This window comes from Lutra lutra, chromosome 5 (assembly GCF_902655055.1).
Source record: "Lutra lutra chromosome 5, mLutLut1.2, whole genome shotgun sequence".
NCBI lineage: Eukaryota > Metazoa > Chordata > Mammalia > Carnivora > Mustelidae > Lutra > Lutra lutra.
This window is the reverse complement of record NC_062282.1, coordinates 72,370,357-73,506,625: the sequence shown is the minus strand read 5'-3', so window position 1 is coordinate 73,506,625 and position 1,136,269 is coordinate 72,370,357. Positions and strand designations below refer to the sequence as shown.

Below are 1,136,269 nucleotides of genomic sequence, written 5' to 3'. Positions count from 1 at the left end.
CTATGCTACAGGATCATGTCCTACTGGGTAGAACCAGGGGAGGAGGCAGGTGAGCAGGGAGAATAAGGGTGTGAGGAAGGAGAGGTAAGGGAGGGAGAAGCAAGCTGAGTATCAGATATCTATAGCCACACTGAAATCAGCTTGAATGTCTGCTAGGGAGAATCACCTATGTACCTAACCTAGGAATCCGGCTGTGGAGAGAGGGGAGGCAGTGGCAGAGTTCCTGTTCTCTAGAAGGCATTGTCTGCTTGAGAAGCTGAGAAATTATTAGAGCCAAATTTGTTGGTTATTAGTCTATGCAGACCATGGGCAGAAGGAGCTCAGAAGGAGATATGGTGGAATCAATGTGCCTGGAGTGACAGATGAGCTTCCTGGAGGAGGCAGACTTCATCTGGACATGGAAGGCTCTAAAGTTTGGCGAGATACAGAGGAAAAAGAGCTCAGGCTTGTCTACCAAAGGCAGGCGTGGCCCAGCAGCAGCGTTCCATCATGACCTCTTAAATTCCAGAAGGGGGTTCTTACCTGCTTTGTGGTCTCTGCAGACAAATAGTGATGAATGAGCTGTGACTAATAGAGTCCTGACTTTCCGAGTGGTTCATGTTGCTTGGAGGGACCACCAGGAGGATTAGGGAATCTCTCTGGTTGGTTTGTATAGGGTAGCTCAAGCTCTTTGCTACATAGGAGGGCCCAGAGCGTCTCCCTGTAGTCAGACCTCTGTCTGTGCCATCTCTGGGCCCACCCTAGAGAGGTAGACTGGTGCTCTGGGCACCAACTCAGATCCCATACAGTCACAATGGCCCTGGGGTTCCCCACAGGGTGGTGAGTGGGATCTACTGTGACTGCCCCTCCGGATGTGACCCGGCAGTTTCAGGATGAGGGCCAGAATATTCTGCAGGGAGGCCCAGGAGTCTTCTGCACCCATGATGTCCAGGTCAGAGCTAAAGATTTTTTTTTTTTTTTGTAAGATTTGTTTATTTGAGAGAGAGTGGGTGCACACACACGTGGGCACAGGCATATGCAAGTGGGAGGAGGGACAGAGGGAGAGAATCTTCGAGCAGCCTCCCTGCCTAGTGTGGAGCCAGTCAGGACCTCCTGATTCCTGGGGCTCAACCTCATGACCCATGAGATCACGACCTGAGCTAAAACCAAGAGCTGGACCCTTAACTGACTGAGTCACCCAGGTGCCCCCAGGGCTGACGAGTTAATGAGGCTTCATCTTCCTGCATGTGAGCCACCAGCAGACATGTGGTGTCCTTCAAGGCTGGACATGGGACAAAGTCTGAGCTCACAGGGGTGGAGGGTCTGACCAAGGATTGAGCTCCGGCCTTGGATTTAGGCAGACCTATCTGAGTTTGCATCGCTGCCCTACCATTTGCTAGCTGGGGGATTTCAGACAAACCACCCACCCTCTCTGAGCCTCAGCTTTCTCGTGGGTAAGCTGAGTATCACTCCCCAAGACTGCCTGGCGCTGCGGGAGTGATCTGGAGAGGATTTCCATATCCTAGGAAAGAGTTTAGCTCAAGGCCTGGCACATTCCAAGTTCTCTAATAAATGGGTACTCTTGAGCTAGTTTTCCGAAGTTGTTAGGCTAATTGGCTCTTCATGTAACGTCATGTAAGTCATCTAAGTGTTCTCATGGCCTGGGCCCACCTCATCACAGCTAAGGCTGAAAATGTACTTTTCCTTTCCTTTTCTTTCAAGTTCCTTCACATGAAAGGCCTGTGTGAACTCTCTGAACTTTTCGAATGGGGAGACCCTTGAAATGTGGCATTTCCAGAAAACAACTCAAAGGAGCCCCAGATGGGTTTGGTCAATTACAACGGGGAGAGGTTGGGAGCGGCATCTCTTCCTGCCCGCCAGCCTACCTGCATCCTGTCGGGACACGTGGAGCACAGCCTGGAGGCCTGGCTGCCTGCTCTGGGCAGGAACACTTCCCGTGCGAGCCTTCTCTCTCAGGGCAGAGCCTGGTCACACATCCTAGAGGCAGACTGTGGTTTGTTACTAGAAACACAGAGTGCTCTCTGGAAACTGTGTCGTTTCACTGTATGCTCGTGTGTGTGTGTGTGTGTGTGTGTGTGTGTGTGTGTGTGTTTGCTTGTAGGTGGCTGTGGCCTACAGAATGGCAGACACACAATCGTTGTGATGTGACTACTCTAGGTTGGGTACCAGGTAGCTGCCTTCAAAATGAGGCAAAGGAGAGGGCGGGCCTTCCTGGCTCAGTCGGTGGCGCATGCAACTTTTGATCTTGGGGCCTTGAGTTCAAGCCCCATATTGGATGTAGAGATTACTTAGAAAAACAGGTATTTTTTAAAATAAAATGAAGCAAGAAGGGTTTGGGTTCATTTCTTCTTTCGTTATAATCTTCTGTGGGTGCTCCCTTCACCCTATACCCCAGACTTTATGCGATAACCAAGAATTGCTCTTAAAATAAAAATTCAAGGAGGACGCCTGCCTTCGGCTCAGGTGGTGATCCCGGGGTCTGGGGATCAAGTCCCACGTTGGGCTTCCTGCTCTGAGGAGAGCCTACTTCTCCCTCTGCTTCTGCCTCTCTCTCCTTCTGTTTCTCATGAATAAATAAATAAAATCTTTTAAAAAATATAAATAAAAATTTAATGATAAAGTTAGATGTTAGCTATTTCTTTTTTTTTCTTTTAAGATCTTATTTGTGTATTTGACAGAGAGAGATCACAAGTAGGCAGAGAGGCAGGGAGAGGGGGAAGCAGGCTCCCCGCTGAGCAGAGAGCCCGATGCGGGGCTCGATCCCAGGACACTGAAATAATGACCTGAGCTGAAGGCAGAGGCTTAACCCACTGAGCCACACAGGTGCCCCTAGATGTTAGTTATTCCTGATGAAAGCCCAAGGTTGGCTTGCGTGACAGTGGTGGGGAGGCTACAAAGAACTGCTCCTCAGCTTCAGAGGGCTTGTTAGGACAGTTTCCCATGGGCTGATTTCCCCACATCGTGCTCACCACAGTGTCCGGTGAATGGGGCTGGGATTTGCTCACCAGGAATCACCCAGGGTTTCCACAGGAAGGGGTCTGGACTCAGAGACCGACGTGTCAGCAGCATAGGCAGGGTGTGAGTGGCCATCGTGTGCCATGCACCATGCCATCAGAGTGCGTTGGGTTCCAAAAAGCTTGGGAGTGGGAGGCCTGTGTCCTGGTCCCTGCAGTAGCCCTCAATCCGCTGTGCGAGCTCAGGTAAGTCCTCTGCCTCCTCCGGGCTCAGGGCCCCTTACCTAGTCCCAGGATGTAGTGAGGAGCCCACAACAATGAGACTAGAGGGGAGACAAGAAGCAATCACAAATGCAACAGTAAGTGAGGGACACAGACCCAGGGTCCGTGTGGGAGCTGCCTGCTGCTTCACAGAGGAATGTGCCTGTGTTTGGATTGTGGGAGCAGCCCCAGACACGTTGATAGAGGAATATCTTCCCAGGAAAGTACTGCTAGATATCTAATTTTGACATAGGGTTGGAAGGGCTTTGCTCCTTATTACCAGGGCCTGTAATCGAGCTGGCAATGTGCAGTGATCAGAAATTTTTAAAAAATTATTTATTTGTCAGAGAGAGAGAGCACAAGCAGGGGGAAGGGAAGAGGGAGAAGCAGGCTCCTCGCTGATCAAGGAGCTGGACACAGGACTCAATTGCAGGACCCTGGGATCATGACCTGAGCTGAAGGCAGACGCTTAACTGACTGAGCCACCCAGGCGCCCCTTGCTCAGAAGTTTTTAGACTGAATGGATAGATGGATGAATCCGTCACAGCAGTGATCACTTAAAAACTGGGGAGGAAGTACTTGGCCTAGTACCTGCTTTCAAGGAACTCTCATGGGACACATCAGGACTTTCCAGGAGCCAGGGGTTCAGCAACACGGCTGTTGTGTATATGACATGGCACACAACCCAGCAGTCAAGGAGGGCTTCTTGGAGGAAAGATGTCAGCCTAGGAGGCACGTTGGATTAAAGAGAACGGGGCTGGGATGCCCACCTGGCTCAGTTGGTGGAGAGTGGGACTCTTGATCTGAGGATTGTGAATTCAAGCCCCATGCTGGGTGTCGAGCCTACTTAAAAAAAAAAAAAAAGAAAAGAAAAGAAAAGAAAAAAAGAGGACAGAGCTTTGATCATGTGGAGCAGTAGCCATACTCTGGGTTATGGTGGGCTTTGACCCCATAGGGTCTCTGGGGCTTAGGTGAGCCAGGATCCTGGGGGAGAGTTTGGCCATCTGTATTGAGCATTGCCCAGAATGGTGCATCTTCCTATCCCAGATCCACAAGTATCCCTACCCCACCACCAGGGACAATTCCTCTCCTCCCTACATACGGGCTACCCCTGATTGTCCCCTCTCCTAGCTGACTCCTGGGTGCATAATCTACCATCTCCCACTCAGAAAGTGTTCCCTTTTATTCCTAGCAGGTAGCATGTTGCAAGAAGGACCAGTGGGACCTGGTGGGCATGGAACTCTTGAGGAGAATCTGTACCAGACCCTATAGTCGTGGCTGGTCCCCATGTGCACAGCCAGTAAAAGCTCTGAGAAGCTCTGCACCAGAGGTGTCCTGTCCAGCCTTCTTCAGCCAAGTGTCTCCCAAACTTATATGACAATAAAACTATTTTTCCGTGTATGATTTTCCAAAGAACAGAATTCTTCTGGAAAGTCTTTTGGGGAACGCTGGTATTCCCGCTTTCAGAAGGCAGGGAGGCGCACTCCTTATCCAAAACATACTCCAGTTTGTGTCCCTTATAGGGAGGAAATTAGCAATAGTTGAACCCCAAACTGGTCATCAAAGTTCTAACCAGGCTTCACTCCTGCCCTACTGGGTTGTCATCTTCTTGGGATCATGGACCCTTCATCTGTGCCCTTGCTGAGTGCTAACATGGACCAAGCATACTGTGGTGCTTAATAAATGCCTGCTGCCCATGAGGTGGAGCTGTTGTGTATAGGTCCAACCCAACTTTGGTTCCTCAGTCTCTGGGGGGTACGGGGGATGGGGGGTTTGTAAGTTGGGAATTCTTACGGGACCTGGAATGCTTTGTTTTTCAGGGCTCATTTCTGGTCTCTCCCTCATATGGGACACTTTCACACCTGCTCCTGTCTACGAGGGCCTATCTCCCTTCCAGATTCCCATGGCCTTTAGAATTGGAGTCATTCATCTTCTCCTGGGCTTCTCTGTTTCCTGTGAGCGAGTCTCCTGTTTCTCTACTGCTATCCGCTTTGTCACCTGGCTGGGCTTGAGGCTCATAGCCTGTGTGGAAAGTGGGGCTTCTCCACCTACTCGTGGTGGGTGGGAACTGGAGCCAGTCACCTCCCTCTTAGAGCCCTCATTTGATTGCCTGTCCAGTGGGGGCAATAATAACTCTTGTCTCAAACAGGCAGGAAAAAGGGATGCGTTCTTGCTTGTGAAGTGTTTAATACAGTGTAGTCCAGTGAAGAGTACGTGTTTGCTGATGGTGTCCAGTGTCGCTCACCATTACTGCTCCCAGCCAGCTGCGCTGTGCTCGTGACCAGGCCCTGAGAAGAGCCTGTCCCCGAGACCCTACAGTCCTGCTAATCATGGGTGGAACGCAGAACCCAGGTAAGGAAGGCACTAGGAGCCCTGCCTTCTGAGACCAGCCCAAGGCTGCCAAGCATTCAACCTGAGTGGAGGAGTCTCCTCCTGCCAAAAGATGGTCATCTCCAGATGTCTACAGGCTGGAAGGAGCCGCCTGGCCTGTGCGGCCTGAGGGCAGAGACAGGACTAATGGGAGGAAATTACATGGAGAGATTTCATCTCAGCTTGAGGAAACATGTCTACCAGTCAGAGCTGGCCAACCATGGCCTGCCCAGGCAGCCACCAGAAGCAGTGAGCTCCCTGTCACCAGAGATGCGCGAGCAGAGGCTGGGAGTTCCCAAGGGAGGGAAGATGCTGAGGAGGGTTTCCACCCTTGAGGCCCTTCTGAGGCTCTGGGCAGTCTCTGATACTTCCATTCAGCTCTGCTCCTCACTTGGCTTGGTGGAGTTCCCTGCAGGCATGTGGGCTCTAGCAGCCTCTGAGGTGAGTGGGAGAGTCAGGCTTGGACATCTCCCGCTCCAACCAGGGCCTGGAGGCTGGAGGGGAGTGCTGTTCTAAGAGGCTGCTTTCCAGGGAGATTAATGACCAGGTTACCTTTTTGGGGAGGCAACTTAATGCGGTGGCCAGCAGCATGGAACCTGAGCCCAGTCTGTGCCCAGGCACTCCCTAGCCCAGGCCTGCTGGGACTAGGGACGACAGAGCTAGGTGATGGAAGACGGCTTGTTTTTAAATCAGCTTCCCCTCACTTGCTTCAACTTCTCAAAGTGCAGGCTGAAAGGAGAAAGCTGGGAAGAAGCAGGAGAGGAGAGAACCTGGGTTTCGATTTTGGCTCTCCCCTAGCTAACTCTGTGACTCTGGGCAAGCCACTTAACCTCGCTTTTCTTCAGTCTTCTAATCTGTGAGACGGAATAATAATAATACCTATCGGGGCGCCTGGGTGGCTCAGTGGGTTAAGACTCTGCCTTCAGCTCAGGTCATGATCTCAGGATCCTGAGATCGAGCCCCACATCGGGCTCTCTGCTCATCAGGGAGCCTGCTTCCCCCTCTCTCTCTGCCTGCCTCTCTGCCTACTTGTGATCTCTCTCTCTCTCTCTCTCTCTCTCTGTCAAATAAATAAATAAATAAAATCTTTAAAAAATAATAATAATACCTATCTCTCTAGGTTCTTGGAAGAATTAAAAGAGTTATTGTACGTAGAATCCTTGAAATGGTTTGTGGTCCCTATTAAGTGCCATATAAATATTTGTTAAATAGGTAAAAATTAATTGAGCAGCTCATAAAAGCCTAGCCTAGTAAACATACGAGGGGTTTTACAATAATCATCTTGTTTGGTCTTTACAAAACCCTAATGAAGTTGAAAATCCTATTATTAGGGAAAATAAATCCGAGAAGGTCAAGTTCTTTGCCCAAGGTCACACAGCGGGTGAGAGGCAGAGCTAAGATTTAAAGTCAGGATGTTCTGTCTCCTGGACCTGGGCTCTCAACTGCTCAGCCATGTTGCACCAGGAGTTCGCAGCCACTCTAATAAGGGGTGTAAAGTGCCCACAGGAGCAGGACGGCAGATCAGCCGGCAGGAGGGGGTCAGAGAAGCGCCCTCCCTACTCCTTCTCAGGCCGGAAGTTCCCTCTCGTTGCTGCTGCCCCAGGGGAGATTTTTAGGACTAATTGGTGGTAACATCACTGGGTGACTCGGATTACAAATTGCAGCCCTGCTTCCTCCAGCTGAGTAATCTCTGCTGTGGGGTCCAGGAAGCAGCTGGAGCTCTGGGCTTGTGGTGTGGGCTTTGGCGGTGACACTGCTGAGGGAGGTAGGCCGCTTGACGCAGCCTCTAGGAACAGGGACAGGAGCCCAGATACCTGGGTTCCCTATACAGTCTCTCTGGGTGTGGGTGAGGCTGCGGGCCTATGGTATCCTGCTCACTTCCATTCTCTCTGCAGTCTCAGCAGGACCCCTTACTCAGGATCCTGTCACCTGGGCTGAGCCAGGGCCTGGCAGAGAGCAAATGTGCAATAAATATGTGTTCGACCCAAGAATGTCTCCAGATACCTGCACTGCCCTTTACTATTTACAAAAGCCTATCCTATCTAATATCTCATCTGATCCTCACAACAGCCCTGAGAGGTCGGTCTCTTAACCCCATTTTACGGATGAGGAAACTGTGGCTCCCAGAGAGGAAATGACTCGCCCAAGGTCACAGAACTCAAACCCCGGTCTTGGTCTCAGAGCTCGAAATCCACTCTAGCTCTGCAGCCCGTGGAGATGTCCTCCCCTTCCTTTCGTGAAGACTGTGAGGGACAGATGGACCCCTAGTTGGTGTTGGCTTCTTCAGAGGCTCCTCAGAAATGAGAGACGGGGTTACTGGCTCCCAGTATGTGGGGAGGGGGTGCTCAGGAAGCTAAGGGTCCTTGATTCATGTACCAAGTTCTTCCTCTGCATCTCCTGGGTCCCAGGATGGGGGGGGGGGGCTAAGGGGGGTCCATGGCCTCAGGCTTTCTATCCAGGAGGTGGGTCAAAGTCACTGTCCCAAAGTGTGGCATCAGAGCTTTGTCTCATTAAGGGGGAACAGTGCTCTGTTTCTTGGAGACAGAGCCCCCCGGAAACCTTTTGGGATTCCTCCTGGGGCTGCTCTAGGACCTGGGGGTGCAAAGCTGGCTCTGCGGAGCCAGCCTCCTTTCTGCAAAGGTGAAAGTGCATCTCTTTAGCTTTGGGTCACTGGTGGGCCTCTGCTGACTGCTGTGGTTTCCCTTGTCAGTTTTGCTGTTTTTACTTTTTGTTCAATGCTCTATTAGTACTGACATCTTAAAGGGTTTCCCCTCTGGTCAAGCTTGGTCTTTGTTTTTATAATTTGAGAACTTCTTTCTTCTCCCTCTTTTCTTTCTCTTCTCAACCCATGATTTTGGAAGGTGCTGAAGCAGGAAGTAGGTGCAGGGTTGGTTTAAAAGCAACTTCTCCTGGGGCGCCTGGGTGGCTCAGTTGGTTAAGCGACTGCCTTCGGCTCAGGTCATGATCCTGGAGTCCTGGGATCGAGTCCCGCATCAGGCTCCCAGCTCCATGGGGAGTCTGCTTCTCCCTCTGACCTTCTCCTCGCTCATGCTCTCTCTCAAATAAATAAATAAAATGTTTAAAAAAAAAAAAAAAGCAACTTCTCCCTCCATCCCGCATCTCCCTGCCCCTGATCACAGCAAGTCTAAGGGCAACCCCCCCACCCCCACCCTGCAACACACACACACTCTGGTAGACCTTACTTTTGGAGCTGGGAATTCTTTTTCCTTTTCTCAGTGGGAGTTTTGGTGCCAATAGCCCCCTTTGTGCCCTGACCCATGCATTCTCTTTTTCTTCAATATTCTTTCCTCTCAGGGCTGTCCTCCCTGCTGGGGGAAGTTTCTGGCACAGCTGAGCCCATTGACCATAAGCACTTCTTGGGGTCTATAGTGCCCTGAGAAAGTGGGCACGTGGCAGAGCCTGACAGAATGAGGGATAGGAAAAGACTTTCATGGGGCCCTTCTCATCCTGATCTAGAGTGGGACTAGACCTGTGACCAAAAACTCCCCTTCTGGCATTCACAGCCCCTCTGTTTTGGGTGGGGGGTTTCTTTAGTAGCAGCACGCTGGGCCTGAGGCAGTGGATTTCCAGCCATAGTCCAGGGGCTGGGACAGACTTTCCATCCTGACTGGGGGGCCAGTGCTTGCCAGTTGGTTTCTAGGAGCCCAGGGCTGCAGATCTGAAGACCACCAGTCTGTTGCTGACTTGGAGCCAGAGAAATGCTCCTTGTTTCCTGTTAAGCCCTGTCTCCAGGACCTCAAACTGGAGAGGAACAGAATTTTTGTTCCAGCTCCTACGTAATACTCAGGGTGGGACATGTCTTGTCCCCGAACTTCTCCAGCTTGTGTGGCTGAACTTGAACATCTCAAAGATAAGATTCAGGTCCGCAGGGGGAAAGCACTTAAATTCCCTTTGGTTGCTGGGACTTGTACAGGAGTCCAACTCATAGCGTGCCTGCACCCCAGCATGGAAACTGGTGTCTTGGCCTTTCCTTTGCATCCACAGAAAGTCCCGAAGGTGCCCTGGGCACCAGATCATGGTGCTAGTTAGGGAGCTGCTCTCGGATGCCAGCGCGGGCGAGGCTAGGCCTGCTTTGTTCACTGCTGGTGCCAGAGCTCCTAGAGAACGCGCAAGTGTCAGGGAGGAGTTCGAAACCACCCCGTATGGAGAAGGGTCTGGTGTGATGAAGCACCCCAGACGGCAGAGTCGAGGTTATGCAGGCCTTTGAGGGACAGGAGAGCAGTGCAGACCACAGTGGTCAGGAGGGTCCCCTGAGGAGGGACCAGAGCTACAAGGTGAAGAGCCAGTGAGATGGGGGCCTTGTGGAGAAAGGTTGGGGGGGGGTGAACCTCTCCTGTCCTACCTTCCCTAGACCAGCCCTGAGCACTGAGGAAAACCAGTCTGCTAGAGCTCAAAGAGATGTAGGAGATGGCCAGTACCCCCAAACATGCACACAGGGGAAATCGAGGCCCAGAGGGGCAGGGACCTGCCTGAGTCTCACAGGCCCCTGGGACTCCCCCTTCCTCTACTTCATAGCCCCCAAAATTTAGGAACCATTTGCCCTAAGCACAGAAAATCTTGAATCATGCAGCAAAACAAAACAAAAATCCAAAGAAGCCAGTGTGTGCGTTGAGCGTGAGTTGCTTTTGTAATTAAAAAATAAACCATTTCATGTTATTTAAAAATGCTGGTGCTAATAAAAATGGCAGGGGGTGGGTGGGGGGTGGGAATTGCTCCTGGCAAGCAGTTCACTAGCTCAGGGTGACTAGGTGACGCCTTCCTCAGCCTCTTGTGCCCTGGACCCCGGGGAGGCAGTGATTCTGCTGGAGAGCACCCCCTGGTGGCAGGGTCTGGAAGAGGCTGTGTCTGAACTGCAGGGATGGGAAGATAGGACGACAGTGTAGGACAGTAACCCTTGGACACTGAGCTCCTGCCTCCCCCCACAGCTGCCACCACTGCATACCAGAGGATGGCACTGGAGTCACTGGCAGAATTCATATCCCTCGTGAAGGAGCTGTGACAGGTTCTCTCCTGGGCTGTGGAGTAGGCCTAGTGGCCTGATATTCTGGTTCACCTGAGCCCCAGAAAGAGGGTGTTTTAGAACAGAGCGCTCACACGGGGCATAAGGTGGGGGGGACACTTCATAATTGCACTCTGCCTTCAGTGTTGGTGACAGAATCGTGTCACACAGCTGGTGAGGCCCCGCAGTGAGGGGTAGAGCGAAGTGTCACTGGGAGTGACAGGGTGTATCGGGGAGGACTGGTTGGGAGGGCTGGCTCTTCCCCGGCTCACTGGCTCAGGCAGGCAGGATGGTGACAAGGATAATGGCAGTGACAGCCTTAGATGATGTTTACTAAGTGCTCCCTGTGGCCAGCACCAGGGAGAGGATTCACAAAGGCTCTGTGAGGCCGGTGGTCTTTTTCTGGTGTGTTGTTAATGGAAAAATCTCAAAGGTATAGAGGATACACCCACGTGTATCCCCTCATCCCAGCTGCACCATTATCAAGATGTTGTCATGCTTGGTTTTGCTCATATTCTTTCTTTGGCTTTCTTTCTCTTTTAGTCTGTTTCTTTTAAATTACATTATTAAAGCAAATCCCAGATATCATGTCATTTCACCCTTGTGTGCGTTAGCATATATTTCTAAAAATAGAGATACTTTCTTATGTAACCACAAAGCCATTATCACATCCCCCCCCAAAATGAATGATAATTCCTTGGTATCATCTAATACTTGACCCGTGACTTGAATATTCTTATTGCCCCCATTTGACAGAGGAGGACAGAGACTCTGAGGGACAGGTGACTTGGTCCAAGGTCACACAGCTATTGTGATGGGGATGGGATTTGGACGCGGGGAGTCTGACTTGGGATCCCACCTCTCAATCACTCTCTGGGTCTCAGTTTCCCTCTCTGTAAAATCCGGGGATAATGAGGACTGCTTTGCTACTTCATGGGATAATGCATGAGTAGACCATGCTGCTCTTGCTTCTAGCAATAACAATGAAAATAATAATGAAAGAAAGCAATCAGAAGAATCATTCAAATGTTGGCATAATTATAAAGGAATACGACTATCAAAGGAAATTGAGTTTTGCTGAGTCCCCACTCCTCTGTCAGCTCTCCGTCATCTCATTGAATCTTTACCACCAATCCTGTTTCTTAATTACCAGCTTCCCTCTACAGGTGAGGGACTCAGGGACTCAGAGGGAGGAAGCGCTGCCCCAAAGTCAGGCCACTGGCGGTGGCCAGGCTGGTCTGTTGGGGGTGGCAGAAAAGCCTGAGTTCTGTCAGAAGCTGAAGGTGGCCTTTGCTAACGGCTTTGGAGCATCCTGCCTTCGTGGAGACTGTGCCAGTTGACACGACTGCTCACGAGCAACACAAATCCCCTTTGGTGGTCTTAGGCAGAATGGCAATCTACTGCAAGGATCTGAGACGGCTCACAGAATGGATTATAAGGAGGAAGCCAGGCTGGCAATCAAGATGAGCCTGGAGCAGCCCTGGGGCTTCGAAGACACAAGTACTCAGAGGGCCCATCTGGGCTCCCCACTGGGAGGACTCCCCTTCTGACTATTTCTCTGCTTTGACGTGCTTTCCAAGACCTAGAGCCTTGGGACAGACTTCAAGGCACCCAGCATGGGTGGCATGGCCCCTTCCCACCGTGGCTGAGAGAGTGTGGCACTTTTCTGGAAGGTTTGAATGCTGGGCCATGCCAGGGTTTTTTAAAGGAGTGAAATGGGGAGGGAGCTCGAGGGGATTCCCCAGAGAAGACGAAGCCAGCTCTGGTTTTCACACGTAATTTTGTTTCTGATCCTGGGAGTGTGAGTCACATGCGAAAGTCTCTTGTTTTGTGAGGCCTGTGTCTGCTGCTGCCACCACCTTTTGGCAGCTGCCCCCTCAAGGCAGGAGGCCCAGGTGATGGGCAGGACTCCCGTGTCTGCCACCGGCTGCTGCAGCGATGGGAGCAAAGCATTAGGGACTGTAACTTTTGGGCCTAATGCCGAGGGGGATTTTCCATCCTATGCATTATGTGAAAATAGAATGCAAATGATATGTAAATGAGCCAGTGCCCTGGAAGCTCTTCTGCTGGGTAAGATGAGAAGGGGCTGGGGCTCAGGCTGGCCTCTACCTTCCAGAAAATGCTCAATTCCCTCCCCCCAGGGAGAGCCACAGCCTCTGGCATATCCACTGCTACCTACTCCTCGTGCTGCAAGAACCCTGCCTATCTATCCCCAGGCTCTGTACCCCTGGCCTCGTAGTACTCACCAGGGATCTCAAACCCTTAGGAGAAGCAGGTGGTACATAAAGTCTAAATGAACAGAAAGAGTCCTGCTCCTTCTGTTTTCTCCATCTGTGGCCCATGCACAGGGCTGGGCACTCAGGGCCTCCCACATTGACCCAGGGCCAGCCAAGAGGCCAGACTGTACCAGCAAGGCCTGGGAGATGAGGGATGGCCCTCTTCCCACTCAGCCTCACTCCCTGGGTCTGGCCCACAAGCTTCTGGTGGGACAAGGAAGGTGGCTGGAAAGGCTGACTCCAGGGAGAGGGTGTGGGGGCTGCGTAGCCGCTGTCGGAGACCCAGCAGACTCCCCAGCCCCCATGTCCTGCTTCACCAAGGCTGTGCCAGGCTATTCAGATGGGAAGGTGAGCCAACAGGAGAAGTGGAGAGGCAGGCGGTGAGAGGGACCCCAAGAGCCCCAGCCTCTTCACCATATATCTGAAGGGAGCCTTCAGGATCCCGTGAATCAGGGAAGTTTGAACCTCTGGGAAGTCAAAAGGCAGGTCCCCTCGAAGGTTAGTTCTGTGGCAACCAGAGGGCAGGGAAGAAGAATCCGTCCCCCAAGCCAGGCCCAGCCAGATGGCTTTTTCCAGTGACCCAAATTATAGTCCTCCCCAAAGCCTTCCTTCTCAGAGTCTGGTCTCAGGGGGAGAGAAGCACACCAGGCTCTGAGCTGGTGAGATGCAGTGAGTTCTGTCTTTCCTGCCTGTCTCTCTAGTCTCCTCCTCCTCCTCTCCCTTCCCCCCACCCACCATCTTCTCTTCATGAGGCTCTGTTTCTCCTCTGTCTCTGTGTCTCCCTCTCCACCCCAACCTCAGGCAGCCCCAGCAGTGCCCGACCTCCTTGTCCATCACGCGGCAGGACCCGAGCCCAGAGTACAGCCTGCTTGCTCGCTGCTCCATCTCAGGCCCTAAAACACAACTTTAAATCCAGGGCAGACCGGCTGGGTTATTATAGACTAAAACTTGGCGCCTTTGGACTTGGCCCCCCTCCCCGGTGCCTCAGTGTCTCTGAGCCTTCAGGGGTGAGGGTAGGCCCCCAGCTGGTCTTGGTTACCCTGACCTTAAACCGCTCCTTGGGCAGGTTGCAGACAGCACCCATGACACTCTCAGGCCAAGCTCATGCAAGAAAGCTTCAGGAGCCTGGAGGCAAGGATCGTCCTGTGATGAAGATGGGGCCGGTAGTCAGGGCCGTGCAGGGTCTCACCATCTGTCCAGAGGCAGAGGGCTGCAGCGTGAGAGGGAAGTGCTGGCAGAGGCTGGCAGAGGATTGGTTGGAGAGAAAGGAATCCCTGGTGTTGGCCGGACCTGTCCTGTTTGGGTCCCTAGGAACCTGGAGCACAGCTGCAGGGAAAATGACTGTGGGTCATGTGGGACTATGGCTGTTGGGCTCATTCTGGACAAACACACACTCCTGCTCCTGTCCTTCCCTCACCCCAAGCCTAGAGGAGCCCCTCCAGGCCCAATCACCAGCCGCCCCCTCCGCTAAAGATGGGTGTGTAGAGAGCTGCAGGGACCGAGCCCCCTCCCCCCAACCCTGCAACCCCCGGACTGGCCTCTCCAGGGTGAACGCAGGGGGCTGCAGGCTTCTAGGAGGAGGTGGCTTCCCTATGCCTGTGCCCGGCCGCAACTGGGAACACACCCTCACCATTTCATCATCCAAAGATTTTTTAAAAAGAGTTTTGTGTTGCGGCTGTTCGGGATGAAGTCTTGGGGATCTGATTTTAAAAGCCTTCCCCCACCCTCTGTGAGTTACCATAGGGCTACTGGAGAGGCAAAGCAGACTTAATGAGCTCTGTGGGGCCTTTTGTGCTCCTGAATGTTTTCCATTTCTGAGCCCTTAACATGTAATTAGAGAGATTATTTAGCACGGACGTTTTCTTTTATTGTAAATTAATTTCAAAACCAAGTTCTGCGGTTAAATAATGACTGTATTTGTTAATCAATCCAACCTGGATTTCCTTCCCAAAGAAAACAGGATGCCATTGTCAGATGTTGGGAACAGGATGTTAGAGAATTTGGGGGTTTCACTGATCCCAGTCATGTTAAGGCTCCTGGCAGTTGGTCCTAATGTGCGGGGACGTCTTTTTATTAGATAGGGATGTGTTCTGGGAAAAGGTGAAACTGGGGATGCTTTTGGAGAAAGGGTCCTGGGGGTCCCGGGACCCTCTGGCGATGGGTGGGACCCCAGGAGATTCAGGGCTTCCAGACAGGGGCCTGCTGGCACCTTGGCCAGGCCTCCGGGTGCCTCCTGGAGAGCCCACAAGGCTCTAACCCAATGCGGTAGGTGGAGAAGGGCTTGCCTCAGGAAGGCCATGGGACAGGCTAAAGCAGCTTGAGGACCTCATGCCTCTCCATCCCTGTTTCCCTGGCAGAGTAAGTTCCACTGTTTTTCTCAGGGTTTTTCAATCTTGCTACAGTTACAGGACTTAGACTGGATCCCGGCAGAAGAGCCAAGAGGCACACAGAGACCTTGGAGGATCAGAGTTTTATTTAACACAATGGGCTCAGAAGAGGCTGTTCTCCAAAGGTCTGAGCCTGATCACACGCAGGAAGGGTAATTTATACACTTTTACTTCCGCATACTTGGTACTTTAGGCGCATGTGTGGTCAAGGGGTAGAAAAGAACCCGGAAGGGCTTTGAGACAGGGACCGGAATTCCTTGCTGGTTTGGTTGGCCATCTTAGAGTACAGTTTTTCCCTTATCACTACCAATGACATGTTTTGGTCGGATAATTCTTTGTTGCGGGGACTGTCCTGTGCGTTGTAGGATGGTCAGCACCACTCCTGACCTCTCCTCAGCGGATGCTGGGAACAGACGCGCACCCCCTCCCTCACGGCTGTGACGCCCCAAAGGACACCAAAGGTACTTCGAGTGTTGTGAGAGGTCCCTCTTGGGACAGATCTACCCCCGCTGCGAGCCACCGAGTTTAAAAAAAAAAATACATATTTATTGTAGGAAATAAGAGAGAAATAATGTGGCATTCCAGGATCCAGAGTGAACCCCTGTTAAGCTTCTTGGTGGACTCCCTTCCAGACCTTCTCTTGCAGGCGTGTATGGGTTTCTGATTTTTCATGAAACGGAGGCCATTGCCAGGGCACGGGCTGTCCCATGGCTTGTTCCCCTCGTCGTCACATCTACCTTGCCGTGCCTTCTTCTCAAGCTCTGTGGGAAGCACCCTTCTTCAGTCATGGCGGGCTGGAGGGCCTGGAAGGGTGGTATGACGTTCAGCAGGATCTCATCAGCAGCTCTTAGGGTCCGGGGACCGCCCGGGGCTGATCTGAGGGGACGGACCCACGCTCACGCTAGCACGCCACTTACGATCAACTCACCCCGGCCCTGTTCCCACCTGGCCCAGAGCCTGGGCTGTGCTCTACGTGGCTTAGTGTTTTAGTGGTCAGGCCTGGCAGAGAGCCCGCCTCGCAAGGAGGTGGGTGCAGGGGCCAAGGCAATCGGGAGCTCTTGGGTGCCAGACAGCAGAGGAAGGAGGGTTCTGCCCAGGTGATGGATTGTGGCCCCTCTGAGGGTCTAACAGAAGCAGGAAACTTCCTCGGGGGAAACACCCACAATTGCCCAGTTCTGCATTCAATTCCATAGACCCCAAGTTAGGAACTTCTGAGGGCAGGGATTTTCCTGGGGACTTGTGGTGACCTAGAATCTTAACCTCTCTGTTCCAGGAATACTTGTCAAGGCCCTGGGAAGGCTCTGACCTCTCATAGAGCAGGGCCTCCCTCCCAGCACAGGCATCATAACAGGCATTGGCTGAGCCTGTCCTAGGGGCTGGACAACTCACCTAATGTGCTCTCTACATCACTCCACCTGATGGAGAGAAAAGTATCATTATCTGAGTGAGTTGCCACTTTACTGAACTGGAAACAGGCTGAGACTTGCCCAAGAACATACAGCTTGGTGAATGAGAAGATGGAATGTCCATGCTCCCAACCCTGAAGCTATACCGCCTCTAAGGAGAGCAGGACAGAGTTGCCTGGGCTGGGAAGGACAGGTGCATACTCTGCCAGGACATCCTGGGACTTCTGACCCCAGGCCTATCTTCCCAGCCAGTAGCAAGAATGCTTCTGGCATAGAAGCCGAATGGAGGAAGCTGGCTGCCAAAGGCTGGAGGGATGTGGAGGATAGTCATTGCAACATTGAGTTTCAATGTTGCAAGATGAAAAAGTACTAGAGATCTGTCATGCAATAATATGAGTATAGGAACACTACTGACCTGCACACTGAAAATGCTTGATATGCTCAATTTTATGTTAGGTGTTTTTTGTACCACAAGAAAAAAAATGTGGAAAAAAACGTTGCTTGTGGAACTCTGAATGCTTCTGGCTTCTGGCCTGGCCTCTTTTTCCAGAAGGTGGGCAACATCCCGCTCACCCCTCCACCTTTCCCCTGCCCTCTCCAGCCAGCGCCCTGGGATGTGTCCAGGCACTGCAGGGAGACTCTGAGCTCCCTGGGCTGTCTCCAAGTCACCAGCAAGGGTCTTCAGGAGCCAGAGATAAAGTTTTCCTGGGGGCAAGAAAACGGGAAATGGGTGGCTCAGGGAGGTTTTCTTATACTTTATTTCATTTCTCTTTTGAAAAGACTACATAGGTAGTGGGACAAATTTCAAAGGGTACAGGAAAAAAGGTACAAACAATTATGCAGTGAAAATTGTTTCCTTTGTACCCCTATCCCCTACCCCACCCCTTTCCTGAGGCAGCTGCTCTTACTACTTTCCTGTGTATCTTTTTGGAGGGAGTTCATGCATCTGCGACCATATATGCTTGCATTGTGCGCATTTTTTCCTGCCACAAATAGTATATTAAGCCTGCTGTCCTGTGCCTTGTGTTTTGTTTTTTGTTTTTTTTTTTCGCTTAACAGTACATCTCGGAGATGACGTCCTATCGGTATACAGAGATGCCTGTCCATCTGCTTTAGAAGTGAGAGAGCATCCATTGTGTCCATAAACCTTCTGTTGATGAATCAGGCCTCTTTAGGTCATTATCTAGGTTGTTTTTGATAGGTGTGGTGATAAGCAATGCTGACGGGGATGGTCGTACCCATTTAGCATTGCACACATGTGCAAGTACATCTATAGGCTAATTCCCTGCTATGGAAGTGCTGGGTCACAGAAACTTTGTGCTTCTAGCTGTGATGGCAATGGTCAAGTTGTCCTCCACAGGGGCGGTTCCCTCTTAGGAAGATCCCTGGTTTACTGCTGCCTCATTCACTTAGTTGTTATTTGTTTGTTTGCAGATTTTATATATTTATTTGAGAGAAAGAGAGGGAGAGAGAGGATAAACGGGGGGGGGGTGGGGAGAGGCAGAGGGAGAGGGAGAAGCAGGCTCCCCGTTGAGCAGGGATCCGTATGCGGGGCTCCATCCCAGGACCCTGGGATCATGACCTGAGCTGAAGGCAGAGGCTTTAACCCATTGAACCACCCAGGCGCCCTGAGAAGGTGTATTTTCAATTATGATTAATTTTAATCAACTTCAGTGTAAACAGCTGCGTGCAGCAAGTGGCTACTGTTCCCAACAGCACAGCCTGGTCTCTGTGCCTCCACAGCCTCCCCCAGCATGCTGGGGCCCTTGGAGAGTGAGAAGGGGATGGCAACACCAGGTATAGACACATGTCCCCCCAGGGATTTCAGTAAACTCCAGTCCTGTGATAAAGTCCATCAAAAAAAGGTCAGAAGCAATCCAGGGAAACAGCTTACCCCGTCTTTAGATTTTTTTTTTTTTTTTAATTTGACAGACAGAGATCACAAGTAGGCAGAGAGGCAGGCAGAGAGAGAGGAGGAAGCAGGCTCCCTGCTGAGCTGAGAGCCCGATGTGGGGCTCGATCCCAGGACCCTGGGATCATGACCTGAGCCGAAGGCAGAGGCTTTAACCCGCTGAGCCACCCAGGTGCCCCCTGTTGTTGTTGGTTTTTTTTTTTTTTTTTTTTTTACTACAGTACATTTTTTTCGTGGCACAGCTATCAGTGTTCTGTGAACACCTTTGAAATGCTGGAGAAGAGGGCAAAACTCCTGAAGGAACTGATGCTTCCAAATGGGATCACTCCTGGTTGCTGCAGCTTGTGTAAAGGAAAGCCAGAGCTCTTGGTCAAAATGGAAGACATTGCCTTGGGTTGCCACAGCCCTTCCCGACCCAGGGAAGGAACCCAGTAGTAGCCTTGGGAGGCCCTATCACTAGGTACTCACCCTGGGCAAGGCAGCGGTGGGGTCTAGAGCGGTTCCCTCCCACTCTGTCCACCGGCCCTAGGGTGTGGGGACAGGGGCCGCTCTGTGGGGAATGCAGAGGCAGTTGCTCTGTTTCACATCTTCTCGGTCCTACTGCGTTGACCGCGGCTATTGGGCTAGGAGAAGCTCTATTGCTCTTCCAGGATCTGACCTGTGGGGCCCTGTTGAGAAAAGAGGAGAGGCGGGCTAGATATATGTTAGTGCTCCCTCCCTTTGCCCACATAGGCATTTTGGAGGTCGAGGCCCAGAACAGGCTGGGACTTGGACCCTTGCATCCCTCTGGAGACTCTAAGAGACTCTAAGAGCTCCTATGCATATGGGTCAGTCTTGTCCCGGCTTACAACTTCTTCACCCTCCTCAGTGCTCCCAATATGTGGAAGCCCCGCCTTATTAAGAAGAGGCAGTGGTCTTACCCACCCCAGAAGGGAACGGCTTCTCCTAGGGTATTGGAAGTGGTTGCATTCACGTTTAACTTTGCAGGACCGTCTCCAGCTCTATCCAGCGAGGTGCACCTGTGCTCCGATGACTCATGCCTACTATCAGGGGGGCCGGGGCGGCTGCCATTCCCAAACACAGCCGATTGCTGGAAGATTTATGACTCAGGGTCAGGAATCCACAAATCACCTTTATTCCCTGGAAGGAGGATTGTGTGTGAGCTTGAAAGAGGCCTCGGCTGCAGGTGGCTTTGGCAAACCTGGGTCAAATCTGTGAACCAGCCGACAGGGAAATTCCGTTGGTTCTGCTGCACCCTGAGAAGAGGCAGGGGCTGCAACCAGAAAAGAAGATTCACATGGACATCTCTGATAACCTGAGGCCTAGAGTGAATTTACTGAGCTGTAGATCTACACTATTGGGACAGTACCTTTACTTCTTCCATGCCGGGGTTGGGGGGAGGGGTGCGGTAGCGGTGAGCGGCTGGGGATCGGTGAGGTGAACAGACCCACGTAGTGAGATCTCGAGTCAATGTTGGAGATCACCCGGAAAGACCTGCACATCTTCTAAATGGGGATCTGGATCCAGAAAGGTCAAGGTATGACCCCAGGTTTGAAAAGCATGTGAGAGGCAAAGCTAGGAACCCAACCTTGGTTTTTTCTAAGCCTGGCCCTTGTGCTGGGGACTTCTACACACAACTCCCTCTCCAAAACAGAGCGAAGCCCAAGACAGTGACTCAGAGGCCCCCTTGGCAGTTTTGCTGATAAATTCTTTGTTTTGAAGAGAGTTTTTTTTACTCCATTTAAAGTCTTTAGGAAATTATAGTGATTTTAACTTCTTCAGACATGTTGGAATTACTCACAGTCTGGAATTCCCGGGCAGGAGGTGAAACCCAGAGAGGCTGCAGAGAAGAGAGGGGCTGGGAATTTGGGGTCAGACGGATCTGTGTTCAAATCCCCATTCTGTCACTTGCTGTGTCAGTTAGCCTCTCTGCACCTCAGCTTCCTTGCCTGGTTTTGTAACTAAATGCTGCACTTACTTCAAAGGCTGGTGGGGGACTAAGCAAAATTACAAGCAGAGAGTGCTTGGCCTCTAGGAGGCGTGAGTAAATGGGTGCTGGGTTCATTCCCTGGGCACCTCAGTGAGCAGGAAGGCCAGGGTCTTGGTCAGCAAGCACAGAATCGGCCAGAATCACCGAGGCCTCAGGCAGAGTCTGCTGGGTCTTATCAACTGGGAGCTGGGCTGCCTGGCTTCAAACCCAGCTCTGTCACTGACCTGGAGCCCAAGGACATTTCCTGTCTGAGGCTGTCCGCCTCAAGGAAAGATAAACGTGATTAACAGCAGTTGAGGTCTGTTGCAAAGACCTGTGTGTTCAGGGCTCAGAATGGGGTCTGGCATACAGTTGGTGCTCATAGATGATCGTTTTTATCACGGTTTTCATTTCATCCTGTGCTTTCGCCTGTACCTGTGCTTTCTTCAGAACAGCAACGGCTCGTGTATCTGTAGAGTCCGCGGAAGAATTTTCATAGCTCCCTTTCAGCCAAATATGGTGTGAATTTTCACTTTGCCTGTTCAGTGTGTGGCTGAGCCTTTGCCCATGCTGTTCCCATTACCAGGAAATCCTTACTTCCCCATCCCCACCTATCAGCCTCCTTCTGAACCCCTGCCTACAAGACTGCGGGTAGAACATTCCTGATCTCTCCAGCCAGAAACATTCCCTAAAAGCCTAACAATTATTTATGGAGCGTCTTCTTCTATCTGAGCACTGTACTAGCACCAGCCTCTCCATCCTTTGTTTTCCAGCCCATTCCGTACTTGAACCCTTATTTATTCCACCCTATTCTAGCATGAACTTTCTCTCTAGATTTTAGACAGTAAAGGGCCTTATAAACATGCATAAGTTTCCATGGCCAGTTTGTGCCCCGGCAGCTCTGTGTCCTGGACTTTTGTCCCTGAGAACAGACCCACCCAGGGGACAGATGTGTTTGTCTCCCATCTGCACACCAAGGGCAGATGGATCTGAGCATGCTCAGAAGGACTACGGGGTACCACCATCCAGCTGGGGGTTCAAAGCCATTGAGAGGTAGCCCCCAAAGGGAGATGAAAGCTATAAACTGTTATTGTAAGTATGTCTTCTCCTCTGTGGGTTGCATGGGGATCAAAGTCTGAAGGAAGTGGAAGGTTGCTCTCTGACAAAAACACCGTATTTTTAGAAGTACTCGGTGGTTTAGGATGTTTGCCCCAGTGCTGGGGCTGGGGGTGGAGGCCCAGGGCTCCCACCTTGTGCTGAGACTTGTTGGGAGTGGGTTTCCTGGCAGAGGACCTGGGGGTAGAGGCCGAGGGTGGGAGGGTAGTCCTTCAACAATCACATAGCTTCCCTGAAGACCAGGGCCCCCAGGCCGTACATTGGGTGGGGGGGCTCCTTCCTTCAGAGATGGGAACACTGGGGTGCAGAGCAGAGGCTTGGCCAGTGTCCGCCCCTGCCCCCACTCCCATCTGGGGATTTGAGACCTGCACACTTGAAACCGTTAGAGAACAATACATGTATTCTGCAATCAGTGCTAATTGGTGTGGTTCAGAGGAGGAGGAGAAGGAAGAGAAGGAGGAGGAGGGATGCCTGGCGTTTGGGAGCAGGACATCAGTGGGTCTCTGAACCAAATGTCCAGCAATGGTCTGCGGAGAATTCGAACAGCTTTGGGGCATGGGAAGGGGTACACTTGGGTAGGTGGGAGGACTGTGTGTGGGTGAAGGCGGGGAGGTAGGAACTGGCTGGGCCTGAATCAGAGTATGAGGGGAGGCATGGCAGGGCAGAAGACAGGAGGTGACCTGTCCCTGCTCCCAGCACCTCAGAGCCTTCCTCGCTAACTCCTACAGAGCCTCGTTTTCAAAGAACCCTGGGAACTGGCTAAACCCCGCACCAAGAGGGAAACAGAGAAATGCATGTTGGGGGGCTGCCCGGCTCTCCCTGCCCTCCCCAGAGTCTCTACCTTATAATCAGGGTGGCCCTTCCTTAATGTTTATGCCAAACTCCCAAACAGCCATGCTGGGATGGTGAGCTATAATTTATATCATTTTTCATATGGGTTCTGGTCTCCAAAGGCTCAGACTCCTTCAAATGGGAACCACATTGGAGAAGGGGTAAACCAAGAGGATGGAATGTTAAGAAATCTGGTCCCAGGAAGACACCTGCTTCTCATTTGGGACGTGCTCGGGTTTATTGTTTGTTTCCAGTGCCCAGCTGGCTTTCAGAGGTGGCAGGGCAGCCATGGATCACTGCCCTTGCCAGGCGCCTGGGCCAAGGTTGGGGCAAACCTTCGTCGTGAGTCCCTGCAGCCTCCAGGGTGCCCCTGGGGGAAGCTCTGCGGAGTAAGCTGGGAGCCCACTGCTCTTGGTCCTGGCCTCCCCCCACAGATCGAGGCCAGCTGGAGACAACGGAGTCTGGGCAAACCCCCACAGCCTGCGGGAGGCTGGCGCCACGGCTCGCTCAAGGGAGTGAGCACTCTGGGCTCCCCCAGGCACTGCTTGTTGCAAACCGAGAGGCCGTGCAGCCAAGCAGGCCGGGAGGTAGGCTGCTGTGACGATGCACAAACCCAAGAGACACACAACCACACGGATGGTCTGAAACACGTGGTGTTGATCGAAAGAAGCCGAAAGAATAGGTATGATCGATTCCCTTCACATCAAGTTCCAAACCAGGCGATACTCCTCTACGGTGTTAGAGGAGGTAAGCTCAGGGGGCAAAACTCGAGCTGGAAGGGATTGCCCTCAAAGCTGGGATAGAGTGGTGACCTGTGGTGAGGAGAGAGGGGAAGGGGTGGGACAGGGAGGGGGCAAGAGACATGCAGACTACCTTCTAGTTCTTGGTCCTAGACGTGCTCTGAGAGCGCTCACTCCAATTCCTCATGCTATACATTCATGCTTTATGTCTTTGTCTGATGATTTATGCTATTTCTTATAATACAAAAGGGTAAAAAAGCAAAAGCAGGAGCAAATGGAATGACCGAGTCAGGCTGATTACCCCTTCTCTCCAATGCACTTTCCTTCAAAGGCCCCTGGGCTCGTGGTCAGCCCCCTCCCAGGTGTCCCACCCAGACTGGCTCAGGCCCAAGCTTTCTTTGGTGCCAATAGGGTCACAGGCCACAGGGGCCTCCCTAACCCCCAGAGAGCCCGGAGGCTCAGGAGTTGTGGGGCTCCTTTCTGTGTGGTCCCCACCCCACTCTGGAACTGCCTGGGCTGAGGAGATGGGCCAGAGGACCTCTGTGGACGGCCCTGGAGTAATCTCTGGCAGCAGGCCTATCCTGCTGGTACCCGTGCTCTGGGGAGGCCCTGGAGTACCTCTCCCGTGAATGAGGGGCCTATCTAATAGAGCGCGCATGCTGTTGCAAAACAAATCTCTGATCTTCAAAGTTCTGTTCGCTCTGTTGATTTTCTTCAAGGAGCACTATTGATAGATGAAGGCAGGTATTGCCTTTCAAAGGTAAAAGGAATCCCTCAGTGTTGATGTTTAAGAAACCATGCAAGAAAATGAATAGTGTGTGTTGAAGGGGGGGGCTATGGAGGGTGGTTCCTAGGAGGGAGGGGTTTGGGCTCTGGGGGCCAGTTCCCCACCTCGTTCCTTGTTTCTGGGGGCAGATGACTCTCCCCCAGGTGCCCAGGCCTCCCGGCTGGTCCCCGAACCTTTCAGGTGAGAAACTTTCCATTGTTGCCTTATCTTGTGGCAGTCCGCCTCGCCTCCTTGCAGCGACCACAGGTGTGCGCAGATCTGAGGCCCTGATCTGTTCCACTCTCTCTGTGCCAAGCAGAGTCGGGGACGCGAACCCCAGCATGAAACGGCGCCCACAACCGCAAGGCCGGGTGTGCGCCCTCTGAAACTGGAGGTAAAGACAATTACCGGCAATTTCCATAGCATGGTTTGTGTTTTGTTCAAAGGCCATGGAGGTATTCTCAGCAGCAGGCCCAAAATATATAGTATTCCCACCGCACACCGCCCTCATGAATGTGCGATAAAAGCTGTGGTCGCTTTGTCCCGGCTCTTCCTTTTAACAGTCAAACCTTCAAGTTTGATGGTGAAACTGCTTTTTTTTCTTCCTCAAATGTTCTTTGATGGCTCAGATAACGCTCCACGATAAGGAGCTGCCTTCAAAACCGCTCACTGTACCTCGTGCTCACCATTAGGATGCGCGTCACAAGGGAAAATCAGGGGCCCGAACTTATGAGAAGTGGGATAGGAAGGTGCTGAGTCTATGACTTCTCTCTGCTGCCTGTACTGGAGATGATGCAGAAAGGAAGAAAGAAGGAAAGGAAAGAAAGAGAAGAAAAGAATCAGGCCCTGATCAGAAGGGGATTTTATGAGAGGAGAGATGGGGGCAAGTCCTAGAAAGAGTTGTTTCCTCTCCACAAAAGTTGCCAAGAATCTGTGCATTCATGCCCATCAATTTTTTTAAGTTGCGAAGATTCCGTGAGACTGCTGTTGAGTGGCCCAGGGGGTTTGGGAACATCTGCGCTTTCCTGGGGAGGTCCCTGGGGACCCGGTTCATCAGCCATGGCATCTCCTGCCAATTGATTTGACCTCTTCTGATAGTTCATCAATACTGGGAATCTACCAAGGGCTGCCCACACCGGGAGTCATTACATCACAATAGAAACAGACCCCTGGGTTGTGTCAGCGTTGGTTGTTTTTTTCAAAGCAATTTCATGTCCCTTATCTCTTCTCCCACCCCACGGAGATGGTCGATATCAGTATGAGGGACAAGGCAAACCCCTGTAAGTGTAGCACTATGCCCATTTTACAGGGGAAGTAAGTGTAATAAGGGCAATGACTGCAGAAAATACCCCAAGGCCAAGGGAAGGGATTTCCAGCGGAGGTCCCATAATTGTGTCTGCAGAGCCAGGCATTTTCAAAGACCTCTAAACTTTGCATGGATTTGGTGGCTCCCCAAGTCTGTTAGGAGGGACCGTCTTGGCTCCCAACTTCATTTTTAGGTTTACCTTGTGCCTAGGGACCCCCAGAAACCACAGAGACCCACTGGCCTGTGAGACAGAGGGATTCAACCTCGCTTGACTCAAACTGAGGCTTGAATCTGGCTTACCAGCTGTGTGACTTTAGGTGAGTTACTTTCCCTCTCTGGGCCTCACTTTCTTGGTCAGAAAAGCACAGGTGTCCCAGGAAGAACTGTCCAGTGTCCTTGCCTGGCATGGCAGTCGATGAGATTCTGCGAGCTGCCCTGGATTTGCATAAGCAGAACATCTTATTGGCCTCAAGGCACTTTCGCATACTTTCAGCAGCTCATTTGATCTCAGCCACAGCTCTGTGTGGTGGGCAGGAGGGCATGCCGTATTTTCATGTCACCATTTGAGAGATGGGGAAGTTGAGGTGCAGAAAGATTAAGCGGCTAGCCATGGGTAGTCTGGCAAGCTGGTGGCTGGCCAGGACCTGAGCGGACGTGTGGGGATTTCTGGACTGTCTCGCAGGCAGTGCTTTGGGAAGGGATCCCTAGAGGGACTGAGATGCTGGCTAGGGCTTCTGGATCCGGTTTAGAGTGTCTGGCCCTCTGAGCCTCCTTGCGGGGGCCCTCAGCCACACACACAACACCTGGCTGCATTTCAGGAGATGCTCTCTGAGGCAGCTGTAAAGGTCTTTCCAAGGCAGAGGCAGAGGAGTCACGGCTCCTGCCGACTCTTCCCACCTCAGTCCCTTTCCAGTGGGTCCACACGCACTGCCTTGGAACAGGTTTCCCCTCTGGGGAGTCCCCTATTCCTCTATCCAGTTGAATGCCTAGCTATCTTTTTTTTTTTTTTTTTTTTTTTAAATTTATTTGACAGAGAAAGAGACAGTAAGAGAGGGAACACAAGCAGGGTGAGTGGGAGAGGGAGAAGCAGGCTTCCTGCTGAGCAAGGGACCTGATGCAGGGCTTGATCCCAGGACCCTGGGATCATGACCTGAACTGAAGGCAGATGCTTAACCACTGAGCCATCCAGGTGCCCCATTTCTAGCTATCCTTAAAGCCCACACCAAAGAGCCCTCTTTTTTTTTTTTAATATTTTATTTACTTATTTGACAGACAGAGATCACAAGTGGGCAGGGAGGCAGGCAGGGGGCAGGGGGGTGGGTAGCAGGCTCCCCGCTGAGCAGAGAGAGTGATTCGGGGCTCAATCACAGGACCCTGAGATCATGACCTGAGCTGAAGGCAGAGGCTTTAACCCACTGAGCCACCCAGGTGCCCCAAAGAGCCCTCTTTTGAGCCAAGCACTCTACCTACATTTCTTATTTAATTCTGTTTATTGATTTGTAAAAGGAATAGAAATATTCACCATCATATCATTAATCCCTCATTTTGTGGGGTGGGGAGGGGGTACCGAGGTTCAGAAGGTTAAGCCACATGTATGCCTGAGGTCAGAGAGCTGGTAAGGGCTGGAAGCAAGAATTGAACTTTGATGACCTAAAACGCCCTGCCGGGACCCTTAGGCACCATAAAGCAATGATTTTACCCTAGTCACAAACTACTTGGGGACCACTGCTGCTCCTTCTGAGCGCTTCCAGCCTCTGCAGAGTGTGGATTCCATGGGTCTCTCTTGACTGCCTCTCTGGGCCCAGAGTCCCACAGGTCACAGGCTGCATCCTGTTCAGCACCTTCCACCCTACACACCTGTGTGGCAGGTGGTTGCTCTTGGCGACCCCTTGCCAGCTGAAGGCTCAGGTAGTGACAACTGCTGTGCAGCAAGATTCCAAGACCAGCTGGGGCCTACACTCGTGGGGGCTGCTTCTCCTTCCAGTAGGTCCCCCACTGAATGTTCCAGGGCTCTGGGGTGGCCCAGTACTTAGAGCATAGTAGTGTAGTGGATGACCCGTTTTGTTTTTCTCACGCTGACCATACATTTGGTCTTGACTCTCCTAACTGGGAAGAATAATGTATTGTTTAAAACCCCGGGGTTAGGGTTAGACACTCTGTCCCCCATCCACTGTGTCTCCCAGGACAAGTGACTTCATGTATTTCATAAATCTAAGACTCCATCTATCATTAGGTGTATCATATTTTATGTCCCTGCCAAGGAAGAAAAATTGCTCTCTGCCAGTTAAACTATATAGTAAGCCATCAACTGTAAGATGTGTCTCAGTTTCTGAGATGTTAAGATTTGTAAAGGCACTTCACAAAAGAAAATATACAAATGGGGCGCCTGGGTGGCTCAGGGGGTTAAGCCTCTGCCTTTGGCTCAGGTCATAGTCTCAGGGTCCTGGGATCGAACCCTGCATCGGGCTCTCTGCTCAGCGGGGAGACTGCTTCCCTTCCTCTCTGCCTGCTGCTCTGCCTACTTGAGATCTCTCTCTCTCAAATAAATAAATAAATAAAATCTTTTAAAAAATTTTTTAAAAAGAAAATATACAAATGGCTGATAAGCACATGAAAATATGCTCAGCATCATTAGTCACCAGGGAAATGCAAATTTATAACCACAGTGAGATACCACTACCATATCCAACAGAACTGAAAAACACACACACACACCCCAAAACTGACCATACTGGGTATTGGTGAGGATGTGAATCTACTGTAGTGTTGATGGGACTGTAAAACCACTTTTAGAAGAGAAATGAAAGAGCAATGAAAACATGCACATAATAACATTCCCAAATGCTTAGAACAATTTATTTTATAATAGCTAGAAACTGGAAACAACCCAAATGTCTACCAGTAAGTAACTGGGTAAATTGTGGTATATCCATATCATGGACTCCTACTCAGCAATATGAAGAGGAGTGAACTATTGATACAGGCAACACAGGCAACAACATGGGTAGATTTCACAACAATTCTGTTGAATGAGAAAACCCAGACAAAAGAGGGTGCATATATCGTATGATTAGATTTATATAAAACTGTAGAAGTGGTGCCTGGGTGGCTCAGTCAGTTAAGCGTCTGACTTTGGCTCAGGTCATGATCTCAGGGTCCTGGGATCGAGCACCACGTCAGAAGCCTCTTAGAAGGGAGCCTGCTTCTCTCTCTCCCTCTGTTCTACCCTCCCCTGCCCCCGCTTGTGCTCTCTCACTCTCTCAAATAAGCAAATAAAATCTCTAAAAATTAAAAAAAAAATACCTGTGGGAAATGTAAAGGAATCTATATTGTCAGCAAGCAGGTCAGGTGGCCCGAGATGGAGGTGGAAGGAGGGAGGAGTGGATTACAAAAAGGTGTGGGAAACTTGAGCAAGATGGGAACGTTCATTATGTTGCTTGTGGTAATGATTGCATGAGTGTAATCACGTCAGAATTTAATTATATACTTTAATTATGTATAGTTTAGTATACTTCAGTTATACCTCAGTAACATTAAAAAATATGTACACTTTAGAACAAAAAGATTTTCCTTGTCTGTGATGCAGAAACGTTGTAAGGCTCCAACGAGATAAGGAACTCACCCAGTGTCTGGGACTTTACCTCTGTAGCTGGCTTGAGGTTTTTATTCCCATATGGGTTCCCTTTCCAGACAGAGGCCTGGGGATGGGAGAGGCCAAGGACCCTTCCCCAGGTCCCACAGGGAGCTGGCTTCGTGCCGGCCAGCATTCCAGGTCCAGAGTAGACCCCGAGCCCCCTATGGCCTCTTGCACAGGTCCGACCTCAAGTGGGGTAAAAGGTGACAATTCCAGCCTCCAGGGGCCTGGGAATGGTCTGGCCACAGGAGCCAAGGGCACTGGGGACCCAGATGTGAGAAGCTCTTAGCATTTGACACTGGGTCCTTCCGGAGGACACGCGATTGCAGCCGGCAGTGCACGCTGATTGCCTCCCTTGTGGCCTGCCTGCGTGGATGCAGCACTCCTTCCACAGGCCTGCCACGGGCCCCAGGTCTCCTGCAAGTGGGTGATTCAAAGCCGCTCTTCACAGCGAGTGTGAGAAGCCCCCACCGCAGACCGCCTTCGGAGCGGGCCAAGATTCGACATTACTCACAACTTCCAGTACCTACCCGAGTTCAAACAGGAAGCCTGGTTTTTCCTCTCGTGTCAACAACAGCCTTTATTTCTCTCTTTCTATCTGGCCTCTGGGCTCTCTTGTGGAGTGGGTTTCTTGGGGTGAAAGTCTGGGGTGTCAGTGGTCCAGGAGGCCCAGCAGCGGATGCCTTGGCCAGAGCCTCCTCACCTGGGAAAGCCTGGAATAAAAACGACCTAGCTCATCTATGGCTTTGTCAACAAAGGGAACATCTAGCCAGGCACACAGTGGGCCTTCCGTATATGTTTGTTTAGCGGATCTAGATCGAGATGGAAGAGGTTCCCAAGCCAGTGCAGCTCCTCCTAGGTTCTTGGCTCAGCAAATACGACCTCCATCTGCTCACCTGGGCCAGACACATTCGAGGCACTTTTCTGGCTTCCTACTCCCTCATTTCCCACCCTGGGTGGACCCCGAGCCCACCTGTCCTTCTTCCTTGGTGTGTCCAAAGTCTGTCTCCTCCTCTTCACCTTCTTTGTGACAGTTTGAATGCAGACCCCTGGCCGCCTTCACTGGATGTTGTCACTCTCTTCTCTGTCTTACCTGGCCCCATTCCAGCCACAGACCACACAGCAGCCAGAGCCGTCCTTCCTAGATGCTTGAAGGACCACATCACAGATGGACTTTCTTTGCTGACTATCATGACCTTGCATGCCCTGTGTGGTAAATCTAAAGTCCTCACTGTGGCCTGTAGTTGCCCAGAGGGACCTCCCATCTCTCCCAGCTCATCTCTGCTCCCTGAGTGATCTCTCTGTGCTGAGAACATGCTGCCATTTCACATGGGGTCCCTAAGCAAGCCCTAAGCTACCTGGCCCCCTGGGCTTTGCATGATGCTCTGAGTAGACCCCTGCCTGCCCTGGACATTCCACCGCAAAAGCTCTTAGCCCTCAGCCAAATGCCCTCCTCCATTTTCCTATTCCCTGTCGCCTTTCCTGAAGGAGAGCCAGTTGATTTCCCTCCTATGCATGTGTGTACAGGTTGGTTTTGCATGAACCACCCATGTAGATCTCCAGCCTCTGAGGCCAGGGCTCCATTTGGGTTCCGTGTCTGCAGGCCAGCCCAGGCCTGTCTCGTCAAGGAGGGTAGAGCACAGAGCAGGGGCTTGGCAGCTGCGTGTCGGACAGCCTTCTCTGTGCCCTTCACATCCTCAGGGAATCGAAGGTCTGGAAACAGCTGGCACGAGACAGCAACTCCCCACCTCCACCTGCTCCCCAGGTTCCCTGATGGCAGCTTGCTTCATAAGGAACACAACCTGTGGCACTGATAATTAGGGGAAAAAGCCAAAGGAGAAGGGTCTCTTTCCAGGGGTATTCCTGTAGACACTGAATGCCTTTTATGTCCTTCTCCAGCTCTAGCTGGACATCTAACGTGTGGCCAAGGCTGGAACACTCAGATAACACACATTCCATTTTTCCCAAACTCTGAAGTATTTCTGGAGGGGCGCCTGGGTGGCTCAGAGGGTTAAGCCTCTGCCTTCGGCTCAGGTCATGATCCCAGGGTCCTGGGATCTAGCCCCTCATCAGGCTCTCCACTTGGCGGGAGGCCTGCTTCCCCCTCTCTCTTCGCCTGCCTGCTTGTGATCTCTCTCTCTGTCAAATAAATAAATAAAATCTTAAAAAAGAAAGAAAGAAAGTATTTCTGGAGCAGCCTGGAGAAACAGCCTACCCCACCACCCCAGTTGGATAGGTGCTGGGAAGGCAAAAGGAAGGCCTTGCTCTTCTCTGTGCCTCAGTTTTCTCCTCTGTAGAATGGAGGAGTACTTGCTTCTTAGGGTTTTGTGTGCATTAAATGTGTGACTATGTGTAAAGCTCTTAACCAGACTTGGATGCGTACACAGTAAGGGTGTTTTGTTATTGCTTGTTATTGTTAGTAAGTGCTATTTGTTATGCTATATGTTAGTCTTGATGATAATGGTGATGATGATGACGATGATGAAGAAGGTCCATGGGTGCTCCAGCGTGATGGGAATATATAGTCACAGTGTGGGGAGACAGGGCAGGGGGCTGTGGCATAGAGCCCTCTCTTGTGAGGAATAAGCCCTGTGAGTGCAGAGGTTACATCTGGCACACGATAGATGCTCAGGAAGGATTTATTGAAAGGATTTAGAGTTTTTGATATTTTGGACCAGGCTGAGGTTTTCCTCCTATCCCAGGGAAAGAAAGCTTTGCCAGGCCAGTGGGAGAGTAAGGAGGTTTAAGGGTGAATGTTTGATCTCTTAAAAGAAGAAACACTTTAGTACACCTGGGTGGCTCAGTCGGTTAAGCATCCAAGTCTTGATTTTTGCTCAGGTCATGCTCTCAGGGTCGTGGGATTGAGCTCTGTGCTGGGCTCTGGGCTCTCTCAGCAGGGAGTCTGCTGGAGATTCTCTCTCTCTCTCTTTCTTTCTCTCTGCCCCTCCCCCTGCTCATGCTTGCACGTGTATTTGCTCTCTCTTTTTCTCTCAAATAAATAAGTAAATCTTAATTAAAAAAAAAAAGAAGGAACACTTTAAGTGCTTTCTTACAAGGGTAGTGCTAATTAGTAGTACTTATTATTTGGCCATTAAGTCAGACCTTCCCCTAGAACTGTTAGGTATCCATATAAGCCCCAATTGTGCTGAGTGAGGAAACTGACATTTCTTTAAGACAACCTGATTCTCTTATTGTCTTTCCTGCCTCTCACTTCTTCAGCCTCTTGTACCTAATGGCCTTGTGTCCTTGGATGAGATGACACCCTAGGGGCCCAGGGCTCAGGGTCCAGTAGGCAAGATGGGGGGAGGGACAAAACACAAATATTAGACACACATAAACATATCATTGTAACATGTGCAACATACGAAGGAGATATCCAAGGCTAGAATGAGAGCTGGGGCACCTGGCTGGCTCAGTCAGTAGAGCATGTGACTCTTGATCTCAGGGTCAGATCAAGCCCCATAATGGGCAGAGAGCTCACAAAAAAAAAAAAAAAAAAAAAAAAGACTAAAATGAGGGCTGACCTCAGCAGGAAATGACCTGGTCTGGGGCATTCAGGAAGGACTTCCCAAGAAGTGACAGTTCAACAGAGATCTGAAGCCGACATTGCAGTTATCTTGGTAAATGGGGGCTTGGGGAGAGAGCACTGCAGGCCAAGGGCACAGTGTGTGAAAGGTCCTGAGGTCTTTTGAAAGGACAGAAGGCTGGAGGACTTGCAGCACTGAGCAGGTTTACAGATGGGCTGGAGAAGAGGGCAAGGACTGGGTCCAGGCTCTGGGGACAGTCTCCATGACACTCATGACTGTTCTGTTTGCTCTGCCTAGGTCTGCATGGAAAACAAGTCTTCCTGGTGGATGTTTTCACAGCTTATGTGAGGATTACCAAATACCAGATCTCTGCTTACCTGCCTGGACCTCCCTCTAAAAGCACATGATTCCTTGCAGGGTGGGGTAAGCGGCCTTCTTCCCTAGTTTCTTTTTTAGACTCCAAGTGCTCTCCAGAAAGGGGAACCAAAGGTCCTCCCACTGCTTGAGTGATGGGGATGGATTTGAGAGAACCAAGAGAGGAAGGGGTAAGGTTGCTACAAACACCTTAGAGGTGAGATTGACTTGGCCTGACCAGCAGCCCCCCCAGGCAACAAAAGCTCCTGTGTTCCACTCCTACTACTCAGCCCTTCTCTCTTCTTGGGATGACCTGGCATTCATGAGCTGGGGCCAGGACTATGGCACCTGACTCCCACCCTGGCTCTGTGCTCGATACCAGGTTGCGAGCCCCTCCACCTCACACCGGAATGCTTGCTGCTTGGCTTGACTTCCTTTTTCTAAGTAGATTTACTTTCAAGTTAAAATTTTTTTTTTTTCTTAAAGTAAGATCTCTGCTCATCCTGGGGCTTGAACTCAGGACCCCGAGATCAAGAATCACATGCTCGGGCGCCTGGGTGGCTCAGTGGGTTAAGCCACTGCCTTCGGCTCAGGTCATGATCTCAGGGTCCTGGGATCGAGGCCCGCATCGGGCTCTCTGCTCAGCAGGGAGCCTGCTTCTCTCTCTCTCTTTCTCTGCCTGCCTCTCCATCTGCTTGTGATCTCTCTCTGTCAAATAAATAAATAAAATCTTAAAAAAAAAAAAAAAAGAATCACATGCTCTACCAGCTGAGCCAACCAGTTGCCCCTCAAAGTTTTTATTTATTCTTTAAAAATGACTTCTGATGATGTAAATCATGCAGACACTGGGGGGAAAACATGGTTAAAGCTAAAGCTCTCCCATCCCAGGACCCTACCTGGCGGTTTTCTTCTGGGTGGGTCTTCTTCCAGTCTGTTCAATACATTTTCATTTCATTTATATGTGTACCGATAAAAGGATAGATTGTTCTGTGAACTTTAGAAAAAAAAACACATAAATCTGAGTTATGTGTATTATTTAGCAACTTCTTTTATCACTTCCTTTATTCCTTTATCAGTTAACAGTACATCTTGAAGATCTGTATCATTGCACATCAATGTATGTAAACCGGCCTCATTCTTTTATAACCACAGCTTAGTATTCCCAAGTGTGCATTCCCATAGGTTACTTGACTATTTTGTGACTGATGAATATTCCTTCACACTGTTTCCAGATTGTTACCATCACAAGCAATACTGTAGCAAACATCCTTGTATGTGCCTCTAAGCCTAGCTCCGCTCAAGGAAAGCTGGCTTGTTTGGTGATGAGATGTCTGTCAGAGGAGGCATTCAAGTAAAAGGTGAAATAATATGCCCTCTTCTTCCCAAAACAGTGATGCTTATAATTTCTTGTACATGAGAATCACCTGGAAAGCTTTTTTTTTTTCCCCAAAGATTTTATTTATTTGACAGAGAGTGAAAGAGACAGTGAGAGGGGGAACTCAAGCAGGAGTGGGAGAGGGAGAAGCAGGCTTTAGAAGATTCCACTTGCTGGGCCAGACCCCTGGTGTTTATGGTTTAGGAGCTGTGGGCTAGGCCTGAGAACATGCATTTCTAACTGGTTTCCAGGTGAGGCTGCTGGGTCAGGAGACTAATTTTGAGAATTACCACCTTCAGGGGGTTGGCTACTCTGCTTTCACTTGCTTAGAGTCATATCACCCTTGGGAGAAAATGTTCAAGGAGAATGCACCCAGGCTTCTCACTCTACTGAGGAGTGAATGTTCTAAGTGGCATCCCTGTGGGAGGCAGGGCTCTTCAGGGTACTAGTAGTGGGTCCAGAGGTCTGGCTAGCAAGGCTGTCCCTGAAGGTGTTCTGGCTGGGTCTGGAAGCCCAGAGCCTCTTATCCCTAGACTCAGCCTACAAGACCAGCCCTTTCTGGGCACCAGCCCTTTCTGAACCCACCTCTAGCTCACCCCATTCTTCCCTCTGGACCCTAATGAAAGGCTGAGGCTGGTAGGGAAGGGCTCTGGGGTTTTTATAACAGAAAGGACAGACACCACATCTCCAGAGAAGGTCTTCTAAAGGTCTTGAGATTTTAGGACCCTAGGGCGCTCTTTGTTCCCTGTTGCATTACAGGAGTTCATACTGGGGTTGGGGGGTGGGGAGGAACATCATTGGTGCGGGGGGGCAGTTGGAGGAACCTGGAGCCTGGACGCTCGGAAGTAATAACATCCCTCTTTCCGGGTGGCTTTGAGAGGGACACTTCTGCCCCTGAGGATGGTCAGTTTGCAGGCTGAGGGTCAGAATACAGACTCCATTTAGCCAGTGCCTCTGCCCAGAGCTGAGTTGGACACCCTGCCACTCACCAGGCTCCTTGTCTTTTGACCCCTGGGGTGTTGTTCATGAACATCTGCAACCTTGATCATCAGGAAGAAGCTTCCTCTGGACTGTTGGCTTCTTTGTTTGTTACAGTTACCAGAAGGCAGGACGGAAGAAGCCTCAACCACCACGCCACAAATCTGGTGGGAGCCAAGGGAAGCTCCTTGGGAGCTCAGGAGAGCTGCTCCAGGCCCCTCTCTGGTGGAGGCAAAGTTTGGATCCAATTCTAATCCAGGGCAGAAATGTTGTCCGAGGTAGGCTTTGTGCCTGTGTGCCTCTCTCTCTTGGGTTATGTGTAAATTTTGAATGTCTTCTTTGAGCTGTTCATAGTTGCCATCCCAGTGCTGAGCACAGACTAAGTACCCAACAGATCATTGAATACGTGAATAATGAACTTAAATACTTAGGTGTCTGCAAGATGGGCTCAGGCTGCTCACTCCCTGCAGATGAAGGCTAGACCCTAGGGCCAGCTATTTAGCTATTGGAGATGAGGCCCTTTTCTGCACCGCTGCAGCTTGTGGGGGTCACCGATCCCCCCTGCCCCCGCAAACTTCGTACAACCTCAGATGAGCAAGCAGCCCTCCCCAAGGGGGGTGGGGTTACCCTGGTACACGCCTTATGGCAGGAAAGTGTGGAAAGGGGGCACTGGTTTCTCCCTCCTCAAAGTGGGGGGCGGGGTGGGGTGGGGTAGGGTGGGGGGAGGGGCGGGGAGTGGGTCTGGAGCGGGAGCCCAGATGGAACTCCAGGCCAGGCTACGCTCTGTCCAGTATCCCTTACCCACTGGCCTTAGCTTGCTAACTGCAGTAATACTGCAACTGGGGGGTAGGGAGGGAGAGAATTGTAATCCTTTCAGACTCAAATCTTGACTTCTCGTTTCTTTCATGATACCCACTCCTAACCCAAAAAGCGAAAGCCGAGGTTGGGGGAATTCTGCACGGTGGAAAAGCTTAGGGTGTTACTTTTGTTCTGGCTTGGGCTGGTCTTTTGCAGCTCTCGTCTCAGATCCGTGGTGCCCCCGACTGAGGGCGCCTAGAGTCTGCAGGTCAGGTTCCTAAGTGGGGCTGAGTCGCAGCCTCGGAGGGTGTCCCCCGAAGCTGGGTGAGGAAGAGGTCCCCACCTGCACAGCCTCTGCACTGTTGGCCTTATGTGCCCCTGGCCTGCTCGGTGGGGAAGGGGCAGCCTTAGGAGGCTTCCCTTTGTGGGCCTCCAAGCCCGGCCCCTTCCTCTGCCCGCCCCAAACCGAGCTCTTTGAAGTGGCCGCACTCGCAGGCCCCCCCCTCCCCAGCGCGGCGCCGCCCCCGCTGCGCCAGCACCTTGGCAGTGGCCGAGCGCTTTGCATGGAAATGGGCCCCTGGCACCCGCTGGGCACTCTTTGTAAATTCATCCCGGGGAGGCCCAGCCGTGGGGCCGCTCCAGGGGGATCCGCCTGCGGGGTCCAAGAGCCGAGGTGCTTAGGGTTAGCCCCTCAAGCCTTTTTCATGATTGAATACCTCCTCCCTTAGGGCCTTAGGGCGGGACTGTCGGAGCCCTCCCAACGGTTCCTCTGGAGGAAATGGGGCGGGCTGTGGGGGGGATGCGGGAACTAGTTTTCAACAGAAAATCCAACAGGTCCTTTTGGCAACATATTTGTACCAGTAGTTAAAAACTGTGCAGAAATAAAAAACAAAACAAAACAAAAACAAAAATCCCCACGCAGACCTTTGATCTAGCAAGTCCATTGCTATGAAAATAACCGTAGATGGGTGCAAAGATGTTGTACATTTCAAGACACTGGAGCTTTGTTTAGACCTGGAAAACCGTGGAAGTACCTAGCAGTAGGGATTGGTTATATTCTCTAATTAATTCCTTTACCACAGGTCACACACCGTTGGAAAAACCCACAACTTCAAATCATTGGCAATGATGATGTAGTATATTTACTATCCCCCAAATGCTCTTGATATTAAATGAAATCAACAATTATATATACCAGTATGGGGGCGCCTGGGTGGCTCGGTGGGTTAAAGCCTCTGCCTTCTGCTCAGGTCATGAATCCGGGGTCCTGGAATCGAGCACCGAATCGGGCTCTTCGCTCAGTGGGGAGCATGCTTCCTCCTCTCTCTCTGCCTGCCTCTCTGCCTACTTGTGATCTCTGTCTGTCAAATGAATAAAATCTTAAAAAAAAAAAAATTATATATACCAGTATGGGAAAAAGACTGGAGAATATAGGAGACCACATTTTGCTGAGATAAAGGATGCTTACTGTTTTTGTAAGATTTTCTGAAATTCTTTGTACTTTATACCATAATCATATATTAGTATTTTATTTTTTTTAAAGATTTTATTTATTTATTTGACAGGGAGAGAGAGAGAGAGATAACAAGTAAGCAGAGAGGCAGGCAGAGAGAGAGGGAGGAAGCAGGCTCTCTGCTGAGCAGAGAGCCTGTTGTGGGGTTCGATCGATTGCAGGACCCTGGAATCATGACCCAAGCAGAAGGCAGAGGCTCCAACCCACTGAGCCACCCAGGCACTCCTATTAGTATTTTTAAAATAAAACTTCAGTTATATGATTATAAAACAGAATCGTACCAGGTTTCTCAGTAATTTCTCATTTGAGTAGCACCCTGCAGGACTCACAACATTAAAAAAAATTTTTTTTTTAAGATTTTATTTATTTATTTGACAGACAGAGATCACAAGTAGGCAGAGAGGCAGGCAGAGAGAGAAGGGAAGCAGGCTCCCTGCTGAGCAGAGAGCCCGAGTCCCCAGGACCCTGGGATCAAGACCTGAGCCGAAGGCAGAGGCTTTAACCCACTGAGCCACCCAGGTGCCATGGACTTACAACATTTTAAACATATTTTTCTCTTTTCAAAACGGGCCTTCAGCCTGTGGGATGGGTAGGCAAAACTACTGTCATCCCTGTTTCACAGAAGGGAAGGCGGAGGCCTTGGGAGGTGGTGGATGGCTCAGTGGGTGTGAGGCAGTGCAGGGCAGATATCGTGCTCTTCCACAGCACAAAGGGCCTTGCAGGTGGCAGAGTGGGAAGAGGTGCAGGCCAGATGTCCCCTTCAGCGTGTGGCCAGAACCCAGGCCTTCTTGGCTTCCCTGCCACGTTCCGCATGCAGACCACCCCACTGCAGCCCAAATCTGCAATAATAGCGAAAGGAGACGTCTCAGAGAATGTTGGAGCACAGGAACAGGGTCCCAGACCACATTCCAGGCTCTCAGGTGACCTGAGTCTCACCTGATGCTACTCAGGGAACCTGGGGTGGTGGAGGGAACTTCTACCAGACTGGGGCTTGTCAGACGTTCAGCTTTCTTCCTAAAAAATCAGCTAGCTATTGGGGTGCCTGGCTGGCTCAGTTAGTAGAGCATATGACTCCTGATCTCTGGGTTTTGAGTTCAAGCTTTTTTAAAAAAAAGCTTGCTTTTTTTTTTTTTTTTTTTAAAGGAGCCTCCTTTAAAAAAAAATTACAGGGCACCTGGGTGGCTCAGTTGGTTAAGCCACTGCCTTCAGCTCGGGTCATGATTCTGGAGTCCTGGAATCAAGTCCTACATTGGGCTCCCTGCTCATCGGGGAGTCTGCTTCTCCCTCTGACCCTCTATCCTCTCATGCGCACGCGCGCTCTCTCTATCAAGTAAATAAATAAAATCTTAAAAAAACAAAACAAAACAAAACAGGGACACCTGGGGGCTCAGTTGTTAAGTGTCTGCCTTCAGCTTGGGTCATGATCCCGGATTCCTGGGATCGAGCCCTGCATCAGGCTCCTGGTTGTGGGGAAGCTTGCTTCTCCCTCTCTCACTCCCCCTGTTTGTGTTCTCTCTCTCACTCTCTCTCTCTCTCTGTCAATTAAATAAATAAATAAAATCTTTAAAAAAAAACCCACAAAAAACAGCTGAAAGAAAAAATTAGCTAGATGTGGGAGAGTCCCTTCACTTCTGTGAAGCTATCTCCCCTATCCCTACCCCCTCATCCATTACGGCTGGTCTCTCTCATCCACGTTAAGAATAGTACTGAATTAGTAAGGGATGGCTGGTAAGACAGAAAGGTGGAGGAGAAATCTCTTATCTTGGGGTGTATTCACAGGGTTTGAGCCCAACTGAAATGGCTACAAGCATGGAAATGGGCCCCTCAGTCTTCATCATAAGGTTTAGAGAACACTAAAAAAATTTCCCTTTTCTCTAGTTAGCTTTGGTGATCTTTTGATGTTCTTGGCAGTTTATAAGTCATTTTATGCTTCTGCGTTCTTTAACATTCATCTTTGTGTTTTTCTGAAAGCACAGTAAAACCTGGTGGGGGGGGGGGTTCTCTGAGGGCGGGAGTTTTTCTGGGGCCCCCAGAGGGTACTGCTACTAAGTAAAATTTGCTTTTACTAAAATACACAGAAATCACCTCTCAGAGAACTTCTTTCTGTTCTAAATTCACTTTAGATGAATGTACCAATTCAGTTTAGAGATTTCCAAAAGATTAGAAATAATGAAGAACAGAAACCAAGACACCTGAGATAGAAGTAGCAGCTCAAACTCAGCCATGAATTTTCCAGAGCAGATGGATACCTGAATTTTTTAGATGAAAGAGGCACAGTGATTTCTGAGCAGAGAAAATAGAATCACTCTATAGTTAGCCACATTGTAGTGAAACTTCACGACACCAGAGACAATGAGAAAATCCTTAAGAAAACCACAGAAAAAAGAAATTTTCCCTACAAAGAAATGATCTTTAGACAGTCTTCTCATCAGCAATGAGAGGCAAGGATGCTATCTTCAAAGTGCTGAGGGAAATCATTGTCCCTAAAATTTTATGCCAGACTGCATGTTATTCAAGAATGAAGGCCCAATAAAGACATTTCAGACAAAACAAGAAAAAAGAAAAAGCTGTTCTCTTCCATGCCCTCGTGGAAGGAACTGCTAACGGATGTTCCTCAGAAAGAAAAAAATTAATCCTGAAGGAAGCAATTGAAGGAAAGAAGCAGCCCTGAGAAGCTAAAAAGTGACAATAAAAATAAAAAATAAAAAAGTGTATCTAAAAAGTGACAATAATTATATTGGCAACTAATTTTGAAGGGTTTAAAAACAAGAAAGGGTAAAGTACTAGGCAATGATAATGTTTAAGATGGAGCAGGGTAGGCATCTGGCTGGCTTGGTCGTGGAGCTTGACCCTCTTGTTTGTGACATCGAGCCCCACGTTGGGTGTAGAGATTACTTAAAAATAAAATATTTAGGAGTGTCTGGGTGGCTCAGTGGGTTAACCTCTGCCTTCACCTCAGATCATGATCTTAGGGTCCTGGGATGGAACCCCACATCAGGCTCTTTGCTCAGCAGGGAGCCTGCTTTTCCCTCTCTCTGCTTGCTTCTCTGCCTATTTGTGATCTCTCTCTCTCTGTCCAGAAAAAAAAATTTTTTTTAAATGGCTGACATTTTGAGTAGTAGGCTTAAAAAAAAAAAAATATATATATATATATATATATATATGTATATATATACACACACATAGGGTACCTGGGTGGCTCAATGGGTTAAGCCTCTGCCTTCAGCTCAGGTCATGATCCCAGGGTCCTGAGATCGAGCCCCAGCATTGGGCTCCCTGCTCAGTGGGGTGCCTGCTTCCCCCTCCTTTCTGTCTGCTTCTCTGCCTACTTGTGACCTCTCTCTCTCTCTCTGTCAAATAAATAAATAATCTTTTTTTTTTTTTAAAGATTTTTTATTTATTTATTTGACAGAGAGAGATCACAAGCAGGCAGAGAGGCAGGCAGAGAGAGAGGAGGAAGCAGGCTCTCCGCCGAGCAGAGAGCCCGATGCGGGGCTCGATCCCAGGACCCTGAGATCATGACCTGAGCCAAAGGCAGCGGCTTAACCCGTTGAGCCACCCAGGCGCCCCATAAATAAATAATCTTAAAATAAAATAAAATAAAATATTTAGGGGCGCCTGTGTGACTCAGTCATTAAGCATCTGCCTTGGGCTCAGGTCATTATCCTGAGGTCCTGGGATTGAGCCCCACATGGGGCTCCCTGCACCCTGCTTGGTGAGCCTGCTTCTCCTTTGCCTTCTGCCTGTTGCTCCCCCTATTTGTGCTCTCTCTCTGTCTGTGTCAAATAAATAAATACAAAATCTTTTAAAAAAAAGAAAAGAAAAGAAAAGAAATTTTAAAAAGCAACAAGTATGGGTGCCTGGGTGGCTCAGTTGTTGAGCGTCTGCCTTTGGCTCCAATGAGGAGCCCAGGGTCCTGGGATCAAGCCCGCATCAGTCTCCCTGCTCAGCGGAAAGCCTGCTTTCTCCCTCTCCCACTCCCCCTGCTTGTAATTCCCTCTCTTGCTGTCTCTCTCTCTCTGCCACAGGAAAGGAAAGAAAATTACCTTCTTTTTCTCTTCTGGTTGGCTGGAACTTTTTTTTTTTTTTTTAAGAGAATATAAGAGTGAATGGGAGGAGCAGAGAGAGACAGAGAATCTTAAGCAGGCTCCGCACTCAGCACAGAGCCCGACAAGACCCGGACATCACGACCTGAGCAGGAATGAAGAGTGCAATGCCCAACCGGCTGAGCCCCCACGCCATAGTTGGCTGTAGTTTAGATGTATCAGCAGGAGCTAGATCGTCTGTCTCTAAAAGAGAATAGGGTGTGTACTGAGGGTGATAGAGCAATAAAGAAAGAGACCGGCCTCTGATAACTCTGTGGGGAGTCATCATACCGGCTAGGACTTCTCCGTGAGAGATAAAAATTTCCCATCTGGTTTAAGCCATTTTAAATTTGATATCTTGGCATAAGAAGCCGAACCTATATCCTAATTGACTAGGTATAAGTACAGATACATTAGCGAGTCCAGTGCACTGAATGGATTAGACTCACCAGCTAAAGGACAATAATGTTCAGGTCAGAATAAAACAAAACTGAAATAAATACTGCTGTGTTTGTTCATTATGGACTGGTTCTGTCTCCTGCTGCAGTGGATTCACACCTTATTGCCAGGGATGGGGAATTGTTATAGAGACGGTACGGGCCTGCAGAGTAAAATGTAATCACTATGTGGCTCTTTACAGAAAAAGTCTGATGACCCCTGAGCTAGGTGACATGGAGGCTGCCTTTTAGGCAACAGGCTCGAGCATTGGAAACCTGTTGGAAGCCAAAGGGCCCACGGCAGCCACAGTGCTGAAGGCAAAAAGACTTGGGATCTGTGGCCGTAGGTCTTAACTAACCAGTGGGATCCTCACAACCAAGAAGAGCTACCAAAAAAAGAGGGGGAAATTCCCTATGTTCCCATACCTACTCACTCTGCCCTCTAACTGTAGCTCCTCCCCACTGCCTCCTCATGGATAGTTTCTCCTTTGTGTTCTGCATGCCACTCCCTTGCTGTGTATTTAATAAACTTCTGTCTCTTTTGTTCTGCATTTGATGAATTCTTTCACTACCTGCACCGCTGGCCTCCACCTGATCAAGCACCCTATGTTTGGTGGCCTCCCATCCCATATGAGCCCCCACAGGTCATAATGCTAATTTTAACACCTAGCAACAAATAATTATTATACTGACTATATTCTCCGAACTTTTTTTTTTTTAAAGATTTTTATTGATCTATTTTATTTTGGAAAAAGAGAGGCAAAGACAGAACAGGGAGAGGGACTGAGGAAGAGAGGGAGAATCTCAAGCAGACTCCATGCTGAGCATGGGGCCCCATATCGAGCTCGATCCTATGACCCTGTGATCATGACCTGAGCCGAAACCAAGGGTCAGATGCCCAACAAGCTGAGCCACCCAGGTGCCCCATATTCTCTGATCTTAATGAGATAAGGGTAGAAGTTAAAATCAAAGAGATAACCCAAATAACCACATTACATTTGGAAGTGAGTCTGAAGGATTCACACGGGAAAAAAAAATCATAAATTACAAAATATTTGGAAGTGGAGGACATGGAAACATCACATAAGAAAACTTGTGAGCATCGGTTAATATAATGATTAGAAAGAAATTTGTATCCTTTAAAAATATATTCCAGGGGTGCCTGGGTGGCTCAGTCAGTTAAGCCTCTGACTCTTGATTTTGGCTCAGGTCCTGGTGTCAGGGTGGTGAGACTGAGGCTAGCCTCAGGCTCTACACTGGGTGTGGAGCCTGCTTGAGATTCTGGCTCTCCCTCTGACCCACCCCTATCCAACCCTGCGAATAGTCTTTCCCTCTCTATCTAAAACAAAACAAACTATATGTGTTTGTATATATATATATATATATATATATATATATATATATATATTCAAAAAAGACAAAAAATTAATAAACTCAGTACTCAGCACAAGAATTAGAAAGAGTAACAGAATAATCTGAAGAAAGTAATGAAAAGGACTCAAGAATGGAAACAAAATAAAAACAAAGAAGCAATAGAGAGATAAACAGAAGCAAAAGTTAGTTCTCTGAAAAGACCAGAACAAACCTCCAACAAGATGGACCAACCAAAAAAAGGAGTAAAGGAACAAGTAATACTACACTAATTAATTTACTAATTGAATTAATTTAAAATAATTAAAACATGATGTAATAAAAGATCCTGTAGACTTTTTTTTTTTTTTTTTTTTTTTAGTTATGAGAGAATACCACAAGCAGTTTTATGCTGACGAACTGGAAATTTCAAAATATAGGGATAATTTCTAGGAACTTGTAAACATCCCAAACAGATTCAACGAGTTATAGAAAAATGGAAGTATCCGGTGTTTATGGCCGAATAACAGGGCTCCCTGAAACAGAATGTCTCAAAACAACCATTTCCTTTGCTCGTGATTCTGTGGGTCAGCATGTAAGCCAGGCATGAGCCGAAGAACAGGCCTTCTGCTGGTCTCTCCTGGAGTGTCTCAGGCAGTGGCAGCACCCGGCAAGTGCCCTGGGTCTGGACGGTCCAGGCTGACCTCCCTCTTCCGCCCTGCAGTTGCTGCTGGCTGTCAGCTGAGTCATGTGTCTCCATCAGGTGATTCCAGGCTTCCCATGCTAGCAGGATTCCCAGTAAGTGCAGAACAGAGTGAGCCCCAGTGCACAAGAGCTCTCCAGCCCTGCTTGGGTCATATTGGCTAGTATTTCACTGGCCAAATAGTATCACATCTTGGCCAAAGCAAGTCACTGAATCATTGTGGCATGGCCTTTATTATTACCATCAGCCAAAACCAAGTCAACATAAAAATCAGCCCTCTCTCTAATGTGGTATTTCACACTGGATGCTGGAATAGAAAAAAGAGATGTTGGTGGAAAAAGTGGTGAAATCCAAATAAAGTCTGGAGTTTAGTTGATGGTAATGTACCTATGTTAGTTTCTTATTTTGACGTGTCAACCTCTATGCTTAGCATGGAGTCTGCTAGTTTCTCTTTCCTTCTCCCTCTGCCCCTCCCTGTGCTTGCTCCCTCTCTCTCTCTAAAATAAATTTTAAAATCTTTAAAAATAAAAATAAAATTAGAAAATCCCAAGTAACTTACCAAATTAACATAGCAAAGAAGAAAAACCATATAATCTTCTAAATAGATACATATTGTTTTAAAAGATTTTATTTATTTATTTGACAGAGAGAGAGAGCACAAGTAGGCAGAGAGGCAAACAGAGAGAGAGGGAGAAGCAGGCTACCCGCCAAGCAGAGAGCCCGATGCAGGGCTTGATCCCAGGACCCTGGGATCATGACCTGGGCTGAAGGCAGAGGCTTAAGCCACTGAGCCACTCAGGTGCCCCGATACATATATTTTTTAAAAGATTTATTTATTTTAGGGGCACCGGTGTGGCTCAGTCAGTTGGGCATCTGCCCTCTCCTTGGGTCATGATCCCAGGGTCCTGGGAGAGCCCTGCATTGGGCTCCCTGCTCAGTGGGGAGTCTGCTTCTCCCTCTGCCCCTTCTCCTGATTATGCTCCATCTCTGTCAAATAAATAAATAAAATCTTAAAAAAAGAGGAGATTTATTTATTTTAGAGAGAGAGGGAGGGAGTGTGTGTGCATGCACACAAGTGGGGGGGTGGGCAGAAGAAGAGGGAAAGAGAGAGTCTGAAGCAGACCCCCTGCTGAGCATGGAGCCTGACTCTAAGCTCTCACAACCCTGAGATCATGACCTGAACCAAAATCAAGAGTGACATGCTTAACCAACTAAGCCACCCAGGTGCCCCACAAAAAAATAGGATTTGATAAAATTTAACATCACTCATTGTAAAAACTCTTGACTATTTCAGAATTGAAGGAAACTTCCTGAACCTCAGACAAGATATCTGTCAAATATCTACAGCAAAATGTGTTCTAAATGGTGAAATTTTAGAGATATTTCCTTTGAAATCAGATACGAAAGAAATCTACACTCTGGTGCTATTAGCATTCAGTGTCTTACTAGATGTTTTAGCTAGCATAGTAAAACAAGAAATGGAAAGAATAAAAATTGTAGTGGAAGGAAAAACTGCAATTTTATGGGCAGATTGTCTACCTAAAATATTCATGGAGATCTACAGGTAAACTGAACTAAGAAGTGTTCAGTTAAGGGGTGCCTGGGTGGCTCAGTGGGTTGAGGCCTCTGCCTTCGGCTCGGGTCATGATCCCATGGTCCTGAGATCGAGCCCTGCGTCGGGCTCTCTGCTCATCGGGGAGCCTCCTTTCTCTGCGTGCCTCTCTGCCTACTTGTCATCTCTGTCTGTCAAATAAATAAAAATAAAATCTTAAAAAAAAAAAAAAAGAAGTGTTCGGTTAAGATGGCTAGATATAAAAAATGTGACATAAAAAAATTGACTTGTTTCCTAGAGGAAACATGAAACAGGGTGAAGGATGGTCTTTAGCCAGATGTATAAAGTTTGTTTCTTAAAAGAAAGATGTGGTGTCTGGGTGGCTCAGTTGGTTAAGTGCCCTACTCTTGATTTCGACTCAGGTTGTGATCTCAGAGTCATGAGATAGAGTTCTGTGTTGGGCTCTGTGCTCAGTAGGGAATCTGCTTGTCCCTCTCCCTCTGCCACTCCCCATGTTCATGCACACTTTCTCTCTCTCAAATAAATAAATATTAAAGAAAGAAAGGAAGGAAGGGAGGGAGAAAGGAAGAAAGAAAGAAGGAAAGGAAGGAAGGAAAGAAGAAAGAAAAGAAAAGAGAAGAGATGGAGGGTCTCCTGGGTGGCTCAGTCCATTAAGTGTCTGCCTTAGGCTGAGATCATGATCTCTGGGTTTGAGGCTCATGTCAGGTTCCCTGCCCAGTGGGGAGCTTTCTTCTCCCTCTCCCTCTGCCTGCTGCTCGCCTTGCTTTGCTTTCTCTCTCGGTCAAATAGATAAAATCTTAAAAAAAAAAAAAATGAAGGAGATCTGAAACAAAGTCTCATTTGTCAAATCTGGATGAGGAGTACAAGTATGTTACACTGCTTTCTTTTTTAAAATGTTTCTATGCAGGGACACTTGCATGGCTCAGTCAGTTAAGCTTCTTACTTCAGCTCAGGCCATGGTCTCAGGGTTGTGAAATTGAGTCCTGAGACGGGTTTAGAGCTTGGTGGGGAGTCTACTTGAGATTCTCTCTCCTGAGAGGGAGCCCTCCCTGGCCCTCCCCTGCTGTCTCTCTCTCTCTCTCTCTCAAATAAATAAACTAAATCTTTAAAAAAAAAAGTAATTTTCTTTTTTAAAAAGATTCTATTGATTTATTTGACACAGAGAAAAAGGTCACAAGTGGCAGAGAGGCAGGCAGAGAGAGAGGGGAAAGCAGGCTCCCCGCTGACCAGAGAACCTGATGCGGGGCTCGATCCCAGGACCCTGAGATCATAACCTGAGCCAAAGGCAGAGGCTAAACCCACTGAGCCACCCAGGCGTCCCCAAAATTAATTTTCAAAAATGGTTCTTCGGAGGGGCACGTGGCTGGCTAGTCGGAATAGCATGTGACTCTTGATCTAGGGGTTGTGAGTTCAAACCCCATGTTGGGTGTAGAGATTACAAACAAACTCACTTAAAAAAAATAGGTTCTTTGGAATGGGTACTGGGAGGAGCTTTCATTTCCTTATCCGTACTACCTCAGTAGTCACTGAACAGTACTTCCTGAGTGAGCACCTCCCTGGTGCTAGGCTTTGTGTCTGTTCTTGGTGATCTGACCGCTAGTGTGGGGTGGGTCGTGGAGCATGGTCTGGGATAATGTGTGTGTGGTGTGTCCACATGGTGGCTGAAGCACGGCTATGCTCAGTATACGGGGACCATGATGATTACGGGCTCCTACGCAATGGCACAAAGCTTCCAGCTGCCAAGATAAAGAGTCAGGCTCTCATCAGTCCTACTCTTGGCTTTTCTTGTGCCCAATACGTGTTCATTAAAGTCTGTATTCGGGGGTGCCTGGGTGGCTTAGTTGATGGGGCATCTGCCTTCGGCTTGGGTCTCCCAGGATCGAGCCCCATGTCGGTTTCCCTGCTGGGTGGAGAGCCTGCTTCTCCCTCTCCCTCTGTTGGCCCCAAATAAATAAAATCTTTATATATATACACATATATTTATATATAACATATATTTATATATACTTATATATAAATAAATACCTTTATATATTTATATATAAATAAATATTTTATTATAAAGATTTTATTCATTTACTTAACAGGGAGAGACACTGCAAGAGAGGGAACACAAGCAGGGGCAGTGGGAGAGGGAGAAGCAGGCTTCTGGCTGAGCAGGGAGCCCAATGCGAGCAAGGTTCGATCCCAGAACCTTGGGATCATGACCTGAGCCAAAGGCAGACGCTCAATTACTGAGCCACCCAGGCACCCCTAAATAAAATGTTAAAAAAAAAGTTAAAAAAAAATAAAGTTTGTATTCAGCCTGTTCCAAGCCTGTTCCACACAGCCCAGCGGGTAAACAAGTCAGCACCAGGGCAAGAGTTGGGTTGCAGAGGCCTGTAGATTTCTGGGATCCAGAGAGGAAGCGGGGAGCCCCAGCAGGGCTGTGATTGATCCTCAAGTAGACACAGAGTCTCCTGGGCCTCTGCCCAGGCCTGGCTGTGGCCCTCAGTTCTTGCTGCTTGTGCCTCTCTGTGTCACCTTCAGCCACATATTCAAACAACTATAACCAAAGAAAAGAAGCAAGACATCACACTTGGGTGGCATTTAGGTTTGCTGTTGCTGAGAAATCTGTTTTTGAACGAAAGGAATTTTGTAGGGGGCCAGATAGGGTGGGGGGTGCCGGGTGTGTCTGACTTCATTGTTCTAGCACAAAAGAATAGCCCTGTTCTTTGAAAATTCTGGAAGACTTTCCACGCTAAAAAGGCTCAAGGATGTGCCAAGGCTCAGGAGGCCTGAGGTGGCAGCTCCCATTGGTGGGGAGCTTTTGAAACAGGCCTCCTGGCACCGTGAGCAAAGCTGCTTGAGGCCCTGGGTGTGGGGCATGTCTTGGAGGGCAGGGGAGTGCCTCTCTGGATCCAAGGCCCGCAGCACCAGGCAGGCGCCCTGGCACCCGGCTTTCCCGGAGTTTCGGTTGGAAGATGCCACCTTTGAAACTCCACTAGGCTCCGATGCCAGCCAGTTTCCTCCTGGGCTGGAGCCGAAGAAGACCTGGGTCCAAGCATGCCCAAGCCTTCTACCTGGCCTTGCACCCCGGAAACTAGGCCCTGGTTCCGTGGCCCGGGAGCCCAACATCCTCACTCTGGCTGGCAGGGATGGAAGGGGTAGGAGCATCCAGTCTGCTGGTCCTACCAGGGCCTTTCTTTTCTTTTCTCTCCCCTCCCCACCTTTCCTCTCCACTCCCCTCCCCTTCTCTTCTCTCTTCTCTCTTCTCTTCTCTTCTCTTCTCTCTCTTCTCTTTCTTCTCTTCTCTTTTCTCCCCTTCCCTTCCTTTCCTTTCCCCTTCCCTTCCCCTCCCTTCTCTTTTCTTTTCCTTTCCTTTCCTTTCTCCTTCCCTTCCCCTCCCTTCTCTCTCTCTCTCTTTTTTTTTTTTTCCTTTTCTTTTCTCTTTAGGACCTCTCTTTCCCCATTGCCCCAAGTCTAGAGCTCTGTAGCTCCCTGCTGGCATCACTGCCTCACTGGCTGGCAAAGCCTGCTCGGACAGAAGGCTGGTAATTTGTGACTCATGGCCTGTCTCTGACCATGGGCAGTGCTGAGTCACTGGGCTTGCCTGTTCTGGCCAGAAGTGCCAGGGGTGGGGCAGCCCTGAGAAGGCGCTGGCAGGGGTGGGAAGAAGCCCACTCTTAAGGGCTCGGGGGAGCTGGCCTCAGCTCATGGGGCAGAGCCTGTTTGCTGGGCCCACAGGCCCTGGAAGAGGGCAGCGGAGTCAGGTCAGGGCCTCTGTGTCAGAGGCGTCTGCCTCAGCAAGTCCTCCCTGCTTTGGTCTCCTCAGCCCCTGGGACTTTGCTCCCCGTCAGACCTGACCAGGAACATACCTTGCATAATGTAGCTGCTACAGGGGGTGGTCTGTCCACGGTCTCTCCGGAGGTCTGAAGATTCTGGGTCCTGGGGGCACCTGGGTGACTCAGTTCATTAAGCGTCTGCCTTTGGCTCAGGTCAAGATTGCAGGGTCAAGCGGCTCACTGCGTCGGGCTCCCCTGCGTCGGGCCCCCCGCGTCGGGCCCCCCTGCGTCGGGCCCCCCCGCGTCGGGCCCCCCCGCGTAGGACCCCCCGCGTCGGGCTCCCCTGCGTCGGGCCCCCCGCGTCGGGCTCCCCTGCGTCGGGCCCCCCTGCGTCGGGCTCCCCTGCGTCGGACCCCCCGCGTCGGGCTCCCCGCGTCGGACCCCCCACGTCGGACCCCCGCGTCGGGCCCCCCCGCGTCAGGCTCCCTGCGTGGGGCCCCCCGCCCCGTGAGGAACCTGCTTCTTTCTCTTCCACAGCTCCTTCCCCAACTCTCTCTCGCTCTCAAATAAATAATCTTAAAAAAAAAAAAAAAGTTAAAAAAAAAAAAAAAAGATTCTGGGCCCTGGGTGAGCCAGGGACAATGAGGCTGCTGACCTGGGTCCTCCAGCCACTCACTTGACCTTTGTCTGTTTTTCACTTAGAAAAGGACAGAAGTGAAAACAGTCAGGAGCACCCTTTTACATTTTCTGCTCATCAGATTGGCAGAACACTTAAAAGGACTAATAATGCCCAGTGTTGAAGAGAATGTAGGGAGACAGGTGCTGTTGTGTGATAGTGGCTGAGCGCGAGGAGGCCCAGCCAGATTTTGGAAGGGCCACTTGGCAGTACCTGCTAACATACATACATACATACATACGTACATTTATTAATTACTTTATTTAGATTCAAACTAGTTAACATATAATATAGTATTTGTTTCAGGAGTAGATATACTTTTTTTCTTTTAAGATTTATTTTATTTGAGAGAGAGCAAGAGAGCACGCCTGAGCGCGTGGAGGGGCAGAGGGAGGAGAGAAATAGATTCTCCTCTGATCACGGAGCCAGAAACGGGGGCGGGGACTTGATCCCAAGACTGAGACTCTGACCTGAGCCAGAATCAAGAGCACAGTGCTCAACTGACTGAGCCACCCCTGCACCCCAAGACACACACATTCGGGACCCTGCCGTAAACTTAGGAGAACATTTCCTATAGAAAATCTTACACAACAATACAGAAACGTTTTGCGATGCCAAGTATCTCTAGGGCTAGGGCAGCCACTCCCATCCAAGACAGCTCGCTTGCTTTTCCTGTGCAGAGTTCCTGACTCCCTATGCTCCGCGGGGAGAGGGCCGGTGGCTATGATATTTCCCAGGTAAATTTAAAGTCTGTCATCAGTTCAGCCGGCCATTGGGAAAGCCTCACAGCCTGAAATGCAATGGCTCCCTTCCTCCAGCCCTGAGAGCCCTGACCGGCCGCCTTCAAGACCTGGGGCCGGCAGCTTGGCCTCACCCTAACCACCAAGTTCGCACGTTCACAAGGCAAATGAAGCATTAAAAACAAGCTAATTAGTACTTTGGGGTAGCTTCATTCACAAAATTACCTCACTGAGGCCGTGTCTCATTTATAACCGACTTAATTAAAAGAAACTTGGTAAATTCCTGTAACAGATGAAGACAGCACTTTCTAGAAACGCCGTAATTGAGGTGTTTTACTGCCTATATCAAATGGTTATTAAATCTTTAATATCATAATTCCTTAAGAATGCCATTGTTAGTGACAAACAGCAACCCTCGCAACAAAGGAGCTAATTGTTCCCTCTTCTTGGCTGGGCAGCCCACAGGAAGTCATAACTTCTCTGTTGTACTGTTTTCTCTGCTTTGTTAATGCGCACGAGCACATGCCAGCTCTGGGAGGAATCCACCATAAAGATTAAGAATGGGGGAAAAAAAATTAAAAAAAAAAAAGATTAAGAATGGGAAGAAGCCCTGTTTCTGACTGGCTGACTTGGGGTCTAGAAAAAAATGCTTCTTTCCCAGGTGTGGTCGTGACAGGCATTGGTTGACTGTCACTGTGGGTGGGCTGTGGCCTCGGGATAGCACAGAGATGCTGAGTGACTCCCCCAGGTTGCCCAGCAAAGTAGAGTTTGGAGAAAGCTCCCCTGTGCAGTGTTGGGTGGCCTGGCTGCGGCTCTCTGGGAATGTGCCCTGAGGCAGGCAGGATAAAGTGTGCATAACCTGATCTGCCCCCCACTTACCCCCCATCCTGGGCTTCCTCCCCACCCAGCTCCTGGGAACTGACTCCATGCAGGGTTCCTCAGCCCTTCTCCCCTGAGTACTTGGCCCTGAAATAGCTGATAGGAGGAGTCTAGAGAGTGGTGGAAGGCGGCCAGTGGGTCCTTGATCCAGAGGAAACTGACAAAATGTGGACCCTCCCGACCTCCAGAGGGGGCATTGAAGGGGCTTATGAATGGAGCAGAAAGGAGATGTTTTTGCTGGCTTTCTGGGTGACTGGCCCAGAGGCACAGCCACTCCTTGCTTCGGTTTCCTTTCCTATGAAAGAGGTGGCAGTGTTATGAGGGCCCTGTGCTCCGAGTCCGGCAGATTGAGTTTGAATCCTGCTTGGTTATGTGTTGTGGGATTTGGGGCCTCTGTCCCTTAACCTTGCAGAATGTCCTCAGGGCACGGAGGGCAGGGCTTCAGTGAGCCAGCTCCTATAGCAGCGAGCACAGTGCCTGGCACATGGGCGGTGCTCAGTAAGATAACTGGTATTCATTGTTCATACTATTTGGTCTGGGTCCAGAGGAAGGGGAAATAGAGGTGGAACAGATGGTACCACGTCCATATGGTAAGCAAAGGGGACACGCTGAATGTATCAAGTTCTTACAGATAATAAGCCACGAAGAGGAGCTGAATGGGAAAGGCAGTGTGAGGAGCTCGGACCCCAAACCAAAATGCAAGTTACTTTGCAACAGTCTCTCGTGGAAAGTGGTGTCGTCCTGGTCTTCCTAACCTGTGCTAGCATGCCGGGCTGTCTTTCTCGCCGCAGCTGAACACACACAATAGCTGTTCATAGTCTCTTAGTATCAGGGCTGGTGGAAACTGAGGCACAGAGTGGGTGATTTGGGTTCCTATCTGGAGGACTTAGCGCCCAGCCTCCTGGCTCCTGGTTCAGTGCTCCTTCTACAGTTCACTGCTGTAGTCCAGACAGCCACTGGCCCCCTTGGCATCTTTGAGAAAATCGCAAGAAGGGGCTCCATCCTCCTAACTGGAGGAACCTGGTTGCATTTTAGCCTCACAGACTCCCTCGACGACATGCCCTTGTGCAGGGCACAACCCAGGGACCATTATGTGGTATGATCTACTGATCACTCTCCCAGCAGCCAGGATTAGACACACCTTTACAGGCCTCTTCCATGGATGGGGGTGCGGGGTGTGTGTGTGTGTGTGTGTGTGTGTGAATTTGCTTCCCTGATCTTCCAGATTCTCCCATGGGTGGGAGGAGGTCTTTATCCATCTGGGTCACAGCCTCCTTCCCCACCCTGACTCTACCACCCACTTGCCCAGAGCCAGTTCGTCAAAACCAATGTACCCAGCAACATCCCCATCCCCAATCTGACTTATTTCTAACACTCTATTGGAAGAATTTTTGCATCCTTTGAGTTCTTCAAAAGGATTCTTAAGCTAGTTCACATTAGGACAGTTCTGCCTTAACTCCAGGTCAGCCAAAGCGCTTTAGAAGTTTCTAAGAAATGGAAGACCTTGAGAGAAAGTCATTCATGTGTAGAAGAAGGGGCAACCATTCCTGGCAATTAGGAAAACAGCCGCTTCTGTATTTCACACTCTCCTTATTGCACATTCTCTTTTATCTCTGACCCTGCCCAGAGGATGGGGGAGGGGAAGCTTGGAAGTGTAAATGGGGGTTTCTCCTCAGTGCAGCCCCCAAAGGAGGCCCTGAAGAACTGAAGGGTTGAATAATTTAAAAGCAAATTGTATGATCCCTAGAAAAATAGATTTATTAACCTGTCTGGAAAGGGAAGGTGTATCAAAGGCGGAAACAGTGGATGACATTATAAAAGAGAAGGTGGCAGATTTAATTCATCTAAATTTCCACATGGAAGACAAAACAAAACAGAAGGAAACCTAATAGACTCAGAAACATGCCTCAAAAGCTTTAAAAATGCATGCACCGTTTGAACCAGTAATTCAACTTATGCTGAGTCTCTGGTAATGAATAACCCTTAAGTACGGAGTTCGGTTATACAGAGAATTGCTAATTGTAGAATTATTTATGACAGCGGGGTTGGCGGGTGGGGGGAGAAAAACAGAAAATAACCTACATAGGCAATGATTGGGGAGCAGCTAAGTCCATTTAAGAGAATATTAGGAAGTCGTTTTATTTTTTAAACATTTTATTTTTAGGGAATCTCTACACCCAATGTGGGGCTCAAACTCACAACCCTAAGATCAAGTGTCCCACACTCTTCTGACTGAGCCATTCACGAGCCCTGAACATTCTAAGAAATAGCATTTAAAATGATTTTAGGGACGCCTGGCTGGCTCAGTCGGTGGAGTGTGCTTGATCTTGGCCTCGTGGGTTTGAGCTGCACATTGGGTGTAGAGATTATAAAAAATAAATCAACTTAAAGATAAATAAATACATAAAAATGTTCACCGAGAGGCAGTGATACACAGCCTTAGTAATATAGGTTTGGAATCAGCCGGACCTGGGTTAGAAATCAGTGCCACCTGTATAAACTTGGAACTTGATGTCTAAGACTCTGTAGAAATGGGGACATCAGGAGTACCTACTTCATAGAGTTATTGCACAAGATGAGATATGTATGTAAAGTACGCAGCACGAAGGATCTCTCGATGGTCACGTGATGATTATTCTTTTTGCAGAACTTAGACAATTATCCATGTTCATTCATTCATTTTGCATGTATTTATTGAGGTCGTAAGGTGCTAAGTACTGCTCTAAATCCTGAAGCTACAACAACAAATACATTAATGCTTAAATGAAAGAAACGAAGGTATGCAGGCAGCTTGAGCACAGATGTATTAAAAATAAAAACAATGCCTGGGGAAAAAAAAGACTAGAAGGAAATAGACCAAGATATTCGCTGTAATTGACTTTGGATAGTGAGGCCATTGGGTGATTGGTCCTTACTAGCCAATTTCCTTTAACGAGTATGAATGTCTTTTATGAGTAGTCATGAAGTTTCTACGTATTGAAAAAGTCAGAGAAAAATGCTGGTGCGTGTTGATTAGCCTTTTATGACCCGGTATCATCCCGTGATGTGGATATTGTGAAAAGCAGAGCACTGTGGTGAAATGTACCTCTGAGAACCGCACCCCCCACTCCCATGTCCTCCTGCACTGTCAAGCCAGCCCTACCATCCCATGTGGGAACAACCCTTGCTTGTGCTGATTTGCTTTGTATATATCCACATTGCACAAAAAGTGTGCAAAATCAAAACAGAGAACAGCAAGGCAAAAAGCCAACAGCCCAGAGGACTGCAGCTGATGGCAGGGTCTGCAGTACCATGAGATGATATAGTACTTCTTGGCCACAGGAGAGCAAGGAGGCAGCACCTGGGGAGCAATCCGGAGGCTCTGCAGCCCCCCGCAGGCCATGAGTTTCCTCCCGTGGGGGCCACCTGGAGACTCTGTGGGAACAGACAGGAAGGCATCTTTTCTGTCTCCTGTGGGAATGGTCCTCGGAGGCAGGCTCCTGCCCCAGCCCTGGAAGCCTTTGTTGTGCCCAGGGGGCTGCTCCTCACCCCATCTCGACCTCCTGTTTGGAGAGACCTTGGCAGTACCTCTGGGGTTGTCCCTTCTTGCAAGCTGGGGGAACACTTACAAATCTCTGTTACCTCTCAGTGGGTCTCATTCCTGGGGCACTGCAGGGACCTCCCTCCTGTGTGTCTGCAGTCACGCAACACTCAGCTCCTTACTAACCAGGCCTCTACCCTGCCCCAGCAGGCGGCTTTGCAGGCAAAAAAGCATCCCTTTGTTCCCTTTCTATGACCTACTTAGGTATCAAAAGCTTCATTCCCTGGGGAATTTCCAGGAAAGCAGCTGCCCCAGTGCTCTGGGGAGGGGCTGGAGAAGGGCTTTAAGGGTCAAGGGCACTATCTTGGTTCCCAGCCCTTCTGGGTACAAGCATGTGTCCTTTCCTTCTCAGGGCACTTCCCTCATTTCCACAGGCGTTGTGTTTTTGTGGGGGAGCGGGGGGAGGTGGCTAAGATCACTGACACAGCCCCGGGGCACCCTCAAATCAGGCTATGTTACTCCTTATCAACAGCCCCATTTCGCAGATCAGAAAACCGAGGTCTGAAACATTACATTGCATGCCCGAGGTCACCCAATAGGCAGGCGGTGGAGTTGGGATGAAAAGCAGAACAGGTGCTCCTGACCAGTCTGCAGAGTGTATTCAAGACCAGTTTGCATTTGTGGGGGAAGCCTCCTTTCCTCTATTTCGAGGTGCTGCTCAAAAGGACACAGAACTGGGGGCCCTTCAGCCCGAGTTCTGGCCTTTACTCAACCCCTTCAGACCAGAACTCAGGCTACAGGCCCCTCAGTTCTGTGTTTTGAGCAGCAAAAGAAATACCCTCGGGTAGGTCCTTTGATTGCTGGCTGTGGAAGGCAGAGTAATGTTCCCCACCATCCTAAAATATCCGTATCTAATCCCTAGAATCTGTGAATATGCTTCCTTACAGGGAAAAGAGACACCACAGGTGTGATGAGTTAAGGATGCACAGTTGGGATTTCCCCTTGGATGATCTAGGTGAGGCCGAGGTAAGCACAAGGCTCCTTCGAAGGGGAGGCAGGAGAGTCCAAGAGATAGGATGAGAAGAGTGAGGACAAGAAAAGAGAGAGAGTCGACGATGCTTCCGTGTTGCCGCCCGCATTAGAGATGGTGGGTGAGGTCACCAGCCAAGGACTGCCGGCAGCTTCTAGAAGCTGGAAAAGGTGAGGAGATTATTCTCTCTTAGAGCCCCCGGAAGAAATGCAGCCCCACTGACACCTGGATTTTAGGACTTCAGACCTTCAGATCTGTAAGATGATAAATTTGTGTTGTTTTGAATCACTACGTTTGTGGTAATTAGTTGCAGCAGCCACAGGAAATGAATAGACTGGGCTTTGGCTGTCCCCTCTGTAAACAAGTGGGGAGACTGGTCAGATGGGCCATGCACACTCTCCTTTTTCCATTGGCAGTGCAAGTCCCAGCCGAGGGCCTGGGGTTGTTTTGACTGATTTTTTGGTCTTTGGGAATCTTGATCGTAGCTGTTCTTTATTCTCGGTGGAAGGAGCTGTTGCTTTGTATCTTGGGACCCGGCGCGGGGCGGTGGGGAAGGGGGCGGTGGTTGGGAGTTAGTCTGTAACCGGGGAGGCCCTAGTACAGCTCTGCAGAGCAGGTCTTGTTGGGGGTTGCTGGATCCTTGCATTGGGCCTTATCTTGAGACGAGCCCCCAAAAGGCCAAAACTGCCCTCTAGCTCCCCTGCAGAATTTGAGCCTCCCTTCCCCCGAATGGCTGGGGTTGAGGGTGCCTCTATGAGAGCTCTGAGTTCCATGGGGTCCCATTGTCTTCTGTGTTCCCAGCACCAGCACAGCGACTCACACAGAGCAGGTGCTCGAGAAACGTGTATTGAATGAATGAATGATTCAGCGACACACACAGCTCTGTGCATCGCACAGTCATTTCTCTACCTACACGCATAGCTAGACGTGACGCTTGTTACAAGCACTCACACAAACACACACTCAGGAATGCACACACAGATGCATAAAGATGTGCACACACGTGGTGCTGAGCCCCATTCCAAAGGAAGACAGGACACTGTCCCCTGGAGGGAGCTGAAATGCCCCTCGATTAGCAGGTCCTTGGAAGTTTTAATCAATCCATGGTCACTGGAGGCTTTCCTCTGGGGCTCAGAGCTCAGGAGGACCCAGACAGGAAGGATGGGGCAGATCCCCCACTGATAGAAGGTGGGTAGCCAGATGTTGGCTGCCGTTGGTGGGTACACACACCTGCATACAGTGGGAGCTAGGGATGAAGAGGGGATGGGGGGCCCTGCACAGATGTCTGAGTTTGCCTCCCTGCATGGGGAGATGAACCCCTGAAGTTTAGGTCCTGAATCACAACCCACCCGGATCCTGGAGGGGGCCCAACTTGGGGGCAGTTATCATAGACTAGAGGAAATGCAAGCTAAAAATCCCACTGATAAAGAGATGGGGGAAGGAGGCAGGTAGTGAGCAGAAAAGATCCCTGGTCTGGGGTGGAATGGCTTGGTCTGAGTCTCAGTCTGTTGCTTACCAGCTGGGTGACCTTGGGCTCATGTTTGGTGTTAACCTCATCATCTCTGAAGTGGACTAATGTCAGGGCTAGAAAGGTCAGGTGAGGGAATGAGAGCCAGGTGCTCAGCTCATTGCCAAGGCAGTAAAAAAATGGTAGTCCGAGAAAACAGAGGCACTCAACCCCTCCTAGATCGGCATAACCAGGGAGGAGGTGAGTCAGTCCCATGGTCTGGAATCCTGCTCTGAGTGGGCTGGCTCTGGGAGACGTATGGCCCATGCTAACCTGGAGAGGCTTGCTGTGTGACCTGAAGTAAATAGCTTTGCTTCTCTGAACCCCAGCTGCCTGGAGAATTGTGAAGCTCAAATGAGACTGTGCATCTGAAACTCTCAGGAGAAGTGAGGAATCCTTCCTCCGCGGGGAGCATCTCTGGTCATCTGGGACATGAGAAAATGATGATACCGCTCTGCCAGGTCAACTGGCTCACCGTCCACCCTGAGTCTCTGACCCCTGTGCCCTAACCACCTCACACAGGCTCAGAGATGTACCAAGGCTCTTGACTGGATCTGGCCACACCAGCTGGGTCTCTGTGGGTCTGCCTTCTGGTGCCCCTGTTCCCTCATCTGAACTCAGAAAATGGCCCCAGCAGAGTTTCTCCCCAAGCATGTCTCTTAGGGCCTACATACACCGGGTGCTGAGAGTGGGGGAGCCCCAGATGCCTGGAGCATCCTGCTATCTGCCTTACAGTGTGTTCTCTGCTGGAAATGGAGGCCTGAGGGAGGCCAGCTTCATTGGGAAGCACAAGTCCAAGGCGATGAGGCAGGGTCTGGCCATTCCCCTCTTGTAGCCCCGAGTGCTGAGTGGGCCCCCACTGTTTCACCTGTTGGGCCAGGAATTCCTACGGGGCAGGGCGCGCTATACTCTATCTGGTCCTGAGCACTCAGCATGGACTTGTGGGCTGAAGGAAAGCTAGGGTGGGGGTAGGCGGGGGCTGTGAGGTTCAGAGTCCCTGGGCTTGGTTTTCATTGCCATGTACTATCTCCTCACCTCTCTCTGTGCTAACAGGGCTGGTCCCTGGCCAAGTCCGCGCCACCCAGGCTGGGTATGGGGTGGCTGTGGCCTTCAGCCCACTTGGGTGGCTATCTGAGCCCAGGTCATGAGCGCTGGGTCATTGGGCGGCCTTTTTTCCGAGCCCGCCACACCCTCTTTGACTCATTCTGAGACAGCATTGCCATAAGGGTTTCTGGCCTCTGAATTCACCTTGGTTTGGTTTCTTCTCAGGCCGCTCAGAGCAGTTTTGTTTTTAAGTACAAACCCACAAAGCTGCTTTCCCCTTTCTCTGATCCCCCAAAACAAACAAAGGATGTTGGTCTCATTTTGGTTTGTTTTGAAGCTGAGAGGAAAGTGAGGGAAATGGGTCACATCAGGAGCTCCGAGGGTGGCCAGGTCGGTCAGGGAATGTGAGAGTGACTGGGGAGGGCTGGCCAATGGCAAGGGTGATGTCTTACTCGCTCGAAGGGAAGGCTGGCTAGCACCCCTGGGTGGGCTCTGCTCCCATGGAGTTCCCCTATCACCAGGAATGCTGGGAGCTGGGGACTTTTCAGGGGGCCAGGAGAAGAACCCCACATTGAAGGGAGGGGGCCTGGGTCAGAGTCCCGGCTCTGAGATCCCTCACTGTGTGACAGTGAGGAAGGCCTGCCCCTCTCTGAACTTCAGCTTCTTCCCTGGTAAATTGAGGCATCAGGCCCTGTCCCACAGTGTTCCACTCTGTGTCTGTCACTTTAGCTGATGGGGAGCAGGGGAGGCACCACTGATTGGGAGACACTCATGACCTTGACTTCCAGGGTCCCCCCTGAGTAGCTAATCCGAGACCTATTGGAAAGCACTTGACATCTGCTGTGACCTCAGCCATTAGAGCTGGTCTCCCCCAGCCCAAGCTCCCCTCCTCCATCTTCCCTCTGGTCTGATAGAGGCCCTGGTCCTCTCTGGGGTCTGTGATCCATAGATGTGCCCTCACTGGGTCTGTGACCCCTCCAGTAAGGTTTGCAGTTTCCTGAAATGGAAAAGATTAGTCTAAGGGATTTTCAAACCCCCATGCAGAGAGGTCTCTTTCCTGATACCCCCCAAGGAAAGAAGTCACCTGAGCAAGATGAGCTCCATCCTGCCTGGAGCCTGTGGGTGGCCAGCGATGTTCAGAAGGAGATCCTGTGCTGGTCAAGTCCATAAACCACCAAAGAAAGATGTTGGCAGTATTTCCCTTTCAGTGGGGCCCATGGCAGTGAGTTGAAAATTGAGCACATTTGTTCCAGAATAAGCTAACTAGATCCTAAGTGTTTTAGGTTTCTTTATTAAAATCTATCCGTTTGGACTGTTTTAATGTTTGGTGTTTTTAATCTTTCTAGGAAAAGCTAAAGATGGGCTTTTTGGGGGAAAAAACATGTACAAAGAATTCTACATCAGATCTAAAGGGGTTCATACCCCTCCATGCTGAGCTTTAAGGAAGTTGAGGTAATTCAGGGAGAAATGACTTGCCCAGTGCCCCATTTCTCATTTGAGGTAACTGGGTTTTTAAAAGAAATTTATTTATTTATTTATTTATTTATTTATTTATTTATTTGAGAGAGAGAGAGAGCATAAGCAGGAGGGGCAGAGGGAGAGGGAGAGAATCCCAAGCAGACTCCCCCATGAGTGAAGAGCCGGATGTGGGGCTTGATCCCATGACCCTGAGATCACGACTTGAGCAAAAAAAACCAAGAGTCAGATGTTCAACCAACTGTGCCACCCAAGCGCCCCAAGGGCTAATTGGATTTTTCTCCAAAGGGCATTTTGGAGAGATGTGGAACCAGTTGCTTTTAAAGTGTGTGGTGCTGGTTGGAAGTCTCTGTTGGTCAAAAGGGGAGGTAACTTTCTTGTGGACCCTGAGGAAGGAGGCCCTGGACTTCTGGACCCCGAGAGGGACCTATTTTGGTGTTCCTGGAGCTCTTTTACCTAAAAGGGAGGTACTGACACCCTCCCACTTTTTTTTTTTTCCTAGTAATTTCTACAGCCAATGTGGGACTCGAGTTCACAACTCCAAGATCAAGATTTGGGTAATCTACCAACTAAACCAGCCAGACACCCCACCCGCTGGTTTTCTTAGTCCACCCGATCACAGGTGTGTGGGAATTTGTTCTGTATATGTTGGGGTACCGTATTTGAACTCCTTGCAATCCCACCAAAGCTCCACCAGCAACAGCTTAGAAATCTAGCAGAAACACTTCTGGGTCGACATCCCACACTCTAAAGGTGAATAAGATCTCAAGTGGCCAGAGGATAGCGTGGACACCTCTAGTTCTGAGGTCTCAGCCTCCCCCAAGGCTCTCACGTTTTGGGAATGGGGCTCTAGCCGCGCACACTTCTTTGGCCCTCTTCTAGCGCCACCTCGTGGCTTGTTCTCTCATAGCAACCGGTTCTCCAGCTGGCCGCAGAGCGTTCCAGCCCCTGAAGGCTGCAGGGGGAAATCACCAGAAGGAGGTTTGCACAACACTCCCATGGAGGGTAGAGGGACAAGAGGCACCCCAGACCAATTAAATCGTCATCTCTGGGGGCGGGAACGGCATCCCTGTTTTTCAGAGCTCTCCAGATGATACCAAAGTCAAGCTAGGGTTAGGAATCCCAGCAAAGGTGGGTGGGGTAGGGGAAAATTCCAGAGGTTTTCTGAAGAGCGTGCCTCACTCCTTCATGTGGGCTGGCTCCAGTTCTCTGAAAATTCAGAGGCATGCAGAAGAGTGAGTTATGATCACCACAGTGGAGAATGTTGCGAATAAAGAACAGGGTCTGTGATCAGGCCTTGACATTAGTGTGTGTGGATATTTCATTGGAGTCCCCAGGTTTTCTGTGAGCATTTGCTCATTTTGTGCCTTATCTCAGGGAAAATATTCAAAAATCAACATGGACATACTTTGCATTACCTGGAGGTCTATTAACTTGACTCTGTCTCCCCAGGTTTTGGTATCCAAGGTTGATTTGGAACTTACTATCAATAAGATAACAAACAGAACTACTTTAGTACTAGTATTACTAGTCGTTGTTCAGTTGTTATGGGCTAATTAGCAAAGGGTAAAAGGACTTAATTGGAGCTGAATGTGTTTAAACCAGATGAAAGCTCAGAGAATATTCCAGAACATTCTACAAATGAAGTTTTTTTTTTTTTTTTAAGATTTTATTTATTTATTTGACAGAGATCTCAAGTAGGCAGAGAGGCAGGCAGAGAGAGAGGAGGAAGCAGGCTCCCTGCTGAGCAGAGAGCCCGATGCAGGGCTCGATTCCAGGACCCTGGGATCAAGACCTGAGCTGAAGGCAGAGGCTTTAACCCACTGAGCCACCCAGGCACCCCCCCCCCCACCCAGTGAAGGTTTTAAAGTAGTGCAAACCAAGAAAAGTCTTGGGAGAATCGAGATATCTTCTCAAAAGTCCTTTCATACTTTCAGAATGATGCTGTAAGTTATTTTGAACTCATGAGCATCTGCCCCATGTTGTCCTATGCATATTCACTTTGTGAGCGGTGTTCGGGATGGAGGAGAGGCGTCACTAGCATTTGAACAAGAAATGAAGTCTCTACTCCTGACCATGGCAGGCAAAACCTTGTAGACTCTGCCTCTACCTTTCTTCCCATCTCCTTCCTCACTACTCCATCCTCACTGGCTTCACTCTAGCCACACTCAATTTTTTTTTTTAAGATTTTATTGATTTATTAGAGAGAGAGAGAGAGAGAGATCACAAGTAGGCAGAGAGGCAGGCAGAGGGAGAGGGGGAAGCAGGCTCCCTGCTGAGCAGAGAGCCTGATGCGGGGCTCCATTGCGGGGCTTGATCCCAGGACCCTGAGACCACGACCCGAGCCAAAGGCAGATGCTCAACCCACTGAGCCACCCAGGAGCCCCCACACTCAACTTTTTGCTGCTTTTCAAGCATGTCAGACTTGTTCCCACCTCAGGGCTTTTGCACTTACTGTTTGCTTTGCTCAGACCACTCTTCCAGATATTTACATGGTGAGCTCTCTGAGTTCTTTCAGGCCTCAGCTCTGGTCTTTCCTGACCATTCTAAGTCAGTGAGGACCCTCACCTAATTCTCCCCATTTTGTGTTCTCCATCATAATCTTCACTATATGAAATATATCATTTATGTGTTTGTTTCCTTTTTATTGTTCTGAACCCCATGCATTGTAACTTCCTGAGGGTAGAGACCATATCTAGCCTACAATGCCTCCAAACTGGCAAAACCCCCAATCACATAGATGTAATTTTTTTTTTTTTTTTTTTTAGGTAAGCTCTGTGCCCATCATGGGGCTTGAACTCATGACCCCCAAGATCCAGAATCCCATGCTTTACCGATTGGGCCCGCCAGGCGTCCCTGTCAAGTGGTGATTTTTTGTTTCCATTATTAACTTATTTTTTGGGATTCTAATGTAAGGAAGAGTTGTCCCTTCACCCCCATGTATTTATTTCATATTCATTTATGTCTATATGGATTCATGGACATTTATTTTATTCTGTGGGTTATAATCCATTAATATCGTTATTTATTTTGTTGGTCAAATTGTCAGTTGGGAGCTATTTCAGGTGGGCTCCAGTAACACCTATCTCCCGCCTTTTTTTTTTTTTTTTTTAAAGGAAAGTTGTCATTTCTGGAACTATAAATCTTGTACTTTCTCTGCCTCAGCCCTGGGCCCTGCCATTTTTTCAAGGAGTCCTGATTGATCTATTGGAGCATAGTGTGTAGAAACCAAGGTCTGGGTCCTCTGGGGATTCACTGTTACTGGAGTGTCATTACTTCTAGGTCCTTTCCATGGACAGAGCTAGGAAATATTCATCCATGTAGACTCGTACACACACATCTCAAGCTTGCTCTTTCTTTATTTTCTTTTAAGATTTTATATATTTATCTGAGACAGAGAGGGAGAGAGAAATAGCATGAGTGGTGGGGAGGGACATAGGGAGAGGGAGAAGCACACTCCCTGCTGAGCAGGGAGCCTGATGCAGGACTCCATCCGAGGACCCTTGGATCATGACCTGAGCTGAAGGCAGATGCTTAACCAACTGAGCCACCCAGGTGCCCCTGAACTTAATTATTGATCAGCATTCACTAAGTGCTGAAATTTAAGTGACTGGCTAGGTCATTCTTTTGTTCCAACACACATTTTAAATTCCAGGTATGACATTGCCGAACCTTCTTCATGTCACTATGATTTTTGCTTCCCTTTTCCATGAAGGGAAAATTAAAAAAAAAAAAAGATTTTATTTATTTGAGAGAGAGACAGAGAGAGGGAAGCAGAAGCAGAGGGAGAGGAATAAGCAGACTTCCTGCTGAGCATGGAGCCTGACCCCGGGCTCCATCTCATGACTCATGAGATCAAAGGACCGGAGCTGAAACCAAGAGTCTGACATTTCACTGCCTGAGTCACCCAGGTGCCCCCCACAGATTTCTTTCGCATTTTTCCTTCTTTCACTTTATATCTCTTGGGAATCGTTTGCATTGGGCTCCTTATTTTTCTTTCTAGCCCCAAGCCACTCCATTATGTAGTCCTATACCTCATTTTATTCAACCACTCTCCTGTGCAGGGATACTTAAGTGGTTTCCAGGATTATGCAATTACATACAATTCTGCGCTGACTCGCCTTGTGAAGGTCTATTTTGTACTGTTGGAGGTGTGTCTACAGAGTAAATTCCTGGAAGTGGGATGCTCCTCCAAGACGTGAGGACAGAATCTGTTTCCTTGCCTTTTCCAATGTCTGGAGCTGCATTCCTTGGCTTTGGACCTCGTCTTCTGTCCACAAAGCCGGAAAGCAGCATTTTATTTCTGCTGCTGAGTGGCCACTGTAAACCACATGGTTCCTCCATAAAGAACCCCTCTCTGGCCCTGTTATAAGGACACCCACAATGGGGTTCAGGATCCATCTGGATAATCCAGGATAATCAATCTCAAGATCCGTAATTGAATCCCTGTGGCTGTATAAAAGGAATCTGTAAAAGGCACAGATGGCGTGGAGGGATTGAGACCTCGATATCTTTGGGGACACTGCAGCTCACTGCAGGTAATGCAGGCTTTTTTGAACTAAGCGACTTTAATCCCTACAGATTTACTTCGAGTCTTCATTTTTGTTATAAAATCTGTACAAGGCAGGGTTAAGAACTGGATGTCTTTTGGGTTCCTCACCGTTGAAAATCCTATGTCTGGCTTTAATTCTCTCTCTTTCTCTTTCTCTCTCTCTCTCTTTTTTTTCAGACTGCAAACAGTTGGTCCTAAAGCTGAGTTTGTCACACACAGGGTAGCTCTGTAGGGTGAGGTGTTTGTAGTCTGTCTCAGGGGTGACAAGTGATGATAATGGAAGTGGTGGCTGGAGCAACTTCTTTCTTTCTTCTCCTCCTTTTTAAAAAGTTTTATGTATGTATGTATGTATGTAAGTAATCTCGACGCCCAACATGGGGCTCGAACTCAGGACCCTTAGATCAAGAGTTTCATGATCCACCTACTGAACCAGCCAGGTGGCCCTGGAGCATTTTCTGTTGGGTCCCTTGGGATCCCTGGGAAAGAGGCCTTGTTCCAGCAAATCTGGAACTCATTCGTGATTCCAGCACAAATGAAGAGTGGAGGGGAAAACTCTTTTACCCTGAGACCCTCTGGTCTGAGCTTTTTTTTTTTTTTTTTAAAGATTTTATTTATTTACTTGACAGACAGAGATCACAAGTAGGCAGAGAGGCAGGCAGAGAGAGAGAGAGAGAAGCAGGCTCCCTGCCAAGCAGAGAGCCTGATGTGGGACTCGATCCCAGGACCCTGGGATCATGACCTGAGCCGAAGGCAGAGGCTTGAACCACTGAGCCACCCAGGCACCCCTAGTCTGAGCTTTCTTATGATGAGAGCTGCTAAATAGAACCTCGTGGAGCAGTGAATTTCCTGTCAATAGTTCTTTTTTTTTTTTCCTAAGGATTTTATTTATTCGTTTGATGGAAAGAGAGATCACAAGTAGGCAGAGAGAGAGGAAGAAGCAGGCTCCCCACTGAGCAGGGAGACCGATGAGCAGGGAGCCCGATGCAGGGCTCGATCCCGGGACCCTGAGATCATGACCTGAACCGAAGGCAGAGGCTTAACCCACTGAGTCACCCAGCTACCCCTCCTGTCAATAGTTCTGAATGGATGCTAAAGGACCAGAAGATAATGCTGGGGGATCTGGACATTATTTAGGACCTCACCGTCCTTCAGGGTAAGCACTAGCCATATGTGCTGTTTGATGCTTTATGCTTATTTTGTATGTAAATTAAAAAAAACTTTTTATTTTAAAATAACTATAGATTTACAGGTAGCTACAAAAACAGTAGAGAGGTCTCCTGTACCCTTGCCCCAGCTTCCCTCAATGGTTGCATTTTTTTGTGACCATGGCACAATATCAAAATGAGGAAATTCACATTGGTACAATGTGTGAATTGTCTTGTCATTTTCTCACACGTGTGGATTTGTGTAACCACCGTCATAATCAAGATGCAGAACCATATCATCACCACAAAGCTCTCCCACATGCCACCCCTGTGGAGTTACCTACCACTCTCCCCTGCCACCACACTTGGTCCCTGGTAACTGCTTCTGTTTTCCATTTCCATAATGTTATCATTTTGAGAATGTTACATTCATGGAAGCATACACATGTGCTATTTTAGGTTTAATTCCTTAAAATTAAATCAAATTTAAAATTCAGTTCCTCAGGGGCACCTGGCTGGCTCAGTGGGTTAAGCCTCTGCCTTCAGCTCAGGTCATGATCTCAGGGTCCTGGGATCGAATCCCGCATCAGGCTCTCTGCTCAGCAGGGAGCCTGCTTCCTCTTCTCTCTCTCTCTGCCTGCCTCTCTACCTATTTGTGATCTCTCTGCCAAATAAATAAATAAAAAAAAACTTAAAAAAAAATTCAGTTCCTCAGTCATGTCAGTCACATGTCTAATGCTTAGTAGCCACAGATAGCTAGTGACCATCGGTGGACAAGCACGGATATATGACTGTCCCATCACTGCAGAAAGTTCTATTGGAGGACACCTGGGTGGCTCAGTTGGTTGCACATCAGCCCTCGGCTTGGGTCATGGTCCTGGGGTCCTGGGATTGAGTCCCCCCTCAGGCTCCCTGCTCAGTGGGGAGTCTGTTTCTCTCTCTCCTCCCTGCTCTTGCTCTCTCTCACTATCTCTGTCTCTCTCTCAAATAAATGGCGTCTTTGAAAAGAAAAAAATAAAAGTTCTATTAGAAAGTGCTGCTTTGGGGCGCCTGGGTGGCTCAGTGGGTTAAAGCCTCTGCCTTTGGCTCAGGTCATGATCCCAGGGTTCTGTGATCAAGCCCGGTGTCCAGCTCTCTGCTCAGTAAGGAGCCTGCTTCCCTTCCTCTCTCTCTCTGCCTACCTCTCTGCCTACTTGTGATCTCTGTCTGTCAAATAAATAAATAAAATCTTAAAAAAGAAAAAAAAAGAAAGTGCTGCTTTACAGAATAAGACCAGATCCATGGTTCATGAATGCTGATTCATAGACCAAGCCACGAGATAGACTCCTGAGTATATTACTTAACTACTACTGTATAATAAATGATCCCCAAACGTAGTGGCTTAAAACAATCAATTTTTATGATGTCGTACACTTTCGGGAAGTCAGGGCTCAGGAGTGGTTCAGCTGTGTTGCTAAGCTCAGACTCTCTCCTGAAGTAGCTGCAAAATGTTTACTATGGCTATGGTCATTTGAAGGCTGGGCTGGGCTGGTGGACCCGGGTCCCAGGTGGCTCCTTCAGGAGGCTGGCAAATTCGTGCCAACTTTTAGGGTGTTCACTTGTCTCCACTTGCACAGGACTAGCAGAAGAGGTTTCCTGAATTGTGGGACTTTGAGTGTGCACCCTGGGACTATCCTAGACACACAGGAACAGCTGTTGCTGGGAGGTCTCCATGGCTCCCAATGTGGGGCTCTCACAGGGCTGCTGTAGCATCCTTATGACATGGCCGTCAGCTTCTCTCAGGGAGAATAACTCCAGAGAGAGCAAGGTAGAAGCTCCAGTGTCTTTTCAGAAGTCACATGACATCACTCCTGCTGCATCTTGTCATTAGAAACAAGTCATCCAAAACTCTGGTCTATATTCAAGGAGAGGGGAACGAGGATCCACCTTTATGAAGGGAGGAATGGGAAAGGATTAGTGGACTCCCTATAAATCCTCCACACTGCTCTATGGGATCCTGAAGGGATAAATGGGCAGGGCCTAGGAATCCATAGTTTATTCCCTGATGACCCTGATGTGCTGTCACAGACTTGCCTGGCCTCAAGGACCCTTACCCCCAAGATGGTGGTCATCTCACCTACTTCAGTAGACACAGGAGGCAAGTGAAGGAAGAGTGACTTCAAGCCAATGGAATCGGTGAGCTGAGCATGATTCCTGAAGATTTATTCAATTATATGGATGTCCCTTACCGTGGTGTACATGAACAACTGGGGAACCATTTAGAAAATTCTCCATGTAACATTGAGCCTGTTACAAATGATCATCACCAAACCATATAACAAAACCGGGGAAAGATAGGATACAATATACGTTTATATCTCAAGTGTATATCACACACTTGAAGGATGGTTGAAAGGCTGTAGCAAGACATGGAAAAGGCCTGGGAATGCATTTGTTATACAAAAAAGAACAGAGTTGCAGTTATGTAGGTGGGTGGTGAGAGGACTGGGAATACTTCAAAGAAATGCATATTACTGTTGGTTTTCTTGTCTCTACGATAAAAGAGGGCCATTCTTTCTGCAGACCTTAGCTCAGCTGTCACCTTTTCAGAGACCTTTCAGACTTCTTGGTTAAAGCTGGTCTTCTCTGTATTATTCGTTATTTTAGTGCCTTGTTTGTGCCCATATAGCACTTGTCACATTTGCAAATGTCTCTCTCTGCAGCCTGTGGGTTCCTTAAGAGAGGAAGGGACTGTGTCTGTGTTTGTAAGCACAGTGCCTTGGACATGCTTATTGCCCAGGAATTGTTAATTGAGGTATGAATGAGGTGAAGTCTGAAGGAAGGAGGAGGAAGATGCTGTAGGTGCAGGAGGGAGAGTTCGTGGCTGGTTGAGGGAGGGGAGGCTTGGATCAGCCTAGAGCAGTGGGCCCTGATGTTTAAAAGTCCTAGAGATGTCTAAGAGTATAAGACTGCATGGGCCAATGCTTGAGAATCTGATTAAATCAGTGTTTCTCAACCTTGGCATAGTTTATGTTTTGGGTTAGATACTTCTTTGTTGGGGGGGCTGTCCTGTGTAAGATGTTTAGCGGCATCCCTGTCCCTTGGGGGTCAATACCACATCCTCCCCTGTTGTGACAATTAAAAATACCAGATGTTGCCAAATGCCCCCTCTGACTGCCCACGGAGTTGGGTCAGAAAACCAGTCCAGCACCCTAGTGAGTCTGAAATTTTTGCATGAAGATGAACTGGGGATGTAAAAGAGGGACACCAGGGCCTGTCTCACATAGGAACTGCTCTCTTGAGAACGTGTTCTTCACCGGCTGGGCGACAGGTATGGTGTGTGCTGCCACCTGTTGGTGGATGGTTGGGAGTGCACCCATGGCAATCCAGACCGTGGGGACAATGAGGCCACTTGCCTGGCAGGAGGGCTGGCAGCATGGCTCTCCTTAAGGATGGGCCAGGGAAACCCCAAATAAGGCCAGCCAGGGTGTGTAGCAACCAGGGGAGCCAGGGGGAACAGGACATTTTCCTATCAATTTGGTCAAGTGTTTAATGATGTGTGTGTTAAAAAACGTATTTATTTCTCTCTTCCTTTTCCTGCAGACACTATGATCCCTCCTCCTTAGAAATCCTCTGATTTGGGCTTGGTCCTCAAGGGTTTGTATCAGGACAGGGACCCTTTGACATGGGGTCATGCCCACAGCTTCTTGTTCCTCAGCCATTCCGCTTGGCCCGACTGCTGGTGATCCCAGAGGCAGCCCCCTCTCACAGGCTACCCTTGTGGAGGTAAAGGGGGATGGGGGAGTGAGGACTGACAGGGGGGAGGGCAGGAGGTTGGCACCTCCAATGGCCAAACCCAAATTTACCATCTTCTGGTACACCTGCCCCTTCTTTGCGCCCCCAGCTCCATAGTTACACAGCCAGAAACATCACCTCCATCAGTGAGTCCTACAGGCTTTGCTTCTTCTGTGAATCTACTTCTACTTAGTCTACCCTCCCACCTCCACTGCTGTTTTCACCATTGTCTGAGGCTCCCTCATCCCAAGCCTAGGCCAATGCAGTGGCTTTGTTGGACTCTTCTATTCCATGCAGTGTTGCCTGAAGTCAGACACCTGTGGCTGCATTGAGCTGGAAGCTTGGCCAGGGCAGGAATGTTCTAGATGGCTACACTCACATATCTGCTACCTGGGGTTGAGGATGGGGGTGGGGATGTAGCCCGGCATCTCTCTCCTGCAGGGAACATTGAATGTGTCTGGGGGACTGGGGATACAAAAGACAAAGAAGGGAAGTTCCTTGGTCTCTAAAGCCTAGGCTTAGAACTGGCACACTGTTCCTTCCAGGACAGTCTGTTGATAGAGGAGGACCAAGGCCAGCCAAGTTTTTATAGGAGGGGAAGTAGACTCCACCTCTTGGTGAGAGACTCTTGATGGTTGGGAAGAACTGGCTGCCATCTTTGCAGACAACCATTCTCCATTAAAGATTCACTTACTCACTTCATTTCTGCTAAAAATCCTCCTGTCAGGCTTTCCCTGACTGTCCTGAGTAGACCCTCCCTTCATTGCTGCTACCCTTTCACTGCCTTAATTTTCTACTGGACCTTTATCAGCACTTGACATTATAGTTCATACTTAGTGTTAACTTTTAGTCTTGCCCACTGCACAGTAAACCGCAAGAGAGGAAGGACTATGTTTGTTTAGTTCATTGTTAAGTCCTCAATATCTCTAAGAGCACTTGGCCCATTGTAGGAACTCAGTATATATTTGTTGAATGAATGAATGTTCCAGAGAAACTTTCTTCCATAGCACTTACTGAAGTTCATCATTACACGTAGATTTGTATGGTGATTTGAGCAAAGTCTATCTTTTCCACAAAGAAATACCCACCATTATTTTACATTGCTACTTCTTAGGGCAGTGTCTGGAAAATAGGAACCCATGATGAATTTTGGCTGGGTGAATGAACTGTGAGTGGAGGGACAGGCTGCAGGGCAAAAAGTGAGGCATCTTCCTAGGGAATCATCTCAATTTATAACACACAGATGCCAAATCTTGAAGAAGAGGGCTGTAAATAAAGATGTTCTGAGGGGTCTCATTTGGTTTAACAATGGACTATTGATTTCAGCTTGGTCATGTTTTCACAGTCCTGGGATGGAGCCCCATGTCCGGCTCTGTGCTCAGTGAGGAATCTGCTTGTCCCTCTGCCTCTGCTCCTCTCTTGCTCTCTCTCTTTCCCCCTCTCTCCCTCTCTTGCTAATAAATAAATCTTTAAAAAAAATTTTAAAATGTTCTGAATTGCCATTCTAACCCCCCATTTGGAGCAGCCACACGCCGAATTTCTCACTGTGAGGCTATGTAAGGTCACAGCATTTCTCTGAGGACCACCGGGGGTACTTCTGAAAAATGCAGGTGGGGGCCCCATCCCCAAAATATTAATGGAGCACCTTGAGTGGGGAGACCCCACCACCTGCTGTACCAGTTGCCCTCCAGGTAATTCTCATGTGAACCACAGTTTCAGAAACATTGCTTTCCTTTTCTGTGTTCTAAGTTTGTGTTTCTGGGGGCTAGGTTTTCCTGTAAACCACCTGTGTCTATTAAGTCTTTGGTAGGTGTATTTATTTGTTTCTCTCAGAAGGCTTTGTAAACCAGCAGTCTATTCCATAATTTCTGGAAAATAAGGCGTGTTTCCTTCCCTTTTGAGGAACCTGATGCTCAGGGTCATGGAGAGATCATATGGTCCAATCCCCTGTGTTTGGGCAGGACCATGCTTAAACCATAGCAGACACAAAGGAAGCAAAACTGGGTTTCTCCTTCTGCAGATTTACAGGGGTGGAATTAGGAGGTTTGTATCTGGAGCTTAGAGAAAGAAGAGTAGGGTCCTTGGTACAGTTAGTTAATGGGAAGCCAGTATTTCCCCAGGGTTGAGGAGGAACTAGGGAGGGAAAGGAAGGGTGAAAGGGCTTAATCTGCTTATGTAAGAGTCATGGAAGAACTTGTTTTGTAATGCCGTGGCATCAGGGCTGCTAAGTTTAGATTTGAACCTGAAACTTCTGAACCTCGAGAGGCATCTGAGGCTGCTGCTCCCTGTGCTGGCGCTGGCAGGAAGGGCTGTCTATGTCTCTGGCTCCGTGGTCTCCACCTGGGCAGCTAGAGGAGATGGTGGGCATTAGAGGAAGGAGAGACCTAACTAGTTTTAGGAAAGCTATGGCAGGGGCACACAGGTGGCTCAGTCCGTTAAGTGTCTGACTTTGGCTTAGGTCATGGTCCCGGGGTCCTGGGGTTGAGTCCCATGTCGGCTTCCCTGCTTGGTGGAGAGCCTGCTTCTCCCTCTCTCCCTCTGCTGCTCCTCCTGCTTGTGCTCTCTCTCTCTCTGTCAGGTAAATAAATAAAATCTTTACCAAAATAATTTAAAAAGGAAAGCTATGGCATTTGCTAAGAAAACCCTGATGGTCAGCCCAACCCCCACAATGTTTCCTCCAGCAAAGACTACAGTAGGTCATGGGGGGGGGGTCAGGGCACAAGAGACTGGAGGGGGGGTGGTAATGGCAGGAACCTTTTGGCTCAGTAGCCAACCTGGCTGCTGATTTGTTGCCTGCCTACCTGTCAACTACCCCCATCAGCCAGAAGTTCCCACCCACCAGCCAGGACAGAAGGGGAGTAACTGTTGGTGGGGACAGTGAAGAAGTAACTACTCTTTTGGAGCCCCTTGGAGGGCCTTGGGGAAGAAGAACCAGCAGGCACTGTGGTCTCAGCTAGGGCAGATGCTGGGTCTGAGAGAAGACCTTGGTCAGCCAGGAGAAATCAGGAGAAGCCAGTCCTCTTCCCACAGAGTGTATGTGTGTCTGGGTGTTTGTGACTGGGGGTGGGGGTTGGCTTAGGGGAAGGGCTACAAGAGAGGGAGTACAGTCCACAGAACCATTCCCCTGATACCAATTACAAGTTTCAGTGTCTCCAAGATCACCTTTACATGTAATAATGTACTAGAAGGACTTGCAGAACTCACTGAGGGCTTTTATACTCACGGTTATGGTTCTGGAATATTGCCAACTCAGGAAGTGCACTCAAGCCTGGGGGACCAGAGATTTACTGGGGCTCCATTGTCAATTTTCCACGTAGCTGACATCAGCTTCCAGTACCTCTGGAGGTCCAGCTGCTACTGTGTGACTCAAAGCCCCCACCCTAAATCACATTGTTAGCTTATCCTGTGTGGCCAGCCCTCATCCTAAACGAAGATACTCCTATCTGTCATGATCTTGCAAGGGCTCAGATATTATTTTCCAGAAGCTAAGGGCCAGTTCCAGACCTCTCTTAGAATGAGGTGAGGTTACATTCTTTATCACACAGAGAGATTAAACAGCCCCCCCTGCCCACAGCAAGTCTTCGAGGCCATTCTTCCTAGATGATTGACAACCCATGGGCACGATTCCTAGCTGTCTGGCCAGGAGGACTGAGAACAACTGTCCCCAGAGTGTGCCACCTGCCCAGAGGGAGGAGTGAGCCACTCCAGGTGGGTCACCTGTTTTTGCGCTGTGCGCCACTCACTGTCTATTTAGATGTCTTACTGAACACCTGTGATGTGAACAGCATTCTGAGGAGATAGGAGAATCAAGAGCAAACCGACTGTGAAAGAATTTTAAAGTGAGTTCCAAGCTATTAAAGAAACAAAGGGTTGGTCTCAGAGTAAGTACAGAGAGGGGAAAAGAAACTGTTTTAGATTGCACGGCAGGAAAAGGCAGCTTTGAGGAGGTTCCATGTGTTAGTTGAGAACGAGAAAGGAAGCAGCTTCGGGAAAGACAGGGGGAAGAGCGTGCCTGGTGTAGGGCACATGTGCCCCAGCTGCCACGTGATGCCTCCACACAGACTAGGAAAAGGCACTTGGAAGCAGAAACATAATCGTTTCCTTGGGGCTGACACAACTCTGTAAGGACCCAAGGTTTCATGAGCCCCATCTGGATGGGATCTTAGCTCCACCCATCCCCCTGGCCCCGTGCTTGTGGTGTGTGTAAGCCCCAGGACCCAACATGGCAAATTTGGACAGACAGTGTCTGGAAGCAAGCCCCTTTGGGGCAGCCCTACCGGCTTGGTACTGGAAACCAGGCCATTTTAACTCCATCTGACCTTGCCCGCTTTTCAAATAATGTTTTGCTGTTAGCAAAGGCCATGGTGCAGAAATTAGGAAATTCTCCCTTAAGTCCCAGACCTTTGAGCAGTGCATGAAAGTTTCAATGCCACCCAGGTGCCCCCATAAATTGATTTTTTTAGTTTGTTTCTTTATTTATATATTTATTTTTTAGTAATCTCTCTACCCAACGTGGGGCTCAAACTCACGACTCACAGTCAAGAATCACAAAGTCTCGGGGCACCTGGGTGGCTCAGTGGGTTAAAGCCTCTGCCTTCGGCTCAGGTCATGATCCCAGGGTCCTGGGTTCGAGCCCCACATTGGGCTCTCTGCTTGGCAGGGAGCCTGCTTCCCTCTCTCTACCTGCCTCTCTGCCTACTTGTGATCTCTCTCAAATAAATAAATAAAATCTTAAAAAAAAAAAAAGAATCACAAAGTCTCAGAGTGTCTGGGTGGCTCAGTGTGTTAAAGCCTCTGCCTTTGGCTCAGGTCGTGATCCCAGGGTCCTGGGATTGAGCCCTGCATCAGCTCTTTGCTCAGCGCCCTGCCTGACTACTTGTGATCTCTATCTGTCAAATAAATTAAAGAAAAAAAAAAGAATCATAAAGTCCCGTAAATTGAAACACAACTTTCATTATTAATACTGAATAAATTTCCTTCTGGTATTTCTCTCTGTGTGTCTGTATATATAATTTTTTTAAAAACCATGGATATGATGTTGAAACTTCTTGGAACTGCTTTAAACCTAGGAACCTCATGGTTTTGGATATGCAAGAGAAAATTTTTTATTGTGTTTCTCTTGTGATGTTCCCAGGATCTGGTCTCCGTCTCTCTTTCATTGGTTGGCTTCATTCTTAGGGCAAATCTTTATTTTAAAAGCCCCTGGAAGTCTGGATGGGGCATTGGTCCATCCCAGTAGCCGATGGAGTCAGTTCCATCAAAGCTTGAGGACTGATAGAAGGGGGAAAAGGGTCATTCCCTCCAAAGAAAAGGGGTTATACCTGATCTGGGTTTGTTAGTTCATAATTACAAGAGAGGATCTGATTGGCTGGTCTTGAGTTGGGGGCCTGCCCTGGGCCCAAAGCCCTGGTAGACAGAGTGAAGGTGGGGCTGGGGGTGGGGGTGCTAAGCCTGGCAAGTCAGGAGGCCTCATTCAGTTGTTCCCTGGGGGCTCTGGTGGGGATAAGTCAACACTAGGGTCTGAGGATTCCATGTCCCACCAGGGTTCTTCACTGTTTTCTGAGCACTTACTTGCATTTTCTTCCATTTTAAACTTGCCACGGCCCTCTTAAGTTGAAGCTGAGCGGTTAGCCCTGTTGCCCAGGGTCACACAACCAGTGAGTCAAAGGGAACTCACTTGTGATTAATCTGAAAGCAGCACCTAGGGGAGCCCCAGAAGGAACCCAGAGCAGGTAGGGCAGAGGGAACTCTTCCCACGCTCAGGGTCCTGAAAGAGGGTTTGGCAAGGAGTGGTGCAGAGGAGGGAGCCCCTTGGACATTTGGTCTGGGCATCACACCTGCGCTTCACTGGCACAGGGTGAGGAATCTGCTCCTCGCTCATGTGAGGTTTCCAGAGCCCCATGTTCCCGTAGAGCCATCTGGTTCCGTCCTGCCTCCCTGAGGTCCTGTCCTCCCAAAGTCCACTGAACTGCACTCATGGGTGACCAGTGGCTTTCCTTGCCACACTTTCTCCAGGACTGTGCCAGGGCCCCTGTGTGCAAAGTGGGGATAAGGAAGCCCTGAGTCCCCCAGTCAGCCATGGAGCCGCTTATGGGCCTGGGGAGAGTGCGAGCATCCGTCCTCCACGCTCCAGGACCTCAAGAGGTTTAGCTGTGCTTGCTTACAATTCCAATCAGACTTCAGCTCTCTATAGAGCCCAGTAGACCGTGTCACCAACCCCACCCATAACCTAGTGCCCTTCGTCCTCAACATCCCACCCCCACTGGAACCCCAGTTGCCCTTTCCCATTTAAGCTGCCATCTCTTTCCAGAAGTCTGTCCTGACTGGGTCTGCCCACGCCCCACTTGCCTACTCCTTGAATTTGTGCCAGAGCTGGTTGTGAACGAGTGTCCCGATTTCATAACCCGGCGCCTCCTCCACCCGGGCCCCAGACGCCTCAAGCCTTGGAGAACGTTTGTTGGCTGAGGCGAAAGACGCGCGGAATCTTCATTAAGTTACGAAGGGATTCATTCTGGGAACACTAAGTGGTAATTCTTGGTGAAGGAGACCACCCGCTCAGGCCTAGCAGGGAGCCGCCACACTCCACCCGAGCTCAGCGGGAGGCAGGCCCCTGCTGGACGCTGATTTCCTCCCCGGAGGGGCCCTCGGCTGGCCAGAACCTGCATGCCGTCTGCGCGCTGTGAGACTCAGCAGGAGACATTCTGGCGAAACGCAATTTACTCTTTTCACTTCTCAAAATGCTCGGAAAATGGCTACTAGCAGTTTTGTTCCAGGGAAAAAGAGTCTGCTAAACTGGAGTGCGAACTCGGCGCACAGGGGAGTTTTCTCAGCGCTTCGCCCTCGGCCGCCCTAGGTCTCGGAGAGCCTGGGGTCAGAGGCGCGGCAACAATCCTCCGGAGCCGGGAGCGGGGAGCCGCGGAACGACAGCTGTGGCCGCTCCTCCGTATCCCCGCCGCCTCGGGCGCCCAGGTCCCCAGCCGGGCCTGGAACTGCCCCCCAGGAACCCGATTTAACACCGCTTGCGGGCTTTTGCCAGGGTAGGGGTCCCGGGGGTCCCGGAGGCCACCCGGGCTAGACGCTGGTCCAGCATCGCCGCATCATTTCCCGGGGGAGAGCGATTGTCTCCCAGCCCCAAGGTCGGGATGTGGGCCCAGGATCCAGCACATCTCCTTTTGGCACAGGTCCCCCCCTCCGGCCACCGCTTAGCGAACCGGAAGACCCTCCTCCCTCCACGCAGGCTTCAACCCTGCGGAGTTCCAGCGGAGACCCGCCCGCATGGGCGGCCGGGACGCGTGTCCCCGCGCACGCACACATCTTGCGCACGTCAGCCCTCACGCCGCCTCATTCCCGTGCCCGGGCGCACGCAGCTCTCACGCGTGCCCGCATACCCCGTGCGCACACGCATCCGTGGCGGGCACTGAGGGCGCAGCACGGTAAGGGCGCGAGCCCGCAGGGGCTGGGGACCCGGGCCCAGGCCTGGGCGGTGTCCGGGGCGGGCTCAGGGGCGGAGCTCGCCGGTCGGGGCGCGTAGGGTCGGGGCGGGTCCGCGCCGCCGCTGTCCGCGCGGTCCCGCCCTCGGCCCGCTCGCTTCGTTCCTCTCACTGCAGCCCCCACGGTAGCAGCCGCTGAGCCCGCCGCCGCCGCCGTTGAGGTAGGCGCCTCGGAGAGCGGCCGGCGCTTTGCGGGCGCCGGGGGTCGCGGGCCTGGCCCCGGGGAGCTGACGCGGAGGCGGCGGGGGGAGGAGCGGGCGTGGACGAGGGGCCGAGGGCCAGGCCCCAGGGAAGGAGCCGGGGCGCCCGGCGTGGGCCTGGCCGGTCCGCGGCGCGCACAGCAGGCCGCGCGGGCCGGAGGCAAGCGGGCCGGGGAGGGGTAGCGGGAGGCCGGACGTCCAGGGACGCCTTCGGCTGGGACTGGAGCCTGCGGGGACCTGCGGGAACCTGCGGGCGGAAGGGCACGGGCCGCCGCGGGAAGGCCAGGCCGGCTCCAAGTCTAGGTGACCTTTCCCGGCGGCGCCCTCTGGCCCTGGATCCCGCCAGCGCGGGTCGGGAGGGGGACCGCCTTCCACCCACGCTCGCCGGGCTCGGCCCACGGACCTGTGCGGGCCATGCTGTCGCCGCGGGAATGAGTTCCTGTGACGACCGTGGCCCTTCGCTCCGTGTCCGGCGTGTCTGGTCCACGCCCAGAGAAGCTGGCGTCCGGCACTTGTCCGCCGGTGCCAGCTCCTTACCGGGCGGAACCGGAGGCTGAGAGTCGATTTAGGCCGCTGGGGCCTGGGCAGTAGGCTAGGCCTCGGGAGAGGACGCCCGGTGGGGAGCGGTTGTGGCCTGCTTGGCCTTAGGAGGGATTCCTGGTTCGTTTGCTCATTCATTCACCGAGTGCAGCGGTGCTTTCACGAACTGGTTAAGAGCCCTTGCATTTCAGAGCTGCAGTCCTAGTGACTGGTCCAAGGTCACGCGGCTGGGACGATACCAACCCTGGGTTTTCTCATCTGTGGCATAGGAGCAATTATAGCTCTCCTTTGTTGGGTCTTTGGGAAGAATGAAATGAGTTGCTTAGCGCAGAGCCTTAGATAGAAACCTTGACAGCCTTGAGGCTTTTAGGGAGGATTTATCCCATACTCTGCAGACCATTTTAACTCCACGTGGTGTTCTGGAAAGGGTTCAATAAACATAGCCAGCCCCTGTTATTTTAAACATTATTACTAAGCATTTATGTGCCAGGCATTGAGTAACTATCAGGATAATTCATGAAAAATCCTGTAAGTTTATAGACAGACAAGGTCAGGCTGAAGCAGGAAGTTGCATGTGGGTGCAGATCTGAGGGAAGCCTAGCCCTTGACCAGCCTCAATTCTGTGGAGAGAGAGAGAATGGACCCCTCCTTTGCCTAATACTCGGTTGGCAAGGCCAGGGCAAGCTGCCCAGGACTAGCCTTGTTTCTCCACCCCGGCTCTGGACCGAGTTCTCCAGGGTTCGGCTTAAGCCCTATGCAGCTTTGTTTTCAGTGCCTGGGGTGGTGCCACTTGGCGCACAATAGACTTGAGAAGAGTCGATGGGGGTAGATGCACTCTTGAGAGGCAGCTCACCCTTCCTGATAGGAGGATAGTTTTTAGCATTGCAGCACATGGCTTATAGTAGGTGCTCATTAAGTATTTCTGAAATTATTGAACGGGCATATGTCGTGGCTGCAGGCCCCGACCATAGTCTCTTGATCTTGGACAACCTTTCTAAGGGACATGCACATCTCGTTCACTTCTAGAAAATAGCCTTGCTTAGCAGGGTCACTCGTGTTTCAAGAGCTGCAGTGGAATGTACAGCCCTAGAGTGCTGAGAGGTGAAACTGTTTCCTAATTTGAAATAACTGTTTTAAACATGTTACCTTCATTCTGTGACTTTTCATGTCCTGTGGGAAACCTGTAGAACTGGTGTTTCTGAGCCTGCAGGGGAGGGTGACCCAGGTGAATGGGATTCTCCTCTAAGGTTTTGGGCCTGGTTGCTTTGTCCCCTTTCTTTCTTTCTTTAAAAAAAAAAATTTTTTTTAAAGGTTTTATTTATTTGACAGAGCGAGAGATCACAAGTAGGCAGAGAGGCAGGCGGGGGGTGGGGGTGGGGGTGGGGGGAAGCAGGCTCCCTGCTGAGCAGAGAGCCTGATACGGAGCTCCATCCCAGGACCCTGAGATCATGACCTGAGCTGAAGGCAGAGGCTTAACCCACTGAGTCACCCAGGCACCCCGCTTTGCCCCCTTTCTGATGGTGGGTGGGTTGGTAACTTCTGCTGGAGTTGTCCAGAGTAAAATGCTCAACCCTGCTCTCAGTTGGTTACTTAGTTTTATTTCTGTATTCTGTGCTATAAGCAGGAGCTATCTGTAGACAAACACAGTGGCTTCAGGGGACCATATAGTAAGGAGTTGCCTGTGGGCTGCTGGTCCTGATGGGCACTAGGCAGATGTGGGCAGTACCCTTCAAGCTGGTAGTAAGGAGGGACATTGACCCCCCACATTTACCTGTAAGATGCTCCCAAGACACTGCATTTCACTCTGTCCTTGGTGGAATTTCTCATGGCCTGACGTCTTTGTTGGTGGTGACTGAGAGAAGCCTTTGTGTGGTTGAGAGCCACCCCAAGCCTGCAGGTAGCCCCTCAGGACACTCAGAGGGTCTGTGGCCTTGGAGTTCCTCCAGACTCCTCTGGTAGCCACTGAGGAAATGTGACCAGTGGGATCCTCTGCTGGGCCTGGGCACCTTCCTCCTTTTGACTGCCTGCCCTCAGGGGGTGTGGGTGATTGGGTATCCATGCCCTTTACCCAGAACTGTGCTGGAGAGAGGCTTGGAGAGCAGATTGCGTTCACAGCTTGGCTCTGACATGAGCCATGAGCCATTTGATCTAGTACAGGACAGGTCCCTGTCTTATTCCTCAGTTTCTCCACTGTGTCATCATCATCATCAAAACAGTCGTTCTTACTAGAGAGCCTGCTCAGCACCCTCCTAGGGGCTTCACATATGTTCTGTGACATTGAATCCACCATCCTACAAGCTTTGGGAGAGAGGTACCATTGCTTCCTTTTCGTGGGTCAGGAGGCTTGAGCAGAGTTGGGACCAGGGCTGAGGTTGCCACACCAAAGGGCACTGTGATGAGCTAATAGATGTGAAAGGTAGACTCTGCTGTCCAGCAGGGGAGTGTTCTTTCACACTGATCCGAGTGAACCTGTGTATGGCTGGGTGTAGGCTAGCTCGCTGTCAGCGGATTGCAGTCCGTGGAGTCACCCCTCTTTGTTGCAAAGACGATGACCCTGGGCGAATTAGGAGAAAGGTTAGTTTTTCCTGGAATGAGGTAGGAGGCATTCTAGGACTTACGTGGAGAATATTCAGCTAAATAGTACCTCATTGTCATCAGGGAGGACTTTGGACCCTGTGGTTGAGGGTGACCTTTTGATAACTTGCATAGCTCCTGTAATTATACTAGGAAATCTATAAAATGCAAACCTCTAACAAAACACTATCTATGGTTGTTGCATACCTCCCAGGTACCATTTACTGTAGTAAGTGTTTTATGTTAATAATCTAATTCATTTCTCACAGTGATGCTGAGACAGGTACTCCTTCCCCATACTAGAGCTGAAGAAAAGTGAGACTTGTCTTGACCAGGTTACGTATTTAGAGAGTTGTGGAGTGATATTGGGACTCAGGGCTGCTTGACTCCCAAATCTACCTGCCCAAGCACTATTTTTTTTTTTTTTTAAGATCTTATTTATTTATTTGACAGTGAGAGAGATCACAAGTAGGCAGAGAGGCAGAGAGAGAGAGAGAGAGAGGGAAGAAGGCTCCCCGCTGAGCAGAGAGCCCGATGTGGGGCTCAATCCCAGGTCTCTGAGATCATGACCCGAGCTGAAGGCAGAGGCTTAACCCACTGAGCCACCCAAGCGCCCCAGCACTGTCTATTTTAACCCCACTAGGTCAAGCCAGGTAGCAAGGCTCCAGGGAACTTGAGGAGTCTGAGGCCAGGCAGGAGCCCTGGGTGCACCTGGGACTCAGACTTGGCATGTTGCCTGCCAGCTCAGGCCTTTCTTCCCTTGATGGGTGGAGAGGCAAGCAGGGTGTCCCCAAGTCAGTTACATTGTCTTGAAGCTTCTTATGGAAGGCTTTGCTGGGGTGGCCTACCTCCCAGAGTGTTTTAAAATAGAAGCAACTGCCTAGGAAGCTGGGCTGCCCAGTGTGAGACTGTCGTGGAGTGGGAGGGAAGGACAGCTGCACTGGGAACACAGACTTGCTACCCAGAGCGCAGGACGTTGGCTTTGCCAGCCCCCTGTAGACCTAACCAGAGGCTGCCTTTATTGTGAGAAAGTGTGTGTGAGATGCGGGTGTGTGGGGAGGCTTCTGATGGTGTTGGCCCAATATATTGGCTTTCAGAGCTGGGCTGGCCTCCTACTGGGGAACTTGCTTTTCCTGGTCCCCAGACTTAGGGGGAGGTGCTTTTATTGGAATCCCTGGCTGGTCTGATGCTCCTCCTATAAGCTGGCCCAGTTCTGCTCAGACAAACCACCTCTAATGCTGTTAAGAGAAACAGTAGAGCCAAAGGCTTTCCTGCAGTTTTCCTTTTCTGAGGGAAATTCAGGATGGTGATGGTGATGGAGGTGATTGCTGTGTTGGTCAGGGTCCTTGCAGGGATCAGGTGCAAACTTATGTGCAGTAATCAAAGAAAGCATAATGAAGGGATCATTTGCAAAGGTGTGCGGAGGGTGTGGAGCACCTGACAAATGATGTGTGTCCCTCCCACCCCCTACTCTGGGTCCTTTGGAACCTGGACGGGGCCCCTTGGCAGGAGCTGTGGTCTTGGAAAGTAATCCGAGCCCACCTGAGGCCAGTAGGGAGGGAGCTTGGGGAATGAATACCCCAGCCTCTCTCTCCCATCTTCTTCTGGTGCCTCCTGTTGGCGAAAACCAACCATCCTGTGATAGCAGTCCATAATGATCAGCTCTTGAGGCATAGAACAGGATGGAGGTGGAAAGTGGGTCTGGAGGAGCAAACAAAGACTATCCAGAATGGGGACACCTGGGTGGCTCAGTCGGTTAAGTGCATCTGCTTTCAGCTCGGGTCCTGATCCTGGGGTCTTGGGATGGAGTCCTGTATCGGGCTTCTTGCTCAGGAGGGTCTGCTTCTTGCTCTGCCTGCTGTTCTCCCTGCTTGTGCACATGCTCTCTCTCTCTCTGACAAATGAATAAATAAAATATAAAAAAAAAAAGAATATGCAGAATAATGGATTATGATTAGCACTGCTGTTTATGGAGCACTCACTGTGTGCCAGTCATTCCTACATGTCCTGCCTGCCTACTTTACTTCATCTTTGCAGTAATTCTGGTAGAAAGGCACTGTTGTTAGCCCCATTTACAGATGAACAAAATGAGACCCTGGGAATATAAGTTTATCAGAGTCTTGTCCAAAGTTACACAGCTGGTAGAGGCTGGTGCTGGTAGAAGCCCTGCCAGTCTCATAGTTCTTTCTAGCAGTCACTGGACCTTGCTGCCTGGGCACCCAGATGGGTTGGGAAATGCCATGGCAGGGTGGCTCCTGCTGTTTAGGTCCTAGCCCTCTTGTACCCTTGCTCTCGACGATGGTGTCTCTCAACACACTAACCTTGCCCAGAAGACTTTCCTGACTGAGCTGAATGCTACCCTGTTCCCTGTGTCAGCCGCTGCAGTGGTTGTCCCCTCTCCGAGGGTACCTGGATCCTTCTGCCTCTACCGACGAAAGTGCTGTGCTGCCTGTTAAGTTAGGCTAGGAAGGGCGGAGAGGGAGGGAAGAAGGCTTTGGAACAGGTAGCTCAGGCCATTCTCAGGTATGCTAAAGTTAGGGAATTCTGTCTTACTTCTGCCTCCTGATAAGGGTGGCCTGAGCCCCAGGTGGTCACCTGGGAGTAGAATGTGCCCCTGATAGGCCTTGCCTGTTAACCCTGCCATCTCAGTGTGGTTTGAGTCTGTTCTTGGAACCGGGATAGATAACTTTCCACATGGCTTTTCCTTTTGGCACCTGCACTGCAGTTGCCTTTTAGAATGTGGTTTCTTGTAGCATCGTGAAGCCGGCATAGCTCAATTTCACACACGTTGGTTGGAGTTTTTAGTTTCCTGTTCTTAAAAAAATTACCAATATATACCAACAACTTAAATAATGAAGTGGAACAAACATTGAAAATCCCATTTTAACTCCACTCCTTCCTTAAGCCCCTTTTCCTTTCCAAGCAGCTCCCAGGCAGCCGCAACCTACAGATGGGCTTACAGCTTTTCCATCATATGCAAATGTGTGACCATATGAACACGTATGTGAAAGGGTTTTCCTCTAGTAACATGGAATTACACATTGTGACTAATTTTTTTTCATTTAACTACAGCTGGCCCTTGAGCAGCTTGGGGTCAGGGGTGCTTACCCCCCATGCAGTCGAAAATCCTTGTACGACTTTTGACTCCCTCCAGATTTAGCTACTAATAGCTAATAGCTACTGTTGACCAGAAGCCTTACAGGTAATATATAGTCAATTAACACATATTTTGTATGTTATATATATTATATTACAGTAGACTAAGCTAGAGAAAAAATATTAAGAAAACTGTAAGGAAGAAAAAATACACTTACAGTACTACACTGTATTTGTTGAAAAAAAATCCACATAAAAGTAGATTTGTTCAAATCTGTGTTGTGCAAGGGTCAGCTGCGTATAAAACATAGCTTTCTTTGCCACCAAGCATAAACCCATCTCATTCTTTTTGATTACTACGTGATACTCCTTAGTTTGCAAGCCCTCTGATTTTAGTCATTCATTTCCCTATTGGCCATTTACATTGCTTTTGGCTTGTGTGTTGTCAATCATGCTACCGTGAGCACCCTCATGCACCTGTCTTTGGGTGCCTTGGGTGGGTTCCTCATGGTTGAATTGCCACTAGGTTAACGTATGCCCACTTAGGCACTGGCCAGCCCCTGTCTCCAAAGGGACTGTCCTGTACAGAGTACTTAACACTTGGCGTGAGCAGGACTCACCATTTTCCACACCAGCAGTGGATGTTCCCATATACGTTTTTGCCAGTTTGTTGAGTGAGCCTCTCAAACACAGATGTGTCATTCACTTTAAAGCGGCTCCCTGAGGCCATTAGAATAAAGTCCACACCTTGTTTTGAGGTCAGAAGTGGCAGTGATCCCTTCTGAAGGCACTGGGTCTCCTCAGCCCGAGTGGAGCTCCCCTTAGGCCACGGTGGGGGTGGAGGGTGCTGGATGTGGGTCTCTCCACCCCCTCTCCCTGGTCGCCTTGCACCTTCCCTGTAGAGGGAGAGCCTGCTGCCTGGCTACATTGTCATTTACTTAGACCCTCTTGTCGGTTACTAAGTTTCTATTTTTTTTTTCCTCCTACTATAAAAATACTTTCTTGCTCCTTGCACATTTACGCATTAAACAGGCATTTATAGGGCACCTGGGTGGCTCAGTGGGTTAAGCCACTGCCTTCGGCTCAGGTCATGATCTCAGGGTCCTGGGATCGAGTCCCACATCGGGCTCTCTGCTCGGCAGGGAGCCTGCTTCCTCCTCTCTCTCTCTCTGCTTGCCTCTCTGTCTACTTGTGATCTCTCTCTGTCAAATAAATAAATAAAATCTTAAAAAAAAAAACAGGCATTTATATTGAATATCTGCTACGTGCCAGGGCTTGTCATCTTTGACACATAGCTTTTTACATATTTTGGATAAATTTAGGCATGACAGGCTCTGGGATGCTTTGAGTTCAAGGTATGATTTGGGGGTAGGTGTGCATTGTGGGAGTGTTGGGGGTGCTAGGAACAGAGCAGCGTCACTGCCAGGCAACTGATGAGTCAAGGAAGCCGAGTCCCCCCAAGGCAGAGGTTATGTAAGTGTTATGTAGGCCATGCTGGACGATATACTATCTCTACCCTTCCAGCTTCCAGTATGGGCTGGATTTTCATTCCTCAGCTGGAGTGGAGCTTACATAATCCGTTCAAGGTCAGCCAGGGTATGGTTGGGTAGGTAGCCTAGCAGGCAGTGGAGGGTTACCAGGGGCTCCTGTCTCCTGCTGTGACTTACTAGTCTTTCTCAAAGTCATCAGTGACTGGGGATGGGTCTGTTCAGCCCAATCCTGTCCATTCCTTGTGTTCCACATATCCTCGGGAACCAGGCTCCCAGGCTTCCAGGCAGACAGCTGGGTTCCTGCTTTCCCTAGGCAGCTTTCTGGCATCTGGCCAGGGCTGGCTGCCTTCCTATGTCAGAGTGCCCCACTTCGTGCTCAGTCCCCAGAGCCTGGGCTTCTGAAGGCACATGGGGTGGATGCTACAGAGACAGATGGTGAGCGATTTGGAGCTGATCTGGGTGGAGGTAGGGGCTGGGGCCAGGGTTCAGCTTCAGAGTCAGCACAGGCGGGAGGTTACTGAGAAAGCAGGATGCCAAGCTCTCTTCCCTCTGGTCCTGGCCTGAGAAAACATGAATGGGAATTGTAATTTCTACACCAAAATTGTTTTTGCAGTGGGTACTGAGGACTGTGTAAAAATGGGCATATCCTGGGTGCTGTTGGCAGTTGTAAGAAAGCGGAAGCTTGGCCCTTGCCTCAGTCCTCCAATAAATGCAGAAGGAGACTGGGTGGGGAGAGCAGAAGATGGCACCAAAAGCACAGGGAAGCTGCATTTCACAGCACTTGGGGGCTTTCTGTAAGGGGAGTCATCCTCTTGCCTTTTTTGGTGGGTGTGTGCTCAGGTCCAGGAGTGGGTTTGGCTCCCACTCAGCTGGGGGTTGCTCTGCATCTTCCCTGCCAGGGGCTGAGCAGGAGCCACAGGGAGAGCCTGGCCTGATCCACGCTCCCTCTGTGCCCCCAACTCCTTTGTCTTTAGAGGGTAATCTCTTTAATGGCCACAGCCATGTACTTTAGGGTGATATTTGCTGGCAGTGGAGTGGGGTTTTTTTGACAGGTGGCTTTACTTGTTCGGTTTTGGGAATTAGTGATGAGCGAGGGTATTTCGGGAGCATTAAATGATGAGTGATCTGCCTTTTCCCTGAGGGGCAGACCAGTCCAAATATGAAAGCTGTTCCTGTCTGGTGAGGTGGGTCCTAGAGCCAGCAGAGGGTACTTGGGAAGGCCCTGGCACCTGAGGTACAGCGAGGTCTTAGCTCATCTGGAGATATTGCCACTGTACTGTTCTTCCCCTTACCCGGGGCTGAGTTTGTGGCCCAGTTGGGGGAAGGCAGCTCTGAAGAGGGGTGCTCAGTCCACTGATTCCTGTTAGCATTGTTTGGGGTGGAGAATGCTGTGGGCCCTTAGCTGAGATGTTGTGCAGATTTCCTTGGGGCTGCATAACTTCAGCCTAGGACACAGGGTTGTTTCATTCCTTCTCCTTGGAGGAAACCAGGGCAATCTGTGGCCAGAACATATGCCGTATGCTGGCGGTATTCTGTTCTGGAGGACCTGGTGGATGGTTTCCTGCTCTGTCTCAGGGGTGGATGTGTCTGTGAGGTTTGTTTTGGGTGGAAGGGGAACAGGTCAGGAGACAGGAGTCCCCAGACTTGAAACAGCCAATGGGGACAGCCTAAAATGGATCTTCCCCCATGTTCTTTGTGCCTGACCCTAATGTGGACTGAGCTATCCATGGTTCTAGCTTGATCATGTGCAAGAAATAACAAGAGCAACAAAAATAGGATAGCATAAACAGCTCACTGGGCTGCTCCACTCCGCTCTGCTCTGACACAAAAGTGAGGTGAAGCAGAATTAGCAAAACCTCTGAAAAATGTAAAATAGGACTTGGACCACAGTTTTATAATTGTGGTAGTTTGTAGTTGTTTATTTTCTAGTGCACTCATTGCTTCTTGCAGTGTCTTGGAAATTAAGGCTTAGGTCAGCAGTGTGGCTTCATTTGGGTTACTGTCCCCCTGGGGTCACTTGAACCACTTTCATTGGGTTCCCACTTACCGGGAACATGCCATGCAGGTGTTTGTTTGTGTGAATACATACATATGTGATTTCACATGTGGTATATGCAGATTCAGTTTGGCAATTTAGGCATACTGTATTTTAAAAATTAATGGAACCATCTGTGGGTTTATTGGATTTCCACTAATTGAGGCTAATGATTCTGGAAATGGAGAAGATGCATGTGTTGGTTGCTGTCTTGTGGCTTCTCTCCGCCTCTGTGTGTGCTGCCCTGGGTTAGGATTTTAATGCTGTGTATGTACTGCGTCATAGCAAAGCCTCCCAGTGACACAGTGTGATCTTTAGGGCAAGGACTATTTGAACTTCTCACCTTCCTTGAACACTGAGATGTTTAATAAATGCTTGTTGACTGACTTAGGATATACAACAATTTCAAGTAGTACTTTGATAGTTTATTTTATTTTATTTTTTAAAGATTTATTTATTTATTTGATAGACACACACACACACACACACACGCACACACACACACACAGTGAGAGAGGGAACACAAGCTGAGAAATGGGAGAGGGAGAAGCAGGCTTCCCGAGGAGCAGGGAGCCTGATGCGGGGCTCAATCCCAGGACACTGGGATCACGACCTGAGCCAAAGGCAGACACTTAACGACTGAGCCACCCAGGTGCCCTGCTAGTTGGTTTTAAAGATTTATTCATTTATTTTATAAAGAGAAAGAGCATAGGAGAGTGGGGGAGAGGGGAGGGGCTGAGGGAGAGGGAGAGAAGCAGACTCCTCGCTGAGCATAGAGCTCCATCTCAGGACCCTGAGATCATGGCCTGAGCTGAGATCAGGAGTTGGGTGCTCAACTGAGCCACCAAGTGCCCTGATGGTTTTCTTTCTCCCTTCCTCCTTCCCTTCCCTCCTTTCTTTTTAAATATTTTATTTATTTATTTGAGAGAGAGAGAGAGAGTGAGAGAAAGCATGAGCAGGGGAAGGGGCAGAGGGAGAAGCAGGCTCCCTGCTCAGCAAAGGGGCCTGATGTGGGACTTGATCCCAGGACCCTGAGACCATGACCTGAGTGGAAGGCAGAGGCTTAACCCTCTGAGCCACCCAGGCACCCCGATAGTTGATTTTAAAAATAAAGTCCCATTGCAGCTCAATAAATGTTTGCATTTATTTTTCAGGCTTGTGTGTAGTTTTGTTTCCTTCCACGTGGAGAGTTGCCTAATTGTTAGGTTTTGCTTTATTCTGTGTGAAGAATATGATACTCAAAAAATGGGTTTCTCTGAAGTGCAGTTTTTTGAAAAGTTACATTCATTTTGGCACATAGTAGGTACTCTGTATTTTGTTGAATGAATGAAATCAGAACCATTTGGAAAATAAGCTGGCCTGAAAAAGCTCTGATTTCTTTTCATCACATTTAATGTCATAGTAGCCGACATTTTGTAAGAAGATACATTTTATTGGCAAGAGTCCTGCAGTTCACCAAAGTAGCTGGCTCATAGGAATGTGTCATTGACAATTCATTCAGCAAATATTTACTGACTCCTGTTATACTCGGGGCTTATGGTCATCCTGGGGATGCCAAGAAGAGATCTAAAGGCAGGCTGATCTGCTATCAACAAAAACTTGTTAGGTATCTCAACCTCTGGATACAAGGAGAAGCTTGAGATATAAGGCTTCTCTGTGCACATCTGGAACTCTGTGCTGATGATTTTTATTGGTGGTTAATTATAGCTCATAATTTTTATTGATGGAAAACTAATTTCCCTAATTACTGAATTATTTCTTCTGGTGATTCTTTTATTGTAGCAGAAGATGGCCGTGCCTCCCACGTATGCTGATCTTGGCAAATCTGCCAGGGATGTCTTCACTAAGGGTTATGGTGAGTGTTTCAGTTCACAGGCTGGATTGGCATGTTTGGGATTTCACCCATCACATTTTGAGAGACTCGGGTCAGTCGGCTCTTACAACTTTCATGTTAGGGAAAATAAGACAAGCTTTTGATGGCTGGTGAAGTAGTTTTGGTTTGTGCAGCTGGTAGGGGCAGGCTCATGAATTACTACAGGCAAGCAGACGTTCTGAGTTCCTTTCCCATGGGTGGGAGCAGCTCTGTGTATGCCGTTGCAGTGGAGTGTGATTTCTAAATGTGGCCTGTCCTTTGGCATTGCTCATGCTGTCATGCACCTTTTCCTCCCATTCTGCTGGGAGTGCAGGTCGGGCTCTGCGGGGTGCTGTGCCTTTTCTTTCTGCCACTGTTTGGTGCCTCCTGAGCTCCACACGTAGGCAGGCAGCAGCGGAGACAGGCTCCCTACACACTTATGGCATTTTGGAGCAGCAGGAGGGAGGCAGAGATGCTACTCTCAAGTTAGTTATTTAACCTATTAACAGTTACCATCTCCTTTCTTTAGGATTTGGCTTAATAAAACTTGACTTGAAAACAAAATCTGAGAATGGACTGGTAAGTTGTCTGACTGACACGGAGTATGGGTGTTTATTGTAGATCAGTAAGTAACTGCCATGTCCTGGGTGGCAGAGCCAAATGAAAGGCCCTTTTTGGTTGTGGTGGGTTGTGGTTGTCACATTCATTGCAATCTCTATGGGATGGTTGATCCAGGGGAACCCTGCTGACAGATCCCCAATTTAACAGCTTTGTATACTTAATTGACAGGCCTCAGTTTTGTTTTTCCTTGTTTCTTATATTAAAACTGACTTGTTTTCAGGGTGCATTGGTGGCTTAGTTGGTCAGGTGTCTGATTTCAGCTCAGGTCATGATCTCAAGGTCCTGGGATCAAGCCCTGCATCACCTGCTTCCTCTTCCTCTGCCCCTCCCCCAATTGTGCACGCTCTCTCTCTCTTTCTCAAGTAAATAAATAAAAATCTTTAATAAAAAAATTTTACTGGTTTTCAACGCCGCATAATTAGTTTAAAAAAAAGCTTAGTAGTTCCTTTTTTTTTTTTTTTAAAGATTTTATTTATTTATTTGACAGAGAGAGAGAGATCACAAGTAGGCAGAGAGGCAGCCAGAGAGAGAGGGGGAAGCAGGCTCCCCGCCAAGCAGAGAGCCCAATGTGGGACTTGATCTTAGGACCCCGAGATGATGACCCGAGCTGAAGGCAGAGGCCCAACCCACTGAGCCACCCAGGCACCCCTCCCTTTATTTATTTATTTATTTTTAAAGATTTATTTATTTTAGAGAAAGAGTGCATACACAAGCTGGGGAAGGGTAGAGGGAGAGGAAGAGAATCTCAGAGAATCTCAAGTGGACTCCTGCTGAGAGTAGTGGGGCTGGATCTCATAACCCTGAGATCATGACCTGAGCTGAAACCGAGTGTTGGATGCTTAACTGACTGAGCCACCCAGGTGCCCCTTAGCAGTCCCTTATAGATTGTGCTTGTGGCAGTTGTTGGAAGGAGGAAGTTTTGGGGCTATCTACTGCAGTGTCATCTTTAGCTCAGTGCTTTTTCTATTTGGATGGAAGGGGGATTGCCTTCCTGTCTAGACTAAAGCATTACCAGGGAGGAAGGAAGTTGTCTCCTGGTGAAGAATCCCCCCAAAAGAGTCCTTTAATCAACAGACTTCTTTCGCCCCATCTGCATTTAAATATTGAATTATAGGAGTAGCTTTAGCCCCCGCCCTACACATCCTTACATAAGGGGAAGTATGTTCTGTTTATGGTGGCATTGTGCTGGTGTACAGGCTGTGACTCTCTCTCTCCTTTAAAGGAATTTACAAGCTCAGGTTCAGCCAACACTGAGACCACCAAAGTGACGGGCAGTCTGGAAACCAAGTACAGATGGACCGAATATGGTCTGACATTTACAGAGAAATGGAACACTGACAACACGCTAGGCACAGAGATCACTGTGGAAGATCAGGTAATGGTCACCCGGGAAGAGACATAGTTTTACTCATTGACATCTGTTGCCCTGCCTTTTGACTAAACCTGGCAAATTTTTTTCCGTTCAGCTTGCACGTGGACTGAAGCTGACCTTTGATTCATCCTTCTCACCAAACACAGGGTAAGAATCTCATGTGGGTTTTTTTTTGTTTGTTTGTTTGTTTTTTAAAGCAAGGACATTTAGCCATGTGTTACAGTAAGATTCTGGGCTGCCCGTTGTGGTTCTCCTGGCTTCATTTGTGGCGGGCTGTAGGACTTGTGGTCCAATAATGCTTTTTCACGTGAGTGAGGCTGCTGCTAATACAAATGGCCAAGGCTGCAGGGCAGTGGCGAGGTTTGGAAGCAGGGACTAAGCGATCACGGTTGCCACCCCAATTTGTAGGCTGGGAGGGTCCTCTCCCCAGCACCAAGTGGCTTCTAACTGTAGGGAGGCTCCTGAGGCTGCTCTTTGTGCCCCATGCCCCCTAGCCTCAATCCAATTAGACTTGACAGTTATTGGGCTCATTAGGAGGCAAGATGGTCTGTTGGTTGCCTCAGGTCCTTGGCTAGAAGGGGTACCCTTTTTTAAAATTTTTAACCACTCAGAGCAGTAGATGTCTTAAACTTGGAGAAGGTTGTTTTACATACTGCTGACAGGTGCAAGGGTATATACTGAATTTCATTTGTTAGTTTTTAAAAATTGTAGTAAAATATACATTAAAATTTAGCATCTCAGCAATCTTTAAGCGTACATATAGTGGCATTATGGATTTCATCTTTTGCCATTCCATATTATTTCTTTTCTTCCCTTCTGATGAATGTGTTTTAGAGGAAGGGTCTACTGAGCTCAGAACCTGTACTGCATGTGGGTAACTGCAAGGGACTGGGCAGGCAGGGCTTCTGTCTCTGGAGGTTAGAGTCTTATTGTAACTTTGTTCTGAATGACATGAAGACCATTGGGCAGGAGCTTCATTTGCTCTTGTTCTCATCCTGTTGTAGTTTCTCCCGCAGGAGCATTGCTTTCTTGCTTGCCTGCTTCCCTCCAGGCACCCTGCCGTGACGGGAGAGGTTACCCAGAGAGATGCTCTGATATCATGGGAGGCAGGGGAATGTGCTCACATGCTTGAATTTGCTGCTTAGGACTTGTCTGCTGCGCTGAGATGGCACACTTAGGAATTTGTAAGGGATTTCCCTCCCATTACATTTGGGAGGTTTGCAGAGAAGTCTCCAGGTCCTGCAGTAATACACATAAGAGGAACATTTTTTTAAATGTAACTTTGTATTTTGAAGTAATTTTGTACTTAACATACACAAAAATGTTGCACAAGTAGTGTGTAGAGTTCCCTTATTTCCTAGACCTGGCTTCTCCTGATATTAACGTCTTACATGACTACAATATGATGATCAGAACCAGGAAATTTATATGGTTTTCGTAGAGTTAACTAGTCAGTTGTCCTATTGATGTCTTATTTCAGGTCCATGATCTAGTTCAGGGTACTAGATCACATTTAGTCGTCAAATCTCTTTTGTCTCCTCTAATCTGAGACATAGTCTTTCTTCGTTTTTCATGACCTTGACAGAGTTAAAGAGGATTGCCCAATTATTTTGTAGAATCCTTCGATTTGGATTTGTCTGATGTTTCTTCATGGTGAAACTCAGGTTACCCATTTTCACAGCCACAGAAGTGATGTTGTGCTGTATCTTTCTTGGTGCGTGATGTCAGGGCATAGATGTCAGTATGCTTGTTACTAGTGACATTAACTTTGATCACTTGATTAAAGTGGTGTTTGTGAGGTTTCTCTATGAAGCTCTTTTTCTCTTTGTAAATAAGTATCTTGGGAGATACTTTGAGACTTTGTAGATAATCTGTTTCTTATCCTTTGACTAAGAAACCTAGTATCCATTGGTGATTCTTGCCTGCAACAATTATGTTTGGCAGATGGTGATTTTCTCTTCCCATCATTCCTTCTGCATTTATTAATTGGGATTCTACTGTAAGGGAGAGCTTGCTCTTCTCCTTCATTTACTTATTTAATCAATTATTTATATCAGTATGGACCCAATGACATTTATTTTATTCTGTGGGTTATAATCCATTACCATAATATATTCTATACTCCTTTGTTTTAGATATGGCTATTGGGCCTCCTTCCAAGTTGACATCCTGTGTTTTATTATCCCTTATCATTTCTTTCGAGCTCTACTTCAGAAGATGTACCAGGCTCATCTTCTGCTTGTTCTCTAGTCCTGCTATCATGCATTTCTCCAAGGAGCTTCAGTTCATTTTATTGAAGAATGGCATTTAGAAACCAAGGTTGTATCCATATTGCTCCTGGGTATTTGAGACAACTTTTGATGGCCTGATGGAGATTGGAAATGAAGGCTGGCTTTCCAAAGCTACTGAGGGGGATAACCTGGGAAAGCATCCTGGCTTCTGTTTGGAGCTGAGCATAGAGCACATTATGGATGAGGCTGCAGATTCATCTATGGACCAGCACCCACGCTGGGTACCCCACCACAGAAAAAAGCCAGTTTGTTAACCAGAAATCAGAGTCATGCCTCACTCAGGCAGTTGTCAAGTTAGCACCAGGAAGTAGCTTAAAAGGAAAAATCCCAGTAATATTTGAAAGAGGGAAAACTCCAAAGGCGTGGAGTGTTACATGAGAGCAGGAACCTGGAGAGGAACCTGAGTCACTGCCCCAGCACTGCCCGTTCTGTGGGGACTTTGTGCTCCTGGCCAGAATTCTTTGAGACAGAGTAGGGGAGGCACTGTGTGAACGGTCTGGCGTGGCTGGTAAACACGGCTGTTTCCACTGGCAGCATACTATGGTCAGCAGCAGCTTTTTTTTTTTTTTTTTTTCCTTTTTAAAAAGATTTTATTTATTTCTTTGGTAGAGATCACAAATAGGCAGAGAGGCAGAAGCAGGTTCCCTGCTGAGTGGAGAGCCCAATGTGGGGCTCGACCCCGGGACCCTGGGATCATGACCTGAGCTGAAGGCAGAGGCTTTAACCCACTGAGCCACCCAGGTGCCCAGCAGCAGCTTTTTACTGGTGGTTATACAATGGCTGGTTTTTACCATTCTTGGTCTCCTTCTCTTTCTAAATGTCAGCCTCTGAGCAGATTTCTTTCATCAATCACCCAGCTAGCATGGTGCCAATTCGATAAGCCAAAACCTAGGCTTCTTTCCCCAAAGAGCAGGAAGTCCAGAATAGGTTTATTTTGAATTTTTCTTGTGGAGAGAGAATTTGTTTGGTTGTTACTCCTTTCTTTCAAAGCTTGAGAAAATGTACCAAAGCCACATGAACAAAAGTTGCAAGCATCACTGTCATTTGTGAATGGTGTTTGCTTTTTTTTCAGCCACAATGTCTGAAATTCTGTCATTGGCAACTTGGAATGTTTAACCTTAATTTTTTAAAAAGACTATTTATTTATTTGACAGAGAGAAAGTGAGAGAGGGAACACAGGCAGGGGGAGTGGGAGAGGGAGAAGCAGGCTTCCTACTGAGCAGGGACCCTGATGCAGGGCTCAGATCATGACCTGAGCTGAAGGCATCTGCTTAACAACTGAGCCATCCAGGTGTCCCTTAAATTTTTTAATATAGAAAATTTCAAACATACAAAAGCAGAGAAAAAAAAAAGCAGAATAGTATGTTAAGCTAAGCTCTCATCATGTTTCTATCACCCAGCTGTAATAATTACCAACCCATAAACCAATTATGTTTTATTTATACATTCATAATCTCTCCCTCAGACTTTTTTGACATAAATCAGTTATCACATAATTTCATCTGTAAGTATTTTAGTATGTATATTTAAGTGATAAGATTCTTTTTTTAAAGTTTTTATTTTAATTCCAGTTAGTGAATGTATAGTCTTACTTTAGTTTCAGGTGTACAATATTGTGATTCAGGAATTCCATACATTACCTGGTGCTCATCACGGCAAGTGCCCTCCCATCCCCTTTCCCCCTCCCCTCTGATAAGCATCAGTTTGCTCCCTAGAGTTAGATATGGAACGCTTCATGCATTTGTATGTCATCTTTGTGCAGGGGCCATGCTCATCTTCTCTGTATCATTTCAATCTTAATATATGTGCCACTGAAGCAAGCATGATATTCCTTTTTTTAAAAAGTATAACTACAGGGTACCTGGGCGGCTCAGTGGGTTAAAGCCTCTGCCTTTGGCTCAGGTCATGATCCCAGGATTCTGGGATCGAGCCCTGCATCACGCTGTCTGCTCAGCAGAGAGCCTGCTTCCCTTCCTCTCTCTCTGCCTGCCTCTCTGTGAAATTGTGATCTCTGTCTGTCAAATAAATAAATAAAATCTTAAAAAAAAAAGTATAACTACAGTATGATTGCATTGTAAAAAAATTAATCATAATTCCTTGATTTTTAAATCTCTAGCCTGATCAGATTTACATGATTTCATTTTTTTTTACAGACTCAAAAATTGTCCATGCAAAATTGCAAATATTGCTTCCTGTGGCTCCTTAAATCTCTTTAAGTTTTAGATTCTTCTCCTCCCTCTCCCCTGCAATTTATTCATTGAAACTAGATCATTTGTCCCGTAAGATTACGTATAGACTAAATTTTGCTGTTTGCATCTCTGTGGTGCCATTTAACTTGTCCTCTGTCCCCCATGTTTACTGTGAATGGGTAAGTCTAGAGGCTTTGTTACATTTAGATTCCTGGTAGGGGTGGTAAAATACAAGTGGTGCTCTATGCTTCCGTGACTTGGATGTAGAAGGCGTGGTTTGTTCTTTGTATGTTAAAGTTGATGCTATTCACAATTCATTCATTAGGGGTTACAAATTGGTGATAATTCTACTTTAATCATTCATTCTTCATGTAGTAGCTAGAATATTTCAATAAAAAGAAACTTCTCATAAACTATGGGTTATCTTGAGATAGAGTTAGGGTAGGAATGGTGGAAAATGTTTGCTTCCTTTTTAATTTATTGTTTTGAAGTAACACTTTGGTTTTCTAGTCTCTGACGATGACTTCTGTGTGTGTTTTAAGTGTCATTATGAATGAATGCATAGGTTTATACATACTTGTCATGTTTCAATCCATTGCTGGTGTTATTCTTAAAGATGAGCTCATTGTTACATGTTTGAAGCCGTTAGGAGTCTCTTCAGGCTAGCTCTGAAGGCATTGTGCACCAATCCCAGTAGTCTTTGGTAGCTTTGATAAATACTTCAAGCTCACCCTGTCCTGATCTGTAGTCTGCTGTTTCTCCAAGGGACACTGGTGCCTTTTAGGAGAGACTGGTATTTAGAGTCCAGAGTCTGGGTGCTGGGAATGAAGTTTTAATCTCACTGTGAATGAGATTGGGGTGGCAAGGCTGTGTAGATCCCGATCTCTGCAGAGAATGCAGCTTGCTGTGGGAGGATGTCCATTTTGTAGTTGAATAACAGAAAATAGTCTAAATTTTATTTGATAGGTGTGGTCTTGTCTCCCATGTTGATAAAGGCAGGGTAATATATTTGCAGGTGACACGAGTCCACCTACCTTTCCTGAGTAGTAGGCACAGGAGGCACCAATCTGGTCATATATGCAGATCTGGGATTAGCAGACAAGACCCACAGACTTGTCCTGTCTTGCAGAGCTCCCTAGCCCCCATGACTGCAGGGCCCCAGGTTGCAGGTCAGTATCCAGGTCTCTGAAATATACTCATTAGGATCTCTTGAATACTGAATTAAAAGCTATCTGTTATATTTACTTAGAAGGGATCTATCTAGTATTTGTTACTTTCTTTACTTACTAAGTGAGCCACAAAGTAAGAAAGCAACCATCTCCTTAAAAGGGGCTGTTTAGATAGCTGCCTTCATGACAGATACACCGTGTCTTTTTCCTAGTCTTAGAGAATAGCAAAGAAACATCTGTTTCATAATTACATGGTGGCATTTTCCCTAATAAATGCCTGTGTAGACCATTACATTAAGCATAGGGAGAGTTTAGTAAAAGAAAATTACTTAGCGCTTTTCCAGCCTCTGTTCTCACTTCATTATTGGGGCATTTCTTTTTTTTTTTTTTTTTTTCTTTTAAAGATTTTATTTATTTGTCAGAGAGAGAGAGAGAGAGAGTGTGTGTGTGCACAGGCAGACAGAATGGCAGGCAGAGGCAGAGGGAGAAGCAGGCTCCCTGCTGAGCAAGGAGCCCAATGTGGGATCCCAGGATGCCGGGATCATGACCTGAGCCCAAGGCAGCCGTTTAACCAACTGAGCCACCCAGGCGTCCCTATTGGGGCATTTCTGAACACTGGATTCTGGTTAGAGAGCTAGTGTTTTGCCGATGGGCCCTAGAGGCTGTGTAAAGGAGAACTGGGCCCTCACTTGGCCTCCTATCCCTGTATGTAAACTGGGATTTAAAACAATGCTTTTTTTGTACTTGTGGGTATGGTTGTTGCAAGGCGAGTTAGCTTGTGATCTTAATACAATTTCTTTTCTTTCAGGAAAAAAAATGCAAAAATCAAGACAGGGTATAAGCGGGAGCACATCAACCTGGGCTGCGATGTGGATTTCGACATTGCCGGTCCTTCAGTCCGGGGCGCTGTGGTGCTGGGCTATGAGGGCTGGCTGGCTGGCTACCAGATGAATTTCGAGACTGCGAAGTCTCGAGTGACCCAGAGCAACTTCGCGGTTGGCTACAAGACTGACGAATTCCAGCTCCACACTAACGTGTAAGTGTATGTGATTGTGGTGTGTGAGTGTGTGCAGAAGGGAGATGGCTTTTCAAGCTCAATTTTTAATCACTTTAGAGTGTGTTGAAATCAGATGAGCCAAATGGCCTGCTGATATTTTTCTGTTTCCCACCTGCCCATTTCCTGAAGTGGCTCAGGTTCTTTGTGTTCTAGAGACTGTCATTGTTGTCACTGGTACACACAGAATGACTGCTCAATTACAGCAGTGGCATGATGTCTGTCCAGAGGAGAGTCCCTTCCCTGCTAGTGTCCTTTTGTGGACATTTAAGCACCTTTCATTTTAGTAACAAAATGGCAGGGAGAGGTGCCACTGTCTTTTTCTCTGTGTGATGCCTGAGGTCAGGTTGCTGTGGTAAATGAAATGCAGATCTGAGAGACAGGTTAGGGAATGGTGATCTCAGTTGCATAGTGTCTTTTCCACATGGCATAGCATGCACAAGTTTATTACCTACCAGACAGTACATGAAGGGGAGAGAAAAGTGCAGATTAGGTTAGAGAGCCCCTTGTAATCAATCTTGGGAGTTAAAATGGAGTGCTGCTGATTTAGGTGAATGGAAATGCACATTTCAGCCCCAAATCCCCTAGGCATGAGAAACTAACCTATGGCACAACTGGGGGACAACTTTACCAATTTTCTTTCTTCCCACTAGAGGTCACTAAAGAAGTGACTTCTTAAAGATCTAATAACATTTCCATTTGCAAACTTTTTTGAAGAATTTTTACCCAGTAGTTCCCCCTTTTCTGCCCTTTTACTTTCCACGATGTCGGTTGACAGTTCCACAGTCAGCCACAGTCTGGAAGTAGATGATCTCCTTCTGATGTATTGTCAGAAGGTCAGTAGTGGCCTGATGCTGTGTCACATGTCTGTGTCATTCACCTCACTTTCATCCCATCGTGTAGGCATTTGTCATTTCACATCATCCCAAGAAGGTTGTATACTGGGCTGCCTGGGTGGCTCAAATGGTTAAGCATCTGATTTCTGATTTCAGGTCATGATCTCAGGGTCGTGAGATTGAGCCCCATGTCGGTGTGGAGCCTGCTTAAGATTCTCTCTCTCTCTTTGCTTCTGCCCCTCCCGCCTCCCAAAAAACAAAACAATATGAAGGTGTATACAATATAATATTTTGAGAGGCCACATTCATATAACTTCTATTACAATAGTTGTTGTATTGTATTGTTATTGTATTGTTACAATAGTTGTATTTTTTTTTTAAAGATTTTATTTATTTATTTGACAGACAGAGATTACAAGTAGACAGAGAAGCAGGCAGAGAGAGGAAGGGAAGCAGGATCCCTGCTGAGCAGAGAGCCCGATAAGGGGCTCGATCCCAGGACCACGGGATCATGACCTGAGCTGAAGGCAGAGGCTTTAACCTACTGAGCCACCCAGGCACCCCACAATAGTTGTATTTTATTAAAATAAAAAATTAGAAGTTATTGTTGCTAATTCCTTACCATGTCTAATTTATATTTTAAATTTAAATTTGTCTCAGAGATGTATGTATAGGAGAAAATATAGTATATACAGGGGTTCGCTACTGTGGTTTCAGGCATCCGCTGGGGGTCTTGGAACATACATCCTGCAGATAAGGGAACACTATTCTAATTAATATAATTGACATAAGAGAATATAATATAACAGATATTAATATAATTTTTGAATTTTTTAAAACTAGGAAATCACAGGAAAACCATAGTGAAGGACAGTCCAGGGTTTCCTGGGCTGGGAGTGGGAGTGTGTGACTACTAAGGGGTGGAATGAGATTTGGGGGTGATGGGATTGTTCAGTATCCTAATTATAGTGGTGGTCACACAAATATTGCACATGTGTTAAAATCCATAGAAGTGTACACCAAAAAAAGTAAAGAAAAAAAATGTAAATTCAAAAAAAGGTAGCATACAAAAGTGTCACAGGAAAAATAGTGCAAGTAATAGAAGGGTTTTTTAAAGTTAGAGTTTTGACTGAAATGGAAAGTTTTTCTTGGTTTGGAATTGGAAATTGGTACCAGTTCTAGGAAGAACAATGGCTATTAGCTGTTTCCCCCACATACCTGAGCCTCATGTACCTGATTTTAAAATAAGTGGACATGGTTTATTTTTAGCTGGTGTAGGAACAGCTGACACGGCTAATCCGGGTTGCCCTGGTGCGCGTGGAGGCCCCGATGTGTAGTAGAGATTCTTTGTGCTTTATATAGTTGGATTTGAACAATGACTTCCCTCTGTTTATGGTTTTGAGAGCTTGCAGTACAGGAAGGCAGTGTTGCCAGTTTTAGAATATATTTTTAAAAAACTGACAGTTTTTTTTGGACAAACATGTGAACCCAAGAAAAACTTCCAATTTCAGTTATACTAAAATCACTCAGAAATCTATTATCTAGGACAAGCTGCTATTTTGTAACATCCTCGGATTTTCTGAAGAATTTAGGATGCCATGTGGATCAGGGGTTGCCTGGGCTAAACCTGTACTTACTGGAAGCACAATGTCTGTATGATTGAATTTCAGGGAAAACTTCAGCATTTAGAATGTATTTATGAGCGTCTACTTCAGGGAGAGTGTAGTGGTGAGGAGCAGAGTTAGCAGTGAATCAGCAAGAATTTGTCCTTGGATTAGTAAGTTCTAAGGCCTTTGCTGAATTCCACAGCACATAGGCTGTGCCTTACCAGTTTCCGGTGACATTTCTACTTGAAACACCCAAAGTGATGAGGCGGAACTTTTTCATGTTAAGAATGTGAAGAAGTGGAGGGGGATATTTCCAGAAGCTGGAGTCAGTATGGTGTGTTTGGAAGAGAGGAAGGAGTTTGTCCCAGTTGGGTTTCATTCTGTTTTTGAAAGAGACATTTTGTAATGCACCAAGTAGCTCCTTTTCATTGCATCAGAACTGCAAATACCGGCAGTTTGGGCCAAGAGTTTCACACAGGTGAACAAGTTGGAATTGCAGTGAAACTCTTATGTCATCACTGTACCCCCAGGAGGCCAGGTCGCTTTTGACTGTGTCTTTGCAGCAAGCAGTGGCTGTAGCTGGGGTGCTAAGGGCTATAACTGCCTTCTGAAAAATATGAGTGGCCCAGCCTTTCTTACCATTTCTGACTGAGTTCTCTTCTCATTTGCTTCTCTTTCCTTACTATTGTTATGATAGACACATTTATAAAAGTAATAACATTAGCAGTAGCAACAGCAAAACCCCCCCCCCCCCCAAGAATCCCAGGGTCTTAGTTGCTGCATTTATTCATTCATTCATTCATTTATAGAAAGTATGAACAGAGGGAGGGGCAGAGGGAGAGAATCCCGAGCAGACTCCCTACTGAGCAGGGGAGCCCGACTCGGGGCTCCATCCCATGACCCTGACATCACGCCCTGAATTGAAATCAAGAGTTGGACGCTCAATTGACTGAGCCACTCAGGTGCCCCGTTGCTGCTTTTATTTTTTTATTTTTAAATTTTTTAAGGTTTTATTTATTTATTTGACAGAGAGAGACAGTGAGAGAGGGAATACAAGCAGGAGAATCGGGAGAGAGAGAAGCAGGCTTCCTGTGGAGCAGGGAGCCTGATGTGGGGCTCCATCCCAGGAGGCTGGGATCATGACCTGAGCTGAAGGCAGATACCCAACGACTGAGCCACCCAAGCGCCCCACTGCTTTTACTTTAAAGAATATTTTGGAAGCCAGCTTCAAGTTCCATGCAGCCTGAGATTCCTGCCTTTGGGTGTTTCTGGCGATGGTTCAGATAGCCTTTCCCTTCCTCTGAACCCTCCCAACTCCAGTGTCTGTTCCATTCCTATCAGACTTTTCCCTAATTGGGTGGGTACCTGTTTTGTGATCACTTTGGTTCATTTACAGCACCCCTGTCCTCTGTTAGACTTGGACAGCTGTGCCCAATTGCAGCCTGCCTTTGGGGGTGGATTAGCATCTATGCTGTGCTTGTTTGCAGAAACGATGGGACAGAGTTTGGTGGCTCCATTTATCAGAAGGTGAACAAGAAGTTAGAGACCGCTGTCAATCTGGCCTGGACAGCAGGAAATAGTAACACTCGCTTTGGAATAGCAGCCAAATATCAGATCGACCCTGACGCCTGCTTCTCGGTGAGTACCTGTGGAATCATGCATTGCCCAGGCGCCACATGATGGTGGGGTTGGAGTCCTTCTGGATTGCTGGGGTTGCATGCTTGGGCTGGAGATTTTCTCACTGGGAGAGAGTTTGAAATGAAAAAGTGCTAGTAGTAATCGTGCTGACCGTGGGTGCCAGGCACTGTGTGCTACCCATTATATGTAGGTTACTGTATTTAATTCTTACACAACCCATTTGAGGTAAGTGCCTTTACAAAAAAATAATCATCCCAACCCTCTGTGCACAAATGGGGAAATTCAGAGAGGTCAGTGGCCAATGGGGCAGACATTTGGTACGTGCTGGGGCCTGGACTTGATGATTTGCTGGGGAGCCTCCTCTTCTAATCATCCCTTGTTCCTGCACACTGTAAAGGGGTTTACTTTGAATCTGAAGGTTTTCTTTTCTTTCTTTTTTTTTTTTTTTGTTTTTAAGATTTTATTTATTTATTTATTTATTTATTTGATGAGAGAGAGAGATCACAAGTAGGCAGAGAGCTAGTCAGAGAGAGATGGGAAGCAGACTCCCTGCTGAGCAGAGAGCCCCATGTGGGGCTTGATCCCAGGACCCTGAGATCATGACCTGAGCCGGAGGCAGAGGCTTAACCCACTGAACCACCCAGGCGCCCCATGAATCTGAAGGTTTAAATGTTCATTTTTCTTCTCATTTCTCATTCTCTTGCCTCCTGTATTGGATATTAAGAAACCAGGCCCTGGCATTTAGCAGTTGACTTGTAATCATGCAGACTCAGTGGCTTTGCTCACGGACCCTTGAGTTGCACGATTTTTGCATTAAATCCTGTTGAACTCATCTCTGTTGTCACAGGGCACTACTAGCTGCATCCCTTTTGGGGTGGAATGAGGAAATCTCGTGTTGCAGGATGGTCTTTATGTAATTTACAAATAGGCCATTTGAAGTCTGAAATGGCAACGAATCTGGCTCCTTTCCAAGCACTTAGAAACAAAGGAAAAGGGGCCTTAATAATTAGATGGGATAAGCAAAAAGGAAGAGCCAGATAGGGCACTGTCTGCTGGAAGATCTTCCTTCCCACTACTTTGTTCTTTCTCATGAGAGTTGTCAGGTCAGAAAACAGCATTCAAGCAGGAAAACATGCACGTTGGCAGCCTCAGCTTTTTCCAGGACTTGGTGTTCTCATGGCTTGAGATCGCTCTGCTCCTGACCTCTTCATATTTCACAAGAAAGAGGCCAGAGAGAGGCCCAGATTTCCCTAAAACTCAGGCAGAAGAACAAGGGCAAAATCATTATTGACCCAACTGCTTTATTCAACTTAATTATTTTTTTAAAGATTTTATTTATTTATTTGAGAGAGAGTGAGCACAAACAGGAGAGGAGAAGCAAACCCCCACTGATCAGGGAGCCTGACGCTGGACTCAGTGCTGGGACTCTTGGACCATGACTTGAGCTGAAGGCAGACTCTTAACTGACTGAGGTACCCAGGTGCCCCTGAACTTAATTATTAATCAGCATTCACTAAGTGCTGAAATTTAAGTGACTGGCTAAGTCATTCTTTTACTCTAATGTTCATTTTATTTTTTTATTTTAAAATTTTATTAATTTATATGACAGAGATCACAAGTAGGTAGAGAGGGAGGCAGAGAGAGAGGGGGGAAGCAGGCTCCCTGTGGAGCAGAGAGCCCGATGAGGGGCTCAATCCCAGGACCCTGGGATCATGACCTGAACCAAAGGCAGAGGCTTTAACCCACTGAGCCGCCCAGGCGCCCCTCTAATGTTCATTTTAAATTCAGGCATGGCATTGCCAAACCTTCTTCATGTCACTATGATTTTTGCTTCCTTTTTTCATGAAGGGAAAACTTTTTTTTTTTTTTTAATATTTTATATATTTGAGAAAGTGAGAGAAAGTGAGGAGCGTGCGTGAGCAGGGGCAGAGGTAGAGAGAGAAGCAGGCTCCCAGCTGAACAGGGAGCCCAATGCCAGGCTCGATCCCAGGACCCTGGGATCATGACCTGAGCTGAAGGCAGGCACTTAACCAACTGAGCCACCTAGTTGCCCCCATGAAGGGAAAATTCTAACAGTGTTATGCCTTTAAAAAAAAAAAAAAAGAGCCTCAATTATTCCATCTGACATTTGCTGTTTTCCCTTATCCTAATAAACAGATTTTGAAAAAGTCTTCCATATAAGAAAGGCTTATATTTCTCTGGCCACAAATGAAAGTCTTTACCTGTTATAACTTAAATATAGATCTCTGCACAGTATAAATGAAATTGGGCATTTATACCTTAAGAAATCAAATTTAAATAATAATTTCCTTTTAATTGACAGTTGTGTTGACTCTTTGAGTTTCTTTTCTGAGACTTAGCTCTCAGATTTGATATATTTCATGTTAAATTTAATGAATCCCATAAACAAAGTGATTAGGAAAAAGAATTTGATCCTGAATTCCAGGGTTGGTTGATTACAGAGTTCTTACTCATTTTGGAGATGGAAACAAGAAGTACTTGAGAATTTCACTCTGTCTTATCTTTCCCTTGACTAGGCTAAAGTGAACAACTCCAGCCTGATAGGTTTAGGATACACTCAGACCCTAAAGCCAGGTATGTATGTGTTGCTTGTACAAATTCATGAAATCAGTTCTTAAAGAAAAATTGGGGTGGTGGTTTGCTGCTTTATGTTACTACTCTTATAATACCTATGTTATACATTATAGATGAGTATATATAAAGTTTTATAATGAAGTGTTTATAAAAGGACATAGAGTCATTATAAAACATTTGGAGACTAGAAGTAGTAAGTAGGAGAGAAAAAGGCCAGGGCTAACATACATTACACTTTTGGTTATTTTTTCCCCTCTGTTTTTCCAGTGTGTTTATAATGCTTGATACTTATTTCCAGCAGGTTCTTAAAACGAGCCCATAGATCATCCTCACTGTATAACTGTTGTGCAGGTTTCTTCTGCACAGTTAGCTAGACCAGTCCATGGTGTCTTAGAGCTACAGAGATGGTACCATTTTGGCATTAGTTTGGCCAAATTGGGTCTTTGAGCTCTAGAAATCTAAGAGTACATGATGGCAGATCAAGCTATTGTAGGGAAAACATCAGTTAGTTGTATGCATGTGTCTGTGTTTGTGTGCATGCTGAGTGTGTGACCGTGGAGTCTGATTCATGGTTAGGTTTCATTCCAAGGCATTTTTGCTGAAGAAGTTTGCTGCCTGGTGCCAGTGGTAGAGAGATTATTGTAGCAGGGGGTGATGAGAGGACAAAGAAAAGTGGACTCCCTAAAGTGGATTTGGGTAGGCTGTGGAATAATAATTAGTGTTTTATAAGCTCATTCCAGGCTACCAATTAATTAGTCCAGTGGTGATCAGTAAGAGGCATTGATGGGTCACGTGGTTTTGCTTTGCTGATCACACACAGTTGAAGCAGGTTCTGAATTCACTGGGGTCTTGCCAGTGTGCTTTGAGATGCCTCGTATATTAACCATTCTTCTGTGTGTTGACCTTTCTTATCTGTTCTCTCCTCCCTCTTCCCTTTCCCTGGGACTCTTCCCCCTGCAGGTATCAAACTGACGCTATCAGCTCTGCTGGATGGCAAGAATGTCAATGCTGGTGGCCACAAGCTTGGTCTAGGACTGGAATTTCAGGCATAAATGAATACTGTACAATCGTTTAATTTTAAACTATTTTGAGCATAGCTACCTTCAGAATTTAGTGTACCTTTTAATGTTGTATGTCTGGGATGCAAGTATTGCTAAATATCATGTTAGACCTCCAGGTTAAAGATGATTCAGCTTTAAGGTGTTACCCTTTCAGAGGTACAGAAGAAACCCAGTTCCAAGAAAAGTCCTTTGAGCTGTAGACTTGGAGGAGCTTGGGGCCCCCTCTATAGAGTTCAGGTTTCTTTTTTATCTAGAAATGGCTGCAAATGGAAGCTGATAATTTGTAGGCACTTTGTTCATTGGTATTGAGTACATGAATGAAATTATGACGTCTTGAGAATTGAACTGGGTTTCCTTTCTGAAGGAAGGAGAGACTCATGGGTGGTAATGTACACATTCATCTGAAAGAGACTTTTTTAGACAGATTTTCCTGACCTGTTTCCACTCCAGTCCATCACCTCTTTTACACCAAAAGTAGTCTGCAGGGTGTGGTAGCTGTTTCTTTTGTGCCATTTTGGGGGTGGAAAAGTTGGATGTGATGAAGCCAATAATTCAGGACTTAATTCCCTCTCATGTTGTGGTTTTCTGCCCTTGCACCAGAGTATGAAATAGCTTCTAAGAGTCCTAGCTCTGAGCTGGGAAGAGTCTCTGTGACTGTAATCGCATTGTGACAACACTCGGAATCGAAATTGGACTTGTTATATTCTCGCCACTCAGTTTATTTTTTAGCCGTTTAATGGGTACATTTTAGAGTCTTCCATTTTGTGTGGAATTAGATCCTCCCATTCAAATGCTGTAATTAACATCACTTAAAGTAAAACTTGAATAAAATATTGAAACCTCATTCTTTTGTTGTCTTTATTAATAAAAGTATAAGTGAACAGGGCATTTGTTTGGCATTTGTGTTTGTACTGTGTGTGTGTGTGTATGTGAGAGAGAGAGAGAGAGATTTTTAGTTTTCTATTGTTGCATAACAAATTAGCCAAATAGTTGCTTAAAACAACACTCATTTATTTCCCAGGCCTGTAGTTCAGAAGTCTAGCATGGTGTGACTGGGTTCTCTGTTAAGATTCTCATGATGCGGAAATTAGGATGTCTGTCGGACTGTGTTCTCTTCTGGAGCTTGGGGTCCTCTTCCAGGCTGACATGGTTGTAAGAGAATTCAACTCCTTTTGGTTGTAGGATAATGGTCCTCATGTCCTTGCTGGCCATCAAGTGGGGTTCCTCTCAGCAAATAGAGGCCAGTGCATTCCTTGCCATATGGTCTCCTCCCATCTTCAAAGCTGGAATGGAAGAATTCCCTTACTGTCAAATCCCTCTCACACTTGAAATCTCTAGGAGGAGCACCAGCCACACCTTACCCCTTTTAAAAATTATATATATATATATATTTATATATTTTATATAATTTTATATATTTTATATATATATTTTAATATAATATATAATATATATATTATATATATATTTTTATATATTTATATATTTTATATATTTATATATATTTTATTATATTTATTATTTATATAATTATTATATAATTATTATTATATTTAATATTATTATATTTATTATATATATATATATATATATATATATATATATATTATATATATATATATATAAAAGATTTACTTATTTGAGAGAGAGTGCATGTGGGGGGAGGAGAATCTCAGTGTGGAGCCCAGTACAGGGGTGGATCGCATGACCCTGAGATCATGACCCCAGCCACAATCGAGAGTTGGACACTTAACTGAGTGTCCAACTGAGCCAGCCAGGTGCCCCTATTTTTTGTTTATTGAGGTAAAATTGACAGAACATATTAGTTTCAGGTGTACAGCATGATTCAATATTTGTATATATTGCAAAATAATCACTACATCTAGTTACATCTGTCACCACACAGTTATAATTTTTTCCCCTTGTGATAAGAACTTCTAAGATCTACTCTCTTAGCAACTCTCAAATACACAATCTAGTATTACTAACTATAGTCACCATGCTGTATGTGGCATTCCCCAGGACTTAAACTCATTTTTTCTAAAAAGATTTTATTTATTCATGAGAGACAGACAGAGGGAGGAACAGCTGAGTAGGGAGCCTGACATGGGACTTGATCACAGGACCCCAAGATCATGACCTGAGCTGAAGGCAGATGCTTAACTGACTGAGCCACCCAGGTGCCCTTTAACTCATTTTGTAACTGCCCCAACCCTTCTAAAGTCTCACCTGATTAGGTGAGGCCCTCTGAGGAAAATCTGCCCTTCTTAAAATCTAATGTGCCCTTTAATAACCTAATCACAGTAATGATATCCCATCATATTCACAGGTCCCTCCTACACTCAAGGGCAGGAGATCATACAAAGGCATGGATCATTGGGGTTTGTTCTAGAAATTCTGTAATGTCTTATTTATTCATTTATTTAAAAAGATTATCTTTTTTTAAAGATCTTATTTTTTTTTAAGATTTTATTTATTTATTTGGCAGGGACAGACAGAGAGAGAGGGAACACAGCAGGGGGAGTGGGAGAAGGAGAAGTAGGCTTCCTGGCAAGCAGGGACCCCAATGTGGGGCTTGATCCCAGGACCCTGGGATCATGACCTGAGCCGAAGCCAGACACTTAACCAACTGAGCCACCCAGGCGCCCCATGTATTATTTATTTTTTTAAAAGATTTTATTTATTTGACAGATGAGTGAGCACAAGCAGAGGGAGCAGCAGAGGAAGAGGGAGAAGCAGGCTCCCCACCAGGGAAGGAACCCAACTCAGGGTTTGATCCCAGGACCCTGGGATCATGAGCTGAGCCAAAGGCAGATGCTTAACTGTCTGAGTCACCCAGGCGCCCTAGAATTCTGCAATTTAGATTTTAAAAAATGACAATGTGTAAATTTCAAACATTTACAAAGTAGAAGAGTAAACTATGTATATATTATCCAGCTTCAGTAAATGTGAACTTATTTTCTATTCAAATATATATATGTATATGTATGTGTGTGTGTGTGTGTGTGTGTGCATATGTGTAATGGATGTTTGGAAGTGACAATGCCAAACAAGATTTACTTAAGCATTTTGTGTCTCCCAAAACTTTTTGGCCTCAGTATTTGTCATACTGTCTTCATTGGTCGGGTTCATGAGTCTCTGTATCTATTTCAAAGTGAACTTGTGAATTTCTCCAGAGATTTTGGCACAAAATGGTTGTTGGGTATATCCAGTCAGATGCCAGTTACAGTACTGGTATTTTGAAATATATGAAGGGCCCTGTGAGTATTGAGAGTATATTTCCCTCCCCACTTACATAAATATCTGCCTGTTGTATGCAGTATGTCAGAATATTGTGCAAAATCCCCCGAGTTCTGGTGTGGGGACAAAAGGAAGAAAGTGGACAAAGAAGAGAAGATTGAAGGTGAGTTTATTAGGGAAAAAGGCTAATGTCTAAAGCTCCCAACAAGCAGAAGCTGGAATTGAGAGTCTTATTCGCTAAACTGAGTGGTGGTTTGTGTACTCAGAGAAGGGAGAGCTCCAAGGGAATTTGGGAAGACTTTGTATCCTGGCTACCGTGAAGGGTTTGGAATAAGGGCGCCATTCAGTCTGTCTAGGCTTGTGGTGGGCTTAGAGAAACGAACATGAATGACCTCTTAGTTTTCTTACCAACACAGAGTTTGTGTGTTTCTGAGCTGTCACTGGGGCCAGATAAATGTTAAGGGAAATCAGATTCAAGAGAAGAGGGGCCCCTCCTTAGAGGGGCAGTTCCGCTATGTCTCTGGAGGATTTTTCTGTGGGAATCATGGAGATCAGAGTGGTGAAGCTATGGGTACAGCAAATGTCTTGCTTCATGCCACAAAGATTTTCCTGCAGATCAATCCAGTGGAACTTCTATGATTTTAAGCCTACAGACATTTATTTAAGAAACATTTGCAGACACTCTGTTTATGACAACTTTTTATAACTAATGGCATTTAGTAAAATCCATTTTTAGAAAAAAAAAATTTGCAGAACAAACAGGCCAAAGCATGTGTCAAGGCTGTGAGGGAATGCTAATCTGCATTTTCATATATTGGGGGTTTTAAGTCACAAAATTTAAAAAGTAACAGAAGCATATTGTAGGAAATGTGGAGGCTGTTTGCACCCTACTTTCTGGCCTGCTTTTCGTGCTTTTTCTCCATTACGCCTTTACCATTGTATAGTGTGTATTTTGCACTATTGTCTTCCTCACAAACTGTACAAAGGGTATGTGGTTTGTTAATTGCTGTATACTGAAATATGAGAAGGTGCTAAATATCTGTTGAAGTAATAAATAATTAGGAGAAAGATAAAAAGTAAAATATTTACCTATAATTCCACCACCTAGATACAGCTGCTGTGAACAGTTGGGTTTCATTTGCCTTTGGGAGAGGAAGGGCAGCTACTTCCCTTTCAACGTTTTTTTAAAAAGATTTTAATTTATTTGAGAGAAAGAGAGAGAGCAGGAGAGGCAGAGGGAGAGAGAATCCGAAGCAGAGTGCCCCCTGAGCATGGAGGTGGAGGTAGGGCTTGATCTCACCGCCCTGAGATGGTGATTTGAGCCAAAATCAAGAGCTGGCCGCTTAAGTCAGTCAGAGAAAGACAATTACCTATGATTTTACTCCTATGTGGAATTTAAGAAACAAAACGGGAGTACGGGGGAAGGGAGGGGAAAATAAAACGAAATGAAATCAGAGAGAGAGACAAACCCTGACATTCTTAATCATAGGAAACAATCTGAGGGTTGTTGGAGGGAAGGGGGAGCGTGGGAGGAGGGGGGGATGGGTAACTGGCTGATGAGCATTAAGGATGGCACCTAATGGAATGAGCACTGGGTGTTATATAACACTGATGAATCACCGAACTCAACCTCTGAAACTGATAATACACTATATGTTAATTAATTGAGTTAAAAAAAAAAAAGTTGGTTGCTTAACCCACTGAGCCACCCAGGTGCCCCTTTCTTCTAACAATGTTTTAGGGGCACCTGGCTGGTTCAGTCCATAAAGCATGTCACACTTGATCTCAAGGTTGTAAGTTCGGGTCCCACTTTGGGTATAGAGATTACTGAAAAATAGTCTTAAAAAAACCAAACAAACCAATGTTTTAAAATACTTCCCTGAACTATAGAGTATCCCGTCACATGGAAGGCAGGGAGGGCCGCGCTCTGACCCTCTCTACGTCTAACACTTTACAGCCTCATGCCGCCAGGGGCTTGCGTGGGGCGGACTGGCTGCAACAGCTCCATACGCTTCCTCCTTGGCGGGTTTCCTGAGAGCCGCGCTGGGTTGCGACGTCATCACGTTGGGACGTAGATGCCTCAGGCCGTGGTGCCTTACGCAGTGTCTGATGTCATGACGTAGAGCCTAGCAACCGCGCAGGCTCCTGGCGGAGTCCGTTATGGCCGCTGCTGCCTTGAGGAGGATGAGGGGAACTGTGCAAAGGAAACTGCGGCCTTCGCCCGGCCTTCAGATCCCCGGAGTATTGGCGTGGCCGCTGGTCCCGGCGCTCCTGCTTGCGTCCGCCACCATGTCCAGTGGTAAAGGGGGCGCGGCGGCAGGGCGGGCGCGGGAAGACGCGGAGGGCCAGCACCGGCGGGGAGTCAGGCCCGGCGGGGGAAATGACGCTTCGGAGTGTCCGGAGCAGATGGCACTGTGTAGACAGGGCAGGGTCTCTAGGGGCGAGGACGGAGGGTAGGGTGTCTGAGGAGGTGGGGTCTCTGAGAAGCCGAGAAATGGGGATGAGAGATGCGGGGATCCAGGGAGCGGGGAGCAGAGTATGTAGATGGGCGTGGAGGGAGGAGTGGTGTTGGTATCTAGGGAGTCTTGAAGAATGGGTTGCTACAGGGTATGGCGGTGGTGGGGTCTCCGAAATTGCTCGCAGTCGTGAGGGGACAGAGGGGACAGATGCTGAGGAGATGACTGCGGTTAGGAGGTGTGGTGTCTAGAGAGGGTCCCAACGCCGGGGGGGGGGGGGCGGGGGAGGCACGCAGGGGTCCAGTAGGGCCAGGGGAGTGTGGGCGGTTTCCAGAACGGTGAGGTAAGTGGTAAAGACCAGGGTGGGCCGGGGCACTGACCAGACTGAGCTGATGGAATAATTTTGGAGAGCAAAAGTGAAGGGGAGAAAGCTGTCTTAGGATACTGGTGCATCTCTGAGATCTGGGAGGTTCTGGTGCTTGGTAAAGAGCCAGAATACTGAGGCTTTGGGCTCCTGAGGGGCTTGGGAGGAGGAGAGGAGGAAGGTGACAAGGGAGATTCTTGGTAAACATGGTTCCTTGTGTCCTGGGTTAGCTGGAAAAGACTGCTTCATTTAAATAGAGTCGTAGGATTTTATTTCATTAAAAAATTTTTATTAAAATTCTTTTTATTATTTATTTAGGTATGATTAGCATATAACATGCTAGATTCAGGTGTACAACATAAATTTGGTATTCGTGTACACCAGGAACTGATCACTTCAGTAAATGTAGTTACAACATATCACATTTTGTAACAGTTACAAAATTTTTTTTCTTATAATAAGAGCTTTTAAGATTTACTCTCTTTGCAGCTTTCAAATATGCATTATTACTCTATTACTGACCATAGTCACCATGCTATTTATTACATCCTCATGACTTATTTTGTAATTGGGAGTTTCTTCCTTTTGGTGCTCCTCTACCATTTCACCAACCTCCAATTCCCTCTTTTCTGGCAACCACCAGTCTCTTCTCTATGAGTTTGGCTTGTTTGCTTGTTTGTTGTTGTTTTGATCCCCCCCCACCCCACCGTATAGAGGTGAAATCATATGGTATTTGTCTTTCTCTGACTTATTTCAATTAGCATAGTGCTTCAAGGTCCATCCATGTTGTCACAAATGCTGTAGTTCATTTTTTGTGAGTGTGTGGCTGAGTATTATTCCATTGTATATACACACCCCATATTTACCTGTTCGTCCATCCATAGGCATTTAGGTTGTTTCGCTATCTTGGCTGTTGTAAATAATGCTACATGATTAAGTATTTCTTTTCTTAGAAATGTTATATTGTGAATGAAGATATTGAAGGCTTTATCAGGAAATAAAGAAGTGTGTAACTTAGGGCCTGAGACTTAGGGGGACAAATCTATTAATAAGAATTTGTAATGATTAAGCAGTATTTTGTTTAGTATTCCCTTTTTTCTTTAGGCAGACATAGCCCTGCTCTTCTTCTTAAATCTTTTTTGAATTTTCAGATGAAAAACTGTGAATGGGATAGTGTTTTCTTATTTGCCAACAGGGGCTGTCTAGCCATACATTCGTCGTCTACAGTGCTGTGGTTACTTCCTTAGGTTTCCCCAGCAGCAGTGAGGGCAGGGCAGCCACCATCCCAGAAGCATTTTAAGTTTGTGGGGCAGGACTGAGATTCATTTTCACAAGGCCCTTTCATCAGGAGTAGAATATAACGAGGATTTCTTTGGTTGATGCAGATAATTCCTTTTCCCAAAGTACTTACGTAGTATGATTGTTTTGGTTATTTAATCATTTAAGACAAAACCTGACATTTAAGCATTTATATTTCTTACTGGAATGATTAAGACATACAGTTTGAGGGATATATAGCTAGTAACTGTAGTTCATAAACAGCTTTTCCCCTGGTTGAAAATTTTGTAGGGAGGGTCAAGCAAGGGGGGAGTGTGGAGTATTAAGGTGTCTTCTTGTTTCTATTTATTAGAGCGCCATAAATATTGCTCCAACTAAACTGGGACATTTTAGATAATCTTTTTTTTTTTTATTAAATCTTTCTGTCAATTTAAAATTCTTTTTTTTTATTTTAAAGATTTTATTTATTTGACAGAGAGAGATCACAAGTAGACGGAGAGGCAGGCAGAGAGAGAGAGAGAGAGAGAGAGGGAAGCAGGCTCCCCGCTGAGCAGAGAGCCCGATGCAGGACTCGATCCCAGGACCCTGAGATCATGACCTGAGCCGAAGGCAGCGGCTTAACCCACTGAGCCACCCAGGCGCCCTCAATTTAAAATTCTTATTCTCTACTAAAAATAATTTGAATGTAAACTAACATATGCTCCTAAGAAGGAAGCAGCTACATTGCAGTGCAGCATGCCATTTGTTAAAATTTGGTAAGAGAAGTGTTTTTTGTAAGCTTACCTTATGATAGAGCAATTTCAAGTAATTTTAAGACTCTTTTGTTTAATTTTTTTTTATTTTAAAGATTTTAAAATTTATTTTGAGAGAACACAAGCAGGGGGAGGAGCAGAGGGAGAGGGAGAAGCAGACTCCCTGCCGAGCAGGGAGCCCAGTTCGTGGCTCAGTCTCAGCTACCCTGGGATCATGACCCAAGCCAAAGACAGACACCTAACAGACTGAACCACCCAGGCACCCCAACGTAATTACTCTTTTAATTAAAAAAATAACAGCCAAATAAGATGTGTTGAGTTCCAAACTTCAACTAAGCATAGAAAGTTAGGAAGTTACTGCATTAGATTTATTTAAACTTGTTTCATATTAGGTTTTTTTTTTTTTAAGATTTTATTTTATTTATTTATTTATTTGACAGATAGAGATCACAAGTAGGCAGAGAGGCAGGCAGAGAGAGAGAGAGAGAGAGAGGAAGGGAAGCAGGCTCCCTGCTGAGCAGAGAGCCCGATGCGGGGCTCTATTCTAGGACCCTGGGATCATGACCTGAGCTGAAGGCAGAGGCTTTAACCCACTGAGCCACCTACTGGGCATTGGTGGTTCGGTGGTAGAATTCTCACCTGCCCACTGAGCCACCTAGGCGCCCCTCATACTAGGTTTCTTAAAATTGCAGTACTTGGTTGTATTCTTGGCAATCTGTAAGGATTTTAAAGTTTTATATTTTTATTTTGACAAAATCTAAAAAAATTAATATAAGCATTGTTTTGGATCACTGGATGATCATCTTATGATTAGGTCTTACCACGTCATTTCAAAAGTGCCTACTTTCTATGTATGCCATCGGATTGCTCCCAAATGATCACCTAAATTTAATGTGTAATATGTTTAATTTTTGAGGCACTGTTGCCTCAGTGCCCATTCTGAATGAATTCTCAGGGTACTCTGCATTCTTGTTTAAGAATTATTGTTGTAATCTATTTTAAGACAGTTTTTTAAAGGGACCCATAAAAAAAAAGAATTTAATGTAGAAAGGAGGAAGCAGGCTCCCTGCTGAGCAGAGAGTCCGATGTGGGGCTCAATCCTAGGACCCTGAGATCATGACCTGAGCTGAAGGCAGAGAGAGGCTTAACCCACTGAGCCACCCAGGCGCCCCTGAATAATACTTATTAATTTTGCTCCTACTTGGTGCTAGGTATTGGAGTTATAATAACAAATGGAGTGATATTGGAGATACCCTTAGAAGAATGAGTGGGGTTTTGCCTGCCTGAAAACTATGGGAAAGGCTTTTTACAGAGTGTGATAGGTGCAAAGATGCTACTTGGGAAGTAGTGTAGGGTTTGTGGTGAGAATTGGGTCAAGAGCGTATTCAGTAAACAGGTATTGCTATCTGTTAAGTAGGCAACAGGGATAGAGTAGTTTGGGAGTTTAGTAAGAGATGAGGTTGAGGTAATGGGTGCCAGATCATTAGGATCTTGTAGGCTATTACAAAGACTTAGAGTTTTACATTTGAGAGAAATGGGGAGCTCCCGGAGGGTTTTAAGCATAATTGAACTTAAGTTTTTACAGGATGACTCTGGCTGCTATGTCAAAAGCAGACAGTAGGAGTTAAAGTAGAAGCAGGCAGAGGGTTTAGAAGGCCTTACTCTTTTTGGAGTGGGAAGTAAAAGTATGTTTCCTTAAACTTTTTATTTTGAAATACTTATAGATTCACTTGCAATTGTAAGAAATAATATAGATTCTGTATACCCTTTACCCATTTCCCCATCTTAAGAAACTGTAGTACCATGTCACATCCACAGTATTAACGTGGATACAGTCAAGATATAAGAGCATTTTCATCAACCTCTTGTGTTGTTTTTTATAGTCACGCCTACTTCCTTCCTATCCCCACTCCATCCTGAAATCCTGACAATCACTAATCTGTTCTTTATTTCTTTAATTTTATCATTTGAAGAATGTGATATAAATGGAATCATATAGTATGTAGCTTTTTGGAATTGGCTTTTTTAAAATTTTTATTTTTTTACCTAGCGTAATTCTTTGGAGATTCATCAAGTTGTTTCATGTGTCAGTAGTTTTTTTTTTTTTTTATTGCTGAGTAATACTCTGATATTATATAGACACACTGCACTTGTTTAACCATTCATCCTTTGAAGGACATCTGGGTTGCTTCCAGTTTTTGGTTTTTATGATTAAAGCTGCTACAGACTTTCATGTATGGATTTTCTGTGTGATTGTAAGTTTTCATTTCTTTGGGATAAATGCCCAGGAGTACAGTAGCTGGGTCATATGGTAGTTACGTATTTAGTTTTTTAAGGAACTGCCAAACTGTTTTCTGGCATAGTTGTCCTATTTTATGTTACCACCAGCAGCATTTAAGTGATCTAGCTTCTCTGCATCTTTGCCAATATTTGGTATTGTCATTACTTTTTATTTTAGTCATTCTGATAGGTATACAGTGATATCTTTATTGTGGTTTTAATTTGCATTTCCCTAGTGGCTAATATCTTTTCCTGTGCTTATTTGTCATCTGTGTATTCTCGTCAGTGAAATGTGCCTCTATGTCTGTTGCCTGTGTTCTAATTGGATGGTTAGGTTTTTCATTTTTGAGTTTTCAGATTTTTTTTTTCTTTAATTTGACAGAGAGAGAGATCATAAGTAGGCAGAGAGGCAGGCAGAGAGAGAGAGAGAGGGGGAAGCAGGCTCCCTGCCAAGCAGAGAGCCCAATGCAGGGCTCGATCCCAGGACCCCGAGGTAATGACTCGAACCGAAAGCAGAGGCCCAACCCACTGAGCCACCCAGGTGCCCCGAGTTTTCAGGTTTTTTTTAATGTATTCTGGATACTAGTCCTTTTTTGCATTGGGTCTCACAAATATTTCTCCTTTATATAACTTATCTTTTAATCCTCACAGGAAAGTCTTTCATGGAGCAAAAGTTTTTCATTTTGATAAATCAAATTTATGGATTTTTTTTTTCTTTTTGTGTACTGTGTTTTTGGTGTCAGGTCTACAAATTTGTGCCTAGTCCTAGATTCTTTTTTTTTTTTTTTAAAGATTTTATTTATTTATTTGACAGAGATCACAAGTAGACAGAGAGGCAGGCAGAGAGAGAGAGAGAGAGAGAGGGAAGCAGACTCCCTGCTGAGCAGAGAGCCCGATGCGGGACTCGATCCCAGGACCCTGAGATCATGACCTGAGCCTAAGGCAGCGGCTTAACCCACTGAGCCACCCAGGCGCCCTAGTCCTAGATTCTAAAGATTTTTTCCCTTTGTCTTTTTCTAAAAGCTTTATGATTTTACATTTATTTTTATTTTTTAAAGATTTATTTGAGAGAGCAAGCATGTGTGTGCACTTCAGAGCAAGGGGAGGAGCCCAGGGGAAGGGAAAGAAAGAAGGAGAGAATTTCAAGCAGAATCTGTGTTGAGTTTGGAGCCTGAGGTGGCCTTGATCTCATGACCCTGAGATCATGACCTCAGCTGAAACCAAGAGTTGGATGCTTAACTGACTGAGCCCCTAGGTATCCCTACATTTTACATTGAAATTTGTGATCCAAGGGTGCCTGGCTGGCTCAGAGGGTTGAACATCTGCCTTTGGCTCAGGTTGTGATCTCCAGGTCTGGGGATCCAGTCCTGCGTTGGATTAACAGCTCAGCAGCAGGGGATAGGGGGTGTCTACTTCTCCTTCTCCCCCTGCTTGTGGTCTCTGTCTCTCTCTCTCTCAAATGAATAAATAAAATCTTTAAAAAAATGTGTGACCCATTTATATTTTTATTGTATTTATTTATTATTGTTATTTTTTAAAGTAATCTTTACACCCAGTGTGGGGCTTGGACTCATGACCCAAGGATCAAGAGTCACATGGTCCTCTGACTGAGGCAGCCAGGTGCTCCTGTGATCTATTTTTAGTTCATTTTTGTATAAGGTGTGAGACTTAGGTCAAGGTTTATTTAACTTGTTAATATGGTAGATTGCATTGATTGATTTTTGAATACTGAATTAGTTTTGCACCCTGGAATAACCTTTGTTCATGGAATATTATTCTTTTTATATATTACTGATTTCTATTTGCTAATATTTTGTTAAGGATTTTTGCAGCTATGTTCATGAAAAATATTAGTGTGTAGTTTTCTTTATCTATAGTGGTTTTGGTTTTGGTATCAAGATAATATTGGCTTCATAAAATAAATTGCACAGTGTTTCCTCATGTTCTCTGGGAGAGATTCTGTAGAGTTGGTGATAGTTCTTTAAACATTTAATTCTCTATAAAACCATTTGGGACTGGAGATTAATTCTTTGGGAGTTTTAAAATTAAAGATTCAATTGTGTTAATAGTTATGGGGCTATTCACATGATGTATTTCATACTGGGTGAGTTGTGGGAGTTTGTGTTAAGTTAAGACTTGGGTCTTAACTTTCTCTTTTGGTTGGCTTTTTATGACCTTGCTCTGGCAGGGGAGGAGGGGTTTGCTGCACAGTACTGTCAGGTAGATGTAGAACTCTAGGGTCTCCACTTGATCTCTGTTGACACCCAAAGGGTGATGGTCTTCTTGTTACTTCTAGACCACGGTGGGAATTCTGTCTCCCCTTATCTAGTGGTGGGGGTGGCCTAGTTACTACTGGATGATGATTAAAGTCTTGACTGTATACTAGGACTCTTCTGACACCATTACACTGTGGAGGGGGAAGAGGCACCTTATTACAGCCAGCAGAAGGTGGCTTCTGCAGTAGGCTTTCTACTTGGCCTTTGCTGGTATGGATGGGAGCAGAGCTACAGTGTGTGTGTGTGTGTGTAAATGTTTGCCTGGAGTAGAGCAGTCATTGTCTAAAGTTTTCTTTCTTGCTAGGCTGCCACTCTCCTAATTTTTTTGGTTAGAGAGAACAGGCTTTTTTTTTTTTTTTTTTTTTTTTTTTTTTTTTTGCAGTGGGACAGGAGAGGGCATGTTTTTGTACATACTCGTTGATGTTTCCATGTTGGTTTCTTCAGCTACAGGTCTAGAATACGCGAGGGAAAAAGAAAATCCAGGGAAGTCACAACTAGGTTGTTCCTCAGGTCCTGAATTCTCTAACCACTCTGCCTTATTCTTTCCACCTTTCAGAGTCTTATGTTATTTTGTATATAATATCCAGGGTTAGTTGTTTTCAGTGGAGGAATAGGGAAAAGTTTGTCTATTCCCATTCTTCTGGAAGCCTAAGTAAGAATTCATTTTGAATATGTTAAAGATTTTATTTATTTATTTGAGAGAGAGACAGTGAGAGAGAGCATGAGCTAGGAGAAGGTCAGAGGGAGAAGCAGACTCCCCATGGAGCTGGGAGCCTGATGTGGGACTCAATCCCGGGATTCCAGGATCATGACCTGAGCCGAAGGCAGTCGTCCAACCAACTGAGCCACCCAGGCGTCCCCATTTTGAATATGTTAATTTGAAAGTCAGACATCCAAGAGGAGATGTCAAGTAGCGGTTGGATTTATTTATTTATTTATTTTTAAAGATTTTATTTATTTATTTGACAGATATCACAAGTAGACAGAGAGGCAGGTAGAGAGAGGGAGGGAAGCAGGCTCCCTGCTGAGCAGAGAGCCCGATGTGGGACTCGATCCCAAGACCCTGAGATCACAACCTGAGCTGAAGGCAGCGGCTCAACCCACTGAGCCACCCAGGCGCCCAAGCGGTTGGATTTATAAGTCTAGAGTTCTGGTAGTTCATGTAAATTTTCTTCTCATGGCTTCCTTTTTCTCAGAGCAGTTAGGAAGTAATGCCATCCGTTGAAAATGAGGACAATAGAGAAGGTGTTTTTGAGAACAGAGGAGCTTGTGAATGGAGTGGTCTCCTAAGGGAGTGGGAGGCTAAATGGACTAGAAATATACAATATAATTGCCAGCAACATTACATGTACACCTGAATCTTTGGCATTGAATTTAAAATGAAATAAAAATGGTGACATGATTGTATATTTATTTCCAGCCGTGTTTAGCTGCTTGGTGTAGATGGGGAGTAGTCAGAGAGTTTGATTGAACTTGGGATGTAGCCTTGCCAAGTGAATGGGACAGCGTGAGCAAGGGGGAAGGGGATTGGTGGTGTACATAGGGGAGGGTTCATGGCTGACTACAAAATTGAATCTTGGTAAAGAGAAAGGACAAGGGTATTGGGCAAGGATGGGATGGTGGTCATGGGGGACTGAAAAGATGGTGGGATCAGAGAATTGTAGGTCCTTTTGGACTATGAAGGCAAGGGAATGAATTAGGATAGGTGGTCATGTCAGCAAGTAGGTTGCATGCAGTTGAGATTATGGAAGAGTTGTGATGATAGTGACCATGGTTTGATAAGTTAAGGTTTGATAAGTTTGATAAGATAAGGGGAAGGTCTGGCTTATCAGAAGAGAGGTCAAGGATTTTGAATTCAAGACAGGAGCACTTGGGTAGAATGAACTGATTTTAGCCAGGAGCTAAAATCATTGAGAATAGGAACTTTGATGGACAAAGGTTATTGGGTTATAGCTGATGATGGGCGAATCAAGGCTGGTGCATTTAAGGGGGGGGGGGGGGATGTGAAAATGGTTTGGAAGGGCCCTCTGCCCCCCCCCCCCGCCCACCCCAGAATACTTTCCCCTCTTCCAAACCCAGTGGTGCGAGGATGTGGGTGAATAAACAAATGTTAATTAAAAGGACTTCAGGGAAATTGTATCTTTAAGGGAGAGCAGTTTTCAGTTATAAAAAGAAAGTAAGGGATAAAAGAAGGGATTTGCTGATATCTCACTGAATTCCAGAGAGCACAGTGGATCCGTTTCTGGACATGGAAAGGGGTGGGAGGTGGGGATAATTACAGTCATTTGCACTCCTATCAGCTTGTGTCCTTTAAATATACATGATTGTTCTATTTTAAAGTATATGTGCTGCTGAAGTGAGCACTATATATGATTATTCTAAAAGTCACATATAGAAAAACAATTTTTTAAAAAGTGAAGGTTAGTTAGTTGGCTCCCAGCTTTAAAAAAAATTAGCTTTTGAGGTGCCTGGGTGGCTCAGTGACTGCCTTTGGCTCAGGTCATGATACTGGAGTCCCGGGATCAAGTCCCGGAGTCTGCTTTTCCATTGACCTTTCTCCACTCATGCTCTCTCTCTCTCTCTCATTCTCTCTGTCTCTCAAATAAATAAATAAAGTCCTTTAAAAAAATTAGCTTTTAAATCATATTTTCCCTAACTTCGACAAGAAAGTTAAATACACCAGAGAAATAGTAATTTGTAAATGCAAATATAAGAAGTCTTTTAAAATTCTTGTTTTCTGACTACTGTACTCAATTGTAGGCCCTCTTTCTTTGTTTTCTTCTAATGGAAAGTTTCAAGGAGCCAACTGTTGAAAATACTTTAAGGCAGTTTTACTAATTTACTAATTTTTTTAACCAATTTACTAATTATTTTTTCTAAGAGATTCCAGTCAGTCTCATTGAAACTAGCCATTTTTTCTATACAAAAGAGTTGTCAACTATGGTACACAAACCAGAGTGTATTCATGTATTTAAGTATTACATGTTTGAACAAAGAGTGGTCTGTTAGGTTGTTGATTTACGTGCATGCACATGTTTGTGAAAGCCCAGGAATGATTTGGTTTAATCTTACCCCTATAAAATATTTTACTTTAATTTGATAGGCTTTAAAATAGTATCTTTGTCTTTTTAGATCTCATGCGACAGCTCATCTTTAAAAAAAAAAAGATTTATATACTTTCAGAGAGAGAGAGAGAGAGCATGAATTGGGGAAGGGCAGAAGGAGAAGGAGAGTCTTAAGTAGACTCTTCTAAATGTGGAGCCCAACACAGGCTTGACCTCACGATGCTGAGATCATGAGCCAAAATCTCAGCTGAGATGCTGAGCCAAAATCAAGTTAGATGCTTGACTGACTACACTACCCAGGTGCCCCAGACAGTTCATTTTTTTTTTTTTTACAAGTATAATGGGTATTCTTGAAGCTTTTCAACAGATACTACATTAGATTGTATATTAGAAACACTGTTAAATTTCAGCAGGGATTCTTCTGAACTTTTGGCGTATAGAGGTACTTCTGTAAATAATTTAAACTACTTTAGTAAACCATACTGAGTGGGTGGGAGCATAGGGAAATAAGAGCTTGTACGTATTTGGTGTCATTCCCATTCTGGATTGCCTTACCCAATCTTTAAAATAGTCTAGTTCAGGGCGCCTGGGTGGCTTAGTGGGTTAAAGCCTCTGCCTTTCCACTCAAGTCATGATCTCAGGGTGCTGGGATCAAGCCCCGCATCGGGCTCTCTGCTCAGCAGAGAGCCTGCTTCCTCCTCTCTCTGCCTGCCTCTCTGCCTACTTATGATCTCTGTCTGTCAAATAAATAAAATCTTAAAAAAAATAAAATAGTCTAGTTCACACTTAGTTTTCAAGTTTCTAATCCAATTTCCATTTCTTCCCCTTGAGTTTTCGCTTTCTTCTTCCTAAGAGTACCTAAAAGAAAGAAAGGAAGGACGAAGGGAAAGTTGGTCTTCAGGTTCTAGTATCCCTTAGAAATGCTGATTACAGCTTGCTTATAGTTCCTCTTAAATTTGTTGTATTGTATTGAAAATATTTAGGTTCACATTTTTTAGAAAGATTTTATTTATTTATTTGAGAGAGAGAGAGAGAGAGAAAGAAAGCACAAGCAGGGCGAGCGTCAGAGGTAGTGGGAGAAGCAGACTCCCTGCTAAGCAGAGAGCCAGACTTAGGGCTTTATCCCCGGACTCTGGGATCATGACCTTAGCCAAAAAGCAGATGCCTGACTGATTGAGCCACCTAGGCACCTGATAGGTTCACATTTTGTATCTAGTTTGTGACCTGCTTGAGCCAGGATCGGCCACCAGTCTTTCTGTTCTGGAGATGGGGGGCAGTCTGCACAAGGGTTATTGAAGTCCAGCCCCTTTTTGAAATGAAAACAGAGGGGATGGATAAGAAAGAGCTTTGTGTGAATTTTACCATTGTGACCCAAAGTTACCCCATCTGTTCTTTCCTTTTTCTTTTGATGACAGGCTGTGTAATGTAGTAGGTCTTTTACAGTGCTAAACTTGTTACTTTCTGGCTAAAGAGTTATTACCTAATGAATAGTTGACTAAGAAGACATGTAACTGATTGCTGGCCATTGAGACTTACTAACAAATTCTCAAGGGAAAGGAATTTGGCAAAGAGAAATGCTTAGTGAAAAATTTAGGTAAATATGCTTGTAGCCTGGTGGAGATGAAGTTGGAGCTTTCAGTTTAATATTCTTTATTCTAGCTCAACCACAAACTGATTTGCCGGGCCACGCTGCACCTCAGCAAGATGTTTCTGCTCCAAATATGAGTGCTTTAACACATGAAAACCAAACCAACCTTTCTGTCTTCCAAATCAGCACCACTCTCCAACCCACAGCTAGTACAGAGAAAGGTGGAGGGGCATCTGTAGCCCCTCATCCCTCACCTACTACTTCTCTGTCTCAAGAGGAAACAGATAACAATGAAGATCCCAGCATAGAGGAGGAGGATCTTCTCACACTCAATAGTTCTCCGTCCACTGCCAAAGACACTCTGGACAATGGAGACTATGGAGAACCAGACTATGACTGGACCACCAGCCCCAGGGATGAGGAGTCGAGTGAGGCTCTGGAAGAAAACAGGAACTACATGGAAATTGAACAGTCAGTGAGATCTTTTAAGACCCCATCCTCAAATATTGAAGAGGAAGATAGCCATTTCTTTTTTCATCTTATTATTTTTGCTTTTTGTATTGCTGTTGTTTACATTACATATCACAACAAAAGGAAGGTATGTTTGGGGTTTTCAGCCCCTCTAATTGCCCTTTATTATCTCAGTCCTATTTCTTATTAATGTTTTGGTAATTCAGATTTTTTTTCTTTTTCAGTCAAGTTTAAATTGATGGTAAAATTTCAAGATGTCTGATCAGTTTATAAACTTGTGGTATATTTTAGCAAATTACAGACAGATTGCTTTACCTTGTGTGCTTCTAAAAAAAGAAGTAGAATTGTTTTTTAATGAGCAAAACCAAAGCCTAGTGGTTTTTGAAAAAGAGATGTTACATCTTAAGTTACCATTTTTACTTCAGTGGGAATATTTATGGAGAAAGGTTTTTTTTTTTTTTTTTTAAAGATTTTATTTATTTATTTGACAGAGACACAGTAAGAGAGGGAACACAAGCAGGGCGAGTGCAAGAGGGAGAATCAGGCTTCCTGCCAAACAGGAAGCCTGACATGGGGCTCGATCCCAGGACCCTGGGATCATGACCTGAGTCGAAGGCAGATGCTTAATGACTGAGTCCCCCAGGTGCTCCAGAAAGATTGTTAATTTAATACTTCTAATTAAGTAAGCATTGAACTTAATAGTATTTAATAATTTTTTCTTCCTGGCTATAAAATCATTACATATTTATTTTAAGTGCCAGTGATACTCTATCCCAGTGTTGAAACATTGGGCCATATCTGTTCTAAACATCTAAGGGACTTTTAAATAGGCAGACTCCTGGGCTCCACTGTGGTTTTCTAATTCATTTCTATAGATAGAATCCAGAATCAGTCTTCAGCAAGCACTCTGTACATTAAAATTTGAGTAGCTCTGTTTTTGTTTACAAGAGGGAAAATAAAGCCCCCTTTTTTTTTTTAAAAGATTATTTATTTATTTATTTATTTGACAGACAAGTAGGCAGAGAGGCAGACAGAGACAGAGAGGAGGAAGCAGGCTCCCTGCTGAGCAGAGAGCCCCATGTGGGGCTTGATCCCAGGACCCTGGGATCATGACCTGAGCCGAAGGCAGAAGGCTTTAACCCACTGAGCCACCCAGGCGCCCCTACAAGAGGGAAAATAAAGCCCTTTTGTTATTGTTTTTTTACTTTTTGAATTTGGGAACCTAGGCTTGTATAAAACCTTTTTATACTTGTTATAATTTTAGCATATCCTCTATTTTCTTTTTGGCATATCTAATTTATTTTATTTTATTTTTTTTCCAGATTTTCCTTCTGGTTCAAAGCAGAAAATGGCGTGATAGTCTTTGTTCCAAAACAGTGGAATATCATCGTCTAGACCAGAATGTTAATGAGGCCATGCCTTCTCTGAAGATTACCAATGATTATATTTTTTAAAGCACTGTGATTTGAGTTGGCTTATTATGTAATTTTATTTGCTTGACTTTTTTATATAATATTGTGCAGATGTTTTGCCATAGGCAGTTGGTACTTAAATGAGAGATGGGGGTCTCTCTTTATTTTGCCTTGGTGCTTTGGAAATGAAATGTCACAAACAAGGAGCATATAATTTTTTATCTACACTTTTGGAGGTAAATTTAATCAGGTGTCCAGAATGTGGAGCTAAGCGTTCTCTGTTAGTTTTGTTTTGGATTTCTTTATTGTGCTTCTTCTGGAAGTATTAGTAATGCTAGTTTTAAAAGATCCTAGCCTTCAACTAAATCCTAATGTTATCTGGAACTGCTGGCTCAGATTCTCTTTCTGCCATCCAAGTACTATTTTTTTAGCACACATTTTGTGCTCCCAAACTGTAATCTACAAGGATGTGTGTAATAGTGCTTGGCATATAAGTATCATTTTTTCTTTCAGGAAAATTGATTTGCATATTTTGGATAATTTAAACATAATTTAAGATAATGATATTGCTCAATCTGACCGCAATTTTAGGCAACACATTAATAAATGTTTCTAGAAATTCTGGCAATAGAGAGACTCTGCGGTTTGCAGTGGACATAGATAAAATGTTCCAGAGATACCATATTTGGCTTGAATTACTGAATTAAATTTAGAGGTAGAAATTGTGGCAAAATATTAAATACACATACAATTGCTTTTAGTTAGCAATTGATTGTAGCACAGGTTCCTCCAAGCTTTCAAGTAAGGAGTAGAGTTTGGAATTGTATCAGATTTGTTCACTTTGTTTATTACTTTATAGTAAGTTTGAATAAATCTTAGGGGCCATTATCACTTAACTAATATTGTATCTAAGCCTTTCAATTTAAAATTATACCTGAATGAAGTTGTTTGTATACCTAAAGGATATATGTGTACACTGACTTTTTCTCCCCCGTACTTGTTTTATTTTCTTCTGTTTTGTTTTTCACAGCAACTGGAAATTATTTACTGTATTTCATTTTAGCCTGTCTTTATATAATAAAGAGTTGATCAGTATGTAAATATGTGATTTGAACCATGGTTGACTTACAAATGTCACTGCAACTTTTTAGAAAACATAACCCTTACTATATGTTGAACACTTGTTCAGAAAGCCCAGGCGAGCCAGTGGGCATGTGCTTTGTGTGAAGATGGAAGAAGTAGGGCAGTCCACCATTTCTTTCAGGTGGACATTTTACCGTCCGGGATAAGGAAGGGGAGCACAGTGGAAATACACCTGAACTGTTTTATTGCAGTAATTTTTCATATCTGAAATTGTATTATTTAATATTTTGAATAAGATTTTAAAAATAAATGGCAAAGATATAAATCTATGATATTACAAGTGTGTTTCATTTTAATGATGGCATGGAGTCCTTCCTTTGGGTGGTGACAGGGGTCATGCTTTGTTTGGGAGGAAGCTAAACTGACCAGCTTGTTTTTGTTCCTTTTAGCAGTAGTACGCTGCCTCTTTGAATCCTCTTAGATTTCAAATTCTAGTTTAGGTCCAGTTTTCTGCTTGGTACTGAAGTTTATTGAAAACTGGCAAAGTAGGATTGCAAAGAAAAGTAAAGCAGCTAAATCAGTGTATAGTTTCTGGTGTTCTGGCCTCCTTGTTGTCTCCCTGTTGAAGGTTCCCATCAGGAAGCTCATACCCACTTAGTGGATCTAGGGTTTTTGGGCTTTTCCTGATGGCACAGTCTTTGCATTCCATGCCCCAGTGCTGCAGTCAAGTAGTCTTTGACTTTGAGCATCACATCATCCACTGAGTAAACGTGCTGCCACTGGGATGCCTGACTGGCTCAGTTGGCAGAGCATCCGACTCTTGATTTTGGGGTTGTGAGTTTGAGCCCTGTGTTGGATGTGGAGATTACTTAAAAAACATAAATCTTACTTTTTTTTTTCAAAGATTTTATTTGACAGGGAGAGAGATCACAAGCAGGCAGAGAGGCAGGCAGAGAGGAGGAAGCAGGTTCCGCACTGAGCAGAGAGCCGGATGCGGGACTCGGTCCCAGGACCTGAGATCATGACCTGAGCTGAAGGCAGAGGCCCTAGCCCACTGAGCCAACCAGGTGCCCCATAAATCTTATTTATTTTTTTTTAAAGATTTTATTTATTTATTTGACAGAGAGAAATCACAAGTAAGCAGAGAGGCAGGCAGAGAGAGAAGAGGAAGCAGGCTCTCTGCTGAGCAGAAAGCCCGACGCGGGGCTCGAACCCAGGACCTGGGATCATGACCTGAGCCGAAGGCAGCGGCTTAACCCACTGAGCCACCCAGGCGCCCCCATAAATCTTATTTTTAAAAAAGATTTTATTTAGGGGTGCCTGGGTGGCTCAGTGGGTTAAGCCTCTGCCTTCGACTCAGGTCATGATCTCAGGGTCCTGGGTTCGAGTCCCGCATCGGGCTCTCTGCTCATCGGGGAGCCTGCTTCCCCCCTCTCTCTGCCTGCCTTTCTACCTACTTTTGATCTCTCTCTCTCTGTCAAATTAATAAATAAAATCTTAAAAAAAAAAGAATTTATTTGAGAGAGAGAGCGTACACAGTGGGGGGAGGGAGAGGGAGAGAGAGGATCTCCCGCAGACTCCCTGCTGAGCAGGGAGCTCAATGTGGGGCTCGACTGGAGGATCCTGGCATCATGACCTGAGCTGAAGGCAGATGCTTAACTGACTGAGCCACCCAGGTGCTCCTAAAAAACATAAAAAAAAAAAAAAGCTGCCCAAGTCTTAACAATGGCACCTGTACTTCTGGGTTATAAATACGTATATAATTCAGACAGGTGTAGATTATAATTTTTGGGTGAATTTGATCTCAGAGTTTTGTATCTTGCTTTTTACCTCACAAATAATGAATATTTCCCATATCATTAATATTCCTTAAAAAACATTTAATAGCTACTTTATTTAGCTATTTTCCTGTTGAATATTTAGGTGGTTTCCAATTCTTGGTTCTATTTCTATGTGATGAACATTTCTTTTTGGAATCAGTTGGGTTACAGGAGGCAGAGGAGGCATATGTAGGACTGGATGGCACAAAGGAGACCCATGCTTGAGTCTTCCAGTACCAGTGTCGCCAACATAGGTGTGCTGTGTGCTCCCTTCTCTCAGTGTCACATCCTGGGTAGACGAGGCACACTGCACCAAATGTGGGAACTAGTGGCATAGGAGATTACCCTTTGGTTCTGTTTCTGTACCTTACCTGAAAGGAATGCTTTGAAACTGGTGAGGCAAACACAAACAGACATTTTGAGTTTGTGGAGGCGGGAATGTCTTGACTGGAGTTTTTATTTTAGATGTGATTTCATGAGGGTGAGTGCAGTCTCCTTAGAATGTGTGCAGGGGGTGGCCCTCTATAGCTTGCCCCAGCATGTAAGCTAGAGAAAGGAAGACTGGCTCTGACTCATCTCTGGCCCCATATTCAGCCCTGCCTGGCTCCTACTAGGCCCCTTGAAATTGTTCACTGATGTGTTTGTGAAATTAGGGAGGAAGGAAATCAAGACAAATGACGCTCAGCACCGGCTCACGTCGTTGGCATAGGGTCTAATAATGCTACTGAGACTGGGGACGCAGAACTGCATGCAGTGGGGGAGAACCAAGGTGTGGTGTGTCTGCTTTATCCAAACAGCCCATGGCCTATCCATGTTATCACAAAAGGCAGGGGTTCCTTCGCTCTTACTTTTTCTCTCTCTTCTTTTTATGGTTAAATATATCTCCACTGTGTGTTTATGTGTGTGTGTGTGTGTACCATATTTTCTTCACCCATCTATCAACGATGGATGTCTAGGTTGTTTCTTTGTCTTGGTCACCGTGAGAAAAACTGCAGCAAATCTGGGGTGCAGATATCTCTTCGATCTGGTGATCTCATTTTTTTCAGATACATAACTGAAGTGGAACTGCTAGATCGCATGATAGTTATTCTGTTTTTTTTTTTTTTGTTAAAGATTTTATTTATTTATTTGACAGAGAGAGATCACAAGTAGGCAGGCAGGCAGAGAGAGAGAAGGGAGGAACAGGCTCCCTGCTGAGCATAAAGCCCGATGTGGGACTCGGTCCCAGGACCCTGAGATCATGACCTGAGCTGAAGGCAGAGGCTTAACCCACTGAACCACCCAGGTGCCTGGTAGTTATTCTTTAAGTCTTTTAAGGAGCCTCCACACTGTTCCCCACAGTAGCCGCTCCAGTCTACATTCCTACATTCCTCCTTGCTTTGTCCCAAGCGAACTACTTTCATAGTATTGTGTATAGGATTAATTACACCACACCATATTTTATTTTATTTTTTAAAAGATTTTATTTATTTATTTGTTAGAGAGTGTGTGAGCACAGGCAGACAGAGTGGTAGGCAGAGGCAGAGGGAGAAGCAGGCTCCCTGCCGAGCAAGGAGCCTGATGTGGGACTCGATCCCAGGACGCTGGGATCATGACCTGAGCTGAAGGCAGCCGCTTAACCAACTGAGCCACCCAGGTGTCCTACCACACCATATTTTAATATTTAATTCCCTGTTTCTTTCTCTAATTACACGGAATGACTCGAAGGAAAAAATATCTATTATGTTTCTAATAGTAATTGGCATATACTAGGTTCTTAATAAATGAAAGTTCTTTTGAGGTGCCGGGGTGGCTCAGTTGATTAAGCTTTTGCCTTCTGCTCAGGTCATGATCGCATGGTCCTGGGATCCAGTCCAGCATCCAGCTCCTTGCTCAGCGGGGAGGCTACTTCTCTCTCTGCCACTCCCTCTGCTCATGTACTCTGTCTCTCAGGAAAAAAAGAAAAAAATCTTAAAAAAAAAACAACCAAAAAACGTTCTTTTGAAATCTCCCTTTTCCTTTCCTCCCCTATAGTATATAATTAGCCACCTCTCACAAACCCGGTGCAGCAGCACTTTCTGCCGATGGGTCCTGTCCCCATGCTTTAATAAAACCACCTTTTTGCAGCAAAGACGTCCCAAGAATTTTTTTCTAGGTCATCCTTGGCTCTGGACCTCACCCCACTGAACCTCACCTATGTTCCAAAACCACATCACTGGGACTGCCTTCCCAGCTCCCTTGAGGCATGCAGCTTACCAGCTGGGTTTACCCCAAATCATCCAGGCATCTGCTAGGTGACATTTGGGGCTTCCTTGGAACCTCCAACCCAATTCCCAGTTCTCTATCGTCATCCTTTCCCTGCAATGAGTCCAGAGGATCCTTCCCACACTGCCCTGGCTGTTCCCAAGAACTTTCACCTAGAGGCAGTGGGACCCAGGACCCCAGAGAGCTCAGGGCACTTAGCATGCCTGAGCTAGGACCTACACAGGGCTTAGGGGCCAAGTTTCTCTCTCAGGTGTCCTCTTTCTGCCTTTACCAGAGCATTGGGTTAAAAGCAAAACACCTGAACAGACACTTCTTCAATGAAGACATACAAATGGTTATCAGACACATGAAAAAAATGTTCATCATCATCAAGCCATCAAGGAGATTCAAATTAAAACCACATTGAGATACCACCTTACACCATTTAGAATGGCCAAAATTAACAATACAGGAAACAACATGTGTTGGAGAGGATGTGGAGAAAGGGGAACCCTCTTACACTGTTGGTGGGAATGCAAGTTGGTGCAGCCACTTCAGAGAACAGTGTGGAGATTCCTCAAGAAATTAAAAATAGAGCTTCCCTATGACCCTGCAATTGCACTACTGGGTATTTACCCCAAAGATACAGATGTAGTGAAAAAAAGGGCCATCTGTACCCCAATGTTTATAGCGGAAATGGCCACGGTTGCCAAACTGTGGAAAGAACCAAGATGCCCTTCAACGGACGAATGGATAAGGAAGATGTGGTCCATATACACTATGGAGTATTATGCCTCCATCAGAAAGGATGAACACCCAACTTTTGTAGCAACATGGACGGGACTGGAAGAGATTATGCTGAGTGAAATAAGTCAAGCAGAGAGAGTCAATTATCATATGGTTTCACTTATTTGTGGAGCATAACAAATAACATGGAGGACATGGGGAGATGGAGAGGAGAAGGGAGTTGAGGGAAATTGGAAGGGGAGGTGAACAATGAGAGACTATGGACTCTGAAAAACAACCTGAGGGTTTTGAAGGGGCAGGGGATGGGAGGTTGGGGGATCCAGGTGGTGGGTATTGGAGAGGGCACAGATTGCATGGAGCACTGGGTGTGGTGCAAAAATAATGAATACTGTTATGCCGAAAAGAAATTAAAAAAAAAAAAAAAAAAAAGCAAAACGCCTGGATTCCTCTCAGTTGGGATCCGTTCGCCCCCTGGGGATAACAGTAGGTCAAGACAGGCACGGTCTCTGGCGCCCATTGCCAGGCAGAGAAGAAACAAATTAAGAAAGAGGTGGGGGGGGGTGTGGGAGGTTGGGGGAACCAGGTGGTGGGTATTAGAGAGGGCACAGATTGCATGGAGCACTGGGTGTGGTACAAAAACAATGAATACTGTTATGTTGAAAATAAATAAAAAAAATGATTAAAAAAAAAAAAAGAAATCCCAGTGGAGATCACGGCTTTGTAGTAAAGCTTGAAATCAGGTAACGTGATGCCCCCAGTATTATTTTTGTTTTTCAACATTTCCTTAGCGATTTGGGATCTCTTCTGATTCCTTACAAATTTTAGGATTATTTGCTCCAGCTCTTTGAAAAATACCGGTGGAATTTTGATCGGAATGGCATTAAAAGTATAGATTGCTCTAGGCAGTATAGACATTTTAACAATGTTTATTCTTCTGATCCAAGAGCATGGAATGGTCTTCCATCTTTTTGTGTCTTCTTCAATTTCTTTCATGAGTGTTCTGTAGTTCCTCGAGTACAGTTCCTTTACCTCTTTGGTTAGGTTTATTCCCAAGTATCTTATGGTTCTTGGTGCTATAGTAAATGGAATCGATTCTCTAATTTCCCTTTCTGTATTTTCATTGTTAGTGTATAAGAAAGCCACAAAGCCGTGATCACCAAGACAGCATGGTACTGGCATAAAAACAGACACATAGACCAGTGGAACATAGTAGAGAGCCCAGATATGGACCCTCAGCTCTATGGTCAAATAATCTTCGACAAAGCAGGAAAAAAATATACAGTGGAAAAAAGTCTCTTCAATAAATGGTGCTGGGAAAACTGGACAGCTATATGCAGAAGAATGAAACTCGACCATTCTCTTACACCGTACACAAAGATAAACTCAAAATGGATAAAAGATCTCAGCGTGAGACAGGAATCCATCAGAATCCTAGAGGAGAACATAGGCAGTAACCTCTTTGATATCAGTCACAGCAACTTCTTTCAAGATATGTCTCCAAAGGCAAAGGAAACAAAAGCGAAGATGAACTTTTGGGAGTTCATCAAGATCAAAAGCTTCTACACAGCAAAGGAAACAGTCAAGAAAACAAAGAGGCAACCCATGGAATGGGAGAAGATATTTGCAAATGACAGTACAGACAAAAGGTTGATATCCAGAATCTATAAAGAACTCCTCAAACTCAACACGCACAAAACAGATAATCATATCAAAAAATGGGCAGAAGATATGAACAGACACTTTTCCAATGAAGACATACAAATGGCTATCAGACACATGAAAAAATGTTCATCATCACTAGCCGTCAGGGAGATTCAAATTAAAACCACATTGAGATATCACCTTACACCAGTTAGAATGGCCAAAATTAGCAAGACAGGAAACAACATGTGTTGGAGGGGATGTGGAGAAAGGGGAACCCTCTTACACTGTTGGTGGGAATGCAAATTGGTGCAGCCTCTTCGGAGAACAGTGTGGAGATTCCTCAAGAAATTAAAAATAGAGCTTCCCTATGACCCTGCAATTGCACTACTGGGTATTTATCCCAAAGATACAGATGTAGTGAAAAGAAGGGCCATCTGTACCCCAATGTTTATAGCGGCAATGGCCACGGTTTTCAAACTGTGGAAAGAACCAAGATGCCCTTCAACGGACGAATGGATAAGGAAGATGTGGTCCATATACACTATGGAGTATTATGCCTCCATCAGAAAGGATAAATACCCAACTTTTGTAGCAACATGGACGGGACTGGAAGAGATTATGCTGAGTGAAATAAGTCAAGCAGAGAGTCAATTATCACATGGTTTCACTTATTTGTGGAGCATAAAAAATAACATGGAGGACATGGGGAGTTAGGAGAAGGGAGTTGGGGGAAATTGGAAGGGGAGGTGAACAATGAGAGACTATGGACTCTGAAAAACAAAAACAATCTGAAGGGTTTGAAGAGGTGGGGGGGTGGGAGGTTGGGGGAACCAGGTGGTGGCTTTAGAGAGGCACGGATTGCATGGAGCACTGGGTGTGGTGCAAAAATAATGAATACTGTTACGCTGAAAAAATAAAAAAAAATAAAAAAAAAAAGAAATCCCAGTGGAGTGTTTTATGCCAAAAACTGGATTTTACTTTTGTTTCTTCATGATAGAGGTGATTTACACTTACTACAATAGCAGCAGACACTTTGTGAGGGCTTCTGTTGAGCCAGGTACCAGCCCAATAGTGTAGTCATTATTATTATCCCCATTTCACAGATTAGGAAACAGAAGCCTACAGACTTAAGCGACCTGCCTGAGGTCATAAAGCTGATAAGAGAGAGCTGGGATTTGAGCTCAGGTAAGGTCTGACTCCAGACACCCCGTTCTTCATCTCTAGTTGCTTGTTTAAGTTAGAGAAAAAGAGACAGCTACAGAAAAGAAGAAAAGGTATCCAAAGTTTCTGGTCCCTTAGGCCCTAACTGTTCAGGTATATTCTTTTTTCATTTGAAGTTGCTTTTATGGGATGCCTGGGTGGCTCAGTGGGTTAAAGCCTCTGTTTTCGGCTCAGGTCATGATCCCAGGGTCCTGGGATCGAGCCCTGCATCGGGCTCTCTGCTCAGTGGGGAGCCTGCTTCCTTCCCTCTCTCTCTCTACCTCCCTCTCTGCCTACTTCTGATCTCTGTCTGTCAATAAATAAATAAAATCTTTAAAAAAACCTATTTAAAAATTTTTGCTTTTATTATGAATATAAAATACGCTATAGGAAAATGCATCAAGCAAATGTACAGCTTAATGAATCATTACAAAGCAAATGGTTGCGTAGCTAATTGCCCAGACAGAAACACAGAACTTTGCCAGCCCCCATCTACCCCTTCTCATCACAGTCCTCTTCTTGTCTCCACAGGGAGCTATTATTTTGACCTTTCAGGCAATTACTACCTTGCTGTACTTTTTAGATTTATCTCCTAAGTACATATGTCTGAACACTGTGATTTAGGCAGTTTTGGGCTTTTATATAAATTGAAGCCTACAGTATGCATTGTATATATTCTTTTGTGATTGATTTCTTTCATTCTACATCATGATGGTGAGATTCATCAAGTTAGTGCACTTGTCTTCATACTGTACTATATTTTTCTGGTCTACTCTCGATGGATATGGAGATATTTCCAGTAGCAGACTATTATGGATGACACGGTCAACAACATTCTTATACATAGATATGTCCTTCGTTACTTGCAAGAACGTTTGCATTTCTGATAGTATATACCTGGGAGTTGACTTGCACGTTGAACACGTTCAATTTGAATAGCAAATGCCAATTTTCTCAAGTGATTGAACCACTTCTAGCAGTGTGTGAGACTTTCTGTCGCTCTACATCCTTGCTAGCCCTTGGCGTCGTTAGTGTCCTTAATTTTAACTATTTTAGTGGATCCGTAGAGGTATCTCATTGTAGTTTGACTGCATTTCTCTGATGATTAGCCTTTTTTTTTTTTTTAAGATTTTATTTATTTATTTGAGAGAAGGAGAGAGAGGAAATGAGAGGGGAATGTAGGGGCGGAGGGAGAGGGAGAGGCAAACTGCCTGCTGAGGAGGAATCTCAATGAGGGGCTCAATCCCAGGACCCCAAGTTCGTGACCTGAGGCAAAGGCAGATGCTTACACCAACTGAGTCACCCAGGTGCCCCCTAATAATTAGTCTTATTAATCATTTTTTTCCATTTTTTATTAGAATGTTCTATTTGTGAAGGACTTATCCAAGTATCTTGCTTGTTTTTCTATTGAATTACCTTGCTTTTTCTTTTTTCTTTTCTTTCTTTCTTTCTTTTTTTTTTACGGTTTTTACAAATACTTTGTTTATTTTAATTAAGCTGGTACAGACAATGTCCATTTAAAACCCATATCCCAGGCCAAAAAGTAAAATAAAATAAAAAAGAGCAGTGTTCTGTTGAATACACGTCTGCATGAATAACTTTATTAACTGCTAATGAAAATTAGAACTTTTCTGGGATCTTCTGACAAGACTTTTCTTTTATCTTAAAATGCTTTCTCTTCAGTGAAGCCATCTTTGGAGTTAGTCATTACTCTCACCATCTCTGTCATTTCGACTCCAGCCTGACATTTCTTTTCTTTTGGTCCAGACCCTCAAATTTTAAAAGTAGCTTCAAGTTAAGGAAAGGTCATTTTTCCACAGTTCAGTTCTCTGAAAAACTTCCATCTCCCACTGAAATTCACAGTCCAGGAGTGAAGCAATCATATGCTAGAACTTCAGGGCCAATTGGAAAGTCATCATGAACACTCACATTGGTCGATCTTATTTATCACAAGCCTGAAAATGCACAGTCCTGGAAAAGGTGGCCTCTCTGTGCACACATGTAATTTTTTAAAAAGGAGAGGATAATATGAAGGGGGCTGAGGTTTGATCACCAAAAATCAGCACAATGAAAACAAGTGATAATTAATAATGGGCACTAGAATTCAAATTACCAGATGTTTTAAAGAGATGGGGTGCCAGTTTTCAATTCTGTTTCGAACACCGCATTACAAAAGAACTATTTTTAAAAATAAAAAAGGATTGAGGGTAAAAGAAAAAAAATAAAAAGAATATCTAAATCGTTGAGTGACCCCCTGTTTGTTCCTGATAAACTTCAATCACATCTTCTTTCTCCATTTCCAGTTCTTTTGGAGTGTGATTATCAGCAATTCTCTGACTCAAAGAGAAACCTGAGTGAATTCATTGGAACTCCCTGTCTTTGACAGTATGATTCTTTGAGTTTCTTGAGATGTGTTGTCATTTTCACTTTGAAGTGAATCTCACTGCTATCCTGTCCAATGACTTTGAGTTTAATATATTCTCCTTCCTTCTTATCCCCCAAGTCCTCAGTTGAAGGTTTTGCCTCCCGGTCAGACATGGTGATGGTGGCTTCACCCAGGGCCTCTGCACAGCAGCGGCCTCGGGTAGGCAGAACCTCGCTCCAGGGTTTACAAATCCGTCTCTCTTCCCCACAGCACAACACCGCGGCTCACTTTCTTTCTTTTTTTTTAAAAAAAGATTTTATTTATTTATGACAGAGAGAGACAGCAAGGGAGGGAGCACAAGCAGGGGAAGTGGGAGAGGGAGAAGCAGGCTCCCTGCTGAGCAGGGAGCCCGATGCAGGACTCGATCCCAGGACTCTGGGATCATGACCTGATCTGAAGGCAGATGTTTAATGATTGAGCCACCCAGATGCCCCTCTCGGTCTTTTTCTTACTATTTTTTGAGCATTCTCTATTCTGGATATGACCCCTTAGTTGGTTACTCAAATCCATTTTTTCACTCTATGTCTGGGTTGCTTTGGCACTCTATTGAGGGTGTCTTGATGAATGTAAGTTCTCAAATTTTTTTGTGGAAATTAGAGCTGTTTTATTTGTATACTTTACATGCATAAATTCACAGTTTTTAAATGTTCAGTTTAATCAGTTTTGGCCATTATATGTATGTGTGACTGCCACCCCAGATAACATAAACAGTATTTCCATCACCCCAGAGAGTTCCCTAGTACCTCTTTCCAGACCCTTCTTTACCCATCTTCCAGAGGTAACCACTTTCTGATTTCTATCACTGCAGATTAGTTCTACTTGTTCTAGAATTTCCTATAGATGGAATGAAAAGTATGCATTCTCTTGTGTCTGACTTCTTTTGGTCAATAGTGCTTTTTTTTTTTTTTTGTTGTTGTTTTTAGATTCACCAAAATTATTGCATTATCAGCAGGCTTTTTTTTTTTTTTTTTTAGAGAGAACAAGCAGGGGGAAGGGTAGAGGGAGAGGGAGAGAGAGAACATTAAGCAGGCTCTCTGCCCAGTGTGGTGCCCAACTCGGGGCTCAATCTCATGACCCTGAGATCATGACCTGAGCTGAAATTGAGAGTCAGACACTTAGCCGACTGAGCCACCCAGGTGCCCAGGCAGTTCATTACTTTTTTTTTTTTTTAATCATTTTTAAAAATTTATTTTCAGCATAACAGTATTCATTGTTTTTGTACCACCCCCAGTGCTCCATGCAATCCGTGCCCTCTCTAAAGCCACCACCTGGTTCCCCCAACCTCCCACCCCCCACCTCTTCAAACCCTTCAGATTGTTTTTCAGAGTCCATAGTCTCTCATTGTTCACCTCCCCTTCTAATTTCCCCCAACTCCCTTCTCCTAACTCCCCATGTCCTCCATGCTATTTGTTATGCTCCACAAATAAGTGAAACCATGTGATAATTGACTCTCTCTGCTTGACTTATTTCACTCAGCATAATCTCTTCCAGTCCCGTCCATGTTGCTACAAAAGTTGGGTGTTCATCCTTTCTGATGGAGGCATAATACTCCATAGTGTATATGGACCACATCTTCCTTATCCATTCGTCCGTTGAAGGGCATCTTGGTTCTTTCCACAGTTTGACAACCGTGGCCATTGCCGCTATAAACATTGGGGTACAGATGGCCCTTTTTTTCACTACATCTGTATCTTTGGGGTAAATACCCAGTAGTGCAATTGCAGGGTCATAGGGAAGCTCTATTTTTAATTTCTTGAGGAATCTCCACGCTGTTCTCCGAAGAGGCTGCACCAACTTGCATTCCCACCAACAGTGTAAGAGGGTTCCCCTTTCTCCACATCCCCTCCAACACATGTTGTTTCCTGTCTTGCTAATTTTGGCCATTCTAACTGGTGTAAGGTGATATCTCAATGTGGTTTTAATTTGAATCTCCCTGACGGCTAGTGATGATGAACATTTTTTCATGTGTCTGATAGCCATTTGTATGTCTTCATTGGAGAAGTGTCTGTTCATATCTTCTGCCCATTTTTTGATATGATTATCTGTTTTGTGCGTGTTGAGTTTGAGGAGTTCTTTATAGATTCTGGATATCAACCTTTTGTCTGTACTGTCATTTGCAAATATCTTCTCCCATTCCGTGGGTTGCCTCTTTGTTTTCTTGACCGTTCATTACTTTTTATTGCTGAATAGTATTTATTGAGTGAATAGATCCCAATTTGTTTATTCATTCTATCAATGGACATTTGTATTGTTTCTACATAATATACACATAATTCTCTCTCTGCATTTAATATATATTATACAAATATTAAATATATTAATGTTGCATTTTAATTACTTAATGATATTTAATAATATATTAAATATAGAGTATGAATGTATATGTTAAATTTTAATTTTGAGATAATTGTAGATTAATATGCAACTGTAAGAAATAATATAGAGATCCCATGTATCCTTTACCCAATTTCCCTCAGTGACATTTTGCAAAGCTGTAGTACAATATCACAACTAGGATATGACCTCGATGATGTCAAAATACAGAGCAAGGACTCTACTTGTTCCCCTTTTGTAGGGATTCCCATTTCTCTCGCACTCTGAAACTCTCCTTAATCCTCAGCAACCACTAATCTGTTCTCCATTTCTATTACTTTATCCTTCAAGAGTGTTGTATAGGTGAAATCACATAGTATAAACCTTTTGGGATTGGTTTTTTCACTCAGTATCATCTTCTGGAGATTTACTCAGGTCTTCCCTTCTTTCCTTCCCTCCCACCCTCTGTCCCCTCTTCCTTCCATCCTTTTTCTTTCTTTCTTTCATAGAATTTAGTGATTCATCAGTTGAATGTAACACCCAGTGCTCGTTACATCCCATGCCCTCCTTAATGTCCATCACCCAGTTATCCCATCCCCCACTTACCTCCCCTCTAGCCACTCTGACTTTGTTTCCTAGAGTTCGGTATCTCTTATGGTTTGCCTCCCTCACTGTTTTCACCTTATTTCACTTTTCTTTTCCTTTCCCTATGTTCATCTGTTTTGTTTCTTAAATTCCATATATGAGTGAAATCATATGGTATTTGTCTTTCTCTCAGTGACTTATTTCGCTTAGTATAGTACCCTTTAGTTCCATCCATGTTGCAAATGGCAAGATTTCATTCTTTTTGATGTCCGAGTTTTTTATATATATATATATCATATATATCTATATCTATATCTAGATATATATCTATCTCCTACATCTTTATTCATTCATCTGTTGGTAGACATCTGGCATCTGGGCTCTTTCCATAGTTTGGCTGTTGTGGACATTGCTGCTATAAATATAGGGCTGCAGTTGCCCCTTCGGATCACTATGTTTGTATCTTTTGGATAAATACCTAGTAGTACAATTGCTGGGCTATAGGGTAGTTTTATTTTTATTTTTCTGAGGAACCTCCATACAGTTTTCCAGAGTGGCTGCTCCAGTTTGCATTCCTACCAACAGTGTAAGACGGTTCCCCTTTCTCCACATCCTCTCCAACATCTGTCGCTTCCTGACTTGTTAATTTTAGCCATTCTGACTGGTGTGAGGTGGTATCTCATTGTGGTTTTGATTTGTATTTCCCTGATGCTAAGTGATGTTGAGCACTTTCCCCATGTGTCTGTTTGCCATCTGGATGTCTTCTTTGCACAATTGTCAGTTCATGTCTCCTGTTCATTTCTTGACTGGGTTTTGTTCTGTTTTGTTTTGTTTTGGTCACCCAGGCTCTTTCAAGCATTCAGAGTTCTTTTTTTTTTTTTTTTTATTGCTGAGTTGTATTGCATGTTATGGATGTATCACACACTCTTTAACAACTCACCTATTCAAGGATGTCTGTGTTATTTCTGGTTTTTGACTATTATGAGTAAAGCTGTTATAAACATTTGTTTGCAGATTTTTGCGTGAATATAGGTTTTCATTTCTGTGGAATAAATGCCCAGGACTGCAATTGCTGCATTATATGGTACTTGCATATTTAGTTTTAAAAACTAAAGAAAGTGCTAAAAGGCTTTCCAGAGTGACTGTCCTCTATTTTATATTCTTACCAGCAATACGAGTGACCCCGTTTCTCTGCATCCTCACCAACATTTGGTATTGTCACTGTTTTTTACTTTAGCCATTCTGATAGGTGTGATATCTTATTATGGTTTTAATTAGAATTTCCTTAATAGATAATGATGTTGAATATCTTTTCATGTACTTGTCGTTTGTGTACCTTTTTGGTGAAATGCCTCTTAATGTCTTTTGCCCATGTTGTGAGTGGATTATTTACTTTCTGCTGTTTTTTTATTCTGTTGGTTTAAAAAAATTTATTATGGTAAAACATAAAATTTATAACTTTAACCATTTTAAGTATACAGTTCAGTGGCATTAATTACATTGACACTGTTGTGCAACCATCACCACTAATTGTTTCTAAAACTTTTTCATCACCCCAACAGAAACTCTGTGGTCATTAAGCAATAACTGCCCTCGTCCATCCCCCACCTCTCCCCACCATCCCTGGTAAACTCTAATCTACTTAATGCCTCCATGAATTTGCCTACTCTGGATATTTCACACAAATGGAATCATGCACTCTTTGTTCTTTTGTGTCTGACTTTTTTCACTTAGCATTACATATTCCTGTTGTAGCCCATATCAGAACTTCATTCCTTTTTATGGATGAGTAATATTCCGTTGTATGTCTATACCACATTTTTTTTTAATCCACTCATTTGGTGGTGGACGCTTAGCTTGATTCCACCTTATATCTGTTTTGGATATTGCTGTAATTAACATTGGCATACAAATATCTATTCGAATCCTTGTTTCGCGTTGGTGGTATAGTGGTGAGCATAGCTGCCTTCGGAATCCTTGCTTTCATTTCTTTCGGTATAGACCTAGGAGTGAAATTGCTGTGTCATATGGTAATGTTCTATTTAGCTTTTTGAGGAACTGCCAAACTACCACAGCACCTCTACCATTTGTACATTTCCATTACCAGTGTATGAGGGTTCCAACTCCACATCTTTGTGAACACTCATTATTTTCACTTATTTATTCATTTGTTTATACCTTAATAGATATGAAGTGGTATCTTATTGTGTTTGCCATTTGCATTTCTGTAATGACTAAGAATGTTGAGTATCTTTTCATGAACCGATTGGCTGTTTGTATATTTCCAGAGAAGTGTCTATTCAAATTCTTTGTCCATTTTTTGATAAGGTCTTTGTCTTTTTGCTGTGGAGCTTTAGGTATTCTTTATATATTTCAGATCTTAATTCCTTATCAGATATATGATTTGCAAATATTTTCTCCTGTTCTGTAGATTGTTTTTTCACTTTCTTTATCTGTCCCTTGATGCAAAAAGGTTTTCAATTTTGATAAGGTTCAAGTTACCTGTTTTTCCTTTTCTTGCTTTTGCTTTAAAAAAATTATTTATTTATTTGAGAGAGAGAGAGAGAGAGAGAGAGAGCACAAGGTGGTGGTAGGGGGAAAGGCAGAGGGAGAGTGGGAAGCAGGCTCCCTGCTGAGCAAGGAGCCAAATGAGGGGCTCTATCCCAGGACCCTGAGATCATGACCTGAGCTGAAGGCAGATGCTTAACTGACTGGAAACCCTTAAAAAACTTACTTTATGGGGCTCCTGGGTGGCTCGGTGGGTTAAAGCCTCTGCTTTCGGCTCAGGTCATGATCCCAGGGTCCTGGGATCGAGCCCCACATCGGGCTCTCTGCTCGGCAGGGAGCCTGCTTCCTCCTCTCTCTCTCTCTGCCTGCCTCTCTGCCTACTTGTGATCTCTGTCTGTCAAATGAAATGAATAAAATCTTTAAAAAAAAAACTTACTTTATGATGAAGGATAATTGGAAGGCAGGGAGGCGGGGACAAGAGGCCGCCCCCCACCAACCCTAAGAGGAAACCATCCTTAAAAGGATCTTACACCTCTCTGGAAGGAGCCCTCCACCTTTTCCCATATAATAGGTGACAAATCTGCTTGGATGACAGATGCTGGGAGGGTTAATCAGATTAAGACAGCCTGCCAACAAGCCCATAAAAACCCCTAGACTTAGAAACTCTGGTGGAAACCCTTTCAGGTCTCTCCCTCCTTGGGAGCTTTGTACTATCTCTTTGCTGCCCACCACTGTCTGGTCTACCTCCTCATTTTTCGAAGTGGGTGACCAGGAACCACGGGCACTGACAGAAAGAAATCCTGCAACATTTTAAATTCCAGTATAGTTAACATACAGGGTTATATTAGTTTCAGGTGTGCAATAGAGTGATTCATCAAGCACTTCAAAAAGTGTTTGACAAATGCACTCTTTAATCCCCATCACCTAGTTTACCCATTCCATTCTCTTTTATGGCTGAATAATATTCCATTGTATATATATATCACATCTTCTTTGTCTATTCATCTATCAATGGACACTGGGCACTTCCAAAATTTGGACAGTGTCAATAATGCTGCTATAAACACTGGGGTGACATATCCCTTTGAATTAGTGTTTTTGCATTTTATTTTAATTCCAGTATAGTTAATATACAGTGTTACATTAGTTTCAGTCATACAGTATAGTGATTCCACAATTCCATACATCGCCCCGCGCTCATCATGACAAGTACATTTCTTAATCCCCATCACCTATTTCACCCACCCCTCCATCTACTCTTGCTCTGGTGACCATCAGTTTGCTCTTTATAGTTAAGAGTCTATTTCTTGTCTTGTCTTGTCTCTCTCTCTCTTTTCCCTCTTTGCTTATTTGTTGAAATCATATGGTGTTTCTCTTTCTTTGACTAATTTCACTTAGCATTATACTCCCTACCTCCATCCATATCATTGCAAATGGCAAGATTTTATTCTTTTTAAAGACTGAATAATATTCCATTATATATATAAAACCTATATATAATATATGTGATATATATGTGTGTGTATGTAGATATATATGTATGTATGGTAATATATATGTATGTATGGATATATATATATATATATATCACAACTTTTTTCCCATTCATCTTATGGACATGGGCTGTAACTATAATTTGGCTGTTGCAAATAATGCTGCTATAAACATTGGGGTGCCTGTATCCCTTTGTATTAGTGTTTTATATATACCCAGTAGTGTGATTACTGGATCATAGGATAGTTCTATTTTTTGGTAGTTCTATTTTTAACTTTTGGAGGAACTTTTGGAAAACATACTGTTTTCCAGAGTGGCTGCACCAGTTTGCATTCCCACCAACAGAGTGAAAACGTTCTTTTTTCTCCACATCTTCACCAACATCTGTTATTTTTTTGTGTTTTTGATTTTAGCCTTTCTGACAGGGGTGAGGTCATATCTCAGTGTACTCTTTTTTGGTTGTTTGTTTAAATAGTAACTTTTGGTGTTATCTTTTTTTTTTTTTTATTTACTTTTAAAGTAAACTATACCTGCAACATGGGGCTTGAACTCAGATCAAGAGTCGCATACTATGCCAAATGAGCCAGCCAGGTGCCCCCTTTTGTAGATTTTATTTGCATTTCCCTGATGATGAGTGATGTTGAGCATCTTTTCATGTGTGTTGGCCACCTGGATGTCTTTGGAGAATGTCTGTTAATGTCTTCTGCCCAGTTTTAAATTGAATTATTTGTTCTTTGGGTTTTGAGTTTTATAAGTTCTTTATATATTTTAGACACTAATCCTTTACTCGATTTATCGTTTGCAAATATCTTCTCCCATTCCATAGGTTGCCTTTTAGTTTTACTGATTTTTTTCCTTTGCTGTGCAGAAGCTTTTTATTTTGATGTAATCTCAATAGTTTATTTTTGCTTTTGTTTCCCTTGCCTCAATTGACATATCTAGAAAAACATTGCTAAAGCTTGTGTCAGAGAAATTGCTGCCTGTGCTCTCTTCTAGGATTTTTATGGTTTCAGGTCTCACACTTAGGTCTTTAATCCATTTTGAATTTATTTATGTGTATGGAAAAAAAAATGGTCCAGTTTCATTCTTTTGCATGTTGCTGTCCAGTGTTCCCAACACCATTTGTGTCAGAGTCTTTTCCCCATTTGATATTCTTTTCCGCTTTCTAGAAGATTAACTAACCCTATAATTGTGAATTTATTTATGGGTTTTCTATTCTGTTCTGTTGATCCATGTGTCTGCTTTTGTGCCAGTACTGTACTGTTTTGATCACTACCACTTTGTAATATATCTTGAAGTCTGGAATTGGAATACTGTCAGCTTTGCTTTTCTTTTTCAAAATTGCTTTGCTATTCGGGGTCTTTTGTGGTTCCATATAAATTTTAATACATTTTTGTTCCACTTCTGTGAAAATGCAGTTGGTATTTTGATAGGGATTTGATATTTGATATTGTTGGTATTTGATAGGGATTACATTAAGTGAGCAGATTGCTTTGGGTAGTATAAACATTTTCACAATATTTGTTCTTCCAATCCAGGAGCATGGAATTCCTTTCCATTTCTTCATGTTGTCTTCAATTTTTTTCATTAGCGTTTTATAATTTTCAGAGTTCATGTCTTTCACCTCTTTGGTTAGGTTTATTCCTAGGTATCTTATTATTTTGGGGGTAGTTATAAATGGGATTGTTTTCCTAAGTTCTCTCTTTGCTGCTTCATTATTAATGTATAGAAATACAATAGATTTCCACACATTGACTTTGTATCCTCTGACTTTCTTGAATTCATTTATCAGTTCTAGTAATTTTTTGGTGGAATCCTTAGGGTTTTCTATATATAGTATCATGTCATCTGTAAATAGTGAAAGTTTTACTTCTTCCTTACTGATTTGGATACTTTTTTTTTTAAGATTATTTATTTATTTGATGGGGAGACAGAGATCACAAATAGGAGAGAGGCAGGCAGATGGAGAGGGAGGAAGCAGGCTCCCTGCAGAGTACAGTGCCCATGCGGGCCTCGATCCCAGGACCCTGAGACCATGACCTGAGCGGAAGGCAGAGGCTTAACCCACTGAGCCACCCAGGCGCCCTGATTTGGATACTTTTATTTCTTTTTGTTGTTTGAGTGCTGAAGCTGGGACTTCCAGTACTATGTTGAATAAATGTGGTGAGAGTGGACATCTCTGTTGTGTTCCTGACCTTAGGGGAAAAGCTCTCAAGTTTTTCTCAAACACTGAGGATGATGTTGGCTGTGAAGTTTTCATCTATGACCTTTATTATGTTGAGGTATGTTTTCTCTAAACCTACATTGTTGAGGGCTTTTATCATGAATGGATGTCATATTTTGTCAAATGCTTTATCTGCATTCACTGACATGATCATATGGTTTTTTTCTTTTCTCTTATTGATGTGCCATATCATGTTGATTGATTTGCTAATATTGAACCACACTTGCATTCCCAGAATAAATCCCATTTGATTGTGGTGAGAATGATTTTTTTAATGTATTGTTGGATTCTGTTTGCCAGTGTTTTGTTGAGGATTTTTGCATCCGTGTTCATCAGAGATATTGGCCTGTAGTTCTTTTTTGTGGTGTCTTTTAACTGGTTTTGGTATCAGGGTGATACTTCATAGAATGAGTTTGGAAGTTTTTTTTCTTCTAGTTTTTGGAATACTTTGAGTAGACTAGGTATTAACTCTTCTTTAAATGTTTGGTAAAATTCATCTGTGAACTCTGGTTCTGGACTTTTGTTTGTTGGAAGTTTTTTGATTACTAATTCAGTCTCCTTGCTGGTAGTCAGTCTGTTCAAATTTTCTACTTCTTTCTACTTTAGTTTTAGCAGGTTATATATTTCTAGAAATTTATCCATTTCTTCTATGTTGTTTAATTGGTTGGAATCTAGTTTTTCATAATATTCTCTTACTATTGTTTATATTTCTGTGGTGTTGGTTAGTAATTCTCCTCTTTCTTTGGTGATTTTGTTTATTTGAACTCTCTTTGTGTAGGAAATGTAGGGGTTCAGAGCTGATAGCCAAGAAAGAATTCTCGAGATATCTTTGGTGCAAAAAATGTGGTTTTATTAAAGCACAGGAATAGAACACATGGGCTAAAAGGGCTGCACAGGGGTTGTGACAGGTGACCGATGATATAGTTTCTAGCTGGGAGGGGGTTAGGGATAGCCTAAGTCTCTAAGGAATTTTGGAGGCAAGGTTTCCAGGACCTTGAGGGACTAGCTATTGTTAGGAAAAGGACGTGTATTACTATCTACTAAAACCTTAGTCACGAGACCGTTCAGATGTATATCAGTGGGCCATATGCTTGGGGGATGACTGCCAATATACATCTTGGAGGGTAGAGATAAAGGAAGTTTCCAAAGGGATTTTTATATGTTAAAGAAGACTTGCAGGGTCCTAGGGGTGGGTAGGATAGTGATAAGCTAAGATCGCCTTTTGCCCTTGGCAAAGTGTCAACATTGAGGTAGCTGAGTTCCTAGAGGAATGTCATTCTTCCTGTTTCAAGGACTTGTCAATGGGCTGTACACACTAAGGATATTTAATTTGTTTCTTTTGCCTTTGTTTCCCACATAATTCCCCTCTGAATGGTTTTGACCCTTAAGTCTTTAAGTTTGCTGAGGCTTGAAGATCTCATCTTCATAACTTCTTCCTGCTGAATAGGGATGTAGAGATGTCCCTACCTATGGGTCAACACTGGTCAGATGGCAGCTTTTATATAGGAGTTATGAAAGGCAGAGGCAGTTGAATCCAAGGGAGACCACATGTATGGATCTTCCCAAGAGGAAAGGATCATATGTTGGCTTGAAGTTATGGCTGTGAAGGAGTCTTGGTACAAGGTGGAGATACATGGGAAAAAACAGCAAAACATGATTAGAATTACAAAGAAAAAGAAGCCCAAATAGGAGTCCTTTGATAGTTGACAAATATCCTCCTCCAGTCCATCATTAAAGGAAAGAGAAGGGTCTTTTAAAGTTCTGATTTGAGTATTCATCTCAGTTAGAAACCCAGAAATATTTTTGTGGTAATCTGGAACATATATACAGCATCCTGTTTTATGACAGCACAAGTTCCACCTTGTGCAGAAGTTAAAACATCTAATGACATTTTATCTTGTAAAACTGCTTTATGCATTGGTGTTACTTCAGTATTTAGTAGGGAAACACTATTTGGAGGGTTATTTGGGGCTTTGACTTTGTACTTATTAAGAGCTTCCAGGTGCCAAACAATATTTTCCAGTCCCAAAGAGGGAACAGAGATGGATGCTAGATGTTCGTAACAATGAAACACAGACTGTGTCCTCCATTGTTTTAAATTTGGAAGGTTGGCTGGGTTTATAATGGTTTTAATAACGCATCTGTGTATCCAGGCAAAACCTAGAGTACAGTGGTCTATCCAGCCTAGGGGAAGCCATGGCTACAAGTTAGAGCTGCATAGCCATTGGGGCCCATTAGGAGTCGGTCATCTACTTTTGGGCCTCCTTGAACTGCAGTCAGGATATCAAGGGCCTTTTGGTTTTGGAGAGCCACCTTTCAAATTTGTGGGTGACTATGACTTGGGTCTGGTTAAAGATAGCTGTTGTATGCTTGGCTAAAGCCTCTATTTGCAATTTTACATCAATAGAGGTAGTTCCCAGGATAAATGTGATTAAGGAATGAAACCATCAAGAAGCCCTCTTTGTTTGAAGTCTAGCCTTAACAATATCATAGTTATGAAGAATCACTGGCAAGTGGGAGAAGACTTGTCTCAGGAGATAAGGGCATCCCCAAATGCATCATCTAATCCAATCATAGGGAAAGTGGGGCCATCCATTATCTCCATAAGTCCATAGTTACCCCATGGAGAGGGGTATGCTCTGGGTTTTCAGGAACTATTTTGTTATCCTAGCCAGGCAGAAATGGTTAAGGTGATAGTTGAGCTATACAATTGTTGGGAAATCACTCCTATTTTCCAGTTGTTCAAATAATCATATTCCCATGGGGCCCTGTTATCCCCACAGAATAACAGAGTACAAAGATTGTGAGGGATTGTGGCAATTTCAATGAAGTCTACGTTATGTTGTCTCCCTTAGGCAAACAACTTTCAAAGACAATCAGAAATAGAATTTAACATCTGGATAGGTGTGTTAATGAAAGGTAATTTTTCTCTCTAAAATCACCCTTATTTCCAAAGATAGCTAGATTATGGCTAACTCATTTGCAAAACAAGTCCAAGTTTAACAAACTTGGCCTAATTATTTACATATGCTCAGCGAGAATAGTGATTGACTATATAGATCTTTAAAATCTGCTTTGCTGGAACTTTTATAAGGAATCTAGATTGAACTTTTAGTAGCCTCTCAAGGCCAGAAGCCAAGCCAAGTATGTGCCATCAGACATGCCTGCAAAACCTGTAGATGTGGGTGGATTCCTCCTCATGAGGTCCCCAAAGTATCCTGGGGTTCCTACACCTGCTAGGAAATGACAGTCTTTACTCACCTGGTAAGGCTGCTGAGAACTCTCTAAGCAAGGTATCAGGCCAACATTTTTAAGGGGCTTTAGGCTCCATGTTTCATAAAGTCAACCTTAATTCTTTAAAGCTGGTAATATCCAAATCTATGCATGTCTCTCTCAAATAGGGCATTCCAATCAAAGCCTTGGTAAAATAACCCATGTTTCCAATGGTGTCCTCTTACAAGGGGAACAAATGTTTATTGAACTTATGCAAATGACTGATCGCCATGGAAGAAAGATACTTACTGAGATCTTTTGAATGTCAGAAGGTTCAAGTTAGAGAGAAGAGTTAAGTGCTTCAATTTGGTCACAAATGAATACTTTATCACATTTCTGTAAGTCATAGATATCTTAAGACAAAGTTTCCTTAATCTGGAAGAAAAAACATTAGAAAGCCAGCAACATTTCAAACAAGAGTCACAGAACTATCATCGTCTTTTTAAATACATTTAGTCCCATGTTACTAATTCTTGTTCAGTTTGAATGCAGCTTTTTAGTTCTGGAAATTCTATCCATTTTAGTTTTGATTGTAAAGATATCAAATACCTATATTTGTCAAAAGCCCTTTTTATGAATCTCCTTGAAACTCTTGTCAGACCATCAGAACAATTACTATAAATGACAAAAACCCTGAAATGGACATTGTTAGCGACCTGAGAGGTCATTATGATGCAATTAGAAAGGAAATTCAGTTATTTCTGACACATAACACTTCAATAATCAGAATGTCATGTGATAACCTTATACCAGAATGCAACATACCAAATAAACAAGCCTAATTGGTCAGAGAGACATTGTTTATGATTTAAATTTTGGGGAAGTTTGTTAAAACCTTAGAAAGTTTTAAAGCACTTGCCTAAATAGTATTAAAGATCATCAAAGACCTGATAAAGACAAGCACATAAACTGGTTTTTCTGGGCAAAGAGAAGAGAAAACAACTTTGTTTATATTTTCTTATCAAGAGCAGACGAACAATTCAAGAAAACTTGTCTTTTTAACAGAAAGAAAACAGAATACCAGTGTATTTTAAAAATCCATTCATTTCAACCTTAGTCTATCCTGACCACACATACAATTGCTTTCCAAAAATTTCCCTTATTAGTGTCAGTCTTAATTATATTTAGCAGGATTTAAACCTCAGAAACCAGTCTCCAGTGAAAACTAAGTAGTAACCAATTGTGAACTGTCACACCAGAATTTTTTTAAAATTTTAAATTGATTATTTACTTTTTAAAAAAGATTTTATTTATCTGATATATGTAGAGAGAGCACAAGCAGGGGAAGAGGCAGGCAGAGGGAGAAGTGTAAAGTTTTTCTGGCGAGATAAACACAACACCAGGCAAAGTGGGTGCAAGGCAAGATTTATTAAAAGCACTCTCCAGCGAAGTTTCAGGGCTCAGGAGAAGGGGAGCCAGGAATGTTGAGCCGGGAGGAGGTGGGCACCCTCGGGCGAGGTTCCGCGACTCTGGAAAGCAGAGTGGCCGAAGTAGCGCCCAAGGCAGGGAGAAGGGGGCTTTTAAGGGGCCTCGAGGGGAGTTCGGGGGTCTGTTGGCAAGTTTCCCTTATTTGGATAGTTCGCCTGCTCGTTGGGGTCCCATTGGTCCACTGGAGCCCAGGGCGGGGGGGTCTCAGATTCCCGCTTGTCAGGGTCCCATTGGTCCACTGGAGCCCGGGGCGGGGGGTCTCAGATTCCTGCTTGGGCCTTTGTTCTCCTGTCTGAGCTCAGGTCTTGTGGCGGGAACTTTCGCTATCTTAAGTAGCCCTTTCTGCCAGCCCAACAAGAAGCAGACTCAGTGATGAGCAAGGAGCCCGATAAGGGACTCTATCCCAGGATCCTGGGATCATGACATGAGCCAAAGGAAGATGCTTAATAGACTGAGCTACCCAGGTGTCTCCACACCAGAATGCTTTAATGACAAATTTATGAATGGAAATGGAAATGGAAACACGATGGTCCAAAACCACTGGAGTGCAGCAAAAGCTATTCTAAGCTATTCTAAGATGGCAGTTTAGAGCAATACAGGCCTACCTCAAGAAGCAAGAAATTTTTCAAATAAACAACCTAACCTTACACCTAACAGGGCTAGAAAAAGAACAAACAAAACCCAAAACCAGAAGAAGGAAGGAAATAAAAAAGTTTAGAGCAGAGGGGTACCTGGATGGCTCAGTCAGCTGAGTGTCCAGCTCCTGGTTTCAGCTCAGATTGTGATCTCAAGGTGATGGAATCAAGCCCTTAGTTGGGCTCTGTGCTCACCATGGAGTCTGCTTGGATCTCACTCTCCCTTTGCCCCTCCCCCTACTCATGCTCTGTCTAAATAAATAAAAATGAAATCTTTAAAAAAAAAAGAAAGAAAAGAAACCCCCCCAAAAAGGTAGGTTCTTCAAGGCAAGGTAAAATAAGGTATGGCCTTCATAATAAGACCTTCAAGCATGGTATTACTATCCATACAAGTGGCACCTATTTTGCAATCTGGAATGCAGGTGGGGGAAGCAGGGGTTTGCTAGCATCCCTTCGCCAGGGCCTTTAATGACAGGGTGGTGATCATAGCGATTTTGTTTGAGGGACAATTTGAGTCACTTTGACATCAGGAACCTCTGGTATATCCTCAGACATATCCTGTGTGGGACACCATCCAGGAGTCGGGGGTGGGGGTGGCAATGGACCTTCTCTCCAAGGACTCTATTTTGTTTTTATTTTATTATGCTACATTAGTCACCATACAGTACATCATTAATTTTTGATGTAGTGTCCATGATTCATTATTTACATATAACCCCCAGTGCTCCATTCTTTACTCCTCTCCCCTATGTGTTTTAAATATTTGATATCTTTTTTTCTATCCTTCTAGTTTGTGCTTCCTGTTTTTCTTACTCTTACTTATTTATTTTATTTTATTTTTAAAATTATATTTCACTTGCAGAGTCCCCCTTACCATTTCTTGTAGGGCTGGTTTAGTGGTCATGAATTCTTTTAACTTTTGTTTGTCTGGGAAACTACTGTTCCTATTTTGAGTGGTAGGCTTGCTTGGTAAAATATTCTTGGCTGCAATGTTACCTCTTTCAGCATTTTGAATATATCATGACACTCCCTTCAGGCCTACAAAGTTTCTGCTGAAAAATCAGCTGATAGTCCTATGGATTTTCCCTGTATGTAACTATCTTCTTTTCTTTTGCAACCTTTAACATTTTTTTCTTCATCACTGTTTTTTGCTGTTTTAGTTACTCTGTGTTTTGGTGTGGACCTCATTAGTTTGAATTTCTTAGGGGATCTCTTTGCTTCCTGAATCTGGATCTCTGTTTCCCTCAGATTTGGGAAGTTTTCAGGTATTATTTCTTCAAATACATTTTCTGCACCCCCTTCTCTCTCTTCTCTTTCTAGGATCCCCATAATGCAAATGTTATTATGCCTGATGTGTCACTGAGTTCTCTAAGTCTATTCTCATAATGCAGTATTGGTCTCTCACCTGTTCAGCTTGATTGCTTTCTATTACTCTATCCTTCAGATCACTGATACATTCCCCTGCTTCCTGTAGTCTACTATTTATTCCATCTATTATATTTTTTGTTTCATTTATTGAGTTCTTCACTTCTTATATGTGATTTCTTATCTCTTTGTTAAGGGGTTTACTGTTATCTTCCACTCTTTTCCCAAGTCCAGTGAGTATCTTTATGATCATTATTTTAAATTCTTTATCAGGCATATTACTTATGTCTCTTTTGCTTAGGTCTCCTGCTATAAATCTGTCCTCTTATTTCACTTGGGACATATTTTTCTGTCTTTTCATTTTGCCTACTTCTCTGTGTCTGTCTCTGTGTGTTTGGAAATTCAGCTAGGTCTTCTGCTCTTGGAAGTAGTGGCCTTGTGAAGAAGAGGCTGTGTAGTGCCCTGCAGCGCAGTGTGCCTGGTTCACCAAATCTGGCACTTCAGGCAAGTCTTTTATGTGCATTGCTTGCATCTTGCTATTATGTCTGAGTCATTTTTCCTTTCGGTATGGATGTCTGCCCTGACTCTGCCTATTATGGGCTCTGCTTGCTCTGTGTGTTGTTAATGAGACCGATGAAAGCTGCAGTGGTGCAGCACACAGAGGCAGCGGTTGGGTGGAGCAAGTGCAGTGATAACAAAAACTGCTCAGAGCCCAGGGCTGAGGCCAGTAGGCTTGGAGTGAACAAACCTCAGGAGAATTCATGTGCAGGGTCCAGTCCTAGCAGGTTTGGTGTCATGAGTCAGTGCAGTGCCGCCTCCTGCAGGGGGTCTCTGTGTTGATGCTGTAAGGTAGGGGAGGAACAGGGTAACTGCCAGTTCCTTTGTTCTCAGAGAATTATGCCAGCATGCTCCAAAATTAGTATAAACAGATCTCCTTCTTGTTGGGCAAACTGTCGTTTCTCTGTTGCCCCTCCTCAGGCTCATTCAATCTCCTTGTTTTTTTTTTTTTTTTCTTTTTACTTTTTCTAAAATATATATATATATATATATATATATATATATATATATATATATATTTTAACATATATGTATTATTTGCCCCAGAGATACAGGTCTGTGAATCACCAGGCTTACACATTTCATAGCCCTTACCATCGCACGTACCCTCTACAATGTCCATAACCCAACCACCCTATCCCAACACCCCCACCCCCCAGTAACCCTCAGTTTGTTTTGTGAGATTAAGAGTCTCTTATAGTTTGTCTCACTCCCAATCCCATCTTGTTTCATTTTTTTCCTTCCTTACCCCCCATCCCCCACCCTGCCTCTCAAATTCCTCATATCAGAGAGGTCATATGATAATTGTCTTTCTCTGATTGACTTATTTCACTCAGCATGATACCCTCTAGTTCCATCCATGTCGTCACAAATGGCAAGATTTCATTTCTTTTGATGGCTGCATAGTATTCCATTGTATATATATACCACATCTTCTTTATCCATTCATCTGTTGATGGACATCTAGGTTCTTTCCATAGTTTGGCTGTTGTGGACATTGCTGCTATAAACATTCGGGTGCACGTGCCCCTTTGGATCACTACATTTGTATCTTTAGGGTAAATACCCAGTAGTGCAATTGCTGGGTCATAGGGTAGCTCTATTTTCAACTTTTTGAGGAACCTCCATGCTGTTTTCCAGAGTGGTTGCACCAGCTTGCATTCCCACCAACAGTGTAGGAAGGTTTCCCTTTCTCCGTATCCTCATCATTGTCTGTTGTTTCCTGACTTGTTCATTTTAGCCATTGTGACTGGTGTGGGGTGGTATCTCATTGTGGTTTTGATTTGTATTTCCCTGATGCCGAGTGATGTGGAGCACTTTTTCATGTGTCTGTTGGCCATCTAGCTGTCTTCTTTGCAGAAATGTCTGTGTCTTCTGCCCATTTCTTGATTGGATTATTTGTTCTTTGGGTGTTGAGTTTGATAAGTTCTTTATAGATTTTGGATACTAACCCTTTATCTGATATGTCATTTGCAAACATCTTCTCTCATTCTGTCAGGCGTCTTTCAGTTTTGTTGACTGTTTCCTTTGCTATGCAAAAGCTTTTGATCTTTTTAAAAAAAAATCTTTATTTTTTATTAACATATAATGTATTATTAGCCCCAGGTGTACAGGTCTATGAATTGCCAGGTTTACACACTTCACAGCACTCACCATGGCACATACCTTCCCCAATGTCCATAACCCAACCACCCTCTCCCTCCCCCCCTCCCCCCTGAAACCCTGTTTGTTTTGTGAGATTAAGAGTCTCTTATGATTTGTCTCCCTTCCGATCCCATCTTGTTTCATTTATTCCTTTCCTACCCCCCAAGCCCTCCACATTGCCTCTCAACTTCCTCAAATCAGGGAGATCATATGATAATTGTCTTTCTCTGATTGACTTATTTCACTCAGCATAATACCCTCTAGTTCCATCCACGTCGTCACAAATGGCAAGATTTCATTTCTTTTGATGGCTGCATAGTATTCCATTGTATATATATACCACATCTTCTTTATCCATTCATCTGTTGATGGACATCTAGGTTCTTTCCATAGTTTGGCTGTTGTGGACATTGCTGCTATAAACATTCGGGTGCATGTGCCCATTTGGATCACTACATTTGTATCTTTAGGGTAAATTTAGGGTGTGATTTCTGGGTTTTAGTGTAGCTCTATTTTTAACTTTTTGAGGAACTTCCATGCTGTTTTCCAGAGTGGTTGCACCAGTTTCCATTCCCACAACAGTGTAGGAAGGTTCCCCTTTCTCCACATCCTCACCAGCATCTGTAATTCTCTGACTTGTTAATTGTAGCCATTGTGACTCGTGTGAGGTGGTATCTCATTGTGGCTTTGATTTGTATTTCCCTGATTCCAAGTGATGTGGAGCACTTTTTCATGTATCTGTTGGCCATCTGGATGTCTTCTTTGCAGAAATGTCTGTTTATGTCCTCTGCCCATTTCTTGACTGGATTATTTGTTCTTTGGGTATTGAGTTTGATAAGTTCTTTATAGATTTTGGATATTAGCCCTTTATCTGATATGTCATTTGCAAATATCTTCTTCCATTCTGTCAGTTATCTTTTGGTTTTGTAAACTGTTTCCTTTGCTGTGTGAAAGCTTTTGATCTTGATGAAGTCCCAATAGTTCATTTTTGCCCTTGCTTCCCTTGCCTTAGGCGATGTTTCTAGGAAGAAGTTGCTCTGGCTGAGGTTGAAGAGGTTGCTGCTTGTGTTCTCCTCAAGGATTTTAATGGATTCCTATCTCACATTGAGGTCTTTCATCCATTTTGAGTCTATTTTTATGTGTGGTGTATGGAAATGGTCCAGTTTCAATCTTCTGCATGTGGCTACCCAATTTTCCCAAACCATTTGTTGAAGAGACTGTCTTTTTTCCATTGGACATTCTTTCCTGCTTTGTTGAAAATTAGTTGACAATAGAGTTGAGGACCCATTTTTGGGCTCTCTATTCTGTTCCATTGATCTATGTGTCTCTTTTTGTGCCAGTACTATACTGTCTTGATGATTACAGCTTTGTAATAGAGCTTGATGTCTGGAATTGTGGTGACACCAACTTTGGCTTTCTTCTGGCTACTTGGGGTCTTTTCTGGCTCCATATAAATTTTAGGATTATTTGTTCCATTTCTTTGAAAAAAACTTGATGGTATTTTGATAGGGATTGTGTTAAATGTGTAGATTGCTTTAGGTAGCATAGACATTTTCACAATATTTGTTCTTCCAATCCATGAGCATGGAACCTTTTTTCCATTTCTTTGTGTCTTCCTCAATTTCTTTCATGAGTACTTTATAGTTTTCTGAGTACAGAGTCTTTGCCTTTTTGGTTAGGCTTATTCCTAGGCATATTATGGTTTTGGGTGCAATTATAAATGTGATTGACTTCTTGATTTCTCTTTCTTGTGTCTTACTGTTGGTGTATAGAAATGCAACTGATTTCTGAGCATTGGTTTTATATCCTGACACTTTACTGAATTCCTGAATGAGTTCTAGCAGTTTTGAGGTGGAGTCTTTTGGGTTTTCCACAGAAAGTATCATATCATCTGCAAAGAGTGAGAGTTTGACTTCTTCTCTGCTGATTCGGATGCCTTTTATTTCTTTTTGTTGTCTGATTGCTGAAGCTAGGACTTCTAGTACTATGTTGAATAGCAGTGGTGATAGTGGACATCCCTGCCATGTTCCTGACATAGGGGAAAAGCTCTCAGTTTTTCCCTATTGAGAATGATATTTGCTATGGGTTTTTCATACATGGGTTTGATGATATTGAGGTATGTACCCTCTATCCCTACACTTTGAAGAGTTTTGATCAAGAAAGGATGTTGTAGTAGAACGCATCAATGAAACTAGAAGCTGGTTTTTGAAATAATCAATAAGATTGATAAATCATTGGCCAAACTAATCCAAAAGAAAAGAGAGAAGGCCCAAATTAATAAAATTATGAATGAAAAGGGAGAGATCACAACTAACACCAAGGAAATAGAAACAATAATCAGAAATTATTATCAACAGTTATATGCCAATAAGTTAAGCAACCTAGACGAAATGGATGCATTCCTGGAAAACTATAAACTTCCAAAATTGAACCAGGAAGAAATTGACAACCTGAATAGACCAATATCTAGTAACAAGGTTGAAGCAGTGATCAAAAACCTCCCCTAAGGGATGCCTGGGTGGCTCAGTTGGTTGGATGACTGCCTTCGGCTCAGGTCATGATTCTGGAGTCCGAGGATTGAGTCCCGCATCCGGCTCCCAGCTCCATGGGGAGTCCGCTTCTCTCTCTGACCTTCTCCTCGCTCATGCTCTCTCTCACTGTCTCTCTCTCAAATAAATAAATAAAATCTTTAAAAAAACATAAAACAAAAAACAAACAAAAAAAACCCTCCCCCAAAACAAGAGCCCAGGACCTGACGGATTCCCTGGGGAATTCTACCAAACTTTCAAAGAAGAAATAACACCTGTTCTCCTGAAGCTGTTTCAAAAAACTGAAACAGAAGGAAAACCTTCAGACTCTTTTTATGAAGCCAGCATTACTCTGATCCCCAAACCAGGAAAAGAGCCCACCAAAAAGGAGAATTTCAGACCAATATCCCTGATGAATATGGATGCTAAGTTTCTCAACAAGATCCTAGCAAATAGGATCCAATAGTACATTAAAAAGATTATCCACCATGACCAGGTGGGATTCATCCCTGGGTTTCAAGGATGGTTCAACATTCACAAATCAATCAATGTGATAGAACAAATCAATAAGAGAAGAGAGAAGAACCACATGGTCCTCTCAATTGATGCAGACATAGCATTTGACAATATCCAGCACCTGTTCCTGATTAAAACGCTTCAAAGTATAGGCATAGAGGGAACGTTCCTGAGCTTCATAAAATCTATGAGAAACCCACAGCAAATATCATCCTCAATAGGAAAACCTCACAGCTTTCCCGTTGAGATCAGGAACACAACAAGGATGACCACTCTCACCACTCTTGTTCAACATAGTATTAGAAATCCTAGCAACAGCAATCAGACAATGAAGAGAAATAAAAGGTATCCAAATTGGCAATGAAGAAGTCAAACTCTCTCTCTTCGCAGATGACATGATACTTTATATGGAAAACCCAAAAGACTCCACCCCCAAACTACTAGAACTCATACAGCAATTCAGTAATGTGGCAGGATACAAAGTCAATGTACAGAAATCAGTTGCTTTCTTATACACTAGCAATGAAAAAACAGAAAGGGAAATTAGAGAATCGATTCCATTTCCTATAGCACCAAGAACCATAAGATACCTGGGAATAAATCTAACCAAAGAGGTAAAGAATCTGTACTTGAGGAACTATAGAACACTCATGAAAGAAATCGAAGAAGACACAAAAAGATGGAAGACCATTCCATGCTCATGGATCAGAAGAATAAACATTGTTAAAATGTCTATACTGCCTAGAGCAATCTATACTTTTAATGCCATTCCGATCAAAATTCCACGGTATTTTTCAAAGAGCTGGAGCAAACAATTCTAAAATTCGTATGGAATAAGAAGAGACTGAATTGCTAAGGATATGTTGAAAAAGAAAAACAAAACTGGTGGCATCATGTTGCCTGATTTCAAGCTTTACTACAAAGCTGTGATCACCAAGACAGCATGGTACTGGCATAAAAACAGACACATACACCAGTGGAACAGAGTAGAGAGCCCAGATATGGACCCTCAACTCTATGGTCAAATAATCTTCGACAAAGCAGGAAAAAAATATACAGTGGAAAAAAGACAGTCTCTTCAATAAATGGTGCTGGGAAAATTGGACAGCTATATGTAGAAGAATGAAACTCGACCATTCTCTTACACCATACACAAAGATAAACCTGAAATGGATAAAAGACCTCAGCGTGAGACAGGAATCCATCAGAATCCTAGAGGAGAACATAGGCAGTAACCTCTTTGATATCAGCCACAGCAACTTCTTTCAAGATATGTCTCCAAAGGCAAAGGAAACAAAAGTGAAAATGAATTTTTGGGAGTTCATCAAGATCAAAAGCTTCTGCACAGCAAAGGAAACAGCTGAAAAAACAAAGAGGCAACCCATGGAATGGGAGAAGATATTTGCAAATGACAGTACAGACAAAAGGTTGATATCCAGGATCTATAAAGAACTCCTCAAACTCAACACACACAAAACAGATAATTATGTCCAAAAATGGGCAGAAGATATGAACAGACACTTCTCCAATGAAGACATACAAATGGCTATCAGACACATGAAAAAATGTTCATCATCACTAGCCATCAGGGAGATTCAAATTAAAACCACATTGAGGGGCGCCTGGGTGGCTCAGTGGGTTAAAGTCTCTGCCTTCGGCTCAGGTCATGATCTCGGGGTCCTGGGATCGAGCACCACATTGGGCTCTCTGCTGAGCAGGGAGCCTGTTTCCTCCTCTCTCTCTCTGCCTGCCTTTCTGCCTGCTTGTGATTTCTCTCTGTGTGTGTCAGAAAAATAAAAAAACAAAACAAAACAAAACAAAACAAAACAAAAAAAACCACATTGAGATACCACCTTACACCAGTTAGAATGGCCAAAATTAACAATATAGGAAACAATGTGTGTTGGAGGAGATGTGGAGAAAGGGGAATCCTCTTACACTGTTGGTGGGAATGCAAGTTGGTGAAGCCACTTTGGAGAACAGTGTGGAGATTCCTTAAATTAAAAATAGAGCTTCCCTATGACCCTGCAATTGCACTACTGGGTATTTACCCCAAAGATACAGATGTAGTGAAAAGAAGGGCCTTCTGTACCCCAATGTTCATGGCAGGAATGGCCATGGTCGTCAAGCTGTGGAAAGAACCAAGATGCCCTTCAACGGACGAATGGATAAGGAAGATGTGGTCCATATACACTATGGAGTATTATGCCTCCATCAGGAAGGATGAATACCCAACTTTTGTATCAACATGGACGGGACTGGAAGAGATTATGCTGAGTGAGATAAGTCAAGCAGAGAGAGTCAATTATCATATGGTTTCACTTATTTGTGGAGCATAAGAAATAATGCGGAGGACATGGGGAGATGGAGAGGAGAAGGGAGTTGAGGGAAATTGGAAGGGGAGGTGAACCATGAGAGACTATGGACTCTGAAAAACAACCTGAGGGTTTTGAAGGGGTGGGGGGTAGGAAGTTGGGTGATCCTCGTGGTGGGTATTATGGAGGGCATGTATTGCATGGAGCACTGGGTGTGGTGCATAAACAATTAATTCTGGTACACTGAAAAGAAATTTAAAAAATAAAAAATTAAAAAAAAAAGAAAGGATATTGTAGTTTGTCAAATGCTTTTTCAGCATCTATTGAGATTATGATATGGTTCTTTTTCTTTCTTTTATTAATGTATTGTATCACACTGATTGATTTGCAGATGTTGAACCAACCTTGCAGCCCAGGAATAAATCCTACTTGGTTGTGGTGAATAATCCTTTTAATGTACTGTTGGATCCTATTGGATAGTATTTTGGTGAGAATTTTTGCATCCATGTTCTTTAAGGATATTGGTCTGTAATTCTCCTTTTTGATGGGGTTTTTGTCTAGTTTTGGGATAAAGGTAATGCTGGCCTCATAAAATGAGTTTGGAAGTTTTCCTTACATTTCTATTTTCTGGAACAGTTTCAGGAGAATAGGTATTAATTCTTCTTTAAATGTTTGGTAGCATTCCCCTGGGAATGCTGTCTGGCCCTGGGCTCTTGTTTGTTGGGAGATTTTTGATGACTGCTTCAATCTCCTTACTGGTTATGGGTCTGTTCAGGTTTTCTATTTCTTCCTGGTTCCATTGTGGCAGTTTATATGTCTTTAGGAATGCATCCGTTTCTTCCAGATTGTCAAATTTGCTGGTGTACACTTGCTCATAATATTTTCTTATAATTGTTTGTATTTCTTTGGTATTGGTTGTGATCTCTCCTTTCATTTGTGATTTTATTAATTTGGGTCCCTTCTCTTTTCTTTTTGATAAGTCTGGGCAGGGGTTTATCAATCGTAGTAATTCTTTTTTTTTAAAGATTTTATTTATTTATTAGAGAGAGAGAGAGAGAGAGAGAGAGAGAGAGACAGAGAGAGAGAGCACAAGCAGGCAGAGGCAGAGAGAGAAGCAGGCTCCCCACTGAGCAAGGAGCCTGATGTGGGACTCAATCCCATGACCCAGGGCTCATGACCTGAGCCAAGGCAGCAGCTTAACCAACTGAGCCACCCAGGCGCCCCTTAGTAATTCTTTCAAAGAATCAGCTTCTAGTTTTGTTGATTTGTTCTACTGTTCTTTTGGTTTCTATTTCATTGATTTCTGCTCTGGTCTTTATTATTTCTCTTCTCCTGCTGGGTTTAGGCTTTCTTTGCTGTTTTTTTCTCCAACTCCTTTAGGTGTAGGGTTAGGTTATATATTTGAGACGTTTCTTGTTTCTTGAGAAAGGCTTGATCACTATATACTTTCCTCTCAGGACTGCCTTTGCTGCATCCCAAAAATTTTGGACAGTTGTGTTTTCATTTTCATTTGTTTCCATGAATTTTTTCAATCCTTCTTTATTTTCCTCATTGACCATTCATTCTTTAGTACGATGTTCTTTAGCCTCCATGTATTTGAGTTCTTTCCAACTTTCCTCTTGTGATTGAATTCTAGCTTCAGAGTAGAGTGGTCTGAAAATATGCAGGGAATGATCCCAGTCTTTTGGTACCAGTTGAGACCTGATTTGTGACCCAGGATGCGATCTATTCTGGAGAATGTTCCATGTGCACTAGAGAAGAATGTGTATTCTGTTGCTTTGGGATGGAAGGTACTGAATATATCCGTGATGTCCATCTGGTCCAGTGTGTCATTTAAGGCCTTGATTTCCTTGTTGATCTTTTGCTTGGATGATCTGTCCATTTCAGTGAGGAGTGTATTAAAGTTGCCTACTATTATTGTTCATGTGTTTCTTTGATTTTGTTATTAATTGGTTTATATAATGGGTTGCTCCCATGCTAGGGGCATAGATATTTAAAATTGTTAGATCTGGGGCTCCTGGGTGGCTCAGTGGGTTAAAGCCTCTGCCTTTGGCTCAGGTCATGATCTCAGGGTCCTGGGATTGAGCCCCACATCTGGCTCTCTGCTCAGTGGGGAGCATACTTCCTCCTCTCTCTCTCTGCCTGCTTCTCTGCCTGCTTGTGATCTCTGTATATAAATAAATAAAATCTTTAAAAAATTGTTAGATCTTCTTGATGGACAGACCCTTTAAGTATGATATAGTGTCCATACTTATCTCTTATTATAGTCTTTGGATTAAAATCTGATTTACCTGATATAAGGATTGCTACCTCAGCTTTCTTTTGATGTCCATTAGCATGGTAAATTGTTTTCTACCCCCTCACTTTAAATATGGAGGTGTCTTTGGGTCTGAAATGAGTTTCTTGTAGACAGCATATCAATGGTTCTTGTTTTTTTAAATCCATTTTGAAACCCTGTGTCTTTTTTTTTAAGATTATATTTATTTATTTGACAGACAGAGAGATCACAAGTAGGCAGAGAGGCAGGCAGAGGCAGAGGGGGAAACAGGCTCCCTGTTGAGCAGAGAGCCCAATGCAGGGCTTGATCCCAGGACCCTGGGATCATGACCTGAGCTGAAGGCAGAGGCTTAAACCACTGAGCCACCCAGGCACCCCCCAAACCCTGTGTCTTTTGATTGGGGACATTTAGCCCATTTACATTCAGGGTAACTATTAAAAGATATGAATTAAGTCCATTGTATTGCCTGTAAGGTGACTGTTACTGTATATTGTCTTTCTTCCTTTCTGGTCTATTACTTTTAGGTTCCTTCTTTGCTTAGAGGACCCCTTTCAATATTTTCTGTAGGGCTGGTTTTGTGTTTGCAAATTCTTTTAATTTTTGTTTGTTCTGGAATCTTTTAAATCTCTCCTTCTATTTTCAATGACAGCATAGCTGGATATAGTATTCTTGGCTGCATATTTTTCTTGTTTAGTGCTCTGAATATATCATGCCAGTCCTTTCTGGCCTGCCAGGTCTCTGTGGATAAGTCTGCCACCAATCTAATATTTCTACCATTCTTTGTTTCAGACCTCTTGTCCTGAGCTGCTTTCAGGATTTTTACTTTGTCATTAAGACTTATAAGTTTTACCATTAGATGATAGGGTGTGGACCTATTTTTATTGATTTTGAGGGGGGTCCTCTCTGCTTCCTGGATTTTGATGCTTGTTCCCTTTGCCATATTAGGGAAATTCTGTATTATAATTTGGTATAATATACCTTCTGCTCCCCTCTCCCTTTCTTCTTCTTCTGGGATCCTAATTATTCTAATAATGTTTTGTCTTATGGTATCACTTATCTCTCGAATACTCTCCTCATGGTCCAGTAGTTGTTTGTCTCTCTTTTGCTCAGTTTCTTTATTCTCCATCATTTGGTCTTCTATACACTAACTCTCTCTTCTGTCTCATTTGTCCTTGCAGTAAGAGCCTCCATTTTTGATTGCACACCATTAATAGCTTTTTTGATTTCAACTTGGTTAGATTTTAGTTCTTTTATTCTCCAGACAGGGATTCTCTTATATTTTCCATACTTTTTTCAAGCCCAGCTAGCACCTTCATAATTGTCATTCTGAACTCTAGTTCTGACATATTGCCAATGTATTGATTAGGTCCTTAGCCGTTGGTACTGCCTCTTGTTCTTGTTCTTGTTCTTCTTCTTTTTTTTTTTTTTTTTTGTGGTGATTTTTTCCCACATTGTCATTTTATCCAGGTAAGAGTATATGAACGAGAGAGTAAAATACTAAAAGGGTGGCAATGACCCCAGAAAAATATACACTAACCAATTCAGAAGAGACCCAAAACTGTGGGAGAAGAAAGGTGGGAAAAAGTAAAAACAAAATAAAACAAACAAATATGTATGTGTGTATATATATATATATATACGTATGTGTGTGTGTATATATACACACACACATACGTATATATATATATAAGACTGGTGAATAAAACAGAACCACCCACTCGATTTTGGGTGTATTCTGGTCTCTTAGAAGAACCTACCTCCCAAAATTTTAAAGGAAGAAAAACTTATATATATATACAAAAATAAGGGTAAGCATGATGAAGAGATGGAATATGACTGTAATGATGACAATTTAAAGAGATTCTAGAAAAGGAATTGATAAGATGGTTGAAAAAAGAAAAAAGAGAGAAAAAAAAAAGAGATCAGGCTGGAGCTAGATTTAAGGTATATTTTGATCTATTAGAAGAAATTATATCTCAAAATTTTAAAGAAAAAATCCTATATGTATACAAAAAATAAGGTTAAATACAATAAAGGGATAAAATATGACTACAATGATGAAAATTTAGAAAAATTTTTAAAAAAGGTATTGATAAAATAGTTAAAATATTAAAAGAGGAAAGAGGAAAGTTAAAAAATAGAATAAGAAAAAAATAAAATTAAAAAAATTTAACTTTATAAGACTAAAGGATCATGGGAAAAAAGCCATGAATTCTATGTGTTGCTTTCCCCTAGCTCTGGAGTTCCACAGTTCTCATTGATCAGTGAACTTGGTCTTGGCTGGATGTTCTTGCTGATCTTCTGGGGGAGGGGCCTATTGTAGTGATTTTCAAATGTCTTTGCCCAAGGCAGAATTGCACTGTCCTTGCCAGGGGCCAGGCTAAGTAATCTGTTCAGGTTCGCTCTCGGAGCTTTTGTTTCCTGAACGCTTTCTGCACAGCATTAGAGGATGGGAATGAAAATGGTGGCCTCCCAAGCTTCCGCCTTGGGCCCCACTCCTCAGAGAAAACCAATCAATCCCTCCCGTCTCCCTGGTCTCTGGCCACACTCTGTGCTCACCTGGCCTGTGATTGAGTGTTTCTATTTCTGGCACATGGTCCCATTTGGAGTCTCCAAACCCAACTGACTCCTGCAGCATGCTCCCATACGGCTCCACCCAGAGGAGGAAGTGGGGGTCTCCCTGGATCTGCCACTTGTGGGGTCCTGGCTTAAGGATTGTGGCCCAAATGTGCCTTGGATCACAATTTAAGGTAACCCTGAACTGAGAGCCCCTCCTTGGCTCCATCTCTGTAGCTGGCTTCCCTGTTCCAATACCTGACAGCTCTGCCACACTCAGACACTCCCAGTCTTTCTGTGACCCCGCAGGTCCTGAGGCCACACTGTCCCTATGAGGGCTCCACCTTGGCTTAGCCTCTGGAGCGATGTCCCTCAGCGATGGGACATCCCATGTCTGATTTTGTGCCCCGCTGTTCCATCACTTGCTGGGACCCGGCCCCTCCTACTGCAGTGTATCTTCCCGTTGCTTTGGGTTCACTTCTCCACACATCCTACCTTCCCAAAAGTGGTCAATTTTCTGGCTTCTTCTGGATTTTTATTTCTAGTTTAATTTCATGTTGTTGGAAAGTATACATTTTATAAATTCAGTTTAAAAAACTGATTGAGACTTGTTTTGTGACCTAATACTTGATCTGTCCTGGATAATGTCCATTTAGACTTGAGAAGAATGTGTGTGGTACTGTTTGATAGAGCATTCTATATATGTCTTTTATACCTGATTAGTTTATAATGTTGTTTAAGTCCTATTGGTCTTCTGTCTGGCTGTCTATCCATTTTTAGTATCTATTTCTCTATCTATCTATCTATCTATCTATCTATCATCTATCTATCTATCTTTAAGTCGTCTTTATGCCCAATGAGGGGCTTGAAATGATGACCTCGAGAACAAGGGTCACACACTCTTATGTCTGAGCTGGCCAGGTGTCCCTCTATCCATTACCAAAAGTGGTGAATTAAAGTGTCTGTTATTGAAGAACTGTCTAGTTCTCCTTCCCATTCTATTGTTTGCTGTATATATTTTGAGGCTCTGTTGTTTGATTTATATTTGTTTATAACTGTTATATTTTCTGATGAATTGGCCCTTTTCTCAATATATGATACCTTTATTAAGAGTTTCTTTCAATAATTTTTAACTTGAGTTATTTTGGATGATATCACTATAGCCATCCCAGCTCTCCTGTGGTTACAATTTGCAAGGTATATCCTTTCCTGTCTTTTCACTTTCAACATATTTATATCTTTGGATCTAAAGTGAAACTCTTGTGTGTACAGCATGTATCTGGGTAAAACTTTTTTTTTTTTAAAGATTTTATTTATTTATTTGACAGAGAGATCACAAGCAGGCAGAGAGGCAGGCAGAGAGAGAGGAGGAAGCAGGCTCCCCACTGAGCAGAGAGCCCAATGCGGGGCTCGATCCCAGGACTCTGAGATCATGACCTGAGCCGAAGGCAGTGGCTTAACCCACTGAGCACCCAGGCGCCCCTGGGTAAAACTTTAAAGAAGCCACTCCACCAATCTCTGCCTTTTCACTGGGAAAGTTTGATCCATTTACATTTAAAATAATTGTTGATAAGGAAAGACTTCTGTCATTTTGCTATGTTTTCTATATGTCTTATACTATTCATGTTCCTCATTCTTCCATTACTGCCTTCTTTTGTGTTTAAGTGATTTTTTTGTAGTGAACAGCTTTGATTGTATTTTCATTTACTTTTGTATATATTCTATAGATATTTTCTTTGTGATTACCATCAGGATTATATTTAACATCCTGAATTTGTAACAATCTGTTTTAAAGCTCTTCTCTTATATAGCTATGTCCTCCCTCCTTTATATTGCTGTTATCACAAATAATCATTTTTTTAAAGATTTTATTTATTGAGAGAGAGGGGAGAGTGAACACGAGAGAGAGAGAAAGAGAGAGAGAGTGAGCACCAGTGGGAAGAGAGGCAGATTCCCCGCTGAGCAGGGAGACTGATGTGGGACTCAATCCCAGGACACTAAGCTCATGACCTGAGCCGAAGGATTAACTGACTGAGCCACTCAGGTACCCCACAAATATCATCTTTATATATTGTGTGCCCAATAGCATAGATTTATAATTTATAATTTTTAAAAAAGATTTTATTTATTTATTTGACAGAGATCACAAGCAGGCAGAGAGGCAGGCAGAGAGAGAGGAAGGGAAGCAGACTCCCTGCTGAGCAGAGAGCCTGATGTGGGGCTCAATCCCAGGACCCTGGGATCATGAGCTTAGCCAAAGGCAGAGGCTTTAACCCACTGAGCCACCCAGGCACCCCAATATAATTTATAATTTTTTAAAACATATTTGTCTTTTAAATCCTCTAGGAAATAACAAGTGACTTACAAATGAAAAATATAAAAATAGCTTTTATATTTTTCCATGTATTTAACTTGTCAGTCATCTTTATTTCTTCATATGGTTCCTTGTTACTGTCTAGTGTCCTGTAATTTCAATCTGAAGGGCTCCCCTTGACATTCTTTTAGAGCACGTCTAACAGTACTGAACTCTTTCAGCTCTCATTTACCTGGGAATGTCTTGGTTCTGCCTTTAGTTTTGAAGGACAAGTTTGTTGGGTTTAGAATTATTGGCTGAAAATTTTAAATTTCATCAGTTTAAATATGTCATCCCATCGTCTCTGGCTTCATTGGTCTCTAATGAGAAATTGGCTGTTAATCTTATTGAGGCTCTCTTGTATGTGATAAATTGCTCGTCTCTTGTTATTTTCAAGATTCTGTCTTTGTCTTTTTTGTCCATTTGATTCTAATGTGACTCAGTGTGGGTCTTTTTGAGTTTATCTTACTTGGACGTTTTTTTTGAGCTATGTGGATTTTTGGATTTTTAGGTTCATGTTTTTCATAAGATTGGAGAAGTTTTTAGCTATTATTTCTTCAAATATTTTTTCTGCTCTGTTCTCTCTCTCTTCTCATTCTGAGATCCCCACAATGCATATGTTGCTCTGCTTGATGGTGTTTCACAGGTCTCTTAGATGCTGTTTGTTTCTTTTCTTTTCATTTTTTTTTCTCCCTGATCTCTAGACTTGGTAATATCAGTGGTCCTATCTTCAAGTTTGCTGATTTTATTTCTGCCTGTTGAACTCTTATATTGAATTTTATTTATTTTAGCTCAGAAATTTCTGGATGTCTCAGCCAAGTGCCAGGAGAATTAATGTGATATTAACGTGTGTTAGTGAGATTTTTTTTTCACTTTTGCAGGGCCATAATACCAATTTCCCTTACCACTTTTGCTCTCAGTCCAGTAGCAGCTACTATCTGGCAAGCCACAGATAGTCTCTTCCTATACATGTATAACCTAGCATTTGGTTATAGATTTACAAGGAACCCCTCCATTGACCTATTGGGCTCCATGTCTGCACAGCTCTCTTCTCCAAAGTCCTAACTCTCAGAATGTAGCTACATTAGCTGCTCTAAACTCTGACCCCTGCCTTCTCATCTTACTGGTACTGCCATGCTCTATTTGGACTATAGCTCTATGAAACACAATTGGAAAATTGTCCTCAATCAGAAAGATGGGTGGTTGAGTGTGCAGCGGACCTTATGAGTTTTCCTTCTCTCAGGGATCAGTCTTACACTGCTTGGTGTCTCTGCTTGAATAATTGTCATGTATATATTCCAGTTCTATAATTGTTTATGGTGGGAGGGCTAGAGTGCTATTAGCTACTCCATCATAGTTACAGGCAGAAGTTTTCCTCTTTCCTTCTTGATGAAGTGGATTATGTGTTGTGAAAGATGTTGAGATAGATGACAGGCAGAACAAGCCACTTTCTGTGACTCCTTGCCTTTGTCAGATCTCTATGAACAATAGGGAGATCACTTGTTAGGCTCTGCAAATACATGGATATGATGTCTTACACCCCCAATATCCTTAGAAAACTCCAAATAAAGGGACTTGTACTACATGAGTGCTAATGGCAAGATTCTCTTGGATCCTGAAAGTCATTCCCCTTATTTTTGCTGATGAATAGTAAGTTCATTTCTCATTAAAAATACAGTTTTGCCGGGGCGCCTGGGTGGCTCAGTGGGTTAAGCCGCTGCCTTCGGCTCAGGTCATGATCTCAGGGTCCTGGGATCGAGTCCCACATCGGGCTCTCTGCTCAGCAAGAAGCCTGCTTCCCTCTCTCTCTCTGTCTCTGCCTTCCTCTCCGTCTACTTGTGATCTCTCTCTGTAAAAAAAAAAAAAAAAAAAAAAAAAAAAAAAAAAAAAAATACAGTTTTGCCTGTATTGCTTTTTTGCAGCAAGGAAGTTAAGGTTGCCCTATTGCTTGGTCGAGATTGGATGGGGCCATAACACTTTCAAAGATCTCTTTGGCTTCTTTGCTGCTGTGATTAACACATGGACCAGACTCCTGGCCTTGGGCCTGCAGGCAGAGAGCCATATTGTAATGCACATTCCAGCAGAGGAGGACACACAAGGGGTGTTTTCCCACCCATTAGAAAGGAGGCACAGCCAAGTCAAACACCAAAACAGAGAAGTTACTCTGAGACATGCAACATCTACAAAGGAACATGAAGCTTGGCATCTCACCCAGCTCCAGGAACCCACAGGCAACTCATTCAATGAAGAGACATTTAGTGATGGCCCATATGGAGCCAGGCCCTAGACTGGGTTCTGTATGAACAGGGTAGAGGAAAGATTCTTTAAGGACATGTTGCCAGAGTTGCCTTCTGGGGTCAACTCTTGGTTCCAAGGAAAACTGAGGGAAAAAAATTGCACTGAGCTCATCTTTTCCATATTTCTATTTGAATTCTATTTGAATAAAAGAATAGACAAACTGAATTTATTTGCTGAAAAGGGACCCAGAGATTTCATTTTGGAGGCTGAAGCACTGTTTTGAGGGGAGCTTCTGACCTTATCTAACCTATACATGTACTCTTAGAATAGGGCCCTCTGAAGAGCCCATACCTGGGTGTGTTTCCAAGTCTGAAGACTTGAGTAGGATGTGGCCTTTCTGGGGCACTGAGGACTCTTTCTTTTTCCAAGAAGTAGGTGTCCAAGCTTGAGGTGGCTCACCCCAGATTGTAGGATTTTGTGTGGACCTTTGAACACTTTCCTTGGGTTACTCTTGGGACTGGGCCCTCTTGTATTGCCCTCCTGGCCCCTTCAGTTTGTTGGGGGTAGGGGGCAGTTTCTGGTAGACAGAAAAGGGAAATTTCTATTTTAGTTATATGAACCTCCCTCTGGAGTAGGGACACCGCTGGCTAGGTGGCCAGGGTGAACATTTGCAGGTCTGTATGTCCTTTGGGTAAGTGAACCCACTACCCTCCAGTAAAGTCTTGGTGTTTTCTCTGAAAATTCAGTTTCTGTTAAAGGGAGGTCTCTGTAAGACCTAGTGTCCCAAGACTCCAGAGACTTCCTGGGGTTCCAAAGATGATTTCTAGGTTTTCTTTTTATTAGGTAAAACCTATTTATAGGTTTACACATATATCTCTGGCTTTTTTCTTAGTCATGTTCTTGTGAGCCCTCTGTTTTGGGGGCCTGGAGTCATAGAATAAGGGAGGGCAGACAGGGGTGTCTTGCCTGTGGGGCATCATTTTGGGGCTCTTGTAGCTACATTGGTGGATGAAGCCTCCAGTTCCAGATCATGTGCTTCCACAGTGCCTTTGACCATTCCTTGTCCTGGTCTCCCCCTCCTCTTTCTCTGCCCCTCCCCCTAACTTCTACAGCTCTTTCTATCCTTTTCCATTGTCACTGGCATGATGGTGACGTTCTCCTACACAGTGCCCTTCATGGGCAGGCATAGATTTTTAAAGAAACAGTTTGTTTTAGGGGGCCTGAAGAATATCTATGACATGATGGTCAGAATTAATTATGATGACAATTTATTGATTTAAAAATACAATAAATCAATTCAATCTGGAAAATATGTGGACTGTACGGTATGCTGTTTTGTGGCTGGAATGGGATTGTTAAATCGGGAGGCTGGAGTCTGCCCTGAGAAGCAGAGGAGTCACCATCACTGAAGGTCAGCAGAAACAAGACATTCTGCTGACTGTGGCATTCCTAGGTGATGGGTACACCTCTGCTTTTCCCCTCCCCTCAAGAGAGTGGGTGTGAATGCCAGTAAAGGAAGGGGACCCTGTTCTATCAACCTGCCCATTGTACAAGATAGGTAAACTATTTGGTGATACCAACCAAGGTCCATCCAGAAGTAACGGAACCCAGGCTTAGAAAAGGCACTTGGAACTCTCTAGGAACACACCAGGAGGCGAGGGGAAGTTGGAGAAAGAAGAATTTGCAATTTCTTCTGACTCAAGTGAAAAACAACAACCAACCTCCCCACAGTGTCACACCTCCAGCTCCATAGATAGAGAGAGGAAATATATGAAATGTGAGTCAGTATTGGACAAGTGTATCCAAAGCATTCTGATAGGCCAGCCTTTGAGGAAAGGGTTTTCATGATGCATAAACCACTCTAAGCCCTAATGAGTCTCATTCCTCCTCTCTGGCTCTCCTGGCATAGTGAGAAGAGGCTTTTGTATAATTGGCCCTTGAAACATTATTACAATCACTTTGTGGCCTCCTTCAGCTTATTTTTAATTACAAGGTCTATTGCATTGTTAAATTATTAACTCTGACAATTACTTATCTTGGCATTTTCTTATCTTGATGAAAATGAAAACAGCAAGGTCATGTTAGCTCACTTGAGGTTTTGGTCGGCTACAAGTTTACATTAAGCTGGGTCAGCTCAGCAAATGTTTGCCATGCAGGGATGGGGTGCGTTTGCGGAGTGTCTGCTAGTGGAACCTGGGCAGAGAGGACCCAGTGCTTGTAGGTGCTTGTTCTGGGATGGCTGGGGCAGGCCTTCTTTGGAAGTGGGAGGTGCTTTGCCGGTGATCGGGGCTGAGGGCGGCTTCTGCCCCCCTAACTTTGAGGAGGGACCCTTTGTGCTGGTCTCACACTTTGAGAAGCTATTCTTTCTATAAGAGAGACAACTGGGGGCAGAGTCAAGAAGCAGAGGGTGTCTTCCTGCCTCTCCCAATGCGTCCCTGCTCTGTTCTGGCCACCATTCCCTTTCTGCTTTTCTAAGTCTCCCTCACCAGGGGTCTGTTAGACCTCTTCTTCCCTGACCCCTTTCAACTCACACTGACCTCCTGGTGCTCTCTGTATGGTAACATGTGCAACAATGACAGCAGCTAAAGGACAGTGATGATAACTGCAACATTTAGTGAGTGCTTGCTGTATACCTAGTGTCTTGTCCACAGTAGACTCTAGGCAAATGTCGGAAAGTGCTGGTGGAGGCACTCACTGTCATGCTGCCTTCTGTCCAGCAGGGGGTAGTGCGACCACACTATAAAGGGGGACCACCTCTGTGTTCTCAGGAAAAGTGAAACTTCAGAGCTTCTCTGGGTCCTGGAAGAATGCTTCCGACTCTGACAGGGGGTCCACAGCTCCCACAGACAACAGGGCAAAGTGATGCATAGCTATCATTCCTGCCTGTCACCTTGGCCGGGACACTTGGGGTCCGGCAGTCTCAACCTCAAGTTATTCTGTGTTCAATGCCCAGTTTCCACTGATTCCATGGAGGGCAAAGGGTATGAACTTGGAGAAACAGCTTTGGCTTCAGTGGGCAATGCTGATTCCGTGGCAGGTCCTTGACCCCTTGCTTCCTTAGAGAGACACAGATGATGCCCAGACCAGAGAGCCACTTGGTAGGAATTAGAGTTTGAGGGGTGCACCGATGGCCAGATGTGTTGCATGCTTCAGTGGCTGGGACCACAGTTGAAAGGTTAGTTGGCTATTTGGGCTATTTGGGATAGTTGCTTCAGGAGGTAAATCTGTAGGCTGTCTAGAGTTTCTCAGGCAGAAGCCCTGTGACAAATGCCCGTCTTACCTACAGGCTGGGAGCCAGTTGTAACCGTGGTATCATTCCCAGACAGGAAGGGGTGAGATGACTGTGGAATGTGGCTGGGTTAGCTCTGACCTCTTGTCTGTGGAAGGCCAAGGTGAGAAGCGGAGACATGAGCTGCTCTCACTCTGGGTGGTTTCTGTTGACTCAGCTCTCTCTGCGGTCTTTTGCTTTGGGGAACAGGCAAGAGCTTCCCAGGAATGACTCCACAGACATTTCTGACAATAGCTCAGGAGTCTGCAGGTGGACTTTTTTTTTTTTTTTTTTTAAGATTTTATTTATTCATTTGCCAGAGAGAGCGCAAGCAGGGGGAGCAGCAGGCAGAGGGAGAGGGAGAAGCAGGCTTCCCACTGAGCAGGGAACCTGATGTGGGGCTCCATCCCAGGACCCTGGGATCATGACCTGAGCTTAAGGCAGATGCTTAACCGACTGAGCCACCCAGACACCCAAGAAGGCTGACTTTTTACTTGAGGAGGAATTTTCAGTGTCTGTGCCCAGCAAGGATGGGCTAGGAGATCTCTCTGCTTGACTTCTGTGAGGGTTCGGATCCTGGGTCCCTCCACACAGCCCACATCTAAGGCTCTAGCTCTGAGGGACTTATGGATTGAGGAGGCTCTCCAACTTCTGGGGTGCGGAGGTTCAAAGTGGCGGGAGTTATCTTTGTATCCTCTCCAAATTCCACCCCTATTCTCTAGGTCCCTGTGAAAAGAAAAGAAAATGCTAATCTATCACAGACAACTAACTGCCCCCTCCACTCCCACCCACCCCTGCCATGCCAGCTCTCCACCTACTGGGAGCCAGCAGGAAGAGAGCAGTCAGAGAGAGTGTCAGCCGTCAAATGTCTGCACAGCTAAGGAGATGCCCACATTCTGGATCTTTTGCTCCCCACCACCAGGCCTCACCCCGAACTGGCCTTCCCTGTACAAAGTTCTCAAGTTTGAGGAAGCTGCGTGTCTGTGCGCATGCTCAGCCCAAGTCCATTTTGAGAGATTTGCCATTCACTGCCCAAGTTGCAGCTGAGGAGGACATATGCTCTGATTCCTGACATGGTTGGATGGGTTGGGTTGATGGGTTGGAGCCACTCGCATACTCTGGTTTAAAATAATAATAATAATAATAATAAATAATAATAATAATAACAAAAACAACAACAACGGTAATATTAATGATGATGATGTCTGGCAGTTCTGAGCCCTTTAACACCAGCTACCTGCTTTACGTGGATTACCCACATTAATTTCCGCAGGAAGCCTAGGATGTACCTGCTATATGTAATATATGTAATATTACATATATGTAATGTGTATGTATCATGTACATATAATATATAGCACATGATCTATATATCATCTACTGTATATAATGCCTCCATTATATAAGGTGGAACCCGACATGTGGAGAGTTTCCTGGGAGGTCTTTCAGGGAGAAAGTCGCTGAGCCAAGAGCTGGGGAGGAAGCTGAGAGGCGGCTGGCCGAGGAGCAGGAGACAAACTTCAGATCTCTCGCCACCCCAGCCGCTTACACCCACCTGAGGTGGAACCACATGGGGCTTGGTAATTATAGTACAGCCTAGATCCAGTGGCCAGAAGCCAAGCTGCTGTCCCCACAATGGAGAGCCATGGTCTCTCATGCAGTTTCCCAGGACTAAGCCAGTTCACATTCCCAGAAACCACATGGACGAAGGGGGTTCTTGGTCCTATTAAGGAAAAGTCTCCAACAGTGTGGCAACATATTTAAATGTATACTGTAAGCACACTCCTTCCCCCCGTGGGGTCCGTCGCCATTTACTAGGATGAAAGTAGATGAAGGAAATATACAATCATTTTTGGGGCTACTTGGCATTGAATCTTAATTTTTACTAATTCATGGGGACTCCAAATAAAACTGTAGTCTACCAAAGAAGAGGTTTATGGTAGTCAGGTGATAAGTGGAGTTTTGAACAAACTTCATTTCACATTGGGTCCATGACCTTACTCTTATTCCTTAGTTTCTAAATGCATAATGGGCATAGACACGCTGTGCAATTGGGAGAATCATCACATTAGCTCCCTGACCAGTGGAGTGAGAACTATTTTGAACTTCGCCCTTCCTACAAGGACAGTAAGCAAAAACAATGCTGCATTCTTGGCAGGGGTGGGGGAAGGGGAAGGACGTCAGAGATGAGTCTGGAAAGGTCTTGAAAGCTGGAGAGGTAGTGGTTTCTATCACATATCCACTTAGCTCATCTATTTGGCCTGTGCACAAAGATGGTAGGTCTTAGAAACATGCTCTGGATTATCATAAACCTAAATGAGTTGGCAATTCAAATTATGGCGATTCAAATTTGAATAATAATAAATTATTATTCAAATTATGGCCACTTTTCTAGTTGGGGTAACTTTATCAGCACAAGTCAACACAACTCCTGGCACCTGAGATGCAGGTTTTTAATCTATTACTTCTGCTTTTATGCATCGGATACTCTGTCGATGGGACCTTGATGGTGTTGTCTCAGACTGTGATATAGGCTGTGAGCATCTCGATTATCTTCCCGCACCACAGATCGTAGCACAGACCCACTGCACTGATGAGAACCTGCTGATTGGACCCGATGAGCAGGAAGGCGAACCTTAGAAGGCTAAGGGGTCCCTCCAAGAGATGCCAGAGGATGAGAGACTAACCCCATGAAAATGCTCTGAAGTGTTTTGGAGTCTAGTGGTTTGGAGACTATGGGGCTAGTCCCTCCAGAGTGAAAGAAAAGCTGCTCCAACTTGCATCCCTTACCTTTAAAGAGTCATAATGCTTTGGGGTCTTTCTGGATTTTGGAAGCAATCTGTACTTCATTTAAGGATGCTGTTCTAACCTATTTATTAATTTATAAGGCTTAAAGTTTTGCCTTGAGCCCAGAGTGAGAGAATACTCTGCAGGAGGCCCAGGCAGCAGCACATGAGGCTCTGACACAGGGCTTTAAGACTCAGTGGGTCAAACGATGCTCAAGGTTATCAATGGTCAATAAGGCTGCAGTGTGGAGACTCTACTAAACCCCAGTAGGAGAATCAGGGCATATACTCTTAGGGTTTTGATGAAAAGCTGTGCTGCTTCTTTTTCTTTCTTTCTTTCTTTCTTCCTTTCTTTCTTTCTTTCTTTTTTTTTTTTTAAACTAGACTCCATACCCAATGTGAGGCTTAAACTCATGACCCTGAGATCAAAACCTGAGGAGATCAAAGGTCAGATGCTCAACTGACTGAGCCACCCAGGTACCCACAAAGCTGTGCTTTCATATGCAAATAACTCTTCTCCCTTTGAGAAACTGCTGCTGGCTTCCTAGCCACCCCTGATAGACCAGCCATCTGAATCAGCAACCTGAGCTGCCCGGCATGTCCTGGGTATTCTCTGGCCCCCGCACCCCCAGCTGGGACTTGCACAGCAGCAATCCCTCAAGTCTGGATTCTCCCTCCAAAGAATTAGAGAGTACAAGTAAGTTGCATGAATAAGTAAGGCATGAGTAAGGGAGTACCGCTGTTACTGCATTCCCTCCTTTTCCTCGATCCATACTTGTGGCCAAATGGCAAGCTTCTTACCACTTATAGTCGATGGAGGGGGAAAAAAATCAGGCTTAGTTGACAGAGGGCTCTGGAAGCTATGTTGGTGCATTCTGGAAGAGGATTGCTACGGAAGAAACTATAATAAGGAATATTTCTGAAAGACAGTGGTGAAGAGAAATCATCTAAGAGGTCAGAACTTAAGAACAACCCGTGGATGCCCACTTTCTCTGGACTCACAGGTGGCCAGAAGTGTGGATCTACTCTAATTCATGGGCAATGGCTAATCATTTGGCTGGATGATCAGGGACTTGGAAAGAATGGAATCAGAACTCAGTGGCAGCCTAGATAAGAGGTAAATGCATAGATCTCTCAGGAAGGGCCCAGAGCATGAAGATTTTTGTGTCTCATATGAATGCCTACCAAAGTGCATCTACTGTGAGGAGGCTTTCAGTAATCAGGTGGACATGATGACATGTTCTCTAGAGATAGCCTCTTTCCCCAGTGATCCCAATGTTTGCTCAATGGGCCCATGAAGAAAGAGTCCATGGCAGCAGGAATGGAGATTACACATGGACTCCAAACCTGGACTTCTCTGAGGCTGATCTGAAGTGTTGCTTCACTTGCTGGCAACAGAGACCAAGGCTGAGGCCTGCTGAAGCATCATTCCTTGGAATATTTGGCTCCTTCCGTCATGGTGGAGACAGCGATGGTTCTCTCTGGGACGGATATGTATTCTGGATACGGATTTGCCTCCCCTGCCTTCTGTCGGCACCACCATTCATGGATTCTGGATTTCCTCATGCACTATGAAGGTGCTCCTCCAACATTGCTTCCCAGTAAGGAACTCATTTCACTGTAGAAGAAGCACAGCAGGGGGTGCATGCCCATGGAATTCTGTGGTTTTAGCATATGCCCCATTACCCCAAAGTAGCTGACCTGATAATAGGTTGAACCATGTGAAATTGCCAATGTTCAATTGTTTTTGACTTATGAAATTGGCCATTTAACGATTCAACTCCATATAACAGTGGAATGGCCTTTTGAATATTCATGTATGGCACCAACTGGGAAACAACATCCTGAAAGAATGGGGATCGATCTTATTGGATGGAGTATACGCTTTGAATCAAGGACTGATCCTGGTGCCAGAATACAGGGATCTGGTAGTTAAGAGGGTGAAGGTGGGAGCAGCTCCTTTCACTACTCTACCCAGTAATCCACTGTAATGGTTTTTGCCTCATGGTCCTGCACTTGGGGCTCAGCTTGATTTCCGAAGGAGGAATGCTTCCACCAGGAAATAAAACAATGACACCGTGGAACTGGAAGCTGGGACTGCCAGCTGGCCACTTTGGGCTTCTCATGACACCAAGCCAACAGGCGAAGACAGAGTTTATTGTACTGGTTGGGAGGACAGATTCCAATTACCAACAAATTCATTGTTTTGCTTAAGTCAGTTCAAGTTGGTTTTTTGTCCTTTGCAACAAAGGTATACCCTAGGAGCTCAATAAGTGCTGAATAACAGATTACTTTCTCTTCTATCTTTTGGGTTGCTCCCTAGTTGGGCCACAGGAGAGCTTCTGGAATTCTTTCTTTTTCTCTCTGTGGGAGCCTTCTCTCTTGAAAGGCAGTGGGATGACACCACCCCCTGGACAGAGCAGCAGAGAAGGAAACCAAACTTTTTTTTTTTTTTAAGATTTTATTTATTTATTTGAGAGAGAGAGAAAGAATGAGAGAGAGCATGAGAGGGGTGAAGGTTAGACAGAGAAGCAGACTCCCTGCAGAGCTGGGAGCCCAATTCGGGACTCGATCCTAGGACTCCAGGATCATGACCTAGGCCCAAGGCAGTGGCTTAACCAACTGAGCCGCCCAGGTGCCCGGAAACCAAACTTCTGGTTGTCATTTAAAATATACAAAATGAGAAAAATGTAGCAATTTCAAACAAACAGCAATTTATGTTTCCTTCCTCTCCCAGAGCGCTCTGGGAGGCGTCCGTAAGCTTCTGCAGTACAGTTTGGAATCGCTTCTTTGCCTCACGCCTTTGACAAGCAAGAGCTTGAGGTCTGAGGCAGGGCTCTAAAGGAAGTTGACATTTTCCCCCTCTTTGCCTTGTTCCAGTGTCCAGCGATGCCTGTTTAATATGCCAGAAATGACGTCCTATGTGTCCGCGTCAGGGCTTTGAGAATCTTACCTGGTGGCACAACTTCTCAAAATTAACGCATTGCGTGTTTAAGGGGATGAATAAACTCATTACGGGAGCTCGCCGACGTCCTCATTGTCACCTAACAGCGTTCACTGTGTGTGTGCTTAGAATAATATCTTTCCTGCAAACCAAATGGGAAAACGCTCTAATGTATTTCCCTGAATTTGGCCTGCCACTGTTGTAAATTACCTTGCTTAATGGACTTTGGGATTCTGTTATCTATTTGGAAACTTCCGAGCTCCTGGAGAACCAAATCAAGTGCGTTAGTCCCCAGGAAGGGAAGGCAGGCTTAGAAGATTTACAACTCCGTGAACATCATTATTGATGTCTGTTGTGTTTTGCGAACAACTTTCCTGTGGAATAAGTGCTTATGATGAGGCCGCAGGCACTTTTTTTTTTTTTGATAAGTCACCCTGAAATAATGACTACCAGGGCCCCTAAATCCCTTCTAGAAACCAACAGGCCAGGAAGGTATCTGGCAATGACCCCACCCCCACCTCCACTCCGGCTGTGTATGGTAAACTTCTGGTCATTGACCAAGAGCAGCTGAAGTGATCACCACTGGTGGTGGCTGCCCACAGCTGTAGAGCACTCTCCAGCTGATGGAGGCCTTTATAGGCCTCCTCTCACCCCATGAGATGTGGGAGCTGAAGTCTGGAGAGGTCAGCCAGGAGTGAGGCAGGAAGCAAGGTGGAAATCGGGCTTCCTGACTTGCTCTGACTGTCTTTGTTCTTTACACTGGCATGGTTACATTTATGTGTCCACTTGACTGGGCCATGGTGTCCAGATCTTGGGTCAAACGTTATTCTGGGTTTCCATGAGGGTACGGGCAAGAGTAACCTTCTTTTTTTTTTTTTTTTAAGATTTTATTTATTTGACAGAGAGAGAAATCACAAAGTAGGCAGAGAGGCAGGCAGAGAGAGAGGAGGAAGCGGGCTCCCTGCTGACAAGAGAGCCCAATATCGGGCTCGATGCCAGGACCCTGGGATCATGACCTGAGCCGAAGGCAGAGGCTTTAACCCACTGAGCACCCAGGCATTCCAAAGAGGAACATTTGAATTGGTAGACTGAGTCAAGCAGAATGCCCTCCCTAATGTCAATGTGCCTTGTCCCATCCTTTGCAGGCCTGATTGGGACAAAGCCCTGTCTTTCCCTGAGTAAGAGAATTCTCCTGCCCAATGACCTTCAAAGCGGAGTGTCAGCTCTACGGATTTTGGATTTGCCAGACTCCATACTCATGTAAGCCAATTCCTTATCATAAACCTCTCTCTTGCTTTCTCTCTCTCTCCCTCTCTCTGTATATATATCTATGTAAAAATCTTCTATTGATTTTGTTTCTCTGGAGCATTCTAATACTACTACTTCTTCCTCATGTAGTGACGTAACATGCCTTGACTGCTGGTCCCTGAGCAGGGGGCACAGGCCTGAGCTTGGGGATACAAAAAGGCTGAAATGGGTTGTGAGAGTAAAGATTTAAAAAAATTATTTTAATTGTGATAAAATGCATATAACATAAAATTTACCATTGTGACCATTTTTAAGTGTACAGTTCAGATGTGTCAAGTGTATTCACACTGTTGTATGAAGTTTGGATTAAAATGGGACTAGATAGGACTTTTTACCACCTGAAGATGAGATCATCCTTATAGTGAGAAGTGACCCCCAAAGTTACGGATTTGCCTGAGAGGGCTCCAAGCGACAGGAAAGAAGAGCCGGTACAGTGTGTGTACAGGCAGGAGTGAGAGAAAAATTAAAAATAAAGCCGCTGCCCATTTGTCTCATAGAGCAGAGGTCTTTCTTTAAGCCAGGAGCAGAGCCAGCTGCTGAGCTGCGATAGCATCAAGGGGAGGAGGGGGCAGAAACAAAGGGGAAGCTTGGAAGAAGCAGGGGGCGTCGGAGCCAAATGTGGAAGGGTGTGGGATTTGAACACTTGGAGATGGGTGGGGATGAGGGGGACTCGAGACAGAAAACAGTGTGACTGAAGGCCAGTTCAGCGTGTACACCTGCTTCCTCGCAGTCAAAATGCTGGTCCTGTGTCCTTGGGCCCCATCCCCCTTGGTGACCGCCATGTTCCCACCGGCCTCTGTGGCCCTGAGCCCAGGCTTCTAGAGACTCTACACTTCTGGAGGAGCATCTCCCCCTCCTCCCCCTGGCTCCCCCCGAGCTTCTCATCCATGCCTGAGAAGCAGCATTTTATAAATAGCCGTGTTGACAAAACTTAAATATAGCACCCCTGGGAGCTTAATTACCCAGTGGCAGAGCTGTAAGTAAGTACCATCTGGGGTGTGACTAGTGGTGCCAGCACTGCAGGGAGGGGCAGAGGGTCTAAAGGGTGGCCTGTCAACCTTGCCTTCAGGTCCTCTGCCCCCCACACCCTAAGCATCTCCCCCAGGACTGGCCTGAAGGACTGGGCTTGGAGTACATGAGGAGCAGGCCTGCCTCGTCCTCCATCCCTCGTCTGATCAGAGAGACACCTTGGGGTTCTCTGTCCTGACTGACTTCCTCTCAGAGACCATGAATCCGCAGAGGCCACAGTGGGGGCCATGTGGGGAGCAGCCAGCTTGCAGGGCCAGGCCTGGGACCTGCCCAGAGGATTCACCCGAGTTGTTCAGTCCCAGGTGGTGGAACGCATCTCAGGTCTGGGGGAGGGGGCCGTGTCTGGCTCTAGCCTCTTCTCAGAGCCCTCACTCCCTACGGTGCTTCCCACACTGTGGCCACAGTTGTCTTCTTTGGGGACCTCACAAGCAACAAGCCCAGGCTCCACACCACGCCCTTCTTCCTGCCCGGAGCCCTCTCCTCTCCTTGGTCCCTCCATGTCCCAACCTAAATTCTCTCGCTGCCCGCTGTACCTCTGCTCTGGCTGACAGCGGGGCTCCTGGTGCCTGCTTGCGGGGCGCTAGGTTTTTCCTGGGTACCTCAGATTCCAGTAGTGGCCAAGTGCTCTGTGTGCTCTCGGCTGAATGTTTGCCACCTGGGCGAGATGGCCAGCTCTGTGCGGACAGGGCAGTGTGGGGCTTGTACCTCCCTGAACCCCCAGCTCCTCACATAGGGTGCAGCACTCGGTGGGTGTGCAGTGAGTGCGCAGTGAATGGAAGATAGAATATCTCCCAAGCTCTTGTTTCTCTAGAACCGGAAGGATCAGCACCCCAATGGCTGAGCCCCCTGTCCTCCTCCCTGGAGACATCTGGCCACCTCACCAGCTGAGTCCCGTGGAAGTAAGTAGAAGGGCCAGCTGGAGCTCACTGAGGCCAGCAAGTGCTGAGGACATAGACCAGGGAGTGCTGGGGGCGGGTCTTGGCCAGTAAAGGGGTGCAGTGGCAGGAGGGGCAGTGGACGCCCCATTGGTTCATGCCATGTGCCTGTTACCCAAGTGGTCCGGAGGGCCCAGGGTGATGGCCCTATCCCTACAAGGCAGGCTGTGTGTGTGTGTCAGCAGTGGGGAGGGGCACCCGTGTGGTGTAGGTTGTCCAGGTTTCGGGAGGGGCTGTGTGACGCCGGGGTGTGTCAGAAGATGTGGAGTTGAGGCCACAGGGGAGACACTGAGATGGACTTCAGTTCTCTCATGTAGAGCCTTTCCTGATGAGGCCAGGCTTTGCTGACCACACCAGCTGCACGGTGACATGGTAGATTGCTAGAGAGCCGGGAATCCGGCACACCTGGGCCACAGCCACGACTCAGCAAGTCCCAGGGGCAAGGAAGATCATTAGCCAGCAGGGAATGGTGGGTCCCCCAGGGCCAGAGGTCTCTGTAGCTTACAGGGCTCTGGCGGCGGAGAAGGACTCCGGGGAGAGGTGCCCTGGCCTCACAGTCACTGGGACAGGCCTGGTCAGGCACACGTGGCTCCGGTGCCACTCCTGGTGAGGCAGAGCCCAGCCAGGCGCCAGGGCAGAGAACCCTCTGGCCTGAGCCTCCCATTCACCATCACCTCTTCACACTCAGACTTCAGGAATTATTCCAAGGGAGGTTTTGATGTTAAAAGCAGTAATTTGTTAAATGTAAGCATTTAAAACATGCCAGGGGTTTTATGGCTCTGTCTTGGCATGTCTTTGGCCTTTCATTTACCAAGGGCCTAGAAAAGTGGAAGTGGTCCAGACCAACCCGCTGGCCTTGGGCAGCCTGGCTGCCAGGGCCCTGGCTGGAGGAGCCCCAGGCCTAGTCCTGCCCTGCACACAGTTGCTTGGTGTCTCCCCCTTGGGAATAGCTCTACCCAGACCACCAGCCTCCCCCATGACAGAACCCAGGATGTTTTCATTGCCTCTTATTCTCTCTATTGGTGAGGGAGAGGTTCCTGCCCTAGGATGATAGCCACACACATAACACCTGACCCTGGACAGCCATTTATCAAGCACAGAGACTCAAAGCCTGGGGAAGCAAGACACAGCACACCCCTCAGAGCCACATGGAGATTGCACGTGAGAACAGAGGATGCAACCAGGGTTTATGGGAGGCAGGCTTTATAATATCAAGGAGATGACCCCCACCCCCAGTCCCATGGGAGGATGTGATTGTCATGTGTAATATTAGGCCTGAGCTCTAGCTTCTGCCTTGAGTGCACGGTGAGGGACTCAGGCCAAGACCGAGCAGACAGCAATGTGTTCGGGGAGCTCAGTGGGAGCCTGGGAGGGGCTTGTGGGAGGCTGCCTGGGCCTAGGAGGTCACCCAGGTATTCACCCAGGGAGACAAATGAAAGTTCTCCTCTTGCTGCCATGTTCCTGTGGGTATTTCTTGAGGCTGCCCCATGCTGGGTTTAAACCATGTCACACTTATTCCCAGTAGAGGATGGTGCCATTTTTCTGGCCTGATGGAGAGCATGTATGTTGGGGTATTCTTGATCAGGGGTCCTAAGGCTAGGAGACCAGCCATGAGGAGGGCGGCTGACCCTGGTAGGTATCGGCTCAGGCCTGAGAGGCAGGAAGCCCCCAGAGTGTCGTCTGCCCCCCTCTGCTTCTCCTGCCCTGAAACTCTCGATCCAGGCTCACAGGATGGCCTTGGGGAGGCCAGGGGTCAGAGGGAGGGATGTGGCCCCACGGTCACACATTCCACATGTCCATGGTTCTGCCCTTGGATCAGGATTGTTGTCTCCACACTTGACTCTGAACAGCAGCTCCTCCCCGTGTGCCCATCACCCTGGCAGCCTCCATGCACCCCACTGTGGGCCTCCCTGCTCACTCATGCCCTCCTCCTGATGCAGAGACTCACCCCTGCCTCCTGGAATGCACACTGAAACTCTGCTGCCTTCCACAGCTGCTGGAGGATCATCCCTGCACTGGCTCATTGTCCCCAGTGTATCTCCCTCAATTGTGTTTTAAAACACATGATGCAGTTTCTGAGGATATGAATCTATTTTGCTCCCACTGAAAAACTTGGGGCACTTTATCTAAACCTGGGGAGGGGTTGGGGGTATGGCTTGCAGGTTTCTCAAGCAGCAGAGACTAGTGCCCCAGGCCTCGGTGCTCCCTAAGAACTGGCAGGACCCCAGGGAGAATGGCTGATTGGCTGGGCAGAAGTCTACCCTTGATGCCAAATTGGAATGATCAGGGAAGACCAAAGATGTTGGGATCCTTCCTGAATATATTTTTTAAAGATTTTATTTATTTGTCAGAGAGAGAGAGAGAGAGAAAGTGAGTGAGAGGGAGAGAGAGCGCACAAGCAGGGGGGAGCAGCAGGCAGAGGGAGAGGCAGGCTCCCCATTGAGCAAGGAGCCCAATGTAGGACTCAATCCCAGGTCCCTGGGATCATGACCTGACCCGAAACCAGGAGTAGGTTGCTCAACCAACTGAGCCATCCAGGTACCCCTCTTCCTGAATATTCTGCTCTGTACAGGACCCAAGAGTATGGCATGACCCAGGAAGAGAAAGAGACCTTCCTAAAACCTAACAGATGTTGGGTTTCTCATCAACTTTGGGGAGGGGCATGCTCATTTTTTAAAAAAGTCATTTGTCTTAGAAAATTTGGAAAACATGGAAAAGCACAAAGACAACCAGGCTCACCCAGATCTGCACTACCCAAAGGAAAGCGCTGTTGCCCTTGTGGTGTCTTTCCTCCCAGTACTTCCTGCGCATTTCGATGTCGGTATGTCCAGTTCCCAGGGCCATCCCATGGGGAGAGTTTTGCTTGCTTCCTTTGATTTAACAGCTGCACGATACTCCACTCTGTGGATCTGTAATCACATCACCACTTCTCCTATTTTGGGTTATTTGGGTTGTTTCCAGTACTTTTGCTATTATTAGTAATGCTGCAGTAAATGTCCCGGCACATGAATCTTTATGTATGTTGCTAATCAATGGATTTATCAAGGGTCACCACGCAAAGACCCCTGTTTGGGAGTAAAGAGGGGTCTCCTGACCTAGAGGTCTAAAGCCAGAAGCACATGCCCATTTCCAGAAGCCTTCCCCATAACTTTTTGTTGTTGTTGTTGTTGTTGTGGCCAAAAGGTTTCCCTTTATGGGGGCTGGTGTGGTAAGCAGGAATCCCCCCTGTCTGGCATTCCTAACCTCTTTTCATCTCACTTCATCCCACCTCCTTTTAGTTCACTAAACTGGAAGCTAGCTATGCCTAAACTAGGCAGAACTCTGGAGACTCTGAAGGGAGAAGGGACAGGAGACAGAAATGGGGGAGGTGAATGGAAAGCCATTCTGGGAGCCTCCCCCAGCCTCCCCCCACAACCTTGGGAGGTGGACACTTCTCTTGCCCCCAGTTGACAGATGAGGAAACTGAGGCACAAAGGCCAATTAATTGTCCAAGGCCACACAGTGAGTAGATGACATTGCTGGAACTTAAAACCAAGACAAACAAAGCATTCCCTACACCCCCGCCCCCACCAGTGTAGTGCAGAGAGGGGCTCTGAGTGAATGCAGATCAGAGGGTCTCTAGCAGGCTAGCTCACACGCCCACCCGGCCGTGCCCACTTCATTTCCTCTGCTGCGTTTGGCACACCCCATCTTTCCGGTGGGTGTTCAGAACGCTCCCATTTCAGGACTGTTGTGCCTGACACTTCCTCTGCCTTCGCTTAGCTCAAAGCTGCTGTCCACCTCCACCTACCACATCTGAAGCTGTGAGAAGGAAACTTGAAAATGCCACTGGAGCGGGCATGTCATGCTTTCCAGTGGGGGACCTGCTGTGACTCACTGTTGGGCTCTGAGCCTCTGGAAAATTCCTCTGGGTGAGGGGGTCACCCCCGCGCTCCCCACCACCAGGCCCCGTCCGAGCTAGTCCCAGAAGCGACAATACCCACCTCCACAGCCTTGTCCACCAGAGGAGAGAGATCCAGACCGCGGGCAGTGCTGGCAACACACCCTGGGTTGTCCCCAAACCCCAGGATCCTAAAAAGCTCCTGGGCCACCTTTTCCAGAGTTTTCTTCCCACCAAAGCCTGAGGCGCTGATGAAGAAAAAGCAGAGTGCAAGGAGAGTATTGCGGGCTGAATTGTGCTCCCCCCAAAGGGTATGTTCAAATCCTGACCCCTGGTCCTTCAGATGTGCTGTTGTTTGGAAATAATCAGCAGATGGAATTAGTTCAGATGAAGTAATACTGGATTTGGGTGGGCCCTGAAGCCAAAGACTGGTGTCCTCATAAGATAGCCACGTGAAGACACACAGAGAAGATGTCCACGTGATGAGGGAGATGGAGGTTGGAGTGGTGTAGCCCTGAACCAAGGAGTGCCAAGGACTGCTGGCAAGCACCAGAAGGGAGGGCGAGGCGATGAAGGCTCATCTCCTAGGACTTTGGACTGAGCATGGCCCTGCCAATGCCTCAATTTTGGACATCTAGCCTCCAGAAGAGTGAGAACAGATTCCTCTTGTTTTAAGCCACCCTGTTTGTGGTCATTGGTCCTGGCAGCTCTAGGACGCTGATACGGAGGGAGTGTTGGGGGTGCTGGCCCCCCTGAGGCACTCCCATTCCTGGAGGCTGGGAAGGTGTCCATGAGACAGGAAGGCAGTGTTTTTAGAGCATGACCCCGGAACTTGCCCTCTTGGCAATCTCACTGCTCCCTCCTGGGGATCTCCCCTTCTCTGCAGACTTTCCGACCCACCTGGGCCTGTGGTGCACATCTGATGTCCAGGGACTGTGATGGGATTAGTAATGAGACTGGACTGTGTATGTCCATACCTGAGAGTATAAAGAAATTTTTTGTAATCACCTTAAAAAGTTTCTGGCTAGAGAGGCGCCTGGTGGCACAGTCAGTTAAAGCGTCTGACTCTTGGTTTTGGTTCAGGTTGTGATCTCAGGGTTGTGATCTTACAGTCGTGGGATTGAGCCCTGCCATCGGGCTCCCCACTCAGGGCAGAGTCTGCTTAAGACTCTCTCTCCCTCTCCTTCTGCCCGTCCATCCTCACACCTGCTCTCTCTCTCTAAAACAAATAAATCTTAAAAAAAAAAAAAGTTTCTGATTAGAATGTTAAGTCTGTTCATTGGTGCAAGGGACTCTGTATCACTCTCCACAGCCCCGCCCCCGCACCGTTTTTGTCTTTTAGCCAGAAAGTAAAAGTAGTTATCCCCAGCTCACAGCTGAACGGGGGAACTCCCCGATTCTCCGGTTCTTTCTTCTCACTCTCTAGGGAACTGCTGGCCAGGGAGGGAAGCTGTGGTTATTTGTACTGACCAGGAAGCAAACCTGGGCTGAGACCAGTTTCTGCCAGAGTGAGTGTTCAAGTGGGGGCAGAACTTTCCCCTCCCCGAAGCCATCCAATAACTGGGGTGATGTGGCACGGGGTAAAATTGTCATCTTGCCCTTCTTTCCTTTGTGATTGGCGGTCATTTGAAAATCCTTCATCCCATTTAGCTTTCAGATGTTATTGGCACCGACCCCCCATGTCCTTACGTGTCTTGTTGTTTAGGATGTCTGGCTACTCCGAACCGCAGGTTCCAGGAGGCCAGGCTGTGTCCCCAGTGCCTAGAACTTGCCGGCACAGAATGGGTCGAACCCATACATTAGAAAAAGATTGTTGCTTTACAGAGATACATATGAACTGTGAGCTCACAGCCATGTGGAAGGGGACGGGGAGGGCACAAACGCTTGTCTTTGAGTGAAAAGAACAAAAATCAATACCGTGTACTTACAGTGCCTTCCACTTCTTCAGAGACCTTCCTAGGCACAGCGTGGGGAGAGAGGGCATCAAGATCACCCTGTTACTGATGGGGAAGTGGAAGTTTGCATGGGAGGGACTGACAGGGTTGGGCAGGCCTGGGGCAGGAACCTGGCTCTCCCTCCCCACATCCGTGCCTGGTTGCTGGGATCAGTGGGGAGTGTTAAAACGTTACTTATTAATTTTGACATTGGAACAGAAAACAGCTGGCTCATCTCGTATATTGCAGAACATGGTCTAAAGAACTTTAGGCCCTCCAGAAGCGTGGTGGATCTGCAGACTCGGGCCTGACTCACAGAGGATGTAAGGGAATATGTCACATGCATCCATCAGAATCTCTGACAAGTCCTGCACTAAGAGGCCCATTTCACCTTGAACGCTGTGCTTCCCTATGATTTGGGGCCAGAGAAGCCTCCCACGCTCCCTCCTCTCTCCTTTCATTTCTAGTAATAAATACACATCCTGCAGTAGACACCTTGCCTACTGTCAATTCTCTAGGTTCCTCCTTATAAAAAGCGTCCTTTTCAGAGGATCCCGGGAAGGGCAGGAGGGCCGCAGACCAGGCCAGTCCTCCTGGGCTCTTGTCTTCAGTGAACCCCTCGGGAAGGGCTGACCCACTCCTCAGGAAGGCGGGTGCCTCCAGCGTAGCTGGGATCGTGGGCAGGAGAGGGAAAGAACCAACTCCCGCGGTGGCAGCTGCCTTCTTGGAGTCTGGTGGTGCAGCTGGTGGTTAATTACTTGCTTCTCCTGAATCGTGCTGTCTCCCCCGACCTGTGGCTCCCTGGGCCCGATTGCAGAACTCCTCTCCATGCAGCCTCATCTCAAACTTGTTTGATGCTTCTCCAAAGAGCTCCATCTGGTTTCCACACCATTTTTGACAGGTGGCTAACACGACTCTCTGAGCCCCCAGAACACCAGGCAGCATCTTCCGCGGAATGGACTTGGATTTTATGTCACATTTTGGTCTCCCTATTGTGTATTTGCCACGACCACAGGCGTTGGTATGAAAATGGAATCCATGAGTGTAAAAGTTCAGCTGCTCAGGCTGCAGGGTGAGGAGGCACTGGGGGGCAGTCTGCCTAGCTCAGCACCCAGCCACGAAGCTCTGTGGCTCCCCATACAAGGCTTCCCGGGCCTCTGAGAGAGGGGCACGCCATCCGGCCGGGATTTATGGCCTGAGCGGGCCTCCCTGGGCCACAGAAGCGTCTGCTTCAATGTGGAAACAACGTCACTCTGTCTCCAAGCATATGTCCAGACCTCGGCCTTGTGGGCTGTGGGCATTGTGCACTGTGGAGTGCTTGGCTGGATGGTGGGGCCAGCCTGTGGGGCTGGGAAGGGCCAGTGAGGAGTCCTGGGGTGGAATGATGATTAGCAGGCTGCTAAGGTTAGAGATGAGCTGGTGACAGCACATAAGGGAGAGTCACAGCCTGGGTGGGAGCCAGCACACACTCTTGCCTGATGGAAGCAAACACTGGGCCCATCTCTTTCACCATCCTTGTGAGCCTGGAGTGTTGGAGTTTTGAAAGCACCTTCACCACCATTTGGTGTTTTCAGGGTGGGTGTTATGGACTGAATGTTTGTGTTTTCCCTAAACTCATAGATTGAAACTCTACCCTGCAGTATGATGGTATTTGGAAGTAGGGCCTTGGGAGGTCATTAGGTTGAGATGAAGCCATGAGGGTGGGGCCCCCACCAGAAGATTCGTGCCCTTATAAGAAGAGAAGAGACAGCAGAGCTCCCTCTATCCATCCTGTGAGGACACAGGGATGAGGAGGCCATTGGTAAACCAGGAAGACAGCCTTCACCAGACCCCAACCATGCTGGCTTCTTGATCTCAGAGTTTTAGCTTCCAGAACAGTGAGAGATGTCTGTTGCTTAAGCTGCCCAGGCTGTGGTATACTGGGGTAGCTGTCTGAGCTGTCCGAGATGACCAGAAGGTGTGGCTAGATGAGGGAGGAGGTCTCTCTGCTCCAGGTCACACAGCCCTGGTTTTCCAGGGAGATGCAGCTCTGATGACATCATTTCTGCCCTGGATCCAGCCATGCCTGAAAACCCTAGAGTTGTAGTTTCCCAGTTTTGCTTAAGTCAGTATGAACCAGACTTCCTGTCATTTGCAACCAAAAGAGTTCCAGCCAAAGCAGAGGTGTGTCCCTATTCTGATACCATCCTCCTGAAGAACCACCCCTCCCCTGCCACTTTTTTTTTTTTAAGATTTCAATTTTTTTTTATTTGACAGACAGAGATCACAAGTAGGCAGAGAGGCAGACAGAGAGAGAGGGAGAAGCAGACGTCCTGCTGAGCAGAGAGCCTGATGCTGGGTTCAATCCCAGAACCCTGGGATCATGGCCTGAGCCAAAGGCAGAGGCTTTAACCCACTGAGCCACCCAGGCGCCCCTCCCCTGCCACTTTGAGGCTCCTCCTCACCCAAGCTGAACGCCTGTTCTATGTGGCATTGCGTCCTCTTTCCATAGGGACATCTTACAGTAGTTACCTGTGTGTGGGGCTGAGCAAAGGGAGACAGGGGAGAAAGCCATGGACAATCACTAAAGAGGATTTTTTGTTTGTTTGGTGGCTTAATATTTGCTTTGTTTTTTAATTATTTAAAAAAATTTATTATTATAGTATTTATTATTGACTCAAGTTTTTATTTTTCATTTTACAATGTTTATTATTATTATTATTATTATTATTTTAAAGATTTTATTTATTTCTTTGACAGAGACAGATCAGAAGTAGGCAGAGAGGAAGGCAGAGAGAGGAGGAAGCAGGCTCCCCGCCGAGCCGAGATCCCGATGTGGGACTCGATCCCAGGACCCTGAGATCATGACCTGAGCTGAAGGCAGAGGCTTTAACCCACTGAGCCACCCAGGCGCCCCTAATGTTTATTATTTTTGATTATTTGTTTATTTCTTTAGTCTTAGACAGGTAGATGACAGGACCTTACCTGTATTTTCCACCCCGAGGGCTGGGGCGGAGATGAACTGGAGGGGCTCCCGGGCAGGAGAACTCCTGAACTCAGGAAGAAGCAGGGTGATGGCTTCAAGAGCCATCTTCAAGAATTGTCACGTATTGGCTCGAAGGGTGAGGGCAGGGGTGGGGGAGACGGAGTCAAGGAGGACTCCTGTTGTTTTGGGTTTTGATTGCAGCACATGGGTGGACAGTGGAGAGCCACTGAGTCAGAGGAAGGGTGGAAAGGGACTAGCTCCTTAGAGGACCCAGTCCAGGCCTGGGCCCTTGAAGCCCCCTTCCTCCCTTCCCTTATTGGTAATCTCTTGCTCTATCTACGTGTTTGCTTTTTTTTTTTCTTTAAGATTTTACTTATTTATTTGAGACAGAGAGAGAGAGAGTGAGCACAAGCAGGGGGTGTGGCAGGCAGAGGGAGAGGGAGATGCAGGCTCCCCGAGGAGCAGGGAGCCCAATGTTGGGCTCGATCCCAGGACCCTGTGATTGTGACCTGAGCTGATGGCAGACACTTAAACGACTGAGCCACCCAGGCGCCCCTATGTGTTTGCTTTTGAAGGACATTTCCCCTCCATGTTTTGGAGCCACTTAATTCATTAATTCTTCATCATTTATGTCCTATTTCATTATGTTATAATCTTCACAATAGTTTTTTTTTTAAGGATTTTATTTATTTATTTGACAGACAGAGATCACAAGTAGGCAGAGAGGCAGGCAGAGAGAGAGGAAGTGAAGCAGGCTCCCTGCTGAGCAGAGAGCCGGATATGGGGCTCGATCCCAGAACCCTAAGATCATGACCTGAGCCGAAGGCAGAGGCTTAGCCTTCTGAGCCACCCAGTTGCCCCAATCTTCACAATTGTTAATTTGCATTTCATTTCCTGAAATGAGAGAAAAACCACAAACTTTACTCATGAAAAATGTTATTGTTGTAAATATTAATATGAGTCACAGATGATTGTCCTCCAGCCCATTGCACATAATTATGGTTCCCTTTGTCTGAGACTGGAAAGATCAGAGTAATTACCAAAAGTAAGAGCTCTGCATGTCCTGAGGGCTGAATGAGGCAGAGCCAGTCATCAGCCCAGAGATAATATTAAAAGAGGGCGAGGAAACAGCCTTTGAGGACAGCCCACTCTCACACCTCTTGTCCCTTCTGGCCCAGACCCCACAGCATCTGCACCTGAGCCTCTCGGAAGCTAAAGAGGGACAGATGGCTGTCTCCACACCTCATGGGTGTGGGAGAGCCTGTGTCCAAGAAGACAGAGGAGAAGAAAAGTGGAGAAGAGGCGAGGTGGCCCCCAGGGAGGAAAGGACAGGGTGGGTGGTGGGGGAGCTGATGCCTGGCTCCAGCCCCGAGCTCCTCAATCTCTTCTTTTCTGGCCCAGAACAGGACTTGTGCTTTCTGCCCTTTTAAGGAAAACCATACTGCAAAGAGCAATTTCTCTCCTTGGAGACCAGAGATAACCAATACTCTTTGCCCCCGCAAGTGAGATGCCTGAGCATGTAGCTCTTAGGGGATACCCGTGACTCCTGAAGGAGTTCTGTGGTCCTGTAAGAAGCCAGCCAGGGGCGGTTGAGTCATGGCTCTACCCACTGGGGCCCAGGCCTGTGCAGGGAATTGAGGGCTATGGGTGTACCCCTGCTTGGGCCCCTGACCCTGTCTCTGCTCCAGAATGTATCTGAGTCCCAGCTCTAATTACGGACTGGCCCCTGCCTCCACCTGACCCCAGGATGCACCCCAGCTCTGATTACAGCCCTATCTGGACTCTACCTCTGATGAAGCCCTTACCCAGGTCCCTTATTCCTGCTCCAGTTACTGGGTCCAGACAGAGTCCCCAGTTCCACTCACTTTTCCCCAATATAGCCTTGGCCTTGGTGGAATGCATGGATCTCCACTGGCACTCACACCAAGCTCACAGGCTGATCAGACAAGGACAGCAGCTGCTGGAAATCCCTCCCCTGGGATCCCTCTCCCCAGTGCTCCCCAGTGCTCCCCTCTTCCTCCACAAAGCCTTCTCCAGTCAGTCCAGCCCTCATGGATTTGTCCCACCATGGGCAACCCGAGGGCTGGTCTCCTGAGACTTTCTGGTTCTGTGTGGTTGTCTTGCTAATATTAACAGCATGAGCCATTGTTAATTAGGACCTAATAGGCACCAGCCACTGTGCTGAATTCTTCTCAGGCCTTAGCCTCTCATCTTCTGCAAGAGCTCAGGAGATTGAGACTATGTCATATGCAATGCACAGAGGGGAAGACAGGCTCAGGGATACAAAGGGAGTTGCTCAAAAATACGCAACAAATAAATCACAAATCTAGGGTTTGAACTAGGTGCTCTAGTGCTTCCTTTTCTTCTAACTCCTCCTCCCCCACTTTTTGGGGAAGGTGTTAACCCCACAGAAAAGCTGGAAGAACTCTGTGCTCCTTTAATAGTTTGCCTTACCCACTCCATTTCACTGCTTCCCCCCCCCCTTCTTTTTCTTTTAAAGATTTTATTTCTTTATTTGAGAGAGAGAGAGAGAGAGCGAGCGAGCAAAAGAGTGGAGAAGGTCAGAGGGAGAAGCAGACTCCCCACGGAGCTGGGAGCCCCATGCAGGACTCGATCCCTGCATTCCGGGATCATGACCTGAGCTGAAGGCAGTTGCTTAACCAGCTGAGCCACCCAGGCACTCCATTTCACTGCTTTTATAAAGATATATAATTTGCTTTCACCAAATCGTCCAGAAAAGGGCTGGGACATTCATGACACTTGACTCCTGGAAGTACGCTGCGAGATTTCTGTAGCTCTCCTCCATGGAGCGCATTCCGAAAGTTGGCTCTCTGCGGAGTCCAGACGGGTGTGGTCTGCATTGGGTCTCACAGGCTGAATTTGTCCGACCACTTCCTTCTGGCTAGATTCAAGCCGGTGTCTCAGGACCATTAACCATGTAGGTACCTTCCACCACCGACAGGCAGGGGGCGCACGCGAGGCGCCGAGCTGCCTCGGGAAAGGCAGCTTCCGGCCTAGGGTGAACTCTCTGTTCTCTCCTTCCATGAAGGGCTCTGGAAGGTGGGTGAGTTTGCATTACCCGGGTACCCCTCCATAGCCTTATTCCCACTAGTGTTAGCTTCTTTTCCTGATTCTTAACTGACCCACATTTCAAGTTCTGTTGTCTCGTCTACACTTACTAGTTGGCATTCTCTAATGAAAGATTTTTCTTGTTTTCTCATCTTCCTTCTCTCCCTGGCCCTCTTTTTGGGAGTTATCACTGTGGACTCATGGTCCCGTCCCCCCCCACCCCCCGCCCCGTCAAATGTGCCAGAATCTCCACCATTATCATTCTTCTTTTCTTTATTCTTTTTTTTTTTTTTTTTTTAGTAATTTCTGTGCCCAGTGTGGGGCTCAAACTCCTGACCCCGAGATCAAGAGTTACATTCTTTACCAACTGAGCCAGTCAGGTGTCCCATCATTATCCTTTTTGATGCTAAATTTGTCCCAAATCTGTCCAGTTGGATCCTTTTTAGATAGGTTCTTGTGTCTTTGAAACATGACCCCATTAAATCTTTGATCAGTCCCTTGTTTTCTGGTCCAAGACCTTCCAGATTCACTTTGTGCTTTACCTGCTCTAGAACTAGAATCAGCTGTTTTTCCAGGAAGTCCTAGTTTTTTCCCCTTTGATTTCCTCACAGGCTGGACATAGAGAATATACCTATTTCTTTTAAGATGGGCCTCTCGGAGAGATCTGTCATGTCATAGTCACTATTTGAAGGTGATATCTGTGGTGATGATGGTTGTGACAGATGGAGGTGACCTTTGGGAAGTAGCAAATCGCCACCAGAATGCTAAGAATGGGCTCAGGTCCCCATAAAGCCAAGGTACTCAGTAGGCTGAGCAGTGCCCCCCAGAAGGTATGTCCATATTCATATTCTTGAACCTATGAACATGACCTTATTTGGGAAACAGGATATTTGCAGAGGAATTAAGTTATGAGGAGAAGCATCTGGACAACCTGGGTCCTAAATCCAATGGCAGTCACCCTTATGAGAGAGAAGAAAGGCTCAGACACAGAGGAGAAGACCGTGTGAAGAGGAGCTCAGAGATTAGTGCCTACAGCTCCAAGACACAGGAGCTGGAAGGGACAAGGAGTTCTCTCCTAGAACCTTCTGAGGGTGGCTCTGTCAACACCTTGATTTTGGACTTCTGGACTCCAGGACTGTGAGAGAACCAACTGCGGTTGTTTTAAACCCTCCAGTTTGTGGTGCTTTGGGAAGGCAGACTCGGGAAGTTCACAGAAACACCAAGAAAGAAATTTGCTTGAAAAATTTCACGGTAGTTAACATGGAGGAAATCAAAACGGTGTTTGACCACCGTACACTTCCAGTATGGTATTGTTTTTAATCTGAAATCACTGCTTGGGTCCTCTAAGGTCTTGACTCCATTCTGACCCCCATGTTCCTGGCCCCTGGTGCGGTGACTGTGACTCTGTGGTGTTTGCCATGGTCTGCAGAATGGCTGACCAGGTGGAGGGGTCACCCACTCTGAGCCCTGAGCCCAGGCATTTGAGGGGTCGCGTCCATCAGGGGGCTGCCACCCTAGAGTGACAGCCCTCCACAGAGCAGAAGGGCCCCTGGTGGCTGACAGCACCCCCCATTTCCTGGTCTGTGCACCCAGGGCCACATGACTGGAGAGGCAACACAGAAGGAAGAAGGCCTGGGGGACAGAGCTAAGGAGACACCAGTGTGCTGGTCTGGAGTTGTCGGGAGCAGCCCCCACAGCACAGGCTTGGGGTCCAAACAGCGAAGCTAGGTGGGGGTGGGTGTGTGGAAGGCGTCTGACAGAAAGCTGGTGTGGTGGAGTGCGGTGGGCTGGAGCACCTGATCTGCTTTGGTGAGGGGGTCTGCTGGGGGGTGTGGCACGAAGCCCATAAACTGGCTTGTGGCCAGCAACCTGGTGACCCTGCTTGGTCTGACTCAGGATCCTGTGAGCACAGGGTTTCTCTCACAAGAGCCAAAGCTATTCTCAGGTTGAGCTGTGTGTGACCTCAGGCTTTGCTGAGTGTTTTTGTCCCCTGAATGATGTGGGGCTTTTGAGTAGGTGGGTCTTCAAAGCTGAATCAGGCCAGGGCACCTACGTGAGGCCTCATGGTCTGGGCCATGGGCGTGAGCGGACTCTGGAGGAGTTTTTTTCTGCAGAAGCCCCCCACCTGCCATCCCTGGGACATGCAGAACCTCGGCCTTCAGACTAGATGAGGGAAGTGGGGAAACGACTTTGGGCCCAAGCCTAAACTTCCGGCCCTGGAACAGTGACACTGCTCTGACCTGCCTGATCTCCACTAAGAGCCAAAGAGAACCATAAATTCCGATTAGGGGAAGACGTTGGTAGGTAATGACATACAAAAAAGTTTGTGATTAGTGAACTGTAAAAGCTAACATGACATGCTCATAATTGGGATGTATTTACTGCACGAAAAACGCCACACTGCCGTTGGGACAAAGTGACTTTGAGGGAACTTGCTAGGGGAGGCTGACACAACTTCCCTCTCTTGCTTACCAAATAGCAGTGACCGTTATTGATGGTGCTTTTCAAACGGCAGCTACAGAGAGAGAGGGGCTGTGATTTCTTGTCAGAATTGCTTTATGGGGTCGTATTTTCTGGGTGTTTAAGAAGACTTGTTCATTTGCAGCATTATCCTGGGTGATTTATGGACCCTCAAAAGCTTACTTCATTTCACTGTTTTAGACATTTTGCTTTTTTACAACAAACCTTCTTCTGATATAATCAATGGAGGTTTCTCCATCTGGCCTGGGAGGGGAGTGCCGTGTGGGTTTATAGCAAAATCAATACGAGGATAAATGGACAGCAAAGAAAGTCCATTGTCAGGGTAGAAAGAGGCTTGTAGGTCTCTGACCCAACACAGAGCCATTAGCCGGGGCTGATCTGGAGGCTGGCCCCGCAGAATGTGGTGGCAAGGTGTTCTCCCCACTGACCAGCCTGGAAGGGTTGGGGACAACAGCCAGGCGGTGGGGAGAGGGCTCAGCCACATTTTAATTAAATAAGTTGGTTTATAAGTAGTCCCTCTGCAAGTCTCATTAATGTTTGATGCTGTTTGAATTTGTGTTTTCTAATTAAAGTAAAAAAATGACTCCCAAGCATATCAGTGTTCGAACATTGGCTTTCTAGGGGATGACAGAGCAGACGAGCAGCTCCTAGCTGGGTCTGATGTCTCCTGAAGGAGACCTCACAGCAGCAGGGCCCCTGGAGGAGCTCCAGACAGGCTTGCTCCCCTTCCCTGCGCCGATCCAGTCCATGCCAGGGAAGTCCTTGTATTTTCTCTGGAGGCTTAGAGGGGTACTGCTGCTTCTGGGAGGGGGGAGCTTAGAGGTGGAGGAATGTGGGGCACCCGGATGGGACCACTGTGAGGTACATGGGTCGTTTAAGGCAAATAAGAGTTTTCTTTTCCTGGAGAAGGAAAACTTACAGGCCTCTTGAGCCCCCTTGGAGGAACACAGTAAATATTGAATTAATGAGCAAACAAAGGATATTGAAGCTGGAAATAAAATCTAGTTCCAGGCAGAATGGACACCCTCTAGGGGCTACCTTTGCTCCTTGGGCAGCCTCATGGTGCAGATAGTTGCTCACTGTCCCACCAGCTGGTCTCACATTTATCCACTCATGCATTCATGCACTGAACACCTGGGATGGGGCAGGGCATTCCCAGAGCCCTGGGGACACGGTGGTGCCTAGGACAGGTAGGCCTTTGCTCTCATGGAGCTCATAGTCTTGGGTAGGAGTGGATTCTGAAGAAGTGAGCACACAAACAAACATATAACTATCAATGAGAAGCACTGTGAAGAGCGCAGTTAGCTCCCCAGTGCCCTCAAGCACTCCCAGCACTATCTGGCCAGAGGGACCACCCCTCTACCTAGCACTTGGTGGATTTGGTTCTGGCCCCTGGCAAGCGATGCTTTCTCAGAGACTTGCTCGTCTCCCTCTGCCTTCTGATTCTGAGGGAGAGCAGTGCCCTTACCAGAGCAGGTTGCAGAAATCACCATAGTGTGCTTATTTATTTTTAAGCTTTATATTACAAAAACATATAGTCAGAAGAGTAGAGGGAATAGTACAATGGACATTTATAGTATAGTGTATATTAGAGCAGTAGAACAGACACCCTTATGCCTACAACCTATCTTTAACTACTGTTTACGTTATGACATATTTGCATCATCTCGTTCTTATTTCTGAAGTGTTTAAAAATAAATTACAGACACCATTACATTTCACCCGTAACTATTTCAGTATGCACCTCCAAAAAATAAGGTGATACTCATACATAATCATAATGCCATTGTATCAGCTAGAGAAGTGGAACCAACAGGATGTATGTAGATACATAGAAAGAGATTGAGTGTAAGGAATTGGCTGAGGCAGTTATGGAGATTGAGAATGCCAAGATTTGCAGTTGGCAAACCCAGGAGAGCTGATGGTATATTTCCAGTCTGAGAGCCAGCAGGCTCAAGACCAAGGAGCAGGCAACATTTCAGTCCAGTGTTTTAGTCAGGCAGGAAGCATTCCCTTTATTAGCAGGAGGGTCAGCCCTTTCAGGGTAGCTGCTCTTCAACTGATCAGACAAGGCCCACCCAATGGGAGAGGGCAATCTGGACAATCTGCTTTACTCTATTCAAGTGTTAATCTCATCTAAAAAAACTGTCACAGACATACTCAGAATAGTATTTGAGCAAATGTCTGAGCACCCTGTGACCCAGTGAAGTTGGCATAAAAAATTAACCATCACAGCCATTATTGTGCCTCACAAAGAGTACCCTGATCTAATACCCTGTCTGTATTCAGATTTCCCCAAACATCCTTCAGATGAGTGTCCGGTCATAGACCAAGCCTCGAATTGGGTTGCTGCCCATGACCTTTTGAAAAGCCCAGCAGCCAGGGTCAATGACTCCTCCAGGTTTGTGGGGGAAGATGTTCGGATGTGGAATTTGGCTGTGGGTCTGAGAAGATAATTGTTTATTACCGAGAACAAGCACAAGTGAAGCATCATAACACTCAGGGCTGTATCCCCAGTAATTTATGGCCTGCAATCATGGAGCATTTATGTCTCTAAGTGCTTTACATCGTTAATTAGACACACCTGGGAATCCCAGCAAGGGCAAGTCAGCATGACCCCGATTACCTCCAGTAAAGTAGGGAAAGCAGAGCTGTCCAGGGAAGGTCACCAGGCAGGTCTGGGCTTGAGTGTGGAGCGCAGGCCCTAAGAAAAGAGTGTTGGGCTCCTCTCTGAGGGTCAAAGCCGAAGTACAGCAGCCAGCCTTAGTCCATCATTCTGAGACCCAGGATGGATTTCTCCTCCTTTCCCAGAGGGAAGGTTGGCAGACTGGAAGCTGCAGGGTCACTCCCAGGGGTACGCATTTGTCCCCATTCCAGATCAGGAGTGGAAACTCCTTCTTGGAATATGTTCCCGCTGTGGCCAGTGGCCCTCTGGCTCTAGAAGGCCCTCAGGCCCCTCTCTGAGAAGCACTTCTGAGTGCTCCTGCTTGGAATTCACGGAGGCTGCCTTTGTTCCCCCTGCCACATTATTTTTCAAAGTGATGACCCGATGAAGCAATTACTATTCCACTCGGAATGAAGATTCCTGCAGCCTGCAGCCAACCATTGCCCCTGCAGCATCTGTTAACTCTCCTCCCTTTCTCAGAGATCGTCTCCATTTCCATGGCTGCTCAGGTCTACAAAGGCTCCGACAGCAAGACCGAGGTCCCCTCTGCATGGACTCTTGCTCAAGAAGCAGCTCCACAGTATCCAAGAGATTTGCGAAGGAGAATTCGGTTCCACCCATGCTATTTGCATTCTGGATGCTTTTCTCCCCTTAGTGAGCAAACTCAATTAAAATTTACATTTTATTTGTAGGCAAATTGCGGCTACAGTCTAGAAAGTTTCACCGTGGAAGAGCAGTTCTGCAATGCTTAGCCAGGCCTCGTTTGTCTCCGACACGACTGCTTGCTCCATCGTACCCTCCAGCACGAACAGTTCTGGAGCGGAAGGAAATCACGCGGAGGAGCCCTCACGTAGCTTCTGCATGCTGAAGGGTGAGGGCCATCCTCTGTGGTGGCGGTGGAGTCCTAGCCTGGAACTTCGGAGGTTGGGGATGTCAGGCTTCCTAGCTGCAGGAAGATGGGACCTTGCCCTTGGAAACCTTGCCCTTGAGGGGCAGGGCCATGGACCTTTCTCACGAGGCTCTCTGCTCTTTCCTCCATCTTCCCCAGAAGCGGCCCTTCAAGGGGCTCAGCTGGTTCTGGCTCAGTCCCTCGTGGGTGCTCCGTGTCTGGGTGGAGGGCCTCGGAACAGCAGCGCCAACTGCCCCGTTCTACTCACAGAAAGGTCGGCTTCCAGAATGCTGTATGCTGCGACTCTGCGGCCTTAGTGGTGTCTGAATGAGTACGGGCCAGCAGGACATGGGACCACAGAGTCCTTGCTCACCCTTGGTTCAGGTATATGTGCAGATATTCTTATAAAGTTATAAATCTGTGTGTCTTCAGGTCGCTTCGCTGGGGAAGGGGGTCCGCGAAGGACCGTTCACTGGCTCCCAACTCGCACTCCTGCGCCGCTCCCCTCCCCATATCTGCCAAGTGGGATGCAGTGGGCACCCAAGCTTACAGGCAAATTCCAAACTCTGCACTTAGGATACTGCTTAACTTCCCCCGCAGGGCCCGGCTTCAGAGCTGTCAAGACAACGAAGTGTTTTTGAGTACAGGGCTCGGTGCTCAGTGTCGCTGCAGGAGGACTCGGAGCTGCGCTCTCCCAAATCAGAAGCAGGAACGGCGTGACTGTCATCACATTTTGTTATTCTCTGACTGCATCTACATAACATTCCTGCAAAGTGCTTTATAATCATTTCATTAGTCATTCATTTGCTTAATTGCATAGCCTTCAATTCAGTTAGAAAATCGGATTTTAAATTCAAGTTTCCAAGACCAACAGTTTTAATTCAGAAAACCTTTTTCTTTTAAGAAAGTGGAGACATTTCCAGGTTTTGAGCCCCATCCCAGCCTCAGTGACTGGTTCTGGAGTATAGAGTGAGATGTTTACAAGGGGCGGCCGAGGTGGCTTGCTTCTAAGATTTAGCTTAGAGTGGCCAAGAGGTACCTGGGTGGCTCAGCTGGTTGAGTGGCTGCCTTTGGCTTGGGTCATGATCCCAGGGTCCTGGGATTGAGTCCCACACCGGGCTCCTTGTTCAGGGTCTGCTTCTCTCTCTCCCTCTGCCCCTCCCTCTGCTTGTGCACTCTCTCTGTGTCAAGTAAATAAATAAAATCTTAAAGAAAAAAAAAAAAAAAGAATGGCCAAGAAACCCTGCCCACCCCCTGGAAACAGCAGGAGCACCAGCTGGACAAGGAATGCAATAGCCAGAAAGAGTTCCATTGCTAAAAAAGGCTCACAGGCCCCACGAGAACCTAATGGCTCCCTGCAGGGCGCGGGTACAACAGGGCAATAGCATTAGGCAGAGGAAACGTATCACAGCCGGAGGCTGCTTTGCAAAGCCGGGCCCCACCGTCTGGAGAGCCCAGGCCTGAGCTCCCGTCCTCTTTGCGAAAGGCCGTTTGTTCTGGGCACACTTTATCTCTTGGACCAGAAATCCTCAGTGTGTGCACAGAGCCCTTCAGAATGGGGAAGCCCGAAGAGGAGCCTTGGCCAGAGCTTCCTAACCCCTGCTGGTCATGTGGGCATTTTTCCTGCGGTGGTACTGGCCTCATGGTGGAGACCTTTGGGGGGCTCGTTAGACCAGGTGCAAATCATCAATCTTGGTGTTATCAATAAATGATGCTGTCAAGTGCGTACAGTGTGCCCCGAAATGCCTCTGACCCGTGGTTGCAAAGCAACGCTATTAATCAGCAAGTTTTCTGTGCTGATGGCGGGGTCAGCACCATGTAGGTATATTTCTTATTTTAGGAACGTAGCCCAGGCCAATTCTAGGCCACTTAGAAGCAAGCCTCCCAGCAGCTCAGGGAGTCTGGGTGACCAAGAGTGGAGAGGGCATAGGACTGATTCCCCTTGCTGGTGTGACCGTGACCCCAGCCTGCAGCCTCTCTCCCCTACCTCCACCCCCTCTCCCCTCCCTCCCAGTCTCCATTTGCCACCAAAACCCCGCTTCGAGCATGCACATTTGCTCATGTCCTTACTCAGATGCCACCCTTTCAGCGAGCCCTTCCATACATGTCCTATTTTAAATTCCACCCCTCCCACAGGCTCCCTGTTCCATATCCCTGCTTTATGTCTTTTCTTTTATGTAGAACTAATAGATCTTGCTTTTTGTCATCTGTCCTACTCAACTGTAGGTGCCATGAAGCAGGGGTTTCTCTGTGTGTTTGCTGTGTCCCTGTGCTAAAGTCAGTGAGTGCCTGGCCTGGCTGCCTGAAACCCATCTTCGCGCCCCCAGTTTTCAGAACCCTAGCCGGACCCTCTCAAGCTGGGCCCATGCTGCCTTTTTTTTTTTTTTTTCCCATTGCTTCTTCCATGCCACCCAGTGCATACTTGCCACTTGCCAACTGCTTCTTGGTCCCATACACCCCTCCACCCCTCACCTCACACCTGCTGTTCCAGTGCCTGGAATTCCTTCCCCTTGTCCCCTTCCCTGCCACCTCTGGTACCAGTGCCCCAACCCCACTCCCCCAGCTCCTATACATCCTTCAAGGCCCAAGTGGAATGTCAGTTCCTCCCAAATGCCCATGCCACCCTGTCTCCCTGGGATGTGCCCACAGTCAGAGTCTTCTGTGCAGGCCCTGCAGCTCAGCCCTGCTCGGGGGCCTGCTCTTCTGTCTATAACCACTTGCCTAGTGGACTGTGAGGCATCGAGGGAAAGGAGGAGTTAGGTTTTGCAGGTACTGGGACGGCCCCCACCATCAGGTGTGTCAGGTGCCGGGTACTGAGCTGAGTGCTTGAGGTGGGTAAGGTCTTTTTGATTTGTCCCTCTCCCCATGAGGTAGCGATGTGACTCTTCCCATTTTATGGAGAAGCACACTGAGGCTCAGGGAGACCAAGAGCCTTACCGAATATCTCATGGCTAGTAAGTAGTGGAGCCAAAAGTCAGAGCCAGGTCTGACTCCAAAACCTGGACTCCTGACCACTCTTCTCCCACACATCACCCCCCCGGCTTGTTTATGTTTTCTGTCGCATGCCGTTGGGGGCAAACACCACCTCTGCCCACCTCTGGTTTTCCCCCGACAGCTTCTGGTCCCTTGCCCCAGCCCTTGCTGTGCCTGGCTGTCAGATCTGGGAGAGGAAGACAGTGTACTTGCACCATCCATTCTCTTGGTCCTGGGAGCCAGGCTGCCCTCAGACAGCACATGCTCCTGTCTCCTCTCAGTGCTGTGGCAGTGTCCCCACCTGACATGCTGAGAAAGCCTCCCTCATTTGGAGGCAGAGTATGAGAAGACCCTTGCCTTCAGATACACGTCATGGGGCTCCATTCAGTCCATCTAGAAATAAAGGTGACCTTTTGGTTTTCCTCTTCATATCTCATACATCAATTGATTCAGGGTTCAAGCAGACAAGGGGGGCAATTACCTACTGGGTCCTTGAATATGGACGTCATTAAATATTTCCCAAATGACCTAAGGTGGGAGAAGAAAGTGTGAGGAGCAGAAGGTGTAGGGGCCAGGGGGCGCTGGGCAGGGGGGGAGGGGGCTTCAACCTCTCTACAAACCTAAGGAGAGAGCCCTGGGATGACGGAGAAGCTGCAGTAAGGTTCTGGGCTTTGATCCTAGAGCCCAGGTGAGCCAGTTCTGGGGCTGAGAGGGTTGTCCTTTCAGAGCAGCATCACACTGCATTCTGAAGACATCCTCATGCCTCTCGCATTGGCCTGGCCTCCATCTGGTCAGCATATTGCTGGTGGCCATGACCAGCCTGCAAGGCACATGAGGCTGTGGCCTTGAGGGTAGGCAGTAGTGCTCTGGGCCCCGCGTGTGCGTGTCTTGCTGCCTTCCAGCTGTCTTGCCAGAGCGGTACTCCTGGCCATTCCAGCCTGAGGGGCAAGATAGCATCTTGGCTTGGGTCCCTCTGGCCTACCCTGAGTGCAGGCTCTCTGGCCCCTCTGGCTGGCTGCACATGGCTGGACTATACTTGGAGGCTTGGAGCCACCTGGAGCCAGGAGCAGGCTGCCTGAGCTGAGGACGCTTCCCTGTGCGGGCAGGGCTGCTCAGAGCTGGGCACTCCAGGGCTGGGTGGCCATCCTCTCTGCCAGGTTTTCCTCCTGAGTCCAGGTGCTCTGTCCCTGGGGCTTTGCAAGTGGAAGAATACAGAGGCTCAGGGTTCCCTGGCTCAGCCAGAGCCTCCAGAACTCCCCCTCTTCCCTCAAAGAGGATCCTCCAACTTTTAGTAATGCTAATTGCAGCACCGATTTAATCCCCCTGAGCCCTCGTTCTCTGATGATGGCTGCGGTCTGAGGTCCACAGGTCCTGGGGTGTCTCTCGCATTGCATGAACCCCTGGCTGACTGTCTGGTCAGTCTGCAGGATCAGGGACCCTGAATGGTGAAGGCTGAGATCAGGCTGGGCTCTGAATGATATACAGGACCCAGGTGAGGGCTTCCACCCGTCATGGCCCCAATACCCTATCGAGTCCAAGCCTGCCTGCCTGAGCTGTCAGAGGAACAGGTAAAGGTCTCCAGAAAAGAGGGAGGGAGGAGGTAGCAGGAGGAGGAAAAGAAGTCAGGTCACAGCTGGGCATGCCCCACAGAAAGGCCGTGGACACCTGGCCCCAAGAATGCCCGGGCCGCCAACGTGCATTATTCATTAGGCCCGGCCTGGCCTTCCGTGGCCGGTCATCCACCTCGAGCCTTCATCTCTTCACTCTGTCCTGTATACTCACCCTCCCGGGGAAGCTTAACACATTAATGGCATTTGATCCAGCACCATTCTCCTCCAGTTAAAAATAAGGCTCATAAATCGAGGCCATGCCCTAGGGGACAGCAGTGTTATAAGCTCCTCACCTGTTGGTGTTCAAACCTAGTTACAAAAATACACAGCACCTCTGCACCAGGGAGGGAGTGACCTACTTTATACCTCGTGGACCGACACCAAATGGATGGGGGCAACATCTAGGCCCTTGTTCTGTTTGGAAATTCCCGATAACCCTTTGGCTCTGGCTAACTGCTTTCCTTAAAGCCAGAAGTCCCTCACCAGTGTGGTCTTCTCTGTTTAATGCCGCAGTGTGTCTGGTTCTGAGTCCACATAGCAAAGGGCTCTAGGCTGCAGGGTCTCTGGGCATCTGAGCAGAATTCTTGGGCTTCTACCTGTCTCTGCCATCAGGGTGTATGTCCCCTGGAGTGAGGAATGAAGCCTTCCCAGGCCTTTGATCCCCTCCCTTCTCCATGCCTGGTGCTGAGGTTCCCGCAGGATGGGGCTCTAGCGTCTGCAGTGAGCTCAGAGACCTCCCGCCTCAGAGCCTCCCCTGGGACCGGAGCCCGAGGATGCACGGAAACATCTGTTGCTTTCTACGTATTCCTTCAACAAGTGTTAAATGTCCTTATCAGCCTGCACAGAGAGACGCAGCGGTAGGGAGTGCGCACACGGCAGTGGTATGGGACGGGAGAGGGAGGCACACACGTGGTAGGCTGCTGGGAGGGACTACAGCATGGAGGTTTGGCCTGGTCACTGAAGTCCAGGCTGACTTCCTGGAGGAAGCGATGAGGTTGCTGAGCGTCATGATGAGGAGTAGCCAGCTGGGATGGGGGTGGGGAGAAGAGTCCGAAAATGGGCTGTGGTCAGCCAGGGAATCCTGCCCTGCAGCCTCCTGACCCTAGCTGCCCGTGGCTCTCCCTGGGCTGGGAAGGGCCCCGGGCCCAGTGTCCCGTCTGCTGCCTCTGCTCCTTCAGCGCCCCCACCTCCAGCAGCCTGGGCCATGCGGAGGGGTGCAGCTTTTGCTGGCTTGAATTGAAGAGGAGGTCATTTGTTTAGTCACCTCAAGTTCTTGAGGTTCACGTTTCTTCCGTGAGGCCACCTGTCCGGTGGAGGTTGGCAAAAGTGGGGGCAAATGCCCAGATCTATTTTTACCCCTCGCATGAAATTCAAATATACTCTTGATATTAATTAAAAAAAAAAAAGACATTTGTTTTCCTGCCAAGAGCAGCATGAGGAGAATGCTGGCTGGCTTCAGGAGTAGGGGTACCGTCCTATTTTGTGTATTTAGAGGTTGGGGCTGAGGCTTTGCATTTCTCCCCTCTGCCTGCGGCCTCCTGTTGGATTTGACTTCTTGCACATCAGTGTCCGGTCAGACGGCTCTGTTGTCCAGGCCATGTCCCATGTACTCGCCATGGCCGGGCCTGGTCTGACACAGCTCCAGGAGCAGGTTGCTGGGCTCGAGGGTATTGCCTCTGGCCAAATCTTGGGGGGCGGTCCTGTACATTATAGATGGGGGACAGTGATAAGGTGAAGTAGTCCACGGCCACACAGAGAACCCAGGTATCCCCCTGCAAGGCCAGCTCTCAGCCCTGGAGGATGTCAGGTGCTGCTCCAGCGTGGACGCCTCTGGCCCTTCCTCATGTCCACGGCCATAGCTGTGCTCCCTAGCGGGCGAGGGGCCTCACCGCCGCACGTTCTGAGGCATCCTGCAGCCTCCCCATGCGGCAGCTGGCCCCACCAGGCCCCCAGCCTGCTTGTGGAAACACCCAGGCTTCCAAACTGGCCTTAGGGAGGCAGCCTTGCTGGAAGGGGAAGCCCTCCCAAATTCTGCCCCTGTAGGACCCTGGAGAACCTAGGAGCTAGAATGGGTCTCTAGCTGTCTAAGGGCTGAAGCAGTGGTGGTTAACGAGACCGTTACTGATAAGTACTGTTACCCTTTGTGGAACAAGTAGAGTCTAATTAGGCACATAAATGAAGTGCATGACGTTGATTTTACCACGTTAAATTTATACTTTCCAAAAACCTTCCTCAGGCTCTTGTTTACTGAAACGGTCCCATATGGCCTAGGATCCTATGGTATCATCGGATACTACGAGAGATAGGGACTAGCATCCCATTAGGCGCAAGAGAAGCAGACCAGAGAGGCTGCCCGGTGAGCCCACATTTTCTTGTCCGCTCCGGGCAGAGCAGTGCTGACCTCCCACTGGCCACTGCCCGCCCCTCGGCCGCTGGTCTGGAGAAGCCGGATCCAGCCCTGGGGAGGTGCTTTCTCCCTTCCCTCCCTGTGTCCGCCTCATCGAGGTGGAAGAGAGACAGGTGGAGCTGCCCCGCTCCAGCAGAACCACTTCAAGATCTCACCTGAGAGGCGGAGTGATTTTTTTTTTTTTTTGAAGATTTTATTTATTTGAGAGGGATAGTCGGGGGAGCAGGACAGGGTTGGGGGGAGGGACAAGCGGACTTCGCATTGAGGGCAGAGCCCGATGTGAGGCTCTGTTTCATCACCCTGAGATCACGACCTGAGTGGAAACCCAGAGTCGGATGCTGAACCGACAGCGCATGCCTCCCCCTTGCCCCGTCCCCCACCCCCAGCCCCCAGGTGCCCCTCGGCGGAGTGATTTTTGAAGTTGAACGTGCCCTGTGGGCTACATACAGACTTCCCTGGACAAGAGAAGGACCAAATTGCCAAGCAGTGAGTACGACACCCTCCCAACCAGACACGCTCCAGCTCTTAGGAGCAGCAGCCAGGTTTCTGTTCATTTATGATCTGGGCAGGACTGAAGGGTCAGGGGGCAGATGGGATGGTCCTGGCCCCGAGTGAAAAGCAAAACATCGGGACACCAGAAGGGGAGCAGGGACCCTGGAGGCTGAAGCTAGACCCTTCCTCAAAGAGGAAACACAGGTATGTCTTAGTGCAGACCCCTGGCGGTGCTTGCTGGGCTGCCGCCTGTCCCTGAAGGGCCGGAGGGAACAGGGCTCCACCATCGGTATGCTCAGACCTCTGTGCTCCTGCTCTCAGCCTGCTCTGCCCGATGCATTATTAATGAGGCAGGCTTCATTTCCAGTTTTTGGGTAGCTAATTTGTTCCTACAATCATGATTTCAAATATCACATGAATAATTCAGAAAATTATTTTACTGTAGTTAGATAAGCCTGTTAGCTGTCACACATCTGAATAAATTAGTCTCTCCATCCCAAGGGGCATGGAGGGCCGTCTCTGCTGGCTGTGCAACAGGGGGCTAGCCCAGTCCAGCATAAGACTTAGAACTTGGTTTCAAGAGGCCAGGTCTGTCTTGGGACCGAGGGGATAATAGGCCTCATAATTTGTCACGGAGAAGCTGCTGAGTGAGAATGGATCACTCACAGATGGCCATCAGTCACCCCTACCACTGTTCGGGTGGGAGATGTGCGTGGTTATTTAACAAGCCTTGTGGGGCCCAGCTCTGGCCTCTCTGGCTCAGAAATGCACAACAGTGTCTGTCTTCCATGTTTGAGGGAGCAGGTCGTCAGACAGACAAATCCCTCCACCGTCATCGTTCAGGAAGGGGGCCCAGAGAGAAATTCACCTGACTTTTTTGTATTCAGATGAGGGGAGTGGCCTGGTTCCATCCCTTATTAAATGTGTTGTATTTGGGAATTTGCTTCCCTTCTCTGAGCCTTCGTTTCTTCATCTGTAAGTTGGGCACGCCCTTTCTAGGACGCCTCCCCCCACTGGGTTTTTGTCAGAGAGGAAAATGAAAGAATGGTGTGCAGAAACTCCGCAAACTACAGAGAACAGCAGGGATGTAAGGGCTACTCTGGGCCTGCCTCCTTCAGGACAAGGACTTCTCCGCACCCCTTCTTACAGACTCAGGAAAAGGCCATTCCAGCCTTCTCCCTGACACACATTCTGCAATCTGAGACCTACCCAGTTCCCTGGTGATGGAGTAACCACTGGCCAAGGGCCGGCACCTGTCTCTGCCCTCTGGCCTTGCACCCCTGGGATGCCATTCTCAGGAACAACTCTGGGTGGGACCAGAGACCCCTGAGGTGGCAAAGCCTCTGGGGACAGAGCCGGCTTTGGTATATCACTTGACTGAGATTCTCTTCTGGTGAAGGCAAAAGAGTAAGATGCCACAGGCCCCATGAGGGAGCTGCTTGAGCAGCTGTGCCTGCTTGAAGCTGTGGCCTGGTGGCACTTCTGTTTGCATGTGGCACGTTGCTGGCTAGAGCAGGGGCTCCCCAAAGGCCTGATGAAACAGCGACAAAGTCCCTCAGCCCCGCTTGGGTCATTTGGGTGCCTTGCACATGTGGGTTCCTTAAACAAGAGGGTGGGGAACAGCGGGCCCCCGGGCCTGGTGGGGGGGCTGGTAGTGAGGTCAGCGGTTGGGGTGACCAGGGCAGCTGGCTGAGGTGAGGTTGAGGTCTGGGGCTCCCTCCCTTGGGGGAGGGGACGAAGGAAGCCGCAGGGAAGGCTGAGATTCTGGATGCATGCAGGGCTGCTGAATAAGCCATTTATCAAGATCTTGGCGACAGGTATTTACAAGGAGAAATATTTGCATGTGCATGTTTTTCAAAATGATTAATATTCAAATTAGCGTTGGAGATCCAAATTGCTAAAGTGTAACTAGGCAGAAAACTTCTCTCACAGCTTGTAATTTTCAGTCCATTCCACTGTCTGCCCCCTACCCACGTCCACCGCCCCCCCACCCCCACCTAGTTCCCCAAAATACGTCTGAGATATTTCTTCTACAGACTTGTCTTGGAGCAGCAGCAGCTCCCTGGGAATTCATTTCCTGACACTTACCATGCTGTGGGCACCTGACGCTCCAGGTGCAAAAAGTGGCTTCCTTGTGACCACCCAGAACCCTTGAAATGGCCACCTCCCGATAGGCTCCCCCATGCCACTCAGGCCTCCCCTGCACACATCACACCCCACAGGGGTCATTCTAAGTCACAGATATAAACATCCCAGCCTCGTTCTAGTGACATCACTGTCACCCTGTTGCTTGGGGGAACAAAGCGTGTGAATTCCTTTTTCTGGAAATCATCATTAGGACCCCAACTAGCCTTACAGACCTCTAACCTCTCTCACCTTGGCTTGTCTGCCCCTGGTGGAAAGTAGTGAGAGTAGCTACTTCTATTTCTTAGGTTTAGAGTAGGCTGGAACCATGCCTGCCGGCTTGGAGACTGTTCCTAATCCTATAAGATATGTGTGGAGGAAGGGCGTTCACTGCAGGCTCGAGGTGATAACCTTTGACAGATCTTAGTTGCCGCCTATGACTGCTCTGGTCTGAGGAGGGTTCACTGAGCCTGGGCCCCATGAACCAGCCTCTGGCCATCTGGGGCTACCAGATGTCACGTGCTCTACCCACTGGCAGTCACGGGAGTCCTTATTCTTGGTTTGTCTTTCCTCTTACATACCGAGCATTCCCTGAGGGCGGGTACGCTTGTCAATTTCCATGTCCCAGCACTTAGCATCCATCCACCCATCCATTCATTCATCCACGAATCCAACTAATATTTATTAAGCCTTTGATGAGTGTTAAGCCCTTTGCCAGGCATTGGGAATAGAGCAGCTATCAACTCAAATCCATTTCTTGCTCTCAAAAAGCTTGTTGAGTGGCCAAGGCGGGAAGACAAGCAAGCAACTACCATACAGGATGTCAGGGGACTGTGGGAAGCTGCAGGAAGTGCAGACCCGGATAGGACGGGGAAGGAGCAGAGAGCCGGGGTCAGAGAAAACCTCCACAACCTGTGATGTGTAGGCCAGAAGAATGGGTGTTTGAGAGAGGGGGACTTGGGGTCAGGCAGCTCTGTATTTAAGTCCCAGTTCTTCAAAGTGAGGAACCATGGACCGGTGAACTAACCTTTCTGAGCCTCTGTCTCCTCATCTGTGAAACGGAGATGATAGTGTCTATCTCATCTGGTTATTGGAGTGATTAAATGAGAAAATACATGTAAAACATTTAGGATTGTGCCTGGCACTTGGTATATGCTCAAATCTCCGCCTATTAAGCTGAGTCTTGAAGGGTGAGTAAGAAATGGCCAAAGGCAGAGTGTCCTAAGCAGCAGGGCCTGCCCCAGTAGCTGGTTGGGCAGAGTGGGAAAGGGTTCAGGAGGGAGAGGCCTAGATCTGACAGTAGGGGATGTCACTTCAGGAGATGGAGGGGGTGCTCTGAAGCCAGTGACTCAGCTTCCTGGGAGTCACTGGAGATGGGTAGGGAGCCAAAGAAGTCCAAATCTTCATCTGGCACTCAGAGCGAGGTTCCCCGACCTCTTTTGTTGACTGACAGATTTGCACTCAGCCACGGGCCTCAGACAGGGAGAGCAGGTGCCCCTTTTGCGTATGTGATGGGGATGAAAGTGTCCAAATCTCTCTTCATCCCCACTTCCTTCCCAGTCCACTTCCAGCCAGAGGACTCAGCCTTTGTATGGTGAAGTCAATACGGAACGTTCCCCTACCAGAGAAGCGCAAGTTGAAAGCAGAGAGACTGGTGTCAGGAGGAGCGGTGGAGGAGGTCAGGGACCAATGGTGTCTGGATGGGAGAATTTTTAGGGGTGGGTACAGCAGCAGGTAGGCAGGCTGCTGATAGAGAAAAAGGTGGGAAAAGAAGATTTTAAGAATTTTTGCTTTGCATTATGAAGGATTCTCCCTTTGGAGATAAAGGTTTAACTTGCTTTGCGATTATATTTAATTTTTGGACTGGTACTTTTTGGAAAGCAAAGTTGCACCCAGACTGGCTCATGAGGCTAACCAACTCTGTGTAGCTTACCTACTAGTGTGGCCAGTCTGAGAGGTGGGGCACATCCATGGTCTCACACATGTTCAGCCAATACTCACACCTGAGCACTCTGAACTTGCCATTTCCCCTAGAACATGCTGGATTGTGGGTGATGTTCCATTTACCATATTCCCAACCATAACACAAGGGGGTTAGAAATACACAAAAAGCAAAAGTGTTAAACCGAATGGCATTTTAAAAAGTTGTCTTTTTTTTGGTTATATTTATTTGACACAGAGAGAGAGCACAAGCAGGGAGGGCAGCAGAGGGAGAAGCAGGCTTCCCACTAAGCAGGGAGCCCAGTGTGGGACTTGATCTCATGACAGTGGGATCATGACCTGAGCCAAAGGCAGACGCTTAATGGACTGAGTCACCCAGGTGCCCCTAGCAAATTTGTCTTAAGGGATGCCTGAATGAACAAGGAGACTCAGAACAAAAATTGGAATAATTTTTTTAAAAAGGCACAAACTGTCAAAACCTATGCTTTGTGGATTTTGGCTGTTGCCAAAACAGTACATTTAGAAAAATTGTATAATTCTAAATCCTTATGTCTCCAGGAAAGATTAAAAAGCAAAACAAAAGCACACACAGAGCGAACTGCATCTCCACATTTCAGATCTTCCAAATGTAAGAAAGAGGCTAAGAAAATTGGGAAAGCAAGCAATAATAACCCTGGTTAAACAAAACTGAAGAAATGAGTATTGATGGACAGAACCAGTAATTAAGGCTTTGAGAAAATCCACAAACCCATTAGTCCAGCTGATGAAAGGAAGAGCAACTATGTAAACAAATAAAGCCAGAAATGAAACATGAGCTGCAACAAATAATATGAAAGAAATCTGTAAGATTTGGGGAGAATACCGATTTTATTTATGTGAATAAATAGGTGGATATGGCTGTGTATGCGCAAGAAGTTCAAGATAGGGCACTAATGCCACCAGCACACTTGCAAAGAAAATGTATCTTTTTTGTCACTGAGTTCTGTTATGGCTTGAATTGAGTTCTCTTCCCTAACCACCCTCCCCGACTATTATGTTGAAGCCCTATGATTCCCAATCTCCCCCCACCCCCATGTGAATTATGACTGTATTTGGAGATAAGGCCTTTGTTCATATAATCAAATGAAGATGACATCATTAGGGTGGTGCTAATCCAATATGACTGATGGCCTTATAAGAAGAGGGGAGATTTGAACACAGGCATGCAGAGGGAGCGCCCTGTGATGATCGGGTCAGAGATTGGAGAGTTGCAGCTGTAAGCCAGGGAACACAGGACTGACAGCCCCATTGGAGGCAAGGGAGAGGTAAGAACGGGTTCCACCCAGAGTCCGAGAGAGAGTATGTTCATGCCAACACCTTGCCTTCAGGTTTGTGGTTTTCAGAACTGTGAGCGAATCAATTTCCTTTGGAAGCCACTCACTTTGTGGTTATTTTGTTAACGGCAGTCCTAGGAATCTAACACAGGTTCCCTCTACCTATCAGCTATTGCATCACGTTTGTCATGTTTCTCAGGTCTCTAATTCATTAGCCTTCTTGATCTGTCACTCAAGACAGTAGAATGTACAGTCGGGGGCATTTCCGTCCATCTTTCTTGTATCTATTTTGTGGCCATGGTGTAGGAGCCCTGTGTTTGTGTTGGGTGGTTATTGTTGATTCATGATTAAATATATACAGTTGTAACTTTGTGTATCTCATAATAGTCTTTGCTACCAAATGTACTGTATCTGTTATAATCTAACTGTTGCTTGTTTTTTTTAATTTTGTTTTTTGAATAGACAATACATATCAGGGCAACATCTTGGCATTTACTATTTAGGGTTAGGGTTCTATAAGTGTTTTGTTAGGATTTCTTTTGGTAGAACTGCATGTTTATTTTGTTTTAGAATTTGTGGATGAACTTTCTCAAGCATGACTTGTCCTGCAGGATTTATGTGCGGGCACAGGATTGGCAGTAGGGCACAGAGATGCTCTTGAATCCCTGGTTTTGCCCTTCCAGACCTCCAAGTTCAAGGAAAGTGATTTCTTTTTGCAAAGAGGTCAGCTCATCTGCATTTCATGTCAGAACTGGTACAGGGATGGAATATTCTGACATTGCCAATAAAAAAACCCACGAGAGCAGGAGAAAGAAAGTGGGGCAAAAGAAAGGGAAGAGCAAAGGAAGGGCTTCAGGCGTTTGAGGATATTTCGAGAAGCCTTGCTTCCTTATAGTCAGAGGCTTAGCAGCAGGTGTCTCTGCTCCTGTCCTGTGCATCAGAAGTAATTTGGCTGGGGCGCCTGGGTGGCTCAGTGGGTTGAGCCTCTGCCTTCCGCTCAGGTCATGCTCTCAGGGTCCTGGGATCGAGCCCCGCACCGGGCTCTCTGCTCAACAGGGAGCCTGCTTCCCCCGCCTCCCCCCCACCCCTGCCGCCTGCCTCTCTGCCTATTTATGATCTCTTTATCAAATAAATACACGACATCTTTAAAAAAAGAAAAGAAGTAATTTGGCTGAGGTGGGATTAGTGCTGTGGGAGAGGTTGCATTCCTCTTTCTAGCATCTTTGCATCTGAAGTCCACTTCTGTCTGATCTGCTGTCTCTGCTGTCTCGTTCAGGGGAACCTGAAAGCCACTCATTTTGTCTTCTGTTCTCAACTCTGCCATGAACCAAATCTCTGAACTCTCCCCTCCTGTCATGACTTGGAATTCCCTGGAAAATTGGGCTCCTCTGGGGTAAGGCACCTGATTTCCATCTTTGGCGAGAGTGCCTTGTGATCTGGTGTCTCTCACACCCCTGCCTTTGAGAAGCCGTGAGCTCCAACAGAATAGAGAGAACTCCACATCTCACCGCCCTTCAGGACCATCAGCTGGCATGGTCTGAGCTGCTCTTGGCTGCCGGTGCCAGGGGCCTGGACAGAAAGGTCCTCTTCTACGAACCCAGCACTGCATATTCAGCCATCACATTGATTTCCAGCTCCCGTCCAGGCGTTAGAGTGAATGCATCCATCACCCCTACAGCTTCTACCCTGGAGCCATCACAATTTAAGAGGTCTTTTGCTGAAATATACTCTATTAATAGAAACCACAGGGTCCGAGTCCTTCCCTGGCATTCTCTGGACTAAAATGTCTAACTTAGCCAAATATATTTATCCTGATCTTCATGGGCCATGAGGGGGTGGCCCTAAGAGCCCATAAACCAGGTAACATAAGGAAAGGGTGAGCAGCTCAGAAATAAATCACCAAGTTGGTGCCTCTGTGCTCTTTCCCTGAGATCTGAGGACTCAGGGTGGGTTCCCCTTGCATAAGTCTTTGAAGCCTTTGAAGTCTTTGAAGACTGGCCAGCTCCCTGCAGAAGCCTGACCTGGCCAGCTCCCTTGATGGTAGGACCAAGCTCTGGGCAGGTTCTAGAAGGAGCACTGTGTGAGTGGATCCTGTTGGACCAGAAAATATGGGCAAAGCAGCAGCCTTCAGCCCAAGAGATGCAGTCTTGTCCCAGGACACAGGTGTCTCTCTCTGAAGCAGCATAAGCAAGCTCGGCCAGCATCCCCATTCTGGCCTTGGGTTTGTTGTCCCCAATGGTGTACTCTGGAAAAGTAGACAGCTTTCCACACAGTATCTCATGGGAGACTCACAGCCACCTTACAAGCCAGATGTTGTTATTCCCGTTCCCAAGATCTCAGAGGGGACGAAGCAGAACTAGGATTTGAACAAGAAGTCTGTGACTGCAGAGTCTGTGCTCTTAAGCAACCACTGTCCTTCATTCTGTGATTGGGGTAGGCATTGTTGGAAGGGAGGCCAAGTCTTAGATCCTTTATGGAGTTTATATTCTTTGATTCCCTTCTACCCACCAGCCAGACCTATTCAGAGGGAAGAGGATGTCTGTCGACTTCATCCAGCTGTCAAGTTTAATAGCCTAATGAATGAAAGGTCTGTAGGACAGAGGTGGAGGCTGGCTCAGTGACATGAACGAGTCCCCCCGTAATCCACCAGCACTTGAATCCCAGTCCCTGCCATCTTCAGAGACCAGAGAGGTGTTCCAAAGGCCGGGATGGGGAGGGGCTTCAGTTTGCCTGTAGTCTGGCCCCCTGAGTGTCCTCCTACACACAGTCCCATAGGGCAGGTGTGTGGCTTCCCTGGTCCTTCCGTCAGCCAAGGACTCTCACCACAGATGATCCGGAACAGTCACTGACCTTGCCACCCCCAACACTGAAGAGTGGCTTTGGGATACACCCAGGATAGCCATTGTTTTTTGTATTTATTTATTTATTTATTTATTTATTTATTTATTTATTTATTAATAGCTGGTGAATACCATGTAAGTTTCCCTTTTCTGAATCTCTGGACACTGATCAAGGCTAGAGAGATGCAGAAACCAGAAGGCAAAGTAAATGTTATCTCAGATAATTCACACTCGGAGAGACAGTGTCTGTGACAGCTCTGAAACATTGGGAAAACTCTGTAAAGCTTAGAACCTTGTACAGAAACGAAATGGGATTCCTGTTATCTAATCCCGGGCTGTCTGTGTTGGTTTCTAAATCTTCATAGTTCGACTTCGACATTTCTGGATCTCCTGAAGCACAAAAACATGATCAACAATGAACCTTGGCTTTTTGGGGCTCCCCTCATCCAACTCTTCATCCTGGGTGCGACACCCAGAGTTTTGGAACTCTTAAATGTATTGAGTATCTGCCTTACTGTTTCCCTAAGGGATCCCTAACCCCTTTGTGGATGTGGGGATGGAGAGGAGGATTTGGATGAGGCTGATGTCTGGTCCCTGAGCTCTCCAGAGAAGATCAGCTAAGAAATTTAAGCTGGGCACCCCTCCCTTGCAACCCGCCCCTCCCCCACAGCAAATGCAGTCCCAGAGCCTACCCACATCAGGAGGGACCTGTACCACCTCTGCTTCTGCTGCTTCCTCCACAGGCGCACACAGCCACAGTCTATACCAAGCAGGGCCTGGAATGCTTGCCATCTTGGAAATAGTCGGAATGCGCTAAAAATGCAGCGACAACAGCATTTGAGGGATATTTTTAAGGGTGATAGGATCTGAGAGTCATTAGTGCCAGAAATGTGGGTCTCATCTTATTTTTAAAAACCCAGTGCCACATCTCCAGATGCTCCAGCCTACACCTCAGGCCACGTCCTCAAACAGTCACACCCCTGGTGTCTGTTGAGTGCCGGGGACATAGTTAGAAATCCTCCTCGTGGAATGCCCGTGTGAGGTTCCAAGTCCTCATTATTCCCACTGGGACAGAGATTTGTGCCTGAAGAGACAGGTCTTCTTATCTAGCCACTTGTCCTCCCAGCTTGGATGCATTTCACATGAGGCTCACTCCAGGGAATGGGGATATTTGAGGCCCTCTGAGCCTGAAGGCCACACACAGAAGAGGGAGTCCCCCATGAAGCAGGCATGGCTGACCCCTGTGGTCAGTACCCAAGGCCCAGGCCACAAGGGACTGAGCTCCATCAGGACACAACTGGCTCAGTGACACGACCCCCTTCAGGCCTGCTCTGCTGTGAGCCCCCCACAATCCACCAGCCCTTGAACCCCAGTCCCTGCCCTCAGAGACCAAACAAATGTTCCAAAGGCCAGGAAGGGGTTTAGTTTGCCTGTAGCCTGGCCCCCCATCCCGAGTATCTGTCTGTACACAGTCCCAGAGAGCAGGGGTGGGAGTGCGGCTTTCCTGTCTCAGGGGAGGACCCAGCCCTTTTGCTTGCTCTGATGCACAGGAAAAAGCAAGGAATTTGGAGCTGCAGAGAAGAGGCTTCCCAACTTGTGGTCAGAACTGCTTCTCAGATGACTGTCTCCTCTAGATAAGCACTGTCCTACACAGATCTAATGTGAGCCACACAGATAATCTAAATATTTCTAGTAGTCACATTTAAAAAAGTAGAAGGGAACAGGTAACATTAATTTGAATAATATATTTTCTTTAACCCCATCTATCCAAAGTGCTATCATTTCGAGATGTGGCTAATACACAAAACTGCTAATGGGATAGCCTGCATTCTTCTTCTTCTTCTTTTTTTTTTTTTTTAAGATTTTATTTATTTATTTGACAGAGATCACAAGTAGGCAGAGAGGCCGGCAGAGGCGGGGTGGAGGAGGGGGAAGCAGGCTCCCTGCCGAGCAGAGAGCCCGAAGTGGGGCTGGATCCCAGGACCCTGGGATCATGACCTGAGTGGAAGGCAGAGGCTTTAACTCACTGAATCACCCAGGTGTCCCTGCATTCTTTTTTTTTTTTTTTTTTTTTTTGCACAAAGCTTCTGAAATCTGCCATGTACCCGTGTACTTTATATCTACGTGTATGGGTTTGAAGTGCTCGATAGCCGAATAGGTGGCTAGTGGTGACCGTGTTGGACAGCGTAGGTCTAGAGCCTGTTCTCGGTGGGTATGTGGGAGGGCAGCAGGAGGGACGGGAATAGGCTCCAGATCTGGAGGGGCAGATAACCCATCATTCCTAGTTGCCATTTCCTACGGGATCCGGGACAGAGGTAGGGGGCTGGTGTTGGGGCCGGTGTTCTGCACAAGCTGTTTTCTCCCTGTATGTACACACTCAGGGGAGGTGCTGGGGCTCCAGTGGTTCCCTACACAGGCTGGAAAGGGTTCAGAGGCAGCCTTAATGGTGGGGTAGGACCTGTGAACAGAGAGTGGCCCTTGTGCCCCTCTTCTCTCTCCCATAATACTGTTTCTCTGTGAGACCAGGAGCAAGGTCATTCCAACAAATACTTCAAAACTCTGGCTGCGTGGGAGGCACTGCTCTAGGATTGGGAATAAACAGAGCAGTTAAAAAAAAAAAAGACAAAAACCCTGCTTTTATGGATTTTACTCTTTAGTTGAGGAGAAGGTGCAGAGAGAGAGAGAGAGAGAGACCATAAACAAATATTTATCAGTGGTGATGAATATTGTCTTAGTCTGTTTGGGCCGCAGTAACAAAATACCACAGACTGGGTGCTTTAAAAACAACAGAAATTTATTTCTCGTGGTTCTGGAGTCTAGGAAGTCTGAGATTAAGGTGCTGATTCTGGGTTGGTGAGGAACTGCTTCCCCAGAGACCGCTGGCCAGCCTTTCACGGCAACCTCATGGGGTGGAAGGGTCGGGGGGAGGGACGCAACCCCACCGACGTCTGGGGAGAGCCTCCCGGCAGAGGGAAGAGCATTTGTGGAGGTCCAGCAGCAGACGTGCACCTGCTGCGTGGGAAGGTGATTATGGAGGAGAGGGGGAGGAGGTGAGGTCTGAGCGCTGAGCAGGGCCCACAGCACGTCCCATGTAAGGATGTTGTTTTTATTCTGGGTCAGATTCAAGGCTGCTGCATGTTTATTTATTTATTTATTTTAAAATTAAAGCAGCTACTTTATTTTGAATGAGCAAGAGGCCTGAGCAACTCAGAGTATTCCCCGACTGGTATGAAAGCTTGGTTTTGGGAGAAAACTATCTTCTCTCTGGCTGGTCCTGTCATCCGCTATGACCGCTTCTAAACAGGCAGGCATGGCGTCCCCCGACATCTGGCCAACCAGATCTGCACGGAGCCGTTTGGCACTTACATTTGGGGAGATGAAAGCCAAACGCATGTGCCAATACTAGGCTGTTGACGGCTGATGCTGAATTAGGTAAAACGAATGTGATTTGCCCGCATTCCCCCAGTTGCTTCCGTGTAAAAGTCACTTTGATGATTAAGTTCCTATCATTAAAACATACTCTGATCAAATAATCTTGCAAAGGCAAGCACCCCCAGCCTCAAGTCTCTAATATAAGGGCAAGGAGAGGGACAGGTTCTCTGCAGTGACCGTGTTCTGGGCATTTGCAAAGGTGAAGGGTGGGCCAGGCCCCGGGAGCGCCGCTGCCTCGCCGTCTGTGCCCCAAATTCCATGTCCCGCCCCTGAGCCTCCAAAGGGTCATCTGGCCAGTTGCATGCTGTCCACACCCGCTTCTCCCACAAACAGCCACGTGGCCTTCACGTGGTTCTTCTCCAGCGTGAAGCCAGATAAATCCCTGCGGGAAGACTTATCACGTCTCCTTTTTCAGGAAGATGTGGACCTCTTCTGCCTCTTGAGCTCTCACATCAAAGTAGCCACTGCCGTCCAAGACAGAGTAGCGGATCTACTCATCCAGGTGCCTGTGCTCCTCGCAGAACGTCTTAATCTTCATAATCTGGTCATTAATCTTTCCTTGTGGTTATTACGTCCATCCCGGAGTAGCTTCTCCCTTTTTGGATCTTTTCTAATTCCGGATCATTCTCACATTTCTCAGCATCCAGCTTCCAGCTAAAGCCGCTGTCCCCTGTGCCCTATGGCCACCCCGGTGCCTCCTGCGCCAGCCCGCCCCCCTCAGCCCCAGCCACCTTCCCCTTCCTCTTTATCAGCCTCCTCTGTCTCCTCCTCCTCCTCTTGCTCCTCCTTCCTGCCCTGGCTGAAGGACACGGTGAAGTGGATTTGGGGGGCAGCCTGTTGCGGGAGTCTGTGTGGGGGTGGCAGGCGGTGGCTGCAAGCTGCCTGGCCCTGGTTGTGGGGGACAGGAGAAGGGACCTGATGCTGTATGCCACTCAGCAATAGGGCAGGGAGACCTGACTGCTGACGTCAGGGAACCCTGGGTACAAAGACTACCTTGAGGGCCTTCTGTGAGTGGAGGGGACCATCTTAGAGGAAGGCCTGCGGCTGTGACCTTCATGGCGCTCTTTTTGTTGGGTTGCGCGGTTAAGTAATGTCATTAAGATGAATGTGTGTTTTGGTAAAGGGTGTAAATATATGAATAGTGTCCTCTCCAGGCCCATACATCACCCTGTGTTTTATTCAGTGCCTGGTGCATAAGCTAGAAGGCATGCATTGCTATTTGGAGCTGTGAGTTTTAAAAGTACATTAAAGGAGTTTACTGAAAACTCTTGGCAAACAGATAAAATACAATTACTCTAATTCCCAAGGCACTGCAGACGGAATGTCCTGAAAACCTGCAGTGTAATAATTCACAGTGAGCTGTGGCAGGCAGCCTGGGAGGCATCAGAAGCACGGCTTTTGTAAACTTCAGAGGCGGCCAAGAGCTGTCCCTTGGGAGACCCTCGTCCTGTATTTTATTAACCTCCCTGTTTCTGGCTGAGAAGCTGCAGGGAGACTCTAGCTGGCAGGGGTGCCTGTTGCCTTCCGGAGCTCTACAAGGGTCACCATGGAGGGGGGAAGTGATGTGACCTCCCGTTTTCTCTGGCTGTGCCCCGCCTGTCCATGTGACCTTGAGCTCGGGCTCTGCTAGTGATCATCTTGCACTATGGAGAATTCTCCCTGTGGCTGGGACTCCTAGCCCCTTCCTGGGAAATGGAGGCTTTGGGTGGGACACCTGGAAGAAGGGTCTTAGTGATTCCATGTGTCAGCTTCCCAGAGAATGAGGTTTGCTTCTAAGCTATATACCAGGGACACCCAAGGACAATTCCTGATGCAAAGGCAGAGATGCTACCCCACAGCTTGGACAAGATTCCACAGGTGCTCTGGTCTGCCTTGCTTTTCCCTACTTGCCAGGGAGATGGGAAATGTCCCCAGAGCTTGTAGACTGTATTTGCCACTGATCAGGGAGCCGTCCTGTGTCTGTGCCCAGTATGGACACCAGGGCTGTTCCCCAGAGCCCAGGGAGAGCCAGAACCCTACTGGGCTGGAGAACTGGTAGACAGCAGGTGACTTAGCTCCTGGGCATTTCCCTGATCACAGGTGGACAACAGACAAGGGTTAGAACTTTGGGAGCTTGGATCCCAGTTTTTTGGAGAGGGGGCAGAGGAAGGGCCTTCCTTGAGCAGGGCTTCTCCCTGGGTTCTGGTCCTAAAGCGAAGGCTGCCCACTATTCAAAAGCTGGGCCCGAGTGTGTTGTGCTGCAGACCATGGGCAGGCTCAGAGCATCAGTGCAGGGAGGGCAGGGGTGTCGAGGAAGTGGTACAAACACTAGGTGTTCCTCATCCCCACACCCAAGCAGCCAAAGCCTAGACAATTGCCCGAGCTGAAATGTTGGGGCACCTGAGGAAGAGTCAGGTGGGATGAAAGTTTAGAGGAGGTGATTTCTGGAATGTGTGTCAGTAGTTCACTGAGAGACTGCCGTCTCCCCTGCATTGGAAGAATATGATAATAATGACTGCCTCCCGCAAGAGCAACAGCTGGGATTTGCAGAGTATATGACTCCAGGGGGCTCTGAGAGCTGGCGAGGGCCCAGAGAGAGGCTGGGACCTGTGGCTGTCTCATGGGCATGTGTCATGCACTCTCTCTCTGGGGGTGGCCCCAGGGCTCCAAGCCGAAGTTTGGCATTGATGTCTCTAAACATGGCTGCCTGTTTTCTTTTTCTGCAAGGCCATACATGAGGCTTCTGGCAGCAAACGTGTATTCCCCGGGCCTGTCTAGTTGGGGATCCTGCTCAGAGCCCAGGCAGGGCTGTGCTGGGTGTGGCACTTGGAAACCCTCCAGGCGGCCCACAGAGACCTCCCTGGGTCCTCATTGGAGGCCGCGGGGGCCTAGGAAATGGACGGCTCTGGCTGAGAGTCACTTGCTCTGGTGGAAGGATATGTAGAATTTCTTGTGGGAGATACAGAAATTAGACCTGCTTAACTCGGCTGACCATAGCCCCTGTCGTAAAGCCTCTTTGCCCACCGCCGGTGAAACTGTGTGAGCCGTGTTGTTTAAAGTAGTTGTTTGATGGGGCTACTTATTAATCTAGCATTAGTTACGGTAGTTAAGCTGTTAGAGATAATGAAATGTAAATGTGCCTCCAGAACATGCCGCGTTCTCTGAAATCAAACACATTCGTGAAGAAAAACGGTTGCGGTAAGATTCTGGAGAATATTAATTGTGTGGATTTACATATGGTACAGATGGCCATGCAGATGCTGGGTCCAGTCAGGGGCCAGCTCCGGCCAGCAGGAAGAGGGACCCGGGGCTTGCTTGGCTCTTCCCTTTGGGGGTACCCCCTGCACTCGTTACAGCTTTCCTGCGGGAGTTTTAAGACAGAGAGGGGTGAAGAAGCCTGTCCAGGGCACCGTCGGGGGCAGAGGTGGAGCTGGGCCTCGGGCATGGGAGGCTGGACGTTGAACTCTGGGGCGTGACCAAGCTGCCCGCAGGTGGGTCCCCTGGCCACCCTGTCCCCCTGGGTCCTGGTGGGGACTCTGCCAGTCACGCCACGTCTATCCTGACGGCCTCTCTCCTCCACAGCCCGCTCCCCTCTAAAGGCAGAAAGAGCCAGCAATGATGATTCTTTAATCAAGTGTTAATTATTGAGTGCCTGTGTCTGCCAGGCTCCACGCCAGGCTTCGAGGCTGTTCTCACTCATGGAGCTGACTTCCAAGCAGTCAGCAGATAACCACCAAGCAGACATGCGGCGACCAACTGTGAGACCGGCTGTGAAGGCACAGCCCAGAAGAGGACGGGGGGTATAAGATGGTGATGATTATAGTGACAGCAGATCCTTTACTATGCGCCCCACGCTCTTCAGAACACTCTAAGTGGGTGACATGCTTTTATTCGCGTCACTACTCTGTGAGCGAGCTCCATTTCACAGATGAAGAAGTGGAGGCACAGAGAAGTGAAGTAACTCGGTCGCAGTCGCAAAGCTCATCAGCGGCAGACCCGGGATTTGAATCAGGAAGTCTGACTCCAAAATTCCCTGCTAACTGCTAAGCTGATGGCTTCTTAAAAAGAGAGAGTAAATTTGGATTACATGGGAGGTAGGGAAGACTTCTCAGAGGAAGCTGTGTTTGAATCGACCCAGAAAAGTGAACTGGCAGGTGGAGAGCCAGAGCCTGGCAAAGCCCTGGGAAAGGGAAGAACTCGAGCCTTCGTGGTGCTGCCAGCATCCCTGGGTGAGGTGGGGAGAGTTCAGTGACAAGTGGCAAGCTGGGAGTTCTTACTGTGAGAGCCACAGGAAGCCAGGGTGTTCAGCAGGGGAGTGGCAAGAATCAATCTTTCTTTCCCTAAATAATTCCCTCAGCAGGGGGGGAAGCCCTTCCTTCCCTGGATGGCAGGTCAGTTTGGCGGGTTGGCTTTCGGTTCATAGGTAGAGCATCTAAGTCAAGGGCAGAGTGGGTACCAAACAGGCATCTGTCCGCTTGGATGGAATCCATTTCCAGACTTTGGAAAGGCAGGGGAGAGCGGGATATACCCTGCTTCAGGTGGCATGGCCACTGGTGTGGCTGGCGGGTGGGAGGCAGTGCGCCCTGGGAGGGCTGTGAGCATGACACCTGCCGAGATAGGATGGTCGGGGAGGGCGTTAGGCACCAGCATGCATGTTATCTGCCAGGGAGCTGAAGCTAGCTGTTGCTTATTTGGAACACATTGCTTCCCTTGAGCTGTGGTTTTGTGAGCCCCAGGACCCCTGCCCCTTAGAGGGAAGTGATTCTATTTGTATCATAGAAGGAAAGGTGTTTCATGTTGAAAATGAAAAGGCTACTGTGCATATCTTGGTGGCTGCCATGCACTAAATGCAGGTAGAGATGGGGATTGAGGAAGCATCTGGTTCTGCCCTAACGTGGCTTCTGTGGGGGGAGGACATTTCTGTTGGTGCATAATTTTGTCAAGCCCAAGGAGAAGGCCAGGGTCTGAGACCATGACCAGAGTAGGTGGAGATCTGGGAATGTATAACATAATTATAAAAAAATTGGAACTACATCTGGGGTCTAGTTGAAGAGGTGAGAGGAAGCGAACTCACCAGGGGTAAGAAGATGGAAGTCTGGGAGTGCTTCCTGGAGGAGGCAGGGCTTCAGCTGGACTCTGTGACTTTCAGGACAGTGATCCTGTTAGCCCTGAAACCCCCAGCAGAGGCCTGGCCCTGGGGAGACATCTTGCTTGTGTAAGATCTTCATGCCATTGCATGAGCCAAGTTCAGATGATAGCCCCTTGGACTAGGTCCAGACTCCTCATTCTGCCTACCAAGGTTTGGGGCAGCAGACCCCATCTCTAGGCTCTGGAGTTCCTGATGGAGAGGCTTGGGGGCAGGGGTCAGTGCAGGCATGGGCCAGAGACTAGCTGTGTTTGCCTGGCTCTTCATGCAAAGGGAAACCTGTCAATGGTGTCACCAAGAGTAGGGGCAGTGATGCGGTTTAGGGGGTCTTAGAGACTCCCCCGGCCACCCCTTGGCTCTGCCACTGATCTCTGGGTCTGCTCTGAACCCACTGCAGGCTGAGGGGTGTTCACTAACACCCTCTCTTCTGTTCCCACATCCAAGGGCACAGACTGGCACAGTTTTCAAGCCACGAAGGATTGTTCTTGACCTAGAACATCCTGAATTCCTGGTCCAAATTCTAACTGATTTGTAGGCCTTTTCCCTAGTGCCTCCCCCTCCACTCAGTATGAGCGCCACAAGTGTGGGGATTCCTGTTTTCATCCCCTGACATGCTCCTAGCTTGTAGAATGGGGTCTGGCATGGACAAGGTGCTCAGGGAATATTTGTGGAATGAATAAATGAAGCTTTCTTATTCCTCCAGCCTTGGGGCTCCCAGGAGGTTTTTATGAAACCCAGTTGGCATTTCTTTTTTTTTTTTTTTTTTCCACTTGGCATTTCTTGAGTTCATGCCTATGATTGATTCTCAGAGCTACAATGGGGACAGTCCTGGGCAAACTGGGACGACTGGTCACCCACCTAGCCAAGGTGCCTGGCACTGGTTGGTACCTGATAGGTGGTGGCAGTTGTGTTCTGTGTGTGGAAAAAGGACACAGGCCTGGTAAAGGTAGTATGTGCAGGGATTTTGTTCAGGATGAGCTGGAGTTGAATAGGAGAGGACTGAGGAATTGGAGCCTCCGTCTCTGGGCAATAGGGATCCATGGTAGGTCTCTGAGAGCTGCGAAGTTTCTTCTGGGGGAGGCTGGGGATTCCTGGGCTGAAATCCCTGTGCACTCGCTTTAGGCCTGCTCTTAGGACTTCTCCCACAATCCGCTGCAGAGTGGATCTCCTGCCCCTGGGTCGTAGCTAGCACCTGCTGGGCCCAGAGAGCTTCTTTCTGAAACCAAGTGCCAGAAAGCCTGGCTTGCCCAGGCACGGTTCCCCCATTTGAATATTCTGAATGGAGCTGATTGCCTAAATTGAAGGTATTATGTTATAATGATTGTTATAATTAAAACTATTACCATCTGAAAGAGACTAGAACATGGGAAACCACTGCAAAGACTCCGAAAGCTTTTAAAGCGTATTTTTGAACCAGATAAAAAGCGCCTTTGTGTGAAGTGTTTGGAAGGGAGGGAGTCTATTTGAGTGGGCTTCTGTGGGCTCTGGCTGTAGTCCGGCCAGGAAGCCTGGTTCTTGGCCAGCTGGGTGGGAGCGGCAGGGGTATTTGGTCAGAAGGGTGGCAGTTGCCCTTGGGCCATGCGGGCGGACGAGGAGTTCTCTTGCAGGCTCAGGCCAGGCTGGGACCTTGCAGAGGAGCCCCAGAAGACGGGGCCTGTTCACACCTTGCATTTCTCCACACTGGGGAAGGGCAGCCCAGTTCCCGAGAAAGAGGGGGCCGTGTCTGGGCTGGAGGATGATGGGGTCTCAGGGTTCCCAGATGGCAGTAGGAGGGGACTGAGACTAGAGGGGCAGACTAGGGAGGGCTTGGGATAGTAGGACTTGGGCCCCCAGCAGGCTATGGACTTGGCAGTCTGGGCTGCCCTGTACTTGGGCGACAGGGCTCTTGGACCCGACCCAGCGAGTGTGCAGCTGGAGATGCAGTCTGAGAGGAGTTGGGGCTCCTCTTGTGAGTCTGGTAACCTCACCTCTGCTCCCCTCCAACCCCACATACAGTGCAGGTGTAGAGACTGAGGTTCCGAGAGTCAGGCATGGACGAGGGTTGCCCAGCTGGGGAGTGGGCGGAGTGGTAGGGCCAGGCTCTGGGACCCAACTCCAGGGTGCTGTCCCCTTCTCCTTGGGCCTCTCTGTGGCCATGCTTGGCCAGCTCTTCCTTCAGTTGCTCCTGTGTGTCCTTCCTCCTGTCTGGTGTAGACATTTTGTTATATTTTTGTCCCACCTTAGTTTTACTTCTTACAGAAAAATTACAAAATGAATACATGAAACATACATTGATTTCTTGTTAAGCAGTCAAATATTATGGATGATAATAGTGAACACACAGCCCTGATCTTAGACATGTGTAGGTTACATTTGTGTACATGTGTATATAATAATACATTTAACCCTCATGCAACCCCATGACGTAGGCATTACTATCCCTAGCTTACAGAACAGAAAATGGGGGGCTTAGAGGGGTTCCACAGCTGGACTTAAAACCAGGCAGCCTGGTCCAGAGCCCGTGTGTTTGTTTCCTGTGCTTATGGAGAAAGTATATGTCCCCCCCGGGGATACTTTTCTCCCACTCCTGAAATAAAGAACAGAGTTACTCTCTGGTGTTTCTTCTTTCAGACATTTCTCATGAATTTGCACATACACAGGATTCTTGTGCGTGTGTTTTTGAACATAAATAGTATCATTTGGTATTTATTGCTTGCTTACAAATTGCTTCCACCATGGAGCAATACCTCTTGGAGATATTTTCATGCCAACATAGGCCACCACCTTATCTCTTTTAAACACTGCAGCGTGTTCCCTAGTTTACTTATTATCAAATACATTCTAGTGCTGTAGACTGAATGTATCTCCCCAAAATTCATATGTTGAAATCTAGTCCCCAAGGTGATGGCATTAGGAGGTGGGGCTCTTGGGAGATGATTAAGTCATGAGGGTGGGGCCCTCAGGAATGGGATTAGTGCCCTTATAAACGAGACCCAGAGAGCTCCCTTGGCCCTTCCACTAGGTAAGGACATGGGCCCGCCATCTATGAATCAGGAAGCAGGCCCTCACCAGACCTACCAGTTCTGCAGGGACCTTGATCTTGGACCTCTAGCATCTAAAACAAGAGAGACATTTCTCTCTCTTGTTTATAAGCCATCCAGTCTGTAGTAATTCTGTTACAGCAGCCCAAACTGAACAAGACGATTCGTAGTTATGAAGATGGAAATGAACAAAATTGAGCTATAGCTTTGTCACTTGGTAGCTTGGCAAATGTGAGAGCAATTGCTATTACCAAGGGTGAGCAGAGTGAGGGAGGATGGCCTACTGCTGGTGGCGGCGTACGCTGGGCAGCCTTCTCTGACGGCCGTTTGGTAATATCTATTAAAATGTAAATGGATACATGGTTGTCCTGGCCCCCCAGCTTCTAGGTCTCTAACCTGGAGACACATGTGCATCTGTGAGCAAGGAGGCATCACGTCCTGTGCTGTCTATATGGCATTGCTAATAATACTGTAACACTGAAACAGCTTGCTGTCTTTCTTGGGCTTGGGTCTTGGCCGGATAGTACATTCCCGAGGTCCGCTGCTGGGTCCTCAGCTGGCATACAGCCTTCCAGAAGTGGGCACAGACCTGTTCAGATGCCAGGAGATCACCAGACAATTGCTGTTTTTTTGCTTTTTAAGCTTTTTTTTTTTTTTTTTGAGAGAGTCAGTGCAAGTAGTGGGGGAGTGGGATGGGGGAGGGGGAGAGAGAATATTAAGGAGGATCCACGTACAGCTTGGGGCTCGATCTCATGACCCTGAGATCATGACCTGAGCCAAAATCCAGAATTGGATGCTTATCTGACTGAGCCCGCTGACCGCCTCTGGCTTTTTGCGCTTTTTATTTTTATTTATTTTTATTTTTATTATTTATTTATTTATTTAAAAAAAAGATTTTATTTATTTAGTTGACAGAGATCACAAGTAGGCAGAGAGGCAGGCAGACGGGTAGGGGAAGCAGGCTCCCTGCTGAGCGGAGAGCCCCATGCCATGCGGGGCTTGATCCCAGGACCCTGGGATCACAACCCGAGCTGAAGGCAAAGGCTTTAACCCACTGAGCCACCCAGGCGCCCCTTTTTGCGCTTTTTAAATCCAGGTTTGGTGTACATGGTTCAGAACCCACATAGAAGTACTGGGCTTACAAAGAATGACGTTAGGGCCCTGCCTACCTGTTCTCTGCACTGGCTCCCAGGAATCAACAGCTTTATGGTTTAGCCAAGTTTTTCTTCTATTTCTTGTATTTTTTCTGTATTTCTATACTAGTTGATCTAACTGCAATGTCTTGTTTTTTTTTTTTTTTTAATTTTAGATATGACCTTATTGACTGTCTTTTGTGCAAGGGGGAATTTGTAATTTTTATACTCTGCATGGTGCCCTCCTCTGCTGCCCCCTGCCCCCCAACTTCCCCTTCTCCCATCCCTCTGACAGTGTTAAATCTTCATTTTGGGTGATGTCAATATTCAATGCTTACATTATTATGACTATGTAGCTGTTATTCACAGGGAGTGATTTATGACATTAAGATGATAACTTCTTGTGCAACTTGATGTTTTCTCAGAATGATTTCCCCCTGTTCCCCCTTTGTTTTGTTTCTATGAACTAATTACAAAGGATTTCCCAAAATCCGTGACAAATGAACACCTCTATTTCCAACCCATCCAGTAATTGACTGGTTTTCTTTTTGTGTGTATTTTTCAGGCAGTCCTTCTGAGCCTCCACCCTGTGCTCTCATCCAGACTGTTCTCTGCACGCTGCACCCAGATTCTTAACCATCTCCTGCTTCTAGACCATCCCCTGCATCCCAGATCCCACTGCATTGTCTTTCTTGGATTTTTGGCTTCTTTTCAGTAACTTCCTGAGAAAGGGTGACTAGGAGCTACGTTGTTAAAGACCTTGGTTATCTGGAAATGTCTTGATTTTAGCCCTATCTTTGATTGATATTGAGGCTGACTCTGGATCGGAAATAATTTCCCTTTAGAATTTTGAAAGCATTGTTCCATTGTCTTCTGGCTTCCATTGTTGTTGAGATGTCAGATAACGTTCAGATCCTCAGGTTTGTTTGTACGTGACCTGCTTCTTTACTTTGGAAGATGTTAGGATTTTTCTCCATTTCTTTGTTCTACCTTTCATGCTGGTGTTCCTTGGAAAGTCTGAAAAAAAAATTTAAACTAATTTTTAAGGTTTAATTCATGGTGTTATATACTTGGAGGATCTGTTAAGTCTTAGAATCCACTTCCTTTAGTTCTGGAGCAGTTATCTTGTATTATGTTTTGTTAATTGCATGTTCTCTGTTAACTGTATTTTGTTTTTTGGTAACTCCTCTTAGCTGAATGATAAACCTGTTAGATTAATCCTTGAATTTTCGTATCTTTCCTGTTTTCTACTTGTTTTCCTTCTTTTTTTAAAATTAAAGTTTATTAAAATTTAATTTCATTAACATAGAGTGTATTATTAGTTTCAGAGGTAGAATTCAGTGATTCATCAGTTGCATGTAACACCCAGTGCTCACTCCATCACGTGCCCTCCTTAATGCCCATCACCCGGTTACTCCATCTTCCCACTTCCTCCCCTCCAGCAACCCTCAGTTTGTTGCCTAGAGTTAAGAGTCTTTTGTGGTTTGTCTCCTTCTCTGTTTTTATCTTATTTTATTGCTATTTTTTTGATGATTTTAAAAAAGTAATCTCTATGCCCACGGGTTCAAGCCCCATAAGCCCGAGGTCAAGAGTCATGTGCTTCTCCAACTGATCCATCCATGTACGCCTTTTACTATTTTTACGGAGATTTTTCTTTTTTTCTATTTCTCAAATATTCTGCTGGTGAAAAAAAATTACTGCTATCCTATTTTAATTTCAAAGAGTTTTTCTCTGAATGCTCATTTTATAGCCCCCTTGTTCTCATTTCATGAAATGCACTATCTAATTTTTCTGTGGCTATGAAAATACATACATTATGTATATTTTTTTCTCTTTCCTGTCATCTCTCTCTTTTCTTTGGAATTCTTTTATTTTCTGTTTGCTCTGATGTGACTTTCAGTTAGAGACTTTTCTGCAATGTCTGGTGCTCTTTGGCTCTCCACACATATCTACAAGTGAGGTATGAGATACCCCCTGGGAAGACCCTGTGCTTGGGGAAGCCTTGATGAGCAGTGGGCCTCAGTATAGGGTGACAAGGTGGGGTGACTTAGCTATTTCCAGAGAGGATTTCCTAGTATCAGTATCTTTAGGTCTTTTCTCTAGGAGTGGCCATTTTCTCAAAAGAGAAATCCTTCTCTTATCTGCTTGGACGAGGGGTATAGGTTTGGCTGAGAAATTCTAAAAGTTCAGTGGGACAAGGTGGCACACATCTTTATCATTCAGTATATAGACTTACCCGTATTCCCTCTGGTCGTTTTTTTTAATTTAAATTTTTGTAAATTTTTCTTTTTTAAAAGATTTTATTTATTCATTTGAGAGAGAGAGAGAGAGAGAGAGAGAGAGAGGCAGAGAGAGCAAGTTCCACAAGCTGGGGGAGAGGGAGAAGCAGACTGCCTGCTGAGCTGGGAGCCTGACGATCCCTGGACCTGGAGATCATGACCTGAGCCAAAGGCAGATGCTTAACTGACTGAGCCACTGAGGTGTTCCCCTTTCTGTTTTTAAGATGGTCCCTCACCCCCATGTTCAGCTGTCTGCCATCCTTGAGTCTTTTTAAAAAATTAACCTGGGGCGCCTGGGTGGCTCAGTGGGTTAAGCCGCTGCCTTCGGCTCAGGTCATGATCTCAGAGTCCTGGGATCGAGCTCCACATCGGGCTCTCTGCTCAGCAGGGAGCCTGCTTCCTCCTCTCTCTGCCTGCCTCTCTGCCTGCTTGTGATCTCTCTGTCAAATAAATAAATAAAATCTTTAAAAAAAAATTAACCTATAATGTATTATTTGCCCCAGGGGTACAGGTCTGTGAATCATCAGTCTTACACAATTCATAGCACTCACCATAGGATACACCCTCCCTAGTGTCCATAACCCAGCCATTCCAACACTCCTACCCTGCTCTCCTCAGCAACCCTGTTTGTTTTGTGAGATTAAGAGTCTCTTATGGTTTGTTTCCCTCCCGATCCCATCTTGTTTCATTTTTTTCCTTCCCTACCCCCAACAATCCCCCCACCCTGCCTCTCAAATTCCTCATATCAGAGAGATCATATGATAATTGTCTTTCTCTGATTGACTTATTTTGTTCAGCAGAATACCCTCTAGTTCCATCCACCTTGTTGCAAATGGCAAGGTTTCATTTCTTTTGATGGCTGCGTAGTATTCCATTGTGTGTGTGTGTGTGTGTGTTTGTGTGTGTGTGTGTGTGTGTGTGTGTACACATACCACCTCTTCTTTATCCATTCATCTGTTGATGGGCATCTAGGTTCTTTCCATAGTTTGGCTATTGTGGACATTGCTGCTATAAACATTTGGGTGCACATACCCCTTTGGATCACTACATTTGTATCTTTAGGGTAAATACCCAGTAGTGCGATTGCTGGGTCATAGGGTAGCTCTATTTTCAACTTTTTGAGTAATCTCCATGCTGTTTTCCAGAGTGGCTGCACCAGCTTGCATTCCCATCAACAGCGTAGGAGAGTTCCCCTTTTTCCACATCCTTGCTAACATCTGTTGTTTCCTGATTGGTTAATTTTAGCCATTCTGACTGGTGTGAGGTAGTATCTCATTGTGGTTTTGATTTGTATTTCCCTGATGCTGAGTGATGTGGAGCACTTTTTCATGTGTCTGTTGGCCATCTGGCTGTCTTCTTTGCAGAAATGTATGTTCATGTCTTCTGTCCATTTCTTGATTGGATTATTTGTTCTTTGGGTGTTGAGTTTGATGAGTTCTTTATAGATTTTGGATACTATCCTTTATCTGATATGTCATTTGCAGATCTCTTCTCCTATTTTGTCAGTTGTCTTTTGGTTTTGTTGACTGTTTCCTTGGCTGTGCACAAGCTTTTGATCTTGATGAAGTCCCAATAGTTCATTTTTGCCCTTGATTCCCTTGCCTTTGGTGATGTGTCTAAGAAGAAGTTGCTGTGGCTGAGGTCAAAGAGGTTGCTGCCTGTGTTCTCCTCAAGGATTTCGATGGATTCCTGTCTCACATTGAGGTCTTTCATCCATTTTGAGTCTATTTTTGTGTGTTGTAAGGAAACGGTCCAGTTTCATTCCTCTGCATGTGGCTATCCAATTTTCCCAACAGCATTTGTTGAAGAGACTGTCTTTTTTCCACTGGACATTCTTTCCTGCTTTGCCAAAGATTAGTTGACCATGGAGTTGAGGGTCTATTTCTGGGCTCTCTATTCTGTTCCATTGATCTATGTGTCTGTTTCTGTGCCAGTACCATACTGTCTTGATGATTACAGCTTTGTAATAGAGCTTGAAGTCCGGAATTGGGATGCCACCAACTGTGGCTTTCTTTTTCAACATTCCTCTGGCTATTTGGGGTCTTTTCTGGTTCCATATAAATTATTTGGGGTCTTTTCTGGTTCCATATAAATTGTAGGGTTATTTGTTGAGAAATAGAGAACTTCTTAAGTTATCCAGATATCCCAGAACATCCCAAATGAAGACAGTATAAGTGGAGATTTTTTTTCTCTGTGATTTAAACATGAAATGATCATTCAATCTGACGCTGAGATTGTTTGACAATTAACAGTAAAATTACATTGCCAGTTAAACACAGTTTGACTCTTACAACAAGCTCTTATTAGGCAAGTAAATGCAAATCACGCTCTGTACCTGAAATGATACCAGAGAGAATCTTAAATTCTGTGGTTTATTTTTTTCTTGGTATCACCTATCTACACAGAGTGGACCAGTGGGTCTGCTTAGATATGGCTTGAATAATATCTTTCTTTTGCTGTGTGTTTGAAGATTTATTTATTTATTTGAGAGAGAGAGAGAGAGTGAGTACATGTTGGTTTGGCTATTGTGGAGATTGCTGCTATAAACATTTGGGTGCACGTGCATCCTTGAGTCTTTGACCCCAAATCTCCATCCAGTTGACCTCCCATGTTTTCTTCATGCTGAGGGTAGCGTGGTTATCTTGCTAGGAGGTAGGAGTAGAATTCCTAGGTCTTATGTAGACTTTCCACGAGTCCTCCTGTGTTTAGCCCCACCTCAGAGGTGCCTCAGAGGTGTCTGGTTCTTCTTCAGTCTTTGGGCCTTTTCCAGGTTCTGAATGGGATTGTTCATCCAAACACAGACTTATGTTTCCATCTTCTCCCATCTGCAAAGCCATTTGGCGCTCGCCCATCTGCTTTTCAGCTTCCTGAAACTGTTGTTGATGTATTTGTCTTCTGTCATCCTCTCTTTTCTTTGTCCTTGCAGGTTTCTGTCACTTTAAACCTTCACTGCTATTTTAGAGGAGTTTTTCGGGGGATGGGAGGCAGAGATAAATGTCTATGTTCAGGCCTCTGTGTTGACCCTGAACATCTCATTTCTTCTTTACAATGGAAGTGGGAGTAGAGGCACAGCTCATCTGTTTGTTATGTGTCCCCACAAGAATGGCCTTGGCCAAGGATGTCTCCTGGCTGGGATACTGGTGTGTTTTAGTAACAGAACACCCAACTCAAATGGCTTATACAGTAAAAGGATGTATCTCATCTGATGAGCAGCTCTGAGGCAGGGCAGCTCCAGGTTTGGTGAATTCAGCAACTCAGCAATATCACTGAATGTTCTTCCTACTTCCCCACTCCATGCTAGTGCCTCTAATGGTCACAAAATGGCTGCTGTGGTTCCACCCACCCTTCAGATCCTTGTGTACAAATGTTTACAGGCAGAAAAGATAGCATCCTTTCATTGGTTTACTCTCTTTTAAAAATGTATGATTGTGTTCTGGTCTCTGCAGGCTGGCATAATGCAATGACATAGATGGGTGACTTATAAATAGCATGTCTTTGTTTCCCATAGCTCCAGAGGCTGGGAAGTCTGGAATCATGGCAGCAGCAGATTCTGTGTTTGGTGAGGGTTTTCTGGTTCACAGATGGCTGTCTTTTTGCTGTTTTCTCACTTGGCTGAAGTGAGTCTCACTTGGCAGGGGACTCTTAGAAGGGCACTAATCCTGGCCTCTGTCCTCATACTCTGATAAACTCCCCAAAGTCCCACTGCCAAGTATCATCACCTTAGGGGTTAGGATTTCAACATATGAATTTGGGTGGGTGGGTGGGACACAAGCATTCAGATTATAGCAAATTGTTTGCATATGTGTTACACAGCTTTGCAAATCTAAAACACTTAAAAGGTATGCAGTGAAAAGTTTTCCTATTCCTCCTCTTCTGTCTGCTCAGTAGTAGGACTTTCTTGTTTTATTCTTCCAGAGTCTTTTTTTTTAAGATTTTATTTTTTATTTTATTTTATTTTTTTTTAAAGATTTATTTATTTATTTGACAGACAGAAATCACAAGGAGGCAGAGAGGCAGGCAGAGAGAGAGAGGAGGAAGCAGGCTCCCCGCTGAGCAGAGAGCCTGATGCTGGGCTCGATCCCAGGACTCTGGGATCATGACCTGAGCTGAAGGAAGAGGCTTTAACCCACTGAGCCACCCAGGCGCCCCTAAGATTTTATTTTTTTAAGTAATCTTTACACCCAATGTGGACTTGAATTTAGAACCCTGAGGTGGAGAGTCACATGCTCTGCTGCCTGAGCCAGCCAGGTGCCCTCTTCTAGAATCTTTTTATATAATGCATATTAAAGCAAATATGAACGTGTAGTTCTATCTACCTCATGCCCATTTTTTTTTTTTTTAAATACAAATGGCAGCATACTCTAAGCATTTTGGGACACTGCTTCTTTTTTTCACCTAGTAAAATATTTTGGTACACAAAGTACATCCTTAATATTTTATAGCTGTATCATATTGTGCTAGATGCCTGCAAACTAATTTGTTGAACCAGTCGTCTCCTGATAGACGTTTCAGTTGTTTCCCATATTTACTATTATAATACATTCTACAGATCTGTTAGTTTTCCTATAAGATGAATTCTCAGAAATACAACTGCTGGGGCAAAAGAGACATGTCTTTGTGACCTTGACAAATGTTGCCCTGTGCCCTTCAGGGGTTTGTACCACTTTTTTCCACCAGCATTGTACAGAGGGTCTGTTTCCCATACACCAACAGACGATGTTCTTAACTTTTTGGATTCTTGCCAATCTAATAGGTGAAAAATGGTCCTTGTATCTCTATTTAAGAGCTAAGAAATCATTCCCAGGGGCTTCTCCAGCAGGCTTGTTCTCCTGAGCAATGTCTCCTTGATCAGAATTTTGTAATATGCCTCATCCAAAGCTTGTCATTGGCAAAAGGAATGAAAGGACTAATTGGTTTAAGGTTAATCCAGATTAACATCCTGTGATGGGGCTGGGATAGTGGCCAGCCTTCCCACTGCCTGGGGGCCTGGATTACACCAGCTTTTGTTAGCGAGGAATTTGGGACTAAAGCCATCGGAAGGCACCCAGCAGGGTCTGGGGTTTTGTTCCTGCTGCACCCTCCTGCTAAAGGCCTGGCTTGACACGTGTGCCTCCAAGGTCAGGCAAGCCTGCTTTTAGGAGTCCTCATTGTCACGTGCTACTTGGCTGTCTAGGATGGGAGGATGCTCTATGATTGTGGAAACCACCTGATCTCTGATCACATCGAAGATACTGGTTGTATAAACCAGGTAAGAGAAGCCTCTAGGCTTTAGAATTGGCATCCCTGGGTTCCAAATTCCCTTTATGAGGCACTGGCCATGTAACCACTTAGCCTCTCTGAGCTTCAGTTTTCTCCATTGTAAAACTGGGCCAGGACTTCTACAATAGTGGCCTTAGGGAGGTTTAGAGGTATGTATATCATGTGCCCAGCCCAGAGCCTGGCCCCCAGGGAAATCTCAGCAGAGGTCTGTCCCGATTCAGGTCTCCACGTCAGGGAAAGAATATTCTACTGGCTGTGGCCTTGGGTCTTGAGCTCAATTGTCCCTCTGTCCCCAGGCTCAGCACATAGCCAGAGCCTCAAAAAAGGTGCTCAATCTATGCTTGTTGAAGGAATCACAGAACAGCAATAAATTACTACAAAAGCCATAGCTACACATCCTAACAGTATTTGGCTTTCTTGGCCGTATTGAGGCACAGTTTCCCTTGATACACGTCTGTATTGATTCATTTACACATGCCCTGCCTCCTGGTGACGTGCACTGTTTATCTACAGCATCAGCTCCCTATTGATTTATCAATGCCCATTTTGCTCTAGAATCAATGGCTTAATTGCATCTCCGCAGACCTGGGGATACAATCTGCGTGCCATGTAGAACACAACCCTGAGTTGAGAACCTGCTGAAGCTTTTGTCTGCTCCTTGTGAGTTTTCCTACATATGGTCCTGCTCTAATGGACAGTTCCCAAGACCCGAGTGACCAGCCATCATTAGTCACTAGCCCTGGCAGAGGTCAGGCCCCCGAGACAGCTGGTGACCCAAGTTGGGTATGTGTGAAGGTATCCAAGCGGATGAAGGAGATTCATCCTTATGGGAAGGGCTGTTGGTGGGGGGGAGGGTGCCTGCAGCTGGTGTGGGCTTTTCTTCTGTGACCCTTCCTGGTGTGTGTGTTCCTCCGTTTAGCCCTACCTCCCTGGACATTTCTCCTGCAGACTGGACACTTCAGAGCAAGGGTATGTTCCGGTTTGTCTGTACCCCCAGGTTCTGCTGTACACATAGTAGGGGCTCGATGAGGTCTGGCTGAGTGCTTGAGGATCAAACGCACCTCTCTCTGGGTCTCCTTGCCTGGGCTTCTAAGTGGTGTGGGAGCTGGGGAGAGAAGGTGCAGGGCTCGGACGGTAGGTGGCGCTCTGCCAAAGTCTGCCATCCCTATCTAGGAGGAAAGACCCTCAGGAGAGCTTCAGAATTCACCCGACTTTGAGCTTCTTCAGCATTTACCCAATTTTAAAATGAAACAGAAAGTGATGATTAGGCGTTTTTTACTTCTTAACTCTTGAAGTGATATTGAAAAGTTTGATGTTATAAATGTTATGGAATTGCAATCAATCAACTCAGATAATGTCCATTTATTAAGCCCCTACTAAGTGCTAGGTACGGTATGAGCATATTAATTCCGAAGGGAGTAGTCCTCTTCTTGTAGCATGTCCCCCAGACTAATCTATCTGTATTACTTACCTTTTAGAGGAATACATTGATGAATTGCCCTATTAAAAGAGAATAAAGGTATTTAAAGTCTTTAATGGGAGAGAAATCGCAAAGGAGTTTTTAAGGCGAACTTAGAATTGTGTAGAACGTTCAGCACATTATGTTAATTTTTTTTTCAGAGGCTGAATGGCTTAGAGGGGGGAAAAAAATCAACCTGTTCTCATCTTGTTGCAGAAGCCGGGTAATCTTTGTCTCATCAATGCTAACAAATAGACCACTAATAGCAGTTTGTGTTTGTAACAGTGAGAAATGTTTCTCTGGAAAATATTATTAGCACTTATATTATCTTACAGATGATGCTCTGGCTCAACAGAGGGTCCTAGTAAAAATATAATAGCAGATTGCTGCTGACGGGCTCTCTATTTTTATGTTCGAGATGTCATTATTTTGCAGAGTTGAAAGAAGTTCTTTGAAAACATAGGCATCACACACATACCATTGCCCGAGCCCAAGTTTGCAAAGGAGCCTGGGGTGGGGAGTAGGCGGGTGGGCCTGTAGCTTGCTGAGGTCCCAGACATCTGGTGGAGTGTGTGAGAGTGGAAGTGGTGTCACTTTCCACGGGACAGAGTGAGGGGTAGCTCTAAGCAGGCTCCCGGCCTGGTCCTGTTTGGTGGCCGTCTTCCTCCCTGGACTGTGGCTGGGTGTCTGGTTCCTGCTACAGCCTCAGGACCAGCCCTATGCTGGGTACACGTAAGGGCTTCTGCCATCCTGGGTGACCCAAGTGTTTAAACTATGGGCAATATGGACAGAGAGGTGTGACTCGACAGGGTGCCACCCCAGGGACCCAGAAAGCAATTTTCTTTGTGCTTGGGCCTCTTCTCGAAGCCATGGGTGGGAAGGAGCCCAGGTTCTGGCTTGTCTGGGGGCAGGACAGAGGAGGGGGAGATCTCCTTGGTCTGAGGAAGCTGGTGACCACTATTGGTGGTGTTAGGGGAAGACATGAAGAGGAGAAGGCAAGCTTTCCAGGCAAGGGGGAGGGCATAAGCAAGAATTTAAGTGCACTTGAGGCTAAGGGTGTATTTTGGCCAAGGGCAGGGTGGGGAGGCACCTAGCTTTGCAGGTCAGCCAGGCTGCCCAACCCTAGGGGCCCCTAGCCCAAGACCCACTTTCCATTCTTTCTGTCCTTGGAAGAGTACTTAGGGTTTTCTCTGCCCATAGACCCCTTTCGAATTCTGAAAGGGCCATTCTCCATCTGCAGTGTGAGGGGTGAAATCAGGGATGTCTCTGGAGTCTGCCATGCCAACGGACAGGAATTCTGGAAGCATGTTTTCCCTGTAGTGCTCCCCTTCTCTGCGTGTGTGCTAGTCAGGCAGGACACTGCCTCCAGAAGCTCACAGTCCAGGTGGGAAATAATCGCCATGGGGGGCAGTGTGGCTCACACCGGAGGCTTGGTGTCCATTTCTATGTGCCCTGGCCAAGTGCAGAGCCTGGGCCACAGCAAGCCCTGATCTTGGTCTGAAGAGTCCTGTGGACATCATGGACCCAGGGTGAAGGCTGGAGCAGGGCCATTTCATACTTCAGGTATGAAGTGGGTTCATCAGTAGGAGGGGAAAGGCCTTGTAGGGGCGCCTGGGTGGCTCAGTGGGTTAAAGCCTCTGCCTTAGGCCCAGGTCATGATCTCAGGGTCCTGGGATCCAGCCCCTCATCGGTCTATCTGCTCAGCTGGGAGCCTGCTTCCTCCTCTCTCTCTCTGCCTGCCTCTCTACTTGTGATCTCTGTCAAATAAATAAAATCTTAAAAAAAAAAAAAAAAAAGAAAGGCCTTGTAGGTGGATATGCAGTGGCAAGTGCTCAAGACTCAGAGGTCAGGGCTGCCCAGGCTGTCCGCAGCATGGGCTGCAGAAGAGGGAGTGATGCCTTTGAGGCCAGATCATGGCCTGGTTGCCGCAGCGAGCTCTCTGTATGCTTCCTCCTCTACGTTTCTGCTTGGGGACCCAAGCACGATGTGCCTAGAGGGGTGACATCCTAAGGGGAGAACTAGAGAGACCCTCCCAAGGTAGCCGCTACCCCTCTTCTGGCTGGCTGGGTGGGCCTAAGAACTTCTTGGGAGACAAAGGGCTCCAGTCTGAGGCTTGAAGCCAGGAAGGGGCCTGGCCTCTTGGCTTGCAGACAGTGAAAGGGACCCCACCTTATTCCGGGAGGAAGAACATGCAAGGTCTAATGTCCCGTCTCCTGCGGGGCCAGGGGCTGCTTGTGGGCTCATCATGCACCCAGCCAGGGATGGAGCTCAGGTTCTCGGGGAGGAGCTCAGGATGTGACGGCCTCTAGGTCCAGGCAGCCCCACGCAGTGCTCAGCCTCTAAAATGTGCTGTATCCACGGGCGTGTTCTCCCTCAGGTTCCACACATGCTCTGGAGTTGGCCCCAGAGGGTGTCCCAGACCCCAAAGCTCCAGGGCTGGTCAGGGCTAGGCCCTGAGAAAGGGCCCTTTGTTGTTGGGAGGAGCAAGTAGGCTCCAGGCCCTGCCCAGCCCACCTCGGAGACAATGTCTAGTGTTCTGAGGGCACAGGTGGGTAGGCGATGAGTGAGCTCAGCTCTTTGTTTATAGACAGGAGCCTGAGGCCCCCCCCCCCCATCTCCTCCGTGTCCCCGCAGGTGATTCCTCTGGGCGCTGAAGTCCTGGAAGTACCCAGGATAGGATGATGTATTCAGGGAGAGAACCAGGAGAAACAACCACCTTTTACTGTGCCAGGGAACAAGGAAGAAGCTCCCTATGAGCAAAGGGGAGAGAGTCATGGTTCGTACTCAGCTTGGGAACCTGAGAACAGAACTGGGAACAGCCATTTTTATCTGAATGATGGCACCTGAAACTCCCCAGGGGGGTCCCCAAGGCCCTTCTGTTTGGCTCTGGCCACTCCTCTCTACTCCTCTCACCCCCAAGTGGCTGCTCTGACTTTCTCAGGCCCCAGGTCTTCCTCGGCCTCCATGGCCCTTCCCTGCCACCAAGGCCGTTGTCAGAAAGTCTGCCCAGGCCCTCCAGAGCAGAGGGGCTCCAACAGTCCCTCCAGGACCCAGAGCTCACCTCATCCCCATGTAGGAGGCTGTTTGCATCTGTCTCCCCGCTTCCTGATTGTTGGGTCTCTGGGGGCTAGGATTATCATATTTTTGTCTCTGTAGCTCCCAGCCTTGCCTGGAGCCTAAGATGATGCTTGCAGAGGATGAGTCTTGATGGTTTTGGGTTGAAAAGTCAGCAGAGGTGCAGTGCAGGAAGCGGGGCTGGGCGGGGGTCCCCAGCACAAGCTGTGAGTGCACCATGGAGAAAGACTAACTCTCTGGAGTTCTGTGGGTCTGCACGGCCTGGTATTTGCAGCTGCTTGACGTTCCCAGCCCTTGTGGTAACACTGGGGTTCTTTGAGGGCACTTGTTTTATTCTCCCCCTCCCTATAGCATCACAGTCCAGTTCAGGATTTTGTAAACAGTTGGCACTCTGTTAATGTTTGCGGACTAGATGAATGACTGATTGAACTTAGAGTGTTGTCGATGTATGCAAGCCCTGTGGTCTGTCTGGGCTTTGGCTTCTCCAGCTGTACAGGGACTGAGTTGGGGGGAATCTTCTGGCTTTGTGGGCTCTCCCCACTGTGACTTGACTCTGATGTGAATTTCTCCATGTCTCGGCCATCCCACCCCTTCTGCCAGGGCGCAGAGAGGATGTGTGGGAGATGTTGGGGCAATGGGGCTAAGTCCCGCGGTGGGGACAGACACTGCAGGCCCCTAAGAATCCCCTCGGATCCTGAGGGTTGAGCCCACAGCTGCAGCCCCTGATGACCCTTGGGGCATCTCTTCTACATCCTTCTTCATCGCCTGCCAGGATCTAGGCACTCAGTTGTTGGAGGGCTGTGCCCTGGAACACAGGGCAGTGGGAGATGGGGCCTTGTGGGTGGGCTGCCACGATTAGCTGGCTTTGAGGTCACCTCCCCCCCCCCCCCCCCATGGCTATGGGGGATTGAAGGAGGCAGGGAACATGGGCAGAGGCTGCTTCTGAGGCTCAGGCTTTCTCACCTTCCTGGGGCGAGGCGAGCAGGAGTGGAGCCCAGACAACGGCTTAGCAAGGAGGGAGAAAACTCCTGGCTGCCGGGACTCTGCCCCCTGTTGCTCTGGCGAAAGGGGAAGTTGGCTGGTGTTCCAGGAGGAGGCAACTGAAATCATAGTCCATGCCTAGGAGCCCTGTAGAGCTGTACCCATGTTGAAGAGAGAGATGGTGAATAGCGTGGTGGAAGAGTGTGTGTGTGTGTGTGTGTGTGTGTGTGTGTGGTGTGCACGGTGTCTGGCAGTGGGCTTCCCTCATGAGCTTTGCAGTGAGGCGTGTGTTAGTTTCCTAAGGAGGCTGCGATGCATGACCACAAACATTTCTGGAGGCCAGAGTCTGAGACCAGGGTGTCGGCAGGGCCGTGTTGCCAGTGCAGTGTCTAGGGGAGGGTCCTTTCCTGCCTCATGCAGCATCTAGGTGTCTGCTGGCAGTCCTTGGCTCGCAGTGGCCCATGATCTCTGTCTTCGCATGGCCATCATCCTTGTGTCTCCGTGGGACCTTTTCTGTCCCTGTAAGTACACTCTCCTTGGATTTAGGGCCCACCTAAATGAGCACAGTGGTCGTCTCTCGATTCTTACCTTAATTACATCTGCAAAGACCCGATTTCCAAACAAGATCCCATTCTGAGGTTCTGGGTGGTTGTGAATTTTGGGAGAACCCATTTATCCCATTGCAAAGAAGGGCCCTTGTTTGTCTATATTTATGTCTCTTTTCCTGACCTGGTAATTATCCTATGGGCCAACTTAGTAGTGTTTTCAGAACCAGGCAGGGGAAGGGGCTGGGATTCTTATCATTTGGTATGTAGACTTCTGCTTCATATATTTGCCTTTTGGGCCCTACACTTGACTGGGCCTGGGGGTGCAGACAGTGGCCCTTCGAGCCCCCAGCCTTCTGCCTCTGTGTGTAGGGCCTTTGCAGCCCCTGCTGCATAAGGCATGGGAGGGTGTTGGGGATCTCATTGCTTTTTACATAGATTTTTCAGGCAGTCCTTCTGGTTTGAGCGCCACCTGCACCCCTACTCTCAGAGGTGCCTGGGTCCTCAGACTCCAGGGCCCCTGCAGGGTTGGGGACGTGCAGATCCGTTGCTTTCCGGCTTTCCCCACTGCTGGCTCTGGCCTGGTGTTCTCTGGTCTGCCGTGTCAGTTACCATCTGGTTTCCAGCCTTCCAAATGTTGCTATTTGTCTTCTATTCGATTTATACCTTTGTGGGTATTATCCCTTTACTGTCACTCTCCTAAAATCCATCAGTGGACTCTGATCACATTTAAGAAGATGCCCAGATTCTCACCATGGCCAGCCTCCCAGCCTGGGGTTTCTCACACATAGAACGCCAGCCCTCTGGTGTTCTGAGCTGAGCCTTTCTCTTCCCCTTTCCCTAAAAATAATCAGTCTTCAAAATGACCTTCTTAGACTCTTACCCTTCCACCTTTTTATTCTTCTCATGGACAGGACCAGGCTTCTGTGCCAAGGAGTGGGGGTCCCCGTTCAGCTGAGGAAAGCAGACAGATGGCCACGAGCTCCTCGTGGTGTCCCTCTCCTCTTCTTTCTCTCCCCTTCTCTCTCAGGGTCTGGCCAACAGAACCTGGAACTTTCTGGAAGGTTTCTTGGGGAGACTGGGGAATGGAGCCTTCCTCATTGAGGTTTTAAAAGGAGGCCGTCCAACCTCTCCAAGTTCAGGTTTCTATTACACGTGTAGAATGCAGAAGCTGATGATCATCTATGAAAATTCAATAAACCTTGAAAACAGCATCAGGGTTGATATCTGTAATTTAAAATAATGGATACTAAGAAATTGTTTCTCATTTATCTCTACTACTGAGATTGTGGCATGAAAGAGACTTCATTAGGCGTAGTTTTTTTTTTAAGAAAAAAAATAGTGTCATTTATCTCAATCAGTGATGGATGCAGGAGGTAGCTGATGATTGTGGTTAATAAAACCCGGCCAACAAAAGCCTTGATTTTTTTACGCAGTTTGGGACAACTGAAGGGAGCCACAAAAAATTACAGCGGAAAGGGACAGAAATGCAAAGTCTTGTTTTGGTGTAAAAGTACCACTTTTGATTTGTTAACCAGCCCATTTGGCCTGCAGTATTGTTCAGAAATTAGGGGACAAGCAGGGGGCTGAAACATGATTGAGCCCCAGGCCACATATGGTCAGAACCTCCCCTTTCCCCAGTATTCCTCCTTCCCATCCAGAAGCCTTGAACTGAAGCTGGGGGTGCCTGTGAAGGTACCGCCCTCGGCTCTCAGGGTGGGCTGGGCTTGGCTGGAGAGATGCCCGAGGGGTGTGTGTGTGTCCATGCGTGTGTGTATGTGTCTGTGTGGTGTCTAAGAGGCAGCATTCTTATTTTTGTAGTATTTCCATCCAGAAATAAAAAAATCTCAAGAGTCCAGTTCCTGCAAATGACACATTGGTGGAGAGGAAGAACATGTGTGTGAGGGTGATGACTTAACTCCCCTTTTAGGACAAAGAGCATTTATCTACCATCTTAAACTCTTCCCGCTGTCCCCGCTTGGCTAGAGGTGGAGAATAAGTCCTGCTATGGGGTCCACACCCGTGTGGGGATCCGGAAGGGGAGGTGCCGCTGAAGCCCCCACGTTTGAATCGTGTGTTGGTTTGAGCAGATGTTGCTTTTGAGCTGTGTGCCAGGTGTGCTGCTGCCCAGAGCCATGTGGGGGTGATGGTGGTGCTAGATGATGGGGGGGGACACCTAGTGGGCAGGGGTTCCCAGGGCGACGTCCTACCTTGTGACCTCCTGCCCTCCTCCACGTTTCACTCCCACCCCCCGCTGTCTGCAGCGCTGGCTGCTTGGGCTTCTGATGTGTTTTAGATGCAGGTCATGTGTGTGAGCCTCTTTTCCCCTGTGTGCGCGTGCGCAGACACACACACCCACACACACGCACAAACACATCTCGAAAGAGGAAGCTTCCATCCAGCTACAGAGCGAGGGACATCCTACTGTTAGGCCATGGATCAAAGAATGCTAATTGATCAAATATTAAATGCCATTTAAACACCACACTGAATAATTCACCTTTTCTCGTGTGAGCAGCTTTGTGGCAGCTGGAATAAGAAGAAGGGGCTTTCATGCTGATAACAGTGTGAGCAGGGGAGGGGAGGCAATGTTTGTTTTCCTCAAGTGTTGTGAAATGTGTGAGAACCAAAGTTTTCACTTATTAAATTCAGTCCTGGAGGAGTATGGTGTCAAGATTTTCCATCTCGACCTGATTTTTAAAGAATCAGGTGATGGGGACAAAGAGGGCCTTTAGAGGGGGAGGTGATGAAATCCTTGGTGGGAGCAACTGCTGGTGGGGCCAAGGACACTCTGCCCGGAGACGGGGAGCCTCAGAAAATAAGGGGGAACCACACTGCAAGTAGGCTGAAGCAGGTGTCCCCCATCCCCCCAGATGTCCTTGTTCTAATCCCTGGGGCCTGTGAACTCGTTCTCTTACCCGGCAAGGGACTCTGCAAAAGTGATTAAGTTGGTCTAGAGGGAGGGAGTTGTGCATGTATTACCCAGGTGAGCCCCAGGAAGTCACGAGGGTCCTTTAAGAGAGAGGAGGGGTTTCAAATTCAGAGAAGGAGGCCTGATAACAGAAGCAGAGTTTGAGATGACACAGCCATGAGCCAAGGAATGTGGGCAGCCTCCAGAAGCTGGAAAAGGCAAGGGTTGGTTCTCTAGGGCCTCAGAAGGAACACAGTTCTGCAGACACTTTGCTTTTAGCCTCGTATGACCCGTTTTGGGGGTCTGACTAGCTGAACTGTAAGGTAACACATTTGCGTTGTTTGAAGTCACTAGATTGAGGGTCACTTGTTATGGCAGTAATAGGAAGCTAATACGTGCCCCTCTTACTCTGTCTCCCTGCTTGCTGTGTGTCTAAAATAACACCAGCAGACCTACTCCTCTGGGGGCACGTGGGGAGAGCAGGTATTCGTGATTATACTTACTGTTAGTAACATTGGTAAGCACTTCCTGTGTGCCCTGCTCTGTACGAAGAACTCTCCTCACATTAGCCTGTTTAGTCCTCCTGTCAAGCCCATGGTCAGATCCTATCAGCGTCCACAGCATTTTAGCCTTCCATTGCTGCCCAACTGATTACAGTTCAAGAGACCGAACATTTATTACCTCCCAGTTTCTGTGAGTCAGGATTCTAAGAAAAGCTTAGCCTTGTTGTTCTGGCTTGGGATCTGTCATGAACCCTGCCATTCCCTGCCATCAAGTGTCCACGGGGGCTGCAGTCATCGCAAGGCTGGACTGGGGGTGGGTGCACTTCCCAACTCACTCACTTGATGGTTGGCAGCCTCCAAACTTCTTGTGGTTGGCTGGAGGCTCCAGGTCCTTCTCCACAGGGCTGTTCTCAGCGAGGTAGCTTGTCTCTCCCCAGTGTAAGGGACAAGAAAATGGGAGCGAGGGAGAGAGAAGGAAGTGGGGGAAGACAGAGAGGAGAGAGAGGACTCAAGACGGAAGCCATAGGCTTTCTATCACTTAGTCTTAGAGGGGACATTCTATCTCTTCCATCATATTCTATACATTCTTCTACCATATTCTACCCATTCTTCCACCATATTCTATCATTAGAAGCTGGGGAAGAGATTCAGCCACACTCAAGGAGAGGGGACCACACAGGGGTGCGAAGCCAGGAGGTGATCATTGAGGACCCTCTTAGAAACTGCCTACCATGCCCATTTTGCAGATGGGATGATTGAAGTCCAGACAGGTTAGTCTGGTAAAAGCCAGAGCTAGGATTGGAATCTAGGTCTGGGTGTGCTCAGTGCCCACGTTCTTAGCCATCCCGTGGTTGTGCTTCTGTGAAGCCCATGCATGTAAATCCTCCTTCCTGTGTTATTAAACACTCCTGCCACCTTCACAGCTCATATCCATGTCTCTCCTTGGAGTGTCTGCGGCCCTCAGGTATACCTGAGACTGAGCATGGACCCCCATGCACTGCTGTGTTTGGTTGATTGTCTGTCTGTCCTGCTGGGTGGAATGGGGAGTTGAGTGCCAAGGTGGATGACTTTTGGAAAGAAGGAATGAAGTAAAGAAGGAACAGAAGAAAGGCTCAAAGAAAGAAGGTAGTCCCAGCAACATGGGGCTGCAGGGTAGGGTGTTTGCTGTGATGGGGGTTCTGTGCGTGGACTTCTGTTTCTGCTTGGCGGGATCTCTCTGTGAGCTCCCCCTGAGGCCTCACACGCTTGCCCCTGGCAGCTTCCCACACCGGGCTTCCGTGTCTTGACACCAGCTCTGTGGGCGCTGCAGCACGGTGGGAGGAACGGGCAGTGTCTTGGGGTTAAGGGGCCTTGGAGGGCTCGTTCTGGGGAGGAAGAGGTTATGAGTCACCGCAGTGGTATGTGTTATACATCTCAGGTGCATCCTTCCCGCTTCCTTTTGGGGGGCCAGGTGAGAGAGGGACAGAGCTCAGGGGTCCATAGAAGGCCACATCTTCCCACAATAGGGACTTCGTCCTCACGGATTCAACACACTGACGGCTTGGTGCCTTCTTCCTTACTGTCATCTGTTGGGAACTTTTAGGCCAGTGGTTCTCCAAGCGTGGTCCCTGGATCAGCAACAGCATTAGCTGGCACTTGTTAGAAATGGAAATTCTCAGCTGTTCCGTCTCATACCTTCTGGATCAGGAACTTTGGTGGTGGGGCCCAGCAGCCTGTGTCTTAACAAGCTCTCTGGGTTATACTGATGCTTGATAATATGGAAGAAACCTGCACTCGGCCTTTAAACAACCTTTTTTTTTTTTTTTTAAAGATTTTTTTATTCATTTATTTGACAGAGAGAGATCACAAGCAGGCAGAGAGGCAGGCAGAGAGAGGGGAGGAAGCAGGCTCCCTGCTGAGCAGAGAGCCCTATGCGGGGCTCGATCCCAGGACCCTGAGATGATGACCTGAGCCGAAGGCAGCGGCTTAACCCACTGAGACACCCAGGCGCCCCTTTAAACAACCTTTTAAAGCTTCTACATTTCTTAAAATAGGAATTGCCCAAAGTGAAAATCTTCAATATATGAATGTCTTGGAAAATCCAGGTAAGCAACGGGACATCTAAAATTACCCGGAGATTAGTAGATTAGTATTTACTTACTGGTAGGTGTCATTTCATTGTTATAGGATTATGTGTGTATTTATAAATACAATATTTATTTATTTTTAAAGATTTTATTTATTTATTTGTCAGACACACAGAGGGAGAGAGCGTGCACAAGAAGGGGGAGAGTGGGGCAGAGGGAGAAGCAGACTCCCTGCTGAGCAGGGAGCCTGACGGGGGATGCGATCCCAGGACCCTGTGATCAGGACCTGAGCTGAAGGCAGAAGCTTAACCCACTGAGCCACCCAGGCATCCCTAAATAGAACACTTAATAAAGCTGAGATTTTACTATAAATATTGTTTTGTATACTGCTTTTTAAACGTTTCTCCAAGTCCTACACACTTGCCCACAGGCTACCTCCTTCATGCTGCATAGTGTTCCATTGTGGGAATGCATTGTCATTGACCAATCCCTGGGAAAGACGCTGTGAATATCTGCTGTGAACTCTGCTCAGATACACTCACAGCGTAAACAGCTGGTCAGCAGAACAGTGGATTTCTTCATGTCCCTGTTTTTGGAGGGTGGGACTGGGTGGGGAGGCTCATGAGAGTCCAGGGATGGAGGCCTGGACATGGCCATGGCAGTGGAGAGAAAAGGACAGATGAAGGGACAGATGCCACAATTTCAGCGAGTGACCAGAGTGGGTTTTGGGGGAGAGGGGAGCCAGAGATTTGGAGTCTGTGTGAGGGAGAATGTGCTGTGATAGGAACACATCTGATGCTAGTTTTGCTTGGGGAATAAGCCCTCCAAACACAAAACCTTTCTTTATATGCACGGAAAAATGTGTGGAAGACTATAAACCAAAATGTTAATGTAATTTCTGAGCGGTGGTGTTATGAGATATTTTCATTTTCTTCTTATTGCTTATCTATATTTTCTGAATTTTCCATAATGAGCATCCATTGCTTTTGTAATAAAAACATTGAAAAGAAGACAAGGGAAGTCAGGAGGAACAGTTGATGGGGGCGGAAGGTGCTAGAAGATTCTTTTTCGTTGGGCTGGGGTGATGGATCGTGGGTGCTGAGAAGGAGAAGCAGGTCAAGAGTGAAGGAGTGAGTTTGGGAATTTTTCTTCTGTAAATGCCCAGGAGGCCAAGGGCCAGACAGGGCATTCTAAGGCTGGGAGAGGGCCATCGACCTCTTGTCAGTGGATCGAAGCACCCTGGCTGGCTCAGAGAGAGAGTGATGGCAGGGAGGGGCTCTGTGGCCAGTGTAGCGAACTCCCAAGCCTGCCGTGAGTGCATGTGTGCATGTGTGAGTGTGCATAAACGTGTGTGTGTGTGTGTGTGTGTGTGTGTGTGTGCTGAGGGGGGCATAGGGGCCTGTCCTGACTGAGGCTGCGCAGATCCTGGGGAGGCCCTTGGCGGGCAGGAAGGCGTCTGAGCCCAGAATCCTCTTTCCAGACGCGGCTGATCAGGAGGGAGTCAGAACTATTAACCTCTCCCTCGGCTGGCTTTCACTCACCACAATGCCCTGCGGAAGGGACCCTGAAAGACAGCGCTCAAATGAGTTTCAGTGACATCTCATCTGACGCTAAAGGGGCTGTGCTGGGCTTTTATTAAAGTTCATTACTTTCAATTATGAAAGAGGGGGTTTGGCGGGCTTTCGTCTTCAAACCAATTGAACCGTTGGCCCCACACCTCTCCTCAGCATGAAGCAGTCTCACACCCTTTGGTGCAGAAAACAGTACAGAAACTCTTTGTCATTGGAAGGAAACATTTATCCTCGAAGGGTGTGGAGAATTGAAGAACACTTCTGGGCTTGGTTTGGGAGGGGTGTCGGTGGTGGGAAGGAGACTGCAGAGGGCTAACATTCCTGGGCTCCCAAATCCTAGGATGCCTGAGTCCTCCAAGGGGAATGCACGGGCTGCTTTGTTGGCCTGGAACCAGGAGGCTGCTCCACAGGGAAAGCTTTAGAAGGTTGATGGAGGGCCCCCTGGCTGGAGGGACAAGGGATTAGTTCTGAGACAGCAGATCTTTCCCCACTTCCTTCCCCTCCTCCCACTAAGATTTCTGGGTTGGAAAAAAGTGAAGCCGGCTGGAGCTCATCTCTGACAGCAGTCGTGGGGTCTGAGCCTTGTGAGGGTTGCAGGACCAGTGGTGGCTGAGGGGCTGGGGCGTGCGGGGTGGGAGCCAGAAGCCTCGACAGGCTTTTGACACAGACAGCTCAGCCTGCCCTTGCCGTCCTCTGTTTGCTCTGGAATGTTCTTCCTACAGCAGTTCTGCACAAGTCTGATTTCAGGAGCCATGCAATCCAGTGAGTGGCGAGGGGTGGGTTGAGGGAGGGCGGTGCTGGCTTCTCAAGGCCGGTGCTGTGTGGCAGGATCTGCGAGGCTGATGTTCCCACTCCTTGCGAGGGCCCCTTTGCTCCCTCCTTCTGCTGTAAAGAGCTGGTGTGGGTCTTGTGGGACATCTCCCCAGACCAGAGCCCAGGTGGAGGTGGCAAGGCTGGGAGAAGGGATGCTTGGAGGTTTTCTTTACCAAATGGGTTTGGGGTCTTCCATTAGTTTGTTCGCTGCCTTTCATTTGGATGTGAGGGAAGATGGGGAGAAGGGGTGCAGGAGGAAAGGTCTGCTATTTTGGTGTGGTTGATGGAGACAAGGCAGGGATTACTCTGGGGCCCTGTCGCTATCTGTCTGACTCCAGGAGGTGGCTCTTAGGCCCTGCTCATGGCATCTGACCTTGACTCACTGTGACCGGTCTTCCCACCCCTGTCATTTGTCCCTGGTGCCTTTTACCACCCAGGCACTTTGAGATTTGCAGTGGGGTTACAGATGAAGAGACTGTCCCTAATGGCCGGGAGTGGGCTGGTTAGCAAAGAAGATGTCCACGATTAACCCGGCTCCCAGCAGAGGGTTCTGAAGGGTCTCTGGAGAAGGGCTTCTGGATGTGCAGAAACCTGGAAGTCTGAGAGAGCTTGAAGGCTGAGGAAGCACTTCTGGACTTTGTACGATCTGACAAAGGCATCTTCAGAAGGTGTTTGAGGTTGGGGGGCTAGCAAGGGAGAAGGCCTGGAGGTGGTAAGGGGGAGCAGGAGTGGGAGAGAATCACTGCTGGAACCAGGGGAAGTGAATGGCAGAGATGAAGTTGGGGCATCAGAGGGGTACCCTGGAAGGATGGTAGGGAGACCTGAGTGCCAGTCGAAGAAGCTTGGTCATCCTTGGCAGGTTTTTGAGTTTGTGGGTGCCTTAATTAGAGGTAGCCCCAAGATTCAGCTCATTTGATAGCCTGGCCACTGGCTTGGGGGCTGGCAGTGGGGTGGGGGATGGGCAGAGAGAGGAGCCTGGGAAGTTGCTTAGGGAATGGGTGCCTTGAGCATCACCATGGAAGGCATGGCCAATGACAAATCAGCTACCTCTGTCCCTAGTGTCCTGACTTTCTTGTCTGGGGCTTTATCTTGGGAACTGGGGTCCTGGTCCTTAACTCTACTGTTATCTCTGGGTGCTGAGGGACTAAAGCCTCACCCCCAGCCAGAGTGGACACTGCTGCCTCCTCTCCTGTCTTGGACTCAAGGAACATCTTGACTGGTTGCCTGGATAGTGTCCAGATGGCATCCTTCCCAGGGCACAGCTGGGAACTGCTAAAGCCATCCCCCTCCCGCCCGGCCCCTGTCTTCTGCCTCCCCTGCCCAGGGCCCTGAGAGTCAGATGTCAACACCCCAAGAAAACATCTGATGGTCTCAAGACCCTGTCAGAGAGAGTGTTGTCAGTGAGCCCGAGGATGGTGGGGCTGTGGGAGCCCAGGGCTAGCACTTGAAATGTGTCCTTGTTTTATTAAAGTTTAAAATTTAGGGGCGCCTGGGTGGCTCAGTGGGTTAAGCCGCTGCCTTCGGCTCAGGTCATGATCTCAGGGTCCTGGGATCGAGTCCCACATCGGGCTCTCTGCTCAGCAAGAAGCCTGCTTCCCTCTCTCTCTCTCTCTGCCTGCCTCTCCGTCTACTTGTGATCTCTCTCTGTCAAATAAATAAATAAAATCTTAAAAAAAAATAAAGTTTAAAATTTAATAAAACAAAATTTTTGGGAGATGTTCCAGCTTCACATACATCCTTTGGCTTCTTGCTGATGCAGCATGTTGGGGACACAGCTGGGCCTCCCCATCTCTGGACATCAGCAAGGGAAGGCATGGTGGTTAGTGAGGCCTCATGGAGGTGAGGGCAGGCTGGCAGCACGGCCCACACTTGCTAGGGCTGGGAGTGGGCCAGAGCTGGGCCCAGGTCGGGTCGGGCCAGGGGTATGCCTTTGGGGCTCTCGTTGAAGACCTCACACCTCCACTCAGTTCACCTCATGTTTCTGTCTTCACTGAAGCAGCTTGTCCTTGACCATGTGCTGAGGGCACACAGAAACCCTTCAAAGACTCACTGGAGAGGAGGAGAGCAGAGGAATGAAGGGACAGACTGTAGCATCTAAAAGCAGGATCCTAGCTCTGCCAGTTTCTTGCTGTACTGGTTTCTGAACCCTTCTTCATCTGTAAGATGACAATAACAAAAGCTCCTCCCTCATTGGGGTATGGCCAGAGAGCCCCCGTGGGGTGCCAAGCGTGGAGCTTGCACTCAGTAAACACTAAATAAGTGGGTCTTTGTTGTTTTGGTTTGGTTTGGTGGGCTATGCTGGGCTAGATGCTGCTGGGCATCAGGTCACAGCCCCATAGAGCCTTCATCGAACATAAGGAGGCAGGTTCATGGACACTTGAAACACTTGGGACGTATGTTAACTACTGAATGGAACTCATAGCGTGGGTATGTAATCTGGGGAGGCTTCTAGGAGGAGGCGATTTTTGACCTGGTCTTTTAGGGAGCAGGGAGGATTTCATTGCAAAGATCTAGAGAAACCTGAAAAACACCGTATCAGCTAGATGACCAAGGTCACCATCACTGGTGATAAATCATGCTGATGGTGTGTATCTTGCATATGAGAAGGGCAATTTGCCTCCCTAAAACCCATCACTTCAGTCTAACCATGAGAAGAACTTCAGATACATTCCAAAACACTAGTACCCGTCAAAACTGTCAAGGCTGCCAACAACCAGGAAAGTCAAAGAAACTCCCAGCCAAGAGATGAAGGAAATGACTAAATGTAATGTGATATCCTGGATGAGATTCTGGAACAGGAGAAGGTATCAGATGAAAGCTAATGAAATCTGAGTCAAGTATGGACTTCAGTTAAGGGGAAAAAAGTATCTAAGCTCTGAAATCTGAAATACAGCACTTGGGAAAAGCTGAGCATCTGATTTTTTTGGCAGGGGTGGTAGGGATGCAGTGGTGAGGGTAGGGGGTCTTCCCAGAGATTGAAGTCTTTAGCTAAAGCCTGGAATTCCAGCCCTCACTGATGCTAACGCTAATGATGAGGACAATGACAATAATAATATTAGCAACAATGACTAACAAGCAGGGTGTTTGCTGGCTAACGCAGGTGTCTGTTGGCTTGGGCTCTGGCCTCCTTCCTGACCTACCTCTTAAGAGTGTGCTTCTCAGGCTGATAGCCCATCAGTAAGGCTTACTGACAGCTTGCCCAGCACGGGCAGGGCTCCTGACCCCTGGAGGTCACAGGGAGCGTGACAGGGAGACAGGCCTCACAGGCTGTGTTGAGTGTTGTGGAAGGAAGGTGGAGGGGACACCCCTTGGGGCGGGGTCCTGAGGATGAGAGCAGGGAGCATGTGCACAGACCTCCAGAAGAGGGCGCCAGCGTGGGGCACCTGCTCAGAAGCCTCCCCTCCTTGGATGTGGTCCTACCACTTGCAACAGAGCTTAGCCCCTCAAAGCAGCTGGGTGGCAACAGTTTTTTAAAAAAATCAGAGAAATGATTACAGTTTGGCCCAGATTCCCAATGCAGAGAGCACGGCGAGACATTTGCATGAAGCCCTTGGAGGGTCTGGAGCTCTCGGCTGTCATTCGTGGCTTTCCTTTTAATCACTATTTATTTTTAAATATCTGTCTAATGTATGATACAAGCTCAGGCTCTTGAGGCCATCGTCTCCCCTTTTAGCTCTGTTTCTGAAATCCCATTTATGGAGGACAAATAGTTTTTGGGTACAAGAGTCTTTGCCTCTTCAAAGAAGCAGTTAGCGGGCTGTTCTCTCCCGACTGTCAATCTGTAGTTAGGGCAACAAAGTGAGATTATTTTCATTCCATTTAAACTCTCTGGGGGTCTGGCTGTCTAGGGAGGCAGCTGCTGTCTTTGTTGGCTTGTTTTCCTCCTAAGGTAGGTTTCTTGGGGTGCGGTGGGGGAAGGCAAGGCGATGGCACCAGCACTGGTTCTGTCTCTGCCTCTTGGCCCGCATCAAAGGCCTGAGGATCTGGGCCCAGCATTTCTCTGAACTTCAAAGAATCTCTCAGCAGGATCTTTGTGGTAATGACCTAGGAGGATACGTTGCCTGCTGGAGTTAGTGAGTATTTGTGGATGTGAGTGCCCCAGGCCATGTGGCTGGCTGGATTTTTTAAAAAGCACACTTTGTGGAGCACCAACCATGCCAGTCACATGTCATACAGAGACGTCAAGTCACCTCCCAGTGTGGTTGGGTGGTAAATCCTAGGATGGGGGAACCATGGGGTGTGTGGGGGAACTCAGAGGAGAGGCACCTGATCAAGTCAGGGAAGGCTTCCTGGAGGAGATGATATCTAGACAAAGCTCTGAAGGATGCGTAGAGGTTGTCCTGCTGATACTTTCCTCCTTCAGCAGAGAAGCATGGGGCAGAAAGTCTGTCATGGGCTGATCTGCTACCTTGAGAGAAATGTTTTTCTCAAGGGATGGGAACATGTCCAGACCCATGCAGCTTGAAGGACTGTGGAGGTGACAGCGAGAGGCTGCCTGGAGTGATGGGGTTGTCTCATGCTGGGCAGGGGTAGATGGGAGGGTTCCTTATCCTTAGATCCTTGAGACTAATTTAGGGACAAAATAGTTTGGGAACAAATAGTAGGTGTCCCCAGCAAGGAAGACTCAACCAAGAGGTGATGTAGGGGGGCCCCCCAGGGACCTCAAATGGTCTCTCCTGTGATGACCCTCATCTGGGGATCATTGGCTGTGAGGACAGGTCTCAGATCTGTAGCCAGGAGTGGGGAGATGGGGCATGGTCATCGGAACCACCCTCCCTTTCCCCTGGTGCTGATGGTTCTTGCTTTTGTTTAACCTCATGGGGCCCCTTTCAGGGCCTGGGGGCGTTCTTGGTTCCTGGCTGGGGTTTGGAGGATTTCTGGGAGCCTTCTCAGGAACGTGGAGAGTGTGAGGACCCCTGGCCTGGGCTCTGTGGAATGTGACTGAGACAACACAGCCTCCTGGCTCAGTGTCTGGAAGCCACTGGAACACTGGTAGCAAGTTGCTGTACGCTGGAGGGCCAGGCCCTTGAGCTGTGTGCGTGGCTGGGCCAGGCACTACGCCGGGGCTGAGTGGTTGGCTCCCGGGGCTCTGTTTGTGTGGCTGCATCATAGGAACTGGTAGTGGAAAGCCCAGGTCCTGGCTTAGGGGTTTGTTGGGTTACATCGTCAGGTCACCTAGCTTGGCTTTGCCTGTCTATTATTCTTCTTCAGGTTTGTCAACTTAAAATGCGAGTGCCCGAGAGTGTGGCATTCAGTGCTTTGCCAGCGTTGGTTGGTATTTCAAATCTTGTGCCCCCAGTGTCCCCCCGCATTCAGGTCTCCTTGTCTCTCCCAAATCCCTAGTGGGCCTCAGAGATTCAGGAAGCAGAATAGGCACCAGGGCTGGCCTCTGCGGTGACTCTGTGCTTGAAGCCCCAGAAAAGTCAGAGCAAAGGATGTGAAGACGAACCCAGCAGCAAGCGCCTCAGAATAGCTCCTCTGACAGCTTGGGATGGGTGGGCAGCACTAATTTTATCTGCCGGCATTTCTCGATTCACATTGACAACAAAAGGCCCTTCCCCGATAGGGCTGGATCCATCCTGGTGGTTTTGGAGGAGAGGGAGGGCCGCTGCCTGCCTGCTCGCCTGGCCCCCAGACGTTCTGTGCGAGCGTAGACACACCCTGTGAGAGCTCCGTGGAGGGCTCAGGCTGCCAGGTTGGGGCGCTGGGCGTTATCGTCTGAAGAGTCTCAAATTTCTGTTTTGCAGGGAAGTGAAGTAGCTTCAGATGATGTTTCTGTTGATGATGTCGCCGAGTTGTAGAACTGAGGCTCCCAGGAGGGACTTCCATGGCCTGTAGCAGGTGTTTGATAGTCTGTGCCCGCAGTTGGACTGGATGTTGAAGGGGCTGGTTGGGCCGTTGAGCCCGGTAGTGCAGAGGGTGGCACGAGGGGAAGGGTGTTGAGAGAAGGCCACAGCTCAGCTGTATCGGAGTCTGGTGATGACAGAGAGGCCAACATTAGGGTCGGAAGCAGGGTGCAAGAAAGGCCAGCCCTGGGGGTGGTGGCCGTTGGAGCAAGTATCCCAGTCTGAGGGCCGCCAGCCAGTAGGGGGGCTGGGGGTTGTCACACACCTAGACAGACTCCTACCTGGTGGACTTGGCCACTGATAGCTGCCATGACTAGTAGACAAGAATTGATTGGCCAGTAAGTACTGGAGGAAATCTTCGTTCTGCTTCTCAGTGCTCAGGTATTGTTGTCACTGATAATTTCTATAAGATCAGCATATAATGGGAAGAGAAATATGGTGGGACTAAAGCCTGTTTCCTCAGCCCAGGCATAAATAATTCACCCTCCTCTTTATGTGTCTACACAGAGCTTTGCCATATAACCTTGGCCATTATTTAATGGTGGCTTGGTCTTTTCTCTCAGAGCCTGTGTCAAAGATCCCATTCTGTCTCCCTTTGGTGAGGGAGGGACAATGCTCTCCTGAATGCCATGACCCAGACTCCTCAAGCTGGAAGGACCTTGTTGGCCACCCTCCTGCCCTTGCCAGGGACATGGTCTTACCTTGAAACTGTGAGACCCAAGGAGTTGGCAATCCCTGGCCCCATGGACATGCAGGGCAAGGCTGTGTAGCTACTCTTTACGTTTCATAGATGAGGAGGCTGAGGCTCAGAGAAGAAAAGGAACTTGCCTGTCATCACCCAGCTAGTGGGTGATGAAGAAGCATATTGAACTCAAGTGTGTGATTCCAGAGGCTGCACTCTTAACTACTGTGTTATGCAGAACCCTCTAGGAGCACAGGGGAAGGCAGGCAACCCAGCCAAAGGCTGAGTGTGAAGAAGAGGAAGAGGCTGGAAGTTCACTGGAAGTCTCTGATAACTCTGTTCTGGTTATCAGTAACAAACTGCCCACATTCTATGCTGTAAGACCACTGTCATTTTCTATTATCATTTCTCCTGGTTGTGGGGGTTGACTGGGCTTCTTTGTGGGTTCTGGTTCAGGGTCTCTCATGGGGTTGCAGTCGGATGGTGCCTGGGATGGAGTTCATCCCTAAAGCCTTCCTCACTCACCTGGGCAGGTGTTGGAGGCTGGCTACAGGCCAGGACCTCAGCGGGGGCAGTGACAGCCTGTGCCCATAACTGGGGCTGCCCCACGCATGGGTGAGAAGGGTGAGAAGGGTGAGAAGGGTGGCCCTGAGGGGGTCATATGGTGAGAAGGGTGGCCATATGGTGAGAAGGGTGGCCCTGAGGAGGTGAGAAGGGTGAGAAGGGTGGCCCTGAGGGGGTCAGGCTGAGCTGCACTTTTTTTTTTTTTTTTTTTTTTTACAGAAAGAGACACAGCAAGAGAGGGAACATAAGCAGGGGGAGTGGGAGAGGGAGAGGGAGAAGTAGACCTCATGTAGAGCAGGGAGCCCAACATGGGGCTCGATCCCTGGACCCCAGGATCATGGCCTGAACCAAAAGCAGACACTTAATGACTGAGCCACACAGGTGCCCTGCATTGCCTTTTCTGACTTAGCCATGGGAGCAAGTCATTGTCACTCGAGCTGGACTGTCTTCAGTAGGAGTCACTGGGACCAGGGGGAGGGGAATGTCACTCAGCCTCTCCATGGAGGGGTGGGGTCGGGGGGTGTCAGGGAATTTGCAGGTGTGTTCCCACAAACCCAGGATGAGACAATAGATGGAAGGATAAGTAAGAAGATAAGGGCAGCACAGGAGAGAAAGAGGGAAGGTGTCCCAGGCTGAGGGTGCAATGGGAACAAAGGCTTGGGAGGGACGAGGGACGAAGGAACGAGAGACCAAGGATGACGGAGCATGGCAGAGGGGAGAAGACAAGCAGGGTGGAATGCGGTGGGGGGTGAGAGGCGCCTGTGCAGGCCCTGGGAGGATATAGCAGGGGAGGGGGTGTTGGTTGGAAGGGGAGGGGCCCCTTCACAGCTGGCTGCCCTGGTTTAATGCTGATGGGTCTATGTCCATAGAGACCTCACCCTTAAAACCAAAAGCCAATTTGTTGAATTTCTCCCTGGGCCTTGGCCAGCAGCTGGAGGCAAAGCCTGGGCAATGGTTACTTCTGCCTCAGGCCCCTGGGCAGCAGCTCTGGGCTGGGAGATTCACAGAGACAGACCCCGTGCTGAGTCCACTGAGCCCTAGGTGGGGCCCTGGGGTGTGCGTGTTCCCATCATCCACTGGCCTACTCCCACCCATTTCTGATGTCCTCCCCCCGCCTCGCTGCTCCTGGGTGTCCAGAACCAAGATTAGGGAATAACCAGTGGGTAATGGGGTTTGCTTTACCCTGATAATTGGGGGAGGGTAGAAGAAAGGGAGGGGAGCTTTTGAGAAGCTGAAAAACATATGTTTTTGAGGAGTGTGAATCACTGCCCCTCGCTTAACAGTCCGCTTCTGGAAATCCATGTTCCATGCTGGGCTCAACAGTGAGGGGCTGCTCCTGGTCCCCTCCGTCCCTTGCATGTAGCCCAGTGCCCGAGCAGCCGCTGTGTGACCTGCTTCCCCCTTTGGCCAGGAGTGGAGGCTTGGTCTCGGGTGGAGCTGGCAGACCTTTGGGGCTCGTGGGAGGAGAGCAGTGGGGCTCGCCCCATGGTCTCTCCACAAGGGCAGGTGGAGGGCTTTCACACAGAGCCATGATAGCATTCTAAGGGGGCCCGAGACTGCGCCCCCTGGTGTACACACGCTGCATACCATCCTCCCCTTGCGTGGACGTGAGACGACGGGTCAATGCCACCGATAGCCCTCTAGAGATTAGGTTACACTGTGATCGCCTGAAGCCGCGGATTGCAGAGAGAGTCTCCTATGGCCTTTGCGGGAGTCAGCTCCCCTCCCCTGGAGAAGGCCAGGTGGCCGGGGCCTGAGGGCAACCCCAGCACCTGACCCCTCAAGAAAATGGGGACCTCAGGCCCGACACGGAAGCATCTGAATTCTGCGGACAACCCGGCTGAGTCTGGAAATGGATTGGTGCCCAGTAAGGCTCCCAGCTCGAACACAGCCGGGCGGACATCTTGGTCTCCGTCTCGCGAGACCCTGAGCCGAGAACTCGGTGGAGCTGTTGCGAGACTTCTGACCTTCAGAACCGCGAGGTCATGAATAGGGGGTGTTGAAGCTGCGCAGCCTGTGGTCACCTGTTCCTTGGCGCTGGGAAACAATACAACAACAGGCAACACTTAGGTCTGGCTTGCAGGTGGCGTCTGGGCCTGGGGAAGTCGGGGCCCGCGGGGTCTGTGGCTTGGGTGTGGTTTGCTTCCGGCCGCCGGCTCTACACCGCTGGGCCTCGTGGATTACCTCCCACAGAGCCCCCAGCCACATGACAGCCCACTTTTTATGGCCTGGTACAGCCACATTTTATTGTCGAATTAGTAGGAATAACAGCAGCATGTTAGTGGCTGATTGGGAGCCGTATATTAGCCATCGTATTAATAAGTGCACAGTGACAGGAGACCAGTGAGAGTGAGCAAATGAGACATGGTATTTATCCCCAGTGCAAAATCTTTTTTATTATTAAAGACACTGGGTTAACTGAGGATAGATTTAATGCCTGCCAGTAATTTTGTTGGATAATCAGTAGCCCAGGGTCCCCACCGCAGTTGAAGCTCAGGAACCCTCCTCTGGGGCCAGGGGATTCTTTGGAGGAAACCCAGGGCTGGGAAGTTGCACACGTGGGCACTTTCTTGGGATTTCCTCCTGGCCCTGGAGGTGTGCAGGCAGGACATTCCTCTGCCACTGCCTGTGCTCAGATCCTGAGTGGTGCATGTGAGACACGGTGAGTCCCTCACCTCTGTGGAGATGAACATGAGGTCAGTGCAAGTTCTGAGGTTCTGAAGACAGGGATTGCTGGGACGGTGTCAGAACAGGTACAGGCCTACCCTTGACTCCAAAAGGAGCCATCCCGCAGAGGAGGGTCTTGTATTCTGGGGACAGCCAGCCTCTGTGTGTCACCTTGTGCTCTGTCCCTCTGGTGCCTTGCTACGTCTGCTATTAATGGCCCAGCGTGGGAGGGAGGAACTTGGACTGTGGCCACTCCAGCAGATATTTGTGGTGGAGCATGCATTCTGGGAAGGGGACTGCCTTCAAGATCCCTGCAGGCTCTTTGGCCTTGGAACAGTGGAGCGGAGGGTTAGAGGACAGAGTATGAGACAGGAGGGAAAGCCACAGAATAGATAGCTGCCAGTAGCTGGAGTTCCAGCCAGATCTGGTTCCTATAAACATATAAGCCCCCCAGCTCTGCTTTCCTTTAACACCAGTCCTGTCCTCCTCACTGGCTCTCCTCTGAAGACTCAGCCCTTCTTTCCTCCAGGCCTGGTCAGGGACCTTCAACTGACCCTCTTTTTGCACCTTCTACCACCTACCCTTGCCCCTGCCGTAGAAGACACTGGTAAGAAGACTCCTGGTAGCAGGTGAGGGGCTCCTGTGGCACAGGGCATAAGAGAAAGAACATGGGCTTTGAGCACAAATGCCCTAGGTTTATACCCCGCCCTGCACTGTGCTGGCTAGGTGACATTGACCCCAGGGGCGTTGATTCCCCCCAAGTCTTCCTGTCCTCTGCTGCTGGAGACAACAACCACCTCTATCTCCCAGGGGGTGGTTGTGAGGACAAAAAGAAAGAATGGACATCTGTAAAGGGCTTTATAGGCTGTCTGGTACATAATAGGTGCTCAGTATCAAGAACGTTGTGATTTCTAGAAGGACTCAGACTCTTGTATTCCCAGAGGAACTTCCTAACCACTGTTGATGTGAATTTGTTAATTTGTTTATTCTTTCTGCAAGTGTGTGGTTCTGGGTGTTCATGGTTCCATATGTGGCAGGTAGCAGCAGGTAGCAGGTGCTCCATGGCGGTTTATTGAGTAGATAGTTTCAGGGGTTATAGACCGAGTTCCTCCTCTTGGGGAACTCAGTCTGGGATGGGGGAGCTGTGTGATAATACTTGTGAGTGGAGTTATTTTCTGGTTTTCCTCAGGTCTTACTTTGGTGTCCACTGCCAAGGAAGACTTGATGATTGCTTGAAGACTCCATTGCTGTGAGCCAGAGAAATTACCCCATTCCTCTGTTGCCTGACATTCATTTGACAAGAGATTTCAGGGAGAGGTCACTGTGATCGTATGCTGCTTGAAAGAAGAGACCAGAGCCACGTGGCAGGGGATTGGTGGAAGCTTGCAGACACAGACAGCATTGGCTTTGCCTCCTGCTCCTGTCAAGCCCAGAACAGACACCCAGCTGCACAACCAGTGCTCGGCCGAGAGTGGAGAGGTGAGCAGTGGTTTTGGGGAAACCCTCCTGTGCTGCGCTCGAGAACTTGAGCAGGGTTTCTGGGGAGGTGGTGGGGCCCTTCCAGGAAGGTTGGTAGGAACTGATTCACTTACTCTTCTACTTCATTTCCTTTCGGAGTTCAGATCCTCGCCCCCAGATTGTGTCCCCTAATCGTAGCTCCTATGTAGACTGCTGGCTAGGCAGTGTTCTGGCTTGAACAGCCAGGCTTGGAAGTAGTCCATAAAACAAAGGTTGGCCTGCCACCTTCCGCCCTGAAATTGAAGAAAGCAGGTCGGAAAGTGAGTGACTGTAGCTTGCTGGGCCAGTAAGCGCATGGAGGGCATCTCAAGGGTCTAGGAGCTGGCGGCCTATGGGGCCAGGTGACCTTCACATTCAGAGGTTAATAGTGCAGAGACCAGCAAGTGTTTAGGACCCCGTGATGGTTTAGCAGTTCTAGAGCCGAGGACTGGAAAATCTGTGGCATTGTTTATTGCCTCCATTTTTTATTATCAGCAAAACTTTAATTACAGCTCTCACTAAACCTACTACCTTCTGCCAGTATTTACAAGGCAATAAATTTCCCTTTCTCTCCTTACACAATCTAAACCTCCAATAGGGCAGTGCATATGCACTGGAAGATATTGATTCCCCAAAGAAATTATAACAGCATTTGTTCTCAAGTAAACACACAGAGAGGCTATTATAACACTGAGGAAGAGTCGATTGTCTTTGCTTTATTAAACAACTCAGCTCTCAATTGGAAGCACATCTAAATTATCAAGAGATTGGGAGAACAGATAGGCAGCGATGCCTGGAATGAGGCTTTGAGTGGGAGGACTCTCTCTTGCCGAGGTTAGAAAGACAGCTTTGTCCCTTTCTCCTTGCTTCTCACTCCCTCATCAAACCCATTTGCTCCTGCACCCCTCACCCCTGCAGTCCTTTAGCACGGAAGGGGCATTGATCGTGGCTCTCAGCGAGGGAGTGGGCAGCTTACTACAAGCTGGCAGAAATGAAGCCTGCACGAGGCCTGCCAACTGGCTAATGGCCCCATGTGTATTGGCAGACAGTAAACACAAGCCTTTTATAAACTTCTTGTTGTGTTACTGGCAGGTGGAAAAGGTTGATGCATTCATCAGCCTAATTTGGAAAATGGTACACGGCCCATCTTTTTGCTTCTGTACACCCAGAAATGCATCCCACTGAGCAAAAGAGTGATCAGCCATGACCTCGCTTCCACTGGGCAATTTGAGACTATTTTATTATAAACAACTTGGTTCTACAGTCCCACAGGAGCAGAGGTGGAACCACATGTGTGTGGATGTTCTATATGATGTTGGTATGTTCTATATAATATTTATGTGGTGTTAATTGGCATCCTGCTAATAAAAAGATAACTTCCCCCAAATCCATTTTCCACGATTAAATAAATTCACGAGACGAGGGTGAAACAAATATCTTTGCTGCAGGTCTCTTCAGATGCTGAATGTTAATATGCATGAAGACTCTGGAAAGGGGAGGAAAAAAATAATATAGAGCTCTTTGTATCTTTTTTTTTTAAACAATTCACATCATGTAGGGTCAGAGTTTTTACAGAATAGTCTCTGGGAAGTACTGAGCTGAGGAAATAAAGCAAAGGTAGAATAGATCATGGAGAAGCGGTTTGGATTTTCTTTCCTGTGTAGGTTGGAGAAATGAGCCTTTGGAGTGAGTCTGTGTGGGTGGCAGCAGAGTCAGGTTGTATCGGTTAGGGTGGCCAAAGTCTTGCCAAAATGGTGCCTGAACTCTTTCTTACTGGGCCTCTGAGATTTGCCCCAGACCGAATGTGGTAAGTGCTCCCTATCTGGGAGGTGGGTTTAGCCCAACTAAAGGAAGAGCTCCAAATCAAGGTTGTCCTTCACCAAAGCACAGTCATGGCAGTCTTATCTTCATTAAAGACAACTCCAAGTTAACAGAGAAGGGAACTTCTATGCTTGGAAATACTTTCTAGCTTCTTTGAGACCAACCTGCTATCAAGAAGAGCTGGAGAGGTTGTGGTAGATTGTATTTTCCAGAAGACCATATCCACATCTCTTCTGTACTGCATGCTCATGTGTGTTGTATCTGCTTACCAAACGGCATTAACATTCCTGCATTGAGAGGTGGGTTTTATGTTCCTCCCTCTTGACCGTGTATTTACCTTTGTAAAAAGCCTGGATCAAGAGAATGTGGTAGAAGTGAAGCTGCACGAGTTCCGAGACTGTCATAAAAGCTTCTGCCTGCCTTTCCTTTTCTTTCCTGGGGTACACATGCCCTGGGAGCCCTGAGCTGACTTGCAGGAAGTCTCATCTGAAGCCTCTGTGCTGTAGCAGTTCCATGGAGAGATTCCGTGGAGTTAGTGAGAGATGCCCGAGGAGTCAGATGCCCAGCTATTTCAGTCTTTCCAAACTAGGTACCAGGCATGTGAGTGAGGGAGCCTTCGAGATGACCCCAGCCAAAGCTACCATGTCACTAGAGCTGTACGAGAGACCCTAGGCCAGAATCTCGCAGCTGAACTGTTCTGACTACAATCACAGTGAGAGATAATAAGTGACTGTTCTTGTTTGAAACCACTGAGTTTTGGGGAAGTTTGTTATGCAGTCATAATTTCTAGAATACAGCTCCATGGCATTCATACAACATGTCGAAGGCTTTGGAAACCCATCAGAACAATGAAGGCTTGGCTTCAGGGGGCCTATATTCTTGAAAGATGGGAAATGCAAAGAGGAGAGCCAGATCTTTGGTCCCACTTTTACGCTCATGTTGGTAGTGGACTCAGATGCCCCAGCTGAGAGGCAGTGCAGGAAGTGGCTGCCAAATGGCTGGGAAGCTGAGTGCTGCTTTTAGCATTTTCATGGTCTGCGGGGGAACATTGGGGTTCAGGTTCTGCCAAGTAGGACAGGCCCTGGTAAACTCCCCAGACTTTCAGCTGCAACCTCTAATAGTAAAGTCGAACCCAAAATAGACTAGCCCTCAGACAAGCTGAAGCCTGCCTTTTATTTTATTTTTTTTTAAATTTATTTTTTACTATTTTTAAAAGATTTTATTTATATGAGAGAGAGAGCGAGCGTGAGCATGAGTGGGGAGAAGGGCAGTGGGAGAGGAAGAAGCAGACTGAACAGGGAGCTGAGGCAGGGCTAGTTCCAAGGACCCTGAGATCATAACCTGAACCAAAGTCAGACACTTAATTGACTGAGCCATCCAGTGCCCCTGAAGCCTACGTTTTAAATCAGCTCAACCACTGATGGGGTTAAGTTCATCTGTCCCTACTGTGTTTGTCATCGAAAACAAAAATGAATTTTCTTTTGAGGGAGACAGGATCTGGAAACTCATATTATCTCTACACTATCTGGAATTCACTAAAAAATAACTAGGTGTATAAAAAACAAGAATGGTCTAAAAACCAAGGGAAAATGTATGATAGAATAGACTGGAAGGGAGTCTGGCAATTGAAATATCAGAGGTGGACTGTAAACCAGCTGTGATTAACATGCTCAAGTATTTGAATGGCAACATAGAGAATTCCTGCTGAGAATTTGAAACTGTAAAATAATCATGGAAATTTGGAAATTGTGAAACCTATAACTGGGACTTCAACAGACGAATTTAACTGCGTATTAAATACTGTAGAAGAGGGGCGCCTGGGTGGCTCAGTGGGTTAAGCTGCTGCCTTCGGCTCAGGTCATGATCTCAGGGTCCTGGGATCGAGTCCCACATCGGGCTCTCTGCTCAGCAAGAAGCCTGCTTCCCTCTCTCTCTCTCTCTGCCTTCCTCTCCGTCTACTTGTGATCTCTCTCTGTCAAATAAATAAAATCTTTAAAAAAAAATACAGTAGAAGAGCAGATGAGTGAACTGGAAGAAAGATGGGTAGAAAACTTCCAGTTTGAAGAAGAGGAAAAAATGATAGAAAATACAGAAAAGACCCCAAGAAACATGGGATATAATGAAATGGTCTGACATTTGTAATTGGAGTCCCAGAAAGGAGGGAGTAGAAGCAATGTTTGAAAAGATAATGGCCAAGAATTTGCCCACACTGACAAAAACATCAAGCCACAGATTCAAGAAGCATTATGAACCCTAGGTAGAATAGATTAAAAGACATATATGTGGGCACATCACAATGAAACTGCTGGAAGTGAAAAGGAAATCATGAAGAATTCAGAGGCAAAAACAGGCTGCCTGGGTGGCTCAGTGGGTTAAGCCTCTACCTTCAACTCAGGTCATGATCTCAGGGTCCTGGGACCGAGTCCTGCATTGGGCTCTCTGCTAGGCAGGGAGCCTGCTTCCTCCTCTCTCTCTCTCTCTCTCTCTCTCTGCTTGCCTCTCTGCCTACTTGTGATCTCTCTCTATCAAATAAATTAAAAAAAAAAAAAAAGAATTCAGAGGCAAAAAGGACAAAGAACCTAAGAGCAACACTGAACGCGATACTGGTTTCCAGGGGAAGAGTGGAAACTTGAAGGCAGTGAAATGATACCGTTCATGGTGAAAGAAAATTACCTCTGTGTTAGTCAGCTCTGGCTGCCAGAACAAAATACTGCCGACTGGGTAGCTTAAACAACAGACATTTATTTCTCACGGTTCTGGTGGATGGGAAGTCCAAGATCAAGGTGCTGATAGACTCCTCATAGCTTGCAGATGGTTACCTTCTTGTTGTGTCCTAAATGGTGGAAAGAGAATGAGTCCTGGTGTTTTCTTCTCTTCTTAGAAAGACAATAATTATGTCATGGGGGCCACACCCCCATGACCTCCTCTAAACCTGATGACCTCCTAAGATCCCATCTCCAGACACCATCACACTGGATATTTATATCACATTGTAGGTATTAATATCACATGTGTTAAAGATGTGTTCCTGGTCATCATGGAGTCCTGGGCTCCAGAGGTTCCCACCTGCCTTATCCAGGCAGTGTGTTCTTGCAGGGAGCAATGCTATGGACCATGGCAGTGGCTATTTCTTTTTGGAAGGCGGGGCACTGGTCTAGGTGACTTTTATTTAGTACTGAGAGCAAACCTGCTTGAGCCATCTGGATCCTTCTCAATTCATTTCTTTATTTTTTACAAGTTGTCTTTTTATGATTTTACATAAATAATTTGTGTCCAGTACAGAAAAATCAGAAAAACCTGACAAGAAGAAAAAAGATCATTCATAATCCTTCCCTAGAGATAATTTTTGTTGTATGCTTTTGCCTATTTTCCCAGACTCTAACTATATATTATTTAGTGGCTTTCTTTAAAAAATTTTTCTAGTTGTATCAAAAATACTTTGTAAAGTAAATAAATGTAGATTGTACTTATTTATTTTTAGTACCGTTTAATGCTTTTTTCCCTAATTCTGCAACAATATGGAAAATACAATAAAAGGATAATTAAGAGAATGAAAATCTCTAGGGATTACTACTTCCATTTTTGGTGAAAATTTCCAGTGTTTTTTCCATGTATGCACATAATTTTTTTTCCCCTCCCAGACAGAATTAGGCTCATGTTCTGCCTGGCAACATTACTTTTCATGGCTGCATTGTATTCCATTGTATCAAGGTGTCTTCTGTTATTGATATATTTCCTTACTTTTGGTCATTTACTTGTTTTTAATTTTTTCTTTTTTTATTTATTGGAAACAATGCTGCATTAATCAGTTGGGTCATTTATATCTACTATTTGTAGTAGATATTTGGGTATTTACCTAATTTTTTTCTAGAAAAAAATTCTTGATTGCTTGGTCCAAGGGCATGCCTGCATTTGTGTTTTTCAATTTATATTGCCACAATGTCTTTTAGAAAAGCCGTGCTAACTGACAGCCCTATTAGCACAGGTCTCTTTACTCCCTATTCTTGTTATGGGCTGTGATCGTCCTTATGAGCCTTTACAAAATTAGTAGATGGAATATGGCATCTTGATCTTTAAATCTGTATACTTTGATCTCTAGTGATGTTGAACATTTTCTTATATGTTCATTGTCTGTTTGCATTTCTTTCTTTTTTTTTTTTTTTTTGGCAATTTCCTGGACATTGTAGACCAATTCTGCGGGCTTAATATAGGGACATTTGACTTCTTTAGGTTAAATCTTCTATCAAAATTCTAGATTGGGTTGTATTCAAAGTTCTTTTCAGTTTTGTTTGTTAGGTCCAAAAGGACTTGTTTTAAATTGTTTGTTTGAAATTATATCTAGTTTAGATTATCTGAATTGAAAGAGCTCATAGAGGACATTTGTTCCATATCCCAGTTTTCTAGAAACTGAGAAAACTGAGACTCAGAGAGGACAAGGGACATACCAAAAGTCACATGGTGTACCTCTTTGTCTCTTTCTGCCTCTTTCTTTCTCAATCATGTATTATTAAAATGTGATACTTGGAATGATTCATTCTGTCTGGAAATACTGTTATTCTCTACCTGTCACTTGGTCTGTAGATGGAAATCCTGGGTATGAGGCTGAGTCCCAAACTGTCAATTTCACTGAACAGGACATAATAGGAGAAAGTCTAGTTTGAATGTGAATCTCCTTGAAAAGGAGGTGACTCTAAAAATTCATTGTGATTCTGAATAGACTTAGGAGATGTTGTCAAGTTTCAGCATATTTGCGATTTGCTTTAATGAACAGATTAAAATCATTTATGAATAATTTATGACTTTAATAAAAATAGGTACTATAGAGTATGTTTAAAGTATATTTGAAAAATCTTTTTTCTTTTTCTTTTTTTAAAATTTTTTATTTTTTTATAAACATATAATACATTTTTATCCCCAGTGGTACAGGTCTGTGAATCACCAGGTTTACACACTTCACAGCACTCACCATAGCACATACCCTCCCCAATGTCCATAACCCCAACCCCCTCTCCCAACTCCCCTCCCCCCAGCAACCCTCAGTTTGTTTTGTGAGATTAAGAGTCACTTATGGTTTGTCTGCCTCCCAATCCCATCTTGTTACATTTATTCTTCTCCTACCCCCTTAACCCCCCATGTTGCATCTCCACTTCCTCATATCAGGGAGATCATATGATAGTTGTCTTTCTCCGATTGACTTATTTCGCTAAGCATGATACCCTCTAGTTCCATCCACGTCGTCGCAAATGGCAAGATTTCATTTCTTTTGATGGCTGCATAGTATTCCATCGTGTATATATACCACATCTTCTTTATCCATTCGTCTGTTGATGGACATCTAGGTTCTTTCCATAGTTTGGCTATTGTAGACATTGCTGCTATAAACATTCAGGTACACGTGCCCCTTCGGATCACTACGTTTGTATCTTTAGGGTAAATACCCAGCAGTGCAATTGCTGGGTCATAGGGTAGTTCTATTTTCAACATTTTGAGGAACCTCCATGCTGTTTTCCAGAGTGGTTGCACCAGCTTGCATTCCCACCAACAGTGTAGGAGGGTTCCCCTTTCTCCGCATCCTCGCCAGCATCTGTCATTTCCTGACTTGTTAATTTTAGCCATTCTGACTGGTGTGAGGTGATATCTCATTGTGCTTTTGATTTGTATTTCCCTGATGCCGAGTGATGTGGAGCACTTTTTCATGAGTCTGTTGGCCATCTGGATGTCTTCTTTGCAGAATGTCTGTTCATGTCTTCTGTCCATTTCTTGATTGGATTATTTGTTCTTTGGGTGTTGAGTTTGCTAAGTTCTTTATAGATTTTGGACACTAGCCTTTTATCTGATATGTCGTTTGCAAATATCTTCTCCCATTCTGTCAGTTGTCTTTTGGTTTTGTTAACTGTTTCCTTTGCTGTGCAAAAGCTTTTGATCTTGATGAAATCCCAATAGTTTATTTTTGCCCTTGCTTCCCTTGTCTTTGTGATGTTCCTAGGAAGATGTTGCTGCGGCTGAGGTCGAAGAGGTTGCTGCCTGTGTTCTCCTCAAGGATTTTGATGGATTCCTTTCTCACATTGAGGTCCTTCATCCATTTTGAGTCTATTTTCGTGTGTGGTGTAAGGAAATGGTCCAATTTCATTTTTCTGCATGTGGCTGTCCAATTTTCCCAACACCATTTATTGAAGAGGCTGTCTTTTTTCCACTGGACATTCTTTCCTGCTTTGTCGAAGATTAGTTGACCATAGAGTTGAGGGTCTATTTCTGGGCTCTCTATTCTGTTCCATTGATCTATGTGTCTGTTTTTGTGCCAGTACCATGCTGTCTTGATGATGACAGCTTTGTAATAGAGCTTGAAGTCCGGAATTGTGATGCCACCAACTTTGGCTTTCTTTTTCAATATTCCTTTGGCTATTCGAGGTCTTTTCTGGTTCTATATAAATTTTATGATTATTTGTTCCATTTCTTTGAAAAAAATGGATGGTATTTTGATAGGAATTGCATTAAATGTGTAGATTGCTTTAGGTAGCATAGACATTTTCACAATATTTGTTCTTCCAATCCAGGAGCATGGAACATTTTTCCATTTCTTTGTGTCTTCCTCAATTTCTTTCATGAGTACTTTATAGTTTTCTGAGTATAGATTCTTAGCCTCTTTGGTTAGGTTTATTCCTAGGTATCTTATAGTTTTGGGTGCAATTGTAAATGGGATGGACTCCTTAATTTCTCTTTCTTCTGTCTTGTTGTTGGTGTAGAGAAATGCAACTGATTTCTGTGTATTGATTTTATATCCTGACACTTTACTGAATTCCTGTACAAGTTCTAGCAGTTTTGGAGTGGAGTCTTTTGGGTTTTCCACATATACTATCATATCATCTGCGAAGAGTGATAGTTTGACTTCTTCTTTGCCGATTTGGATGCCTTTAATTTCCTTTTGTTGTCTGATTGCTGAGGCTAGGACTTCCAGTACTATGTTGAATAGCAGTGTTGATAACGGACATCCCTGCCGTGTTCCTGACCTTAGGGGAAAAGCTTTCAGTTTTTCTCCATTGAGAATGATATTTGCGGTGGGTTTTTCATAGATGGCTTTGATAATATTGAGGTGTGTGCTCTCTATCCCTACAGTTTGAAGAGTTTTGATCAGGAAGGGATGCTGTACTTTGTCAAATGCTTTTTCAGCATCTATGGAGAGTATCATATGGTTCTTGTTCTTTCTTTTATTAATGTGTTGTAGCACATTGATTGATTTGCGGATGTTGAACCAACCTTGCAGCCCTGGAATAAATCCCACTTGGTCGTGGTGCATAATCCTTTTAATGTACTGTTGAATCCTATTGGCTAGTATTTTGGTGAGAATTTTTGCATCTGTGTTCATCAAGGATATTGGTCTGTAGTTCTCTTTTTTGATGGGATCCTTGTCAGGTTTTGGGATCAAGGTGATGCTGGCCTCATAAAATGAGTTTGGAAGTTTTCCTTCCATTTCTATTTTTTGGAACAGTTTCAGGAGAATAGGAATTAGTTCTTCTTTAAATGTTTGGTAGAATTCCCCCGGGAAGCCGTCTGGCCCTGGGCTTTTGTTTGTTTGGAGATTTTTTTTTATTTTAAAGATTTTATTTATTTATTTGACAGACAGAAATCACAAGTAGGCAGAGAGGCAGGCAGAGAGAGAGGAGGAAGCAGTCTCCCTGCTGAGCAGAGAGTCCGATGCGGGGCTCGATCCCAGGACCCTGGGATCATGACCTGAGCCGAGGCAGAGGCTTTAACCCACTGAGCCACCCAGGTGCCCCTGGAGATTTTTTTTTTTTTTAAGATTTTATTTATTTGTCAGAGAGAGAGAGAGAGCAAGCACAGGCAGACAGAATGGCAGGCAGAGGCAGAGGGAGAAGCAGGCTCCCTGATGAGCAAGGAGCCCGATGTGGGACTCGATCCCAGGACGCTGGAATCATGACCTGAGCCAAAGGCAGCTGCTTAACCAACTGAGCCACCCAGGCGTCCCAACCCCTGGATTTTTGATGACTGTTTCAATCTCCTTACTGGTAATGGGTCTGTTCAGGTTTTCTGTTTCTTCCTGGTTCAGTTGTGGTAGTTTATATGTCTCTAGGAATGCATCCATTTCTTCCAGATTTTCAAATTTGTTTGCGTAGAGTTGCTCATAGTATGTTCTTATCATTGCTTGTATTTCTTTGGTGTTGGTTGTGATCTCTCCTCTTTCATTCATGATTTTTTTTGGGTCCTTTCTCTTCCCTTTTTGATAAGTCTGGCCAGGGGTTTGTCAATCTTATTAATTCTTTCAAAGAACCAGCTCCTAGTTTTGTTGATTTGCTCTATTGTTTTTTTGGTTTCTATTTCATTGATTTCTGCTCTGATCTTTATGATTTCTCTTCTCCTGCTGGGTTTAGGGTTTCTTTCTTGTTCTTTCTCCAGATCCTTTAGGTGTAGGGTTAGGTTGTGTACTTGAGACCTTTCTTATTTCTTGAGAAAGGCTTGTACTGCTATATATTTTCCTCTCAGGACTGCCTTTGCTGTGTCCCACAGATTTTGAACCGTTGTGTTTTCATTATTATTTGTTTCCATGAGTTTTTTCAATTTTTCTTTAATTTCCTGGTTGACCCATTCACTCTTTAAAAGGATGCTGTTTAGTCTCCATGTATTTGGGTTCTTTCCAAATTTCCTCTTGTGATTGAGTTCTAGCTTCAGAGCCTTGTGGTCTGAAAATATGCAGGGAATGATCCCAATCTTTTGATACCGGTTGAGACCTGATTTAGGACCGAGGATGTGATCTATTCTGGAGAATGTTCCATGTGCACTAGAGAAGAATGTGTATTCTGTTGCTTTGGGATGAAATGTTCCGAATATATCTGTGATGTCCATCTGGTCCAGTGTGTCCATCTGGTCCAGTGTGTCATTTAAGGCCTTTATTTCCTTGTTGATCTTTTGCTTGGATGATCTATCCATTTCAGTGAGGGGAGTGTTAAAGTCCCCTACTATTATTGTATGATCATTGATGTGTTTCTTTGATTTTGTTATTAATTGGTTTATATAGTTGGCTGCTCCCACGTTAGGGACATAGATATTTAAAATTGTTAGATCTTCTTGTTGGACAGTTCCTTTGAGTATGATATAGTGTCCTTCCTCATCTCTTATTATAGTCTTTGGCTTAAAATCTAATTAATCTGATATATGGATTGCCACTCCTGCTTTCTTCTGATGTCCATTAGCATGGTAAATTGTTTTCCATCCCCTTACTTTAAATCTGGAGGTGTCTTCGGTTCTGAAATGAGTTTCTTGTAGGCAACATATAGATGGGTTTTGCTTTTTTATCCATTCTCATACCCTGTGTCTTTTGATTGGGGCACTTAGCCCATTAACATTCAGGGTAACTATCGAGAGATATGAATTTAGTGCCATTGTATTGCCTGTAAGGTGACTGTTACTGTATATTGTCTCTGTTCCTTTCTGATCTTCTATTTTTAGGGTCTCTCTTTGCTTAGAGGACCCCTTTCAATATTTCCTGTAGAGCTGGTTTGGTGTTTGCAAATTCTTTCAGTTTTTGTTTGTCCTGGAAGGCTTTAATCTCTCCTTCTATTTTCAATGATAGCCTAGCTGGATATAGTATTCTTGGCTGCATGTTTTTCTCGTTTAGTGCTCTGAATATATCATACCAGCTCTTTCTGGCCTGCAAGGTCTCTGTGGATAAGTCTGCTGCCAATCTAATATTTTTACCATTGTACGTTACAGACTTCTTTTCCCGGGCTGCTTTCAGGATTTTCTCTTTGTCACTAAGACTTGTCAATTTTACCATTAGGTGACGGGGTGTGGACCTATTCTTGTTGATTTTGAGGGGGGTTCTCTGCACCTCCTGGATTTTGATGCTTGTTCCCTTTGCCATATTGGGGAAATTCTCTCCAATAATTCTCTCCAATATACCTTCTGCTCCCCTCTCTGTTTCCTCTTCTTCTGGAATCCCAATTATTCTAATGTTGTTTCATCTTATGGTGTCACTTATCTCTCGAATTCTCCCCTCATGGTCCAGTAGCTGTTTGTCCCTCTTTTGCTCAGCTTCTTTATTCTCTGTCATTTGGTCTTCTATATCGCTAATTCTTTATTCTGCCTCATTTATCCTAGCAGTGAGAGCCTCCATTTTTGATTGCACCTCATTAATAGCTTTTTTGATTTCAACTTGGTTAGATTTTAGTTCTTTTATTTCTCCAGAAAGGGTTTTTATATCTCCCGAGAGGGTTTCTCTAATATCTTCCATGCCTTTTTTGAGCCCGGCTAGAACCTTGAGAATCGTCATTCTGAACTCTATATCTGACATATTACCAATGTCTGTATTGATTAGGTCCCTAGCCTTCGGTACTGCCTCTTGTTCTTTTTTTTTTTTTTTTTTTTTTTTTTTTTTTTGTGGTGAATTTTTCCGCCTTGTCATTTTGTCCAGATAAGAGCATATGAAGGAGCAAGTAAAATACTAAAAGGGTGGCAAAGACCCCAGGTAAATATGCTTTCACCAAATCAGAAGAGATCCCAAATTGTGGAAGGGAGAAAGGGGATAAAAAGAGGTTCACAAAAAGAGAAACAATTAAAAAAAGAAAACAAATAAAGATAAAATATAAAAAAGAAAAAGTAGTTAAAAATGTTAAAAAAGAAAAGGGTAAAAGTTAAAAAAAATTTAGTAGAAGAAGAAAAAAATAAAAAAAAAAATAACTGCAAGACTAAAGTATCTTGGGGAGAAAGCCATGAGTTCCGTGCTTTGCTTTTTCCTCCTCTGGAATTCCGCAGCTCTCCTTGGTATTGAACCTGCACGCCTTGGTAGGTGAACTTGGTCCTGGCAGGATTTCTAGTTGATCTTCTGGGGGAGGGGCCCGTTGTAGTGATTCTGAAGTGTCTTTGCCCCAGGCAGAGTTGCACCGCCCTTACCAGGGCCCGGGCTGAGTAATCCACTCGGGGTTGCTTTCAGGAGCTTTTGTTCCCTGAGCGCTTTCTGTAGAGTTCTGGAGGACGGGAATGAAGATGGCGGCCTCCCAGTCTCTGGCCCGGAGTAGCCGAGAGCTCGGGGCCCCACTCCTCAGTGCACCCTCAGAGAATAGCGCCCAATTACTCCCCTCACCCTGGCCTCCGGTCGTGCTCCGAGCTCACCGAGCCTGCGAGCAGTTCAGAGTAACCCCAAGCTGAGAGCTCACTCCTCGGCTCTGTCTCTGTAGCCGGCTTCCCCGTTCTAATACCTGCAAGCTCTGCGACACTCAGACACCCCCGATCCTTCTGTGACCCTGTGGGACCTGAGGCCACTCTGACCCTGCGTGGGCTTCACCCCGGTTAAGCCTCTGGAGTGATGTCCCTCAGCGGAACAGACTTTTAAAAGTCCTGATTTAGTGCTCCGGTGCTCCGTTGCTCCGCTGCTCGCCGGGAGCCGGCCCCTCCCCCCACGGTCTATCTTCCTGTCGCTTTAGATTCACTTCTCCGCCAGTCCTACCTTTCAGAAAGTGGTTGATTTTCTGTTTCTAGAATTGCTGTTCTTCTTCTCTTCGATCTCCCATTGGATTTGTAGGTGTTTGCAACCTTTAGATAAGCTATCTAGCTGATCTGCTGCTACCTGATGTAGTCTCATCCTGCTCTACTACTCCTCTGCTACTTCTCCGCAATCTTGACTCCTCCATCCCACCTGAAAAGTCTTTTTTCTTTTTTTTTTTTAAAGATTTTATTTATTTATTTGACAGAGAGAGATCACAAGTAGACGGAGAGGCAGGCAGAGAGAGAGAGAGAGGGAAGCAGGCTTCTTGCTGAGCAGAGAGCCCGATGCGGGACTCGATCCCAGGACCCTGAGATCATGACCTGAGCCGAAGGCAGCGGCTTAACCCACTGAGCCACCCAGGCGCCCCAAAAGTCTTTTTTCTTAATAATACTTTCAGATTGCAATTTTGTCTGCTCTACTTATTCAGTTAGAAAAATCCTTTGTACCAGTTTCAGACAGGATTGGCTAGGTTTGCTGCAGTAACAAATACCAAACAATATCAATGGCTTAAACAAGAGTATATTTCCTGTTCACTCTGTATGTCCAGTGGGAACTGATCATAGGCACTCATGGGCCTTGGCTGATAGAGGCTCCATCTCCACACATGTTTCTCTGTTCATCTTTGCAGGGGAAGGAGGTGCAGCAAATCCCTCACTGATTTTCTTAAGGAGGAGTTGGCCAACTATGGCCTCTGGGTCACCCCTGTTTTTTTATATTCTGCAGTGTAGTAATATTTTTAAAAACTTCAGAGTTAAAAAAAGTCAAAAGAAGAAGAATATTTTATGACATACACAAATCATATGAAATTCAAATATTGTCCACAAATATTGGAAATAGCCACACCCATTTGATCACAGAGTATCCACAGCTGCTTTCCTGTTACAACAGCAGAGCTGAGTAGTTATGACAGTTAGCAGATGTTCCACAAAGGCCAAAATCTATATTATTTGGCTTTTTGTGAGAAAAGTTTGCTGACACTTGTTTTAAAGCCCCTACCTGAAATGAATACGTGATATTCACGCTCACATTTCATTGGCCAAAACAAGTCTTGTGGGTTTGCTTGACTGACTTCAGGAGGAGATGAAGAATTGCAAAAGGAGGAGAACTGGAAATATTTGGTGCTTGGCATTAACGACTACCCCACAGACAGAGGGAAGGTAAACTTCTCCCTGGCATCATACTGAGGTCCACCAATTCTTCATTAATTGGATCTTAACTAAAGATAATTTACTCTAAATGTCTGTCCAAAGCCTGACTTGCCCATGTTCGCGCAGACCTGGCCCTCTCTCAGAATGACTGCAATCGATCTGTGATTATTCTCATAACTGCAATTTACAGTTTGGTAATAACAGCTTGAGAAATTTATAAGCAACCCAATGAGCACTTTTAAGAAAAAAAAAATCAATTCTATTTCTCCGGAGTACAAGGGGACATTTAATACTGTAAATTGTCTGAGCTCAGCTAGAAAGAGAGAAAGAAAAGCATTTATTTTCTTATTCACAGCCTACTTTAGAGTAAGCTTTTTGGACCCTTATCTGGGAATGTTGTTTGCCAAACAATACAGGAGGGGAACTCTGCGTGCAGGCACTGCTTCCTAAGACAACTTGTAAGCCCCTCCACCAGCTTCAGATAAGCCCCCATTAAGTCCAGAAATGCTAAGTAAACTATTAAGTAAATGAGAAATGTTGAGTAATTTCAAAAAGCGATCTCAGAGCTTCTGGGTTGAGACACCTCCTTCCCTGCCATGGGTTGCAGACCCAGCTTCGCTTTTCTCCCTGACCCTGCTGTATTTACACCACAAACAGCTAGGTATGCCCTCCCTGGGCCACTTTCTGTCCCTCTGACACAATGGAGAGGGAGGGAGCTCGAGCCCCCTGCCAGGTGGTTCCCGAGCAGCTGATACCACCAAGTTGGCCTCTTTCTTTCTGGCTGCCTGAGATGTTTTCTCCCTGTCCTCCCTCCTACAAATTACAATTCCTTTCTTTTAAAAAATCTCCTCAAAGCTCTTGTGCTTTTGCAAACCACAATTATTCCTAATGAATCATCCCTAGAGGGCACGTCTTCATGAAGTCTTGCCTACTTCCTTATGGTTCTGGCAACTGAGTAATCAGAGGATATAAGAGCCCTTCTTCCCTGCCATAAAATAAGTTTATAGAGATATAATTAGCAATAGTATTATCTTCATCTCGACTTAGCCATGCTAAATGTCTTATAAGAGTTGTTTACGAGGTGATATGAATGGTAATGGTATTAATAACACTATTAGCCAGAAGTATCAATATTTCCCACCACTTACTGCCTCCTAATGAGGTTGCGTGTGGAGTTCTGGGACAGGAATGAGCTGGTAGATTTATAGAAAGTTGTAAGGAAGCACTTAAGAGTCATTAAAAGGAATTTGGTAACTTCAAAGAGTAGGGCTCTCGTTCTTCCTCGAGTTAGCAGCGCAGAGCAGGTCTCTGTGTGCATGGATTCCAGTGGCCCCGGCCCCTGGTGCTCTCTGCTGTCTCCAGGTCTCTGCTGGTGGTCTTCTCCTGTCTGTGATTCCTGCCCTCTGGCCCATCCAGATGCACCCATCGATGGGCCCTGGTTCTTTTGCTACCTCCTGCAGAAGTGCTCAGAGCACTCTCTGGGCTTAAGAATGATGCTACCCTCTGTCATGGGTTCTCTCTTCTGCCTAGCAAGACCGTGGGGTCTTTGAGCTGGGGGCTGTGTTTCCCATTTCAGTATCTCTTAGAGTGCTGGGGAAGAAACGGGTCCTGTCTTTTGAGGTCCCAGACCCATGCCTTTCAGCACTTTGACAGGTCCTGACACCTCCCAGATGTGCCTGGAGTTGTAGGGGTAGGGCTGGGGGGCCCTGAGATGACATTTTCTCTAGCTGGTCATTTTACGTGGGGAAACTGAGGCTCGGAGAAGTGATCTGTTTTGTCAGGGTCCCACAGGGTGACGGGTACTGTGGGGAACAGTTCCATTTCCCAGACCCAGCTTTTGAATGGGTGAAGGGGAGTGGAGAGGAGAGTCCCTGAGGAAGCTCCAGTGTCAGGCCAAGGGTGGCTCAGCCATGTCCCAGCATCCCAAATGTTCACCTAAGGGAGAAGGACTCCCGCAGAGGGTGGCAGAACACTGAGGAGAAGGGAGACCTTGGACTAAAAGCAGGAGGCCAGTGTTAGGTGCCTGCTCTGACCCTTTTAAGCCTCATTTTTCTCCTCAGGGAAATGGGGATGATTTTCTGTGGGGATCGCCCTTGGTGAGAATATGCTTTGTCCTTCTGTGCTCCCCTCCCTCCCTGATAAGGCTGGGTGGGGATAGAGGGGGAGTGTGAGAGCAGAGGGGAGGGTCCCCTTCCCAAGGCCTTGTCTGTCTGGTGGGCAGTCGTGGCCCTCCACTTCCCCCATGTGGCAGCATTCCCAGCCTAGGCCCCTGGCAGGGCCTCTGGAAGCTGCTTCCATTCCTGCCAGGTGGGCACCCTGGGGAACAGAGTGCCATGTGATCAGCTCATCTGAGACTGACTTGGACTCATCCTCCTGATTCATGCTCAAGAAGCCTGCTGGGTCCAGTATTAGCGCATCACTGTGTTGCTCCAGCTCCCCACTCCCTGCCCCCAAGCCTTGACCTCAACTTCAGCATACAGGCCTGAGCATGAAATGAGTACTCTCTGTTGCTATGACCATCTCATCAGCCCCACTGTCCCACAGAAGCAGCCAGGTGCTTTTGATCTTACCACTGGAGCCCCCTTTTGGGGTCATGTTGGGAAATTCTTTGGAGGGTGTCTGGGGTCAGAGCTGGGCCAACCCTCTGTCTCCATTCAGGCAGCCCAGGCTATGACGGTGGACACTGCCCCTCAGAGGGAGTGGGTCTTGTCCAAGGCCTCAATGGGAGCCTTGCGTCAGGGTGGGGTGCTGGACATGCAGACCTAGAGGTTTTTCTCATTACAAAGGTGAACTGATGCCAGTGACAGAGGGACCATGGCTGCGAAGAGGGAAGAAAGATGACGGGGCCCCTCTAGATCAACTCGAGGGCAGGGACTCTGGGAAGGCCTTCTTCCTCTGGTTTGGCAGCAGAGCTCTGGAAATGGCCTCTTAGGGGAGATGAGACTTTGTAGGAAGAGTAACCAGGAGGTTCTTCTATCATTCCCCAGGCTGGGCCTTTGGGAAGCAGCAGTTGGGGCTCCTTTCTATGAATCTGGAGTCAGCAGGGAAAGCAGAAGCACTAGAACCTGTCTCCACTGCCTTTGACAGTACCGAGAAGGGATCTGTCAGCTTGTGAATTCCTGAGCATTGACAACTGTGTCAGAGTCCTCCCCAGACTCACCTTGGTGATATGGTAGGTGCTCAGTACCCAGTAGATGCTGATTAAATGAATGGGTGAGGGTGGCACTCGGAAGAAGGAATTTCGGTTTGGATTGGTCCCAAGGAACGTTTGAGTCTTTTCCTGGAGCAAAGCGAAACCACACCCAGAGTCTCACCCAAGGGGACCGCGCCTTTCTGAGGTCCTGGGTGGGTTGTTTGTGAGGAGAGCGGGCTTGAGAAGCTCTTTTGCCTGCCCCCCCCCCCCCCCCCCCCGGCTGTCAGGGCTGCCTATCCCTTGTATATGGCTCCTCTTAGCCCACTCAGATCTTATTATGCCACCATAAATTGAGTTACAGTATCAAAAGCTCTTTGTTTAGTGAACCAAGCACTTTGTATTAGTTACTACATTTGTCTTGTTATTTTGTGTCATCTTTGCTGGAAGCCTGCATGAGTATCCTCAAGGAGAAAGCCGTATGGACTAAGTGATTTGTGAAATCTTTTGGTTCTTTTGGTTATTCTTAAATGGGACCAACAGCAGTGCTGGGGCTCCAGCATTTGCAGGGGGGAGAATGGAGGGTCCAGTGCCCCCTCCCAGTTGGTCTGGGGGGATCATGGTGCCCCTGGTACCCTGCACACAATTGGCTGAGTTTCCCCCCATAATCTAATTAGGCGCAGTCTGTTACAATTTGTTCTTCCAGAGTGGATGCAGAGATATGAGGATTATTAAAATTGCCAATTCTTCGCATTTGTACAGTTTAAAAAATAGCAGTTTTTCACACTGTAAAAATAATACGATGTACATTATAGAAAATTTGGAAAATACAGACAAAGCACAAGGAAAAACAAACCCCAAATCCTACCACAGAAGGTGAGACACTGACACTTCAGGGTATAGCCTTCTAGAGAAGCTTCCAGCTGTGTATGTGTGTGTGTGTGTGTGTGCCTGCGTGTGTGTGAATCCACACTTCTACATATGTCCTTCTACTTTTTATAAGAACAGGACCCAAAGCATATTTGCCTTTTATCCTCACAGACATGGTGTCTGTGGTTCCCCAGGAAGCTGACTGACCTGTCAGTTCACACAAAGCCTGCCTTCTTCTCGGCCATCGCCCTCCTCTTGACTTTCTGTTCCAGTTAATGTGCATCAGGGGGACTAAAAGCTGACCACGTGTCACCAATACCCAATACTCTGTGCCCACTGGGGAGGTCCACATGGGACCAGGGTTGGCATGGACTACCCTCTGGCTTCCCTTTACGGCTGTCACCCAGGAGATGCCATGCTGTTTCGAGCCTCTTGGGATAGACACTGGGTGGACATTGATGTGCCCCTCTGTAGCTGACCTCTCAGGCTTTGAGGTGAATCCTGATCCTTGAGCCCTGCAGGAACTGCCCCCCTGCCCCCATATCTGTGCTGTCTGCTCTGCCTGCTGCCACCCCTGGATCAGTGTGGACGATCACCTCCTGCTTGAGGACGGCTCCAGGGAACTGTGTGATCAGCCTTGCGTGCAGGGTTCAGAATATGGGGTGGGGTGGTAGAGAAGAAACTCAGGGCTCTGGAGGTCTGTTCATCTCGTGGAAGAAAATAATGCAAGAGGGGTCTCTGCGCTCATTTATCTTCTTCCTGGCTTGAAGAAAAACCTGACTTTCCTTTCACTAGCTGCTCACAAGTGATGTTAAAGAATCTCTCTCTCCGTGCTGATATATAAGAGAGTATTTGCTCAGTGTCCACTTTCCATTTTCCTCAAGAAATCAATCCTCCTTGTCAGAAACACAGAGTTCTGAGGCTATACCCGTGTCAATGTCAGCTGCCCTCGGGGACAGCGCGAGGGAGACAGGCGCTCGCGGGGTAGGGCACCACACTCCCTGTTCAATATGCTCTGACCTCTGAGCTCACCCTGACTCCCTCCGAGCTCACCCAGTCGATTGCCCCCCTGCCGCGAGGAAGGCCTGCCCTTGAACACGGCTGAGCGATTCATTACCTGTCAGAGGCGGTCAGGTGTGCGCGCACAAGGTTGCGCTGGGGGCTTATTTCGTTGGCTTAGTAATTAAAAGCAAACAAAGCTGGGATGGAGACCTATCGGCATTGCTGGGGTCTCTGAGGCAGAAACATGTGGGCAGGCAGCCAGGTACCGGAGTCCAGGAAGATGAGGTGTCGTGAGAGGTGACAGATAGAGTGCTGTGACCTAGGGGTGCAGGAGCAAATGGCTCTGCTCCAGACCATCTTGCAGGACACACGAAGCTCTCACTCCCATCTGGGCCTGGGGTGGGACTGTCACTGAGCATGCCTTTGAGCCTTCTGTGGTGAGAGAGAAGGAGGGCAAGGCCTGTTCGCAGATCACCGCCCTGCTGGGCCCTTTATTGGATTCAAACTGGGTGTTGGTGACATCTTAAGAAAGGATTGGATTTTAGTTATTGAGTGATAGCAGTGGGATTCAGACTCAGAGCTTTGTGATCTCAACGCCATTCTCTTTTGTTTGCTTTTCCATCGGTGCAGTGTGTCATGGGTTGAATGGGTGGCCCCCCAAAGTTCTGTCCATAGATCTGGAACCTGTTAGTGTGGCTTTATTTGGGAAAAAGTTGTCTTTACAGATGTAGTTAAGGATCTTGAGACGGGGTGACTATCCTGCATTATATCGGGTGCCAGTGACAAGTGTCCTTCTAAGGACACTAAAGGCTGAAGGAGAGTTGGGACAGACAAAGGGAAGGAGACACAGATGGGAGAAGAGGAGGCTGTGTGACTACAGAGGCAGAGACAGATGGATGTGGCCCCAAGTCAAGGAACACTAAGCCACCAGCAGCTGGCAGGGGTGAAGAACGGATTCTCTCGTAGAGCCCCCGGAGGCAGTAAGGCCCTGCCAGATCATACACTTCTGGGGTCCAGCCCTGAGAAACGACGTTTCTGTGGTGGGAAGTCACTCAGTTTGTGCTGAATTGTTAGGGTCGGTCCCAGGACCCGAGAGCGGGGTGGCTCAGTTCATGTTAGAGGCCGTGGCTTGTCAGCTCCTTTGCAATTCTAGAGGCATCTTTCTGGTTATCCAGGGCCATCCTGTCCAGGGTGTGGCGTGGGTGTGGAGTCATGTCTCCAGGCCTCCAAGGACACCCACGCCATCACAAGCTGCTACAGTTTCAGTGTCCTTCTCGGGTACCCTGGAGTCCCCAGCTCCACAGCACGGCGAAAGCTGACCTGATGTTGCATGCATGTTTTATGAATGGATTTTGCTCAGCTCCAGGCTGGCTTATTTCTCGCCTGGAGGCAGCAGTGGGAACTTGGTGCTGTTTGGGGCCTTGTGCCCCAGAGTGGCCCACTCCCCCCCAAGCTTCCCTGGCAGGTGACCTCACAGGGAGGTTATAAATAGCAGCTGGGGATGGCTTCCGAGTGCCTCGAAGTGGAAGCCCAATCGCTTGCTGACAGTTCAGCTCAGGGGGAGACAGCGGGAGGCCGGGGGCCATCGCGTCTTCGTGGCTCTGACGATAATCAGAGCAGGCAGATGTCTCCGACAGCTGGGGCTAATGGGCTGTCAGACAGGGCCGGACCAGCCTGGGACATCCTTCGTGCTCCTTGGCATCGGTCCAGTCCAGACTGAGGGAAATCAAGCATGGGCCCGCCGAGGGAGGCTGTGGACCTGCTTCCAGAGGCTCTGCCCCTGCCCCTGCCCGGCAAAGCCTCTCTGGGAGTTGAGGGGTCTGCTCCATCCATCCTGGACAGCTTTATTTTTCATTTGTGGGAAATGATCATTTGAATTATTGATGAGAGATTAAAACTCAGCTAATTCAGTTCAATTTCTCCAATAGGCAAAACTATTTATAATTAACCTAGAAGCAAAGGTCAGTGTGGTAGTAAATGGCTGTGGTGGCAGGAGGAATTCCAATGAGAAGCCGGTTTGTGCTAAGGTGGAATTGATGTAAGGACCAGCTTGAGAAGTGCTTTGAAACGAATTTCCTGATTCAAGACTGAAGAGGGTGGTACTTCCTGGGAGACCTTCTTCTCGGTCTTGGGACATTTCGAGCAAAAGATGGCCTGGTCTTTTTTTGTTCCAATAAGTAGCCCTGAGAAGGGAGCAGGCTGGTGGCTTCTGGGGTGGGCGTCCTCCAAAGCAGCCTGGGAGCTGGGAAGTGGGGAGGCTTGAGGCCCTGGGTGTGCTCATCCTCTCTGTTCATGAAATGGGGAGGTGGGACCAGGGCACAAGGTTCCTCCATCTCTGCCGTCGCTGACCCCTGCTCTGTAGTTGTCATGAGTGATTTAGGGACAAGGGGGTAGGACGGGCTGGTGTCTGGGCTGCTGCTCTGTTCTCAGATGTGCAGGGCCCCTTGAAGCTGGGGATTTGTCTTTGGTGGGGCTCCTGGACTGAGGTGTGATGTACCACTGCAGCCTTTACAGGTGACAGGGCTCTGCAGTCTGGCAGGGAGGATAGGGGTTTGTGCCTTGTCTGTGCCGTCGTCCACCTGTCCCTTGTCTCCAGCATCAGTTTGTGTGCTTCAAGCAGGAGCAGCTGAGCTTGGCTAGTGTGGCAGTGAGCATCTTGGTGAGTGGCTGGCACACAGGCAGAGACTTCTAGCATGTCCTGGGAAGGCACAGGGCCTTCTGTGCCTCAAGACTGTCACTTCTCTGATGGAGCTGAGCCACAGCCACAGATCACTTCTTGTTTAATGCTAGGAAGGTTTTTTTTTAATTTTTTTTTTTTTTTTTTTTTTTAAGAGAGAGAGAACATGTGTGTGAGCAGGGGCAGGCAGGGAGGGGCAAAGGGAGAGGAAGAGGGAGAATCTTAAGCAGACTCTGTACCCAACACAGAGCCCAGTGTGGGGCCCCATCTCATGCCCTTGAGATCATGACCTGAGCCAAAATCAAGAGTCGGACACTCAACCGATTGAGCCACCCAGAGGCCCCCAATGCCCCCGTATGTGAATATTTATCATCAAACTCTGGAAATGGCTTTCAAACATCTGTCTAGCAGTGAAACCATTAAAAAATGAAACCTTATGAGGAAACTTAATAAGTAAGACAAAAAAAGGGACTACTTGGCAGGGGGGAAGCTGTGGTCATACCCTGGAGGCCCTTTCTTCCCCCAGGGGCAGGTTGCCCTCTGAGGGATCAGGAGCACTTCCCCCACCCCAGACCTGGAGGGGCATGCTGACCTTGACCAGAACCCTCCCCCCCCCCAAAGATAAGACCAGCCCCTCACTTTATAGCAGACGGACCTGAGACCCAGAGAGGGAGAGGACTGGCCTGCATGGCCCATGGGCTCCTGGCCAAGCAGGGCTTTCTTGGCCTCTGGTTTGGTGGAGGGAGGCAGGGCTTCTGTTTCTGGCACCACACTGCCTCTGTGGTTGCTCTTCTCAGCCCTGCAGGGCATTGGGTCTGGTTCCTGAGCACCTGGTCTCCAGTTAGATCTCCCAATGGTATAGACGTTTGGCTTTTCTCTGGGAGGGTAATTATTTGTTTTTTTCTTTTATTGGCTTCTTTTTAGATGGAATTAAAGTTTATAGGTCCCCAGAAAGGATACCAATGTAAGCTGAAGGAATTCAAAACTGTTTCTTAAAGATGGGGTGCATATTCTTTTTGAAATCGTGCCTTCCTTGGACTGTAGAGCTGTGTTTCCACGGCAGTCCTTGGAGTCCTGCGGCCTGCGCCCCCCTGCTTTGTGGCAGACCCGTGGAATTCATGCATCTCTCTCCTCACCTCCTTAGGCTTCTGCAGTTTTAAAGTCCACTCTCCCCTCTCCTAATGAGGAAGTAAACACTATGGCTGTTTGTGACCTCCGATTTTAATTGGATTTGAGAGCGATTTTTAACGAATGAATGAAGTTCCTGGGTTCTAAGAACAAACTCTTCTAGTAATGAGCTGAAACTATTACATTAATTTCCTAAGGACCTCTTCCTTCCTTTGCTCAGATTGTTTGCAGACACTAGTCAATGCTGCATATAAATTGAGGTCTCAAAAGGCTAAATTAACAATTAATCGGAAGCATCTCTCAGCCCCTCAAAGTGGAAATAGTCCCTCAGTTGTAAGAGGAAATCTACCTTCGGAGACCTCTTGTTATTGAAGATGTGCATCGTGGACATGCCAGGGGAGTCTGCGGTGAACTCTTATTTATGAGGGTCTAAAGGGGCGAGGAGTATTCATACATCAAAGACATAATTCTTAGCGTTTTGTCACATCAGCTTTTCCCTTTCTTTCTGTTAACGCCAAGTCTGGAAGGGAAGGTGTCTCCATCCCTCAAGGAGAGCAGCAGGTTTGATTCAGAAATGTGCATGGGTGCGCCCCCCGCCCCTGGTCACTTGCCTTCACTCTTGCCTTCTCGCCTGCCCCTCAGACTCCTGTAAGGCGCTTGGTGTCTGACACCCTGCCTTTTGTCGTCCTCTCCTTGCACTACACGCTCCCAAACCCGGGTTCCTGGCTGCTCTCCTTGTCTCCAGTATGTCATGCCCCATCCTTTGTCAGGATGTGGCTGTAACTGTCTTGCTCCAGAGTCCTCACTGGCTCCCCACTGCTCCCAGCAAGGAGGAGGAGCTCTTCCCCGTGGCTTCCAGGCCCCATTGGATGCAGCCTGGCACTTCCTCCACAGCACCCTTTCCCCTCTCCCTAAATGTGCTCAGCTGCCCACTGGGGCACGCTCTTCCTAGCACCCCCCCACCACACCCCCAAATTCTGTTTGCACTATTTCATGGTGGCCCATATTATTCATAGTCCAAACCAGGGTTTTTTTGGATAATTCAAGGGGACACTTAATAATTATGCCAGGACAATGGGCTTAAGTTGGGTGGTCCCAGGAAACCAGGACAGGCTGTTACCCGAGCTATGTCCTCCCCTATTTCTCTTCACTTTTCATTTTCCTTCTCTCCCCCAACCCTCCACTAAGTTCAGCTCAGGTCTTCCCTGTGCTTGATGGCTCACTTCTAGGAAGCTTCTCTTAGTAGTTTGAGTCATAAATATAGGGCTACATGCCAGAAGCCCTTTGTACTCCTGAGCCCTGTGTGGGTTGTCCAAGTTTTTTCCCGGGACATGAGTAGAGGGACCCAGATTAGGAGCGTGGATTTTGTAGAAAGAAGGGTCCTTTCCTTTTAGTGCCAAGGCTTGAGCCACAGGTGTGGGCACAGAATGTCACTCAGGTGTTTTTATATACATATATATGGTGGTCATTTGTCAATCTTTTTGGACTTCTACTCCCTTAACACCCCCCCCGCCTTTTTTTTTTTTTTAAGATTTTATTTATTTGGCAGATAGATCACAAATAGGCAGAGAGTCAGGCAGAGAGAGGAAGGGAAGCAGGCTCCCTGCTGAGCAGAGAGCCCGATGTGGACCTCGATCCCAGGACCCTGGGATCATGACCTGAGCCGAAGGCAGAGGCTTTAACCCACTGAGCCACCCAGGTGCCCCAGGCTGAACCCCCTTTTTTTAGGGGCATTTCTGCTTTGCGAGCAGAGCCTCTCCTGCTATACCCAGTGGAAGATGCCAGGTACTTACTTTTGGTTTCCCTTGCAGCCAGGGTGCAGGAAGAGACCATCTGGATTCCAGTCCGGTGAGACCACAGGCTGTGACAGTAGGTGGTGGTCCTAATGGTGGCAGGGTCTTGTACTGGGCACTGGGGCTGGCTCCAGCAACATGTCTGCACCTGGCACTGGGCCCTCAGTGGTGGATTTTTGGGACCAGTTCTGGAGTAGATGTGAGGACCTGTTCCTGGTAGTGTGCCTCCAAGCCTGGCTCTCTGGTCTTTCTGGGGACTGTGGGAGCTTTTAGCATTCCTTTTTTTTTTTTTTTTTTAAAGATTTTATTTATTTATTTGACAGAGAGATAGAGAGAACCAGAGAGCACAAGCAGGGGGAATGGCAGAGGGAGAGGGAGAAGCAGGTTCCCCACTGAATAGGGAGCCTGATTCAGGGCTTGATCCCAGGACCCCAGGATCATGACCTGAGCCAAAGGCAGACGTTTAACTGAACATTCTTTTTTTTTTTTTTTTAAGATTTTTATTTATTTATTTGAGAGAGAGAGAGGGCATGAGATGGAAGAAGGTCAGAAGGAGAAGCAGACTCCCCGTGGAGCTGGGAGCCCAGTGTGGGACTCGATCCCAGGACTCCAGGATCATGACCTGAGCTGAAGGCAGTTACTTAACCAACTGAGCCACCCAGGCACCCCTTAACTGAGCATTCTTAATTATAAAAAATTGTTAACCATAAACAAAAGTTAGAAAAAAAAATCACATAATAGATCTCTACCTACTCACTGGGCAGGTTCAACAATGATTAAACTTTGTCCCTCACCCCTTTTTTTCTATCATTTCTCTCCACTTTATCTTTTTCTACCTAAAGAATTTTAAGAATATCTCATTCCTAATACCTCAGCATGAATTTCTAAAAAATAAGGACTTTTTTTTAGATGTAACTTGACAATTTTCATCTTACCTAGCAAGATGAACAGTAATTCCTCAGTCCCACCTACTATCCAGTCTGTCTTAACCCTGATGGTCTCAAGATGCTTTTTTACAGTTGTGTTTAAGTCCGGATCCACCGCCTGCTCACACTGCATATAGTTTTTCTGTCTCAGAGGTCTCTTTCATTGTAGAATCACGTCACGTCATCGGCTGGTTTTGCCAGAGAAACTGGCCTGCTTGTCCTATGGAAGCTCTTGGCATTCTGGGTTCATATGATGACTTCCTGGTGGTGGTGTCTCTGCGTGTTCCTCTGTCCCCTGCCCTTCCCATAAAGCAGAAATTGCTCTAGAGACTTATTAGATTCAGGTTTAACTGTTTGGGCAAGAATATCTGGACATGATGCCATGTTGTGGGGTTGGTGTCCCTACTTTTAAGGCTCCTGGTTGGATTGGTGGGTTCCTTTGGGGCCAGCCTGAATCCCTTGTTAAAAAATTGGACGTTACTCCTTCCAGCAGCAAGTGATCTATGGATACGAATTTGGCTCCCTTGGAACATGCAGATCCCCTTCGATTGTTCCACTGCTTTAGCATCTGTAGGTCATCATTGTTGATTCAGTGTTTTTCTTTCTTTTTTTTTTTAAGATTTTATTTATTTATTTGACAGAGAGAGAAAGATCACAAGTAGGCAGAGAGGCAGGCAGAGAGAGAAGGGGAAGCAGGCTCCCCGCTGAGCAGAAAGCTCAATGCGGGACTCCATCCCAGGACCCTGGGATCATGACCCGAGCCGAAGTCAGATACTTAACCTACTGAGCCACCCAGGCGCCCCTCGATTCAGTGTTTTAAGATACAGTTCTTTTCTGCTTAAATCCACTAGAATGATTTGCTTGTACATAATAACTCTGATTAGAAATTACATTTTTTTGGTAGAAAAAAATTACAGCACTTGCTGGTTGCTTTACATAAAAGTATGCTATACAACTTGGGGCAGATTTTTGAAGAAATAGACATGTTTCGGTGCCTTCTTGCACATCTGCGGCTGTGACAAATCTCGGCTTGGTCAGACTTGGACTTGGGTAGAATAACTCACTGTGGTCTTGTATTTGTTGTGGCAGTGCTACTGTTAGAAATAATAAACTCACAGATGTCAGTGGCTTTAATCCAGTGGCAGCGTTGTTGTTATTGATGTTCTTGGCTAGCGGGCAGCTTTTCCGCACCTGGGGACTCAGGGGCCCCAGGTTCTGCTCCTCTGAGCTCCCCTGTTCCTGAAGGCTGTGTTGTTTCCAGTGCCCAGCTGGAAGGAAGAGAGAGTGGAGAAGGCACACTCACAGTTTCTTACTCATTTGTGAGAATTGGTCACATGGCCAGTCCTGGACGCAAGCAGGGCTGGGAGTAGATTTTCTCGTGGGGTGGCCACTGCCCAGGGTCGCTTCTGTGCCGTGGCTGAGGGAGAACCATGTTTGCGTGGACAGTTCTGCCCCTGCTTCTTCTTGGTTTCTTGGTTTGCTTTGTCTCCGTTGGAGCCTGGCTTTCTTTTTTTTTTTTTTTAAATATTTTATTTATTTATTTGACAGAGAGAGATCACAAGTAGATGGAGAGGCAGGCAGAGAGAGAGAGAGAGGGAAGCAGGCTTCTTGCTGAGCAGAGAGCCCGATGTGGGACTCGATCCCAGGACCCTGAGATCATGACCTGAGCTGAAGGCAGCGGCTTAACCCACTGAGCCACCCAGGCGCCCCGGAGCCTCGCTTTCATATACGCAATTCCATGTGGAAACTCAGGGTGCTTATATTGCTGTACTCTATCCTTTGTTCCAGCCTTGGAGTGTGGACATCTCATTCTGCCTTGCTCATCTCACCTGCCATCTGATTCTTCCCTTGGTGTCCCCGGGTCCTAGGGAGGGTCTCTTTCCATCTTAGGTGTGGCAGGAACCAGGTGAAAGGCCAAGAGGTCATTGTGCATCCCTCAGGAAGTTCTGTTTCTACTCAGAAGAAAGTTCTTCAAAGAGAGGCTTTCTCCCTTTAATTAGTATTTCCACAATTTTTTCTTTCTTTCCTTCCCTTCCTTGTGGATTCTCCAAAGTCTGACAACAGCCTATAACATAGCTGGTAGTCAGCTTTTAGAGGGAAGCATTAAAACAAGTCTTTAGAAAACAAAGCTTTCAGATAAAACCAGTGGTGTCTCTTCTAGCTTCCTTGCAGATCTTTTTAAAAAAATTATTATTAACATATAATGTATTATTTGTTTCAGGGGTATACGTCTGTGATTCATCAGTCTTACACAACACACAGCACTTACAACAATACATACCCTGCCCAATGTCCATCACCTAGCTACCCATCCCCCACCTTCCTCCCATCCAGCAACGCTGTTTGTTTCCTAAGATTAAGAGACTCTTATGGTTTGTCTCCCTCTCATTTTTTTTTTGTCTTGTTTCATTCTCCCCTCTCTTCCCCTATGATCTCTGCCTTGTTTATTAAATTCCACATATCAGTGAGATGACGTGATAATTGTCTTTCTCTGATTGACTTACTTTGCTTAGCATTAAACCCTCTAGTTCTGTCCATGTCCTTGGAAGTGGCAAAATTTCATTTTTTATGTAATATCCATATACATATATGTAGGTAGATATATATAGATAGATATATCTATCTATCTATCTATATATATATATCTCATCTTCTTTATCTGTTCATCTGTCGATGGATATCTGCATTCTTTCCATAATTTGGCTATTATGGACATCCTTGCAGATCTTAAACTTTACCAACCTTGCCAGACTCTGAACATAGCACCTTTTGGTCAGAATACACTGTTTCTTTGTAATACACATTGCCTTATTCTCTAATAGTTTATATGTCTTTTTCTCTCTAACAAGTTGAGAAGTCCACAGTGAGCAAGAAGGAGATATTATGTGTCTCAGTCTCCCCTTCATCCTGGGCTCCAGGATGACCATGGGGTTGGTGGATTACTCTTCAGTTGCCTGGAAAAGTCAATCATTAAGTCTGAATACTGACTCATTCAAGCTCAGGCTGCACGTGGCTTTTGGTTTGGTGGAGTGTTGTGGTCCCTGTGAATTCCCTCTCCTTCCTCTGTTGGATGGAGGCTGACGGACTGTAAGGTAAGCCTCTCACAGGCTGGGAATGGTTGAAGGCAAAAGAACCTTCACGTTCCATAAGAAACCAATGTCTATCAAGTGGAGGACACGAGGAGCTAACACATGTACCAGACAACTTCTGGTCCTGGGGATGCTTCCTGCCAGAGGGGAAGAGAACCAATGTAGGGGGAACCAGGAGGAATGTTCACTAGCATCTGACAGTGCTCTAATCGCATAAACAATGCCAAGTTCCATAAACATCACAAATGGAGGAATTTGCCTTGAAGTTTCTTCTGGGATCTAATTTGAAGGAACATCCTGGTGAAGCTGAGGTCACGAGGGAGGTGGAAACAAGTGCAGAGAAATGCAGCGTGACAGCTGGGCTCTCCTTGTGGCTTTGTGGGGAAGGGCTCCGGGGGAGGGGACACCTGGTGGGAAGTGATCTAGAGGGGCGGTGGCCTTAGCAACTGCCAGCCTTTTGGCATGCTGACCTGGGTCACGCTGCCGTAGGACTGGAGCTGTGCTGAGCTGGGAAGAGGATGAGGAGTGAGATGATTGGAGTTTGAGTCTTCTGCTGTGTGTGACCTTGAGCAAGTCACCTTGCCTCTGATTTGAATTTTCCTCCTCTGAAAGTGGAGCTGGAAGTGCATGTGGGCTCGGGCTGCTAGGAGGATTGGCTGCAGTCCATTTCCAAGGGCAGGAAGGGGGGCTGTCACACTCAGTTGATCAACAAGGAGGTGCTGGCCAGGGGAGGCTTATATTGGGTCCCCCATTTGGAATATTCTTGTTCAAGGAAGAATATTGTCTTAGCTAGATGCTAAACATCTACAGATTTTTTTTTCCCCCTCAATCTGAGGTGGGAATTGGCTGTTAGAAAACAGGATGTCTCATCCGGAACAATGCGTGTGGGCAGCCCAATTTCATCTTGATCTTTGGATGTACCTTGAATTTCTCAGGTCACGTAAACCTGCCTGCAATTCCAGCGCTGCCTGTCATGAGTTTAGCAAGTAATGAGCACAAAGACACAGACATGTAAATTAGAGCCTGCAGATCTAGGGGCCCCTCAGGGCTGCTCTTCAGTCTGTGGGGCGGGGGGCATGGGTGAGACACCTGGTGTGCATCCCAGGAGGCCAAACAGAGGGTCCTGCCAGCTCAGCAGTGACAACTCAAGCTTCTCAGCCGCTGCTGAGCAGAGAGTGAAGAAGCAGGGTTCTAGCTAAGAGCTCTGGGCATCACTGGGACCTGTTGCCTAAAGACTGTCGGGGGGAAGGTGTCTCCCCAGGGGCCCTGCACCCAGAAACTATTTCTGTTCCCACCCTGGTGTGTCTCCTCTGGGCGGCAGGGCGGTGTTCACTGAGTGAGTGAGATAGGGAAGCAACAGGTAGGGAAAGAGGCATCAAGAAAGGACGGAGGAAGCGGAGTGTGACGGGTGGGCAAATCTACTTGCTTCCAGAAATCCTGTTGATTTTTTCTGGGAATTGTGTGTGTTTTTGTCTTCAGAAGCATCTTTTCTTCGAAATTGTTGCAAAGGAAGGGCTGGTGGGGGGTTGCTCTAAGCTGAGCCCGCTTCTAAGATGAGTGGGGAATTATTTGTGCTCACAGCTGAGGTCTAAATCCTTCTTCCAGAAAAGGAGTCTGGAGAGAGAGGGAATTTGGTGTGGGGCAGGAGAAGGTGTAGGGGTGCATGGACCAGCTCCTGAGGGTGGATGGCATTCAGGGCTGTCCTGGAATCAGGGGAAACTGTCTGCAGACCTCTGCAGCTAGCATGGAATGCTTCACGGGTGGGCCATGGGAGCGGGATTTAAGTTTATGTTCACCGGGAGATTCTGGCAGTGTATTTCCGTGGTGCAGAATCATTATTTACAATGAGGCACTTACACAGAAGTAGTAAAGTTAATGGAGGTTTCCAAGGAATTAGCCTGGTTGCGTTCCCCGGTGTCACAGCCAGTTCCTCCCTCCAGTAGCCTGATCCGCTGTGTGCAGAGCTAGTGGAGTTTGAGGGGTGGATGAAATTGGGAGGCACCCAAAGTGGAGAGCTCCTGGCCCTCAGACACTGGTCTGTGGTTGGGCTCCGCCACAGGGCTCCCTCCCTGGCCAACAGCCCCATGTGGACTTGTGGGCTGATGACTACGAATGCCACTGGCCGTGGTTGGTTCTGGTTGCTGCTGTGGATGGCGAGATGTGAGTCAGCCCCACACTCACATTCCCTGCAGGAGTGACCAGGTCATACCATGGGGATGGTGACTCACCCCAGTTTTCCATATGCCATGAGGTCCTCGGGTCGCAGCTCTTAGGGCAAATTTGTCATGTCTATACTGGTTCCCTGTGTAGCTGGTGTTAGGATGTGGGTTGAAATCTGAATTCTGCTGGACCTTGAGCATGTTGTGTGGCCTCTCAAGTTTCACTTTCTTTAACTCTAAAATAGGGATGGTCCATGCTGTCAGCACACGGGCCTGCTGGGATGATTATGGCAGAAGGTTGGAAAGAACTTGGTACCACGCTGGGCACTGTGGATTTTTTGCTACTTCTCCACTTTCATCTCTCAGCTCAGCTCACCATCTGTATTCCTGGACCCAGAGTCCATGGATAGTTTTTCTGGCTTCCTTTCCAGGTGATCTCCTGCTCAGTTCTGCCCACAGGAGGTCCAGGAAGCGGGAAGGTCAGGGAAGCCCTAGTCTTCCTTACCCTCTTTCTCCTTCTTCCAGTGGTATCTGCCATGTGTGGCAGCTCCCGTGGTGGCCTTCCTCTGTGCCCCCAGCTCCTGGGATTGGAACCTCTCCTCTCACTTCTGGGTGATATCATCTCCTCCCTTTGTGATCCCCAGCTCCTGGAGAGCTACTGGCTTCTTGCATTTCCTACTCTCTGGGTCACTTACCTCACCTTCTCTTGGCTGTCCCAGCCTCCATGTGGGTGATGTGTGGTGTTTAGTTCCTCCGTGTGAAGGATCTAGCCTGGTTTCCCAGTCTCTGACTGGACTCTGCTCAATACAGTGGAACTCCCATTAATTATGACAAGAGCATGGCCATGGAATCACACAAAGCAATGTAAAAAGTTGTGGCTCCAGCCCTTCCCTGAGGTGTGACCCATGTCTTCATGTGTGCCTCCGTAGAGTGGAGAAGATAATAGACTGAAGTTTATGGGGTTATTGGGAAGATTTCATGAGAGAATAATAGAAATATAAGCAGCACATAGTGTGGTAGTGGACAGCAACATGACAAGAGGGTATGTTTCTAGAAGTGTTTGTTGCTTCCTCAGGTTGGCCCAGGGAGTGCTAGAGATGCTGCTGGAAAGGGCATGTGAGGGGTGGGCTTGGGCCTGGGTATCTGTGGGCAGCAGGGAGCTGCATGGGGCCTGGAAGGTCTTAATATCCTCTCCCAGTTTAGCTTAGAGCTTCAGCTAAGCACCAAGGGCCAGGCCCTCCCTGGGGCCCCCCAGAGCACAAGTGGTCTGGCCTTCTCTCTAAATCTCTGGGGCTCAGATAAGTGAGGATGGGTCAGTGCCTCAGTCTGGGCCATTGTTGCTCTCGTGGCTTTTAAAGTCTAGTTAGTCATTTGGGACGCCTGGGTGGCTCAGTTGGTTAAGCGGCTGCCTTCGGCTCAGGTCATGATCCCAGCGTCCTGGGATCGAGTCCCACATCAGGCTCCTTGCTCGGCAGGAAGCCTGCTTCTCCCTCTGCCTCTGCCTACCACTCTGTCTACCTGTGCTTGCTTTCTCCCTCTCTCTCTCTGACAAAAAAAAAAAAACAAACAAACAACAACAAAAAAACAAAACAAAACAAAAAAAACTATAAAGTCTAGTTAGTCATTCATTTTACCTAATTATCCAGTGACCTAACACCAGCCTATAATGTTATTTTCCGCTAGGAATGACACCCTTGGGGTTTGGAGAGCTAGAATATTTTATCGGCTGCTCAGTGGCCGAACTTCCTAGCACTTGCTCACTGAGACCCTCCAGAGGGGAGCGGGGGCCCTGGCCCCATCCTGGGTTATCTGAGAATTGCACGACCTGGGAGCTAATCAATGGGCCATCCTTCAGGCTCTGGTGGAGTGCTGGGTCAGCATTGCCTTTGCAAATGGCTTTTCCTGGGCTCTTTATCTCTAGGAGGGGGGTCATGATAAGCAGTCAGAGACTTGGCAAACCTTGGATCTGAATCAGCAGAGTTGAGACAACTTGCATCCTAAGCACTAACGTGGCCCACCTGACACACTCCTCTGGGCTCTGCCTCTCCCCAGGGTGGTCCCGGAGAGCTGGAGCAGGGACCGTGTGTTCAGAAGGGCTCCAGAGACCCAGAGTGCCAGGTCCTCCCCTACCACCAGCCATCCCCCCTGGGGCCCATCTGCTCTGGAGAACACTTCTCCTTCACATGGGCCAGTTCCAGGGTGTATATTTCTGCCCTCAGCATTTGCCATGCCTCCCACCTTGCTGATGATGCTCTCTCCTTTCCCTGAATGCATATCCCAGTGTTCTCGAAGGCTCTAGGGAAATTTCTCTGGCTGCTTAGAGGCCCACTGACTTCCCTCCTCCCAGCCTCTTCTGAAATGGGTAACAAACCCTTCATTAGGTTTTGTATGACATGATTTTCCAGGCCTTTGCACATGTCAGGCTCTGTTGGCTTCTATGATGCTTGAGATTGCACAACCAGCCCTGCAGGGGTTGGGGCCTTAGGTACAATTCTGGGTGTTCTTTCCAGAAAGGAGTTTTCAGAGTTTTGCAGTGAGGGACAATGAGCTAGGTTTTCCCTACCTGGGGGTAGGAGAGGAGCACTGACCAAAGGTTTCCTAATCTGGCTTTGTGCCAGAAGTACCTGGGAAAATATTTTAAAAATACAATTCCTGGGGTGCCTGGGTGGCTCAGTGGTTTAAGCCTCTGCCTTCGGCTCAGGTCATGATCTCAGGCTCCTGGTATCGAGCCCCGCATCGGGCTCTCTGCTCAGCGGTGAGCCTGCTTCCCCCTCTCTCTGCCTACTTGTGATCTCTCTCTCTCTCTCTGTCAAATAAATAAATAAAATCTTTAAAAAAAATACAATTCCTAAACCTCACTGCTAAACATTCTGTTTTAGTAAATCTGGGGGCAGGGCCTGGGACTGTATGGTTTCAAGTCAGCTGGCCAGATCATCCTGAAGTCCTGCACTGTGGGAAGCCTGGCATAGAACAACACACGGGCTGGGCAATCAGCCCCACGATGATGCCATAATCTGCATTTGGGGGCATACTCTTACTTCAAGTATTCTTGTCCACTGCTCCCGTAAGCCACTGAAACCTGGGTTAGCCCAGGTGAATGTCTCAGTCTACTTTTCAAACATGAATAAGCTAGTAGACGTCCTCCAGGCTTCCAAGACTGAGTTAGGAAATGGGAAGTGGGCACCTTCCCACAGAAATAATTTAATCAGGAAGCACTTGACTTTTAATTCTCTTGGACTCTTAAGATTTAGTCGAGAGTAAATGAAGACTACCCTCCGCCTGCCTGAGTCAGAGCTGGAACCATCCCCGTGGGAGGAGCCCACCATTCTACCATGCCCTTGACCCCACAAGTGGCTGACTTGCTGGACCTTTCTCTGGTCCCAGAGTTGATATTCTCTCTGTCTCTTCAGCCACGGGTCTTATGTGAGTCTCTTCGAGTGGTCGTTTTCTAAAAAGAGTTTATTTGTCAGAGAGAGAGAGAGAGAGATCGAGTGAGCGCACAAGCAGGCAGAGTGGCAGGCGGAGGCAGAGAGAGAAGCAGGCTCCCTGCCGAGCAAGGAGCCTGCTGCGGGACTTGATCCCAGGACCCAGGGATCATGACCTGAGCCGAAGGCAGCGGCTTAACTGACTGAGCCACCCAGGAGTCCCAAGTGGTCATTTTCAACCCTGGCCACATGTTGGCACTGCCTACAGATATCTAGGCCTCTTGCATGGACATTCTGATGGCGGTGGTCTGGGTGAGGCCCTGGCCCCTGTTCTCATGGGCAGCTGGGATTGAGAAGCTCCTGGAACAAGCCATCTCCAACAGGAGATGAATAAGAGGAAAACAGAAGAAAATGCAGTCCCTTAGATATGGTACAGAACTCGCCTTACGACACTCTAGTTATTCCTCATCATGGGTGTACCTTACCTTTTCCAGGTAATTGGAGACTCTGTCATTGTTGCACACCATGTTTCCAGATGACACTGGCAGTGGATGTACCCCTGACCCCTGCTTGCGGACTGCCCTGACTTCTGCTGTTGACCCAGTTCCTTTGGCTACTATTTTCCTGACCTCGACTTTTCACTGAGCTCCTTCTGGCCTCCTCTTTTGATGATGGGAAGCTTCACTTTCTGTGCCTTGAAATGATCTGAGGGTTCTCTCCCTAGAATGTCACAAAGAGAAGAAAGGGGGACGGAAGTCTGTAGCCTTCCTGTGGGTGGCTCACCATTCCCTTCCCAATGACACATGTCCCAGGCTTGCACGTCTCGCTGTCCCCGGTGTGCGAGGGCTCCTGGCATGGAGTAAAGATTGTCTGTTAATCTCCCCCTCCCTCCCCACCGCCAACCCTGCCCAGTTTGGTTTCCAAAAGCAGGATGTGTTCTGTATGCTGAACCCTGGAAAGTTTTGCTTTTTTTCATCCTGTGTGGCTTCCTCACAATCCCCAAGGGAAGGCTGCACATCTTGTCTGGGCTTCCATTTCCTGCTTTCCCGGTTTGAGCCTGGTGCCGAGGCCTCGCCGGCCCCAGAAGTGCTCCCTGTATTAAATCCAGTTGTATTTCTTGCTCTTCCCCACGCTGGGCTCCCTCTCAGGGGCAGGCACGAGGAATATTAGTGTCAGCTTGTGTCTTCTCACTTCAGCAGGCTCTCTGTGTCCTTGTTGATGACACCCATGGTTTCATGGTCCCCGTGGTGTGGAGTTTACCCCAGGACAACAAGCTTGTGGTAGGAGAGGCTGAGGAGGCAGGGGTCGGCTTTGTTCACGGGGAGGTGTGTGGTTCTGGCACACTCTCAGATTTCCCAATCAGCTTCCTCTCTCTTTGCCATGGAATTACCCTCTCCCTTTGCAACGGGTTTATAGGACTCATTAGTTCTGCTATTAGAAACAGATCCCTATTAAAGTCAGTTAATAAACGGTGATAGTCTCTTGGTGGACCAGGAGCTGGGAGGACAGGAGCCTGATAACAACAACGCTGCAGGGGGAAACGCTGCTTCCCTTTTGGGGCGGGGGAGGGCCGCCTCCTACACATGCTGCCAATTCGAGGCCCTGCAAAGGGTTCTGTCACAGAAATTTAGGGAAAAGAAAGAAAAATCAATGCAGACTCTGTGTTTTAATCAAATGCAGGAAAATTGTCTTTGTGTAAAAAGATTCAACACAGGAGAACAAGATGCGTTCTGCATTTGACATAATGTGTTTCTCAGGCTGCCACGGGGAAAGGGCTCAGTGATTCTAAACCTCCACTGTCCACGACAGCGGCCACCGGCCGTGGGGCACTTGAGATTTGGCTAGTCCAAAGTGAGATGTTTTGTGAGTGTAACATCTGTGCTCGAGTTTGAAGACTGGATACAAAGAAAGAAAGTGAAATAACCAATTAAGTTTTTATATTGATTAAAATGATAATATTTTGTTATATTGGGTTAAATAAGCTATACATATATACACACACACACATATATGTGTATATATATATATATATATTTTTTTTTTCCCTTAGAGAGGGAGAGGGAGAGCAGGGGGGAGGGGTGGAGTGAGAGGGAGAGAGAATCCTTGAGCAGACTCCCTGATGAGTGCAGAGCCCCATGTGGGGCTCCATCCCACAAACCGGATATCATGACTTGAGCTGAGATCAAGAGCCCGACGCTTAACCGACTGAGCTATATTATTAAATTTAATTTTCCATGTTTCTTTATTCCTTTTTATTTTCTATTTTATTTTATTATTTTTTAAGATTTTATTTATTTATTTGACAGTGAGAGACACAGTGAGAAAGGGAACACAAGAAAGGGGAGTGGAGAGGGAGAAGTAGGCTTCCCGCCGGGCAGGGAGGCCGATGCGGGGCTCCATCCCATGACTCTAGGATCATGACCTGAGCCAAAGGCAGATGCTTAACGACTGAGCCACCCAGGCGCCCTCTTTTTTCCTTTTTAAAATATGGTCCCTAGACAATTCACAGTTACATCTGTGGCTCCCATTGGTGACTTACATTATGTTTCTGTTGTACAGCATGGAGGTGAGCTATCCCCCTATTGGACAGGGAGATGATGACTTCCCCCAGAGGTAAGGATGGCTCTCTGCTGGAGATGCTCTCTGGCCGTCTTGACCTCTCCTTTTCTCTGGAAGAGTCTGCTCTTCCTGGAAATCCCATCAGCAGAACATTGATGAGATGCCCCATGGGGAGGCATCTCCCATGAACTTGCTTTTGGAAACCCCGGCCCAGCTTATGCTTTCCCTTTGTTCAGACCAGAGGTATAACTTTGCAGAACCCAGCCTAGCGATCACATCACAGAGTTCAGGAAATCTCCACTAGACCTTTATGAAGCACCTCGTAAGTGTGGGGCACTGTCCTAGGCACTGGGATGCAGCAGTGGACACAGTAGATAAGCTCCCGCCCTCCTGGAGCTCGCCCTCCAGTGTTGGGAGCTGACAATAAACAGGTGCCTAAATAAAAGAATAAGATGCCTTGAGGGAGTGAGAGTGGCATGGATGGAGAACAGAGCTGGGACGGCGAGACAGAAAGTGATGTGGGGGCTTGCAGGCAGCTCCTTTAAATTGGGTGATCCAAGGAGATTGCATCCAAGTTGAGATTTGAAGGATGAGAAGGAGCCCGTCCTGTGGAGATGTGAAGGCTGAATGCTCTTCGCAGACAGATCAGCTAGTGGAAGGCCCCCAAGGCTTGACCTAGCTTGGTGTGTTTGAGGAGTGCAAGACTAACCTGGAGCCGTATGATAGGAACTGAGACTGGAGAAGCGTCAAGGACAGATCACATGGGGCCTATGGCCACATTGAGGCATTCCAGGTTTAGTGTAGGAGATTCTGCGAGCCCCTGGAGGGCTTTGAGGAGGGAGTGAAACCATCACTCAGGCTCCTCTTTTGAGGACAGACAACAGAAGAGCCTGGAAGCCAGAAGACCAGAGGCGGTATTTCCAGGCAAGACATGCAAGTGAGTGAGCCACCTGATGCCGTGGAAGTGGAAAGATGTGGTTGGATTCGAGAGGGAGAACTGCCTGGAGTGGCTAATTGCTTGGCTCTGGAAGGTGAGAGAAAGAGAGACATCATGGATGACCCCTGGGTTTTTGTCCTGAGCAGCTGGCTAGAGGAGGGTGGTATCCTTTACTAAGATAGAGAAGCCTCAGGAGGGATGAATTTTGCAAAAGGTGGCAAGTAAGAGAGGATCAAGAATGCAATTCAGACAAGTCAAGCTAAAGATTCCTTTAGATGTTCTGTGTGGACACAAGGAGGAGGGTCTTTGTTCTGTGCCCCCGGGTAGAGCTGGGGGAAAGTTCCACGCCTGTGATGTGGAACGCAGTGCCATGGGCACCTATGTAGCATTTAAAGGTACAGATCTGGACAGGACCTCCAGGGTTCTGGGGTAGCTAGGGAATGGGAGGGTGCTTTCAGGCCTTCCAGCGCATAGAGGTAGAGCAAAGGGGAAGACATACTTGACTGAAGGTGTAGAAGATAAACCTGCAATGTTGGAAGCTCCAAGCCTCAGTTTCTGTGAGCTGTCTCTGACCGTTCAATGAGTGTGTTTGAGGAGCTCCCAGGGAGGCCTCAGGCTGGAGTGGGGAAGAGGCCATGGCTCTGGGGATGTGTCGGGCAGTTCTCCTGCTGTTCCTGGGTTCCTGGGTCCTGCTGTCCCTGGAGTGGGGAAGAGGCCATGGCTCTGGGGATGTGTCGGGCAGTTCTCCTGCTGTTCCTGGCATGCTGTGGGAGCAGGTTTTGTTCAGGATGGGATTTTAGCCTGGTCTCGCCTTATGAGAGCAATATAGGAAAGCTTCATGGAAGAGGCAGGCCCGGAACAAGCTTTGAAGGGCAGGGAATTAAGATGGGAGATGGCCTTCTAGGTAGGAAACCAAATTAGAGACAGGAGTGAACGTGTGTGTGTGTGTGTGTGTGTGTGTGTGTGTGTGTGTATGTGGGTGAGTCCAAGGGATGAGGAGAAAAAGGACTTCTGAAGAGGTCTAATTTAGGTAAATGAGGGAAGTTGGTAAGTACCTCCATCAGAACTCCATAACATCTTGTTTTTGTCTCCCAAAATAGTGGTTTTATGTGGGTGTGTAAGGGAAACATGGCTGGGTAGGCTGGTGCCCCTGTGAAACTAAGTGTAGCACTTTTGAGGCGTGGAATGACGACATCACGGTATGTTTGAGGCTGATTAATCTGGCATGGGGTGATGGGAAAGCATGTTAATTTGTGAAATACGAGCACGATAGCTGTCACATCCAGGAGAGGTATGTAGGGCTGGAGACAGGGCATTGAGCAGCTTGTGCTGGATGACCAGAGGATCTGAGAGCCTTGAGGTTCTGGACCAGCCTCTAGGTGTCCTGTGTGAGAGGGGCAACCCCAAGAATCGAGGCCCAGGTCAGTGTGGTCCCTGGATTCAGATCCTCAGAAACCAGAAGCCCCTCATGGGCAGCTCCATGCAGAGGAAGGCCTCAGGTGTGATTCCCAAGCTCTCTTTGCTCTCAAGGGTTGGCCAAGTCTGTGGAGGGACAGTGGCTACCAAGCACATGGCCCCTCTTAGAGCTTGGAGCACCTGTCCCTATTGTGAGTGCATGGAAACTCGTCGTGTAATTATTTACAAAATGTCTCCATCACCAGCCTGGCCAGACTGCCACAGGGGCAGCCCCAGCCTGCCTTTGTGCATCACGGTGGGCCTCGACCCTAGCTCTGAGCCTGGTGGATAACAGGGGCTCAGTTCATGTCTCTGGACTGAGTGGGAACCAGTGGTGTCCTTTAAGTCGAGACTGACGGGCCTGGGAGGAACCTTATGCAAAGGAGTGAGCCCTACCTTCCATTTTCCAGGTAGCCCCATGTGGGAAGGAAGGGAGAGAAGTTGGGAATGCTCCTCTTACTTAGCCCTTTACCATCACAGAATGCTCACCATGAGCGTGGGCCTCAGGCTCCTTCCCCCGTATCCCTTCTGTGCTGCCACCTGGTCTCATCTGGCCACCTGATCATTTGGGACTTCTTTATAGAGTTTTTTATAAAAATATTTTGGTGTTTCCCCAATTAGGGGTGGACGTTGTTCCTTTGGACTCCTGAAACCCCAGACCAACTTTACTGAAAGCAGAATGCAGACCCGGGAGGGGCTGCTGGAACATGCCAAATGGCACTCGGGGTGAGCAAGAAACACCCCTGTACTCCCTCCCCTCATCCACCCCTGCACTTTCTCCTTTCCTCCCCCAAACACTGTCAGCAGCACCGTGTTGCCCTCCAAGGTGGTTTTTTTTTTTTTTTCAGGTTTTAAAACTTTTTATTGCATATTAAAAAAATTGTGCATTCCAATAATTAAAATCATTTGAACAAAAAAATGGCACTCTGATTAAACTGCGTTTTACAGCCTGCAGGACACCTTGGACCAGCTTGATTTTTTACTCTACATTTCCCTGTCGTCCCACCCAGCTTCTTCCTTCACCAACATGCAAGTTCTTTTCCTTCCCTGCCAGCCAGACAGGCAGATGGGAGAGGCAGGTGCCTTCGTTGTCAGTAGTTCTCCATTCTTTGATGTGAAAAGGGGCAGCCTCATTACGATTCGCCTGCTTGCTTCTCCTGTTCAATCATTTCTTTTGAAGGCAGTGGATTTTTCTCTTGTGTTTCTGTCTTCTTCAATTTCGACTTATCGAATTTCTCAATCTCAGCCATATCGGGTTTGTCAGACATGGTTGCAGAGGAAGCGGAGCGAGGTGCATGAGCGAGGGAAGACCGGTCTGCTCAGTAGCCGCCGCCAAATGCCCCTCCAAGGTGGTTTTAAATACTGATAAGAAATGTCCCTCTTGCCTCTGAGCTTAGTACTTGAGTTGACACCACCCATTCAAAACGATGGTTCTTGAAGTCAGCAGACCGAGGTAGAAGTTACTGTGTATCCTGCAGACCAAACACTTCTGGCAGTTTCACTGAATTCACTTTCCCCCTTCTGTTCTGCAGGTTCTGTTAGGTTTCATTGCATGGGTGGGGCTGCTAAGGAGTGAAGGGCAGGCTTGCCTCTGGGGGTGTTTGAGTTGTCCTGAGGCTCTGGGCTCTCTGTTCCCCCCCCCACCCGCCCCGTGCTACAGCACACAGGGGACAGCTGAGTGAGAGCCAGCTTTTTCCTTGACATCTTCTTTCAATGACTTGGGAGGAGGCATGAGGGAAAAAAATTCCAGAAGACTCTGTTTCATCACCATCAGGCTTTCAAAGTCATCGTGAAGGATACCAGATAAGATAGCACACTTAACTTTCCAGTTTTTTTATTTTATTTTTTTTAATACTGCAAAGTTTATACTGAGGTCTCTTAACATCTGGTCTTCCAGCTGCAGGTGTCCTCCTTGGTTCCCAGCTCCACACTGGCCCTCAAGCCTGGATGGGTTTGAGGACAAGACGGCAAAAGTCATGTCTGGTGGCAGTTAATTGGCTTGTCTCATCGGGACTGGAGACAGCACTTTAACACATGTACCCCAGGGTTGAGTGACATGGCTTCGGTCTGTTTGAGCCTGTTCTGTCATGGAGATGCTCCTCGCTTTTGTCCATTCTCGCTGAATCTCATCCTGAGGTTTCCATGAACCCTCGGCCCCCTGGCTGGTTAGGAAAGCCACATGCTGTGTTATTGAAAATGGGATACATCTTAAAGATGGCCAGATTTCGTGTTCTAGTTGTGAGCGAAAAGATTTAGAGAAGTTTAGAATCTGAGGGAGAAGTTAAATATTTGACTGTGTTAAGAAAGAAAATCTCAGCTGAGGATTTCATATTTCAGGTCTTAAAAATGAAGTTCAATGTGTGACTGGCAAGGCTATATTTGAGGCTGTGTGGCGGGGAAACCCCTCCTTTCAAGGAGTTCATATTGTCTGGTGGGTGGAGAAGCAGGGGTGGGGAGATGAGAGGTGAGAAGACGGTATCTGTAGATGCCGAGTGCAGGAAGTCTGGGGGTGGACCTGGGGGTGGGCAGGCTTCAGGGTGGAGACTGAAAAGTTTCTCCCAAAAAGTGCCATCTGGAGCACGACAAAAAGACACCATCTTACCACCAAGGGACAAGATGGACTCCTACGTGAGCGGGCACTGTCATAGTATGTGACCGGGGCCTCCCTTAGTTTTGTCTGCATTTTGCAGTGAGAGGACGTGACCCTCTGTCCACGGAGGCTTCAAGAGACAACACTATGGTTCTCTTTCCCTCTGTACTTGCTTACCAAAGGCCTCTGATTTCCCGTGTTGCTTCAAGAGCTCATGGGTCTACAGCTCTTTTCTGGTTACTGTGCCTTCTCACTGGCTTTCAGGGGCAACAGTCAGCGGGTGGAAAGAGAGGGAGCAGAGTTCCAAGGGAAAGAGGCAGCATGACCAGCTTCTGTGAATTTTGCACTTTCCCTTGTTTGGTTAAGCGTCTGTTTGCAGAACACCCGCTTTGATTATTGCAATAGTCCTCCATTTAAAGTGTGAGGAGCCCTCTTGACCCCATACAAGCCAGTCATAAAAGAATGTTTTAAGAAAAAGTCTCTGAAGTAGAATTCTATTTACAGAAGTGCAATCTGAACACAGTCTCCATCTGTATAGCAGGGGGTGGTGAGGGCCCTCATGGGGTCATGCTTGCATTTGGAACACAGCAGCTTCCTCTAAAAGGCGCCATGCATTTTAGCTACAGTAATAAATATTAGCCCCATTTTGCTGTCAGGAGGCCAAGAAACAGAGAGGGGAGAAGTGCACATTATTTGCAGCCTCCTCTCCTGACCCACCAGACTGCTTGGTATTAAGAGGCTGTTTAACAACAAAAGGAATCCTGTTCTTGTTGCTAGGTTGATGGGATGCTCATGAATATCCATGACACTTGTGCATATTCATGAAGCAAGAGTGTGATTGACAACCCATACACCTCAACCGTTTCCTGGAGCGCCCTCAAAAGGCCTGTCTCCAGCCTGGGATTTTCCCCCACCTGGATGGGCTCTGTGAGGACTAGACTCCTTCAGGTAACATCTGCCTGGAGGACCACCTGGGGGTACTTGTTCTCATTTATGCACAGAGGATGCCTTCCTTCATCCAGTTTTTTCCAAGCCCTGCTTTGGAAAAATAAACATTTTCTCCCCACGATGACTCCCCCATCTATGGGCAGCATAACTGGTAATGGAAGCCGATACTCCTGGTGTGGCCAACCCAGCCGCCCCAGGAGCCAGTTTCTCTCCAGGTCAGAGGAGAGGAGGAGGTGAGAAGCCTGGTGCTCTGCAGGTGGGCCCCTAGGCTTTCCTCACTTGGTGTTTCATCAAACCTGGGATCCAAACCCAGGCATATGCCTTCCTGGTACCCATGCTTTGGACTCAAGGTAATGCTGTTTGCTTTTATTCCAAGCAGCTCTGAGGCATGAGAATGATAGCAGAGTCTAGAAGCTACTCAGCATCTAGATCCTGCCCCTCATCCCTAGTCAGAGGTGACAGGTGGATGTATGTGTTGAAAATATGGAATGCCTGTTCTCCTTCCTGCATGTTGGTTTCCCCTGCAGCTCCCATTCCCTGTTCCCCCAGGTTTGAAACTTCAGCCCTTTCTGAGTAGGCTCTGAATCTCCCTCACGTCCTGACGTGGTCAGGGTGGGTGGTTTCCACCATACATGCCACAGAATATGCGGAGTTCTGCCACTTGGTATATTGGTCAGTGTTCTCCAGAGAAATAGAACACACACACACACACACACACACACACACACACACACACACACACAGAATATGTTCTTTCTGAGAAAGTTCCTGGGTAAATACAAGAGGAACATAAGCTATCTGGAATACCAGCTTGGCTATCAGAAGGAATGAGAAAAGTCGGCCCCACAGGAAGACATGTTTGAAAAGCCTGCTGAAACATCAGGTAAAGAGGCTTAACATCTGTAAGCAACACAGTAAGTCTTCCATTGTAGTAGGTCCCAGAGCCAGTGACTTAAGAATCTTGATCTTGTTTGACAGAAGACTGCTTTCCTTTTTTATCGGGTGTTCTAGTTCTCATTGTTGTGCATGGAAATAAACCAGGTTTGCAGTAAAAGAAATAAAAATTATGATGTATTATCTAGAAACAGAATATGTATATTTACTCTTACTTATCGATGGATGATAAGACAGATTTTTTTTTTTTATTCCAGGGGCTCTTACAATGGAGCTTTGTATTTGAAGAGAGAGCTTAACTCCCTAGATGTTTACTCTGAGCAATCGGCTCACGTGACTATGGAAGCTGGCGAGGCCAAAATCTGTAGGGTTGGCTGGCAGGCTGCAAGGTCCGAGTCCAAAGGCTTCTTATAGTGGGCAGAATCACCTCTTCTCAGGGGATCTCAGTCTTTTTCTGTTCAGGTCTTCAACTGTTTGGATGAGGCCCACCCACATCATGGAGAGTAATCTGCCTGACCGCGTGTCCCCTCATTGATTGATTTTTTTAAAGTGTGTGTGTGTGTGTGTGTGTGTGTGTGTGTGTCTTTTAAGTAATCTCTACACCCAATATGGGGCTTGAACTTAAAACCCCCAGATCAGGAGTCACATGTTTCAGTGACTGAGCCAGCCAGGTGCCCCGCCACTGCCCCTGATTCCAATGTTCATCTCATCTAAAAAATACCTTCCCAGAAACATCTAGAATAGTGTTTAACCAAATATCTGGGTATTGTGGTGTAGTCAAGTCACATAACATGAACCAAAGCGCTTCCTTGACGCTTGATGTCAGAGATGTGTTCAGACCCTGGTGTGTTCCTCTGTGCTCCTCGTAACTGAGCTTGAAAGATTTTTTCCAGAATGAGCCTCTTGGCATGAATCTTTTAAGTTGTATATCATCCTGGAAGAAAAACCTTCCATGGTTGGAGCCCCAGTTTGAAGCTGAGTTTGTGGGAGAGGTGATGCTCCTGCCCCTTGTTTTCTTCCTGTAGGACACCTTCTTGGAGGCTAGGACCTTGGCTGCAGCATCCTCACGCCTTCAGTACTCAGCCCCAGACCTTGCACAAAGGAAGAGCTTAGTCAGTACTCTGAGCTGACTCTGGCAGAAGCAGCTCGGCGAGAAGTTCTCTTCATGGTCATGGGGTGTTCAGCTGACTGTGCCTCTGGGCGGTGAGCCACGCCTGCTGCTGCCAGGACACTGGTCTCTGTCCTGTGTGGCCACCCTCGGCAGACCATTTGTGGGTTTTGTGGTCCCATTGCTTGGGCTGCCTGCCTCTGATTTGACCACGTTCCTCGGAATCAGGGGTGCTTTCTTTCCCCTCCAGCTAGCCTCGCCCCTCGGACCAGGCCCCTGAACACGGAGTTCAGGAAAGGTTGACTCCCGAAGTTCATCAGAGAGCCAGTCTGGGTTGCATTAATAGGAAAAACATTAGTAAGAGGGGACTGAGAGAGTGAATTAGTCGCAGAGCTTTCTGAGGAGTAGAAGACTAAATAATCAGGATAAAATATACTGTGATAAGGAAGCCTGTCCTTTTGTTTACTGACATGCATCTCTGCTTCAAGCTTTTTAAAAAATGACTATTTCATTGATAAAGTGAATGTGTGGAGGTAATAAAAGAATGAATGGAAATTTACCTGTGAACGTCTCTCTAATTGAGTACCTATCCGTGGGATGAATAGCGGAAGCAAATTATCCATGATGGGCCAACTCTTTGCTTTTCTAGGACTGTGCATTCTGTTTTTCCTTTTCAATAGAGGACATTGTCTCCTCCACCAAATTAGCCAAACATAGATAATGTTGTCAAAGAATTGCTCCATTAGATTTTACAGATGCCTGACACCAATACAAAAGCCTCTACCCTCACCGCATTTCAACTTCAGTTTTTTCCTACATGACTCAAAAAATTTGTTTTGTGGGGTGGAGATGATGGGTTTGACAGGTTTTTAGAACAGAAGATAAAGAGGAGTTAGCAATATTTGTTGGGTGATTCCAGCAAATTCCATTAGGCTGTATATCATTGGGACAGTAGAATGGGTGGGAGCACTGCTCAGAGGGACATTTCTATTCCACCCAGAAAGACCATGTTTCTGACCATGCTGGCAAGGTTTGAGTGGTGTGCTTCCAGAGAATTTACCCCATATAGAAGGAGAAAACAGCTGGAACTTCAGAAAGTGCTCCTGGGCCTAGGAAATGGACGTTGTAGTTCTTCTCTTCAGAGCTTCCTGAGTCTGGGGTATGGAAACACAGAGTCTGCAGGGGAAGGTATATCCCAGGGGCTGGGGAGAGGCACAGGGACTAGACACCACTGAGATTTCTCTTCTATATCACTGTGGCATAGTCATGTCTTATACTCCAGCTGTAATCTTAGGCGCTTGGTATAGAGTTGAAAGAGACAAGTTCATGCATAGGCACAGGGGTCTCTCTTGGGGGCTTCTGAGGATAAAGGCTATATTCATTTGGACTCTTGATTATAGGCAAACCCATTTGAGTCAAAAGGGATGTTTACTAACTCATGTAGTGGAGAAATTTAGGGGGTCTGCATTCAGGCAAGGCTGGATCCAGCAACACAAATAATGCCCTTTCTCTCACTTTCTCCTTCTCTTGGCCCTGCTCACCCCGATGCTCATCCATGTCTGGGTCTCCTATTCTCTTAGTGCAGATAGGCTCACTTCATACAGTCAGGGATGATGTCTGCTAGCAGCTCCAGGCTCACACGACTCCAGCTTGGCAAGTCTGTGGGAAGCAAGCTTCCTTTCCATATAGGACTATATGGACATGGAAATGATTGACCTTCCTGGGTCAAGTGTCCACATAGATCAGTGACATCTAGGGAGATGTGATACTGTAATTGTTTCAGCTTGGCACACCTCTGTAGTCAGAGGCTGGGGCTGGGGCAGTATGATGGATGGCCCCCCAGAACCATCTAGAAAGCAGGGCGAATGGTTCCCCAAAGGAATCACAGTTGCAACGAGAGCAACCCATTTCCAGAACTCAAAACAAAACAAAACAAAACAAAACAAAACAAAACAAAACAAAACAAAAAAACAGGAAGAGGCCTGGGCTGGGAGACTGGTGACCCCAGACAGAGAAGAAATGCCATGTGAGAGCCTTCAGCTTGGTCAGCCTCATCTCACATGTACCCAGGCATCCAGCTGGGCCCTTCCTCAGCTCTGTGAAGGCTGACCGGCATTCAGCAGGTATAATGAGGTGGGAGCACCTAGACGTTTCCCTGGGGGATTACAAAGCTTCTTGCTCCCCTCAGTTATGTTGCATTTGCCATAGACTTATTTTTAAATGCAATATTCTATCTCTCTAGCTTCCTGTGTTTGAGAATAATGAGACTTCTCAGCTGCATGGGTTTTATGGTGAAGTGGACCCCATACAGGAGGAGTCCAAATTCTCTCCCTTTTCCTTTCCTTCTTGAAAAGGAGAGGCTCCTGGCAACCTCCTACCTAGGATTTGCAGAATTATGCATTTATTCTGTCAATATTTACAGAGAACCTGTTGTGGAAAAGACCCCGGGATCAGCCTCAAACAAAACAAGCCCAGGCCTGGCCTCAAAGACCAGCAGGGAGGTCAGATAGTCAATAAAAACAAAACCATCACCCCACTGGTGAATGCATTTCTCGGTGGCCTGGGATATGCACTCCAAAGAGGCAGAAGGGGTGTTAAGACCATTCAGGACTGAGCTGGCTCCTGGGGTGGGGAGGTTTCCTTGAGAAGGGGATGTTGAGCTGAGAGCTGAAGGGCGGCTGACTTTTGGATTTTGAGAAGGCGAAAGGACTGGGGAGAGGGGGAGCAGGTTTGGACGCCAGGGCTCTGTGCAGGGAGATAGGGGCTGCTACCCAGGAGGGGCCGGGGGAATAGGCACCATGTGGTTTGCAGGAAAGCTGTGGGCCTCCTGGATGGAGTCAGAGGAGGTGTGGCAGTGAGGAGAAGGAGAACCAGGGTGATTACAAGGCTGTGGCCCCAGGGAAGGTGGTGCCTTCCGCTGAGGTGCAGGAGGCTGGGAGGAAGCCTCTCTGGAGGAAACAGGCACAGGTGCATCCATTGTCTTGGATATTTTGAGTTGGAGGAGATGCCAGAGAAGCAGCTGGGTATATGGGTCTGGGCCTGGAGCCGCAAGTGCAGAAGCTTTCAGCCCAGAGATGGTGAGGGAGGCTGTGACAGCAGGCACCTGTGTGTGCAGGTGGGGGAGACCAGGCCCTGGGCCCCTAGGAACTGAAGCATTTGGAAGTCAACAAACAGATCAACCTGATTGGGCGACGGGGACGTCCTGCCTGTGATAAATCATGCCAGTGCTGCCCGGGCTGCTGACGTGTGCTCTGAGGACCCCCCAGGGTTCAGGGGCCTGTCGCTGGGTGATGGATGAAAGCTGCTCCCACCCACCCACCTTCTGCTGGTGCAAGCTTCCCGCACTGCCAGGTAGTCCCTTGGGAAGAGAGAAAATAGCTGAGTAGGCTCGTGGTGACAGCCTTTTAAAAAGTGACTTTTAAAACTTCTTAATAATTGTTGATTAAAAGGCCCATTGCTCCGAAGACTCTGTTTGTGGAAGAAAGTCATTTTGGAAGAAATTTCTGGGGAGGTGGAGTGTTCCAGCAAGTTGGCGAGGCGGCATTTGCGGCTCCAGCCTTAGATTTCAAAAGCCACTAAAAGCCCCTCAAGAAGGTGCTGCCACGCAGTCACTTGGAGAAAGGGAACCACTGGTCGGGGAAGGAGAAAGTGCCGGCTTCGAGGTGTGCCGTGGCCAGGGGGAGGGGGAAGCAGGAGGCCCCAGGTCACTCCCTCGGTGGGGCAGGCCTAATCAGGTGGCTCCCCCACCCCCCTGCACTGCCCCTACATGCTCCTGTCTCGCCCTGGCTGCCCCTGCTCTCCTATTTGGAATGACCCCCTTGCAATGCTGGCTTTCCCCTAGCAGGCCATGGTGTGTGCTGAGAGAGAAGGCTGTCAGGGTGTGAGGGGTCAGATGAATGCCACAGAACATCCATGGCTCCTTCTCTCCTTGCTAAATGGTCAGGGTCCTGTCAGGCTGCTGGTCCTTGGTGTGCATCCTGTCTCTGTCCTGGGTTTTGTTACTCCCACGTGGGACTGCCCCAGCAAATGCAGGCAGGGAACATGAATAGCCTGTGTGCATGTGTGTTCTCAGCTTTTCTGCAGTTGTCAAGGTCAGGGAAGCTAGACAAGCTGGCCAGGGGAGGGCTGGCCAGCAGAACCACCTGGGATTGAGATGAGATCATTCAGTTTGCCTCTAGCACACAACCACCTCCAGCTGGGGGCTGTTGGGAGAGGGGAGGGGAGACTTCCTGCTGCCCCAGCCACGGCACCAGGTGTTTCTGGGACCCACTGGAATTCTAGGACCTGCCTCACAGCTCCGTGCTCAGGGTGGACAGGCAGGCTTCTGGGAAGGCCTCTTGCCTGCCAGGAACTCAGGAGAGGTAGAGGGAGACAGTGTCTGTGGACACGAGGGTCCAGACCTGCAATTTCTCTGAGTCCTAGCCCCGAAGCACAGTGGAATGCTTTAGAGACTTGGTGAATTCCCCTTCTCTGCTGAAGGTGGCTTGAATGGCATGGGATCTTGCAGCCAATTTCCAGAGTCTCAGACTAGAGAGAGTCTCAGAAATGGCTCAAACCTGGACTTTGCAAAGGAGCAAGAGGCCCCCGTGTTGGCTCTAGGTGCTGGAATTGTGGGACTGGGGCCCAGGGGGGGTTGGGTAAGTTGCAGTGTCCCAAGACTTGTGTTTGTTTAGTCCTAGCTCCCTTTTGAGGGGGAGAGGGACAAGGGGACCAGGTAAGGCCATGGCTGCCTGGGTTCTCTCCCACCCTTTCTCCCTCTCTTTCCTGTCTGTCCGTGCGTCCATCCATCCATTTTAGCCCTCTAGGCTGGGGATACAATGGCTAAGTTCCATGTGCTTGGGTTGGGGGGCCAGGCAGGAACCAGAGAGCTATGTTGTCTGTGTGAAGAGTGCCATTTTTGGAGAGCATGGGGCTATAGGAGCCCATGGATCTGGAGGGACAAGAGGCTTCCTGGGATCTCGATCATTTCTGGACCTTCCCTGGTATAGCCGGGTACAGCTGTCACAGGCTTTTGTGAAGGTGGCTGGGTGGGAGCTTGGTGAGCACAGCTTGACCGGGAGAGGAGGCAGAGACCTGATTTCTGCCCGGTGTGTACGTTGTCGTTCTGCTTTCCTTGTGTAAATGCAGGTTTGTGAGTTTTCTCTCTAAACCGAGTCTCACTGTTGGGCTGACAGAAAGCCGTGTCCAGGAACCACATACATGGGAATGGTTCATGGGTTCATAATAATGAAATCTGGTATTTTTAGACACTTGCCTTGGCAGACCCCTCCTCCCAGAACCGATTCCCTTCTTTGCACTCTCACTCTCTCTCAGCTCCTCTGGGAAGTGAGGCAGCTGGCTTAGCTGAACTTCAAAGATGATGACATTCTGAACCTCTAGAAAACATTTTTTGGAATCTCAAAGTGCATGAATTAAAATGTTATTTTTACTTCTTTTCAGCCTGTTGAGGAGCAGACTGTGAAGGGGCACACCAGCCCAGGAGAAAGCACGCCAAGTAGCCGTGTGGGGACCGAGCAGATGTCTGCGGGTGAGTGGGGCACAGGGACATCAACCATGAGCTTGATGCTCTTGGGCTGCTCCTTGTGTTGGTCCGGCCACACATGCTGCTGAGTCCTCAAAAGAAGGAAGTGCTTTTAGGCCTTGCAGTCCTCGGATGAGGAGCAAATGGGGAAATCTGGCACATGTGGGCTTCTGTGAGCATGAACTAGGTGCGGGGGGCTGAGTTTCCAGAGCTTTGCCTGGTGTTTATGGCAAGACTGGCTGACCAGAGCTTGTACCTGGAAAGGGAACCCTGCCCGAGGGCTGCGGAGACCTCTGGATCAGGGAGAAGGAGCTGGGGCTGAGGTAGGGGACGTAGCGGGGGGGAGATGGACAAAGGGGACCTCCACCCTGGGAACAGACAGAGTTGCAACTGAACGCTAAGAAGGACTGAGAGGTGGAGGGGTCATGAAGAGGATGAGGAGTCTTGGACTCAACACGGTCTGGTTTTTAACAGAGGTAGGGACAGTCACTGGTCAATTCGAAGCTTTTTGGTTTTGTTAATCTGATAGCATAGATTTGTTTCTCTGTGGTTACAGAGCAGCCTTGTGTGTTTATCTGAGAGACAGCTGTGTCAGGGACACTTTAGAAACTGGTTGGGGTTGAGAAGCCCTGGTAAGTGGAGTAAGAGGAGAGCAGGGAGGAAAGGGGGTGTGTGGGGCAGGGTGCCAGGGGCCCAGGGTATGTCAGCGTCTTCAGTGCTTGGGAGCTGCCGTGAGTCCCCAGAGAGGACTCCAGAGCACCCCCCACTGCGTCCCCCCATGATCTGCCTACATTCACATGCCCCATATCACGTGAATACCAAGCTTGGGCATTACATGTCCCTTTCTCACTGGTGGTGTTTCTGGGTGGGGAATTTGGAGGAGGAGGCATGTTTCCCAAGACCTCATAGGGACTTGGCTCCTGTGAACATCTGTATCTCTCTCCTGAGCTTCCACTAGATCCCATTTCACTCTATTCAGTAGGTCCTACTGGGTGTCAGTCCTGGGAGATGCCCTGTTACAGCTGCCTGTGACCCTCTGAGTGCAGCTGGGAAATCCTGTACCCTGTGCTCACTTCTGGGAGATTCTTTTTTTTTTTTTTTTTTTAAGATTTTATTTATTTATTTGACAGACAGAGATCACAAGTAGGCAGAGAGGCAGGCAGAGAGAGAGGGAAGCAGGCTCCCTGCTGAGCAGAGAGCCCGATGTGGGACTCGATCCCAGGACCCCGAGATCATGACCTGAGCCGAAGGCAGCGGCTTAACCCACTGAGCCACCCAGGCGCCCCACTTCTGGGAGATTCTTAATGACTATCAGTATCTCCCAGGCTCTGGGTGCAAAGTCCTTCTATAAAAAGAAATTTGCTCAACTTTTTTTAACCCTCTATTTCCCAAGCATATCTGATCACAGATCCCTTTGGTTACAGAAAACCAATGAAAACCCTACACCAGTCTCTTCCCCCCACATGCAATCAAGTGTTCCATATTCTTATGCCAACTATGCAATGGACTCAGAAACTCTGAATTTCCTCCCACTGTGGAAATTAGGCAGGGCATTTACCCCCCAGGCCTGCGGTGGCCTCCCCCAAGCTCGGGACAGGCCTGTGAGAGCCAGAGCGCAGACATATCTGTCAGGCATCACGACTTAGCAAGACCCCTGCCATCTTGAGCACGCAGGCTGGTTCCTTCCTGGTTCAGCCTGAGCAGCTGGCACAATGGCCAGTCTGTATGTTCACCTTCATGGCCAGATGAAACTCACCTGGGCCCAGGAAGCTCCACAGAGGACAGGACGTGAGCAGAAACATTCTATCTGTCGAATCTTCTCTCCCCTGCAGCAACACAGGCCCCGGGCTGTTCTAAATGCCTTGTTTTGCATATAGTGATGAAATATTTAAGGAAGTTCTTCTCGCTTTGAAAACCTCTTTGTCAAGGTACCAGGGGCAGCCTGAACATGGGATAGAAATCCCTGCAGCTTGGAGAGAGGAGCAGAGGGACACAGGGAAAGAGAAACCCTTCCAGAGGTTGGGTATTCCTTGACAGGGATCAGGAATGGCTGTGGGGTGGCCATCTCCTGCCATCTTCTCACTGGTGGCTGTGCAAGGTGGGTGCCACCAAGCCTCGGAGGACTTGATTTTGATGAGTGTTGGGTTGGAGTTTTGGACTGGGAGGCTTGTGGTGTGTCCTTGAGAAGTACTTGTCTCTCTGAGATTGGGGTTCTCCACTGATAAGACTACATGGTAGACCAGACGCTCTCTGGGGCTTTTCAAGGTTTAGTTAATAGGACTGGGAAGCTGGTTTGTCTCTTCATGTTGTTTAGTTACCAATGCTTCCTTGATTCCCGGTGGGGTAAATTGAACCCTATGGCTATCCTGGAAGGGAAGGCTGTACCTAGAAGGCCCACCCAAGTGAAGCTTGCTGAGGCTCATACAGACCCAGCTTTCCTGCCCACAGAAATGTCGCTGGAGCTGGGGTGGCCATATTGAAGGGTCAGTGTGGTACACTGACTGCCACATTTCTGAGCCGACCTCCTGGGGATAGCTCTGTGACTTGACTTCTTTTGAGTGTGCATCCCTGTCTGGGTCATGGATGGGCTCTGGTCTGGGCACAGACATAGCAGCAGCTCCTGGGCACTTCTGATACAAAGTGCCAGCCTCTTCAAGGCCTCTCCCTGCCCTCTGTCCTGGCTCTTCACTGCCCTGGCCCCAGCAGCGTGCATGTGACCTGACCTCAGTCGGAGGTGACCCTGGAATGGTCCGAGCAGCTGCAGAGCCCGAGTCTGTGCCTCGCTGGTGATACAGCCTCCATGTTCAAGGGCGCGTGCCTGCCCATCTCCCAGGGAAAAAGTGAGCAGCTCCCCCTCGGATGATTGATTAACATCCTACATTTCCCTTTGCCAAGGAGCCTCAGAAGCATACAGGCAGATGGCTTCTCTGGGAATTCCTCTGGGGAACCAGGCTTCTGCAGATCCACATGTGGAAATCCAATATTCAGATGAGAGAAGAAATTGGGAAAGAAAATATGCTCTTCCCCTCCCTCAGTTAAAACCTGGATACAGAGCTGGAGGGGTCAGAAATAGCTTCAACCCTCTCATGGCTCCCTTCCTTGTCAGAGGAAGAAGAACAGACCTGGGGCTTCTTCTAAGTCTGGCAAAGAGGTGTCCAAAGGGCTCTGAGGAAGCAATTCAGTTGAGTGAGCAATTCAGTTGAACAGGCTTTACTTAAGCAACTGCTATCCAAGGCCTGGGTTTGACACGGTGTGGGGTCAGGTCCCACAGCGTATGGCTTAAAAGGCACAGACTCTTGGCCCAGACTTAGGTTCTAGTTCTGGCTCTGCCATGTACCAGCTGTAAGATCTTGATCCAGGGGCCTAGGCTGTCTGAGCCCCAGGTTCTAAGTCTGTAAAATGGGGGTCATAGTCCTTGTCCCATAGAGCTGTTGAAAGGATCAAAGGAACATGTGCATTTGACATGTGGAGCACGGGCCTGGCTTGGATTGGATATACTCTCCTTAAACACAAGACCCCCAGCCCCTCAGGAGACACAGGGGATGTGCCCCATGTTAGTGGTGACAGAATGGAGGCTGAGGTTGTATGGGTTTTCTCAAAATCACTTGGGCTGTTACTGATAAAGCCGGGCTGGCATTGGGGTCTACAATTTTGCAGTAGGCCAGATGTCTGAGATGGGGGTTGCTGCCCCGGTGTGAGGTGGTCAGGGCTAAAGAAGAGCCTGCTTATGGTAGGGGCTATGCTCTGTTGTCACTGCTTTTTGGCAAATGTTGGGCCATTAAGAACACATTTCTTATTTAAATGTTTTCTTCCTGCTCAAGAAAAGAGTTGCCAGAATGCTGAGGCATTCGAAAATCTACCCAGATCCATCCCCCTAAGTGGGCAAAGGCAGTCCCCCATGGAAGGAGGGTTTGGGACCACTTTCCCCAGAGCCCCGACCTTCCCCATCCTGCTCCGAACCCATGTTTTACGGTGCTGCTTGCTCTCCAGCATTTGGCTTCTCTTGTTCCTTTCCTTGAGGTTTGGTCCCATTAATGTTTATGAGCAAATAAAACTTGGATTGCTGCTTTGGGCCATGGGATCACTGCTGACTTGGGGAGGGACATCTAATTTAACATAATCCTGCTCTTTCGACTTTCCATGACCTCCACTGGCTTCTCCTCTGGGAAGATGAGCAAAAGGAGTGGAAATGTGATTAAAGCAGAGTCTCGCCTCCCTCTTCTAACCTTGGTGCTGTCAGTCCCTTGCTGGGGGTGGGCTGAGAGTCAGGTAGAGTGTTGGACACATGGATGCTGTTGTGTGTTGATGCCTACATGGACAAGGGCATGCAGGGTTGAGCAACCTTTGGGACTCATGAGCTCTGGGGTGTCATGAGTGGTGTATGAGTTGGTTTCCTACAGAAGGAGGTCTTGGCACAGGGATGGTGGCTGTATTTGATCATAGGCATGAGGACACCCCCATTCCTTCTTCGGAGCAAGAAACTGAACAACAGAACTCATTACTTCAAGGGTAAAATCTAGTCAGACTGGTGTGTGGGACCCTATAGACACTTATGTTTGTGCCATATGTATCATTTTTATTTTCCTAGATGTACAGAGTCCTGTATGGGCTTCTTTTCAGTGGGTTCGGAGGGCAGTCTTGGGTGGGAGGGGCGCAGAGGGGGGCACGGTGGCATAGGAGCTACAGGGGGTGAGAGGCTGTACTTGACCACATTCTGGATCGCATCTTGAGGACGGGCAACATATTCCTTCTGGGGCTGTTGATGGGGCTGTGAGCCAGGCAGGAGGAAGTAATTATGTCATTATATGTCACTCTTGTCTCAAGGGGCCAAATTAGCTGACTCTCCAAAACTAGGGTTTACTTTTGACTTTTTAATTTACAGGCTGATGCAGATGCATACTAGTTCACTCCTAAATTTTTCTGGAATAGTTCAGGTGTGCCTGGTATAGTGGGAGAGACTGAGGGTAGCAAACACGGTTCTGACATGAAAGATCTGAGTGGCAGGGACCATGGAACAGAGCACGGCCCATGACAGTGCTCAACAGGATGGGAGGATGGGTAGAGGAAAGGCTTGGAGAAGGTCAAGGGCAGGCACCCTACAATGGATGCACAGGCTCCCTGGGGGTGGGGGAGGGGGAGGTGGACTGGCCCTTGAAGGACAAATTGCATTTCCACAGGTGGAGAGGGGGTGGTCAGGGCTTCAGGGAGCAGTCTGTCCAACACGTAGGAGTACAGATGGAGAGACAAGGGTGATTTGTTGAGAGGTTCTATGGAAGGAAGTCCTGGGGAAGTGCCTGGAAAGGGTGAGACCCTAATGGGCTTTGAAGATGCTCTGTGGATATTTGTTGAAGAAATCTATGTGTGCATTCGTTTTATCTGACACGTATTTACTGAGTGAGTACTGCGTGGTACTCTGCTGGGGGCTGGGTGTGCAGCTGCCAACAGGTAAACGTCACTCTCTTGTGAGTTTACATTCTAGCAGGAGAAGATAGTAAACAAATAAATACAGCATATAAATAATGTATGCAGTACATTAGGGAGAGCTAAATGTAAGGGGAACAGAATGAGTTGCACCATGGAGAGGAATGGGGGCACCAGAGCGGGGTGTACGTGCGTTCGGGTGGGGATTGCAGATTTGACCAGGGTAGCAGAGTCGGCCCTCTGTGACAGGAGGACATCTGAGTGGTTTGAGAAGGAGTTAAGGAATTAGCCAGATGAATACTTGGGGGGAGAGCATTTTAGGCAGAGCAAATAGCAGGTGCTTAAGGGCCTGAAGTAGGAGTGTGCCTGTTCTTCTCAAGGAGCTGCTGGAGGCCCAGGTGGGGGGTGGGGGGGAAGCTGTGGGTTGACCCAGGGGGTAGTGGGAGGAGGCCAGAGCGCCCCCGGGGACCCTGGAGGGCAGCATCAGGTTTGGGCTTCACCCTCGGTGATGTGGGACCCTCTGGGAGACAGACTGGAAGAGATCTGGGGGATCTTCTGTTTTAAAAGGATCTTTCTGTGTGCTTTGTGTAAACCTGGCCATTTTAGGGGCAAGGCCAGAGGCAGAGAGGCCACTTGGGAGGCTGCTGTGGCCCCCAGGCGAGAGGTGATGGTGGGCTTGGCTGGAGAGGTGTTGCGGAGGTGGTGGATAGTGGTTCTGTTCAGGACAGAGGTTTCTCAACAGGCTGAATGTGACTGTGAGAGACCGGTTTCAGCCTCCGCAGCTGGGCCCGGCTTCGGGTGGAGCAGGCTGAAGCTGGATCAGAGATCCTGTGGACTTGACAAGTTGGGGCTCCTTGTTTGCTGTCTGCATGGACATGCATGTATGTGTGTGGGGGGGGTGGTTAGCTGGTTTTTCTCATCCGGAATTCTGGAGAGGTTGGAGCAAGAGTTGTGCATGTAGGGGCCATTGGCCTTTCCATGGTGTTAAAGACACAAGATGGTGTGAGACCACTGAGGGATAGAGAGAGGCTGACTTGTTACTGAGTGTTAAGTACCAGGGGTTCTGTTGGGCACTTCTTGCATCCCTCTCTGTCTCCACCTCAACCCGACCAGGTAGGAGCAGTACAGAAGAGGAACCTAAGGGCCAGAGGGGTTAAATGAATGACCCAAGATCACACAGTGAATAAAGGTCAGACCTAGAATTTACATGTACATCTGTCTGATTACAAGTTCTTTAATTATTGCCCTTACTGATCATCTAAATTATAGACCTGATTCTGGGCTTAGTGGGGGGTTCCACTGAGGTTTTTGAGCACAGAAAGGACTCAGCACTGTAGGTTGGGAAGGGGCCTCTGGGAACCTGGGGGCTCCTGAACGACGTACTGGGGAGGAGAGAGGTAGGGACCAGGTATGGAGAAGGTTTAGACCTCCTGAGGGGGGGTTGGAAATGGGGCCTGGAATTCCTGAACAGGGGAGGCCCAAGTTGTGGCAAACCCGGCGTTATAAATTGAATGTGTGTGTCCCTCGGAAATTCCTGTGTTGAAGCTATGTTTAGAGATGGGGCCTCCAAGAAAGTAACCAAGGTTAGATGAGGTCATGAGGGCAGGGCCCTATCTGGTGGGGTCTGTGTCCTTATAAAAGGGGCACCAGAAAGCTCATGCTCTGTCTGTCTGTGTACATACCCTGAGAAGAGGCCATGTGAGCACCTAGTGAACAGCGGGTCCTGTGCAGGCCAGAAGGAGAGCTCTCACTAGAGTCCCAGTTGGCTAGAACCTTGATTTTGGACCTCCAGGCTCTAGAACTATGAACTGTGAGAAATAAATGTTTATTGGTTAAGCTGTCCGTGGGTGGTATTCTGTTATGGCAATCTGAACAGATGAATACACCCAGATTCTTTGGTGTTCTGGCTTTTTCCAGGGCTGTATGTTCTTGCCAGGCTGCAGGGCCCAACTGTTTGGTAACTGGTTTCTTGAGGACCTCTCCCCCGCCCTCTCCACCCCCACTAAACAATTCAGTGGATTTGAATGGATCAGAAGAGTCACTGAACAATTATCTAGTGATTAGCTTCCTTGTGGAGTCCAGAGAGAATTGTTGGAAGAAAATTGGTAAATTCTTTTCATTCTTAATAAAACCTAACATTATCTTGCTAATGCCTGATATTAAGAGTTCAAAGTCATCTCAGACCATTGATCTTCAAAGGAAGAGATTTCCTAACTTATTTGACAAGGCCTGGAAAAATGTGGGTGAAGCTCCTTTCAGATGGGAATTTTTTTAATCTTTCAAGCATTTTTTTGTACAAAAAGTGGTACAGTTCTTTTTTTTTTTTCATTTGAGAACAGCAGAGTGTGGGGGAGAGATGCAAACAAATAACAAAAAAGATGCTTTTATAACATGATTTTCACTGTTTAGAAAGAAAAAAGTCATTCCAATAGTACAGAGAAGTCCAAAGATGAAATGATTTCATTTTCTTCTCTAAAGGCTATGAAAGACCCTGACTATTGATTCCATCTCTGTGTCCAGTGAACCTGTGTCACTCCACAGTGACCCAGGGATTCAGTACTGTGGAAGGATCAGCCCAGGTTTCTGGGCATAAGGCCTAAACAGAAGGGTGTGAGCATCAGGGGATCAAACCCTCCCCACCCCCGCCCCGCCCCACAGAAATATTGTGGGCAAGAAGGGAGGTTCCTGAGCTAAGAGAAGCAGCATTCTGCATCAGAGGGTGGCAGAGACCTAGATGTCCTACTTCTGCTTCCTTCGCTCTTCCAGAAGATGGGAAAGAAAGTCAAAATGACACGCCTGTGAAGAAGGCGCAATAATGTATGTTTAGAAATACTGTTTGAGGGAACTATCTTAGGAGTAAGAAAAGCCTTGCCAGCTTTTACTACAGATGGGAGAAGAAAGCCATCAGGGAGATCCCACCACAAGGCAAACGCACTTCCCTTTTCTGGAACTCCTGTAGCATAGGAGCCCGGTTTCAATTTCTTGACCCAACAGACTGGGCTTATTGATTAGGCCTTTTGGCTCCATATGGACTGATAAACCATAGGAACATGATCTATGGCCCAGTTCCGTATAAAGTCCCCTCAATACCAATAAATGATGTGAGGGTACCTTCTATCCTGTAACTGAGAAATTTCATAATGTTTCGGATGAGAATTTAGAACAATGAATAAATTTGCAAACATGGGTGAATTCTCCATTACCCTTGCCACCTCCCACTCTTAGCTTCCACTGAATCTGTGCGTTCATTTGGGGCGTGCACCTCTCTGAGCACTCCAAGGCCAGTGAGGGGTGGGAACTTCTTCTGGGGCAGGCTGGCATCCTTGCTTCCATCCCTGGTCTCGCGCTGTTTGATCGAGCCCTTTTTGAAAAAGGTGCAGAGACGCATGCTCAGTGTGGTCAGCTTCTTGGGAAGCGGATGTGTCTGGGATCTTAATAGTTTCTCTCTTTTTCCTGAGAAAACCTTTTCTCAATAAAAATGAGTTGTCAGCTGCTCTTGAGGCCCTATAAATTGATTTTGGCTCTGTCCATTACAGGTAGCTTCTGTGTGAAGAACCTGTATAAATCTTACTCAGTCGGGGAGTGTTTAAAATGGCAAATTTCAGAGTAAAGGTTTAACAAAAACCATAAATAAAACTTCAGAAGTAATGGAAGTGTTTACAAGTGTCTGTGGAATTCCACACTAGAACAATGAACACAGTTCAGGTGCCAAGAGATTGACTGAGGTCTTGTGTTTGCCATGCGTGAGAGAATATCCATCTTTATTTGGCCTCTGCTTGCAGGCCGGACTTGGGAGAAGCATGGCTGCGAGCAGTGCTCTGTGGCTAGGCTCCTGAGGGGAGTTTATCACTGTCAGGGGCGGTGGCAAGTCTGGGTATGGGAGGCTGCCAGGGGAGAGAAACTTTCCAAGGACCCCCGCCTCGAACCCACCATGCTTCCAGGCCTCCTCCCTGTGAGCTCATAATCCCTACAGCCCGCCATGGGGGATTCGGAGCAATGTGTCTGCATCCTGCTTTCCAGCTCAGGAAACTGAAGCAAACAGTGCCCAAGTCCTAGAACAAGGTGTTGTTGGAAGCTGGCAGATAGCTTGTGGTTCGCAGGACCCAGGCCGAGGGCTCCCTGCTACATTTCCTTCTTCCTCATTTAACTCCCCCTCTCCAGTTACTGAATCTGCACCATGCCCGGGGAAGGTTGTGGCAAGATGTGTCAGCATGGCAGGGTTTTACCTGCCCTCCTCTGGGATGCCCTCTGGTCCCTCTGTTGGGACCTGCACACAGAGTAGACAGTGCAGAACAAAGCCACAGTATTGATCACTCATTCATTGATGTATCCACTCATTCAACGAGCATTTAATGAGCACCAGCTATGTTCCAGGTTCTATCTAGGTGCTCAGTAAGTAATAAAATGGGCAGATGTTTGGTGCAAGGGAAGAGTGTGAAGTTTGGCTCAGCCAGGGTGAGATTGGTGGGTGGGCAGGGAGAGATGGGTGCTTCCCTGAGAGATAGGGCTGAGCTGTATGCTCAAGGAAGGTAGGGTTTGAGAGGATGGGCTGCTTCTGGGTAGGAGGGACAGAGCAAATTACTTACCTCTCCAGGCCTTGGTTTTCTCATCTGTGAAGTGGGGGCGGTGATGGTCTCTGCCTCACAAATGAGGAATCAATGAGGTAATGACTGGCAAGTGCTAGGACAGTGTCTGGCACTTTAGAGCCTTGACAGTGACAGGCACCACTACTATGGTTTTTGCTATTTTTGTTGCTGTTGGTGCCACCTCATGGGGTCACAGAGGTGCTCTGTAGCTGCTCCCAGAAAGTAAGTCCTCTGCTCCCTCTGCTCCTTCCTCTCTCCGTTGAGGCTGGCATCTCTGGGAGCCTGCCTACCTTCTCTTGTCCCCTGAGTGTGTTTTCGGAGTGAAACAGGCCTTCATCCCTGCTGGACACAGTCGTGCCTCCATCCAGTGCGGTAAAGTTTCTGCCCACAGATGCGGCTTGGCTAGCAAATCCTTCAGTAGAGTTTATAATGGGACATAGATCATTACAGATGGGACTCAGGTTTTACAAAAGATTTGAGGAGGTAGATAAATTAGATCATGAAAAGTGCATAAGGGACATCAATTATGCAGGAGCCAGAAGAACGATTATAAAGGCATCTGGCCTTAGTTTTGGCCCATGAAACATCGCACTGTGGCCGTAAAAGAAGAAAACATCCCTTGCGTCCTGCTTCAGAAGAGCAGGCTGGTGGGGACCCTGCTTGGCCCAGGGGAGGGTATAGACCATGGGAAAACATCTTTTGCTTGAGGGCGTCCAAGGAGTAAAAGGCCACCTGAGAGAAAGAGAAAACTGGCCCTGGGCTTGCTTAGGTGGAGGAGTCCTGGGGCTCTGGGAACATGGGGTTGGGAGGCAGGGGAGGGCCCCCATGGAGAGGCTCTCTTGGGTTCTTAATCTAGGGGAGAAAGTGCATGCCAGCATTTCATGGTGGAGTTGGTAGACACCTTGACTCCTGAGTCCTCAGAAGTTCCCCAAAGCTGTCATGTTTATCCTTCTTCTTGCCCAGTGGCAGTGAGATCTGTCCCGCAGTGGGCTGCCATCTGATGAAATCTCTGGCCTGGATTATGCTGGTGAACATGGGCATCCAGGGAGAAGGGGCAGATGAACGTGATCTCTGAACAAACTGTCCACGTTGTCTTCCTCCCTGAAGCTTCAGCAACCATGGCTGGTCCCATACCTGGCTTCCATGAGCATCTCTCAGGCCTATCTGGATGGCGTGCTGTGCTTCTAGAAGGCAGGCACCTTCTCTCACCCTGTGGGAATTGGGTTGGGCATGTGGTACCCCAGTGGAGCCTGCTGTGGGGTGATGGTTTATTATTGGCCTAAGGTATCATGGCAAACATTCCCAGGCCGGCTTTCCTATCGTGGCTCACTCTTGGCCCTTTGGTGTCTTCTGGAATCAGGGTATATTTCTACCTAGAGCTGGTCTCTTTGCTTTAGGCCCACCTGTCGCTTGGACCATGGCTGTCAACAGCCATCAGAAGGACGAGGTGACATGGTGGTGGTTGGGGCAGGTGCATCCCCAGCAGCATGCCCTCAGTGGGAGAGTGGAGCGTGGTTCGTTGAGCGAGTATGGAACAGAGTGGAGCACATTGTGAGGGGAGGCAGGGTGGGAGGCGGGTGAGTCCTGTGCTGCCCACTGGTGCCACTCAGCGACCTTCTGTTCCTGCTGGAGACCACAGGAGCGGGACTGTGTTCTCATCAGTCCCATGACCCTGTTCCTGGGGACTTCTGGTCCTTCCTTCCTGAAGGCACTATTTCAGTGAGTTCTGCTAACTTCCACCTTGTTGCTGGGCAAGAACACAAACTTTTCTCCTGGGTTGCAGGAAGCAGTGATAGACATTCCTCATTACAACCCCAGCCTTGGGAGATGGCAGGCCTGCATTGCCACCTGCAGGTTGGGTGGCCTTGGGTAAGTTGATTCCGCTGTCTGTCTCAGTATTCACAACTGCAGAGTGGGGCTACTACGGTGCCCATTGCATATAGTTCATGCAAACTGAATTCTCTGCTGGGTGTTCTTCCAGGAATGGTGTGTCTTCTCCAGGTGGAAAGATGGGTGTGGGCCCTTTGCCCCGCTTGGCCTTTTCGAGGTTGGAGTTGGGTGGTGGGCACTTGGTTCTCCTGGCCTCAGTCTCTGCACCCTTACAGCGTACTTAGTATGTGATCAGATTTGCCATAAATATCAGCAAGTTGCCTTTCCGGATGGGAGGCCATTTCTCACCCGGGTATACCTTACCTGTCTACTTTAAACTTGTATCACTGGGTCATTAACTACTATTACTAAGTACAATAGCTAGCGTTTGTCTAAAGCTTCTTTGCGCTGGGATAAATGCCCTATATGCATTCTTTCATTTAACCTCAGAACTCAGTAGTTGAAGCAGCTGGTCTAGAGGTCATGCCCAAGGTCACAGAACTAGTCCACGGTGAAGGTGGGATTTGAGGGGAATTTCTGCCCCCTCAAGGGCAGAGAAATAATAGGCAGGCCTGCCCCAGGGGAGATTTCCTAAGTGTTGCCTGTGAGTGTACCATTCTAGAAGGGGGCTGACTATGGAGGTGGGGGCAGGAAGGAATTTCTCCTGTTTTCTCCAAACCTAGAAGAAGATGTCCCATGAAGGCAAATTCATTTTCCCTTGGAATCCAACATTGGTCAAGCTGCCATAGCTTGCCTTGAACTAAAGACCAGTCTGGAGAGAGAAATGCTTCCCCAAACCACTGAAGGATACTGGCATGCTGGACAGGACACTGGGGCCCAGCACACGCTCAAGAGAAAGGACACAGGGATGGCCCAGTCATTCTGTGAGCTGATGGCTGAAAAAGAATTTTGGAGTTTGCTCCTAAGGCATTTTGCACAGTGAAGGGAGAATTTAAGAGAGATTGCATAGAGTCCTAACAAGGTGGGAGATGCCACCACGTTGAAGGAAGCAAGAAGATGCATGAGGACATGTGTCTGTGGGGCTGGGGTGGGTTATTTATAGATTTCTGTATGGAGGATGCTAACTTACTGCCTTCAAGGGGGAAGGGTATTATTGATAATTGTGCTGGGATCATAGGCATTAAAGTGGCACTGTCCTTGGGCATGCTTGCAAATTACTACTATTTATTAAAGCAGCCCTCTGGCCTCTGATGAGCAGAACCCCTTTTGTCTGGTTTGAGTTGTGTGTACATTCAGAAGTCATGTGGCCGTTTACTGAACTGTCCTGAGTGGGGCCATTAAAAGACAGAGCGAAGGTGTTTTGGCTGCAGGGCCATGGAGTGTGAGCATGTGGGAGTTCCTGCACTTGGGTTCTTCCATCCAAAGGGAGTTGCTAGAGGTCTGGGATCACTGCTCACTGTAGACTTTGTACTCGTGTGTGTGTGTGTGTGTGTGTGTGTGTGTTGACAACAGTGCCGAGCACTAATGGTACAAAACAGTGATTGGAATTCTCACAGATGGGAGTTGCCCTGCAGCCCTGCGATCTTCTCTGGCTCCCCAGTGGGAATGTTCCCCCAGGGCTCCTCCTCTTGCCCAAACAGCAGAGTGAGGGCCTGATTTCCAGCTCACTCTGGGCTTCTGGGGGGTCCTTTGGGCTGTCTGAAATGAGAAATCAGGCCAGTTACCCTCGTTTCTGAGAGCAACAGGCAGAGCTGGGGGGCCAAGGTTTGGGTGTGTTTTTGCTCTTGTGACAATAGCACTAACCAGCTCTACCTTGAGCTAGGTCTTGGCTTGTGAGAACCCACGTGTCAGCATCATGGCACATTTCCCAGAATATGGTCACTGCTGGTTTTCTTGGCTTGAGTCCTCTAGCTCTGCCTCACCCAGAGAGAGACAGAAGCAGTCCTTTCTGTCCCGGATGGAAATCCCAGAGGGAAGTGTTTTACTGGCCTCTCCCTGATCAAGCACTGGGGGCAGCACTGAGAGCTCCGAGGGGCTCAAATTCTGACCACTTGCAGCAGCTGGAAGGGACAGGAGGACAGAACATGGTAGCTCTTCTTCCTGTCATGACTGTGGAGGGGGGAAGTGGCTCCTTGCCTAAGGGCACCTTTTCCGGAAGAGGGACGAAGGTGGTGGAAGGGGCCGTAGTGGGCAGGACACGCTTAGACCATCAGCGGCAGACCTAGAGTTGGGAGCTTGACTGATTTCATTGAAGAGACGGTGTTTGATTTAAGTGTGTATTTGTTGATTACTAGTGAGGCTAAATATTTTCCCACAATTTTTTTTGGCCATTTGGATTTCTTTTTTTTTTTTTTAATCATTTTTTAAAATTTATTTTCAGCATAACAGTATTCATTGTTTTTGTACCACACCCAGTGCTCCATGCAATCCATGCCCTCTCTAATACCCACTACCTGGTTCCCCCAACCTCCCACCCCCCACCTCTTCAAACCCTTCAGATTGTTTTTCAGAGTCCATAGTCTCTCATTGTTCACCTCCCCTTCCAATTTCCCCCAATGCCTTCTCCTAACTCCCCATGTCCTCCATGCTATTTGTTATGCTCCACAAATAAGTGAAACCATATGATAATTGACTCTCTCTGCTTGACTTATTTCACTCAGCATAATCTCTTCCAGTCCCGTCCATGTTGTTACAAAAGTTGGGTATTCATCCTTTCTGATGGAGGCATAATACTCCATAGTGTATATGGACCACATCTTCCTTATCCATTGGTCCGTTGAAGGGCATCTTGGTTCTTTCCACAGTTTGGCGACCGTGGCCATTGCTGCTATAAACATTGGGGTACAGATGGCCCTTCTTTTCACTACATCTGTATCTTTGGACCAGGTGGGATTCATTCCTGGGCTATAAGAATGGTTCAACATTCGCAAATCAATCAATGTGATAGAACAAATCAATAAGAGAAGAGAGAAGAACCACATGGTCCTCTCAATTGATGCAGAAAAAGCATTTGACAAAATCCAGCATCCGTTCCTGATTAAAACGCTTCAAAGTATAGGGATAGAGGGAATGTTCCTGAACTTCATCAAATCTATCTATGAAAAACCCACAGCAAATATCATCCTCAATGGGAAAAAGCCTGCAGCCTTCCCATTGAGATCAGGAACACGACAAGGATGCCCACTCTCACCACTCTTGTTCAACATAGTATTAGAAGTCCTAGCAACAGCAATCAGACAACAAAGAGAAATAAAAGGTATCCAAATTGGCAATGAAGAAGTCAAACTCTCTCTCTTCGCAGATGACATGATTCTTTATATGAAAAGCCATTTGCATTTCTTTTGTGCATCGCCCATCTGTGCCCTTTGCCCATTTAAAAACAATTTTTTTTTTTTTTTTTTTTTTTTTTGCAGCTGAGGATTTCAGAGGAGTGGGGGTGGTAGATCTGAGTTCGCTATTTCTTGCCGCCTTTGGTGGGTAATTGTGCCAGCTGTATTTACTCCTGCTTAGAAGAAACCCAGCTAAGCCTTCAGGAGACCGATGTGGAAATGCAAGAAAAATACTCTCTTCTTAATCAAATTTCTTGTATCATGAATGCTTATTAAATATTTTATGTGAGAATTGTAATTACTGATTAAGGCCAATATCAATAGCCTCGGATAATCAGTGTTTAACACTAATTAGGAGGTACTGAGCAACCCCCAATGAGTTGTCTCTAACAATTTGGGGATTGCCATAATTGTCGGCAAGCTGAGCTGGGAGGTGGGCATGCTGGCTGGGGCGGGTGCCTGTGTGTCTTGTCAAAGCCTAGCTGATGAGTGGGGTAAATGCAGTGTGGCAGGAATCACTGCTGAGTTGGGGCACCCCCTCAGGTGTGCTGCCTTGCCTGGGGGGAGGCATGGCAGTCCGTATGGTACCCTCCTGTCTCTAGTGATGTGGTATTTGGGTTAATGAGGTTTTACTCTGAATGGTGGGAGGTTTCCAGCCTGAAAAGTGGGACATAGATCATTGCCTCATCTATCTGTGCATGGGCATGTGCCTCCCTTCCCTCTTACACACACACACACACACACACACACACACACACACACACACACACACTCATGCACTCATGCATGCATGCTGCGGCTTAACCATTACTGGCTTTGTTTAGAATGTTTCTTTTGGAGTTCTCTGATTTGTGAACGACCTTTGCAGACTTGGCATAAAGCGTCCGTGTGTTTGGGAGAAGCAGACTCCCTGCTGAGCAGATAGCCCAATCCAGGGCTCAATCCCAGGATCCTAGGATCATGACCTGAGCCGAAGGCCGACACCCAACTGACGGAGCCACTCGGTAATCTCGACACCCGGGAGGAGTCAAGATGGCGGAGAAGTAGCAGGCTGAGACTACTTCGGGTAGCGGGAGATCAGCTAAATAGCTTATCTAAAGATTGCAAACACCTACAAATCCAATGGGAGATTGAAGAGAAGAAGAACAGCAATTCCAGAAACAGAAAATCAACCACTTTCTGCAAGGTAGGACTGGCGGAGAAGTGAATCCAAAGCGACGGGAAGATAGACCGCGGGGGGAGGGGCCGGCTCCCGGCGAGCGGCAGAACAACGGAGCAAAATCAGGACTTTTAAAAGTCTGTTCCGCTGACGGACATCGCTCCAGAGGCTTAACTGGGGTGAAGCCCAGGCGGGGTAAGCGCGGCCTCAGGTCCCGCAGGGTCGCAGAAGGATCGGGGGTGTCTCAGTGTCGCAGAGCTTACCGGTATTAGAACGGGGAAGCCGGCTGCAGAGACAGAGCCGAGGAGTGACTCTCAGCTCAGGGTTGCCTTGAACCGGTCGCAGGCTCGGTCAGCTCGGAGCGCGGCTGGAGGCCAGGATGACGGGAGTCATTTGGCACTGTTCTCTGAGGGCGCACTGAGGAGTGGGGCCCCGGGCTCTTGGCTCCTCCGGGCCGGAGACCGGGAGGCCGCCATCTTTATTCCCGTCCTCCGGACTCTACGGAAAGCTCTCAGGGAACAAAAGCTCCCAAAAGCGAACCCGAGCGGATGACTCAGCGCGGCCCCGGGTAAGGGCAGTGCAACTCCGCCTGGGGCAAAGACGCTTGAGAATCACTACAACGGGCCCCTCCTCCAGAAGATCTACGGGAAACCCAGCCAGGACCAAGTTCACCTACCAAGGAGAACGGCGGAATTCCAGAGGAGAAGAAAGCAAAGCACGGAACTCATGGCTTTCTCCCCATGATTTTTTAGCCTTGCAGTTAATTTAATTTTTTTTTCTTTTTCAATTTTTTTTTCTTTTTCTCTTCTTCTGCTAAATTTTTTTTAACTTTTACCGTTTTCTTTTTTTAACATTTTTTTAAATAGTTTATCTAATATATATATATTTTTTCCTCTTTTTATATTTTTTCTTTATCAGCTTTCTTTTTTTTAATAGTTTTTTTTTTCTTTCTTTCTGAACCCCTTTTTATCCCCTTTCTCCCCCCTCACAATTCAGGATCTCTTCTGATTTGGCTAAAGCATATTTTCCTGGGGTTGTTGCCACCCTTTTAGTATTTTACTTGCTCCTTCATAAACTCTTATCTGGACGAAATGACAAGGCGGAAAAATTCACAACAAAAAAAAGAACAAGAGGCAATACCAAAGGCTAGGGACCTAATCAATACAGACATTGGTAATATGTCAGATATAGAGTTCAGAATGATGATTCTCAAGGTTCTAGCCGGGCTTGAAAAAGGCATGGAAGATATTAAAGCAACCCTCTCGGGAGATATAAAAGCCCTTTCTGGAGAAATAAAAGAACTAAAATCTAACCAAGTTGAAATCAAAAAAGCTATTAATGAGGTGCAATCAAAAATGGAGGCTCTCACTGCTAGGATAAATGAGGCAGAAGAAAGAATTAGCGATATAGAAGACCAAATGACAGAGAATAAAGAAGCTGAGCAAAAGAGGGACAAACAGCTACTGGACCACGAGGGGAGAATTCGAGAGATAAGTGACACCATAAGACGAAACAACATTAGAATAATTGGGATTCCAGAAGAAGAGGAAACAGAGAGGGGAGCAGAAGGTATATTGGAGAGAATTATTGGAGAGAATTTCCCCAATATGGCAAAGGGAACAAGCATCAAAATCCAGGAGGTTCAGAGAACCCCCCTCAAAATCAATAAGAATAGGTCTACACCCCGTCACCTAATAGTGAAATTGACAAGTCTTAGTGACAAAGAAAAGATCCTGAAAGCAGCCCGGGAAAAGAAGTCTGTAACGTACAATGGTAAAAATATTAGATTGGCAGCAGACTTATCCACAGAGACCTGGCAGGCCAGAAAGAGCTGGCATGATATATTCAGAGTACTAAATGAGAAAAACATGCAGCCAAGAATACTATATCCAGCTAGGCTATCATTGAAAATAGAAGGAGAGATTAAAAGCTTCCAGGACAAACAAAAACTGAAAGAATTTGCAAATACCAAACCAGCTCTACAGGAAATATTGAAAGGGGTCCTCTAAGCAAAGAGAGACCCTCAAAGTAGTAGATCAGAAAGAAACAGAGACAATATACAATAACAGTCACCTTACAGGCAATACAATGGCACTAAATTCATATCTCTCAATACTTACCCTGAATGTTAATGGGCTAAATGCCCCAATCAAAAGACACAGGGTATCAGAATGGATAAAAAAACAAAAACCATCTATATGTTGCCTACAAGAAACTCATCTTACACCCGAAGACACCTCCAGGTTTAAAGTGAGGGGGTGGAAAAGAATTTACCATGCTAATGGACATCAGAAGAAAGCAGGAGTGGCAATCCTTATATCAGATCAATTAGATTTTAAGCCAAAGATTATAATAAGAGATGAGGAAGGACACTATATCATACTCAAAGGAACTGTCCAACAAGAAGATCTAACAATTTTAAATATCTATGCCCCTAACGTGGGAGCAGCCAACTATATAAACCAATTAATAACAAAATCAAAGAAACACATCGACAAGAATACAATCATAGTAGGGGATTTTAACACTCCCCTCACTGAAATGGACAGATCATCCAAGCAAAAGATCAACAAGGAAATCAAGGCCTTAAATGACACACTGGACCAGATGGACATCACAGATATATTCAAAACATTTCATCCCAAAGCAACAGAATACACATTCTTCTCTAGTGCACATGGAACATTCTCCAGAATAGATCACATCCTCGGTCCTAAATCAGGTCTCAACCGGTATCAAAAGATTGGGATCGAGGAGTCAAGATGGCGGAGAAGTAGCAGGCTGAGACTACTTCGGGTAGCGGGAGATCAGCTAAATAGCTTATCTAAAGATTGCAAACACCTACAAATCCAACGGGAGATTGAAGAGAAGAAGAACAGCAATTCCAGAAACAGAAAATCAACCACTTTCTGCAAGGTAGGACTGGCGGAGAAGTGAATCCAAAGCGACGGGAAGATAGACCGCGGGGGGAGGGGCCGGCTCCCGGCGAGCGGCGGAGCAACGGAGCACAAAATCGGGACTTTTAAAAGTCTGTTCCGCTGAGGGACATCGCTCCAGAGGCTTAACTGGGGTGAAGCCCAGGCGGGGTCAGCGCGGCCTCAGCTCCCGCAGGGTCTCAGAAGGATCGGGGGTGTCTGAATGTCGCAGAACTTACCGGTATTAGAACGGGGAAGCCGGCTGCAGAGACAGAGCCGAGGAGTGACTCTCAGCTTGGGGTTGCCTTGGACCGGTCGCAGGCTCGGTCAGCTCGGAGCGCGGCCGGAGGCCAGGGTGGCGGGAGTCATTGGGCGTGTTCTCTGAGGGCGCACTGAGGAGTGGGGCCCCGGGCTCTCGGCTCCTCCGGGCCGGAGACCGGGAGGCCGCCATCTTTATTCCCGTCCTCTGGACTCTACGGAAAGCGCTCAGGGAACAAAAGCTCCCGAAAGCAAACCCAGCAAACCCGAGCGGATTACTCAGCGCGGCCCCGGGTAAGGGCGGTGCAGCTCCGCCTGGGGCAAAGACGCTTGAGAATCACTACAACGGGCCCCTCCCCCAGAAGATCAACGGGAAACCCAGCCAGGACCAAGTTCACCTACCAAGGAGAGCGGCGGAATTCCAGAGGAGAAGAAAGCAAAGCACGGAACTCATGGCTTTCTCCCCATGATTTTTTAGCCTTGCAGTTAATTTAATTTTTTTTTCTTTTTCAATTTTTTTTTCTTTTTCTCTTCTTCTGCTAAATTTTTTTTAACTTTTACCGTTTTCTTTTTTTAACGTTTTTTAAATAGTTTATCTAATATATATTTTATTTTTCCTCTTTTTATATTTTTTCTTTATCGGCTTTCTTTTTTTTAATAGATTAATAGTTTAATAGTTTAATAGTTTTAATAGTTTTTTAATAGTTTTTAATAGTTTTTAATAGTTTTTTTAATAGTTTAATAGTCTTTAATAGTTTTAATAGTTTAATAGTTTAATAGTTTTTTTTTTCTTTCTTTCTGAACCCCTTTTTATCCCCTTTCTCCCCCCTCACAATTCGGGATCTCTTCTGATTTGGCTAAAGCATATTTTCCTGGGGTTGTTGCCACCCTTTTAGTATTTTACTTGCTCCTTCATAAACTCTTATCTGGACAAAATGACAAGGCGGAAAAATTCACAACAAAAAAAAGAACAAGAGGCAGTACCAAAGGCTAGGGACCTAATCAATACAGACATTGGTAATATGTCAGATATAGAGTTCAGAATGATGATTCTCAAGGTTCTAGCCGGGCTTGAAAAAGGCATGGAAGATATTAAAGCAACCCACTCAGGAGATATAAAAGCCCTTTCTGGAGAAATAAAAGAACTAAAATCTAACCAAGTTGAAATCAAAAAAGCTATTAATGAGGTGCAATCAAAAATGGAGGCTCTCACTGCTAGGATAAATGAGGCAGAAGAAAGAATTAGCGATATAGAAGACCAAATGACAGAGAATAAAGAAGCTGAGCAAAAGAGGGACAAACAGCTACTGGACCACGAGGGGAGAATTCGAGAGATAAGTGACACCATAAGACGAAACAACATTAGAATAATTGGGATTCCAGAAGAAGAGGAAACAGAGAGGGGAGCAGAAGGTATATTGGAGAGAATTATTGGAGAGAATTTCCCCAATATGGCAAAGGGAACAAGCATCAAAATCCAGGAGGTTCAGAGAACCCCCCTCAAAATCAATAAGAATAGGTCCACACCCCGTCACCTAATAGTAAAATTTACAAGTCTTAGTGACAAAGAAAAGATCCTGAAAGCAGCCCGGGAAAAGAAGTCTGTAACGTACAATGGTAAAAATATTAGATTGGCAGCAGACTTATCCACAGAGACCTGGCAGGCCAGAAAGAGCTGGCATGATATATTCAGAGTACTAAATGAGAAAAACATGCAGCCAAGAATACTATATCCAGCTAGGCTATCATTGAAAATAGAAGGAGAGATTAAAAGCTTCCAGGACAAACTAAAACTGAAAGAATTTGCAAATACCAAACCAGCTCTACAGGAAATATTGAAAGGGGTCCTCTAAGCAAAGAGAGACCCTAAAAGTAGTAGATCAGAAAGAAACAGAGACAATATACAATAACAGTCACCTTACAGGCAATACAATGGCACTAAATTCATATCTCTCAATACTTACCCTGAATGTTAACGGGCTAAATGCCCCAATCAAAAGACACAGGGTATCAGAATGGATCAAAAAACAAAAACCATCTATATGTTGCCTACAAGAAACTCATCTTAAACCCGAAGACACCTCCAGGTTTAAAGTGAGGGGGTGGAAAAGAATTTACCATGCTAATGGACATCAGAAGAAAGCAGGAGTGGCAATCCTTATATCAGATCAATTAGATTTGAAGCCAAAGACTATAATAAGAGATGAGGAAGGACACTATATCATACTCAAAGGAACTGTCCAACAAGAAGATCTAACAATTTTAAATATCTATGCCCCTAACGTGGGAGCAGCCAACTATATAAACCAATTAATAACAAAATCAAAGAAACACATCGACAAGAATACAATCATAGTAGGGGATTTTAACACTCCCCTCACTGAAATGGACAGATCATCCAAGCAAAAGATCAACAAGGAAATCAAGGCCTTAAATGACACACTGGACCAGATGGACATCACAGATATATTCAGAACATTTCATCCCAAAGCAACAGAATACACATTCTTCTCTAGTGCACATGGAACGTTCTCCAGAATAGATCACATTCTTGGTCCTAAATCAAGTCTCAACCGGTATCAAAAGATTGGGATCATTTCCTGCATATTTTCAGACCACAATGCTTTAAAGCTAGAACTCAATAACAAGAGGAAATTTGGAAAGAACCCAAATACATGGAGACTAAACAGCATCCTTCTAAAGAATGAATGGGTCAACCAGGAAATTAAAGAAGAATTGAAAAAATTTATGGAAACAAATGATAATGAAAACACAACAGTTCAGAATCTGTGGGACACAACAAAGGCAGTCCTGAGAGGAAAATATATAGCGGTACAAGCCTTTCTCAAGAAACAAGAAAGGTCTCAGGTACACAACCTAACCCTACACCTAAAGGAGCTGGAGAAAGAACAAGAAAGAAACCCTAAACCCAGCAGGAGAAGAGAAATCATAAAGATCAGAGCAGAAATCAATGAAATAGAAACTAAAAAAACAATAGAACAAATCAACGAAACTAGGAGCTGGTTCTTTGAAAGAATTAATAAGATTGATAAACCCCTGGCCAGACTTATCAAAAAGAAAAGAGAAAGGACCCAAATAAATAAAATCATGAATGAAAGAGGAGAGATCACAACGAACACCAAAGAAATACAGACAATTATAAGAACATACTATGAGCAACTCTACGCCAACAAATTTGACAATCTGGAAGAAATGGATGCATTCCTAGAGACATATAAACTACCACAACTGAACCAGGAAGAAATAGAAAGCCTGAACAGACCCATAACCAGTAAGGAGATTGAAACAGTCATCAAAAATCTCCAAACAAACAAAAGCCCAGGGCCAGACGGCTTCCCGGGGGAATTCTACCAAACATTTAAAGAAGAACTAATTCCTATTCTCCTGAAACTGTTCCAAAAAATAGCAATAGAAGGAAAACTTCCAAACTCATTTTATGAGGCCAGCATCACCTTGATCCCAAAACCAGACAAGGATCCCAACAAAAAAGAGAACTACAGACCAATATCCTTGATGAACGCAGATGCAAAAATTCTCGCCAAAATACTAGCCAATAGGATTCAACAGTACATTAAAAGGATTATGCACCACGACCAAGTGGGATTTATTCCAGGGCTGCAAGGCTGGTTCAACATCCGCAAATCAATCAATGTGATACAACACATTAATAAAAGAAAGAACAAGAACCATATGATACTCTCCATAGATGCTGAAAAAGCATTTGACAAAGTACAGCATCCCTTCCTGATCAAAACTCTTCAAAGTGTAGGGATAGACGGCACATACCTCAATATTATCAAAGCCATCTATGAAAAACCCACCGCAAATATCATTCTCAATGGAGAAAAACTGAAAGCTTTTCCGCTAAGGTCAGGAACACGGCAGGGATGTCCGTTATCACCACTGCTATTCAACATAGTACTAGAAGTCCTAGCCTCAGCAATCAGACAACAAAAGGAAATTAAAGGCATCCAAATCGGCAAAGAAGAAGTCAAACTATCACTCTTCGCAGATGATATGATACTCTATGTGGAAAACCCAAAAGACTCCACTCCAAAACTGCTAGAACTTGTACAGGAATTCAGTAAAGTGTCAGGATATAAAATCAATGCACAGAAATCAGTTGCATTTCTCTACACCAACAACAAGACAGAAGAAAGAGAAATTAAGGAGTCCATCCCATTTACAATTGCACCCAAAACTATAAGATACCTAGGAATAAACCTAACCAAAGAGACTAAGAATCTATACTCAGAAAACTATAAAGTACTCATGAAAGAAATTGAGGAAGACACAAAGAAATGGAAAAATGTCCCATGCTCCTGGATTGGAAGAATAAATATTGTGAAAATGTCTATGCTACCTAAAGCAATCTACACATTTAATGCAATTCCTATCAAAGTACCATCCATTTTTTTCAAAGAAATGGAACAAATAATCCTCAAATTTATATGGAACCAGAAAAGACCTCGAATAGCCAGCGGAATATTGAAAAAGAAAGCCAAAGTTGGTGGCATCACAATTCCGGACTTCAAGCTCTATTACAAAGCTGTCATCATCAAGACAGCATGGTACTGGCACAAAAACAGACACATAGATCAATGGAACAGAATAGAGAGCCCAGAAATAGACCCTCAACTCTATGGTCAACTCATCTTCGACAAAGCAGGAAAGAATGTCCAATGGAACAAAGACAGCCTCTTCAATAAATGGTGTTGGGAAAATTGGACAGCCACATGCAGAAAAATGAAATTGGATCATTTCCTTACACCACACACGAAAATAGACTCAAAATGGATGAAGGATCTCAATGTGAGAAAGGAATCCATCAAAATCCTCGAGGAGAACACAGGCAGCAACCTCTTCGACCTCAGCCGCAGCAACATCTTCCTAGGAACATCACCAAAGGCAAGGGAAGCAAGGGCAAAAATGAACTTTTGGGATTTTATCAAGATCAAAAGCTTTTGCACAGCAAAGGAAACAGTGAACAAAACCAAAAGACAACTGACAGAATGGGAGAAGATATTTGCAAATGACATATCGGATAAAGGGCTAGTGTCCAAAATCTATAAAGAACTTAGCAAACTCAACACCCAAAGAACAAATAATCCAATCAAGAAATGGGCAGAGGACATGAACAGACATTTCTGCAAAGAAGACATCCAGATGGCCAACAGACACATGAAAAAGTGCTCCATATCACTCGGCATCAGGGAAATACAAATCAAAACCACCATGAGATATCACCTCACACCAGTCAGAATGGCTAAAATTAACAAGTCAGGAAATGACAGATGCTGGCGAGGATGCGGAGAAAGGGGAACCCTCCTACACTGTTGGTGGGAATGCAAGCTGGTGCAACCACTCTGGAAAACAGCATGGAGGTTCCTCAAAATGTTGAAAATAGAACTACCCTATGACCCTGCAATTGCACTGCTGGGTATTTACCCTAAAGATACAAACATAGTGATCCGAAGGGGCACATGCACCCGAATGTTTATAGCAGCAATGTCTACAATAGCCAAACTATGGAAAGAACCTAGATGTCCATCAACAGACGAATGGATAAAGAAGATGTGGTATATATACACAATGGAATACTATGCAGCCATCAAAAGAAATGAAATCTTGCCATTTGCGACAACGTGGATGGAACTAGAGGGTATCATGCTTAGCGAAATAAGTCAATCGGAGAAAGACAACTATCATATGATCTCCCTGATATGAGGGAGAGGAGATGCAACATGGGGGGTCGAGGGGATAGGAGAAGAGTAAATGAAACAAGATGGGATTGGGAGGGAGACAAACCATAAGTGACTCTTAATCTCACAAAACAAACTGAGGGTTGATGGGGGGAGGGGGTTGGGAGAGGGGGTGGGGTTATGGATATCGGGGAGGGTATGTGCTATGGTGAGTGTTGTGAAGTGTGTAAACCTGGCGATTCGCAGACCTGTACCCCTGGGGATAAAAATATATGTTTATAAAGCTGTAAAAAAAAAAAAAAAAGAAAGAAGGAAAGAAAGGATGAATCCCCAAGTTTTGTAGCAACATGGACGGGACTGGAAGAGATTATGCTGAGTGAAATAAGTCAAGCAGAGAGAGTCAATTATCATATGGTTTCACTTATTTGTGGAGCATAACAAATAGCATGGAGGACAAGGGGAGATGGAGAGGAGAAGGGAGTTGAGGGAAATTGGAAGGGGAGGTGAACCATGAGAGACTATGGACTCTGAAAAACGATCTGAGAATTTTGAAGGGGTGGGGGGTGGGAGGTTGGGGGCACCAGGTGGTGGGTATTGTAGAGGGCACGGATTGCATGGAGCACTGGGTGTGGTGCAAAAATAATGAATACTGTTATGCTGAAAAAAATAAAAAAATTATTAAAAAAAAAAAAAGAATGTTTCTTTTGAGAGCTTTGTTCATCCTCTAGGGAAAGGCACTTGAACTTGCTGCAAGGAGGGACACTGGCTACAAAATGTCTGAATCACATTCACATGCCAGGGCTGGCCACCCAGTGGCTTGTATAGTTTGTGGGAGGAGGGAAGGGGCTTTGGCCCTGGGGCCCAGTGTCTCAGCAGGAGTTACTCCTGGGAGACTTCCTTAGCCAGTGGACCTCCGGGTCCTTCCTCTTTGGGGACAGGGCTGGAAACAGTCACCAGGGACCAGTGGTGAAGGGTGAAGAGATGCAGGGCGGAGCCACAGGAGGAGGAGCTCTTCATGTCCCCTTCCTCACCATTGGTGGCTGCTCATGGCGACACCGCTGTGGAGAATGGGCTTGGGGATCAGAATCCCAGCCCCGTTTCCCTCCAGGTCTGAGGCTTCAGAAAAGTTACAGAATCTCTCTGGTAGGTGCCCCGAGGTGGGATAATGATGCTTAGGCTGCAGCAGGTCATTGTAGACCTCTCTGGAACGCTTAGCCGGGCCACCTCCCTGTCAACGCCTCTGCTCCGCCTCGGGACTCCGACCCACTGGCTTAACCTCCAAGCCTCGGCTTCCTAACATGCAAGATGAGCATATGAACAGCATGTACCGCACTGGGTTATCTGGAGGATTAAATGAGTTGTAAGGAATTTAGAGTAGTAGACACCACACCAGTGCTAATTAAATATAAATATGGTAATCCTCCCTCATCTACTGTTTCAGTGACCCGCGGCCAACTGTGGGCTGAAAGACAGATGACCGTCCTTCCGCAAACCGATCAGAAGATCAGCAGTCGCTGACCCTCCATCACGACACCCACGTCATCCCTCTCACTTCACCTCATCGTGCAGGCCTCTCATTCCCTCACATCATCACAAGAAAAAGGGTGAGTACAAGACGATAAGATCTTCTGACAGAGAGAGAGAGGCTACACTCACAGAACTCTTATTACACTGTGTTGTTGTAATCATCCTATTTTGGTGTTAGTTATTGTTGATCTTTTACTGTGCCTGATTTATAAATCAAACCTTATCATCGGTAGGTATGTGTAGGAAAAACAAGTACATGCGGGATTTGGCACTCCTGCCAGGGTCAGGCAGCTCCTGGGGTTCTTGGAACAATCCCCTGTGGCTAAAGGGGTGGCAACTTCTGTTGGTAAGTCACATAAGTTGCCGGAGATGTGCTGGGCGGCACTCACTGAGTGCTCCTAACACTCACTGTGCTTGCTGGTGCTGGGGGCACAAGGCAAGAACAAGCCAGACCTGGTGCCTTCCCTTCCCATCTTGTGGGAGACACAAGGAGACCAGCAGACACAAGGAGACCAGCAGATGTATGAGATAGTCACAGATGGTGGTTTGTGCCACAGAGAAAACGAACACTATGGCAGGGGAAGGTGGCAGCAGGGACGGGTATTTTAGGTAGGTGGAACCATGATGTTTGAGTGGACACTTACTGAAAGGAAGGAGTGAGTCCTGGCAGGAGGCAGAGGAAAAAGCAGTAACAGGGACCTTCTCCTGGTGCTGTGGCTTCTCTGCCCACGTCCCTGTGTGTCCCCTCCCATGGTATACACATTTCTCCTGTATGTTCCCTTCTGATTGCCTGTGCCTGTGGCTCTTTGTTGGCAAAGTGACCTCAGGCTACTTGAACTGCTTTCCTTCCACACTGAGAGCAGAACGTACCTGGACTTGCTCTCCCCCTTAGGGGCAGCCCTTCCTGATGGCTAACAGGAACCAGTTCCCTTGCCCCTGATAGGGTGTGGCCCACCTTCCCACTGGCTTTTTGTGGGACTGCTTCCCTAGTAAATCACTTTCACATGAGCCTCCTCTCGGCTTCCGCTTATGGGGAACCTAAGACAGACCCTGGGTCAGGAGTGAGTGTGACATATTGGATTGGTAGGTGATTGATAAGTAAAATGTTTAGACACACGGATTTTCCTGAAGTCATAGCAAGTCTTAGAGTTCAAAATGAGGACTCTGGGCCTGAGCTGGGCCTGTGCTGGGCCTGTTCTACTTATCCTTCCCCCAACCCCACCACAGACACAAGCAGAGCCCTCTCCTTCTCCTGAGCCCAGAGGCTCTGTTAGAGCCATTCTGCAGCATCACTCTGTACCTTGTCCCAGCTGCTGGGTTGTGGCCTGCCAGGGCTTGAGGAAGGATCGTGTGGGATTGCTTTGGGCGGATATGAGGACTTGGGCAGGTCCTGCCTGTCCCTGGGCCTGTTTCATTGCCTTGGGCAAAAGGGAGTCAGAGGTGGGAGTGCTGAGACTCCTCTGAGGCAATTCAAGGGCTTTGCGAAGGGATGGTTTAGAGAGAGTTTTGCTTGGGATGTGGAAGGCCAAGGGCTTCCTCTTCCACAGTGTCACCTGCCAAGATGCAGCCTCTGTAAGCTGGATGGAGTGGACCCAGCATGCTTCCCAGTCTCCCACAGACTTGGAGTTCCTGTGGCCTTCCTGGGGACACTCCTTTAAAGGCAAGGGCCAGATAAAGCCCACTGGAGCTGAGATTGCTTTGAGTTGGAATCCATTTTGCTTCTTCAAGATACCATTTCCACAGAAAGCGGGACAGTTGTTCTAAGTTCTGTTTCTTCCAGAAATTAAGTATCTGAAGTGTTAAAATACTTAGCTCTGACTTTGAAGCCCCAGGGGACAGTTCTTTAGAAAAACATAAACTGCTTTCTGCAGGAGACATAGAGGTCTGTGGTGAGTTTCCGTGGGAGGTGGGCTGTTTCTGAGAAACCCTTTTCCTTAGGCTATACATCTTTTCATGATCTGAATATAAATAAGATGCTGCAGGTCTATGCTTTGGTCCTTGGGGTGCATCTTGAGGCAGATATGAAAAGTCCGTATTCCCAGCTGCTAGGCAACCCCCAAGTCAGAGACCCTGAGAGCCCAGGGAGGCTAGGACTTCCTGCCTCCAGAGCCTCTAGAGCCCGCTCATCAGCTGACACCCCCAGTTTCCCCAGAAGTAAACAGTGGTATCTATCTATGGGAACTTTTAAAATGAAAATATCCAAACCTCCAACCAGAAATTCTACTTTTTTGTGTCTAGTCTAGAAACATAGTCCTAAGGTCTCAAAGAGTCATTTATGCAACTGTTCAGTATAATTTCTTTTAACGGGACAAAACAGAAACAACCTTAAATGTCCTGAATATTAAATAAACTGTGGCATAGCCACATTAAGACCTATTATTTAAGGTTAAAACTCCTTAAGCTAGATGTGTCTACACTGTTGTGGAAAGACCCCCAAGCTTTATTACTAAGTGGAGAGAGTAATTCACAGAATAAATTTATGTAACATTAATCCCCCCCGCCACGAGAACTTTATTTCTCTGTGTACATAAGAAACCAGCTGAAGGCTGTGATTGTGTTGCGAGGGGACTGAGATTAGAGGTGGCATCCTCATGGGGGACTTTTGTTTTGTACTTCCAGTTAGAGTATTTTAATTTTTTTAATTTTTATTTAAAAAATTTTTAATTTATTTTTTAAATTTCTTTTCAGTGTTCCAGAATTCATTGTTTATGCACCATACCCAGTGCTCCATGCAATACGTGTCCTCCACAATACCCACCACCAGGCTCACCCAACCTCCCACCCCCCTCTCCTCTAAAACTCACAGTTAGTTCCTCAGAGTATTTTTATTTTTTTAAGATTTTATTTGTCAGAGACAGGGAGAAGGAAACAGAGAGCGAGCACGAGCAGTAGGAATGGCAGGCAGAGGGAGAAGAAGGTTCCCTGTGTAGCAAGGAGCCCGATGTGGGACTTAATCCCAAGACCCTGGGATCATGACCTGAGCCGAAGGCAGCCGCTCAGTGGACTGAGCCCCCCAGGCGTCCCAGTTTGAGTGTTTTTAAAATGAGAATATTTTTCAGAATTCCCTGTGTAATTAAGAAGATTATAACAGGATGTAAAGTAATTGATGTCTATTATAAAAAAAATTTAAATACAAAGAAATGTTCTCCTGTGCCCCACCATTGGCATTTTGGTGAATTTCTGTCCAGTCCGTTTTCTCCTTATGCATTTTTACACAGTGTTAAGCATTTGTGTAAACATATATAGTTTTGTACCCTGCCTTTTCCTCTTAATATTTTGTCCTAAACAATTTCTGTGCTGTTTCAAACTCTCTATAAGTACTTTAAATAGCCATGTAATTTTCCTTTGTGCATATTTAGCCATTTCCCATTTGTCCTTCCCATTTTTTTTTTTAAAGATTTTATTTATTTATTTGACAGAGAGAGATCACAAGCAGGCAGAGAGGCAGGCAGAGAGAGGGGAGGAAGCAGGCTCCCTGCTGAGCAGAGAGCCCTATGCGGGGCTCGATCCCAGGACCCTGAGATCATGACCTGAGCCGAAGGCAGCGGCTTAACCCACTGAGCCACCCAGGCTCCCCATGTCCTTCCCATCCCAAAAGTGATGTCCATTTGCCTAGGAAATCTTCCACCAATCCAGAGAGACAACTAAAATCGCTTCTCTTCCCATGGCCAGTCCAGGACTGGGCCATGAAATAAAGTCAGTGAGTGCGGGCATGCGCGTGGATGTGTATGCGTGAACATGCGTGCGTGTGTGTGTGTGTGTGTGTGTGTGTATGTATGTAAGGGTGACAGGAAGCTGAGAGGCAGTCCAAGAGGTGGCTGAGGCATGACTCTCCCAGGGTAATTGAGGCAGAAGGGGCCAGGCCACACATTCTAGCCAAAAGCTGGTGGTTCAGGTCAGTAGCTTTTGGACGCATGAATGCCTTCTCTGAGCTGATTGACTATAGATGGCATGGTGGTATCCTGTAGTGGGGCCCTGGAGTCCTGGGTGGGAGACCTATCTTGGCACCACCTCTATCCCCCTCTCTCAAAAGCTTTTCCTCAGGCTGCGAACCATTTTATGATCTGAATACAGGAAGGGAGGTTTCTGGAGATGTATTCTCTGGATGATCAGTTCCAGGCAGAGCCTTGTCGTTTGCTCCCCAGAGGGAGGCCCAGTGGGCAGGCAAGGAGCAGCTTTGCTCTTCCTTCCTCTAGACCTTAGTTTTCTGCTCTGAGAAGTGAAGTTGCCTATGTCGATTAGGATCTCAGCAGGAAAGGGACAGAAAACCCAGAAAGGCACTGTCAGAGAGGTTAAAGAAGTGACTGTTTACAATGACATGAGCAGCAAGGTGGGGTGATGCACGCAGGGCTCAGAAAGCATTACTACCCTGGGCTTGAAGTGGCTGTGGCGGGGGCTCTGAGGAGCCCAGGGAGAGCTGCAGTCACAGAAGAGAAGCTGCGGGGGAGAATCTGGCTGTAAGCCATGACTGCAAACTGAGATTTGGTATAGAGGGAGCTGTGGGGAATAAACCCCGGCCTCTATTTCCTCCCATTTCCCAGTCTCCTGTTGGTATGCCTGTTGGCAAACCCAACTGAGAGCCAGAGGTGACAAGGGAGCCTGGGTGAGGTAGTCTGCCTGGGCCTGTGACTCAGGGCCCAGAGCAAGGTGGAGAAGGGTGGAGAACAGATCGAGAGGGCACATGGAGACCAGCCAGAACATTCAGTCCCAGTTCTACTCCTTTGTCAGGGGTAACACTGTGGGCCCACCACAATGAACACACAAAGTTGCACTGGCTCTCGGATCTTTGTGTGAGGAGTACAGTTCTGTTATACTCCCACCAGGAGTCTAATGAAAATGTCACTGTCTCACTGTCTCCCGGTGCCCTTTCTATGAGGCAGTGGGAAAAAATAAACCATTAACACAAAACATCAGTGCTGTGGTCTCTCTGCAGCTATTTTGAGGCACAAGATGCTAATCATGGCTTTGGTCACTTACCACCCATTCCATATGTCACCGATCCTCTGCTGACACCTGAGCTGGTCGCCTTCTGTTTTTTTAACTTGGTTGTGTGACCTAAAACCTTTGTTCATACAGGATCAGGGTACTGTTGCGTACATGAATAAGAGCCTTTGTTCCTGTCACCATGGCTACTTTTTACATGGGCCTATTGATCAAGTGTGGGGCGTTTGGAGACATGAGTGACTGGCATACACAGAGAAAGGTCATTTCATCCATCTTATGACCAAGAGCCTTTTGTGCCAAGAATGCCCTTTGGTGAGTATACCTGTGGGACATGGATGTCTTCACACATTCCCTGAACTCACTCTGAGTGGCTCACTCTTTGTCACCAATGTGTCAGTCTTACTCATTCTTTGTTTCTGACCAGCTTTCTACCTGTTAGTGACTGACTAATCAGGACAGGTGGATCAGGCTCTCTCTCCTGCCATGTGATGTGGACCACTGCATGCATTTCCTAAGTGTCTGCCCCCAGGGAGGACTTGCCCTCACCATGGCCTTCCAGGGTCACCCTTGAGTGGGGTGACAGTATATTCTCTATTCACTTCTGACTCGTTTCAGCATACTGTGCAGGCCAATGATACACCAGGCCACACTCACCCCTGCCGCACTCTTCCCTGATGATGGAGCGCTCCCTCTAAACATAGGTGTGGCTTGAGGCAGGCATAGTGAAGTTGTAGGAATAAGAAACATGGGAGTCTGGGCTATCCGCTATGCAATCTGCTCTTACTTCTGGACCTGCTTGATCTTATAGACACCATTTCCTTTTGACAATAGGATTCTCCTGTGCACTTCTATGGTTATGATTCAGTAGATCATAAAGCACTCAGTGCATGAAGGGTGGTTGGTGACATACAGTCACTTGGTGTCCCATGGTCTGGTGTTGAGTCTTTTCCATGGCTTCCATAGGAAGCCAGAAGCTGCTTCACACACAGAATACTATAATTAGCAGAATTCTTTTTTTATTAAAGATTTTTATTTATTTGTCAGAGAGATAGAGCGAGCAAGAGCGAGCAAGCACAAGCAGGAGGAGCAGTAGGCAGAGGGAGAGGGAGAAGCAGACTCCCCTCTGAGCAGAAAGCCCAATGCGGGGCTTGATCCCAGGACCCTGAGATCATGACCTGAACTGAAGGCAGATGCTTAACCGACTAAGCCACCCCGGTGTCCCTATTATTAGCAGAATTCTTGTTCTAAAACCTTGGGGCCTGTACTCTAATTTTCCTATTAAGGCTTACTAGAAACTCTATCCTCTCTATGACATCTCTGTGTGCCACAGATATTTCTAGTACAATTGAATGTGCTGGGTCACCAAGTAATGGAGCAATAGAGCAGCTTATAGCTAGGACCTTCTGTAGAAACTTCTCTCGATCCAGACTGCTCTCAAAACTGGAAGAATTACCAGTTATCAAGCAAGAAGTCACTGCAAGATGTCCAAATATGTTATATGTTTCCTCCACAATCCAGAGTGACCCACTCAAGTGGTATGTTCTTCTTGTGGCGAATGGCAGAAAGAGAAGCAGCATTTTGTCATTTTAGAGGGGATATACCTAGATGTTCTAGACTGCTGCATCCTTAGAAACTTCATTTAAGTGTCAGGTCCTTAAAATTTTTGTAGAGTTCATCACTTATTTTCTGGCATGTATATGTCTTGCTAAAATATGCATGGTGCTCACTCATCCCTTTTCTACAGTCCAATTAGCATAATTATATTAACATAATAGACTGCTGTGATTTTCTCTTGTATAGCAAGACATAAATTAAGACTAAATTGTGATAGAGAATGGATTCTTTTAACCAAAGGGGAGACACGGCTGAACTTTGGGATGAGGTCGTGAAGGCATGCTGCTATCCCTGCCATGTAAAAGCAAGTGGCTTCTGAGTTTTTGTGTGGACTAGGCTTAGCTACATCCATAACTGCACCCCAGACCTCTGTGCAAGGGAAATCGGGTTCCCTTTGATGAGCATTGGGATCTGCTTCGAACAGTGAGGAAATTTCAAGAGGATCCTAGATTTAGGATCTAGGATCTACAGGTTCAAAATTCTCACCCCCTTAAATGTCCCCATTCCATGTATCAGGATCTCGTGTTTTCTCCACAAGTGCTTTTACCTTAGCACAGTGTTTCACAAATTTAGGACTACTGAGAGTTTGGGCTACAGAATGGGGGGGGGGGTGGTGTGTGTGTGTGTGTGTTTTCTATGCATTGTGGGATGTTTACAGCTTCTGTGGTCTCTTTCCACTAGATACCAGTGTGGCACTGCAGAATGTCTCCAGACACTACCAGATGTTTCCTGGGAGGCAGATTGCTCCCAGGTGAGAACCACTGTCTTAGCATAACCGAGCTGGCAGAGATTTCTATGAATTGGTCCTGAACTCTGTAATACTCGTGCTTAGGTTTTATGCCTGATCCTCAGCCCTATCTGCCTGGCAACGTAGATGATGAGATGCTCATTATAGACCTGCCGTGGAGGCTTCCTGAATGCCTACCCGTTCTTTCACTCAGGGATTCAAGGTTTTCATTGTGTCCTTCTGTGCATGTATTCTCCCTAAGCAGTCAGAAGCAGCTGGCTCCTCCCAAGGTCTTTGCAATCACCACTGTCCCTTAGTGAAAGAGTTTCAGAGATGCCTTTTCCCAGGACTGTCTTCTACCTGCACTCCATCCTGTGTCATCGCAGTGATTTGAATCATTGTAATGGTATTGCTCACCACAGATTATCTCTACCCCTTGGCTTGTCCATGCTCTCATCAAATAGGTGAGTGATGCAATTCCCATATCCCAATTTTAGGGCCTATTTCCTGAGGCCACTTCCAGAACCAAGTAAGAGAAAAATGGCACACTCAGAAAAGCAACTAAAGAGTGATTATTTAAAGGACAGTCTGTAAGGGTGAGAGCAAGATGCAGGATATCAACAAAAAGATGGTGAAGTAGGAGTCTGTAAGATTGGGAGCCATGACCTCCTCTGGGCTGGAAAAGCAGAGGGAAGAGCTGTCCTGGACCCAGCGAAAGCTGCAGGCAAGGGGAGGGTCTCTGCTTACAGCCTTTGGTGAAAATGTGGCTGCTGTAAGATTACCGCCTGAAAGGAGAGGATATGGGAGAATAATGCTCTAATGTCTTTCCCTCCTTCCCTCTTACCTCCTGGTACCTCCTACTGGCTGGACTGGAAGCCAGTAGGGTATGAAACCTTTTGTGCAATTTTGGCAAGTCAGCCTCCCAGGGCACAAAGCAAGAGTAGAGAAGACTGGAAAGGAATATGGAGGAAAAACCAGGAATGTGGCTCAGCAGGATGTTTTGTGTTTTCCATATGAATATTAAAACTTTAAATTTGAGCATAGTTGACACACGTCATGTAAGTTTCAGGTATGCAGCATAGTCATTTCACAAGTTTATATGTTACGCTGTGCTCACCCCAAGTGTAGCTACCATCTGTCCCCATACAACACTAGTGCAATATCACCGATGATATTCCCTATGCTGTAGCTTCTATTCCCATGACTTGTTCATTCTGTAACTAGAAGACTGTGTCTCCTTCCCTTTAGCCCTTTTGCCCATCAATCTGTTCTATCATATGGACATTTTTTTGCAGTAATTTAATCTCTCAGCCCCCAAAAGATTTAAAAAAATTACTTAATCATTTTTCACTGGCATGTTTTAAAGACATAATTTTAACTTAAAAATTGGGACCATTACTTTTAAAGTTTATATCAAGTTTATTCCACAAATAACATTTAATAATATTAATTACATATTAAAGATTTAAACTTTTTACCCATTTAACAACTGATCATAGTTTAATAATAATATAAACAATGGGTAGTGCCTGGGTGGCTCAGTGGGTTAAGCCTCTGCCTTCGGCTCAGGTCATGATCTCAGGGTCCTGGGATTGAGCCCCGCATCGGGCTCTCTGCTCAGCAGGGAGCCTGCTTCTCCCTCTCTCTCTCTCTCTGCCTGCCTCTCTGCCTACTTGTGATCTCTCTCTGTCTGTCAAATAAATAAATAAAATCTTAAAAAAAAACAAAGAAAACAATGGCTAGTATTTATTTTGTGCTCTTTCTGTATCAGGTGCCATTGTAAGTACTTTGCAGGCTTTAATTGATTTAATTTTTAAAATTAGGTCAGAAAAAGTATGCTTTGCCAACAAACAAATTACGACATCTATCATGTTTGTTGGCGACTGAATATATATTGAAGTGCAGATTGAAATTTAACCGTGTGTTTCCACATCCAACAGATGACAGTTGCTTTCTTGACCTGGAATTTGGGATTCTTGTGTTTTGCCCCAAACGAACAAATAAGCCGGTGGTTTATTTGGACAGTGTTTGTGTTTTGTGTTAAATGACAAGAAAGGAGATACAGCATCGTGCTATTGCACATAAGCACTTTGCCACTAATAATGTATTGTGTGTATGGGCAGTCTCTATTCTCAACACATGGAAAGCCAAAGTGGATATAATTGTCAGTACATTTCCTTTTCGAACGTTCACATTTCGAAGTAGCAGAGATAGCTAGATGTACGAGAGGTGATTTCTGATCAGATGGCTGCAGCTTACTTACCTGGCAAAAACCATCACACAGTGATTTTGTAGAATTATTACCATTTTTTACAGTCTTCATTAATTTGTTGTATTTCAACATCCGTGATTCCTATGCTTCCTGACTTGAACCAATGGCCCATTGTGAGTATAATGAAATAACGTATGGCCGAGAATAGGACGTTTAAAAAGAGTATTAACGATCGAACCCACTGTGGCAGTTAGCACTTTTTCAGCTAAGTTACAAATCGATGGAGAAACTGATTTGTTGGCAGGTTCATCTGACCTCCATGATGGGCCATTCTTGCTCCTTGGGGCTCATTAAAGAGTTCTTAAAGTTTTGAAGAATTATTTTATGTAATTATTTTTTTAAAAACGGAAGTGGAAATTCTTGTTTATGAACGTGAACCCTTGCTACCGTCTGTAATCCCCAAAAGGTTTGTCAGTGGCTCCTTGTGTCAGGCAGTGCAAAGGGCCCCTCTGGGCCTGCTCTGCTTTTGCCCCAGTAGGTGCTGTGGGCCACATGAGCTTTGCAGGTGGCAGGGCGGGAGGGATGAGGCTGCCCAGAGTAGGGAGCCAGCTCCCCCGAGGCCAGGTGTCCAGCATATCAGAGCCGGAAGAGGCCTTGGGGTCAGAGGGTCCATCTCGCCTTGACATTCTCTATTGAGGAGGAGGGAGCCCCAGAGGTTTCAGTGTCAGAGCTGGGGTGAGAGCAAGCACTCTCTCTTCTCTCCTTATAGATGACTCCAGAAAATATTTGCTGTACATTTCGCACCTTTCCTGGGGATCATAGATGCTCATTTCCTGGGTCAGGCATGATGTCTGTCCTGGTCAGCGGTGCCACATGGTTTGCTGAGCCTGGGTGGGTGGCAAAGGTAGGCGTTTATCTCTGGAGTCTAGGAGTGATTGCAATTCCTGACCTCTGATATGTACCTGGGGCCGATCAAGTAGAATTAGGTACCTGCGGTTTTCTTGTGGATTTAGACAGCAAACTCAGAGAACCTTCTTGGAAGCCAGGAACTGCTGCAAAGACCAGTAAGCAGACCCTGAGATGAGCAGACTCTGTGTCCTACTTGGAGAAGTAGTGTGGCTCTCAGCTTCGCAATCTTTGTGATCGAGAGGGCAGACCCAGAGAGCCTGGAAAGCAGGCAAGCATGGCTATCTTTCTCCTGCGTGGAGGTGCCCCAGCCATGGAGCTAACTTCCTGGCACTGAAACACTTTCAGAACCTTTTCAACTGGATCTTTATTCTCTTTCCCCTTTTTTCCATAACAGAAGGTTCTCTCCTCTCTGAGGCAGGATTCAGGGTAATCTCTTTGCTGGCGGGTGGCTCTCTGCCTGTCACCTTGCATAGCAGATAAGCCAGGCGGAGGGCGATGGGGCAGGAGCAAAGAACAAACTTTGCACAAGGATGAAACGCTCTCTGCACGTGTGCCTGTAGCGATGGCAGGTCAAGTGTTCAGTTTTGAGGGTTGTGTAGGGAAAATTCCATTCCCATGCATTCAGGGAGGTCTCTGGTCTCCGTCTTGCTCTCTCACCTCAGGTTCAGGCTGAATGTGAGCTTAGGGTGGCTGGTGTTACCCTGGTCACTTAGAGCCATGGTTTCTGTCCTCTGTGGGTTCACAGAGCCCTTGGGGGCATCGCTGAAAGTGATGGAGCGTCTCCTCCACGAAATGTTCATGGCATAGGTGCACTGGGCTCTGTGAGTGCTTTGGTGGTGGGGTCAGTTCTCACAAACTTTCCAGCCATCCACACACTTAGGGTTTGGGAATCTGAGGTTGATGACTTCCACAGTCGTGGGTAGTGCAGGGTTGGACCCCCCTTCCCCTGGAGGTGGGCCGCTACCAGCTGCCTGTGGACGGATGGCTGCTAGGCCGGATGTGGGCCCCATGTGGAGGATTGCCTTCTGTTGGGAAGATTTGGCTGTTATAAATCCTCTACTTGGTGTTTCTTTTTTTGAGCTCCCAACTTTTCTCCTGCTTCACTGACTCATATTCTTCCTCCTCTTTTGTCAACACGAGTATTTTTCTAAGTTCTGGTGGTGGACCTGATCCCTTCTCTCTAAATCCTCTCTCTTTCTCTCTCTTTTTTTTTCTGGTGATTTCTCAGTGAGTTTCTAGTCCTCTCTTCTCTCTTGAGCTCCAGACCATTCCCAATTGCCACAAAGATGCCTCTTGAATTTGCCTGCCTCCCGAGGGCCCACCCCTCTTGCAACCCATCCACCCTGTCCTTTCTGTGTATTGAGGGTCTGCTGGAGCCATGGGGGGCCCCCTGATGCCCTCCTGGGCGGCCCTGAGTCTGTGCATTTGTTCCTCTCTGCCCCACTATCATGGCCTGGTTCCTGTCCCCCTCTCACCCTCTGAAAAGTTACAGAATTCTTTCTTTTTTTTTTTAATTTTTTAAAAAAATTTATTTATTTGACAGAGAGAGATCACAAGTAGACAGAGAGGCAGGCAGAGAGAGGAGGGAAGCAGGCTCCCCGCTGAGCAGAGAGCCCGATGTGGGGTTCGATCCCAGGACCCTGGGATCATGACCTGAGCCGAAGGCAGAGGGTTTAACCTGCTGAGCACCCAGGTGCCCCTGAAAAGTTGCAGAATTCTTCCAGGCACCTCTTAGGTGGCTTGTCCTTTGAATCATATTCTGAATTGCAGTCCTGTACCTCCAGGCTTTGAAACCTAGATTACGCTCCATTCCGTGTAGAGCAGGAGGTCCCCAACAAGGATGCACGAAGAGCTCTCCATGTTCGGGACTCACCTTTGTGGGGGCTGTGGATGCCGTGCTGGTATGCTTTGTGTCTCAGCATCGTCACACAAACCTTCCCCCAGCTGCCAGTGTCCAAGTCTCCGGGTCTCAGGGACCGAGGCATAGCTGTGAGCTAGTGGCTCTGGCAGCCAGAGCCTGTTCCACCAGGGCACGGGGTAGGCTAGAAGCCAGGGAACGAATGCCCCCCTCACCCCCCAGAGCAATCCTCAATAAATACATGGCTGAAGGGAGCTGACGTATAAACACCCCAGGCTTCCTTGTCCCTGAGGTGGGATAACCCTGAGTGTCACAGTCTGCATTGGCTCCCAGAGTCAGTAACAGAGCTAGTAATTTCCAGATGCCTTCAGGACTGGTGTTTCCTGGGAACTTCTAAATACACTCCTTACACTCAAGCTCTTTTTTCAGGGTCTGCTGTGGGACCCAGATGAAGTCGCCAACTGACCTTGTCCTCACTGCCCCCTCACAAAGGCTCTGCCATCCCTGTTCGTGTTTTGGCTTCCTTTGTCTTTGTATCTTTGCTCCAGGCAGGTCCTCCTCCTAGAATGTGTTCCTGCTTCTACCTTCTGGAATCCTGCCACTCTTGAGGTCCACTCAAAAGGTGGTGCCTTCCGGGAAGTCTTCCCAAGGACTCTAGCTTTAGCACTCCCACCGCACTTACTGTGGGCACCCCTCTCTCCATTATACTGTTGTTTATGGGATTGGATGTCTGTCTATCTTTAGGAATGAGGCCTTTACTAAAAGATGTTTTTATTCACCCAGAACCCGGCACTTGGACCTCTGACAAATGCTTGTTGCATTCGACTCCCTCAGCTCCCCCAAATCATTGAGTCCTTACACTTACTTTAGTAAGACATGCATTCCGAACCTCCTTGGTGGGGGTGCTCTGCATGTTTTCTTTGGAGGAGAGTTAAGTCTTCCCTTTTGGACTATCCTCCAAACTGGAGGCGACCAGTACACTCAGACAGTGAACTATGTGGTAGGCGTAGGGGCTGAGGAGATGGGAATCCACAAGGGTGATCCTTCAATTCACAATGCTCACATAAACTCATTAATTCAAGGGTTGGCAGGCTTTCTCTGTAAAGGGTCAGACAGTAAATAGCATGGGCTTTGTGGGACACAAATGGGTCTCTTCTCTCCTCTTACCCCCTCCTCTTCCTTCTTCCTGATGACCGTTCTTAGTTCTCAGGCAGTGCAAAAACAGGCTGTGGGCTGAGCCCCACATAGTTCATTGACTCATCCAGATAGCATTTATTGAGCATCTACTCTGTGCCTGGGCCTGTTTTGGGAAAGTTAGGCCTTCTGACATGTTCCCTTTGAGACATAGCATATACCTGGCAGGAGGGGGAAGAGCCCTGAGAAGCTGACATGAGTTGATCACGGTGCCCCCTGTGCTGAGCTGGGGATGTGGGGAGAATCTCCTTCTCTGCCCTGTCCCTGTTCTTTCTCCACATGGTGACTTTCTAGCAGCATGGCTTGCTATGAGTGCAATTGTCATTTTAGCTAGAGATTGGCTGTCCTCTCATTGCTAAACAGCTGCCCCATCAGACTGAATTTTCGTGTGTTTGTGTCATCCTAATCTCTGCTTTTACTTTAGAGACTCTCTCTGTATTCACTCCCCACCAGTCCCCAGTCCTTTACTTCTTCGTGGCCATATTGGCTATGTGCATGTCTCCTGTTGTGATTGCCTCCCTCCTCCATCATCCTCCACCTTGGGTTTCACCCAGCTCCCCTCCCTTGTTGCCTGTCAGGAGCCCTCCCACCGATGGCCTCTTTGTCTCTCATGCTTAAAGTCATCCTCTTCCACTGCTGGTCCCACTGCTTTGTGGTGTCATAGGCCCTGACATCAGCCTGGGGTCACAGCTGGTCAGGGGCTGATGAGGGGCCCATTTGTTGACTGCCACCCAGTGTGGTTTGGGCCTCAAAGTTCCCTGGATGTCAGAGACCTGGCCTGCCCTGCGCTATTCATCATGGTGGAGGGCTTTGTGATGGATGACATCCCCGGGTGTCCTTGTCCTCTGCACCACAGAAGAGTTAGTCTTGCACTGGTTAATTTGGTTTTTGTAATAGGTAATAAAAGATAACATTTTCTCCAAAAAGCTCTTCTTAGAGGCACAGATGCACGATAAGTGGAAACCTTATGTCTAAAATCCACCCCACCCACTGGCTCTTCTTCACTTTTAGTTACCCATTCTACAGAAATCCATTTGAACAAAGAGGAGAGATGAATTTGCACATTCCAAAGCTTCCCTTGGTTTGCCAGAGAATTCATTGCCAGCTTTTATGAAGTAGTGAGCTCCCTTAGTGCATTTTAAGTGGTTTTATTTGCAAGGTTTTGATTCAGGTATAACTTTTCAGGAGCACAGGGAGTGTATAAAACGTGGCATATTCATGCTCACCTGGAGAAAATTGTTACCCTGTGTGTGTGAGGAAAAGATCATTTGCAAGTCTGATGTGGATGCTCTACCCCAAATCCCACAGGGCAGTTAGCTCACATTCCAGAATGCAGATTTCTCCTACTCTTTTATCTTAAGAAGCTCACCTGTAAGAATCTGTCTTTGGAATGCAGGAAAAGTCAAGATATGAGGCTTCGGGTTGAATGTGATTATGATCCATTGAAGGAATTCAACAGATCACGGTGGTATATGAACAGACCCCTTAGAGAGCTCTACCCACTGAAGAAGAACTTCCATCTGATTTCTCTTTGCTCAGAGGTTCCTAACCTGGTGTTCGCGGACCCCAAGAGTTCTACCTATGGCCTTCAGGGATCCCCCAGCCATCTAACAAAGCATGCAGATTTCAATGCCTCTGTTTCTGTGCATTCTTTTGGGGGAGAGTCTAAGGCTTCCTTGGGGTTTGCAAAAGATTTGGGACCCTAAAAAAACCTCACTGGTGGCATAGTCTCAGGAGAAGAGATGCTCCATGAGGGCAGATCCTTTGGCTTGGTCTCTACAAGGTCCCAGTTCCCGGAACACTGCTTGGTGTATCATTGGTACTCAATACACCATAAGTGTGTTGAGTGATGCAATGAGTAAATGAATAAAATGACAGCACTGGCACATGAACCTGGGCTGCTCTGTGATCCCAGAGCACTCTGCCCTATATCCTCCCAGAGGAAAGGGGCTACTTTGGTTTTCCAGGAAGGCTGGGCTGGCAGCTGGGCACAGAGGAGAAAGGAAAGGCTCTATTAACTGAAGACCCAAAGTGTGAATCAAAGACTCAGACTGCCACAAAAGGAATCTCAAAGCAATAACCAAAGCAAAGACTGCAGGAGGAAAGACAGATTGGATTCTCTGAGGCTCTCTTGCTGAGCAGTTACCCCTGAGCCTGGGGAGAATTTGGGCTTTGGCCAGCCCTGCTGCCGGTGGCTGGAAACCTAGTACAGGGCACTTCTGAGGTGACTAGAGTGGGAGGCAACTGCCTCGGGCTGCTTTGGGTTCTGACTCTGGTGAGAAGAACATGGGCCAGCCTGATGCCATGGGCTTTGTTCCAGAAGTACTGCCAAGGATTACCTTGTGCCCTGATGGAGGCAGTCTGCTGAGCTAGAAGAAGTGCAGAACCAAGGGTCACAGGACCTGGCTTCCAGGTCTGACTCTGGCTCATGGAAAACCTTGGATCATCTGCTCCCCACTCTGGATTTCAGTCTCCCTTCCTGTAGAAGGCTTAGCACTATCTGTTTTTACTCTTCCCATGCTTAGCTGGTGGAGTTGTGACTGGGTTTTATAAACTATAAAATGCAAAACATGGAAGACACTTGGGGAAAGAGGGAACCAGCTAACTGTGCTGGGCATGAGTCCTCCTGTTTGGGGTCTGGGTTACTGTGTTGTTGTAGTCAGCTGGTCAGGAAGATGCTCCTGATGAGCCAGGGCTGCGTGGAAAATGAATGGAGAGCAAAGTTGGCAGGAGTCTGGGAATGCAGCAGGTAAGAGGCTCAGAGGGGATATGCTGGGAAACTCATTGGTTACTCAGGTACATGGAGCTAGTGCTCCATCTGTGCCCACAGCTGATGATCTGGCCCTTTTTAGAGAATAAGAGTTCTTTACTAGAGCTACTTGATTAATTCCAAGATGCTGAGCTGAGCAAGACTGGCTTAGCCCACTCATGATGACAGAGCAGTGCTAACTCCTCTTGAGGGCAAAGATGGCCAGTGGTCCATTCCAGATTTGTGGCCATGTTCCAGTTAATAGAGGGACTTGTGCCCAAAGTAGCTGGAAATTGCCTGACTCACAGCCCTGGATGGGAGATGAGTAATTTTCAGCATTTTTAGGGCTCCTGAGGTTTGGTTTAGAGTGAATGACACTATAAATAGTGCTCCTGAAACCCGAGGCCATTTCCAAGTGGAGGGCAGCACTGTCAAGAATGGGATGAGGTAGGGCACCTGGGTGGCTCAGTGGCTTAAAGCCTTTGCCTTTGGCTCGGGTCATGATCCCAGGGTCCTGGGATCGAGCCCCACATTAAGCTCTCTGCTCAGCAGGGATGCTGCTCCCCCCCCCCCCCGCTCTCTCTGCCTGTCTCTCTATCTACTTGTGATCTCTCTCTCTGTCAAATAAATAAATAAAAATTAAAAAAAAAAAAGAATGGGATGAGGTCCCACTGAGTTGTTTAGTGTTAGATGTTAGATGTTTAGTACCATCCTGCTCAGAAGCAGGAGGAAATGGACATTGGGGCTGCCTTGCCAGCATCCACCCTACCCTCCCCCAGGTCTAGCAGCCTCAGGGGTTGGGTGGCTCTGACTAGTCTAAGTCAGTCAGGGAAGAGTCAGAGTGGGTACTCCCCACCTTGCTGGAGAGATAGATGGAGAAATGGTCCAATCAGAACAAAGCTTAGGGCTTTAGTTCAGTGGCCTGAGAAATGGTACTCTCTTCCCCTCTGAATGTGAAAGGTGAAGCATGGAGTCCTCATTGCTGTTGGCAGCCATTTTGTAATTATGAGGAAAGCTGATCTGAAGACAAAATTAACCCATGAAGGGCAGCAGAGCACAGAGGATCACAAGGAAATGGAGCCGGACTTCCTGGATACATGAATCAATAAAACTTCTTTTTATCATTCAAGTCAATTAGAGTTGGCTTTCCTGACTCTTGACGTCAAGAACTTGTAACTGACATACATGGACATGTTGGTTTATGAGTCTCTTCTCAATCCTAGAAGTCAATAATTTGATTTTATAGTTTAATTTCCTGGGCTCAAGCCCAAAGCAAGTGGAAATGAGCATGTGGGGCTAATGTTCTTCTTGGATGCTGGGGCTCTACAGTGGAGGTTGGAATGCTGGAAGCCAACCGGTGCTGGTACTTCTTTGATCCAGTCATCACAGATACCCTCAAAGACTGGGAGGGAAGCCCTTTATGTTGTTGGGGCACTGAGGTCTCGAGGCTGGTCTAGCCTGTGGTTTGTTGGCAGTTGGCGATGGTCTAGTTCTAGAAGAATCCAACCTGAAAATTTAGATTTTTTCTTTAAATGGTCTGTGGATTGGAAATTACTAGTGAACTGAGAAAATGATTTCTTCTAAGTTGTGTTCTTGCCTTCCGGAGTCAATTATCCGTACGTCTTAGAGCTCACTCTGGTACTTAAAATTGCATAGTTCCTAAGACCGTATGTCAGAGGAAGTGAAACAAACAGGCTTCTGTTTTACAAATCCTCAGACATTTCCACAAAGGCTCCCTTAACTGTCTCTGACAGTAAGAAAATTAATAGATGCAGCTGACAGTGTGTAAAATGATCGTGTGTGTCGAGGTCTCAGAGGATAACATAATGTCTTCACTAGAAACGACTGGTGTGATGTGGGCTAGTAACTCAGGAGATGGATGGGCAGAAAGCCTGTCATGGGTTAAATGCCATCATTACAGCCTCTTTCAATCAGGAAATGCTGGCAAGCACCTGCAGCCTGCCTCATTCTGGGCTGGGGACCCAGAATCCAGGCACGTTGGATAATGTTGAAGGAGGAAAGCATCTCTTGACCTTGAGGGGCTGTCCAGCCAAGCAGGGTAGAGAAGGCACACATACCTAACAGCTAGGGCATGCTTGCAGCTGTATATGTTCTCAGAAATCTGAAGAAGGAAACAATTGTTGAGATCTGGGCTTTCTCAGGGGAAATGGGGTTTGAATTAGACTTCAAAGGAATTGAGCAAATTATTATTTGGACTGGAATTATGTATTATCGAATGAACTTTGAAGCAGCCATTCACTGGCCAGAGCTTGCAGATTTTATTTACTGAGAATGTTGGAATAAAATTTATTATAACAAGAATTGGCCTGCCCTGTATTTGTCCTATATTTAAAACATGTAATTTTTCATAGTAACAGCAGAGAACATGAAATTTAAATGTAGGCTTCTTTATGGAGTCTTGAAAATGACTTTTCTTCCTGGATGGAATTGGACTATTGACTGTGTTAGGTTTGGAGGTGATTGAGCAAATAGTATTTTCTATTTGATCTTATTATATTTTAATCACATTGCAAGAAATGTCAGAATAGTACAAAATGAGAAACTTCACAAGCTCGTATTTCATTATGAGTCAGTTTGTACAGAGCTTTGGAAAGGACCTCACTCCCATTGATTTGCTGCGGTGATCAATTATAGCTCAGCTCTAACAGGCTGAAGCTGGTGTGCAAGGAGCTTCCACCATGCTGAGCCTGAAGGTCACTTCTCCATATCCCGCTGCCTGGAGCTGGCCATGCTCTTCCTTGTTTTATGGGGTGACTTGAATCTGGAGGCCAGTAGATGAAATACCCTCACCATGGCTCTGGTTTACTAACACATCAAGCCATTGTGGCCGAACAATATTGCCTGTGGACTGAGTTTTATTTTGAGATACTCATTTTCCTTGCCCATCTTCCCTTCCTCTCTATCTTCTTCCCACTCAAGAGGTAACAGGCAGGGGCTTCATTGCCTCTGTGGAAGTACATGGCCAGGCTGCATGCCGAAGTTGCCTGCATGACTCATGAGCTTTTCTGTTCCAAAAGTCAAAGCCCAAGGTGCAGGATGGGATTTTAAGAAAAAGGCAGAGTACATGGCGGAAGCAAGAGGCAGAGAGGTTCCCCCCATCACCCTGAACTGGAGATTGCCCTGTCTGGGCCCCTGAGGGCAGGTGACAAGTCCCAGACATGATGTCTCCAGAGGTGGGCTACAGCCTCAGGGTCCCACAGCTCCATGAAATGGCATGGAGGTGGCAGGGAGTGACAACTGTGCCAGCCTGAGGAGGTGACATAGTGCATGGCAGTTAGTGATGCTGGCAGGACTGAGAGAGTAGGAGCTCCAGAACAATCCTGTGGAGTCTGGATGGCCATTGACTCTTGGGCTTCCATTTACCATGGAAGGGATCGTGGCCAAGGCTGGCCATTCTGGTATCCTCCGTCCAAATTTCCTGGGGCCTGGGACCTCCTCAGGAGCATGTCTCTGGAAGTCCCTATAATCTCCAAGACTGATTTTTTAAAATTTTTTATTTATTATTTTAAATTAATTTATTCTTTTTAAAAGATTTTATTTATTTATTTGACAGAGATCACAAGTAGGCAGAGAGGCAGGCAGAGAGAGAAGGGGGAAGCAGGCTCGATCCCAGGACCCTGGGATCATGACCTGAACTGAAGGCAGAGGCTTTAACCCACTGAGCCACCCAGGTGCCCCTCCAGGACTGATTTTTAGAGAGCTCCTGGTAAGTGAGGCTGAGGATGAAGGGGGAGCTGCAGAGAATGTGCTCAGCTTGTCTGGTTCTTCCCCTGTAGCCAAATACTACCTTCATCTTGGCATTTGGGGTCTTTTTCCTGCTGTGCCTGTTAACAAGAGAAGCATAATGGGAAATACAAAAATCACCCCTCCTCTCCTCTGCAGAAGAATGTAGAGTGAGCTGGTGCTGAAACTGTGAACTAGTAGTTCATGTGGCATCCAACAGTGTTAAGGATCATTATGCTTCCCTCAAAAATTAGAGACACCCTGTGTTTCTATCAGTTTTGCTACAGCACCCTGGGGTGCCTTGGTGCCAAGTTTGAGAATCATAAGACTAGGATCCTATTCTATGAGAGTTCTCTATATTGTTTAAATCTTTTTGACTAATTGCATGGTGCTATCTTTGTGCATACCACATATCACTGAACAATCTTGTTGGACTTTGAAGCCATTAATAAGTTTTCTTTATTACAAACATTATTACAATAAATACTTCGTAGGTTAATCCTTGAACCCATTTCTGACTTTCTTGTCAGATAAATTCCTAGAGTGGAGTGCCTAGGTCAACAATAATCACGTGTTTAGGGGTGTTTATGTGAATCATCACATTTCTCTGAAGAGTTTGTGCCAATTTTACTCACACTATGCTTGTACAGGGGGACCTCTTTTCTATACCATCATCTTTGCCAGTCTTATGGCAACAACTTGCTTAATTTATATTTCTTCGGTTATGAAGAGGCTTGAACTTTTTCATATGTGTGTTAGTCTTTCCCGAATTGTCTCTTTGTATCTTTTGCTCATTTTCCTATTAGAGCTTGTCATCATTTTTAAAACATGCCTGCGCATTCTTTGTCATTCTCTTTTCAGAAGGTGGAGCCTGGGTCCCAGGCTCTTGAATGGGGGCTGGACTTAGTGATTCACTGCCAAAGAACAGAATGGTGGAAGTGGCAGAGGTGATGGTATGTGACTTCCAAATCTGGACCAGAAAACATTGCAGTTTTCACTCTCTGAAATGGTTTGCTCCAGGGGCAGTCAGCTGCTGTGGTTGTGAGGACACACCAGCAGCCCTCTGGAGAGGTAGTGACAGCCCTGCGGGGAGGAACTGAGGTCTCCTATCCAAAGAGATCATCAACTTGCCTGACCCGTGAGGCAGCCATCTTGGAGGTGGGTCTTCCAGCCCCAGCCCAGCCTTCAGATGATGGCAGCCCTGGCTGCCACTTGACTACACTGTCATGGGAGAGGAGTTTAGCTAAGGCCCCAAAGGTGGAGAACCAAACCTCAGCTGCCAAGTACCTCCATTTGAAAGCCCGCAGTTAAGACTGCACTGTCTAGTACAATAGCCACCAGCCCCACAGGGCTATTGAGCACTGAATGTGGCCAGTCCAACTGGAGAGACACTGTAAGTATAAAGCGTAAGTGTAAAATGCACACTGGATTCCAGAGATGTAGCATGAGGAAGATGGTTGTAAAATAGCCCATTAATAGATTTTTATATTGCTTGTACATTGTCATGATAATATCGTAGTTACATTGGGTTGAATAAGAGAAGTCTGGCCATAGGGTCCAGTAATATGTGATATTTACAAATGTGGTATATACTCGTTACTTTGTACTTGATTATTGATGATAAGACTACTTTAACAGTAACTAAAAGTGGATGCAATTAGGGATGTACTGATTCTCAGCCTGCCTGGGTCAAATTCTTTGAATCTTAGCAGCCCTGTCTGTAAAAAGCGGGTAATGCCTCAGTGGGTGGGTTATGAGGATGGAATCAGATCATCCAAGTAAAGGGTTCAGTGTAGGGCCTGATCCATGGTGAGCAGGTGTCATAGTATTTACAGCTTTTGTTTTTCTTTGTAATCAAAGGAGGAAATAAAGCCAAACATCACCTTTATTGACTTCCTTGACTCAGAGTAAGCAAACTGTGTGTTAAGAGGATATGCATACAGTACAGCTAATGAGATGTTTTATCAGCTCTGACAGAGCTCCAGGCTGCCCTCATTCCATAGCAGTGAGATTCAACTGCCTTTCTGGCGTGTCAAGCCCTTGGATTTGAAATCCCTTGTATGCTGTACAAATTAGTTAGCTTTATTTTATATTGTACATATGTGGAGTTCCCACCTCTTGACTTCAACATTCAGATTTATGTGAAAATCATGCAAATGATGCTTCCCTGAATCAACCAGAGCCTCGGATGTCTCTGTCTGACATCTTCACTGCCTTGCAGCTGAGCTCTGTGTTTACCCGTTCCTCAGGGAAGGCTTGGGGCATCCTCAACCATCCTCCCTACCCTTCTGAGCACTTCCTGAGGGTGGGGCCTCTGGGCTCAGCACACAGTGGTAGGTTTGTTTTCCTCTTTTCTCAGGGTTTAGTTGAGGCCCCCAGAGGTGGAGAATAAAACCTTAGCACCAGGTACCTCACATTCTGGAACCAGAGATTAGACCCGTGCTGTCCAGTATGGTAGCCATCAATTGCAGGTAGCTCCCAAACACTGAATGCGGTTCATCCACACTGATGGGCCTGGTGAGTCCACACTGGATTCTGGAGACTTAGTCTGAAAAAAAAAATTGTCATAAAATATCCCATTAGTAAACTGATTATACATTGAAATGTTATTGAAGCTATATTCAGCTAAATAAAATAAATTAGTAAAATTCGTTTCACATGTTTCTTTTGACATTTTAATGGGGCTATGAGAAAATTTAAAATTATATGTAAGGCTCACCTTATAATTCTTGTCACCAGCACTGGGTTAGACCATCTGTGCAGGATTTACCAAAGACCGGGTTGCATGGAGAAGGGGCTGGAGATTCTGGCATTTGTTGGGCTAAGTTGCCCATAATAAGAAGGGAGGCAGATGGGGGCAGCTTGAGAGGGTCCCATGCAAGAGCATTGTCTGGGAGGGGAGACCTGAATCCTAGCACCATGGGTAGACTCCCAGAAACTGCCTGCTGGGGAAGAGGTTGGAAGTGGACAGCAGGAGGAGACATTGGCTGTACCCAGGACTACAGGTGGCAGATCCCTTCTGCCTCCAGTGATAGGCAAAGGCATTTTTTTTTTAATTTTATTTTTTATAAACATATAATATATTTTTATCCCCAGGAGTACAGGTCTGTGAATCGCCAGGTTTACACACTTCACAGCACTCACCATAGCACTAGGTTTGCACACTTCACAGCACTCACCATAGCACATACCCTCCCCAATGTCCATAACCCCACCCCCCCCAACTCCCCTTCCCCCATCAACCCTCAGTTTGTTTTGTGAGATTAAGAGTCACTTATGGTTTGTCTCCCTCCCAATCCCATCTTGTTTCATTTATTCTTCTCCTACCCCCTTAACCCCCCATGTTACATCTCCTCTCCCTCATATCAGGGAGATCATATGATAGTTGTCTTTCTCCGATTGACTTATTTCGCTAAGCATGATACCCTCTAGTTCCATCCACGTCGTCGCAAATGGCAAGATTTCATTTCTTTTGATGGCTGCATAGTATTCCATCGTGTATATATACCACATCTTCTTTATCCATTCGTCTGTTGATGGACATCTAGGTTCTTTCCATAGTTTGGCTATTGTAGACATTGCTGCTATAAACATTCGGGTGCACGTGCCCCTTCGGATCACTACGTTTGTATCTTTAGGGTAAATACCCAGCAGTGCAATTGCTGGGTCATAGGGTAGTTCTATTTTCAACATTTTGAGGAACCTCCATGCTGTTTTCCAGAGTGGTTGCACCAGCTTGCATTCCCACCAACAGTGTAGGAGGGTTCCCCTTTCTCCGCATCCTCGCCAGCATCTGTCATTTCCTGACTTGTTCATTTTAGCCATTCTGACTGGTGTGAGGTGATATCTCATTGTGGTTTTGATTTGTATTTCCCTGATGCCGAGTGATGTGGAGCACTTTTTCATGTGTCTGTTGGCCATCTGGATGTCTTCTTTGCAGAATGTCTGTTCATGTCTTCTGCTCATTTCTTGATTGGATTATTTGTTCTTTGGGTGTTGAGTTTGCTAAGTTCTTTATATATTTTGGACACTAGCCCTTTATCTGATATGTCATTTGCAAATATCTTCTCCCATTCTGTCAATTGTCTTTTGGTTTTGTTAACTGTTTCCTTTGCTGTGCAAAAGCTTTTGATCTTGATAAAATCCCAATAGTTCATTTTTGCCCTTGCTTCCCTTGCCTAGCAAAGGCATTTTTGAAGAAGAAAAGTAACTGTACCCTAAGTGTCCCTGCAGGGGAACTCAACATTTAACACTTGCTTTGCCAGACAGCACCAATGACAAGTCACAATCTGCTTTTTTGCCTCTAACCTACACTCCTCTGTCCTACCTTCCAACCTGGAGGGCCTATGTGTTCACTGGGTATGGGAGCGGAGCAGGATGCGGTATGGAAAAGGCCCTGAAACAACCCTTTTCCTATGGTGGACCAGGGCTTGGTGGAGAGGAACCCTTAAACTGGATGAGTTGAGAGTTTTATTATCACACTGTTTTTGTTTGTTTTGTAAACCTGACAAAAGGGCCTATTCAGTTATTACCCTGTGATCTCTTAACTCAGTGACTGGAGTGAACCTGCCAATATGTGGGTTGAGTCAGGTCCTTCCTCTGTTCACAGATGTCCAGAAGCTTCCCTCTCACTCTGAGTAAAGCCACAGTCCTACTACAGTCTGGAGGGCTCAGCAAGAGCTAGCTCCACAACCCTTCTCTGCCATAGTCTGTACTTCCATCTCCTCCAACCCATGGCTGCCACCCAGGCTCCCTGGTGTTCCAGGTAAATGCACAGTCCCATACAGTGCACCTGCTCCTCCCTCTGCCTCAAGTGCTCTTACCCGATGAATCTGCACAACCCACTTCCTTTCTTCCTTCAGGTCTCAACTCAAACATGACTCTCTCAACCCGGCTGAAATGATAGCTCCACTTTCCCAGCAACACGCCCCCCCCACCCCCCCGCTGCCCTGCTCCACTAACTAGCATGCTATTGTTTCACTGTTTATTGCCTTACTGACCCCTAGAAAATAAGGTCTATGAGGGCAGCGAGGTTGTTTTGTTGTGTTTTGTTGCTGGTTCTCTTTGTGGATGCATTGATGCAATGTGGGACATAGCAGGTGTTCAGTCATTATTTGTGAGTGGATGAATGCTAGTGGACAGACAGTGATGAAGTTTGCCAGAGGCTTCCTGGTGAGCCAGGGCAGGAAAGATGAACTGAACACTGAGATGACTGAAGGAAGCAATGCTCCTTGTGGGGTCCAAAGCATCATGGAAAGGGAGCCTGAGCTCTGCAAGTGCTCATAGCCCAGTCAAGAGGTAAAGCAGTAAGAAGTATGACCCAGGCTGGTAAGGGTGCTTTGGGAAGTGATGTGGGGGCTAGATCTTGAAGAAGCAAGCTGAGGAGCATCAGGCAGGAGAAAGGGAGCCCCCATTTCTAGAGGGATGTGTGCTCAGATTTGTGGTGTGCTGTGATGTGGGGTGGGCTCTAGAGTGTGGGGAGGCAGGTGGGCAGAGGAGAAGAGTGCATGGGTCTGGAGGAAGAGGGCTTGTGTTTCACTGCTCTGGGTTCAGGGCTAATACTGAGCCCAAATCGCTGGTGGAGAGGGCAGATTTGCTGCTTCTGCTTGTCTAATGACCAGCTCTTGGTCATTAGAAGGTTTGGAGGAATAAAAGTGAAATTTATAGCCCCTTGGGACAGAGGGGCATGCTAATCTGGTATTGACATTCCATCCCTGGGAAGGAGGATCTATAATCACAGTTCAGCTCCGAGTGGAGGTCTCACTGCTGGCAGGATGTTTTCATTCCCTCAGTGGATGTGTCATGGCTTATGGTGCATTGGCTTATGGTGCCCAAGTAAATGGCAGCCATGACCTCTTACTGGCCCATGCCACAGGTCAGCGGCTCTTGTCCGTATTCAGATTCTCAATGGCGGTAGGCACCTCAACTCTCATTAGCATATTCATTCTGTTCTTAGATGCTAGTACCCTTGTGGTATCTTCTCAATATGGAGGAAGGAAAATGGGGAGGATGGGGGGCTGAGTGTTAGTTAGCTGTTGCCGTAATAAAGGTTTATAACCAAACCCCTGCAGACTCAGTGCTTGGCAAACACTCGAAGTCTCCGAAGTCTTCAGGTTGCATGTGGTTCAGCTTGTGTAGGCTGCATATGGCTGGGCTGGGGTGGGGGCACTCCAGGCAACACACTGGATTCAGGTCTATTCCATGCACACTCCTCCTAGCACCCAAGCTCAAGGGACAGCTGTCACCCCAAGCGGGCTCTTCTAGCAGATTACCAGACTCATGAGCCAGGCTAAGCCACATTCATGTATTTAATTAAGGTCTCTGCTTGGGTCACTTCGGCTCATTTTCTCTTGGGTGAAGCAAGTCATGTGATCAAGTCCAACACCAGTCAGGCAGGGGAGTCTGCTCTGCCCAGTTAGAAGGGGAGGAAGGAAATGGCCAAGTTATCTCAGGCTGCAACCCAGAGAAAAGTATGATGAAATTTTAGATATTCGGGGTCTTGCCTCAGGCATTAGAAGTCTTTCTCAGAGAGTGTGCTAGGCTGAGTGATGGCCTCCTAATGTTGTCCTTGTCCCAGTCCCTGGAACTTGTGAATATGTTGTCATGTGGCAGAGGGGACTTTGCTGATGGGATTAAGATGAGGATCTTGCAATGTGGAGATATTATCCTGAATTATCTCGGTGAGCCTGAAATAACCTCCTTTTTTTTTTTTTTTCATTAATTTTTTTTATTTTTTTCAGCATAACAGTATTCATTATTTTTGCACCACACCCAGTGCTCCATGCAATCCGTGCCCTCTACAATACCCACCACCTGGTGCCCCCAACCTCCCACCCCCCACCCCTTCAAAATTCTCAGATCGTTTTTCAGAGTCCATAGTCTCTCATGGTTCACCTCCCCTTCCAATTTCCCTCAACTCCCTTCTCCTCTCCATCTCCCCTTGTCCTCCATGCTATTTGTTATGCTCCACAAATAAGTGAAACCATATGATAATTGACTCTCTCTGCTTGACTTATTTCACTCAGCATAATCTCTTCCAGTCCCGTCCATGTTGCTACAAAACTTGGGGATTCATCCTTTCTTTCCTTCTTTCTTTTTTTTTTTTTTTTTTACAGCTTTATAAACATATATTTTTATCCCCAGGGGTACAGGTCTGCGAATCGCCAGGTTTACACACTTCACAACACTCACCATAGCACATACCCTCCCCGATATCCATAACCCCACCCCCTCTCCCAACCCCCTCCCCCCATCAACCCTCAGTTTGTTTTGTGAGATTAAGAGTCACTTATGGTTTGTCTCCCTCCCAATCCCATCTTGTTTCATTTACTCTTCTCCTATCCCCTCGACCCCCCATGTTGCATCTCCTCTCCCTCATATCAGGGAGATCATATGATAGTTGTCTTTCTCCGATTGACTTATTTCGCTAAGCATGATACCCTCTAGTTCCATCCACGTCGTCGCAAATGGCAAGATTTCATTTCTTTTGATGGCTGCATAGTATTCCATTGTGTATATATACCACATCTTCTTTATCCATTCGTCTGTTGATGGACATCTAGGTTCTTTCCATAGTTTGGCTATTGTAGACATTGCTGCTATAAACATTCGGGTGCATGTGCCCCTTCGGATCACTATGTTTGTATCTTTAGGGTAAATACCCAGCAGTGCAATTGCAGGGTCATAGGGTAGTTCTATTTTCAACATTTTGAGGAACCTCCATGCTGTTTTCCAGAGTGGTTGCACCAGCTTGCATTCCCACCAACAGTGTAGGAGGGTTCCCCTTTCTCCGCATCCTCGCCAGCATCTGTCATTTCCTGACTTGTTAATTTTAGCCATTCTGACTGGTGTGAGGTGATATCTCATGGTGGTTTTGATTTGTATTTCCCTGATGCCGAGTGATATGGAGCACTTTTTCATGTGTCTGTTGGCCATCTGGATGTCTTCTTTGCAGAAATGTCTGTTCATGTCCTCTGCCCATTTCTTGATTGGATTATTTGTTCTTTGGGTGTTGAGTTTGCTAAGTTCTTTATAGATTTTGGACACTAGCCCTTTATCTGATATGTCATTTGCAAATATCTTCTCCCATTCTGTCAGTTGTCTTTTGGTTTTGTTAACTGTTTCCTTTGCTGTGCAGAAGCTTTTGATCTTGATAAAATCCCAATAGTTCATTTTTGCCCTTGCTTCCCTTGCCTTTGGTGATGTTCCTAGGAAGATGTTGCTGCGGCTGACGTCGAAGAGGTTGCTGCCTGTGTTCTCCTCGAGGATTTTGATGGATTCCTTTCTCACATTGAGATCCTTCATCCATTTTGAGTCTATTTTCGTGTGTGGTGTAAGGAAATGATCCAATTTCATTTTTCTGCATGTGGCTGTCCAATTTTCCCAACACCATTTATTGAAGAGGCTGTCTTTGTTCCATTGGACATTCTTTCCTGCTTTGTCGAAGATGAGTTGACCATAGAGTTGAGGGTCCATTTCTGGGCTCTCTATTCTGTTCCATTGATCTATGTGTCTGTTTTTGTGCCAGTACCATGCTGTCTTGATGATGACAGCTTTGTAATAGAGCTTGAAGTCCAGAATTGTGATGCCACCAACTTTGGCTTTCTTTTTCAATATTCCTTTGGCTATTCGAGGTCTTTTCTGGTTCCATATAAATTTTAGGATTATTTGTTCCATTTCTTTGAAAAAAATGGATGGTACTTTGATAGGAATTGCATTAAATGTGTAGATTGCTTTAGGTAGCATAGACATTTTCACAATATTTATTCTTCCAATCCAGGAGCATGGAACATTTTTCCATTTCTTTGTGTCTTCCTCCATTTCTTTCATGAGTACTTTATAGTTTTCTGAGTATAGATTCTTAGTCTCTTTGGTTAGGTTTATTCCTAGGTATCTTATAGTTTTGGGTGCAATTGTAAATGGGATGGACTCCTTAATTTCTCTTTCTTCTGTCTTGTTGTTGGTGTAGAGAAATGCAACTGATTTCTGTGCATTGATTTTATATCCTGACACTTTACTGAATTCCTGTACAAGTTCTAGCAGTTTTGGAGTGGAGTCTTTTGGGTTTTCCACATATAGTATCATATCATCTGCAAAGAGTGATAGTTTGACTTCTTCTTTGCCGATTTGGATGCCTTTAATTTCCTTTTGTTGTCTGATTGCTGAGGCTAGGACTTCTAGTACTATGTTGAATAGCAGTGGTGATAACGGACATCCCTGCCGTGTTCCTGACCTTAGCGGAAAAGCTTTCAGTTTTTCTCCATTGAGAATGATATTTGCGGTGGGTTTTTCATAGATGGCTTTGATAATATTGAGGAATGTGCCGTCTATCCCTACACTTTGAAGAGTTTTGATCAGGAAGGGATGCTGTACTTTGTCAAATGCTTTTTCAGCATCTATGGAGAGTATCATATGGTTCTTGTTCTTTCTTTTATTAATGTGTTGTATCACATTGATTGATTTGCGGATGTTGAACCAGCCTTGCAGCCCTGGAATAAATCCCACTTGGTCGTGGTGAATAATCCTTTTAATGTACTGTTGAATCCTATTGGCTAGTATTTTGGCGAGAATTTTTGCATCTGTGTTCATCAAGGATATTGGTCTGTAGTTCTCTTTTTTGTTGGGATCCTTGTCTGGTTTTGAGATCAAGGTGATGCTGGCCTCATAAAATGAGTTTGGAAGTTTTCCTTCTATTGCTATTTTTTGGAACAGTTTCAGGAGAATAGGAATTAGTTCTTCTTTAAATGTTTGGTAGAATTCCCCCGGGAAGCCGTCTGGCCCTGGGCTTTTGTTTGTTTGGAGATTTTTGATGACTGTTTCAATCTCCTTACTGGTTATGGGTCTGTTCAGGCTTTCTATTTCTTCCTGGTTCAGTTGTGGTAGTTTATATGTCTCTAGGAATGCATCCATTTCTTCCAGATTGTCAAATTTGTTGGCGTAGAGTTGCTCATAGTATGTTCTTATAATTGTCTGTATTTCTTTGGTGTTCGTTGTGATCTCTCCTCTTTCATTCATGATTTTATTTATTTGGGTCCTTTCTCTTTTCTTTTTGATAAGTCTGGCCAGGGGTTTATCAATCTTATTAATTCTTTCAAAGAACCAGCTCCTAGTTTCGTTGATTTGTTCTATTGTTTTTTTGGTTTCTATTTCATTGATTTCTGCTCTGATCTTTATGATTTCTCTTCTCCTGCTGGGTTTAGGGTTTCTTTCTTGTTCTTTCTCCAGCTCCTTTAGGTGTAGGGTTAGGTTGTGTACCTGAGACCTTTCTTGTTTCTTGAGAAAGGCTTGTACCGCTATATATTTTCCTCTCAGGACTGCCTTTGTTGTGTCCCACAGATTCTGAACTGTTGTGTTTTCATTATCATTTGTTTCCATAATTTTTTTCAATTCTTCTTTGATTTCCTGGTTGACCCATTCATTCTTTAGAAGGATGCTGTTTAGTCTCCATGTATTTGGGTTCTTTCCAAATTTCCTCTTGTTATTGAGTTCTAGCTTTAGAGCATTGTGGTCTGAAAATATGCAGGGAATGATCCCAATCTTTTGATACCGGTTGAGACTTGATTTAGGACCAAGAATGTGATCTATTCTGGAGAATGTTCCATGTGCACTAGAGAAGAATGTGTATTCTGTTGCTTTGGGATGAAATGTTCTGAATATATCTGTGATGTCCATCTGGTCCAGTGTGTCATTTAAGGCCTTGATTTCCTTGTTGATCTTTTGCTTGGATGATCTGTCCATTTCAGTGAGGGGAGTGTTAAAATCCCCTACTATGATTGTATTCTTGTCGATGTGTTTCTTTGATTTTGTTATTAATTGGTTTATATAGTTGGCTGCTCCCATGTTAGGGGCATAGATATTTAAAATTGTTAGATCTTCTTGTTGGACAGTTCCTTTGAGTATGATATAGTGTCCTTCCTCATCTCTTATTATAGTCTTTGGCTTAAAATCTAATTGATCTGATATAAGGATTGCCACTCCTGCTTTCTTCTGATGTCCATTAGCATGGTAAATTCTTTTCCACCCCCTCACTTTAAACCTGGAGGTGTCTTTGGGTGTAAGATGAGTTTCTTGTAGGCAACACATAGATGGGTTTTGTTTTTTTATCCATTCTGATACCCTGTGTCTTTTGATTGGGGCGTTTAGCCCATTAACATTCAGGGTAAGTATTGAGAGATATGAATTTAGTGCCATTGTATTGCCTGTAAGGTGACTGTTATTGTATATTGTCTCTGTTTCTTTCTGATCTACTACTTTTAGGGTCTCTCTTTGCTTAGAGGACCCCTTTCAATATTTCCTGTAGAGCTGGTTTGGTATTTGCAAATTCTTTCAGTTTTTGTTTGTCCTGGAAGCTTTTAATCTCTCCTTCTATTTTCAATGATAGCCTAGCTGGATATAGTATTCTTGGCTGCATGTTTTTCTCATTTAGTACTCTGAATATATCATGCCAGCTCTTTCTGGCCTGCCAGGTCTCTGTGGATAAGTCTGCTGCCAATCTAATATTTTTACCATTGTACGTTACAGACTTCTTTTCCCGGGCTGCTTTCAGGATCTTTTCTTTGTCACTAAGACTTGTCAATTTCACTATTAGGTGACGGGGTGTAGACCTATTCTTATTGATTTTGAGGGGGGTTCTCTGAACCTCCTGGATTTTGATGCTTGTTCCCTTTGCCATATTGGGGAAATTCTCTCCAATAATTCTCTCCAATATACCTTCTGCTCCCCTCTCTGTTTCCTCTTCTTCTGGAATCCCAATTATTCTAATGTTGTTTCGCCTTATGGTGTCACTTATCTCTCGAATTCTCCCCTCGTGGTCCAGTAGCTGTTTGTCCCTCTTCTGCTCAGCTTCTTTATTCTCTGTCATTTGGTCTTCTATATCGCTAATTCTTTCTTCTGCCTCATTTATCCTAGCAGTGAGAGCCTCCATTTTTGATTGCACCTCATTAATAGCTTTTTTGATTTCAACTTGGTTAGATTTTAGTTCTTTTATTTCTCCAGAAAGGGCTTTTATATCTCCTGAGAGGGTTGCTTTAATATCTTCCATGCCTTTTTCAAGCCCGGCTAGAACCTTGAGAATCATCATTCTGAACTCTATATCTGACATATTACCAATGTCTGTATTGATTAGGTCCCTAGCCTTTGGTACTGCCTCTTGTTCTTTTTTTTGTTGTGAATTTTTCCGCCTTGTCATTTTGTCCAGATAAGAGTTTATGAAGGAGCAAGTAAAATACTAAAAGGGTGGCAACAACCCCAGGAAAATATGCTTTAGCCAAATCAGAAGAGATCCTGAATTGTGAGGGGGGAGAAAGGGGATAAAAAGGGGCTCAGAAAGAAAGAAAAAAAAAACTATTAAAAAAAAGAAAGCCGATAAAGAAATAAATATAAAAAGAGGAAAAAATATACATATATTAGATAAATTATTTAAAAAACGTTGAAAAAAAGAAAATGGTAAAAGTTAAAAAAAAATTTAGCAGAAGAAGAGAAAAAGAAAAAAAAAATTGAAAAAGAAAAAAAAATTAAATTAACTGCAAGGCTAAAAAATCATGGGGAGAAAGCCATGAGTTCCGTGCTTTGCTTTCTTCTCCTCTGGAATTCCGCCGTTCTCCTTGGTAGGTGAACTTGGTCCTGGCTGGGTTTCCCGTAGATCTTCTGGGGGAGGGGCCCGTTGTAGTGATTCTCAAGCGTCTTTGCCCCAGGCGGAGTTGCACTGCCCTTACCCCGGGCCGCGCTGAGTAATCCGCTTGGGTTCGCTTTCGGGAGCTTTTGTTCCCTGAGCGCTTTCCGTAGAGTCCGGAGGACGGGAATGAAGATGGCGGCCTCCTGGTCTCCGGCCCGGAGGAGCCGAGAGCCCGGGGCCCCACTCCTCAGTGCGCCCTCAGAGAACAGTGCCAAATGACTCTCGTCACCCTGGCCTCCGGCCGCGCTCCGAGCTGACCGAGCCTGCGACCGGTTCAAGGTTCAACCCTGAGCTGAGAGTCACTCCTCGGCTCTGTCTCTGCAGCCGGCTTCCCCGTTCTAACACCGGTAAGCTCTGCGACACTGAGACACCCCCGATCCTTCTGCGACCCTGCGGGACCTGAGGCCACGCTTACCCCGCCTGGGCTTCACCCCAGTTAAGCCTTTGGAGCGATGTCCCTCAGCAGAACAGACTTTTAAAAGTCCTGATTTTGCTCCGTTGCTCCGCCGCTCGCCTGGAGCCGGCCCCTCCCCCCGCGGTCTATCTTCCCGTCGCTTTGGATTCACTTCTCCGCCAGTCCTACCTTGCAGAAAGTGGTTGATTTTCTGTTTCTGGAATTGCTGTTCTTCTTCTCTTCAATCTCCCGTTGGATTTGTAGGTGTTTGCAATCTTTAGATAAGCTATTTAGCTGATCTCCCGCTACCCGAAGTAGTCTCAGCCTGCTACTTCTCCGCCATCTTGACTCCTCCCCTGAAATAACCTCCTTTATAAAAGGAGGCAGGAGACAGAGAGAAGGTTGGTGAGCCTGAAATAACCTCCTTTATAAAAGGAGGCAGGAGACAGAGAGAAGGTTGTGTGACCACATGGTGATGGAGCAGAGCTGGAAAGAGGAGTAGCCCTGTGCTGGTTTTAAAGATGGAGGAAGGGTCCACCAGCCAAGGAATGCGGGCAGCCCCTGAAGGTGGGCAAGGAAGCGGATTTTCCCTTGGAGCTTCCAGAAGGAACCAATCCTGCCAGCTCAACCAGCCCTTTGACACTTTAGCTCTCTAAGACACATTGCTTTTGACCTTCTGATCTCCCGAACTATTGGGAGAATAAACTTGTATTGTTTCCTTTTTTAAATTTAAAGTTTGTGAATAATTTTTAAAACTTGTGAATTTCAGTAACTTTTAACAGACTCAAATCCTTGAAGAGCCAAACAAAATCCTGAAAATACAGAGACAGTTTGGTTGCGTATTTTGGACTAGGTGCCGGGTTGGGGCCTGGTGTTTTCTCCCAGGTCACATGGCACAGGTGTGCCCTCCTGCTCTCGAGTGCAGTTTCCCTCCTCCTGCTGCAAATGTGGGATCATGTAGTCTGTCCGCTCATCAGTTCTCCTTTGTTTACGATGGGTGATTGGCCATATTTTCCTTCTCCTTGGTGGCATGAGCTTAAAACCTTATTAGCTTATGCACTCTATTGACATTACTATTTTGCCAACTGTACACAAACCTGGAGGTAATGTTGCATGCACTGTCTTATCTATGGTGGAGTATGGATAAAGGAAAGACTCTTTGGGGGTGTGGCTCAAGAGTTGGCCATTTGAGGAAGAGTGCCCCCCCCCGATCACCACCACCATGAATGCTAGAGAATAGAACCTGATCCAGGAAATTATGGAGCCTTTTAACTTCTTCTCTTCCTTCTTCCTTCCATCCACTCCTTACTTCCAGCCCGGGATGACATAATCTGATCTATTTAAAAATCTGGCTAACTGGTGACTCTGTGAGGATGAGGTGGCATAGACCAAGGAGACCAGGAAGGAGGATGGCACCTTAATCTAGTCAAGAGGTGAGGAGAACTCCAAGAAGAGCAGTGACAATCAGGACACATTTTCAAAGTAGAATGATTGGGACCCCAGAAGCTTGGCTTTGGGTCTGCTATGTTTGAGGCATGTGGTGGACACTGCCCAGCTCCCTGCTTCGGGACTGAGGCCCTCATTCCCCCAGCAGAACTGGGTGTAGGTTGATAATAGCCCACAACTGCATCCATCTCTCCGTCTCTCCCTTGGCTCAGAGGAGCTTCAATGCCCAGGGAGTCATGGAAACTTGGAAGAAATGGTTACCAGAAGGATGGGAGTGAGAGTTTCTGTCAGATTTGGCAACACTGAGGTCACCAGTGACTTCAGCAAGAAGAGGATGAGGACAGGCCAGGTGTAGGTTGTAGGGGCACGAAGACCACATAGGAGAAGGAGCTGGACTGAGTCTTGAAGGAAATGTGGGAAGCAGGGCATGGGAATACCTGCCAGGAAGGGGGGATGAAAGTGAAGGAACCTAGGCTGGAGAAGCCACCTGGTAGGACTGGAGGGAAGGGGAAGGGGGGAAGGATGGCTGGAAAAGTGGAAGGTGTCCAAGCATGGCTGTCTTAAATGGTAGACTCTGGAGTTAGAGCAGAATCAGCCAAATTGTCTCCATTCATGTGCATGTTCTCTTGGGTTCAGGGTACTGTTCTCTAGTTGGCATGGCACATTTTGTCCCCAGAGGATGGACCTGGCTGTTCACATGAATGTTTTGACCATGGTCCAAGGACTCCATGATTATGAATGCAGCTGTAACAGATTTTCTGAAGGTAGTTCCATTAAGCTAGTTGAATGCCTTCATCAGTTTCCTATCCTGGCTAGTAAAATTGTTTCTAATTATTTTACATTAAAAATTTTTAATAAAATTATTTTCAAAGAATTTAATCCTATTTTGTGTGAATTATATAGGAAGGATTTAATACAGCTATCAAACTGTATCCATGATAACTTTCTGACATTCTGAATTTTCTTTGTGACCACTGTTTCTAACGAAACCAATTTTCCTGGGCAAATATTTGAAGATCTAAATTTTAACAAGACAATTTGATCTTTATATATATATAATCTCTAACAAATTTTACAATGTGAAATTTTAACTATTATCAGTTCTCATTGGAAGAGATTATTTCTTCTAATACAATTCATTATGACCAGGATAAAAGGTTGATAGTTTATATTTATTTCTTCACTAATTTATTACAAAATTATGCATAGGCCTGTGGGATGTTGCTGGTTTTCTGCCTTGTCCAGGATTGGATGATTGAATTGTAAGTCCCCGGATTTCTTTGTGGGCTGTGTGTAAATCACCTCCTTTGTGGGGCAGGATGGGGAAGTCAGGATGCCCGAGGGCCTACACACACGCACAAGCTGTGGGACCACCTGCCTCAGCTCCACAAAGTGCTCCCACATCGAGCGCTCCCTCTGCGCAGTCTCTGTGCTGACCCTTCACAGACACCTGTCTCTTCTGCTTCTGGACTCTTATCCCATTTTACAGAAGTGCAGACCGCAGCATAGTGAAGTCAAGAGGCATGACTGCAGTTGGATCTGAGGTTCGTGGAAATGCAAAGTCCATACTTTAAACCCCTGGGTTACAGTGTATCTTACTGTATTGGTGCGCTCGGTGGACACCCACTCACTTCCTGGTGCTGTCTGAGCAGGGGGTTGGGGGTGGGATGTGGTCAGGAAATATCTGGTCCAGATGTTGCTCTTGTTACACACACACACACACACACACACACGCACACATCACTCAGCAGGGAGAAGGGATAGGCCTAAGGTCAAACAGTTACTGGGTGGCTGACTGGCTGTAATGCAGATTTCCAACCCCCATGCCAACTTCTGGGGGTGGATGCTCATGGCTTTGCTCAGTGGTCTGCATGAGTGTCTGAATGTTGTTGCCAGTGTGATGAGGGGGAGGCAGGCAGTGTGAGTAGCTCAAGACTGGGGATTCCTGGATCCCAATTTCCTTTATCGCAGGGAAGCTGGAAGAAAATGCCCCAGTGATGGGGACTCTTAAACCTTTGGCTCATCTTTACTGATGATGTTTGTCTGTTATGTGACCCTCCCAGGTCCTTGGGGCTCTTGGCACAGTCTGGTTTCCTCATTAGAAGGAGCTGCGTGGGACCTCCAGACTGTGTCCCCCATCTGAGGGAGGCTGAGCAGGGAGCAGGGGAGAAGGCTGCCACTTCAGTCTGAGGGCCCAAGGACGTACATGAGTTGTGTATCCCCTCTTCATTGTCAATAATGCACTCAGACCTCTGGTCTTGAAACAATCATGGAGAAGAAGCCTTTTTCTTTATGCCGTTAAAACAGATTTACTTTTTCTGATTATATAATGAATGCTGGTTCATTGTGTTGCAGTTTTCCTATTTCATAAGGACCATCAGAGTTAGAATCATAATACTATGTGAACAAGAAAAGTCTTGTTTTTTCCCCCTCTTTCTCAAAAGCCCACATTCACACAAAGAAAAGAAGTGTGGGGCTCAGAGCACGAGCAGATGATTGCGCACTTGACCTAATTAGATGGAGAGGAAGCTGATCGGCTGCTAACAGGCTGGGGTGGCTTTTCTCTATATGGAATTCTGGGGGACCTGTGCTGGCAGCCCTGAACCTCAGTCCCACCATCCCCCACTACCCCGCAGCTATGACAACTGGTCACATTACATATGCAAGGAAAGAAGGTTTTCAAAACTCTGTATCTCAGATAGTCTCCACTAATGTGAGGAGAGCAAGCCTGTTAGGAGAGAGGTGATGTAGCTGGAAGGTTACTAAGAAAACTTGGGGGGTCAGTCAGTCAGAGGGTCCTTGCTTTTGCTGCCCTTCTCTGTCCCCCAGGAGTCTGGCTAGGGGCCCACACTGATGCTAAGTTAAGCACAAAGTGATAAGTTTACTCTCTAAAGCTGGAGATATTCCTTCTGTTTCCAACATTTCCCCCCAGATGAAGCCCCACATCTGGGGACCCTGTTCTGACAGAATGTTTTTAGTTGGCCAGGCAAAGGCAACCCCAGGCCCTCTTTGCTGGTCTGTCTGCCTTCTTTGTTATCCTTTCTGGGAACAACGTGGACCTTTCCTTAGCATCTCAGGTGGCCAGCTGCCTCAGGAGTGTGCCTGCCGACCGCCCGCCTTCCGGCAGCCTGGGCCACCCCGGAGACCCCAGCCTCCATTAGCAGCAGAGATGCGGAGAAAGTCTGACATCCCTGACCTGCCAGTGAGTCTTCCTTTGTTTGACTCCATTAGCAAATGACCTCCTAGACTTTGCGAGAAAAGATTCCAAAACCCACCTGCGATCCGAACAGCTTTCAGCAGGAACAGTTGGTCTGCGCTCCTCTTGCAGAGAGCTCTGGGCGGAGAAGGAAGAAATTGCCATTGCATCTCCCAGAAGCATTTTGTAAAAGGACTATTTATTCTAGGTACAGTCTATTTTGCCCGACACCTCTCAGACAGTCAATAATTCCAGTTTGTTTATGATTATCCTCGCATCCTCCCCCTCCATCTGCCTCCCGAGCCTGCGCCTCTTGCGGTGGCCGCCCCCCAGAACATGGGAGCATCTGTCTCTCTAATGACCGGCCATGGCAATCTCGACTGTTCAATATGGCTAGATGAAGAAAACATTTAATTTTTACTATATGGGGCACTCCAAAGCCAGATTTGACAACTGTTCCATCGAACACTAGTATTTCACCATTTCCTTCGATAACAAAAAGAAACAGTTTTTACTCCCAGAGGAATAGATTTATAAGATGGAAGGTTGATAACCAGGCCACTAGAATGACAAATGGTTCTAAAATACACTGTGTATTGACATTGATGAACGTGCATTGCCTTCTGAAAGATGGAATTCTTCCAGAGAGTGTCTTGTTCTCAGCCTGAAGGGCTTATGGACGTCTTAGTGAGAAGCAGAGCCTGAGTCCTGTTCTTGGGACCTTCTCGGACTAGAGAAGAGAACTCTTGGGTGAGGGCCTCTGGGTCAGGCATGAATGGTAGGTAAGAGCACCAAGGGAATGTGATCCCCGAAGGCTGGGATGGGGGTGGGGGGAGTTGGGTCAGAGAATCTTCATGTAGTGGTGAAGGATGGGAAGGGCCTTGGTAAAGAGGGAGTTGGAGGGGCAGGGACAGTGAAGACATCCAGATTGTTTCCTACTGTGAAAGTGAAGGGCAGTCAGTTGGGGACCTGGGTAGAGGAGGGGACAGCTCTGTGGGTAGGGAGAGGACTGTGGATGAGTCTCAGAGCTGTAGTCTTCTGCCCTTGGCTGAGATGGCTAAGTCATGGTCATGCATGCAGGGAGAGGGAAGATATGCCTCCTGCTTCAGCTCTGTGGCCGAGGAGGGTGGGATCCCAGAGACAAACAAGACTGTCATTATTGAGCCATGCTTTTGTGCTCCTCACCACCTTCAGGGGGTGTTTTAGCAGAAGACTCACAAAGACCAATTGGCGTCATAGGAGACTGGGATAGGGAGGTGGCCAGGCTTCTCAGAGTCCTCTGGGGGTGGGGTTCTTGCTCCCATTCTAGAGACTTGTTTTCCTTCTTGCTTCTCTTTTCCAATGAGCCAGTGACTGGCCCTGTAATCCAGAGAGACGTAGCTACCCTGCCTGCCCATGACACTCCTGCTCATGCCGACCCCTGCCTGTCCTTCTGGGGCTCCATGTTGGAGGCCTGGGCTGTGGTGGGAGGAAAGGAAGGCGGGAGTCAGGAAATCTTTTCACTGGGCAGACATCCTCAGAGACTAAAGCAGTGAGAAATGGGCCCAGGGAGTGGGCAGTGATTCTCCAAAAAGCACTTTCTTTCCACGAACATTTTGCTTTAATTCTCCACTGCTTAGGGCTTTTCTGAATAATTAATTGGTGGAGCAAACATCTGCCCTGAATTTTTTTAGGTAATTAGTAGGTCAGACACCTACCAGAAAAGAGGATTTCTTGGGCTCCCTCCGGGTCCCGTGTCTTCACAGTACTGCCCCCTCCTGGCATCGGTTTGTGAAAATGCCGTCCGGCTTCAGCTTGCTTCTTGGGTCACGATTGGATTCTGTCTCCACATCCCACACCTCCCAGTAATCTTGGTCAGCTCACCCTATGGTGGAGAGAATCCCTACAGATCTGGATTGGGAACTCCCAGGGAGAATAGGATCGTGTGACCTATTTCCCTCCATAGCACCCGTTTAACTCATGAAGAAGGTAGTGGATTACATAGCCTTTGTTAAGAGATTTTCACCATGTCTCCTGGGCTGTTATAATACCAGCCTTAAATATTTCTATCCTAAACTCCATTCAAGTCATTTCTAAGGCTGAGGGTGATAAGTGATTTAGTGATGCTTTCATTTTTGATACTTGTACCTTGCAACCAAGTGGAGAAGGGTGGCAGGGACTGTGGGAGGGAAGGGCTGGACTGTCATATACACCCTGCAAGCCTGGCTCCCAGTTATGTCCCTTCATCGGTTAAATAGGCCAGTGATTTCTGCTTTATCCTGTCCACAGGAGATAGGGGGTGGGGAGTTTGGAAAGGGCATGATGTGAACATGTTATTAGGTATTAGCATCATGTGGATGGACTTCTGCCCTTTGATTTCGGCCAGTGGCTGTTTTTTCACTTAAGAGCTGGACGCTTGAGCAGGTTGTGCACTGCTCAAAGGTGCATAGCTGAGAGAGCAAATGGGGGCAGAAATCTGGTCTGCACTGTGATATCAACCTGTGTGCCCCTGGGGCTGTGTTTGCCCTGGGAGGGGCACATTTTCTGATTCATACAAAAGAATAGGCTGGTGGTAGCCTAGCCCTGGCTAGGAACCCTTAGGCTGGTCTCAGAGCAGGGCCTGGTCACTCAGAAGTCTTCACCTGGTGAATCCCCCCCCCTCAGGAAAGAGTATTTATGCCTAAACCCATGCACTCTGGTTCTTGTTTGCCCACTGCTGCAAACATTCTGCTTGTCCTCTGGTTCCCAGTTTAAGTCCTCTGAAGTTCATCCTCAGTGCATTCTTGAAGGCCCTGGAGCCAAGCCAATGGCCTCTGCCAGGGAGTGCTGAATGATCAGCATGAGTCCTCTGACCCATTATCTACCCACAGCCAACCTTCTCCCCCAGAGGTTCCTCCTGTCCCAAGGCCTAGTCCTGGCACTTTGAGAAGACTGTGGGTACCTCACAGTCTTATGTTTGCTCTTGACCATGGGCTCCCAAATTTGCTTCTCTAGCTGTATTACAAGAGAGAAGCACTTGGAAATCTCTTACCTGTGTTCTCAACTCTCTCCCCTGCCTCTTTCTGTCTGTTCTGCACATGGCTGAGCTGGCAGGGCCTGGTGTTGCTGTCCCCACCTTTGGAAGGCCTGACTGGGCTGTGATGTCGGGTTTGTTTGTATTTAAGGAGAAACACTTGGCTAACTCTGCTGTCTTTGGCCCAGAGCAAAGGGCCTTTCCATCTGGTCCATCTGCCCAACAACCTGAGCAACTCATAGGGAAGGCAGGCAGATCCCCACTTAGCAATGTAGAAACTTCCTTTGGTATTGCATGCATAAATTTCCCCCAGAGACTCCACTGGGGCAGGGAGTGGTTGGTTGAAGGCAGGGTTTAGGGGCTCAAAACAGACTGGCTCAGCCTTTTAACTGCTCTTGGGGCTTCCCACTCATTACCCACCAAAGTAACCTAAGTCATCCTCCAGCTTCAGCCCAACACCAGCCTCACTCCCAAATTACCCCAGGACCCAGGCAAGGTCTGAGGCCAGGAAGAAGATGGTGGGGTTGGGGTGGGGCAAACATATAGTCAAGGACCTAAGGAAGTTCACCAGCAGCTCTTTAGGTGCTAATAAAAACAAAAAGAAAATTAACCTAGATTTCATTCTCTAATCACTAGTCTTATTAGAGCCTGGTTACATAATCTATCTTGGTTTACATTCTCTCTTAACCTGTTTTTTTAATTGGTGGCAATAGAGCTAAAGAGCCTTGTGTTGGACTCATACATATGCTGGGGTGGGCAGATTGAGGCAATTTATTGTAAGCATAATTCTGGGAGACCCAGAGGTCTCTGTACAAACGAGAGGTTGTTACTAAGAGTGGTTGCTTTGTGTTGTGGGAATTGTGATTAGGAGGGATCGGCAAAGCAATAAAGGACCACTAAATTAGCAAGTGCCACTGCTTGGAGAGAATCACTGGGTTTGGGTTCTCTGGGCTGGTCCTTGAGCTTGTATGGACCTGCCAAAGCTAGCTAGAGAAAGTTGGGGAGGGGAAATCTTGTGTTTATATAGAATAATGGGGGTGGCAGATTCAGTGCACTGGACTACCCCTATGCCTCAGTCTTGTAGGTCTTGCTTTCTCTGCTCCCACTGCAGCAGATGGCAGGAGACCCCAGTCTCCCAGGGACACCTGTGGGAGAAGGCCCAACTTAGGCATGATGAACAATAGGGAGAACAGGACTTGGCTCAGGTATGGCCTCTTCCCATATACATTACAGTCAAAGAGAAGCTTTCCTTCTCACAGCACCTCTGGTGGCCAGGAGGATTTATTGGAGCATTTCCTCCAGCTGTCAGCAGGGGACAGGGACTTTGTGTGTGCTCTGTATTCTCATACCTGCATTAGGCAACATGACGTTGTTATCTTCAATGGCTAATTTGGTCATTGCATCACCTAAGTGTCTATTCAGTTTCTCTCATTTTTTCTTGGTGCAAACAGAACAGAGCTCTTTGCATACTGTCAATGTCTTGCAATCCCAGTCTTCCCTCTCTGCTGGTTTGTGTTCATTTAGCTTAGAATTGGTGTTTCATTTGATCACTGCTCACAGTTTGTCTGGATTTTTGGGCCAGAAATTATTTTTTTTTCTGCCTGGGGTGGGGGGAAAATAGCTATATTTACAAAAGCAATTTCCTGAGATTTGGGGGCCAAACTGATTCTATGATTCAGAAGCTAAATGAAAAAAAAAATTTTTTTTTTTGCTTTGTAAGTTTCTAATTTTCCTTTAGAAGAAATATATGCATAATTGTGTGCATATATGTGTCTGAAAGAAGGACAGAGCCGTGTAGGTTCATGAACTTTCATTTCTTATCTCCAATAGCCTATAAATGAGAGAGATGAGAATCACACATGCACCTAAGGCCTGCTTGCTAACTGTCGCGCTCTCTTCAGGAGGATGTACATGTTGTACACTTCTGAATTTCTGATTTGTAGATCTCAAACCCTTTGAAACAAGGAGTGGTAAAGACAAGCCTCTAGTCCAAAGCATCATTGCAAGTGTTTCAAGGATAATGGGGTTGTCTCAACTGAGTGGAGTCCTTACTATTAATTTCCTTTGCTTTATTTTTTGAGGCGTCAAAAACACTTGCTTTGCTTAATATATTAGCATTCATTTCTAGGCTTTGGAAACTAATCCGACTTTGAAAGGAGAGTTTTAAATTTGAAATATGAGGCCTGTATAGCAGCGCCTTGGAATCATTAACCGTCCCTTCAATATTAATTGCAGGTATATCCATCATGGGGAACTTGTTTGTCATTAACGTGAGGGGGATGCGAAAGCAGAGACTCCTGGAACCCCTCCAGGGATAATGTTGTCACTCAAAACTTTGTTCTGGAATCGATCTGATCTCAGAAATGGGCTGTAACTATTGACAAAATGACAGCTGGTAGTTTTAACAAAGCTGACTAGTGGCAGTTTTAGCAAATGGAATGGGAGTTGGTTTGTGGAGGTATGTGCCAGGCAGCTTGGGCCCTGAGTGGAGTTTTTGTGGATGAGGCTGATGAGCCTGAGGGGTCGAAGGGCAGGGTACCTTGAAATTGATGTGTAATTCTACGTTTCAACCCCAGAGACGGCTTATTAGCAATGCAGCCCAGCTGCCCCAAGCTGGGCCTGCTCAGGGAAGATGGAGTATATATTTGTTCTGGTGTCTGCTGAAAGGAGCATTAATCTGTATGTATACTATATGAGGATCTAAAAATTGTAACCAGGGACGCCTGGCTGGCTCAGTAGGAAGAGCATACAACTCTTTATCTCAGGATTGTGAGTTTGAGCCCCATGTTTGGTGTAAAGATTACTAAAAAATAAATAAAAACTTAAAAATTGTAACCATTTGTCCCATTCCACCAAGAGCCTCCATAGGCTTGTCTTCTCATGCCTTTGTCAATTTGGATATTATTGATTCCCTTTTGGGGCTGGTGATTTTTTTGTTCTTATTCAGCAATGTTGCCTGTTAAATTCTAATCTGGGTCTAAAACGTTTTCCGATAAGGACAAAGCTTGAGGATCATCTAGTTGGACGGGCAACTAGATCCGTAGAGGGTCCTTGGGGGCCTATCCATGGGAAGGGCTTATCCTGCCCCGAGGAGCCAATATCCTTGCTCTGCAAACCTTTCTGGTTATGGCAGAATGGGCCAAAAGGGAGTGTCTCTTTTTAAAACTGAGGTTTATTTTTTTACCTAAACCACCCTGGTTTCTTAAAGAATGCCATTTTCCTGGTATAGACAGAGAAAGAAGGTAGGTCAGAACTGAGTCCTCATGCCTGAGAGCAAAGACACCCGACCCCACAGAGGGTAGAATTTTCCTGCCTCCAACCCCAGACTGTCCCTTTGCTAGGCCAGGGAATTTTCTATGGCAATGCAGTCCAGGTACAGGACTATCTGGTTCACTTTACTCTTCAATAAATTCAATTTAACAAACACTTATTGAGTGCCAGCTCTGTAAAATTACCATGGAAACCCAAGTGGAATCTTTAAAATCCTCTGGGGGGAATTGTTCAGTTCCTACACCCATCCATTCTCCAGTGAGCAGGAAGGGCGCATCTTGGTCCAACCCTTTGCCTGATTGTATGCTTGAGTTCAGCCTGAACAGCAGAAAGGGGAGACAGATGGAAGAAAATGTATAAAGCTAATAATATGGCTTTTTGCCCTCTGTGGTATAATGTTAGGCTCCCAGGGAAGGGGGTGAGGAGCCAGGGCTTTGATTTCTGTTGGAGCAAAGAGCTGAGTTCACTTGCAGCTGCCTCTGCTCCATAGTGTCACCGCCCACATGCTCTGCATCAGGGCAGGACCTACAAAGGGGTGTCTTGGTGCCTGGTGACAGCCTCATCCGTGGGCCCTGCAGCACAGTGGGGGCCATAGGCTTCAGAAGATCAAAGCCTCAATTATGTGAGGTACTTGTCACATAGAGAGAACAGGGCTTGTCTCTGACACAGGGCTAGAAACCACAGAAGCAAGGACCTGACAGGGCTCTTCGAGAAACCAGAAGACATCACACCATGTGTTCTTAAGAAAACAGTAGTTCCAGCCATGCTTAGGAAAGTTCCAATTTAGAAAAGGCAAGATGGGGCTTGACATTTAAGATCATTGTAATGCTTATGGATCTTTGCATTGTAAGTGATTTTTAAAAAGAAGGAAAGAAAGGAGGAAAGGAAAAGAAAGAAAAAGAAAAAAAAGAGAAAACTGAATAGAACAGGCTTAAACCATGAGGAAAATCTGCTGGTTCAGTTAATAAGACAAGTGCAGATGTAATTTCAGGTAAGGATTGATCCAGGAACTTGATAATATCCCAAGGACACAGCTTTTTCCATTTATCTGCACTTCCCTTTGGGTGGCTTCCTAGATGGGCCCAAGCCGGCTGCCAGCGGGTCCCAGGACTTCCTCATCCACATGGAGCAGGAAGTAGGAACATCTTTGCCTCAGCTTTTCTGGCAATTCCTGAGATTTCACCCTGATTGGATTGGTTTGGCTCATGTGACCACTTCTGAACCAATCGTCGGTGGACAGAGGAATCTCACAAGCCCCACTCTTGGTGTTCACAACCAGCTTTTAGTAGAGCCAAAGGGAAATAAAGAACTTTTGAAGGGAGGTAAGTTCAGGAAGGCAAACAATAAATGTTTGCTACAATTTCACAAAGGACATTACTTAAATTGACCCCTACCTTTGCCTGCTAGTATCTGTTTATAGATAATTATAAATAACTTTGATTCACAAATGTCAACAGCTACCATTTGTTTGGGAATTTACTATTAGATCTAAAAGAATTTCATTTATATGAATTGCATCATTTAATCCTTGTACAAAGCCCTCAGACTGTGATCGTGCATTATCATCAATCCTTTTGTACAGGTGGGGAAACGAAGGTATAGACAAGTGAAGGGACTTTCCCAACATTGCAAAGGCAGTAAGTTGTAGAGACAGCATTCAGACTCAAGTCTGAGACTGAGGTCCATGCATTTAAAGGCAAGAGGCCAGAAGCATCATGTCATAAATATCAGAGGGTAAAGATTTCCTAATTACAGAGGATTCGAGTCTTTTCCCGGACCCTGTGCCCTTCCTAGGGAAGTGTTCTCCAGATTGCTGCATTCTGGGACTATTCTTGGCACTCACCTGCCCTGAGACTTGGGTCTCTGCCTTGCCCCGAGCCTGAGCTGCCTCACTTGTGAAAATGAGAGCTTGTACTCTGGTGTCTCAGCCGTTCCTAACTCAGACACCCAAGACTTTCTGAGTCTGACCTATACTGGATTTTTTTTCATTTTTGTTTTTTTAGTTTTGGGTGACAGGAAGGAGTCCTGCCCCCTTACCCCCACCCTGCTGCCCCCCCTCATTCTGGTATAATTCTTCTTAGGAGAGAAGATTCCTTTCATAGGTTCTTGTTTTTTCTCCAAATAAAAGGAATACTCAAATATTTTCTTAGCTAATCTCCTAGAATCTAAAAGCAGCAAACAAATCCTATGCATGTGATGTATCATGTTTCAGCCTGTGGACTTTGATGTCTGCTGGGCACATGCCTGTTGCCAGTTAGACAGCTCTCTGCCTGGACGCCCCGGTTCCCCACTCCAGTGTGCACTTCGTTCCTCCAAGGAGACTGCAGAGCCCACATGGACCTCGAATTCACAGGGTTCCCATGGAAGAGCTATGAGTCCCTGAGGAGGAAACAATTTAATTTCTAGTGGCTCCCTGAAGTTTTCATTGGGTTTTTGCCTTCGTAATGTCCTTGCCACATCTCTGTCTGTCACACCTTAGAGTGCCGAGGGACTCTCATCATCCAGGCATAACATGTGCCCATGCAGCTGGGTCTACTGCTCCTCTGTATGGATGATTTTGCTATCAAAGTGCGCAATAGCAGTTACAGCTGCGATTTCCATGACCCATCACTGTGCAGGTACCTTTGTCATCCACAAAACAGCTTTTGTTTCTTCAGTACCTCATGACCCTTTCTTTTTGGGATATTGACTTTTCCTCTCTTGGGTTGGGGGTGGTTGCACTCAGCCAGTATCGGTGAGCCATCAGGCTTTGGGGAGCTGAGGTTTGGGAGCCAAGATGGCTCTCCTCATGGGGGCTGGGTGTGTGCCATCATGATGTCTGTGTGCTCATTCCACCCCACTGGGTGGTCCTGCTTTTTATTTGGCAGCATGTGGGCCAAGCACAAAATGATGGCTGTATTTGTGTTAGATTAATGAGCTGCTTTCTCACCCCATAGATCTGCCTGAGGTAAGAGGGTGCAGGTGTGCACAGCACTGAGGTAGTGACCCCCATGTGAGAAGGTTATGTGGGCAAAATGCCGTGTTCACCCTTCCCTTCTGCAGGGTCCAGAGGCACCAGTTCATGGAATGTTGTCTGTCCTAATACAGGCTGGTGGTCCTAGAGAAGGGATGCTTCCAGGGGATAGGGAATGTTGGAATCTTCCAAAAATGTCAGAAGCCAACTCTGAGTTGTGAAGCGTGGTGCTGAATGTCTCCTTAAAGACAGACACTTCTCCTAAGCCATGTCTCGCATCCGTCTTCAGTCACATGGGCTCAGAGAGAGGTCGGATGGACTCATTGTGCCCTTCTGGGTTAGCTTTTTAAAGAACCACCCGTAGAAAGAAGAATAATTGAGTTCACCCAACAGAGCAGGGAGTATGGATACTAGAGTGGCTTTGCGACAGACTGAGCATCTCCCTCCGGGGAGGTAGGGCTCTGTGTCTCTCTGGGATTTCTGGCTCTTACAGTGTATGACCTGACATGGCGGTCGCCATTGGTGCCCATCCTGCTTGCCTTTCCCACTGGTGTTCCCGCTCCCTGGCTGCTCTGTGTTGTGATTTCTCTAGGAATTGCCCTCTGCCCAATGGGAGCTACCTTGTCCCAGGAAGTTTTGCCCCCCTGTCTCTTTCCCTGGGGCCAGTGACTGACAGACAAAGGGGTACTAAAGGTCAGCCCACTTGCCTCAGTGTAAGAACCACTTCTTGGGCGCCATTGTGCTTCAGAGCGTGCGGCGGTATCCAGCTGAGGTCAGACCCCAGCTGCAACCACATCTCTACCTTGCCCTGCTCCCTCACTCTTCCCAACACTATTTGTTGAGTCTAATACATATGTCTGAGAATATTTGCTCGGTAGATTGCACGGACCCTATCTTAGTTTGTGTTTCTAGGGAATCTGACCTCTGGTACCTGGTCACCGTTGGCCAGGATTGCGTCATCAGCATAGGATTAATAGGGCACTGTCCTCCGACTATTCCAGTCTTGCCAGCCCCTTCTCCTTCTTTGCTTCCCCAACCCTTCTTCTTTTGCTGTTTTATATGCCTATGTTTATATTCGCCTACCCACCCTTCCACCCAACTGTCTACCTTTCTGCCCATCTGTCTACTTATCCAGCTCTCCAGAGATGGACCTTCAAACTCTCCTGTATGGTGAAAAGAACACAAATCAAGTTCCTCCCAGATGAAGACTGCTTGGGACCACCTACAGCTCCTAGGCTGAGCTTCCTTTCTGTTCCTCTGGAGAAGGAGTAGGGCTGGGAAACGGAAGGACAGGTCCCCTTGCTTCCAGCTGAGAAGCTTCCCCCCATCCACAAGGGGGAACTGGCCTTCTGAAGCCAGCATGACTCACCTTGAGTACATTGTCTACCATTTCATGAGGGTTTTTTTCTTTTTTTGGTAAAGACTCACCTCCTGGCCCTGGGTCAGTGGCAGAAGCATGATAGGGAGTGTTTTTCACTTATACATGGTGTAGGAAAAATCGAGGTGAGTTATCTGGCTGCTGCGTGAGTGCTTTATTGATTAGAGAGCGCCAATCAAATTAGCTGTCAGAGGAGAATGCAGATGGTACCATGTGGAATAGATTTTCTATATCCCCTAATTGCATTATTTCAATCAGTGGGTGAACATTGCATGGCCTGCGGTGGGATCTGGCGGGAGGTGGGGGTGGGAAATGGGGGCAGATTGACACACACTGTCTGGGCCGGGTTGAGGACGTGGGTTTGAATGTCACAAATATTTTAATATCAAGATTGAGGCATTAGCGGAATGGATCTGGATTGCTTTATAGATTAATGCGGGGCAGGGGCAGGACTTCAAGAATGTGCTTACAGGAGAGAATGCCTCTCTTTCTTGGAGACTGGACATGTGTCAGTCCCTAGCATAAGAAGATGGAAACAACGCTCTTCCATCTTTTGAAGGTGGTATTGCTCAGCGCTTAAGAGCTTATGTTCTGACCCACATCTCAGTTCTACTCCTCTACAGTTGAGCGCCCTTTGGCAGTCTATTTACCCTCTCCAGTCCTCAATTTTCTCATTTGGAAAATGGGGCTGATAATTGTACCTTCCTCACAGACTCCATTTGTAAAATGGGGCTGATAATTGTGCCTCCCCACTTAGTGGGGATCAAAGTGAACATGTATGCCAAGTGTTCAGCACAGTGTCTGGCCCATGCTTGGAGCTCTTTCTCCTGAAAGTCATTTATGTTTCCTTTGGGTACTTGGAAATTTATAAGGGCTCCCAGATCACATTGTGGAGTGGCTGGTTTAATAATGATGAAGACCTAAATGCATGATTTCTGCTCTTTTCAGGAATTCTTTTTATCTTTTCATTTAACTTATATCCTTTTATTTATTTATTAATTATTCTTTATTAATTATTCTTCCACTGAGTGGGCAAGATAGACATGTGAGCTCTTCTGAAAGGCCCAGCCTGGCAGAAACTTGACTCTTCTGTTGGTGGGCGTAGAAAAATCATCAGTGTTTTGGTGGCTGTGGTGTGGCCCTCCTGGTGCCTGGCTGGGGCTCTGAGAGGCACAGGTGTCTCTCCAGTGGGATGGTGCTGGTAAAGGCAATTGATCAGTGAACTCCCAACACAGCCAGTCCCATGATAGCAACTTCCCTCTGCACTGAGGCGGCTGCAGCTCCTAGCCGAGGACTCCTGCAAACTTCTGGGCAGACAGACCTGGACCGGAGTGAGAAGAAAGCAGGGATAAGATCTGTGGGGTCTCAGCCTAGGCTCTGGGGCCCCAGAGCATTGATGTCAAAGCTCCATTTATCAGTAGCCTTGGGCCTGGGGTGGCATTCCTGACTCCTGCGTGTTCTGCTTACAAAGATAGCTTTGGCTGTCACGTTGTGGCCACTTTTGTTATTAAAAATTGTTTCTTTCATCTCTCACTGAGACCCTTGTCCTTTCTTGGACAAATGTGTTCCCTCTCCCAGAAGAAGGGAGGTGGCAGATAAGGGATAGCCATAACATGGCATCAGGGCCAAGCTGGCCATTTGGAGAAGCCCGATAAGTTCTTTGACAGTGTCAGTTACTCTCCTCTCCATTGCCATGGCCAAGCACATTGGGGTGGTGCAGGCAGAGGAGGGAGCTGGGAGACTTTCCAGGCCCCCAGAGCTTCATCCATGAGATCCACCCTCAGGCACTAGGGGTACAACTGTGGCCTCGGCCAAACTGTTCATGTCACAGGAGGAGAGAGGAAAGGCTCACACCTCATCCACATCCCATGCCCTTCACAGATGGGGTCCCAGGTCTGCAATGTGAAATGTTCTTTGTCTTGCAAGAAGACCCACAAACAAGCAGACTCCAGGAAGTTCACAGTTCAGAGACTAAACTCTTTAGAGGCAAAACTCCAGGGAAATCTAATTAGGAAGCCTGTAATCCAATAAGTCTTGGTGCTCTGGGACTGCGTATCAAAGAAAGAGAGGGAGGGGGTGGCGGGGGAGAGAGAGAGACGCCAGGAGGCAGAAACCCAGTGACTCTTTCCATTTGGTTTGGCGAGAGCTCTGGGTGTAGCAGCCTGGCTGGGCTGTTGACGGACTGCTGCTAGTCAGTGATCCGTAGGTGGGATGAACACGTCCTAGAGCCGGCTGGTTACTCTGAGGCCTGAGAAAGTTAGACACTGCCTAAGAGCACCCCAGAGGTATCCCCGAACCCTCCTTTCTATGGACAGTGCAACCTCCCCATACATTGTAGGCATATTTCCAGTGTGGGGTGGCTGACTTCTCCCAGAATCATGCGGCACCTTGCTGGATCGCTGCTGCACACCGACAAGGCTGCACTTCATCTGGGATCTGGGAGCCACAGCGCAGGGTGGACCCCAGCAAGGAGCAGAAGCAGCAGAGAGACTGCCCAGCAAGAGCAGGAGGGCCCAAGCTTGCGGCTCTTCTTCCTTAGCTTGCTCAGGTCTGTCCCCTCCTCTCCCTCCCCACCAGCACTTCCCTGGCTTGCACACCAGGCATCTCTTGTCTGCACTGTGATGCTGTGACCCACTCACTGTACATCCAGGTGAATGATGAGAGGGTTACAACTGCAGAAGGTACCGTTACAGAAAGAGTTTGCAGAGTTGCATGTGACCTGTGGTTTCTCTTACCTAGGTCAGAACCTGTGCTCCAGAAATGCGTGCAGACACTGCTGGATTTGAAGTAATAACTGGTGTTCTGGTCTTTAGAACAAGGCCTAGAGGCCTTCTTGCCTTCAGTCTTATCTCTTCTGTTCATCCTCTGCACTGTGGACAGAAAGATTTTTTTCTAGAATGTGACTGAGCATGTCCTCCATGATTTCTTTCCCCAAAGGACAAAGCCCACACTCCCTGGAAGCCTCCTGGACGTGGCCGATGAGACCCTACCTGAGGGATCCCCGTCCTGCCACCTCCAGGCACAGCCCATTTCCATCCTCATGCCCCCTGATAATGTTAGGTTCAAGGGTGGCAGAGTCTGGGTCACGAGCGAGTCCCCCCACGGGCTGTCTTTCTCTGTATTTCCAGCACCAGAGACGAGTGTCCTATCTCACAGAGTCTGAAAATTGGTCGCAGAGAAGTGAATGCTAGCTTTGGTGATTCTGTCGTGATTTAGCTTTATTTTCTCTCTCCCTCTTGTAAGTGAGCGGGAGCACTAGGGCTGGTCTTCCTGAAATACTTCCCTGATGCTTAGTGTCTTACAAAATGAGGGGGAGTAAAAATGAAGTGTAGTCCATTATGAAGATATGGGGTGTGGCCTCAACCTGCAGAGGCCCTGGTTTGCTTGTGACAAAACAGACCTACTCTGGCAAGATGGCAAATTTGCTTTTCTGTTGTTGTGGTTGCAAAGAAAATTTCATACCCTTGTTAACAGACTCTGACCCAGAGGCAGGAAGGCAGCAGCAGAGATGAAAAACGGAGAGGGTTATTTGGGGACAGGTATCTATTTTGGTAAAGGAAAAGACAAACAAGAAATAAAATAATAAAATAAGCCAGCAGGGAATATGCTACGACCTTTCCTTTCTAAACTTGTGTTGCTTGTAGGGAGGAGTCAGGTGGGAGGTGCTTCTCGGGCTTTGCCAGGAGACTCATTGGTGATGGATGATTGTGAAGAGGGACTCTTTAGAGCTGTGAGGGCTGTCAGAGGGAGAGGGAGTTCCTTAAGGGGCCCTTCTTGAGAAGGAGCAACTTTATTTTTTTTAAGGTTTTATTTATTTATTTGACAGAAAGAGATCACAAATAGGCAGAGAGGCAGGCAGAGAGAGAGAGAGGGAGAAGCAGGCTCCCTACTGAGCAGAGAGCCGATACAGAGCTCGATCCCAGATACGGGGCTCGATCCCAGGACCCTGGGATCATGACCTGAGCCAAAAGCAGATGCTTAACCCACTGAGCCACCCAGGGGCCCCAGAGAAGGAGCCACTTTGGACAGCCCCGCAGGGTCCCCCTGTTCTTCGTGGTCCTGCACCACACAGTTCCTGCTCATTGTCACCTTCTCAGGCTGCCTTACCTACGATGGTGATGTGCGTACATACAAGACGCAATGGAATCCTGGGGGAAAGGATGTCAGATATGGAGGGCAGAGGGTGAAGGCCTGACATATGGTTAAGCAGGGCTCTTGAAGAAGAGAGCAGAGCAGCTGAAAAAGGACGAATAAAGATATTCTAGAAGAAAACACCAGGATGAGAGAAGACATGTCTGTGCAAATTGGAATGGCACACCATGCTCCTGGCAACCTAAGTGAAACGGGAGCTATGTCTAACTATAGCTTGGTAGCATTGGAAAACCCATCTTTATAATGAAAAATTTCAAGTATACATAAAAGTAGAGTGTTAATACAATCAATTCCCCTCAGATACCTACCACCCAGATTTTGACAATCACGAAAGTTTTGTCCTGCTTGCTTCTCTTATCCCCTTTTATTTTATTTATTTTTAAAATGATTTATTTCTTTATCTGCGGTGGAGGGGCAGAGAGAATGAGCAGGGGGAGGAGCTGAGGGAGAGGGAGAAGCTGACTCCCTGCTGAGGGCGGAGTCGGGACATGGGACTCAACCCCAGGATCCCAGGAACATGACCTGAGCTGAAGTCAGATGCTTAACTGACTGAGCCACCAGGTTTCCCCCACCCCATTTATCCCCCTTTCAAATACTATTCTTCTTTTTTCTTTTTGTTTATTCTTTTAACTTTTGCTGAAGTATTTTTTTTATTAATTTTTTTTTTATCTATAAACATATATTTTTATCCCCAGGGGTACAGGTCTGCGAATCGCCAGGTTTACACACTTCATAGCACTCACCATAGCACATACCCTCCCCAATATCCATAACCCCACCCCCCCTCTCCCAACCCCCTCCCCCCATCAACCCTCAGTTTGTTTTGTGAGATTAAGAGTCACTTATGGTTTCTCTCCCTCCCAATCCCATCTTGTTTCATTTACTCTTCTACCCCCTTAACCCCCCATGTTGCATCTCCTCTCCCTCATATCAGGGAGATCATATGATAGTTGTCTTTCTCCGATTGACTTATTTCGCTAAGCATGATACCCTCTAGTTTCATCCACGTCGTTGCAAATGGCAAGATTTCATTTCTTTTGATGGCTGCATAGTATTCCATTGTGTATATATGCCACATCTTCTTTATACATTCATCTGTAGATGGACATCTAGGTTCTTTCCATAGTTTGGCTATTGTAGACATTGCTGCTATAAACATTCGGGTGCACGTGCCCCTACGGATCACTACGTTTGTATCTTTAGGGTAAATACCCAGCAGTGCAATTGCTGGGTCATAGGGTAGTTCTATTTTCAACATTTTGAGGAACCTCCATGCTGTTTTCCAGAGTGGTTGCACCAGTTTGCATTCCCACCAACAGTGTAGGAGGGTTCCCCTTTCTCCGCATCCTCGCCAGCATCTGTCATTTCCGGACTTGTTCATTTTAGCCATTGTGACTGGTGTGAGGTGGTATCTCATGGTGGTTTTGATTTGTATTTCCCTGATGCCAAGTGATGTGGAGCACTTTTACATGTGTCTGTTGGCCATCTGGAGGTCTTCTTTGCAGAAATGTCTGTTCATGTCTTCTGCCCATTTCTTGATTGGATTATTTGTTCTTTGGGTGTTGAGTTTGCTAAGTTCTTTATACATTTTGGACACTAGCCCTTTATCTGATATGTCATTTGCAAATATCTTCTCCCATTCTGTCAGTTGTCTTTTGGTTTTGTTAACTGTTTCCTTTGCTGTGCAAAAGCTTTTGATCTTGATAAAATCCCAATAGTTCATTTTTGCCCTTGCTTCCCTTGCCTTTGGCGATGTTCCTAGGAAGATGTTGCTGCGGCTGAGGTCGAAGAGGTTGCTGCCTGTGTTCTCCTCAAGGATTTTGATGGATTCCTTTCTCACGTTGAGATCCTTCATCCATTTTGAGTCTATTTTCGTGTGTGGTGTAAGGAAATGATGCAATTTCATTTTTCTGCATGTGGCTGTCCAATTTTCCCAACACCATTTATTGGAGAGGCTGTGTTTTTTCCATTGGACATTCTTTCCTGCTTTGTCGAAGATGAGTTGACCATAGAGTTGAGGGTCTATTTCTGGGCTCTCTATTCTGTTCCATTGATCAATGTGTCTGTTTTTGTGCCAGTACCATGCAGTCTTGATGATGACAGCTTTGTAATAGAGCTTGAAGTCCGGAATTGTGATGCCACCAACTTTGGCTTTCTTTTTCAATATTGCTTTGGCTATTCGAGGTCTTTTCTGGTTCCATATAAATTTTAGGATTATTTGTTCCATTTCTTTGAAAAAAATGGATGGTACTTTGATAGGAATTGCATTAAATGTGTAGATTGCTTTAGGTAGCATAGACATTTTCACAATATTTGTTCTTCCAATCCAGGAGCATGGAACATTTTTCCATTTCTTTGTGTCTTCCTCCATTTCTTTCATGAGTACTTTATAGTTTTCTGTGTATAGATTCTTAGTCTCTTTGGTTAGGTTTATTCCTAGGTATCTTATAGTTTTGGGTGCAATTGTAAATGGGATGGACTCCTTAATTTCTCTTTCTTCTGTCTTGTTGTTGGTGTAGAGAAATGCAACTGATTTCTGTGCATTGATTTTATATCCTGACACTTTACTGAATTCCTGTACAAGTTCTAGCAGTTTTGGAGTGGAGTCTTTTGGGTTTTCCACATATAGTATCATATCATCTGCAAAGAGTGATAGTTTGACTTCTTCTTTGCCGATTTGGATGCCTTTAATTTCCTTTTGTTGTCTGATTGCTGAGGCTAGGACTTCTAGTACTATGTTGAATAGCAGTGGTGATAACGGACATCCCTGCCGTGTTCCTGACCTTAGCGGAAAAGCTTTCAGTTTTTCTCCATTGAGAATGATATTTGCGGTGGGTTTTTCATAGATGGTTTTGATAATATTGAGGTATGTGCCCTCTATCCCTACACTTTGAAGAGTTTTGATCAGGAAGGGATGCTGTACTTTGTCAAATGCTTTTTCAGCATCTATGGAGAGTATCATATGATTCTTGTTCTTTCTTTTATTAATGTGTTGTATCACATTGATTGATTTGCGGATGTTGAACCAACCTTGCAGCCCTGGAATAAATCCCTCTTGGTCGTGGTGAATAATCCTTTTAATGTACTGTTGAATCCTATTGGCTAGTATTTTGGCGAGAATTTTTGCATCTGTGTTCATCAAGGATATTGGTCTGTAGTTCTCTTTTTTGATGGGATCCTTGTCTGGTTTTGGGATCAAGGTGATGCTGGCCTCATAAAATGAGTTTGGAAGTTTTCCTTCTATTTGTATTTTTTGGAACAGTTTCAGGAGAATAGGAATTAGTTCTTCTTTAAATGTTTGGTAGAATTCCCCCAGGAAGCCGTCTGGCCCTGGGCTTTTGTTTGTTTGGAGATTTTTGATGACTGTTTCAATCTCCTTACTGGTTTTGGGTCTGTTGAGGCTTTCTATCTCTTCCTGGTTCAGTTGTGGTAGTTTATATGTCTCTAAGAATGCATCCATTTCTTCCAGATTGTCACATTTTTTGGCGTAGAGTTGCTCATAGTATGTTCTTATAATTGTCTGTATTTCTATGGTGTTCGTTGTGATCTCTCCTCTTTCATTCATGATTTTATTTATTTGGGTCCTTTCTCTTTTCTTTTTGATAAGTCTGGCCAGGGGTTTATCAATCTTATTAAGTCTTTCAAAGAACCAGCTCCTAGTTTCATTTATTTGTACTATTGTTTTTTTTGTTTTCTATTTCATTGATTTCTGCTCTGATCTTTATGATTTCTCTTCTCCTGCTGGGTTTAGGGTTTCTTTCTTGTTCTTTCTCCAGCTCTTTTAGGTGTAGGGTTAGGTTGTGTACCTGAGACCTTTCTTGTTTCTTGAGAAAGGCTTGTACCGCTATATATTTTCCTCTCAGGACTGCCTTTGTTGTGTCCCACAGATTCTGAACCGTTGTGTTTTCATTATCATTTGTTTCTATAAATTTTTTCAATTCTTCTTTAATTTCCTGGTTGACCCATTCATTCTTTAGAAGGATGCTGTTTAGTCTCCATGTATTTGGGTTCTTTCCAAATTTCCTCTTGTTATTAAGTTCTAGCTTCAGAGCATTGTGGTCTGAAAATATGCAGGGAATGATCCCAATCTTTTGATACCGGTTGAGACTTGATTTAGGACCAAGAATGTGATCTATTCTGGAGAATGTTCCATGTGCACTAGAGAAGAATGTGTATTCTGTTGCTTTGGGATGAAATGTTCTGAATATATCTATGATGTCCATCTGGTCCAGTGTGTCATTTAAGGCCTTTATTTCCTTGTTGATCTTTTGCTTGGATGATCTGTCCATTCCAGTGAGGGGAGTGTTAAAATCCCCTACTATTATTGTATTCTTGTCGATGTGTTTCTTTGATTTTGTTATTAATTGGTTTATATAGTTGGCTGCTCCCACATTAGGGGCATAGATATTTAAAATTGTTAGATCTTCTTGTTGGACAGTTCCTTTGAGTATGATATAGTGTCCTTCCTCATCTCTTATTATAGTCTTTGGCTTAAAATCTAATTGATCTGATATAAGGATTGCCACTCCTGCTTTCTTCTGATGTCCATTAGCATGGTAAATTCTTTTCCACCCCCTCACTTTAAACCTGAAGGTGTCTTCGGGTTTAAGATAGTTTCTTGTAGGCAACATATAGATGGGTTTTGTTTTTTGATCCATTCTGATACCCTGTGTCTTTTGATTGGGGCATTTAGCCCATTAACATTCAGGGTAAGTATTGAGAGATATGAATTTAGTGCCATTGTATTGCCTGTAAGGTGACTGTTATTGTATATTGTCTCTGTTTCTTTCTGATCTACTACTTTTAGGGTCTCTCTTTGCTTAGAGGACCCCTTTCAATATTTCCTGTAGAGCTGGTTTGGTGTTTGCAAATTCTTTCAGTTTTTGTTTGTCCTGGAAGCTTTTAATCTCTCCATCTATTTTCAATGATAGCCTAGCTGGATATAGTATTCTTGGCTGCATGTTTTTCTCGTTTAGTACTCTGAATATATCATGCCAGCTCTTTCTGGCCTGCCAGGTCTCTGTGGATAAGTCTGCTGCCAATCTAATATTTTTACCATTGTACGTTACAGACTTCTTTTCCCGGGCTGCTTTCAGGATCTTCTCTTTGTCACTAAGACTTGTCAATTTTACTATTAGGTGACGGGGTGTGGACCTATTCTTATTGATTTTGAGGGGGGTTCTCTGAACCTCCTGGATTTTGATGCTTGTTCCCTTTGCCATATTGGGGAAATTCTCTCCAATAATTCTCTCCAATATACCTTCTGCTCCCCTCTCTGTTTCCTCTTCTTCTGGAATCCCAATTATTCTAATGTTGTTTCGTCTTATGGTGTCACTTATCTCTCGAATTCTCCCCTCGTGGTCCAGTAGCTGTTTGTCCCTCTTTTTTTCTCTGTCATTTGGTCTTCTATATCGCTAATTCTTTCTTCTGCCTCATTTATCCTAGCAGTGAGAGCCTCCATTTTTGATTGCATCTCATTAATAGCTTTTTTGATTTCAACTTTGTTTGGTTTTAGTTCTTTTATTTCTCCAGAAAGGGCTTTTATATCTCCTGAGAGGGTTGCTTTAATATCTTCCATGCCTTTTTCAAGCCCAGCTATACCTTGAGAATCGTCATTCTGAACTCTAGATCTGACATTTTACCAATGTCTGTATTGATTAGGTCCCTAGCCTTTGGTACTGCTTCTTGTTCTTTTTTTTGTTGTGAATTTTTCCGCCTTGTCATTTTGTCCAGATAAGAGTATATGAAGGATCAGGTAAAATACTAAAAGGGTGGCAACAACCCCAGGAAAATATGCTTTAGCCAAATCAGAAGAGATCCCAAATTGTGAGGGGGGAGAAAGGGGATAAAAAGGGGTTCAGAAAGAAAAAAAAAAAAGAAACTATTAAAAAAAGAAAGCCGATAAAGAAAAATTATAAAAAGAGGAAAAAAATATATATATTAGATAAACTATTTAAAAAACGTTAAAAAAGAAAACGGTAAAAGTTAAAAAAATTTAGCAGAAGAAGAGAAAAAGAAAAAAAATTTAAAAAGAAAAAAAATCAAATTAACTGCAAGGCTAAAAAATCATGGGGAGAAAGCCATGAGTTCCGTGCTTTGCTTTCTTCTCCTCTGGAATTCCGCTGCTCTCCTTGGTATTGAAACTGCACTCCTTGGTAGGTGAACTTGGTCCTGGCTGGGTTTCTCGTTGATCTTCTGGGGGAGGGGCCTGTTGTAGTGATTCTCAAGCGTCTTTGCCCCAGTTGGAGTTGCACCGCCCTTACCCGGGCCGGGCTGAGTAATCCACTCGGGTTTGCTGGGTTTGCTTTCGGGAGCTTTTGTTCCCTGAGCGCTTTCCGTAGAGTTCCGGAGGGTGGGAATGTAGATGGTGGCCTCCCGGTCTCCGGCCCGGAGGAGCCGAGAGCCCGGGGCCCCACTCCTCAGTGCGCCCTCAGAGAACAGTGCCCAATGACTCCCGTCACCCTGGCCTCCGGCCGCGCTCCGAGCTGACCGAGCCTGCGACCGGTTCAAGGCAACCCCGAGCTGAGAGTCACTCCTCAGCTCTGTCTCTGTAGCCGGCTTCCCCATTCTAATACCGGTAAGCTCTGCGACACTCAGACACCCCCGATCCTTCTGCGACCCTGAGGGACCTGAGGCCGCTCTGACCCCGCCTGGGCTTCACCCCAGTTAAGCCTCTGGAGCGATGTCCCTCAGCGGAACAGACTCTTAAAAGTCCCGATTTTGTGCTCCGTTGCTCCGCCGCTCGCCGGGAGCTGGCCCCTCCCCCCTCGATCTATCTTCTAGTCGCTTTGGATTCACTTCTCCGCCAGTCCTACCTTTCAGATAGTGGTTGATTTTTTGTTTCTAGAATTGCTGTTCTTCTTCTCTTCAATCTCCCGTTGGATTTGTAGGTGTTTGCAATCTTTAGATAAGCTATTTAGCTGTTCTCCCGCTACCCGAAGTATTCTCAGCCTGCTACTTCTCTGCCCTCTTGACTCCTGTTGCTGAAGTATTTTTAAACTGAGGGAGAGTTGACATAAAACATTATATGTTTTAGGTGTACAACATAGTGATTTGATATTTGTGTATACAAATTTTTGTGGTGAGAATTCTCACGACAAAAAGTATAAATAACATCCGCCACCCTACATGGTTGCAATTTTTTTTCCTTGTGATGAGAATTTTTAAGATTTATTCTTTCGGCAACTTTCATACATGCGATACATTGCTGAAGGTGTCTAAAGCAAATCTCAGACATCACCTCATGCTCTCTACCTATTTATTATTCATCTCTAAAAATGTGGATATTTTCTCACCTGGCCACAATGAAAAGATCATACCTACTAAAATTAACAATAATCCTTGATGTTATCTCACATCTATCCGTAATAAATTTCCTGGAGTGTTTATAAAATGTCTTTACAGTTGGTTTGTCTTCATCACAATCCAAAACCCAAGTCGTTATGTCATCTTTGTTTGCTACGGTGTTTTTAAGCTATGCCCTCAAATTTTTTTCACACCCCTTTTTTTCAAAAGATGGACACCAATTCCTCTTGCCTGGAGGGTGGGTTGAATTTAGGTGGGTGGGTTTTCTTTTAACAAGGAATGTGGCAGAAGTAATAGTATATGACTTCCAAGGCTGGGCCATACGACACAGTGGATCCTCCACCTCGAGCTCTTTTGGAGGGTTCACTGTGAGGAAGCCATGTGTCATGGCATGAGGGTGCGCAGTAGCCTGTGGAAAGTTCCGTGTGGGGAGGCTCTGATGGCTCCTGCCAACACCAACTGTATACTCACTAGCCATGTGAGCGGGCAGACTCAGAGGGGCATCCTCACTTCTAGCCAGACTTTGCTGTGTGAGCAGCTCCAGCTCCTGTCCTAACTGCAGCCTCAGGCAAGACTTGAGCTCCTACCACCCACCTAATACATGTCCCAGACATTTTGAGGTAATAAATGTTGATCATTGTCTTAAGCCACTCAATTTTGGGGTAATTTGTTATGCAGTGATAGATAACTAGGAATTGTTATGTTTAAAAGTCTGTTTTAGTGGTGCCTGGGTGGTTCAGTTTGTTAAACCTCTGACTCTTGATTTTGGCTCTGGTCATGGTCTCCAGGGTCATGAATTGAGCCCCATGTTGGGCTCCATGGTCCGTGGGGAGTCTGCTTGAGATTCTCTCTCTCCTTCTCCCTCTGCCCTTCCCCCTTGCTCACACACACCCTCTGTCTGCCTCCAGATAAATAAGTAAAATCTTTAAAAAGATAAATAAAAGTTCATTTTAATCTAGAACATGCCCCTTTATTAAAATATTTCTTTTTCATGGTGTAAAACTGAGTCTGTTGTTTTACAGAATGTTCTACCATCTGGATTTGCCTGTTAACATCATCATTTAACTTGTTCTTCTGTCTTCTGTGTTTATTGCAAATGGAAGTTAGATCTAACAGTTTCATTCTGGTTCACTATTCTTGGCAAGAATATTTCATAGGTGGTGGTTTTTGCATGAAATGCTAAGCATTAGCAAGTACCCCGCTAAGGTTATCACACTTAGTAATATTAAGACAGAACCGAGGTTCAGAGGGTCTGGCAACATTTTTGAACTTCAGGGACAAAAGGGAAAAGTCCTGTGTGTGAGCTTGTGGTAAGAAAAACTAGGTTTGCAGCCATGGGCCATAGCTGGGATTTAAGAACTTTATAACCAACCAAGCTGGTGTTTTATGCATGAGTAAAGACTGCAGAATAGATGAATGCAAAAGTTCAGAAATATATACCGACTTGTTGGGGTGAAAATATATCTTGAGGATGTATGTTATTTATTCCTGCATTTATTTGTTAACCCAGCTAATGCTTGAGAACTTCCCATGTGCCTACGTGTGGGCTAGAACTTGAACTGTCCAGGAAGGAAGTTAAGGATTCGAGCCTTAAGGCTTAAATTAAGAATGAGAAGGCTTGCATGGGATGAGGGCTGTGAGTGGTGAGTCTGAGCCAGTGGCCCAAGTGAGACATCCTTGCCATCACCCTCAATGTGCTGCTGTACCCAGCCAGCTCAGGTGGCCTCCTCTTGCAGGAGTTCGTGATTGCGAGCAGGGGGCTGGAGAGCTGGGGAGCCCCTGGGCTGTGAGCATTACTGCCTGAGGGCCCAGGGGGAATAGAAGAGGAAAGACAATCACTGTGGGAAAGCACTGGCGGCCCAGCTGGGCAGGCAGCACGAAGGGAAGAGTTGATCCCTAGTGGGAAGGAAGGGGAGCCCAGGAGGAAGGCTGTGAGGAGGGACGGGCATCGTGCTGGTGTGCTGGCAGTTTCGGCTGAGGCGAGGGTGGGGCACGGAGCCTGCTGATGGCTCATGAGTGGGCCTTCTAGAAGCGTCTAGCCCTGGTTCTGGGTCTGGGCTAGGGATGTGAAAGGGCAATAAAAATGCTGTGGAGCGGACAGGCCGCAGAGATAGGCAGGTAGCAGCAGAGATGGGCCCCCAAAGCCCCCTGTGTCTGCCTCCTGTCTCTTCTGTCTGGAGTTCTAGGCCCCACTGATGCTGGAGTTCAGTGCCTTGGAGCGACGTCTAATACCGTCCCCATATTGCAAGGGTGGGTCATAGGCATAGGTTGCAGCCTCTCTCACAAGTGCCCCCCACCTTCTTACATGACTGAACAGGTCCGGGAGCCACTGGGGATGGGGTGTGAATTGCCTGATTTCCTTCTCTTCCTGCAACTGGCTCTGCGTTGACCTTAGAGTGTTCCTCCACTGGGTCTGAGCCATCAGCCCCAGATGCCCCATGGGGAACATGTGGTTGGTTGTGCATAAATCCCCAGGTCCCCTCTTCAGCGCCAAGTGAGGGGAGCTTATCAGATAATGCCTGAGCAGGGGTCCATGCTGCCCTCTGGGAATGGGACTAGGGAAGCTTTAGAGAAGCCAGAGTTATAGAATGAGGAAGAAGGGGCAATAGCGTAAGAGGTAACCAGAGAGCGCCCTTATTTCTCTGAGAGTATATCTCTGAATGGATGTAGAGGAAGGTGCCGGGACCCTCATTGGTGGTGCTTTTCTGCTTCCTGTCTGCGTGAGCTGCTTCCTGCACTGCTGGGCAATGCTCTGTAACTCCATGGACACTCCAATGCCCCCAGCATTCCTTTTATCCTGCTTTATCTCAGTTTCTTTTTTCTTTATTACTTCTCTCACGAGGTAGCCTAAAAATAACTGTGACCCAAAACTCCCTTTGCTTGGCCTTCCACCCTAGCCCAACTCCAAATCCCCAGCCTGTTGGTGGTGGTGGTGGTTGTTTTTTCCTGCATATGTGCTAACTCGTAGCCTGTCAGCCCTCTGAGAAACATCCCTTCCACTTTCTAGATGCTGTGTGAAATGAGATTAAATGAGGTGTCAGAGTGTTTATGTTTGCTCTGTGGCCTTGTGGTGTCTCTTGACTTCTCTGGTTTCCTGCAATGTTCTCCACTTCAGCTGGCTCTCTCTCCTGTGCTGTGTGCCCTGGTGCTGATGAAGTAGTTTTGAATCTTCTCTAGACTGTGGACGACTTGCTTTGTGTTCATGACTGCTTTCAGGCCAGGGCCCCTCCAGTCCAGCCCAGCCCAGCCCAAAATGTGAATGGACTTTTGTTGGAGGAGCATGGACACAGATGACTTGGGTCTCAACCTGCTTGAGAGAGCTTCCAGTGTGGGCCCCTCTGTCAGGCAAGAAAGGCCACATTGTCCTGTGGCATGCTATTCCTTCAGCCCTTCTCTCTACTGCTTAGGTAGAGGGAAAGTGGGCCAGCTCTTTGCCCTGCTCTCTCGCACAGACTGGCGGGGAGTCCCAAGGCAGATCAGGGGCAGAACAGCCCCTGGAATGAAGATCAGGCCCAGTGTCTGCGTGCCCACTCCTAGGGTCCAATTCCCAGCTCGCTTCTTCTCTGGGCATATCCAAGGCATTAAACCTCTCTTTTGTGGTTGTATTTCCCACCTTTTTTTGTTTGTTTGTTTCATTTTCTGCTTTTTATGTTCTACTCTGTTCGCTAATTATTCCAGAAGCCAGACAGATGGGCTGATTTCTTTAGCCAAAATGAAATTTAAAAATCATCCAAAGTAAATGGGAGCCTCAGATGTTTCAGCTAACTTGCACGCCTCTTCTCAATGGCTAGTTTGCCATCACAAGGACTTCTTGTTTTAATACGCCATCTGGGCCTGACCATACCTCCCTCCAGAAGGCGTCTAGCAGCTTTTCTGGCCTTGGCAAAGGACACTGTTGGCCAGAGATGACCAGCTGGAATGTGAGTTCCTCCAACTTGTGTAGAACTGGGGGTTATTCAGGCTGAGTAAGATATGCCAGATCATTCTGTCCCATGTCACGTGTCCATTGTGTGACCTTCGGACCTGCAGCCTCAGAGGGCAACAAGCTACCCAAGATTCCACAGCTGGGAGGAAAAACTAGGTCTCCTGGCTCTTGGTTTAGCTCCCTTTCATTCCCATCATGGAGGCTGTCACAGAGAAGGGGCTTAAAATAAGATCTTGTTGGAAGAACACATGACTCCAGAAACCAAAACTTATTTATTTATATATTTATTTAAAGATTTTATTTATTTGATAGAGCACAGGTAGGAGGAGCGGCAGGCAGAGGGAGAGGGAGAAGCAGGCTCCCCATTGAGCAGGGAGCCCGATGTGGGACTAGATCCCAGGACCCTGGGATCACGACCTGAGCAGAAGGCAGATGCTTAATCGACTGAGTCACTCAGACACCACAGAAATGAAAATTTAAATTAAGAAAAAAAGGAATGAATGATCTTCATCAAGAGGAATATTAGGAGTGTTGGTGAGGAGAGCATGGTTTAAGGACATGGTCTCTTATGCTCTCTACTTTGGAACGCTCTAGCTACTACCTTAGAAATAAGACATGGATAAAGGTATATCTTCCCACACCACTTTAATAAATAGCTGTTCTTCAGTTGTATGCCCCAGGGCCTCCATTAGCTCATATGAAGGGGAATTAAGTCCTAAAGGAGATTGCTTCATTCAAGCTAACCTCATGCAATCTTCCTCAGGTTTGTACTATGAAAGTCATTTTCCTAGTTCTACATGGACAAGGGGTCTACCAGATGGCCAGGTGGTCTGCTGCTCTGGTGGAGGCTCTTGAAGGCCATGGAACTATTCTCGTCATCAGAAGGTTGTTCAGCAAGCCCAGAATGAGTACCAGGAGTGTTGGGGGTTCTTGGAGATGTTACTACCGAGTTCATTCCCTTGCTCCTAAGATGCCTTCTAATACCCAGGGCCAGGTCATATTGGAATCTGACGTCTGCCCTTTTGGACTGGGGAGAGGGGCAGTATAAAGAACAGAATTATCTCTCTATCCCTTTGGTTTGTCAATCATGTAATCTTGAAATGTTCTTTCTTTTTCTTCTTCCCTTTTCCCATGATGTAGTAAGGTATGTTTGTGGTGGGTATGTTGACTGATTAGTCAGTAGGCTGAGAATATTGAGGTGGGAGAAATGAATGTTGGATGCAGTAACCAGATTGACTCTGGGCTGTTTCCAGTTGAGGATGGGTGAGGTGGTAGGACCATGTTAGATGGGGAGATTTTTTTTGAGTGATGGGAGGAAAACTCTGCAGTGAACGCTTACTGGTCATTTACTGGGTACCAGGCACTGTGTGAAAAGTTCATGTACATTACTTATTGAATCCTCCTAGTGAGCCTTAATAAGAATATTATCCCTGTTTTGTGAATGAGGAAGAAGCCATAGAAAGTTCAAATGTCTCTGCCAATGTCATGCATTGGTCAAGCCAGAATTCAAAGTCTGACAGCCTGGCTCTAGGGCCCAACAGTATATGGCTGTCTGGACAGGTGTGTGTGTGTGTGTGTGTGTGTGTGTGTGCGCACGCACGCATGCATGTGTGCATGTGTGTGTGTACACATGGTCATGAATCTTCATATGCAGGTGTGCACAGGTGAGGTGGACAAGAGGTTGTAGCAGTGGGCTTCTTTTATTTCAGCCGCTTGCATCTTCTTTCCTTGTTCAGTAAGTACCCCTCTGGTCCTTGGCAGACCTTCCTCTACCTGATCTCAGGGCTTGCCACTCATAGCCCTGGGCACAGCGAACACATGGCTGGATTGAGCCTCTCGGATGCTGTTCCCTGGACATAGAATCTGGAGTGGAGTTGTCTGTGCGCTGTGACCTGAGGAGGTGGCATGGGAGCTCCTGCCCCCATGGCACTTAGTCACTGATTGGATTCCTGTCCTTCCTAAGATCTTGGATTCTCTGAGCTTCCCTTTATCCATCTGATAAACTCCTCTTTTTTTTTTTTTTTTATCATTTCTTTTTCCTTTCCTTTCCTTGTCTTTTCTCTTTTTCCTTCTCTTTCCTTCTCTCTTGCTCCCTTCCTTTCTAGCTTGCTCCCTTCTGATATATGTTGCTTAGAGCTGAAGATACTTCAGCGGATACTTTCCCCACTTCTTTTGCTTCATCCTCTTACAGTAGTTCTGTCTGGCCACAGACCGTTCAGTTTCTCAGTCACTTTAAATCCTGTTGTATCTCCTAAGAGAGAAATTACGTCACTGAGGGCAGTTGTGTGTCTCTCCAGCTGCTTCCAGTTCTCTTTCACAAAGTTTTCCTTCAGGACAGTCTTCTATTCCCTCTTTTCAATCCTACCCCTTGCTTTCTAGAGGTGTCTTGCTTCTAGGGGAGCATGATGTGCTGCTTCCAGTGATAAAGGTAGGGATGCCTTACGTGGTACCATGGGTCTCTTCTGGGAAGCTTTCCTGACGGAAGGTACCTCGATTTCCGGGCATGCTCATTGCGCAGACTCTGACTGGGACCCCTGCAGGGCTCTGCTCCTGCATCTAGGAGAATTTTGCTTCTATGGGCTCTCATCCTGAGATACTTGAGCAAAGAGGGCCATTTAGCTATGCTACAGTTGTTTGCTGAACACGCATGGTCTGCTATAAGTGCTAGTGAGAACTCTAGTACCATTGTGTTGAGTGAATGGTGTAGCTCCCTTCACCAGGCCAGAAAGCCCTCTCCTCTGCAGGCCCTCTCCGCACCCAAGCTCAGGCTATGGACAGAATGGCCTAGAGCTGCGGCACCTGCTACCCTCACCTTGACCGTCTTTACCTCTTTGCTCTTTCTTTATGTGCACAAAGGGCCAGCAACACCTGTCTGTGGGTTTCTGATGCTCCTCTTTTCCTCTGCTTTCCCTGCCAGACCCACAGTTCTCGGTGGGGCTTCCATCAGTAGCCCTGTGCTCCCTCAGGCCAGTTCCTGCCCCATCCTCTTGGTTCCTCTAATGCTGTCCCAGAGCCTTCTGAACACGTCAGCCTCTGCCTATTCCCAGCCTCCTTACTATCTCATGGTGCTGTGTTCCAAGGGTTTTGTTGTTTGTTTTTTGTTTTGGTTTGATTTTTGGTGGTAAGAAACAGGATAGCCTCTGCTTTATACTGGAACTGCCCTTTTAAAACCAGTGTGGAATGGGGATTTAGGGAAGAAGTTTATGTCCTGCTTTGGAATTTTCTGGTCCCTGGGCTCTTGAAGAGAGCATCATTTATCACACTGTTCCTCCACAGCTAGCCTTACCCCACAGCCCTTGGTGACTGCTGCCCAGGTCTGCCTGGTCAGAGCCAGGTGCAATGTGAATGACTTTCTCGTAAGGACCATGCGATGCATTTACCGCAAAGGTAGGGCCCCAACAAGAGGGTCGCTTCAGCCATGGACGCGGAGGTCACCGTGGTTTTTGTTAAGTCAAGACTACTGTTCTACTGTTCCGATCTGTCCGCTACAATTCTCAACCCCCTGAGGGGTAGCCATCTCTCTTTCAGCTTCCGCTGGCCATTTAAATGCCTTTTGTTGTTGTCAAGTTTGGCGCCCATTGGAGCTCTTTGATTTCATTTTCTGTCCTTCTGAAAGTTGATGTCTCTCTTGGTCTCCATGTGTCCTCTTTGTCTGGGGCATAATTAGTTCTGGACGTGGGATGTGGTTTGTATAATGTGAAACCATCACTGAGGAGAAAGTGAGGGTTGCCCACCAGCCACCTGGCTTCAGAATGTATAGTTACCACAGCGACGTGCCACTGGTTTCTGTTCGCAGCTCGGTAATCATTCCAACATTAACATAGGAGGCTCCAGACTTTGTAAAAGAAAATGAAACCGATTTTATATGAAACAGTGCTTTATCTTGCATGTGAAGTGGTGATATGCCTTTCTTAATTTCATTCAGCAAGGGATGGGAGTAAGAGAAAGAATTGTTCAAACTGGCTTTATTTCCAATATTTGAAGTCTGATTGGTTTTACAAATTGAATCCCTTCAAACTTTTTTGAAGCCAAAAGTATATTATTCGGCTGGGATCCTCTTCCCGTACCAGGAGCTCCATTTGGAGCTGGCCGCCCTGCCTCTCTTGAGTCTATCCCTTCATTATACCCGGAGCACACAATGCTAAAATATGTTAAACCCCACAACTGAAAGAGATGCCCCTAGAATCACACACACAAAACTGTTTGCTTCTTCTTTTGCCTTATCTATGGGAATAAGGGAAACGGGGATAATTTCCATAGCAGGAACATTTCCTGGGGGAGTGACAATGACTGTGCCATGGGGAGGTAAAGCTCCCCATGAAGGCCATGGATGAGAGGCTGCCCTTCCCTGTGCATGGGGACCCACTAGCTTCAGGACCTCCTTTGTAAAAAGATTGTTTTCAGGCAGTATCAGTTATGTTTTGCTCAAGGGTGGTCTACCAAGAATACCAGTATCCAGAAGGGCTGAGTGCTGCAGGGGTTCTTGTGAGGTCTTGATGAGGGAGTGCTTGGCCCAGTTGGGTCATACAATTCCTTTTTAGCCTGGCTTTCCCCTTATATGTGTGGGTGAGGTGGACTCAGGCCCAGGGGTTGGGCATAGTGATACCAACTAGCTCATGTGGGTGTGAATTCCACACGGGGAGATGACTTTAGCCACGTCCTGATATTTTCTCAGCTAAGAGTGAGTAGACTCTCTCAGTCTTCCAGAGAAGGTTAAAAGCATGAGGATCAGCTGATGATAACATGTATTCATCTGGTTTGATCCGGGTTCTGGACTTGACAAAGTCTAAGGGAGGGAGCTGATGGAGATGGGGGATAATTGTCTTTTAGAATTTTATCTCAATAATGATGCAGCTGCTGAAAGAATTCCTCCTCTAGACCCTGCCCTCTTGTTTTTCTCAGAGTGGGTCTCCCCAGTGCCAACAAATGGAGGTCTCTCTGATACCCGACCAAAGGTGAACTGCCCTTTATCCAGTTTTGGAGTCATGAAGATAGCTTCTGTCCTGCACACCCGGTCACCCTCTCTCGAATATCATGAAGGGTGCTATTAATAACAACTCCTTACAGGGGTGCACAGCATCAACCTTTTCCAAATTTCCACATACATCAGGTGTTTTATTATCACTATTCACACTCCTGTGAGGGCCAGTGTGTGGTCCGGCCAACTCACCCTGAGTTCAGAAGATGCCAGCTGATAACCCCAAGCTGTTAGCTGGGATTTGGTAAAAGGTAGGAGGGAGCCTGAGGCAGGACTTTGAAGGTTGATCGTCTCCACGATTAACAATTTCAAAGCATGGCATGTGTGTCTAAAAGCTATTCCTCTCCTAAACAAAACAAATCACAGATCTGAGGAGTGGGTGGCTCCTGGAGAACACATCTCTGGGTAGAACAGTCATTTACTGACAGACTAATGCTGTGTCTCAGTAATAGGCCATTTTCCCCATCACTGCACAGAACTAACCAACCTCTGAGCTGCATCTCAGTTTTCATCTCTGGATCTAGTTTGAGCTTTTTTTTTTTCCTGGGGAAGTCAACGCTGTGAAACTTTACTTGGAAATACCCTCTAAAGATGGCACTTGAAATTTTCTGTGAACATGGAAATGACCTGGAATGGCTACAATAAGTTAAAAAGAGAAGAACAATGGTGGAGGACGTATACTGCCTGATTGTAGTCTTACCATCAAGTTATAGTATTCAAGGTGGTGTGGTATTGGTGTGACTGTGTAGACACAGAGATCAAGGAATAGAATAGAGGCTGGAAGTAGTCCCTCATATAGGTGGTGAACGCATTTGCAATGAAGATGCCAGGGCAATGTGATGGAGGGATGGTCGTCTGTTCAACCCATGGAGCTGGAGCTCTTAGAGATTCACATGGAAAACAAGATCCTCAACCTTGCTTTATGTACAGATTAACTCCAATAGTGTCACAGACCTAAATACAAATGCTTGAACTACAAAACCTGCAGAAAAAAAAATGAGAGAGATATCTTCATGAGCTCAGGATGGACAAAGCTTGGTAGGTACACAAAGAGCACACAGTTGAGAAGATAAAATTGGTAAGTGTAATTCCATCAAAAGGACAATATTCTGCTCCTTTGAAGACAGTGTTAACAAAATGAAAAGCCAAGCTCCAGACTGAGAGAAAATATTCTGATGTATGTTTCTGATGAAGTTAGAATATCCAGAATGTATAAACAACACCTGTAAGTCAGCAATACAGACAATCTAATTTTTAAAAGGGCAAGAGATTTGAATGGATATCACACACACAGGAATATCAGTGGCCAGTAAACACTTGAAAAGATGTTTCATGTTATTTGTCTCTAGGGAAATGAGAATTAAAATGACAAGGAGCAGGATGCTACCATATATAATTAGAATGGCTACAACAAACAGAAAACCTTAGGGGAGAGGATGAGGAGCAACTGGACCCTTATACCTCATCAAACATCCAATGGTACAACTATCTTGTAAAATACTTGGCAAGTTTCTTATAAAGTCAGGGATACGCTGATAGTGAGACCTACCACTTCCATTCCTAAGTATTTACTGATGTGAATGAAAACATGTTCATCCTAAAACTTGTACATCGAAATTCACAGCAGCTTTATTCATAACAGACACTGGAAACAATCCAAATGTCAAATAGTGAACAGATAAACAAATCGTGGTATATCCACATATACTCAGCAATAAAAGGAATGAATTACTGATACATGTAACAACGTGGGTGGTGCTCAAAAAATGTTACCTTGGGTAAAAGGAGCCAAGATACAAAGAATACACTTGTATGATGTAATGTAATTAAAATTCTAGAAAAGAAAAATCTAATCTATGGTCACAGAAAGCATGTCAATGTTTGCCTAGGGTTGGTGTGATCGACTGGGATGGGGCACTAGGGAACTTTTCACTGTGATGGAAACTTTCTGTGTTTATTTTAGTTGGTGGTTACACAAGTATGCACATTTGTCAAAGTTCATCAAAGTTATGTTGAAAATGGGTGCATTTTATTTCATGTAAGTTATACCTCAGTACAGGTAATTAAAAAAAAAAACAGTATAGTACAAAACACATTTTTCAAAAGATTTCTTTATTTGAGAGAGAAAGGGGGAGAACGAGAGAGAGTAAACATGTGAACAGAGGGAGGAGCAGAGGGAGAGGGACAAGCAGATTCTGTGCTGAGCACAGAGCCCCATGTGGGGCTCGATTCCATAACCCTGAGATCACGACCCAAGCCAAAATCAAGGGTGAGACACTCAAGTGACTGAGCCACCCAGGTTGTCCCAAAGCACAGTAAAAATCAATCAATCAATCAATCAATCAATCAGTCAGAGTATTTCTGTCATTCTATTGCAACAACAGTATTGTCCTGAAGGTGAGAAGGTTTTCTGTTATAGATCTCTCTAGTACTTTTGAAGTCAGAGCCCTAGCAGGACTGTGGTCTGTGATAATAAACCCTTAGGTCTTGCTCTCTGGATGGGAGTCAGAGAAAACCATTTTTAGACCAGAAGGCAGTTGCCAATAGGGTGAGTCTGGCTGAGGACAGATTCTGATTTTCAGGGATCAGTCAGGGATTTGCTAAAGAGCCAACTGGCCAAGTGATAGATGCTTAGACTGGATGAAATACTGGATTGGGGGATCTTATTTCAATTCAGTTATTTAAGAAAATGCTCTAAATTTCTCTTTTTAAAAGAACGAATTAGATTTTGTGATCCCCAACAGTTAATATTTGGGATTGATTTCTATTTGTTTATAGGTCTCACGAGGGAAGAGACTCTCTTGTTTTCAGTTACTACTGTGTTCCCCATGGTGAATGGACTGCCTAGCAAATCAGGGGTCCTTAATAAATATTCTGTAAATGGTTGCCTGAGTATGTGAAGTAAGGATTCAGTAATGAATTAATTTATCCAGTGCATTAGTCAAGATGAAGTAGTTTGTGCTGCAGTAGCAAATACCCCTAAAGCTTGGTGTGATTGAGACAGAAGTTCATCTTTTGCACGAAACTAGTTTTATGGTCCAGCCTGGCTGCAGGGGGCTGGGAAGCATAATTTTCCATGTTCCTGGAAAAGGAGGGATAGAAAAGGAGGTTTGGTGAGCACAGAGCGTTATTACTGCCCTGTTAAGTCCAGACTACGTTACATGTACCCCTTGAGGCCAGCCTTTGCTGATGGCCTGAGGCTTTTTTTGAAAAGTGAGCCTTGCATGAAAAGAAGATAAGTCTTTCTGATGGTCTCTATCAGATGCCAAGCTCACTAGTGCTTTTATACTTTAGCTGGGGCAGTTCCTTCCATATGGAATGCCATCCATTCTCTTGGTGGATGTGCTAAAATTCTGGTCCGTTCTTAGGCACTAACTTAAGAGTAACTCCTTCCAGAGATCCATTCGTGATCCATGGCCATGATTAACTACATGAGGTCCAGCACTTGGTTATAATTAACTAGACGGTTTCTAAGGATTGTCTTCTCAGTCCATAAGCAGCTGGGGAGCTGGCACGATCCTTTCTTGAGCTTGCTCCCTTCTCCATCAGAGGACTCATCTCAAGGTGGCTGCTGAGTAAATTCCCATTCTTGGCAGACATTGGTTGAATGAACCGATGGGAAGCATCCATTCTGAGTTGCTGAACCAGGGGAGCAGCCCGGGTTTAACTGGGGCGGGCTGTGCTTGGGGCTCCTTGCTATTCTTCCGAAACGCTTGGGGCAGATGTCACACACGGCCTTCCGTGATGCGACTTGGAGTGGATATTTATTTATCTGTCATACACCTCCCAGTTCTCACTGAACCAAAACAAACCAGGTGAAGTCTGAAGAATAAAGTGTCTCGTGGGTTGTGGCTGCTTGTCCTCTGAGATGTTTAAGAGCTCTGGCTTCTGGTCCCTTCATTACCATTCTAAGTGACATTCCTCTGCCCCCTGTCCCCTAAGCCTGGGCTGGAGCAGAATGAACAAAAATGCTTAATCGCTCCGGTATCAAGATATTCCTTCCTCTCTGTGCAAATGTTCTTGGGTGTGTAATGTGAACATGCTGCACTCATTTGAAGCCATTGTTCTCTCTAAATGAGAAAATGCAAATGAGGCACTCAGGGTACTGCGCTGTAACTGGCTGCGTGAAATTCTTGACATCAACATGAAGCTACTTAGCATAATTTTCCTGTTAATAAACTGCCAATTTAGTCGTTTAGGTTTCGGCTTCTAAAGAATGCAACAGCATCAGGCAGGACTTTTTTCTCCCCCTCATATATGCCTGAGTTTATTATTTTGATGTTTATGTTAAAACATAGGAAATTGGAGTTTATGCGATTATTGGGAGATCTTCTACTCTAATTTGTTTACTTCCAAAATTCAGGGAATCTTTGCTCATTTGAAAGGCAAAACATAATTTTTCAGAGCATTTTCTTCTATTCAGGACCAAATTTCCATATTTTAAATGTCTGAGAAATCATTTGAGTCAGATGTGACTGAGTCAAGCCTCTGCTGAAGGCATTGAATCCGGGGTCCTGGCTGCCCCGGGCACCATGTGGAGGTCCTGATGGGGACAGGAAGCTTCAGACCTGGAGGGAAGCTTGGACGTGCCTGGGGTTCCCCATTACTGTGGGGATCTTGTTTTTGGAGCACCCATTCCCACCCCACCCCAGGCTCTCTACCTTGCTGGCCATGGTCCAGCCTTGCCCACCTCCTTGCTGGTCATCTGCCTCTTTCTTCCAGGAATATCCACTGTGTGCCTACTGTGTGCCGGTCACAGAGATGATGCTGGGGTACACCCACCCTACTCAACGAGGCATAGGACCACAAATTAAAATGCAAAGCAGGAGAGCAGGGGTGCTCTGGGAGCGTGGAGCAAGGATCTGACTACGTTCCTGTCTTTAGGAGCTCATAGTCAAGAATTACACACATCATCATGGCTTGACAGAAGCTTCACGAAGCTTAAATTATCTGCCAGGTTTTCCCAGTTCTCCAGATTATTGTGAATAACTCGCATAGAGTCACTTGCATCCCACAGAGCTGTTAGGTGTTTTTTGAGCACCAACCTGTGCCCCCCACTGTTCCAGCCTCCAGATATGCAGAGCTCTTTGCCTCCAGGGAGACGGCTGGAGAGTAGCCCGGGCGGCCACTCCAAGCATGGCCTTCCAGGTTAGGAGAGCGTGAATTAGAACTTGGTCTACACCACTTCCCCTCCTCTGTGGTTAATCCCCCCTACTCCCCCCCTGCACTGAATGCATGGCTACTGTGGGGCACTGTGGCAGCTACTCTCTGTGGGTCCCCAGGGTTCTTGCCGGCACGGTGGCTCGGCAGCCAGGCCCCCATCTGTGGGCTGGCCTGGGCGGGTAGCCTGTTGTGTTCCTGCATGGTCCACTACAGTGGAGTAGGAAGGCCACAAATGGCTTCATCCTGCCCACTTCCCTGATGTCGGTGTTGGAAGAAAACAAGCACCCTATTGCTCTTTCTTAGGTCGTTTCTCTTGCCTGCAGTTCTCAGATCTTCCTCAGGCAGAGAGAACAAGGCCTGGACTACCTTCTTCCTCCCACCCTTCGCCCCTCAATCTAGGACCCTGACTGGCCCAAACAGGAGACATCCTAGGAAGATGGATGGGTTCCCAGAAGCTGCCTGGTAGCTAGCTTGAGTGCACAGCTCCTTGATTCAGTGTGTCTGTTCTACTTTCTAGAGAATTCCATGGGCTGTTTGTTGTTTGTTTATTTATTTACTCCTTACTCTCAGGTTCCCTGGGTCAACATTTGTGTGTTTGCTTTTTATAGCACAGAGATAGGATCTTTGGACCTGCCTGGAGGGATAGCCCGGCAGGCTTAGGACAGCCGAAGCCAGCCGAGGGAGGAAGGTCCTGAGCTGTTTCCTTCCCATCAGATCATGCACTTGGCTTTGTTTTGCTTTTTTCTGGGTTTGTCCAAAGCCAGTGTTGGAATGATTATGCAAACCCACAGTTTATTCTTTGGTTGTTCTAATAATTAGCGGAGTTGGAATGATCACACAAATTTACAAAGATAAGCTAAAAATCAATATATCTTTATAGTTTTTAGTTTTAATTTTCAAGATAAAGTCTCAATAAAAGCTTTCTTCACTCTTCACTCTATTTCGTCCCTGTTTTGAGTGGATTCAAAGAGGTCTTTGTCTCCGGTATCTGTTATCCTTGGAGAGCACGGAGCTTCTTGTGGATTGAAATATTGATGTTCAGAGTAGCACATAATTCCAGCTTCCAGTGAGTCTCAGACCCCAGTGCTCACAGGGGCCAGGAGGGTAGAGAGAGGTGGGGCAGCTGTGAGAGGCAGGCATGACCCGTGGGGCCTCCCACAGGCATGTGTCATGATTGCCCATGTAGTCTTTGGGGAAAACCGTGGCCTATGGGGCTAGAAGCTTGGCCGTGCCCCGCTGCTGGGGGCCAGACTTCCACCTGGCTCTCTGGGTACCTGCCCGGCCTTATGAGCATTGGCCTTCCATGTGGCCCTGTTGGAACTGTAGCCCTCGTGCTGGCTGGGCTTCCTGGTTGCAATCTGCCTGGAAGGTCTCCAGGACAAATCCAAGATCAACCTGATGGCTTTTAGGTTCAGCTTATCTTTGTATCAGAGGAAGTGGGTCCCTCCTAAGTGGTCTTCACAGGCCTTTTCTGTAGTTCCTGGGAGCGTAGTTTGACCTCGCAGTGAAGCATTGTTCTCAGGGCTTTTAGCACGACAGCTCATTTGACCCCCATTTTGCAGACACGGACACTGAACCTCAGGGCCCTTCTGAAGTGCCTGCCGGGTCACACAGCTGGAGAGATGGGGGCCTGGTCTCTGGACCCAGTAGCTGGCTCCGGAATCTGTGCTTGCTCAGGGCATCATTCCCACTGGCGGGAGCATCAAGGACAGGCTACACCATTCCCCTTCTGCTTTCCTTTCCAAACCCACAGGCCTACACGATTGCCATATCAATGGTGGGACGACGTCATTGATTTTAGTGATATTTAGATCACGAGAGCCTATTTGGAGCTGTGCCCTGAGATTTATGCTCCCCACATCCATTAGAGCTAATGGGGAGTGTCTGCATAAATCATGAGTGGCAATGGGGAGTTACAGCTCCGAGCTGCCCTCCATGCATTTTTAACTGCTATCTCTGGATCTGCACATTCACTTTCTCTAGTTATGGTGTATCCCCTTGTATCTCAGTTGTTCGTTTTCTTGGAGAGGCCTCGGGTTTGGGGAGAAGAGTGTCCAGACACGGGGCTGGATATTTTGTAGCTGTGTGACCTTGGGTAAGTTCCGTCATCTCTCTGGGCGTCCCGTTTTCCCACCCTAACATGAAGCGAAGGCTTTGGTGTGCTGTTTAGAAAAGAGTGGAAGCCCCGAGCCCAGCAAAATGAACACTCCCTTTTCCTCCACTGATTTTCCTCTCAGTGAGGGGACCCAAGAGAGTTTCTGTGGCTTTTTGGTTCATAGTTTCTCCGGCTGGGAGAAGTGCTGGGTGGACATGCTGACCCAGATCCGGCCAGAGAGGCTGTCCAGCTCAGAAGAGAGCCGGGCTCGGCATCCACACTGTGCAGTTAGAGGCAGGGATTTCTCTGTCCCCTTGCTCGTTTGTGTCTGTATGTATTCACTCACTCATTCATTCATTTTGCAAGTTTTTCTCATTCTCAACAGTATGTGTTTTAAGCTTGGGGACAAAAGTGAGGTAGTAGCATGCCAATGGTGCAGAGACTTAGCGGTTACTCTGCTCTTACTGTCCTGGACGGTCCAGAGCCACTCAACTGTCTTGCAACTGGACCTTAAAGGTTGGTTCTTGGCCTGTTCCCTTGTACATTTTCCATTTTTTGTACAAGCCAGGTACCCAGGTCCAAGTCTTGCTTTTCAGCCAGCTCTCTGAATGCCTCTGCTTGGTTGGTCTGGGGCGTAAGGCTGAGCTGCAGACAGCAGTTGAGAAAGAAGGAGGTGTGGCCACCACCCCAGGAAGCTGTATCTGTGCCCCTTGAGCAGTGCATGACCAGGTCATGAGTCCCTGAAGGGGGCCTGTAAGGGTCCAGGGTGAGAAGATTGAGAGAAGTGGGGCCCATATATCTTATTCAAATGGGGACACTTGAGTGACAGGGGCACTATTTTTTTTTTTTTAAAGATTTTATTTATTTATTTATTTGTCATAGAGAGAGAAGCGAGAGTGAGCACAGGCAGACAGAGGCAGAGGGAGAAGCAGGCTCCCTGCCAAGCAAGGAGCCCGATGTGGGACTCGATCCCAGGATGCCGGGATCATGACCTGAGCTGAAGGCAGCTGCTTAACCAACTGAGCCACCCAGGCGTCCCAGGGGCACTATTAATAAATACTGTGGACAGGAGGTGTAATCCAGAATGAGCTCCCACAAATGGGGACACCTGGTCTCGCCATCGTGTCAGGCTGACAGGTGAGGGAAGGCTTCCTGAGGAGAGGAGGCCGGGTTGAGCCCGATGGAAGGCAGCATTTGGTGTTTAGATTGGAATTTCCCAGGGAGGCGTGGTTTGGGCAGATGAGAACAACTGTCCTAAGGACGAGCATTTGTAGGATCTGCTTTTCTGTTTTTCCAAGGAATAGGCATCTGGGGAGGCTGGTGGCTGATATCTGAGGGGGGCATAAGCACCACCTTGTCGAGCATTGGGTTGGAGCACTTACACGCCCCCCTTCTGCATCCTCCTCTTGGGGCCCCTCCACATCCACCCCAGTTCTGACCCAAGGCCCCGGATGCAGGTCTTCCTGGGCTGCAAAGCGGGACAGGACCAGTCCCCAGGCTCTGCAGGGTTGTCTCTTAAACTCAATGTCTTTCTGGTCCTCCTGCCAAGAGTGCCCTAGGGAGAGCGCATCACTTCCACAAATTTACTGAGATGTGTCACAGCCCCTTCATCTCCAAGTCAATAAAAATAAAATTGATGGCTCACATAAAAGAGACTAGATAGCCATTCTCTCAGATGGGTCCTTCTGATCTGGCTGGGGGCATGAGCATTAAGGATAAGGCTGTTCCATCTGAACCTATTCACAGTGGGGTCTCTGGCCTTCTAGGTGGCTTGAGATGGGGCCTCTGGGCAGTGAGGACAGAGCAGAATGAAGGGATAGCATGATCAGGGCAAGTCACTGTCCCAAGAAGGGGGCCACGGTAGCTTCTGCCTGTTCCCAATGCTCCGGAGTGGCACAAGCCATCACTCAGTGATACCGACTGTGGCTGATGGCCGCATTGCTCTATTTCGCTAGGGAAAATAAACTTCTCTGGAAGTTCCCTTCCTACTGCCGGCCAGGAAAAATATACTGAGGAAAATACACTGAAGGAGCCAGTGTTTTTAGAATAAGCGAAGCCAGTCCTGTGGAGCTCATATCTCAAGCAGAAGTCAAATGTGAAGTTTGTACCCAAGGGAGGGACTGTGGTTTATCGTTATCGGACAAAACTGCCAGCTGGTGTCTTAAGATCGGAGCCGATTCTAGTGAGTCAATGGGCTATTATTTGGGGGAACATTTGGTTCGATCACTGTAAAAATGCTCAGTTCCTCCCCTGTTTCTTAGTTCCTTCTAATGTGATCAGAAGGAGGTTGACATGGGTGGTCTATAATCTGGAAAGATTTCCTTCCCTCCTGCTTGTAATAACTATAATTCACTTCGATATTAGCCATGTGTCTAAAATTTTGTGTATAGAATGATTTGTAGGCTGGATCCCTTTTAATGCTGGGAAGTTTGTTATGGATTGATATTGATATTGATACTGTATTGCATTGATATTGATATTGTAATCAATAATGGCAGGACATATCATAATGATAGGACATATTTATTGAGTGCCAGGGACTGCTGGGGGTGAATATGATGGTGGGCACCACCACCCAGGTCCTTGTTCTCATGGAATTGGTTTTCCACTGAAGCAGAGAACCTTTGCCAACTTTCCTTCTTCGGGAAATTAAGCCTGACTCCAATGGTTCCTGAATCCTATCTCCGGGAAACCCAGAGTAAGGTGAACCCTACCTCTGCCTCCCCACCCCCCAGTTTGGTGGACCAGATGGGTCAGTTCCCAAATTTTGAGAGGTGAGGATAACCCAAGATGATGGTAATATCAGGACACATTGCTGCAGCTCCTTGAGCTGTGTGTTCAGGGAGCCTGAGGCCAGGGTCATGACCAGTCCCTCTCCTGTGCTCCTGTGGCCTCTCCCATGGGCTGTGTAGAGCAAGCAGCCTGAGGAGCAAGGTCCACCACAGCAGGGGAGCAGGGCAGTGCCTGGGCCTGGGAGGGGCAGTGGTCAGGTCTGGGGATCTGGTTCCATGTCACAGTCCAGCAAGGACTTGGCTTTTGGGTCATGGGGCAAATAGTGAAGTACGGGCCACAGAGGATATGGCCCTCCTGTTGCTCCACACACTTAGAAACAGAGTGGAGAGCTACCTACAGGTGGAGGGGTGGCAGAGTGGGGGCAGTGGGGAGTGAAAGGGCATTGCCGGGGGACCTTTCTGGAAGGGTCTGTGACCAGCATGCAAATAAATGCAGACCACCGATTGTGGAGAGCAGGGAGGCCACCTGGACGTCGCCCTCACATTTTCAAGGACCTGAATTTCTTCCTTACCCTCTTCATTCCCTCTTTTCTTTCTACCCCACAGCTCCTTCATGGCATATCGTATAGCAGGCTCTGTTCTGTGCATTGAGGATGCACATTTCCAGCTTTCAGGGAACCCACAGACAGGTCTTTAACCCGACATGCAAACATGCCTTACGGGAGTGCAGACAGGGCAAGCTGTGAACACAGTGCTCCAAGCAGAGATGCCTCCTCGGGGCCTGGACCTACGGGGGTGCTCAAAGGCTGGAACGAGGGGAGGGCCGTGCAGGCAGGGCCTCCTAGGAGGTTGCAAGTGGGGCCCGTTCTGTGACCTGACAGACAGCTGAACATGCAGTGGGAGCTGCTGTGCAAACCCGGACCAGCCCCACCAGGAGAGGCTCCTGCAATGGGTCTGGGACATGGCCTGTGCGCCGAGAGTTTTAAAAGCTCCTCAGGTGAGTCTCATGAGCTGAGGTGAGAGCCTCTGGTCTGAGAAGAGGGCAGCTTTATGTGAGCCTTGGGAGAGACCAGCATTCTGGGGGCAGTCAGCACTCGGACCAGGAGGCCAATAGGGACCGGCAGGTGAGGGCGCTGTGCAAGGAGGAGGGGGTTACCATGAAGAGAAGAGGGTTAGGAAGGAGGTGCTGGGGAAGGTTAGGAGGAGAAGGGGCAGTCGTGGCGAGGATTAGAGGAAGACAGCCAAAGGCTCTGGTGAGCCACAGCCAGACTCTGCAGATCAGTCAGGAGCCCTCAGATTTGGGTCAGGCATAGGGGTGGGGCAGCCTGCAGGGGGAGGCCTGCCCACACCCGGTCTGTTACAGGTTCCCAGGAGGTAGACCACTGTGTGAGGGGTAGGTGCCCAGGCCTTGTTCCTCTCTCAGTAAAAGCCCAGAAGAAAGGGTGGGTTGGCAGGGCCTGTGGTGGTTATATTTCTTTTCTCTTTTTTTAAGGGATTAATATCCTTTTTAAAAATAAAAAAAAAAATTTTTTTTCATTTTATTTTATTTTTTTTCAGTGTTCCAGAATTCATTGCTTATGTACCACACCCAGTGCTCCATGCAATACATGCCCTCCATAATACCCACTGCCGGGCTCACCCAACACCCCACCCACCCTCCCCTCTAAAACCCTCAGTTTGTTTCTCAGAGTCTCTCATGGTTTGTCTCCCTGTCTTATTTTTCCCATCTCACTTCTCCTCTCCATCTCCCCATGTTCTCCCTGTTATTCCTTATGCTTCACAAGCAAGTGAAACCATATGATAATTGACTGTCTCTGCTTGACTTATTCCACTCAGCATAATCTCTTCCAGTCCCGTCCATGTTGATACAAAAGTTATGTATTCATCCTTTCTGATGGAGGTGTAATATTCCATTGTAGATATGGACCATATCTTCTTTATCCATTCATCTGTTGAAGGGCATCTTGATTTTTTCCACAGTTTGGCCACTGTGGCCATTGCTGCTATGAACATTGGGGTACAGATGGCCCTTCTTTTCACTGCATCTGTATCTTTGGGGTAAATACCCAGTAGTACAATAGCAGGGTCATAGGGTAGCTCTATTTTTAATTTCTTAAGGAATCTCCACACTGTTTTCCAAAGTGGCTGCACCAACTTGCATTCCCACCAACAGTGTAAGAGGGTTCCCCTTTCTTCACATCCTCTCCAACACTTGCTTACTGTCTTGTTGATTTTGGCCATTCTAACTGGTGTAAGGTGTTATCTCATTGTGGTTTTGATTTCAATCTCCCTGATGGCTACTGATGATGAACATTTTTTCATGTGTCTGTTAGCCATTTGTATGTCTTCTTTGGAGAAGTGTCTGTTCATGTCTTCTGCCCATTTTTTGATGTGATTATCTGTTTTGTGTGTGTTGAGTTTGAGGGAGTTCTTTATAGATCTTAGATATCAGCCCTTTGTCTGTAGTGTCATTTGCAAATATCTTCTATTCTGTGGGTTGCCTTTTTGTTTTGTTGACTGTTTCCTTTGCTGTGCAGAAGCTTTTGATCTTAATGAAGTCCCAAAAGTTCATTTTCACTTTTTTTCCTTTGCCTTTGGAGACATATCTTGAAAGAAATTGCTGTGGCCGATGTTGAAGAGGTTACTGCCTATGTTCTCCTCTAGGATTTTGATACATTCCTGCCTCACTTTGAGGCCTTTTATCCATTTCAAGTTTATCTTTGTGTATGGTGTAAGAGAATGGTTGAGTTTCATTCTCCTACACAGAGCTGTCCAATTTTCCTAGCACCATTTATTGAAGAGACTGTCTTCTTTCCAATGTATATTTTTTTCCTGCTTTGTCAAGGATTATTTGACCATAGAGTTGAGGGTCCATATCTGGGCTTTCTACTCTGTTCGGCTGGTCTATGTGTCTGTTTTTGTGCCAGTATCACGCTGTCTTGGTGATCACAGCTTTGAAGTAAAGCTTGAAATCAGGCAACGTGATGCCCCCAGTTTTGTTTTTCTTTTTCAACATTTCCTTAGCAATTTGGGGTTTCTTCTGGTTCCATACAAATTTTAGGATTGTTTTTCCAGCTCTTTGAAAAATGCTGATGGAATTTTGATTGGGATGACATTGAAAGTATAGGTTGGTCTAGGCAATAGAGACATCTTAACAATGTATATTCTTCCGATCCATGTGCATGGAATGGTCTTCCATCTTTTTGTGTCTTCTTCAATTGTATTTCCTAACGCAAAAATTCCCAATGCTTTCTGCCACCTGGGAGGCAGAGCTCCTTGGCTCTTAGCTTCATGGAAAATGAGGCATGGTGGCTCCTCCCTTGGTATGAAGTGGTTCCCCACCCCACAGTGAGCTGAGAGCCCCTGAGAGCTGTCCTCAGTGCTGTGGGCTGACTTCTGTGGCATTCCTTCTGGCCTCTCTGGCTTCCTCCCATAGAGAAACTTCTGGTCAGTTCTTACGGTGTGAATCCCAAAGCCTGCTCGCTTCATCCTTGAGGCACGGAGGGAGGAAAGGCTGCCTCTCAGCTAAGACCAGATGTAGAGCTCGAGCCCAGAGATCTCAGCTCTGGGGCCTTCGCCTGGACCAGGCCTGGAAACTTTTCCAAGCCAGCTGTGTGTAGCTTTTCTCCTGTGGGCGCATCATTCATTTTCCCTGAGTGTTTGGCATTATTTGGTTTTATTGTTGCATTTAGGCGCTGGGAGATGATTATGTTCCACGAAGTAGCGTGATTGATTGACCTTTTGAAATGTCAGCGGCGGCTTCCCAGCTCTAGGGAATTTTGTGGGCTTCATTAGCCTTCGCCTCCTGGGCCATATGAGCAAACCTCCCCTGTGACAGGCAAGGCACCTGTGAGAGGGAAGCTTCCAGGAGGCCAGGGAGCGTGGCAGCTGCTCACAGGTAGGATACTGGTGGAGCTGGGGCCCCAGGTCACCCCTGTTATTGAAACAAACCAGGATTGGGTTAGGAAACAGTAGAGCGGTTGGCAAATTGCCCAGGTCCGAGGCCAGATGGGCTCCGATTTAGTCCCGACATCCTTCTTTCCCTGAAGAGGGAAGTACATCTAAGCTTTGGGATGGTCATGGAGGCTTAGCTCCTGCTAGAAGGAACAACAGTGTAGGGTTTATGAGCTAATGATTATGCAGTTCGAGGCTGTGCCTTTCCCTGTCACCTACTCCCAGGCTACCCTGCATCTTCTCACCTGGTTGGGGGACTTGGAGAGCTAGGGTGGGCTGTGGCCTCCAAGGGGCTTGAGGGGAACATGATGGTTGCCAGAGGATCAGGGATTTTTGCTCTTTGGTTGGGAGCCTCTCTGCATCATTTAAAGGTTACTCCTCCATGTCCTCCTTCCCCCGAGCAGCACAGCACGATTTCCAAATTTGAGGGCTGTGTACCCCAAGAGGGAGGGATGGGATTAGATCATCCCATTCCTGCTGTGTTGGTGGCAGGTGGAAGGACCAGGCAGAAGGGGATTGGCTGGAAGTACGTGCTCAGGAGTATTTATGTATGTACGGGTTTGTAACTCAAACAGCGAGGGTTGGATGAAATCTTCTAGCCATCAGAAAGCTCTGTTAGGGGACATTTGTGAAATTTCCCAGTACAAAAGATGGTTGTGATTCTCCATGATGACTGAAAGCCTTAGGAGAGTCTTAAATGTCTTCAGATTCATTAGTTAGTTGGTGGTCTATGCTATTCTATTCCTTGAAAAATTGGCAAGTCTAGTGTGGCAACTCTGGCAACTTTCTGTTAACCAACACTGTTAACCAGGACACTCTTTTCCTGACCATGTTCCATGTTATCAACCTGCCATTACTGATTATAATGATACCCAAGTCATCATAAGCATAACGATAAAGAGCAGTTCTTGAATGTTCATTGTGAACCAGGCCCCATGTGCTAAATACTTTGTATGTATTTTCTTTAATCACCCCAGCAGTCCTACTAAGTAGGTATTGTCATTCCTATTTAGCAGATAGGATTTGGAGAGGCTGAATACCCCATCTCAGATCACACAGCGAGGGTGACTCCAAATTCCATGCTCTTAACTGTTAGACACCCTGCCTTCCTATTACAATGTTCCTGGAAACCTACTGTGCTGGCAGACTTTGTGATCAAAGGGGGCTCAGGCCCTGCCTTCAGGTCACATGGGAAATGGGAGCAAACAGAGGAGAAAGGAAACGCAGACAATGCGCTTGATGTTCCTTGTCGTGTGGATGATGCAAATAGCTGTGAAGCGCTAACCATATCTAGTGTGTGTGCGCACATGCGTGTGTGTGCATGGCATGTGTGAGCCAGGGAGGTTTCTGAAACAGGGGAACCATGGCCTGGACCCTGAAAAATGCAAGGGAGATTGGGTCATGACGTGGGTGAGGGCCCTGGCAGGGTTCGGCGGACTGATAACAGGTGCAGGGAAGACAGAAGATGTTGCTCAGACAGTTGTTGGGTTCTGTGGCTGCCCCTCATCACGTACGCAGCAGGATCCCTGAAGGATCAGAGGAACACACAAGGGGAGCCTGGATGCTGTCAGAAGTACTGGTGGTCCAACTGAGGGAGCTCCAGAAGCAGGAGGAGAGTGGGCCCAGCACAGAAGCCTGGTGGTGGCCTGGACCGGTGGGAGACAGGGTCCCTGTTGGGGAAGGAGGTATATGGAGCCTGTAGGCAGCCTCTCTGTCATTCCTGCAAAAACGACTGGGGTTAATGTGTGACACACACATTCCACTACCCTTCACATCACACCTCAGGCCTCTCGTGCTGTAGTAAATGCCTGTGCTGTTTAGCCCCATAGAATGACTGCAATGCCACCTGAAGGTCTAACTCCCAGGGGGTAAACAGGTGCCTTTTTGTCTTCCCGGATCACAGATAAACTCTGATTCTGTGTGCCTCCCATCTCAGGACAGCAGTGGCTATGCCATTCAGATTCAGCGTTCCATCTGCCTGACCCTGTGCCTGGCCTGGGGTGACTGTGGGCTTGGTGACAGTGTGGGACCGTGCCAGGCTGGGGTGCTTCGCGGAGGAAGGGCATCCCAAGCTGCTATGAATTTGGATCCAGAGATGCCCCTGACTGTATCTGGGGTCCCCCTGCATGCTTCTTGCTATGGATCATGGGCACCCTTGTTCCTGTGGCCCTTTGGGTGGGGACCCAGGGTTCGGGACTGGCATTCTGCATCCCTTGTCCAGCCTTGACTTGTAGGGAGCTGCGGGAGTCATGACATTGGTCTCTTGGTTCCCTGCTTACCTGCTCTAGATCTGTCACTAGGGTTGTGCTCACAGGATCTCAGAATTGCCAGATGACACTGTTGGTTAAATCAATTTCAGCATGGTTTGCCAAAAAATCAAATGCAAAAATGGATGAATAAATGAATGAATGAATGAATGAACACCTTCCAACAAGTTAGTTATGGGACTGAATTCCCGTTTGCCCCTTCCTCATGCAGAGCGAGCTATTTCCTGAGCTCTCCTCAGAGTTCCACTCATGAGCCTCCTCTGTGCGCTTTGACTGGTTTCACCACACTCAGGCGGGGCGGCCCATGTCAGCCCAGGCTTGTTGCTCTTTTCCCACCCCACTGACCAGGGATGGCGGATCCTACAGCTCCGACCTATCACCTGCTTCCCCCCTCTGGCGTGGTGTGCCTGCAAGGGGTCTGGAGAGGCAGAGAGGCCTCTTCCTCAGCTCATCGAGGGCTCTGCTCTGGTGGTGGTGGTGGTGGAGAGTCTCTGCTGTCCCCCCGCTCCACTCTTGCAGTCCCTCACACCTGCCGTAGTCCAGCCCCACATCTGTGTCATAGTCAGTAACTGTCTGCGGGTGTGTTTCGAACACAGTGATCTGCCTTGATCCTTTGTTCCTAAATTGTCTTTCAGTGGAAGAACCAGGAGCCTGAATTGAGTCAGGAGAAAGTCTTGCCCTTCTGCTGGGTATGTGTGCTGAGAAGCAGGGCCTCTGCTGGGACCTAGGTAGCTTCCCTTGCCCCGTCCTGCATCCCTCCCTTTCCAGGGCTGCTTCCTCAGGACATCCACCAGGCTTGCAGCCCATGGACCCACGCCTGTGCTCTCAGTGGCTTCCTGGTCTCCTCTTCCTGCCCTGATCCTGCAGAGCCTCCATCTCAATTCCTGGACCATCAGGCTGTGTTTGAGGGTTTCCTCTGGGGCCGGGACATCTTTCATTAGGGTTTCATCTTTTCTCTGGAGGTTTCTCCAGACCTAGAGGCTTCATCCAGCCTGCTGGTCCCAGTCTTTGGCCAGGACAGACCATGGTCATTTGTGCTCCTTATCAAAGAGAAGTGTCTGGTGAGGAACGATCGGCAGAGCCTGCTCAGTGATGGTAAATGGAAGGGTGTGTGGTGGTGGGGATGGTCCTGGCTGTGGAATCCTGGCTCTTTTCTAAGTGCCAATCCTGGATAGGACAGAGCCCTGGAAGGCCACAGTTGAGCCAGATCACAGCTTTCGTAAATGCCTTTTCCTCCCTGGCACCTCAAAGTTGATGTCTAGGCGGGAGCCCCTTTATAATGATCTAATTGGAATGGTAACGGATGGAACATTCTGCCACAGCTACCAGCAAGATTGGAATTTGAGGAGACGCAGAGACAAATTACCTCTGAATTTTCTTTCAGCCATAAAAGCTTTTACTGTATAGTAATTTTCCATTTCTGCTGCAGGCATATTTGCATATTGCTTAACAATTTATCTCCCGTCATTTGTCAGATATTATCCGTCTCCTGTTAATAAGCTAAGACAGGTCGTATGAAGGCTGGAGGCTGCCTGTGCTCACCGTCAGTTTGGCTCTCCTGCCCACGGGGCCGCTCTGCTGCGGGCACAGGCAGGCGTCCCTGGGCTGCGGCTTGGCCCGTGTCCGTACTCTGTCGGCAGTCCCTTCCACTCCTCTTCCCGCGCACACAGAGGGTGGAGCCGTGGCATGTCGGTTCTCTGTTCTCGGCCTTCAGAGGAAGCTCAGGGAGCCCAGCTCTGCTCGAGTGGGAGCCGAGCTCTAGAGGCTCCCTGTGGCCCGGGCTCCCACTCTCTCAGATTTTTACCTAACTCCATTTTCCTGCTTCGAGAACAAGGGTTCTAGCATGGGGTTCATTACCCATTAAAAAAATTAATAAACGAAAGCACTAGTACCCTTTCTTCCACACTAAGATTTCCGTGGAACCCTAGTACATAGAACAGGCAACTGGTAAGCTGTGTTGGGGGATAAATGGAGAATGAGGTCCTATATTCTGGCATATTTCTATGGAAATAGAAAGGCCCTCTTACTCCCCCCCCCCACATGCCCCTGGGGGAATCTCCTGGCCTCTTGGGGCCCCATGGAACATAGGGAGAAGGTGCATGGTAGAATGTTGTTGGGGCTGCCTTCTGCCCTGATGCTCTGAGGCTCCCATACTATCAACATATGTGCTCTGAACCTGCTGCTGGCGTGCCTCTGTGCTTAGGCTGGACAGTGATTTCATTTTCCAGCTCTCACACTTAAGACACTAGGACTCTGGGGCCCCTGGGGGGCTCAGTTGGTTGCGTGTCTGACTCTTGATGTTGGCTCAGGTCATGATCTCAGGGTTGTGGGATCGAGCCCCATGTTGGGTGGAGGAGCCTCTTGGGATTGTCTTTCTCCCTCTCCCAGTGCTCCTACCCACCTCTAAAGAAAAAAAAAGGGATTCTGGGACTCCACTCCCTCCGAGCCCGGAGTTAGTACTAGTAGGTTCAGCTGGCCATTGGTGGATAGATTTTGAGAGGGAAGAAGAATGGTTTAATGCTGAACCTGTGAATAGATTTGCATAATTTAATTGAAACAGAATTAAAGGGTCAGATATTTACACAATGACGCCTAACATCAGATTGCAGTGATGTGTGCTCCATACTAAAATGGACTCCTGAGGGACATGTGGCTGGCTCTTTCCTAGAATCTCTGCAAGAGCCAGAGAACAGTCTCTGGGAGAGATGGTTTGGGGGATGCCTTTCAAGGGCGGGGAGGGATACTAATGACAGTGGGAGAGTTTACTGAGCATTTCCCAGATGCCAGGCCATATGCTAAGCAGTTTACATACATGTCTTTTTGAATCCTCACAGTGTCTGTGACATAGGTACTTTGATCCTCCCCTTTCGCAGATAAAGAAACTGAGGCTCAGGGTAGTTCAACTAGTAAGAGATGGGGGCAGCCCTTAAACCCAGGCAGCAATGCCCTAGCATCTGTGCTCCTAGCTGTTGTCTGTGGAAGCAAGTGGGATGAGCTCAGGCATTCTGTTGGGGAAAACATGTGGGCATGTTTCACCGTGTGCCCTTGGTGACCAACCCCATGTGTTTGGTGTTTCTGCTATCAGTCCTAGTTATATGTGTGATCCCTGCTGTTATTTTGGTCTGGAAACGAAATGTCAAAATGTGTTTATCAGAGGATGTGTGCAGGGGCACTGATGGGGGGTAATGAAGACTAACAGCTTCCTGTGTCCTGCTGAGTTCGTCCTCTGTTGTGCGGGCTGTGTTCCCCGGTGAGGCAAGCACCACGGGGAGCTTGGGACTGCCCTCTGTAATGGTGTGTGTTTCCCTGACCAGGCTCTCACTTGGCTTTCCCATTCAGCTCAGAATGTCCTCCCTAAACCCAAGCCTTGACAGTTGTCATAAGCATGATGGAGACTTGGACCTTTTTCATCCACACGAAATGTGCCTAAGGATCAGTCTAAACTGTCAAGAGAGGCCTATCCTCCTCACGGTGGCCTTTTTGTCATTCTGACACCATGTCAGGAAGAGAGTCCAAAGCCTGACAAATTTCCGAATGAGTGCTGAGTGACTTCTTCCGCATGTACCCTGGGAGCCTTCACACACACCCTCACTTGGATCCTTACAAAGCCTAGCCATGCAGGTCATGCCATATCCACTGTGCAGATGAGAAAACTGAGGTCCTGAGAGGTAAAGTGCCTTATCAGAGGTTGCAGGGTCATAGTGATAGCAGCTGGTGAGGGGAATGGGCAGCCTGGGTTTGCCTCTTGGGAGCTGTGATAGCAGCTGGAGAGGGGAATGGGCAGCTTGGGTTTGCCTCTTGGGAGCCATGACCACGTCATAGTGATAGCAGCTGGTGAGGGGAATGGGCAGCCTGGGTTTGCCTCTTGGGAGCCGGACGTGGGTCTGAACTTCATGCTGGGACAGAATTACCTGTCTGTGTCCTTTGCATGGGCAGAGTGCACACTCCCCTGACCACATTAGGGATACTGGGTTTGGCCCTTGCCTGGTCGGTGACCAGGATATGAGCAGAAGCTTTCAGGGAGCAACTCTGGTTTGGCTTGCTCTCTTGTGCTGCTGGATCTGTCCTTCGGAAAGGTCGCTGGCGGGATGCTGGTCCTTTGGCTGGGTCACAGAATGAAGACCCATGGGCAGGGGTGAATCTGGCGAGCATTCTGGAGTCCCACCTGGTGCGGCCAAGTCTGGATTAAATGAACCAAATCGTAGCCAACCTGCAGACCGGAAACACCAATCTTGATTCTCTAAGGCCCTGAGCTTTTTGAAGTGATTTGCTATGCATCAGGAGTGACCTGCACGGCGTCCTTGGGCAAGATAACCAACTCTTTGGTGCCTCCATTTCTTTGTGAAGCAAAGAACAGAAGCCCAGTAACACTATGCCTTGCAGGGTAGTGGAGAGGATTAGACAAAAGAAGCACAGTTTCTGACATTGAGTAATCACTCAGAGCCTTGTTTTCTGCAGAGGCTAAGTTCTCCTCAGGGTGGTTTTTGATGCTAACGCTCTTGGTAGCAGAGTGGGGGGATTCCCAGACTTTTGGGTAGAGGCTGATTGCTACAGATTTTGGTCCTCCTCAGCCCCCAGAGAGTCTGGCTTGCTGAAGCAAATGGAATCTAGCATGGAGTCTTCTGGCCTTGCCTGGGACTCTAGTTAGCTTGAGTGACATCATGGTGAATCCAATTCCTTTCCTCTTAGTTTCCCTTAGAGAGGGAAAGCCTGGTCCAGGGGCTGGGCTCTGGGAGCCTGGGTCCCAGGGGGTCCCAGATCTCCAGGACACCACTGGCTACCTTTTCTCCTGGCTGCATTGAGATTCTGTCCTGCGAGGCACTGACCTTGTTGCCATCACCCTGGGAGGAAGAGGTCAGAGCTGTTGATGCCATGGCCATGGGAGTGAGTCTCTCCCTCTGAAGAGAAGGCAGAGCTCTGTGCCTGCACACTATGGATTTGTCTCCTTTGAGGGAGACCCACTAGATCTCACAGAAACGCTGCCTGGCCTCCCTAGGCCTCAGTCTACCTTGTAGGCATTGGTCCCTCCAGCCAAGGAGGGAACTTTGGGCAACTCCTTGAGTAGGTCTAGAGCTTGGAGTTCTCCAGGTTCTCTCAGGACACCCCTGGGACCTTGTGTCCTTTCTAATAGTGAAACGACCTCTCCCATACTGAACGCTGTCTCTGCGGGTGTGTGCCTCATGGGCTTGTGACAGTCACGGCCCTTCCATCATGTAGTACTGTTCTGATGACTGTTTTTGCAAAAGAGGGAGAGGAGGCTAAGAGAAGGAATGTGCCTTGCCCAGGGTCACCTGAATGATACGTGGTAGAGCTGAGATTTGGACCAAGGTTTGTGACTTTACGCTTCGTTCTTCCTTGCCACAGCTATTGTCTCTGTGTGTGTCTGTCTTTCTTTCCTTGGAACCTGTTAGACAAGGTCCAGCCCTTCAGTATGGATGCACTCTGCTGTCTCTGGACATTTCTGACTTCTGGAACAGTGCCCCTTTCATTCCTTGGGGTTCTCCTTAATATTGCCTGAGTAATTTCTGGACGCAGGGTGTAAGTTATAGTAAAGGTATTAAGTGATTGCTTCCTCTCTGTGGCTTTGACTATGACAGTCTGTCTGGGCTCACATACTGCTCTCCCTGTTGAGTTTCTTCCATGGAACCGTGCACAAGTAGGTGCTTGGTAAATCCCCTTTAAGTTGATGGGAAACAAAAGCGACTGCCTTAAAGAAAGTGATGGACCCCCAGCTATTTGGCTGAAGGGAAAGGCTCAGACTTGTCCTTTTTTGAAAACTTCTCTTCCCCTGGTGACAGGGACAGATGCTGGGAGGGTGTGATGAGATACTCATTCTCAAGCAGTGAAGGAGTGGGTGAGAATCTCAGCTTGTCCTGGCGTCTCAGGGACTTTGCAAGGCTCTGCTTGTGGGTGACTCCCTGCGGTCAGGAGCATGGTGACCCCCCCTGGGGCCACAGGCAGCCAGCTCTCCCTTCATCGGGCATCTGAGGGCCTGCAGCGCGAGTGCCGTGGAGAGGAGTGCTGTGTCATGCCGGAGGGGGTCTGCTTCACGTTGAGTTTAGAGATTCAGCCTCTTGAAAAGAAAGAGAATCTGACAAGTGGGGCTTCAGTTTTCACTCCTCATTAGCTGTTGATGTGCCTTGGGTTTTCTTGATAAATTCACTGAACAGAGGAGGGGAGTGGAGATGGTCTTCTCTGTAGCACCAAGGGTGACTGTTAGTCTTCTGGGGGAGAGACATCAGCGTGGTCCAGGGCAGGTGCAAGGCAGTGAGCTGTGAGCTGTGGCTGGCCGGGGGAGCTGCTCTGGGGAGGAGAGGCTAAAGGGGGCAGGCTGGGCTCCCCGAGTCCCTCCTCATGGTGGTGGTTGGGAAGAACAGAGTTCTTGTATGTGGTCCCTCCTGGCTCTTGGCCCACCAGAGACATGGGCTCAGTATGACAGGGAGCACATTCAATGCTTGTGTAATGCCTTTGCTACTCACTGGCAAGGACAGAGAGGAGTGCCGCACAAAAGATGTGCCCACAGTTGCCATGGCAGTTGCTGAGCCCCTCCTCGCTGCCCTCTCCTAATCCCTCCTAATTGTTCTGTGTTGTGAGCTCTGCAGCTGACGTGCCTTGCTCTCCAGCCCCAAGGCCTCACCCTTGGGTGTCGAAGCCCTTTGTCCCAGCGGACCTTCTGAGGCAAGCTTGAGGATAAATTAGGCTTCTGGGGCCCCAGGCTGTGACTCAGAAAGGACTGCCTGTCAGCACATGTGTGCACTCGCACACACGCATACACACATGCACACACACACTCATGCACCTAGTGTGGAAACAGCTGTGGAGGTACTTGTCTCCAGGGGGGCTGCCTAGCTGGGGTCTCCTCCTCCTCCCGCCATGTGTCCCTTCTTGCCTCTTCCAGATGAATTAGAGCCGTGTGGGGAACTTGTCCATCTGCCCATCTGTTGGCCCTTCCCTGTGTACATAGACACTCAAGAGGTAGTTTCGCTCACCAGATACATTCTGGAGCTGCTCATGTGACAGGCAAGTATACAAGACAGTGGTGGTCCCTGTGGACTTCCTCACAGAGGAGCTGAACATGGGGAACTCAGATGAGCAGCCCAGCATGCCGAAAGGTGAGGGCGCACCAGGAGCTGTGGGATCTAGAGGAGAGGAGTGCCTGCAGGAGGTGGGGAGAGGCGAGGATTCTAGGAGAGGGGCAGGACAGCTCTGGCGTCGGGAGGCTGGGCCTGCTCATGGGCCTGTGAAGGGGCCAGTGGGCAAGCAGACCCTCCGAAAGACATCACTAGGATGGCAGCAGACCCATAAGGCACAGCTCAGAGCTGGACCCCAGTCCTGTCCTCAGAGGGCCCAGACAGCATCAGGACACCCTAAGACCGAAGATGCGCCCTCCCCTACAGCTACCTCACAGAATTTGTGTGCACGAAGATTAGCTTAGATAATACAGACAAAACTCAGGCCACAGACTCGGTCACAGTATTTCGGTGAAGGTGGAGTTGGGCTGAGGCTTTATCTCCAAGGGGAAAAGATAGGAACAGGGACTTGGGGTCAGATCATGATATTGCCATCCAAAGCAAGCACGGGACTCCAGGTTTTATTCTGTAGAAAGGACAAAACCTCCCAAGGCTGACCTCCGTGGAGGCCATGCACAGGCTTGACTTTCACATTGGTCTGAAAGCCAGAGGGAAGATAAGAACGTGCTGGCGAAGCTCCATTGCCAGTGGGTGCTCAGAAGCTGGTGGCTCTGACACTGAAGGTGGTCCTCATGAGGAATCCTCAGGGGGCTGACTGAAGAGGAAGGGGGTTGGTCAAGTGCAGGTCCAGTGCAGCGTCCCGGCTGGGGCGCCATGTTTCCTCCCCACTGCTGATGGCAGGCACCTGGGCATCCTAGCCATCACCTGATGCTAGAGTACAAATGGCTTAAGACGAGACAAATGGTAACAGAGACTGGAAGAGAAGTGGGGCAGGGAGCAAGTGGGGTGCCCTGTGTGCCTCCCGTTCCCAGGGCTCGTGTCTGTATGTTTGTGGGAGAACACAGATTTGCACCTGTCGCCCCGTTGACTGTCAGCTCTCAGAGGGCAGGAGCCAGAGGGTTGCTTGATTCTCTCCTGTGCCCCTGGCACTGAGGGACATGCTTGGTCCACAGCACTTGATGAATTAATGTCTTGGGCATGAATGTAGAGTCAGGGGAAGAGATCAGGGAATTTCCACGAGGTGGGGTGGGGGTGCAGGAGAAATTGCAGGTCATGGAGGCATAGGCAGCCTTAGGTTCTAAGGTGTGTCTGGACATTTGTAGCACTCACAGATGAGACCCACCGTGGGCCTAGAGGACAGTGTGACACAGATGGGACACCCTTTGGAGGGCAGGTTCCGCATTTCCTTTCCATAGACTCCCTCACCCTAGGCACACAGAACAGCAGGCGATGGCTTTCATGGCTTTGCACAGGGTTGCAGGGGGCTCAGATTGGGGATTTAGAATCTTTGGACTTCCATGCACAGCTATAGTAGGGCTCGTGATGTTTGGCCCATGGAGCCTTTATTTACTGCACGGTGGCCATCACAGCCCTTGGGATGACAGAGCCGGGGCAACCAAGTCCATCAGTTAATTTATCAATAAAACATGGATGCTAGCATTAACCCCTGCTACTACCAAACCAGAATCCCCTTCTTCCCCTAGGTAGAAACAGATGCAATTTTCCTCAGGAGACGCGTAGGGTATTGTAATTTGGGAGGACACAACCATTTTTTTTTATAATTCTATAATTTGCATATAATTCCTTTTAATAAACTGTGATGATTATAGTTCTGTTCTCATAAAAGGCTCCCTAATCTTCTGGTTATAAAAGGATGTTTTTGGGGCTCCAGAACGGTCCCTCTTTAAAAGTTTTTATTTTAATATTTACATTTTTTTAAATGAGTGTCAAGCTAGCTAGCATATGCTTTCCAGTGGGTGCAGATCTTCTTGGGAAAAAGGAGATGGTCCTCTCTAGTCTCCAGCCCCATTACCCAGGAGGATGGACCTAGAATGAGAGAACTGTCACAAAATTGGAAATCTTTCCAGATCTGCCAGAAATGCTATCACCTGAAACAAAGTACAAACAAAGTGGCTGACTTTGTTCCATATCCATTAGGCACCTACTGTGTGCCAGGCTCTGTTGTAGCTGTGGTTGAGGTGCACAGTGAAACAAAAGCAGTTGATGGTGGGCCTGACCTAATCAGGAAGGCCAGAGAAGGTCCTTGAGGAAGTGATATGTGAGCTGAGCTATGAAAAATGAGTAGGAGTTAACCGAATGAAGGGTCATGGAAGCCTGTCAAGTTTGGCGAGCAGCATGTGGTGGGAGGGAGTCTGACCTGTTCTCTTCTCACACTCTGTGAGATACCAGTTCTTCCCCTCTCTCCTCCTGTGGCCAGAGCAGCAGAGACCTCCCGTTGAAGCCCATGGAGCTTGTGCCTCTGCTGGAGAGATCAGAGCCCCCATTTAGCCTCTTACGTCAGTATCTTCCCAAAAGGGCCTCTTTCTGTTCCAACTTCCCTGCTTTTTGTGCAGCCATGGCTCCGGGGGCCACATCAGGCTCTTGCTCTGTAAGCCTGGGCCACCATTTCTTACTATGGTGGCTATGGTCACCTTGGATTTGATATCCGCCTCCTCCTGGTCCTGTGCAGCCCAAGGGATCTTCTCGTAGGACAGCCCTGGTCACATCACAGACCTGTTCAAATCTCACAAGGGCCTCGTGCCACCGCTAGATGGAATCCTGCCAGCCTGGGAGCTCCCAAGTCCCGGGGCTTCTGCTCCACATACTCCACATACCCAACTGGTCTCCAGCTGGAGAATGTGCCAGCTCTCCTTCTCCTCCTTGCACGTGCCATATACTCTCCCTGGAACAGTCTCCCCGCTGCAACCCCAGCCACCTGGCAAACTCCTTCCCATCCTTCACATCTTAGCTTCAAGTCATCTGTTCCTGGAGACTTCCCACAATCACCACTGTAGCTCCTCACCAGCTCCTTACTCTGGTTCTCCACTGCCCATTGCTGTAGATGACTGTTTAGCATTGGCTTTTCCCTTCTGGACTCTGACTTCTGTGAAACCGAGCAGATGTCTTGTCTTACAGTATGGTCTGTCTTCAGTGTCCACATACTGCCTGCCATGCAGTAGACACTTAGGAAATGAGGTTGTGGTAGACTTACAGCTCGGGGTGGTTGTGTCCTTCCTCCTCCCCCTCCCTGGGACATACACCCCAGTCCCTCATCCCTGCACAGGCTGTGACTTCCTGTTGGTATCAACCATGGAGCCTCTCTTATGCACCATTTCTTTGCTTGGGGAGTGAGTTGGTCTGTGGGACAGACGGCCCTCCATGCATTGATTGCAGTTTAGCCACACGGGGACGGATGTGAGCAAGTTTCAGTAGCAGACTTGGACGTACAGGGAGGTCACTGGTGGCTCAGCCTCGAATCCCCTATGGGACAGAGGTGAAGGATTCAGAAATAAGGGGGTCCATTCCCCCAGGTTCCCTGCTCTGTCCATCTTAGAAGTTAGATGTGAGTCAGAGCCACTTCCCCAGTCACAGCTGACTCTCGGCAGGACAGTGCCAGCTGGGTGGGCCATTCATCTGGTGGAGGTCTGGCCGGAGTGTTGCCAGCAGTGCAGACCCCTGGGAGACACATCAGAGACACAGTGTTTCTGGAGGCTGCAACAGAGTATATAGCTGGCAATTATGTATTTCTGATCCATTAAAGAATGCTTTGGCATAGGAAATACAGATTAGGCAAGAAATTGTAATATAATCAAATTGCATTTTTATGGAAAGTACTACATTTTTCTCTAAATAAAATTCAGTAACAAAATTTTATTTGCTTCCCCCCAAAATGCCTTTCCAAATTGATTTTTCAGAAAAATTGTGGAAAAACAACACGGTTAAGGGGAAGAAAGGTCTAGATGAGAGGCATCTGAGCCAAGCGTGGCATGGTTATGATGGGTGTGCTCAGGGTAGGTAGGGCTCAGAGCTTACCTGGCACTTCTGGCCACTTAGCTCATCTCTCACAGAGCTCCCTGGAAGATGGCATAAATCCTGAGCTGCCCCTGCTGGGGTGGAGGGAACGTGACAGTAAAGGATGGCTTGTTCTTTCTGAGTCATCCCATAGTAATGGAGCAGCACGCAGGTGTTCAGAGGAAAATTATTAGAAGAAACAGCTATGAGGGTTAGAGTTTGGAAATTGCTGGAGAAGACGATGTGCAAATTACCATCTCTGTGGGCAAAGGTTTGCAAAAAGGATTTGAAGCTGTCCGTGCGTAGCCTTGAAACATTCATATGGAAAGTCAGAAATTCAGTTTGTCTCACTATTGTTTGCCTTGTATCTTTATATTCGGAAACATCTGGATCATCATTAAATTTATCATTCCCCCAGATGCTTTATATTCCCTACGTGTGGCCAGCTGTATGCACACAAGTGGGAATTGAAAATGATTTATTCTTTTTCTAATAACTATAATCAACTACCAGGTTTTCAGTAGCTGTCATCAACCATCGGGTAGTTATTGATCTCCTAGGCTAGGCTTATGCACGGTAAGAGAGACATATGTCATGATCCTTCTTCTCTTAAGACAAGTGACATCTTATTTGAAAGGCAAAATCAGTCAACATGGCATAATTCACATTTGGTCCTTGCTGTTGTCCTAACCGTGGGGTCCTTTCTGGGCATATGATAGAAACCAGGGAAGCCTGGTTTTTTGAAGGAGGAGAACTGACCTTATAAATAGAATTTGAGATGATGAAGGGGAAGAGGGGTCCGTTTGTGTTAGGGGAAGAAGCTGGGCCCATTCACAGCAGGGCCCAGATAGGAAGGGGAGTATGAATGAGTAGGGACAGTAGGGCAGGAGATCCCTGACCTCGCTATGGTTGTGGTTGAATTTGGGAGAATAAGGGATGGGGTGAGGCCAGGTTGAACAGGGACCTGAATCCCTAAAGAAAAACATTTTCCTTTTCTTCAGGGGACTGTGGTTCCCAGTGAGTGGCTCAGAGTTTTTGCTGGGCGGGGGGGGGAGGGAGGTCCTCCCATCCTTAATCACAGCACGGTCTGCCGACGGAATAAATAAGTTTTCACACATGTACTCACACCTGTACTTGAATCCATGGAGACTGTTGTGAAAAGGATGTAATTTTATTGAAAAGATTCATGAAATTGGACTAGCTGTTTGGCACTCTGACTTATCTTAAGCGATGTTTTCCAAACATAATTACTTTCAAGCTGAGGAGGCTGTGTTGTCTCAAGGTAGGGCACTATTGTTTCAGGTGGAGTTAGCATGGAGAGTGTTTGGACAAGGAAGAGGGGCAGTCCAAGAGGGGCTCTAAGGTGCGGTAGTGCTGGAGCTGGGCCCGGGGCAGATGGGAGAGGTGGGAGAGAGAAGACTGGCTGGCCACTCAGGAGACAGCGGCGTAAGAGGGGCTAGAAAGGAGGTTGGAGAGCAGGGAAGACCCAAAGGACCATGGGGAGGGGCAGCTGACAGGGTCATTGGCTCCTGTGCTCTGCTCAGAAGAACAAGCAAGGATGTCAGCACCCTATCTCTTTCTGGGTGGCACCTTCCTCCAGCTGGGACTCCTGTCACCCATGCCAGGAGCTGAAGGACTGAGCCATGCGACGGGCCAATAGGACTTTTTCCCCCAGGTTATCCCATTGGATTCCCCTTTATCCACTTCGTGCATCTCAGCACAGTGTTGGGGGCCCAGCTTGGGGTTCCTGAGGCCCCTTGGGGGACAACCACAGAAAGTCAAGGGAAGTGATCTGCCAAGCAGTTTTCTACGCTGCAGACCGTCAGAACTGGGACCCTGTCATAGTTCTGATCAAAGTCCCATGTTTACTGAGAAAGTCAGAGTAATTGAAGTTCGTAAAAATGAGTACCAAGTCAGACCTATTTATCCCCCTTGAAGGTTAAATCTAGTTGTCTGACTTTTGTATGCGCTCTGTCGACGGAATCTTTGTTCTGTCCTCAGAATGGCAGAGATGAGACAAGTGAACAACCACTGTTGGGAGGTGAATTCATAAAGCATTTTGAAGTCAATGACAAAGCACAGGAATCTTTTTCTTTTCCTTTTCCTTTTTTTTTTTTTTTTTGTTGTTTTGTTTGTTTTGTTTTGTTTTGTTTTCTGGAGAGAGCTAGTTGTCTCCCAACACCCATTCTCCTTATTTCTGGAACCATCGGTTTTCAGCTTGGGCCCATGGCTCCTTTTCCCAGGCTTCGTGCCCACTCTCTTTGGCCATTTGCTAAGTGCTGGCACCTGCAGGTGAGGACAGTGATGTCACTGGCTTCCTTGATGTGGCCTTAAACCATGTGTCTTCTCTTTCCTTCTTCTCTCCTTCCCACTTTGTCTGTAATGCAGGCATGGTAGTTGAGCCACCCAGGGCCAGGGAAGCAGTCACATAGAAGGGGTTGGGCTCCCAGCACTGTGAAGCCACCATGCCAGCCTGGGCTGATTATGTCCAAATTGTTGTTCAAGAGAAAAATAGATGTCTCCCTTACTTATGCTACTGCTGTTTTGGGTCTCTGTTCACAACAACCACAACCAGAGCTTCATTTATAATTCTTTCATTTGAAAGTGGAGTGTGTACAGCTGGAGAGGAAGGAAGGTGTCAACAAACCACCTTAAGGTTTTGGCAGCTCAAAAATGTTTGGATTTTCCATCTGGGGGCATTCCTTCAGGAGAAGGAGGAGTGAAAGGCTTTCTGAAGACCTGCGAGTTTGCAATGAGTTTTGGAAACTCACCATCCTGGCAAGCACGCTTTGGAGGTTTGCTAATTTCACTTCTCCTGTCTGCCTCTGGTGACCACTTCCCTGGCTTATCGTCTCTTGCTGGATTGAAACGTAAACTCCAAGAGCATAGGGCTTTTTGCTTATGGCTTATCTCCCCACTACAGAGAACACCTTGCAGATAATAGATGCTCGATAAATGTTGACTAAATTAGTGTGCATCGAAGTCAGACTTTCTCTCCCAGCCTCTGGGCTCATGGGTGTCTTCATCTGGTCGGGTCTGTGTCTCACTTTTCTTCCTCTTGCTGCCATGCAGATCTTACCAGTGGTCTAGCTCTCACCCCAGTCTGTGATTGGCTCCCTGCAGGATAGAAGCTATGCTCCTTGAGTTGTGATACATGGATTGTAGGTCCTCCTATGTGTTTCCCTGGGCCCTGGGCTCCATCTCCGTGACAGCTCCCAGGCCACGGCACCATTTCCTCCATCCAAGCCTGTGTGGGGCTGGCCTCTCCTTGTGGTGCTGGCACACCTTGTGGTGCTGGCATCTTATCCTCCCAGACTCGGCCTCTTGACTCCCACCACTGTCCTGCAGAGCCGTCCCGCCCTGCCTTGTTGCCCCATAACACAGTCACATTTCCACTGCCAAATTTTCTTCCAGCGAAGTCACTTCTCTGGATTCTGCCCATCTGTCACCACGGCTGCCTGAGAACAGAGCCCTGGTTACGTCCTCCTTAATTCCTGGCCTCTGGGTCCGAGCAGACATCAGTGAAAATAACCTTAAGTAAGTCATTTTCCTCATCCTTCTGGCCTCAGTCTCTTTGTGTGTGTGAAATGGGAATAATAATCGTCCTTGCACCCACCTCATCTGGGCTGTGTAAGCACCAAGGAACACACGTGGCTAAGTGTCATCTCCGGCACGGGCTGGGCGTACACGTCACTGCTCCATGCCGTGTTACCTGGTTGGCTTCGCAGCCACATCCAACATCAGTTCTGACACTGAACCAATGGAATCACCCAGAGGACAGGCTCATGTATTTGTAGAAACTTACCAAGCACTTACTGTGTGCCAGATGCTGGTTAAACATCTTACAGTGATGTCCTGTCATCCTATCTGACCCTCTCAGTGTTCTCCTCTGCCCATTTTCCAGAGGGGCGAAGCTGAGAGGAGGTTGAAAACATAGCTTGAGGCAGAGTTAGTGAGGAGAGGAATGGAGTGTGAACACAAGTGGTCAGGCTGTGTAGTCCTGGCCATTAACCTTTCTACCTCCTACCTTTCCACAGCTTGCCAGGGCCATGGAGCTGGTAGCTGTGCATGACGACGGTGAGGATGGTCACAATAGTGATTTTTATTTGGCGTCGTGGGAGAAAGCAGAAACCCCCAAACAGAGTCCCACATGCTGTCTAGGGTGCTCCCATCGATGTAGCGCTGGGCAACGTCCCAGTAATAAATGCAGACCTCTTAATCAGGTGATCTGACAACTGCGCCGTTTGCCAGGGAAGTTATGCCCCTTTAGAAGTGATTGCGGGAAGAATAAGAAAAATAAATGAGTCGGGAGCATGTCAGAGCTGATAAGCCTCAGGGGCATAGCTGGAACACAGTGAGGATGGGCTTTTTAAAAGCAGCTGCTGGCGGAATCATTGGGACTGGTTTCCCCTAGCATCCGTCACCGCGGAATCGCAGCCGGCTGCCTTGTGCAGGGCTGGTCACGAGCCTGGGGCCTCCCGCTCATACCTGGCTAGTTGTTCCAGACTTTTATTACTGTTATCACTGCCTTAGGTGCCCAATAGGGCTTGGATAATCCTACCGATTGGTCTGTCTGTGCATGAAAGAAAGTACCAGAAAGCAACATGAGCCTTCTTGCTTTGCCGTATGGTAGCAGCAGCAAGATCCCACAGGTCCCCCTTGGGTACAGTGCTTCACCGTTTCCAAGCACATGCACCTCTCTTGCTTCGTCTGCCGCATTCTGCATCTTCGTGTGGACACAACAAGTGCTGGGCCCTTGGTGGCCATTGCTGTTGTCAGAAGTTTCATTCTTTGGGCTTCTGGGTTCAAACTCAGCCAGCCGGACTTGGCCCCAGGCCTAGTTGCTCCTGTCCTTCTGAGGTACCATACTGAAAGCCCACCAACTTTGAACTGAATAGGGAGGGGTTAGGGTGTGTCATCTTGATCAGATTTGTAGTAGAAGGAACAACACTGCCATCCAGAAGACAAGAGGCTCCATCCCAGGAGAGGTGCTGGGTCCCTGGGCAGGTTCCTGCTCCCGGGGAATCTGTTGTCCTTTGACAGTTAGAACTGTGTGTTGCTGTGGGCTCTGCTGGCTGATCTTGCTAGGGCTGGATGCGGCCATGTACGGTTGGTCAAGAGTTCAGTGCTGCCAACTGTTTGTTAGAGGAGAATTTATAGGCTCTTCAGAACAGGTCCTCTGGGTGTAGACTAAAGCAACGTGGCTGCCATTTAAATCTTGTCACAAGTACATCTCTGATCCCTGGAGCTTCTCTTTGGGAAGAAGCAGGATGCTTAATAAAACAATGAATAATAATTTGGGAATGTTCATTATTTACAGCTGCCCCAGGTCATTCGTAAATTATGCAGCCCTCAATTATGCTTGAGTTCTTCCTTCCACGGAGCCGTGTCTCCAGACTGCCGTCACGGTGGGTGGTATCCATGCCCCCACTAATTGTACCATGAGGGCAGTTTCCCATTTCTTAAATGCTTCAAGTCCCTTGGCTGAATGCTTATGTTCCACAAACTCTCCAACTCAGTGATGAGTCCCTGGATAGTTGGGGGCAGAGAGAGAAACGAGGGATTAGTCTCGACAGAGAGAATGCATGCTTCTCTCCGCCAACCATCAATGAAAGGCTTCACTGGAGAGGTGGAGGAGAAACTTTTAAAGGCTCGACTGGAGCCTCCAGTGGGGTGAAGGAGAAGGGCAGCGGCAGGTTACCTCTCTGAGCTTGGGAAGATCAGGGTGGCTGAGAAGCAGCAAGCCGGGGAGGGGCATGGGGCTGAGTCACTTCCCAGAGGCATGCAATCAGTAAGTGGTGTTGGGATGCAGACCTGGCTCCTTGCAGATGCTCTCCTCTCTGCAGACACCCTGGGTGGATGGGGAGGGTGAGGAGGACAGGAGGTGGAGGTGCCGCTGCTGGGCAGCCACTGGCCAGGCAAGGTGAGCACCCCCCTACTGCCTTTTGCTTACCCGTCACTTTCCGCCCTGCGCTTGGCATGTAACTGAAAACAAGACCTTTCCCTAACTCGGAGCTTAATGATCCCTTTAATGCCCGAGCCGTAGCATCACTTCTCACGCGCGCCTGTTCCCTGTCAGCCATGGGGCATTAAACTGGTGATAAAAATGCCTTTTTGGTATGGTCCACAAACTCACCAAGAGGCTCCTGGTAGCAGTATAGCTATCCAGCATGAAATCAAGAGGCAATCACTGCAGACGAGGCGAGATGAGCTATGAGCGGGAGCAATTAGGGGAGCCCACGTCCCAGGTGCCGTCCTTCAACATCTCCTTGTGTGCACCCACCGCCCTGCCGGCGTGGGGAGGGGGGCTCCCACTCTGGAATCCGGCAGCCCAAGTCAGGTCCCCAGGTAGGTGCTGCTCTGTTCCTGTCTGCATTGAGGGCAGTGGAAGTTGCTTTGTCACGTCTTTAATCCAACCCTGTGCAGCGTTCCTGACCCAGGGGGCCCCTGGGAACACACATGTTTTTAATCCAGAAAGTATAAAACACGAAAGAGAATTAAAAAAAAAAAAGGAGAAATGCCCACTTATGAATATGCATTAACAGGATGCTGCCTTTGGAGCTGGAGGCAGGAGCCATTTATTTTAAGCAAATCGGATCTTGATACATGGGCCGTGAACGTGCGGACTCTTCTGTCACACGCACTCGCCGGGCAAGTGTGATTTATACGGTGCGACTGTGAGGTTTTGTTCCCAATTAAAAATGAACTGAGAAAAATCATTAATTTAACTCCTGTATATTAAATTTGCATTAAAACATCCGTTTGTCTATATTTATATGTGAGTTATCGAAAATGTGAGCTCGTGAATTCTAATTTTTGAGATCACGTGCCAAATATTGAAGATAAATTTTATTTATTTCTGCAATTAATTCTATGAGAACAAATAGCTCTAATTTAGAGGATGGCAGATGTAACTGTCCGCTGGTGCCCTCCCTGCATAGCAAACACAACATTCATCTTTTCTCATTAGGACTTTCCCGTGCCTGGTCTCAAGATAGGCAAACCTTGGCTACGTTTCTGCACCCGGCGCTTCCAAACACCCTCGACAGACACGCCTAGAAAATACTTGGGAAGTATGGACCATGTCAAATCTCTTTTTTCTGCTTCTCTCTGATGTGCAAAGACTTCAACTGTATCCCAAAGGCTAAACAAACGTTTCTTCAAGGGCGATCTTGACACATTAGCCACTTGGTTGGAAGAGTTGGTGGCCTCAACATCAGTCCACGGACAGTAGGGAAGGGAGGCTGTCACACAGTCTCTCCACCAGAGCTCCAGTGCTTTGGGGGTAAACCTAGGACTTTGCAGATCCCCCCGTTCTCTTACTACAGGTAGCCACCCCCAGCAACCTGCCTTTCCTGGGCTGGGCTGCACGTGCTGCGTGTAGCAGGCTCTAGGGCAGTCATGGCCGCTCAGAACACCATGCGTCTTGGGGCACAGGAAGCTCAGGGCACCAGGCACATGGCCGTGGTGACCCCTGGCACTCTGGTTGTATTGTTTTCAGGAGCTCTGTCCCTGGGGCAGCTGGCTGCTATTTGCCATTCGCCAGGTGCCTAGAACAGGGCAGCGTTGTTACTATGAAGGCTTTCATTTGGTAGGTGGCTGCACCCCTCGCCAGCCCTGGTGTCTCCTCTGTGAGGATGTTGCCTACCCCCTGGCTTGTACTGGGCCTTATGCTGTTCTGAACGGTTCATGCGAGGCCATCCCTGCCCTCAAAGATCAGAATTCTCAATAACAATGCAGTGTGATGTGCACCAGACTCGGGGAGATGGGAGCAAGAAGGCAGAGGACCCTTGTTCCTACTGGGGAGGCTGCCAGCTGATTGGGGGGCTAGAATGACACCTCTGTCCCAGAAGGGTTTTCTCTGCCTTGAGTTTCGTAGCCCCACTGTGATGATAGTCTTGTCGGTATACGGGCTGGATTGCCCTATGCCCTCATCCCAGACAGAGGGCTATGGGTGGGCCTTCTTTGTGCAGAGCCTGGTGGTTAGGCCAGGAGGAGTATGTGTGTGTGTATATGGGGGGGGGGTCCTTTCGCTATACCACAAAGTACAGAGAGTCTCATGGGCCCAGTCTCTCCTCTACAAGGAAGGTTAAGCCCTCTCTCCCAGGAACCCACTAGCAAAAGGCCACTTTCTCCATTGTTGGGAGCTAATTTCCTGTGCATGACATGCTGATCTCATCCCCTAAGTCTGATTCGAGGGAAGCTCCAGTTGTAGTCCTGGCCTTAGCCTCCACTAGGGCCAAGGGTAGCTCCTAGCCATCTCTTCGGTATGAAACGGACCCAAGGCTGAGTTTGGAATGCTGGTTCCTTCAGAGACCCAGACCACTCTGCAGGGGGTCCTGGAACCTTTGTGAAACAGGCCGTTTTCCAACATAGGAGCCCCCAACAACTGGAAGTCCCCCTGGCCTTGCTCCTCTTTCAGGGAGGCCTAGTCCTTCTTCTGATTAGCAGCATCTCCAAAATTACATTTTGTATTACTCAGCCCCAGGAACACCAAGTCAAGTACATCACATTATCAATGGCAATTGTCATGTCAAGATTTTTTTTTCATTTCCCTCAGTCACGGGGTGATCAGACAGTTTCCCCTTTGATTTCAAAGAGTAGATCACTCTTACGTTGGGCTCTAGTATATATTAACATAGCCAGGAACGATCACAGACTTACTGGGGCCTACAGCTGAGTCCTTTTTATGGCCCCAGGTGGGGAGCCTCTAGCTCAGGGCTACTGTAGTCAGGAAGGGCTGCAACAGACACTTTTTATTCCACTCAGGTTGGACCCTCATTCTTTTTCTTTTCTTTTCTTCTTTTTTTTTTTTTAAGTTCTTATTTATTTATTAGAGATTGAGAGAACAAGTTGGGGGAAGAGCAGGGGGAGAAGGAGAAGCAGACTCCCCCCGAGCAGGGAGCCCAATGTGGGGCTCGATCCCAGGACCCTGAGATCATGACCTGAGCCCAGGGCAGACGGTTCACCGACTGAGCCACCTGGGCACCCCCTCTCCCTATACTCTTTCTGCAGGAGGCTGCCCCCACCAGCAGGGCAAAGGTTGGTCCTGTGTTTGTCATGGCTCCTGGCCCCCATCTTCCTGTCATGTAGGGGCAGCTCTGGAAAGCCAGGGGTGGGCAACCACTGCCACGGCCTGCCTGGGCCCTCCCTGGACAGTTCGACAGCTGGAAACAAAGGCAGAGGGAGGCTGAGGTTGGCACTGCTGTCTGAGCACCTGCCTGCTGCCTGGCCCTCCTGTGTCTGCCCTGCTCTGGGTGACTGGTACTGCATCATGGTGGGGGGCAAATTGTCCAAATGTGAGAATTACCTTATGGGGCTAGCCTGTCACACTCCTTTGAGATGTGCCTGTTCTGAGCTCCCCTCTGCTGCCCTGGCTTTGTCCAGACAGACAGGCCTCAGCAGAGAGGCCACAGCCCACACCGGGAAGGAACCTAGCTTGAGTCCCACACATCTGGGTTCAGGGCTGACTGCCTATGACCAGCTCTGTCACCTCGAACAAGCAATTCCCCTCACTGAGCTTCAGTTTCCCTGGCTTCAAATAGAGGTGATGAGTAGTAGCTCTTATGAGAATAACAAGAAATAATGCGTGTGACATTATCAGCAGCGGTCCTAGAACTCTGGGAGTCTGGGTGGCTCTTGTGATGCCAGTATTTATTCTGACTCTCACCAGATTCCTGCCTTAGTTTGTGCTTGCCCTTGCTGTCAGCCAGAAGGCGGGACAGGGGGCCTGTAAAATGGGGCTTTCTCCTTTGGGCTGATAAGAGGTTTTCCTTTGTTATGTATCGAGGACTCCCTGGGAGTCAAGCTTGCCTATAATCCCCAGTTGTTCCTTGACTTTAATGAGACACCCCCCCCCCATCCCTCCCAACCCGTGAGAAATGGTCAGAGAATGAGATCCAGTAATCAGTTAAGATGTGGGGCCGTGTGTTCTGGGAATCCTGGACAGGCTGTGCTCTCTTAGGTTGAGAGGCTTCCCCAGAAGTCTGCCTGGAAGCAGTGTCATGAGGTAAGGCTGGAAGGATGAGGGCCACCTCCTTGGGGAGGAGCCTGTGTTTGGAGGTGCTCTTCCCGCTCCCATACTCAGGTGTGTAACACTTGGTGCTAATCCTTGTTCCCAGGCAGGGGTCGGGGGAGGACGCTGTGCTGAGTGTCCCTCTCCAGGACACCAAACAAGGCCTCAGAGCAGGCACAATGTTGAAAAAAATGAATGCAAATGTGAGCAAGTGAGTGAATGAATGGATGGATGAGAAGGCATGAAAAAATGTGCCATTTTGTGGAATGCATTCTGGGGATTTATTATGTAGATTTTGGAGAGCCGGCAAAGGTTTTTTGAAATGATCAGACTAGGTGTAACGGAGTCAAAATAAAGGAGGACCCTGACCTGTTATCCTGTCGTCCCAGCTCAATTCCCCATTTTGTCTTTTTTCTGAGTTCTCTTGAGTCTTCTCCATGACCACACACGTATCTTACCTAGGTGTGGTCTCACCAGCGCCGACCCTTGGGAAGGTGGAGGTGGGAAACTACCTGGTTGGGGGTGAGAGAGGAGGGGTGCCCAGGGCAGATGAGAGGCTGTCAGCATTGTCCAGGGAAGCAGGGGCTAGAATCTGGACGGGCTTGGGTCCAGAGAGTGTCAGTGGGGCTGAGGGGCCGGCAGGGGCCTATGTGCACAGAGTTCCTGTGAAGGGCAGCTCCCACCTGCTAAGGACCTGAGCAGACACCTGGTCTGCAAATAAGTGACTGACTGGGGCCTTCCTGTGGTTGCTCTCAGAGTTTACACTTAGGGATTTCCATCTGAGGCCTGGAACTAATCAACCACTTTCTAGATGTCTGGGCCTGTGCCCAAGAGGTCCCTTCCCAGCTGCCCAAGTGACAGGCCCATCATCTGGGGCTTTTCAAGAGCTCAGGGGCCCAGGTTGCTGAGAAATACCTCATGAACAGATTGGAGCCATCAGATGCTCTAGGGACCACAGTTCCCGCTGGAGAAAGGAGTTAGCATGGCAGTCCCGATCCTACTTTCCTTCAAAAGGCTGGCTTGTGTTTTCATGCTTGGCTGGTATCTGGGAACTTGGCTGGTCAGCACTTTACTACATTGATCTGGAACTTCCCCTAAATGTTCAAGGTGGCTCACTGTGGTTTGTGCTGAATACCTGCGTTCCTCTCAGGAGTGTGGAATTTTGGTACAGACTAGACAGAGAGAGCCGTGTGCCCAGTGCCCAGTGAAAACCTTGGTCTTTATGAGATTCCTAGGGCAGAAACACCACACAGGATGCTTGTCTTCCCAAGTGGAGGAGGAGGGAGCTCTGTGTGAGCCCTTGCCGGGAGGGAGAGTACATGAGGAAGTCTGCGTGAGGGTTCCTCCAGACTCTGCGCTCGACTTTTCCCTGGGGGATCCAGCAATGTATCTTTACCTCCCTGTCCTGAGAAATCTTAACTCTGAGCCCAGTTCAGTGCTGAGTGCTCTAGTGAGTCTCTGAACATCCTGGGGACATCTGACTGACCCGCCACCATCAGCTTCTGCTTCTGCCGGGCTGTGTGTGTTTGAGGACAAGGAGCCTGCCCTGAGCTCCTGTCTCGACCTACTTCTCTTCACTTGGGCCCGTTGTGCCTGATGGATGCTGAAGGCCAGTTGGATGGTGCTGTGAGGTGAGGTCAGGCAAAATTTATCTCACAGATAAACATTCTCACAGAACCTGAGGTTTACACATCTGAGAATGAGTCCTACTCAAGTACAGGTATTGGAATCAGTAGCCAGGGCCAAGGTGAAGGCCATTACTGGGGTAAGGCAGATGGGAATGAGTCCCTCCTCCCACTTTCTTGATTCCTCTTAGCATCTCCACTAGCAAAACCGTGTGGGAGTCCAGGTGGCACAGAACCCTGTAGTCTCTGGTCCACACACTGGCCCCACGGAACAGAGTATGGAATAGAGGTTTGGGGGTGAGGGTCCTAGATTATTCCCTGGCATGGTCACCCCTTTGGTAATTCAACATCCATACATAGCCTGCCATGCATGTTTTTGAACTTCTGTACAACGTGTGTGTTCCCCTAACAAGATGCTGTTGTCCTTTGTACAAAGAAAAGGGCTCTGTCCCTATAAAGGGGGGGGGGAGACATAAAAGTTCAACAGTCATTGTATCCATACCTGTCAAAACAAATCATTCTTTTATTCTTTAAGTATTTTTATTTTTTAAATATTTTTATTTTTTAAGTAAATCTTTGTACCCAGTGTAGGGCTTGAACTTATAACCCCAAGACCAAGCATCACATGCTCTACTGACTAAGCCAGCCAGGAGCCCCAAGACTAATTATTCTTTTAATTCAGATATGATTTCATCTATCTATAACATAAAGACCAAATTTTAAAGTTAATTGTCACCAATAATTCCGCATATAAAATATGGGAAAGAAGAGCAAAGAAACATGAAAGTAGTTATTATACACACACATATATATGTATACATACACATGATTGTATATACCTATAAATAGACAGGAGAGAAAACAGGCAAAGCAGCCCGGATTTCTATCACTAGTCACAACTCCACAATTAATGAATACGATTCTTTTCTCTCCCTTGCTTTCAACTAGTTGGGTTTCTTTACTGATGGATATTCCAAACCTCCATTCTGGAGAGCCAAACCCACAAGGGTTCCATCTTTTTTAGACCAGTTTTCCATTAACTTGGGGTGGTCATGGAAGTCCCACGAAGTCCTGCAGAGAATCCTGTGATTGCAGGAAGGACGTCTCCTGCCTTTCTGTGCAGTTGTAACACACTTTCCCGTTGGCAAGCAGGACCAGGAATCCCAGCACACCAGCCCTCTGTTAGCTTGGTTCCAGGGGAGCCTCGTTGGCCAAGGAGCTGCCTCACTGTCCAGTTCAATGGTATCATCATTGTGCCTCCCAGCAGAACTCCCCCCTTGAGTACCAAGACTTCTGAACAGCAGAGATCAAATCTACAAAGGTGGAAAGAAAAATCCTGTGAGTGAATGATTCAGTGTCATGGAAGAGCCACTTTCTTTCCACCCCTTGATTCCAGGCCCATATATTCTGGCTACAGGGGAAACAAAAATGTGTGTTGATTACTGATCTAGAGTATAGACTGCAGTCCGTCAGTCAGAATCCTGGCCTTCCTAGGCATTGTCTTAACAAATGCCATCCCTTTTAGTTTTCTACCTTCTCCACCTAACCTGATCCCAACCTGCCACTTCTTCACCATCTCTTATGTTGGCTCCTTCTCGCTTCGCCAGCCTCTGAATATTGACTCATGTAGGCCTTAATCCCTAGTTCTCTCTTCCTCCATATCTACATTCCGTCCCCAGGTGATCTCATCTAGTCTCGTGCTTTAAATACCTAGAATACGGAGATGGGATTCTCAAATTTACATTTCTAGCCCTGCCTTCTCGCCCCGAAATCCAAACCTACAGATACAGCCACCCTTCTACTCAAGAGCTCCACTTGGGGCGCCTGGGTGGCTCAGTCGGTTAACTGTCTGCCTTCAGCTCCGGTCATGATCCTGGGGCCCTGGGATCGAGCCCTGCATTGCACTCCCTGCTCAGCGGGGAGTCTGCTTCTCCCTCTCCCTCTGATCCTCCCCCGCCCCTGCTCACTCTTTCAAATGAAAACAAAACAAAGAGCTCCACTCACATCTCAGACTTCTCAAAATGAACATGTCCAAAACTGAGCACTTGATCATCTCTGGACACTCCCCCCCCCACCCCCCGCCCCGTGATGATGCACAGCCTTGCCTCTCCCCCAGGTTCCCCCATGTCATTTACTGGTACGGACAGTCATAAGCTTGTGCTCAGATCTATAATCTTGGGATTATCCTTGCTTTCTTTTCTTATACTCCGTCTCCAAGCCCTCAGCAAGTGCTACCATCTTCATCTTCAAAATAAATCCAGAGTCTGACTAGTACTTAGTGCTCTGCTGCTGCCCTCCACCCCCGCAAGGCATCATTTCTTTTGTGTGAATCATTTATTACAACAGCCCTCGAACTGCTGGCCCACCTCTGCCTGTCTGGAGTTTGTGCTTCATACGACAGCCACGGTGATCCTTTAAAAATGTTTCTTCCTTGTACTCGTCCCCACCCAACGTAATTTACATTCATTTGTTTATTGCATTAAAATGTCCCCTTGTGTTAAAACATAAGCTCCACTAGAGTCGGGACTTTATTGCCTTGTTCACTGCTGCCTTCCCAGCATCTAGAATAGTCCCTGCCCCATTGTAGGTTTTCAGTAATTATTTGTTGAATAAATGAATAAACACAACATCTTCCTTATTCCTTGCAATAACCCTTTGAGGACATTAAAACTCACAGTAAGTAAGTCGCTTGATTGAATTCCCTGGGCTCTTAAGTGCCGATTCAGCGTTTCAACTGTCCTTTGAGTCCAAATTTGTAGGTCTTAATGCTCTCCTAGACCCTTTCTTATTTGTGTTTACTTCCCAGGCTGCTTGGGCCCAAAGAGAATATTCCCAGGATCAGAAATGAAGGATGTAAACCTCTATTTATGAAGCTTTACTTTACTCACTGGCAGGATACATTTCACAAGCCTGTGGTTGGTGTCTCCAGTGAGCGGGATCTCCCTCACTCTTTAGCTAATGGTCTTTCCATGCTAGACTTCTCTTTCTGAACAGGCCACTCCCCCTGAGGGCCACAAGCAAGCAGACACCATGGTTATCATTAGTATGCGGTCCTGTGGGAAGCCAGGGTAGAAGGCATTCCTGATTCCATATCCATGTCTGTGCAGGGGTCAAATTGTAGATAAAGCTGCTCAGATCCCAAAGAATTCAGCTAAATGACCTCCAGGCCTCAGATCGTGAGTGTCTAAGATTTGCCTCCCTGGAAAAGCGTCTTAGCTGAAGAATTTTTATTCGAGGGCAAAGTGAATGTTTTATAGATTCAGGCTACCGTGTGTGAGAATGATTCTCTATTTGAGGATTTCAGCTTTTAAACAGAGGCACAATTTGTCAATTTTGGTTTCGGTTTTACAAGCACTATCTTTCCCGAAGACTAAATTTGTGTGAGCACGAATGTACTAATGAAACATGACATTTTCCTCTATGAAATGCACCTTCTCGGGGGAAGGGTTTTAAAAGAGTTCATAAAACTTCTCATGGCATTTGGGAAAGTATATCATTATATCTATAGATGTTTGAGAGCAGGACTAAAGCCCTCGTGGTGGAAAAGTACCCAGAGTAATTTAAACTATTAACATCAGAAGTCTAACCAGAATACAGAATTAGATGGGAGAAGTAAAAGGATACGCATTCTTACCCCTCTTCTGGTTTCTGATAATGGACTAACTTGCCAATGTAAGAAATTTCCATTATGGCAATATGCACAATTTAATTTTCAGGTTGACACACACTTGACTCAGTTTTACCCTAAGCAGCGCAAAAGAACAATCTGTCTTTTAAACATCTGAGCCCGTAGATTTAGTCAAAATCCAAACCTCATGGCATTCTTGCATCTTCCTGTAATAGAAAATTGGCAATATTAATACTAATGTTTTTTGCTGTTAGGCTCCAAATTGCTTATTATCCAACTCTTTCTGAGGCCAAGGAGAAAGCTTTTCTAAAAAAAAGAAAAATGCAGGGAGAACAGTTACATTTCAAAGCATTTTTGAAGAGCTGGAATCTTGAAAGGAGAAACTAATTAATAAAAAAAGTCCTGTTAAAAGCAGGATTACTTTCGGAGAGCTAAGAATACATGCAATTTAAAGTGTTTTTAACAAAAGGTATTGTTACAAGGTTTTTCCATCTGTCTGAAAGTGATTGAAGAGTAACCAGAAAAATCCCAGAGGGAGTGTTAGTCCACAGGGTTATAAGATAGTGAAAAAAAAAAAAAGAAAAAAACCACGTAAATCTCTCTTTTTTTTTTCATACTAATTTCAGTGTTAGAATATTTTTTAGAAATCCCAAGGATAAGATACTTCTTGGAAAACAAATATGATGGTTTCATCCTCTCTCCCACTCTTAACATTTTGCTGTGGTCTCTAAATGCCTTGTACCCTGTGGACAAGTAGAAATTAAACATGCTGGGGGCGCCTGTGTGGCTCAGTTGGTTAAGCATCTGCCTTTGGCTCCGGTCATTATCCGAGGGTCCTGGGATTGAGCCCTGCTTGAGCTCCCCGCTGAGCCCTGCTTCTCCTTCTGCTTCTCCTACTGCCCCTCCCCCTGCTCATGTTCTCTCTCTCTCAAATAAATAAATAAAATCTTAAAAAAAAAAAAAGAAATTAAACATGCTGATTAATCCATTCATACATTTGAGGGATTCCCACTCCCCTGGGGCCTGATCATGGAATCTGGAGTTGGGAGAAGTTGTGTCTGGATGGGGAAATCACCATGGACCAGGTTCAGGAGCGTCCCAGCTGGTCCCAGGGCTTGTCAAACTCCCTGGGGCTGACTCTACAGTCCTGCCAGCCCTGGAGGCCATACAGCAGGGCTCCCCAGCATGGAGGCTGTCAGGAATGAGGGGGGCTCCTTCTTGTCCCTCTGCAGGCACTTGACATGCTCACTGAGATCCGCCTAGTGAGATAAGGAGTCTTTTCTCACCAACCTCCCCACCCCCAATTTTTGTGTGAGGGTGATGGTCTCTTTTGTGAACCAGCCCCTGAGGGCCCAATCTCAGGTCCTAGGACAGATTTGGCAGAAGATTCTCTTTTGGCCCAGTCAAGGAGGTATCTGTGACCCTCTCCTCCCTGACACCAGGCTCTGCACAGTGCTGGGCATTGACAGCAGTGACCTCTCCCGTTGACAGCACATTACCTCACATGCTCCTTAGCAACTCTCCTGTGGGGCAGCTGCATTAGCCGCCTTTAGCTGGCAGTGCGGGACAGAGAGGTGAGTGGCTTTCCTGAGGCCCAGCAGGTTCAGGAGGCACAGCCTGGCCCACATACTATCACCACCCCCTGGGTTACCGTGAATGGGGGGCTTCAGCATGGGTGACTTGTGTTCGCTCCCTCAAGTAGCAGCTGGGAGACATGGGTACAAATAACACTTCTGTGTATGTGCCAATTTAAAAACATACTTCCTCTGTTTTAAATTATTCCATGTTTTCATTCCAAGCTTTTCATTCCAAGCTCTTTCTCACGTTAGAGCCTTTGTGCAAGCTCTTCCTGCCCTAATGCTTTTTCCTTTAGAACTCGTGGGAAGAACCTACTAATCATGACTGTCATTACTCTGAGAGGCCTTCCTGGATGCCTCCCCCTGCACCACCCCCGTCGAACCCATTCCCCCAGACACTATCACATCCCTGTTTGATTTTTTTTCATAGAAGGGATCCCAGCCTGATTTTTAAGTTTGCTGCCTCATTGTCTATGTTACCACCAGAATGCAGTCTCCAGGAAGGCTGGTTCTCCACAGGACCTAGACTAGTACCTGAAACATGCCACAGGCTCAATAAATGTGTATTGAATAGATTTCTTGGCTAAATTAATGAATATGTGATTATAATGAGAAATCCACCAGCTTATGTCAAGAAGAATATTCAATTTTCTACCCTGATGCCTATGAGCAATTTGCCTTTTCTCTCCCCACACAGTGGCTGTGACTGCTCTAATTGTATTCCGTGTGCATTTGTTGAGTACCTACTGTGTGCTGGGCTGGGCATTCTGGTGAACATCATCTCTGATCTCCAGACAGCTCAAGGAGAAAGGCCTCTGCTGTGTCAGAGCCACCTGGTTTTTATTAACTCTCTCTCTCTCTCTCTCTCTCTCTCTCTCTCTCACACACACACACACACACACACACACACACACACACGAGGCTCCTTGGTTTTTTTCTGCTTCCTTCTCTAGGTAATGTGTCAAGGTTTCTCTTGTCTTCATGGGCTCCGAACTAATGAAGTTCTGCTTTCCTGGTATATTACAGTATGTGGAGGGCCTGTTCCTCCCCTGCTTACTCTGTGTGTGTGTGTGGGAGGGGGGGGGTCCTCACGGTTGCCAGTACTAGCCGAAACGGTAATATGACGACCACCTTGTATCTGAAAGCCAGAATTGCTGGGAATTAGAACGACATTAGAAAGACAGCTGGAAGCTTTGAAGTACATGAGGGAAAGTGCCTCCTGGAGGGGCAACGTGATTGTTACGCAGCCAACGTGCATACTTAGTGACAAGGCAGCACGCTCCTGAGCACAGAGCTAGCGTGTGTGTGGTCAGAGGTAGCAGGCACAAAGTAGCAGGCCACGGACCCCCACGGGCAAGCCCTTCACTCACGGAGGGGGACTGAAGGCCCTCGTGGTGTGGCTCCCCCACCCCCGCCCCGGAGCTTTGGGGCAGGCACCACCCTTCCCCTAGTGTGGCCTCTGTTGTTGCTGTATCATTGTCTTGCCCTGTAATTAGTGTTACAGTGATTACAAAAGTTTTATTATGTTCCTAAGACTGTTATGGAGGCAACAGGCAGATTTGCACTGTAGAAAAGTGATAGTAAAAACGCACACAGACAAGAAAGTTTGGGCCCTGAGAGAAACTTGGAGTTTGCATCTTGCCTGCCCTGTTTTCTTATTGCTCCTGTCCCTCTCTCCCAGCCCTTATCAAACTTGGCTTTGAATTATGGCCCCTTTTACTTATATCTTCCTCCCTCACTAGATTGTGAGTCCCTGGAGGCAGAGAGGAGAGAGGATGTTTTATTTATTTCCTGGCCATAGCTCTGTGCCCATAATAGGCCCTAGATAAGCATTTGTTGATTTGCATGGAATTAAAGTTTGGTATCTGGAAAAGTCACTTAAATTGGAGAATTCGGTGTGGAGGTTGATGAGCTGAATCCGAATTCCCCCTTGCTGTTGGACGTTGTGAGATGTCGAATTAAGGACCTGAGTTCGTTAATCGGGGATCTTGGTGACTTTTGAGTCAGAGAGGCTCGAGTGGCTGGAATGCTGAGAAGTTATCTTAATTTTGGAAAAGGAAGGTCCAGCTGTGAGCAGATACCAGGGTGGCTGAGCCAGGAGGAGACACCCCCACTGTGGGAGGGACTACCCCCCACCCCCATGGCCCCAGCCATCTGGCACTTGCTCTACTTCCCTGGGGGGTCTTGCTGGGCCTCCTGAAGCCAGACAGATGGGCTGGAGGCACCATGCCTGAGCTCACAGCGAGGCCTTCAGACGGGAGGCAGAAGCCAGCTCTCTCCTCAGCTCTGCCTCACAGCTCTCGAGGGCTGTGGTAGGAGGAACCACAACTCCATGGGCCTCCCTAGATGCTGTGCCTTCACATTGAAATCTGGATGGGAAATTCGTTCCTCTGACCTCTGCAGACTAAAATGCATCGATTTGTCATCTTTTTACCTTTTTCTCTCCCTTTTCTGTTTCATTTAGCACTGTTGGGCTTGTCCTCTGGACCAAAATCATTTATTCACTCATTCATTCATGAACGAGAAGGATGGGACTTGGAATTTCACAGCTACGAGGCCTAATCCTGTCTCAGCCACTCTATCCGTCAGATTGGGCTAGCTCTGCTGCAGTGATAATCCCCAGTCTCAGAGGCTTAACCCCTGAGAAGGTGTACTTCACTGTCTTGTATGATGTCCACTAGGGCTGAGAGCTCTCCTCCAGATCACAGGACCTCGACTGAGGGATATTCTCCACTTGGTGCATCATTGCGTACTGAGGCAAGAGGGAGGGAATGTGACCATTCACACCTTTCTTTTACGGTCCTTCTCCTGGAAGTGACACACATCACTTCCTCCTGAGTTTTATTGTCCAAGTCAGGTCTCGAGACTGCAGTCCCACCAAGGGCCTGGAAGGAGAACGGGAAAGTTAGCCCAGAGCTCTGATGGCTAAAAAGCCATTTGCAGTATCTGTATGACCTTAGATCATCAGGACCCTTGCTCTCAACCTCAGTTTTATCTGTGTATTGTAGTACTGTCTAAAATAGGGCTAATAACAGCACCTGTCTCTCTGGCTGTTGTAAGGATTTAAAAAGATGATGCCTGGGTATCAGTTACCTAGTGCTGTGTAACAAACAGTGGTGGCTTACACAAGTACTTAATTAGCTCCCTGTTTGACAATTTAGACAGGGTCCCTCTGGACAGTTTTTCTGGGCTTAGCTGGGCTCTCCCCATTTTGTGTGGCTAACTCTAGGTCATCCTGGTGACTGTTTCTGGAGGTTGTCTGACTGTCGTCTGTCTTTCGCGGCATCCTTCATTCTTTAGCATGCTAGCTCAGTCTTAGTCTCATGGTGCAGTGAGGCAACCAAGAAAGAGAGCAAAAGAAGAGGAGGAGTCTCAAAGCCGAGGCTTGGAATTCTCAGAGGATCGTGTCTTCTGCATCCCATCAGTCAGCAAAGAAAGTTCACAAAGTTGACCCAGATTGAAATGGTCTGGAGATAGGTTCTCTATCTTGCTGGAGAGAGGGGTGAAGCCACACTAGAAAGCTTGTGGAGACAGAGTTGGGGCTATTTGGGCAGTTAGGGGACCACAGTCTGCCCTCTGGGCAAAATTATTCACATCCCTTTTACAAGCAAAATATACTCATTGTCTGTGTTATCCAGTGATGTTATAATACAGGGTCTTGTGATCTACATAAAACCCAGAGGTAGCACTTTTGATCTGGAGACCTAATGAGCAAAAAAGACAAGTGATCTGTCTCCCACATACCTAACTTTTGGTGATGAAACAGGGACAGCAAAGCAGGATGATGTAATAGTAGGAATATTCCCATTTGAAACCGACTAGGCTCTACTCCACAATAATCCTGAAATCCTTCTGGGCAGAAATGTGGCCTAGGCTCCCCACTCCAGAGCACGGAGTGTTCCTTGATGAGACCCTGGTTCTGGAAGTACTGTCCCATTCATGGTTTTTCACAGCTCTCGCCTCTACCATCTGGGCCCTTGGCTCTGCGCTCTGAGGCATGTTTTCTTGGCCATCACACCCCACGGTGTGGGAGGAAATGGTCTATACTGGTTCCAGAGTAGTTTTCTCAGCCCGTCCCCTGGCATAGAGGATCAGGGATCCAGACTCCTTTATGCATTCAGAAGAGCCTTGCTTCCTTTTGGCCCCGGCCAACTGTGCTTTACGGCACAACTCATGTTAACAATATCGTGGCATTTCTGTATATTTCGTGATAGCCCCCTTCACGCTCAAAAGCCACACTCACAATTATTTCAGTGTCTCCCTGTCTCTCTAGAGTTACTGCTGTGATGAGATTAGGCTTCTGTAGGGTCTTACCTTTAAGCGTCCTAAAGCCCATTTGTTCATCTGGAAAACTCTGCTGGGAAATGTGCTTATTCTTTCACATGTCATAACAAGAAATCTTAGAGCCACACACTGACTTGAACAACGGCCCCAAGCTTCATTATTTTTCACAGCTTTGATGGGGAGTACTTGACACTCGACAAAGGGCATGTATTTAAAATCTCAGTTTTGACATATGTGTACGCCTGTGACATCATTATCACCATCAAGATAATGAATGTATGCATCATACCCCAAAACCTTTTGGGGGCCTTTTGTATCACTTCCTCTCACCCCCTCCCCATCCTGGGCAAATACTTTCTGCTCTCTGCTGCTGAAGGTTCGTTTGTATCGAGCAAATTGAATAGGGTTGCATTGGCTCAGCTTTCATATAAATGGAATTGTATAGTTTTTATAGTTCTTTGTTTTGCTTAAATTCTTTTGCTTAGCAGATTTATTTTGAGATCATCCCTAGTGCTGCATTTATCAATACTTTATTCCTTTTTATTGCCAAGTAGTATTGTGTTACATAGATGGAGCAACATTTGTTCATCCGGTCACCTATGGCCGCATACTCTGGTTGGGTCAAGTTTGGGGCTGTTACCTATAAAGCTACAGTGGCTATTCATATACAGACTTTTTATTTCTCCTGGTTAAATATCCAGGAGTGGAGTGGCTGGAACACATGAAAGCTATACCGTATTGTTTATAATTTAACATTCCTAACTGTACCCAGAGACTTCCAGTGGGTCTCCATCCTCCGTGACACTCAGTATGGCAGTGTTATAAATTTCAGGCACTCTGCAGGTGTGTAATGTATCTCACGGTGGTTTAGATTTGCATTTCCCTAATGACTAAAGATGTTGAATATTTTTTCAAATGCTTAATTGCCACCCATATATCTTCTTCCAGAAAATGGTCAAATTTTTGCCCATTTTTAAGTGGAACTGTTTGAGAGTTCATATTGAGACTTCTTTATATACTATGGATACAAGTTCTTTGTCAGATAGATGACTTCCGCATGTTTCCTCCCAGTCTGTGGCTTGTCTTTTAATTCTTTTAATAGCGTTTTATTTATTTATTTTTTAAAGATTTTATTTATTTATTTGACAGGCAGAGATCACAAGTAGGCAGAGAGGCAGGCAGAGAGAGAGGAGGAAGCAGGCTTCCTGCTGAGCAGAGAGCTTGATCCCAGGACACTGGGGCTCGATCTCAGGATGTGGGCTCGATCCCAGGACCCTGGGATCATGACCTGAGCAGAAGGCAGAGGCTTTAACCCACTGAGCCACCCAGGCGCCCCGTCTTTTAATAGTGTTTTAGAAGAACAGTAGCACTTAACTTTGATGGAGTTCACTTTGTCAATTTGTCCTTTTAAGGCTCATATGTTTACCATTGTGTCTACAATCTTTACCCAAGGTCAGGGAGATTTTGTGCTATGTTTTCTACTAGAAATTTTGAAGCTTTAAGTTTTACATTTATAGGTCTGTGGTCCACTTGGCTTAAATTTTTTTGCATGATGCAAGATACGGACCAAAGTTGTTTTTATTTTTATTCGCTAAATAATTGCTTGTGGATATCCAGTTGTTCCAGCCCATTCATGGGCAGACTACCCCTCACCCGATGGACTGCCTTCACACTTTCGTCAGAAATCAACTCACTGGCAAGAGCACTTCTTGACAGGGACTTTTGGAAATCTACTCCTCCATAAAAGCAAAGAGAGCGCTGGTCAAAATTGTCAAAATTAACTCTTTCTGAACTCTGGGAAGTAACCAAAAGCTTGCAATGATATGAGGAGGGTTTATGCTTCAATAAATACCAACATTGCTACATTTTTAAAAAAATTTTTAATTTTTTAATTAACATATAATGTATTATTAGCCCCAGGGGTACAGGTCTGTGAATCGCCAGGTTTACACACTTCATAGCACTCACCATAGCACATACCCTCCCCAATGTCCATAACCCAACCACCCTCTCCCTACCCCCCTCCCCACCGGCAACCCTCAGTTTGTTTTGTGAGATTAAGAGTCTTTTAGGGTATGTCTCCCTTCCGATCCCTCTTGTTTCATTTATTCTTTTCCTACCCCCCAAACCCCCCCATGTTGCCTCTCAACTTCCTCATATCAGGGAGATCATATGATAATCGTCTTTCTCTGATTGACTTATTTCACTAAGCATAACATGACTACATTTTAACTCACTTTTCCCCCATCTTCTTCTATTTGCATCCCATCCTTCAGGAGCAGGATATAAGCTGCAGCTCCAGCGAGTAGGGACCTGAGATGGAGAGGGGGTGCCTGGCCCAGGGGAGCATGTAGGCCCTTCCTCCATACATGGGCATCTCAGGAGCTGTGTGTGTAGCTGGAACATAGAGGCCTCATGGGCTGTGATGTGGAGGAGGCCTCAGAATGGACTGGACCCAGGTCTTGTGCAACTAGAAATACCAGGACCGGAAGTTATGCCTTTATCTGGAGGTCAATGGAAAGCTTTTGGTGACTCTTAATTGAGAGCAGAGAAACTCAGCTTAGCACTTTGGAGTCCTTCTGGGTATAACAGGGAGATCAGCCTAGAGTATGGAGTGGGTGGGGCTCTAGTCCTGGAATAACCATGCTTTCTGGACAAAAGCTGGTGAAATCAGATCCTCAGGATTATTGCTTGAGCTGGGGATGATCTCTTCCGGACTTGCTTTAGTATCAAAGTATGAGGGTGGGTATTTGAGATAACATAATAACAAGATCCTTTACATCTTCTAGAGCCTCTGTAGAAGCCTGGCCCAAGGGGGTCCCAGGCCAGAGCTGTCAGGGGGAGCTGCTCAGAGGACAGGACCTGCTCCAGCCCTGCCTGACCCCAGACTATGGCAGAACTATCACACCTTTCTGCCACCCGTTCTGTTGTGAAATCACAAAAGTATAGTCCTCCTGAGTGCTTTCATTTTCAGTAGAAACAGGCCAGGCTGTGAAGAAGTACTCAGGGAGGATGAGACTCTTGGCTGCAAGGTGGCTGCCTGGAGCCTCACTTGTATACTCGGTCTCTGATTTGGGACTTCTTTTGCCCCACCCGCATGCCAGGAAGATCTGGACCTGAATGGCTGACTCCCCTCCCCAGGAATGAGTATTTACAAGAGGAGCCAGGGAAGGGTCTACGGTGCCCAACCCTACAGAGTGACCTTAGGCTGTTGAACAAGCAATTTGGGAAAAGGGATTTTTCTGGTGCTGCTGAAATCCTATCAATCCAATGCCACCTGTATGAGGCTCTAATTATTAAAATATCCTGAATTGTGATGCTAATAGCAAATTTGTTAAATGGGAATGAATTTTTAATGTCATAATTTGCCTTTTGCTTTTCATCTGATTCATTTTCTTTCTAGGTGTCATTTCATAAGAGCAAATGAATGTTAGAAACATTTCTTGCCCTTTCTGTTTGTGACATATTTAGTTAGATTTCATTACATCTTGGAATTTGGGGGGACTTGTCTAAGAGCAGCATGCCCGATGGGATCATGCTTATTTGCTGGAGTGCCAGCTGACATCACCCACCCCCGCCCCAAGAATCACAGCCTCCCCTCCAGCTTGCTGATGCCACAAGGCAGAGCATATGGGACTTGGCCGGAGCTGGAGGTGTCACCCCCAAGGGACCCAAGTGTCCCCAAGCCCAGCCAGTCTGTAGCTGCTCATGAGGTCACGTTAGCAAAACCCAACCATTAGAAGGTCTCTCACACCACTGGCCAATTGGGTTTTTGGCCTTTCCTGCATGATTTAGCAGGTCCCTGGGTGTACCTCTTGGGCTTCTAGATTATATCATGCCTTCACCTTGCCGAGCCTGATGGAGATGGATCTGTGTGGCATCTGTGGCAGAAGAGAGGAGTTGCTTCTGTCTTCTCTGTACACTTGGCAGCAGTTAGTGAAACAAATGGACATTTTGAGTTACAGCCCTCTCCTGGTCAGGCCAAAGGAATTGGGGAAGGTTTGATTTTCATGGTGTCCACACGCCTCTATCCAGAATCACTCCTACCCTCTGACTCGTGCAGCTCTACCTTCCCACGGAATGAGTGGTCTTCCAGCGAGTCCCCCTGTCCCTGGGGGATGGGCTTGTGCTAACCCCTCACCCAGTCTGTAAAGACACTGGCAGTAACTGACCCAGGGTAGTGAGCCCAGCTCAGGAGTAAATTCCAGTATGTAACACACAGCCTGTAAATACATTCAGGTGTTGGAAATCTTCCTTAATGTTAGGTCGATGAGTTAGGACAAGTTTGGCCAGTACTGCCACAAGGAACCTCTTGGCCAGTCGCTGGTTCACTCACCACTAATATGGAAGTGAGAGGAGATGTCAGGCATGGAAGGTGAAGTGAGTCTCTGACTAATCTGGGCATCATGATTCCCAATTAATAGAATTTTGTTTGTTCATTCAACAAATATGTCTTAAGTATCTACGGTGTGACAGGCACCATTCTAAGTGAGTGGACATAGCAGTGAGCTAAACAGATAAAGATCTCTGCTCCCTAGGATTTATATTCTAGTAGGAAAAAAAGGTAAGATACAAGTGCAATGGAAAATATGTCTGGTGAGGATAGGTACTAGAAAGAAAGATGCAGCAGGGAAGGAACCAGGGCTGGGAGCGAGGATGTTAGACCTATAAGTAGTCGGGATGATGCTGGAGCAGAGACTTTGTGAGGTGAGAAAGCCTTGCAGATGGATGGGCAAGAGCACTTCAAGGAGAGGAACAGCTAGTGCAAATGTCCTGGGGTAGAAACAGTCCTGGTATACTTAACTCACTCAACTGGAGCTAAGTCGGGGAGTGTGGTAGGAGATGAAGTTGAAGAGAGTTTTTTGTGCCATGTTAAGGACTTTGCTTTGAGGCTGAGTGATTTGGGAAGACATAGGAGGTTTAGAGCATTAAAGAAACATTACCCTCTTTATTTTTTTAATAGGACCATTCTGGCTGTGGTGTTAAAATGAGACTGTACGCGGACAAGGTCACACTCAGGAAGAAGACCATGACAACAATTTAGGCAGGTTTCGCTTCTTTTCCTTTTGATTAAGATCAAGTTTAAAAATTTAGGCAGCCAATGGTGATGGCTTGGACTAGGGTCATAATGGCAGAAGGGGTAACCGATGGTTGTACTCTGGACATAGCTTGAAGGTGGGGCCAACAGAGCTTAGCTGATGGGTTGGGAGTGGAAGGTGAGAGAAAGAGCAGAGTCAAGGGGATCTGCAAAGGCTTTGCCCCGAGAAACCAGCAGCACGGGGCTGCTCTTTGTTGAGTCAGAGGAGTCAGGGAAGAGCAGGCCTGCATCCGATCAGGAATTGGGTTTTGGACATCCTCAGTTTGCGGTACCTGAGAGATAACCAAGTGCAGATGGCAAATAGGTGCTTGGCTCTGTGAGCTGAGAACTCAGGGGGTAGAGAGAGGAATTTGGGAATCATTAGCCCTGGGAGGGTCTCTATGGCCAGGGGATTATAGTAGATCAGAATTCAAATGCCGGGGAAATACTGCTTTTTTAAACACAACTATAGCCGTGTTTTCAGCAAGGGAAGGACAGCACGAAAGAAATGCTTCTCCGTGCAGCAACAACTTTCTTAAATTCTGTTCAGTTTCTTTGTGCAGTTGTGTGTTTTGATTCTGAATAAAAGGGAAAAAAAGTTTTCACTGTTAAGGAAGGGAGATTAGCATGGAATTGCTTCAAAATCAGATTCAAACTGTGATCCCCACTTGAGGTGTTTCAGAGAGGAGAACAGCCCAGGAGAGCAGAGCATTGCACTAGAAGGTCCTTCTGTGCAGTCATGAAAAGGGAAAATGGTGCTTAGAGCTACCAGGGTTCTGGAAATAGGCTTTTTTTTTTTCTTTTTTAAACAGTGAATGGTTGAGAAGAAGCTTTTAACATTTTAAATATCCCTTAACCATGGATATTTATTTCTGTGAACCGATTTACATATAATTAGAATACCTACAGATTTTAAGGGGGAAATCCATCCTATTCTGAGCTATGGAAATATAATGTCGGAGGCTTTTCAGGGAATAGAGAACAATAAAATAGAAGAAAAATACCAGAGTTCAATTTCTTTTATAATTCAGTATTTTCAAGGCTTTCAAATACATTTTTTTAAAAGTAGTTATGGGGATGTGGTTCTATATTTTCCATCAATTTTCTAATTAAAACAGGATTTGGAAAGAAAGTGTTTTGCTCGCTGATTCTTTACATTGGAGATGCTCTAACATGAGTTTCATAATAGTGTAATATAATATCCGAGCAGCTTGGCTGGTTTACTTGCAGATGAGATTGTGCTGGGTCTTACAAGCTATTCCTTTAGTGATTATCTTTTTTTTTTTTTTAATTGGTGAGAAATACAACATGTAGAATGGTTTGGTGGTTTCTTATAAAACCAAATGTATTTTTTTTAAAGATTTTATTTATTTGTCAGAGAGAGATTGAAAGAGCACAAGTAGGGGGAGTGGCCGGCAGAGGCAGAGGGAGAAGCAGGCTCCCCGCTGAGCAGGGAGCCCAATGCAGGACTCGATCCCAGGACCCCGGGATCATGACCTGAACTGAAGGCAGATACTTAACCAACTGAGCCACCCAGGCATCCCAAACTAAACATATTCTTTCCACACAGTCCAGCTGTCATGATCCTTAGTAGTTACCCAAAGGAGAGGAAGACTTATGTCCACACAAAAACCTGCACACAGATGTCTATAGAAGTTTTATCCATAATTGCAAAAACTTGGAAGCAACCAAGATGTTTTTCAGTAGGTGAATGAATATATAAACTGTGGTCCATTCAGGCAGTAGAATATTATTCAGCACTAAAATGAAATAAGCTATCAAGCCATGAAAAGGCATGAAGGAAACTTAAATGCATATTACTGAAATCTGAAAAGATTATATACTGTATGATCCCAGCTATAAGACAATCCAGAAAAGGCAAAACTATGGAGACAGTAAAAAGAATCAGTGGCTGCCAGGGATTGTGGGGAGGGCATGGAGAGATGAGTAGGTGGAGCATGGAGGACTTTTAGGGCAATGAGAATACTCAGTGTGATAACATAATGATAGGTGCATGTCATGATGCATTTGTCCAAACGCATAGAATCTACAATATCATGAGCGAGCCCCAATGTAAGCTATGGACTGCGTCATTGTGATGTGTCCATGTAGGTTCATCAATTGTAACAAAGGCACCACTCTGATGGGTGACATTGATAATGAGGTAAATTATGCCTGTGTAGGAGGCAGGAGATATATGGGAAATCTGTATCTTCCCTTCAGTTTTGCTGTGAACCAAAACTGCTCTGAAAAAATAAAGTCTTAATGAAAAAGGAAGGAAGGAATGGAGGGTGGAAGGAAGAAGGGAAGAAAGGAAGGAAGGAAAGAGAAAGGAAGAAGGAGGGAAGAGAAGAAGGAAGGAGGAATTCTTTATTCCCTTTCTTCTTCCTGATGTGACAAGATAGAATGGGGTAGGGTTAATGTGTTTTTTTTTTAAAATATTTATTAATTTTATTTTTTATAAACATATATTTTTATCCCCAGGGGTACAGGTCTGTGAATCACCAGGTTTACACACTTCACAGCACTCACCATAGCACATACCCTCCCCAGTATCCATAATCCCACCCCCCTCCGAACCCCCCTCCCACCATCAACCCTCAGTTTGTTTTGTGAGATTAAGAGTCACTTATGGTTTGTCTCCCTCCCAATTCCATCTTGTTTCATTTACTCTTCTCCTACCCCTTAACCCCCCATGTTGCATCTCCTATCCCTCATATCAGGGAGATCATATGATAGTTGTCTTTCTCCGATTGACTTATTTCGCTAAGCATGATACCCTCTAGTTCCATCCACGTCGTCGCAAATGGCAAGATTTCATTTCTTTTGATGGCTGCATAGTATTCCATCGTGTATATATACCACATCTTCTTTATCCATTCGTCTGTTGATGGACATCTAGGTTCTTTCCATAGTTTGGCTATTGTAGACATTGCTGCTATAAACATTCGGGTGCACGTGCCCCTTCGGATCACTACGTTTGTATCTTTAGGGTAAATACCCAGCAGTGCAATTGCTGGGTCCTAGGGTAGTTCTATTTTCAACATTTTGAGGAACCTCCATGCTGTTTTCCAGAGTGGTTGCACCAGCTTGCATTCCCACCAACAGTGTAGGAGGGTTCCCCTTTCTCCGCATCCTCGCCAGCATCTGTCATTTCCTGACTTGTTAATTTTAGCCATTCTGACTGGTGTGAGGTGATATCTCATTGTGGTTTTGATTTGTATTTCCCTGATGCCGAGTGATGTGGAGCACCATCACTGTTGTGTCTGTTGGCCATCTGGATGTCTTCTTTGCAGAAATGTCTGTTCATGTCTTCTGCCCATTTCTTGATTGGATTATTTGTTCTTTGGGTGTTGAGTTTGCTAAGTTCTTTATACATTTTGGACACTACCCTTTATCTGATATGTCATTTGCAAATATCTTCTCCCATTCTGTCAGTTGTCTTTTGGTTTTGTTAACTGTTTCCTTTGCTGTGCAAAAGCTTTTGATCTTGATAAAATCCCAATAGTTCATTTTTGCCCTTGCTTCCCTTGCCTTTGGCGATGTTCCTAGGAAGATGTTGCTGCGGCTGAGGTCGAAGAGGTTGCTGCCTGTGTTCTCCTCAAGGATTTTGATGGATTCCTTTCTCACATTGAGATCCTTCATCCATTTTGAGTCTATTTTCATGTGTGGTGTAAGGAAATGATGCAATTTCATTTTTCTGCATGTGGCTGTTCAATTTTCCCAACACCATTTGTTGAAGAGGCTGTCTTTTTTCCATTGGACATTCTTTCCTGCTTTGTTGAAGATGAGTTGACCATAGAGTTGAGGGTCTATTTCTGGGCTCTCTATTCTGTTCCATTGATCTATGTGTCTGTTTTTGTGCCAGTACCATGCTGTCTTGATGATGACAGCTTTGTAATAGAGCTTGAAGTCCGGAATTGTGATGCCACCAACTTTGGCTTTCTTTTTCAATATTGCTTTGGCTATTCGAGGTCTTTTCTGGTTCCATATAAATTTTAGGATTATTTGTTCCATTTCTTTGAAAAAAAATGGATGGTACTTTGATAGGAATTGCATTAAATGTGTAGATTGCTTTAGGTAGCATAGACATTTTCACAATATTTGTTCTTCCGATCCAGGAGCATGGAACATTTTTCCATTTCTTTGTGTCTTCCTCCATTTCTTTCATGAGTACTTTATAGTTTTCTGTGTATAGATTCTTAGTCTCTTTGGTTAGGTTTATTCCTAGGTATCTTATAGTTTTGGGTGCAATTGTAAATGGGATGGACTCCTTAATTTCTCTTTCTTCTGTCTTGTTGTTGGTGTAGAGAAATGCAACTGATTTCTGTGCATTGATTTTATATCCTGACACTTTACTGAATTCCTGTACAAGTTCTAGCAGTTTTGGAGTGGAGTGTTTAGGGTTTTCCACATATAGTATCATATCATCTGCGAAGAGTGATAGTTTGACTTCCTCTTTGCCGATTTGGATGCCTTTAATTTCCTTTTGTTGTCTGATTGCTGAGGCTAGGACTTCTAGTACTATGTTGAATAGCAGTGGTGATAATGGACATCCCTGCCGTGTTCCTGACCTTAGGGGAAAAGCTTTCAGTTTTTCTCCACTGAGAATGATATTTGCAGTGGGTTTTTCATAGATGGCTTTGATAATATTGAGGTATGTGCCCTCTATCCCTACACTTTGGAGAGTTTTGATCAGGAAGGGATGCTGTACTTTGTCAAATGCTTTTTCAGCATCTATTGAGAGTATCATATGGTTCTTGTTCTTTCTTTTATTAATGTGTTGTATCACATTGATTGATTTGCGGATGTTGAACCAGCCTTGCAGCCCTGGAATAAATCCCACTTGGTCGTGGTGAATAGTCCTTTTAATGTACTGTTGAATCCTATTGGCTAGTATTTTGGCGAGAATTTTTGCATCTGTGTTCATCAAGGATATTGGTCTGTAGTTCTCTTTTTTGATGGGATCCTTGTCTGGTTTTGGGATCAAGGTGATGCTGGCCTCATAAAATGAGTTTGGAAGTTTTCCTTCTATTTGTATTTTTTGGAACAGTTTCAGGAGAATAGGAATTAGTTCTTCTTTAAATGTTTGGTAGAATTCCCCCAGGAAGCCGTCTGGCCCTGGGCTTTTGTTTGTTTGGAGATTTTTGATGACTGTTTCAATCTCCTTACTGCTTATGGGTCTGTTGAGGCTTTCTATTTCTTCCTGGTTCAGTTGTGGTAGTTTATATGTCTCTAGGAATGCATCCATTTCTTCCAGATTCTCAAATTTGTTGGCGTAGAGTTGCTCATAGTATGTTCTTATAATTGTCTGTATTTCTATGGTGTTCGTTGTGATCTCTCCTCTTTCATTCATGATTTTATTTATTTGGGTCCTCTCTCTTTTCTTTTTGATAAGTCTGGCCAGGGGTTTATCAATCTTATTAATTCTTTCAAAGAACCAGCTCCTAGTTTCGTTGATTTGTTCTATTTTTTTTTTTTTTTTGTTTTCTATTTCATTGATTTCTGCTCTAATCTTTATGATTTCTCTTCTCCTGCTGGGTTTAGGGTTTCTTTCTTGTTCTTTCTCCAGCTCCTTTAGGTGTAGGGTTAGGTTGTGTACCTGAGACCTTTCCTGTTTCTTGAGAAAGGCTTGTACCACTATATATTTTCCTCTCAGGACTGCCTTTGTTGTGTCCCACAGATTTTGAACCGTTGTGTTTTCATTATCATTTGTTTCCATGAATTTTTTCAATTCTTCTTTAATTTCCTGGTTGACCCATACATTCTTTAGAAGGATGCTGTTTAGTCTCCATGTATTTGGGTTCTTTCTAAATTTCCTCTTGTGATTGAGTTCTAGCTTCAGAGCATTGTGGTCTGAAAATATGCAGGGAATGATTCCAATCTTTTGATAACGGTTGAGACCTGATTTAGGACCAAGAATGTGATCTATTCTGGAGAATGTTCCATGTGCACTAGAGAAGAATGTGTATTCTGTTGCTTTGGGATGAAAAGTTCTGAATATATCTGTGATGTCCATCTGGTCCAGTGTGTCATTTAAGGCCTTTATTTCCTTGTTGATCTTTTGCTTGGATGATCTGTCCATTTCAGTGAGGGGAGTGTTAAAGTCCCCTACTATTATTGTATTATTGTCGATATGTTTCTTTGATTTTGTTATTAATTGGTTTATATAGTTGGCTGCTCCCACGTTAGGGGCATAGATATTTAAAATTGTTAGATCTTCTTGTTGGACAGTTCCTTTGAGTATGATATAGTGTCCTTCCTCATCTCTTATTATAGTCTTTGGCTTAAAATCTAATTGATCTGATATAAGGATTGCCACTCCTGCTTTCTTCTGATGTCCATTAGCATGGTAAATTCTCCCCCCCCCCTCACTTTAAATCTGGAGGTGTCTTCAGGTTTAAGATGAGTTTCTTGTAGGCAACATATAGATGGGTTTTGTTTTTTTATCCATTCTGATACCCTGTGTCTTTTGATTGGGGCATTTAGCCCATTAACATTCAGGGTAAGTATTGAGAGATATGAATTTAGTGCCATTGTATTGCCTGTAAGGTGACTGTTACTGTATATTGTCTCTGTTTCTTTCTGATCTACTTCTTTTAGGGTCTCTCTTTGCTTAGAGGACCCCTCTCAATATTTCCTGTAGAGCTGGTTTGGTATTTGCAAATTCTCTCAGTTTTTGTTTGTCCTGGAAGCTTTTAATCTCTCCTTCTATTTTCAATGATAGCCTAGCTGGATATAGTATTCTTGGCTGCATGTTTTTCTCGTTTAGTACTCTGAATATATCATGCCAGCTCTTTCTGGCCTGCCAGGTCTCTGTGGATAAGTCTGCTGCCAATCGAATATTTTTACCATTGTACGTTACAGACTTCTTTTCCCGGGCTGCTTTCAGGATCTTCTCTTTGTCACTAAGACTTGTCAATTTTACTATTAGGTGACGGGGTGTGGACCTATTCTTATTGATTTTGAGGGGGGTTCTCTGAACCTCCTGGATTTTGATGCTTGTTCCCTTTGCCATATTGGGGAAATTCTCTCCAATAATTCTCTCCAATATACCTTCTGCTCCCCTCTCTGTTTCCTCTTCTTCTGGAATCCCAATTATTCTAATGTTGTTTCGTCTTATGGTGTCACTTATCTCTCGAATTCTCCCCTCGTGGTCCAGTAGCTGTTTGTCCCTCTTTTGCTCAGCTTCTTTATTCTCTGTCATTTGGTCTTCTATATCGCTAATTCTTTCTTCTGCCTCATTTATCCTAGCAGTGAGAGCCTCCATTTTTGATTGCACCTCATTAATAGCTTTTTTGATTTCAACTTGGTTAGATTTTAGTTCTTTTATTTCTCCAGAAAGGGGTTTTATATCTCCCGAGAGGGTTTCTCTAATATCTTCCATGCCTTTTTCGAGCCCAGCTAGAACCTTGAGAATCGTCATTCTGAACTCTGGATCTGACATATTACCAATGTCTGTATTGATTAGGTCTCTAGCCTTTGGTACTGCCTCTTGTTCTTTTTTTTGTGGTGAATTTTTCCGCCTTGTCATTTTGTCCAGATAAGAGTATATGAAGGAGCAAGTAAAATACTAAAAGGGTGGCAACAACCCCAGGAAAATATGCTTTAGCCAAATCAGAAGAGATCCCAAGTCGTGGGGGGGGGGGGAGAAAGGGGATTATAAAGAGGTTCAGAAAGAAAGAAAAAAAAATTAAAAAAAAAAGAAAACCAATAAAGAAAAAGTATAAAAAGGAAAAAAAAATATATATATATATTAGATAAACTAGTTAAAAAACGTTAAAAAAAGGGTAAAAGTTAAAAAAATTTAGCAGAAGAAGAAAAATAAATTGAAAAAGAAAAAAAAATTAAATTAACTGCAAGGCTAAAGAATCATGGGGAGAAAGCCATGAGTTCCGTGCTTTGCTTTCTCCTCCTCTGGAATTCCGCTGCTCTCCTTGGTATTGAAACTGCACTCCTTGGCAGGTGAACTTGGTCCTGGCTGGGTTTCTCGTTGATCTTCTGGGGGAGGGGCCTGTTGTAGTGATTCTCAAGTGTCTTTGCCCCAGGCGGAGTTGCACCGCCCTTACCCAGGGCCGGGCTGAGTAATCTGTTTGGGTTTGCTTTCGGGAGCTTTTGTTCCCTGAGCGCTTTCCGTAGAGTTCGGAGGGAGGGAATGAAGATGGCGGCCTCCCGGTCTCCGGCCTGGAGGAGCCGAGAGCCTGGGGCCCCACTCCTCAGTGCGCCCTCAGAGAACAGGGCCCAATGACTCCCGCCACCCTGGCCTCCGGCCGCGCTCGGAGCTGACCGAGCCTACGACCGGTTCAAGGTAACCCCGAGCTGAGAGTCACTCCTCAGCTCTGTCTCTGTACCGGCTTCCCTGTTCTAATACCTGTGCGCTCTGCGACACTCGGACACCCCCGATCCTTCTGTGACCCGGCGGGACCTGAGGCCATGCTGACCCCGCGTGGGCTTCACCCCGGTTAAGCCTCTGGAGCTATGTCCCTCAGCGGAACAGACTTTTAAAAGTCCCGATTGTGTGCTCCGTTGCTCCGCCGCTTGCCGGGAGCCGGCCCCTCCTCCCGCGGTCTATCTTCCCATCGCTTTGGATTCACTTCTCCGCCAGTCCTACCTTGCAGAAAGTGGTTGATTTTCTGTTTTTAGCGTTGCTGTTCTTCTTCTCTTTGATCTCCCGTTGGATTTGTAGGTGTTTGTAATCTTTAGATAAGCTATCTAGCTGATCTCCCGCTACCTGAAGTAGTCTCAGCCTGCTACTTCTCTGCCATCTTGACTCCACCCCCGCTTTTTTTTTTTTGAAGAGTTTGTTTATTTATTTGACAGAGAGATATCACAAGTAGGCAGAGAGGCAGGCAGAGAGAGAGGGGAAAGCAGGCTCCCCGCTGAGCAGAGAGCCTGATGCGGGACTTGATCCCAGGACCCTGAGATCATGACCTGAGCTGAAGGCAGAGGCTTAACCCACTGAGCCACACAGGTTTCCAGTAGGGTTGATTTCTAAGTCACCATGAAATATGACCTGTCCTACCTCATTGGAACCCTGATGAGAATAAGAAGTAAACTTTTGCTGGGTTCAGCTACAGAGATTTAAGGGTTGAGGCATTACTGCAACATAGCAGAGCATAGCGTAACTAATAAAATTCCTTTCTCAAAGCCACTATCCCACTTCGTGGACTCTTAGTCCGTAGTGTGGTTTGGGTCCAAAAGGACACATGCCTCAGAAAGGAGCCTCAGTGGAGTCTGTTTGGGGCCATTGCAACACTGTGTGTTGAGGACAAGATTTCCTGAGTGGTGGTTACCAGTGGATGTTGGAGTCAGCCTCTTAGCTCTGGCCAGGTGGATGCATGGCATGCTGATGCAATTCGGTTTTTGTCATTTGCATGAAATTGAGTTGGTCTCAATCCCTAATCAAGGAGACAGGATCTTCTGTAGAAAGAACAACATCTCACATAAAATAGTATGTATTGGGTCATCTTTCATCTACCTTTGAAGTGATTCATGACTCTCTAAGCTAATAAAACACCTTGCTGAAATAAAATGATCCGTCCAAGCAAATAAAAACTCTGACAGAGTTACTGGATGGCATTTCCTAGGGAGCTATAACTATGATAGCTAGTTCATTGAGAACTAAGTAGAAAACCCAAACACTGACAAAGCTGCAAAAGAGAAATGGATCACCATTGAGGGGGAGTCTGTGCCAGGAAGCACTCTGAGGTCATAAAATATATGGGCTCCCAGGGCAAGGGGACTTGAAGCGGGCACCCAGGCTGGCTTTTTGCCTTGGGCATGACATAGCCATCATTCACTAGGCTTCACATGTTTCCAGAGCTTCTCTGTCACCCCCACCCCATGCCAGGCTTCAGGGGGGGTTGCGGGAACAGCAGAACCTGTGTCTCTAAGAGGCCTGAAGTTCTGCTGGGAGACATGAGGAACCCCACAAGAGCTAATGGGCTCAGGGGAGCAGATACATACTAATGGAGTTAAAATATTAAAAAAGAGGGGCCTGGGGCGCCTGGGAGGCTCAGGAGGATCCAGCCCCGTGATGGTGATGGGCTCCACACTCAGCACCATCTGCTTGAGACTCTCTCTCTCCTTCTCCCTCTTCCCCTCCCCCCACTCGCACTCCCTCTCCTTCTTTCTCTCTCTCAAATAAATAAAGCTTAAAAAAAGGAGGGGCAGCACTCCAATGAAAATATTAAGGTCCCCACCTCCAGTGTCCTCATTGTTGGTATCATCTTCTCCGAGTGGGATGGGAGGACATTGATTGGGACTCTTTATACCATTCTTGGCAGATGGTCATTTGATCCATGTTCAGATATCTCCAGGGTTTGGGAACTTATGACCTGTCAAAAGCAGGCGTGGTGGACAATTCTTTATATTGAGTTGAGAACTGCTTTCATCCAGCTTCTACCTACAGATCTAAGACCTGCCCTTGGGATTAATACAGTGTGAGTCAAATCTCTTTCCCAGCGGCCCTGCAGATACCCGCTCCCAGCAACCAGGCCGCGTATCCCCACACAGACACACAGCTCCACACACCTTCTCTGAAGGCTGAGCTCCCAGCATAACTCAGAAACACAGCCTGGCTTCCAGACACCTCACCTCCTGGATGGCCTTCCTGTCTTGTGTCACCTGTTATGGGGGGTACTGGTGAGACCACCTCTGCTTCCGCATTATAATTCTGTCCCTCTGAGAATGCTTTTTCAATGAAATCATATGGTATATAAGCCTTTGAGATTGCCTTTTTCCCCCCACTCCACGTAATGCCCACTGGTATCTTTTGCTTCCATGTACTCATGATCATAAAGAACTGTCTCGTTTTATATTTTTGTTTTGTACAATGCAATAAGACCTTCTCGATGCATACAGTTGAATACATGAGCCATTGAGTTAAGGGGAGGAGAGCAACGCGTGCCCCCATGGCCAGTACATGGAGCATGAGTTGTGACCCCACGAGGCTCTCCCGGCCTGACCTTGTGGAGATCCCCCGGGGATCTCTGGGAGTGTGAGTGCCATAACCCGAGCATTTGCCCCTCTTTCCTGTCTCTATGCTTTAAAACACTAACATTGTTCATAGCCTGAAGATTTTAGTATTTTGAAAAGGCAGGCATAAAAATCAAGAGTAATTAAACCTGTCAACCTATAGGGTTTTTTTCAGGGAAGCATTTTAGCAGGGACAATGGGCTGTCATAGTTCTAACTCCCTCCATGGTACATGTCTTCAAAGGGTGCCTGTGTTCTATAATTGTCTGATCTGGAGAAAAGTTAGACAAATTCAGATTCTAACCTTACTTTGTTCAACTCAGAAGTGATTAGCCACAGAGTGAAAATACCCACAGCGATTTGGCAAATAATAGTATCACTGCTGAGCATTTCTACAATAAATGAAAAAGTAAAGTATGTAAAAAGTAAGGATTAGATGGAAAAGAGAAATGCTCATGGTTTAGGAATATAAATGATTATTTAGTGAGTGTATCTATTTACAGCATTATACTCTGAAAAGAATTTGTTTTTTTTCTCCACCTTTTGAGAAATCTGGGAAGTTTAATGGAATGCGAATTTTCTAAAGCAGTCCTCAAAAAGTACATATTTCTTGGTCTTAGATTCGCTAATGTGTTTCATAGGTGAAGCCCAGTAAAACTCAAGATGTTTTACAGATATAATCAAGCATACATATATGGTTGGATTCTGGTGACATAATTGTTTTTTTAAATTCAACAAATATTTACTGAATGACTGCTTTGTGAAATGCCTCCCTGCTCAGCATCCAATAAATATTTGTTGAATGAATGAATAAACGAATGAGTGTACAAGGACAAGTTAATAAGAATGTGGCCAGATATCTTGGCTTTTTAAATGAAGCAAATGATGCCAATTTCAGGATAACCCAGAAGTCCATAAAGAATCTGTTATTATCCACCTACTTCATTGCAAAGTTGTCTTTGGGAACCAGATCTTCGTATTTTGTTTAAACCCCTTCTAAGATATAATTAATAAAGAGCATGGATGAGGTATTATGCATCCACTGGAAACCACTTTCCATGTTTTCTCAACAGAGAAAATAGTGATGCTCTCTCTTTTGTTAGTACTCCCAAGTTGGGCTGTGAGAGTAATGTTAATGCTAATGCAAGTACTAATGCTAGTTGTTATACTCACACTAACAATAAGCAACTACTTTTTTGAGCTCTTGTTAAGTACCAGGCTCTATGCTAAGCATGTGACAAGGAAGGTGTTGTTCTGTCTTCATCCCCACCTTGGGAAGCCAGTGCTAATGTCTTTACAAATGAGGAAATGGAAGCTTAGAGCACTTAGCTTTCTTCTGAAGGTCACAGTAACAGTGAGGGGGTAAAATCCTGGTTTGAACACGGGTGATTGTCTCCAAAGCAGAAGCTTGTAGCCTCCGCTGCCATTTCTGTACTGCTCCATTTCTAGCTGTTAAAGCCAGTGTAGATTGCATGAGAACTGGGCATCTGTGGATTTACTGTAGCTCTTTGGGAACAACAGTAATGGCTTTTTTCCCTTCAAGGATTTCCCCACTTACACGCCTTCTTTGATCCAATGAATTAATGAGAGCAGTTGTGCATAAGAGAAAATTAAAAGAGTGAGCAAATATGTAGGCAGGCGAAGGGGAGAAGTGGGAGGCCCTGGGAACCAGGTGGTCACGTGGACATCAATTTGCGCTCACCCACTGTCAAGGCCTAGGGAGACAGGGCAGGGTGGGGACCGTGTGAATTGTGGGTTTATGAACCGAGAGAAAATGGGCTGTTTATAGACACCTGGGTCCACGCTGATTGCAAGCCCTGTGGCCTTGACCGAATTTTGACACACAGGATGCAGAAGACCAGTGTGAATAGTGTGACAGCCATTAAGGCCAACCTCTGTCCTTGGCATCCACTGGCTGAGGAATTATCACCTTCCAACCTCAGCTTACATATCACTTCACACAGGGCAATTTCTCTTGCTGGATGTTCCTGAGGTGCTCTGTACTTCCCCTGTTCTATAATTTTTACTTAAATTCAATTTAGTTAACATACAGTGTATTATTAGTTTCAGGGGTAGAATTTAGTGACTTCTCAGCTGCGTACAACACCCAGTGCTCATTACATCAAGTGTCCTCCTTCATGCCCGTCACCCAATCACCCCATTCCCCTACCTCCCCTCCCCTCCAGCAACCCTCAGTTTGTTTTCTAGAGTTAAGAGTCTCTTATGGTTTGCCTTGTCATTGCTTTTTAAACTATTTGTCTGGCCTTGAACCCTAAGAGTGCAAGAACATAGTCTACTTTTTCACGGCTTTGAACTCAAGATGAAAAGAAGGTCTAGAACACAGTGATTGCTTAGTAAATAATCATGAACTAATCTCAAATGCTTTCCCAAGCAAGGGAAGAAAGAAATGCTCTGGGGACATTTCATTTGCAAGGAGAAAGAAAACCTAGAGTTTTTCTTCCTTTCTGAATTTGAGCACATTGGGTGTGTAGGACTCCTGGCTTTATTCCCTCAGATGCTCACTCCTTTTGTGGATTTTATCTGTTCTTCTCACTCTTTCTCTTTTTTTTTCTGTTCCTTGCTGACCTCTTGCTCCTTCAATTATTTCTTTCCTTGTCCCTTTCCTTTTCTCCATGTCTTTGGTTTTGTCTGTCTATTTCTCTGAAATTCTTTCTCTGGAGGACAAAAATGTATATTGATAGCTTAAGAAATTGACTACCGTTCTTAATAACTTAGGAACAACTACCAAGACAATAAAAACAATGTATAACTTCCAAACCAGCTGAAGAAAATTCCATCTACCCAGCAGAATATACCAAAGTTGGGGGGGAGGGTGGAGAAGGTATGGAAATTTGGAAGCATAAAAAAGGCAGAAATAAATATTACTATAAAAGGAATTATAATAAATGTAAATAGTTAAAACTTATTAACCAAAGTATAAAGAAAGACTCTCTAATTGAATTAAAAAGATAAAATTAAGCAATGTATTTCCTGTAAGATACATATTAAAACCAAAAATATATAGAAAGGCAAGACAGAAAAAGATTTACCAAAAATAAGCCCTGGTAAAGATTGTAATAGCAAAGAAATAACAATTGAAGACATCACATATTAGAAGGGGAAAATAAAGATGTCATCTATTGGTAAAACAAATAATATATCAAGAAATACAGTGAATATGAACATATATGTCCCATATAATATAAACTCAGAACACATAAGGCAATAACTGACAGATGTATGATGAAAAATAATAAATCAAAAAGCATAGTTGAAGATTTTAACACATCCTCACCAATATGAATAGTTGAAATATATAAAAATAGACAAAGAGAGAAGGTTATTATAATGCAGTTTATCTGTCCCAATCTATCTCCAGGAAGCAAAATATTTTCATATACACATGGAACAGACACAATTTATGTACAAGGCCACAAAAGAAGCTTTAGTAAATGTAAAGGAATCAACATCATTTATACAACACAATGTTGCTGGTCATAATGCAATTAAACTGAAAAATTCTATATGTCTAGACGTATGAAAAATACTACCAAATATCACTGGGCTGTACAAATAATCAAAGAGAAACTTTTAAATACCTAGAGGTGAGTGGCAATGAAAACACCACATATCAAATTTTGTGGATCATATTCAAACTTACTCAGAGGTAAATTTATAGCTTTAAATATTGCAGAAGTTAGGAAAGAATGAAAAAAAGAGAGTTAAGCTTTCAACTTAGAACATTCAAGAGAGAAACAAGGTAAACCTAAAAAAGCAAGAAGTACATAAATGAGAATATAGGCAGAAATAAATAAATCTAGAGAACAAAAACAAATAGGAAATGAACAAAACTGAAACTGTTCTTTAGAAAGACTAATGAAATAAATTCGCCTCTGGCGAGATTGATAGGAGAGGGAAAGGAAGGAGAAAATGTGAATAAACAAAATATAAGTGAAAGAATATATATATAGCTATGTGTCAATAAATTGCAGATGCTCTGATGACTATATAACATTGCAGAAAAATGCAAAAATGCTAAAAGTGATCCAAGATCTTAGAACTGTAACCCTTAAAGAAACTGAAATGCAATCATCGTCACCCTTTTTAAAAAAGCACCAGCTCCAGATAGTTTTACAGCTATGATTCATTTTCCAGGGAAGAGGTAATCCCAATCTTATAAAGTTGCAACCAAAAAACAGGAATAGTGGGAAAACTGTTCACATAACTCTGTCAGATCACTGTGCTCTTGATTCCAAAACTGGATGAAAGCTATTCAGGAAAAGAAAATTATAGGCCCATTTCACTATAAACATCCATGTGAAATCCTAAATATCTTAGCTAATTAGAGTTAATGGTTTATTGTTCTTAAAACACATGCAGTTTAAATGGAATTTATCCAAGGAATTCAAGAAAGTTTAAACTTCAGAAAATCTGTCAATGTGATTTAATATATTAGTGGAATAAAGGAGAAAAATCTCATGACCACTCCAGTAGATGCATTTGATGATGTTCAACCTCTCTTCATTTAGAAAAAATACTCTGAGAAAATCTGAATAAAAGGAAAATTTCCAATCTTCAAGGTTATCTACTAACAGCTTATTTTTCTTTAACTAGATTTCTTGCAGCTTAGTTTGTGAAAGAGTTTGAGGGAGCCCAAGTGTGTCTCTATAGAGTAGATTAGATAATGTAGGGCCTATACATTTGTTTTTAAAAGAACCTACTTCACAGTAATTGGTAAAAATAAACTAGATTTTTATATGGTAATGCAAATAGATCTTAACATGGCATTGAGTAAAGAAGAATGAAGTAACATTTTGAATTATCAAAACAAACATACATAAAACAGTGACCTACTTTTGTTGGACACTCCCATGCCTCGTGGCATTAATAAATATCTTAGAGACAGTTCCTATGTGCAGGGAAGAATAGTATGGGAATAGCAGAGGGGACATAAAAAAAAAAAAAAAAAAAGAAAACCAGAGACAAGCCCTGCATGGACCAGCGAAGGTTGTGTGTATTGAATTGAACAATAGGATTCATTCAACTTTGTGCACTGAGGACCCAAAGAAAAAAGCAAAAAATCTCCTGTCTATGCCATTGAAGATGGTGACCTGGGTGCCCCCCACTATCACTGGGGGCTAACATTTCTCCAGGCCACCCAGGCTCAGAGTTACTGATCTTGCTACATTCCAGCCCCCCACAGTGCTCCTGCATCCACCATCCCTCTTCCAGGGTGGGCCAGCCCTCCGCACCACATACACGTCGACACTGCCCAAGGTGTCCCAGGACAGGCTCTTCTGAAGGCTTGGAGCACTGGAGAGGCAAGGGAAGGTGGTATGGTCACAGCAGAACAGAACCAAATTCTCCATTGAGCTCTAGACTCGTGGATCCAGCAGGCAAGTGACAGACACAACAGACATCTCAACTATTAAATATCCAAAACTGACTTCTGGATTCCCCACCCGCTGCTCTGAGCTTTCGTCTCCCCTAATCTTTCCATCTCAGTAAATGACTCCTCTTTTTTCCATCGTTAATCCTTATCAGCTGTAAATTCAAACTGTAGCCTGAATCCAACCCCAATTAAAATGCCACCCTGTGAGTATAATGCTAAGTGAAATAAGTCAGAGAAGAAAAACACCATATGATTTCACACATATGTGGAATTTAAGAAACAAAATAAATGAGCAAAGGAAAGATTGAGAGTGAGAAACCAAGAAACAGACTCTCAACGATAGGGAACAAGAGGGGAGGTGGGTGTGGGATGGGTGAAATAGGTGATGGGGATTAAGGGGTGTCCTTATAATGAGCACTGGGCAATGTATGGAATGGGTGTATCTAGATTGTAGAGAGAGTGTAATGTAACACTCTATGTTAACTATATTGGAATTAAAATAAAATAAAAAAAGAACAGGTGGCACACACACATACAAATAAAATGCCACTCTAGTCGAAGTCATCATATCTGTCACCTGAACTACTATCCTGGTCTCCTAATTGGTCTTCCTTCTTCTTTTCTTGTCCCCTCAGTCTACTTTCCACCCAGTGACCATAATGATGTCTTAAGGACATGAAGTCACATTCCTGCACTAAAACTTGTGTGGCACCCCCATCATATTTAGATGGAAATGCCAGCTCTGTATAGTGATACACGTGTCCCTACCTGGTCTAGCCTTACGCCTCCTCTGGCTGCTAGTCTCACCACACTGCTTGGATGAATCCTAGACACAGCTCTTTGCTGCTTGAGCCCACAGGCTGCTCCCACCTGTAGCCCTCTCACAGGGATCCTTCTCTGCCTCGAATGCTCTAGCAGCTGTCATTGGTGCCTTCACCGCATCCCCTTGGGCCTCTACATTTCTGTGCTTGCAATCTGACTTCGACCTGCCAGCAGCTACATCTTCTTGCCCAGGTAGTTTCTCTCAGGCTAGTGTCCTCTGCTCGTGCAAATGCAGGTCAGAAGTGCCAGAGAATCAATGCCTGTGAAAGTAGCCCTCTACCCATGAGAGGTGAGTTGGTATATAAATGCCCCAGCTCGTCAGCCCTTTGGATGAGAAGGAGATTTAAAGGCATGTGTTTTATACTGGATCCCAAAGGGCCCAGCAGGATGAGGTTCTGTTGACACACAGGGCTCAGTGGCTTGATGACACACCCATTTGAGGCTGCCCTCCCTTCGCTGTTTCACTTTCCCACTCCCCAACCAGGGCTCCCCAGAATCACCTCTTAAACCACCTGCCTGTGAATCTTTGTCTCAGTTCTTCTTCTGGGAGAACCCAAACCAGCACAGCACCAACTCCACCAGATCTCCTGGAGAAACAGCATAGCACAGTGGGTAGGAGTGTAGATCCTGGAGTCATATTGCCAGGGCTTAAAACCTGTACCCACTGCTCAGTCATTTTTGAACTTGGGCTCTTGTGCTCTATTTTCACATCTGTAGAATGAGAAGTAACCAGAGTACTGAGGCCAAGAGCTCTTTCAGTTGGGGTGTTCAGAGTTTACCAGATAACATTTATTGAGTACTTACTGCATGCCAGTTTATTCTAACTGTAACACATTAATCCTCCTAGTGACATATCACTGTCTGATACTATATTCCATTTGCTTTATTCAACCTTTGCTTACCGTCTCCCTCAATAAGGCCCTTGGTCCAAAAGCAGAAGGACTCATTGTGTATTTGACCACTGTGTGCCTAGCATCTAGAAAATGGCCTAGCTCACAGTAGGTACTCAAGGCACATTTGTTCAGTAAGTGACTCTTAACACCATTCTTAAAAGGCCCTTGAAGAGTCCCCCACTGTGTACCTCTTGCTGGACAACAAAGATGGATGGCATGGTTCGAAAGCATCATGTGTTGGAGGTAAGGGTGGGCATCATGGACTTGGAGCCGGGCAGGGACTTAATTGAGTGTTGCGCTTGACTCTGGCTATATGTGTGGATGGACCCAGGCAGTTAGAGGCTGGAGACAGGATGCCTGCTGGAATTCTGGTTTAGCCTTAGGTAATGAGAGCTGAAGAGACAGGCAGTGCCAAGATCCTGGACACAGGTAGCAGTTGTGGGGAGGAAGGGGTGGGCTTGATCCGTGAGGGAGGAAAGAGGGAGTTTCTGAGGTCTGGAGCCTGGTTCCAGACTAGATGTAGATCAGTAAGAAATGCAGGAGGAAATGGGGGTGGGGAAGAGGTGGTGAATCTAGTTTGAACTATGTTAGGTTTGTAAAGTCTGTGGGTCTCCTGATGGGGACAGAGGTTGGTGGCCAGTTAGAAATACTGCTGTACCCCTTAGGACTGAGTTGAGGCATGGGGGTACAAGTTTGTGCCTATGTTTCCACATGGAAGAGGCTGAAGCAGCCCAAGGGGACGTGATCACCATGTGTCCAGAAAGAAGTTTCCTGGGCTTCTCCCCCTGGAGAGAATTCTAGACAGCCTTGTGAAGCTCTAGATGGGGCCAGGGCAGCCCTGAGGCCTGTGTTCCCCCTGAGCCCTGAACCACAACTTCTCTTTCCTTGCACTTGCACCAGGAACTCTGCCTCAAGGATGTGGGCCATTTATCTTCTCTCTCCTTTGCCTGGAATCCCCATGGCTCTGCCCTCGGCACTGGGAGGACTAAAGGCTACTTGACCAGCATCATCAGCAGAAGTCTAGAAGAAATGACAGCAAGAGACTTCACCCAGAGGCACCAGTGAAATGATCCTTGGAAAGCCTCCAGGAATGCAGGCTGTGACCGTTTGTAATCCCGAGCAGTCCACGGATGGGTCAGACTACCAACTGGACTGGATTCCCAGTATGAAGACTGTCCCCAGTACTTGGGGGCTGGTGAAAAGCATGGGTGCTCAAGTCCAGTCACCTTGGCTTACAATCTCTATTTTGTAGCCCAGTGTCCTCTGGCAAGTTGTGTAACTTCTTTGAGCCTCAGAATTCTAGTATATAAAATGAGCAAACGAACTGTGCTCCAGAGGGCTGTGGCAAGGATTACATGAGCTAAGTGATTTCAAGGACTCCCTATATAATATGCCTGGGTCAATTGTGGCTGTGATGATTTTTAGGAAGCACCTTTTTCTCCACCGGGAAAGTGAGCCTAGAGCAAGGGAACAGGTGCGTAAGGCCTGGGAGGGGCATAGCAGGAGCTGTGTGGAATTGACTCTTCACCTAGAAATGAGTAAACTGAGCCCCCCCCCCCCCACTGGAATCTTCTTCCTGCCCAGCGCAAGACCCTTTTTGGCAAGTATAGAAGCTGCAGAGGAGAGGTCTGATGAGCAAGGGAATGAAGGAAGGAAGGAGTCAACAGGGAATAATGAGCCTTCCATGCTGGCCTATAAGCACTGACCTTTCTCTGATTTCATGCTGCAGCTTGTAGGGGGGACATCCGAAATGCTGTCCCGCGAGGTCTCTCAGCTGCATGTGCACACGTGTGTGCGTGTCTGTGCGTGTGCAAGGGCATGTTGAGATTAACATGAGAATAAGTCATTAAGTGTTTAATCTTCTTGGTCCTTGATGGGCCCGCTCAGCAGACATTATCAAAGGCATAATTTCACATGCACTTGTTTTGGGGTTTCCATCCCTCTCAGCGTGGGCAGGGGTGGACTGCAAAGTGTCTCATGAATTAATAAAGAGACATCCACGTATTCAGCTTGGATGGCTATATTGACTTCATTTTAGGATTTGACCACAATAAATAGGGAAGAACTCATTTCCTGTCCAAGAGACAGAACCACTAATCCTCAGCAGGAGAGAATAGATTCTAGATAGGGATCTGAGATAGAGCAGGGAGGGATCCTTTCCTGAGAAAGAGATTTCCAGAACCAGTGTTCAATCCAGGATGTCACCTTGGAATTCTGAGTTTGGGTCCCGTGGAGGTCTCCAACTTGGCCAGGGTGCCTTGCGGTGTGAGCTTCCCTTCAGAAAGTTTGTCTTCTGAGGAAACAGGGCCACAAGGACAAAACACTGTGTGATTTACAGGAGTCTGTGAGTTAGAACTGATGATGTGTTTGCGCTGGAGGGGATTTTAGAATTCCTGCCCCTGCCTTCACCTTAGTTTCCCACCCACAGAAGGAGGAGGCCAAGCTATATCATTGCTAAAGGCCTTTTTGCACTAGCAACCCACACCTTGACTCAACACTCACGTGCTCTGGGCTATGTGCATGTGTGGGTGTGTGGGTGTGTGTGTCTTGTTTTGTCTAAAGCTTAAGGCGGCATTACTTGACTCACAGGGAGTGAACACGTGTATATGGGGTAATTTCTGGGCAGATGAACCCCACCCCTAGCATGGACTGTGTATAATTTTATAATCAAAATGAAGCACCTAAAGATGGGATGTGGGCAACATGCCCATTGTTGCCATGATAACCATGGGCACGTCTTCTAATTGGTCACGTCTTTGTCACATTTATGTTTAGCTAATACATCTATTGGAATAATGTCTGGATATCAGTGTTCATCAGAGTGAGTGGGGATTTTTTTCCTAATTTTTAAAAGTGAGCACTGAGTCCCTTTCTCCGGGCTGCAATGTTAGCACCCAGCAGACCCTTTGAGGCCCGAAGAAACAAGGGTAATTCGTGTCCTGTGTCTCAGGAGGTGGCCATGCTTAGCTTCTTGCCGGCCTGGTGTTATGCCATTGATCATTGATCAATGCTTCCTTCACTGAGTTCATAGTGACCTTTCTTTTGGGGGAGAAGGGAGGTGTTAGCCTAGAAAGGAATAGTTCACCTTGGAAGAGGTTGGTCCTAACACCTTTCTGCCCAGAAGTTGGGACCACTGATTATTAAACCACAGAGCAACTCCTAGAGTTACTGAACTGAATGGGAATGTTCACCCTGGCACTCCTTGGCCCAGACTTTTCCAATTCTTATTTCTGCTTTTTAACTTCGATTTATCACCTCCTTTATTCTCTTGCTTTTAGTTGCCACTCATTGGCATGTACCTTGTTACTCAAATATGACATCTCAGCATCTTCCTCCTGTCTTTCTCTCATACCCCATATCCATCAATTCTTGTGAGTTCTATCTCCAAAATGTATCTTCAGTCCATCTTCTTCTCCCCATCTCTGAGGGGTCACCACATCCTCATTGCTTGCCTAAAAGACTGCAGATATCTGCTAACTGGGCTCCCTGCTCTCCTGTGATTCCCCCCTCTAAGCTATTTCTCACCAGTAACAGAAAGGATTGACATAACCCCTTCAAGTGTCTCACAGGCTTCCATCCTCACCTGTCAGATGTCTTTTCACTATAGAATAAAATGCCAAGAATTTACTGTGGCCCATAAGTCTGTGTGTCCTGGCAGTCGTTATGTCTCCGACCTCATTCCAATGACAGTGGACTTCTTTGTGTTTCTAGAACAGGCTCGTCTGTTCCCCACCTCTGGGCCTTTGGTTTGTCTCCTCTGCCTGGACGTTCTTCCCTGAGAGCTTCCTGTGACTGGCTACCTCTCATCCTTCAGGTCTAAGCTTGAAGGTCACCTCTCAAAGATGCTTGCCCTGACCACCAATCCAAATAAGACACTCTACAGTTTTCTCTAAGTATCACTGAACTCACCACAGTCTGTAATGATTTATCTTTGTTCACTTTTTCATTATCTGTTTGTTCTCCTAGACCATATATTCTAGAAGGGTAGGGACCGTATATGTCTTAACTACTGTGGTATCCTCAGAACCTAGTATATGAGCAGCCTAAGATGCAATGACAGAGTACTGCAAACGGGCTAGTTTAAAATGGCGGGAATTTGTCCTCAAACAGCTCTGAAGGTCGGAAGTACAAAACCGAGGTGTCGGCAGGACCAGTCTCCTATGCTGGGCTCTAGAGGAGGATCCCTCCTCGCCTCATGCAGCTCGTTGTCTTGTGGCTGAGTTGTTCAGGTTCTGCCCCTGTGGTCATATTGCATTCTCCTCTTCTTTCTATCAAATCTCCCTGTCCCTCACTGTTGTCAGGACACTTGTCATTGGATTTAGGACCCCCCCCCCCAGATCATTCAGGATAAACTCCTCCCCTCAAAATTGTTAGTCACATCTCTTGACTTTTAAGGTTATATTCACAGGTTCTGGGGATTCGGATGTTGACATATCTTTTCGGGGGCCACAAGTCAGCTTGTACTTGGTGAAATGCCTGGTACTTGGTGAAATGCCCGGTACTCCAAAAAAATGTTGAGTGAATGAGTAAATCATCACAGTGAGGGCTTCTGTGATCAGAGAATCTAGGCGGCTTGCCTCATTGACCGTCACCCATGATTAGAAATACTTGCCCTTAGGCGTCCTTTCCAAGTGGGTGCTCACCGTGCTGCATTAGTATTTGCCTGCACACCTGAAGTGTGTGTTTCACCCATCATCCTGGCACCACAGGTGTCTCTTGGGCCTTCTCTTTGTTCGGAGACCCTCTGCATCACCCACTGAGGAGGAAAAAGTGGATTCTCTAAAGCAGAAGAGTGGCAGATATTTCAGTTAGAATCTTGAAAGGAAACAGGTTTCACCCCAGTGGATCAGATGAAGAGGTTTTAATGAGAAGACCATCTATATTGGTGTAGGAAGGGCGAAGGGGACAAACCGGGATGGTGATGTCTCCAGTGGGAAGTTATTACCACCCCTAGGAAAAAAGGGACGGAGGAGGACATAATGTTGACAGAGCCCCGTGAGAGGTAACAATGGAGGGGGGCTGCCTGGCATGAGCTATAGTCATAGAGGGATGATGGAAAAGCAGGAAGTAGAGAAATACCCAGGCTGTCTCTCCTACCCCCTGATCTACTGGTGCTCCCCATGGGCAGAGCCCAACCAGAGCCAGAGGAAAAGAGAGCTGGTAGGTGCTGCCCATGGTCCATAGAGGTCAGTTTCCTGGAGCACAGAGCCAGGAAGAAGACAGGGCATGGGTTTGGGGGAGAGGTACATGGAAAATAACCAACAAAGCAGGTTAACCAGCAGCAAGTCTATTCGAGGGATCAGAGATGCAGGAGGCTGGAGGGGCTGTCACCCTGTCCAATGTAAGTGAGCAGCAAGTAAGAAATGTGGGGTTGATCTCTCCTTTCTTCCTTCCCCTACCATTGCCATCCTATGGAGGCAGGGAGTCCACCTCTGTCATTTTAACAGTGGCAGTACAGCTGTCATCAGTCTGTGCGTGGGGACCAGAAGAAGCTAGCCATGTCTGCAAAGTGTCTGGAGGATTCAGACACCGAGCAACACAGAGGAGGAGTCCTGTGGACAGTAGGGGCTGAAGCTCACCAAGATGGTACCAGCGGGCAGGGAGGGGACCCCAGCGGGAATTTTTTTTTAAAGATTTTACTTATTTATTTGACACAGAGAGAGAGATCACAAGTAGGCAGAGAGGCAGGCAGAGAGAGAGGGGGAAGCAGGCTCCCTGCTGAGCAGAGAGCCTGATGCGGGGCTCTATCCCATGACACTGAAATCATGGCCTGAGCTGAAGGCACCTGAGCTGAGTCACCCAGGTGCCCCTCCAGCAGGAATTTTAATTCCATTCTGGGTTTCATGGGTTCATTCCCTGCCTCTGACTCAGGATTATAAAAACAAAGTGTGGCTTTTTACTTGCCTGTTGGACTAGAGGAGAGGAGAACTAGGATGACCGTTCTCAGCAAGCTTGAACTTGAGTGACCAGAGAGCTGTCCAGCTGAAAGCACAGACTACATGTCTCCCCTGGACAGCCCAGCGTCTGAGCTGAATGCATGCTCCTTCTCCTCACGGAGCATATCCCTGTGGCTTTGGGAATGATGGATTTTACAAAGTACGACACTTTTACCCTTTTCCCACGTTCCTTTCAGTTTGGTAAGTTGAATTTAAGGAATTTAAAAAAATTTACTGGAAGAATAAGATGAAGCATTGGAAATATTAGAAAGGATGAGTTCCCTCGCTGTGAAGCACTGGAGTAGAGAAAGCTTTGTTGTGTCCTCAGGTCTTCTCTGCAGGCTGTTTTGGGTCTTCCTGAGTTGCTGTCAAGCCCTCACCTCCTTCCCTGTGAGCAGGAGGTCATGTTGGCTTCGCTCGGTTTTCTCTCTGATCCTTGTGAGCTCTGTGGCCTCTGCTGCCTCTGAGGCAGAATCTCACTTCATTAAACAGGACAATCAATTAGGCTTGTTCATGCTGTACTACATCATCGAGCAGTTTCTCTCAAGACAGGGCTAGGTTCTTGTATCTATTGACAGCTCTATGGCAGGGGTGCCTTCCAGTGGGCAACCTGCTCTGTCCTGGATTGCAGGCTGAGCCCTGTGTTCATTGTGAGGAAGTCCAGAAGGCTGTGGTGATCATGTGTGCCAAGCCCCTGATTTGGGGAGTCAAGACACCCGGCGCAGAGGGGTGTCCTGTCAGGCACGAAGCCTGAAGGAAGGTCCAAGACGGAACAGAGGTCCCTTGATCAAGACAAAGTGGTCCCAGGTCTTGGAAAGCTGTGAAGAACCATCATCCTTTTTTCTTTATGGTAGAAATACCTTTAAGGTTTTGGTCATTGTATGAGTAAGGAAAACTTCTCATTGCAAGATTTCAAACAATTCAAGTCTGTGTGGAATAGTTGATGAGATTCCTTTACCATCTCAACTCACAGCGTTAACGTTGCTCTGCTCACAGGGGATATTTCCTGATTTTTAAATGTCTACATCACATACACACACGCATGGCTGCTTTAAAGCTGGGGTCAAACCTACACCTACTTTCCTGTATCCTACTTGTTTTATGGTAGAATATATGGGCAGCCTCCTGCTTTTATACAGAATCTGTTTCTGAATGATGTTCGGAAGTGAAATATGCAAAAGGGAATAATCAACGTACATTTTCTCTGGTGATTGCAGTTGTGGAGATCTCAATTATTCTGTCAGCCTGTTCATATGCTCACAATTTGTTCTTCTACTTTGCAGTTGACCACAAAGTCCGTAAGCCTAAGTCTGAGGAGCATCAAATCAGGGCTAAAGACTTTCTCCTTGTAGTGCCCCAGTGATTTGTTTCAATTTTATGAAGCCTCTAAAACCTTGTCTCCTTGTTGTAAATATCAACATTTTAATTTCTCTTCTTCTTAACTCACTTTTATAAGGCAACAAGGATATGACGCAATAAAACATTCAAGAATAATTGGGCAAACCTGCCCAGCCAGGCTCTTTAACCTGGATTGGAGGCTGGCAGTCCCTGCCCCCTGCCCCTACACCTCGGGGGTAGCTCCTTCTGTTGCGTTCTGAAGGTCCAGATCTGACACTTGAGTGGCAGCTTATGAGGTCTCTATGTGTGGTTTTCAGAAGTATGCACTGTTCCCTTGGGGCACCTGGGTGGTTCAGTAGGTTGTGAGTCTGCCTTCGGCTCAGATCATGATCTCAAGGTCCTGGGATTGAGCTCTGCGTTGGGCTCCCTGCTCAGTGGAGTTGGCTTTGCCCTTTCTCTCTGCTCCCCCCAACTTCTGTGCTCTTTCTCTCTTAAATAAATGAATAAAATCCCCCCGAAAAGGGATGGGGAGAAGAAGTATGAGCTATTCTGAAGTTGAAATTATAAAGTCAATGATACCTATATCCTAGATTTCTTTCTGGCAATGTGAGCTAATTCTGCTCTTTAAGAAGGACAGAGCTTACTACAAGCACATCAGGCAGCTCATGGACAGGTTGGGGGCCAAAGAACTGGGTTTGGAGCTCTGCTTTGAGGAACTATAGTCAAACCCACATGGCACAACTGCCCTGATGAGGATACAGCCCCAAGAAGCCTGAGGTGCTGCAGCTGGCTTTGCTGAAATCATCCCTGCCCCCAGCACTTCTGTGTCAGAAACAGCCCAGCAGGTCCTAAAGCAGGCCAGCGGGACCGCGCTCTGCACCAGTGAAATCTGGCCCTCTCTGATCCTGCTTCCTCTCTTCCTTCTTGAAGTGTTGTATGGTGCGGCTCATTGGTGGAACAGGGTACACACCTGTGTCCTGGCTACAAAGGAGGCTGGAAGTGAGACTTCTGCTTCTACTTCGGGGAGAGGGTATCATAAGAGGGTTGATTCCCTGAACATTAGAAAGATGGGAAGCATCTGGGAATGTAGGAAAAAAAAAAACCCACCAAAACCCAACATCTACAAGTAGAAATACTTATAGTGGATGATTTTAAATGCTTCATGGTATTGTATATTATGCATATACTATAATTCATTGAGCAGATTCCTCATCATCATACATTCATATAATTTCCTTTGCTATTAAAAAATTAGAAGCTGTGTTACAATAAACATCTTCGCATATATGCTATACACACACACATACAAACATGCAAATGTATTTGTATACTTGACTTATTTTTATAGGATTAATTCTCAGGATTAGAAGCCCTCAGCACAGGTTGTTTAAAATCTTATATTTTGAATACACCTTGGGTCAGCATAGCCATGGCAGCTCTTGTCCTTTCTGCCTGTGTCTCCCGACTGTCCCTGTGCACCATTGCCCAGGGCCCCATGCTGGCCATGACCCCACGGAGGCTGGGTCAGGGACGGGCATTCCCCAGCCCGCCTCACTGCTTGCACACTTCCGAGTTACACACTTGTGCCGCCGGTTTAATGATGCACCCTCTTTGATGTTAGAGGGAAGCACGGACCATGTTCTTTACAGCTTGAAGCTCTGTGACAAGGTTGACCCAGAGAAGCTCTCAGTAAATTCCCACTTTGCAAAAGACTAGGGCTTAGGCAGTTTGGACCAAGTGGAGATTATCATGGCCGTGGAGGAAAAATTTGGTTTGAGGTCGCTGATACAGATGGGGAGGAGTTAATGCGTCCCCCAAAATTGTAGGTTACATTGCAGAGAAGAAGGGTGTATATGAATAAAATACCAAAGCCCCCTTTACCCCTGAGACAAGAGTCAAAAGATGCTGGTGAGTGTCTGGAAGTGAGAACGTGTTTTGGCATTACTGCTGCCTTTGACAGAGTAATTGTGTTTAGACTTGGATTTAAAACGTCTGTTTTGCCCTTGGAAAAAATGTATAAAACCAAAAAAATCTTATATTTTAATCTATTTTATTTTACTTTAAAGATTTTATTTATTTATTTGACAGAGATAGAGACCGTGAGAGAGGGAATACAAGCAGGGGGAGTGGGAGGGGGAGAAGGAGGCTTCCCGCCAAGCAGGAAGCCCAATGTGTTGCTTGATACCAGGATCCTGGGATCATGACCCAAGCCAAAGGCAGATGATCAAAGACTGAGCCATGCAGGTGCCCCTTTAAAGATTTTATTTTCTTTGTCAGAGAGAGAGAGAGAGCACAAGCAAGGGGAATTGCAAGCAGGGTAGGCACAGGGAGAAGCAGACTCCTCGCTGAGCAAAGAGCCCGAGGTGGCACTTGATCCCAGGACCCTGAAATCATGACCTGACCTGAAGGTCACCCAGGCCTTAACTGACTGAGCCACCGAGGTCTCCCCATTTTAATCTATTTATAACATTGTCTTCATAAAACTTGCTGAAATGGCTCTCAACAAAGATAGATCATGTTTTTGAGGTGTTGCCAAGTTTAGGGAGTTTAAATAATACCTACTTTAACCACTTTAAATAAAGTGATCAACACATGCGTATGTCTGTATGGTAGAAATGAGATATTATTATAATATAATTGTTAATTATTATTATAACCAGAATATCTTGAATAAATGGAATGATCCCTTGCCCTACAGAGCCTGGTAACAGACATCAAACTATACTAGCAATTCAGAGGTCTCTGCATGGATTTTCCGGTCTATCAACATGGTTACTGTGTGGCTAGGTCTCTGTGATCCATTTTTGTCATGCTCCCATAAGCCCTTAAGAATATTGACTCCAAGTGGTTCAAATAACCACAGGGTTGCTGCGTGTCATTGTACAGTAGTGATCCCATCACAGTGTAGCCTGGGGAAATTGTGCCCTTGGAGTGCCGTGTATAACCTGTATTCCAGTACAGATCACCTCTCCCAAGCCAAGCAAAAGGGGTCACTTGGAAGTCCTTCCAGTACTTTGTATGGACATCTAATTCATTTATCTAAGGTAACTGATTATGAAACATTAAGCCTGTTTCCCTTCCAGAGCAGCAAGTCAGCTATGGTGACAGTTCCTAAGTACATAAGAAATGTATCTTGAATTCTGTGACATTTTACATTCCCAGCTTCGCCCAGCAGCCAATGGCTTCTTCTTGCAAGTGACATATTGATTGTACACACATGCAAGGTGACTATATTGTGCTCAGTATTTTGAGCTCATCATCTGTTATCCCATTCTCATTGTCATCCTCGGCCCAGACAGTATCAAATTGGAAGCAGTAGTGTAGAAAATTATGAAGAAATCAGAAAAGACTACAGCTGTAAAATGAATCAGGCCATTGCTCCACGTTTAGCACTTCCCCTGATGTAAACACCCCGCTCATTTCCGTGCCCTGTTAGGAGGTCCCGGAACTGGGAGGGTACTGGGATCATCAGAGCTGAACTCTGACCTTGCTTTGAAGTTAAGTACCAGCTGTCCCTAAGAGCAGCAGATTCTGTTGCTGGAGAAACCATGTCATATCTTGGAGGCCGTAGGGTGGCTCACCAAGGTGTGACAGTGAGGAAGTAGGGATCGACACATGGTGATTTATGTGGCTGTGAGTGGCAATTTCACTCTTAGAGGCCACCAGGGATGGCCTGTTCCCCCAGGTTTTATGAGATTCTCATTAATCACACCTCTCCAGGTGGATTTGTGACCAGAGGGATAATGTTGCTAGTTGGCATAAAGTAGGTGCCGCTCCGTCAGGGTGGATAATTTCATGCATCATCAGAGTGAAAAGCATTAATGAATGGCATGTGGGCAAGGCGCACCGTGGAAACCATGGGCTCCTCTGTCATTGTTCTGTGCCTGTTGTCACTTTTGTGTTTGCTTAACGTACCTGCAGTGGATGTGAATGGGGTGTGCATTTTAATGTTAATTCAAACCAGTGCAGATTCTTTCTTCTTGTTCTAAAAACTCAGTTCTACTCTTTTTTCCCTAGTTCACGGAGTCTAGCCAAGGAGGATAGTGTTAGGGAGTGTCTCTGTTCCAGGTGCTGTGGGAAAGGATAGTGCTAGGGAGTGTCTCTGTCCCAGGTGCTGTGGGAAAGGATAGTGCTAGGGAGTGTCTCTGTCCCAGGTGCTGTGGGAAAGGATAGTGCTAGGGAGTGTCTCTGTCCCAGGTGCTGATCCTTCAGCATCTGTGGGAAAGATCACCTTGGCTGGGGATGGCCTTTTGTCTCCCGCCCATGCTCAGCCCCTGGCTGGTAGCACAGAGGCTGTAGATCAAAGCTTGCTTGTTCTCATTGTTATGGGGCCTCCTGAAGCTGGGGTGTGAGAAGTAATGTAGAGGAGAAGGCATTCCCCTTAAGAAAGGCCTGGCTGGACCCTCCATTCCATGCAGGTTCTTCCTGCACACTGCCCTTCCCTGCTCCCAATGGGTCCCCCTTTCTTCCTGCAGAGATCCTGCCCTGCCTGGAACCCTCCAACTTGCCTTCGAGCTCTGGGTTCGCTTTGGAAGCAGGCAAGCTCTGAGGACAGCTGAGGACCTCTCCCACAGAAAGGGCTAGGACTGTCTGCAAATCCCAACATTCTCCAGGGTTACCCTGTGGACTTCATGCATTTTTTTCTGTTCACTTGGTGTTGGAGAGAACCGGACATGCTATCCACAGACCATCCGCTCTCTGAAACTCATTGTCCCCATTCATGTAAATCATCCAAATGACAAGTGTCTGTGGATCTATTGCCACACTAATGTCAGGATTGAGGACACAGTAGTAAACCAAATAGATAAAAGTCCAGCCCTCAGGGAGCTTCTGTTTCAGTGGGGAGAGATAAACAAACAGCAAAATATAGAGGTTTCTGAAAGAAAATAAGTGTCATGGGAGAGGAATAAAGTAGGGAAAGGGGAAAGGTCATGGTAGGATGGGGAGGAGTGAAAATTTTAGGTAGGCTGGTCAGGAAAAGCCTTACGGGGTGGGGGGCAGAGCTTTGCAGAGGAAATGAGCCCAGTGGGTGCCTGGGAAAGGGCATCCTCAGGCAAGAGTGTGCCTGGAGCATTCAGGAATTACAAGCAGGCCAGTGTGACTATTTCAGAGTGAGCAAGGTGGGGAGAGGAGGACACAAGTCAGAGCAATGCAGAGCCTCATTGTGTAGGGTCATAAAGGCCCCTGTGAGGATTTGGGGTTTTCCTTGGAGTGAAATTAGAAGTCTCCGAGGGAGGGGTCAGGAACAGAAGTGGCATGGTCTAACTGATGTTGGAGAGGACAGCCCTGACATCTGTTCTGAGAATAGTCCTGGGTGGGTGGAGCAGGAGCTCAGTGATATGGCTGGCAAGAGTGGAGGGGTCACTGCAAAGGCAGTGACAAGTTGTCTGCTTTGGGATCTATCAGACAAGAGGAGCTGAGAAGATTGACTGGTAGAGTGGATTGAGATGTGAGGGAAGGGAAGAGCCAAGGATGGCTCTAAGGTTTTGGACTGAGCAAAAGGAAGGATGAAGCTTCCGTTCACTGCATGATCTGAAGAAGATTACATGGCTTAGCTTTGGGGATATAGCCAGGTCAGGAATTTGGGCTTGAGCTCCCTAAGCCCAAGATGCTGAGGATGGTTGGATGCTGCAGCTCAGGAGAGAAGTCCGGGCTGGAGACACAAGTCTGAGCTTTCATCTTACACAGAGTGATGAAGGCCACAGAGTTGGAAGCACTCTCCAACATAGTGAGTGAAGAGATCCCAGGACTAGGAGCCAGAACTCCCCAGCATTTAGAGGAAGGAGACATAAGTGGGAACCAGCATAGCAGACTGAACAAGAATGTTTAGGGTAGTGGGGAGAAAGAAGCCAGAGAGAATGACTTTCCAGAAGGTAAATGGAGGAAATGTTGTTAACACAGGAAGTGATGGGCTGATCACTAGACTGCAAGTTCATGTGCACAGGGGCCTTATTCCTTTTTATTCTATGCTTGATCTCCAGCCCCTGAAGTAGGACCGGACACCTAGCAGCTGCTCAATGAAAGGATATTTTTGAATGAATAAGCAAGTCAGGTAAGATGAGGCCTGGGAATTTTCCCCTGGATGTAACGTAGCCACTTGGAGGTTGTGTGTGACTTTACAAGAGCAGTTTCAGAGGAGGAGTGGGGATGAAAAGACTCTTTGGGGTGAGCTCCCAGGCTGAGGATGTGCTGGCATGGGACAGAGAACTGAGAAATGAGCTTGTAGCTAGAGGAGGTAAGGCACTGAATCCAGTCTGTCCTGTCACATCATTAATGGGGCCACCTTCCAAGAGCTGGCTTTCATCCTGTCATTGCTGTACCTCCACAGCACAAAGCCCAAACTCCCCTGCTGCAATCCAGCCACCATCCATCCTCTAGCCTTTGCTTTTTGCTGTCCTTCTACTCACACTTCCATTCCAGCTGAGCAGTGTAGATCCCAGCTGTCCTCGTTACCAGCTGTGCAACTGTGAGCAAGTCACCCCACCAATCTCAGCCTCTGTTTTGGGATGGTCACGGGATTTTTCTATGCAGCTATTAAGGGAATCAGTGCTAGCATTCAATTGGTCTTCAATAAGTAGCAGTAATGTTTATTCCTGTTTTTGTGCATTTGATTATTGTGTTGGTTTCAATCCCCCCATAGTTTATGGATCACAGTCCTCTCCAAGACCCTATTCAAGGCTGTCCATTCATTTCTGCATAGTGATAATAATAGTAGTAGCAGTCAATATTTACATAGTGCTTGCTCTGCACTAAATGAATGCTTATGTCTGTCGATTCATTTAATTCTTGGAGCAACCCTAAATGGTAGATTCTATTATTGTTCCCATTCTGTGGAAAAGGAAACTGAGACACAGAGTAGTTAGATGCCTTATCTCAGGTTCCATAGCTTATAGGTAGAAGAGTCAGGTTGTTTCATTCTTTTACTGAGTAGCCACTGTGAGCCAGACTCTGCCCTAGATCCTGGGAGATTAGAAATGTAAGACTCTATCTGTGTCCTTAAGGAACTCACAGCCTGGCCTTCCTTAGGGCCAAGGCCTATCTTTTGAACTCCCATAGCTCTTACTACCTGTCCCACTCATGGGGCACTCAGGCTGCTGAACGTTCCCCTGATGTTTTACACTGCAAGCTCCTTGAGCTTGGGTTTCTGTTCTGGGACCTTTGAGTCTTGGAATCTGGATCTTGTCTTGCATATCACCAGAACTCAGTAAATAGCTTATATGAAATGGCTATTTGTCCCAACAGCCTCTCCATGTTGTTTATTCATTCATTCGACACTTATGTATTGAGGGACTGTCATGAGCCAGGTGCTAATGTGGGTCCTGGGGACTCAGTAGTGGAAAAGACAGAGTTTCTGCCCACATGGTACCATGCACTAAGAGTTGGCACTGTGCTTCTGGACTTTACTGCCTCCTTCCCTCATGCACTGTCATTCGTGTCCACAGTAGGGCTTCTCCCCTCACCATGTGAGTTAGATTGGACTCAATTGGATTTTGTTGGGGGAAGAAGAAGGAATGGTGATATTTGCACTGGTTTTGCAAACTCAAGAAGGAGGAGTCTGGGAAAATTTAAGGAGCTGGTAGAGTTCCAGATCCACGCACCTTTCCTATATGAATAACAGGGATTTGTCTTTCCAGATTGGCTGTGGAAGCAATTGGCTTATTTCACTTCAAAACCACCATTATCCAGCATATAAACACAATACTGTCTGCAGGTCACCTTGTCCTCCCTGACCATGGGAGTCCTGTTGAGTTTTAAGTTCACTAACCCCCTTGGGGAATTCTGATCCTCAGAATACCTCATGCATTTGATTCATCATTAAAGCCTCCTAAAAGCAATACATCCTTACTTCCTAACTACCTTCATATGTGAAATAGCAGGGGGCTGTTTTCCATTCCAACTTAGATGTAAAGAACAGATGGGATGGCAGTAAGATGTCTACGGTCTCCTTCCTATGTTTTTTTTAAAAAAGAATAAAATAGGCAAGAGATCAATAAAATGCCAAGTAGAGAAACTATGTATTCCTTTATCCTATACCAAGGAGATCCCATTGTCTGTAGTCTCTTGCTTTTAAAACTGTGTGTGTACACACACACACACACACACACACACACACACACACACACACACACATACACACATATATGTACACACACATATATATAGAAAGAGATTGTATACAAACCATATATATAAACTGTATATATGTATATGTATTTATATATAAACTGTGGGTGGACAAGGCAATTCTCTGTAGCCTGTATTGCCTAGGGAAAATCCATTTTCAAGCTGCTTTCTCTGGAATATGAAAGTCCTCACTGCAGAAAGTCACACAAAAAATGTCAGAGGAACAGGACACGAGGACACCACTGTATAGTTGTTTTCTTAGTAACGTGTCTGACATATCACACATCTCAGCTAATATCATCTGTGTCAGTACCTCTCAAATGGTGGTATTCCAGAGGATCCATATGGCTACTTAAAAAAAAAAAAAAAGTCAATGAGTGGACTTCCATTTCTAGGAAGATAGAGAAGACAGATTTTCCCTTAGTTCTTCCCACTAAGTACAACTTAGTAACCCTGGACATTATATATGAAACAAACATAGGAAGACTATGAAAGGTGAAGAGAAGGCAGACCCATAGGACTTCACGACCCAAGGAACATCACTGTGGTGAGTGCCCTGGGTTTTCTTTTTGCCTCATATGTCCCAGAGTTGGAGCTGAAGAACCCAGAAATCTTGAACTGCCAACAGGTACAGACTAAAAACCCCAGCAAAAGCCTTCTTTCTGTAGCATAGAACCAAGAAAGGGACAACCAAATAAGACAGAAAACTTTTAGACAATAACCATTCTACTCCAGTCAAGGACCATAGAATAAACACTAGCCCCAGCCCTATTCACACCAGTGAAGTTCAAAGAGGTGAATCTAGATTTCCACAAGGTGCCCCAGTCCCCTTCCAGGAATGGTGTCAGAGAAGGCTGAGTAGGGAGCCTGGACTTCTACTCCACCTTGCAGGAACAAGGAACCCCTATTCTTTATTGTCGAGGTGGTATCAGAGGAGGTCTAATGGAGTCAGGACTTAATCACTGCCTCTCCCTTGTTAACCAGGTCACTTTTTCTCCACATCTCCTCACCCCATGCTGTCAATAGAAGTCATGTGGTGGGCTGTAATGTGGTACTCCTGCCCTAGGTTTCAGTGGAAGCCTACGAGGGAAGTCAAATTGCCACCCCCCCAGCAGTAATAGGGAGTCCTCTGCCCCCTTGGGTGTCAGTAGAAGCTGAATAAAGCACCTGGACTTCTGTACCTACTTGGCAGTAATAAGACAACCCCTCCTCTTCTAGCTAAAACAGGTTTCAGTAAGATTGCAAGTGTTGATTAACCTGACTGGTAGTCATTTCACAAAGTATACATATGTCAAATAATCACATTGTACTTAAAAAATATAGTATTCTATTTGTCAGTTACACTTCAATAAAGGTGGGAAACAGAAAAATAAGATCCAGAGTCTCAAAACACAATATTCAGAATGTACAGGCTCCATTCCAAAATCATTCATCATACAAAGAATCAGGAAGATCTCAAACAATGGGAAAAAAATTGATGCCAATACTGATATGATAGAGACATTAGAATTATCCGACAACGGGACGCCTGGGTGGCTCAGTTGGTTGGGCCGCTGCCTTTGGCTCGGGTCATGATCCCAGGGTCCTGGGATCAAGTCCCACATCTGGCTCCTTGCTCAGCAGGGAGTCTGCTTCTCCCTCTGTGTCTGCCTGTCATTCTGCCTACTTGTGCTCTCTCTCTCTCTCCCTCTCTCTCTCTCTCTCTCTCTCTGACAAATAAATAAATAAATAAATATCTTTAAAAAAAAATTATCTGACAAGACTTTAAGAAAACTGTGCTATCAGTGTTTCAGTGAGATATTATGAACATACTTGAGACAAAAGGAAAAACAGAAATTCTCAATAACTAAATAGATGATATAAAAAAGAACCAAATGAAAATTTTAAGACTGAAAAATATAGTGAAATGTAAAATGTAATGGATGGGTTTAATAGCAGAATGGAGGAGGCAAAAGAAATAATGATGAATTTGAAGAAAGAACGAAAGAATCCCCAATTTGAACAACATAAAGAAAATAGACTGAAATTAACAAAGTCACAGTAACCTGTGGAACTATGAGAAAAGGCTCTAACACTTGTGTTATCAGAGTCCTGAAAGGAGAGGAGAAAGAGGGCAAGACAAAAAAAAAAAAAAATGTGAACAGAAATAATGGTAGAAAACAGAGTAGAAGCCTTAATTTCTGGATTCAAGAAGATCAGAAACTGCAAAGAGGATAAATTCAAACAAATCCATACCACCACACATTATAGTCAAACTTCTGAAAACTAAAAACAATAAAAAAATCTTGAAAGCAGCAGGAGATATTACACTTTGTATGTCAAAAACCATTTGAATGACAGAGAACTTCTTACTAGAGACTATAAAGGCCAGAAAGAAGTGGCACAACATTTTTGAATGAATAAAAGAGACCTGTCAACCCAGAATCCTATATCCAGAGAAAATATCTTCAGGAATGAAGGAATATTCAAGACATTCTCGGTAAAAGGAAAAATAATAAAATTATGCTTCCAGAGGAACTATTGTAAAAAACTAAAGAGAGTTTTCTAAAAGTAAAAGAAATAACAACAACAACAAAAAATCTTGGAAGATCAAGAAGGAAGAAAGGATATGTAAGCAAGAACATGGGTAAATACAACAGGTTTTTCTTCTCAAATTTTCTAAATTATGTTTCATGTTTGAAACAAAATTGTTATACTACTTGTAATTCTAAGTGTCTGTAGAGAAAAGATTTAAGACAATTATAAATGAAAATGTAGCGGTATATAAAGGAAGGTAAAGTTCTTATACTTGAATGGGTAAAATTGCTAAATCAGTAAACTGTAGAAGTTATGTATAGATGATGTAATACTTTGGCAGTCACTAAAAATCTATATATAGAGAGGTGCACTCAAAACACTACAGATAAATCAAAATCGGAACTCTTAAAAAATCTTCCTCACAAGAAGGCAGGAAAAAAAGAGAAATGGAAAAAAGAACAGGCAACAACAACAACAAAATGACAGGCTTAAGCATTAACATATCAATTAAATTTTAATGGTCTAACTATACCATTTACAAAACAGAGATTCTCAGAGTTAGTTTAAGCAATGATCTACTATATGCCATTTATAAGAATCTCACTTAAAATATAATTATCTAGGGAGGTTGAGTATAAAAGGATGGAAACATTAATGAAAAGAAAGCCAGACTGGCTGTATTAATAGCAGGAAAGGTAGATTTCAGAGCAAAGAAAATCCTAGAGACAGAATCATCATACAATGATAAGAGGTTTGGTTCACAAAGAACACATAGCAATCTTAAATGTGTATGCAGCAAACAACAGAGGTGTAAAATATGTGAAACAGAAACTGAGAGAACAGAAAGGAAAATAGACAAATTATAGTTGGAGACTTCAACACCCACCCCCCCAACAACTGATGGAACAACTAGATAGAAAATCACCACAGATATAGAAAACTCAACAGCACCATCCACCAACATAATCTAATGAACATTTATAGGACACTCTACCCAACAACAACAGAACACACATTCTTTCCAAGTGTGCATGGAACATATACCAAGATAGACCATATCCTGGGCCAAAAAATAAACCTCAACAAATTTAAAAGAATGGAAACCATACAGGGTGTGTTCTCTAACCACAGTGGAATAATACTAGAAATCCATAACAGAAAGATGACAAGAAAATTTTCAACACTTGGAGACAAAACAATACATTCCTAAACAGCCAAGAGTTAAAGAAGAACTCTCAGGGAAGTAAAAAGTACATTAAACTGAATGAAAATAAAAACATAGCATGTCAAAATTTGTGGGACACAAAGCAGTGATGGGAAGGGAATTTATAGTACTAAATGCATACATTAGGAAAGTCTGAAATAACTAATCTAAGTTTATACCTTGAGAACTCAAAAAAAAAGAGCAAAATAAACCCAAAGCAAGCAGAAGGAAGTAAAAAATAAAGGTAGCAATACAAACTGAGAAACCAATAGAGAAGAGTCAGTGAAAAAAAGAGATTTTTTTTTTTAAAAGATCAATCCACAAAATTGGCAAGACTCTACCAATCTTGAGAAAGAAACAAAGGGAGAAATCACAAATTACCAGCATTAGGAATAAAGTAAGAGATAACCATTACAGATCCTGCAGACATCAAACAGAATAAAGTCGTAGTATAAACAACTCTACATGCCTAAATTTTACAACTTGGAAGAAATGGAGCAATTTTTCAAAAAACACAAACTTCCACAACTCACCTAAAACTAAATTGATAATTGGACTGGTTCTAAACTATTAAGGAAGGTGAATTAATAGTAAAAAATTGCCCCATAGGAAATGTTTAAGGCCAGATGGTTTTACTGGAGAATTATACCAAGAGACTTAGCACCAATTCTATGCAATCTGTTCCAGAAAATAGAAGAGAAGGGAAGGTGTCTTGATTCATTTTACAATGTGACCCTGATACCAGAACCAGACAAAACACCACAGAAAGCTAAAGATCCATTTTCCTCATGAATATAGACACAAAAATCCTAAACAAAGTATTAACAGAACATTCAGCAAAGTATCAGAAGAACTATATACCATGACCAAGTGGGGTTTATTGCAGAGACGTGAAGCTAATTCAGTATTTTAAAACAATCAATGTTATTTACCATATAAATAGCTAAAGAAGAAAAATCACATGATCACATCAATTCAGAAAAAAAAACATTTTACAAAATTCAATCCGTTTATAATAAAAACTTTAAAAAATAAGAATACAGAAGAACTTCAAATCCATAAAGACCATCTACAAAATATCTACTGCTGACCTTGTACACAGTTATGAAAAGGTGCACATTCTCTCTCTAAGATCAGGAACAAAACAGGAGGTCTGCTCTTAAGATTCTCATTCAACATAATGCCAGAAATTTTAGCCCATGTAATAAGGCAAGAAAAGGAAATAAAAGACAAACATGCCACAAAGAAATAAAATGGTCCTTATTTGAAGATGACATGATTATCTGAATAAAAAATTCCAAGAAATAAAAAGTTTGTTCAGGGAAATTATAGGATACAAGATAATCTACTAAAGTCAATGGTATTTCTATATACCTATATATGGTATTTCTATATACCTATATATGGTAATTCTATATACCTAAAATTAACACATGCATACCAAAATTAAAAATATAAAACCATTAACAGTTAACTAAACAGTTAACTAAAAAAATGAAAGAGAAGACTAAAAAATGCTGATAAAAGAGACTAAAGCTGAAAGAAATAAAAGTAGATCTAAATAAATGGAGAGGCATACTCAACATAGCAAAGATGTCAATTCTCTTCATATTTAGAGACAGGTTTAATACAGTTCCTACCAAAATTGAAGTAGCTATTTTTGTAGATATAAATAAGGTCATTATACAATTACCCAATACCTATACCCAGTTTCAAGACTTCTATAGCTATTGTAATCAAGATTATGAAATATTGGTAGAGGAATAGATACATAAGTCAATGGAACAGAATAGGGAACCCAGAAATAGAAAATATGCTTAACCGAATATTTTCTTTTATTTCTAGTGAAGTAAAATTCATTTAACTGAAAACCATTTAAAAAGGAACAAATTAGTGGCATTTAGTACATTTGCAATGTTTTGCAAATAACACCTCTATCTAACTCAAAAACATTTATCATTCCAAAATAAAACCCCTTAACCATTAATAGTTACTCCTCAATCCTCTCTCCAACCACCAATTTTCTTTCTATGATTTACCTATTCTTAGTATTTCATATAAATGGAATCATCCAATACGTGACCTTTTGTGTCTGGATTCTTTTACTTGACCTATTATTTTGAGGTTTATCCATGTTGTCACATGTCTCAGTACTTCATTCCTTTCTATGGTTGAATAAGATTTCATTGTATTTATTTACCACAATTTGTTTATCCATCCATCCACTGATGGACATTTGTGTAGTTTCTACCTTTTGGGTTTTGTCAGTAGTACTGTTATGGACATTTGTATGCAAATCTTTGAGAGCTTGTTTTAAATTTTTTTAAAGCATATAACTAGGACTGGAATTCCTGGGTCATGTGGTCATTCAGTGTTTAACTTTTTGAAGAACAACTACACTGTTTTCCACAGCAGATAAACCTTTTTACATTCCCACCAGCAGTGTATGAGGTTTCCAATTAGCCAGGTCCTTGCCAAAACTTATTATTCTCCTTTTTTCAAAAAATATTTTTATAGCCATTGTAATGGGTATGAAGTGGTATGCCATTGTGTTTGTGATTTGCATTTTCCTAGTGACTAAGAATATTGAACATCTTTTCATGTACTCTTGGGCCACTTGTAATATCTTCTCTGGGGAAATGTCTATTCAAGTCCTTTCACTATTTTTAAAATGAGGTTGTTTGTCTTTTTGTTGTTTGAGTTGTAAGAGTTACTTATATGTTCAGGATATTAATCCCTTCTCAGATATATGATTTTCAAATATTGTCTCCCATTCTCTAGATGGTCTGTCCATTTTCTTGATTATGTTCTTGCATTAAGTGCATAAATATGTTAAATTTTGAAAAAATCCCATTTATTTTTTGTTGTCATGCTTTTGGGATCATATCTGAGTATGCCATTGCCAAAACCAAGGTCATGAAAATTTACACCTGAAAGGTAAACAGGAAAGTTTTCTTCTAAGGTTTTATAGTTTTAATTCTTACATTAGGTTGTGATCAGTTTTGAGTTAATTTTTATAATGGTGTGAGATTGGAATCCACACCCAGTTCTTCCTGTAGTGAATAGTTACGGGTTCTTTCTGCAAATAATTTGGCCATGGAATATATTTCTGGACTCAGTTCTCTTCCATTGGTCTGTATTGTCTATCCTTATACCCATACCACACCGTTTTGATTACTGTAATTTTGTGGTAAATTTTGATATCAGGAAGTATGAGTCTTCAACTTTGCTCTTCTTTTTTAGACAGTTTTGGTTTTTTAGGAACTTTGCAGTTCTTACCTGACTGATTTTTTACAAAGATGCAAAGAATTTCAATGGAGTAAATATAGCCTTTTCAAAAAAAATGATGTGGGACAATTAGACATTCTAAGGAAAAGAGTGAACCTTATTCTAAGTTTCAAACTTTGTACAAAAATTCACTCAGAAGAGGTGACAGATTTAAATGTAAAATGTAAAACTCTTAAGCTTTTATGTGAAAAAAATCTTTGGGATCTTGGATTTAGATTTGACATCAAAAGTAAGATCTGTAAAAAGAAAAATGGATAAATTTGACTGCATGAAAATTAAAAACTTTTGTTCTGGAAAGGACCCTATGGAGAGGATGAAAAGACAAGCGATAGACTGAGGGAAAGTATTTGCAAACCACCTACTCAAAAAGGACTAGTATCTAGAGTGTATATAGAATTATTGAAACTCAACAACAGAAAAAAAAAATGAACATACAAAAAAGAAACCCCAAACAATCCAAATAGATAATGGCCAAAAGACATGAAGAGGCATTTCACCAAAGAGACTATACAGATCAAGAATAAGCACATGAAAAGATGTTCAACAACATTAGCCATTAGGGAAATGCAAATTAAAATCACAACGAGATATCATTACATGCCTATCAGAATGACTGCAATAAAAAGTAGCGATGGCAGCAAATGCAGGCAAGGATGCTGAGAAACAGAAGCAACTCATGCATTGCTGGTGGGAATGTCAGATGGTAAGAACACCCTGAAAAATGATTTGGCTATTCAAAAACTAAACATATGTCCCTCATACAAACCAGCAATTGCACTCATGGGTATTTATCTTAGAGGAAGTGAAAACTTATTTCTTAAAAAAAAAAAAAACCTGTACAGAAATGTTTATAGCACCTTTATTTGTAAGAGCCCCCAGTGGAAACAAGTCAGGTGGTTTAACCAATGAGGTTCTTGCATACCATGGAATCCTACTCGGTACCACAAAGGGAACCACTGACAAGGGAAACAACTGACAAACCACTGACAAGGGAAACAACTCGAACAAGTCTTGAGGTAATTATGTTGAGTGGAAAAAGACCATCCCCCATGACTACATAGTGTATGATCCCCCTTATAGCTTTGTTGAAATGATAACATTACAGAAATGAGAACAGGTTAGCAGTCACCAGGGGTTGGGGATGAGTGGGTAAGAGCAGAGGGAAGGAAGATAGATGGTGGCTATGAAAGGGCTACAGGAGGAGTCGGTGGGGTGAATGAAGGGTTCTGTACCTTGACTACATCAGTGGCAGTATTCTGGTTGTTCTATGACATGATAGTTTGACAAGATGTCGTCACTGGAGGACACTGGGTAAGCAGTACCCATGATTGCTCTGGTATTTCTTACAACTCTATGCGAAGTCTCTAATGATTTCAGAATGGAAGTTTTCATTAAAAAATCAATAAGTGATACATTGTTTAATTTTTCTTTCATGTTTGTAAGAAAAGGCAGCAAGCCTGTCGGTGTGTAACGAGTGAGCACACATGCAGTTAGGTGGAGTTCAAATGAGGACGTTCATGGCTCTATCGCTCCCTTTATTTCTTGGCTACACAGAATGGTTGAGACTGTTATATTTTAAATTGTTTTTCTTCTTAGACATATGTTTGATTTCTGCTCATAATAGATTGTGTTTAAAGACTAGAAACATAAGGAACCTGATAATGAAATACAAGATAATTAGGAGCAAAAAATGGGAAGACTACAATCTTACTTAAAATTACCTTCACCAATCTGTAAATCACATTCATCTGATAAAAACTCTTCTACGGAACATCAAGATGTCTTTGGTACTTCAAAAACAGTGTTAAGGAGAGAAAATAGAGTGACAATTATGTCCAATTTGGCTTTTCATTTATTGAGAATAAAGGCTCTTTCTACACCCACAATGTGCTATTTGCAGAGTAGTTGCAAATAGCGGCCTGAAATCTTTCCCCTCCTGTCATTTATAAACAAAACATGGAAATTATAAAAATAAAACTATCGTTTTTTAAGCATAAAATTCCAGAATTTCAGACATCGATTCTTGGAAACCAGTGTTTGCCTCAACTTGATGCTATATTATGGAGTAAAATCCCAGAGTATTTTTTAGTATACATTCAGTCCCCAAACAAGAGATGACATTTCATTTTTAGCATGTTTATCTGAAAATTATGTTTTCTCTTATATAATTTAATAAAATTAAACACCGTGCCTTCACTGTTAAATGAAAAAAGCAGAATTTTTTGTAATGACTGTGTATTATGTATCTTATGAATAATCGCATTAAAGCAGACTGTAGAATACAATATTTAATACGATATCCTTGTTTAAGATTTCAAGTCACTCACTCATCACAAGGCCACACAAAAATGGCAAAACCCGTTTCAGATTTTTTAGGATGGTTTTAGTGAGAAGTGTCTGCGAGTCACATCTGGGTAGGCAGTGGTGACTGACGCATGTATGTGCACTTATCAGCTTTAACGTGCCCCGTATGTGTCACTTGTTATGTGTCTGCTGCCTTTTATCCATGGCAATTAGAAAATGGAGGGTCCTGCTCAATTAAATGTTCTCTGCAAATGAAGATTCTCTCTATGTGAGCTCTGGATTAGAGTCTGGGGACTTCAACCTTTGACTAGCCTGGGGTCCTTAGACAAATGAAGTGGGATGATGACAGTATTAATCCTTCATGTTGTGTGTCTAAAGGCAAATAATGGATCAGGCTTTTATGTACATTTGCGCTTCTTTCTCATTTGCCATGTTTTCTACTTTAAGTAAGAACAAATCCAAACCCCACTGATTTAAGTCATGAGGAAAATAAGAACCCGAGATAGGGCAGCTTCAGAAGTGGTGATTTCAGCATTTCAATGGTATCCATAAGGTCTTAGCTTCTTTCCCTCTTCTGCCATCTTTCATGGTCAACTTCACTGCTGTTCGGCTCACAAGATGGTGACCGTGGGCCGACTGGACCCTTGTAGTTAATGATAGTATCAAGAAAGAAAAGAATCACCATCTCTTCCCCTGCATCTTTTTTTTTTAAAATTTTTTAACAGATACATTTATTTTAGAGAGAGTGTGTGTGTGAGTGCAAGCACATGCATGCAGGAGTGACAGGAGGAGTGGAGGGAGAGAATCTTCAAGCAGACTCCCAGAATGTGGATCATGGAGCCAGACAGGGGGCTCAGTCCCATGACCCATGAGATCATGACTTGAGCTGAAGCCAAGAGTTGGACACCTAACCTACTGAGCCATGCAGGCACTTCTCCCCGCCCACTCTCCTCCCACATCCCCTCCCCTGTGCATCTTTTTATCCCTCCAACTGACTTTCTCTCACCTGTCCTTGGCCAGACTGGGCTCCTTGCTCTCCTCTTAGCCAGTTCCTGCAAAGAGAACAGGAGCCCAATGATTGGCTTCGACTATGACTATGCTGAACAGAATTGACATTCTGTAGGCAGAGGAGAGAGAAAGACTATGCATTGGGTTTTCAAGGGATCAGGTTGAGGACAATTAAGGAAATACACCAGCAGATTCAGACCAGAAGGTTCTCTAGGCACCTGTTTGTAGGACACATATTTTGAGATACGTATTAGCTGCCATATACATACACTCTGTGTGTAAGTGACACAGCATTGCATAGTTCATAGATTATGAACGCAGACTCAGTCAAATCCCAGCTTTGCCATTTGTGAGACAAACTGTCTTGATAAATTGTGTGACTTCTATGAGCTTCTCTTATCAAATGGGGACCTTATGGTGCTAAGAGAATTTGGTGATGCAATCCATACAAAAGGTTAGGCCCAGTGCCCAATGCACAGTTAGCAATCAATAAACATGAGGAGCTGGTGTGCTGCTGGTGAGGAGAATGAGCTAAACCCAGCTTTACACCTCAACAGCTGAACAGCTGCTGACTGCCCTCACTCCACCAGACCCTTCCCTTTGCCCAGTCTGTTCTCCATACAGCAGCCTGAGCGATGTTCAAAACCTGCATTAGATCATGTTGTTCTCCTGCCCAAAACCCTCCAGTGGCTCCCATTACACATCAAATCAGATCCGAAGTCCTTGTGTATGAGGGGCTTAGCTACCCTAAGTGATCTGGCCCTGGCCACCTCCCTGCCTTCTTCAACAACTGCCCACCTGGTCCCTCCATTTAGCGACATCAGCCTCACTCATGTCCAGTCGGGTCTTCATACCTGGTGTGCCTTCTGCCTGCATGTTCTCCCCACAAGATCTTGTCCTACTTCGTCCCCTCATTTCTTCCTGTCTCTGCTCTCAGCACCTCCTCATCCTCAGAGAGAATTCTCAGCTGCCCTCTTGAAAAGAGTCACCACTCTTCCTTCCTTCCTCTGCATTCTCTAGAAAACAGAGCACCTCAGTGAGGAGGAGTCCAATCCCAGGAAGCAGGAACAAGGAGGAAGAAAGAGCAGATATGGAAGGCCCAGCTCTGTTGTCATGTAGCTCAGGGCTTCGTCTCTGGGGATGTCCTTACACAGGACCCAGGGCACGCTGTTTCTCAGTACAGACCAACCAGTGAAGGAAGGGAGAATTTACCTGCTGGCTTCCTCCTGTAACCAGCTCCTGCTGGTCAAGTCCTCCCCTCCGTCATGACCTTTCCCACCCCTCTATGTTGTGCTCCCGAGGGCAGCCTGTGGGGAAACCAGAGTCCCCAGGGGGCTGGTCTGACCACTGCACAGGCATGGATGGAGGCCAATGACTCCATATTTTAGTGCCACATGTTGGGGGCAAGGAGGGCTTCTTGGTTTGAGATGGTGGCAGTATCAGCAGAGGGATCTGTCTCTGAGGCTGTGGGAACAGCTCCGAGGGGCCAGGAAGCAGGACAAGTGGGGTTGAGGGTAGGGGCAGAGTGGAGGGTGTGGGGGTTGAGGTGGAGTGGTCAGTGTGGCTACTCAGATTTGGGATGCTGTATAAGCTAAGTCTAGTCCCAGCTCACAGATCCTCGTCTGGCTCAGTGCTCTTCAGAATACTCAAGAAGGGCCCCACTATACTGCCTGCGCATCTGAGGGGAACATATATTCACAGGAATGAGGTGTCCATAAGGTAAGCACTCATCTTTTTGAATGATCTATTTTTTTTGATTGGCATGTTATTTATGGCTCCATAAAATTGATTAGTGGGAAAATGGGGTTGTGGCAAAAATTTATGAGTCTGAATAAATCAGGTTGAGTAAGGAGGTTGGCCCCTCTCTTTGCCCCCACCCTTCACCCTATCGTCCCACTTCATCTCTCTCCCCTGTCCCCCGTATAAGAGGTGGTCTTCTGTGGCTTGGAGGCCTGGACTGGTCAGTCCACATTCTCCCTGTGCACACATCCTCCACGAGGGATTCAGCTTCATTTCCTCCTACCTGGGGGCCTCCTCAGGCCGCTGGTACCCTCAGCCTAGGCCCTGGGAGCCGGATGGGACTTCTGTCTCTGGATTAATACCACGGTGAAGGGTTTTATTTTTCATGCTCTCCACTTTTACCCATTCACTCTTCCCTCTCCCTCACTGTGGCTTTTCATTCATCCCAGCTTCTTAATTAAAATCCTCATTCTTCAACGCTTCGTCATTGCCTTGAAAAATTTCCCAAGTCACACTTACCTTTGAAGGAATACCTTACTTAATCTCCATGCTGGCTACTTTTCTCCCTAAATTAAAGTTAAACAATTATTTCTGAGTATGATTTTAGGTCTAGAATTTTTAATTTATTGCCTCCATTCCCTTAATTTCTTGATGACTAAGTGGACCATGGTTTAAGAAAACTTGGAAAAGTCCTTAACATCACAGCTCTTCTTAGATCAGAGTGGTCCTCACTTCTGTAATTCCTAGCAAAATAAAGGCATGGCCTTGCAGAATGGAAAATGGCCTCAGGAACTGACTGAGTATGACTGCCTCCCAGCCCGCCCACCTCCAACTCCCACTTGAGACATGCAGACACTAGGCCTGGAGACGCCCGGCCAGTCAATGTATGGCAGAGGCAAGATGGGGACTGGCCCTCATGCCTTTCTGTCTGGGGCTATCCAGAGAGCCAGACTGGTTCTTCAGTTGACTGCAAAGTTTGGGTTGAAGATTTTACCAGATGTTTTTCAGACAGGCAGCAGAGTGTTCCGTTCAGTTGTGCAAGACCAGGAAGACCCTTTCCTGCCTTTTACCTTCTCACATGCCCTCCGAGTCTGGCTGCCGACAGGTGTTTCTGGGCACTGTCTGACCAGCCCGGGGCGATCTGACCCATAGCTAGTGACAGGGAAACGTGTGGTTGAACCTCGAGGAGGTTCCCTGCTTCTTCCCAATCCCATGGCTCTGAGGTCTCTCTGCGTGACCTGATGTACCGCAGTACGCTAGAATGACCTGTAGGAGATCCACTGTTTGGCTGCAGTATTTGATCATATTGCTGTGTTTTGCGTAAGAATAGAAATAGAAGAAAGTTTTAAAACTGGTTAAGTAAATACCTATAGGAGATTTTTGACCTTCCTGATCTTGCGAAAACACAGCGCTCACTTCCTTTTGCGTGTCTCTGAGTCTGTTTCGGGAAATTGCTCACCAATCCCTTACACTGGGGGTTGGAGGCAGTCATCCAAACTTATTTCCTTCTAACTTCCTCCTTCCAAACTGACTGAATTACATGAATTCAAAACTTACCCCCCCCACCCCCGCCGCTTTTCTAGCCAAGCATCCCAGTTTGCCATTGAGAAGCATCAGTATGCTTGCAAATTCTGAAACAGGGTTGCAAGCAAGTTCTTTGTGTGGAATCTAGCATATTTTCCATGTTGGGGGGAGTATTATTATTTAACCAAGAATTGCCCTGAGAGGTCAAAGCACAGAGCAATTCATAGAGGTGTCAAGGTCTGCTGGCATCTTATGCCACTGCCCGGAAGGTTTGTTTTATTTTGTCATTCACACTTCACCTTTTTTATTCCAAGATGACTTTAATTCCACACACTTTAATTCCACAATAGCTCACTTCAGATGTTAGCTTTCTCTCCAAGGGATATTCTACACATCTGGTTTGTGGCAGCTACATTCCCCACTTCTTGGAGAAGCCAAAGAAGTCTGTGGAAGTCCAGTCCCTGTTTGCTGCACTAAACAGAGATATTTCAGAGCTCGGTCACTCTACAGACCTTGGTTTACATATGACCCAGAGTTACTAAAAAGACACACGCCAAGGCCTGCCTTGGTTATGTAATAGGGCCACTAGGCTGACTCAGGGACTTTGTGCTCAGAGAACTGAAATCTGCTTTTCCAAACACCTCAAAGTGTGGGAGGGGAGCTAAACCCAGTCTCTGAGCTGTGGAGCTCCATCTTGTCCACGGACTTAGAATTAAATTTCAGAAGGAGACATAGCCTATCTCCAAATTCCCCAGCTTCCTTTTATGTCCAGTCCTTCTTCACTCACTCCCAGGATGGAAAGTGCCATCCTTTCCCCAGTCCAGCTATACAGAATCTGGCTTCAAGCCAGCCTTGGGGGTTCAGTCATGGATGGCCTTGGCAAAGATTCATGGTCAAATATGAGAGAGCATCATTCCTGCCAAGGCCCTAGGGCATGGAGGATGGAATGGCCTTTGTCCTTCTGAGCCCACATCATGGTTTCCAAGTGGGAAGTCACAACGATGGACACCTGGAAGTCACCCAGGTCTCATGCACTCCTCATTTTGCTGATGGGGAAACTGATACTTATAGAAGAGATATGACTGGCCTGGGTTATAAGCTGGAAAGTGGTAGGGAGAGAGGTGATCCCAGACAGAAACATGTGTGAGTGGAGGGACCATGCTGGTTCACCCACTGCCATCCTCCCAGCACCTAGCAAGTGTCTGGTACATAGGAGGGGCCCAGTATCTGTTGAAGGAAAGAGCAAATGTAATACCTTTTCTCCTTATTCTTCCTCTTCTCTTGATATTTAACTAAACTTATCCTAGGAGAATCCTCTCTGTCCCCTCATCCAGGCCAGAAGAGATCACAGGGGCATAGACCAGACACTGTCCTACTGCACAACCTGGTGCCCACATAGAGCAAGGGGCAGTCCCCCAGAAAGTCTCCTGCCCATTAGTTGCTACTAGCCTGGCCTAGCTAGGATCATACTCCTAAATCTGATGCCAGACTTGGGCTATAGATAGACCACTGGTTGGGGTGCGTGTGTATGTGCTACTTGTTACAAAAGTGTTTACAGTTTATTTGGGCACCAAGACTGATCTCTAGATGAATTAATGAAAGCAAATGACAACTGGGTTGGGGGTCTCCAAAAGTTCTGGATGGTGAACAGAGATCCAGGCTTGGGGATGAAGTCAGGGCAGTGAAAATGTCTTGTTGGAAGGGAGAATAGGGCACCCTCTTGTCACAGCTTGGCCAGGCCAAGCCCACGTCACCTGGGACTGCCGTTGTATGCCCAGGATTTTGTTAATTCTCCAGTTGGAAGAGGGCAGAGTCAGGAGAGAGAGATAAAAACTTTGCTCTTTCGTAGGTTGTTGGCTCTCAGCGAGGGGGCGTGTCACTTCAGTTAGCCTCCAGGGACTCGTCTAAGGGCAAGGTGTACTGGCCTGACTAGGCTCCACAGCTATGGCGGCTGATTAAGACCACTTGTGCACCTTGAGAGCACAGGCTGGAGAGCTCGGCCCTCGAAAGAGCGGGAGGACAGCAGAGAGGGGTGTGTTGGGAAGTGCAAGGGCCTGCAGATCTCTATGAGAGAGCCAGAGGCTGAAGCGCACCTCCTCAGAGATCGCCCTGGAGCTCTGGGAGTCCTCGCGCCCCGCGTGCGCGCCCGGCTGCTCCGCGCACCTGCGGCGGGCCCCGCGCGGGTCTGAGCGGCGGGCGGGCCGCGCGCACAGGTGGCGGCGATTGGGCAGGCGGGGCCCGGAGGGTGACGTCACGAGCTCCGGTCCCGGCGGCAGAAATAGGGCAGCCGCGGCGGCGGTGGTACGGCGGCGGCGGTTCACGGAGCTGGAGCCGAGACAGCCTCCTGCGCGTCCGGGACCCGCCGACAGCCGGAGAGACCGACCGAAGGACGCGGGGTCGGGTCGCCGCCACCGCCGCCTCAGGCGCTCCTGTCTGACCGCGTCCGGCCACCTGGTCTTCCCTCGGCCGCGGCCACCTCAGGTACGCGGGCGCGGGGAGAGTGCCAAGACGCCGCCGCCAGCAGCCGGTCCCGCTGCGTCCCGCTGGGGTCCCGGCGCCCGCGGCCCCTCGTCTCCCTGCAGGGCCCTGCGCGGACGGACGCTCGCTTGTCCTCACCGCCGGCTCCAGAGAGCCAAGTTTGCCCCCCTGGCGGGCGGCGGACACGGGACCACGGGACTCGGGCTCGCCGGGGCTACCACGGCCCCGGCCAGGACTCCGGGGAAAAGCTGGGGTGCGGAGGCTGGTGGCCCCGGTCTGCAGTAGGTATAGGAGTGACACGGCCGGCGCGCGGAGCAGAACCGAGCCCGCAGCCTTCGCGGGCTCGGAGACCCCGCAGGCGCTGCTCCCGGTACTCGGGCCCCCGAGCAGCTTCGGAGAGCTAGGCGAGCGGCAGCCCCGCGGCTGGGCTCGGTGCCCTTGGCCCCGGGCTGGGGTGCGGAGCGCGCGTACTCGCTGCCTCCTACCTCCAGCTTTGCGGGGGAAACTTGCATGTCCGCGCTGCAGCCCGAAGGGCCCGCTGCGCCCCGCCTGGCTGTCGCTCCCCCGAGGTCCACCGCGTCTGCACGTTGGGGATCGGCGGAGGCTGAGGAGAAGGGACCGGCGCACCACCTCGTTCCGCGAGGCCCGCGGCTCTGGTTCTGTCCAGCGGCTCCAGTTCTGTCCAGCAAGTCTCTGTTACAAGAGAGCGACCAGTGTTCCCTGCTGAGGAGTCGCTGGGGAGCAGTTTGTTTGGGGCACGCTCCGGCAGGGAGCTTGGTCCTAAGAGAGCTTGTGCGGTGGGTGATCTCCGCCCCTCTCTGCACCAGCAAAGGAGACCGGTTTCAAGTTTGGGGGGCACTCAGGCGACGCAGACAGAGCGCTGCGCTTTGGGCGCTTGTCGCCCCGAGTTGGTGGCCGAGCGCTGCGCCGAGCCTTAGCAGTCCCCTTGAGCTGAGGAAGCGGCGCCTTCGGCGCACTGGCCCACGGCCTGCCACCTGAGGACTTCGGCGCCCGCCACTCTGGCAAGGGCAGAAATCCGCTGCAAGCAGCAGGATTTCTCACTGTGGCCGGGACGTGGCGAGCAGCCCGTGCAGTGCGCCCGCGAGCTCAAGTTCCTGGGGCCCCGGGGAGTCGGGCCCTGCCGGGTCCCCGTGTAGCCCCTGCTAGTCGCCCCCTCCCCCTCCGCGCAGTCCAGCCGACCTCGTTCCTGTAATTGTCGCCGACATTGATGAATCGCGCTGCCGCCGCTCTCCTCCGCTCTCCTCTAGGTGTCGCTTCCTCCGAGGTTTCCAGCGAGTGAAAAACAGCGTTAGTAGCTTTGATCCGTTCCCTTCCTAAATTTATTGCAAGCCTGTGCAAGGGGAATTGTGCCCGAGATAGAAACATTCGTACACATTCTGTGGGCCACGCAGAAACAATTTCATCAAGAGGTGGCACGGCAACTCTTAACCAAATGTGCAGAGAGAATGTGCCTCCATCACAGTCTCTGAGGCACAGGGAAGCAATTCAGACATTTATCCAAGGTCTAAAGTTATTTTCCCGCCACCAGGCTTAGGGGAAAGTCAGACATGACTTTTAGCAGTGTCCTGTCTATGCTGGACTGGGTAGGTTCCTGTGCTTGCCCCTTCTGGCTCCCAGGACAGGCTTTGATGTGGATGGTGGTTAGGTAGAGGGCTCAGCTGGGGAGTACATGGTCAAAGGAGAGAGTGATGGGGCTTCTAGGACACCAGAGTTTCAGCAATCCTAAGGCAGTAGCTCAAACCCAAGCCATGAACTGATGCCCCACAGGGCCCATGCCTGCTTCCCATCTTGCTTTTGTGAGAAGAGGCTGCAGCATTACTATAGCATTTCTCTTCAGACACCCTTAGTTGAATTGGTAGCTTTCTTTCCATCCTAGGAAAACAGACCCTCCCTCCCCCAAGACTTTAGACTGAGCCAAACGTCATGCAAGATGATAGCTGACTTCATATATACTGTAATGTGTTAAAGTTGTTCCAGTGGCTTTTTCTAAGACATCTTTTTACCACCCTCAATTTTCCTTAATCTCAGGAAATCGATTTTTATTCCAGAGAGGGGCCAGCCTATTCCCATGGGCCTTGGGAGAACTTTTATCCCTTCTGCTCTGTCCAGGAGGTGGGTATGTGAGAGGTAGTTTGGATTTTTCTACTTTGACCCATCAGTTGCTCGGGATTCTTCTCTTCATCTCAGAGTTGCAGGATTTTTTTTTGTTGTTGTTTTGTTTTGTTTTAAGTGATCTTCATGTTGTGACCTTCTGTTGGATTTAGTACCAAAATCCAGAAACAGGTCATTGAATAGTCACAATTTCCCATATCTTTAATTCCTATTTTACCTTTCTTGGTATGTGTCTGCAAATTCAACCTTCTTATGTTACTTATGTGTGGTCAGTTGTGTGCTTACTAACTTGATGAAATTAGGAAATTATTTCAAGAGCACATATGTCCTTATACTTTCTTTCCCTTAATGCATAACACAAAGGATGGGACTTTGAGGAAAATAGAACTCCTGTTGGGAGAACGTGGTACTTAAGCGGTATAAATGTTGAAATGATGAGGGTTCCTGGAACTCACAGGTGTGTGGGTTAAACTTCTTGGTATATAGGCGTGTCATAGATTGACCTATTGTCCACAGACTAATTTAGGCATTCAATTTATCAAATGTTGGAACGATTAACCAAAGATAAAGAGCAGATAATTAATGGAAAGTGCACTGTAACTTCATTATAGCTTGCTGCAGGGGTGGCCTGATACATTTCCATGCCTAAGTTCCTTGGGTTGGTATTTGAGGGGCTATCTTAGGAAGTTTGAACCCCTTCCTTTTTTCTTAAAACACTTGGATATCAAAACTAGGGTCCTGAGCTTTTCTGAAGAAATTAATTTGTAGCCTTGTGGTGTTAGATTAGGGTCAATATGGCTTTTCTTTTTTTCCTTTTAACATTGGGTAGACATACCAGAGGCTGCAGGATTTTGGTGGTCTCTGGGTGGTTTCCATTTGTGGATTGCCAACATCCCATGTGCAAAATACAATGCCCCTCTAGTAATTGGGTAAACATACACTTGGTTAGTTGGAAAGATTGGAAATTGAGGTGCCTCAGGGTCATAAAACTTACTGTTCTTTTTAAGGCTGGGGTGGTATTGCTTGGTTTTACCAAAGCATCTTCATAATTTCTGGTCTTGGTGGTTACAAAGAGAAGCCCTTTCCATGAGGCTAAATTGTAATATCTAATTCGGTAACATTCCCATATTCTGGGAGAGATGCTGAGAGAGAACTGATGAGTAATGTCTCTGGAAGCTCTCAGGGTCTGAAGTCCCACTGTGCCCAAACAAGGCTGGTTCCCAGAGGAGAAAAGGGAAGTTTGTATTAGAACCACTGCCAGTTTAGTGTCTATGCATCTCCCTGGCCTCTGACCCCATTCAGTACAGACCACTTGCATGCTGGTGTGTGTTCTCGGGTGGGGCAGATTTGGAATCGACCTATTCACGCCTATTTCTCCCTAACCACTTGCCATTCTTATGTCACATTTTTCAGTTTCTTGGAAAAGTGAGTCAGTTTTCTGAATGTCACATCTTACAAATTTGTAGTACCTCTATAATTTTAAATACAAGTAATAGCACACGTAGTGGCTTCTAATTATAAAACCAGAAAAATCCTGTGCTTTGCACACAGAGCAGGTTCTTGATCTAGTAGGGCCCATCCTCCACTAAGAAAAGCAAAATTAGTCTGAGACAGAATGCCAACATTCCATATGTATTTGTGACAATGTAAGAGACAAAGCCATTGCCTTGGGGTCAGGAGGCCTGGTTTCAGTCTAGATCTGTCTCCTGATTTGGCTACCACAAGGGGGGAATTCTTTGGCCTTCCAGGCTTCTGGTGTCCTGTCTGTACCACAGCCAACCTAGCTCCTAATTCTCTTGATCATGGGGGAAAGTGAGGCTTGGGTGGAAAATCTCAGGGGAACCAGGTCTTTAATATCCAGTGATTGTGCTTTATGAGTTGTTTGAAAGAAAATGCAGTCCAGCTCTTTTACGAGAAAGGTCTCCGGTAGATTTATAGCCAGTCTTAGGACTCTGGCATGGATTGAATGAAGCTTATGAACCTAAATTGATCTCAAAAGGAACTCAAGGTTGAAAAAGAGAGTTTGTGATATTATAGATGGTACTTTGCCATTTCTATAATGAGGAGATCCTTGTATTTTCTTCTGTCTGAAGATCAGTCGGGCTCTTTGAAGGTGAGGAGTAATGAATCAACAGATCTCCTTCCCCCGGAGTGACTGTCTTCCTCATGTTGGCGCTCCCCGTCCGTTGAGAGGCATTCTTGCTGCCCGGCATTCTGTGCATCTCCTCATGATTTCTTTCTTTTTTTTTTTCCCTACTACATTTCTTCCTGGCTGATAGAGACAGCAGTTCTGAGAGCTGAGGACCGTGTGCCAAGTGGCCCCGTTCCGGGGAGGGATGCAGAGAGGAGCTCTGTGGTTCTTTCCTCACACTCAGTCCCTCTGGAGTAGTGTGGCTCTTGGCAGCTGTTGGAGGAAAGGAGAGACTCAGAATTTCCTATCTTGCTTGACCTAGGTTTTCCCCATCTTGCTAAGAACAACTGTTGGCTGAAACAAAATACCGCAAAGTATTGAGAGGCAGCAGAGGAAGGCTGTGAAGAGCACAGACGTCTCACCCAATCTACCATGCTGCATGGCTTGGTGTCCCAGCTCTGCCATTTATTTGCCACATGGCTTTGGCAGGGTGCTTAGCCTCTCTGTGGCCTGTCTGCTCTGTCATCTGGCTAGGGGATTCTTAATGCCCTCCTCATGGAGTAGAAGTGAGGCAAGTGAGTTAATACCTGTGAAGAGTTTAGAACAGCGCCTGACACACGTTATTGTTACATAAGTGCTAACCAAAGAAATAGCTTCTATTTGGCTATTACATACATCATCAAAATTGGTTTCGACCCAATATTAATTCTTTTTTTATGAACTGAGCTGTCATAAAACTTGAGTTGTAAATTTTCAGGCTGTTGCTCCTGTAGATAAAATGAGTTGTCAATCACAGTGAGTATGAAATGACATCGGACAGGCATCCACCGTGCAAATGGAGTCCCATCTGGTGGTGGCCAAGCTGAGCGAAATGTTACAAAGAAGCTGGGAATGTTTCAGTCATTGGCCTGGCTCTTGTGTTTCCTTGTCTTTAAATCTAAGGGTAACCTCAGTGTAAACCAGATAAAACCAGACATGAGTCCAGGTGCCATAGGCCTGGAGCCCAGGCTCCCTGAAGCAACAACTCGAAACAACTGGTTTAATACCACAGGTCTGGGTATACCTTCTAAAATAGTTTTGCAGCTTGCCAAATAATAATTGAGGTGAACGGATTTTATTTTGATGCTATCCATTAATAATAAAACATCAAACATAATTGGTCTTGGATTACTAGGCAAATTGAAAACGAAATAGTCAGTTTTGTGGCTTGAATATCTCATAACTCCAGAAATTGACATTTGTATATGGAGTCAGTTTTGATTATTTTGCTGTTTTTGGTTTATTCGGGCTTAAAAACATGATGGGGGAGAAAAGAAGACCTTTTGTACATGTGCTTGCCCCGTGAGTACTGTTTCATAGTGGATAAGTAGGGAATAATTCTCAAAAATAAAGTAGGAAGTAGTGTCTTTCTAGTTCTAGCTTAAGTACTGGTGTTTTTAAAAAATATTTATTTATTTTAGAGAGCGAGCATATGTGCATGAGCGGGAGGGGCAGAGGGAGAGAGAATCTTCAGGAGACTCCAGGCTGAGCATGGAACCTGATACAGGGCTTGATCTCACAGCCCCAAGGTCATGACCTGAGCTGAAAGCAAGATACCTAGGTGCCCCTTAGTATTGGTGTGTTAAAAAAAAAATTCCAAAAATCTAGTAAATGCTTTCTGCAGTTCCAGGCACATGGCTCTGCATTCAGAAGATAATAATTTATGGAGAGTAGGGAGTTGCCCTATTTATTTTCAGAAGAACTGGTTGCAGTTTTTACTTTCTTTAAGGTCTGATTTTGATTTTTCTCCACGCTCCGCAGTCTGTGTGAAGAACTCACACACTGTTGCCAGAGCTCTGGATCAGGAGCATGGCTCAGGGACTGCTGGGAATGCTCTACTTCTGTCCCAGGTAGCATTGCATGAGGCATCGTTGCCCTTCGCTCTGCCTTCCTCAGAGTGCGGAGCAGATGCTGACGGTGACAAGACCGTGACCTTCACACTATGTTTATTGCTCACTCAGACTACTGTCTCAGTCACTCCAGCTTTGCCAACAGATGTCAAAGATGAAGAGACAGATAGAGGAATGGAAGCCGGTGGACTATTTGTATGACAAGAGACATGTTTTCTTAAAAGACCGTCATGACTTACAACCTTGCCTTTTCAGAGGCCAGTGTTAGATGCCATAATTTTTAGCCCGCTTTCTCCTTCATGTGGGCATTTTCTGTCTCAAGTGAGGGATATAAAGCATATCTGGAAAGGCAGCCAAAGGAAGCTGGGAATGTGGTAGGAGTGAATTTGTTTGGTGGTCCTGGGATCAGTGCTAGTGATGGTGGGATACCTCCAACCCTTCTTGTTCAAAGTAGGCATCCCCCACAGCTCTCACCATGGGAGTGAGAGGGCATGGACTCCTCCACCAGCCTGTAATGTCTGCCAAGCTGCTCATCATTTCTGTCTGGGATATCTGCCCTGGACCAGTTCAAGGCCAGATCACATGGGGTGCTGGCCTCCGAAGCGCTCTGTGTTTCCATCTTCCCCACCACAATCAGGATGCCGTGTGCACCACATGCAATTAAGCACTAAATTGTGTAATGCTCACAGAAATCAATAAGCCCTCTGGTTTCCTTGAGGACAAGTTGTAAATTCTGCACGATGAGTTCTATCTCCCTGGCTGCGTTTCTTGGACAGAGGTGCTGAATCAGGGTTGGAATTGCAGGGTTGCAGGGTTGCAGTGGAAACCTTTAAAAAAAAAAAAAAAAAGGTAGGGCTGATTGGACACGTTTACTAGCCTGTGTCTTTGTCCCATTAGCACCTCAGCACGTGATAGGGAGTTGAATATCTGTTGTGGCTGATCCTTAGCTTTTTCATTTGTGTAATTCTTTGGTTACTTTGAATTGCCCATTTCTTTTAGGACTTCAGACCTCTTACCCCATGAGCCTCAGGAACCACCTTAAAGGTTATTGAAATCCCATTATCCACTGGGTGCTTGAATTCCTCTACAGGAAGGAACAGTCTTGAAAGGAAGATTTTGAGCCTTATGCCCTTTTGAAGCTCACTGTCTTATAAACTGAGACGTCAGCCACAAACAGGGTGCCTTACATGTAACATAATTCCTCATCAGACTTCACCGATCACTAATTGTGTGCCCAGCCCCAGCGCTTTCTGAAGGGACTGAAGCTTGGCTGTGTAGTTATGGAACAGAAGTGACACAGCTGCTCCCCCCTTGTTGGTTCTTGTCGAGGGAGTGGTAGCTGCCGTGTTGGGTGGCTTTCCACACCATTGCATGCATAGAGTTGTTAACTCTGTGTCTGACACTGACTTCTTTGACCCTCACCACAATCCCATGAAATACATATTATGGAACCCTTTTCAGAGGTGAATAAACTAAGGCTCAGAAGTACTAGAACTTCTCCAAAGTAGGGCAGAAGGGCTGGTGGTAGGATTTAAACTCTGGTGTCTCTGATTCTGGAGTACAAGCTCTACCTACCCACCCTGTGACGTGCTAATGTTTTGCAGGTATTTAATTCTGAACATCTGTCATTTTCTCAACAGACTCCACGAAATGAAACGGGGACACTTATGGCTGCATCTCGTGCTGCTTGGGGCCTCCCTGCCAGCTGCGCTGGGATGGATGGACCCAGGACCCAGCAGAGGCCTGAACATGGGTGTGGGTAACCCACAGATGGAGGTATGGTCACATAACACCTGCTAGGATGCTTGAAACTTGCTGCTTTTCCATGCCAGTGTATCTGATTTCTTCTCTACCTTTGGCTTATATCTGTTAGATTGCAGTGTGAGTTAAAATTGTTCCCCCTTTTTGACAGGGGACAGAAGGACACAGCATGCACTGCTCTGGACAGGAGGTTTTATGTCATGCTGTAAGTGATAGTCTAAAATCTCTGCAATGCTGAAAACGTATTCCAAAACCAGGCTTCAGTTGTATGGTTTGTCTTCCGCAAAGAGCCTCAAGATAATGGCCTTTTTGTATATTTAATAAAACTCTGAAAATGCAGACTCAGTGGTAGAGCACACCCATGTGAATTAATGAAGTCTTTTAATTACAAAATGTGTTTTAAAAGAGAGAGACTCCTTTTCACGTACCCAGATAAAAAACACCAGGCTGAGAAAGAACTGGCAAGTAGGGGTCCTAAGGGAGCCTGTCTTAATGAACAGATAAGAATGATTAATGGCATGTTAGGTATATATAAATGCTTCTAAAGTGCTCGAAAAACTTATTCTCAAATGCCTCCCCAGAGAGTCTCTATACACTGCTAATTGCTCCACGAACTTGTCTTAAGTACCGGAGAGGATTCATAAGCTGTACCCTTGCCCTGATCAGGTAGTAGGCCTGAGGAATTTGGGGCTTGTGAGGGGGTGCAGAAATTGCTTTGTGCGTGCCAGACCCTACCTGGGTCATAAAGAAAATCCCAGCTACTTGGGATTTTCTTTATGACATGGTAAATGCAAATTCTTGCCCAAGAGCTTCTCCGGCCATTTCAGCTCCCATTGCCTTCCTGGTGCACGCCTGCCTCTTTTCCCTGTGCTTGTTTCCCGTCCTGTGGAATGAGAGAGAAAAATTACCTCCCAAAGTCAACATCACCAGAGAGTGAATAATGACACACGGTGTATGGATGGTAGGATTAATGCGTTGTTTGATCAAAAGACACAATGTCTTTCTCATTATTACTTAATCTTAATGCAATCCCAGACCTACAGACCTTAATCTCTGGCGAGCTTCAGAAGTCTTTGAATGCCTACGTTTGCTGCTGAGGTTCACGTGGCTTCCTTTTGTGGTGAGCGGGTGATTGAAGAGCGTCACTCTCTTTCCCATCACAGTCCATGAAGGACACGACTTAATGGTCTTTTGAAAGAGCCTGGAGGCTGACTCGCTAGCCAGCACAGCATTTCCCATATGGGATGGCTTAATCATTACACTCATATCCATACAGAGGGAAAAGGATCCTACAAATATATTGTTGAATATTTAATAGCAAAGCAAACAGGCAAACACACAGATAAGCTTTTTTAGTCTTCTTACTATTGGGGCTCATTGGCCCACTCTTTTAAATTGCCTATTTCAATTAAAGGAGTCAAACCAATTAAGGTAGGATTTAGCTGGAGGTAAAGTGAAGGTAAGTTAATATCAACCTAAGGCATCTTTATCTTGGCTGTTAACAGCCTAACACCAAGAAAGAGTAGATAGTGCTCATTCCGAGGCAGGGAGGCTTTCTGTTGGTTAGTTTTGGGGTGTTGTTTTTCTTGCCGCATCAGGATAGAGCCCAGGAGATGAAGCCCTCTCCCATTTCCAGGCCTTGTGCTGTTTCGGGAAAAGGAAATGATGCCTGTATGGACTCCAAATGCAGGAACAGCTGCTCTATCAATCCAATGTTCGTGGCTGTGCATTGCATTTTTGCAAAGTGTAATAACTTGTACTCGTGGAGTCTGTTTTTATCAATGATGAAATGAGAAGATGGTCATGTGGATGGGCCTAGGATATAGGACAGCCTCAGCAAAGTTCCGATAGAGCAGGACATGGATATGGAACTGATGTGTGCTGATTCTGACCATGCTCCATGCATGGCCTCTCAATGCCATTCCTCACTAGCATCATGTGTTGGATTCTGTCCCTTCATCCCACATACTGACTCCTCTCCTCCAGGGCTTAGCTCTGGTTCTCATCTTTTCTCTGGAACCTTGGAGCACACTTCGGTCAAATTTGATGTCGTGTTCTGAACTAGTCTTTTTTTTTTAAAATCCATATTTTTATGTTAGCAGACGAAGGAAGCCAATTTTATATATGTTTCCCTTCCTTACAATGTCCAATAATTTTCAGAGCACAGTAGAGACTCATTGTGTTTTTGAGCTGATTGGTATTCAACATTCAGTATTAGTGGTGAAGTCACTCTAGTGTTGTCAAACTTTAGTGTGTAGACAGTCAGTAATTTCTGTGCGTGGCAGCCCGACCTGCGCGGCAGGTGCATGTCCAGTGGGGACATGAATGGTCCCCCAGCCAAGCTGTAGGCAGCTTATTGGCCAGGCTTGTCGCTCATCAACATCCAGGTATTTCTCCTTTGGATTGTAGCTACTAATATGTCCATAACTGACTGTCCAGACTATGCTAAACTCCTCTAGGAGTTTCCAGACAGTCTTACTTTCTGGAATAATCATAGCCAACTGAGTTTCCTGAGACTCCATAAATTAATCAGGACCTAAATGGTAAAACATTTCTGTGTGTGTTTTCTTCCTGCTAGTACTACTTGGCAAAAACATTCATTGACTTCAGATTTTTAAAGTACTTGGAAAGCATTAATAAGATTTGGCTTCCCTTTAAAGTTATTACACCAATTACTTGAGCATCCTAAGGGTAAATAAGGATGAAATGACCAGAGCATATGTGCGTTCAGTCATTTGTAAAGCAATGACAGCGTATGTAAGTTTTGTTAAATTATTGTTTTATGTACAAAGACTGCAGTTGAAATAGCTTCAAGGAGTTTATCGTTTTACAAATGTAGATGAAACGAAGTGGAGCTGGGTGGAGTGCCTCTTTAATAAGAACTGAGTGGCAGACTGTGGCCTAGAATACTAATGAAATTCTGAATTCAGAGGAAACAGTTCTGAGAGATACAACTCAACAAAATTCTAAAATAATTAAAATCTCCCCCTTCCCCCTATTCTCTGGCCAAGGTAAATGTAGTACTAAAATCAGTATTGGTAGAATTTTGTATTTGGGGAGAATAGGAAAGTGAGAGAGGTCAGCCCCAGGGCTCCGCCTTCTTCTGAGGGGCAGACATTTGTGGGAGGGTTCCCCCTGCCTTCCAGCCCTCACTGCTGGGTTCCCACTGTTCGCTGGGATCTCGGATTGGATGGTGGCCGTTAACAGCCTTATGTGTCCTTCATATATCCTGCTGTACCTTCTCCACCTTGCTCTGACCCACAGTTATAGTTCTGTACTAAATATGCCTCAGTGCTTACAGACCAGGGAAGGGCTGTGAGGTCAGACACCCAGTGTTTTCAATGTGTGCAAGCTGTGAGAGGGTAGTTTTTGAGGAATAAATGTTTCTGGTGGTCTCAGTAATCAGGGTGGTCACCCACCTCCCTAACCCCAGGAGAGTCAGCCTAAGAAAGCACATACTATCCCTTTGCCCTTCTGCACGTATTAGTCCTAGATGCCACTGACTGCACCCAGGGGTGCCCCCGTCCCTGGGTGGGGGTGTCTCCTAAGGCAGAGACCTGGAGTGCTCCGGCTTCCTTTTACATTTGTTGGGCATTGAGGAAGATGGAGGCTGCTAAGACTGGGCACTAATTTTTTAAAAATAGTTCTTTTCGGGCGCCTGGGTGGCTCAGTGGGTTAAGCCGCTGCCTTCGGCTCAGATCATGATCTCGGGGTCCTGGGATCGAGTCCCGCATCGGGCTCTCTGCTCAGCAGGGAGCCTGCTTCCCTTCCTCTCTCTCTGCCTGCCTCTCTGCCTACTTGTGATCTCTCTCTGTCAAATAAATAAATAAAATCTTAAAAAAATAAATAAATAAAAATAGTTCTTTTCTTGATTTAGTGTTGTTACTGTTATGTAGTTGATTGATTTTAAGACAATGCTCCTCTAGTTATGGTCTCCTCCCACCCCCAACCCATGGTCCACTCTTCTGACTGGTGATGGAGAGAGTAGCTGATCTTCTTGTGGGCTTTGAGGCATCCATTATTCACCTCTCCTTCCTCTTGCCCCTCCATCTGTGGGTGTGGGAACACCACCTCCCTTCTCCCTGCAAACAGTTGGGGTCCGGGCTGGTATTTTCTGAACCTCATCTGTAGACCTATGTGCATGTCTTATGGATGTTTTCTTTGGGGTCCCCATTCCTAGACACTCAATGGTACCAACTCTGACATTTAACTGGCTTGCCACAGTGAGCTTCTAGGTGAGCTCTCCCAGCAAAGGGCCTGAGTGGGCCTTCCCCGGGGCATGGGACTGCGGGCTACAACCCCCTTGGAGGATCCAGGACCTCTGTACATCTGTAGACCTGGCATGGGGAGGGAGGGGAGGGTGGCTTCTTCTCTGATTCTGGAATATTCGGGCATGGCTGCCTACTGACAATTCTCCATCAGACGTGTGGATTTTTAGTTTCTCAGCTCAAGTTGGGAGAACAAAACCTCTCATCTGCTGATGTGCGAGTAAATCCCTAGTATTCTTGGTGAAAGATGGTGGCGAGTACTGCAAGTTCCTAGGGGCATTGGAGGAGCCAGTTCTTACCTTTGGAGTTAGTGTGGGCTGTGCCCTACACCAGCCTCTCTTGAACTTCAGTGTGCTTGCAAAGAGCGGGGGGGGGGGGGGGTCCTGTTAAAATGCCCATGCAGTAGAGCTAGAGGGGATGGTCCTGAGAGTCTGCTTTTCTCGTGAGTCCAGGTGATGCTGATACTTACGGTCCCAGGGGACACTGGACACAAAGGCCATAGAGAGTCCCCTCTACCCTGCCTGCGTACATCCCAGAAGGAGATTCCGTTTGGTGATGAAACCCAGCTTTTTAATTTGTTTTTGTTTTTGTTTTTTAGCTTTTGTCAATGTGACAAGGCTGCCTGTAGTCAGCAAAAGGAGCTGAATGTACAGGGTGCCATCCTGCTGGGAGATAGCTTCACACTGGGCAGGCTTGCAGGCAGGTGGGTGAGGGAAGTAGCCTGGCTTCCAGAGTCTTTTTCACCTATTTTGAAGCAAGCAAGTGGACAGACAAGCTTGGCTCTCTGTGTGTAGGGTTCCTCACTGTTTGGGTGCAGGCGATTTAAATCCTGAGGGTCCGCCCACACTCTCATGCTCCCACCCATCACTGTCTCTCTGTCACTCATACTGGTGTCCTGCCCAGTTCCTTTCCCCAGAGCCCAGCCAGACTTTTCTGGGGATGCATCTGCTGGGCTGTTGTCATGTTTGAAGGTCTTGTTTTTGTGTTTACCCTCAGACAGGGGAAGTTGCTGTCTTTGTCTTCGTGTCGGAGGTTTCTCCTCTCTAACTTCTCCCAGCAAGCTGCCCACCATGTACTGGTTAGTGCACTGCGGGCCCCTGGCGTAGTTTGAGATCGTAGTTAATAGAGTTTTAATTGGCTCTGAAAAGTTCTGTGACCCAGGAAAATGAACATTTATGAGTTCACAGAAAGCCATTATTCTTCTTCCTCTTAATTTAGCATTTACTCATCTACTTTTTTTAAATGCCTCTGCTATTAAAATAATCTATGCTTCTGTAGGAAACTTTCCACCCTTGTAATCAGGACATCAGGCCATGCGTTGTAAATGGGGCTCTGATTTCCATTTTTCGGGGAGTTGGCAGCATCAAATCTGCCAGGCCCCAATCATCTGCTTGATTTATTCTCTATGACTTGTGGGTTATCTCTCTTGTTTACCATTTAGAGAGAAGTAAATGTCATGATGGTGTCAGATGGACTCTAACAGGCTTTGTGTGAGTGGGCTCTGCTCTTCTGTCCTGCCAAGCCAGGGCCGTTGTCCTTCTGCTTCCACCCACTGTGGTTGCTACAGTGAGTCTCCTGGGCCTTGTCTTGTCTGCAGCCACTGGGAAGATGGAGGGCCTTGGTCCCAGAAACGGAGGGGATAGGATAAGATGGGCCCTGTACTCCAAGCAGGTAGCACCTGAGCTGATGGCAGTGACTCAGGTACACTGGTGTGGGGAGGAGGAAGTCTGCCCTTCTGGCCGAGAAGCCACCTGTCCATATGGCCTTTCTTCTCATATACTTGCTTTTTGGCCTTAGGGCTTCCCTTGAGTCCAGAGACATGGGCCAAGAGAAACCTGTCTCTTTCCTCCTGAACCTGGTCCCAAGAAGAGGTTTTTTTAAAAAGTAAAACCTGGGTATTCTCATTTAATACTTGGTCTTGGTCTCCAACCCTGGAGACTAGCAGTTCCTAGCTCCATGCTGTGCTTGGCTGGGGCAAAGACTATCATGAAATTCAGAAAATAAAATTAACTTCACTTTAGTTTAGTTTCAAAGTCTGTTTCCCTGACAGTACTTCTGGGCTTAGCAGGGAGTGGTGATGCTGGACCCAGCTGTGAATGGACCCTTGCAGGGTGGAGAGGGGACGGGAATTCTCATGGCAGCCTGTGGGGAAGGGGCAGCTTGTGATTTAACTGGGGCTTCCTCCTTCTCCTCCCAGGGATGGTGTCATACTGTCATGTTTTGGAGGAAGGAGCTCCTGAGGGAAGGATCTGTCATAGTGAGGTCAGACAGAAGTAGAGGGGGCCAGTGGGGATGGAAGGGGAAGGTGGAGGCAGAGAGCTCTGAAGTACGTACATCCGGTCAGTAAGTGAGTAGAAGTGCCCAGCTCTGGAGCTTGAGAAGGGAGTGACATCTGGCATGTCCCAAATGCTAGTAACCCACCTGTTTCATGGGTCATGTCTCTGCAGTCCGGAGTAAAGCCCATTTGAGTCCTTTGACCCACTTCCAAGACTTGGAAGATGCTCCACTGGGGAGACCGAAGCAGAGCCCCATGAGCCCTATAGAACCCTTCTCACTCAGAAGTGCAGGCTGCCCAAGGCAGCTTACTTCTGGATGAGAACACAGGATCTCATGTGGGTTCTGCATTCCAGGTCCAGCCTGGCACAAACAAGCTCCGGGGACCTGAGACACTCCCTGCTCCTCTCTGGCCTCTGTTTATTCCTATGGAAGGTGAGAGGGTAGCCAGGATGCCACCTCAGATTGCCTTCAGGTTCTCTCCCCAGCTTAATTCTATGGCTGCTGAGTGTGCCCTTTCACACCACGTGGTGAACATTTTAAATGTTATTTCTTCATTCTTCTAAGGCTTTCCAACACATGTGAAATCAGAAGGTTTGGCCCATCCTGTGTGCCTCAAGTCACCTTGCGTGTTCCCCTTTGGAGAGGGATAGCAGGGAGGAGTTCTCTGTCGCTTGACTGGGGATGGGGGTGACCCTTTGGGGTCTATTTGACCACCATTGCTCTCCCATCCTCTGTGCAGACCTTAGTTCAAAGAAGGCTTTACTGGGGCACCTGGTTGGCTCAACCATTAAGCGTCTGCCTTTGGCTCAGGTCATGATCCCAGAGTCCTGGGATTGAGCCCCGCATCGGGCTCCCTGCTCAATGGGGAGCCTGCTTCTCCCTCTCCCACTCCCCCTGCTTGTGCTCTCTCTCTCCCTCTCTGACAAATAAATAAGATCTTTTAAAAAACAAAAAAGCAAAGAAGGCTTTATTGCAGTGTGTGCTGATGACACAGACTCGGGCACCCTGTGGGTGTCCGCAAGAGGAGGAGAAAGTCTTGAGAATACTGGGCTGGAGAGGAGCTTGAATGGGCTGTCCTCTTCATTGTGTAACAGGGACTAAATCTGTGCAGTGTGCTGGGAGTGCACCCGAAGAAGTGGCTCCTGGGCTTTTTGATCTCACAGAGCAGAAAAATGAAATTTTTTTTAAAGATAAAGGTACTACCTTAGAATTCCCGGTACCTCCTTATTTATGTTTTTATTTATTATTATTTTTTTTATTTATGAAAGAAATGAAAGGCCATACTGCCAGAACCAAAGGTGGTGTGTCCCACAAGGGCCGCCCACTGGCACATTCTGCGTTGCCCGTGTGGGTATGCTGTCTGAAGACCTGTCACAGTGCACCTGTGGCTCACAGAAATGTTGATCTAAGACCATGGTGAATGGTGGCCCACAGACGCACATGGTGGTGGCCTGGAACTTTGCAGTGAGCCGGAGTCCAAGCCACAAGTCTGGTGTTGTGCTTTGTGGTATCTGTCTGAATTTCAAGGCTGGAAAGACATAGCTCCAAGCTAGGGAAGATGGGTGCTCCTCCCACAAAGAGGCCATTGTGCCTTCCACGTAGGTGGGGGAGTCCATCTGCACGTGGGTGTTCAGTGTCCCATCCACATACTTCTCTCTGTCGAAGTGACAGGTATATCTGGGTTGTAAAGGAAAAGTGGGGTATGGGTTTCTTGTTCCTGGTTCTTTAAGTTTCTTCAGCTTTTGAAAAATGGCACACCGCTGCTATTTGGTTGATGATGTCTTCTAATAAGAGGCAGTTTTGTTTCACTCTTACTAGAGGTGGACTAGAGAATGGACAATGAGTGGCCTGTGGGGTTCAGTTATTCCCTCAATCAAAGAGTGCACTTCACCTCAACTGCACATAGGGAGGGATAAGGACAAGCTGGTGCTGGTGGGAGGCTGGTGTTGACCAGCAGGGAGCCACCTGAGAGATCATTGTCTTCCCTTCATCTGTAGGATATTCCAAGAAGGTTCCTATGTAATTGTTTAATGGTTCATCTGGAGACCTAGTCCTTGGTTTTCACCTCTCTTCACTGTTCCAAGAAGGTGTTGAGTTCATGTTGAAATCTTTCTGGAGGTTTTAGCTGGAAAACAAAGGTTGTCTCTGTAACTTTTGTTAAAATACTGTACAGTTTAAGTTTTTAGTTATCCTGGGTCTAGGCTCAGAGAGAAAGTGTGTGTGTGTTGTGTGTGTGTGTGCACGCACGCACGTGTGTGTATTTTTCAGAGTTGAGAAGGGCGGCAGTTGGCCCTGTTTCTCACATGAGTCTTTTCCAGAGAACACCACTGATCACCGTGAGCCTCTCATGGAGTCTAGTGGCTTCAGAAACCACTTCTGCTGGCCACCTACTCATCCGTGAGGGTATTGGCAGTCTGGCCCAGCAGCAGACCCACTGCCAACTTAACAGGCCGAGGTTCAGCCCCAGCCAGGGGCCTAGGCCTCTGAGGCATGGCTTGCTTCTCTGACCATACCTCTCTCCCTGCTCAGGCTGAGTCCTCCTCTGAGTTCCTGGTAGCTTGGCTGCCTGTGGGGCGAGCTCCTGCAGCAGGCAGCCCTCTGGGCTCTGAGGAGAAATGGCTGCCATCCTCCCTGCCCAGGAAGGGTATGCTCTACCTTTCCCCTTTCTCCTCTAGCAGAGTTAATGTTCCAAAACCCAATAGTTGGTGTTTTCCTGCTGAGGCTGAATCACTCGCTCCAGCTGGCACCTGGGTGCTCTGCTCCTGAAGTATCTCTGTTCCTACCTTTGCCTCAGGGGTCCCTCACATCAGAGGGCCCAGTGGCTCCAATCTGCTTTTTCCCAGCTCTGTAGCTGAGGAAAGTCACTTAGTCTCCTGGACCTTCAGGTTAGCAGTGAGGAAAATGTAGGCGATAATAGGGCTAGTTTCAGAGTTGTCATGACTGGGGGTACATGTACTATGTGGCATTGAACTTTGGCAGTTAGAGTGATGGTTTGTGTCATACTAAGTACCCATCAGGAGGGTTGTGCACCTCTTCTTCTCTGTGTCCTGCATGTCGCTCTCCGCTGTAGTACCTACCACTCAGACCCTCAAGTCCCCTTGGGTCTTGATCCCTGGGACCCCCAGTGGCCAGGGCAGCCTGGAGCATAGTAGCAGGCTCAGATGTTTTAAGGGAGTGAATGGGTCCGTGATCTCTTACACATTTTGGCATCATATAGGGATTTGGACAAGGTGACTTGACTTTCTAGGACTCCTTACAGAAGAAGCCCCAGCAAAGACCTGACTGTCTTCAGTTTCCATTTAGAGTAGAGTCTCATCCCAATTTCCAGTATCCTCATTGAATCAATAGAAGCTTTAGAGAGTCCTGTGGGTGCCAAGTGTGGGAAGGGGTGAAACGCCTGACTGGCTCGAGGTCCCTTTCCTGCAGTGTTTGCCAGCATCTGCCTGGCCCGAGCTGTCCCTTCTGCCAAGAAGCCAGCATCAGTGTGATAGGCGCAGCACATCCTCGCCCCACATGGGAGCCCAGAGAATGAAATGTAAACTCCAACAAATGCAGGATGTTCTGTTTGTGCTTAGAATTTTCAGGGTTAGCAGAAATCACCTGTGGCTCCAGGGAGGGTTGCTGCCACATGTCCCTACAAAGAGAGGGAGGGATCGAGAGCAGTGGGAATGAGCTTCTCTTTGGAAGTGTCATTAAATAGGTATAAGACTCTAGATGGTTTTTCTTGACACTAGTCTGGACAATTGGAATAAAAACTTGTTTAAGCTGTTGTGTCATTCACATCTTGCTCTCTGAATAAAACAGAGCACTTTTCCTATTTATTTCTAGCCTCCCATTTAAAACATGCTCTTCCTCTATAGGAAGGACCTCAGGCTTCTATGGTTCTGCTGCTGCCGCATTTTGTGTATCCATTGCAGTGAAATAGGCTTTGATGTGGGCACGCTGGGAGGGATCAAATGGGAGAGGCCTGCCAGGTGGATGTTCTAACTGGAGTGCTTCTAGAATATGCCCCATCCTCCTTCTCGTCCTCTACTCTCTTCTGTTTGGTTGTTACATATGCTCTTGGTTTCCTTTTTAGCATTTGTCTGTGAAGAATGGGATTCTCTGCCTCATGCTTGCGTGTCCATCTGCTGCGAGTATAGCTTTGGAGGATGTCTTTGTGTCCCAAAACATGATTTCCCGCTTGAAGGAGCGCTTCTCAGGACACTCTGTAGATACCCAGTGTGGGTCTCTGCGTCCTGGGCTGTCTGGGTCCCCTGGGACATCCGGTGGGTTTAAGTCTCAGGAACCTGGTATTCATTGAGCACCCAGCTGTGGTCAGGTGGCTGAAGAGAGATGGCCTCTGTGAGTCTGAGGGCTGGGGATTGGTGGGGGTCAGAGCCGTTGACTGTTGCTGAACAGGAGCTGCGTCAGCAGGGGGAATTCAACACCTATGTCAGATGCTTGATCTTTTATTACCTGTGTGCGGTGGTTAAGCTAATTTCTCAACTGTAGCCTAAAGGAAATGAGGTACATTTATGGAGTAGTAAAGGAGAAGGTAGCTCCTGCCTTCTTTAGTCCCGTTCCTTCATTCCTGACCCCAGCCAGAGCAGGACACTTGTTCTCAGAGTCCCCTCTCACCTGAGGACGTATGACTGATGGCAGATCTAGTGTCACAGGCACATCCTGGCCCATGACTTGAGGCTCCTGAGCCATCAGAGGGTGGGCTGGAGGCTAGAATCAGCTGGAGTGTCCGTGTCCTCCATGTAGATTGGATGTAGCAGTGACTGTAGTAGCCCCATGGGGTCCAGGGCTCAGAATTTCCACCAGAGCACCCCCAACCCCACAGGGTTTCAGAACTTATTCACCAGAACAAGGCTCTGTATGCTCTCCGAAGATGATGACCGTGTCCTTCTTGTTGGCTCCGTGCCTCCTGGATCCACTGCCCCCCCGCCACCAGAGGATGAGGCTGGCTGCAGGGTGGGCTAGCCCCTCATGGAGCTCGAGGCACCACAGCAGGGGTGTTCCCACCCTGGAGCCTGAACTGTTCTACTGGAAGGCTCCGCTCTAGCATTAGAGCCCTGCCTTGAGCTACATGTCCATCCTTGTCCAACTAGTTGGACCAATTGGTTGATTAATTTTTAGTAATGAAAACCCTTCTGTGGCCATGCAGACTAGAACAAAATTATCTGTGACTTGTTATACATTCTAGATGAATATGTATAACAAAATTTAAACCTAATCTCATTCAAAGTGACTTTTCTTACTTACAAGAAAAGATGGTCATAAGCTGAGTTCTACAGGAAATTCCTCTCCTTGGGCTGATGTCTCACCGTGGGATCTTGAGAAAGGAGAAAGAATAACCACAAAGAGGACTTGAGGAATTCACCTGTGTACTCTCAGTATGCTGAGCATTTAGTACAGAACAAATCCAGCTGCATTAGCAGTGTGGGCCAAACCCTGGGGGACATGGCAGTCATGAGCAGAGGTTGGGAAGGACCTTGTGGAGGTAGAGAGCCTTGGAGAGGCTGCTGGAGATGTGTGTGGGTGGAGTACTTATGTATGTCAGGAGGAGGAATCCTTGAGTATAGATTGGGCCTTAGAATAGGACCCTGTCTGGTGGGAAGGAAGAGAGAAGAGATGTGGGGGTGGATATCCAGGCCCCCATCAGAGTGATTGATCAGGGGCTCTTTGAATACCAGGAGAGGACTCACATTCCACTGTGCTCACGTCCAGTGAAGTTATCCTGGGACCCTCAAGATGTCCTGGAGTGCACCACAGGCTGCCTGTCATCTTGCTACTTCCAACCATATCTTCTCCCTTCTCCCACTTCTGTTTTTCTCTCCCCTCTCTGGCTATGGGTTGGGGGTGGGCTCTGGTCATTCCATGGAGCTGGCCTTTCTGTGGCCCTCACCCTGGAAGCTTAGCCCCAGGGCCCTGGCCCCGCTCCCACACAAACCTCCAGCTCCAGGGCCTGGGACCGCTCAGCCCAGGGCAAGTCTCTGAGAACCTGGTTGTCTCCACTTAGAGAAGCCAGGGGACAAGTGCCCCCCCCCCCATGGAAGGGATATTTGGGGGCTCTGAGCAGGAGTATGGGGGCAGGCCTGGGATGCTCTACTGAAAGAGTGGGAAGGCAGGTTGAAGTGAGGGTAGAAGTGGTGAGGCCGAGGGCCTGCCTCCACCCTCTCAGCACTCTGAGCAATGGGAGCTGAGATTTTCAGAAGTGTAGGGAATTTATGAGTTGAGCTTTCCAATCTTGAATGCCGGAAGGGAAGTACGAAGGCCTGGCACACGGTCTTAATTCTTTGCTCTTATGCTCTCTAACCACTTTGTTCTGTCTGACTCATTGGTACCCTCCCCCCACCCTCGGCACACCAACCTGGTCTGTGCGCTCAAGGTGGCTTGGAAGCCCAGCCTACCCATCTTTAGGTGATCCAAGCTATCAGCCTCTCCAGAAGGCCTGACCACCAACGGTTGACTCACATCTTACCAGTCACCACCCCTACCCTCCTCTCCCTCCCGAGGCCCGTGTCTACACCTTGCCTGCCAGGTTGACTGGACAGAAGTAGGCTTGGATGGGGCTTGGAGGTGGCCCTGTGACTCCAGAGTCACATCCCCTGTGGCTGCAGGAAGCTCCTTTGTACAGGTGCTTTGAGGTTTAGCTGGAATTGTTTTGGGGAAGAAAGGGCTCCATGGGGAGAGAGTCATAACTTTTTAAGAAGTCTCTTCTAAGAGACTCTGCTGCCCTGTGGAATCCTGGGAGCAACATCACAACAGAGCTGTTGTGGAATAATTAGGCCAGTCATCATGGAAGACAAGACTCGATAAGTGATCTTCCCAGCTGTGGGGCTGAGCTTTGCTCCCAGCCAGGTGTGAAGTCTTGTTGCATTAGGAGCTTTTTTTTTTTTTTCAGTGATGTTTGTTTCTATATAACCAAGAATTATGGAATGTTAGGGAATGAGAGACACCTCAGCGGTTGGGGATGACAGAGCAAGGTGGCCTCTGCAAGTCTGAATGACCCTTGTTATCCATCCATTCCTTATAGGAAAAAGGAGATTCTTGGTAGGAATTCTGACTCCTGATATAGAATTTTTTGAATTCCATAGCTGTTAGTGATGATAACATTAATAAACAGCTACCATTTTGTCAAAGCTTTAAGTGGATTACTTCACTGACTTAAAAAGATTCTTTGAGGTCCTATTCACTTGGTTATTTTAAAGATCTGGAAACAGTCTTCAGGATGGTAGGTGAGCTGCTTGAGGTCTTTCGAATATTATACAGCAGAGCTGGGGTTTGCAACTGGCCTTTTGACTGTGCCAGTTGCCCTCTTAACCACAAGCCTGTGTTATTACCACCCCTCCACACATATTTTTGAGGCTAAGAAAAGGACATTTGATGACACTGAGCTCTGAAAGCCGAAGCAGACCCTATCACATCAGATAACGCATCTCCACCTCCCAGAGGATGGCAGAGCTTGAGGTGCCCACTGGGGATTGGACTGTGGGCAGTTTCTTGACGTTCCCTATGGGGAGTGACAGAGCGTGTCCTGTCCCTACTCATTCCCTGTGTCCCCAGCATGTGCACCTGTTTCTTCCCTTCTCCTATGGTGGGAATGGGCCTACAGGGAAGCCATGGAGGCTAATAGAGTGAACATGTCTTTGACTGTTACCTTCCAGTTCCACAAGGGGGTCAGGTGGGACTTTGTAACCGGATGCACACACATAATGTGTCCCTGAGCATCTGCCCCCATGTGGGGCAGGGCCTGAGCAGACCCAAGGCTGGGCTTGTGCTTACAGAGCGGTGGGTGTTTAGACTCTGGGCGGAGACCTCAGCATGATGATGTGTGGTGGTCTCTGTTTCTGCTTCTAAGAATTGGCCTTGGGAGGTTGCCAAGGGTCAAGGAAAACAGTATCCCTTCCAAAAGCTGGGCTCTGGGACCTAAGTGAGGAGGCGGGACTCCCTGCTGTGGTAACCAAAGTGGTTACTCTTAGATAAAGGTTGTGAAGGGTCAGGAGGCCCAGTGGGAAAATGTGGGTGTTGCTGAGTCTTCCACCGGCGCAGGAATAGAGTAACGGGAGTCAGCTCCTGGTTCCAGCCAGAGGCAAGTGCTGTACCTGCTGTGGAGGGGCTGTCACGAAAGAAGACCCTGTTCTTCCCAGAGGTCGGGCAGCCCCAGGCACATGGAGCTTGGTCAAGCTGTGGTGGTGGGCAGTAGTCCTTCAGAGGTATGTCTCCCTCAGCTAGGTGGGTGTGTATACCTTTGGAGCTCACAGCCCCTGCCCTGTGGGACAGCTGTGGTTGGCCAGTGGTCAGGGCTGCCTGGGAGTGAGGAGGGAAGCTCAGCTCTCTAGGCTGGGCAGGTTACATGATGCACACACCAAGGGAAGGAATCCTGGCATTTATTTGTGCTGGGGCCACTGGGCAGCCCAGAGTCTGAGAAAAAGTCCGGCATGACAGCCTGGAGTGGGTCTAAGAAGATGTGGGAGGAGACCACTATGGCCAAGTGCTGATGGTCTACAGGTGACACTATACCAACCCCTCGAGCCCTCCCACCACTCCATCCATCCTCATCATTGCACACCTGCCTGGGTGAACTCCAAGCCTCTCCCCAGCTCCAGGGCCCTAAGAACTTGTCTAACATTCTGGGCACTATATTGAGGGCCGGGGCACAGGGAAACCTGACATACCCAGGCTGCTGTCTGTGGGTGGACACTGGTGAGCTTGGGCAGCCACTGGACATGGAGTGCTCTCGGCTTCCCTCCTCTCTCACTTCGCATCACTGTCTCCTAGCCAACACCCTGAGTTTCCTCTTAAAGCCAAGGAAACTGAGGCTCCCAGAGGCCAGCACCTTATAGCCTCTTGCCTGTGGGCCACGGGTCCTCATGGCTGCACAGAGCCAGCTTATGCCCTCCAGGCAAGCCAGGGCATTCTGTCCTTCTCTGGAGAGGCCACACATTGCCCAGTGCTAAGCCTGCCCTCCTCTACCTGCTACCCAGTGGCTGCTGAGACCTGCTGAGACCTGGGTAGTTAGGTGGCATCACTCCCTGTGGAAACAGGACAACCTGCTTGGGCCATTTTCCTGGTTTTGCTAAGTCTTGCTGGGAAGGAGTAATTGGCGCCACTGTATACATCTGGTGTGCCAGTGACACTGTGTCTCTGGGGAGGCCATGCTAGCACTGAGGAAGCCATGCTGGGCCATCAGACACTGCCCAGCATCACCAAAAGTAGCAGTGATCTGGGAAGTGTCAGCCTAACTGGGGCGAGAGAGTGTATAAGGGATTTAGTGTTTCCAAAACATGTCCACATGTAGGGATCACCTGGATACTTCCCAAAAAATACTGATACCTGTGTCCAAGCCCCAGAGATTGTCCTTGCAGTGGTCCAGGATACAGCCCAGGCTCTGGATTGTGTAAAGATCCCTATTTGGGAACGCCTGGGCTTGCCTGTGGAAGAAAGGCAGACAGAACAACTGCTTCTCCCCTCATTGTCCTCCTAAGCCTCTGTTCTTTAGGGGGAAAGAGGGGGCGAAATCTTTCGTGTGCCTTTGCTCTATGCCAGTGTGAGTACTCAGGCTGGCCTGGCTCCTGGGTTAGTAGACACAGGGCAGGCGTTTCTGCGGCTAAGGAGGGATGAGCAGTGTTGTTGGCTCACCCCTGTTCTGTCCTCCTAAGCATCTCATGGAAACTGCCCTGAATGTCCTCCCACAGCTGAGCAAACTGAAGCTCACAGAGCTGCCCACCTAAGGAGGAGGGTAAGGATGGGGGAGAACACTGGTGGTTTTACCTGGAACTCTCAGACAGGCTACTTACTAGGTGACTGGCAGTCCAGCTCGGCTGACCACGGGTGCCTTCTTCCTTTTTGACTCTGTTATAAAAGAAAATTGAAAAAGATCCTTATTGTGCCTTAAAGGCTTTTTAATTATATATAACTCATTTAATTTAAACTACTCTAAGTTCCATTTTTAATATAAGTTTTATAGTGGTACAGTGAAAGTGCCTTCTAATCAAAGTGTGTTTGGAGATTTATCTCCCTATACAAAAGCAGCTACCCCTGGGAGCCCCAGCCAATTATTTATTCAGACAGCAATCAAAAATCAGCAAGTACTAAGTGGAGGGAATGGTGGTGGAACCTCTTGGGAGTGCGGAGGCATCAGAGAGGCTCTTCCCGGGGGGGTCTCTGAAAGTTGAAGAAGCCAGGTCAGCACACACAGGCTGCCTTTGTGATGCTTGCTCACTGCCATTTCTGGGACAACTGCTTCCACTTCTCACTGTTGATGCTTCAGCTATGGAGAGGGGAGACGATGCAGAGCAGGGCTGGCTTCTTGGTCAGAAGGGATGACTGAGCCATCCTGAGCAGGGAAGGTCAGACTCCGCAGGGACTGGGGCCCTCCCTCACCACGCCTCTAAAGTAACTAGCCCTTTTACCGTCATGATTCGGTGCCCCCCACCCTGTTTTATTTGTGACCATGCTGCTTCTTAACCCTGACATGTTCTGTGAATTTCATTTGCTTGTTGTCGGTCTCTCCACGTCAGATCAGAAGTTTCATGGGGACAGAGACTGTCCCTGTCTTAGTGCTGCTGTATCCCCAGGGCAGTAAATAGTTATGGAATGAATAAATACATGAAGGAATGAAGAGGTGAATAAATGTCAGGAGACCATCAGAAACATTGCCAAGAGCCATGGGTGAGGAGCTGAGTGTCTTGGGGGGACTCATGGTGGTAGGCATAGCAGGATAAGGCTTCCCTTGGAGGCTGGGAATGAGGAAAGAGAGGTGAAAAGAGAGTGCAGATGATGGAGGGTGGAGGGGCCACTGGCCAGGTAGGAGGGTTGGAGGAAAGGGACCTGTTTCTGGGTTGGAAGAGAGATTCTGGTGGGGAAGCTAAGATCGAGGGAGCTTCTCTGTCCCTTTGAAGGCAAGAACTTTGCCCATCCTTAGACATCTGCCACGATCGGGATGTTCAACCTGATTCCCATCTCACGCCACCCAGGCTGGCCTGCAGGCCCCCTTTTCCCCCTTACCCCCTATGTCACCCACCCCCAGCTTTACCGTGGCTCTGGAACACTTTGCACCTTCATGCTAGGTCCTATCTCTGACACCCTTCCCTCCATGCTCCATGTAAAAAAAGGAGAATGAAATAGAGACCTGAGGAATGTGCTGGGGGCACATATATCTTTTTAATTTTTAGACATAGGTTATTTTTTTGTTTTTGTTTTTTAAATAATTTTCACAGTGCAGGTCTTTCACCTTCTTATTAAGTTTATTCCTAGGTATATTTTTATCTTTGATGCAGTTAGATATGGGAGTCTTTTCTTCATTTTACTCTGATGCTTCATTATTAATGTATTGAAATGCAGCTGGTTTCTGTACATTGATTTTGTGTCCTGTGGCCTTACAGAATTCATTTATCAGTTCTAGTAGTTTTTTGTTGGCATCTTTAGGGCTTTCTATATATAGTATCATGTCATGTGCAAATAGTGGAAGTTTTACTTCTTCCTTACTGAGTTAGATTCCTTTTATTTCTTTATCTTGTCTGATTGCTGAGGCTAGGACTTGAGTACTGTGCTGAGTAAAAATGGTGAGAGTAGACATCCTTGTCTCATTTCTAATCTTAGAAGAAAAGCTCTCAACTTTTCACCACTGAGTATGATGTTGGCTGTGGGTTTGTCATATATGACTTTATTATGTTGAGTTATGTTCCCTATTAACTACTTTGGTGGGGGATTTTTTAAAGATTTTATTTATTTATTTGACAGACAGAGATCACAAGCACGCAGAGAGGCAGGCAGAGAGAGAGAGACGGAAGCAGGCTTCCCACTGAGCAGAGAGCCCGATGCGGGGCTCAATCCCAGGACCCTGAGATCATGACCCGAGCTGAAGGCAGAGGCTTTAACCCACTGAGCCACCCAGACGCCCCTTGGTGGGGGTTTTTATCATGAATGGATGTTGTAATGCTTTTTCTGCATCTGTTGAAATTATCGTAGGGTTTTTATCCTTTCTTTTATAGATGTGATGTATCATGCTGATTGATTTGTGAATATTGAATCACCCTTGCATCTCAGGAATAAATCCCATGTGATTGTGGTGAATGATTTTTTAAAAATGTATTGTTGAATTCAGTTTACTAATACTTTGTTGAAAATTTTTGCATCTATGTTCATCAGAGATATTGTCCTGGTATCTTTATCTGGCTTTGCTATCAGGGTACTACTGGCCTCATAAAATGAATTTGGAAGTTTTCCTTCCTTTGAATTTTTTAGAGTAGTTTGAGAAGAATAGGTATTAACTCTTTGTTATATGTTTGATAGAATTCACCTGTGAAGCCATCTGGTCCTGGTCTTAGACTCTTGTTTGTTGGGAGGTTTTGTTTTGTTTTTAAATTACCGATTCAGTTTCATTGCTGATAACTGGTCCATTCCGATTGTATATTTCCTTCTGCTTTGTTTGTTAGGTTATATGTTTCTAAGAATTTATCTGTTTCTTCTAGGTTGTCCAATTTGTTGATATATAATTTTTCATAATATTCTCTCATAATTGTTTCTATTTCTGTGGTATCAGTTATTTCTTCCTTTTATTTCTGATTTTATTTGAGTCCTTTCTCTCTCTCTCTCTCTCTCTTTGATGAGTCTGGGTAAAGGTTTATGAATTTTGTTGATCTTTTCAAAGAACAGCTCCTGGTTTTATTGATCTGTTCTTTTTTTTTAAATTTCTATCTTATTTCTGCTCTAATCTTTATTTTTTTCCTTCCTTCTGATGGTTTGGGGTTTTGTTTGTTGTTCTTTTTCTAGCTCCTTTAGGTATATGATTAGTTTGTTAAGGCATAGGTTATTCTAAACCTCATCTGGGTCTTATAGTTGGCATAGAGGAAAAAAAGGTGGCAGATTTGAATATCATCTTAAACAGGTTGATGCTAAGCTACATCATCTATTGGCTGGTACCTGGAGGGTATAATAAATAATTAAAATGTGAACTTCTGTCCCCTTTCCTCCCAGAGGCCATCTGTCTTCACTACCATCTGTCCTCCCCTGAACAACCACAAAGTGGTCTTGATTTTCTTACAGCATTCAGTCTCCTGGAACCAAGCCAAAGCAGGGGAGATGCTTATTTGGTAGGACAACTAGTGAACATGAAGCCTTTCAGAATGAGGAAGGCACCCTAGGATGTCTCTGTTTCTGTGGAAAGTTATCTGAAAAAGGAAAAGTACAGTAATCAGGCTCCCATGACAACCGATGTTCTTCATGACCCTCATGGAGAACCTCAGTTGCCCCCCATTTCTCACCAGGAGATCTTGAAATAATCTGATTCCATTCTTACAGTAAATGTGTTTAAGGTCTATAATATGCCAGGCTCCATGCTGGGGTGAGAGATGAATGAGTGTGGACCGTCTGGAAGACAGATGCTACTCTAGAAATGGCAGTCCGGCGTGACTGTCGCTTGTGGCGGTTAACTAGCTGTGCACATCAGGGGCTGGGCTTTGTCAAGCAGGCTGGTGTCCCCTGGAGATGACAATAGCTATGAGTCATAGCTCACCCTCAGGTGCCAAGTTAGAGCCCCATGCTACTAGCTGTTAGGGTGGTTTGGCACACCATGATCACTTGTTCTGGGGCAGGTATGTGGATTGTTTTCTAAATCAAAAGGTTAGTTAGTTTTTCATTTGTTAGGTTGTCAGAGAGAAAAAATTGGAAAGTGCCCCTCTTTCCTCCTTGGTCTCGTGATCTTGTGCAGGTGATGTTGAACAAGGTGGACTGATCCATGAGTCATTGACATTTACTCCTTCAGATGTGATTTCGTGTTTACTTGTATTGTCACTTTGGGAGATTTGCCACAGAAGACAGCCTTAAACACAGAGCCGACTTCTCTTTTTTAATTGTACATGCATAACCTTTAAAACATAGCTTTAATACCTAGAATTTAAAATCCCTAAGTCCTCATATAAATTTCTGTTCATGCCTTACTTACAAAAACCAAGAAAACTATCATCCAAGTTATCTTAATTTCTGAAGGCCTGGGAAATATTCGCATACTCGATTTTCTATCTGGTGTCTCATAATTATTATCAATACCTTTTCTCTTCAGAGAAGCACAGCTTTCTCCTGTACTGGTCACTCTCTGCTTCCTATCGGAAAACATTGGGCTGAACTGGCTGTTAGACTCAGCCCATGGTTCTGAGATGTCCCCTAATTGATCTTGGCTGGCCTATTTTCCCATTTTACAGATGGGTAAACGGGAGTGTGAGGGTCTGGATGGCTCCCTCAAAGGCTGCAGCTGGTGGAGCTGTTGCTAATAAAATCAGGTCACTCAGCCCTTCTGCAGGCTGTGAGGCTCTTGTTTCACATTGTCCCTTGTGGACATAATCAAATTCATGTTCTTCATAAGTATGCCACAGAGACACTATTTGCAGGTTCATAATGATGCTTTTTAAAAAAAAAAAAAAAACAAATGCTTTGTACCTTAATTGTACAGAGATGTCTTTGATATTTTTTTTTAGAATCATCCATGCATGGTCTCTTCCTTCTGTTTTTATAAATTCTCTCTTCCTGTGTAAACACCAGTTTCCTTACACTGATCAGTTTTTGTTAGGACACAAAAGGGACCCAGAGCTTGCTAAGGGTATCTCCATGGTTCAGCCCCAGAGTGTTGGAGAAGGTCATCTCCTTTGCCTGTGTGGCCATGCCCAGACCTAGCCTTCCCTTTCTTGGTCTCCTTAGAAGGACAAGTGAGGCCTCCCCTGATAAGGTAGCATGTGGGCAGGGCTGGCTAAAGGTGGGAGGGCCCATGCCCTGTGACCCACCTCCTTAGCTCCTTAAGCATTATTGAGGCCAAGTGCTGCTGGCTGTGCCTCTGCCCCCTTGAACACATCTTGAAGGCATGAAGGCAGTCTACTAGAGAGGACACACATCTTTCTACCCTATAGGGCTCCTGAGCATGTGACTCTGTTCTATGCAATGTTCAGAGATGAGCTCTGACCCTTTGACTAAGTGGTATTTCTCAAGAGCCCACACTTCGTTGTTTGAAGATTTTCTTGAGCACCTGCCACAGGTTCTATATGACTGGAGGAGGCAGCGGATGTTCAGATTATCCCCACCCCGTCCCCGAAAATTCTGTTGTTTGCTGGATAATTCAGCTTGGCTTTCAAAGTAACCCTTGAGTTTAGGGTTAATCCCCTAATCCTCCTGTCATCTGGCTTTGAACACCCAGACATGATGTGCTGGGAAATTTAACAATGCAGCCATTTTCCTCCTGCCTTTAACTGAACCATATAAACGAGATAGTGTGCAAAGTGGTTGGTTTGTGCTCAGTAAATGGGAGCCAGTAACGGCATACATGCTGCATAAGGCGTCACTTCAGTTAGCTGTATTTTGTCAGTCCAAGTGAAGACTTTAATTGCAGAATGGTGTCTTGCTAGCAAAAATGAAAGTGGTTAAAGTTTCTAAAATTCAAGTGCAAAAAAGAAAAACTGTAAGAAAGGTTGTTAAAGAAGCATTAATTTTAAGAGCATCTCAGACATGAAAAACTTCAATTTTAGATGTCAGGATTTCAGGAATGATTAGTGCTGAGTGTTAGCAAAGCTTTGATCTCCACTATACCAAATGGTTTACAAATCGAGCATGTGGACTTCCTTGTGTAGCTTTTTCCAGCATTTGCAGCTGGAGCTCTGACGCAGAGGGCTTCTCCTGTTCCTGTGATGCTGGCCTGAGACACTGTATGTCCTATGCTCACTGTCGGGACATGGGCATGGGCCAGGGCCAGCAGCTGGCCACCTCTGTGGGCCGTGCTGCATCGGCCCCAGATCCGCTTGTGCTTTGTGAGGACCTGGCCATGCTGAGCTCTGCTCAGCTTGGTGCTTCCCTGTCATCGTCTTCTTGGTTGTGGATGTTTTTGATCCCCATCTTTCTAACCCGCAGAGCCAACATTTCCCCAGAAGCCACCAAGTCCCATTCATATTCTGAGTGACAGTCTGAGGCTTTCCCCCTAAGCAAGGATGGCTGGCTAAGTGGCTGAGGAGGGGTGTCTTTGGTCTGTGGCCGTGCTCCACCAGCCTTTCCCTGAGCCCAACGCACAGCCTGAGATCCCTGAGCACGGCCTACGATGGATGTGACAAGGATCCCAGGATGGAATCTGAGGATACTCATTTATGCTCTTGGAGCTGCTCTCAAACTACTTTTTGGGAGCTGAGAATCTGTAATAGATTTCTGGATTATGAAAAATATTACTCAGCACTCACATTATATTGATTCAAAAATAAAGATTATGCAGTTGAACTGCACAGTAAAATACAGCTTTATGGAATGGTAATTTTTTACTTAAGTTCTTCTCCATTATAGTGGAAGATAATGGATTCAGGAAGGGTACAATGAGGAATAAAGCTGTTGTATTGTATTGGTTAAATGACATTTAAAATGATTTGGCTGTCAAATTCACGGAAAGGTTATGAACAGTGAATGAAAAATCTAAAATTAATTCCCTACTTCAAGAAAGTGTGATTTATACCATAATAAAATTAGATTTTTAGTTAAAGAAATGTAGTCATTAAGTAATGCCCAAGCACTAACTCTCATTTATAACCATCTGGTTTGAAGGTTCGGCAGCAAATAATCTCTTCCTTAGGCAATGCATCAGGCCCTGGTGTCATTTATGCCAGGGAATTTTCTGTACTGCTCTGCTATAGTTTTTGGGGGGTTCTTCAAGTACTAGAGAGGCAAGTTGTTACTTAGCCTCAGTAATGGACGGAGCCGTTGAACTCATTTGCCTTCCCAAATGATCCCTTCCCTTCTCACCCTTAGTCCTCTCCATTCGTGCTGATAGCAGTGAGGATCGCCACCCCTGGAGGACGCCTGCATGCCTGGCTAAACATGGTCTGGGCCTATTTTTGCTTGGCCCATTCACCACCTCCACTCTATGAGGAAGGCACCAAGCCCGCCTTTGTTTTACATATGAACACACTGAGGCTTAGGCCAATGGTGTTCACCCAAGGTGGCAGGGGCCGAGCTGGCAGGAGTAAGCCAGGATCCAGCCCACGTACTCTGACTTCAGACTGTCAACTTTTTTCTTCTTCTTTTCTCTCTCTCTCTTAAGTTAACATATAATGTATTATTTGCCCCAGGTGTACAGTCTGTGAATCATCAGGCTTACACATTTCACAGCACTCACCATAGCACATACCCTCCCCAATGTCCATAACCCAACCATCCTCTCCCTACCCCCACCCCAACCCTCAAGCAACCCTCAGTTTGTTTCCTGAGATTAAGAGTCTCTTATGGCTGGTCTCCCTCCTGATCTCATCAGAGTGTCAGCTTTTAATCCCTATCATAGGTCTTTTTTTTTTTTTTAAAGATTTTATTTACTTATTTGACAGATGGAAATCACAGAGAAGCAGGCAGAGAGAGAGGAGAAAGCAGGCTCCCTGCTGAGCAGAGAGCCCGATGCGACCCTGGGATCATGACCTGAGCCGAAGGCAGAGGCTTTAACCCACTGAGCCACCCAGGCGCCCCTTATCATAGGTCTTCTGAGTCCTGGCTGAGCATTTGCTCTGAGGCAGCAGAGTGTGGCGGTAGCATTTCTGAGACTGTCATGTAGCCCTGACTTGGCCCCTTAGCCCTCATGTGATGATGAGCGTGCCGCAGCCTTTCCTTCTGTCGGAACTTCCTTCTCTGCATATCAGGGAGTGGGATGCATGCCCTCTAATAAACATTCTCCTGACTGGTACAGTTGGGTACTTTGTCCTGGTTCATCTTTTAATTTCAATGGAAGCATATCAGATATACAGGCAAGAGTGTGCACCCTACGCATAGAGCTCAATGGATTTTTACACAGTGGACACACCCATGTGACTGCAATCAGGATCACAACTGAGAACATTCCCAGCACCCCAGAAACCATCTTGGTGTCCCCTTAGCCATTGTCCTCTCAAAGGTAACCACCAGTCTGTCACCAGACATTGCTTTTCTTTGTTTCTGCACATTATAAAAACAAAATCCCACAAACTGCACTATTCTGTGTCGCTTTCTCTCCCTTGACATGAAAGCTGAAATCCCATCTGTGAAGCTGACTTCAGTGCCTGCTTCTGTTCCTCGTCACAGCGGTGACGTTTCCCACTGCACGGCCATGCCAGCGCTCATCGACTTGCAGCGGTGGGCATCTGGGTGGTCCCTGTCCCCACGTATTGTGGGCTGTGCTGGGATGGATGGCGCAGACCATCTTCTGCAGGCACTTCCCCAGGAGCGGATGTGCTGAGAAAAAGGAATTCACACTGTTAAAAAAAAAAAAAAAAGAAGAAGAAGAAGAAAGAAAAAGAAAAAAGAATTTAATAGAGGGAATTCATTGAGCAGGTATTAAAGGATTAAACAGGCAAAAAAGGACCCCCTGAGATAAGGATGAGTGCCAGCAGCAGGGAGCCCCATCGAACTGACACTCAGACCAGTGAGGAGAGTCCTGCTGGGGCTGGTTCCTCCAGACTAGGAAATCACAGTTGCTCCATGTCCTTGCATACATTTGATGTTACTGTTGTCGTTGTCTTTTAATTTTTTTTTCCTGTGGTGTATAATAGTATTCCACTGTGGTTTTAACTTGTAAAGTTCTTTTCCAAGTACATGAAGCTCATTTTTCAAGTACGTGATTTCATTTGTTTTTATCTATTTATCTGCACACGTGTTCTCTCTCTGTATTCTGCACAAGTGCTCTGTCAGCTCTGTGTGTTGTAAATACATTCCGCTGACTGCTTGACTCTTCACTGTCTTAATCCTGTCCTCTAATGAAAAGAAGTCTTTGTTTAATAAAGTCCAGCCTATCATTCTTTTCCTTCATAGTGGTACCTTTCCCATCCTATTGAAGAATATTCACTTGCTTAAAGGTCATGAAGATAATCTCTTAAGGTATCTTCTGGGGACATAATTGTTTTACCTTTCACATTTATGTCTGCAGTTCATCTGGAAGTGACTTTTATGTTTTTGCAAGGTAGGAGGTTAAGGTTCAACTTTTTTCCAAAAAAATTTTATCCAATTGATTTAGCACCCTCTATTGAAAAAGCCATCCTTTCCCCATTGTATTGCATTCACGCCTTTGTCATCCACTCAGAAACTGGGTATGTGTGATTTCCGGCTCAATTACAAATTCTGTGTCCTTTCCTTCCTGTCTTCCTTCCTATCTTCTTTTCTTCCAGCCCTCCCCTCTTCAATCCAACATTCCTTCCATCCATTCTTCCTTCCTCCCTTCCTGTCTTTCTTCCCTCCTCCCTCCCTCCCTTTCTTCCTTCCTTCCTTCTTCAGGCTTCTTAGGGATCCATCAAGTTTATTCATCTCTTCAAAGAACCAACTTTTGGCTTTAAATTTTTATGGTATATATCTCCCCCTATTTCATTGATTTCTGCTCCTATCATATTTGTTTCCTACTACTTTTTGAGGGCTTAAATTGTCCTCCTCCTAGCTTTCAGAGACAGATGCTTAGGTCATCGATTTCTAGCCTTTATTGTTTTCTAACATATGCTTTTTAGGTTGTATTTCCCTTGAAGCATTGCTTTATCCACATCCCACAATTTTTTAAATGCTATAATTCACTTGTCCTTCATTCCAAAATACCTTATTTCTTTTGTGATTTTTTTTTTAAATTATGTGATATACTCATATATAAATCCGTGGGTCAAATATTGGGAGATTTTTCTCCATATCCTCCTGTTATTGACTTCTAATTTAATTTCACTGTAGTCACAAAACTGTATTTGTTCTCTATATGATTTTAGTAATTTGCAACTTGCTGCAACTTCTTGATGGCTCAGTATGTGGTCAGTTTTTATAAATGTTGAATGGACAGTTGAGGAGAATGTGTAGTATGCAGTCATTGGTTACTCTTTGATGTACATCTTTGTCCTCAGCCCAGAAACTGGGTATGTGTGTTTTCCTGCTGAATTTCAAATTCTTTGTACATTTTTTTCTTTCTTCCCTTCCCTTCTCTTCCCTTTTCTTCTCCTCCTTTCCCTCCCTGCCTCTCCCCCTTCTTTCCAACCTGCTTCCCTTCTCTCTTTCCTCTCTCCCTTTCAGAGATTGACATAGGTCCAATTTGCTAATGATGAGGTTCAAATTTTGTAGATCGTTACTGATTTATTTCTACTACTTATTTTGTCACTTAGTGACAGGTGTTTCTTTAATTCTTGGACCATTATGGTAGATTTTTCCATTTCTTCTTTGAGTTTTGACTTTTTGATGTTTAAGCTATGCTACTGTTCTTCTACAAGCTTAGGATTGCTATGCATTTCTGTTAAATTGTCTTGTTATTGTTACAAACCATCCCTTTTTGTCACTAGTAATAATTCTTGCTTTGGAGTTTACTTTATCTATACCAGCTTTTTCCTGGTAGGAATTAATGTTTATCCTTTCTATTTTTTTTTTAAGACTTTATTTACATATTTGACAGAGAGACACACAGTGAGAGAGGAAACACAAGCAGGGGGAGTGGGAGAGGGTAAAGCAGGCTTGCCTTTGAGCAGGGAGCCTGATGGAGGGCTCAATCTCAGGACCCTGGGATCATGACCTGAGCCAAAGGCAGACGCTTAATGACTGAGCCACCCAGCCGCCCCATAGCCTTTCTATTTTTACATTCGGCTTTTTTGTATCCTTTTATTTATGGTATGTCTCTTATAAGCAGCATGTTGTTGGATTTTGTTTTATCTATTATGTCAATCTTAGTATTTTGGTTGAATTATTTAGTCTACTTTTATTTAAATGGAATTAAATCTAACACACTATTCTCTCTATTCTTTTTTCTCTTTTTTCCTACCCTTTCTTGTCTTCCTTTGGATCAGTCACGTTTTTTGTTGTCCAACTTTGGCCTCGTAGTACTAATTTTACCACTTTTGAACAGTAAAAAACCATTCTGATACTTCTGTTCCATTTAACTTCCTGACCTTTGTGATCATATTATCATGTATTTTTCTACAAATTTTATTCATTAAAAGGGGATTATTGTACTAAGTAGACAAAAATAGGTTTATCTCTTTTTAACCCTTACTGGTGCTCTTTATTCCTTCTTGCAAAACTATGCATTCATCTGAAAAAATTTCCTTTTGTCCAGAATGTACCCTTGTGTTGCTCTTAGTAGTAATCTGCTGGCAGTATAGTCTTTTTTTGTTTATCTAGATAAATCTGTATTTAGCCCTGTGTATACCCATATTTTCACTGGGGATAGAATTCTAGTTTTCAGAATTGTGAAGATTTCATTCCATTATTTTCATTTCCATTATCAGTTCCATGATTATTTTCTCCTACAAAGTCATCTGTGCTCTTGTTGTTGGTCCTTTGTGGATGATAAGTCGTCTCTATCCCCATCACCCACCCACTGCCTGATTTTGTGGTTTTCTTTTTGTGTTTGAATATTCGACTATTTTTCTTTGAATACCTCACATTAGTTTTCTTTGTGTTTGTCTTACTTGGGTTTTATAGAGATTGCTAAATCTTTGGCTAGATGTTTTCCATAAATTTCAGAAAATCCCCAGTTGACATCTCTTCAAATATTTATTCTGCCTAATTTCCTGTATCCTTTCACTTTGAAACCTAAATTACATGCTTGTGGGATGTTTGCCCCATGTCCTCTAATATCTGTTATACTCTTTTCTTTATTTTTCACTCTTTTATTTTCTCCTTTCAGATCGTCAGTGTGTGTATTTTCTGCTGATCTGGCTTCCAGCTTACAATTCTTCTCTTAATAGTTGTGTTTAATCTTTTGTTAAAGCCATCTGTTGAATTTTTTTTGTTTAACTTTAAGTTCTAGATTTTTCACTTGATTCCTTTCTAGCGGATTGTGATTTTGTGATGAAATTCAATGTCTTTTATTTTCCTGAACAAATTATTCCTCATAATCTAGAGCTTGTGTTTTATAATTCTAAAATCTGGAGAAAGTGTGGGTCTCTCTCTGCTGTATTTTTTTAAATTGGAATTAGTCATTTGATCTCATTTCCTGCCATACCTAGTAATTGTGGATTGGGTGTTAGACATTATGTAGGAAAAATTATAAATCCTGTGGATATTTTTATCTTCCAGAGAGGATTTACTTCTCTTTGTTAGACATAGAATACTGGCAAATCATCTTGCTCTGCTAGGAATTGAAATTCTTGGAGAGTATATGATCTCAACTGAAAGTCACCTGCATTTACCAGGGCCACTTTTTCCTGGGAAGCCTAATTTTTGTCTCTCTAGCACCATGATAAGTACCAAAACCTATGCTTAGGTTTTCAGCTGATTTGAGTCTAATTTTTTTGCTAATTTCTCATCCTCTTGCCCTTTATATGTGGAGCTCAGACATATTTACAAAAATCAAGAGGAAGCTGGGTGCAAATTATTGGGCACACTTCTTTCTGGTTTCCTTTTCCAGGGTTTGAAACCCTCAGGTTCTAGCTGCTTTGGTAGCCCTGACTCTGGTTATCTCTCAACTCAGTGAAACCTCTTTCAGCGTTAGAGCATTACTTTTTTGTTTGAATTCTATGCAAAACAGCCAATGCCCTAAGGGGAAAATTAGCACCTCAGTGGGCTTTTCTGTTCTCTGAATATTGTCTCTTTAAGTTCTGGCTGCATTTTTTTCTCTGATATGCTTTCAAAAAAAATTTTTTTGGGGGTGCCTGGGTGACTCAGTGGGTTAAAACCTCTGCGTTCGGCTCAGATCATGATCCCAGGGTCCTAGGATTGAGCCCCACATCGGGCTCTCTGCTTGGCAGGGAGCCTGCTTCCTCTTCTCTCTCTCTGCCTGCCTCTCCGCCTACTTGTTATCTGTCAAATAAATAAATAAAATCTTTAAAAACATTTTTTTAAAATCAAACTTTTATAGTTGTTTTTAGCAAAAGGATTGGTCTTCTAATGCAAGTTCTTCTCTCATAGCCTGAAGTAGAAGTATCTCTCATCTGATTTCACACTACTCATGAATTAAGTAGAGATCTGCATAAACTTTGTTATGTGTGTTAACTTTGAAATTTAAATCCCAGCTGGCCACTGACCAATATGTGAGAACTTGGACAAGTTTAACCTTCTTTGACCTTTTATTTCCTCACCTTTTAATCAATATGTGAGAAATGAAGTTGAAGAGACCTTTAAAGATCAGTTAAATCCACTTATTTAAACTATTTCAGAGCACAGTAAAAGGAAAACTTCTGAATTCATTATATGACGCTGGTATCATTTTAATTCCTAAATCTGAGAAAAAATGGCACCTAAAAATAATAGAGCAATCTCATTTATGAATATTAATGTAAAAACATATTTAAAATCATTACAAGTAGAATCCATCAATATATTTTTTAAAGATTTTATTTATTTATTTGTTAGAGAGAGAGAGGGAGCAAGCATGAGCACGGGCAGACAGAGTGGTAGGCAGAGGCAGAGGGAGAAGCAGGCTCCCTGCTGAGCAAGGAGCCCGATGTGGGACTCGATCCCAGGACGCTGGGATCATGACCTGAGCCGAAGGCAGCCGCTTAACCAACTGAGCCACCCAGGCGTCCCTCCATCAATATTTTTTAATAAGTGTATCATGATTAAGGAACGCTTATTCCAGAAATACAGAGATAGGTGAATACCATGAATTCTACTAGAGCTAAAGAGAATTCTAATAGATCTAAGGAGAAAAAGAATCATGAAAATCTCCTTAAATTCAGGAAAAGTATTTGATAAAATTCAACACACATTTTTTTATTCATCTAACAAGCATTGAACATCTGCTCTCTTATAGCGTTGAGGATAGCATTGGGGAAACAAGAATGAAAAAGATATTGGTGCCATCCCATCTCACATTCCAGTGGAGGGAAATGGTCAGCAAAGAAACAAGTAAAAGGACAAGCTAGAACATCCATTTATTTGAAAGACTCAGTAAATTGTGCATGGATTTCATTAATATGGTGGACATACCTTGAGCCAGCATTTTGTTTCCCTTAGTAAGGAAACACTAAAGGTTTTCTTCTTAAAGTCAGACACAAGACCAGTATGCCCATGGGCATGCCAAGTTTCCACAACACTTAACATCAGATAGAGGAATTAGCTGAAGCAATAAGACAAGAGAAAGACATGAGAAACCTAAGAAATGGAAGGAAAGAGATAAAATCATAGCTATTTGAAAATTATATAAATACATCGAAGGAAACCCCAAAAGAATCAATGGAATAAGAAATTCAGTCAAGGGGCACCTAGGTGGCTCGGTGGGTTAAAGCCTCTGCCTTCGGCTCAGGTCATGATCCCAGGACCCTGGGATCAAGCACCACATCGGGCTCTCTGCTCAGCAGGAGCCTGCTTCCCTTCCTCTCTCTCTGCCTGCCTCTCTGCCTACTCATGATCTCTGTCTGTCAAATAAATAAATAAAATCTTAAAAAAAAAAAAATTCAGTCAAGTGGCTGGTTAAAAATCCATATATAAAAACCACTCATATGCAGAAATAAAAAGCAGTTAGAAGGTATAATGAAAGAGAAATTCTATTTATGATAACAAAAAATCTACAAAAGAAATATTCAGAATACATACAGGAAAATTATAAAATACTCTTGGAAGAAATAAAAGTAAACTTGAACATATGATGAGAAATACCATGTTGTTAGATAAGAAGATACAATATAATGCAGATGTCAGTTTTTTTTAATTTACAAGTTTTATACAGTTACAGTAAGACATCCCTAAAGTCTTCTTCTTGAGGTATATAAGTTGCCTATGAATTTTCCCTGTTCCAGAAATACTGGTTACTTCCAGGGATGTGGTGCCTGCCCCTGTAGCAGAGAGCTGAGGAGCAGTGTGGGCTTGGCTTTGTGCAGTGATGTGCCTTGTAGCTTGCTTAGCTCTCATAACACTTAGTGCTCTCAGTGGTCCCTCTTCAGGAACCAGCATTCTAGAAGCTCATTTCACTAACTGTGCTGTGCTGATGAGCTGCAGGCCTATAGCATGTGTCTTCCATTGGTTTCCACTTGGGCTTTTGACTCATTACAGAAGTGGCAGTCAGAGAATGTAATTTGGGGCAGGAGAGGGGATACACTTTCAAGTGCCTCCTCAGTTTCACCCCTCATATTACCTCTGCTTCCTGATCCCAAAGGATACTAGACAAGAATGCTGATATTGTGAAAGACACATGCCATTTGCTACAGAAGTGCTGGTGCTGAATGGTCCTCTTTGTCATGATGGCAAGAAGTTGGCCCAAGCTTGTTAGGTACTTTATTCTCTCTTCTTTGGTTTCCAGCATGGATTTTCAACTTTTTCTTGATATTAGACTTTGTATCCTAAACTGGTTATTGATGATGAATTGTAGGTACTTTTGATTAGTTGTGAAACCACAGCATATGTTTCCAGCTTTTCCCTCCTATTACTTCTCACTGGGTCTCTTCCTGCTTCGTGAGCATACCCTGTTCTCTCCCCTTACCCTGCTTTTCTTAAGCATTTCTCTCTTCCTGGTGAACCCTCCTTCCCTTACTCCTGTCTGAAAGCCTGCACATTCTGCAGTGCTATTTCAAAGGCTCTTTAAAGAACCCCTTCCTTTATGTATCCACTTGAATATGAATATACTGGTATTTTTCAAGGTAAAACCACCCCTTTACTTCTCAGTAATTTGTGTTTGTTCTGTAGCCTCCTGTTCAACTAAGAATGTTTCTTTTTTTTTTTTCTTTTTTTCAGCTATGAATGTTTTCAATGCAAGAATTCTGTCTGTTTTGCTTATATAACTTCTCAAACACTTTGCTTATTGCCCTATACAAACGGGAAGGCAGAAATGAATTTAAAAAACAAATACCCAAAGGCTTAATTTAGTCCACTGGCCTGGACTGGCTGTCCAGATTGTAAGATCCCACCCTTTGGAAACTATTGAATTGAGGACAGTCAATCGCTAGATCACGCCAGTGACCCACTCAGGAGCAACGGTGGTCTTCATTATGGCCCCACAAACCATAATCTACTGCAGGTCAGATCATTCTGACTCCTAACTGCTTGTGTTTTTCCCAAGCCCTATAGTACCTGCAGTCTAGGTGGAAGATGTGGTATCAGCCCGGGTCAGGGTCTTCCTTCACACTTGGTACCAGTCCAGATTCCACATAAGGAAGAAGACCATGAGAATTGTCTCTGTTCATTAAAAACTGAATGATTGGGACACCTGGGTGGCACAGTCATTGAAGTGTCTGACTCTTGATTTCGGATCAGGTCATGATCTCAGGATTGTGAGACTGAGTCCTGACATAGGCTCCCTATCAGGCATGGAGCCTGCTTAAGATTCTCTTTCTCCCTTTCCCTCTGGCCTTCCTGTGGCAAAAAAAAAAAAAAAAAAAAAACAAAAAAACAAAAAAACAAAAAACCTTAAATGATTAATAATGTATTTTTTTTATTAAGCCCCCAAACAACAAGTTGTTTACCTTTACTGGAGTGTGTGTGTGTGTGTGTGTGTGTGTGTCTGTGTGTATGTGTGTTGAGAGTTTAGTAGACCCAGCATTGCTGAATGTCATGTTCCTATGAAATTGTTCATCATTTTGTGAATAAATGGCTAGCAGAGGTGAGATTTTTGCAAGTATCTGTACATGTGAATTATTCTTCAAAAACACAAAGCCTTTCTTTTCTTGCAGGAGTCCAGAAGCTTTGAAGTCACAAGAAGAGAAGGTAGGGAAAATGCATTCATACCTATTTCGTTCTCATTGTTGACATTTTGGAAGTAGTTTGTTGAAGCTAACCTGAACTTCAGACTGTAGGCAGCCTGTTCTTTCAGATTTCATGTGGGTGCTGACTATTTGGTACTTGCCTCGAAGGACTGTAAGAATTGAAATCCAGGGCTGCTTGAGAGATCTGTGCCTTCTACTTCGACTATCCGAAGTGGAGGTCTGGGGACCTGGCTTCTTCATGATCATATCTGTGGTCTGGAGAGAAGCCTTATCTTTGAGTGGAGTTTGAAGTAATTGTTTGGTTTCATCCAGCAAAAACAACATCAACAATAAAAAATAGTTTATGATTTGAAGTATTTCAATAACTGGGAGAAGGTGCCACTGTAAAAAATATTTGTAATTAGATTTTTACAGCTTTCGCTAAGCTGAAATAGAAATAACCAATTAATGTCCCTTTTGCAACAATTCCATTATGTTCATTTTCACCGCCGGTTCCTCTAACACGTTTGTTTTTTGGTATCTGACATAAGTAGGCATGGGTGGTGATTTCTGAAACCTTTCCTTAGAAATTGAAGTTTCCCTTCCTTTCAGCAATACCAACTGTCAAATAAGATGTATTTTCTATGGTGTGGGGCATCTTTGCCAATCATCTTTTTATTACAGGGTTAGGAGGAGGAAGTCGGGAATCAAAGTGAGTTCTTGGTCTGGAGTCTTTGGTTTCAGCCTTAATGACAAACTTCTCTGTAGCATTGTCTCCAGAAAGAGTGGTGATCTAAAAGGTGTGAGCAAATTCCACATAGACCTCTAAATGTAATATGTCCTTGGTTCCTGATTAGTTCTTCTTTTAAGCCCCACAGTGAAAGACCTAGAATGGCCATGTTATCAAATTATGTTTCTAGAGCTGAGAGACCCAAGCCTTGCATACTCAGTGTATTGGTAAACTAGTCCACCTGGTTGTTTGCTGCTACCCATGGGGCTTGGACCCTGGGTTCAAAGGAGCTGGGTAATCTGGCTCTGGGCTAAACTTTGTGGCTTCCATTCCCATTTGCCATGGTCTCTGGATTTGGTCTCGGTGTCCTGTGAACTGCATCTGTAGGGTAAGCTGCATTGTGTTGATCTCAAAACCAAATGAAATTGGGTGGATATGGTGGAGCCAGGAGGCCATGTTTCTTATTGATGACCATGTAAATGGGAAAGAAATAGCCTTGAGCAGAAAAGTTGGCATGAAATTTGGTTTTGAGTATTATTTAATTCATGTCAGTAGCCCCAAGTATGAATGTTGGGAATTAATTTGCATTATGAAATCACATATCAACCTAACTATTCTGGAATCTTACTTTCCTTATGTTAGAAAGGTCTCTAAATACTAAGGCTGGGGTATGAGAGAATCATGTGTATATTTGCTCAGAGGCCTTAAAAGGCTGGATTGGACCTCTGGCTCCAAGTCCACTGAAAACTGACACCGTTGGAGGATGAGCATAGGTGTGTTTGACTTGTGCTCTACTCATCCATAACCTTCTCGTCTTTGGAATTAGCAGCTCTCACAGCTGGCTGACTGGGAGTGTATGCTTCGAGTTTGTAACAGCAAATTTGTCCTGACAGCACATAAACTTTTTTTCCCCCCATTGTGAACTCATGTCTTTCTTGCTTGTTTCTGTCAAAGTTGAGTGTTGGAGAGTTTCTGAAATAGCTTAGTGCCTTAATGTCAGTGCTTATAACGTGGCAGGAAGGAAAGAAGGAGTGGGACCCTGCAGGTTGGTTCCAGTATTTTCAGGCCTGAGGATTCACTTGCTTGAGTGGTGGGATGGTTTTTCTTCTCCAGAAGAGTGTACAAATATAAAAATTATAGAAATGCTCTAAATATTCCAATAAACAATTATTCCTACAGATGAAAATAAGACATTATTGTCTCTCAACAAACACTTAGGGTTATTTTGCAGTTGGAAAGGAAAGAGGAGCAAATAAGTAACACTGAATTTTTCTGCCCAGTTTATCAGGCCCAGGAGAGTTTGGCAAGGTCTGGAGGAGGAAGCCTCCTGGTCACACAATCCAAGATGTCTTCCCATTTTTTGTTTTCAGACTACATCTGACTGAGGAGTATCTTCTCCATCTCAGGTTCAGTGGCACAAACAATGACCAGCCACAAGCTCATCCTACATGACTTTTGGGAAGTGTTGACTAAGTCTGTGAAGTGAGAAGTGAGAGGGACTCAATTTGGTGGGAATGGAGTCTGGGATAGACCACAGTGGGGTTGGAGTTTGTGGGCTTTATAGTTGCAGCCCTAGGAAAATAATCCACTTGGCCAGTGCTGGACTCAGTATAGAGTTAGTTGTTGAGACTTGTACTGCAGAACTTCTTCAACCTTTAAGATGCTAAGTCTGACTCCCAAAAGGGGGTGTGATATGCTGCATTTCCCAAATTTAGTTTCCCATGGTGTCTTAATCTTATGTATTCGATTGTCTCGGGGCTGGCCTTCCATGCAGAATCCTTTGCAAGGCCTGCTCCAGGGAGTTCAGGCAGAGGGAGTGTGTCCTCAGTGCCCAGGATGAGCCTATGATGTGGGTCCATCCATGGGCTTTGCATGGACAGGATGGTAACGTGGTTGATAATGAGAATAACTTCTCAGTTCTCAAGTTTGCAGAGAGCATTTACCCTTAGCAACACATGACAAGAGGATAGCATCTTCCTTCCTTTCCATGCTAATTTGTAGGAACAAGAACTCCCTCTGGACCAATATCCCTTTCATGCACTGATCCTCTCTTGTGTATGTTCTTCTGCCTGTTCATGCCCACTGCCAAGGCTAGAGAGCTAAGAGGGACTCTTGGAAGCAAACTATCTAGGGGTTATTTGATGACAAGTTATACTAGGGCTGGGGCTCTCAGGGGAACCTAGAGGGAAATATGTCGTACCAGTGAGTGTGGCAGGACTGCAGAACTGGTAGGATGTCTTCTGGGAAGGACACATCCCTGCCCCAGCCACCAAGCCCTTCTTCCTTCAGTCCTTGAGCCCTGGGAGCCACCTGTACTAGCTGCCTGGGGAAGGACAGATGGTTGCATCTTCATCTCCTTTCCTTTGCACGCGTATTTTTACCTCCCTCCAGACACCTTCAATTTAATTTCAACTTTTTCTAAGGCTTCAGCCAAAGGTGCCAACCTCACCTCTCTGAGACACTCCCGTGTCCACTCTGAGGGCTGGTGCTGATTGTGACTGCCAGAATTCATCTGCTCAGACCAGCACTTTTCTCTAACTGATTCCATCACATTGAATTACAGCCCTGAGAGAACACTTGAGTGAGCTGAGCCTAGCGACCAGGATAATTCAGCCCTTGTCAGCCATCTCTTTGGAACATGCAGTGATCTAGACACCATTCCAGATGTCTGCGACTGCGTTATGATTAGAGGCTGTGAATTTTGGGTGGGTACCAGTGTCCTATTGCGTGATCCAGCCTCCCAGGGATGGTTATCTCACAGGTTCTCGTGCAGGCCAGCCTGACCTGGCTTCTGGCAGGATGTGAGGGAGACCTGAGAGCAGGGATGCACTGTCTTCCCGGAAGGAAGAAGACTGAGAGAGGGAGTGACTGTCACACCCCCATGGTGGCTCTGACTCCTTAGCAATGCAAATCTCCTAAATAAACATGACCTGCCTGCACCACCCCCCCTTCCCCTGCTGTGTGACTAGACCCTCCCTTTCTGAAAACCTTTGGAATTAGCCCTTAATTGGCAGCTGCCTCTAATAGCCCCTTTATAGTTCTCTGCATCTGGGTGAACTTCAGCTATCAAGAATTGCATTCTGTTTACCATTAATTCTGATTTTGTCTAGCAGATGTTTTCTGGATCTCTCAGTTGCCTGCATAATCTGTCTTGGTATGATGCGATCTGGCTGACTCTCTTCCATAAAACGGATTAATAAACTCCTAGCTTCTTTTGAGGTAACTTCTTTAATGGCTGCAGATGCAGGGAATTTAGAAGGCAGCCACCCACATGGTGGCAGTGCCTGGGGTAGTAGGTCCTTTTCAAACCAAGACTGCCCTCTGGGCAAAGAGATGAAGTTTCTGTCATCTTTCTACCCTCACTCTCATGTACAGGGGAGCTTGCTGGTGGTTCTCTCCTATAGACCCTGGGCCTCAAAAAGGTAAGAGTGACATCGAACTCTTTCTAATTCTAGCCCCACAGAAATGGGCTCTTTCTGGGTGGCGCCGCCATTTTTCAGCTGCTGGAAAACTATATTGTTCTTGCTTGCCCCAGCTTGAGTGGGAAGTGGGTGGCACAGCTGGCTGGTGTGTTCTGGTTGGACACAACAATCTGACACCCAGTTGTGAGCATGACGCATTGGTAGGCAGTAGACTCCTACCTCTCTACTTACTCACAGGCTGACTTGGGGTATGTTCCTCAGTCTTACTGGAGAAAAGGGCATAGTAATAGTACAGACCATTATTCCCAATCCTGAATCACAGTCAGCAAGCCAGTCTGCCCTGGCTAAAGCCTGAAAGTCTCATGAAACTTGAGAATCCAGGGGTGGCTCCGGCTGCAAGCACCACTGATAAAAGGCTTCTCCGCCTCTTTCCTTCCTTGGCATCCGTGCCTGATGGGGTTGATAGTCTCCATTATGGCTCTTCCTATCTTGCCCGTGTAGATCTGGCCTTAGACCTAGAGTGACAAATGTCTCCAGTCACCAAGCCCATCCCTCTGTCTCCAACCAGACTTGTATATGACCTTGCATGTTGTGGCCTATTGACCGTGAGGAATTATCTGGAACTTCGCCTGTTCCCATCCTCTCTTCTGTCAGAGTCTTGAACTTTTTGCTCGAATTCTTTCATTTCACAGTCAGAAGAAACACGGCTCTCTTCTTGGTGGTGTCTTTAAGAACTTAAGGGCAACACGCATAAAATTTCTCTCCCCAGATTAAGGTTCCCTGGGCACTGGGGTGAGAACTGTCCTTGAGTGTCATAGTTACCATCCCTTCAATTACTCCATCAGAATAAAGCTCAGGGATTGAGGACAAGGGCCTCTGCCAAGGATCATTCATGGCATTAGCCAGAGGAGTCTCAGGCTGTGGGTCACCCCACGCTTCTGTTCCCTGAGCTTCCCTGAGATAATTCTGAGTGCCTGGGCCTAGAAAGATTAGTGGTGGACTGAGATAGCCTGAGTGAGCCCGAGTCCTCATTCCTGCCTCTGCACATGATCTTCCTTGATCAAAGGTCCGCCAGGCTCTGGGTGAGCGGTCATTCCCTCCTAGCCCCTGGGCAGTTTCAGCTGTCCCCAGGGATCTGGAAGCGGCAGGACCTTGCTCACTGCAGCTGAGGGCTGACGATGGCAGCTGCCCATGCTGCTGTTAGAACTGCACGTGTGTGACTCCCTGCGCAGGGTCTCAGCACCACAGGACATGGCACGGGCAGTTATGGCCTGCGCTTAAGGGCCAGCTCTCATCCTGCTGTGTAGGGCGAGCCCTGGGAGGGCAGGGAGCCAGACCCTTCTCTCTGGCCTCCCGGGTGCCTTATACACAGCAAGCCCTGAAGATGGATTAGATGCCTGCTGCATCCCAGGGCCGACCTGGCTTGATGTGACATACCCACTTAACATAAGGCAGAATCACAGGTATGGGGGCTGTCGGCTTGTTTGGCTCTGGGTCCACAGCTCCAGATCCCTCTGTCCTGTCTGCTGTGCTGCTTCTTCTCACCAGCGCTCTTGGAAGGCTCACTCACTTTAACAAAGGTCCTCAGAGAGTGGCTGTGCTCTTTCTGGGGACTTGTGGGTCCCTCTGCTAGCTGGTACTGACAAGCTGCTGGTGCAGGTGAGCTAGATCTCCATGGTAGGGCCTCGGTAGGTCTGGGCAGGGCAGGGAAGCCCTGTGCCCAGGCTTTGCTTTTCACGGAGTCTCCTTGGGGATGTGATTGCACACTTGGAATAAGATCCCTATGTGGAACTTATGGGGGAAGAGCTGGGTAGTCTAAGAAGTCACAACACCCAAAGGGTGCCAACCAGGGCCAATGAGGTGAGCCCTTCACAAGACAGCCCTGCCCTGCAGCACACTGAGCTGGCCCACGGTGATGGCACTCCCTCCCTGCCGAGGCCTGTCCCTGCCCTAGAGGCTTCCCTCTCTTCTCCAAGGCCCCACAGTGAAGGTTGACACTGGCATCTTCGCCCCTTGCCCAGCCCATCAGCAGAAGGAGTCTCTGCTTTTCAGGAAGCCTTGAAATTGTCTTTTCCATATAAACACTGAAGCTCTTTTCAAACTTCCTAAGCCATTCGCCCTAGCAATATTCATGTGCCATCAGCAAGCCTCTGGGGTTAATTATCTGTGACTTAAAAGGCATTTGTTTCTGTCTCTTTTGTCTCATTGCTGCTGAGCAGTCTTTCTTTATTAGGAAATGAGGTACAGAGTCCAACTGACCATTATGTTCTAATTCTCTTCCTGTCATGAGAATTAATTCATCTTTTTAAAACTCTCTTTAAAAAAAAAAAAAAAAAACCTGCCTTCCTATTTTCAGATAGTGTTGTTCTCTTAACAAATGTTTAGTCTCTCCACTTCAGTGGGAACAGAGCCAAAACTAGAAATAATCTGCAAGGTGAGACTTCTCATCAAAATGAGTGAGGCTTGCCAGTGCTCTCTCTTCTGGTCACACTCGCTTTTGGGAGCTCCCTGCTGCCCAGCCATTGGTCTCTTGGTCTCCTGGGGCTGTGGTGAGGGCTTCATGTGCGTTCTCTGGTGACCGTGCTATGCTTGGTGAATGAGCCACAGTATCTGGGGTAGGAAGGGGGTGGTGGGGGGGACAGGGGTGGTGGTGGCGCTTGCACATCAGGCAGGCCAGGTAAGGAGAGCCTATGCATGGCAGCCCACCCCGTGGTTCTCTGTTCCCTCTGTCACTTACCCTTCCCGGCCAAGGCTGCCACTGGATTCCAAGAAACATTTCAGGGTCTGCATGTAGAAAATTTTTTGCAAATTGTTGACTGTTGCATGAGGGAAGCTTATTAGCTTGCCTTGTGCTCACCAGGAAGTCAGAGAACATTTGTCACAGAAATGAGCAGGTTCTGACTGGCCTCTGGTTCCATGGGAGCCAGACAGTAACATGTAGCCTTCAGGGCACAGGTACAGTCAACAGAGGGAGGGTCTGAGTATGGTCAGTGTGGTCGAATGGCGCTGTTGCTGTTCTCCTGGGTGTGTAGGCTGACCACTACCCATCTGTCTTAGTCTCTTGGAGCCCCTGGGGAGTTCCCAGCCTCTCAGCTACCGTGTCACCCCTGCAGTGTTTCTGAAGCAACGTCTGAAGCCTCATTTGGTAATTACTACTTCCCAAGGAGAAATAGCTCCTGTGGAAATTAAGTTCCATTCTTAGGGTTTCTCCAGGGTTTATTGGATGCTAATAGAAGTTTCCTTGGGTGGATTGGAGTTTCCTGGTTGTGCAGTAAGGACAGGGTGTGGTCCTTGCCCTTACAGGGCACACACATCAATGAATGTGTCAGCTGAGGAGATGTACAAGCATCCTTTAAACAGAAAGGCCACCTGGGTGTGTTGGTCCCTGGCCAGGCATCTCACAGATGGGCCGACAACTGAGTGTGAAAGGGTTTGCTCAGTGTAGACCATTATGGGAGAATGTTCTCTTGGTGAGAACAACTCACTGAATGTTTTGGTAGAGGCAAAGTCTGAGGGTCTTTTCTGCAGAGGATGGTTATATTGACAAAAGGTTCCCTTTTGACTCTTAATGGCGTTCCCTGTCAGTGAGGACATGTGGCTGCAAATCACAAATCAGCTACCAGCTCAAACAGTGGATCTTATTGGCTTATATAATTGGATAGTCAGGAAGGGGGCGAGGGGTGAGGGTGCTGGCCTCAGGCACACTTGGTATAGGGCACGAGGACCTGGTTTCTCTTTTCACCCCCTTCTAGTTCATTCCCCTAAATGGTAAGTCCATTCTCCCCATGTATGTCTCCACATCCTATGGAAGAGAAAGCGCCTCTGAGCTGGTATTTCCTGTAGCCGTTCGAAAATCCCCTTGGGTGAGATGGGCTGGGGTCATGTGCCGCCACCTGAATCCATGATAAGCCTGGTGAGCTGCTTTGTGATCCTGGGCTCCACACAGGTCAGGCCAAGCCCCTGCAGTCAAGGTGGCATGAGAGAGAGTGGGCGGGAGGGAGTAGTGGATCCCCAAAGGACAACTGGGCCTCTGCCCAGTTAGGACACATCACGTATAACCAGAGCTCTCGTGCAGGAAGGTAAACAAGGTTCACTCTGTGTATTAGCGTTTACTCGATGATTCCACATCTGAGTGTCTATCCCAGTACCTACTCCCAAAGGATTTGGAGTGCCTTGCAGGTAGGATGAGCTTAGCCAGCGTTCACCCAACATTTCTGGAGAAGGCATGTCTCTTGTCTTCTGGAGAAGGAAACCAAGGCTGAGATATGACCCTGCTGACCAGAAGTCACAGGAGCTTGTGAGGGAGCATGCATCTGTACCCAGATTCCTGGTGACAGGGCACATTTGCCTTCTTTGTTTTTCGCTTCAGCTGCCTCCCACAATGGCTTGTCTTGCTGTTTCCCCACTCCCATGGTGATACATGCCATGACCTGCTGAGGTGCATCAAACCTCCACTGCCACTGTCTGTGGGAGGGTTACTGTTCCTTGAGACCCCCACCATACCCTCCTTTCTTGAGCCCTTCAGCCAGAGGCATCAAAGCTAAGGTTCAGCTTCTCCCCTGAAGGAAACTTCAGTGCTTGCCACCACAAAGCTTCTAACAAGCTTTATTTTCCATTTTTCATTAGAGATCCTGTTCTTTTTTGGGAAGGAGGTTGGGGGGCACATTCACCGTGCTAGCTGCTTGTGATGGCATTGTGGCGGGGCAGGGACCACAGACAGAGATGGGGGAACCTGGACCTCACGTATAACCAGAGCTCTCGTTCAAGAGCTACCTTTTACTAAGGCTTCTCGATTGTCCATATATTAATTTATGGTCAAAGCCTTACTTCACTGCTTTCATACAAATTCCCTAGATTGGAAGAGTTTTTTGTTTTTTTTTTAAGATTTTATTCATTTATTTGATAGACAGGGATCACAAGTAGGCTGAGAGACAGGCAGAGAGAGAGAGGAGGAAGCAGGCTCCCTGCTGAGCAGAGAGCCCAATGCCGGGCTTGATCCCAGGAGCCTGGGATCATGGCCTGAGCCGAAGGCAGAGGCTTTAACCCACTGAGCCACCCAGGTGCCCCAAGATTGGAAGAGTTTTTAATGGACATCTTTTCACTTCCAGTCTTTCCCTTAATTCTCATGAGCACCCTCTGACATAGGCATTGCAATTGTATTTTGTAAATAAATGAAAGATGGGGGAATCCTTTGAACTCAACAGGAAATTGACCAAAGAATTTAAATGGGCTCAACCAAGGTCCATCAGGAAAGCACATTCTCCATGGAAATGCGGCATTGTTTGTCCAATGGTGATTGAACTGTTCATATTCACAAACGTGGAGTCATCATTCTGTAACTGAAATGCCTGCGGGGTCCAGGTGGCTGGACCTTCCTTGTCTGCTGATGCCAGGGAGAAATAGGGACCTCCACGTTCAGAAGAAATACGCCTTAAAGAAAAAAAAAAAAATCACAGGTCTGGAAAATGAGTTGTCAGAGTAAAAATACATTTCAATCTGTTTGTTTTACTAATTTTAGCAGTTATTTGCTCTCTTTTTTTGCTGGAAGCAGCATTCCCATCCAGCTGCTTGGCTGCTGCATTTGAATTTTTATCATTTGTGTGAGTCACTGCCTATTTGGACACAAAATGGGAGTCCTGTGGCTAAGAGGGGACATTTGTCTGATAGGGTCAGATCTAATCTCATGCTTAGAAACTTCAGGTGAAAATAAAATGAGTTGAGTTGGGGTTTTTTTGAACTGTGGTTGTGTAAAGCTGTGCTAGCAAACCGCTTGGCCTTGTATATAGAATTTAGAATAAGAGCATCTTCTATTGCATAGTATAAGCAGGCTGCTTTTTGCTCTCAATGAGCTTTGTCATCTGTCATTTCATGTCCTCAGTCATGAAAACCTTTGAGCTAGGCAGGAGGAGGAGATCAGCATGGGTGTCTGACAGATGAGGAAACCAATCATTGGAGGTGGCCAGGGGCATGTCCCAGGTCCCACAGCCCACTGGGGCAGGGCTGGAGGTGATGACCCTCAGTCAGAGCCCTTCCCTCCCCCCACACTTCCTCTCTTTCTATGTGAGCTTATGGCAGGAGTATTCGAATTAAAACCCAGTGCAGAACTACAGAGTTTTTAGTCCTGTTTTGGTTCTTTTAAAAATAAATCATTATAAAGACAACTTTTCTCATCCGTCAATGTAATGATCCCATACCGTGGGGATTCAGAATATTCAAAATGTATGTGGGGGAAATGGTAAAAGTTAATCGTTTCCACTGTACCTATCTGTGGTGAAGTTTAATTATCACTTGACATGTTTCATGGTTTAAAATGATGACAGTTTAAAATAGAGCCAGGGAAAGCCAGAAAAAACATTCATTACCTTGTGTCGGGGACTGTATTAGAGTGAGCCCCAAATGCAGATGTTCCCCAGACAGACAACTCTGCAGCATTTTCTGTCAGCTAGAGGTCCCGGGAATTGAAATCCAAACTGGGAACTCCATCCTGACCCTGCTGTCTCCACCGGGAGGGAGCTTGGGTGAAAGCTAGCAACGTGGTTGGGTCCTCGCACCCATTCCGGATGCTCACCTCCTCATCGCCCTCCCACATCCCGCTCACTCACGGCCTTCTGCAGTGCTGCTGATGAACAAGATGATTCGTGGCAAAGCAGGCTCTGAGTGAATGAATGAAAGCTACTGTAATATCAAGGGGCACGAGTCTCTTAGGGAATTGCATGCCTTCCCAGGATAGAAGCAGCTTCCGGTTGTGGTTGTGGTTGGGCTGGTTGTTTAGTAAGCTCAGCACTGGCTGTCTGTTTAGGAAATAATTAAATAATTGTTTCTTTCCTGTGAGATTCTGGAAGAGGAGCTGTCCAAGAGCAGACCCGTCTGTCCAGATTTCAAATATCAGTTTGGAGAGTCCCGGGAGAGGGAGCAGATGAAGCCATCTCAGAAATGCAAATGCTGTTTGACGTCTATTAGCTCCATGCTTATCCATGGCTGACAGGCAGATCCATTAGGATGCCGGTGTCGCGGATCAGAGATGGTCACAATAGAGTGAGAGCCGTGCTGCCGCTGGCTGAGCCCCAGTGCGATGATCTGAGAGCTCTTTAGTGCTCCAGCCTGGGCACCGCCCCATCCCGGTCCCTCATTCTCTGGTTTCGAGGGCCAGGCCTCCAGCCGGCCTTCATGGCTGCGTCCCCGCCACTGAGCAGCCTGCCTGAATGCTCTGCCTGGTGGTAGTTGTGCCCTCCGTGTGCAGTCTGGCTCGCTTCTTGGCACTGCCTTTCATGGGATCACCCTAGAGATCCACCTGCAGATCTGGAAGGTCCCTGTGGGATAACTCATTTTCCCAGCTGAGGACACAGTCTTGAGCAGGTGAAGTGACTGGTCTGAAGCCCCCTGGTGAGCAGATAGCAGAGGTGGGGTGTGTGGACCGAGCAGGATTCATAAACCTGGCTCTCCACGGCTGGTTTCTTTGGTACCTTCCCTTTCACCCTATCCTTGGGGCCATGTTTTCCCTTCTCTCAGGGGAGGCACAGTGTCTAGCGTTGTCCTGGGTGCCCAGCCAGTGTGTCCTAGTGATGGATATTCTGGCTGAGTTTTCTAGTTAAATTCTTTGCCTTGACTTTTGTTTAAAATACTTCTCCATATATTGTTTTCCTGTTTGGTGGGGAAGGGACCAAGTAGGAGGGGGCACATAGTGACCAATGTCATCATTAAAGCCCCAGCATGAGCTTTGCTGAGTTAACTTGTTTCAACCCTCTCCATCGTCCAGTGTGGCCAGATATGGGATCTTCTATTATACAGAGGAGGAAGCATGTGCTTTTGAAGGATTAGCAGTCTGGCTGGTGGGGTGCTTCAGCTGGTGGGAAGCCCTTCTAGTGGCCCTCACTGTAATGAAATATTCAGAGTCTTCTCTGTGTCACTGGTGTGACCTCTCTAGGACCCCCGTCTCCAGGATTCTCAGCTATAAGGCAGATCTCTAAGGTCTGTAAACAGTCTGCTCTTAAAGAGCTTGCGAAGAGCAGATGCCCCTGTGGCTGTTTGTGATGGGAGTGGGAGCAGTGGGAAGGACTGATGGAGATGGACAGGGTGCGTCAGATGCCAGATACTGGGAAGCTGTGGCCACGCCTCCCGAACAGAGGTTAGGGTGTGAGTCTCAAACCTAAATACAGACTGTTAGCTACAGGCACAGCGAGGATCTCCCTGTCCCACACTCCTGTGGTGTTCAGAGGGAGAGTATGTTTTGTGGGCCAGGGGATGTGATGGCAGAGACTATGTGATCACTGTGGTTGGGTCCAGGGAATGGTAGGTGTAGGAGACAGTGCCCATAGGCTGCCTCACCCAGCACCCTGTGAGTGCTGGTGGCTCTGAGGCTCTGCTCTGGTGTTGAAGGGGCTGGGCAAGACTTTTTCCCATACCTGCCTCTCCTGCCTGCTGGCTTATGCCTAAACCCACCATTACTGACTGAAACCCTTTTTCCTCATGAGCATCCCCCAAGATCATTTTGGATCCTGAAGGCATCACAGAACTTCCACCGAACCACTTCGTACCCTACCTGGGGAACTCACAAAGCCTGTCAGCCCCTTTGTAGGGCTTCTCCTAAGACCCCTGAACCCAATGTCTCTTCTGTATTGGTTTTTTCTTTTAATAGTGAACATATTTATTCAGTAATCTCTACACCCAACATGGGGCTTGAACTTACGACACCATGATGAAGAGTTGCATGCTCTTTGGACTGAGGCAGCCAGACATTTCTAATATGTGAGACAGATTCTTTTTTTCCCCCAGTGTTCCAAGACTCATTGTTTATGCACCACAGCCAGTGCCCCTTGCAATCTCTGCTCTCCTTAATACCCACCACCAGGCTCACATAACTCCCCACTCCCCTCCCTTCCAAAACCCTCAGTTTGTCTCTCAGAGTCCATAGTCTCTCCTGCTTCTTCTCCCTCTCCAATTGCCCCCATTCCTTTCCTTCTTCTAATGTCTTCCATGTTATTCCTTGTGCTCCACAAGTAAGTGAAACCATATGATAATTGACTCTCTCTGCTTGACTTATTTCACTCAGCATAATCTCCTCCAGTCCCATCCATGTTGATAAAAAAGTTGGGTATTCATCCTTTCTGATGGCTGTGTAATATTCCATTGTGTATATGGACCATATCTTCTTTATCCATTCGTATGTTGAAGGGCATCTTGGCTCTTTCCACAGTCTGGCAATTGTGGCCATTGCTGCTATAAACATTGGGGTACATTGGTCCTTCTTTTCACTATATCTGTATCTTTGGGGTAAATGCCCAGCAGTGTAATTGCAGGGTCATAGGGTAGCTCTATTTTTAATTTTTTGAGGAATCTCCGTACTTTTCCAAAGTGGCTGCACCAACTTGTATTCCCACCAACAGTGTAAGAAGGTTCCCCTTTCTCCACACCTCTCCAACACTTGTTGTTTCCTGTCCTGTTAATCTGTATTGGTTTTGTATGACAAGTCTCAAGCAGGTGGTCCAATGGCCAGATTCAGCTCGTGGTCATGTTTTGTTTGACTTACATAATGTTGGCCTTCATAAGTTTCTTTTTTTCTATTTTAAGTTGAATAATTGGCCAATATTTAAAATGAAGGATGTTGTACATATAGATCCAAGTAGATTACTTTGGAGAGTGAACTGCTTTAGTCACCCTGGGCCCACATGACTTCATGGTAACAGTGGGGGCTGGAGTAAGCAGCTATGTCCTTAGAGAGTGCACATAGTGACCAATGTCATCATTGGTCTGTGCCACAGTCCACACTGCTCCCTAGTGCCTCCTTGATGCTGAGATTGTCAGATACAGTTTTGCAAAGATAAATAAGAACAGGCTGAAATCCCAGAAGAAAAATACTCATTAAATTATCTAGTGGCCTTTGTAGGCATTTGAGTTTTCAGCCCATTTTATACTCAGATATATTATTAATCACAGCACAGTAGAGCTGGATGTGAGCAGGTGGGAAGGGGTCAAAGATAGAGAGGGATTTAGTGTAAAGGTTGAAGTAATCCTTTATACTTAGCACTCCTTGAGAACTCTGGTATCTAGGCATGGGTCCTTGGTTTAGACAGTTAACTGTTCCATTAAAATATCTACTTTTCTGATATTTATGCCTTGATCTGCACACATTCACTTTAGGCTATAATTGTGTAAGTGTGTTTCCAGCTTGGTAATTAATATTTGTGCCTCTTTGTGTAAGTTATGTCTTTAAAAATGGATCAGTTGCTTTAAGTATTTAAAAGACATTCCACATATATTATAAAGTAATTACTTTCCAAGGATATTTCCCACTGATATTTGTTACATCTAAATATACATTTACAGTATTCACTAGACCAGAATAGTTCTGATTTATATATTTTGGTCCACTGAGCTAAAAAAAAAAAAAAAAAGACATTTTTCAAGTATTTTTAATTAGTGTATTTATTCCAAAGATTCTCTTGGCTCCTCTAGAATCAGCCACATAGTATTAGAGAAGTAATAAACATGGTGTGTTCTCTGAGCTGGTTTAGAATTTAATGAGTGATGACATCTCAGCCTGAGAGTGAGCATGGCTAACTTTTAATCTGGGCTCCAAAGTGTCCTAGAACCTGCAGGAGCTTATTAACTCTCTATGTGTCATGTTCATAATGTGCAAAATTCAGATGATAAACAGTTACTGCCCCTGTGTAGGGAGAATTAATCCTTGCTGAATAGCAAGGATTGTTTTAATAAAATAGTCTTAATTGTTTGCTTTGTACATTTTCTGCTTTATTATTTTTATTATTTCTCTTGCCTCTGTAATTGGTAGTTATTGGGTTCTCATTATTTCTTGATTAGTCATTTCATAAAAACTATCTTGTGATTTATCCTCCCTCCCACACTTGCTTTTGCCCACACGTCATCGGCAGAAGCAGGAGGTAGACCCATGTAGCTCACCTCTAATAGAGCCGGCGCTGCAAGCAGCTCCCAGGGCTGGCCCCTGGTCTTCAGGAGCCATGATGCCCAATTCGTTGGCTGCTGTGCTGTGAAAGGGCTGCGTGACACTTAGTGGAAAAACATCATTAGTAACAGTGAGAGGGCAAGATGCACAGGGTCTGCGTGGGGATGGGGGGATGGTGACCTCCCACCTTGTGGGAGAGAAGAGAGGTGCCCATCCAGCGTGGGACAGCCATCGTAAGTGTGCAATGACCACATAACGTGGGGAATTAAAAGGGCAAGAAAAATCCTCACTGTATTGTGCAAAGAATCCCACCATCCATTCTACCTTTAAGTTGGCTGCTCTATAATGTTTCCTGCTGTCATTACCTGGGGACTTGACCCTGCTTGCCTTCCTCACAGACTGTCACAATAGCTATTCTTGAGCTCTCTAATCTCTGTGTGTGGTTTTGCAAATTGAGTTAGCCAGACCTTGTGAGTGTGATCTAACTTAACCAGCTGTGTTAGTCTGGGCACATTACTGAACTTCTGTATCTAGGTTTTCTTACCTTTAAAATGGTAGTAACCATTCTATCCTATATGGCAGTTGTATAGATTAAATACATTTAAAAAAAAAAAAAAAGGCTTAGCAGAGTACTGGCCAGCCTTCTGAGCAGACCCCATGTTACCATCACTGTTAGCTATGATTCAGCCACATGGGGGCTGGGGTTGACTGTGGCTGTGTTCTCAGTAGGTCTGTAGTACTGAGAAGTAGGAGATGTTCAGTGAATGTTGCTGAAATGAATTGGGTTAGAAAGCCTTGGATTTGGTGGACCAAGTTATTTTCTTTCATCAAAACTAAGTAATTAGATTTACCTACAACTTTGGGAAGAGTGGGCAACAATAAGGTGAAAACTAGAGAACAATTTGTGTGGGCTTTTGTTTCTGGCTGTGTGGGAGACCAGTTACCTTAGCTGACTCTTCTCACCTAAAACCATTTAAGATGATGGACAAAACATTGAAATAATCTTTCACCTCAGTGAGAAGGCAGGAAAGTGAAGATTTCCTAAGAGTCCCAATATTCAGTGAAAGGTGACAATCAGGACTCTGAAGCTGCCTTTTGCTTTGAATGTATTTGCCCAATGTAGGTCACCTTGACCTTTGATTCTTAGGACCTTAAGAGGTCCCAAGAGGGACAGGAGACAACCCTAGGACATGTCATTTTGTTAGGAAACCTCCTCCACCTAAACTGAGACCCCCAAAAGCTACACCCTAGTGTAAGCGTGGAATAGAAGTAAATATGCCCTGCCTCCCTTCAGGGAGGAGTGAAGAAAATTACCTCCCTTGAACCTTGGTGCTGGGTAAAGGATCAAAATAACTCCTTTGAGAACTAGAATCATGAGCTGGATTTTCAGCTGAACTCATAAGCAGGCTGGCTGAGAAAACCTCAAACCAATAATTTATTTTTTTTGAAGATTTTATCAATGCAAGGCTCAATCCCAGGACCCTGGGATCATGACCTCAGCCGAAGTCAGATGCTGAACCCACTGAGCCACACAGGTGTCCCAAGAATTCAGTTTAAAGCAGTCCTGGCTGGTAGCACTTTGAGTACTTTGAGCACTTTGAACACATCCTTGAAGAATCCATCTTCAACATATGTCTTAAATGATTTTGACAGGTTACCATCCACAGAACATGAGCTCACAGTCAAAAGTAAAAAATACCTAACAAAATTAAAAAGATATCCAAGTGAAAGCCAGTAGAAGCAGAACCTCCGATATTGGTATTAATAGATACAGAATAAAAAAAAAAAACAATGTATATTGTAAGATGTAAAAACGGGAGTTGAAAATATGAAGAAAGAGTAAGACGGTAATAGATGACATTGATGGTGTGGAAAATAACCAAGTGTCATTTCTTAGGAATAAGAATTGTAATCAGAATTGTCAAAATCAGTGGATAGATTTAAGAGCAAATGAGATGTCACTGAAAGGAGCTAGAAGGAGTGGAGAGAGAAGCCAGAATGCACACAGCACAGGGAGAGTAGCCCTGTCCCTCAAGTGCACAAAGAGAGTTTGAGAAGATTGCCACATACTAAACCATAGGGCAATTCTTGCAAAGTTACTCCCCTTGATGCAGTTAAGTAAACAGTTTTAAAAGGGGGATCAGAAATACTCTCCCATGTTTGAAGATTAAACACTTGTCTAAATAATACATGAGTGGAAGGGAAAAAATGGGAGAATCTAACTGAACAATAACAAACAGTACATATTAAAATTTGTGAGAGGCAGCTAGAGTGGAAATTAGAGGGAAATCCATCATCTTAAGTATTTCCATTAAAATGGAAGAAAGGGCCCAAAGTTAATGAATTAAACATACAACTCACAAAGGTAGGTAAAGAACAGTGGAGTAAACCACAACAAAGCAGAAGAAAGTAAATAATGAAGAACAGCAGTAAAAAAAGTAATGGGTGAAGTTGAAACAAGAAACACCACAGAAAGGGTGAACGATGCTCTTTCTTTGAAAGGACTAATAAAGCTGACAAATCTCTGTAAGAGAATAAAGCTTGAGGGCGCCTGGGTGGCTCAGCGGGTTAAGCCGCTGCCTTCGGCTCGGGTCATGATCTCAGGGTCCTGGGATCGAGTCCCACATCGGGCTCTCTGCTTGGCAGGGATCCTGCTTCCCTCTCTCTCTTTCTCTCTCTGGCTGCCTCTCTGTCTACTTGTGATCTCTCTGTCAAATAAATAAATAAAAAATCAAAAAAAAAAAAAAAAGAATAAAGCTTGAGAGGGGAAGACGGGGAGGAGAGAGAATAAATGCATGATATGAAAAATAAAAAGCTATAATCATTGCAGACATTAAAATAAGAGAATCCTTTTTGCCAATAAAGTTGAAAGGTCTAATGATCCAACTAAAAAAAAAAAAAGAAGGTAAAATAAAACTTGCTAGAACTTAAGTAGAAATTAAAAATCCAAATAGCCGGGGCGCCTGGGTGGCTCAGCGGGTTGGGCCGCTGCCTTCGGCTCGGGTCATGATCTCAGGGTCCTGGGATCGAGCCCCGCATCGGGCTCTCTGCTCGGTGGAGAGCCTGCTTCCTCCTCTCTCTCCGCCTGCCTCTCTGCCTGCTTGTGATCTCTCTCTGTCAAATAAATAAATAAAAAATCTTTAAAAAAAAAAAATCCAAATAGCCTTATTATCATTAAAGAAATAGAATCGACTTTTAACTAGAAATATTCCCACAATGATGATACCAGAGCTGGATATCCATGGGTATTAGCTAACATTCAATGACTTGAATTCAAGTTCCCCCCCGATGAACTATTCCAGGATGTAGAAAAAGGGGATATGTATTTATGAGGCTAGAATATACTTGACACCCAAATGTTGGCAAGAAGGCTATAAAGGAAAGGTAGGTTTTAAAAATAGTTCTTCAGATCCTAAGGCAAAAACTAGCAAACTGAATTTAGTCATGTATTCATAAAAGAGAATGAACCACGGTAATTTGGGATTATCTCAAAATTAGAAATTTGATTGCCACTAGAAATGGCTTGATGTCTTTCATGACAGTAGTGATTTTAAGTAGAAAAGTCATATGATCGTATCCCCAGATATAGGGAAAGCATTTGAAAAATCCGATACTCATTATTTCAGAAAATTATTAGAAAAGGAGGACTAGCATAGAGGGGAACTAATTTAACTTAATAAAGCATGATCTTAAAAACACAGTAGCAGACCTATGAGTCAGTATATTGAATATAATGATAACTCCCTTAGGAAAGGAGGTTACAAATATGAAATGAGGAAGATCTGGGTTATACCGTTCCTTGTTGCTCTGGAGTTGGAAGTATTAGTAAGAACTCAAAGCGTATGTGTCTATTTGTAACATTTTCTAGCATTGTATGCTGAGATGGGCCAGAATCACAACATTCCCAGAGCACTGAGAACTTTCCACTAAAAGGAACTTTCCACTGAAAGGAACTAAGACTTCTTGGTGAAAATGGCTAATTCCACTGCTGGAGCAGAAAAAGTACACAGTAAATCTGGAACATTATTTTGTTCCAGAAAGTAAGGCAGTGCTCAGGCAATCATGGTGACTTGTCAAAAGGATGTAGTAGCCAGCTTGAAAGGGCTCCACATAGCCACATCTGGACAATTTGAGTTTAAAAATGGAAAAAAAGAAGATAATAATGGATTTGTAGCGGATTTTATTTTCCAAAGACAGCCACAGTGTTGTTTCCCATTGTACATATTCTTACTATGTGCCTTGGTCACCGTTCTTGTTGAGAGGTGGAGTTGCTGTTCCTTGTCCTTGACTCTGAGCAGGCTGCTGGGTCTGGAAGTGATGCCATGTGACTGCCAAGGCCACATCATAAAGGCAGGGTAGCTTCTACCTTGCTGACTAGAGCATTCATGCTGGACCTCTGAGCTACCACATAAACCATCTAACTGTCCTGAGGTCACTATGTTATAAGGAAGCCCAAACTAGTCCATGTGGAGGAACCCCATGAAGGGACCCTGTGAACAAAGAAGAATGCTGTACATGCTCCCACCTACTTCAGCTCCCCCTGTTGCAGCTTTGGCCAACATCTGATTACAACTACCTTAGAGCCCCTGACTGAAAACCACCCAGCTGCTCCCTTCCCAAACCTAGAGAAATACTGAGCAGTAATAAAATGCTTGTTGTTATAAGTCACTATGTTTTGTTGTGGTTTGTTGCATAGCAATAGATAATCACAACAGATTCTGGGACCTGGATATGGAATGGAACCATAACCAAAAATCAAAGCATATAGCAATGGTTTGGGGAGGTAGGACGGAGCAGAAAGGGCCTTGAAGAGATTGCTGGTGAAAGCTTGAAGGGTCTCTATGAGTGTTAGCAGAAACCTCAAGGACCTTGAGGAGGCTCTCAGAGCTTGAAGGCATGAAAGGAAAATATTACTAAGAGTTGGGTGGGGGACGCCTGGGTGGCTCAGCCAGTTAAGCCTCTGCCTTTGGCTCAGGTCATGACCCCGGAGTCCTGGGATAGTCACACATCGGGCTTCTTGCTTGGCAGGGAGCCTTCTTCTCTTTCCCCCTCTGCCTACTGCTCTGCCTGCTTTGCGCTCTCTCTCTCTTTCTGACAAATAAATAAATAAAATCTTAAAAAAAAAAAAAAGGAGTTGGGTGGAAGAGGATCCTTGATTGGGACAGTGTATAGGTTGGTAATGTTGTGATCCATCACAATAAAATAGTGGTAAAGAGACCAAATGAATTCAGTGATCCAACTCAACAGATGATTAGGCAGAATATTCAAAGTACCCCCTGGCTGCTTCTTGCCTTGATGAAACACGAGAAGAGAGAGGGGAGGAACAGAGCGAGCTGTTAAATATAAAGGAGTCAGGACTCACCGCCTTTGAAAATAAAATTGTTCCTCATTTGTAGCCTCTCAAAATGGCAAAGAGTGGTCACATTAAGAAAAGATTTCGGGGTAAAGATCAAACCCATGGAGGGACCTATAAGATTCTTTTTTAAAACTTGAAAAAAATTTGAAGTATCATAGGTTTTCCCTCCCAGAAAGAAAAAAAAAGTGTTCTAAAGATCTTATGGGTGTGCCTTTCTGTTGAGCAATAGGACTTGTATTATCTTAAGAGGATTGCCTGGTAACAGCCCCTCAGGGGACCCAAGATCTAGTAAGGTTTACCTTAAAGAGGTTTGTAGGTTTAGCTTTTATCTGAAAAAGTATATGTTACTCTGGCTTCTTTACATCATTAGAGCCAACAGAGTTATGTTTATATTGAAGGAGATCTATCTTAAGGAATTGAATCCCATGGTTAGGGAGTCTAGCAAGTCCAAACTTTGGGTAGGTAGGCTGACTGGCAGGAGACACAGGAAGGAGTTGAAGTTTGAGTTTGCTCACAGAATTCCTTCTTGCTCAGGGGAGATCAATTTTTGTTCTCGTCAGACCTTCAACTGATTGGACAAGGCCCACCCACATTTTATAAGGTAATCTGCTTTTCTCCAAGTCCACCAATTTATATGTCAATCTCATTCAAAAAACACCTTTACAGAAACATCTAGAAGAATTGTGACTAAATACCTGGGCACTATAGCCCAGCCAAGTTGATACACATTAAATCAACCATCCTATAGTATACTATAAGTGGGTATATTAAAAAAACCCACATTTTTTTTAAGATTTTTTTTTTTTAATTTGACAGATAAGAGATCACAGGTAGGCAGCGAGTCAGGCAGAGAGAGAGAGAGGAGGAAGCGGGCTCCCCGCTGAGCAGAGAGCCCGTTGTGGGGCTTGATCCCAGGACCCTGGGATCATGACCTGAGCTGAAGGCAGAGGCTTTAACCCACTGAGCCACCCAGGCGCCCCCCACATTTTTTTTAAAAGAATTACTCAAGTTTGGAACAAAAGGGACAGAGAGTGTACAAAATGAAGAGGCTCCTGAATGCCCTAACTTCTATGTGTAGGAAGCAGGCTGAGAGAACTTTAACTACAAACATAGGGTGGTTTTTGTGGGAAAGATAGCTGGTTCAAAGAGTTGGTGCCAAGAGCTATGGAGAATTATTCCTGTGAAGCAGACCTGAGTCCTAATCAGGGGACTGGGGGCAAATTCCTGTTGGGTTTCACAACTGCTGGAGATCAGTAATTGAAAACATGCCTCACATTGTCTACCTTTTTATTTTTTCAAAAAATTTCTAGATGGAAATATCTATACATGTTATCTTACACCTGTCTCACCATTATAAGTTGGCGTATGGGGTGAGTGGAACATGTGTTTCCTTAGCTTACATGTCTTCAGATTAAGAGGAACAGCACCTGGACTCAAGGCGCTGAACCTAAGGAACCTTGCCATGAGGATCCTTATCTCAACATGGACCTAATTCACATCCTAAGATCCTGCGTTTTGTGCTGCTGCCCTGACAGACTGGGGGATATTAGGGAGAGGATTGCATGTGTACTTACAGAAGGGAGGTGAATACTTGTGGTCAGAGAGCAGAACATAGCGGGTGTTATTTTCCAAAGATGACTGCAGCATTATTGCCCATCTTACGATGGCACTTTGACCTTCCTTCTATCAAGAAATAGGATCTGTTTCCTTTACCTTGAATCTAGGCAGATCTGTGACTATGACAGAAGTCATGCTACCTGGCCTCTAAAGGCTTTGTCATAAAACATGATAAAGCTTCTGCCTCGCTGGCCAGGTCACTCACACTGCTGTGCAAACAGTCTGACTGCCCCGAAGTCACCCTCCTGGGACGGAACCCAAAAGAGCCAATGTAGGAAGACCATGTGCAGCGTCTCCATGACTGCATGGAGAGAGAGAGAGAGAGGCTCAGCAAGCCCTCAGGCTGGCCCCCACCCTACAAGTCTGGCTGCTGTCTTACCTCAACTACCGGAGGGGCCTTAATTCAGAGTCTGTTCTTTCAGACTCTTGGCCCACAGAAACTGAGAGAGATCATAAAATAAGTGTTGTTGCCTCAAGTCACTAGATTTTTGAATGATAGGTTCAGCAGAGAAAGATAATCAGATCAGGATTAGAACACACTGAATAAAATAGGGATCCATGAGTCCAATCTTACATAAATGAATGACTGAAATAATGGGGATAAAGGAAAGCTCTTCTTTATGGTACAATGCCAGATAAGAAAAAAAGAACAAATGATGGTGTTAAAATAGTTATCAGTGGATACTGAAAACCAGTAGTCAAAATTTGATGAGCAAGAGAATATTAACATATTGTGAAAGTACATCTTCAACAGTGAGTTTCTAATTACAAAGGGAAAATACTAACTCTGCTTTGGAGACACTTGCTGGATACCACCTTAACCAACAGATTAAAGTTAGTATCATCAATACCTGGATAAGCCAACATCATGTGCCTCTTGATATGATGTACTGAGAGGGACAAAATGTCACACTCTGTGGTGTTCCTGTGAAAAATTCATAACCTGAATCTTATCTCGAGGAAACATCAGTCAAATCCAGGTTGAGGGATATTCTACAAAATAACCTGGCTGTACTTTTAAAAAATAGCAATGTCAGAAAACACACAGAAAGGCTGAGGAACTCTTTCAGATAAGAGGAGACTAAAGAAACATAGCAACTAAATGCCATCTGTGATCCTAGGTTGGATCTTATACTAGGAAAGAAAAACAGCTATAAAGATCACTATTAGGACAATTGACAAGATTTGAATATGGACTGTGGAATAGATAAGACTACTACAGCAATGGTGATTTTTGCAGTTGTACTATGGAAGGATGTTTTGATCTTGGGAAATACATGCTTTAGGATTAAAGACATGGGGTGCTTTTCATTTGCTCACTAATAGTTCCCAACAAAGCCTGTGTATGTATTGAAAGCATTCCCTTTGAGATGATGAGTAAGATATGGGTGCCTGCCATCTCTCTTATATTGAACATTGTACTGGAGGTCCTAGCAAGTGCATTAAGGTAAGAAAAAGAAATAAACAGTATAAAAATTGGAAAGGAAGAGGCAAAACTCTGATTATTCATAAATGATATGGTTTTACACAAGAGAAGCCAAAAGACTTTGTGAATAAATTACCACGATTAGCTAATACATTTTAATAAGGCCATTAAATACAAAATTAATACACAAAATCCAATTAGATTTGTATGTAACAGCAACAAAGAGAAATTGTAATTTAAAAGATATCAAAATCACTGGAATCAAAAATACAAAGTTTCTAAGAAACAATATAATTAGAGTATGTAAGACATTCCTAGAAAAAAGTCATGACAATTTATTAAGGGCTGAAATTCGTGGATAAGAAGGTTCAGCATTACAAAGAAGTTTTTTCCTTCCCCAAAATGATCATTGCATTAACTCTCTATCAGGTATATGTGTATATGTGTATGTAATTTAACAAGCTATTTCTTAAATATATATAGAAAACAGAGGACCAGAAAGAGTGATGCCCGTTTTGAAGAAAAATAAGGGTTCAGATAACCTACTAGTGAGAATACAGGCGGTATGATTCTTTTCAAGAGCTGTTCGGTCGTATCTGGTATGATTCTTTTCAAGAGCTGTTCGGTCGTATCTGGTGTAGCTGATAATGGTCATACACCAGGACCCAGATTTTCCACTCCCAGGTAAATACTTGCAGAGACTTTCTTGTGCCTTTGTGCTGGGAGACATGAACAAGTTCTAGATTTGTAATAGTTTAAAACTATAATTACAGTTCTACAATTATCATATGGTTTCATGTATATGTGGAACATAAGGAATAACATGGAGGACATTAGGAGAAGGAAGGAGATGAACATGAGGAAATGGGGCGGGGCAGGAAAGCAGAGGTGGGAAGACAAACCATGAGAGACTATGGGCTCTGAGAAACAAACTTAGGGTTTCAGAGGGGAGAGGGTGGGGAGAATGGGAGAGCCCAGTGATGGGTATTAAGAAGGACTTAATGTGCATGGAGCATGGGTGTTAAGCACAAACAATGAATCGTGGGACACTACATCAAAAACTAATGATGTGCTGTATGGTGACTAACATAACATAATAAAAAAGCAATAAAGGTCTCGCAACAGAATAATTTGTAAGTAAATTGCATTACAGCTTGTAGTGATCACCATAGAGTCTGTTGTGATACTATAGGGATGTATTTTCTAGTGATATACAGAAGATACCTAGATGGGTGGGTCGATGGATAGACAGATACATAGATACATAGATATGAAATGGATATAGATATAGTAGATTTTGAATACTGTACCACATGGAAAATGAATGAATTATATCTGCCTATAATAACATTGCTATTACATTCTCAGGAACATGGTAGTGAGCAAAAAGAAGCAAGCTTATATACAAGTAAAAGCTAAATAATTTACATGGATGATCATTTTGTTGTTATGTGCTACATGAATTTTATAAACACTTTGATTCTTTTCAGAAGTTAATTTTAAGTAATTATAATTAAATGTAAAATAGGTATGACAGCATCGGTTATAGTTATAAAATATTTTAAAATAATAAAAAGGAATTAACTAGGGGCACCTAGGTGGCTAAGTCGGTTAAGCAGCTGACTTTTGATTTTGGCTTAGGTCATGATCTCAGGGCTATGAGATTGAGCCCCATGCCGGAACGTGGAACCTGCTGAAGATTCTCTCTCTCTCTCTCCCTCTCTGCCCCTCCTCCTGCTTGTGCACTCTCTAAATAAATGAATAAATGAATGAATGAATAAATAAATAAATAAAATCTTTAAGAAAAAAAAAGGATTTGACTAAAATCCTCATGGTACATTTATGCCGTAACATACTAAGCATCTGTTTAAAACATTGTATGTTTGTTGAAATGGAAAGTGGTTCAAAATATGCTCTTAAGGGGGAAAATAACAGGTTATAAAAAGGATATGTCCTGTTGGATTCTAATTTGCAAAAAAAAAAAAAAAAATGAGATAAATGTAGAAGTATATAAACAAAAAACCAAGAGGTTTATTTCTGAATAGTCGACTTGGGTAATTTTTCTTTGACTATCTGTATTTCCTAGTATCTTCCCAGGATAAACATACAGTCCATGCATGAGGGGGGATGTCTGCTGCCATCCAGAAACTGGTGGGGGAGAACATACTCCACCCTGTGCTCAGGTCTTTCATTCATTCACTTTCTCCTTCCTCATACAGCGTGCATTTACCACACATCTATTGTGTGTGAAGCCCTGTGCTTGGTTCTAGGAAAGAAAGATGAGCCAGGCATGTCCCTGTCCTGGAGGAGTACGGTCTATGTATAAATAGTAACATGGTGTCAGATGAATGATGACAGCACTCATTCATACAAGAGTGTTCCCTGCCTCTGCCCTTCATTCAGTCAACCAAAGAAAGTCCCATCATTTCCAACCCAGTTTCTCCCCTCTCTGCTTTCCTTCCTTGCTCATGAAGGGGTGGGTCGATCCACATAATTTAAAGATTGAAGGGGAGGTGACCTGGAAGAACAGCCAGCGCAGTTGGCACTGAAGAGGTTACGATTCCGGTGGGGAAGAGATGCCTGAGACAGCTGGTGGGGAGAGGGCGAGGAGGCGAAGCAAAAACAGATGTGAGGAAATACTACCATAAACTATGAATTTGTGCCTTAGTAACTGTTTTAGAAAAAAGAAAGAAAAGAAATTGTGTTATTTGTTAAAATTATTTTTGACCCTGGGGCTGTGTTCCTTCAACCACATTCTTCTTCCAACACTGGACCTTATGCGTCTGGGTTTAATGGTTCCCCAAGAACAGTAGTTAGGAGTACACAGAGGGAGGGAGTTCTGCAGAGCTCCATCACTAGGAATAAAAGCAATAGGCCAGGGAGAAGAAATGCACCAGCATATGTGGAACTCGTCACTGTAGTTAAGTGTGTTAGATAAGATCAACATTCCATTTTCCTTGCAACATCTCCCCTACCCCGCCTGGAATGGTCTCAGGACTGAAGTGTAGAAGGCAAAGTAGGACTGGGCTAGAGCAGGTGGCAAAGGGCTTCCTGGCTGACCTTTTCTGCAACTCAGGTGATAGAAAAATAACCAGCGTCCAGGAGTTCAGGATGATAAGTTAACTTTAACATACAGATTCTGTTTCATTGGAGGTTTTAACTTTAAATTTTTGTGTGGGGTTGGTTTCATAAACAACCGGCTTCACTTCCTAGGTGACTTGCTCTGGCCTGTGGTTTCAGTACAGAAATGTGGGTGAGGGGCTGCAGTACGGGCAAGGGGCAGAGCCAGGGGGCAGAGAAAGGTGGAGAGACAGATGGGAGACTCACCCACCCCAGCGGCACACTGACTGAGGTCCTCAGGGGGCGGAGCCTCCTCTCTGATGTGAGTGAAGGTGAGGTGGTGTGTCAGTGGCTCCGCAGGAGGCTTTGGGGGATGTCTGTTCTGCCCTGAGCCAGGTGGACGTCACTGTGTTTGTGCTTATTTCCTATGGCTGTCCGCTGGGTGGCTTAGAACAATAGACAGTTCTTGTTAATGGTTCTGGAAGTCAGAAATCCAACATCAGTTTCGCTGGCCTCAAATGGAAGTGTTGAGCCCCATCGTGACCACATTATTTTTAGTAGTTTAATTCCATGATGAAGACTTCTAAGCTCTCTTGTTTACTGCATTAACTCCTTGGTCCCAAGATACCTGCTAAGCAGGAAGTCCTTTGAACCATGACCTGGACGTTTCACAACAGAGATGGGTCTATAGGATTTGTCCCCATTAAGGGTGGGGGCTGACTGCTCAAGGTGTGTTTGGGCCTCTCACGGCTGGTTTTCTCCAGGAGCTCCTGGCCTCTGACCAAAGGGCAGAATCGGGCTTGGTGCTCTGGGAGGCTGGCTGGCCAGTGCCCCTGGGACCAGCCTCTCTGAGCCAGATGTCTGCAGGTGACATTGCCACCACCAGGGTTGTTAGTGAAGGCTCTGGACTAGGTTCTCCGAGCAAGATCGGCTATGTTTGCTTTGCAGTGTGTATTTTTGTCCTCTTGGGCTGAGAGAATCAGAAGTACATTTGCAGAAGATAAGACTGAATCCCAGAGTCTTGGCTCTGAAGCCTAGGGTCCTATTTATGAGTGGCTCATGGGGTGGGGGTGGGGGTTCTCAGTTCTTTCCAGAAAGGTCTTCCTCGGGAGCTCTTTATTAACTGGAACATTGGGTTAACTAGAACACCTACCTCCCTGGCCATGTTCTAAGGGAGGCTTAGCCATGTCACTGCATGTCCAAAAAGGAGGCTCTTTGTGGCTTAAGATCAGACCTGGAGATTAGATTGCATGTAGTTCTCTATGCTATGAATGTGTAAAACACAAAGTGTGGAGGTGGTAACATGTGGGGTTGTTGTACTGACTACAGATTCCCGGAAGCTGTAATGATTGGTCTGTGTGGCCTAAGTGCAAGACAGGACTTCCTTCTAGCAGCTGTAGGAGCAAATCTATTGCCTTGCATCTTCTAGCTTTTTGAGGCTCTGACCTCTATTTCCCTTGTAATGTCTCCTGCCTCTGCCCCTCCTGCCTCCTCCATGTGAGAACACTGGTGATTATATGGGCCCCACCCAGATGATTGTTCCCACCACCCTTCACTAAGTCACATCTGCAAAGTCCCTTTTGCCATGTAAAGTGAACTTGGACAGAGCCACTCCCTGTTGAGCTCTCTGCCCAGTGTGTTCTTGGTTCTTCCTCCTGTGATAAACGGATGTATGTTATTAATGAGTTATATATGAGAGTGATGGCTGCCAGGAACGAGATCACTAGAATCTTTTTTAATATCATTCATTTGGGAATATGGCTGTGACCAAGGAGTGCGATGATTGCCATTCTTGTTCCCAACCTATGATTTTATAAACTGAAACTTGACTGGCAATTCGAAAAGGACCATCTTTCCCTTTCTATTTTCTCATTTCACACTGATTTGTTTCAGGTCGTAGCTCAAAATCTTAGCAAATATAGTAGTCTCTCCTCTTAACCATGGGGGATATGTTTCCAGGCCCACAATGGATGCCTGAAACTGCAGATAATACCAAACCCCTGTATATACTATGTTTTTCCTATACACACAGCCCTATAATAAAGTTTAATGGATAAATTAGTCACAGAAAGAGATTAACATCACAGGAACAGTAGGAAAATAGAATAATTTTAACAATATACAGTAATCAACGTTGTATGAATGTGGTTTTTCCCTCTCAAAATACCTATCATGTATGTGATGGGAAGGAGCAAGGGATGGACACAGGCACATGATGCAACCTCAGGCCACTACTGACCTTCTGGTCCTGAGTCAGGAGGAGGATCATCTGCTTCCTGATACAGCTGACAGTAGGAACTGAAGCCACGGAAAGCACGACCACAGATAATGGGAGACTTCTGTAAAAGGACATGTTGCTCATTCTGTCACTGCACCTTGCCCAGATTTGAGAGACCTCCTTGGAACACCATCCTTGTAGGGATCTCATCGTCCTGGAAGGGCTGGATTTCTGTTTGTGCAGGGAGAGCTGCACGGCATAGCACTCAGCCCCACTTCTTCCTAGCCGATCGCTAGCAACACGAGCAGGACACTCAAAGCCTTGTGAGTGACTGGAGGAATAAATCTGAAACCCCCAATGTGGGTCCCTCCCTGGCCAGGTGACTGCTGAGGTCTGGGCCCCAGTCACCCACCCCACACCTCTCCTCTTCCCTGCCTCTCTTGGTGACACCAGAGGGCGAGGGGCTACACTTTCTCCCAAAGTGGTGGCTTGTAATAGTTTGCATATGGGAATGTGTATCAACCAGCAGGTTGTTTAGATTTTGATGGAGAAATGTTGAAAGCAACAGTGTGAAGACAAAGTCGCATCAGTGATCCCCAGAGAGACCCTAGGAGGGGGTCAGTCAGGATGGGGGCAGCCCATCCTTTTTGGTATTGGCACTCCTGGTGAAGGGGACTGTCAGTATCCCCCAGGGGCAGTGCTGTCTCGAGGCTGGTGTCCCAGGTCTGGGCACTGGGGACTGAGGAAAACCCTTGGACACAAACCCTTTTGTGTCCTTGCTCTTCTCAGCCCAAGTAAGTATGGCAATTCCAGACCAGAGTTTTGGGTGTTTGTGTTTGAAACACAGACCCCACTTAGTCCTGTTTCAGTCTGCATCTTTGGCACAGTTCATCTTGCCAGATCTCCACACTGGAGTGTGGGCCTGGGTCCAGCTATTAGCAAGGAGTTACTGGGCCTTTGTCTTCCACGATGTTTTGTGCATTTGGGAGCCTAGAAGAGTCACTGTGGTTGGGACAGAGTCTTCTCCGTGATACATCATAGTGTCCCAAACGTTTGTCTTCTCTTCTTGCCCAGACTGCCATCTCCTTGAGGGCAGGGGTGATGTTTTTGCTTACCTTGTGCTTACTTACCTACCTTTCTCTTGAATATACTAGTGCTGGTTCATCAGTACATGTCACGGGACAGGAGGCCCTGAAAACTGCAGTGTGTGCTTTCCTGGAACAGCCAGCCAAGGTCAGGGAGCTGAGGCATTGGCAGGGTGGTGGGGGGGAGCGGGGTCCTGCAAGGTGTTTTTAACCTGCTCTGACCTTGAAATGGAGGGCGAACACTGTCTGCGCTGGGCTGCAGCCCTCGCTGCATCAGGCTGCCGTCTTGGAAGATGCTGATATGCTCGTTTTTTCCCGAGCCTTTTTACTTCGTGAGAGCAGTGATTCCCGCCCCTGGTTTACAGCACCCCAGGGTGCCTCCAGTTGTCTCAAGGGCTGGCACAGAATTCTCAAGCCATTTGCTTTAAACAAAACACAAATATGCAGAACACAGCAGTTTTAGCTGAGTGTGGAGGAGGGGAAGAAGAAAGTGCCACAAAACCCAAACCAGCAAATAGGGTGTCACACTCCAGAGATTGGAGTGTCTGCCTAAGGAAGGAGAGATGGTGACACAAAGCCAGTGTCTCCTTGTAGTAGTTGGGATCCATGTTTGGGGGACTGCTGCACACAAAAGCCATTTTGCTGCTTTCTTTGCCTTTTCTATAGAAAATGAGTGTTATTATAGATGAATAGTGTTCTACAAAAAAACCAACAGAAATCTGAACCAGTACCTCTGAAGAAGTGAATCTCTAGCGAAGCAGAGCATCCCTACTTGCCGAGTTTCTAGGGGTTCAGGAGTGGGTTCAGCTCTGACTGGGTTTTAGGGTTTCCTACTGCCTGACTGGGCACTTAGGGAGGCAGTGGTGCCTCAGTTTCCTCATCTGTACGATGGAGATAATAATAATATCTATCTCCTGAATGTAAGAGAATTAAAGAAAGGCTCATAAAAACCACAGAAGGGACCCCTGCTCAGAGCAAGCCTTCTCGAAGCATGTGCTAGATAACACATTCACAGCCTGCTCTGGACCAGGTGTGGCACTGGGCAGGTCCCCGGGGACTGACGTCTAGTGGAGAAGACTGAGGGGAGACAGCCAAACAAAATACCCTGTACTGAATGCTAGTTCAGCAGAGACTTGGGTGAAGATTTGTAATTAAAACATGGATTCTTGCGGTGCCTGGGTGACTCAGTACGTTGAACGTCCAACTCTAGATCTCAGCTCAGGTCTTGATCTCAGGGTTGTGAGTTCAAAACAAACAGACAAACATGAATTCTGGTTCTGGCATTGGTTGCTAATATTCTGAACAAGTTCTTCATCTTTTCCAAGCCTCAGGGTGTCTATTAGGATATGCTAGGCTACAATAACGAATAGGCCCCAAGATTTCAGGGCCTTCACACAACAGAAGTTTACTTCTTGCTCCAGAAGCCATTCTGGGCAAGTGTTGAGATTGTCAAAGCCATTGTCTTCCATCTGGTCTTTCAGGGGCCCAGGCTGACGGCAGTTTCCAAGACTGCCCTGGGCGTCCATGTCCTAGCCAGTCCCAGGAGCAGCATGGAGACACACCTCGGGGAGGTTTTCACTGGCCTCACTGGGAGGTGGTACTCCCAGAATGTGCACATTCTGACTGAGAGGACTTGTCACCACATGGAATGGCAATGATGGCTGGGAGGTACCTCCTGCTCTGTGTCGAAAGAGAGAGCACAGCTTTTGCTAGACATCTCAGTTTGCTTATTTTTAAAGTGGAAGGTGATGCTCCCTCCTGGGCTGACTTGCACTGGTTGTGGGGTATCACGTCACTGGAGCTAAAAGGTGCCAGGTGGACAAAGGGAACTGTTGCCTGGGGCGTGGTGGCTTGGATTCCCGAGAGCCAGGTGGCAGTTGTTTAGCCCACATCTCAGCACCACCTCTGTGTGGTCCCCTGACCAAATCAAACCACCAAATGTTCACAGAGAGATGTGTGCCAGGCCCTGCCTGGGAGCTGGGGACACCATGGTCACATGCAAAGATCAGATGTGACTTAGAATACACAGGGCATCCAGTTCAGACAAGGAAGTCAAGACCTCTTTCCTAAGGATGGGATGTCTCCTGGAGAACAGAAAGGGTCAGGGGTCAGGGAGGCCAGGGCCAGGTGGAAGAAGGGTGTTGGGAGCAGAGGGAATCCCAAGAGCAAAGCCCCAAGGGAATAAGAGAGCCACCTGACCAGGAGCTGCCACAGTATGGCCAGATCTTGGGTCGGGGAGGAGAAGCTAAGAGACCAGGCCAGTTGGTGGGCCGTACAGAGCCTCACAGGCAGCTCCTCCGCTTGTGGGAAGTGCCTTTTTATTCAAGGTGACATTTCATGGAGCCATAGTGCTCCTCGGGGTGGGGCCGGGGGGAGGAGACCAAGCAAGAGGGAGGCTGTGTGGCAGTGTGGCTAGACCCTGGCCCTCAGGCGTCACAGAGCCTCCTATCCAGCCCAGAGCTGGACGTCCCTTTCAGGGCTGAGAACCCTGCTGGCCCTCCCTTCACCGTCCACTCGGTGTGTTTTTACTCCTGTTTATTCTGCACCTGGATATTTCCAAAGGAGAAAAAATAAGGGGGAAATCAAAATGTGAATCCCTCTTGCTACTCTGAGTCCCCTCAGTATTCAGTTTACAGCCCTTACAGGATCAGTTCTGGCCTACATTTTCAGAGATGATTCCTGCTTGTTTAACTGAAGTGTGTGTCTGGAATGCTCATTGCTTTGGTCAGTGTTGCAGTGAACACACACTTGCATGCACGCACAGAGTCCCCCCCCCACACACACACACAGGGTGGGAGGAGGTGGGCGTTAAAACTGAGAGGGCGGAGGGGACCATGGGCACTGGCTCACCTACCGGGGGTTTTGGGTGAACCTTGCTTTCCATGAGGAATCGAACAGTTTTGATGAGAGTGGTGTGTCTCTATGAGACATCAAGCTACATCAGTCTTCCTGGAACCTTAACTAATTTTTGATTCTCTGGTTCCGTTAGCCAAGCATTAGATGGAGTACAAAAATACACCCTTCAATTTGCAGAGAAGTGGAAGGTATTCAAACACAGAATCAAAATAAAGGATAATTTTTCATCTTCTACTGAAACCTCTCATTTTCCAGCAGTCTAGAAACAAAACAAGAGCCAGTGGGAGCATGCAGTGACTGAGAAGCAGCGCATTAGCAGTCCTGGGAGAGGGCTGCCCGGGCTGGATGGGGTTCTCTGGAGGGTAGGGTGGGCTCCGGTAGGCTCAGGATTCAGCTCTGGTCAGGCCAGTTGTGGCTTCCCAGGCCGATGCAGAGCAGCGGGCTGCCACCTGTCTCTCCGTTGGGCAGGAAGGAGGGGGATGGATAGACACCTCCTCTGAGACCTTTGAAGATGAAGGAAGTCAACAGGAAACTCCACCCATCTGAGCGCAAAACGCCAGCCTGCTCTCAAGCCCCTCTTGGTCCCGCCTCGCCCGGGTCCAGGCTGGCTGCCATGTTGAGCTCTTGCCGCTTCTCCTCAGATTCATCCCTCCTCATCCTGCTGTCCTTACCCGGTTCCCCGCAGAAGCCCCTCTGGCCCCAGCTGGGGGCACCCAGCACCACTCCCCCACTTGTCCACATTGTTTTTCTCACACGTGGCCAGCCTGGTAGAAGGTTGGAGCTTGTGGGAGTAGCTAATTCCCCTGGAGACCTAAATGGCTGCCCCATGTAGCTTGCTGGGAGTCTTGTCTGCTTTTCTGCCCACATGTCGAGGCCATCCTTGGTCTGTCATCCTCTACCTCTCCAATGACAAAGTCCATCCTGCTCTGGCATACTTCCTTTGTTCTGCCTATGCCTTTGGACTTAGTCTCTTGGTGGTGAAGAAATGCTCTTTCCCCCCTAAGATCAGGCTAGAGTCTCCTCTCTCTTGATCACTCTCCCTCCACCTCACACCCACCCCTTCATTGGCCTATGCTGGGTGATGAAGGTACCCCCTTAGTTTCACAAAGTGAAACTATTTCACAGCTATTTGGGGAGAATAAAAATAGATAGGATGTAGTGATTGCTTACCCTGGGCCACAGATTGGGCCAAGCTCTTCTCATATAAATACACCCCATAACTATGTGGCTAATATCGGTGCCTCATTTTAGTTAGTAAATCACGCTGTGAGGAATCACAGCTCTTAACCTGTAAAGGCGGTATTTTTAACCTCAGCCCTCACCAGGTGTGGCATATAATAGGTGCGCAGTAGTCAGTCACTGAAAGAAGAAACAAGCCTTTCCATCTTCCCCAGGACCCTAGTGCCGGGATGGTACAAGAGCACATAATACATACTCAACTTTGACCAACATTTTTTTAAAAAGCATTTTAATTCCAGTTCGTTAATATACAATGTTTTATTAGTTTCAGGGGTAGAGCGTAGTGATTCAGCGATTTCATACATCACCCAGTGCTCATCACTGGACATGTCTGAAGAGGTAAAGAAGGGATTGTTGACAACTCTCATTGGCTGGTGGAGTAACCCAGTGCTCCAGTTGTCAGGCTAGAGACCCAGATTCTAGTCCTGGCACACGGCTAATTAGCAGTGGGATGCTGGGCCCTAACCAGCCTCAGACACCATTTCTTCATCTGTATGACAAGGGGCTATGCTCAGGTCCTATGCACTCTGAAATTCTCGTGCTTTTATTTTCATTCCCTGAAGAGGTTAATTAGGACAAGGAGCTCTTCAGCTGGCAGTTACACAGCTGAGACATAGCTTGTTAGTGAGGACAGCATCATTGCCAAGGCCAGTCTTGCTACTGATGACCATTGGCCAGTCTCAGGAGATCAGCGACCGTGAGGAGATTGCTTAAGATAAATAAAATTTCCCCCATCCACGATCAAATGCGAAAGCTATAGATGCAGGGCTGGGGGATGTTTGTGGGCAGGATGTTTTGAACACTCCCAATTTAGCCAGCTCTAATTCTTCCCTAAGCAGCTAGGCCTTCATTTTGTGACATAAAGGAACTGCCTTTGAGTGGGGGCTCTGCCTTTCCATGAAGCGGAAGCCAGCACAGACCGACCAGACATGCACACAGGCAGTGTAGGGAGAAGGCATCTGGGTCCTAGGGGTCCAGCCTTCATCAAACATCCCACTTGGCCAGCTGGGTTTAGGGTTGGACTCTGAGATGAGCTAATTCACACAGAGATCTCAACGGCTGCCAAGGAGAATTTGCGTTTTTAACCCAAGAGATACATAATTGATGGAAGTCCTCCAGACAGCAAGCGTACTTGGACTTACTGACCGTGGGTGCCTGTTTTGCCAGGACAGCGGGAAGGCTGGAACGCCAGTCTTTTGAGAAGATTCCACACAGCAGGGTTAAAAAGGTGACGTTTCACAGGTCTGTTAGATCCATGAGGTTAGCGTGACATGGGACTGTCAAGAATTCTTTAAAGCATTTGGAGACAAATTAGCAAGATCGGGTGTCTCTGAAGGGCTTTACTGAGTAGAGTAAAGTCAACTTCAGTCCTGAAATCTCTAGTTCCCCAGCGGGTCTGAGTGGGTGGCATCCCTTGTGAGGTGGGCAGTGCCACAGGGAGGCTCTGGAGGGCTTGCGCTGCATGCAACCTTCCTGAGTTCAGCTCTGTATCTGAATCACAGCAGTATCACATAACCCACTTGGTGAGCATTTCTGGAGGGTCTTCCGTGTGCCAGACATTGTGACAATGCTGGTCCAAAGCAGTATGGGTTGGACAAAGCAAGTTATATGGAGCTCTGTCTACACTTGGCTCGTCTAGGCCAGGCGGCTCGCCACTTCCATTTCCCAAGCTATAGCTATGAGGAGACAAGGTGACAAATGGTGTGTGTTCCTCATAAACCCTTTGGGGTTGATACCACTCTGACCCTTCTGTCTTGCACTGCCAGAGGCTGTGACTCTGGTTTTTCACCTTTCAGTCATCATAAAGTCTTGCCCTTTTGTCTTGTCAGACTTTGGAAACCCCAGAATAATGGTAATGATTTATCATCGTAAGACCTCCAATGGCCTCCCATTATGCTGAGGAGAAAATCCAATTTCTTCCCAGAACCTACAAGACCCTGTATGATCTCACTCTGTCTGCCTCTCCCCAGTCCTCTCTCCTGACTTCCCTCCCACTTCCTGTGCTACAGACACAGTGACACGCCTCCTTTCCAACCCTCAAGTAGAACAGACTTGGTTCCACCTCTGGCATTGGCACGTGCTGCTCCCTCTGCAGGAAGGTCTCCCCTCAGGTTTCTCATGGCTGCTGTCTTCTCAACCTTAGGATTCCCCTCAGGGGCTATCTCCCTGGAAACGCCATTACTGGCTTTCTCACCTCAAGAAGGCCCCTCTTTGCTGCACAGCCTTTACAGTATTGAGCTCCTTCACAGCTTTTGTGACTCAAGATGAACTTATTTACAGCTTCCTGTGTGTCCACTAAACTAGAATGTAAGCTCTAAGAGAAAACTGAACTAACGGTTGGTTACCACTGTATTTTAGGTGCTTGGAATACTATGGGATGAGTGAATAATTGAATGATAATTCAATTCCTGGCTATTTACTGAGTACCTATTATGTGTCAGGCTAACAAATTTAATCATCACACCCACCCCAACTGACGGTGTTTGTCCCCTCACTTGATACATGACCAACTGAGATGCCTGTAGGTTAAGTTCATTGTCACTTTTGCAGTAAACACAATAGGGAAGATTCACACCCAGGTCTCTCTGGCCTGGAGATGCATGCACTGTCTATAAAGAACAAGGGAGCAACTTACTGTGTTGTCCACCTGGCAGTCTAGTCCTGGTTCACCTGGCCTTACCTCCTCAAGGGTCCTGTCTCCTAATACAGTCACATCAAGGCTCAGAACTTCCGACACATGAATTGAAGATGGGGGAGGGGGAACAAATCAGTTCCTAGCATGTTCCATGGAAATTTTTTTCCTATTCCTTAGCTATACCCAGCTGATTGCTTCCCAGTAAGTGCCTCAGAACAGAACACTGAAAAAATGTGGTCCCTCCCCTTGAGGAACTTAGAGTTTCAAATGATCAAATAATTGAATTGCGGGCTCTGTTAATGATGATGGGCTTATGGAATGAATTCTGGAAGCCCAGGCCAAAGCCCCCAGCCTGTGAGGGGCTACCGGGGCAGACACATGCTAAGAATGTGTCAATTGGTTAATCGATTAACTGAATTTTAAAAGTGGCAGCTGCTGGAATATTAAATGGGAAAGATGCTGCTGGAAATTATTTAGGCTTCGAGTCACATTGGAGAGATGTTAGCCTCAGCATTACGTCATGCTTTGGCCTCCAACATTTAGGCAGAATGGGAGAGGGTCCAGAAATGAGCAATAAGGGTTTTTCAAGGGACAGAAAGTGATGCTATGAGGGAAAGAGATAAGAGCTGTGGTGTTTTGTTGTTGTTGTTGTTGTTGTTGTTGTTTTAAATCCCAATGTCCAGGAGATGACGGCAAATAAGTAAATTACGGTCTTCCAGCATGGTTAAAGGAGAATGCTGACCAGCTTTTTAAACATTTTCCTGGAAAATTGAGTAGGAGTCATGGGCTCAAGTCCAGCACAGGAAAGGTGGAGGAGGCAGAGAAGTCGTCATTTGGATTTTTAGTGTGATTCAATGTGGGGTTCGATGAGCAGGAGACGTGCACGGGCTGTGGTCCTGCCCAACTGCTGTTTGTCTTGGATGGTTCCTGCACAGGTAAACTTGGGCCTCTGTGGCTGCCCATTAATCATTTCCCCTGCAGCTCTGCGTCCCTGTGGGGAGCCCTGGGCACCTGCACCTGTCTCCCTAGCTCACTTTGTCTGGTGTCTCTTGATATTTTCACATATTTCACAAAGGGAGCTTTACATCACCCAGCTGTGCCTCTTGGCACCTCTCCTCAGTTGCATCACTGTGTCCTTGGGACAACCCTGCAGCGTATAAATCTGTCTACCTGGAGGGAGGAGATAAAACCGAATGACATGTGAGGCCTCTTTGTGACCAAAACATCTAATGATTTTTCTTGCTTAAAACCTAACAGTGGCTGCAGTAGGTGGTTGCCCACTCTGCCTCTCCATGGAGGGGAACTTAATAAAAATTCCCACTAAGAATTAATAGCCATAAAGACTTAATAGGGTCCCTCACGAGGAGTTTCTTTAGAAAGAGTTTATGGGATAATGGGCAACAAAGTGGAAAAGGAAATAATGTTTACTGAGAATCAGTTTTCTGTTAAAAAGAACAGATTTACAAAGGAGATGCTATGGTCTCCACCTGGATCATCCATCCACAGCTCCCACAGGCTTTTCTGAGAGCCGGCTACATGCCAGGCACTCCTGTGGGTGCTGAAGAGAGGGTGGCAGGCAGTGTACAATTCCTCACCCCAAGGGGCTTGCAATTCCTTGTCTATTAGGATTCATGATTGCAAACAACAGGAATCCAACCAATGCTGCCTTAAGCAAGGAGAAAGGGATGTGTCCCTGGCCTTGATCCAGATGTGACAGCAGTTAGGGCTCATTTGGGAAGCAAGAGATGGTCTTTCCCCAGCTAGAGGTGCCTCCTACTGGACCACCTTCGGTCTTGGGCCTGTCCTTGAATAGCCATTATAGAGAGAAGGAAAAATTACACCTAAGTTCAAGTGGAGACCACGGTTCCACTCTGGTGCTAGGGATGAGGTCAGGAACATCCAATGGTTACTCTAAAGCAGGCTCGGGAGGCTTGATGGGGAAAAAAGGAGGGGCAGTTAGTTCCCACTAAACCATCCTCAGAAGAGGAAACAAACTCCAGAAACCTTCTGTGAGCCCCTTGGTCACTGTAAGATGCAGAGTTGTGTGTTGGAGTCACATCTTGCCCAGCCAGCACTGATCTCCTTCAGGAAGCAGCAGGGCAGTACTTCCCCATACTCTCTAGCAGAACAGCCTCCTTCCATCCTGTCTGCTCTCCCGGTGCCGCAGAAAACACCTTCATGCTTTCATCCCGTCAGAACTCATCTTGCCCATGTCTCACCCTCCAGGGCCTAGCTCTTTGTTTTCCAATATGAGTGTGGTTGTGTGCTAGTGTATGTACTAAAGGTATATGTATATAATATACACACACACGAGACTTTTCATAAGAGCAACCCTGCTTTTTATTGATTATTGAGGTATAATTTGCATAGGGTTATATTAGTTTCGGGTGTACTACATATTGATTTGACAGTTTTATGCATCACTCACCACAGTAAGCGCAATCGCCATCTGTCACCACACCATGTTCTTGCAATGTTCCTGACGATACTCCCCATGCTGGACTTCTCAACACCGTGACTTATGTATTTCATAACCAAAAGTTCGTACCTCTTAATCCTCCTCATCTATTTCATCCCACCTTCCACCCCTCTTCCCTTTGGCAACCACCAGTTCTTTGTATTTGAGAGTTGGTGTGGGTTTTTTTTTGTTTTGTTTTATATCCCACATATAAGTGAAATAATACAGAATTTGTCTTTCTCTGATTTATTTCACGTAGCATAATACTGTCTACATCCATGTTGCAAATAGCAAGTTCTTTTTCTTTTTAATGGCTGAGTAATATTCCATTATATATATATCGTGTTATACATGTAATATGTATATGTATAATCTTTTCGTCCCTTCATCTGTGGAAGGACACTTGGGCTGCTTTGGTAGTTCAGCTGTTGTAGATAGTGCTGCAGTAAACATAGGGGTGCATATATCTTTTGGAATTAGCGTTTTTGTTTTCTCTGGGTAAACACCCAGTATTAAAATTACTGGATCATATGGTAACTCTATTTTTAATGTTTTGAGGAACCTCCATACTGTTTTCCACAGTGGCTGCACCAGCTTACGTTCCCCCAACAGTGCACAGGGGTTCCCTTTTTCTTTTCCGTATCCTCATCAACCCTCATTATTTCTTGTCGTCTTGATACTAGCCGTCTGAATTGGTGTGAGGTGTTCTCTCATTGTGGTTTGCATGATTTTCATTTCTCTGATGAATAGTGATGTTGAGCATCTTTTCATGTGTCTGCTGGCCTCCTGTATGTCCTCTGGAAAAATGTCTATTCAAGTCCTCTGCCTCTTTTTAATCGGATTGTTTTTTGGTGTTGAGTTGTATGAGTTCTTTATATAATTTGGATGTTGACTTCTTTTTAAATATATCATTTGCAAATATCTTCTCCCATTCATGAGGTGGCCTTTTCATTTTTTGAAGTTTTCCTTTGCTACCAAAAGCTTTTTGTTTTGGTTTAGTCCCGGTGGTTTAATTTTGAAAAACAACCCTGTTTTTAAAACTACCTCCAGTGAATACTTTGCACCCTCCCCTCCTTCCCGCTGGTGCCTGAACTCAGCCTTACCCTTTCTGTTATACTTTCTAACAGCAGGGACTCAGCAGCTCCAGAGTTCCAGTCCTAGGCACCATGCTGGACACACAGTAAGTACTCAGGACTGTTTTGCTGAGTCCTCCTTGAGTACTATGCTCCTCTTGAGGGTTGTTTGTCCCCTGTGGAAGCTCTCCTTGTCACTTGGTGCCTTGGCATCCACCCATCCCCACTTCTGCCCCCATGCTGACCCTCTCAAGGGGCAGCCCCCAGATTGCCCAGAGTGCCCCCGAGCCCCCTGTGTGGAGTCCACATTCAGTGTGCCTTGGATGACTAGCATTGCTTCCTGGACACCACGCTGTGGTTGTGCAGGATTGCAGGGGTGGGGAGGTGGGGAGGGTGGTAAGAACAGGTCCATCACCACTGCATGGGATTCTCTGTTTTGGTGTCTAGTGACCCTCTCTGAGGTATTCCCAGCCCATCCGCCTTTCTGCTCTCCTCCCCCCTCAAACCCTGTATTTCTGTGGACATAAGTAATTCAACTCATTGCAAGAAGAAAAAGAAGAAGGAGAGAGAAAGGGAGGGAGAGGGCAGAGGGAAAGGAGAAAGCAGAAGAGTAAGAGAGGGAGAAGAAAAATTAAGAAAAGAAATATGGAAACCTTTTCCCTGTTGCCACTTTGGTTTATTTCCTTTCAGGTTCTTTTCATGTGCATCTGTTTTATGTTGTTACTTTTTTAACACAGTGGTGCCCACAGCCTAATTTAGCTGCTTGTTTATCACAAGTAATTTCATGTAATTTTTTTCTATACATAATTTACTCTCCATCTTCTGGAGCTCTCCTGGCTGGGGCGAACACCTACAGCTCCTGCCCAAGTGTTGTAATTAGAGCCAGAATGAATGCCTGTGACTTGTGGGGTCGAAGGCCTTGTGCCCTCTCCCTTGGATCAGAAGATCTTAAACATGACTTATTTTGAGTTCTTGTTCCTGACTGCGCCTGTTAGAGCAGAAGGGATTCTTGCTAAACAACACAATTCTCTGTGAAAGGCAACTTGCTGAGAAAGGAGGGCTAATACCTGGTTGGGAAAGTACGGCTCGTTACTGCGTGAAAACTGCCGGAGGGGTGTGGGCACGGTTATTACCACCCCTGCCTTTCTCTGAAAGGCACATGGCTGCCCAGCTGTCTCCAAATGGCCAGCGGCCACCAGGGCTGTGCTTGGCATTGTGGCTCTGAGGAGGGCAGACGGCAAGGAGCATGCCCCTCAGTGATGGTGCTGTGGGTGCTTTGGGGTGACCCGCACATGCCTCCTGAGGCTGGTGGAGTACCTCGCAGGTGCTGGGTGCTGGGGTAGGGCAGATGGGGCTCAGGGGTGGGCAGCAGTCAGCTGTCTGGGCAGCTGGATCATGGGTCCAGGAAGCCGTGGGCATACGCTGGCTCATGGGAGGGAAGCCCCCCGGGAGAGAGTTTTGGTGGCTTCCCCAACAACCAGAGCAAATGGTAGCCTTTGGAAAGTGCCGTGAAGAACATTAAGCAGGACTAATGATGGGAGAATGGCAGGCTGAGAGGTGGCAGGGACACCCCCTCCTTGCTTGGAGGACTCCGGTCCCCTTCTGACAAGTGAGTTTTCTTCTCTCTGGGTCTCGGTACTTTTCATCTGAAAAGTGGTGCTGATAAGAGTCTTTCTTCTCTGTCTGGTGTGATGAAAGCCTCAAGAGGTCTAACCACATATGAAGATTATTGTTAATTTGGTTCCATGCTGTGGTGATTGGGGAGTAATAGCTTTTGTAATGCAGTTTTGAGAGCGCTTTTTCATTTGTTTTCAGTTCCCAAACTGATATATTTGTATTTTAGTCAATTTGGAAAATATAACACAGCACACAAAAAAATATATTTCGACTACCATGTGGACATTGAACACCATTACTGTTTGCACGTATGTCCCATCCAGGATTTTCCCCTGTGCATGGGTAAGAGTGACCAGCATTTCATATCTTTGCACTTACAGCCTCACCTCTGTATTCTTCATACCTTTCTTAATACTGAGCTTGAGTAGTAAATTTGTTGGGATTTGGAGCAGAACATAGCCAGAGTTTTAGATCTTTAGAAACACAGTATTGAGTTGCCATTTTGAAAGGTTATTTTAATTCACATCTGCACCAGAACTATAAGATCATGCCATTTCCCCTTCATTAGTCCTTTGCTAGATGTTAATAGTCCTTGAAGTCTTTGAGAATTTGTTATTATGAACATGATATTTCCTTGTTTTAAATGTGCTATGGGGCGACTGGGTGGCTCAGTCAGTTAAGTGTCTGCCTTCGGCTCGGGTCATGATCCCAGGATTGGGCTCCCTGCTCAGTGGGGAGTTTGCTTCTCTTTCTGCCTCCCACTTGTGCTTTCTTCTCTCTCTCTGACAAATAAATAAATAAAATCTTAAAAAAACAACAAACAAACAAATGAATAAATATGCCACACTTTGATTATCGGGGACAACAGACACGTTTTCATCTGTGTATTGGGCACTTGTGTTGATTTCTCAGTGGCTTGACTGTTCCTTCACCTTTTTTTTTTTTGATTGGCATATCTCATCTTCTTCTTATGGGTATGTAAAATAACATTTTAATATATGAAAGGCATTCACTTTTCAGCATAGATTTTGCAAATGTTTCCCCAGTTTGTAATTTGCCTTTTAATTTTGTTTGTGATCACTTTAACGTACAGAAGATTTCTTCGATGTTTATTTATCCAACTTTTCCATTTTTTTTCCTTTATAATATCTACATTTGCTGGTAGGCTTAGAATGATATAAATATTTATCTATACTGTCTTCTCATACTCCTCTGGTTATCAGTTTTTACATTTTTTAGTCTATTGAGAATGTAATGTTTGCTGTGAGGCAGACATCTAATTTAATTAACTCCCATGTGCTTAACTAGTTGTCCCAACACCATACATTTAATGACATATCCTTTCTTCTTGGCGTTGAACAGCACCTCTATCATTTGCAAGTATTTCTGCCTGGTTTCTTATTCTGTTGTTTTGATCTGTCTGTTTCTCCTCCCGCACGGGACTATTTCCCTGGTTCTACCACATATTTCCATGTTGGTAAGTCAGCACCCTATATGCCTTTCCCAGACGTTTGTTTGGAAATTGTTTCTACATGAATTGGAATAATATTTGTTATATTCCAAAAAGGAACCTTGTTAGAGATTTATTGGAATTGTATCAATGTTCTAGGTTAATGTAGAGAAAATTGAAATTTTTACAGTCTTGAATGTTCCCGTTCAGAGACATAGAATCCCTCCAGTTAGTCGATTTTCTTATTTTTCTCAATAAACTTGTAATTTTCTTCATATGCATTTTGTACATTTCATAGACATATTATATTTTGGGTTGCTATAGTAAACTAGATTTTTTTTGCCATTTTATCTGCTTTTCTGTTAATAATGTTGTAATTAGTTGCCTTACTAACTGCTTAATAAATTCTAATAGTAATTTTGTAAGTTGTGGCTTTTTTCCCAGGAAAGAGGATTAGCTTTCTCTCCCGCTAAAGTATTTTGACTACTACTTTGTTTTCTCATCTAGTTGTAGTGACTAGACCTTACAGAAAACAAAGTCAGTTATATAGTATGTGAACATCTTTGTCTTAATTCTACAAGTCGAATTAATGCCCCTTACTAAGTGAATCATAGTTTAAAATAATACTGGTTTTTACTTTGAGGTTGATAATATTTATCACGTAAAGCAATCACTGTATTCTTACATTATAGTTTAAGTGTGTTAATTTGATATATTTACATCTTATAAAATAATTATCAATTTAGTATTAGCTAACAGTACTGTCTCACTTTATAGATGCCATTTCTTTTTTTTTTTAAGATTTTATTTATTTATTTGACAGAGAGATCACAAGTAGGCAGAGAGGCAGGCAGAGAGAGGTGGGGAAGCAGGCTCCCTGCCAAGCAGAGAGCCCGACGCGGGGCTCAATCCCAGGACCCCGGGATCATGACCTGAGCCGAAGGCAGAGGCTTAACCCACTGAGCCAACCAGGTGCCCCTATAGTTGCCATTTCTTTTGTGTGGTGAGAACATTTAAGATCTACTCTCTTAGTTACTTTAAGTTACATGACACAGTATTATTAACTGGAATCCCCATGTGATCTCTAGAACTTGTTAACCCTATGACTGGAAGTTTGTACCCTTTGATCAGTATCTCCCCATTTCCCTCACCCCTGATCCCTGGAAACTACCACTCTACTTTCTGTTTTCTGAGTTCAGTTTTTTAGGATATATATTCATCCCATCCCATCCTGCAATGGACGTGAAAGTGCAGATAACTCTATGAGATCCTAATTTCAATCAATTCCCTTGGAGATATACTACCCAGGAGTGGTGGATCATGTATAGTTTGTTTTTAATTTTCTGAGGACCCTCCTTATTGTTGTCCATCGTAGCTGTACCCATTTATGTTCCTGCCAAGAGTGCACAGGGTTCCCTTTTTTCCACAACAGTATGTTCCCTGCCATTAAATCTCCTACAGGTTATTCTTAAATTTCTTGAGGGATTTTTAATCAGTCTATCTCATATTCTCAAGTCCACTGAAACAATGTCTTTTGAATTTGAGTAGTAACTCATTTTAATGAATTTTTAAGCTCCTTTCTGTTTCCAGTTTCTCTTTCCAGGTCTCTACCATTTTTTAGTTTCTATTATTATTCAGGATTTGGAGCCAAATCAATTTTTAAAAATTTTTGAGTCTTACCTTAGAAAAAATAAAGTTGACACTTTTCAGCTTATCAACCAACATAATAGCATTTATTTAGATTTATTTCTTATTTATTTAGTTGCATGACTTATTGAGGATTCTTTCACAGCTTCAAGAAATCTTCTGTTTGGTTGATTATATTAGTATTACATTTTCAAGCCGTGCTTTTGAATGAAGGGTATGTGAGTGTCACATTGTCTGAAATGTTACATCTCCAAGAATATACTCGTTTTATACATGAAAAACAACTTTCCTGGCTGTATTTTTTTTAAGATTTTATTTATTTATTTGACACAGAGAGAGAGAGAGAGATCACAAGTAGACAGAGAGGCAGGCAGAGGGAGAAGGGAAGCAGGCTCCCTGCCAAGCACAGAGCCTGATGTGGGCCTCAATCCCAGGACCCTGGGAATGTAACCTGAGACGAAGGCAGAGGCTTAACCCACTGAACCACCCAAGTGCCCCTTCCTCGCTCTATTTCTTAAATTATTTTCCTTACATCTATATAGACACTGCTCCATCATCTTCTGGTATTTCGTGTTCTAGAATAAAAGTCTGAGGGAGGCCTGATTTTGTTTCTTTGCAGAAAATCTCTGTTATTTTTCTTTTGTTCTTGCCATAATGCTGGTACCACTTGTACTCTTTGTTACTCGACTGTTTGCTATGTATAGGCGTGTGTTTCTTAGTGTTTTTTCTTCTGGAACATGATGAGTACTTCTAATCTCTGCTTTGGTCTTTTTTTTTTAAACATTTATTTATTTATTTGAGTGAGAGAGAGATTACAAGCAGGGGGAGTAGAAGAGGGAGCAGGGAGCCCCATGTGGGGCTTGATCCCAGGACCCTGAGATCATGACCTGAGTTGAAGGCAGATGTTTAACCAACTGAGCCACTTGTGTGAGGTGTCCACTGCCTGCCCTCCACCTCTGTACTTTCTTCTCTGCACTCCGAGAAAGCTCCTCACGCTTGTCTTCTGTTGTGCTGCGGAGTTCTGTGCCATTTCATTTCTGCGCTCTCCTGGCTCCCATACAGATGTTAATTGTGCAGATTCATTTTCTGCCTCTTATAATCTCCCTTTTGCTAAGCCCCTTCACATCTGATATCCTCACGTAGTCCCTTCATCCTCTTCTATTGTGTTTTTGATTTGTTCTCTTGTCTTTTTTATCTTTTCCTCTTTATGGATTTCTGCTTTCTCTCAGAACCATGACTTCTTGAGTTTTATTGAGAAGCAGCCATTTTCTTACATTTTCTTCTGAATCCTAAAATAGATCATTTTCAGATGTTGCTCTTAAGGATGGCAGCCTCTTGAGGGACAGATTCCAGATCCTCATCCCCTGCCATTCCTTTACCCCAGGCCTCCTGTTGGGTTTACGTCTTCCCTCATCCCTGAAAGAGAAGCAGGCTGTTCCCACTTACTGTTTGCCAAGAGACAGAGTGTGTAGACACCCTTATCCTTTTTGGCTGTTTAGACAGGTGGCTGGAGACAGGTGCATTAGAATCCAGTCCCACCAGCAGGTAATGGGAAGAGTTCAGCTCGTGCAGTTCTCTTTCACCACGTGTGTGTTCCTGCCCTTCTGGCTGCTGCTCTGCCATGCTGGAGGTGTGGATGACTGTACGGCGAACTGTCCTCACAGGGGGTCCTGCTGCTGGGGTCTCTCTGCTCCTGCCCACTGTGTCTAGGTGAGTCTGCTGTCTGACTGCTTATATTCACCGTAATCATTCTTCTCTCCAGCCGAATGATGCAAAAACTCTGCAAACATATGATGATGAACAAATGACGTTACTTTATGAAGGGAAACAGTTTTGCCCTGTTGAGAATATATATGATATGAGTGTGTGTATGTATTTATGTATGTGTGTATTTGTGCATGTGTGTACATGCTTTAAGTGTGGGACTCAGCATCGTCAAAGTGTAATGCCCATTACACAATAGGACTCGCAAAGGAGCAGCTCTCTGAAGGGGGTCTCGGAGATTGTAGGGAGTATCATCCAGGGTCTAGGTATCACTTGTTTCATCCTGTCCTCCATCTCTCTTAGCAGCTAAGGTTGCTGTGGCCTCATATGTAAAATCTGTTGCTCTTCTTTCCGAGTATAAATGTATCCAAGTATATACATGTATGTGAGTGTACATATTTATCTTTGTATACCTTGTGATACAGAGTAAAAGGGGTTAAAAACCGCATGCATGCTGCCTAAAGTATTGTAAAAATGTAAAAATAAAATTGAATGATATGTACTATAAAAATCTAATGTGTACAGTTCTCAGAAGAAGTACTCCATTATTTTGTGTCATATCTCTCTGTTAAAAAATAAATTGAAAAACTATGTTGGGTAGTAGCTGATGTGAAGTTCCAAATCACCAACCTGTTTGGGATACAAGTCCTCTTAGGACGACCAGCGATTTTGGGCTATCAGCCTAGTTTGCCGTTCAGCAGCACTTAGGGAGGGCCTGGGGTGGAGACCTGGGAGCCGGGGGGCGGGGTTTACGGTCAGAGTGAAGTGCCAGCTGCTGCTGGGATGGGTGCAGCAGGTGTGGAGGTAAGCTGGATACAGGTAAGGAGCACACAGCTCCAGAGAAAGCCAGCCTTTGGTGGCGGCAGAGCAAGCACCTGGGCTTAGGGCTTTGGACAAGGGCGCAGCACTCTTACAGTGTGGGGCCTCACAATGGGTCTTGTGGCATTTTGGCTCCAAGATCAGAGTCTTTCTTAGTTCACCTTGAAGAATGATACTGCTGTGAGGTTATATGAGGGGAAAGTGGGAGGCAAGGATCTTGCAGAATGCTGAAAACTACCAGCTTGGAAGAGACCCAGAAACGAGCTGTACCTGGAGTGCTGGGCTCCTGGGACCTGTGTAGCTGGACTTCCTCCTCTTCATGCCTTGACCCTACCTTCACTTCTCCTACCCTCTTGCTCTACCCTACCCCTGCCACTGCTCACTGGCCCTGTCCTCCTCCACCGCCCTGTATCTTTGCTGTGCCTTGCGGCTCCTGTCTCCTCACAGCTCAAGTCTGCTCTGGCTCTTCTGGTTCCCAGGCTCCCTCAAGACCTGTCCTGATGCTTTTTCTAAATCTCAAATCTAGGCCAACCTGAATCACTCACTTGGTTTTTTTTTTTTTTTTTTTTCAGTTATACATTTGTAAAACAGAGAATCCAGTGGACTCAGCGCGCTTCTTTGAATACATCACTGAAGGATCTTTGGTCTTGCCACCGTTAGGTCATGTGTGCCTCCAGATCCAATTAGCTGTGGTCATGGGATGTCATGGCATACAAAGCATGGCTGTCTAGAGCTACCCTTCTCACTGGGTCTTTGGTTGAGACAGTTTTCCTTAGAAGAGGCTGTGGGTGTAGTAAGAGCAGTGAGTGACAGGATTGGTGTAATTGAGCTAGCCCCTGGGAGGGAGAGGGCTGTGGCATAAAGGCAATAGTCTACATTCTTGTCTTTAAGGATCTGGATGGAAAGAAAAGATTATCAGTGACTGATGCTGGGCAGCTCAGGCTTTTGGTTATCTTCTCTGCCAGGCCCGTAGACCCTTTGGTGGACCACCCATGCTACAAACAGATATCAGCCTAGGTCGTGGGTGTCCAATGGCCCACAGCTGGCTTGGCTGTCCTTGAGATGTCCTTGAAGGCACACTCTATGACCTTGATGGAACTTAAGAGGGTACATATCAGGTCTAGTAACTGAGTTTACAAAACCTGCTAGAGATGAAGCTGAGGCATGACCAAGCAATAAAAATCTCAGTTGCTACAGAGACATTGTAAGAATAGCTCCTACAAAGGGCACCACACAAGAGCTTTACAGAAACCTTCTTTTTTTTTAAATTTGATTTAATTTTTTTATAAACATATAATGTATTTTTATCCTCAGGGATACAGGTCTGTGAATCACCAGGTTTACACACTTCACAGCACTCACCATAGCACATACCCTCCCCAATGTCCATAACCCCACCACCCTCTCCCGACCCCCCTCCCCCCAGCAACCCTCAGTTTGTTTTGTGAAATTAAGAGTCACTTATGGTTTATCTCCCTCCCAATCCCATCTTGTTTCATTTATTCTTTTCTTAACCCCCAAACCCCCATGTTGCATCTCCACTTCCTCATATCAGGGAGATCATATGATAGTTGTCTTTCTCTGATTGACTTACTTCACTAAGCATGATACCCTCTAGTTCCATCCACGTCGTCGCAAATGGCAAGATTTCATTTCTTTTGATGGCTGCATAGTATTCCACTATGTATCCAGATGGCCAACAGGCACATGAAAAAGTGCTCCACATCACTTGGCATCAGGGAAATACAAATCAAAACCACAATGAGATACCACCTCACACCAGTCAGAATGGCTAAAATTAACAAGTCAGGAAATGACAGATGCTGGCGGAAGATGCGGAAAAAGGGGAACCCTCCTACACTGTTGGTGGGAATGCAAGCTGGTGCAACCACTCTGGAAAACAGCATGGAGGTTCCTCAGAAAGTTGAAAATAGAACTACCCTATGACCCAGCAATTGCACTACTGGGTATTTACCCTAGAGATACAAATGTAGTGATCTGAAGGGGCACATGTGCCTGAATGTTTATTGCAGCAATGTCTACAATAGCCAAACTATGGAAAGAACCTAGATGTCCATCAACAGATGAATGGATAAAGAAGATGTGGTATATATGTACAGAAGCCTTCTTGCTTGGATAGCTGGCTTTCCTGCTGGCATTTCACAGACAGCTCCTGGGGCCAGAGATGTGCTTCAGAACCCTCACATAATGGGATGCAGCTTTGGTTCGGACCCTGCTCTTGGATCCATTCTGTGAGTCACCAGCAGAGGCAGAAAGACAGAGCCCAGAGCTTCCCATCTTCCAGAAAGGTTTCCCTAGGGCTACACGAAAACCGTGCCCTTAGTAACATACACACTAAATTTTGTTCCTTGTTTGCCTTTAAAATGTTTCGTCTTTTCCCAGTTCTCTTGGAACAAGAGATAAAATCTGGGTAGGGAGCTGAGTCTGTGGTTTTTCCTTCTGCTGAGAAAATTGATCTTGCTGAATGCATGTGTGGCCCGTTCTAGGGGACAGCTGGGGACAGCCCTGGGTAGAGACAATAACAAACTCTGGAGTCATGAATTAATCACGGGAAGTTGGCAGGAAGGTACCACCTGGGCAACATGAGCTTGTAGCCCAACCTGGGAATATTCATGCACTGTTGTTGGGGATTGAAAGTTAATTTTTTAAAGAGAATGGGCATAATCTCATTTGACTTCCCACCTGGTCTTTTGGGCTCGGTGGCTTTTGTTAATATATGATGCCCACAATTTGTTCTGTAGAGATCCATTGTGTATGTGATGTTGTTAGAGGCTGTATCTTACTGGTTAGGAGTCCAGCCCTGGGGGTCAGGCAAACTAGGCTCCATAGTCTGGCCAGATCACCTAATAACTCTCTGACCTTAGACAAGTTAGTTAACTACACTGAACCTCACTTCCCCCAGGTGTGAAATGGGATTAATTCTGCTGCCAGCCTCATAGGCTTGTTGTCATGATTAAAGGAGATAACCTATGTAAATATTTTGATGTGGGGCTGGGTATTCACTAGGCATTCAGACATTAGCTACGATTATTAAATATGGGTGAGTGGCCCAGATCTTTTGTCTGCTCTCCATGTATGAACCCTGGCATCTGGGACTTATGCCAGACATCTGTCTCCAGAGCCATGGAGGTATTCGGCATGCATATAGCCTCTGAGGTCCATGCCCAGAGTCAGAGCAAGTGCTGCAAGGTCATGGCCCTTGGCCAGTGGGCCCTGCACAGGGTGGAGGGAGAGACGGGGTGGGTGTACTGACTGCACAGCTCCACAGCTGCCTTTGTGTCTTTTCTTTTTTTCTGGTTGCTTACATATGCTAGCATATTAGGCCCATTATCCATAATGAAACACTCAGAGTGTTTAGCAACCCAGATGCTATTGCATCCTTTGCTGAAGTACTCTGTTGTTATGAAATGAATCATTTCCAGAAGAACACAGTGAAAGCTCAGCCATGTTCCTAGGCTGAGAGCAGTAACCATTTGAATAACGAGAGTGAGCACTCAGTGGTCCCAGCCCCTTAAAATGTTGTTTTGGGATAAATTGGTGTCTGCTGAGGGATTGGCTTCTCTGGGAGGGTACTTAGGGTGCTGGCTATAATGAGTGAGGAGGAGGCAAGCACGGGGCTGGCAAAGGCTCCTCTTTGATAAAGAATTAGAGAAGAGGACATAAGGAAAAGCACAAATCTGGACAGAATGTGGAAATGATGTAATGAGAAGGTTGGCCAAGTCTTTGCCATACTATAGAAAGGAGAAGAAGGCTTTGTCCCACAGAAGTCCAAAAGCTCAGGGAAGATGACAATTGGGGGATGGGAAGCCAGGCAGCCATGGGCATCACTGCAGGAGGAGGACTCCCCTCCCCTGCTGGGGGGTAGCTCCACCTTGGTTTGAAGGAGGCTCACATACCATGATGGGAATGTAAGAGGGTAGCAGGGAAATGCCTACATTTTGAAAACCATTGCCAGATTTTGTGTTCTCTTATGTTGTAGTTACTTTCAAAAGAGGGCCTTAGATCATGGAGCTGGTGAGGGAGGTTTCTGAGCTAATTCCAAAGCAGCCCTCTGGTCAACCCACAGAAATGACCTAATGGACCGGAGCCCTCAGCAGCCTGGGTGGGGAAACGATAAAGAGCTGGTGCCACAGTTGCGTTGTTCATTTTTATCTAAACAAACAAAACAAATTTTCATATCACCTACTTTTTTTTTTAAAGTCTATCCATTTATTATGCTTTACAATTGATATTTCTCTAACAAAATGTGTACTTTAGGCCATCTGTCCTACCTAACCAGGGATTTTTTTTTTAATTTTATTTTTTATAAACATATAATACATTTTTATCCCCAGGGGTACAGGTCTGTGAATCGCCAGGTTTACACACTTCACAGCACTCACCATAGCACCTACGCTCCCCAATGTCCATAACCCCAACCCCCTTCTCCCAACACCCCTCCCCCCATCAACCCTCAGTTTGTTTTGTGAGATTAAGAGTCACTTATAGGGACGCCTGGGTGGCTCAGTTGGTTGGACGACTGCCTTCGGCTCAGGTCATGATCCTGGAGTCCCGGGATCGAGTCCCGCATCGGGCTCCCAGCTCCACGGGGAGTCTGCTTCTCTCTCTGACCTTCTCCTAGCTCATGCTCTCTCTCACTGTCTCTCTCTCAAATAAATAAATAAAATCTTTAAAAAAAAAAAAAAAGAGTCACTTATAGTTTGTCTCCCTCCCAATCCCATCTTGTTTCATTTACTCTTCTCCTACCCCCTTAACCCCCCATGTTGCATCTCCTCTCCCTCATATCAGGGAGATCATATGATAGTTGTCTTTCTCCGACTGACTTATTTCGCTAAGCATGATACCCTCTAGTTCCATCCACGTCATCGAAATGGCAAGATTTCATTTCTTTTGATGGCTGCATAGTATTCCATTGTGTATATATACCACATCTTCTTTATCCATTCGTCTGTTGATGGACATCTAGGTTCTTTCCATAGTTTGGCTATTGTAGACATTGCTGCTATAAACATTCGGGTGCACATGCCCCTTCGGATCACTACGTTTGTATCTTTAGGGTAAATACCCAGCAGTTCAATTGCTGGGTCATAGGGTAGTTCTGTTTTCAACATTTTGAGGAACCTCCATGCTGTTTTCCAGAGTGGTTGCACCAGCTTGCATTCCCACCAACAGTGTAGGAGGGTTCCCCTTTCTCCGCATCCTCGCCAGCATCTGTCATTTCCTGACTTGTTCATTTTAGCCATTCTGACTGGTGTGAGGTGATATCTCATTGTGGTTTTGATTTGTATTTCCCTGATGCCAAGTGATGTGGAGCACCATCACTGTTGTGTCTGTTGGCCATCTGGATGTCTTCTTTGCAGAAATGTCTGTTCATGTCTTCTGCCCATTTCTTGATTGGATTATTTGTTCTTTGGGTGTTGAGTTTGCTAAGTTCTTTATACATTTTGGACACTAGCCCTTTATCTGATATGTCATTTGCAAATATCTTCTCCCATTCTGTCAGTTGTCTTTTGGTTTTGTTAACTGTTTCCTTTGCTGTGCAAAAGCTTTTGATCTTGATAAAATCCCAATAGTTCATTTTTGCCCTTGCTTCCCTTGCCTTTGGCGATGTTCCTAGGAAGATGTTGCTGCGGCTGAGGTCGAAGAGGTTGCTGCCTGTGTTCTCCTCAGGAATTTTGATGGATTCCTTTCTCACATTGAGGTCCTTCATCCATTTTGAGTCTATTTTCGTGTGTGGTGTAAGGAAATGATGCAATTTCATTTTTATGCATGTGGCTGTCCAATTTTCCCAACACCATTTGTTGAAGAGGCTATCTTTTTTCCATTGGACATTCTTTCCTGCTTTGTCGAAGATGAGTTGACCATAGAGTTGAGGGTCTATTTCTGGGCTCTCTATTCTGTTCCATTGATCTATGTGTCTGTTTTTGTGCCAGTACCATGCTGTCTTGATGATAACAGCTTTGTAATAGAGCTTGAAGTCCGGAATTGTGATGCCACCAACTTTGGCTTTCTTTTTCAATATTCCTTTGGCTATTCGAGGTCTTTTCTGGTTCCATATAAATTTTAGGATTATTTGTTCCATTTCTTTGAAAAAAATGGATGGTACTTTGATAGGAATTGCATTAAATGTGTAGATTGCTTTAGGTAGCATAGACATTTTCACAATATTTATTCTTCCAATCCAGGAGCATGGAACATTTTTCCATTTCTTTGTGTCTTCCTCAATTTCTTTCATGAGTACTTTATAGTTTTCTGTGTATAGATTCTTAGTCTCTTTGGTTAGGTTTATTCCTAGGTATCTTATAGTTTTGGGTGCAATTGTAAATGGGATGGACTCCTTAATTTCTCTTTCTTCTGTCTTGTTGTTGGTGTAGAGAAATGCAACTGATTTCTGTGCATTGATTTTATATCCTGACACTTTACTGAATTCCTGTACAAGTTCTAGCAGTTTTGGAGTGGAGTCTTTTGGGTTTTCCACATATAGTATCATATCATCTGTGAAGAGTGATAGTTTGACTTCTTCTTTGCCGATTTGGATGCCTTTAATTTCCTTTTGTTGTCTGATTGCTGAGGCTAGGACTTCTAGTACTATGTTGAATAGCAGTGGTGATAACAGACATCCCTGCCGTGTTCCTGACCTTAGGGGAAAAGCTTTCAGTTTTTCTCCACTGAGAATGATATTTGCAGTGGGTTTTTCATAGATGGCTTTGATAATATTGAGGTATGTGCCCTCTATCCCTACACTTTGAAGAGTTTTGATCAGGAAGGGATGCTGTACTTTGTCAAATGCTTTTTCAGCATCTATGGAGAGTATCATATGGTTCTTGTTCTTTCTTTTATTAATGTGTTGTATCACATTGATTGATTTGCGGATGTTGAACCAACCTTGCAGCCCTGGAATAAATCCCACTTGGTCGTGGTGCATAATCCTTTTAATGTACTGTTGAATCCTATTGGCTAGTATTTTGGTGAGAATTTTTGCATCTGTGTTCATCAAGGATATTGGTCTGTAGTTCTCTTTTTTGATGGGATCCTTGTCTGGTTTTGGGATCAAGGTGATGCTGGCCTCATAAAATGAGTTTGGAAGTTTTCCTTCCATTTCTATTTTTTGGAATGGTTTCAGGAGAATAGGAATTAGTTCTTCTTTAAATGTTTGGTACAATTCCCCCGGGAAGCCGTCTGGCCCTGGGCTTTTGTTTGGAGGTTTTTGATGACTGTTTCAATCTCCTTACTGGTTATGGGTCTGTTCAGGCTTTCTATTTCTTCCTGGTTCAGTTGTGGTAGTTTATATGTCTCTAGGAATGCATCCATTTCTTCCAGATTGTCAAATTTGTTGGCATAGAGTTGCTCATAGTATGTTCTTATAATTGTCTGTATTTCTTTGGTGTTTGTTGTGATCTCTCCTCTTTCATTCATGATTTTTATTTATTTGGGTCCTTTCTCTTTTCTTTTTGATAAGTCTGGCCAGGGGTTTATTGATCTTATTAATTCTTTCAAAGAACCAGCTCCTAGTTTCATTGATTTGTTCTATTGTTTTTTTGGTTTCTATTTCATTGATTTCTGCTCTGATCTTTATGATTTCTCTTCTCCTGCTGGGTTTAGGGTTTCTTTCTTGTTCTTTCTCCAGCTCCTTTAGATGTAGGGTTAGGTTGTGTACCTGAGACCTTTCTTGTTTCTTGAGAAAGGCTTGTACCGCTATATATTTTCCTCTCAGGACTGCCTTTGTTGTGTCCCACAGATTCTGAACCCGTTGTGTTTTCATTATCATTTGTTTCCATGAATTTTTTCAATTCTTCTTTAATTTCCTGGTTGACCCATTCATTCTTTAGAAGGATGCTGTTTAGTCTCCATGTATTTGGGTTCTTTCCAAATTTCCTCTTGTGATTGAGTTCTAGCTTCAGAGCATTGTGGTCTGAAAATATGCAGGGAATGATTCCAATCTTTTGATAATGTTTGAGACCTGATTTAGGACCGAGAATGTTCACCTACTTTTTTAAGACCCAGTCTAATTTGTATCAAAGGAGCCTTGCAGGAATACTTGCTATTTTTTTTCAACCAGCCATTCTCCCAAGAAACATTTATCAATAGATGTTTGTTGAATGACCACATGTTGCTGTTCTGGTCCTGGGGACAGAGACACTATTACTCCATTTTCACCTCTGTGCCCCATGTCCACTCTCAAATCCACGGGTATTTCTGTCATGTCTGCTCTCACAGCCAGGTGAGGCAGGTGACAGCTCCTCAGCACAGGTGAGGAGGCAGACTGACTGATGAGTAGTGATATGAACTACCAAAGGTAAGTGGTATAACAGAAACCAGAATTTTCACTCTTCATCTCCGTTCCTCCTGCCCACCCAGCTGAGTTTTCATTCTTATTTCTTGTCCTACCCCTGGTTCATCTGCTCTTACCTGTCCCTTCTCTTCATTCCTTTAAGGCTGAGCTATCGACTTTTCAGGGTGTCAGACTGACCAAATCACCTCCCCTGTGCCACTGGGTAGGAGGTTAACACTGGCTCCCTGTTACCATTCTATACCTTTGCTCTTACCCTGGCTCAGGAACATCAACTTGTCAAGTAGATCTCTGACCATTGGCTCCCAAAGACTCTTAGGTTTGCTAGAGTCGGAGGGACACCTAGACAAAAGATTATAACTAGACATGAGCCTATTTCTGCCATGTCACAAATCCCTGGGCAGTCAAATGAATTGACACAGCTTTTGGTTCTTTTTTATAAAATAACTGTCAGTATTTTCTCTAAGTGGTGGTTTTGGTCAACAGCTTTGATGATCTTTCATTCAGTGGATACTTCTTGAAGCTAGAGGTCTTCCCTCCAGCTTCAGGGGAACCCCCACCTTGTTAGACTGGCAGGCAGCCCCTTGTCCACTGTTTGGGATCCTGCAGTTGTCTTGTCTTAAATAAACCTACTTGAAGAATCTATTTCCAAGCAGGTGGGATGGGTATTTTTGATGGGGGATCGAGAAGAGATGTAGTTTATTGGATTTTATCTTGCAACTGATTTCTTTCTGCCAGACGTTGATATGCAGCCCTGGTGCTGTGATTTCAGGCCTCGGGAGTATTAACGTTATAAACAACCCTCCATTGCTTCATCTGCTGGTAGAAACCTTAATTTATCACATAGATGTTAGAGTTGCAGTTTTTCATCCCCTCGTAAAAAAAATCAGCAGCTATAAGGAATGCATCCTCTCTTTTAAAAATTCATTCGAAAATATCTTCATCCCAATGGAAATAAGTGCGTTGGTGGTATAGTGGTGAGCATAGCTGCCTTCCAATGGAAATAAGAATCCTACTTAACCACCCAGGAAGCCCCCGCCCTGGGCTTTGATTAAGAAGGAACCGCGAGATGGATGTTTCTTCTCTTACTTTTAGTCTTCTGTGTCAGTCTGACCCTCAGGAAGAATATCTTGTCTTAAGTCCTTGCAGGGGCACGTGTCTTCTGGGATGCAGAGACTGGTCTTTGAGAACCTGCTGTTGGCTGATGGTGGGCTGTGAAGGCATTCAGAAGCTCACTGCCCTGTTGACCCCTGGCAATGGAGGAGAAGGGCCGGAGTGCCTCTGCTCTTGAGCTTCGAGCTTCAGGCATGATGCCCCTTCCGCTCCGTCCTTCGATTCAAAAACAATAGCATTTGTAGGTTTAGATGATTATAAAAACAAAACATGTGCAATGTTTAAAAAAAAAAACCCTGAATATATAAAAATATATGTAGAGGGGAAGGCAAAAATTACTGGTAATCACACCACCCAGAGACAGTCTTGGTTATCATTCTGATTTATACCCAGTCTCTTCTCTCTTAAAGCATTTATGCTGTTTCCACAAAACCAGGACATTCTTCCTATACATTCTATTCTGTAACGTGATTTTTTTTTTCACTCAACACTATATTTTTTCATTTATTCTTATTTAAAAAATACATTCTGTATCTCCACACAAAGACACCAATGTGGTATCATGAGGATCACAGCACTGACTGCATCTACAGGGGCCTTGCCCTCAGAGATGACTCATTCAAGGGCAAAGAGCAAGAATTAAACAAATAATTGGACCAATGATCATTTGATTACAACTATAGTAAGAGCTATGAAGGAGAAGAGTAGGTGATGGTGGGCATCTGACCTGGTCTGGGTATGGGAAGGCTTTCCTGGAGAAGCAGCATGATGGCTGACTGCTGATAGCAGGGCAGTGGTTGTCATCTAAGCAAAGGCCCAGGGAGTGCTGGGAGGAGGACAGGAACTCTGGTGCAGCCAGGAGCAGCCAGCATGGCCCAGAGAGCTGAGAATGGGTGGCATGGGATGGCACAGGAGAGCCAGGCAGGGACACCACTGTTCAGAGCCTCAGTTAAGCATGCTGGCTTTGTCCTAATGGTGGTGGTAAGCTGTCAGTGCTTTTGCTCAGGGTTGTGACCTTGTTAGGAAGGACCATTCTCTTATAAAGCAAGGGATCCTGGAGTAGCTGGGAGAAGTTGAATTAGGAGTTGTAAGAAGCTACAACAATCTAAAAGGGCCCTGCCAGTGATCTGGGATGCCATGTTGGTGGGGACGGAATAAGTGGATGGCCTCTGCCTGTTTTTTCCTATGTTTGAGGAGCCCATTGATCACCTGTGATGACTTGTCAGCTAAGGCAAGTAAGAAAGAAAAAGTCATCAAGGATGCTTCTACATAGAGGCACTGGACAAAGAGATGCAGAACCCTAGGGGAGGACCAGGACTTTGGGGGGTAGCTGCTGGATTCTGGTCTAGTCATGTCATGTTGGTTGTACCCACTGAAGGGGAGGCAGCACACAGGCTCTTTGCCAGGAGAGACTGGGATACAGCAGAGGGCCTGGGGCTGAAGATATGGATCTGGGAGTCATCAGCATGTGGACTGCAGAGAAGCCCTGAGTGGCTGATATTGTCTGGGGTGTGAGGATGGGGTGAAGAGAAGAAGGCCCAGGACAGGGCCTGCAGGCCCGAACCTTTGAGCTCTTTGGTGGCAGGGTGGCTGCGTTAGGCCTGGCCCCTCAGCTCCTTCAGGCCCGGTGTGTCTGTCTTCCAGGTAACTTCTCTTGGTTCTGTTTTGTGAATTCCGTGGAGTGCTGAAGTCAGCTTGTACTGTCTCGTGAAAGCCTTTGTCTCATTTTCAGGAATTCCGTGAGCCAGTTGTTTAAAACTGGCCACCGAGGGGGAGTACTCAGACTGTGGAAACTGGTGAGGGTGACCCATCAGGACTTCTCCCCACGCCCTTCCCAGGAGAACAGGTTGTTAACCATGTACCAGCACTCCGCTGTTTATAACCAGCCTCGTTTATCGTCTCTTCTGCTGGGTGGGGTGTTCCCATTGGAATCTGGAGAAGGAAAGTTATCATGATCACTTTCATATCTCTCTTGGAAGTCCCTGATTTTATTCTCAGTTACCAGCCCCTTCTGCTAAAAGTAAGCACGTTGAGAGCGTGAACTTCCTCCATTGTGTAAATTTTCTCCTGGCAACTTAGCCACTTGAAACAACACAAATGTATTAGCTTGAGGGACTTAGGTTTAGGAGTCCATGTGGGCTTAGTTGGGCTCTCTGCTGAGGGTCTCAGAAGGCCAAAGTCAAAGTATTAACTGGTCTGAGCTCTTGCCTTTGCAGGTTCTCAGAAAAAAAAATCCACTTCCAAGCTCCTTGAGGTTGTTGTCAGGATTCAGTGCCTTGGAAAAATGGGAGAGATCCGTGATTTCCTCATTGCATGCATTTCTTCTCACATGGCCCCTGTATCTTCAGGTTAGCAACAGAGCATTGAGTATTTTTCACAGTTTGAATCTCTGACTTCTCTGCCACCAGCCACAGGAAGTTCTCTGCCTTTAAAGTTTCATGTCATTAGATCCATTCCAGTCAGATAATCTCCATACCGTAAGCTTAACCATCCCTGTCTTAGGTTCCCAGGGTAGCCGTAACAAAGTACCAGAGACTAGGTAGCTTAAAACATTGGGAATTTATTGTTTCACCATTGTAGATGCTAGAAACCCAAAATCAAGGTGTCAGCAGGCACTCTCCCTCTGAAGCCTCTGGGGGAGGATGCTTCCTTGTCTCTTTCTGCTTCTGGCAGTCCTCAGCAGTCCGTGATTGGTAGCAGCATCATTCCTGTCTTTGGCTCCGTGTACACATGACGGTGTTCTCTCTGTGTCTCTGTGTTTTCCTCTGTGTGTGTCCATGTCCAAATCCCTCATGTCTTACAATGGTACCAGTCGGGTCAGATTAGCACCCTGATGATGTCATCTTAACTTGATTGCATCTACAAAGACCCTGTTTCCATGTCAAGTCACATTCACAGGTACCAGGGGTTAGGACTTCAACATTATCTCTTTGAGATAACTCAGCCCCCGTAACAAAACACAGTCACGGAAATGGAATCTTGTCATATTGACAGGTTCCAGAGACTGGGACATGGACCAGTGCGGCGTGTGGAGCACTTGAGCAGTCTGCCTTCCACGTTCCCTGAAGATTCCCTTTAAGGAACCACCTCATCTGCTGACTCACCTAAAGACATATCCCCTGCAATCCAGGGCCCCTCCCTGGATGGCGTCAGTTCACACCTCTTCCTTCCTCCTCCAGCCTTGAATGCTTTGTCTCCCCATCACACAGGACTGTCTCTCCAACCAGTACTGCTCTCTTTCCTGAGGGGCAGGCTCCATAAAACTTCCCACCCAAGCTGATGAAGCTGCCTGGTACAAGACACAGTAATAGGAAGGAATTCTCCCATCCTTCAAACCTGACCAATTTTGTGCTCCAGTAATCAGCAAAGGAAGTTTGCTCTTGTTTCCTATTTTATTTTTTTAAGAACTGTGAAGCATGTAACAAATTGCTCCCCGTTTTCCCTCATGTGGTTTCGGTTGGAGGACGTCTTCCTTTCATGGCCGCCCTCAGCACCCCACCCCGCAGTTCCCTCCGAGGCGCACTGGCACAGGCTGGACTCATCCCCGCGCCTTCCCCTACCCCATTTGAGGTCTGCACTCTCTTTTCATCTTCCCCAGGAGCACATTTCCCACTGTGAGAGATGGCCCAAATTACATAGCACTTCGAGGCTCCCTTTTATCTCCCCCTCCTCTAGATGTCAAGCAAATTCAGAAGTTAAAGCGTGCATTTTTGTGAAACAAACCGGAGTCTCGTCGGTATCTGGGTTTCATGGTGATGTTGAAAGCTGAGCGGCTTCCCACAGCGTGTCCAGTGTTTTCTCTTCTGGGCTATTGCCTCTGGAGAATTTAATTATGCCAACTTGTCATATGATCATGGGCTCCATCCGGAAAGGTTAGAGAGGAGAATTAGTCATTAGGAAATCCTTTTTGGAAATGGGTTTGGTTATTTTATCAGCTTTTATATCTTCAAAGGTTAACGTATTAATCAGTTCAATTTTTTTTTTTCCCTTAACATGGCTGTTTTGTGAACCAGCCTCAGAGCACAAGCCTGAAAAACGAACACCTTTGTGATTTTGTGCTTCTGCCTGCTGGTCCTTGCACCCCAAATGACATGGCACCCCCAGAGTTAGGAGGCTGGGACTTCTTGCTGCTGAGGCAAAGTAGCAGACACATCTCCCACCTAGATCCTTTAGGATGACCCTTCATGGGTTGTTCTGTGAAGACAGGAGGAGGAAAGGCTTCTTTTAGAAGGGAATTGAACCCACAACACTCAGTTCAATGGCGAGTCATGGACTATGATGAGCCAAAGACCAGGGCTCAGTACGTGTGAACCACAGTGTTCACTCCAAGGCTCACTGGTGTAAGAAATGGGGACTAGCCAGCTAACTGCCATGGACATTGCATCTTTCTCTGCAAAGTGAGGGCTCAGATTCTCTTGCACGGACATTGGGAGGGTCGCATGCGTTTGTGGAAGTGAAAGGGTAAACGTGGCAGGGAAGAGAAGGATGGAGACCCTTCCATTTAAAATGGGGTCCATGATGGGCTTTCTGGAAATCCTTTCCTGTTCCCGTAGTGGAACAAAGAGAGACTGAATGTGCTAAGTGTTTATGACGCATCCTGTACATCGGCAGTCTTTTGCTGGCCCATGAGAAGTGATAAAAAGGAAATATGCAGCATGGTTTGCAGCCCCTCTGGTCTAGTTGTAAAGAGAAGCCTTGTACGGAGTAGGCACTAAATACAGATTGGTTGATTGAGTAAATGAACATCAAACAACATGGGAGAAGGCAGAATTTAGGTCCCGCCATATGAATCCCATAATCAGGAATCCCATAATCAAGCTAAAATGTGTGCCGTGGGAGGCAGGGATGGGTAGAGATCATTGCTTCCTTGAGGACTTCAAAGGGATGAAGGAGAGGAGTGGGATGGCATGGCCTTGGCGTGTACCAGAGGCCCCAGATTCCCAACACGGGATTAATCTGTTGAGCCTGTGCTCAGTCACAGGAGGAATTTAAAATCATGTAAGAGTGTGCTTTACTGAAGCAAATATAAGTTGTCACTGTTGTGAAAAGCAAATTTTAAGCCAAACTGAAACCCTGGGAGGTTGTTTTATTCCTGGGTTTGAATTTAGAGGAAGCGGTTGGCAATTACAGTTTGCACAGGCCTTGACTAGAAACTCCAACCCTATAGCCCTGATTGAGGAAATCTAACTTTTTGCTTGGATCCACAATAAAATGAGTCTTCCTTCCACCTGTGTTAGCAAGGAGTCCTACCACACTGCCCAGGCCCTTTGAGGACCCAGTGACAAGTGTAACCATGAGAAGTCTCTATTTAAACAGTTGGATCCCCCCAGAGATTTCGGCAAAAGCTTGGCCTTGGATTAATCTTAGAACTATTTTCCTGGCTTTAAACCAGTCATCATAGGACCAGATTAGACAAGGATGTAATGAGAGTGAGAGCTGCTTAGCAGATATGCTGTGTGTGGTTCTGAAACATGGCCTGGCCATGAGAAAAGCTGACATTTGGCTAGTCTGCAAAACCATTTAGCTGGACTGGGCATTGATGGCTGGGATCCATTCTCACTGGTTACTGTTCATGCCACACTTGTTAAATATTTGGAAAATTATCTGTGGGTACAAGCTGTGTGTGTGTGTGTGTGTGTGTGTGTGTGTGTGATCTTTTGATGCTGAGAACACACTGGGCTTTGGGGATTCGAGGAGTTCCTACATCCCCTGTTAGACATTAGTGTGTCATGATCATAAATATTTCCTCTAAATAAGGAAGACACGTGGGGGCAGAAAATGTGGAAGTGTCTTCGCCTGAACTCAGCCCTCAAAGGCACTGTCATTGAGCTCAGCTCTGAGGTAATCTGCCCATCACAGAATTACACAAGGCCTCCCTGCCCTACTAATGGAGAGCTGTCCCTTGAGGGAACAGGGCTTAGAACTCTGGACTCATATGGAACAGAGTTCTATCCCTCATTCTACCACTTAAGTAGCTGTGTGACCTCGAAGTGATCACTGTCCTTAAGTTCCCTCTCTGAGATGGATAGAATCAACCTAACAAGGGTTTTGGGGGTGAGAATAATAAACGTGAAGCCCTTAGATCAATGCCTGATAGTATGCACTCGACAGATGGTGGCTGTGGGTGCTGATAGTGTTAGTGTTGTTGTTTGCCTGAGGGTGGGAAAGAAGCCTCAGCCTGAGCCCAGGGATTCCCGAGGCATGTTCCTCGTCCTTTCTTTCCTCAGGTATCCAGTACTGGGACACATAGTCCCCTCCATCCAAGGACAAGGCAGGCTGCATCTCTGTCAGACCCCAAATCTGTAGTGTCACATGCCTGGGAAGGCAGGCATACAGGGAGCTGGAGCCCAGAGCCTCTGTCCTGGCATCAGGGGCCTGGGGTCTGCAGCTCATTGACATCTGGCGTCTCTGATAAGCCCAGAACATGATTCAGAGTGAGACACATGGAACTTGCTGCTCCCAGGGGCCTCCCTGGGTCTGCCTGGTCTGTCCCTGATATTTTTCCTTGTTCTTTAAATGGAAGGAAGAATAGAACATGGTCACACCATTTATTTTGCTTTATTTTTTTTTAAAGATTTTATTTATTTCAGACAGAACACAAGCAAGGGGAGCAACAGGCAGACGAAGGGGGAGAAGCAGGCTCCTCACTGAGCAGGAAGCCCCACACAGGGCTCAAACCCAGGACCCTGGGATCATGACCTGAGCTGAAGGCAGACATTTAACCGACTGAGCCTCCTAGGCGCCCCATTTTATTTTTTTAAATAGGACATGCTCCCGAGAAAGCCAGGATTTAGAGAAAGCTTAGAAAAAGGAGGTTTGCTTGAAAGAATTTATCTAGAAGGTGCTTTTGCTAAGTGGAGCCCATGCTAAGTGGTCTGTGTACTGGGCTTGTCCGTGACTTGTTGGATCTGCTTCCAGGCATGGCACCTACTCTACACAATGATGGAACCAAGAAGTGGCTGGGGAAGGGAGGGGAGGCTGCAGCTCTCCCATAATATTCTTCAACAAGTCCCTCAAAAATGGACGTTCAGTCAGAGCTGTGAGCGTGCTGAGCAGCAAGGCTGTCAGATCAGTCCTCAGGAGCCTCCCCCCATGCCCGGGCAAGTGCCCTCTGACTCCCCATCTTTAAAGCTTTCAATATGACTGGGGGTTATCCCGCCTTCTCTCATCTCTTTCTTCAGTGAAGTCATGTTTGCAAAAGCTTTCTGTGCCACACACTCACTCTTTATGATCTTGCTTAGTAGGAATTGCCTCAGAGATTGATACGAGCTCAGATTATTATGGAGTCTGTACTCAAAGTTGTGCTTTTATTTTTTTATTTTTTTATTTTTTTTTATTTTTTTTAAAGCTTTTTTATTTATTTATTTGACAGAGAGAGAGAGCACAAGCAGGCAGAGAGGCAGGCAGAGAGAGAGGAGGAAGCAGGCTCCCTGCTGAGCAGAGAGCCCGATGCGGGGCTCGATCCCAGGACCCTGAGATCATGAACTGAGCCGAAGGCAGCGGCTTAACCCACTGAGCCACCCAGGCACCCCAAAGTTGTGCTTTTAAAAAGTAATATATCATGTCTTTCAAGGCCCTTTCCAACTTTCCAGAGTCTTTTACAGATTCCTCAAATGACTGCTTTTCTTCCTTTCCTGACTCCTTAACCCACGCCATTTAACCTACCTTTTAGTGAGCATCTGCTGGGGCCATCTCATGGGAGATGTTGCTCTGGCAGAACTAGGGACAGGAGTAGGAGCAAATGGAGCTCCTGGCTTCAGGCAGGCTCTTGGGAACCAACTCAGATGTGGAATGGAGCCTGGAAGGAGACAGAGGCTGCAGGAGACGGGTGGCTGAGGTAGTGAGGGCAGGCCCCCTGGAGAAGGAGGTGGGAGCTGGGCCGAGGGACAGGGGAGGAGAGAGGGTTAGGTTAGGGCCCTCCAGCACCAGAAGGTGAGCAGGAGGAGGGTATATAGGAAGCAGCCAGGAAGAGTGAGCGCAGCTGGCACCCAGAGCTCCCTCCGGGCAGAGCGGCTGGGGCGGGGGTGGTCCTGGCTGGTCCCTGGTGGTGGATGGGAGCAAGGCCAGGCCCCGAGCAGGAGCAGGCAGAACAACGCCATGAGCTGGCCGTGAGGGGAGGAGTCTGGCAGTGTGGAGCCCAGTTGCAGGTGGTTTTAGTTTCCTTGGAACCTTCTCCTCCTCTAGAGCAGCACTAATCTGAAGGTCAGGCCGAGGCCAGAAGAGGTGGTTTGGGGCTCTTCCTCTTCCTTGGGCCTGTGTGTGCATTTTGTATCGAGGCCTCCCCATCCCTTCCATCATGGAGCATCAATGTGGATATTGTGGCCAGAGATACCATGTGAGAGAAGATAGGGAGGCTCATTCCTGCATCCTGGGTTACTGCAGCATCTCGCTCAGTAAATGGAGATGTTTGCCTATGACACAGGTCTCAGGGTTCACCAAGATGGCCTTGATCGGAGGGCCACGGGGCCAGGTCTGGAAGAGAAGCTAAATCATACAAAGCTTTTCATCTTCGACTATAGACCTCCATAGACCTGGGCTCTGGAAAGGCTTTACAGGACACCTAGAGCCGTGTCAGACCACAGGGATGGGCAGGTCTTGCTCTCTTTCTAGGTTAACGTCCTCAAAAGCAGTCTGCATTTTACCCACATGATTCCTTTGTTTATTTAAATGTTTGCACACCTGAGGAAAGTGCACTACACCCACACACATTATTTCACATAATTCTATGTATTCTATTTAATTCAATTAAGTAGAGATGGTTTGGAATTTCAGGGCCAATGTTGTATGATAAGAACTTGTATGAAGGTGCAGATTGACAGGGGTGCTTAGGGGGGTAGCATCCCAAGTTAGGTGCTCTGGGTGGCACTGGGCCTTCTGCTCCCAGCCACAGAGCTGCTGCACAGCACAACCAGCCCTGAACTTCAGGGAACCCAGAGTAACCCAGAAGATCCCTGAGCTGCCCGTCCTGAGGCCACTCAGTGCAAATGTTCATGATCACTTGAGAAGAGAGACTTCCCTCAGAGCCTATGACTCCTGCTTTAAACATAATGCTAACCTCCTTGATGAGTTGGTTTCGTAGCCCATGAACAACTAGATGAAGAAGGGAGGCTACCAGAGGCAAATTCTGGCCACAGTGCAGGAGACAGATGGCAACCCAAAAGCAAACTGCAGAAGTGGACAGAAGGTCAGTTGTTTACACAGAGTTGGCTCCAACCTCCCAATAATGCCTCATTAGGCCCTGGGGCGGTACCTGCAGCAGAGCCTGGACTGGTCATCGCTCTTCACTGTGGTGATCTGACTTGTCCATGAAGCCCAGAGGCTGTTCTGCTGTCTCTCTGTGCAAGTGCTGGAAATGGTTAGCACCCCAGAGAAGGGGCTCTGTCCAAAACGATCACACTTAGAATAAAACATGTTTTGCCACGTAAAGGTCCTCAGCTTTGTTATCTGGATTAACAGCCTGTCCCCGTAGAGAGACTCACATGGCCAGGGTGAGGGTTTGATTGATAGCATGGACTTGACAGGATTGCTGTTCATTTGTGTTGTTCCCCTCACTGACCAGAACACGGCTTCTAGACGTGACCACCTCCTGGAGATCCCCGCTCTTGCCTCTGCAGTCATGGAAGAAGAAGCAGCAGAGTTTCTGAGAGCTGAGAATGACCTCTCCCCCCAACATACACCCAGTGGAACCCTTCCCCAGAGGGCCCCAGCCCATCCCTGGCCTTGCTCATTAGTGTGTCTCCCACCTCTCCCCTTGGCTGAAGTCTGTTGGTCCCAGCCCATTTGTAAGCAGCCTAGCACTTCTGCAGCTCTTTCTCATAAATGATTCTGGCTGCTTGTTCCCCAGACTGATTCCCGGCAGGATGCTCTGGGCCGAGGCAGGAATCATCCCATCCGCATTGTTTGTTCAACACGGATATGTTTGGTTTTCTGCCTCAGAATGGAGACAGTTGCTTACAGCCTCACCCGTCAAAATATTTGCTAAAAGTAACCCACAGCTCCAGGACTGAGAGGAGAACAAAACACAGTTTGCTTTCCAGGATGATCAAAGCATTTGCATAAGACCCCCTGGCACACAAGCCCCGGGCCTCCCTGCTTGTGACACCATATTCCCGGGAAAGGCGCGCCAGCCCATTGGCGCCAGGCACAAGTGGCAGGCCTCCTTCCTTTACCTGTGGCAATGGAAATAAATGTGTGCACCAACCAGACGATGCTCTTCAAAGGAGATGAGCATTTCAGTTTTCAGACATGGTTTAGCCCCAAGGAATTCAGACGAAGTTGATCAAAATCTATGCTAGGAATCCCATCAGGTCTAAGGACTCAGTTGTCAAACATTTTATCTTCAAACATCACTACCTCTCTGTGTGTTCTTGTTGTCAGTGTATCCAGAAAAGTCTGTATCTGTATTTTGAGTGTGAGACTCCAGGTGTACAGATGTCTGCTAGGGCATCAGAAAGGGTGCCCTTGATTCTGTGAATTCAGTCCTGTGCAATACCAGACTCAGAACTTTCAAGGAAGTTAAACGACACATTTGTGTGATGCAGTGTTGTGAGAAAGAGATCACGTTCAGTATCATCTTAGGATAACCTGACACAAAGACTTGAGTGGCAGGTAAAAGTTTCAGTGCCATCACATATGAAATCCTCTGTCATCTGAACTCTAGGGAAGTTGAAATATCTTCCTTCTCTCTTTTCTACTCTTGTTTAGAGGTTAAACACATAGCTGCTGTGTTTGTTTTAGCTCTCTGTTGCTCAGTTTCCTTAACCATAAAATGGCTGATAAGACCTACCTCACAAGGCTGTCAGGGAGATAAAATGTCACAGTGTGGCTAATGTGCTTACAATGGTGCCCAGAGCATAGGAGGTCTGCTGTTACTACACATGTTGGAGTTCTGTGCTTCACTGTTGGAGTTTTCTTTCTTTTAATTTTGTATAGTTTGAAGAAACACTTGGCTGGGACTAGTTTTCTTCTGTGGTAAAAACTAGTCCTCAGCCAAGTGTCAACTTGGTTGGAACTGGGGAGTATTACACTGAGTGAAATAAGTCAGTCAGAGAAAGACAATTATCATATGGTTTCACTCATATGTGGAATATAAGAAACCGTGAAGGGATGGAAAACAGAATGGAAAGAAATCAGAAAGGAAGATAAACCATGAGAGATTCTGAACTATAGGAAACAAACTGAAGGTTTCCAGAGGGGAGGTTCATGGGGAGATGGGCAAACTTGGTGATGGAAATTAAGGAAGGCATGAGATGTGATGAGCATTAGTGAATTGTTGAACTCTATATCTGAAACTAATAATGTACTATCTGTTGGGCAATTGAAGTTAAATTTTAAAAAAGGAAAACAAATACTGGATCGAGGGGCTGGAGGATTACATTTCTGAGAGATGAATGATTTGAGTTGACACCAGACCTCTCCACTGTTGCTACTCCAAACACAAAAATGCTAGACAAAATATTGCTGTGAAAAAATTGTTTATCTTCTAAATAGATGGCTAAACCCAAAGGTGAGGGAAATTCCTAGATGTCAAATGAACAAAACACTCTCAAAGGCAGTGATTAGTGAGTAAAAGCCAGTGTCTTGATACCCTGCTGTCTCAGGGGATAATATTAGATCTAGATATTAGATCTAGATAGTATTAGATCTAGATAGTATTAGATCTAGGGTTGGCTTTAATATCCATGCCAGGATGGCACGTGTGGTATGGGTCTGCACAATACAAGGAGCCCCTACATAAGGCCCAAACCTGAGGGACTGCCAATGACTAAGAAAATTTTACTTTCTGGGCCAAGAAAGCAGCATGTAATCTGTGAGCTGCTGGAGTTTGTTCCTCCCATTAATGTGGAAGTCTGAATTTATACAGCTTACATCAAGCTGAAATTCTACACCTAGGAATTAACTGGAAGATAGGTCCCAGATCAGTAAAACCATGAGGGATCCTAGAAGAACATATGCAAATCCATTTTAAAGGAATATCTCCACACCAGAATTTATGGGTTATCCATGGAGAAAAGGAAATCAGGAAATCTGAGTCTAAAGTATAAAATTATAGGGGTACCTGGGTGGCTCAGTCAGTTAAGCATCCAACTCAGGTTTTGGCTCAGTTCCTGAGATCATGGGTCATGAGATCAAGCCTCACATCAGGCTCCACACTCAGCAGGAATCTGCTTGGGTAGTGTCTCCCTCTGCCTCTTCCCCCACTCATGCTCTCTTTCTCTCTCTCAAATAAATAAATAAAATCTTCTTAAAAATTAAATAAAATATACAATTTCAGGTTTTAAGGGAGTAATTTGCCATGAGGAAGAGTTAACAGATTCAGCACACTGGAGGGCCAGCTACCCTAGAATGTTTATGTAATAAAACAATGTAAAAGTGACTATTTAAAAATTCATGTGTGAAATGATTAGAATGGTAAAAAGACTCAGGAGAATTATAAATAAACAATTATAGAGGTAAAAAACAGGTAAATTTAGAAAGGTAGAGTTTCTAGAAATTAAAATTATTAAAATTGATAATGGGTTAAAAAGCATGTTAGACATAACTGAAAAGAGAATTATTGAACTGGAAGGTCACTCTGGGGGAAATTACCCAGATAAGAACTCAGAGAAACACAAAGATTGGAAATATAAAACAGATATTGAGAGAGAATATTAAGACAAGGAGAGGAAACATTGGATGAGATAAAGACTAAGAACTGTTTAGAATTTTAAAAAGATATAAATTCTTAGACTAAGGAAGCACACCAAATTCTGAATAGGATAAATAACATATCACAGTAAAATACAGAATACAAAGTAAAAAGCAAAGAGGAAAAAAAAGATGACCTGCAAAGGAACAATCATTGATTGCAAACTTTTCATCAGGAACAGTGGAGGCCAGAAAGGAACTGAATAATGTCTTTCAGTTATGAGGGAAAATAGTCAACTTAAAATTCCCTTTACTGATTAGGGCAAAGTTATCTCCTGTGGAAGATGTGAGAAGTTCCCATTCATAAACCCTCTGAAAGAACTGATGCAGGATATACTTTAGTATACTTTCCTTTTTGTGGAATACAGAAATCACAGAAAAGAAAGGCCAGTAGGCAAACATAAGGGCAAATATAAGACAGCATTGACTTAGAGAAAAATCAGTAATAGAAAGTAGAAAAATATTTTTTGTAGAAAGATAGCAGTAATAAAGGAGGCAGTTTGAGGGCTTCTCAAATATGAGATATGAGGTGGTAATGATGACCAGTGCTAAAGCATTTCATAATTTTTTGATTATTTGAGAAGATAACAGACCTTAATAAACTTCAGATATGAAGTAAAAATGCATAATAAAAACTTAAGGGTAACCTGTAAAATAATAGAAGTAGAAAATCACTTGGAGTGGAAAGGGGCAGTTGGATAAATAACACTCAACCAATTCAGTGGAAGGCCAGGAAAGTAGACAAAATGAAGCAAAGTAAAAGCATAATAATATAGTGATATATAGTAATAAAATAATATAGAAATAAATACATAAAATATGAGCAAAAATAAGCCTGAATATATCAGTAAAATTATTAATGGATTAGACTTACCAGTTAATCAACCCCAAATCTCAGATTGAATTTTTAAAATCTAGAATGTGTTACCTACCACACAAAATTTGAAATGAAATCAATGGGAAAAGGTATAGTAATGCATGCTAGAGAAAAAAGAAAATGCTTTGTGGTAACATCAGTACAGTCCACCCCTGAATGACTCAGGATTTAGGGGCACCAACACTCCTGCACAGTCAAAAATTCATGTGTAACCTTTGACTTCCCCAAACTTAACTACTAATAGCCTAACTATTGACCAGAAGCCTTATCAATAATATAATCATGTAACAAATATCCTTTTTTTATTCTTTATTCAAGTTCACTTTAGTTAAATTATTAGTTAGCATTATTAGTTTCAGGTGTAGAATTCAGTGATTACCAGTTACATATAACACCCAGTGCTCACTCCAACACTTGCCTTCTTTGATGCCCATCATGCAGTTACCTTGTCCTCCCACCCACCTCTCCTCCAGCCACCCTCAGTTTGTTTCCTATATTTAAGTATATCTCATTGTTAGCCTCCCTCTCTGTTTTTATCTTATTTTATTCTTCCTTCTCTTTCCCTATGTTCATCTGTTCTGTGTCTCAAATTCCACATATGAGTGAAATCATATGGTATTTGTCTTTCTCTGACTGACTTATTTCACTTAGCATAATGCCCTCTAGTTTCATCCACATTGTTGCAAGTGGCAAGTTTTCATTCTTTTTGATGGCTGAGTAATATTCCATTGTAGATATATACCCCATCTTCTTTATCCATTCATCTGTCGATGGACATCTGGGCTCTTTCAAAAATATGAATTATGTTTCATGTATTATATACCATATTCTTATAATAAAGCAAGCTAGATGAAAAAAATGTTAAAATCATATGAGAAATACATATACAGTATTGTACTGTAAAAAATGTGATAAGTAGACCTATGTGGTTCAAAGATCAACTATATACATCAGGTGACAGACACATTTTTGCACACTGACAAACAATTCACTCAGAAGATATGACAACTATGAAGCTCTCAGGTGCTAAGTAGACACAAAATGAAGCCTAGAGACTAATAGGAGAAAATTGACAAAAGCACCACCATGATGGGACTTTTAACATGTACTTTATAAAACAATCCAAGCCATCAGAAATTCATGAAAATATATGTATTTGGAAATTAGAACTAATAATATAATAACAACTATAATTCGGAAATTATAACTAATAAGCTTAATGCAGTCACAGTATGCAAGACTGTGCACCTAGTACACACCCTTCACATGGTCAGTTTAAAACACGAACCACATTCCAGGCCACAAAAAAGCTTCAGCCACTACTATGTAACTAATGAACCATAGTCTTTGACCAATAAACAGTAAAATCATAACAATTAGCAAGAAGCTCACTAGAAATCCATACATTTGGAAACTTAAAGATGTATTTCTCAGTAATAGGAGGGGCAGAGAAGGGGCAGTAATGAAAGCTACCAAATGTTTAGAACTGAAAAATGATGTATCTTCTGTATGTCTAGGATGCCAGGGTGCTGCTAAAGTGGTACTTGGAGGGAAAGTCATAGCCTCTAATGTCACATTATAAAATGAGAGAAGCTGAACATTAAAGAGCCAGGAGTTCAACTGAAGCACTTTAGAAATAAGAAAGATAAGAGCAGAAATGGATAGAAGAACAGGAAATAGTAGTCATGATCCATAACCAAAATCTGACCTCCTGAAAAAAAAAAAAACTTAAAATATATGAAGCTCTGACAAGACTGATAATAATAATACTCCTGTGCCAAAGACTTCTGTGTGCCTTATTTTGAACTACCTTAAAAGTCAGAACAACCAAAGAGGACTAAACTTAGGAATTCACCACACAACTATTGGTGCTCTTGAGACCAGGGCAAAACCCTTCCATTGTAGGACAGTCCTTCAATTTTTTTAAGGCATGATATCAGTTTTTTAAGCCAAAAAACAAAAACGAAGAAAAGACATGAATGAGGCAAAAAGGATAGGAGATGACTTAGGAAATACACATAAACCAGGGCAGGTAAAATGCAGCTTCAAAAGAGAAAAAACAAATTCGACAAGTTGGAGGCTATCTTGTACTGAGAACATAGAATGAGGTGATGGCTTCTGGCAGTCAAGTTTAGCATGGAAAAGGATGTTTTCCTGGAAGAAGGGATGAGCCATAGGAGGTGATGTCATCGGTTACAGCATTCAGGTTAGAGTCTTGGTTTCAGAGCAGAGAGAAGCGTTTGACCTGGCTTATGTGCACCAGCATCTATTCAAATTTCAACAGCAAATGGCTGCTTGTCCTTGGTCATCCACCAGGAAGCGCCTTGGGCCCATGCAGGCAGACTCAGGGAGCCCCCTTGGACAACATGGAGCTGAGGATCTAGGGGTTGTCTTTGGGGTGACATACTGTATATCCACTGCCCGCAGTGTGTGCTCTAAAAGGAAAGTTTTCCCCCCAGAACCAATGCTGGTTCCTAAGCTTGTGCTTGTCTCCTAAGGATGTCTCAGGAGCCTCAGCCTGACATTCTTATGAGGGCCACAGGGATGATGGAGCCTCTGGCTGGGACCTCAGAGACACTCAGTAGTTCCTCACTTAGAGAGTGGAGGCCCTCCCTCCATGCCCCCTGAGGCCATCATGGTGGAAACCCCTTGCATAAACAGCCATGTATATATGATTGCTATTCCATCAGGTTAAGTTCTCCCTCACTCCAGACATGTTTACACTTTCCCAGCACTCACTGCAATCAAAATTTCGGCATAGGAGCCCCTGAGTGGCTCAGTCAGCTAAGCATCTAACTCTTAACTTTGGCTCAGGACATGATCTCAGGGTTGTGAGATCGAGCCCTTTGTTGGGCTCCAAGCTTAGCATGGAGTCTGCCTACAATTTTCTCCCTCTCTCCCACCCCGAAATGCGCACAGACACATGCACATACACACGCTCTGCTCGCTCTTAAAAAAAGAATTTCTGCATAGAAACCAGGTTTCCACGGTGAACTAAGCCACAGAGATGTTCCCCAGAGGTTAGCTACAAATGGGATTCCCCTAAGGGTCCCCCCCCCCCCACCTTATTTCCAAAGTCTGCAGTTTCTCTTTAGAGTGCTGGACACTGGTGGGCTTGATCAGTAGGCCCCAGTGTCAGGATGGGATTCAAAGGGAGGAGGGCTCAGGCTTCCAGTGACACTAGTTGTGTTTATCAAACACCTACTGTAGGCGCCTGCCAGTGCCCTGACGCTCTGGGCAGGGAGGGCTTGGTGAGGTGGTCTAGGGGCAGGTCCCACAGCAGGAGCATCAGTGTTCCCAGGCTTGGGAAATATCAGATGGGCCATCTCCAGAAGGCAGATCAGACACCAGAGGAGCAGGGCCAGGGGTCCAGAAGCAGTGGAAGGAATGAGGTGCCTGGTTTGGAGGTGGGGAACATCCTGAAGCCTATGGGAGCAAGGCAGGGTAGGCTTCTGAGGCCCATCAAGGTCATTCACAGACAAGCACCCAGCCCCAGCCCCCAAGAAAGTTTTTGCTTTAATGTTTTCATTTTCCTTAAGAATGAAATTGGAAACAGTTTGGGAGTTTTTCTTCCAAATTTACATTTTTAATAACATTTCTTACCTAGAGGTAAACACATCATCTCCACCCTAACCATAAAGGGAAATGCTCCATCCTTGGTACCTTTAACTTTCTTATTTAAAAGATAGCCTCCCACAGTGATCATCTCATTTCTCCTGGCCTTTTAAAAAATCCTAAATAATGTAAGATAATTATATCAATAAAATCAAAATTATGAAATACCAGTTTAAAAATTACATATATATGGTCCTAGATACTCTAGCTTCCAGTTGTTTAAAATCCAGTTGTGTGGAAAGAGACCTGAATTTGAACTCTTTAACTGCCCTTGTTTGAGGCATGACCCCTTCCCTTGGGAACATCAGATTTCCCATCTGTAAAAGGATAGTGCAGGACTGGACTGGCTATTGGACCTCACACTCTGCACTGAGTCCTAACGACGGGCAGTCCGAGGCCCACAGCGGTAAGCTTAAAGGCAGACCCGGGGATCCTGGCATTTTCTGGGGCTCAGAGTCAGTCTGAGGTGCTAGCCCTTGTGGGCTCTCTGGAGGGCTCAGCTGAATGATGCACAGGGGCTGGCCAGGGCCAGGGGAATGGCGAGGGAGAATCCTGCCACATGGTGAGGTGCCTGCCGGGGTAGAAGCAGCCCCCCTCCCGTGGTGACTCACCTTTCCCAAGGGAGGACTTGTCATCTCCCAGGCATTCATGCTAAGTGTCGACATCACCAGCTCAGGACACACTGGCAACGACCTGATAAGGAGGGCTTTTACACTAAGTAGTGAAAACTGAAGACTCAGAGGCAGTCACTGACCCAAGGTTATAGAGATAGAGCAACAGCGGAATAGTTCCCTGAGATAGGGACCCTGCCATTGTGTATCTAGGGCCCTTGTGAGTGATGCTTGACCTCAGAGAAGCTCGTGCTCCATCATCTGCAAGGACACATGGTGACAGCTGAGATAGCATGGGGAAGAGAATACCAAACAGGCAGCAGCATGACTCAGAGACACCTGCCCACTGTGTGTGATCTTCCTGGGTCTGGCGGCCCTGGGAGTGGTGGGTGCTACGTGTCAAGTGCAGGGAGATACAAAGGCATGACTTGCACAGAGAGGCCAAGAGTTCTGTGTTAGCCTCCCTGGGCTCACCTGATAAAATGCCCACAGGGGAGCAGCCCCTTGAGCTCACAGGGTGCTTCTGGAAAGCATCAAGAACGTGCATGGTGTGTGTCTACTCTGTGCAGCCTCTGTCCCTTCTTTGTGGTTCGCAGGTGTATTGGGTTCAGAGTCAGCCCCAAATCCCCTGCCACACAGACACAGTTGCTATAAAGGTATTGAAATTCTTGCCAAAGCCCAGTTTTGTCCCCAGGAGGCAGGTGTGGTAGAGGAGTCACAGAACCCCCTCCTACCAGCTACATGACGCCCAGCAAGCCATCAGTCTGGGCCTCCACTTCCACATCAGTCAAGTGGATGCAGAAGCACTGAGGAGCCCCAGTGTGGATATGGTGGCCGAGTGTGGTCCACGCTCCTCCCCCCACCACATGCGGCCCAACTCCAAGGTTCGGTGGTCCTTCCAGTGCCTTCCCTGGCTGTGCCCCTCAGCACCCCCTGCAGGCCAGGAGCCAGGGCAGGGGTTTCTCCAGGCTCCTCAGTTACACGCCAGTCAGCTGAGAAGGGTCATCTGCTTATTCTTGTCTCCTAGTGTGAGCCAGTGAGAGTAACTTGTGTTGGGTGACGGATTCTTCCACAGGGAAACACGTTTTCTTCAACTTACCTCTTCAAAAGCATTTTCAGATGTTGTGGGTGGTTGAGCTAGTTTTAAAGAAACTGGAAGAACAGAACAGGGGATGGAATGCTTGCTGGAAGTATGTGCCTTTCTCCTGTTCCCTAGAGGACTCAGGCTCTCCCTCTCCAACTGCCCCCTGCCCCATCTCTCCTGCCTTCTTTCATGTGCTCTATCTCTCTCTCCAGGTTTTCTTAAGGTCTTTCTGCCTCCTTTTCCTCTCTCCCAGTACCCTTTACCTTTCCTCCTTTTTGTGCCTTTCTTGTAACCTTGTGGTCTGTCTCTCCTGCTCTCCATCTCTCTCTTAGGATCCCTGTCTTCTGCCTTTCTGTCCCTCCCTCCCTTCCTCTCTGTGTCCCGCTGTGTCTCTTGGCCCCAATCACGCACACAGGTATGCATCCCTCAGTCTGTCTCTGACCCACGAGCCTGTGTCTTTCTAATGGTAACATGATGCTTATGTGGTCCTGAGTGTGCATGAATCCTGCTGTGATTGACATTTTCCCAGTGGCAACTACTTCCTGCTCACCTTGGCAATGTGCCCATTTACCAACAGGAAGACAGCATAGTTCAGAACTGGAGAAGATAGTCATCTGCCTCTTGAAGGAGAGTCTGTCTTCTGCAAGAAGCCCAATGTGGCCGCTGACTGGTTGGGGTGCTAGGGATACACTCCCTCGGATAACTGTGGTCTGGGACCACCTTGTGCCCATGTACGGGGGACCTCAGCAGTTCAGTCTTCCTCATCCAGAGGATCTGGCAGCTGGCAACTGACTGAGTTTTCCAGGGACAGGGTGTTTGCTGAGAACCTGGGCACTGTCAGCAAGCAGGCCACAGAGCCAGTGTGCGTCCTCACTGGCCGAGCCCCTCAGGATGACAGCTTGTATCCACCCCTGTGGCTCCTGCCCTTTGCGTATTTGCTTGGAATGTGCCGATTGTCCATCACTTACCTCTTCTCGAGTGGGATCAGAGGACCTCTTCAGAGCAGCAAGCCCTGGCCATGCTTTCTAGTTTGAGTTGCTGTAAAACTAAAATTAAATTAGATTTCACTTTCACTGTTCCCAAATTTAGCCGTTGCTACCACAGGCCGGCCATCCTCCCAATTAGCTTCAGTAGGAGAGGTTCGCCTCCATGGGAAGTGGCACCATTACCTGCCCATCAAGTGCTCCCTCCTGCTTTCTCTATGAGTCTCCAGGCAAGTGTTTCTTAGCATCTGTTCCCAAGAGCCGGCTGCGAATGGGAACTCTGCTCCTGCCCTGTTCCAGGGCAGGTGCTGCCAGCCCGGTGTTCCGACAGTGAGGGCGCTGCCGTGGGGCCCTCTCTGCAGCCATCGGGAGGAACTCCTGGTGTGCTACAATGTCTCATAAATACCTTTTTTCCTGGGTAGAGAAATTGTACCACCCAGGACAGTCACATTTCATTTTTAACCCAAAATTCATAGCTACTGTCAAGGGTAATATAAATGTATTGAAATCCTCGACAAAGAGATAAAAACAAGAGAAGAGCTGGAAACATTCTTTGGGTGAGGTTACCCTTCCAATCATGCTCAAATTGAGGGTTAGCCTGAATCGCATCACGCCTTTCTATCAGCTGTCCTAAGAATTGGTACTTAACAAATAAACACAAGGTGTTTACATTTAGATAGCTGTGAGCTGCCACATTCTGATCTCAGTGTATCTTTATGATGACAACCAACGACGCAAGCTAAGAAGGAAGCCATCCCCATTTTACAGAGAGGGAGCCTGAGGTCCTCATGCTGACATCAGCTGCAGGTGTGGGGCTAGGATTTGAAGTGCCCCAAATGCTGACACCAGGCTCTTATCCCTCCATCATGTCGTCCCTTAACAGACAGTAGACAGTGCTGCTCAGCAACATATAGAAAGCACCGCCGCAAAGGGCACGTAAACCAGCGGAGGCTTACAGAGTAGAGGCAATGGTCTCTGTGGTCAGGCGAAAGCAGAATGAGAACTTTCAGACCGGCTATTTTAAACCTTACACAAGAGTATGTTTTCTTAGACGCATAATGGTTCTTATAAATGTAGGAGAGTCTGGTTCTTCTTGCATTCTAACCTCGTGAGTATCCTCTCTTCCGTCTTCGCTAGAAAGAAAACAGGGATTTTAAGTCTTGCTATTTCTTTACAAAAAAAAAAAAAAACTGCCTCCTATCTGTGTAAGTGGTGTTTCTTCTAGTGTCATCTTCAAAGTTCTGTGTGAGAGGGCTTTGAGTGATCCATCGTCCTCACACAGCTTTTTTCTTGCTCCATTTCAGTGTTCTGCAAAGTGGGGGCTCTGCGATAGTGCTAGTACCACTTTCTGCTGCTGCCTTCCATTTGCTTCAAGGGTCTCTGCCTGGGAGGGGAAGAAGTGGCCCAGTCTGCTGTGCAGCAGAGACGATGTTATACCCAGGGGACACAGGAGCTGCACAGACCCTCTTCTGAGCAGAGGCACATCTGGGGGAGGGTAGACAGGGGCAGGGGAGGACAGAACCCAGCTTGGGGGCACTAAAAGGCAGCTGCAGAGCTGGAGCCAGGGCTCGGAGAGTGAGTAGTGATGGTGAGAGGTGGAGTGGGGTGGGAAGAAGTGCACACAGAAAATGGGAGCGTGCCTTCCTCCTGCTGGGGGCCCTGGCAGGCTGCGGGCGGAGCTGGAGGTGGTGGAGACTGCAGCCGGCACCTCCTGTCCAGACCTCTGGAGACACTTGCCTGAGGGGGGGCCAGGGAGGCGGCACATGTGCTGCGTAGCAAGACTGACAGCAAGAGCAGATGTGTCCTTAGCGAGCACCTCTCGGCCTTGCCCAGAGGCTCCCACTTGCCCAGGCCTACTGGTGCCTCCATGCCCCTACCCCACGTGTACCTTGCTAAACTGCAGAAACTGCGAGTGAGGAGCTCTATGAAACAGTGGCCCCAAAAGCAAAGGGCTAGCTGTTGAACCGACCTTGAGCTCCTGGCTGAGCAATGAGGCCGGTCTGAGGCCAGGGTCACAGACTGGTGTGTGGGTGAAAATAGTGCTGGTTGGCTCATTTGTTGAGGACACAAATGGCCTTAGAAAGTCTAAAATCAGTTGGAGTGTCCCATCCAGCCCCATGCAGCATATCTCTGCCCTTTGGCTGGGCTGGATGCTGGGCCTGCAGCGTGCACATGGGTACAAGGGTGTGTACATGAGCAGCACACCCCTTTGCTGGGTGCTTGTACTTTCTCTTGAAGATGGCTCCATCCCTTTTCCAGTGCCCCCATGTGGCCCCTGTGGATTATCCTCTTGGGGCAGAGGGTGGTCATTCCCAGGGGACACAGAGCCCCCTTCAGGCTTGCTCTGAACCTCCCTCCTCTTGTCAAATGGCAGCTGGCCCTGGTACTGGCTGAGGGATCCCCCAAACCTTTGTCCTTCAGAGGCCTTGGGTGCCCCACCCTCATGCACCCCAACATCTTTCGCTTACCTCCGTGCTCTGCAAGTCATGAGCTGCGGTGGGAAAGCCCCCTTGTACCTGCTCACTCTTGTGATAGCTGGGGTCCGTAGGATCTGTGTTCACCCTGGCATGGAGGGCAAGCCGTGAGGCTCTGCTGTGAGTAGCCCCCCCCATTCTCTGACAAGAAGCGATGGATGCCGACCGGCAAGTCTTGGGGTCTGCCTCTGTGAGTCTGGCAGCTTTCTCTGGAAGCAGGCATTTCTTTGGCTTCTTGAGGGTCTTTGACAAGTAGGGTTGAACCTGGACTGACCCCTGGGCAGCGCCCACCTTTGCCAGGAGCACTTCCTAGGAAGCCCATTACCAGTCATTTTCCACAGATCCGAGGTCGTCCTCAGTTGCACGTAGCCAGCGTGCTGTGCTGCGCCAAGGCCAGAATGGGGCCGGCCAGCAGCCTGGCTCTGACTTTGTGTCTCTTGGCTTTGCAGTCTGGCTTCCCTGGTCTTTTTCAAATGAACATGTGCACGGCATTTTCTTCCCTTTTGTATCACCTAGCATTAGTTTTTAGTGCAACCAGGGCTGTGTTTGCAGACAGTTGTCACCTGACTGTGGTCCTGCTTATCCTTCTTGGATGTGTTTCTTTGCCACCTGGAGTCAACTGCCCTCCCTCTCCCCACTCCTCCTCTGGATGCATCATCCCTGAGCACCAAGACCCAGTTCTCCTCAAGTGTTCTCCCAGATTTGCTGCTTGGCAGTGGGGGGTGCTCTCTTAGATGACTCAGGAGCCCCCACAGCCCCCACATTGACCCTGCATTAGGCTGCTGCCTCTGAGAGCAGGACTTCTCCCCCTGACGGTGGGTCAGTTCTTTTCCTCCCTTGTGGGAGGGACTGTGTCCCCATGGTGAGCCTGGACGGTGGTATGGAGCCTGGGCTATCATGGGTCCTCAGTAAACATTTGTTCAGTGAATGGAAGAAGAGAATGTTCTTTGGAGATGTGTGGCTAACCACCTGGGATCTGTTCCTTCCGCAGGAATGATTGGTAGCACATGAATGATTAGGATGAGAAGGAAAACCTGTAGCCCAATCCCCAAGCAAGGGCCCAGCATCTCAAGGCCAGAGACACTTGGACCACCTGCCCACAGCTTGTGCAGGAGTCAGCCTGTGCTTGCTGTCAGCATGTTCTCAGCAAACAGAAAGGTCCCCAGCCCTCCCCGCGGGCTAGCTCATTAGGCTTATTTGGCCACAAGCTGCTGTCCTCCAGCCTGGACTCCAGAGTTGTCTGGAATTGCCAGGAGTGTGTCCATGTCACAGGCTGGCCTGTCGCCCTTCCTCTGACACACGTAGACACATGTAGAGGCCTCCAAGGCTGTGTGCTCGGCCAGCTGCTTGGCTGGGGCTGTTCTCTTCTTGGAAGTGTTGCTGATAGGGGAACACAGACTTCATGGGGCAGAAATCTCATTTAAAGAAAACAGAGACCCGTCAGCTGGTGAAGCGTTTCTTCAGGGTCATGGGGAAGATCATCAGCCAGCAGAGGTTTAATTAGGTACGCAGTTACAAGGGGACTGCAGAGAGGCCTCCCTGGGAACACACAGGGACAGAGGAGCCTCTCAGCCTCTGGTGCTCACACATGCAGGGTCCTGCCACCTGCCTTCCAAGATCCACAGCCATAGGTAGACATGGGCTTAACCTTGACTAAAGCCGGGTGTGTCCAGGGCACCAGGGTGGTTCAGGTCAAATCAGAGGGTACCTCCCAAAGCAAAACCTTGGTGCCTTTGAAAGCTGTGTGCTGTTCCAGCAGCCACTGGTAGCAATGCCTTTCGCCCCTTGTGCAGAAAGGTGAGCATGTGAGCCCTTTGGTGGCATTTTTAGCTCTGCAGATTTAATGAGAAAGTCACATAGTAGAAATGGCAAATATTTATACTGGGTTTACTCCACACCAGACTCAACCTGAGGACGATAAGGTTGATATCAGGGTCCCCATTTGGACGTTGAATACACTGAGGCTCACAGAAAGAAAGTCATTTGCCTAAGGTCATGGGCCAGTCGGTGGCAGAGCTTAGAAGCAAACTGAGGCAGGCGGCTCTAGCATCTAGCATTCAGCGTGCTCTGTGCCTGGTGTGGGGCAGGGGTATGACCCACAGTGTCAACATGCAGTAAGACCCGTGGAAGCTTTTCCCTGTTGCTGTATGTGTTAAATCATGGAGAAGGATGGAATAGCATTACCCTCATTTTTTTTACGTATGCAATTTATTTTGTAATTTATTTTTAAACAATTTCATTGAGCTATAATTCACATACTATATAATGCTTTCTTTTTTTAGTTTATTAGTAAATACAGTTTTTAGCATATTTACAGAACCATACAACTATCACTACCACCTAATTTTAGAAGGTTTCCATCACCCCCAAGAGAGCCCTCATGTCCATTTGCAGGCCTTTCCCGCCCTAGCCCAAAATAACCACAAATTCACTCTCAGTCTCTATGCGTTGCCTCTTGGGACATGTCATGTAAATGGGCTGACATTTCTACTTTTTACCTATTGTATCATCTTCTTCAGATGGAACAAGAAACTAGGTCTCAGAAGAGTCTTTTGCCCTTGCCGCAGTGATGTCATCCCTGGAATCGGGCTAGACTAAGGAAGGACTGCTGGCTCACTCACTGATCCAAGCACTTATATGGTTCCTTCCATGTGCCTGGCCCTGGGCTAAGAGGGCCCTGCCGTCAACAAGACACAGTGGCCCCCACTTCCCTGGGACTCCCATTCTAGTGGAGAAGAGAGCAAGTCAAAAAACTTTGCAGGACTGTGAGCTGGTGACGAGCCCTATGAATGGAATAACCTAATATGAAAGCATGTACAAGGTATTCAGCATGTTTTCAGCATTTCTATTTTAAACTCCTCTAGAATTTTTTTTCCCCTGGAACTTGAAATGTCTATTTTATATAAAGAATTATGCAAATAATATCACTTTACATGGAAAATGTTCACAGATTTGAAAAAGAAGTACTTATTTTTATCTGTATACTTTGGGGACACACCTGTAGGTTCCCTTGTGGGTGAGGTGTGGCTCTTCTCCACACGTGGTGGGGTCCGTGCACAATCCATACCCCTACCGCTGGGTTTCCCCACACTCCACCCTCCCACCCTCTGACAAGGCAGCCTCCTATCTGTTCTGTGGGCTCTATAGTCAGCGTAGCTCAGAGGGTCCTCCACTGAAGCTGCATTAGTGCATGTGAGCAAATTACCCCAGTTATCTGGCCACGTAGAAAGCTACAGTTTTGCTCTTCATGAAAAATTAAAATCTTGTCCTGATTTGATGGAAGGAAACATCTGAGACAGCTTGGTTGAACTCAGGCCCTGTGGATCAGGCAGGCGATCAACGACGCATTTTCTTGACTCGGGGGATCAATGGAGAATCTTACAGAGGACCTCACAGAAGAAATTAGTATTAAATTTGCAAGCTTGTAATATTAGGAATGCATTCTACAACTGCAGCAAAATAATTCTTTCTCCTGAAGATGCATTATTTATCCCCTGCCTGTTACCACAGTTACAGATGCTCCTTCCCGTGGTTTGAACCCGAGTTGGTTTGAGAAGCAGACCAGAGACAGACGACTTGTAGCTCTCCAGTAAAGTTAGAATTTCAGATGAGCAGTCAAGATATTTTTGGAATGTTTGTGTGTACAGCCACACCATAAATCGTGAGGATGAAGGTGGCTGCGTGATTCTAAATCCAATCGGGGCCACAGTGTGGGCTTTCTACAGCATAAATCTTATTAAGGGAAAGAAATTGTGGGATGCGTTGTGCACTTCATTCCCACATATCTTTCATTAGGAATATCTTGAAGGAACATCAAGAGTGGTTTTTGGTTCAAGGAGGACCTTCCATGGAAGAACATAATTTGCTTCCTAATGAAACTCACTCCTATAATCATAGGTACCGAAGGGAGATTCAGAAAGAGAGGGTCATAACCACTGGTGTTGATGGGTTGGCTTCTGCCTCGGATGCCATCGCCATGGAAGTGACACAGGCCAGAGAGTGGGGCCATGTCAGTAGCTGAAGCATGAAGTAATATGAAATGTCCCCAGTAAGAGGTGTACTTCAGTCCCTGCAAACGGTGTTATCAATTATCCGGGCGAGTATCTGTCTGAATTCTCTGGGAAACTGGCACTTCTCAGGAATAAAAGGCGGGGGGAAGGATTTTGAGGAGTTTTAAAGGTAAAGTTTGAAGAAGACACTTGTAGAAAAGTTGTCACCCCAGCCAATTAAAGTTTCAGCAGGTGGTTCTCTCAGAGAAGAGCAGTAGACAAAACTTTAAAGGGTCAGGTCTGTCACCCTGTGTCTTCCTGAAGAGGGAAAGACTGGGAATTGGCTAAGAGCAGAGGTTTGAGAGCCGTATGAAACAGTTTGATTTCCATCTGTGGTTCTCACCAGTTCTGTGACCTTGGGCAAGTGACCTGTGCTCTGCAATCTGTCTCCTCTCCTCCAAGGAGGGTGACATCAGAAGCCCTTACATCCATGGGTTTGCTGGGAGGATTCAAGGAGCGTATGAGAATCATGGAGCAGAGTAACCAGCGTAAAGTCAATGGCCAGCATAATGGCAATCTACTGGAAAAACATGGATGGGATGGAAGTTGTTAGAATAGGAGAAAGAGTAAGGGGGAAATGGTAGAACTGTTCATTGGTTATTATGGGAAGTTTGACTCTATCCCCTGACAAGTCAGAGCAGTATTCTTACAGACCAACTAAGCTACTAGCAGACTTGAGGTATGTGTTTAACACTCTCCCACTCTTCCTTCCTTTCTTCCTTCTTAGATTTCTTTTTTCTCAGTGACAATTAGGATTTTAGTGACAGATATTTTAAACCAAAGGTTCCACACAGTGGGTAAACGCCTGCATATCGGTGGTATTAGTCTTTGGCTCTTTGAGCAGAATGATGAACAGAGCACACAGAAGTCTTCAATAACGAAATGATTTACTAAACACATACTGTGTGCCAGGCACAGCCCCAGGTGTTGAAACCTTTTACCAAAGAGGTCAAGGTCATTGATGTGACCTTCAAGAGGGTCAGTTGGGTTTATGCTCATCTACCTTAAGTATACCATGAGGCAGCCAGGGACTGAGTGTCCCTGTCTCAGGCTTAGCTTGGGCCCTGACCTCATGTAACGATTGCCTGGGATTCACACTGTATCCTGAGAAGGAAACCCATCAGTTTCCCAATGATAATTATAATAAATGTGTGTTAATTTAAAGGTTGCTTCATGGGTGTCCCCTTATATGGGATCAGGGAAGTCCACTCTTCACAGAAAAGGCAACCCGTGGCTCCTGAGGAATTTGATGGCGTGGGGAAAGAGGGCTCTGGAGGACATGGTGGAAACATCCATAGGACATCCATTGGTGAGGAGGGCAACTCTGATATCCAATGCACTTTCTTCTGAGTGAGAGTTTACCAGAGGCTGGGCTATAAAATTTTCACAGAATCGTTTTCTTCACCGCAACTCTCTAGCTAGCTTTCCTATCACTCATGAATATTTATGCCTTGTCTGCTTAAAATGCTTGGAGGGGAAAAAAAAAAACAAAACTTCGTTCTCAGTCTCAAGTTTTTCTGAGAGGTATAAAAGGATTGGTATAAGATAGGAACAGTGTATTGCTAAACCAAGTGCTTAGACCAATACTCATTTAAAACCCACGTCTGCTTTTTATCGACACTGAATTATAATAAAGTTTACACTGGGTAAGGAAATTTCGGGGCCATAGTACAGTGCCCAAGATGTACCCATCACTGGCTATCTGCTTCCTTTATCTTTCTGTAAGAGAGCTTAACATAGTGTGCTTGAAGCTGAGCGGCCAAGCTTCACAGGGTTTTGGAGAGGGATTGCACTGGCTTCAGGTCCTCACAAAGACACTTGTCTGGGTGCTGAGCTCTTTGCTTTCCCCCAGGAGCCTGTCCTTTCCCACCTTCTTGCTGACCTCATGCACCTTCCCTGCTCCGACTCCTGTCCTCTTCTTTCAATCTTCTTCATCCCTGAACTTGGCTTCTGCCTCCCCATGCTGCACCCTCCTGCCGCCTGGGCCCGGTGGGGCAGATCCCGCCTGCTTGCCCAGACTCTTCTTGAGGGTGGATAAGGGGAGGCCCTGCTGCCGCTCCAAGTTCCTGAGTTCCTTGAAAGCAAGAACTCTGCCATGCACGTGCGCAAGAGCTGGGGAGCAGACGCGCTCCCAAATGCAGATTCATTCTCAGGCAAATTTTTGAAGGGAGGGGGAGAGCTGATTATGCAGACCACTCCAAATTCAATCTCCTGCTTTATGTTATCGCTGGAGCCGGTGATGGAAGCACCGCCTGATAATTCAGACTTGCCTATTACTTATTCTTTATCTAGAGGAAATAAAGAGAAACAATTACCTTGGTGTGACATTCGGCCATCTCTACAAAGCCACCTGCACCTGAGACTTCGCCAGCATCAGAAATAACGAGTTAAATGCTAAATATTTCATAGAGAAGAGAGGAGCAGGGCTATTGAAAGTAAATTTAAAATACCTTCATATATTCTGGTCATATATCCCCAGCATAAAACTTCATGAGAGATAAAATAGTTTTCTGACAGGAGGGTTGCGGGTGGGGAAGGGGTGAGACCTCGGGAGGGAGCCTAGGAAAGTAGCCCTGAAAAACCCACGTGGTCTCCCAGCACCAGATTCGGACACCACACTCGATGGCATGTTTGCAGTGACTGAAGTTGGACTATTACTGCAGAGCCTTACTCAATAATGAATTTCAAATTATAAATGACAATGTGCTGCATGTTTTTCTCGTCCACCTGTTGGCTGTTCACTGGGAAAATCCATGAAGTTGTTGTCTAGGCCGCACAGATTTCTCAGGAAGTTAGCCTGATGCTCTTTCCTAAGAATACTCGATCCGTCCCCAACATCAAGTTCTGACAAGGCCAGGTCCCCGAGCAGCCTGAGCTGGACTGGGGGATCCTGGTCTCCCTAAGAGACACGAGCATTCCCTCCCAGTCTCTCGCCCTCCAGGACCTGTTCTGGGAACTGAGTATGAGGATGATTTAGGACCCTGGGATGACGTAGAACTTGGCTGCCCAGGAGACCCTGGGAGGCTGATTTCTTCCAATAGGTGGTGGGAGTGAGTTAGTCCCAGCAATTAAAATGATGGGACTCGTTCAGTGAGACAATTACCCGTCAGAACTACAAAGAAATTGCTGTTTGTTTATTGCCCTTACAGGAAGCCACTAAGACAGAGGACAGATAATTTAAGAGCAATCATCTGAGTGCCAGCCCTTTCCACCGACCCTGGTGTTCAGTTTTCTCTCACTGCATCAACCATTCTTGGCAATTAGGTGTGCTTTCCTTATTAATGCCAGGGTAGGGAAGCAGAAAATGAAGGCCCTTCCGCGTAAATACCTGCTGATTGTTGTACTGCGTGCCTGTCAGTCATGAAGGCCGTGCAGGTTTGCTCATCCCTGGGCGCAGAATGCCCTTGACGACAGCTGCACAATAGACTTGGACAAGCAAATAGACAAGCAAATCCTGGCATTTCCTGCTGGCCTATGCATTTCCCAGACATGGGTGGAGCTAGGCACCCTCTCTCCTGGGCACAATGGTAGAAAGGCCCTGCCCCCAAGAGAGTCTGAGCCTGCCTACAGAGGTGCCCCGTTCTCTCTCTAAGCCCTCACACCTGCTCCTTCTCAGCGAGTACTGCCTTCCTCCTCCTTTCGCCCTTTGTCCCTAGGCAGTGTGCATAGAGCTGCTGACCATGGTGCCGGAGGCAGAAGTAGGGGCACAGAGATGTGTGTGTCCCGTTCCCTAGTTATTAGGTATCACCTGTGTGCAAAATGCTGCCCTAGAAGCTGTGCCCCTCTGCGTGTGTCCTGGTTTCCAGTTGCAACATATAGCACTGAAGAGGGGCCTGGGTCCCCATCAGCCTCCATGAACCTCAACCAAGAAGGTTCAGCAACAAGAACTGAGCTAAGGGTAAACAGGAGCCTGTTCTCTTGTTTGTAGAGTAGATCCTGTCACCTCTGTGGCAAGATTTCTCTGGAAGTTCTCACTCGGTTGTTACTCCTCCCTACATTCCCAAATGTGAAACACGCACTCCGCGGAAGCATATCTAGGTGGCAATGTTGGCAATACCTGGAGGCAGAGGGCTGGCTTAAGTGACCTCATGACCCCTTAGCCTCTGGGACAGCTATCACCTCAGGCTGCCAAAGATGGCCTATCCCCAGGTAGGACTTGTCAGTCCTGACCTGCAAATCACAGAGGACCAGGAGAGATGTGTCACACCCCGCTGGGAGCCACTTTTTCCCGTCCTAACTGGCAGGCCGAGCAGCACACTGCATCACGAGCACTCTGTAGACCAGGGCTGTGGCACTGCCAACCGCCACAAGGCTGACATGCTCAGACGTGTCACCTCTGCAAAGCACACCATTGATTTCTCTTTCTGTTTCTAAATCAGAGCCTCCCCAATAGCATCCAAAGACTATAGGAACCAAGCCCTAGAAGAGAACACATTGGGAGACGCCTGGGTGGCTCAGTTGGTTAAGCAGCTGCCTTCGGCTTAGGTCATGATCCCAGCGTCCTGGGATCGAGTCCCACATCGGGCTTCTTGCTCAGCAGGGAGCCTGCTTCTCCCTCTGCCTCTGCCTGCCTGTGCTCGCTCGCTCTCTCTCTGACAAATAAATAAATAAAATCTTAAAAAAAAAAAAAGAGAACACATTGGACAGGCAAGGTTTTCTGGTCTGGAGAGGAAATCAACTGCCGCCCCAACTGGGAGGAAAAGTGTCCCAAGGAAAGGGCGGGGGAAGTCTTGTTAGCACTGGAGCTGGACTCTGCCAAGCCACAAGTGCCTCTGCTGAGGCAGCAGGGTCGTGGGCAGAAGCTCTGCCTGCCACGGCTTGTTGGTGGTGAATTTGGGCTTGGCGAGTGGTCTGAGGGATGGTCTACAGAAGGATGGGAGGACAGGAGCCACGGCCGTCTTCCTCTGGTCCTTCCACAACCCGAGGGGCCACGGGAGTACCACATGCCTGCGCCCGTTCTGGTGGGTTCATCTTAAAGGCTGGAGTTGGACTCCCTGGCCAAGATGTGTCCCAACCAGGCTAGCATTCAGAGGGCCTCGCCTCACCAGTCTGTAGAATGATGCAGAAAGTTGAAGACAGATGCATCATCTCTCTGTTAGTAGGACCCCGGAGACTGGAGAGTCACACTGTGGGCATCCATTTCATTTTGTTCTTTGTGGTATCCGGCACATTGACTCCGGGTCACTCAGCGAAGATCTTGTTCTGGCGTCGGGTTCAGAGAGAGTCCACCTTTTCACCCTCCAGAAGTTGCCTCTCACATAACCTGGCATTCATTCATATTATCTCTGTTATCATCGGTTTGGTTTTGGGGGTTTGGTTGTTTTGGTTTTTTTTTTTTTTCCCCAGAGTTCTCTTTTCTGGAGCCTCTCTTTCCTGCTCCCATGTAGAGTGTTCTTTTAGGTTGTCCCACTCTTTCTCAGATACCCCGTCTTTGCCATTCTTGGCTCATGCTTTCCTTTTGCTGGAGCGCACCCTCTGTAATTTCCTAAGAAAGCGTGTACGGGGTCTGACTTTCTGTTCCTCACGTGTCTGAAAATGCTTCTAGATCCAGATTAGCTGGATCTAGAATTCCTACCTGGAGATGCTTTATTTTTTTTTATTAACATATAGTATATTATTTGTTTCAGGGATACAGGTCTGTGAATCATCAGTCTTGCACAATTCACAGCACTCACCATAGCACATACTCCCCAATGTCCCATCACCCAGCCACCCCATCCCTCCCCTGCACTCCACTCCAGCAACCCTTAGTTTGTTTCCTGAGATTAAGAGTCTCTTATTGTTTGTCTCCTCTCTGGTTTCATCTTGTTTCATTTTTCCCTCCCTTCCCTTTTGCTCCTCTGTCTTGTTTCTCCAATTCCTCATATCAGTGAGATCATATGATCATTGTCTTTCTCTGATTGACTTATTTCACTCACCATAATACCCTCTAGTTCCATCCACATGGCAAGATTTGGGGGTTTTGATGGCTGCATAATATTCCATTGTATATATATACCAGAGAAGTTTCCCTTCAATTGTTAGCGTAGGGAGCTGAGTATCAGGGGCAGACAGGGCTGATAGTTACTCATGTGGTAGCCCAAGTTTTCCTCTGTCATACTGGGATGTGGGGCTTCTCTGCTCTGCACAATAACTCAAGGGCCTACATAGACTCCTCCTGTACTGTAGCGTCCAAGTTAATGGTGGGTAAGTTGAGAGAGAGAGTTCAGAGAAGGCCCACCAGGTCTTAAGCGGCCCAGCCCAGAAGTGAGAGATGGTTCTACTCATGCCTTCTCCGTGAAAGCTGGTCAGATGGCCCTATCCAGAAGTCAGGCTCTGGGAAGTGTGGTTTATGTTTGCAGGAAAGAAAAACCACATCCTCATACTGTTGTTGTTGTTATTGTTGTTGTTGTTTTAAAGATTTTATTTACTTATTTGTCAGAGAGAGAGAGCACATGAGCAGGGGGAGCAGCAGGCAGAGGGAAAGGGAGAAGCAGACTCCCTACTGAGCAGGGAGCCCAATGCGGGACTTTATCCCTGGACCCTGGGATCATGACCTGAGCCAAAGCAGACGGTTAATGACTGAGCCACGCAGATGCTCCAGATATCCTCATACTGTTAAAGGCATCATCTTCAAGTAAGCAGTGTCTCTGATAAAAGGCCAATACTAGAGTGATTTTTGTTCCTGTGGCTGACCCGTTTTAAACCATCTGGAAACTGTTAGAGTCATCTCTTTATCTCCTTTAGGGTCTATGAGGGTGGGGGCTGTTTCACTAGCTGTGTCGCTCCCGTGTCTCTGTAACCAGGCTGGGATTGGTGGAGGCATGTAGGCCTTTGTCTGCCAACCCAAAAACTCAGCAATCAAGATAAATGATATTTTAATGCAATATATTACAAAGTAAAAGGTATTATAAAAAATCCATGCTGAACAAAATGGTAATATCCTTGATGTTATGAAATTTTGCAATGATGTGCCTGATTTTGCGACGTCTTCTCTGGGCTTTGCAACCTAACGATACATCTCCTCCTCAAGTAAAAGCAAATAAAATTTTTTATCTACTTGTGTAATAATGCCTTCTTTCTAGTTTTTCTGTCCTGTCTTTCTAGAGGTCTTAATTGGACCTTTAACTTCCTGGATCAAGAGTCTCTGTCTTACCTTTTCTCATAGCTTCTGTTTCTCTGTGTTTAATTTTGGAATTCCCTTGGTTTGTCATCCACCCTGAGTATCAAATTTTTATTCCAAGAATCATGCTTTTAATTTCCAGGCATGCCTTCTCATTCCCCAATTTCTAGAAGTAGTATCTTGTTGAAACTGAGGATACTAGTTCATAATTTTTTGGTTTTGTATTTGCTTTTTGCTTTTACTTTTCTTTGTCCTATGGATTGTAGTTGTATGTGGTTTTCTTTCATTGCCCCTTTTTGTTTATCTGTTTCCCATTTACAGTCTTGCTCTATTTTATGTTGCTGGTCTGGTGATTCTTGGTGGACCATCTGAAGGTGAGAGTGAAGGACAATGGTACAAATGTCTGGAGGCACTTGCTCTGGGACAGGGCTTGCCAGCCAGGAGCTTCCACCTGGCCATGAGCAGCCTGTGAGCCATTGTTGTGCGGGGAGCTCAGTCCCCAAGTACCAGGGTAAGGAGGGCACCCGCACCCATGTCAACTGCCATGGTTTTCCTTGGGTGATTTATTCCATTTCTTGGAAGAAGCACCCACTGGGTGTTTTTCATCCTCCGTCCTTTGATTCTATTGTCCCCACCTCAGCCGTGCCTGTGGGGGAGGTGTCCTTCAGCGGTCACCTCTTGCCCACCCATTCTAGGCTGTGGGTTGAGGTGTCCTTTGCCCTATCCACTAGTGAATGTCCTTCCAGAAACGCCTTTAAATCCCTTTCTCACAGAGGGTATCTCTCCCTTTCTCTTCATTTCTGTAATTTCATCTTTTAAGGCCATTTTCCTTGAGGCTCCAGAGGAGAAGGAAATAAAGACATGCACCTTCACTGTCATTCAGAATCATCCTTTTTGTTTCTTACCTGTTTGGAAGATGTGGTCCTTGGGTATTAGCACCGGGCATTTCAAGCTTAACATGCCCAAAGCAGAGCTCTTCCAGCCCCTCTGCTAGCCCCCAGAAGTCTCTGCATCTCCTCAGTCATCCCCACTTTCAGGAACAGCACTAAAATCCACCCCCTTGCTTCAGCTGGAAAACTGAGTCATTGTCTGTCATCCCTCCCTTACTCACCCCCAGTGTCAAGTCCACTTGGCTTGACCTGCTCTATTTGTGTCTCAGATGTGTCCACATCTTCACGCCCCCACAACTTCACCCCCACCAGCCTAGACACACTGTCCCCCGACCCCAAGGACTAATCACCCCTCACTAATCTTCCCATGGCAGAGCAGTGGACCTAATAGCCAATTCTCTCTCCTCTCCCCCATGGCCTTTTCGGCAAAATCCAAACCCCTGCCAGGCCCTTCTTCATTTCCCCTCCCGAGTCTCTGCGTGTCCCAGTGTCCTCTGCCTCTGGGTGCCAGCCGCCTTGGTCTTGTCCCGCAGTGTTGCGCAGCACCCTTTCCTTCTCCCTCACTCCACGCTCTGAGTTTATTCCCTCTCACTTGGCTACCCCCACACCATGATTTGCTTTCCTCGTGCCTATTCATTTTCTTTCTGGCCCTTCTCCCAATACGTGTTTACACGTAAATTGTTTATATCATGATGGGTTTGCTCGCCAGCTTAGTTTTGGGTGGTGCATGGGACCACTGGTACCCAGAGGGCAGGAGTCTTGCTGGATTTCTTCTCAGATATGTGCACTTCCCCTGCCCGGTGCCTGGGGCCACAAGTCTCAGCAAGCCTGATGGGTGCATGGGGGGGGCAGGCAGCTGCCGCTCAGCGTGTTGGGTCACCACCCAGCAACTGGGTCAGGGGCTTCTGGGTTGTTGTCTTCTCCTCGGGTGGATATTTCTGACAGCAGACAGTCTTCAAAACCTGACACATTGTCTGTCCCGACACACGGAGGAGAGCCAAGCTGCCTGGCCTGCCCTTCAGGCTTCTCGTGGTCTGGTCCTGGGCTCTTGCTCCAGCTCACGCCCTCTGCCGTCCTCTGACCTAGGGACAGAACCGGCCACCCTCTAGTCTCCTGCGCCACCTCTCTGCATTTATTCCGCTTGAGATGCCCTTTCTGCCAAACCAGCCTGTCAAAACATGCCCCTTTTAGGACCACTCAGACGGCTCTCTCCTCCTGGAGGCCTCCCCTCAGGGTCTGTGCACTGCAGGGGTGTGCTCATCCTCGGAGCAGTGTCTGTCTCTGTCTGTATGTCTCTCTCTCTCTCTCTCTCTCTCTCTCATATACTCTGGTTGGAGCTCACAGGTCACACTGCCCTGGACTCGGTCTTGGCTGGGAGACTGTGTTTCCCCCACGAAGTTGTGAGATCCAAGAAGCGAGGTTGATCCCAGCTGGCCTGCCCGCTGATAGTGTTGTGGCAGACACAGCTCCTCCAGCACAGACGAGGGAAGTGTGGCAGGTGTTGGCACACTGGGAATGTCGGGGCTGGGACAGGATGGGGGCCCCGAGGTGAGGCAACTAGCTCACCGAGTCCCTGGGCAGGCGTTGTTCTTCAGGTGAGGTGTGGTGGGAGCTGTAGTGGGCAGCAAACCCCAGCTCCCACCCCTCAGCCTCAGCAGGCCACTCTGAGAAGCTGCAGGTGTGCCTGCATGAGGAGGAAGGTGATGGAGCCACGTTCACCCTTGTCCAGCCCTGACTCCTGCTGCCTGTCTGACTCTTATACCTTGTACTGCTTATCACCCAGCTCAGGAGTGAACCCAAACACCAGCAGCCACCATCTGAGTCCAGATGGTCATTCCCAGCTGTCCTGCCCTGCTGGGCCCAGGGGTATGGTCTCCCTCCATAGGATGAGTCACCTGCCATCTGTGGGTGACACCCTGGGTGGTCACACCCCCTTGGCACTGAGACAAGGCCTCCTAGAGGTTGTGTGCCTGCTAGGTAGACCATCACTCCTGGCTCACCTGTGTTGGGAAGGAACCATCTCTTACTTCCATCTTCCCGGCCAGAGGAGCCACTGAGGGGCTGCAAAGCAAGGTGCCTGGCACCCGGCACACTTTCCTCTTGCTGAGACACCTGCTCATGAGAGGACGGGCAGATTGCTCCATAAATGATGAACCTGGAAGGAGTCTGCCAGACTCTTCCTTTGCGGTACAGAGGCTGGTCCCTATGAGTGCCCCATTCTGAAGGCAATTAGTCTAATTGCTTTTGTTATTTCAGAAAACAAATTAAAGCACCCGAGTGTTTCAAGGCAGAAAAACGCCTGCAATGTATAAGAAACGTTTCAGGAGCGTTTAGTTCAGCTCACAGCCAGCAGGGTCTGGACAAATGTCCAGAAAGCAGGCTTAAGGGATGCAGAAGGGATGGGGCACTCCGGAGATGGGATCTTCGTGAGGTGAGCTGCACGCCTCATGGGAATTGGAGTCAGGGCAAGACTCTTCTCCTGGCCATTTCTGAGTGTCCTCGGTGTCCTGTTGAAGCCTGAGACCCACCCTGGCCTCCTGGCCTCCCTCGCCCTGCCCGCTGGGTCTGTGGAGTCTGTGTCCTCCTACTCCTTCCCTTCAACACCATACTTGGCCAGGAGCTCCCCTTCTCCCTCCAGTTGCCCTTCTCACAGCCAACCCAGGGGGCTGCCTGAAACACCAGTAACACAAGTAACACAAATGCCATCCTAGTCTGCTACTTCAAACAGCTTTGTGGTTTCCTGTAAACTAGCAGACAGCCCTTCCCCCCAGGGAGCTAGAGAGACAGGTTCCACCTGCAGGCCCAGCCTGCCTGCATGCAGGCCTTAGAAAACCTAGTTTTCTCATGCTTTCTCTATGTGCTTCATGCCTTTGTCCCAGTGGAGTGTGGTGCACATGTACACACACAGATACTCTGACCCTAGATTGCTGCCCACTCCTCAGCCTTCCGGCCAGCCCTCCTTGCCTTATGAAGCCTTCCCTGCCATGGTGGGAAGAATTGGATACTTCCTCCTTTGTGTGTCCCTAAGCCCAGGACTTCTCTCCCTTTTATGTTCCATTGTATTCATTTGTCTCTCTGTTGCCCTCACCTGACTGTGAGCAACTTAGAGAGGAAGGGCCTGGCTTTGTTCATTGTATGCTCCTAGCCTGTGGCAGAGGACCTGTCACTCAAAGAGAATTCGGTACCTGTTGGATAGATAACTGGATAGATGGGTGCATGGATGGCCACTGAATGGATGAGGAGCCCTGAAGATTGGTGAAGTCTCTTCTACCAAGCAGCCCTTCCACCTGAACTCTGCCCCAAGTCAGGAATGACCCCAGGAAAGAGAGGCAGACTGAGATAGAGTGGTTCAGTCTGGGGCTCTCCTCTCCACCCTGCACCACCCTTTCCTCTGTGGGAAGTAGCTCGTTCAAAGAGTGGGTGAGCAGCTTGATGACAGATGCCTTGCCCTGTTTCCTTCGACTCAGAATCCAGTGAGGTCCACAAGTCAGCCTTTTTCCTGCCCCCCAGCTAGAACAGGTGCTAACCCCAACCCAGTCTCTTCCTTAGAGGCCAGAGCCTGGTTAGAGTAGGGACAGAAACCTGGTCTCTTGAAAAGCTAGTCACCCCCTTCTGTGTCCCCATAGGAAGATTCTAGAACACACAGACATCCATCTATTTAAAGTGTTCCTTGATGATGTGTTGAAAACATAGAGGAGGTGTAGCCAGGAGTTCTGTTCTGTTCTCAGGGCCTACATGGCTCTCAGATCTGGAGCACAAGCCACCTGCACCAGAATTACTGGGAACATTACTTGAAAATCAGCTTCTGGGGCCCCAGCCCAGTCCTGCTGAATCACAATCTCTGGGATGGGATCCAGGCTGGGTATTTTAAATTAGCATCCCTGGAGATTCTTAGGCAAGGGAAGGTTTAGACTCATTGCCTGTGAGAGTGCAGAGCTAGCTGGAGAAGAATTTCAAAGGACCGAAATCCCATACATCCTCCTTCCTCTCCAAGCGCCAGCTCAGGGCTCCTGGAAACCCATCCCGCAGGGTGAGTGGCCTCACCCCCTTCCCTTTGATGCACTCCTCCTGCCTCCACAGAGACCCAGCCTGCTCGCTGCGTTCTCAAAGCTACCTTGCATTTTCAACCATCAATATTAATTACTTGGAAATCTAGTATCCTGGTTAGATTTATGTTAGTCATGCCTGTCTATATGCCACTTTGTCAGGCTCACCATGAAGTCTCTCTTCTTCCCACCTTCAGCAGACAGCGTCTGCTAATTCAGGTTCACGCAGCCACTGTCACCTTTTTCAGCCTGTTTCTCGGGACCTGCACTGAGGCCGGCTGGAGGTGACCTGCCTCTTGAGCAGCTGGGGGGACCATCGTCACCAACCCTGCTGGGACTGGTTCTGTGTCATGTGTGCTTGGGAACTCAGACTCTCCCCCCTTGCTAGGCTGTCTTTCCTCTCAATGTAACACTGTGGGATCAGCACCCTGCGGGGGCTTCAGAGGACATGTGGCATGGGGTGTCCCCTCAGGAAGCTCACTCTCTATTTGGGGAAAATGCAACACGCAGAAAGTAACAGCGAGTAAATCAAAATAGCAGAGGGGGCATGGGGGCGGGGGGCTTCCCTGCTTGTATGAAATAGTCATATGGCCATATAGTCATATGAAATAGTCATATGAGATCACCGTGGGCTAAGCCAGGTAGGAAGGGCTTTTAGAAGAAATCAGCACTTGAGCCTGACTCTGAAGGGCAGGAAGCAGGATGGATGCTTCTCCTGGAGGTCACTGCAGGCCAAGGAGGTAACCAGCATGGCAAAGGCAGAAGCTGGGGGTGGGGGTCAACATGGGACACCTCTCAGGGACCAGCAGTGAGAGGCCAGTGTGTCCCGCAGGCAAATGATCATTTTTCCCAGTGGAGTGGAAATGCCTAGAGGTGTGGTTTGGTTCCCAGGCTATCCAAATTAAGGCAGGTCATAGAAAGGTTTGATTTAGACTACCAGTTCACTCAGCTCTGTTTTGTAGAAAAGGCATAAAATGTGAGAAAATGGCCTCCTCTTCACATAAACTTTGAGAATTTCCCCATCACACTTGGCCATCAGATTAACCTTCTCCCTGGCTCCTGGCCATGGAGTCACCATCCCCAGCCTTCCCACACAGAAGTTTCTCTTCCTCTTTCATGGCTGGTCCATGCGGGGCTGACCCTGCACTGTGGAGACTGCTGGCAGGCGGAAGGGTAGGGAGCGTCCCCGATGCGGGGACACAGCTGTGGAAGGCACCTGCCCCTGCAGGTTCTTCTGCAGATGATCTGTTGTAAAACTAAGACGTGTTTCTTCTCTTCCGTGAAAGAGCAACCACCGTTGAACAACTTGACCTTTTTAAGCCTGGAGTATTGTTCTGTTTAGGGTATTTGGTGGGGGGATTGGGACTGTCTTTCTCATTTTTTTTTAAAGATTTTATTTATTTATTTGACAGATATCACAAGTAGGCAGAGAGGCAGGCATAGAGAGAGGGGGAAGCAGGCTCCCCGCTGAGCAGAGAGCCCGATGCGGGGCTCGATCCCAGGACCCTGGGATCATGACCCGAGCCAGAGGCAGAGGCTTTAACCCACTGAGCCACCCAGGCGCCCCTCTTTCTCATTTTTTAACCCGAAAAACCTGCATACAGAATCAGCAAAGCAGAATGCCTCCGCTGCTGGAGAAACCTCGCTGCCTTTACGTCAGTCCCTTGGGCTCTCCCAGGGCCTCCACCATTGTACCTGGTGTGAGAAGCGCATGCTCACCACGGAGGCGGGCTCTGTGTGGTGGGGGTTTGTGGAGAAGCACAGGGGTGCAGCTCTAGCTCCCAGAGCAGAGCATCTCGGGAGAACATCTGGGAGGCCTTGGAGTCTTGAGGCCACTGCGATGTGTCGGTGAACATGCGCTGCGGGGACAGTGACTATCCTGTCTGGGGGAGGTGGGACCTGAATTCAGAGCGATGAACCCACACAGACCTAGTGGAATTTGGGGTGTGTGAAGGCTTAGGGCAGCCCTGCAGCAAGTGGGTGATGTAGGTAAAGAAGTCACCCTTGACTACCCACCCTCACCTACCTTTTCTGCTCCTTTCTGACCTCTTCCTGCCTTCAGGGGCTCAACTCCTTGACTGATAAAGTCAGTCATGTGTGTAGTCATGTGTGTGTTGTCATTTGTATTTGTTTTCTCTCTCATCATTTCCTGTCAGGAGAGGGAGTCTACCGTCTACACCTCAGGGCATATAAAGTCCCAACACCTCCAGATAGGGTATTTGCACTGTAAGCCTTAATCCTCCTTGTGCTAGAAAGCTCTACCCCCTACGGATGTAAAGATTTTGTACCAGGAAGCTGAGGAGCTAGGACGCAATAAGAGAGGGTGCTTTAGGTAACAGACCTCTTCCCCTACTTCGCAGCCCGGGGCCTGAACCATCAGAAAGAAAAGCAAAGCAAGAATGCCAAGGAGGAATGAATGGCCAGTGTTGAGGAGTAATTATTCTAACACTTGTTAAAAATGGCAAGGAAGACTTGATTAAGACTATTGCAATAGAGAAGAGAGATGGAACTCAACCCCAAGCCAAGAGGGACAAGAGAGGACTGATTTATAGCCAGCAGGACACGTGAGGAGGAGGGTGGAAGATTGCTAAGGGGAACTTGGTTAGGTATCAAGGATATGGAAAAAGAGGAGCTTGATTAAGTGTCAGGGTGGAGGTAGAGAAGCTTGATAGAATATCAGGAGTAGGGGAGATTCTGGATACACTGGCTTAGTAGGATTCTTTGCTGTGAATGGGCTCAGCAGGCCAAGGCCAAGGCCTTAAGGAAAAGAGAGTTCAAAGGAACTTGACTAAAATTAGGTCACATGTTTGTCTCCAGATGTTCCCATGCTAGAGAGTAACCCAGAAGGCCTAGCGCTTTGTGGCTACAGATGCGGGAATGGCTGCTGGCTGTTGTGATTTCTTACAGCTGCCCCATGCATAGGAAATACACTTTAATTTCCAAGGCCTAGAACACACTTCACGTGGTGGTCCTCAGTCAGGCTTTGGAAGCAAGTCAAGACCAGAACCTATGTGGTTGTAAGCTCCAGGTTGAGCAAAGCGTGACTGGAGCATGTCTCCCATCCCCTGGGGTCTCAGGACTTTGCCCAGGGACAGCTCAGCAACTAGGTTTCTTGCCAGGTCATCTCCTCTCTCAGGTTACAAAAGGCCCCACTCAGACTGGCTCAAACAGTATGGCAAGCTATTTCCCTGTTCTGTGTAAAGTCCTTGGGTAGGACAGCCCCAGGCTCAGACCATTGATGATGTCATTGAAGCCCAGGTTCATCTCCCTGCCATCCTCTCAGGGCTGGCTTTCCCCTCTGTCTGGCCCTCTTCGGGGGTCACATGGACACAAAGCAACATCCAGGGAAAGAAGAGACTCTCTCTGCTCTTTCTTCAGTGCCCACAAGACTGCCCCTCACACTCATCTACCAGGGTGGGACATGCACCCCTTTCCAAACCAGTCATTGACATGGAAGTGGATTTGGGGGTGTCCTTCATCTTTTGGGGGAAAGGGAAGTTACGGGGTCTGTGTAGTGCATGGAGTCCCGAGCCACAGCGTGCAGTGTTACAGTTTAGAAGAGAAGTAAGGTATGTGCTACATCTTGGGGTGAGTGAGAGAGAGAGCCCTGGCCCTAGCAGGGTGCAGAGCTTGGCAGTATTTCTTAGGGAGCCTCCAGGGAGATGGAGGGAAGGGAGTGCCAAGGTCCTAGGCCTTGCCCCTCAAGGGGTTGTGTGTGCTTGGCCTGCGAGCGAGGCCCCGGTGAGCCCCTCACCTGGCCAGCTTATTCTTTGAGGTTCCATCTGCTGTCAGAGCCTCACGGGCAGAAGGGGATGTGGTCGAAGCAGATGCCACTGGCTCTTTGCCCCCACGGAGGATGTGGCTGGCCGGGAAGAGCTACGTCTGTGTTTCTGCATGTCCATGGCCCCCTTGTTGGACAATGTCTGTGAATGACTCAGGATGAGGCCAGATGGTTTGTGCAAGTAGATGGCCCACTTGTTGCCTGACATCCTCATTTCCTTCTCACACGGTGGCTGGCAGAGGGGCTTACGCTCTTGGCGGGCTCTTCATTGAAGCCCGCACAGGCCTGGAGCCTGTCTCATCAGACCTTGGAGTTGGAGGCTTCTGAAGTATGGTTATGGGAATGTATGATTATTTTCTTATTTGAACATCCGAGGTCATTTGATCTCTTCTTTTTAAATGTGTTGGGAGGGCAGTGGAGATCCCAAATGAAGGAAATTCATGAGATTTGTTACTCAGGCTGATCCAATGGCATAAGTCATCTAAATAGTATAAAATGCCTAGATGTGAATAGCTTAACAGCAAATAGGGTTGAGCACCCAACCTCTCTCCAAGAGCCCTGGTGCAAAATCCATGAACCTCCAGACTTGTCTGCTCAGGAGCCAGTGAGCTACACAGCCAGTAGCTGTAATAGAATCTTTCCGGAAATTTGGAGTATTTTTGGTTTAGTGGGGGGAGAGTCAAATCTGCATTTGTCCCAAGATGTCTCAAGGACAGATTTGCAGCAATAGACCTCAGTGAGCTAAAACTGGGTGATTACACTGTGACGTTGGGATAGGGAACAGGGAAATTATAAATGCCCCAGTAAACTACTTAGGAATCGAATTAAGTCCCTTGCAAGAGACCAAACTGCTGAGAATGTGTTGTTCCCGAAGAACCACTTCTGGAGGTAATCAGTCTGTTATGACAGGGAAGGATGGATGGCAGGTCCCAATATTGAGACACGGGATTGAAACCCGCACTGGTTATGGCATTTTCCCTTTAGATTGGAAATTTTAATAGCAGAGCAGTGTCGACAGATGGAATTTGAGTAAGTGATTTGTGCAAGTAAGTAGTCCACAATTCACAAGAGGGTTTTGTTTCCGGCAGTCTGACGTCTGTCGTCATGCCGTTGTTTGGACCTTTGGAAACTAAAATGCATTTTCCCCCCACAGGCATATTCCTGGAATGTGGGTTGATTTCTAGACGAATCTCCAAAACTTTATTTAAAATTACACATGTGCGTAATATCAGAAAACTCAGCGTTGTAAGTAAAATTGAAGAGGAAATTGGGTTTTTTTCCTGGGTTAGTGTAACCTGAAGGAAAGTGAGAAGTAAACCTCCTATAGCATGCAAGATTGTGAGGGGTTTGAGCCTGTAGTTGGGGTCAAGCCCATATTTGTCAGATGAAGAAACTTAGATTCAGAGAGGAGCAGTGTTTGCCTAAAGTCACACAACCAGTCAGGTGATTAGAACTGCAGGCTTGCCCTGACCCAGTGAATAACACCTGTGGGAAGTTTCCAGAGAAACTACCAGATAACGTTCAGGGTCTTTTTTTTTTTTTTTTTAAGATTTTATTTATTTATTTGACAGAGATCACAAGTAGGCAGAGAGGCAGGCAGAGAGAAAGGGGAAGCAGGCTCCCTGCTGAGCAGAGAGCCCGATGTGGGGCTCGATCCCAGGACCCTGGGATCATGACCTGAGCCAAAGGCAGAGGCTTAACCCACTGAGCCACCCAGGCGCCCTAATGTTCAGCGTCTTTAAAGTTGTGTTGGGCTCTAGTGGATGTCTTTTTTTCCCTGCTTCACTATAAATGTATCCTGTTCCTTCATTTTAGTGATGGGACATAGCACTACTATTAGGCTTCCCTGGGAATAGATCCCAGGAGTTCACAGACAGAATGGAAAGAGAAGAAATGTGTGTTCCTGTGAAAAGCAACAGTAAGATGACCCTGACCAGGAACAGCAAGAGACCAGGGCCTGAGACTGGAGGAGACTGGTCTCCCCCAGGAAGAGGGGGGTATCGCCTCCAGGGCCAACCTAGGGCCCATGCCTCTCCTCAGCAGGCTGCCCTGTCTGCCCCACACAGCTTTGTTGCTGCCCTTGTTGGAAAGAGCTGTGTGGCATGGGGGATCCATGTGTCTGTGATGGGGAGCAGGAAGGTGTCACATGAGTCCCTGACAAAGGAAAGGGGACATGGTCGTCCAGAAACATACTTCACTAGTCAAGGGTATGTAACCCAGAGCACATTGAAGCTAAAACAAGAAGTAAAAAGCATAGCATTTCATGTCGCCAAACCTAAGCTGGCCTTCATTGGACCACAGCCCATGCATGACCTCCCCATGCCCTCGGTCCTAGAGGCAGCCTTCGATGCCAGGAGCCCACATGTCTCTTTCTTCTCCTTTGTGGCCCATTGCCTCAGACAACACGCTGCTTGAGGACAAGTCCTGTTTTGTCTTGGATTCTCTACAGTCCTCACAAGCAGATGTTTGGTAATCCATTGATTGGATTGACTCATATTTATGGTAGATTTCTGAGAACAAAACAATGTTTTTAAAATTTGTATTTGAAATCTGGGTAAAGATTTCTTTACAATCTAGGATTTAAAGGCCTAACCCTAATCACATTTGGTTGCTCCAACTATTGAGTGACTCCTCTGGTAATAACCCCACCTGCGGTCCCTGGGGGAAGCTGTTGCTGCCAGGTGGCCTCCCTCCCCACCCCTTCCCTGGATCCAAAGCTATGGGGAAAGCCTCTAGCTCAGCTGGTGGGTTTGCCTTGCTCCTTGTTTTCGACTTCAGAATAAGTATATGTGCCCTTTGTGCCTCTAAGGCTGAGGAATCAGGAGAAAATAGTGAAATCCCCTCAATTTCTGGAAGTCTGCTGGATGAAAGGCCCCCAGAGTCAGCCCTATGCACCAGCCCCTTGGAGGCAGTTGGGGCGTCCATAGAGAAAGGAGGAAGTAACAGTGTACCTCTTCTGAGAAAGGCAGAGATCGGAGCTATCTGCCAGCACCAGCCCAATGTTGCAGGCCACAGGAGCTGGGATGTCTCATTTCCCTTGTGTTTCTCCTACCCCTTCTAGAATGTGGCAGTGTGGGAACCTGTCCTCCACCCTCTGCTGGTCTGACACTCCATTCAGATGTTTCATGTCCCTCCCAGGAAGCTGACCAAGGCCTAAGCACATAGCAGGGCCTTCAGGAACAACTTGCTGAAATCACAGATTTCAAAGCATTTGACTTCTCCTTGCCCAGCCTCCTCCTCATGTTTAATGATAATACTCCTACTGATAACACCAGTAGTACCAGCCCCTCCTGTGTGTGAGGCTGCTCACTGGCCAGCAGTTGCCAATCATCTCGGGGCACATCCCTGAGGACTGGTCGTCCCCATTTTAGAGCTGGGGCACAGACTTGGGGACAAATGTCATGCCAACATGGAGGGGCTGGGATTCCAATCCCAGGATACTTCTCTGGAGTTCCCATCAAGGGGAGCCCTTCTCTCCTCATGAAACATGTCAGATGGGGCCCTGCCTTGGCCAGTTCCCAAACTCACTGCAAGCTGTGGTAGAGACAGAACAGAAATGGGAGTGTGGCTGTTTATACCTGACAAGGTTGGGTGGTGGCCTGCAGGTTTCCTCCCAGGGGTACCGGTTCACATTGTAAAACCCAAGGCAGATACTTCAAGGCTTCCATTACTACTTTCTTAAGGACAAAAATCATTCTTTTTTATTTATACATAAATAACTGTTTTCTTGAGCAGGCCCAAAGAAATGAAACACAGATGGCGATAATGTTGAAAATGTTTACCTATTTCCTCTCTGAGGACATCAGATTAGCCCTTTCTGTGGGCGGAATGTGTAATCTGCTGGAAGACAATATCATCCTTTTGATCTTGCAATACATTTTTCATATCTTTGCCACAAAAGCTGATGATTATCGTGACATTTTTAAACAATGACTGTTCACTGTGCAGAATGGGAAGGGAAAGCTCAGCTGAACGTATAGATAGATGGATGCGACTCGAAGGCCAGACGGGCGGAATGAATTTTCCCGGGGTTGCTTTTGCACGGCAACATTGGCATTAACCCCTTCATCCCATCACATGCACTAATTGGAATGTAATGCTCAGCCATACGAACTGGCCTCTTCTTACAGCCAGGAGGGGACGATTGATTAATGGCCTCATCCACTCTTCCCAAGGTCCCTGTGTCCCCTTTTCTTCAGGAAGTTAAAAATCCTTGATTAAATGGAAGAAGCGGATTGAAGCGGGGACATGTGTGAGGAAGGGCTTTTATGAACCATGTGGGGCAATGCAGACTTGGGCTGCCGCTCACTGCTTTGTAGACGGAGCCCTTCAGAGCAGGCGGCGCGGGCGGCCGTGGAGCGCCTGCTTGGCCCTGCAGCCTGGGCTTGCTGACGTGGAAACTGACATTCCTGAAAGGCTCCCTCTCTCTGCTGCTCGTCTGTCTACAGGGCTCTACAGTATTTCAAAGGGAAGGCCATTGGAAAAAGGAGAGACCCATCAGAAGTGGAAAGGACACAGATTTCAAATGTTTTCTGTTCCATTTTGCTCCAGAGAATTGTGTTTGTGTGGAGAACGAGGCGAGTATCTCTGTAAACCAGGTGCACCCATCTGCGTGCCCCAGGGAGCCTGTGATGTCCAGCCCCGTTGCTGGGATCCACCAAATGCCAGGCCAGGTAGCAGCCATGTGAGGGCTGGAAGCAACCAGCAACGGAAGGGTTAAAGTTGCCCCTGCTGTTTGCCGTTTGCAGCTCTGTGGCAAGCTAGCATACTGTCCTGGGTACAGCCAGACCATCTTGCAGCAGAGTCAGAATCCCCTGCAGCCACAGGGAGGGAAGAGATAAATCATGAATGAGCTTGAAATTATATTTCCTTCTCTTAGCTCTGTTTTTTCTTTCTTCCTTCTTCTTTTTTTTTTTTTTTTCTCTCTTTTTGTTCCATCTTTACCTCCCCACCTTGGGAACAATGTTACAGAAAATTGTAGGTTGTAAATCCCACCCAGTGCATTTAGCTGGAGCCTTGCTAAGGGTCTGTGGAATGGAATCTCCCCAGTCATATTTCATGAGGCCCGTCAGCAAGTTCGTGCAGTGCGCAGAGATCTAAAGGGCGAGAACAGGAGGTCACCAGGGTGGCCATGGGCCAGAGGTGGCAAGAGTGTGATCATCTAGGGCATGGGGTGCTCTCCCACCCCCGTGAGCAGACTAGTGCATGTGGGTGCCCCAGGGGCATCTCGACTTAGAACCTCTCGTGTCTCTGGTTGAACACAGTGGGGCCTTGTTTCCATGCTGGCCAAAGCTACTGGGAGGCAGATCTCAGGCTTACATGGCTTGTTGTGTTGGGGGTGTCTTTGTTTATTTTTTTAAAGCGAAACTTTGGGTGATGTTTTTCCTTGAGCATTGACAGGCCTTTCCAGGGAAACAAAAAGGAAAGCTTCCTACTCTGGTGTCCTAACCCCAAGTATTAATGACTGTTGAGTATTATCAGGCCTGAGCAGGGGATGGCAGTACATATGTGGCCTTTTGAGGGTGACCCAAACTCCCTCCCTGCCCAGGGAGTGGGACTAGGCTCAGCTTTTCGCTGAGTGGGACCTCCCTGCCAAGGAGCCCTTGTCCCCCGCCCCTGGGCTCCACGGGCCCCAGGTCGGGAATCTGTTTCCTCGTTCCTCATCACCATGTTCGGCCTTTGCCTGTTCACTTCTTCCCCAAGACCTTGAATACCACCTGCTGTGGAAGCCTCAAACATGGTTTTTCCCTGACATAAAGCTTCCCCTTAGGTGAACCTCCGATCTCCCCTGTAGACTGTTCCATCTTACAGGCCTCCTTCACAGACCCTCTGCCCTCAGCCTCTGCTGGTGAAGTCTGCATTCCTGACCCTTTCCGAAAGGCCACACTTATTTGGAAAGGCAATCAATATAGGTTAATAAATATAATCAGTAAGGTACATGTACATACATGTTTTAAAAACAGATTTCTTCCATCTTCTGCGCTGTTAGCAGTGGGTGCCACAGTGTATCACCTTCAACCACAGCTCACCACATCTGACCTCCTGCCATTTATTCTGGGTTAAGCATTTCCTGCCTCATATTTTCTTGGGAAACAAAAATATCTCTCAAGATAGTATGTCTGCCATTTTAATATGATGAGTTTATTCTTTTTCTTGTAGCGGGAAAATGAGGAAGGCCCAAGGTGAGGAGCCTGTGAAGGTGAAGGAATTAACAGAGGGGAGGCCAGACATGGGGGTTGCCAAAGATTCCCCGGGCACCTTTCTCTCTCCCCTCCCCGCAACCATACTGGAAGCTGCTCAGAGCTCAAGGCAGGGCTTGTCCCTTGATCATCTCCATGCCTTTCCATCCACCGCCCCCCCGACCCTCCTGGGTCTGGAGCCTACCACTGGTGCAGCTAACCAACTCATGGTGAGGGAAGGCTGTTGTGTGCCAAGCACTGTGCCCGGGGCCAGGATACCAAGTCACCTAACACTCAGATTTGCCCCCAAGGTACTCCAGCCAGTGGAAGAAACTGGCCCCAGAGAATATTACAGAACAAAAGGCCATGAGGAGAGTCCAGTGATAGGACAGTGCATGGGGCAGTGTGTCTCAGGGTCTTGGCCCATGCGGGCTCAGGCCGGCTGCTGAGGGGGTCCTCACTGAGCACAGCCTTGGCGCCCCAGCTGGAGCCGGGCCACTGCCATCTGGGCCTCCTAACCATCAATCCCAGGGCCGCAGTGCAGAGAGCTGCTCAGAGCACGACGTGGCGGCCGTCTTGCTGGGGCCTCTCCGTGTCATTCCACAGTGAGAGACATACAGTCCAGCTTTGGGGGCAGAGAGATTTTACTTGCTTGACAAATGGTCTGTTTGGTCCAGGCAAGCGTCTGCCGTCCATATGAGCTTCTTCTGAATCCCAGGGCTGACGGCTTCACACTGCGGTTCAGCACTGAGGCTGGCCTCGCTGAGCTGCGTGTTGGAGAAGGGCTTCTTGCTTGGCGCACACTTAACCATTAAGGAGGAAAAAGAAAATCCAGCACCCTTTCTGATAGAGCATGCCCAGGACTGCCTTGCCAAGCTGCATTTTTAAAACTCTGCAAGTTTACTTAGATGTATTTGTTTTTGCTTTGTAATCAGATTTTTGCCAAACTGATATATCATTAAATCTTTCTTTTTACAATATATGCTTTATTGCAAAACTAATTTCAACAAAGTGGTGCAGTTGCAGTGTAATTTTTATGTCTTTGTTGTTGGTGGTGGTGGTTTTTTTTCTCTCTCTCTCTCTTTTGGTTGCTAGGGTACCAAACACTTCCGAGAAAGTAGCTTGATAGTATCTGTAATATGGTGGTTTTCTGGATAAGAGATTGCATTATTCCCCATGTAATATTTGGGCAGAGTATATCCATCATGGCTCGGCTAGATAAATAAATTAAAACTCGCTGATTGGGGAAGAAATGTGATATTTCTATCATTGAGAATGGTTCGTGCTTCTCCTCTGACAGCCGCTGTGCTGCTGGTGCACTTCGTGCTGACCCAGCTTTGGCATTTCCACTTCAGATGGAAATGCTGCAGTGGCTCTCGGGGCTGTGGGCACCCTCTCTGCAGCCGGCCAGCAGCCACAGTGCCCCCAAGCCAGCAGCACCACATCCCAGTGGCTTGTCCTCATTATCCAGGACATAGCTGCCAGTCCCTGCTAGGCACTCACAATGTACTCCACGTGCTGGCCCTTCTGGGGGTGCTCCCTGGGGGTGTGCTGGGCTTCTCTCCCGCCCCTTCCTCAACTTGGTGCCCTGGGCTGGGCAAGAGTCAGGGCCAGCCCCAGGGGCTGACATAGGTCAGGCGTGCATCCCCTGCTGTCAGGTCTGGGCCTAGGAGGGCCTTGTCTTGAGACAGCCAAGAAGGGTAGGAGCTTGGTCTTCTCTGTGAGGCTTTTCACAGGGTGCTCCTTGGGGTGGGTCCCTGCGCCTAGGAGGGCATTCAAGGCTCCATCTGGTCTCCGCACAAAAATTTGGAAAGCTACGGAGCAGTCCGTGTACACTCACAATATTGTCATACAGAGGCCACAGGGATAGTGAGTGATGGTGGGAGACCACACACTTCAGGACAAGGTGGCACTGACTGGTCTCATCCCACTCCAGGCCCTCCCTCCCATGGGTAGGGTCCTGCAAGGGAGAGAAAGAGTCACATGTCCTCCTCTGCCTTCTCACAGCCTGTGCTGTCAGTGGACATGGAAGGAGAGGAACATGGGGAACACAGGGTAGCACACTGAGCTGACGCCTTGGCCTGGACCCAGATCCGTTCTCATTCATCAGTTCATTCATTCATGTTTGAGTACATCCGTGCTTCAGTTTCTGTCCCTGGCACTGCTGTGCATCCAAGCTGACAAGGCACATCATGGTCCCTCTGTGCCTTGGCTGCACCGTGGGCTTGCTGGGAGGCTAGGACGATGAGTGGGACTTGGTGTGGAGTGAGCCCGCGGTGAAGAAGGATGTTGCCGCTGCCACATCTGTGGTGTTTAGAGGAGGTCCTAGGACAGCAGAGCGTCTGGTGTGTGAGAACCACTAGTACCTTCCCTCCCCACTCCCCACCCAGTTGCCTGGAACTGTCTGTCAGTTCTAACGAAAGACGATTCATCCCTTCCCTCTGTGGCAGAAGGACTCAGAGGGCTCAGAGTGCCAAAACATTTCCTTCCTTCCCTCTTGGAAAAGTCCCTTTTGGAATTCTTTCTGGGATGGACTCCCAAAACTAATTATGTCAAAGTCTATTAAAACAAAGTAGATAAATCCCTCCTCAAACCAGCTGCAAAGGTCCCTAGAATTGTGAGCAGTTCTTATGAAAGTTAATGTAATGCTTTCACTAGACTATTTACCATTCAGGACACACTCAGTTAAGTTGATGGATTCTGGGCTCAGGCTGCCTGGGTTCAAATCCCGGCTCTGCTGCTTTCAGTCTGCGTGACCTTGGGCTAATTGCTTAACCTCTCGGTGCCTCAATTCCCTCGTGTGTAAAGCACACCTAATAAGGGTACATACCTCATAAGGTAGCTGCAAGGATTACGTGAGTTAATACGCACAAGCCTCTTGGAACAGTGCCCGGCACTAGTGAACTCTGAGTGTGTTAGCCGTTGTCGTTTAGTGTCTCAGGAGGGATTTCCACTTAAATGAGAAACCTCTATAGACATTGCCTGCCCAGAAATCTCTTAGCTCAGGAAAATTTCCCCAGCTGTGGATCCCGCTAAGTATTCCTATGTTGTTTTCCTCTCATTGCTCAGTGCGACGCAAATACATTTGCTGTCTTCTAAAAATTCAATTCTTTAGTTTGGTACTTGAGAGATGGGAGCAAAGGATGATACCACAAGAGCAGTCTGGATCTTCTTGGACAAGCTGCTTCCCAGGCGATCGGCCAGGTGGGAGTGGCGTTCAGCAGTTCGCCTGCAGGTGCGTGTTGAGGAGGCTCCAGGCCAAGCCACCCTCCCGTGGACCGCCATCATCTCTGGCTCTCTGCAGCCTCGGTGTGCAGAGGCGATGGCCTCGCAGCTCCTGTGGCTCCTGGAGCCTAGGTCCCGATCCTGGCTCATGGTCCCAGGGCTCTGCCTGCTCGCCAGCTATGTGGGGGCAACAGTCACCTGGTTGTATGCCAGGATCCCAGGAGGGCAGATAGGAGAAGGGTCCGGCACCTGCAACAAGTGCCTCCTTTGACTTCCATGGTCACCAGCCACTCCTCCTCAAAGTCTGGGGGCTCCATCCTCTGTGCTCCTGCAGCCTGGCCCTGGAGCCCACAGCAGCCACAGGCACTCAGCTGGCTTCACTCCCCAGCCAGGTGCGGGCTCCTGGAGGAAGAAGTGTGGGCACTCTTGCATGTGCACCTGCTCCGCCCCCTGATGCAGGGAAAGTTGGGCAGCAGGCAGATAGCAGGACAGATGCGTTTTCATCTCTTGGGCTCTGGCCACCTTGGTGTGGGTAGCTCATAGTGATCCCAGCATTCTCTTTGCTCGGTGAAGAGTCACAGTAATTTCATTGCCAGAAAAATAGAAAAATTTTCTGCTCGACTCTGACAGTTCATCTTCCTTCTGAATTGCCCCAGAGGCCTTGGAGAACTCTCTTCCCTCCTGGGTCTTTTTGTTGCCTGTAACACGAGACTGCCCTGTGCCCAGCACCATGCTCTCAGGTAAAGGGGGTTGGGGGGAGGCTAGTGGCTCTCTCCACCAGTGTGTCTGTGGCTGTGTTTCAGCCCTGGTGGTCTTGTGCTGCTGTTGACATTTTCACACTTGCCCTTTGTATCCACTAACCCCTGAAAATATTTCTTGGTGGGAATGGAAACATGGGCCATTAACCAGTGTAGGTAGACCTTATCACATTCCCTACCTGCCCAGATCAGTTCACTCTGCCCTCCAGGGACTTGGCAAAACTGGGGAAGGACTTCCTTTTTCATGCACTCTCTCTCGCCTTCCAAGGTCCCCTCCCTCCCTTACCTCCTCCTCCCAACATTCTTCTTCCTGCCCCCCACCTTTCTTGCCTATCTCTCCCTTCCTCCCCTGTTCTACCACTTTTTCCTTCCACTCATCCCACGCCTTCCCTGGGGCATGAAGAGCCAGACCACCTAGGAGTACCTGGAGCCAAAGTCTTGTCCAGCATGCACTCAGGGCAGGCACGGTGGACTCCTCTTTTGGTTGGTTTGCAGCCCCTTCTGCTCTCCTCTGTGAATGTCCCAGCCCCGTGATGGATCTGATCTGAAAAGGCACTGGTACGCTCCCTCATCAAGTCAGCTACTTGAGGCACCAAGATGACAGGTGTGATGTTTTCCTGGGGATGCTGAACTGGGAGAAGCACCATCTCCCGTCTTAATGGAGCTAATGGCATCCCACTCAGGACAGCTGCACTTACATCTGGTGTTAAACCACCGTTATTTAAACTTTATGATGCAAGAGGCTGCCAGCTCGTCCACTTGCAGCATATAAATGATGTCCGTTGCTCGTGTACTTTTTTTAACCCTGATTCCCCTGAATTATGAAAGACTGACAAGACTGGTGATGGTTCCCGGGGCTCCCTGGGGTCCCTGAGCTGTGAGCATGCTGAGGGGCCTCTGCTCAGGAGTGTGCACCTGGGGAAGTGGGGGCGGCAGAGGTGGAGCCCAGAGCTTCCCGTACTACGATGGCGCCATCCCGGCAGAGCCCCCGGCTCTTACGACCCCGTCCCGTGGGCTCAGTACGGTTCGCCCTCGGGTGACTGCCTCTGCTCCTGCCTCTTGGGGGGATCCAGATTGTGTGCCATGAAGACCATGGATCCTATAGCTGGCCTACTTGGAAGAGCTTCCCCTGATAGAGAGTGGCTTGGTGGTTGTGGTTTTGAATCCTGGATTTTTCCCCCAGGGTGAAGAAACAGAGGAAAGGCTGGTGTTTGCATTCAGTGACAAAATTGAGCAAGGCTTTAAGCAGAAAGAGCTCTTCTTTCAAAGGGCACTAGTAGGTGGGGGTTCCAGAGCCACTGGCATGGCAGCCGTCAAACTAAGTAAAACCTTCCCGTGACCTACACCCAGCCACGGGAGCCTGGATGGTAACTGAAGCTGGACACCTGACCACATCGTGTCCCCAGGAAAGGCAGAGTAGAACCCTAAGAGTAGAGGGCCCATGGGTTGATTGCTATGGCTCCCTTCACTGGTATTGAAATCCAATTTACCCTCCATTTTCTTTTCCTTGATTTGCGTCTATTTGCCAAGACTTACAAGACCTGCTGGCAAAGTGAATTGCACAGTGACTTTGCCGGGATGGGATGAAAAGAGTGAAATGAGGGGATGAAAAGAGTGTAGCCAGTGGGTAAATCAACCAGCTCAGAAAGCAACGTGGGGATGATTCATGTGGACCTTGAAGTGGGGGTTGGGGGGTGCACCCCTCACCCCAGATGCCACCCTGGGGTGGATGTTTGTGGAACGGTCTCTCTTGACCTCATCCTTTCCAAACTGTTTCCCACGTTTGCTCATTCTTGGTTACTTGATGGGGTTACGAACTCCAAGCTCCCGTCTTCTGACCCCACTGTCCTAAATGAGCCTTAAAACCCACCTAAGGACAAAGCCTATAACTCATTACTGTAAAGAAGGCCACATGGCCTAGGCTATATGGCAGTGTGTTCGCATGGCTTTGCTGTCTTCTTCTGACTCAGAAGGCTTCGTGGAGTGCCTGATTGCATAAGGCTCTGCCAGCTGTGGGGATGCCCCGAGCAAAGCCTCACTCTGCCAAGGCTATTAGGGGCCTGGTAAGTGCTGACCGTCCAGCTGACAGGGCTGGTCTCCAGTGAAGTGCTGAAGCAGGGGAGAGCAAAGCCACAGCCACCTTGCCCTGCAGGACTGCCGTGGGCTCGGGAGAGGTGAAGCCTTGGGTACATGCGCCTGGGCGATCGGAGGACCTGGCTGTCCGGGGATGCCCCCCTCCCCTTCTCAAGACTTGTCTCTATGCCTAGAGGCCACCACTAACCTGTAAATGCTATCTGGAAGGGAAAACCCGTTAAACCATTGTCAGAATTGCCTCCCCAGTATAGATGAGCCTGATTGGCCGTTCAACATCTGGGTGTGAATTAGTCCATCAATTACCTGAAACAGTGGTGGCAGCCATGGTTTAAAAAGAGTTCTCTGGGGGCGCCTGGGTGGCTCAGTGGGTTAGGCCTCTGCCTTCGGCTCAGGTCATGATCCCAGAGTCCTGGGATGGAGCCCCACATGGGGCTCTCTGCTCGACGGGGAGCCTGCTTCCCCTTCTTTCTCTCTCTGCCTGCCTCTCTGCCTACTTGTGATCTCTCTGTCAAATAAATAAATAGGATTTAAAAAAAAAAAAAAGAGTTCTCTGTGAGAACCTGAATGTAAATCCCCATCTTACCAGCTTTAGTGGATGGTAGGCTGTGTCGAGCTCTTGAGGAGTTTGTTCCGGAGAGATGGCATCCAGAGCCGACCCCAACCCAGGATCCCAAGTCCTTATAGCAGGCCGGACCTCCCAGTGGGGAAACCTTGGAAGTAGTCCACAGTCCCTCTCAGTCTCAGTGTCTGCCGCAGAAGCAGGGGTGTTCACGGTCATGGGAGATTTGATGTAGAAGCGGCCCTTCTCTTGTATGTGGCCCCACGGGGGCCCCCGGAGCGGGGAGGACCTGGCACGTACCTTGTGTGCTGTGAGGCCAAGCCCTGTGCTTGTGCTTGTGCTGAGCACAAGCCCTATGGGGATCCGCACAACACCTGAGGGGCCAGCTGCCCACGGCCGTCTATACACCTGCACTCCGCAGTCACACCAGATGGGGTGGGTGCTGGGCCCACATGACCTCCCAGATCACCGCAGAAGGTTGCTGGGCCTGCGGCCAATGGAGGGTGCAGAGAAAAGGCATGAACCACAGCCCCAGTACTGTCATCAGAAACCATCCTGCGGGGCAGCCTCGGGTGGCGGGGAGAGGGGCGCAGGGCAGAGACAGGCATACGACTCAGGCAGGGGCAGATCTGTGCAGGCTGCTCTTCCCACTGCTCCCCGACAGTGCAAGTGTCTCCTCGGCATCTCAGGAGTGAGCACAAACCACACACAGCTACTTCCGTGCTAAAGTAGGACACATATTGTGCTTGCACACTCCAACAAGGGGTGGAAACAATTTCCTCATTGAAGCAATTTGAGATAAAAATCTTGCCATCTGTTCCTAGAAAGAAAGAAAAAAAGGAGAGTTCTGTTGAAAAATTAGGAAGTTTCCACCAGAATAGCGGGATTATGTAGCTCACACTGAAGTGGTATTTTCAAAGTGATAGTCCTGGGGCGCCTGGATGGCTCCATCGGTTCAGCGTCTGCCTTCAGCTCAGGTCATGATCCCAGAGTCGTGGGATTCAGGCTCTTTGCTCGGTGGGGGTCTACTTCTGCCTCTCCCTCTGTGCTCTCTCTCTCTCTCAAGTAAATAAAATCTTTTTAAAATTTTTTTAAAAAATAAAAGTCATAGTCCTGTGCTCCTTGTGATTCCTGGTGTGTTTCTGTGAGCTGTGTTTTCTGAGCTCCGGGAATCTGAGTCTCGATCTTGCCGAGTGCGTTGGCCTTGCCCCTGTGCTAGCCAGGATGCTGTTCTGGAGCATCAGGTTTTGGAAATTTCTGGGAGATGCGGTATACACCGCTGTGATGCATCGAGAGAAGGTCTACCGTGAGAAAAGGCAGAGTAGCACAATGGCTGAGAGGCCCCCCTCAGGTACCAGGTGGCCCTGTATAGCCTCCGCAAGTCCTTCCCTCACTCTGCACCTTGCCTTCCCTAGCCATCACGTGGGCCACTAATGACACCGACCTCAGAGATAAGGCTTGTCACATTTATGCCTAGCATGCACGTCCTTTCATACCTTGGCCATCACCACTCTTCCTGCAAGGTCTGCCCCGGCCCTGCTCTGCTGGCGCCCACAGGACCTGTTGTGACCCCACAGCACGGGCAGCAGAGCCCAGAAAGAACAGTCTCAGTTGGGTCATAAAACATTAAAAAGAAATGACACTTTTGTCATAGGAACCCTCTTTTCTCTCACCCTTCTATGAGCCCCTTGATCATGCCAGTCCCAAGGCTCTAGACCTCAGCTTTCCATCTCCTGCCTCTGGACCCACGTCTGCTGCTCCACAGCCAAACCCCTGGTGGTCTGTGCTCCTGAGGACCTAGGGCCAGGAAGGAGACAAAAAGTGCTGGGCCACAAAGTTAGTGAGGACCAGGCCAGGCCTGGAACCTGAAGCCCCCTAGAGGGAGGACTCCATAGTGAGAAACATGGGTGGGCTGGGCAGCAAGAAGGATGCCTGGGACAGGACCACCTCCAGGACTCCCACCTGCAGAGGGCCATGGGAGAGAGGAGGCCCCACGTAGAGTTTCAGGGTCAGACTCTCCTGATATGGGGAAGCAGGGCAGGAATAGGAATCCTTTAGAAGAATGGAGCAAACTTAGGATGAGAGGGATGTAGGTCTGGGGCTGGGACACACAAATGCCAGCAGGTTCTGGAATAGGAGAGGCTGCAGAGTCTGCTGCAGGTGGCCTGTGGATGAGAGTCTGGGGGCCTCGATGGGACTCAGGTTGCTCTAGGGGCCCCTGGAATTGGGGTGGGTAGGAGGAGAGTCTCCTCGGGAGAAATGAAGGTCATGACTGTTAGCATTTTTATGCCTTACAATCAATCACTCAGGGAAATTGCTAGCCCTTGAGTTTATAAACTTGTAGTATCCATTAAAGAGAACTGCCAGGGGACACATGGTTTGCCTAGAATAGCACCCAGCCTGCCATCTGCTCCCACGTGTAAATTATTTGTTTTATAACCTTTCATGGAAGTTGTTTAAAGAGAGTTGTCTTTTTTTCCCCCTTCAAAACTCAAGCATAAATTCAAAACTCAGTTAAATAATCCCCTCAAGTTTCCCTCTGTTTAAATACTGCCACAGCTCTGGCAGGCACCCACGCCAGTCGGGGGCCTGGGAGGGTCTGTACACTCCAAGGGAAGAAAGCCTGACCTGAAGCACATTCTGGTCTGCATTTGGAAGGATCCGGGGGCCCCAGCTGGTGTCTGAGAGATTTCCCTGGGGCAGAGTGGTGGGGGCCGGAGACTGGCCTCCAGGTGATGCATTTTATCCCCAGGAGTCCCTGGACAGAAGGGCCTGGCTAAGACCATGCCGGGCGTCATGACAGGCAACAGCCCAGCTGCAGGTAACAGGGACCGAGGCTGGACCTGCACTCCATGGCCTGTGCTGCTCCAGGTAGTGATCTAATGGCACGTGCATGTCACATAGGTGGTCATCCCTATGGGACGCCCTCCCCCAGCAAGTCTTCACTGCTGGCAGCTGCTCCTCCCCCTCTCTGGTGCTCCCTGTGCCAGAAGGAAAGTCTTGCTCTTTAACTTGGATGTGGGGACCAAATGGGATGAGAGCCAGGTCTGGACTGCTGCGCCTTCAGTCTAGGCTGTTTGAGAGGGGCTCAGGGTTGGGGCCGAGCCTTTGTTTGCTCACTTTCTGGCCCCAGATCTGGGCTGCCCCTCCTCCTCTGCAGCTGTGCACCAAGGTCCGTGGCCACAGTGGTAGACAGTGGAGGTAAGACAGAGATGGAGGCAGTCAGGCATCATGCCCTCCTCCCTGGGGCCCGGAAACAGAGGCTGGGGAGGAAGATGCCATGGGCTCAGTGGAATTAGGTAAGGGGCTTCTTGAAACCTCATATGGGGACAACCCACCCCATGCCCTGCAGAAGTTCCTTCATCCCTGCCTAGGCCCAAGAGCTCATAGGCTGTATAGAGGGAAGCCAGGGCCTAGGAGCTCTAGCTGGCTGATGGCTGGTCAGGGCCAACACAGGGCAGCAGCAGGGGTCAGAGGATGGACTAGCAAGAGAAAGCAGGGCATGGCAGAGCCTTTCCTAATTGCCCAGGGTGGGGCATAGCATGAATTGAATCTGAGCAAGCGTGGGGACAGGGGACCAGTGTGGTCCCCAAAGAGGGGGAGCTGGCTGCAGTATGGCTGCAGGTGGGACCAGGTACCAGTGCTCCTTGGCAGGCCTTCATTGGTGGTGGGCCCTGGAGAAGCAGCTGGCCCACCCTTGCTCAGCAGGCTGGCGGGCAAACCCTCCCAGGAGGGCTGTCTTGGTGAGTCAGGGCTGCTATAACAAAATACCACAGGCTAGAGGCTTAGAAACCACAGGTGTTTGGAGGCTCCGGAGGCTGGAAGCCTGAGGTCAGCGTGCCTTCATGGCTGCGTTCTGCTGAGAGCTTTTTTTAGGTTGCAGACTAACAGCTTCTCACCATGTCCTCACATGCGAAGGGGCTAGAGAGCTCCCCCAGGCCTCTTTTATAGGGGTACTAATCCTCATCAACTCCCCAATGCCCCAGCTCCTCAAACCATCAGCTTGGGGCTTCAGGTCCCATATTTAAATTGGGGAGAACACATTCAGACCATAGGAGGGGCTGTGGACAAGTAGTCACCTGCCTATCTGTCCCTCTCTGTTTTTACTTTCCCTTTCTTCCTTTCTGTTGTTGAGTCACTTAACCCACACTGTGAGGAGCTCACCCGCACAGACACGGTTCCCCTCCACAGGCTCTGGTCTGATAGGCACAGCTCAGCACAGGGGCCAGGAGAGAAGTGGTGCTGTAGGCACATGCAGCAGGACCCCCTAATTCCAGAACAAAGACATAGGAGCCATGTCTCAGATGACATGATGTCTAAACTGAAAGCCATCAAGGGCCCAAGGCCAAGGAGTAGGAGGCATGGGTTGGAATGTGTTCTGAGCAGAGAGGATGGGATGTGCAAAAGCTAGGGGCAGAGGGAGCCTGGCCCAGAGTCAGGGAGTTGCTGTAGGCAATATAGTCTGGATTGAATGTAGTGAAAAAGGCAGAGTCTAGGGCCTTCCTATGGGTCTGGAGGGTCCCTATAGGCAGAAATTGACCTCTCAGTGCTAGGGGCCCCCCTCAGAACATCAGGTTGAACTCCCAGCAGAGCTGGCCTTACAGGGTTGGATTCCTTAAGGGAGAAGACCACTCGCAGCGCCACCCCACCCCAGGTGCAGACCCACCCAGGTAGGAGCTGAAAAGCAACTATATCCTGAAGATGCCTAGCATTCCCCCTCTCCAGCAGGGTGGGTCAGCCACACACATGATTTTAAGGAGCGGATACAGAAGCAGAAGGGATTGAAGACCTCCCCAAACCATGGAAGAGTTGCCTCAACACCAGAAAATGAAAGAATTCTCTCTAAGGGTAAATGGTTAGAACATTTGGGCTTTTCCTCTCCTTTCCCAGATGGGAATCCTTAAATGTTGCCATTTCTTCTCTAAGTCCCATTAGAAGAATCAGACTCTCCTTATCACTTTCTTGCACCTGGAAAAAGCTCAGATAGGAACGGTTGGATATTTTTGGACCTCATGTGGATTTGAATTCCACATTTAGACTCCACCACCCATGTTTGACTTCTAATTAGAAAGTCACACTTACCTTATGAACACAAGATGTTGTGCTGAAGGCCTTCTGTAGAGGAGGTTGGGGACGGGTGGAAACAAAGGTGGTACGTATGGTGCAAGAGTATTTCCGCACGTGTGTTAATAGAAGGAACAATTTTCTGATAAATCAGGTCTTCAGAATTTTCTGAAACATCATTGTACACAGCAAGAAAGTGTGCCAGTGTGTACAGCGTGTACACGGTATACAGTGTATACGGTGGTATAATGAGTCTCAGATGGTCAGTGGTTTTCGTCTTCGTGACATGGAAAGCCCAGCTGAGCCTCTCCGACTCAGGAGAGTGTCAGCATGAGTTTTGAGGCCCTGTGATTGTGAGGGTCATGGCACAGATGCCTGTTTCGTTTTTATACTTATTTGCACTAGAGTTCAAGATAATGGACCATTGCATGAGAGTAAAAAAAAAAAAAAAAATCAGTCAAAGAATGGCACCCAAGCAAGCTGTATTGTATTGGTTTTGCTGAACATGCTTTTATTGACTCTGGTTGAAAACAGATGAGGATTTTCCCCCCTTAATCTTGATAAATAGAAGTAGATAAGAAACATTAGCATCAGGTCTCTCAAGAAAAGCTGCAGAAGAGGATGATCGATAAACAAGGACCGGACTCTACAAACGCACAGACTTATTTAGTATCTTTCATTTCAATGACTTAATGGCAAGAGATCACAATTGTATAATTAGCAAGGCAGAGAAATGATGGCGAGTGGAAAGGGACATGTGGGCTGTCATTCTGCAGTCTTGTTGCTTCTTCCTGTAACCAGAGGAAGAGAGATCTAGGCTCTTGCTCCCCTCAGGCCCGACAGATATGTAGCCATCCTTAGCCTGTTAGCTTTGGGCAGGTCATTGATTCCTCAGGTCTTCAAACGAGTCTGGGGCATGGAGATTCCTCCTTATTCTTCATGGGGGATGTTGCATAGCCCTGACTCTAATGTGCATGGCTAGAACACTTGTTGGCATTTTAAATCTAGGGAATGAGACTCCTCTGGGCCCTGCACGACAGATGGAAGCACGTCCTGTCCCTGTCAACCCAGCTTCTCACCGTCAGGGGTACGATGCCAACAGCTCACCAGTTCCCCAGCAGGCTGCCCACACCCCTTCAGGAACCTGATGCTCCATCGCTGAGCATTTCCCAGTCCTGGAACCTGCTGCTGCCCTGGACTGAAATTCATGTGAGAGAGAACCTAACCTCACCTGGTAGACAGACACCTTTACTGACCATGCTGTTGGTGTGTGGGTCAGTATCCACAAGCCAGGCCATACTGGAGCCTGCCTATGGCTGGATTGAGACAAGATCATGCCCTCGGGGTCTGCAGATCTGGGCTCCCTGGTCCTAACGTTCCCATCAGTCATCTCTGTGTCTTGGTACAACTGAGTCAGTTTCCCTGGACCTTTTCCAGGGTCTAGGACTCCTGTCTGTTACAGAGCCTTGTTCCAGGCCTCCCACTCAGCAGTCTGTCCCTTGCCCTGCCCTCTGTGGGCACCTGTGACCCTTCCTTTCTGTAATTGCATGTGTTCACTAAACAGTCCTTGGCCACTCCTGCAGACACCAACAGTGTCCTGCCCTGGACACCTGGCTCTCATGGATCCCTACACACTGATGGCACCTACTGGTGCTCTCTGCCTTTCCCCCGATGCTAGGCATGCTTGGTGTAGTCAGGGGGCAGACCAGAAATGCTGAGGAATTCCTGTCCCTGGGAGCAGCCTGTAGCCAACAGTGGACCCAAGTTGATAGGTAAGCGACAGCTCGGCTACCCGCAGGGGGCGCCCTGAGGCCTGCTCTCCAGCTATTCCTCCAAGTGCCTGCCTGGCTGGTTTGAGCCCCAGTTGCCTGTGGCAATAACCTGCTCATTTCCGTCATCTCTGCCAGCCTTTGTCGCTCCCTTGTTTGGTTTCCCCTTCTCCCAGTGTTTCCTAGGATCACCTCCCATTACACTACTGGCGCTCAAGTCCTTGATTCAGGGACTGCTCCTGGGAACCACACCATGACAGACTCCAGTCACCCACAGCCAGGCTCTGGGCTAAGGCCCTGACACCTGTGACTGTCTTCTTCCTTTTTCTCACCATATCAGGCCAAGAGGAGGGAGTATTCACTGGTACAGAAGCAAAGCCACAAGGACACATGCCTCTCATCTTGGGTACCGTGCTGGGCCTGGCAGAAGTGTGGGCCATGAGCAGTGAGGGCTGGCTGTGTGGGAAACCCGTCCATATTCTGGGCTGCTGGGCCCTCTGATGTCCCGTCCCTACTGTCATTTCATCTCTTCTCCCATCTCTTCCTGGCATCACACAGGTTGTGTCTGTCACTGGTATGACCCAGGCCACCACCCTGATTTTGTGCCTCCAAGAAGGTGACCCTGCTACTTGGAGAACCACTACACCCCCAGGAATGGCCTCCCTTGACCCCACTGCTCTGCAGGCAGTAAGCTGAGGCCAAGGCTGACAGGTTCCCAGATGAAGTTGTTGCGTCAGGGAGCCTGACCTTTCCCTGAGCAGCTTTATCAGCCAAGCAGGTGGAAGTGCTGCGTGTGGCCCCAGGCCACTGTAGGCCGGTTCGTGAGGGCTGCACTCATGCCTGTGGAGCAGATACAGGCAGGCTACCATCCTTACCACATACAGGTGCCTTGAAGTCCAAACCTCTCGCCACCATGGGCTGATGAGACTTCTTACAGGCACCTGTGAGCTGCCCACCACCACCAGAAAGGAAAGAGCTTGTTTCTGTGCCCTCCACCTGGCTCTGGGAGCCCTCCTCCCCCACCAGACCCCAGGAGTTACTCAGTGGGTGCCCTCCTAGATGTACCATGCCCCCATGGCCTCATCTGGTGCTCCAACATTGCCCCTCCTTTCCGTTCTCGTCCCCTCAGCTTGTTCCCCATCTGCAGGGCTCCACTCTCCAGGAAATGTTGGTCCTTAGAGCGAACAAACAAGTCACCTCTACTTAGAACAGATGGGTCAGCATCTAACTGCTACCAAGTGTCTGCACCCGGATAGCAGCAGTCCTTGTGACCAAGGGACTGAATTCCCAGAGTAAGGATCTCTACCACTGACAGCACTGGGCACAGGACTGGGTGGAGGAGGACCACACACATGAACCCCCTTGTCCCCATCCCCCTTCAGCACAGCCCTCCAGGCCTGCCACACTGCCAGGCATAGACCATCCTTGCACAGTGACACTATCTTTGCCATCATCAGTATCAGCGCCAAGGGCTTTGACCAGCTCTCATTCTAAGTCCTGCATCAGAGACCAGGAGTGTAAGAGGAAAGGGTTGTTCCCTATATGTGCCATGACCTGGTACTTGAAGATTCCCAAGGCACTTGAAAACACTTCAGATTCCTGAAGATACTAGTGTCCTAAGCTGTTTGTTTGTTGTGGTGGAAAGGACTGACACCCTCCCCCCAGTAGCAACAGGATGAAAATTCTAACACGTGGTATCAATCCTCATTCCCACCCATGGTCTGAAATAATGTTGTTGCTGATTGAAGGTAGAAAGTCATGGCCCCGAGAGCACCCAAATAGTGACACATCTGAGTGACACAATAGTGACACATCAAGACTTCTTGAAAGAACATCTTTTTCAACAGGTAATAGATTGAAAGGTCTCACAAAGGTCTAGAAAAAGAAAAAAAGCACTTCTAGATCATCTTGCTTTATCTCTCACCCCATGTCACCCCTGGGGGGCCTGAAAGTTCCCGACATTAGTAAAGGCTGGGAAGAGAGTCTGTCTTGGGATCCCTGTCATCACAGGCCACCAGGGAATGGACTCAACCACGGCCTCATCCCATTTTCCTTCTATGCAGGGCTGCTAGCTGGTACAATAAGAGAGACAATGTGACCTCCCAGGTACATGATCTGTGACCCCCAACAACCTCCTCCAGAGTGGACGGGAGGACTCAGAATGGTATATGGGCTTTCAGCGGCCTTTGAGAGTCCAAGCTTAACCTGACCCTTTCATATTTAATATCAGTCATTTCTCACGAAACTGTCTTCTTGGCCTGCAGCCGCAAAGGCGGTGCTAACTAGAACACTTCTGTTCATCCTCCACATCTAATGCATATAATCAGCTTGTGGTTTTTCCTCATCCTGAGGTCGTTCTCCTGAGGTGAAAGCCCCATTCACAGGACGGTCAGGGTGATGGATCTCCAGACCAGCCTCTGCTGAAACCTTTCCTTAGTCAGACTCTCTCTGTGTTCCTCTCTCATCCCATGTCCATGGTCACGTGAGTACAAAGACTCGGCTGTACCCGCCACATCTGCCTCCTTCTCCCACCCCTGTTTCTGTTTCTCCACAGCATTGTAATGACCTGTACATGTGGCTCTGATTCCCAGGATGTCACTGATTCTTTTCTCTTTACAACCCTATCATTATGTTTTTCCTCTAATTTATTCTTCTGATCAATACTGCCCAATCCATAGACGTGTCCTGGAAATGGTTTTGAAGTATGCACATACACCAAAATCTTAGCATCCTAGAAGAAAAATCAAATCAATTAATGGCCTCTTGTCTATAATTATTGAATGCCAAGAGATATTAGAGCAGTCATTAGAGAAGTTTGAGGACCAGAAATTATAATCCAACATTGTTGTGTCCCGCCTAGGTGATACTCATGTGTGAAGGCCAGAGAAAGACATTCTCAGACATAATTGAGCATTCAAATATACATGACGTCTTCCTTTTTTTTTTTATTTTTAAAAAATGTACTTCAGGGCACCTAGGTGGCTCAGTTGGTTAAGCAGCCAGCTCTTGATCTCAGTTCAGGTCTTGATCTCAGATTTGTGAGTTCAAGCCCCATATGGGGTTCCATGCCTTTAAAAATAAAAAAAAAGTGCATGAAGTCACACTTGACCCCATTGATGAATGAGTCAAAACAAATAACTTAGAGAGATTGTGTCATAAAAGAATTGGCCTTGAGATTCAAATTTATTAGTTTCAGAATTAGGTATATGTAATCAGATTAATATATTAAATCATATTAGTAATAGAGAAAGAGAAAGTGGAAAACTTGGCCCATAGAACTGAAGATGAAAAAAAATTAACAAAGGAAAAGGACAAAGCAAGGAAACTAATAATAGAAATAATGAAGGGCATCTAGGTGGCTCAGTCATTGGGCATCTGCCTTCAGCTCAGGTCATGATGCTGGGGTCCTGGGATCAAGCCCCACATCAGGATCCCTGCTCGGCAGGAATCCTGCTTCTCCCTCTCCCATATCCCCTGCTTGTGTTCTCTCTCTCGCCATGTCTCTCTGTCAAATAAATAAAATCTTTTTAAAAATAATAGAAATAATGACAAAAAATGAAAAACTTAAAGGAATAGCTTCCCAATGAAAAGGCAGACTCCCAAAGGGACTAAAAAAAAAAAAAAAAAAAAAAAAAACAATGACCTATTTGCTATTTGTATTGAATGTTGGCTCATAAATGTTCTTCCCTCAAGCACTAATCTTTGACATTGCAACATAGACAGTCTTCTCTTCTGACTCTGTATTCTCAAGTCCCCTCATCTAGGCCACAGCCTCAAGCACCACCCAAGGGCCACGACTCCCATTTATAGCTCCTCCTTAGACCTCCACTCTGATATCAAGGCCCATAGAGTCTGACTTTCTACTCGGTTCCTTCACTCAAGTGTCTTACGGGCAACTCAGACGCATTATGTCCAAACCTAACCTCATGGTCTTTCCCCATCACCAACCCTCCCTGCCAAAACAAAACCAAAACACTCCTCGGCCAACATCTGTATCTCAGTAAATGACCCCACCATCCATCCATTTACACGAGCCAGAAATCTGGGCCTTTGTCATCACCTGTTTCTCCTGTAGTAACCCAATCCAGTATATCACAAGTCTTTTCCATTGTATGTCCATATGTGCCTCAGACCTGTCCATGCCTCTCCATCTTCACTACAGTCACTCTCATTGAAGATACAGTTATTCCTCGGCCAGACTCTCCTCATCACATCATAACCAACCTCCCTGTATCCCTTCTTGCTCTCCCAAACTTCCTTTCCACCCAGATGCCAGAGTGATTTCCTTTCAAAATGCAGTTGGTGGGGTGCCTGGGTGACTTAGTGGGTTAAGCCTCTGCCTTTGGCTCTGTCATGATCTCAGAGTCCTGGGATTGAGCCCCACATCAGGCTCTCTGTTCAGCAGGGAGTGTGCTTCCCCCCCACCATCTCTCTGCCTGCCTCTCTGCCTGCTTATGACCCCTCTATCTCTCTCTCTCTGTCAAATAACTAAATAAAGTCTTCTAAAAAAAAATGCAGTTGGTGATTATGCAAGTAGATGTTTGACAACTGGGTCTCCAGGAGAAAAAGCCCTAATAAGTTGGCATTTGCCACTTGTCATGGTATACATACTACTACCATGAGTGACCTTGAGTGACCAGTTCAGTGATGTCACTCAACACAGTTAGAAAGAGATGTGCTTGCTTTGCCCTTGTGCTAACCAGTCTGTGACCCACCACTCAATAACCCTCTGCTTAAAACCCTCTGTGGATTTTTCATGCTTCTAGAATAAAGGTCCAAATCCTTGAAAGAACACCTAAAAGGTGCTGCACGCCTGGCTCCGTTGAATGTTTCCAGGCTCAACTTGTACTGTATTTTCTTGGTTCTCTGCTCCTCGTCCCCCTTGCTGGCAACAAGTTCCTTCCTGCCACAAGGTCATTTTCTGTCTGGGATGCCCCCAGTGCCTCCCACTACAATCTGATTAACAAATGTATCCTTTAAAGCCGTGCCTAAATGTCTCTTCCTCAAGAAAGCCTTTCCAATGCTCTGCCCCAAACATTCCATTTTACACTTTTGTAGCCCGTAGTAACTCATAATGCCATAAGCTGTAAAGCATCTGTCAACACTCTGACTTTAGGTATACTTAGGAAATTATCAATTACTGTTTGTCTTCACACTGTACTCATTTCTAGGAGAATGAACACTCAGATTGTTCCCCAGCGCCTGACACTTGGCACATAGGTGGACTCAGTATATTTTTGGTGGATGGGAGAATGAAAAGACAGATGTTTAAAAGCAAATGGCTGAAGGAAAAGAGTGGGCAAAGCTCTCTAAGTGAACACAATAAAGAAAGCAGAGGTAGCCACTTTAGGGGCAAAGTAAAATTCAAGGTAAAAACATTAAATGAGAAAAAAAGAGGTGGTTTTGTGGCGATAAGATCCATAAAGAAGATGCAGTGGTCACAGAGTTTTATGTACCAAATAATACCAGCTGTTACTGTTAAAAACAAGGAAAACAGGGGCGCCTGGGTAGCTCAGTGGTTAAAGCCTCTGCCTTTGGCTCGGTCATGATCCCAGGGTCCTGGGATCGAGCCCAGCATCGGGCTCTCTGCTCAGCAGGGAGCCTGCTTCCTCCTCTCTCTCTGCCTGCCTCTCTGCCTATTGTGATCTCTGTCAAATAAATAAATAAAATCTAAAGCAAACAAACAAACAAAGAAACAAGGAAAACGGCACACCTGTAGTGTGAGAACTGGACACATCCATGGACGTGAACAGAAAGGACAGAAGTAAAGCTCAGGACACAGAATCCTAACAGAACTGTGAGAAGGGGGAGATTATTCTCAGATGGTGCTGTGATGAATGATTAGGTGTTTAGAAAAAGTGGGTTTGCACCATGACTCCACTGGGATAAAATGGCTCTTTTCAAGTGCTTGTCCTAAAACACTCTTATTGGACACTGGTAACCATCACAGGAAAAGCGTTCTGTATAGTTAAGAAAGTCTGGGAAACAGTACAGTAAGCCAAGTGGATTTCTTCACTGCAAACATTTAAGAGTCTTTGTTGCTGCTGTCCAGTAGACAACGTTAAGGCAAAAATGTAGTACATGCTATTCCCATAACTACTGGAGTATTTCATAAGACTGATGGTTTATATTCTGCAGAAATCACTTGGGAAATGGTTGCTTCAACCGGAAGTGAGATTCTAAAAGACCCTAAATAAATACACACAGATATTTATATGCTTTTATGCAGATGAGCGTGGCTCTCCTAAGCCAAAGAGAAAAGGAAGACACAATTGGGGAAATGGTTGATATGGTCGATGACATAAAATCTTTTGTCTTCTGAATATCATAAAGCAAATGAAAAACGGGGAGTGGGGAATGTAGTTAGAGTTAGGAATGACTTTACTATATAAAAAGTTCTTAGTAATCAATAATGAAAGATTGCCACGTGAGTAGAAGAGTTGGTAAAGAGCAGGAAAGGAGAGCACACACACACAAACTCACATTCACTTCCATCCACCAAATATGTCTGATCACTAAATAGTAGGAAGATGCATATATCACTAGTAATCAAAATAAGGCACATGTAAACAGTTAGCATGATACATTTTGGGGGCTCTTAAATTGGCCATTTTTAAGGATAAAATTCGGTTTAAGCAAAATAAAGCAAAATGGAAACTATCAAATATAGCCCATAGGAATATAAAATTGTTGTACCTCTCCTGCCATTTCAGCCGCACCTATTTATCAAGTCTCTTTCTAAAACTGCCTTTGATTCCGTAATTCCACTGGAGGCAATTTATCGCAAGGGGAAAAAAAAAATCAGAGCAGCCTCAAGATTTATGTATAGGGATGTTTACTATAGCCTTGTTTCTAGCAGCAGAATTATTGGAAGCCGCCCAAATGTCAGCCAGTGATTGGTTAAAGAAATTATGGTATGCCCTGTATGATGAGCTATTATGTAGTCATTAAAAGTTATGACTCAGAAATAGTCACAAAAAAGAATGTTATGTTTAAAAGCATGATGTAAAGCCATATCCAGATTTGGATTTTTATACAAATACATATGTATGCTTATATAACTGGAAATAGACGATGGCAAAAAAATATTAAAATGTTGAGCTATTCTCTCTGGGAAACATTCTGCTTACTTTATAAGCATCCCACCCACACCTCCACAGGTAATCCATCAACCAGGTCTTATCACCTCCATGTCCAGTCCTGTCAACTTTTTCTCCTTCCCCACTCTGACCCCAGTCAGAACCACCACCATCCCTGACCTTGACAAACACAGAAGCCTCTCATTGGCCTCCCTCCCTCCTCTTTTGCCTTTTTTGGTACAAGGCCAATCTCTGTGCAGTAGCTGGCGTTAACTGTTGCCACTGTAAATCAGATCACATTACCCTCCCGCCCCCCAGGGCCCTAGGCCCCTCAAGATCCCAACCTACCTTTCTCACCTCATCCTAAGCCACGCTCCTCTCCCACCATGCTGTGGCCTTTCTGGGCCCTTCTCCTCACCTGCCCCACCTTGGCTTGCGGCTCTCTCTCCCTCTGCCTGTGATGCTCCCCCCTGCTCTTTACATAGCCGATTCCTTCCTACTGGGTCTCAGCTTAAATGTCACCTCCTCTGAGAGGCCTCCTGATCTCATCAGTGTATTTTAATTCCCCACCTAGCTCCCATTACCATCTGATTTTTTCCTTATGTGTCTATTTCTTGATGTATTGTGTAAACTTCCCCCACTAGAATATAAACTCCATCACAGCTTGCTGCATTCGCTCAGAACCCTGCCTTCCCAGGCAATAAATGCTAACCAAATGCACAAACTAGAAAATGAAACCAAATGTGTTTCATCAAAACTGGAGAAGTCCTTGCAGGCTGCCTGGCCAACAGTCTTCCAAAAATAAAACACTCTGGAAAGTCTGCAGGTTTGGAGGGCTGTCCTGCCCTCATGCGGATGCCCCATTGCCAAAGAGTGGCTAATCCCTTCCCTCCCTCACCTCTGAGACCAGAAAATGACTTTAATGGGGAAGGGTGGGTGGAATGGATTTGCAATGTCCCCTGCTTCAGAAACAAATAGCACTATTAGGCTTTTGCAGGTCTCTGGGGGAACTCCTCCAGGTTTTGGTGAATTCCAATGAGCTCCAGTTTTAAACATGCAAGATTTCAGCTCTGGCCTCTAACTCACTGAAAAAGAGAGCAGCTCAGATCATTTCTTTGCCTTCTAACTCCAGGAATTTCTACCCTCCCCCACCACCGCCCCCGCAAACGTGACAGTCTGAGAAGCCAAAGGTAGAGAGTTGAGTGGGGCTGGGTGCCTTTTAATGAGATAGGCCCAAAGAAGCATTCTGTGCTCTTTGGAAGCCACTCCTTAGTACCGCTTACCCAGAACGGGTCCATGACCCCAGCCCACAGCGCAAGAGTGTACCGCAAAGTTGCCAGATTTAGTGTTTGTGGTTTTGACCGTACTATAAAAGTCCCCAGAGCACACTGATTTGTCATGTTGCTGCAGAATAAATTTGAAGTGAGTGTGAACCAAAGCTGCTGTGTGCAAAGAGCTAGTGAGTGGGCCTAGGCAGCGCCCCAGCATCCCATCTCACAGATACTTCCATTTAACCCTGGAGCGTAAGGTCTGTAGGAGGCAAAGTGTGCTTCCTTTTTTCACTGCTGAATCTCTGGTGCCTAAAATAGGGGAGCACATAATAGATGCTCAGTACTTGTCACGTAAGTTAATAACTGAGCAGGCACTTCGCAGTCACTGTGTGCCCCACCCGGCTCAATTCTCACAGCAACTTCATCTCCTCATCCTTGCCCCACCCCCAGAACGTGAGCTTCACAGAAGAGAGCTTGAGAAGCTGAGGTACTACAAACCATGCGTGCAGCTCGTGTCCACTGGGAAGTCCGAGCGTGCTCCCTCTGTGAGGACGTTTTCTGACCCTCCTGTGTTGAGTGAATCTTGGGGGAGAGGCAGGAATGTCGCGGGCAGGAGGACCTGTCTCTACCAGTTAACGTATGCAGAGAGGCAGAGGGACGTACAGAAAAACCACGGGCCGGGGAGTTGTCAGACCTGGGTTCAAATTTCCTCTCCTTTACTAACCAGTGGGTACCTGCACAAATCACAGCCTCTGTGAGCCTCACTCAGCTTCCTCATCTGCTAAAGAGAGAGAGAGAGAGAGAGATGATAAGTCAACCTCACCCGGCTTACACCAGCATAGTGAGGCACAGATGAAAGAGGAGCCGTGATTGGAAAAGCGTCAGATGCTCTGTTCCGTTGGACTGTTAGTGATCACACACCTGCGTTTGGCCCATCGGTGTTTGGGCCCGTTCTTGGGAGTTTGGTACTCTTGAAAGCTTGGGTTGTGTATAAGTGAGTTATTCCATATAAAGTGTTTTGGAGTGTCTTGCACATAGTAATCACTCAGTGTATTCTAGTATTACTGTTCTATTGTTGTAAAAGCCCCCAGGTGCTCCTGCTGGGCCCAGGACACAGTTTTTTGTCTACACCCAGGGTGGCCAGCGAGTTTCACTCTCATGTTCAGGGTATTTACGGTGGTGTAACTAATTACCCCAGATGCCCGTGGCTTAACACAGCTTTTGTATTCGATCTTACACTCACATAAGGAGTTTGGACTTGGTTCAGCTAGGTGATTTTTCTGCTTTAGGTGGCCTTGATCAGGGTCATTTGGGGTGTTCAGCTAACAACTGGGCTCTAACTGAGGATCCTAGCCAATGTCATTCATGTGTCTGCCACCTTGGCAGGGTCCACTGGACCCCATCTTCTCCCGCATGTCATCTCAGAACATTCCCACACCACCTGTACCGCAGGATACTCTGACCTCTCCCATGAGGGCCCAGGACTCCAAAAGCCAGCCAAGATGCCCTTGTGAGCATGCAAGGCTTCTTAGCCTCAGAAGTCCCAGTTACTTCTGTCAAATTTTACTGGTCAAGCAGGGCCAAACCAGATTCAAGGGGAGGGAAACTGAACCGTGCCTCTCAGAGGCATCAGAGAATTTGTTACCATCGTGAATCTACTATGGATGGTGACTCTGATCTGGGAGTGTCTGCCTGGTGATATGAGAGGCAGTGAGAAACCCACACCTGGGCTCAGTGGGAAAGAGTGCGGGGGTTCCCACTCTGTGCCCTGGAAGTGGGGACATGAGTGTCCCATGTTTGCCATCCCGACTTGGAGCCTTCTCCCACTGTCTTACCCTGTTTTCTTCCCATTAACAATTCACTGTGATTGCATCTAACTATTGTCCCCCAGAGAGTTTTATAGAATATTTTATTGTTCACCCCCACTTCGCAGGATCTGTGCCTGGAGCTGATGTCTTTGTCAAGTGCCCTTTGCCCTGAGCCTTGTCCGTGGAGTCCTCTGTGAACACACTGATTGCCATTCTCTCTAGTTGTGTGAAGTCAGTCAGGCAGGGCCAACTAGGCATATCCAATTATGGGTATGTCCTTCCATAAATAGCAAAAATCACAAGTGATTGTATCACCTCTAACTCTACTAAGTAGACTCATGCTGAAAGGTACCATCAGAAATTTGTGGAAGAAAGGAAGGGAGGGAGGAAGGAAGGGAGCAAGACAATGCGCTTATTATTCTGGAAAGCCACATTTCGCTCTTTGTTCTGTAGAATGAGATTCTGATAGGATGAGTTCGGCTAAAGCCGCACACGCGGTGAGGTAAGGCATGCCTGAACAGTTATTCCTTCGTTTCTTTTGCTGGCTCATGAATGCATCTGTAACCAAACTTGGGAGGGTTCTGACTTGTCCGTTCCTCTCCCATGTCCTGCTGAGATGGCAGTGATGAACTGGAGCATTACATTCATTTCCATGGCAACGAACATCATTGTCCTAGGGCCACTCCCGGAAACCTTTGCAAACTCCGCTTTCCCATTATACCCAAGCCCTGGGAGACAAGAGAGTGTGTGCAGACGCAGCAAGACCCACCCCACAGGCCACTGTGTCTGGAGCAAGCCTAGGCTTCAGCAAAGAATGTCTGGCTCCGTGGACCTACAAACAGCAGGTAGAGTAAAGACAATTAACTAAATTGGGTTTTCTGCAATTGTTTCTTCTCTTGTAAAGTTTGCCCCTAGTGTGAAAAATCTCACTTCCAACTTATTTTCCACACCCAGACACCCTTACATCTAGAGTTTGGAAATTGCCTGAATAAGGGGAGATTGTACCTTGCATTTCCTGAGTGCTTTGTGTGTCTTGTGGCCTTGCAGTCTCTCTCAGTTACTAATTATGAGCATTTATTTACAGCTCATATCTCAAATGCTGATGGTATGCAGTTTGCATCTATAACCAATGACTTGCCATTAATCAATAATCAGAGATCTGAAAATAAGAATTTGTGAGCTGTGGTACAGACCCAATTAACCTGAAATAGGAAGGAAAGGGTTTTCACGGAGTTACACCATGGTGTGGGGTGTGCAGTGGGTTCTAGGAAACAACCAAGGGACCCTGACTTCATGCTGAATGGGGTCACCTCCCAGGGGATGGTTTCCTGAGCTTATCATGCTCCATCCTCTCTCCTACAGCTGACCAGGGAGTACAAAAATCCATAATGCCATGAACACAAGTGCCCGAAACTGTCTTCAAGCTTAGGAACCTGGAGGTCGACCCTCAAAGGACAGGCCTCATTTTGAGCAGGGCGGGTTCTAGAACAAGAAGGAGGTTGGCCTTAGCCCCCATCCTTGATGTTTTCTCTGGGCTTCACTCTAAGAGCTCAGCCCACACCCGCTTTCAGCATCATCACCCTCACTACTGGCTTCCTCGCCAGTGTCTGCCTTGAGGATTAAGGGGGCAGCCTCCCCAGTGTTCAGGCTTGCTGGGAGCAGATCTCCACAGATGTTGGCCACCAAAGGGCAAACCAGTTACACCACAGCCAGGACCCAGGTGAGGCCACTCCAGAGAAGAGATTTTCAGAAGGTTATGTCCAGTGGAATCTTACTTGTTTACTCTTAACCCCCTGTGTGGTTTCCTCAGAAACCCACCTCAAGGCAAGGACACCATGACCAAAATCCCTGCATGTGGACAAGAAGGTGCTCCCTTGTTTCTGGAAACAGCTATGATCCAAGGAGGCTGTGTAGAATGTTTCACACGGTACCAGAGCCGCTGCCTGTCAGTTTACTCTTGTGACAGCATCAAAAGTCCAGAGACAGGGAGAGGCAGGGACAGCTCCTTGTCTTATGCCCACACTGCCTGCCACACCTACCCTGGGAATGTGGAATTAACAGAAGAAAAAAAGAGAAAAACCTTTCTAAGAGTCACGTTAAGGTAAATGGTCGAGGAGAAAGGGGCGGCCAGAGTGGAAAGTCCTGAGCAACACTGGCCTCGCACAGGGTGCAGCTGGGAGCCCCTGCCTGGGGCACACCAGGCCCTGGGTGGTCCCCTCCTGTCTGCGCAGGACTGCCTGGCATGGGGTGAGCCACGGAGTGGCTCAGCATCCTCCATTCGTGTGGCCTCGCTGTGGACGTGGGACCCCATCCTCATTCTTCTGTCCTTCCTGCTCTTTTGTCTCTGGATAGAGTGCTGCCTACTGGCCTCTCCACCAAGGGTCCAGGCCGGCCCCAACTGTGGTCCACTCAGAGGTGGTAGTGGGATGAGGTCAATGAGGTCCTTGCTCAGGGACCCTAGGACAAATCCGAGAGCCACAGATCCCAGCCCGGACAGTGCAGCAGGTCCTTCTGCCATGACTTGGGACAGCTCCCATCGTCTGTCTAGCATACCCAGATACGACATACTGCAAGTCTTGCCTGGTGGCACTTGTGTTGGCTACGATCCCTTTTATGTACACCACAGTCTATCAGGGAGGGCACAGGTGTGTGAGAATGAAATTATGACAGGGATAACTTTCAGCCCACTCAAAAGTCATTATCTTAAAAGTAACTTATTCCCAATCTGGCACATCTCCAGGATTATTACTCACACGGGACTTGCAACCTTACAAACTACTGGAAGTTGACATCTGATTTAGAGGGGGATTCTTCCCCCATTAGGGACTTCAGAAGACTCCTTGAAGTAGCCACTTTCCCAGCTCTATCCTTCACCCTTCGTGCATACATAGCCTTTCCAGAAGGATCCACCAGCTGAAGCAATTGTCCTGCGCATCTCCCCAGGAAGACCTAGGCCTGCACACTCCTCTGGTGCCAGGTGACCAGATGAGGCCTCTGAGAAGGACGTAGGATCCCCTGCCCAACCAGGGCTGCCCCAGGGGAGAGGAGGTGCCTGGATCTGCCAGAACCCAAAGCCTCATCTGTCTTGGCTGCAAGAGCTGGAACCCTGGGGCTTCTCAACATGTGGTCCAGCTTTGTGACAGAAGCTCAGCCAGGAAACTGGTGAAAAAGGCACATTGCCAGGCCCTGATTGTCGAGTCCAGGAATCTGCAGTCATGTTCCTAACTCCCCCTCTCACTCCTGTGCTGTGCATTCATGGCTAGAGGCCCCAAGAAGAGCTCCTGTATACATAGATCCCTTCCCCCAGCACACTCCCATCAAGAGGAGTCCAGTGCCTTCCGGGGCCTAAGGAGGCCTAGAGAAGGTGGTCGCCCTACAGATGGGGAAACACAAGCCCCTGCCAGAAGGGTCTCCATCACTCTTACTTCTGTGTCTAGTCCTCAAGAATAGGGTATAGCTGAAGAACCTGATAAGACAAGGGGCCCTTGACTGAGAACATTGTAGAAGCCCCACATTGTGCTGAAGACTGCATGTGAGCCATCTCTCATCCTTGGATAAGGTGCTAGTTGTTTCCTGTAGCTGTAGACTGAGGACCAGAGAGGTTATGGGATTCATCTAAGGCTACACAGCTGGAAAAAGCAAAAGCAGAGTTGTAACCCTGGGCTGGCTGACTCCTCTGGTGACACTACCAGGATCTTCTGGAGGAGATGCTGAGAGCCGGAGCATGACCAGACATCCAGAGACCGAGACGTTGACATAGAACTTGAAATCTCAGCTTACTATTTCTGAAATTTGTGCTGACTTTTGGAAGCCTGGCTTTGGGGCCCTGCCGTGTGATGGCAGCAGGGTTTGTTAAACTAGAAACGGGACTTAGAGGTTCTGCTGGTGAGCTGTTAAAGCAAAGTGGCGAGTCCTCTGCAGGGGGCTTGGGGAGCAGCTGAGTGGGGCTCACACCTTCTCCAGCACCACCAGGCTACAGCTTGGGCCACCTTTGCCTCCACTCCCCCATCACCCACTGACCAGCCCCTCCAGGAGCGCAAAGCCAGGATTGATCACCCCCTGACCCACAGTGCAGCCCAGTTTCTCTGCTGCTAATTGGCTATGGGAGCTGTGCTCTGAGTAATCTGGATTGCAAGCCTAATGCTGTCTGTCAGGAGACCACCTCAGGATATGCTGAAATTGGGGAACAGCCGAGCCCACAGGGCTGCACGGCTCATCTGCCCAGAGCCCCCCCATGGTGAGCCCCGCACTGGGATGCCCTCGTTATGCAGGACACACAAGTCCATGCTCCCTTCAGGTTGGGAAGCAAGACCTCTCTCTCTCATCCTTAGACTCCCAGCTTCTCTCTGCTCCCAACCTTCCTGGGGGACACATCTCTTTGGTCAAGCATAAAGGACAATGCTTAATCTTTGGTGGGCACAGTCTGGATTTTATGAATTTCTAGCTGAGACAGATGGCTTTTTTTTAAATCAGGGGACCCTCTCAAGAACGTTGGAGCAATGAGGGAAGATGAGAGCTCAGGGGAGGTCAAAAACAGTCCAGTTCTACCTCCTCCTTACAGAAGAGCAGGGGGCCAAGGCCGGGGAGGTGAGGGTCATGCCCAGGAGGGGTCCTTGACACTGGATGGGGAGACTGGAGTCTAACTGAGTTGTTCCTGGTTCCCTTCCCCTCACCCCCTCTTCAGTCTCAGACTTCCTTTCCTATGTGTCTGTTCTGTTTCCGCCAGGGTGCAGCCATGGGCCAGGAAGAGATACCACCACCAGCAGGCTGTGGAAGTGTCAGTGAGACAGTCATTGCCTTGGGACTATGTGTTTGGGTCCATTTCCCCAGCACAATGGCCAGTTCCACAGCCTTTGTGTACATCAGAATAAAAACACCCCCAGTAAGCAAACATAGCCTTGTGGGTTCTTGGATTGGCAAGTACATGACATCTCTGTACAGAGAAAACAATGTCCCTTCCTCCAGGCAAATTCAGGCCCTGTTAGGGTGCATGGCTGGGCAAGCAGTGTGTGGACAGGATTTCATTCCCCATGGAACACGTACTGTGCCCGGACTGCGTGGCTCTATGTAGTAGCTGTGAACTAGACCTTAAGGTTTGAGGGCAGAGTCTATGTTTGTCTTGTCCTCTGCTGTATCCCAGGACCTGCTATTCGGCACAGAGTAGGATCACCAAATTATCCAGGGAGTGTATTAATTAAATAATGTTTCTTCCCTGCCCCCCCAGTGTCCTAAGATTCATTGTTTATGTACCACACCCAAGGCTCCATGCAATATGTGCCCTCCTTAATTAATGTTTCAGTGTAAAGTTCAGTGTAAAGTTCAGATGAGTACTTCTTCGGAGAGTTACCCAGAAAAGCTATTCCAAGAACTGAATCTCCAGCAACAGGGACTTAGCTGTCCCAAGGGCCTGGGGAGGTCATTTAGGCTTTGGATCTTTCCTTGTAGGAGCCTGCTGATTATTTTCCCAGCTTTTCTGCTGAACGTCTGAGCTCACATTGAAAACTACGTTCCCTCCTGTCTCTTTCTTAATATCTCAGCACAGCTTCTGCTGTGGGCAGTCGTTCAGCCTCAGGCCTGGCCATGGAATGGCTTTGCCCCCTAGGAAGGGCCTTGTCTTGTATGGGGGAGGAGTTCAGATGCCTTGCTCTCGGGGCCTCCTGCTCGAGTACGAGACCATGTGGGGACAGGCCATCTGAATAACTTAAGAGTAGCTCCTGGGACAAACTTCGGTTTTTTTGGTCACTTTAATGAGATCTTTACATTTAAAAGATGCACAAACTAAAAACTAAATAGCAAAGTGTTTGTTTAAAAATTGATAACAAAGTCACCCATGAAGATAGTCTACATCAAGCATTGACAGTGTCTGGCACAAAACAAGTACTCAATAAATGAGGGCCCCTAGATCTTTTATATCAATATCCTCTTGAAATAGATTAATTCACAATCTAAGATTTGGACACAGTCTCCTATAGGTGAGAAACTTTGCTATGTAAAAGATCTTTGGTTTTGTTTTTACAGATTTCCTGTTAATTGAATCATCTTTTCATTGGGAAGGGAGGGCAGAGCTGGCATTTTCCTGGGCCCACAGAAGCAGGGACTGCTAGGTGCTCTTATTTATTCCTGTGTGTAGCCCCCCCTCTTGGCTTTAGGGCAAAGTTTATTCTCCAATTTTCCGGTATTGGAGCTCAAGATTATTGGACTCCAGTGTCCTTTCCCTTTCATGGTGTTTACAAGGGAGCCCAGTTAGGGCAGTGCTCTGTAGCCCAACTCTATGCCAGAATACCCCATGGCGACCACATGGTCACTGCCCGCTTCCCCGTGTGGACCAGCCTTCCTTGGGCCTACAGAGAGCAGAGGTGTCCTTCAGAGGACGCCATCACCTAGCCACTAGTAGGTCAGCATCACCAGCAGGGAGGCGGCCTAGGTCTGCAGGCCAAGATGAGTCGCAGGGAGCCCGGGTGCCCCTGAATGTTCTAGATAGAATAGCCCACATGACTGCTGGAAACACTTGTCACCATATGCCATTTCCTTGTCTCTGATGTGTAGGATTAAAAATACCATGTTTCATTCCCCGTTTCCAGTTATGTCAGGCTGTGTGTCCCCTAGGTTCTCAGTGAACACCCAGAATCGTCACCCAGTGCCAGGAGAGTGTTTTCGTTGTTCTGATGTGACCTGCTACAACATCCAGGGATGCCACCTGCCCCAGAGCTGCCGCCTGACTCAGTTCTGAGTGACCCCTGAAATCAGGGATGGATGCTCCCTCTGAGGCTGCCAGACAGCATGCCCTTTCTCCCTGGAGAGCTGTCCTGGCCCCATGAGATGGCCGTAGTCCTTTGCCCAGGGGGACATGTGGTGTTGAGTTGGTTAGCTCTGGACCCCCTGTGCGGCTCCTCACTACCACCCTTGGCTTTAGTCTCTGGGCTCCGTGCCCTGGGGAAGGCTCTCGTGCCAGCCTGCAGATGCCCAGCCTCGGTGTACATAGTCAGTGTTCTTTATGGAAGGTTCCTGCCCAGTCACATCTGTCTTCTTCCTGCTCTGTGCAGGCACACGTGGTCTCTGTCATAACTCACCAGGGTGGCCTCATTCTTCGAGAGGAGGAAAATGGGCTGTGTCTCTAACCCCCTTTCCGTCACCACCACAACCCATCCTTCATCACCATGGGCCACCTCCTTTGCACCTCCACCATCACCGCTGTCACTGCCTCCCCCGCCCCGTCCACCTCTATCTCCTGATTCCATTCCCCATTCACTCTCTCCCTTCACCCACTCCTCTCCCCACCATCACCAGCCTTCTCAGCAAACAACTGTTTGGAAACCCTTGTTTGCATGTGCCTGGGGCCACCTTCCTCGTGTCACAGCAGAATCGGGCAGCACCCCTGCCTCTGAGGTTCTGGGACAGATGTGGGAGCATCTCCTGGGGGGGGGGGGGGGCGGCACACGGTGTGCAGGAACTTGGCACAGGAATGCAGTTAACTGAGGCAGCAGAGCAGGGGACCTCACCCCAGGAAGGAAGCGCATGCTCCAGCTCCTGCAGTGCAAATAGGACAGTCAGCCAGAGGTAGCGCCCAGATGGCTTTAGGACCAGGGTTTCTGCCGCTGTAAATGAATGCAGGTTTGGGTGGCCACCTCCATCAAGGAGAGCAGTGCTGAGGAGTCTTCAGTGGCCTCGGGGGTGCCGGCCAAGAAACATGCTGCCCATTATTTCATTCAGTCAAGAACAAAGCCAGTGTGCCAGCTCCAACCTGTTGTGACACCACTACCAGGGGACCTCTTCTTTCTTCTCCATTTTCCCCCAAGCAGCAACTGTACAAACCGGAGCAGGGCTGTGGGGGGCCAGTGAACTCCCATCTGTTTGCTGTCCCTCTTGCCGCATGCTTGCAGTGCTGGACACCCCAGACCTCATTCTTTAGAACAGTAACCCTCAGAGTGTCTCGGTCAAGATGGCGGAGAAGTAGCAGGCTGAGACTACTTCAGGTAGCAGGAGATCAGCTAGATAGCTTATCTAAAGATTGCGAACACCTACAAATCCAACGGGAGATCAAAAAGAAGAAGAACAGCAATTCTGGAAACAGAAAATCAACCACTTTCTGAAAGGTAGGACTGGCGGAGAAGTGAATCCAAAGCGACGGGAAGATAGACTGCGGGGGAAGGGGCCAGCTCCCGGCAAGCAGCGGAGCAATGGAGCAAACAATCAGGACTTTTAAAAGTCTGTTCCACTGAGGGACATAGCTCCAGAGGCTTAACCGGGGTGAAGCCCACGCGGGGTCAGCGTGGCCTCAGGTCCCACAGGGTCACAGAAGGATCGGGAGTGTCTGAGTGTCGCAGAGCTTACAGGTATTAGAACGGGGAAGCCGGCTACAGAGACAGAGCCGAGGAGTGAGCTCTCAGCTCGGGGTTACCTTGAACCGGTCGCAGGCTCGGTCAGCTCGGAGCGCGGCCGGAGGCCAGGGTGACGGGAGTAATTGGGCGCTGTTCTCTGAGGGCGCACTGAGGAGTGGGGCCCCGGGCTCTCGGCTCCTCCGGGCCAGAGACCGGGAGGCTGCCATCTTCATTCCCGCCCTCCAGAACTCTACGGTGCTCAGGGGACAAAAGCTCCTGAAAGCAACCCTGAGCGGATTCATCCCGGCCCCTGGTAAGGGCGGTGCAACTCCGCCTGGGGCAAAGAGAATCACTTGAGAATCACTACAACAGGCCCCTCCCCCAAAGATCAACAAGAAACCCAGCCAGGACCAAGTTCACCTACCAAGGAGTGCAGTTTCAATACCAAGGAGAGCATCGGAATTCCAGAGGAGGAGAAAGCAAAGCACGGAACTCATGGCTTTCTCCCCATGATTCTTTAGCCTTGCAGTTAATTTAATTTTTTTTTCTTTTTCAATTTATTTTTCTTCTTCTGCTAAATTTTTTTAACTTTTACCCTTTTTTAACGTTTTTTAACTAGTTTATCTAATATATATGTATTTTTTTCCTTTTTATATTTTTTCTTTATTGGTTTTCTTTTTTTAATTGTTTCTTTTTTTTTTTTTTCTTTCTGAACCTCTTTTTATCCCCCTTTCTCCGCCCTCACGATTTGGGATCTCTTCTGATTTGGTTAAAGCATATTTTCCTGGGGTTGTTGCCACCCTTTTAGTATTTTACTTGCTCCTTCATCTACTCTTATCTGGACAAAATGACAAGGCGGAAAAATTCACCACAAAAAAAAGAACAAGAGGCAGTACCAAAGGCTAGGGACCTAATCAAAACAGACATTGGTAATATGTCAGATCTAGAGTTCAGAATGACAATTCTCAAGGTTCTAGCCGGGCTTGAAAAAGGCATGGAAGATATTAAAGAAACCCTCTTGGGAGATATAAAAGCCCTTTCTGGAGAAATAAAAGAACTAAAATCTAACCAAGTTGAAATCAAAAAAGCTATTAATGAGGTGCAAACAAAAATGGAGGCTCTCACTGCTAGGATAAATGAGGCAGAAGAAAGAATTAGCGATATAGAGGACCAAATGACAGAGAATAAAGAAGCTGAGCAAAAGAGGGACAAACAGCTACTGGACCATGAGGGGAGAATTCGAGAGATAAGTGACACCCTAAGACGAAACAACATTAGAATTGGGATTCCAGAAGAAGAGGAAACAGAGAGGGGAGCAGAAGGTATATTGGAGAGAATTGTTGGAGAGAATTTCCCCAATATGGCAAATGGAACAAGCATCAAAATCCAGGAGGTTCAGAGAACCCCCCTCAAAATCAATAAGAATAGGTCCACACCCCGTCACCTAATAGTAAAATTGACAAGTCTTAGTGACAAAGAGAGATCCTGAAAGCAGCCCGGGAAAAGAAGTCTGTAACGTACAATGGTAAAAATATTAGATTGGCAGCAGACTTATCCACAGAGACCTGGCAGGCCAGAAAGAGCTGGCATGATATATTCAGAGTACTAAACGAGAAAAACATGCAGCCAAGAATATTATATCCAGCTAGGCTATCATTGAAAATAGAAGGAGAGATTAAAAGCTTCCAGGACAAACAAAAACTGAAAGAATTTGCAAATACCAAACCAGCTCTACAGGAAATATTGAAAGGGGTCCTCTAAGCAAAGAGAGACCCTAAAAGTAGTAGATCAGAAACAAACAGAGACAATATACAATAACAGTCACCTTACAGGCAATACAATGGCACTAAATTCATATCTCTCAATAGTTACCCTGAATGTTAATGGGCTAAATGCCCCAATCAAAAGACAGGGTATCAGAATGGATAAAAAAACGAAACCCATCTATATGTTGCCTACAAGAAGCTCATCTTAAACCCGAAGACACCTCGAGATTTAAAGTGAGGGGGTGGAAAAGAATTTACCATGCTAATGGACATCAGAAGAAAGCAGGAGTGGCAATCCTTATATCAGATCAATTAGATTTTAAGCCAAAGACTATAATAAGAGATGAGGAAGGACACTATATCATACTCAAAGGAACTGTCCAACAAGAAGATCTAACAATTTTAAATATCTATGCCCCTAATGTGGGAGCAGCCAACTATATAAACCAATTAATAACAAAATCAAAGAAACACATCGACAATAATACAATAATAGTAGGGGACTTTAACACTCGCCTCACTGAAATGGACAGATCATCCAAGCAGAAGATCAACAAGGAAATAAAGGCCTTAAATGACACACTGGACCAGATGGACATCACAGATATATTCAGAACATTTCATCCCAAAGCAACAGAATACACATTCTTCTCTAGTGCACATGGAACATTCTCCAGAATAGATCACATTCTTGGTCCTAAATCAGGTCTCAACCATTATCAAAAGATTGGAATCATTCCCTGCATATTTTCAGAGCACAATGCTCTGAAGCTAGAACTCAATCACAAGAGGAAATTTGGAAAGAACCCAAATACATGGAGACTAAACAGCATCCTTCTAAAGAATGAATGGGTCAACCAGGAAATTAAAGAAGAATTGAAAAAATTCATGGAAACAAATGATAATGAAAACACAACGGGTTCAGAATCTGTGGGACACAACAAAGGCAGTCCTGAGAGGAAAATATATAGCGGTACAAGCCTTTCTCAAGAAACAAGAAAGGTCTCAGGTACACAACCTAACCCTACATCTAAAGGAGCTGGAGAAAGAACAAGAAAGAAACCCTAAACCCAGCAGGAGAAGAGAAATCATAAAGATCAGAGCAGAAATCAATGAAATAGAAACCAAAAAAACAATAGAACAAATCAATGAAACTAGGAGCTGGTTCTTTGAAAGAATTAATAAGATCGATAAACCCCTGGCCAGACTTATCAAAAAGAAAAGAGAAAGGACCCAAATAAATAAAAATCATGAATGAAAGAGGAGAGATCACAACGAACACCAAAGAAATACAGACAATTATAAGAACATACTATGAGCAACTCTACGCCAACAAATTTGACAATCTGGAAGAAATGGATGCATTCCTAGAGACATATAAACTACCACAACTGAACCAGGAAGAAATAGAAAGCCTGAACAGACCCATTACCAGTAAGGAGATTGAAACAGTCATCAAAAATCTCCAAACAAACAAAAGCCCAGGGCCAGATGGCTTCCCCGGGGAATTGTACCAAACATTTAAAGAAGAACTAATTCCTATTCTCCTGAAACTGTTCCAAAAAATAGAAATGGAAGGAAAACTTCCAAACTCATTTTATGAGGCCAGCATCACCTTGATCCCCAAACCAGACAAGGATCCCATCAAAAAAGAGAACTACAGACCAATATCCTTGATGAACACAGATGCAAAAATTCTCACCAAAATACTAGCCAATAGGATTCAACAGTACATTAAAAGGATTATGCACCACGACCAAGTGGGATTTATTCCAGGGCTGCAAGGTTGGTTCAACACCCGCAAATCAATCAATGTGATACAACACATTAATAAAAGAAAGAACAAGAACCATATGATACTCTCCATAGATGCTGAAAAAGCATTTGACAAAGTACAGCATCCCTTCCTGATCAAAACTCTTCAAAGTGTAGGGATAGAGGGCACATACCTCAATATTATCAAAGCCATCTATGAAAAACCCACCGCAAATATCATTCTCAGTGGAGAAAAACTGAAAGCTTTTCCCCTAAGGTCAGGAACATGGCAGGGATGTCTGCTATTCAACATAGTACTGGAAGTCCTAGCCTCAGCAATCAGACAACAAAAGGAAATTAAAGGCATCCAAATCGGCAAAGAAGAAGTCAAACTATCACTCTTCGCAGATGATATGATACTCTATGTGGAAAACCCAAAAGACTCCACTCCAAAACTGCTAGAACTTGTACAGGAATTCAGTAAAGTGTCAGGATATAAAATCAATACACAGAAATCAGTTGCATTTCTCTACACCAACAACAAGACAGAAGAAAGAGAAATTAAGGAGTCCATCCCATTTACAATTGCACCCAAAACTATAAGATACCTAGGAATAAACCTAACCAAAGAGACTAAGAATCTATACACAGAAAACTATAAAGTACTCATGAAAGAAATTGAGGAAGACACAAAGAAATGGAAAAATGATCCATGCTCCTGGATTGGAAGAATAAATATTGTGAAAATGCCTATGCTACCTAAAGCAATCTACACATTTAATGCAATCCCTACCAAAGTACCATCCGTTTTTTTCAAAGAAATGGAACAAATAATCCTGAAATTATATGGAAACAGAAAAGACCTCGAATAGCCAAAGGAATATTGAAAAAGAAAGCCAAAGTTGGTGGCATCACAATTCCGGACTTCAAGCTCTATTACAAAGCTGTCATCATCAAGACTGCATGGTACTGGCACAAAAACAGACACATAGATCAATGGAACAGAATAGAGAGCCCAGAAATAGACCCTCAACTCTATGGTCAACTCATCTTCGACAAAGCAGGAAAGAATGTCCAATGGAAAAAAGACAGCCTCTTCAATAAATGGTGTTGGGAAAATTGGACAGCCACATGCATAAAAATGAAATTGGATCATTTCCTTACACCACACACGAATATAGACTCAAAATGGATGAAGGACCTCAATGTGAGAAAGGAATCCATCAAAATTCCTGAGGAGAACACAGGCAGCAACCTCTTCGACCTCAGCCGCAGCAACATCTTCCTAGGAACATCGCCAAAGGCAAGGGAAGCAAGGGCAAAAATGAACTATTGGGATTTTATCAAGATCAAAACCTTTTGCACAGCAAAGGAAACAGTTAACAAAACCAAAAGACAACTGACAGAATGGGAGAAGATATTTGCAAATGACATATCAGATAAAGGGCTAGTGTCCAAAATGTATAAAGAACTTAGCAAACTTAACACCCAAAGAACAAATAATCCAATCAAGAAATGGGCAGAAGACATGAACAGACATTTCTGCAAAGAAGATATCCAGATGGCCAACAGACACATGAAAAAGTGCTCCACATCACTCGGCATCAGGGAAATACAAATCAAAACCACAATGAGATATCACCTCACACCAGTCAGAATGGCTAAAATGAACAAGTCAGGAAATGACAGATGCTGGCGAGGATGCGGAGAAAGGGGAACCCTCCTACACTGTTGGTGGGAATGCAAACTGGTGCAACCACTCTGGAAAACAGCATGGAGGTTCCTCAAAATGTTGAAAATAGAACTACCCTATGACCCAGCAATTGCACTGCTGGGTATTTACCCTAAAGATACAAACGTAGTGATCCGAAGGGGCACGTGCACCCGAATGTTTATAGCAGCAATGTCTACAATAGCCAAACTATGGAAAGAACCTAGATGTCCATCAACAGACGAATGGATAAAGAAGATGTGGTATATATACACAATGGAATACTATGCAGCCATCAAAAGAAATGAAATCTTGCCATTTGCGACGACGTGGATGGAACTAGAGGGTATCATGCTTAGCGAAATAAGTCAATCGGAGAAAGACAACTATCATATGATCTCCTGATATGAGGGAGAGGAGATGCAACATGGGGTGTTAAGGGGGTAGGAGAAGATTAAATGAAACAAGATGGGATTGGGAGGGAGACAAACCATAAGTTATTCTTAATCTCACAAAACAAACTGAGGGTTGATGGGGGTAGGGGTGTTGGGAGAAGGGGGGTGGGGTTATGGACATTGGGGAGGGTATGTGCTATGGTGAGTGCTGTGAAGTGTGTAAACCTGGCGATTCACAGACCTGTACCCCTGGGGATAAAAAATATATTATATGTTTATAAAAAATAAAATAAAATAAAATAAAATAAAAAAAGAACAGTAACCCTCAGCCCCAGGAGCTCAGGGTTGCTTGCTAAGCCCTTAGAACTTCAGGCCCGTGAAGGAAAAATAGAATGTTTGGCAAGAGTTTCTTTTAAAGTTAAGCTGAATGACCTAATTAAATACATCATTTTCAAATGAATCGTGGAATTTCTAATGCAGAGTGGAATTGTTAAACTTGACAGATTTCTGCACTTGAGAATTGTCTGAGAATCACTTTTTTAGGATGACACTCCTCTCTTCTTGCTCTCCCTCACACCCCGGGTGACAAATCCCTGCCGCCGGTCCACACCTCTTTCCCAAGCCATAGGCTCACAAAGCCAGCAGATGGCCCTGTCCTGTTCTTCCCTGAAAACACCAAATTCCTCCCTACCAAAGGGACTTGGCACTTGGTCGGTCCTCAGAGCCTCTCCAGTTTGTTCCCTCACCCTATGTGGGTCCCTGCTGAAAAGCCCCCTCCTCCAAGAGGCCTTCCCTGACCACCTTATCCAAAGAGCCCCTCTCACCCTTCACTCCTCGCCCCCTTCCCCACTTCTCTTTTTCTTCACAGCAATGTCACTTGTCTGTCTCCACGTTTCGAATAGAGGCTCCATTAAGGGAGGGATTTTCTGTGCTTGGGTTACTGCTGTCTCTAGCACGTACAAGAAGGCTTAGCATGCAGTAATGCTCAGTATATATTTGAGTGAATGAATGAACAAATGAACAAATGGAAAAGAATAATTCCCACCATTGTTTGCTGCCCCTTCTACCCAGCTCTGTGTCCCCCAAGAGGACCAGAGAGGCTCACTTGGATTCTCCCAAGGACAGCATCTGGGAATCATTTCTGAAGAGTGCTCCTAGGGTGTCAAAAACAGCTCTACTTCTGGGGCCATCTTGCCAGTGTCACCAAGAGGCAGGGTCATGGCCATCTCAGACACTATGCACCAAGAGGGATAAAGAGCTCAGCACACAGGAAGACGAGGCATTCAAACTGCACTGTAGGCCGGGGTCCTCCAGGAGGGAGTGCCCAGAGAACCGGCAGGGGAGTCCAGCTCTAACTGCAGAATTTGTAGGGCCCACTGCAAAACAAAACCGTGGCACCCGGCCTCACAGCCCCATAGGCCCCCTGACTCAGACCACTGCCACAGGCCTCCTGCAAGAGCTTGCCCCTCAGCACCAGGGGCTGTTCAGAGTCTTACCTGAAGGTGAGCAAGAGGCCTCCACTGTTGGTACCATGGTGCTGTCAGCCTGGGGCAGGGACAGCTGCCACCATGGCCCTGCCTGCCGGGGTGCATCCAGGTGATACCCTGCCCACACCTGCACCCCACCCAGGCCCCCACCAAGGTGGGGAGGGCAAGCACAAAACTCAGACTCCCTCCCCCAACATGAGCCCTTCACCACCTTAGGTGGCAACGGAGGTTACCTAGAAGAAGGCCACTCAGCGAATGGGGGCTGAGGAGCCGACAGCAGAGAGCCATCCTGGGGAGGCCAGGAGACAGGATGTGTGAGGAACACATGCACGCTGGGGCCCCAGCTCCTACACAGATCTTCACTCTTCCACTGGACTTTCCTTATGAAACACAAATTTAGAGGTAATTGTTAGGTATTTTAAGACTATAACCTCAAAGCATTTAACACCAAGCACAGGGACCCTCTGAGTGCCGAGCCTGGGTCTTTGCACCCATCCCACACCCATGAAGCCAGCCCTGGCTGTAGGGCTGGAACCGAGGATTAGCCAGGCTGCCCTGTGACCCTCTCCAGCTTTGGAAGCTCCTCTGTGGTGGGAGCAGCTTTGGATAACTGCCAGCCTCTTGTGACTTCCCACTCTTGCTGTGTGGCCACACTGTAGTTTGCAGTCACAGAGTTCTACCAAGGAACTTGCCCAAGAACCCTGCCTGAGGGGACCCATCATCCTCTGAGAGCGGGCCAGAGCCTCTCTATCCCATCTGTATGGGAGGGGGGAGAGTGCTGGATTACTGGGCAAGAATTGGATGGAATGTGAAGATTTCTTAGATTTCCATTTGTGATCATTTAGTCTCAAGTGTTGTCCTGGGGAAAAAAGTATAACCTGAATATGGATTTTTTTAAATTGAAGTATAATTTACATACAAAGAAATGCCTAGAACTTTGTGAATGATTTTTGACACATGTATACACCATCACTCAAATGAAGACATGAAATGTTTCTATCATTCTAGAAAATGATCCAGGTCCCTTTCCAGCCAACCCTTCCATATCCAGAGGCCATCCCTATTCTAGTTCTTACCACCATGGATAAATGAGTTCAGGTATTCCCGAAATTCATGTAAGGAGAACTCTGCAGAAGGGATCTTTTGGTTCTGACTTCCTTCACTCCCCATAACATTTCAGAGTTTTGTCATCATTAGTAAATCAGGTCCTTCTTATTGGTGAGTAGTATTTGCACTGGATGAGTATATCACAGTGTGCAGAGTCATTCTTGCTGATGGACATGACATTGTTTCCATTTGGGGACTATTAAGAATAAAGCTTCTATGAATGTTTGTATTTATGTCCTTTTATGTCCATAGGCTTTCATTCCTCTTGGGTAAATAAATACTTACAGATGGCAAATAAATACATTTAAAGATGATGAACAGGATTAGTCACTGGGAAATGTAGGTTAAAAACACAATGATATACTATTACATAGCTCTTCAAATGGCTAAATCTTAAGACTGGTCATAGCAAGTGTTGACAAGGACCTGGGGGAACCAGAATACTCATAGAGTTCTGGTGGAAATGATTTCTGTTGTGGTGATTTTTTTCTTATCTTTATTTTTTCTTCCTTCTACTTTTTTTAATATTCTTTCTTCTTTCTTCTTGAGCGGGAAGCTTTGTTCATTGTCTTTTGACTTCCATCATCTTTGATGAGAAGTGAAGCATCACTGTTACTATTGTTTTCTTGAAGGTGATGTATCTTTTTCCTTTTGGCTTCCTGTTATGGTTTCTTATTACCTTTGGTTTTTAGGAATTTGATGATGATTTACCTTTGTGGTTTCCTTTGTGTGTTTATTTTATTTGGGGTTCACTTACCTTCTTGGATATTGGATTGATGTCTTTAAGTTTTATAGATTCTTAACAGTATCTTTTCAAATATTCCTTCTGCCTTATTCTTTCTCTCCTCTCCTGGTAAAACTCCAGTACATGTATGTGAGTCCTATCCCACGGTTCACTAATGATCTGTTCAATATCTTTGGCTCCGTGCTTCAGTTAGGCTTTTTCTATTATTGCCTTGTCTTAATTTATTCATCCCATTTCCTGCTGTGTCCAGTCAGCTTATCCTTAATAAACTCTATTTGGTAAATCCTTTATTTCAGATTTTGTGTATTTCAGTTTTATTAAAGACACATTCTTCTTCAATTTCATTCACTTAAACATATATTCCTTCTCTGCTGTCCCATGACTTCAATAAAACTTAAGAATTTAGATCTTCTGGCGTTTCCTGGTTGTTATAATGGGGAAAACCATCTTCTGCAAACTTCTCGATCCAAGACAGAAGTAGAATTCTGTGTATGAAATTTGAGATGTCCTATTTTTCCCCAACATTTTGCATATTACTAGAAAATTACAGGAATAGTACAAAGAATTCTCATATATCCTTCACCCAAAGAGCCCATTCACATTTTGCACACTATCCTAATCATGTTTTTTTCCAGTAAGGGAATTCAAACCAGATTGCTCATGACACTTTGTTGTTATCTGTCCTCAGCCTGTTTGCCTCAATTCAGAACAGCTCTTCAGGCCTTCCTTGCTCTACATATCTTTAATGTTTTTAAACATTTTTAACATCTTAAACATCTTTAATGTTTTTAAAGATTATAGACCAGTCATTTTAATGATGTCCCTCAATTTGATTTTGTCTGATGTTTCCTCTTGAGTACATTGAAGTTATGAATTTGAGGCAGGAATATAACTGAAGGTCTGCTGAGTTCTTCCCCTGTGTCCCATCAAGTAGGAATCAATGACAACTTGTCCCATCACTGCTAATGTTAACTTGGATCACTCAAATGAGGTAATAACTCACAGCTTTCTCCAGTGTAGAGTTGCTCTGTTTTTCCTTTGAAAATAATAAATGTTTAGTAATGAGATATTTTAAACTGTAAATATCCTGTTACTCCCCTTTCACCCATGAGTTTCAGCATTTATTGGCTTCTTTTGGCCTGAATGAAAACTTCCTCATTTTATCATTTCTTCTACATTTATTAATTGAAATTCTATAAGAAAGAATTTTCTCTTTTCCCCATTTGCTTACTTTTTAAAAATCAGGTTGGGTGTGTGAATTTCTCTTTATTCAATAGAATATTATCTGTTTCTATCATTTAATATCAGGCTCAGAAAGTTATAAATTTGGTCAGTGAGAGCTGCTTTGAACTGTCCTCCGTGTTTTTTGATATGCCCATGATTTTTTAAGTGCTTCCCTACATTCTGGCACAAAAAGATACTCAGAGCTCCTCTTAGACATTGCCTGCCTGTTTCCTGGCACAAACGAAAGAGACTTGTTTCCCTTTAGTGGTGAACTGCATTTAGAAATGAGAGTTAAAAGTGCTCCTTACTACTGGGGTTTTGCTGCTCCCAGAAACTCTCAGAGAAGAGACATAGGAAATGTCTTTATGTCCATATTCATCCTGAAAGCCATGATCCATCACATCAATACCTCCCGTGTCAGTCCATCCATAGGGTTCATTCTAGCTTTCCTTTTTCCCATTTTTGCAACCCTCTTCTTCAGTGAAAAACCTAACTCCCACTACCCTCAGTGTGCTTATTCATTGCTAAGTCTCCATATATATAAATTAATCTTTGGACCCCTATCAGACTGCTGTTTCCCTCAGCCATATCCCTGTGTGGACCCTAGTCCCACCCTTGCCACCACCCAGCTGATACACCTACCAGAACCAACTTGGCCACAATTCCTCGGTACCCTGCCTTTTGAGGGCCTGACCCCAACTCGATAACCATGGTACTCTGCTGCCTTTCTGTGAACCACGAATTTTTGTATCATTAGAATTTGCTGTCCTTGGAATGAAAAGTGACAAGTCATTCTGACATGTTTAAAGTTGAGATGATAAGTAATGCTTTTTGTCATGAATGAAAGATAATTTTGTCTTTGTTGATATGACCTGTTTAGAAGGATATTTCAACTTCTAATGCTGTTTAATTCTGTCCCTATAACTAACATTGAGCTGGTACTTACTATGGAATGATGTCTGCACAGGCTTTAGGTAGATATACGTCAGCAGGAACTGAGCCACACTTTGCAAGGCTACTGCCTCAGGAGGGCAGGACCAGTCAAAAACAGGCTTGTTCTGATCAGTATCAACTAGTGATCAGGTGGCCCTGTAGGCTGGAGACCTACACTGTGCTGGGCCTTCCCGAAACAAGGCGTTGCTTACTCAGGTCATTCACACTCAGCTCAGTCTTGCCTGTTTCTTTTATCAGAAGTGGTCCAAAAGGGGTCAGTCAGTGACTGCATGTCTGTCACCAGCCACATCTGCCTATTGCCGAAAGTACTGCCACTCAGAGACTCCTACTCGGGGTTTCCATGCAGAAGACAGGGACGCAGCTTATTGCTGGTATCTGTGTCCTTTCTTTCTCTATGGCACCCCAGCAATAGACTTCTCCTTATTGTTGGAGGTCCTGCTGATGGGAAAGTTTCAGTTTGCTTTCAACATGCAGGTGGACTTGGGAAAACTAAAATCGGCTCTCCGTCAGCAACCCCAGCCTTTCCTGAGTCTCTCCTGCCACAGAAACTCTTCTCCCTGCTCTCCCAAGTACAGACTGATGGTGCGTTGAACAGAATATCTTTGTATTTATTTCCGAGTGTTTTTGAATTGTTGCATTCTCTTTTAAAACTTCATTATCTGACTTTTGCCTCTGGCAACATGGCAGATAAATATTTGTTAAATCCTTTGAAGCACTGATGTACTGGTAAGGAAAGACTTAGAGGTTGAAAAGACAAGTGAAATTAGGAATGCAGAGAACTCGAGTAGCCCTGCAGCTGGCTTTCCCTGGACAGCCCGGCCAAGATAGGTGACCTTGAGCTCTCATTTGCACACCTTACATCATTCAGGGTACCAAGGACACATCCCAGGGGCCTTCCAAGGGGGATGTATTTGGAAAATGTTCCTCACCCCACATACACACGAGGGATGCCAAAGGATTGCATCTGCAGCAGAAGGGCGAATGAGAAAGATACCAAGTGACTGTAAGAAGGTGTGCAGCAATTCCCGGCATGAGGTGAGAGATAGCAAGAGGGCAGAGCAGGACAAAGTGCCTGATAATGTGTAGTCACATGCCGATCTTCACAAGGAATTACAGTGCAAGTGCAAAGCACCCAAACAATCTCAAGCATACATTTAGTGTAACCCTGAACAAGGGAGTCCTTGGGTACCCAGAGCAATCAAGACAAGCCCATCTTCACACCATGCCTTGGGAACTCTTAGAGAGAAACCTTCAGGAAATGTGAGCTCATTAAAAAAAATAACAAAACCTTAAAACCCCGTGGGTTAAGGCAGCACGTTGTAATCAGCATGAAGAACAACGGGATACAGCATATAAAATATGTCTGTTGAATATTTTTTAAAGATTGAAAGTAGGATTAAAAGTGAAGAGGCTATACAAATAACCAGCCACCTCTGTGCAAGATGAAATAAAACCTCTAGAAATAAAAATTTCAAAGCTAAGGACTCTGTGGGAGAGGGTAAGAGTAGATTAGAAAAAGCCGAAGAGGAAATTCAGGAGCTGGAAGATGAATTTGGAAAAATTACACACAGTGCAGCACAGGAAAACTACACATGGGAAATGTGAACAAGATAGAGGAGAGGTTGAGACAGAGGAGAGAGAATTTGCAACACAGGTCTCATCAGAATCCCCAAAGAGAAGAAACAGGAAAGAAGCCATGGAGCAGAGATAATATTTAAAGAGAGATGTCTGAGTTTTCACAAATTGATGAAACACAAGAATCCTCACTTCCAGGAAACCCAGTGAATGACAAGCAGAATAAATGCAGAGAAACCTGCCTGCTTACATCAGAGAGAAGCTGCAGAAAACCAAAGAAATCCTAAAATTACCCATATGGGAATAAAACATTGTCAGCTGACCTCTCAAGAACAACAGAAGTCCAAGAGCAGGGGAATAAAATGTTTATTGAATTGAGGGGAAAAATTGCTAAACATAGAATTAATTACACAGCATTAATTATTCTTTAAAATGAAGACACTAGATATTTTAGACACACATAACTAAGAAAATGTGAGGCATAAAAAGAAATTAAGAGAAATAATGAGCTAAGGTGCTCTTGTCATGTATTTAGGTCACAAAAGGAGTGTTTGGAGTTTATATGTTCTAAGGTTCTTTCTACGGGGGTATTTAATTTTTATCTGAGTCAAAGAAAAAAATGTAAGGTGAAATAAGGAAACAAAAGAGTGAAAGAGAAATATAGAAAAAGGCAATAAACAACCTCGAGTATCTCGAGTAATGAGATAGTTATACAGTGGACGCTGTAAGAGAAAATGAATGAATTCCAGTATGAGGTGCGTGAAGCCACACAGTGTCAGAACAAAGGAATGAAGTCTCAGATAAGTAAATACAGTATGAGTGATTCACTTATGTAAAATAAAATTCAGAAACATTTAGAACAAGCAGCATATTGCATAGAAATACAAAGAGTAAGATCGAACAACAAAGCAAAAGCAAGGCAAGAATAAACACAAAATTGAGGATAATGTTTACCTCTGAGTAGAAATGAGGGGGCTATGGAGAAACTCGGAACAGAGAACACTGTTCTTTTTCTTGAAATGGGTCCATGAGTACATAATTGCTCCCCGTGTTGCAGTCTTTACGCTGTCCATGAAGTATCCTTTCACAGTCATTATTTAATAAAAATAATTTAGCCATTTACAGTTATTTGAATTTGACTTGTATGTGGTGTGAGACAGGGTTCCAGTGTGATAGTTTTCCAGGTGGAGAGCTGGTTGCCCAGCACCATTTGTTAGGTGCCTCTCCTTTCCCCAGGGCAGTGGTCACTCTGGTCATACACCAGACTTTCATGTATATACACTGGGATATATTTCTGGATCCCCTCTCCTATTTTATTGCCGCATCTACAGTCCTTGATTTGTCTCTTCCTCACTCTGTATCACTGGCGCGATCACAGCACTAGCAGCTTTGTGGTTGGATATTCTGATAGCAGAGATAAAGGCACAAATCCCTTCCCTTTTCTTTTTTTATTTTCCTTGGTTATCCAGGGTCACTTACTCTTCCAAATGAGCTCCTTAAGATCATTTCATCCCCTTTCTAAAGGATTGCATTAAATTTGTAAATTTATGGTAATGTATTTCCACCCAAGAATAAGAAATGCTTTTGCATTTGTTCAAATCTTATTTTATGACCTTCAATAAGATTTTATGGTCATTTTGTATTGGTCCTATGGCTTTCTTGTTAAATTTATTCATAAATATTTTATGATTTTTACCATTATTATGAGTGGTCAGTTTTTCCCTTTACCATTTCTAATTATTTATTGCTAATGAAGAGAAGAATGATTAATTTTGGCATATTTATCGTCTATTCAACCACCTCATCATAACTCTCTTGCAGTTTAATATTGTCCCTGGAGTCTCTGTAAGTATACAGATACATGGTCAGCAAAAAGATAGAGTTGTCAGTTACCTTTTCTAAATTTTTACTGATTATTTCATTTTCTTGTCTTTTTATACTTCCTTTTTGAATAAAAATGGTGATGACAGGTGTCCCTGTCTGGCTCCTAATTTTAACTGGAACGGTAGTTGGCCATTTAAGGTACCATGTTTAAGTTTTCCTCTATTTCTTTTTCCTTAGCCAGACAGGGACACCTGAGCCAAAATCAAGAGTCAGACACTTAACTGACTGAGCCTCCCAGGTGCCTCCTTTTTATTTCTATTTTTGCTCTGGGCTTTGAGATATGTCCTGTACTTGATCATGGAGGCCAGTAATTTGAGTCTCCATAGTGACCATTCTGTCCTTAAATTCTTCTGATTTTCTTTTTGGCTCAAAAATCATAGTTCTTTTGAAAACCCTTCTTTGAGCAGTGCTCGGATCTCCTGGCGTTCCAGTACCACATTGTCTCTGTTAAATTGTCATCCTCTTCCTCTGGCTGTTCCAGTTTTGGTCATTCATCTGAGCCCCCTCCTGTAAATGGTTATTTCCCACCGCCTTTCACTGGGTCTCAAGTTCACACAGTGAAGGACCTTAAAGCAGCGGTCTCATCGACAGAGCCTGAGATGGGGTTGGCCAACGCTGGGGGGGTCTCCGTATGGGAGTAGACAGCTTGTAGGGCTCCTGTGGAGAGCTGGAGGAAGCCTCCTACTCTCTGGTCAACATGTGCTCTCCTATACTCAGGGATAGAGCAGACAGTCTACTCATTTAGGCAGGAAAGCCAGCTTCCCATGAGCCTCTGTGCCCACCTGTCAGAGGCCTCAGCAGCTGCTTGGCTCAGACAAGCCCGATGGTGGGTGCTGACAAGAGAAGAAAAGATATTCTTTTTGATCCAGTTACTAAGCTTTGTTTTGATATTATGGCTGCTAATCCCATTGAGAGCAAAGGACAGATCTTTGAGAAGAGAAACTAACACCCTCCTGATTGGAAAATAGTAAATTTTTCTGTGCTAATATTAGATATTTTATTGAGCTCCATTTTAAAAAAAATAAATAGCAGAATAATCAAGGAGACGAGGATGTTATTCTCTCTAGTTGTGAGACACATCTGTGCTAAGTGATCTACAAGGCCAAGTGTCGACCTGAGGGCGGCTCTTATGCAGCTGGTAAAGGGCCCTAGAAGAAAGTAGGGCTCCCTCCGCGCTCGTAAGTCTGGAGTATAAATGTGGGGGAGCACCACAGTGCCTCATGCATGGAGAGTGCCTCATGCTGAGTGTCTGCACGATAATCCTTGAAATAATTGGAAGCAGCCTGTGGTGTCATGGCCTTGAATCATTAGTTGGTGGAGAGGCAGGAAAGAACCCACGTAATGAGGTATCCGCGAGAGAGTGGAGACCCATCAAGAGTGGCAACATCTGGCCCCCTCAGCTCGAAGATGCAGGGAGCCCCGAGGAGCCAGAGAAGGGGAGAGGAGAGCTTGGTACCGGGAGGAAAAATGAGGGGTCTGGTGACAGAGAATAAGACAGATGCAAGCTGAAGAGGATTTAGGCAAAGAACGGGAGCTTGGGGACAGGAATATATTTGGAGGAAGCGCTCTAAAACAAAACCATTTTGCAAAAGAAACTCTCCCAAGGGCAAAAATCCTATTGTGTTTCAAATTTTTATGCAGCTTTTCTTTTTTAGAAGGTCTCTGAAATAACCCTTCACAAGCCAGTTGAGACAGCTGGATAGGGCAGACAGAGGCAAAGAGAAAGAAGAGAGTCTTGTACTTTTATTATAGCCAGAGACATGCAAGTTAAGACATGAGTTTTTGTACACCAAGTTCACAGGCACGAGGCTGTTTTTCACATCTCACCGGATCTCTACAGAAGCCCTTCATGCTCCTGTTCAGGAAGCTTGAGGAGGCTCACACAGGAAGGAGACTTGCTGTGATAGAACCCAGGTCTCAAACTCTCACCCTAAGTTTTCCATACCATTCACTCTGCCCACTACTCACTGTGTCACCGTATCACCTTCCTTAAAACCTCCGACCTCCAGTGACTCAGTTTTGGGTGTCTGCAGTCTCTTAATCAGATCCAGTCTTTTTCCCCCTGGCATTTCCTGCAGCCACTCCATGCCAAGCCCAAAGCCATACTCTGAACATAAGAATTAGAACCTGGCCATCACCCCGAAACCAGAGAGACACCCCATCCTCCTCCCCAAAGCGCTCAGTGACCATGAATTGCAGCTGCTCAGAATCCCGCCGCAGGACCTGCTATTCTATCTGACCTGCTGTTCTTGGCTGAGAGAAGTGCTGAGGTGCCGGCCAGCAGCCTGGAGCCCATCATAGATGGAATATGCCTATGGGAAGCCTCAGGGAGAAAACTCTAGAAATCGTGAGTCAGGCCAGTTCACTGTTGTCACACAAAGTAGAGAGCATGGTGGCATAATAGCACAAAGGGCTCCCAGAAGGAAGAGAGATGCCAGGACCTGCCCGTGGTAAGTGGGTCTGACACCTCTGCAGGCACCAGGGCCCAGGCGGCTTGCTGCCTTTGAACTTGAGCTCCAGGCTTGCCTGGCAGGTTGGAGGCCCTGAGGCGTTGAGGGGAGCCTGCAGAGTTTGAGCTGCAGTTCAGTCCTGGGCCCTGAGAATCGGCCTCCCTCACCTTGGAGGCCAGACTCCCTCACTTTAAAGGCTGGGCAGAGTTAACATGAGTCAAGCCAATCCCCAGCACAAGGAAAATGGTGAAGGGAAGAGTGTCCTTGAGATATTTTGAAGCTTGCTATTTCAAGCCTGCCTTTTAAATCTAGTCGCTGTAGTTTATATATCAGTGTAAATAGGCTTACCTTTTCATGAAGGCAGGCCTCCTGACGATGGTTACCAGCCCACACTCGTGTCCACTTACGTCAGTAAAAGCACGGGGCTTCATAGCTTCCAGTCCTGTTGAACCCATCACTAACTGAGGGTCTAAACTGAGCACTTCCTATGTGCCAGCCTCTATGAATTATGTCATTTAGTCCTCAAAACAATCCTGTCACGCAGTCAACTATTGCTATCTTCATTCTCAAATCAGAGGGAAAAGGTGGTAGGGGACTTGGCAGGGCTGCGACTTGGTAGGGTCGGAGCCCAGGGCTGGGTCCGTGCTGACATTCCATTCAACCCTGTGTCTGGTGACGCAAGCCTACCCCAGCTCACTCTTGCTCTGCTCCATCAGGTGCTCTCCCACGTGACAATTCTCTTCCCACGTGAGCAAAGCTGAGCTCCGTGGTTGGGGGCTTTGTATCCTCCCTTCTGGGGTCTCTCTGCGAGGTTGGACGCTCCAAGAACAGGAGATGTTCAGGATAGGGGGGAGTGGTGAAACACTGTGGCAGCCTTTTCAAATGACATCTATCACTGCAGGCACTTGATGGTATTGGGGAAAATACCCAAAACTTGGGAATAAGACAAAAGGGCGGGTGACACATCCTCTCAGGTCATACTGGCACAGTGTTTAATGGGCTCACCCAGGGTCATTTTGATCTGGACCAGAGGTTGCCCCTCTGCGTGTCTCGCTGTGCACCACTCACTGAAGGCCCTTACTATGCAGTTACCCACTAACTCATAGATTTGCTTCCAGGAAAGATACAAACCGTTTCCACCTGGTGGAGAACACAGCCCCCAAAGTTGTGTCTTCTTGCCCTGTCATTCACCAGCATGTGCCTCGCCTGGCCAGCTCAGTCCCCCTCCTGTCTCCAACACCCATGTACCCCTGAACCAGCTTCTCTCCTGTGGGTCCTCTCATTAATGAGTTAAATAAATCTTCACCTCATCCTCACTTTATATTCTCATGAGAGGCACGCTTTTAAGCTTTTGGAAAGTATGCTTTGGCATTGTGTTCATCTGTAATTGGAAATAGACCCTCCAAAAGTCCTGCCAGAGACATTGGGCGTGCGTGGCAACCAGCCGTCTGTTAGATCCAGACTCCTTGGCCAGAAAGAGCCAGCTGAAGGTTGAAGGTCTTCCTTCCTTCATCTTGTTTCAGGCATTTCTGACTTGGACTTGACAGTTCATTGTTGTTTTTTTAATTAATTTTTTATCTAAACTCAATTGGGTTAACATATACTTTATTATTAGTTTCCAGGGTAGAATTTAACAATTCATCAGTTGCCTGTAACACCCAGTGTTCCTTACATCATATGCCCTCCTTAATGCCCATCAACCAGTTACCCCATCCCCCAACACTCTTCCCTCCAGCAGTTCTTAGTTTGTTTCCTAGAGTTGAGAGTCACTTATGGCTGGTCTGCCTCTGTGATTTCATCTTTTTTTATTTTTCCCTCCCTTCCCCTCTGCTCCCCCATTTTGTTTCTTAAATTCTACATATGAATAAGGTCATACGATATTTGTCTTTCTCCAACTGACTTATTTTGCTTAACATAATACCCTCCATCCACATTGTTGCAAATGGATTTCATTCTTTTTGGTGGCTGAGTAATGTTCCTGTGTGTGTGTGTGTGTGTGTGTGTGTGTGTGAGAAAGAGAGAGAGAGAGAGAGAGAGAGAGTGTCTAGAGATATATATACCACATCTTCCTTATCCATTCATCTGTCGATGGACATTTGGGCTCTTTCCAAATGGTTGGTGTTTGAAGCTAGTTTGTTGGACCTGGGTTTATAATCTCAGAGCAATACACATGACAAGGTGCATTTAGCTTCCAGCAATGGGTAACTGGATATTTCTGTTAAGTGTTTGGACCTAGCAAATTTGGTCATGTCTTTCAGAGCTCGTCAGAATTCTGCTTTAGTGAAGCACACAGTCACCTCAGCTTTGGGTCCACTCTGGGGTCACTGAGAGGAATTCACATCTGCCTAGCAGTCACCTGGACAATTCGCGGGGGAATAAAATCCAGAGAAGGAGGTCAGAAAGGTGTTAATGCTGAGAGGCATCCCATTAGAGGGAGGGGACCACTGGCCACGGGGTCCATGCATGATAAGGAGTGGGTTTGGGTCTGTGATGCTCAGAGACCCCAGCAGGGCTTCCTCCCCTAGCACCGCAGACCTCCGGCCCATAGAGAAAGTGCTGCATGGCCTCCGAGCTGCACACTCTCAGTGTGTGAGTAGCAGAGATCCTGCAGGCCAGGCGTGCTAATGTTTGGGGGTATCCTGATGTCGGAGAAGCTCAAACTGTGGATGTGTGGGCACTCCCAGCATGAGTTCCTTGAGGCAGGAGCATATTGTCCCATGAGCTGAGCAGATTGTCCCATGTCCCATGTCTAAGGGATTTGAGTGAGACTGATTGAAATCTAGGCTCTGCTGCTTCCCACCCCCTTTATCTGAGCACAGGCAAATTACCTCTTGACTGTATTTCCTAATCTGTAGAATGAGACTGTACGTGTGCCACAGACACATTCAGGGTGCGACCTATGCGTGCATCTGCTTCACGGGGCTGTTGCAAGGATTAAAGGAAAAGGAGATGAGCTCCCGTGTTCTAAGTGTAAAGCAGGGCATAAGAGAGTCAACAGTAGCTGCTCTATACACTGCCCTCTCTGGCTGGGTCCTGGAAATGCGAATCTCCCTAGCGGTAACTACAGACCCTCTTCCCATCCACCCCCCCCCCCATGTGAATGAGATTCTCCAGGCACAGGTGGAGCTGGCGCAGCCCCGGCACCCAGGGCACCCATAGGCTGTGTCGGTTCCTACCAAGGTGGCTCATGGTGAGAGCCCAGGGTGACTGCTCCCTCCCCCACCAGCAGCCTGCAGGGTGCCTAGAGCCTTCTGGCCTGTGGGAGTGCTCAAGGGTGAGTCCCTTTCGCCAGGAATGGAGCCATCGTGCTGAACTTCAGGGCGACTAGACCTCTCAACGTTCAGGACTCGGGCTGACAAATGCCTCCAGCGAACCAGAGGCACCCCACTTTCCCAAGGGTCCAGCCGGCAGCCAGCCTCTGCCTGGTAACGCTGTCTTGGAGCAGGGCTTTGCGAGCAAGTGGGCTGCTTCCTGTGAAGCCCAGGCTGTCCCCCTCCCAGGCCCAGGGCTCTGCCCCTCTCTCTCAGGTCTCACGTCAAATCTCTTACCTCAACAAGGCTTCTCTGACTCCAAGAGAGTTGGCCCATGACAGCAACCGGTCTGTTTCCTTCCTAGCGTTGACTACAACCCACAGTGGTTTCTTGTTTGTGTTCTCGCTCCTGTGTGTCTCCCTACATGCAGTGTCCTGCCCTGAGCATCATATCATGGCGTGCCTTGTGTCCCTAGCTCCCAGAGTCAGGTCTGGCACAGAGGAGGTGCTCCAGGACTGTGACCTGGCTGTGTGGGGGAAGCGCCCCACTGTTGCCACCTGTGCTCTGGCGCAAACTCAGGGTCTGCAGCTACGGACAAGGCACTTATACGGTCTCTGTCGTGAGGGAGTCCAAGTTCACGTCACCAGCTCCCATCACCTTGGGCCTGTCTGAGAGGATACATTTTCTTAGGAGGGTCAGGCTGGGGAATCCTGGGACCATGAACTGCGCTCCTGGATTGCACGCCCGCCCCCATCCAGACCCCCCCGTGTGCACAGGGGGCTCCCAACGGCAAGTCGTCAGTCCTGGGTCCTTAAAAAACCTGACCATGACCCAGGCTGTGTGCTGTAGCTCCCTGGTGGGTAGGTATTTTTGCTCAGAAAAGAAGCATTAAATCTATCTGTATGTGCCAACAGGTGGGCACTTAGTGTTCTACGGGAACCTTCCAGCCACCAGTGCCAGAGACCACCGCCATGCCGGCCTGGGGCTCACGGCAGGCGGCAGTGAGGCTGTCGACATGGGGTGCCTGGGATTTGGTGCTGTCCATGCTTTCTGCGGCCATGGCCCACTCTTTTTGGCCTGCTCAAAGCCAAGCCGTCACCTCAATGTGGCTTCGCGGTGAGGTGGGATGTGGTAGTAAGCATTTCAACCCTAGTCCTTTGCTGAATGAGGAGTAGGGACCTCCCGAGGTGGCATCAAGGGGGCTCTTCTCAGTAGTCAAGCCAGGGACAAGATCTTGGAGGGAAGTGCTGCACGGGGCAAGCTTGCCTATGAGGGTTAGCATCCCACAGTAGAAAACCAGCATGTTTTCCCTCATGCGCTGCTCGGCACCATCCCCGAGAGAGAAGACCTCCCTGCTATACTTTGCGCCAAAGCACCGGTTACTGAGACTGAGTCAGAGTTTGGAAACTGCCATGTGGTATGGTCAGTGATGAGAAAACGGGCCCCCTGCAATGGGGGACAAAGGAAGTCCCACCTCCTCTGATCCCTTGACAGGGTCCCACAGACTCAGCTTCCACTGTCATTAAGCTGGGCCACTTCCCCTTGTCTGGGAGGCAATGGCAGCCGAGGTCTATGAGTTCACATCAAGAACCCTGATCTGAGTCACAGAGGGGATCTCTAGCACCCACTGGTACAGATGAATGTGTTTCTCTGGTGCCGTAACTTTCACATAACAATTCCCATTTCTGACTGTGTTCAGTAAATTTAATTAGTGTCAAAAATCCGCTTATTTGGTAAGATGATCAGTTTCTAACCTGGGTAAACGACTTTCTTTATGACTATAAATTAAGCATATTATATCTTTTTCATGCATCATGATCGTCCTCATAAATACTGTAGGCAGTTGCTGGCGGTCTCACTTGGTTACCTTTCCCATTACTGTTTTATCACCATCCTGCTAGGACTGGGGAATTCATTCTATTTTAGTAACAAGGAGGAAGTAGTGACAAGGGGCTAGTTTTTGCAAGGAACCCACAGCTTGGTCCACATTTCTGCAGCCAAGGATGGGATTCCAGGCCCACCCCTGTGCACGGCATTCCCAGCTCAACACCAGGCCTGCTGGCCACAGACTAGGAAAAGCAGATGCATGGCTGTTCAGCTACTTTTGTCTTAATTGCAAATAATTAAGATCAAATATTTGCCAACAACCCATTTCCATGTCAGGCGAACCTGAGTGTTCTTGGCAATGTCAGTGAGCACAGGTTGGCTGGAGTGTTTTCTTAACACTGACTCCTCAGTATACAGCCTATGGGGGAGGCCTCAATCACACCTGTGATCTACTCATACATGGGCACTGGAGGCCTGGTGTCCAGTGCTGTTTTTCAAAGGACCTCACTGCAATCAGAGTGTGTGGTGTTTGAGACGAGAAAGGATAAGATGGCAGGGGTTCTGCCCCCACCCTCTGCCTTGCCAACCACTGTGAGCTGGCTTGGCTATAACTGCGTAGGCTGGTTTAGGTGGACTCTGAAGTCTCTTCCTACTCTGCCACTCCAGATTCCAGTCTCCTTTACCCCACAAGGCTCACCTCCATGGACCTTTGTCTCCCCTTTGTGCCTCTATCCTTCCAGTTTCCCTCTGCCCTCTGCTAGAGGAGACAAGGGGAGATGTCTCCCTTAAAAGGTTCCCCCATGAGGGTATGGTGTTCCCACTACCCTCCTCATCTCTGCTTGTAACCTGAGGTTTGACCAGTGACACCAAGTCAGAGCTGAGGAGGTCAGCTTTTAAAACTACTGTGTTTCCTAAAGTGTCCAAGGCTGTTGTGAGGACAAAGGTCCCATACCTGCAGGGTCTCTCTCATCCAGACATCAGGGCAGACATTCTCGGGAAGGGAATTCAAGCGTCGGGGAGGCTCAGACTCGCCCTGGCAGTGAGCACCTCAGAGAGGCGCTAGACCCCAGGGGGTGAGTGCTTGGAGCTGAGTCAGCTGGAATGTGAGCATAGTCTGGGCAGGGCAAATACCCTGAAGCAGAAACTGAGAGGCCAGACACTCAGAAACTTTGGCTCTGCTTCTTCAAACTGTAGCGATGAGTGGGTGCCCTTGCCATCACAACGGGAAGTTTATTAAAACAGTGATACAGCGACAGTGCTTTGTGTTCTGGCTGTCTTGGGAAAGAAACAAAAGCTGGTATCTTTAGAGCTGTATTAGTTTCTTCTAGTAGCCGCCAGCGCTTTCCAGGGTAACCCATTTTGCAGCACCCAAGAGAGTCATGCTAATCAAACATGCTCTGTGACAAAGCAGCCATCAACACCATGGGTGGAGGAGGCCCTCCAGCCCAGGGCCTCCCACTGCCAGGATCCCTCGGCTCCCCTTCACCTGTCAACCTTGACAGGAAGACGTGTGCAGAGCCAATAAATGCCACCGAGCCTCCACTGTGACATGCAAACATCAGCCAAGTGGATAAAGAAGATTCCCACGCCTGCTTAGGATCTGCACTTCTACACTGCTCAGAGATATTTTGACCTTCTAGTTTATTTTGATTCAAGAAAAAGTCAATATTTCTTAGCTTGCCAAGGCTGGAAGAATTTAAATGAATTATTGAATCAAGCAGTTAATCTATTGATAACTGATTTTTTTCCTTTCAAATCTAGAATGATGAAAAGCAGGCTTAATGGAAAACAGGAAAAAGAAGGTTGTTTTTCCCCCAGACGTTTTAATCCCATGGGATCAGAGCTGGGGCCAAAGGTTCAGTGTTGACCACTGGGGCCATTCTGTCTCGCTTGAAAATTGTGAAGAAGATACAATTAAAACTTAAAAGCAAAGACTTCCGTGGCCGTAAAATCTGCATCCATGATTTAATTATTTGTATTTCGATATCCTTTTCCTATTCTCAACTTGTGTTTGCTGCCATTAATGCTGCATGGCAAACCTCTCATTTTCTGAACTCCTCTGGTGGAATGGAATGTCATTTTGGGGGTGCTTGCTTGGCCTTTCGTGTAAGTGGGCACTTCCAGCAATAAGATGCTCTCCTGGCCTGCCCACATGGGAGTGTGAGCTCTGGGCACCACTGCCTCACACCACTGGACATGTGTGTTGGGTGCAGGGGACACCCAGCAGCATGGCAGCAGCCATTTCCCCGGTCTCAGCCTTCCTGCCACAGCTGTGGCTTCCTGCTTTGTGCTAGAAAGGGTTGGGCGGTAGAGAAAGGCTACTGGTCCCACTGTTGGTGGTGTGTATCCTGGAGAACCACATTCTCACCCAGAGACAAAGGTCAAGCTCAAGCCTCCCTGCCATGGCTGACCCCATCCTGAACATTTAAGAGTATCGCTTTCTCCTTTCTTACTCCACACTGACTCCCTAGACTCTGCCGTTTTTCCCACTGCCTGCCCCACATATCTGACCACACTTGCTCTGCTTGGCACTCTGTGTCTCCTAGAATCACTCCTGGCATGCTTACCCTTCCCATCCTGCCCCTGTACAGAACTCCTTCTCCCATCAGGTCATTCCCTCCAGTACAATTACGAGAGCCATGGCTCAAAAGGCAAGCCATCCTCCTTTCACTTGGCATGGCCCATTGGCTCTTTGCTACCTCCATGTGGTCCCCTGTTTACTCTTCCCTTCCAGGATGGGTGTGCCTGAGATGGTTGGTGTGAGCCATAAAACCTGAACCCTGTACAGCTGGGCACTGCTTTTGGCACCTGTGACTACCTCCTGTTAGTAGGGCAAAGACTCTTTTGGGCACCCCAGACCCCAAGCCCTTGGCTTCACTGGCAAATGGAACCACAAAGGAAGCCCTTGACCACCCTCCCCAAATGCTTGCAGCTGACCCTCTGTGTTTGTGTTCAGCAGGACTTTCTGATGGGCTGCCAGCCTCCTGTGGGAAGAAGTTCTGCAGCCGCGGGAGCAGGTGCATGCTCAGCAGAGAGACCGGGGAGCCCGAATGCCAGTGCCTGGAGGCATGCAGGCCCAGCTACATGCCCGTGTGTGGCTCCGATGGGAGGTTTTATGAGAATCACTGTGAACTCCACCGAGCCGCCTGCCTGCTGGAGAGGAATATTGTCATTGTCCACAGCAAAGACTGTTTCCTTAAAGGTAGGAAGATACCTCCTTGCACCTATGCTTTTGGTTTTGGGGATGGATCTTCTCATGCCAGGGTGCTGAGTCTGCAGGTTGGAGGTGTAAAGGCAGTAGAGGAAGGCAGGAGCCTCAGCAACGTTTCAATGAGGCATGTTCTGTGTATGTCCACCTCCAGAGACCCCCTGCCTTTGGCGGGGGGGCCTTGGAGAGCAGAATCTAGGCAGACCTTTGGGGTAGGACAGGGAGGGGAAAAGAAGGGATGGAACCCACCAAGTGCCTGCAACAGTGATGGAGAGGTGCATCAGAGCTGCCTGGGCCTGGGCACCCAGAGCGGAGGGGCAGGGCTCAGGCTCTCCCTAATGGGACAGGAGCTCATGGTGCTATGGCCGGGATGTCAGGGAGTTCTCCGCAAGGGAGCACAGGTCTATTGGCCCCCTACAGCCGCCCCCCAAGCCACCTGCAGACACATGAAGGGCCGCTTTCCCATCCTGTCTGGGCTGTGGCAGCAGAAGTCGAGGTCAGGGGGAAAGGTGTCCTGGAGAAGGCAAAGCTCTGGCAGGTCGGGCTTCCCCTCTGAGTAGAAGTAGCTTTGGACACGTTCACGGCTGTGCTTCTGAAACTCACGCTGAAGTGCTGCAGGAGTCATGAGGCACATTATGGAAATGAGGCCAAAATGAGCCCAGGAAAAACGTTCCCGGTCTGAAAACCCTGCCCAGCCTCATGCCCACCGAACCCCGGCCCTGTGCGCGCTAAAACACTTGACCAGCTGCTCCAGCTTCATTGGCCGTGTTGAATTTTATAGACTGATGTTCCGTTCTCCAGTTTCCAATATCCCCCAAATTGCATCTTTCTAAAGGTTTTTATTTCTGCTTCAGAGTGCGCCCAGCCTCCCTCACCATCGGTTATTCAAACAGCATTTCTCATTTCATGCAAGGGAAAAACAACCCATGAAAGCTGCCTCGGCAAGGGAGGGTGGGCAAGAGCCAGGGAGGATGGGGGCCGCCGGTGCACGCGGATCAGGGCTTGGTTCTGCTTCATGCTGCTTGAATTCATCCACCAAATCCTTCTGATTCATTGAGGTTTTATACGGATTTTGTGAATGCCCGTGCTGTGGACAGCAGTCCCCACCAGCTCCCAGAGAGGCCTAAGGGTGCCGTCTGGCTCTGCCTCTTCCCAGCTGTGTGACCTTGGGCACATCACTCCACTTCTCTGGGCCTTTTCCTCTGCTGTGAAAGGGGCTATTGGCAGTATGGAGGAAAGTAAATGAGAGGCTACACAGACACCCATGTGCCAGGCACATCACAGTGTGGTGTATTAGTGACCCCTGTCATCCTGTTTTAATCCAGCGTGGCCTCGAGCCTGGAGCAGAGAGGCACAGGTCATGCGGGGAAGGCAGAGGCAGGAACAAGTGCCCTGCCCAGCAGGTGTGGGGCCCACATAGCTTCTAGGTAGGTGGAGTCAGGAATGAAGAAGCTGAGGGTCAGGTCCCCATGCTGAGATGCCCAACAGGAACCAGGGCTCCCGTTTCTGCAGACCCAGCTCCGTGGGTCTGGACGCCATGGAGGAGTCCTCACCATCTCCTGCTCAGATCGGCTCCCGTCCCAGGAAGTGGGAAGGCCTGCCTGCCTCTGTCCTCCAGCATCCCCACCAGGAGTGCCCAGCAAACAGTGAAGCCCTATTCACTGACCGCAGGGGCTTGGCAGGGATGGAGGGTAGGCAGGGGGCTTCGGGTGGGCACCACCCCACCTGCCCCAGAGCCATGGTTCCAATGGGGAACAAGAGGACACAGTAATAGGGGCTGGGGAGCAGAGGTCTTAGAAGGGAAGAGGCAGTAAAGGACAATATTCTACAGCCCCACCCCGAGATAGCAGTAGAGTATTTAATCCCCTCTTCAGCTCCACGGATGGTGGTTTGTCTTTTGTCCCTACTTCCAAGGAGTTATTGATAGAGGAAACTGAAAAATACCTTCTTTTTTTCATGCAAATAGTAATTCTAAATTCATCCATGTTCATTCTCTTTTCCTACCAGACTTTTTCTAAAGAAAAGTTCTGACTTCATTCTCAGGTTTCATTTGTACCCCAGAAGTCACTATGAGGACACACTCCTCACGGGGTCTCGTGTGTAGAGACAGTGGGGGGGACATGGAGGTGGACTCAAGGGGCCGCAGCTCAGAACACCCCCTCTGTGGCTGGGGCCTGGGCTGTCGGCGGAGCAGGGAAGGTGATCTCTGGAGGGCTGCGTGGAGACCACAACCCTCTTGCTCTGCAAGGGAGGAGAGGCGATATTCTAAGCCCCAGTTTCAGGAAAACTTCTGGTATCACATTGCGGTTGCTATGGCAATGGAATTCCTCGTGAATGTGGAATGAAATATAACATCATTTAGGGATTACTAGCATGTGAGTAAAGCAACACTGAACTCAAATCATTGCTTCAGCTCATCTTTGCAGCTTTTGATACCAGCTCTCCTGACATCCCAAGCAGGGTGTCCCCTGCCAAAAATCAGGGGGACAGAGAGATGTAGGATTGTCAGATCTCTTTCTGCCTGTGGCCAAATCAAAGAGTTGTTGTTGTAAAAGTGGTGTTCTCAGCACCAGATACCACCAGAGAATACCAAGACAGTGGGTGGAATTCTCTGTAACTCTAACTTCTCATAGGCTTTGTGTTTGCAAAGTTACCTCATGACATGGGGTTCCTATTTGTATACTGGTTGGCACTTTTAAAATTGTTTTTCTGTCTCCGTTTGGAATTCACGCAGTATCTCCTGCGCTGTTTGAGAAGACAAGCTTGCTTTCAGCCGTCACTCACTACACCGGGCTTGTATTATCCCAGATGATACAGTGTCATAGTTGGGCAGTTTTCCAAACAAACCGTGAAATTATGGAAGAAAGAGGCCTGTTAGGGCTACAGTTCTAAACGGATCTGAAGATTCCTTGTCCTGCATGGTGTTTTTGGGGGGCACTTTGATGCCTCAGAGACAAGTTTCCAGGCTCATGAAATCAGAGGAAATAATTTCCGTTTTTAACCAAAAAATGAAACACACTACAGGCTCACTAACAAACCTTTTTTTTTTAAGTGTTACCACACAGGGAATAAAAACCCAGCCTTTTGAATAAATGAAACAAGGTGGGATCGGGAGGGAGACAAACTATAAGAGACTCTTATTGTCACAAAACAAACTGAGGGTGGCTGGGGGAGGGGAGAGGGGGGTGGGGTTATGGACATTGGGGAGAGTGTGTGATATGGTGAGTGCTGTGAAGTGTATAATCCTGGCTATTCACAGACCTGTACTCCTGGGGCTAATAATACATTATATGTTTATTAAAAATTATATATATATATATATACACACACACACACACACACACACACAAACAGACAAACAGAAAAAAAAACAGCCTTTTGTGGCAAGGCAGAACAGATAGGTCTTGCTGCCAAAGAGGCTTCTTCTATTGTTGTTCCTGATGGTACTTTGAATGTTACTGCTTCAGAACTGAAATTAGGTGTCTCGCCTTCAGGCCATTTCCATACTTCCGCAAGTCTTTCCTGCCCTGCAAGAGAGTGAGTGCTACTCACATCCCCCCGCTGGGGGCCCAGGCTTTGGTTTCCCCCTCGGTCGGTTGGAGCAGGTCCCCACAGCCAGGGAGGTGCTGAGGCCTGAGTGAGCCTTGCAGGCGGGAGTAGGCGGGAGCAGGCCTTGCGAGGGGTGGGGGAGTGGGGGTGGCACAGGCTCAAAGGCACGCCTGAGATCCATCGTGGGCCATACCACACCTCCTTGGTCAGGGCACGTGAGCTCTCTGTGCCTCACTTACCCCATCCATAGAACAGGAATGACAGCAGTGCCTGCCTCACAGCTAGGCTGCCGTGGGCATGAACTGAGCAGCTGCTGGCCCGTGATGAGCTCACTTCTCTAAGCAGGGTCAGCTGCTGCTCAGGACCACGGGGATGCCATTGCAAACACGGTGACATAGCAGAGAGGCAAATTTGAGAGGCAAATGCAAGAGGCAAATGCGAGAGGCCTTAAGATGCCTGCCCCTGGACAGCACTGTGTATGAGCTAAGAACTTGGTGGGGGCCGGGGCGGGTGCGCCTGTGAGCGAAGAGAGAGATGATCACTGGTTCTCCATGTTTATGGAATGAGTGGCTAGAACTGGATCTCCAAATGGGCAAACTAAACTCACCTCTAACTGCCTTGCTGTTTTAAAAAGAGATGTAACAAGTCATTTAGGTTCACCTGACAGGTCAGTAGAGATGCTGAAGGAGTTCCAATAGCCCCTGATTCTGAGTCTAGAGGAAGTTCTGGAATGCATGAAAGCCTCCTGGGAACTGCCAGTTGAGCCTCAGGGAGGGATTCATCTGCCAGAGGCTGAGAAGGGGCATGTCCAGGGAAGAGAGAGTAAGGGGCATCTCCCAGGGTGAGTGAGGGCAGGAGGGTGGTCCTTAGCAAGGCAGGCATGGGGTTCCTGCAGACTCAGAGAAGAGCAAGGGCCTAAAATGCAGATCATGGGGAATGTGGGTTCACACTAGGTAAAGTGGACACTTGGGGAAAGTGAGCTGAGAAAGGCCTGCACACCAGGCTAGGGTGTTTGCGCCCAAGCTGACTGTCCGATGAACCAGTCCAACTTCCTCATTCCCCAGACAGGGACCCTGGGGCCCAGAGAGGGCTGGTACCTAGTCCAGGTTACTCAGGCCCTGCCTCTGCAGCCTGCCCTTGAGAAGCAGCCACGGCTCTGGGGCTGCTCATGCCAGCAAGGCATGTTCATGACAGATGCAGCCACTTTCTTCTTCTCCCCTGGACACCTCTTGGTGCAGAGATGGAAGGCTCAGGAGCCTTGATCAGTGAGAAAGGTCTGGGAGCTCTTCAGTGGGGGCCTGCCCTCTAGGTCAACAAGAAGCCCAGTTGGGAACAACTCCCAAAAACCTGGCTCAGTCGTCCCAAACTGACAGGTCCTCTGGATGTCCCAACACCAGACCACTCTCTCCCCAGTGAGGAAGGAATAGGAACGCAGGTTCACTCAGAGGCCACTGAGCCCCAGGGCAAAGTAGCAGAGCCTCTAAGACCAATCTGAAGGCCCTTCCACCAGGTCTGGCTTTTTATGCCAGCCTCCACTTTCTCTCCAAAACCCCTTTCCTGTTTCCAGTTTCTTCAAATTGCCCTCTACTCCTGGCCCCACCCACATTCTGTCCAGAGACCTTGGCTGCTCTTCCAGCCCTGCCCAGCAATCTGTGTGTACTCAGTGCCCTTCCTGACCTTCACTTTGAACGCCACAGAGGAGAGTGTGGCCATTCTCTGCCAAGTCGCCCAGCTTCACAGGCATTATTGAATGTCCTCCAGATGCCAAGGCTGTGCTGGACCTGAGGACACCCATATGATCAGAACTCTAGGCCTGATCTCCTGGAATAGATAGCCACAAGGAAGGGCCACCTCCATTCCCCAGCACTCCCACTCTCTGGGCCAGCAGAGGGGGCTGCTCTAGCCAGAGACACACCCAAGACCTCAAGGACCAGCAGGGATCTTCATGGACTGTACCGTTTCAGAGACTTCCCCTATAGATTGTTCCCTCACCAGTGCACAAGGAACTGGGGGGACCAAGCAGCAGGTTGACCAGCAGCCCCCAGGGCAGCAGCCCTTGGAGCTCACTCATCCCCTTTCTGGTACCTGCTCCCCCATCAAGAGAAACATGGCATCAGACAAAGGTTTGTTCTTCCGTTATATCCTCTAGGTTTTATGCAAGACAACGTCTTGGTGCGAGCACCTCACAAAAGTGCAAGAATGTTATCAGTGCAGTGCGTGTGATGTGCTTCACAGAATGGCTGTACTTTGGATGAATTAATTACATTCCAGTAATTAAAAATTGCTAATAAGTTACTGAGCTGAGAAAGTCTCACACTGCATTGATTTTGCTTATGTAAACACGCCACAGCCTCTGAGGCCCCCACGTTGTCTTCTGCCCTTTCCTGACACCCCTCCTCCATATGTCCAGCCCCTCCTCAGTCCCCTCGGCCAGCTCCGGGTGTCTCCTAGCCCCTCGAGTCTCCTAGCCCCGCATCCCTCCATGTGTCCTCCCTTCTCTCCCCCAGACTCCAGGCGCCACCCATGCTGGGTGCTTCCTCTGCCCCATCTCTGCCACACTCTGCCCACCAGGGTTCCTTCTGCCTCCCATCCCCAGGGAGATTGGTGTAGCCCCAGTGTCACAGCCAGGTGGCATTTTGCAGGCCTTCTCTTGCTGAACCTGCCCTACCATGGGCAGTCTTTGGGCAGCCCCCACTTGTGCTACTGTGATCCGTGGTGTGGGCCCCTCCTTCCCTACTAGCTTTCTACACATGAGTTCTCCCCAGGCCCCCCTCAGCCCTCCTCTCTTTCCTTTACACCCCCTCACCATTCTTGCCATGCCTCATATGCAAATAAGACCCAGCTGTATCTTCATCCCGACCTCTCGTCCACATTTCAGTCACAGGTCCTGCTCCCCAAAGGCCCACAACCACCTCAGATCCAGTGTGTCCTGAATGAACTCTCCACCTCTCCACTCCCTCTGTCCTTAACACCCTCGTTCCTCACACAATGTCTGTCTCAGTGAGAGCAACCTCTTCATACCCCAGGAGACCGGACCCCAAGAGACTGATGCCTCCTTGCAGCTGAACCCCCTCACCATAAAATCGCACCAGGCTTACTTCCTTTTAAATTCTTACCTCTGCCCCCTCTTCTGTACCTGTTCGCCCATCCCATCATCATCATTCACCTGCATGGCCGCTGTGACCCCCTAGATGTTCTCCCAGCTCCTGACCAGATACTTCTTCAAACCCACTTTCTATATGGCCTTAAGAGCGAATTTTTCAGGAGGTAACTACTCTGCCTTAACCCTTCCATCCATTCATTCAGCAAATGTGCACCTCCTATGAGTCAGGTCTGTGCCAGGCACTGGGGATAGAGCAGTGCACGAAATGGACATGATTCCTGCCCCGATGGCACATGCAGTCTCTTGTTGTACGTAAGAGATTAAGTGTTTTAGCCAATGACAAGTGCCATGGAGAAGTATGGAGTAGGCACAGGGGTTGGCAAGAGTTACTAATAGGAGAAGAGGCATCTGAGCCAATAGCTGGAGAAGGTTGAGAAGTTAGGGAGTTACCTATTTGACTATCTGGAGGAAGGAGTAGCAGGTTCAAAGACCCTGAGGTGAGAGCCCTCCCGGCTTGTTTAGGAATCAACAAGGAGCCCAGGATAACTGAAGCAGAGTGAGGAAGGCCAGAGAGGTCCGAGCGGTGGTCAAAGGGGCCTTGCTGACCATGGGAAGTCTGAGCTGCTAACTACTATCCCATGTTGCCTTTCTGATTATTCTGCCATGCCCACCAGTGGATGGCCTCGAGGCACCATCCCGTTCATCACCACCCTAGGAAGCTGTCCGGGGTGTGCTATAGCTGGAAAAGACCTGTCCAGGGGCTGTCAAGCATCTCCGGGGTCCTTCTTCACCTGAGTTCAACTCACAGGGCCAGGGGATTTCCTCCTCCTTGTCAGCTTGTCAACCTTCCTATAATACTGGGGGTCACTTTCGAGTAAAGAAATATGATTTATCTTTCAACCCCAACACCCAGAAATGTTCATTCATTTTGGATGAATACACAAATGGATGTTATATATTAAATAGGATATGTGCAAACCTTTCAAGGTCCCCAACTGAGAGCATGGAAAGCCCTAGAGGTGCTCTGTGCCACATGTATCAGAGGGTCCCAGCAAAGGACCAGCAAAGGATGGGTGGGATTTATAAGGAGGACCCTGCTCAAAGACATGTTCTCTGTGACGGGCCGGGGGGTGGTGGGCATTAAGGGTGTTGAGGGAACACAAGGAAAGAATGGGCAGAAGGCGGCAGAGGAGGGGGGGTGACACGGAGCCTCCTGTCCCCCCCACTTCTTGCCAGCAGAGGCTGTTTAACAAGGCCCTACATGGAAAGAAGGGGGCCATTGGCCCCGGCTGCTTCGAACCACCTCCTGGAGACTGTGGCCAATGCTTGGGAGACTTTGGCTGATGATCAGGAGTCAAATGTTTAATTACTGGAGCGAGAAGAAGTTGATTTGGGACTTCTTTAAGGTTCTCCCCTATTGCGCCTTCAATTAAGATCAAGGCCCCGTGCAGCAGCCGCTAAATGATGCCGCATATTGAATCTCTGTGCTCAAGCAGTTTATCTAATTATCTGTGTGACAAACTCAGCAGCTGTCAGCGCGGCCACAGCTCAGATATGGTGACTCTGGGCCCCCGCCTGCTAGTGTTTTCTGCTTCCTCACAGGCTGAGCGAAAGGGCTTCCGTGCTCTTCTGCACATGGGGAATCCCTTTCAAGTTCTCTTGCCGCTGATGGAAGGTGCTAAGGGCACCCACAGCAGGGAGCTGAGCAGAAGCCTGGGGGTCCCCCGCTCCCTGGCTCTCTAGCCCCCTGCCGCACCCTCAGCCCCTGTGGCTGGCATGCATCTCCAGGCTCGCCCTGCTCTTCTGAACAGGGAAGCATTGGCCTGACTTGGGCCATTTTTTTTTTTTCTCCAAGGAGAAGGAGGAGGTCTTACCATTGCATCACATTTACTGAAATAAATTAAGGGAGTTGGGCGGCAGGTGTACACAGTGACCCAGGGAGAGGGAGAGGGAGATGACTGCTCATCTCCAGCAGCAGAGAGTGTATGCGTGGCTATATGTCCCAGAGCAGGCTCACCAGATGTGTGCCCACACCAAAGGATCCAATCCAAGGGATGGAGCTACGGAAAGCTGCAGCCCAGCCCTTGGCAGCATCCTGGGGACTGGGAAAGCGCCCATGGTTCCTAGCGTGGGTGAACTGGTGCCCCGCCCTTTGCCGGTGCCATGGGAGAGCCATGCCTGAACACTAATGAGGGAAACTAATGAGGGAGGGCAGAGCTTCACAATGACCTCAAAATTTGGACCCTTCGTCCTGGCAAGTCCTGTCCTCTGCCTTTCTTCTTCTTGTGTTTACTTCTGCTTTGATGCATTTTGATCACTCATTAATGAAGGTAGCCAGAGTGAAACTACTTTGGAAAAGCTCCTCTAAATGAAACTAGTAAAATTGCTTTCTTGCCAGGAAATTAAAATCATCAGACACAATGAGCTCTGCCCACTTATTAGAAGCAAGGGTCTGAGTGGGGCATTTGTCTTTGTAGCTGAAGGAGGGGTGCATCAGAGCCCCTGGAAGGCACACCTGTTGACTTGTCATTCTGCAAGGACTTCATGTCCTCTTGTCCTTGTCTTTTAGTCCGGCCCCACCCATTTTGATTGCAGGGGTTTGACCTGCAGACCTGGGCTCCAGAGGTCAGCAAGTACCTCTGTGAGCTCAGGTGCGCCCCACTCATTCTGTCAGACTGAGTTCACTGATGTCTCTACCCAGACATCATTCTCTCCCTCCCTCTCTCTCTCCATCCCTCCCTGCCCCCCACTTCCTCCTTCCTCTCTCCCCCATCCATGCTGTGTGGCTCACCAATTAATTTATATTTCCATTGAAATATAACAAACCCAAGGTCTTTCTTGTGGGACTTTGCAGAGAACCCTTTGATCTCCAGCTCTGTGTGGGCCCTCGTAGCTGAGATTTTTAAATTTTCCCCTTCCAAGCTTATCCAGTGTTCCGGGAACTCTAGATGAGAGACACATGAGGGAGGGTATGGTGCGTCTGATAGCCAGATCTTTGCTGATGGGCGGGGGGGGGGGGGGGGGTTCAGGAATAGGGGAGTGAGGAAGAAATCTGTGCAAAGCTGCAAAAGGAAGAATACCCCAGAGTGAGGGAAAGGGTTGAAAGAGGCCATCCAGGGACCCCGGGAGCAGTGGGCACAGTCGCGGGGAGGCTCAGCAACATAGCATCCCCGTTATATACAGAGTGAATTTGTTAGTTTTCCTTTCTACCCAAATATCCAAACTTTCAAGGGTGTCTCTCAACTGTTTAACCACAAGTACTGGTTCCAGGAAAGCTATAACCACCACCTCCTAGCATCCCCACCCCCCTGTCGTGACATTTTGGGGCAGTGACCATGAACAATCTGGACAGTCTTGCCAGGGCTGGGACAAATGTGAATGGAGGTGAGGCTGGACAGACCTGCCTGGACAAGAATTAAAGGGAAGTTGGCTTCTGCCACCCAGGAGAGGAATAGCTCACTCAGGGTGAAGAGAAAGGGGAAAATGATGACTGAAACCAGAAGCCCGGTAGACAGCAACTGTGTTCTCTCAATTAAGAAAACATGCACCCTGAGAGGAGATGAAAAACGGGATTATAAATTGACTAAGCCACAGCCAAAAATGAAATGGAAGCTGGAGGAGGTAAGGCAAGACTTTATGGAATGGGGAGTAGTGTCACCGAAGTGCCTTCTGTGTCTCAAGCAGTGGAGGGCAAGATTAACAACACAGAAATCAAACAAGCATGCCCCCACCGGGAGAACAGACTTAAAAAGCTCTCCCAGAATACATAGAAGAAAAAGAAAGAAAAAGGTAAAGAATAATAATAATGTGAGAGAAGATGATAGATAGAGAAGACGGGGATGAAAGTTTAGCTCTTGGCCATCCGTTATCTTCAAGACCCCAGAGCAAATCAAAGGGACATAGAGAGTGAAGAAAGATTGTTTTTTAAATTGCCCTGTGCGGAAAGATTCCTAAAATAGGTCTGAATGTAACTGCTAAAATTTCAGGATTTCAGAAATTTTTTCAAATATATTTGAAGTGATCAGGCAGAGAAGAAAAACCTGGTCTCCTGTAAAGGAAAAAAGAAAACCCACTGGTGTTTGGATTTCTGCAACATTAAGAAGCAAGAAGGCAGCGAAGACCATCTAGAGAGTTTTGAAGTGGTAATTCTGCACTCCTCAGATGAAAATCCCTGTGTGGAAACAACAGAAAGGATTCTCTGGTGGGCAGGGGCTCAGATCACAGACCACCCATGTATTCTTGGCTGGAAAAAAAAAAAAGATACTGAAAGATGAACCCCCAACAATCTAGGGACACATCAAATTTGGGAAATAAGAAGGTTATGGTACTCACAGCCTGGAGGTGAGCAAGAGATTCCTCCCATGAAAAATTGTCTAAATGATTGTTTTTAAGCATAATTACCCAAAGGGACAAAGAGTAAATGAAGATGTTAAATGCAGCTAATTTCTTTGACTCTCTTGTGAGGGTTTCAACAGATCCTGCATAATTCTTGACTTAGTGTGTTAAAAAGCATATATCTGTTTAGCTAGGCAATTTCCCATTTACTCCATCCTTCCTCCCCAGAACGAACCCAGTGCTGGCCCCAAACAAGTCTCCCAGGCTGCTCCCTGCCACAGTGGGAGGCTTCTCTCCTGCCTTCGCTGGTGTGTCCAGAGACCACGGGTAGGATTGGTCCTTGAGTGAGGTGACCTACCCTAAGGCTGGGCCTCCCGTGCCTTGCTCACAGTGGCTAGAGTGGGCTCCCCCTTCCAGGAGGCTTGCCTGGGCTGGAATGGAAGTAGAACTCCAGCTTGCTCTAGGGTGTCTTCCTGGAGCAGTGACGTCAGTGAGCCAGCGATGTGGCCTGGACTAGTGATTCTCGTGTTCTAATCGAAATAGGTGGTTGATCCACAAGCAAGGAGTGAGTAAGAGCTGAACCATGTTGTGAGAAAAAAAGCCAGGAAAGCAAAAGTCTGGCCTCTTGGGAGGGTAAGGTAGAGATGAGACCCCCTTAGGCCAGCCAGGGCTACCATGGAGGTGGCCCTGCACAGGAGAAAAGGATGGGGTCACCATGATGGTGGCCACCATTCATGGAGTGGCTGCCAGCTTCCCAGCCTCTACCAGATCCGCTGTGGGCATTAACTCATGTCAAATAAAAGCCCAGTTACTGAGCTGCTAAATGAGAACTGGGGCCTGCTTTCCTCTGTCACTATGTGCCAGCAGCTCCTCCACCATGTAGAAGGGCCTCTCCTGGGGGACAGTGGCTCAATGTGACCCTGGCAGGATGCACAGGACTTGACCAACCAGATGTGGGGGAGGGTGGTGGCAGCTGGACATACTTAATGCAGCCTCCCTGCTCCCTGCTGCCTTCCCTCCGCCTCTTCTCAGACTGGCCACAGGCTGCTGATCAGACAACTTGTGCTTAAAAGTGATCTTCCCCTAAAAGCAAATGGGTGGAATGTCACTTTCCCGTGGATATCCAGATTGTCACAGCCAGTCATTTTAATGAAGTGAATCGTGTTCACACGCATCCAGTCTTTCGACCCCAGGGACCGGCACCGTGTGGATTGGTGATGTTACCACCACCATGCACACGTTGCAGACGAAGGGCGTGTCCGCTCCCTGCCAGGGGACAGGCGGGGACAGCTGGCTTCCTCAGCAGAGGAAAGGAGACTGCCACTCTTCCGGGTTGCTCTTCTCTGTGTCTCCACCTCAGCCTCTCTTCCTTCTCGCCCAGTCCCTGCTCTGTCCCTGCCGTATTTCAGCAGCACGAAGACCTTATTTACATGCCAGGCTTGTCTCAATAAACACTCCTAACAATTTTAAAGGAACAAACATTCCATTTTAAAAAGTCTTGTGGATCTCAGGGTACACAGTTGCGGATATCAAGAAGACCTAATGAAGAGAGAGATCTCTGGAAAAGGCAGACAAAGCCCACTGCTGGGAAATGGGGTTTCTCTCCTGTGAGAAATGCCGACAGGAGTGCACATGCTAATTTAGAAAAACAGTGAAGAGGAACCCAGACGCACCCTGGAATATGCCTGTCTAGAAGGCTGGGGAAAGAAATAACCCCAGGAAGAGGCACCTGCCAGCTTTCTTTGGTTACAGCTCCACGGGGACTCAGTGGGCTCTGATTATAATTCAGTGTTTGTGGAGTTTATTGTGATTTTGTGCATCTCACGCTTTTTAAGAGACCGGAGAGCGGATGGGAGCAGAGGGCAGGGTAACGACTCACAGAGAAAGCCCATGCCCCAGGCCAGGCCTGCCCCACTGGGTACCTGTCGACACTTCATCCCATTCAGCCCTACGACAGCCCTTCGGGACAAGGAGTATTACTGTCCCGACTGAGCAGAGGCTGACACTGAGGTCAGAGAGGCTTTGTGACTTGCCCAAGACCAAGGAGGAGAGAGCCGTCACTTAGACTCAGGCCCATTTTATTTAAAATGTGCTCTTTGTTCCTCTCACTCTGCTACCTCTCTTGTATGTGTAATGACTTTTATAGTCAATAAAAGAAAACAAGCCTTGGAAACCATCTAATTCTGAAAGTACCTCGTGATCACTGTCCAGCCACCTGGCAGACTATGTCTGTGTTCGCATAGTTCTGTTCTGAAGACAACTTCTTTGCAGGAGCGGGTGATGGTCACCTTGCTGTGGGCCGCTCTCGCCTCGACAAAAGAGTAATGTTTTTTTCACAACCTTGGTTCTTTCGTTGTCTTTGTTGCTTCCACTGTGCCATGTCTTCTGTCTATGGGATGGTTTTTATAAATCAGAAATGCAGGAGACCTCACACTGAACGGCACCCAGTCTATCCCTTGGTCAGGATTGGCTGGGAACAGTACCTAGCAGAGGAGCCAGTGGACAGGTGGGCTTAGGGCTGACCCACGGACCAGGTTGTGTTCGGGGGGTCTAGGAGCCAGTGGGACAGCCCAAGCTGGCAGCCCTGGAGAAGGGGCTTGGACCTGTATGATTGGAGAAAGGGCCTCTCAAGGAAAAATCACACAGAAACTCAAGAGCAGCACGAAGGGGTGCCTGGAACGTCGCTCCACCTGTTTGTTCACATTTCTAGGCCAAGTGAAGTGGTAGTCCTGTCCTCCACATTTTATGGGTCAAGGTTACGTTTCAGGATTCGTTATAAAAACCTGGGACTCCTATATCTGGGCTGTTAATGGCTTGGTAAATTTTAACAACTGAGTCTTTTGTGGATTCAAGAAATCCTGCTGAGCACCTCCTGAGTGCCAGGCTTGGTTTACAGGCTGGGGACTCAGGAAGACTGTGATGTGGTCCCTGCCCTTGGGAAGCTCATAGCAGAGAAACATGTAAACTGGGGTGATGAGTCTACTATGGAAGGAACCAGGGAGGCCTCTGGAGGGGGTGCCATCCTTGGCTGAGTATTAAGTGGAAAGTAGAAATAGGCTAGGCAAAGAGGAAGGGAAAGGGCCTTCTAGGGCAAGGGTTAGGGTGTATATCTACAATGGGGAACCACGAGCCAATTGATGCTTTCCCCCAGTATGAAGCTTGAGATAGGGAAAAGCAGCAAGAGCTGAGTTTGAGAAAGAATTACAGCCAAACCAGGGCCAAACCTCAAAAGTCAGGTTAGGGAGCCCAGGCTCTCTCCGGTAGGTAGGACTCCTGGGCTTGAAACAGTCTGGCTGGCGTTTAGAAAGACCGCACAGTGTGGGCAAAGTGGGAATGGCCAGTGGTGGAGTGACCCAGAGGCGGGGAGCCCAGAGGCCGGGAGCCTGGTGAGGAGGTGTTCCAGGCATGCAGCCAAGGGGTACAGAAGGCTGCCTTAGGGGAATGGACAAACCTGAGCGCTGTTCAGGAAAAGTCAATGTGACAGGACAAGGGACTGACTGGGAGGGAGGTGAGAGAGAAAGAGGTTGGAGTAGAAGGATGTCCCAGCTCGTGGCCTGGCTGGCTATGAGTGCCTTTCCCACTGCAGTGGAGACGCAGGAGTGGGAGCCTTGGGGGTAGTAGGAAAGTTAGAGTTTGTCCTCAGGTCTGAGGCCCTGTGAGCCATCTGGGGGAGAGGAGTTCAGTTTGTAAAGAGCCTATGCCCCTAGGCCTCAGCCATTCCTGCCTAAGGAGGCTTTCAAATCTTTCCCGTGTGGTAGAGGCAGCCCTGCCTCCTAGCCCTACTGTATTAGTCAGGGTTCTCCAGAGAAACACAACCAGTAGTGTGTGTGTGTGTGTGTGTGTAAAGAAATCTATTAGAAGGCATTGGTTCACATGATAACAAAGGTTGGGAAGACCTAAACCTGCAAGGATAGGCTCACCGCCTAGAGACCCAGAAGGGGCCAGTTTCCTATTGGGAGTCTGAAGGCCATCTACTGGAAAATTCATCTTAGTTGAAGGAGGGCTGGTCTTTTTGTTCTATTCAGGCCTTCAACTGACTGAATGAGGCCCACACACATCCTGGAAGGCAATCTGCTTTATGCAGAGTCCACCAATTTAATTGTTAACCCTATGCAAAATACCATCACATGAACACCCAGAGTCATGGTTGATCGCATCTCTGGGCACGGTGGCCCAACTAAGCTGACTCCTCCTCACCCCAGGATTGTTCTCAATGCCTTGCTCAGTCCTGGCCAGGCCTCAGCTAACCATGGTACAGCCCATTACGGGATAGGCCTGTGTGAGGGCCTCTGATCTGCAGGAGCCAAATGTCTCATCTGGGCTGGGCCCTGAACAGCTCTGTGGATGTGCTGGTGCTTTGTCAGGCATACCCAGTGCCCCCCCTCCACCCCCCAGTAGAGGGCAGGATGCTGAGCCGGAAGGAAAGTGCTTGCATGTTCCATCAGAGGTGTGTGTCCTTCATACTGGGGCCCAGTCTGTGTCCCTGCCCTGGAGGCTGGGAGGACAGCTCTTGAGGTCATTGCACCTGCTTGGCTTGAGTTGCAAACCACCCCCTACCAGGAGCACCCAGGAGTTCCACAGGAAGGTGGGGAACTAACTCGACCCCAGAAATCCCCACCTCCCTCACCCAGCAGCCTGCAAAGGGGCTTCATGCCAATGGCTGTTGGCCCAGTAAAGTTATTTTCTTCCACAGCCTCATAGTTTTAACAGTAAGTGCTTGAAATTATACTGAAACATTCAGATGATGTAAGATGCAACCTGGGGGGGAGGAAGATCAAAGAAGAACCAAGACGTCAGATGTCTCGGGACACGAGAAAGATGCACAAATGGCGGGAGCCAGTGGCAGGGTACAAAGGCTGCTGATCAGATCCTGAGGTGGCTCTGTTCCTAGGATACGTTTGTCTGGAAACCAAACACTTTCAACCATCCAGAGAGATGGAAATCACAGTATTTGATCAGCAGCCTTGGCTGACTGGAGCTTGGGGAAGAGAGAACAGGAGATGTGTAGTTCCTCCTGGAAATCGGTAACAAAGCCTCCAGCAGGAGACCTGCCTCCTGTTAAGGCACCGGCCAATTAACAGAACAAATGTTTGCAGTGTCCCCGCCAAGGGACATGATGTTGGGTCTGCTCCCAGAGCCCCCGGCGCTGGTCATTCAGACAGGCAGGTACATGACTTAAGTTAATCGCAGAAAAATGCCTTCTAGGGAAGTGGGCACTGGCTTGTCATTTAAAGGGACTGAAGTTTGCTTTTTTTTTTTTTTTTTTAAATTTCTGAGGTTTGCTTTTGACAAGTATCTGTCTGACCCGAGAAAGGACATGTCCTTCAGACAGGCTCCCCTCCCCTCTCCTCCTACCACAGAGACTCTGGTTGGGATTTTCCCCCAGAGTACCTCAGAGCCAGAAGGAAAGGCTGGAATCTGAGGACCCAGGAAAGTTTTGGCAGGAGGGGCTGTGCTGGGCAAGCCTAGTCCAGGGTCCAGGAGAAGACAACTCTCCTTCCCATCCCAGTGGTGTCTGCTGAGCCCCCCTAGGAGCCTGCAGGGCCTGGAATCCAAGGCTGACCAGGAAGGAGTACCAGATGTGGGCCACAAGAAGGATTGGGACTGGGGGTCATGGGAAGCTCAGGGTAGGGCTGAGTCAGGAGGGCTGGCCTTACTCCTTTGCCAGGAGGTGGTCAGCCAGCAGTAAAGTTCCTTTCTGAAGGGGCTAAGGAGTAATGTGTCAGCATGGTCTGATGTAGCCAAAGCAGGAGCCTGGGTAGGAGTGCGGGAAGCCAACTACATATCCTGTTGCCAGCCCCTGAGTCTCTCCCCTCCCCCGCTGCCCCTACCCCCGCCCTTCCCCCATGAGGCCTGCCTCCAGTGTGCCCACACATATCTCAAACGGTGGCTGACAAACAGCCTGTTTCTCAGGGAACTGCAAGTATTTGCTGCATGACCCATGCCACTAGTTTTGACTTTTTACCGACCTACCCAGTCTCTCTAACATGAGATTCGGTTGAAATAGTGAGTGTCCTTCCATGCTGCCCTGGATATGGCCCCTGTGTGAGGCCAGGGATAGCACCTGCCCCTCTGATTTCTCAAGGTTGTGTGAAGCCAGTCCACTCTCTGAGCTTGCACGTTTGTCTTGTGTTGGAGGAATCCCCCTCCCCCATGTTTCAGTCACAAGTCTGCATCAGGAATTGCATGACTAACTCACAAACAAAGGAGCTGTTTCTCAGTGTTCTTGCCTCAAGTTCAAAGTGGGAGGATTGGGGGGTGAAGAGAACTAAGAGTCATGCAGGTGGGTAGGTGGAAGCTCCTCCCCCGTCGTGAGGATGAGGCAGAGGCCTCAGGGGAACGTGGGGTCATTCGGCAGTACCAAATGCTCCACACCCCAGGAAGGGCAGACTTGTCCCTCACGCCCCGTCCAGTGGGGGTCTGCAGCCCCTCAGTGCAGCAACTCCCACAGACCCACATCCACCCTTAGACACCGCTTTTCCACCACTGTTGCTGATAGGGTAGGGGCCCTGGTGGGTGAGGACACCCCTGCTGAGCTCCTCCTTGAGGTCCCTACTCACACTTCAGCTACAGTCACACATGAGGTCACATCCACAAACAGACTCGTTTACTTACATTAGAACACCGTCTTCAGTGTGGCCCCTCTCTCGTACTGAGAAAAATTTCTGTGGAGCCTGTAAAAAACACAACAGAAGAGCTAATGAGTTTAAGGCTAAAACTCATTTCTCTGTGTGTTTCAGAAGAAAACAGTCTGCTGACGTATTGTTTTAGGACCTCAAAGATTCCTGTATCTACATTGAGATTTTTGCCCACCAGGTATCCTACTTATGCACACAGCAATGATGACACCCCAAAAAAGAAGCTCCTCTTTGAAAGTTTCCATCAGAGCAATTGGAAATTTTTAGCATAACAAAAGCAGTTACATCAGTCATATGCAAACTACTTCCGAATGACCAAATTTTACATCCTGAAGCTTCCAAGTGTTTAAGAATATCCACAAAATTAATATTTTATAGACAAGACTAGAAGACTTCCCATTGGTTTCCAGTATTTCTGTTCTGGGCTGTGGGTATGGGCCTGGCTTCACAAGTGCGAGTGTACAGACACCCACATTCTCCTCTCCATCCCTGGGCACGAAAGTCATCCGTCATTTGGGAGTTGATACGTAGCATCGTCCCTTCAGTGAACTGTAGGGACCAAACCTGCCTTGCTCACTGCCCTACTGTGGGCCTGCAGTGGAGTAAGAATACAATATGTGGAATTTAAGAAACAAAACAGATGAACATAGGGGAAGGGAAGGAAAAATAAAATAAGATGAAAACAGAGAGGAAGGCAAACCATGAGAGACTCTTAACTCTAGGAAACAAACTGAGGGTTGCTGCAGGGGAACTCGGGGGTTATGGAGTAACTGAATGATGGGCATTAAGGAAAGCACGTGATATAATGAGCATGGGATGGGGGGGTTGGTTTTGGGTTTGTTTTTTTTTTTTAGATTTTATTTATTTCTTTATTTGAGAGAGCACAAGTAGGGAGGAGGGGCAGAAGGAGAGGGAGAAGCAGGCTCCTCACTGAGCAGGGAGCCGGATGCGGGACTCAAACCCAGGACCCTGCGATTATGACCCAAGCTGAAGGCAGGGCCTTAACCTTGACTGAGACACCCAGGTGCCCCAGCACTGGGTTGTTTGTTTGTTTGTTTTAAGATTTTATTTATTCGATGGAGAGCGAGATCACAAGTAGGCAGAGAGGCAGGCAGGGTGGGGGCAGGGGGAGAGGGAAGTAGGCTGAGGATCTCAGGACCCTGAGATCATAACCTGGGCCGAAGTCAGAGGCTTAACCCACGGGGCCACCTAGGAGCCCCAGCACTGGGTTTTATATACAACTGATCAATCACTAAATTCTACCCCTGAAACTAACAATATAGTTAGTATATATTAACTAAATTGAATTCAAATTTAAGAAAAAAAAATTTAAAGAAGACAATAAACACTTGCTCAGAAGTAGGAGAAAGGGCAGGGAAGGGACTGGATGAAAGCAAGTGTGGTTATCCCCTGGGTCAGCACAATGGAAAGCAGCTGATGACAGCCAGGCTGAGAGGGATGGAGCAGACACTAGTGAGCCAGGATTGCCTCTGTTACTCCAGTGGCAGCATCAGCTACCGCAGGGTACGCCCAGGTGGCGTGAAGGCATTTCCAGGCTGGAACCACTCCCACAGGTTCACCCCTTCCTCCAAGATCAGACTCTGAGTCGTATGCCCATATGCCGTCCAGACCTGCAAGCACATTCCAAGGAAGGGGAGCTTCCTGCTGAGAACAGATTCTTTTTCTTTGTTTATTATAAAAGATGACTTACTGGCAGAAGGGGATACAAGATGTATCTATGCAATTAGAAGAATGACCATTAAGAGAAGAGCCATGTTTTAGAAATCAGGTTGTGTCCCTCCTGCCCTGCCCCCACACTCCCTCCCCCCACTTCCCAAAGGTGACCATTGTCTTCTCTGACTGACACCATCATCATCTTCTGGCTTTTCTTTATTGTTGTCTCACTGAAATATGTGTTGAAACATGGTTGGCTTTTTCCTCGGTTTGAAATCCCACAGAAACACGCTTGTAGATATTCTTCTTTGATTTGCTGCCTTCCTATCTGGAAGACTCAGCCACACCGAATATAGCTGCGGCTGCTTGGTTTTTGTTGCTGAAAACCCTCTTGTGTGACTACACCATAATGTATCCGTCCTACCGATGACAGCCACCATCCATTCCCACTTAGGAATCTGTTCCCGTTTGGGGCTGTTCCAAGTGATGCCGCTGGGATCACTCTCATCTGTGTCTTCTGCTGCCCACGTGCAATGGTTTCCCTAGGGTATGTCCCTGGGCAGTGTGCTGCTTTAGCATTAATCGATATTGTCATACTATTTTCCAAAATTATTGGCCAGTTTACCTAGAAAACAGTAGTGTATCAGAGTTCCTGCAGTTCGCATTACTAACTCCTGTGACAGCGAAACATTTTTCATTTGTGCTAGTCTGTTGAGTATGATATGGTAGCTAACTGTGGTTTTAATTGCTATTTTCCTGCTTGCTGAGACTAAATTTATTTCATTGGTTTATAACTATTTTGATTTCCTTCCTCTCTTCAGAAGTATCTGCCCAGGTCTTTTGCACATTTTTCTATTCAATTATTTGTCTTTTTTGTATTGATTTATAGGAGTTCTTTATGTATTCTGGATACTTATTCTTTGTTGATTATATTTATCACATTCTTCCAATGGTGACTTGACTTTTCACCCTCTCTTGGTTTCTTTTTAAGGATGGAAGTTCTTAATTTTTGTATAGTTGGATTTATCAAATGTTTCTTTCGTGTTGCAATATATAAATATCAAGTCAATGTGTTGTACACCTTAAGCTTACAGAACATTCTAGGTCAATTATGTCACAATTAAAAGTTTTTTTTTCTCCCATGGCTAATGGATTTTGCTTCTTTGTAAAAAAAAAAAAAAAAAAAAAAAAGTTCTTCCCTGCTCCCAAAGCCCTACATTATTCTGCATCATCTTCTACTTTACCGTGTTGCTTTTCACATTTTTCAACATAATAGCTTTACTGATATGTAATTCACAGACCATTAAGTTCACCCATTTAAAGTGTACAATTCAAAGTTTTTGGTACATCCAAAGAGTTGTGCCACCAGCTCTAGAAACAATTTTAAAATGTCTTCATTCCCTCCAAACAGCACCCCTGTCCCCATTAACAGACAATTCCTCATTCATTGCCTATCCCCCATCCCCTTCCCATAGCTCTGACAAACACTAATTTACTTTCTCTTCCCATAGATTTGCCTATTCTAGACATTTCAAACAATATGCAATCTTCTGTGATTGGCTCCTTTCATTTAGCATGTTTTCAAGATTCATCCATGTTGTATCATGTACCAGTACCTCATTTATTTCTAAATACATTCTTGCAGGGATATACCAAATTTTATCCATTCATCAGTTGATGGACATTTGGGTCCTTTCCACGTAGGCTATTGTGAATTTGCTGCTATAAACATTTGTGTACAAGTTTTTGTGTGGATATATATTATTTCTCTTAGGTGTTTTTGTAGGAGTAATATTGCTGAGTCATATGTTAACAAATTTTTGGAGGAAGTGCCAGACTGTTTCCCACAGTGGCTGTACCATTTTACATTCCCAGCAGCAGCCTGTGAGGGTTATAGTTTCTCCGTATCTTTGCCAGCAGTTGTTATTATCTGTCTTTTTTTTTTTTTAATTTTTTATTTTTTCAGCATAACAGTATTCATTATTTTTGCACCACACCCAGTGCTCCATGCAATCCGTGCCCTCTACAATACCCACCACCTGGTGCCCACAACCTCCCACCCCCCACCCCTTCAAAATTCTCAGATCGTTTTTCAGAGTCCATAGTCTCTCATGGTTCACCTCCCCTTCCAATTTCCCTCAACTCCCTTCTCTCCATCTCCCCTTGTCCTCCATGCTATTTGTTATGCTCCACAAATAAGTGAAACCATATGATAATTGACTCTCTCTGCTTGACTTATTTCACTCAGCATAATCTCTTCCAGTCCCATCCATGTTGCTACAAAACTTGGGTATTCATCCTTTCTTTTTTCTTTCTTTTTTTTTTTTTACAGCTTTATAAACATATATTTTTATCCCCAGGGGTATAGGTCTGCGAATCGCCAGGTTTACACACTTCACAGCACTCACCATAGTACATACCCTCCCCAATATCCATAACCCCACCCCCCTCTCCCAACCCCCTCCCCCCATCAACCCTCAGTTTGTTTTGTGAGATTAAGAGTCACTTATGGTTTGTCTCCCTCCCAATCCCATCTTGTTTCATTTACTCTTCTCCTACCCCCTCAACCCCCCATGTTGCATCTCCTCTCCCTCATATCAGGGAGATCATATGATAGTTGTCTTTCTCCGATTGACTTATTTCGCTAAGCATGATACCCTCTAGTTCCATCCACGTCGTCGCAAATGGCAAGATTTCATTTCTTTTGATGGCTGCATAGTATTCCATTGTGTATATATACCACATCTTCTTTATCCATTCGTCTGTAGATGGACTATTATCTGTCTTTTTAATTAGTCATCCAAGCAGATGTGAAGTGGTATCTCATGTGGTTTTGATTTGCATTTCCTTGGTGGATAACGATATTGAGTAAGCACCTTTTTTGTGTGATTACTGGTCATTTGTATGTCTTCCTTGGAGAACTGTGTATTCGTCACCTTTATCCATTTTTTAATTGGACAATTTGTCTTTTTCTTATTGAGTTGTAAGAGCTCAGTATATATTCTGAAAACTTCTTATCATATATACACTTGCAAAATTTTTTTTCCATTCTGTGGGTTCGCTTTTTCACTTTATGCTATCCTTTGAAGCACAAAAGTCTTAATTTTGATGGAAAAATATGGAAGAATATGTTTGTGAAGTACAGTGTATCTGCTTTTTCGCTCCTCACTTGTGTCTTTGGTGTCACATTTAAGAAGGTGTTGTCAAACCCAAGGTCATGAAGATTGCTCCGATTTTTTTTCTAAGAATCTTAGAGTTTTAGCATTTACATTTAGATATTACATTCATTTAAATCATCATGACTTAATTTTTGCATATGTTGTGACATAGGGGTCCATTTATTACATGTGCATGTCCACTTGTCCTAGTACCATTTATTTTAAAGACTGCTCTTCCCCTTTGAATTGCTTTGGCACATGTGTTGAAAATGAATTAACCATACTTGCAAAGGTTTATTGCTAGACTCTCAATTCTATTCTATTGATTTCTATGTCTATCCATATGCTGTTACCACAGTTTCTTGATTACTGTAGCATTGTAGTACGTTTTGAATTCAGGAAATGTGAGTCCTCCATCTTTGTGGTTCTTTTGCAGCCCTGTTTCAGCTATTCTGTGTGCTTTACATTTCCATGTAAATTGTTGGATCAGCTTGTTAATTTCTGCAAAGAAGCTGGGCGAGATTCTGAGAAGTATTGCATAAATAGATCCCTCTGAGAAGTGTTACCATCTTAACAGTATTAAGTGTTCCAATTTATGACCATGGCATGACCTTCCATTTATTTTAGACTTCTTTCATTTCTTTCATCATTTTTTTGTAGTTTTGGGAGTATAAATTTTACACTTCTTTGGTTAAAGTCATCCCTAAATATTTTGTCTATATAGGACCTGTTGTAAATGGAATTATTTTCATATTTCCATTTTCAGGATGCTTATTGCCAATGTATAGAAAAACAATTAAATTTTATATATTGAACTTGTACCCTACAACCTTGCCAAACTCATTTATTAGTTCTAACATAGGCTTTTGCATTGGATAGTTTAGGATTAACTATATCAAGCTAATGCCAGTGTAAATAGAGTGAGTTTTACTTGTTTCTTTCTAATCTGGATGCCTTTTATTTCATTTGCTTACCTAACTGCCCTGGCCAGAACCTCCAGAATGGTGATGAAAGCAGACATCCTTGTCTCGTTCCTGATCTCAGGGGAAAGACTTCAGTCTTCCATCATTAAGTATGATGTTAGCTGTGAGTTTTCTATAGATGTCCTTTACCAGGTTGAGAAGTTCCCTTCTATTCCTACTTTGTTTTGTGTTTTTATCAAAAAGGAGTGCTAAATTTTATCAAATACTTTTCCTTCAACTATTGAGATGATTATGTGGTTTTGTTCTTTTTTTCTACTGGTATGGTATATTACATTAATTGGTTTTCATATGCTAAACCACTGTTAAATTCCTTGGTATGTATATGGTCATTGTGTATAATCCTCGTATGTTGCTGGATTTGATCTATTAATACTTTTTGAAGATTTTTTTGTATGTATAATTATAAGAGATACTGATCAGCAATTTTATTTCCTTATGATATCTAGTTTGGGTGTCAGGGTGATGATACTGGTCTCACAGAATGAGTTGGAAAGTGTTTCCGTCTTTTTTATGGTATATGGATGAACTTACAAAGAACTGATATTCATTCTTAAATGTTGGTGGACCTTATCAGTGAATCCACATGGTCCTGTGCATGGCTTTGTAGGAATTTTTTAAATAATTAATTAAATATCTTACATAGGTTTTTTTTCTTTCATTTATTTTCTTTCACTTAAGTCAGTTTCCATAATTTGTGATTTTCTACAAACATATCCAATTCATCAAAATTATCCAATTTGTTGGCATACAAAGTTCATATTATTACCTTATTATCCTTTTTATTTTACAGAGTCAGTACAAATATCCCCTCTTTTATTCCTGTTTTTCGTAATTTGAACCCTCTGTATTGTCCTTACCAGTCTAGCTAAACATTTTGTCAGTTCTTTTGACTGTTTTTTAGGAAACAACTTTTGGTTTTGTTGATTTTTCTATTTTTCCATTCTCCTTTCCACTGATTTCTACTCTCATCTTGACTGTTTTCCTCCACTTCTTGCTTTATGTTTAGCTTACTCTTCTTTGTCCAGTGTGTTGTGGTAGGTTAGGTTATTAATTTCACGTTTGTTTCTCTATTAATGTTGGCTTTTACAGCTATAAAGTCATTCCCTGTAAGCATTCCATTATCTGCCTCCCATAAGGTTTGTTACATTGTGTCTTCATTTTCATTCATCTCAAAGTATTTTCTAATTTCCCTTGTGATTTCTTCTGTGACCTATTGGTTATTTAGAAGTGTGTTACTTAATTTTTATATATCTGAATTTCTCAAATTTTATTTTTTATACTGATTTCTAATTTCATTCTTTCGTGGTAGGACAACATATGTTATTTTAGTCCTTTTAAATTTATCAAGCCTTTTTGATGGTCTAGCACATGGTCTATCCTAGAATGTCCATATACACTTTAGAAAATATGTATTCTGCTGTTTTGAGATGGAATGTTTTATAGAGCGCTACTGGGTCGAATTGGTTTCCAGTATTGTACAAGTGTTCTGTTTCTTCATGTGTCTTTTGCCTCATGGTTCTTTCCATACTAAACGTGGGTATTGAAGCTGTCAGCTGTTATTGTTGAATTCTCCCTTCAATTCTGTGAGGTTTTGCTTCTTGTATTTTGAGGCTCTATCATTAGTTGCATATGTTTATAACCCTTAAATCTTCTAAATGACTTGATCCTTTTATCATTACAAAATTTGCCTCTTTACCTCTTGTTTTCCTCTTTACATCTTGTTTTAAAGTTTATTTTGTCTGATATTAATGTAGTCCTGTGGCTTTTTTATGGTTTTTTTTTCCCTGGTATAGTTTCTTTTATAGTTTCTTTTTTCTTTCAACTTATTTATATCTTTAATTCTCAAGTATGTCACCAATAGTTAGCATATATTTGAATCTTTTTTTTAACATGTTCTATCTAACAATCTCTGCCTTTGATTGGATTGCTTAATCCATTACATCTAATATTATCATTGATGTAGTTGTGTTTGCATCTGATGTTTTACTTTGTTTTCTGTATGTCTTACATCATTTTCTACCTCTTTTCCTCCTTTACTGCTTTCTTTTGCATTAAGTGAATATACTAGTATAATATCTTAAGTTCTTTAAGGAAATGTTACTATTTCTCTGTAGTTATTTTCTTAGTGTTTGCTGTAGGGCTAATTTTATATATCATAATTTATCTGAAGATACTTCAGGCTCATGTTAAATTCCAGTAAGATACAGAAACAGTATTCCTATGTACCTCTATTTCCCCTTCTGCATTTTCCACTATTATTTTTATACATATTATGACGTCACTATCTTGGAGTTCTTGGGTGGCTCAGTTGGTTAAGCATCTGACTCTTGATTTTGGCTCAGATCATGATCTCAGCATTGTAAGGTCAAGCCCCACATTAGTCTCTGCACTGGGCCTGGAGCATGTTTAAGATTATCCTTCTCCCTCTGCCCCTCCCCTCTTGCTTGCTCACTCTCTCTCTCTTTCTCAAAAATAAATAAACAAATAAACAGGGGTGCCAGAGTGGCTTATTCGGTTAAGTACCTGTCTTTGGCTCAGGTCATGATCGCAGGGTCCTGGGATGGAGCCCCATGTCATGCTCCCTGCTCAGCAAAGAATCTGCTTCTCCCTTCCTCCTGACTCTTCCCCTGATCATCCTCTCTCTCTCTCTCTCAAATAAATAAATAAAATCCTTTTTAAAATAAATTAAAAAAACAAACTGAGACAAGAGAAAAGGAGAGCAAGTATGTATTTAAAGAATTTATTATATAAAACTTTTTATTTCTCATTTCTAGTTCTCTTCATTGTTTCTGTGGATTCAAGTTACCATTTGGTATTCTTTTCTTATTCCAATACATTTTGTACCCACCCACCTTCTTCCCTGTGCTATTATTGTCAAATATATTACATTTCTATATGTCATAGGCCTAACAATATAATTATATACATATTGTTTCATATGATTGATTTTTAAACCAGCTAACACAAGAAAGGAGAAGAAATATACATTTATACTGTGTTGTATGATTACATGATTACTTTCACCATTGCTCTTTGTTTTTTATTGTATTCAAATTACCATTTAGGGTCACTTGCTTTCACCCTGAAGAGCTTCCTTTAGTACATGTTGTAAGGTGGGTTTGCTAGCAACAACTTATCTCACTTTTTGTTTGGCTGGAAATATCCTTATTTTCCCTCCATCTTTGAAAAATAGTTTTCCTGGGTTTAACATTCTTTGTTGACAATTTCTTTTTTCTTTTAGCACTTTGAATATGTCACGCCACTTCTCATCAGAAGCATCCGTTGCTTCTGATGAGAAGTCAGCTGTTAATCATAGTGAGGGTTCATTGTGACTGATGAGTTATTTTTTCTTGGTTCTTTCTAGATTTTTCTCTTTGTCTTTAAACATTTTTACTATGGTGTATCTGAATGTGGATCTCTTTGTGTTTATCCCATTTGAAGTTGGTTGAGTTTCTTGGATGTATCGATTGATGTTTTTCATCCAGTTTGGGAAGTTTACAGTCATTAGTCCTTTTAAGTCTTGTTTCTATTCCTTCTCTGTCTCTTGCTTCTAGGTACTCCCATTATACATATATTGATGTGTTTAGTGGTGTTCCATATTTCTCTGAGGCTGTGTTCATTTTTAGTTTTTTTTTTTCTTCTTTGTTAAACTAGATGGCCTGTCATCTAGCTTGTTGTCTTCATATAACTCTGAGCCTCCTTTAATCATTTATCACAAAAATCTCCATTGTTACAAGAGCACCCTCAGGCAGGCTTGAACTTCCATATTCTGTTCCAAATAAATTCAGTTCCTCTCAGTCAGAGCTCTCTATATTTATGGCCTACCTCTCCCTTGCACAGAATTTCTGAACCACTGCTCCAGAGCCTGGGGCAGGGACAGTGGCCCACTTGTCTTAGAGTGACACCACTGGTTTATGAGTAGAGTACTAGGTAAGGATAGCAGCCTCTGATCTTCTCAGCTTGCCTCTCCCAGACTGAGATCTCTGTCCTGTGAGTAAGCTGAACGAGGGTATTTGAGGTCCCAGTATCTTTGCCCTGCCTTACGAGCAGTAGAGCTTCCATGTTATGAGTAGGCACTGAATATATGCAGAGACCCCCTCATTCTTTAGCTGCCCTTGCTTGGAATGTACCCATACAACATGAACTCATGGCTCAAGTAAAATTCTCAGTATTCTTACTGAGATTTAGTAGATATTCTTGAAAAAGAAAGAAAGAAAGAAAGTTTCTTCATGTGTTGGATGCATTTAGGACACTTTCCAGGCATTCTAAATGCTTGATGTTTGGGTGTGTTAATCATTTTACCAGTTATGGTGGTTTCCCTGGGAAGCATGTCTACAGAGCTCCTTATGCCATCGTTACAGAAGTGGAATCTGTTCATTTCCTTTAGTTTACCCAGAAGTAATTTTTTGGTGAGTGGTATAAAGCACAAGCCTTTTTTTTTTTTTTTTAATGGATCCCAACTTGTCCTAGCATCATTTGTTAAAGGGTTTATCTATTCCCCCAGGGATATACAATAACATCTATGTCCTATAGTGAATTCTCCTATTCTCAGGGGACTATTGTGTAATGCTTTCTTATGTTCATCTGAGCTATTCCTATACCAGTACTCCACTACTTGAGCTTTTTAATAAGTTTTGATATCTCAGAGGGAAAGCCCTTCTTCTTCCTCTTGGAGAGTACTTTGGCTGTCCTTGGCTCTTTGCATGTATCTATAAATTGTAGAATCAGCTTCTCTAGGGTGTGCACACTTGGGTGCATGCCCGCAAGCATGCATGGACACACACTGTTGAAAATTGCATTTGCATTGCCTTGAATTTTGGGGTTAGTTTGGGGTGAACTGGTATCTTTACAAAACTGTATCTTCTCAGGGCCCCACAGGGGCTCTCTCCACTTGTTTAGGTCTGAGTATCACTGATACAAGCAGTATGTGTGTCCCACAGGCCCTGGATTGCTCAGAAACTTGTTAACGCTTACTACTGTCTCTACTCCTTTCTTCCCAGGGTTGATCCCACTTTACATTGTGTTAAAGAGAGAGAAAGCCATTAAGCTTAGAATCTACTAACCAGACAAGACATAAAGCCAGATTTCTGGACAGCCAGATATTTGGGGCAGCTGTTTCTTATGGGTCCACTACCCAACAGGGGCAAGAATAGGAGAAGGTACATTTTTGACCCAAAGGAGCACCTACATGGAAGTTTTTCCACCACTCTATATTAACCAGTTTCCTTTCATGCTTCTAGCAATATTCCAACTATTTTCTGACAATGAGGAAATAGCATGAGGCTTTGCTATTAAAATCAAGGCAGGAAACCCTGATTGGAGTTTCTCATTTCTTGGGTTTTTTTTGTTTTGTTTTTGTTTTTTTTAACTAACAATTATTGCTTTCCTTTTACTGTTGTTTTTCTGATTACAAAGGTATTATGTATTATTTGCAGAAAATTCAAGAAATAAAGAAAAGCAGAAAAGAGAAAAATAAAATTTATTTACTGTAAGAGAGAATCATATATTTTGGGATATAACTTTACAGCTTTTCCTTTGTGTATATGTGCATATGCACACACTACCCACCCCCCAGAACAGTACTTTATAAACTGGTCTCTTCACTAAACAGTAAGCCAAACATCACTTTCTTGGGAAAGGGGCTTGTACCCCTGGCAGGGCAGAGAGTGGGTACACAGGAGGTCATGGCAAGTTGAGTCAGGAGAGAATTCTATCAGGAGAGGTGGAGGTGCTGAAATTGAAACAGCCTCAGAGTTCTGCTTCACAGAAGCATTTCCAAAATCATGTGCTTGGTTAGGTTATGTGTCTGTTCCCTTGTGCAACTTACCCTATTCATTCTTTGATGGTTGGCTTGTGAACTTGGGATTTCCATAGCCCCCAAGTTTCTTCCAAAGCTGAACGGTTGGGCCCCATGCCACCACCCAGCCCCATCATTGGCCTGTGTTGTTGACATGAGGCTCTTTCACTGAGATTTCTACCAGTAACATGATTGGCAAGGTTCCTATCTAGCAGGATGGTGGTGCTTCCACTATTTCCATCTAGAAGGGAAAATATTGGAAGTCCCTTCCTTCTGCACAACCTGCCTATACAGAGGAAGGATGACAATTCAGAGGTTGTCTCTGGTGAAGCATCTGTATGCCCTGGACTCGGACCCCTTGTTTAGACCTCGCCCTCCTCTCTTCAGCTCCACCACTTACACAGACCCTCCTCCAAAGAGAACTGAGTGTGAATAAACCATCGCCTTAATGACAGAATAAGAAAAATTTGCACAACTGTCTCTAATTTCAACACCAAATTCCTTTGTGTGCAGGCCAGCGTGCCTGAGTGTTCAGCAGTTGGGAGAGTGGGGAGGGTGGGCGCGCCTTCCCGGAGCCTAGGAAATACCCTGAGTTCATGCTGATGGTTTGGGGACCAGCTGCTGCTCAGGGGCTGGCCCCCTGCCTCAGTATCCCACCCCAGGGGACCAAGGGCACTGTTCCCATCCTGGATGGCATGGCATAGGCCATGACCAGGTCTTCTCAAGCAGAGAGGTTGGGAGTGGCGCCATCTGCCCCCACAGGGTCACACAACGTGGGGCCAGCCTCCCAGACTCCTGGCCGCCCTGTGTTGGGACCGGTCCACCCTGAGCAAAGTCGTTAAGACCCTGTGGTGTTTGTCTTTGCATCATACTCAGACCACTCAGATACCGCAACTTCTCTATGGAGACACAGCGGGGAGGTCAGAGTGAGCTGCTCCTGGGAAAACTGGCTTGGCCCTAGAAGCAAAATATTCCATCTCACCCCTAATCTCGTTGGTGCCACTACTGGTTCACCCTGGTTCCCTCTCCTGTGCTCACACAGTGGGTCTCTATTCTACAGACAGCTCATTACAGGACCCTCCTTCACGGCCCCATTAACGTGGACATCACAGTATCACTCAAGAGGTGTTTCAAGGAGGAGTTAGCCCCAGGCGCCAACACTCCCAATCCCCATAATGTCCCAAAGCCCAGAAGTTCAGGTGCAGGCAGCCCCTACATGAGCTTGTGAACACAGCAAGGCAGTCACTGGCTTCAGAGCCCCAGCAGCTCTTTCTATAACCTGCGTCCCTTCCTGGAAGGTCAGCCGCACTGTTTCCATAGTGTGGGCAGGGCGAGAATATGAAACCAGGAGCCTCCTTCTGAACACAATTAAAGATAATGCCCTGTTTGTCAGTGTCATGGATCTTCATTTCTCCCCACTGGAAGCCCAGTTTGCCCCATAGTACATCACATTTGAAATGCAGATTCCTGGAACCCTCCAGAGGTCTGGGGAGAGTGCCCTGTCCATTACTGTAAGTGACATTCGTGTTATGATGCCTGATTTTCCTCCTGGCTAGTTTATTATTCCCACTGTTAGTGTTATTTGGAACAGCTCCAAAGTGGAATTTCTGTAATTACCCTCGTTGGATTTTTCCCACCTTTAGAAGTCCCTCTATGGAAGCCTGGAGTCTTGGCTTCCTGCTGGGTCCAGAAGAGGTTATTGGAAGCCCTGGCCAAAGGCAACCGGGCCTAGCAATGACCCATTCCTCACAGGAACCTCAAGGGAGTGGGAGACACCCCACTGAGCAGCAGCTAGGCCTGGCCGAGTCATGTCTAGGGGTATTCTGCCAAGTAGATGGCCTCTGGCAGGGAAGACTAGGGCAGCATGCAGTCTGGAAACTTCTTCCCATGGGGCCATAAAAGCAACACTGTAGATTTTCCCTCATAAGTCCCCAGAACCTCAAGCGTGAAGCGTTGTCTCCCTGGTAGGAAACACAAGGAAACTGTCTCAAAGTGGGATGGGCCTTCACCTGGAACCCTGATGCCGGGCGTCAGGCCCCCACCACGCAGACCTTGAGCCTTTAGGTGGGTGGCAAGAAGGCCCATTCCAAATGCCCTGCTGGTCAGTATTGTGAATCTCAGCTCTTAGTCCTTGGAAGCAGTTTCCACCATAAAATGGAGAGCCTTCCAACAACTGGGACACTTTGTGTGACGGGAATGAATGTCCTAATGCTGGGAAGGCCCGAGTAGAGGGTGCGAGGGTGGGGGGGCGGTTTGCACCAGGACAGGGGCTGCCCGTGTCACCTGGAGCAGCTGCCTGCCCAGAGCCCAGCAATCTGCCCCGACTGGCGCTGTTGGGCCTTCGTGTTTCTCAAGCCCAGATCAGTCCCTTTAAACTGTGCTCCCAGAGAAAACAAAACCTGGTGTCACGTGTGACTATCTTTTCCCATCACACTTCAAAGGGGTCTGATAACAGAGGAAGATGTCGCTCCTTTGTCTTACCCTGATGTTCCTGTGCAGCAGTCAGCTGCCACCTTCTGTGTTGTTTGGCAACTCCTCAAATGCATGGTCCCCAGGGTCTTATTGGGTGGCGCCCACCATGGCAGCCCTGCCGTTAGGACACCTGGGCCGCATCTCACCTCCCACACAGGCCTCAGCCTGCCACCACGAGTCCCACACTCTCCCTCGAACTGAGGCCCTTTTCATTTGTGCTAGGTTTGTGATCATGGGGGCTTTGAGGACACTCAGCAGGCCTGGCTTTAAATCCCATGAGAACATGGGCAGGTTTCTGAGGACAGATGTGCTCGATGCCTGGCGTGCCACCTGCTATGAGGGTAGAGGAAAAGCACAGCCACCTCATGGGGGCCGTGAGAGGCAGGCAGGGGCTCACCTGGCCAGAAGAGGCAGAGCTTCAGGCTTGTAGGCTCATCTCACTAAGTCCCCCAGATCTGGCCTATGTTGGTGGCTTGGGGATGGTGGTCCTCTGAGGGCCTCAGGAGGCTCTCATCACTGCGCCTGTTCCTCCCAGGGTCAAGCTTGCCAGTGTTGCCTGAGGCTCCCCCAAGGAAGTGTCCTGTATGCTGGGCTCCCAGTTTGCACCCAGCCATGTCAGCTGAGCGAGCAGCCTCTTATCACGGGGTTAGCCTCCCCTCAGCCACCTTCATCTGTCCCTCCCTGCCACCATGTGGACCCAGTCACTTAGGTATTAGATGAGTCTTCCTTGGAACTCTGGCATTCTCTCCTCTGCCCATTCTGAGAACCATCACTGCTGTCTCTGAGGACCCAAGCTTGCTTGGAGCCCCTTGCTAGTTCCCTGACTCCGCATGAGCCCCCCTCCAGGCTCTCTGACCTTCCACAGCACTGCCTTGTTTCACATTCCCCCATCTGGAGCTGTTGAAACAACACACTGTCCAAACCCTGATGCTCCCTATAGGCCAGGCTTCCTAGGCCCATAGGACTCTCTCCCCAGCCTGTCCTCTCTTGCCCTGCCTGGAAAGCCAGACCAGGTAGAGCACTGACCGTGCCAGCTTGCCCCGGGCACAGACCTCTCCTGTCTCTGTCCAGGGCTAGGACAGCCCTCTCTTCATTTGGGCATCCTCCAGCAGGCTTCCTATGAGGCCCCTGGCTACTGTTCCAAAAAATGAAAACTCTGTCCCAGGGATAAGCTCCTTAAATCGTTCAGATGATTTATTCCAGTGAGACTGGCCTGGGGTCAGATGCCAAGTAATGGGGCTGTCCTTGGCAAAGCAGCAGGGCTGAGACCATCAGCTTCGGCCCTGTCTGGCTGCCCACTGCCCAGCCTGCCAACCACAGCTGCATTGGCCAAGTTATCTCGTCATTCTCTCAGCCTCAAGCTGAGAACTTTGGGCAGCCACCAGTTTCCACCTCTGCACGAAATGCTCAGTTTCACCAGGGCAGACAGAAATTAAATAGGGCATGATTCAAGATGATGCTTATGAAGAGAGGGCTGTGCGGCTCTGACTGTACATACAGTGAGAGCTCAAAGGAGGAAGAGTGAGCCCTGGGAGGTCCAGGGGAGCTTCCTGGAGGAGGTGGGCTTGGAACCCAGCAGGACAGACTTAGGTTAAGACAGGACCAGGCTCCACAAAGCAGACAGACAAGCAGGTCCTCATTCTCTCCCACCTCTCAAAATGTAGGTGTCCTCTGTCCTCACCACCACGCTCTGCCCTCAGCTCTGAAACTCTCTGGGGGTGAGGGTGGGGAAGAGTGAGCATCTAATGGGTTCACAGTGTCCTGCTAAAGACAGGCCACCCAGTGACTGAGAACTCACCCAGGAAATCTCATGGCCCAAGTACCATTTAACGGTGCCATTTCAGGCCCACTGTGCCAACAGGAGTCTCCAAAACCTTACCCTGCGGGAGTGGGACTCACCTGAGCTGAGGTTTTTGTGGGGAATAAGAAAGTGGACTCTGGGGCACCTGGGTGGCTCAGTGGGTTCAAGCCTCTGCCTTTGGCTGAGGTCATGATCTCAGGGTCCTGGGATTGAGCCCCACATCGGGCTTTCTGCTCAGCCAAGGAGCCTGCTTCCTCCTCTCTCTCTCCCTGCCTGCCTCTCTGCCTAGTTGTGATCTAAAGAAATAAATAAAATCTTAAAAAGAAAAAAAAGAAAGAAAGTGGACTCCAAGCTGGTGGGAATTGCTGGGCTGGGCTGGACCCTGGGCCTTGGTGTTCGAACTTCACAGGGTCGTGATTTAGAACAAACTGTGGCATATGGCATCATTGTCGCCTCTTGGGCCATGAGCAGTTGGCCTGTTTTTATTCACCCACTTCCCACCAGGACACCACATGACCCTGCTGTGAGTGGCATTTGATGTCTCATTGTGGGTTTCGGCCAGGTCCCACTGAGGAGCCCCAGGAGACCAAGCCCTAGGGATCCAGCAGACGGAGGGCTGGTGCTAGCTGCCTTAGCCAGATGCTGCCGTCACATGCAACAACTTGCATTTTTTGGCTTCTTGTTGTATTAAGAGGCGTGATTCTCTTGGAGCTAATCCTCAAATGCCAGGAGAACCCTGTGCTTGGGAAACTAGGATAAGATTAATGTGAACAAGCAAAGGGCAGACCTGGGGAGCTTGGAGGACCATTGTGTTCAGCCAGATCCCCACATGGAGCCTAATTCGGCCTGGTGGTTCAGGATTGCTTTTCCTGCCATGAGAAAAACACCCTTGCTGGAGCACTGTGTGCCAGAAGATCCCCTTCCACAGGAAAAGTCAGTTGGTCCCAGGAAGAATCCCGGCCTGCCAACTGATCTTCGCTCAGTGACATAAAATGATGAGGATGGGCCAGGGTACAAGCCCCAACCGTGTGACCATCATTGGGGCACAAGGACTGGATCTCTGGGACATTGGCTTTGAGGGTCCAGATCCATCTGATGGCAAGGCCCAGCAGAGCCACCCACAGAGCCAGAGTGTAGGACCTCCAGCCTCTGGGTCCTTTCTGGTATGTGTCTGCTTCCTGGCTCCCTAATGTGCATGCCATCCCCTCCCGGTGCAGGGGACCTGACCTGCACATCAGGAGTGCTTGGCTCTCTCCTGACTCTTCCTTCGGCTCTCTGGACCTCAGTTTCTACAGAGCTGGGTAGTTCTCAAGGCCTCCCAAACTACTGATACCAGCTGCAAATTCAGGAGTCTCCACGACCACCCTCATGTTTGATCATTTGCTGCCAGGGCTCCCTGGAGTCAGGAAAGCCATTATGCACACAGTGGTAGGTTATTGCAGCAAAAAGAAGCCGGTGAAAGTCACCAGAGGGAGGAGGCTCACAGGACAGGGTCTAGGAGCATTCCTGCGGCAGAGCTTCTGAGTGTCCTTGTACTGGGCAGGTGTGCACACGGCACTTGCTTCTCCTGCCTGGGATGTGGGGTGACACATGTGCAGCATTGCCACTGGGGACGCTCACCTGAGCCTTTGTATCCCAAGATTTTACTGGTGCTCAGTCACATAGATGTGGTTGACTGCCCACATGGCTGACCCCTGTCTCCAGCCTGTTTAGAAGTTGGACTGATGAGGGTTTGACTCGTGCCTCCTCCCCTCTCCTGCCACACTGTAAATCACTTGTTAGCATGGACTATCTGATGTGGCCCAAAGCTTGCAGGTCCACAGAGACACCCATTAGGGAGGACATTCGACATGGCTTCAAGATCGCCGACTGAGCCGGGGGCAGAGGCCAGATTCTCCTAGGACAAGGTTCATCCTAGGAGCAGTTTCCATCTGCTCAATGAGGGGTTCTGGCAAGATGGTTTCTTGGCTCCTTCAGGGTCTCAGATCTGGGGTCTTGATCCTGCCTGTGGGCCCAGGTGCATCTATAGCAGAGTACAGGGAACACAGTTCAGCCAGCCTGCCAAACGCACCGTGAGACTGGGTCAGGTTTCCATTCAGATACCTCCTGTGTTAGGAACTGTGTTCTATTTGTTCTCTCCCACAGATCAGAGCTGGCAGGTGCTTTAAAACCATTAGCTTTCATGTCCTTTTCTGTTCTTCCTGATCTTAGATTCTAAAGCCCCAGTGTGGCCCACTGCAGAAAACCCACAGTAGCAGGGAATCCGGGTTTCTTGCACTTAGTAATGTCTTTCATCCCGCTGTGAGGGGGAGCTGGGCAGGGAAAGTCAGCTAGCCGCCCGCAGAAATCTGGTCGGGGAGGTGCCCAGAGAGACAAGCCCAGGCCAGGCCTCTGGGCCCTTCCACACAGTGCACCTGCAAACCCAGGTCTGATCACAGTGCAATTAAGACAGTGCAGGCCTTTCTGCAATGCCTTGGTGGCATTCCTAGAAAAAACTTCAAAGAATAAAACAGGCTGTGTGGCTGTGTCTTTGTTTACCCTAGGGTTGAGGGAGACATCCTGGACCAAGAGCTTCCACGTTGTTTCAGAGACAACACTTCCAACCTCACACATTTTTAGGTAGTGTTTAAAAAACAGTCTCACTGCATCCTGTGAGGATGTAGACACGTATCTCAGAGGTTTGGACCTGGCGTCCAAACCTCTGGACCAACTTGGTCGCATGCTGGACCAAGTCTCCACTCACCGCAGAGGGCATAATCCTGGATCTGCTCTTCCCGCATCTGCTCTTCCCGCGCTGCCTTAAGCAGGCAAGCAGGGAGGTCTGCTGGTTCCTCGCCAGCTGGGCACAGATCTCTTCCAGAAAAGAGCAAGGCCTGTGCTCCCCCTGAATCTGTCTAAAGAAACAGTAACCCTCAGGACAGGCGCATGGGGAGGATGGTGAATTCCCAAGCAGTCCCTGTCACCCTCGCTCTGGTTGGCTTCCACATTCTGTTATAATGTTCAACGTATCATTACGTATTATAATGTTCAAATGTATCATTGAACAGCATGAAAATGCCCTGCACCAAAAAATTAAGCCAAGCAAACCCATCGGAATTTTTCAGTGGAGGGAGGGAGATGTCAAGCTAGAGTGTGTCCGTGAAGTAGGCCCAAGTTCAAACTTTGGAACTTGAAAATGGCTTCATTGGTATAAATGCTGCTGCTGCTGCCTTGTGCATGTATAAGAAACTTCTATTTCAGATGAATTGCTTACTGTTACTCTGAATCAGTAACTACAGTGAGTTAAATTCTGGACTCAGGGATTCACAGGGCCTCTGTGTCACAAAAGTATGGCTGTGGGACTTCCCAAGAAGGGGTGAGGAAAGGAGCTTGGGAAAGCAGGCAGGAAATATTTTTCAGTGACCAGTGAGGAATCTGAATGATGGGATTATTTTTTAATGAAGTGCGCTGTTACTGCCATTCTGTTTTAGATCAGGCAGCTCTAACAATTGGCAGAGATAGGTGGCTTAAACAGTATGTATTTCTCATGGTTCTAAAAGCTAAGAAGTCCAAGGTCAAAGTGCCAGCAGATCCTGTCTGGGGAGGGCATGTTCTTGGTTTACAGATGGCCATCTTCTCATTGTATCCTCAAATGGTGAAAAACAGAGAGAGGAAGCAAGTTTTTGTGTCTCTTCTTATAAGGATACAAGTTCCATTCATGAGGACTCTACTTTCATGACCTAATTATCGCCTAAAGGCTTACCTCCAAATTCTATCACACTGGTGTTAGGATTTCAACCTGAATTTGAGGGGGTCACAACCATTCAGTCCATAACAGTCAATGAGCATTTATTAAGGATCTGCTGTATACCTGTGACTGTGCCAAGAACTGGGGGTGCAGTGGTGACCATGAGAGACAGTGTCTTGCCCTTGTGTTGCTTATATTCGAGTAGGGTGAGACAGAGAATACACACATGAACAGACAAACATAGTAGATGATAAAGACTCTTAACACAGGGCAGTGTCTCCATGAGGAGTTTCATGGCTAGGATATCCTGGGAAGGCCTCCGTGAAAAGATGACATTGAGTTAAGAGCTAAATGTTGAGAAGGAGGCAGTCATGCAAAAATCTGGGGAAAGAGAGATCCAAGCCAAGACTCAGCATGTGCAGAGGTCCTGAGACTGGAGGGAGCTTTGCATACTCCAGGACAGAAAGGGCACATGGGAAGTGAAGCAAAGGGGAGAGGAGAGAAAGATGGGGAAGATACCAGGAACCCAGATGGATGAGGCCTTGTAGACCATGGTAGAGAGTCTGGGTTGCCCATGGAATTGGAGTAAGAGTAGGAGGAGCAGTCCCTTTGTGCTAGGATAGGAGAGGATCCAAGGGCTAAACATCATCCACATATCTGGTCACATGGGACTGTGCAGGTTACGAGCTTTGCAGGCTGTAGGATGCTAATACAGATGGTGAATGTTAATACCCACAGCCCTGGTTCGACCTTTTCAGCATTGGGCGTTCTGATTAACTGGCCATTCTCCCTCTTCAGCACATGTAGAAGACACTTTGTTCAGGAGGAAGTCAAAATGGCTAGCCCATTTAATAACAGAATATTGAAAAGGTCACAGCAGTAGTGCTGAGTCCTCCAACCTACAAACCACAGAGAGGGTCCGCTCAGATAACTCATCCTCCTGACAAATCAAGGAGCAAGGGCTGAAGACTGCACAGCTGATTAGGCTCATCGGAAATCGGAGCACCAGGGAGAAATCGATGGGAGAACATCACTGATCTATCCTGGGGGTCAGGGCAGCAGGGTGCGTGTTAGCAAATCAGTAGGGGGGGCATGTTGCCCCCTGGTGGCCATTCACATGACAGCAATGTCTGGAGATGAGCTGGGAGGCCCAGAGGGAGGCTGGTACCTGTCCCACCCCCAGGGAGGGAGGACCTGTCTTGGGGGTCCCACCAGGCCAGTGGTTTAGCTGAAGACCTTCTCTGCTTTGTCACAAAAGTATTACAAAGCACCTTTCCCTAAAACATGCTAAGTAAAATACTTGCCACTAAAATCCCTAAAGTTGGGGCGTCTGGGTGGCTCAGTGGGTTAAAACCTCTGCCTTCAGCTCAGGTCATGATCCCAGGGTCCTGGGATCTCTGCTCAGCAGGGAGCCTGCTTCCTCCTCTCTCTCTGCCTGCTTCTCTGCCTACTTGTGATCTCTGTCAAATTAAAAAAAAAAAACTTTAAAATCCCTAAAGTTCTTTTTTTTTTTCCATGAAGGATTCTTTTTGAAATTAGCTTTAGCCATGGCCGGCCTTTGAAAAAAGAGTAAGCAAGAACACTCAAAACTCAGACTCCTCATAAAAAGAGGACAGGTTTATGGCTTCATTTATTATGGAGTTCCACAAACAACGTGAAAGAAAAATGACCGTCTTAATTAAAGACCGGGCAATTAACCTTCCGTGTGCTAAAACAGAGGGCTTTGTGAGGACTTTGCATGGAAGCATATCTTCATCCTGGAGGCAGTGGCCATGGAGAATCTTAATAAGACCAGTGAAGCCAGACCAAAGTAGAAGGCTCACCTTATAAAGAAATCTGAGAAGATGAAGAGAGGATGAACATCAAAAATGACTCTGATTAGACCATGATAAAGGATGCTAGAAACTAAAAGGAGAGACCGGGTACACAGGATATATTTTTAAAACTATAGGTGCAAAGATTCCATTGGGCTTTGGCGAAAAGGGGGGCTGACAGTTTGAGAATGGTTGATTAAAAGCTTTTTGGCACAAATGCTCATTTTCACTGAGAGTTGAGCACAAAAATCCATGGACTAAATTGAAATTGTAAATGCTAAGAGAAGACTAAAAGATTTACTGCCACAGATTCAATTAAGTGGTTAAAAAAAAGGCCCCATCTCCTTCAGGACTCATTTTAATGCCTTTCTCAAAACTGTACAATTTCCCAAATGCTGTTGGCCAATGTGCATCAGAAGGCATGTGTCCTGCCAGGGGGCCAGGGAGTCTCAGTTACAGGACCTTAAAGCAGGACTCAGCGGGAGCTGGAGGCCCCCAGCACCAGCAACCCCCGCAGAGTCTTCCCTTCGTGGCCCCACCACCTCCTGGACCCACAGGTTTCCTGTCCGCTCGGAGTACTTGTGCTGTTCCCTCTGGGGTCACAGGCCTTGTGACAGTGGACTTCACTAGTGACCAGCACTGGACACCCACCCATCCACTAGGAACCAGCATTAGAGCATCACAGCAGTATGGGGACTTGAACTCTCAGGATAGAGCCTAGCTCAATCAAGACGTACTCTGACCAGGTACCCACAGGGCAGTGCTGGAGTCTTCCACCCCACAAGCACATGTGGTTCCAGTTCCTGAGCTGTCCCTCTGTCTGCTGATGCAGGCACAGGGTGTGTATGGCCTTGGCCTGGCTGCCCTGCTCAGGTAGAAGAGGTTAAAGCTCTGTTCCCAGCAGCCCATGTAAGGCCCGGAGGTGGACTACAATCAGCAGGAGGGCGCAGGAGTGAGTGTCCGGTGGTGAGTGTTCTTTACCATCCTCTGTACCACTGGCTCTGAATTAACCCCGCCCCAAGGAAACGGGGGTCAGCTCAGTGTGGGGTGAAAAGCCAGCACATGGTTGTTAACGTAGATGGAAGGGTGGGTGTAGAGCAGGGGGTGGGCGGCCCTTGTTTTAGGCCACCTTGGCTTGTAAAATTGCAGGGGGGTCCAGCTACTGAGTGGGAGCTCATGCCTGTGGTCCAGGGCCTCCCACTCAGATGCTGTCATCCTCGGCTGTGGTTCCACAAACCGCCTTGCCTTGCCTCTTACGTGGAGGCCAAATGCTATTGCTTTAAAAGCAGAAGGGAGGCGAGTTGAGCAGGCAGGGAATATATTAAAGGCTTGAGTGGTGGGTGGCCGTAGGAAGAGAGAACTGGGATTGTCCCTGCTGCTGGCTGTGGTGCTAGCAGAGACTCCCCTTAGGGGGGTACGTGGTTAGCAGCAGGAAGAAGCAGGAAAGCACCTATAGTGAGGGTTTCCAAAGTTACTGGGGGACAGCAAGGATGGAGGGGGGCTGTGGTCATCACCCCTACTGCCTTAGAGGCCCCAAGAAGCAGGACTAGGGCTGGAGGTCGGAGGTTTCCCAGAATACTCCCCACCCTATATCAAAAGTAGGCATTAAAAGTGGAGCTAGTACTACAAGGTGGTAAAGTTAAAAGCAGGGGATAAGGCCTTTACAATATAAAGTAACTAGAAATAGGGAGATAAGGAAGCAGGTGCAAGTATCAAGATGGGAGAGCACATGAAGGAGGTCCCAGAGCAGGCTGCCAGCCCCCGGGCCCGCCTCCCACGGACAGTCCCCTGCCCCCACCCCATCCTTTGTCCCACAGTTGAGGGGCAGCCCGTTTCAGTTTGGTGGGAGAGGGTTGTCCTTCCATCACACACAAGCACACAACCAGCCCAGAGGCTCCAGCGTCTGGGCCCATCAGAGCAACCCTGAATGCCTCATGAGCACCTCGTCCCCACCTAGAAGGCTTTCAGGCAGTGTGTGCTGGGTGAGTAAGGACCAGCAAACAAATACACAAGCAAATGAACAAACAAAGGCTTCCCCGTGCGCTGTTCTCAACTCTTTCAGATCCAGTGCCCACTTTTTATAGCAGATTATTTGTAATACTCCCTTTATTGCCCTGAAATGGAAATTATAGATAATACCATCCACTTACACATATAATTTCAAAGTAGGATGCCCTAATTGAAATATAAATGAGAAATACAAAGAAAGTAATTGGTTGTAAAATGCTGTGTATTTCAATATGGGGGTGCTCATGCAAGACCACAACAGAATTCATAATGAGGTAGCCAGATGTTGGCTTGAAAGCAACCCTATCAAATGCACCTGATACAGGTGTACTGAACCAGCGACTTGTCATTGGCAATGACATCACAGCAAACAGCCTTTTTTTTTTTTTTTTCAAGTAGGCTCCATGCCCAGCATGGGGCTGAACCCACAGCCCTGAGATAGAGACCTGAGCCGAGACCAAGAGTCAGAGGCTTAACCAACTGAGCCACCCAGGCACCACACAGCGAACAGCTTTTGATGAAGTTCTGAACAAAGCAGTATATATTTTTTCCTTGGTTTTCACAGAAGTGGTATCCAGGAAAATCCCAAGCCTGTGAAAACCATGCACAAGGTACTTTGCATTTGTGTATAATCAGAGTTAAGTTTAGGCTTAAATAATAAGTTTTTACCTACATGAATATCTAATGAGACACTTTCCCAAAAAGGAGACATATGACAATTCATCGTTGTAAAAAACAAACAAACAAACAAACAAAAAAAACCACTATCCTCTGCAGTGCAGAACATCGGGCATCCCTGGTCCTTGTCCACCTGCCTGTCCAGTACCCACAGCAACCTTCACCTTGCCCACCACACCCCCAGGCACCATGAAAGCCCAAAATACTCCAGTAATTTCCAGGACAACCACTAGGAGACAGTTCCGCCCAACCTGTAACTACTGTCTTTGAGGAAAAAACTTAGCTCAACCACTTGCTATCTTAGCTCAACCTCATGTCTATCTGGGTACACACTCCAAGGCTCAGAAATTGCAGAAACCTTTTTTGTGGTGAAGGAGGTCATTTAAGAGCAAAAGCAGGGAACCCCACAGGAGACACCTATGAGATTTGGCCAATGTGAGTAGACCTGAGGCTCTGGGGCACCATGTAGTTTGCTGGGCAGAGAAACAGTGAAGTGAGACTCATAGAGACAGAAAACGGCTGCTGGAAGAGAGAGAAAGTATTTGAACTCAAGCAGGAGCAAAGGACTCACTGGGAGAGCTGGCTGCTGTTGTAGAAAGGAATAGCAGAGGACAGAAAAGAGGATGCTTCTCCATTAGGGTCGTAAATAAATAGCAAGAATTACTGTAATCAACCATAAAATCTCAGGTGACAGATAATGGGTCGGAGGTAAGGGGCTCCCATTCCCAGCATGATTTTCATCTAGACATAATGGTTTTCATCTAGTTATTAGAAAGTCCTGGAAGGAAGCCAGCACTGCACGGCTGGAATCCGAACCCCTCCTTGGAAAATTTATTAGAGCAAGAAGAGGTCAGGAGTTTTGTTTCAGACTCGGTCTCGGTTGGAAGGGCGCAGAAAAAGTTAATCTGATGTTCTTCTTACTCTGAGTCATTTAACTCATTTCTAAAATTGGTTTCTTGCTCGGAGCAGAATTTTGAGGTTTATAAACTCCAAGGAGAGAAAAAAGTTAATACACAATTGTGTTATTGTGATTGAACAGTTTTATTCTCAAAGATTTAATTCCCCAAATTTTGCTTTAGGAAAAAAAAAATGCTACACAAGGTAAGATGGCAATTAAATTTCCTGGTTAGGGAATATTACTCACGGTGATAATTGGGAAGCATGACAGACAATGGGACATGCCATCTCAGAAGAGATGGAGAGTCTTTTCAATTACTCGGGAACTTTATTTATTATGTTTGAAGGGTAAATGCATTGCTGCTCTTAACTGGCTGAAATTAGAGCAGATTTGGAAAACATGTCCTCTTCTTTGAGCTTCTTTTTATTTTTACTGAGCATAATTGGATGATGTAAAGAGAAGTTTACTTTTAAATGTGTCATCTCTTATTTCCCTCAAGCTGTAATCACATCATCGGGGACTTTCCTATTGGGATTTTATTGCCTTGTCTAGTTTCCTTTTCCAACCTATCAAACTTAGTGAGCTTAAAGATTGTTCACAAAGAATGAAAGCTGGTTTATTGCAAAAAGTTTTTATTGCCTGAAAAAACAAACTCTAAGAAACACTAATAGTAATGTTTATGCTTTTTAACTTGAAATCAGAAGTGAGAATATTTTCAGATTTAGATTCTGCGAAATGATCACTGGACCAAAACCCATTTCCATGCATTAAGGTCAGGTCCTGGAGCCAGCTTTGAATTAAACAATGGTTCTTTCTTTCTCACCATAAGACCAGTTTTAAAAGGTCAGGGAATAGCTAGGTGCTCATAGTGGGGAAATCACCCAAAGTTCTCCTTCCTGTTTTGAAAAAGGAGTTAAGAGACCATTTCACTTGGAAGGTATGATATGGGTAAATGATCAGGGATAAAGAGGAGGGGGAGAGTGTGTGGTGCCCCCTAAGCCCTTGGACACGGTAGAAGAGAGGAGTCCTGAGCCTCCATCAATTGAAGGGACTGGTTGCTTCCTGCAAGCCCTGTGGGAAATCTGATCTTGGCACCTGCCTCCTGGGATCTAGAAAGCACAGGGCTCTGGCTGGAGCTCTAGGTGCCTAGCTCTCCATCTGTCGGAGGCAGTTTTGAATCTAAGACCCAGTGGCCGGGAGGGTCAGGGAGAGAGCCTGTACACCTGTCCTGCTCTCTCTAGTTGTTTAGGAGTGCTCCTAGGAGGGACACTGAGGCCACAGTCAGCAGAGGAGCAGAAAGAGAATGAGTCCCAGAGAAGACTTTTAATCAAGACAAAGACCAGTAAAGAAATGCTGGAAAAAGCCAAACAGGACAGAGCAGGGTGCTGGTTATTTGAAATGTGCTCGAAATCTCTAAGAATCAATACTGTTAATAAAGGACTAAATTCAGGCTGTTTTCACACATGCCTCACCCCAGTAAAGCTCCTACCCTAGTCATGACCGAGCGCCTCCAGGTCCTGGACCCACCCTCCAGAGTCCACCCTGTGTCTGTCGCCCTGCCCACCGGGGAAATTACTAATCTGATCTCATAGATACGTGTTGTCTATTCTCCCACCCCTTCTGAGCATAATCACACACTGTGTCCTCTTGCCTGTCTGGCTTCTTTAACTCGGCTGAATTTTTTTTTTTAAAGATTTTATTTATTTATTTGACAGACAGAGATCACAAGTAGGCAGAGAGACAGGCAGAGAGAGAGAGAGAGAGGAGGAATCAGGCTCCCTGCAAAGCAGAGACCCCGATGTGCGGCTCGATCCCAGGACCCTGGGATCATGACCTGAGCCAAAGGCAGAGGCTTTAACCCACTGAGCCACCCAGGCGCCCCTCGGCTGAATATTTTTAAGATTCATCCCACATTTCTTCATCAGTGTGCTGGTCTGTCGGTCATCAAATAGCCACAGTATTTCACACTGTGGACACGCTATGAAACAGAAGGACATGTCCCTGTCTTCTTGGAGTTGACTCCGCACCTTCTGACCCGGCTTCTCCGCGGCCAAGAGTCTGTTCCAAGCCGTCACAGTACCGTTAAAAGACTCAGGGGCGGCACGACTTCTGTCAGTGAGAAAAGCTTATGGAACAGAAGTGCAGACTGAGTATGCCGTGGTAGAAGAAAGGACAGTGTCCCATGGCAATGTGACAGATCATGTTCCAGACAGCAGGGCATCTGGGAACACAAGGAAATGTTGTTAAGAACAGAAGGTTAAGTAGGTTAAGAACAGAAAGGTTACAGAATAGCATGTGTAGGGTGATCCAACCCCCTCCCCCCCCAAAAAAAATTTCCAATTTGTACATGTAGCTGGATGCTCGTTCTGGGTATTGGAAGCATAGGAGATATATTTCCTTTTCGGTGCTTTTCTTTACATTCCGACTTGTCTTCAAGGGGCATGATAGTTTGTAACATCCCATTAGAAAGAATCGTGCCAGGAAAATTCTCTCATCTGAAAAGAAAGGCCTTGAGAGCGTTTGTGAATCTATCACCATGCTGCAGGCTTGTCCTCAGAGAAGGCAGGCCAGGTCAGGCCAAGCCCCGAGAAGGGACACACCCCCAGCTGGGCAGGCTCCATCCCCAGAGTGAGCCCCAGGTGTCTAGGCACTACCTCAGAGGTGGGGGGCAGTGGCAGGGCCCCCAGCACACAGCCCCTCTGACAGAGTTCGGCCCCTGCTATTGTGATCTTTTGGGGAAATGACACGTACAGAATGATTTCTCTAAGCAGCCTTTATGGGTTAATGTTAGAGCTGATGGGTTGACTTGGGCAGCGTGAAGGACAGAATGAGGCCCCTCCCCCAAACCTGTGACTCTTGCGCCTTGCATGCCAAAGGGAAGTTGGCCATGGTCGTTAAGTTAAGGTCTTTGAGGTGGGGAGACTACCCAGGTGGGCCCAGGATCCTCACAAGGGTTCTTCTAAGTGAAAGAGGAAGAGAAAGTGCCAACACCTTAATTGTAGCCCAGGAAGACCCATTTTGGACTCCTGACCTGCAGGTGTGTGAGAAAATAAATTTGCATTGTGTGAAGTCACCTTGTGTGTGTCCGTCTCTTTGGGCCATCACAGGAAATGACTACAGGAGCCACATTGCCCTGAGGAAGGACATGACCCAGGATCTGCAGGGCAAGTTTGTGTCCCCTGGGAGGTGCGGTAGGCCAGGCAGATAGGAGGTGGCTGTGGGTCTGTTGCACGCTGTGCCAAGCCTCCACTATGCCTGGCTGGCCAGTGTGGAGGGAGCTCCAGGCTGAATCGGGGCTGACTGGTCACCCCCAGTGGGAGCTGGCCCATGTGTTGCCTCTGCCCACGCATGGCAGCAGCAGGGAGGGGGCTAGACAGGTGAGGTAGGAGCATCCTCAGGAAGGCCCCAGGGCAAGGTCTGGTCCCAGCACGCTTCCCCTGGGGGACCTCTGTGTGGGCATCTCAGTGCCCAAGAGAGGACAGGTGGGAGGCCCTGTGCCCTGCTCTGCCGTATCCCAAGGGAGCAAGGTGCTAGCAAGTGAGGCTGGAGGAGGCCAGTCTTCAGATAGGAGCCTGGCAGGGAGCCCCAGGATGGCAGCTGAGTCTGGGAGGCCTCTGGGAGGCAATATGAGAGCGCTGTAGTTTGGGGGTCTGGGGGAACAGTTCTTACTTTGGTCACTTGGGAAGGTGAAGTCCAAGGGAAGACTTCCATTTTGCTTAACAAGGGATGATGTCAGACCTTGAAGCCTTAGCTGAAATCAGCACCTTCTAAACTGCGTTTTATAAAATAGCAAAAGGGCAAACACAGCAAGAAATCAGTTTCCTGGCTCCCACCCAGGTCCTCCACGTGCCTTTTGCACTCACTGCCAGTTTGTTGTTTGTCTCATTACCCATTGGCATATCTTGGGAGGAGGCACCAAGGATCCAGCCAGGAGAGGGGAGAGCACCCGGGCCCTCCCCCGGGGGTCCCCAGTCTGGAGGAGACAAGCAGGCAAGGGGTTCTCAGAGGGGAAGGGCCAGGGATCTGAGAGCACAGACCGGAAGGAAGTGAGGAACTGCACAGACCATCCCATTTGCTCTGGCTGGCCCTTCTCTGAGGCTCATAATGCCCATCTCGGGTACTCTCTCTTTCCTCCCAGCGATTCACCGGTGCCTGCCTGTTCCCAGTGCATCCCAGCTCCACACTCGGGCCCACTGGGCTTCCCAGACTCCAGGGCTCATGCAGCAACGACTTCACCCCGCACTGTAAAACAAACCCAAAATGGAAAAGGAGACTAAGTGTCCTTTTTTTCACACAGCTGTGTGTGAGTACACTATAGTATGCACTCCTACAGTGAGCTTGGTGATGTGCCCCCATGGTCTCATTTGCATGCTCTGAGTCCTCATAAAGGTCCCAAAGACTGCATAAGCCCAAGAATGTGTGCAATGTGTCATGGAAGGCGGAGCTAGAGCAGACTACAGCTGCTGCCCCCAGAGTGCGTTCCACTCTCCTGCTGCCTAGTTACCCCCATTGACTCAGCAATGGTTCCCCCATTGGCTTCTCTGGCACCCGTTGCCCCCTGGACATGCTTGGAAAGTCTCCTGAAATGGCCGAGGGCCTCCCACCTGTCCTCTCTGGCCTGGCCTCTCCCCACAGAAAGTGGCTGGCCCTGAAGTCAGGGGCCTGGGTTTGGTCACCAAGACTCTTCAAAACATGTTCTTCCTCTAAATCATAGTTGCACCCTCCGGGTTCCTCCTCTCAGATGGTATCCCCTCCCGAATCCAGGCTCACTGCCCACTGGCATAGACCCATAGCGCACAGGGAGGCCATGGCTGGAGATGACCAGGTTATCCCTGGGCCTGGCACACAGCAGACACTCAGTAAACGTTTGTGATGAACTCTCTGGTCAGTAAGAATTCTTTTGCAAGGTAAATTAATCCTCCCCCTCGTTTCTGCTTTGCAAGACAATCTTTTAGTTGTGAAGCCTTCCTACAGCAGGACTGCCTCAGCTCTTGGCTGCAGAGAAGATTTGGGGAGTGAGTCATCACTGCTCTCCATGACCCCGAAGCCCCTTGAGATGCAGGCCCCTGTGCCTCTGGGACACGCCTTGAACTTCTTCCTCCTCAAAGATAAAATTCACCCCCGTCCTGCGGTGGCTGAAGAGGCCTGGCCATGTGCCCTCATGGAGTCTCAGAGAGTTTCCAGTGCCTCCTCCCACAGACCAGGGCACAGCCATGGCTCTTGGCCTCGTGGTCTTGGGAAAACAAAGGAGATCTCAGACCAGCACACACATATAAAGGAATGTTGGGTCTAAAATAAAGAATTAGAAACCCTTTCTTGGCCATTGAGGCCTGAATAGATGGAGGGTTTCTTTGTGACCCTCTTTACAACGAAATTTGGCTTCACCATTGCTAGTTCTTAGTGTCCACGAGATCTTGGCATGTCTCCGAAGGCCAGTTCGGTCATATTCAATTTAGTTCTGTGCTGAGTACTGCTCATTTGTTCTCTCTCTTCAAAACTCAGTGAGGCGTCCGGACAGATGTGTTAACTAGGGCACCCAGGCATCTAGAGCGCATCCCCTCCGCTGTTCTGGGTACACACCTAGTGGCGGCTGCTGCCACCTGTCCGTGTGTTCTATCTTTCCCCTCTTGCTGCGTGCAGACTCCTCACCAGCAGCTGCTCCAGACCTGAGACTGCTGCTGGCTGGAGGCCTTCCTAAATTCAATTAGCGGTAGACAGAGCCTACGTCAGCTGGACGGGCGCCAGCAGGTACAGGGCAAGCACAAGGCCCATGCCAGCATGAGCGGTGACATTTCCCATACCCGCGCAGGCACACACATCGCTGCTGTCACTTGGTTGCCATCAGACTGTTCACCGTGGCATGGAAAAAACGGGGCTCCTGGGGCTGCAGGGACCTGAGATCTGCATGGGCACAGCCATGGCCTTGGGATGACCAGAATGTCACAGAGCCATCAGCTAGAGGACTCATGCCATGCCCACTTAGGGTACACAGATATCTATACATGGTCACCTTGATTACCTGAGCCGTGCCCAGCCCTTCACTGGCCCACTCCCCTGGGCTCCATCTCAGACCACAGGAGGGAGGAGTCCAGTCTCTGGGCACAGCGCTTTGGTGGGGTCTCCCTGGGAAGGCAAAGCATATCTACACCCACGGTAACAAGCAGGGCCAGCTGCTGGGTGACCACAGGGCTGCTGGGAGCAGAAGACACAGAGACCTCTGCCTGGGTCCCCACTGCTCTCCATGATGTCCTCTCCATTTCAGAACTTCGATGCACACTCTGCCAGGAGGGCCCAGGTGGGAAGCTCACAGGTCTGTCCTACAGAATCCATCCTACTCTGAAAACATTTGTGGGGGCCCCTTGCAGCAACAACTGATCATGTTTCTGTTCAGCTGCAAGGATTTTGCTCCCCTGAGGTCCGGGGCCAAGTTTATGGGTGTGAGGTTCTATCTCCTTCTTCCTTGCTACCCTACTAAGGGCAGTCCACCCAGTCCAGGTACTTCCCATGCTCCCCACACACACCCCCCAGTATCATTTTTCTCATTCCTCAGGATAGTCCTACATAATTCGGGTGGCTTTACAGAAGGATGAATTAAGCCTGGCTCTGAAGGGATGAGAGAGCAGCGTGAGGGCACATAGCAGGAGAGGAGCCCGGACCAGACTCGAGCTCCCGAGCCTGCCCACAGTGCAGGACAGCCCAGACTCCCTGTTCTCCCAAGTCCAATCCTAGGCCTTCTGCCCTGTTGGTCAGTATCTCAGATCCTCAGCAGGGGGATAAATGGGGGCCCCCGCACTACCCAGCATGTTTGGGGTTCCTGCCACTGCTCAGAAGCAGTGAACTCTGGGAGGATTTTGTCCAATCCATGACCCTGCATGAACAGTCTGTGCAGGAAGGCCGCGAGTCTGTAGGAGTGCGTGTGTGTCTGTATATGTGAGTGCCTCTGTGCGAGCATCACCACAGCCTCCACTGTAACTGTCAGGTGGCAGATCTTTCCAGAAAAACTTCCAGAAAGGGTTGATGTCTCAGTTTATGGGTTCAGTTGCCCCCCACTCCACTCCACCAAGCCCTCGTCACTCTAACCTGTGCCCCATGCACACTCCCTCAATACCCCAGAGAGGGGAGAGAAGAGGCTTGCCCCCTTTGGGATGTGGAAGGAACCCAGTGTGTACCCCCTCAGACTGGGCAACCGTCTGGCTCCAGCCCACCTGCAGACCTCAGCTTTCTCCTCTCCAAAGGGGTTGTTTGTCACCAAAAATTATCTCTGGAGTAGAAAAAAAAAGTTCCAGAAAAGTTCCCAATGCTTCTTCCCACAGACCAGAAGGCAAACACTCGGCACTCCATGGCTTGGCTATGAATAGCATTTGTAAAGCCTAGAAACATAAACCCCAAATACGGAGCTAATCCAAATGCACTCTCTTTCTACTAGGCCGGGCTGCAGGGGCAGTGGCTGGAGGGGTAAGGGTAAGGGGTGGTATTTGTTGTGGGGATGGGGAGAGGATTTTGCAAGAAATGGTTGAATTCTTCTCTTCCACACTGGAGAGTTCATCCATAATGCCAAACACCAAAAAAATGGGAAGTAGAATGCTTTTTACGTAAATTCAAAAATAATCAAGTAGAAATAGTGAGAGAGAGTGCCTCCAAGAAACAGAAATGGCAGTAAGGGAGCAAAGGCTTGCTGTTTTTTATTAAAAAAAAAAAATCTTGACTATTTGACTCTTTAAGTTAGGAGCTGATGTAACTTGTTTGAAATAGACCTTTTTAAAGTATATTTAAAATGTAAACATAGAAGAAAGAGTAAAAATCATCCTGAAAGAACTAAATACCCTTAAAAAAAAAAAAAGAGCCAAATAGAAATTACAGGGGAAAAAACCACAGTGGAGAGAACTATACACATTCAAATAAAAGATTGGCAGAGGGCAGGTACTGGTAGTTGCCTTCCAATATCCATCTCTCCGCCACCTTCTTAAGTCACAAAAGCTCTGAGTTACCTGGCCACATTGCCATTCAGGCAAAAGACTGCATCCCCCAGACTTCAGGATTCCTAAGTTGGCCATGCAGATAAGTTCTAGCCAATCAGATGAAGCAGATGTGCTCTGTGAGATTTCCAGAAAGCTGTCGTATGGAAGAGGGGCCGTGTTCTCCTTCTTCCCTTCCGCCATATTGCTGCCTGGAAGGAGAGTGTGTTGGCTGGTGCAGCAGCTCCATCTTGGACCCAGAGGATGGCAGAATGGAGAACTGGGATGAGCCCAGGTCTGTGACAAGTTGGGAGAGACACCATGCCAGCTCTGAATTTCCTCCTTCTAGATTCCTTTACCTAAAAAGATAGCAAAAACTTATCATTTGTTTAAGTCATCCTTTGGGGGCCGCCTGTTATGGCAAAATTAATCTTACCTGATGCTGAAGAGGTTCTGGCTACAGGATCAAAATAGGAACCCAAACCTTGAGAGAAACCTAGAGAAGGAGGAGGTGGGGGAGCATGAAGAGAGGTGCTTGGGCCTGAGAGCCTGGGCTGGAAGGAAGGCTTGCCTGAGTGCGGTATGGACCCAGCCTGCAAGAGCGAGTCCTCTCAGGGCAGGACGCCATGGGAGACACCCCACACACATTCAGAGGGCCCTGCCTCAAAGCCTCTAATAACCATCACCTAGGGAGCTGCATGATACCCTCTCCAAGAGTGAACATAGTGCACCCGTGACACCTCAGGGCTGGCAGAGAGCTGAGCTGTGCCCATAGGTTCTTCAGCACATTGGGCTCATGTCCCTATAGGTCAACGGGTTTTGCACTGTTGGAAGCTCCTCACTGAGCAGGATCTGCAAGGAGGAGGAGGCACACGGACGCACGCGCACACAAAGCTCCCAACACGGGGAGCTGCCTAGCTCTCAATTTTGTATTAATTGGAAGAGCGATGTGTTTCTTTCCCCTTCAATACCACCCACAGCTCCTCTCTGGGTGTGTCGGTCTCACACAGAGGCGGCGCCTGCACCCCAGCCTTCCCTCCGTAAGCCCAGGGAAGTTGTCACAGGATGCGTTTCCTTGTTTTGGCCTGTGGACCTGAGAGAAGTCTTCTAAGATGTTCTGGATTCCCATCACAAACCCCACAAATCCCCCTGCCCTGTCTTTAACTGGCAGTTATTGAAAAGATGGTGATGACTCTGATGGTTTAATTAGCTGGCCTACTGGAGGACCTCGGTTCTGCTCATTTAAGTGAGTTCGTTTCAGAGCCCGCCTGTCGTCACTAGCAGTGATAAGAGCCGCGTTGTTCAGACAGGGTCTCTGTGGCAGGCTCCATGCTAGGGACTTCTTGCCATGCATTGTCCCATGTAATCCTCAGGACTGCCATGTGAGCTGAACTCTGGTACCAGCCCTCGTTTTTCAGATGGGGAAACTGAGGCACAGACAAGTATCGAGTCCACAATCCCTCCACAAAGAAGTAGAGGAGGCAGAACGTGGGTGAGTTCTGCTCTGTGGTACTCCAAAGTCCTGGGAAGCCAGGTCGAGGACACACAGCTGAGGCTGTCCTGCTTCTACCACAGACTCACTCTCTGGAAGACTCCACAGCCCTTTCTGCCTTGTGGCTCCCACACTTAAACTCAGGGGCCCTCTAAGCTAGCAGCTTACAGCCCGCCTCCTATGGCACAGGTCTCTGCTCTTCAGGGGTCCTCGCCAACTTTTACAGGGCTTGGATCACCTCTAGGACAAGCAGCCTCAGGCCCTTTTCTGGAAGAGGGTGCCAGTGATAACCTTGACTATTCTCATCCTCTGTTCCTCTCCCCTCACTTCCCAGCCAAGTGACTTGATCTCCTCCTGTGGGGATGGGAGAGGAGGCAGGGAAACAAGCTCTTAAATCCCATCCTTTCCCCCTAACTCCACTGCTGATGCCCTAAAGTTTATGGACTCCATGGCTTTATATCCTGCTATTAAAACCTAAGATTTTAGAGCTTTAGAAATAAGTTATTTTTCAAAAAGCCTGTCTTCTGCAATTTGGAAGCCTTTATTTCCAGAAAATTGTCTCTGCTGTGAGTTTTAACAGCCAAGAATTTTACACCTTTGTGTTCTGTGCACCATACTCTCCCCTGAGGCCCTAACACTCAGCCTCACGTCTAGTTTTAATGGCAGAATTTAGAAGAAAAAATAATCTGCTGAAAATGAAAAACCACCAGCTGTCATTTTGAAATACTCTCATACTCCCCTGGTGATGGCTTTGGATAAGACCGGGCCTTAGAGTCCTTGGCTTTTGAGTTGGGAGTTGACACCACTGTCTCTCAGCACTTACCAGCTGTGGCCACCCATGACTCCAGCATTCCAGCTGGACGTATCTGCAGTCCTTTCAAAATGGACCTGCCTGCCAAAGGGTCTGTCTGTCCTGCAATTTGAGGCAATTTGGGAAATCCAGGATCAGTCCGAGGCTTCCACATCTCATGAACAAGATTGGGCCCAAGATAAATGGCCTGAAATGAGAAGCCGGCCATCTCCATCTGCGAGCATGTAAAATTGGGGTTGTTTGGGGCCTGATTTGTGAACTTGAACGAGGGCTTCTAGAAAGCTATTTGTAGAATTCATTGCTGTCTCTGGCTGCTGCTAACCCATTCCATCTTCCATCTCCTCAGAATTGGGGATTTCACATTCCATGCATTCATAAAATAGAGAGGACGAGAGAGCCAAGTGTGTGACAGCTGGGGGCAGGACAACAGGGTGGGATACAGGGAGGGTGCCACCGGGAGGGACCACGGACACCACACTGGGAACTCGCCACTTGCCTCCCGCCGCCTAGCACCAGGGACCACCCTTGCCTTCCTCGTCCTGGGGAAACCCTCAGAGCGATTTCCTCAGACCTGGGGGCAAGGTGGGGAGGGGTAGCTCCCCATCCACAGAGTTTTAAAAGCAAAGAGAGTTTTGCAGCTGAACCCTGGTCTGCACCTCTGTTTATGTCTGCCTGCCTTGGTGTACCCTCAATGATTAAGCTGGGTCATGGAGGAGGCCTTCTGAAGGGGTCTCTGGGAGATGAATGTGCTGGGAAGATGCCCAGAGCCCTGAGGCAGCTTGGCTCCCAGGCAGTGGTAGGGGTAGGGAAGGCTTGGGGCCAGCACAAAGGAGCTAGAAAGCTTGACCAGCCTCAGCTCAAGCCACAGCACATTTTGAGGGAGCGGAAGGCATCTCAGATCTTTTCCAGACCAAGGCTTTTTCAGGCAAACAGCCTTGGTACTTCTGATGGCACCTAGGGCAACTTTCTGGATCAAAATGTAATTCGAATTTAAAAACCAAAATAGTAAAGAGAATTCATATCCTAAGCTACTCTTTTATGCCCCTGGAAGAATTTGACTAATATTCTCACTTCTGAGCCTCGGTTTTCTTATCTATGAGATGGGGGTAATGCCCCATGCTCTGCTTGCCTCCCAAGGCTGCTGTGATTCTCTGTAAACCCATGCGTGAACTGATTTTAGAGTATCCACAGCAGCAGAGGGAGAAAGGGTCCTACATCGTGACCAGGGGGATTCTTTCTGGTAGCTCTACACCCATGAGAAAGCCCACAAAGCCATCTTTTATTTTCTGCATTAATTCCTGACCTACAAGGTGCTGTTTGTCACTGATCAGAAAGCTCCTGAGACCGTGGGGCTGGCAAGTTTCTCAACAGAGACGGAGTCTACAAGGGTGGGGGCTGACTGCTCAGGGTGTGTTTTGTCCTCTCATGGCTTGTTTTCTCCAGGAGCTCCTGGGCCTTTGACCAAAAGGTAGAATTGGGCTTGGTGCTCTGGGAGGCTGGCTGGCCAGTGCCCCTGAGACCAGCCTCTCTGCGCCAGATGTCTGCAGGTGACATTGCCACTGCCAGGGTTGTTAGTGAAGGTTCTCGACTAGGCTATCAGAGCAAGACCGGCTATGTTTGCTTTGAGTGTGTATTTTTGTCCTCTTGGGTTTAGAGAAGCAGAAGTCCCTATAGGGTAGGTAAGTGCTGATTCTGAAGCCTAGAGTCCTGTTTATGAGTGACCCATGGACACAGTGTCTGTTATTTCTAGTAAGGTCTTCTTTGGAAGCTCTTTACTAACTACAAGAATATTGGGTTGATCAGAACACCCACCTCCCTGGCCACGATACAGGGAGGCTTGTCACAGAGCTACATATTCAGAAAGGAGGCTGTTTCTGCTCCAGATCAGACCTGGTGATTTTACTGCATATCATAATCTATGCTATGAATCTATAAAATGCACAGCTTGGAACTGACAATGTGAGGGGCAGTTTGTGTGACTATAGCTCCTGGGGAGTTCTAACATTTGGCCTGTGTGGCCTCAGACGAATGTGCGGGCCGTGCTGGAAGGAACAGGGCTCTGGGGCTGCCAAGAATGAGATTCTTCTCTCTCTGCCACATCCCATAACTATGAACTTGGGCAGGTGTCTTCCGTTCTGAGTCTGTTTCCTCATCTCTAAAATGGAAAATAGAGCTGTTTGGGGGCATTAAGTAAAATAAATGGAAAGAAAGCCTCTGGAAAGTACCAGGCTCAGAGTAGCCCTCAGTGAACAGTAAGGGTTGTCTGGTTTGTCTTGTGCAAGGTCCTCTCGAGGACTAAGAAGAGGAAAGTGCACGGTGCTGAGCTCGCCTGAAGGAACCTAGAGTCCAGGAGGGTTGTGCAGGGGTGGCCTATGCCCACCCACTCCCTACCTGTGTGTCCTAGGTGGGCCCTGGACTCATGTCTGGAGTTCATGGCCAGCCCTCCCAGGGAAACAGATCTGGCCAGCCACAGAGGGGTCCAGTGCCAGCCGACTGCCAGCCCACCTACTCACATACAGATGGAATGGGCAAACAGAGGTCCTGAGACATTTGGGGGAAACCAAGAGCATCAAAGAGAGGCACCAATGGGGCACCTGGGTGGCTCAGTGGGTTAAAAGCCTCTGTCTTCAACTCAGGTCATGATCCTGGGGTCCTGGGATCCAGCCCCACATCAGGCTCTTTGCTCAGCGGGGAACCTGCTTCCCCTTCTCTCTCTCTGCCTGCCTCTGCCTACTTGTGATCTCTGTCGTTCAAATAAATAAATAAAATCTTTAAAAAAAAAAGAGAGAGAGAGGCTCCAAGGTGAACGAAAGAACTCCCTCCAGGTAACATGGAACAAGAGCAAAATATGTTCACCTAATAAACCCTTAGACATGAGAAGATGATGTTTCCATAAAATAAGAAAGCACTGCTGTGAAAAAGAAGAAAAGAGCAAGAAATAATTTTCAGAAATTAAAAATACAATTGCTAAAATCTAAGAGTCAATAGAAGAAGTCAAAGGAAAAAGCAAAGAAAGTAACACATAATAGAGATCTTAAAAGACACAGAAATGGCGAGAGACAAACAGAGCCCAGGGACAGTCAAGCCAGGAGCATCAGTATCCACCGACTCGGCCAGACTAGTCACAGGGAGACTGGACGGGGGGAAATCAGCCAAGGAACAACAGAAGGAAAGTTCCAGGAGACGAACTAACACGGACCTCAGGCGGAAGGACCCACTGAGAAATGAGCAGGGACATGAAAGAAGATACATAGCTGCATAGCTTCCTTGGAATTCCAGAACATCAAGGATCAAAAGAAGATTCTAAAAGCTTCCAGAGAAAAAAGACATGTCATCCACAGAGTCAGGAACCATTCTTACCCCATAGGCATTGTCACCCTGGGAAACGGTGAAACAATTGCCTTCCAATTTTTGAGGGAAAACATTTTTTCCCTAGAACCCTAAACCAAATAAAGACATTTTCAGACGTGAAAGCCCTCAGAAATTGCCTTCTTTCTGACTGGAAAAAAAAAAAAAAAGCAGAGGGGGCATAAGGCAGTGAAACAGAAAAGTAATCTGTAATCTAAAAAGAAGAGCTGGTCCAAGAAACCATAGAACTAATCCACGTGAGGCAGGAAAGGGAGTCCCAGCAATGTGATGGGTGATGTGGGGGGGCGGGGGGATGCTGTGGCGGTCCTCTAAGTCACCTGGGAAACCCACTCTCTTGTAAGAAGGGGAAGACACAAGGTTCCAAGAATATGGTCCTCAAACCAGAAAGAGGATTTCACAAAAATAAGGGGCTGTAAGGCCTGAGTGATATGATAAAGGAAAAAAAAAATCTTAATACATTCTTTAAGGCAGTTAAAAATTCTGGGAAGATCAAAATGCCAAACAAGAACGATATGGGCAAATATTCAACAAACTCAGGTAGGTCATCATGTTGGGTAATGGGGGGAAGGGGAAGAGAACTGTTTGATTCTGAAGCCTAAAACAGTCTCCTTCAGGCAGCACAGGTGGATCTCCTGGGCTGGGCCAACCCTCCCCCTCAACCCACATCCCTGAGGCATGGGTCCCTGTGTCTTCCTGCAAGGAGGATGGTTATGTCTTTGGAGTGATGGGAATGTTCTTCATTTGCACTTTTAGGTTCAGTGAATAGGAACTTAAGCTTATTACCTACAGTTCCAGAATGTAACAAAGTAAAAATTAATATTATAGTTCGTTTAAGTTAGAAGTAACAGGGAGGGATCCAGGACTGAATGTCTTCCTCGGGAAAGAAGCAGGAAAGACTCCCTAATTAATCTAAAATGGGACGTTTTGCTTTTATGATATGCATAGATTGCTTCTAAGACTTTTTGAAAAGTCATGCCGCATTACACATCTGAAAAATTTCTCTCCAACTAATTTTCACACGCTACCTCATGCCTCTAAGAAGTCACTGCATTCTCTCTTCTGGGCCTTCCACTCTATTTTTATTTATTTGCTGGTCTCCAAAGATGATAATTTTGAATTGCTCGATATGTTTTTCTCAGCTGAAAATGTCTATGTATTTATGTAATAAAAATGCCAAGATGTATGTATATACCTGGAATTAGCATAGAGATGATTAAGGCCATTCCGTGTTGATCAATAATCGTATTTGATTTGGGGTTTTTACTTTGCTCCCTTCAGCCATCTTGTACTTTGATATTTATCACCACCCACTGAGATTCTGGCCTTAACTAAAGAGAAGTCGCTGGAGGAAATCCACAATCCAGCAGTTGAATTCAAGTGGCATTGCTCTCAGAATAACAGTACAGAATTAAGTCTTACAGAGTGAGTAGAAGCCCAGTAAATGGAAAGTGTAGCCTTAATAAAAGTGTCTCTTACTGCCTTGAACACAGCAAAATAAATCTCACCAACCTGCAGTCCCCTGTTGTAAAAACTTTGTATTTCAACTCTGGGGTCAGAGCTGTCCTTCACATGTGCTAAGCAGTTTGACCAAATGTGTATTTTTGACACGTGTGGTTTTAGGAGATCTGAGATTCTCAAACCCCCTGATACAGAAGGACAACGAGGTATTTGAAAAGTTCGCTGTGTTGCACATTCTGTGGGAAGCTGCAGGACTGCTCACACGTTACCCGGACAGAGAGGTGACACTGGGCCGCCTCAGGCGGCCTCCACATCTGTGCTGAGCGCCCAGCCCTCTGTTGGCACAGCTCGTGGCCCAGAGGCAACACATCAGAGCCAGCCTCAACGCTCTCTCTGTCCTCTTCACAGAGGACTCAGAGAACAGACACATCAACTGTCTCTGTTTTTCCAGAGAGCCTGGGAAAATCTGTGCCTGGCTTTGCTTTCTGCTAACTGAAAGAAAACAAATATTTCCAAGACTTGTGGCCTGAGCCTTCGTTATAATGCATAAAGCACATGACAGGAGCAACTTTCATCTTGATGGACTGGCAAGATGCTCCCTGGCCTGGTTCTCCTCAGAAGGAAGGAAGGGCCCCAACAGCCCTCAAAGTCTCTAGAATGATGCTAGCCACTGGGCTTTTCCAGGGAGGGTGGGAAGCAGCTCCCCTTGGAGGGTGAGGATCCCTGAACACCCAGAAACAGGAGTCCTCTGGGGGATGGTTAAAAAGGCCAAATTTGGGGTGCCAGGTGTGCTTTGATTGCTGTAACCCAAAATCATTCCGCTTGAAGACAGGTGACCAAAGGCATAGAGGTGGCCTTGTTGTTCGAGGGCTGAGCCTTACTGAGCATGCATCCTTTTTCCATATTTTCTCAGGATCCTCAAGAAGGGGGAACTTTGAGGGCTACAGCTTAGTTATCTGAATGTAAAAGAAGTTTGCCCAGCACTGTGGGCTCTTCCTAACTCTGCAGCTAAATGAGCCACATGCATTTTGGGGAGGAGACTCAGCCACCCTGTCTGGGTTTGAATCCTTTTCCACCCCCACTCCCAACACGCTCAGCCAAAAACCCATCCAGGCTCATCGAGAAGAGCACTTTTACTTTTTTGTCTCAGACAAGAAGCTCTCCCCCAGGGACACCTTCAGTTCAGTAGGGGGCTGCTATCAAACACGCACAGGTAAGCCTCCAAGGCAAGCATCCAGGAGGTAACAGGTCCACCTGAGGCCCATCAGCAGCCCTGGCCCTGGCCCTGAGCAGCTCTGCCTGATGTCCGATCTATTCTAGCTGCTCCTGGTGTGGCAGCCACAAAAGAACAATCCCACCCCTTCCTGTCCCAACCAGCCTGTGCCCAGGTCTTCTCTCTAGATCACTGCCCTCTTTTCAGTCTGTGTATGTGTGTGGGCATTGTGTGTATGTGTGCATGTGTGTTCTGTGTGTGTGTATGTTTGTGCATGTGTGTGCATGTTGTGTGTACGTGTGCGCACCCATACATGTATGTGCACGTGTGCATGCTGTGGGAGCGCAGAGGCCCCGTGGCACCCCAGCTCTCCAGCAGCGTCCTGTTCGGCGGGGCATGCCCAGCAGGCCTTGCAGAGACCGTTGCAGGCAGCTGTCCATCAAGGTGTGCTGTGCGCCCAGACCCACAGACACAGCCCCTGCCAGAGCCTACAGGCAGGAGCCGATGACAAATGTTGTTCTTTCCTTGGGTGTGTGGAGTGATAATGTAGCACATGAGCAAGTGGACAGTTTGTGTCCCTCCCGTGGTACACAGTGCTGTAAGTGAAAGACGGAGGATGCTCACATGCACAGGGGTGAGCTCTGCAGGATGCCACACTTTTCCCTCCCCTATGCTTTGCTTGGCGACAGCAGTGTTCTGGTGCCTCTGCTTCCGAGCTGTCTTCGCTTGGCCCCTCTCTGACCCTCATGGGCCTCTCCTCACATCCCCGCTCCTGCCAGTTTCTCTGGCTGGGTGAGGGCCCGGTGCCTTCTTCCCTCCTGGTTCCAAGCCCGTGGCTCCCTGAGCTCTGATCGATGTGGTCTCTCTGAGACCTGCCGCCCCTCGGATAATCCCTTCCAGCTGTCCTTCCTGTACACTCACTGTCTAACCCCAGCTGCCTGTCATTCCTGGAATCCTATGGGACCTCCTCTGGGACAGTGCCGTGTAGACAGCTCCGGAGCTGGGGAGGTCACACAGGAAGATGTGGGTGCCCAAGAGGCAGTGCTGGAGCAGCTGCGAGGCCCTCTGTGCACGTGCTGCAGGGACCTGCCCCTCCATGGGCCCAGGGCGGGGGTAGACTGCAGTGTGCTCAGTGTCTCTGGTAGGTCAATAAGAGAGGTACTCCTATGGTACTTGTATCATGGATGGTGTTCAGAGAGGGTAAGCAACTTACCTGAGGTCACACAGCTTGTCAGTGGTTTATCCAGGGTTTGTAGCTAGGTTTTGCTAGAGGAAAAATTCTCCACATTAGGGCTGGAAGGACAGATGGGTTACAGATGAGCAGACAGCAGGGCATGGGGTAACAGGCAGGGGCGGGGTGAGGAGGGGGACAGGATCTGAAGTTGATGCAAAAGTGCTGGGAGGTAGCTGTGTTCCACCTGCAGATGAGAACAGGGGAGAGAAGAAGGAGGTTCCCCATGAAGCTTCTGTGACACTTGTCTCACCCCTCACTCCTCCCCTAGCCACACGCTCTCATGTACACACACACACACACACACACACACACACACACACGCCCTCACACACTGGCTTGGCAGGGTGTCCTGGGAACACGTGCAGGGGAAGGGCTGGCAGAGGCTGGTGGGCCTCCTTTGCTGTGCTCTGAGGTCTGAGAGCAGGGGCCAAGCCTGGCTTTTCTCCCATGGGAAGCTAGCTCATAGTTAAGGACAGTCCTCTTGGCTTTGTCTCAGACTGTGGGTAGTTAATGCAGATGTGGCTGGACTCTTGCACACATCTCTTCTCCTCTAGTCGTGTAGGAGAGGAGATGGCTGAAGGAGCCATTGTGAGAGCCTTTGGTCACCCTTCCCTACGGTGTGCAGGAACATTAGTGACTAGAGGTCCCCCCTGGGCAAGAACTTCTGAGGGCCTTCAGGGGTCATATACATGGACCCTGGCAGTGGTTCTGAAGCCTGACTACACTCCCATCGACCCAGGAGTTTCCCTAAATAGAGGCCGGGGCCCCTCACCAGGGGACCAGTGAGCCTGAGACCCCACCCGTCCTTGCTTCCAGCCGTCTCAGGGGAAGACCCTACATTTTGTTGAGTAATCTGAGTGAATTATTCCATTCTTTCTTTATGTCCTGAGCAAACCCACATCATCATTTTATTAATGTATTTGCAATTACAGTGTAATGATTTCCAGTTTAGTGTGGCCCGTGATATGGGGACACTTAATCAAATATCTGCATGATGGGCCTTTAAGTTCTCTGGGGCCAGAAGCTTTTCCCATCAATTAAGCTTCAAAGAAATGAGTTTTAGGCTCATCTGCAACTGTATTTTTATGTTTCTTTTATGGCTCCCCTGCTTTTCTTCTGGTGTCTTTAGAGATACCGGGAAATGTGGTGTGGGGCTGAAGTATTTATGTGGTATGCAGAGAACAGGTTTATAATGGTCATTATAAAATATCAAAGTGCTTTGAAGTAGGACAATTTATATTTCCATTACAGCCATTTCATGGATGCCCTCCTCCGTGCCGGCAAGGAAGGGGATGTTGCCCTAGAGCTGTCTGCTCTGGAAAGAGGTTGGATTTCTAGAACCTTCTATGGACCTCACCCTTGCCCCACATTCTAGAGGTCTTGGGAATCATACCCATTAAAATGCAGAGGATTTTGCGGCCACGAGGGTGCCCCTCCTCTGTGCCATCCGAGCCATCCGAGCTGCTGACTCCTGTAACAGCTCTGAGGACGGGGATTACCAGCCCCATTGCACAGACGAGGAAATGGGGCACAGGGAGAGAAGGTCTGAGCCCCTCATGCTAGGGCCTTGTGAATTCAGTTCTCTTCTCCTGCCCCCACTTATGCAAAGGAGTTGGGATTGGCTACGGAAGGTTCCAGCTGGAGGCAGAAGGCAGTCCTGTGAGCATGGAGTATCTGTGTTCAGTTAACCCAGAGGTTGTTCTCTGGCTTCCTGGGCTCGGGGCAGAGGGAAACACATATGTCTCACTAGGAGCCATGGTAGACGGACGTTCCATGTGGAACTTTTGGTCATTCCTTCGTTTATTTGTCGTGTGCTTACTGTGCGCTAATCACTTGCTACGGTGCCCCTGGCTCTCGGGCTCTGACAGGAAGGGCAAAGTGGACAAGCAGAAGCAGCGGAGATGAGAAACACTGTGCAGGGCTTGCGTGAGGCGCTCCGGGACACAGACACGTGTGAACCCAGCCGGGAGCTGCAGGAAGGTGACAGGCAGACAGGCGATGTGCCAGCCAAGATGCAGACATGGTTAGGAATTTGCCAAGTGGGGCGAGGGAGGGCTGAGGTGCCATGGCCCAGAGGTGATCCTGGGCCAGTTCGAGACATGGCTCAGGTGTGTGAGCTGGGAGGGGCCACGTGAGGCCGGACAGCTGTAGGCCGAAGGGACTTTGCCCTGAGGCAGTTGGGCTCCCCCAGAGATCCCTCCAGCTGCTGAGTAGAGGGAGATTGGGGGGGACACGACTGGAGTCTGAGCACTAGCCAGGGTAGAGTGGCCATCCAAGCAGTGTTGTGGGTTTCCTTGAGCTGGAACAGAGGTGGTAGGAAACACTCAAGATGCAGAAATAACCTGAGCCACGACTGACTGGCCAGGGATGAGTGGGATTTCAGGGATGGTGTCTGACATGTGGTTTGCACAGGCAAAAACAGCTGTGTCAGGGTGTAAAAGGAGATGCAGTCTTGCTGGCAAATTATGCGTTGACCATGTTGAGTCCAGGTCCCGTGGGACCATGGGAAGATGTCAGGCCAGGAAGGGGAGGGAGGTCTGGAGCTTAGCAGAAGGTCTGGCCTGGGCAGTGCATGGACACCTCTCTGGTATTCCCCTGCTCCTCCCCATGATTGTCTCCCCTTTAACCAAAGAACCTGACCCTCTGAAAGCCAGAAAGGCACTGGCAGGAGGAACATCCAGTACCCTTGTCAACGAGGAGATATGACAGTCCCTGTGGATACCAGGGTGGGAAGATGGGGCATGGCAAAGAGGCCATCCAGGGGACCATGCTCGTGTCCTACCCACAGGAGTCACTTCCCAGAGGGCCCTGGCTTCACTAGGCTGGCACACCCCACCTGGGCCTCCAGAATCAGTGCGATGGGGCACCTACTGGGGACAGAGCCAGTGAGTGACCCCAGTGGCCCCATTCCTGGGCGTTGGCAGTTTTCAGAGTGCACATTGTGGGGCGGGCTGTCTCACCCAGCTCTCATCACGAAATGCCTGCGTCAGGCAGGGCCAACAGTCCCAGGCTCCATTCAACCGGGATCCTTCCCAAGCTCACCTGTCAACCTGACGTCTCCCCATGGGTGACCCAGGAGGCAGACAAGCCCAGGGATTCTGTCTCACCCTCACACACAACCTGCGACACAGACACCCTCTGAATTCCCCTACCAGACACCCTCCACAAGCGCTCTGACCACCCAACACTCTCTAGGGCACACACATGTGAGTGACTTGTAGTGGGATCTCCATTTCTTCAATTCTTATCCCCCACTTAAAAGTCAAATCCACCGATCTAGCCGATCTAGAAAAGGACACCTCTCCAGCTCTCAGGTTTGCTTTCTGATGAACGGGATGATGGTCCTTCAGCATGTGGTGCGTATTTAAAGCTCCGAGAGGCGTTCGATCTCAGCTGTAACACGCAGCCTAAAACCCAGAGACGCGAGCTGGGAGAAGAGTCTCCTAAGGCAGGAGGGGTGACAGCGGTGTGACGGCGGTGTTCCCATGCAGCGGCCCCACTTCCTGCCCAGCAGACCCCCTCACTGTGTATTTGCTTTCAGTCCCACGCTATTTTCTGTGATCCATTAGTTCTTCTGAGCCATTTAAAAGCTATAATCATGGCCGTCTGCTCAGGAAGATTGGATCCTGATAAGTGGATCCAGACCCACTCATTGAATTCACTGTGGGCTTGGATGCAGCTTGAATGTGCCCCAGCTAAAAAAGCAAAAAACGCCTGCCGCCACTTTTCGCTCCTCTCCTTGAAAAACAAGGCCAAGTGCATGCACACATTAGTTCCAGAAGATTCTTGACAGCCCACTTCTTAGTTGGGAAGTGTAAATTTGGCCCTGTCCTAGGGTTCACGGGCCAAGCCCCTGGCGAAGAATGCAAGCACGATTTCCCACAACAGTTGGCTTGGTAAGAGTGCACGGCTGGTCCAAAGGTGGCTACCGGCCTGCCCATCCTAGCCTCACATTCGGGTGAGGGCAGGCTGAGAGACTTACAGGGCCTTACTGGGCCTTACTGGACTTTACTGGGGAGGATGTGTCTGTAGCTACCCCCCCGCACCCAGCACCTCCCTGAGTGCAAGCCCGCCCCAGCTGCAAGGCTGAAGGACGTGGCTGGCCACCAGTGCTCATCTTTCCACGTCCTGGGGCCCAGCCTCCTAGAGATCAGGGCCTGTGCCTTATCCCCGCTGCCCCGATGCCTGGTCCAGGACTCAGTGCATCTACACCCCAAGTGAAATGGGGTGTGAGGACATCTCTGCTGAGTGAGTGGGGACAGGACCTCAGGACTGCTCAAGGCTGGCTGCGCTTATTCACCACTCCTCCCGTCCCCATCTCCTTCCCCAGCTGGATAGCCCATCTTGCTGGAGAAGATGGAATTGGGCTTTCTGGAGCCTCCAGACAATGGGGGCTGCCAGCAAGTGGCTAGGGTTCAGAGTTCTTTGCCCCGTGCCTCTGTGGCATGTGTTCATCCTGAGATCTACAGTTACGCTAAGCCTGGTGGTAATTCACGTGTTCATGAGTTCACAGAGCAGGGTGAGCTCCAGAGTCACTGTCTCTGCCAATCCAGGTGTTCAGACGAGTTATAAATTATCTCCTGCTGTGGAGTAAAGTGCCTTCTGCTCCTTCAGTGTGAATTAGCTGAAAGTCACGTTGCCTAGGATCAACGAGTCTGTCCCCAGCCGGCAAGCCTGAGTCTGGGCATGGGTGTGGTGGAGATGGTAACGGCAGGAAGTGTGCCCATGCTCCCTGTCCCTGACATCCCTGCTCTGACACAGCAGGCCTCAGCTGTTTCGTGGCTGTGCATCACATGCTGGAAAGCAACTTAGCACCAGAGGGCAGTTAATGCTGAAAATCAAGTTCGAGGTCTAGATCCTGATTGCCACAGCAAAGGGGGTAGCTTTCTAGGAGAGGTGAACTGAGCTGTGCCCAGAAGGGTAGTGAGGACACTGCCCAGGAGAGTGCTTCAGAAGGAGGGGACTGGCTGCAAGGCCTGCAGGCCCAACCCTGCCAACGAGCTTGACTGCCCAGACGTCACAGAACTGAGGTGTGGCTGCACAAGGGTCCATCCTGTCCCCTCTGAGCAGGTGACCACCGATGCCCATTTCTGCATCACATAAGCCAAACAGCCAAGGCTGTGGAGGTTGAGTTGCACCTGGGCCTGAACCCTCATTTCAGTCCTCACAACCTTGGGAGCCCAGGAGGGTCAGACTAGGGCAGAACAGGCCAGTGCATGGTCTGTGAGAGGCTCCTCAGGCCTTACTAACTGGCCCTGATCCCTTAGGGCTCCAAGGAGGACTCCTCTGGTGCCTGGGCCCATGGCAAACCCGCATCAAGAACAGAGCACCTGGGCAGGCGCCTCCACACCAATACCTCCTCTCCAAGGGCCACCAACACCCAGCCAGGCCTGTGACGCAGAGCAGTGTTCTATGGGAGGGCCTTTCTGAGCCACACACACAGAGCCTGCCAGGGTACCTTATCTGTGGGGTGAGCATACACCAGATACATCTTGGGAGCTCAGCATGGGGCCATGGAGGATGCCCCAGGGCAGTGGGGACCTCCTGACCCTCAGCTTTCTTCCATTCCTTCCCCTAAGGCTGCTCAGCAAAGCCCGCCCTACACCCATCCTCCTCCCCAGAGAACTAGGCCTGAGCTAAGAAGCAACAGCTCCAGGGAAGATGGACAACATGGGGCCCAGCCAAAGGGATGCCCAGTCCAGGATGATTTATTAACCAGAGAGACCAGAGAAGCGACTGCTGCTCCACGTCGGTGACCCTCTCCTGTGAACCACTCCCAGCCACGCCACTCCCTCCTCTGTGGATGCTAGCCTGGGCCTCGCCAAGGACAAAGCTCCTACCCAAAGCAACAGATAACTTTCAGCTGTTGAGGATTCCAGATTGCCTCTGGTACATAAGCATGTTATTGGGGTGCCTGAGTAGCTCAGTGGGTTAAGCATCTGACTCTTCACTTCTGCTCAAGTCATGATCTCAGGGCCATGAGATCGAGCCCCACATCAGATTCTACTCTGAGCACAGAGTCTGCTTGAGATTCTCTCCCTCTCCCCCTCCTCACTCAGGCTCTAAATAAATGAATAAGCATTTATTCAAGTATAAAACAGAGAGAAAATGAATAAATCCTAAGTGTATAGTTCAACAAATTTTCGGAGAGAACATATCTTGCAGCCAGCTAGGGCACCAAGAAGCACCACCCTCCTGCCCCATTCACATCCCCACACAAATGTAACTGCCGCTCAGGTTGCCTGTTTGAAGAGGAGAGGACGTGACAAATCAGGGAGGTGGCTAAAGCCAACAGTGTCACTTGGAGGAGGCCCCAAGAAGCGGGGGCGGGGGGGAACACCACGGAAGAGAGAGGAGGCCAGAGGGTTCAGAAAAGCTCCAGGTGAGTGCGGAAGAAAATGACCCCATCTACCTGGAAGACACGGGCCGACTGTCATGTGAGCACAGCCCTTGCAATGGAAAACAACTCCCCAAGAGTTGAAGAGTATGGTTGCCATGTCAGCTTGGAACTTGGACCATTCTAGACTCTATGCTGAAAGGAGAAGAAACTTCCAAATGGGAGTGGTAAAAATTATTAGTGGCATAGAAAATAGAGCTCTGTTGGCCCTCAGGCCCCTTTTTGCCCCAGAGGCCAACCAGGGGGCCCTGAAGGCCCCTTGAGCTCAGGCTGGGGTCCAGCCGCTCCCCCCTCCCCAGGAACAGCTGTTCTCTGGTGCTCTGTCTCTGAGGGCCCTGAAGAGCACCCTACAATGAGGATCTTTCTAGATTTTCCTTCCTATCATGCTCAGACACCACCCTCCATTTGACCCCTCTGGGGCACATGGAAATGCCCTCACTGAGTGCGGCTCTGGCCCTCTGAAGGGACACTGGCCGTGGAAAGTGGTTGCCGGTACTCCTCTTATTTGGAGTCCCTAGAAATCCCCATCTTTGTGGAGCCCTGTTTTTCCAGGCACAGGGTGAGAAGGTCAGCCCAAACCCTGGGCTCCTGAGCCTAGACAGCTGGTAGGAAGAGCCCCTCACATCGGGGCACTGATTCCCCCTCTCCTCCTGCTACAGAGCAGCTTGTTCTCTCCGTGATTATGGCTCATGGGGTCTCCTTGCACGCGTGGAGGAGTGGAGGGGAATGGGATCAGGAATAGCAAAGGCCCCAAAGAGCATCCACACAAAATGCCAGGCAGGTGGCAGCCTGGCTCGGGTCTCAGGGCTAAGAGCCTCAAGATGAGGACCACTGGCCTCACCTGTCTGCCCCTGGGCGTGCTCTGAGTGGTACATGTTCTCCTTGGGAGAGACCTGTAGGATCACTGTCACTCCCATCTCCAGCGGGTCCTGAACCCTCTTCAAGCTCCTGAATCCATTTTAGTGCCACACAAGGCAATACCAAGGCCATTCTTGGCATCTGAGAAGTTAAGAACAAGGACAGGGAAAGCCAAGCATCTCCCCACGTGTGCATCTGATGAGAGCCCCTCCCCGGCATCCCATCGGGCTGCTGCCCCCGCTGCAGGGGAGGGAACAGAGCAGCCAGCTGGGGACTGAGCTGTGGCAGGAATAGCTCTGTTTGCTGCAGGAGGAGCGGCCTTCGGAGGAGCCACACCCTGCTCGCCCGCTCAGAGCCCCTGCCCACCCTTCCCTGGCGGCCCCTGGCTCCTCGAATGGCCAGGCTCTGAGTTCTGGATACGGAACCACGGCCGCCGCGGCCTGCTCATCAGCTCAGACACAGCCCACGGGGCCAGCTTCCACAGAGATGAAGCTTCCACAGAGCTTCCCCCCTGTTCCCTCCACAGGGAGCGCCCCAATTGTGACGCATTTGCAGTGTGGCTAATCCCCAGAACAGCAGTGCAGACGCGGGGAACCTTCCACTCGCCTCCCAACAGCTCAAGCACTGGAAATCTTCCCAGCCTCTCCCTCAAAGACCATGGCTTTCCTTCAGAGCTGTTGTGGAGTTTTGTTTTGTTTCGTGTTGACCTGGGATTTACTGTCAGTCATACAATTCGGAGGGGTTCAGATAAATCATCAAACCTCCAAAACTTCTCCGAGTCATTTCAGGTCTCAAAATCTGTTCAGGTCATTCTTCTCTGCAATGCCATTTCCCACCAAGCCCATGTCAAGGCATGAATCCCTGGCTTAGAGCACACCCTGTGTTCTGAGACTGTTCTCAGGCCGTTTCCCTGTAATACCTTTCCTTCTCAAGTCAGTGTCCCCATGAGCCCAGCAAAGCTTCTGCAGGTAGGAATGTGGTGTGTGTTAACATATGAGCAATTCTCTCCTGGAGACCGTTGCTCAGGGGCACTGATTTGCAGTCCACACAACTCTCATTCGGAGCGGGGAGCATCTGTACTTGTTGCCTCTAAAACCAAGTGGCTCTTTGGCTCGGCTCGAAAGCTGAAGATTGCTGTGTCTGAGCAAACACCTCTGAGACAATACCATGGTGAGAAAAACACCACAGGCCACGCCAGGCATACAAGATAGGGGTTCCGAATCCTCCCTGGCCCCAGCCTCCTCTCCTGCTGGCCCAGAGTGCTCATGCCCTCCGCAGAGCCATTCTGGAAGAAGAGATTCAGAAGACAGCCCAGATCTGCAGAAAGGGGATCTTTCTACAGGGAGGCAAGAGGGAAGTGGGTTCTGGCCCTTGCCCCCATGGTGCCTGCGGGAGGCTTCTGTCCTCAGTGGGGTGTGTGCCAAGATGCGGCTGCTGTCCACTGCCAGGCGGGCTCCATGGCCCGGGGTGTGGCTCTGTGCTCTCTACATCCCTGCACTTGGCCTCCACAGGCTGGGGCTATACGCAGGTATGCACATGCACATTGTGCACCCACAGGGCCACGCTCTTCCCCCTTTCTTAACAATCTCAGGACTAGGGAGTGTCAAAAGTGGTAAGACCACCACCCTACCCCGCACTGGGAGGGCCCTTATTAAAAAAAAAAAAAAAAAACAGAAAATACATGTTGACAAGGCTGTGGAAAATTTGGAATCTTTGTGCACTATTGGTGAAAATAGAAGATGGCTCAGCCACATTGGCGAACAGTATGGTGGTTCCTCAAAAAAAAAAAAAAAAAAAAAAAAAAAAAAAAAAAAAAATTAAGACTGAGGCACCGGACTCAGTCGGTTAAGCATCCAACTCGTGATTTCGGCTCAGGTCATGATCTCATGGGTCGTGAGATGGAGCGCTGTGTGGGGCTCTGCGCTCAGCAGGGAGTCTGCTGGAGTTTCTCTTCCCTCGCCTTCTGCCCCTCCTCCACTCATGCGCACATTCTCTCTTGCTCTCAAATAAATAAATCTTTAAAAAAAATTAAAAATAAGGGCGCCTGGGTGGCTCAGTCGGTTAAGCATCAGCCTTCAGCTCAGGTCATGATCTTAGGGTCCTGGGATTGAGTCCTGAATCTGGCTCCCTGCTCAGCGGGGAGCCTGCTTCTCCCTCTTCCTCTGTCCATCATCCCACTCATTCTCTCTCTCTCTGAAATAAATAAAACCCTAAAAAAAAAAAAAAGAATTGCCATATGACCCAGCCCCAAAGAACTGAAAGCAGGGTCTTGAAGAGATATTTAATACAGGCATGTTTACAGCACTGCTACTCATCATAGCTAAAACCTGAGAGCAACTTGTGTCTATCGACTGATGAATGGATAAGCAAAGTGTGGTCTACGCTTAGACTGGATATTATTCAGGCTTACGGAAGAAGGGAATTCTGACATGCAACCACATGGATGAGCCTTGAAGATTCCATGCTAAGTGAAATAAGCCACTGACAAAAAGACAGCTACTGCCTGATTCCACTGGCATGAGATAACCTCAGTCGTCAAACTCACAGAGACAGGAGTAGAATGGGGATGGCCAGCAGCTGGGGAAGGCAGGAATGGGGTCTCTTTTCTTGTGGGTACAGAGTTTCAATTTTACAAGATGGAAAGGATTATGGAGATGGATGAGGTTGGTAGTCACACAAAATTGTGAATATATTTAATGCCACTGAACAGAATACTTAAAAATGGTAAAGTTAGTAAATTTTACATTATATATATTTCATCATGATGGGGAAAAAAAAACTGGTTAAAAAGAAGACCACAGATTCTAGCTATTCACATAGATCACTTTTCTTTAACCCTGTCAGACCCAAAGCCACCTTTTCATTGCAAATATTTTACAGAGCCCCTGTATCATCTTGAAATGAGTATGTGTCTTATTCAAACTGGGATATAAAGGAGAAATATAAGAAAAGCAGTAGAGGGCACCTGGGTGGCTCAGTGAGGTAACTTTTTGACTCTTGATTTTGGTGCAGGTCAATGACTCAGGGTCAGGAGGTTGAGCCCCATGTCTGGCACAAGGGGAGCCTACTTGAGATTCTCTCTCCCTCTCCCTCTGCCTCCCCCTCCCATGCTCGCACATGCTCTCTCTCTCAACCTCTTTAAAAAAAAAGAAAGGTGGTAGGAATAAGACATACTTTTCGGTATCTACATGTCTAGACACCAGGTTCTTCTTCTTTTTTTTAATTTATTTATTTTTAAACATATAATATCTTTTTATCCCCAGGGGTACACGTCTGTGAATCGCTAGGTTTACACATTTCACGGCACTCACCATAGCACATACCCTCCCCAATGTCCATAACCCCACCCCCGCCTCTCCCACCCCCCTCCCCCCATCAACCCTCAGTTTGTTTTGTGAGATTAAGAGTCACTATGGTTTGTCTCCCTCCCAATCCCATCTTGTTTCATTTACTCTTCTTCTACCCCCTTAACCCCCCATGTTGCATCTTCTCTCCCTCATATCAAGGAGATCATATGATAGTTGTCTTTCTCCGATTGACTTATTTCGCTAAGCATGATACCCTCTAGTTCCATCCATGTCGTCGCAAATGGCAAGATTTCATTTCTTTTGATGGCTGCATAGTATTCCATTGTGTATATATACCACATCTTCTTTATCCATTCATCTGTTGATGGACATCTAGGTTCTTTCCATAGTTTGGCTATTGTAGACATTGCTGCTATAAACATTCGGGTGCACGTGCCCCTTCGGATCACTACGTTTGTATCTTTAGGGTAAATACCCAGCAGTGCAATTGCTGGGTCATAGGGTAGTTCTATTTTCAACATTTTGAGGAACCTCCATGCTGTTTTCCAGAGTGGTTGCACCAGCTTGCATTCCCACCAACAGTGTAGGAGGGTTCCCCTTTCTCCGCATCCTCGCCAGCATCTGTCATTTCCTGACTTGTTAATTTTAGCCATTCTGACTGGTGTGAGGTGATATCTCATTGTGGTTTTGATTTGTATTTCCCCGATGCCGAGTGATATGGAGCACTTTTTCATGTGTCTGTTGGCCATCTGGATGTCTTCTTTGCAGAAATGTCTGTTCATGTCCTCTGCCCATTTCTTGATTGGATTATTTGTTCTTTGGGTGTTGAGTTTGCTAAGTTCTTTATAGATTTTAGACACTAGCCCTTTATCTGATATGTCGTTTGCAAATATCTTCTCCCATTCTGTCAGTTGTCTTTTGGTTTTGTTAACTGTTTCCTTTGCTGTGCAAAAGCTTTTGATCTTGATAAAATCCCAATAGTTCATTTTTGCCCTTGCTTCCCTTGCCTTTGGCGATGTTCCTAGGAAGATGTTGCTGCGGCTGAGGTCGAAGAGGTTGCTGCCTGTGTTCTCCTCAAGGATTTTGATGGATTCCTTTCTCACATTGAGATCCTTCATCCATTTTGAGTCTATTTTCGTGTGTGGTGTAAGGAAATGATCCAATTTCATTTTTATGCATGTGGCTGTCCAATTTTCCCAACACCATTTGTTGAAGAAGCTGTCTTTTTTCCATTGGACATTCTTTCCTGCTTTGTCGAAGATGAGTTGACCATAGAGTTGAGGGTCTATTTCTGGGCTCTCTATTCTGTTCCATTGATCTATGTGTCTGTTTTTGTGCCAGTACCATGCTGTCTTGATGATGACAGCTTTGTAATAGAGCTTGAAGTCCGGAATTGTGATGCCACCAACTTTGGCTTTCTTTTTCAATATTCCTTTGGCTATTCGAGGTCTTTTCTGGTTCCATATAAATTTCAGGATTATTTGTTCCATTTCTTTGAAAAAAATGGATGGTACTTTGAAAGGGATTGCACTAAATGTGTAGATTGCTTTAGGTAGCATAGACATTTTCACAATATTTATTCTTCCAATCCAGGAGCATGGAACATTTTTCCATTTCTTTGTGTCTTCCTCAATTTCTTTCATGAGTACTTTATAGTTTTCTGTGTATAGATTCTTAGTCTCTTTGGTTAGGTTTATTCCTAGGTATCTTATAGTTTTGGGTGCAATTGTAAATGGGATGGACTCCTTAATTTCTCTTTCTTCTGTCTTGTTGTTGGTGTAGAGAAATGCAACTGATTTCTGTGCATTGATTTTATATCCTGACACTTTACTGAATTCCTGTACAAGTTCTAGCAGTTTTGGAGTGGAGTCTTTTGGGTTTTCCACATATAGTATCATATCATCTGCGAAGAGTGATAGTTTGACTTCTTCTTTGCCGATTTGGATGCCTTTAATTTCCTTTTGTTGTCTGATTGCTGAGGCTAGGACTTCTAGTACTATGTTGAATAGCAGTGGTGATAACGGACATCCCTGCCGTGTTCCTGACCTTAGGGGAAAAGCTTTCAGTTTTTCTCCACTGAGAATGATATTTGCGGTGGGTTTTTCATAGATGGCTTTGATAATATTGAGGTATGTGCCCTCTATCCCTACACTTTGGAGAGTTTTGATCAGGAAGGGATGCTGTACTTTGTCAAATGCTTTTTCAGCATCTATGGAGAGTATCATATGGTTCTTGTTCTTTCTTTTATTAATGTGTTGTATCACATTGATTGATTTGCGGGTGTTGAACCAACCTTGCAGCCCTGGAATAAATCCCACTTGGTCGTGGTGAATAATCCTTTTAATGTACTGTTGAATCCTATTGGCTAGTATTTTGGTGAGAATTTTTGCATCTGTGTTCATCAAGGATATTGGTCTGTAGTTCTCTTTTTTGATGGGATCCTTGTCTGGTTTGGGGATCAAGGTGATGCTGGCCTCATAAAATGAGTTTGGAAGTTTTCCTTCCATTTCTATTTTTTGGAACAGTTTCAGGAGAATAGGAATTAGTTCTTCTTTAAATGTTTGGTACAATTCCCCGGGGAAGCCATCTGGCCCTGGGCTTTTGTTTGTTTGGAGATTTTTGATGACTGTTTCAATCTCCTTACTGGTAATGGGTCTGTTCAGGCTTTCTATTTCTTCCTGGTTCAGTTGTGGTAGTTTATATGTCTCTAGGAATGCATCCATTTCTTCCAGATTGTCAAATTTGCTGGCGTAGAGTTGCTCATAGTATGTTCTTATAATTGTCTGTATTTCTTTGGTGTTAGTTGTGATCTCTCCTCTTTCATTCATGATTTTATTTATTTGGGTCCTTTCTCTTTTCTTTTTGATAAGTCTGGCCAGGGGTTTATTGATCTTATTAATTCTTTCAAAGAACCACCTTCTAGTTTCGTTGATTTGTTCTATTGTTTTTTTGGTTTCTATTTCATTGATTTCTGCTCTGATCTTTATGATTTCTCGTCTCCTGCTGGGTTTAGGGTTTCTTTCTTGTTCTTTCTCCAGCTCCTTTAGGTGTAGGGTTAGGTTGTGTACCTGAGACCTTTCTTGTTTCTTGAGAAAGGCTTGTACCGCTGTATATTTTCCTCTCAGGACTGCCTTTATTGTGTCCCACAGATTTTGAACCGTTGTGTTTTCATTATCATTTGTTTCCATGAATTTTTTCAATTCTTCTTTAATTTCCTGGTTGACCCATTCATTCTTTAGAAGGATGCTGTTTAGTCTCCATGTATTTGGGTTCTTTCCAAATTTCCTCTTGTGATTGAGTTCTAGCTTCAGAGCATTGTGCTCTGAAAATATGCAGGGAATGATCCCAATCTTTTGATACCGGTTGAGACCTGATTTAGGACTGAGGATGTGATCTATTCTGGAGAATGTTCCATGTGCACTAGAGAAGAATGTGTATTCTGTTGCTTTGGGATGAAATGTTCTGAATATATCTGTGATGTCCATCTGGTCCAGTGTGTCATTTAAGGCCTTGATTTCCTTGTTGATCTTTTGCTTGGATGATCTGTCCATTTCAGTGAGGGGAGTGTTAAAATCCCCTACAATTATTGTATTATTGTCGATGTGTTTCTTTGATTTTGTTATTAACTGGTGTATATAGTTGGCTGCTCCCACATTAGGGGCATAGATATTTAAAATTGTTAGATCTTCTTGTTGGACAGTTCCTTTGAGTATGATATAGTGTCCTTCCTCATCTCCTATTATAGTCTTTGGCTTAAAATCTAATTGATCTGATATAAGGATTGCCACTCCTGCTTTCTTCTGATGTCCATTAGCATGGTAAATTCTTTTCCACCCCCTCACTTTAAATCTCGAGGTGTCTTCGGGTTTAAAATGCGTTTCTTGTAGGCAACATATAGATGGGTTAGTTTTTTTATCCATTCTGATACCCTGTGTCTTTTGATTGGGGCATTTAGCCCATTAACATTCAGGGTAACTATTGAGAGATATGAATTTAGTGCCATTGTATTGCCTGTAAGGTGACTGTTATTATATACTGTCTCTGTTCCTTTCTGATCTACTACTTTTAGGGTCTCTCTTTGCTTAGAGGACCCCTTTCAATATTTCCTGTAGAGCTGTTTGGTGTTTGCAAATTCTTTCAGTTTTTGTTTGTCCTGGAAGCTTTTAATCTCTCCTTCTATTTTCAGTGATAGCCTAGCTGGATATAGTATTCTTGGTTGCATGTTTTTCTCGTTGAGTGCTCTGAATATATCATGCCAGCTCTTTCTGGCCTGCCAGGTCTCTGTGGATAAGTCTGCTGCCAATCTAATATTTTTACCATTGTACGTTACAGACTTCTTTTCCCGGGCTGCTTTCAGGATCTTTTCTTTGTCACTAAGACTTGTCAATTTTACTATTAGGTGACGGGGTGTGGACCTATTCTTATTGATTTTGAGGGGGGTTCTCTGAACCTCCTGGATTTTGATGCTTGTTCCATTTGCCATATTGGGGAAATTCTCTCCAATAATTCTCTCCAACATACCTTCTGCTCCCCTCTCTGTTTTCTCTTCTTCTGGAATCCCAATGATTCTAATGTTGTTTCGTCTTATGGTGTCATTTATCTCTCGAATTCTCCCCTCATGGTCCAGTAGCTGTTTGTCCCTCTTTTGCTCAGCTTCTTTATTCTCTGTCATTTGGTCTTCTATATTGCTAATTCTTTCTTCTGCCTCATTTATCCTAGCAGTGAGAGCCTCCATTTTTTATTGCACCTCATTAATAGCTTTTTTGATTTCAACTTGGTTAGATTTTAGTTCTTTTATTTCTCCAGAAAGGGCTTTTATGTCTCCCAAGAGGGTTTCTCTAATATCTTCCATGCCTTTTTCGAGCCCGGCTAGAACCTTGAGAATCATCATTCTGAACTCTAGATCTGACATATTACCAATGTCTGTATTGATTAGGTCCCTAGCCTTTGGTACTGCCTCTTGTTCTTTTTTTTGTGGTGAATTTTTCCGCCTTGTCATTTTGTCCAGATAAGAGTAGATGAAGGAGCAAGTAAAATACTACAAGGGTGGCAACAACCCCAGGAAAATATGCCTTAACCAATCAGAAGAGATCCCAAATCATGAGGGGGGAGAAAGGGGATAAAAAGAGGTTCAGAAAGAAAAAAAAAATGAAACAATTAAAAGAAGAAAATGAATAAAGAAAGTATATAAAAAGGAAAAAATATATTAGATAAACTAGTTAAAAAACGTTAAAAAAAGAAAAGGGTAAAAGTTTAAAAACTTTAGCAGAAGAAGAGAAAACAATTGAAAAAGAAAAAAAATTAACTGCAAGTCTAAAGAATCATGGGGAGAAAGCCATGAGCTCCGGTTTGCTTTCTCCTCCTCTGTAATTCCGCGGCTCTCCTTGGTATTGAACCTGCACTCCTTGGTAGGTGAACTTGGTCCGGGCTGGGTTTCTTGTTGCTCTTCTGGGGGAGGGGCCTGTTGTAGTGATTCTCAAGTGTCTTTGCCCCAGGCGGAGTTGCACCGCCCTTAACCTGGGGCTGGACTGAGTAATCCGCTCTCGGGGTTGCTTTCGGGAGCTTTTGTTCCCTGAGCGCTTTCTGTAGAGTTCCGGAGGGCGGGAATGAAGATCGTAGCCTCTCAGTCTCCAGCCCGGAGGAGCCGAGAGCCCAGGGCCCCACTCCTCAGTGCGCCCTCAGAGAACAGCGCCCAATTACTCCCATCACCCTGGCCTCCGGCCGTGCTCCGAGCTGACCGAGCCTGCGACCGGTTCAAGGTAACACCGAGCTTAGAGCTCACTCCTCAGCTCTGTCTCTGTAGCTGGCTTCCCCGTTCTAATACTTGTAAGCTCTGAGACACTCAGACACCCCCGATCCTTCTGTGACCCTGCGGGACCTGAGGCCACGCTGACCCCGCGTGGGCTTCACTCCAGTTAAGCCTCTGGAGCGATGTCCCTCAGCGGAACAGACTTTTAAAAGTCCCGATTTTGTGCTCCGTTGCTCCGCCGCTTGCCGGGAGCCGGCTCCTCCCCCCGCGGTCTATCTTCCCGTCGCTTTGGATTCACTTCTCCGCCAGTCCTACCTTTCAGAACGTGGTTGATTTTCTGTTTGTAGAGTTGCTGTTCTTCTTCTCTTCGATCTCCCGTTGGATTTGTAGGTGTTTGCAATCTTTAGATAAGCTATCTAGCTGATCTCCCGCTACCTGAAGTAGTCTCAGCCTGCTACTTCTCCGCCATCTTGACTCCTCCTAGACACCAGGTTCTTATACTGACTCTCAAGTCATCAGATGTCAGCACTTGCTATGGGATTCTGTGAGCACAGCCTCTGCAGAGGGAGCCTGGGATGGGCATGTTGACGTTTGGAGTACTTGCGTGATGCTGCTTTTGGAGGTGTGAGGCTCCAAAATGGGGAACCGCTCTTGATAAGGTTGTAAACAACATTTACAATACACAACATGGTATCTCTTTGGAAAATCCTCGCCAGACCCCGGGGGGCAAAATACTCTGTCGCTAATGTCGTGTTAGACTGCCGGCTCAGAGAGCAGTTATGCGGCCTCACTTCAGTGAGTGTCCACTGGACATTCGAAAACGTGCATGAGATGCTACAATGGCAGGCTCCCAGGGTCCCTGGTCCCACTCATTAAGGGCCACCAAGGCTCCCCAGTCTTTGTGAGAACCGAGATTCTCCCAGGGAGGATCTCCTGGGGACATGCCTCCTAGGGAGATCATTGGCCCTCCAGAGGTGTCTTAGTGAGCTCCCCGCACGGGGCCTGAGGCCACAGGAGAGCAAAGTGCTAACTCTGCGGCCTGCAGCCCAGTCCTGGCCAGTCGGTGAGCCAGAGACTGCCACAGGCCCTGCTGCGTCTTGGGCTGCAGTCCCCCTCAGCTCCCTCACCACTCAAAGACCACAGCAGCTCAGAGCTCAAAGCAGTGACATTCCTGGACACCACTAAACTCCCGAATGCTACAGTTTCACCATCTCAATAGCAGGACCCTTGGGTTAGATGTTTGGGGGGATGGAGTCTCAGGAACAAAATGAATGGAATGGTGGAGGGCAGGGGTGGATCCCTTCACTCTCCTCCGCTGTGGGCTGCAGCTCTCCACCTGGTTGCTGGTAGCTGTCCCCTCATCCCACACTCCTGCTCCTCCTCTTGGTGCATGTGACAGGTGGGGTGGGAGGGCACAGGCGCCGAGCTTGGGACAGGGCTGTGGGAGAGCCAGAGTCTGCAGGGAGTCCGTGTTCTCCTTCCAAAAGGAGTCCGGGACTTAAGTCCCTAGTTGCCTCTGGGTTTCCCACTAACACAGGAGTACAAACTCAGGCTCTTCATGCCAGAAGGGCTTTCACCTTTATTCAAGTTTTCAAACATTACTCTTTCACTCTGGGGCCACCCGATAGATGCGCCAGTCAACCATAAAAAGTGTCTGTGGATCCCCTTCCCAGGAATCCCACCAACTTTGCTTTTTCTAATAGGAGTAGGAGGAGGATTATAAATGTCAGGTGGCAGATTGCACGGCGACACCAACTGAGCACTCATGAGCAGATGTACTATTCATCTCACGGGGGTCTGGGTGGCTTTGTTAATTTCAATTACCTGATACCGAGGTGAACATTGAGATGAGGCTGCATCCGCCTGGCCAGGCCTGCGTGGAGCCGCGTGCCTCCCCATGCACTGGCCCAGCCCGGTCTGCTTGGCCACGGCAGCCATGGAAGGAGCCACGTGGTCTGCGTGCTGGGTAGGTTGGGCCCAGGCAGGGCCGAAGGCCTTGTAGAGTCTTGGTCTTCCTCTATCTGTGGACCCAAAGTGGGCCCTTTGCAGTGGGCTCTGAGGCCGCTGGGAAGACTCCTGGGGACCCAGGGAAAAGAACAGAGGACACTGGCAGATGAGGTAGCCAGCCCTTGGGACCTGAAAGGATGAGGGGCTCCTAATGAGTGTGGGGAGCCTATTGCTTGTTCTGACATTGGGACTCATGGGTGAGGAGGGGCCTCGGGTGGAGCTTGGCGGGACAGCAGGGACAGGCAGCCAGTGGAGCACCTCTGAATGGTGGGCAAGCAGCAGCTTACCAGTGCCTCCTGACCAGTGCCCATGCCCACCACAGGGGGCTGTGGCCTGGTTCTCAGAGAGAGTGAAGACCTCCACTCGGCAGACACAGAAGCACTGGAATGCGATCTAAGGAAGAGACAGGCTGGGGACAAGGTCAAGATGAGAGTGTGGGGCGGGGTGTGGAGCCAACAAACACAGCTTCCTTAGAGGTGAGCTTTGGCGGAAAGGTCAGCTTTAGAGAAAGGGCCTTTCAGGAAGGGGGCGCCTGGGAACAAAGTCTGTGGACCCGCTTCTGGAGGGTAGGGGAGTAGCCAGTAGCTGCAGCTTAGATCACAGTGGGAGGACCTCCCCAGGGTGCTTGAACGTGGCTGAGGGTGGCCCATCGGCTCATCAGTTACAGGCCCCAGGATCTACCAGCACATGGTCACCAGGTGGTGTGACTGAGGGCGCACCTGTTCTTGTTGGGCTTGTGAAGAGACTGCATCATGGATGCTTCACTCTCTCCTAGAATTTTCAGAACTCTGTGGCTTGGTCAGCACCAAAAGCAATACTACATTGTTTTAGCAAAAGACTATCTTTAAGATAAACCCATTGGTTTTGGCATTTATTGTTAATTGAATTTTCTCAGAAATGGCAGCAGAAAGATAGTTAATGTTCATGAATTTACATTGACTTAAACATCTGTTCCTCTTACGCTAAACTCCAGTAAAGTTATGGCGGCTCATAAATTAGATCTGGGAGTAAAATGCTTCTTGCTCTTTGCACAGCTTAGCGATTTCAAAATAGATCTCAAAATGACACATCGCCACCGAGACACATGTACCACAGCCATGCTCAGCCGTGATGTTGCTGCCAGACGACGAAGTCAAGTTTTTGCTTTGGTGATTGCAGCTTTGTTGGGTGTCAGTGACATTACTTAGCAGGCAGGCTGGGGACAGTGTGGGAAGTAGGGCTGCCAATGGGTGGGGTCGGGGGATGGTCTGCCCGTGAGCAGATGCAACAGCAAAGTTACAGGCACGTCCAGTCTCTCCCTTGGGCCCCTCTGGGGGTTCCCACATGAGGATCTCAGGATCCAGGCCTAGGGGCCAGGCCACCCTGCCAGGTCCAGGAGGGGCTAGCATCCAGTGAGGGTGGCTCGAGGGTATGACTGACCACCATGCACTTGGTGAAGGAACGGCCTGGGTGTGGTTCAGGCAGGGAGAGGCCACAGCCCACACACTGGTGTCCCTGAGCACAGTCCATGGCCCTCTCCCCAGCACTCCCTTCCTTCCCATCTCCCTGTCCCTTAGCCCACACCCATCCCCGAAAAGATTGCTGGTTTAGTGGCAGAGTAGTTCCTTCATGTCAAGTCATCTGTCCTGAGCTCCCCTGTCCAGTAAAGTTGGGCTTTATAGGGGACTCCTGAAGTGCAGGGCTGCCCCAGTGAGGGACGGCCATCAAGGGGTGTGGTCTTCACAGTGGCCTTGGATCCCCCACACCGAGACCCCCCCCAACAAGCCACCTGAGAAGAAAGCACAGCGGGGCCCCAGCGTCAGCTCTGTGCTTGCTTACTGGCCAGAACCCTAGGATGGCATTTGACCTTTCCCCAAGCTGTGCCGTGGCAAAATTCTCCCACAAACCTCCCTGTCTGAGCTGCTGTTCCAGGCATGGGTTCCCCGCACCTACCCACTGGGCTTCTTCATAGCACTGTATGGGCCCATCCTGACCGGCAAAGGCAGGATAAGGATGCAGAAACTTACATTAGCCCCCACTCCGGCTCCAGAGGGAGCTGGGTGTGTCCCCCTACCCCGAGGTGACTCGGAGGGGCCCCCTCTGTGCACCCTCATGTCTGGCAGGGCACCAGTCCCCTGTGGCTCCCCACTGCCAGCCTGGCCATGCCAGACTTCATTCTGTGGGGCCACCACTGCGGGCTGGCAGGTGTGGGGGCACGCCAGTGGACGAGAGAGGGTCCACACCCCCTGGCTAGGGCAGGGCAGTTTGGATGTTGGATGCCAATGAGCATGGCTTCACGTACCACTGCTGGAGCTGCCCCTCACCCCCTCCCATAGGCGCTAGGGGGACAGATAACACGGGCTCCAGCCCCTCTACCCGCCAGAGTTCCAGGTCTCAGTCACTCTGGCTAAGGGGGCTAAGATTGTCCTCTCCTCTGGGCAGGGCTGCCGCCGTTTTCTAACCCCACTGGCTCTGCCCATCTACCCAGGGTTCCATGGTCGTCCATGCAACAGGCATTCTGTGAGCACCTTCTGCATGCAGGTGCTGGGGCCGGGTGCTGGGCACGCGCTGCATTAGGACAAGACCCTGGCCTTGAGAGGCTTCCACTCCCGCCGGGCAGCCTAACAGTCAGCCGTGAATGGATAGGAACGGAGAGTGAGGCTGGACAGAGTGTAGCAATAGAGAAATGGGGGCAGCACACGGGGAAGCTCTTCACACAGGGCGGCATGTTGGGGAAAGAGGCCAAAGGATTTGGTGAAGGAATGGTGGGGTGTGAGGGAAGAAGAGAGGCAGCCAAGGCTGGCCCCTACAGCGCCCTCACCACTCTCCCTCCTCCCTGGTGCCAGGTGTCTCCAGCCCACACCCTCACCTGCCTGCAGGTGCCTCCTATGTCTAGGACAGGCTTCCCTCGGGGGCCTTGGCCACACGGCCTGTCCCTCACTTTTCCTTAGAATCTGAGCTCCCCGCTGCCTGGGTGGTGTCTCCCCCCGCCTCCAGCCCGCATCTCACAGACCCGCTTCCCTTGAGTCTTTGGAGCCCCCAGCACTACCCGCACCTGGAAGGGGAAGCTTCACCTGCCTCATAGTGACGATGGTCCCTTTGAGGCCCCAGCCAGCAGGGGCATGGGTGGCTAATGGAATATTCACAATGTCTCCCTTTCTTCCCTTTGTTCTGCACTAGAAAAGTGTTCCTTTGATGGACATTTAATTCCAGAGGCTGCTACCTGCTTCCTATCTCTCTTTGCTCAAAAAATTAAATGCGGATGTGCCCGTGCTCCAGCTATAATAATCTCCCTCGGTGGGGAGGGAGTGTGGCTGGAATGGGAGAACATTAGAATCTTCACAGAGGGACAATTATTGAAGGAACTAGATTAATGAGGTGTCATAACAACTTAGCTAGATCTGTGGCTGACCTTTCTCATGGAGAATGGGCTTGATAAATGTAGTTCATTACCAAGTTCTGACATGAAAATAGGATCACACTCTGGGCTCCTCAGCAGGCTGATCAATATTTTATCAGCCAAAGCAGGCCTGGTCCGGGAGCAGGAGGAGCCCCCAACACCTGAACTGGCAGGAAGCCTGGGGCCAGGGCTCAGGGCCGCCCCAGTGGCCACAACACAAAGAGGGCCCCCAGGTTGGCAGGAAAGTGGCTGGCCTCGGGCTGCTCATCTCTGTCAGGCTGACCAGGACATAAGCTTCCCTCCCTGAGGGGCCCCAGAGCAGGAGTGTCTGTGGTTGGTAGGAAAGGGGGGAGGAAATCTTCTGTCAGTGGCCACCTGTGCCAGGCCCTGGACATTGATGAAGGGGATAGTAACAAATGAGCCTTGCCCCAGCTCCCCTGTGACGTCAGGCCTGCCTCATCCCAAGAACCCCTCAGGCCTGGCTGACTACATGGGCTTTGCAGAGTCCTTTTACGTTTTCTTTCACGTCATGACCATGGATGATAGTGAGAGATTATTACTGCCCCCATTCTGTAGGAGCAAGTGAACATGGGATGGGTGGGGAATGAACACCTTTCCTTGGGTCTCATAGCTAGCCGAGGCAGAACCAGATGGTCTCCTGACTTCCCGTCCTATGCTCTGTCCAGCCTTGTGATGACCATCATTGATGGGGTTGGCATCAGCAGCCTATGATGAAGTCACATGCAAGGTTGTTACAGGGTAGTCCCATCGTCCTGGCTTCCTTACGAGACAGTCTGTCCTGAAGCCATTAAGACTCAGTTGTCACCCATATTCCCTGATTAACTCACTCAACAAGCATTTCACAGCTTAGTGCTGCATGTGTGACTGTCCGGTCCAGTCCCGCCTGCCTGGAACCTACAGGGCCGTGGGGGGGATATGACAGATGCTAACACCCCATCCAGATTCCCTCAGCCAACCCCCGAGGTTGCGTGTGGCTTTGGGGGACAGCTACCCATGATCCTGACCGACAGCATCCAACCTCAGATCCCCACATCTTCATCCTCAGGGCCCCGCAAGCCTCAGGAGTGTGCTCAGTCCTCATGTGGGGAGTTCAGAAGCACTGGATGGGTTGCTGGGTAGTGCGCCTGAAGCAATCCTTGGCCAGCAAGGAACGGATGTTGGCAGAAGAGTGCCCCGCACCCTCACACCTGAGGGGAGCGGCTCGGAGGCCTGTTGGACACAGTCTCTTGAAGGTTCCATGGCACCAAGCTCTAGCTGCCCACAGTGTCATCATCCCACCCCTTGTTGACTTTCCCCCTCTCTGATTTCATTTCCCTCTTCCTCCATGCATTTCTTAGGGTCATCTCTAAGCATACTACTCAGTCTAGGTCCTTGCCCCATGGGCTGCTCTGCAGGAGCCCAGATCCCAACCTAAGAGGACAGGCCTCACAAAAGGCGATCCGCACTGAGCTGAGAGTAGAGAGCCGGAGGTAGGGAGGCCGTCTTGTGTGTTCAAGGGGAGGAGCAAGGCTTCCCCACAGAGGAGGCTGAGCTGGGCCCCGAAGAAAGCAGAAAGAAGGTGGGGGGAGAAAGTCTGCAAGAAGGCCCCAAGACAGGTGTGCCTGGGCTGTGGTCAGAGCTCAGTGAGCTTATGGGTCTAGAGGAGGAGACCTCCCTGGAACTCTCCAAGCCTCATGATGGTCTTAGACCCAGCCAAGGCCACCCTTATTGGTGACACAAACCTCTCTTTACCTGGAAACCACCAAGACTAAGAGGAAATATTTAAGTGACTTTCCCAGCATATGGAGAGAAATGTCTGTGGGCAAACTGTGTCCATCCCACTTGTGCATACAACAGGTCCCCTCCACATCCCAGCTCTGCTGAGCAGGAGCCCTGCTTAGCAGCCCCTGCTGAGCTGGCTCAGGCCCAGACCCCAACATTGCGTGCAAGCATCCTGCTCTCCAGAGTTCTCTCTGGAAGTCCTAGGAGCTGTGGATCGGTTAGTGGGGAAGTTGAATTGTACTCCAGGCTGACCTGCACAGGCAGCAGGAACCGGCCCTCATGCAGGGCTCCCAGGAAGGACTGGCCTTTGCGATTCTCACCATCATCACAGTCAGCACACACAGGGACCTTGGGAGAGGGTTGGGGTCCTCAGGCCTCTGCCATGCCCCCTCCAGGGACCTTCCTTCCAAAGGGCCGAGGGTCTAGAGGGCCAAAGATAAAGCCTGGGCTCTGCCTTACTTCAGAGACAGGTGATCCCTCTCACCCCCTGGGACCCAGGCCCACCCCAAATAGGGGCAGAGATGCTAAAAGCAGTGATGTCTCATCAGGGGCCAGGAGAGTGAAGGGTAAGACCCTTAGAGATTTGGGTGAAGAGCATTCCAGATGGAGGGGGCGTGAACGCCGAGCCATGGGCAGGAGCATGCTCTGGTGGCTGGTCTGTCCTTCCACATGCCCACCTCTTCACATGCCCTGTGTGGGCTTGCTGGGTGGGGGTAAGGGGTGACCCTGCTAAAGATAAGAACCCAACCCTGGAGTATTGACACTCTTTTGTCCAAGCTGAGTAAGGGAAAGAGGAAGATCAGAAAGCAGAGGTTGCCTGGGCCAGGCCTCAGGCCCTGTGAGGCAGATGAGGGCCAGCCGGGGCTCAGCATCCCTGGCGCAGAGGGCTCTGCTCCGGCCCATGCCAAGCACTGGGAGGGCTTTTCTTTCTTTATATTCATCTGTGCTTTCCAAACATTCTTTGATGGACACATAATTCTTTCTATAAGACAACTGTTTCCAACTGGCAGCAGCACGGACAGACTTTAGCTGAAGGCCAGACCTAGCAGATCCACAAATGCCCATGGTTCCCCCTCGAGGAGCCCCTCCCATCTGCTCCCATGGTGACACCAGGGGACGGGAAGGAAAAAACAAACTGGAATTTGGTAAGCTGTCACTCGTAGGGGCCTTGCTAGGCGGCTCTGCACCCTGGAAACCAAGGCCTGCCTCAGGTGGGGAGAGCTTGCCAGAGGACCATCCTTGGTGGAGCTAGAAGCATCAAAGGGTGTCCCAGTGAGAGGGTTGGGACTTCGACTAAAATAGGCAACTCCTTGGTGGCGCCTGGGTGGCTCAGTGGGTTAAAGCCTCTGCCTTCAGCTCAGGTCATGATCCCAGGGTCCTGGGATCGAGCCCCACATCGGGCTCTTTGCTCAGCAGGGAGCCTGTTTCCTCCTCCCTCTCTGCCTGCCTCTCTGCCTACTTGTAACCTCTGTCTGTCAAATAAATAAATAAAATCTTTAAAAAAAAATAAAATAAAATAAAATAAAATAGGCAACTCCATGGGTGCAGAAATGCCACCATTGGATATCTTCCCTCCGGTGTTCGTGGCTCCCCAGAGCCGTAGGGACACTAGAGGACCTAAGGAACCCTGGCCAATGGCTTCATTATTTGAGGCTGAGATTAATGGAACGTGCAACTGCTTCTGGGACAAAGAAGGATTTAGGATTCCCTTCCAGGAGCCCCCTGGTTCATCTCTGGCCCCACGCACTCCAGGCATGGTGAGGGCCTTCAGTAAGGACAAAGGGACAAAGGAAGTACCTGGCATCCCACCTCACCCCACCATTCCCTCCAGCCTTGTCTCATTCCCCCTTCACACCAGCTTTCTCCAGCCACTACGCTGCTTGCTTCTGCAGGTGTTCTCCCTGCTGCGTGGTCTTCCCGCCCTGTCCTTCATCCTTCCGGGCTTATACTGGAAGCCCTCCCCAAGGGAGGCTGCCTCCACCGCAGCCTCCTGAGCTGCCTCTCTGGGGGCACCTCTGACGTCCAGGACGGGAAGCTCCGTGGGTTGTGTCCCAATGTGCCACCGGCACCAGGTACAAATCTGAAAGTAAATGCTGGCAAAAGCACAGCAGGTGTGGGCCTTGGCAGGGGGGTAAGGCCAGGGGCCCAGAGAGCTGGCCCCTCCCCACCCTCTTCCTCCAGGTTGATCTCTAGACATGTGCATACCTTCTCAACCGGGAGCTGTGTGCTGGGCAGTGCCGGTGGTGTGGTGGGGGGGATGGAGCTAGGAGCCTCTGAACTCACAGGGAACTGTAGGGGTGGAAGCTGCGGAGCAGAGCAGAGCCTGGAGAGGTGACAGCAGCCTGCCTGATGGACCCACCTCAGTGCCTTCCCTGGTCTGCCAGTGTAGGAGCCCTGCCTGGGCTGCGGGCCGCTCACGGGAGGTCTGTGCCCCGTCCTGGTCTGAGGAAGGACACGCATCTGCCCATCCTACTAGCCTGCCCCTCCCTCAGGGAGCCCGGCTCTGCACAGTCCCCATGGGCCCTCCCATCGGAACCTCCCTCCCTAGCCATGCTGCTCCTGTATCGCATCCTGGCTTCTGCTGGGGGCTGGGGAAAATACTGGGACAAACTCTTCTTCCCCTTACCCCAAACTGACTTTTATCCGGGCCCCAAGGAAGAAGAAAAAGCCAGCTGGCCACCACATCTCCCCCGGGGCAGGAGTGGGTTTATCATGGGACAAGGTCAGTGTCTTCAACACTGTGCACCTCTATGGACGTGAGAAACGGGTTTGCGCATCGGTGGCCCTGATAGCTCCCAGGAATGGATAACCCTCCAGGCCAAAGAGGGATATCAGCCAGGTTAGGATTATGGGGGAGCCATTCTTCTCAGCATGGAGACTCCCAGAGAGCAAATAAATTTGATTATATTGAACACAACAATTGATTTTTTTCTAAATAAACATGCAGGAGAAAATGGTAACAGACATCTGTTTCTGACGAGAATCAATTGACCCCAAATTAGAAGAAAATCTAGAAACACAAGCACAAGAAAAAGTGGTTGGGCCTCCCAGGCTTGTCTAGGGAGGGAGGGAGGAAGGGAGACAGACAGACAGACTCCCCCACCAGCCTTTCCCTACCAAGTAGCTTCTTTGTTTGTTGTTCCTCAGCAAATGCAGTTTTGGTAACCAGGAAAGAGAAAGTAGCTATGATTTTACAGGCCCTGACACGGTGCCGAGCCAGCGCAGAGCCCTCTCTGTGCGTATCTTATTTAACCCCCGCAAGAGCCCCATGGGGAGGGCCCTGTCGTCCCCAACTCACAGATGAAATCACCAAGGCACCATGTCCAAGGTACACGTTCAGGCTGCAGCAAAGCCAGACTCACACCCCGTAGGCTCCCGGGCCAGTGCTCTCCAGCACTGCTTCCTCTTGACTCCCCAACACTTAGCTATTACCTGGTGCCCTCCAATGGTCTTAGAACGAAGGGGAAGAGCCCCAGACCCACCAGTCCCACCCCAGCCAGCAGCCCAGGGGCCTTCAGTGGGATGGGAGCAAGGAGCCCATGCCCGTGCCCCAGGGCTCAGTGAAGCCGAGAGCCAAAAAGGCTCCCTCCCCCAGGAGGGTAGGGAGAAGGCCCTAGAGGGCCTTCATGTACTGAGCCATGTACTGAGCCCTGGATGGAGTTCACCCCAGTTGGCCCATCAGCAGCAAGGTCAACTACATCATGTCACAGGGCATCATGGGCCGCATTTGCCAAAACCCTGCGTGGTTCTGCGGCCGCCTGGCAAACACGCCTGGGGAGAACACAAAGAGTCCCAGGCTGCAGGCCTCAGTTTTCATTTCTTAAAGCTTCCTTTTTTGTTGTGGTCATAGAATTGTGTACACATGTTTGTTTTGAAGTAATACAGCTCTGGGAACGTACCTAATTAACTTAAGCAGGGCTTATTAGTCCTGTTAACTCAAATTCCCTCATCTCTGAGGCCAAGTGTTCCAAAGCAGCCTTTAAGGTGGGATTAAGGCAAAGACGAGCAATTACAGAATGGAACTGGGGCCAGCTTTCCTAAAGCTACCGCGGGCCACACAGCTCTGGGATGCATTCCCCCAGACCAGCCTCCCCGCTGCACCTGGCGGTTGCCCTGGATCTGGCATATAGTAGGTGCTCAGTAAATACTGCGGGGCAAGCCGACTGGCTGCTCCCAGCTGTGTGGACACACAGCATGTGTTCTGTGTTTAGCAAATATCAGGCAGACGGACAGACAGGCCCCATCTCCTCAGGTGCACCCACACTGCCAACAGTAAACGCCCGAGAACTCCCCACCAGCGGGGTGGAGAACATTCTCTCCCCACCAGTGGAGGAGCCTCAAGGCAGTGACCTCCTCATCTCTTCCAGATGACCCGTGCACCATGGCTGACTATGGCCGCCTGAAGAATGTCCTTCTGGCACTCCAGGCCCACCGGCGGCCACTCCCAGACAGGGACAGCAGACAGGATCCTGCCTCCCAGAAGCGCCTGCTGGTGGAATCTCTGTTCACGGACTTGGATGCCGACGGGGATGGCCGTCTCAACAGCTCTGAGCTGGCGCAGGTGGGTCCAGCATGCGCGGAACACTGAACTGGGGAGCTGTTCCATTCGGTGTGCAGATAAGGAGAACCAGGGAGAGCCGTGTGAGCAGAATCCCTTGTAGCTATCTCTAAAGGATGCTAAGCAGGCCTCCCTCCTGCCGGGCCACCCTTCCCCTGGGAGTCCGAGAACTCATGTTCAGTGCCTCTGAGAGTATCTTACAGACAAACTCATGTCAGTGTCTTCTTCCCAGCAGCCACCTTCAGCCAATATTGACGAACAAGCTTCGATGCCCTCTCTGCTTGCTGGCAAAAGATGTACTTCCGAGGGGCTGGTCTCTGATGTTCTCATTAGGAAATAAGTCTCCTCTTCCTTGAGTCCTCTGCCTGCCTTAGCAGGACGTTGAAAGGAAGCAGGAGCTGAGGGCTATCGCCTGGGCAGCCCCGAGTCCTCTCCTCGAGGACCTGGCCATTCTGTAGGGTCCAGATAGCCAAAGCCCAACACCCAGCCTGCTTGCTGGCAGGAAGCCCTGTGTACCACCCCCCACCCAAGCGCTCTTCCATTTGAGCAGACTTGGGATTAGACCTGGTAGTCTGCCTCCCTCCCCAAGCACAGCACACGTGTCCCCGTCTCCAGCTCAGGGGCGACACTGCAGCAGTGACCCTCTGCAGCAGAAAGTGAAGAAGGAGGAGCCCGGGGCACCAGCCCCCTCCTGCTACAGGGAGGACCTTATTAGGAGGCCGGCAGGCAGGCCAGGGAGGCCAGGGAGGCCTGCCTTCCTGCTCCCACTCTGCTGGTCTCCCCCTTATGGCCTGGAGCCACCCCCCAGACAGGTGCCAGGATATGCAAGGAGGGGGAGGTCAGCTTCCCCAAGTAGGCTGGTGGGATGGGGGCAGCTCTTCCTCAGAGCCCATGGGATACCCACCCAAAGGATAGATACTATGGATGGGTCCCCACCTTTGATGCCACTTTAAAGACATCCTTCCTGGGGCACAGTGACCTGAGCAAAGCTGTGGCCAGGTCAGTAGGAAGGACACGGCTGGCGAGTGCCCTGGCATTTACCGAGCATCCTCTATGTGCGTAGCAATAAACAAGGCCCTTTACTTATGACATAGGAAACAGAAGAGTCCCTTACTGTGTAGTGTAATCACTAAGATCACAGACTTTCTGGTCAAGCTTCCTGAGTTCAAGCCCTGCCTCCGGGGTTGACTAGCTAGTGGGTGCTGGGAGACCCCCTCACCTCGGTGCACCTCCATTTCTTGCCTGTGACTGTCCCAGGGTCAGTGGGCCAATTAAAGGAGCTAAGGCACTTGAGGTGTTCTGCATGGTGCCTGGGATGTGGCACACTCAGGAGGTGGGAATGCTGGGGTCAAGGCCACCATCATTGCCTTTGTTGGTATTTCCCCCTTAACCCTTTCGGCTGTCCTCTGCTGTAGGAGGCACTGCCATTATCCTCAATGCACAAATAATTTTAGGTGAGAAAAAAACTAAAGGCTCCAAGAAAGCACGCAACTTGCCCGAGTTGTGTTCATTGCCAAGAACGTGATGGTGCTCAGACAAGATGCCAGGGGTGACAGGGGTGGGGCAGATACACGGGCACCCACTCTCCTCACAGCAAAGTGGTCTCCCTGGGGGAGAATGGCTCCCACCAGAAGGCTCCACCCTGTCCTCCCAAAGTCTGTGATGCCAGAAAGTACCCACAAGACCTGAGTACAGAGCAGTCACCTGGAGGCCTGGCCACGCAGGGCCCTACTCTCAAAGCCCTCTACTCCAGCCAGCCCAGAGCCTGCTTTCAGAGAGTCTGGGAGCCACAGACTCTCGGGGTCTGCTCATCCACAAGTGGGCTACACATGCCAGTCCATTGAAAGCCTGCCTCCCCAGAGGCCGCTGCCCACAGCCTCCCAGGCATACACCATCCCAGCCCTGGTGGCTACCATGCCACCATCTGGAGGCATACTTGACTCCCAGCTATGGCGAAGACCCCAAGGAGGAGGGCCAGCCACCCACACATGACCCATGCCATTCTGGGAAAAGCCCAGGCCCTGTCAGTTACAGTTACCCGAGAGAAGAACCATCTCACATGTCCCTGCACTAGAGACTATACCGGGAGCACCGAGAACAGGTGACTTTGGCTTGTCTGAGACAGAAGCACCTGTGGGCTCTTGCCACCCAGCTCCATGGGGCTCCCAGGTGGCCAACAGGTAGATCTTTCCTGGGCAAGTTGCTCTAACCTGGTGGGGTTGAGCCCAGAGGCACCTAAAGCCATTAACAAGCATGGTAATTGGGTTATGATTTCCTCTTTAAATTTAATGTATTTGAAGTCCATTTCATAAGCCTGCCAAGCAAAGCCCAGCTAAAAGGGCCTTTCCCTGACACTGAATCAAAGGCATCAAGGAAAAACGTGTCGGTCCTATGAAAAGTTAATCAATTTCCAATGCAGAAATAGACAAGGGGAAATTTCCATCTCCACAAGATTGATTTCCAGCGTTATGGTTGATCTCCCTTTTATTGAACACTTACTTGCTGGGTGAGGGGTCATTTTTTTTAACGTTATCACATTAAATTGCCTTTAACATAGCAGGCCAAACTGAGACTGTTAAATAGAGAGAAAATGTCTCTGTCCCCCTTCCCCACCAAAATGAAATGAAATAATTTCCTTCCTTCTGAGATTTTATTCTGAGCATTTTCCTTGTAAGAATTTAGCCCCAGACACCCAGCCTCTGGCTCCAACTGAGCAAAGGTGCCTGGAATTTCCACATAGGGTCACCTTTTGGCATGTGGCTGCGCGTGCTGGGGAGACCACATCCAGAGAAAAGTTCGCAAGGGTGCACCCATATCACCATACCGGAATCCCATGGGCAGACGTTTATGGCCCTGGCAGATGGGGCCGGCAAAGGCAGGGAACACAGGCCCAGTCAGTAGAAAGGCAGCTGCCCCCTTCCGGCAGGAGGGGCACTACAGTTCCGAGGTGCTGCCCTGAGATCCAGAAGGGCTGGCTAGGGGCATGGGCAGGCATGCACTGATGCAACAGTGACCTTTCCTTGGTTCCCACACTGAGCTCACCAGCTGTTTCTTTGCTGAGTTGATCTAATCAGGCCCCTTCTCTTCTCTGTTTCTGTGTCTGTGGCATGAAGGGGTAGACCAGGGTCTTCAAGGATTGTGCCCAACTGAGAGCATCTGGGGTCTGTCCGCCCAGATAGGGAGAAAACATACCTGAACGCCCATCCTGTCTCTGCCCCAACCACTGTGTGACCTTGGGAAAGTCCCTGCCCTCTCTGAGTTTCATCTCTAGAATGAGAAGGTCAGGACAGAGAAAACCAGAGAGCTTGGGGTCCTCCTCATGGCCCACAGAGCTACCACGGGAGCACTCATCCCTCCCTCATGGGGCCACCACAGGTCCTCTTGGCCTGAGCCATCTCCCAGCCAGGCCCATAGCCCTGCCCTTACTGCCTGCTCTGGCCTCATCCCTTTCCTCCCCCACAGCACGTGCTGAAGGAGCAGGATCTGGCGGACAACTTCCTGGGGTGCTCACCCGGCGACCTCCTCCGATTTGATGACTACAACAGTGATGGCTCCCTGACCCTCCTCGAGCTCTACACAGCCTTCCGTAAGTCACCAGGGCGGGTGCTCTGGAGCCTGTCTGGGTTGTCACCAGCCCTGGTTTCTTTTACTCGTGAAAGCAATTGAATTTGTTTTGCAACAAGCCTGAGCTTTGAGAACAAGGTGGAGGAGCATGGGTGGGAAGAGGGAGCGCTTGCTTCTGCTCTTTTTGGAGAAAGGGTCTTCTGGATGTTGTCAGAGGAACCTAGGACTGTGATATAGGTGCGTTTGGGGCTGGCTGGGGGGAGGGTAACTGCTTCCCAAGCTGGATGGGGAGGGGTCTATGACTGTGCCTGGAGGAAGGGGCTTTTGGGGTTTTTCCAGGCTGCCACCTGGTGCTGAGCGCAGATCCTGCAGGAGGCTTCTGGAGGCTTGGCCAGGCAGGAGCAGAGAGCTTCAGCAGTGACCTTATGTAGTTCAGCAGTGAGGAGAGGGGAGGTCGCTGCCAGACCAAACCTGGGAGAGGAAGCCCCTTTATGTCAGAGAACACCTGCTTAAAGCAGGTGGTAAGTGCATCCTGCCTGGGGCACCCTTGGGCGTTCCTGGCAAGCTCCCCGCTCCTAACAGCAGGCCCTGGGATTTGGGGAGTAAGCGTGAAAGTGCCAGGGTGCACTGAGGACTCCTCGCCACAGCTCCTAACATCCTCTCCCCCAACCCCAAACTTTACATGGACTTCCACTTGCCAGAAAAGCATTCCACTCCACGTTGACATCCCAGGCATGGTGTTACTGCGAACGTTCACCAGACGTGGAAAGGAGGCCTGGTGATTCGCTGGCAGGAGGGGCTCTTGTGGTAGACGGCGGAGGTAGTCCCATGCTGTGAGGAGAGAAAGGAGTATGGTTCTCCCCCGTGGGACGTGTCCGAAAGCTTGACACGGGGGTGTCTTTCCAGTTCCCAGCATCCCTGTGGCCGCGGCTCAAAGTCTAACCCCAATTACGGGGCTCTGCTGGATGCACTGTGACGAGCCGCGGTTCCCCATCATCCTCCCCTCTGCCCGCTCCTGACACTCATATCAACGTGTACTAGTTCATAATGAGGTGTGAATGACTGGTAGGCTTCACTGGCTGGGGGAGGTGTGCGCTTTGTGGATAGAGTCATTTATGCCTTGAAATAAATCTCTGAATTTTAGAATGTGTGGCAGCATCAGCAGCTCCCTAGGCCCAGCTCACGAGAGCCAATTACTAGATTTTTCAGGAATTTTGCCTTTAAACAATTGAGAGCTTTAAACCAGCCATGGTGGGAGTATTTACACCACAGAAATTTATACCACACGAATGCTACAAAAGTGGGGGGAGCGTTTTTCCCCTCTGGGGAGCCAGTTGCTAAGCACTGACCTGCCCATCACTGGACAAGTCCCTCCCTCCTGTCCTTAGCACCCCTCCCACAATATTCTCTCCACCTTCCCCAGACAGAGACCCCCGGATGATCTAATCCCATAGAACAGGACCCAGAGAAGAAGAGAAGCCAGGGAGACAGGCCTCCAGGTCGGGAAAGCAGTAGCTGGTGTCCTGGGGACAGCTCTGAGACATTCCCACCAACGCTTTCTGGGCTCTGGCCCCTCGGCAGAAGATCCTAGGAAAGAAAGGGTCAGTGCATTTTCAGAGCCAGGGGCCAAGGCTTGATGTCAAGGACTTGGAGGTTGCACCAGGCATCAGTTCCTAGATGTCCCAGGATAACGTCACTAAGCAGAGCACGGCGCTGCTTAGCTCCATCCTGGTTCCTAGCACCACAGAAGCCTCTGCTCCATGAGGTCCGCTCCTGGGAATCAGGCAGGGCCAAACAGCAAACTACTGGCTTTACTCTGGAGGAAACGCAAGTGTCCTGGTTGCCCATGATAAGAGAGAAGGCCTCCCTAGGTCCCCTAATGAAGGTCGTTATAAACATGAGCTACCTATGAGAAGGCCTCCCTAGGTCCCCTAATGAAGGTCGTTATAAACATGAGCTACCTACCTATGGAAAAGGAGGGAAGTCATCGCCTCACCTCTGGCTGTGTTCAGCCATGTGGGGTCTATTTCCCTCATTCCTGGATTATTTGAAAATCTTTATAATCATCATTTTATAAAATTAGATTCTGCTATGGCCTTGGACTTGTTTTGAACCAGGCAGCCAAACCATTCATCATAGCCCAACCCCAAAAAATAGATATGCAATAAAATGTAAACTCACAGCCATTAAGGAAGCCACAAAATGAGTTAACCCAGCCATAAAGGCCTGACATGCGGCCACACGGAGCCTGTGGCGTCAGTGGTTTTTCAAAGTCATAGGAACTCAACGTTAAATTCCCCACAGCTCTGGGAATGGATTCATGGTTCAGTGACTGTTAAATAGGTCATTGAAATGAGACATATAGGTACAACTTATTACCCAGACATCAGTGGACATTAAAGAAACCTCACTAAAACCTCGAAAGTAATATCTCACACATTTCGGCAACATTTTGGATTTAATTTTAAAACCTGGGGCTGATGGGCTGGCAAAGGTGAAGACTTGGAAATTATATTTGCTTTTTTTGCCAGTGTCCTTGGGCAGGAAGGACAGGGTCTGTGGGGTGACTCCTGGCAAGACTCGGTCACTCTACTGAAGGATCGGTTCGGAGAACCTTTTCCTGCGAAGTGGGTTGTATTAAGTTTGGGGGGACAGGGGAAAGGGGTGTTCTTAATCAGGTCTTCTCATGCAGCTGGCTTAGCTCAGGCTGAGCCAGTGTTTGCCGCTGTCTGCAGCTGGCTAAGGGCTTTGCCAGGAACCCCAAGCTAGCAGCTGCCGTGCTCGGCTGGGCTGGTTCATGGTGGGGTGCCCCCTCCTCCTCTCTGCAAAACAGGTGACCCCGCCCCAGGGAGGGGTGCAGAGGGCCGGTCCCTCAGCCGTGGGAGTCAGTTCTGATTGTCCGATGGAGCGAAGCCTCCCGATCACCCATCTCTGTACACAGATAGCAGCGACATAGAAGGGTGGCCTCCATCTATCACCTAAACATTCTCTTCAAGTGGCTTTTGGCATTCTAGACCACAGTCTGACCTTGGAACTAAGGGCACATGCCTGCCGCTCTCCCTTCCCCTGCACACACAGGACCCCGCTCCTTGCTGGGAGGCAGAGGCCCAGGCTCCAGAGTACTTGGCGAGCACGTTGTGCACTGGCCCTGTCCGTTCATCACAATAAACTAACCTAAAAGTTGCTCGTTTAAAAAGCTTTTCAATAATGCATGTTGTTGCACCTTTCTGAATGTTTGGGTTGGGATCATGGGGAAAACATGTTTCTTGAGAAAGGATTTTTCTCTCCCTTTAAATTCATCACAAGTTTCTTCTGCTTTTTAGAAAGATACTTGTCCTTTTAATTAATCCTGTGAGAGCGATGTGTTGGATGGGAAGGAAGGGTTGGAGCAGCGAGCTGTGCAGAATGAAGGGCTTCCCGCCTTCATGTGCTAGGATCACAGATGCCTCAAGTCCGCAGGGAGAGCCTGTGGCCGCAGAGCCTCGGGGAGCTGCCTGTGCAGGAGTGGGACACCCTCCCTCCTCCAGCCCAATGGCAAGGAAACAGTGTTTTTTTTCTGCTGATGGCAATACCTCTGTATCCAGGGCAACTGTGAGAAACAGAGGAAACGGTCAGTGGGCGAATTTATAAATGTCTTTCTGCCATCACTGCTACAACACAGAAGGAAGGGGGCGCCTGACCTTCCGCGTCCTTGTTCCCTGGAAAGAGGAAGGCCAGCTACAGGCCAGACACGGCCCCAGACCTGCCATCTCAGACAGTCCTCAAGGCTCCCCGTGCTGAGCACATTGCAAACCTCAACCACACGTAATCTGTCCTACTCCTTAGTTGTGTGAGGTGAGTTCAGACTCCGTTCGATGGTGAGGATGCTGCTTTATCCTCCTCCATTTGGTTCCTGAATGCTTGGTAGCAAATAGCAAAATTTCAGAGTGCGTGGAGACTATCAAAAACTTGATGGCTTACATTCTTGAATTTGGAGAGCAAGTGATCCCTGTGCTTGGGTCCCGGTGCTGGTGAAGGCCAAGACCATTGTTGGCATGACACACTTAACCTCAACGGGAGAGAGACTGGTTGCCTCAGAGGACTTGTAAATCACTTGCCCAAAAATCTAAGTCACTGCCTTGGTCCCTTGTTTACTCAGCGGTATAAAACAGTTAAATGGAAGCAGCCATGGGAGGAAGTGAAAATCGGAAAACAGGAGGTGCTGGGAGTCTCACCACTGCTCCCAAGGACAGAGGTGAGGGTGCTTCCTCCTCACCTCAGGTGTATAAAGAGGGCCTCCAAAGAGGCTTTCATGGGACCTTGCCATGTGCCCCTGAAGCCAAAGTCAGGGTGCCATCTGAATCAGGTTGCTTGTTAACAGGACTTGAGTTAATAGTGGACTCTTAACTATCAATTCCTATAAAACGATACCTAACATTCATCATGTGTCAGCACTGAGTATTATGACCCAATTTTACAGATGAAGAGACAGGAATTCAGGGCACTTAAGTAGCTAACCCACAGTCACACAGCCAGCAGGTAACAGAACCGTGATTGAACCCAAATGCCTAATTCCAGAAGGCTCTCATCCATTTAAACACAGTTTACAACTCATCAGCTCTCTCCAGTAAGGAGAATCTCACTGTCCCCACAGTGGGTTTCCCTAAATTTCAAGTCCCAGCTCAATGGTCTCCTCCTCTAGGAAGTCTTCCTTGATTTCTCATCCTTCTGCAGAGCCCCACATATCTTTCTGTGTGTGCTCACATCCCTGAGTTCATCTCTACACAATAACAAGGCTATTGGTTAAGCATAAAACTGGTTCAAATCCTCATTCTGCCACTTGCTAGCTTTGTGACCTGGTCCAGTTCTTTACCAGAGCTAAAGCCAAGCTTCAAGTTCCTCATCTCTAAAATGGCATGATAACCATCATAGGGGCATACTCAGGATTAAATAAAATAATACAGGTAAGGCTGTCAGAATGCTAAGTTGCCTATGGGAAGTTCTAAGTCACCATGAACCGGGTAGGTCCGTGACAGACTTGAAGATTTTTGCATGTGTTCCCACAGCCCCAAGCTCCCAGCCCCGTCAGCCTGCACCCTGTCATTGTTACCCTGCACCAAATGAGTGCATAGGCCACACGATGCCAGGGGCTATCTGCCTACTGTGTGCTCATGCCTAGAATGGGTCCTCACACCCAGGAAACCCTTGGCACATGTTCATTCAGTGAGGGGAGGAAGTAGAAGGAGAAATAGACATGGCAAGCAGAGGGGTCCAAACACAATGTGACTGTCACCAAAGGTCCCAGAGGGTCTTGGCTCATCTCCAGTGGGGAGCAGAGGAAGTGCTTGTTGGGGTCACACAGCCAGGACTCCTGGTGGGGGAGCACCAGCCAGGGTGGCCCAGGCCAGCGAGGGCACCCCGGTGGCTTCCCTAGCAGTCCAGACACCCTTGATGGCCCAGATGAGTGACCCAGGTGTGAGGTGAGCCCCAACACCCACACAGACCTAATGCTTTCTTAATGAAGACAAAGGCTGCTTGCCGCATGTCGCGCCCCTCCTGCTCCCTGGGCCGCTAACTGACTCTTCAGCCCTCCTCAGGATAGGTGTTCTGTGAGGCTGTTAGGCTACTGGCCTGCTGCTTAATTACCTCTGCGTCTGACACCTGTTTGTGGAGATAAGGGCCCCGGCCTAGTGTGGCTCTGCAGACCCGAGGGGGCACTGCCCGCAGGGAGCTTCCGCGATGTGCTGACAAGCAGATAAACAAAGTAGGAGCTAGGACCAAGAATAACTGGGTACAGGCCTGCCAGGGGGGACTGCTTTCCACTGAGAGGTCAGCAAGGGACTTCTGAGCTGAGGCCTGAACGCCACATCAGAGATCACCAGGCGGAGGGTAAGGAGAGAGGCGAAGGGGAGACAGGAGGGGGCTGACGGGAGGGGGATGGCTGCTGGGGCAGGGCAGGAGCAGACACACGTTGCTTGGATCCATGCAGGCCTCTCCCAGCCTGCACCCAGCCTTTTGGGAGTCTGCAGGTGTGCCAGTCCAGGCAAGTCCCCAGGCAGGGCCCTGAGGGTCAGCTGGAGGGCTGCACTTAGCCTTGGAAGCCCCTGTCCCCACTGGAGCTTTCCAGGCTCCATGGATGATGGTCAGGACAGATCAGCAATCAGGATCGGCATGTAAGGAGCCTGCCCAGCGCCTGAGCTCTGTCCTTCCAGACCCCTCTTTGCAGAGTGCAGAAGGCAGCTGAGGGCAGCTCACACTCCTTCCACCCCAGCTGGTCGGAAAAGCTGTTGGCAGCCCCTGGACTGGGGGTGATGTTCATTGAGTGATTCTCCACTGGGGAGCAGGACCGCTGCAATGGGGACCCCTGTGCACATACAGGGCTCTGGGGTGGGGCCATCCCGCCCCTCACTACTGTGTGCTGGCTGGGTCTGCCTCTTGTCCATCTTCATCCTCAGTGGTTTGCTCTGACCAGCTGCCTGCCGGCGTACAGTTTCCAGCACAGTCTGGAGCTAAGTCTTCAAGCACTTTCCATTTTTAAAGATCCCAGCTGGAAGCTGTCAATGGTCTCAGTGCAGAGCAATTGAATGGTAGAAAATGAACTAATTATAGGTTGTTATTGAAAATCTATTATATACAAATTGCAAAGAAAACTCATTGAAATATGATGCTTTGGTGATTTTTTTTTTTTTAAGCCTTCCACTTGAAGGGAGAGGAAGGGGCAGGATGGCTGAGTAGCTTGTTCCTCCGTGTCCTGGGGTAAGAATGCCCAGCAGGTCTGCAGATCAGGCTCTGGTCTCCTGTCTCAGAGCCCTGCCTGACATGCACTATAAGAAACTTGAGATTTTGCATGGTGCAGAGAGCTCTCTGAATGTTAGTAAATACTCAGAAATGGCTGCAGAGGAAACAAAGAATTTCATTACAAAGATATAAAATGAGAACAATTTAAATGTCAGCTTCTTACCAGGATAGCACCATATTGTCCTCGTAAATCTCTATGTTTCTGCAAAGCTTTTGTGAGGACTTCAAAGGACTTCAACATGCAATTAAGCACGAAGGTCACATTACCCATCTCCAAGCTCGCTCCCTGACACGAGAGGGTTGAAAAGCCTTGAGATGTGAATGGCCAAGGCACCCAGAACCCAGAGCTCAAATGGGCCCCCCGGATGCTGAGAACACTTCCCCAGCCCCAGGCAAGAGCCCAGAGAGAAAGATGAGCCCAATGAAGGGGTGCCTCCTGGGCCCACCGGTCACACCAGAGTCTCTGTGAGGGTTGGCCCCGGAGGCAGGTGTAAGTTCTCGAGCAAGGGTGGGACCCTTACTGTCCTGAGGTGTGGAGAAGGCCCACCTATGTGTTTCTGAGAGGAGAGCTCTTACCAAGGCTGTATGCTCAGAGAACAGATCACTCGTCTTCTGTCTCTGGCCTCGCCTTCTCTCCAGCCACCTGTTTTTAGACTCTGCGGCAGGCTCTATGAGACCCTCTCCCCCCGGCTTGTGGGCTGTGCTGGGGAGCGGAGGGGTGCCAGAGGCCTCCACCCACACGGGTGTGGTGGTGACTGCCTGCGGGAGCAGCCTGTGGGCCACCCTGGGGCCCAAGAGTACTCACAAGCCCAGCACCAGGGTGGCTCCTGGCAGGACACAGCTGGAGAGCTAGGCTCTGGGGACAGGCAGGACCCTAGAGACAGAGAGAGCTGTCTTCTCCTGGGAGGGGAGGGCAGGGCGGTGGCTACTCACAATGCTGTTGCCTGCCTGAGGCAGGCGCTCAGGTGGCACATGAGGGGCTGGCTGGAGACCTCCAACCATGGCCAGTGACACATCCTGGGTGTCCCCTGCCTCAGCAGTACCATCCGCTCGCTGGTCCTCACCTTCTTAATGGGTGTTACTCAGCAACCTCCAGCCCCAGAGGCTGAGGGCGCCTCGCTCCAGCCTAGGACCCAGCCCCTCCCAGACTCTCCCTCCGGCCTGAGTGCTATGAGCAGGGAAGCTGGTAGATGGTAGAAATAGGGGCAGAGCCCACAGGACCAAGAGTGGCCGAAAGAAGATGGCGGCCGAAGGGTCAGGGCAGCCACAAACCCAGGAGGCAGAACGGAGGGAAGGAGAGGAAGGGCTGCCTCTGAGAGAGCCCGGTTATTGCTGTCTGGGGCATTTTGGTCCAGCTGGGCAGCAAGGCAGAAGCTGGAAAGAGAGAAGCCTGGAGCTTTCCAGAAGGTGGATGTTCAACCTGATATATAGTAGGTGCTTGATAAAACTTTGTTCAAAGAATTGAGGACCAGGATGGGGTTTTTTACTGGTAATAAAGGGAAAAGACTTAGACTGGTCATAGCTGTTGAGAAGGAAGAAGAGCGAACCAGGGAAGGAGGTCATCCTACCCCCCATCCCTGGGCAGCTCCACAGGGCACTGGGTTGGCAGGATCGCCGGGTTGGCGGAGACTTGCTGTGTCATCTCCCCCTTGTCCTGGGCATCTCCCACTCATGCTCCTTTCCACTCCCCGCTCTCCTGATGGAACCTGCTTCTCCCCACAATCTAGCCTTCTCCCTGACAGCACAAAGCTACCCTACATCCCCGTATAACACTGGTGTCCGAGAAGCCCTCACCAGACACCTCCCAGAGGCTCCCAGCTTGGACACTGTAAGGAGGCCCAAAGCCAACAGGAGGACTGGGATTTAAATGCTCTTTGCAGCAAATTGGGAACGTAGGAGGTGTTGACCCCTGACAGAGGAGCACACATTCTGATCCTGGGTAGGAGGCAAGCTGACTGACAACACTCTTCTTGAAGCCTTAAGCTCCATTTTAGCTCCCCCAGGATCTGGTAGGATGTTAGGGGCTGCAGACTTCGGCCTCTGCTTAGGAAGGCTGCTACCGTCCTTGGACCCGTGGGGTCCAGGTTGGTAGTGGGACAGGCAAACATGCCTAACTAGTTTGTTGAACATGGGCTGGACTCAGCAGAGGCCTGAGGTTTGTTCCCATCTGTGAGAGACTTTCGGGTGAATCCTGAGGCTTTTCCTGCTGGGGGCGGAGGCAGAGGCCAGGCTGAGCTGAGGACCACCAGCAGGTGTGGCTGCCCCACACAGTGGCCCGCTGTCACGCTTTACTTGGCAGTGGTTGCCGGTGTCGGACTTCAGCCGGTGTTCCAGCCCCTCTGGCACTGTCTGCTTATGGCACTTGTCCCACTCCACATGTGTGTGCGATCTGCCCTGGGAAGGTGGGAAGGAGCCTGGTGTGTGAACCGCCCCAGGCAGCCCATGAGCAGAGCCCTTGGAGAGCCATCCCTCTCCGATGGCTGGGGTGTTTTGTCTTCAGACAGGTGCTTCGGGCGCAACAACTGTTTGTACACTTGTCGGGATTGCAGATCGCATCCAGGTGGGAGTGCAAATGGGGCCCAAAGGACTCTGTCCCCCACACAGGTGGCAGAAGGGGTGGTACAAGCTGGCGGATGGCTCTTCGGAGCAGCTACCCTGGGCTCTCTTGTCTTCCCTCCAGACAGAGCCACTCCCGAGCTGAGGGCTGGCCACATGCCAGACGCTGCTTCAGGCACCTGACAGACCTCCCTCCTCATCCCCTGAGTCCTGATGGTAAGGAAACAGAGGCCCAGGGACAAAGTCCCATGGACTCCAGGGCACCAGCCACACATGTAGCACTGGCTGCACATCCTGCTCTAACCTGGACCTTTTGGAGTCTCCATTTCCTCCCCTAGAGATTCAGTTCCAGAGAGACTGCCGTGGTCTGTGATTGAGAGGTAGGGCACCGTGTGGAATCAGTGAGACCGAACCCTGTGTGACAGCCTTCACCTCATGCAGCTATAGAGGGCCTAGCCTGGCACCTGCATCCTCTGCCTCTGCGTCTCAAGGCCAAGGCCGTGCGCCACAGGTGTCTCGGACACAGTCACCCACGTCCCTTTCAGAGGCCACAGAAAATGCCTCAGGACTGGTGAGCCTCAGCTCTACTGGGAGACAGAGATCCCAAGGAGACCCCAGCACATCGAACAGGCTCCCCATGCTTCCTGAGTGATCACGTCCCCCATGGAGGGCTGTTTTCCTCTTAAACAAAAACCCCAGCAAATATCCCTTCTCAGCTGTCACAAATAAATGCACTTCCAGAGATTCTTCTTTTCAGCCCCGTCCAGCCCTTGTGTTGATTCCAGCTTCAAAAGTCCACCTCCATGCAACGGTGCTGGGAAGCGTGCTGGCACTGGACAGCAGGTTCAAAGTCAGGGAGAGGACAGCTTAGAAACAGGAGTCACGTGGTGCCTTTCATGTGTGTTCAGAGCACCCCTCGCTCGAGAACCCTGCTGACATGCCACTGAAGGCTGATGGCCGAGGAGGCACCAGCAGGAAGCTCCAGTCTGGGCACTGTCCAGGAACCAGCCACGGGGTGGGGCTCACTATCATTCAGCGCACAGATGGGGATCACAGGGCACGGTGGGGGGTGGAGACGTCTACGGCGGCCACCCGTGGCCAGCTCAGACATGACAAATGGGAGTGAGTTGTGAGCTGGGCCCAGAAGATCCAGAGGTCAAGCAAGGGCGTCAGAAATTTCCCAAGCGAACCCCTGACACCTGGAGATGTTGAGGGGACAAGTGGAGCTGGTGATGCTCAGAGTCTCTGTGGAGACGATGGTCATCATGCCTCCTCGGCCATAAGCCCATCCGGGGGGACAGGGGAGATATAGGCCAGATCGAGCATCCCGCCATGCTTTGACCATGCCTGCAGCTGTCCTCCCTCCCAGAGACCCTGGAGGACCGAGGGCGTGGGGCGAGCACGGAATCAGTGGCCTACAGAACAGTGGGCCCTGGTGCTGGCGCTTCCTGGTGGAGCTCAGATGAAAGAAATAGAAAATGGGAATGTTCTATAGCAGGGAGGTTGGCTGCCGGAGAGGTAGAGGTTTGGAAGGAAAGCAGCAGGGGTCGCACCTGACAGAGCTTTGGAGGCACCCAGTACACCCACACTGAAATGTGAAGTCTGCCCTGTGGACATTCTGGTTGTGCCCCGACAGTTCAGCGTTCTGTTCACGTGTCCTGGGGCCTCAGCCTCCCAGCCCCGCTGCGGCAGAGTGCCTCCTTCCCCAGGCTCACAGTCAAGGGTGTGGGTACACATTCCTAGCCAGGTGGAGTCTCGAAGGGACACCACCCGAGTGCTGGCAGTGTGGCCTTCAGGGCAGTGGCAGCATCTGGTGAATGGAGCAGTGGTTGTTAGCTGTGCCTCCTTGGAGGGGTGGGTCAGCATGTGGCCACTTTGGATGTGTTCCTTGCATGCTCCAAGTTAATAGTGAAGGTATGGGCTGAGCAGGGCTTCCGGTCCCCTGGAGTGCGTGCTCCCTTATTCACAGCCTGATTGTCCACTTTGAATTAGTCATGCCCAGACTCCCAGCAGCTTCCCAGCCTCCCTGCCTCCCTGCCTGCCAGCCCCCTCCTGGATGGGATTCAAAAGCAGAGGGGAAGCAGAGACATGAGGAAGGAACGCTCACAACAGCTGCGTATGCTGCTGACGAATGGTCCTGGGCAGTGGCAGTTTTGGAGAGGAGGAGGAACCCAGGGTGAGATGGATATAGAAGGAAGGAGGGCAGACATCTAACTACATGAACCCTGCCTGAGCCTCCCCACCCACGTGCCTATTTCCCTTTGAAGTCAGAGGAGAGAGTGTTGATCTTGGCTGGGGTGGAAGGCATAGATCCAGACCCAGCCCAGGATCTCCTGCCTCCCAAAGGCATGCCCCCAGCCCCTCTGCAGGTGGCCCTGGCTGGGCAGCTGGGCAGATGAAATATTTACAAGCCCAGAGCCTGGGCCGCTCAACTTTGAAAGGCCTGTGTTGGATTAAACTGGCTGCACCAAGCCCAGCCCTTTGAAGAGGAGAGGCTCTGTAATGTCGGCACACAGAATGTCCCAGTAGACACATGGAGCCTCAGACTCAGACCGGCACACAGAACGTCCCAGTAGACATTCTGTGTGCCGGTCTGAGTCTGAGGCTCCATGTGTCCGGGGGGGAGAGGAGGCAGCCTTTATCACAAGAGAGCTGCGCGGTCCTTACGATGGCAGAGCCTCGAAGGCCTCACCCCAGGCCTCAGTCTCTCTGATGTCAAGGGATGGCTTTCTAGACTCCAGCCCCTGTTCCTCATGCTCTGATGGGGATGCTCAGGTGCACAAGTACATCCAGGGTGGGGGGCTGGGCAGGCAGCCGCCCCCACAGTCTCTGTAGAGCAACCCCTCCTGAGCGAACCAAGACACCCCAGCAGGTGTCAGATGTGCCAACGCCAGGGCTTCCTTAACTGGAGGAAGCCTTCAGGTGTGACAACCGTGGTGTTTGAAGTCACAAAACCAACAGGTTAGGAAGCTCTTAGTAATTCGAAGTTGAAGGAAATGCCCCAAACAGATGCAAGAGGCAGATGTTGGCTCTCACGTTGTCGCTCCTGCCTAGTGCACAGTGGGAGCCCAGTGGTGACCCGTGACAGGCCTGGCCCTGCCATCTTGTCTGCAGGTCGCTTACTGAGCAAACAGCTGAGGTCTCCCAGAGGGGCACCCCGCTGTGACATGTGGGCACGATACCCACCATGGGGTGCAGAGGCACCAGCACTCAGGAGGAGAACGTTAGGGGCCCATGACATGTGGCAGAGCTTGCTTCCACAGCCACAGAATTAATCTTGGGTAATAACAGCATTAATAGCCGATACTTACTGAGGCCTGACCATGTGCCATTGTACTGTTCTAAGTGAGCTCATTAATCCTTACAACGCTCGATGACGGATAAACTATCATTAGCCCCTTTTGCAAAAAAGGCCCAAAAGCATCAAGCACCAGAGTAACTCCTACATCTCGGAGCTGGAGAGCTGCAGCCCAGGATCTGGACTTGGCCATTGGGCTGTAGAGCCCCAGCTAAGCCATAGTGCCAATCACGTAACTCTAGCCACTTGTCATCCTTAGCCCGTGCTTCAACAGGACCTGGTGGGATTCAAATTAGGCAGGGTCTTGGTGGTTAGAGAAGGGGGGTGTATCCAGAGAAGGGGGACACTGCTGGTCTACCCCCACCCACCCCATCCCCCAGCCTCCTGGCCCAGAGAGGCCAGCCCATGAGAAACACTCTTGCTTTTAGAGTCTGTGGAGGACTGCCATGGGGCTTCAGGGGACCCTAATGCCAGGGGGACCAGGGGAATCTGAAAAGCACTTTCTGAGGCTCCATGTGTCCAGACCCAGACTTCTGTGGGTCTGAGCGGACAAGGAGCTGGGGCCAGGCACACACTAGTCACACACAGAAGGCAGGCAGCAGGAGGTTGTGGCCAGTGGCTCTGCTATGACATTGGTTATTACTAGTAACATTTATTGAGTGTTGACACTTAAATCAGTATCTATGACAGTGGTCCTAATTAAAAGAATACTATGCATCCCCATTTTAGAGCTAGGGAAACTGAGGGACAGAAAGATTAAATGACTTAACTGGGAGCGGGTAGGTTGGGGAATCAAAACCAGGCACTTAGGCCACAGCCCCTCCCCCAACACATCTCTAACAAAGTCACAGGCAACTGAGTCTAAGCTTGGACTTGAGGACCCATCTGAGCCTCCCACCCAGCTCCTGGCACCCTGAGGTTCCCTGCTCCATCTTTGTGCCCAGTTTAATCCCCAAAACAGAGTTTTCTTTGATCAGGGGACTGATTCCTCCTCTGTCTGGCAGAGATGTTATAAAAATCAATTAATACATTTTGCAAAATGCTCTTGAGATCTGGTACGTGGACTAGGCCACCCTAGTGCAGAGCAGTGTTTGGTGATGCCATCTGGCTTAAGAACTTGTACTCTTGTCTCTTGCCTCGAGCCTTCTTTTCGGAAGGTTTTCCATCAAAGGGTATGATTACTGATTGGAGGGGGCAGGCTGCCGTGGTCGAGACAGGCAGGCTCGTCCCACCCAGGTGGCCTCAGGGGTGCCTCTGCAGAACATACAGCTAAGCCTGTACCACCCCTGGCTCCCAGGGTCAGCGTGCAGGTGATGAAGGCTTAGCACTGGGAGCAGAGCCGTCACACAGCAAATGCTCCCTGGTAGGCACCGTGCCAGGCCGTGCCAATGCCACAGGCTCCAAAATAGACAAAAGTTCTCACTCTCTGAAACCCTCATTCTAGGGAAAAGACATAGACAAACTACAACAGGAACACTGATTAGAACATGAGAAGTGTTTTGAGAACAACAGCTAGAGGAAGACGAAGATGGTGAAGACACCATCAAACAACAGCTAGAGGAAGACATCTGGAAGCTCAGGGAAGGCTTCACCAAGAAGGGGCCTGCTGAGTCAGGTGTCGAGGGGGGCAGGGGCGCGAGCCACAGGGTCACCTCGTGAAGACACATCCAGGGCCCTCAGGTCAGAAAGGCCTGGAGGCTGAAGAAGGAGGTGAGGTCAGAAATCCTGGAAGACCCTAGAAGCCGACGTAAGGACTTGTTTTTACATTGGGTAAAACAGAAAGTCTTTTGAGGGGTTTCACATTGAGAAGTGATGTGATCTAACTTTATATTTTAAAAGAATCCCTCAGACTGTTCTGAGAAAAGACTGTTGTGGGACAAGGATAGACACAAGCAGCCAAGTTAAGGAGGCTGTTTCAACAGTCTGGGGGAGATACATGGAGGCTGGGGTGCAGATGCTGTGCAGCATCGGTGAGAAGTAGCCGGGGTAGAGGTGAGTTGTGTGGAGCAGGTTCCCAAGAGATCGGCGGGTAGCCTGGGTGTGTTATGAGAAAAAAGAGGGCTGGGCATGAGGTCCGGAAGTCAAGGATTGCCATTCACTGAGTGTGAGGTAGGGATAGGCGGGGAAGAGTAGCAGTTCATGTGAGAGCATGCTGAGTTGGGGGTATCCATCAGAAATCCATGGGGCAATGCTGAATAGGGAGTTGGGCTGAGCTTGGTTAAGAGGTTCAGGTTGGAGACGGAAACGGGGCTGTTCTCAGCGTGCTGACTAGGTTTGAGGCCGTGAGGTTGGATGAGGGCCTTGTGTGGGTGAGGGGAGGTGGAGAAGACTATCCAAGATGAAGGGCAGGAGGGGAACCAGGCATGTGTGATGTCCTGGAAGTCAGGATGAGAGTAAATCCCCACTGGGAAGTGAATGCATGTGCAAAGACCAGGCCAAACGGCTGTGAGATGTTTGCCGAAAGAATGCCGTAGAAACTGAGAAGGGGCCAACACCTCTCTTCCCAAAGATGCCTGAAGTCTTTGGAGAAGGATGGCTGGGCTGTCCCAGGGAGATATGGGAGGAGGGAAAGGACATCATAGAGCCAGAGAGAGGGCAAGGCCCCAGGCCAGCTAGCATGGCCAGTGTCTCCACTGTATCACAGACAAGTGAGGGAGAAGTGGAAGAGGACTGGGAGGGAGACTAGAACCAGAGCAACAGAGACCTGTATTTGTCACGGGGGGCTAGATCCCATTGCAAACCACCCCCAAATCTCAACGCTGTAACAGCGCACAGATCTAGTCCCTCTTCCACAGCCCAGAACAGTGCTGGGGTTCAGGCCACAGCCAAACAAGGACACAGGGACACAGGTACCTTCAGTTTTGTGGGTCTCCCATCTCATAGGGCCTCAGGTTCCTTTCCTGGGGGTCCTGGACCTGGCCAGTATAGAGAGCCAGAGAGAGTAGAGGCCAAATTGTGTAGGAATTTGGGGAGAAGGCCCAGCACGGATTTGTGTGCCTTCCTTCTGACTTATTCCACGGGCCAGAACTCAGTCACACGGCCACTCCTGGCTGCGGGAACAGTGGGAAAGTAGCATCTAGCTGTATCTGCAGCAGGGAAAGGAATCAGATTCCGTGAACATCTCAGTTCGTGCCATAGGCCCCCAGGTCCAGGCCACAGGGTTTGAGCTTGCCCTGCAAGTCCTGGGAATTAGGGAAGGAGGGAAGGCCACCATCGAAGCCAGCCGGAGATGCCCACAGGGGAAACTGTGGGCTGAGGGACCTGGAGGCGACAGAGGTCTACAAGGAGGCAGGAGGGGAACAAACAGGGATGCCACCGAGAGGCTCCGGTGACCACTGGCTGGGGTGGGAGTCCACGGTGCGAAGGGGTGACCAGCAGGAGCTCAATCCGGGGCTGCCCGGCAGGGCCACCACAGCTGCCCGCTTCCCTGTCACTGCCACGGGGATACCAAAAGGCAAGTCCTGGCCTTGGGAAGATGAAGTGGCTGCAGGGTACCTGTGACAGTCCTCCCGGACCCACAGCCTGGCATCAGAGAGGAGGGACAAAAGGACCTATTTTAATTTTCTTCTTGGGCCTCCACATGACAAAGGAGAAATATCACCCAACATTATTATCTCTCAGAAAATACTCTCTGGAACCATAAAAAGGGAAATACAGTGAAGCCGGACCACGGCGGCTGCCCCTTAAATCAGGAGCTTTTAAATTATCATGGTGGCACTCTCTAATTCCTCTGGATGAAAACATTAAAGATGACAATGTCCCTTTAAATCAAATGCCCCGGGAGTTGCTGTAAAGAGTCAGCAGGCTTTTTTTTTCCCCCATGAGGATTTTTTTTTTGTCTCTTTTCACCTTGTAATAAAATATAAATCATAACTTGTGGGGGCAGGCTCTACAGAGCAAGCTGTGAACATGGATTCTCTGAAAATGAAGGTGTTTTGTTAATAGGAATCATCTCATCTCAGGAAACGTAAGAGTTTCAATGATGAGTTTGCTACTTAACTTCACACTCGATTTTTTTTCTTTCTCTTCTTTTTTTTTTTTTTTGTCTTGTTTTTCTTTTTTCTGGCTTCGCAGGCTGGGCCCCGGCCTGGCTGTGGCATCACAGTGATGGATCACGATGGCACGTTTAGGCTGCCTGCGGGCTGTTCGGCCCCTCCCAGGACCAGAGACCCCGGAGCCCATGCATGCATTGGTGTGGTACGGGCAGGCACAGTTGCAGGGGGGAGTGCCAAGACACGGGGGAGCAGGGGTCAGGGCAGTGAGCTGAGCTCTCGGGTCCCACAGGGAACCCAGAGGCCAGCATAGCTATGGGAGGAAGGGCTGGGAGCCACAGGTCAGAAAAGCCCGCATGGCGACTAAGTAGCTGTGTCTTCTGGGCCCTGCTATGGAAAAGAGTCAGTGAATGGGTGGGGGACAGACATGGCGAGTGGACGCAGGCACAGGCTGGGGTAGCACAGCCCGCAGGGTTCGACCCAGGTCTGCGTCTCTCCTCCCTCCATGCTCCAGCGCCCATGCCTGCAGGCCACGGTGGAGACGCAAGGCCTGGCAAGGCTGTGTCTGTGACATTGGGCAGTTGTAACCCAGGTAGGAAAGCAGACTTGGGTACCCCAGAGATGTTTTCATGGCTGGGGTCTGAGGTGGAAGGGTTTGCTGGTCGTCCTCCTGCACCCTCCTACCCGCCGGCCCCCTCTCCTCACTGAAACAGCCACGCACCCTGAAGGGTCCTTCTCTCCTCAACGCTGCAGCCTCACTACTGGTGCTCCCTCGCATCCCTTCTGCTCCCCATCCAGCACCCCCACCCACACGCGCCGCTGAGCAAACTGAGGCTGGCGAAGGTCACCGTGACCTACAGTTTTGTCTCCAACGATGTGCCCCAGTCTTCAGCTATTTGAGCTCTCTGCGGCGGCAGGCCCTGCTGACCTCCCCTCTGCGCAGTCACTGGCCTTCCACCCATTCACCCCTCTCCTCTGCCAGCCTCTGAGCGCTTTTCTGTAGAGGCCCGCAGCAGGCTTGTCGGGCTGTGCGGCACACACGGACTCCGTCCCAGCCACGGATGCTGACACTGGCATAGAAGCAGCCACAGACAAACGAGCGTGGCTGTGTGGTCACAAAACTCGCCAGAAACAGGCACAGGGCCAACCTGACATGCTGACCTGTGCTCCTCTCCTCAGCCATGCGGCCCTGGAGGGGTTGCTGGGTCCCGCTGTGGCCTGGGGGCTGCTGTGGCCAACCAACAAGCCATGGTCTTGGCATTTCAGTGGGGTTCCACAGAGTCATGTGGAAAGGAAAAGGAGTCCATGGGTGCATTCGCCAGGCGCAGACAAGCCAGGAGAAGGGCAGGTATAGGGGAGTCGTGGGCACCTCTCACGGCCAGCCCAGCTCCTGGGGTTCCTGTGGCCACTGAGCAGAGGGCAGGCTTGGTTCTCTGAGCCATCTCTGGGTGCTCCGGGCAGGACTTCTGGAAGCCACAGTCCTCCCTTCCTGGGATCTGTGCCTTGCCCCTCCCCAGTAAGCCAGTGTGACTGAGGCCCAGCCATGTCTGCAGATGAACTCAGGAGTTTCAGCAAAGATCCTCGGACCCAGCGAACAGGACAGCTCCTGGAGGGCCCTCCTCTCCAAGGGCTGCTGACTTGCCAGGAAGCAGGGATACTGGACTAAGGGACGATTCGGGCTCGAGGCTTTTCTGTGGTTCCACACAGAGGCAGCTGGCGGGTTTCCCCATGAGCTCTCGGGAGCGCTGCCCTCCAGCTCCATGGCCCAGGCACGGCCTGGTACAGGAGGGGTTAAGCGGCAGGTGTGGGTGTTGCGAGCGCCATGTGATGGATGCCGCCCTAAACATTCAGTTCATTTAGAGCCGCAGAGAGTCTTGCCTGCTTCCCACCCGGTGCCTGCGGAGATAAAATTCTGTTGTATGCCTTCGCCTTCCCCCTCGTGATCCTGGGCCCAGGGATGTGATAATTAATTACCAAGCTGCCTCTACAGGAGACACCGCCAGCCCCGAAGATGGGTCCCTCCCAGCGCCGCGCCAGTGCCCCTGCTAACAGTCTGACTGCGAGGGTTTGCTGCACAGCCTCATTTTTCATCCTGGCTGCTCTCTCTTGGGGCAGGACCGCCGTCTGCACCCCTAAGTATGCGGGCCCCGCTCCTGGTGCACTCGGGAAAGCACTGAAATTTATTTTGCCCATTTGAATACAAATGCAATTGTTCCAGAAGCCATTACTCCATTCCTGTTTCTCATCCAGTGAACTGACGGCCAAGGAGTATAGACACACACCAGCCCATGCCTGGCTGTGCTGGGCAAACCAAGCCCCCACCCCTGATGGCAACACAGGGCAGCCATGTTGCCCTGCCAGCCGAGGGCTGGCGCTGGGCTGGGGGAGGCTCTGGAGACAGAACCCCAGACTATGTCTGTGCCAGGACAGCCTTCTTTTTTTTTTTTTTTAAAGATTTTATTTATTTGTCAGAGAGAGAGAGAGAATGAGCACAGGCAGACAGAATGGCAGGCAGAGGCTGAGGGAGAAGCAGGCTCCCCACTGAGGAAGGAGCCCGATGTGGGACTCGATCCCAGGGCACCGGGATCATGACCTGAGCCAAAGGCAGTTGCTTAACCAACTGAGCCACCCAGGCGTCCCCCAGGACAGCCTTCTTGATGGCCCAGGGGTTGGGAAAGCCGGGAGATGGGTATCCCCAACTATAAGACACTGGCCCCACCACCCTGTCGTCTCTCACTCAAGTCCTGGAGTCTAAAACCCAGTCTCAGAGGGCTTTTCCTTCAGCAGAGATTCTGGGGAAGGGAGACATGCCCAATCATTCATCTGGGAGGGGGAGGAAGCCAGAGCCCAGAGCCCTGCCCTCTGGAGCTCCCGAACCCAGCTAGGGAGAGGAGACCCATGGGCAGAAGAGGTGAGTATGGAATGCAAAACCACAGGGTCTGAATGCTAGACACCATGCAGGTCGGCTAACTTCCAGAAGTAAGATGGGCTTGAGCTGGGCTTGATGAATGGGGATGAGGCAGACGTGAATAGACGGAGAGAAGGAAAGGGCTCTGCCTGGAGGTGAGAGAAGGGTTCGGAAGAGGCATTGGGAGAGAGGGTTGAAGAAGATACATCAGATGTTAAGTGCTTCCTGTGTCACTGACCTGGATGAGGCAGGACTGACGTTGTACAGCTCAGTGGGGGGCAGTGGAGCTGGGCCTCCCAGGCCAGGCTGAGACAGGCAACCTCCAGTGCTATCCTGTCTTACGAGGGGGCTAACGCTGTCTTCCCAGCCGCCGAGGTCATAGAGGTTGTGCTCACCCCGTGGACAGGGAGGAACCTGGGTGTCCCATGCCTGATTGCACTGGGATTTTTGGGACCCTTGAAACATCGGCAGCGTAGCTGGGAGGCCGGTGCACTGAGGTGACCTTGCTCCTGTTGGATGCTCTCTCCAAGAGGGGCAGTTCCTTGAGTGAAGGGCCTCCTTCAGGCCTTGATGTGCTTCCCTGAGCTCAGAAGGGAGGGTGAAGCACCACCTCTCGGGTATGCAGACCAGCCACCGCAGGACCTCACATTTGTCTCTGGAGGGAGGGCCAGGAGCTGTTCCTGTGAACCAGGAACGATTAGCAAGTGACAATGAGACCCAAAGAGGCCAAGTGCCTCTAAGTCCCCAGATGCCCCATTCAGTGCTATCCAGCTGTCTGGCGGGGCTGGCACTTGGGTAGGTCAGCGAAGCCAGGCCACAGTCCTTCCCACAGACACCACCAACCTTCAGTGTGCCTCAGCTCTTCAGGAACAAAGAAGGCTCCAAGAAGGCTCTGTCCCAGCATCTAGGGCCATAGGGCGCTAGGGACAGGCTTGTCAAAAGCCTGGTGCTTTGCTTTGAATTTCTCACTGTAGGGCCCCTTGTGGCCGGGCAGGTGTGGCCGGGCAGGTTCGGCATTTAGTCTCGTGAATACTATGTGGCCATTTCCAGATAAGCAGCCACGTTGCCGTGGAGAGCTCGGTAAAAGGAGTGGGCGGGAGTGGGACCAGGGCAGATCCAGACAGGCCTCTGGGGGGGGGGGGGGGGCAGGAAGCACCTCTCCCTGGCTGTGCCTGTCCCCAGGACTCTAACTTAGGGTCACAGCCTCTGCAAGCCTCCGGCCTCAGACAGGTGAAGTCCCTTTTTCTTGGGCTACCAAGCCAGTAAGAGCTGGAGCTGGGATACTAAAAATAAATCAGTGCTTTTTAGAAAGGGCAATAACTATTCTTTACTGAGCCATTACTCTGGGCCAGGCACTGTACCAAATAGTTTATATGTTTCTTGTTGTTCATTCCTCAGACAGGTACTTTTATTATCCCCATTTCACAGATGAGGCGAGTGCGGTCAGGCAGTAGCAGAGGAGAGCATTAAAACCAAACAGTCCAACTCCAAAATGCAGGGCTTTTCCACTACAGGATTCTGCTTCCCGGGGAGAGAGAGCAGAAGAGGGAGAGACCCAGAGTGCTTGTGGTGTGACAGTCATGGAGGGCTCCTTGGAGGGGGTGGCATTTGGCATATGAATGGCTCCAGAAGATATGTGTGATAGATGTAAATGGCAGGCAGAAGAGGGTGAGCAAAGACAGGGAGGCTAGACTAGCACCCAGCTCATATTCATTGCTGTATCCTGGAGCTCAGTGTGTGGGCCACAGGGGGCCGTGGGAGCCGTAGTGGTCAGGTCAGCCAGAGCCCACAGGGCTCGAGGACCAGGCCTGGGATAGCCATCCAAAGCCCTAGGGAGAAGAGGATGAAGGCGAGGACTGAGCGGGGTGGCCCCCCATGCCTCGTCTGAGAAAAGGAAACGAGCCACACAGCCACCCTCATCATAGGCTGGTCCCAGGCAGAGTCCCCAGACCCATGCCCATTCAAGAAGTTATTTAGAGCTGGGAGTCAGCCACGACCATGCTCCCTCCCTGTGAAATAGCTCCTCGGTGGAGCCTCCACGCCCTTGAGGACTAGCTGCGAAGCAGCCCCGGGGCTTGACCTTGCTTATGTGAAGACACGATTCAGTCCGCGCAGCCTGGCAACGCAGGGGCCGCCCAGAGTGGAGGGATTGTTTTTAAGTGAAAGAGATGGAAAGAAATTTAAAATCAATACTTCTTGAATTAGGTTTTCCTTTTATAGGATTAAAAAATGCTCCACTGAAGCCCAGAGGCTGAATGTGGTCTGTGGGCAGCATCGAGGTGATTAGTGTGTCTTGTAACTTCCAGACGTGCGCAGACACTGGGAGGAAAAACAGAGAGCCCAAACTGTTTCTACAGAGCAGCCAGGAAGGCCCCTCTGCTGGTTAGGACCCCCCGCCCCGTGGCTGTGGGCCGGGTCCAACGTCATCCTCTCCAAGAAGCTGTCCCCTTGCACCCTCCCTCTCGCCCTCTCCCTAGCTCTCACGCAGAGGGGCGCATCCCCAGTGCCGTGACGTGAGTGGGACCACCCTCTCCGAGCTCCAGAGCAGCCGTCTCCAGGCCACGCACAGGGCTGCTCTTGCCTCACACCGGAGCTTCTCTGAGTTGACTTGTATTCAATAGAAAATACATTTAAAAGCCCTTTCGAATCACCGCCTATGGATGAGAAAGCTTTCTGTCAAGACTACAGAGGTGATGACCTTGTACTGTGCGGCAGTGTATCTAGAATGTGCCCCACAGAAACAAGATCTCTTTGGAAAAAAAACAGACCTCAGTACAGGTGTCTTTATGTACATGCATCTGGAGACCCGGGAAGGTGTCCCTGAGTTCTAGGGTCTCTTGTCCCCCGCTCATGGCCATCCTAGCTAACAGGGGCACACTGTGAGCCGTTCCTAGTCCTCACTGCTGTTCGCATAGTAAGTCCTCCCAAGTCTGTGCCAGATCCTGCTGTGCTTCCCATTTCACAGAAGAGGAAACCAAGGGCCAAAGAGGCAAAGGAATTTGCCCAGGGTCGCACAGTCAGTAAACGGTAGGGCTGGGATAAGAACGTAGGCTCCAGAGGACCGCTTGACCTCACACCCTGGGAAGCTCAGCAGTCACCCTCATTAATGGCCCTGTCACACACCCCCGTGCTGCAGGCTCTGTGTAGGTGGGCCCAGCTGCATTCTGCTGGGCTCTAGCCCCCAGGGAAGGGCTCAGTGCAGAGCTATTGGTACCCAGGGGGATGGAGCCACTGATCCGGCTCCCTTCCCAGGACCCTGTGCTCAGGGCTTGTGGCCAGCCCTGAAAGCACTGAGAGCCCAAACGGCCCATCTTGACAGAGTCTGCTCCTGGACACGGCCAGGCCCAAGGGCCCATCCCGGCCTCTGTGGAAAGCTTGCTGTCTGGTCCTGCTTCTGCTGCCCCTGGGGCACCCCAGCCCCAAGCTGGGTCCAGTGGTGCTGAGCTCCGTCCAGCCAGGCCACAACTGCAAGAGGGAGACTGGGGGGCTTGGAGGATCAGGGCAGGTCCCTGGGGTGATGGCGTGTGCATCCTTGGGCCTGGAGGACACTGGGAAATGATTCTTTGGAGCTGCCGAGGGGAAAAAGGGGAGAGACCAGATCCCACTCCATGGTAGTTCTCAGGCTGAGGTTTCACGGCCTGGGGAGTGGGCAGGTCTCTCCTGCCCAGGTCGGAGAGAGTCCTTAGGGCTAGCAGCAGCCTTGGGGAAAGGGCTGGCAGCTGATATCTGGCAGGACCTTTCTCCAACCTTATTCAGGTCCTCTCATTTTGCCGAGACACTGTGCAAAACTGAACTATTTCTATTATAAGATCTTAACCGAGTGCTATCTTCATCGTGATTACCCCCTGTCTCCTCCTTTCTCTTTCTGCTCATAAATGTTTCTTGCTTTCTCTCTCTCCTTTCAGAGCTCTGCCTATTTATGATCAGAGGGTGTGTGAACTTGTGTAGACCGCCCTGCCCCACCGTGACTAGCTGGCATGGTAGGGGAGCATCAGGGTGCCCCTGCTGATGCAGTGCCAAGCTCTGCCCACTCTCAGGGCTGCCTGGCAGGGCGCCCAAAGCATCACCCATCACCTTGCACTCATCTACAACAGAGCCTTCAATGGCTCCCTATTTCCTGCCTCACTGAGTCTGAACACCTCTGTCTCCTTCTTGGGTCTCATGCCCTAACCAGCCTGGTTCAAGTGCCCTGAGTCTACCCGGCCTATCTCTTCCCATGGGTCAATTTGCATCCTCTCTAGCACCTGCCCCCCCCCCCCCCCGCCAAAAAAAAAGCCACTTTGTTCAGGGAGGCCAGGGACTATGTCTGACTTAGCTGCCTCCCTAGCATCTCATGCTGGAGTGCCTCTCAGATTGTAAATGTTAACGTTAGTTTATAAACAGGAAGTGGGAAGGGGATTGGCGGGTGGGGGGCTCATCCAGGTGTTAGAGGCTAGAGTCTTCTCCAAGAGCATTGGCCAAGGACTTAAGAAAAGATCTTCTGGCCAAAGTGGAGTGTGGATGCAGGATGCAGAGCAGGTGCAGAGCCATACACACTGGGCTGAACAGAGTCTGGTGCTGTGTGTGTACGGGTCAGACGGGGTGGTGGGGGAGTTTGAGTGCCTGGGCAGCTAGGCACGTCTGCGGGGACTTCAGCCACAGACACCAAAGGCAAGTCTGCTCATCTCACCATGACCTCTGTCTACATCCCTCGCCCAGCTTCTGCCCCAAGGGACACATGTCTCAGAATCAAGAAGGAATGTCACACTCCAACAGTAAAGGAATAATGTTTTTAATTACTTAAGTCTGTTCTAATTAAAGGAAACAATGTTTTGATTAGTAGTAGTCCAACCCAGGGGCATGGACTTGGGCGGCTTGCTTGAAGTTCAAGGTGCACAAATGGTGTCCCCCAGGGTGTGAGGGGATCAGGGTAGGACGCTGGCTGGTACTGGGGGCCTCAGCCACCGCCGTGCAGCTCAGACCTCGCACAGACATGCTCAGGCAGTGCTGGTAGCCCACACCCCACTGTCCACGGCCCCACAAGCATCTCCAGCAGTGTTCCCCGGCTCCAGCTGCACCCTTTGGCCAGACATCTCTGAGGCCTGCTTTCATTTCCCTCCCAAGCAACACCTAGAAACTTGCTTGCCTGGTAATCTGCCATCTGGGTCTGTAGGGGGGGAAGCGCCAGACATCTGCCCTGATTTGCAGTGAGCAAGAGGGAAAAGAGGGAAGTTGAGGGCAGACCACCCACCTGGATCTGGGGTTTGCAGTTGTGCCACGGCAACATCTGTTTTATCTTTCATTTCCCAGTGGACACAGCTTTCCATGACAGAGCCCAAGTCACTATCCACCACGGGGACAGCCAAGGGCCAATCCTAGGGCCGGATCCTCAAGGCACAGCGTGGCCCTATTAGAGCCTTGAAGGACTCCCTCATACGTACACACAACCCCACAAGCTGGGCTCAGGGCCCAAAGGCCCCCAGGAAGGGGCTTCTGGAGCACACCTCTGTGGGGGAGGGCAAATGGTTTGCAACACTGAAGTCCTCCTCCAGGATCTGTCCACAGTGAGCGGGCCTCCGAGGCAGGCGGAAGGTGCGAACAATGGCACGTTCGCTTTGACCGGACGTGCCTTGCCCACCCAGGGCTCCAACCTTGTGCTAACAGGCCTTCCCTGCCCTTGAGCTCCTGAATTACTTCTCAGAACTTGATGAGTGTCAGCGGCTGTCTCTCTGAGAAGAGGCAAATGTCACATGGGCCTCATGAGACTATGATGTTTGTTTAAAGAAAATAATCTTCCTGGCAAAGGGGCTGTTTGTTCCGTGTGGTAACTAGATCAGTGCAGACCGTTCCAGAGCAGGACCCAGGGCCCCAGAAGACCTGAGTGGGTGTGACAGATGCCTGGGTCAGTAGGCTGAGCCCAGAGGAGGGGTCAGGGCTGGTCTGCTGACCAGGAAGAATCAGTAGGCTGCACCTATGGGCCAAGAGACCCCGGTGTCTGCTTGGGAGACCCCAGAGCAGTGGTAGCCCTAGGGTATGATGTGGGCATGTCAACAGAAGGCTCTCCTTTTTGCCCTCCAAGAACCACTACTGAGCCTCCCATCTTCTCTCATAAGAGGAGTCACAGGAACAGAAAACAGTCCTGCTGGTAATGGAGTTAAAATACCTTATGAGTTCTCCAATTATATGTTTCAGTTATTCTGTGAATGTTAACTGGAACTCGACCATGCAACCTTGAGCTGACAGAAAATCAAAGAAATGGCAGCTTCTCTCCCAGTGGCTATAGGTTCCCTGCCCTAGGACATGTGACACCATGTGACATCCACATACCAGATGACCCCTCCTGGGCCCTGGAAATGTAAGGAATGACCGCCTTGCCTTAGCACATGGCCTGGTTCTCCTACCACCAGCAGCAAAGCACTGGGCCTTTGCACAAAATGTTTCCTCCGCTTGGATGCCCTCCCCCAGCACCGCTGTCGCCCATTTTCTGGCCAAACTCCTTTAAGACTCAGCTTAATCGTCTCCTGCTCAAGGTGGCCTCATAGCATTTCCTCACTGCCTGAGTCTCTCATGAGAAAAGAGAACCCCTCAGTGTTCAGGGCTATCATGCTCCTCCAATTTTATTCTCCTGTTCCAGTCACTCAGCTCAAACCTCAGGAGGGTGCTGGACCAGGTCTGCCATGGCATCTAGGGAGCTCAGATCGGGAGCCCTGCAGAGCTGGTTTGCCTCTCCTTTCTGAACCTGGCGAGTCAGAAGAGCACGTGCTTGGTAGGGTCGTTCTGGAGGCTCAAGGAAGTGTGTACGAAGGGCTCAGCCGAGGGCAAGGCAGGATGTTTGGGGATATTAGCTTTTACTATTGCTAATGTTGGCCTCCTAAATCCAGCCTATTTGGGAATGTTTTTCTGGAAAGAAGATGCCAGCCGACAGTCAACAGGGGTCTTTCAGGGCCACTGCACTCATCGCCTTCGGTGGCCCTCAGGGCCATTAACACAGCTCACAAATACCAGGCCAACATGAGCATTGGCCGGCTCGAGGCTCTAGATGGGAGCTGGTGGCAGAGGCAGGATACGAGTGATGACCCCCCCATCAGAGCATCCCCAGGGTGTCCTAGACCCAGGGAACTAGTGTTCAGACCTCTCTGCTCCCCCTCTAAGCGTTCACCCAGCCTGTTCCACGTGTCAGGCACAGGCAGGCTTCTGGGATCCAGTGGGGAGCAAACCCATCTGATTCCTGCCCTCCGGGAACTTACAGTCTCAGAGGAGAAAAACAGAAGAACTGTAGAGATGCACTCTAGATGGGAAGGATAATGTAAGAAAAGAGAGCTAAGGGAAGAGAAGGAGCCAGCTGCGAGTCCTGGCAGAGGGCAGGGCAAAGACCCAGAGGCAGGATGAGCTTGCTGTGCTCTGGAGTCTCAGACATGCCGAGGCTGGGGCTGAGCAAGGCTGTCCATGTGGAGGCCAGGGGGCAGATTTGACTCTGCCTCAGGGCCAGTTGCTTACTAAGTGCCCCGATTTGGGAGCACAGGGTGCCTGGCCCTGTGAGACCAGGGCAGAGGTCCCTGCCCTGCGAAGCCTCCCACCTCATAGGGAATGTCTTGGAGCTTTCCTTTGGAGCTGGGGGCTTGGTGTGGCCACATTTCTGGAGTTTTCAGAGCAGGTAGGCAATGACCTCCATGCTTCATTTGCACCACTGGTCTCAGTCCACCTTCTGAGTGTCATGGTCCATGGCTGGGAGCTTGGGGAGCTTTCAGGAATGCGGCTCATGAATATTCATGCCTGAGCTCCAACACGGAGACCTGGGAGCTACCTGCATCTGCAGGTCTGTGGCGCTGAGTGGGCTGCACAGAGTTCAGTGACTGGAGAGTTCAAGGTCTCCTTGCTGGGCTTTCTCCCCAAGCGCACTTGCCTCTTCCCACCTGCACCAGTGTAAGGAATGTGGCCACCTGAGGCCAGGGGCAAGGAAATGATTGGACAGAGGTCAGAGCCAGGGGCTACGTGCAGGCCTAGAAGGTATTTCAGCTTGTTTTGAACCCTGAACTCAACAGAGGCCCCATATAAGTCTCCCGGGATTGCCATACACACTCCTGCGAGGTGGCTGGAGACAATGCGAATTTCCTGTGTCACAGTCTGGAGGCCAGAAGTCAGAGTTCAGGTGCTGGCAGGGTCGTACTCCCTGTGAGGGCTCAGCAAGAGGCCCCCGACCCGGCCTCTCCCAGCTCCTGGTGCTCCCTGGCTCCATGCAGTAGAACTCACCCCTGCCTTCATCTTCACACAGTCTTCTTCCTCGTGTCTCTGTCTCCTCTCATAAGGATGGCATTCTTGGGACCCTAAATCCAAGGTAATGTCGTCTGGAGATCATTAAGTCATTATCTCTCCAGTTTTCAAGGAAGGTCATCTTCTGAGATCCCAGTGGACATGGATTTGGGGAGGACACTGTCTATCCCACTCTGGCCCCAAGGAGGACGGCACTGGCAGGGAGCTGGTATGGGAGCCTGCTGTGTGCCCATTTGGCCCTGATGGACGCCGGCTTGTCCCTCGGCAGCCCCACCACTGACCGCTCCCACGCTCTGTGGCCCCTACCCTGTCACCATGTTCTCACATTCTTTGGGCGCCATTCGAGGGGCCCCCAAACTTCAGGAGAGGAGTGACGTGGCCACCTACCCAGGTTCGACCTGCCCTTCCTCACCAGGCTCCTAGGACCCAAGCATTGGCTACAGTGTAGGATACTAGAAGCCCAGAGAATGCACAGCTCCACAGAAGTTAGCATTCTTCTGCACGGAGCCCAGCATCCCAGGTGCACTTGAATTATACCCGTACTGCATGAGCGGGTTAGCCAGGGCTGGTGAGGGGCGGGGCCCTAGGGGGTATGGGGGTCAGACCCACACACGGCTACATCATCAGGAGATGGTGGCCAGTACCTCCATCCTAGTCTGAGCGCCCCCAGCTCAGCAAGACTGTTGGTGTCCTGTAGACCTGAGGCTCCCTCCTCTGACTCCTCCGTAGGAAGACCAGGGCGCCACGTGGTGTTCAAGGGCACTTCCCTCCCTCCCATCCTAGGTCTAAAACAGAGCTGTGACCTTGACCAGCTCTCAGGGAGTGGCTGGCATTTTCAAGGTGAATGACCTCCAGACCTGTCGGACCCACCCCCCAGGGAGGCCCACGCCTTCACAGCATGCCCCTCTGAGCCCAGTCCCTGGGGCCCAGTCTTCTGCTAAGAACTTCCTTATATGTCTTAAGTCCCCCCAAGGGGCTCCTGAGGCCACCTCCACTGGCTGGCCTCCTAGGACAAGCGAGAGAATAGGTCCTGGCTTCCTTGGACTGTATTGGAGGCAAGATATCATTAAAACACGTCTGAGTTGTGACAAAGCAGGGAGTGTAAGCCTGTGCCAGCCTTGATGGGATGTGGGGAAGAAAGTTCCAGCAGAGGCAGAGTGCCCCTCAAGCACCTGGGAACAGAAAGCCTGCCCATGTGGCTGACAGGCAGGTGGGGTTAGGAGCAAGAACCAAGACTGCCGCCAAAGCATAGCACGAAAGTCCTGGCGGGCCAGGGTGGGCGGGGACCCATGAGAGAGTTACACAAACACACATGAGCTCACAACGAGGAGCTCTAGGGCAGACAGACCTTGGAACAAGGTGTATGCACCTGGCCCTCCTGTGGACTGGCAGACGGAGACCTCTCTGTGCTCTCAGCATCACCGCACAAATGGCAACAGCCCAGCGGCACTTTGGACAGGTTGGGAGACCAGTCCCCACCAATATGCTGGGGATGCCCCAGACTACGCAGATCTCTTAAGTTCCCTGGAAAGAGTTTGCCCATCTGTAAAATAGGCACAGCTTCCTGCTGATGTGGAGGGCCACGTGGTCTAGGCTACGGGGCTGAGCTGGGAGGGCCGCACCGCTCTGGTCCCAGGGACGGGCAAGACGTGATGCCATCTCTCGTCACGCCTGCATCTTCACAAAGGGGGCCCTGCCTTCCCAGGCTGGCTGCCCATCTTCAGCTTTACAGCAGTGCCAAGCGCCCTAGTAACAATTCAGAACAGGTCTTCACTCAGATCCTGGTGGTGGAGGGAACCCAGGGACCCTAGAGGCCCGCAGGGAGTCAGCCATGTTCATGGGCTGCTTTACCTGGAGCTTCAGGGTTCACCCCAGGGGACAAGTCCAGCCTGGAAGGGCCCTGACCTCCATGCAGGCTCCTCTCAGGGCTTCCCCCTTGGGAAGGTAGGTGGCAGCTGATAGACAGTAACAATGTATACTTTTTCTCTTTATATATTTTATTTACTGTTACATATGATAATGTTTCGGTCCCATTTTTTGTTTGTTTGTTTTTCTTTTTTTGTTTATAATTTTTTATTTTTTTATTAACATATAATGTATTATTAGCCCCAGGGGTACTGGTCTGTGAATCGCCAGGTTTACACACTTCACAGCACTCACCATAGCACATACCTTCACGGTCCCATTTTTTAAATTCGTAATTGACATACCATACATAGATCACGCATCAATCCTATGTGTACAAGTTCAAGGAAGTAGCCATGGGCACCCCTGTTAACTACTAAGCCAAGGAACAAATGGAACTTTATAAGGACCCAGACACCCTCTTCCCCCAAGTGCAACTATCATCCTGCCTTTCTAATACCATAGAGTCGTTCTGCCTATTTTCGAACTTTCTGTCAATGGAAGCATATGGTGGGACCCTTTTGTGTCTACTTCCTCAAAACTTTGTGTGTACGACTCCTCCATTGTAATGTCGTCTCTGGCAGAGATTTGTATCCTGTGATTGGCATTAATATTCCACCATAAGAAGATGCCCCAGTTGGCATACCTGGTTGGTTTCGGTTGGGGGCAATTACGCATCAGGCTTCTGTGAACGTTCTTATGTAAGTCTTAGACGCGCCTTGCTTTTGGAAACATACCTTGGCATGAAGTTGCTCGCTGAGAGCATGTGCAGAGTAAAAGAAAATGCTAGTTTGAAGTGTGTTCCTGTTGTGACAGTGGGGACTTCGACATGGGGAGGGTGGCTTTGGCCCAAGGCACCTGTTCAGGGTCTGCAAGAACCCAGCCTGGAAGCCTCGTAACTGTTCCTGTCCTCCCATACACAATGGCCTGCAGCCCCTCGATGCTCCTACAGGCCCCTCCCTGCCTTTGGGTCAGGGTCCCTCCTCTGGAGCCTCATCATAACTGAGGGTTCTCCTGGCCAAGGCAAAGGGACGTAGAGCAGCAGCCAGGAGGCGGGCCCAGCCCAGGAGGAGCAGCAGGGGCCTTCAACTGCCAGCCTTTAGACACCTACCTGCTCCTGGGAGCCATCTGCTCTCCCATCCTTGGAACCCCCACTTCTCTCCCTCCCTGTCCCCTGCAGTCCAGCATCCAACCAAAATGGCCCTTGGCAATAGCAATGGGGCTGAGCTAGGAGTACACTCTGTGCCTCCCACCTTTGGGACAAGAGATGCACTCCCCGGGACGCCTGGGTGGCTCAGGTCATGATCCCAGCGTCCTGGGATCGAGTCCTGCATCGGGCTCCTTGCTCAGCAGGGAGCCTGCTTCTCCCTCTGCCTCTGCCTGCCATTCTGTCTGCCTGTGCTCGCTCTCTCTCCCTCTCTCTCTGACAAATAAATAAAATCTTAAAAAAAAAAAAAGAGAGATGCACTCCCCTCCTTGAATAATGCACAGACCCCACTAACAGGGGAAATGTTGTGATTTCTCTCTGTTGACTTAAATTACATTTAGTATAATGTTAGTTAAATACGTACAAACATAAAACTAGGTATATGTTCCTTATGCGTCGAGCTCTTTTACAACCATAAAGCTGAAACAAATTTATAAATGAAATAAAAATGGACTGCAAAACCAATAAACTTCAAATTAACAACATTAATTTAACAGGACAAATGAAATTGTTTTCCTGAAGCCGCAGCCACCTTCACAGCCTGGTTCTGGCTGCCCTACCCCGGGGTCTTCCACAGCCCCACAGCGCTGGCTAAGGGGCCAGCCTTCCACGCACCACCTCAACACCCGGGTCCCGGTAGTCTCCAAGCCCCTTTGAGCCTCTGTCCGCTCACTGGTAGCCTGGAGACAAGACTAGTGTCTGCTGAGAGGAGTGAGCCAGTCGGAACCCAGACAGAACATAGCCAGGGCCAGCCGCATGAGGCAGGCGACCAAGGCCACCGTGCTCAGAAGGGCAGCAATGGTTTACCACTCTGCTGTCACCACCTTAGTCCCTAGTGCCTTCCTGAACAAGGGCCTGCATCCTCACTCTGTGCCGGACCCCGCAAATTATGTAGCAAGTCCTCTTCGCAGCACAGAACCAGGCACACAGCTGGCCCTCAGGAACTGAAAGCTGCTTGCTATTCCTGGTACCCTGTCCTCGCTACCCAATTCAGCTTTTCTGTGATGTTCTCCTCTGAACCCAGTCTTCTCTTCCCATAATTTAGTAGGGATTGGAGATAGGGGATGTATGACTTTGGCTAATTCTTGGGGTTCCATGCGCACTCTGAGCTGAGGACACAGGGGTGTTGATGGGTGGGAGGAAGGGTTAGCATCTTTGGGCACACGGCCAGGCCCATGCAGAGGCCTCCTTCTCAGAAACAGAGCCCCAGGCTTCACTGACATTCAATCCCTTTTACTATAACTGGTACAAAATGGGGCCAGGTGGCATATTACTATTGTCTTAAAAGCACTTAACATGGGTGGCCAGAGTCTAAGTTAACAGGTTATGGAGTTGAAGACACTTTAATGGATTAGAGGCTCACACCAAGTTGCTAATTTAATTTCCCTTTTTTATTGCTGTTCTCCTAAAAAAAAAAAAAAAAAAGCACACATAGCCCTTTTCTGAGAATGAGATATTAATAATCACAGCATTCTGCAAGAACAGGAAAGGGCACCATATCTCTATTTGTCCCTGACTTCTCAAGGCTCCTCAGCAGGCTCCTCTAGGGGACAGACCCAAGGGATTAACTGCTCAAGGTTCAAGCATGTGGAAATGGCATTTGACTGCTGTCACCAGACTCAAGTAACATCCCGCCTGTCCAGAGCCCTTCTCTGCAAACAACACTCTGTCAGCGCCTGTCCACTGCCCTGGCTGTGAGGAGTCTGCCAAAGAAAAAGGAACACTTATGCCTCCAAGTGCAGGCATTAATATCCTAAGTGTCATCATCATGGAGGACTTATTCCCCAAGGAGAGTAAATCTCTCCTTGTGGGACATAGCTGCCTAAGGACAAAGCTTGCTCCCCGAGCTTGGCCATCAGCCCCTCAGGGCTGGTCTCCTGGTGGAGAGGTGGGGGGAAGGACCTCCCCTGGCAGTGGGCACCCCTTGTGGGCACCCAGGCTCATGCTTGGCCAGGCAGAGGGGCTAAAAAGTGGACGTGGACCCTTTCCTATCAGCGTTCCCCAGGACAGCTTTCCTCTTCCCATCCACAAACCTGGGTGTTCCTCCGGCCACACAAAGGCCCAGGGACACTGTCCCCCATGAAAGTATCTGTACCTCATGCAAAGCATCACCCACTTCTGTGGACAAACCCCAGGGGTGACCCTGAGAGAACCCAAGCATTTCAAGGGGAGCCACAGGTGCGGGCAAGCTCCAGCTGGATTGTGCAGGGCCTAGGCATCAGAGCTCTGGGGCTGTCTTGTCTGAGGCAGGAGCCACTAGGTGTCTGTAGCTACAGAGCCCCTGGAATGAGAGTCGCTGGGAGTGAAATATGCACCCTAGATCTGGAAGCCTTATGTGGAAAAAGAAGATAAAACGTCTCATTAACTACCTTTTATGTTGATTACATGTGGAAATGATATTTTGGATAGACTGAGCTAAAGCATATTATTAGAATTAGTATTACCTGTTTCTTTCCACTTTCTGTGACTGTCAGAAAATTGAAATCAGATATGTGACTTGCATTGCACTGCATTTCAACCGGACCACTGTGCTCCAGAGAGAACAGAGGGAGTTCTCTCAAAAGTCAACCAGAAAAGTCCAGAATTCTGACAAGGAGAGAGAGGACTAGCCTCTCCCCGAGCAGACCCACAGCAGGTGCTTCCCCAAATTGGGATCCACGGAGGCCCCCAGCATCTGCTCGGGGCGAGAGGCATGGGGATAGAAACCCCTGCCAAGAGGCCTCCAGAGAGGGAACTCCAAGGCCATGCTGTTGCAAATATTCCTGCGATCAGAAAGTCAGACCAAGTTTTTGGGGGTCCCCTGAGTACCAACAGATGGCCCCAGAGTTCACATTCTCTCGAGTCTTAGCACAATATCTGGGGAAAGAGCCACAGACCTGCCGCCACCCCAGTGCCCACAGGCGCACCACTCACGGTGTTGCCTCTAGAGCTCATGCAGCACGGTCGTCTGCAGACTCATCCATTGGAAGAGTTATTATGCCTCTAAAATGCAGACATATCTGGGGTATCCGCTTAACGACGCACGTGGAATAAATTACTTTTGGATGACACTTTTTAATTGAATTGAACTAACAGCTTAGTAATATGTTGCAATAAGAAGAATATTAGGATGATTAAAAGATCTGAAAACTCCTGCGAAAATTAAATGATTAAACGTAATGCTGAGTAAATGAACAAGACCGTGTGTATTAATCAGTTGTGGGCCTCAGCAAACGGCCATGTAACTGAATGCACATTACAGCCCTGAACACGCCTGACTTGCCGCTGGTGCCGCACGGGCTCTCCATCACACTCTCCTTACCGCCACGCTGGGCCCGCCGTTTCTTCTGCAGATAAACAGGACGCGGGTAATTGAGTGAGCGTGATGGCTGCAAGAGCTATTGCTTCTTGGCAAACACTCATTCCTTCGGTCGTACGCTTCAAGGAACGGACCTGTAATTAATTTTCAGTGTCTGTTTGTAACCGAAATGAAACTTTAAGGGGCAAAAAATTGATAGAATTCCAGCTTTCGTTCTGATCCTAGGAATCAGCCTTCCTGACGATCTCACCTGTGGGGAGGCGTCTCTCGTTTCTCGTTAACTCTGTCACACTCACTGTTTTGATGTGGTTTCCTGGGACCGTGAGTAGGGCACATAAGTCTTAGGAAGCAGAGGGTAGTAACGTCATGTTGGGAGAAAGAGCTGAGTCCAGAGGCCCCAGGGCCAAAGCTGGCGGTGCGTCCCCAAAGGGTGTCTCCCACCCTGTGACTTTCCCTCCCTCGCTCTGTGACACAACAGCCTGGCCAGCCAGCACGGGGCAGGCGCCTTCTGCATGACCTAGAACTCTGATTAGCTTACCTCCTCTGCTCGTCCCCCGCCTGCCCGGAGATAAAACGCAGGTAATTTCTTTTCTGATCATATAAATCTTTCATGCCCGAGTCGCACTCATAATTAGTTGCATAAAAATTCAGGTTATGACTCGGGCTGTTATTAGGAAACATGAAAACAGTGAAAAGTTTTGTCTCGTTCTCTGATACAAACTCTCAAGGTCTCTGTCTCAGGGAACAGAAGTGACATGGCATCTCATCAAGGTGAAATGCAGTTCAGAGCAGGCTCGCATTTGCTGGACTTGATGCTGAATATATTAAGAACAAAACAAAACCACAAACCCCACGCCACTCAGCAGGGCTGAGTCTTGTGCTCCCTAACACAATGTTGCAAGAATCCCCTGCAGAAGCATCTTCTCAAATGAAAATATATTCCCCAAAGCAAAGTGCTGACCAAACCCGTTTTGCAGCACATCACGTTGGAAAATAATACACTGGAATTCCATTAAGCCGATGGCTCCTAAAGAACAAGTCAGCTTTCTGAAAAGTTCCAGATAAAGCACTGCAATTGTTTCAATGGTTTCGTACAATTGACTATTAGGGGCCCTGGATTCATCTTCCCCAATTTGGCAAATTCAGAGCCATAGAAAAGAATTGCATTTCCATAATTACCCGGGAGACCAGGGGGCTCTTCAAGGCGAATGTTGGCAGGGCTTCCTCCCTCTGCAGCCACTGTCCCTCCATCTGGCCCAGCTCAGGCCTGAAAGTTCATGAAGCAGCACTAAGCAGACTCCAAGTTAGAATTTAAGACACCCCTCAGAGTACTAAGGGTCTGAGCTCCAAGGATGGCAATAAATTTGTCCAGCGGCTACCTGAAGACCCAGGCCTCTTATGCATTATTAAGCTTGACCTTTCCAGATGGCACAGCCCACCACACCTCTGCAATCCTGGATCCAACAATTCAAGAGGTCTGGTCGTTGGGTGATCTGGGGTATCTTAGAGGCTGCCAGGCAGGGGAGCTTGGGGTGGTGGCGGCCTGTGCCTCCCAGAATGCCAACCCCACCCCCATGGTCACCTCCAGTGCCAGCGTCAGACCCTCTCCTCAACAGTTCTCATGCCTTACTTTTCTCCAGGGCAGAAATACTGAAGACATTAATTTGTCAAAACTCTGAAAGCCACAGGCTTGGGCCAACAAGGAGAGAAGCAATCAAGACTTTGTCATCAGAGGAGGCAGACGGCCCGAGTGTCCTATCAAATTTAGTCCAGAATGTATTTCGCCATTATCGTAACTATGCCCTTCAGCCGCTACACGGTTTCAGGAATGGAGCGCTAATACATTCTGGGGCACCGTCTCTTTATGCGGAGGACGAGATCTTGCTGCCCCTTGACAGAGAGAGAAGAATAGCATAATGCAACGGAACATTTTTGAAATGCTAATGCATGCTCCCCGCAACTTAATTTTATTTTATTCTTATTGGCTTTTTATATGACATTTCACAGTCCTGTGGCCTCAGTAGCTGGATCTGCATCGTAAAAATGACAACACGGTGATTTAAGGAGGAGAGTCCATCAGAGCGAAATGGATGGTATGCTTTTAAAGTATCCGTTTAGCACCTCTTACCTGGGGTCAATGTTCATTTTCAATACATCATTAAAGCATCCTGTTAAATCACTCAGAGGGGCCGGCGTGCTTCCTCCCCGCGCCTGTGTGGGACCTCGGAGATAATGAAGCGGAACCCTGCAGGAAGAGCCACGGCAGGCACGCACGCTCCGTTGAGTTGGGGGCTGCCGCGGAAGGCTGACCTGATTTAAAGGCTTGGAGAGGGAAGGAGAGAGAGAAGACCAGGTGTGGGGGCAGTGAGGGTTCCGTGCCTGACTGGTGGCATCAAAGGCAGCCTCCTTTCTCCATCAGCTTTCCAAGCACGGTGTTCACAAAACCAGCGTTTATGAAAGTCCAAGCTGCACTCCCTTCTCTGCAGCCAGCAAGCCAGCAAGACCAGAGAGGACACACCTCTGTGCTGTGGAGACCTCTGCAGACCCGAAAGTCGGCTCATGGGCAAACAGCCCAGCAGGGCGGAGGCCCGGACACTAGGGACGGCTTGGACCAGGGCATCAGGCTGACTGCACATCTCCACCCCCATATGGTGTGGGAGGGCACAGCTATGACTGGCTCTGGGTGTAAGCCCAGTTTTGTGCACCGTACCCTGGTGAGGTCAGAGCTCAGGCCCCAGCAGCTGAAGCTCCCAGGAGCAGTGAATCCAGCCTACATTCTTGGTGAACCAGGGTCATCCTAAGGCCCACTGAGTGGATTTTTCCTGGTTTATCCTTCTGTTCTGATCACCTGATGATCAACACCAATGTCTCTGGCATCTGTTACCAAAATAAACTTTAAAAAGTTGAGCTGTGACCCACTGGGTTTTTCAGGAACTGCCGCATATTGGCTGTGATTCAATTTGAATGCCCTGAACTGATTTGGGCTTTTTTTTTTTTTTTTTTAATCCAAATTTTTTCACTCTCAACTAGAGGGCTGGCAGGAGTGGCAGCAAGTTCCTCCCCACATCGCCGGCAGACACAGCACAGCAGCGATGCTGTTCTTCCACACCGGGCCTGGGTGCAGTCCAGACGCCACCTCAGCACAACCAGTGCCTTCAGTGCACACCTTGAACCACCAGCCATTCCTGCCTCCAACGGCACAGGGGACTGAAAAAGAGGACGGAGGTGAGCGCCTGTGACCCATGGCGCACTGACAAACATGGTCCAGATTTCACAAGACAACTTTTCCACTTAAAAAAAATTGGGGTGTTCTTTTGTTGTTGTTCCGTTAAAAAATAACGTGGAAACCTACTCTGGGGTGGCCACTTTTTCATGTGGCCAAGTAAGGACTGGTAGCTTTTCCTGTTAACAAGACATCAAAGGCGTAAGTTACAAAGGAAATGATTTCAGACTAAAGGAAGGGCTATTGACACACACACACACACACACCCCCCAGCTTCCTGCTATGAGCTATGAGTGCCTGGCTCCGCAGTGGGCCCCAGTCAGTGAGCGATCCAGCAGAGCACTGGCAGCAGGCCGCCGTGGAGCCCGCAGGAGGGCTGGCCGGTGAGTTCAGACAGCCTTCCGTGACCTTTACAACGTTCAGGAGAGCTCCCAGGGCAGACGGGTTGGAGGGAGGCAGGCGCTTTCTGGAGGGTTAGAGCATCGTTTGATTAAGTCCCAGCACTTCGTCTGGTGGTTTGTGACAGTGAGCAAAGGTAGCTTTTGGAAATACAGGGAAAGCTTCCAGAGCCCAGGACCTGAATTAGAAAGACAAATGCCGGTCATCCCTGAATCTGTTTGGAGCCCCGTTTGGGGTTACACAGCCAGGGAACCCCTGCCTCCCAGCGCTGGGGGTAGGCACCGGCAGAAGTGTGGGGCATTTGGACTCCCAAGGTTATTGGTTGTGTCCCAGACCTTCACATTCCAGCCAAGCCGTGAAATCTGGAGGGTGGGAAAGTGCCTCCTGTGTCCAGTCACCTTTTCCTGGAAGCTTCCATTCTGTTCTCTAGACCCCCTCCTAGACACAACCTCACAGCCTCCTGAGGGTTAGTCACTGAGAGCCACAGGAAGCTTTACTTTCCTGGGCCCATGCAGCTGTGAAGGGGGCCTTCAGTGAGCGACTCCAGTATCTGATGGCCAGAGAGCCCTTCCCAAGCACAGACGTTCACCGCCTCGCTGTGGCCCCTGCCGGCCGACGCCTCAGGGAGAGGACCCACCCACTCTAAACCCTTTACCCAGGAGCAACTCACCCCATTTGGCCTCGTTGCTGAGATGGGCACATGCTCCCTGCCCAGCCTCCCCATGGGGCTGATGTGATCGTGGATGTGTAAATGCTTTGTGATGCTAGGCTGTCGTGGGCCACCACCTAAGTAACCACAGCCCCAGGACACCCTCTCAGCAGGCCTGTGGCCCTCCTGAGCCAGGGCTAGGGACAGGCCCTGTTGGCCACCTGCAGCCACATAGCTCTGACGGACACTTGCTCTAAAGCCGCCTCCTCACCCCATCCCCAGAATCCTGTTAGGCTCCAGGGTCCCTGGGCCTGTTCTCCCCCAATCCAGTCTATCTTTCACTCCCTTCCTGCCCCTCCCTGGCAAGACCTGTGAACCAGAATCACCAGGCTTTTTCCTGCTACTACCATCCCTCCTTCCAAGAGAGTGGTCCTGAAATGGGGTGATAGAGACCCCAGGACTAGGGCAACACAAGGCCAAGAACCCACCCTGTCCAGCAGGCAGGTCAGACCCTTCACCTTTGTGACTGTGGCAACCTCTGTACTCTCAGAGGGCACTGGGGGGAGTGGCATGCCTACCCCATTCTGGTTCCTGTGAGGGGAGCAAGGTCATGGACCTCGTCTAACCATTGCTCCAACTGCTGCGGGCTGACCAGGGGAGGGTCCTAGGTCTGCTCTGGAAGGGGACATGCCTAGCTCCCAGGACACCTGTGTCCCCTGCTTGCCAGTCAAGCAGAGGGCGGGGAAAGATGGTGTTCTTCACTTTCCATTGCCAGGGACACCCCCCCCCCCCACTTCTTGGTCAGTGAGGAGCTAGATGGAGGCAGATGTGTGCTCCACTCCGCTTCTCAGGGAAGGACAAAGGAGCTCTGGCCCTTCCGAATTTTCCAGTCTTCACTGACACCATGCTTGGCTCCCTGCCTTGTCTCCGAGAGGAGCCAGTGTGGAGAGCAGCTCTGAGGGAGGGGGTCAATGCCGAGCTGCTCTGTGGACCATGTGCAAGCCAGCCAGGCCCCAGCTCACCAGGAGGCTGCCATGTCTGCCCTTCAGCCAGAGAGGGCCAGGTGTCCCTGTGAACCCCGTACCTGAATGGGCACATTTCACTGGCGATGGCCCCTCGTGTGCAGGAGCTCGGCAGACCAGTGTAGCTGTAGGATCGCACAAAGCCATTCAGCCCACAACACCCAGCCAATCTGCAAAAGGCCCACGACAGAGGAAACTCATTTTCAGTGCCCACAGTCAGGGCATGGAAACCACATTCAGCAGCCACCCTGGCCACAGCGCTATGGTCTGTGAAATCCATGTTGGCATGCAGAAGCCCCCACATCTAGCCACGTGCTCAGAGGGTTCCAGGCAATGCCGGGGGTGGGGGGCACACACAATGTTGGGTTGCTGCACCCAGCTGGGCTAGCCAGGGTGGGCTGAACTGGGCTCCAAGACGGGAATTCCACTCTCTTAGAGCACCGTGGTTTAAGAGAAGGAGCCTATGGCCACTGAGCACTCCCAGTGCTTCTCAAGGACTGCTGTGGTATCCCCCGTGGTCTACAGAGAGACCGTGGTGTGTGTGGAACAGCAGGCAGGTGAAGGCCTCCTGGTGTCAAGGTCATGTCCCCACTTCTGCCCTTCCCAAGATCCCTGCAGATGAGGGTTCTGGCACAGAAAAGTGGCGTAAGACCAGAAACAGCCAGGACCAAGACCCACTGTCAGCTCCTTGGCAGGAATTAATTTTTCCAAACCCTCTGCTTCCTGATGGGCCAAAGGGGAGGAAGGAGGCGAGGCTGTACAGGGCCATCTTGGTGCAGATGAGGTCGCCGTGGGCAGCAAGGACAGTGCCACAGGATGCTCCAGGCGGCCAGACGTCAGTACGAAGCAGGATACCTGAGGGGTTAAACTGGGGCTTCTGGGAATGGAGAACTGGGGACAGGCCAGTGCTGGTCCTGGGGTATCTGGATGGTTTGTTTATGTGTTTGGCATAAGGGATAATAGTCTCAACTCCCTAGAACCCACATGATGATTTTATGCCAAATACTTCTGCTGCCTTTGAACCTGAACCTGAATCTATGTTTACAATGCACAAAAGAGAAGCTGTGCTCAGTCTTGCACAGCTTTGGCTGCAGGTCCCCGACATGGGCCGCATCCCAGGTACAGACTAAACACGTCTGCACACTGGGCTTGCAGGCCTCCTGATGTGGGAGCCATTTGTGAGCATGCTGACTTCTGTTGTACGTGTCCCCTGCCTCAGCCTGGGGCACAGGGACCCCTGCAGTGGCTCTAGTCTGCACAAAACTGTTCAGTTGTGACCGTAAAGTCATTCTGTGGCACAACCACAATCAAAACACAAGTGAGATCGAGATCAAGGGGGCTGTCTGGTTGCTAGAAACAGTCATGCAGGTGCCCAGACCCAGGAGCGACTCCTGCCCACCCCCACACCTCCCCCAACCCCTCCACCCTACCCCCGACCTGGCAGGAGGGCCCTGTAGGAAGTTGCAGAGGTGTCGTGTTTAACTCTTAAGTTGCTTTTCTCAAACTTAGCTGCTTGAGGACAAGATCTAGATTTGTTTCTTGAATTTATCACTGCTCCCCTCTCTCTCCAACCCCAGTGCATTGAAACAGGGTAGCAGGAGGTCAAAGGCAGTGTGCTCAACTGCAGGGTACTGGTCTTGCCACCATCACTCTCTGGGCCTCCATTTTCCTGTCCTGTACACAGGGTTAGCCCTGCCTGTGGCACGCGATCCAGGACCGCCAGGCCCACAGAAATGCTGGGCAGCCTGCCTGCCCCGCCAACAGCCAGCCTCGGAGTCCCCAGGAAGTTGGGGAATGGCTCCCCTGCATTTGGACTGTAGGCCAGCTCTCCAGTATCAACCCACCAAACGATGTTTTTATCGAGATATAGAAGGCAGTTTTTTAACCTTCAGTTTCTTTGCTCTCCTTGTGATTCCTTGTTGGTACTTCTCTGTTTTTGAGGGTGTACATGCAAGGCCTGAGCTGCCTCTGAGGCACTCAGACAGGTCCCTCCTCTGGGTCCAGGCCAGTCCCACACCCATTTCACCCCCAGAGGCCAGAGATGTCATTAAAGCCTAGAGGTTTTCTCCAGATTTTCTGACAGTTTGAGTTGCCATGCAAGCAGACATATTTGCATAGGCCGAGCTGCCCCACGAGGGGGCGCCAACGTGGCCCGTGAGCGTGGGAAAGCAGGACGCACCGTGGGCATATGCATAGGCCGAGCTACCCCACGAGGGGGCGCCAACGTGGCCGGTGAGAGTGGGAATGTGGGAAAGCAGGACTCACGGGGAGAAGGGGAAGGAGTTCCTTTTGGCTGGAGCTCTGGGGGAGCTGTGGGAGAGAAGGTTGAAGGGTGGGGACATCGGCCAAGCAGGTGGGGGAACAAAAGGCCTGCACAGGGGCTGTCCGTGGACACCTTCCCAGGGAAGAGGGTGCTGCTTCCCTGAATCATAAGGTCCTGCCCAGAAGCCATCTCGAAGGAGACAAAGAGGAAGCGGGGGTTTCCGAGGGGTACAGGGGCAGTTTGGCTGCGATCGTGAAGATAAGGAGAGATGGATGAGATTTGGGCTCATTCATCCCTAAAATGGACCGTTCACTCAGGGAGCCTGCAGCCCCGGCGCGTGCCCAGCAAGGCAGGCCCCATATCGGGTGCAGCGAGAAGCAATTTGCCGTGGGTCAAGATGTGGAGATTTCCAAACTGACAGATGGCGGAGGAGTCTTTGGAGGGGAAACTAGAGGCATTTTTCTTACCAAGCTCTGTCCTTGGACAAAGCATATATTATAGGGTTCTCTCTGAAAGATAATTTAAAGAACCTACCCAAGACAAAGAGAGAGATAAATACCCCATACAAGGAAAAGAGATTTCTCACATCCCGATATTTGGGTGCCATGCATCTTGCCTGACACAGGGAAGGTTCCAGCAAAGGCAAATGAGTTGGTGTCTGTGTCACAATGATGATCATAATAGACATTCTTTGGCGGTGTCCCCCTCCCCAGTCACACATCTGCATCCAGACCCCACCGCCGCAGAGAGCAGCAGGTGGATCCAAGGCTGGTGTTGGCAGGAAAGCACAGCAGCTGAGACCCTGGGTAAACTTTGTCCCTGTCAGGGCAGGGTGAGGGAGGAAGGGCTTCCCTGAAACCCATGGTATAACCCCCCAGATGTGGGTGAGTCCAGATAGCGCTGCATCCTCATGGGCCCTGCCCTTCTAGGAAAGGCCAGTGGCAGAATGGGCACCGTCAACAAGTAAAGGATAAGTGTTTGAGGGCCGTGCAAGTCCCCTCATCACTGCTAATCATGGTTATTATTGTACACCCAACTTGCGGTAGTGCCACTCTTAGCATTTGGGATCAGACAATTCTTTGTGGTGGAGACTGTTCTGGGCATTGTAAGATGTTCAGTAGTATCCCTAGCTTATAACCACTAGATGCCTTCAAGAAAGTACTCTGTCCCTCAGTCGTTACAACTGAAAATACCTCGGCGTTACCAAATGTCCTGGGGTGGGGGGAGGGAAGTTGGCAAAATCACCCTCAGGTGAAAACGACTAACCTTCACTCATCCTTCTGCCGTGAGGGGCACTTCCCCTCCTCTCCATCTGCACCCAACTTCTTTCAGAAGCACAAAGTCTCTGCCTTGTCAGGAGCCGGGCCTCCACTTATTCTCTGGGGCTCCCCGCTCTCACCCACTCAGAGGCTTTGCTTCTAAAAGCCCCCTTCTCCCTTCTGCATCATGAAGCTCTCCCTCTCCATTTGTTCATTCCCCTGGGTTCACAAACACAACACCGTGAAAAAATCTTTCCCTGACCTTCCAACCACCACCCATTTCTCTGCTCCCCTTCATGACAGAGCTCTTGTAAAGAGCTCCTGTCAACCTGTTCTCTCTCAGTCGATCCAAAGATGACTTCACTCCCCAGTACTAATGAAACATTAAAGATTCCCAGCATCCAGGTCCCAGAGACCCTTCTGTTAGCAAAGCCCTGGATCATACATCAGTCATGGTCTGACCAGAGCTCCTAGAAGCGCTGGACGCAGGAACCCACAGCGTCCCTCAGAGGCTCCCGCTCAGGCTCTGGGTGACTTCTACTCGTTCTCCTCCTCTAAACTTTGGTGGGTCCCAGGCCTCACCTTTCAGGCCCCTTCCCTCTCATCAGACAGTCCCTAGTGACCTCCCTTGCTCTCATGGGTTTTTTGTTTTGTTTTTAAGATTTTATTTATTTGTTTGTTTGTTTGTTTGTTTATTCATTTGAGAGAGAGCACAAGCCAGGGGAGAGGCAGAGGCAGAGGGAGAAACAGGCTCCCCGTTGAGCTGGGAGCCTGACATAGGGCTCAGTCCCAAGACCCCAGGATCATGACCTGAGCCAAAGGCAGACATTTCACCAACTGAACCTGCCAGGTGCCCTGTCCCATAGTTTTAAATATCATTTAGACATTGATGGATTCCAACATCATATCCCTGGACTGGACTGCTCTTCTGAGCCCCAGACTCATTTAACCAACTCCCTACCCCTCCACCAACCACCATAAAAGAAAACCTGGATTTTACCCAAAATGTCTGTTCTTTCTCTCTCAGCCTATCAGCAAATGAAACCAATGCCCAGTTTTTCAGGCCAAAATCACAGTATTCACCCTTGATCTGTCCCTTTCCCTCAATCTCCCCCACCCCAACCCTCCAATCCAGCAGCAAGTCTGGCCCTGCCTCCAACAGGTGTCCCAAATCCATCTGCCTCTCAGCACTCTCCAGTCACTGCTGTGGCCCAAGCCACCAACCCCTGGGACATAGGCTCCTAGCTGATCTCCTGGCTTCCTCTGCTGCTCGTTCTATCCACTCCCCAGCCCTTCCTGAGCTGGCCCACCTGCTGCCCCAGCCCCGTGCCTCCCCAAGCCAGTCATGGTGGTTCTGGTCAGTGGTTGCTCTAGGGGTGAGCACCAGACTCGAAGCTGACCAATGCAGCTGGAGAGAAGTCAGCGGGGGGCTTCCTTCTTCTCACTGTTTACCCACCAGGAGGAGGCCCGTTCCCCCCCGCCCCGCCATCGTACGAGGCAGTGCCTGCCCTAGATGCCCAGAGCTGTCCAGTATGGCGGCACACTGAGGATGGGAGGCAGAGGGAAGAGAGCCTGAGGGTTCGATGACCTCTGGCACCATGGGATGAACCTACCACAGAAACTCCCACCAGGGCCTCCCCCTTAGGGAAATGACAGCTTTTCCTTACTAGTCAGCCTGTTTCCAGTCAGGGTTAACAGAGGGAAAGATGTCTCAATGGATGCACAGATTGTCTTTAAAAGCGTAAATAAATCAGACCAGTGTAGTCTCCTGCTTAAAATTCTCCAAGGGCCTCTCACATAATAAAACCCCAAGTCCCTAACATCGCTGTGAGGCCCTGCCCACCTGGCCCTAACCACGCGCCTTCAGCTTCACCTCTGACCCCTGCCCCCAGAGGCCTCCTCTCTCCCTGCTGTCCATGCCCTGCCTGTGCCCATAGTATCAGCAGCTGGGGAGGGACGGGCTCCTCCAAATTCCAGCCCCGACCCCCTGCTGCCAAGGCCCAAACCAGGTGACCAGAGGCCAACTCCCCGCACTGACCTCCTTTCCTTCCAACAGAGGGGTTGAGCAGGGCTCCCTACCACATTAATACTCAGTGACCAAAGCCATGGCTGCTTCTCAGGTGGACCCCAAGACCAGAACCCAGGGGGCTTCCCTGGGGGAAGGCAGAGGGACAGAGTCCGAACACAGCACACCGTGGACCAGGAAGTGGGCCCAGGTCCTCGGGAGGCCTGCTCGTCAGGGACAGAGGCTGTGAGCATTGCTTCCTTTAAAAAGAGAAGCTGCCAGGAGCCCCATGGGCCCTGGGGATGGCCGAGCCCTCGGTGGGGCTCAGCAACCCCCACTCAGGAGTTCATCAGAGGCAAGGCACGCTCAGGAAATTGGAATTGAAATAAAACAAATACACTGATGAAAGCTATTCTCCAAAATGTTTTGCTGATGCCTGTTTACAAAATGCAGGCATGACTTAGTGTTCTCAGGAGACTGGATAATTAAGCAGAAAACAAGCTCTACTTAGCAATGCTCTTGCCAGGCCCCGGGGCTCCCCCCGTCCCACGTGTGAAGCTGGGTCCCGGCTCCAAGAGGCCGAGAGGCCATGGCCTGCACCACAGGGCGGAGGGGGGTGAGGTGTGCATCTGGCTTCGCTGCTCGGGCTGCCTGCTGGCCTCTCCCCAGCCCGGAGGGACATGGGGAGAGCAGCCTGGACAATGGAGAATTGCATCTGCCCCTCTTCTTGGGCTGAGGTTTTTTAGTAACAGGAATGCTATAGTTTAGAAGTCCTCTTGAGCCTTGTTCATGGAAGAGTCCAAGAATATGATCATAATCTACTTTCCAGATTGAAGGCCTGAGGGTGGCACATCGAGGCTCCCAGCCTGCCCATCTCAGGACCTGTCACTGTATTATGCAAGAGGTCAAGCAGGGAGCATGGGAGGGAGTCACTCCTGACACCCCTTTTATGGGGCTCCTCATCCCAGCTGCTGAGAAGTCCCACCCCTTCTGCTTCTCCTTCCCCACAGTTCCAGCCTAACTCTCCCTGCAGGATAGCCCCAGTCTCCCACACAGTGTCCCTGCGTCCTCTCCTCTCCCCCAGCAGCCCGTCATTCACACAATGGCCTGAGTGATCCTTCTAGCCTGCAAATCAGATCACGTCCCTCCTTGACTTAAAAATCTTCCAATTACTTTCCATTGCTTTAAATTAATATCGTCAAATCTTCCATTAAGAAGCAGTGGCCTGTACTGCCTGGATGTGTAGCCCCTCTCTGACCACGTGTGTGCCTACATACCTGCATCGTTCCCTGTGCTTCAGACACACTGGCCTTCTTCAGTTCCCAGAGGGCGGTAAGCCCCCATCCTACCTCAGGGCCTTTGCACAAGCTCTTTCTCTAACGAGAATGCCCTTTCTCCTATTCTTGGACTCCCTGGTTTCTCCTCTTAGGGATCTCCACTGAAATATCTCCTGCTCAGAGAGACTTCCACCGCCACCCCAACTTGCGTCTTATTAGGCCTCCCTGCTCTTCTCTCTCTTGGCATCTTGCTCTTCCCCTACACAGTGTGTATTATCCTGGGTCCTTTATTTACACATTCTCTCCCAACCTACCCTGAGACACTCCCTGCCCCCCACTGCCCTCCCTTCTGCAGGGAATTTGGATGTTACCTATTGATGAAAGGAATAGAAACGTCTTTGGGATAAGAGAGTGGGCTCCCTGGACAGGAGGTATTTGGAGGATTGGAACAGAAGTCAGATCTCCTCTTGTCAGAGGATTCTAAGGGTTCCTGACCTTCATGACTTAGCCTCTCAGAGGTCTGTTCCATATCTTATTACACTTTCTTCTGTGGAAATACATTAACTTGAATTTCTTTGTCTCCTAAAAGGGTATATTAGGTAATCAACACCAAATGCTGTAGAAACCCAAAATCTCATAGCACGGTGGAGTAAAGACTAATTCGTTATCCTCACCAGGTCCGATGGGCTCAGGCAGCAACAAGGAGGCTGTGTCCTTTGCTCCCACAAAATGCATGACCATACAGTCTCCACAAGGGGAAACAAGAGGATGTACGTAGTGACTACATGAGTCAGAGCTCTCCAGACAACCAGAACCAATACGAGGCAAGGATGGATGGATGGATGGATGGATGGATGGATGGATGGAGTGAATATTTTAAGGAATTGGCTCCCATCATTGTGGAGGCTAAGGTCCCAGAATCTGCAGTTAGCAAGCTGGAAACCCAAGAGAGCCAATGTTGTGAGTTCTAGGCTGAAAGCCAACACTTGAGACCCAGGAAGAGAAGATGTCTGATTTCAAGTCCAAAGGTAGGAAAGGACCCATGTTCCATCCAGAAGGCAGGCAGGGAGGAGGAGCCCAAAATACTAAGAACACTCAGAATACTAAGTATGAATGCTAGCAATAGTCTACTAATACTAAGAATACTCAGCCTGTTTGTTCTACCCAGGTCTTCTGTGGATTGAATGAGGCCCATGGACATTGGGAAGGGCAATCTGCTTTAGTCTGTCAACTGATTCACATGTTGATTTCCTCCAGAAACAGTCTCACAGACATACCCAGAAGAATGTCTGACCAACTATCCCTACATCCCACGGCCCCGTTGTGTGATAAAATTACCCGTCGCAGTGATGTGGGGGTTGTGTGGTCAAGCATGTTCATCCCTCCAGTTAGAACCAGTCCCATGACTCCACCCTGGTTCCAAGAGAGGCTAGGAAGTCATCTTCATGAGTGCTTAGGAATTGGAAAATGAACCAACATCTGGGAAAACATAGTATGACCCCCTCTTGCTTGCCTAGGTCAAAGCCGTGTGCTCATCTGCACCAAAAGCTTATCCAGGAGATTCTAGGTCCAGCCCCTGATATCTGTATGAATTCTTGCAAATTCTGAGTAACTAGTGTATAATTGTATAAGGTAATATATTATTTTCTTTTCCCTAAACCTACCAAGGGAATAGGCAGTAAAAACACTCCTTTTGCAAATACCCTGAGCAGAAGTGTTTCCGTCATCTTCGGGACTAGGCTTGGCAAGGCTCAGGAGGTGCACGGACTGGCCAGCCTGCCCGAGGCCTCGCCAGGCACAGACCCCAGCCAGGAAGGGAGAGCTGGCCACCAGGCACCCGGCTGACTAGGTGACCCTGGGCTCTCCACCCCCGCACAGACCCCATGCTTCCGACTGCTGTCTCTGCTGTGTGCCACACCCATGGCACCCGAGGGCACCCAGGCCAATGATGTCACAACTCTCAGGCACTGAGCTCAACTCTGACTTCCTGCTCCCTCTACCACAGTACCACTGTGGGTTAGTTTTCCCAAAGCTAGAAGGGTTTAGTGGCCAGAGGATGCAAAACAGAGCTGTGGAGAGGCACCTGGGTGGCTCAGTCATTAAGCGCCTGCCTTCCGCTCAGGTCATGATCCCAGAGTCCTGGGATCAAGCCCCGCATCAGGTTCCCTGCTCAGAAGGAAGCCTGCTTCTCCTTCTCCCACCCCGCCCCCCGTGCTTGTGTTCCCTCTCTTGCTGTGTCTCTGTCAAGTAAATAAATAAAATCTTTAAAACAAAAACAAAAACAGAGCCGTGGAGATCAGAAGAAGCCCAGCTAACCTACCCCTGCACAAGGCCCTCCTACAAACCAGGAGAAGGCCTCATGACACAGGGGCTCCGTGGGAGTGAGACAGGGGTCTGTCTGCTACATCCACCTCTGCAGGGCCCAGCCCTGGGCCCACAGGAAGGACTCTACCAAGAGAGAGCAGTCAGGCTCTGCAGGCGCCAAGGGCTCCCCACGGGGATTCACGGACACGCTTTAGGTGCCTCTTCTCCCCATCCCACATCTGACTCTTGGCCTACCTACCAAACCACAAGCTCCAGGTTAGCAGTATGTGGGCCTGTTCTGCTTGCCAGTACATCCCCACTGTATCATGGCACATAGTAGGTGCTCAATAAGCAATCGTCGACTGAGCACTACCCATTAATAGTGCACTTGCTTAAAACTAGTTATCAAGTCCCTTCTTTGTGCCAGGAATTGTATTAGGTGCTGAGGATCCAAAAGAGACCTTACAGATATGGTCTCTGTCTGCAGCTTTCAAAGGTGTTTGTTGACACCGAAGAGCAGAGCTTAATAACTAAACTGTAAAAAAATGGTTGCAGCAATACCAAGCAACATAAGTCCATTGAAAAAGTAAATTACCCACAGATCTGCAGGTAATTAACAAGTTTATTGCTCTCCCCAAAATGAAGCAAGCAAGAGGGAATAGGACAATGACAGGAAAATTGAATCAGATTATGCCTAGAGAAACGGGAAATTTTGGACACATGCAAGGCTGGCTGGAACAGAGACACCTGTGCAGGCCAGATGTGCCCTAGTGCTCGAAACATGCATGTCAGGATGAAAGGGTCCTAAGACAATCTGTCCCTAGCCCCACAGCCACCAAGGGTCTGTAGATGTGTGCAAAGAGCTCCGGAGTGGCAGGCTCTGGCGGAGGGGGTCACAGGAGGCATGAAGCACCCCCCGCCACCCCATCAAACACCTTCCAGCAGGGCACACCAAACCAGCCCCACCCTGGAAGGGCCAGGTGAAGATACAGGGTCCAGGTGATGTGAGAGGTTGACTGTCCCTTACCTGGTCAGGAGACACAGGGCACACACCCTCCACCTTTGTTTCTGTCCCACTCACCAACTTCATAGTGTGATCCTGGTCTCAGGAATGAGACCAGATCAGTAGAGTTTGTCAAACAGGTGCCACAGCTCCTGGGGTGGGGGGGGTTGGGAGGGGGCTCCCAGGTCATGCTTACCTTATGAGCACAGTATGAGAACAGGCTGCAGCTACAGAGATGGGGCTAAGCGCCCAGCACAGGGTGTCTCCAGATTGTCCTAATTCCCAAGCTGGCTCCTGAACCTGACTTTAGCCTTGGAGGCTCAGTCCGACGTACTGATGTGTGGGCAAGCTGATTGAGCTTTTGACGGAGTCTTTCTACCAAGAGCATCGTTTGAAAAATGGCAAGTGTCCAGGTAGGCATGTGTTCCATTAGTGCATTTCTAACAAAGGAAAACTAACACGAACTTGACAATAATTCGAGAAATTTAATTTCTCTTGCTGTGAAGCACCAGAATCCTGCATGAGAGGCTGCTGATGGTTTTATGAGTGTCTCATCGAGTTCAAGTCAGTGTGAGAAATAGCGCCGGAGATTAAGGAAAAGCTGTAATAGGAACTAAAACCCAATTCTCTCGAGACTGAAATGTTATGGCCATGTGCTTTTCGGGAAGGGTGTTAGTCTGTGTCTGGTGGGTGCATTGATCCCCTGAGACCTCCTCTTCACTGCAGGCTCCCAGGAGCAGGGAGAGCATGGGTGCAAGGAGGAAGCTGAGGTCTGGCGTTGGCAACACCAGTGTCTGGAAAGCAAAGGTGTTTTACTGCTCTAGGCAGAAGGGCCAAGAGAACAAGGCAGGGGTCTCCTGGGAGACTGCTGTCAGCCAGACTTGGCCTACAGCCTACCTGCTGTGTGCCAGGCACTGTGCTAGGCACCAAAGACCCACACACAAACATGCAGGCTAGGAAGAACACTAGTCTCTGTCTTGGGCTAGCCCAGCCTGGCTGATGTGGACAATAGTTTCAATGTGACCTGTGCCTCTTGGCCCCAAGGGAAACAAGGGGACGCCCACGGATATCAGAAGGCCTGGCTTATAGGGAGACAGATGTCCCAAGCTGTGAGGAGCCCCCAGCTCCCTTGCTCTCCTCTGATCTCATACCAGGCAGCCCCTCCAGTGCCAGTTCTTACAGCTGGGTCCTCATCTCTCTGTGGCACCTCTGCCCGGCTGTGGCAGAGAAGCTCCTGCTGGGCCCCTGGGCCCCACCACCCAGCCCTCCCTCCCTGCCCCACGTGCTGTGGGCACGGGGCAGACCTTGTTGCATGGTCCCCAACAAGACTCGACAACCCTCCCAGGGCAGCCCTCAGGGCCACAGATGGTGGGACACCATGGGAGCCACAGAGCCACAGCCAGCAGCAGAAGGCCTCGGTGGTCCTGGGGGTCTTCCCCCTCACAGCAGTCCTGGCCTCACAGAGCAGAGCACAGGTATCAGTAGATCTGAGTCTCCTGCTGGGCACTTGCGCCTGGGGAAGGGGTGGAAATTCCTGCCAGGGCCATCCCCACACACTGCAGGCTGCCTGGCCCTCCTCTCGTGCCCAGCCCAGGGTGAGGAGTCCCCCGTGCTAGGCCACGGCCCCACCACCAACCCAAGCTCCCAAGAGAAGGGCAGCCAGGGGGATGGGCCGCAGAAGCCTAAATCAGCTTTCACGTCTGCCGGTTCTCGCTTCCTTTGAAGTATGGCTCCACTTCGCTTCCCCCTCGTCCCTGTGCCCCATGGCAGGCCTTCCAGGTGTGACTGGGAAGGAGCAGAGGGAAGAGAAGGACCTCTCTGAGTCTCTGTAGCAGTTGTAGGGTTTCAATCCACCCAACACACCCTTTCCGTCGGGACATGTATCCCCACCTCCACTCACCTGGCACGGGGCCCTGTGGTGGCCACAAGTCCCAGGCCGCGAGTGTGGGTCAATCCTGTGACAGCACAGCACTCTGTCCCCCGGCCCCAGGGATGGCTTCGTGGTAGGACACAGGAGGTATGTGTGAAGGTCACAGTTCTGTCCTATGCTTGTTTCCTGGATTCTCAGGGAAGATCGGGTTCCCTTCTCTGGGGTCCCATGCACAGGGATAGTGTGAGCGAGGGGCCATCTTGCAGCCCAGTAGAGCATGCCTTGTGGAGTCCCCCAGACGTCTACAACCTCCTCCACCTTCCTTAGATTTCCTGGTTATGAGCACTTAGACTACCCTCCTTTTTTTAGACCACCCTTAAGGGGGTCCAGTATTTCTGCGTTTCTGTTGCTTAAGCCTGAAAAGGTCCTGTCAAATTCAGCAGGACAGTGTCTTTCGATCTTCAACAGATATCTAAGTGTCCCCTTATGTTCAAATTTCAAGATTCCAGACACCCTCCCTGAGGTCATCTCGAGGGGCTGAGCGAGTGAGAGTCTGAGGATAGATGAATAGGAAGGGGGTTGGTGGGTGCCACAGGAAGTACTGCAGGAGGTCGGGTAGTGGGGGGGTTGGCAGTGGGGACTGTTCTGCATTCTGTGGGTGACAGGAGCTGTGGGTGGCTTTTGTGCAGGGCTCTAACATCCCTGGTGCTCACAGGAACGGGAGCAGTCTGGGGTTAAGCACACAGGAGGCTATTGGTGTCTGGGGTGGAGAGCAAGGATTCTGGGGGTATCCTGAGGGAAGCCCCTGTGGACTTGGCCGCTGCTGCTGCTGCTGCCAGTTGAGGCATCACGGGTGCCACGGTGGGCAAGCGGGCAAAGAGCAGAGGCAGGTGGCCCTGGGTGGCGAGGAAAGGGGCACCCAGTCAGCACCTGGCAGGACTGAAGAGGGTCTGCAGGATTGTCCACTTAGAAACACATCCTTAGAGTTCCAGAGCCCAAAGCAAGGTTGGTCCCCAGAGCCGTCCTCACGCGATCTCTCATTTTACTGATGTCCAAACCAAGGCCAAGCGGCAGGAAGGGACCTGCCAAAGGCCACTTGGTACGTCGCCAGCAGAGCCAGGCCTGGATGGAGGTCAGATGTCCAAAGCCACAGTCCAGAGTCTGCCCCGCTCGCTCCAGCTCCAGCCCATTATGCCATCTCGTTTTTCACTCCAGGAAGTGACCGTGGGAGGCCACTTAGCAGGGAAGGAGGGCCCGCCTGGGGAAGGTGTGCTGAACAGTAAATAACTGGGAGTAAGGGCAGAAGGAGAGCTTTGGTTGCTGTAAATCTCTTCAGAATTTTTAAACCAGTCAGGGAATATTGACATGCATTAAATCCAATAAAACATTCATTTAATTAAACTTTAAGTGATCCAAATATTTGCTGTTTGGTTAATATCTGTGTAGCTGACAGGAGCAGAATTATGATGGTTCTGTCAGTATTCACGCGTTCTAATTTTGCATGAGACTTTCCTACGTGCAAAGTGCACATCTTCAGACATACAAATAAGCACGGCAGCCCTGAGGAAGCAGGCTGGAACCTGCCGTCCCAGCAGCCCTCCCACCTGTCATTTTGCTTCTTTGTTTGGTTGTAGCCTTGTGCTAAACTGTTTGAAATACATGAACTTGGGGTTCCATGGAGGACCCTACATTGCACATAGGTCTTACATCCCAAATGAGACCCCAGCCAACCAGAATACCTCACCTTCCCATCCGTGCCCCCCACCCCCGCACCCTCCGCTTCAATCTACCCAGACATGCCCCTACCATCTTTTAAGGCAGTGGTGGTCAGGGCTCAGGGTACCCTGAGGTGCTTGCTAAAACCAGGATGCCCACCCTGCCACCAGAGTCTTACCAGCCTGAGGTAGAAGGGCAGGAATCTGCATTTCCATCAATTGCCCCCAAGATGGGAGATGTGATGTCCGTGGTGAGGGACCACACCTTGAGAACAGGAGCTCTGTAGCCTAGGGATGTCCTGCCTCCCCCAGGGGCTGCTGCCTGAGGGCTCAATGGCTCTTTTCCCTTGTCCCTGGACTAGAGTTCCAACAGGCAGAGAAAATGTCCTTTCCTTTCGTGACCCGCCAGACTTCTTCACAAGCCCTGCCCACTGGCACTGGGAGGACAAAGTGCGTGAATATTCAGTCCATTGTAAAGCTTAATGGGAGCAGGTCATTCTAACAAGCCTGCATTAAGTAATGCTCTACCTAAGAAAAACACTTCATGCCTCCAGTTCCCACCCAGCATCTCCAGCTGCTCCCCAAACTGGCTTCTGAGTGTGGATAAAACACACAGCGGTCCCCTGCCACCTGCGGTCCACACCACAGACTCCCAGTTACCCTGTCTTGGGTCCTCTCGGTGGAGGTCCTCCCAGGTTCTGCTCTTGATCTGGGGTGCCTCAGCATCTGATGCCCCCCACAGCTTGGCCTCCAGCAGTCCCCACCGGCACTACCACCGGGGAGGGTCCAGGGGTGTTCCCTTAGGGCCTCGGTCCTCAGGCACACAGGTACATAGCACCTCACGGATCTGCCAGTGTGTGGCCAGGAAACTCGGGACTGCTCCATGCCACTCAGGAGCCCAGGGGCCTCTGGCTGTGTGCCATGCCTCATGGGCTCACCCCAGGCGGGAAGGTGGAAGAGGAATTAACTCCCTCCTAGAGCCCCTCTTGCTTCCCCTCACCTCCATGCCATCAGGCACACGCTTCTCACCTGTTCCCTCATCCCCCACAATGCCCTGGGAAGAGCAGGGGAAGAGTCCGATAAGGAAGGCGTATCCCCTCTACACTCGGGGACAGCTCTGAGTCCTAAGGGCCAGCAGAGCACAGAAGAAGCCAGATCCATGTAGCTTGTCCTCCTTTTCCCTCCCTCTATCCCCTGTGAGTCTTCAAAGCCTGGGGTTCGCAATGGAGGATTCGTGCCTTCTCTCTCCCGCCCTGACCAATAATCCTCATGACTCAGAGGTGGGAGGGCAGCAAGTAGGCCATGATTTAAGAGGGAACCTGAAATGCATCACTTTAATGTTTGTAAAATATTATGCTGGGTGCATCGGCATCAATCACTTGGCGCTTATCTTTCCCCTGCGGCTCCTTCACGGGGAGTCACATTTTTCCTGTGCGTGAGTGTCCCCTCTCCATGGGTCTGTTGGCTCCTTTCCTTCCTTATTTCCATTTTCTCCATTTTTCATCCATCCATCCAACAAGCACTGATTAAGCACCTAGTGTATATCTTGTTCATCTTCATGTGCCTGGGGCCGGGCTGCTGACTGACTGTGGTGGGGTAAGAGCTTTGCCGCTCAGCATCTGACCTCACTACACGTGCTGCCACTTCACCTGCTCTGCAGGGCATCCCACCTGCCAGCGTTTGCATTCCGGCCCCTCCCCCACCCACCACCTTCTCCTCCCCACATGTGCTGACAAGAGAGTGTGAGCACAGACATGCTGCCTGGTCACAGTTCACAGGGCTCCCGCCGAGTCCAGGAGGTCAGTTTCTAGCTCTGTGCCTTGCCCCACCCCTGGCAGGGCCTCCAAGTCCCAAAAGAGCAGTGAGAGTGAGGAGGACTCCCGGCATTTTTGCCAGCATCCCAGATAAGCACAGACCCTCAGAGCCAGCCAGCCAGCCTCCCTCAGCTACTACCACCGCAGGCTGATGCCCCAAGTGCTCTCAGTTGTAGATGTGGGGGAGGAGTAGGGAGGAGGCAGTCCCGTAACCGTCACTGAGCTAGTGACTCTCCCTCTAAGCCTGATGGCACGTCGGTATATGAACAGCCTGAGTCCAATTAATTTTCTCATAAATCCCAAATATTTCTAAAAGCCTGTGATTGCAAGCAAATATTTTAGACGCTTCCCATTTGCCTAAAGAATGATCAGTCTTAATGCCAGTCAGCAAATATAAAATGGCAAGGATTAATAATTTGTACAGCCTGAAGCACCCTTCAAAAAAATTAAAGGCTACAGTGCATGGTTGCTGAACAGAAATCCAAATCCAAGTTCAAAGAATCCTCAGACAGAAACAAACCTTCAAAGGTCAGCCAGTTCATTCCCCAAGCTTCAGACAGTGCAACCTTTAAATTGCCCCCAGATGGATGAGAAAGCTGTCAGCTCAGCCAGCAGACCTTGACTGCACTCAGCAAGGCCCAGACTTCATGAGGCCCAGGAGCACAGAGTGGGGCATCCGCCGTACATCTGGCCCCCCCACCGGTCCCTGTGTGATGGCCCACCTTCTGGGCTCAACTCATAAATCCATAGCGCAGATGGTTTCCCTACACTCGCTATGGGTCCTGACTTCTCCGACTCACAGAGATCTTTGAACATTTCCCGTAAGTTGTGGCCTGTCCCCCAGGAGGGAGTGTCCATCAGTGCATTTAGACAGCACGCCGTAATAGTTTGTAGAGAGCCTGAAAGCCCTAGGACGCCTGCCCTGCCGGGAACCCCCGTGGTTGTTTGCTTGTGAGTGGGGACTCCCGATGCTAGTGTGCACCTGAAGATTTTCTCCTTTCCCCCTGCAGAGGTGGTTCAGCTCAGCCTCGCACCCGAGGAGAGGGTCAGCGTGGCCACAGTGACTGTGGGGCTGAGTACCGTGCTGACCTGCGCTATCCGTGGAGAGCTGCGGCCCCCCATCGTCTGGAAGCGCAACGGGCTTGCCCTCAACTTCATGGCCTTGGAAGACATCAATGTAAGTCACTGGGCTCTGACCCTGCATGCAGACCTGCCCCAGTGGAGTAACTGCGAATCTGCCCTGGTGGTGGCAGAGTGAGAGGGTTTCATTTGAACGTCCCACGTTTGATGCCTTTCAAGCCTGTCGTCTGAGAGCTGGAAGTACCAGAAAATCCAAGTCCCACCACATGCAGAGAATAGCCTGGATGTTAGCTGCACGCCCGCCAGCCAGACCCACAGTAGGGAAGGGCACGCTGCCCAGGCAGGCAGGGCGGGCCGGGTGGGAGGTCTCTGTGCAGGCTGCAGCAGCGAAAGCCAAACAGTGGGCATGGGAGTGGAAGGTGAGGGGCTCCGACTGCATGATGGAGCCCACCGTGAAGGAGGCCCACAAGCCCACAGCAAACATGGCCGGACGGGAGGCAGTGGAGCGGGGAGGCCGTCTGGCTGGAAGAACCAAGGGAAACTGCAGAGCCCACACCTGGGGAGGATGGAGACGAGGGGTGAGAAGGAACATGGTTTCCTGTGAGGGCAGGGGTGAACTGCCCAGCATTGGCGGGAGGGCAGGCTCCAGGTGAGGAGGTGGAAGGAAAGTCCAGAGTGGCCTGCCCTGGGGGCCCTGTCGGCTGGGTGTGGGAACGTGTATTTGACATGAGTGGAAGAGAGAGCAGCTGAGTACCCACAACCTGACATGACCAGCAGAAATACTTCTGTACTGGGAGGGCCCGGGCAGCCTGGGCTGGGCTCCCAGTGTCACCCCAAAACCCAGCCTCATGACTTTGAGCAACATCTTAGACTACTCTTCATAGGTATCAGAAAGGGAATGTGAGCAGTCCCTCCCTTTCATGGGGCTTGAAAAATAAAGGGAATCATTCAGGGATATGTGTGGGCCAGATTGAAGTTCATTGAGAAGACAGAGTGACATCACCGATGCAGGGCCCTGCCAGGACAACTGATAGGTCTTAGCCACAGTAGGGGGCATCTCAGTTTCAGGCAGAAGAGGGGGGCATTCTGGTCTTCTTGGCTTAGTCAAGCAAGCTGGCACAGAATGGGATGCTTGGCTCTGAGAAGGAAGACCTGTGGGATGCTTGGTCAGTTCCATGAACATCTCTAAGGTGGTGAGGAAGGAACTAGGGCCGTAGGAGCCAGTCTGGGCTGTGTGACCCCATGAGTTCAACAAGCACACAGGGCCAGGGTGCTCCCCCAAAAGAAACCAGTTTGGACTGCTGAGATAGAACACCATTACATCCATCACAGCATCCCCAAAATGGAGTGAGCCATCACAGGAAGCAGTGAGCTCCCCATTCCTAGAGGAATGCAAGCTCAAGCAGGACCGTGGTCAGCAATGCTACTAGCCACAGGAGGGCAAACTAAATCCTATGACCTTGAAGATTCCTCCCAACTGCAAGATTGCTTTGTGGGGAGAAATCCCAGTACAAAATTCTGTAGAAACCACCAAGTTGGGACTCTACTACTCATTTGCTGCACCCTGGAGATCATGGGGTGAGCAGATGGGGAGAGGCAGACCACCGTGGGGATTCTGTCTTGGGCACAGCTGGGCAAGGAGTCTCCCTCTCCCTGTCACATGGGGCAGGAGTATTTCCTTGCCGTTTCCCCACAGTGCTGAGCACAGCCTGAATCCCACCCGTCTCCGAATGTCAGTGCCAGCACAACCCTGGTGGGGGGTGGATGGACAGAAGCTGAGTGGGCACAGTCCTTTGTCTTCTGAGCCTGAGGTGCCCAGGGCTTGTCTGGGATCTTAGCAAGGAGAGGTAGTGTTCTGTTTGCCATGATTAGAGTCGGCGGAGGTGTTGGGGTGCACAGACTTGTTTGTGCAAGAGCTCTCGGGGTGGGGCACCAGCTTTAAACTGTTTTTGGCCAGTGGTGATTAATTCAAAACTAGGACAGATCTGCCCGTGTCTGTCTGAACTTCCATGTGCATTACTTGATGCTCTATTTAAAGGCACCAGAAATAAAGGCGGAGGCAGAACTCTTAATGCACTTGCCATCGGTTAATTAAATTACTTTGAGTGTTTTTCCCCTCCCTCGAACATGCCTCCAGCATCAACTCAATTGCATTTCCACTTTTCACAGTGAGGTTAGCAATTTGGGTTAATTGTGGGTGCAACTGGAGATTAATGGCCTCTTATTACCTCCCTGGAAACACTTGCTGTTCATGGTCAAGTCAGCAGCCTGCAAACAGGCAGGGCCTTGTACTGCCCAGAAACCCCTACGTGGGGGCACAGGGCAGCACCAGCCCCCCAGGGATGCTCACCAGAAGCCTGCAGGTGTGGGACACACACATACACACACACACACACACACAGAGGCCTCCCTCTGCAGTACAGCCTGCCGGAGCACAGCACAAGCTCTGAAGACAAAAGGATCTGGGTTGAAGCCTCAGCTCTACCACTTCCTAGTTGAGTGAATTTGGAAAGAGTACTTGACTTCTCGAAGGCTTGGGGTCCTCCTCTGTGACATAGACCTAAATAATAACTCCTGCCTCAGAGGGTCAGAGTGAGGACTGAGTGAGAAGACACATGGGATCGTCTTAGCATACAGTGTTCCAGGCAAACTATTATCCCTCTCTTCATCGTTATTACTATTACTTATATTACTATCATCATTATTATTACTACTGCTGCTGCTGCCAAACAACATTCCCGGCCCCTTGCAGCCTGAGTTCCCAAAAGGCAGCCAGCAGTAGCCCCAGGAGGCTCCCCAGGCAGGGAGATGTGACCCTGAGGTATCCACATCAGCCTCGGACACATGGACCAGCCACCTCCAGCAAGCCCAGAGCAGCCCTGCGGAAGGCATTGAATTTCTGTGAGTCTGTGGGGGAACGGGGAGGATAATATCCTCCTTCCACAGGCATTTTCAGGCTGAATGTCTGTGTGAATCACGTAGCCCATGCCCGGCACACACCAGGTGTTCTTACATGGCATTCCCGCTCTGGGGACAGTGACAACAGCGGCCCTAGAAGGAAATCAGCCAAGAGATGAGGAGGGCATGGGGAGTCGGGGAGCATGGTGGGGAGTGGAGGGGGGCAGCCCCAGTGGAATGAAGATGGAGGATTGATGAGTTCTAGAGCCCCTTGCCGACCCCGCCCACTGCAGCACCAGACGGAACAGCACCGCCCGCTGTTAATTAGCGCCAGGCACGGAACGACGCACCTACAAACCCCCAAGGCAGGCGGATGAGAGAGCACTGCGAGGTGTGGGCCTCCTTTCTTTGTCATTTGTACGAGACATCTTGATTGGCAACAAAATATTAATCACTTTTTCACTACTCTCTTAATGAGAAGCTTTCATGGGCAACAAAATATTAATTTGTCTTGTCTTATCTGTTAAGAATTCTGTTAATGAATTCAGTCACAGAGCCATTACAGAATGCCATCCTAATGACACATGTAATTAAACTTTTCTGACTTGCAAACATCAAGGATGCCTCGAGCTTCAGAATCATATTTGATCAGAAAGTAAATGGACCCCTCTAGCCCGGAGCCAAGTGAGAAGGAGCCTCTCGGATTCCCCACTCGCTGTCAGGAGCGCTCCTGAGTCACCCCATATGTGCGTGGCTGTCCAGATGGTGTACAAGGGAAGTCATCCCCTGCATTCGCCAGGGCTGGGGACTCGCAGGCCCTAAGCCAGAGTGTGGAGCAAAGACACTCTCCCCAGCCCCGAGGGTGACCACGTATCCACAAGCACAGAATTACAACACAGTACTACCTGTTGTCTATTAGAAGAGGTGAGGCAGAAGAAGGAGCAGTTCTGGCTTCAGGGCACAGGGATAAGCAAGAGGGAGGTATAGAGTGGCAGGATAGGGCCAGAACCTGACAGGTATTGATTATTAACCTAAAGGATCTTGGCCACTCCCTGTGGGCAGTGGGAGCCTTAGTTTTTTTTGTTTTTGTTTATTAACATATAATGTATTATTTGTTTCAGGGGTACAGGTCTCTGAATCATCAGTCTTACACAATTCACGGCACTCACCATAGCACATACCTTCCCCAGGGTCCATCACCCAGCCACCCTCTCCTTCTCCAACCCCTCCACTCCAGCAACCCTCAGTTTGTTTCCTGAGATTAAGAGTCTCTTATGGTTTGTCTCCCTCTCTGGTTTCATCTTGTTTCCTTTTTCCCTCCCTTCTCCTATGATCCACTGTCTTGTTTCTCAAATTCCTCATATCAGTGAGATCATATGATCATTGTCTTTCTCTGATTGACTTATTTCGCTTAGCATAATACCCTCTAGGTCCATCCACTGTCCATGTCATCCACTGCGAGATTTCAGGGGTATTTATGGCTACATAGTATTCCATTGTATATATATACCACCTCTTCTTTAGCCATTCATTTGTTCTTTCTAGGTTCTTTCCATAGTTTGGCTATTGTAGACATTGCTGCTATAAACATTCGGGTGCACGTTCCCCTTCAGATCACTACATTTGTATCTTTAGGGTAAATACCCAGTAGTGGGATTGCTGGGTCCTAGGGTAGCTCTATTTTCAACTTTCTGAGGAACCTCCATGCTGTTTTGCAGAGTGGTTGCACCAGCTTGCATTCCCACCAACAGTGTAGGAGAGTTTCCCTTTCTCTGCATCCTCGCCAACATCTGTCATTTCCTGACTTGTTAATTTTAGCCATTCTGACTGGCGTGAGGTGGTATCTCATTGTGGTTTTGCTTTGTATTTCCCTGATGCCGAGTGATGTGGAGCACTTTCTCCTGTGTCTGTTGGCCATCTGGAGGTCTTCTTTGGAGAAATGTCTTCATGTCCTCTGCCCATTTCTTGATTGGATTATTTGTTCTTTGGGTGTTGAGTTTGATAAGTTCTTTATAGATTTTAGATACTAGCCCTTTATCTGATATGTCATTTGTGAATATCTTCTCCCATTCTGTCAGTTGTTTTTTGGTTTTGTTGAACTGTTTCCTTTGCTGTGCAAAAGCTTTTGATCTTGATGAAGTCCCAGCTGGGGAGTGACATCGTCAGAAGTTTGTCCTGCGAGAATCCGGAGCCCCTTCTAGCCTAGGACTATATCTACAAACAAGGAGAACCCCGGATACATCAGGCCCAGAAACAAAAGGAGCCTGCTGGTGTGGGGGAGGCGTCCTTCTCCTCGGTAACTTCCCTAGTGGCAGGAGTTCCGACTGGAGCAATGGCCAGACTGGGCAGGGCTCCCTGCTAAGCAGCTAAACACTGTTCCCTCAGTTTCTTAAGGATGCCGGGAGGTTCGGTGTGGAACTGGTGTGCAAGCCACCCCTTTGCAGGAGGTCCAAGCCTCACTGCAGCCCAGGGCCTGAGGGACAGGGCCTCAGCTGCAGCTGGGAAAACAACCCCACCCCCTCCACCCAGGATAGAACAAGGCTGAGAGCAAGAGCGCAGAGCCCCAGAGATGGGCAAAAACCAGCGGCACCAGGAACCCTGCTGCACCTCTAGGCAGGGGGCCCTGGATTAGCCTCCTCCTTCTGTTTGTTTGATGAGGAATCAATAAGACCTGTGCGTTACTTCCTGGCCAACCGCTGTTTATTTACTAGAGCAGTGGTGGGTCCCGGTGCCTTGAGACCTGGCCCCGTGACTTCCCACCTCACCCAAGGCCTATTGCCCCCCTCATAAGCTGAAGGAATGTGGGGGTAAGCAGGCCCAGCAGACCCTCCTGTCCTGGCCTTGGGCCAGAGCTTGAGCTCCAAGCTGCTGTCCAGGAACGTGCCTGTGCTGATGGGACAGGGGACCAGGCCTTGCCCCACAGGCCCTCCCAGCGTGAACCTGTGTTGATGTGGTCAGATGGGGAAGGGCCCTCTATCACTCCCAGGGACCACACCCAGAACCCCTGGGGGAAGCTTATCATCAGGAAGAACTGTGCCTCAGGAGGCAGTAGGATGCTGGCCTGCTGGCCTCCACGGGGACCCAAAACAGAGAGGGGACCAACAAGGTTAACATTTGAGGATTCTCCAAGCCGTGAGGTCATACAGTCCTATGATGGGACAGGGACCTCCGGGACACAGGAATCCCACAGAAATGTGAGGACAGCCGCTGACCCCACCGGGACCCTGGCTTTTTCACCTGGGCCACAGAGCCTCGGCCTTCCCTGGCGAGGTCCCTGCACAGGCCCTGTCTCCTGTGGGCTCACAGCCAGGCTTTGGGGGCCCATCTCAGAGGCAGATCCACGCACCCCTCCCTGTACCCTGACCTCCATACTAAGTACACTGGGGGTTGAGAGGGAAGGCTGACTGCAGAAACTGAACGTGCAAACCCCTTCCAGGCCTTAGCCTTCCGCCCAGATCACGCAGCAACCGCTCAGGGTGAAGAAAGTCCACAAAGCTAGTCCACACCTCCTTCCTCTACAGCATCACCTGCCCTCCCCTCGTGACTGCCTCCCCCATCCCTTATTACCTCAGGGACAGGAGACCTGCCCATGAGGGGAGCAGAAGCAGGGGAGGACATCCCCGGGGTGACAGGACAAAGCTGAGCTGCTAAATCCTTGCTAGAGTTGACACGGGAGTTCTGACCCATGTCCGGGGGCCAAGTGTCATGCCCATCCCTTCACAAGCAGCATGTCATCTACCTCTTGTCACAACTCCATGAAGCAAATGGGGTAGAGTAACTCTGAGACTCTTGCCAAGGCTGCAGCCAGCCTTGCTCTGGGGACATAACACCCCACAACCAGCCTTGCCAAGGCTTCGCTGCAAGGGTGCTGGCCCTGCCTCCCCGCTGTGGTGCCCAGACCCCCTGCAGGACATGGCCACACTGGGTGTGGCCCCATGGGGCCGGGGCTGCAGGGTTTCATGAGCCCATCGGTCTCTGCCCCAGCAGGAGCAGGGGGCAGAAGGCTCTGAGCGCAACAGACGGAACTGCTTGGCCAGGAGAATCTCAGAGAGAGGAAACATTTTTCTATTGTATTCATCTTTTTCAAAAGGGGGTGTGGGGACCCTATAAAAAAACCAGTATCTCTGAAATGATTTGAAAGAGCCCCTCTTTTCTGTTGGGTTTTTTCCTTTGCCAAATCTCGTTAGTAGGGGCTTTCGGATGTCGGGAGGCGGAATACGGTGAAAAACAAAACCCATTAGAAGAAAGTATTTGTGGCAGTGTTTGAAGGATGTGTTAAAAGGTTCACTTTTTTCCCATGCCTAAACGGTGTAAAACCAGGGACAAATAACTCTAATGAAGCATATGCTCTCAGCCAGCTCCGCTTTGGAAGTGAGTTATTAAAAAGACCAGAAGAGAATGATTTAGGAGCTCATGACTCATTTAATTTTTATTGTCTTTATATGAACCAGTCATGAATCCATTGTAAAAAGATGAGAGGCATTTGATTAGCATGGAGAGCTATTTGCAACACGATAGACAGTGGTTGTAGGTTCTGCATTAAAATAATCTCATTAAATGCTTGGATACATTTTGTTTTAAAATCTTGGAAAACACTATACTTGAAGCACTCAAAGGCTTTGGCCAATTCTTTCCGCTTGTGTCAGAAACCCTGGTTGCAAACAAACATCCGGCTCTTTTGAGCTTTGGGTGAGCTCGACCCTCTAGGAGGATGGGCCAGAGCCCCAAGAGGTGGGCCCAGACCCAGGATCCGGCAGCCTGCAGAACTCGCTGTGGGCTCTGCCCCACCAGGTGCCTCTACTGGGCCATTGCTTTCCCAGGGGTCTCTTTGGGGTCACCTCTCTTCCCTCATAGTACTGACTTCAAAGCTTAACTGTGCTCAGTGACCACTTGTGGCCCCAGGTCACAGGGACAAGGTCCCTCAGGGAGGTTCTGATCTACCTTCTAGACCCTGGGTGCAGAGCTCCATGCAGCTGCCCTGTCTCGGCTCTCTGGCCCAGCCCCACTCAAGGGAGCTCTCGCTCAGCCTGTAGACAGGCTTTATTAACTGCAGACAATAGTGCAACCGTGAGCCTCATATGCACCTCTTAGCACACGTGTAAGTAGGTGTATAAGATAAGCTCTTAGAAGTGGAATGATGACGTCCAAGGGTAAGCATGATTTCAGTGCAATGGGTATCACCAAATCTCCCTCCAAAAAGGCCGTACAGTTTATACTCCATCCAACAGTGTCCAGGCGCACCTTGGAGATGCTGAGGGTTCAGTTCCAACCACTGCAACAACATGAACATTCAATAAAGGAAATACCGCCATCAGAGGAGTCAAATGAAGTTTTTGGTCTCCAGTACTTATAAAATCTATGTTTATGCTATACTGGAGTCTCTTAAGTATGCACTAACATATGTCTAAAAAAAGTACATACTTAATTAAAAAAATGCTTTCTTGATGGAAAAATGCAAACCATCCTCTGAGCTTTCAATGAGTAGCAATTTCTGGTCACAGATCACCATAACAAATATAATAATGAAAAAGCTTGAAATAGTGCAATAATTACTAAATGTGACACAGAGACATGAAATGAGCAAATGCTGTTGGGAAAGTGGTGCCAACTGACTCAATCTACACAGAGCTGCCACAAACCTTCAGTCGGTTTAAAAAAAAAAAAAGGAAAAAGAAAAGAAAAGAAAAACCACAAAATCTGTGAAGAGCTTAAAGCACTGTATCAGGAGAAAAATTCCTGATTCCAGGCCTTCTTGGTCCCTAAAATGAGCCATGGAAGGAAATTTTTTTTTAAAGATTTATTTTTTTATTTGAGAGAGAGAGAGAGAGCACAAGCAGAGGGAGCAGCAGGGAGAGGGAGAAGGCGGCTCCCCGCTGAGCAGGGAGCCTGATGCAGGACTCGATCCCAGGACCCTGGGATCATCACCCAAGCTGAAGGCAGACGCTTCACTGACTGAGCCACCCAGGTGTCCCTAATGGATACTCCCTGCAGTGTTTCAAGGACAGCAAGAATGCCAGTGGGTGCAAGGGCTGTGTGTGTGGCTCAGGTTAGAGTTGCTGATAAGGCCTTCTCAGACAGGGATTCATGATGCAGCATCCCCCTGGGAGGGTGGCAGCTCCCCCAGGAGAAGGCAGCAGGTTAGAGGCAGTCTGGAACTTCAAGTGATCGCTGCAGTGCCTTGTGTCACCTGAGGCCCTCGCTGTCCCAGCTGGGCTCACCAGGCTGATCAGCTAAGGATCCACGGCCTACAACTCCCCAGAGGGCCCCATGAGCTGCACTCATCCACGTGATACCCTGGAGTCTTAGAGTCACAAGGTACCTGTCCTCCGGCCTCTGAGGGGGGACACGCTGAGTGCTCAGAACCATGACTCCGACATGAGCTTTCTGGTACAAGTGCCTAGCCCCCTGTGTGCACTGGGACATGCAACTTTGCCCACAGGCCAAACGTGCAGCATCCACACAACTGGGTCAGAATCCCCCTGATAGAACAGTGGAGCTGACCACAAAGTTAGAGAGACAGTCAACCCAAGACCTCCCCCACTCTGGCATCCAGCACGAGTTTGGGGAGTGCACAAAAGTACCTTCCGGTTGAATAATTTGCCAGAAGGACTCAACTCACTGAGAATGCTTAGAAGCGCATTGATGGTTTATTACAGGGGATAAGTGTAGGTTAAAATCAGCCAAGGGGATACATAGGACATTCCCCAAGAGCTCTCCATTCTGGACATTCAGAACCCCAACAGCTCTCAACAGCATGCACATCTCTGGGACCTCCGCTCAGCTCACAGACTAGGCTATATGCTCTGTAAGGCCTCAAATCTCAGCCTGAGCCTCTGGACCGTAGTGTCCATCCATGACTTGAGGGCATCCTGTGAAATTCCCGGGGCTCCTCAAAGCCTGCAAAGCCCCATCCTCTCTGCTACCCTAGCTCTCAAATTCCAGGTACTTCAAAGGCCCTGGATTCTGACCTCTTCTCCATTGCCGTGGTTCTCCGTGCTGTGGTCTGGAAAATGCCCTCTGACAGAGGGCTGGAGTGAGTGTGGACCTCACCTCAAGTTTTCTGTCTCTCAAAGATCAGAGACTGTGCTTAAAAAGGTTGCGTCCTATATTTAATCTATTTTTAGAGTTAGGCTGATGTAAGTCTGATACATGTTTCTCTGTTTTACCCAGAATTTGAACTCTTTTATTCTCTGTACACTCTTGTTTGTGTAGAAACCTCCATCTGTACCAGGTGTGAATGTTTGTATCCCAGCAAAATTCGTATGTGTACACCTAGTCCCCATTGGAAGGGTATCTGGTGGTGGGACTGTGGGGAGGTGATTAGGTCATGAAGGTAGAACCCTCCCGAATGGGATTAGTGCCCTTATAAAAAGGGAGAGTCTGCCCTCGCCCACTGTGCATGGCTATAGCAAAAAGACGGACAGCCTTCCAAGAAACCAGGAAGCAGGCTCTCACCAGACACGGAACCTGCCAACACCTTGGTCTTGGACTTGTAGCCTCCAGAACTATGAGAAATTTCTGTGGTTTATAAGCGAAAAAAAAAAAAAAAAAAAGCCAAGGGAAGAAGCACCATTGGGTAGAATCCAGGGTGATCCAAACACAGAGCCTCCATTGTTCTCTCCTGGTGCAGTGACACATGTAGCCTGTTCCCAGCACTGATGTGTAAGGACGGGTATAACATATTGCCTGCTGGTGAAGCTCACCCAAGCCTGGTGTGCAGAGCTGCTGGTAGAGCTTGGTCATGTCCTGCTCACATGAATGACGTCTAGCTGCTTGGGGAGACACAAATGTCATTGCATGGCGCAGAGCCTCCCTCCATCATAAATCGTGTATCTGGTAGCCTGGTGGCCAAAGCCCCCAGGCAGACAAAGGCCAGACCTCTCTCTGGATGACGTTACTTCTTCACTAGCCTTTCCTTCAGGGCTCCCCGAGAGCCAGCACCCTCGGCTAACATGCCTCCATCTGCTCAGCAAACACCGACTGAGCCACGCACTGGGGACAATATGGTGGTCCGCAGAGGGATGAGGTGCCTCCTCGTGGGCACTCAGAGTCACAGGAAAGACTGATCGTAGAAACCCAGGTCAGCCAGTGATAGTCCCTGCGGTCCGAGGGAAGCCAGGAGCCCTCCCCACAGTGACTTCTCTCACACCTGTGGCTCCCTGGCCTGGGGCCTGGGATGGAGCCAGAGAACAGACCAACCTTGGGGGCTCACAATGCACGTGACCGTCCATAGCAGCTCCCTGCCCAGAGGCTCAGCAGCTACTTAGGGATGGCTTCAAGCTGCAGGGACTTTTCAAGAGAACTCTGAGCAAGTATGTACAGAGTGGCAAGTGTGTCCTTTAAGAGTCTGGAAGGAAGTGACCAGCACCGTGTAGGTCGGGGTGGTCCGCAGGAGAGCCAAGAGGTGGGCAGTGGAGGCGGCATGAGTGTGCACATGCACGCTCATGTGTACTGTGTGTCTTCCATGGGTGTTTGTGTGTGCCCCCCACTCTGGGGTGCCTCTGGTCCCTGCTTGGTTTGGATATCGGCCATGTGAGAGCAGACACCTCTGAGGCCAGCTGTCACCAAGGGGCTGCATGTTCAGTGCTGGGGTCCATTCTGTTAAAGTGTTTGTGCAGGAGGGATGTGAGAGATAGTGGATTCTGGGGGCCAGAATCAAACTAGCATGGAGGAAAGACCCTCTCCTTGACTCCATCCTCCCCAAAGAGAGCCAGGACCGAGGGCTCCTGAGAACATGGCTTCTGAGAAGGGCAGAGCCGGAAAGGCTTGGAATAAATGTGTCTACACCGAGTCCTAACTTGCAGCATTGACAGTACCATTAACCTGAACTCTGAAATCACCCTGGAGTCCTTGTGTTTAGCATTTAGTAACTAAATATTCCACATTGATGGCTCATTTTCATATTACTTAAACCCGAGTCCCATGCATCACTATGACAACGTTCCCCATCTCACCTCTGCTTAAATATTGTTTAATACTTAAGTCTCATTTAATTACTTTCTTTATTAAGGGCAGATACTTACAAAATAGCTTTTTAAAAGACAAAAACTATGCCTTTTAGTAAAATTGTCTCTTTCCCAAAGATGGATGTGTATCAGTACAAAGAATGGTCTAATCTGGCATCTGTTTATTTCTGGAAGGAACCTTGATTTTGCTAATACATTTCTATGCATCAGAACCAAAAAAAAAAAAAAAAAAAAAACCCATCCATAAAAAGACAATTACAGAGATGCAATCAAGCATTGATAGCAGTATTCAGAAACATCTCAAAGAACATTCAGGAGAGAAAGGATTACAGGTTTAGTTTTATGTAGCTTCTTATAAATCAATTTTTAAAGGAATTTCCCCACATCCAATTTGATTTCCTACTGAAATTTGATTTCAGTAGGCAGTATTCATGTTCCAGAAAACCATATGCACTTTGTTCTATAATTATATGATGCCTATTATTTTAGCCCAGAGACATTATTTTATTTATTCCACAGTCAGCTTCTCCCCAGAGCCTAAGTCACAGGCTGGTAATGAGTTCGGTGCTCAGAGGAGAACCGTCATGTATCTAGCATCCCCTTGTGCACTCGAAGAACTGACATGCACCCCCCAGCCCCTGAGCGATCACCCAGGAGTTTCACCTTGTCCACCAGCAGCAATGAGGAGAAACAGACGGAGAGGTTAAATGATGTTGTTAGGGGCTCACCAGAAGTCAGCAACTGAGTTTGAGATGGCTTACGTGGGCTTTTCCCCCTCTGCCTGCTGCTCTTTGTGGAGCCTTCTCTTTGGCCAGTGTCCACATGCCCTGGCCTGAGGAATGCAACGTGGAGAAGGAGACACAGGGTGGGGAAGCAGGGGCACCGTGCTTGGGATCAGTTCTCTGCCTTCCTGCCAGCCACCTCGTTTTGATGCCCCATCACTGGCAACATTCAGGTGGATGGGAAGGCAGGAGGTGGGCGCCTCCATCACCAAACCCAAAGAACCAGAACACAATCCCTGCAGAAGGCCTAGCTCAGCATCTCATGCCATCCATTTACTGAGTATCTACTGAGGGCTCACTTGAGAGCTCACATCCTCATCAGGCAGAGACAGATGCAAATGGTATGCTAAGTGGTAGTAAGTCCAGAAAACGGGAAGTGACAGGTGGGGTGGGGGTTACAGATAGGGCGGGCAGATAACATTTGGGCAGACTTGAAAGAGGGGGGTGCAAGCCAGACTGACAGTCTGGGGGAGGGGGCAGGATGCCTGGCACATAGGCAACAACCAGGGATCACAGTGTCGGAATGGAATGACCAAGGGAGAGTGGAGGAGGTGGGGATGGCAAGTCATCCCAGCAGACCCCCTAGGGCTGACTTGGGGTGAGGGAATAGGGTCTGGCTGCTGTGTAGAGGACAGAGTGGAGGGGCAGAGGTAGAGGTCCCCGCTGTTCCCCCAGATGAGAAGATGGTGCCTTAAACCACTGGTCACAGTGGAGGGGGTAAGAGAAGGTAGACTCTGAATACATTGTGAAAGAGAGCTCTGCTTCCTCACTGTATGAGGACTGGGCTTTGTCTTGTTTTCTGGCTTGGGTTTTTTCCTGAGGATTATACAAGGCTTGAGGGATGTTTGGTCCATGTGACCACATAGCGTCACCCAAGGAGCACCAACAGCAGGGGCCGCCAGAACCCGAGCCCAGCTTCCAGTGCGTCCTGCGAGGACTTGAAGGCTCAGAGAGGCAGACAAGGCAAAGTGCCAGGGGGCCCCAGCGCCAGCCCCCACCAGCAGCTCTGGGATTACGCTTCGGGATGGAGTTTGCCCTGGAACCAAGCCGGTGAGGTATCAAGGGCTTCCCACAGAGAGAGCTGCACCAGCTTCCCTGCCCTATTTTCCAGCTGCCACCTGCCATGGAGCCTCTAAGCAAAATACATTTTCCTCCAGACTTAGGTTTTGACACACAAACAGCTTAGACCAGAAATATGTCAGCCCAGAATTGACTAACCATTAACTTTTCATAAGCAACTCAGGTATGAACCCTTTATGACTCTGTTATGACACAGGACAAATCAGCTATCTGGTGTTTTATTTTTATTATCGAAGCTTCTGCAGAGTGATAGGAATGGGGCTTTTTTAAGCAGAGCAATGCTTCAGAGAGAAAACTCCCAGGGCTCTCACAACAATATTTTACTCCATCGGGATCTTTTTTCTGATCATGAAAGCGGGCTGCATGCATCCACGATCCCCCTTCCCACCCCGTGCCCTCTGCCAGGCTTCCTTCTGGGTCTGCACCCCCCCACCAAGCTAATTAGCCAAAAAGCATCCTTAAAGGACTCAAGATGGTGTCAGTGAGGCCCTCTGGAGTGTGAGCAAGGCAGAGGGTCAGTGGGTCAGCTGCTCTGTGGTTGCCCTCAGACAACCCCTGTGACACAGTGACTGGTGGCCTTCCCTCCCTCCCACGACCACAATGCTTCTGTGGAAAAGGGCACAGGGAATGGCAAGAGGGATGGTTTGGTGTTGGCTCTAGGAGGTCAAGAGGAGTTTTGTAGGTCCTGCTAATAATAAGAAGAAAAGTGGGGCGCCTGGGTGGCTTAGTTGGTTCAGCATCTCCTTTGGCTCAGGTCATGATCTAGGGTCCTGGGATCGAGTCCCGAATCGGGCTCCCTGCTCAGCGGGGAGTCTGCTTCTCCCTCTCTCTCTCTGCCCCTCACCCCTTCCCCCTACTTGTGCATGCTTTCTCTTTTGCTCACTCTGCTCTTTCAAATAAATAAAATCTTTAAAAATAATAATAATAGGGGCAAGGTTGTCGAGAGTTTTCTTACAGAACCCCTGGCATCTGCCCCTCCTGGCTCTCTTTGCTGTCCCTTCTCTTGCTCTTTGTTTGCCCTCATTTTCCTCAGTAATGTTTCCCTTCTTGAGTTATTCAGGTCTCTGCAAGGCACCTAGAACTATTTTGGGACAAAGTGGATCTGACCCATGGTAGGCCATCTATCCCTGCAGGCCAACCTGTCCTACCACCTATTTTTTTTTTTTTTTTTTATAAAATTTCACTGGGGCGCCTGGGTGGCTCAGTCAGTTAAGCGTGTTGACTCGGTTTTGGCTCAGGTCGTGATCTCAGAGTCATGAGATCGACCCCTGCCTCCAGCTCTGTACTCAGCACGGAGCAAGCTTGGGCTTCTCTCTCCCTCTCCCTCTGCCCTCCTCCCCACCCCACTCAGTCATTTGCTCTCTCTAATAAATAAATCTTAAAAATAAATAAAATTTCATTGGAACTTAGAGACGCTCATTAATTTATATATTGTTAATGTTTATCTTCATGCTACAAGGCAGAGTTAAATAGTTCACAGAAACCCTATGGCCCACAAAGCCAAAAATATTTGCTATCTGTCCCTTTAAGAAAAACTTTCTCATTCTTTTTTTTTTAAAGATTTTATTTATTTGACAGAGAGAGATCACAAGTGGGTGGAGAGGCAGGCAGAGAGAGAGAGGAGGAGGAAGCAGGCTCCCTGCAGAGCAGAGAGCCCGATATGGGACTCGATTCCAGGACCCTGAGATCATGACCTGAGCTGAAGGCAGAGGCTTAACTACTGAGCCACCCAGGTGCCCCTCCCGTTCTTGTTTTAATTCTAGTTAGTTAATGCACAGTGCTATATTAGTTTCAGGTGTACAATCTTGTGATCCAGTGCTTTCTCCCACCACCCGGTGGTCATCACAAGAGCTCTCCTTAATCCCCATCCCCTATTTCACCCATCCCCCCACCAGGACCTTCCCCTCTGGCAGCCATCAGTTTGGGTTCTTGGTTTGCCTCTTTCTAATTTTTTTTCTTTGCTTTCTTGTTTTGTTTCTTAAATTCCACGTGTGAGTGTATTCATACAGTATTTGTCTTTCTCTGACTGACTTATTTCACTTAGCATTATACTCTAGCTCTGTCTATAGTCTTGCAAGCAAATGGCAGATATTCTCTTTGATGGCTGAGTAATATCCCATTGTATATATATATAGACCACATCTTCTTTATCCATTCCTCTATCAATGGACACGGGTTGTGTCCTGTTTGGTTATTATAGGTAATGCCGCTATAAACATGGGGGTGCATGTGTCCCTTTCAGTTAGTATTTTTGGATTCTTTGGGTAAATACCTAGCAGTGCAATTGCTGGATCATAGGGTAGTTCGAACTTTAACTTCAGCGAAACCTCCATACTCTTTCCACAGTGGCTGCACCAATTTGCATTCCCACCAACAGGGCAAGAGGGTTCCTTTTTCTCCACGTCCTCATCAACACCTGTTGTTCCTTGAGTTGTTGATTTTAGCCTTTCTGACAGGTGTGAGGTGATAGCTCATTGTGACTTTGATTTGCATTTCCCTGATAAGTGATGAGGAATATCTTTTCATGTGTCTGTTGGCCATCTGTTTATCTTCTTTGGAGAAATGTCTGTTCATGTCTTCTGCCCACTTTTTAATTGGATTATTCTTATTTTATAAGAAAAACTCGCAGAGCTGCTCAGCAGGTGGACAAGAGCCCCCAGGAAACCAGCCAAGCAGGCTGAGGATTAGTAGTAGGAGGGAGCCCAGTTCATGGAAAACAAGAGGAATGAGTGGGAAGGTGTTTCAGCCCAGCCTCACAGAGAGTGTGAATCAGGCCTTAATTGGATAAACAAGGTTCAGGCCAATAACATGGAAGAGAGAGGGTGTTCCTGCAACCCTGGCCGGCCTGGCCCTGCCAGCAGCTCTGGCCAAACACGTGGGTTTGGCCACAGGGTTTTTGTTTTCCTGGAAAAGCAGGAGCCTGGGCTCTCCTTCCCAGCCTACTCACTAGGGAGGCCAACCTGATTGTCTTCCTCACCCTGTACAGGACTTTGGAGAGGACAACTCCCTCTACATCACCAAAGTGACCACCGTCCACATGGGCAACTACACGTGCCACGCCTCCGGCCACGAGGAGCTCTTCCAGACCCACGTCCTGCAGGTGAATGGTTAGTAAATGGCTCCATGCATGTCGTCCCCTCTAAGTGCTCCCCAAACGCTGCTCACAGCAACCGGCCCCACTCCTGTATTCTAAAAGATGTGTCCGAGTCCAAGATAGCCCACCTATCTCATTGTAGTCTCATAAGTAAAGTGGAGCAGTGGTAAAAGGGCAGAGTTGGCCAACAAGTTTGTCAGTCGGCTTCCCCCGGAGACCTCCCCTGAGGAGGTGATGGTGGTGCCAGGGGCGAGTCCCTCAGGCTGATTGCACTCAGCAGCTGAGGCTCCGGCAGACCCTGTAGAAGATGCCAGGCCCTCCCATGGTGATGGCCGGCAGCCGGGCTCTGGGATCCAGGGAGTAGTGGACACTGTCTAAAACACACCACTGCCCTTTCAGGGGCGTGCGCCCATGTCACTTGTCCATGGGGAGACACGACTTCCTCCACGGGGGGCTGGTTCCCATCTCCCTCCTGGAGGGGCTCAGCAATCCACAGCCGGGGCCCAGCCAAGACAGAAACTGAGCAAACTCGGGAGGTTTTCGTTGCTTCTCACGGACCCCCGTGTTGCCAGAACTCCTAGAAACAGGGAATTATTAACCCCTCTTGAGGACACCAACAACAAACTAAAATAGCCAACGATTTCTGAGCACTCACCCTGGCCACTCCCTGCGCTAACACATCCCATAGGCTTTCCCGGTCAGTACAGTCTAACCCATTATGGCTAAATCTCTAGGTAAGGTCCCTTGTCTGCAGTCACACCATGGTGGGAGTCTTCCCAGACCCAGCACTGCGCTTTGATGTCTGTGTCACACTGCTGGCCTGTCCAGCCTGGCCCCTCTGGCCATCAGAACAGACAAGGCGTCCCCGTGCCTTGGCAGACCTGCACCCCACAGAAGTTAGCCGTGTCCAGCCAGACCTAGCAGGGCTTCACTCCTCGTCCTGAGCAGGGTGTTCGTGTGTCGGTGTGGAAACTTCTAGTCAGCCCTAGATCTTTTGCACCAGCTGGTGCTCAGGGCTTCTGCTCTGAGAGAAAAGGAGCAAGGTGTTTAAAATGATTATATAATGAGGCTGAATTTCACTTTCCTCTGGAACCAGGGTAACAAACCATTTAAGGACAACGGGGTGGTGCACTCAGCCCGCATCTACATTTACCCTATAGGATGTTCGAGGGATTTTTATAGCCATACCTGCCTAACCCATATCCTAGTATTTCTCTTGACCGGGGACGTACTGAATTGTTTGGGGCTTTGTAGCTGGGCTTGCTGATCTGAATCCAGGCCTATGATGAATGAAGTCACCAGATTTCTCCAGAAAATAACCCAGGGGTTCCTAGTTACAACAGCCCCTGGGGGAGTTCACCCAGACCAGATTCCAAGGCCATTCCTAAGTGCAGGCAGCTCAGCATGGGCTGCTCAGAGCAGAGCTGGAGCTCTGTAGCAGGAAGCTGGCTTTTCTGTCTGAAACTGGCAAGCGGTGCTCCGCATGGTACAATGTGGGTGACTGTTTGGTTGGGAGGCAGCTCCCTGCAGTTTGCCCCGGGTCCATCGGGTCCTCAGACGAGCCTGGAAAAGGGAAATAAACCATATTCACAGACTGTTCATTCTGCCCTTGGCCTCCTGCCTCCACTTCCCAAGAATAGGGGGCACAGGGAGATGGCTTGAGCTTTGTCCCATTTATTTCCTCCAAACAACTCCCTGAGGAGGGGAGGGAGCCACCTGCCAAGGAACCTGAGTACCTCACAGGTGAGAGCCTATACTCGGGCATCTGGGAGAGACTCTGGGGTCTCAGATACCTTCATAGACTAAGTGCCAAGTCCATGGTGCCTCATGATCCCCCAGAATTCTGAGACTGAGGTCCTGATGGGAATGAGCCTATGTGTCATTCCCAGAACTGAATACAAGAACAAGGCCCAGACCCAGCACCATGAGGGATGGCTGAGTTTCAGGGAGAGAAGAGAGCCCTCCCCACCAGGAGGGAAGTGGGCTTCGTAGCTGGCATTGGAAAGCCCCATTTACACCCTCCCTAGCCACCCACCACCCCCACCCGAAGGCCCCTACAGACCTAGTATCCACTGAAGAAACTGCTTCTGGCCCAGAAGAGTCTACACACAGCAAAACTTCCTGCTGAGAATCAAAAGAGGCCACTTGATTTCCTAACTGAAGACAGATGGAAGGCTTCTCCTGGAGCGGAAGCACCATCAGCAGTCAGAGGGACCATGCTGGGACATTTGTACTTTGTGATCAGTTTCCTATGTCATTAAATTGGCCCCTGGTGCTTGGCTCCTGTGACAGGCAGGTGGGGCAGCTTGGGTGGCCCTAGCTTCGGTAGCCCATGCGGTTCCTGGGCTGGGCTGATTCCCAGACACTTGGGGGAAATGTGTGGGTCCCCTAACCAGCTCCCTCATGGGAGCATCATGCTAACGTTGGCCCAGAGTTGCCTCCCAAGGACACAAGGGCACTGTCGGTTGACCTGGGAATTAGAAGCAAGGCTTTCTGAGTATTGTAAGCTTGCTGTGTTGGACAGAAGGGGGCAAATGTCTTATCTGTATGGGAAGATGCTGAAAATAGGATATGAAAGAGCTGATTATGATAACATTGCGTGAGTACATACTGCGTGCCATCCCTGTTTAACAGATGAGGTCACCAGGGATCCCAGCACCCAGCCCTGCAGTTAGAAACTGCAAAGCCGCTCTTGACTCCAAAGCCCAGACTCCCCACACCTGCCCTGTCCTGCTGGCATCGTGTTATTGCTGTTGGAGAATCTGGATGTTGGATGCGGGTGTGGTCATTCAGCAGCTGTGTTGTGCTGCTGTGGGCTATGCACTCTGGAGGACAGGTCCCAGGAGGGCCGGAGTGTTGTGGAAGTCCCACAGTGGCGTTAGGCTCAGGGAGTTTTGCTAGGCTGCTGCTTGGTGCCAGAGGCTGTCAGGCGGAGCCTGAGGAGGCTGAGAAGACACTTCTGATGCTCAGGACTGAAGGAAGGCTGCCTAGCCTAAGAGTGCCCTGAGGAAGGGGAGAGAAAGCAGCAGCAGATTCATCTGGGGGATTGGTTCCCTTTTGCCATTCATGTCAAGCATGATTGAAAACCATGAAAGCTGTCCCTGAGCTGCCTGGGTAAAACCCAATGTGGTTGCCCAGCACAGCTGTTGGAGGTCTGGTTTGGTCCCCCCTTGGCTGGGCAGATGGCCTGTTGCTTACTGAGCTGAGTCGGCGCCTGGGGCACCCAGTCAAGGAGTGATGTTCTGTGTCTATTCCTTCGCAGAGCTTCTCCTCAACCAGAGGGAAGGGGCTGGGGGTGGGGGGGATGAGAAAGGGCGGGAAGAGGGCCCTGCCCAGTTACCTGCTTCTCGGAAGGCTCCAAGACTTTCTAGGACTTCTCCACCCTAAGCCCCGTGCAGACCCCAGCTAGCAACCCCTGTCCACAGAGTCAAGACATGAACCCTGAGCCAGAGGCGCCTGGGTTCAAGGGCTTGTACTGGTGTTTCCTTGACATACAATGAAGGCAAGTAAGCTCACCTTTAAAATGGGAAGAACAGGGGCGCCTGGGTGGCTCAGTGGGTTAAGCCGCTGCCTTCGGCTCAGGTCATGATCTCAGGGTCCTGGGATCGAGCCCCGTGTCGGGCTCTCTGCTCAGCCAGGGAGCCTGCTTATCCTCCTCTCTCTCTGCCTGCATCTCTGCCTGCTTGTGATCTCTCTCTCTCTGTCAAATAAATAAATAAAAAATCTTTTAAAAAAATAAATAAATAAATAAATAAAATGGGAAGAACAGTAGTACCTCCTGCCTTAAAGGCCTGATGAGATCTGATATTTCTCCAGTGCTTGGAAATCCCTGACGCAGACAGAGTTCACAGTTCAGGGTGGGACAGATATGGGAGAGATTTTGGTTGTCTCAAGCCACATGAAACTGTAGTTGGTGGACATAGATGCTCTGAACAGTGGCCCCTCAGAGAGCATGCAACCCATTATACAGATGGGAAAATCAAGACCCAGTGAAACTAGCCAAGCCAAAAATAAAATACTTCTTTCTGAAGCTACCCCACTCCTTGGCGGCAGGGGCCAGACCCCATCTTCTGGGGGTTTTCCATCCCCAACTCTGCATTGACCCGGTTGGCTAAAGGGAGCCCTTCCAGGCAACTACTTCACTCAAATTATTAGTATAATTTCCTCACAGACCAGGCCTCTCAGAGATGAGGCCCAAACGCTGACATGATTTATAACTTCATGCAAACCTCCCATATTGCCCTCCTAGGAAAGAGCAAGAACTTGAGACATAAATGATTAATCCATTAAAATACAAACCCCTCCAACTCCCCACAGTTCAGACAAGTAACGATTCATTCCCAAATCTGTTGATGACTCTAGCTTGGTCCTTTTGTGAATGTGCCTCTTACTTAGGACATATTTATGCTGTCTTTTACCTTGGAAATGATCCATGTTTCCCAAAGAAAATGGGCCTTTGTGTTACATATTCAAATGTTTTCACTGGAGGGTTTTGCAGATTTAAAAGAAAATGAATGTGTTTACCCAGAATATATTAATTTCAAATGATTTTTAGTGTGTGAATTAATACAAAAGGAGAGGGGATATGCAGGCCAGAGGAAAACAGGTGCATCTTTGTTGCCAGCAGGAAGCTGTGCCCACACCCCAGCCCCTCAGTCTCTCACGGTGAGAATGCCAAGCTTTTCCTAACTGGGCCCCATCCCGGTGGGAACCAGGGCTCCTGGGGTCTTTGACCCCTCCCGGACCCTCCTGTTTTTCTCGGGCTCACCTGTCCCTACGGAAGACTGCATCCTGAGCTCTGGCTCTGCTAGGAGTTAGGAGTCACAGCTTCTGCCCAAAGGAAGCAGGTGTTCCCTCAGAGCCTGGGGCCTGGTCCACACCACGGCAGGATGTGTGGATGTCTCCTCACGTATGAGGACACCTGGGTTCTCAGGGCAGTAAGTCAATCCCACCACACTGAAGGGATAATGCTTTGGTTGTTTTTGTGTTTTTTGGTTTTTGTTTTTTATTTTTTTTTAAAGATTTTATTTATTTATTTGACAGAGATCACAAGTAGGCAGAGAGGCAGACAGATAGAGAGAGAGGGGGAAGCAGGCTCCCTGCAGAGCACAGAGCCCGATGTGGGGCTCGATCCCAGGACACTGGGACCATGACCTGAGCCAAAGGCAGAGGCTTTAACCCACTGAGCCACCCAGGTGCCCCTGGTTTTTGTTTTTTAAACCTTGTCGGGCCAGTCTCCCAGTTAGCAGGTGGTCAGGTCCGGGCATGACGGGCTTCTCAGTGGAACTCCTTGGTGCCTCGTGGGTCGCCTTCCATGTCACAGGCTCCCTTTGTGCAAGGCCTGAAGCCAGGAAGACCCAGGAGGGCCAGGACTGGGTGCAACATCCCTTCGATTGCTGCTGGCCTGGCTGGGCCCCCGTGGTCTCCCCCATGCCAGTTTCTCAGGACAGACAGGATGGGAAGCCTGAGCCACGGGTCCACAGAAGGAGGGACACCAGCCTCATGGCCCCTCCAGCCCACAGTCCCATGTTCACAGTCACATACATGCAGGCTCATTCCTGCCAGCCTTTGTCTTGGCCCCCACCTATCCCCAAATACTCCAGCCAATGAATTTGTGCTGACAATTCCCTCGGCTGAGAATTCTCTCCCGTCCTTTCCTGCCCACCTCTTCCATCAGGGGTCCATGTAACTTGCTTTGACCAGACACATACTGAGTTTCTCCTGCAGGCCACTCCCAGGCCATGCTCTGGAAACCCAGCAGCAAGCAGACCGAAACCTCCGTCCTCACGGAGCACGTCTAAGGGTGAGAAGTACGAAGGAGGAAAATTAAAAAACAAAGGAACAAGGAAAGTCAGATACAAGATAGAAATGGTAGAAGGGATGGCAAGAAGAAGGCCTTACTGAAAAGTTGACATTTCTTTCAACTTGGTGGGAGAGTCACCAATTCTTCAGAAGGCTCTTGGCCTGAACTCCCAGAGGACAGAATGACCATTTTTTGAGATAAGAGGGGGATAGATGAGCAGATTCGGGGAAGAAAGCTCAGAAGCTCATGCAGACATAGTAAATGCCAGGTGCTGTGAAGCCAGTTGGACTTCCAAGTATGAAGTCAAAGGGACAAGTTGGACCAAGGAGGAGTGGTCAGCTGTGCCCAGTGCTGCAGACAGCTCAGGGAGGATGGGGTCAGAGAACTGGGCATTGAGTCAGGTCTGGCATAGGGTGAGAGGTGGGAATCGCTGGAGAAGAGTCATTTCCATGGGGCAGTGGGGAACCTCCGCCTGGAACTGACCCAGGAGGCAACGGGGGAGAGAAATTCGAGCCCCCAAATATGAGCAACTCTTCAGGGTGCTTCCAAGGAGGAAAACGGGGCAGCACTGGGGAGAGAATTTGGGGGAAAGAGAAGTTTGGGAGTTTAAGATGGAAATTAAAAGTTTTCTATAGGCTGATGAGAATGTTCATTAGGAAGAGGGAAAAGGGTGCAGGAGGAGGAGGGAAGTACAGGGAACATCCTAGAGTGGGTGGGAGGAGAAGGGCACCTGCCCCGCCTCACAGTCCACTCCACGGGGAGGTGAGGGAGAGAGCCCCACCCCCTGAAGAGGCTTCAGGAGAAGCAGTGTCTCCAGGCTTCCATTTGGGTAAGAAGGCGAAAAAAAGTTCATACAAGAATTTGAGGATATTGGACATTTTGCTTATGGTTGAACATGATGAGTTCCAGAACGTGACAACCGAAGGTCTGGGGGATAAGGTACACCCCAGAGGCATAGGCATATTATGAAGACTGATGTGACGCTGAATCGAGGACATGAGGGAAAGTGTCCTCACAATCCCCATTTGTGGAATCAGGGCAAGATGGGGAAGAGGGGGACCTGGCAGATTGAACAGGTCTGAGACCCCCTCTATAGACGAGACCCCCTCGTCTGGCAGATCGAGGGACGGAAGTCAGAGGAGGAGTAATCTCAGCCCCCAGGAGGACAGTGGCTCATGGAAACCTAACGGCTAGCAGAGGGGCCTCTCACTGTGAGCCCCCCACCTGGGGGAAGTGTCTTTGTCCGTAAACCTATATTTTTAAGTGAATGACTCATTCCACACCCTTGACTTTCAGTCCACTTTCATTTCGTTCTAGAATAGGGCTGAACATTTCAGTTCCAAGTTAGCCCTGAATTGGTCTTCGAGTGACTGCAAGTCAGAACTGAGTCCGGGGCTCACCCGGAGGCTGATAACTAGAAGCAGATCCTCCAGCCCCAGCCCAGACCTCCGGGATCAGACATTGTGGAGTGGGCACCAGTGCCGTTTTAACAAGCCCCCGAGGGGATGCAGAAACACAGTCTAGTTTGAAAACTTCATGGGTCCACAGATTCTATCAAAGGTCAGGGTTGAGGCAAAGGACAGTCTTCAAGGCTGGTGCTGACCACTGGCCATCTCACTGAAGAGGTCAGTCCACAAACCACGGGTTTAGATTCCCCAGTTCAAGAGACAAAGTTTAAGTAAAGTAGCTCAGTACTTATCTTGTGAGGTAGAGAGTGGATCCTGCTCTCTTCTGGCAATTCTTCCCCCACCCCTGTCCCTGTGCACCAACAGCCCCCCTCTAGTAATAATGCTTATCGCACCTGGAGTTCACTGTTGAACCACCTTCCCCAGACAGTGAGCTCCACGGGGATCAGGGCTGTTCTGCTTGTATTCCCTGCTCTGCCCATAATGCCTGGCACTTGGGTGGTATTTAATAAATGTTGGCTGCACATAATGAATTGACAGAGCTTGCTAAAACCAATCCATGCCATTAGTGTGGTGCCTGACTCAGAGTTGGGGGATTCCTTCAGCCCTCCCTGGCCCTAGCCTCCCCGACCCCTGCTTTGCAACATTTGCTACTGTCATATTTTGTAATATCTGGTAGGAAACAGTGCCCATCATCACCTCGCTTTTCAAAATTTCCTCAGCTGTCCTGGCACATTTTTTTCTTCTGGGTACTTTTAGAATTGTGTTGTCAAGCCCCCACCGACTGATTTTCATTACAATTAGATTAAATGTATGGCTTAATTTGGACTATCTCTTTTCTTAACTGCAGTAAATCTTCCATTCCCAGAACATGACTCTCCAATTATTGAAGTCTTTTTTTTATGTCCTTAGTGAGATTTTAGAGTTTGTTCATTTAGGTCCAGAGTGATTTCTGTTTGATTGCTGCCAGGAAGTAAGCTATTAGTTTTCTAGGTTTTGGTGCTGGGACCCCTCTCTGCACTCACTTATTGAAACTTACTACTTTGGGGTTCATTATCTGGAGCATATCAAGGTAAACTATCATTTTTCTACATCCTTTTAATACTTCTCATTTCTTGCCTTCAATCGACAATCACACCTTGAATCATGTTGAGAGTCTGATATTGCCTTCTTTCTTTTTTACTTGTTTTTTCTGACTGAATGTTTCACAATTCCATAAAGAATGGTGCTATTTCTTCTTTTTATGGAGATATTCCTCACTGTTGGAAACAAATATCATTCTGTTCCTATTTTATTGAGGTTTTTTCCTCTAAGAAATTGATTCTGAATTTTTTTTCAAAAACCCTTTCAGTGTCTAGCAAGAGAATCAAATGATTTTTCTTTTTTGACTGCTTTGGATTTTGGGGGTGATTAATTACAGATTTCCTGATAGTTAGCCATTGAAACATATTATGCTTGGTCACAGTGTGCTCTTTTAACACAGGCTAGTCTTGATTTACTGATATGTCACTTGGGATTTTGGTATATCCAGTCAAAGTGAATTACGTCTGTAGTCCTCTTTTTTGTACCTCTCTTTGACAGGTTGTGGTGCCCAGGTTATAAACTTTGCAACATCTTCTCTGTCTTGTGCTCTAGGAATTATCGATTCCTTAAATGTACAAAATACCCTCTTATGAAACTACTCAGGGTGCCTATGGGTTAGTAGCAATTTTTTATTAACATATAATTATTATTTGTTCCAGGGGTACAAGTCTGTGAAGCATCAGTCTTACACAATTCACAGTGCTCACCATACCACATACCCTCCCAATGTCCATCACCCAGCCACCCTATCCCTCCCCACCCCCTCCACTCCAGCAACCCTCAGTTTGTTTCCTGAGATTAAGAATCTCTTATGGATTGTCACCCTCTCTGGTTTCATCTTATTTCATTTTTCCCTTCCTTCCCTTATGCTCCTCTGTCTTATTTCTCTTATTCCTTGTATCAGTGAGATCATACGATAATTGTCTTTCTCTGATTGACTTATTGTGCTTAGCATAATACCCTCTAGTTCCATCCACCTCATTGCAAATGGCAAGATTTCAGGGGTATTTCTGGCTGCATAATATTCGTGTGTGTGTGTGCATACATACATATACATACCACCTCTTCTTTATCTATTCATCTGTTGATGGACATCTGGGCTCTTTCCATAGTTTGGTTATTATGGACATTGCTGCTATAAACATTCGGGTGCACCTGCCCCTTCAGATCACTATATTTGTAGCTTTGGGGTAAATAATTGGTAGTGATTTCCTGGGTCATAGGGTAGCTCTATTTTCAACTTTTTGAGGAACCCCCATACTGTTTTCCAGAGTGGCTGTACCAGGTTGCACTCCCACCAATAGTGTAGGAGGGTTCCCCTTTCTCTGCATCCTTGTCAATGCCTATCATTTCCTGAGTTGTTAATTTTAGCCATTCTGACTGGTGTGAGGTGGTATCTCATTGTGGTTTTGATTTGTATTTCCCTGATGCCAAGGGATGTGGAATACTTTTTCATGTGTCTGTTGGCCATCTGAATGTCTTCTTTGCATAAATGTCTGCTCATGTCCTCTGCCCATTGCTTGCTTGGATTCTTTGTTCTTTGAGGGTTGAGTTTGATAAGTTCTTTATAGATTTTGGATACTAACCCTTTATCTGATATGTCATTTGCAAATACCTTCTCCCATTCTGTCAGTTGTCTTTTGGTTTTGTTGACTGTTTCCTTTGCTGTGCAAAAGCTTATGATCTTGATGAGGTCCCAACAGTTCATTTTTGCCCTTGCTTCCCTTGCCTTTGGTGATGTTTCTAGGAAGAAGTTGCTGTGGTTGACGTTGAAGAGGTTGCTGCCTGTGTTCTCCTCAAGGATTTTGATGGGTTCCTGTCTCACACTGAGGTCTTTAATCCATTCTGAGTCTCTTCTTGGGTGTGGTATAAAGAAAAGGTCAGTTTCATTCTTCTGCATGTGGCTGTCCAATTTCCCCAACACCATTTGTTGAAGAGACTGTCTTTTTTCCATTGGACATTCTTTCTCACTTTGCCAAAGATTAGTTGACCATAGAGTTGAGGGTCCATTTCTGGGCTCTCTGTTGTGTTCTGTTGATCGATGTGTCTGTTTTTGTGCCAGTACCATACTGTCTTGATGATGACAGCTTTGTAACAGAGCTTGAAGTCTGGAATTGGAATGCCACCAGCTTTGGTTTTCTTTTTCAACATTCCTCTGGCTATTTAGGGTCTTTTTTGGTTCCATACAAATTTTAGGATTATTTGTTCCAGCTCTGTGAAAGAAGTTGATGGTATTTTGATAGAGATTGCAATGAATGTATAGATTGCTCTAGGTAGCATAGACATTTTCACAATATTTGTTCTTCCAGTCCATGAGCATGGAATGTTTTTCCATTTCTTTGTGTCTTTCTCAATTTCTTTCATGAGTACTTTATAGTTTTCTGAGTACAGATTCTTTGCCTCCTTGGTTAGATTTATTCCTATATATCTTATAGTTTTGGGTACAGTTGTAAATGGGATCAACTCCTCAATTTCTCTTTCTTCTGTCTTGTTGGTGTCTAGAAATCCAACTGCTTTCTGAGCATTGATTTTATATCCTGACATTTTACTGAATTCCTGTATGAGTTCTAGCGTTGTTGGGGTGGAGTCTTTTGGGTTTCCACATAAAGTATCCTATCATCTGCAGAGAGTGAGAATTTGACTTCTTCCTTGCTGATTCAGATGCCTTTTATTTCTCTGTTGTCTGATTGCTGAGGCTACAACTTCTATCACTATGTTGAACACCCGTGATGATAGTGGACATCCCTGCTGTGTTCTTGACCTTAGGGGGAAAGTTCTCCATTTTTCCCCATTGAGAATGATATTTGCCGTGTTTTTCATAGATGGCTTTGATGATATTGAGTGATATGTGTACCCTCTATGCCTACACTGTGAAGAGTTTTGATCAAGAAAGGATGCTGTACATTGTCAAATGCTTTTCCTGCATCTATTAAGAGTATCATATGGCTCCTGTGCTTTCTTTTATTAATGTTTTGTATCACATTGATTGATTTGTGGATGTCGAACCAAACTTGTAGCCCAGGAATAAATCCCATTTGGTCGTGGTGAATAATGTACTGTTAATGTACTGTTGGATCCTATTGGCTAGTATTTTGGGGAGAATTTTTGCATCCATATTCATCAGGGATATTGGTCTGTAATTCTCCTTTTTGTGGGGTCTTTGTCTGGTTTGGGGATCAAGGGAATACTGGCCTCCTAAAATGAGTTTGGGAGTTTTCCTTCCATTTCTATTTTTTAGAACAGTTTCAGGAGAACAGATATTAATTCTTCTCTAAGTGTTCTGTAGAATTCCCCTGGGAAGCTGTCTGGCCCTGGGCTCTTGTTTGTTGGGAGATTTTGGATGACTGCTTCAATCTCTGTACTGGTTATGGGTCTGTCCAGGTTTTCTATTTTTTCCTGGTTCAGTTTTGGTTGTTTTTATATCTCTAGGAATGCATCCATTTCTTCCAGATTGTCAAATTTGCTGGTGTATTGTTGCTCATAATATGTTCTTGTAATTGTTTGTATTTCTTTGGTGTTGGTTGTGATCTCTCCTCTTTCATGATTTTATTTATTTGGGTCTTTTCTCTTTTCTTTTTGATAAGTCTGGTCAAGGGTTTATCAATCTTATTATTTCAAAGAACCAGCTCCTACTTTTGTTTATTTAGTCTATGGTTCTTTTGGTTTCTATTTCATTGATTTCTGCTCTGATCTTTATTATTGCTCTCCTGCTAGGTTTAGGCTTTCTTTACTGTTCTTTTTCCAGCTGTTAGGTGTAGGATTAGGTTGTGTACTTGAGACTTTTCTTGTTTCTTGAAAAAGGCTTATATCACTGTATTCTTTCCTATCAGGACTGCCTTTGCTTTGTCCCAAAGATTTTGAACAGTTGTGTTTTATTTTAATTTGTTTCCATGAATTTTTTCAATTCTCCTTTAATTTCCTGGTTGACCCACTCATTCTTTAGTAAGATGCTCTTTAGCCTCCGTGTATTTGAGTTCTTTCCAACTTTCCTCTTGTGATTGAGTTCTAGTTTCAAAGTATTGTGGTCTAAAAATATGCAGGGAATGATCCCAATCTTTTGGTACCAGTTTGAGACTTGATTTGTGACTCAGAATGTGATCTATTCTGGAGAATGTTCCATGTGCACTAGAGAAGAATGTGTATTCTTTTGCTTTAGGATGGAATGTTCTAAATATATCTGTGATATCCTTCTGGTCATGTGTCATTTAAAGCTTTTATTTCCTTGTTGGTCTTTTACTTTGATGATCTGTCCATTTCAGTAAGGGGGTGTTAAAGTCCCATACTATTATTGTATTATTTTTTATGTGCTTCTTGGATTTTGTTATTAATTGGTTTATATAATTGGCTGCTCCCATGTTAGGGGCATAGATATTTAAGATTGTTAGATCTTCTTGTTGGACAGACCCTTTAAGTATGAAAGAGTGTCCTTCCTCATCTCTTATTACAGTCTTTGGTTGAAAATCTAATTTGCCTGATATAAGGATTGCCACCCTAGCTTTTGTTTGATGTCCATTAGCATGGTAAATGGTTTTCCACCCCCTCACTTTATATCTGAGATGTCTTTGGGTCTAAAATGAGTTTCTTGTAGACAGCATATTGATGGATCTCTCTTTTTAAAAAAAAGATTTTTATTTATTTATTTGACAGACAGAGATCACAAGTAGGCAGAGAGAGCAGGCAGAGAGAGGAAGGGAAGCAGGCTCCCCACTGAGCAAAGAGCCCATCGTGGGGCTCGATCCCAGGACCCTGAGATCACGACCCGAGCCAAAGGCAGAGGCTTTAACCCACTGAGCCACCCAGGTGCCCCTCTTTTTCGTTTTGTTTTGTTTTGTTTTTTTATCCATTCTGTTACTCTGTGTCTTTTGATTGGGGCATTTCGCCCATTTACATTCAGGGTAACTCTTGAAAGATATGAATTCAGTGCCATTGTATTGCCTGTAGGGTGACTATTACTGTATATTGTCTCTGTTCCTTTCTGGTCTGTTACTTTGGGCTCTCTTTGCTTAGAGGATCCCTTTCAACATTTCCTGTAGGGCTGGTTTGGTGTTTGCAAATTCTTTTAATTTTTGTTTGTCCTGGAAGCTTTTCCTCTCTCCTATTATCAGTGAGAGCTTAGCTGGATATAGTATTCTTGGCTGCATCATTTGCTCATTTAGTGATCTGAATATATCATGCCAGTCCTTTCTGGCCTGCCAGGTCTGTATGGATTAGTTACCAATCTAATATTTATACCATGTATGTTACAGACCTCTTGTCCTGAGCTGCTTTCAGGATTTTCTCTTTGTCACTGAGACTTGTAAGTTTTACTATTAGATGATGGGGTGTGGACCTATTTTTTTTTTTTTACATTAAATGCTTTTTTATTGAACAAAAAGAGATAAAACATGGAAGTTGAAATCACTGAGCAAAAGCAGCTCCCCAGGGAAGGCTGCTACACTTTGTGCTAAATAACCTTATGAATTGAGAGTATACAGAACACGGATAATATGCAAGTTATCTCAACAGCAAAGGAGAAGGCGTAGATTACAGTTTCGGAAGGAAAAATTTGGTCAAGTGACAAATTTAGTTGCTCAACATTTCTAGCCCTTGTCCACCTAAATTCAGTAGGATTCTCCATGTGCACTACTGAATTCCCATTTTAACGGAAGCTGCTTTTTGGTAGAAATTTAAAAAGATCATTCATGTTTATTTGACGTGCCATTCCATTTTTAAAATTTTGTGTCTGCTCAATGTGAGTGTGTGTATGTATTTATACACACTTTAGAAACCCCGAACTCTTGTTTCTAAGCAGAGGGGTCATGCTGTTTCTTTTTTTATTGTTATTATTATTAATATTGGTGAATTTCAGTTATTATTTCTCCTGTGTGTCTAAGAAACTTCATATGTTTTCAATGCGCCCACGCAGATAGGTGGGTCGACAGATATGTCAAAAATACTTTATGAAAAGAGGGAGGTAGCTCATGCGAGTTGGCAACCTTTTGTCTATTGTTTCCTGTTGGAGCAAGCTGCCTCCCTTCGACATCTCACAGTCAACGATGAAAGGAAAACTTTTTACTTTGAAGCCGAGTTAGCACAGTTGTACACTTACTACAATCCACCTTCGAGTTGGTTCACTGGGCTTTCTAATGTAAAATGACAAATACCTTACACCCAATACACAGCATCGAAAAAGTACTGAAGAAACATTTTATAGACAATATCTTGGGTTGGTTTTTTTTTTGTGTGGTTTTTTTTGTGTGTGTTTTTTTGTGTTTTTTTGTTTTGTTTTGTTTTGTTTTTATATGTTAAACATCAGCTTCAATGGGATACATTTCCAGAATGGTTTTGTTACCACTTTATAAACACTCTAAGCCAAACAAACAGCACAAATAACATCAATGTTGTCTTTTTTTTTTTTTTTCCAATATCTGTATCAATTACTGGAGGCTAATCCTAAGATACACTACTAAAGGGGGTGCAAAAGAAGAGAATTCATGACACGCTGCAAAGATAGGACCACAGCATCTTAGTCGCGGGGCGGGGATGATCTTAAGGTGCAGAAAGGGGGGACTCTCTAGAAGGTGACGGTGTGGTTTCTTCGGGTGGGAACACCGTGAGTGTACAAGCTCGGATGCCACCGAGGGACTCTGGGAGATCAAACACCTTATGCCACTCATCTTTGTCGGGGTCGTATTTCTGCACTATCTCCACCATACAGCGATTATTCCATGAATACCCACCAACCACGTAGATCTTATTTTCAAAGACCGCGACTCCGACATCGCTCTGCCCCCTTAACATGGCGGCAATTGGGGTCCACTGGTCAAGGATAGGTGAGTAGTATTCACAGCTTAGGACGTCATCATAATCACTTGTGCCCCGGAAGTGATTGCCGCCGATGACGTACAGCCTCTCGCCCACCGTACACATGCAGTGCAGGCCTCTGACGGTGGTCATCGGCGCCTTCTGGATCCATTTGTCGGTATCCGGGTCAAAGCACATGAGCTCCTTTTGGAAAGTGTCATGAGTGATTCCTCCTGAAATATACATGACTCCTCCATACACAGTCCTGGCGTGGCCATAGTGGGGTTCACTCATTTTGGCAACATAGGTCCACTCATTTGTTCTTGGATTGTAACACTCCACTGTAGGCAGTTCACCAGCTGCATTTCGCCCACCGACTTCGTACAGATATCCTTTGAGGGCACTTAGGTGGAAAAAGGTGCACTTTTCACTTAAAGATGCGACCTGCATCCATTTATTGTAGCGAGGATCAAATCTGAAGACCGTATCGACTGCCGTTTTTCCTTTTGTGTCATAATTGCTCTGTCCGCCGACGATATAGAGGAAATTTCCAATGACAGCAATGCCATGCTGGTACCGTGGGGCATCCATGGGGGCTAACGATTTCCATTCATGGGCCTTTTCATCATACATGCGCAATTCCTTGCTGACGACCAGCTGCTGCCTCAGAACTCCTCCGAGTGTGACCAAATGAGTGGTGTCAGAGCGAATGGCAGTCCTGTCCGACTGCATCACTGGCTGCATGTATGGCATCATTTGGTAATTGCTGGCTTCCAAAAGGAGATTCACACAGGTATTGTCAGTTCTCATGAAATCCACGGTTTGCACATAATTGATGAGCTCCTGCGGTGTCATCAGTGGAAATCGTATGTTCTTCATTAATTTGGCAGCAAAGTCCATCCGAGGCTCTTCTAGGTGTAGCCAGCGACAGGTAGCCTTAAAGAGCTCAAGTTCAGTGCAGTGCTTAAGGCTATTACTGGAAAGCACAAAGGCAAGACGCTCAAAAGGGAGCTTCAAGAACTCCCCAGTGCTCAGCAATGCAGAAAAATTCTTCAAGACAAAACTGTTGACATATTTATCCACTTCTGTCAGATTGTAGGTGTTGGCAATCCGACCAACTTCGACACAATTGTCTAAAGTGACCCCAGATATGAGAAACACTTTGCAGAAGTCCAAAACCGGCAGAATCTGAAGAAAACTGGCAGCTTCCAGGGTGTCTTGAAGGTTGTCCATGTTAAGAGAAAGCTTTGCAGTATAAATGAAATCAATAATTTTCCTTAAGCCGACTTTGCTCACACCGTGAAGCTTAATGCACATTAAATCTTGTTCTTTCATTCCACCTGTAAACATTGCCTTGAAGTAATCACTAGCAGAGGCCATCATGACTCTATGCACAGGGAAGGCGTCATCTGTGTCACCAGGCATCAGGGTCACATCGCAAAGCAATCCTTCAAGTCGAAGCTGGTCAAAGCCCTGTAACACCACCGAACTGTGGGTATTGCTGGTAAAGATGCGTGTGGTCCCTGCCCTGGAAGACTGCAGATGGGATGAGAGACCCATTTCGCTGCTTCCAAGGGACAATTTCATGTGCTGGTCCTCCTCTTCCACTAGAGATCCTGGAGTTGATTTTTTGAATATATCCTTGAAATCGGCTTGTTTTAAAGACAATTGCCTCCGTCTCCGGTTATGGAGTATTGTAGCAACCGACTCCCCTCTATGAAGATGATCCATCACCTTTGGATAATGACCTTGTTTGCCGCGTCCCCGCGTCCCACCGTCCGTCAGCCCGCTGCCGCACTCCGAGGGCCAAAGAGCGAGTCGCACGGCGCAGCCGGGGCTTCCTCCCGCTTGCGAGACACCGGCCCCCGCACCTCCGCAGCCCCTGGCTCGTCCTGGTCACTTCGCCCTCGCGCAGGCGGAGAGCAGGGACCCTAACCCGGACGCCGCTCCACTTATTTTCCAAAGTCCCCGTTCCCGGCTTCCCCGGAATGGGAGATTCGGGTGTGGACCTAGTTTTATTGATTTTGAGGGGGGTTCTCTGAGCCTCCTGGATTTTGATGCTTGTTCCCTTTGCCAAATTAGGGAAATTCTCTGCTATAATTTGTTCCATTATGCCTTCTTGCCCCCTCTCTCTTTCTTCTTCTTCTGGGAACTCAATTATTCAAATATTGTTTTGTCTTATGGTATCACTTATCTCTTGAATTCTCCCCTCATGGTCCAGCAGTTGTTTGTCAGCTTCTTTTGCTCAGCTTCTTTATTCTCTATCATTTGGTCTTCTATATCACAAATTCTCTCTTCTGTCTCATTTATCCTAGCACTGAGAGCCTCCATTTTTTATTGCATCTCATTAATAGCTTTTTTTATTTCAACGTGGTTAGATCTTAGTTCTTTTATTTCTCCAGAGAGGGCTTCTCTAACATCTTCCATGCTTTTTTCAAGCCCAGCTAGCACCTTGATAATCGTCATTCTAAACTCTAGTTCTGACATATTACTAATGTCTGTATTGATTAAGTCACTAGCCATCAGTACTTCCTCTTGTTCGTTTTTTTGTGGTGAGTTTTTCTGCCTTGTCATTTAATCCAGGTAAGAAAGATGAATGAGAGAACAAAATACTAAAAGGGTAGCAAAATGACCCCAGAAAAATATACACTAACCAAGTCAGGAGAGCCCTGAAACCAGGGGGAGAGAAAAGGGGGAGAAATGGAAAAAAAAATTATATATATACACACACACACACGTATATATTAGACTGGTGAATAGAACAGAGCCACACACTTGATTTTTGGTGTATTTTGGTCTGTTAGAAGAAAGTACCTCCAAAAATTTTAAAGAAAGAAAAAAAACCATGTGTGTGTATATATATATATATATACACACACACTAAAATAAGGGTAAACACTATGAAGGAATAGAATATGACTGTAAAGATGAAAATTTTTAAAAAGTCTAAAATTAGAATAAGAAGTTGGTTAGAAAAAAAATGGGGGGAAATGTGATCAGGCTAGAGACTAGAACAAAGCCATGTGCTAGATTTAGGGTATATTTTGATCTATTAGAAGAAATTGTATACCAAAATTTAAAAAAAAAAACCTATATGTATACAAAAAATAAGGTTAAATACAATGAAGGTAAAAATATGACTATAACAATGAAAATTTTAAAAGATTTTTAAAATGGTATTGATAAGATAAAATAGCTTAAAAACATTAAAATAAGAAAGGGGAAAAATTAAAAAATAGAATAAGAAAATTTTAAAAATTTAACTTTGAAAGACTAAAGGATCATGGGGGGAAAAGCCATGAATTCTATGTCTTGCTTTCCACTAGCTCTGGAGTTCTGCAGTTCTCATTGATCAGTGAACTTGGTCTTGGCTGGATGTTCTTGCTGATCTTCTGGGGGAGGGGCCTGTTGCAGTGATTCTCAAATGTCTTTGCCCAAGGCGAAATTGTACCGCCCTTGCCACAGGACCAGGCTAAGTAATCTGCTCAGGTTTGCTCTTGGAGCTTTTGTTCCCTGAACACTTCCCATAGAGCTCTGGAGGACAGTAATGAAAATGGCAGCCTCCCAATCTCCGGCCCTATAGGAGCTAAGATCTTGGGGCCTCACTCTTCAGTGTGCCCTCAGAGAAAAATGTCAATCCCTCCTGTCTCCCTGGTCTCCAGCCGCACTCCGAGCTCACCCAGCCTATGACTGAGAATTTCTATCTCTGGCACACAGCCCCATTTGGAGTCTCCAAACCCAGCCAATTCCTGCAGCACTCCTATACCACTCCTCCTGGAGGAGGAAGGAGGGGGTCTCCCTGGATCTGCTGCTTGTGGGGTCCTTGCTCAAAGAGCAGTGTCCTGACTATGCCTTCAATTGCAGTTTAAGGTAACCCTGAGTCAAGAGCCTATTTCTCAGCTCCGTCTCTGTTGCTGGCTTCCCACTCCAATACCTGGGAGATCTGCCACACTCGGACACTCCCAGTCTTTTTATGTCTCCATGGGTCTGGAGACCACACTGTCCCTACACGGGCTCCATCCCCTGCTTAGCCTTGGAGCAACATCCCTCAGTGGAGCAGACTTCTAAAACTTCCGATTTTGTGCTCGGCTGCTCTACCACTTGCCATTAGCTGGCCCCTTCCCAACAGTCTATCTTCCTGTCTCTTTGGATTCACTTTTCCGCACATCCTACCTTCTGGAAAGTGGTCGGTTTTCTGTTCCTAGAATTGCTGCTCTTCTCTTCTTTCTCCTAATGAGTTTGTAGCTGTTCAGGATGGTCTGATAACTGTCTAGCTGAACTCCTAGTACCTGATGATAATTTCGGTCTCCTACTCCTCAGCCATCTTGCTCCCTCCCCCTCACCCATGTTCTTCTGATGAGTGGGCCAGGTCACATCCTCAGCCCTGAACTTGGCTGCCAGGGCTCATGGCTGAGCCAAGGAGGGCCCACTTTCCTTTCACCCATGTTGTGGGGGGTGAGAAGTGGGGAAATAACAGTGATTCACAGGAAAATCAAAGGATTTCCCCAGAGTAGTGATGTAATTAGTAGCCTTGCCAGTCATTGACCATAAATGCTTTGTGAAGCACTTCCTGCAAATAATTAAGCCCCTGTCCAATGTCTTTCCAATAACAGAAATAATATATCTGAATTTTATTCATTCAGAAATAAATGTGCAGTGGCTGTTGCTCTTCACATGTGGCAGCTGAACAGCATTCAATATCTGGATGTCTTTCTGATCATATTTAGAATAATGGTGAAAGCCATGAATTACAGGGCACAAAGCCTGACATGTTTATTGCTTACAATTCATTTTATAGTCCTTTCTTTGAGGGCTTGAGCTGTTGAACAGGATGACTATGAGCTAGTTACAAAGAGAACTCCAGAGCTGCATCTTGGTTCACCCTAGGGAGCAGGTGTGGGGCCAGAGCACAGGCCCAAGGCCAGGTTAGGGCCCTGTCTGACCAGCAGCAACTTCATCCACAGTGCCACCAGTCATCCGCGTGTATCCAGAGACCCAGGCACAGGAGCCTGGGGTGGCAGCCAGTCTGAGGTGTCACGCAGAGGGCATTCCTATGCCTAGAATCACTTGGCTGAAAAATGGCATGGATGTCTCAACCCAGATGTCGAAACAGCTTTCCCTATTAGGTAAGAACTGCCCTCGGTGCCTCTCTGCTCTTCCCATCAAGTTCAAGCTGACACTTTCCCCAGTGAAATGAGAGACATGATTTGTTTCTAAGTCAGATGTGTTGGGGGTGAACAAATGTCTCCCCAAATTCTCCTGCTACCTGCAGTCACACAGATCTTGTGGGCTTTTTGAGCTCAAAGATGATAAACTGTCAATCCTGTCCCAAGTCAGCCTCAGTTTAGTTCAGCTGATCGAGCCCTTTCTGGGCGTGTATCACAGATGTTGGTTGCCCTCATCCCTGCCGAGGGCCTGTGTTTTTAACATCACCACGCTGGATAAAGGGGAGATTGGGGGGGGGGGGTCCCAGCTAAGCAGACCATCTTGAGCACTGTCCTTCCTCCAGCCAATGGGAGTGAACTGCACATCGGCAGTGTTCGGTATGAAGACACAGGGGCGTATACCTGCATCGCCAGAAACGAAGTGGGCGTGGACGAGGATATCTCCTCACTTTTCATTGAAGACTCAGCTAGAAAGACCCGTGAGTCCACTCTTGCCTCTGAGCTCCTCATTGCATGGGTTGGGGGGTGTTGGGTGCAAGGGGACCCACTGACCAAGGCTGCACCCACCATCCATGAGCCCCTGAAGACAGGGGTAAACTCCCATATTCTCTTGTGCTCACAGCTGGGGCAGGGGTGCCCAGAGGTAAGCAGACTGGCAATCTCAACAGCACACAGACAGGGAAGTTCCCTGGAAGCAGAGAGTGCCCAAGACCAAAAGAAAGTTTACATATCCTAGCCCCACTTCTGCCTCCTACTTGCTGTATAGACTAGAACCTCTGCCCCTTACCCATAGAAGTTCTCTTTCTCTCCACCCACCAGTCAGTGACACAGATTCCATATATGATAGACTAGATATCCATTCATGATTTTTATCACATGCTGACGTACCACCGTGGCCCAGGAAGTGGCCCAGCCACACATGCACACATAACCTTGACTCCATGGATTATCCCTCACCTGTGTGCCCTCCCAGGTAGCCACCATTCCCCCAAGTGGCTCTGCAGGTGTGATTCCATGGACACGAGTGGTAGCTAGGATCTCTTGCCCTTGTTTAAAGACTCCAAGCTGAGTCTTCATCATCAAAGGAGATCATCAGAATAGTGTCTCAGATGGTCTTCCTTGGAGAATCCTAGCTGAAAATCAGCCTGGCTTTTGGAAGTAATCAGGAACTCTAGGAGAATGGTTCCTTTCTCCCTGTCAACCACAGAAGTGCAGGATCCCATTAGTGGACCTGATTTCAGAGACTATTTAGAAATTGAAAGTGTCCTGAGACCTAGAAACATTTGTCCACATCCAGAGTCCCATCAGAGGGCTGCTGCTTGGCAGTGAGTGGGGCAGACTCCATATACGAGGGATTAGGTAGCCATCCATCCCTGAAAGGAATTACTACAGTAAACTGCTGACATTGCTTTGTTCTTTTTTCCTTCCCTCAATCATGTTTCCGGTCTCCTGATTCTCTGACGCTGTAGTTGCAAACATTCTGTGGCGAGAGGAAGGTACCAAGTTTTATTCTTCTGTGTTGTGCTTGTGATCACCTGTGTTCATGTTTCCATCATGGGCCATATTTCCATGGGCCACCATCAGCTTTCCCAGATAACCATGCAGTCCCCATCAGTGCGGTCCACCTGCCAGATTGGATGGGAGGGCGGAGGTCAATGACCCAAGGGTCACATGCTGAGAAGCAGATTTAAAATGTACTTGTGTCTTTAATAGACACCAGTCCATCAGAACTTAAAAGTGGGAAGTTGCTATCTAAAGCTATTTGAAACCGTCACTGAAGCAGATTACTTGGCAGGGGTCCCTGGTTGGATGAGGCCTTCAACTTTTTTTCAGAAGGTGATATTGGTTCTGGAGTTCTCAAAGTTTAGACATACACTTTGAGGAAATGCTGAAGAAAAAAACCACCATGATTTCTATAAATGTATATATTTTTTTAAGATTTTATTTATTTATTTGACAGAGAGAAATCACAAGTAGGCAGAGAGGCAGGCAGAGAGAGAGGAGGAAGCAGGCTCCCCGCTGAGCAGAAAGCCCAATGTGGGGCTCGAACCCAGGACCTGGGATCATGACCTGAGCCGAAGGCAGCGGCTTAACCCACTGAGCCACCCAGGCACCCCTATAAATGTATATTTTTAAATGAATAGATTTTTTAAAATTTTATTTATCAAACCATCTTTAGATACTAGGTTGGACCCTAAAAAAAAAAAAAATGGCCATTCTTGTATGTCAAAAATGGTCTAATACTAACAATTTCATGTGGTTCAAAAAACAGCAGGCCCATGTGGGAACTGGGTTATAGGGCCTGAGTCACTCTTTGTGGACCCCAGCCCAATGCAGCCCCTCCACCAGAGCAGAGTTCCCATCACCTGGAGGTAACTTACTCTCCAGGATGGGGCTTGATTAGTGGATGGGGGTTTCAGGGAGGAGATGAGAAGCAGAATGCATCCCGTGATTTCGGGGTTACGCACAAAATCTCATCTTTAAAAGCTGGCCTATTTCCTGTCTCATTTTTTTCCTGGTAAACATTTCCTTGTGGCATTTCCTAGAGTCTGGCATATGCATGCATGCACATACTCAGAACAATTTCCTGAATGTCAGGCACTGCTGCTCACAGTAAGTGAGCAGAACCTGAAAAATGAGGAATTAATGCCAGTAGGCGCTAGGATTCCTTGGGAAGACAGGTTGTAGCAACTGCCACTCACCAAGGACAGCCGTCCCGCAATGCTGCCCGACCTAGCGCTAAGCCACAATGCATGTAGAGAGCTTTCCCTCTGGGTCTTTAAGAGGTGGTAATTTTCTAAAATTGTATTCACTACAAAGAGGCTCAAGTTTCAAAAGGTGAGACCAGCAAAGAATGCAGGAGACCCTGGGATGTATGAAACAGAGCACAGAGGCCTCACATTGAGGGCAACTTAAGACCCCCAGCTGCTTTTTGGCTGCGGGGTGACAGGTGCAACAAGTGCCATCCTGCCTGGACAGCCGGCTGCTTGCACCCTTCACAGCTGGAACTAGGAAATACAGGAGCATAACCCACAGGCCAGCAGGCCGCAGGGATCTGTTCCATCTCAACAAGAGAAATGAGATGATTGGGATACGCCACAGCAAAGAAAGTGCCTTTGTGCCCTGTTAGGAGAAGTTCCACTCAGACAGAACCCTCCAGGGGACCGGATCAGGAGGCTGGCTCTGTCTCCTGTGAAGTCAGTTGTTTGGCGAGGCCCGCGTTCCACTGCTGACCGTGAGGGAGTCTGTGCTTCGCCTGCCACGTGGCCACAGCTGCAACCCCACATGGGGTCCCCAAGCTTTCAGGCTTACCTTGGTCCTTGCAGCTGTCCACTTCCTAAGAGACCCTGGGAGGCCAAGGGACCCCAGGGACAGGGACTTTGACTCATAGGTCTGAGCAAAATAAGTTTGCCAGGGTTGCGTGGACAGAGAGAAGGCCCCACGGGGACAGAGCACATATGGACCAGAAGCTGGGGTGTCCTGGGAGCTGAGACGAGGCCCCTTCCTGTAGCTCTTGGGACAGGCTGCCTAGCACCCCCAGGACTCCCCCAGAGAGACCTGTGCAGGGTGCTCCCAGACACTGCTAGCTTCTGAGAGCCTGGGGTCAAGTTGTGCCCAGGCTCTCAGAAGCTAGAGCAGAGCCCTCCTTCCCAGCCCCTCTCTCAGGACAGAACCAGCAACAGCTAAGACTGTGTCCTGGAATCAATAACCTTGGTCCACACTGGGAACCCCAGGCACTGGGGCTTCCCAGGCAGGAAGGGCCTGAGGCCCAGAAAACTGCCTGCAGAGTCACTGGAAGCAGGTGGAATGTTGGCTCCTATTTCGTGTTGTATGGTTTCTAACACTGAAAACCTACTCAGATAGTCAATGAAGTCAGTATGCTGGGTCTCTCAGCGTGCTAGGAAAGAGCATGTTTTTCATAGATTTAATTTTCTTAGCATTTATGGAAATCTGTTGAATATTCCACCTTCACAAGAAATAAAATGAGGGAGAAAGAAAAGGAGAACTCAAACCTTACCAATTTTGTGCCATCTTTATGTTTTATGTTGAGGCACAGTGAGAGCCTGGAGTAGAGGTTTGGGGTCCAGCCCCGGCTCTGGTGTAAATCCAAGTAGCCTCCACCAAGCCCCTTCCCTTCGCTGGGCCTCAGTTTTTTTGTCTTTGTAATAAGGAGGCCAAACTAGATCCTCCCAGGTCCCCTTCTCTGCTACTCTGAGGTTTCTCCCCACATGGCCACACCAGGGTGGTGGTGGGAGCAGGCAAGTGGGCCTGACCAGGCTGGGGCTCCATCGCCTGACCTGGGGCTGCCACAGAGAAAATGGTGAGGCAGAGGTGGGAGCAGCCTGTCTTGAAGGAAGGATTTGCTGGCACCAACAGGCCAGGACGAAACTGGCACAAAGGAGTACCAGCCACAACATTCTTAGGTTCCTAGGAGTGGTGTGGCACATAAATGTGCTGGGGAAAAAAAAAAAGAGGCTTTGCTTTTCTGGCATGATCTGACCCACGTGTTTGACTAGTTGACAACAAACAAAAGACCAAATGTACACTAGAGCCAAGGCTGTCATGTATTTGCTGACTTGTGTCCGTGGCCAGCCCGTGGTGCCCTAGGGCAGAAGCACGTGTCTAGAAGGATAGCCCGGGGTTCACAGAGCCCTCACCTGTGGAGTGATTCACAGGCCTCTGGCACTTTCTCCCTGGGCTGCCCACATACCTCCTGCTTAGCTCATGTCACCTTGACCAGGCCCCCACACTTTGTGCCTGTACCACACGCAGCCAAACCGCAGGGGTGGGTCTGCCCAGCGTGGCACGTGACCCTACTTAGGAGCTGGCCGCTGGGGATGGGGGTGCATAACCATGGCTGTGTTTGCTCCTCCCAGGCCTCAGTGTGGGGAACATGTTCTACGTCTTCTCTGACGATGGCATCATCATCCTGCACCCCGTGGACTGTGAGATCCAGAGGCACCTCCAACCCACCGAGAAGATCTTCATGAGCTTTGTAAGTGTGCCTGAGAGCCAGTCTTCCACCGTGACCACTCCTTGATGTCCCAGGTTCCATTTGCTATATGTGGTGTGGTTCCACGTGTGTTCCAAGGCTCCAGAACATCCATGGGAGGTTAAGAGTTGAAGGGCTCATTCCTTGATTAGGCCTTCTGTGCACAGAGCCCTGGGTGAGGCCCAAGGCTTATGGATGGGTTTCTCTTCTCCATTAGTTCACAGAGAAAGGATGGCCACAGCAGGTGCTGCTTGAAGGAGCTGCAAGGTACACTGGGACACTGAGGGGGTGAGGCCTCTCCAGACCCAGGAAGGACCAAGTCAGAGAAGGCTCTCCAGCAGGGCATCCCTGGGCCCAGTTGTGAAGAACAAGTAGGAACTGGGGATGTGTTTCTAAAGGGAATGTTATGAACATGGCACCTGGTGGCATAAAGTGGCATGTCACATCTGGGGAATTGCAAATACTTGGTTTGAGATTAAGATGACCAGAGGCCAGGGTTAAAGCTGAGGAGTTTTAGTGGCAGATCTTGAAAGTTCTGGGGATGCCTGGAGGACCTCAAATGAATCACGGCCCTGGTGGGGCTACTTTAGAACAAGTGCGAGGCCCCAGTGAGGGTGGCGATGAGTAGGACAGGATTGGAAGCCCAGAAGCAGGTGTACAGGCTGTTGTGAGCATCTGGGTGAGAGAGGGTAGTGACCTAGCCAAGTCAGGGGCAGTGGCAATGGGAATAACTGAGTAGATTTAGTGTTATATCAGCAGGCACCACAAGGGTCATCTGGGATCTTGCAAGGAGGAACAGACTGTCCTTCACTCAGGAGGAGAGGCAGGTTAGGGGTACTGTTCATTCTCTTGTCACTCTAGGAGGCATGTGCCACATTCTCCGTCTCATGCTGGGATTCCAAAAGCAGGGCAGATAAGTTCCTCACCAAAGAGACGAGGGTGGCCTACGATGTGAATTTAAGACACCCATGGGACACAAGCATAGAAACATCCAGAAGATGAGGACAAGGAGGGGATGGGCCATGGTGAGCTAGAGAGCCCGTGACTCCCTGGCAGGCAAAAAAAAAAAAAGTAGCTTTAAGGAAGCCTGGAGAACATGGGTCACAGAACTCAAGGATAGCTAAGGTTACAAAAGGAAGTGATCCTCAACCAGTCACTAGAGGAGGTGAGCTGCGAGAGCCAGGGGAGAGAGCGTGCAAGATGAGAATGCCCCAAGCATCAGAGGTGCTATGAAGTATGAGGCCAAGGGCACAACGGCCATGCCACATGGATGGAGGCCACAGAGATGACTGCCGGTGGCAGGTCCAGGAAAGTCTTTCTAGCCCTCTAGAACCAGCTGTCCACAGGTGTCCCCCAGATAGTGCTTCCCCACCAACCCCATCCCAGGGCTCTGTCCCTCCTGTTGGTTTCTCTCTAGGCCTTATGTTGGTGGTTTCCTACATAAGGTGTACCCTTAGCTACTTGACGGTAGAAGTAGGACATTAACCCAGAAGAGTCATCGGCAGGCCCCTGCAGGCCTCTCCTCAAGGCCCGACGTGAAGGAACCAGTGAGCAGGGACAGGCCTGGAGCTCATGGGGGAAGTGGGCCATGCCTGGGAAGGGTCCTGCCACCTGCTTGTGGCACTGCCGTGCTGGCTTGTGGTGTGTGTCCTGCATTCGAAGCTCCGGCCCAGCTGTTTTCCAGGCTGTTTCATTTGAATTAATCATTTTTTAGATCTGCTACCCCGATGAACTTTCCTTCCACGTAATAGCCGTGAAACCATGCGAGCCTCTGCTAAAAGCACTGAGCCAGCAGGAGGTTGGCACGTCTCCTCTCAGGTGTCTCTGCTGGATGAGGGGGCTACTCTGGGCAGTGGGAAGCAGCACATGTAGGAGGCAAGGGCACAGGCTTCCCAGCCAGGCACACCTGGGTTCACATCCCACCTCTGTCCCTCAGCAGGGCTGAGTGGCTTTAGACCAGTGACCTAACCCCTGCCAGCCTCTGTTTTCTCATGTGTGAATGGGGGTAGTTATGAGAACTGAATGTGATGCTGGGCAGTGGCCAGGGTGTAAGATGACAGCTCTGCCCCAAAGCTATTGCAGTCATTCAGGAAAGACCTGGAAAGTAGATGAACTCAGGGATGGAGGAGGTCGTCTCCGTAGTCTATGGTAACTCACTTGTGGCAGACTGTAGGAGAGAAGGAAGTGGCAAGGGTGATAGGCTTGGTCCTGGCTGGCCAGACCTGGTGAGAGGGGCAGGTATGGTGGAGAGGGTCAGCTCGGGGTGATTGGCTGGGTATGAGGGGCTGTGGGAGAACCAAGCGAGGACTGAAGAGGGCAGTTCTGAGCTAAAGACATAGATCTGGGAGCCGTCTTCATCTGGGCGTTGGCTAAAGCCAGAGCAGTAGACAAGACCACCAAGGGTATGTATGAGTGCTTTGACTTGGGTGCCTGAACAGAACCCTGGGGGCCAGTAGCTACAGGATGGGCAGACCAAGAGGGGGACCACAAGGAGACTGAGACAGAGTTGAGTGAGAGTCATGATAAAAAAAAACACATGAGACTGTGTATCCTGGAAGGTAAGGGAAAAGAAGGTCCCCCTTTTTACTCATTTATTCATTCAACAAATATACTGAGGCACTCATTCTCTGCCAGGCCTTTACTAGGTGCTAAGGATATAGAAGTGAAGCAGACAAAGAGCCCATCACAGAGCATTCTAGTGACAGAAGAGAGCCTAAAAAGATGTAGCCAGATCAGTGCACAACGTCAGGTGGAAATGACAAATGAAGCCAGGTACAGAGGCGAAGTGTGCTGGTGGTGCTAGGCCAATGAAGGGGGCAGGAGGGTGACATGAGGGAAGGAAAGCAAGCACAGAGGGGACAGGAGAGAAAAGCTAAAGATCAGAGGAGTAGCAGGAGCCAAAGGGGACAGGGTCTACTTGACTTCCTGAAAACCTTGGCTCCTCTTCTGAGCCAGAAGGAATGTTAATGAAGTGGAGGGTGTTGAGAAGAGGAGAGGTGTGGGCAGACTCTCAGTGATGCCCTTGGATTCTGTGTTGAGAATGGGGGGCGGGGGGAGGGGTGGTGGAATCAAGGAGTACAACAGGGATGCTACAGCGGTTACTCAGCAGATAGTATGGCCTGAGCCCGGGTGATGGAGGTGGGAGCAGTGAGGCAACGTCAAATTCTGAACGTATTTTGAAGGCAGAGCTGAAATGACTTTTGATGCCCTGATGAGGACTGAGAGGATGAGGAGAAAAAGAGGACTCAAAGATGGCCATAAGGGTTTTGGTCTAAGGAAGGAAAACAGTGGAGCTGCCATTTTATTAAAGGAATGAGCAGGATTGGGAGGTAAAATTGGGAGTTGACTTTGAACTCTCTCAAGTTTGAGGTGTACAGCAAATAGCCAAGTAGAGTGAGGTGGTTGGCTGCGTACATCTGGAGTTCAGAGAAAAGGCTCTAACTAAAGATACAAATTTGGGAGCTGTATGCACGTAGATGGTATTTGATGCCATCAGTTGGGATGAGATGAGCAAAGGGAGTGGTGAAGAGGAAAAATCATTGAGGGACTGACCCCTGTGCATTTTGACATATAGAGACCAAGAGATCAGCAAACTGAGCAGGATCCAGCCAACAGAGAAGGACCAGCCTGTGGGGTGGGGGAGCTGGGGGAAGGAAGCAAAGAATAGGCAGCATGGAGTCAGGTGGTACCCCAAGTTCAAATAAAAAAGGGGAGCAGATTTAATTTAATAAGTGAGAAGTCTGGAGTGCTGAGCTCAGTGCAGACGGGGAAGTTCGCACCCAAGAGGGGAAGAAGGCAGGCCTGGCGGCTGCTCATAAAAAACACATGCAAAGGGAGTTCCAGCCTCACAAGTGGGAGGAGGTGGAGGTGAATGTTCAAAACAGGTGATGTGGGAGGGCTGATGTGGCATGTTTGTGGGTTCTAAGAAGGGGACAGAGGGACGGGGCGGTGAGGGAGCAGGACCCACACAGAGCAGGGGACCCAGGGGATTAAGAAGATCCATGGCAGCCTGTCTCCTTTACAGGAAGAAATCTGTCCCCAAGAGGAAGGAAATGCCACCCAGCCATGCCAGTGGGCCTCGGCCGTGAACGTCCGGCACCGGTACATCTACGTGGCCCAGCCAGCACTGAACAGAGTCCTTGTGGTTGACGTGCAAGCCCAGAAAGTCCTACAGGTACATCTCTCTAAGGGAGTGAGGGTGCCACTGGTTCAGGGGCACAGCCTGCCGCATTCCCATCTGGTAGCGGAGGGCGGGTCAGGGGGCTAGAGGACAGTGAGAAGCGGGGAGAGCGGGGAGTGGTGAAGGGGGGGTAAAGCACGGCCCAAGCCACAGAGGGTTTTCATCCGGGCAGTGACCTCATCCCACTTAGACTCTGAAACAGGCAGGCTCTGTTAAGCAATGGCAGAGCAGGGCAGCGTCGTGGCTACTGAAATAATTCAGGCATGAACTGCCACCGGCCATGAAGGTGGCAAGGACTGACCAGATCCTTGATAGATCTTAAGTGTGGAAAGATTTTCTGCTGGGTCGAATGGAAGTTTTAAGAGCGGGAAATCAGGTTGTTGGGGGCTTTTCGTTACTTGGAAGAACAGTAGAATGGTGATGCCATTTACTGTGTGTGGTGGATTGAGTAACGGCCCCAAGATGACGACTTTCTCATGCCCAGAACCTATGAATGTCGCCTTCTCGGGCACAGGGGCCTCTGCAGAGGTGATTAAGGTAAGGATGTGTAAATGGACTATTACCGGGGATGACCTGGGTGAGCCCTTCCTCAATGCGAGTGCAAGTACCAGTATCAGAGGGAGGCAAGGAGAAATTTGACTGTTAAGGGCAGGAGGCACTGGGAGGACTGGAGCACACTGGGGCTCTGCTGGCTTTGAAGATGGGGGAAGGGGCTGCGAGCCAAAGACTGCAGCGCTAGAGGTGGGCAAAGTCAAGGGAACATACTTTCCCCTCCAGCCTCTAGAGAGGGCACTGCCCTGCAGCCATCCTTGTTCAGCCCAAGGAAATTTAATTTTGGACTTTGAACCTCCAGAACTGTAAAAGAATTAAATTGGTGTGGTTCTAAGCCACTAAGTGTGTGGTAATAGGTTATCATAGTAATAGGAAAATAATGCACTCTCTAGAGCAGGTGGTATAGCAGGTGGTATAGGCCATGGAGCAGGAAGACAGAAAAATTAGGAATTTGGGTTTAGACCTGCTAAGTGTTCATTGCTATTATAAATGTTCGTTGGGGCGCCTTGGTGATTTCTTCCGTTGAGTGTATGACTCTTGATTTCGGCTCAGGTCATGATCTCCAGGCTGTGGGTTCAAGCCCCATGTCAGGCTCTGCACTCAGTGAGTGGTCTGCTTCTCCCTCTCCCACTGCCCCTCCCCCCGGCTCATGCTCTCACTCTCTAAAATAAATATTTTTTTAAAAAATAAAAATAAAAATGTAAGTATAGATGTCAAATAAGCAATTGGATGAACAGGTCTGGAGGCCAGCGAGAGCTCTAGGCCAGAGAGGTCAGGGTGGGTAAGGTCACCATACCAAGTGTTACATCCAGAGAAGCATGAAATGACTGGAGGTAGTACAGATGGAGAAGAGGTCAAGCTTGGAGCCCTGACGCACTCCAACACTTAAAGATCAGGAAGGAGAGAAGAAGCCAACAAGGAGACCAAGCAGGAGGAGCTTAAAAGGTAGGAAGAAAATTGGGGGGAGGAAGGGTTTTCCAGAAATGAAGAAAAGGAGTGTTTTAAGAATGGTGTCCAATAGAGCTGAGCATTTTCAAATCACCAAGACTAAGAACCGACCATTGGATTTGGTGTCCCATGGATTACCCTGGAACAGATAGAATGATCATGCAATACAAGCTTGTGGTCATAGAAATACAATCATTGTGAGGGGGTTTGCTGTAAATATGAGTAAAAGGAGTCAAATGAGACAGTAGGTAGAAGAGCATACAGAAGTTTCTTTAGAATAGATGACATTACAGCGTTTTTATGTATATATGTATGAATATAATGCTAAAAAAAAAAAAAAAAACCTTCCCACACATCATCCATTTCTTCTGCATCACTGAAGTAGGCAGGAGTCAGTGGAATCCAGGGCAGAGAAGTAGAGATGCAAGCGTTGGATAAAATCACATTCTTTCATAATAACCGAAGGAAATGGAAAATACTCAGGTACACTTATAAAGAGGTGACAGTTACAACTGGGGGCAGGTGGATGCACATCTCTTGTGGTTGCTTTTATTTTCTCAGTGAAATAAGAAGGAAAATGATCACCCAGCCTGGAGTTTTGAGGAGAGAGGGGAAGGGTGCATTTGAGATTGAACTGACCAGGCCACTGTGCTAGGACTGCTGGGTGACAGCAAAGGCCCACTGAAGGCTTGCGGATCGAGGGAGAAAGTGAGGCCAGTGAGCAGGGCTGTGGTTTGTCTTCCTAGCAATGCCCCTGTGCATGCTCATTGCAGGGGGAATGTGGGTGTGACCTGGGTTGTGGTTTCTCCAGGCTACTTGGGCAGAAGATTTTCTCTTAGTGATTTTTCTGGCCAGTGAACATACTCTGGGTAATTTCAGTCCTTTGACACTCACTGAAGCTTGCTGTATGACCCAGCTTGGAATCAATGTGGATAAAAATGTTCCACATGAACTTTAAAAGAATGTGTGTTCTAACGGTAGGGACAGTATTCTGTATACATGTCAATTATGGCAAGTTTGTTTGTTGCATTGTTCAGATCTTCTAAGTCATTTTCTCCTTTGTCCACTTAGTTTTTCAGCTGCTGAGAGGTGTGTTGAAGTCTCACACTGTGGTTGTAGGTTTATCTAAATTACATCCATTTTTTATAGGATTTAATTTTCTTGTTTAATTTTTCTGAGAAGGAAATACATTCTAGGTGGGACCAACATTGGGGGGAGGGATAACTGAGAAGATGAAAGATCTCCTCAGTGGTGGTCTGTTATGAGCCCTGGACAGGCTCCCGAAGATCTACTTCAATTCAAGTGAAAGGTACATAAAATTGTGTTACAATCCCCAAAAATACTGCCTAGGCATTTATTGAACCAGCATTTATTAAACGTCTTCTCTGTACCCAAAACTGGATACAGAAAAGGGGGAGTAAGATGCAAAATTGATAGAAGATATTGTTGCTGCTGTTTTTAATCATCAAGAAACTTTTTTGAGTTTTTTTTCTTTAAGATTTTATTATTTATTTGACAGAGATTACAAGTAGGCAGAGAGGCAGTCAGAGAGAGGAGGAAGCAGGCTCCCTGCTGAGCAGAGAGCCCGATGCGGGGCTCGATCCCAGGACCCTGGGATCATGACCTGAGCCAAAGGCAGAGGCTTTAACCCACTTAGCCACCCAGGCACCCCTTGAGTTGTTTTTTTTTTTTTTAACATAAAATGTATTACTTCTTTCAGGGGTACAGGTCTGTGATTCATCAGTCTTACACAATTCACAGTGCTCACCATAGCACATACCCTCCCCAGTGTCCATCACCCAGCCACCCCATCTCTCCCACTCCCCTCCACTCCAGCAACCCTGTTTGTTTCCTGAGATTAAGAGTCTCTTATGGTTTCTCTCCCTTTGTGGTTTCATCTTGTTTCATATTTCCCTCCCTTCCCCTATGATCCTATCTTGTTTCTCAAATTCCTCATGTCAGTTAGATCATCTGATAATTGTTTTTCACTGATTGACTTATTTCACTTAGCATAATACCCTCTAATTCCATCCATGTCATTGCAAATGGCAAGATTTGGGGGGTTTTATGGCTACATAATATTCCATTTTGTGTGTGTGTGTGTGTGTGTGTGTGTGTGTGTGTGTGTGTGTGTGTATACACATACCAGAGCTTCTGTATCCATTCATCTGTTGATGGACATCTGGGCTCTTTCCATAGTTTGGCTATTGTGGACATTGCTGCTATAAACATTCGGGTGCACATGCCCCTTTGGATCACTACATTTGTATATTTAGGGTAAATACTCAGTAGTGCAATTGCTGAGTTGTAGGATATCTCTATTTTCAACTATTTGAGGAACCCCCTCAAATGCAAAAACTACTGTTTTCCAGAGTGGCTGCACCAGCTTGCATTCCCACCAACAGTATAGGAGGGTTCCCCTTTCTCCGCATCCTCACCAGCATCTGTCCTTTCCTGACTTGTTAATCTTAGCCATTCTGACTGGTGTGAGGTGGCATCTCACTGTGGTTTTGATTTGTATTTCCGTGATGCCGAGTGATGTTGAGCACTTATTCATGTGTCTGTTGGCCATCTGGATGTCTCCTTTGCAGAAATGTCTGTTCATGTCCTCTGCCCATTTCTTGATTGGATTATTTGTTCTTTGGGTGTTGAATTCGATACATTCTTTATAGATTTTGAATACTAGCTGTTGATCTGTCATTTACAAATCTCTTCTCCCATTCTGTCAGTTGTCTTTTGGTTTTGTTGACTGTTTCCTTGGCTGTGCACAAGCTTTTGATCTTCATGAAGTCCCAATAGTTCACTTTTGCCCCTGCTTCCCTTGCTTTTGGCGATGTTTCTAGAAAGAAGTTGCTGTGGCTGAGATCAAAGAGGTTGCTGCCTGTGTTCTCCTCTAGGACTTTGATGGATTCCTGTCTCGTATTGAGGTCTTTTCTCCATGCTGAGTCTATTTTTGTGTGTGGTATAAGGAAATGGTCCAGGTTCATTCTTCTTCATGTGGCTGTCCAATTTTCCCAACACCATTTGTTGAAGAGACTGTCTTTTTTCCTTTGGACATTCTTTCCCGCTTTGTCAAAGATTAGTTGAGCATAGAGTTGAGGGTCCATTTCTAGGCTGTCTGTTGTGTTCTGTTGATCGATGTGTCTGTTTTTGTGCCAGTACCATACTGTCTTGACGATGGCAGCTTTGTAACAGAGCTTGAAGTCTGGAATTGGAATGCCACCAGCTTTGGTTTTCTTTTTCAACATTCCTCTGGCTATTTGGGGTCTTTTTTGGTTCCATACAGATTTTAGGATTATTTGTTCCAGCTCTGTGAAAGAAGTTGATGGTATTTTGACAGGGATTCCCTTAAACGTGTAGATTGCTCTAGGTAGCATAGACATTTTCATAGCATTTGTTCTTCCAATCCATGAGCATGGAACATTTTTCCATTTCTTTGTGTCTTCCTCAATTTCTTTCATGAGTATTCTATAGTATTCTGAGTACAGATTCTTTGCCTCTTTGGTTAGATTTATTCCTAGGTATCTTACATTTTTGGGTGCAGTTGTAAATGAGATTGACTCCTTAATTTCTCTTCCTTCTGTCTTGTTGTTGGTGTCTAGAAATGCAACTGCTTTCTGAGCATTGATTTTATATCCTGACACTTTACTGAATTCCTGTATGAGTTCTAGCAGTGTTGGGGTGGAGTCTTTTGGGTTTTCCACATAAAGTATCATATCATCTGCAAAGAGTGAGAGTTTGATTTCTTCCTTGCCGACTCGGATGCCTTTTATTTCTTTTTGTCTGATTGCTGAGGCTACAACTTCTAACACTATGTTGAAGAGCAGAGCTGATAGTGGACATCCCTGCCATGTTCCTGACCTTAGGGGAAAAGCTCTCAGTTTTTCCCCCATTGAGAATGATATTCACTGTGGGTTTTTCATAGATGGCTTTTATGATACCGAGTGATATATGTACCCTCTATGCCTATACTGTGAAGAGTTTTGATCAAGAAAGATGCTGTACTTTGTCAGATGCTTTTTCTGCATCTATTGAGAGGATCATGTGGTTCTTGTGCTTTCTTTTATTAATATATTGTATCACATTGACTTTGCAGATGTTGAACCAACATTACAGCCCAGGAATAAATCCCACTTGGTCGTGGTGAATGATCCTTTTAATGTACTGTTGGATCCTACTGGCTAGTATTTTGGGGAGAATTTTTGCACATATGTTCATCAAGGATATTGGTCTATAATTCTTTTTGATGGGGTCTTTGTCCACTTTTGGGATCAAGGTAATGCTGGCCTCCTAAAAATGAGTTTGGAAGTTTTCCTTTCATTTCTATTTTTTTGGAACAGTTTCTGGAAAATAGGTATTAATTCTTCTTTGAGTGTTTGGTACAATTCCCCTAGGAAGCCATCTGGCACTGGACTATTGTTTGTTGGAAGATCTTTGATGACTGCTTCAATTTCCTTACTAGCTATGGGTCTATTCAGGCTTTTTATTTCCTCCTGGTTCAGTTTTGGTAGTTTATACATCTCTAGGAATGCATCTGTTTCTTCCAGATTTTCTAATTTGCTACATATAGTTGCCATAATATGTTCTTATTAATGTTTGTATTTCTTTGGTATTGGTTGTGATCTCTCCTCTTTCATTCATGTTTTTATTTATTTGGGTCCTTTCTCTCTTCTTTTTGATAAGTCTGGCCAAGGGTTTATCAATCTTATTAATTCTGTCAAAGAACCAGCTCCTATTTTCATTGATCTGTTCTACTGTTCTTTTGGTTTCTATTTCATTGATTTCTGCTCTGATCTTTATTTTTTCTCTTCTCCTGCTGGGTTTAGGGTTTCTTTGCTGTTCTTTCTGCAGCTGCTTTAGGTATAGAGTTGGGTTGTGTACTTGAGACCTTATTTCCTGAGAAAGGTCTGTATTGCTATATACTTTCTTCTTAGAACCACCTTTGCTGCATCCCAAAGGTTTTGAACAGTTGTTTTCATTTTCATTTGTTTCCATAATTTTTTTCATTCATCTTCAATTCCCTGGTTGACCCACTCATTCTTTAGTAGGATGCTCATTAGCCTCCATATATCTGGAGTGGAGTTGTAAACTTTCCTCTTGTGATTGAGTTCTAGTTTCAGAGCACTGTGGTCTGAAAATATGAAGGGAATGATCCCACTCTTTTGGTATGGGTTGAGACCTGATTTGTGAACCAGGATGTGATCTATTCTGGAGAATGTTCTATGTGCACTCGAGAAGAATGTGTATTCTGTTGTTTTGGGATGGAATGTTCTGAATCTGTGATGTCCATCTGGTCCAGTGTGTCATTTAAAGCCTTTATTGCCTTGTTGATCTTTTGCTTGGATGATCTGTCCATTTCAGTGAGGGGGGTGTGTTAAAGTCCTGTACTATTATTGTGTTATTGTTGATATGTTTCTTGGATTTTGTTATTAATTGGTTTATATAATTGGCTGCTCCCATGTTAGGGGCATAGATACTTAAAACTATTAGAACTTCTTGTTGGACAGACCTTTTAAGTATGAAAGAGTGTCCTTCCTCACCCCTTATTATAGTCTTTGGTTGAAAATCTAATTTGCCTGATATAGGGGTTGCCACCCCCACTTTCTTTTGAGGTCCATTAGCATGGTAAATCGTTTTCCACCCCCTCACTTTAAATCTGGAGGTGTCTTTGGGTCTAAAATGAATCTCTTGCAGACAGCATATCGCTAGGTCTTGTTGTTTTTTTTTTTTTTTTTTTCCATTCCAATACCCTGGGTCTTTTGATTGGGGCATTTAGCCCATTTACATTCAGGTAACTATTGCAAGATATGAATGTAGTGCCATTGTATTGCCTGTACGGTGACTGTATATTGTCTCTGTTCCTTTCTGGTCTATGTTACTAGTACAGACAGATCAGATTTCTTTTAATTAGTGTTAGCTGTATTTTTCCATCCTGTCACTTTCAACCTTTCTATGTCCATATATTTAAGGTGGTCTTTTATGGCCTGGGCGCCTGGGTGGCTCAGCGGTTAAGGTGGTCTTTTATAAAGCTACGTGTGTTTGGGTTTATCTAGTATTATAATCTTGATCTTTTACTTGGGCCATTTGATCCATCTATATTTTTTTTTTAAATATTTTATTTATTTATTTGAGAGAGAGAGAGAGAGAGAGAGAGGGACAGTGAGAGAGAGCATGAGCGAGGAGAAGGTCAGAGGGAGAAGCAGACTCCCCGTGGAGCTGGGAGCCTGATGCGGGACTCGATCCCAGGACTCCAGGATCATGACCTGAGCTGAAGGCAGTCGCTTAACCAACTGAGCCACCCAGGCACCCCCTGATCCATCTATATTTAAGGCAGTTAATTTTATAGTTAAATCTACCATCTTACTGGTTTTTTACTTGATCTGTTTTTTCTCTTTTTCCTCCATTTTACTTTCTTTTGGATTAGTCAAATATTATTCTGTTATTTTTAGGACTACCACAGAGATTATAATATGCATAGTTGTCTCAATACAGTCTCATAATTTATTATTTCACTTCTCTAACAATAGAACCATGTAACAGTAACTCCTTTAACTCCTCTCCTGCCTTTTCATATGATTGTGGGGATAGACTTTAACTCTATATATAATTGAACCCCACAAGACCTGGCTTAGCATTATTTTGTACACTTTGTAGTCATATATATTCACCCACATATTTACTTTTCTCACTGCTCCTTATTTCTTCCTGAAGTACACAGCTTTGTCTGGGATCATTTTCATTGTGAGGAATGACTTTAAGTAGCTCTTTTAGTGGAGACCTGATAGCAACACACTCTGTTTTTGTTTCTTTGAAAAGAACTGTATTTGCCCTTTAAAGATTATTTCACTGGATATGGAATTCTACCTTAACAATTATACTCACTTGGCATTTTAAGATGTTGCTCCATTGTCTTCTGTTGTTTTGGTAATAGGTCAACTGCAGTCTTTTTGTCACTCTTTGATCTTTAGCAATTTTACTTTGATGTGCCCAGGGATGATGCTCTTTGTATGTATTCCAACTTCGAAGTTTTAGTGGTTTTGAAGTTTTAGTGGTTCTTGAATGTGTAGATTGATAACTTTCATCAGACTGGGATTGTCTCTTACCTCTTTGGAAACTTAAAAGTTAGACATTTCTACTGCATCCCACATGTTCTTATACTCTTCTTTTCCATCCTTTTTTTGTCTCTTCATGCTTCAATTTTCGTATGTTCTATCAACCTATCTTTCCCTAGCCCTGTTTTCTGCTATGCCTAATATGGATTTCACAGAACCTATTTAGTGAGTTCTTAATTTCAGGTATTGCATTTATTTCTACTTAATTTTACTTCTGTATATAAATTTGTAATTATCTTTTTATAAATCATTCATGGGTCTGTTTCTCTTGTATTTTTTAGTAGTCTCTAGCCATATACTCTGTATCTTGTAATGCCTAGTAATTTTTTAAAGGGAAGGGACGGGGGAAAGGGAAAAGGGAAGGGAAGGGAGAAATGGGGAAGGGGAAAAGGGGGAAGGGAAGGGGAAAAGAAAGGGAAAGCTCTGCTGACCTAAGAGTCCAGGGATAAGGGCTAATCTCAAAGTCAGTCTCAGGTGGCTCAGGAGGAAGGGCCAATGCACCAGAATCTCAGCTCAGAACCACCTGGGGAAAGACACAGAGGGTTCTAGAGGCCTAAAAGCCTTCTAGGAGCAGGGACCAGAGTGCCCTGCAGCTGATTCTTGAGTGGAAAATGTAACCCTCTGGTTACATTTAGGCTTTTGCTGAGATGGTCTGGGTCCCCTTTGAGTAAAACATGGAAGAAGTTTTCGAAAAGGTTTCAATTACTGTCAAGAGTTTACTTCTGCCTCTAAAGAACACCCAGAAGGGCAGCTTAAGCCCTGGCCTCCCAAGCCGGCTTTGTGCCAAGGCAGAGAGGTTGGCTTTCCACTCACCTAGGCATGACGGGCATGTACACCAAGTCCAGAAGTGACCACCATGTCAGCTTATAATAATGATGACCCACTTGTATGTATTTTTTTCTCAAGTCCATAGGTGTGGACCCTCTGCCAGCTAAGCTGACCTATGACAAGTCTCATGACCAAGTGTGGGTCCTGAGCTGGGGGGATGTGCACAAATCCCAACCGAGCCTCCAGGTATGTTGAACACATGGAAACTCACACTCACCCCACAGGAACAAAGGATGCTGACCTCCCATACACGTCTCTTGCTTCCCTAGGTAGCTAATCACATTTATCCAAAATCTATCCACCAAGGCTTGAGGAGAGCCAGAGCCCCTCAGAGACCATTACCAAGGCATCATCTGCCAGGCCTACCTTTAAAGACAAGAATCCTGATGATGGCTAAGATTGTAATGTCAGGACAAGTGGAATGTGGCTCCCGGACTCCCCCTCTCCTGAGCAAGGGTGTTCTGCTCCTTGGGCTGAGCAGGCTCGAGAGCAGTGTCCAAGCAAGTACTTGATAAGGAAAGGAAAGTAAGAGCAGCAGTCGTGTCCACACTAGAAGCACATCTATTGAGTGCTTATGGTGCTTTAGGGCACAGGAAAGTTCAGTAACGTACCCATGGTCCAAGCCAGGCCCTGCGGCTCTGCAGCCCAGTGTCAGCCAGTGCACGGTACGGTCTGTTGGAAACAGTCTAGGCCTGAGAGTTCTGTGGGATTCCCCTGTCCACCAACAAGAGACGGTCAACACCACCCCCATGTTAAGAGTGCATGCCTCTGCCTTTCTCATCAGCAGGGATGCATTCGAGGATTAAGCCCTAAGAAAAGAGATCTGAATGCCTGATTTCTCCGAGATGTACACAGAGCCCCTCTAGATAGACAGAAGAGAAGTTAATTCATGCATTGGATGCCTCAGGACATTAGGGCTTTGTTCTCTCTCAGAAGACCAGCTGAGAAGAACTGCAGAGGGAGCCCAGTTCACCCTGTTCTCAAGACCGGGAAGAAGGAAGGGTCATCCTCCAGAAGACTGACCACCTGCCTGCCTGTCTCTGCCCTGCCGGGCCAGGGAGAAGTCTCTGCCACACCTTCTGTAAACAGAGACTACTGTCATTTGAGGGATGCCATGACCGTAGGCCCCAGTGAACTGACAGAAAATCCCCATTAGAGGGTTTAGGAGCCTGAATGAAGGTCATTCAGAGCAGAGTGTAAGCCCAGGGAAATCCTAACTTATTGGTCCCTCTGGCAGCTCCTGGAAAGCCTCTAAAGTAATTCATGGGGAGGGTCCACCAAAACACTTTTTTTCTGAAACCAAAAATGATTTCCTAATTTAACAGCTATGAGCTGAAAAACAGAAAAAAAACATCAGCTTGGTCCTGGATTTCCCACCTGCCACAGCAGCTGGCACATCGTAGATGCTCTAGGACTGAAATCCAAGAGTCCTATTCCTGGCCCAGATAGCCTTCACTGGACAAAAGAGAGCATAGGCGTAAGAATTCAGAGACCGCATCACTCACGGCCCCCTCTGAGGAACAGATCTGTGGAAAGATACCCAACAAACACCAGATGAACCAGATCAGAGTCCTCGAGATAAAGAAAAATAAAGAGGAGACAGTTCTGAACAATGAACCCAGAGAAGAAGAAGGATGAGGACAGCCTCCCTGGAAGGAGGGTGCTAAATAAGTGCTAGTAATCAGTGCTAAATAAGGATGTCTGAATGAGGAGAGACACGCTGAATGAGAAACCCTGCTACCAGACGGTAACTGAAGATAAATTATTTCCATAAAAATAAGCATAGGGAGTGGAGGAAAGAAGAGCGGGTAAAAATACTTAGAAATACCTTACTGGAATAAGAGAAAGTTTGGAGAATGCTGGCGGAATGTAGCAGCTGGGAAGCAACGGTCTCATTATTCCACATCTGACAAACTGATTTCTCTTGAAAGCAGAGATGATCAAACTGGGTTAGGAAGGAAGGAAACTAGAACTTGTTGATGAGAAACACACGTTTCAAAGAGAAGAAAAGGCTGAATTTAAAAGGGCAGACATAGTAAGGACAGGTGACAAGAATGTATCCAGACTGCCACTCACATCAGGCAAGGTGGGGTTTAAGGTCAAAAGCACTAAAAACAGCAAACACAGAGAGACACCATGGGATGAACACCCAAGAGGTATCAAGCTCTTAACAACTAAATGCCTCAAACAAGAGTGATTTAACATAAAGACGAATTTGATTAAAAATGCACTCACATTGTACAAAAAAGACCAAAGAAGAACAGGGGAAACCTGAATAATGACACAACTTGGTTTACTATAAACTTGGCATCTGCAAAACCATTTTTTCTCATGTCCACATCCACACAAGTATATCAGAAACCACAAAGGAACTAAATCCTATAGAAGTAGACACGAGAGGCAACAGTATCTGAAGCCCAACGAGGCCTCCCTTCTCAGCTGGTTCTGTCTACCCGCTGGGAGAGCTGCCCAGCCTTCAGGACCCCGCACTGATGACCAAGTGACATTTCATGGTATCTCGCCACTGATGTACAGCTCCTGAACCAAGCCCAGAGAACCAACAAAACTGAGGGGTTCAAATAACACTTATCTTTTGGGCATGAATGAGGACACGAATGTGCCCAGGCCCTCTGCAGGATGCAAGGCCAAGAAGGAACTCAAGACTCGTTGGAGAAATGAGGCGGGTAGCGCCCATCGGCTCAATGGCCCGTGCTAGTGGGTTTTGATGAGGTAATCTCTCAGTACAGGGTGTCGGTGTGGTGAGGCGTGAATGACCCTGACCGCTGACAGCCTGTGATTTTCCATTTCTGTTAGAAGTGAAAATGACAGGCCTGATATCAAGCAGTGATTGTATGTCTTCTTGGAATTCTCTGGCACTTTCCCTTAGACACTCCCAAGATCCAGTTTCCTCAGGCTGCTATTTTCTTAATGCCCAGTTCGGAGAGGTTTTTTTCTCCATGTGCTTGCCATGGAAGTGTCATTTGGCCATTTTAAAAAAACCACTGCAAAATAACCTAATGCCATGTTACAACTTTGGAGCTGCCCCAAGGCTAAAAATACAAATCACAGGCCTCATCATTCCAATCTGGCGTTCTGCCTGCGTGGGAACCACAATCCAGAAAAGTCTCAAACCTCAACCCTGCCTGAGGAGGCAGGCCAAGTAGTGTTCATTTTCCCATAAAAGAAAGAGCCAGAAGTCAGGCCTATTCTTCGAAGGTAAAAGCCTCCAGAACTCCAACCCTTGTGAGTCACAAAGCTCCAGGAGACACTGTCCTCAGCCTCAGGCTACACAAGTCTAGACCCTTCTTTCTGTAGACATGGCCACAAGATCTAGATCAGGAAAAGTGTCTAAGCTCTGTGTTCAGTCCTAAGCCCCCACTCTCCTGCTCAGAGGGTCTGGGCTTGACCTTGTGGCTCTTCCCCCAAAATGGCCCACCAGGTGGCCAAGCTCCTCCTCTGGCTGCAGGTCGGCCATCTTTCAGAGCACTGGCCTAGCCACTGAGGGCTGATGAGCATGTGCAAAGACAAGGGGGACCCAGGCTGGCTGGCACGATGTCTCTGGCCTAGTCGCACCCAAGAGTAGGGTAGCTGCTGGACAGATGCTCAGCCTGCCCACAGAGGGCTTCCGGGCAGGACCTTCAAACTACTCTGTCATCCCACCTAATCTCCGATAGCATGTGGCTCTCTTCTGCATCGGTGGCATGCTGTTCCCTGACACAGACCCACCAGAGATTTCTGCACCAGACAGTGGCTGCAGCAGCCTCCTGCTGACTCCACAGGGGATCAGGTGTTACCTCCAGGGAAACAGAGGTAGCTGTGCTCGGTCACTCCCATCATGTACAAAATCCAGTGCCTGATTCTTCATTTCTCTCACAAGTCCTTTCCACTACCAGGCCTGAGCCCCAGCATTCTAACTGCAAGCCATCTAAATGGCCAGAGCAGCATCTTTGAATGGCATTTCTGCACAATTCCTGCTTCCTCTGATAAAATTTGGAGTCACAATTCCCAGAGAATGCCTCCGTGAGCAGTATAGGACAGAAATTCCCAACAAACAGGCCCAGGCACCTGACATCAGAGGAAAACAGGGAACCAGTAAATCTTTCCACCATTTAACATTTTAGTGACTTAAAAGCTCTCTCCCTCTTTTCCCAGGGTGACCTGGATGCTTAGATGGTGGGATTCTCAGTTGTGGGGAAGTGTGGTCTCTGAGCATCTGAGCATAGTTACCGTTCTGTTTTAGGGACCCCTCTGGGAAGCTGTGCCCTCAGGGGGCCGACAGGGTCCCATAAGGTCAGGGTTAGGCCTCCCTAAGCAGGAGGGCATGGTTCAGGCATTCCCAAACCATCGCTTCCTCTCCACAGGAGGATGGGTCCCTGCCTCTGACATTCCCAAGCAGCTCCACTCTGCTCCTGGCCCCCTCTCTCTCTGAAGCAGCCTGTCCACTGAGGGTCCCTGCCAGCACATGAACATGTTTCCAGGTTGCCCCCCTCACTCATGTGGACCCTCACAAGGACTCCTGCTCTGTGTTGTAGGTGATCACAGAAGCCAGCACTGCCCAGGGCCAGCACCTTATCCACACACCGTTCTCAGGAGTGGAAGATTTCTTCATTCCCCCGACAAACCTCATCATCAACCACGTCAGGTGAGATGGGGCCACAGGGCCCTCCAGTACCCCCTGTAACCCAGTTCAGCCCTGCCTGTGGCTGCATTTGCCCACCGTGAGACCTGCTCCTTCTCTGTTTCTTTCCCACTCATGCTGAGCTGACCTTGGGCTCCTTCATGAGGGAACAGAGAAATAGACCTATCCCGAGTCCTTAATGGTCATAGTTAAGGAAGGCAGCCAGCTCTCCCACCCTCTGAGGTCCACGGAGGACAAGAGAGGAAAATCAGCAGTGATGACTGGAGCGCACTATACTTACTAGACACACAAAAAACTAGTCAAAGTGGTCTTAACCCCTTCTTACAGATGAGGAAACAGAGGCTCGAAGAAGCTAAGACCCTGGACGGCCAAGTTAACACAGCCAGGAGTCCCCTGAACAGCCATGCAGAGGGCCAGCCAGGAAACAAACCCTCCCAGTTGTCTGGTTTGTCACCATCCAGAAGAACAGCCTAATAAAGGCGTCCTCAGTCTCCACTGCAACCCTCATCCCAGCCGGCCCCTCCCCCTGCCTGTTCACGTCAGAGAACCCCCCCCAGACACCCCCCCGCCCCCCGGAAAGTCAGCACTGCAGCAGACTAAGCCTCCCTCTCATCAAAGCACTGAGACCCAAAGGTCTTGGGGGCACTATTTATGCCTTTCTTTTGTCTGACATCAAACACCTTTCTCCAAGAAGAAATGCCTCGTTTTTGTACACTGAAACTGGGCTTGTAAAACTAGGCCCACCTAGTTTATCCAAGACCGGGAAGAAAACACCCCTTAAGGAACTCCTCCCTGTAGACAGCACCTGGGAAGAGCTTCTAAGATGCCTCTGAAGGGGTAAAATCCCCCAAAGAAGCTGACTTCAGCCAGGAGCCTAACAAACTTACAGGCTCTGCGTTGTCTGTGTGTGGCCTTTAGCATTCAAATTGCTTCTATGAGCAGGCTTCTCTTTCCTGCTTTCTCTGTGCCCTGGCTCTTTAGGAATGCTTTAAAGAAGCTTTAAACTGGCCACCTCCCCACTCTGACGCTCCATTCGTTACTCAGGAGATAAGTGCAGGGGAGACTTTTCTCTTACTCCTGTAGGTGTCCACAGGCACCAAAAGGCCTCCCCGAGCCAGGGATTTGGGCAGAGGCCCCCCGAGTCACAGCCAAGTCCTGCCCGGGGTCAGGTCTCCTTGCAGCTCACAACCCGCCTCCAAAGCAGACTTGTGCCAAGACCAGATGTGAGCAGATGTGAGCAGCGCCCACCTACTGAGCCCTTCCCCTGCAGCTTCCTCTTTGATCCAGTCCTCTGACAACCCTCTCAGAGGGAACTGCCCTCTTTAGAGTCGCAGAGCCTCCAAGAGGCAAGCCACGTGCCCAGCTCTGCTGGGAGAGAGGCAGTGCGCAACACCTTGGCCGTCCGATTGCAAAGGTAAACACTGTCCTCCGCACCCCCTGCCCAGGATGGCTCCCAAAGGCCTCGTAAACAGGACCCAGGAGAGGCTGCCCCACCACGGTCCTTTCCATGGGAAGGAGCACTGACAGCAGGTGTGTCCTATCCTTCCCAGCTGGCGCAAAGCCTCAGGGGTGCTGATCTGAAGGCTTCCCCCAGGGAGGAGCGGCCACGGGCACTTTTATGCTCCTTCTATCCTGGGCGTGTCAGGGGAGCGTCCATCCAGGAGCATTTGCAACTCGACTGCCTCTGGTCTGACATCATCGCTGAATCATGGAAGAAGCTGTGCCCTGTGGGACGGTACATCTCCTTAAGAAACTATCAGATCCCTGAAGGGAGACCACAGAGGGAAGAGAAAAGATGCAATCCCTTACACTTCTGACCTCAGTTCTTCCCTCTGCAGGTTCGGCTTCATCTTCAACAAGTCCGACGCTGCCATCCACAAAGTCGATCTGGAAACACTGGTGCTGCTCAAAACTGTCAGCCTGCGGCAGCACGGCTGCACACCCCAGGCCATGGCCCACACGCACCTGGGCGGCTACTTCTTCGTGCAGTGCCGACAGGACAGCCCCGAGCCCGCCGCCCCCCAGCTGCTGCTCGACAGCGTCACAGACTCGGTGGTCGGCACCAATGGTGACGTGAGCGGCACGCCACACGTGTCCCCCGACGGGCGCTTCGTCGTCAGTGCTGCCCCCACCAGCTCCCAGCTGCACGTGCAGGAGATCACGCTGCAGGGCCGGATCCGGACCCTCTACAGCTTGAAAATCAGCCCGGGCGTCTCAGACGTGGCCTTCCAGCCCTCCTTCACCCAGGGCAACCAGTACTATGTGTACGCCGCGGCGGAGACGGAGCCGGCCCTGCTCTTCCTGGAGCTGTCCACGGGGAAGATGGGCATGCTGGAGAACCTAAAGGAGCCGCCTGCGGGGCCGGGCGGGCCATGGGGAGGGCCCCGCAGGATCGTGAGGGACAGCGGGCTCTTCGGACAGTACCTGCTCACGCCGGCCCAGGAGTCGCTGTTCCTCATCAATGGGAGACAAAACGCACTACGTTGTGAGGTGGCGGGCATCAGGCGGGGGACCACGGCCGTGTGGGTGGATGAGGTATGAAGGGGTCCTCCCCCAGCACCGAGCAGAGCCCCGGGCCACCGAGCTCCGCCTAGTCCTCACTCCGTAGCCCCAAGCAGGCGCCCTGTACATTTTTACAGACAAAAGCAAAACCTGTACTCGCTTTGTGGTTCAACACTGGTCTCCTTGCAAGTTTCCTAGTCTAAGGTATGCGCTGCTAACCAGATTGGGGTTTTTCGTTGGGAAGTATGAGTTATGCCTTGAGCTCCGGTGAGAACCCATGCTGCTGTGTCAAGGAATCATTTCTGCGCCCAGATCCACACCATGTTACCTGGGGACACCGTGGAACCAAGAGCTGCTGCTGTCCAGGCTTACCTTTCCGTCGGTTGCCTTCATGCGCTCATTGTCCCTCACCGCCGGGTCCGGCCAGGCTTCACCCCAACGGAGTGGCCGGAAGCCAGGCCTGCAGACAGGCTCGCTGGGAGCAGGGCTTGCACTCCAGGCCTGAGAGCCACGGCCACCCACCTCCTGGACCTCCTTTTCTCCTGCACAGCTGCTTCGTGCTTTTCTTTCCATGTGACTTGGTATAAGCCTGAGGGAGAGCCCACAAGACTTCTTGCATCTTGGGGATGGGGAAATCACTCAATTTATTTTGGAAATTTTGATTAAAATAATTTTTTATAACCTCAAATGCTCGTAAGCAGAAAGATGCTCTCCGACGTCCAGCTCTATTTCTCCCTGCCTTAGGCCAAGTCTCTGAGCGCCCCCACCCCACGTCCCACAGCCAGAAGGAACAATGGTCATCCAAGAATAATGCCCTCCACACCACGGAAGTCCCACATGCAGCTCTGGCTACCACCTTGGCCAAGACTTTGTTCTGGATTGGGACGCAAAAGACCAGGACAAACCCTGCGTGCCTGCTTTTTACCACTGAAGGGGGAGGTTTTCTTAGCCAGGCCCAGGACCCCAGATTCAGGGTAGACTGGGCTTGCCAGGCAGAGTGGGGGGCGGTAACCTACCGAACAGTGACCTCCAGGCTCCACACAGTAACCCCAAAGACCCGTGTGGGGTCCAAGTGGGTTCTGTAGGCTATCCGTTTTTAAAGTCCCTTTCTTTTTCTGTCTGTGGCCCACACACTCCAGTCCCTGCTTCAACACAGCCCAGACAGCACGTTTCAGGACCTCCTTACACATGGGCCCTTCTCGCCCCAGTAACCCACGCTACAAAACCCACAATCCCAAGGATTCAGGGGCTGGGGAGAAGGATACAGGCTGTCAATGCTGCATGATCCCCAATGTCTCAGACTCTGCCAGGCTAGCGGGGGCAGGGGGGTGCACAAGGAAGTACAACAGCTGGCCCAGGGAAGGGCCCTGTGGGGGAGAATGTCCCCAGTGAAGAAGCTTCCCTGGGCCCCCAGAACCCCCCTTTCTTCTTCATGTCAGTAGTCACAACACACCCATATGCTTTCTGGTTTAAGTGATTGTTTTTCAAGCCACCTAAAGCTGGAAAAGATCCCTTCACAGTCACCTCAGCTCACATAGCCCCCTTCACCTGCCAACGTGGCTGAGCTTTTCCTGTGTGCTGATCACCAGCCCCTCTCAGGAGAAGAAAGACACACCCTGCCTTGCTTTACCTACACACAGCTCCCATTCACACTCATCTGACTGCCCAGCCCACCCAAACCACCCTGTCCGCCCCAATTTCCTGAAATCGGCCTGTCCCTTGGCATCTCCCATGTGTCTCGGTTCACCAAACACTTGTCCACTCCAGCTCCCAAGAGTGTGGCCAGATATGCCCATGCAGACTTGAGGGTTTGTTCCTGGTAAAGGATGGAGCTACAGGTGGAGGGAATGGCCTTCAAAGGCCGCTTTCTCACTTTCACCAGGGCTGGGACGGACAATGCCTCTCACCCTTTCTTTTTATTCCTGTCTCGGTCTCTTGACACCTTCACTTCTATACTCCCACTTCTATAGTGGAAATTCTCCAACTTTCATGAACTTGTCCCTTTGGGAAAATCTTCTACACAGTGGCGGCCCCTGGGAGAGGGAAAAAAAAAAACAGTTGGGATGAGCACTGGGTGTTATACGCAACTAACGTATCATTGAATGCTACGTCAAAAACTAATGACATACTACATGTTGGCTAGCTGAACATGATAAAAAAGTCTCCGAGCCTACCTGAGGAAGAACCTCCCAGCTGCCAGGCCAGAGCAGCAGCCCCCCTGGGTCACAGGGTTCCTAAGTCAAAGACCATTCAATCCCAAAGGCCCTTTTGCACCAGGAGTGACTCCAGCCACCAATCCTTGGCCCCAATCTTCCATCTCTAGGTGTGTCTGAGAAAGTATCTCTGCCTCACGCTGACTCACCGTGTTTAGTGGAGCCCCCGGCTCAGGCCTCAAGGCGCACACTCCACATAGGACAGCAGCCAAGCAGAGCACACAGAGGCCGCAGAGTAGCTGCCTTTTCAGCTGGGCAACCAACAGAACTGCTGGGGTCAGGGGGAGGCAGGGGAAAGGCGGGCCAGGCTGTCCCTGGCCCTTTCCAGCCCCAGAAGTGGCTCCCTGGGACACAGCTGGAAAGTCAGAGATGGTAAGCCTTGCAGCCAGCCCAGCCAGGGATCCTTCTGCCGAACACTCAAGTTCAGCTGACAACAACTATTTCACACTAAAGAAGCATTCATCTTACATTTAAAAAGCTGCTTTCATAATGAACTACTTCAAAATTATTCAATTTTGAAATAAAACTGATTTCACAAAAATTCAACAGTATTTTTTTTTGTAACTCACATATCACCTACACCTTTGCTGATACTAAAGATTTGAAACGGAGGTACATGTGCTCCTTCTGCCCACATGAGCAGAACCCTACATGGGGGCTCTGGGTCCACAAAGCCCACCCAGCCTTGCACAGATGGCTGGTAGGAAGAGGGATTCGTTGGCTTCCAGGCAACTGCGTGGACTCCCCATGCAGAAAGCCTGGGTGTGGAGTACACGCCTTGTAAATGCCACCCTCTCCGCCCCAGCAACCTGCTTGGGGCTGGCCCAGTCTTCTTCCCATGGTCTCCCAGGCATTTAAGGATCCCACTACCTTCCCAGAACTGCTGGAAGAACCTGGAAGTGCCCCATGAAGTCGGGCTGGGGCCAAGCACTAATACCAAGCTACAGGAACCTGAATCTCGAGGCATTGTGAGCAGAGACAGCAGCTCAGTCCCCACCCCGCCCCACCCGACCCCAGCCATTTCCTTTCCTTCCTGCTCCTCTGTGCAGGAAGGGGCTCCCAGTTCCAGGAAGGGCCCCGAGGATAGCTCTCAACCCCAAGGAACACAGGGAGCCTCCTGCTGCCCTAGGCAGTCTAACTGCTGAGACTTCATTTAGGAGAGCAGCCAGAAGTGGGCTTTGTGTGGCCACAACTTCTTTTCTGTTGACCAGTAACCTGTGAACTAAAGGAGAATCCAGAATGGAGACATGCAACAGATCCACTCTGGATATATTTTTCTACCAGGGGCTTATGACGTCACCCATTCATTTCTCACTGTGTGTTTCACTCACATACCACGGACGCTGAACCATCTTCATCACCAATCTCACAACTCTGTCTCGGGTCCTCCTTTCCACTGGGAAGGCTCCAGGTTGCTGATGCCACATCTCACTCCCTCCCATGCACCTACCGGTCTACCTCACCTTCTCCTCCCTGCACCCAGCTCCTCTGGAAGCTGTCCTCCCACCCACCACCCACCCTGAAGACCAACTGTGACATATGCTGACAACCATGCTCTCCTCCCCACCCAGAACCCAGATCCTTCTCCAAGTGCGATCAGAACCCACTGGGACACAGCCCTTTGCTGCCCAGAATCATGACCCCCCGTGCCCTACCTTGCAGCCTTTCCAAGAGAGGTGATCAAGACCAGAGCAAACTCCCAGGTGTCAGGGAAGTGAATTATTGTCAAACAGAAACTGTCGGACAGGAATACAGACGGTGATGACTCACCCAAGCTTTATCCCTTAGAAGACCCGAACTACACCTTCCTCATTTCCAGTTTATTCTCTGCCTTGCTGGATCCCCCTACCCCATGCCTCGGGCCTCCTGTGCATCAGTCGTGCCACAGCTTTTACAATTTGAGGAGCAACTGACCTACTGTCATACCAGCTCCCCCAATGGCCTTTGCCCCATGCTGCTACCTTGCTTTCAAGTCCAAGTAAGAAGTCCCTCACAGGGCCAGATGCTACTATTTGCTCCCAGACTAGCATGTAGGCAGAGCAGTTTTGTTCAACAAAGTCATTAGCTGCCATGTTTTCTCTTCAAAATTGTCAAGATTATAGAACAGAGAGGCTTAGAAGATTCAAAGAAGAAAACAGTGCCTATGCTCGAGGTCTGACCACAGACCCCAAATCCCTGATGGAGTGCAAGCCACTTCCTGCTCTGGTCTACACCAGACTACCTAAGTTACTTGAGAACTTGCGCATCTTCTGGGAGCCTGCAGACTTCAGGCACCAGCCACCCCGCTGACACCAGGAGCCCTGCAAGCACCTTCTCACACCTTCTTTGGAGCTGTGGACAGCAATGGGGATTTACCCAAACACAATGTGTGAAATCACGCAAAGTATGGGGAAAGCAGAGACTGGCTTCCAACACTGACAGCAAGGTTCCTGGAGCCAGCACCAGAGTGTTGACCGTGTACTTTCTGTCACTATTCTTGGACAAACCTACCATTCACACACCCCTCTTTCCAAGCTCGTCTTAACTAATATGGCCCTAGAGAACATGGGCCACACCCCAAAGGGTTCTAGAAGGCTTAGCCTGCACTCCACAAAGCAATAACGATTGACTGGCCCCCACGCCCAGCAGGCGACCTCGCCACACGTCACCACGGCAGGATCGGAGAATGCTGCCCTTTAGGGATATGCTCTTCAAGATCGGAACTCCGTTTTCTTGGCTGATCATGGGGCCTGAGTGCTCTCCAATGAGAAAATTCCCAAAATCTCATCCTTCGTCCACTGCCCAGGGTGACATCTGCCATCAGTTTAAGAGTTGTTGGTCCCCTGCTACTTGAGCTGCTTCAGACAGGTGTGGGATAACAGGTCCATAAGCTGTCACCCCAGACCCCACGGCACACCCAGGCTGGCTCCTGTGGCTGATTAGACCCCCTTCCTGGCCTGGCCCCATCACACCCCACTGTTCTCCCCTCTGCTTGCACTCTCTGAAGGCCATGCGAAATGATCTTGGAACAAAAGTGGGCATGGTGTGTGGCTGGAGTGATCACACACATGCTGTTTCACACTCTAGTGTAGCTGAACAGCCCTCAAGATAGGAAGTCACAGGCACATCCTTTGTCCCGTGAAGATTCTCATCCTCCCCCACCTCAGAAAACTTTCAGATCTCTTATTTCAAGGCAGATACATTATTTTGAGCTGTTGTGTAGACACCAAAATATATTTTCTGTAATCACCAGTATTTCTCAAAAGGCCTCCTGTAATTATTATACATGTGAATTTTTCCTTATTTATAAAATATATATAAATTATTTTTAATACATCAACTTTAGTAGAAATTTGTACCAACACAGTAACTGTATGTGGCATATGAGATAAGTTTGTGTTTACTTTGACGTATTGCACCGTATTAAACACACCGTGTAACCACAGTACCACTTGATATGAAGACGACTCACAGATTATCATGAAGTATTGTCATTGTAAATGCTCTTTTTCTGAGGATTTTACAATAAAACTTGAGAAAACTAACCTTCTGTTTGTGCCAGTCTGTGGGCTGTTAGGGAAGCGAGAAGGTATAAAGGCAGGACCACGCAAGCCCTTCTCCCCATTCTCTATCACCTTGCAGGTTCTCGAAGGGCCAAGGGGAGTGGCCTCTCACTGGCCTGCTCCTAAGGGCTGTGGACAAAGGCAGGCACCTGCACAGAGAAGTCCCTTCCCCCATGTTGAAGTTTCAGCCCCCAACATGTACAACCAAAACGTCTGGTTCTGAACTTCTCTTCACCTGCTCTGGTGGACATTTGCAATTTGCCACAGGCACCAACCCAGGCTGGACTCCAGTCCCTCTTCATTCTGGTCGGGGCGGACTTGCCAGCTAGGACACAGAGTTCACCAAGTGCTCAGTCATCATTATCACCAAGGTACCAGCGTGGAGCTCCTACTGGGTGTGAGCCCTGGGAGAGCTGTGGGGCCTCGAGGGCGGCACGAAGCATAGTGTTTCCCCTTGGTCAGCTTCAGATCCCCTGCACCATGGCTGTCAGGTCAGGTTCAGGAAATAGAACCAATGGGTGTGTGTGTGTGTGTGTGTGTGTGTGTGTGTAGGTGGGGGGAAGAGGGAGAGGGAGATTTATTTTAAGGAATTTGTTCCTGCAATTGTGATAGACGGCAAGTCCCAGATCCACAGGGGAGGCTGGTAGCTGGAGACCCAGGGAAGGGCTGGAGTTGGAGTCCAAAGCCAATTTGTTTGATTATATTCTTCTGAGGAGGTCAGTCTTTTTTTTTTTTTGCCTTAAGGCCTTCCACTGATTTGATGAGGTCCACCCACACCACGGAAGGTATCTTCTTCAGTCCAGGTCTACTGATTTAAGTGTTAATCTCCCTGACAAATTCCTTTCACAGAAGCACCTACAAGAGGTTAACTAAATATCTCTCTGGGCACCACCATCCAGCCAAGTTGACACAGAAAATTAATCATCACACTGACAAAAACAAGAGGTTGCTCCTCTTCTATCTTGGAGGCATGACCGGCTACATGCCAGGCACCGTGATAAACAGGTAGTAAGAACCAGTTTCAAAGCTTAACATCATCCGCACAAGGCAGATGTTGGTATGATCTCCAGTCGAGTGAAGAGGACATGAAAGAGCACCAGAGCCAGATTCAGATTCATGTCTCCACAGCCAAGACACGTGCTCTTAACCATGAAACCACCACGCGCAGTCCCCACACCACCCAAGTTCCAAGCGCGGCTCCAGCCTCACTACCCCCCGCCCCCGCTACACCGCCAGGCGCCACGGTCCCCACACGGGAGGGACTTTGCTCCGCTTTAACTCACACCTTGGGGAAGCAAGGTGCCCAGACTAGCCCTCAAGATCTGGGGTCCGCCTGGTCCCCTCAGACAAGAGGAAATGCACATGATTAAAAGCTCTGTGCAGGGAAAACAAACAAACAAACAAACTCTGGGCAGAGACCAGACAGCAGTGGTCAGCTTCTCCCTGCCCCCAGAGGCCGAGCTCCTCACCGCATACACTCTGGCGACCTCCTTTCAGCTCACAAGCCCCAGGACAGCCACGGTTGGAGTTGGAATGGGGGGTGGGGCACAGGCAGCCAGGAGAAGCCTGCAATAGGACCCACCCCAGGCAGGTGGCAGACGTCTCATCCACCCATTCCCTCCTAAGCGGACTGAAAGGAGGCCACTCAGAGATACACAATGTGTGGGCTGAGCCCCATGCATCCAGGCAGGGGAGGCCTCTGAGGAGGACGGACTCCTCGGCTCTGCCCACAACCAGCTCACCTTCAGGGCCTTCACCTTGCGGTCACTCTCTCATTCAATGACTATTTTCCAAAAACCATCTCTGAACGCTGGGCCTGCACACATGGAGCCCACAGTCTACAGGAACCAAACAGGCCCAAGAAGAACCAGTGGCCCACAGGATCCATGAGGGGGCATGCAAGGGGCATGGTCTGACAAGGCTTTCCAGATGCAGTGAAGTGGGAGGCCAGAGGGAGGAGCAGCGGGCTGAGCATCTGCCTGCGGACAGGAACGGGAACAAAGACCTGACCCGGGAGAGAAGAGCAGGAGTGCCAGCGGCACATGGCGGACAGTCCCATGAAGGGAGGCCGAGGTGAAGGGGCGTCATGCCGGGTCGCTGTGTGGTTATGGAGGTAGAGAGCATCCTTTGGGCAATGGAGACTACCTTGCAACCAGGGCCCTGGGCACTCCAAGCATCCATGCTAAGTGGAAGAGGGAAAGAGAGATGCTGCCCAGCAGTGACCGCACATCTAGGACCCAGATGTCCAAAGCTGGGATCACTCTGCTCCAGGGGAAGGTGTCCACAGGGCGTCACCAAGGGCTATTCGAGCCATGAAAGAGAAGGCAGATCCCCCTAGAGGAGGCAGGCAGTGGCTGACACAGGGCCACGATCCGGATCATTTCCTATGAACACAGAGTGTTAGGATTCTGAGCACCAGAGAGGAGCTCTTGCAAGGGGCGACAGGAGCAAGAGACAAGTGTGGTGTCCAAACAAGACGGGAATGTACAAAGTTGGGGGGGCAAACCTAGAAGAGGCTGGACAATGGGCTTCTGGGAGGAAGGGGAGCATCCCTACGAGAGAGGGATCTGAGAAGTAAGGCATAGTCAGGCCCCAGGGGGGCTGAGAAGGAAGACTAGGGCAGGCTTGGGTCCCCATACCCCAACATGCAGAGGCTGGTGAGCCATGAGAGAAAACTGGAGGCTAGATAGTGGAGCATCCCAGAGCCACAAGCCTCTTAGCCACGCCTGGCTTCACGTGCATCTAAAATTCTTAGCAACGTTGTAAAAGTAAAAATAAACGTTATTTATGCAATAAACAGTACACTGCATTATTAGGTCTAGATGGTTATTGCCTTATGTGCACAAAGTTTTCCTCTAATCTGCCCCAAAAAATGCATTTGTTTCCTTAGCTCCCACTTCTCTAGGGCCACTGGCCACCGGAGCTCACCTTCCCAAGGCAGAGCTTCGTGCCCAAATCAAATGCAGGTTCCAGACAAGAGATGATGGGCATTAGTGAGCAGCCCGGGAAGAAGAGATGCCAAGTAACCACCGACAGGACCCACACTGTGTGCAGCAGGGGAACACCCCCGCCCAGGACCCACAACAGGGAGACTTTCTGCATCCCTGGGGGAAAAAAGAGAGTCTGACTCACAGAGAGCCCAGGGAAACTCCAAATGGAGCCACAGTCCTGTGTTCACACTGATCAAGCTTTCAAAAATCCCCAGGGCGATCTCCATCAGCACCTGTTCACACCTCCAGGGAACCACACTGACACTGCTTGGGGATAGAGGAAAACGCCCGCTGGATACCTGCATTTTTGTAAAAGAAGAGCTAGGGAGGGGAAACAGGTCCGGCGTTCATCCCTGAATTCTGGGATCATAAGCAGACCCGGGTTTTTCTACAGATGGGTTTGTTTGTATTTTCTAAAATGTCTACTTCTGTATTACTTGCGTACAGGTGAGTGCCCCCTTCTGTATGGAGAAGAGTCTCACTGTGACGCCCATACCAGAGGCGAACAGCGGGAGGGAGGGGGCGGCCTCCCCTCCCCTCTCGCTCCTTAGGGGACAGGCCAGGCCTAGGAATACTCATGATCCCGGGACTCCAGGCATGTAAGGGAGACTCTGGTCTCCCAGGAGCCCGCCCACTCCTTCCCATGGGGCAGGAGGACGGAAACAGCACCCTCCCTCCGATGGGGAGGTGATGGCATCACTGAGAAGCGCCTCAGGGACTCCTAGCTCAGAAACAAGGGTCAGCCCTCCCTCCCCGCTTTCGGAGGATCCAAGGACCCCAAACTGTTTGACCATTAGAGGAGAAAAAAAAAAATTTTTTTAAGAGAACACCTTCTTGGGGTGCCTGGGTGGCTCAGTGGGTTAAGCCTATGCCTTCGGCTCAGGTCCTGATCTCAGGGTCCTGGGATAGAGCCCCGCATCAGGCTCTCTGCTCCACAGGGAGCCTGCTTACCCCTCTCTCTCTGCCTGTTGCTCTGCCTACTTGTGATCTCTGTCAAATAAATAAATAAAATCTTAAAAAAAAAGAGAGAGAGAGAGAGAGAGAACACCTTCTTGAACAGCGAAAAGGTGGGAAGAGAGTGAGAAGCCACTGTGGGAGCAGGGCCAGGTGGCCGCCAGCTTTGGGGGATGGGGGAGTGCCTGGGCAGTGCTTGTCTCTCCGGGTCAGGGCCGGCTTTTCAGCCCACAGTCTCGTAGGGGCGTGGGCAGGACCTACTGGAGATGGGGTTCTGACAGAATCCCCACTCCCCACTCCCCCAGGGGGCTGGGGCTTCAAAGAACTACATCCTGGGTGAAGGATGAACTACAAGTCTACTAGCTGACCCCCAACCTCAGGATGCTGGGAGGAAAGCTGCCTTGGGGGAGGGGATGGCTGAGAGCTAGGAATTCCATCTGCAGACCACCCTCAAACCACCCACGTGACTCAGAAAAAACCTTAACCCACCCACCGCCTGTGTGGCTCGTTGGTTAAGGGTCCAACTCCTGATTCCAGCTCAGGTCATAATCTCAGGGTCATGAGATCGAGCCTCTGTGTGGGGCTCTGCGCTCAGCCAGGAGTCTCCGGATTCTCTCTCGCTCTCGCTCTCTCCCTCTCTCCCTCTGCCCCTCCCCCCACTCTCTTTCTCTCATAAGTAATAAATCTTAAAAAAAAAAAAACCTTAAGCCTTAAATTCGGTTTAAAGATGTCTCAGCAATATACAAAACGGGGGACATCATCACAGAAGAAAATGATCAGGCGCCTGGGTGGCTCAGTCAAGCGTCTGCCTTAGGCTCAGGTCTTGATCCCAGGGTCCTGGGATCCAGCGGCACATCCGGCTCCCTGCTCACTGGGAAGCTGGCTTCTCCCTCTGCCTGCTGCTCCTCCTCCCTGCTCGTGCTCGCTCTCTCTCTCAAATAAATAAATCTTTAAAAACAATAGGAAAATGATCATTTCAAGATACTCAGATATTCAGATATTTCGTTTTATTCAGATATACTCAGATACTCAGATATTTCAAGATAACATATGTTGCTCATCCTTAGTAGGAGCAGGTCATACTAAGAGCTAAAAGAATTGCAAAAAAATATTAAGCCTCACTCAATAATTTATTACTAATGATATTTTAGAGTGGTATAGGTACTATATTATAATAATGGTATATTCTTGTTACTAGTATTTGTACGTTATTCTGAAGCTCTCTCATGTATTTAGCAGGATAAAGCTAATAGGAAATGGTACCCATCAGGAAAGGAGATTTTGCTGCAATAGCAATCAACTAATCAACTTCACACCCTCGGTGGCCTCAAACAACAAGATTTACTTATTGCACGTGCCGTACATTCCAAGGAGAGGTTGTCAGAATGCTCTGTTTGTTATAGGTTCCAAAGGACCAAAGCTGATAAAAAAAAAACTCTGTCTCGATACATTTCCACAAATGCTGAGGCTGGGAAAAGAGAACTGATGCCAAAATCATCCATTAAGTAATCTAGTGTGGAAGTGAAAATACACTATTTCTGCTTACAAGTCACTGGTCTGAACTATACCCAAGCACACGGGTCAGGAAGTTCAGTCCCTCACACACCCACGTGCAGCTCAAAGCATAACATCAGGGGGGCACATGGGTGGCTCAGTCGTTGGATCAAGCCCTGCATTGGGCTGCCTGCTCAGCAGGGAGCCTGCTTCTCCTTCGGCCTCCTGCTCCCCCTGCTTGTGCCCTCTCTGTCAGGTAAATACATTAAATCTTTGGGGAAGAAAAAAAAAGCATAATATCAACAAGGGGACCACTGGGTGGCAGAGTCAGTTGGACATTGGACTCTTGGTTTCAGCTCAGATGGAGACCTCAGGGTCATGAGATTCAACCCATGTCGGACTCCACTCAAGGTGGACTCTGTTTGAGATTCTCTCTCCCTCTCCCTCTGTGCTTCCCACTTGTGCTCTCTCTCATTCTAAAATAAATAAATAAATCTTTTTTTTTTAAAGATTCTATTTATTTGACAGAGAGAGACACAGAGAGAGACAGGAAAGCAGAGGGAGTGGGAGAGGGAGAAGCAGGCTTCCCGCTGAGCAGGGAGCCTAACGCAGGGCTTGATCCCAGGACCCTGAGATCATGACCTGAGCTGAAGGCAGACGCTAAATGAATGAGCCACCCAGGTGCCCCAATATATAAATCTTTAAAAAAGAAAAAAGAAGGGATGCCTGGGTGGCTCAGTTGGTTAAGCAGCTGCCTTCGGCTCAGGTCATGATCCCAGCGTCCTGGGATCGAGTCCCACATCGGGCTCCTTGCTTGGCGGGGAGCCTGCTTCTCCCTCTGCCTCTGCCTGCCATTCTGTCTGCCTGTGCTTGCTCTCTCTCCCTCTCTCTCTGACAAATAAATAAAAAACCTTTAAAAAAAAGAAAAAGAAAAAGAAAAAAACAAAAAACCTTCCACAGGATTTATGTTAACACACAAGAAAAGAGATAAACTACTATCTCAAAAAAACTTCACGGAGAACTCTATAATTTAAATACATATTGGAAATGTAAGCACCTATTTAGCCAGAGCAATCCCATCCGGTTAAACAGTGATTTTGTTGTTTATGCAGTAAAACTTAAACTGACCCTACCCCCATACACACGGGGGGCTTACTTAAGAGCAAGTCTGGGAAACCGGTCCCAGGTAACAAAGCCCAAATACAAGGGCAGGTCAGGCCAGGTGGAGACATCCAATCAGTGGGGGGCCCATACTGTCTCCCTAGCTACCAAGGAGTGTGGGCCCCTTTTGGCCCCTTTTGGGTGCCTTTTGGCCGCCAATTCTGACCAAGGTGATAGGCTAGTTCAAGTATCTACTATAGGGTAAATTGTGATTCAATTGGTCATTTATGTGTGACCTAGCATGACTATGCAGCTTTCTCTGTGTGTTGCAATTCATTGGCCCCCTGTGTGTGGCCAGGCCCAACCACATGGCCCTTGCCCCTTAAAAGTTAGTCGGTCAGGCAGGGAGAGGGTCGCCTCTTTGTAAGAGACAGCCCTGACTGGTCTGTTTGATTCTCGATGCTTGGCGTGAAAAAAAGCTTTGCTTGACCTTCACTTTGTATCAGTCTCACTCCTTTGATCACAGACCCATTATTGGGGGACCTAACAGATATATTGATATAAACTCACATTTATGCCTTCAGAGTCTCAGAATTGACAAGAACAAGTGACCAAAGTTCACTTAAGAAGAAATAGGCTACCTGTATAGCTCTACACCTAGTGAAGAAAATTAATTCACAAATTTAAATCTTCTACAAAGAAAATTCTAGGCCAGATGGTCTCATTGGTACATTCTGCCAAATATTTAAGAAATGGTATAAATTCTATAAAACCCTACAAAAATTCTTCCAGAGAAATCGGGGGGAACACTTCCAAGCTGATTCTATGAGATAAGCATTATCTAGATACCAATCAGACAAGAAAATATTACAAAGAAAATACACACACACACACATACACGCATGCACTCATACAATCATCTTTTGAGATCTCCTCAGCAAAATCTTAACAATTCTAATCCAATAATATGCAAATAAAGTAATACATCATGATCAAGTAGGATTTATCCTAAACTGCAAGATTGGATTCACATTTAAAAATCAATGTAGTTTACCATACTAACAAAATAAAAACAGCAAAAGCACGAGGCAGGAGGACAGAAACCGCACCCTCCCACGGATGGGGAGGTAATAGCATTACTGAGAAGCGCCTCAGGGGCTCCTAGCTCAGAAACAAGGGTCAGCCCTCCCTCCCCGCTTATGGCGGATCCGAGGACCCCAAACTGTTTGACCATTAAACAGAGGAGAAAAAAATTTTTTTTAAGAAAACACCTTCTTGGGGTGCCTGGGTGACTCAGTGGGTTAAGCCTCTGCCTTCAGCTCAGGTCATGGTCTCAGGGTCCTGGAATGGAGCCCCCATCAGGCTCTCTACTCAGCAGGGGAGTCTGCTTCTCCATCTCCCTCTGCCTGCCTCTGCCCCTGCTTGCTCCCTTTCTCTGTCAAATAAATAAAATCTTAATTCTGTTACGCTGAAAAGAAATAAAAAAGTTGTACTTTAAATAAGTACAACTTACTGTATGCTATTCATGCCTCAATAAAATTGTTAATTAAAAAATTTTAAAAAAGAATGAAAAGAAGCGATAGCAGGAAAACACTTGCAAACCATCCATCCAACAAAAGACTAGCATCTAGAATACAGACACACCCAAAGTCAATATTAAACTAACAAGCAATGCAATTGGGAAAATGCACAAAGGACATGAATTCTAAAATTCTAACACCTTTCACCAAAGAGGAAATACAGGTAAGAAATAAGCACATGAAAAGATGGGCATCATTAGCCAAAAGGGAAGTACAAATGGAAAACAAAATGAAACATCATGATAGGTCTTTGGGGATCACTAAAATCCCACTCTGCTAAAGTAAGAACTAGAGACAACAAATGGTCCCAGGGCTGTGGCAACACTCGATCACTCACACACCGGAGGGAGATGTCCGGTGGGGAAGCGACTCCAGAAAACAACTGAGCATTTTGGCTTTTTTAAATCAGCATGTGCTACTATAGGACCCAATGATTACACTCCTGGGCATTTATCCCACAGAAATGAAGACTTATCTCACACAAAAACGCATTTACCAAAGCTCATAGCAGCTTTATTCAAAACAGCCCAAAACTGGAAGTAGCTCAGAGGCTCCTAAACAGGTGAACAATTCAACCAACTGTAGTACATTACGTCAACACTGGCAAACTCGGCTCAGCAGCATAGACGAAAACACTACCGACACATGCAGCAACTCTGAATGAGTCTCCAGAGGATTATTATGAGTCTCCTTTGGCTGAGTGCCAAAGGTCAATACCAAAAGATGGCCAACCATCTATATGATTCCACTCATAACATTCCTGAAATGGCAAAATTATAAAAATGGAGAAGAGATAAGCAGTCACAAAGATTGGAAGAGTGTTCAAGGGTGGAAGGAAGCTGGGAGCAGTATTAAAAGGACCACATGCAATCCTTGTGGTGATGGAAATACAGTGTCTTGATTGTATCAGTGTCAGTCCCCTGGTTGTGGTTTTGCACTGTGGTTTTGCAAATATTACATTTGGAGCAAGCTGGACCAAGAGTACACAGACCACTCTATTATTTCGTACAACTCTAAGTGAAACTACCATTACCTCAACATCTTTAAACATTTCAAAACTTCTAGGCCCAGAAGGTGTCGCTAATGAATGCTAACAAACATTGAAGGGCATAAGGAATAACACGGAAGACACTGGGAGATGGAGAGGAGAAGTGAGTTGGGGGAAATCGGAGGGGGAGACGAACCATGAGAGACTGTGGACTCTGAGAAACAAACTGAGGGTTTTGGAGGGGAGGGTGGGTGGGGGGTTGGGAGGGCCTGACGGTAGGTATTAAGGAGGGCATGTATTGCATGGAGCACTGGGTGGTGCATAAACAATGAATTCTGGAACACTGAAAAAAAATAAAATTAAAAAAAAAAAAACACTGAAGGGTGATAGAACACCAATTTACACAAATACATCCAAAGGATACAAAGAAAGCAAAATAATTCCCAACTCATTTTGTGATGCTGGAATAACTCTTTCAAATGAAAACCCAACCAGATCAATTCAAGAAACAGAAAATTATTAGCCTCGTTTACTAACAATATAGGTACCAAAATCCTAAATAAAGTATTAGTTAAATGAATCCAGCAGCTTAAAAAGAGAATAGTGCATTATGATGAAGTAGGATTAATCCTAGAAATGCAAAGCTGATTGAACATTAGGAAAAAATGATTGGTGTAATTTACTACAATATCAGATTAAAGGAGGAAAAACAATAGCATTTCAAGAAATGTAGTGAAAGCACTGAAAAAAAATTCTAAATTCACTCACATTCATGATTTTTTCTTTGCAAAGCAGAAACAGAAACTTTCGTAATTGACATGAAAACCTTCTTCATAGTGAAACACTGCAAATGTTCCCCTTCAGCTCTTTCTCATCTGGTCCAAGGCACTTTAGCAGCCATGGAATTTGGTGCTGAAATGGCCAAGTCCAAGAACCACACCATGCATAACCGGTCATGAAAATGGCCCAGAAATGGCATCAAGAAACCTCAGTCACAAAGATATGGATCTCTTTGGGGGTAGACCCCAAGTTCCTGAGGAACATAAGCTTTGACAAAAAACACAACAAGAAAGGCCTAGAAAGAATGCAGGCCAACAACACCAAGGCCATTAGTGCACATGCCCACACTGTCAAGGGCCTCATCAACCTCAAGGAGGTCAAGCCCAAGATCCCAATGGTCTGCAGTCACAAGCTGAACCGACTTGCCTACATTGCTCACCTAAAGCTCAGGAAATGTGCTCATGCCCACACTGCCAAGGGTCTCAGGCTCTGCTGGACAAATGCCAAGGTCAAAGCTCAAACCAAAGCCCAGGCTGTGGCTTCAAATCCAAGCTCGAGCCCCTCTTTGGTGTGGCTCAGGTTCCCAAAATATCCCAGGCCCCCACAAAGCCTCCAGCATAGAAGCTGCCATCTGCCAATGTGAGGACAGAAAGACTGGTGTAACCCCTTAGCTTCTGTCCGCATGGGGCTGGTGTCCTCCTGTGCTATTTGTACAAATAAGCCCGCGGCAGGAGAAAAAAAAGTATTCCCTTTCAGAAAGGGAAAAAGACAAAGATCCCACTATTGCTGCTTACATTCAGCTCTTACACTATGGTGCTAGCCAGATTAATAGGACAAGAAATTAAATAGATGGTGTAAGGACCTGAAGGAAAGAAACAAGATTTTATGATTATGGAGGGAAAAATTTTAAAGAAATATATAAGATACATTATAAAATTTATGAGGGTTTAGCAAGGTTACTAGATTAAAACAAATAATAAAACAGTTTCAATTATATTTCTACATACCAGCACAAGCAATTTTAAAAAAAGACACCATTTACAATAGTATTTTTTTTCTTTCTTTAAGAGAGAAGAGAGGGTGCATGGGGGTGGGGTAGGGGGCTACAGAGGGAGAGAGAGAGTCTTAAGCAGGCTCCATACCCAGCACGGAGCTAGAGTGGAGCTCAGTCTCATGACCCAAAGACCATGACCTGAGCTGAAACAAGATTCGACACTTAACTGACCAAGCTGCCCAGGAGCCTCTACAAGAGCATCTTTTTTTCTTTTTAATGTTTTAATTTTTTTATAAATATATAATGTATTATTAGCCCCAGGGGTACAGGTTTGTGAGTCGCCAGGTTTACACACTTCACAGCACTCACCATAGCACATACCCTCCCCAATGTCCATAACCCCACCAACCTCTCCCTACCCCCCTCCCCAGCAACCCTCTGTTTGTTTTGTGAGATTAAGAGTCTCTTATCATTTGTCTCCCTCCTGATCCCATCTTGTTTCATTTATTTCTTTTCCTACCCCTCAAACCCCCCATGTTGCATCTCTACTTACTCATACCAGGGAGATCATATGATAGTTGTCTTTCTCTGATTGACTTATTTCGCTAAGCATAATACCCTCTAGTTCCATCCACATCATCGCAAATGGCAAGATTTCATTTCTTTTGATGGCTGCATAGTATTCCATTGTATATATATATATACCACATCTTATTTATCCATTCATCTGTTGATAGACATCTAGGTTCTTTCCATAGTTGGCTATTGTGGATATTGCTGGTATAAACATTTGGGTGCATGTGTCCCTTCAGATCACTACGTTTGTATCTTTTTTTTTTTTTTAAGATTTTATTTATTTGACAGAGAGAGAGGAGGAAGCAGGCTCCCTGCCTAGCAGAGAACCCGATGTGGGGCTCGATCCCAGGACCCTGGGATCATGACCTGAGCTGAAGGCAGAGGCTTTCACCCACTGAGCCACCCAGGCACCCCTACGTTCATATCTTTAAGATAAATACCCAGTAGTGCAATTGCTGGGTCATAGGGTAGCTCTATTTTCAACTTTTTGAGGAACCTCCATGCTGTTTTCCAGAGTGGTTGCACCAGCTTGCATTCCCACCAACAGTGTAGGAGGGTTCCCCTTTTTCCACATCCTTGCCAGCATCTGTCGTTTCCTGATTTGTTAATTTTAGCCATTCTGACTGGTGTGAGGTGGTATCTCACTGTGGTTTTGGTTTGTATTTCCCTGATGCTGAGTGATGTGGAGCACTTTTTCATGTGTCTGTTGGCCATCTGGATGTCTTCTTTGCAGAAATGTCTGTTCATGTCCTCTGCCCATTTCTTGATTGGATTATCTGTTCTTTGGGTGTTGAGTTTGATAAGCTCTTTACAGATTTTGGATACTAGCCCTTTATCTGATATGTCATTTGCGAATATCTTCTCCCATTACAAGAACATCTTTTTTAAAGTATCCAGGGAGACAGGTGCCTGGGTGACTCAGTTAGTTGAGCAACTGCCTTCAGCTCAGGTCATGATCCTGAAGTCCCGGGATCGAGTCCCACATTGGGCACCCTGCTTGGCGGGGAGTCTGTTCCTCCCTCTGACCTGTTCCCTCTCATGCTCTCTCTCTCATTCTCTCTCTCTCTCAAATAAGTAAAGAAATAATCTTTAACCCCAAAAAATAAATAAATAAATGAAGTATCCAGGAAGAAAATCAATAAAATATACAAGTTCTCTTCAGAAAGAGAACTCCAAATGAGAGACAGTAAAGACAGTAAAAGGAGAGAGTGTGTCCATGTTGGTGAACTGAAACACTGAATAATATAATAATGTTAAATTTTCCCTAACTGATTTACTGAATAATTACAATCTCAAATATAATTTCAAGAGGTGAGTGTAACATGCTAATTCTGAAACTTATATAGAATTCTGAAGGGCCACAAATAGCTAAGAAACTCTTGAATCAAAAAAAGCTTGGAGGGACTTGCCCTATCAAATAACAAGACTTAACAGAAAAGTATGGTAATTAAGGCAGTGTGAAATTACACAACATTAGCCAAAGATCATTGGAACTGAATAAAGGAATCAGAAATATATATATGAATATATGGAATTTTTATATATAGCAGAGGTAGTATGGCAGACTGGAGGAGAAAGGATGAGCTTTTTTCAATAAATGTTATGAGGGCAACTGGATATACTTTTTTTCTTTTTAAATCTTTAAAATTCAATTGATTGAATTTTTGTTAATTAACAGATTTGGCAGCAGCAATGGGATTCAAAATGAACTTCCAGAAGCATTTGGGGCAACAAGAAATACAACCATGGCACCCCTGAACCCTTTGAGTTCACTGTGTTTCTCAATATTTCTAAGGGCTGTGGGTGAGTTCCTCTAGGTTCTGAGCTCTGCTCTTTTTGTATTCAATTTCCCGATTTTTTTAACATATAATGTATTATTTGTTTCAGGGATAAAGGTGTGTGATTCAGGGGCGCCTGGGTGGCTCAGTGGGTTAAAGCCTCTACTTTCGGCTCAGGTCATGATCCCAGGGTCCTGGGATCGAGCCCCGCATCGGGCTCTCTGCTCGGCAGGGAGCCTGCTTCCTCCTCTCTCTCTCTGCCTGCCTCTCTGCCTACTTGTGATCTCTGTCTGTCAAATGAAATGAATAAAATCTTTAAAAAAAAAAAAAGTGTGTGATTCATCAGTCTTACATAATTCGCAGCACTCACCATAGCACATACCCTCCCCAATGTCCATCCATCATCCCTCCCACTGCCCACCACTGCAGCAACCCTCAGTTTGTTTCCTGAGATTAAGAGTCTCTTATGGTTCATCTCCCTCTCTGGTTTCATCTTGTTTCATTTTTCCCTCCCTTCCCCTATGTTCCTGTGTCTTCTTTCTCAGATTCCTCATATCAGTGGCAACTGGCTATCCTTAAGGAGAAAAAAAATGGACCCTATCTTGCCCTATACAAAAAAATCATCTCCAGGTAAGTTTTACAAAGTAACATTTAGAAGGAAAAAAAAAAAAAAAAGACTGTCTTTAGGACCTTAAAGTTGAAAGAATTTCTTTAAAAAAAAAAAATACCCAAAAAAGATGAGTACACTTGAATAACAACGTCAAAATGAAAAATCTATGCTGTTTACATAAGAGCATACATAAGAAGACATTTTCTACTCATATAACCAACAAATGACTAAATTCAAAATACACAAACTTCCACAAAACAGTAAGAAAGAGACCGTCCATTAGAAAACCGGGGGGAAACACTTGAAAAAAACACTTCAAAAAAGAGCAAACCCATCACAAATTGACTGTGATACATCACCTCAGTAAGAGTAAGGATAAGAACTATAGGATCATTTCAAGAGACACAGAAAAAACATTTGACAAAAACAACATCCATTCATGATAAAAACCCTCAACAAAGTAGGTTTAGTGGGGACATCCCTCAACATAATAAAGGCCATATATGGCAAACCCACAGCCAACATAATCCTCAATGGGGAAAAACTGAGAACCTTTCCTATAAGGGAAAGTTTCCATCAGGAACAAGACAAGGATGTTCACTCTCACCAATTTTATTCAACACGGTATTGGAAGTCCTAGCTTCAGCAATCAGACAACAAAAGAAAAGACATCCCAATAGGTAAGGAAAAAGTAGAACTTTCACTTTTTGCAGATGACATGATACCATATATAGAAAACCCATAAGACTCCATCTTAAAACTGCTAGAACTGATAAATAAATTCAGTGCAGTCACAGGATACAAAATCAAGGTACAGAAATCTGTTGCATTTCTATACACCAATAATGAAGCAGCAGAAAGAGAAATGAACAAATCGATCACATTTACAACAGCACCTGAAACACTAAGACACCTAGGAATAAACCCCAACAAAGAAGTCAAAGACCTGTGCTCTGAAAACTATGAAACACTGATGAAAGAAAATGAAGAAGAAACAAAGAATTGGAAGGACATTCATGGATTGGAAGGACAAATACTGTTCAACTGTCTGTACTCCCCCAAAGCAATCTACACATTTAATGCAATCCCTATGGAAATACCAACAGCATTCTTCACAGAGCGAGAACAAACAATCCTAAAATTCATATAGAACTACAAAAGACCCCAAATAACCAAAGCAGTCTTGAAAAAGAAAACACAGGAGGCTTCACACTTCTGAACTTCAACTTATACTATAAAGCTGTAGTGATCAAAATAGTATGGTACTGGCACAAAAGAGACACATAGATCAATAGAACAGACTAGAAAACCCAGAAATGAACCTACATCTGTATGTTCAAATAATCTTTGACAAAGCAGAAGAAAATATCCAGTGGGAAAAATAATCTTTGATAAACGGTGTTGGGAAAACTCAACAGGCACCTGCAGAAGAATGAAACTGGACCACTTTCTGACACCATACAAAAATAAACTCAAAATGGATGAAAGACCTAAATGTGAGACCTGAAACCATAAAAATCCTAGAGGAGAACACAGGCAGTAACCTCTTTGACATCAACTGTAGCAACTTCCAACTAGTAACATCTTCTGAGGCCAAGGAAACAAAATAAAAAATAAACTATTAGAATTTCATAAAAATAAAAAGCTTCTGCACAGTGAAGGCAACAATTAATGCAAATAAAAGGTGGCCTATGTGATGGGTGAAGATATTTGCAAACAATATATCTGATAAAGAATATTCAATACAAAACAACACCCAATAGAACAAATAATCCAAGAAATGGGGAGATGACATGAACAGACATTTTTCCAAAGAAGACATCAGATGGCCTACAGACACATGAAAAGATGCTCAACATCACTCGGCATCAGGGAAATACACATCAAAACCACAATGAAGTATCACTTCACACCTGTCAAATGCCTAAAATCAACAACGCAAGAAACAACAGGTGTTGGTGAGGCTGTGGAGAAAGTGAACCCCTCTTGCACTGTTGGTTGGAAAGCAAACTGGTACAGCCACCGTGGAAATTAGTATGGAGGTTCCTCAAAATGTTAAAACCAAAAAAAAAAAAAAAAATTTAAAACTAGAACTACCCGGGGCACCTGGGTGGCTCAGTGGGTTAAGCCTCTGCCTTCGGCTCAGGTCATGATCTCAGGGTCCTGGGATCGAGTCCCGCATCGGGCTCTCCACTCAGTGGAGAACCTGCTTCCTCCTCTATCTCTCTCTGCCTGCCTCTCTGCCTGCTTGTGATCTCTCTCTCTCTGTGAAATAAATAAATAAAATCTTTAAAAAAAAAAAAAAACTAGAACTACCCTACAATCCAGCAATTGCACTACCAGGTATTTACACAAATAAAAATACCAATTCAAAGAGATACATGCCCCTCAATGTTTGCAGCAGCAGTGTCTACAATAGCCAAATTATGGAACTAGCCCAAGTGTCCATCAACTGACAGATGGATAAAGAAGATGTGGTATGTGTGTGTGTGTATACACACACACACACACACACACACAGTGAACATCACTCTGCCATTAAAAAGAATGAAATCTGGGGCACCGGGGTGGCTCAGTGGGTTAAAGCCACTGCCTTCAGCTCAGGTCATGATCCCAGGGTCCTGGGATCGAGCCCCACATCGGGCTCTCTGCTCAGCGGGGAGCCTCCCTCCCCTTCTCTCTCTCTCTGCCTGCCTCTCTGCCTCTCTGCCTACTTTGATCTCTGTCTGTCGAACAAATAAATAAAATTAAAAAAAAAAAAAAAGAATGAAATCTGCTACCAGCAACAACATGGGTGGATCTAGAGAGTACAATGCTAAGTGAAATAAGACAGAGAAAGACAAATACAGTATGATTTCACTCGTGTGGGGAAATTAAGAAACAAAAACAAATGATCAAAAGCAGGCGTGGGAGAGAGGGAGACAAACCAAGAAATAGACTCTTACACAACTAACACCAAGGAAGTAGAAACAATCATCAGAAGTTATTATCAACAGTTATATGCCAATAAGCTAAGCAACCTAGATGAAATGGATGCATTCCTGGAAAACTATAAACTCCCAAAATTGAACCAGGAAGAAATTGACAACCTGAATAGACTGATATCTAAGTAACGAGATTGAAGCAGTGATCAAAAACCTCCCAAAAAACAAGAGCCCAGGACCTGACGGATTCCCTGGGGAATTCTACCAAACTTTCAAAGAAGAAATAACACCTATTCTCCTGAAGTTGTTTCAAAAAACTGAAGCAGAAGGAAAACTTCCAGACTCTTTTTATGAAGCCAGCATTACTCTGATCCCCAAACCAGGCAAAGACCCCTCCAAAAAGGAGAATTTCAGACCAATATCCCTGATGAATATGGATGCTAAGATTCTCAACAAGATCCTAGCAAACAGGATCCAACAGCACATTAAAAAGATTATCCACCATGACCAGGTGGGATTCATCCCTGGGTTACAAGGATGGTTCAACATTCACAACTCAATCAATGTGATAGAACAAATCATTAAGAGAAGAGAGAAGAACCACATGGTCCTCTCAATTGATGCAGAAAGCATTTGACAAAATCCAGCATCCATTCCTGATTAAAACACTTCAAAGTATAGGGATAGAGGGAACATTCCTGAACTTCATAAAATCTATCTATGAAAGACCCACAGCAAATATCATCCTCAATGGGAAAAAGCTCGCAGCCTTCCCGCTGAGATCAGGAACACGACAAGGATGCCCACTCTCACCACTCTTGTTCAACATAGTATTAGAAGTCCTAGCAACAGCAACCAGACAACAAAGAGAAATAAAAGGTATCCAAATTGGCAATGAAGAAGTCAAACTCTCTCTCTTCGCAGATGACATGATTCTTTATATGGAAAACTCTTAACTATAGAGAACAAACTGATGGTTACCAGAGGGGAGGTAGGGGATAGTTGAAGCAGGTGTTGGGATTAAGAAGTCCACTTGTCGGGGCGCCTGGGTGGCTCAGTGGTTTGGGTTGCTGCCTTTGGCTCAGGTCATGATCTCAGAGTCCTGGGATTGAGTCCCGCATGGGGCTCTCTGCTCGGCGGGGAGCCTGCTTCCCTCTCATTCTCTCTGCCTGCCTCTCTGCCTACTTGTGATCTCTGTCAAATAAATAAATAAAATATTTAAAAAAAAAAAAAAGAAGTCCACTTGTCATGAAGAGCCCTGGTGATTAAGATAAAAAGAAGGTTTTTGTTTAAGAGACAGAGAGAGCCAGCTCACAAGCAGGGGGCTGGGTAGTGGGAGAGAGAGAGAGAATTTCAAGCAGGCAACAGGCTGGGTGTGGAGCTGGAACCCACAACACAGAGATCATGACCTGAGCTGAAATCAAGAGCCAGACACTTAACTGACTGAGCCATGCATGCACCCAAAGATAAAATTTTTTTTAAAAGGGCATGTGTGATGGGCCTGGGTGGCCTGGGTGGCTCAGTTGTTAAGTATCTGCCTTTGGCTCAAGTCATGATCCTGGGGTCCTTCAATTGAGCCCTACATCAGGCTCCCTGCTTGGTAGGAAGCCTGTTTCTCCCTCTACCACTCCCTCTGCTTGTGTTCCTGATCTCACTGTCTCTCTCTGTCAAATAAAATAAATAAAATCTTAAAAAAAAAAAAAAGGAAAGAAAAGATGTATTGTGATGAGCACAGGGTGTTATGTGTAACTAATGAATCATTGAACACTACTGCAAAACTAATGATCGGGCTAAATGAACATAATTTTTAAAAAGTTATAGGAGAATATATATATTCTTGCATTTCCAAAAATAGTAACAAAAAGCAAACCCAGATAGCCAACCAACACATAAAAAGATGTTCATTCACATCAGTAATCAAGTCAATGAAGTAAAATTGAGTAATGTAAATGTTTTTCAGATACCAATAAATTCCAATCTGACTGGCAAAAATTAAAGTGACTAATAAAAACAAAGGATGGTGACCAAGTGGAGCAACAGGACTGCTTGCCCGTGGCTGGTAGAGTGTAAACTGGTACGTTCACTTTGGATAACAGGCATTATTTTAAAAAATTGAAGATGTATACTACCTGTGCCCCAGCAATTCTATTCCTAGGTAAATGCGCCATAAAAACTCACACCCACCAGTGCCTGGGTGGCTCAGTCAATTAAGCACCTGCCTTCAGCTCAGGTCAGGATCCCAACATCCTGGGATGGAGCCCCATACCCAGCTCCCTACTCAGCAGGGAGTCTGCTTCTCCCTCTCCATATGCTGCTCCCCCTGTTCGTGCTCTCTCTCTCACACACACATACTCTCTCTCTTGCAAATAAATAATATTTAAATAAAATAAAAAATAAAAAATAATCTGGGGTACCTCTTTCTCTCTCTTGCAAAAGTAAATAAAAATTAAAAAACAAAAACAAAAAACACACCCACATGCATCAGGACACAAGTTCTTCCAAAGTCATGCAGCATTGCTGTAATAGCAAATACCAAAAACAACTCTAACGTCTTTGAGCAGCAGAATGATAAACACATCATAATATATTCATGTAACAGAATATAGCAATGAAAGTGAACAAAATACAACTATACACACAATATTCTATGTCTTGGAAATATAATGTCAAACAAGAGTAAGTCCAAAACCAGTCAAAGCTAAACTGAATTGTACTTTATCAGAGACACAGGTAAATAACAAAACTATGAAGAAAGGCAAATAAAAGAAGATTGTCACAAAAGTCAGAATCGTGAGAGAAGGGAAGAGAATGCTACTGAGAAAAGCAAAAAGTCAATGTCCTATTCCTTGACCTGGTGATGATCGTGATTTTTGATTAATAATTGTACATTTGTTATATGTGCTTTTCTGTATTGTGTTGTCTCCTACATTAAAATATAATCAAGGGGTACCTGGGTAGCTTAGTTGGTTAAGCATCTGACTCTTAATTTCAGCTCTGGTCATGATTTCAGGATTGTGTGATCCAGCCCCTAGTCAGACTCCACACTCAGTGGACAATCTCCTTGAGATTCTCTCTCCTTCTTCCTCAGCCCCTCCCCCACCCCAGGCACCTGCATGTTCATGCTTTCTAAAAGAATAAATCTTTAAAAAAATAAAATATTTTTTAAAGATTTTATTTATTTTTTTGACAGAGAACACATGCACACAAGCAGGGGGAATGGCAGGCAAAGGGAGAGGAGAAGCAGGCTCCCCACAGACCAGAGGCAGCCTGATGTGGGGCTCAATCCCAGGACTCCGGGATCATGACCTGAGCTGAAGGCAGTCACTTAACCAACGAGCCACCCAGGTGCCCCAATAAAATATTTATGAAAAGACTTCTGTTACCAGCAATCTAAGGAGCCATACTACCAAAAAGAATCTATTCCCACCTATAAGGTGGGAGAAAATACAACGAATGCTCAGAAATGGAGAGCTAAAGGTATCAAAATCTACCAAAAAGAGAAAGATAAATCAGAAGATAAATTACAAGCCAACTAGAGCTGGAATTTTGATATATAAATAGGAATAGAAAGAAAACTCTACAGTCAAGCGAGGTGAGGAACTATAAACTAAGATCAGAATGAATAGGAATATTCCAAGGAAAGCTTTCTTAAGGAAAGAGGGTTCTAGAGAAACGTTAACCCACTGGTTCAGAGAAACCAGGAAAAACGTCTGCCTCTGTGTCTGGATGGGAGAATCAACCTCCTGGGAAGATTCGTAACTGTGGCCTTGCTGAACATGTGGATTTGGACTTAAAATTTCTACTACCCTTGTGGCTCAGGAATCTCCAAAGTGAGAAGGATGCTTAACGACGGGTGCTGGGCCAGGGTCCCCAGGGGCGCACTAGCAGAAGCAGGTACAAAACCACTCTCGATGGACAAGCCTTCCATCCAGGCCACGCAGGATTCTCAAAGATAAACTTATGTTTAATACGAGCTTAAAACAAACTAGGCACGAGGAAAAGCCCACCGTGAGCAAGGTTCAACAGACCTAAGAAACAGCAGGATAAACCCCCGCCCAAGAACTTCAGATACTAAAATAGTTTGAGACAAAACATGTATAAAGTGTTTAAAATCAAAAGAAGGAATCGAAAAATCACAAAAGGAAAAAAAAAAAAAAGGCTACCAAAAAAAAAAAAAAAAAAGAATAGGCCGAGATGAAAAAGAGCCAAAGGGAACTTCTATAAATGAGAAACAGAGAAATGCCAAGTTCAATAAATGCCTTCCGCAGCACCATTAGCACTGAGAGGAAGGGCAGCGCAAGTGCTCCCAACATACACGAAGAGATAAAGAGGTAGAAAGTATGAGACAGGAATTAAAAATAGAGTAGACTGGATGAAAATAGCCACACAGATCTAAGAGGCGGTGCAAGTTAAGACCTGGGAGCGTGGACAAAGGCCATATGCAACCTTCCTGCCAGAGAAGGGATGAAATCCATGAGCGGACAAGCCTCAGGAAATGAAGGCTGAGCAGGAAAAGTAAAGGTAAATCCACACTTGGTGCTCATGAAGCCAAGTGTATGCTTCATCCCCTCCACCTACTGCTCCCATCCCCCCATCCAGAGCATCACTGTTTTATACCCCCGAAACTTACCTAACATGGTGGGTTAACTATACTGGAATTTAAGTAAATAAATAACTTAAACCTTTTTTTTTTTTTTCAAAGAGTAAATCCATAGTTGTAGGAAGATAGCAGATCTCCAAGGAAATCTTCAAAGCAACCCACAAAAGAACATAGTCCACTTATGAAAGCATAGCAACCACAAGGACAGATAGAACAGCAATAGGAAATTACAGAAAATAAGGGAATGATGGCCAGCAAAGGTTAGCCTAGAATTGTCACCAGAAAAACTACTCAAGTGTGTCCTTCCAGAAACCTGAAATTATGCTGAGAATGGAAGAAATTTGAGAAACTAATAAGGCTATACCTCTAAATAAGTCAGCCAGTAAGAATTAGCAACATGAGAATTTTTTTTAAAGTCTAAAACATCATAATTTCTGTATTTGCCCAGACTTCGAGCAAGTTTAGATTTTAATTCAGTGCCTAAATTCTGTAGCAACTCACTTTTCCCCAAGGGCACTTCTGGATTCAATTTTTCATGAAGAGTTTTGTTTGTTTTTAAAAAATAAAAATTATCAAGGCAAGCGACAGAAAAGCAAAGTGAAGTTAAAATGCTGGACAACAATTACACAGGCTGGGAGGGGAGTCATCAAAGTTAAATATCCTAAAGCCCTTGTATTGTTCTTTTCACTTTGAAATTGATTTAAGATTTCCAAACCAACAAATGGAATGAAAGGGAATTAATATCACACTTGGGGCACCTGGGTGGCTCTGTCGGTTGAACATACAACTCTTAGTTTTGGCTCAGGTCATGCATGATCTCAGGGTCATGGGATCAAGCCCTGCATCAGTCTCCCTGCTAGGTGTAGAGCCTTCTAGAGATTCTCTCTCTCTTGCCCTCTGCCCCTCCCCTCACCCCCAAATAGATAGACAGATAGAAGGAAAAAATGAGGACACATAATAGCAAAGAAAGAGGGTGGTAAATAGAAATGACAATGTAAGATGCTAAAAGTAAGTCCCCATGGATTTCTTTCAGAAATCACAAAGGAAGTACCTTGCCAGTTAAACGTGATTAGATTACATTTTAGAGATGTAATTTTGTATTAATGCTGTTTATAAGAGAAACTTGGAAGACACAAGCATACACAAAAATTAAAATAATGGATCAATGTCCATCAGCTGAGGAAGGGGTAAACACTATAGAGTATATCCAATGTCCATCAGCTGAGGAAGGGGTAAACACTATAGAGTATATCCACACAACAGAATGTTACCCAATCAGCAAAAGGAACAAAGTATGGATTCATGCTACAAGCTGGATGAACCTTGGAAACATGATGCTAAGTGAAAGAAGCCAGACCCAAAAGGCCACACACTGTGTGACTCCATTTATAGGAAATGCCCAGAAAAAGCAAATCCATAAGATAGAAAATAGATGTGTGGTTGCCAGAGGAAAAGGGAGAGGTAAATGAGGAATGACAGCCAATGGATAATGTTTTTTTTTTGGAGAAGGTAAAAATGTTCTGGAAATACATAGTGGTGATCACTGCACAAATGTGTGAATGTACTACAAGCCACTTAACTGTACATTCTAAAAAGAAGGATTTTGGGATGCCTGGGTGGCTCAGTGGGTTAAGCATCTGCCTTCGACTCAGGTCATGATACCAGGGTTCTGGGGTCATGTCCCATGTCAGGCTCCTTGCTCAGCAGAGAGCTTGCTTCTCCCTCTGCCTGCTGCTTCTCCCTCTGCCTGCAGCTTCTCCTGCCTGTGCTCTCTCTCACTGACAAATTAATGAATTTTTTAAAATCTTTAAACAATAAATAAAATAAAAAGATGGATTATGTGCTCTGCGAATTCCATCTCAATAAAAAAGACATACATTAAAAAAGGTGAAATGATGGGATAGAATATAAGTCAAATACAAATTAAAAAAAAAAAAAAAAAAAAAAAACCTCTTCTGAGGTGGTGCCTGGGTGGCTCAGTGGGTTAATTCTCTGCCTTCGGCTCAGGTTATGATCTCAGGGTCCTGGGATCAAGCCCCACATCGGGCTCTCTGCTCAGCAAGGAGCCTGCTTCCCCCTCTCTCTGCCTGCCTCTCTGCCTACTTGTGATTTCTGTCTGTCAAATCTTCTGGTTCTATTCATTCCTGACAAGAGACTTTAAGGCAGAAAATAAGGATAAAAAGAATTACTGCCTGGTGAGAGTGACCATTCACCAGGCAAATAAAACAAGTTTTAAAAATATAGCTTCAAAACACATAAAGCAAACGTGAGCCTGTTATACGAGGCACTGACAAATACACCATCATTTCAGGAAATTTTAACATAGCTCTCTCAGTAACTCTCTTCAGCAAATACAAATTGATAAAAATATAGAAGACAGAAGCCACACCATATATAAGCTTGATTCATATATACAGAACCCAGCAGTTTGAAAAGAATACAATCTTTTCAAGCTTACAGCAAACTATACTAAAAACTAACCATGTGCTACATACAATGCCACAGAAAAATTTTCAATACCACAGGATCAAAATCACAAAACAAATTCTCTGACCACAATGCAATAAAATAGACATCAGTAACAAAAAAAAACAAAACAAAACAAAACAAAACAACAACAACAACAAAAAAAAAAAAAACCATGACCTAAGAACTTCTACGTATTTGGAGACTTACATGTAAATTTGCAAATAATTCATGCATCAATGAAGAAGTCATAATGGAAATTAGAAAATATTTTAAATTGAGTTATTAGAGTTATACCCACATACACTACTTGGATATAATAAAGACATGTATATATCAGAACTTGTGTGATGCACATACAGCAACAGATAGATAGAAACACATATGTTCAAAAAAAAAAGTCTGTATTAGAAAAGAACAAAAGGCTAGGGACACCTGGTGGCTCAGTCAGTTAAGCATCTGACTCTTGATTTGATTTCAGCACAGGTGATGATCTCAGGGATGTGGGGTCAAGCCCCTTGTCAGGCTCCACACTCAAAAGGGAGTCTGCTTGAGATTCTCTATCTCCCTTTCCCTCTGCCCATCCCCTGACTCTCCTTTGAGGAGAAGGAGAGAGAGAGAGAACAAAAGGAATAATATCATATACCTGAGCATTCGACTCAAAAAAATCACAAAAAGAACAGTAAATGAAGAAAATAGGCAAAAAAGAGCAGAGATTTTTTTTAATAGAAAACAAATGATAAAAATGATTAATAAGACCAAAAGCTAGTTTCTTGCAAAAACCAGTAAAATAGCATCTCCACAGCAACACTGCTCAGGAAAGAGTATAAACAATACAGGAATGAAAAAGAGAGAGTGAGTTACCGCAGATCTAGCATAGATTTTTTTTTTCTTAAACATAATGGATTACTATGAACAACTTTAAGAAATCTGTATGAAGACTGAAATGCAATGGACCATTCCCTAGAAAAATGGTTTGCCAAAACAAACTCAAAAAAGAAATGGAAACCCCAAATAAACCTATAAAAGAAAGCAAATCAATAGTTAATCTGCTCACAGAAACTAAACCAAAACCAAGGGGCCCAGACAGTTTAAAGAGGCAATTCCGTCTTACACAAAATATTTCAGAAAACAGAAGGGTAAGCTCCTCCATTCACTTTATGACTCTAGTAAACTCTTAAAGCAAATGCCAGATGAGAACAGTAAAAAGAAGGAAATTATGGGTCAATCTCACTTATGAACAACAGACAGAAAAATTCTAAATAAAACGCTAGCAAATCAGACTTTAGAAGATGCTACCTCAGGACCAAGAAGAGCATATCCCAGCACACAAGCACAGATAAATTCTTATTCCTGTAATTCACTACATTAACACATTAAAAAAAATCTTTGATCACCTCAGCAGATACAGAAGAAGCACTTGATAAAATTCAATACCCATTCACAAAACAAAAACAAAAACACAAACACCTAGCCATTTAGGAACAGAAGGTGGATCCCTTGGGGAAAATCAGGTTGGAGAATGATCTCCAGTAATGCCTTCTGAGTGCTCTCTCCAGCACTTGAAACGGAGTGAGCAGAGGAACATCCCAGTGCCGCCAGGCAACATTTAATCACTGCAGGGAACCAGGGACAGCGGGCTATCTGCTTTCCCTCCCCTTTTCTGAACAGAAATTCTAACTGGGCTTCATCCTGCTCTTGCTTCACTTCCCGTCACTTACTGGGGGCAGAGAGTCTGGGACATGTCTTTTCAGTTCGTAGAGCTCCAGATGACATCAGGATCTCAAGGAGAGCCTGCACATCACCTGGAGATCTGCTGGAATTCAATCTGCAGGTAGGGACCAGGTGTGATCTGGGATGTGTTCCCTGAAGAGAGGGTACTAGGTTATGTGCCTCTGAGAAGGGCTGAAATAGCTACTCAACGATTTTAGGGGCTGACTGTGGCAGAAACTGCCTGGCTTGGCTGGTCACAAAACTCAGTCCTTCTTCACTCCAGGCACATAGATACACAGAGTCCTGCCTCTGCAGTTACGTGTGGCCAGATGTTAGAGTCACTGCCATTGGAAAGCAAGCCTAGGTAATGTATGACTGTCCATGTTGCTTCTACTTCCAGTGCCCTTGTTGAGCCCCTGTTGGAAAGAACCTGGGTCCCTCATGTGATCTTTTAGAAAAGTGACCACCTATCAGAATTGGTTTGAATTTTAAGGGAGCAAGAGATCACCTTACTTTTTGCTATAGAGGCTGATATTCTGAAACCTGTTATAGCAGTTAATACTATCTTAACTAATAGAGGTAAATAAAATCTACATCATACTCAAAGTGAAATGTTAAACACTCTCAGCAACAAATCAAGGACGTTCAAGGTCTTCACTACCTTTCTGGAGACTCTAGCAAGTATTGTAGTCTGACTGACTGATGGATAACTATGGGTGGGAAGGTGGATGAATAGACCGTGAACAGACATAAGATTGAAAAGGGAAAAACAAAAATATCATTACTTACAGTAGATGTCAATATGCAGAAAAGTCGCAAGTTTATAAAATACAAGAGTTTGGCAAATTTACCAACCAATATGGAAAAATCACTTGTGATCTTCTCTAAGAGCAACAAACAACTGGAAAATACAATTTTTCAAGAATGCATCATTTATAATAGCACACAAAAAATACAAGGTACCAAAGAATAAACCTAACCAAAATGTACTCTGTTTTATAGAAAAAAATTTTGCTTATAAAAGACACCTAGAAGACTTATATAAATGATACTATAAACTATGTTCATGACTAGGAAGGCCAAATATTCTAAAAATAAAATTTTCCCCCACATTTATCTTGAAGTTTCATATAATTCTTTTCTTTGATTGATTGATTGATTGATTGATTTGAGAGAGAGGGAGTGTGAGCTGGGGAGGGAGCAGAGGGAGAGAGACAAGCAGGCTCCATGCTGAGCGCATGGGGTTCCACCCCAGGATGAGAGATCATGACCTGAGCCAAAATCAAGAGCTGGACACTTAACCAACAGAACCACCCACGTACCCCTAAGTTTCATGTAATTCTAATCAAATCTAATCCAATTCCAGTGAGTCCAAGCATAGCCAAGACAATCTGGAAAGTAAGGAATGGCAGGGTTGATCTTAAAATAAGATTTCTTATAAAGCTATAGTAATTACAACAGTCATATGCTTTGGGGATGAATAAACATACCAGGGGAACCGAGTAGAAAGCCCAGAAACAAGCCCACATGTACATGGGAGTCAGATACTTTGCCAAAATAGGCAGCATTGCTAACAAATCAGAGAGAAATTATATGTGATTCAATCAGTGGTCTTAAGACAATTAACTATCCCTATTAAAATAAGATAAAGTTAGAGCCAAACTATAAAATCTTTAGAAGAAAACATAAAATATCTTCAAAACTCTCAGGAAAAAGATTGCTTAAACAAATAAAAAACACAAACCATAAGGAGAAAGATAAATAAATCTGACTACATTTTATACATGGAGGATATATATTTGTACTTGCTTGCATGTGCACAAAGAAATTCAGGAAGGAATTTTGTATAAGGAATGAATAACAGTGCTGAAAAGCTGGACAGATGGGGACAAGAGTAGAGGCAATCATTTTATTTATGCTTACAGTATTGTTAACCATGACTATAACCATAACCCTGATTACACTACCAATTTAAAAAAAAAAGAGATTTTTTAAATGTCTATACTCCAAAAGGTATCATAAGCAAAATGAAAAGACAAGCCCTAATCAGAGGCAAGATGTTTATAGTCATATAATAAAGTATTAGTATCTAGGGGCACCTGGTTGCTCAGTCGGTTGAGCACCCTGCTTTTGAGATTAGCTCAGGTCATGATCTCAAAGTCAACAGATTGAGCCCCACTCCCCCATTAGGTGATGTGCTCAGTACAGAGTCTGCTTGAGATTCTCTCTCTCTTGCTTACTCTCCGCTCCCCCATTTTCATGCTCTCTTTCAAATAAATAAATCTTAAAAAAATACAAAATAGATCAAGAAATTGTTAGTAGTAGGGGGCTCAGTGGGTTAAGCCTATGCCTTTGGCTCAGGTCATGGTCTCGGGGTCCTGGGATCGAGCCCCACATCGGGCTCTCTGCTCGGCAGGGAGCCTGCTTCCTCCTCTCTCTCTCTGCCTGCCTCTCTGCCTACTTGTGATCTCTGTCTGTCAAATAAATAAATAAAATCTTTTAAAAAAAAAAAGAAAGAAACTGTTAGTAGTAAAAAGACAATCCAATTTAAAAAAAGGCGGGGAGCAAAGGTAGGAACAAATAAATTACAGCAGTGAAACCTGCAGGCTGATAAAAAAAGGAAAGTTTTCTCCATTCTGTTAGTAATCAGGAAATGCTATTTAAGTTTACACTGCAATATGGTTTCACCCTCCTCAAAGTGGCAGTAATTAACCAGTCCAATAACACCCAGTGTTGACAAGCTCCAGGGAAAATGGGACCTCTTAGACACTTCGAGGGGAAGTGCAAATTGGCACCACCACTTTGGAGAGCAATTTGGCAAAATCTAATTAAGTTAAAGATGTGTATATCCTGTAATCCAGCAGTTACATGTCCAAGTCTATACCCTAGAAAGACTCTAATACTTATACACAAAGAAACTTTTAAAGAATGTTCTCAGGACTCTTGATAATAAAGAAACCCTGACAATTCATATGACCCTCAGAAAAATAACATATAAATAAACTGTGGTATAATCATAGAACAGAATGAAACATGAATGAATTCAAGCTATGAATATTAATGAGGATAAATCTTAAAAGTGTGAGATTGACTTTAAAAAGCAAATCATCAGGCACAACCTGGGTGGTTCAGTTGATTAAGCATCCAACTCTTGATCTCAGCTCAGGTCTTGATCTCACACTTATGAGTTCAAGCCCTGCAATGGGCTCCACTTAAAAATAAATAAATAAAAGTAAAAAATAAAAATAAAAAGCAAATCACATAAAAATATGCACAGTACTATGTCATTTATATAAACTTTTCAAAATGTGGAAAATATTATACTAGACACTGTCTGCTGATACAATCCTATGTAATGATAGTATAAAAACATGATAAACACAACCCCAAAATCTCTATCAGTGGTTACTTCAGGGGAGGAAGAAGAGAATGGGTGAGGGAAGGGCCTGTTGAAGACCTTACCTGCATATGTACTATTCCATTATTTTTGTAATCTAAGGAAAATAAGTTAGATATAGGCATGATGGGGCAGAGCAGTGGATAATAGAGTACATGAGTGTTTGCTATGTACTTGTCCATACTTTTCTACATAATGAACACATTTTTAAAGTTACACCCAGAATATAAATAATTTGAGAATCTTTTTTATTTTTTTTAATTTTATTTATTTATTTGACAGACAGAGATCACAAGTAGGCAAAGAGGCAGGCAGAGAGAGAGAGGAGGAAGCAGGTTCCCTGCTGAACAGAGAGCTCGATGTGGGGCTCAATCCCAGGGATCATGACCTGAGCCGAAGGCAGAGGCTTTAACCCAATGAGCCACCCAGGTGCCCCATAATTTGAGAATCTTGAGAGATCTGTATTTTATGCTTCACTCTATTTCCCAATTTAAAACAATTAATTCACTGCTATACTTTTTGATAATAAATAATTAAACAAATAAATAAATAAGAAAATAAACAATCAATCAATCAATGAATATATACCTGTAAGTTGTAATAACCTACTCTTTAACACAAATATGGCTCTGGATGGTGGATATCATTTTCTACTCTTTGTTTTCAATCAACAAGAATTCATTTCAAAATTCCATAAAGGCAAGAAAAGAGCAAAAGTAATGAAGCTTCAGTTTCAAGGTGATAAACTAAATCAAGACTACCCTCTTCTCCTCCTGCAACAAATCCAGAAAAATACTGGCAAAGTCTTTAATTTCACACACACACGTGTGTTCAAAACAAGGAAGGAAACTCTAGTTAACCACAAAATATAAGGAATGCCTGAAAGACAAAAAAGAGAGAGAGGGGAAATAAGAACTACAAACTAGAGATGGATGCCACTAGCCAGGATAAAAAACAATTCAGGTGCAAAAAAGGAAAAGGACAGCAGACAGATGTTTCATGCTCCTAGTGGAAGGCCAGAGCCAGAGGGGGCCTGAGTCACTGGTGATGGTTAGGGACACTGTACCAAGAACACAGACAAACCCTGCAGGTGCCCACACCACCCTCAGTGGGCCAATCCTCCACATGAAGGTGTTTGCCTCCAGTGAAGAGCAGTGACTATGGATGCTCAGAAGAGAGAGAGAAGGTAGCATCCCAGGAGATGGCTAGTGGACAAGGAACAGGGATCACCATGTCCATGAGATCGGCCCTCAACATCTCCTTCTCAGGACAAGTGGGAGTGCTGGTCCCACTCATTCCAACAGAAGCACTGTGCAGGGACGCCTGGGTGGCTCAGTTGGTTGAGTGGCTGCCTTCGGCTCAGGTCATGATCCCAGGGTCCTGGGATCGAGTCCCACATCGGGCTCCTTGCTCATCAGGGAACCTGCTTCTCCCTCTGCCTCTGCCTGCCTCTCTGCCTGTGCTCGCTCGCTCTCTCTCCCTCTGTCCCTGACAAATAAATAAAATCTTTAAAAAAAAAAAAGAAGAAGAAGAAGCACTGTGCAGATAGCAGACAGATGCTAAGGAATGCACAACTCAGCATAAGGACATGGTAATAGGAAGACCTCGGTGGCTCAGTCAGTTAACCATCTGTCTTTGACTCAGGTCATGATCTCAGGGTCCTGGGATAAAAGCCCACATGGGGCTCCCTGCTCAGTGGGGAATGGGCTTCTCCCTCTCCCTCTGCCTGATTCCCATTCATGCTCTCTCTCTCTCTCTCTCTCTCTCTCAAATAAATAAATAAATTATTTTTAAAAAAAAAAGAACATGGTAATGGACTGCCAAACATCAAGACCATGAAAGACAGACCAACTTAGCAAGTGGGAGAGCTAATTCAAAGCAAATAGAGTTCATAGAGCTAACAGGCACAAGATTTTTTTACCATGAGAATATTTGATATACTTAAAAAATATGAGAATAGCATCCATTAAATTAAAAGGTTATGTAAAAACACCAATCTTAGTAAAAATTGATGTATCGATATTAAAAAAGACTCCATAAAAGAGCTTAGTCAGTGAGCAGACACATCCAAAGAATGAAACAGCAGCCAGAAACTCTTCCAGAATAGGGCACCAAGGCATAGAAAGAAAAAACACAGGGAAACTTGCAAGGGAAAGGAGAATAAAGAGAAGGAACATTAACCATCTGCCACAATGTGAAGATAAATGTGTGTCTGCAGAAGGAGAGGACCTAAAACAAATAAAATCTAAATGCTAAAATAAATAAATCTCACACACACACCAGCCCTACCAAATATGAAAATACATTATAAAGACTTTTTTATCACAGCAGTGTGGTACTGTCCATGACTAAACACAAGAGAAAATCCAGGAATGTGAAAATTTAGCTTACTATAAGGCAGTGCCCTCAAATCAATGGGGAAAAGATGGGCTTTCAGGGAAAATGGTGTTGGTACACTGGAAAGTTAGAGAGAAGAAGATAAAACTGAATTAGTTCCTTATACCAAAGCCCAGAATAAATTCCAAGCCAGTTCCAGTGAAAGGTCTAAAAGTAGGAGATAGTCCAAGATGGTGGAGAGTAGGAGACCTTAGTTTTACCTGGTCCCAGGAATTCAGCTAGACAGCTATCAAATCATTCTGAACACCTACGAGCTCAACTGGAAATCTAAGAAAAGAATTGCTGCAACTCTACAAATAGAAAAGCGACCACTTCCTGCAAGGTAAGAGGTACAGAGAAGTGAATCTGAGATGACATATGGGAAGATAGGCAGCAGTGGGGAGGGGCCTCCGTCAGCCAGCTCCCAGCAAGTGATAGAGCAGCAGAGCACAAAATCAGAACTTTCAGAAGTCTGCTCCCATGAGCGATGTCCCTGCCTAAAAGGTGCTCAGGTGGCAAAGCAGGCTAGAATCCCAGCTGGGACACTGTGGTTGCAGGATCCTCGGGGTCACAGGAAGACTGGGGGTGCACCCACAGAGGTCTGCAGGGTTTGGAGACTCAAAATGGGGTCATGTGCCTGAGATAGGAATGCTCAGTCATAGACTGGCTCAGCACAGAGTGCAGCAGGAGAGCAGGGAGACAGGAGTGATTGACTGCTTTTCTCTGAGGTGCACTGAGGAATGGGGCCCTGAATGCTGGGCTCCTCCAGGCCGGAGACTGGGAGTTCACCATTTTCATTCTCATTCTCTAAAGCCACAGAGAGCAAACCCAAGCAGATTACTTACCTGGTCCCCTGGCAAGACTGGTGCCATTCTGCCTCAGGCAAAGACACTTGAGAATCACTGCAACAGGCCCTTCCTCCAGAAGATCAGCAAAAACATCTAGCCAAGACCAAATTTACCAATCAGTCAGAATTGCAAAACTCCAGAGTTAGGGAAACAGAGCACATAGAATTCATGGCTTTTTTCCATGATTCTTTAGTCTTTTGATTTTTTTTTTCTCTTTCCCTTCTCAATCAATTCCTATTTTATCAACTCTTGTTTTTAAATCTTTAATTTTCATTTTTCAATTATACATTCTATCCTTTCATTGTATTTATTTTTATTTTTGTACATATATATGTATGTGTGTGTGTATATGTATACACACACACACATACATATATACATACACACATACACTCATACATATCTATATGTGTAAGGTTCTCTTTCTTTAAAATTTTGGGAAGCAATTTCCAGTAACAGACCAAAATACACCCAGAATCTAGTGTATGGCTCTGTTCCCTTCATCTTTCTGATCATATCCTCTTTTTTTTTTATTCTCCTTCTTTTTTTTTGTTTTGTCAAAATCTTTTTTGCTTTTCATCTTTACAGTTACATTCTATCCTTTCAATGTATTTAATTTTATATATATATATGTAAATTTTTCCTTCTTTACAATTTTGAGATACAGTTCCTTCTAACAAACCAACCAAAATACAATCTGGATGTAGTGTATTCCTCTGTTCCATTACCTCTCTGTTTATATTCCTTTTTTTCCCTCTCTCTATTGTCTTTTAATTTTCATTTTTACAATTACATTCTATCTTTTCATTTATTTAATTTTATTTTTATACATATGTAAGTTTTTCTTTTTTTCAAAATTTTGGGATCGAGTTCCAACAAGTGGACAGAAATACAAACGGGATCCAGTGTATTGCTCTATTCTGTTCACCTGTCTGGTTATATTCTCTTTTTTTCTAATTTTTTTTTTGGTTTTGCATCTCTTCTGATTTATTTAGTGTATATTCCTCTGGGGTTGTTGTTACCATTTTAGTATTTTGTTCTCTCTTACATCTATTCTTCTCTGGACAGATTGACATGACAGAAAAACTCGCCTCAAAAAAGACAAGACGCATCACTGACTACCAGGGACCTAATCAGTATGGATGTAAGTAAGATGTCAGAACTAGAAGTCAGAATCATGATTATAAAGATACTAGCTGAGCTTGAAAAATGCATAGAAGACACTAGGCAATCCCTTTCTGGAGAAATAAAAGAACTAAAATCTAATCAAGTCAAAATCAAAAGGCTGTTAATGAGATGTAATCAGAAATAGAGGCTCTAACTGCTAGGATAAATGAGGTAAAAGAGAGAATTCATGATGTAGAAGACAAAATGATGCAGAAAAAGAAGCCTAGCAAAAAAACAACTATTGGATCACAAGGGGAGAATTCAAGAGATAAGTACTACTATAAAGCAAAATAATATTAGAATAACTGGGATCCCAGAGGAAGAGGAAAGAGGGGGACAGAAACTATATTGGAGCAAATTATAGCAGAGAACTTCCCTAATGTGGGGAAGGAAACAGGCGATCAAGTCCAGGAGGCATAGAGAACCCCTCACAAAACCAATAAAAATAGGTCAACACCCCAACATATAATAGTGAAACTTGCAAATATCAGAGACAAAAAGAAAATCCTGAAAGCAGTTTAGGACTAAGAAGTCTGTAACCCATAAAGATAGAAACATTAGATTGCCAGCAGACCTAGCCACAGAGACCTGGCAGGCCAGAAAGAACGGGCATGATATATTTAGGCTGTTAAATGTTAAATATGCAGCCAAGAGTACTTTATCCAGTTAGGTTGTCATTCAAAATAGAAGGAGTGGTAAAAAGCTTCCAGAACAAACAGAAACTAAAAGAATTTGTGATCACCAAACTAGCCCCACAAGAAATATTGAAAGGGGTCATCTAAGCAAAGAGAGAGCCCCAAAGTAACAGACCAGAAAGGAAAAGAGACAATTATATAGTAATAGTCACCTTACAGGTAATACAACAGCACTAAATTCATATCTTGCAAGAGTTACCCTGAATGTAAATGGGCTAAGTACCCCCAGTCAAAAAACACAGTGTATCAGACTGGATAAAAAAGCAAGCCCCATCAATATGCTATCTGCAAGAGACTCATTTTAGACCCAAAGACACCTCCAGATTTAAAGACTAGTTATCATGCTAATGGACATAAAAAAAAAAAAAAACAGGGTGGCAATCCCTGTATCAGATAAATTAGTTTTTTTTTAATGAAAATATTGAATAAAAACATTTTTAATAACTCAAAAACAGTAATAAAACTATTTTACTTAAAAATCAAGAGATCTAGAAACATATAGAATTTGATTAAGGATTGAGAAGCAACAAAAGCAAAGGAAAAATTATAAGAAAAGTCTATCAAGGAAGTAGAAGAGAAAATAAAATATAGGGGTCAAATTAATTTTTAAACCAAAGACTGTAGTAAGAGATGAGGAAAGATACTATACCATAATTAAAGGGTCTATCCCACAAGAAGATCTAACAATTGTAAATATGTATTCCCCTAACATGAGAGCAGCCAATTATATAAGCCAATTAATAACAAAATCCAAGAAACACATTGATAATGATACAGAAATAGTAAGGGACTTTAACACCCCCCTCACTGCAAAGGACGCATCACTTAAGCATAAGATCAACAAGAAAACAAGGGCTTTGAATGACACACTGCACTACATAGACTTTACAGATATATTCAGAACATTCCATCCTAAAAAAGAGAAAACACATTCTTCTTGAGTGCACATGGAACATTCTCCAGAATAGATCACATCCTGGGTCATAAATCAGGTCTCAACTGGTACCCAAAAAGTGGGATCATTCATTCCCTGCATATTTTCAGACCACAATGCTTTGAAACTAGTACTCAACCACAAGAGGAAAGTTGGAAAGACTCAAATACATGGAGGCTAAAGAGCATCCTACTAAAGAATGAATGAGTCAATGAGGGAATTACAGAAGAATTTTAAAAATTCATGGAAACAAATGAAAATGAAAACACAACGATTCAAAACCCTTGGGATGCAGCAAAGGCAGTCCTATGTATGAAGTATATAGTGATACAAGCCTTTCTCAAGAAATAGGGAAGGTCTCAAATATACAACCTAACCCTACACCTAAAGGAACTGGAGCAAGAGGAGCAAAACCTAAATCCAACAGAAAAAGAGAATTAATAAAGATCAGAGCAGAAATCAATGAAATAGAAACCAAAAGAACCATAGAATAGATCAATGAAACTAGGAGCTGGTTCTTTGAAAGACTTAAAAAAGATAAATAAACCCCTGGCCAGACCTATCAAAAAGAAAAGAGAAAGGATCAAATAAGTAAAATCATGAATGAAAGAGGAGAGATCACAACCAACACCAAAAATTACAATTTTAAAATTATATTATGAGGAACCTTGTGCCAACAAATTAGGCAATCTGGAAGAAATGGATGCATTCCTAGAGATGTATAAGCCACCAGAACTGAAAGAGAGAAAAATAGAAAACCTGTACAGACACATAACTGGCAAAGAAATTGAAGAAGTCATCAAAAATCTCCCAACAAACAAGAGTCCAGGGCCAGATGGCTTCCCAGGGGAATTCTACCAAACATTTAAGGAAGAATTAATACCTATTCTTCTGAAGCTGTTTCAAAAAATAGAAATAGAAGGAAAACTTCCAAAATCTTTCTATGAGGCCAGCATTACCTTGATCCCAAAACCAGACAAAGACCCCACCAAAAAGGAGAATTACAGACCAATATTCCTGATGAAAATGGATGTAAAAATTCTTACCAAAATACTAGCCAATAGGATCCAAGAGTACATTAATAGGATTATTCATCACGACCAAGTGGGATTTATTCCTGGGCTGTAAGGGTGGTTCAGTATCTGCCAATCAGTGTGATACAATACATAAATAAAAGAAAGGACAAGAACCATATGATACTCTCAGTAGAGGCAGAAAAAGTGTTTCACAAAGTACAGCATACTTTTTTGGTTAAAACTCTTCACAGTGTAAGGATAGAGGGAACATACTACAACATCATAAAAGCCATCTATGAAAAGCCCACATTGAATATCATTCTCAGTGGGGAAAAACTGAGAGCTTTTCCCCTAGGTCAGGAACATGGCAGGGATGTCCACTGTTGTTCAACATGGTACTAGAAGCCCTGGCCCCAGCAATCAGACAACAAAAAGAAATTAAAGGCATCTGAATTGGCAAGGAAGAAGTCAAATTCTCACTTTTTGCAGATGACAGGACACTCTATGTGGAAAACCCAAAGGACTCCACCCCCAAAATTGCTAGAACTCATATAGGAATTCAGTAAAGTGTCAGGATATTAAAAAAAAAAAATCAATGCACTGAAATCAGTTGAATTTCTAGACACTAACAATTAGACAAAAGAAAGAAAAATTAAGGAGTCAATCCCATTTAAAATTGCACCCAAAACCATAAGATACCTAGGAATAAACCTAACCAAATAGGCAAACAATCTGTACTCAGAGAACCATAGAGCACTCATGAAAGAAATTGAGGAAGACACAAAGAAATGCAAAATGTTCCATGCTCGTGGACTTAAAGAACAAATATTGTGAAAATGTCTATGTTACCTAGAGCTATCTATACATTCAGAGCAATCCCTATCAAAATACCACCAACTTCTTTCACAGAGCTGGAACAAATAATCCTACAATTTGTATGGAACCAGAAGAGACCCCAAATAGCTAGAGGAATGTTGAAAGAGAAAACCAAAGCTGGTGGCATCACAATTCCGGACTTCAAGCTCTGTTACAAAGCTGTCATCTTCAAGACAGTATGGTCCTGGCACAAAAACAGACACATAGGTCAATGGAACAGAGAGAGCCCAGAAATAGACCCTCAACTCTATGGTCAACTAATCTTCGACAAAGCAGGATAGAATGTCCAATGGTAAAAAGACAGTCTCTTCAACAAATGGTGTTGGGGAAATTGGACAACCACATGCAAAAGAATGAAACTGGACTATTTCCTTACATCACACCCAAAAATAGACTCAACGTAGATAAAAGACCTCAATGTGAGATAGGAATCCATCAAAGTCCTAGAGGGGAACATGGGCAGCAACTTCTGTGATCTCACCCACAGCAACTTTTTAATAGACATGTCTCCAAAGGCAAGGGAAACAAAAGCAAAAATGAACTATTGGGACTTCATCAAGATAAAAAGCTTTTGCACAGCAAAGGAAACAATCGACAAAACCAAAAGACAACCCACAAATGAAAAGGTTACTTGCACATGTCTTATCAGATAAAGGGCAGGTATCCAAAATCTGTAAAGAACTTATCAAACTCAACACCCAAAGAATAATCCAATCAAGAAATGGGCAGACAACATAAACAGACATTTCTCCAAAGAAGACATACAAATAGCCAAAAGACACATGAAAAAGTGCTCACCATCACTCAGCATCAGGGAAATACAAATCAAAACCACAATGAGATATCACCTCACACCAGTCCAGTCAGAATGGCTAAAATTAACAACTCGGGAAATGACAGGTTTTGGCAAGGATACAGAGAAAGGGGAACCCTCCTACACTGTTGGTGGGAATGCAAGCTGGTGCAGCCACTCTGGAAAACAGTATGGAGGTTCCTCAAAAAGTTGAAAATAGAGCTGCCCTACTACCCAGCAATCGCACTACTGGATATTCACCCCAAAGATACAAATGTAGTGATCTAAAGAGGCATATGCACCCCAAAGTTTATAGCAGCAAACTCCACAATAGCCAAACTATTGAAAGAAACCCAGATGTCCATAGACAGACGAATGGATAAAGAAAATGTGATGTGCTGTGTGTGCATATGTGTGTGTGTGTGTGTGTATACACACACACACATGCACATACACACAATGGTATACTACTCAGCCATCAAAAACATGAAATCTTGCCATTTGCAACAACATGGATGGAACTAGAGGGTATTATGCTAAGCGAAATAAGTCAATCAGTAAAAGACAATTATCATATGATCTCATTGATATGTAGAATTTAAGAAACAAAATACAGGATCATAGGGGAAGAGAGGAAAAAATAAAACAAGACAAAACCAGAGAGGGAGACAAACCATGAGAGACTCTTAATCATAGGGAAAAAACTGAGGGTTGCTGGATGGGAGGGGAGTGGGGAGATGGGGTAATTGGGTGATGAGCATTAAGGAGGGCACCTGATGTCATGAGCACTGGGTATTATATAAGACTGATGAATCACTGACCTCTACCTCTGAAACTAATAACACATTACATGTTCATTAATTGAATTTAAATTTAAAAAGGTCTAAAAGTAAAAGCTAAACCCATACAAGGATTTAAAAATTCTTTTTAATTAAAGAAAAACCATGGGTGAATATCCAGCATTACTGAAAGTAGGAAAATTTTTCCTTACTATGACTCATAATCCAGAAGCCATTAAAGAAAACAATTTGACTACAACAAAGTCAAACTTCTATAGGACAAAAAATCAAGAGCTCCTGTATACTAGCACTAATCCATCGTAATATACAGAGGGAAAAGAAATATCAGTACCATCATGTATCTTGGGATATATCTAGTAAGAAATGTGCAAGAAACAGTATAACTCTAGAGTTAAATGAAGGATAATAAAAAATGATCTAAGAGAGAGAAACAACTTTTGAGAATGGGAATATTTCTTCTAGCTATCAGTCCTCTTGAATAACCTATAAATTCAGTGCAATCACAATTCTGGTACCAACAATATTTTTCAAGGAATTACATAAGCTAATTCTAAGAGGTTCATGAAAATGTAAATACAAAACTGGGACAGCCACTTTGGAAGAAAGCTTGGTGGTCTCTTACAAAACTAAACATACTCTTATCATATGATTTAGCAATTCTGTTCCATGGTATTTGCCCTTCAGAGTTGAAAACTTAGGTCCCCATGAAAACCTGCCCACGAGTATTTATAGCTTCACTCATAGTTGCCAAAACTTGGAAGCAACCATGAAGTCCTTCAGCCGGGATATAGAGAAATAAACTACAGTACATCCAGATGATGGAATACCATTTAGTGCTAAAAATAAATTAGCTATCAAACTAGGGAAAGACATTAAGGATCCTTAAATGCATATTACTAGGCAGATGAAGCCCATTTGAAAAGGTTAGTTAGTGTCAAATTCCAAACTATGAGACATTCAGGAAAAGGAAAAACTGTAGAGACACTAAAATGACCAGGGGCTGCCAGGGCTAAGCAGGGGAAGGTAGGATAAATCGGGGGAGCACAGAGGATTGTTAGGTGAAACTATTCAGAATGATGCCACAATGATGGAGGTCTATCACTACACATTGGCCCAAACCCACAGAATGCACACCACCAAAAGTGAACCCAAGTACAAACTACAGACTGCAACACATGTCCCACTCTGGTGGGGGATGGTCATAGCGGGGGAGGCTGTGCATGTGTGGGTACAGGTGGTATATGGAAAACCTCTGTGTTTCCCCCTCAATTTTGCTAGAGAATAAAACTACAATCAAAAGTGTTCTCAAAAACAATGGTTTCGGAATGCCTGGATGGCTCAGACGGTTGAGTATCTGTCTTCAGCTCAGGTCATGATCTCCAGGTCCTGGGATTGAGCACCACATCAGGCTTCTAGCTCAGTGGGGAGTCTGCCTCCCTCTACCTCTCCCTATGCTTGTGCTCTTTCTGTGTGTGCGTGTCTCTCACAGATGAGTAAATAGAAATCTTTTAAAAATTAAAAAAAATGTAAATGGTCTCAATATATATTTCTTATTTTAAAAAATTTAAGTATACAAATATAGTAAAAAGTTTAAAAAACAACAAAGGAAGAGCTTACTCTACCAATTACCAAAACACAGACATGTAAAATTGCAGGAATGACTTCTGTTTGTATCAGAGTAAGGACAGGCAAATAGAGCAGAAGAATGTAACTGAGAGTCCAGAAACAGATCTATGCGTGTAAGAGATATTTCAACTCAGAGGTAGGAAATTGGACCTCAATAGTGTATTGAGATAACTGATTCTCCATGTGGGGAAAATAATGTCCCCATACACTGTTTTCAAAAATAAGTTTCAGATTGATCAAAGACCTAAACACTGAAAACAAGAAATAAAAGTCAAAGCTTTAGAAGAAAATGTAAAGTTAGAGAAAGTATTCTTAAATCATAGATATATACACAAATTTAAAATGAGACATTCAACTAAATAAAAATTACAAGTAGGAATATGGCAAAAACAGCAGAAGAACATAAACCATCATGCTGCATACCAGAAAGTACATTTGTCGCTTATCTAACGAAGTATCCAGCCTACATAAAGATCTCCTAGGAAAAAGATAACCCAATACAAAAAAAAAAAAAAAAAAAAAAGGACAGACAGGTAATTGACTGAAAGAAATACCACAGAGACAGTAACCTGAAAATATGTTACCTGTCCCCTGCTTGTTCCAGCTTATGGTTGCTATTGGCATTCCTCGTCTTGTGGCCCGTGGTCCCACTGACTTCCCTCCTGTGTACGAATATCTCCCTCTGTCTCATACACTTTGCAACTGCATTTTGGGGCACAGCCAGATAATCCAGGAAGCTCTCCCCACCTCAAGACCTCTCATTTTATCACGTTGTTTGCCATACAAAGTCATATTCATCCTTATGTCAAAAAGTTAATTGTCACAGCGTCCAGGGATTAGTATATTTAATCATCCTTGAGGGAGGAGGGGGGGCGTAATTCAACCTACCAAGGCCAGTAAACCCCCAGTTCCCTTGGTGTGTAGAGCGAGAATAGCCTTAACTATTCAGGGGGGTTCCGTGATAATTGAATGAGTTAATCCATGTAAAGCATTGAGAACAATGCTCGGCTCAAGAAATAGTACTTCCTACTATTAGTAGTAGCAGTAGTAATACTGAAAGACTTTTTGAAGCAAGACACAAAATACCCAAACTATAAAAAAGGATTCATTTTATAAACTCAACTCCATTAACATTTAAATTATCAATGTGATAAAGAACTCTACAAATAAAATGAAAACATAAACTACAGACTGGAAGAAGATATTTGCAATGCATTAATGAAAGATTAGAATCTACGATGTAGAAAGAATGCTTATAAATCAAGAAGAAAAGGACAATGCTATAAAAAAAAAAAGGCAACAGATAAAAACAGGCAATTCATAGAAAGGAAATGTAAATGGCCAGTAACTATGAAGTGAACTCTAACCTAACTAGTCATCAGGGAAGTGCATTTAAGACTGCAGTGAGATACCATTTCACTTCTATCAGGTTGGTAAAAACCTAACAAAGTCTCACAACGTAGCAATTACTGACAAGGATAGAGAGCAATGGGAAAAGCACAGACCATTACAGCTGATGTGGAGATCAATCCAAGCAGGACATTCATCAGCATTTATACCACATTTCATCAACTCTAAAACACCACTGATTATAAGATGCATCATTATTTTGTATGTCAATAAAAGAAGGACACTGTGAAATAATTGTAAAACCTTGGGGATTACAGAGATGTTAAAATGAGGAAAAAAGGTCTATCTTAGACTGTGAAATAGAATAGTGAAAAAATTGGAAATAAGCTTCATGTTTATTCATCACAAAATGGCTCAACAAAATGCACACTATACATTCATATAATGAAATTCTTATTACAGCTAAAAGGAGATCACAAGAGCTATTGCTGAATAAAAAGATTAAGATGCAGAATCATATACAGTCTAATATTTATACTCACGTGTGTATGTGCACATGTGCATACACACACATGAAATCACACCAAACTTTTTTTAATTACCTTTTGTGGTAGAAGGATTGCATCAATACTCACGTTTTTCTACTTCCCTGAATCCGTGCCCTTTGCAGTGCCTGCCTGGACTGACTTTGGGCTCAGCTACGTGGCTTGGTTTGGCCAATAGGGCAATAGGAAACTTGACACAAGCAAAAGCTTGAATGAATACTTAAGATATTGCCTTACAGAACCTCCCAGCTAGACAAAAGGGAATCTAGGACTCTTGAGAACATTGTCTGACATGCCCAGAGTAAGTAAGCAAGCCTAGAAAAGAGGAAGTGTTTAAAAAATACTGAGTGTGTCTTTTGGCAAATGCAGTTAAATGTCATCAGATGCATTCGAAAACCCACCAAGTTTTTGAGACTGTCATTTTGCCTTCAGTGTCCTCAGGCTGGAAAGAAATTATTCAAAATGTAAGATGGCCTGCTGAGAAGTGAAAGGCTGAGAAATTACACAAAGGGCATATTTCTTCTCAGGCATGACCACAGAGGGTTGTGGAAAAGGAAGAACATCTCAGAGTGGGATGCTCAGGGCTTGGAAGATAAGGAACTAGGAAGTCACTCCAGGTGAGCAGAATTAGACACTAATCAAGGCACACTGACCACCTGTGAAGGAGCAGGTACCTGGAAGTGAAATCCCGACAAAAATAGAGAAACCTAGTTAGGGTGCCTGGGTGGCTCCATCAGTTAAGCATCCAACTCTTGATCTCAGCTCAGGTCTTGATCTCAGGGTTTTGAGCTTGAGCCCCATGGTGGGCGTGAAGCTTACTTTAAAAAAAAAAATGGTAGGGAATGGGGAGAAAAAGAAATAGAGAAACTACCAAAATTCTTCCAGTTTGATTTTAGAAGTGCTATGGACAGGGATGCAAGGCACCTCCCGTTTTTCCCCTTCTAAATGGGAGTGTCCATGGCAGTTATCCTGTTCCTGACTCACCACTGTATTGGGTGGCGGGCAGGAGGAGGGCAGGGGAAGCAGTCACTTGTCTTTTTAGTTCAGAGGTCCCCCCTTCAGGGAGCAACAAACAGATCTTACGTAGATCATGAGATCGTAAACTCCAACATAATGACATGACTGGAAAATCCATTATGGATCCTGGAATGAGGGAGAGCTGCTTTGCACAGGGGATTTGTGTGATTAATTGTGGCAGAAGCATGAACTATGGTAAACTAAGGGCATTCACAGTCCCCATGCTTCATGTCTCCCTGTGTCTGTGCCTTTCGTGATGTCCTTTCACATGGGCGCTGGACTTGGTTTAGTCAAGGAGACAATAGCAAACTGGACCCAAGCAGAGTCCTCAAAAAGGACTTGCATATTTCCATTTCCTTCCTGGGACTCTCACACTGAGAACATGCCCAGAATATCCTCGTGGAAGAGTAAGTGGAGGAGGGCAAAGTCGTTCCAAGCTGGGCCATCCAGATCAAGCAAACCACCACCATCCTGCCAGGTGAACACCAGTTTAGTCCCAATCCCACAAACTAGTGTACAGACCATCTGTGCACTCACAGATAAATGGCAATTGCTACAAACTACTAACTTTTAGGATGTTATGTTAAGGAAGAGAATGATATGCAAAGGATTTGAGCCTTACTTGTAATTTTTCTTTGAAAAAAAAAAATTAATAGGGGCACCTTGGTAGCTCAGTGGGGTAAGTGTCTGCCTTCAGCTTAGGTCATGATCCTAAGGTCCTGGGATCGAGCCCTGCATCCTGCTCCCTGCTCACCAGGAAGCCTGCTTCTCCCTTTCCCACTCCCTCTGCTTGTGTTCACTCTATCGCTGCCCCTCTATCAAATAAATAAACAAAATCTTTTTTAAAAGAAGAGTTGAAATTGTTCATGTCTGAATAGTCTAAGATCAGAAATTTCAACTCTCAGCATCCACTCAGAACCAAAAAGCACGCAAAGATATCTGCCTCCTATCACACCTCCCCACAGACTAATATATAAATTAAAAACATAAAAATAAAAATAGACATGAAGAGACATTCCATCAAAAAGGATATACAGCTATCAAATAAGCACATGAAAAAAATGTTCAACATCATTGGCCATAAGTGAGATACATAAAAAGACCACTATGAGCTCACTACATCTGCTAGAACAGCAACATAAATATTAACATTGCTGACAAGGAGGTGGAGAAATTCTCTCTCTCATAGGTTGCTGGCAGGAGCATGAAAAGGTGGAGACACTCAGGAAAGCAGTTTGGCAGTTACTTTTTATAATCTATAAATATATTAGGGGCATTAGTGGTGAGCATCACAGTTATCAAATCACTATGTTGTATACCTGAAACCAATGTAACATTGTGTGTCAACTACACTTCAATAGTCATATGAGTATATTACTTATTAGAAATACAGTCATCTTATGACTCAACCAATACATCTGACCCAGAAATCCTAGATAAACAAAAAACTTATATCCAAACAACACTTTATACATGATTGCTGATAACCCATTACAAAAGCCAAAAATTGGAACCAACCAAAACCTCCCTTAATAGGTAAATGGTTAAACCATGATACATCCACAGCATATAACACTATTCATCAATGAAAATAAAGCAATTATTGATACACACAAATTCAATGCATCTCAAGGTCACTATGCAGCATGGAAAAGGTCAGTCTCCAAACGTCACTATAAGATATCTAAGATATATAATTATATATAAATGAGATTTTATTTATATTATATTCACAAAATGACAAAACTATAGATATGGAAAACAGATTAGTAATTACCAAGGTTAGGGATAGATGAGGAAAGGGGGATGGGTTTGAGTACAAAGGAGTAGCAAGAGGGAAGCTTTTCAGCAACAGAGTATTTCCATATCCCAAATGCAATGGGAATGACACAGGTCTATACAAGTGATAAAATGACAGAACTATATAAACACACTGGATCAATGTCAGCTTCCTGGTTTTAAAACTGTGCCATAATTATGCATGATGTAACCACTGGGGAAAACTGAGGGAAGGGTCCACAGGACCTCTCTGTAATATCTTAGCAACTTCCTGTGAATCCATAATTATTTCAAAATAAAAAACTTTAAAAATAAAAATAATTTTGGAAATATTAAACCATAGCATTAAAATGACATATATCCTAAAATAGCTTATTTCTAGATTTTCTGATTGCAGAACTAGAGACTGTGTCATCAGAAATGAACTAGCCATTTTTGAAGGTCCCTGATGGGCTGAGTGGTAGTCAGGGCACATGTTCATTCAGGCTTACTACATGATAACCTGCCCAGGCAGCTTCTAGATCAGTGTTTGTTAAAACATAGGTTGAGATCTATTTGTGAACTGAGAATGATGGTGGCTGGCAACTAGCACTGATCTCGAATGAAATGAAAACAGTAGCCTAGAAAACACTAGAATACGACACAGGTAGCAGGGACAAGTATAATTTCTTAAAATTTTCATGTAATGTGCACACTCACTGGGTCACTACATAAAATGTATTTCTTCCTGGGGATTACCAAAGATAATTTTAGAAAACACTCTCTCAGAACAACACCTTCCCATGGGCACAAAGAAATGGATACAAGGAATTCTTGGCTGGACCATGGGTAAGAGAGGAACTTGCAAACTTAAACATCTATCATCAACAAGGGTATAGCTAACTAAATATGGGGTGGTCACAAGAGGAAACACCACTGTATTTTTCTTCTATTGCTGTTGTCAAAGTAAATAAAGAAGAAAACGGAGGTAGGCTGGAATTACCAGAAACTGAGTTTATTCAAGAACAGCAGAGGAATTGCAATTTGGGCAACACATGCTGTAGTAAGCTACAGGCACTCCGCTGAGGGTCTGGGGCAAGTTGTGTTTATGGCAAGGAATGCAGAAGCTGCGGGGCAGGGAGCGGAAAGTACAGCCGAAGCCCACACAGTAAGTTCCTCAGCTCAAGGATGGGGAGGGATTCTTGCCAGATGTTCTTCTGCCAAGCATTTACGGGAATCAGTCTCCCCATTCTTAAGTCCCATTCCGAGGGCGCATGCGTGAAATACTCCATTCCTATTCACTGGTTCTAGATTAAAATCTTTTCACAGTGCCTTAACAAATTACTACAAACTTAGTGACTTAACAACACAAATGCATTCTCTTACAGTATTTTCCAGAAGTCAGAAGTCCAGTAAAGCACCTTTCAGTAGACTGAACCCAAGAGTCTGCAGGCTGCGTTCCCTTCTGGAGGCTCTCGGGGAGAACCCAACCCCGGTTCATTCAGGGTGCCCACAGAATTCTGTTCTCTGCACTTGTTCACAAAGGTTCCTTTTCTTGCTGACTCAAAACTGAGGGATATTCCCAGTTCAGAGAGATCACTGTCTTACTTGGTTCCTGAGCCCCCTTCCTCAGTCTTGAAAGCCAGCAACAGGAGGTCCTTTACACACGAGGTCTCTCTTACCATCCCTGACTTCATCTTCCACCATTGAGGATTGGTGATTCAACTGGGCCCACCCTGCTGATCCAAAATCATCTCCCCACCTCAAGGTCCCAACCCTTAGCCACATCTGCAAAATCCCTTGGCCAGGTAAGGGAACTTATTCATAGGTTCCAGCCATTAGGGTGTGGACATTATGGGATGGACAGACATTATTCTGCCTACCACAACCATGGAGGGCTTTTTTTTTCTATATTTAATTTTTTTATTAAATTTTTTTTATTTTTTATAAACACATAATGTATATTTATCCCCAGGGGTACAGGACTGTGAATCGCCAGGTTTACACAATTCACAGCACTCACCATAGCACATACCCTCCCCATAACCCTACCACCCTCTCCCAACACCCCTCCCCCAGCAACTTTCAGTTTGTTTTGTGAGATTAAGAGTCTCTTATGGTCTGTCTCCCTCCTGATCCCACCTTGTTTCATTTATTCTTTTCCTACCCCCCAAACCCAATGGAGGGGTTTTTTAAATGACATGGACTTAGAGGTGCCTGGGTGGTTCCATTGTTTGTGCATCTGACTCTTGATTTCAGCTCAGGTCATGATCTTAGGGTTGTGAGATTGAGTCCCAAGTAGGGCTCTGTGGTCAGCACAGAGTCTGCTTAAGACATTCTCTCTCTCTGGGGCGCCTGGGTGGCTCAGTTAAGAAGTTAACGCCTCTGCCTTCAGCTCAGGTCATGATCCCAGGGTCCTGGGATGGAGCCCCGCGTCAGGCTCTCTGCTCAGCAGGGAGCCTGCTTCCCTTCCTCTCTGTCTCTGCCTGATTCTCTGCCTGCTTGTGATCTCTGTCAGTCAAATAAATAAACAAAATCTTTAAAAAAAGAAAAAATTTTTTAAAAAAGACATTCTCTCTCTCCCTTTCCCTTTGCCCCTCTTCCCCTCCATAACGTAAAAAGTAAAGTAAAATAAAATAAAATGAGGTGGAACTGTTGGTGAGGACATGGCTAGTTTCCAGAGATATTTTGTTAAGTGAATGTTTGTTAAGCAAGTCATATAGACTGACATATGGTATATTACTTCTTGTGTTTTTATAAATACACAGACACACATTACTACACATAGACCCATACAAATAAAGAGTACAGATTTTCCATGGACACACCTGTATGTATAGAGATAGAATAAAGATCTGGAAGATATGTACCAGATTGAGAACCATAGCAACTTCTAGGAAGGTGGGAATGGAACCGAGATCAGGCTGGTCCAAGGAGGATACAGCTTTTCTTAGTACGGGTTTCCTTTTCAAAAATGAAACTATATGTATGCACATCTTATTGAAGCAATTAAAATGATAATGTGTAAGGAATACAAAAGTCTTTACTCAATTATTCTGAGAAGCCAAGTACAGATTGCCCTTTTCATGCAGAACACAGTAAGAGAATCAGAGTTTTGTACATTTTATTTCATATAAAAAAGACAGAAAGCACCTAAGAAAACAGCTCCAAAAACTTTACATTTGGCCCTCCCCTGTCTGACAGATGTCAGCCAAAGCTAGGTATTGGGTTGCTGCAGTCCTGACACGTCAAGAGGGGGCTTGAATGAGAGCAAGTCCATTGCTATTCGTTGCCAAGATAGAAACTCCTTCCATTTGCAAGGCTGTGCCCCAGTAAGATCCAATCGAGCTGTGTCAAGAGCACCTACAGATCTCTGCCTGGCCGCAGAGCATGCTCCCACCAGAAGAGAGAAGTACACGTGCACCCAGAGGCCCACTGACACCTCCAAGTGGGTCTGAGCCGGGGAACGCCCTGTGCCTCTCCAGAGAGAGAAACCCTCAAGTACAGAACAGACATACGGAGGCGAAGAAAGGAGTTCAAGAGATTCTGAGGACTTGCTGCAGCCCCAGGTCCTCCTAAACACACACACAAACACACACACATACACACACACACACACACACACACACACACACAGAGGGTTAAGAAAAAGCTTCATTTCTTCATTTTCCCCAGGACTTGGACACACAGAAAATGACACCATCTTCAATGCCCATGAGAAGGGAGAGGCCACTCTATCATTGATTCCACAGAACCTGATTCTAGACTGTGGTCCTGAGCATAACCCACAGGTCCCTACCAGGGCAGCTGCACATCAAAGGTCAAGAGCACACTCAGGACCAGATGAGGGCAGTGACTCCAGACCCCAGTGGTAACAGCACAATGTACCTCATTTGCTCCACCCTCCCATCCAAGACCCCAATGCCCCGTTGTCTCTCAGCCTCTCCAACCCAGGCATTTGATTTGGATCATTTGTTCTCAGCCTCACTCACTCATAAGGGAAACCTCACACCTTCCAGACCAAAGGACTTACAGATGAAGCAAAAATTCTTCCTTAAGAGATTTTTCAATGAGAAAGCACACATTAATAGGCCAATGTAGGATCTAGCTTTAAGTCATACCAGGTATTAAGCCCCTATACCCTATACACACACTCTCCTATAATTTTTTCACAAGCAGCTCTGCCCAGCAAGGTTTGTAGGTCATGGAGCCAATCAGAGGCTGAGCAGAATTCTGGCCCTACACTTTTCAAAGTGTGGCACAAAATCCAAATGTTATCATGGAAAAGAAGTGAAAAATTTGACTGCATAAGCATTTATGCAGTCAAATTTTACCTATGCCCTCAAAAAAGAAAGTTGGAAAGCATATATAGCAACATAACCAACAAACAACTAATTTATCAAGACTCACAAAAACCAATGAGAAATACTCAAGAGGAAAAAGAAAAGTAGGTGTGAATAGTTTGTGGAAAATAAAAACCATACAACAGACAATTTCCATGCCTATCTCCTTGTCTGCCTTGGTTTCAACAAGATCATGTCTATCAAAATTAAAAATTTCAGGGTTACCTGGGTGGCTCAGTGGATTAAGCCTCTGCCTCCAGCTCAGGTCATGATCTCAGGGTCCTGGGATCGAGCCCCACATCGGGCTCTCCGCTCAGCGGGGAGCCTGTTTCCCCCTTTCTCTCTGCCTGCTGCTCTGCCTAGTCGTGATCTCTCTCTCTCTCTCTGCATCAAATAAATAAAATCTTTAAAAAAAAATTTCATATTCCCTTGGGGTGCCTGGGTGGCTCAGTGGGTTAAGCCTCTGCCATTGGCTCAGGTCATGATCTCAAGGTCCTGGGATCGAGCCCCACATCAGGCTCTCTGCTCAAAGAGCAACTGCCTATTTCTGGCTACTTGTGATCTCTCTATCTCTCTCTCTCTGTCAAATAAATAAATAAAATAAAAATTTTTCATATTCCCTTTGACCTCGTAGGTCCACCGCTAGGATGTACTCTTTGAACTTATGTGCCAAGGCTCCCCAAGAAATATATATAAAGTCATTACCACATTGTTAAAAAGAACAAAGAAAAAAAAAGAACCAACCAAACTGACCATCAAGGAGATTAATTAGAGAACATTGTAGTTTATTCCAATCAGAACCATTATGCAGCTATGAAAAAGTGATGAGAGAGATCTGTACCTACTGACAAGAAATATCTCCAGGCTAAATTATCTGGAGAGGAAAAAGAGCAAAGTGTAGAAAAACATAATCCTCTTTATGAGTTTAAAGACTACAGATTCACACATAAAACTGAATATGCTGAATTCTTCCCAAAGGGAATTCATGACAAACTTGAACCCCAGTTGTCTATAAGAAGAGGGTTGGGGTTGGGGGGGTGGTTTCAGGGTGTTTTGATGGGGTTTTTTTTTCCCCTTTCTGTAGCTTGAGTTTTCTAACCTTAAAAATATTTCAGGGACCTTGGTGGCTCAGTTGTTAGGCGTCTGCCTTTGGCTCAGGTCATGGTCCCAGGGCCCTGGGATCAAACCCCACATCGGGATCCTTGCTCAGTGGGGAGTCTGCTTCTCCCTCTTCCTAAACCTGCTGCTCTCCCTGCTGTGTGTGCTCTCTCTCTCTCTCACTCAGTCAAATAAATTTTTTTTATTTCTTTTTTTTTTATGATATTGCCAGGATTTTTCTTGATGGGAAGATTGTGGCCTATTGTTTTTCTTCCCAGCAACTCCCTACATTAAAAGAAAAATAACCCAGGGGCACCTGGGTGGCTTAGTCGGTTAAGTGTCTGACTCTTGACTTGGGCTCAGGTCCTGATCTCAGGGTCATGAGATTGAGCCCGTTGAGAGGCTCTGCACTGGGCATGGTGCCTGCTTAGGATTCTCTCTCTCCCTCTCCTCACCCTCTCTGGAAAAGAAAGGAAAGGGAAGGAAAAGGAAAAGAAGGAAGAAAGAGAAGAAGGAAGGGAAGAAGGGAGGGAGGGAAGAAGAGAAGAAGGGAGGGAAGTAGGGAGGAAGGACCCATTTAAGAATACAAATACAGGGATGCCTGGGTGGCTCAGTTGGTTAAGCAGCTGCCTTCGGCTCAGGTCATGATCCCAGCGTCCTGAGATCAAGTCCCGCATGGGGCTCCTTGCTCAGCAGGGAGCCTGCTTCTCCCTCTGCCTCTGCCTGCCATTCTGTCTGCCTGCACTCGCTCTCTCTCCCCCTCTCTCTGACAAATAAATAAAATCTTTAAAAAAAAAAAAAAGAATACAAATACATAACAGGGTGAGGTGTGGAAGGGGGCAATGACCCCAGCAGCACCTTGCCTGCTTCCTGTGCTCTCTGCTGAAATCCCAGGCCATGAGCTCCTATCCAAATCACAGGATTCACATCCTCTTCTCCTTGTGATGCCTCCCAGCCCACTCTCGAGGTTCAGCCCCAGGCAGGACAATCACTGCCTCATACCCATCCTGCCTAAAGGAAAAAAAGGCCCAGAAAGAGCCCTCCCAAACAGTTCTGCCTCAAGTGAAAGCAGCCAAAAGAGAACCTCAGCCCTCACGCAGAGCAGCAGGCTTCCTCCTGGGACTGAGGAACCGGCCTCCCTCCGAGCAGGTGCCTGGTGCTGGGAGCTCAACCATAAAGATGAGCCTTCAGGAACGGCACCCTACACAGGCCCTTCCAGGCAAGGTCAAGGGCCTGGTGCAGGAAGCAATATTTAAGGAGTGCCACAGACATGCGATTTCCTGGGCTCCTTTGCTCCTCTTGGGTAAATGTCAAAATCCATGCCTGAAAGCCCAGTTCCCTTTGAAGACTCCCATCAGCTCCTTAAGCCCCTGTTACACTCCAATTCTACACTCTGATCGTGACACAAATTGATTTTTCTGGACATTACAGGTATTCACCGTATCTCCACACCGCCTCGTTTCACTCCAGGCTGCTGCAGAGCCCTAGCTTGGGAGCTCAGGAGCCTGACCTGGCCGGCCTATGTGTGACACGGGGGTAGACTTTGCATTTGCCACCTCAGACAAGAGCCCCAGAGGACTACACCCTGATTATGTACGCTCCCCTTGTTCTCAGCCTCTGGATCGGTGGGAGAATCTTTCTACTCATTAAAGTTTTACTATCTCTCTTAAGAGAAAAAAAAAAAGTGTCCCTACCCCTCCGATCGTCAAGCATCATCATCTGGACAGCTTCTACTCCTGGCAGCAGGCAGGGACCAGCACACAGGTCCCAGCTTTGAGGGTCAGACTGAGCAGCCAGGAAGAGCTTGCAGTCTGGAGAGGGGTAAGACACAGAGTGGGAGTGAGCTGCCTCGAGGCAGGACTCATTACGCAAGCAGCCAGCGTGACAGAGGAGTAGGGCAGCCCCACCCCAAAACTGTGGCTTGGGTTTAAGAAGACCAAGCCCGTGAGCAACCCTGCTGTGGAAGGTCCATGTCAGGGCTCATGAGCCCCGGACTAGTGTCCCTCTACTCACCAAAACAGGACAAGGACTCTGAGGAAAATGGGGCCTTCCCAGCTAAGCCAAGCTCCCGCCTAAAGCTTGGCCCCACTGCACACAAACACCACACTTGAGGCCCCAGAGAGCCACTGGAAAACACCAATGAGGAAACTAATAGGTCCTGTAGCAGGCCAACTGAGGTAATCGTGATAATGTTTTGAGGCAGAGAAGATGGAAAGAGGCTGACAGAGGCCAATACGGAGCAAGAAAGGATAGAGGGGACACAGAAGAGAAGGGCCAAACCAGTGTGATTATCTTCTTAAGGGAGCCTGGAGAAGGTAATGGCACAGCCCACCCAGGAAGAGGACAGAGCCTTGCTGCCCGTATATGGCTCCTAACCTAAGGTCAGACACAGCTTCTCAGAGAGTGAGGACCAACTGTCTCTGTTCATCCCAAGGCAGGGTAAACTGCCACTCTGGTTTGCCTCGGACTGATGGTTTTTCTAGACTTGAGTCTGTTTCTGTGGCTAAAAAATCAACCAAGTCCAGAGCAAATCTAAAGAGACCCCATGGAGAACCCAGAAACTCAGAGCCACTTTTCAGAGGCAAATTTTTGTCACTTTTCTCTTCTGCTCTTATCATTCCAGAATTTACTCAATCACAGAGCCCAAGTCAAGTGGGCCATAGTGCAGGGCCCCATGAAATGCCTTTGCCCTGGTGGCCAACCCTGCTCCACAAGCTCAGTAGGCCCACCTGACTCTGAGACAGGACGTTGGGTATGACACCAAGCCAAGCTCCCAGGCCCTGTATTGCTTTGGAGCCTCTGCCTTTCTGGACCCAGGTCCCAGCCCTGACCATAGAGGAAGGAACTGAACCATCAATGCCCTCCAGAGCTGGGATCAAAGCTTTACAGATAAAGGGTGTTGACTTAACATCAAACAACATAACAACAAAAAAAGGAGAAAAAAAAAAAAGAAGCAGAGCTCTAAGAAGTCTAACATGATGGGGCACCTGGATAGCTCAGTCAGTTAAGCATCTGCCTTCTACTCAGGTCATGATTCCAGGGACCTGGGATTGAGTCCCGTATCAGGCTCCCCACTGAGTGGGGAGAAGCTTCCTGCTTCTCCCTCTTCCTCCGCCCCTCCCCCCGCCACAACTTGTGCTCTCTCACTCTGTCAAATACATAAAATCTTTAAAAAAAAAAAAAAGAAGTTTAACATGAATGGAAGTTGGTGGGGGTACATTTCTGATGCCCTTACAAACCCCACAAGGGGCGGAGCATCTCCACAGACGGGCTCATGTGAAAAGGCAAAGCCGGTGACTGGGTACACATCTCTCCAAGCCAACAGTGCTTTGAGTTTTGGCACCATGGCCCACACAGAGCCTGCCCTGCTGTGCAAGGCCCCCCGCTCTCACACCAAGGACCCGGACTTGGTTCCTCATAAGGGAAGAGGATTCTGACACAGGGGAATAGAAAGCCAGATGCATCCATCTGCTACCAGCTCCTCGAGTCTCAGGGAGTGCCTGAGGAAGCCGGGGAAGGCTGGGATGGGTGTTACAGATGAGTAGCCATGCTTCTGTTGTGAGTTACTGTGAGGAGCGCTATAGGCCCTGAGGGAGTCCAGAACCAGAATACCATTTGTTAACCAGTCAGGTGTTCCACAGCAAGCGTCCCTGTGGCTACCGGATGATGGGATGTCTTGACCTCCAGTTCCACTTCACCAGAGCGAGTCACACGCCATGTTGACTTGATGTATGAATACATACGGAGTAATGAGATGAACATGGAAATATTCGTCAGCGTAAATAGACTTTTACAGAGCTGAGTAAACTCAATGGAGATCTCATTCTTCAGAACTTTCTCTTGGCTCATTTTCATTATCTTTCTTTCTCTCAGTTGTTCTAAGAAAAGATAGCCTCACTATCGAGGCTTTTGAGAAGAGACACCATTCCAGATGGACGATGAAATAGACAGAAGGAAAAAGAATCCTGTGGCTAACCAGAAAACCAGTTTCCATCATCCTGAGGAAGGAACATATTTGTAGAAATGATGGGCGTTCCAGCTGCAATGGCCAGCCATCCTTCAGACTTCTCCAGAACCTACTATAGACACAACACCAGTGAGAATGCAGCCCCATACTGCATAGGCATGAGGAACACTGCATCTCACCTCCACTGTTGCCCAAGCCCCCAGGAGCTACACCTGGCAGCAGCGTTCTCCCAGCACCTATAACCTGAGCTGTTTCGAAGACGAAGAAGCTTCTGAAGCTTCAAGCACTTTGACCTCAGGCAATTCAGAGCTGCATAGATCACTCCCTCTCCTCCTGAAACCACAGCCTGATCACATCCAGGGCCCGTGAGAACTTCTGGCAACATACAAGCTCAGAGGTAGTAGTGGGGCTGGGGGGCAGGAAAAGGGAGAAGTGACCACACTTAACTTGTAGGCCCAGCTCTCTGCCTCTACCTTCCCGCACCAGGGTCTGGCTCAGGGGCCAGCAGGACTGGGGACAATGGGGAGGATGGGGTCCCTGCTAGGCACATTAAAAAACAGCTTGTGATGGATCCTTGGGCTCAGACAGCAAATTCAGGCCCTGCAAGACTGCTGCCCGCTGGCTTGCCCACCCCGACCTGACCAAGTGTGCTCAGTAGGTGGCAGATGACTATCACCAGTACTCCGGGTTATCTGCCCATTAAATCAGATTGCTTATAAAGAGCTTTTAGTGCACAGTGTGAATCTTTGAGCAGTAATGGTTTACCTCCAGTTTTTGCACTGACTACCCTGTAACGAATCTCTAAACCAAAGAACATCTGTCTCAGCAGCAGCTTTAGTCAACATGAGACAGCTGGGCTAAGCCCAGGTCCCTCTCAAGCACAGAGAAGCCTCCTTTGCCACACACACACACACACACACACACACACACCACATACACAACATAAGCAGCTCTCTCCTTCTGAGGAGCACCCCGTTGACAACACCAGGTCTCCCAGACTTGCCACAAGATGGACCTCCCTCATCAGCCCTGATCACCTAGAGAACACTTTGCCATGCCCAACATCTCTCTTTCATGGCCATGATGTCCCACACTTCGGGAAGGGATACCCCCAAAGAGAAGCAAGGGAGGCACAGAGTTGGCTGGGATGCCCTCCCAGAGTCCTCTGACTGGGCCACAGAGTCAGTTTTTCTTAGCATCAGAATCACTCATGATTCTAGTCCGGGAAGAAGAGAGACAGTAGAAACCAGTCTGTCTGGTACCAAGGGAGACACTACAATCCAAATTCCGCATAAGTCAGGATTCTATGCAGTAACTGAACTAACACCACACCACCCCTATAGTTCAGGTTTTCGAGGGACCAGGCCCGGTGGTGAGCCCTCGCTTTATCTCATTCATTCTCACCTCACCCTAGCAGGCTGGGGTTGCTGTCCCAATTCACAGATGAGAAAACCGAGGCCCAAAGAGGGAAGAGAACTAAGGTCACAGAACTAGTATGTGAAGGAATACGGATTCAAATCTGTCTTCATCAGTAAGTAACTTCTAGCAATCAAAAAATTAGATACACAATCCTGTAAGATGTGCTTTTGTGAGAGAGGATGCATCAGATGAAAACAGATGTGAGGGCCATGACTCTCCTTGGCCATGTGTCCCCGTTACTACCAATAGACACAGTCAGTCACCCTTCTTCCCTGTCAAGTCCCACATGTTTCAGACTTGATCTCTGATCGACCTATATGTCCAGGGCCTCCCACAGGATAACTGGCACTCTCTCTATGCTGTGCGTGGAGTTCCTCACACAAGAACCAAGACTAAAACACAACATTTATCCAATGATATTATCTTGACACAAAGCACCCAGCGAGACAGAAATAGGTTATCTCTGTTTCATCTCCAACGGAAACAACACTTGTGGCTTTTGGAAAATTAAAAATCTGCTTTGCTGACAGCCCAGCAACCACAGCTGGAGGATATAAGCAGGCCAGTGGAGAGCACAGCCCTCGAGTACAGCCAGGATTCCTGTCGAGGAACAAACCGCAGAACACAACAGGGAAACTGAGTCTTGACCTGACTCACTTGAATTCCAGCCAACACCCTTTTGCGTACAACACATCTTCCCCTCGAGGGGTCAGGGTATATTCCCCAAGCAGGGGACCCTGTCACCTGAGGCTGGGCCAGGCTTTTCTGGCTGCTCTAAGATCCTACCCTGTAGTGGCTTTTGCACACACCCTCCACGCACGCCTGTCCCCTGCGGTCTGGAGACAGGGCAGCCCCATGAGTTTAGGAACCGGAGAAACATAGGGCAGATGCCAGTACAAGCAGGCAGACAAGGGGCCACACACTGTGATTCTCCCCAAGGTTGGAAGTTGTGGTGAGGGTTCATCCCCCACTGACTTACCAAGTACCTACACCCAGGGCTAATACTGGGGCTGAAGTTGATTGACCTGGGGCCAAAGCTGATTGACCTGGGGTTGCTCTTACACACCCCACCAGCTGGTATGGCAGATGGGCAAGCATACAGACACAACCCAATGTCATCAGCACTGGGATACAAGACATGCAGAATCCTCTGGAAGGTCACCAGACCCAACAGAGGATGCGAGTCATGGCAGAACCAGGGAAAGCTTCCTGGAGGAATTCCTAAGTGGAGACTAGAAGGATTACAAGTTAGCAGGCCCGCAGCATGTACTCCGTCCTGAGCCCGGCAGGACAGGGAAGGATAAGGGGCAGAGCAGGGAGCTGGCATGGGGCCTCTGCAGGGGGAACAGGTCTCCAAGAGCTCGGCTGCCAACACCCAGACTTCTCTGAGCACACCCTCTTTGTGATGCTCCAAGAGGCCCAGAGGGGTCACCACCCAGCCTGTCCAGCTGTGCATCCTGGAAGGGGTCCTTACTGTGAGGATGGAAAACCTCTTTTTGGTGTTGGGTGTCAAAGAGAGGTGACATCAGCCTTACCAAATGTGGCCAAGGCAAATGCATGGAGACACAAAATAGAATAGAGGTTACCTGGGGCTGGGAGAGGGAGGGATGGAAAGTTACTATTTAATACGTATGGGGTTTCTTTTTATTTTTTTTTAAAGATTTTATTTATTTATTTGACAGAGAGAGATCACAAGAAGACAGAAAGGCAGGCAGAGAGAGAGAGAGAGAGGGAAGCAGGCTTCCTGCTGAGCAGAGAGCCCGATGCGGGACTCGATCCCAGGACCCTGAGATCATGACCTGAGCCGAAGGCAGCGGCTTAACCCACTGAGCCACCCAGGCGCCCTCTTTTTATTTTTTTAAGATTTTATTTATTTACTTGCCAGAGAGAGAGACCACACAAGCAAAGGGAGCTGCAGGCAGAGGGAGAAGCAGGCTCCCCACTGAGCAAGGAGCCTGATGTGGGACTTGATCCCAGGACCTTGGGGTCATGACCTGGGCTGAAGACAGATGTTTCACCAACTGAGCCACCCAGGTGTCCCTGGTATGGAGTTTCTGTTGGGGATGAAAAAGTGCTCAAAATGGCAAGTGGCAATGACTGCAAAACATTACAAATGTATTCAATGTCACTGAGTCGGGTATATAAAAATTGTTAACTCAGCAAGTTTTAAATTACATAATTTTACCATAATTTAATTGGCCAAAGCAGGGATCACCTAAATTGCTAGTCCTTCCTAGCCCTGGAGAACCACCAACGGTCCAGACATGAGTCAAACCAAGAAAGATTCAAGTCCAATATCTGGCACATAGTAGTTGCCCAGTGTATGATGGTTCCCGCTCTCACCATGACCACAGATGCCACATCCCTCGTCCACCTAAGTGATAAGAGAATAAATGTTCCTGAAGTACAGCTAGAGAGTTTCTATGACAATTAAATATTAATTAATTTAACCTTCCCTGGAGAATCCCCGTAATAATCAGCATCATAGGCTTTCACATTCAAGTTCAGCTTACTCCCACCTCCCACAATAAGCTGTTTACCGCTACAATTATTTCAGTTCCAACCACTGTGATCACTGTACTTAAATTTCAATCAGGCTTCTAATTTTAAGCATTTTTTTTGTGTATAGCGCCAACAGTTGACAAGCGTCCTGAATTTAACATCTGTTCCCAGCAGTAAATGGTTTTAAATTTGTGAACTGAAAACACATATAAGGCAATTATGAGCAGCTCTCACACTGTGATTCATGGCTGGGCCCCAGCATCTTCCTCCGTGACAGCAACAGCCTGATAGATGGGCCCACAGCCAGAGGCACTCGCGAAACATGGCGGGGGGGTTTGAACTAGCCACGTGGACACCCCACTGCCACCAGGCTGCCTTTTGACTAAGAGAAAAACAACCTACTGTATACCAGGAAACCAGCTGGACATTTTTATAGGCTCTCTGGCTCTCTCTCTCTCTCTCTCATGTAGTCGTAGAGTAAGAGAGGTTTCCCCAGAACTAGGAGTAAAAATGGGTTTTCTGGGCAACCTCATGAGCTCAGACAGCCCTCTCTGTGAGTCTCACTAATGTCCACAGCCAAGAAACCATGGAAGGTGCCCCCCTGACCCTGCCTTAGCTGTCAATGTTCTGATGTCTGTGCCAAGGCTCTGCTGTTCAGGGGATGGAATTCAGGGGGAATGGAGCTGGAAACTAACCAGCTGGGCTCATGGACTTGGGTCTGAGCTTAGGGAAAGAGGGGTATGCCAACAGAGCCCAAGGTGTTTTTCATTCATGGCCTCGAGGTTATATACCAGCTGAGACAATGATGCCATCATTAAGCCCATAGAAAGAAAGCAGCAATTTCTTTGGCCTTCTGTCAGATGCTAATTATACTTAAATTGGTAAACTACAAAGGGAAATGGGTATAAAATGCTAGAAATATACTATTTCATGAGGAATGTCTGAAATCTTCAATTAGAAATTTTAAAACTCATAGTTCCCTAATATATAGCTCCCCTCACATCCCAAACTTCCACTAGGCCTTCTAGAACTACAGCTCCATAGTTTAGAATTCTCTGGGATCTTCAGCCTCTACTGAAAAACCTTCCTACCTTCTCCGAATCCTCGCCTTCCAAGGAGATACCACTTCCCTACATCCTCAGGGATAGGAGGAGGAGCTCCCTTCTTCTCTCCTGTCATATCAAAATTTCTCCCAGTGATGAGCAACTCATTCATCTAAGACTTAGGCTCATGACACTCATCTTCCTCCCACCCTCAGTGCTTCCGAGCTCCTAGGGAACCAGCGTCCACATGGAAGACCCATCATACACGCTGACCTCCACTTCCTAGACCCCTTCATTCCAGTATCGTCCTCCCTCCATCCCTTCTCGGCCATCCAGAGTCACACCCCAGAACCTTGTCATCTACCAATAGCACTCTTCTCCCAACATCAGTAATTCAAGCATCATCCTCTAACCACACCCTCCTCTTTCCTGCTTGCTTGTCAGATTGCTGCCTCTCCACATCCTTTGACCATGCCAACACTGCCATTCCTTCATCCCTACTCTTTATGCCCAATCCATCAGTGCAGTGCAGGTGCAAAGAGAGACCAACAGAAGGGATGAACAGGTTGGTCCTTTTCCTCATGTAAATTAAAATGTTCCTATTATTTCAGTGATCAGTATAATGCTGCTTTGACTTGGGGCATACCAGTATATGGTTTCTAAAAATCACCTTAAAAAATTATACCAGTCCATCAAGGGGTGGTCAGGGAAGGCCTTGGCTACATTGAGCAACATATTTGAAAGGAAGGAAAAGAGGAAGCCACACAGAAGGACATTGCAAGCAGTACAAACACTAAATTCAAAGTCCCTGAGGCAGGAGCATGTTGTTGAGTCCAAGGCAGTGTGAGGAGGCCCACAGAGCCACCGGGTGAACAAGGCTGAGAACAGCAGGAGATGAAGTCAAAGAAATGGAGAGGGCTGGCAGGAGGAGGGGGACCACAGAGACCTTCCAAGGCTATGTGAGTGTTGCAGCTTTTACTCAGATGGGAGAGTTTTCAGTGGAGAAGTGTTATGACCTAATCAGCCTTGTGAAGGTCACATTCTGGCGGCTGCTGGGTTAAGAAAGACTACAGCACTGGCCAAAGGTGAATGCAGGGATTCCAGGGAGGAAGCTACGACAATAATCCAAGTAAGAGATGGACAGTGAGGTACAAGTGGTCAAAAGGGGTCAGATCAGGGTACCTGGATGGTTCGGTCAGTTAAGCATCCAACTCTTGATTTTGGTTCAGGTCATGATCTTGGGGTCCTGGGATGGAGCCCCGTATCCCACTCCACACTGGGCATGGAGCCTGCTTGAGATTCTCTCCCTCTCCCTTTGCCCCAGCCCATCCCTCTCTCTTTAAAAAAAAAAAAAAAAAGTGGTCAGTTCTATTTTGAGGATAGAAGCAACCAGACAGATAAATGACAAACAGGTGATAGCTGAAGAGCTGGTCGGTGGCAGATCAACAGGATAAAGAAGATACACATGCATACGTGAGCGCGTCGCCGCAGTTTACTACTGAGTAAGAAGCAGATCACAGTGCTGTACACATGATCCTACTTTCACTAAAAATCTATGTATTCATCTGTTCATAAGAAGGTGTTTGGAATGATACACACTCAACTGCTAAGAGGGATTTCCTCTGGTAAAAGAATGAGAAGGGGCATGGGGGCGCGATCATCTTTTCTGTGCACTTTTGGTTTCAACGATGAGCATGTATACTCATCACTCATGTGGAAGGGAACAAGTCATGTGGTGGTGAGCACCCTGTCCACAGGACAAAGCAAACCCTGAGCCAGATGACCTCTTCATAGGTAAGTCCCCAGAGAAAGCCAAACATCAGACAGCATATTGGACCTAAAAATTCTTGCCAGCCTTTGGCTTCCTTCTCAAGATAAACCATCTTGCAGGGTCGCTCTCTTCTTTGAGCTTCCATTTCCTCACAGCTAAGACAGGGGTGACAATACCTGTCCCACTGGAAGGCTGACATACTGTACGCAAATGGTGGGCAAAGCACCTGGGACACACAGGCAGTCAGGCAGCACCAACTTCCTCCCCTCCCCAACAAGGTTTCCAGGGATCAAAATGGGATTCCAGCACCACACTCTCACCCCCAAAAAGGGAGAGGGTCTCCCTTAGAGCTAAGGGCAGAGTTGCTTCACTCAGACCCACTCTGGAGAAGGACAAAGAGTAACGCAGAAATACCCCTTCTTACAACCGCATACAGCTGGACTCCCCAGACATCCAAGTCAAGGTCAGAAGTTCCTGACAAATGGTGCTTTTCTTCTCTTGCTTGAGAGAAGGACATGGGGGGAGGGGAAGAAAAGCTGAATGCTATTTATCTAAAATCACTAAATCTCAAACACTTTTTGAGAAGCTCTAAAACGTGCATACGCTTGCCAAATGGATGTCAAAAGAGCTTTGATCACCATTTTGGCCGGAAATGACCGTTCTCTTCCTAATACAGATATATGGTTTTCATGCCTCAAATCTGCCCAGTCAGATGCACAGCACATTTTTAATTATTCTGAAAAGACTAAAAATGGAGCCATAAATCTATGCTTTGACATGACATGGTGATTTGACCCCCAGACATATCATAATGAGTTATTAACAATGCTTCCCAAATCTATTGAAATTTTTTCCAAAGCCATTCACTAATTAATAGCTGTTCACACAATGATCACTTTTGAGTAATTATGGAACTATGCCACATTATTTTGTGATGAGAACATAATTATGTCCATTAAAATTATTTGTATAGTTTTTAACCTTCTGCCAGAAATAAATGAGGCTAGTCTAAGGGTAACACAAACTTCGTGACAATACCTAGAGGTTATCTCCCCTGTGACACTTTCTGCCCAAAGCTTATTTTGTAGCCCATATACTTGGGACTCTTTGTTGAGGCCCTGGAAGTAAATGGCATTGAGAAAGTGCCTGGGAAGGAGGGTCTTCCTGATCTTACTGGCTTCACATCTCCCCTTCTGTGGACATCAGGCTGCTCAGCTTCAGCCTCTGTGATCTCCTGGACAGCCCCCTTGTCCACCTTGTCCCTCCAGTCCATCATCCCAACTGAGCCCTTAACATTCAATATAAGCCACTAGCCTGACCAAATTCCTATTTCCTGGGCCCTTACCCCACTTCCTCTGATTGACTGGGACTAGTTGGAAGGCAAGAGCTCATCTCACTCATCCCCATGTCCAGCAGAGTCTGTGAGACTGAACTTGCCTTGTCCAAAAGGCCACTACCGGGCGCCTGGGTGGCTCAGTGGGTTAAAGCCTCTGCCTTCAGCTCAGGACATGATCCCAGGGTCCTGGGATCAAGCCCCACATCAGGCTCTCTGCTCAGCAGGGAGCCTGCTTCCTCCTCTCTCTCTGTCTGCCTCTCTGCCTACTTGTGATCTCTGTCTGTCAAACAAATAAATAAATAAAAATCTTTAAAAGGCCACCACCAAGTGGAAGAAGGTACAGAGAGCTTCTTTAGTTCCCGCTTGCATTTATGCAGCAAGACTAGGTGGGAAATGAGGGGCCCTGCTTTTTCAGGTCTAAAGACATTACTTTTTGCTAGGACTATCTTAGGGTGTGTTTGAGATCAAGGGATGGTGAACCTTATAGCTTTCCCAGGGAGTTGTCCCTCCCAGGTTCTAGGAGCCTCCTGCCTAAGATCTGGGTAACTCGAGAGGCCCCAAATGCATGGAACCAACTTGTACTAAACACAGTATTCATCACTAATCTGAAATCCTACCTTCAAGGGGCACCTGCACTTGATGTGGGAACTCAAGATGGAGATGGAGGCAGGTATCCACCTGCCGAGCACATGCCCAAACAGCCCAGGGGGTCTCTGTCATTCCTAAGGTACAGGCCAGCACAACCATCCCTCCCCATAGCAGCCATGGGTCAAGTGTTCTGGACTCAAGTTCAGAGCTCTGCAAGGACAGTAATGAAACCTTACTATAGGTCTGTTTATCAAAATAACCAAGTCATAGAGCCTCAGCCCCTGTCCATCTGTCCAGGCGACTTGTCTCCTCCCTAGTATTCACCTTCTTCACCTTCCAGCAGACAGGCTTCTCTCCCAAGCATCACACTTCTGCCAGCATCTTGAGCTGGGACTGCAAGAGACCTCACCACCTAGGGTCACAGGCAAGGGTGAAGGGGACACAGCTCAAAAATGGCTATCACATATTCCAAGAAAGAAATTCTTTCATATTGTGTGGGAAGCTGGTTGTGGGTGGGGGAGAAGAAGGAGCAAAAGCTCATGACCGCAGTCAGGCTTGTGACATGTCCCCTCTTGTTCCCTGTGCCCCATGAGGTCTCCCCAGGAGAGGAAGCTTCCAGCAGCTTCCCCATAGCTCCCCAGACTCATTATTTCATTTGGCCAACACGTACGTATTACACCCCTTCTACGCTCCAGGAAATGCTCTAGATGCTTGGGATACATCAGAAAGAAAAGGAACAGATATCCCTGCCTTGCATCATTTACTCATGGAGAACTCCCAAAACTCCAAGATTCAGGAGCAAAACAGTCACAAATCAAAATGGAAACCAAACCTGTGTTAAAAGTAGATAATTACCTGTGTTACCTGTGTTAAAAGTAGGTAATATGGTCTTGGACTGAAAACATTAGATTGTTTCTAGAAAAACAGAGAGGAACCAAAATAATCCAAACACAATACAACAAGAACATTAATAAATACAATGAAGGTGGTTCTTTGGGGAAAATCAGATTCAAATAGTCAAATTTCTGGCAAAGAACCAAAAAGGTAAAATTTTAAATGATAAAGCAGATAGAGGAAAGAATTATAAATTTCAGTTAGCTAATATATTTTGCTAATGAATTTGAAGATCTCAGTGGCATGGAAGATTTTCTAGAGAATATATAAATTATCAAAGTGAACCCTGTAATAATTTCTTAAGACCAATAATCAAGGAAAATATGACCAAATATTTACTTCCACAAAAGGCTCCAGGTCCACACGTTGAATTTAACTTTCAAGACACTACTAACTCTGGGGCGCCTGGGTGGCTCAGTGGGTTAAAGCCTCTGCCTTCGGCTCAGGTCATGATCCCGGGGTCCTGGGATCGAGCCCCACGTCGGGCTCTTTGCTCAGCAGGGAGCCTGCTTCCTCCTCTCTCCCTGTCTGCCTCTCTGCCTACTTATGATCTCTGTCTGTCAAATAAATATATAAAATCTTTAAAAAAAAAAAAATGGGATGCCTGTGTGGCTCAGTTGGTTGGACGATTGCCTTCGGCTCAGGTCATGATCCCGGAGTCCCAGGATCAAGTGCTGCATCGGGCTCCCAGCTCCATGGGGAGTCTGCTTCTCCCTCTGACCTTCTCCTCACTCATGCTCTCTCTCACTGCCTCTCTCTCAAATAAATAAATAAAATCTTTAAAAAAAAGACACTACTAACTCTCATCATATGAACTGTTCAGCAACATGGAAAAAAGCTGAACAGCTGTGTAATTTAAGAAACTATCATAACTCGGAGCACCTGGATGGCTCAGTTGGTTAAGCAACTACCTTCGGCTCAGGCATGTTCCCAGGGTCCTGGGATCGAGCCCAACATCTGGCTCCTTGTTCAGAAGGAAGCTGGCTTCTCCCTTTCCATCTACGTGCTACTCTGCCAGCTTAAGCTCTCACTCTCTCTCTCTCTCTCTCTCTCTGTCAAATAAATAAATAAATAAATATTCTTTTAAAAAAAAAGAAAAGAAAGAAACTATCATAACCCAGGGCCCCTGGGTGGCTCAGTCAGTTAAGCGTCTGCCTTTAGCTCAGATCATGATCTCAGGGTCCTGGGGCCCTGGGATTGAGCCCTGCATTGGGCTCCCTGCTCTGCAAGCTGCTTCTCCCTCTCCTTCTGTGATCTCTCTCACTTTCACGCTCTTAAAATAAATAAAATTAAATTAATTTTTTAAATAAATAAAATCTTTAAAAAAAAAGAAACTATCATAATTTTAACCCAAAGTCTGATAGAAATAGTAACTAGACAAGAACAACAATAACAACAACAACAAACTACACATCATCTTCACTTATGAAAAGAGGTATAATAATCCTAAATAAAATGCCAGGCAAGAAAATTCAACAGAATATTGAAAGGATAATATGTAACAATAAAGTATGGTCTATCCCAGAATTACAAAAATGATTACACATTAGCAAATTAATCATATCATCTCTTGGATCAGGGCATCAATTTCTTAGGGGTACCCTTATGCTTAGACTCTTGTTAAATCCTAAAACTTGGGAACTAAATGATACTTGCTGAACATACTAAAGCATATACTGTATAAAGAACTTCTCTTCCATGAGGATACTGGTTCTATCTAATGATTGTGTATTTCATTATGTGACACTGTCAATGAGAAGAAAATAAATATATGCCTTTCTTGGTTATTATAAGACATGTTTCTTTCACATTGTTGAAATAATGTCTTTCAATCGATGCACAAAGTTATTATTAAATAATTCCTCCCCTCTCTTTCCCACAAAGCATTAAGTTGATGCATCTTAGAACCAGTATCTTAATTTAAGGAAATAAGAAAAATCTCAAATGAACCGCTCCCATCATACTTAGCAGCATGACACTGGAGTTTTGACATTAAAATCAGGACTAAGACAGGGATGCTCATTATCACCACTGAAACCTAAGACTGTTCAGAAGGGTCCCATCAATACAATAAGAAATAGCACTTTTGGGGTGCCTGGGTGGCTCAGTGGGTTAAAGCCTCTGCCTTCGGCTCAGGTCATGGTCCCAGGGTCCTGGGATCGAGCCGCGCATAGGGCTCTCTGCTCGGCAGGGAGCCTGCTTCCTCCTCTCTCTTTGCCTGCCTCTCTGCCTACTTGTGATCTCTATCTGTCAAATAAATAAATAAATAAAATCTTTAAAAAAAAAAGAAATAGCACTTTAAAATATAGCTATGAAAAATGAGATTATACTGTTATTTTCATTCAATCATTCATGATAAGATTGCATTCCTACAAAAGTCAAGACAATTTAATCTAAAAACCTATCAGAACCAGTAAGAAGAGAGTTCCAGATCATGGTTATTAGTAAAGATGGAAAAACTCATGAGGCAGCAAGCATGTAGTGAAGTAAACATCTCCTATGCTGTTCATACGAATTTAAGTTGGTAAATCCCTTTTGGAAACAATTTGGCAATCTGTACCAGAAATCTTAAAATATTCACAGAAAAACAAACTTATGACCTCCTATGGCATATTCTATTGCTTCCTGAAAAACTTCATGTTACTTTCCTATGAAAAGAATCTGAACTTTGGGGAGTGATGTCCTCAGCCCGGATCTAAGGCAACCACGGTACTCCTGTCACCTTCTGCCACTTAATTGATCTAGGACTAGGCATTTGATGTAGACCATGAAAAGGCAAAAGCTGAAGACTTCAATCCTTGGAAAGAAAGAGGTCTTAAGGAGAAATCCCTTTTGCTCCTACCCTTTTCCTTACTCTTTGGGATTCCATCAAACAATGATGTGATGCTTAGAGATGTGGCAGCTATTTTGGGCCATGAGGGGAAACACTGTCACTGAAAGAGAAAACAGCATGGCTCTTGAGAATATCAGCGAGCCATTGCTACAAACTGTGCTGTCTTTTCTCTCTATGTGCATCTGCATACACAGTGGGCATCCATCATTCATGGCTGTTTGACATATTTTTAATAATCACGTGGTATTTTGGTCATTTCAAAACAATCTTACCTACCCATATCAGGAACCCAAAAATCCACTTATCAGACTTCCTTATCACTAGACTGAGGTTATGGGTCCCAGGTTCTACTAATGTGACCCCATCATTGGAACTTGGATGAAGAAGGGAGAGGTGAAATGGATAGCCATGTGCGAGGAGCTCAGCTGTCCAGTAGTGTGTTGTTGATGGCAGCTGGTCCTTCATAATCTGTGGGAGAGTGTATGCAGTTCAAAACTGGAGACATTAGAACAAAGCATCAGGAAGTGTCAAAAATGTTTCACTAGAAAGTTTCACTAGGAAGTTTCACAGTAGGATGGAGCACGGATTCTGCCTACGTTGTTTCTGGCTGTCATATCCAAGCCTACTTCTCTGCATCACCACCCCAATCCCCAGAGCTATTTAATACCCTGTGTAAAGATTCCTTTCTGCTTAACTATCAACAGCATATTCTCTCATTTGCAAGCAAGAACCTGATCCTATAATTCCACGTCAAGCAATCTATCAAAAAAAAAAAAAAAAATGCAGAGTCTTATCCATAAAGATGACTATTGCTGTATTATTTGTAATGGTAAAAAAAATTTAAACAAGTTCAATGTCCCACAATGAGAAAATTATTAAGTTATTTGTCATGAAACTGGTTAGAAGTCCATAAAATGTTAGTAATAACGTGGAAAACTAAGACAATAATGCAATGGTACAAAATCACACACAGATGATCAGAGCCATATGAACAACAATGTGAGTGCCATCATCACTTCCCCGACTTGAGTAAGGGATTTCTGTTATTTGCCCAACAAGTACATCCCAGGGCAAACACCTCGGAGGCCCATGAGTCATCCCATCTTCCCTGAGAATCAATCTTCCCACAGCTCAAGTGTGGATCCTGGCATCCATTCTTGTGCCTCATGACTGCCCTCCCTCCCTGAGCACAGGTGATCAGAACTTTGGAGCCTACTGGCCCCAAGCTAGGTCAGTGAGAATTTCCACAGGTGTTGAACTTAGAAAGTGCATTTCCTCCTGTGACTGCAAGTGAGTGCCAAGTAGGAACTCAAATGATCAGGATGATCTTCTTCTTATTTCCAGAGACAGGAGAAAGGTTGGCCTGCACAGGAAGAGGGGAGAGGAAAGGGAAAGTAGGGGTGCAGGTTGGGGGAGAGTCAGGGGAGAAAAAGAAGGGAGAGAGGTAGGGGAGGGTGGCAAAAGGAGGAGACAGGAAGGAGGAAAATCGAGAGACAAGGAGAGATGGGGAGGAGGGAAATAGGAGAGAGACAGTGCAGGGGAAGAAAGGAGACAGGAGGAGATAGCAGGGGCCTGGAAAAGGAGCAAACAACTTTCTAGGTTTAACTCTCAGGCCGTTCCCGAGTCCCAGCTTCCTTCCTATCCTTGGATTCCGAAAGAAATTCCTATATACTTGTAATAATTTACTGCCATTAACTAGTTTGAGAGGGTTTCTGTTACTCAGAACCAAGGATGATTTTACTGGCACATTTCTCAAGATGAAATCTCTGGACAGACGGGGTGTGTGGGTGGTTCAGTCAGTTAAGTGTCTGCCTTTGGCTCAGGTCATGATCCTCTGGGATTAGGATGTGTCCTAGTCCAGCTCTGTGCTCAGTGGGGAGCCTGCTTCTCCCTCTCCCTCTGCCGCTCCACCTGCCTGTGATCACACACTCTCTCTGTCTCTCTCTCTCTCTCTCTCTCTGTCAAATAAATAAAATCTTCAGAAAGGAAAGGAAGAGGAAAGGAAAAAGAAGAAAGCTCTGCAAAGCATGGGCAATCTGAGGACATAGCACCCTCAACATCCCAGACTTCTTTCCTACCCACCTTCACCTTCTCAGAGGCTGCACCTGGCACCCCCAGCCTGCACAGCCAAGCTGAGGCCCCCTCAAGCAAGTCTGTCCAAAGCAACCTGGAATCACCAAGTTCCTCGCCCCCCTCATTAGACTGGTCAGGGTTGGGAGCCAGAGCAGGAGGAGAATGAGCACAAAAACATAAAGCCATCTCCTAAGAATGGACTTGTCCTTACTGGAAGGAAAACAAACATTTTGGAGCTGGGAGTTGCTTTCAAGTTCTTGGCCAGAGCCAGAAGGAGCAGTGGGGGAAGCAAACTTGTCCCAAGATTAGGCATTTTCAAGACAAAGCAGATGTGAGCAGTGGTTAAAAGCTGAACCCACAAGGACATCAATGAGTTAGAGAGAACATTGAAGAAGTTTGCTGTGTAACTCCTGGTCAACGGTGTCATTAAGAAAACCTTCAGCAAAACTCTTCATTACCCTCGTCAAGGCTGTTGGAACCTCATGTGTTTTTTTAGATGTTTAATTGTACTGACGTTGCCTTCATGAAAGAAGGTCGAAGTTTTTTTCTAATTTCAGAGAGAAAAAAAAAGTCCATGCACTACTCAGAATTTGGAGGGTGGGATGTGGTAGGTGTAAGCCTGAAAATCAGAGGAAAGGTTTGTGCATTGTCTAAAGAAAGTGCTGACGCCACTTCAGAAACAGTTGCTGGGAGCACAGACAGGCCACGGGGAGCAGACAGGTTATCATCCCTCTACACCATTTGCAATGAGACCTCTCCAGGAAGCCTGCTTGACACATAACTGAATTGACAGTAAGAGCTGACTACTGACCACCATGACGGGAGCCTTCACTGATGCAGAAAATCCAGAACCTCAAAATGGTCAGACCTGCCAGGTTTCTCCCAGCCTGACTGCCCCAGGCAGTGACGCAGCATGACCAAGATGGATGGGTCCATGCTCCCCTCCACCCTCTCCGTGCCCCTGTCACTAGAGAGACACAGTGCTTCCCACCCCAGGACCCACTCCTGCCACCTGCTGAGAAAATGGGCTGTCCAATGAAACACTTTCTAGCGGGTCCTCATCTGCTAGTAGAGAGCAGTTACGGCATACCCACCTGGTCAGGAATGTGTCCTAAACAAGAAATCTCTTTCTATCCTCTCTCCCCTCTCCCACAGATTCAGATCTCTTAAAGACACTCTCTCTTCCCTCGGTCGCACTCTTGGTTCCCTGATTATCAGCCAAGTCCTTGTCTATACAAGGTCTGTATAGAAAGAGGATTGACTTGTCCTAACAAATGCCCCCCCACACTGTAACAAATACATCATCTGCACCCACACACACATGTCCCAGCCTGCCCCCCAAAAGATGACAGAGGTGGCCCGCCAGGGAGCTGACAGTTCTAATGAGGGAGAGACTTGATTAGCATAGCCAAAACAATAACAACTCCAGGGAAGGCGATGAAAGCCTGGAGAAGCTCAGACATGTCTGGGCAAAGCCTAAGGAAGAAGGGAAGAAACATGCTACATGCAGACCCTAAGAGGTGATGTCCTCAACATGCCTTTGCCAATGCTTATATTGGGACAAGCCTCTTTGTTCTACCTTTCTTGACCCTCCATCCACCCACCATCTAATTTTCCCTCCTCCTCATCACCCATCTTCCTTCAACCCACTCCATTATTTATGCATTCATCCAACCATCTAGGCAGCCTCCTGCCTGCCTATTCATCCACTGTTTTTTCATCTACCCTTTCATTCACCCACTTTTTCCACCCCAATTTTCATCTATCCATGTCTCTGAGCTCCACCGAACCATTCGTTCCTCTAGTAGCCACGTTTTCAATCTCTTGGATCATTCATGTCCTTAACAAGCCATCCTGGGATGCCTGGGTAGCTCAATCAGTTAAATCTCTACCTTCAGCTAAGGTCATAACCCCAGGGTCCTGGGATTGAGTCCTGCATCAGACTCCCTGTTTGGTGGGGAGCCTTCTACTCCCTCTGCCTGCAGTTCCCCCTGCTTGTGCTCTGACAAGTAAATAAGTAAAAAAATTTTAAGAAAGAAAGAAAAAAAAGAGGGGGGAGAAAGAAACAAACAAAGAAGGAAGGAAGGGAGAGAGAGGGAGAGAGAGAAAGAAAAAAGCAAACAAACCATCCTGCCATGCATCTGTTCACCCATCTGTCTCTCCATCCAACCAGCCTTCTGCGTGCAGGACCTCTGGCCAGGTTCTGTGGCTACAGATACGAATGTTAGCTACTCCCCACCCATAAAGATCCCTTGGTCCACTGGGGTCCAATGAAGAAAGGGTCTTTATGAATGTGTGCTCTGTCTGGGATCCTTAAGAAGCACATCGGCCCAGGAACAGTTTCCTAGCAGGCCCAGAAGACAGAAGAGAGGAGCAACATCCCATGCAGAGCTTCTGAGACATGAGTGTCCACTCCCCAGAATGGTGTCTCCCACGGGCCCAGAGCAGATGGGAGGGAGGACTCTTCAAAGTTGCAAAGGGCCCTTCATCTACCTGGCTTCCTTCCGTTGGCCCCCAGACCAGCACTGTCCAATAGAAATATAGAGCAAGTCACATACTTAAAACTTTCTAGAAGATGGCAGAGGGGTAGCAGGCTGAGATGACATCAGGTAGCCAGAGTTCAGCTAAATAGTTATCAAACCATTCCAAACACCTACAAATCCAACAGGAGATCAAAGAGAAGAGTAGCAATTCTAGGAACAGAAAATCAACCACTTTCTAAAAGATAGGACCTGTGGAGAAGTGAATCAGAACAATAGGAAGATAGACCGAGGGGGGAGGAGGCGGTTCCTAGCAAGCAGCAGAGCAAAAGAGCACAAAATCAGAACTTTTAGAAGTCTGTTCCACTGAGGGACATCACCCAGAGGCTAGGTGGCAGTGAAGCCCTCGTGGGGACAGCATGGTCTCAGGTCCCGCAGGGTCACAGAAGGTTTGGGGGTGTCTGAGTGTCCCAGAGCTTGCAGGTATCAGAGCAGGGAAGCCGGCTACAGAGAAAGAACAGAGGACTGAGCTCTCAGTTGGGGTTACCTTAAACTGTGATCCGTGGCACAGTCAGGCCACTGCTCTTTGAGCAGGGACCTCACAAGTGGCAATTCCAGGGAGACTCCCCTGGAAGAGCAGCAGTGATCTGCTCCGTTTGAAGACTCCAAACAGGGCTGTGTGCCAGAGACAGAAAAGCTTGGTCACAGGCCAGGTGAGCTAGGAGCACGGCTGGAGACCAGGAACATGGGAGTGATTGAGCGCTTTTCTCCAAGGGCACACTGAGGAGCAGGGCCCCGAGATCTCAGCTCCTCTGGGCCAGAGATTAGGAGGCCACCATTTTCCTTCCCATCCTCCAGAACTCTATGGAAAGCGTTCAGGGAATAAAAGCTCCTCGAGAGTGAACTGGAACAGTTTACTTAGCCTGGCCCTTGGCAAGGGCAGTGCAATTCCGCCTCCGGCAAAGACACTTGAGAATCACTGCAACAGGCCCCTCCCCCAGAAGATCAGCAAGAAATCCAGCCAAGACCAAGCTCACTGATCAAGGAGGACAGAAGAATTCCAGAGGAGGAGAAAGCAATGCATGGCATTCATGGCTTTCTCTCTGATTCTTTAGTCCTGCAAAGTTAATTAAATTTTTTTATTTTTACTTTTTTTCTTATTCTAATTCTTTTATATTTACTCTTTCCTCTTTTAAAGTGTTTTAACCGCTTTGGGGCACCTGGGTGGCTCAGTGGGTTAAAACCTCTGCCTTCGACTCAGGTCATGATCTCAGGGTCCTGGGGTTGAGCCCCGAATTGGGCTCTCTGCTCAGCAGGGAGCCTGCTTCCCCTTCTCTCTCTGCCTGCCTCTCTGCCTACTTGTGATCTCTGTCTGTCAAATAAATAAATAAAATATTTTAAAATTTAAAAAATTAATAAATAAAAATAAAAATAAATTTTTAAGTGTTTTAACTGCTTTATCTTAACAATACTTTTCTTAAAAAAATCTTTTTGAACCTTTATTATTATAGTCATATTTTGTCCTTCATGGTATCTAACTTTATCTTTTGTATACACATAGGGTTTTTTCTTCTAAAAAATTTTGGGATACAACTCCTTCTAATAGATCAAAATATACCCTAAATCTAGCACAGGGTTTGTTCCAGTCTCCAGACTGAGCAAGTTCTCTCCACTTTCTTTTTCTTTCTTTTCCCAAACAACTTATCTTATCAACTCCTTTTTTAGAATTTTTTTTAAGTTTTCATCTTTACAGTCATATTCCATCCCTTCAGTGTGTTTACCCTTATTTGTGTGTGTGTGTGTGTGTGTGTGTGTGTGTACATATATATTTTTTTTTCTTTCTTTAAAATTTTGGGAGGTAGTTTCTTCTAAGAGACCAAAATACTCCCAAAATCAAGTGGGTGGCTCTGTTCTATTCACCAGTCTAATATATATATGTTTTCTTTCTTCTTTTTCCTTTTTTTCTTTTTTTTTTAACTTTTCTTACCCCCTTTCTTCTCCCAGTGATTTGAGGTCTCTTCTGATTTGGTTAATGCACACTTTTCTGGGGTCTTTGCCACCCTTTTAGTATTTTATTCTCTCATTCATATATTCTTATCTGGATAAAATGACAAGGTGGAAAAACTCACCACAAAAAAATGAACAAGAGGCAGTACCGAAGGCTAGGGACCTAATCAATACATTGGTAATATGTCAGATCTAGAGTTCAGAATGACAATTCTCAAGGTGCTAGCTGGGCTCAAAAAAGGCATGGAAGATATTAGAGAAATCCTGTCTGGAGAAAAAAAAAAAAAAAGCCCTTCCTGGAGAAATAAAAGAACTAAAATCTAACCAAGCTGAAATTTAAAAAGCTATTAATGAAGTGCAATCAAAAATGGAGGCTCTTGGGTGCCTGGGTGGCTCAGTGGGTTAAGCCGCTGCCTTCGGCTCAGGTCATGATCTCGGAGTCCTAGGATCGAGTCCCGCATTGGGCTCTCTGCTCAGCAGGGAGCCTGCTTCCTCCTCTCTCTCTGCCTGCCTCTCTGCCTGCTTGTGATCTCTCTCTGTCAAATAAATAAATAAAATCTTTAAAAAAAAATGGAGGCTCTTACTGCTAGATAAATGTGGCAGAAGAGAGAATTAGTGATATAGAAGACTAAGTGAGGGAGAATAAAGAAGCTGAGCAAATGAGAGACAAACAACTACTGGACCATGAGGGGAGAATTCGAGAGATAAGTGATACCATAAGATGAAACAATATTAGAATAATTGGGATTCCAGAAGAAGAAGAAAGAGAGAAGGGGCAGAAGGTATATTGGAGCGAATTATTGTAGAGAATTTCCCTAATATGGCAAAGGGAACAAGCATCAAAATCCAGAAGGCGCAGAGAACCCCCTCAAAATCAATAAGAAGAGGTCCACACCCCGTCATCTAATAGTAAAATTTACAAGTCTCAGAGACAAAGAGAAAATCCTGAAAGCAGCTCGGGACAAGAAGTCTGTAACATACAATGGTAAAAATATTAGACTGCAGCAGATTTATCCACAAAGACCTGACAGGCCAGAAAGGACTGGCATGATATATTCAGAGCACTAAATGAGAAAAACATGCAGCCAAGAATACTATATCCAGCTAGGCTATCATTGAAAATAGAAGGAGTAATAAAAATCTTCCAGGACAAACAAAAACTAAAAGAGTTTGTAAACACCAGGGGCGCCTGGGTGGCTCAGTGGGTTGAGGCATCTGCCTTCAGCTCAGGTCATGATCCCAGGGTTCTGGGATCAAGCCCCGCATCGGGCTCTCTGCTCAGCAGGGAGCCTGCTTCCCTCCCTCTCTCTGCCTGCTTCTCTGCCTACTTGTGATCTCTGTCTATCAAATAAATAAATAAAATCTTTAAAAAAAAAAAGGAGTTTGTAAACACCAAACCAGCTCTATAGGAAATATTGAAAAGGGTCCTCTAAGCAAAGAGAGAGCCTAAAAGTAATAGACCAGAAAAGAACAGAGACAATATACAGAAACAGTCACCTTACAGGCAACACAATGACACTAAATTCATCTCTCTCAGTAGTTACCCTGAAGGTAAATGGGCTAAATGCCCCAATCAAAAGACATAGGGTATCAGAATGGATAAAAAAACAAAACCCATCAATATGCTGTCTACAAGAAACTCATTTTAGACCCAAAGACACCTCCAGATTTCAAGTGAGGGGGTGGAAACCATTTACTATGCTAATGAACATCAAAAGAAAGCTGGGGTGTCAATCTTTATATCAGATCAATTAGATTTTAAGCCAAATACTATAAAAAGAGATGATGAAGGACACTATATCATACTCAAAGGGTCTGTCCAACAAGAAGATCTAACAATTTTAAATATCTATGCCCTTAACATGGGAGCAGGCAACTACATAAGACAATTAATAACAAAAGCCAAGAAACACATCAACAATATTACAATAATAGTGGGGGACTTTAACACCTCCCTCACTGAAAAGGACAGATCATCCAAGCAAAAGATCAACAAGGAAATAAAGGCCTTAAATGACACACTGGACAAGATGGACATCACAGATATATTCAGAACATTCCATCCCAATGCAACAGAATACACATTCTTCTCTAGTGCACATGAAACAGTCTCCAGAATAGATCACATCCTGAGTCACAAATCAGGGCTCACCCGGTACCAAAAGACTGGGATCATTCCCTGCGTATTTTCAGTCCACAATGCTCTGAAGCTAGAACTCAATCACAAGAGGAAAGTTGGAAAGAACTCAAATACATGGAGGCTAAAGAGCATCCTACTAATGAATGAATGGGTCAACCAGGAGATTAAAGAAGAATTGAAAAAATTCATGGAAACAAATGAAAATGAAAACACAACTGTCCAAAATCTTTGGGACACAGCAAAGGCAGTCCTGAGAGGAAAGTATATAGTGATACAACCCTTTCTCAAGAAACAAGAAATGTCTCAAATACATAACCTAACCCTACACCTAAAGGAGCTGGAGAAAGAACAACAAAGAAAGCCTAAACCAGCAGGAGAAGAGAAATAATAAAGATCAGAGCAGAAATCAATGAAATAGAAACCAAAAAGTAGAACAAATCAACGAAACTAGGAGCTGGTTCTCTGAAAGAATTAATAAGATTGATAAACCCCTGGCCAGACTTATCAAAAAGAAAAGAGAAAGGACCCAAATCAATAAAATCATGAATGAAAGAGGACAGATCACAACCAGCACCAAAGAAATACAACAATTATAAGAACATATTATGAGCAACTATATGCCAGCAAATTTGACAATCTGGAAGAAATGGATGCATTCCTAGAGACATATAAACTTCCACAACTGAACCAGGATGAAATAGAAAACCTGAACAGACCCATAACCAGTAAGGAGATTGAAGTAGTCATCAAAAATCTCCCAACAGGGACGCCTGGGTGGCTCAGTTGGTTGGACGACTGTCTTCGGCTCAGGTCATGATCCCGGGGTTCCAGGATCGAGTCCTGCATCGGGCTCCCGGCTCCGTGGGGAGTCTGTTTCTCCCTCTGACCTTCTCCTCGCTCATGCTCTCTCTCACTGTCTCTCTCTCAAATAAATAAATAAAATCTTTAAAAAAAAATTTTTTTTAAAAAGAAAAAAATCTCCCAACAAACAAGAGCCCAGGGCCAGACAGCTTCCCAGGGGAATTCTACCAAGCATTTAAAGAAGAATTCATTCCTATTCTCCTGAAACTGTTCCAAAAAATAGAAATGGAAGGAAAACTTCCAAACTCATTTTATGAGGCCAGCATTACCTTGATCCCAAAACCAGACAAAGACCCCATCAAAAAAGAGAATTACAGACCAATATCCTTGATGAACACAGATGCAAAAATTCTCACCAAAATACTGGCCAATAGGATCCAACAGTACATTAAAAGGATTATTCACCATGACCAAGTGGGATTTATTCCTGAGCTACAAGGTTGGTTCAACATCCACAAATCAATCAATGTGATACAATACATTAATAAAAGAAAGAAAAAAAGAACCATATGATACCCTCAATAGATGCTGAAAAAGCATTTGACAATGTATAGCATCATTTCCTGATCAAAATTCAGCAAAGTGTAGGGATAGAGGGCACATACCTCAATATCATCAAAGCCATCTATGAAAAACCCACAGCAAATATCATCCTCAATGGAGAAAAACTGAAAGCTTTTCCGCTAAGGTCAGGAACACGGCAGGGATGTCCATTATCACCACTGCTATTCAACATAGTACTAGAAGTCCTAGCCTCAGCAATCAGCCAACAAAAAGAAATTAAAGGCATGCAAATTGGCAAAGAAGAAGTTAAACTATCACTCTTTGCAGATGATATGATACTTTATGTAGAAAACCCAAAAGACTCCACTCCAAATCTGCTAGAACTTGTACAGGAACTCAGTAAAGCATCAGGATATAAAATCAATGCACAGAAATCAGTTGCATTTCTCTACACTAGCAACAAGACAGAAAAAAGAGAAATTAAGGAGTCAGTCCCATTTACAATTGCACCCAAAACCATAAGATATGAATAAACCTAACCAAAGAGGCAAAGAATCTCTACTCAGAAAACCATAAAGTACTCATGAAAGAAACAGAGGAAGACACAAAGAAATGGAAAAGATGTTTCATGCTCTGGATTGGAAGAACAAATATTGGGAAAATGTCTATGCTACCTAAAGCAATCTACATATTTAATGCAATCCCTACCAAATACCATCCATTTTTTTTCAAAGAAATGGAAAAAATAATCCTAAAATTTATATGGAACCAGAAAAAACCTCAAATAGCCAGAGGAATGATGAAAAAGAAAGCAAAAGTTGATGGCATCAAAATTCCAGATTTCAAGCTCTATTACAAAGCTGTCATCATCAAGACAGTATGGTACTGGCACAAAAACAGACACATAGATCAGTGGAACAGAATAGAGAGCCCAGAAATAGACCCTCAACTCTATGGTCAACTCATCTTCAACAAAGCAGGAAAGAATGTCCAATGGAAAAAAGTCTCTTCAACAAATGGTGTTGGGGAAATTGGACAGCCACATGTGGAAAAATGAACCTGAACCATTTCCTTACACCCCACACGAAAATAGACTCAAAATGGATGAAGGACCTCAATGTGAGAAAGGAATCCATCAAAATCCTTGAGGAGAACACAGGCAGCAACCTTTTCGACCTCAGCCGCAGCAACTTCTTCCTAGAAACATCGCCAAAGGCAAGGGAAGCAAGGGCAAAAATGAACAACTGGGACCTCATCAAGATCATAAGCTTTTGCACAGCAAAGGAAACAGTCAACAAAACCAAAAGACAACTAACAGAATGGGAGAAGATACTTGCAAATGACATATCAGATAAAGGGCTAGTGTCCAAAATCTATAAAGAGCTTATCAAACTCAACCCCCAAAGAACAAATACTCCAATCAAGAAATGGGCAAAGGACATGAACAGACATTTCTGCAAAGAAGACATCCAGATGGCCAACAGACACATGAAAAAGTGCTCCACATCCCTTGGCATCAGGGAAACACAAACCAAAACCACAGTGAGATACCACCTCACACCAGTCAGAATGGCTAAAATTAACAAGTCAGGAAGCAACAGATGCTAGCAAGGATGGGGAGAAAGGGGAACCCTCCTACACTGCTGGTAGGAATGCAAGCTGGTACAGCCACTCTGGAAAACAGTATGGAGGTTCCTCAAAAAGTTGAAAATAGAGCTACCCTACAACCCAGCAATCGCACTGCTGGAAATTTACCCCAAAGATACAAACGTAGTGATCTGAAGGGGCATGTGCACCCGAATGTTTATAGCAGCAATGTCCACAATAGCCAAACTATGGAAAGAACCTAGATGTCCATCAACAGATGAATGGATAAAGAAGAGGTGGTATATATATACAATGGAATACTATCCAGCCATCAAAAGAAATGGAATCTTGCCATTTGCGACGACGTGGATGGAACTAGAGGGTATTATGCTGAGCAAAATAAGTCAATCAGCAAAAGACAATTATCATATGATCTCCCTGATATAAGGAAGTTGAGAGGCAAAGCTTGGGGCTTGGGGGGTGGGGAAGGAAAAAACGAAGCAAGATGGGATCGGGAGAGAGACAAACCATAAAAGACTCTTAATCTCACAAAACAAACTAAGGGTTGCCAGGGGTAGGTGGTTATGAAGAGGGTGGTTGGGTTATGGACACTGGGGAAGATATGTGCTATGGTGAGTGCTGTGAAGTATGTAAACCTGGCGATTCATAGACCTGTACCCCTGAGGCTAATAATACATTATATACTAATAAAAAAATTTTAAAAAACTTTCTAGTGGCCACATTGAAAAAAAAAATTTTTAGTTGAAATTAGGGGTGCCTGGCTGTTTCAGCCTGTGGAGCATGTGACTTTTCATCTTGGGGTTGTAAGTTCGAGTCCTGTGTGGGGTGTAGAGATTACTTTAAAATAAATAAAGTCTTTTTAAAAAGGTGAAATTGGGGCTCCTGAGTGGCTCAGTTAGTTAAGCGGCTGCCTTCTCGTCAGGTTGTTATCTCAGAGTCCAGGGACTAAGTCCCACCTTGGGCTCCTTGCTCAGCAGGAAGCCTGCTTCTCCCTCTGCCCATCCTCCACCCTACTCGTGCTTTCTCTCAAATAAATAAAAACCTTAAAAAAAAGAAAAGGTGAAGTTTTATTTTACTTAACCCAATATATCTAAAATATTATTATTTTAACATGTACCCAGTATAGAAATCATTAATAAGATAATTGATACTTTTTGTATAAAGTCTTCAAAATCCAGCAGGTATTTTACATTTATGGGACATCTCAATTCAGTTTAGCTTTTTCAAACGCTTGAAAAAGCCACAGATGGCAAACACCTACTCTATTGAAGAGCTCAGTTCTAGATCCTACGACCACCATTTTAGGCCAGACTAAAACATGAGGCCATCTGAATAATTTCCTTTTTTAAGATATTTCATTTATTCGACAGAGCAAGACATACCAAGGGAGGAACACAAGCAGGGGAAGTGGGAGAGGGAGAAGCAGGCTCTCTGCTGAACAGGGAGCCCAATGTGGGACTCAAACCCAGGACCCTGGGATCATGACCTGAGCTGAAGGCAGATGCTTAATGACTGAGCCACCCAGGAACCCCAATCTGGGGCTTTTTAAATGGATATTTATTTGCTAAGTGTGTACGAAGCCATCCATGAGAGAACCCACTGAGTCCTGGGACAGGAAGGACAGGAAAACAAAGAGCCCTGCACAACACTCACCCCCCATACACTGCCCCAGACAAGTGAGATCCAGCCCCAAACCTGCTCTTCCTCAGCCAAACCCAGACCCTGCAGTCACCAGACAGCATCCTCCCACAAAAAAAGATGGCTGCCCTGGGTGGTTACTTAACTGGGACCCTTGGAAGTCTGTCCCCACCTCTTAAAGGCCCCTCAAGGTAATTCCTCCCAACCACATACAGGAAGAATTACTGTGACATGGGGTTTTCTCCACCTTCTTGCATGTTTGGGGCCACATAAGCTCCTCTCAGAGATGGGGCTCCAGGACATGGTACAGCCAACCCCCCTCCTCACCAGCTTTAGCACAGCGAAGACTGAATCTTCTTTCTTCCCCAGGCCCACCAGATAAAGCTGGGGAAATACAGACATACTGATCCACAAGACACAGCCCTCCCAATTCCTGCAGACTTGGCCTCTTGTGACTTCACGGAAACTGCCCAGCAACATATGGGGAGGGAAAACAGTCTCATTCTGGACCAGAAGAAAGAGGTTCGAAGGGGCCGAGTAACTTATCCAAAGTTAGAGAGCGTATCAGTAAAAGTGAGCAGCAGACTGGATCCCCAAGCACCCATTGCCACTCTGCTTCCCCCACCCCTTCCCCCCTTACTCAGAGGCAGCCCCTCTAGACATGGAGAGGCTAAGGAGAGGGGTCTCAAAACGTCACCTCTAAGGTCCTGGAGCCATTCCCCTGCCAAGGCAGGCCTGTAAACGACAGCTCTCACTATCTGGTCCTACCTTCCTCATCCTCTCTCCCACAAAGAGGACCCCTCAAAAGCTGTGAGCTGTGTTCAGCAAGCTGCAGGACCTCTCCCCGCCGGCCTCTGCCTCTGTTGCTCCTTCTGCCTGCCCTCCTCTTCCTTCTCTTCTCTTCTCTTCCCTTCTCTGCTGGGAAAAGTCCTCACAGCCTTCAAGCCTCAGCCAGACCTCAGCTCAAGGGAGCCTTCTCTGACAGCCTCAGGCCGGATGACTGCTCCCCGTGCATTTCATCCTATGAACAATCCTTTTGTTGGTATCGTGTCCCGTGCCCTTCCACGCTCTGGGCTCCCCAAGGGACATATGGAACCTGTCACCACAACAGTGCCCAACAAGCAAGTCAGCCAGCACATAGTAGGGACCCAGAAAGCATTTATTAAAGAACCAGATGGGAAGTTCATGGTGCGTGGAGAGCCAGTGTAACCAGTGTGCTGGCGGTCCCGCACCCAGTCTCAGGCCCCTCCCCCTTCTGTGGAACCCCCAGGCCTGGGGCAGCAGCACCACTGAGGTGAAGCCCCTACTGGAGTGACTCTCTGGGGGTCCCACCTTCCAGCTCTAGCTCTCCATCCACTTTGCTACAACATTCAGACCAGCATCGTCCCCTCCCCACCCACACACTCCAAGTGACAGCCCCTTGGCTCTGGATGGGAGGTGTCAAACGTCACAGGTGATTTAGTTTACTCAAGAGCATAATGGGGGATTATTTATCTCTGTTCTCTAGAAAATGAAGGCTGTAGTAGATCTTGCTGATTATATGACCCTACTGAGAGGCAGAAATAATCTTGAAGGTGGCACGTTAAATCACTACTTTGTAATTTACTAAAACAAAACTAATACCCAAAGAAATGTTTTCTCCACCGTTTTATAGCAATTTCACCATTAAACTGTCTTTGATTGCAATTCATAACAATGAATAAAGAAAAGGGAAAAGGATATCTTTAGCCCAGCCAAGAAATTTATTCTTCGAAACACTAATGCTTTTCCCCATAAGCAAAAACACTGGGCATCATTTCCAGCATAGCCACAGCCCACCTAAAATGATGAGTGGGAGTCATCACAGTCACATGGCTTGAGCAAACTGCTTCATCCTCCCTCCTCCCCAGAGAAAGATATCAAGCCTTCCTGCTCACAGTCAGGCTTGGATGGCCCTCACTGGAACAGCCCAGATGAGCCAACATGGCAGTGCTCTTGCGCAGACTGCCAGAGAGCACCCCACACTCTCCCACAGGGAGCCAGCTCCAAGGTAGAGATGGGCTCTGAGAGGGTCTAATTAACACGTCATACACGTCTAGTTACCAAACTGGCCACAGTCACGGAAAGAAGGAGGTAAGACCACTGGCCTTCTTCAGCCACAGCCCCCACATTGAAAGACCTATCTCCCAGTGCCCAGAAAACCCCTACATGTCTAGAGGCCAGTATCTACAGGTCTAGATTCCAGGACCCCAAGGTGAGCAACCCTGCAGAGCCTGGGATGGACAGACAAGAAGGAATCAGGACACTAGGCAACGCCTCTTCACTGGTAGATCCCTCCTCACTTAGACACTCTCCTGGGTCACCTCCTTCACACCTCTGGCTTTTATGACCAAGTGACTCTCAAGTACCTGAGTCCAGCCAGCTCTCTACCCCAAAGGCCAGGCTAAATTAGCCTACCGCCCCCTTGACAGTTACTCTGAGACATTTTAACAACGTTGCCAAGTCATAGACATATAAAACTCAACCATCCTAATCTGGGCTACTGATTTCCTGGGATTCCAGAAAACCCAATGTTCTTTGCGTAAGGATGTGGCTCCTATATCCATCCTGCCACCCCATCCCATCCCACTGGGCGAGCCACACCCCCAGGGCCACACACCTCACCTCTCCTAGTAGCACATGCCCACCCCTTCACCAAATCCAGGAAGTTCTACTTCTTAAATGTCTCTCAGTTAAGTGCGCTTCTCTGCCTGTCCACCTCCACAGCTGTGGCCCACGCTGCCATCCTCTGACCTGGACACCAGAAGGCACCTCCCAGCTGGTTTGCTGCCTTCCATTCTGGCTCCTGGGCACTCTGTTCTCAATCAGGAGCCAGGTAAGTCACTCTCCTTAATACCTTTAACACTGGAACACCTCGGTGGCTCAGTCAGTGAAGCATCCAGCTCTTAGGTTCAGCTCAGGTCCTGATCTCACCAGTATGGGATAGACCCCTGCATGGAGCTCTGTGCTCAGCAGGGAGTCTGCTTGAGATTCTTTGCCTCTACCCCTCCCCTGGTGCAATGCATCTGCCCCTCCCCTGGTGCAATATACCTGTGTGCACACTCTCTCTCCCAAATAAATCTTTAAATGGGGAAAAAACAAAACAAAAAACAAAAAAACCTTCAACACTACCCACTGCTCCTACAATGAAGGCCACATTTCCCCTCCCATGAAGGTTCTGCCGGGTCTGGCTGCAGCCTGCCACCCCCGGCCCCCTCCACTAGATGCCTCTCATCACTGGGCCTGGACCTTCTGTGCCTATCTCACCTGTCTCGATGGTTTTCCCTCAGGTGTCAGCTTGAGCACGCATCCCCAACAGGAGGACAACTTCCCTTCCACACCTATTTTCCTCACAGCTCTCATCACAGTTTAGGGGAACACTTTCACAGGTGAGCTTATTAAATGTCTGGCCCCAGTGGAATCTACACTCCATGAAGGTAGGGACCACAGAGCCTATCCTGCTCCTTAAACCACATCCCCAGTGAGTCATTATTGTATAAATGAGTAAGGACAAGATCAGGGTTTGAATGCCATGGGCCCAGCATCTTTTCTCAAAGGAAGCATACACTCTCCACATGACAGCCCAAATGTCAGCCCCTGTGGCTGCAGACTGACCCTTGACCCCCAGCTGCAAACTGACTCTTGACACCAGCCCTTTATTGCTCCCTTGAGGGAGAAAATACGATGACTTGGGGCCCCTTGTCTCTATGCTCAGAGATAGACACTGCGTCCTTGGGGTCCTTCTGAGGACCACCAGGACAAGAAGCCCCTGTCTGCTCCCACCGCACATACAGCTCCCCTTCTACAATATCCTCAACATTCTTAAGAGAAAAACATCCCCCCTCAGAACCCCCAAGAGAAACCATACATACAGGGAGAGGTGTCAGGCTCAGCCTGGCTGTGCTCAGGACCAGCAAGAGCAACACCCCCAGGTGTCCATCTGCCCAGACACTGAGGCATCTCCCAGGAGAGGACTTGCCCTGAGAGCAAAACAGCCAAGCATGATGAACTTGACCCGGCGACATAGCATGGTGATGTGACCTCCTCCATCCCCAAGCATTTAACCTGAGTGCAGGGGCAAAGTGGGTGATGAATCCAAGCAGAAGGGCCCCTCTCCTACCAATTCCGCAGTGCTGGGGGATATCAGCAGTCAGGGTGCGCTGGCACACAGCTGACAAAAACACAAAAAAGGAACGTGTGCCTTCTTTTTACTTTTGCACAAGCTTGAGGCCACACACACCAACCACAAGTACTCAGAAAGGTGGCTTCAGGGAGAGAGGAGAGCCTCCAGAACCAGATGGAAGGCCTGGTCAGAATCAGATGGGCCCAAGGCCCCACCAGGGCCCCAAAGATGGTTCCGGAGCAAAAGCAAGGAACAGGACCCAGACATAACCATGGTCCCTGACTCCCCTGTTCATGGACTTGGACTTGTAGGGCAATCCCAAAGTATCTGGGGAAATCCTGCTGGGGACCAGTTCCTAGTGAGCCCAGAGTCAAAGGAACAGGTGGGACGATGTGCCAGTCAGGGCAGAACTTAACTCCCCAGCTAGTGTATGGAATTTGTAAAATCAAAATGGTCCCCAGAGACACTGACCTTCCAAATCTAAGTCCAGGGAGACAGGTTTATAGATCATTATTAAACTGCTAAGAAAAGGTATAAACCAGGAGAATATTGGACATAAATCAGACAAATGAGGCTGCGGCCCCATCAGTAATGGGGAGACTCAGACACGGGCTAGCAACATCATGGAGTCTCGCGGACACGTGGTTCCAAGGGAGCAGGGGATGGGCAAGGGCGAAAGCCTGAGCTTCCCTCCACTCAACCCCACCCAGAGCCAGCTCCAACACTCTGCCACTGGGCTTCCAGCTCAGGATGGCAGAAACACAGCCCGGGGCCTGGCAGGTGCTGCGTAAATGCCTGAGGTCAAAGAGATGCTACTTGTAGGCAGTCTTCGTGCCGGCGCGCTCCATCCGAAGCACCCCAGCACGGCCAGGGACGGAGAGAACCAAGCCCCCAGAAGAGCAGGCCCATCTCCCGGGGAGTGGAGTCAATGTTGGGAGATGGAATTTGCCTGCTGGGGAGTCTGGGCTGGCCCCGAATAGAGCAGCTCTGCCCACTTCCTGGGGCATGGCCAAGCAGGCCTTTCACCTATTCGTCCTGACACCCCTCCTGACCAGAGGAGGGAGGCCAGGGGCATTGCAAAGAGGGAATATTCAAAAGGGGTCCCCTCCCAGATGAGGAGGAGAGGGTACTCTGCTCCCAAATCCGTGTGGGAGCTTTGGGGGTGCCCCGATGAGGGATGAAGGAATCTCCAGGAGGGAGACGCCAGCCCTCTAGACTTTTCCTGAACTGAGGACTCACAGGACCCAGTGTCACCACAGGGCTAGAAGTGCCATTGGGGCAGAGGGGAGAGGACAACAGAATCTCGGTGTCCATTTGATACATGGGACAAAGGCTCTCGGAGGGTGCATGAACTATCCAAGATGAGGCGGCCGGTGAGGCTCAGCCCCCCGTCCCACCTTCTACTCAGGGAGCAGGTGCCCATCTCTGCCAGTGCTCGCCCACCTGGAGTGCACATGCCCTGAGGGCATGTCACAGAAGGAAACTGCACACTCCCCTTGCAGGCCCCTGAACCCCAGAGGGGCAAGAGGACTGCCCGTCCCAGCACCACCGCAGGCGTCCTGTCATGAAGGATCACCTCTGTGATGACCCCAGGGTGGGAAAGGACGAGCCTGTCTTCTGCCCCCAGCCCTCACTCTATCTCCACCACTCATGCCCAAGACACCCCTCTGTGGCAACACAGCTGAGGCTAAGCTTAGGCTGACAAGGAAAGATCCCCTTTTATTTTATAAACAACTTTCCTGGGAGAACACAAGAAATGGAAACAGAACAGGAGAGTTAAAATAACTTGAGTAGAGGCCCCTGGGTGGCTCAGTCAACAAAGAGTCATGATCCCAGGGTCCTGGGATCGAGCCCTGCATGGGGCTCCCTGTTCAGCCAGAAGCCTCCTTCTCTCTCTCCCTCTGCCGCCTCCCCCGTCCCCACTCATTCTCTCTCTCGCTAATAAATGAAAAAATCTTTCTTAAAAAGATTATTTTTAAAAAGCTTGAATAATTTTTACCTAGGAACGTCAGTGTGGCGTGAACAAAGATGAGGTGCTGAAATGGTTCTCTCTGCCCTGAGGGCCCAGCTCTGCCAACCCCTGTTTTGGCTTGGGTACAGCCAGGTCATGTGACATGCATTTACTGGGCCCCCATGACACCATGGGTGTGTCACAGGCCCTGGAGTGCAGGCATGATGGAGTGAGACACAATGGCCTTCTGGAGTTTATGGTCTAGGGCCTTACGACACCAAGAAACAAGGTAGGTACAGACTGTGGTAATCATCATCTATGGCCAGCACTGTTCTCAGTATTTAAACTCATTAAGTCATCTAATCCTGTGATGAACATTTTATTATTACCTCCATTTTGCACAGATGCAGAGTTAACCAACTCATTCAAAGTTACCCTGCTAATAAATGGGAGATCAAGAACAACAGCACAGCTGTATCTTGTTCTAAGCCCTCTTTCTCAACCCCCTCACTCTGCACCTCTTGTGATAAGAACTATGAAAGAAACAAAAACTGGACAATGGGAAAGAACAATGGGCAGAAGCCTTTTTTACCTAGGGAAACCAAGGGCAGCCTTTCTCAAGAGGGACAGAGAACAGAAGTAAGCAAGTAAGGGAGCCACAGAGTCATGGGAGCCCCCGAGGAGCAGCCTCCTAGGCAGCAGAAAGTTTGACACAAAGCTCCAGATGCAAAACCAAGCGACAGTGGCATCTGGAAATGCAAGGAAGGCTGGAGCGGTCAAGTCCTGGGCAGAAGGAGGCAGTGGGAATGGAGGAGGCTGGAGAGGAGGCCAGACCCAGATCTCCCTGGCAAAGAGGGAGGGTTTGCACATCTTGGTGAGCACTGCAGAATACAGTCAATTGCTGAACCTCTATATAGTACACACGATTGTAACATAATACTGTATGTTAACTACACTGGAATTTAAAAAAAAAAAAAAAAAGAGGGAGCATCTGATTGAAAGTACACAAAAAACCCTCAGGATGCCCTGAGCCAAAGCACTGAAATGCTCAGATCGATTCTGGTGGGAGGTGGGCAGGGCTGGGACCGTGGACACGGACTCTCCATTTCTTCACCTGCAGGCAGGGCCTTGGCATGTTACAGGGACTTTGGGGAGGTCACATCAGATAAAGCCTTACTGCTGATGGAAAACAAAGTTCTCGTGCACCCCCGGAGGGTACCACACATCTGGAGGTTCACAGGCAGGGTGGGGGATGGGGAAGTCAGAGACCCAACGGCCCAGGAGGGCACCTCTGAATCCAGGGGGCATGCAACCCGGCCCAAGGTCCCTACAAGGCTGCCTCTCCAGCCACTCATTTCCCACTCAGGCAGGAGAAAAAAAAAAAAAGTCTTTTCCCTTCCAGACCAGCCACACACCATAGTTCTGTTTCCTGAGAGCCAAGCTTAGTGGTAAGATGAGAAATACGGAGGCAGGCTCATCTCCGGGAAATGAGTGGTGAAATTTTGTCCTCAGCTCATCCCCACTGGCTGTGCCACACACGGCCAACAATTCTCTCCTCACTCACCCCTCCACAGGCACTGGGGCACTGCGTCCCAAGGGTGGAAGGTAGAAGAGCAGGGCTCAGAAAAAACTTGGCCCCTGGAGTGTGAATAATCATATTAATAACTGTAAAACTGCCATTCACTGAGCCAAGTGATTTACATTCAATATGCACGATCATCCTCATAGGGAGGCAAGGTTCTTTCGCCCATTCCGCGGGTGAGAGAGGAGCCCCAGAGGGGGTAAGTCCCTCCCCAAGGTCACACAGGTGCTAGAGGCAGGATTGTAACCGGTCCCCATCTGACAGCACAGTCTACATTGTTTATGGCTCACCAAAACCAGCTTTTTACCACAGAGAGCTGGCGTGGGGTTGGGGGGTGGGTATCTCACGTTGAATGCCAATACGGCTCATTTAACCTGACGGATCAGAACAGTTAACATTTACTGAGGGCTTGCCAGGTGCCAGGTGCCATGCTAAGCCCTCCACACACACCACCCTGTTTCATCTTTAAGGGGAGATTCTAGAGTTACCGCAATGTCACAAATCAGCAAGCAGAGTTCAGAGAAGCAGGTGATGGGCTCCTGGACTGGGTCACGGAGGAACGGACCTTTGGGCTCAGGGCTGTCTGAGCTACATGATCACTTGTGTTTGTTGTCTGAAGCCCATTACCCTGAGATGCCCTGCAGCAGATGGGAGTCAGGGAGTCCTCATCAACCCCCAAGGGAGACCAGATTGGCATTTTCAGGGAAGATAAGGAAAGCCCATCTCTGGACCAGACTAAAAGCAGCTGACTTGGGGGGAGAGGGGGCGCCTGGGTGGCTCAGCCAGTTAAGCGGCTGCCTTTGGCTCAGGTCATAATCCTAAGGTCCTGGGATCGAGTCCTGCATTGGACTCCTTGCTCAGCGGGGAGCCTGCTTCTCCCACTACCTGCCGCACCCCTGCTTGTGCTCGCTCTCTCTCTAAATAAACAAAAATAAAAGCAGCCGACTTGGGATATGTGCTCCCCAAAGGAACTGCTCTACTTTCAGCTCTTCGAGGCAGGTCAGCCAGATGAGCCAGGCCAAGACCAACAGACCCAAAGGAGAGGCCCCAAGCCAGGGAAGCCCTCCCCCCAAGACCACGTCAAACCCTGGAGTGCAGGCTGCAGATCTGCTGGGTCCCTGTCATCCCTGTGTCCTGGGAATGCCACAGCACATAAACAGAGAGAAGAAGCTCAGCCAGAACCTCCCCCAGGAGAAAAGGGCATCAAAGACCACCCCGTGATAGGTCCTCTTCACCAAAACACAGCCATACATGGTCTTGCTCAACACCTCTGCCCCTCCAGCAATTGAGGCAGGACATGTGGACCAAGAAGCAGATGAAGGGGGTGACCCAAGGACTGGGGGTCCTGGACAGCTGTGTGAGGAGTCATGCAGTCGAGAGACACTGCCCACACTCCTGGGCCCGGGGGCAGCCTGTCATCAGCAATGTCCCCTGTCCTGTGCAGGCCCACAACTGCGGTACAGAGGGAAGCCAGAGAGAGCCACGGACGGCTGAAGCAGCTCTTTCTACCCACCAACGTCAGAGACCTCAAGGGTTCCTGTGGACAGCCACCTGCTCCCGGCGGTTTGCTTCTGCTCTCTCCCTTCCCATCCCTGGTAGGAACAGCCAACTCGTGGGGCCTCCCTGAGTGCCCAGAACAGTACTGGGCCCTCCCATGAATTCTGGTGAGTCCTCATACTCTCGGCCTCTCCAGCAGATAGGATTATCATCATCTCCGTGGAACAGATGAAGAAACAGAGGCACAGAAAACTTCAGGGGCCTTGCCCACATAGTGACCCTGCTCATGGGGGGTGCAGCCAGGACCCAGCCAGGCCTGTTCAGGACCAAAGCTTTCCACCTCCTCCCTCAGCCTCTGGGCTGCACCAAACATCGCTGTACCCCGTCTCTGGAGTACCAGAGCCCTGGGTCCCTCAGGCAGTAGGAGGCCCTCACTGTCTCCTTCCCAGGGAGCTGTGGCTTCCGGCTGCTCTCCCCTCCCTCCTGCCCCGGGGTCTCCTCGAACTGCGGCCTGGGACTCAACCCTGCAGCGGTCCAGGGCACACTGCCAGGCCCCAGCCCAGATGCTTCGAGCTCCCCACTGCAGCGTGGCAGTGTCGGGCTCCCCAAATGTTGTTTACTAACAAATCCCTGAGAATTTATAATAAAGTTGATGGAGCCTAACTGATGGGTCCAGGACAAAGGGGAGCCAATTACCCCACACTCTCTGCTGGGATCTTTCAACAGATGTTCGCATGTGGAAAATTATGGCTCATGGTTGGGAATCACAGATACGATTCCAACCTTCGCTTTTATTGCCCCTCGTAAATGTTAGACACGGCGAGATGTACACTGCAAATTCAGGTGTTGCTGTTGTGTCCCGTGTGCGTGAAGCCAAGGCTCCATTTGGAGTTGGTGATGTGGTCATAACTCTGTGGTTCCAAGAAAAATACACAGAAAAACTGGCACAAAGAGGGGAAGAGGAGGTACTGCCCTGGGCTCCCCGCTGGCCACCCTGGGTCCCGGAGCACAGGCCAAAGGGCGTCACCAGCCCCTGACCTCTGGAGTTTATACTTTGGTTGACTCAAACCTGGACTAGCAGTTTAGGTCCCTCCCACTTGGCCTGACCCTTGGCACATTTCTAATGTCCAAGGAGGAAGGTAGGCTCTTGAACATTTGGGTGGGACTCCCATACAGTGTTCTACCTGGTTCTCTGGAATCACCCTGGGCCACCCACAGCAGCGACGGCCAGGAAGCCGGCCATACCATCAGCTCTGCTCATGTGCCTCCCCTCACAACCATCCATGCAGTAAGTGGGAGGCCTGGTAGCACAACAGATACAGAAAAGTGAGTCTGGGAAGGTGGAACTCCCCTGTCCAGAACTCTCAACAAAGTTTCTTGCTCTCCTTGCTTAAGCCCAGAAGCCCTTCCCAACAGACCAGCCCTTGGGCCTGCTTGCTGGACAAGCCCAGAAACCTTCCGCCAGCCAGCCCTATCTCTGAGCAGGTGTGTTCTGGAAGCCCCTGAGGAACCCACACAAAAAGAGGCCTCTTATGGGTTGAGCTGTGTCCCCTCAAAAAAGGGGCTGCTGGGGTGTGCAGATGGCTCAGAATCCAGCTCTTGGTTTTGGCTCAGGTCATGATCTCAGGGTTGTGAAATTGAGCCCTGCAGAGCAGTCGGCCTGAGAGGCTCCCACTTGCGCTTTCTCTCTCATTCTCTCACTCTCTCTCAAATAAATAAATAAATTTTTAAAAATTCAAGATCTAACCTCTAACCCCTGAGGAGACTTTAGTGGCCAAAAGTGTCTTTACAGTATTAATCAAGGTCCAATGAAGTCATTAGGATGGGCCCTAATCCAATGTAACCGGTGTCCTTATAAAAAGGGGAAAATACACAGAGACAGACACACACAAAGGGCAAGTGATGTGAAGACAAAGGAAGAATCCTGTCCCCAAGCTAAGGAACACTTGTGGCTCACAGAAGCCAGGAGAGGGCCGTTCTCCCTCAGAGCTCTCAGAAGGAACCAACCATGGGAATGCCTTGACTTCAGAGGGCAGGCCTCCCGAACAGAAAGGTGATAAACTCCGCAGTTCAAATGCTGTGTGGTACGGTGTTATGGCAACCCCGGAAAGCAGTTACACCCCCATCCCCAGGACACCATGCTGGATAGGAATACAGCCAGAAATGGGCTATCCACCGTGCTGAGGGGGCAGAGCTCTGCCCTTGGCCCCTCAGATGTCCAGGGCGGAGACAGGCTACCCTCCCCTAAGCCTCCTCCAGGCTCCAGGAAGGACATTAGCAAGGTGTTCATGTAGCCCCATCTTTTTGGTGAAGTTGAGAACTGGGCTATTTTCCAGCAAATAGGGCTGAAAAGCAAAGAACATTTAATCACCACCAAACTGGCTTATGAATTAAGAAGGAAAAACCCCAGAACAACATGAAGGACACATCACCTTAGTATCTTGCCTGCCTGTTCCCCAAGAGCCCAGGGTGAGAAGTAAGGACATCCATCTACATTTTTACCAGGAGGAGAAAATGGGTCCACCAAGGAACAGACAGAGCAGGCCAAGCAGAGGAGACACGATCAAGCGGCCAAAGGCTGCCTGTGTGTCCTCTAACTCAGAACAGCAACCCTGTGTTCTGTGACACCACCACTCTGGACTGCTTTCTTGGCAAGCCAGAACAGGTATGTTCCTCTAGCCCGCTAGCTTGAGAGAAAAACATGAGGTCACTCATTTGTCAGGAAGCCAGGCAATGAGCTTGGTCACTGCAGCTAGGAGTGGGGGCTGGCATGGCCAAAGGAATCTCAGCCAAACCCATTTTTTTTTTAAGATTTTATTTATTTATTTGACAGATTGAGAGAGAGAGAGCAGGATCACAAGCAGGGGAAACCAGAGAGAGAGAACAGGCTCCTCAGAGCAGGGAGCCCCATGTGGGGCTCGATCTTAGGACCCTGGGATTATAAACTGAGCCAAAGGCAGAAACTTAACTGACTGAACTACCCAGGTGCCCCGCCAAACCCATTTTATAGCTGCATGTTAGAAATTATGTAGCCTGGTTGAACAAGGACAAGAAATGGCCAACGTATCTCCAAGTGAGTACTCCCAGAGACCACAGGGCCAGACCCCGACCTGGCCCAACAGTCACACAAATCACAGGCATCTTCACCAAAGTCCCTTCTGCAAACCACCCCCACCCCATCCTTATCCCCCTCACCCTCAACTCCCCCTGTTTTAAGGGAGTTGGAACTATAGAGAAAAGAAACTCCCCAAACAGATTACTCTGCATGTGGCTCAGAGGCTTCTCACTCTGAATATGTGCCTATCTTTTATTTTTTTTAAGATTTTACTTTTTTTTAAGTAATCTCTATATACAGTGTGGGACTTGGACTCACAACCCCAAGATCAAGAGTCTCACACTCTACCACTGAGCCAGCCAGGCGCACTGCCACATTTTTCTTAATATGTGAAACTGTGTTTTTCCTCTGACCACTCTCCTTCACAGCCAACCAACTAGCTCAGGACCCGTCTCCCAGGGCTGCATGCCTCTGCTCTGGACCCACAAATGGCCACAGCTTCATGCCAGCCTCTATGCTGCCAGCCCACCCTCCTCTCCCCTCCACACCAACAGCAGGCTCTCTCCACAATGAAATTCAGACCCAGCCATGTCCCAGCTTGAAATTTTACCAGGGTTTCTCAACACCCTTGGGAGAGGAGCCAAAGCCCTTTTTTCTCTATGAAAGATACAAGGGTTCTAAGCCCAAGCATGCTCTGGGCTAGAACCTCATGCTGCTTGCATGGGTGACCTTCCTGCTGCATCCTGCAGGGGGGTGCCAGACGTGAGCACATGCCCTGAGTACAGGCTGGCAGTTACAGGCAGCCCCCACAGACGTGAGAACCCCCTGCCCCACTGCCCTACATGGCCCTTTGTTGTGCCTATTCAAGCGTGCCACACTCAGGTGTCAGCGACCCCCAGCAGGGGTCCCTGGAGCCAAGGTATTGCAGATCTGGAGACAATCCATCTCTACACACACCCCCAGGCACAGGGGGCAAGGTGAGGAGGCATCCCCCCATCCTCCCCTATCACCAAGCCGGAGTCCAGCACAGCTTATACTCTCGGTGGGGGAGAGGGGGTCCCCATGGGCTTTCCTATAATGTGACCTTGCTCACTACGACCCCATCTCTGATGGTGTTTATCATCGTCAACTGCAAAAGGCCCCAAACCCCTCTATAAAATAAAGAGCACATGGGTTGCCTGGGTGGCTCAGTCAGTTAAGTGTCTGACTCTTGATCTCAGCTCAGGCCTTGATTTCAGTGTCCTGAGTTCAAGCCCCGTGTTGGGCTCCACGTACGGCATGGAGCCTACTTTAAAAAATTAAATAGAATAGGGACCCTGCCTGGCTCAGGTGGTTAAGCGTCCAACTCTTGATTTCAGCCCAGGTCATGAGCTCACGGTTGTGGGATCGAGTCCTCGGTTGGGTTCTGCCCAGGGTGTGGAGTCTGCTTAATATTCTTTCTCTCAATCTTTCTATTTCTCTCTCTCCACCCCCCAGAAAAATAGAATGAAAGGGTGCAAAGAGGGGCAGGGGGACATTTTATGTGACTCTACGCACTGACCCTTGGCCCTTTCTTTCTGCAGATTCTCTGCCCTGAGCTTTGCACCCTGAGCTGTTTGTCAATGCCTGCTCACCCTTGGTCAAACTGGCCCCTCGCTCTCTATTGCTTATCCTTTGTTCATCCTTTCTTCTCTGTTCCTGGCCCACCACAAGGGTCTGCTCCATGGTTCTGTCTGCTCTCACGTCTGTTGTGAATTATCTGCTCATTTGTAGGCCCCACGAGACTAAGAGCCACATAAGGATATCTGTGGGCCCTGCTAAGGTTTGCATCCCCAGGCCAGGGCAGCACCCCATGGCGCTGTACATGAAGGGGAAAATAAGCCAATGAATGCAGTTCTGACTCCCGGAAGTCTGTAAGCTCTGACTCCCCTCCTGTAGTTGCCACGGCTCCCAGGGAGCGCCCTCCAGTGGCCACTGCTGGCCATTCCCGAGAGGTGGGCACATCGTAATGACGCCAGACAGTCAGGGGCCATTTATTTTGTAAACTCAAGTTAACAGGAAGCAATTTCATTAACAGATAGTGCTGCTTGATGAGTTCATTCCCATTCAGGGCTTATTTTTAAAGCATCTTTAAAAGCTGTGCAGAGCAGGCTAAAGAGCTGAGTCTGATATAATGGAAATTGCGTGACACTATGTCTCACCTGGGAAGAGCCATACACCAAAGCCTTTCCCATTAACTGTGAGGCCCTGTCCCCCTCACAGAGCTCCCCCCTGGGGGGAGGGGGTGGGTTGGACAGGGGTGTGCATACGTGAAGCTGGGCTTTGGAGACTGAGGGTCCAGTTAGAGAACGGAACTCAATTCAGCAAATGCTTCTCCACCCTGAAGAAGTGCTCAGCCTGGCCAGGACAGAGACGCATGCAGAGAAAGAGATCACAGACTTACCTACTCCATGAGCCAAGGCTGTGGGATGCACCAAGGAGATGAGTCAAAGATCAGTCGCCTGGAGAAGGAGGGCGTCGTCACACAGGAGGGATGGCAAGTCAGGGCAAATCATTTAACCCAAAGCACTCCCAGGGTCAGTGTAAACCTGAAGTAATATTCAGAGAGACACAAAGTCTGGCCCTCAGAAGAAGCTTCAAAGAAATTTCAAACCTGACTTGGCATTTCTTTTTTTTTTTTTTTTAAAGATTTTATTTATTTATTTGACAGACAGAGATCACAAGTAGACAGAGAGGCAGGCAGAGAGAGAGAGGGAAGCAGGCTCCCCGCCGAGCAGAGAGCCCGATGCGGGACTCGATCCCAGGACCCTGAGATCATGACCTGAGCCGAAGGCAGCGGCTTAACCCACTGAGCCACCCAGGCGCCCCCTGACTTGGCATTTCTTAAGGAAGACTTTGCATTTTCCTCTTACTACTCCCCACGGCCTTACCCGAATCTCTCCCTTTCCCTCTCCTGCCCACAAAGCCTTCACCCCCAGTTGTTTACTTCATCAATCAGCTTCATTTATTTCCCCTTTGCCCATTACCCAGGTTCTCCTTCCTCAGAACAAAGCATTAGCATCACCTAGGAACTGTTAGAAATGCCAGTACGCTGACCGGGGGGCAGATCTGCTGAATCTGAAACTCTGAGCTGGGGCCCAATGACCTGTATTTCACATGCTGCCCAGAAGAGTCAGAGGCACTTTGCAGCTACTGTTTTACCTTAAAGGGGAGCCCAGCCGCTGATCCACAGCAAGGGTCCTCCCCACTCCTCTCTCCCTGGCCGCCTTGATGCAGTCTCTTGCACCCATTCTCCTGATGAGGCATTAGAGAAACCTGGAAAACAAGCTGGGCAACACTCAGACTTGGAGGCTGGGCAACGACAGGAGACAAGCCTCTTTAATGGGATGGAGGTGGAGGAAAATGCTGGGCACGCTCATACAGCCCGGAAGCTCGCGTCTTTCCTACCACTCAGAAGTGGGATCTCTACCACCAGGCAAGAAGAGGAGACTGAATTAGGGGTCCCGGGGCTCACCTTCAGTCCAGTCGCTTTGAATCTGCTGATCACTCCTCTGCCGCAGAGGCCTGGAATTCACATGATCATGCAGGGGCTCCCGGGTAATCTCTGCCCACAGCTCGGGACCCCCCACCCCCTACCAAGGTCTGTGTCCCTCCGTTCTGGGGCCACTCATGGGATCACACAGGAGGAGTGGCTCAAAGCAAAAGGAATGTTGGGACCTCTGGCTCAAGGTAGGAAGGATTCATGTGTCACTGCAGGGACTGGGAGCAAACCCCCCTTCCCCCTCCAGGGGTTAGAGGCCACGCCCCCAGGCGGAGGTCCCGGCCTCTCTCCCTTCCACCTCCCTTCAGCATTGTTCCTCAGTAGCCTGGGTTCCTGGCAGGGAAGGAAGAACAAGAAAGAAGGTTCCTGGGACTGCTTATTCTTTGCACTGACAAGGAGGCTTCCGAAGGCAAATCACGTGCCTGGTGTTTACAATACTTTTATCCCTCTGGTTCGTCGTGAATGTCTTCCCCAGCCACCGTCTCTGTGGTGGATGGGATGGGTGGGATCCCAATTCTACAGGATGAGGTAACTGAGCCTCCCAGAGTTGAAGTCTTTCGGAGTGAGAATGCAGTGTGTGATGGGCACCACCGGGAGAGGGTTAGAATTCCCAGCCCAGCCTCCTGAACCAGAATCTGCCTCGAGCAAGATCCCCAGTCCAGCATGGGAAGCACCGGGCTGGCTCACTCGTGGAGATCTGCAGCCAGTCCCACGTTCTTCTGGAACTAGGGTTATCACAAGTGGAGCGGTAGGAACCTAGAAGGTTACTAGGAAAAGCGTATAAAAGAGCCCCTGTTTTCCAGCCAGGGGCTTGTGAAACCTCACCTAGTCTGCTTTGGGCTGTCTTGAAGGAGGGGAGCTGGCCTTCTGTATTCTCCAAACTCTGAGCCTGCTTCAAGACTGAAGGCTTGAAGGACTCGGACACAAGGCAAAGGAAGAGCGATGCTGCCCTCCTGTGGTGGCCTCCATGCCACTGCTCTTCCGAGGCCACGACAGAACTAGGGGCAGGAGGCCAGGCAATTCCCACATTGCTGCTACCACAATGCCATCGTCTTGGCGATTCATTGTTGGAGGGCAGAAGCCTCATCCTATAGACAAACAACGTTCCAGGAGATTAGCATTCGTCCTAACGGCTGGAACGGGGATTGCCGCTCTGTCATCCAACTGCTCTGTGCCCTTCACCTGTTTAGGTCCCTTGGGCTTGGGATCCGATTTGAAGTAGAGTTCTAATGCTTTGGGGTTGTTATTCATTGAAAACACTGCCCTTGCGTATGCAGGCATTCCCTGAGCGCCTTCTGCATTGCATGCTTCATGCTGGCTGGGGGCCCTTTCGAGCTAGGCAGGGTCTACCCTTCCCATTGTAAGGAAGAAGAATAGACAGGATGAGTTGGAGGAATTACCCCCCTCCCCCGTTCAGCCTGGGGCTCCTCTCACTACTGCAGGGGTCTCTCCAGTTTCTGAGTCTGATCCCACACAGTTCTCCTGGTCCCCACAGCAAACTCTCCTGAGTCGTAATAGTCTCCCCACTCCTGCTGCTCATCCTCAGAAATGCTTCACTGGAATTTACATCTTGGAAGGGGAGCCATTGAGATGGTTTTCCAAGCATTTCCAGTTTTCTCTTTCCCAAGCATTTAGCCAAGTGTTAACTGAATAGATGAGTATATTTTAAAGTTTTGAGTGCAAGCAGAAAAAAACAATGTGGTAGGTCAGGGCCTGCTAACTAGTGGTACAAAAAGTATTTGAAGCGTTCTCTCTTCTTCCATGGATCCAGGACTCCAAATACAACAGTGCACCCGGTCTTTGAAGGAAATACATCCAGACAGAACCTGTGAAAATGGCCCCAACCCAACTCTATTTTTGTTGCTTGTTGTGCTTGATTCTGGGAAATCACACTGAGGAGTTAGAAGTATATATATCCCCCCCACTCTCCCTCTCTGTCCTGAGAGCACGTACCAAAAGTGGAGCGACAGAGTCAGGATGAGCTTGGCACATGCTCATGGCTATTGGACAAATCTGAAAGCAGTCTGTGCCTTGCCCATTCCTCTGTGGGGCTTCCCTGCCCTGAACCCTCAGAATCTATCTATCCTCTTTTCTACCCTCTCTTCTTCTGTAGTGTTGTCCTACCACAACGTGGCCGTGTTTGCATTTTGCCTCCTAGCCTGAATAAGTCCCCTCGTTCATTTCTCCACCTATGACACTACTCCAAGTAGCAGTATCCAGATCACGTAGGACAAGGGCACTGAGGGTCTTGTCCCAGGCTGCTGCAGCCAGAAGCAAGAAAGAAGCACCCAGGGAAGGAATGCATGGTCAACTCCAAGACAGCATGGTGCAGAGGTAAGTGGTGAAAAGAAGCCCCATTATTCAGAAACTTGGGACCCAGGATGCCATGCAATCTCTCTTCTCCCCAAGCTGAGTCGTCATTCCAACTAAGCCACAGTTCTTGCAGCTTCACTGCGAGCCCAAGACCTGGCTCCCACACCCTGAAAGCGCCCCCATAGCCATTGCCACTGTCCCTTCTCAAACTCCCCTGCTCCCTAACCCACCTCATGCATGATGGCTCCTCTCTGGCAGCTCGGTTCCTCCCAAGTTTCCACTTGCTCTTCCTGCCACATCCCAACTCAAGTTTTCAGTTCCTAAACCAGGAAGGCACCCCAACCCCAAAGCTTCTTTCCACACCCACTGTAGCTTTGGGATCTCTCAACTCTATCTTGACTTCCTAATCCTTCCCTCAGGAGACTTACACCAACCTCACACCAGCTTGTCCACGGACTCCTACACACTTGAAGTTCTACTTCTCTATCACTTCTGCTGTGCCAGGTTCAAAAGCTAGGAACCATTCTTTTAAGCAGCTTTTTCAGCATTAGGAAATTTCAAAAGGCTTATTACAGAAACCTTAGAAAATGTCAACAAGCAAACATGGACAAACAGCAGTCACCCACAATTCCACCTTGGAAGGAAACCATTTCATTCTGGAACATCCATCTGATTCTGGTTTTTATGCAAACCTAGTTTCATGTTCCTCCCAAACATGGGAAGCTGTGTGCATATTGTTCCCAACCTAGGTTTCTCACGTAAAAATACAATATTCTTGCTGTTAAAGCCACTTTTAAAAAAAGTATTGAAATGGGGCACCTGGGTGGCTCAGTGGGTTAAGCTTCTGCCTTCAGCTCAGGTCATGATCCCAGGGTTCTGGGATCAAGCCCCACATCGGGCTCTCTGCTCAGCAGGGAGCCTGCCTCCAAGTCTCTCTCTGCCTACTTGTGATCTCTGTCAAATAAATAAATAAAATCTTAAAAAAAAAAAAAAGGATTAAAATACATCAAGTGCACAGAAGCATTATCAAGAGCTGGAGCAACAAAACCTCATCAAGCGGCCGTGTCATGCCACAGCCTAACTACATTCCCAGCTTCAGAGGTTTTTTGTTGTTGTTGTTGTTATTGTTGTTGTTTTTAATTTATTTTGGGGCGCCTGGGTGGCTCAGTCGTTAAGTGTCTGCCTTCGGCTCAGGTCATGATCCCAGCGTCCTGGAATTGAGCCCTCCATCGAGCTCCCTGCTCAGTGGGAAGCAGTGGGGAGCCTGCTTCTCCTTCTGCCCCATCCTCCTGCTTGTTTTCCCTCTCAGCTGTGTTGTCAAATAAAATCTTCAAAAAAAAAAAAAAAAAAAAAAAGATTTCTTTGACAGAGAGCGAGCCCAAAAGCAGGCAAAGCGGCAGGCAGAAGGAGGCTCTGCACTGAGCAGAGAGCCCGACAAGGGGCTGGATCGCAGGACCCTGGGATCATGACCTGAGCAGCAGACACTTAACCTTAACTGACTTGAGCCACCCAAGAGCCCAGGAGAGTTATTATTTTCAAATCTTTCCTGTTTCTTCAGTACCAGGACCTACCATTTCCCCCTGTGTTTGGCTCATTTCCTCAAACATGGATTATTTGTAATGTCCTGCTACCTCTAGCTTCTCCCAGGCCCAACTCATTCTACACACATCACATGGGCATCCCTAAAACACTGTCACTCTCAAGCTAAAACATCTATAGCCCCCAGGGCTCCAACACCAGAACCTTGATGTCTCAGCCCCTCCACTTTCACCAATACCTCTATAAAAGACACTTCAGATGCTTGAAAAAAAAAAAATCTCAATGGCCAACGGTCTAATGCCTCTCCATGAGTCCTCACCAACCCCACTGAGCTCTGAAGCTCTTCACATAAAGCTGAAGCTGCCACACCACAAAAACCTTCACACCAGCCTGGGCTTCACCTCCAACACCTTCCTCTATGACATACAGGGAACTGGCTCCTCTCTTCAGTAAAAAGGACTGTTTCTCTTTCCATGTGATCCCAACACCCCTGTTGTTTTGGATGACTGATAGCTGGTCCCAGGCTGCCCACTTAATTCACCACATGCTCACTCCTTTCCCAAGGTCAGAACCCAAGACAAAGCCAACCTTGCTGCAGACACATTCGTTGAAGGTAGCTGATCCAAGCCCTAATGGTGGGCCCTGCCAGGTCAGCTCCTCCTAACACAGCACCAGGACTATTAAGTGGCAGGACTCTAGGGATTAAAATCCCACACAGTTCCCCATGTAGGCCCTAGGCCTTGTAGTTAGGTCTCTTCTAATGGCTTCATCCCCTTTCAACACTCATTACTATCCCACATTCACACCCGGACAGATTTGTGCACGCACACACACATGCTACACACCCAATGGCGGCAAGTGTTACTAGCATACTCCAGGCCATGGCGTTCTTCAAAGGGGCAGGCATCAATCTTGGCAATGGTCCTCTATGGGGCCATAACCCACCTTCTGCTATTGTCAAAACCCTCAAAAGGATGGACAATACAAGAGATGGATTCCTACATACCAGAGAACTGGGCCAACAGCCAACATGGGAGAATTCTGAGTACAGAAAAAGAACAACTTCTTACCAGCTGTTAACAAGTGACTTTTTTTTTTAAAAAAGATTTTATTTTACAGAGGGAGACAGCAAGAGAAGAAACACCAGCAGGGGGAGTGGGGGAGTGGGAGGAGAAGCAGGCTTCCCACTGAGCAGGGAACCCGATGTGGGGCTCGATCCCAGAATCTCTGACCTACGCTGAAGGCAGATGCTTAATGACTGAGCCACCCAGGGGCCCCAACAAGAGGAATTTAATTAACGGGACTCTGACCTCTAGAGTTTTTGTTGAATGCACACACACTCACACACACACACACAAACACACACCCTTCATTAGGAAATTAAGGAAACCATTCCTGAGTGTAAGACAGGTTTCTTTTATTAATTTTTCCTAAACTCGTCTGTTTATTTAAAGTTTCTCTTGGTGTAAGAATGTGACCTGGAGCTTTAACAAACCAATTTGATAATGCAACCTGGATAAATGCTTGACTGCAAACAAGTCGTCAATTATCACACTCTCTCTGGCCTGGCCTCCAAGTAAATCCAATTGGTCTTAAAGCCTGTCTGAACAGAGACCAAGCAGACCACATCATCTTATTTCTAGTTTAAACTTTAAACTTCCAATTTCACCCCCATCCCAACACCCACACCCTCCCCCACACAAAAAGTTTTCTTAGAAGAAATGGCCATTGCGGACTGAGTCATTTGCATAAGAATTGGCTTAATCCTGCAGCCAGGACACCAAAGTAGCTCCTGGCCTCACTGCAGGCCAGCTGAAACTCAAAGCATGACAGGTACAGAATGGATAGAGCCTCTAAGGACAAGGCCAAGTCCTGGTGCTACAAGGCTTCCATGCGAGCTCACGCACCAACATAAGTACATTTCCACCTTCCTCCTCTGAGTGCTTCTCTATAGCACTTCAGAACCTGGTAACACTCAAATTTTTTAGTGCAGAGATGGACAGAAACTTATTCTAAGTAGGCAAAGATCTTATTTCTAACACAGCCCAAAATTAACAGAGAAGTACTCTGTTACATAGGTAACAATTATTACAAAGATCCAAAATGTAACCAACAAAGCTTTTAACAGTTTCTAAGGCAGGTACCAGCTATGGCCTCTAATACAGGCTTCCCTTGGAGTTTCCAAAATGCTTCCCTCCTATCAACACGGCCATGAAGGGCAGTCACAGGGAATGCTCTGGTGCACCTGACACCAGCCACACAATAAAAATGCGGTGCTGCTCAAGTCAGACACCGTGCTACTTTAACACTAATTTCAGACTCCTCCAGTACAGTCCAGTGTATCTTAGGGTTTGGTTTTTTTAAAATCTGTCAGCTGCTTAACACATAAATTGGCAGGTTCATGGCAGGTATTAACACTTAACATACAAGTGAATGTGAATGAGCTAAAAAGAACTTTTAACTCTTGTCCTAGGACTTCAAGCTATACTTCAAATTTACATATAACATCTCTCACCTGAATGAGCAGGCCAGGATACAAATCTTTACACCATAGTTAACAAGAATCAGGTCCTCCGCTCAATTTACCACACCTATATCCAAAAGCACATCTATCCAATTCTAACTTTCCAAAACAAAAAAGTATTCAGTCTTGATGTTTGGGGTATTTGTGCACACACTTTCAGGAACGTACTATCTCGAAAGAGCTTCCAGGTCCAAAATCCTCTGTTATCAACTTGCTGCAGGTGAAGGGGTCTATTTTCCCAAGAGCAGCACATGGCATTTCTAAGAGGAGCTCCTTCATTGGTGGAGGGTGAGGTAGGGGTGAGAGTCTAAGTGGAGCGGAAGTGCAGTGTGAAGGAGCTCAGCGATCACCCCTCATGTTCTACAATGTTAATCCAGGCCATGCCATGCTCTAGCCCTCAGAAAGAGGGGACCCCAGCCCCATCCCCACACCAGGCAGGGGAGCCTTCATGGCAATCTCCACAACAGACTTCTGAAGCACAATCTCTAGAGTTCCTGCCACATAGGTCACAATGAAAAGTCTGCTTGACAGCTAGTTAAAGCCTTTGCTTATAGCTTAGCTTTCCAAAACAAACTTATCCTTGTGTAAGCATGATTAAACATAAAAGGAGTGAAGCAGAAGCTCGGTAAGTAAGACTAACTGGGCTTCTAAATAGTACCATTATGAAAAAGATACAATGCACTTAATTTCTGTATCTAACATATTTAGAAGTCAAAATGCTCCATACATTACCTATATCCCCTCCCACGAAATCCCCTAAAAACTGACTAAGAAATCTCCAGTACTTGATTGCTCTAGTTGATATTTAGAACAAAGTTGACAACTTAAAGCTTTATAATAGTCTGTTTTAATATAAACAATTGTTGGAATCAATCAATGTCCATTTCAGGAAGCTTCTTGTCTGAATCCAAAGGCACAGATGTGTCTGCACCCTCTTCGGCAGCCTGAGGGCCTGGGCTGTCTCCTTGTCCATCCACTGGTCCATTCTGCTCTCCATTTTTTTGCTCTTCTTTTGGAGGTTCCACTTTGGGTTTGGGCTTTGAAATTACAGGGCTACAGATACTCATCAGCTCCTAGAATGCAGAGGAGAGGAAACTGTGGGTTCTTAAAAATGACAAATTCCACATGACATTCTCAACTTAAACCCAAGTCCAACCCCTCCCAACCAGAAGCCAAAAACTAATGAAGTTCCCTCGTAAGTGTCACTTTAAGGACCATTAATAATAAATAACAAGGCTGACAAGACTATTAAATATCAAAGCCATAAATTACCTTAATTTTAGCTTCAATCTCTTTTGCCTTGACAACTGGATCCATAGTCAGACTCTGCTTGTTCTGCAGATTCAGTTTGTTATTCATCCACTCCATGGCCTCATTCGTGCTTTTTTCCACCTTCACCATGTCAGCAGCATCCAAATGGTCATACTGGTCCTCCTGCAACCAGGAGACAACCAGGCAGGTGTCAAAGGATGATACTCTTCCCACCCAAATATCTAGCTGTTAGGCGTCTTTCAAAAAGGTACAATCTTTCCAAAAATGAAGGAAACTCAGCCTCAACATCCAAATGGAGACTGAATTCCTTCAAAAAAAATTCAACTAAGAAAAAGTAACCCTAGTTTTTAGAACACTCAGGAAATACACTTAAGGGCCAAAAACATACATAAGGGTAGCAGTTAAAAGAAGTGAATGTTATAAAAAGCACATGCCTGACATACAACTTACAAAGGTAATGTCACTAATAGGACATTACAGGTCACAAGATGTGAAAGCAGAGGTTTAGGCAAGCTAGTTAGGAACCAAAACAATAATGAATACAATTTTTTATATTTTTAATATTTTATTTATTTATTTGACAGAGGGATCACAAGTAGGCAGAGCGGCAGGCAGAGCGGCAGGCCAAGAGAGAGAGGGAAGCAGGCTCCCTGCAAAGCAGAGAGCCTGATGCGGGGCTTAACCCCAGGACCCTGAGCTCATGACCTGAGCCGAAGGCAGAGGCTTAACCCACTGAGCAACCCAGTCGCCCCTGAATACAATTTTTTAAAAGAGACCTTCTAGAAAACAAAAACTTTAAAAAAATAAGACCAATTAATCTCTTGTAAGTTTCCTACAATGACTATCCATCAAGAACCTGGAGTAGAGTGGTTAGAAACCCAAAATTTGTAGAGTCAGACCTCAGGCCAAACCCCACCTCTCAATATTAACCTTGGATGTTACTTAAGGACAGTGAGGCTTAAAGACGTTAAAAGTTACCTGTAACTATTACTGACATGATCACCTATGAGGGTACTCTGAGGATTTAGTGAAATAATGTATTTATGCAATGTATATCACACAGTGCTCAAAAAATTGTTAAGTTGTTTTCTATTCACACAGTTCTACATCTGCATAACAAACCAAACCATATGGCCTAATGGTTCTGAGAAAGACCAGGATACAAGCAGGTTAAGTCACTGATAGAAGCATTTCACAGCAAGAAAAGGAAAGAGAATATTGCTCACTTCCAGATTCTCCTATTAAAGAGAGTAGCATATCCCAGGGTTCTTAGTAAAACTGTATGAAATATTCTACACATTACACTAACATCCCAAAAAACAGTATTATTAAGCAACAATTTTAGAAAAGCAAAAGATTGCTATGTAAATGCCTCAAAACTTTACCAAAGTAACAGTAGGAAAAGAAAAAATATACCTTGTTTTTGAAAGAGCTGATTACTTTCATATACTGTTGGATTTGTTTCCCTAGTTCTTCAAATAATTTTGGTCTTTCTTCAGATTCCTGGAATCGCATCTTAATAGGTTGACCTAGATTCTTAACATAAGAAAGAATACTTTAACTATCAGAGTAGTATTGTTTCTACTATTACTGAGATCTACTATGGATTAAAGTACATTTCATCTCCATATCCTTCATGTAAAAAACCCAGTATCTCTTCCCATCCCACTGAAATCTATCATAAGGCTAGATATGAGACTACCTCTATACTACTCCGTGTGGAGCCACTTCAACTTGTCACTGGAGTCCTAGTTCTCAAAACAGAGAAGGAGACAACCCAAAAGGAGGTGCCTCCTGATGTGATATATAGTCCTTAGTAAGAACCATTCCTGCCAAAAAAATTTTTTGAAAACGAAATCTAATGAAGCCTCTAATTCTAACCATCAATTTATCTGATGGTGATAAACAGCACAGAAATGAATTAAATAATAATAAATAGCACAGAATGAAAATCAGCAAAATCCAGACCAGGTAAAAATCTGACCTAGGACATCTAAACTACTTTTTTAAATAAATGAATAAGGGGGCAGAAATGATGGAAGAACTACACAGACTGAAAAGAAAAAGCAGTAAAATTTACAGTCCTTATAGGGATTTTCTTGGTCAAACTAAAAACTAATTTATAAAAACAATTAGGACATGAAAACTGAATGCATGGTGACACCTTCTTAAACATGATAATAGTACAGCTTAAGGTTACAACATTTTCTTTTAAATATATATTGAAATATTTTCAGATTAAATATAACATGAGGGACTTTCTTCAAATAAATGGGAGTGGGAGGGAATAGAAAAGAAACAAAACTGGCCATAAGATGACAACCGTTAAAGCTATTGTTGTACTTAAAAGTGTTTGACATCTCCTATAAAAAGTAAAAGTAAAAAGTAAAGCAAAAGACTTCTTCGGAGACATGGCACTGGAAAGCTCTTATTATCCTTCCGTAATGATAAGAAGACTGCAGGCACCATCCTTGAGCAATTCCATTTCAGAGGTTCATCAAAGTGGACAGTTTGACAAAGTAATCCACAGAAATGTGAAAACTTCTTGTACATTTGCATCCTTTTGCAAACAAAGGCCTCAACCTTAGATCGTTTTTTGTTTTTTGTTTTTTTTAACTTTATTTATTTTGACAGAGAGAGATCACAAGTAGGCAGAGAGGCAGGCAGAGAGAGAAGGGGAAGCAGGCTCCTCATCGAGCAGAGAGCCCGATGCGGGACCCGATCCCAGGACCCTGAGACCATGAAGGCAGAGGCTTTAACCCAATGAGCAACCCAGGCGCCCCTGTATTTTTTTTTTTTAATGTAGTTTTATTAAAACACAATCACTTCATTCACTTACAGCCCCTAACTCAGAGGAAAGCCATAACGGTGGACGTGCACTAAAACATTCTGTGTACCAGGAATGAACCAGAGACCTTTAGATCTGCAGCTTAACACTCTCCCAACTGAGCTATTTCAGCACCCTCATTCTTTTGTACTTTTAACCCTAATGGTCAATGATCAGATTCTTTAAATTTTTTTATAAACATATATTTTTATCCCCAGGGGTACAGGTCTGCGAATCGCCAGTTTTACACACTTCACAGCACTCACCATAGCACATACCCTCCCCAATATCCATAACCCCACCCCCCCTCTCCCAACCCCCCTCCCCCCATCAACCCTCAGTTTGTTTTGTAAGATTAAGAGTCACTTATGGTTTGTCTCCCTCCCAATCCCATCTTGTTTCATTTATTCTTCTCCTACCCCCTTAACCCATGTTGCATCTCCTCTCCCTCATATCAGGGAGATCATATGATAGTTATCTTTCTCCAATTGACTTATTTCGCTAAGCATGATACCCTCTAGTTCCATCCACGTTGTCGCAAATGGCAAGATTTCATTTCTTTTGATGGCTGCATAGTATTCCATTGTGTATATATACCACATCTTCTTTATCCATTCGTCTGTTGATGGACATCTAGATTCTTTCCATAGTTTGGCTATTGTAGACATTGCTGCTATAAACATTCGGGTGCACGTGCCCCTTCGGATCACTACGTTTGTATCTTTAGGGTAAATACCCAGCAGTGCAATTGCTGGGTCATAGGGTAGTTCTATTTTCAACATTTTGAGGAACCTCCATGCTGTTTTCCAGAGTGGTTGCACCAGCTTGCATTCCCACCAACAGTGTAGGAGGGTTCCCCTTTCTCCGCATCCTTGCCAGCATCTGTCATTTCCTGACTTGTTAATTTTAGCCATTCTGACTGGTGTGAGGTGATATCTCATTGTGGTTTTGATTTGTATTTCCCTGATGCCGAGTGATATGGAGCACTTTTTCATGTGTCTGTTGGCCATCTGGATGTCTTCTTTGCAGAAATGTCTGTTCATGTCCTCTGCCCATTTCTTGATTGGATTATTTGTTCTTTGGGTGTTGAGTTTGCTAAGTTCTTTATAGATTTTGGACACTAGCCCTTTATCTGATATGTCATTTGCAAATATCTTCTCCCATTCTGTCAGTTGTCTTTTGGTTTTGTTAACTGTTTCCTTTGCTGTGCAGAAGCTTTTGATCTTGATAAAATCCCAATAGTTCATTTTTGCCCTTGCTTCCCTTGCCTTTGGTGATGTTCCTAGGAAGATGTTGCTGCGGCTGACGTCGAAGAGGTTGCTGCCTGTGTTCTCCTCAAGGATTTTGATGGATTCCTTTCTCACATTGAGATCCTTCATCCATTTTGAGTCTATTTTCGTGTGTGGTGTAAGGAAATGATCCAATTTCATTTTTCTGCATGTGGCTGTCCAATTTTCCCAACACCATTTATTGAAGAGGCTGTCTTTTTTCCATTGGACATTCTTTCCTGCTTTGTCGAAGATGAGTTGACCATAGAGTTGAGGGTCTATTTCTGGGCTATTCTGTTCCATTGATCTATGTGTCTGTTTTTGTGCAAGTACCATGCTGTCTTGATGATGACAGCTTTGTAATAGAGCTTGAAGGCCGTAATTGTGATGCCACCAACTTTGGCTTTTTCAATATTCCTTTGGCTATTTGAGGTCTTTTCTGGTTCCATATAAATTTTAGGATTATTTGTTCCATTTCTTTGAAAAAAAATGGATGGTACTTTGATAGGAATTGCATTAAATGTGTAGACTGCTTTAGGTAGTATAGACATTTTCACAATATTTATTCTTCCAATCCAGGAGCATGGAACATTTTTCCATTTCTTTGTGTCTTCCTCAATTTCTTTCATGAGTACTTTATAGTTTTCTAAGTATAGATTCTTAGTCTCTTTGGTTAGGTTTATTCCTAGGTATCTTATAGTTTTGGGTGCAATTGTAAATGGGATGGACTCCTTAATTTCTCTTTCTTCTGTCTTGTTGTTGGTGTAAATGATCAGATTCTTTAAATACAAAACCAGATACTTTACTTTTACGAAAATTAAAACTATATAAACAACCCCGCCTCAACTGCACCTCAGGTGCCTTTAGGACAGGTCACATCTTTCTAGTCTCAACTGCCATGCCAAGAATGCAATCTCCCTCAGAAAAACATTTTAAATCCAAACTGAATTTTCAGAAAAATAATTTTGTTACTATAAGGTTCTAAAAATAAGAAAATGACCATATGTGATAAAGGGTATAGTTCTTCCATCACTTTCAGCCTGTCTTCATTACTTGATATGAGAATTCCTCCCAATTTTGAGATAAATTCTTTGAAATTACAGCGTGGGTTTGAGTTTCAGAACACTTCTGCTTTCAAGACACACATTTAAAAAAAAAAAAAAAAAAAAAAAACAGAAGGAAATGCTCTCCATCCTCCTGCTTTATTTAATTAAGCTCTAGGCCCAACATCAGGCTTGAATTCACAAATGTAATATCAAGAATCACATAACTCCACCAACCAAGCCAGCCAGGCACCCCCAAGAAGTACTTACTTTTAATTCCGCTAATTTATCGACATAAACTTGCTTTGGCTGGTCTTCTCCATCCTCATACAACCAATTTTCAGTATCTTCTAGTTTCAAGGTAAAACTGTTACGATCCTAAATATGAAGAAAATATTATGATCGGGTCAGTCAAAAATCAGCTGAATGACGAGTGAAGTCACAGGCAAAGACTGCAGTATCTGAATTTGCTTTAAAATACGGGGTGAGAAAGGGGATGTGGGGGGAGGGGACAGACAAGAATGGCAATGTCGTTTTGCTTGATAACTACAGATGGTTTTATTATTCTCTGCTGCAGGGGATAGGTTTAATATTTTGGATTAATACGGTTATCTGAAAATTTCAGAAATAAAAACTGCATTGAAAAATATGTAAGCTGGGGGGCCTGAGTGGCTCAGTCAGTTAAGCATCTGCTTCTTCCTCTCCCTGCCCACTCATGCTCATGCTCTCTTGCGCTCTCTCTCAAATAAATAAAATCTTCTTTAAAAAAATAATAATAACGTAAGCTATAAAAAATAAACCACCAAGGCAGTGGTTCAGTGGGTTAAAGCCTCTGCCCTCGGCTCAGGTCATGATCTCAGAGTCCTGGGATCGAGGCCTGCATCGGGTTCTCTGCTCAGCAGGGAGCCTGCTTCCCCTTCTCTCTCTGCCTGCCTCTGTGAACTTGTGATGTCTATCAAATAAATAAATAAAATCTTAATTAATAAATAAATATTTTTTAAAATGTGAGCTATATAACTAAAACACTGTATTGGCTATTTGAAAGCTGCTAATAATAAACAAGAAAAAAGGGGTGCCTGGGTGGCTCAGTGGGTTAAGCCTCTGCCTTCGGCTCAGGTCATGATCCCAGGGTCCTGGGATCAAGCCCCACATCAGGCTCTCTGCTCAGCGGGGAGTTTGTTTTCCTTCCTCTCTCTCTCTGCCTGCCTCTCTGCCTACTTGTGATCTTTGTCAAATAAATAAAAATCTTTAATTTAAAAAATAATTAATTAAGAAACAAGAAAAAAGAACTTTTTTAACTGTGTATAGTGGGTGACAGATGTTAAACTAGACTTATATGATCATTTCATAATATATACAAATATCATTATATTGTACTCCTGAAACTAATGTTATGTTGTCAATTATACCTCAATTTTTTTAAGTGAATTAAAATACAAAAACATGAGAGAAGGGTGGGCTGACTTAAGGAAAAACACCAGGTAAATAATGGCATGCAAATGTATCAAAAAGTGATGCACAAAAAAGAAAAAAGTGACACATGAAGACAAGACTTTGGGAAACAGTGCATTATAAGAAATACAAAACTTGGAGCCTCTGGGTGGCTCCGTTGTTAACCATCTGCCTTTGGCTCAGGTCATGATCCCAGGGTCCTGGGATTGAGCCCCAAACAGGGCTCCCTGCTCAGTGGGAAGCCTGCTTCTCCCTCTTCTACTCCCCCTGCTTGTGTTCCCCCTCTTGCTGTCTATGTCAAATAAAAAAAATCTTAAAAAAAAATATATAAAACTTTCCCCCCATTAAAAACCCATTTTTAATCATTTGACTGTGTACCTACAGATGTCAGCAAATGTGCCTACCACATTTAAGGCTGCTCCCAGAAGACACCTAGTAGGTAGGCACATACTTACATCTTCACTCACAAACTTCTCGTATTCCCCACTAAGCTTGTCTCTCATCTCGTATACATATTCTTCCACTGCATTCTTGGCATCATTCCTCTCCTTCTCCAGTTTATCCTGCATGATCATCTTACCCTGAGAACAGTATAAATGAGATACTCAGACAACTGAGACAATATCCTCTTAAGTACTAAGTACTGTAATTATAAAAGTGGAGATTCCTTCTTCCCCAAATCCTTTTAGTTCTGCAAATAACCCAAGAAAGGAAAAGTGGAAGTATTAGTCCCCAATAAATTATGAAGATCAACTGTGAGCTCTGTATCTTAGAAAAAAGAGTAATAGAAATATCAAGATTTAGAAACTCAAAAGCAAAAATAAGAACTTAACAAGAACTTTAAGAAACTATTAGTATTAGCTCCATGTCACAAGGTGGTATACTCTGCTGTAGGATTACTATACAATACCAACAAAATCAAATGATTCATAGTATAAATGTTACAGTTCTGTAAAAAAAATCTAAGATCCAAGGGATACATAACAGAAAAACTTCAGAGATAACAATTCATTAATTTGTGCACCAGGTTGCCAAACCTTGCACTACTCACAGTACCAAGAGTTCAACCCTGACTAGCAATAAGGAAAGGAATACACAAAACAGCACTACCACTAATGCTTTGATTTATCCTACTGATCAACATCCATGACCCACCACCTCAAACATCCCAAGCTCTCAAGTGAACAAACACACACACACAAACTTTACCATGACTGATACCACCCCTAAACCAAAGACATAATGTCAAAGATCTCTTAAGAGAGCTTCTAGCTATAGACCCATAAAACCATAAAAGAGTTTTGGTATCACATGGGATTTGCCCTTGAAGTATCCAAAAATCTAAAATTACGGCCTTAAACTCCGAACAATTAAAAATGCATAAAAGGTCATTAGACAAAGCGTTTGAACGCTATGGCCACATTAATCTGTTAGCTTCTTGCTCTAAGAGAACTGAAATAACCACCTCATTTTCAATGTACAAGTTGAGCATCTCCCTGTCTATCTGCCACAATAGCTGATTCTCAATTGGCAGGTCCACAGTACTGGTCTTCACTTTTGCCTTCTTGGCTTGAGGTGGTTGGTCCATCTTTTTGTCTTTTGATCCAGCTTGAGAGGTCTAAAATAACAAGAAATCATTATTAACAAACACATATACAGACTATCTTAAACTTCTAAATGGGTCATGTTTTCAAGAGTGTTTTTTGGTTTTTTATTAGTTTTCTAATGATATAAATAATCTGGGATGATTACTTATAATATCTACTTACAGTAAGTATTATACTACCTTAAAGTAAGTATTATATGAGTAGTCAAATCCACAGAGACAGAAATAACGGTGGGTGCCAAGGGCTAGGGAGAGGGAAAGAGAGGCATTTGAGAGTTGTTTAATGGGCAGAGTATCTATATGGCAAGATGAAAAAGTTCAGAACACTGGCTGCACCACAGCATGAATATAATTACTACTACTACACTGTATGTACGCGCACGCGCGCACACACACACACCCTCCCATAACCCTACAATCAGCACATCATCACTATTATATCTTCTATTTTCTTGTATTTTCTATTTTATGAGTACTTGCACAGCCAAATGGAAGTAACTCAATTTTATTAACTGATGTGAAAATGAGTAACAGACTGAAACCACCTACAAGCTCTGTAAAACTTTTTTTTTTAAAGATTTTATTTATTTATTTGACAGTCAGAGATCACAAGTAGGCAGAGAGGCAGGCAGAGAGAGAGGGGGAAGCAGGCTCCCTGCTGAGCAGAGAGCCTGATGCGGGGCTCGATCCCAGGACCCTGGGACCATGACCCGAGCTGAAGGCAGAGGCTTTAGCCCACTGAGCCACCCAGGCGCCCCTCTGTAAAACTTTTTTAAATACCACAATCAGAAATACCACAAAGTGAGATTATATATTGCAATGTCATAATGTGAGAAAAAAACATGCTTTCAGGGGCGCCTGGGTGGCTCAGCAGGTTAAAGCCTCTGCCTTCGGCTCAAGTCATGATCCCAGGATCCTGGGATCCAGCCCTGCATTGGGCTCTCTGCTCAGCAGGGAGCCTGCTTCCTCCTCTCTCTCTGCCTGCTTCTCTGCCTACATGATCTCAGGGTCCTGGGATAGAGCTCTGCATCAGGCTCTCTGCTCAGCAGGGAGCCTGCTTCCCCCCTCTCTCTCTGCCTGCCTCTCTGCCTACCTGTGATCTCTCTGTCAAATAAATAAATAAAATCTTTAAAAAAAATTTAAAAATTTTTAATTTTTGGTGCCAATACTGGCACCCAACTTAAACATGAAAACATGGAAGTCAGAATTAAAAAACAGGATTGTAAAGGATTCAAAAATGTTACGTAGTCATTTAATTAAATACTTGGGATAAATTTATTATTTACACTATCTACAAAACACATGTAAATAGTTAATTATTTAAAACACTATCTTTTGGGGTGCCTGGGTGGCTCAGTCATTGAGCGTCTGCCTTCGGCTCGAGTCATGGTCTCAAAGTTCTGGGATCAAGCCCCACATCGGGCTCTCTGCTTGGCGGGGGGTCGGTTTCTCCCTCTCCCACTCCCCCTGCTTGTGTTCCCTCTCTCACTATGTCTCTCTCTGTCAAATAAAGAAAATATTAAAAAAAATAAATAAAACACTTTTTATTTGTAAGTGACATATCAGATAAAGGGCTAGTATCCAAAATCTATAAAGAACTTATCAAACTCAACACCCAAAGAACAAACAATCCAATCAAGAAATGGACAGAAGACATGAAGAGACATTTCTGCGAAGTCGACATCCAAATGGCCAACAGACACATGAGAAAGTGCTCAACATCGCTGGGCATCAGGGAAATACAAATCAAAACCACAGTGAGATATCACCTTACAACAGTCAGAATGACTAAAATTAACAAGTCAAGAAATGACAGATGTTAGCTAGGGTACTGAGAAAGGGGAACCCTTCTACAATGTTGGTGGAAACGCAAGCTGGTGCAGGCCACTCTGGCAAACAGTATGGAGGTTCCTCTAAAAGTTGAAAATAGAGCTACCCTACGACCCAGCAATAGCACTACTGGGTATTTACCCCAAAGATACAAATGCAGTGATCCAAAGGGGAACTTGCACCTGAATGTTTATACCAGCAATGTCCTCAATACCCAAACTATGGAAAGAGCTTAGATGTCCATAGACAGATGAATGGATAAAGAAAATGTGAAGTGTGTATACACACAATACACACACAGGGATATTATGTAGCCATTAAAAATGAAATTTTGCAATTTGCAACATGGATGGAACTAGAACTAGAAGGTATTATGCTAACTGAAATAAGTCAATCAGAAAAAGACAACTATCATATCATCTCACTGACATGCGGAATTTGAGAAACGAGGCAGAGGATCACAAGGGAAGACAAAAAAAATGAAACAAGACGAAACTAGAGAGGGAGACAAACCATAAGAGACTTTTAATCTCGGGAAACAAACTGAGGGTTGCTGCAGTGGTGGGTGGTGGGAGGGATGGGGTGACTGGGTGATGGACGGACATTGGGGAGGGTATGTGCTATGGTGAGCACTGTGAACTATGTATATAACTTTTGAGTCTCCAAAAACTTTACTAGTGGCCTATTTTGTTGACCAGAATAACATGACTGATGAATCACAGACCTGTACCCCTGAAATAATGTTAATAAAAAAGTAAAATAAAATAAAATAAATAAAAATAAAACACTATCTTTGGGGCACCTGGGTGGCTCAGTACATTAAGTGTCTGCCTTTGGCTCAGTTTGTGATCCCAGGGCCCTGCATTGGGTTCCATGCCCTTACGAAGTCTGCTTTTCCTTCTACCCTTCTACCACTCATGCTCTCTCTCAAAAAAATAGATAAAATCTCTTTCTAAATAAATACATAAAATAAAAAAACTATCTTTAGACAAAAGACAAGTGTGAGAGAGGTAACAAAATTTGAAAAAATTACATCTCATTTATCAGAAAAGAATAAATTACGGACAGGATGAAAAACAGTAACAGCCATTCAGAAACCAACATGAACCAATCACCAGCCTGGTCAAATTATGGTTTTTGAGTGCATTCTTCCCAAATTCCAAAGGGACTAGAGTTCAAAGTTCTTGCCAAACATACTTTCCAAACTCACTACAAAATCTTACTTAAAAACTTCATATATGTAAAGAATTCCTAATACAGTTGACCCTTAAATAAAACAGGTTTGAACTGCAGAGGTCCATCCACATACAGTTTTGATAAATAACAGTACAGTACTATAAATGTATCTTCTCTGCTTTATGATTTTCTTAGTAAGCTATTCTTTTCTGTAGTCTTACAGTAAGAACACAGTATGTAACACCTATAACATACAGAAGAGGAGTTAATCAACTATTCATGTTATTCTGGTCAACAGAATAGGCCACTAGTAAAGTTTCTGGAGACTCAAAAGTTATATGCAGATTTTTTTACTGCACAAGGGTCAGTACCCCTAATCTGCACACTGTACAAGGGTCAACTGTGTAACTACCTTCTAAGACATAGCATCTCATGTAAAGAGATTACAAATCCTATTCTAAAACACAACTCAAACCTCCATCTCTTCAGACTCTGCCTTATTTTCTGCTGGTGTCTGCTGCTGCTGGTCTTCAGCATGTGGTTCCTCCTGGTCCACCTGCATCTTCTGAAAAACAGGTCACATCGAATCCTCAAACTAGAAAATACTAACAAAAGACTAAGCAACCTTCATGACACACTGGCAAAATACCATGGTATGAATTCCTGATCAATTACAAGCCATCAAGATGCTTAGACTGAAATTCTAGTTACAACACATATGTTTCCTATTAACAGGAAGTTCTCTTCTCTGTTTCTCAGTTAATAAATCTGTACAATGGAGTAAACACTTGCCCTACCCTACCGTATACACACAGGGGTGGCTGTGAAAATGCTTTGTAAACCAAAGCAGTACTCATCTTAATATTTTACACAATATTTCTTAAGAGAGGAGTTTATCCATGCTCCCTCGTGAGTAAATTTCTCTCAAAAGTCTCAACATTTTCAAGCAGTTTTTAAATTAGTCTTTTCATCCTCACAAGTACAACCATTGTGCGCATTAGGGTAGGTGAACACCTTGAGAATTCTGTTAAAAAAGAACAATGCATGGGGGTGCCTGGGTGGCTCAGTCCGTTGAGCTTCCAACTCTTGGTTTCAGCTCAGGTTATCATCTCTTGGGTTGTGGGATTGAGCCTCACATTGGGTTCCCTGCTCAGTGGGGAGCCTACTTGAAGATTCTCTTTCTGCTCCTCCCCCAACTTGCATGCATACATGCATGCTTTCCCTTAATTAAATAAATCTTTGAAAGAGAAAAAAAAAAAAAAAAAAACACAAAGCCTGACAATAGTGACAAAGAAGGGAAAAGTTTGTGGAGACTTGAATGTCTGCAGCTCCTAAAAATGACTCCAGAGGCTTTTATAAATGATACCTGGGCCTTAACCCAGACAAACTCCATATGACCTCTGGAGACTCCATTTGTAGTTTCATAAAGCTTGATTTTGATGCACAGTAAGGATGAGACCCAGGACATGATTCCAATAAATGACTGTAAAATCAACTTATGAAAATAATCAACCAAGACTCAAAGCATTCTTCAGTAATGAGAATCAAAAACAACTCAACTTGAGAAGTACATGGTCTGGAGAGAGAACCCAAACTGTATTTCATTTCTATTGGATAGACCGCACGAAGAGCTTCTGCTAATTCACCTGTGGTGGGATAAGGGGACACAGTGCACTCTCGGCAGCTGTCACAAGGTTCCTCACCTGCCACCCAGTCAATCTTAGAATTTCTAGGTAAGTCACCTTTACACCATCATAAGTTTAAAATGTATAAAATAGCCAGATTACCTCTTCCTCCTTTGCATTCTGATCTGTTTCCATCGGTTCCTCATTTTCCTCAAACTTGAGCACTTCCACTAGAGATGCACTGGACACACTAAAGATGCCATGAACGTTTACTCGAACCTTGACTTTCACTTTTGAACTGGAGCCATCAGACTGAGGAGTGACTTTCTGAACTAAAAACTGAGCTAGGGACATATGAAACAAAAGAGAAGACATAACCTGTGAGGACGAATTCAAACATGAATATATGCCCATACAGCCAAGTTATGCCCATTTCTCAGTGACAGGTCAGTAATATGACACTTCAAATAAACCAAATCATCAGATTTCTCCTCCTCCTCTCATAGTCAAACTCTTAGTACCTTGTCCCAGTTGAGGGCTAACACATCTCCTAACCCTCTGAACACTTTCTTACCTCTTGTCCCTTATTCCAATTCATCTTTATATGCCACTGCCAGGGAAGTTCCTAAACCAATGTCACGTCTCCTCTACTGAAAAAAACCCTAGTGATTCCATACCATTTCTGTCATTTATCAAGAAACTGACATACATCAAGAGTTAGTTATTACACCAAACTTTTACTTGATTTTTAATTCACAAAACATAATTTCTCATTCTTATTCCTGTTTTACAAATGAGGAAAACAGAGTACGTTAACCTTCCCACAGCTTCTAAGTGCCATTCAAGATATTCCTAATACTTTCCTCATGTATTCTAAGTCTGTGATGATCATGTAATTCTAGTCTCTTTCCTCAGCTAGTACAATTTCCATATTTTAAGAGCTTCTAAGGGTCTGTAAAGACTCTAGCCAACATGGTTCCATATCCTAGGGTACCGACATAACAATTTTCTAATGATTTTCTGTGTCCATCATTTAATTCTGTGTTAGGGTCAACACTGAGTTTAACTCCTTTTCAGTATCTACGTATTATCACATTATGTACAAGGTATACCCACTATACGCATTAACCAAGAAATATTGCCCACACAATAGAGATCAAATTAAATAGTAACCATCCTGCTAGTAGTGAACTGGTCACAACTTAGAAGAGATTTTTTTGTGGGATTTTCAATACCAAATTTCAGAATACTTGCTCTCTCCCAATTCTAAGTACATAAATTTTCATTTTTTAAAGTTTCAAATTCTACTTACCTATAGCAGGATCGGGATAGGGCAAATCCTGTGGGGAACTATAATAGGCCTCAAGAGTAAAAGGTTCCTTTCTATAAAATGTGAGTACTTTAGAGAAAGGAGCAGAATGATTTTTTGTAAAGACTTCACAGTCACTAGATGGGAGGAAAAAGACAAAAACACACAAATTTAAGATATTCCTGAACACTTTTACCAATTTACTCTACATCTGTAATTATTGCATGGCTCATGCTCTCTCATCTGTCATCATTTCCGGAATATAAAAGGTTCCAAAAGGGGGGGGGGATGAGGGAACTTACATATATATCCATAGATATATATATATGAAATCAGTTTTAAGAAAAGGAATATAAATATACTGCAGTAAGTATGTAAAAGGCACTAATTACTTCAGCAGGATCAATTATAAAAACTAAGTAAGACACAAAATTTATTCTCAAGACTAAGGCATCACTTTTGATTCATACACTTGTAATGAAATGCTACAAATCTGCAAAAGTTTAAATGGAACTTTTACTCATACTTAGCACTAAGTTAACTTTAAGTATAAAAATAATTAATAAATGTTATTACCTTGACCCTTCTTCAGCTGGAGAATTCCATCTCAGAGATATTGGATACGGTACTACATCAGTTATAGAAAATTCTCTGACTTTGAAAGCAGGCGATAAGATTGCACACTAGAATAATAATTTTTAAAAATTCCATATGACAAGCACAGACATTATGTTATGATGAGGCCTATAAATAAATGACTTCAAAAAACCTCCATCAACGGTTTTTAGGTGTTCACATTAATAATTTAATGATGTGTAAGTGGTTTTAAAAACTTCTATCATTTGTCAAATTGATAGAAGTTTTTAAAATTTGTCAAATTAATTATCTAGCCATTACTTACCATTTTTCCATTAACCCAAACCTTTACTTAACTGATGTTTGATGCTACTTCATATATAGACAATAGATAATGTGCCAAATTCTAGTAATATTTCAGGCTTACCTATGTTTCTAGTAAATTAATTCAGCTTACTACATGTTACAGAGTACAATTCCATTTAACACCACCTTTGATATCCATTATAAAACTAAAATTTCAGGAGCACCTGGGTGGCTCAATTGGTTAAACAACTGCCTTCGGCTCATGCACATCGGGCTCCCAGCTTGGCGGGAAGTCTGCTTCTCCCTCTGATCTCTCCCTTCTCATGCTCTCATTCTCTCTCTCTCTCAAATAAATAAATAAAATATAAAAAATAAAAAATTTTTAAAAATTAAACTAAAATTTCAGAATCTTACACCTAGAGATCATGCTAATAAGCTAACCTCAGATTACTAGCTGGATACAGAAAAGCAATCCCGTCTAGGCACAATGACCTATAAATGGATGGCTCCCTATGAGAGAAAGCTCACCTGCAATGCACAGCCTCGAGTGACAGCTTCATCAGCATTTAGTGTCGTACTAAGTTCTTTACCAAAAAATTTGCTGATCTTCTCTTTTACTGCAGGGATTCGTGTCGCGCCACCAACTATTTCCACTGCATAAATATCTTCTTTCTTTAACTCTATTTTTAAATTATTAGAATAGACATTGAGATGAAAACAACTTTTAAATTAGTATTTTACAACAAAATAAAAGAGCAATGTAACATTTTAACACAACAAAATAACTTACAGATCCCTAACAAAACCCAGCCATTCCTTCTCCCCCTCATCACCACCATACACATACACACAGACATACATACACACACAGCTGCAGCATCTGAAAATAGGTATGTTCTGATACACCAAGGAACAGCGGCACTGTGGCACAATACTGGTACTTCTCGTGAACTCAAGAGGACAGAGGCATGAATACTAAATGCCCTATAGCACAGAGACCCCGTGATCTCTGAAACAGTCCCATGCAAAAAATTGTTAAAACATCAATACTTAAGCTAGCCACAGGGAAAATAAGAGGGCCTTGAAATACTGAGTTACCTCTGACATGGCAAGAAAGGGAGAAAGGGAGAAAGGGAGAAAGGAAGGAAGGAAGGAAGGAAGGAAGGAAGGAAGGAAGGAAAAAAGAAAGAAAGGGAAAGAAATAAAGTATTCAAAGCACACCTAGCCCCATGAGCACTTCATCCAGAGCACAGGCATAGTAGATTATTAACACAGGTACAGCCTCCACCTAAAAGAAGTAAAGGTGCACACCAAAGCTCTTCCCAACACCGCCTGATTTCCTGGTCACATTTTATGTAACAAATAGTGACGATATGTTGAAGGGCTCTTTGAAGAAATGGGCTATCCCAGTATGGAAAGAAAATGCCAGTTTAACATAATCACTCTGATTTAAGAACTGACCTTTGTCAAGATGACAGTACATGTCAACACTGAAATACTTAGCAACCAACACAACAGTGGACTCCAAGGAAAAGTATGCGGAAGGTTTTAAGAAAATTAGTGATACGTTACTAAATCAAACGTCTACTTTTAGCTAGAGATAAAATTAAAGCATCCTGTTAAAATAACTATGTGGTGACATCCTCTCGTGGCTGTATTTCTCAGTCAGCAAAAGATTCAGACAGAAAACCCTGTACAACCACCACAAGCAGCAATGCAAAAGACGATTTTTACCACTATAAAATAAATGCAATGTTTATATCCATCTGAGTCTGAATTAGTTTTTTTTTTTAAATGGGTGAAGTTTTTTTTTTTAAGATTTTATTTATTTATTTGACAGAGAAGACAAGTAGGCAGAGAGGCAGCGGTGGAGGGTGGGGGGGGTGAGGGGGGCCTGGCTCCCCGTGGAGCAGAGAGCCGGATGTGGGGCTCTATCCCAGGATCCCGGGACCATGACCTGAGCCAAAGGCAGAGGCTTTAACCCACTGAGCCACCCAGGCACCCCTGAATTAGCTTTCCTGAGAAAACTATTAGATTTCCCAGGACACCATTATCAAAAGAGGTGGGGGCGGGGGGGGTGATCCAGAGGAAAGACAGACATAGAAAGAAGGTTAATACAGCAATGAAGTAAGTGATATATACAATGAAAATCTGTGTAACTTAAAAAAAAAAAAAAAAGTATAACATTTTTCCAAAGAGCCATGATTATACAAACAATTGAGTCACAGTAATACTTACTGGCTTGTTCCAAAACACTACGAAGTGGTGGCTCCACTCTAGCTAAGAGATCATCGCACATCTCCAGAAATTTGCCCCTATGAAAAAAAAGGCAAGAGGTTTAAAATCACATTCCACTCTTATGTGGGGGAATAAATGGCTATAATCAAAAAGGCAGGTAATAACAAGTATTGGCAAGAATGCGGAGAACATGAATCCCTCATACATTCCTGGTAAGAATATACAATGGAGTGGCCATTTTGGAAAAGAATTGGGCAGTTCTTCGAAATGTTAAACAGTGTTACTATATGACCCAGCAATTTCACTCTAGGTATATAACCAAAAGAACTGAAAACCTATATCCACACAAAAACTTGCACATAAATGTTCTTCACACAGCAGCATTACTCACAACAGCCAAAAAAGTGGAAAAAGAACTAATTTCCATAAAGTAACATTCAGGAATAAAAAGGAATACAGTAAGAGGCTCATAGTTGTTAAAACATGGATAAACCTTCAAAAAATTATGCAAGGTGAAAGAAGCCAATCAAAAAAGAATACTTATCGTATGACTCCATTTATATGAAATGTTCAGAATAGGTAAATCCCCAGACAGAAAGTAGATTAATGGTTCCTAGGGCTGGAAGAACAGATGATGAAAGACGCTGATGGGTACAATTTCTTTTTTTCCTTTTTTTTTCCAACACACCTTTTTTTTTTTTTTTAAAGATCAGTTTTAGGTTTACAGAGAAATAAACAAAAGTACAGAGAATTCTCACATACCATACCCTTCACTGGTCCCCTTGCCCCAGTTCCCCTACTAGCATCTTACATGGCTGTGATCACATTTCTAACAAGTGATGAGCAAATACTAACACATGACAGCATAAATTAGTGCTCTATAGGTTTTGACACATGTATAATAAGTATCCAGCTCGATAGTATCACATGGAATAGTTTCACTGCCCTAAAATCCTGTGCTCCACCTATTTATCCCTCACTTCCGCTGAACCCCTGCAGATCACTGATGTTTCACAGCCTCCATAGTTCTGCCTTTTCCAGAAGATCATAAGTAAAATCAAATAGTATATAATCTTTTCAAACTGGCTTCTTCTGCTTCAATTAATTATGCACTTAGGGTTCCTCTAAGTCTTTTTATACCTCAGTAACTCACTCAGGGTTTTTTTTTATGATGATGAAAATATTCTATAATTGGGTTGTGGGGATGGTTGCCCAATTTTGTGACTATACTAAAAACCACTGATCGGATACTTTAGAAGTGTGATTTTTATGAATTCCATCTCTGAGGTACAAAGTAAATTTACACACATGAATGGCAAAAATTTCAGGCGCCCAGGTGGCTCAGTGGGTTAAGCCTCTGCCTTCAGCTCAGGTCGATCTCAGGGTCCTGGGATCCAGCCAGCATCAGGCTTTCTGCTCAGCAGGAAGCCTGCTTCCCCCTCTCTCTGCCTCTCCGCCTACCTGTGATCTCTGTCTGCCAAGTATGTAAATAAAGTCTTTAAAAAAAAAAAAAAAAAGAATGGTAAAAATTTAAGACCACCTATAGCAATACTGGTGAAGATGTAAACAACTAAAACTCTTACATGTTAGAGTTTAAAATTAGTTTTTTTCCTAATAACAAAAAAACTAGAAAAAGCTAGTGTTCATCAAGAGGAGAAAACCAACCCTCAATGGCACACTAGTCAGCAATACACAAGAAGGAACAAATGATAGATACAACTACTCAATGAATCTCAAATTTTATGCTGAGCAAACCAAGCCTTACACAAGACTACACACTGGATGGCTGCATTTCTAAGAAGTCCTCGAACAGGCAATTTTTATCTCCGACTCCTTAAAATGAAAAGTCCCATCGGCAGCTATCCCTGGAGATGAAGGCCTGAGGAAACATTTCTGGAGATGATGGACTGTCTCCTGAAAAGGGTACTGGTCCGTTGTCAAAACTCAGCAAAAGAACATTTCAAACTTGAGTATGTCATTATATAAAAATAAAACAAGAACTATAAAACAGTGAATTCTGATTAATATACATACATGGGGAAAAGTATACAGATAGATGTCTGCAATTTAGTTTGAGGTGCATCAAAAAGTAAAATTGGTGGATGGATAGAAGGATGGATAGATAAATAGGTACAGTTAATATTTTAAGTAGAAGAACCCAAAAGGCAGGATAGGGATGTTCACTATGAAAGTCTTTGTTTTGTTGCATGTTTAAAAATCTCCATCATAAAAAAATGCAAAGAATCCTGCAGAGAGGAGTCTTAAAAGATGGCAACAGCAGTAGTAGAGCCTTTTTGTTTCTTTTTTAAAATTTGTTTGGAAAACTAATTCCCACAACTCTAAAATTCAACTATTTAAAATGTATAATTATATGGCTTTTAGTATATTCAGAGCTGTGCAACCATCATCACAATCTTATAACACTTCTATCACCATTAACCATTATTCCCCAGACCCCCTCACCTACCCCTCTGCCCTAGGCACCCACTCATGCTGGACAGTCCATGTAGCAGAATGATAAAAAATATAGTCCCTTCCAACTGGCTTCTTTCACCTGACATAAAGTTGTCAAGGTTCATCCATGTTATGGCATATATTTGTATCACATTTTTTAAATTGCCAAACAATATTCCATTGTACTGCTTCCATTTTCTGGCTATTAGTAGTGCTGCTATGACCATTCATGGATGAAATTTTTGTGTGCACGTGTTTTATTACTCTGAATTTATACCAAAGAATGGAACTGCTGAATTATATGGTAACTCTACTTTCGCCACCAGCAGTGTTTAAGTACTTCTCCACAGCCTCTTCAAGGCTTTTGACAACAGCAATCCTGGTGGGTGTGAACTGTTGTCCCACTGTGGTTTTGATTTGCATTTCCCCAAAGGGTTAATGATGTTGACCATCTTTCTCATACCCTTAACTGCCCTTTTTTAATTTTTTTTAAGATTTTATTTATTTATTTGACAGAGAGAGATCACAAGCAGGCAGAGAGGCAGTCAGAGAGAGAGGAGGAAGCAGGCTCCCTGCTGAGCAGAGAGCCCGATGCGGGGCTCGATCCCAGGACCCTGAGATCATGACCTGAGCCGAAGGCAGTGGCTTAACCCACTGAGCCACCCAGGCGCCCCTTAACTGCCCATTTCTGTATGTACTTTGGAGAAATATTTATTCAGGTCCTTTGCCCATTTTTTAATTGGACTGTCATTTTATTATTCATTTGTAATCACCTCTGTGTACTCTGGATACGAACAGTACAGTTTTTTAATCTCTTCATGTCCTGTCAAATAAATACACAGCAACTAGAATAGCAAAACCAAAACCCCATCAACACAACAAAAACAGGTTAACACAGTACTTGCCACAAACCCCAAAATACAAATGGGTAAAGAAAAACCATCAATAATTATACAATTCCTTCGAAGTATCCGTATCTGTGCAAAAGGAAGCAAGAGGAAAACAACAGGACATATAATGGACCTGAAAATATAATAGACCTGAAAAAATAAACCAAAAGTCAGAAGGCCAATTTGAAAACAGCAGGTGAAGTCAAGGAGGGGTTGGCATACTCCAGAACAAGAGAATAAGAGAATATAAAAAAGGTCCTCAATGCGGTACGATAAGAACCATGCGGAATAGGAACCAATAAATGCTCTACAGTAACCAAGTTAAATCCATCCTTCAGGGGTACCTGGGTGGCTCAGTCGTTAAGCTTTTGGCTTCAGCTCAGGTCACAATCCCAGGGGCATCAGGGTCCCTGCTCAGCTTCTCCCTCTCCCACTCCCCCTGCTTGTATTCCCTCTCCCCATCTCTCTGTGTCAAATAAATAAAATCTTAAAAAAAAAAGTTTCTTTCAAGAAAAAAGGCCACAGTGAGGAAGAACTACTACTGATAAAATCCGAAACCAAGAGAATACTGGAGACAAAAGAAGACAGAATAAAGAAAAACATAAGGTTAAGAAGACATTTTAGGGGCGCTTGGGTGGCTCAGTGGGTTAAAGCCTCTGCCTTCGGCTCAGGTCATGATCTCAGAGTCCTGGGAGCCTGCTTCCTCCTCTCTCTCTGCCTGCCTCTCTGCCTACTTGTAATCTTTGTCAAATAAATAAATAAAATCTTTCAAAAAAAAAAAAAAAGACATTTTAAAAACATTTTGTAAAAACAAAAGAGGGCACTATGGAGCAGTGAATTCGGAAAAACTCTTAAATCACACTTCCAGTCTAAAATTTCAGGAATAATAAAAAAACATAAGGGGAAGGGGGCAGGCTGCATAGGTGGCTCAGTCAGTTGACCGTCAGACTCTTAGTTTTAGCGTAGGTCATGATCCAGGGTCATGAGATTGAGACCCACATCAGCTCCACACTCTGTAAGCAGTCTGCCTGAAGATTCTCTCCTCCTCCCTCTGCCTCTCTCCACACTGACACTCTCTCTGACACACTCCCTCTCATAAGTAAAACTTTTTTTTTAAATGGTTCAGCAATATTATAGATTTTACATAAAAAGGAGACTAGACAGGGGACTAGCTAACTCAGTCAGTAGAGCATATGACTCTTGTTCTTGAGGTCATAAGGTTGAGCCCCACTTGGGAGGGTAGTTTACTTTAAAAAACAAAACAAAACCAAAAAACCACGGGTGCCTGGGTGGCTCAGTTGGTTAAGCATCGGCCTAAGGACTCTAGCCATGACCCCTAGGGTCCTGGGATGGAGCCCCACATCGGGCTTTCCTTCTCAGCAGGTAATCTGCTTCTCCCTCTTCCTTTGTCCCTCCCCTAACCTGTCCTCTCTCTCTCTCAAAATAAAATCTTAAATAAATAAAATAAAATAAAATGAGACTGACTATGCAAATCCACTGAGACAGGAAGATTAGTAATTGCTTATGGTTAGTGTGGGAGGAATGGAGATGACTGCTAATGGGTATACGAGGTTTCTCTTCAGCCCGATGAACACATATCAAAATTAGATCATGGCCCTTGTTGTACAACCTTGTGAGTATACTGAAAGCACTGAATTCTTGAAGTTTTACATGTTTTATGGTATATGAATTGCATCTCAACAAAAAAATGATAAATTGAAAGAGCTAAAAGAATTAGAAAAACTAAAAATTAGAAATAAAAGAACAAATGTCAGACATGAAAAATAACCTAGAAATAACACAAGGACAGATAGCCCCAATAGTGGCATAAAGGGATGAATGAAAGAGAATGACAAATACAGACCACAAGCTAAAAAGATCCAACATACTTACATAAGAGCACTGAAAGAATAAAATCAAAGTACAAGAACAGAACAAATACTGAACAATGTAATTCAAGAAAACTTCCTTGGTTTTTAAATAGCTGTGAAACTACATACTGAAAACACACACTGCATACCTGGGGAAAAAAGATCAATAACAACCAGCAACAAAACCCAATTTATCCTGGTAAATTAGACTTTCCAGAAAAGAAAAAAGAAAAAAAATGGGGGCACCTAGCAAAAAGAACAAATAACAAATAACTGAAAAGTACACTGTCACAATTAAACAGGAATGCTATATGCCAAAAGAATATTATTACTCCATTTAAGATAATCAAGTAAAGGGGCACCTGGCTGGCTCAGTCAGGGAAGCATGTGACTCTTGATCTCAGGGTTGTAAGTTTGAGCATCACAGTGGGTACAGAGTTTACTTTAAAAAAAACTTTAGGGACGCCTGGGTGGCTCAGTCAATTAAGCTGCTGCCTTTGGCTCGGGCATAGTCCCAGGGTCCTGGTCCCAGGGTCAGGCTCCTCGCTCAGCAGGGAGGCTGCTTCTCTCTCTGCCTCTGCCTGCCACTCTGCCTGCTTGTGCTCTCTCTGAGACAAATAAATAAATAAAATCTTAAAAAAAAAAAAAAACTTCAAAGAAATAAGATAATCAAGGGAAAAATACAACCTAAGGTCATTTCTATCCAACCAGGTATAAATGTGGAAATGGTCATCAACATGTGAGAACTTTACACAGTTAACGTGTGCCATTTTTTAAAAATCTACTGTTCATTCCAACAATCAAAATGATGAAAATACGTTAATATAAAGCAGTAGTAAATAACAAGCCTCAGGAAAGATGTGGTGAGACTGAAACCCTTATACACTGTTGATCAGAATGTAAAATGGTCCAAATGCGGAGGAAGATAAATTGGCAATTCCTTAAAAACCTAAACACAGAATTAGTGTATGACTCAGCAATTCCACTCCTACATTTATTCCAAAAAGAACTGAAAACAAAAGAGTCAAACAAATACTTATTCATGACTAGTCACAGAAGCACTACTCAAGGCCAAAAGGTAGAAAACAACCCAAAGGTCCATCAGTTGATGCAAGAGTTTAAAAAAAAAAAGTGATGTTTTCCATACAGATTATTTGTCATAAAAAGCAAAAAAGTACTAACACATGCTACAATGTGAATGAAGCTAGGAAACATAATGTTTAAGTGAAAGAGGTCAGAAACAAACGAAGCAAAACACAGTTATAATGCCATTTATATGAAACATCTGGAATAGGTAAATCCATAGAGATTAAGAAAAAAATAGTGGTTGCCAGGTACAAGAGGCAAGGGAACTGCTTAATGGTTATGAGGTTTTACTTTGGAGTGATGGAAACGTTTTGTCACTAGAGGTGGTCACTGCGCAACAACATATATGTATTAAAAAATGCCAATTTGGGGTTTTTTTTTAATGCCAGAGTTTTTCATGTTTTTTTTTAAAGAATTTATTTATTTGTCAGAGATAGAGCGAGAGAAAGGGCACACAAGAAGGGGGAGCAGTAGGCAGAGGGAGAAGCATGTCCCCGCTGAGCAGGGAGCCCGATGCAGGATGATGCAGGACTAGATCCGAGGACCCGGGAATCACAACCTGAGCTGAAGACAGACGCTTAACTGAATCAGCCACCCAGGTGTCCCAGTTTTTCACTTTAAAATGGTATGTGGGGGCTCAGGTCCCTGCTTCTCCCTCTCCCTTGCTCATGCTCTAAGTTAAAAAAAATCCTCAAAAATAACAATCATAAAAATAAAAAATGTAAATTTTACCTCAAAAAAATTAATTAGAAAAAAGGCTACAATGTCAGAAATAATCCAGTTTCATTAGCTAAAAAAAAAAAAAAAAAGACTGCTGGTAAGCATTACAGACTATATGAAGGCTATAAACTAGAGCACAAGATATGACAGCTTTACACTCAGTGTACACAAAGTACAACTGGTAAAAATAACAGCACAGAGGTTGTTTCCAGTTTTTAAAAAGTATAAACTACTTAGAAATGCCTACTTGGCTCTGATTATCACAAAACATTCCACCGACAATTTCTGAGAAACACAATGGTACTCTCCTACCCCCCAGTCTCCTTAACACATACACACACAACTGTTGCTTAATAAAAATGAAAACCCGGGGCACCTGGGTGGCTCAGTGGTTTAAAGCCTCTGCCTTCGGCTCGGGTCATGATCTCAGAGTCCTGGGATAGAGCCCCACATTGGGCTCTCTGCTCAGCAGGGAGCCTGCTTCCTCCTCTCTCTCTGCCTGCCTCTCTGCCTACTTGTGATCTCTGTCAAATAAATAAATAAAATCTTTTTTAAAAAAATAAATAAATAAAAATAAAAAATAAAAATGAAAACCCTCACTTTCAAGTGGAGAGGAAAGGGGACTACAAATGTGGTTACTAGGCACATTAATATAATTCCAATTTCAGGGGCGCCTGGGTGGCTCAGTGGGTTAAGCCTCTGCCTTCGGCTCAGGTCATGGTCTCAGGGTCCTGGGATACAGCCCCGCGTCGAGCTCGAGTCGGGCTCTCTGCTCAGCAGGGAGCCTGCTTCCCTTCCTCTCTCTCTCTGCCTGCCTCTCTGCTACTTGTGATCTCTGTCTGCCAAATAAATAAATAAAATCTTTAAAAAAAAAAAAATTCCAATTTCATCTCAATTTTTTGAGGGTAACTGAGGCCATACTTCCCCAAGCAAGCCATCGATTGTGCCTAAATTTCTACCAGTAGAGTTCACATCCTAAAGAACTTACCACTCTCATCCTGCAAACAACCCAAGAGACAAGAGTAACATTCTGGGTGTTTGAGGATAGAATAGGATGAAATGTCAATTACCCAGAATTCTTGCAGCACTGTACAAAAAAAGAGCTATTGCCCACAAGTGACCCTGAACTACCCAAGAACACCAATTTCTGAATCAACAAATGAATCAAATCCAATACTATTCAGCATTAAAGTACCTCGCCTTGCTTTTTTTATAACTACTAACTCACACGTAATCCATGTACCTGTCAACTTACTGGAATAATCAGAACAAAAAGATCAGTCCATATTATTAGAATAATCAACCCCAACTTCACGTAAAAAGCAGGATCCTGAATACCCAACTTTTGTATCAACATGGATGGGACTGGAAGAGATTATGCTAAGTGTACTAAGTCAAGCAGGGAGAGTCAATTATCATATGGTTTCGCTTATTTGTGAAACTTAAGGAATAACACAGAGGACGTGGTGGGGGTAGAGAAGAGAAGTGAGTTGGGGGAAATCAGAGGGGGAGACAAACCATGAGAGACTGTGGACTCTGAGAAACAAACTGAGGGTTTTGGAGGGGAGGGGGGTGGGGGTTGGGTAAGCCTGGTGGTGGGTAATAAGGAGGGCACATACTGTATGGAGCACTGGTGTGGCACATAAACAATGAATTCTGGAACACTGAAAAGAAATAAAAATAAATTTAAAAAAAAAGCAGGATCCTGAATGGTCTCTAATTTTTACCTATAGAAGTTATCTTATAGCAACCATGATCATTTCAATGTTTAACTAAATAAATGCTAATAGAAGTGCAGAAAAATCACAGTTCAGTTTAACACCAAAATACTGGTCTAGTTACCTATTCATAGTCCCAGATACATCAACATCATTCATAAAACACTCGATGCTTAAAGGGAGGTCTGAAGCATTTGCACTCATCAATTTCTTGAGTTTCTCACACTCTTGAGACAGTCGTAATAATGCACGAATTTTGGACTTTATGTCCAGCTTGTATTTCTTCCCAAATTCTTCACAGAAGTGATTTACTAACACCTCATCAAATTTTCTGCCTCCCAGTGTTGTGTCAAATGCAGTGGCCAGAACCTTAGGGAAAAAGATGATTATTAATTCAAAAATAAACAATTTAAAATATAACTTTAATTTTAATTTTAAAAAAATATATTTAACTAATAAATTATGAGTGGGCACGTTAAAGCTGAAACAAGGAAATGTTCCACCTGTCATTTTATCACTCTGAAAAGAGACACCGTAATCCCCAATTTACAGATGATGCTACAGGCCCAAACAGATCAGATAATCTGCAGGTCCCAAAGCTAGTAAGTGGCAGAAGTGCATTTCAAAACCCAATCCCCTCAATTCCAAAATCCAAGCCCTTACTACTACACCCATCTGACTATAAGCTAAAATTAAATACCCAAGGCAAATGCACTAACATGTCATTACACAGCTCTGGTCTTATTGCGGTCACAAACCTATGAATAATACAAAGCCCTACCTCGATGCAGTTTACTACCAGGAAACATGCTAGAAGCTTAATTCACAGCAACCTGTAAAAGTCTCATTAGCTCTGATTATCCATTACCCAAAAATCCTGAGATCAGACACAAACTATATCTAATCCAATTCAATAATAGAAGGTAGGCTAAATAAAATGATTACATTCTTATGAAAAAATTAAATAAAAAATCTCTTCAAAGATGTTAAATGTCATGGGGAGATTTTAATATACTAAGTGAAGGAAAAAACAGGACACAGAACTGATTACAGTCTAATTTGTTTCAAAAAACTAAAATGAAATACAGCATCCTATTCATAGTACTAACATTGTAAATGCTTTACCACAAAAATGTCCTTCAAGTTTGGGGTGTTTTCATAGTGAGTATTTTTAGAATTAAATTTTAATTATAATTCCAAAACTGACAAATGACAGGAGATAATAAAGGACAATTTTGTTGGGGGTGGGGGAAGGCAAATAATCACAAATATACACCCAAAGCCAAAGCTAATTATGACCAGTAGCTTCTGTTTAAAAAGGTGAGGGATGCTGGATAGCTCAGTTATGTGTCTGCCTTTGGCTCCAGTTGTGATCCCAGGATTCTGGGATATAGCTCCACATGAGGCTCCCTGTTGAGCTTCTCCCTCTCTGGCTCTGGTTCCCTCTGCTTGTGCATGCTCTCTCCCTCCCAAATAGATAAAAGCTTTAACATTAAAAAAAAAAAAAAAAAGGTGAAAGTATACAATGGACTTTAGAAAGAAAGTGATTAGTGATAAATGTTTAAGTATTTACATCTGTAAAAATCATGAACCTGTTAGTTCCAACCATCTCAAAGATTCATTTTCTTTTTATTGGAAAAAGAAAAAAAAATTCTAAAAACAAAATAAATCAGATATAAAGTGAGACCAAGTCTAGTTTTCAAAATAAAAGGACTGTAATAAATAGGGTCTCAAAATGGCATCCAAACCTAACGAATACTTATTGTGAGACAGATAGACCCTCCTTACCAATCCCCAAATTTGAAGGAGAGACAACTGAGGCCTTGGCACAAAGAAACCTGGATCCCCACCCCTAGTAACTGAAGCAAACACTCAAAAACTCACTGGTTCTTAAGCAAATTCTAGATAAAATCAGCAAAAGAACTGATTTTATATCTGATTATGGAGCTGGCATATACCAGCAAATTCAAATGTGACCATGTTAACTCTTCGGCCCTCCTTTCCTTAAACACTGCTAGACTTCTCTGCGTCAAAGTGTTTTCTCCAGAGCTCTAAGATTTCCAAAAATCTAGAATGTCACTCTCAGATGATTTCTTTTTGGGGATTCAAGTTTTAGTCCCCACACTCTTTTCCCAGAACACTCAAAACCTTAAGATCAAGAAAACAATACTTTTGTCTTTAATCCTCAGTATAAAAAAAAAATACACAAAGGGACTACCTGTTAAAGAATCCTAATAAGCCTACAGGGTAAACATTATTTTCCAAAAATCATAGATTAGAAAAATAAGAATCAGAAATCTCAAGAGCTTTTTCTTCAAGGTCTATGCTCTTTGCTTCACACCATGCCAACTCTTGAAAATTACAGCTTCTACCCTACTTCTACATACCTGGCTCTAGTTTAGATGGCTCATGCCAAGTTTCCATTAATGGAACAAAATTTTTAAAGTTATTTTTTCAACTACTCCCATAAATTCCTCATTACCATACACTTGTAATAAAGTTTTCCAGAAATAATATACTTACTTTAAGTTTTCCTTTATTAAACGCACATACAGAAACTTGGTAAGAAGAATGCCCCATGTCTACAAAAACTACATTTCTTGGTTTCTCTTCTAGGGCAGGAAGATCTTGCTTATAGATTCCATAGGCAAGAGCAACTACATAAGAAAAAAATTAAATTCAATGTAACATTATCATTTAAATAGTACATTAAAAATTCACTTTAAGTTAAAAAAAAAAAAAAAACTTAAACAATGAATAGGACTGCATCCCAGGCTATGTTTTACAACGAATCAAATTCTTCAAATGCTTTGCAGAATGTATTCATGAGGAGCAGTTACTTCAAAGAATTAAATGTTGAGGGGCGCCTGGGTGGCTCAGTGGGTTAAGCCTCTGCCTTCGGCTCAGGTCATGATCTCAGGATCCTGGGATGGAGCCCCGCATCGGGCTCTCTGCTCAGCAGGGAGCCTGCTTCCTCCCCTCTCTCTCTGCCTGCCTCTCTGCCTACTTGTAATCTTTCTCTCTGTCAAATAAATAAATAAAATTTTTAAAAAATTAAAAAAAAAAGAATTAAATGTTGACATTCACTGAGACCTCCTTAACGTTTCCAGTTTCTCATTCCAAAGACTTTGGCAATTTTTCCCAACTACTTCCCTTACTTTTCCAAACATATTTTCCAGGATTTCTTTCTTATACTCTTGCATCATCTCAACATTCCCATGAATCTCTCCCTGAGATGGTGCTTTACAGGTTACAACCCATTAAAGGGCTGGAGGGTGCCTGGGTGGCTCAGTGGGTTAAGCCTCTGCCTTAGGCTCGGGTCACGATCTCAGGGTCCTGGGATGAGTTCTGCATCGGGCTCTCTGCTCAGCAGGGAGCCTGCTTCCTCCTCTCTCCCTCTGCCTGTGTCTCTGTCTACTTGTGATCGCTCTGTCAAATAAATAAATAAAATCTTAAAAAAATAAAAAATAAAGGGCTAGAGAGGGAGCCTGGGTGGCTCCTTTGGTTAAGCGACTGCTTTTGGCTCAGGTCATGATCCTGGAGTCCCGGGATCGAGTCCCGTATCGGGCTCCCAGAGTCTGCTTCTCCCTCTGACCCTCCCACTTTTTTTTTTTTTTTTAAGATTTTATTGATTTATTTTGACAGACAGAGATCACAAATAGGCAGAGAAGCAGAGAGAGAGAGAGAGAGGAGGAAGCAGGCTCTCCGCTGAGCAGAGAGTCCAATGCGGGGCTCGATCCCAGGATCCCAGAATCATGACCTGAGCCGAAGGCAGAGGCTTTAACCCACTGAGCCACCCAGGCGCCCAGTGACCCTCCCACTTCTCATGCTCATTCTCTCTCACACATAAATAAATGTTTTTAAAAATTTCAAATGTTTATAAAGGGCTGGAGAAAAGGCCGATCTATAAACTGACACACTGTGAACACACTGTGAACACACAATAACTGTGTTACTTTCCAAAGGAGGATGTGATTAAGTACTAAAGTAAGTGCTATGTGGATAAAGAAAAAGCACTGGTCAGATAAATTCTTTATGTGTGACACAGTATCCAAAAATACTATGGCACATAAGTATAAGTGCTGCAAGCAAAATAGAAAACAAGAAACCCCAGGGTTTTTAAGATGGCAGAAACTTCAACATTCACCAAGTCACAGATGCTAACAGTCCCTTACCTGCAGTTGTTTCATTCATTAATCGCAGGCAATTAAGGCCAGCAATTTGTGTTGCATCCATCACTGATCGTCTTTCTGCATCAGTATAGAAACAAGGAACCTACAAAAAGATTTGAAAGTTTCTTTTATTAGGGAGTCTTCATTTAAAATACACCTGCTAAAACACAGAAAAATCTAGAAACGCCCTCAAATGTCTAGAGCAATTTATTCCGTATGTGATCAAGAAGTATTTCAAACCAGTAGGGAAAAGTCAGAATATTCAATAAGTAGTGTTGGAACAAATGGATAACCACATATAGAAAAAATCAGGTACCATCCCTACTGCACACCTCATACCAAAATACATTTCAAATCAAAGATTTAACAGTTAAAAAAAAAGATGAGTACCAGAAGGAAAGGGAGTCTTTACCATCAGAGTAGGAAGAAATTCTGTAAACGTAACACAAAATACAGAAGAAAAAAAGGGGAGAAAAGATTAATATATTTGAACAGCAATGTAACAAGACAGATGGTAACTACACTGTGGTGAACACAGTATAATGTATAAACTTGTCAAATCACTAGGATGTACCCTGAAACTAATGTTACATTGTATGTCAACTATAAACAGTTTTTCATGAAGATTAATATATTTGACTCAAAAAAATTAAAAAAAAAAAAATGGGATAAATACTTGCAACTCATAACATAAAATGATAGAGCTAATCTAATATATATGAAGAACCACCAATCAAAAGGTAGACCCATAAACTCAAAATGAGCAAATAGGAATGTTTTACAGGAAAGAAATGCAGAAGGGCTCTTAAATTTAAAAATGTTTTCAACTTCAGCTAAAGAATGAAACATTAAAATGACATACACTTTCATAGCATTATTCACCTATTAGAGAATTTAGCTAACACCCCAATAAGCTGTGCTGGTGAGGCTGTTATCCAAAAAGTCCTCTTATACACTGCAGGAAGAAGCGTGAGTACGAATTCTTTAAAGGGCAATTAAACAACTGTGGTTAAAATTACAAATACATTGGACGCCTGGGCAGCTCAGTTGGTAAAGCCTCTGCTTTCAGCTCAGGTCAGGTTATGATCCCAGGGTTCTGGGACTGAGTCCCACAATGGGCTCCTCCGTCAATGGGGAGCCTGCTTCTCCCTCTGCCTGCCACTCCCCCTGCCTGTACTCTAGTGCTCTCTGACAAATAAATAAACAAATCTTAAAACAAGAATCACAAATACACATACCGTTTGTCCTAGCCTTGTACTTCTAGGAATTTAACCACTAAGTCCTATAAACTTATCACATAAAAGCAAAATCTTACCTGTTAAAGTTTATTCAAAGCAATAGCAATTTTTTTTTAATTCTTTACAATTAAAAAAAAAAAGGAGGGGGCACAGCTGGGTGGCTCAGTCAGTTTACCTTACAACTCTTTATAAGAGTTGTATACTTACAACTCTTATAAACTCTTACTTTTTTGTATACTTACAACTCTTATACTTACAACTCTTATAAACTTATAAACTCGTATACTTACAACTCTTATAAACTCTTACTTTTTTGTATACTTACAACTCTTATAAACTCTTACTTATAAACTGGCTCAGTCAGTTTACCTTACAACTCTTTATAAGAGTTGTATACTTACAACTCTTACAGAGTTGAGTTCTTAAGAGTTGTAAGTAAGAGTTATGAACTCAGGTTTGTGTGCTCAAGCCCCATGCTGGGCTCTGTACTCAGCAGGGAGTCTGCACCCACCCCGCCCAGAGATGGATTCTCTCCCCTCTGCTCCTCCTCCCACTCACATGCATGCTCTCTCAAATAAATCTTTAAAAAAATAAAATATGTTGGGGCCCCTGGGTGGCTCAGTGGGTTAAAGCCTCTGCCTTCGGCTCGGGTCATGATCCCAGGGTTCTGGGATCGAGCCTCGCATCAGGCTCTCTGCTCGGCAGGGAGCCTGCTTCCTCCTCTCTCTCTGCCTGCTTCTCTGTGATCTCAGTCTGTCAAATAAATAAATAAAATCTTAAAAAAAAAAATAAAATAAAATAAAATATGTAAATTAAAAAAAAAAAGGAAGCAACCGCAGGTCCAACAAAAATAGACTAAAGAGGGGCGCCTGGGTGGCTCAGTCATTAAGCAGCTGCCTTCGGCTCAGGTCATGATCCCAGGGTTCTGGGATTGAACCCTGCCATCGGGCTCCCTGCTCTGCGGGAAGCCGCTTCTCCCTTTCTCCCTCCCTCTGCTTGTGTTCCCTCTCTCGCTGTGTCTCTGACAAATAAATAAATAATCTAAAAAAAAAAAAAAAAAAAAAGACTAAAGAGATTTCAGTACATGCATCAACTGGAATACTATACTCTGCAGCCACTGGAAAGAACAAAGCCCTTCTTCACCACTAAGAAAGATATAAAAGATAAAGTGTCTAAAATTGATCAAAAGAGAAATGAAACTAAAAAAGTATATATATACATATTTACTTGGATACACAAAAATATCTGGAAAGATGTGTAACCAAGTAATAAAATTAGTAACATCTGGGAAGAAAAAACTTCCTTCTAGGTAAGCAGAGAGTGCTGAAGCTTCCCATGCATGCATTTTATTTTTGAACACTGAGGGTACTATTACCTTTGCAAAAAATGAAAATTATGTTTTAACAATGATCAATTCATAAATAAAGCAAAATACCCCCAAGCTCTATTTGTATAACAATGAGACATACCATAACAGCCAAGAGCTAGGGTAGTCAATGTGCAGCAGAGTTTGCACAGAGGCCAGAGGCAGCTATCCTTAGAGGCCTGATGAAAAGGTTAGCTCTTTTCCAGCACTGAGGAACTTAAATGATAAACAGGTCACTAAACAGAAAGAAAATTTTCCCTAAAAGACAAGAGAGGCTCACTACACTTAAACTTTTGTACAACATAATTTATGCTACATAGCTACTTTCCTTCTAGGAGTCTAGAATTTTGGTATGGGTTAGGTACAAGGTGCCTAAATGACTGACCTCCAGTTAGAAACCCTGGACTCCTAGGCTCAGGCAGAACTTGTCAGGTATTACTACAACTTGCTACTAGAAGAATTAAGTGCATCCACTATGACTCTCCTGGAAGGGGATTCTTAGAAGTTTGTGCCTAGTTTCCTCCAGAAACTGCCCCTGTACCTTTCCCTTTGTTGATTCTGCTTTGTATCTTCTCACCGTAATAAATCTTAGCTATAGGTATGGCAATATGTTGAGTTCTACAAATTCTCCCTAAAAAGTCACTGAAATTCAGTATAGTCATGAGGACCCCTAACACATGACTTAATACATCACCTTTTGACTTGATCTCAAATGCTGGAAAACCCACCTGGGCATTCTGCCATTGTACGTGAGTTTCACTTCTATACTGAGCATAACTGAGAATCAAAGTTAGGGCACTAGTTGGGGGAAATGAGGACAAACTTGAAAATACAATAGTTAGGGAAAGAAAGAAATGCACCTAAGAAACACAATGCCTGCATTAAATATGAGCTCTTAAGAAAAGTAGCACCTTTATCCTTTGCGTCCCCAGAATATAGCACACAACCATAATCCAAATTCTTCCTAACAAATGTCAGTTCTACTTTACTAGATAACCAAGAACAAAGGAATCTACCTGACAACAGACTGCAGGGTAAAAGTCACTTAACAGCCCTTGCTTTGCCAATGAATACACCAATACAAAGACAAAAAAGACCACGGAACTAAGATATTAACAACTGCAGAACAGGAGATTCCACTGCAAAGCTAGTAAATCCAACCCAAATTTTAACAGCTCCTAAGGATGCCATTTTCCTACAAGCATACAACTATAGAGTCAGGCTTTCATCTTAAAAGGGATATGGAAAAGACAAGGTTTGTCTACTGCTGCCCTGCCTTTAGTTCTAAACACAGGACAAGCAAAAATACAGTGAAATTAAGAAAACGTTTCTAATTGTGAGTATCCAACTAATTCAACAAACAAGTGGCTATCACATGCCAGGCACTAGGCGAGGTACTAAAAGGAATCCAGGGGCAGTGGGTTTTGAGGTAAGCCTTCAAACAGGGAAAACAGAGAAGGGCTGAGTAAAAACTAGGGGGCAGAAAAGAATACTCAAGAAAATGGAAGACTAGTTTGATGAATTCTTAAAATAATCTCTAAAATCGAAGGCAAAAAGCAATTTTATTTGCAACTGACAACATTCTTGTCTCTTATTTCTTAAGTACCCAGTAAAACACAGGGATCAAACTCACCGAAACAACACAGTCCACAACAGGCTTCTTAAGAACACTTTCTGCAGTCTCCTTCAGTTTGGACAAAAGCATAGCAGTCACTTGCTCTGTAGTAAAATTTCGCTCTTCCTCCATATATTTTACCTGCAATAAAACAACAAAAGGATCTAAACTTATTCAAGTTTTTCATGATCTAAATGCCTAAAATGAGCATGTCTAACACATCATCAATGGAACAGTATCTCAACAAAGAACTGAAAAACACTAGTCTGGGAAGCAAAAACAACTTGAATGTCACTTTTAGCATTTTAACATGTTTATCAAACACCAATACCTGAAGATAAGAACCATTACGTAAACAGCATGCTGTGACCACCAACAAAAAAACTGAGATCCCTTGTGCAGAAACAAACTTGTAGAGCTCACCATGGCCCACACTGCACCTCCATAAACAGGTCTGGTGGTGAACACTCTGCCACCTGGCATACTAGATGGGTTTTACTTTGTTTACCGTGTTGACTTTAGGATCATTTCCAAAATTAGGATCCAGTCTAGCCTGAGGTCACAGTTTTTGTCACTTTGTTTACTAATGTAGGCCCAAGACATAGAACAAACCTGACCCAATAAATACTTGAATTAGAGGATAAATGAAAAAAGCTTCAAGATATCCTACCCTGCATAAAAGTATGCAACTTGGAGAAGGGCTACAAACTTTAAATGCTCAAAGTCTGGCTTGGACAAGCCCCATCCCACATGCCCATAGTCCCCAAATATAATCCACACCTGAAAACGTAACTCTCTTCTCTCAGCAGCTACTCCGTGTGAACCTGAACACCACCTTCTCTTAAACTCTTCACTTCTGAGCCCAATCCTAATTTATTCTGATTCAGAATCTAGTAGTCCCTTACTTTACTGTATGATAAAGATGGTAAAGCACCCCTCCCCATAAGCCTCTTCTTCCCTGCTATCTGCTTAATTCTTAGTCTATTCCTCCTCTCTTGTACTCAGATCTACTTGTTCCCCAGATCTTCTCCCTCATCTCTTCCTTCTTTGGCTCTTACAATGCTTTAGACTAAATCTACCAATACCAAATCCTATTTCTTTCCTGCCTGTAAGTATCCTCCATCTACTCACCTCCTTTTTTTCCCCCTTTTTCCTTCTCCTGTACTCCAGATGTATCCATTACTAGCCATTCAAACTGTTCTGAGATCATCCACAGATATTCAGTAAACCCAGTCAGTCATCATTCTCCCGTTATCAGAATACTTCACTTCTAAATTCAATTGAGTACTCAAGAGCACAACCCACTACCTTTTTTCTCACAATTCTCATCATCTCTTGGCTTTTGAGCCTGGTCCCACCATCCTGACTTCTCCAGATGCAGTATCTCAAGCACCAAATCCTCCCTTGTTAATCTCAGTTGCCTCTTTTGTAGGATCAGTTTGCTGCATGCTTCACAAACTCTTCTAGATGTCCCAGAAATAGCAAAGGATAAATTCCATTTTCCCCAAAAGAACACCTCTTTCCAACCTAAGTGCTATTGTCAAGAGTATGACCACACATCTGGTTAGTAACTGTGAAGTGTTAAGTTCTATGCATGGCATCCCAGAAGTCATTCACTAAAATCACATCAGAAAGACTGATCCATCAGTAAACAATACAAGCAGCAATGACAATGTTATCTTCAAACTACCACTACCCTGCTATCCAACCCATTTTAACAGTGCCACCTATTGCTCCCAATCAAAATCCAGATTATTCAAAAAAGGCCAAATGGTCTTTCCTACCCAACCTTCTCCTAAACACTTGTGAACATTTTCACAACTTGAACTCAGAATGGTACAGATATATATTGACCTGATATAATAAAACACTGTATTTTAATTTTAAGGCATCACTCTGAGACTTTACCTTTATCCCTGTTAAACCAGTAGGCAGTTGCACAATATCATATGCAAGGTTAGATTTTTCTGCTTCCACAAATGGATCAGAGAATGCTCGGCCATGGAATCTTTTAAATCCCTGGACTGTGTTCTTTGCATTGGAAATTACCTAAAAATAAAGAACATCAGAATCAGGGTGAAAAGACTAAAAGCAATTAAATTAGGAGGAAAAAAAATTCAACAGCCTCAGATTAAACTAGCAGCATTTTAACTCCACAAGGTTTCCTTCTGAATTTCATTTTCTTTAGCACTACACATTTCTGCATGATGCCTGCTCACGTATGAAGTGAGGAATGACGGACTTGTTCAGACCACAGTGGCAAGGATGGCACTAGAGCCCAGCTTATCCTAATTCTCCATTAAAAACGGGTCACTGTAGGGGCGCCTGGGTGGCTCAGTGGGTTAAGCCGCTGCCTTGGGCTCAGGTCATGATCTCAGGGTCCTGGGATCGAGCCCCGCATCGGGCTCTCTGCTCGGCAGGGAGCCTGCTTCCTCCTCTCTCTCTGCCTGCCTCTCTGCCTGCTTGTGATCTCTCTCTGTCAAATAAATAAATAAAATCTTAAAAAAAAAAAAAAAAACGGGTCACTGTACATGTACGAAGGTATTCTTCTGTTCTTAAACTTCTCATTAACATTTACATAAATGAGTTTTAACTTTTAAAAATTACAGTTTTATCATAATTTGTGATTCAAACTTTCCAGGAGTCAATTTAGCAATACCAATTCAGAAATTCTAGTGGAAGGAACTTTGCAGGAAAAAAGAGACAGTAAGTACATAAAGATAAATGTAAAAAGATAGTGACCAAATGCTATTTACAACAGCAGAAGACTGGAGACAGCCTAGACAGTCAATTAGCAGAAGACTGGGCAAATAAATGATATATCCATATAGTGGGTAGCACTGTTTTAGAAAGTTGGAAGACAAGTTATCTATATGGTAGGATCTCACTTTTGGAGTGGGGGAAGCATTTAAATCCGTAAAAAACAGTACAGAAGGTTATACATTAAGATACTAACAGTGATGTTTGGATAAAGGGAGCACATGTAACTTCCAAAATGAGGTCTGAACTCATGACCCTGAGACCAAGACCTGAGCTAGATCAAGAGTCAGAAGCTTAACTAAGGAAGCCAACCAGGGGCTCCTGCTTATGCTAATGAGCTAATAGCTATACAGCTAATACCTATAAAAAGCTATGTGCTTCTCACTCAAGCACAGGAAACTAGGGATCAGGCCTGTTTCTCAGCTGTTCACCTAGCAACTGTCGTATTAGGCACATAATGGGCACTGAAATAGTTGCTGAAGGGAAAGATGGACAAAGCAGAGAAATAAGTCATTTTAGGAAAGAAAAAACAAAACTCTACCTGGCTTTTAGCTGCTGCTCCAATTGAACGATTCTTAGGACCAAAAGAAATGCAAGCCCTAGGGAGGGGAAAAAAAAACATTTAAGCACCAAACCTTACTGAACCATTACATCCAATAGGACAACATCACCATAGCAAGCATCTGAGCCTTAGCTAAAAAGCCACATATTGTAAAAGCACACAAGAAGTCTATGATTTTGACCTCTCCACTGAGTAAAACTGTCCATGAGAATGCCTAACTGTGGAACCTAAGGCCCCTTACTATCCCAACCCCAACCATACTTTCCACCTGCATCTCAGGCACAACACAACTTAGTCTTCCCATCCTCCTGCTTTGCTCAGACCACTTTTGCCACCTGAATGCTCCAGTCCTTCTATATCTCACTCACTCTCCAGCAGGATTACCCACTTTGTGAGGCCTTCCCAATGGCCCTAAAGTAAAACTCAAATCATTTTTATCTCTTAAAATTTATTAGAATTGGGACGCCTGGGTGGCTCAGTTGGTTAAGCAGCTGCCTTCGGCTCAGGTCATGATCCCAGCGTGCTGGAATCGAGTCCCGCATCCGGCTCCTTGTTCGTCAGGGAACCTGCTTCTCCCTCTGCCTCTGCCTGCCATTCTGTCTGCCTGTGCTCACTCTCTCTCCCTCTCTCTCTCTGACAAATAAATAAATAAAATCTTTAAAAAAAAAAAAATTTATTAGAATTGGATACAGAATACCTCCTTCTCAATATATGTTCTACTGTACAGAGTGGCTCTAGGTAATATTCTCCCTTGAAGTCTGGTAAATCTACATCTGCCATCAACAGTAAAAATTGCTTTGTACATCTTGAAAAGCTAAATAAAAGTTTGTCTCAGTTCAAATTCAACACTGGTTTGAATTGTGGGGGTCCACTTGTAACATGGGTATTTTGTGATATCATACTGTAAATATCGTACTTTCTCTTCCCTATTATAAGAATATAGTATATAATACATATACAAAACGTGTTATTCAATTGTTTCTGTTATCAGTAAGGCTGCCAGTCAACAGTACACTCTTAGCAGTTAAGTTTTTGGTTAGTCAAGTTACATGTAAATTTTCAACTACGCAGGGGACTGTCACTCATAACCCCAAAATTATACAAGAGTCAATTGTATTCATCCTGTTTTGGCTCATACACACACACCGTACAATACCAATTTTACAAAATAATCGACTGCCACTACTGCAATGTCCATCTTCATCACACGATACAACAAACAAGGCCTCAGACAAAGTATTAACTCCTGCAAAGTATGGGGAAAGTCCACGCTTTACACTGTATAAGAAAACATTAATATCCTTTCACTACAAAGCAACTCTCAAATTCTAAAAAAAAAATTCTGTAACAGTAAGCCTATTGCACTGAAGAAAATCCTTAGCTCTTCCACTTTGTCATCGACTATGGATTTGAATACACTGGCAGTCAAGAGTTGACTGCAGAATTAGTATGAATCTGTCCAAATCCTTTCTCTGCCTTTCTAGCAGTGTGAATTTTGTTGCTTAATCTCTCTGAAATCCTATCCGCTCAACTCTAAAATGGGGAAAATTAGGGCATCGGCCTCAGCAGCTGAGGAGAAGGTGGGGAGATGGCTCCCTCTCCTATCAAACACAAAGACCACTCTGAGAGAAGTCCAAGGATCATGCTGAAGAGAAAGGGGCTCCCAAGGAATGGAGTGAGAAGGATGGCGACAGGGATAAAACTTGGAAGAAAAAGAACACCTGCAGGGGTGGCAGCAGCACCAGGTCCCAGTCCAGCCCCATCTCAGGCACCAGCACAGGCCTGAGCAGTGGCTCAAGCTCCTCTTCTGTGCCCAACTGCTGAGGAAGTTCCAGCATGTCCTACAGCTCCAATTCCAGCAGCTCCTCTAGCCCAACCAATACCTCTGGGTACTGGCATGACAACAGGGGGCTTTCCCGCTCCAAATCCAAACCACCCAAAAGAGATGAAAGGAAAGGAAAATGTGGACTTCTTCCCCTAAACCAGCCGAAGTGTATGTCAGGAGGCTCACTAGGAATGTGAGCAGGGACCACATCATGGAGATTTTCCCCACCTCTGGGAAAATTAACAGGACTGACATGCCTGTAAAAGGATGTCTCCCTTCCCCCACCTATCTGTCTAAAAGCTATGCATATGTGGAGTCAGAAGATACAGATGAGGCCGAAAAGGTGCTTAAGGACAAAGATGGAGGATAAATCAATGGCCAGGAGATCACTATCACCACTGTGCTGGCTCCCTGGCCTACACCACAGCCCAGGCAATTCAGCCCTCCAAGGAAAATGCTGCCACCACCCCTCACATGGCACCAGTCATGCCCATGGATGAGAGATTGAGTTCTCAGAGGGGTAGCCTCACTGTGCACGGGGCAATGTCACTCCCCTGGCTGCTGCCACAGTAGCCACTCCAGCTCCAATTCCTCCCAATAAACAGAGCCATGGAAGCTCTGTGTCCTATAACTTCTGTTTCATCCACTTCAGTCTGGTCACTTTTCTGGCCAAAGGAGGATTTGGTAAGAAACAAATTCCTCACTCGGGAAAGCTTTGAAGACCGTAACTGAGATATACTCTCTGAAAGCAAAGTTCCAGCTGCAGGAGTGTTACTGGTTTGGGGTTGAGCCTGTAAAGACGCTCTCCAGTTTTCTGGCTAGAAAGTTCCCACATATTCAGCTTCTTAGAATCAATTTAGTGGCAAAGCCAGCAGGGACACAGGGTAGCAGTGTGGTCCCAGCCTGCAGGTACAGGGTCTAGTCTGGTGGCCTAATCATGGCCTTGCTTGTTGGTATGTAGAGTATCTAAGAAAAAGGAAAAAGTGTCTCAGGAAAATGCAGCTGCTGTTCCTGCTAGCCTGGCCCTGCTCTCCTGGCCCCATCCTCTTCCAACCTCTAAGATTAAACATCCCGTGTTAGTCACCAAAAATGTTCTACTTTTACATGTACTCATGCACACACACCCACATCCCAGGTCTCCCTTTTTCTCTGAAATTGAATGAGCCAGTTGAGATTTCACCTGAGGTGAAATCAAGAGCTGTGCTGGGTCATCCCAGACCCCTCTGTTCCACCTATTCTTCATGGGGGTCTTGCAGGTGACACTGGCAACATAAACACTGCTTTTTTGGCTTTCATTGTACAGTCAATACTATAAATTTTTTGTTTTGAGTCTTATAAACTTCTAGCATTTTAAGCACTGCTGTGTTTACACTTTGTCGTACAGTCTGAAAGGACTGTGTTGAATAAACCAGAGATTTGAATGCAGACCAGGAAAAAAAATAAAAATAAACAAAATGGGGGAAATTACAGCACCTACGTCATATGCCTCCTATAAAAATTAAATGTGTTGATCAACTTCTACTATATATATACATATACTTTTTTAGAGCGGCTTTGGGGCAGAGGGAAAGGGAGAGAAAATCTTAAGCAGGCTCCATGCCCAGCACTGAGCCCAACACAGTAGTAAGAACTGCTCTGAACATCTTGAAGAGCTAAATAAAAGTTTGTCTCAGCTATGACCCAGCAATTGCACTGCTGGGTATTTACCCTAAAGATACAAACGTAGTGATCCGAAGGGGCACGTGCACCCGAATGTTTATAGCAGCAATGTCTACAATAGCCAAACTATGGAAAGAACCTAGATGTCCATCAACAGACGAATGGATAAAGAAGATGTGGTGTATATACACAATGGAATACTATGCAGCCATCAAAAGAAATGAAATCTTGCCATTTGCAACGACGTGGATGGAACTAGAGGGTATCATACTTAGCGAAATAAGTCAATCGGAGAAAGACAACTGTCATATGATCTCCCTGATATGAGGGAGAGGAGATGCAACATGGGGGGTTAAGGGGGTAGGAGAAGAGTAAATGTAACAAGGTGGGATTGGGAGGGAGACAAACCATAAGTGACTCTTAATCTCACAAAACAAACTGAGGGTTGATGGGGGGAAGGGGGTTGGGGGGGTTGTGGACATTGGGGAGGGTATGTGCTATGGTGAGTGCTGGGAAGTGTGTAAACTGGGCAATTCACAGACCTGTACCCCTGGGGATAAAAAATATATTATATGTTTATTAAAAAAATTTAAAAAAAAAAAAAGTTTGTCTCAGTTCAAATTATAGCTCACAGCCCTGAGATTGTGACCTCAGGTGAAATCAAGAGTTAAAAACTTAACTGAGCTACCGAGGTGGCCTATGTTGATCCCCTTTTAAAGGGTTTATATCAGAGACTGGCACATCATAAATAATAAAATAAAATACTAGCCATTATTATTGCGCCACTGAAGCCCTGGTCTGAGTTTCATACAAAAATATACTAACTAGTTTGCCATGAAAGTTCTGCTTCACCTCCCCAAACTATCCATTAAAATCCAGTCTGCCATCTTCAAAATCATCTACCCATGAGGAATAAAGTCCTTTCATTCACAAAGAACAACTGAATGAGGGTCAATATGTCAAACTACACAAATTGAAGGGTTTTTAGAAACAAAAGCTTTACATAAGAAAACCTAAAAATTTAAATGTGAAGAAAGGCCAAAAGATTAAGTCAAATATTAGAGCCCATTTTAGAACCTAGGCCAGTGCTTTCCAGTTAGTATAAGCTCTCTGCAGAAAATTAGAAAACAAAAAATATGACAAAGAAAAGAAACATTATCTGTAATTCCACAACCACCACCCCCCCACCATGGATGGCCACCATAAGCATTTAAGTAAATAGTCCTATGCTATTCTAATAAATATAATAAATCCTTAAAAAAGTAATAATAATGGGGCACCTGGGTGGCTCAGTGGGTTAAAGCCTCTGCCTTCAGCTCAGGTCATGATCCCAGGGTCCTAGGATCCAGCCCCGCATCGGGCTCTCCGCTCCGCAGGGAGCCTGCTTCCTCCCCTCTCTCTCTCTGCCTGCCTCTCTGCCTACTTGTGATCTCTCTCTGTCAAATAAATAAAATCTTAAAAAAAAAAAAAAGTAATAATAAGCTAAATACCCTCAATTCAGTTTGTGTCTCCTCAACATACAATCTGAGGGGTGCCTGCATGGCTCAGTCAGTGTCTGCCTTCAGCTCAGGTCATGATCCCGAGGTCCTGGGATCAAGCCCGGCATCTGGCTCCCTGCCCAGTGGGAGGGCTGCTTCTCCTTCCTCTCCCACTCCCCCTGCTGTGTTCCCTCTCTCACTGTACCTCTGTCAAATAAATAGAACTTTTAAAAAAAAAAAAAAAGAATATGATCAAAAAATCTTCAATGGCTGAATTACTCCACTAGGATTTTTACATGGAACAAGATAATAAAGTAACTTATCTACTACTCCCCACTCACCAGCAACTTTAAAAATGTGCACATAGCCTGCATCCAATCTTTATGGCAGGAAGCCTCTCTTTCAACCAAGCAGGTCAAGCTCCCACACCTTTCATACACCTTTCATATGTCATATGTGCTTAGCAACCTATGTTTGATTTTCCCAAATACTCAGAGATAAGAACTATTATTGTCCAATTTTATAAATGAAGATCTGATTCAAGCCAAGTTAATGCATCCAGAAAAATAACTCGTAAATATAAGCATCCAAGATTCAAAATCAGGACTACCGGACTCCAAATCCCATATATACCTATTTTTTTTTAAAGATTTTATTTATTTATTTGACAGAGAGAGATCACAAGTAGATGGAGAGGCAGGCAGAGAGAGAGAGAGAGAGGGAAGCAGGCTCCCTGCTGAGCAGAGAGCCCGACGTGGGACTCGATCCCAGGACCCTGAGATCATGACCTGAGCCGAAGGCAGCAGCTTAACCCACTGAGCCACCCAGGCGCCTCCCCATATATACCTATTTTTGTACTGCCTAGCAAACCAATTAGATTTATTCCTACTTCTATACCTTCACATAGACCATCCCAAATCTTTCATCCATGTATTTTAATCCTATGTGTTCAAGTCCCACCCCTGCCTTTCCTCATCACTCCCCTCCCCACGGACACTCCTCATCACTCTCCTCCACACTGACACTTTCAGTCTGTACTTAACAACCCTTCCATGACTGTTCTTATTCTATTTGCCACTGCTTTATATCACTCAATTTTCCACCTAGAATGGTTCTATCTCTAGACAGCAGGAATCTTTTTACCTTATACTTCCTCTCTATGCCACACAATTCCAAGTCAATGCTGTTAAAAACAGACACTTGCTACCTGACTGGCATTACTTTCCCTCCACTCCCTAATACAGGTTGGTATTACAGGAAGCTAATTTAAATTAAGTTCAAGGGGCGCCTGAGTGGCTCAGTGGGTTAAAGCCTCTGCCTTTGGCTCAGGTCATGATCCCAGGGTCCTGGGATCAAGCCCCACGTCCGGCTCTCTGCTCAGCAGGGAGCCTGCTTCCCCTTCTCTCTGCCTGCCTCTCTGCCTACCTGTGATCTCTGTCAAATAAATAAACAAAATCTTTTATAAATAAATAAATAAATAGATAGATAGATAAAGTTCAAGACTCCCCTGTTGTAATCTGTAAGCCCTAGAAATAATCTTTTTAGGCCAGAGAATAACACTGTTCTCCCTTTCACGGGTAAGAGATACTACTGACCAAATATTTATGCACATTCTAATGGGATGTTATGAACAGCGGCAATCAACACAGATCTTTAAAAGGCACAGCTTCACATTTATAAGAATGTGTAGAACTGCTCTTGGAACATTCAGAACAGCTGCTGCTCTAGTTCTCTTTCTTAACCAATACAAGAAAATGAGTTTATCAGAGAACCCACAAGAATACTGAGACTATCAAATAAAAGATTTAAGCAAAACTGGCATGGAAAAGAATACATCAGTCAGAGTATCCTCTGCATACTTCCTTACCCCTAAGCTAGAAAGTACCCCAGGAAACTAACGTCAAACAGACCAAACAACTCACACTTAATACACAGTTCCTAAAGCACACCAAATTCTCTAATCAATAAGATCTGCATATTAAAAGCTATAAATTATGACCTCTTCAGGCTAATTTCAATAGTTTTCATTTTATTATCCCAACATATAGTCTATTAATGAGGAGGATTAATAAAAAAATACAAAAACGTAGTAACAGCAATATTAGAAAATATGTGGGCAATATATACTGTGTCCAGGTTTTCCTAAACACCTTATATAGTGTTAGCTCATTATAATCTTCACTCTGCCCACTGAATCACTTATCTTCCTGTTAGAAATTAACCCCTTAAATTTGTGTAAAGTACCCTGGCAATAGTACTTTAAGAACATAGAGCTGACCCTTGAACAACACAGGTTTGAGACGTGTGGGTCCACTTATGCATGGATTTTCCAATACAAACAACTGTATAAACGTCTTTATGATTTTAATAACATTCTTTCTCTAGCTTATCCTTAAGAATACAGGATAGATTGGGGTGGGGTTATGGACATTGGGGAGGGTATGTGCTATGGTGAGTGATATGAAGTGTGTAAACCTGGCGATTCACAGACCTGTACCCCAGGGATAAAAATATATTATATGTTTATAAAAAATAAAATTAAAAAAAAAAAGAATACAGGATAGAATACATATACAGAATATGTGTTAATTGACCATTTACACTGTCAGTAAGGCTTCTGGTCAACAGCAGGATACTGGTGGTTCAGTTTTTTGGAATCAAAAGTTTCTATACACAGGTTTCCAACTGCACAGAAGTCAGTGTCCCAAACCCCACAATGATGTACAGGGTCAACTGTATATTCTTTGCCCTAGCAAATTCACGTCGAGCTCTATCCAACAGAAATAAAAATATTAACAAGTAAACCCAACTATAAAAGACTACTGTTCAATTAACAACCTGTAATTACAAAAGTTAGAAATAACCTGTTCGGGGGGGAAAAAAAGTTAACAGCCATAATAAAGAATATTATACATTTAAGAAGGTAGGTTCGTATTTACTTACTCTGAAAGAAGTCTAAAATATATGTAAAGAAAATTTACAAAATACAGTATGTTGGGGCACCTGGGTGGCTCAGTGGGTTAAGCCTCTGCCTTCAGCTCAGGTCATGATCTCAGGATCCTGGGATGAAGCCCCACATCGGGCTCTCTGCCCAGCGGGGAGCCTGCTTCCCCCTCGCTCTCTGCCTGCCTCTCTGACTACTTGTGATCTCTCTCTGTCAAATTAAAAAAAAAAAAAAAAAAGTATGTTCCTGTTTGTTTAAACATACCCACCCACCACCGTATATAGTTGTAGAAGTCTGGAAAAAGGTATACAAGGATACACAACAAACAGCAAAAATGAGAAGGACAAGAAACTTCAGCACTTTAGTGTTTTTTACTGTTACAACAACTAAGTCAAGAAAAAAAATTTTTTTTTTTTAAGATTTTATTTATTTATTTGACAGAGAGAGATCACAAGTAGACAGAGAGGCAGGCAGAGAGAGAGAGGGAAGCAGGCTACCCGCTGAGCAGAGAGCAAGATGCGGGACTCGATCCCAGGACCCTGAGATCATGACCCGAGCTGAAGGCAGCGGCTTAACCCACTGAGCCACCCAGGCGCCCCAAGGAAAAAATGTCTTAATTTAGGAAATCTTATTAAGAACCTAATGACAAAGTTCCTGTCGATTATCACTCTATCAATTTTGCATTCTAGATTGTATTTTAGCTCTTAAATGAGTCTAAGGAACTACTTTCATAACTTCTACAATTAGACATATGAAGGAAAATGGTGTAAGCAATCCAAACTTTAGTCAATAAATCAACTTTCCTTTTCTTTGAATCCAAAAAACTCAAAACCTACTGCTGTACATAGCCCTATACAGCAAGAAAAAATATTTACTTCACAGGAATACTTTTCTTGCACAAGTTAGGTATCAGATGTTAATCTTCCAGGGGCACCTGGGTGGCTCAGTGGGTTAAAGCCTCTGCCTTCGGCTCAGGACATGATCCCAGAGTCCTGGGATCAAGCCCCGAATCGGGCTCTCTGCTCAGTGGGAAGCCTGCCTCCCCCTCTCTCTGCCTGCCTCTCTGCCAACTTGTGATCTCTGTCAAATAAATGGGTAAAATCTTTTTAAAAAATTAAAAATTAAATAAATAAATAAAAGATGTTACTCTTCCAGTTAACCAGAAAGTACATACTTTAAGCTCCTCTCTCAAAGGTAGCTAATAACAGACATGTTCATACCTTCAAATTCCTAATATACTGGGGTTTTTTGTTTTTTAAAGATTTTACTTATTTATTTGACAGAGATCACAAGTAGGCAGAGAAGCAGGCAGAAAGAGGAGGAAGCAGGCTCCCTGCTGAGCAGAGAGCCCAATGCGAGGCTCTGGGCTCCATCCCAGGACTCTGGGATCATGACCTGAGCCAAAGGCAGAGGCTTTAACCCACTGAGCCACCCAGGTGCCCCTCCTAATATACTGTTTTATTAGGAACTAAGTCCATGAAAATAGTAATATAAACAATTCACACACAGAAATTATTTCATAAGTAATTCATTTCTTTTTGGAAAGTAGGGCCCAATCCTTCAGTAATGTTTGGCACTCCATTAACATTTTCATTCCAAAGCTTTAAGGTTGTACCCCTTCTACTATAATAATCCCACTAAATATAAAAATAGGATTCTCATCTGATTCCAAAGCCTATGATCAAATTCATCAACATGGATGTTCCTACTCCAAAGTTTATCTCAGAACCGCCCACACTTCCCTCCCATGCTACTACACTAGTAGAGAACATTAACTCCCCATAGACTAAATACTGCCATAAGCTAAGCAACACCCTACTTCTCTTCCCCTTCTCAGATAAACCCATTCTCCACACACACAAAAAAAAGCCAATTATATTTTAAAAATTTAAACTGGATCAACTCCGATTGCACCTAAATAGAAATCCTTACCATAAATTACAAAGTCCTGCCTAATTCCTCTCCAATCCGCCTCACACCTTTCTTGCAAGTGGCTCAAGAGTAGTTATGATATTCTGTCAGTCAAGCGTGAATGCCTCAGGGTTCCTCACTTGCTGTTCCTTCTGCCTTAATCAGCTCTTCCTTAGACCCACACACCACCTCCACGTAAATTTCTACTCATCCTCCAGGTCTTAACTTAAACGGCACTTCTTTAAGACCACCTTTCATCTCCATCATACATCCAATTTAAATTAGTCCCCCAGTCATCATATTCTGTACATTCCCATCTAGACCTTTACCAGTTAGTAATTACATGTTTGTTTATCATCTGGCCTCTTCTCCAGAACTCATGTACATGATGGCAGGATCTTGTTTATTTGTTCAGAGTACCTCCAGTGCTTAGCACAATGGCTAGCATTCTGGAGGCACTCAGTAGTTGCTAAAATAAAGAAAGCCGGGGTGCCTGGGGGGCTCATCGGGTTAAGCCTCTGCCTTTGGTTCAGGTCATGAACTCAGGGTCCTGGGATCAAGCCCCACGTCGGGCTCTCTGCTCAGCGGGGAGCCCGCTTCCCCCCTCTCTCTGCCTGCCTCTCTGCCTACTTGTGATTTCTGTCAAAATAAATAAGATCTTTAAAAATAATAAAATAAAATAAAGAATGCCTGTTATTTGTGAAAAGTAAGGGTCTCTTCTGGACAGGAGTCAACTGGATTCTCAAAAGCTAAATCCAAATACTGTTACAGGCACAATTTGAAATAAGGTACTTCCATCATAGCCGACCCTCCAGAAACAGAATCTCATTTCCACTATGACACTAAAGCAAACCCACATCATAGTCTCTGTGTATCTGAAACCAAAATCCACTATTTTGAGACCACTACAAAAATCAACCTTTCGGGGCGCCTGGGTGGCTCAGTGGGTTAAGCCGCTGCCTTCGGCTCGGGTCATGATCTCAGGGTCCTGGGATCGAGTCCCGCATCGGGCTCTCTGCTCAGCAGGGAGCCTGCTTCTCTCTCTCTCTCTCTCTCTCTGCCTGCCTCTCTACTTGTGATCTCTCTCTGTCAAATAAATAAATAAAATCTTAAAAAAAAAAAAAAATCAACCTTTCCATTCCTATCTCCTACTTAGGGACTCCAAGAATGAAATTTAAGCTAATCAAAATCATAGTTCAAGAATTACTTCATGTATGGTATCCCTTGAAGTTCTTGGAAAATATAAAATAAGGGAAAACATAAAAAGAAAATCACTTCAAGTATTTCAATGGCACTTTAAAAAAAAAAAGACTATTTATTTATTTGACAGACAGAGATCACAAGCAGGCAGAGAGAGGGGGAAGCAGGTTCCCCACTGAGCAGAGAGCCCAATTCCGGGCTTGATCCCAGAACCTTGGGATCATGACCCGAGCCGAAGGCAGAGGCTTTAACCCACTGAGCCACCCAGGCGCCCCTAAATGGTAGTCTTATCACAACTTCATAATGTATCTAGTCACCCATCACCTAGTTAGTCACTGAGGCAAATTTAATTCCAATTTGGAAAGATTAATTTTTTTAATTGAATTCACGGTAAAACTGATGTAGCTGCTGTTTGTCTTAAAAAGAAAACTGAACAGGGGCGCCTGGGTGGCTCAGGGGGTTAAGCCGCTGCCTTCGGCTCAGGTCATGATCTCAGGGTCCTGGGATCGAGTCCCACGTCGGGCTCTCTGCTCAGCGAGAAGCCTGCTTCCCTCTCTCTCTCTCTCTGCCTTCCTCTCCGTCTACTTGTGATCTCTCTCTGTCAAATAAATAAATAAAATCTTTAAAAAAAAAAAAAAAAGAAAACTGAACATAACAGAAAATAAAGACAACACTGTTAGTTCTAATATTGAGGATTCCCTTCCCTTTCAAATGTAGGAAGGAAAGGATCAAAAAGTTAAATGCCTTACTCAGTGCACCACCCTTTTTGATTTCTTGGTGAAGACAATCTTTACAAATGAAGAAAACTTGAATCTGGAGACGAAGACAGTATCAAATGGAAAATTAATGCTTAAAAAAAATTAATGCTCAAAAACAACCTTCAATGCTTAAAAAAACTCAGTATACTATACCTTCTCTGGAATTACAAATTAGAATATAAAACCCACTCTTAAAAACTATAAATATGGGCGCCTGGGTGGCTCAGTTGGTGAATCAACTGCCTTTGGCTCGGGTCATGATCCTGGAGTCCAGGGATCGAGTCCCCCATAGGGCTCCCAGCTCCACAGGGAGACAGCTTCTCCCTCTGACCTTCTCCCCTCTCCTGCACGCTCTTTCTTTTTTTTTTTTTTTTAAAGATTTAATTTATTTATTTGACAGGCAGAGATCACAAGCAGGCAGAGAGGCAGGCAGAGAGAGAGAGAGGGAAGCAGGCTCCCCGCTGAGCAGAGAGCCTGATTCGGGGCTTGATCCCAGGACCCTGGGATCATGACTTGAGCCGAAGGCAGAGGCTTTAACTCACTGAGCCACCCAGGCGCCCCCTGCACGCTCTTTCAAATAAATCTTAAAAAAAAGGGGGGGGGGTGCCTGGGTGGCTCAGTGGGTTAAAGCCTCTGCCTTCAGCTCGGGTCATGATCTCAGGGTTCTGAGATCAAGCCCCACATTGGGCTCTCTGCTCAGCAGGGGCCTGCCCCCCCCGCCCCCACCTCTCTACCTCCCTCTCTGCCTACTTGTGATCTCTATCAAATAAATAAATAAAAATCTTTTTTTTTTTTTTTTTTTTTTTTTAAAGATTTTATTTATTTATTTGACAGAGAGAGATCACAAGTAGACAGAGAGGCAGGCAGAGAGAGAGAGAGAGAGAGGGAAGCAGGCTCCCTGCTGAGCAGAGAGCCCGATGCGGGCCTCGATCCCAGGACCCTGAGATCATGACCTGAGCCGAAGGCAGCAGCTTAACCCACTGAGCCACCCAGGCGCCCAATAAATAAAAATCTTAAAAAAAAAAAAAAACACTATAAATACGGGGGTGCCTGGGTGGCTCAGTCATTAAGCATCTACCTTCAGCTCAAGTCATGATCCCAGGGTCCTGGGATCCAGCCCCGCATCGGGCTCCCTGTTCAGCAGGAAGCCTGCTTCTCCCTCTCCCACTCCCCCTGCCTGTATTCCCTCTCTCACTGTCTCTCTCTCAAATAAATAAAATCTATAAAAAAGTAAAATAAACTATAAATGTGGGGAAACTGGTATGTAACAGCTAATGAGTACAGGATTTCTTTAGGACTGAGAAAAAGTTTTTAAATTGATTGTGGGACATAGTTGCAGTTTTGTGACTACACTGAAAACAAACTGTACGCTTTAAATGGGTTGACTGTACATTAAGTGAATTCTCTCTCAATAAAACTATAAACTAATTGAGGGGTGCCTGGGTGGCTCAAAGGGTTAAAGCCTCTGCCTTCAGCTCAGGCCATAAGCCCAGGGTCCTGGGATGGAGCCCACTGGGCTCTCCGCTCAGGGGAGAGACTGCTTCCCCCCTCTCTCTACCTGCCTCTCTGCCTATTTGTGATCTCTGTCAAATAAATAAAATCTTAAAAAAAAAAAAACAACCCACTATAAACTAATTGAGAAGGGGACATCAAACCACGTTTTAGTATGGGAGATGAATTTTCAGGGAAGCACCTGGTCCAGGTCTAAATAAGGGGCAGAAATTTTACAAGTGGAAGGAAAATGTTGAGTCTCTGAGCAGCAAGTTCACTGGAGGGAGCAATCTAGTTTAGCTACCCAAGTGCGGGAAGGGTGACCAAAGTTATGGGGGGAAAAAATGGGCCTTTGAACAGAAGCCTTTGGAAGGGCCACGTGGCAAATAAGAGAACCCAGAAAATAAGCTTCCTAAAAGATTTTGCCCCAAGAGGATAATGGATTGAAAAGTACCTCTACAGTCAAAAAAGCATACTCTACCCAAGGAGAGACCTGAGTGAGTCATGATTTTTTAGAGTTGTGTCTATACTAGTCCCTTACCTTACTATAGGTTCTAGAAGTCAAAGTGAGCCCCTGAGTCATTCATTAACAATTGCGGCCAACACCCTGGTTGGAATGTATTAACTGTGAAAGTGGAACGCTGTTAGGTGTGGACGTGCAGAGAATTAAAAGAGAGAATGACACAACATAGCTCAACATACTGAAACGATGTGAAAAACCAACGTGAGCGCAAAAGCATCAGGACGACACTGACTTTATTATTTTTCTGGTAGCTGTGCCTTCCAGGCGGAGCACGAACCTCTCTCCGGTGCTGCGGCTCCCTCTCTTCCGGGTGCTGCCCCGCCCCCACTCACGTGGGATTCTGGCCGCTCCATCTTCAGACCGCCAGCAAACGCCAGAACCCGTTTAATTCAACTAACTTAATAGGCGCCTACTGTGTGCAAAGGTCCGAACTCTGTCGTAGGCTGAAAAAACGGCAGTACGCCCTGGGCCTGGACTCTGCCCTCTAAAACAAGAACTCGGTACACTATATATCCCAGGCCTGCCTTCCCTCCAGCTCCTACCCATGCCCTCTACTGGTACGAGTACCAGCTCAGAGCCCTCACTCAACCCGCAGGCCACCGGGTAAAGGCCTTGCCGCTGGTGCAGACCCTCACGGGGAGTCGCAGCCACTAGTGACCTGACACCCAGCGGGGGGGTCCTACTCACTGGGATCTTGCTCCAAACAGAGGTGACTCCCCGGCTCGTGTTCCCCAAACCGCGAGGGTCGGAAACCAGAGCAAGCGCTACATCCCCACCCCCACCCCGTGCACGCGGCCGGACTGGCCCACACTCACGGCGTGCAGCGGTCGCTGTACTCATTAGCGATCGTCTCGATGCCGCCAGCGCGGGCCACAGCGACGTAGCAGCTCTGGAAGCCCAGGTCTATGCCCACCACCGACATGGCGCCGGCTACAGTTCGGGCTCGAGCCCAGGTCCGGCCGGCGAAACAGGACACGGACCCCGGCGGAGCTGGCGCGCGGAGTGAAGGCCGCGTGGGCCGGGGGGGCCGGGGCTAGCGGAGGACGTGAGGTAGTCCTCGCGGGCTCCTAAGTCCCTGGGAAGGGAGCGGCAGCGGAGAGCGCTGCTCAGGCCGGCTCCGGCTCAGCGGCCGCAGAGGGGGCGCCGGTAGCGGGGGCGGAGAAGATCTCGAAAGATCTCGTCGCGACGAGACTAAAGCAGTAGCGCGAGAACTGAGAAGGAAAGGAATGTTCTCGCGAGACCTCGGCTCAGTCGCTTTTCCTTCTGAGGTTCCGCCCCCAATTACGACAAGCGTACGTCACGCTCAGGCAGGAGAAGCTCGGAAGGGGTTCAGCGGTTGAAAGATGGTTGGGAGGTCAACTGAACCTGCGCACGGAGCCCGCCGCAGCGACTCCCCACGGCGGCAAAAAGCAGTGAGGCGTCTCCCCTTACAGAAGAAAGTGGGAAAGCCAGGTTGAGGCAAAATACTGAAGAGGCGCCATTGACCTACTTCCGCCGTTTCTCTTTATCAAAGAAACTTCCGGTGATAGGAACTCTTGCGCCCCGATTTGTGTTGCGCTCCCAAAATGGCAGCGCAAGCTAGTCTTCAAAGTCCAGAGCGCCCTCCCCTCTGGTCCCTACGGGGTAGGTCCGCTGGTAGAGGACAAGGCCGCCCTTGAAATGTGGTCTAGAGGAGGGCCTTAGGTAGGGGCTCTGTCGAAGTCCAAGACTGCGCCCTCTCCAGCGGAGGGCAGGAATCCTCTCTGTCCCACCGCCGAGGTTTTTTTTCACTCAGCTCTGCCTCACCGTTCTCTAAGACGTTTGCGTCCTTAGAGCCTACGGAGGGGCCAACAATACTTAAACCTTGAAATTCCCAGCACCTTCCAAGCACCTGTCCTGAGGTGAATGCAAGGGATAGAGAGGGATGACAGGCTTCCTAGGTCGGCCCAGACCGGCCAATGACAGGATTACTCGAGGCTAAAGAATCTTGAACTTTAGGGCCCCTCACGAGTGTTCCAGGAGCAAACAGGAAGCCTGCTTGCCTTTGGAAAGCAACTCCTATATAATAAGAATTTCTGATAAACGGGTTGGAGAGGTTTCATTAGGGGAATCTGGATCTCCCAAATCTCCAGTAATTTGCTGTGATTTTTTTTTGTCCTACACATTTATTTTGTGACTTTTTTTTTAAAGATTTTTTTATTTATTTATTTGACAGAGAGATCATAAGTAGGCAGAGAGGCAGGCAGAGAGAGAGAGGGGGAAGCAGGCTCCCCGCCGAGCAGAGAGCCCGATGGCGGCCGGATCCCAGGACCCTGGGATCACGACCCGACGGGAACAGAAGGCAGGGGCCTAATCCACTGAGCCACCCAGGCACCCCTATTTTGTTGACTTTTTTAAGGGTATAGATGTATATGCTTCAATCCCTCAAAACCTGAATCCCACTGGTCACGAGGATAGCTAAAAAACTAAAAGGAATCCCAGTACAAGGTGGCAAGTGTTATGCGCAAAATGGGAGTTAAAGATCTCTATCTTAAGGCTAGAACAATTGGATCGTTTAATGAATGAGCCAAGAAGAAAGTGCATTTTCTCAACTCTGCATTACCTGCCCCACAGCGCCCCACCTCACCCCCCACACACACCTCAGTCTCCTGGAGCAATGCCCAAAGGCCAGATTGTTTGCCTTTACATTTCCAAATTACCACACATTTCTTAATGTTTTGGCTAAACCAGTTGTACTTCGTCTTCAAAACCGAGTAGTCTTCAAAACCAAGTACTGAGTGCTACCTAAGGTAGGAGATTGAGGGAGATGGGTAATAGTGTAGGCAGCAAGAAGAGGCCTTTGGACAAAGAGAACAGGGATGAACAGATACTCTATACCCCTGTTCGTAGCATTATTGACAATAGCCAAAAGGTGAAAACAACCCAAATAATCACTGATGCATGAATGAATTTTTAACATGGTATATGCATGTGATGGAATATTATTCAGCCTTAAAAAGGAACAAAACTTTTAACACCTGTTACAGAATGGATGAACTTTAAAAATATTATGCCAAGTGAAAGAAGTCAGACAGGAAAGGACAAATTTTGTTTGATTCAATTATATGAGGAAACTTTAGAGGACACTTCAGCAACCAATCTGAACTATGGAAACCTGAATAACATAGGAGGGCCTGCAGTGACCCCCAATCCTCTGGCTGATACAAACATGCCCATTAGGTGACCCACCTCAAAATAGCCATAAGCCCTAGCTGAATGATGGGTTACTTAGATCCAGACACAGTTACCAAAAAAGGAAAATTCCATGTGTTCCCATACTCACTCTCCTTCCCTTTTTAACTACAGCCCCCCACCACTGCAGACTGACTCTGTTTTGCTGTCCTGCCCACCACTTCATTGTGTTTTTCAGTAAATTTCTACCTCCCTTGTTCTGCCTTGGGTGAATTCTTTCACCACCAGCCTCCACCTGGTAGGACTGCCCCACATTTAGCGGCCCCCATCCAATTGGCAGAGGCACAGAAATCAGAATAGGCAAATTCATAGAGAAAATAAAATAGTGGCTACCAAGGGCTTGAGAGAAGGGAAATGAAGAGTTACTGTTTTTTGTTTGTTTTTAAGATCTTATTTATTTATTTGACAGAGAGAGAGAGAGATCACAAGTAGGCAGATAAGCAGGCAGAGGGAGAAGGGGAAGCAGGCTCCCTGCTGAGCAGAGAGCCCAATGCAGGGGATGCAGGGCTCAGTCCCAGGACCCTGGGATGGTGACCTAAGCTAAAGGCAGAGGCTTAACCCACTGGGCCACCCACGTGCCCCTGTTTAATGGGCACAAAGTTTCAGTTTAGGACGATGAAAAAGTTCTGGAGATGGATAGTACTAGTGATCACACAACAGTACAAATGTACTTACTGCCACTGATTTGTATACTTCAAGATGGTTAAAATAATAAATTTTGTTCTGTGTATTTTACCACAATAAAAAGGTTAAAAAAAAAATTGACCTTGACCTCTTTCTGCCTTATATTTGTCTCCTACCTAGGATGATATCCATGAATGCCAAGAACAGTATGGGCCTTCATGATGACAGAGAGTCCTGTGTCTATCAGCTCTGCATTACAAACACTGGGCAAACAGAGGCCAGGCTGCTACAGGCTGAAGTGAGTTTACCTAAAATGTCATGAGGTCGGGATGCCTGGGTGGCTCAGTGGGTTAAGGCCTCTGCCTTCAGCTCGGGTCATGATCCCAGGGTCCTGGGATCGAGCCCCACATCGGGCTCTCTGCTCAGCAGGAAGCCTGCTTCCCCTTCTCTCTCTCTCTGCCTGCCTCTCTGCCTGCTTGTGATCTCTATCAAATAAGTAAAATCTTAAAAAAAAAAAAAAAAAAAACTTGAATTAAAAAAAAATGTCACTAGGTCTGGGAGCACCTGGGTGGCTCAGCTGGTTAAGAGTCTGACTTCAGGGGTGCCTGGGTGGCTCAGTGGGTTGGGTCTCTGCCTTTGGCTCAGTTCATGCTCTCAGGGTCCTGGATCGAGCCCCACGTCGGGCTCTCTGCTCAGCAGGGAGCCGGCTTCCCTGTCTCTCTCTCTGCCTGCTTCTCTGCCTACTTGTGATTTCTCTCTCTATCAAGTAAATAAAAAAATAAATAAAAAAAGAGTCTGACTTCAGCTCTCAGGTCACGATCTTGGGGTCATAGGATAGAGCCCCATGTCAGCCTCTCCGCTCAGCAGCAAGTCTGCCTGTCTCTCTTTCTCTGCCCCTCCCCTGACTTGTTCTCTCTCTCTCTTTTTCTCTCTCAGATTAATAAACAATCTTTAAAAATAAAATATCACTAGGTCCGGGTTATGAACTCTGTCTCTGCCTTCCTTCTAGAATGTGGGAGGCCTCCCCAGCCTTTAACTGAACTGGCAAAAAAGTACAACCATATCTTTTTTGTGTTCCACGATCATACCTACCTACCTTATCTGCCTTGGCTCCGCTTTCAGTATAAAATACCATTGGCCCTATCAATCTTTTTAATGATTTATCCTTCTCAAAATAATACATAACATCAGTCATGGAGAGTACTCATCCTGCTATAAATAGTTTCCTGGATCATCAAACTTATAGCTCAAGAGGCTATTCTGGGATACTTAAGTAAATGAAGTCAGAAAAAGCTATTTAAGAATTCTGAAAAACCTAGGGGCACCTGGGTGGCTCAGGGGGTTAAAGCTTCTGCCTTCAGCTCAGGTCATGATCCCAGGGTCCTGGGATCAAGCCCCAGATCAGGCTCGATCTGCTCATCGGGGAGCCTGCTTCTTCCCCCTCTCTCTCTCTGCCTGCCTCTCTGCGTACTTGTGATCTCTGTCAAACAAACAAACAAATAAATAAATAAATAAGAATTCTGAAGAACCTAAAGTGACAAGTTTCCAAGAATCGCAACTGTGAAGCAATGAAGTTGCCAGAACATTTTATGTTGAAGGCATCGTGGTTGCAGCACAACTTCCTTTCATTCAGCAGAGCATCTTGAGAATTTTAGAAGGAGGAAGTTGTTGCATGCCTTTCTCTGGTACAGTGATTAAATTTAGTTCTAAGCAACCAGGAAGGTGTTTGTTTTAAATATGCAGTGTTAACAGACTGCCCTACATGAGACAAAAGATTTTCACTTGGGAATTCGTAATCTTCCCTGCCAAGTGTCCGGTGGAACTAGGTCCTACACTCTGGAGCAGCTTCTGCAATTCTTTGCTTCAAGAGGAAGGTACAAACTCTCATAATGTTGGTTTTGGGCCTTTGTGATATCACACTGAGTGGACTAAGTGCCCTTAACCCAGCCAGTACTCCCTTCTTAAACTCTAAAATTCTAACAACTCAATAATAATTGTAATTACCTCATCTCTAGATTCTACAGCATGTGCCAGACCTTGTGCTGGGTGATTTGGATATCATAATTCAATTAATCTTCATAGCAAAACCAGGCAGGTAGATATTATTTTCCAATTTGATAGATGAGAAAACAGACCTGGTGAGGTTAAGGAACTGGTTCAAGGTTACACAGCTTTTAAAACTCCTGACTTCGACATTGGTCTCCTATAACTAAGCCCCTATTTTCTTTAAGTTCATGTTCTTAGTAAAAGGGTCACTACCCTGAATATGGAAACACAAAAGAGTAACAGGAGTAAAAAAAAAAGAAAAAAGAAGAAGAAGAAGAAGAAGAGGAGGAGGAGGAGAAATAACTCAACCAGTCATTCATTGTTGACATTTTGGAATACATTTCTCCCTTTCACTATTTTTGTTACATAGGATGTTTGAATTGGGTTGCGCTTTTTTGACATTAGGTTAAATCAACCCTTCCCAAACTGTGTTCCATGGGACAGTGTTCCATGAGATAATAATAGATTAATATTGCCATTTTACAGACACTGATAAGTCCTATAGAAAATCTGTTTAATCATAAATAAAAGTATAAACATAAGAAATACTGTTTAAGGAATAGGAGAGCACAATTAAGTCTCCTTTTCTCCTCAAGTATTTTTCTAATCCTAATACTCTTTTGATATAAAAACTATCACTATAATTCACTTGTAAGTCCAAATTGGCTGAAATGTTAGGGTTGTTCCTCATTCTATCAAACTGCTTACATAGTAGCACCATGATCTCATTCCGAAGTCCTTCCCCAAACCCCCACTTTTTTGTCCTTATTTGGTCCGATGACAGTTATTTTATGTCTCCCGGTGCCATTATCAATCCCAGTCCTTTTCCTCTTTCTAATCTTAACACGATGAATGAACTTTGCACAGATTTCTCTAGGCCACACAAGCTGATACCATCATGAAAATGTAACCCCTTTATCTTGATCCCTTAATCAACAACCACTTTTCTGGCCTGACTCACAATGTCCTTACCTACTGGCTGAAGCCTCTCTTCAACCAGCCACAGACTCAACTCGGTCTTCTCCCACTTCTAGTAGCCGACATTCCAGCTCCACCCCAATATCCTGCCTGTGAAATTGGTCCTCTGAGAGCACAAACATGATTCTGACCTGCTCAGTCCAACTTTGCTGGGGTTTGTCCTGTTCCTGAGCATTAGGGGACCCCCCAGGGAAATATTTTGCCATAGGAACAGCTGCCATCTCATTTCTACAAATTATGGAATTTTCTTTAGAAGAGCTTTTTTTTTTTCTTTTAAGATTTTATTCATTTGACAGAGATCACAAGTAGGCGGAGAGGCAGGCAGAGAGAGAGAGAGAGGAGGAAGCAGGCTCCCTGCTGAGCAGAGAGTCGGATATGGGGCTCAATACCAGGACCCTGGGATCATGACCTGAGCTGAAGGCAGAGGCTTTAACCCACTGAGCCACCTAGGCACCCCTTTACAAGAGCTTTCATCTTAACTATCAAATTCATCAGGACTCAGTATATCCTATGCTGGATGGTTTCCCTTCAGCTAAAGACAACTCATTTCTCATGACAGAATGTTCTTTGCTTCTCACTCTAAAACTCAAAAGAAAATGATTTTTAAAGGCCCTGTGACCTCTGATAATAATTTACTCTTTAGGTTTCCTGATTCAAAAGGAATCTGGAGCTTGGATTGTGAATATTTGTAATTTGATTAAGAATCAGTGTTACTATGAACAGTGTTACTATGAACAAGCTCATGTGGCATCCTGTCCGTACATTGCTTCATAACCAGAGGAGGACCATTTATTTTCGTGTTGACATGTAGTTAATGTTCAAATGCAATGTGAGTTCAAAATCTAAATATATCACAGACGATTACAGTTTGCAACTAAATGCCAGCAGTGTAAGCCCTAACTCAGAGGAGAGTGACTAACATGTTTTCTTGGCAATGGCAGAGGAATCCATCCTATGGTCAAAGGCAGCAGCAACAAGCTAAAACAAGAGTGGGAACAATCTGAGCTCACCAGAAGTATCAGAATTTCTTTTCCAGACGAGACAAAGACAAGTCTGAGAAAGGTGACCAGAAGAAGCTTCCATAATGGAGATATGATGAAACAAAAAGCAAGATAAGAACTTTGAGTATTCTTCAAATATTTTGAAAAAATAAGGTACTTAGCAGAGAACAGAATGTGGTTAGTAAGTCATTCTTCAAAACCGGATGACTAGCCCTTTAAGAATATGATTTAGTCTATTAAATATGAATATATTTTGTGACATTTCCACTAAAGTGACATTTTACTTTTAAAGAAAGAGTAGTGGCTTAGGGCTTCTTCTTCAAAAGTTAAATACCTAGGGTGCCTGGGTGGCTTGGTAGGTTAAGCCTCTGCCTTCAGCTCAGCTCATGATCTCAGCTCATGATCTCAGGGTCCTGAGATCAAGCCCCACATTAGGCTCTCTGCTCAGCGGAGAGCCTGCTTCCCCCTCTCTCTGTTCCTGCCTCTCTGCCTACTTATTCTCTCTCTCTCTCTGTCAAATAAATAAACAAAATCTTAAAAAAAAAATAGTGAAATACCCTTCCAAAGTCGGGGGAACACAGTGACAACTTGGCATCTCTATATAAATGAACAGGAAGTATAACCACATAGTGGAGAGGAAGTTCACGAATGGCTCCTCCACTCCCCCCACCTCCCACTTTGGCAAGCCAAAGTCCACCCGCACCTGTGTACACACACACATACATGCAATTCAGCATTTACTTTGATTGCTTAGGTGAGTGTCTTTCCCTTGAATGTTCTGTGGAATTTTCTAAAGCATGCAACCCATTTTCATTGCAATATATGAGAGTTGCCTTGTGAAGCAGGGCTAGCCACTTGCCCCTCCTCTGTGAGGAGTTCTCTTCACTGAAGATGTGGTTGCTGGTGGCAGAACCATACTGTCAAAACTGCAAAAGAGAACACAACATAATGAAGCAGTAATAATAACTGTGATACTTGTACCAGAAAAGACAAAAACAGAAATAAAAGTCTAGAAACAAACCCAAGTATGAGAATTTAGCATATGATACATGGCATTTCAAACGAGTCATGAAGAAGGCGATTTGCAGACACTACCTAACCATCTGGGAAAATAATTTAGATCCCTACCTCAAACCACATACACAAGAATATATTCCCGGTAAGTAAAATAGTGAAAGGTTTATAAGTTAAATTTCAAAAATAAAACCATATAATTACCAGGAAAAAAAGGTGATTACATACATATACATATATATCTATGTAAACACAGACATACAGTGAACTTTTAGAAGCATAACACCAAAAGACAAAAACAGTAAAAGATAGAAAACGGAATGCAAAAATGACCATCAACAAAATTAAGGGCAATAAATACAAAATTAAGAAAGTCTACCCAAAATTTGGAGATAAGGAAAAAAGATTACGACTTGCTCTTTCAGTATCTTATTAAGACATTGTTTATTGAGGGACGCCTGGGTGGCTCAGTTGGTTAAGCGGCTGCCTTTGGCTCAGGTCATGATCCCAGTGTCCTGGGATGGAGTCCCACATCCGGTTCCTTGCTCAGCAAGGAGCCTGCTTCTCCCTCTGCCTCTGCCTGTGCTCACTCTCTCTGACAAATAAATAAAATCTTTAAAAAAAAAAAAGACATTGTTTAATGAACTTACCTAAGGGACCTATGATTCTCTAGGAAAAATGTAACTTTGACTTGCCATTTTCTGTTGATTAGGGCCCAGACTGTAAAATTAGACCTTAACTTTACCAAAGATTGATAAAGTGCAAATGGTGTTTGTATGGGAGAGATGCAAATGATTTCTGTCTGGTGGAAAAGATATTTCCAAAGACTATTCTTTTATTGCCGGGTAGAATAATAAGTTTTGCATTTAATTTAGCATTCTGACTTCAGTATTCTTTCCTTCACTTCAGCCTCTTGAGTTCTTCAATGAATCAGCTTTAAGATCCTGCTGGTCCTCTCATTAATTAGTTACATAAATCACTGACACATGTATGTTTTTACATTTTTAAAAATCATACTTGGGGGACGCCTGGGTGGCTCAGTTGGTTAAGCAGCTGCCTTCGGCTCAGGTCATGATCCCAGCGTCCTGGGATCGAGTCCCACATCGGGCTCCTTGCTCAGCGGGGAGCCTGCTTCTCCCTCTGCCTCTGCCTGCCATTCTGTCTGCCTGTGCTCGCTCTCTCTCCCTCTCTCTCTCTGACAAATAAATAAATAAAATCTTAAAAAAAAAAAAATCATACTTGGAAAAAAATCATATTTTGTCCAGAAAGTTAACCATAGAATTGCCATATAATCCAGCAATTTTACTCCTACTTACACACATAAAGGAATTAAAAGCAAGGACTCAAACAGATATTTGTACAGCAATATTTACAGCAGTATTATTCCAATAACCCAAATGTGGACACAAACCAAGTGTCCATCAACAGGTGAATGGATAAACAAAATATAGGATACACATATAGTGGAGTATTATTCAGCCATAAAACAGGAATGAAATGCTGATACAGGCTACAATATGAATAAACCTTGAAAACTTTGTGCTAAGTGAAATAAGTCAGACACAAAAGGACAAAGATTGTATGATTCCACATATATGGGGTACATAAACAAATTCACAAAACATAAAATAGAGGCACCCAGGGGATGTGGGGAGGAGCAAATCCAGAATTACTTTTTAATGGGTACAGAGTTTCTGTTTGGGATGGTGAGAAAGTTCCGGAAATCATTAGTGGTGATAGTTACACAACATTCTGAATACACTTAATGTCATCCCCTTGTACACTTAAAACTGGTTAAAATGGTAAGTTTTATGTTACATATATTTTACCACAATAAAAAAATTTATTCTTTTTCAACTTTGGAAAGAAATATTCTTAATATATATGACATCAAAGAGGCAATATTCTGGGGCGCCTGGATGGCTCAGTGGGTTAAGCCTCTGCCTTTGGCTCAGGTCTTGGTCTCAGGGCCCTAGGATAGAGCCCTGCATGGGGTTCTCTGCTCAGCGGGGAGCCTGCTTCACCCCTCTCTCTGCTTACCTTTCTGCCTACTTGTAATCTCTTTCTCTGTCAAATAAATAATCTTTAAAAAAAAAAAAAAAAGAGGGGTGCCTGGGTGGCTCAGTAGGTTAAAGCCTCTGCCTTCAGCTCAGGTCATGGTCTCTGGGTCCTGGGATCAAGCCCCACATTGGGCTCTCTGCTCAGCAGGGAGCCTGCTTCCCTCTCTCTCTGCCTGCCTCTGCCTACTTGTGATCTGTCTGTCAAATAAATAAATAAATAAATAAATAAATAAATCTATTAAAAAAGAAGAAGAAGAAAAGAAAGAAAGAAAATTGCCAGTAGGGGTGCCTGGGTAGCTCAGCGGGTTAAGCCTCTGCCTTCAGCTAAGGTAATGGTCTCAGGGTCCTGGGATGGAGCTCCACGTCGCATCACGCTCTCTGCTCAGCGGGGAGTCTGCCTCTCCTTCTCTCCCTGCCTGCTGCTCTGCCTACTTGTGATCTCTCTCTCTTTCTCTGTCAAATAAATAAATAAATAAAATATTTTAAAAGAAAAAAGAAAATTGCCAGTAACTGGAATCAGCCAACTTCCCCACCAGAGGACACAGAAACAGCCTAGGTATTTCCAGCCTCCTCCCCATTCCAACCACCTCAACCCTCTAGTCTCTGTAGAACAAGTGGGAAGGAGTGAAGTGGAGATGGGGAATTTGCTTTGGGGAGAGTACAGAATTACTTCAAGGTAAAAATGGAAGGTGTGGTCTTCCAAGAAAAGACAAGTAAGAAGGAGACTCTTGTAAAGACTAAAGAGAGGGTGGCATCTGGGTGGTTCAGTTGGTTAAGCATCTGCCTTCAGCTCAGGTCATGATCCCAGGGTCCTGGGATTGAGCCCTGCATCGGGCTCCCTGCTCAGTGAAGAGCCTGCTTCCCCCTCTCTCTCTGCCTGCCTGTCTGCATATTTGTGCTTTCTCTGTCTGTCAAATAAATAAATAAAAATCTTAAAAAAAGAAACAAAGAAAGAAAAAGAAAAAATAAACATTTTATTGGGGGAGCATTTATTATATTGGAGGATGGGTATTTACTATTTCTCACTTTCTGAAGCGTTTTACAAGGTGACATGTAAGGACTGTGGACAGAGGGGTCTTGATTTGAGATGAAATAAGGGAGATTAGTAATTGCCAGAGAGAGATAGGGAGCAGTCACTTCAGCTACATGTGACTACCTTCCACTGAAGCCTGTACACCTTTTGTAAGACACTGGGTATGACAGGATTTCTGGGAGTTACCTGCAAGGGGCATGCAGCTTCAAATATCCCAGTATGACCTGGGGTAGAAACAAAGGGAAGCTTAAGAGGAATCAAACCATCCAATATAGAGTAATCTCTGAATTACCTCAGAGCCTGGATAATGGAGCCAAGTTTATTAAGTTCTCTAAGGGCGCTGAAGCTCTCAGAAACCACAAAGATTTCACCAATAGCTGCCTAATTAAATCACTTGTGACTAAATTAAGTCCAACTAACTATAAAGTGGAATCCTGATCCTTCACAGGATGGGGTTTCTCTGTTTCCCTACCAGCAGTTGGACTGGTAAAATGGAAAGGTGAAGCATTTAAAAACCCTTAAGTGTTCTTTAGACTCTAGGGCTTCCAGTCTGTATTTGCTTCTTTGGGCATCAACTGGTCCAAGGAGTCAGATTTCCCTGGGACGTTGTTATGGGAGGGCTGTTTCCTCCCCATGCGGATTCATAGACCACGAGGCCTTAAAGCTCTTAGGTGGTGGGAGCAGAGAGATCTGTGATTTCCAAATCACAGTAAGCCCAATTTGGCCTTGAAGTAGAATGGGAGAGTGGCAAGTACCTTGAAAAAAATTGTCAAAAAGAATGAGTAGTTTGAAATATTACTAAAGGCTTTTACTATTTGTGGTTTCCATTTTATAGCATTAATTGGAAAGAGGGAGGGGCAATTTTTCTGAGGATGGAAACATCATGTGAGACTCCTCAGACTGTTTCAAGTTCGGGAAAAAGGATTCATGGTAATTTACCAATATTATTACTACAGTGCCATTATTGAATTTTGAACAGAGGTTTGTGTCTTCTTTGGCTTTAAGGAAAAAGTCACACATTTAGCACACTTGGAATTGAACTGTGACCATTTCCCCACTGTAAAACCATTTTCTTTGTCTCCCCACTACCCCTTCTCTTCAGCACTCTAACCGGGGCTGAATCACTCAAAGAACCTCCACCCACTGGGCCACAAAGACTGAACTAGAGATAAGCAGATGAACATGGGACCAAGCACATGGCACTGTTCCAAAAATGTATCTCTTGCAGCTGGTGGGAAACTTCCCTTTTGCCTTCTCCGTGACAATGTTGAACTTTACCTAAGCCCTGTGTTCCTAGAAAATTGAGAAGGTTAAGAAATACCTGTGACCCTTTCATGTTCCAACTTTACTACAAAGAACCACTCTTCCTCATGTGACTTAGATAAGTCCCACTCTTCCTCATGTGACTTAGATAAGTCCCACAGATGACCCCCTTGTTTACCTATGATAAGGCCAGATAGAAACTCTCAGATTTCCCATTCACCTTGACTCATAAATGATTCTGTGAATTGTCTGTCCTAATGAAACCTGCTAGACAGAAACATTTCCTGTTCAGCTCACTGACTGAGACCCTTTGATTACAAAAACAATCATAACTATAAAATCGCCCTACCTGGAAGTTGTCTACTCCTCCCTAGAAAAGTCTCCAGATAAACTACCCTGCTGAAGGTAATGATCTTCAGATCCGGGATGCTCTCCCTATTGTAACACTCTAAATAAAACCAATTTACTTATTGTTTGGTTTTTGTCTTTGACAGGCTGTGGAATTATAAAAATGTGTTATTACCAAGGTTTTAGTGGCCATATTCCCAGACACAGAGAGGGGTCTGAGGGAATGAGGCTATTACTCAGATGAAAAGTAGAGACTAGCTTGTCTTGTAAAAGACACCCCACCCCTGGTTCTGGGCCTAGGTGCCTAGAAATACCCTGCTTTGGCATCTGCAGGTATCTATCCACTAAGTCACATTGTTTGTTTTTGTTTTGTTTTAAAGATTTTACTTGGGGCACCTGGGTGGCTCAGTCATTAGGCCTCTGCCTCCAGTTCGGGTCATGATCCTGGGGTCCTGGGATCGAGCCCTACATCGGGCTCCCTGCCTCAGCGGGGAGCGTGCTTCTCTCTCTCCCTGTATCCCCACTCCTAGCTTGTGCTCTCTCTTGCTATCTCTCAAATAAATAAATAAAATCTTTATGGGGTGCCTGGGTGGCTCAGTGGGTTAAAGCCTCTGCTTTCAACTCAGGTCATGATCCCAGGGTCCTGGGATTGAGCCCTGCATTGGGCTCTCTGCTCAGCAGGGAGCCTGCTTCCTCCTCTCTCTCTGCCTGCCTCTCTGCCTACTTGTGATCTCTGTCTGTCAAATAAATAAATCTTTAAAAAAATAAAGAAGATTTTATTTGTCAGAGAGTGAAAGAGAGTGCACACACACAAGCAATGGGAGCAGCAGGCAGAGGGAGAAGCAGGCTCCTCACTGGGCAGGGACCCCAATGGACGAATCCATCCCAGGACCCTGTGATCATGACCTGAGCTGAAGGCAGACACTTAAGTGACTGAGCTACCCAGGCATCCCTTAAGTCCCATTTTTTACACAGTTATTTTGGTTCTGGTTTCTGTCACCCGCAACATGAGTAGCTCTGACTATTAAATCCACCATATTCAAAATTTACCTTGCAAGCACAGTAAGTATATTCATGTAAAAATACTGGGGATTAAAATAAATACTGGGGGGGGCACCTGGGTGGCTCAGTGGGTTAAGCCTCTGCTTTTGGCTCGGGTCATGATCTCAAGGTCCTGGGATCAAGCCCAGCATCGGGCTCTCTGCTCAGCGGTGAGCCTGCTTCCTCCTCTCTCTGCCTGACTCTCTGCCTACTTGTGATCTCTCTCTCTCTGTCAAATAAATAAATAAAATTAAACAAAAAATCTTTTAAAAAAATAAATAAATAAAAAATAAAATAAATACTGGGGATTAAAATTCACTTTGAAGATTTATTAAGGATAAGAAGCCCTTCACGTGGGGCACCTGGGTGGCTCAGTGGGTTAAAGCCTCTGCCTTCGCTCGGGTCATGATCCCAGGGTCCTGGGATCGAGCCCCGCATCGGGCTCTCTGCTTGGCAGGGAGCCTGCTTCCTCCTCTCTCTCTGCCTGCTTCTCTGCCTACCTCTGATCTCTCTCTTTAAAAAAAAAAAAAAAAAAAGAAGCCCTTCACGTGAATGTTAACTAGACCTATTGCGGTGTTCTTTTTGCAATACACATCTTGCTCAGTTTATCATGGGGTTACATCCCATAAGGTTACGTCCCAATAAACCCATTGCAAGTTAACAATATTACAAGTCAAAAATGCATTTAATACACCTAACCTACAAAACATCATATCATACCCTAGCAGAACTTAAATATGCTCAGGATACTTACATTAACTAATAGTTGGGCAAAATCATCTAATATAAAGCCTCTTTTATAATAAAGCATTGAATGTCTCATGTATTTTATTGAGTACTTCACTAAAAGTGAAAAGCAATGGTTCTATAGATAGGAACTTACAACTGTAAGTCTGTCAGTTGCCTTCACCATCATGTGGCTGACTGGGAGCGATGACTCACTGACACTGCCCAGCATTAAGAGAGAATATCACATCTGGGAAAAGATCAAAATTCAAAATCTGAAGTACAGTTTCTAGGAAATGCATACCTCTTTCACACTATTGTAAAACTGAAAAATTGTAAGTCAAGCCATAGTAAGTTGGACACCATCTGTACAAATATGGAATCATTATGTTGAATACTTGAAAGAAATGTTATATGACAATTATACTCCTCCACTAAAAAAAGCCCTTCATGACATACACTTTTTTTTTAAATATTTTTATTTATTTATTTGACAAACAGATCACAAGTAGGCAGAGAAGCAGGCAGAGAGAGGAGGACGCAGGCTCCCCACTGAGCACAGAGCCCTATGCGGGGCGCCATCCCAGGCCCCTGGGATCATGACCTGAGCCGAAGGCAGAGGCTTTAACCGACTGAGCCACCCAGGTGCCCCATGACATCCACTTTTAAATGGGTTCATGAAACTTCAGTGAAGAAATGGGAAAGGGGGCATCTGGGTGGCTCAGTCGGTTAAGTGTCTGCCTTCGGCTCAGGCGGTGATCCCAGCATCTTGGGATCAATTCCTACGACAGGCTTCTTGCTTAGCCTGGAGTTTGCTTCTCCCTCTCCCTCTGCCTGCCACTCCCCTTACTTATGCTCAGTCTCTCTGTCAAATAAATAAATAAGGTCTTCAATAAAGAAGAGGAAGAAAGAAATGGAAAAGAAACAGTATTTCTTTTTTTTTTTTTAAGATTTTATTTATTTATTTGACAGAGAGAGATCACAAGTAGATGGAGAGGCAGGCAGAGAGAGAGAGAGGGAAGCAGGATCTCTGCCGAGCAGAGAACCCGATGTGGGACTAGATCCCAGGACCCTGAGATCATGACCTGAGCCGAAGGCAGCGGCTTAACCCACTGAGCCACCCAGGCGCCCAAGAAACAGTATTTCTTAAATGCAGAGAAAGATCAATGAATGTCACAAAGATTGTCCTGATCTAACATGTGTTGGATGGAAAGCTATAACACCTGAAGTAGACAAGATTTACAGATGCTAGTAATACTTGGAAATTTGAAGCAAATCTTAACCATCTCCAAAGTTAATTCACATTTTACCAAATTCTCAGAAGACTGATAAAGACTAGATGGTGCAAAAAGAAATCTTTATAGCACACTTACTGACAGCAAGTACAAGAAAGGGATCTGTTGACCACTCCAGAGCCTACCTTGAACCTAAACTGACACTATACAAAATGCTTCTCACAAGAAGGCAAACTTCTCAATATTAAAGAAGGGCTCTTAATGGCAATTGGGTGGTGCAGCTGTTTAAGCATCCAACTTTGCTTTCAGCTCAAGTGGTTGTCTCAAGGTCCTAGGACTGAGCCCTGTGATGGGCTCCACACTCAGCCCATAGTCTGCCTGAGATTCTCTCTCTCCCTCTCCTCCCCACTGCTTTCTTTTCCTCTCTCTCTCTCAAATAAATCTGAAAGAAAGAAAGAGAGAGGAAGGAAGGAAGGAAGAAGGGCTCTTAGACTATATGTTTTTTTGTGGAGAAAAGCCATCTTGCCATTCTTATTCATAAAACAAAGTATAATTACTATTTTATTTCTGCTTTACACACCATATAAACCGAATCTTGATTTGATATTTTTCTGATTAGCACTCCAGTGAAAAATGAGTTAGAGGAATTTATTTGGAAGTACTTTGGAGAGTTTGAGTTCTTTCACTAGTAGCACTGATAACTTGGAAAAAGCCTTTTTCAGTTGTTTTATCAATTACAGAGGAGAACATTTAATTATACAAAATGTTATTTTCTTCACATTTTTAAAAACTTAAGATAAACATTCAAAGACATTGACAAATTTTTATAATTTACAATAAATGTTTTATAAATGTTCAATCCACATACCTAAGGACATATAAGTGTGTGTTTTCCCATATTTTTTTGCATTCACCAAAAGTAAAACTTTTTAAAAGTAGAACACTTAAGAAATAATTTTGTCTAGTGGTACCCGGGTGGCTCAGTGGGCTAAGCATCTACCTTCAGCTCAGGTCATGATCCCAGGGTCCTGGGATAGAGGCCCACATAGGGCTCCCTGCTCAGTGGGAAGTCTGCATTTCACTCTGTCCCAGTACCCCCCAGCTCATGCTCTCTCTCTCTTTCTCACTTGTGCTCTCTCACATAAATAAATAAAATCTTTAAAAAAGGGAAATAATTTTGCGTAGACTGAATAGAGAAAGTAGGCTTATGGGAAATTCAAATTTTCAAAAGTAAATATATTCTTCAGGGAAAGTGACACCTTTTTATGATGCTAATGATTGCTATAAGGCACTCTCAGAATTGTACGCGTAGAAGAGTATCCTCCCACTAACGACAGAGAAATGGGGCTGAGAGCGATGTGGATACTGTGAAATGCAAAAAATGGACACCCTCATTCCATTCCAGGTAGACCACTGTGATGGTAGAACTCTTAATCATGCCTCTTGCTGTGTACTATTGTTTTATGATTTGTAAAATCACTGAGAGAATGTTCTATATCCTGATTTAGGTGGTGGCTGCATCTTTTGTGGTTACATGGGTATGTGTACTTGGTAAAATTCATCAAGCTATGCAGTCCAAAATCTGCCCATTTTATTCTATGTAAATTATACCTCAACTTTTAGAAATATTATCTAAAAGCACAATGTGTGACCCTCAATAAACGGTGTTGCTAAAAAAAAAAAAAAAATCACCAAGAAGCAAATATCTACTAATGCTGCTAAGGACAATTTAAAATTCCCCAGACAGGACACCTGGATGGCTCAGTTGGTTAAGTGGCTGCCTTTGGCTCAGGTCATGATCCTGGTGTCTGGGATCAAGTCCCATATTGGGCTCCTTGCTCGGTAGGGAGCCTGCTTCTCCCTCTGCCTCTGCCTGCCTCTCTGTCTGCCTGTGCTCGCTCACTCTCTCTCCCTCTGTCTCTGACAAATAAATAAAATCTTAAAAAAAATAAATAAATAACATTCCCCAGATATATTGTCTGTGATATTTTATAATGTGTTATAATTAGCTAAGGGTCAGTTATGGATATAGGTAATATCTACATTTCCCAAGAGAGAACTTCTGTTGGGTTCGTAATCAAAGGAGCGAGACTGATACAAAGCGAAGGTCAAGCAAAGCTTTATTTCGTGCCAAGCATCGAGAATCAAACCCACAGTTCCGGGGCATCTCTTGCAAAGTGGCAATCCCTCTCTGCCTTACAGACTAGCTTTTAAGGGCAAAGGCCATGTGATTGGGCCCGGCCATACAAAGGTGGCCAATGAGATTGTAACACACAGAGAAAGCTGCACAGTCATAATAGGTCACACATAAGTGACCAACTGAATTACAATTTACCCTATAGTAGATATTTGAACTAGCCTATCACCTTGGTCAGAATTGGCGCCCAAAAGGCGGGGGGGGGGGGGGGCATACTCCTTGGTAGCTAGGGAGACAGTATGCGCCCCCACTGATTGGATACCTCCACCTGGCCTGATCCACCCATGTATTTGGGCTTTGTTACCTGGGACTAGTTTCTGGGACTTGTTTTTAAGTAAGTCCCCTGGGGGGGAGGGGGGCAGGGACAGTTTAAGTTTTACGGTATAAACAACAAAGTCATTGTTTAACCAGATGGAATAGCTCTGGCTAAATAGGCCCTTAACACTTCAAGCATCTCTTTCTGTAGATCGTAGAAAGTAATATGCATTACTTTTTCTTAATCTCTATTTCCAAGTTTTTCCAGAATAAAAATGGATTACTCATGTTTTTTAAAAGGAGGTGTGGTTGGTTTTTTTTTTTTTTTAAGATTTTATTTATTTATTTGACAGAGAGAGATCACAAGCAGGCAGAGAGGCAGGCAGAGAGAGAGAGAGAGAGGAGGAAGCCGGCTCCCCGCTGAGCAGAGAGCCCCAATGCGGGGCTAGATCCCAGGACTCTGAGATCATGACCTGAGCCAAAGGCAGCAGCTTAACCCACTGAGACACCCAGGCGCCCCAAGGAGGTGTGGTTTTAAGACTATTCATTTAAGGGGCGCCTGGGTGGCTCAGTGGGTTAAGCCGCTGCCTTCGGCTCAGGTCATGATCCCAGGTCCTGGGTTCGAGCCCCACATCGGGCTTTCTGCTCAGCAGGGAGCCTGCTTCCTCCTCTCTCTCTGCCTGCCTCTCTGCCTACTTGTGATTTCTCTCTGTCAAATAAATAAATAAAATCTTTAAAAAAAAAAAAAAAAAAAAAAAGACTATTCATTTAAGACTGGAATAAAGTTATTTTAGCCTTAAGATCCACACTGCTGGGGAAGGTGCAGTGGAGGGGGTGGGAAGCCAAAGCAGTTCGACCATGGGGATACATCTAGAAGAAATAGTAGATGGGGCACCTGGGTGGCTCAGGTGGTTAAGCAACTGCCTTCTGCTGGGGTCATGATCCCAGGGTCCTGGGATCAAGCCCTAAGTCTAGCTCCCTGCTCAGCAGGGAGTTTGCTTCTCCCCCTCTCTCTGCTATTCCCCCTGCTTGTACTCTCTCTCACTCTCTCTCTTTCAGATAAATAAAATCTTAAAAAAAAAAATATTAGAGCACGATTCTGAATTTCATATGAACTTTAAAATAATTTACCACGTATCTGCTTTGGCAATTAAAATGATTGGATTTAGAGCACAGATGTTTATCGTCCTCGCCAGAAAAGGGAGAGAGAAAGAGAGCTACTTTCCTTGGGTTTGCTATATGACATCTCTAAATGTTTGTTCACTGTAGGCCTTCGCAAAACACTGTGACTTCTCCCACTGCATCTAGCTATGAATAACTTACCCAAAACATCTTGTAGAAAGGTCCTGTTACAGGAGATGACGTACATCTTTTGTTTTTTCTGCTCAACATTCATTCCTTAATCTATTCCTCTCTTCTTCCTCCTTCTGGCTGGCTGCTGACTGCAGGATCCCACTCATGGCTAGAGGGATGGACACCTCTCAGTAAGAAACCAGGGAAGCTCTTATGGGGAACTTTACTGCTGACAGGAGGCACACAGGTACTGCAGGGGGTTCCCCACCAGTAAGATCTAGGCTTTTCTGGTTCGAGAACTTCTCAAGGCTGAGTATGCCATTCCTCCTTCTAAACTACGATCTACCAATAAATTCTTGGTTTATTTAGTCAAAGCTGTGTTTTGCTTCAGGCAATTGAATCCTCAGTAATATAAGGGAAGGGTTTCTATATTATTTCAAAATAATCCCAACTGGCTGGAGGGGTGGGGAAGGTATGCAATAGAAAAAGTTCAGGGCCATGGACCTTGGATAAATCACTTAACGAAGAGGCCTGAGCTCAGCACAGTAGCAATATTGTAGCCAGTGAGGTTTATCTGAGGCACAATACTTTCTAATTGAAAACTTTTCCCAATACCAGGCTTTAAGGACTTGAAACAAAGATAAGTCTCTCAGTCCCTTCATTTGTAAAAAAGGAATAAACTCTGGTGATAAAATCAAGGATTCTTTGGCAGCAAGACACAGAAACCCAGCCTGAACCAACTTTTTTTTTTTTTTTTTTTTTAAGTTGGCTCTACAGCCGTTGTGGGACTTGAATTCACAAGCCTAAGATCAAAGGTCACATGCTCTCCTGACTCAGCCAGCCAGGTGCCCCTACCTTGAGCCATCTTCATCACAAAAGGGATTTACTAGGGGGGTGGGAAGTTGGGGGCACCAGGTGGTGGGTATTGTGGAGGGCACAGATTGCATGGAGCACTGGGTGTGGTGCAAAAATTAATGAATACTGTTATGCTGAAAAAATAAAAAAATTAAAAAAAAAAAAAAAAAGGGATTTACTAAAGAGAAGCCAAGATAACCTAAAAGGAAAACAATCAAGGCTAGGCAGGTCAATTGTTCTGTCTCTCCTCTCTGGTCCTCTCAGGATGTCAGCTTCCTTTTCCCCCCACTACTGATACGTTTAATTACAAGAGAGGGAGGATCCTGCATTCACAGTCCCGCAGCGTCAGAAACACCCCGTGAAGCTATGTGTTCCATCCAGGCCCGAAGACCGAGGAGTCCCCGCAGCTCTGTCTGAAGATAAAAGACCGTGACACAACTTTTAATTAGTTTGCTGTCAAGCCATCACAGGAAGTGGAAGCAACTGAGGAAGGCAGCTCTCCCCCAATTCCAAAGATCTTCAAACCTCCATGCCCAAAGGTGGATGGAAAAGCCATCCTCTCTGCATTTGTGGAGTCCCCTTGCATGGCTACTCCTCTTTACAAAACATAGTCTCCCTGCTCTTTTTCTCTCTTATTTAGCTAAATTAGTCAAATTCTCTTATTCAACTGTAAAGAAAAGGGCTCCCTTCTTTGTATTCAAAGGCATATGAAGGGAAAACCCACATTTGTTTTTACCCCAGGATCCAATTTTACAACACTGAGGTTTTTTTGTTTTGTTTTGTTTTTTAAGATTTTATTTATTTATTTGACAGATTGAGATCACAAGTAGACAAAGTGGCAGGCAGAGAGAGGAGGAAGCAGGCTCCCTGCTGAGCAGAGAGCCGGATGTGGGGTTCAATACCAGGACCCTGGGATCAGGACCTGAGCCAAAGGCAAAGGCTTTAACCCACTGAGCCACCCAGGCACCCCAACACTGAGGTGTTTTTTTTTTTGAATAGTTACAACAAGTAGTTGTAAAACATAATGAAAAGGTAACATGGTTTTTTTGTTGTTGTTGTTGTAAAAAAAAAAAAAAAGCCTCCAACCTTGAGGGAGAAGACTGAATCTGAATTCCAGGAAAAGTGGCAAGATAGTGCTCTCCCCTCTTCTGACCCTGGTGAAGCTAGTTCACATTTCACTGTCATCTCAATGTCTTGTGAGACACTTTGACAGACTTCTGGTGTAGACCATTTACATAATTTACAGAGTGCAGTACAAAACTAAAATGTGGGCTCCCTGTACAGCAGTAGCAGAACAATTAAACCAAATATGGGATTTTTCTAAGCACAGGGCCCTGAACTGTACACAGCTTGCCCCTGAAGCAGGCCCTGTTCTGTGCTCTGCTCTCAAACCACAGGTCCTCACTACCCAGCCAGGGTCAGAGCAGGAAACAACCATCTTGTCCCAAAGCATCCCAGGCCAGAGAGATGCAACTTTCTCTCCAACACCTGCCTTTTACATCCATCCCTCCCCTCAGTTCTTTGAGACATCTTATGTAACTGGAAGACACTTAGGTTTTCCTAGAAAAGGAACAGTCTGCTTAAAGACTAGTAAAATGTTTATTCTTGCCAGATAGCAATTAATTGTAGCTTTCACGAGAGTTTTTAATTCCTTCAGCTGCAACCCATTAAGGTCTATAAAACTCAGCATCTGAATTTTGGCCTAAATCCTCTGAATAAAGCTAAGGGTCCCTCAGGCCCATGGGCCTAAATGGGAAACAGCTACACTGGCTTGCTCTTGCCACTGAAAAAGCAAGTTATTATTGTATTTTGTGTATATGTATCTGACCCCCAATGTTGAACTCTCTAGAGGCTTTTAATTAATTCTTGTAGGTTTTCCAGGTACGCAAACAAATCATCACAGATAATGCCATTTGCTTTCTCCTTTTGATTTGTTATAGCTCATTCTGTCTCATCTTTTCATATTTGATATAATGTCATTTCTTTTAAAATTAGCTGACAGATGAATCTTGTTTTGTGGGAAACTTGAAAATTTGAGAATACAGCTTATCCAGGGCAATAAAGTCCTCAGAGCAGTGAATAAAATTGAGGGAAAAGTTAGGAGAAATTACTGTACCAGATATCAAAATATCCTATTGAATCATGGAAATTAAAATAATGACTACATCCTGACAAAAAGAGATCATCAGAAGAAAACAAAATGTTCAAACTAAATTTGTACATATGCAGTGTACAAGAGAGCAGAATTTCAAATCAGTAAAGAAGTGACAGATTAGGGGCGCCTGGGTGGCTCAGTGGGTTAAAGCCTCTGCCTTCAGCTCAGGTCATGATCCCAAGGCCCTGGGATCGAGCCCCGCATCCATCAGGCTTTCTGCTTAGCGGGGAGCCTGCTTCCTCCTCTCTCTCTCTGCCTGCCTCTGCCTACTTGTGATCTCTTTCTGTCAAATAAATAAATAAAATCTTAAAAAAAAAAAAAGTGACAGATTATTTAGTAAGTGGTATTTCAAAAACTAAAAATGAGGATTAAGAATATAAACATAATTGTTTGTTTGTTTTGGTTTCATTTTGTTTTTTCAAAGATTTTATATATTTATTTGACTGAGGCACAGCGAGAGAGGGAACACAGGAGGGGAAGCCTGAGAGGGAGAAGTGGGTTTCCCCACCAAGCAAGGAGACGGATGCGGGGCTCGATCCCAGGACCCTGGATCATGACTTGAGCCGAAGGCAGATGCCTAACGACTGAGCCACCCAGTCACCCCAGAATATAACCATAATTGTAATTAAAGAATTACAGGAGCACCTGGGTGGCTCAGTGGGTTAAGCCTCTGTCTTGGGCTCAGATCATGATCTCAGGGTCATGGGATAAAGCCCCACATCAGGCTCCTTGCTTGGCTGGAAACCTGCTACTCCCTCTTCAGCTTCCCCTGCTTCTGTTCCCTCTCTCGATGTGTCTCTCTCTGTCAAATAAATAAATAAAATCTTCAAAAGTTTCTACAAATCATTATTAAAAAGATAAAAATCCAAGAGAAAAATAAGCAAAGAATTTGACAGACAATTCATGGAAAAAAATAGTCTCCAGTGATCATATCAATAATGTATCAGTTGGCTTGTTAGATATGAAAGAGTTTAAAAGTTTGACCATTCTCAGTTTGGGTGAGGAAACACATTGGGTTAAAACCTAATTAAAGGACAATAGATAGGGGCGCCTGGGTGGCTCAGTGGGTTAAAGCCTCTGCTTTCAGCTCAGGTCATGATCCCAGGGTCCTGGGATCAAGCCCCACATCAGGCTCTCTGCTCAGCAGGGAGCCTGCTTCCCCCTCTCTCTCTGCCTGCCTCTCTGCCTACTTGTGATCTCTCTCTGTCAAATAAATAAATAAAATCTTTAAAAAAAAAAAAAGGACAATAGATAATACCAATAAAAATTAAAAGTATACATATCCTTTGACCCAGCGGTTCTACTTCCCTAAAGTCATATAACAGAAACACAGATGAGTGCTTAAAAATCTATTCATCCTATCTTTGTGATAAATGGTCTAATTGTTCAAAATTGGGTACTAGTTGGATAAATTGTGGAATATCCATGTAACCTATATAACTTAATATAGAAAAAGAATGAATCAAATCTGTATGTGCTCATATGAGAAAAGATGTCTGTAAGTACACTGAGAAATGAACCAAGCAAGCTGAAGAATAGAACAGATAGTAAGATTCCATTTTGTTAAGAACAAAGTATGCTCAAAGGTGAGGGATATCACCTTCTCTAACTCCCAGGGCTAAAACACTTTTTATCCCCAACCCTAAATTTTTTTCTTTTTCTTTTTTTTTTGTAATTTTTTTTAAAGATTTTATTTATTTATTTGACAGACAGAGATCACAAGTAGGCAGAGAAGCAGGCAGAGAGAGAGAGAGGAGGAAGCAGGCTCCCAGCTGAGCAAAGAGCCCGATGCGGGGCTCGATACCAGGACCTTGAGACCATGACCTGAGCCGAAGGCAGAGGCTTTAACCCACTGAGCCACCCGGGCGCCCCACCCTAAATTTTTTTCTTTAGAGTAACTATGCTCATTGGACATTGCCTTTGTCTATTATTTGTAGAAACCTCCACCATGTGTGCAATGACTTTATTTGTTCAATGCCCTAGCCTCACTTTTTTTTTTAAGATTTTGTTTATTTATTTGACAGAGATCACAAGTAGAGAGGCAGAGAGAGAGAGAAGGGGAAGCAGGCTCTCCGCTAAGCAGAGAGCCCCATGCGGGGCTGGATTCCAGGACCCTGAGATCATGACCTGAGCGGAAGGCAGAGGCTTAACCTACTGAGCCACCCACCCATAGCCTCACTTTTTAAAACATTTTAGGTTTTAAATGTTCCATAAATAACAGTTCCATAAATAATAGCTGAAAAAAAATGAGTGGAAGCCCAGATATACAGATATATTTCAAAAATTTATGTATGGTTCAAAGAATGTGGATTTAAGGGAATAAAATTTCCATGATCTGCCACTAAATGCTAAAATATCTTAAAATAGATAATGTTTGTGTAATCTTTTTCCAGTAGACAAAGTAGCTTTAGTTACATCATAGTGTCATTTGGTCCTTATACCATCCCTTCGAAATACATAAATATAGAAATAATTAACATATTTGCAGTAGATGGTTCGCTAAAGTCAGTCTTTTTTTTTTTTTTTAAGATTTTATTTATTTATTTGTCAGAGAGAGAGAGGGAGAGAGAGCAAGCACAGGCAGACAGAATGGCAGGCAGAGGTAGAGGGAGAAGCAGGCTCCCCGATGAGCAAGGAGCCCGATGTGGGACTTGATCCCAGGACGCTGGGATCATGACCTGAGCCGAAGGCAGCTGCTTAACCAACTGAGCCACCCAGGTGTCCCTAAAGTCAGTCTTTTAATTTATGGTCCCAATCTCAATTCATTCCTTTTTACTTTGCTTTCCAGACTACTTCCTGAACACTGCACAGTTTTATTCACGGTTATGTATATATGTACATATATTTCCCTCATTTGAGAATGTTTCTCCCTGCCTCTTCACACTGTATACTTGTACTCATCCTTCAAAAGCCCGCTCATGTGAGACAACCGGCCTCATTCCTCTTTCTTAAACTACAGACACACACAGAAAACAAGACTTACCACCTACCCACTCACTGCTTACCCCAAAAGTTGCCCCAGAAGCCCTCCAGGCCGCACTGGCTCCGCCCAGGCAGGCGGACGCGGGGTTCCAAGTCCCCGCCCCTTCCGAGGAGTTTCCCAAAACCCAGCGCGGCAGTCTTCAGCCGCGCTAAGATGGCGACTCCCATGCATCGGCTCATAGCTCGGAGACAAGCGTAAGTGAGGGCCCAAGTAGGGCCGCGGGGCGGGCTGGGGGCGGGGAGAAACGCGTCAGCCGGCGGGTGAGCTCGGGCGGGGATGCGGAGCAGGTATGGGAATTTCTGTGTGGACGGGCGGAGGGTGGTCTTTTCTCACTTGTTGCTGCTCCAAAGGGGCTCGGCCCGGGTGGTAACTTTGGTGTCCACGGGCTAGTGATTGCGTGGAAGACGACTGCGTAAGGTCCATGGGGCGGGACCTAGGTTATGGGGTGGGAGTTGGGGGGATTCTGAAGAGAGCCTAGAGTTTGCTTTTCTCACAGCGGACGCCCAGAAGTTGGGCACTAAGTGGCGTATGCCCCTTTGCCCACCCAGCCGCCCACCACGGGTGGCCAAGGGAAGCCTGAAGCCCTGATCCGACACCTTCCACTCTCAACGACGTAAGCCTTCAGCTCCCTATGCAGTCTCCAGCGCAGCTGGCTTTTCCGGTCCCCTTCCTATCGCCTTCCCTAGGAACAGCCTGACTATACCACCGACTTTCCTCCCAAGTTTTCTCACTTTCTACCACTCATTCTCTTCAGTAAATAATAATTTATTAACTATCTCGCTCTCTGCCAGAATTTGGGTATAAAGAAAAAGAAGTATTCAAGACAGGAATCCCTGCTTTCAGGAAAATTACATTCCGTTGGTGAAGAGTTGATAAACTAAACATTTTAAGTAAATAGAGTTGGTGTTAAGAGCTTTGAAGGAATTAAGAGGTGATGGAAAGAAAGGCCCAGGTTAGGGCGCCTGGGTGGCTCAGTGGGTTAAGCCGCTGCCTTCGGCTCAGGTCATGATCTCAGGGTCCTGGGATCAAGTCCCGCATCGGGCTCTCTGCTCTACAGGGAGCCTGCTTCCCTCTCTCTCTCTCTCTCCGCCTGCCTGTCTCTCTGTCTACTTGTGATCTCTCTCTGTCAAATAAATAATAAATAAAATCTTAAAAAAAAAAAAAAGAAGAAAAAAAAAAAAGAAAGGCCCAGGTTAGATTGGTTGGACTGGAAAGGCATCTCTGAAGTGGTGGCATTTGAACAGAGATTGAAAGTGTGAGAAAAGAGCCAATCATGAGAGGATTTGGGGAAATTACTTTCAGACCGGAAAAAAACTTTAATTTTGGGGGTTTTTAAAGAGAGGCAGGGGGAGGGGAGGGAAAATCTTAAACAGGCTACAGATTGGAGCCCAAAGTGGGGCTTGGTCCCCGACCCTGAGATAATGACCTGAACTGAAATCCAGTCCTCTGCACGACTGACTGAGCTCCCTAGGCTCCCCAAGATCTTTAGTTTTTTAAAACTGAAAGCTGGCCATTGTGGTTAGTGACCAAGAGAGAGTGGCACAAGAGGTTTACCATGGATGTGTAATGTAGATATCAACCCACATGTCCCTTTCCTGTAAAGCCCTTTTTCTTCTACCAACCTGCACACCTGAACAATCATTCTCTTAGCATATCATGCTGTTACCATTTGCAAGTCCATGATATATGGCTGCTTGCATATATATGTGTATGTTTCTTTTTACATTTCTGTTTTTTATTCTTCTTTGTTGTCTTTCCTTTTCTTCTCTCCATCAGATTCTACCTCTCACACCTAATGAAAAGAGTTCCTTGAGCATCAGGATAAAGACCTAGAGAGTCAGGGTAGTATACCTGGTGGAGGAGAAGAAGTCAAGAAGTCAAGAATGGAGTGAATATAATACATAATAGGTGTGCTAGATTATGTCATCAGAGACTCTTACTCTCAGGTTTGCTCTTTTGGATGTTAGTTCCATATTTGGATAGGTTAGGTTCATTCTGTTGGTCCCAAGATGACTGCACTATATTTTGGCCTTTTATATCCTCTCACCTTCAATTTAATGGTATCTCATTTGTGTAGGTTGAATCATGTCTATGGGATTGTGATGCCCTGATTGTCAGATCGCATTCTTTTTCCAGTACGATCAGATGGATTTCTATAAACCAATGATGAGCTAGATAAGTAGGTTAGATAGATGATAAATACTAGGATGGCAAAAACAAGCAATGTCCACTTAAATATGAAGTGAAAGATATATATATATATATAATATATCTTTGTATCTATGTCTCATTTCAAAAATATCAAAGTTCAACAAATGTTGTTTTTCTTTTTCTTTTTTTTTTAAAGATTTTATTTATTTATTTGACAGAGAACACAAGTAGGCAGAGAGGCAGGCAGAGAGAGGAGGAAGCAGGCTCCCTGCTGAGCAAGTAGGCAGAGAGGCAGGCAGAGAGAGGAGGAAGCAGGCTCCCTGCTGAGCAGAGAGCCTGATGCGGGGCTCGATCCCAGGACCCTGAGATCATGACCTGAGCCGAAGGCAGTGGCTTTAACCCACTGAGCCACCCAGGTGCCCCAAATGTTGTTTTTCTATAGAATGCCTGTATTTGGTACATGAACTACACAGAAGTAAAAGAAATCTTGCTTTAGGAGCTTCTGGTCTTGTTGGCAAGAAAACAAATGGCATATAATAAAAGTAGTCATGGTGGTATTCAGAGCAAATCTTCAGGGAGTTGGAGAAGGAAACTTTCAGAAGTTAGGGGAGTCTCGTAGAGTTTGGGGAATATTTTGGGGTGGGAGAAGCAGAAGAGGAGCCATTACTTTTCATTTTATGTTTATCACAAATTTAGTTTTATTTATAAAAAGCATATGTTACTTCCATAATAAGTTTTAAACTATTTTTAAGTTAGTTATGAGAAGTGAGAAAGTACTGTTATCATTCTTTGTAAGAGTCTTTGGATTAACAGAGGAAAGGGAGGAAATAAAAGAGAAAAAGGAGAGAGAGCCTAAATTTGAAATTCCTATTCAGCCGATCTTTCAGGGAGTTAATTGAAATGAACTTACTTTCTGTTTGTAAATTGTAATTACATCTACTTATATGTGAGTAGATTATAGAATCTTGGCACTGTGTGGGGTCATTTCTTCTGCTAAACCTTCCACTGGATTCCAGTACTGTGTCTTCACCATCCAAGGGAATTATCTAACTTTGGCTTGAGGACCTCCAGGAAAGACATACCTCCTGAAGTAGCCTGTTACATTGTTCATATCTATCAAAAGTTTATGTTGAACTGAAAGGAAAATATTTATGAAGCTTAAGCCCTGCTCACTTCTAACTTCCTAGCTTTGGACCTAAACTGTGATTTCAGTCAATTAAAAATGCTAGGTGTTATCCACTTGAATTACCATCAAATCAAGCTTCCCCTGTCTTGGTACTTGTATTGGTTTTCTGGACTTAAGAGTCAGACTTAATTTTACCCTTGTTAAATTTCATCTTGTTAGATTTGACACTGAGTTCTAGCCTGTCGAGACCTTTTTGGATCCTGATTTGGTTATCCTTTGTATTACTCCTCCCTCTTAGCTTTGTGTCAGCTGCAGGTTGGATAAATAGGCACATCAGTGCCCTCCAAGTCATTTATAAAATGTTGAACAAGTCCACACTGAGGACCAATCATTCAGGTCATCACTGGATTCCTCTCTGTACATTTACTTCAACCCATTAAGCATTCTTTTGTGGGGCACCTGGGTGGCTCAGTTGGCTAAGTAACTGCCTTTGGGTCAGGTCATTATCCCAGGGTCCTGGGATCAAGCCTCAAGTCAGGCTCGCCGCAAAGCAGGGAGCCTGCTTCTCCCTCTCCCTCTGCCTACAGCTCCCCCTGCTTGTGCTGTCTCTCTCTATCAAATAAATAAATGAAGTCTTTAATTAAAAAAAAAAGTAGTCTTTTATCCATGATGTTCAGCTGATCTGTCTAATTGTTCTGTTTTGTTCACAAGGATATTGTAAGACTTTCCAGGATCCCTGATTGAAATACAAATTCCCAAAAGCCAGTAAGGGTATTAGTCTGTGATGATTTGATACTTAGTGATCAGGGCTTTTCTTTCTGAATGGATTTAATAAATCCAGCAAGAATTCTGCCTAGAATGAATGTCAAGTTCACTGGTCTAGTTTGTGGAATCTTCCTTTCCCCCGACTTTGAAAATCAGAACTGCATTTGCCTACTCCTAGTCTTTCAGCACCACTCCTGTTTGCCAGTGTCTCTCAGATTACCAGCAGCAGTATAGTCCGCTCACCTGGAAAATCTCTGGTATATTGTGGAGCAGTCACTTGGGCCATTGTGAGTTAAACACATTCAGAGTGAATAAAAGTACTCTTACTCACCCCTCACTATCTTGGGGTTCAGTTCTACTCTTCTCATTCTGTGTATCATTGTGTTTGAGTGAAGACTAAAGCAAAATAAAAATAATCCTGCTTGTACTCTCAGCCTATAGCTTATAGCCTATAGGCCTATAGCCTAGCACCCCAAATAATGAACCTATCTTGTTTTTGGTTCTTTGTGCTTTAAATGTAACTAAAACGCAAAATAATTTTTGTTTCCTTGATACTTTTCATAAGCCTCAGCTTATTTTGGTAGGGTATTTATTTATATTAGGTTTAAATATTTCTCTTATAGGCCTTTAGCATTCTCGTATATTTCTTAGTTATGTGTTCCTTTGAAAAATATCTTTTACAATTTGTTTTATGATTTCACATGCAGTCCATGTTCATTGTAGGAAAGTTAGAGAATACAGGTAATGAAAAAGTATATTATAACCCTATCCGAAAGGTAATAGTTTTTACATTTTAGTGTATAACCTTTCAGGCTATTTTTATACTTTAAATAGCCTCATAGTGTTCTTTATGGATAAACAATAACTTTTTATTATTGGAAAATGGTAGTGGAAATAACATTTCCTTTGCTGTTGGAGAGTTAGGTCTACTTTTTTTTTTTTTTCCCAGTATAGTTGATACACAATGTTATGTTTCAGTTGCACAGCATAGTGATTCCCCAAGTTTAACATTAAGCTGTGCTCACTGTTAATGTAGCTTCCAGCAGGTTTACTCTTGTAAACCATTTGTATTTCCTATAAGAAATATACAACTAAATTTTTGCATATATCCATTTTTCTGGGTTAACTATATACTTCTTAAAATCAGGTTTACTGATGTTTAATTTACATTTAGCAAAATTCATTGTTTTATGTATTTTTGAGAGAGAGATCACGCGTGCACGAGCAGGGGCAGGGGGGTGCAGAGGGAGAGAGAATTTTTTTTTAAGATTTTGTTTATCAGAGAGGGAGAACGTGGGCACGCTTGCGAGCACACAAGCAGGGAAAGAGGAGAGGGAGGGGACGAAGCGGATTCTCCAATGAGCAGGAAGCCCAATGTGGGGCTCTATCTCATGACCATGGGTTCATGACCTGAGCTAAATCATGAATTGGATGCTTAACCAACTGAGCCACCCTCTTTATTTTTTTTTAAGATTTTCATTTTTTACTTTTAAGTAATCTTTCCACCTAACATGAGGCTTGAATTTACAATCCCAAGATCAAGAGTTGCATACTGGGGCGCCTGGGTGGCTCAGTGGGTTAAGCCGCTGCCTTCGGCTCAGGTCATGATCCCAGGTCCTGGGTTCGAGCCCCACATCGGGCTTTCTGCTCAGCAGGGAGCCTGCTTCCTCCTCTCTCTCTGCCTGCCTCTCTGCCTACTTGTGATTTCTCTCTGTCAAATAAATAAATAAAATCTTAAAAAAAAAAAAAAAAAAGAGTTGCATACTCTACCAAATGAGCCAGCCAAGGGCCCCGAAATGTATTCTTTTTAATGTATAGTTCTATGAATTCTGACAGATACCTGTAGTCATGTAACCACCACCAAAATCAAGATATAGAACAATTTCATCATGAAAAATTTCTTCACGAGCCTTTGTAAGTAAACCCTTTACCCCACCCTCTGAAAACCACTGATTTTTTTCTGTTCCTGTAATTTTACCTTTTCCAGAATGTTGTATGAATAGAATAAATGTGTAAACTTTTGAGTCCAGCATCTTTCACTCAGTTAATTCCTTTGAGATTCACTGCAGTTCTTGTATGTATTAATGGTGCATTCTTTTTTTTTTTTTTTAAAGATTTTATTTATTTATTTGACAGAGAGAGATCACAAGTAGGCAGAAAAACAGGCGGAGAGAGAGGAAGGGAAACAGGCTCCCCGCTGAGCAGAGAGCCCGACGCGGGGCTCGATCCCAGGACCCTGAGATCATGACCCGAGCCCAAGGCAGCGGCTCAACCCACTGAGCCACCCAGGCGCCCCCATTCTTCTTTTTTTAATTATTGCTAACAGTGTCCCATCATATGGCTATACCAGTTTACCCATTTGGCATTTGAAGGACATTTTGATTGTTTCCAGTTTGGAGTTATTTTTAATAAAAGTGGTATAAACATTCATGTATAGTTTGGGGTTTGGTTTTGTTTTGTTTTGAGAGAGACAGCTCATGCTAGAGCATGGGGGGAGGGCAGAGGGAGAGAGAATCTTAACCAGACTCCATGCCCACCCCAAGCCCTACATGGGCTCAGTCTCACAATCCTATGATCATGACTTGAGCTGAAATCAAGAGTCAGGCACTTAATGTGGCTGAGCCACTCAGGGGCCCTGCCCATATGGCTTTCTAAAATCTTTTGTGTAAACTTAAGGTTTCCTTTTTCTTCTTGTTTTTTAAGTATTTTATTTATTTTTGAGAGGAAGAGAGAGGGCTTGAGACCGGGTCGGGGTTGGGGGGTAAGCTGAGAGGGAGAGGGAGAACCAGAACTCCACTGAGCAAGGAGCCCAATACAGGACTCGATCCCAGGACCCTGGGATCATGACTTGAGCTGAAGACAGAGGCTTAAAGCCACCCAGGTGCCTTCAGTTTTCCCTTTTTCTTAGGTAAATAACCTAAGAGTAGATACTAGCAGACTTTTTCGAAGTTTGTCCTTATGCACATTGCAATCTTTTTTTTTCTTTTTTTTTTTTTAAGATTGATTTATTTATTTGGCAAAGATCACAAGTAGGCAGAGAGGCAGGCAGAGAGAGAGAGGGAGGAGGAAGCAGGCTCCCTGCTGAGCAGAGAGCCCGATGTGGGGCTCGATCCCAGGACCCTGGGACCATGACCTGAGCCGAAGGCAGAGGCTTAACCCACTGAGACACCCAGGCGCCCCTGCACATTGCAGTCTAATTGTTCCAGTACCAATAGTTGAAAAGACTACTGAATTTTTCTCTACTGAATTTCTTTTGCACCTTTGTCACAAAACAGCTGTCCGTGTGTGTGGATTCTATTCTGTTTCATTGATCTGTTTATTTATGTGAACACCATATTGTCAGGATAATTGTAGTTTTGTAATAAGTCTTGAAATCAAGTGATGTCTTCCAATTTTATTCTTTTTCACAGTTTTTGCTACTATTTTAAATTATTTGTATTTTTGTATGCATTTTAGAATCAGGTTATCAATTTCCACAAAAGAAACTGCTGAGGTTTCAGTGGGATTGCATTCAATCTCTAGATCGGCTTTTGAAGAATGGACCCTTTAACAGTCTTAACTTTTCTGACCCATGAATGTGTGTGTTAAAATGTACTCATTTTTTAAAGGTTTTTAACTTATCTCCCCGATATTTTATAATTAAGCGTAGAGATGTTGAACAACTTTCACCAGATTTATATCTAAGTATTGTAGTGGCATTTTTTTTTTATTTCAATTGTTCGTTACTAGTATGTGGAAATACAGTTGACTTTTGTATATTGATCTTGTATTGTATGACTTTACTAAATTCATTTATTAGTTCTATTAACTCTGTTTTAGATTTCTAGGGATTTTCCACATAGGTAATCATCATTTATACTGTCTGGGTTGGTGGGGTTTTTTGTTTGTTTGTTTTTGTGTGTGTATGTACATTTTCAAGATTTTTCTTGTAGTTACCAAATGGCCCTTCAGAAAGTGCGACTTATATTCTTAGCAGCAGTTAAGAACATATGCAAAGTGCCTGTTCTGTACCTCTGCCAACGATAGACCATCATTATGGCAGGCATGTCCTACTATTTTAGGTATCAAAGGTGATTTCACTTAAAAAGCCTGTCCCATTAGAACACTTCTTTGGGCCTTAGTTTAGGATATAGAAATGGAATATTGTGAATAGGGTGTCCAAATGGTTAGAAAGAAATGCTAATCTTGTTTATTTTGAAATTATAAGTCTACTTCATTCAGCACTCCCTGTGGAAGATCACTATTTTTAGGGGTGATTAATTAATGGTTAAAACATGTCAATCATAGGGACGCCTGGGTGGCTCAGTTGGTTAAGCAGCTGCCTTCGACTCAGGTCATGATCCCAGCATCCTGGGATCGAGTCCCGCATCGGGCTCCTTGCTCGTCAGGGAGCCTGCTTCTCCCTCTGCCTCTGCCTGCCATTCTGTCTGCCTGTGCTCACTCTCTCTCCCTCTCTCTCTCTGACAAATAAATAAATAAAAAATCTTTAAAACAAAACAAAACATGTCAATCATAAAGGAATTTAGATATTTGTGAATATTCTATTTATAGCTACAGAAAACTCCACAGTGCTGGTGGATAATATTTTTAATTTGTTTATTTATTTGCTTTTATTTATTTATTTATTTTTTTAAAGATTTTATTTATTTATTTGACAGAGAGAGATCACAAGTAGACGGAGAGGCAGGCCGAGAGAGAGAGAGAGAGAGGGAAGCAGGCTCCCTGCTGAGCAGAGAGCCCGATGCGGGCCTCGATCCCAGGACCCTGAGATCATGACCTGAGCCGAAGGCAGCGGCTTAACCCACTGAGCCACCCAGGCGCCCAATTTATTTGCTTTTTAAATTTTAGGGTTTTTTATTTTAATTATTTATTTATCTTAAGTTGTAAGTTTCTTAATATTGGGTTGCCTGGGTGGCTCAGCCATTTGAGCCTCCAACTTTTGATTTCAGCTCAGGTCATGATTCATGGGGTTGTGGGATCAAGCCCCACGTTGGGCTCCACACAAGGTGGGGCACCCACTTAAAAGTTTCTCTCCTGGGGTGCCTGGGTGGCTCAGTGGGTTAAGCTGCTGCCTTTGGCTCAGGTCATGATCCCAGGTCCTGGGTTCGAGCCCTGCATCGGGCTTTCTGCTCAGCGGGGAGCCTGCTTCCTCCTCTCTCTCTGCCTGCCTCTCTGTCTGCTTGTGATTTCTCTCTGTCAAATAAATAAATAAAATCTTAAAAAAAAAAAAAAGTTTCTCTCCCTCTGCCCCTCACCCCCCAACTTGCTCTCATGCTCTCTCTCTCTCGTTTTTTAAAATAAATCTTTAAAAAAATAAAATCGAGGGGCACCTGGGTGGTTCCATGGCTTAAGGCCTCTGCCTTCAGCTCTGGTCATGGTCCCAGGGTCCTGGGATTGAGCCCTGCATCGGGCTCTCTGCTCAGCGGGGACACTGCTTCCTTATCTCTCTCTGCCTGCCTCTCTGCTTACTTGTGATCTCTCTGTCAAATAAATAAATAAAATCTTAAAAAAAATAAAATTAAATAAAATCGATTTAAAAAAATTAAGTTTCTTAATATTGGGGAAACAACCTATGAGTTGGAGAAGACTTTATTTCCTTGATTCTGAGAGGCTTCCCTCCATACCAATCATAGTTTCATTTTTAGGAAATATCGTGAAAGGCTTTGCAATGGATTTCAAAACAAAGATTGCTAGGTATCTTGTTTAATGACTCTTCCTGGCTATGTGACTCTATGAGAGCCTATGCATCATTGTCTCTGAGCTATTTTATAACTGTAAGGTATAGGATACTGGTAGAAAATATTCTTACCCATAAAAACACAGTACAGTTGATTCTTGCAATGTGGCTATTAACTAGTTTTTAGCTATCTGTAAATTCATTTTAGCATGATTACATATATATGTGTGTTCTTTGAATTTTCTTTTGAACCTATTATACCATCTTACTTGTTCCTTTAATTAATGATTAGATTGACCCATGTTCGTTTTATATATATTTGAATGAGAATCATGATTTTACACTTTTATAGGTGTAAAAAACATCTTTGATATTTCTGAATTTATTATTTCTGGGGTGCATTTTACAATTGTGTATAAGTTAAATATGTTAGTGGTTCTTTTTGCCTCAAAAGCTAATATTAAGGCCATAGAGTGTTTTATTATTGATGCCCTTAAAAGTTTTCTCTGACATTACATATTCAGATAAGGTCTGAAATTATAATCATGGCTCTGGGAGTTGCTTGCTGAAATTTAAGAACTATTACTGAACAAAAAGCTGAGTCTTCTTTATTATCTTTTAATACTGTATCTACTGACATAGCCTTAGTTCTTTACTTGTAACATTCTTTCAGATTAGGATTAGTTTAAATTTTGGACAGATACTAAAACTAAATTAATTGTCAGGATTACAGAACCTGTCCCACAATCCAAAATATGTTCTCTTAAACACTTGCGTTTTCCAGCATTCATTGTACAGACATTTACTGAACACCAATTATCTGTTCACTAACGATAAAAAAAGGTGACTGCTGTAGGTCAGCACTAAGAACCCAGCATCTCATTGTGCAACCATGTTATGCAAAAACTTAAAGTGCCATGTATCATTATTCCAGACAATTGATTAGCCTAATATGTAGAATGACAATAATATATACACATCCTCGTCTATAGAATGGGGATAGTGCTTTCAAACTCACTGGGTTGTTATGGAGATTGGATGTGATTATGCATAATTAATACTTAGCTAAATTCCTGGCGGAGTAAATATAAGCCATGGCTATGGTCTCAACTAATTCTCACAGTACCCTAGTAAAGTAGATATTTACTACATCTTTTTTTTTTTTTTTTTTTTTTTTTTTAATTTATTTGACAGAGAAAGAGATCACAAGTAGACGGAGAGGCAGGCAGAGAGAGAGAGAGAGGGAAGCAGGCTTCTGGCTGAGCAGAGAGCCCGATGCGGGACTCGATCCCAGGACCCTGAGATCATGACCTGAGCCGAAGGCAGCGGCTTAACCCACTGAGCCACCCAGGCGCCCCATATTTACTACATCTTTTAGAAGAGAAACTAAGGTTCCCAAATCAGTTTGCTGAAGAGCCTACAGCTATGTAGTGAAAGAGAAGATTTTTTAAAATCTTTATTGTGAAATATAATACATATACAAAAAAAGTTTAAACAACATAACTATGCCACTTAACAAATTATTATAAAGGGAACATTGCATGTGACTTCCCTCAGGTCAAGTAATAAAATGGCCTATATACCAGCAGCCCTTAAGGCCCTTCCCAATCATGACCTCCTCCCTCCTTCTCAAAGGTAACCAGTGACCCAACATTTATGGTAATTGTTCCCTTGCTTCTCTTTGTGCTTTTACCATCTTACTCTGCACTGGAGTTTAATTTTGCGTGTCTTTGAACTTATACAGAATCAGACTCTTTTGCATAATCTGACTTCTTAGATGTAAGATCCATGTAAGTTAAAACTGTAAAGTTTGTGGGGCACCTGGGTGGCTCAGTGGGTTAAGCCGCTGCCTTCGGCTCAGGTCATGGTCTCAGGGTCCTGGGATCGAGTCCCACATCGGGATCTCTGCTCAGCGGGGAGCCTGCTTCCCTCTCTCTCTGCCTGCCTCTCTGTCTACTTGTGATCTCTCTCTGTCAAATAAATAAATAAAATCTTTAAAAAAAAAAACTGTAAAGTTTGTTCATTTTCAGTACTATGAAGTATTTCACTATATTCTGTACCACAAATTATCCATTCTACCTCAGTGTTATTTCTGGTTTTGAGGATATTACAGGTTATGCTGTTACGAATATTCTTACAGTTCTTTCTCTTCCCTTCTTGCATAAGTCATGCCTAAAGCCATTAAGTAGTGTAGAGCAGGGTAGGCTTTCAAGCAAAAGGTTGACTTGGCATTGGAGTATTAGGGCCAAAGTGGCCTTAGAAGGGCATCCACGTAAGTGTGTGAAGTGATCCACAGTGGATGTGTATTCCTCTTGCTGTGTATTCTTGCTAAGGCTGTGGAGGGCATCCACTGCGGGGAAGGGTTAGTGTGGGATGTGAGATCCCAAGCCAGGTGAGAGGAACATGTCCACACAGGAGCAATTTAGTGTAAGTTGTCACCCTAGTGAAGAGAACATCTACGTAGGGGGAGCAACATGTAATTTAATAAGAAGTTTTAGAGCCTAAGTGGAAAGAGGACGTGACTCTAAATATCATCAGGGCTCCATCAGTCTGATTTCAGGCTGGGACAGGTAAAATAGAGAATCTGAAATTTTTTGATGTACCAGAAAGCAAGGAAGTGCCCCCACAATGGAGCCATGTCAGAAGAACACACAATCTAGCTTAAAAGGATTCCTTTCCACTGACCGTATCTAGGACAATTCAAAATAAATGGTAACGGGACTATAACTCATTGAATAAAATTCATGGAGTAAAATAGAAAAATTTGAGTTCATACTGATAGATGAATAAATGAACTAAAAATTTAATGGGCTGGGTATTTATATAATATCAAATACCGACCCACAAAGTAGTTATTGATTGTTATATTAATTTTCACTTAGAGTTGTTTGACAAATCACCCCAAAACTTAGTAGCTTCTAACAATCAACATTATCTCAGTTTCTGTGGGTCAGGCAGGAATCCAGGTGTGCCTTAGCTGAGGGTTCTAACTCATGTTCTCCCTTGTTGTCCTGGTCAGGATGTTGCCAGGGGCTGCAGTCATCTGAAGGCGTCACCAAGACTGGAACATCTTTCTCCAGGATGGCTCATTCACAGGACTGTTGGCAGGAGGCCTCAGTTGTTCACCTCCTGAGCCTCCCTATAGGCTGCTTAAGTGCCTAACATGGCAGCTCCATGACTTAATCTTTGAAGTCACACTCCATCACTCTGCTTTATTCTGTTAAACCAAGACACTAAGTCCAAGCCGCAATCAGGGTAAAGGGAATTAGGGCTCCACCTCTTGAAGTGAAGAGTATCAAAGAAATAATGTGAACGTTAATTTAAAACCACCACAATTACAAAAGACAAAAGTAACTTTACAATGCAAACTCTGGTAGACCTTCCTTAATCAAGGGATATCAAAGTGCATATCAACAGTATTAAGATGAATTACAGTCTTGTGTCACCTGGTAGCAATACAGTGAGAAGGACAGCACATTTCTATTACATTCCTGCCAAAGGTGCATAGCCTGAATCTAATCATGTAGAGATATCAAATGTAGTAGTTGACCTCGAGATGACCCCCAATTATCCTTGCCTCCTGGTATTCAGGCTCTTGTATAGTCTCCTCCCACATTATACTAAGGTTGGTCTGTGCAACCAATAGAATACAGCAAAAGTGATGGTATGTCATTTCCAAAATTTAGGTTATGAAAGACTGATTTCTTAAGTTGTCTTGGTCACTCCCTCTGGGGGAAGTCATGTTGTGAGCAGCCCTATGGAGAGGTCAAGAGGAAGGGAACCGCAGCTCCCTACTGAGAGCCCCCTAAGTGAGCTTGAAAGCAACTCACATTGAAGCACGTTCTACAAAATAACTGGCCTGTAACCTTCAAAATTGCCAAGGTCATAAAAACAAGACTCGACTAAGGAATTCATTAGACAGAAGGAAACTAAAGAAACATGACAAATGCAACAGAATGCTGAACTGGGTTTTGCTCTAAAGAACATTATTGGGACATTTGATGAAATAAATGGGATCTGGAGATTGAATAGTAGGAATATATCTATATTAATTTCTTGATTCTGATGGTTACATTGTTATGTAGGAAAATATCCTGGTTTATAGAAAATATACAATGAAATATTGTGAGTTGATGGGTCATCAGGTTGGCAACTTACAAATAGTTCAGGAAAAATGGTGCTTTGAACTGTACTTGCTCATTTTCTATAAGATTATTTCAGGGGCGCCTGGGTGGCTCAGTGGGTTAAGCCTCTGCCTTCGGCTCAGGTCATGATCCCAGGGTCCTGGAATTGAGCCCCGCATTGGGCTCTCTGTTCAGCAGGGAGCCTGCTTCCCTCCTCTCTCTCTGCCTGCCTCTCTGCCTGCTTGTGCTCTCTGTCAAATAAAATAAATAAAATCTTAAAAAAAAAAAAAGATTACAATTATTTCAGAAATTTTAAAAGCTACATAAGGAATAATATTTTTTTTTTGTCCATAACTCCACCCCCCCTCCTAACCCCCCTCCCTCCAAGAATAATATTCTTTAAAAGGGGGGGGGGCGCCTGGGTGGCTCAGTCGGTTAAGTGTCTGCCTTAGGCTCAGGTCAAGAATAATATTCTTACACATGTTATCTGGTATAGCTGTGCATTGATTCTGTTTTAAATTTTTTTTTTTTGTAATGCACACATGATGGGGGCGAGTGGTTTGGGAGGGGCAAAGGGAGGGGGAGAGAGGGAATCTTAAGCAGGCTTCACGCCCAGCTCAGAGCTCACTGGGAGGCTCCATCTCACACCCCTGAGATCATGACCTGAACTGAAATCAAGAGTCGTACACTCAACCAACTAACCCACCTAGGCGGCACTGCATTGATTTCTATTGTATAAATACCTACAAGTGGAATTGCTGAATCATAGAATGTACTTCTCTTCAACTATGGTAAATTTTTTTCAAAATGGTTGTACCAGTTTGTGTTCATCCCCACAGTGGACGTGTGTTCCTCTTGCTGTGTATTCTTGCTAACATTTGCTGTTGCCAGTTTTTAATTTCAGTCTTTCTGGTGTGTGATAGGTAGTATCTTCTGGGTTTTTTGTTTTATTTTGTTTTTTAAATAATGATTTGTTTAGAGAGAGAAAGAAGGAGCATGCATGTAGGAGTGGAAGGGACAGAGTGAGAGGGAGAGAAAGTCTTTTTTTTTTTTTTAAAGATTTTATTTATTTATTAGAGAGAGAGAGAGATCACAAGTAGGCAGAGAAGCAGGCAGAGAGAGAGGGGGAAGCAGGCTCACTGCTGAGCAGAGAGCCCGATGCGGGGCTCGATCCCAGGACCCTGAGATCATGACCTGAGCCGAAGGCAGAGGCTTAACCCACTGAGCCACCCAGGCGCCCCGAGAAAGTCTTAAGCAAACTCCACAGTGAGCTCAGGGATTGACTCCGGGGTTGATCTCATTACTCTGAGATCATGATCTGAGCCAAAATCAAGAGTTGGATGCTTGGTTGATTGAGCCACCCAGATGCCCCTTTCCGGGGGTTTTAATATGCTTTTCTTTGATTAGTAAAGTACAACTTTTTATATGTGTAGTGTTAACTTGTGTTTCCCAGGCCCATTTTTGTCCAGTCTTTCCATTTTCCATTTCATCTTATTTTTTATGATCCATCATGTTCTTACTGATTTGTAAAACCTTCTCCAACCTCTTGGCTTCCCTTCTTACTCTCTTCATAGTGTATTTTGATGAACATAAATTCTTTTTTGCTTTCTTTTTTAAGAGAAGGAGGAAGAGAGAGAGAATCCTAAACAGGCTCCATGCCAAGTGCAGAGCCTGACACAGGGCTTGATCTCAAAACCCTGAGATCATGACCTGAGCTGAAATCAAGAGTCAGATACTTAACCAACCAAACTACCCAGGTGCCTCAATGAAAAGAAATTCCTAATTTTAGCATAGTCTAACTTAACCATCTTTTTTTTAAAGATTTTCTTTTTTTAATTTATTTGACAGACAGATCACAAGTAGGCAGAGAGGCAGGCAGAGAGAGACAGGAGGAGGAGGCAGGCTCCCTGCTGAGCAGAGAGCCCGATGCGGGACCCCATCCCAGGACCCTGAGATCATGACCTGAGCCGAAGGCAGAGGCTTTAACCACTGAGCCACCCAGGCGCCCCCCAACCGTCTTTTTTTTACATGATTATTAGTATTTTGGTTTTGTTTTTTAAGAATTCTTAAGTCAAATATGTCTTTTTTTTTTTTTTAAGATTTTATTTTTAAGCAATCTGTACACTGAGTGTCAGGCTCAAACCCACAGCCCTGAGAACAAGAGTCATATGTCCTACCACCTGAACCAGCCAGGGGCCCCGTCACTGTTTATTTGTAAGTTTATTTATTTATTTATTTATTTATTTATTTATTTTATGGTTTGTTTTGTTTTGTTTTTAGTTTATTTATTTTTAAGTGATGTCTGTACCCAACATGGGGCTGAAACTCACGACTTCAAGATGATGCTCTTCCAGCTGAGTCAGCCAGATACCCCCATGTCACTTGTTTTTAATACCACCATCTAAGACATTTATTACTTGAGCAGTCTGTAATCAGTGTTTGCATATGGTAGAGAGTAGAGGTTTTCTTTTTTTATTTTTTTTAAAAATATTTTATTTATTTATTTGACAGAGAGAGAGATCAGAAGCAGGCAGAGAGGCAGGCAGAGAGAGAGAGGGAAGCAGCCTCCCTGCTGAGCAGAGAGCCCAATGTGGGGCTTGATCCCAGGACCCTGAGATCAGGACCTGAGCCGAAGGCAGGGCTTAACCCACTGAGCCACCCAGGCGCCCCTAGTTTCTTTTTTTAATAAAGAATTTTTTACTTAGTTGAGAGAGACAATACGAGCAGGTGGAGGGACAAAGGGAGATAAAGAATCCTTTTTTTTTTTTTTAAGATTTTTTTATTTATTTATTTGACAGAGAGAGATCACAAGTAGATGGAGAGGCAGGCAGAGAGAGAGAGAGGGAAGCAGGATCTCCGCCGAGCAGAGAACCCGATGCGGGACTCGATCCCAGGACCCTGAGATCATGACCTGAGCCGAAGGCAGTGGCTCAACCCACTGAGCCACCCAGGCGCCCGAGATAAAGAATCCTTAAGCCAACTCTCCACTGAGTATGTAGGCCAATGCAGGATTTGATCACAGGACCCTGAGTTCATGACCTGAGCAGAAATCAAGAACTGGACACTCAACCGGGCCACCCAGGTGCCCCAAGAGTAGAGTTTAGTTGTAATTTTTTCCATATGCAAATCAGTTGTCCCTGCACCATTAATATGTCCTTTCCCCCACTGCTCTCCAGTGCCATAGTGGTCATAAATCATGTGTTCATATATACATTAGTCCATTTCTGGACATTATGTTCTGTTCATTGGTTTGGACACTCAACCGGGCCACCCAGGTGCCCCAAGAGTAGAGTTTAGTTGTAATTTTTTCCATATGCAAATCAGTTGTCCCTGCACCATTAATATGTCCTTTCCCCCACTGCTCTCCAGTGCCATAGTGGTCATAAATCATGTGTTCATATGTACATTAGTCCATTTCTGGACATTATGTTCTGTTCATTGGTTTATGTATCTTTGCTCAAATTTCACATTCTTAGTTGTTACAGCTTTACCATAAGTCATTCAGTGTCTTTTAACCCAACGCTTCCCCACTTGTTCCTTTACTTGGGTATTTTGGCTGTTTGCCTTTTGAATTTCCATATGCATTTTATTTTATTTTATTTTATTTTATTTTTTTTTTTTTTTTAAGATTTTATTTATTTATTTGACAGAGAGATCACAAGCAGGCAGAGAGAGGAGGAAGCAAGCTCCCTGCTGAGCAGAGAGCCCGATGCGGGGCTCGATCTCAGGACTCTGAGATCATGACCTGAGCCGAAGGCAGCGGCTTAACCCACTGAGCCACCCAGGTGCCCCCCATATGCATTTTAGAATAAGTTTTTTTTTTTTTTTTAAAGATTTTATTTATTTATTTGACAGAGAGATCACAAGCAGGCAGAGAGGCAGGCAGAGAGAGAGGAGGAAGCAGGCTCCCCGCCGAGCAGAGAGCCCGATGCAGGGCTTGATCCCAGGACTCCGAGATCATGACCTGAGCCGAAGGCAGCGGCTTAACCCACTGAGCCACCCAGGCACCCCAAGAATAAGTTTGTTAACAGAACAAACAAATAAACAAAAACTTGTTTGGATTTTGATTGGCATTGTGTTGAATCTGTAGATCATAGATGTGTAGATCAGTTTGTGGAGAATGGACATTTTTACAATTATTGTGTTTTCCAGTCTATGAACATGGTATATTTTTCTATGTGGCTACATTCTTAGATGTTTAATTTCTCTTAGTAATTTTATATTGTGCATAGAAGTCTTGTACATATTTTCTTTGATGTGTTTCTAGGTATTTGATATTTTTTTAGGAAATTATAAATATCACTTTTTAAAATTTCATTTTAGATGTTTTCATTATATAGAAATTCTATTGATTTTTATGTGTTTACCTTATATCTAATATAGAGCTCAGCAAACAGTTGTCTACTGAATCCTACTTGATGCTTGTTCTTGTGGGCTTGTGGGTTAAGGATGTTAATTACATGTGTACGTATATGATTAATTTGATAGGAAACATGAACTTTCAACCTCAAATGAGTGGAATATTCTACAAATGAATTGCATCCTTTAAATCTCTTTTCTGTGAGATATTTTTATTAATAAAATATCTGTGGAATTGTGTTTTCTCTCTTGTCATGGAAGTACCTACATAATATCCTCAATTTTGCCTCCTGATCAGCAAAGCCTGAAACTTTTACTATCTGACTCTTTACAGTTTGCCCACCCCAATCTAAAATCTTGCTGAACTTATGAATTCTAATTATTTCAAAATATTTTTGCCTGTAGATTATTTTGGATTTGCATGTACATAATAAGTCATAAGTGAGGAATGACCATTTTGTTTTTTCCTTTCCAATTCTTTCATGTTTGTTTTTACTCATTGCATCTGAGTCCAGTATCAGGGTTGAGGGATTAAGATTTTTTTCTTAGTCTCCTAGATGACTAAAAGCTGGGCTGTATTCTCTATAATTTGATTTGTTCTTAGGGTATGACTCTTCAGAGACCTAATGCTGGATACATAGTTTGTCTCCCTAACTTGTAAGTGAGGTTTACCCTGTTGAGTTGGGCAAACACTCCCAGTGCAAGAATTTACTTTAATACAGAGCTGACTACTCTGGATTTCCATTTTCTTCCATATCTTGGCTTGGTTGTTCTTCACCCCATTGTTAGTTCTTTGATACCTCAAGCAGATTGTTAAAAATGTTTTGACTGTTTTTTTTCTATTTCCAAGCTGAGGAGTTGGTCTTAGTTACCTAGTCTGCCGTTACTGGAATGGAATTAGGAAATAAAGATTTGAACTTAGTTTGGTCTAACTCTCAAGGTCCAAGCTCTTGACTACTATATTACCTTGTGACTAAATCTAACACAGTAAACAATTTAAAGTGTAAAATTATGTTTTTTTTTTTGACCTAAAAATGTTCATATTATTTATGCTTTTCAGGGTAGAAAATGTCAAGTCAAAATTTTAAGGCCTGTATTCTTTTTTTTTCTTTTTGCTCCACAGTGAGGCAAATAAACAACATGTAAGATGTCAGAAATGCTTGGAATTTGGACATTGGACTTATGAATGTACAGGAAAAAGAAAATACCTACATAGGCCATCAAGAACAGCAGAACTAAAGAAAGCTTTAAAAGAAAAAGAAAACAGATTATTATTATTACAACAAAGGTATGTTGACCTGTGATATCCAAAGGAATATTTTTAATGGACAGAATTTATTTTTTTTTAAAGATTTTATTTATTTATTTGACAGACACATATCACAGGTAGGCAGAGAGAGAGGGAGAAGCAGGCTCCCTGCTAAGCAAAGAGCCCGATGCAGGGCTCGATCCCAGGACCCTGAGATCATGACCTGAGCCAAAGGCAGAGGCTTTAACCCACTGAGCCACCCAGGTGCCCCAATTGATAGAATTTATGAAGTGACTAAAGGTATCTTGGTGGTTATCCAGATTTCAGTTATAATATTAGCTAATGTTTAATGAATCCTTCCCATGTGCCAGACACTGTATTAAGCTTTTCACAAGTATTAGCTTAGTTAAGCTTCACCTCTATACCATTAAGGTAGGTACTATTCTCCCCATATTACATGTGAAGAAACTAGGGCCTAGAGAAGTTGAGTTACTCATCAGTGTCACACAGCCAGTAAATGGAGAGATTAAACTGTTGAACCAGCCAATCCATGCTCTTAATCACTTTGCTTTGTTGATTCAGCTACTGGTGAAGTGGCAGCAGAATACCAGGAGGTAGATGATATGAGCTGTCAACCATAAAGATAAAGTGGCCAGTTATTCTACCAGCAAAATGAGTTTATTGGGGAATACCAAGGGAATTGCAATCCTGGACAAGAAAACTGGCAAACTATGGGCAAGTCCAAAGAACAAAGGACAGGGACTTGTTTTTATCGAGGAAAAGAGGAAATTGGGAAGGGCTGTTTGAAACAAAAGTCAGCTGGGGGAGAGTGAGAGTTTAAGCTTCTCATTGGACAACTGGGGCAATTTCTCATGGGCTGTTGTATTGCAAGGCAAGAAGAAAATTTTCCTTCCTCCTGCTGAGATAGTAAAGTAAGCTTCTTCCTGTTGAGAACAAAGTGCTGCTCTCTGTGTGGGGGTCAGCTGCTGATGAGGAGGGGTAGTGTGTGCCAGCTCCCCATTCAGGGTTGCCCAAGTCCATTTTAGATGCTGTTCCCTTTATTTTCTCAGAGCTGATGTGGAAAGATATCCAAGACAAGTGTCCAAGATACTTAAACTAAGGCTATAAACTACATGGAGAACAGTATATATAATATACAATCGTTTATGTTAAAAAAGAAGAAAAGGAATAATGGAATTTTTTTGGAAATAGAAATGATCCGTAACAGTGGCTCCTTTCTAGGAGAACTGGATAGGAGAGTAACTGGAAATTTGTTACATACTCTTTTGTGTCCTTTGAATAAAGCGCCCCCCCCCCGCTTTTTTTAAGATTTTATTTATTTGAGAGAGAGAGTGCACAAGCAGCGGGAGGGAGAAGCAGGCTTCCCACTGAGCAGGGACCCTGATGCGGGACTGGATCCCAGGACCCTGGGATTATGACCTGAGCTGAAGGCAGACGTTTAACTGACTGAGCCACTTAGTTGCCCCATAAATAAAGCTTTTTTTTTTTTTTTTTAAGATTTTATTTATTTATGTGAGAGAGAAAGAGATAGGGAGAGGGAGCAGGAGCTGGGAGGAGAGGGTACAGAAGCAGGCACCCCACTGAAGAGGGATCCCGTTGCAGGGCTTGATCCCAGGATCTCAGGATCATGACCTGAGCTGAAAGCAGATGCCTAACTGACTGAACCACCCAGGTGCCCCTTAAATAAAGCTTTTAAAATTGCTATGAATTAAGTAAGTAAGCATGTTTGAGAAAGTGAAAGAGGAAGATGCCAGTTGTACTCAGTGCTACAGATCAGAAGCAGCATCTTCATAAGGACATTAGCTGTATAATAGTGTCTGAAACAAGGGAACTTGCAAGGCAGTGGTCTCACAATTAGTGGACATGATGGCTCTTCAAAGGTTATTCAGGAATAGATAGGTTATCAATTTCTTTTTTTTTTTTTTTTTAAAGATTTTATTTATTTATTTGACAGAGAGATCACAAGCAGGCAGAGAGGCAGGCAGAGAGAGAGGAGGAAGCAGGCTCCCTGCCGAGCAGAGAGCCCGATGCGGGGCTCGATCCCAGGACTCTGAGATCATGACCTGAGCCGAAGGCAGCGGCTTAACCCACTGAGCCACCCAGGCGCCCCAGGTTATCAATTTCTAAGTCATCAACTTTCATATATAATTTTTCCAAAAATAAATTTGTATAAGAACTTGCCTGCTCATTCTCCTTTTCTACTTCCCCTTTTCTCCTGTGTAGAAACCTAGATGTTCTTCAAAATACTGGTGTTTGTACTAAGAAAGTGGATAGCTCTAATTATTGGGAGCAATTTTTTGTAAGATTTTATTTATTTATTTGTCAGAGAGAGAGAGAGAGAGAACACACAAGTAGGGGAAGTGCAGACAGTGGGAGAAGTAGGCTCCCTGCTGACCAAGAAGTGTGACTCAGGACTCGATCGCAGAACCCTGAGATTATGACCTGAGCTGAAGGCAGACACTTAACTGACTGGGCCACCCAGGTGTTCCAGGAGCAAATTCTTCTTTTTTTTTTTTTCCTAAATATATTTTTTAGAGTTTATTTATTTGACAGATAGGGATCACAAGTAAGCAGAGAGGCAGGCAGAGAGTGAGAGGGAAGCAGGCTCCTTGCTGAGCAGAGAGCAAGATGCAGGGCTCGATCTCAGGACCCCGAGATCCTGACCGGAGCCAAAGGCAGAGGCTTTAACCCACTGAGCCACCTAGGCACCCCAGGAGCAAATTCTTTTGTAATTTTTTTTCCCCAGCAAAATTGAAAAAGGATCTAATTGGGCTACCAATTTAAAAGTATTTTTTAGGGACGACTGGGTGGCTCAGTCAGCCAAGTATCTGGCTCTTGATTTCAGCTAAAGTCATGATCTGAGGGTCATGAGACCGAAACCTGCATTGGGCTCCATACTGGGTATAAAGCCTGCTTAAGATTCTTTCTCTCTGGGGGGCCTGGGTGGCTCAGTGGGTTAAAGCCTCTGCCTTTGACTTGGGTCATGATCCCAGGGTCCTGGGATTAAGCCCTGCATAGGGCTTTCTGCTCCGCAGGGAGCCTGCTTCCTCCTCTCTCTCTGCCTGCTTGTGATCTCTGTCTGTCAAATAAATAAATAAATAAATAAATAATCTTTTAAAAAAAAAAAAAAAAAGATTCTTTCTCTCCCTCCCCCTCCCCCCAAAATAATAATAATAATTAAAAATAAAAATAAATAAAAGTGTTTTTTAATCATATATCTTTGTGACTAGTGGACCCTGTCACTGAAGGTATTCAAACAATGACACTCCTACAACAAAACTCTATTTCAATCTACCTGTTTAGATTAAGAAAGTTTCTTAGGTTAAATCTATAAAAATTAAGTACAGGAATTGAGTTAATACTGAACCTTGTCACAACCTAGCAGTAAGATCCAGGGATACATAAACTAGAAAAACAATATCATTAAGAGATGTGTTACCAGTAAATTTACTTTGATGTGTAGTAATTATTAAAATTTGTACTGTATTTCTATACTGTTTTATTTTATTTTAAAGATTTTATTTATTTGTCAGAAAGGGTTGGGGGAGGGTGCGCACACACAAGCAGGGAGAATGGCAGGCAGAGGGAGTAGCAGGCTCCTTGCTGAGCAGGGAGCCTAATGCGGGACTTGATCCCAGGTCCCTGGAATTTTGACCTGAGCCAAAGGCAGATGCTTAACTAAGCCATCTAAGTGTCCGTCTGTATTGTTTTAATCAATTGTATATTAATACTGGTAATGGTAACTCAGAAGGTTTTTTTAGAGACAGAGTTGGGGGTGCAGGTTATAACAAGAAATGGTGGGCTCTGTACATGTCATGAAAGACAAAGTGTTTCTCCAGTGTAAGACACTTTGGAGGCTCCTGAAGGGTTTGTCTGAGCTGTGTATAATCACTCTATTAACAGGAGTTTTTTCCCCCCTCATATTTATCAGCATTGGAGAAACTAATGTAGAAAGGAAGACTAAGAAAAAAAGGTATGTGTGGCTTTAGGAGTTTTTTATGTATAATAAATAATACTAGTGGGAGGGATGGGAAGAAAAATTTAAAAATAAAAGTGATAGTAATAATAATAATGATAATAATAAAGTAGACCTAAAGTCTCTTGTTTGTAATTCATGATTATTTATCATCCTTATTTCCTGATATGTTCTTCTCTTTACCTAACTGGAACATGCTACCTTCATTTCTCCTTTTTCTCCAACTTCTCAGAGGCTTTATACCTGGAAATAGTAACTAATTTCACTTAAAAATCTCTCTTATTACATTAGAATAAGAAATATTCTTAGACTGGTAAAAAAAAAAAATGTTGACTAGGTCTGTCTGGTTTAGAGTAAAGATTATGAAACATTTACCATGCTGCCTGAGGTTTCAGTAAACCCAGGTGTTACACTGCAACTTTATTCTAACATTATTCGTTCTGGAGCATAATAGAGTAGGAACACTGATCTTGAACTCTGTCCAGGAGAGTTTAATTGCTTAAGTAAAAGACGTTGTGTTTGCCGCGGGACTTCTCCAGTTATGCAGTCCCCAGCACAGCAGATCCAGCGGTCCCACACAACAGAGCTGCAGTGTGTGCATGGAGTTTCCCTGTGCACTTGCTTTTAACTATTCTGTTAAACGTCAGCTTCCTGTGCATCTAACTACTCATTGTCTACTAGGTCTAAGAGTGTAACCAGTTCCAGTAGCAACAGCAGTGACAGTTCAGCCAGTGATTCTTCATCGGAGAGTGAAGAAACGTCTACCTCATCCTCCTCGGAGGACAGTGACACAGATGACAGCTCCTCCAGTTCATCATCTTCATCCTCCTCCACAAGCTCTTCCTCGTCCTCCGATTCAGACTCAGATTCCAGCTCTTCCAGTAGCAGCAGCACCAACACAGAGAGCAGCTCTGAGGATGAGCCACCAAAGAAGAAGAAAAAGAAATAGAATTGCTCCATCCCTATTGGACTGCTGGTCTGCAAACATTAATGTGATTCTCAAAAGGGAATTTAGAATATGTTAAGGCCAAATAGATTAACCGGTCAACATTTCTGGAGTTTAAAAGTTTCTAAGTGTTTTACATCATAAGAGCATAAAGAGTATTAATAATGGATTATACATATATATATAAGACTTTTTTATTTTCAGGGTAAATCTTGTTTTTCTTTTTTATCTTTAATATGTATCTGTAAAACTTAATCAAAGCTGAATCCAGTACATCTTGTTTTGGGGATGAAACTTATCTTTTCTCCCTGTGAAATAAATGCCATATTTTGTTATATGTCAGTGCTATGTATCAGATGTGTTTTCAGGATAATGCATCAGAATATCTGGCAGTGAATTTCTAACGCTTTTGGCTGTGTGTTATATAAGATTTAATACATTGTTACTATAAAATTAGGAGTGTTCCTTTTAATAACTGTGCCCTCTTTCTATGTTTATGTTCGGAAACTTATTCTGAGTTCTTGTCCTAAATGAAAAGCTCAAGGAAACTATTAATATATTTATACCTTTTGGATGGTACAAATGTCAAGTTATTGTGTTATATTATTCATTTTCTTCTGGTTCTTAGAGTTACTCTTTTTTTTTTGTTTGTTTCCAAGTAGGCTCCACACCCAGCGTGGAGCCCAGTGCAGGGCTTGAACTCACAGCCCTGAGTCAAGATCTGTGCTGAGATCAAGAGTCGGAGGAATAAGGCACCAAGGTGTCCTGTAAAGTTACTCTTTTCTGAGAAAATCAATCTGGAGGAACCTAAAAAGGAACCAAAATTCTGAAACTACTTGGAGTCTAATCTTGGTGCCTTTTGATAAATGCTGTGTATCAGAAAAGAGTCATTTGAAAGCCTAAGTTAAGGTAAAAGTGATATAAATATCATTGTGTATTATTATGCTATAAAAGATAGGAGAGGAAAAGAAAGTTAGGAAGAGAGGTAATTTTAACAGAAAATTAGGGTGATGTTGGTTGCCTTTTATTAAGCTTTTCTAAGCTTTCATAAGGATTGCCTTTTATCATTTTTGCAGTCGTGGTATTGATGGTTTACATGGCAACTGGTCATATCTGACACTCTACTACATAAATATGAATGACTTGGATTAATCTGGTGTGTTTACATACCATATACAAAGTTGAAATGTAGCATGTAAGATTAAAGAGAAATACTGCACAATGTTTCTTAAAAGTAAAATACTCTGCTGTGGTGAAATTACTTAGTTTCGCATGACATCATTCTGTGATGTCTTTTAAGCTTTTTGGAAAGAGGTATCATTTGTAGAAAAATCCTGATTTGGGCTAAATATGGGTTTTTAAAAATATGAATGTTGTCCTTTTTTATATTTTTATGAGAAAGTAGTAGAAAATTGCTTTTGAAGATGGGCTTCTATTTAAATGTTGAAATATATGTAATAAATATTCCAAGTTTAAGGAGACTGTAATTCCTTGTATGTTTTTTAGAACCATTTCCTTTCAATGATTGTAAATAAATTCTCAAAACATCATTTCAAAGACTCTATACAGAATGTATCAATTGACAGGTAAATTTAATAATTAATTAGACACATGTTACAATGTTGGTCATCTCCATGAGGATATTTTTAGCAGTAAAAAAAAAATGTGGAACAGAAAAGTGTACATAGACTGCGACACTTGGCAATTAAATAAAACTCATCATTTGTGCTAACAGGCTTAAGCATCTATTATCTCTTTGCTGTCTTAAGATGAGCTCTTATTCCTTTTGAGGGTAAGGACATTTAAGCAAATTCTAATTATTTTTACTATTCTCTTATAAGGTATCCCTGGAGAAGTGCAGGAAGTAGGAATCCTATTCTTTTTTGGTCACACAGTTTAGTTATAACAGAATCAATAGCAAAGAAGAGTCTAACTTCCACAGAGTTTTTCCCTATCCTGCCAAAAAGCAAAAATGTGAAAGTTGAGTTCCTGACAAATATATTAATGTCTTTTTTCTCAACCACAACCATATCAAGGAAAGTCCTTAGATCATAGATTTTCATTCCAAA

The 1,136,269-nt window shown here is 46.5% G+C and overlaps 8 protein-coding genes, 1 long non-coding RNA gene, 1 other non-coding gene and 3 pseudogenes across 14 annotated transcripts; 7 read left to right on the top strand and 6 right to left on the bottom strand.

Moving 5' to 3' along the window:
- Positions 1-77,026: 77,026 nt before the first annotated feature.
- Positions 77,027-106,302, top strand: VDAC1 (voltage dependent anion channel 1). 2 transcript variants are annotated; one of them, XM_047730433.1, is made up of 9 exons: positions 77,027-77,181; positions 88,956-89,028; positions 89,555-89,604; positions 90,869-91,021; positions 91,113-91,165; positions 97,476-97,703; positions 101,652-101,802; positions 104,340-104,397; positions 105,358-106,302. In XM_047730433.1, the coding sequence occupies exons 2-9, from the start codon at positions 88,962-88,964 to the stop codon at positions 105,447-105,449; spliced, it is 852 nt and encodes a 283-aa protein (XP_047586389.1). In that variant the 5' UTR covers positions 77,027-77,181; positions 88,956-88,961; the 3' UTR covers positions 105,450-106,302. The 2 variants fall into 2 exon arrangements, with proteins under 2 accessions (XP_047586389.1, XP_047586388.1); XM_047730432.1 differs by lacking the exon at positions 77,027-77,181 and adding an exon at positions 77,261-77,399.
- Positions 95,027-95,129, bottom strand: LOC125101392 (U6 spliceosomal RNA). The gene has a single exon (XR_007127810.1). It is a non-coding gene; the product is annotated as a U6 spliceosomal RNA (small nuclear RNA).
- A 4,520-nt stretch (positions 106,303-110,822) lies between the features above and the next one.
- C5H5orf15 (chromosome 5 C5orf15 homolog) lies at positions 110,823-126,052 on the top strand. The gene is made up of 3 exons (XM_047730853.1): positions 110,823-110,997; positions 122,829-123,355; positions 124,551-126,052. The coding sequence occupies exons 1-3, from the start codon at positions 110,859-110,861 to the stop codon at positions 124,680-124,682; spliced, it is 798 nt and encodes a 265-aa protein (XP_047586809.1). The 5' UTR covers positions 110,823-110,858; the 3' UTR covers positions 124,683-126,052.
- Positions 126,053-134,926: 8,874 nt separating this feature from the next.
- LOC125101057 (small ubiquitin-related modifier 1-like) lies at positions 134,927-136,001 on the bottom strand. The gene is given in 2 exon segments (XM_047731686.1): positions 134,927-135,694; positions 135,696-136,001. Coding segments are annotated over 2 exon segments (303 nt in total). The 5' UTR covers positions 135,896-136,001; the 3' UTR covers positions 134,927-135,591.
- A 75,567-nt stretch (positions 136,002-211,568) lies between these two features.
- FSTL4 (follistatin like 4) lies at positions 211,569-928,717 on the top strand. Of its 3 annotated transcripts, XM_047730849.1 has the most exons (17): positions 211,569-211,597; positions 310,470-310,557; positions 516,649-516,784; positions 549,846-549,879; positions 712,085-712,330; positions 800,350-800,543; positions 804,003-804,126; positions 860,109-860,275; positions 876,891-877,011; positions 897,038-897,199; positions 897,583-897,717; positions 898,708-898,734; positions 902,116-902,234; positions 906,256-906,405; positions 915,930-916,037; positions 920,384-920,493; positions 922,329-928,717. In XM_047730849.1, the coding sequence occupies exons 3-17, from the start codon at positions 516,659-516,661 to the stop codon at positions 923,029-923,031; spliced, it is 2,526 nt and encodes an 841-aa protein (XP_047586805.1). In that variant the 5' UTR covers positions 211,569-211,597; positions 310,470-310,557; positions 516,649-516,658; the 3' UTR covers positions 923,032-928,717. The 3 variants fall into 3 exon arrangements, with proteins under 3 accessions (XP_047586805.1, XP_047586806.1, XP_047586804.1); XM_047730850.1 differs by lacking the exons at positions 211,569-211,597; positions 310,470-310,557 and adding an exon at positions 508,365-508,858 and having other exon boundaries at positions 712,088-712,330; XM_047730848.1 differs by lacking the exons at positions 211,569-211,597; positions 310,470-310,557 and adding an exon at positions 508,365-508,858.
- LOC125100573 (thymosin beta-4-like) lies at positions 300,321-300,817 on the bottom strand. The gene has a single exon (XM_047730852.1). The coding sequence runs from the start codon at positions 300,756-300,758 to the stop codon at positions 300,624-300,626; it is 135 nt and encodes a 44-aa protein (XP_047586808.1). The 5' UTR covers positions 300,759-300,817; the 3' UTR covers positions 300,321-300,623.
- Positions 891,110-894,062, bottom strand: LOC125100572 (kelch-like protein 13). The gene is made up of 2 exons (XM_047730851.1): positions 893,756-894,062; positions 891,110-893,689 (listed from the first exon to the last, which is right to left on the bottom strand). The coding sequence occupies exons 1-2, from the start codon at positions 893,802-893,804 to the stop codon at positions 891,819-891,821; spliced, it is 1,920 nt and encodes a 639-aa protein (XP_047586807.1). The 5' UTR covers positions 893,805-894,062; the 3' UTR covers positions 891,110-891,818.
- A 10,024-nt stretch (positions 928,718-938,741) lies between the features above and the next one.
- LOC125101162 (60S ribosomal protein L29-like) lies at positions 938,742-939,255 on the top strand (annotated as a pseudogene).
- Positions 939,256-1,030,562: 91,307 nt separating this feature from the next.
- HSPA4 (heat shock protein family A (Hsp70) member 4) lies at positions 1,030,563-1,084,669 on the bottom strand. The gene is made up of 19 exons (XM_047729177.1): positions 1,084,305-1,084,669; positions 1,069,680-1,069,737; positions 1,068,287-1,068,427; positions 1,066,397-1,066,519; positions 1,062,163-1,062,262; positions 1,060,511-1,060,644; positions 1,058,112-1,058,356; positions 1,049,249-1,049,325; positions 1,047,539-1,047,690; positions 1,046,705-1,046,811; positions 1,046,132-1,046,265; positions 1,044,982-1,045,163; positions 1,043,670-1,043,759; positions 1,040,048-1,040,200; positions 1,039,038-1,039,163; positions 1,037,401-1,037,508; positions 1,033,409-1,033,528; positions 1,031,993-1,032,154; positions 1,030,563-1,031,793 (listed from the first exon to the last, which is right to left on the bottom strand). The coding sequence occupies exons 1-19, from the start codon at positions 1,084,409-1,084,411 to the stop codon at positions 1,031,590-1,031,592; spliced, it is 2,523 nt and encodes an 840-aa protein (XP_047585133.1). The 5' UTR covers positions 1,084,412-1,084,669; the 3' UTR covers positions 1,030,563-1,031,589.
- LOC125099777 (RNA-binding protein with serine-rich domain 1-like) lies at positions 1,071,289-1,072,106 on the top strand (annotated as a pseudogene).
- A 7,403-nt stretch (positions 1,084,670-1,092,072) lies between the features above and the next one.
- LOC125099778 (uncharacterized) lies at positions 1,092,073-1,109,965 on the bottom strand. Its single transcript, XR_007127345.1, has 4 exons — positions 1,109,829-1,109,965; positions 1,098,991-1,099,083; positions 1,095,642-1,095,679; positions 1,092,073-1,092,274 (listed from the first exon to the last, which is right to left on the bottom strand). It is a non-coding gene; the product is annotated as an uncharacterized LOC125099778 (long non-coding RNA).
- LOC125101368 (uncharacterized) lies at positions 1,104,348-1,104,497 on the top strand (annotated as a pseudogene).
- Positions 1,109,919-1,135,750, top strand: ZCCHC10 (zinc finger CCHC-type containing 10). Of its 2 annotated transcripts, XM_047729179.1 has the most exons (5): positions 1,109,967-1,110,000; positions 1,111,583-1,111,752; positions 1,129,132-1,129,296; positions 1,133,210-1,133,251; positions 1,133,936-1,135,750. In XM_047729179.1, the coding sequence occupies exons 2-5, from the start codon at positions 1,111,727-1,111,729 to the stop codon at positions 1,134,201-1,134,203; spliced, it is 501 nt and encodes a 166-aa protein (XP_047585135.1). In that variant the 5' UTR covers positions 1,109,967-1,110,000; positions 1,111,583-1,111,726; the 3' UTR covers positions 1,134,204-1,135,750. The 2 variants fall into 2 exon arrangements, with proteins under 2 accessions (XP_047585134.1, XP_047585135.1); XM_047729178.1 differs by lacking the exon at positions 1,111,583-1,111,752 and having other exon boundaries at positions 1,109,919-1,110,000.
- The last annotated feature ends 519 nt before the right edge of the window (positions 1,135,751-1,136,269 follow it).

Bases quoted from the DNA above. Each gene is read 5' to 3' on its own strand.
- LOC125100573 (XM_047730852.1), bottom strand. From the start codon at position 300,758: ATGTCTGACAAACCCGATATGGCTGAGATTGAGAAATTCGATAAGTCG.
- HSPA4 (XM_047729177.1), bottom strand. From the start codon at position 1,084,411: ATGTCGGTGGTGGGCATAGACCTGGGCTTCCAGAGCTGCTACGTCGCT. The intron at 1,069,738-1,084,304 runs GTGAGTGTGGGC...TCCCCTCCCTAG, and splicing joins TACAGCGACCGCTGCACGCC to GGCTTGCATTTCTTTTGGTC. The intron at 1,037,509-1,039,037 runs GTAAGTATGTGC...CTTCATATTTAG, and splicing joins AGAAGTTTGTGAGTGAAGAT to GATCGTAACAGTTTTACCTT.
- LOC125100572 (XM_047730851.1), bottom strand. From the start codon at position 893,804: ATGGATCATCTTCATAGAGGGGAGTCGGTTGCTACAATACTCCATAAC. The intron at 893,690-893,755 runs GGAGACGGAGGC...AATCAACTCCAG, and splicing joins TGCTACAATACTCCATAACC to GATCTCTAGTGGAAGAGGAG.
- C5H5orf15 (XM_047730853.1), top strand. From the start codon at position 110,859: ATGGCCGCTGCTGCCTTGAGGAGGATGAGGGGAACTGTGCAAAGGAAA. The intron at 110,998-122,828 runs GTAAAGGGGGCG...TCTTTATTCTAG, and splicing joins GTCCGCCACCATGTCCAGTG to CTCAACCACAAACTGATTTG. The intron at 123,356-124,550 runs GTATGTTTGGGG...TTTTTTTTCCAG, and splicing joins CATATCACAACAAAAGGAAG to ATTTTCCTTCTGGTTCAAAG.
- FSTL4 (XM_047730849.1), top strand. From the start codon at position 516,659: ATGAAACGGGGACACTTATGGCTGCATCTCGTGCTGCTTGGGGCCTCC. The intron at 549,880-712,084 runs GTAGGGAAAATG...GTTTGTGTTCAG, and splicing joins TGAAGTCACAAGAAGAGAAG to CAGGACTTTCTGATGGGCTG. The intron at 804,127-860,108 runs GTAAGTCACCAG...TTCCCCCTGCAG, and splicing joins CGAGCTCTACACAGCCTTCC to AGGTGGTTCAGCTCAGCCTC.
- ZCCHC10 (XM_047729178.1), top strand. From the start codon at position 1,109,960: ATGGCGACTCCCATGCATCGGCTCATAGCTCGGAGACAAGC. The intron at 1,110,001-1,129,131 runs GTAAGTGAGGGC...TTTGCTCCACAG, and splicing joins CTCATAGCTCGGAGACAAGC to TGAGGCAAATAAACAACATG. The intron at 1,133,252-1,133,935 runs GTATGTGTGGCT...ATTGTCTACTAG, and splicing joins AGGAAGACTAAGAAAAAAAG to GTCTAAGAGTGTAACCAGTT.
- VDAC1 (XM_047730433.1), top strand. From the start codon at position 88,962: ATGGCCGTGCCTCCCACGTATGCTGATCTTGGCAAATCTGCCAGGGAT. The intron at 89,029-89,554 runs GTGAGTGTTTCA...TCCTTTCTTTAG, and splicing joins TGTCTTCACTAAGGGTTATG to GATTTGGCTTAATAAAACTT. The intron at 89,605-90,868 runs GTAAGTTGTCTG...TCTCCTTTAAAG, and splicing joins CAAAATCTGAGAATGGACTG to GAATTTACAAGCTCAGGTTC.